Source organism: Episyrphus balteatus, chromosome 3 (assembly GCF_945859705.1).
Source record: "Episyrphus balteatus chromosome 3, idEpiBalt1.1, whole genome shotgun sequence".
NCBI classification, from domain to species: Eukaryota; Metazoa; Arthropoda; class Insecta; order Diptera; family Syrphidae; genus Episyrphus; species Episyrphus balteatus.
Window position 1 is genome coordinate 9,412,611 of NC_079136.1, and position 1,022,522 is coordinate 10,435,132.

At 30.8% G+C, this 1,022,522-nt stretch overlaps 16 protein-coding genes and 1 long non-coding RNA gene across 25 annotated transcripts; 10 read left to right on the forward strand and 7 right to left on the reverse strand.

The window, feature by feature from the left end:
• Nucleotides 1-46,274: 46,274 nt before the first annotated feature.
• Nucleotides 46,275-47,402, reverse strand: LOC129914196 (uridine diphosphate glucose pyrophosphatase NUDT14-like). Its single transcript, XM_055993326.1, has 3 exons — nt 47,094-47,402; nt 46,778-46,988; nt 46,275-46,714 (listed from the first exon to the last, which is right to left on the reverse strand). Exons 1-3 carry the CDS (start codon nt 47,284-47,286, stop codon nt 46,486-46,488), a joined length of 633 nt encoding a protein of 210 aa, XP_055849301.1. The 5' UTR covers nt 47,287-47,402; the 3' UTR covers nt 46,275-46,485.
• A 6,456-nt stretch (nt 47,403-53,858) lies between these two features.
• Nucleotides 53,859-64,123, forward strand: LOC129914874 (pyruvate dehydrogenase E1 component subunit beta, mitochondrial). Its single transcript, XM_055994295.1, has 6 exons — nt 53,859-54,303; nt 62,835-62,996; nt 63,066-63,477; nt 63,534-63,653; nt 63,721-63,801; nt 63,875-64,123. The coding sequence occupies exons 1-6, from the start codon at nt 54,121-54,123 to the stop codon at nt 63,979-63,981; spliced, it is 1,065 nt and encodes a 354-aa protein (XP_055850270.1). The 5' UTR covers nt 53,859-54,120; the 3' UTR covers nt 63,982-64,123.
• A 3,719-nt stretch (nt 64,124-67,842) lies between these two features.
• On the reverse strand, nt 67,843-97,554 carry LOC129913302 (serine/threonine-protein kinase ATR). Of its 3 annotated transcripts, XM_055991904.1 has the most exons (8): nt 80,719-81,070; nt 78,867-80,656; nt 78,361-78,809; nt 76,340-76,633; nt 75,506-76,271; nt 68,836-72,044; nt 68,054-68,776; nt 67,843-67,983 (listed from the first exon to the last, which is right to left on the reverse strand). In XM_055991904.1, the coding sequence occupies exons 1-8, from the start codon at nt 80,943-80,945 to the stop codon at nt 67,858-67,860; spliced, it is 7,584 nt and encodes a 2,527-aa protein (XP_055847879.1). In that variant the 5' UTR covers nt 80,946-81,070; the 3' UTR covers nt 67,843-67,857. The 3 variants fall into 3 exon arrangements, with proteins under 3 accessions (XP_055847879.1, XP_055847877.1, XP_055847878.1); XM_055991902.1 differs by lacking the exons at nt 78,361-78,809; nt 78,867-80,656; nt 80,719-81,070 and adding exons at nt 83,836-86,140; nt 97,235-97,554; XM_055991903.1 differs by having other exon boundaries at nt 78,361-80,656.
• Nucleotides 97,555-119,690: 22,136 nt separating this feature from the next.
• Nucleotides 119,691-125,851, forward strand: LOC129913304 (uncharacterized). Its single transcript, XM_055991905.1, has 2 exons — nt 119,691-119,900; nt 119,959-125,851. Exon 2 carries the CDS (start codon nt 120,090-120,092, stop codon nt 125,631-125,633), a length of 5,544 nt encoding a protein of 1,847 aa, XP_055847880.1. The 5' UTR covers nt 119,691-119,900; nt 119,959-120,089; the 3' UTR covers nt 125,634-125,851.
• A 1,989-nt stretch (nt 125,852-127,840) lies between these two features.
• LOC129913307 (neuropeptide SIFamide receptor) lies at nt 127,841-276,665 on the forward strand. Its single transcript, XM_055991913.1, has 6 exons — nt 127,841-128,807; nt 221,749-221,848; nt 272,796-273,244; nt 273,376-273,550; nt 273,620-274,200; nt 275,849-276,665. The coding sequence occupies exons 1-6, from the start codon at nt 128,024-128,026 to the stop codon at nt 276,058-276,060; spliced, it is 2,301 nt and encodes a 766-aa protein (XP_055847888.1). The 5' UTR covers nt 127,841-128,023; the 3' UTR covers nt 276,061-276,665.
• LOC129913311 (uncharacterized) lies at nt 212,759-213,857 on the reverse strand. Its single transcript, XM_055991919.1, has one exon. It carries the CDS (start codon nt 213,761-213,763, stop codon nt 212,759-212,761), a length of 1,005 nt encoding a protein of 334 aa, XP_055847894.1. The 5' UTR covers nt 213,764-213,857.
• On the forward strand, nt 246,352-247,405 carry LOC129913316 (uncharacterized). The gene is made up of 3 exons (XM_055991924.1): nt 246,352-246,863; nt 246,951-247,090; nt 247,155-247,405. Exons 1-3 carry the CDS (start codon nt 246,852-246,854, stop codon nt 247,282-247,284), a joined length of 282 nt encoding a protein of 93 aa, XP_055847899.1. The 5' UTR covers nt 246,352-246,851; the 3' UTR covers nt 247,285-247,405.
• A 13,500-nt stretch (nt 276,666-290,165) lies between the features above and the next one.
• Nucleotides 290,166-291,016, forward strand: LOC129913313 (rhodanese domain-containing protein CG4456). The gene has a single exon (XM_055991922.1). It carries the CDS (start codon nt 290,322-290,324, stop codon nt 290,949-290,951), a length of 630 nt encoding a protein of 209 aa, XP_055847897.1. The 5' UTR covers nt 290,166-290,321; the 3' UTR covers nt 290,952-291,016.
• A 1,727-nt stretch (nt 291,017-292,743) lies between these two features.
• LOC129913433 (rhodanese domain-containing protein CG4456-like) lies at nt 292,744-293,482 on the forward strand. The gene is made up of 2 exons (XM_055992109.1): nt 292,744-292,794; nt 293,054-293,482. Exons 1-2 carry the CDS (start codon nt 292,744-292,746, stop codon nt 293,480-293,482), a joined length of 480 nt encoding a protein of 159 aa, XP_055848084.1.
• A 281-nt stretch (nt 293,483-293,763) lies between these two features.
• LOC129913314 (AP-2 complex subunit sigma) lies at nt 293,764-310,770 on the forward strand. Its single transcript, XM_055991923.1, has 4 exons — nt 293,764-294,078; nt 304,266-304,508; nt 304,564-304,713; nt 310,134-310,770. The coding sequence occupies exons 2-4, from the start codon at nt 304,506-304,508 to the stop codon at nt 310,407-310,409; spliced, it is 429 nt and encodes a 142-aa protein (XP_055847898.1). The 5' UTR covers nt 293,764-294,078; nt 304,266-304,505; the 3' UTR covers nt 310,410-310,770.
• Nucleotides 298,542-300,439, reverse strand: LOC129913309 (phosphatidylserine decarboxylase proenzyme, mitochondrial). 2 transcript variants are annotated; one of them, XM_055991917.1, is made up of 2 exons: nt 300,308-300,439; nt 298,542-300,223 (listed from the first exon to the last, which is right to left on the reverse strand). In XM_055991917.1, exon 2 carries the CDS (start codon nt 300,213-300,215, stop codon nt 298,923-298,925), a length of 1,293 nt encoding a protein of 430 aa, XP_055847892.1. In that variant the 5' UTR covers nt 300,216-300,223; nt 300,308-300,439; the 3' UTR covers nt 298,542-298,922. The 2 variants fall into 2 exon arrangements, with proteins under 2 accessions (XP_055847892.1, XP_055847891.1); XM_055991916.1 differs by having other exon boundaries at nt 298,543-300,219.
• Nucleotides 304,673-330,307, forward strand: LOC129913312 (ras-related protein Rab-1A). Of its 2 annotated transcripts, none has more exons than XM_055991920.1 (6): nt 304,673-304,713; nt 328,454-328,526; nt 328,595-328,642; nt 328,720-328,767; nt 328,835-329,062; nt 329,125-330,307. In XM_055991920.1, the coding sequence occupies exons 1-6, from the start codon at nt 304,688-304,690 to the stop codon at nt 329,320-329,322; spliced, it is 621 nt and encodes a 206-aa protein (XP_055847895.1). In that variant the 5' UTR covers nt 304,673-304,687; the 3' UTR covers nt 329,323-330,307. The 2 variants fall into 2 exon arrangements, with proteins under 2 accessions (XP_055847895.1, XP_055847896.1); XM_055991921.1 differs by lacking the exon at nt 304,673-304,713 and adding an exon at nt 317,242-317,534.
• An 18,948-nt stretch (nt 330,308-349,255) lies between these two features.
• LOC129913308 (growth hormone secretagogue receptor type 1) lies at nt 349,256-428,278 on the reverse strand. Its single transcript, XM_055991914.1, has 6 exons — nt 428,165-428,278; nt 396,488-397,483; nt 390,046-390,208; nt 381,998-382,178; nt 354,599-355,651; nt 349,256-349,879 (listed from the first exon to the last, which is right to left on the reverse strand). The coding sequence occupies exons 2-5, from the start codon at nt 396,686-396,688 to the stop codon at nt 354,661-354,663; spliced, it is 1,536 nt and encodes a 511-aa protein (XP_055847889.1). The 5' UTR covers nt 396,689-397,483; nt 428,165-428,278; the 3' UTR covers nt 349,256-349,879; nt 354,599-354,660.
• On the forward strand, nt 378,013-378,994 carry LOC129913317 (uncharacterized). Its single transcript, XR_008772031.1, has 3 exons — nt 378,013-378,460; nt 378,534-378,645; nt 378,718-378,994. It is a non-coding gene; the product is annotated as an uncharacterized LOC129913317 (long non-coding RNA).
• A 21,489-nt stretch (nt 428,279-449,767) lies between the features above and the next one.
• On the forward strand, nt 449,768-456,588 carry LOC129913306 (uncharacterized). Its single transcript, XM_055991912.1, has 10 exons — nt 449,768-450,160; nt 450,225-450,806; nt 450,861-451,041; nt 451,095-451,252; nt 451,374-451,577; nt 454,682-454,817; nt 454,881-455,069; nt 455,122-455,317; nt 455,383-455,458; nt 455,520-456,588. The coding sequence occupies exons 1-10, from the start codon at nt 449,912-449,914 to the stop codon at nt 456,447-456,449; spliced, it is 2,901 nt and encodes a 966-aa protein (XP_055847887.1). The 5' UTR covers nt 449,768-449,911; the 3' UTR covers nt 456,450-456,588.
• Nucleotides 456,589-463,070: 6,482 nt separating this feature from the next.
• Nucleotides 463,071-967,526, reverse strand: LOC129913305 (tyrosine-protein phosphatase 99A). 5 transcript variants are annotated; one of them, XM_055991910.1, is made up of 18 exons: nt 967,152-967,400; nt 816,851-817,020; nt 800,877-801,003; nt 800,347-800,470; nt 790,102-790,283; nt 778,699-778,886; nt 765,850-765,964; nt 544,228-544,422; nt 536,394-536,674; nt 525,694-525,810; nt 511,001-511,140; nt 468,559-468,848; nt 468,142-468,482; nt 467,909-468,075; nt 467,294-467,849; nt 466,939-467,207; nt 463,754-464,028; nt 463,071-463,349 (listed from the first exon to the last, which is right to left on the reverse strand). In XM_055991910.1, exons 1-18 carry the CDS (start codon nt 967,249-967,251, stop codon nt 463,312-463,314), a joined length of 3,675 nt encoding a protein of 1,224 aa, XP_055847885.1. In that variant the 5' UTR covers nt 967,252-967,400; the 3' UTR covers nt 463,071-463,311. The 5 variants fall into 5 exon arrangements, with proteins under 5 accessions (XP_055847885.1, XP_055847884.1, XP_055847883.1 ...); XM_055991909.1 differs by lacking the exon at nt 463,071-463,349 and having other exon boundaries at nt 463,357-464,028; nt 468,559-468,845; nt 967,152-967,403; XM_055991908.1 differs by lacking the exon at nt 463,071-463,349 and having other exon boundaries at nt 463,357-464,028; nt 967,152-967,402.
• Nucleotides 693,594-699,274, reverse strand: LOC129913310 (uncharacterized). Its single transcript, XM_055991918.1, has 4 exons — nt 698,748-699,274; nt 697,762-698,136; nt 693,704-694,242; nt 693,594-693,643 (listed from the first exon to the last, which is right to left on the reverse strand). The coding sequence occupies exons 1-3, from the start codon at nt 699,135-699,137 to the stop codon at nt 693,727-693,729; spliced, it is 1,281 nt and encodes a 426-aa protein (XP_055847893.1). The 5' UTR covers nt 699,138-699,274; the 3' UTR covers nt 693,594-693,643; nt 693,704-693,726.
• Nucleotides 967,527-1,022,522: the final 54,996 nt, after the last annotated feature.

The window sequence follows — 1,022,522 nt, forward strand, 5'->3', positions numbered from 1 at the left end:
AATAATAAGGCTATCTGATGACCAGTGCGGGTTTGTTGCGGGTAAATCAATCACAGATGCAATCCAGAGTATCAGAATCATTATGGAAAAACATCGAGATTCCTTGGAGGATTTGCATGTGGTATTGGTTGATTTTGAAAAAGCATTCGATCGACAACCACGAGATCTGATATGGGTGGCCCTCAGACAACGAGGAGTTCCGGAAACCTATGTGCGGATAATTATGGACATGTATGATGGAGCAGTTACTAAAGTAAGATGTGCAGCTGGAGTCACCGAAGAATTCGAAATCACAGTAGGTGTACACCAGGGAAGCGTCTTGAGTCCTCTGCTCTTTATTACCGTTCTTAATTACCTGCTTGAAGGCAAAGTGACGGACCCAAAAGTGCATCAGTTATTCTTTGCTGACGATGGAGCCATCATAAGTGAAGACCCGATATCCCTGCAACGAGCACTTGATGTATGGGTGGATGTTCTAGAAGGTAGTGGGTACCGCATAAGCGCGAAAAAGACAGAATACCTATGCTGCCCATTTTCTGATCCACACAGGCCTATTCCTGACATTTATTTGAATAGTGTAGTGCTTTCCAAGTGTTAAAAGTTTAAATATCTGGGGTCTATGATAAATAACGAAGGTACTTGTGATGACGATATCAATCATCGCGTAAGCGTAGGGTGGATGAAGTGGCGGGAAAATTCTGCTATCTTCTGTGATCGAAAAATGCCCCCTAAGCTGAAAGGAAGGCTCTACACCGCAGTTGTGCGTCCAGCACTCACATACGGTTCACAATGTTGGACAATGTACAAAAAGTATGAGAGTAAGTTAACGGCAGCTGAGAGGAAGATGCTTCGCATGACAGCAGGAGTAACAAAGCTTGATAGAATTAGAAGTACAAAGATCCGAGGAAGCCTTCATGTTAAAAATACCATCTCCCAAAAAATTGAACACGACCGACTCAGTTGTTATTGCCATGTTCAAAGGAGAGATCCTGAGAACCCCGTCAAAAAAGCAATATCATATAACGTTCCAACACGAAATAAAAAGAAAGGTAGGCCTAAAAACTCCTGGTACAAGCAAATGCAAAAACACCAGCATTCAGTTGGCCTCAGAAACGGAACAATACAAAACCGGGAGGCTTGCCGCCGATTTCTGAGGTCAACCCGCCGAACCCCACAGGCGGATCACTAGTGTGAAGCAGTAACGTGGGAAGGTTATGATCCCCTCGACATCGAGATCATAACAGCGCCGAGAAAAAGGAAGAAGAAGAAGAAAAAGATAGAGACATAAAGCTTCAATACGTTAAAATACGTATGCCGTAGTTTGACCCCTGATTTTATATTTTTACACTGAGGGAAAAAAACAACTTAAAATCAACGAAAACCACGTTGACTCAACTATTTTTCGGAATGATTTTGCGTTGAGGACGAAAATTTTTAAATTAGAAGATCGTTAGTTTAAAGTGGTTTCCTGTTATAAAACATCTTTAAATCAAAGTTGTTTCAACTTTTAAAAAAAGCATCAATTTATTTAAAAAAATAGAAAAAATGGGCAGCCGCTTGGGATCGAACCTACAACTTGTGGGTTACTAAGCGAATGCTTTTCCAACGTGCTATCTCACTGTTGAAAATTATAGTGATAAAATGCAACAAAAGCTGAAGTCCGACAAAAATAAAAAAATTTCTTACGTTGTTTCAATTTTATTTTGAAGAAGTTTCATGTTAATTTTTTCAACATTAAATCAACTTTGAACATTTTACATTTTACGTTGCGTTTTTTCCCCCAGTGTATAAAATGTAAAAAGGTTACATTTATGTATATCCTCATGTCAAAATCAAACTGAAACTATTTGCAAAACAATTTTAAAGTTCAAGTGACCTCAACTAAATAGCGTCTGAATTTAAACAAATTCCCTTAGAATATTATAATTCACAGTATATTCATGCTGTGATTTTTTATAAGTGTCATCGACCAAAATTAGGAATCTTAAAATAAGGGTACGACAATCTAACTGATGAGCCCACTGTCGTACGTGGGCAAAAAGCTTTGAAGTTGAGGTCACTTGAACTTTAAAATTGAATTATATTCAATCACTCCACTTAAAATTAACAGATTTTTCATTATTGTTTTCTTCGTTACTATTTGTAAAACTTTAAAATTTATAGTCAAAACACAAAAAAAAGAGCAACAAAGTCAAATCTCGATTTCCATTTTCTTATTTAACAATTTACAATAAATTCTATATAATTGGAAAGGTTATCATTATACCTTTAAAAATATGCCCCAACCATATCTGTATGACACCTACAAAAAAGTTACAATTTTTTTAAAGACAACCATATCAAAATTAAAATTTAGATTGCTGTACTTCCCTTACTGGTGGCTGTGACTGGTGTCGGCAAACGATCTTCCACAGGTGTTTTGTTCTCGCTCATCTCGATCCATGCAGGATACACGTTGAGCGAAATACCAGAATGGGTGGTGTTAAGTTTTTTTCGTTACGAAATTTCTTGATTCGGTCCCCGCGCTCAAAGCCAGCCATAAAATCTATGCAGTAGCTTTTTTTATTTTAATTTTTATTTTCATCTTATTTTTGTTGTAAAATTACTGTAAACGTATTTTTTTTAACAACTTAGACTTGTTTGTGAATGTCCATTTTGATTTAACATGAATATATTAGGCTAATTTTATTAAAATTCCCCGGTGTTAAATAAACTCAGTTTGCTTACCCATTTATCACTTATTTTCTATTTTTTACTATAAGAGCATTAGGATTAAAACTAGTAACTTACTAAAAAGGCCTTAGCATTTTACTAAACTGTTTAAAATTTTGCGTCACTGTCTTTACAATCACATTTTTTTTAAATATTTTCTGAGGAAAAAAATTGTTTAATAAAAATGTTGCACATACGCCACAGTGACCGTTTAATCTGTATCTTTTGGTCAAAAATTTCATGGGTGTTTTGTTACCTAATTTTTCCTTTTTTTTTGAAAAAATATTTACTTTGTGTATCGCTTATACCTGCGGTGAATAATCTTTTTAAATTACAATTTTCAGCATTTCAACAATTTTCAAAGCCAATAAAACAAAAAAAAAAATCATATGTGCAATTCACACGTGGTAGAAGTGAAACCTTAAAAAATCATTTTTCTTGCAAAAAAAAAAAAAATAGAAAAAATCTACCTATTTTTATTCTATCACCTTCAAATCCATGTTTTTATATGACAACCTAGATAAATTTTATATCATCTTAAAGCTTATTGTCTTAGCTCAAAATATATATATCGATCAAGTCTATGAGACATCTACAAAAAGAGCTAGAATTTTTTAAACTCGATGAAATTTCATCAAAAAAAGCAAAAAAAACATGCTCATGCTATCAAATCAATTTTTTTTGTTTGATAACCTATACAAATTTTTATATCATGTGAAAGCTTATTGTTTCACCTTGTATATTGATGTATAAATCTTCTTTCAAAGATGTCTACAAGAGAAGTTAGAATTTTTTAAAGTCAACCATGTCGAATTTCCAGACTGAGATTACGGTACTTCCCACACTGGTAGCTGGTCATCGCCAACAGATCTCCACAGGTGTTTTGAGGTATGTTTCAATTTTTTCAATTTAAGATTCTGTAACTTGTAGAGCATGTACCGTTATGTGTGATAAATCAAATAAAAGGTTATGTTATCAGCATGCGTATTAAAGTTAAATCAAATTTGTATGTGCACTAGATCAAAAGATATAACGTGTGTTGGAAAAGAACATCTTTTTACCGTTATCTCCGAATTTTAAATATGAAATTAATTGAAATTTTGTTCAATTATAATTTATTTAATTACCTATCTACAGTACAAATTTCATTCATCTATCTATTAAAAGAAAAAAGTTATAAAAAGTTGAAGTCGTGTCGCGTTTTCGTTTCATCTTGTTTCAAATCACTACGATACTAAAGAAGTTTTCACTTCAAAAAATATTTTTTATATTCATTTTATTCATTAGAATTGTCGATGCGTGTCTTTAGATAAAAAACCAGAGACTTTAAGCTTACGACAATTTTTAACAAAAATAGAGCCTCATATTTGAAATTCAATTTGTTGGGTGAAAGACTCCGGTAGTAAATCATCGCATTCTAATCAGATATTCTTTTTACTTGCTCAATAGGGCAAGTATTGGTTTCGAGGTTTTAATCAAAATTAACATTACGATGATAGAGAAGTCGAAAAAAAGTGGGTTTTGTCATGACGTCCGTCGGACTGTGCGTCTGTGCGTCCATCTGTACAAGTAGCTACAGCCTAAACAGGTGGACGGATTTTTTTTTGAAATTTGGTAGGCATATGTTTTTTTCATAATTTCCAAGGTTGGTTTTTTTTTTTTATTTTTAATATCTCGCTTAGAACGTATACCTCCCATACAAAATTTTTGAATTATTGCAATTATCTCGAAAACGGCTCTAACGATTTTGATTAAATTTAAAACACGTAATGCTGTACAAAGTTCTAACAAAACTGCTTTTTTAATTCTTCTCTTAAAATACGGATAATGGAAATATGGTATTTCCGTTTTTTTTTTTTTTAAATCATCACTCTTCCCTTAAATCTTTAATTAGTTATTACAATTTTCTCAAAAACGGCTCCAACGATAAATTTTTCCAAAAGTAGTATTCAAATCAATTGCAATAAAACTGCATTTTTAGTTTTTTCTCAAAAAAGTCAAATAACCAAAAAAAAAAATTATTTAACAAAAATTGTCTCCATGTTGGCTCTTCCCCTATAGAATATAGAGGCAGCTCTTATAACCTACAAGAAAACTAACATAAAAGTGCTTTGAAATATAAGAGCAAGTACGTGCGACCCCAGTCGTGCATTTTATTTAAATCAGCTTGGAACAAGCCAAATTGGGTAACTCCGAATGTATCCTTGAAAATCTCTTTATCGAGCGTGGTTCTAGTTCGTAGTAACTTAAAGTAACGGAGCGGTATATAACTTCCGTTCTTTCGCTTCCGTTCTTCGAGCGGACGACGTTTCGAGAACATTTCCGTCGTGTGTTTGATCAAATCACGTAGGGTCTATATATCGATACAAAAATCACAGAATCTTGAAAAATATTTTTGACATACTGTCTGTTTCCTTAAGTAAAAGTTGCAGCGTCTTATCGTACTTGGTTTGATACAGAAATCAAACGAAAAAATTTCTTTTTCAGCATATGCTATATCGTAAGTTGAGTTTCTATGTCATGTCTTAAATGTTCAAATGTCCTTTCGGCTTCAAATTTTGTTTAGTTGAGTTTGATATAATTTGCCATCCTAGAATTCTGACTACTTTATAGAAACGTCTTTTGCACTCATAGTCCCCCAATTAGTTCCGCACCTCTGAATAAAGCGTTTACAGTTGTTGTTTGACTGGGCCGTCTCGTCTCATTCGTCGTCGGTTTTTTTTTTTTCAATCCGTTGCTGCTTGAGAGAGGCGTGATGAGAAATTTAATATTACTTTGGATAAATGCAGATAATTCGAACTGGCTCCATATCAGATTTCGTTTCATTAAAGTGAATCACGAAATCAATGAAGAGAGCTTTGCTATGGCTAGCGTGGTGGCGTGCATGCATTTGCCCCTCATTTTTTCCCTGTTTACTGTTTATTAAAACCAACCATATCGCTATCCCTATTGCAAAGCAATGCAACCATCAGGTAAGCCCAGTTTGAAGAGAGTCGATCTGGGATAGCTATATCCACAAAAACATCCAACATTCAACATTAAAATGAGAGAAGAAGTAGGTATAAAAAAAAAAAAAAAAACAGGAGATGCCCTGGACAAGATTTCAAATGGAAACGCAAACGCATTCCGCTTCCTCACTTCCTGCTGCTCTGCCTGCACCGCAACAAAACAACAAAATACAAAACTGAGCTGCGCGCTGATGATGTTGTGCTGATGTTATATGCCTGGTTTGGGTCTTCAAGTCTTTGAAACAAAATATCGAAATGCGGACCCACTAATCTATAATCGCGGTTCTTAATTTACCATAATTCATTCGCTTCTTGAAGTTATAACGAGAAAAACTAAGCAAAGCAAAAGAGTTTGTTGTTGTTGTTGGTGGTAAAAATGAAATTGAGGCGGCTCTCAACTGCTTCAACTCGGATTGCTACTTCTTCATCCTGCTGAATATACCTTTCCTTGACTCTAATATAGTTGCGGTTGAAGATCTCTTTACTGCATGATGATGCTGCTGGTGCCTGAGCTGCTGCAGCAGACAAAATGATTGGGCATCTAGTGAATTGATGTTTTCTATTTAATTAAATGTTGCGAAATTATTATTATTTCTTGAATTTTATAGAAACATAAAAAAAAAGGATGAATACAAAGTAAAAATGTAAGAAACTTGTATCTGCATCTGCATACATTTTGGGTGGAGGCAAGTTAATTCCTAAAAAGGTTATATAAAACCTGGAGTAGCTAGTTACTTATTTATAGAACTTTTTTTGAAAGTGTATTTTTAAGAAGAATTTTTAATAAACGAATCATTACAGAAATCCTTATTTTTCCGGCAAGTTTGAATCTGCGAAAATTTCCTCCGAATACACTGGTCTGCAAGGAAATCCTCCTTTAAATAAAACTATACTTTTCTAATGGATTTTCGTATGCTGATTCCGAATCCAAAGTCAGAATTGACCTAGCACGTCACGTTTTTTAGATATTCCCGTTAGAAAATCTCAAAAACAGATTTTTTGCTGTTTTCGAAGAAATATTTTGGCATAATGTTATCTTTTTCAATTAAAATTTTTACGGTTTATAAAAGAACTTATTTTTACTTGCTCCATAGGGCAAGTATTGGTTTCGTGTCAAAAAAAAAATTTGAGGTTTTAATCAAAACCAACATTACGATGATGGAGAATTCCAAAAAAGTGGGTCTCGCAAATCCGTCCGTGAGTCTGTGCGTCTGTACGTCCATCTGTACACATTTCCACAGCCTTAACGCGTGGATGGATTTTCTTCAAATTTGGTACAGATGATTTTTATGGAATTCTGAAAGTTGGTTTTTTTTTTTGTTTTTTTATATCTCGTTTAGAACGTATACCTCCCATACAAAAAAATACGATATTGCGAATTTCTCGAAAACGGCTCTAACGATTTTGATTAAACTTTGTATACGTAATATTTAAGGCAATGGCAATAAAATTGAATTTTTATTTTTTCTCAAAAAAGTTAAATACAAAAAAAAATTTTTTATATGAAAAAAAATTAGTCTAAATGTCGGCTCTTCCCCAACCTCAACAAAATTTCTTTAAAATTTATTTTAGAGGCAGCTCGTAAAATCTACAAGTAAACTAACATAAAAGTGCTTTGAACTGCAAGAGCAAGTACGTGCGACCCCAGTCTTGCATTTTATTTTCTTTCAAATTCAGTTTCAATCTTCTCAATATATCTTTTCTTCTCCGAGATATCTTTATTTAAGTAAGTTTAGTGGGTTTGGCATATCTTGCCATAAAGAAACTGATCTCTAAAAATGAATATATCTTTCTCCCTAGAACAAAAGTATACTTTTCTAATGGACTTTAGTATGCTGATTTTGAATCCGAACCCAAAAAATTTCGGTCAGCTCTGGTTTTTTAGATATAGTAGTTTTTTTGAGATTTTCTAAAAAAAAAACTTGATTTTATGATACATTAATGCGATAGAATTTTTTTGACTTTGGATTCTAACTCAGCACATCAAAAACTATAAAAAAAAAGTATACTTTTGTTTCTAGGAGAAACGAATTGAAGCTTTACAAGGCAGTTTATCGATAGGTTTATTACAAATAAGATATTTCTAAATAGAACAGTAGTATAAATAAAATGCACTACTGGGTCGCACGTACTTGCTCTTGTAGTTCAAAGTGTCTTTATCTTAAATATCTATTGTAAATTTAAGATTTTGTTAAGTTTCGAGAAAAAAAATTTTAAAAATCGAATTTAACATTAAATTAAATTTAAATTTAAATTAAATTTTTAATTTTTTTTTTTTAACTTTAAAAATTTTTTTTTTTTATTTCAAAATGAAAAGAATTAGTTGTCTGTAAATTTAAAATTAAGTTAGCTTATGCTTCGATTAAATATATGAACCTAAAATATATGTCAATTTTTTGAAAATGGCAACAGCATATTTCCGTTCTCCGAATTTTTTGAGAAAAACTAAAAACGCAGTTTTGTTAGAATCTATAAGACCATTACGTATATAAAATTTTATCGAAATCGTTAGAGCCGTTTTCGAGAAAAAAGCAATACCTGGAAAACGGTATGTGGGAGGTATGCGTTAAAATGGAGATATTAAAAAAATTAAAAAAACGGACCTACACACGCACACACGCACAGACCGACGGACGGCATGACGAAAACCACTTTTTACTTGCGATATAGGTACTATATATATCAAGTTATGCATTCGTACAAAAAAAAATAAAATGCACGACTGGGTCGCACGAACTTGCTCTTAGAGTTAAAGTTGCTTAAATTTTTAAGACATTTATACAGGGTGTCCCAAAAGTAATGGATCAAACGAAGTATGCTGATAGGGGATCTTAAGGGCTCTCAGAATTTGGTATCTTGTTCATCCCAAATCCTTACGGTTTTCGATTTAATGCAATTCTTGTAAAATTTTGAAAAATCCCTACTTTGCAACAGTATTTTGACTCCTGCTGCCATTATTGATTTTTGTTTTTAACAATTCTTTTACTAAAACATTGACAAATAATTGGGAACAATTAATTAAACAAAATGTTTTTTATTCCATACACCATTTCGCTGCAAATTAACTAACAGTTTCAAGTTTTATAAAAAATCAATTTTTAACTTTTATTTGAGAGCAACACCGCAAACAAAATTTCTACGGTGTGAGAATGGTTTATTATTTCAAAAAGTTGCCCAGTTATTGTAGTTTTCAAAAATTTATAAAAGTTTCCAAAGGTGCTGTTAGATCGCAAAATATTACAATTTGAATTCAACAAAACAGGGTTTTTCAAAGCAAAAATACAAACAAAAATAGAGGCTTTTGTTCAAAGAAAAATAAACAAATAACAGCTCGAGAAAATGTGTTTATTTTTGCTTGTTTTTTGTTCTGAAAAACCCTGTTTTGTTGAATTCAAATTGTAATATTATGCGATCTAAGTTCAACTTTGCAAACTTTTATACATTTTTGAAAACTACAATAACAGGGCAATTTTTTAAAATAATAAACCATTCTCACACTGTAGAAATTTTGTTTGCGGTGTTGCTCTCAAATAAAAGTTAAAAATTGATTTTTTATAAAACTTGAAACTGTTAGTTAATTTGCAGCGAAATTTTGTATGGAATAAAAAATATTTTGATTAATTAATTGTTCCTAATTATTTGTCAATGTTTTAGTAAAAGAATTGTAAAAAACAAAAATCAATAATGGCAGCAGGAGTCAAAATACTGTTGCAAAGTAGGGATTTTTCAAAATTTCACAAGAATTGCATTAAATCGAAAACCGTAAGGATTTGGGATGAACAAGTTACCAAAATCTGAGAGCCCTTAAGGTCCCCTATCAGCATACTTCGTTTGATCCATTACTTTTGGGACACCCTGTATAGAAATTTGGAAAAAAAAATAAAATTCGTTTTAAAAAAAAAATTAAATAAAATCTGAAATTAAATTGCCCTCCAAAACAAGTATGCAGTTTTGATTGATATATTAAGATGCATTTTTAGAAAAAAAAATTTCAAAATCGTTAGAGCCGTTTTTAAAAAAACTAATTTTTTATAAATAATTTTTTGGAGAAAAAGTTTTAAAATAAAATTGGTATGCCATTCTTTAGAAATCACTAATCAACATCTAAAAACAAAATTTCAAAAAAATTCAATGTCCCGTTTTCGAAAATTTGATTTAAAAAAAAAAAATTTCAAAATTTTTTAAAAAATCCAAAAATTATTTTTTTCAAAATCTTATTTTTGACTTATATTTAAATTATATAAATGCTTCTTCACAAAAAGTTTCGTTGAAATCGAATAAGCAGTTTCGGAGATAATCGGATTTGAAAAAAACGGTTCTATGGCAGGTACCGTTAATAATGATTCTCAAAAAAAAATTTTTTCATTGAAAGATAGACCTTAGCTTAAAACTAACATTAGAATTTTTTAAACAAAATCGTTAGAGCCGTTTTCGAGATATTTCAATTTTACTAAAATCGGTATATGACAAGTACCGTTATTTTTGGTCCAAAAAAATTAATTCCAAAAACCCCTCTGGAGAGTCGCCAAATAACGCTACATACCAAGTTTGACATTAATCGGTCCATCTGTTTAGGCTGTAGCTCCTTATACAGACAGACAGACAGACAGACTGACAGACAGACTGACAGACAGACTGACAGACAGACAGACAGACAGACAGACAGACAGACAGACGGACTTCCGGGACCCACTTTTTTGGCATTGTCTACCATCGTAATGTCATGGAAAAATGTTATCTCAACTTTTTTTTTTTGTACGAATGCATAACTTGATATATAGTACCTATATCGCAAGTAAAAAGTTGAGATAACATTTTTCCATGACATTACGATGGTAGACAATGCCAAAAAAGTGGGTCCCGGAAGTCCGTCTGTCTGTCAGTCTGTCTGTCAGTCTGTCTGTCAGTCTGTCTGTCAGTCTGTCTGTCAGTCTGTCTGTCAGTCTGTCTGTCAGTCTGTCTGTCAGTCTGTCTGTCAGTCTGTCTGTCAGTCTGTCTGTCAGTCTGTCTGTCAGTCTGTCTGTCAGTCTGTCTGTCAGTCTGTCTGTCAGTCTGTCTGTCAGTCTGTCTGTCAGTCTGTCTGTCAGTCTGTCTGTCAGTCTGTCTGTCAGTCTGTCTGTCAGTCTGTCTGTCAGTCTGTCTGTCAGTCTGTCTGTCAGTCTGTCTGTCTGTTTTTAGATGTTGATTAGTGATTTCTACCAAATGGCATACTAATTTTATTTTAAAACTTTTTTTCCAAAAAAATATTTATAAAAAATTAGTTTTTTAAAAAACGGCTCTAACGATTTTGAAATTTTTTTTTCTAAAAATGCATGTTAATATATCAATCAAAACTGCATACTTGTTTTGGAGGGCAATTTAATTTCAGATTTTATTTTATTTTTTTTCAAAAACGAATTTTGTTTTTTTTTTTCAAATTTCTATATAAAAAGTCTTAAAAATTTAAGCAACTTTAACTCTAAGAGCAAGTTCGTGCGACCCAGTCGTGCATTTTATTTGATCTTCTCCATCATCGTAATGTTGGTTTTGATTAAAACCTCGATTTTTTTTTTTCTGCACGAAACCAATACTTGCCCTATAGAGCAAGTAAAAATTACAAAACACTTAAAAATTTTGTTTAATGTATTTTATTATGTTTTTTTTTTTTGCATATTTGACTTTTCAAATACATATAATGGGTGTTGATATTTTACAATTTCCTTAATTAAGGTGTTTTTGTTCATGTAGGATTTACTAAAAAGTGAAGGATTTCGATATTTCTGCTTTTTTTTGTCAATCAGTATTTTAAAATATGAGTAAACATTAATGTAGAAGGACATATTCAATCGATAGGTCATATTATGTGGAATAAGTCCTCCAAATTTGGGCTCAATGCGACAAATAGTTTTAATTTTATACAAGATCAAATGAATCTAAAAGGGTGATTTTTTAGAAACTATCCACATTTTTCAAAAATCATTTTTACAAAAGTGGTAAATGATAGAATTTTTCTTAATACGAGTGAAAAAAATCTACACAAACACATCACGTCAATTAAATACTTTAATAATTTATTTTTCTTAAAATTATGTACATTTTTTTAAACAAAAAATCGAAAACCTCCATGTCTTGGTCCTCCAAAAGGATCTTGTGGTGGTCGTCTTGGTCCAAATGGACCCGTTGGTATTTGTGGTCGTGTGCAGCCATCAGGATGATATTGAGCTTCAACAAGGTTTGTTGTTAAAGCAATCAAACCAATAACTAGTAAAATTATTAATTTGCAGTTCATTTTCACTGAGTAACTGCGAGGTGATACTTTTTTAGAATTGAGTGTGAATAATTATGAAGATGCTGAATTGAGAACTCGTTTTATATACGAATTAAGATTTTCGAAATGAGATGGATTTTTATTTTTTTGTATGCTGATAAGAAATTATTATTTTGTATGCTCGGATTTTATTATGAGGATGTATTGCATTCGTACAAATAAATGTTCAAATGTGTATCCATTGCTTAAATTTTTTGTATAAATATGTGGGAAAAAATTAAAAATTTCTTTCAAAAAGAAAGAAAGTACATACTTTCATAAATTGGATATTTTCTTGCGAAATTTGGATGGATTATGGCTTACATCCAAATTTCACAAGAAAGTATTCAATTTATGAAAGTATGTTAATGAATCTCAAACAGCAAGTACCTGCAACGAAGTCGTGCACTTTAAACGCAAAGTTGGGGACTTACATTCGAAAACATTATCAATCAAATTGTATTTATGAACAAAGTCTTTATTTTGTGATAAGGGAATCTTTTTGAAAATGGGAATCCCGGGCAGAGTGTAGGTAAAACAACTAAACTCAAACAAAAAATTAATTTTCTTAAAATATTTCCATTGCATTTAAAAAAAGCTGTACAAACAACAGTATCCGAAATATGTCTTTTGTTAAAAAAAAGGAATTACGTTAATGTGATCATTTTATCTTTTATAATTTTTTTTTTTGGAAATTTTCAAACTCGAAATGTTGCAAGACAAGGACCAGTATAAAGAGTGGGTGGGTGAAAAAGTAGGGTGAGTGTCAAAAATTGTGTTTTTTTACGATTTCTGTCAAAAGTAGACCTCCTATCGACCCATCACATAAAATAGTGTTTTTTGAAGTTCAAAATTGGATATCTAAAAATTAATAAGGTCATTAGAAAAGTATGATTTGGTTTCTATGGAAAAGTTTTTCTCACAAATATTACTGTCATTTAGGGAAATATCGATCTTAAAAATGGTTTTTTTTTTAGTTTTTTTTTCAATGTTTTTCAAAAGCCTTAAATCAAAGGTTTTAATCTAAATAACGGCATTCCAAACTTTTCAAAAATCAAAAATTTTTTCGGTAACTTTTTTGATTGAAAAATATGGTATTTTTCAAAATAAACTCGTCAAAAACCCAAAAATTAATATTTTGCTCAAAAAACATTTATAATAGATAAATAACATAACAAAGTAATTTTTAACCAAGTTTTGTTAAAACCATTTTTGTAAAAAATAAAAAACCGAAAAATCGTATGCATTTTTCTAAATATTGTTAAGGTTACATAGGAAAATGATTTGAGTAAAAGTTGCAGATCTTTTTACTATATATAACTTTTGTAGTTAAATTTTTTAAATTCAAAAAACGGTAACAAAGATGGGAATTATTATTAACTTTTTTCGATAGGAGGTCGATTTTTGACAGAAATTTTAAAGCTAGAACTACATCGAAACACAAAGGCAAAAAAAGTATAATAATCATTTTTATCAAATAACATGCGTTTTATGGTTTTTCTAATAGTTCCTATAGCCAGAACTGAAAGAAATTGAAATGGGACCACATTGCAGCCACCAGCTTTCCAATAAAAAAAGAGTTATAAAAATATGTTCACTCAGTCCAAAGTTATGAGGTAACAAAAAAGAAATACAGATGAATTGAATACCTCCTCCTTTTTGGAAGTCGGTAAAAATGAACGTGACGCAAATAAGAAGAGTATTATAGCTTATTAAATGCTAATTTGTTGCACAAAACTTAATTGAGTAGCTTCTTTCAGTGTTTTTTTTTTATTTCAATTTTAAGTTGAATATGTGCACTTTTCGAAAAAAAAAAAATTTTACCAGTAAATGTATACCTACTTTCTAAATTTTTTACCCAAACCGCAACAATTCAAAGTTTTGTGCAAACACCAATTTTTTAGATTGATTTTTTTTTTTTTTTTTTTTTTTTTTTTATTATTGTAATGAAATTGGGCAGGTTCAGAAACGTTAGGGACTAAATATTTAGGTAATTTCTCGGTCTCTGATTGGTCATCTGTCAAAAAAAATCCTTCCAATTTAGGTAATTTTATTGGAAAGCTGACTGGAAAGTTAGGCAAGAAAATTTTCCCTAAAAATTTAGGAAAGTTTTTTTTGTCAACATGACAGCAGTTTGTTTTTAATTAAAGAATTAATTTAGCAAAATTAAATTTATTTGTGTAAAAAACAACTAAAAAGTGCAGTTAAGTGAAATTTGGTGTCTTACCCATGCGACCGGTAAAATTCTTTAATAAATTTCGAAATTTGACAATGGGCACGTTCAGGAAATATTAGGGACTAGATATTTAGGTAACGTCATTTTCTGAACGGAAATTTGAGCAAATTGACTAAATTAGTTTGGATACGCCATTATTATCAAATTTCGAAATTTACTGGAGAATTTTAGAGATCGCATGCGGCAGACACCAAATAATAATAAATAAATAATATTAATTATAACCGATAATGCACTTTTAACTCGTTTTTCACACAAATAAATTCAATTTTGCTAACGAAATTCTGTAATTAAAAACAATCAGCTGTCATGTTGACAAAAAAAACTTTCCTAGATTTTTAGGTAAAATTTTCTTGCCTAATTTTTCAGTTAGCTTTACAATAAAATTACCTAAATTGGAAGGATTTTTTTTGACAGTTGACCAATCAGAGGCCGAGAAATTACCAAAATATTTAGTCCCTAACGTTTCTGAACCTGCCCAATAACATCACATCCAAACTAATGTAGTCAATTTACTCAAATTTCCGTTCAGAAAATGACGTTGCCTAAATATCTAGTCCCTAACATTTCCTGAACGTGCCCATTGTAGATTTTAATCGAACAGATTTGATTTCAATTTGAAGCTAAATAAGCGAACTTCCGTTTTGCTTTGCCAATAAAGAAAATTTTTGTATGAATTCTTTGACGGCAGTCTTGAAACAAAATAAATACATCGAATTTGTTTTATAGTTTTTTATTTTCATGTAATAAATACATAAATATTATACATTTAAGCAAAAACAGGAAAGCGGTCTATTGGAGTTCTTATTGGATCCCTTGGTCCTGGTCTAGGTCGAAATATATCTCTTGGTATTGGTCGTGTGCAGCCATCAGGATGACATTGAGCTTGAACAAGGCTTGTTGTTAAAGCAATCAAACCAAAAACTAACAAAATTAATAATTTGCAGTTCATTTTTTTGAATATAATTATTTACTTGTGAAGTACTCTACGAAGTTTGTATTATTATGAAGAAGCTGCAAAAAGATTTCTTCTTTTATAGGATCGTTAAAGTTTCAAAATGATGAGATGAGGTGATTGATGATTTTTGTTGGGGGATTTAATTTTTAATTGGGGATTTACATTAGGAAATATTTGGTATCTATGGAACAAAGATTTTAAAAGCATTTTACTATATATTGACATTGCATTTGGGAATCTTTTTTGTTGACCTGGAAACCCCATATATGTTTACTTGATGGCCAAGTCTTAAAACCTTAAAATAATACCAAATGAGTATTTTCTTTCAACATTTACATATTTTATTTATTTTACAATTTTTTACAATTTCAACTAAAAACGAAAAATTGGTCTTTGTGTAGGTATTGGTCTTGGCCTTGGTAGTGGATCAAATGGCCTTGGTCCTGGCCTTATTGGATCTATTGGTTGTGGTAGTGGCCTTAGTGTACAACCGCCTGGAAAACATTGAGCTTCAACAACAATTCCAGTAAATCCAATCAAACTTATAATTCCAATGAGTAACAAAATTAAAAATTTGCCTTTCATTTTTAATTATTTTAACACTACAGTGATTTTATCTACAATTGAATATGTTCTGAAGATACTGCAAGACGAATACTTGTTTTATAGAAATATTAGCGCTTCCAAACGAGATGAGTGATTAGAATTTGTCCATTAATTATTTTATTATTAATTACAACATGGGAAACTAAACTATATACAACTATACTCGTACATATGTATATGCGTGCATTGAAGTAAAATATTTAATTAACAATATATTTGGGGGTTTACCTTAGAAATACTATCAATAACTCAGTTTCTGAACTTAGTTTCTTAATGAATTTATGTAACTTTGCTAGTTATGAAAAGTAATCTTTTCCCATTTGGGAATCACATTTTTGTAACTTTTACATCAATATTATTAGATCAAATTATTTTTTTAATCATAAACAATTTACCTATCAATTTTTTTTTAACTTTATAAAAAAAAATACCCAAATACCGAAGACTTTCTGAAATTAATATTTTAGGCTAATATACTTTTTTCCTTTGCCTGATGTTAAATAAATACACTCCTGTTCAAAATTAACTGACACCGCTCTACTTTTGTTGTTAAACTCCTATATTATATTTTAAATGGCTTAAAAGTTCGGTGCGTATTTTTTAGTTTTTGTTTATTTTAAAGGTCTTTCTAGACAATATTACCTGACTCTTCATTTTACACACATGTTCTGTTGGATTTAGATCCGAATTTCAGTGTGTTCAATTATGAAAAAAGATATTATTATTATTATTAATGGTAACAGCCATTATTTTTTCATTTCTCCTAAGCGACTTATTCAATTTCAAAGAATTTTTTTACACATTAAAATTTTGAATATTTTCGAAAACGAGACATGGATTTTTTTTATTCTTTCTCAAAAATTATAAAAAAAAAGAAATTTTTTTCTAAACAAGATTCTTTTATTTTAGTTTATCATGAAAGACCAATTATTTTTCTCAAAACTACTTGTAAATTTCTTCACAAAAATAAGAATCTGCTATTAAATATAAAACAACAAATCAAATGCAATTAAAAAATTTTTTATTTTTAAATTAAAAATTCATTTGTATTTTATATTATAAAACCGCTAAAAAAATAAAAATTTAAAATTTTTTAATTCCACTTAAGAATTAATTTAATTTCACTAAGAAACTATTACTTTCTTTTATTTTTTCACAAAAACTGAATCTAAGAAAGTGAAGCAAAATTTTTTCAGAACTAATGGTTTCGTCAAAAAATGAAAAATCCATCAACCATACAATGTTGGGTTGCTTTTTATATTTTTTTTTTTACCGACTTCCAAAAAGGAGGAGGTATTCAATTCGTCTGTATTTTTTTTTTTTTATGTTTGTTACCGCATAACTTTGGACAGAGTGAATCAATTTTGATAATTCTTTTTGTATTGAAAAGCTAGTGGCTGCAATGTGGTCCCATTTCAATTTCGTTCAGTTTAAGCCATAGGAACTATTAGAAAAACCATAAAACCCTATTTTGAATCATGGAAGTCGGTCTTGTTTTTTTGATAAAAATGATTAGGTATTTATATTTTTGCCTGAAAATTCCGTATAAAAGATAAAACAGACAAGTCAAAGTCTACTAGTAATTAAATTTTACCTATCCTAAAAAATCAGAAAAAAAAACCAAACAAATACAGTAAATACTCAAGAAATCCATCAAAATAATATAATTTCATTGGTTTATAAAGAAAAATTATATTTTTTTTTTAATAATAATTTATTTTTGCATTTAAAAAGCCATATAATCAAAATATAAATAAATACACATAATTAGTTAAAATATCTATAATTTAAAAATGTCTCTGCCTTGGGTATGGATTGAATGGTGGTGTTGTTGGAATATTAAATCTGCCACCGCCTATGCCTCCACCAAATCTTGTTCTGCCAGTGTCACGAAAAGCTTCAACTGCACTTGTTGATAAAGCAATCAAACCAACAATCAGCACGATCAATACTTTGAAGTTCATTTTAAAAAGATGATTAGTAATTCAGTTGTCTCAACTTGAAATGCGTTTTGCGTTGTGATGATTGTTTAGACTGGTGTAGTCTTTATATAGGTGAGTTATCTTTCAGCCAAAAGTTTACAATATGAATTAAGAGACAATAAGGTTTAAAATAAACAATATTTATTTATTATTATTCTTGAAATGATGCTAAATATTGTAGAGTACCTACAATGTTTGGGGATTTTCTTAATTCCATTCAAGAATTTGAGGAAAATATGGGGATTCACCATAGACAATACAACAAAGAAAAACGTTTCTTTCAATACCTACTTTCTATGGTTCGAAGAAGAAGAAGATTTTTGGGACTAGTCTTAAATCCCTCCAACGATCAGCTTACACAACCTTTAAATTTTTGATTAAACTCTGTCAGTTAAAAGTTGAAAAGCATGACATTATAGTAACGACTTAGTTTTTTAAATCAATTGTTAAAACCCCACTGAACTAATATTACGATATGCATGCAACCAGAGTAGCTATATGAAAACATTTCAAAACTATATCTGCAATGTGTCACTTTGTTAAAATGCCATCAGTTTCATCTCTCTTGTCCTGTTGTTTGTTCCGCATTTGAAATTGACTTTTACAAATGTCCTCCTTCAACTCTGTATACCTATTATTCACGACCTACTATCCAATAGTCAAATAATCCAAATCGAATCCCGTTCAATAAATAAAAAAAAAAAAAAAATACCAAAACAAGAACTAAGCCCAGTGAGTGCTCAAAGGTACTTCTTCCACAGAAGTAGCTTTATACCAAAATGTTCAGTTGAGTTCATTAAATGAATATGTACCAAATATGTATGACATGGTCATAATCCTCGAAAAGGCATCTGCCAACTTTATTATGTGTGCCTCTGAATGTAAATGCCTTAAGAAGGAAGCAAATCACCTACGCGTAGGTATACATTATTTGTGTTCCATCCAGAAATCCAATATTATTGGAGTACCTTTATAAACGCTGCGCTCTTGCAAGTAAATTACCAATAACTGCACAACCATCCTTATTTCGCAATAACTTGTCCGACAGAACAATGCCGATGCCGACAGCCCGTTTTATATAGTTTGTAAGTAGTCTGTCGGTCTGCAATGACGATGGCGGCGGCCACCGCATAGAGTAAACTCAACTCCAAGTCCAATATCCAAAACCAACTCCATCTCCAATCGACCGTTTCATTGTTTCATGGTTTCATCGTTCACATAGTCTCTAAAATGTGATTTGCATTGTACTCTCTCTCCATGGTATAGTCACTAGTCATAGGTTTGTTGTAGGTAGCAAGCATAGTAAAGTTGGTTGCATTTTATTTGCAGATCGGTCAACGGAAGAGTATCCCGATAGCTTCACTTGTGGCTTTACCAATAATGATATTCTATGCGCTTCATTGCACTCCATCCAACCAACCAGTCACTATACAATCTCAAGACTTGACCGCACATTTTTGGTTTACATGATTGCAAGTGCAAATAGTAGGCACTCTCTCGACAATGGCTTGACGAAGCCGACCGATGAGGACGCCACTGATGATAAATTGATTAAGTGATTTACCTTAAACCAACACAAGGAGTCGATTTAAGGGATGAATCATTAATAATACAAGTAGAGTGACCATACTTACATGATTTGGTAGAATATTCGACTCGATATGATGCCCATATCATGAAATAGAAGAAGTGCCCCAGGGTTCTGTTTTGGGACCACTTTTATTTAGAATTTTAGAAAAGATTTTCCTGATTTCGCTTTTGAATTCTTATTTAAGTTTCAATCTTTATTAATTTTTAAAGATAGTCTAATAAGGTTGAAAAAACAACATAAATATCATAGAATGGTCACCCCAATATCATCAAAAGTTACCCTAAATCCCCTTCCGTTCCAGATCCAAATTGATATTCATGCGTTGAATTTGAAAATGTGTAGATGAGTGGATTGTAATTAATGCCATTGTTAAAAAAAGAGATACTCGAACTCGTGTTCGGGTTAAGGGGTTGTAATTCTCTAGTTGTTATTTGACATTGATACACTCTGTCGGAATAGGAAAAAAAAGAGGAAAAAAGTTAATGATGCGTTCCGGCTTTTCGGTTTTTGTGAGCAATAAAAAAGTCGAACATATGAGAGGTTCACATGAAACTGTATCAGTTGCACAAGTGTCATCGTTGGCTAGCGTCCTTGACACAGTTGAATGATATTGTTGTACTATCGAGTAAAAAAAAAACAAGTTTCACTCTCACCCCTTTCTTATAATCGACATAGACACTTTATATGTATAGTGGTGCAATAGCGAGAGTTAAATGAACCGATAGAACTATCAAAAAGCATCTAGGAAAAAACCTGCAGACATGATATCATGTTGTTGTGGGTAGGTTGTGGTTGTTTGTGGCAAGGGGCAGAAGCACAAGTGTTGTGTTGTTTTGTTGCAAACAGGATATATGTAATTTTTCGGTTTCATTATAAGGGTGCCAGATTGCGGTATAATTCAAATTGAATAGAAAAGTGTGATTTGTGACAAATTTTCATAAAAATTTTCGTTCATGTCCTGTCGGATGTCAATGAGCCCACCCCTACAATAGTTGTAGTTTGTTTAACGGATGGTGTTCTATAGTAGTTGTAGGTCAGGCAACAAACACTTCCTGATGATGATTCCTCATAAAGGGAATCCTAATTATTAAAGTTGAATGAACAGATGCAATCTTTGGGTATTGGATAGATTTTCTTCGGGATTTTCCGCACTTGTCCAGATGCACAGATAAATGTTAAAATTTGGAAAGGAAATAATTTGTGTGAAATTGAAAATATGTAGTTTGTTTAGTACATCCGGTTTAGATTTGAGGTTAAATTTTATATCCGATAGTGAGCAAATTTGTTTGAAGATTTTATGATAAATAAATAGAAAGCAAACAAAGTGCTTAGGATTTTAACTAAACATGTCTTTTTCTGAAATCAGTTGAAATGAAAAATAAATAAGATTAAAGTATTTAAAGAAGTAAGTAAGAAAAATATTTCATTGGGCAATTTATAATATTTCTTCTTTTTTCGTCACAGTAGCCTTGTTTTATTGGCCATTGCATTATGTGTACATAGAGGTTAGTAAATAATTTACACTTTAAATAACAATAAATTATTGCATTTATTTATGTTTTTTATTAGTAATCGTTTTTTTTTTTTTTTTGCTAAAGGGTCAACAAATTGTAATTTTAGCAACAGCAAAAAGTTACTAATTTAACCCTCTACAAAAATTTTAGTTGAAATGGGTTAAATTTATATGGTACGACGTCAAGAAATTCACAATCACGAAAATGGTTCTATGACAAGTACCTACAGTTAATGATAGTCCAATTTTTAATTAATAATTAATTACGAAAAAAGAGCTTGAACCAAACCCTACTTTTTTAAAGAATTTTTGTGTCCTTAGTCCGAATCCAAAGTCTAAATTTCACTGGCAAGTCACGTTTTTGAAATACTTGAATATAAACAGGTCAAAAACGCGTTTTTTGGGTACATTTGACGACGAATTACATAACCGTTAAGTTATTTTTCTGCAAAACTACTTTTATAGATTCTCAAAACGTCATATTAAAACTTCCTTAAGGTATTTATTTTTTTTCAAAATTTTTTTTCTCAAAGATATTGGAAAAAGAAATTTATGATAAATATCTCAAAATCTTGCTTGTTTTTCAAAGTAATGGATGGATTTTTGAACCAAATTCCAGTTTGCATCTTCTTATTTTGACTTAAATAAAGCAACATATTACGGAAAAATATATGTATGTATCTATATTTTTGACTTAACATCAAAAAGAACTTAATTGAAAACTAGTTTTTGGAAGTTTATAGCAAAAATAGTGATGAGTGCAGATCAAAACATGACGTGGTGAATCTGTAAACAGTTTTTAATTCACCATACTAAAATCAAACAAAATCATCAAGCAAAGTTCTTGCCGTCACTTCCTTCTATATGCAAATAAAAATCTTTATTTCATACTTTTTACTTTTTCCCTACGTTTCGTCGTAATTTCTCGACTTCTTCAAAGGTATGAAATAAAGATTTTTATTTGCATATAGAAAGAAGTGACCAAAAAAGCCCGATTCAACATAAACATTAATAGTTCAAATACTTGGTCAAATTATCATTAATTCACGTTTTAATTAATTTAGTTAATCACCCAAAACCTCTTACCCCAAAATTTAGGCAAATCGGCTCAGTGGTTAAAGTTGTAGCTTGAGAAAGAGTCAGGCAGACAGAAAGAATAAAACTTTTGATTTACTTTGCTTTACACGTTTGTTTATTTTTTTTTTTTGTTTAAAGGGTGAATTACATTACAGAAAAGTATTTTGAAACTTTGTCAATAGGTTCATTTGCGAAAAGTTCTCGCATTTCTTATTGTTTTGTTGCCTATGGGACATCCCCACTTAAGGAAAATCCCCCGCTCTACAAATTTAGCATCATTCCAAGAATAATGATAATAAATAAATATTGTTTATTTTGAACCTTATCGTTTCGGTATTCATATTGTGAATTTTTGGTTGAAAGATAACTCACCTATAAAAAGAATACCCCAGACTAAACAATCATCACAACACAAACGCATTTCAAGTGTAGACAACTGAATTACTAATCATCTTCTTAAAATGAACTTCAAAGTATTGATCGTGCTGATTGTTGGTTTGATTGCCTTATCAACAAGTGCTGTTGAAGCTTTCCGTGACACTGGCAGAACAAGATTCGGTGGAGGTATAGGTGGTGGCAGATTAAATATTCCAACAACACCACCATTTAATCCATACCCAAGGCAGAGACATTTTTAAATTTATATTAAAACTAATTTATATTATTTATTTAACTATTAAAACAAAAACATTGAGAAATTTAGAACTTATAACTTTAATTATGGAAATAAAAAATATATAAATTATATGGTTTTTTAATAGAAAATTGGTTTTCTTTGTTTATAAAAAGGTTTCGAAATTCTACCATCATTTTGTATGGCATTGTGTTTTTGTGGAGTTTTTTGTTGTTGTATTTAATAGGTTTAACAATATTCTAGTCGATTTTAGGAATAAATGTATCAATAGCTTATCAAATTAATTCCTTTTCCTTATCCGTCTACAAATAGGCATAACATCATTTTTCATATAGGTTTAAATCCACCTTTTACTTTAATTAATTTTTTTTATCTCGTGTTTCTAAAACTGTAAAAAGGGACCAGATATCCCTATCGGTGTGCTCAAAAGGAGAATAGACCTATTGACTAGAGAACAAATCAATAACACCTGGAAAACTAGGGACGATTGCATTATTTCTAGAAGTTTATGGCCCAAAACCAATGAAAAAGAAACTCGGTACTTATTATCCCTGAGCAAAAAGAACATTAGGGTCTTGATAGGTGTACTAACGGGTCATTGTGCCATTGGCACAATGGCTATTAGAATGGGTGTATTTGCACCTGATTTCTGTAGGAGCTGTCAAGATGTAGAGGAGATAGAATCCATTAAACACCTGCTCTGCGAATGTCCAAACCTCCAAACAAACCGACTTCGTTTCTTTGGAACGAGGTTCGTGGATGAACTGGACGATCTAGCGCAGGTACCAATGGCTAACATGAGAAAATTTATTGAGAGTACAGGATGGTTCGTTAATGAGCCAGTCTTTGTAAACCGATAGACCAGTTTAGGAACATCATTGCGATTTTTAAAATAAGAGGGTATCACAATGGACCAACAGGCCCCCGTGTATGCAACAGCTTAGCTGTGCACCACCCTATTAACCTAACCTAACCTAACCTAAAACTGTAAAATCCATTTAATCGATAACTCAATTAAACTTTTCTATTTATATCGGTTTAAATTCCATTCTCTAATAAAAGCGATCATCTCTATCAATTGAAGTCTTACAGTACCAAATAATGGTAATAATAGTATTATATGAGGAAAAAGAAAAAGAAAACAAATCCTCCCCTTAAATTAACTTCATCCCTAATTGTCCGATCGAGGGCAGATGCTTATCATATACAACCACTTTATGATGATGATTTCACTGATTTCGATTTTTTTTCTTATTCGAATCGAAACTACATAAACTACCCCCGAAATTAACACTTGTACAGATGTCACTTGATGAATAATCTAGTTTAAAGCAAACACAACTCGGATGGGCTAAGCTAAAATCCCCTTTTAAATAGCAGATGTCACTTGAAATGATTTTTAAATGGATAAGCAATTTATTGAGAGGGTGGCGCGTGGGCTTTTGGCAAATATTTATTTATGATTTATGTTTTTTTTTCTACTACGCTGGTATTTTTGAAAAATAAAATCGAATTACGTAACCACCAACGAGGTGGTGAAAATTATTATTATTTAGTATGGAAGTGGGATATGGTTGTGTATTTATTTAATAAAAATATAAGTGTATTCAATCTGTTTCATTATAAGATGAACATTAGAATTGGTTTTGGTTTAGCAAAATAAGTAATAAGTAATTTTGAATAAAAAAAAACCAAATTGGGTTCAATGTACCTACAGTTGTGTTCAAAATAATAGTAGTGCCTGCAACAAAATAACATTTTTTATATTTACGGTGCTTCTACGGTTAAAAATTTAATTTCTTTGATGTCAAAGTTTGTAACGGTCAATGACTGATAAATGTATCGTAGTTTTAAAATGAAAAAGAAGGTGCCAAATAATTTGTCATTGACTTTTGGTTGTTCTTTCTAATTTGACCTGTTCAAAATAATAGTAGTGAAAGTTATTTTTGAAGAATTTAAAAGCGTTTTATAACTTAGAATATTTATTTTTGGTTTAAAAGTAAGTACTCATATAATTTGAACAATTTTTCAACAAAAAACGATTTGTTTCGGTTTTAATCTATTTAAAGTTCGAAGAGCAAAACACTGCAGTTCGGTTAACGGAAACTTTTACGAAAGCTGCTTGAAGAATTGAAAACCTACTTGGAAATTCAAGGTTATATTAGGATGCTGCCTTACAATGGTAGCCAATGCAATAAACTCAACGAAAGACCCGAAACGCGCAGTAGAAAATGAAAAAAGACCGTCGTAGGTGACAGGCGTATTGTCCAGATGAGCTAAATTGAGTCTTCTGCATCGTCGTTTCAAATTCGACCCTTCATGTTTTACTATTTTCGTCGTATACTTTGGAACATATTCCGTATTGGGCGGACGTCGGACATGTTGTGGAGATTCAGTACCATCAAAGAGGACAAATTTGCTCTCATCTGTAAAAAATATGTTACGCATTACTTCGCTGGCCAGTTTATGTGGGCTTTTACAAACTGGATACAATTTTTAACATGCTTCGCGGAACTTTTCGTGGACTTCAACCGTACAAATAAGCCTCTAACAGTCACCTCCGAATGTTCACAGTCACCTCCGAATGTTCACTGCACTGCAATCCAGGCTTAAAGCCTTCTGGATTTGAAACGACGATGCAGAAGACTCAATTTAGCTCATCTGGACAATACGCCTGTCACCTACGACGGTCTTTTTTCATTTTCTACTGCGCGTTTCGGGTCTTTCGTTGAGTTTATTGCATTGGCTACCATTGTAAGGCAGCATCCTAATATAACCTTGAATTTCCAAGTAGGTTTTCAATTCTTCAAGCAGCTTTCGTAAAAGTTTCCGTTAACCGAACTGCAGTGTTTTGCTCTTCGAACTTTAAATAGATTAAAACCGAAACAAATCGTTTTTTGTTGAAAAATTGTTCAAATTATATGAGTACTTACTTTTAAACCAAAAATAAATATTCTAAGTTATAAAACGCTTTTAAATTCTTCAAAAATAACTTTCACTACTATTATTTTGAACAGGTCAAATTAGAAAGAACAACCAAAAGTCAATGACAAATTATTTGGCACCTTCTTTTTCATTTTAAAACTACGATACATTTATCAGTCATTGACCGTTACAAACTTTGACATCAAAGAAATTAAATTTTTAACCGTAGAAGCACCGTAAATATAAAAAATGTTATTTTGTTGCAGGCACTACTATTATTTTGAACACAGCTGTATATGTGTTACCTATATTAAACTGATTCAAAAAAAAAATGTTTTTTTTTTCTTTATTGTTCGTATATTGAAAATACAAGTATTGTTGTAAATGATAAAAAAAAATCCTTTTAGTATTACGACCGCATTCCGCATGACAAATTTCAATTTTTCATTATTTACATGGGAGAGATTGTATTTTTGAGTTGAGAATTTTATAAATTTTTAATGGTTCATCAAAAAGGCTAGACTAAATCATTTTCTTCTATAAAATTGAACGTTCTACAAAATAGCCTTTATACATTTTTACTTGCTCAATAGGGCAAGTATTGGTTTCGTGTCAAAACAAAAATTTGAGGTTTTAATCAAAACTAACATTACGATCATGGAGAAGTCCGAAAAAGTGGTTTTCGTCATGACGTCCGTCGGTCTGTGCGTGCGTGCGTCTGTGCGTCGTCAAAAAAAGCTGTACATGAAGCTGCAGCTTAAACGGGTGGACGGATTTTCTTGAAATTTGGTACAGATGATTTTTTCGTAATTTACAAGGTTGATTTTTTTTTGTTTTTCAATATCTCGCTTAAAACATGTACCTCCCATACAACGTGTTCGAGGCATTGCAATTTTCTCGAAAACGGCTCTAACGATTTTGATTAAATTTAACTCACGTAATGCTATACGTACATTTAACATAACTGCATTTTTAGTTTTTCTCAAAAAATACGGATAGTGGAAATATGATATTAAATTTTTTTTTAAATCGCTGATGTCGGCTCTTCCCGTACACCATTAATGAGTTATTGCAATTTTCTCGAAAACAACTCTAACGATTTTGATTTAATTTAACACACGTTATGTTGAACGTTAATCTAACATAACTGCGTTTTTAGTTTTTCTCAAAAAATTCGGGTAGCGGAAATATGGCGTAAGAAGTTATAAAAAAAAATTTGCATATTTCTGCATTTCTTATGAAACTCCTCATAAAATCAAATTATAATTAATTGAAAATATTTTTCCTAAAAAGCTTTGTCATAAAAGCTACTTTTATCATAAGAGCAAGTACGTGCGACCCCAGTCGTGCATTTCATTTTTTAAACTACGCGAAAATTTAGTAAAAAATAAATTTTATTTGAAAAAAAAAGTAATTTGAATGTATTGAAAAGTTCTAATACGATAGTATTAGGAAATTAACAAATAAATAAAAGGACATTTAAAAGCAAAAAAAAAACTGAGAATACGAAAAAAATTGACAACATTTTTTTGAAAAGCCTAATCATTTCGTCAAAAATTTGGAAAAAAAATGAGAAAAAAATTGTTATGCGGCAGTACTTAACCTTAATATTAAGAGGTAAGGGCTGCAACTTTTACAGGATTTTTTTTCATCATTTCCAACAATATTTTCGATATATGTAACTATATAACTATTTTTTTGATTCAGTCTAAAATACATACATACGGCCTTTTATCCTATTCCTAAAATTTTTTTAGGCTGGTACAAATAAAAAAATAAACAAAGCGAAACAGTTGGACTGGACTGGATTTAAAGTTTTAGAAAGGAAGTCATTTATAAAAATTAAAAAAGAGAATTGGAGACAGTACGGTATCCTGGGGCACACCAGCACTTATATAAAATTAAATGTTTAGGTAATGGAGCAAACTATTGTCCATCAGTGTATGTAGGTATTTCCATGTAGAAGCTAAAAAATAGTATAGCTGGTCATAGATCGGATATTAATAACGGACATTCTCAAAAAACTGCTCTAGCTTTGCATTGTATAGGTGTGGGACATAGGCCAGATTTTAGCAATGTAGATATTTTACAGTCAGAAAAGCATTATAATAAGAGAATGATATTAGAAATGTTACATATTTTAGATACAGATAACACAGTAAATAAGAGATCGGATTGTGAAGGGCTTAGTAGTATTTATAGTCAGTTTGTTAAAAGGAATTTTTTGAGTTGAATTATCAACTCAATTTGATAAGGAAAATTTTTGAATTTCATAATTTCACATAAAAAGTTTTTATGTTTTGAAATTTTGATAATTGAAAACGTCTTTTTCAAGACATTTTTTATTGATTTTCAAAATATTGAAGCGAGACAAAAAAAAACCTAAAGAAACCTTTAACTGCAATCAATTGGGGATCATTAGAGGATTCAAGATAAGTATTTATTCTACACGTTTTTAGAATTTCCTAGAATTATTTTTCTTAGTCCTGAAGAAGCGTGTAAGCACACGTGAAACGTCGACACAGAAGATAAGATAGAATTAAAACAAGACCTTTAGCCAACCAAGAATATTAACTTTATTTAAAAAAAAAGGTACACTGAGGGAAAAAACTACTTAAAATAAACGAAAACTACATTGATTCAACTATTTTTCGGAATGATTTTGCGTTGAAGACGAAAATTTTAAAATCAAAGTAGAACATCGTTAGTTTAAAGTGGTTTACCGTTATAAAACATCTTTTAATCAAAGTTGTTTCAACTTAAAAAAAGCATCAATTTATTAAAAAAACGAAAAATCGGCATCCGCTGGGGATCGAACATACAACTCTTGAGTTACTATTAGTCCAGTCAAGTTATACTTTTGCTGAGAAATAATTCGCAACTGCAATTCGTACCTAAAATATGAAAGTACACTAGTACAGGAACTAAAACCCCCATTTTCCACACAAATGTCTGGACGACTTTGGCCGCCATTTTGTTTTGAACAGTTTTGCGACTATCGCATGTAGTTCGGCTAGTTTTGGTGTTAGAGAAAAATGTTATGAGACAAACTTGTAGTAAATTTTATTTCCCACAAAATATATTTTATAACTTTTTACTCTAAAACCCACCATTTAGGAATTATAATGATTTTCGTAAAATGCTATGCTCACTTTTTTTTTATATGCACCATAACTTTTTATTTTAAACTTTTATCAAAAAATTGTTGTTATAAAAATTGAAGAACTATTAATTAACTATTGAATGTGTTTTTTTTTTTTAATTTGTTTCGCTAATTTTAACTTTGAGATCGATTATTTCAAAAACTATTAATTTTAAAAACACTATTTAAAAATTAGAATAAAGCGTTTAATTGTGGCTTTTGAAAAAAATATCCTTCATAACTCTTAGTGTTGCCGTTGTTTTTTAATATTTTTTTTTAAATATTAGGTTGTTTTTTAGAAAATTTCCCCTCCCGCCTAAAAGGGGTTAGATAGACCCTCCCTCCCAAAGTAAAAAATACTTATATTGAACCCTTCTACAAAATACAGTTATCAAATCTCAGCGCCATAGTTATCGTGCTCTCCCCTCACCCTGTTTTTTCTAATTTTTTTATTGATTTTTCGTTCTAGTGAGGGAACGGTACGTCGGAGAAAAAAACCTTATATGAGAAAAACATAGTTAATTAATAGTTCTTCAATTTTTATAACAACAATTTTTTGATAAAAGTTTAAAATAAAAAAGTTATGGTGCATATAAAAAAAAAGTGAGCATAGCATTTTACGAAAATCATTATAATTCCTAAATGGTGGGTTTTAGAGTAAAAAGTTATAATATATTTTGTGGGAAATAAAATTTACTACAAGTTTGTCTCATAACATTTTTCTCTAACACCAAAACTAGCCGAACTACAAGCGATAGTCGCAAAACTGTTCAAAACAAAATGGCGGCCAAAGTCGTCCAGACATTTGTGTGGAAAATGGGGGGTTTAGTTCCTGTACTAGTGTACTTTCATATTTTAGGTACGAATTGCAGTTGCGAATTATTTCTCAGACCTCCATACAACCAAATATAATTTGACTGGACTATATGAGAATGCTTTACCATTGTGCTATGTTACTGTTGAAAATTAGAGTAATAAAATGCAACAAAAGCTAAAGTTCGGCAAAAATAAAAAAAAATTCTTACGTTATTTCAATTTTATTTCAAAGAAGTTTCATGTTAATTTTTTCAACATTAAATCAACGTTGAACATTTTACATTTTACGTTGCGTTTTTTCCCTCAGTGTATTTGGCTTCAGACTTATGTAAATTCATCCAATACGACTTGTATTGAACGGTTCGAAAGGTAGTTTCTAATCCAGCGAAGAAGATATTTATCGACTCCAAAAGCACAAATTTTCGAAGGATTATCTTGGTGCTAAACTTAATCAAAAGCCTTTGAAATATCAAATGCAACAATCTTACTTTTTTTCCAAAACGATATAAAGATTTGTTCCATTTTTCGGTCAGTCAGATCTGATCACCTAGTGGTCATATTGCTATCATTAATAAGCGAGCGGCACACACTCTAACATAAAACAAAAAATATTTTAACGTGCGGCGACTCCATGAAGATCCAAGGCCTGGGTACCAACAACAAGTGCCAACGCTTAACCATTTCTATTTGCTAGTATTTTCTTCCAAGAATCATAACAGTGCCAAAAAAGAAAGAATGAGCAGAAATGTTCGAGGCTGGATTTGGCCGTGTCCAGTCCATTGCACTTACAATTGCGATTTAGCCACTGGGTACTCTTGGATACTCAGACATGAGTAAAATTTTTTTTCCAGCACCAAGTTCGATTTTTTTATGTGTGTGATCTTAGTGATGGGAACCATCGAATGATTTGAACTACCGATAGTTAGTAACTGAATGATTTGAACTATCGAATAGTTCATTCATTTATTCATTCCAATAGAAACTATCGAATAAACTATCGGATAAAAACTATCGAATAAACTATCAAATAAACTTTCGAATAAAAAAAAATAATTCGAATGAAAAAATTATCGTTTCAGAAAACTATTCGAATGAAAAAACTATCATTTAAGAAAACTATTCAAATGAAAAAACTATCGAATAAAAAACTATCGAATGAAAAAACTATTCGAATGAAAATACTAACTGAATGAATGATTTAAAACTATCGAATGAATGAATATTTTACAACTATCGATAGTTTGATAGTTTTTATTCGATAGTTCCCATCGCTATATAATCTTATTTGAGTACCAATTTTAGGCTTCTACCAAACCAAAAACCCAATGGCTTTAGGACAATGAATCCACCTAATTTTTACATTTACACCTAACTGGCGCCCAACGCTGGTTTGATCGCCGCTACCTGCTTATATTTTATAAAGGTTTGAGTTCACCAGTTCTTAGAAGCTGCATGCTATACAAAATTGACCGCTTTTTTCTGCTTGATTAACCTATATAATAAATATGTACTTACTAGCTTAAGGCTTCATGGTAACAACACCAACCTGTAAGTGGTTATTAGTTCAATTTGCTGCTGCCAATCAACATCATCTTGTGTGAATATTGAAAATATGATAATTTTTGCAAACAATTTACAAATAGTCACAGAAATTTAGACAACTCAGTGAAATAGTGCATAGTGGCTCATATTAAAGGAAGCTAAATGTACTATCAGGATGAAGATAAATCTCAAGGTTCGTTTAAAAACTAATAGCTATTTTCTTCACACATTTACACCTGGAAGCTTCAAAATAAACTGGATTTGACTCATATCAGATTAGTAAGTCTAAGTTCCATGTAGAACTAACCATGAACTCCATATAACTAAAAACAAGGATGCACCTAAAATACAAGAACAAACCTTGTACCCAGTTTCTCACCAGACATAAAAATGAAGATTCATACAAAATGTCTTCTTTTTCTTGCTTTCAACGACGACATTCAATTATACCGTAAAGAGGCACGATTAACGCTGTCGATAGCTCCAAGAAATGGAAGTATATCAAGCTCTGAAGGCACATAATTCATCTCTAAAAAAAAAAACGTATGTATATTTTTGTATATAACACATTGTTCCATTTGCAAAAAAAAAAAAAACATAAACTAGCCAAGGTATACCTATCTTTAGAGAGCTATAACAGCTTGGTTGTTCTAGAATATGCATGATGCCTTATGGATACGTGTTGTAAGTGTAATATAAATCCTAGCCTCTGTTACTCTTTTGAACGTGTCGAACATTTCTTCGCTAGCAGTATGCGCTCGTTCGCACGAAAATCAGGACCGGTATGAGATGGAGATCCTCCTCCTTGTCAGTATAAAAATGCAAAACTTCGTTATATCTGGCTTACAGCCCCTAACTACCCGAACTGCCGCTGCTGTTGGTATACAGTGTGTTGCCATAGCCACGTCCAACCGAACGGTGTATCCGTCCACATTAGTTAATTGAATCGTATATATGTTAGCAGTTAGATAGATATACAACAGAGCTCCACTGCACCAACTAGGTTTGAGTTTTCGGAGTTTGGGGCGACACGAGGCAAGGGGCATACTCATGGGATAGATGGAAGAGGCTTAACCTAATAAAGAGAGCACGAAAGGTGTTACCCATGAAGTGTAGAATATGTTTTATTTCTTCTTCACTTTGTTGTCGGTTGGCTTGCACTAAATTGTAAACGTGCATTTCACTTCACGTAAATCACGTCAGCAGCAGCTCATAGATGCACACACGGATGCCATGGTGAGTCTGAGCTGAGCATCTTAAAGCGCGCGTACTATCAGCCCAGGGAATCTCTTCCTAAGTCATCGCGCGATATTTATAGCCAAAGATACTTCCATGAGAGTTGGGCCTGTTCTTTTTGTTCGCTTTTTTTGCTGTTTTTATCACCATCAACCGGGAATCAGGTATGTTTCCACACATATTGGCCGGGTGCTTATAGGTATGAACAACAGCGTGTAGTGGCTGCCGCTAAAGTACATGTAAATGTCATATCGATATGGATTTATGACATCACGTGGGGCTGGTTCGAATATAGCGAATACAACCGAATAGCGAATAGCCCTGGCGATGACGATGGCGATGGCGACGGCCAGATGACTAGATGGACACATGGGCATCCATAAAATCTGCAAGCGCAATGTTAACCAGCCATAGTCATGGCCTTTTTGTACACTACAACAAGTAGAAGCTGTAACTATAGACGTTACGTCGGTCGTCGGTCGTTCCGTAGCGGGAGCGGCTTCGGCTGAGAGATAAGTCCTGCCATTCTAATTGCATGCATTTAAAGAAAGTTTCAGCATTTAAGAGTTAAGATGCGAAAAATGTTTTATTCGCTTCGTTTAGTTTTTTTACCTGTCTGTCTGCGTCTGCTTTCATCCCGTCGCATTCGTTGCATCTCACATCTCGTTGTCGTTTAGTTTTGGTGCATCTTCGTTTATAACTTATAGAGAGCCTCTTGCTGGCAGTCATGGTACAAATTTGCGGCACAGTTGTATCGGATGTAACATACGGGAAGCCTGCACGATGTGTCATAGGTATGTTACTTTTTTGCGCCGCTAAATGGATCTACATTTTTCTCTCAGAGACGACGGACGTTCGGTTCGGTTTGGTTCGGTCTTTGGTCATTAAGATTTTATATTTTTCGATGAGAAAGAAAAGATCCATGTTGTGTTGGTTGGTTGGTTAATGGCTGGTTAGTTAGTTTTGTCAGTTAGCTAGTTAGAGTGTGGTCAAACCAAAGATGACCTGGATCTTAATTATAAGTTATTGGCTTTGTTGTGAAAAAAAAAAATTGACTTTTGTTTCCTGCTTTAAAGTAGATATAGAAAACTGATTTAATTAGACTCCATCGCTAATTATTTGAATAAAAATTATGCAATCCTAATGAGGTTTCTCATGAAGCTAGATTATTTTATCACTATTTGTTAAGTTTATACTCTTTTTATTTTGAAGAAGTATTAAAAAGGAATACCTTACAATACAAAAGTTTCGAATTTTCAAAATCTTTAGAGCTCCGGAAGCTTTTTAATGAAATATAAGTGTTGGTATTGAAACAATAAGAAAAGATATGGCGGAAAACTAGCGAAAAGGTAGGTATATTTGTTAAGTTTTTATACCCACTTTAAAAATTTGTTCAACCATCAATTAACAGAAGCTTTGTATACTTTTTAAAGAGAGAAAGATTAAGGTGGTACCAAAACACCATATGAAAAACGTATGCAATTTTGATATTTGGTAGAAATTTTACAAACAGAAAACCCAGAAAAATTTAATTCAAAATTTAATTGGTCATATAAAGGAGTTTGATTTTTTTCAATAAATTTTTTTTTAATGTTCAAAATTTAAAAATTAAAATAAACAATGATGAGGCTGAGAGGGGACCAAAGGCACTCTATGTACTTTTTCAGTTTTTTTGGAACAGATAAGATAAAGAAGCGATAGCAAAATTACCTTAAAAAATTTTAGTTTTTTGACAATTTTGAAGATTTTTAACATAAAATTTTAATAATTGGCAAAATAAAATTCTATAGGTATACCTACATATTTTCTATTTTTTTACATCCCGGAGACAACATGGGTTTCTCAAGTGTGTGTCCGCTAACACTAACCTCATTCCATTTGTGTCCTTAATGAATCGGTGATTGTTAAAACAACATACATATGTAAGTAACATTTTTATTTTTTTGCAGGAGAGACAAAAAACTCTGTATTTTTAACGACGCGGCCGCATTGACAACTTTAGCTTTAAAATCGATTTAGATGTAGTGTTGAGAGTTGAAACTAACTAAAATTTAAAATAAAAATATCTTTATCAGTGCCAGTTGTACAAACGTGAGCCATTCTTGGTTCAAGAATTTAACTCACCGATTTCGGTGGATTAGCTGCGGGTCAACTTCGGTTCAAGCATATAAATTAGGGTGCTTCTTATATGGTCGAACAAATCTTTTTTTCGATTTTTTAATGGGACACCCCTGCATTATGTTCTACTATATAAGCATAGTATATGGTATTTTTTTCCGATTTTAATATTAAAATTTAGGGGTCGCTACCATTCACTAAAGATTTAAGTAAAAAAAAAAAGGTCAACAAAATTTTTTTTGTTACAATACAAAGTACGTTTAAGACCCGATTTTTCAATCTTCTAATAAACAGTTAGTTAACTATCCATCGAATAAAGATATTAGGCTCATAAAAAATCAGATAAAATCATTGAATTTTTCAATTAAGAAAGATCACTCAGTTAGCTATTCTACAGAATAACACAAAAAAAAAACAAATGTCAAATTCAAAAATATTCAAAATTATGTCGTTTTCGATTGGTTTCACTCAAGGATTCACTCATTTTGAAATCCAATAAAACAGTTTGAATCGCTATCACTCAATTCTGAAATTTTATATCTGTATTTATTAATATATCAAATAAAATTGTGAACTTTCAAACGTCAAACACTAAATAATTTTTTTTTCCTTCAAACGAAATATTATAAATTAATATTCTATACTCAACAAATTAATCGGATATATGGTTGAAAAATATTTTTAGTAAGTATAATAATGCGTTCATTTATTTGAAAGTAAATTAAAAAAAAAACAAAAAAAAAACTGATTGAGTGATTATTTTGACTTTTGAATATTGATGTATTAGTTCCTCTTGACTGGATTCTGATTTTGAATCGAGAAGAGAATTTCTCTTCTGAGAAGCGTTTTTTCTGTCATTTTCGTGCGAATAAAACAGTTTCAGAAGGCTTCTGAATGATTCCGGACGCTTCCGGGGAGCCAATCGACATTAAACTTCATTTTTATTCCGCTGTATTTTTATCAAAATTTCTTTCAAAACAGTTAATTCTGATTACAAATTTTTAAATTTTCTGATAAAAAAAAAACAAAATTTGGTGTATTTTTCAAAACTTTGAACTGTGGTAGCGACCCCTAGAACGTGTTTAAACTGGACCAAATTTTCCCAATTTATATTTAAGGCAGGAAGAACAAAATGAAAGGGTGTCCCATTAAAATTTCGAAAATTGATTTTTAAGAATCTAAACCTCAGCTTTACTACCGTTTTCAGAAGATAAAAGTTGCTGAACCACGGATTAAATATTTGTACAACTGGCCCTCAAAGGAGATTTAACAAAAAATAAATATATTTTATATGGTGTGGTATTAACCAACGTTTTGTTGGGAGTCAAAACAACTTAATTACTTGAAGATATGTTGTTTTGATACTCATTTTGCATCCAAAGTACTAGCAAATTTAATAGAAATGAATAAAAAACCATTATAATTCAACAATTTTATTAATACACTTACGACTTACTTACTAATATTGTGCAAAAGTTGTATCCTTGTGACGTAGGTACTTCAAAATAGGATAAAATGCGTTTTTGTATTTAACACTTTTTATTGATTGTCTCAATGTTATAATTTTAATGTTTATTTGAAGTGCAAAATATGATAGTTTGTAATTTCCCCTGAGTTTGAAGACCTTGATCTTGAATATCAAACCAATAGAACCCAAACTAGAAGCCTTTTAAGAAAACAATTACGTGTCTATTTTTATAGTTCGGATTTTCAATTCTTTGCTGGTTTTAATAGCTTAAAAATCTCGGGGCTGATGGCTTAAAGAGATTACATTATGAGTTCTATTATCCGGATATTCAAGATTTATTTCTTCATGCTCAGGGAAAATAACAGAGCATCATATTTCATATTCAAAATAAAAATTAAATTCAATATGTCCTTCACACATTGCAAGATGCATTAACAATACTAATATTGCAATATCTTAAATTCTTAATGCAATGCAGTGAAAAGTTCGTAAAAATTTTCCTAAGATATAGTTGTTTTCATTTGATACCAATATCATTTATTTTTTGGTCATGATAGACCAGTGCCGATGCCTTCAAAAACATTAAAAAGTACAAAAAAATCATAGTAGGATGAAACCCATTGGAAAAGGATGGGAATATGATAAGAATGAAACTTAAAATAAATTACGGGCGAGCCGAGTTCGGGAAGTGGGTGGGTTGAGTTTTAAATGGTAAAAAATTGTATATCTCGATTTCCGGCAAAACTACAAATCCTATAGAAAAAAGTTGTATGGCAAAGTTGTAGGTAATAAAAAGATCTACAACTTTTGTACCAACAATTTTTTCACATAACCTCAAAATTTATGTGAAAAATTCAAAAAACCGAGTTTTTGGTTTTTTATTTTTATCTTTTTCAAAAACAAAAATTTTTCTACGAAATTTGTTGAAAACTTACCTTATTATGTTCCAAATACACTGTAATTTTTTTGATTTCAAATATTAATTTGTTCACCTTATTTTGACTTAATACCAAAAAAACACCCTTATTTTCAATCGAAAATTCACGTGTCAAAATATCAGCTTTTTTCAAAAAGTCAGTGGGCATTTCGTTCGTTAAAATGTCTATTTTCTGATGGTGTAAAAAAAATTTTACATTAGTATACTACAGAACATGTTCTAGTAAAATTCAAAAAATGAAAAAAGCTTGAATTCGAAAAAAATTTTTTATCATTGTTTACAATTTTGGCCTATTTATTCAAATTTACACTTTAATTACTCAAAAAACGTAAGATTTCATGTAACATTGATTAAGGTCTGAACAGGTTTTAATATTTTTTTGTAAATTCGTCACCAAAAAATAGATAATGTCAAAAAACAAATCGCATATCGTAAATTTTTTACTTTTTTGATCGATATCTCGAAAACGGTTCATGATACGCAAAAAATGTGTATGCATGAATTGTAGAACATGGTAAAAGCTACAAAAAAGCTGCTTGTAAAATTTTCGTATCTCGAAGGATAGCCGAGTTATTGTCAAAAAAGTTATTGCGGAAATAGCTCATAGGAAATCTTGGTCGAAAACTTCAAGTTAAGCTTTTTTAAGCATCCCCTACAACATATCCAAAATGTAGCTTTCTCGGTCATTTTGCATTTCCAAATGTATAAAATGACTGGACTATTAAGAAAATTGTAAGAAACAAAAGTTTACTTACAGTTTAGATTTTTATGATCTTTTTTTCCAAACATCTGTTATTAAAAATACTTTAAGGTATAGATTAAAAATTGCCGGTGTTGCCGTTTTGATTTTTTTAATTTACCTAATTGAAGATTTTTGTGAACAAAAAAATTTTTCTTAAATTTCATAAATTAATTGAGCTAAAAGATTGTCTGGGAAATTCAAGGAAAAAAAATATATGGGAGTGAGGGACAATCTTCTATCGTTCAAGCGATAGATGCAATTTTCTTATTAATTGACTTCAAACACAAAAACAAATATTTGAACACAACGGCAACACCTACAATATTTAAATATACATTTTTAAAAAGCTAGAAGCCTAGTCACATTTATAAAATTAAAATTAAGTTTATTGAATGAAGGGCTCTTGAAAGAATGGTAATTGAACTCAGAATTTTGAAAAAAGAAAATTATATTGACAAAATTTTAACATGTCGTTTTTAAAACTTTTTCGTAATATAAAATGCATTTATTTTCCAAATTTTTTAGGCCACATTTATTATGATTTGAAATTATGAAAGGAAATGTCAATATGTATTACAGTTTTTTAATAGAAGTTTTGAAAAAAAATTAACTTATTTTTTTTTTTAAGTTCAACATTTAAATATAAAGTTATTTTTTATTTATTCAATAGCCCTTATTGTTGAAAGTTAAGTAGCAAAAGTTTAAAGTTCTTATATGCCAAAATCTTTGAGAAAATCAATGCAAAAATTCAGTTTTTATCAAATAAACCCTTTGAAATTGAAGTTATTTTTAATTTTTTTTCAAAAGTGTGATATATATTTTCTTTACTGCTTCGGAATTCAACTGATAATATTTATGCCCAAAAATTTTTTTTAAAATAAATATTTTATTAGAAAAAATTTGAAAAAAAAAGTCATTTTAAATTTTTTTAATAACATTTTTTTTTTAATTCTGAGTTTGAGGACCATTTTTTCAAAAACTCTTAATTAAATTTAGTGGATTTAAGTTTAAGATATAAGAATGAGCTTCTGGCTTTTTAAAAATGTATTTTAAAATATTGTAGGTGTTGCCGTTGTTTTCAAAATATTTTTTTAGTGTTTGAAGTCAGATTACTCCATTATATTTTTTTTTTCCCTAAATTACCTAGAGAATCTTTTGCTATCATTTATTTTATGAAATTTAAGCAAAAAAAATGGTTTTGTTCAAAAAAAATTTAATTTTAATTTTAAAAAGCAATACGGCAACATCGGCAATTTTTAATCTATAGACTTTAAAGTATTTTTAAATACATATCTACGTTTGAAAAAAAAAATCGAAAATCAGAGCTGTTCGGCCGGGTTTCCTAATAATTTGCTTTAGTTACTCTACTAAGGCCAAATTTATTCACTCTCCATTATATTTAAAGTCCCCATTAAAAATTAAAAATCTGTCAAATCACATAAAAATTTTAAAACTTCCTGTTTTTAATGGAGACTTTAAGTTTAATGGAGTGTGAATAAATTAGCCCTAAATGTAAAAAAAAAATTAATATCAAGCACTTAATGTGTTTTAACACTCATTTTCAAAAATGTCAGAAGAGATAAACGTTGTAGCACTCAAAGAGTATTTTGAGCTCGATATTTTATATATGTTGGTATATATTGGTTTTGCTCTCAACACTAGCAATGCAAAACTGTTATAAAATTAGTTTTCAAAAATCAGTCACTTATGTTGTTTTAACAATCACCGATTCAAGCTATGTTTGAAGTGCGTTGGTTTTAACCAACCTTTGGCAAAAATTTCATTATTCTCATACTCTTGAAACATGCCGCCTTTGGCTTTGAAACCAATGTTTTCGAAATGGATATCGTTTAACCTTAAAATAATCTTCTTACAATGGTCAGAATTCAGAAATGAATTCTCTTGCCATTTTTACGCTACTTTTGGGTTCCCTCAAGGAAGTCATTTAGGTCCACTTCTATTCTTTTTTTACTTAAAGCATTTCCATATCTCATTTTATACTAAAGTTCTTTAAAACAATTTCCTTGGTAAATGATTTTAAACTTATTCAAGAATTAAAGAATTAATTAAAGATTTAAAGAATTATCATGGGTTGTTAGCAAGAATGATTTAACGTTAGCATTGTGGTGGTTATAATAATGCAATATTAAAATATATAACAACGACTACTAGACGCTTCCTTTCCCACAAATTTCGCAAATCACAACTGATTTTGTTTCTTTTATCAAACATTAAATCTTATTGGCTAGAGACTCTTAAAAATGTCTACCGACAAAAACAATCACCTTAAAAGAGCTGCCCATTTTATAAAATGAAAATGTTTACTTTACTTTAAACTTAACAAAATTCGTGTCGATAGGACCTCTTAAATCCAGATAACAAAAAGCTAAAACATAACAACATTATGTTGGTATGCACATCAAAGCTATACAACAACAAGAACGATACAAAAAAACCGAAACAAATTCGGTCCAAGTTGTTCCGGCATGCACTCTACATGTCCTCAATCTAGGCTTTTTAAGAAAAAATTACATCTTTATTAGAGAGAGGACACAACAACTTCATTTTGAGTATGACAAAAAAAAAAACCCAACAATCTCCATAAATGGATTACTCTCGTATCGACGGATTTTTTGTTGTTGTTGTTTGTTGTCTAATGAAAAAAGGAAAACAATGCCAACGTGAACGGTAATGTTCAGCGATTTCTATTGTTCCGTGAAATAGTTTTTTGGTGAAAAGCATCCCAAGAAGACAGCTACACCAAGCTACAAGCAACAACCCCAGCTTGTTGCATAGAGATCTGCTAGAGATTCGCGACGCGACACATGCATCACCGAGCACATCATTAAATGTTCCGAGCTCTGGCTATCCCCGGAACCCACATAAAATTTATACCTACTCGCGCGGTTCCACAGTAGTGTAACCAGCTCGCGCACGGACCCAATGATGGCGCAAAATGAGCCAACCAATTTAAGGTAATATCAATTCGAGGCTAATTGGTTTCGGATTTATAGACCTGTGTTAAATATTTATGTTTGTGTCAAGAATGCAGCGCTGGTAATTGTCTGAATTGCAGCACCATCATATATAGCCAAACCAAGCCAAGCCAAGACACTATACCTTACCTACCCAAGTCAACAGCAGTCCAGCCCGATTACCAACCAAGGAAAATTAATCCAAATTGAACGGCGAACGTCGAACATATACATATGGATTGGATAGGTATAAGAGAGTAACTAAACTCCTTTTCGAACTGGCATATGGACAAACTAAACTACACAAAATATAGTTATATAGTCGAGCGCACGAAACGCTCGTAGATCCAGTAAACACATGCCTTCTATGGACAGCCCGAAGCCCGATATTGGTCTCTTCTTCTTCTTTGCCTCGTCGTCGTCGTCGTTGTTGTTTCTCTATGAAAAACTCTTTGGGTAGTCCATATGGAAGCTGAAATCCTTCGGAATGATAATAATATTGCGATAAACAAATTTATTACCACAACCGTGTGAGATCTGATTCGCGAAGTCGCGTCTTTTCATTTTGAGACCCGGCTTTGGCCCAAAATCTCTCTCACGTCAAGTTGGTAGAAATCTCACTCCCAATCGAATCGGTGGCATTCGATCGTGCAACGTGCACCACCACCATCATCGCCATTGCTCTGTGCCACCTGATTTCTAATTATTAAGTACTATGTTACATTTGATTGGAACAAGGATTCCGTACGTTGGATTGAGTACGTTTGGTCGACGACGCGACACGGAGTGGCGGCGGTGGTGGCTCCATCTGTTAACACGTCCAAGTGCGGAGTACATAATTTGAATATGGTAACAAATTATGATGGTAAAGTTGATTGGTCATTTACTTGGCTTAAAATACTCCAGTGAGATGCTGTGTTGTTGATACTCCTTGCATTCGTGTTTGTCCGTGTGTGCTGGAGAAACACAGGCAAAATGAAGCAATAACAAGTGCATCAGGGATAAGAGGAAATGGCGAGAAATACACACATCTTGTGTACACTTAGAGAAAAAAAGGAGAAGAAATGCGATCGCTATAACGAAAATTTTTTTCGCAGAATGGCCACCCATAGTTGGCAGGTGAATTAGAGAAGACATCTCTGCTTATTACCTCCCAGCTAAAGCCTCAAACATGCCCCCTTGTTCCTAGTACACCTTAATCAGGCTCATATCATTAAGAGGTATTTATCCAACCTCCGACTTGAAGTGATAATTTCGTCAGAGAGTAATTGCGGAGTCTTTGCATGTTAAAAAAAAATTGTTTGCTTCATGACTTCGGCCTCTAGAGTCATTTATATTATATTTTTATATTTTTTCACAAAAACTATAACCAGGCAACAAGCAAGGCGATTCCAACGATACCTCATTTGTCAAATTATGATAAGTAGTTTAGAAGTTATGACGGAACAGATGAACAAATATTCATATCCTCTTAAAATGTTAAACATTTTTTTTTCAAATTTGTTATTTCTTTACGTGTAGTGATATGTGAGAAGATGTACATACATATTTACAACATGTATGTATGTTTGTAGTTAAATTTCGCGTGATGGTAGGTACCGTGTGACGCAAAGTCCATCGTCGAAAGTCTATGTTGCATACAGCTCGCTTATGTTCCGTGAACTGTGGGAAACCAGTTTCTGAAGATATTCTCGGATATATTGGATTGGCATAGTACCTAACTCTTGGAAGTAACGATCGAAGTTAGCGAGCTAACCGACAACAGTTCGTTTTTAAGTGATTTACATGCATTTTTGCTTATTTACATCCCCGCGGCCGCATATGTACATACATATATGTGAGTGCATTGAGGATTACGTGTTTGAAAAGCGATCAAACTCCACATGCTTATCCGTTCATTCTTAGTGATATTTTGTTTTCGTTCAATTTTAATTGAAAATTGGAAAGAATTTTATGAAGCTTGAAGAAAATCCATCTACCGTCCGGTGCTATGATTTTTAATTTAAAGTATCTATCAAAGATTTGGACGCGATTACGGAATATTAAAAAATAAATTTTTCCATTGACCTTAATTTTGGTCTTAATTTTTGCGGGAGTTTTCCAAAAAACAACTCACACAACAAAAGGGTCTACTTCATAATCATGTATTTAGTTGTAAAAAATAATTTTTCTTTTATATTTCAAATTTAAAAACCAAGTTAAATTCATTCATTCAATATTTTATAATTTAAAAGAGTAGAGAACAATGCTCTATACCAAATTTGTATTACATAGTTTGAAAATTTTAACCTTAAACGGTCACTACGGCGTATGTGGAACATTTTCTTTTGTTTTTATAAGTACTTTCATTTTTTTCTCTGTTAAATTATTTATTTATCTTAGAGATCGAGCAGTTTCAATTTAAACTTTGTTACAGTATTTTGTTAAAAGAAGGTAACTCTTTTATGTATTATATCGTTTTTAAATCGCTTCCGTAAGATTTAATCATGCTCAACGTGCCAAAGTATTTAATTTACTTCATTCCTCTCATAGTATAGTAAGTGTTTTTGAAAAAATAACGGCAAATTTGTGAATGTCAGTGACAACATAATCACATCTTTTTTCTAGAAGTATAGTTTTATAAATATGTACATGTTTGTTGTTTTATTTAAATGTGGCCAAATATGTATAAACAGGGTGTCCCAAAGTCAACGCCCCAAATAAAAACCATGGATTTATGAGGTCATTTTAAGTCAAAAATTTCAAGAGATAGTTTTCTCATTTTCGTCCCCTTTTAGAGTTATGACGATTTTTATGAATTTTTCTCTTTTTCCCATAACTGACTTTATCTTTGCCAAACTACTATCTACTATGAAAAAAAAACTTTTTTTTTTAATAAACTGGACTTTAATTGTAAGCGAAAAAAAATTAATACTTCTTATTTACTTATTATTTATTATATTTTGAATAAAATGATATGAAAGTAAAAAAAAAAACTTAAAAAACGATGAAGATTTGGTTTGATGCAAAATTGAGGAGAAACTGTTGTCCGTTTAAATTCTTGATTGGTTGAAAAAAAAATCTTTGGAATCAGAAGTAGTTTGGCAAAGATAAAGCCAGTTAAGGGAAAAGAGAGCAAAATTCATAAAAACCGTCATAACTCAAAAACGGGACTAAAACGAGAAAATTACCTCTTGAGTTTTTCGACTTAAAATAACCTCAGAAATGGTTAGGTTAGGTTATATGGGCTGACAGTTGATTTTGTTACCGTCACACTTAGATCAATGTAGATCCCTTGTGATACCCTGAAGTATTGTTACTTCATGAAAAAGTGTTAACCTATGAATGCTATGGTTGTTCGAGCCATTTGGAGGACTTGACAAAGTTCAGTAGGCTATTGCCTGAGAGTCCCGATAGTTCTTCTAATTCATTAAAGAAGTAGTTTCCTAAGAATTGTTTCCTAGTGCGACAGAGTGCTGGGCAGTGATAGAGGAAGTGAACAGTGTTTTCCTGTTCGTCCTCATTGCCGCAGCCTCTGCATAGATCATCCGTACTAAGCCCCATTTTCTTTTTGTGGTATCCTAGTAGGTTATAATAATAATAATATAATATAATACTAAGTAGTAAGATCTTATTTGATTTTTTCTCATCGAAGTTCGGCCATAGTTTCCTGGTGTGACCGCAGGTTTCCAGGAGGTTCCATCTTTCATTGGTTTTTTGTGAAATTTTGTTGACGATATTTCGCTTTATTTCACATTGTGGGATTCTGATGTTATGGTCTATGAGAGAGGGATCAAGAACTGAGCCATCCCTTGCAAGCTCATCCGCTTTTTCGTTGCCGAACACATCACTGTGGCCGGGAACCCATCAGAGTCTTACATTATGCTGCATACCAAGAACCCTAAGCTCTTCGCGACAGCAAGAAACAAGCTTTGACTTGATTAAAGTGGCAGAAATCGCTTTTATTGCCGCTTGGCTATCAATGAAAAAGGTGATGTCAGCAGGTGATATCGCCATCATGGATATTTGTTTAGCAGCATTTTTCACTGCCAATATCTTGGCTTGGAAGACACTGCTGTGAACCTCAGAAATCCATGATTCTCATTTATGGCGGTGACTGTGGGAAACCCTGTATAAATATATACAATATTTATATATTTAAACAAACAGTTTTTTCTTAATTTTATTGATGAAATTCATAAAAAAGGATTTTTTTTTGTAAATTAATGAAAGTACTTATTAACACAAATCGTTTTCGTGATGATAATCGATTTGATTATTGATATTACGGAAATTAACACCATCATAGAAAACGACGTCGTTTGGCGAAAATCTAGTAACAAATATTCAACTCGGTCTATACGGTAATGAGAATTTAACTTTTTCTAACTTGACGGAAAAGAACAGATGAAAATAGTATTTCAAATTAAAAAAAAACTCTAAAATTGGCACAAAATTGTCCAAACTTGAGCCTCACCCTCTTATGATGCTGCTGTCAATGCTGTTCTTTTTTTTTAATATTTTTCCGTAACAAAGATTGAGTTTATTTTTTTTTTTTAACTGAAAACAACTGAAACACACCGCATTATCTTAATATAAACATATAGTTTTATAAACAACGGTATTTCCACATACTTGAATAACAAAAACCTTGCAACTAGATTGAAAATATTCAGTGTCTATATACATATTTTGCACATTTTTGACTGTTTTTATGAGACATTACAAATCAATTTGTATCTCTTCATTTTTCTCATGCGGGAATTCAATTGCCTGGTTAACGAATGAAAGTTTTTAGTATGCAACATTACTTGAACATTATCTATTGACGAAGTTTGCAAAAAAATTGCTTGAGCCGTTTTTGCGAAATCTAAAAAAAAGTATACTACAAACTATAGGTACGTTAAAAATCGATATCATTTTTTTGAGGTTCAAGAATGTATTTTTAAAAATATCTTGGAATGCAATATTACTAAGGATCATTGTTAGTGTAATTGTGCAAAATTAGAACAAAATCGATCAAGCCGTAAAGGAGATATATGGAAAAAATCCAAAAAGTCCAAGTACTAGAATTTTACCTTGTTACAGGGCGAATAAGGGGTTTAGATAAAAATCTGAAAAAATTAGAGGATTTTTTTTTTATTTGGAGACGATTGAGCGGATGTCTTCATTAATTTTCGAAAAAAAAGCAAATAAGGACCGGCCTAATGTGATATACATAATTGCCTTTCTTGTGATTGGACCATCATTTTATTTTTTAGCATCGTAGGTACTTATAATACAAATTATATTTAAGGAAGAAAAAATAATAAAAATTATTAAACTTAAAAACGAAAGGTACCAAAGAGAAATTATAAAATCCTTTTTTGAAATTGTGCCAATGAATGACTAACAGAAAATTATTGGAATAGTTCCACACAACAACACTTAAATTAATAGCAGATGATTTCTGTATACAGAAAATTTTGTATATAATTGTTTAAAAAAACATAAATCTGATGAATAGGTACAATTTTTTGTGACACACATGGGTGGTTAAAAAAAAAACAATTACTTCAATTAAAGTGAAAAAAAGTAAGTTGACTAATTCTAATTATAGTTCTAAATATAGTTGATTAATTTCTTATCGGAAAAAAGTAAAATTATTCTATTATCAACACTAAAACGGAAATCTCACTAATAAAAAGCGATAAAGATACACAGTTACGTAGGTATCTGCTGCATCACAAGATAACATAAAACTTCAATAGAAAATTTAAAAAACAAAAAAACAAATCAAAATCTCTTTATAATCTCAACAATACGTCTTTTTTTTTATTTATTTTTATTATAAACTAATAATTTTTTTTTTATTTTTGTTCTTTTTGTTTTAATCATAAATCTTTTTTTGTTTAACAAATGGATTTCTCTTTGTTTTCATTTTGGTGATTCAGGAATAAATCGAATGAGAGCAGGCAGCTTGCAAGCACATCCGACAAATATTTAATAATTAAATAGCATCTCTACGCTTTTGGAGCTTTGTTGGTTAAGAACCAAAGCACCCCAAAGAGAAAACCCGGTGGACTGTTATTAACAGCTCCTTGGCTAACCAATTTGCGAGCCTCTTCCAAATTATACTCTACAACCTCAATAACCTCCCCATCGACTCCACCCCCGCTCGAAACCATATCAGTGTCAGTTACTTCACAATAATACATTCTTTGTTGTGCCCCAGATGCACCTACCCCAGATCTAAACAAAGTAGGTAATTGGTTTATTTTAAAGGAAATTTCAAAGAATTTTAAGGTGACTCACCTAAAAGTGAGCACTTCTTCAATACGTTCCACTGGAACATCATAGCCACATTCTTCCAGGACTTCTTCCCTGGCAATTTCAATCCAACTCTTATCTTTATCGACAATTCCAGCACAAAGTTCCAAAGTGACTCCAAGTTTCGGAGGAAACTCATTCAAATCAACATCTTTGAATTCTCTGCCGTCAGCGGTTACGACACCATGATAAACCGCTGATTTGTGTTCAAGGCAAAAAAATTACAAAATTTTTATTTAGTTTAAAAAAAAAAAATAAATCAATAAAATGTAGGTGAAGGTAGTTGAGGACAGACACAAACCTGGTCGAAATTGTTTAACAAAAACTAAGGCATTTCTTGTTGTATTGTAAATTATTATGGCCACACTATCGTGGACTTTGAGTAGATCCCAATTTTTTTCGATACCATTTTGGACAAAATAAAATCGGAATGGTTTGACGTAGGGTGAATCGGGTGGCAGAGGACCTAGCCAAACTTTTTCTACATTTTCCATTTTTTTAAGAAGAAGTGAAATTTAATAGAAATAAGAAGAAACTAGAAATCGACAAATGCTTGATAAAGCTACTGCGGCAGAAAAATTTATGAATAAAAAAATAATAATTTTGTTTTTCTTCCCTTGGCAAAGTGGGATGACAAATGACAAACGTAACGTAATGAAATAAACGGCCGATGAAATAAATGTTGTAACGTAAACAAGTACAGTAAGGCTAAAAAATATTTGTGTAGAAAGTATTATTTAAGGAGATGCTTATACTTGGAAACTTTTGAATATAAAATTATTTTACAAGTTTATTTTTAGAGAAGTTTTTAGATCTGAGGTCTGACGTTGAACAATTTTGAGTTCCATCAAGTGAATACTTTAGGGCAAGCATTGGTTTCGTGTGGAAAAAAATTTGAGGTTTTAATCAAAACCAACATTACGATGATGAAGAACTCCAAAAAAATGGGTCTCGCAATTCCGTTCGTGCGTCTGTGCACATTTGTACACATTTTCACAGCCTAAACGCGTGGATGGATTTTCTTCAAATTTGGTACAGATAATTTTTATGGAATTCTGAGGGCCAGTTGTACAAACGTGGTTCATCCTCGGATCAACGTTTGAACTCGGTTCAACTCATTTGCAGTGTTGTACAATCGAGGTTCAGGTCTTAACCCACTGCTGAACCACGATCAGATGTTACCCACCGATATTGGTGGGTTAGCAGTGGTTCAGTCATGGATCAGACACTTTTTAGTGGAAAAAATGTTGCTTTCTCACTTTAATCTGAACTTTTTGACAGTTCAGCTAATAGGTGGTGGAAATTAATTTGCTTTTCCCAAATGATTGGGGTGTTTTTTTATTTGTTTTGGATGTGTTTGTGATGATAAAAAATAAACAAAATAATAACACAGCTTTTACTTTTTTTATTGATTGATTTTATTATTGTTTTTTTTTATAAATTATTACAATTTTCCACAAAAAAAATAAAAACAAAACAAAAAACAAATAAAACAACCACCCTAGAATCGTCCTGATCAGTCCACTTTCCACTTAATTAATGAATGGTCCAGCTGCCATTAGGAGTGGCAAAAAACTAGCTTCACCAAAATAATGCTTTAAGGCTTGGCCACACCGGAGGGTATGCGGTAGAGGTACGGGTTGCGGTAACGATATTTGTATGAAAAAAATTCCACATCTGAACGTTGATATGTCAGTTTGGAATTTTTTTCATACAAGTACCGTTACCTCTACCCGTACCGCTACCGCATACCCTCCGGTGTGGCCAAGCCTTTACTTTTGTGTATTTTATTCCTAATCAAGAATCGCAATTAAAGGCTTGGCCACACTGGAGGGTATGCGGTAGCGGTATGGGTAGCGGTGAGGGTACTTGTATGAAAAAAATTCCAAACTGACACATCAACGTTCAGGTGTGGAATTTTTTTTAGTACAAATATCGTGACCGCTATACCGCATACCCTCCGGTGTGTGCCTTAAAGGCTCTTGGCCACACCGAAGGGTACATACGGTAGCGGTACGGGTAATTGTATGAAAAAAATACAAGTACCCGTACCACTACCGCATGTACCCTTCGGTGTGGCCAAGCCTTAAGGCTTGGCCACACCGGAGGGTATGCGGTATAGCGGTAACGATATTTGTACTAAACAAATTCCACACCTGAACGTTGATGTGTCAGTTTGGAATTTTTTTCATACAAGTAACCTCACCGCTACCCGTACCGCTACCGCATACCTTCCAGTGTGGCCAAGCCTTTAATAGATTGATTTTTTAGTGAAATCAAAAAGACGATTTATTTACCTACACGAACTTGTGCCTTATAAAATAAGTGAAATCAAAAAGACGATTTATTTACACGAACTTGTGCCTTATAAAATAAGGACAACTGACAGTGACATTAAGTATATATATACTAAAATTTTCTTGTATATAAACCTGAACTGGGGTTCAGCTGACTCTCACCTGATCCACAACTGTACAACACACTCAAAGTTGAACCGGTTCAAGAGTTAACTCGAGTTCAGCTGATCTGTGGGTTAACCCTCAATTTGTACAACTGGCCCTGAAAGTTGATTTTTTTTTTGTTTTTTTTTTTATATCTCGATTAGAAAGTGTACCTCCCATACAATTTTTTTAACTTAAACCAAATATCTCGAAAACGGCTCTAACGATTTTGATAAAACTTTGCAGTTTTTTTGCCTTTAAAATTAAGGCTTAACTACATACACCACTTTTTGAAAAAGTACAAAAGTGAAAACATTTTTTTTCTGGCTAGAGCAATTGATTTGTGAAAGAGTAGGTGTGTTTTTTTGTTTATCTATATAGATTTTGTGCAAAAAAACGACATCGAGATTTTTGAAATCAAAACAATTTACGTGTTAAAAACAACAAAAACTTTATCTGTATAGATTTTTGAAAAATCCAGATAATTATCCAGATTTTACTTTCTCTCGATAAAAACAGTAGTGCCAAGGTAGTTTAATTGTTGTGTTCATACAGAAATATCTGAAAATATTAACAAAAAAAAAAAAGCGGAGAAAACGATGTTTGAAAAAAACTCTCATAGAAAAAAAAAATCAAAAATTTGTTTGACATGGTTGCATTGAAATGTTAATATCTCGAGATATACGCAATGCACTTTTCAGATAAAAGTCTTAAATGGATCCTGATAAGATTGTTGAACAGATATGTATATAAAATTACCAAAGTTTTTTTCGAAAAATTAGAAATAAAAATAAAAAAGTTTTCACATTTGATTTTTAAAAAATCGAAAAAAAATTCACTATGGCTACCTTCAAACGCTTATAACACAAGAACGACGCAACTAATGTTAATGGTCATGGTCTTAAAATGTAGCTAAGAATAGCTGTGTTTTTTTGTTTATCTATACAGATTTTATGCAAAAAAACGACATCGAGATTTTTGAAATCCATGCAAACATTTGGCACCACTGTACATATACTTTGGCAGCTGTCTGTCAAAAATGTTGCTTTTGTTTTTTTTTTTTATTTTAACTCCGAAGTGGGAAGGCCATTACATCCATCCATGTTGGGTTCAAAAAAAATTTTTTTTCACAAAAAACCAAAAATTATCTGTATATTCTTAGCTACATTTTAAGACCATGACCATTAACATTAGTTGCGTCGTTCTTGTGTTATAAAGGCTTGGCCACACCGGAGGGTACGCGGTAGAGGTACGGGTAACGGTACGGGTACTTGTATGGAAAAAATTCCAAACTGACACATCAACGTTCGGGTGTGGAATTTTTTTAATACAAATATCGTTGCCGCTACCCGTACCGCTACCGCGTACCCTCCGGTGTGGCCAAGCCTTAAGCGTTTGAAGGTAGCCATATTGAATTTTTTTTCGATTTTTTAAAAATCAAATGTGAAAACTTTTTTATTTTTATTTCTAATTTTTCGAAAAAACTTTGGTAATTTTATATACATATCTGTTCAACAATCTTATCAGGATCCATTTAAGACATTTATCCGAAAAGTGCATTGCGTATATCTCGAGATATTAACATTTCAATGCAACCATGTCAAACAAATTTTTGATTATTTTTTTCTATGAGAGTTTTTTTCAAACCTCGTTTTCTCCGCTTTTTTTTTTTGTTAATATTTTCAGATATTTCTGTATGAACACAACAATTAAACTACCTTGGCACTACTGTTTTTATCGAGAGAAAGTAAAATCTGGATAATTATCTGGATTTTTCAAAAATCTATACAGATAAAGTTTTTGTTGTTTTTAACACGTAAATTGTTTTGATTTCAAAAATCTCGATGTCGTTTTTTTGCACAAAATCTATATAGATAAACAAAAAAACACACCTAATATACAGATAATTTTTGGTTTTTTGTGAAAAAAAACAATTTTTTTGAATCCAACATGGATGCCATTGCCATATGAAAATTTTTGTTTGCATCCAACATGGATGTAATGGCCTTCCCACTTCGGAGTTAAAATAAAAAAAAAAAACACAAGCAACATTTTTGACAGACAGCTGCCAAAGTATGTGTACAGTGGTGCCAAATGTTTGCATGGATTTCAAAAATCCCGATGTCGTTTTTTTGCACAAAATCTATATAGATAAACAAAAAAACACACCTAGTATACAAATTGTTTATTAGTCAGCTATTACATGAAGCCTCAAGAGGCGCGCCTCTTTTCATAACCAATGAGTGCAAAAGAGAAAGAAGATAAAACAAAAAATTATCCGACCGGAGAGTCGTGGGCCAAAATTCCGAGACTCTTTTTTGACGTTTCTTTTTCCGCTCTTCCTTTTTTCAACATTCCCTTTCATTTCTTTTTGCTTCTTGGTGGAATACAACAACAACAATACTTAAATCAAAAAAGAAATGTCAAATTTGAGTCTTTGACTCAAGAGGCATCGTGTAATAGTACGCGCCTCACAGAATGATTATCAAAAGAAAATTCGAAAAAAGAGTCAAGCCTCTTGATGCTTCATGTAATAGCTGACTTAAGGCTTAACTACATACACCACTTTTTGAAAAAGTACAAAAGTGGCTAGTGCAATTGTTTTATGAAAAAGACTAAAATTATTTTTTAGACCAAAAAATAAGCTTTCTGCATAATTTTTTTTAATTTTCCAGCCCGAACAACCATTCAAAAATGCGTTTGAAAATTTTCACTTTTGTACTTTTTCACTTTTTGAGCCAATGTAGTTAAGGCTTTAGACCAAAAAATAAGCTTTCTGCATCATTTGTTTTAATTTTTCAGGCGGAAAAACTATACAAAAATGCGTTTGAAAATGTTCGCTTTTGTACTTTTTCACTTTTTGAGCCAATGTAGTTAAGGCTTTAAAATTAAAACTTGCAAAATTGAAAAAAAATGAAATTTGAAAATTATTGTCGTTTTCTATTGACTTTTGAGAGTTTTGCGTAAAAGCTGAAACACAATCACGCTTTAGGGCGTCGCTTCGTTGCGTTACGTTGAGAAATCCTCAAAGCGCGCTTCTGTCACTTTGACTTTGAACAGCTGATTGCAACATAAAATCTGCTGTCAAATAAAAAAAACACAGTCACTCACAAAATTATTGGGCCAAGTCTTTATCTTGATTTAATTGTGGAAAAATGAAAAAGGATGTTAATGTGTTTAAAAAATGCATAGAAATTTGTTTATTCTTTAATCCTATAGTTATAAAAACAAAACCAATCAAAATATATTGTTTTTAACAATAAAACTTAGTCTAAAACATCATTAAATTTTTTTTGTTTTTAATACGCAAATTTTTTTGATTTAAAATATATCGATGTCGTTTTTCTGTGCAAAATCTATATAGAGAAATTAAAAAACACACATAGTTTTGCAATAATTTATTTTTTTTTTATTCACATTTGGCGCAATAATAATGTGGGTGACTGTAACTATGTCTGTTAAATGTCAGAAAGCGAGCAAAAGTTCAGTCTGGTTGAACTTTTGCTCGCTTTCTTACGTTTCCTTACGTTTGTCAAAAAAAGCGTACGTAAGAAAAGCGTCATTGTGTGAGGATACACAGATTTCCTATAGTTGAACTTTTCGCAGTTGTCAAAATCGACGGCAAAGCGTGATTGTGTTTCAGCTTTAAAAATCTCAGATTTTCCACTGCAAATAGAATATGAAATCTAGTTTTGTAATTGTGTACGAAATCAGTGCGTATAAAAAAAATAAAACAACAACAAATGTTGAGACAAATGTCAAACAGAGGAGTATGTTTTTGTATGAGTGATATGTCGTTTTCCAAAATTCAAGGAGTGACACTCCTAGCTATATAATCACTCCAAAAGGAGTGATTTCAAATTCCAAAATTGAAAAAGGAGTGAAGTTTTGGAGTGAATTCTTCACTCCCAAAATTTTGAAGGAGTGACGGAGTGATTACCAATACTTCTACATTTGACTTCATGGACTGCTTGTCAAATTGTTGGGTGGTTGTTTTAACTTTTTTTTGTGAAGGAAATTATATTTATTTACAAAAAAAATTCAATAAAGTATTGTAAAAAATCACTAAAAGTGAATTTAAAAGATTGTGTTATTATTTTATTCATTATTTCGTATTACAAACACATGCAAAGCAAACGTCAAATCACTCCACTTGTCAAATTCTTCGTGAACAAATTCCAAAATTGCACGAAAAAGGAGTGATTCACTCCCATAATTTTGGAAAACGACAATAATCTGCATAAAAATCCAGATTCAGAATTTTGAATCTCAGATTCATTTTTTTGAATCTCAAGCCGCAAATAGATCATGAAATCTGAGATTTTTCCACTATTTCCTCTCTTCAACCCCCCCCCCCCCCCCCCCCCACCCCTTTCAGCTGTCAGATTCACAAATCTCATTCTGAATCTCGTCAATAGAAAATGACATAAAATTGTAGCTTGGTAGTTTACAACCTCCAACGAAACTCGACCATTGTACTTCCACCATAACTTCTCCTGCACTACGTATACCTTGTGCCTCCGCCTACACTTTCCACATTTTTTATACCATTCACCACCTGTCACTGTCACTGAACCAAAAAAAAAAAACTCGTTTTTTTTTGCACTGAAAAAACTTTTTGACACTTGATAAAAAAGTTCTTTGCACAAAAGTTTAGTGTGAAATAAATCGTCGTGAATAAATAATTTATCGACCTCCATTCACCCTTAAGTGCTGTGAAGAGAGTTCGAAAAAAAAAAGAAAGAATCGACTAATACAAAAAAAAAGAAAATTGGGAAGATCGCTTTTCAATTTTTTTACCGAATTTACCGATTAAACAAGGATTTATCCTCTGAATATTTAATTCACCTCAAACAGAGCATTGAATTTTTCTAAATTTCCTAAATCATGATGCTCCCAATCGTTGCCTCAACAGCCCGTCGTGCATTCTCCACTACCACCCGAGCCCTAGCTGCCAAACAATTGACCGTTCGTGATGCTCTCAACAGTGCATTGGATGAAGAATTAGCCCGCGATGATAAAGTCTTTATCCTTGGCGAGGAAGTTGCTCAATATGATGGAGCCTATAAGGTAAGAAATCGAATTGAAAAAAAAAACCTTTCAAAAAGCAGCTGAAAATTCTCTTGGTTACGTAAACACTTTCATTCTATATGACGGTCGAACAAACTGAAATGGCGAATGATGGGGGAATTGCAAGCAAGCAAGTGTAAGGTTATCTAATTTTTTTTTTGATTTCGGGTACAATGTGAAGTGGCGCGACCGGCGGCATCGTTCGTCTCTCAATTTTGGCCATTAAATGTAAAGATTTCTTTTTGCAACTCTTTTCTGTTTTTGTGAATGCAATGTATTTTGTTGAGGAATTCTGGACTGGAATTTCTTGTTTACTTCCTGGGTTTGAGGTTTGAATCGAATGTTTAATAAGCGTGCGCAAGAGAAGCTTGAGAATACGTAGCGTAGATTATAAAAGATTGAAAATCAGTGAAAAAGTTGTATATTTGATTAATTTCAAGGTTAAGGATAAAAAGTAAATAATTGTTATCATTTTTATCAGTAAAGTGCTGGTTGGAATGCATAAAGACAAAAATAGATATAACTTGTGTTCCCAAAAGTAAACAAACTATGTAATTAAGGCTTCAATTATAGTCTTTTTTTAAATTTTAATTAGAGAAAAAAAGCTTTTCATTGATTACAGTAGGAAGCTTGGTTGGTCAATCAGTTGGAGGTTGTTATGAAACTGTCATATAACGGTGATTCTTATCATAAAAAAATCTAATCGGACGAATGTTCATTTATTCTCTTTTTATTTTGTGCTTCATCATAATCACAGTTTGGAGATGTATGATAAAGTTTAAAATTATCGAAAATAAACAAATTAATTGTTGTCATATTCTAGTATGTATGTATTCTATTGGAATAAGTAAAGAGAGTTAATTTATTTTGAGAGTTTTATTTTTGTATTTGACACGTGGGCATAATAAACTGGTTTTGAGAGATGCTGCTAAGTGTTATAAAACCGTTTTTAATTATTTTTTAATAACTGTTTACGTTTCATCAATGAAAAGTACTTCCTACTACCAACCCATTGAAAGAAAATAGATAAACATTTCAAGTTGAAGGTCATTACAGGAGGTGAATAACCTTTGCTGTAAACATTTGCAAAATTATTGAACATCTATGCCAAATCTTTTTCATTCATTTTTGTCTAATTCCTTTAAATGTTTTTTTTAAAATAAAATCTGGCATTTTCTTTACTTTACAAATTTTATGACAGTGGAAAGGCGCCAAACAATCTTGAATTTATATTGAAGGTTTTTGAATCAACACCAACTTGTTTGTGCTACCACTAAGTTCAGAACCTGGAACCAACCCGATCGGGTTGGGGTCAAAATTCTGCCGGGGTCAAAATTCTTTTGTCAAAATTCTGCTTTCAAAATTCTGCTTTACAAAATTCTGCTTTCAAAATTCTGCTTTTCAAAAATTACAAAATTACAAAATTATGTTTTTCAAAATTCTGCTTTTCATAATTCTGTTTTTCAAAATTCTGCAAAAAATTAAAAAAGGGTTTGGAAAATGTTAAAAAGCGCGCGCTTTTTAACATTTTCCAAACCCTTTTTTAATTTTTTGCAAAATTCAGTAAAATCATCTTCTTGAAAAATTATCTGCTTATTTGATTACTTACTTAAATAATTTGTCATTCCTTGAATGCATATTAATTTTTGTTTTATAAATGATAGCCCAGTCATTTTAGTCATTTTTAAGCCCAATCTGCGGAAAAATTCCTACTGGGCTGAATTTTGGTATACAGCTTAATGACGGCTTTGTTATGAAGATGTGAAAAATCGACATTGATATCGTGTCCGCGTTAAGAGTTATAGGGGTCAAAAGGTCACAAAAACTATTTTTTCACGACTTTCAGCAAAACGGTAAGTCTTATCAAAAAATTTTCAATGCAAGAATTGTAGACCAGATTATTATATATAAAAAGTGTCATGACACTTTTTTTCCTAAGACCCACCGTTTCTTAGGTATAACGATTCAAAAAGTTGAAGTTTAGTTGTAATCGTCATAATCCTATTCCTGAAAAAAAACTCCTAACTGAAAAGTTCCTGAAATTTCATTATTTTTTTAGCTTGAATTTCGTTCCTCAACTGTTAAGAATATGGGGAAACCAAAAAAAAATGGAAATTTTCGCCATTTTTCCGATTGAGGCCCTTCTCCCGAAACCATTTCCCTGGGAATTTTTGATTAGAATATGTCTGAAAATATACAGGGTGTGCAATAGAGAATGGACAACCCTAAAACGGCTTATAGCTACACTTATGATTGTTCTAAAAACAAATAGAAAAAAGTTCTATCGCAACCAGTTCATAAAATATGGACTTTTTTTCGTTCAGTGTATTTTAAATTTTATCATCTTATGTTTTCGTTCACTACAACCACGAATGAATGAATTTTATTTATTTCTTTTTTTTATAATTTTCTACAATAATTGGATGAGTACATAAAAGCTTTAAAAATTTCATAGCTATTGCACATTTTCGTAAAAAAAATTTTGAAATCTGTTTTTTGATGCAAAATGTAAAAAAAGTATTTTATGAAAAATTTTAAACACCTGTGGTATAAAATAAATCTATAGAAACCTAGGTGGCCAACTTTCTTAAAAATATTCTGGTATAAGGAGAATATTTTTAAGAAAGATGGCCACCTAGGTTTCTATAGATTTATTTTATACCACAGGTGTTTAAAATTTTTCATAAAATACTTTTTTTACATTTTGCATCAAAAAACAGATTTCAAAATTTTTTTTACGAAAATGTGCAATAGCTATGAAATTTTTAAAGCTTTTATGTACTCATCCAATTATTGTAGAAAATTATAAAAAAAAGAAATAAATAAAATTCATTAATTCGTGGTTGTAGTGAACGAAAACATAAGATGATAAAATTTAAAATACACTGAACGAAAAAAAGTCCATATTTTATGAACTGGTTGCGATAGAACTTTTTTCTATCTGTTTTTAGAACAATCATAAGTGTAGCTATAAGCCGTTTTAGGGTTGTCCATTCTCTATTGCACACCCTGTATATTTTCAGACATATTCTAATCAAAAATTCCCAGGGAAATGGTTTCGGGAGAAGGGCCTCAATCGGAAAAATGGCGAAAATTTCCATTTTTTTTTGGTTTCCCCATATTCTTAACAGTTGAGGAACGAAATTCAAGCTAAAAAAATAATGAAATTTCAGGAACTTTTCAGTTAGGAGTTTTTTTTTCAGGAATAGGATTATGACGATTACAACTAAACTTCAACTTTTTGAATCGTTATACCTAAGAAACGGTGGGTCTTAGGAAAAAAAGTATCATGACACTTTTTATATATAATAATCTGGTCTACAATTCTTGCATTGAAAATTTTTTGATAAGACTTATCGTTTTGCTGAAAATCGTGAAAAACCAGTTTTTGTGACCTTTTGACCCCTATAACTCTTAACGCGGACACGATATCAATGTCGATTTTTCACATCTTCATAACAAAGCCGTCATTAAGCTGTATACCAAAATTCAGCCCAGTAGGAATTTTTCCGCAGATAAAACCTAAAATTACTGGACTATGAATAGATTTGAAAATATTAAGAAAATGTTTTTAATACTAAACATTTCCGAAAATAATTTAAAATTTTTAAATTTATCAAATAAAGATGAATATTCAAACAACATCAGTTCCAATAAGTTATAGATTTTATTTGAAAGAAAGTCAGTCTATGCATTTTAAAAAATATTTGCGACACTTAAACAAAAAAAATTAGGAGAGTATCAATGTTGAATTACATTGATGAGGTGTATTTTTCTTATGCATATGCTATAAAAAAAAAAAACAGAATTGGCAGAATTTTTTTGTTCAAGTATAATGCTGGCAGAATTTTGAAAAGCAGAATTTTAAAAAGCAGAATTTTGAAAAGCAGAATTTTGAAAAACAGAATTTTCGTTAAAAAAGCAGAATTTTGAAAAGCAGAACTTTGAAGCCAGAATTTTGACCCGATCCCAACCCGGTCATCAGACTCCTTTTTCGTGGTGCTAAGTCCCTTATGTTCCATGAGTAGACATGAGTATCAGTAGTTCAAATGGTTGTCTGTAAAGCCGGTTTACGGACGATGATTTTACGTGATAACGTAGTTTCTTACTACAGGTTGTGTTCTTTTAAAATGAGTCAATTGAAGCGTTTATTTATTTCAAACAATCATAATTTACAAGAAAAAGCTAAAACAAAATTACCTTTTTTCTTTTCTCATTATATTAATTTTTTTATTTTAAAAGCTTACAAAAAAAAATATACCATTAAAAAGCCAAACATTTCTTCTAAATAATAAAACCATTATAATAAATTTTATACCACCTGAAAGCTTATTGCTTCAGCTCAAAATATATATATATCGATCATGTCTATTTGGCATCTACAAAAAGAGCTAGAATTTTTTGAACTCGATCAATTTTCAAAAAAAAACATATAATTTTATGTTCTCACGCTATTGAATCAATTTTTTTTAGACAACCTATAAAAGCTTATCATTTCACCTTTCATATGACGTTTCAATCTTATTTCTGCGATGCCTAGAAAAAAAGTTAGAATTTTTTAAAGCCAACCATGTCGAAATTCCAAACTGAGATAACGGTACTTCCCACACTGGTGGCTGTTCATGATCAACAGATCTCCACAGGTGTTTTGAGGTATTTCGCAAGTTTTTTAATTTAACATTGTGTAGCTTGTAGTGAATGAATAGTTATGTGTGATATACCAAATGAAAGGTATCAGGATGCTTAGTAAAGTTAAATCAAATTTGTATTTGCTTTAGATCAAGAGATAGAACCTGTTGAATAATAAAACTTTATTTTACAGTTATCTCAAAATTGTGACTACAAAATTGATTAAAATTTTGCACAGATATAGTGCTGTCTATTATCAATTTACAATATAAATTTTATTTATTTATCTGTTGAAGAAAAAGGTAAAAAAAACTTGGGACAAAAAAATTGGTTTTTCCCGTTATTCGGTCAAAAACCATTTTGAAATACCAATTTTTTTTTTCACATGTATGCCCACAGTCATAGACTACATGTGCTATAAGCTTAAGGTTTTTTGAATGCTACAAAAAAATTAAAAAACTAAAAACTCACCCAAAAATACCCCAGAATAAGTAGGTGTTTTTCAAAAATTCATATTTCGAAACGCAGAGACTTATGGCGTTTTCGATTGGCAGTCCGGAAGCGTCCGGAATCATTCTGAAAGCGTTTTATTCGCACAAAACTGACAGTTTTGTGTGAATAAAACTTTTTCAGAATGATTCCGGACGCTTCCAGACTTCCAATCGAAAACGCCATTAAAAAAAAAACTATTTTTTTATTATCTTTCGAATTACGTCTTTCAAATTGTCAAAAAAAATTCCCCTACCGATAATCACTACTTTGTCATGTTTTAGTTTTAGAAAACCATTAATAGCTCGGTTTTGAAATCTTTTAGAATTTTTTCAATACCATTGTCAGTCTTGCAATAAATGTATCTATTGATTTAAAAAAAATTCAACTCTTTACATTGTCGCGTTTAGAAAATAGCCAATTTTTGAAATTTTGTTTTACCCCTATTTGAATAATAAGTTATAGAAGATTTTTGTATCTCTAATAGTTTATTTCTAATTTTGAATTGAAATTTTTGCCGCACTGCGAAAGTGCGAGAGTGGAACGTTAGAAAATGGCGTCACTTTTTTGTAGTGGCTGCCATGGTTCATCGATTTATAAGACGTTATCACGTCATAAAAGAAAAACTTTACCGATATGAAACAGTACCAATAGTTTTTATGATTTCAATTGGTAGTTAGTCAAAAAAATATATTTCTCTTCATAATACCGAAAGCGGTACTGAAATTTTCAGAAATAACTCATGAAAAACTGATTCTGGTCCGTCGGTCAAATCAAAAGTTGAGGAAAAGAGAATAGCCAAGGCCCTGCTAGTTTAAAACAAGATTGAGTTGCAGTTCTGAGCTTGAGCATTTAGCATTTAGCTTTTCACTAGTTGTTATAGCGTTTTCTGCAACTTTTCGCTTACGAAACTCCAAAGTTATTTGTGGCATAAAAATTAATGAAGTAGTTCAAATTTGTATTTTGACATGATACTATTATTTTTATAGTAAGAAGACCGCTATAAATATAAAATCTATTAGGCCCAAAACCCAATTCCGCATTCTTGGAATCAATTCGTTCTCAAACCAAAGTCCTGTCACAAGTGTCATTTGCAGTGCAAGAACGACTTAATCCTTTCCCTGAGATTACGAATTAAACCGTCAATGATTTGGGAAGAGGATTTTTAATTTTTTGGAATCACGAAATCCGGTTTGTTCTGTTCGCCTATTCCAAAAAAAAAAAATTTTTACCCTTTGCCTATTCGGGTCTTCGACATAGTGTTCGTCACGGAATATTGTTAAAAACAATGATGTCTTTTGGTGGGTGTAGTCGTGCCAACTTTTCTAAGACGTTTTCCTTTGGCAAAAGTGACTACTTTATTTTTATTCTTTATCGGATACTTTCAATTTTTTTATTTTATTTTTTAATGTTACTTATGGCTTCCTAACAGGGTGAAGAAATGGTACATGAAGAAAAATCGTGAAAAATATTTCTTTCGCTCACAAAAGTGGTCGAGTTTAGGTATATTTTTTTTAAATCAAAGTCGATTGACCAAAAGCGGTTCCATACAAAGCTCGCAACGATATCACTAGACAACAAGTGTTTTTTTTTATTAAGTTTTATCATTATGAACGTTTTTGGGGTGCTAGACTTGAATCCGAAGTCAAAAAATTTCTATCAGCTCGCGTTTTCGAGATATTCTCGTTAAAAAATCTCAATAATTGTTCTTTATTACATTTTTAAGTATTATTCTATTATATACTGGGGGCAGATTTGAAATCAGCGATGCCAAAAAGCAGTTATCTTCATAAAACAAAAAAAGATGAAGTTTTGCTTACCAGTGTAATAGTTTGGTTAATGAGAAGTTTTCCTCAATCATGTTCATTTTACCATTTAAATACCAAATGAATGGTTTTACGCCAACAGTCGAATGTGAAACTAGGCTTTTTGCCTTTCTAGTATTGTTTCTTTTTTTTTAAATTTTTAATCATTTGTTAAATCGTAAGAAGTATTCCGTGAAAACCATTTGTAGCAAAACTTACAGCACGTATAAATGTGCATGTCAATAAAAATAATTTCAAAGACACCGTTCGCTATTAACGGTTTTGCATTTGGTTTATATAAATGATTAGGATGTAGTATTTTTTGACATGCAGGTTTGGAAAGGTTTGTTGGTTGCGGTCGAGGTCCATCCTGGACTATGAGCGCCAACTTATGTAAGTATGTAAGGCTTCCTAAGATCTTCGTACTTCTTATTCAAGCTTTGTTACTCCTGAAGACACGAAGCATCCAATCCAAACTGCCTTTAATTTACTCTCATACATATTGTACTTTGTCCAACATTTTGAACCATATGAGTGCTGGACGCACAAATGCGCTGTAGAGCCTTTCTTTCAGTTAAGGCGGCATTTTTAGACAACAGAAGATAGCTGAATTGTATCCCCACTTCATGCACGCGATGATTGACACCGTTATCATCTATCACAATTGATCATTGGTTTTGTTTCTTTTTTTCTTCTTTCACTCCAAAAAAATCCAAATCCTCGGTGTCTTTATACCGAGGCGAATACTTTATTTGATTTCCAACGAATAAATTTTTATTTTCATTTTCAAATGCGGTGCTATTTTCTAATATAACTTGCTCCAAACCGGCTTAAGTGAAAAATAGTGTTTTTGCACCATAATATCAAAAAGAAATGTGCGAATTGTAAAGGCAAACAAAATATTTCAAAAGAAATATACAGATAGACAAAAACTCAGAGTATTCGGTGTACTCTATGCACTCGGTGTATCCGCTTACGAGTAACCAATGCTAAAGGAGAACACTCATTTGTTTTGTTTTGAATGTGTTGAATGCAGCGAATGAAGTACTTAAAGTAAAATCGAATGTCTTGGAACTGGTTATAAAATGAGCCAAATTTGAATCAATTCTTAACCTTTTGTAATGCAATGTATTTATTTTAATTTATTTTGTTTTTAAATGATGAATATTTATCTTTTGATTTTTTTAATTTTATTCTTTACATAATCTGAATAAATAAAATTAGTAAAATTTCTTACCCCTTAATGCATACGAAGCCAAATTTGGCTTATAAACAAATTTTTTAAACAAATTAATTGAAACAAATTTTTTAAATGTAAACCGTTTTGAAACAACCTAAAGAACCCATGTAAAGCATTTTTTTAATTTTTTCGTCCGCTAATATTAATTCATGCAGTAGAGGGTTAAGACATTTCTAATTCTATTTTCATAAAATGACGGGACCAAGTGATCATAGATCGCTGGTATTTAAAATTTTCACACTTGTTCCACACTTGTTCAAAATTGAGAACCATATTTTAACTGTTCATATATTTGTTATTTAGCATTTATAAAAAAAAAAATTTAGATATCCTTCGTTTTCTAATTCTCTATTTTTAATTATTTACAGATCACAAGAGGCCTTTGGAAAAAATATGGTGACAAGAGAGTAATCGACACTCCGATCACTGAAATGGGTTTTGCAGGTATTGCTGTTGGTGCTGCCATGGCTAATCTTAGGCCAGTTTGTGAATTTATGACATTCAACTTCGCCATGCAAGCCATTGATCAGGTAAAAAGAATTTCAAAATAAATATGTGTTGTACTCCTAAAATTAATATCTTCTGAAATCGTTATTTAGATTATCAACTCAGCAGCCAAAACATTCTACATGTCGTCTGGTGTTGTTAATGTGCCCATTGTATTCCGTGGACCAAATGGAGCTGCTGCTGGTGTAGGCGCTCAGCATTCACAATGCTTTGCCGCATGGTATGCCCACTGCCCTGGACTTAAAGTAATCTCACCCTACGACTCAGAAGATTGCCGTGGTCTATTAAAAGCCGCCATCCGTGATCCCGATCCAGTTGTATTTCTGGAAAATGAATTGCTCTACGGTGTTCCATATGCGGTAGATGACAAAGTCATGGATAAGGATTTCGTATTACCCATTGGCAAGGCGAAAATCCAAAGGCCTGGCAAAGATGTAACGATCGTTGCACACTCAAAGGCTGTAGAAACAGCTTTGTTAGCTGCCGCCGAATTGTCCAAAAAAGGTAAGACATACAAATTATTGACTTCTATTAAATTACTGAATTTAATGAATTTTCAGGCATCGAAGCTGAAGTTATTAACCTCAGATCAATTCGTCCATTAGACGTAGACACTATTTTTGCTTCTGTGAAGAAAACACACTTTTTAGTTACAGTTGAAAATGGATGGCCAACAAGTGGTAAGATAAATAAATTCCTGTAAAAGAAATAGAATCTTCTAACATTTTTATTTTTTTTTTTAAACAGGTGTTGGAGCAGAAATCTGTGCACGTGTAATGGAGGATGAAACTTTCTTCCACTTAGATGCACCCGTGTGGCGAGTAGCTGGTAAGTTACTGAAAATTGAATTAAATTATTTTTGATTGATTTAATAAATTTGTCATTTTTTTTTAAATAACAGGTGTTGATGTACCCATGCCATACGCAAAAACACTTGAAATACACGCAATTCCACAAGTCAAAGATGTTGTTGCAGCCGTGACCAAAATTCGCGGAAACAGGAAATAATACAAAACGAGCTACGGAAATTTAAATTAAATTTTATTTGTTATTAGTGGATATGAGAAGATGCAGTTATCCCCTTCGGATTTGTATAAATAAATTATTGTACAATATTTTTTGCTTTCGAACAATCGGAAACAATCAAAAAGTGGTTTTTTGTTTTTTTTTTTTTTGTTCGCAAGCAAGGTCCAGTATAAAGGGTTTAAAAAATCCTTCTTACAAATGTAGCTTTAAAACATAAAGATAAAAACTATTTTATCAGATTTTATTGAAATACTTTTTAGAAAATTTGTCATGCCTCTTTTTGCAAGCAGATACGTACGACTCATCCACCTTGTTTAATTTTGTTTAATGTGACTCAATTTAATTAAATTGATTTAATCAGAAAAATATTTCCATATGTTTCACGATTTATGAATTGTAAGTACAATTTCTGTTTTCAAGATGGGTATGAACAATAAATAATATTTTTAAACTTCATTAATTTTGTTCGTGCGCATAATGAGACACGCAAATTTACAAAATCAAGATAATGCTGAACTAAACATACATATTCGTATGTAAATACAGAACAATGTCTCGATTAAGAATTATTTAAAAATATTTGAATGACTTAATTAAAAATGCAACAAAAGTTCGAAGCTTCCCTATAAAGCTTATTCATAGTCAGCTTTACAGATTTACCAAAAAAATCCATTTTAAATGTGTGTTAATGTTATGTCTTTTTCACTTAGCTCATAACACTAGAGGTTGAAATAAGTCTGAAAAGAAAGATAACGTCATACTGAAATGTAAAAAAAATGAGAACTTGTATTCGCGTAACTTCGAAGTTTGGTCATATAAAATACGGACCAGTCCTGCTCAACCATATTTTTTTCGAAACAAAATGTCAATTTTATTGATTTAAAGACTAAAGAATGATAAATCATTGCCGAGATGGCACCCGACCTTTTTACTTGCGATATAGGTACTATATAGTTATGCATTAATAACAAAAAAAGTTGAGATAACAATTTTTCATATTACGATGATTGAGAATGCGAAAAAAGTGGGTCTCACAAGTCCGTCAGTCTGTCAGGATGTAAGGAGCTACAGCCTAAACGGATGGGCCGATCTACTTCAAACTTGGTATGTAGTAGTTTTTAGATCTTGCACAGAGGGTTTTTTGGAATTCAATTTTTTGGACCAAAAATAACGGTACCTTCCATATACCAACTTCGAAAAAGTTTAATTATCTCAAAAAACGACTTCTACGATTTTTATTAAAAAATCAAGTATTAGTTGTCAAATAAGAGTTGTTTTTTACAATTGAACAACGAATTTTAAGTTTTTTTTTATACATATAACAAGTCGTGCGACCGGGCAGTCGGGCATTTTATTTTATTTTGTATATGATAGTTAAACCCACAGAGGACGTCACACAGAGAGCGTTTGAACATTGCATTTAGAATTGTATACACTTGGTAGTCTGTTTTTACTTGCGATATATAGGTACTATAGGTACGGTGACCATCCGTCCCGGTTTACCCGGGACTGTCCCGTATTTCTATAGCTTGTCCCGGGTTTTTATTAAAGAAACCCGGGACGTATAAGTGTCCCGTATTTTGTATTTTGTCCCGTATTTCCACATTTCAAAATTTTAAATACTTTGTACGGGAAAACAGTGGCTGGAAAATATTTGTTTTCTAATTTTTCGAAAAAAGGCATTAGTTTTTTAAAAAATTTCGTCAATTATTTAGTTCCAGCTTGTGTTTGCCAGGTTAAAATGCAACACCAGAAAAAGTTTTTTTTCGAGGAAAGAACTTCAAAACTTTTAAGGCCATATTAAAAATTAAAAAATAAAATGATAAAAAAACAGTTCTCACAATTTTGATTAAAAAAATATTTTTTTAGAAGTTATTAACATACCTTTATGAAACAGTTTTCCTGATTTCTGACTCATGAAAACTCATTTCATTATAATTTTTTTTTTAAACAATGTGTTCAAAACGATCTAACAAATTTTTCATTTGTCCCGGGTTTCGCTCCTAGAAATATGGTCACCGTAACTATAGGGCTAGTTTAAGATTCGTAAAAAAAATCGAACTCGAGATAACAATTTTACATGACATTACGATGATGGAGAATGCCAAAAAAGTGGGTCCGGCAATTCTGTCTGTCTGTCTGTAAGAACCTCGAGCTACAGCCTAAACTACTGAAGCGATTTTCTTCAAACTTGGTAGTTAACAGTTTTGGGTGATTCTTTAGAGGAGAAATTGAAGTTTTTTTTTTAGGACCAAAACTAACGGTACCTGTCATATAAGAAACAGAAAAGTTGATTTATTTCAAAAACGGCTCTAACGATTTTGATTAAAATTTTCTGCTTACTGTTACAGATAAGAGCCTCCTTTGATAATAAAAAAAATATTTTTTGTACCGTTATTAATAGAACGGTTTTTTGGATTTATGAATTTCTCAAAAACGACAAAATAGATTTCGACCAAATTTTTAATACAGAAACGTTTAAACAATCATTATTTAAAAAAAAATTTTATTTTTCAAAAAACACATTTTTGGATTTTTAAAAAATATTTAAAATTTTTTTTTTTTGAAAATCGATTTTTTGGAAACGAGTTGGTGAAAAATTTTGAAATTTTGTTTTTATGTGTAAATTAATTATTTATTCAAAATTGCATATCAACTTTTTTTTTTGAAAAATGTTAGAAAATTTCTATAAATTATTTTTTTAAAAAACGGCTCTAACGAATTTCGAAAATTTTTTTCTAAAAATTCCTTTTTATACTAGAAATAAAATGGCATACTTAGTTTTTTGTAAAAGATCACTTAAAACGGCATTTAATTATTTATAAAAACAGATTTTATTTTTTTTGCACCACTAACATAATTCCGTGAAAATATCAAATTTTACATTTTCCCTTATTTTGTTCAATGAAAAACTTTAACATTAGAGTAACTTTTACCATAAGAGCAAGTACGTGCGACCCTAGTCGTGCAATTTATTTAATTCTCCAAAGAGCATACGACGCAATTTCGTTTCTTTTATTTTGATGCATTTTTAGAAAAAAAAAAATTGAAATCGTTGGAACCGCTAAAAAATGTATTTTTTGTAAAGGAAAGTAAGTCCAATATATTGGGACAAGTCTATACTATTAGAAGTAACTCCAAAACTTTAAACTGAATCCTTTATATTCCCTGGTAATTATCTCATTTGCTTTTGTCAAAACAGTCTAAGATTGAAGTTCTAAACCGATCTACTGTGTTTACATAGCTTTCAAATCAAAACTCTAATTTGGATTTCTACGGACTGCAAGCGAGTAATAAAGTGGATATGAAATTAAGAATCCTACCAATGCAGTCATCATCTACAATATTTCAACCAGCAGATAAAAATGAAAGCAAGTAAGCTTTCATTGAAATTTCAAATACAGCCGAGAAACTTTTAAAATCACCGAAAACCGACAGATAAGAATATATAATTAACAATTTGGGAAAACCTCAAGTCTTTTGCTAATCAGGGTTCGTATTAAGAATTATGAAACCAAAGAAAAAAAAAGGTAACAATAAGGCAAACGATAGTCGCGTCAATGGTTTTCACAATTTGTTAGATAAGGTTAGATTTTGATTTTAAACCCCAATATTTCAGTATACAAAAAAATTAAATAATTTTCTTAAATTAGTTTTAAGAAATATTCCAAGTTTATTATAAAAAAAATATATTTGAGAAACTTATTTTTAAGTAAGCGTATAACATGAATTTTTAATGAATAACAAAAACGAAAAAAAAGAAATAAACTTAACAACTATAACTTCTGTGATTTGAATGAATGATTGAAACACCAAACTATATATGTACATAAGAATATAACCTGAATGGCTAAGCCATTACAAATAAGGACCCCAACCAGCATACATTGCTGCCAAATTATTAATATCAGTAGCTTCATTGATGAGAAATTCTACCTGCCCTTCTGTTGATAAAGGCATTCGATTTGCTCCTCTTCTTTGAACCTGTTAAAATAAACAAAAACAAAATAATGATAAAGAAAACATACAATTTCTATGTAAAAAAAATCCTTACATATCCATGAAGTCTCTCTTCAATTCGACTAACATTCTCCATCGCCTGTGGATCTGTCTTTTCAATATTATTTCCTGTTTTCTTTCCAAGTCTACTCAAATCATAAACAAATGGTCTCAACACAGACATCAAAGTTTTCTTTTGTTTTTGCAAAACACGTAAAGTTATCTCACAACATTTACGAAAGAGTCCCTCAATACCCAATGGACCCATTGCATGAACCATATTCTGAGTCAATCTAAACGGAACTCTTTCAGGAATGTTGAAGCTTTCACCCTTGTTGAATAAACAATTAAAATCCACATGAACTGATTCACCATTTGTCTCATCGAATAAAATATTCTCCCCATGGCGATCACCCAGTCCAAGAATATACCCAACCATTGACATAACAGCTATAGTCTTGATGTAGGAACTACGTGCCTGATACCAGTTATGTGGTGTAGAGAATTGATATATAAACCACTCATGGAAAACAGGTGGATGACGTGAAAGGAGAATATTGAAAACCTGCTTCTTTTTCTCAAGTTTTTCTTCTTTGGGAAGGACAAAAGAACGCAATTCCTTATCAGCAATACCAAGCTTACGTGATCGATAGATAGACATAAGTATGACTCTGAGAGCAGTCAGATTCGGCAACCACTCAATCAGACCACAGTCTTCGTTAAATGGAATAGCCGCATAAGTTCGAATATGAAGACGACGTTGTCTGGCTTGAGGATCCTGAAAAGAAGACAGAAAAATAAGTAAATGGTTTCTTGTTTGAATTAAATGTTGCATACCAATCGGAGATATCGCTTCAGCAAAGCATTGAACTCCATCAGTCGATAATCCAATCTCAGATCATCCTTCGGCTTTAACATAGCTGTGTACTCTTTACCATCACTGCACAAGAAACTAATCTTCTTAGGCAACGCCTGGGATCGCAATACCACAACATCTTCTTTGATCCCACAAATATAGATTTGCTTATTTGGAAATGGATTTACCGCCGTTGTTGATGGAGTGACAATAGAATCATCTCCCAGACCAGAACGATTTCCACTGAGCAGTGTTACTTGCATATACTTGTCAAATGGCAAAAGAATCTCTGAGAAATTTGGATCTTCAAATAGTTTTGGAAGTTTTGGAACTAAAGTCCTGACATTCAATTCACTTGGTCCCAATCCAACGGTATCTTTTGTTGTCAGTTGGATAAGTTTTTCAGAAAGGGAATTAAAATCATCGACATATTTGATAATTTCTCGTTTGGACAAACGTTTATCACTCAAAATCAGACGACACCGTTTGGCACGCATTGTATAGGATGACTTGAGAACAGGCAACAACATCCACAACGATTGGTGAGGATATTTCTCCAGAAGAAGAATGATAATTGTTTTGAGAACTTCAAATACCGCCAACGATGGATGACAAATTCGACTTAAAATCTGTGAAAAAGCCGAGTAGAATATATAAGTTGGCAAAAGATCACAACATTTGCTAACTAATTCAGTCATTTTGGCGCAAGTATGTTGAATTGACATGTTAGGGATATCGTTTTCTCCCATTTGTGATGTAAAATCAAACCAAATGCTTAGCAAACGTGGCATAGATTGATACATACTCTCATTGCCAGCTTTCATAGATCTAGCATAGTAGCCCATTATATCAAAAAGCATATTTTTCCCTGCATCTGAATTCTGTTCAGCTTCAGATTTGGCTGCATACATTTTCTCCAAATACTGAGCCAAATGAACAAGGCATTTTTCTGAATTCTTATTCCCGGCAATGGCTTGTTTAAAGTAGTACAAATTTTGTTCAGCACAGATTTTCATTGATTCAGCGGAATAAGTCGCCTGTAAGAACTTTGCCTCTGAATACAATAGACGACTTGAAATATCCTGGGTAGGGATATTCCCATTAGCTTCTATTTCACTAATCTTCTCAGAGATAAGTTTTAATGATTTGGTTTGATCACCACTTTGCCAAAGAAGTTTTGCTTTTTCCACAAATAAAGCTTCCGGGGCATATTCTTCGGCTTTCATGATTGATAAATTGGCTTGTTGAAGACCTCCAGCTTCTCGATTCATTTGAATGCTACGAATCCATAACTTTCCCATTTCATCATCGATGCATTTATTGATGGCTACTGAGACATCACCTCTCACTGTATTCAAGAGATTCTTAGTTTCACTGAGAAGATTACGTCGTAGACAAAGAAGAGGTTCAAGAATTCGAACAGTTGGCTGAAGGAAACACAAACGAGCATTCCAATCAGCAAAGAACTCATTAACAGCTAAAATACATTTAGCTTCATCTGTTTCATTTACAATAAACTGAACCAATGACTTATTTTTCTCAACATCAGTCAACAGTTGTAGTTTGAGAATTTCTGTATAAGCTTTGTGATAGGAATAATGTTCGGCACCGATAGTTTTCAAAGTGCTCAAGATATTCAAACGGATTTCATCCATTTCAGCTTGGAACTCAGTCAATTCGATATCTTGTTTGCGGAAGAGACGAATAGCTTTGGCGCATTGGACGTTCCACATCATTGGATTCTTGCTTATCACTGGATCTTCCAACATTCTTTCGATGTCGTCATAACAACCCAGTCGTAGAAGAGGTTCAAATTGACATTCTTTGAAGAAGTCATCTGTATAGCGTTCGGAAAGCTTCTCCCACAATCCACTGGTGATGTTCAAAACCGTCTCTGGGAGGTCCAATCGCAGATAACTGTTAATGATCCCAAGGACGTGTTCTTGTTGAACTTGTTCAGGACGAATCATAATTTGCTCATAGCAGGCAATATTCTCCTGAGGTCGATCAATGATATTGTTGACAAGAATCTGCTCTGGCAAAGTTAAACTGGTCTTTTTCATGTGCATTGCACCCTCAACCGAATCGGGATCGAGAAGTTCGGCATAAATTTCAATGAGAAAGGAAAGATTCTCCTGCAAACGTGTGGCTTTATTGTCTTCTATGAACAATTCAAGGAACAACAAGGCTCTTGCATACTCGCCGCAATTGAAATTTGCCTTTGCTAGTTGACATTTGTCAATTTTGCTGAGTAGCTTTTGAACCATTCCATATTCTTTTTGTGTATTTGAGGCTTCTGCAGTTGAAGAACTCACTCGAGACCATTCTCTTGTCCAGCGATAAAGGAAATCAATTTGTTCGAAGCAGATTTTAGCACAAGCATCGTCTACATTCTGTGAGTGAATGTCTCTGGGAGGTTGGGTACTAGTTCGAAGAGCTTGAGTTGGACAAATTTCTTTAGAAAGTGTAGTATCAATGGCAGCTCTGTTGACTGCATTCGATCCACCATTTACAGCTTGCTTAATAACTGCTTGAAATTCTTCATAGACCAGTTGCATTTCTTCTTCGGAACATTCTTGCAGTGAATGTAGGAGAATATATGGCAAAAATAATTCCAGCATATTGTTATCCTTTCGTATACTCGGAGTGAATGAACATAAAAGTTTCTTTGTGTCAGCATCTCGGACAAATTCTATCACTTTCCATGACCACCAGAATGCCCAATCTTCATAGGTTCGGCAAAAGCTACTTCCAAATACCGGATGAGCCTTGATTTTATAACCCTTTTGTGCAACAGTATAGCAAGAACTCAACAAAGGTTCCATAATGTGTCGCATTCGTACGGGAATTGCTTCCCAGACATTCATTTTTTTGTTGTCTTTTGGATTAACACCTTGAATGGCTAGAATCTCTTGAATAGCCACTGACATGTTATCGACATATTTTATGTTCTTTTGATAAGCTCGACATAGTTCGGTGAGAGCTGTTATGGCAAACGAGTCTGTGTGAATGCTGAGTGAGAAACGTTTTTGTTCTTTGGCGTAATTTGGGGACATGTAACTTGGATCGATTGCTCCTAGCTCACCTAGACATTTGCCAGAGATAAGTTGCAACGTACGATCAACGTGCTTGCATCCATTCATTAAATTCTCAGCTACAGCTTCGATAAGGGGATTCAGCTCGGTTTGACCTATAAATTGATGGTACAAAAAAAAAACCTTTATAACAGCTGCGCAGGTATAAAAAAGTTCTTGAAAAGTTTCAAAGGTTAGGTTGGGAAGGTTCTTTTGGTTACAAGAATAGGTAACATATACATGTACAACACCACTTTTGAGAACGTAATTAGACTTATTTACTTCATAGCAGAAAAAACTGGGTGGACCCTTAGATTACCGCTCTCAAATAATATTATTGGTAGGTACTTTCCAGAAATCGTATTACTGTCGAAAGGGACTCTAAATAGACTACTGGGGAAATTTCTTATCTTCATAGTTCAAATGCTCTGCTTTCTTACTTACGTGAGTTACAGATAGATGATTCACAACAACCCTAGCGATCAAAAAGTAATGAATAGAAATGGGGTACCTCACTTCGTCAGTATCTTAACCTTACACAAACAGAGAACAGTAATTTTACTTTTCAATTCCAAAACTGCTTATGCAGCTTACCATTTCATGGCCGGCTGAACTCTGACACGTCTAGATCTCGCTACATAGAACTGGTGTGATGATGAAAAACTCGAACATGAGTCTAGGTTGCTCACGACACTTATATTCAAACTTATTAGAGGTAAAACAAGGCCTAATAAGCAAGCACGTTGAATGCTTTCGATTCTTGGTATATGGGCATGGTGATATGGCGACCAGACTTGATAGACGAAGGTTATAAAGAGACAATGGGAATGGGTTGATTGGAAGGCAAGAAGTAACGAGAAGGAGATATTATGCACTTATGTGACAAGATAATTGATTGGCATTTGGAAAAGTTCAATTTTAGACAATTTTTAAGACACCAAACTGTTTTTAAAAGCTAAGTATCGTCAGCATACCATGGGATATGAGAGTGCTTTATGACCATTTCGATGTCATTAATGGTAAAAATGAAAAGGAAGGTAACTAAATGACTTCGTTGAGGGACCCCGAAAGTGTAGCCAAAAAGGTGTTAAAGAAAACATAAAAACGGTTTCTAAGGCATGAATATATCTATTTCAAAAAGTTAGGTTCAAATAGTTTTTAACATCATATTTTGCACATTCTTTGTGAAGAAATTTTTCAAACTAGGGGAGTTCTCCTTTTGATAAAAATAAATTTAATATTTGAGATACTTTGAGAAATGTTGATCCAGACTTTTTCTTGTTGTTGACGAACTGATAAAAATGTCTTACGGCCGATTTCTTCACAGAGTCCTAGCGCTAGTACCGGTCCTAGTCCTAAAGTTAGTACTCAAATCGGTACCAACTCATTTCTTGACTCAGGTACTAAGCCTTAGAACTGTCAATTTAGGACCGAGTACTAGTTAGGACTCGGTACTAGCTAGCTCCTCAAAATCAACTAGGACCTGGTTATTATACCAATCGTTAGCATTCAAATCGGTACCAAGTGATTTCTTCACAAAGGTACTAAGCCTTAGTACTGTCAAATTGGTACCGAGTATTAGTTAGGACTCGGTAGAAGTTAGGACCTTAAAATCGGTAGTCTAGCGGTTAGTACTGGAATCAAATAAATGGATTTCATATTTTTCAAGTGATATTGCAGTTTAATAAAGAAGAAAAAACGTAAAAAAGAATAATTTTCATTATTTTTTGTTTAAATTTAGTGGACTTTGTAAATTTTAATTCCATTTGAAAATTTAAATGACCTTTTGTCCATGTTACAGATTTTTTTAATTACTTGGGTGTTGTATCGATTTATAAGTGCGTTTTTAGTGATAATAATTAATATTATTCTATATGCCTGTAAGACCTTGGGTCTTTTAAATGCATATTGCACGGCACTAGTTAGAAGGAATAGAAAGATAGGAAAGAATTTCTGTTGGTACAGTAAATTTAGAATACGATGATTATTATCTCATATAATCCCACGGGTGGCCTCCAAGCTGGGGGATAAATAAAAGAATGCTGCCTGAGGTGGGGCTCGAACCCACACCTCCCAGGTTAGCAGCCAAACAATACATGCACCACAACATTGCCCCCCGCATTTTGATTTTGAAAGTTTTTTTTACCAAGAAACACGAGAATTGGACTTTTGGACAAAGCCCACAGAAGATTTCAGGTGTATTTTTAAACTATGCTAATGATATGTACAAGCCTTGCAGTAGAGGCGAATTGCAAGACACTCGCTTTTGGCAACGAGTCTGTACAACCAATGAATAGACATCACCTCGGGCTCGGCTGATTTGGAGGATCGTATCAGAAATTCAAATATCTGTGGGAATTTTCGTACTATAAACTTCGGAAATTTTAACTCCGATGGGGTTCAATTATGGAATAAAAACAAACATAATAATACCAAATCACAAAATACTGCGTTTTTAAAAGCTTTTCTTTTATTCACACAATGAACATAAAAAATATTTTTTATTCGTTAAATAATTATGGTTTATTGTGATCCTTCTGCCTTTTTGGCAGGCTTTCGTGGCTGCATTCATATTATTGAATGATTCCTCGCCATTTCTGGCTGATTGATTTTGCATTCTTATTCTTGTCTTCAGTCTTGACTTTTTTTCTTCATAAAATATATGAATTTTTATTGCTTGTAGCGTTTTTTATCTTCACAACATTTTTTTAATATTTATTTTAATTATTTGCTTCTTGTTTTTTTTTGTTTGTTAAATTTGATCAAATGTAAAAATAAAATATTTCAAACTTCAATAAATTCTCAAAATGCCAGTTATACCAGTTTTATACGTATTAATTCTTAGGACCTCGTTGTGAAATTAGATCAGGTCCTATGAATGTGAAGAAATGCTCAGGTACTAACTTTTCGTTAGGACCGAGTACCAGAGCTAGTACCTGGTCTAGCTAGACCGGGTACTAAGCTGACTTAGGACTTATGTGAAGAAATTGGCCGTTAGGGTAGTTAATGGAGTTGGATTGAGTTTCAACTATATATTGTACGCAAAAGGAATTCTTAAGTTAAGTAAATTCTAGATAAGTTTTGAGATAATAAGAATTATAAGTAGTAGGCCGAGAACTACGAAAAATTTAACGCTACTTATTTCTCTTAATTGGCCGGGAATTTATCCTTCGGTTATATAAAAGACAAGACAAAAATGAGGTTTTACGTTGTGAAATTGGGACGTAGAGAGAAATAGCAAATGGGGAATAGTACAAAGTGATACACTAGAATTGAAGGGGTCTGTTGTAAAACTAAGGTCGAGCTGTCTGCTTATATGATTGAACATAAAACTATCTTTGCAAAAACTAGAGTCAGTCAATCTATCAATGAAAAGAAATTTGTTTTGAAGAGGAAGGTTGAAGACAAAAAGAAAATGCGGACGAAATGTAGCAAGAAATTATATGAACAACAACTCAGTAAACAATCAGAATTCTCAGGTCTGATGCAACAATATTATTGGACTTTTACTAACATATTCTAAACAATAGGGAATGAAAACATTTTAAACTCTTTAAGTTAATATAACTTCACTTACCTACAATAAAAGTGTTCAAATCCGTTCTGTTTTTAATGAAAAATTCCTTCAAATACTTCAACGCCCTTATTCGCACCTGCAAGTTTTCATTGTTGATTTGCTTGATATAGAATTTGAGCAAGTCTTCGAATTTTCCAGTTCTAAAAAGTGCCTCCGTCTGTCTTCGTACAAAACTTTTCAACTCAATTGACACTTCCATGTCTTCAATGAAATAGAGATCCGGCATATAAGTACCCAGCAAGTTGCCATTCTCAAGAATTAAATATTTATAAATTGTATCGACTTCTTTTTCGTTTGTTTGAAGAAGTGGTTGAAGGGATACTACAATTCTGCTTAACGACGGACCAAGAGCTTGAATATCAACAATATGTAGAAATGTATTCCAGATTTTCAATCCAATTGCCTTAAGATTCTTATCGTCTAGCGAAATAACTGATGTCAACATCGCAATTATTTTATATCTTGATTGTGTGACATGTCCTGCGCCGACAAGACGAATAATTTGACCCAAACTATACAGAACATCTTCTTTGAGTGATTTTTCGAAATTTGGATCGCTTAAGCATGTTTCGAAATAAGTTATGACTCCAAGAAATCGTTCAGCTATGAATATTGAAAACTCTTCTGTGGTAGCTGATTGTGTTCTATTGTTATTATTTGCTTGGGATTCTCTGGCGGAGGATTTATTTAGAATTAAGCAACTAAAAGCTTGCATTACAAATTCTGGCTTTCGATTGTAAAATATTAAAAATTCTGATACCGTTTGCTGCAATTAAATAAATACGATTCTTATTCATATGATGAAAAAATAATAACAAAAACAAGAATATTTACCCTAACATCAGTGTGCATGAGACTTGAAAGCGAAGATCCAGTGCATCTTACCAACAAATCTATACATTTGTTTCCAATTTCAGCGCTTTCATTCAAATAAATATGGGAATAAATATTTAAAAATGAAGCCGTTAAAATATGTGAAATGGAATTATCTGTTGCTTGTGAGAGTTGAACTAAGAGACCTTTGCAGCGGTCTTCTTTTACGCAATAGGGTAGAATCATGGCGGTAAGGATTTTGTAGTATTTACAGATGAATTCTTGACTGCATAGAAACCCAAGCATTGTTACAAGCTGCAAGAAAAAAATATATTTTAATATGTTATAATATAATTTTAGTGGAACGAATAAACTAAAAATAGATAAAAACAAATACAAACGAAAAGTTGATTTATATATCGCAATATTCCAATATTCTTTTTTAACTTAAACAGGACACTGTATAATATTGTAAATGGGATATACATACATATAAGAACTTATATGGTAATATTTGGTTGTGAGAGTTTTGTTCAATGACCCGGAAGAGGAAATCAAAATGTTGCACATACGCCACAGTGATCGTTTCTATCCATTTGTTTGTCCTACAGAGCCATATTGTTCGTGCACATAAGCAAAATAGTAAGTTTACAGTAAAGCATGCAAGTCAAAGAGTTCAGCGATATTTGATGATGTTTTAATGAGTAAAGAAGAGAAAATTCAATTTTTTCATCAAAACAGCAATGAGAGAAAAATTTGGAATTTCTCAAAAATATCTGATAAATCCTTATAGTCTATTCAATTATTCTCCTCTTCAGAGCAAGTATGGTGTTCGTGTCGAGGTTTTAATTAAAATTAACATAACTATTTATTTTTCGTCGGTCTGTGCGCTGTGCGTCCATCTGTAAATGAAGCTGTACCGGAAGACGGAATTTCTGGAAGCATGGTACAAAACGCAGTAAGTTTTGGCGGAGTTTCGTATGTTCTAAGTCATCTCTTATTTGTGTTTATCTTTAATTTTAAGAATTTATTTGTTTTAAAATGTCATTATTGCAGTGTAAATGAAGCCCTAACACAATTTGCTGTTAGTGGCAAAATAATTCTTGCAAAAACGAAAAGATTCATAACAAATGTAGTAAAATTTCAGTATTTTCAAATTTTATAAAAAAAATGGGTTCCAAGTAGTGTGTGTGTGAAAATTGCAGAAGCATTTTAAACAACTGGACAGGGGGAAACCGAAAATATTTACAGTTTCGAGTATCATGTTTTGGAGCGAACCATCAAATAACTCAATGATGCTACTTCTGCCTCACAAAGACTTTATTTATTTATTTTATTTATATTATTTTTTGTATTATTTTTTATATGGATAAGAGAATTGTTGTAATATTCGTGGCCTTTTCGATTCTATGTTTCTAAAAAATGGAATTTGTTCATAGATTCTTCAAAACTAAGTCTGATAGCAGTAATTTTACATATTTTGTACAAAATTAACTAAGTCTTCATAGACCACAATTGGAAAGTATGTGGAAATCTCGAAGTAAAATATCGGGGAACATGGTGAACGTTTTCATCACGATTTGAAGTCCTATGAAGAGAGGCACCAAGGTTTTTGGGATAAAAATATGCTAGCTGACTGATGGTCTATGTTGAGAGAATATCACCCTGATCTAATTAAGGCCTAATTTTTCGTTCTTAAGTAGTGATAATAACCAACACCTTAAATTCTATTCATATTAAAAAAAAATGTTTTCGAAAAATTAGTTTTTGGAAAAAAATCAAATTATATACTTGTTAAAAATAAAAAAAATGTTTTTCATTAATATTTTTTTGCTATTTTAAAGAATTAATATTAAACAAATCATTGAAATATGGGAAGTTGTTTGGTTCTATGGGAAGTACCGTTAATAATTATTTTTATAATAAAATTCTTCTGATAGTCTTACTGGTGATAATTCAAAAACCAGTGTAATTAACTTGTTTTTACTAAATTTGGCTTGGAGCCATATCAAAACGTAAAATTATCCTTAAAACTCACTTACCCGATTCAATAACCTCATCATTCCTTTTCCAGTCAATAAATAATGATGTACTACCAAATCCACAATTAACGTCAAACTTTCCATTCGATACCAATTAAATAATTGAATTGGTTTTATTTTAAAATAAGCACACATTTCTAATCCAAATTTAAGTGCTTCATTCTCAATTGTAGCTCCACATCCAATTAAAAAGAAAAATGTCATTTTGAAAAAATAAAACATCCATTGTTCTGGTAGATTTTCAATGCAAGAAACAACTAAAATTAATTTCAAACATTTCGTCTTTTCAATTTCGCCTTTTTCCAGCGAGTCTTTAATTGCTTTTAAAATTACTTCACCAACTTTACCCAATAAAGGATATTTATTATTTTTAAATGTCCTTAGTAAAAGAGTTTTTATCAGCACTGGCTCGAGGCATGAATTCATCAATAGTGGATTTTCAATTTTAACTGGATTAAAATGATTTATTGCAAATATTCCATTTCTTTCGCTAAATAAATTCTTACTTCCCAGTTCATTTAACACAAAAATAAATGTTGATTCATTCATAGATCTTCTAGCAGGAGGTTTATTGTGTTTCATAAGAATGGCAGATTTCTCTTCAAAGTAATATCTGAATACTTCATCATTCGGCTTCTCACAAACATCACAAAGAAATTCAAACTTGTTCCGATTTGCACATCGATATTTGAAGATGTAAACATTGCCAAGTGCTGAACAACAAATCGCTTTGATTTTGACCAAGTTTTCTTCTATAAGTCGAGCTGGTTTAGCACTACCATCAAATTCTTTACAATAACAAATAATTGGAAGTATATATTCGACAATTTCTTTCATTGCAATTGTTCCACTTGCCAACAAATCCAAAACCATTTCAACAAGTTTCATTTTTACTAAATCTATATTGTCTCGTTTTAAGATTTGTGTTATGGTAAAGTGCAAATAATTCCTAGCTTCATAATTTAATCTGTGGTAAGCCACATTTCCGAGTGCTTTTAATGATTTCTCAATAAGCTGACATTCGGGAAGATCATCATTGATTTGTGAAGTGCTTATATAGCATTTTTGAAGGTAAAAGAGGATCATATCAATTAGTTTAACACTGATTATTGTTGTGGAAATATCTAAAGGAATTCCTGTACTTAAAAGCAATCCACTTATTTCAATGCAATGACAAGCTTCATTTAAATTCAAATTTTGCAATTTATTGTTTTCTAAAAATACAGAGACAGCTTCTTGTATTTTTTTCCAATCGAATTGTAAACTGTTTGGGGATTCAAATTGTATTATTTCCTTAGGATCCATGGAAGATTTGTACATGTTTAATTGCATTTTACTAAGAGCTTTGTGCTCAGCAGCTGATATTGTGCTAAGAATCCTTTTAATTAAAATATAATCAGTTTGATTGCTTTTTAATTTTTTAATGAGAATATTTTTGGTTTCTTCTAAAAATTCCATTTTTTGATCTGCCATCGCGAATTCAAGAATTTTCACTATCTGTTGATCATTTTGGAATAAATCCATTAAATTTAGTGTTAAGACATCTTCAGAGCTTTCATTCAATAAAATGATGAAATCGACGATAGTTGATTTAAGTTTGAATTTTTCTCCAAATCTTTGCTCATGCTTAGTTAGGGAATGAAATATAGCCTCACTGGAATTGGCCAAGTCAGTTAAGATCCGAGAATCAGCTTCAGAACTTACAAAGTTCTTATATGGACAGTTAATTAGTTCAAATGAGATGCTTGTAAGATGCAGGTGGGAGTTTTCATCAAGAAAACTGCAATCAATCCAATTTGGTAGGTTGTCCCATGTCTGACTACACTTTTCAAATAGAGCCACATAGTTCTCTGTGAGATTCTCATCAAACTCAAAGAGATTATCAAAAAATCTAGTACCGTAGCTTAGGGCTTTCAACTTTGTTGGACAATTAAGAGTTCGAAAAGATTCTACAAGACTTCGGAGAATCTCTACAAATACGCTTCGATGAGTTTGACTGGCCAAGTCTACGACATAAGTCAGTACTTCTACCAAACACAGCATGGTAGGACCCATTTTTTCAAATCTCAATATAGTCCTCCCAAATTCAAAGCTTTCATCGATGTCTTTCATACCTCGAATATCGTCACAAGTAAATGTGACGAGTATTAAGCCATAGTCTGATTTACATCGAATTTCCATTAAGCTTACCAAAGTTTGGTTATAATCTTCAAGAATTTCGTCAAACAGTTTGGGGCTATGTTGATAGCAAAAACTAAGGAGTTTTTTCTGAAGGAGAATGTTAAGTTTTCGAGTTCTAAAAACAACATAGAATTAAAAATTTGGATTTTATGCTTGGTTTTTGTCTATATAACTTACCTGTTTCCAAGGTCTTTTGCCGAGGAAAATACTAATTTATTAAATAGAAAGACCATGAATGATCTTGCAATATCACCTTCATGGTCAAAGGGTTTATTAAATAAATGTTTTTGAAAGAGTAGTCGTTCCAGGATTTCTATGATTTCGCTCAGATCATAGTTTTTTAACTTTAGCATTTGATACACTTGCTTACAAGCTTTTTGTGAAAAAGAATCCATTTTATTCATTTTAAATTTAAGTTATAAATTGATGAATTGAATACAATATCTAACACAAATGAAGCAGCAATAAGATATGCATCAGAGAAAAATAATTCGTATATGAACCCGAAAAATGCCAGAAGAATAATGAAAGTAACCAATTCAGGCATCCATGGTATACACATGTTTTAAATTGTTTTTTTTTTTTTTATTTTATCTTTTTTTTTCGTTAATTATTTTAAATGAACGAAGTAGGCGACCAAAATTTAAAAAAGCAAAATGCATTTGAATTTTATGTAATATGCGCATGTGCATGTATGTGTAGGTGTTTATCTATACTTTACCTTTGTATGTTTTCAGTTTTCATGGGAGAGAAGAGATAACTTTTTGTTCGCTTTAATAAAAAAGGGTTGCCATGTGATGTTATGAGGGAATATAAAAAAATAAAACCAATAAAATAAAATGTGAAAATATAACCAAATGAGTGGAGGTTTTTATTTTATGGTCGTAATAATTCAGTCAACAAAAATAAATGCAGCAAATTGTAGGGGTGATCTCTAGCCGGGAGGGGGTTGTTGTATTTGGACTACAGGTCAAAACAAAATATAAAATTGAATTTATTTCATAAAGTCCACAAAAGAAAAATAAATTCTTGGTTCCATTTTTTTCTTATTCTTAAATCAGTTAGCTTTCGCACACAAAATCTGCTGCCGGCACTTTGGAGAAACGAATTGCAGAAATATAAATATATAATTAGCAAATTTTCCTAGTTAGAAGCTGTTAAGTAATAAGTTATACCTACTGCGTTTTCATGCCGAAGTGCGAACAAAATAATATCAATGTCAAGATTTGTTCATAATGATGGACATGTTCTTGTTGAGGAAATTTGAAAGACTTGATTTTTTGTCAACATAATTTTCTGGGCGGAGATTTTGTAAGAAAATTATTTTGCGAGATTTTTCTTAGCCAAATTTTCAATTACAAAAATCTAGCTAACTCGTTTTACCCCACCGACTACTGCCGTCAAAAAAGGACACCCAACACCGATATATTGGGCTCAACGTCAGCAAAGACAGTCCTATCTACGACTACGACTTAATGAAGGATTTTGTCTAACAAGCTTCCACTCTAAAAACAAACAAGGTCACCAGCACTGATACGAATATCAGCGTCTATACAAATATCTTCTAAACGGTTAAAACAATTAAAACTCCGAACTTTTTTCATGGAATGCCCTACAAGAATATACATAATTGATTTTTTTTCGACCCACCCTAATTCTCATTTCACCACGTTACCTAAAAACATACAACTTCAGCTGCATGTGCACAAGGGGCTTATAAGCAATCTGCTCAGCAAAACCTTTCGAAAATTTCAGATCCAGTTTAGGCCAGATCTATATGGTAACATAACGTGCTATAATATTTACTTCTGCGGCTTTTTTCTTAGCATAAGTTTACATGTACTGATTGATATGCCAATAATGAACTTATTAGAGATAAGACTTGTGAAATTGGTTCTATTCTGGCGTTGCGTTGGCCCAAATGTTTCCCAAAATGTCTCTGATTCCCGGCACCCAAAAAGGGTAAATATTCGTCCATCATAATGAGAGATTATTTGCAGTTGCAGTCAGTTAGGAGGTTTTAGAAACAGAAGCCAGGGATTTAAAAACGATACAGTGTAATAACCTATAAAAAAAGAAAAAAACATTTCTCCCGTGGCTGTTCTTATCACTATAAATATTGTAGAGGTATCATAAATGTTTGTAAACATTGAGGGTTGTATGGGGACATGCTGCTTTCCTTGAACAGCTCTGCTTATGCTCGTAATATTTATGTGGAATCTCTAAAATTCGGTTTATGCAAAGTCTCTATAAATCCTAAAGATTTTAAAGTGAAACGGACACAATTCGAAAATTCTAAATCCAAAAAATCAAGAATTCCGAAAATCAAAAATCCCGAAAACCCAAAATCACAAAAGTTTATAATCCCGAAAACCCAAAATTCCGGAAGCAAAATCGACTTTTCCAATAAGTTTTCCTTTATACAGGGTGTCCCACAGTCACCGCCCCAAATGAAAACCATGGATTCCTGAGGTCATTTTAAGTCGAAAAACTTAAGAGGTAATTTTCTCGTTTTCGTCCCGTTTTCGAGTTACCACGGTTTTTATGATTTTTTCTCTTTTGTCCTTTAACTGGCCTTATCTTTGCCAAACTACGTTTGATTTGAAAGATTTTTTTTGCAACCAATCAAGAATTTATTGCAGTTTAAGTTTGTCTCAAAACTTTTTTTTCTGCGGACAACCGTTTCTCCACAATTTTGCATCAAACACAACTTTTTTCGTTTTTTAAGTTGTTTTTTACACTTTCATATCATTTAAGTCAAAAAAACACGTTAATGAGTATAAATTTTTTGTGCATTTTATTAAAGCCCAGTTTATTTTCATAAAAAAAAATAAGTTTTATTTCATAAAAAAGGCTACTGAAAGTAATTAAAAAAAATAAACAAACTGAGTGAATGAAAAAAAATAATAATTTTTAAATAAAAAATTAATTTAAATGAATTAAAAACTTTTTCTGAGCAATTGTGGTTAAGAAAAGAACAAATAGATAAAGCTCAGAAAAAGTTTTAATTCATTTAAATTAATTTTTTATTTAAAAATTATTATTTTTTTTCATTCACTCAGTTTGTTTATTTTTTTTAATTACTTTCAGTAGCCTTTTTTATGAAATAAAACTTATTTTTTTTTATGAAAATAAACTGGGCTTTAATAAAATGCACAAAAAATTAATACTCATTAACGTGTTTTTTTGACTTAAATAATATGAAAGTGTAAAAAACAACTTAAAAAACGAAGAAAGTTGTGTTTGATGCAAAATAAATAAAAAAATATTTTAAATATAAAAAATAGAACTCACCGCATTTAAAGTCCTCAGTAATCCTTGTCCTTTCTTCAAGTAAACATGCGTCGTCAAATCCACCACCAAACTCAAACATTCTCTCTTATACCAATACCACAATTGCATTGGTTCCACACCATAATTAGCACACATTTCCGTTGCACATTTAGCCGCCTCATTAGTTATTCCCGATTCACAACAAATCATAAAGAAAAATGTCATTTTGAAGAAATGAAATAACCAAATTTCAGGAATACCATCAATATTAGCCAAAACTGATATCAAATGTAAAATTTTTAATTGCTCTTCTTCATCGGAATTTCGTTCGAGACAATTATGTACTTTTCGTAGAATCAAAGTACCAATTTTCGGTAGTAATGGGAATTCTTTATTCGATGATGTCCTCACCAAGAGGGCTTTTATTATTTCAGGTTCCAAATGTGAATTGGATAAAACTTGACTCTCAAGTTTGGAAGTTGAAAAATGATTAATTGCAAAAATGCCATTTCGACTCGTGAATAAGTTTTGACTTCCAATTGAATTTAATACAAAATTTAAAGCAGACTCTTCAAATGAATTTCCAATCGATGGATGTTGCATTAGAATAGCTGACTGACTATGCAGGTACTCAGTAAAGTCATCATAACTCGGCTTTTCACATTGCTCGCAAAGAAATTTATATTCAAACTTCTCTTCCTTGAATGGTATTTTAAATATATAAACGCTTCCCAACGCCGAACAGCATATACTCTTAATCTTGCCAAGAATTTGTGGATTCATTGGATTCTTAACAATCACCGGAAGCATATGACAAACTATCAACTTTATCGATATCACAGAATTCGCTAGAAAATCCAAGAGCTTCTCATTGAGTTTCGATTTTATTGCTTCACTCTGACAAATTGGATACATCGCACAGATGAATTCTTTAACCGTCTTGTGGAAATAAGTCGATGCCATTGTGTTAAGATTGTGATGTGCTACATTAGCTAAGGCATTCAAAGAAACCATGATTGGGTTATCTTCTATCCGACTTACACTCGGAAGATTTAACTGAATTTTTTGTTTGATTTTGGAATGATGACGAAGATAAAAGAGAATTAAATCAATCAAAGTTATTTGAAGATCTTCCGGGATGATTTCCATAAGACTGGTTGATTGCAAGAGGAGTCCACAAATCTCAACATAATTACAAAACTCATTCGAACTCAAAGTGTTTGCTTTCATGATTCGTAGAAATTCTTCCAGGGATTCCTTTAAATCGTTGCATCTGAAGACAACCTCACTTTGGATGGGTTTCTTTTGGAGATCTTTCAGGTTTTTGCTCGTCAAATGGAACTTAAATTGCTGTGCATTAAGAGACTTGTGTTCCATATCGATGATTGTGTTGAGGATATTCTTTACAATTGGATGATCGTCTTTGGGACCTTTGAGAGCCTTGGTCAATACAGACGATGCCGCTGATTTCCCTTCAATCGTAGCAAAAAGCTTGCCAATCATATGTTCTGATTGAATCAACTGGAGGAAGCTTTGTTGAGGCAATAGACAACCAGTTCTTTGATGTAGTTCGAGGATAAAATCGATTATCTTAGTTTTAAGTTCGATTCTATTGCCTAATCGATCTTGGTCTTTTATAATTGTCCGAAGCATAGCTTCACAAGACTTGGCTAAGCCATCTAGAACCCCTGAATCGACTTTATCGGTTAGATAGCTTTTATATTCACACTTGAAAAGTTTCAATGAAGTGCTTATAGCCTGACTTAGACCATATTCATCAATGAATCCAAAACCAATCCAATTGGGAAGATGCTCCCACAACAATTGACAATATTCGAAAAGAATTCCATAGTCGGTGGTCAAATTCTGATCGAATTCGTTGAGATTATCAAAGAATTTCACTCCAAATTCAAGACATTCGAGTTTGGTATAAGTGTCTGAAGGTAGGAAAAGTTCCAAGACAATTGTAAGAATCTCTGGGAAGAGATTTCGATGGATGTTAAAGGAGATGGACATCGCATGAGTTAGGACCTCAACTATGCATTGCATAGTGAGATCGACCATGTCTAAACTCACACTGATTTTCTCAAATACAAATTTACTATGGATTTCTTTGAAAAACTGTACATCTTCTGAGGTAAATGTGGACACAGTTCGTAGATCTGTGTCTGATTTATTGTTGTTATTCGGGGAATTGTAGCAAACTTCAATGAATTCAGACAAAGTTTTGCCATATTCTCGGAGTAAGGTTTCGAAGAGTTTTGGCATGTGTAGGCAACAGAAGGTAAGAAGTTTCTTTTGTAATTGGACATTTTGTTTGCGAACTCTAAAAAAAAAAAAAAAAACGATGAGAATGGATATTAGAGTGGAGCGTTTTTGGACTTTTTTATGCGTTATGGTCTTCGGATACTTTTTTTTGTTCGACAGTGGAAAAATAAAAATCGGGAAGCCTTTCGTTTTTATGGAAATCGACTTTTTTTTTGAGTTTCTAGAACTCATCTGATCTGAATTAAAGTATTCTTTTCATATCCACTTCGTACAGCGTAAAACTAATGCTTAGTGGTCTCTAGGAACAAATCTGATCCCTTATTTTGAGTCATCCGTGGAAAACAAAAAATCTGTAAGCCTCCGAATGCACATTTTCGCAAACATAGATATTTTTTAAATTGTATAAAATCTCACCTAGAACAACTTTCTTTTACAATCTATTAGTATTTGGTATGTCTCACATTTACAAATTCGGAAAGAGCACCCTCAAATTAGTAAAACTGCATCATTAACTTATTTTCGGTAAAAAGTGGATTTAAAACAATTTTGCTTTACGCCGACGATATATTATCGGAAATCAATAGATTGTATTGTATTTAAAAAACCGGTAGAAGCTACGAATTGGATTGTACAAAATGTTTAGCTCTTTGTAGCGACGCCGATGGATGGTCCAAAACGTTTAATGAACAAACTGCTTTCTTTATCGACAATTCAAGGTATTGCCTCCAAAATTAATTGATTTGCTTAAAGGTGTGATCAGAGTAGTGAACTTTATAAAAGGCAAGATTCAAAATCTGAAAATTAGAATCAATTTATAAAATTATCATTTTTCGCTGATCATTTTGACTACTGAATAAGAGCCTCTAAGAAAGAGAGAAAAACATTGCTACTGCAAAAGACAGAGGATTTCTCAGAAAACTTCTGTTATGGTCAGTGTCTTTACAGGCAAACAAATTTGATGCTTTTCCCTGCGTTCAAGGGATTCTCGAAAAAAATTCATCGCAAGAATCAATATTGTGTTAGCTCCCATATTCCTCTTATGGTAGAGTATTTATTAAATTTAAAGATGAAACTATTGAGTTACTTGATGGATGGATTTCAAATTCTTTTTTGAATAATTCGGTTGAATTCCTTTTACCATCAGTAAAACTGAAAGAAAACCTTATATATTAAGCTGCAGATGACATACTAAAAATGGATCTAATTTAAAAACAATTGACAAATTCTGGATTAAGAGACTATCCTCGTACCCTGAGGTGATAAAAGAAGCTTTACGGTGTTGGTGCCCTTCGCCACTTCAAACCTATGTAAAGTCACATTCTCTTCAATGTTTACATCAAAACTATGAAGAGAAAAAGACTTAACTTGAATATCCAATATCTCAACATTAATTAAAATACATACAAACACATTTTGTCGCACTCAGAAATTTTTTGCTTTCTATTTTTATTTATTTATTTTTTTGTATCAATATTTGGCCTGCGGCTGCGACCCACGCTTTGAAAAACACTGATTTAGATAATCTATTATAACTAATTTAAATAACAAAAATATGGAACCTTCAAAGTAAACAAAAATGTACATGATGTGGGTTGTATTCGTGGGAAATGATGTACATTTTTTTACGAAATAGGAATAATTATTTATTTTGTTTAAATATTTATAAATTCGTATAAATATTTAAAAAAAAATTATATAAACGAGATTTATAGACATTTGGTCTCCTATTACCTGTTGATTTCTTTTTATAAAATTAGGTCTGAACTAGATTACAAATTAATAAGGAATAAAAATATTTATAGGTCGTTTCAAATCAAAAGTCCCATGGAAAATTGAGCAAAAATAAAAAAAACTCATTCGCTTACTGGAAGGAAGCATTTATGAGGCAGCTGAACTTTTTCTAAAATAACGATAAAATAATGAAGAACAGTTCTTGATATCCCTATTTTAATTAATTGATCCGTCTGTGAGATTCACTGGGTTAGCCTCAGAAAACAGAGGCAAGTCTCCCGGGCTTGCATCACTCCATATCCGCGGACAATACAAAAAAACATACAATTATTTAATTATTTATCATTTGAAGGCAGTTGGGATAACTTTGCCGAAGATATTGTTATAGGACTAGGTGAAGATGGACCAGAAATGTCCAGTTTATATGATAGCAATTCATAACTTAAAATTCTATTCACATCTTTTCATTTGTATATGTCACCATAGAAATCATTAATAAACAAATTCAGATCTTTCGTTTGCTAATTTTTTACTTGCGATATAGGTACTATAGGGCAAGTTTAGGATTCGTAAAAAAAATCGAACTCGAGATAACAATTTTACATGACATTACGATGATGGAGAATGCCAAAAAAGTGGGTCCGGCAATTCTGTCTGTCTGTCTGTCTGTCTGTCCGTCTGTCTCTATCTGGAGCTGCAGCCTAAACGAGTGAAGTGATTTTCTTCAAACTTGGTAGTTAGCAGTTTTTGGTGATTCCCTATAGGGGAAATTGAATTTTTTTTTTTATGACCAAAACTAACGGTACCTGCCATATAACGGAAATAGAAAAGTTAATTTTTTTGTGTGTAATACTACACATAAGGGCCAACTTTTTAAATAAAAAAAATATTTTTTGTACCGTTATTAACGGTACCTGTCATAGAACGGTTTTTTTCGTTTCTGAATATCTCGTACAAAATTAACCCGATTTAATTGAAAATTTTTATACAAAAGTGTGTAAGTAAAGATAATATTAAAATTTTAGAAAATTTTCAAAAAACGCATTTTTGGTTTTTTTAAAAAATATTTCAAAATTTTTTTTTGAAAAATCAATTTTTTGAAAACGGATCAATGAAAAACTTTGAAATTTAGTTTTTATGTGTAAATTAATTATTTCTTCAAAATGGCATACCAACTTTTTTTTTGGAAAATGTTAAAAAAATTTTATATATAAAAAATTATTTTTTTAAAAAACGGCTCCTACAATTTTCAAAATTTTTTTTCTAAAAATACGTTTTTATACGAGAAATAAAATGGCATATTTGTTTTTTTTTTTTTAAGATATTTTAAAACGGAGTTTTATTAATTATAAAAACAGATTTAATTTTTTTATACTACTTACTAGCTGACCCGACGGACTTCGTTCCCCCTTTTCCAAGTTTTATTTCCAATTTTTGATTTTGTAATGTGTTAACCTTTTCCCATTACACATAGGTACATACATATGTAAAACTGTTTAAAATATTAAACAAAGCAAATCATTTGTTTGACAGCTATTACAAATTTTTATCGGAATTTATTCAACCAATAAAGGTTATATAATTCACAAATATACAAAAACTGGCTCTGGTTTCACTTCTTTTTTTTTTGCAAAAAGTGCCTAAATCGATGAATCCCGCCTGCCATTATAGAAAAATATGACTCATTCTCCCTTTCTTTTGTGAAACTGTTAATGATTTGTGTTTTGCACCAGAGGCCTGGAATTCCAACACCAAGAACGATCTTTTTACTTTTTTTACCTGTTTTCTTATGACGTTATCACGTAAAATTATCGTCCGTAAACCGACTATACAAACAACCATTGTTTTTGTTTTGTTGACTTTCGTTTTAACTTCCAAAATTTTTATTTGCGGAATGTAGCATCCACTTTCAACGCTCATTTTTAATCCACTTTAAAAATAGTATTCTCTCTCTTACATATTTTGGTTTCATTGAAGTTTGTATTTGTTCGTTTCTGTGTAACCGAAACAATAGCAATAGGATAAAATCTTAAAAAAAAACGATTAAAAATGAAAAGATTTCGTCTTAATTCTATTCATACATACGTCGAAATATTTCTTTAAAAAAAATAAATCATTTGATTTTTATGCGGAAATTGTATTAATGGTAGTTGAAACAACTTAAACAAATTTTAAGATGCAGTCATAAATTTAATTGAGATATACTGATGGTAAACAATTTTCTTTGCGGGACTAACATTTTAAAGAGTTAATTCATGTTTGTTTTTATTACCCTTGAATATGAGCGATTTTGAACCCCAAATATTGAATTTGCTTATAACTTGACAACATACCAGGTCCAACTATAAAACAAAACCTGTCTCGAACGAACCTTATCACACACACACACACACACAAAATTTCATAAAAATCTATATCTACTGTCATTCGGACTTCAAATATGGAATTTAACTATAACTTGACAACAGCGACACCTACTGGGTCCATACCACACACACAAAATTTCACAAAAATCTCTCCAGTCTGGTCAAAATATGCAATTTTTCTAAAACTCGACAACAGCGCCACCTACCGGGTCCAATTATAAAAAAAAACCTGTCTCGGACGGACCTTATCACATAAACAAAATTTCACAAAAAATCTGTTCAGTCGTTCGTTCAAAATATGAAATTTTTCTATAACTCGACATCAGCGCCACCTACCGGGTCCAATTATGAAACAAAACCTGTCTCGGATGGACCTTATCACATCCACCAAATTTCAGAAAAATCTCTCCAGGGGGCCAATTCTGGTTCTGTGAATAAGTGAAACGAAAAGCTTTTCACTTGTTCACTCATTTTATTCTCGTTCTGTGAAAAAATGAAAACAAACATCAAAAATATTCATATAAATATATATTTTTTTCACTAAATTATTTGTGATATCATAGGATGAGAATCGTTTTTCGTTTCAAATGAATCGAAAAAGTGAAAAGAGTGTTTGAAAGCTAAAATGAAAAAGTTTTTTTTTCGATTCACGTTTTCACAGAACCAAATTGGCCCCCAGTCTGGTCAAAATATGAAATTTTCCTAACTCGACAACAGCGCCACCTACCGGGTCCAATTATAAAAAAAACCTGTCTTGGACGGACCTTATCACATAAACAAAATTTCACAAAAATCTGTTCAGTCGTTCGTTCAAAATATGAAATTATCCTAAAACTCGACAACAGCGCCACCTACCGGGTCCAATTTTGAAACAAAACCCGTCTCGGATAGACTTTATCACATACACAACATTTCATAAATATCTGCCCAGTCTTTCGTTCAAAATATGCAATTTTCCTAAAATTCGACAACAGCGCCACCTACCGGGTCCAATTATAAAAAAAAACTGTCTCGGACGGACCTTATCACATAAACAAAATTTCACAAAAATCTGTTCAGTCGTTCGTTCAAAATATGAAATTATCCTAAAACTCGACAACAGCACCACCTACCGGGTCCAATTATAGAAAAAAACTTGTCTCGGACGTACCTTATCACATAAACAAAATTTCACAAAAATCTGTCCAGTCGTTCGTTCAAAATATACAATTTTCCTAAAACTCGACAACAGCGCCACCTACCGGGTCCAATTATAAAACAATCCTGTCTCGGATGGACTTTATCACATACACAAAATTTCACAAAAATCTGTCCAGTCGTTCGTTCAGAATATGCAATTTTCCTACAACTCGACAACAGCGCCACCTACCGGGTCCAATTATGAAATAAAACCTGTCTCTGATGGACCTTATCACACCCACCAAATTTCAGAAAAATCTGTCCAGTCGTTTAGAAGGAGTAGGCTCACAAACAAACGCACAGGAGAATTATATACAGTGCTGCTAAAAACATTCCGGATTTTTTGGTCATTTTCATCAAATGAAATTTTATAACACAAAACTGGATCAAAATATTGTTTTAATATTTTTTCTAGATCGTTAATATATCAGTTAAGCAATTTCAACAGAAAAAAATGATCTTTAATACACTTAAAAATTTAAAAAATTGAAAAATTAAGTAATGTCAGAATTTCAGCTGTGAAAAACTAACCGGATTTTTTAATGTTAATTTTCAAAGTTAATATTTTGTTCAGTAACCTTTCTTTTTAAAGACTGCTTGGTACCAACGACACTTCGACTAATCCAAATTAAATAAAATAAGACTATAAATATGCTCCCAGTTATTTTTCAAAGCTACAAGTACGGTAGTTGCTGAGGTGTGCTTTTTCTTTTCTACCCGTCACTTAAAGATGGCCCACAAATTTTTAATCAGGTTCAAGTCGACTAATTATTACGGCTATTTTAAGCCAGGAGTATTGTCTGCCCCAAACTACGGTTTAATGAGCTTTTAAGAATTTTTGGCATCATAACTTGCAGAAAGAGGCGACGCAAAGGCATTTCTTTCTCCTTTAATAGAGCCATTTTCGACTCCAACATCTCTCTATTCTGGAAATGATCCATAATTTCGTTGATTTATTGTAACCTGCTAGAGCCTGCAGCTGAAAAAACGCAAACCATCACTGATCCTCTGCTGTGCTTCACAATAGGGAGCATATTTTTTTGGTTTCAAAAATCACCATGTTTGCGCCATTTCACAATGGGAATAAAACAAGCTAAAATCGCTTTTATAACTGAAAAGAATATTTTTCCGTTTTGTTATCGAGCAACTCAGATGTTTTTTGTAAATACAACCGTGATGAAGTATTTTTATTTTAAATTTAAAGTGTTTCTTTTCTTAAGATCCTTTAATTGCCTACCTTTTTAGACAATGCTTAGTATAATGAAATGGCCTTTTTCCGAGCCGAAAGACATAAAGACCAAACCTATCAAACCCTTTCTTACTGTACTTGATGTTGAAGACAGATTAAGCTCCTCACAAATCGTTTAAGAAGTCGCAAAAGGATCTTTTATCAAAAAACTCTGTATTCGCCTATCAGTTTTTATGGATATTTTGTGATGGCATCCACCCAATTGATCTACTTCAACAAATTTTTCGCTTTTTTATTTTTTGACGATATCAAACTCACTTGACGTTGCAATTTTCAACATCCCAAATAGACCGAGAGCCGGGAGCAGATTTCTTGCGTGAGAGGTAACCGATTCATATGAATGTCAGAGGTAGCGTGGGTCATGGTGATGACGAATACCTTAGTCTGCCTGCATTTATTTGGGCCGTTGTCGAGAAAAAGCGCATCAAAAGTACCATTTTTCTGAAAATCGATTTAGTGAGGGTAACCACTTAAAATTTATTGATAACCAACGCCACATACTCACTGATAACAAATATACCAATGGCAGACATTTTAAGTGCGGCCAAAGCCCCGGCAGACTGTCCCGAAAATGCGTTTTTTTTGGCGTTTTTAGACTTTGGGGTAACCACCTAAAATTAATCGCATCCTGTAGCGGTGGACTCCCTGATAACAAAAATACCCATGGCAGACATTTTGAGTGTGGCCAAACCCTCGGCAGACGGTTTTGAAAATGCAGTTTTTCTGAAAATTGATTTATTTAGGGTAACCACTTGAAATTAGTCGCATCCTGTAGCGGTGGACTCCCAGATAACAAAAATACCCATGGCAGACATTTTGAGTGTGGCCAAACCCCCGGCAGACGGTTTTGAAAATGCAGTTTTTCTGAAAATTGATGTATTTAGGGTAACCACTTGAAATTAGTCGCATCCTGTAGCGGTGGACTCCCTGATAACAAAAATACCCATGGCAGACATTTTGAGTGTGGCCAAACCCTCGGCAGACGGTTTTGAAAATGCAGTTTTTCTGAAAATTGATTTATTTTACTTTTTCACATAACTCGCGTATTATTGGACCTAGCAGAAAAAATTGTATAGCAATCTTAAAGATAATTGAATTTCCTACAGAATATGTTAAATAAGTTTTTTCGATTAAACCTTCGGTTTAAGAGTTAGCGTGGTTTTTTTGAAGCAAGTCAAAGGGTGATTTTCTTATTTTCGTCATATCTCTTTTATTTGAGCTTTTTTAAAAATTAATTTGAAGTAAAAGTTGTAGATCTTTTTATTACCTTCATTTATTACATTAACGGTTTTTCGATTTGACAGACCGTTTTCGATCTGTAGGAAAAAAACTTCAAAAAGTTTGCAATTTTTTATATAGATATTTCCTATATAAAAAATTGCAATCTTTTTGCCCCTCCCCGCCTAAAACTATACAATTTTTTTCTTGCCTGAGTGCAACCTACACGCCTAGGTTTTTTGTTACATCTATCGCAAATTACCCTGTACTATGTAGAACCTTTTTCCAATATAAAAAATTGCAAACTTTTTGAAGTTTTTTTCCTACAGATCGAAAACGGTCTGTCAAATCGAAAAACCGTTAATGTAATAAATGAAGGTAATAAAAAGATCTACAACTTTTACTTCAAATTAATTTTTAAAAAAGCTCAAATAAAAGAGATATGACGAAAATAAGAAAATCACCCTTTGACTTGCTTCAAAAAAACCACGCTAACTCTTAAACCGAAGGTTTAATCGAAAAAACTTATTTAACATATTCTGTAGGAAATTCAATTATCTTTAAGATTGCTATACAATTTTTTCTGCTAGGTCCAATAATACGCGAGTTATGTGAAAAAGTAAAATAAATCAATTTTCAGAAAAACTGCATTTTCAAAACCGTCTGCCGAGGGTTTGGCCACACTCAAAATGTCTGCCATGGGTATTTTTGTTATCAGGGAGTCCACCGCTACAGGATGCGACTAATTTCAAGTGGTTACCCTAAATACATCAATTTTCAGAAAAACTGCATTTTCAAAACCGTCTGCCGGGGGTTTGGCCACACTCAAAATGTCTGCCATGGGTATTTTTGTTATCAGGGAGTCCACCGCTACAGGATGCGACTAATTTCAAGTGGTTACCCTAAATAAATCAATTTTCAGAAAAACTGCATTTTCAAAACCGTCTGCCGAGGGTTTGGCCACACTCAAAATGTCTGCCATGGGTATTTTTGTTATCAGGGAGTCCACCGCTACAGGATGCGATTAATTTTAGGTGGTTACCCCAAAGTCTAAAAACGCCAAAAAAAACGCATTTTCGGGACAGTCTGCCGGGGCTTTGGCCGCACTTAAAATGTCTGCCATTGGTATATTTGTTATCAGTGAGTATGTGGCGTTGGTTATCAATAAATTTTAAGTGGTTACCCTCACTAAATCGATTTTCAGAAAAATGGTACTTTTGATGCGCTTTTTCTCGACAACGGCCCAAATAAATGCAGGCAGACTAAGGTATTCGTCATCACCATGACCCACGCTACCTCTGACATTCATATGAATCGGTTACCTCTCACGCAAGAAATCTGCTCCTGGCTCTTAGACTAAAAGGGACAATATTTTGTTTTATTTCGGCTTGAAAACGTTCTACAACTCAATAACGAATTTGATGACTATAACGCGTTTTTTCCGTTATTCCATAAAAGTTCACAAAGTTAACCACTTTTTTTGGAACTGCAAACAAAAATTGTATTGAAGTGACGCTTAAAACCGTTACCTCAACAACGAAAATCGAAATCCTTGAAAAATCCGGTTAGTTTTTCACACCTGAACTTCTGACTCTACTTCATTTTTCAATTTTTTAATTTTTGTATGCATTAAAGATCACTATTTTCTGTTAAAATTGCTTAACTGATATATAAACGACCTAGAAAAAATATTAAAATAATATTTTGTTACAGTTTTGTGTTATAAAATTTCAATTGATGAAAATGACAAAAAAATCCGGAATGTTTTTAGCAGCACTGTATATAAGATGAAATTTCTTCAAAATATCGAATTTTAAATTTCTTGAATAAAAAGCTTTAACATTATAGTTACTTTAAGCATAAGAGCAAGTACGTGCGACCCCAGTCGTGCAATTTATTTTCTCTAGCATTTCTTTTATTCAAACAAGCATGATTTGTTGTTATTTTTGAGTTGATTTGTCGCAATGAGCCAATAAAAATGAGTTTTTTGTTTATTTGTTCTTAATTTTATTGGAAGCGAGAAAATAAACTCTGAGTCAGGACTTTTGATTTGAAACGACCTATAAGAAATTTTTACAAAACAAATAAACAACATCTAAATTAATATGTATAATAACAAGTAATTTGAGCTGAGTGGATTTCATACGCAAATGAATATTCTAACATTACCGAACAGTTTAAAATAGGAATAAATGAAAACAATTTTGAACAAATTTAATAAAAAACTAATTAGGTACTTATTGTAGTAACTTATCTAATACATAGAATCAAAACATTTAGCTCAAACTACATTTTCATTCAAATGACCATAATTTCACGCATTTCACTGAAAGCTGTTTGAATAAGAAAAGATGGATTTATGAGCGAGATATCGCAAGGATAGATCGAGTATAGTATATAAATTCTAGTTTAACCGAGGACAAAACAGTTTGTTTTTACATATTGTCGGCCTTATAAGGAAATTTCGTAACGTAACTTGCAAACTCAAAATTTTACATGAGACGAAAGAGTAGAGAAACAACATAAAAGTTGGGAGTTAAGTGTTGTGCAAAATTTGAATTTAAGTCTATTAAGGTCCATTTTCTTCACTCGGAGTTGAACATAACTTGAGAATTTTTAATATAAAAATTCTCAAGTTGTGTTCAACTTCGAGTGAAGAAAATGGACCTTAGAGTTTTCGGAATGACTTGAAATTTTCAGGGTTGCTCCGCTGACATATTTGGTAAAAAATGCCATTAAAAAGTCATTTGAGAAAAAAGGTGGAGTTACGCGGTTTCCTTATGAGGCCGACGATTTTAGGTTTTAGGAAAAGTGTTCGGCTACTGGAGCTGTTCGGAAATAGGTGTCAAAGTAACGTTTTCTCGAATCCCCCATAAACGACGTCATTATTACAGAAAAGTCGTCAATAAGAGTCCTTCATAGCTTTAAGGGCTCTCATAGGTTCTACTAAGCCTATCAAATATTTACAGATTGTAAAAGAAAGTTGTTCTAGGCGGGAATTTATACAATACAAAAAATCGCATTTCTTTCGAAAATGTGCATTTTTTCGGGAAGCTTCCCGATTTCGTTTTTTTTTTTTTTTCATTGACAACTCAAAATAAGGGATCAGATTTGGTCCGAGAGACTATTTAGCATAAATAATGAACAGTGTGTAGTGAATTGAAAAAGAAAAAGTTAAATTCGGATGGGTTCTATAAAAACTTACACAAAATCGATTTCATTGAAAAAATATGAGCATTCTTCAGAGGCTTCCCGATTTTTGTTTTTCCATTGTCGAATAAAAAATAAGTATCAGAATAGGTTCAGCAGACTATTAACGCATAAACTATTAGTGGGAAGCAGTGATCTGAAAGAAAAGTCCAAAAACGCTCCACTCTAATGGATTTATGTGCACTTCTTAAATACAAACCTATTGCTAAGTGGTCTTCCAGTAAATGTTAGAAGTTGATTAACTAACCAAATAACAAATGAACTTGGAATTGTGCTGTCATGATCGAAACGGACATCGAATGTTGGTTTTTGTGAGAGAACTTGGTCGAGAGTTCGGAGAATTGTTGGGACATCGTTGTTAACTGATTTCATCATGTTGTAGACAAGGCCCCAGATTTTTTCAGGGCGTTTTGATGACATTTTAATGAATTTTGATTATTATTTGATATAAAGGAAAGAATTATGAAATTATAAGAAAAATTAAAAAAGTAAAATTAATATGAATAAACTAAATTAAATGCCGGTCGGTGGTTTTTGGGTTTCGGATTCTGGGAAATACAAAGCGTGAATTTTTTTTGTATCAACAAACAACAGCTGCAAGAACTGTCAAAAACTGGTTGAACTGTCTTGCCGACTTTGTTTGAGATGGGGGTGTGTTCAGAAATAATCAATTTTTTATTTCGACCAATTGAAATCTGCGTGCGGGATGCGGGAAGGAGTTTAAATAAATCATTTTAGTAGGTATAAGCCTAGTACGCAGTTCGAGCTAAATTTTAGCCGAGATAAAATCCCATACAAGTTATCGATAATTTGTATGGGATCCATTTTAGCTCGGCTAAAAATTTTCGATAATTTGTATGGGAGCTAAAATTTAGCACGAGGTGCATACCAGGCTATATTAATGAAAAGTGTAAACTTTAACATTAGTTTATTTCATCGTCAAAATCAAACATCAAAAGTTTTTATCACTGGGTGCGTTCACGTACGCACAGATACCCTATCCAAGATACACGAATCAGCTGTTCTTCAAATCTCCCATAAGATACACAAGAATCCAGAAATTTTTAGAATACCTTTGGATTTTTTTGCTTGTCAAAACATGTGTTCGATCAGCTGAGATTTTATATGGGATTACAACAACACAAAGGTATCCGGATACCCTTGGATGGGTACGTGAACGCAGCCACTTTTACCAGTGGTCGAATTACAGCATACGATTACGATCATTCAAGATCTTTTTTTTCAATAATTCTGGCTAAAGGTGTTTCACCTAAACTATATGAAAAAATTATTGGGAATTGACTTCGGTAAAAAGTGATACACTGACATTTAGAAACATTTAGATGAAGGTCGTTAACTTCACACCACTCGAAAAGGCTATTCAAGTCTCTTTGTAAATTAATACAATCGAGAGTTGACTTGATTCTGATATAGAGTTTAATGTCGTCAGCATACATTAAACATTTGCAATTATTGAACTGATCAGGAATATCGTTAATGAAAATAAGAAACATCTTCGGGACATGCTCGGGACATCTTCGGGACATGCTCGGGACATCTTCGGGACATCTTCGGGACATGCTCGGGACATCTTCGGGACATGCTCGAGACATCTTCGGGACATGCTCGGGACATCTTCGGGACATGCTCGGGACATCTTCGGGACATCTTCGGGACATCTTCGGGACATCTTCGGGACATGCTCGGGACATCTTTGGGACATGCTGGAGACATCTTCGGGACATGCTCGGGACATCTTCGGGACATCTTCGGGACATCTTCGGGACATCTTTGGGACATCTTCGAGACATGCTCGGGACATCTTCGGGACACACGGAGAAAAAATAAGGTATGAACCAAATTATTTCTGGTAAATTTAACTTTAATGTAAAGTTTAAATAGGGATGACTCCCCAATAAAATGGAATTAACCTTACTTTTCTAGTAAATTTATAGCTTATGATTAACTTTACAGTAAAGCCTTTTTTTGTATGAATTTCTAATAGAAATTACTAGAAAGTTAGGTACATATTTTACCTTACTATAAGGTTGAAAATATTGATTTTTAAAGTAAATTAAACTTCTCTATGGAAGGTATATAATTTAGTTACAGATTGGATCAAATAAAGTCAATTTCATTTTTATTGATGACATTTTTCTAAATAAAATTGTATGCATTTATCTTACAAAAATTAAAATAAAAAAGGTAATTTTTGTAATTATTGAAAAGCATAACTAGGTAACATGAACTTAATCCTCAAAGCTATTTAGAAGTAAGTAACGTATGACCCTGTTATGTTTTTCAATAATTACATGTATTACTATATTATAATTTTTGTAAGATGCAAACAAACAATTTTATTTAGGAAAATATCATCAATAAAAATGTAATTGACTTTATTTGATCCAATTTTTTTTCTAATTCTTCATGAATTAATTAGATTGAATGATGTTAATGCATATGGATACTCATATATAATTCTAACACAAGAAAAAAATTTGCTATCCGTAATTACGGAGCCAATAATAACGCACAAAAGAACACAAAAAGTAATGAAAACATTTCACTTATAAAAGAAAAACACAAACGGGAAAAGAAATTTTTACATTTTATTTCTTTATTAATTATTCCGCACCCGGACACCTAAAAGCTTTGACAAAAAAAATCCAAAACAAATGGAAAACAAAATGGCAGACTTTTAAATGACAGCAATTAAGATATGGGGAAAATTCCTAGAATTAGGAGATATTATGACCTTAGTGTAAGGTAAAACTTATTCATAGAATAGTTAAATTTGTAAAATATGTTTTACTAGAACCTTAAAGTGAAAAGAGTCTTACACTTTTTTGGATGAAGGTTTGTTTTACTCTACGTAAAGAAAATATTGCTACTCGTAAGGTATATACTACTTTATTTTGTTCACCATAATTGTCTTGTAAAAATTACTTTACGGAGCCAAGAAATGTTCAATACGTAAGGTAAATTTTACTTAAAATCTAGGGCTCTTTACTTTAATTTCCTTACTAGTCATATGGAGTATAAAATACTAGATTAATTTTTCTCCGTGCATGCTCGGGACATCTTCGTGACATCTTCGGGACATGCTCGGGACATCTTCGGGACTTCTTCGGGACATGCTCGGGACATCTTCGGGACATCTTCGGGACATCTTCGGGACATGCTCGGGACATCTTCGGGACATCTTCGGGACATGCTCAGGACATCTTCAGGACATCTTCGGGACATCTTCGGGACATCTTCGGGATATGCTCGGGACATCTTCGGGACATGCTCGGGACATCTTCGGGATATCTTCGGGACATCTTCGGGACATATTCGGGACATCTTCGGGACATCTTCGGGAAATGCTCGGGACATCTTCGGGACATCTTCGGGATATTTTCGGGACATCTTCGGGATATCTTCGGGACATGCTCGGGACATCTTCGGGACATTCTCGGGACATGCTCGGGACATCTTCAGGACATCTTCGGGACATCTTCGGGACATCTTCGGGACATATTCGGGACATCTTCGGGACTTCTTCGGGACATCTTCGGGACATCTTCGGGACATCTTCGGGACATCTTCGGGACATGCTCGGGACATCTTCGGGATATCTTCGGGACATCTTCGGGACAGCTTTGGGACATCTTCGGGACCTCTTCGGGACATGCTCGGGACATCTTCGGGACATCTTCGGGACATCTTCGGGACATGCTCGGGACATCTCCGAGACATCTTCGGGATATCTTCGGGACATGCTCGGGACATCTTCGAGACATCTTCGGGACATGCTCGGGACATCTTTGGGATATCTTCGGGACATTACGGGACATCTTTGGGACATCTTCGAGACATGCTCGGGACATCTTAGGGACATCTTCGGGACATCTTCGGGATATCTTCGGGACATCTTCGGGACATCTTCGGGACATCTTCGGGACATGCTCGGGACATCTTCGGGACATGCTCGGGACATCTTCGGGACATCTTCGGGACTTCTTCGGGACATCTTCGGGACATCTTTGGGACATCTTCGAGACATGCTCGGGACATCTTAGGGATATCTTCGGGACATCTTCGGGACATCTTCGGGACATCTTCGGGACATGCTCGGGACATCTTCGGGACATGCTCGGGACATCTTCGGGACATCTTCGGGACATGCTCGGGACATCTTCGGGACATCTTCGGGAAATCTTCGGGACATATTCGGGACATCTTCGGGACATCTTCGGGACATCTTCGGGACATCTTCGGGACATCTTCGGGACATGCTCGGGACATCTTCGGGACATTCTCGGGACATGCTCGGGACATCTTCAGGACATCTTCTTGACATCTTCGGGACATGCTCGGGACATATTCGGGACATGCTCGGGACATCTTCGGGACATCTTCGGGACATGCTCGGGACATCTTCGGGCCATCTTCGGGACATGCTCGGGACATCTTCGGGATATCTTCGGGACATCTTCGGGACATGCTCGTCACATCTTCGGGACATCTTCGGGACATGCTCGCGACATCTTCGGGACATCTTCGGGACATGCTCGGGACATCTTCGAGACATCTTCGGGACATGCTCGGGACATCTTTGGGATATCTTCGGGACATCTTCGGGACATCTTTGGGACATCTTCGAGACATGCTCGGGACATCTTCGGGACATGCTCGGGAAATCTTCGGGACATCTTCGGGACATCTTCGGGACATCTTCGGGACATGCTCGGGACATCTTCGAGACATCTTCGGGACATGCTCGCGACATCTTCGGGACATCTTCAGGACATGCTCGGGATATCTTCGGGACATGATCGGGACATATTCGGGACATTCTCGGGACATGCTCGGGACATCTTCAGGACATCTTCTTAACATCTTCGGAACATCTTCGGGACATGCTCGGGAAATCTTCGGCACATGCTCGGGACATCTTCGGGATATCTTCGGGACATGCTCGGGACATCTTCGGGACATCTTCGGGACATCTTCGGGATATCTTCGGGACATCTTCGGGACATCTTCGGGACATGCTCGGGACATATTCGGGACATGCTCGGGATATGCTCGGGACATCTTCGGGACATCTTCGGGACATCGTCGGGACATGCTCGGGACATCTTCGGGATATCTTCTGGACATCTTCGGGACATCTTCGGGACATCTTCGGGACATGCTCGGGACATCTTCGGGACATTCTCGGGACATGCTCGGGATATCTTCGGGACATGCTCGGGATATCTTCAGGACATCTTCGGGACATCTTCGGGACATCTTCGGGACATGCTCGGGACATCTTCGGGATATCTTCGGGACATGCTCGGGACATCTTCGGGACATGCTCGGGACATCTTCGGGACATCTTCGGGACATCTTCGGGACCTCGTCGGGACATCTTCGGGACATCTTCGGGACATCTTCGGGACATCTTCGGGACATCTTCCGGACATCTTCGGGACATCTTCCGGACATCTTCGGGACATCTTCGGGACATGCTCGGGACATCTTCGGGACATCTTCGGGACATCTTCGGGACATCTTCAGGACATGCTCGGGACATCTTCGGGACATCTTCGGGACATCTTCGGGACATGCTCGGGACATGCTCGGGACATCTTCGGGACATCTTCGGGACATCTTCGGGACATCTTCGGGACATCTTCTGGTCATCTTCGGGACATCTTCGGGACATGCTCGGGACATCTTCGGGACATTCTCGGGACATGCTCGGGACATCTTCAGGACATCTTCGGGACATCTTCGGGACATCTTCGGGACATCTTCGGGACATCTTCGGGACATGCTCGGGACATCTTTGGGACATGCTCGAGACATCTTCCTGACATCTTCGGGACATGCTCGGGACATCTTCGGGACATCTTCGGGACATGCTCGGGACATCTTCGGGACATTCTCGGGACATGCTCGGGACATCTTCAGGACATCTTCGGGACATCTTCGGGACATCTTCGGGACATCTTCGGGTCATCTTCGGGACATCTTCGGGACATCTTCGGGACATGCTCGGGACATCTTTGGGACATGCTCGAGACATCTTCGGGACATCTTCGGGACATCTTCGGGACATCTTCGGGACTTCTTCGGGACATCTTCGGGACATGCTCGGGACATGCTCGGGACATCTTCGGGACATCTTCGGGACATCTTCGGGACAGCTTCCGGACATCTTCGGGACATCTTCCGGACATCTTCGGGATATCTTCGGGATATGCTCGGGACATCTTCGGGACATCTTCGGGACATCTTCGGGACATGCTCGGGACATCTTCGGGATATCTTCGGGACATCTTCGGGACATCTTCGGGACATCTTCGGGACATGCTCGGGACATCTTCGGGACATTCTCGGGCCATCTTCGGGACATCTTCGGGACATCTTCGGGACATGCTCGGGACATCTTCGGGATATCTTCGGGACATCTTCGGGACATCTTCGGGACATCTTCGGGACATGCTCGTGACATCTTCGGGACATTCTCGGGACATGCTCGGGATATCTTCGGGACATGCTCGGGATATCTTCAGGACATCTTCGGGACATCTTCGGGACATGCTCGGGACATCTTCGGGACATCTTCGGGACATGCTCGGGACATCTTCGGGACATGCTCGGGACATCTTCGGGACATCTTTGGGACATGCTCGGGACATCTTCGGGACATGCTCGTGACATCTTCGGGACATTCTCGGGACATGCTCGGGATATCTTCGGGACATGCTCGGGATATCTTCAGGACATCTTCGGGACATCTTCGGGACATGCTCGGGACATCTTCGGGACATCTTCGGGACATGCTCGGGACATCTTCGGGACATGCTCGGGACATCTTCGGGACATCTTCGGGACATCTTCGGGACATCTTCGGGACATCTTCGGGACATCTTCGGGACATCTTCGGGACATCTTCGGGACATCTTCGGAACATTCTCGGGACATGCTCGGGATATCTTCGGGACATGCTCGGGATATCTTCAGGACATCTTCGGGACATCTTCGGGACATGCTCGGGACATCTTCGGGACATGCTCGGGACATCTTCGGGACATTCTCGGGACATGCTCGGGACATCTTCAGGACATCTTCGGGACATCTTCGGGACATCTTCGGGACATCTTCGGGACATCTTCGGGACATCTTCGGGACATGCTCGGGACATCTTTGGGACATGCTCGAGACATCTTCCTGACATCTTCGGGACATGCTCGGGACATCTTCGGGACATCTTCGGGACATGCTCGGGACATCTTCGGGACATTCTCGGGACATGCTCGGGACATCTTCAGGACATCTTCGGGACATCTTCGGGACATCTTCGGGACATCTTCGGGTCATCTTCGGGACATCTTCGGGACATGCTCGGGACATCTTTGGGACATGCTCGAGACATCTTCGGGACATCTTCGGGACATCTTCGGGACATCTTCGGGACTTCTTCGGGACATCTTCGGGACATGCTCGGGACATGCTCGGGACATCTTCGGGACATCTTCGGGACATCTTCGGGACATCTTCGGGACATCTTCGGGACATCTTCCGGACATCTTCGGGACATCTTCGGGATATGCTCGGGACATCTTCGGGACATCTTCGGGACATCTTCGGGACATGCTCGGGACATCTTCGGGATATCTTCGGGACATCTTCGGGACATCTTCGGGACATCTTCGGGACATGCTCGGGACATCTTCGGGACATTCTCGGGCCATCTTCGGGACTTCTTCGGGACATCTTCGGGACATGCTCGGGACATCTTCGGGATATCTTCGGGACATTTTCGGGACATCTTCGGGACATCTTCGGGACATGCTCGTGACATCTTCGGGACATTCTCGGGACATGCTCGGGATATCTTCGGGACATGCTCGGGATATCTTCAGGACATCTTCGGGACATCTTCGGGACATGCTCGGGACATCTTCGGGACATCTTCGGGACATGCTCGGGACATCTTCGGGACATGCTCGGGACATCTTCGGGACATCTTCGGGACATGCTCGGGACATCTTCGGGACATGCTCGTGACATCTTCGGGACATTCTCGGGACATGCTCGGGATATCTTCGGGACATGCTCGGGATATCTTCAGGACATCTTCGGGACATCTTCGGGACATGCTCGGGACATCTTCGGGACATCTTCGGGACATGCTCGGGACATCTTCGGGACATGCTCGGGACATCTTCGGGACATCTTCGGGACATCTTCGGGACATCTTCGGGACATCTTCGGGACATCTTCGGGACATCTTCGGGACATCTTCGGGACATCTTCGGAACATTCTCGGGACATGCTCGGGATATCTTCGGGACATGCTCGGGATATCTTTAGGACATCTTCGGGACATCTTCGGGACATGCTCGGGACATCTTCGGGACATCTTCGGGACATGCTCGGGACATCTTCGGGACATGCTCGGGACATCTTCGGGACATCTTCGGGACATCTTCGGGACATCTTCGGGACATCTTCGGGACATGCTCGGGACATCTTCGGTAAATCTTCGGGACATCTTCGGGACATCTTCGGGACATGCTCGGGACATGCTCGGGACATCTTCGGGACATCTTCGGGACATCTTCGGGAAATCTTCGGGACATCTTCGGGACATCTTCGGGACATCTTCGGGACATCTTCGGGACATGCTCGGGACATCTTCGGGACATTCTCGGGACATCTTCGGGATATCTTCAGGACATCTTCGGGACATCTTCGGGACATCTTCGGGACATCTTCGGGACATCTTCGGGACATCTTCGGGACATCTTCGGGACATGCTCGGGACATCTTTGGGACATGCTCGAGACATCTTCGGGACATCTTCGGTAAATCTTCGGGACATGCTCGGGACATCTTCGGGACATCTTCGGGACATGCTCGGGACATCTTCGGGACATTCTCGGGACATGCTCGGGACATCTTCAGGACATCTTCGGGACATCTTCGGGACATCTTCGGGACATCTTCGGGACCTCTTCGGGACATCTTCGGGACATCTTCGGGACATCTTCGGGACATGCTCGGGACATCTTCGGGACATCTTCGGGACATTTTCGGGACATGGTCGGGACATCTTCGGGACATCTTCGGGACATGCTCGGGACATCTTTGGGACATCTTCGGGACATCTTCGGGACATCTTCGGGACATCTTCGGGACATCTTCGGGACATCTTCGGGACATCTTCAGGACATCTTCGGGACATCTTCGGGACATCTTCGGGACATCTTCGGGACATCTTCGGGACATCTTCGGGACATGCTCGGGACATCTTCAGGACATCTTCGGGACATCTTCGGGACATCTTCGGGACATCTTCGGGACATCTTCGGGACATCTTCGGGACATCTTCAGGACATCTTCGGGACATCTTCGGGACATCTTCGGGACATCTTCGGGACATCTTCGGGACATCTTCGGGACATGCTCGGGACATGCTCGGGACATCTTCGGGACATCTTCGGGACATCTTCGGGACATCTTCGGGACATCTTCGGGACATCTTCGGGACATCTTCGGGACATGCTCGGGACATCTTCGGGACATTCTCGGGACATGCTCGGGACATCTTCGGGACATCTTCGGGACATCTTCGGGACATCTTCGGGACATCTTCGGGACATGCTCGGGACATCTTCGGGACATCTTCGGGACATTTTCGGGACATGGTCGGGACATCTTCGGGACATCTTCGGGACATGCTCGGGACATCTTTGGGACATGCTCGAGACATCTTCGGGACATCTTCGAGACATTTTCGGGACATGGTCGGGACATCTTCGGGACATCTTCGGGACATGCTCGGGACATCTTCAGGACATTCTCGGGACATGCTCGGGACATCTTCAGGACATCTTCGGGACATCTTCGGGACATCTTCGGGACATCTTCGGGACATCTTCGGGACATGCTCGCGACATATTCGGGACATTCTCAGGACATGCTCGGGACCACTTCGGGACATCTTCGGGACATCTTCGGGACATCTTCGGGACATCTTCGGGACATCTTCGGGATATCTTCGGGACATCTTCGGGACATGCTCGGGACATCTTTGGGACATGCTCGAGACATCTTCGGGACATCTTCGGGACATGCTCGGGACATCTTCGGGACATCTTCGGGACATGCTCGGGACATCTTCGGGACATTCTCGGGACATGCTCGGGACATCTTCAGGACATCTTCGGGACATCTTCGGGACATCTTCGGGACATCTTCGGGACATCTTCGGGACATGCTCGGGACATATTCGGGACATTCTCACGACATGCTCGGGACATCTTCGGGACATCTTCGGGACATCTTCGGGACATCTTCGGGACATCTTCGGGACATCTTCGGGACATGCTCGGGACATCTTCGGGACATCTTCGGGCCATGCTCGGGACATGCTCGGGACATCTTCGGGACATCTTCGGGACATGCTCGGGACATCTTCGAGACATCTTCGGGACATCTTCGGGACATCTTCGGGACATCTTCGGGACATGCTCGGGACATCTTTGGGACATGCTCGAGACATCTTCGGGACATCTTCGGTAAATCTTCGGGACATGCTCGGGACATCTTCGGGACATCTTCGGGACATGCTCGGGACATCTTCGGGACATTCTCGGGACATGCTCGGGACATCTTCAGGACATCTTCGGGACATCTTCGGGACATCTTCGGGACATCTTCGGGACATCTTCGGGACCTCTTCGGGACATCTTCGGGATATGCTCGGGACATCTTTGGGACATGCTCGAGACATCTTCGGGACATTCTCGGGACATGCTCGGGACATCTTCAGGACATCTTCGGGACATCTTCGGGACATCTTTGGGATATCTTCGGGACATCTTCGGGACATCTTCGGGACATCTTCGGGATATCTTTGGGACATCTTCGAGACATGCTCGGGACATCTTCGGGACATCTTCGGGATATCTTCGGGTCATCTTCGGGATATCTTCGGGACATCTTCGGGACATGCTCGGGACATCTTCGGGACATCTTCGGGACATGCTCGGGACATCTTCGGGACATCTTCGGGACATGCTCGGGACATCTTCGAGACATCTTCGGGACATCTTCGGGACATCTTCGGGACATGCTCGGGACATCTTCGAGACATCTTCGGGACATCTTCGGGACATCTTCGGGACATCTTCGGGACATCTTCGGGACATGCTCGGGACATCTTCGGGACATTCTCGGGACATGCTCGGGACATCTTCGGGACATCTTCGGGACATGCTCGGGACATCTTCGAGACATCTTCGGGACATCTTCGGGACATCTTCGGGACATCTTCGGGACATGCTCGGGACATCTTTGGGACATGCTCGAGACATCTTCGGGACATCTTCGGTAAATCTTCGGGACATGCTCGGGACATCTTCGGGACATCTTCGGGACATGCTCGGGACATCTTCGGGACATTCTCGGGACATGCTCGGGACATCTTCGGGACATCTTCGGGACATGCTCGGGACATCTTCGAGACATCTTCGGGACATCTTCGGGACATCTTCGGGACATCTTCGGGACATGCTCGGGACATCTTTGGGACATGCTCGAGACATCTTCGGGACATCTTCGGTAAATCTTCGGGACATGCTCGGGACATCTTCGGGACATCTTCGGGACATGCTCGGGACATCTTCGGGACATTCTCGGGACATGCTCGGGACATCTTCAGGACATCTTCGGGACATCTTCGGGACATCTTTGGGATATCTTCGGGACATCTTCGGGACATCTTCGGGACATCTTCGGGATATCTTTGGGACATCTTCGAGACATGCTCGGGACATCTTCGGGACATCTTCGGGATATCTTCGGGTCATCTTCGGGATATCTTCGGGACATCTTCGGGACATGCTCGGGACATCTTCGGGACATCTTCGGGACATGCTCGGGACATCTTCGGGACATCTTCGGGACATGCTCGGGACATCTTCGGGACATCTTCGGGAAATCTTCGGGACATCTTCGGGACATCTTCGGGACATCTTCGGGACATCTTCGGGACATCTCTGGGACATCTTCGGGACATCTTCGGGACATCTTCGGGACATCTTCGGGACATTCTCGGGACATGCTCGGGACATCTTCGGGAAATCTTCGGGACATCTTCGGGACATCTTCGGGACATCTTCGGGACATGCTCGGGACATCTTCGGGACATTCTCGGGACATGCTCGGGACATCTTCAGGACATCTTCGGGACATCTTCGGGACATCTTCGGGACATCTTCGGGACATGCTCGGGACATATTCGGAACATTCTCAGGACATGCTCGGGACATCCTCGGGACATCTTCGGGACATCTTCGAGACATCTTCGGGACATGCTCGGGACATCTTTGGGATATCTTCGGGACATCTTCGGGACATCTTTGGGACATCTTCGAGACATGCTCGGGACATCTTCCTGACATCTTCGGGATATCTTCGGGTCATCTTCGGGACATCTTCGGGACATCTTCGGGACATCTTCGGGACATGCTCGGGACATCTTCGGGACATCTTCGGGACATGCTCGGGACATCTTCGGGACATCTTCGGGACATGCTCGGGACATCTTCGGGACATCTTCGGGAAATCTTCGGGACATCTTCGGGACATCTTCGGGACATCTTCGGGACATCTTCGGGACATCTTCGGGACATCTTCGGGACATCTTCGGGACATCTTCGGGACATGCTCGGGACATCTTCGGGACATCTTCGGGACATCTTCGGGACATTCTCGGGACATGTTCGGGACATCTTCGGGACATCTTCGGGAAATCTTCGGGACATCTTCGGGACATCTTCGGGACATCTTCGGGACATCTTCGGGACATCTTCGGGACATCTTCGGGACATCTTCGGGACATCTTCGGGACATCTTCGGGACATGCTCGGGACATCTTCGGGAAATCTTCGGGACATCTTCGGGACATCTTCGGGACATCTTCGGGACATGCTCGGGACATCTTCGGGACATTCTCGGGACATGCTCGGGACATCTTCAGGACATCTTCGGGACATCTTCGGGACATCTTCGGGACATCTTCGGGACATCTTCGGGACATCTTTGGTACATTTTCGAGACATGCTCGGGACATCTTCGGGACACCTTCGGGACATCTTCGGGACATCTTCGGGACATCTTCGGGACATGCTCGGGACATCTTCGGGACATCTTCGGGACATGCTCGGGACATCTTCGGGACATCTTTGGGACATTTCCGGGAAATCTTCGGGACATGCTAGGGACATCTTCGGGACATCTTCGGGACATTTTCGGGACATCTTCGGGACATGCTCGGGACATCTTCGGGACATGCTCGGGACATCTTCGGGATATCTTCGGGATATCTTCGGGACATCTTCGGGACATCTTCGGAACATCTTCGGGACATCTTTGGGACATCTTCGGGACATGCTCGGGACATCTTCGGGAAATCTTGGGGACATCTTCGGGACATCTTGGGGACATCTTCGGGACATCTTCGGGACATGCTCGGGACATCTTCGGGACATCTTCGGGACATCTTCGGGACATCTTCGGGACATGCTCGGGACATCTTCGGGACATCTTCGTTACATCTTCGGGACATGTTCGGGACATCTTCGGGACATCTTCGGGACATCTCCGGGACATCTTCGGGACATGCTCTGGACATCTTCCGGACATCTTCGGGACATTTTCGGGACCTCTTCGGGACATCTTCGCGACATCTTCGGGACATCTTCGGGACATTCTCGGGACATGCTCGGGACATCTTCGAGACATCTTCGGGACATCTTCGGGACATGCTCGGGACATCTTCGGGACATGCTCGATATATCTTCGGGACATCTTCGGGACATCTTCGGGACATCTTTGGGACATCTTCGGGACATGCTCGGGACATCTTCGGGACATGCTCAGGACATCTTCGGGACATCTTCGGGACATCTTCGGGACATCTTCGGGACATCTTCGGGACATCTTCGGGACATCTTCGGGACATGCTCGGGACATCTTTGGGACAGCTTCGGGATATCTTCGGGACATCTTCGGGACATCTTCGGGACATGCTCGGGACATCTTCATGACATCTTCGGGACATGCTCGGGACATCTTCGGGACATCTTCGGGACATCTTCGGGACATGCTCGGGACATCTTCGGGACATCTTCGGGACATTTTCGGGACCTCTTCGGGACATCTTCGCGACATCTTCGGGACATCTTCGGGACAGGCTCGAGACATCTTCGGGACATCTTCGGAAAATCTTCGGGACATCTTCGGGACATCTTCGGGACATCCTCGGGACATCTTCGGGACATGCTCGGGACATCTTCGGGATATCTTCGGGACATCTTCGGGACAAGCTCGGCACATCTTCGGGACATGCTCTTGACATCTTTTCGGACATGCTCGGGTTATGTTCGGGACATCTTTGGGACATGCTCGGGACATCTTCGACACGCTCGTGACATCTTCGGGACATTTTAGGACATTCTCGGGGAAAAGAATTTATCCTGTGAAAAATGCGACTTCACATATTTTGACTTATTTCCTGGGTTAAATCCCATTAAATGTTTTAAATCTATTTTATATTTTTTTTTGAAGAATTTTTCGATTTTCGCTTTTTTCTTTCCTCGTACTCTGTTTTTTATTATTTTTACCTATTTAAAATTTGCATAGAAATATTTGTTGAAAATACGTGAAACCATACGTAAGACTTATATGAAGTTCACTTTTAGTTGTATTTTAATAAAGTACGATTTCTACCCTTTTATTTATCAATACGGTAGCATTTTAAATGTTGAACCACATTCATCAATTAAATGAACTGAAAATAACTACCTATACCTACTAAATTGATTCAATGAAGCAATCATATTATACATACATACATGCATATGCCACGTTATAAATAAATAAATAAAATGGAAAAAAAGACAACAATTTTATTTAATACCAAGACAAACGGATTTCCGTCTACCATTTGGGGCGGACATTTTTTAACATTTCAAAAGCAAATATAGTGTTTGTCACTGTAATGCAATTTTTATGTATCCAGAAATTCACATTTCAAATATAATTGTCCAGATGTCATTTTTCATTATTGCATAAGCCCTTTAACCTTTCAAATGAAGATATACATAAATACAAATACAAATTGCAAAAGGTTGGTTATTTAGGATTATTTTGCTTGTGTTTCTACCAATTTTGTAAAAAAAAAATACCTAAGTGCTCACAAGTCAGTACTTAACCAGAGAAAAACCTCAAAACTTTTTAAATTTAAAATTTATGTATTTTTTAAATTCATAAGCATATGTGTGTCATTCCAATATTTGCATGCAGAATATCTTGAAAAAAAAGTCCTTTCCCCTTCAGAACTTTTTTTTTCTTCGAACAAAAAAAAAATAATGATTGGTCATTCACTGAAAACTATGCATCAACTTATTCAGAAAAAAAAATTTCTTCTATCAATATAACATTTGCTGTCGATGGACGTACCTACCACAATTTTTCAAACCACATTTTATTCAGAAAATAAGAACATTACCCAACCCATAAAGTACTCCATTCTCTATGTATGTATGCATTTTTCTGTTTATCAGCCAGGTATATCTAACCCAACTATAAAAATAAAAATTAACTTTCTCTCCCTGCAACATTCACACACCGCGCGCACAGAACACATCACCACACAGTCCAGCACCATCAGTAGGTACCTACTCCATATACATTCTTTTTTGGGGCGAACACACAGCACAGTAGAATACACAGAGTATAGAGTGCAAGTGCAGCACTCCCCCATCACCACACAAATATCATAAATATCCACGGCTCTCCTCGAAATGTATACCAAACAGAGGTTCTTGAACTTTTGGCCGCTTTTCTCGCTGGCTTACACACAAACACACACCCAATATACACACAGCAACATACAGGAGAGAAGACCTTTCTGCATGCACATTTCCACATTTTCACTTCCAACACTTCACCCCTATTGTATGTAATAATCTACTTCTTTTTTTTTTTTCTACCCTTAGTACCGTCGGCCGTCCTCGTCGTCGTTGTAGTCGTATAGTTCGTGCAAACAACAACGAACAAATTGCTATGCCACCCATCAAATAAAAATATAACCCCCCAATTGATATGGTGTCTCTGTCTATATAGAATAAAAGAGTATATCCTGTCCCAGAATATAGGCCAAACTGAAAATAGAGAGAGCTTTTACACAACAGCGCGCATTCTTCAATGGGCTGCAACTTTGTGACAGTGCTGGAATTCGCAGATTTGGTGCCCTATGAGGCTTTCTTTTTACCTCTTTTTTCCAATCACAAAATTAAAAATTAATTAAAGCTTATCTAGACTTTTACCAGTCTCCTTCTTTCATTACCCCAAATTGTTTTCAAATGAAAAAAAAGGTTACGCATACACCCCAGTGACCGTTTATTTTTAAATTCGTAATTGCCTGCTTCGACCGCAAAAAAAAAACAATTTCAATAAAATTTGTGTATAATGAGTTTTAAAATGCATTTGTTTTGGTTTATATACACTAAGCAACCAGAAACTCGTTGTCATTTCGGATAAAAACTTATTTAATTTTACAAGATGAAAAAATCAAATCAAAAATCAATAAAAGAATTTTAAAGGTTGATGTTAACTGTCTCTTTATCAAGTATAAATTTAAATAATATCCTTTAAATTCGAAGCAAAAATTTTTTTGGAAAAAGAATTATGCAGTCAAAAAGATGGTTTTTGAGAAAAAATAAGTATAAGCCGGTTCTCATCAACGAAAAATAAAGAAGAATGTTGACAAACCATTACAAAAAATAGAAAAGCTACAAATAAAACTTTGAACTTTTTGAACTGTTTTTTAATTTTTGAATTTCTCGTTAGCTACTAAGCCGATTTCAGCTTAAATTTTTATACGGAAACGTTATATAGTAACCGTAACATAAATATTTTCCAAATTTTCAAAATAAACATTTTTGAATTTTTAAAAAATTAAAATTTCGTTTTGTGGATCTTAAACGGTGTTTAAGTATTTATAAAAATAGATTTTATATATTTCTACTTTACTTATAAAGTTCTTTTAAAATAAAATGCAAGACTGGGTCGCACGTACTTTTTCTTGCAGTCCAAAGCACTTTTATGTTAGTTAGCTTGTACATAACAAGAGCTGCCTCTATATAAAATTTAAAGAATTTTGCTTGATGTAGGGGAAGAGCCGACATTTAGACCATTTGTTATTTGACTTTTTTGAGAAAGAATAAAAATGCAGTTTTATTGCCATTGCTTTAAGTATTACGTATACAAAGTTTAATCAAAATCGTTAGAGCCGTTTTCGAGAAATTCGCAATATCGTATTTTTTTTTGTATGGGAGGTATACGTTCTAAACGAGATATAAAAAAAAACAACTTTCGAAATTCTATAAAAATCAACTGTACCAAATTTGAATAAAATCCGACCACCCATTTAGGCAGTGGAAATGTGTACAGATGGACGCACAGACGCACAGTGCGGCGACCAGTGGAAAAAAAGTCAAAAAATTTGATCTTCTAAAACGGGTTTTGAAAAATGCAATATTATAGCCAGACTTCTAACTAGATGAACTGTAAAGTTTTTGTTTGTAAAATGCACCTACAGCAAGCTATACAACCTCTTAAAGGTAACATGTCAAAAGTAGGCCATTTAGTGATGATCTACGAAGCGCTGCACCGCGGAGTTAAATTGCTCCAAATAAACCGGTTTTTAATTGGATACTCTTAAGAAAAGTAAGCTTAACATATTTTATTGGTTTTTTTTGCACTCGAAAGCCTTCGATCGTTTCAAAATTGGTTAAGTAACGGTTTATTTCTCCCAAAAACAGCTTATTTTCAAACTTCAGCATCATTTTTGATTCACGTGCATTCATCAAAAAAGTTAAAAGGTTATAAAGTGGGAAATACGACCTTTCCAAAAAGGTATCGTTCATCCGCGTCCACCCGCGCGGCGTCCCTGCTGGCTATCACTGTTTGTTTCAAGCCTTTTTACACACAATTTGTATGAAAAACGCACTTTTTGAGTTATAAAAATAACAATCCTTAGTGTACTTATGTGACAAAAACTTATAACCGAAATACAAAATGTTTTTATACACTACTTACTTGCCATGAGACTAAAAAATAATGTTAAAAGAAAAGATCATAAAAATCAGGCTGTTTTGAATTTTTTCCATACTTTGCACTGAATCAACGCACTGTGAGACGCACCGACGGAATTGCGAGACCCACTTTTTCAGAATTCTCCATCATCGTAATGTTGGTTTTGATTAAAACCTCAATTTTTTTTTTTCGACACGAAACCAATACTTGCCCTATAGAGCAAGTAAAAATCAAATTATAATAATTTAATACCTAATTTTATTTTTTTCATAAAAATTTTAAAAATGCAAGTACGTACGACCCAGTACTGCATTTTATTTCTTTAGTTTCTACCTTTTTTTTGAAAACTTCAAATTGTTTGTGATTTCTTGTATTTTTTTTTTTCCACCTTTTGATAACCCTTAATTACCATACTCTTTTGACTCAATTTGTTTTTTTTTTTTTTTTATTTTTATTTTATGCCAGCTTAGAATTTGTTCGTAAGTTAATACATTTTCTTGTTAGCAACTTCAACTTTTCATATCTTAAAACACTGATCTACAAAAGTTTGCCTACAAATTCAAATTACCAAATTTGCCTACAAATTCAAATTACCAAATTTGCCTACAAATTCAAATTACCAACAAATTAGAGGTTGGAACGAAATTTAGTTTTTGTTTATACCCAAATATTTAAATTTTGACTTGGATGGCAATCTTTAAATTTAGTTTCCAGCCAATTTTCAACCGATTTTCATTTAAAATTCAAAGAGGTATGTCTTTGAATTTGGAATAAAAACAAACCAGCATCATCTTACGTTTTCGTTCACCACACTACGATAAAATTTTAAAACTTTTTTTTTTTTTTTTTATAATTTCTTACAGTAATTGAGTTTTTTTTTTTTTTTTAGCAGCTTTTAAAATATTTCATAGCTGTTCGCTGTTCCAACCGCTACATGACATGTGCTCTTTGCTCTCATCTGTCAAAGTTTATTTTTTGCCCAAAAAGAAGTTTGTGTTTTATCTGATTTCATATTGTTAAAAATTAAAGAAAAATTAGTTATTATGCAACAATATCTAAAACAAATAATTGTTTCAAGATTTTAATTGCAAGTAATATGTTAAAATTGAAAACAGAAAGCGAAATGTTGCAAATCTGCAACATTTGTAAAAGGAGATGGGGCGTTTTTGGGCCATGAGCGTACATTAATGAGACTAGTCTCGAATTGAAGCTGGAGCTTAGTATATTCAATATATGAAGTTTTTTTTTAAATCGAAAGTCAGGGTCCTGAGATATAAGGCTCCAAAGTTCGTTCTGATAACCATTTTCTGTCCCTTTTATATGCAAATATCATTAGAACTATAAGAGCTATATGTAAGTTTTTGATGTCAAATGAAAGGTTTTTTTTGTGCCTTTTCAACAATATATAACACATATTACACATAAAAAAGAAACGGCGAAAAAATAAAGAAAAAGTAAAATATTTATGAAAAAGAGAGTAATCCTGAACAAGTTTAAGGTTGACCTGAAAAAACGACAAAAACTAAGGATGAGGCTTTGTTCCTGAAAGCCTCTGCAATAATAATCCGCTTTTACCAAAATCGGATTAGATATTTTTTCGAGATATCCCCGTAAAAGGGTTTTTTTTTTTGTGAAAAATTCATACCAAAGCAAGGCACGAGTACGATAACTTAGGCGCCGAGAATTGACAACGGCTATTTCTAGAGGTGTTCAAAACAAATATTTTTTCTTACGGGAGGGGGGGGGGGGGGTCAATGTCCCTCCCTTTAGGCGGGAGGGGCAATTTTCAAAAGAAATACTTGAAATCATAAAAAAATTATTAAAAAACAACGGCAACACTTACAGTTATCAATTATACTTTTTTCAAAAGCTAGAGTTATACACTTGATTTTAATTTTTAAATCAAGATATTTCAATCAATCGTTTTTGAAATAATCGATTTCAAAATCAACATTTGGGAAAAATAAGATTAAAAAAATACATTGGATACTATTTTTGTCAAGTTTTTCAATGAGAAATTGATTGATGAGTAAATTGTCTCAATAATTTCCTAATCAAACACTGAAAACCATATCTTCTTATGCCTTGCTTCTAGTTTTTGAGAAAAATGAAAAATAGAAAAACTAATTTCTTAATCAGATTTTTATTTTCTTGGCTGTTTACCATTATCAAAAATCAGAAAAGATCGATATTCATACATAGAGTCAGTAAAGAGCTTTGTTCTTCTTAAAAAAAAACAACATTTGGGAAAAATAAGATTACAAAAATACATTGGATACTATTTTTGTCAAGTTTTTCAATGAGAAATTGATTGATGAGTAAATTGTCTCAATAATTTCCTAATCAAATACTGAAAACCATATCTTCTTATGCTTTCTAGTTTTTGAGAAAATTGTAAAATAAGAAAACTTTTTTCAAATCCTTCAGTGGATTAAGTTTTTGGGGACTATTCTCTGCACCATCAGGGCTCGCCTGTGGTGAGCGTACAATGGGAATCTAGTTTTTTTTTTTAAGAAGAACAAAGCTCTTTACTGACTCTATGTATGAATATCGATCTTTTCTGATTTTTGATAATGGTAAACAGCCAAGAAAATAAAAATCTGATTAAGAAATTAGTTTTTCTATTTTTCATTTTTCTCAAAAACTAGAAGCAAGGCATAAGAAGATATGGTTTTCAGTGTTTGATTAGGAAATTATTGAGACAATTTACTCATCAATCAATTTCTCATTGAAAAACTTGACAAAAATAGTATCCAATGTATTTTTTTAATCTTATTTTTCCCAAATGTTGATTTTGAAATCGATTATTTCAAAAACGATTGATTGAAATATCTTGATTTAAAAATTAAAATCAAGTGTATAACTCTAGCTTTTGAAAAAAGTATAATTGATAACTGTAAGTGTTGCCGTTGTTTTTTAATAATTTTTTTATGATTTCAAGTATTTCTTTTGAAAATTGCCCCTCCCGCCTAAAGGGAGGGACATTGACCCCCCCCCCCCTCCCGTAAGAAAAAATATTTGTTTTGAACACCTCTAGAAATAGCCGTTGTCAATTCTCGGCGCCTAAGTTATCGTACTCGTGCCTTGCTTTGGTATGAATTTTTCACAAAAAAAAAACCCTTTTACGGGGATATCTCGAAAAAATATCTAATCCGATTTTGGTAAAAGCGGATTATTATTGCAGAGGCTTTCAGGAACAAAGCCTCATCCTTAGTTTTTGTCGTTTTTTCAGGTCAACCTTAAACTTGTTCAGGATTACTCTCTTTTTCATAAATATTTTACTTTTTCTTTATTTTTTCGCCGTTTCTTTTTTATGTGTAATATGTGTTATATATTGTTGAAAAGGCACAAAAAAAACCTTTCATTTGACATCAAAAACTTACATATAGCTCTTATAGTTCTAATGATATTTGCATATAAAAGGGACAGAAAATGGTTATCAGAACGAACTTTGGAGCCTTATATCTCAGGACCCTGACTTTCGATTTAAAAAAAAACTTCATATATTGAATATACTAAGCTCCAGCTTCAATTCGAGACTAGTCTCATTAATGTACGCTCATGGCCCAAGTCCCATATAATTTTGCCCCATCTCCTTTTTCAACAAACATAAAAAAATTAAGTTTTTTTTTAAATTCTTTTTCCTCGTTTTATCAGTGTTTTTAACGTGAAAATTTTATAGCATTTATAGTGTTTTTAAGCATTCGAGTAGGGTTGCCAAGTTCTTGCTCGTATTTTACAGATGCAACCGACATTTTTCACATAGAAGAGAGTAAAGGCAAAGTTGGGTGTATTGAAAAATAAAAACAAATAAAAACAAAAAATATTTTGAAAAAAGAAAAATCTGATAAAATAATTTTCTCAAAAACTAGAAGACATAGAAACATATAGTTATCACTAATCGATAAGGAATAAATTGAGGCAGTTTTCTGTGTGAATAATATGTTTTTATTAAAATTCACAGTCTGGACAAAAATAGTATAAAATGAGTTTTTAAAAAAATTTGTTCGCCTATTTTTAACATTGAAATCGATTATTTCAAAAACTATCATTTATAATATATTGATTTAAAAATTAGAATTAAATGCACAATTTTGCCTTTTGGAAATGGTATCACTTATGACTGTAAGCGTTGCCGTTGTTTTTTAATAATTTTTTTTATTTTCATAATTTTTTTTTTAGAAAACTGTCCCTCCCACCTAAACGGGGATAGATAGACCCCCTCCCAATAAAAATAAATGTTTGTATTGAACTCCTCTACAAAAACCCGTTATCAAATCCTGGCGTCCAAGTTATCCTACTACGTGCCAAAACAACATTTTTGTTCTATATCTAAAAGTTCGAATTTCTGTATCTGGGTTGAAATCGTAAATATTTTTTTTCTAAGCCAATTTTGAACTGATTTTCATAAGAAATACCTCGTTTGATTTGGAAATAAATATTATTTTAGAATATATTTTTAAAACAGCATGTTGTTGTGAAAATATATATGTCATCGAGCCATAAACCCTCCACTATTTTAAAATCACTGTTTAAATCATTCTGGCAATACCACGCCACAAAGAATAAGAACAAAGTAAAATGTCAAAAAGTTCTAGAATTTTTCCGCCGGGTTAACCTAACCTACAAAAATGCAATTGTAATTTGATAAAAAAGTCTTTGAGATTGGCCGCAGAAAAGATTTAACAAAAGGCTAAAGTTTTCTTACCTTTGTAAGTTCTCATTGATTATAATTTCTTTAATATTTTATTTATAATTATAATTTTTTAGAAAATAAAATCATCTAAATAATTTGGATTTTGTTTTGGAAAGAATTTGTTTTAATCTTGAAAGTCTGCGCGCCGACATAATTTTATTTTAAAGTTGGTGTTAACTGGAATTGCACCACGAAGACTTCAATTATGTCAACCGACATGGTACACAGTTGTGCTTCAACGGAGTGTGATTTGCCCGATGATGATGAGATGGTTTCGTGTGAAACATGCCGAAGGTGGTGGCATTACAAGTGTGCTGATTTTAACCCCACTTTATTTGACACTGCTACTCCTTGGTTTTGTCGTAGAGATGATTGCGATGAAATTGGAAGTCAAATTAAGGAACAGGTTACACACACTGCAGGTGCCACGGCAAGTAGCACTCAAAATGATGTTTTAGCTGCTGTGGATGGATTGATTGAGGCGGCTAGAGTGGCACAAACGATCGTTGACACGAGAGACAAGGAAATCGCGTCTCTGAAAGCAGAAATGGACACGCTGAAAGCGCAGTTGGTTGCAACATCGTCAGTTACAAGGCAAGAAGCGAGTTCTGTTCATTCAGCAGATTTAAAAAAGATTGCTAGTGAGAGGCTGGAAGCGATTCGACAAATTGATTGCAGACACAAGCAAATGGTTGGTCCTGCTGCTGCTCACTCAACACCTCTGTCGGGGCAAAAAGACTGCAATGTTAAATTGCAAGATGCGTCACAAGACAGTTCGTGCCATCAGTCAGATATGGCAAATTTATTGACGATCTTGAATCGCAGTCAGGTCCAGGAGTTGCCCACTTTTTCGGGGCATGATAATAAAGAATGGCCGTATTTTGAATCGGTGTTCATGTCAACAACGGTTGAAGGCAGATACAGTTCCAAAGAAAATGTTTCTCGTCTAAGAAAGGCACTAAAAGGCGAAGCTTATAATCTGGTGAGCGATCGTCTGAGGTATTCGACTGATGCAAACGCTGTGATGGACTCATTACGTGCGATTTATGGTAGGGCAGATGTTTTAGTGCACAGTCTCACTACGAATCTTCTTAAGTTGCCGTCGTTGAGCTCACCGAGTGATACAAAACTGCGTCAGTGGGCTGTGGTGCTGAATGGGTTTGTTGCGGACATCAAGTCAATGAATTTAAGTAAGGAACTAGACAACAACTATATCCTGACAGATCTAGCAAGTAGGTTGTCTCCCGGCCAATACCACGACTGGCAAAAACGAAAATCAAAGAAGACGCACCCGAATTTAGAAGATTTTGCTGTTTTTCTTACTGAGAAACTATACGACCTGCCACCAGATTTATCTAAAGCAACAAAGCAGTTTTCGTCAGACAAAGCAAGCGGCTCCAGTTCATCACGAAAGGTTTTGACTCACCAACCAGTTATACAGAGTGAAGAGAAATGTGTCAAATGTGAAAGAGCCAAACACACCTTAAGTGAATGTGAAGAATTTAAAGCTTTGTCTTTGGACGAAAGGTTCACATTTGCTAAGAGCAAAGCTATTTGCTTTAGGTGCTTAAAGTCATCACCGCATAGATGGAAAGACTGTTCACAAAAGAAATTGTGTGGTGTCGAAGGCTGCTCGAAAAATCATCATCCGTTACTTCATCCGTCAACAACGAAGTCAACTTTGAATTCATCGGCTCATCCTTTCGTTCCACCGTCGCAAATTCATTCGTCGCATCTTGAACCTAAAGCACCAGTTATGTTCAAAGTTGTTCCCGTTCGTTTATTTGGGAACAATAACAAGTCTTTAGACACATTTGCATTTTTGGACGATGGCTCATCCATTACGATGGTGGAAAAAGATGTTTTCGATTTTCTGGACTTGAGAGGTGAACCAGAGCAGCTTACACTCCAGTGGACAAAAGGCGTTTCCAGAACTGAGGACTCTTTGCGTACAAATTTACATGTTTCTGGCATAAATAAACGTAAACGACATATGCTAAGGGACATTTATACAGTGAAGAATCTGGAACTGCCACACCAGAGTGTTAACGTCACCACTTTAAAGCAAAAGTTCTTGCATCTAAGAGACTTGCCGTTGCCGGATTTAAATGATGCAAGGCCGAAAATATTACTGGGGTTAGATCAAGCCAAGCTTCTTGTGGGTAGCCGTCAGCGATCTGGTAAAGATGATGAACCACATGCGATGAAGACACTCCTAGGTTGGACCGTCTTTGGTACAACAAAGATGGAAACCAGCGTATCCTGTGTTAGTTCTCCAAGAATAGCTTCGATTTCCTACTTTCATGGGATCAGCAAGGAAGATGAAGAACTTCATGATCTAGTGAAACGTCATTTCTCAACCGAGGAATTTGGGGTTCGGCCTCCTAGCGGAAAATTTGTTAGCCAACTTGATGCTCGGGCTCTAGAAGTGATGAAGCGCACCTTGCGCTATGTTGACGACCACTACGAGATTGGTTTACTTTGGGCTTCCGATGACGTCGAGCTTCCTGATAGCTACCCCATGGCTGAGAAAAGACTTATTAATTTTGAGAAGTCTTTGTTGAAAAAACCTGAGCTGTTGACGTGGATGAATCAATACATGCGAGAATTAATATCCAAAGGTTACGCTAGGATTGCAACAGAGGAAGAACTGTGTCAAGAACATCCGAGAGTTTGGTATACACCTACATTTATGGTTGTGAACCAGAATAAACATCCACCGAAGCCAAGAGTTGTGGCTGATGTTGCTGCCAAGGTGAATGGAGTTTCATTGAACTCGCATTTATTGAAGGGTCCAGACAACTTGGTACCTCTTCATGCTGGGCTGTTCAAATTTCGTGAAAGAAAAGTTGCTGTAAATGCAGACGTTCGAGAAATGTTCCATCGCATTAAAATTTGTGAAGCGGACCAGCATTGCCAGAGGTTTCTTTGGAGAGATGGCGATGTTTCTAGAAGGCCAGCTGTCTACATTATGCAGGTCATGATGTTTGGACCTTCCTGCTCTCCCACATCTGCACAATTTGTGAAAAATCATCATGCGAACCTCTATAAGCAGCAGTGTCCGGAAGCAGTAGATGGGCTAGTCAACCGAACGTATGTTGACGACTACTTTAATAGTCACGACACGGTTGAGGAAGCTGTTGCTGTTAGCAAGGATGCCATTGAAATCTGTAAGGCAATGAATTTCGAGCTGGTGGGATTTCAATCGAACAGTCGTGCATTTTTGGACCAGATTCCTGAATCGAATATCAAAGCAAGCCTGGTCAGCATCGATCCCAATGAGTCCGAGAGTTATGTCACAAAGATTTTGGGTATGTTATGGCAACCTTCATCTGATCATCTGATTTATAAGCTCTACGATGAAGAATTTTTAAAGAAGATGTCGGAATCAAAAGCTGATATAACCAAACGAGAAATATTAAGAACGATTATGAGAGTTTTTGACCCCCTTGGTCTTATTTCTTGTTTCATCATCAGAGGGCGATTTATTTTGCAAGAGATCTGGCGCGAAGGCTTCAATTGGGATGAGGAGATATCCTGTGTTTTGAGAGAGCAGTGGCTGAATTTCATGAGAATCTTGAGGCAAATAGAGGAAATCAAAATTCCTCGTTCGTATACGACATTTACCCCGGATCACTCAAGAATCAGTTTGGTCGTTTTTGTGGATGCTTCGGAGAAGGCATTTGCTGCTGTTTCCTATTGGCGCTTCGAGCAGAGTGGAGCAGTCGAAGTGGCAATCGCCATGGCTAAGGCGAAGGTTGCTCCTGTTAAGAGACTGTCAGTGCCTCGTTTAGAGTTGCAGGCAGCTGTGCTAGGCGTGCGGGTTGCGGAAACCGTGAGAAATTCTCACTCAATTCGAGCTGATGACATAATGTTTATGTCCGATTCTAAGACGGTGCTTTCATGGATTAGTTCTTCCACCTTTAAATTCCCAAGTTTCGTTGCTGTTCGTGTTGGGGAGATTTTGGAAACTACTAATCCGCATCAGTGGTGGTTCGTGAGATCTGCAGATAATGTTGCGGATGATGGAACCAGATGGTGTGAGAATGCAGAAAGCTCTAATAACTCGAGATGGTTTGCAGGACCTGAATTTTTGAAGCTTCCCCAAGTTGATTGGCCAGTTACGCCAGGGAAAGTTATTGCTGAGGCGAATAAGGTCAGCGCAATTGATTTATCTAAATTCCCAGTAAATTTGCATAAACATCCACCAATATCATTCAAAATATATGATGAGTTGAAACCAAGGTTTCGAGCAAGATGGTTTTCGGCAGTCAGAGTAGTGGCACTATTACTTCGTTTTAAAGACTTGTTGAGTAAGAAGGGCATTGAAACAGAGCCTTTCGCAACACCGTCAGAAATTTTAAGAGCTCAGGACTGGGTGTTTCGAAAAATCCAACAAGAGGTCTTCTCGGATGAAATTTCTTGCTTGCAATCTAATCGAGGTTTAGGACCCACAAGTTCTTTATTGAATCTGTCTCCGTTTATTGATGAAGAGGGTACTATGCGACTAGGCTCAAGAATACAGAAAGCAAATATTTCATACGCATCACGGAATCCTGCCATACTGCCAAAATACCATCCGCTAGTTGAGTTATTAGTTCAACACCACCATGAAGCTAACAATCACGTTGCAACGGCAACAACGATCTCAGACATCAGGGAAAGAGCTTGGATTATAAGCATTCGTTCGACCGTGGCACGAGTCCAATCAAAGTGTTTTATGTGCAAAAGACTCAAGGCAAAGGCAGTAACACCATTTATGGGTCAGTTGCCTGAAGGTCGGTTAGCCTTTCAGTTGAGACCTTTTACCCATGTGGGGGTAGACTGTTTCGGTCCCATGCATGTCAAATATGGACGAGGCACAGTAAAACGATATGGGATGATTTTTACCTGTTTGAGTTTCCGTGCCGTTCACATTGAGGTGCTCAATGATCTCACCATGGACCAGTGTTATATGGCTGTTCGTCGATTTCTCATCATTCGTGTGGTCACCAAATTCATCTATAGCGACAATGGTCTCAACTTTGTCGGAACAAAGAACCGCTTAGATAAAGATGTGAAGGAGATGGAGGCTGCTCTCGGTGAGTACTGCGCCAAGTACGAGGGCATACTCTGGCGTTTCATACCTGCATACTCACCGTGGATGGGTGGAGCATGGGAGCGCCTTATTAAATCTATCAAATCCAGCATAGAAATTACCTTAAAGGGAGTGACACCTCGAGAAGATGTTCTTTTGAACGCGCTATATGAGGCACAGGGGCAGATCAACAGGAGGCCGCTAACTCATATACCCGTCGACCCGGAGGACCCTCGACCACTTACTCCGAATTCCATACTTTTTGGCGATGCCGATCGGGATTTAACCGCACCTGGAGTGTTTTCTGGCAACGATCAATGGAGTAGGCTGTATAGCCGTCGAGCGGAACACCTAATGAGAGAGTTAACAAGGCGTTGGTACACAGAGTATCTTCCTGAGCTGACGAGACGATCAAAATGGTACACAAAAACAAAGCCAGTAGAGATTGGGAGCATTGTTCTTGTTATTGAGCCGGGAGAAGTTCGATCTGCTTGGAGGCTTGGCAGAGTGACAAACGTTTTCCCAGGCCCTGATGGAGTTGTGCGGGTAGCTGATGTTCGTCTGGCAAATGGGAACATTTTAGTGAAGAGGTCGGTTGGGAGGCTCGCTGTCTTGGATCTGGAGTCTTCAGATATAGCTTCAGACGGGCCCCGGGATGTCATCGAGCCATAAACCCTCCACTATTTTAAAATCACTGTTTAAATCATTCTGGCAATACCACGCCACAAAGAATAAGAACAAAGTAAAATGTCAAAAAGTTCTAGAATTTTTCCGCCGGGTTAACCTAACCTACAAAAATGCAATTGTAATTTGATAAAAAAGTCTTTGAGATTGGCCGCAGAAAAGATTTAACAAAAGGCTAAAGTTTTCTTACCTTTGTAAGTTCTCATTGATTATAATTTCTTTAATATTTTATTTATAATTATAATTTTTTAGAAATTAAAATCATCTAAATAATTTGGATTTTGTTTTGGAAAGAATTTGTTTTAATCTTGAAAGTCTGCGCGCCGACAATATACTTTAATTTGATGTCGAAGTTGGGTAAATGACGAAACAAATGGAATTTTTGAACTTTGACAGCTTATAAATTCTAGGTGGCTTAACCGAGTTACATGTTTTATACATTGTTGAAAAGGTATATTTATCTCCTATCAGAAACTGTAAAAAAATTTTTGTCAATGGGTGAAGGTCAACAAAACCGTTTTTTGCCCCTAACTCCAGATTTTGGGGCTGTTAGGGACTTTTTAAATACCGTTTCGTAATCAGTGCGACTAGCTCTACAGAACGTGATAGGTCTCTGGCGTATATTTTGACTGTTACACCGTGTAATTTAGCCTTTAAATGTACACAAAATTATATATTTTGTTAAAAAAAAAAAAAATTGTGCGATATATTTATTCATTTGAAAATGATTTGCCATATTTGTAGGGCAACATTCAATAGTTCATGACTTTTGAATCTAGAAGGTTCCATATTCAATCACATTCAATGGCTCATACCGTTTAACCAGGGGAAAAGCAAGACGCTTCCAACTATTTCTTAATTGTCAAATTACAATAAATAATTAAGAAGCTACGATGGTACAGATGAACATAGGTACTGGTCAAACACATAACCCTCCTCCTTTTCGATTTGTCGTACAAAGGTAAAAAATTTGCTACGAATCACTTGGGATATTTTTCTTCATTCAAAAGTGACTCCTTATGAATTACTTTGAAATAATTTGAAATTATAAAGAACACTCATACAAATAAGCTTTATTGGCTTTGAATGAAAAGCTTTTACTCCCAAAAAAAAACAAGATTAAATATAGGTCATGCAACTCTACCATTCTTTTTTATTTCAAATCCACCACTGCTGAAAGTTGATAAGGAATCTACACCAGAAAAGAAAGGGGGCCAGACGATGAATTGAAGAAAAATGTCAATGTAGCAAGAGATTTGAACCAATTTTTCAGTTAAATGCATAATTCACCTTCTGCATTGAGACAACACCAACGAAACAAAAAATCTACCCTCAAATGAAAGAAAAGTTCCTAGAGAATAAATTTTGACCAAAAAAAAACTTCTAGCAACCAAAAACAGCGCCATCTATATTGAAAAAATGAGTAAAAATGTTTGCTTTTTGAATACCATCTGGTTAAATTTTGTGTATATTTTTGTTTCTGTTGTATGATCCTGGATTGTTGGTTGTGGTTGCTGGTTGATGGTGAGATGCCATATGTAATGTATATAAGGACGAAAAAAAAGCTTCGCAACAAGAATCAACTGTCGTCCTCGTCTCAATATTCAACACACAACTCAACTTTTCAAATTCAATGTTTTTGTATCCAGTGTCGCGCTGAACACGAAACCGTTTGCATCAACTATCGCTCTCGAAGAAATAAGTTAATAAAATAAAAATTCCAAATTCGAGAAACATAGAAGGATACAGCGCGTCCTCAGCATCGTGTCCTGTTTGTTGTGTTGTCTTCAATATAAATCCATCCACCAAAAAAATTGTGTGTATGGTATATGTTAAAGGTATAGCCTGGTGTGGCAGCAATCAGATGGTAAAAGAGATGCATCAACAGCAGAAGCAGCAGCAAGAACACCATCTCCATCAATAAAGTGTTTTATTGTTTCTGTGTGTTGTTTTTTTTTTTTTTATTTAGTCCTGGTGTTTTTTGGGTAGGTTTCGGTTCTACCAAAAAATAAAAAAAAAAAAACACACTAAAAGGGAAAGAGAGGGTGGTATACACAGTTTTTGTGTGTGAAATTGTATAACTAGACAAATCAATCAATCCTCTCATTGCAGACAACACATAGCACCAGGAGAGTGTGGTGTTTTATTGGTGTTTTTCAAAGTGTTTAAGTGTTTGTCTGTGTGTTTTCTTTTTTTTTTTTTGTGTAAAAGGAAACAAAATTGAACAAAAAAAATGCACTCCGTCTCGACGCGATTTTGTTCAACAATAAATTGACTTAATTTAAACACATAAGTCCACAAGTGTTGTACACAAGTGAAAAACACATATAATTGAAAAATAAAGGATTTCCTTTTTTCGAAAAAAAAAACAGAAAAAAATGGATACAATTGGTGGAGGTACTCACTCCTTGCTAGACACTATGTGCAATCTAAGCACCAGCACCTTGGCTGAGTGCATTTATCGTAGCACAACAACCACCACCACCACTATTCCAAGCAGTTCTACTAGCACCACAACGATTGCCACCCCCTTCTCATCATCGTCGTCGTCGTCGTCTGCCTTCTCTTCATCGTCGTCCTCGTCGTCAAGTTCCAGCTCTGATCCATTGATTGACATAAACGATTTCAATGGCCTAGATTACTCGGCTGTGGCGCTGGCGGTGGACAATTTTAGCTACAGTGTATTACAACTAGCTCCCGGAGCGGTCAATCGGAGTTCATCTAATTTAAGCAATTTAAGCAGCAGCTGCACTAGTCACGCTGCTGCAAAATTAGCTACCACAATTATGGATACAACTAGTAATCAATCATCATCTGTCGCGTCCTCATTTTTATCATCGTCCTTATCTTCGTCCATTTCGCCATTGTCGTCGTCCTCTGGTTCGTCGTCGTCGTCGTCGGGTGAGGATGTTTATGAGATGTGCCTCACCGATGCGGACTATCTTTATCGGCACTCCTCCATTATGACCCTGGTTTATTGCATTGCTTACATAATCGTATTCATTGTTGGATTGGTCGGGAATAGTTTTGTGATAGCTGTTGTCCTTCGGGCACCACGAATGCGAACAGTTACAAATTATTTTATTGTTAATTTGGCTATAGCTGATATATTGGTGATTGTATTTTGTTTGCCAGCAACTTTAATGAGCAACATATTTGTCCGTGAGTATTAAAAAAACTTTTTGATATCCTTAAAAAAAATGAATCCTTGCAAAAAAAAAAAAATGCATCAAAATGATGATGATTATATAATTTCTGTCATGTGGCACATTAGTTTTTCAGTTTTTCATTTTTTTTTTTGTTAAGTTAAGTTTGAAGGAAAGAGTGTTGTATGTGTTGTTGGAGTGTTGTATGGGGTTAGAGAGAGGTGTTGTGGGGAGGATTGTGTGTGTTTTTTCTGCTTCTATGCACTTTTCGCCTCAAGTGTTTTAAAGATGATGAAGATGATGAAGAGGTATACTCTATACGGCTGCAAGGAGCTGGAAAAATGCTTGTTATTGTGTACACCTCTAGATATATCCATGTCAGTTAGGATTTAGTATTATTTTTTCTTCCTCCCTCCCTTTCCCTCCCACTCTCTTCTTGTTCTCTTTCTCTCTCTTTTTCTATATGATTTTAAAATCTTTATGTATAGTAGGAGTTTTTGATGTATGTCATATCTCAAAAGTATTGAATTATGCTACTATTCTGGCTCCCCTCTCCATCTCATCATCATAACACATCCATCTCGTGTTGTATACATTGCAGAAGTGGCAGCAGGACTTCTAGCACCATTTTTTTTTTCAGTCTTCCTTCTTAACATTCGTCCTTTCTTTCATAAAAGAAAAACAGTTTTGAAAAAATATAAAAAAGAAATTAAAAAAAAAAAAAAAAAAACTTAGATATACACAACACACAAAAAACACTATGATGATGATGAAGTGTTGTTGTGCTAGGCCAGGTAAAACGAAGAGGTAGAAGTGATGGTGGAGCATGTGCATAGTCACACGACAAGGCGAGGGCACGGCACAACAACAAAAACACTATACAACACGAGGACGAGGACAGAGGGTGCTGCAAAAAGCAAAAGGATCATCGACACAGTACTGACCTAATTTTATTAAGCTTAGGCATAAGTTTGTGCACCAAATTGTATCTCGTATCATTCGTGTTGTATCGTTGTGAATGTGTTGAAGAGATGTTGCAATTGTATTTGTGTATTTTATTCGTCGATATGTCCTCGTCCTCTTAGGTTGTGTTAGTTTTTTTTTTTTTTTGTATATTTATGTTATGATTCTTGTTGTTAGTGTCATTTCGTCCTTCCCCCATCTACCATTCTCTGTCCTCGTGGTCTGCATGCTTGCCTGCTGCTGCTGGCGGGCTTTGAGTACAAATAATAAGGCCTGGTCTGAGCATGAGTAGGAGGTGTGTGAGAGTGTATAGATTGGTATGAGAGGTGGGTTTAATTTTAATTCTCTTCCTCCCAACTCTCCTCCTCATAGAAGGTATAAAAAAAAGAGAAAGAGAGTACTGGGGCAGCTGTTGAAGGTTCTTTTAAATCATACAACACTTACCCCCCTCCCAACATTACCCCTCTATTTCTCGTAATTCTTAAGTCAACCGTGCGTGCAATACAATTACGAGGAGATACTATTACACTATTACTATCTATTACTAGGTTGCATGTGGCGTACTGACACTGGCAACTACTACCTCTAGAATCTAGAGAAGAAGTGAGATAATGAGGTGATGCATATAATAATTTTGAATTTCTTCCAGATACCTGAACTCTGCACCTGGTTATAATGGTAATATGTTGCAACAACACCAACAATAACAACAAAAAACAACAACAACACGAACATACCACAGGAAAAAAAGGGGTTTAACACATATGAGTGTTGAGATTGTTAGTAGTATGAGTGTTGTGTGTATAGAGCCTCTTCTATCAATGGTTCATGGTTCTTTAGGTTCTTCCACCATAAATAGATAGAAAGATAGGTAGGTTAGGTAGAGAGGTGACTGTTAAGCTACCCCCCTTGCAATTCAACACCCTCACAACACCATACATTTTGAAGGTGGTGGGTATTCTATGCTCACAGAGAGTATTTTGTGGTATGAGAGAGAGTGAACAAGAGTGGGTGGTGGAAAAATATAGCTGGGTTTGGGAGAATTATACATGTATACACGAAAAAAAAGAAGAGGTGTGGGTAAAAAGGAAGAAGGCTGTTTTGCATTCAAGGTTATTTGTGGCTGGATAAATTGACCTAAATATTTCGCTCAACGACCTAACCGTCAGGGTTATTTCTATATATTTGACACTCTAGTCTCTGGCAGGTAAATAATATATATTATAGGTACTTTTATGTACATATATAAAAAAAACAAAGTTGTACTATTGATCAGCTAGCTAGCAGTAGGACAAAAAACTTGTGTTACTTTGGTAGTGTTTCACCTGTGCGAGACTTTAGAGAGATATTAAATTGAATTTAAGGTTTGTTTGTTTGTAAGTATCTAGCTAGCCAGCAAATAGGTAGGTTTTGGTATTGTAAGGACCTACTTCCATTTTGATTTTTTTTTAATTTTCTGGAAACAAAAATTTCAAGCCTGACCTTAGACTGGATATAAAATGTATACCAATATTATAGAGAGGGTGAGAGAGCGAGCTGGTATTTTTTTTTTTTTAAGTAAGCAAGGACTTTTATACTTTACTATCACATTGGTATATATGCTCATTTTTTTGTTGTTTTTGTTGTGATATTTGTTGCCTTGAAATTTTTTGGTAAAAAAAGACTATATACTATTTTCTACTACAACACATAATATAAGTGAAGAGTCTCAATACTTAGTTATTCACTTGAATGAGAGATAAGGAATTTTTGTTCACCCTTCAACCTTTTATGGAAGTGGGAGGTTGTGGGGTAGAGCGGGATGAGAATGTCCTTGGAAGAAGTAAAAATGAAGAAGAAAAACCATTATACCAAAAATTGGAGAGATAATTTCTGTATGTTTTTTGGCGAGGCAAGGAAATTTAAGGATAACACACAACATATCTCTCTTAATGGTTTTCATAGTATATTTATTAAATAAGTTTATTTTTTTTTTTTGGTATAAGAGTTGGGGGATAAGAGGGTGAAAGATTGACATTAAAATGGATTATGTTTTGGTTGAAGTTTTCTTGTTGTTTTTGGTATTTTTTTTCTTTTTTTCATCATAATCATCAGGTTTTTTTTTGGTGTGGAATTAGTCGGGTTGGGCTGAGCTGCTTCTCTATGTCAAATGGATTAAAGAGACACTTATTTGGCTGGATGTCTCCTTGTGGAAATGTTATTTTAGCCTAAGAAATGGGATTAATACTCTGTGTGTTTTCTTTTTGCTTTGAGAAACATTGGAAATGTTGTTGTTTTGGTTTTTGGTTATTTTGTTTAAGCTTTTTATGATAGGAGAGAGATAGAGAGAGAAGAAAAAGAAGAGAAATATATTTTGTGTTGTGATGTAATGTAAAGTGTCCAAAAAGAGACTATAAGGAAGCCTTTAAGAATTGATTGTAATTGTTGTCAAGAAAACAAAAAAGTACTTGAGATTTGTTAAGAGGTTTTGTTTTGTCTTAAGGAAATCTCTCAGCCTGGTTTAACTTACTTTAAGCATCATGAATCTTTGTTTATTTGTTGAAGTGCTATGGAATGGAGATGACAGGAATTAGCTATAAATTGTTTTGATTTTTTTTTTTGTTGGTGTATACTTACCTACTTTTATTAATATGTTTGTATTAAACTGTTTATTTTAAGAAAATACAAAATTATGTTGGGGTATATTGTATAGGAAAGAATGATGTATTATTAGAACTTTTTTTACCTAAAGCTCAAATTTGGAAACTTTTAAGATTTAAGATTTATTAATAGATATGTATGTGTTTTCATTAGGTGAGTTCTATTAATGGAAGTATTTTTATCTGCTATGTTGTTATGTTTCGGATCTCCTTCAAAATAAAACTGATAGATTTGACATTTCATCGGTTTTGGAAATTTGAATGCAAAACTCGTGCATTTTCTATTAAAAAACTTAACAATTTTATATTCACTTTTCTGTTTGAAAAATCTTGCTTGTGACTTAAAATTGAGAGACAATTTGGTTAAATTTGCATTAAAATTGGTCAAGACAAATATTCACAAAAAATTTTCGAAGTTTTAGTCAAAACCAATTTTACAGACGTTTATTAATTTCACCATATTTGATAGAAACTAAATGGATTTCCTTTAAATTTCTTCTTTTTTTTTTTTAATTTCGTGTAAATCAGAAAGAACTTTTTCTATTAAGAGCCAATTTTTCAATCTTCTAATAAACAGTCAGTTATCTGTTCGACGAATAAAGTTATTAGGCTCATAAACAATCAGATAAAAACATTGAGTTTTTCAATCAAGAATAATTTATTCTCCAGAATAACAAAAAAAAAAATTGTCAAATTCAAAAATATTTAAAATTAAACGTCATTTTTATTCATGATTGTTTTTGTTTTCTTGATTTCCACTGTATTTTTTTCAAAATTCTTTCAAAACAGCTTTGACAACTGACACAATATTTTTGTTGAGATTATTCCTTAGAATAATTTTTATTCGTCTCTGAAAGGAGCAGATAGTTTTATTCTTAGGAATAAGCTATATCTGCTTGTTGAAAAATTGATTTTTTCTCTATCCTTAGGAATAAGTACTAACTGACTGTTTAACTGACTATTGAAAAATTGGCCCTAAATCGAAAAAAATTATGTTGAGCTATTTTGAACTATATGTATTTATTTCGACTCGAATTTCAGTTTTTGATTGAATTTTCGATACAGCATGTTTTCTTATGGCGTTTTCGATTGGCAGTCCAGAAGCGTCCGGAATCATTCTGAAAGCGTTTTATTCGTACAAAACTGACAGTTTTGTGTGAATAAAATTTTTTCAGAATGATTCCGGACGCTTCCGGACTGCCAATCGAAAACGCCATTAATGAACACACTTGTTCAAACAAATATGATTGTTATGGACAAAAATATAATTTTTAACTAAGAAAGAAATTCGTAAATTTAAAAACACAGCTCTATTATTGGAAAGCTTTTTATTACGTACATATGTCCTTCTGTTGTTTGACCTCTTATTATTTTCAAAAACTACTTCTTATGTACATTAACTCGACAAATAAATAAGTAAAGAAGCCAATATTTCACTCTTTTCAATTGCAGATTCGAGTATCTAAAATGTTGTTCTCTTTTTTATTGTTTCTTTTAAAGATGATTTCCAAACTAACTTAGTTGTCAATTGTCAATGCCCCTAATTAGTGTATATTGTCAAGAAATTTAATTGCTTGGTCATACATAGTCTTTTAAAAGTTTTGGGTTCAAAGTACCTACCAAAATGTAATGAAAAGTTTTTATGTTGAAAAAAAAGTTACGTATACACCAGAGTGTACAAAGTTTTCTCTTTCAATATACATTACAGACACCTAGTTATGACATCTAAATGATTATTTATTAAAGAGTATTGATGATTTTGGGTAGGACATTGCGCTTTCAATGTGTCTAGCAATTCGATGTGTAATCAATTTTATTGTTTTTTGATTTCATCTATTGGTATGAAGGATTATTATTATGACTTTTCTCAATTTATTTATTGCAATGCAATGATATTAACATGTTTATTTTCTAGATTATTTATATACATATTTCTGTAGTTTTATTTATAAATGAAGTCTGATCTTTTCTTTTCTGGAGGAACTAGTATTTTTCTGTTCTATCAGCATTCTTCTTGAAAAATATCACAACAAAAACATACTGTTAAAAAAAGAGCCAAGTTCTTCTATGTTGAAATTATGCTGGCACAAAAAGTACTGAGATGTAAAAGTGTACCAAGTTCTAAAGTTTGGGTTCAAATTCGTATCAATAAAATTTTGATTGTTCTCTTGACAATTTTTCTTTTAATTATCGATTTTTAAAGTTATTTCAAAAATTGCCAAGTAAACAATCAAAATTTTATTGATACGAATTTGAACCCAAACTTTAGAACTTGGTACACTTTTACATCTCAGTACTTTTTGTGCCAGCATAATTTCAACATAGAAGAACTTGGCTCTTTTTTTAACAGTATGTTTTTGTTGTGATTTCACTACTTTTTGCAAGGTATGGCTGTAGAATTGAAAATCGCTATATTTGATGAAAATTCAGTGAAAATGCTGGCGGTTGCCACGCCCCCTGGCTGAAATTCTCAAATTTTAAATTTTTTCCTTTGTATAAACTACCATCTCTACCATTCTACCAAATTTCAAGATTCTACGATAATCAGAAGTGCTCTATAATATTTTATGAAAATTCAGAGAAAATGGGCGGTTGCCACGCCCCCTGGCTGAAATTCTCAAATTTTAAATTTTTTCCTTTTTATAAACTACCAGCTCTACCGTTCTACCAAATTTCAACATTCTGCGATAATCAGAAGTGCTCTATAATATTTGATGAAAATTCAGCGGAAATGGGCGGTTGCCACGCCCCCTGGCTGAAATTCTCAAATTTTAAATTTTTTCCTTTGTATAAACTACCAGTTCTACCGTTCTACAAAATTTCAAGATTCTACGATAATCAGAAGTGCTCTATAATATTTGATGAAAATTCAGCGGAAATGGGCTGCCACGCCCCCTAAATTGAAAATCTCAAATTTTCGATTTTTTCCTTTGTATACACCATAAGTACTATCACCGTGTAAAATTTCAAGTTTCTACGATATCGGGAAGTTCTCCATAATTTTGATGATCTGTCAGTGAGTCAGTGAATCAGTGAGTCAGTGAGTCAGTTACGGTTTTTGCTATTTTTGAAGCCCTATATCTCAGAAACTACTCATCGTAGGAGGCTGAAATTTTGTGAGGTGTTTGGTTTTGACCAACAAATGTAGCGAGTTTGAAATTTCTAGCATCTTTGGTGTGGAAGTTAGAGGGGGGTCGAAAATGGCCTGAGTTGTTTCCTGTAAATAAGGGTGTAGTGCCAAAGTTGCTAGAGAACTTGGCTGGGCACTACCGTGCCCCTTGATTCGAATGTCCATTCTGTTGTCAATTCAAATATTCTTCTCCTTTTTTTTAAATTTATTTCAATTAATAAAAATTTATTTTAATGAATGATTGATTATATTCACATAGATTTTTTATTAATCCAACATGGGCACAAACTTAATAAATAAATAAGTAAAGCAGCTTTAATTGAATAATTACGGAAATCTGAAAATCTTAATACCTATAAAACTTTTTTCTTTTCTTTTTTTTTTCATTGTTTTTTTACGAAGTTATTCTCTTGCCAATTCGTCAATTCTTGCCCTTACTGTTATGCTACAGATAATAATTTATTTGTATCTTTGATACATATCTAGTCTTAAGAAGTTTTGGGTTCAAAGTTCAAAAGATTACGTATACACCACCGTGTACGAACTTTAACATTTTTTTTTAGATACTCTCTAGAGTCCTAGTTATGACATCTAAATTGATTTATTTATTAAAGTGTATTGATATAGCTACAGGACATTGCACTCAATATGTCTAGTAATTCGTTGTGTAATCAATTTTTGTTTTTCTGTTTTCACCTCGAAATGTTTTAGGGATTATTATCATGTAAAGATTATCCTCAAATTACTTTATTACGGTGCTATGCTGTGGTTAATACTTTTATCTTTTAAATATTAATTAGAAAAGTTTTACTCCGGCCAAAATAGTTTTTTCTTTAAAGTGCAATAGATTCGATAATTTTCTTTTATTTATGTACCTTTAATTGTGTACCTCACTGATTTTGTTTGTACATAAAAACAGCAATAATTTATTTTTGTTATTCAGAGTAAGACTATTTTTAAGCAAAATATAATAAAACCCATAGAAAACGCTTTTTTTAAACAATTTTCTGTTTGCGTTTAAGTTGGCATACAAAATTTGTAAACACCATCAAATATCGTAGTCCTTAGCGTAGCGAACAACTTAATACCTGTTTGAATAAATTTTATCAAAAAATGCTCTAGAAAACATTAAAATCAACATCGTCTTCAATAATGCTAGAAATAAAAAGTAATAGAAGTCCATGATTTGTTTTTACTGCTTTTTAGCACTTGTGATATGAATTTGCTATTTTCAATTATCTTTTAAGTTTAAGAAACCATAAACATTTGAGTTTATAAAAAAATTCTACGGTTTATTTTCAAAAAATAAAATATTTTTAAAAATTAGCAATTCAACCAGATTCTTAAAAATAGATACAAAACCGTTTTAATAATCGTAAAATTATATTAATAAATAAAAAAAATTGAAAAACACATTTTTACTTGCGATATAGGTACTATAGGGCAAGTTTAGGATTCGTAAAAAAAATCGAACTTGAGATAACAATTTTACATGACATTACGATGATGGAGAATGCCAAAAAAGTGGGTCCGGCAATTCTGTCTGTCTGTCTGTCTGTCTGTCTGTCTGTCCGTCTGTCTCTATCTGGAGCTGCAGCCTAAACGAGTGAAGTGATTTTCTTCAAACCTTGTAGTTAGCAGTTTTTTGGTGATTCCCTAGAGGGGAAATTGAAATTTGTTTTATGACCAAAACTAACGGTACCTGCCATATAACGGAAATAGAAAAGTTAATTTTTTTTCAAAAACGGCTCTAACGATTTTGATTAAAATTTTTGTATTTAGTACTACACATAAGAGCCAACTTTAAAAAAAAAAAATATTTTTTGTACCGTTATTAACGGTACCTGTCATAGAACGGTTTTTTCGTTTCTGAATATCTCGTACAACATTAACTCGATTAAAAAGAAAATTTTTATACAAAAGTGTGTAAGTAAAGATAATATTAAAATTTTAAAAAATTTTCAAAAAACGCATTTTTGGATTTTTAAAAAATATTTCAAAATTTTTTTTTGAAAAATCAATTTTTTGAAAACGGATCAATGAAAAATTTTGAAATTTAGTTTTTATGTGTAAATTAATTATTTCTTCAAAATGGCATACGAACTTTTTTTTTTGAAAAATGTTAAAAAAATTTTATATATAAAAATTTATTTTTTTAAAAAACGGCTCCTACAATTTTCGAAAATTTTTTTCTAAAAATACCTTTTTATACAAGAAATAAAATGGCATATTTGTTTTTTGTTTTAAGATAATTTAAAACGGAGTTTAATTAATTATAAAAACAGATTTAATTTTTTTATACTACTTATGAAATTTCTTCAAAATATCAAATTTTAAATTTCTTGAATAAATAGCTTTAACATTATAGTTACTTTAAGCATAAGAGCAAGTACGTGCGACCCCAGTCGTGCAATTTATTTGATTTAGATTTAAAAACTTTTTTTTATGAAAAGTAAAAAAAAAGTATTTGAAAATTCATATGCATACATACATAGTATAGTAAATTTAAATACACATTTTTTTTACATTTCTTATAACATTATATTAAAATAAATGTTAAGCTTTAATATTATAAGCATTTTAACCATAAAAACAAAAAGATACGTGGGACCCAGTCGTACATTCTATTTTTTCAGATATTTATAATTTTATCCATAGTTTTTGACTATAACGATGAATTACAGCCTTATCATAGCCGTAGCTAGGATTTCATTTCCGGGGGGGGGGGGGGGGGTGTTTACCTCAGACCGAACATAATTTTTTTTTAGGAATCACAAAACTTTTTTATTAACTACATGTAACTGCAGTCGATTTTTTATTGCGCTAAAGCAAATGGTCATTACAACTTTGTCGAAGCGAAAAACTTGTTACAGAGAGTGATAAGTTGTTTGAAGAAAATTTTTTTGAAGAAATAAATTTTAACCACTCTAAGGCTTTACACAAAAAATTATTTCGTGCAATTTTATATATAAAAACATTGAAAAATGCACTGAATTTAAACTATAAACTTAAATTGTTTAATTTTCTAATTTGAAACAATTTGATAATAGAAAGCTAAAGCTTCACTCTCTAAATAAAAGGATACATTTATTTTCGTTTATATACTGGATTTAAGCTTAACATAGAACAAAAGTGGGTAACAAGCAACTTATGATATCTCGGATGTTTAAATAGATTTAACGGTAATATTTCAAAAACGAGATGTGATCGAATATTTCTGTCTTCGGATTCGAGTTAGCAACCCTTTGAAGAAGTATAGTTTAGTCTCGCACCAAAAACCTTGTAGAAATACTTGTGTTATTTGAAGGGTTCTTAAAAGAACATTTTAAGGTGTTTAGGTCAATGATCAAAGAGGTCAAAACTAGTTTTTTGAAAAATCCCTTACCAAACTTTGTAATGGACCACAAAACTTTTGTTTTCCCTTATAAAAATTTCATCAACTGCTTCTTTAAGGATACAAAATTGGTAGAGACTTTAAGGGAGATTTTCAGATAGGTAATTAAATTGTTAAAATACACAAACAAACCATTTAGTGCTGCACATATTAGACTTGTATTTATTTATACTATATCTTTTGATCTTCTGAAAAAAAAATTTCGGGGGTGGGGTTAAACCCCATAACCCCCCTTAATACGGCTATGAGCCTTATAAATATGTCTTTTTTAACAATCGCTTTGAATCTAACAGTTTTAAAGATATATCGGCTTTAAAAAATCCTCAAATTTATCAAATTCGAATATTTTTTGTCTAAGAGGCCCGTTATACCGATCGGGAAAGCGAATTTAAATACTTCACTTATCGATAGAAAATCAATGAAAGAATAATGTTCTATATAGAATATTTTCAATTGAACAATTATTTTTTGTTAAAAATGTATTTCTTTATTTTACTGATATGAATCATCAGGAAACATACCAAAAATTCATATTTAACAATTAATAAAAAGTTCAATTAATTTTTTTTTTATAACCTATTCTTAAATGATTCCCTATCTATTAATGTGACATTTTCGTTGCACTGTCGATTTAAGCATTTTCCTGTTCGCTTCGAAAACTTATATTTTTTTACGATCCACCATTTTAAATTAACATTATAAATAAAAACGAATAGTAAAATAACTTTCCTTTTCAGTAATATACGCTTTTATATTGCCAGCTTGAGGTATACTTTCAGCATCCAAGCCTGTTGACTGTGGCTAAAAAGCTACAGGAAAAAGGAAACTTTTCAAATAAATAAAAAACTTTTTTTTTTAGATTAAATAAAAAATTTTATTTTTCATACTCATAAATACAACCAATCAATCAAAAATTTATTTTAATAATAAATACATAAATTTAAAACTTAAAAATGTCTCTGCCTTGGATAAGGGTTGAATGGTGGTGTTGTTGGAATTTGCGGCATTCCACCGCCACCTCCGAATCTTCTTCTGGGAGTATCACGGAAAGCTTCAACGGCGTTCATTGATAAGGCAATCAAACCAAAAATCAGCACGATCAATACTTTGAAGTTCATTATGAATTTGTTGGTATTTTAAGTTGAAAAGCTGATTATAGTAATTCAGTACTCGCTACTTTGAAATGCGTTTGTTTTGTGATGCTAAATAAGTCTTGAGCAATCTTTTTATAGGTGAATTATCTCTCTCGTTTAAAATTAAAAAAAAAAAAAACAATTGATAAGCATTTGTTTATTTTATTATCATTTTTCTTTGAAAGATGCTAAATTTGTAAAGCACAATGGTTTGGTGATTTTTTTTAAATTTTATTCAGAAATTATAGGTTTGGGGATTCACCATAGAAAACAAACTGATAATGATAGAACAATATTCCAAAATAAGCTCTGAAATGTAATTCACTTTTGAACAACAACATAAAATCTTAAAAAACCTTAATTGTTACTTTTATAAAAGGTATTTTCACCCTAATTTACCACCCTTAAATCATTTAATACTTACACGACTAAATTTTTTCTAGGTTACAAACATAATACCACCTTATTCAGATCAAAAGTCTTAAGAAAAAAAAAAATTAAAGTGACTGAGAGCCTCTTAAAATATCTATTTTTATCACAAATTTATCAATAAATGAGGTCAATACTCACATTAAAAATAGAAAAAAGAAATATGTTTAGCTTCGCAAAAAAAAAAGTCAATCACCTTTAACACATCAAACGGAATAAGAACCTATTAATCAACAAAAGTGACTAAATTCAGAGCACCTTTCTCACTCGAATGTCATTTAAGTGTTAAAGGGGATTCCAAAAGAAACAAAATGGATTTGAAAATTATTCATATCATAGGGGATTATATAGATAGGTATAATAGGCCTTAACTTGTGCTGAATTTTTTTTCCTTTAGTGAATGAGGTTTTAGGTTTTTTTTTAGTATACAAACTCCCACATCTTGCAGGACACCAACAAATATAAGGTCCTTTTTGAGTAATGAGATTATTGTTGACATTTTAAGGTGTGACATGCATGTAAAAAAAAACCATGAATTCTATTAAACGATATAGAATTGAAAAGACTCGTTAAATAAAACATGTAGACCTATTTATTTGGACTTCGTGCTTAAATTTACAAATTACGAAAAAAGGCATCATCTCTAAACATTTACCAGAGTGGACTTGAATTCAATAATTGAATTCTTTAGCTCTATGATAAACGTTTAATGTTTTAAGACGCAATTTAGTTTTTTTTTATGTTTATTGTTTTTATGCAGGTCTGGTTGAGGGTATAAAAGATAAACAGCTTGTCATAATAGTACAAACATTTGAACCAACATGAAATTCCTTTGTGGTAAATGAACTTTTACCTTGGACATCCATGCACAATGTTTTTTATTTTGTCGGTGTTAAAGGACTTATTTCTAGTTAAAAATGGGAGGATTTTATAAAATGCGTACACTCAATTTAAAGATGTAAATCGATTTATATCAAAAATCTAAAAAGGCAACTGAATTTGTTTATTTATTAAAATTTAAATTGCAGGTACCATTTGGGCGGGCGAAAACTCAATTTAGTTCGTCGCCACCGCTGCTGAACTTTCCCAATTATCTCAAGAGAAATAAAAATGGCAAAGTTCGTTCAATGGAATCCCTTGATACATATTCTGTTGGCATCTCTTTATTGTTTGCTATTTTTGTTTTTGTTTTGTTTTGATCTTTTAAAATTACCAATTCAAAATAGGCAAACAAATTCCGCGTTAATATATAAAATTATCTGTTTTTTGACCAATGAACATAGAATGTTTAAATTTACTAGATTAAGAAAATAAAAAGTGGACTTGAATTTTGAAGTGAAATTAGAAAGTTTTTGATTTGGATAAAATAAAACACAAACAACACAACTCTATGGATGGAAACATCTTTTTCATGATAAAACCTATGTATGTAAGGGTGCTTCTTATATGGTCGAAAAAATCTTTTTTTTCGATTTTTTAATGGGACACTCCTGCATTATGTTCTACTATAAATAAGCATAGTATTAGTATATGGTATTTTTTTCCGATTTTAATATTAAAATTTAGGGGTCGCTACCATTCACTAAAAATTTAAGTAAAATAAAAAAAGATCAATTTCAACATAAATTTTTTTGTTACAGTACAAAGTACGCTTAACCCTTTCGGACCCAGCGTTACTTTCATGTAACATTTTTTTAAAAATTCGTAAAAAATATTAAATTAAACAATTTTTTAGGTTACGATGGCTTAATTGAAAGATAATAATGCCTAATTACTGGATTATTACAAAAAGTTAGTCAAATATCATACCTTTAATTTTTTTTATCGAGAAAGGGACTGAAATTCATATTTTTTTTTTGCAAAACATTTTTTTTTATATATATGGTCATAATTTTGAAAAAGAGATATAAAAAATGTTAATGCAGAAAGTGTTTTGTTTTTTTGCTTAGAAGAAGTAGCATACATTATAGTTTCATAAAAAGTTATTTTCTCAGTTCTCCGACTTTTTTTGGTGGTCATAGGCAGTGCATGTTACTTACATGTAACATGAGAAAAACACATTAGTTTTGCTATTTGTTATTTTTTAAAATAACTTTTTGCTATTCCTAATTCTTAGTTGTGATGTTTTTGACCCTATAATACTGAAAAAAACATTTTTTAATATTGATTTTCATAGCTTGGGTTCGAAAGGGTTAAGACCCAATTTTTCAATCTTCTAATAAACAGTCAGTTTACTGTCTGTCGAATAAAGATATTAGGCTCATAAATGATCAGATAAAATCATTGAATTTTTCAATTAAGAAAGGTCACTTAGTTAGCTATTCTAGAGATTAACACAAAAAAATGTCAAATTCAAAAATATTCAAAATTAAACTTCATTTTTATTCCGCTGTATTTTTATCTAAATTTCTTTCAAAACAGTTAAATCTAATATATAAAAATCTCATGTCGCAGTGTTTGTTATCAAACTGCTTCGAAACGGCTAGACTGATTTTTATGAAATTTTGTTCACATATCGGGTAGGTCTGAGAATCGGCCAACATCTATTTTTCATACCTCTAAATTGTTAGGGTGGTCCAGCTAAGTTTTTTTTATATCTTCATGGAACGATTTTTTCGAAATTTTTTGTGAAGTCTGAGAACCGGCCATTCGACCAACATGAATATTCATATCATTAAATCGTTAGGGTGATCCAATCAAAAAAATTTATATATTTTATTGAAATGATTTTTGTGAAATTTTGTAGGTATATCGGGTAAGTCTAAAATCGGCCAAAATCTATTTTCATACCACTAAATATTTAGGGTGGTCCAACCAAAAAATTTTTTTACTTGCGATATAGGTACTATAGGGCAAGTTTAGGATTCGTAAAAAAAATCGAACTCGAGATAACAATTTTACATGACATTACGATGATGGAGAATGCCAAAAAAGTGGGTCCGGCAATTCTGTCTGTCTGTCTGTCTGTCTGTCTGTCTCTATCTGGAGCTGCAGCCTAAACGAGTGAAGTGATTTTCTTCAAACTTGGTAGTTAGCAGTTTTTGGTGATTCCCTAGAGGGGAAATTGAAATTTTTTTTTTATGACCAAAACTAACGGTACCTGCCATATAACGGAAATAGAAAAGTTAATTTTTTTCAAAAACGGCTCTAACGATTTTCATTAAAATTTTTGTGTGTAGTACAACACATAAGAACCAACTTTTTAAATAAAAAAAATTTTTTTTGTACCGTTATTAACGGTACCTGTCATAGAACGGTTTTTTTCGTTTCTGAATATCTCGTACAACATTAACCCGATTCAAATGAAAATTTTTATACAAAAGTGTGTAAGTAAAGATAATATTAAAATTTTAGAAAATTTTCAAAAAAGGCATTTTTGGTTTTTTAAAAAATATTTCAACATTTTTTTTTGAAAAATCAATTTTTTGAAAACGGATTAATGAAAAATTTTGAAATTTAGCTTAATGTGTAAATTAATTATTTCTTCAAAATGGCATCCCAACTTTTTTTTTGAAATATGTTAAAAAATTTTTATATATAAAAAACTATTTTTTTAAAAAACGGCTCCTACAATTTTCGAAAAATTTTTTCTAAAAATACCTTTTTATACAAGAAATAAAATGACATATTTGTTTTTTTTTTTTTAAGATAATTTAAAACGGAGTTTAATTAATTATAAAAACAGATTTAATTTTTTTATACTACTTATGAAATTTCTTCAAAATATCAAATTTTTAATTTCTTGAACAAAAAGCTTTAACATTATAGTTACTTTAAGCATAAGAGCAAGTACGTGCGACCCCAGTCGTGCAATTTATTTTATATATTTTTTGGAACGATTTTTATGAAATTTTGTGGGTACATCGGGTAGGTCTAAGAATCGCTCAAAATATATTTTCATACCATAAATGGTTAGCGTGGTCCACTCCAAATTTTTTTTTGAACGATTATTTCAAGTTCTGTCTTTATGTTGTTTTCTAGGGGTTCAAAAAAGTTAGCTTTCCAAATCATATGAATAGCCTAAATTCGTAATATTTCATATTCTAAATATAGAAACTTTAAGCCTACAAACATCAATCTTGATAATGCGATCAATAGAACTAAAAAAAAACACATTCTTTTATTTATAAAGACCTGGGGTCGAACTACGGCAAACGTTCGTTAACGTTTTGACTATTGCTCTCTCTCTATTTAATCAGAAGAAAATGATAGAGACATAAGGCGTCAATACGTTAACGAACGTATGCCGTAGTTCGACCCCTTTATATTATAGGTATTTGATGTTGTGACCCGATTTTTTTTTGGAAAAGATTGACACACTCCAAAATTGGAAGTAAATAGCCGAAGAGCCGTAACGAAGTCCGCCGGGTCAGCTAGTATTTAATATAAAGTACTTAATTCTGATTACAAATTTTAAAATTTTCTGAGAAAAAAAAAAACAAAATTTGGTGCATTTTTCAAAACTTTGAATTGTGGTAGCGACCCCTAGAACGTGTTTAAACTGGACCAAATTTTACCCATATTTATATTTAAGGTAGGAAGAACAAAATGTAAGGGTGTCCCATTAAAATTTCGAAAATTGATTTTTTAGAAGCACCCTAATGTATGTATTATATTGATAAGTCAAAGGAAAACTATATTGTTGGTTTATGTGCTTAGATTTTGTTTATACACTCGTAAATTTAGTTTTTGGTTTAAATGAAAAAACATCAATTTAGGTGTTTCAGTTGTAAGGATTGTAAGAAAATGAAAGTTTATAAGAAATAACAATTAAATAATCTCGAAAAACTGTTTTGAACTTAGTTATTTAGTACTTATACCACTCATTTACATATGTGGTATATATACAATTTAATCACAATTAAGTTTTTAACAACATTTGTTTTGCTTTACACATTACACATGTGTTAATTTAACATGTTTAATTATTTTTAAGGTCCAAAATTATATTCTCTATCATTTTCACCCGGGTGATCAGGAACCTTTTATTATGTGTTCTTACTACTTCCGCTTCCACCTCTATTCAATAAATTTGTATATACGTATATACGTTTTTTTTTTAATGAATTTATACGCACCACAGCCGCAACACCGCCGCCATTTGGCGGAAAATTTTGTAGCACCACCGCTGCACCACTGCTGTGCACTGCCGTGCCACACCACGTCCGCACCATTTCACTCTGTATGAAAAAAATCGCAGCACCCTGATAAATTATTTTAATAATTGAAAAATAAAAATAAAAAAACTACGCAACGAGAAGCAGAAATTTAGAAATTTTTAAAATGGTGCGGCGATCGTGCGGCATCAGATGGATGCTATACAGCCATTTCTGCACAAGATGAGAAAAGTGGACAAAGGGGGATCTGGTTTTTCAAGATAAGGCTTCAATTTGAGTTAATTTGTATTAATCACCCACCTTATACTCAGATTTGGTCCTTGGGTTATATTTTATTCCCTATCTAAAGAAAGAACTTAAAAAAAAATGATCGGTGATGTCGGAAATTTCTGCCTTTTGTGAAAAACTTTATGCACGCTTTATAAACCTTACTACCAGTGTTAAAAATGCATTAGGCTTAAGAGAGTATACATACATAAATTATAAGAAAAAAATAAAAACATGATAAATTCCTTTCCTATCCTGACATACCGTAGAGCTCGTAGAGTTCCAAAAATTTCTTAATTCAGTGAATTTAAAAGTTTTGCATTATAGACCTATCCGAAAAATTTAATTCAAAAGTTTATTATATTCAAGATGATTTTAGTGATCAATTTGTATTTAATAATTTCGGGTGGAAAATCCAAATTACATACATATCTACATACAAATACTCACATCCTTGTCACTTCCCAATAACTCATAGTTAAGTGTGAGGACCTCAGTTCCATTGGTAGGTATTATTAATTTTTTTAATGGAATTGAATTTATTGAAGATAAAAATAGAAGCAGTATACCCAGAACCGTAAATGCGTCAAAAGCTTGGCATTTCAAGAGAAGTTTCTTTTTTTAAGAGGGGTACGATATTTGATATGAAATGGAGATGACTGTTTAAGAGAGTAATGATGATGTGGTATGTCAAAAGAACCAACATTTGATATGTTATAATTTCTAAATGTCAAAAAATGTTATAAGTAGGTACAAAAATACTTTGAACTCTGACATTTTACTACATTTGTATAAATAGACAAAAGAAAATATTTTGTAATTTCAAAATGTTTTAAAATTATGTACCTACATATTTTCTTGTCTACTATAATAACATTCTGGTACCTACAGCATATTATTTTTAACATATAAATATTTAAATCCATAAAGGTCAAAGTATATTTTATAGACAAGAGTTTTTTCCAAAAGAAACATAATTATAATTTCCTGACATTTATTCATTTCCTGGGGAAATATTTCTTCAATGTTTCCTCCACATGGTATAATGTTGCCAATTCAATATAATTTCTTTTTATAATTCCAAATTGTTTCTAAAAATAATTGAAAACATTTAAAAGACTCAATAAAAAAAAAGACAAACAAACATCTTTTAAAAGTTAAACAAAAGCCACCAATTTGGTAACCGAGGTCAATATACCTACCTTTTTTGGTTTATAAATACAAGTATCTCTCAAAATGAGATAACTTTGAGTACGGCAATCATGTCGTTTTCTTTTTTTATAATTATTGCCTCTGACATTTAGTCTGAGGTGAGAAGGTAACATTTCGATTTAATTGGAATTCCTTTTATTGGTTTCTGTCTATTTTGGAATTATATTTTTCTTTTGGATGATTTTTTTGTTTTTTTGGATCTTTTTTTTTTTGTTTTTGTTATAAATACTAGCAAAGCACGTTTATTCTTTGTTAGCTTGTGAATTTATTATATGGAATGTTTGTTTTTACTTTTATTTTTGTTAGAAACTAGGATGTAACGCAGGTGAAGATACCTACTTCGCAAGTTTTCTGATTTTTATTGATGTTCATTGTTCATTTTAGAGGAGAATGTACTCATATTAGGTACTATACATTTTTCAATCACGTTTCAATTTTATATTTTGGCAATTGACATTTTTGAAACTAAATTTGATTGGATTTTTTTCCATAACCATGTTTTGTACTCATTTAAAGGAATATCATCCTGTAATTCTTATATTTATTTGGTCGTGGAAAATATATTGATGATTTTTCCTCTACAGAGCACTTTTTACTTGCTCTATAGGGCAAGTATTGGTTTCGGGTAGAAAAAAAAATGGAGATGATGGAGAATCGGATGGATGGATTTGCTTGAAGCTTGGTACAGATGCTTTTTACGCTATTCCCTAGACCCGTTTTTTTTTATTTTTTTAATATGGCATTTTTAATGCATATCTCCCATATAACATTTTCGATGTATTGCAACTTTCCCGAAAACAGCTCTAACGATTTTGATCAAATTTGGTATACGTAATAGACTTATTGATTCTAACAAAACTGCGTTTTTAGTTTTTCTCAAAAAATGCGGAGAACGGAAATATGGCCTTACCGTTTTTCAAAAATTGACATATTTTTGAAGTTCATAAATTTCATCACAGCATAAGTCAATTTTATTAAAAATTTACAGACATCATTTTGAAGTATAAAATATAAAAAAAAAATATTTTTGAAAACATTTTTGAAAAAAAAAAATTTTGAATTTAATTTTTAAACTTTGATATTTTTTTGATTTTTTTTTTCTCGACACTAAACAAAATCTTAAATTTCCAATAGATATTTAAGATAAAGATACTGTGAACTACAAGAGCAAGTACGTGCGACCCAGTTGTGCATTTTATTTTACTTGCGATATAGGTACTATAGGGCAAGTTTAGGATTCGTAAAAAAAATTGAACTCGAGAGTCGAGATAACAATTTTACATGACATTACGATTATGGAGAATGCCAAAAAAGTGGGTCCGGCAATTCTGTCTGTCTGTCTGTCTGTGTGTCTGTCTCTATCTGCAGCCTTAACAAGTGAAGTGATTTTGTTCAAACTTGGTTGTTAGCAGTTTTTTGTAATTCCCTAGAAGGAAAATTGAAATTTTTTTTTATGACCAAACTAACGGTACCTGCCATATGATATAACGGAAATACAAAAGTTAATTTTTTTCAAAAACGGCTCTAACGATTTTGATTCAAATTTTTGTTTGTAAGAGCCAACTTTTAAAATAAAAAAAATATTTTTTGTACCGTTATTAACGGTACCTGTCATAGAACGGTTGTTTTCGTTTCTGAATATCTCGTACAACATTAACCCGATTTTAATAAAAAAATTTATACAAAAGTGTTTAAGTAAAGGTAATATTAAAATTTTAGAAAATTTTCAAAAAACGCATTTTTGTATTTTTAAATAATATTTCAAAATTTTATTTTTGAAAATCAATTGTTTATTTAGATTTATATACCTTATAGGATTAAAACTCAAATTTTTGGGGAATCAAAAATTATAATGTAGATTAGTGTTAGATTTTTTTTAACAAGGATTTCGTATTAATTAACGAGTTAACAGATAGTCAAGTGAGGCAATAATTTTTAAAATATTTGCAAAGACCTTTTCACTTTGTTCATCCCGTATTTAATCAAATTTAAACTTTTCTTCTTTATCAAACAACATCCTCTATCCTTATAATGAGTTTCTCACAATAAAATTTTCTAAATTATCATTCAAAATAATTTGACATGCCGTGACTGTAAAACATCTCAATTACTTCTGCACAATATACAAACACATATATAGCTTTTGACAGAGGACAATACAAAAGGACATTGTGTATGTGTTTTTATATTTTTGTTTTTGTTCAAAGTATAATATCTTTTCATATAAAAAAAGAAAACAAAAGCCTTTAAAGGAAGACATGCTTTTTTGTTTTCATTCTTCACATTATTATATAGATATACTATAGACTTGCTTACATTGTAATATTTTGTTGAAGAGGATATTTTTTTTATAGAGGTTTATCCTTATAGATTAATTGTTCTGACATCTAATCTAAATTTGTAATTTAAAAAAAAAAAAAAATAAATTTTGTAGGACAAAAAAAACTAATTAGCGTATGATAAGTGAATTTGTATAAATGAATGACAAACAGACCATAAAAAAGCAATAAAAGTTGTCTGCGTATCTTTGTTTTTAAAAATGGCTTAAAATTACAACCAAATTAAACTGTAAATTAAAATAAATTTACTGTGACATTCATTAATGCAAATTATAATCATGTCCCTCTTTATCTTTATTGACTTGAACTTTAATTTAAAAAGACGAATTGTGAAGTATTGTTCTTTTTATTTAAATTTGTATTCGACTGTCAAAGTTGATTTAAGCTGTCAAAGTTTTGTTTACACGTGTAGTACAACTTATTCAACAAAAATTAATTTTGACAGATTGAGAAAAAAAAAAACAAAAAATAAAAAATGTGCTTGTGTGAAACTTAATTTTACAAAGTGATTTTGATATTCTCAAAGAGAGGTCTTGTCAGCAACTAAATAAAATAAATTATGGCTTTGATTTTTTCACCTGTAGTCTTATAGAATATATTGGGATGGTAGACCTATGTACATATAGGTACTTTTGAATAATATTTGCATAAACTACATTTTGACTTAATGTCATACATGAAATATTATAATGTCAAGATTTTTTTTTAGCGTAGGTTTCATTAAGTAAGGGAAAAATGAGTATAGGGGTATGCAAAATAAAAGCACACAAAGGTAGAAAAATTAAAAAACGGTAAGAATTATTTTATAAAAAGTTTAAAGGTTGGGAGGTTGGGACACTTTAGATTTAGAACAAAAAAAAAAACCATCATGTGTTTATTCACATTCAATATATTTTTGTGACTGACCAATTGTTGAATGCGGTCTTCATCTTTGGGTTGACACGAATGATAACGTATCTGATTTTTGTCGTCAACAAACATATTGCCAATGTTAGTATGAGTAAATTATCAGTACTTTCAGGTCTGAAATACAAAAGAAACCCAAAAGACTTACCACGGCATAAATGGCAACTTTAAAGTCTTCTTTACTTAATGCATAGTTAAGTCTTTTCATGCTGGTTTCAAGCCAAAACCAAGACTTTTTATACCACTAACGTGTTGCTTTTCGAAAATAAAATTAAGTGGTTTTTTTCAATCGACACAAGTTGTTGCCTTTATTGAACTTTTGTTTTGCTCTTTTTGGCCATTTTCGTCAACTATCATCTGCATTGCCTGTTGAAAGTATTTGGATGGTTCCATATAGATTTCCTCCTACCTCCTCCATGACACCGTTCCACACTTTCATAGGAATATGGAGACCTCTTCGACTTTGTAAGATTCCAAATGTTTAAGTTTTTTCCCTAGTTCAATTTTGCTGGTGACAAATATTTTCTTTAATGCATTTTTTGAAGTTAAAACTTCTTTAGTATCGTAGTGATTTGAAACAAGATGAAACGAAAACGCGATACGAACATTCAACTTGTTATAACTTTTATGTTTTAATAGATAGACGAATGAAATTTGTACTACAGATAGGTAATTAAATAAAGTACTCCTGCTCAAATTTAACGCACATCCTATTTATTTTAAAGTAAAGTCCTGCTATTACTTTATGCCACGCATCATGGTTATTTTCTCAAATGAGACAATAGTGATCTTAAATTAAAGGTATGGAATAAAATGTTTGTCGGGAAGATTTTGGGAGAGATTTGCTGAAGTCTGTCTGTTAACCCCCGAATCTTTTAAAGAAGAGTCATGAAATTTCATGGAGTTAAATCTGCTTTACAACACCTACGGAGTTAGCAAGCCTTTCTAGACCTAAGTTAAGTACCCAAAAATACTTGACTGATGCAATCGAACAGCATCCGGTTCCAATCACCCCTAGATTTGGTCCACAGTTTAGTCTGATGCACGATAATGCATGCTATAGTTGTTTGAGAATATCTTCAAGATTTTAATATTCCAGCTTCGGATTAACCACACAGAAATCTGGATTTGAATTCAATAGAACATGTGTAGGAAATATTGAAAAGATGCATTCGCGACCGAAATCCACCTCCAAGCTGTCTTGATCAACTGAAAACTTCAGTGAAAGAAGTGTTAAAACAAAACCTTAAAAAGTTAGTGGAATGGACAAACGACTCCAGGTTGTCATATGCGCTAGAGGAGACTATACCAAGTATTGCATACAATTATGGGAAAGAACCGTCACCCGCTTCCATTTTTTTAAAATTTTTCTTCTTAAAAATAAAAATTATTTTATAATCAGTTTTCAGACCTTGAATTGTTAAATTTGGTTTATCTTTTTTTTGGTTGATAGTACTGTTGCAGTTTAGCATTTTTTCTACTTGCTAAACAATAACAAAACACAAAAAAATGCACCAAAGAATTTTAAAGCCTTTTAAAATAAGATGCAGGGGTATAACTTCAGACGAAAAATGTGTGCGTTAATTTTGAGCAGGAGTTTATAAATGTACAAAATTTCAAATAATTTCATATTCAAAATTCTAAGATAACGGTAAAAAGATGTTTTTTTTTCTATACACGTTATATCTTTTGATCTAGTGCACATACAAACTTTAATACGCATGCTGATCATAACCTTTCATTTGATATATCACAATTAACTGTATGAGCTCTATTTCAATTTTCAATTTTGTTTTATTGAACATACTATATACAATTGACTTAAGCTTAACTTATTTCTAATAAGATACATTGATTGATATAAAATTTGTTGGCACATATGGGGCCTTACCTTATACAATGGATTAAAGATAAAATATATTTAAATATAGTACATGAATATGCTTAATTTTACAAGTCTGCTGACTAGGTTATCCTCGGGGTGTTCCTTCCCGGTTGTCCAGTTGTGGTATTGATTATGGTGGGTTGGGTGGTATGGCATTTAGCCGCGGTAGTAGGCCGATTGCGTATCGGCAAATTATTTTGAGTACCGAACATCCTTAATTAAAATAAAACTTAAAAATAGCCACTAAAAAACTCTGTTTGAAAAGAATAGCGGTTTGAAACGAAAACCAAATCGAATGTAGTATTAAATGGCTCCCAAAACCCTTACACCTAGTTGTATTGAATGGTGGAGTGTCAAATACTTTGCCTCCTTGTTAAAATCGTTAAAGTAGTGGGAATACCCATGAGAACAATTCAAATTAAGCTTTTTTTCATTAAAAAATAACACATTTGGTCAGTTTAGAAAACTTCAATAACTTGTTTCATACGTTATGTGAAGAGGTGCGATCTCCAACCGCTATTCTTTTCAAACAGAGTTTTTTAGTGGCTATTTTTAAGTTTTATTTTAATTAAGGATGTTCGGTACTCAAAATAATTTGCCGAAAAGTTGATGTTCTTTCCATAATCCAAGCTTTTTCTTTAATTTTGCTCGTGGATAGGGCTGAATTCGAAGCTTCTCTTCTAAATTTTCTTTTTTCCTGAGGTGTTAAAGCTTCTATTGTTCCTCCCTTGAAGTTTTAACCGTAGGAGGCACTGTCTAAAAAATAAATCCTCTCGAAATGGTCACTTAATCCTATTGTTTTGGCAACGGTGCCTATGGAAACACCTTTGGAGTCCAACGCGTCATTTTTCCCTTTTTCTTTCGCGCTCAAAACTTTTTTGTACAGATTTTGAATGAAACTCACTAAAAAAATACTCCTTGATGCTTAATCTTCCAAATTTAATCAAATCACTGCAATAGATCTCGCCAAACTAACTAATTTAAGGTGTGCGTCTAATCATGTGAGCCAAAAAAAGTGCCCTTTTTTCTTACATCAGAGACAAGAAGGAGTAAAAAGTACCGTTAACTTCCACTCACCCACTATTTCTTTTTGCTTTTCTATTAAGAACTAAATAACCATTCTAACGAATACAATTTTTTGGTTATTCTTGTACACACCTACAAAAAACTGAAATTTAAGTAAAAGAAAATTGGTGCGTCTAACCATGTAAATCGCACTGTATTTTGCATTAAAAAAAAATTTATTGCAACTGTAAAATATTTGCATTGAAAATAAATTTTTTATTGCAAATAAAAATATTTTGCATTAAAAAAAATATTTTCTTTCAATTTTGAATATTTGGCTTTGCATAACATAAGGCTCAATACTATAGATAGTTGAAATAGCTTATGTATGTATACATATGTTCAAATACCCAAAATTGTAAGAAATTCGACGAATATTAAAAAAAAATATTTGTTGCGCAGACAATTTTTTATTTTCAAAACATTTTTTCTTAATGCAAAATATTTGTATATGCAATAAAGATTTTATTTTCAATGCGAATTTTTTTCAGTTGCAAATAAATTTTTTTTTTAAATTTCCAACGCATTTTTTTAAATTGGTATTTTTATAACTCTGTTCACAACAGATACTCTTGGTAGACGCTCGGATAGATTGCAAATACTTGATCAAACTCCGAATCTCGTCTTTATTCGCCACCAATCATTCTTTTGCTTTATTTTTACTGTCGCATCTCAAGGAAATGAAATGGCTAATATCGTTATTAACCATTTTAATACCTCAAAGTCTGCTTTTCAGCTTTTTTTTTTCTTTGTCTTCTTTTTTCTGCTATTTTGGTGTTAGTTTTGCTTTTTACTTTCGTGTCCTTTTGATCTAGTTTTATATAAGGTTCAAATTCCAATGTCCTGGTCCCTGTAATCAACAAAATTCAACGATTGAGATTTGGTTTGTCATATGGGCCCAAAACACAAATATCCTGGTAAATTTTTTTATTTAATCAACAATCAATAAATACATACATATAAAATATAAATTAATAGATTTTACATAACAATTTCAAAATGATATTTAGTGGGCTCCATTATTTTCAATTCAATATGACGCTACATAACGTATAATCAGAAGACTTCCAGCGATATATCATTTTATTTCCAAAAATTAATCGACATTTTCAAACTATTTTATTACACATTTACCTTCTTATGAACAGTTATTAAATAATCCCATATTTTATTTCTTTGATTTTATTGATTCAACCACTCAACATTATTGTCTTAATATTTCAACAATAAACTGTTTGAATTTCTAATTTTAGCTCCTTTCATAATAATGTAATAATAAATGTGTGCGTATTGTCAAATTAAAACCTCCATTCCCATAACTTACCACACATTCAGAACATAATGACAGACAAGAGATATTGTTTTATGATTAATTAATAAGGTGAACTTGATTAAATCTCCTTACGTTTGCCAGACAACAACCGAAGTCGACGACAACGAGTTGACATCACCCCTAATTATACCCCACTTACACTTAATACATTTTGTATAACTTAGCCAGTTACCAAATATACCTTTGACTTGGTTAAAAATAAATAATAACTTCTTTCAAGATAAAGTGAAAAAAAAAATTGTTTGAGTGATATAACTCCCCAATGAAATAGTTCTCTAAATTATGCATGACAAAAAAAAAAATCTCTCGGAAATTCATTCTTTGAATAAATTTCCAAATTTTAAGGACATTTTCTTACAATTTTATTTTTATTGATAAAATTTGTGTGGTAGGTGCCAAAAATTTTAACTGTTATGTAAACTTAACAAAAAGCAGAATAAATGAAAAAATGGTATTTAAACTTTACGTTCTGTCGAATAAAACGGATTCCACTAGGGAAGAAACCAAATACATATAAATAGCCAAAAGAACCAGAGCTCGTAACATTGCATGGTTAAAAAAGCTTTCAGTGGAATCGGTGTGATTAAGGATTTCAAAAACTCTGAATTCATATTTTCATTGTTCTGACGAAACTCGAATTGAGATTCCTTTTTTATTGTAACTGGGTAGCGCACTAAGAGCTATATACATTCATGTCAATGCTATGGATTTGGTTGAAGTTCTTGGAACTCGCTACCAACCATATAAATTTTAAGGAAAATTGCCAACGCAACAGTGCCCACCACCGAAAAGTTTTTATAGCGAAAATGAAAGGAATTCCAATTAATAGTTCCAAATTTCCAGAGAAAATGTATTCATTCAGAAATGTTGAAATCAATCATGCAGTTTAAAATTGTTGTATGCTGGTTGTACGAGAACATGGTAAATAAGAAAAAAAAAAAATGTTATTGGTGTAATTACAATATTATGTTTCCGTTTTATTGATTTACAAATTGGGAAAATGTTAAAGGGCAACATTATTGCAGTACTGGTTATTTCAACTGGGTATTTTAACAATTTAAAATTTGACAATGGAAAATTTGACACAAGCATGTGTCCAGGGTATAGCAAGAACCGAGTAGTAGGCGGAAAATCAATGGAGCAAATAAAATGGAAGAAGAAAAGGTTTAAATAATGGTCTTTCACATCCCCCATAAGGATACCTCCTAGACTTTTTAAAAGAATTTTTTTAATTTTAGCTTTGATTTAAGACTCGTTAAAGATAATCCTGGGACCCAATATTACACTTCCTAACTTTTCGCTTCAAATAATCCTAGATGCTGAATATCATTTACACCCAAAAATGGGGGGACCCGCCCACGGTGCGACTTTTTTAAAGTGGCTGAGCAACAATTCCCCAAGAGCAAGTTGTGCTTAGGACCGTTAACTTTCTGAAAGAAAAACAATCCATCATATTTTAATGCAGACATGAAAGTCAAAATGAGCCACTCTGCCACTTGTCAGTTAATATTTTGAGTTAAAACAAGTTGATCGGTTATCAGCACCCTGCCCTGCAGTCAGGTCCGTAGCCAGAGTTGAATTTAAGGTAGGACAACGGTCTTATAAGGTAGGGCATTATTAATAGTAAAATTTTTTTTCTCAGTCAGTTCTCAACCTATTCTCATAAAAAGTACCTCGTTGAAATTGAAAATAATTATATAGTATATTTATAAATTTATTTATAAAAAAATTTAAAATTACATGTTCTTTTAATATAGTGTATGGCTTAACTCGAACACAAAGTGGACAAATGTAGTTGAAAACAGTGTTTTTTTAAATTTCTTGATCTTATAAGGTCAAGGTTTTTTTGTAAAAAATATGCACTTGGTTTTCGGTTTTATCTTCGAGACTTGTCAAATAATTTTTGACCATAGTAGACTCTTGTTGGAATTGTTAGACCTTAAAAATTAATTGAAAATTGGCATTTTTTCGATATTAAGGAACAATGTGTTTAATTTGAACATACATATATTACAAAGGTTAACAACATTAAACTTTTATTTTGTATCAGAGAGTTAACTCAACTTTTCTAAAGGTTTTTTTTTGTGTGTTGAACTCGGCGCTGCGAAATTAGGCCCCAAAAGGAAAAATGAAATACTTAAGACCCCATATTGGAGTATTTTTTCACATTGAAATTATGCCCCATTGAAATAAGACCCTAACTTGTTTAATGAAATAAAACTCCAATTTTTCTCTTTCATAATGACCTAATTTTCGATTTTGTCAGCTTTTCAGTTGCTTACTAATGTTTTTCAATCCAAAGATTGAGTCCACAATACGTGGTACCTTAAGTAAGCCCCAAAATTAGTGCTGGGGTCTTATTTCATTTTTTTTTTATCGCGGCCTTATTTCCTGAAGCCTGATTTCGTGGATCCGCTGAACTCGAATCCGAAGTCAAAATATTTGGGTACCTACTTTTTTCTTTTTTGAAATATTAAAGGTACCTATATACAACGGCCACGTTTTGCAAAAAGTCAAAAAGTGAAAATTTTCTAACTTATTTTGTGATGGTTTTTCCGACTGAAAAATTTGAAATAATCATGCAAAAGCTTAGTTTTTGGTTTCAAAAACAATTTTTGTAGTTAAAAAAAAAAAAAATAGAACTAGAAAGAATAAATAAAACAAATTTACTTTTGTTAATTTCCCACTTTTTAGTGAAAAAGTGAAAATGCAAAGAAAGCGTTTTATACTGTTTTTTTGAGGTTATGCTATGTACCGGTTTCTTTAAAAAGCTTTGTCTGCTGTCAAAAACTGCTTAAATCTATCTGCTATTTTTTTTTTTTTTTTTCAGATATCTTCAGTTATTTGACGTATTATAATATCATTGAGGAGAAATATAACGCCTTTTTTATTTTTAGAATATTTTTATAAGAAGAGCATTTTCATAAAAAGGGCATTTTTAAAGGTCAAATATTTTCATAAATAGGGCATTTTTGAAGGTGCATATTTGAGGCAGAGAGTTTTTAAAACTAGAGAAATTTTGAAGGTACGGAATCTTTATAAGTTGGGCATTTTTATAGCTAGAGCTTTTTTGAAGGTAGGGCATTTTCATAAATGCAGTACGGGCATTTTAAAAGCTAGAGCATTTTTGAAAGTAGGACATTTTCATAAGTAGGGCATTTTTAAGGAAGGGAATTTTTAAAGTTTGAGCATTTTGAAGCTACTCCATTTTTATGGGCATTTTTAAAGCTAGAGCTTTTTTGAAGGTAGGGCATTTTTAAAGTTAGGGCATTTTAAGATCTAGAGAATTTTTAAAAGTAGGACAATTTCATAAGTAGGGCATTTTTAAGGCTGTGAATTTTTAAAATTGGAACATTTTTGAAGTTACGCCATTGTTATAAGAAGGGTATTTTTGAAGGTAGGGCATTTTTGAAGGTAAAATACATGGTAATGGTAATGTAAGGCATTTTTCAATGTAGGACATTTTTAATTTAAGGTAGGGAATTGCCCCTCAATGCCCCCCCTGGCTACGGGCCTGCATGTAGTGGTTACCCTAGAGTCCTAAATCAAATTTGGAGTACATCAGGAAAGCGTCTTAGGCCCTTTACTTTTTATTATAAGCCTTCACTGTCTTATTGTCGGACTTAAAAATGAATCTATGAATTTTGGCTGATGATTGAACCATGGGAATTTCAAGCTATTGAACAATCATTTGAGGCTTTTGCTTTATGGATTGAAATGGACTCGTTATCACTGTAACAAAAAGACAACTGATTGACACAAATCTGTTTCGGATACTTGTTTGGTTCCCAAATGCAAAAAGTTCAAATATCTTTGATATGTTAAATCGTTTATGTTATCATTATAATGGCTATGCGATTGAAAAAGTTGAAAGAAAGTCTCTTAAAGTCTCTAAGCTCTAACAAAAAAAAAAAAAAAAATTACTCAAATTAGAGATAAAGTAATAGGTACAGAAACCAAAATACCTCTATTATGTCTTTCAAAAATCGTATTACCCACTAGCAGCTTCCCTTTTCAAATCTCCTAAAGCTATCAAGGGGCACGATAGTGCCCAGCCAAGTTCTCTAGCAACTTTGGCACTACACCCTTATTTACAGGAAACAACTCAGGCCATTTTCGACCCCCCTCTAACTTCCACACCAAAGATGCTAGAAATTTCAAACTCACTACATTTGTTGAGCTCGTAAAAACCAAACTCCTCACAAAATTTCAGCGTCCTACGATGAGTAGTTTCTGAGATATAGGGCTTCAAAAATCGCAAAAACCGTAACTGACTCACTGACAGATCATCAAAATTATGGAGAACTTCCCGATATCGTAGAAACTTGAAATTTTACACGGTGATAGGACTTGTGGTGTATACAAAGGAAAAAATCGAAAATTTGAGATTTTCAATTCAGGGGGCGTGGCATCCGCCCATTTCCGCTGAATTTTCATCATATATTATAGAGCACTTCTGATTATCGTAGAATCTTGAAATTTGGTAGAATAGTAGAGCTGGTAGTTAATACAAAGGAAAAAATTTAAAACTTGAGAATTTCAGCCAGGGGGCGTGGCAACCGCCCATTTCCGCTGAATTTTCATAAATTATTATAGAGCACTTCTGACTGTCGTAGAATCTTGAAATTTGGTAGAATGGTAGAGCTGGTAGTTTTTACAAAGGAAAAAATTTAAAATTTGAGAATTTCAGCCAGGGGGCGTGGCAACCGCCCATTTCCGCTGAATTTTCATAAATTATTATAGAGCACTTCTGATTGTCGTAGAATCTTGAAATTTGGTAGAATGGTAGAGCTGGTAGTTTATACAAAGGAAAAAATTTTAAATTTGAGAATTTCAGCCAGGGGGCGTGGCAACCGGCATTCCCGCTGAATTTTCATAAATTATTATAGAGCACTTCTGATTGTCGTAGAATCTTGAAATTTGGTAGAATGGTAGAGCTGGTAGTTTATACAAAGGAAAAAATTTAAAATTTGAGAATTTCAGCCAGGGGGCGTGGCAACCGCCCATTTCCGCTGAATTTTCATAAATTATTATAGAGCACTTCTGATTGTCGTAGAATCTTGAAATTTGGTAGAATGGTAGAGCTGGTAGTTTATACAAAGGAAAAAATTTTAAATTTGAGAATTTCAGCCAGGGGGCGTGGCAACCGGCATTCCCGCTGAATTTTCATAAATTATTATAGAGCACTTCTGATTGTCGTAGAATCTTGAAATTTGGTAGAATGGTAGAGCTGGTAGTTTATACAAAGGAAAAAATTTAAAATTTGAGAATTTCAGCCAGGGGGCGTGGCAACCGCCCATTTCCGCTGAATTTTCATAAACTATTATAGAGCACTTCTGATTGTCGTAGAATCTTGAAATTTGGTAGAATAGTAGAGCTAATAGTTTATACAAAGGAATAAATTTATAATTTGAGAATTTCAGCCAGGGGGCGTGGCAACCGCCCATTTCCGCTGAATTTTCATAAATTATTATAGAGCACTTCTGATTGTCGTAGAATCTTGAAATTTGGTAGAATGGTGGAGCTGGTAGTTTACACAAAGGAAAAAATTTAAAGTTTGAGAATTTCAGGCAGGGGGCGTGGCAACCACCCATTTTCACTGAATTTTCATCAAATATAGAGATTTTATATTCTACAGCCATACCTTGCAAAAAGTAGTGAAATCACAACAAAAACATTACTGTTAAAAAAAGAGCCAAGTTCTCCTATGTTGAAATTATGCTGGCACAAAAAGTACTGAGATGTAAAAGTGTACCAAGTTCTAAAGTTTGGGTTCAAATTCGTATCAATAAAATTTTGATTGTTTACTTGGCAATTTTTGAAATAACTTTAAAAATCGATAACACGGTGTTACAAAAATGAGGTTTTAAAATATACGCGGGCGGAGACCTATCAGGTTTTGTAGAGCTAGTCGCACTGAATACGAAACGGTATTTGAAAATCCCCTAACACCCCCAAAATCTGGAGTTACGGGCAAAAAACGGTTTTTTGGACCTTCACCCATTGAAAAAATTCTAGCTTCGACAATTTGTTACCCATTTTCGATTTTTTTACAGTTTCTGATAGAAGATAAATATACCTTTTTAACAATGTATAAAACATGTAACTCGGTTAAACCACTTAGAATTTATAAGATGTCAAAGTTCAAAAATTCAATTTTTTTTGTCATTTGCCCAACTTCGGCATCAATTTAAAGTATATGTTTTCAAAACAACATGCTATTTAAAAAATATATTCTAAAACTATATCTATTTCCCAATCGATCGAGGTATTTTTTATGAAAATCACTTCAAAATTGGCTTAGAAAAAAAAATTTTTCGATTTCAACCCAGATACAGAAATTCGAATTTTTAGGTATAGAACAAAAATGTTGTTTCGGCACGTAGTAAGATAAGTTGGGCGCCAGGATTTGATTAAAGGTTTTTGTAGAGGAGCTCAATACAAACATTTTTTTTCTTTGGGAGGGGGGTCTATCTCCCCCCGTTTAGGTGGGAGGGGCATTTTTCTAAAAAAAAATTATCAAAATAAAAAAAAATTATTAAAAAACAACGGCAACACTTACAGTAATAAATGATACCATTTCCAAAAGGCAAAATTGTGCATTTGGTTCTAATTTCTAAATCAATATAATATTACCAATAGTTTTTGAAATAATCGATTTCAAAGTTAAAAATAGGCGAAAAAAAATTTGTAAAAACTCATTTTATACTATTTTTGTCCAGACTGTGAATTTTAGTAAATAAATTACTTGGACAGAAAACTGCCTCAATTAATTCCTTATCGAACAGTGAAAACTATATGTTTCTATGTCTTCTAGTTTTTGAGAAAATTGAAAAATTATTTTATCAGATTTTTCTTTTTTCAAAATATTTTTTGTTTTTATTTGTTTTTATTTTTCAATTTTCTCAAAAACTAGAAGACATAGAAACATATAGTTTTCACTGTTCGATAAGGAATTAATTGAGGCAGTTTTCTGTCTAAGTAATTTATTTACTAAAATTCACAGTCTGGACAAAAATAGTATAAAATGAGTTTTTACAAATTTTTTTTCGCCTATTTTTAACTTTGAAATCGATTATTTCAAAAACTATTGGTAATATTATATTGATTTAGAAATTAGAACCAAATGCACAATTTTGCCTTTTGGAAATGGTATCATTTATTACTGTAAGTGTTGCCGTTGTTTTTTAATAATTTTTTTTTATTTTGATAATTTTTTTTTAGAAAAATGCCCCTCCCACCTAAACGGGGGGAGATAGACCCCCCTCCCAAAGAAAAAAAATGTTTGTATTGAGCTCCTCTACAAAAACCTTTAATCAAATCCTGGCGCCCAACTTATCTTACTACGTGCCGAAACAACATTTTTGTTCTATACCTAAAAGTTCGAATTTCTGTATCTGGGTTGAAATCGAAAAATTTTTTTTTCTAAGCCAATTTTGAAGTGATTTTCATAAAAAATACCTCGATCGATTGGGAAATAGATATAGTTTTAGAATATATTTTTTAAATAGCATGTTGTTTTGAAAACATATACTTTAAATTGATGCCGAAGTTGGGCAAATGACAAAAAAAATTGAATTTTTGAACTTTGACATCTTATAAATTCTAAGTGGTTTAACCGAGTTACATGTTTTATACATTGTTAAAAAGGTATATTTATCTTCTATCAGAAACTGTAAAAAAATCGAAAATGGGTAACAAATTGTCGAAGCTAGAATTTTTTCAATGGGTGAAGGTCCAAAAAACCGTTTTTTGCCCGTAACTCCAGATTTTGGGGGTGTTAGGGGATTTTCAAATAGCGTTTCGTATTCAGTGCGACTAGCTCTACAAAACCTGATAGGTCTCCGCCCGCGTATTTTTTGAGTGTTACACCGTGTAATTAAGAAAAATTGTCAAGAGAACAATCAAAATTTTATTGATACGAATTTGAACCCAAACTTAAGAACTTGGTGCACTTTTACATCTCAGTACTATTTGTGCCAGCATAATTTCAACATAGGAGAACTTGGCTCTTTTTTTAACAGTATGTTTTTGTTGTGATTTCTATTTACCAAAAACTACAATATCCAGACGCTTTAATTTTCGTTTGGTGCCACCACTTGTAGACCTACATTTTCACATTGTTTATTCTATTATAACATTCAAAAAATTAACGAAGAAAGAACCATTTTTTTCTACCAACTGGGAAAAGAATAATAATTTATTCGATTTATTCGGTTCATTAAAAACGAACAATTTGATATTTTACATAACACCACCTCCATTCTTCAAAATATATAAATCCCAAAGCTATATTGAGACTTAAAGATACACCTGTTTGGTCCTTATAATAATCCCCTTCTGATTCATGTTCATTACACGGAGTTAGATCATTTTTTCAGTGATTTTTGCTTCCCTCTGGTTTTCTTAATTTTTTTTTTATTGATTTATCTTCATCTTCTTATGTTTCAATAATAAAAATAAAAAAAAACTGCTTCATTTAATCTGGATGTGAAAATGTTGTCTATCGAAAATTATTGCAATTCAAGGTTAATTTTTTTTCCTCCTTTCCTAGTTTCGATTTTCGATTTCTAATAACAATAATTTATTATGTGTCTCCTGGTGGAATAAAATCGACTTTGCCGCCGGAATACGGAATGGCCTCGTGTGTGTCTTCGAAATCAATGAAACAATATTAAAAGTTTTTAGTCTTCATTTGCAAAAATTTATTTTTTTTTTCTTTTGTTTTTTTTTTGTGTCCTTTTTTTTTGGGAAGATTTGAGAAAAGTAGTGTTGTTTTTATTTCTTAATAAGAAAATGTCTTCTTGGGGATTGTGAATTTGGAGGATATACTATAGTTGGGTAGTTTTACAAATTGGCCAGTAGGTTTGTATATGTATTAAGATGGGAGGATTTTTGTCTTGCTTTGGCCTAAACTTGATTTTTATCTTTGTATTTATTTGAAATAAAAGGACATTCCATTAAGTTGTGAACAGAATTTAAATTAACAAAAAAAAAAAAGGAAACAGAACTAAGCTGGTTAAATAGAAAATATATCTTTTGACATGCGAATAAATACTAAAGACAAATCTCAAAGAATTATGGAATTAGGTATTTTTAAATTATACATTTATTATGTTTGTATTTACAGGGATTTTGGTAATTCCTTTCTCATTAAACTAAATAAAATTTTTTTTTTCACAAGTAAATAATAAAATAAAAATTAAAATCATTGTCTATGCTATAAGTATAAGATCTTAACAATTGGCTGACAGGAATATTTATATGAATCAAGAGTTAATTTACAATAAATTTTATGGCACGACAAATGTGTCACACATGCGACACCCCATGACTAACAGATCTAAACCAATTTTGTTGGTTAATTGGCAGAAAAGTCAGGGACCTACAATTTACCACCGAGTACGAGCAGAGATGCACTTTTTCATAACAATGAAACAATGCAAGCTTTGTCAATTCCTAGCAGGAAACGGAGTTGAAAATGGGTCATCTGATATTGATATTTCAAATAAAAAATATTTTTTTTGTTCCAAAAATGTGTGGTTTGGCCGCCATTTTGAAAAATGCGTTTTTGTAATTTTCTCGGCTCCTGTTTATCGTAGAATGGATTTTTTTTTGTCTTGTTTTGTAGAAAAACGTATTATCTAATTTTTGTATCAAAATAATTTTCTTTGTAATGTATCTGTATAAAAAGTAATTTACGAAAATTTGTAAAATTTTCGGACATGATCGAGAGTTTTACATTATTTTTCGGTTTAGGGTTATCTGAGCGAAAAGGTTCTCCAAATAACTTTAGTACTACTCTAATTTTCATACATTTTGGTGTATCTATTAAGGGGGGAAAACCCTCTGGAATTTTTTTATTTTTTCATTATTAATTTTTTTCCTAAAAAAAATCATTTATCAACCGAATAAACTATTTTAGTGGTCTTAGCCTTAAATGAAGCCTCAAAAGTCCTCAGATAGTCCTGAAACCCATGCGTTCCGAGCCTACCCCAGTACAGAAATGAAAACTTTTAACGAATTTTTCTCGAAACATGTTTTTTTCCTCGCCGTGCAACGTAACTCAAAAACTAATGAAGCTATCGATTAAAATAAAGTGCAAATTACTCGTTAACTCATTGGTCATTGCATGAACCTAAAAGTTTAATATAATTTTCACAATACATTTTTTTTTAACAATTTGTTTATAAAAAAACATTGAGTTTTTTCGTTTCTTTGGTCTCTTTTTTTTTTGTTAAATTTAGGTTCATGCAATGTATATAAATATATTTTAATGGAAAAAAATTTCTCTTTTGATTACACAGGTCAACACGAAATTTGTGCTTGGGTTGTGACTATGAAATTATGATAGATATATTGATACTCATCTGGAAAATATTTTTTTTTTTAATTTGCTTTTGAGGTCAGCAGAGCAATTTCCAGTTTTCAAGTAAATCTGTCTTTTACAAAAATTGTCGTGCGTAATTTTGGAAAAAACTCGAGAACGTCTTAACCAATTTGGCTGATTTTTGTTTTGTTTTCTTCACTTTAATGCTGTTTTATTCATATTCAGAAAAATAAAAAAAAAGGAAAATTTAAGAAGATAAAAGAAAAATCAAATCGAAATTTTCGTTTTGTTCGAATTTTTATCAAATGGGAGCTTGAGGCATCATTTGATACCTTCTATTTTCAATATTTATGGTAAAAGTAATTCACTCTGATGGTATTTTTACTATACAAAAATAACTGCTTACACAAATAACTGTATCCAAACTAGTTCATATTGAAATTCTTTATTTATTGAAAAGTTAAATTAATTTGTTTGCATAGTTTTTCCTTATTATTTTGTTGCATATATAGGGTGTCTAAAAAATAATGGATTAAACGAAATGGGCTGATAGGATAACTTAAGATCTCTCAGAATTTGGTAACTTGTTCATCCCAAATACTTACAGTTCTTGTGAAATTTCGAAAAATCCCTACTTTGCAACAGTATTTTGCTTCCTCTGGCCATAATTGATTTTTGTTTTTTTTTTTTACAATTCTTTCACTAAAACATTGCCTAACAATAAGAAACAATTAATTAATAAAACTATGTTTTATTTCATACGCCATTTTTCTGCAAATTAATTAACAGTTCCAAGTTTCATAAAAACTCAATTTCTTACTTTTATTTCAGAGCAACAGGACGACAGAAATTTGTATTGTGTGAATACAAAGGGGAAAGGGTGATTATCTATTGTTTTGGTTTACCATGAACCCAAAAAGTGCAAATTAAACCCAAGCACAAAAAATATTTTTATTTTTGTCGACCTGTGTTATAAATAATTTACTGGACCTGGGCATTGCACGGCGCAAACGCGATGCATCAACTTTAAACGGCTGTAGAGCCGCCATTTTGTTTTTTTATTACTTCAAAATAATTGTGTTAACACTTCATGATGTCAATAATACCATGTATTTTTCCAAATTTTAATTAATGCTTTCAGTTATCCAAAAAAAATTCTTGAAAAACCCGTCGTCCAGAGGGGTTTCCCTCCTTAAGTTTTCTTGTACGCCCAAAACTGTTGGTTGGCTACAATAATAATACTGGTACAAAAATTAACTATTTTTTGGCACAAGAACCAAAATTATACTTTTCTGAAGGTTTTTGCGGTTTTGAATCCGAAGAAGTGTTAATTCATTTATTATTAATTCAAAGAAATACAGGTACCCTTTTTTTCGTCTTATTTGACTTTTCTAATTCTTTGTACTTTTTATTTTAGCAGTTTTGTTTTTCTGTACAGCTTCAAACATTTCTTTTTTTAAGAGTATAGAGTATGCAGATATGTAAGTACCTACTAAACATTTCGTTGTCTGCAAAACACATTTTAAATCTTTTTTAAGATTCAGAAATTTTTTATTCACTTATGTCTATATATCAGAGATACCCAGGGTCTATATCTATGAGTATTTTATTTTTTTTTTGTTCTTCCTAAAAATCTATAAAAGAAGTCAATAACCCGTATAAGTAGTTTGTTATTCAGGGACTGCTGGCATAAACGTATTTTTTATTTCCGCATAATAAACAGATACGTCATTTCAATGATCTGCGAAGGAAATTCTATACATAATATTGACCCATCCTGTTAATTTTTTCTGCCTATGCCAAGTTTATGATAATTTTCGCCTAAATAATTTATTCTATGTTCTTATTTGCCAAAAACATTGAACCGAAATCTACTACAAATCTCTACACAAAAACAAGAAATGAAGAATCTTGAAGAAAATGATATGGAAAATATGGTAATCATGAAGTTTTTTTTTTTCAAAATAAATGGCCTACTTAGAGTTCGAAGAACTCAGACTTTACTTTTTTTCTTATCACTTTTTGAAATAAAGAATACATTTCCTTCCACATTACAATTGCGTGAGAGAAAAAATTCAATAAAAAACCATTTCATATTTTCACTGTCACTTTAAGACTGTCGCTGACGACTTCTTCAACGCAATAAAAAAAAAAACCATCTAATAACTCTCGATTTGTTTTATCTCTTTGCAATCAAACAAAGTCGATGGCTTGACCACACTTAATTCCAGGCGTTATGAAATTTTATTTTTATCTATTTGTGGGTATCTAGAAAATTCAGTAGACTTCAATTCGATTCGAACAACATAATTATTATAATTTTCGCGACAAGACGACGTGTACGGAAGGAATTTATGAGAACAGTGAATACGTGACTGGAATTTAACGACAACCGTAATGAAATATTTTTTTTTTGTGTGTCTTCGTTGCTAGGCGTTCATTGGTGTAGGTTTCATCTTATTTTATTTTGACGTTGAGTTTGTGTCATAAAGTGCCGAATATCCAGGACCAAAAAAGGTTTGGGTAAAGGACCTTCGATGCTCGTAAGGGGGGTTTATCTTGATTTTATTCTTTTTGAGTGTGTTCCTTAGGTATCATAAAATTCAGCCAGGCAAATTTTCTTCTATTAAATGTATGAAAAATGATTTCCGTAGGCTTTTGTGTTGAATAATTTTTGAAGTTGTAGAAAAGATCAATTATTTTTTTAATTGTAGATTCATCATTCAATTTTGATGGGTGTTTCAGGTAATTATCATTCATAAAATAGTTAGATTCTCAAAGTAATATAAATATCAGATACATTTTTGAAAAATTTAACTGCTTTTCATCTTAAAACTGAATCTCATACATAATCCCTTTCAGCTTGTAGTAAAAATTGCGAAAAAAAATTTTGCAAAGAATGTATGTAAGATTGACATGTTAATTGTGTATGCTCTTAAGATGTCACGTCAATAATTTTAAATAATTTCTCCAGAAATCATGAAAAATCAGCTCTATCACCCAAGTCATTTTTGTAGAAAATCATTTGAAATCGACTTCTTCAGAACAACAGCTATACTCTTATACAGGGTGTCCCAAAAGTAATGGATCAAACGAAATATGCTGATAGGCCAACCTTAGGGCTCTCAGAATTTGGTAACTTGTTCATCCCAAATCCTAACGGTTTTCGATTTAATGCAGTTTTTGTGAAATTTCGAAAAATTCCGACTTTGCAACATTATTTTGCTTCCTCCGCTCATAATTGATTTTTGTTTTTCACAATTCTTTCACTAAAACATTGCCTAAAAATAAGAAATAATTAATTAATCAAAATATTTTTCATTTCATACGCCATTTTGCTGCAAATTAATTAACAGTTCCATGTTTTATAAAAACTCAATTTCTTTCTTTTATTTCAGAGCAACACCCTGAAAAAAATTTGTATGATGTGGCACTGGTTTATTATTTTGAAAACTTGCCGTGTTATTGCAGTTTTCAAAAATGTATACAAATTTCCCAAGTTGAAATTAGAACGAAAAATATTACAATTTGAATGCCAAAAAACAGACGTTTTCAGAGCAAAATAACAAACAAAAATCGAGGCTTTTGTTCAAAAAGAAATAAACAAACAACAGTCGAGAAAATGTGTTTATTTTCCTTTGTTATTTTTCTCTGTAAGACCCTGTTTTGTTGCTTTTAAATTGTAATATCTTCAGTTCTAACTTTAACTTTGGAAACTTTTATACATTTTTGAAAACTGCAATAACACGACAAGTTTTCAAAATATTAAACCAGAGCCACATCATACAATTTTTTTTCAGGGTGTTGCTCTGAAATAAAAGAAAGAAATTGAGTTTTTATAAAACATGGAACTGTTAATTAATTTGCAGCAAAATGGCGTATGAAATGAAAAATATTTTGATTAATTAATTATTTCTTATTATTAGGCAATGTTTTAGTGAAAGAATTGTGAAAAACAAAAATCAATTATGAGCGGAGGAAGCAAAATAATGTTGCAAAGTCGGGATTTTTCGAAATTTCACAAAAACTGCATTAAATCGAAAACCGTAAGGATTTGGGATGAACAAGTTACCAAATTCTGAGAGCCCTAAAGTTGGCCTATCAGCATATTTCGTTTGATCCATTACTTTTGGGACACCCTGTATATGAAGAAAGGTGTAAAAGAAAGAGAACGCTTTATAGTGGAGTAACTAAAGCTCAAAAATTGGCAATATTAGGGAATCCGGCCGAACAGCTTAGATTTTGATGATCTTTTTTTTTCAAACATCGGTAATTAAAAATACTTTAAAGTCTATAGATTAAAAATTGCCGGTGTTGCCGTTTTGATTTTTTAGATTTAATTGAAGATTTTTATGAACAAAAACAAATTTTTTTCAAAAATTTTTCTTAAATTTCATAAATTAATTGATGCCAAAAGATTGTCTATTAAATTCAAGGAAAAAAAATATACGGGAGTGAGGGACAATCTTCCATAGTTCAAGCGATAGATGCAATTTTCTTATTAATTGACTTCAAACAAAAAAAAAAAAATATTTGAACACAACGGAAACACCTACAATATTCAAATATACATTTTTTAAAAGCTAGAAGCTTAGTCATATATGTATGTAAAATTAAAATTAAGTTAATTGAATGAACGGCTTTTGAAAGAATGGTAATTGAACTCAGATTTTTGGAAAAAAAATTATTGAAAAAATTTTAACATGTCGTTTTTTAAACTTGGTCGTAATATAAAATGCATTTATTTTCAAATTTTTTTAGCCGCATTTATTATGTTTTCAAATTATAAAAGGAAATGTCAAAATGTATTACGGTTTATGAAAAAATTAAAAAGTATTTCATTTTCGAAGAACTTTTTTTAATAAAAGTTTTGAAAAAAAATGTAACTTATTTTTTTTTTAAAGTTCAACATCTAAACATAAAATTATTTTTTATTCATTTAATAACCCTTACTGTTGAAACTTAAATATCAAAAATTTAAAGTTCCTATTTACCACAGTCTTTGAGAAAATTAAGTATTTCAATGCAAAAATTCAGTTTTAATAAAAAAAAAAAACATTCAAATTGAAGTAATTTTTCATTTTTTTTTTTTCAAAAGTGCGATATATTTTACCTTTTTCGCTTCGAAATTCAACTGATAATATTTATGGCCAAAAATTTTTTTTAAATAAATTCATATTTTACATACATTTTTTTTTTAAATTCTGAGTTTGAGGACCATTTTTTCAAAAAGTCTTGATTAAATTTAGTGGATTTAAATTTAAGAGATAAGAATGAGCTTCTGGCTTTTTAAAAATGTATTTTAAAATATTGTAGATGTTGCCGTTGTTTTCAAAATATTTTTTTTTGTGTTTGAGGTCAGAATGTTAGAAAATTGCATTTATCGCTTAGACGATGGAAGATTGTCCCTTACTGCCTTTTATATATTTTCCTTAAATTACCTAGAGAATCTTTTGCTATCATTTGTTTTATGAAATTTAAGCAAAAAAAATGGTTTTGTTAAAAAAAATTAATTTTAATTTTAAAAAACAATACAGCAACACCGGAAATTTTTAATCTATAGACTTTAAAGTATTTTTAATTACCTACGTTTGAAAAAAAAAATCGTCAAAATCAGAGCTGTTCAGCCGGGTTCCCTAATAATTTGCTTTAGTTACTCTACTATTATTCGAAGTTCAAATTCCAGAGTTTATTGTTTTCTGACGTTTGAAAAAAAAAACGACTTCGATTATAAGATTAAATATTTATTTAATTGCTGTCCACTTTCAAAGTTTGAAACTAGAAGACTTGAGAAAATTGATGAGTATTTAGCAAACTAAAATCCATCGGCAGTTGATAAAGTACGTTGATGTGGCTAAAACTAGACAGATCGTGGCCGTTCCTCTAAATACTGTAAAAGACAGCTTTGAAATCGATGAACAGGTGATGCGTATCGATTTGAAGTTCCTGGGTTTTTTCCTTCGTAATGTAAGTGGTAGACTTTTCCGGGTTGTAAAAAAAAAATAATTTTTGTTTAACCCTAAAATTATAGTTTTTTTTTTCAAAATTTTATTTTTGATTTGTATTAAAACTTATATAAAAAATTTGGTATGAAAAAGTTCATTTTAAATATTATAAATATTATCGAAAAATATTGTTAATCAAAGGACAGATTACGTTTATTAACTAAGATTTTATTTTGTTTTTATAAAATCGTAGAAGCCGTTTTTGAGAAAATATTACTTTTTTTTTAAATTGGTAAAAACTAGTATGTACATAATATCTTAAAACTGCTGCATGCCAAGTTTGAAATGAATCGCCCCTCCTTTTAGGCTGTACCTAGGTCCTTAGAAGTAGCTCGAGTTTTCATAATATTGCAGGAAGAGCCAACATGCCTGCAAGTTGAACAATAAAGATGCTGTAGTAAGTGCTATGGAGCCTGACGATTGGCGGCCAGTTTTGTCTTCTTTTTTTAAAAGGATGTTTCATGACTAAAAACCACTTTAATTTAAAGTCGTTCTATTTTGATTTTAAAATTATCGTCTTCAACTCAAAATCAATTTAAAAAAAAAATAGTTAAATCAAAGTGGTTCTCGTTGATTTTAAGTTGTTGGTTTTCTTCAATATAATGCAATCAGAATACATTGTTTCATAAATATACCTGAAATGCTTGAAATTAAAAAAAAATTTAAAGATCAACAATTATTGAGAAAAAAAAAATTAATAAACAAACTTTAACTGGAGATTTTTACTACAACATCCGGAACTCATAATATGTCTGAAGAAAATATTAAACAGAAAAATTCATCCACGAATATCTACTCATTTCTGGATTTTATTCAAAGTTTATTTTTTTTCACGCTCAAAAGCACCCTCAAATGCCTCAATTTACATCAACAACACTTTTTTAACTCCTTGTGGAGCTCAGGAGTTTTTTTTTTTTTTTACTAAACACTTAATATTTTGGTTCAGTAATTTTTCTTAAGTGCCATGACATTGAAAACATATCCTCAAGGCAGTCGACAACCGACGATGTCGGCGGCACGTTTGCTAAATAAAAATTAACTGTTTCTCACAATTTGACTGTGAAGATTTTTGGGCACAAAAATAATGTGCCAAAACATTGACGCACTTAACCTTTCACTGTGCGCACACTTTGGAATAAAATCCTTTTAGATACGCTTCGTGTGTTGTGTTTGTTGTGTTATAAATGCATTAGATGACATTCGAATTTGTAATTTTTAAAGATCCTGTATGTCCTTCAGACAGAAAATCTACATAAAGATTGAAATTACCAGAAATTGCTTCGACACATTAATATGTTGTGTTGGTACTCTCAAATCGAATCACAACTCAATCGGGATTAACATCGTTTATTGGAAAAAAATAAAAAACATCCTCTCAGGAGAAGGAAGTTTACATATAAGCATAAGTATATCTATGAGGGAATACGAAGCTCTACCAGGAAATTAAAAATATCCATACAAGGAATAAACACAAGGAAATGAAATCGGCACACAATCAATATGAAATGAATTTTGATGTCTTCATCTTTGGGAAGATGGCAAATGTTTGTATTCGCATGTGGAAGAAAACGATGATGATGGCAAATATGACCTTGAGCCATGAAATCTTTTTATCATTAACCATAAACCAGGACATTATGGTGTTTACTGTATATGGCTGCTGATTTTTAATATTCATATACAATTCACATGAACCCTAAGGCTAATTGTCTGTTATACGATATAAATAACGGTAAAAGTTATTAAAGAAGTTGAATTCACATTGAAAGTTAGTTGTTTTGAAAAAGAATAAGGAAGGCTATCTATTTGAGATCCGTGCAATTCGGCACCACCACCGACCGGGTTGCCCACGGCCATTTATTGATTTAGACAATTTTATGGATCTTGATTTCCAAGGTAAGGTTTTTAATTCTTGGCGTATTATAAACATGTGATATACATATGATTTAAAGGTATTTTTTTAATGAATAATCCAAAGCCATTAAAATCAAGACGATCCGACTACTGCGCAACGAAAATCATGGCCTTTTAAATGTTTTGTCATAAGACTGGACATTGAAAATCGTGGCATTATGAGATATTTGAAATAAATTGTAATTATGCCCAACAAAGATATTTTCAAAACATTAAACTTACTACATATTCATTTCGGGCGTAAAAAAAACTTTATATTATACAGATGAAACTCTTAAAAAATTGGCTGTAAATCCAACATTGTAGAGCTTTATGGCCACTTCACAATGCCGCTTTGGGCTTTGATTTGACAGCAAAGCAAAAGTTCAAACATAGAAAACTATGCAGAATGCTCACAAAGACACTTTGCGCTTCACTTTTGGAAATTGTTAGTACCAACGAAACATGAAGGGTGATCGAAGCGAAAGTCCAAATATTTCAACTTTTGCTCGCGTTTGACGTTATGATTTGTTATATGTAGATTGGTTAAAAAATAAATAGCAAAAAAGCCAATAATCGACGTCAAATTGTTATTTATTTTGATTGTTTTCTTCAGGATATTGGCAAACAAATTCTTTTAATTCTGATTTGAATTCAATTTTTTTTTAACAGCTGTTAAAACGGGAGCGGTACGATTAATCGCAAACTAAAATCTCTTATAACGAAATCTCGCATTTTTTTAAATTTCACGCAAAACAAAATTTCGCATTTTTTAGATCTTAAATAAGAAAATCTCGCATTTTCAAAATCCCGCAAACCAAAATTTCGCATTTTTAGAAAAAAATCTCGCGTCTGCATAAAATTCTCGCTATAACAAAATCTCGCACCACAAAAATCTCGCATTATAAAAGTCGACAAATTCGATTGAAGTAAGTCCTTTTAATCCTTAATCCAGTTGATCTTGAACACTATGAAATAGAAGTCTAATATGCATATAACAAACTTTTACCTTTTCTATCTTTTTCTCATAAATAAACAACAAAAAATAACAAAAACAAAACACAGTAAATTCCCAGGAAAGTCATTTAATTGAAAAATAAATTACTTCAATAGTTAACAAACAAAAAGCAAAGATAATATACATAATTCCATTCAAAACAATAATTTTAAGATAGCGAGAGGTTTTGAGCTATGCTTCGCAAGTAATCAATTTTTGACAGTTGAAGTCGTTTTTTATATGTATTTTTTAAAGATGTATTGCGAATAACGGTTTTATTCCTTCGTTTAGCATTTCTATTGGATCTCGATTGCTACAGCTTAAATTTTCCATAGAACTAAACTCTCAATAAAATTATATTACAGCTGTAGAGAGAGTGATGCCAACTTACTGACTGCTTAAAAATGTAAATAACGGCATCTTAGATGTAGCAAAATACAATTTTGTTTTTCTCGCTCTTAGAATCAACAGTTATGTTTTTTGTTGATAGGTATAATACAATGATTACAATTTAAAGTAGTAAGCAAGTAGATAATGCATAGGTAATATCAGACAGACTTATAATCTCGCATTGAAATAAAATATTTATTAATTCGCGCGCGCGAATTAATACATATTTTATTTCAATGCGAGATTTTAAATTGCGAGATTTTAGTTTGCGAGATTTTAATGTTGCGAGCTTTCGTTAAACTAAATTTTGTAATTGCGAGATTTCGATATAAGAGATTTCATAAGATGCGAGATTTTAAAAACGAGATTTTAAAATGCTGTCAATCGTACCCAACCCGTTAAAACTTAGAACTGCAAGTTTTATGCCAAAATTCGCAGTTCAGGAACAAGGCTTTCTTATGTCATTTTGAATCTCCCGTAAATCTAGTCAACGTATAGCGTACGTGAAGCTGAGGTGGCATTAAGGCATTAAGAATAGAGCTACTTATTAAGAGCAGCTTGAAAGCCAACAAAAAAGAAATATAATTTCCAATTGCTAGCAATACTATATGTATTTAAAAAAATGTTATTAATTGTTGAATAACCATCACCCCTTAATGGAGCTTGAAATTCTCTAATTATCTTGTATCTTATGAATCCAGACGATCGTTCAAAATTGTAATGAAGATTTTATATAATATGATGCATTAAGAAACAAGGTTTCCATGAAGTTTTTAGGCCTTACTTTGTTCTTACTTTCTCCTTACTTACAATCCAGAAGTGGCGAAAGTATTGTAAGCGAGAGTTTTAAGACTAGGATATCTACCTACCTATAAAAAAAAATTTGAGAATATTCAAAACGTCCAGGAGAAACGTCTGTGGCATAATAAATACAAAGAACTTCTAAATTAAGAAGCTGCTAGATACTCACTTTCCAGGGAGGTAGGGACAAACACAAAATCAACAACAATGTCCGTCTGTAAAGGAAAATCTGTAGAAACGGCTCGTATCGGATGCTCTTTCAATAACGTTAGCAATCTAGCACTGAAGAACCTTATATTACATAGCTCACTAAGTGAACTAGTAAAATTTATTCTGAAAAGTAGAATTATGAACTAAACTTTAGTTAATTTTTCGGTAAGAAGAGGCACACTGCAAAGAAGAGTGCTTTCCTCACTCCTTTTGAAAGTTGGTAGTTAACAGTCAATCTAGAAAAAGAATTTATCCTCCGTGTAAACCATAGATCACAACAAAAACATTACTGTTAAAAAAAGAGCCAAGTTCTCTTATATTGAAATTATGCTGGCACAAAAAGTACTGAGATGTAAAAGTGTACCAAGTTCTAAAGTTTGGGTTCAAATTCGTGTCAATAAAATTTTGATTGTTCTCTTGACAATTTTTCATAATTATCGATTTTTAAAGTTATTTCAAAAATTGCCAAGTAAACAATCAAAATTTTATTGATACGAATTTGAACCCAAACTTTAGAACTTGGTACACTTTTACATCTCAGTACTTTTTGTGCCAGCATAATTTCAATATAAGAGAACTTGGCTCTTTTTTTAACAGTAATGTTTTTGTTGTGATTTCACTACTTTTTGCAAGGTATGGCTGTAGAATATAAAATCTCTATATTTGATGAAAATTCAGTGAAAATGGGTGGTTGCCACGCCCCCTGCCTGAAATTCTCAAACTTTAATTTTTTTCCTTTGTGTAAACTACCAGCTCCACCATTCTACCAAATTTCAAGATTCTACGACAATCAGAAGTGCTCTATAATATTTGATGAAAATTCAGCGGGAATGCCGGTTGCCACGCCCCCTGGCTGAAATTCTCAAATTTAAAATTTTTTCCTTTGTATAAACTACCAGCTCTACCATTCTACCAAATTTCAAGATTCTACGACAATCAGAAGTGCTCTATAATAATTTATGAAAATTCAGCGGAAAAGGGCGGTTGCCACGCCCCCTGGCTGAAATTCTCAAGTTTTAATTTTTTTTCTTTGTATGAACTACCAGCTCTACTGTTCTACAAAATTTCAAGATTCTACGACAATCAGAAGTGCTCTATAATAATTTATGAAAATTCAGCGGAAATGGGCGGTTGCCACGCCCCCTGGCTGAAATTCTCAAATTTTAAATTTATTCCTTTGTATAAACTACCAGCTCTACTATTCTACCAAATTTCAAGATTCTACGACAATCAGAAGTGCTCTATAATATATGATGAAAATTCAGCGGAAATGGGCGGATGCCACGCCCCTGAATTGAAAATCTCAAATTTTCGATTTTTTCCTTTGTATACACCACAAGTCCTATCACCGTGTAAAATTTCAAGTTTCTACGATATCAGGAAGTTCTCCATAATTTTGATGATCTGTCAGTGAGTCAGTGAGTCAGTTACGGTTTTTGCGATTTTTGAAGCCCTATATCTCAGAAACTACTCATCGTAGGAGGCTGAAATTTTGTGAGGAGTTTGGTTTTTACGAGCTCAACAAATGTAGTGAGTTTGAAATTTCTAGCATCTTTGGTGTGGAAGTTAGAGGGGGGTCGAAAATGGCCTGAGTTGTTTCCTGTAAATAAGGGTGTAGTGCCAAAGTTGCTAGAGAACTTGGCTGGGCACTACCGTGCCCCTTGATACAATTCAGAGTATTCTAATATTTACGCGGAGAAAAAAGACTACATAAAAACAAGCGGATTCCGCATTAAATTAAGCGGATTTCTGCATGTTTTTCTTAATTTCTTCAATGAGCAAATTAAAATCAAATCCACTTAATTTAAGCGGAAAACTATCTTATTTTTATTTCTGAAACATTTTAATACAAAATGAATGACTTAAAATCCTACAATTCGGTCATCAGCAAGTTAGATGATGAATTACATACCTGGACTGAAAATTAATTCGGGTGCAGTAATGAGAAATCATTAAAAAACTAATATGAAATGAAATGCTTTTCAAAATGATTCCATCAATCTAACATAGGAAAAATCGGTTCCCCTCTAATGCATGCGGTTTTAACTTGGACATCGAATAATATTTAGTTTCGTACGTCAACGAGTTGGTAACCCATGTGGTTTGTATATTTTTGAAAATAATTAACAAAAATAAATTACAATGACTAGCTTCATGATAACTTCCATTTTTAGTAAAAGAATTTGTTATTTTACATATATTATTTTATTGGACAATAGCCACAACAACGCTTTTTGGGGTATAACAACGTGATTTCTCGGAAAACATTAGAATAATTTTAATTAATTTCCTAATAACTTATATTAGACTAAGCCACGTGGAAGGATGGTCAGGTCTATAACAATTAAATAGATTCGTAAGCTATTTCGTAGAATTGAGTGAGATATTTTTAAAACAAAATAAGTTTGCAATAATTATTTTTACATAACCTACAACAAAAAAATGAATAGAGATTCAGTCTAAAATAACCAATTTATGCACAAGTGGACTTGAATAATTTGCCTGTCAACAAAATTTATGCATTTTAATAATAAATGCACCTCCATCAATAACAACTAATTTTTCAAATAAAGGTTTCATTTGATTTATTCAAATCGGTAATATTTTTTTTTTTTTTTTATTTTGATTTTTCTATTCGTTTTCATTAATCCACAAAAATATTTATCGCTCAACTCTGCACCAAAAAAAAAAAAAAAATAACTTTTGACAAGTAACATTGATTTATATTCCCAAAACAAACCTACTTTTAAATTGAAACCTTGCATTAAATTGAATGTTTATCATCAAAAATAAAAAAAATCAATATAAAATAAAATTCAATTTTTTTTATCTCTACACATTTTAATACAGGACAAACACAATAGGTCAAAGTTTACTATCGGATATCCAAAAATTTCTCTCTTCTGGCTGTATACAGATATGAGTATATTCGACAGTTAATTTCACGTGTTCGTTTAACTTTTGTTGAGAATAAGCTTATAAAGAAAATAGAAAAAAGAACAAAAAAAAAGTCATAATAACATTTGACATAGTCATGTTTTGGAGAGGTTCAATACATTTTCTATAGCCTATTTGCAATTCAAGAACATTTTGTGTAACCCTTTTCGAAAAAAAGCACAACCGTAAATAAACATTTCAAAAATATGTGCACTTCAAAATCGAAGCATGAGAAGTGTTTATGTTCCTTGCATGGTTACCACTTGGTTAAATGGATCCACGATTTGAGTTTTGTTATGAGTTAGTTTTTCAGTGTCAGATTAAAGTTCAAATAAGAGTTCAAGTTTGCCCAACATATTGCTGATCTAACTCTTCATTAAGTGATGTTAATGTTTATAGCAAAAAGTTAGTTCTTTAGAGCATCCTCTTTCGAAAAACTTTTACTGAAAAACTGGCACTTAGTTTTTTCTTTTTAAATTAGAATTTGCTTTGGGAATTTACTTCAAACTTACAGAAAAAAAAATATGTGTAAATATTAATTTCTTTCATTCTTTCTGTCTCATAAGAGGTAGGAATTGGACAAAAAATGGTAAGATACACTTATCATTATTTGCTTGTGGTAACCTTTGTTGAACATTTGTAATTTTAGGAAATTGAAAAAAAAAAAAAAATAGTTTGTCTTTCCAATCCAACCGTAAAAACGAAACGAAAAGTAATGAAAAAGTGGTTAAATGAATTGTGATAAAGTCGGGGTAGTTAAAACAAAATTTTGGATTTAAACCAAAATAACTTTTACTAAAAATGCTGGAAAAAATGGATTCAGTTTGGCGTGACCAAGAATTTAAAAAGAAGAAATAATTGAAGAGTTTCTGGTTCAAGAACTATTAATGTGAGTACAGAGTTTGATTTACATAATTAAAACTATTTGGTCCTTGAGAACATTCGAAAAACAGCATTCTCTTAAGAGAAGAGAACAATAAAAATGCCGGGGAAATAGTGTAAGTTTTGATTATTGAAATGGACGAAAAGTGCCAAGCCAGGAGACATTTTTATAACTGTTTCACATTTCATTCCAAACAACCTCCGATCCGATCGTACCGTACATGAACTTGAATCAAAACCTGCGTTATAAATGCTTGGTAAGAGTTCCGAAATGTATTTATTATGTTTTTCAATGTTTCTAACTACTGTTACTAAAAAAAAGTCAAACTACTATTTTGTGGTACTATAACCATATACAGTGGTGGTCATATTTTTAAGGACAGTGAAGGTTTTAAAATGTTCTAAAAATAAATTGTACCCACATTAAATGAATTTATACTTTATTTTCAAAAACACATTGTAGAGGTCATCAAATGTTAAAAATAAACTTCAATATCATTCACACAAATTGTAAAAAAAAATTAATAAATCCAAACTTAATCTTTTTCACTTGCTCAAATTTATAGGGAAACTGATTATGTTCTCTAAAATATGATCAAAATTGTTCCTACTTTTTGAATGTTTCTGTTCTTAATACTTTATATGTGCTTATTATTTAGCCACATTGGCACAATATGAAAAACAGCTTGACACCTACCAAGCATAGATCTTTTCCAATACGATCTTTCACACGCTCTTAGTGTAATTTTAATTCAATGGATGTACCAAAATAAATATACTATTAATTTTTGCAGACTCAAGAAAGCTGTTTTAATTCTTTGCCATATGCATTGGATAATTATCATTTGTAAAATCCATCAAAGAGGGATATTATTCTTGGCATACGGCAACAAGATACTCCGTCATACTGCCCATAATCTCGAAAAGGCCCTAACCACATTTTTCTTACTTCTGAGTTATAGAGCGAAACACTAAATCTAATATCGCAATTTGCATATAAAAATTTAAAAAAAAATCAAAAGTACATTTTGAATTTTCTGACTTATTTGAAGACCTATAGGCTAAAAATATATATGCCCTTAATTATGAAAGTGGACTAAGTCACTCCTAAAAATGGCCTCAAATCTAGCCTTAAAATTATTATTATTTAAAGGGTAAAGTTTATTTGAAAGCGAAATTGCAGTAAATAAACTTCTTTATTGCTCCTCTAGTGATTTTATAAAAGAAATATAGGTAATTAAATCGTTATAAGAAAATTATTATGTAAGTTTTTCTTTAAACAATGCAAAAAGTGACTTAGTCCACTTTCATAATCATGGGCACATATCGACGGTTAAACTGCAAAACCTCGTAAGTCGTTTTTGGCTCTTTGTTTAGAAATCGAAAAAAACCTCTTAAAACAATTAAAAAAATGAAATAAATAAAAAAATTGTTTATTTTATAACTTAAATCAACTATTTTTTTAGTTCTTTAATTTTTTTTAAATTGTTTAAGAGGTTTTTTTCGATTTCTAAACAAAGAGCCAAAAACGACTTACGAGGTTTTGCAGTTTAACCGTCGATATATGCAAAAAAATTAAAGTCGAAAATTTTGAAGTTAGAGCCTTTAAGAGATTATGGGTAGCATACGCCACCGACGAAAAAATTTTGAAGCCATTGTATCTTTTATGAAAAAATAGACCTTCTCCAACCCAGAAAAATGCTTTCCTCATTTTAAGGCCAATAGATTTCCAAATATAATTAACGTTTATTTTGAGATAAATAACATAACTAACTTTCATAAAACTACAATGATACTGAAAAACTTATACTGTCCTTAAAAATATGACCACCACTGTAAGTATTTTTTACGTATAATTAAATTGAAAACAATGCATTAAAAAAGAAATAACGCTGGTTAAATCCCTTTATTAATAAAATGCACGACTGCACAGTGGTACCGGTTGCTAAGAAGGGCGGCCATAGGGGATTATGGTTAGGATAGCAACAAAATATACTTGAATATGTGTGAGAATATATTTTTTTAGCAATAAAAAAGAATAATTCAAATGAAAAACAATAATTGATTTATAAAGAAATCTTGTATATATTATATATGTAAAAAGAAGCATTGAATCAACATACAAACAGATGATAAGTTATTTTTTTTAAATTATTTATGTATTTTGTTTTTTTTTTTTTAATTTCCGTCATAATTTTTATGTTACATTTTAGATTTAAAGCTTGCTTAATATCATATATTTTATAAAAATATGTACAAAAACTTACGGAAAACATAAAAACTTAAAAAAAAAAAAATATTATGAAAAAGTTTTAAATATGAGAAATACGGGTAAATTGAAACAGTGGGTGTGAAAGGGTCAGTCGTAGCCCGTCGCACTTACTCGCAGACAGATTCAATTGTTTAAGAAACTGCACATGCTAGAGAAAATTTATATATATGAATCATGTATTTATATTGATGACAACATAGTTAAAAGCTTCGTTAAAGTGAGAAGAAAAACAAAAGTATGGAATTTGAACCAATCCTTTTCTAGTCTGTTTTTTATTGAAAATTTTAAATAAAATAGAATTTTAAACTCTTTAAATATAGTACATACCTTCAACTTTAAGTTCCATAACAAAAAAAAAAAACTTTAAAATAATTTTAACCGGAAAATACACTTAAAAGTTTAAGTTGATTCGGGACCAAAAATAAAGCAATGAAAACAGCCTTTTTTCGACAACTTTTCATGGTCGATATGAAAAGTTCCGTTATTTTCTCAAAATTTCTGTTATGCCATCTTAAAGAATAGGATTTTTATAACAAATATAACGAAAAATTAAGTCATTATATTGACATCGATATTTCGGCCTATGGCCTACTACGGAACCACTGTGGACTGTAGTAAATGAATTAAAAGTAGCTCTTATCTTAAAGCTTCCTTTGAAAAAAAAATTGGTAAAGTTTTAAATGATTTTGATCATATAACGAAGTAGGTGTACCATTTGAATTAAAAAAAAATATTTGAAAATCGTTAGAGCGGTTTTTTTTTTTAAATTTGTAATTTCTTATACCTACATATAAAAATTTTCTAATGTATACCTATGTATGTATTTTTCAAAAAAAAAGTTGGTACACCACTTTGAAGAAAGAATTAATTAACACCTTTAAAACGAAATTTCGAAATATTTCATCAACCCGTTTCAAAAAAAAATTGACTTAAAAAAAATTTTTAAATACATACATACCTACATATTTTTAAAAAATTGAAAAATATGTTTTTTGAAAATTTCATAAAATTTTAACATTACGATAACACGCTTTTGCATTAAAATTTTCCTTGAAATCGGGTTTGTGGTACACGAGATATTTCAGAAAATATTTCAACCACACTTGACAACCATATTGTTCTGGATAATGTTTTGGATTTTAAAAAAATCTAAGGAAACAGTAAGAGAGGTACAAAAAAGGGCTTTTTTCATATAAACTTCAATGTCTATGGATGCGTGTAAAAATCCCAAAAGCAAATTTTATCGATGCATTAAATTTTATGATCAAATAAAATAATATTTTATGTTCCATGTGTGTAAATATATGTGTGTAGGTATGTGTGTGGTAAGCCCACAGATGTTAGAAGTAGGTATCCTGAAATTTCGGTACATTTATCCATTCCGGTTATGATAAAACCTTCTTACTACAAAATACTACAACCAACTGCAAAATGCTTTGTGTTGTTGAAAAGCAAAAATATAAGAAGGTCCTTTAGGAATGTCACATCTCACAGAGAGGACCATTATCCTCTGTGTGACTGACGCCCTCTTTTCCTTTCAAGTTCAATCCAAATAGGATATTTTGTGGAAATGTCAAATAAAGTTTTGGTCAGTTTTGGATCGATGGTAAACAATTAAATATGTACTTAATTCTTCTAACTATAAAAAATATAAGAGAGTATATTGTTATATAAATGCACTCCAACTCGAAGGTTTCATACCAATTGTACCAAATGCAAGCGTACACGGACACGAAGAATCCTTTTTTTTCTCATTTTAGTGCAAAAATATTTTCAAAACCATTTCAAAACTTCTTTCTACGAATTGTATACGTATAGCGCAATCCCTTAACATCATTTTATCTGGGAACTTTTGATTTGTGCCTTGTGGCATGCCTCGGAAAGTTTGCATAGTTTGGAATGCGTCCAACCAGAAATGAATCTAAGAAAATAAGTAATTCATCGTAAAGTATTTTAGTGACGACAACAAAAATGAGAATTTTCCCGGGAATGGACAGAATGAAGGAATTTTCTTTTTTTTTTTTAATTTTTGTTTTTTTTTTTTTTTTTGAAAAGTTTAAATAAGAGTGATGAAGATAATGCGACTCTTCTTCGTTTTATTGTTTTTTTCTTAGCCGGTGGTATTTTATTGTGGTATGAGTATAATTTCCAAAGAACATTTACATCACTTTTCTTAATTAAAGTTTTCCAGATGCCACTTCAGGAATGCATCTTTAAAATGAGCATGAGGTTGTCTAAATCTTTCTATGTGTCATTTTCTTAGAATCTTAGAAAAAGCTGTATTATGTTTTCATAAGAAGAAGAGAAATTGAAGGGCTTCTTTATAAGTTATTACCTACATCTCATAATATTGCTATAAACCTTGAAACTTGAACAAATGTGTGTGATGCTGATGAAATGTACTCCAATTAATTAAAACGTAAATAATTTGAAAAGGTCATTCATTATTTTAAGTAACGAAAAATCTCAGAAAAAAAGTTTTTATTTTTTTTATTCTTAAGTCAGAAATCTTAAATGTCAAAGATCTTGAGGAACAAAAGTCTTGAAAAAGGAAAAATAAATAATAAACACTAGGGCTGTAAAAGTAACGACAAAACGAGTACCCGCATGTATACGTTACTTTTGATACTAGTACCCGCATCAATAATATCGTTACTCGTTACTTTAGTATGTTTCGTATTTTTCGTATATTTCGCATGTTTCGTATGTTTCGTTACTTTCCTTACTTTCGCATGCTTCGTATGTTTCGGACATTTCGTATATTTCATGTATTTGATACGTTTCGTATGTTTGGTTTTTGAAGTGAAAACTTCTTTAGTATCGTAGTGATTTGAAACAAGATGAAACGAAAACGCGACACGACTTCAACTTGTTATAACTTTTTTGTTTTAATAGATAGATGAATGAAATTTGTACTATAGATAGGTAATTAAATAAATTATAATAGTACAAAATTTCAATTACTTTCATATTCAAAATTCGGAGATAACGGTAAAAAGATGTTCTTTTCCAACACACGTTATATCTTTTGATCTAGTGCACATACAAATTGATTTAACTTTAATACGCATGCTGATAACATAACCTTTTATTTGATATATCACACATAACGTTACGTGTTCTACAAGTTACACAATCTTAAATTGAAAAAAAAAAAAAAATTAAAAATACCTCAAAACACCTGTGGAGATCTGTTGGCGATGACCAGCTACCAGTGTTGGAAGTACCGTAATCTCAGTCTGGAAATTCGACATGGTTGACTTTAAAAAATTCTAACTTCTCTTGTAGACATCTTTGAAATAAGATTTATACATCATTATAAAAGGTGAAACAATAAGCTTTCACATGGTATAAAATTTTTTATAGGTTGTCAAACAATTATATTATATATTTTGAGCTAAGACAATAAGCTTTCAGATGATATAAAATTTATCTAGGTTGTCATATAAAAAGAATGGATTTGAAGGTGATAGAATAAAAGTAGGTAGATTTTTTCTATTTTTTTTTTGCAAGAAAAATGATTTTTTTAAGGTTTCACTTCTACCACGTGTGAATTGCACACATGATTTTTTTTTTTAAGTATATTTCGTACGTTGGTAAAGGGGGGTAAAAAATTAAAAAAAAAGCATTTGTATAATCTAAGCTGCATTTTAAGGCCATAAACATTAAAATTAGTTCCGGCGTTCTCATGTTATAAGAGTTTGAAGGTAGCTATATTGAATTTTTTCGATTTTTTTTTAATCAAACGTGGAAACTTTTTTGAATTTTTTCCTAATTTTTCGACAAAACATTGGTAATTTAATGTTTATATTGTTTCAGTAATCTTATCACAATTCTTTAAAGACCTTTTTTTGAATAGTAAATTGTGCAGATCTCGGAATATTAACACTTTAACACAACCATGTCGAACAATTTTTGATTTATTTTTACTTTGAGAGTGATTTTCAAACCTCGTTTTCTCTGCTTTTTTTTTGTGTTGAAAATTTTGCACTGAAAATGAACAAATTTTTTGAAAAACCAAAATAATTTTGTACATTATTAAGCTACATTTCAAGACCATTAACACCAACGCCATAAACACATTGGTTGCGCACGGGCACCACGGGCATATTTTGGCCAAATTGAGTAAATACCAAAACGTCTCTCTTGATATTTCTATATAAATTATAGATAACAGAACGATTTATTCATCCTTGGCAATAATGTTTTTATCGAGACAAAAGTGAACTTCAGATAATTATCTGGAGTTAGCATTATATGACTACGGTAACGATACGGATACGAGATGCGAAATGCGACAAATTGTGTGTATCACTTTGTTTCGCATCTCATACATCGGATTTAGTATTGAAATTGGAATCGCGTCGTTACTCGTATGTTTCGTATCTCGTATGTTTCGTATGTTTCGTTACTTCAGTACCAAGTAACGAAACATACGAGTAACGATACTGTTTAGAAAGTAACGTTTCGTTACTCGTTATTGAAGTGAATACCCGCATTTTAGTAACGAATACATACGATTTGCTACAGCTCTAATAAACACAATACATCCACGTGCGATGGATTTTAAAAGATTTATTTTTAATCTTGTGAATAAGGAACTGTATTCAGAGAAATATAGGAAAGTTAAAATTAAATTCTGCCAAAGGAAGGGGGTGAAATCGATTCATAATGAATAACAAGATTAATTAATTGTATATAGAAATCTACTTAGCCCCAATTTATTCACACTCCATTAAATTTAAAGTCTCCATTAAAAACGGAAAATTTTAAAATTTGTATGCGATTTGACAGATTTTCAATTTTTAATGGCGACTTTAAATTTAATGGAAAAATCTGAGTAAACAAATGGAGATTGAATAAATTGGGCCTTAGTGTCGAAGTTGTAAAGGATTATACTTTAAGAAAACTTTAAGTGCAATTTTGTAAAGGTCAAAATATCATATAATTTTGTAACCCCCACGCCATTAACCGTTATCGGATAGAAAAGGTGTGCAGGCAGCAAATATGCAGCTTGAACTTTGTGTTATTACTTAATGGAGCCCTACCGAAGAAATAAAATGTTTAACACTGTAAGCTGAATATTTGTTGTCTGCCCAGGTTATTTAAGAAATTATTTCCAATGGGTTTGAGTAACAATTTACTATGGTTTTAGCGGTACGAGGAATTTTCTCACAAATTGACTTAAAACAGAAAAAAAGGATTTGGACAGAACGGGAACTTCTACAATATTATGATATACATTTTATTAAAAGCTTGCGAAAGTATTTATTGTTGTTAGATTCAGAAAGGATAAATGTCCTATGAACTATCAACTGTTTAGAAAAAAAAAAACTTAATTTGCATTGAACTCTTTTGATAAAAAGTAATTTTTTTTGTAGTGAAATATTTTATTTTCTCTAAAATTTTGACACACTAGACCTTTTATCTTTTTGAATTTTTTTTTTACTTTCTTTTCCAAAATTTTGAGTTTGAGAACCATTTTTTCCAAACGTACATATTGAAAAATTTTGTTTTAAATTAAGAGTCAAGAACAAACTACTATCTTTTTTTAAATGTGTATCTTGGTATTGTTAAGATTGCCCTTGTGTTTAAGTTTTTTTTGTTCTTTTTGAAGTCAATTTTTGAGAAATTTGCTCATTTTTTATGTCATTTTTTAGGTGGATAATTTTTAAATAAAATTCAATAAAAATATTGTAAACAAATCTTTTGTAGTTCGAAAAAAAAAAAAAATTTCAACGTATAAAAACGGAAAAAATTTCAAATAAAAATTAAAAAATTCGTTAAAGTATTAAAATTTTTTATTTATACTCAGATTTTTTAGTTAGAGCTTATTCCTAGGAATATTTTTTTTTATATTGACTTTATTCGTTTAATAGTCTAACTGATGATTGAAAAACCAGGGCTTAGTAAACAAGGCAATCTTTTAGTATTATTTAATTTAGGTATTAATTTCAAACACAACTTTTGAAAAAAAAAATTATTTTTGTGCACAAAAATCTTAATTTTTTAAAACGGCAACAACTGCGATCAAAGATAAAAAACATTACTTACCTGCGTATCAATATTCGCGTGCATATCAAGGGGCACGGTAGTGCCCAGCCAAGTTCTCTAGCAACTTTGGCACTACACCCTTATTTACAGGAAACAACTCAGGCCATTTTCGACCCCCCTCTAACTTCCACACCAAAGATGCTAGAAATTTCAAACTCGCCACATTTGTTGAGCTGGTCAAAACCAAACACCTCGCTAGATTTCAGCCTCCTACGATGAGTAGTTTCTGAGATATAGGGCTTTAAAAATCGCAAAAACCGTAACTGACTCACTGACTCACTGATTCACTGACTCACTGACAGATCATCAAAATTATGGAGAACTTCCCGATATCGTAGAAACTTGAAATTTGACACGGTGATAGGACTTGTGGTGTATACAAAGGAAAAAATCGAAAACTTGAGATTTTCAATTCAGGGGCAGTGGCATCCCCCCATTTCCGCTGAATTTTCATAAAATATTATAGAGCACTTCTGATTATCGTAGAACCTTGAAATTTGGTAGAATGTCGATAGATAAATGTCGATAGATAAATGTCGATAGATAAATGTGGATAGATAAATGTGGATAGATAAATGTGGATAGATAAATGTGGATGGATATATGTCGATAGATAAATGTGGATAGATAAATGTGGATAGATATATGTCGAGAGATAAATGTCGATAGATAAATGTCGATTGATAAATGTGGATAGATAAATGTGGATAGATATATGTGGATAGATAAATGTCGATAGATAAATGTCGATTGATAAATGTGTAAAGATAAATGTGGATAGATATTATGTGGGTAGATAAATGTGGATAGATATATGTCGATAGATAAATGTCGATAGATAAATGTGGATAGATAAATGTGGATAGATAAATGTGGATAGATATATGTGGATAGATATATGTGGATAGATATATGTGGATAGATAAATGTGGATAGATATATGTCGAGAGATAAATGTCGATAGATAAATGTCGATAGATAAATGTCGATAGATAAATGTGGATAGATAAATGTGGATAGATAAATGTGGATAGATATATGTGGATAGATATATGTGGATAGATATATGTGGATAGATAAATGTGGATAGATATATGTCGAGAGATAAATGTCGATAGATAAATGTCGATTGATAAATGTGGATAGATAAATGTGGATAGATATATGTGGATAGATAAATGTGGATAGATATATGTCGAGAGATAAATGTCGATAGATAAATGTCGATTGATAAATGTGGATAGATAAATGTGGATAGATATATGTGGATAGATAAATGTGGATAGTTATATGTCGATAGATAAATGTCGATAGATAAATGTGGATAGATAAATGTGGATAGATAAATGTGGATAGATAAATGTGGATAGATATATGTGGATAGATAAATGTGGATAGATATATGTCGATAGATAAATGTGGATAGATAAATGTAGATAGATATATGTCGAGAGATAAATGTCGATAGATAAATGTCGATTGATAAATGTGGATAGATAAATGTGGATAGATATATTTGGATAGATAAATGTGGATAGATATGTATATATCGAGAGATAAATGTGGATAGATAAATGTGGATAGATATATGTCGAGAGATAAATGTCGATAGAAAAATGTCAATTGATAAATGTGGATAGATAAATGTGGATAGATATATGTGGATAGATAAATGTGGATAGATATATGTCGAGAGATAAATGTCGATTGATAAATGTGGATAGATAAATGTCGATAGATAAATGTGGATAGATAAATGTGGATAGATATATGTGGATAGATAAATGTGGATAGATATATGTCGAGAGATAAATGTCGATAGATAAATGTCGATTGATAAATGTGGATAGATAAATGTGGATAGATATATGTCGATAGATAAATGTGGATAGATATATGTCGGTAGATAAATGTCGATAGATAAATGTGGATAGATAAATGTCGATAGACAAATGTCTCTAGACAAATGTCTTTAGATAAATGTCGATAGATAAATGTCGATAGATAAATGTGGATAGATAAATGTGGATAGATAAATGTGGATAGATATATGTGGATAGATATATGTGGATAGATATATGTGGATAGATAAATGTCGATTGATAAATGTGGATAGATAAATGTGGATAGATATATGTGGATAGATAAATGTGGATAGATAAATGTGGATAGATATATGTGGATAGATAAATGTGGATAGATATATGTCGAGAGATAAATGTCGATAGATAAATGTCGATTGATAAATGTGGATAGATAAATGTGGATAGATATATGTCGATAGATAAATGTGGATAGATATATGTCGAGAGATAAATGTCGAGAGATAAATGTCGATAGATAAATGTCGATTGATAAATGTGGATAGATAAATGTGGATAGATATATGTCGATAGATAAATGTGGATAGATATATGTCGGTAGATAAATGTCGATAGATAAATGTGGATAGATAAATGTCGATAGACAAATGTCTCTAGACAAATGTCTTTAGATAAATGTCTCTAGATAAATGTCAATAGATAAATGTCTCAACTTAAATGTCGATAGATAAATGTGGATAGATAAATGTGGATAGATATATGTGGATAGATAAATGTGGATAGATATATGTCGATAGATAAATGTCGATAGATAAATGTCGATAGATAAAGTGGATAGATAAATGTGGATAGATAAATGTGGATAGATATATGTGGATAGATAAATGTGGATAGATATATGTCGATAGATAAATGTGGATAGATAAATGTGGATAGATAAATGTCGATAGATAAATGTCGATAGATAAATGTGGATAGATAAATGTCTCTAGATAAATGTCTCAAGTTAAATGTCGATAGATAAATGTGGATAGATAAATGTTGATAGATATATGTGGATAGATAAATGTGGATAGATAAATGTGGATAGATAAATGTCGATAGATAAATGTCGATAGATAAATGTGGATAGATAAATGTCTCTAGATAAATGTCTCAAGTTACATGTCGATAGATAAATGTGGATAGATAAATGTTGATAGATATATGTGGATAGATAAATGTGGATAGATAAATGTGGATAGATAAATGTCGATAGATAAATGTCGATAGATAAATGTGGATAGATAAATGTCTCTAGATAAATGTCTCAAGTTAAATGTCGATAGATAAATGTGGATAGATAAATGTGGATAGATAAATGTCGATAGATAAATGTCGATAGATAAATGTGGATAGATAAATGTCTCTAGATAAATGTCTCAAGTTAAATGTCGATAGATAAATGTGGATAGATAAATGTTGATAGATATATGTCGATAGATAAATGTGGATAGATATATGTCGAGAGATAAATGTCGAGAGATAAATGTCGATAGATAAATGTCGATTGATAAATGTGGATAGATAAATGTGGATAGATATATGTCGATAGATAAATGTGGATAGATATATGTCGGTAGATAAATGTCGATAGATAAATGTGGATAGATAAATGTCGATAGACAAATGTCTCTAGACAAATGTCTTTAGATAAATGTCTCTAGATAAATGTCAATAGATAAATGTCTCAACTTAAATGTCGATAGATAAATGTGGATAGATAAATGTGGATAGATATATGTGGATAGATAAATGTGGATAGATATATGTCGATAGATAAATGTCGATAGATAAAGTGGATAGATAAATGTGGATAGATAAATGTGGATAGATATATGTGGATAGATAAATGTGGATAGATATATGTCGATAGATAAATGTGGATAGATAAATGTGGATAGATAAATGTCTCTAGATAAATGTCGATAGATAAATGTGGATAGATAAATGTCTCTAGATAAATGTCTCAAGTTAAATGTCGATAGATAAATGTGGATAGATAAATGTTGATAGATATATGTGGATAGATAAATGTGGATAGATAAATGTCGATTGATAAATGTGGATAGATAAATGTGGATAGATATATGTGGATAGATAAATGTGGATAGATATATGTGGATAGATAAATGTGGATAGATATATGTCGAGAGATAAATGTCGATAGATAAATGTCAATTGATAAATGTGGATAGATAAATGTGGATAGATATATGTGGATAGATAAATGTGGATAGATATATGTCGATAGATAAATGTCGATAGATAAATGTCGATAGATAAATGTGGATAGATAAATGTGGATAGATAAATGTCGATAGATAAATGTGGATAGATAAATGTGGATAGATATATGTGGATAGATAAATGTGGATAGATATATGTCGAGAGATAAATGTCGATAGATAAGTGTCGATTGATAAATGTGGATAGATAAATGTGGATAGATATATGTGGATAGATAAATGTGGATAGATATATGTCGATAGATAAATGTCGATAGATAAATGTCGATAGATAAATGTGGATAGATAAATGTGGATAGATATATGTGGATAGATAAATGTGGATAGATATATGTGGATAGATAAATGTGGATAGATATATGTGGATAGATAAATGTGGATAGATATATGTGGATAGATAAATGTGGATAGATAAATGTCGATAGATAAATGTGGATTATAAATGTGGATAGATAAATGTGGATAGATAAATGTGGATAGATATATGTTAATAGATAAATGTGGATAGATATATGTCGATAGATAAATGTCGATAGATAAATGTCGATAGATAAAGTGGATAGATAAATGTGGATAGATATATGTGGATAGATAAATGTGGATAGATATATGTCGATAGATAAATGTGGATAGATAAATGTGGATAGATAAATGTCGATAGATAAATGTGGATAGATAAATGTGGATAGATAAATGTCTCAAGTTAAATGTCGATAGATAAATGTGGATAGATAAATGTTGATAGATATATGTGGATAGATAAATGTGGATAGATAAATGTCGATTGATAAATGTGGATAGATAAATGTGGATAGATATATGTGGATAGATAAATGTGGATAGATATATGTGGATAGATAAATGTGGATAGATATATGTCGAGAGATAAATGTCGATAGATAAATGTCAATTGATAAATGTGGATAGATAAATGTGGATAGATATCTGTGGATAGATAAATGTGGATAGATATATGTCGAGAGATAAATGTCGATAGATAAATGTCGATTGATAAATGTGGATAGATAAATGTGGATAGATAAATGTGGATAGATAAATGTGTATAGATATATGTGGATAGATAAATGTGGATAGATATATGTCAAGAGATAAATGTCGATAGATAAATGTCGATTGATAAATGTGGATAGATAAATGTGGATAGATATATGTCGATAGATAAATGTGGATAGATATATGTCGATAGATAAATGTCGATAGATAAATGTGGATAGATAAATGTCGATAGACAAATGTCTCTAGACAAATGTCTTTAGATAAATGTCTCTAGATAAATGTCAATAGATAAATGTCTCAACTTAAATGTCGATAGATAAATGTGGATAGATAAATGTGGATAGATATATGTGGATAGATAAATGTGGATAGATATATGTCGATAGATAAATGTCGATAGATAAATGTCGATAGATAAAGTGGATAGATAAATGTGGATAGATAAATGTGGATAGATATATGTGGATAGATAAATGTGGATAGATATATGTCGATAGATAAATGTGGATAGATAAATGTGGATAGATAAATGTCGATAGATTAATGTCGATAGATAAATGTGGATAGATAAATGTGGATAGATATATGTGGATAGATAAATGTGGATAGATATATGTGGATAGATAAATGTGGATAGATGAATGTCGATAGATAAATGTGGATTATAAATGTGGATAGATAAATGTGGATAGATAAATGTGGATAGATAAATGTGGATAGATATATGTGGATAGATAAATGTGGATAGATATATGTCGATAGATAAATGTGGATAGATAAATGTGGATAGATAAATGTGGATAGATAAATGTGGATAGATATATGTCGATAGATAAATGTCGATAGATAAATGTCGATAGATAAATGTGGATAGATAAATGTGGATAGATAAATGTGGATAGATAAATGTGGATAGATATATGTGGATAGATAAATGTTGATAGATATACATATGTGGATAGATAAATGTGGATAGATAAATGTCGATTGATAAATGTGGATAGATAAATGTGGATAGATATATGTGGATAGATAAATGTGGATTGATAAATGTGGATAGATAAATGTGGATAGATCAATTTTCATAAAATATTATAGAGCACTTCTGATTATCGTAGAACCTTGAAATTTGGTAGAATGGTAGAGCTGATAGTTTATACAAAGGAAACAATTTCTAATTTGAGAATTTCAGCCAGGGGGCGTGGCAATCGCTCATTTCCGCTGAATTTTCATCAAATATTATAGAGTGCTTCTGGTTATCGTAGAATCTTAAAATTTGGTAGAATGTTAGAGCTGGTTGTTTATACAAATTAAAAAAATTAAAATTTGAGAATTTCAGCCAGGGGGCGTGGCAACTGCCTATTTCCGGTGAATATTCATCAAATATTATAGAGCATTTCTAACTTTCGTAGAACATTAAAATTTGGTATAATGGTAGACCTGGGAGTTTATACAAAAGAAAAAATTTTAAATTTGACAATTTTAGACAAGGGTCGTGGTAACCGCCCATTTCTCTGAGCAATACCTTGCAAAAAGTAGTGAAATCACAAAAAAAGAGCCAAGTTCTCCTATGTTGAAGTTATGGTAGCACAAAAAGTACTGAAATGTAAAAATGTACCAAAATGGCTTTGAATTTGTATACATAAAATGTTGATTTTTTACTTGGCAATTTTTCAAATAGCTTTAAAAATCGGTAATTTAAAGAAAAATTGCCAAGAGAACAATCAACATTTTATCTATACAAATTTAAAGCCAAGCTTTAGAACTTGGTACACTTTTACATTTCAGTACTTTTTGTGCTAGCATAACTTCAACATAGGAGAACTTGGCTCTTTTTTTAACAGTAATGTTTTCGTTGTGATACATTTTTATTTTATCAAAACCTAAGTTAATTAGAAAACTCGCGTTATTCAACTCTCCAAAAATGATATATTAAAAATAAAAATCCGTGAATCGTAGCTGTCCCTGTCAGCTATAAAACTTCGTAAACTATCATATATGCACTTCCACACATAAAATTAGATCTCGGCTCCTTGATTATGAATATAAACTTACACATTGTCCAACCGAAATGTGTACTCTTTTATTCGTACATAGTTTCTTCCCAATACGCTTAATATGGGTGACTACAAGAAAACTTCTAAGTGACAAAATTACTGCGGTTACTGGTTACTAACAGTGTATCAATCCATTCTAATTTTTATTATTTGGGTTATTTTTATTAGATCAATTCAAAACACAAATGACAATATTTTAACAAACACAAAACTACGTAAATATTTGAACCTTTTAAGGTCCATTTTTCCTCTTTCAGTTGTTTAAATGTCTTTTTTTATGTTTAGCAATTATCATACAAAGTATAGATATACGAGGAGTAGGTATAATTACTTTCTATTTGTTTAATCTTTTGGGCAGACACAATCAATTTTAATTATACACATCCCTTTTTGTTTGTTACTTTTGGTAGACAATTATTTTGAACAAATTTTGCCTGTTTTTTTGTTGATAGTCTGAGAAGTAAAAATACGAAAATTAAGATATCTCCGATAAAATAGCTTTTCTTGTCAGTAATTTGTACCCTTCTCATCAAAATTAACCCACATTTCTTATTAAATTGAAGGTAGAAGTAATGGAAATAAAAAATTTCTTTTCAAAATTTTCTTAGTAACCAGAAAAAACAGAAAGTTTATTACAATTAAAATGTTTAAAAAAAAGTACGGCCACTGTGGCGTATACGTGTTTTTTTTTCTTCACAAATTCTATATTATATTTTTTTTTTTTAGTTTACACGAAAATGACGTATCCCTGGACTATAACTTAACTAAGTTAAAACCATTAGGTGAATACAAATTCTAAATTTCAATGAGTTTTAAACTTGAAAAAATGTTTTGAAATGGCAAATAACGATTCATTAAAAAATCGAAATCAGCATTTCAATGAGACATTTCGCTATGATGAAACAAAAAAAATCTGTCTGTTGATAACTTTTAGATCCAAATCGGGATATGAAGTGTTTACTAAACTGTACATTTATGCAACAGAATTCTTAAAAGGATTTTTAATATTTTTGGGCCTTCATTTAACGAAAAATCGACTCTTTAAACCCTATTTCGGAACCTGCCACATCAGAAGAAAACTTAATTTTTTCAATGTCACTCCAAATAACCACACTCAAAGTATGTATAAAACTAACAAAAGTGACAAAAAAAACACTCCCCTATGTTTTATATATAATCTCCTCTCATTAGACCAAAAAACTGATAACCCTTTTAATTCAATGAAACAAAAGGTAATATTCCCAAAAATACTTGTAGTTTCTATAACATCAACCTGCATAATTTATGAACGTAAAAAAAAACAATCATCAACAAAAACCCTCCTTGATTAAGAATAGGCTACTTATTTTTAGGATTAACTTATACCGAAAAAAATCTCTTTTCAACCCATATTAAGCCCTCTGGTAAGTACTTCAATATAATAGAAGCCCACAAAATAGCCAATTCAATATAAGGTGTTAACCATTGAGCATGGTTGTTGTCTGAGGATGACAAACAAAAAAAAAAAAAAAAAAAGGACAGTATAATAATGGTCATCCATTATGGATATGTGATGAAAAATATTCCATATATACATACAGTAGAACCTGTTTATTTGGAAATCGTATACTTCTACTCCTAAATAAACATATAAATAGCCCTTCTTCTTTTATGATCTTACTTGATATGGACTTATTTCTCAATCATTTTGAACCTGTGATTTATTTAATTTAGTTTGGTTTCTACATTTGAAGGATATTTTAAAATTTAAGTTTAAATTTCAAATCAACTTTATTAGTCTTTTTAAAAAGGCTTTGGATTTTATATAGAAATATATTTTTTTCCTTCTATCGTAAAACATAAACTTACTTCTATTGGGAACCTTTGTCCTTGGTTATAAATTCCCATGCACTTGAATAAATTTGTCTCACCCCAACACGGAATATTTTGAAAACTTATAGGAGATTTATTTATCGAGAATATATTCACTTCTCACAAACAATGACCATCAAGGCCATATTATATCCATCTTTAAGCCTAAAAACTTATTTTGTCAATTGAAAAAGAATGTTGTCACATTGTATTAAGATATTTTTTGAATAAATTTTCCAACATGAGCTTCATTTTAGGAAAAAAAAAGTTAAAAAGGAATTAAAAGGGTAGACTATTATCATTTTTTTGTTAAAAAAAATAAAAATAAAATTGAATACAATTAAAGAAGAAAACTAACGTATGTGAGTTTTCAAAATGACAACACAATTACTAACAATAAGTTAATGTTATTCTTTTGGAAAGAAGTTATTAAGTTTCAAGGACGGAAATGTTTGTGCTAACATTAATTCAAGATCTCCTTCTCCACCAAGCAAGCATCGTTAAACCCAGAGAAAAGCTGACATAATATAAACTTTAAAGTTTTTAAGGACAATTTAAATTTTGTTTTTTTTTTTTTTTTGTTACTTTTTCTAAGGACACACAAACTAGCAATGTCAGTTTCATGTTTAACCGAAATTATAGTAAGTTGCAAGTTTTACATAGAAGTTTCCTTGAGAGTGATTAATAGCATTTTGAACTTTATTACTTGTTCCGTATACTAAATTTGATATTTTTTAATAGAGTCAATACTTTTTGATGAATTTTTTTTGTTGTTTGGTGACATTGAATTATTTTTTTTTAACTTGACTTTTAAAAAAGTATTAAACGAAATTTATGTCACACGTGTTTAAGGAGAATAGAGTAGAATAAAAAGTTTAAAATAAAAAAAAAAATGGATGTTAATCTTGACTAGCATACAATTTGGACTTGATGGTTACAATGGAATTATGTCAAAGGGTATATCTTTCTTAAGAAATTTGAAAACTTATACTTACATCACATTTTCTTAATTCATTTGATTTATTTTTGTCTTCTGTACTTCAATACGAGTATAATGAAAACTAAGTAACAAAAGACTCTTTATTAAAGAGGCCAGTTCTATGAAAAAAAATATTCTAGTTCAAAAGGTATTTCATGTAAATTAACTATGCAGGTTTCTTGGAATTTTCAACGATTCGATTTCTTCATAAAAGTTGATTGAAGTTTTCTTGGAAAATTATCTGTTTGAAGGCTTTTAACGTTTAGTTTCATTTTTTTTCTTAGAAAGCAAAAAATGAGAAAATATTTCGACTCATCTACTTCGATTTTACCTTCTTGTGTTTATTATTAGTTGTATTGTTTTATTTAAGGAAATACTTCCAAAAAGTGTCTTTTTCTTTATAGTCGGAGAGGCGACCGTCGAGTTACTTAGCTCATAAGGTTAGAGGTTAAAATTGGTGTCAAATGAAAGATAAGTTGATACTGAAAATAAAAAAATAGGGTTGCCACTTCTAAAATGGGAACTTCCATGTGGCAACCCTATTTGAAAGGAAAAATTGTCACATAACTAATACATTCATATCTTTGTTATTTGGCCAGATAAAAGTTTTTTTTTAAATGCCAAACGAAAGTCAAAATATTAAAAAAAAATAATAAAATAATATAAAGAACGTAACCCTACAAATGTGGCAACCCCATTCAAATGAATACAACACTGACAAAAATCTTCTTTGAACAAAACAGTATAACTTTTTATGCACTAGAAAGTTAAACTATACGCCATATTTTAGATAATACTCTCTTCTATCTAAAAAATGTCGGGTGCCACCTCGCAAGTGCAGACAAGTACTCGGCAACCCTACTCAAATGCTAAAAAACCCAAAAATCACTTGTTTTTTGGCCAAAGTGTATAATATTTGATAGAGTTAAAGGCTGTAAAATACATCATGTTTAGCTTAGACTCTCTTCTATCTAAAAAATGTCGGGTGCCACCCCGCAAATGCAGACAAGTACTCGGCAACCCTACTCAAATGCTAAAAAACCCAAAAATCACTTGTTTTTTGGCCAAAGTGTATAATATTTGATAGAGTTAAAGGCTGTAAAATACATCATGTTTAGCTTAGACTCTCTTCTATCTAAAAAATGTCGGGTGCCACCCCGCAAATGCAGACAAGTACTCGGCAACCCTACTCAAATGCTAAAAAACCCAAAAATCACTTGTTTTTTGGCCAAAGTGTATAATATTTGATAGAGTTAAAGGCTATAAAATACATCATGTTTAGCTAAGACTCTCTTCTATCTAAAAAATGTCAGGTGCCACCCCGCAAATGTAGACAAGTACTCGGCAACCCTACTCAAATGCTAAAAAACCCAAAAATCACTTGTTTTTTGGCCAAAGTGTATAATATTTGATAGAGTTAAAGGCTATAAAATACATCATGTATAGCTTAGACTCTCTTCTATCTAAAAAATGTCGGGTGCCACCCCGCAAATGCAGACAAGTGCTCGGCAACCCTACTCAAATGCTAAAAAACCCAAAAATCACTTGTTTTTTGGCCAAAGTGTATAATATTTGATAGAGTTAAAGGCTGTAAAATACATCCTGTATAGCTTAGACTCTCTTCTATCTAAAACATGTCGGGTGCCACCTCGCAAATGCAGACAAGTACTCGGCAACCCTATCCAAATGCTAAAAAACGCAAAAATCACTTGTTTTTTGGCCAACGTGTATAATATTGGATAGAGTTAAAGGCTGTAAAATACATCATGTTTAGCTTAGACTCTCTTCTATCTAAAAAATGTCGGGTGCCACCCCGCAAATGCAGACAAGTACTCGGCAACCCTACTCAAATGCTAAAAAACCCAAAAATCACTTGTTTTTTGGCCAAAGTGTATAATATTTGATAGAGTTAAAGGCTATAAAATACATCATGTATAGCTTAGACTCTCTTCTATCTAAAAATGTCGGGTGCCACCCCGCAAATGCAGACAAGTGCTCGGCAACCCTACTCAAATGCTAAAAAACCCAAAAATCACTTGTTTTTTGGCCAAAGTGTATAATATTTGATAGAGTTAAAGGCTGTAAAATACATCCTGTATAGCTTAGACTCTCTTCTATCTAAAACATGTCGGGTGCCACCTCGCAAATGCAGACAAGTACTCGGCAACCCTATCCAAATGCTAAAAAACGCAAAAATCACTTGTTTTTTGGCCAACGTGTATAATATTGGATAGAGTTAAAGGCTGTAAAATACATCATGTTTAGCTTAGACTCTCTTCTATCTAAAAAATGTCGGGTGCCACCCCGCAAATGCAGACAAGTACTCGGCAACCCTACTCAAATGCTAAAAAACCCAAAAATCACTTGTTTTTTGGCCAAAGTGTATAATATTTGATAGAGTTAAAGGCTATAAAATACATCATGTATAGCTTAGACTCTCTTCTATCTAAAACATGTCGGGTGCCACCTCGCAAATGCAGACAAGTACTCGGCAACCCTATCCAAATGCTAAAAAACGCAAAAATCACTTGTTTTTTGGCCAACGTGTATAATATTGGATAGAGTTAAAGGCTGTAAAATACATCCTGTTTAGCTTAGACTCTCTTCTATCTAAAAAATGTCGGGTGCCACCCCGCAAATGCAGACAAGTACTCGGCAACCCTACTCAAATGCTAAAAAACCCAAAAATCACTTGTTTTTTGGCCAACGTGTATAATATTGGATAGAGTTAAAGGCTGTAAAATACATCCTGTTTAGCTTAGACTCTCTTCTATCTAAAAAATGTCGGGTGCCACCCCGCAAATGCAGACAAGTACTCGGCAACCCTACTCAAATGCTAAAAAACCCAAAAATCACTTGTTTTTTGGCCAAAGTGTATAATATTTGATAGAGTTAAAGGCTGTAAAATACATCATGTTTAGCTTAGACTCTCTTCTATCTAAAAAATGTCGGGTGCCACCCCGCAAATGCAGACAAGTACTCGGCAACCCTACTCAAATGCTAAAAAACCCAAAAATCACTTGTTTTTTGGCCAAAGTGTATAATATTTGATAGAGTTAAAGGCTGTAAAATACATCCTGTTTAGCTTAGACTCTCTTCTATCTAAAAAATGTCGGGTGCCACCTCGCAAATGCAGACAAGTACTCGGCAACCCTACTCAAATGCTAAAAAACCCAAAAATCACTTGTTTTTTGGCCAAAGTGTATAATATTTGATAGAGTTAAAGGCTATAAAATACATCATGTTTAGCTAAGACTCTCTTCTATCTAAAAAATGTCAGGTGCCACCCCGCAAATGTAGACAAGTACTCGGCAACCCTACTCAAATGCTAAAAAACCCAAAAATCACTTGTTTTTTGGCCAAAGTGTATAATATTTGATAGAGTTAAAGGCTGTAAAATACATCCTGTTTAGCTTAGACTCTCTTCTATCTAAAAAATGTCGGGTGCCACCTCGCAAATGCAGACAAGTACTCGGCAACCCTACTCAAATGCTAAAAAACCCAAAAATCACTTGTTTTTTGGCCAAAGTGTATAATATTTGATAGAGTTAAAGGCTATAAAATACATCATGTATAGCTTAGACTCTCTTCTATCTAAAAAATTTCGGTTGTATTCTCTTTGATCCGCTAAATGTTCGGTAGATTGATTTAATTTTAAAAAAAGTTACTTTGCTTTTAAAATGCAGTCACTTAATAAAATAAAAAAAAAAAAACTAAGCAACTAATCAAGTTGTTTATTGTATTAAAAATTATAAGTGTGCATTTTGTTTTAAATAAATTTTAAGAATTCACATATAGACAGGGTCGATAATTTTTGAAACCAAAAAAAATCATAGTAGAATGAAACCCATTGGAAAAGGAGGTGAATATAATGAAAATTAAAGGAAAAATAAATTACGGGTGAGCCGAGTTCGGGAAGCGGGTGGGTTGAGTTTTTAATGGTAAAAAATGGTATATCTCGATTTCCGGAAAAACTACAAATCCTATAGAAAAAAGTTGTATGGCAAAGTTGTAGGTAATAAAAAGATCTACAACTTTTGTATCAACAATTTTTTCACATAACCTCAAAATTTATGTGAAAAATTCAAAAAACCGAGTTTTTGGTTTTTTATTTTTATCTTTTTCAAAAACAAAAAATTTTCTACGAAATTTGGTGAAAACTTACCTTGTTATGTCTCGAATACACTGTAATTTATTTGATTTAAAATATTAATTTGTTCACCTTATTTTGACTTAATACCAAAAAAACACCCTAATTTTCAATCGAAAATTCACGTGTCAAAATATCAGCTTTTTTCAAAAAGTCGGTGGGCATTTCGTTCGTTAAAATGTCTTTTTTCTGATGGTGTAAAAAAAATTTACATTAGTATACTATAGAACATGTTCTAGTAAAATTGAAAAAATGAAAAAAGCTTGAATTCAAAAAAAATTTTTATCATTGTTTACAATTTTGGCCTATTTATTCAAATTTACACTTTAATTACTCAAAAAACATAAGATTTCATGTAACATTGATTAATCTTACGTTTTTTGAGTAATTAAAGTGTAAATTTGAATAAATAGGCCAAAATTGTAAACAATGATAAAATTTTTTTTCGAATTCAAGCTTTTTTCATTTTTTGAATTTTACTAAAACATGTTCTATAGTATACTAATGTAAAATTTTTTTTACACCATCAGAAAAAAAACATTTTAACGAACGAAATGCCCACCGACTTTTTGAAAAAAAGCTGATATTTTGACACGTGATTTTTCGATTGAAAATTAGGGTGTTTTTTTGGTATTAAGTCAAAATAAGGTGAACAAATTAATATTTTAAATCAAATAAATTACTGTGTATTTGGAACATAATAAGGTAAGTTTTCACCAAATTTCGTAGAAAAATTTTTGTTTTTGAAAAAGATAAAAATAAAAAACCAAAAACTCGGTTTTTTTAATTTTTCACATAAATTTTGAGGTTATGTGAAAAAAATGTGGATACAAAAGTTGTAGATCTTTTTATTACCTACAACTTTGCCATACAACTTTTTTCTATAGGATTTGTAGTTTTTCCGGAAATCGAGATATACCATTTTTTAGATAGAAGAGAGTCTAAGCTATACATGATGTATTTTATAGCCTTTAACTCTATCAAATATTATACACTTTGGCCAAAAAACAAGTGATTTTTGGGTTTTTTAGCATTTGAGTAGGGTTGCCGAGTACTTGTCTGCATTTGCGAGGTGGCACCCGACATTTTTTAGATAGAAGAGAGTCTAAGCTATACAGGATGTATTTTGTAGCCTTTAACTCTATCAAATATTATACATGTTGGCCAAAAAACAAGTGATTTTTGGGTTTTTTTAGCATTTGAGTAGGGTTGCCGAGTACTTGTCTACATTTGCGGGGTGGCACCCGACATTTTTTAGATAGAAGAGAGTCTTAGCTAAACATGATGTATTTTATAGCCTTTAACTCTATCAAATATTATACACTTTGGCCAAAAAACAAGTGATTTTTGGGTTTTTTAGCATTTGAGTAGGGTTGCCGAGTACTTGTCTACATTTGCGGGGTGGCACCCGACATTTTTTAGATAGAAGAGAGTCTTAGCTAAACATGATGTATTTTATAGCCTTTAACTCTATCAAATATTATACACTTTGGCCAAAAAACAAGTGATTTTTGGGTTTTTTAGCATTTGAGTAGGGTTGCCGAGTACTTGTCTGCATTTGCGAGGTGGCACCCGACATTTTTTAGATAGAAGAGAGTCTAAGCTATACAGGATGTATTTTGTAGCCTTTAACTCTATCAAATATTATACACGTTGGCCAAAAAACAAGTGATTTTTGGGTTTTTTAGCATTTGAGTAGGGTTGCCGAGTACTTGTCTACATTTGCGGGGTGGCACCCGACATTTTTTAGATAGAAGAGAGTCTTAGCTAAACATGATGTATTTTATAGCCTTTAACTCTATCAAATATTATACACTTTGGCCAAAAAACAAGTGATTTTTGGGTTTTTTAGCATTTGAGTAGGGTTGCCGAGTACTTGTCTGCATTTGCGGGGTGGCACCCGACATTTTTTAGATAGAAGAGAGTCTAAGCTAAACATGATGTATTTTACAGCCTTTAACTCTATCCAATATTATACACGTTGGCCAAAAAACAAGTGATTTTTGCGTTTTTTAGCATTTGGATAGGGTTGCCGAGTACTTGTCTGCATTTGCGAGGTGGCACCCGACATGTTTTAGATAGAAGAGAGTCTAAGCTATACAGGATGTATTTTACAGCCTTTAACTCTATCCAATATTATACACTTTGGCCAAAAAACAAGTGGTTTCTGCGTTTTTTAGCATTTGAGTAGGGTTGCCGAGTACTTGTCTACATTTGCGGGGTGGCACCCGACATTTTTTAGATAGAAGAGAGTATTATCTAAAATATGGTGTTTAGTTTAGCTTTCTAGTGCATAAAAAGTTATACTGTTTTGTTCAAAGAAGATTTTTGTCAGTGTTGTTTTCATTTGGATGGGGTTGCCACATTTGTAGGGTCACGTCCTTTATATTATTTTATTATTTTTTTTGTACTATTTTGGCTTTCGTTTGGCTTTTCAAATTTGTTTTTATCTGGCCAAACAACAAAGATATGAATGTATTAGTTATGTGACAATTTTTCCTTTCAAATAGGGTTGCCACATGGAAGTTCCCATTTTAGAAGTGGCAACCCTATTTTTTTATTTTCAGTATCAATTTATCTTTCATTTGACACTAATTTTAACCTCTAACCTTATGAGCTAAGTAACTCGACGGTCGCCGCTTGGACTATTATATAAACAATATTATGTTTCATAAACTAAAAAACTGAAAGCAAATGAAGGACATCTAAGTTTTATGAAATTTCTCTTAAATTTCATCCATTATGCCTTATAAATGACGTAAGAACAAATAAGGAACAATATTTCAGGAATTTTATGGGTTGAGAACCCTTCTACCAAGAATATTTCTTTCCAGGAGTTGTCGTTTAGGAATGGGGTACTGGAAATATATTTCAATTAAAAAATTGATTTGGCCAAAATATGCTTTTTTTCTTTTTTTTTTATAAGTAACATTTAAGAATATTAAATTTTGTTGGCTTGCATAAAGCTATTAAAAATCAAATTCATATGAAGTTCCAGTAAAATGCTATTCGAAACGTTTTTTTGAAATTTTTTTTTGTGATATGTTTAAGAATGAATATAGTGGGGTGGCTGAGCATTGAAAAAAAAGTCAATCCTGTGCACACTTGCTACAAAAGCATGGAAACAGGGCTGGTTATTCTCAATATACATGTAATTTTGAGCCACTTTGGATTCCATCCGGAAGGATTCCAGCTTATTTAAAGAGAAATCAAAACAAAAATTAATTACATTGCGCAAGCTCTAATTTCAAATTTAAAAAAACTAATATAATGAAAAAAATGCCAAATCCTGTATCTCTTAAAGATAAAAAAAAGATAAAAATTCAAAATTATGAAAATCGGTTAAAAACGTTAAAAAAACGTGTTTTTTAAAAACTTGTTTCTTCCGTTATTCAGTCAAAACTCACTAAACGATTCTAAGTTTTTGCACATTTATGCATAAGGCCAAAACCTACATGTCCTATAAGTTTGAGATTTCTCCAAAAAAAAGCTAAAAATCAAAAATTACCCAAAAATACCCCTAAAAAACAAGGTGTTTTTCAAAAATTCATATCTCGAAACGCAGAATGTTTAAAAAAAAATCCGTATTAGATGCTTAATTTGTTTTTCCCTAATCTTTCACCTGGCATCTTTAGAATTGTCAAAAAAAATTTCCTTTACCCAAAATCATCATTTTATCATAGCCCCAACACGTGTACAACGTTCAAACAAAACGTTATAGCTTAGTTTCAAAATTTTTAAGAATTTTTTCTTAAATGCAATTATTCTTAAATTAATCTCATCTATCTATAGCAAAAAAAATCAATTCTCTACAACTTCGCGTTTAGATTTTAGCCCAAATTTCATCTTTCCGTTTTACCCCTGTTTACCCTATTAAATGACGAAATTTTTAAAAATTATTCGTTTGTATTTAGCTTTAGGTTATTATCTTTCAAATAAGCTATACCTAGAAGATTTTTGTATCTCTAATAGTTTATTTTTAATTTTTAATTGAAATTTTTGTGGGCACTGCGAAAGTGCGAGAGTGTAACGTTAGAAAATGGCGTCACTTTTTTGTGGTGGCTGCCATGGTTCATCGATTTATAAGACGTTATCACGTCAAAAACATAATTGTTTTTGTCATTCAAGCATATTTTTTAATTGAAATTAATACGTGCATTATGAAAAAAATCAATGAAAAATGTGAGCATTAATAATTTCGACTTTTCTTATACATTTGACTATTTGGACTCATATTAGCTATTTCAACTATAGCATTGTAATTTATGTATGGTCAAATATTCAAAATTGTAGGAAATTCGACGAATATAAAAAAAAAAAATATTTAATGCACACATTTTGCATTGATTTTTTTTTTTTTCAATGCAGAACATTTTTTATTTGCAATAAAAATTTTATTTTCAATGCAAATTTTTTTCATTTGCAATACAATTTTTTTTAATGCAAAATATTTTTAGTTGCAATAAATATTTTTTTTTTTTTTTCAATGTTAATATTTTTCAATTGCAATAAAAATTTTTTTTTTTTCAATGCAAATATTTTTCGGTTGCAATAAATATTTTTTTAATTCAAATTTTTTTTATTTGCAATAAATATTTCTTTTTTAATTTCAAATGCATTTTTTTGGTTGATATTTTTACATGAAATTCTTTAAAAATCAAATTATACCTAATTACATACCTTAAACAGCTTTAAGATTAGAGCTACTTTTACCATAACAGCAAGTACATGCAAATTAGTCGTGCATTTAATTTTACTAATTTAAAACATTTAAACGATCAGCTTAATTTACGAGTATTTCAATAAACAAAATAAATTAGAACATCATTGTTCTAAATTTCTGAATCCCTTTATTATTTTTTGAAAAACAAATTCGATTTTGAACAGCAAGTTGCATTACACTCCCTTTACATTCATTTAAATCAAAACTATTCGAAAAAAAAATTGTGTGCAGATCCACTTGTTAACAAGCTCATGTTCAAATTATTTAAAGTCTATCCCAAAAAGTTAATACTCTGAGTAAATCTATTATCTTTTCTACTCTTAATGGCTTACAAACTTTTTCCATTTCTCTTTTTTTCATAGACCAAAAAAAGTTTATCAAAACTGCAGTTCTTAACAATAATCTCATAATTACTTTCACTTTGCACGAAACAAAAAAAAAAATAGAAAAAAAAACTAACTACAACTCTAAATTGAAGCCAACAACATTGTTTCGGTCTTAAAGCTAATTCCTTTCGAAAAGTTGCAATTAGTTTCTTTGTAAATGGATTTAATTTCACAAAGAGCATCGGACACTAATTTGAAAAAAAGAAAAAAAACATGCACACAAACTATATAAACCTCATGTTGTAGGTAGGTAAGCATTACACCCCCGCAAAATGATGATGATGACGGGGGGAAACACCATATTGCTCCCTGTACGACAATAAAGGTTAAAATCGTAATACTAACCGCAACCTATTCATTAAATTCCGTCCACACGAAAATGTTTTCCACTTAAAATAAGAAATAGAAAAAAATACTCAAACAAAAATGAGAAAAATAGCAAACCCCACAAAAACATACACCCAGCTTAAACCTACCCTCATAAGAAAAAAAAACTAAAACAATCTAAACATGAAAACGATTTCCAAGTGCCGGAACAGAACCGAGCAAGGGCTCATGCTATGTTACCACGCCATCACCACCAAGCACTTCACAAAGTCATTTAAACTATTTTTGAACACCTCGGCTACTTCCATTTTCGCTTGTGGGAACTAGAAAAAGTTCCTTAAATAGGAGAAACGGCAACGACAACAACGACGACGCTACGGTGGCTGCAACGTTGGTTGGCAGCTTCTCCACAACTCGCAGGACTATGAGGAGTCCTTGTTGGAGCATCATCGTGTAGTATGAGACTCTATATGAGGAATGTACTTTGACAAAGTATTTTATTATGGGTTGTTCTGACGCTGCTATCTTTGTTCCCGACACGTAGGCGATGATGGCAGAAACATCTTTGGCATAAGAGAAGTTTATTTTCCAGCTACAGTTTTACGTATATATATTTTTTTTTCTTATGGTGGTAAAACAAAAACTTTACTCAAATTCATTCAGAAAATTTTAACTCAAAAACTATACGATAAACTGCCTGTCACATCCACACGGAGAGGTTGGATATATGTCTAATACTCTTAAAGTCACTTTAAATTGCACATCATGCACCTTTAAAGCAGGGATGAAAATGATTAGGCTACATTCAGTGAAGACTCTTAGCTTTAAAACCAAGAGTAAATGTGGGACAGTTTATTTAAAACCTAAGTTTTATTAAATCGAAACCAACTTGAACGAATAAAGTGTCGGTTTTTAACCCTTAAGAATTTTTTGATATGAAAACAGAAGACTGATCTGCGGATCTACCAGAGCGATTACTTGTTATTTTAAGCCTTATTAATATATCCCCTGCAATCTAAAGTACCACCATAAACAAAAAATACCAAGACTGGAAACTCGGCGGTCAACTGACGTTTGCCTACAAGCTGCGAGGTGCGGCGAATGTCGTGAACCTATCGTTGTGTTCGTGTCCGATGTGTGGTGAATGTCGTGAATCTATAAATGTGTGCGTGTTAACGTCATTTACCAACGTGGTGGCTTTCACATATATTCACAGACAGCACTGTACACAAAAGGGTTTTGGGGGGAAAGACGTACGAAAGTTTCCAGTCTTGGTATTTTTTGTTTATGAGTACCACCAGAGGCCTCACTTGTATATCTACTAACTCAGCTCTTTTGTTAACTGTTGCAGTTCAGTTCCAAGGTATTTGAATCGTTTATTTCAGAAACAGCATAAGTCCATGAGCACTAACTTTTCAGGAGCAACAAAAACTGTTTTTTATGTTAAAACTCCACAACACTTCAAAGGAGAATGGGCAAGTTTGTATGGAACGTGGACGTTACGCGGCCAGGAATGAATTTGTTATTTTTTGATGTAATTAAGGTTTACAAATATTGTGCAGAAGTTTTATCCTTGTGACGTACTTCAACAACGGATAAAATGCATTTTTGCATTTAACACTTTATATAGATTGTCTCAATGTTATAACTAAATTGTGTATTTTAAGTGCAAAATATGATACTCTGTCATTTTCCCTGAGTCTGAAGACCTTTATCTTGAATATCCAACCACTAGAACCCAAACTATAAACATTTTAAAACAACAATTTCAAGCCAATTTTGAGAGTTTGCTCAATTTTTTGTTAGTTTGAATTGTTTGAATACTTTCGAACAAAATCTTGAAGTGGTTATCTTAAAAATATTATATTATGAGTTGTATTTTCAAGATTAATGTCTTCAGACTCAGGGAAAATGACAAAGCATCATATTTTATGTTAAAAATTAAAATATGAATCAATTTGTCCTTCATACATTGAACAATGCATTAACAATACTAATACTGCATTATCTTGCATTCTAAACGCAATACAGCGAAACGTCCATATAATAACACTAAACAATTTTATTAATATTAACACTAAACAATTTTATTATATTTATTTTAAAATACTTCGCGAACTCGACCGAGCGCCCGTCACCGTTGATATGGAATGAATGACATATTATACTCAACCACCAACTTCACTCAGTCGAGCTGCGTACACAGATACATATCCTTATATATCTAACAGAGTGATCGGGATTTTATCACTCTCTACAATATTGTCCCAGTATAAGTTCCTACAGTAGATTACCCATATTATTTCCCTGTAGGTTAACAATTCGGCCATCCGACGTTTCACTGTCCTCAGTGATACTCTAGAGTTCAGAACCCCTTAACGGCAATCCACTCTATCATTAACTCAGTTTATTCAATTAAATTTTCCGGCATGATCACAGCCAATAAAATTTTAATAACAGCATGATCACAGCCATTCAATAGCATCTCAGCATGATCACAGCTAACAAGTTTCTAACTTCCGCATGATCACAGCCAGTTAAACAAAGCATCGGCATGGTCACAGCCATTTAATTTAACCCGGCATGATCACAGCCTGAATTTCGTACCTCAACATGATCACAGATCTTTTTCAAGATGATTACAACACAAATTTCTTACCTCAGCATGATCACAGCTCTTATTCAGGAAATTAATTCTTAATAAAAACAAAAATTAGTCCGAATACCTTATTTTTTTTTTCTTTTTTTTTTTTTATTAACTATTTGAAACGTAGGCTTAAATCTAGGTACTAACACAAAATTCATTTGACTTCATTGAATTAAAAATGTACGTAAAATTTCGTTCAACAAAAAAAACTGAATAGAAAGAGAAAGAGTAAAATAAATTATAAAAGAAAAGTATAAAAAAAACAACAACAATGTAAATAAACGAATGAGATAAATTTTCTGTTATCATTCTTCAATATCGGAGTCATCATTGAGATCCGCTTCTTCATCTAAGCCTTCTAGATCACAGTCTTCCAGAGAACACCATGGCTTCATACGATCTGCTGAATGGACCGACTCATATGGTTTCTGCGACACTTGTGTCATTGCTGAATCTTTAATCAAATATCTGTCATTTGGCAGCACACATTTCACCTCATAGGGCCCTTTAAATCTTGGTAACAATTTTCTCGACTGACCAGTAGCTGTATATGCGGCTCGAATTAATACCATATCACCAACCTGATACTTTTGTGGTTTACGATGTTTTTCGTTAAAATTTTCGGCTTGTTCACTTGAAGTGTTTCGACTCGGCGCTTAACTTGATCTCTCAAGACATCTAATGGTATGTTTTCTTCTTCATCTTCGGACTCTTCGTCCTGTAATACTAGATTCAATTCATTACTAAGTGAATTTCTTGGTTTAAAAGCGAATAAAATCTCCTGCGGTGTTTGGTTTGTAATTCGATGTTTAAGACAGTTTAATCCCCATTGTATGGCAGGGAGGTGAACATCCCAGTCTCTTCCGTCGGGTCTTGTTGACATTGTCGATATTGCTGTTCCAACGGCGCGAAAATATCTTTCAATTTGCCCATTAGCACGAGGAGTACAAACAGCTGTGGTGATGTGTTTAATTCCATTTTCTTTGCAGTAAGTGTTAAACAACTTTGAGGTATACGCTGTTCCTTTGTCCGAAATGACTCGAGATGGTACTCCGAAGAATTGTGTTAAGTCTACCAAAACTCGAACGACAGCCTTAGCGGTTGTGTCTTTTACAGCTCTCAGAATCACAAACTTGCTAAAGGAATCAACTATACCTAGCACGTACTGGTTACCCTTCAAGCTCTTAACATAAGGTCCAAGATGATCGATGTGTATTGTGAAGAACGGAATTGGATGTTTCTCGATCGGATGGATTTGATATCTCGACTCGTCTTTAGAGCGCTTGTTGTACAAGCAGGGAACACAACTAGATAAATATTTCTCAACGATTCGCCTCATTTTCGGGAACCAATACTGTTTTCGAATGTGTTCAATCGTACGATCTAATCCACAGTGGCCTATGTCGTCATGTGACGTTTTTATTATTCTCCAGCGAACGCCATGAGGTACAACAAAACGTGGGCCATCAGGTGTTATTTTGAAAAGGCGTCCGGATTTCAAACAATATTCTTTCTGAAGAGATTTTGTCTTTGCATTTTTCTTATCACAGCTTGTTAAAATACTTCTAATCTCGTTCAATTGTTGATCCTTGTTTTGCAATGTGGCCACCCAGTCAATATCTTTCATTACCACCATGTTGATATTCAGTCCAGCTTCGTCCATTTCTACGGCCTCCCCAGTTGGATTCCGGCTGAGAGCATCTGCATGTTGCATTTGACCTGCTGTTCTATACTGAAGGACGAGATCAAATTCTTGAATTTTAAGCCACCATCGAGCTATCCTAGCATTCAGGTCCTTTTTATCTTGGGTCATTTTTAATGAGTTGCAGTCAGTGAAGATAGTGAATCTCTTTCCCAATAAATAATAACGAAAGCGTCCAAGACTTTCCACTACCGCTAACGCTTCTAATTCATAACTATGAAATTTCTTTTCCGAATCTGTAGTGGCTCGGCTATAGTAGGAAACAGCTTGTTTTTCACCTAACAAACTCAACTGTAAAAGAACACCAGCCAGGCCTAGGGAGGATGCATCAGTATGAAGCTCGTGCTCCAGACTTGGATTGTACATCACCAGAATTGGTGATTCACATAATTTAGTTTTTAAGGTGTCAAATGCTTTTTGTTGATTCTCAGTCCAGACGAACTTTGAATCTTGTCTTAATAAAACATGTAATGAATTTGCAATTTTCGCGTAATTAGGCACAAATCGTCGAAAATACCCGGTTAATCCCAAAAACTGTCTAACGTGTCTAGTTTCAGTAGGGACAGGGAAAGATTTTACCGCTTCTACTTTAAAACTGCCAGGTCGAATGCCTTCACCACTTATTTCATGGCCTAAATAGGTCATCTTATTAAGGAAAAACTTGCATTTAGTTAAATTCAAAGTTAGATTAAATTCTCTTAATACACTCAAAAGTTTTTCAAGGGTTTCAAAAATCGCGTCAATGTCTTTACCGAAGAGGACAATATCGTCCATATAAATTAAAATGTTATCTGATACTACACGGCGCATAACTAAATATAACAATCGCATAAATGTCGCCGGAGCGTTTGTTAACCCAAAAGGTACACGTTTGAATTGATAATGACCATGTGGAGTGACAAAAGCTGTTAAATGTCTAAATTCTGTACTGACGGGTATTTGATAATATCCGCTCATCAGATCGAGTACAACAAAGATTTTACCATCCACCATCTGGTTGATCTGTTCCTCAATATTTGGAATAGGGAAATTTTCGCGAACTGTTATTTCGTTTAAACGCCTATAGTCAACGCACATTCTATATGACCCGTTCTTTTTTTTTACTAGCAAAGCTGGACTTGCATATTCTGATGTAGAGTCTTCGATAATATCGTTCTCTAATAGTTCGTTTATGATTTTTTTCAACTCCGTCGATTCACTATAGGCAACTCTATAAGGCTTATATCTTATAGCTGTATTGTTTTTTAAATGAATGTTCATTGCCAATATTTCGGTTTTTCCTAATTCTTTTAAGGTTAATGCAAAGCAGTCGCGATATTTATTAACGATTGTGAGCAGTTTTTCAGTCGCCTCGTTGGGGAGATTGTCACCGATTTCCAACATTGAAATTTTAATTTTTGGTTTTACTACTTGGGCGACTGAACCCTGGTCTAGTCACTTCCTCGGATTGACGTTTTCTATCGCGAGAGATCCGAATTCTTTAACGACACGAACGCGAGGGGAATCAAGGAAATTACGACCTAAAATCATTGGAACGTCCTGGCTGTTGTCTTCCACAATATATATATCGATGGGCATAGTGACGTCCCCCACTGTAACTGTTTGGTGGGTTTTCGCCGTAGAACTAGTTGTTCCTCCCCCAAATCCATTGAGTACTTCGTGACAATGTTGTCTTTTTACGTTGTACTTGTTTGCTTCCACAAGCTTTAACGTGGAACAGTCGGCACCCAGATCTAAAAATGCTTTTATCTTGAAATCGCCCACCTTAATTTCCTTAATTAATCCCCCCTCATTTTGTTGGTTATTCACCAATCGCCGTATTTTGTTCGGTGGCCCATCTATAGCTGCAAAAGGTCGGCGCTTAGTTGCTCGGCAGTTTCGCGCAAAATGTCCCAATTCTTTGCAGTTAAAGCAAACTTGCTGAGAGCTCGACTTCGGTTGATTAAAATTTTTTTTACAGTCACGAGCGAAGTGACCAAGAGATTTACATTTGAAACAATGGACATCTCTAGTGTGTCCTTGAACGGGCGGCCAGACGTTATTTCTAGAACCATTTATGGTTTTTTGATGACTTACTTTGTGCTTAGCACTACCGTCAAATTTGTCCCTACTCTTTACTTGTGCCCTTATCTTAGACAAGGAATTTAAAAGCTCTAGCAATTCACCTATGGACGCACATTTTGCCATAGCTACATTTTCAATTAATGCTGGGTCCCCCAAACCAGAAATTATAAACTGAATTATGGATTTTGTGGAAAAATTGCCCCGTCTTCCCAATGCAAGCATTGCATATACAAAGCTCTCATAGCTTTCGTCCGCTTTTTTTTTCCTTTCCATTAAACTCACCAGCACGTCTGACGAGTCAGTCGAAGAGGGAAAATCAATCACCAAATTGGTTTTAAATTGAGTCCAATTGGTGATTTGTCCTCTTTGAGCCATAAACCAACTGGCTCCTGCTTCCTCTAAACGCAAAGATGCGTAAAATAGAGTACATCGGTCGTCCCACTCATAAATGTGCTTCAAATTTTCTATTGTACTCACCCATTCTTCTGCACTTAATTCAGTGCTTCGTGATGGATTAAATGATGGAATTAGGATTTTTAATTCCTCGTTTCCGAGGCGGACGGACGTCGATGGACTTGGATGACTTCGCGAAGAGTCAACCGAACTCGTGCTTTGGGCCCGACGGATTATGGCCATTTCTTTTTCCAGTTCGGCATTTCTTCGCTTTAACTCTTCCACTTCCTGCTTCATTCTACTCATTTTAATTAATTTTTTTTTTTTTTTTGTTTTGTTTTGTTTTTTTTTTTTTTTTTAATTCGATTATTATTAACCTGGCAACGCGCTGTTTTCAGTAAAGAATAGTTTCTATTTTTTTTGTTAGTAAATATACCGTATACCGAATACACATGCGCTTTTTCAAAGAAACACAAAAAAGCGAACGACACACCAACGCACAATTGTGTAGTATATAAATGGACCCAAGCCGAAAGCGACACAGTATTTTGCCAAAAAAAAGAAAGAGATACAAAGGATTGTAGTTACAGGCTGCACAGAAGCATTTGCGATACACACGAACGACACACCAACGCACAGTTGAGTAGAAGTAGAACGAAAAGAAGAGACAAAAACAATTAGACACTTCACGGGTAGACACGAGAGCGATGAGTAATTTGCAAAAAAAAGGAGAGACAAGGACTGTAGTTACAGGCTGCACAGAAACATTTGTGATGCACACCAACGAACAACACACCAACAAATAGATGCAGAATGGAAAGAAGAGACAAACAATTATACTCTTCACGGGTACACACAAGACAAGAGCAACACAATAATTGGCAAACAAAAAGAGACAAAATTATTGTAGCTGAACAGACGAAAAGAACTCAAAATAAATATAACCACAGTACACATATATATCTGAGGCTGTAGTTAGCAATGTATAATATTTCACAATATAATGTTGAACATACTAGTATGTATGTATGCGACATTCAAGATTCAAACTGTAACGGCCAGCGGCGGCGGCTGTAGCGCGTCTTTTTCTTATGAATTTATCGCACAAATATTATTATTTATTTTTTTTTTCACTCTTTTTTTTTTAATTAGTTTTTATCTTTACCATACTACCACGCACAAACAAAAAGAATAAGAATTCTTACAGTTGTTTTTCGTAGCACAATGCTACTTTTATCTAATCACAGTTTTTTTTTGTTTTTCGCCTTTTTTTTTCTCTTTGTTTTGTTTTAGATTTGTAGTTATAATTTGGCTTATTATTTGGATTTTCGAATCCCACTTCTGATAATAATAACACTAAACAATTTTATTAATATTAACACTAAACAATTTTATTATATTTATTTTAAAATACTTCGCGAACTCGACCGAGCGCCCGTCACCGTTGATATGGAATGAATGACATATTATACTCAACCACCAACTTCACTCAGTCGAGCTGCGTACACAGATACATATCCTTATATATCTAACAGAGTGATCGGGATTTTATCACTCTCTACAATATTGTCCCAGTATAAGTTCCTACAGTAGATTACCCATATTATTTCCCTGTAGGTTAACACATAGTAAATGTTTTTCCTAGGTTATAATTCTTTCATTTGATACTAATTTAATTGATGGCCGCTCAACGTCCAAAATGCCCATTCTCCTTTAGAGTAGGTATGCCGAGTTATAATCTAGCTAAAGACAAATTTAAAAACCTTTAAAATATAAACCTTTTTTCAGTCTTTCAGTTTCAAGTCTTAGCGATTTTTTAAGCCTTTAAAGTCGCTGGACTTATGTCGTTTCTGCCTAAAACGACTTTTTGTTGGTAAAACTTTTGTTTTCATCTAGCTATAGCTTTTGAACCCTGCTTCTGATTTTAATGAATAAAATAGCAGTAGATAGATTAAATCTTTACACTTCATTGATGTATAATTTTAAAGCTTGCGTGTCATGATGGCTGGCAAAATAATTAAAAACTGGTAAAATGTCATATATTCAAGAGTAAAACACGCTGCCACCGCGAGGAAATCGGCTATAACTTTTGAACTCTGAGTTCAATTTTAATGAATTAAATAGATATAGATAGAGTAATTCCTTACCTTTTTAAAGATGTATAACAAAAGGGTGTGCGTGTCAAAATTGCTGCCAAAATAACTTAAAACTGGTAAAAAGTCAAGTATTTAAATGTTGTCACCGGGTGAAATATTTCCATATATTTTGAACCCTTTTCTTTCAGTTTTCATATTTGGGGGGGTCTGACATACTTAATTTTTTTCTAGAAGATGAATAACTATACATAAATGAGAAATCTCCAAACAAAAAATTTGGGGAAAAATGGACTTATGATGTTTCTGAAATAAACGATTCATTTGAGGTGTTTACTTTATAGCCTGTAAGGAACCCTGTTACTATTCTCCAGTCTCAGCTGTTCCAGCTAAGATTGAAGCAGGTTTTATATCTTTTTTGGTTGTTTTTTTTTTTCCCAAGTAATAATTTTGCTTACCTGAGCTGCTTACCCAACATACTCCAATATTTCCAGGGCCCCAGTAGAGTTTGAAACCCATACGAGTTTGGAATTTATGGCATAAAGTTGCTTTAAGTATGACTTGTATATCTGAATTGATGGAAATGTTTAGGTTTTTGTATTTGTTTCAATAATTCGTTCACATTTCTTTGATGCCGGGTACAAAGAGGTTAAGTCAAAAAAATCGATTTTCGGATTTTTATTGGACTTCAGTCAGTTTTTTTTTCTCTTACGTTTGGTCCTATCGCCATAGCTCTAACGTATCTCCTTCCGTTAGAAATGATTCGGTACAAAGGGTGTAAGTCAAATTTTTTTAAATTGTATGGTACTAAGGGCGTTAGTTGAATTAACTCCTTTGTTTTTGCATTCATATTTAATTTTTAAATAAAAAAATTGATCCTAAAGCGTTAAGTCAAGAGGAAGAAAAAAAAACGAAAAGGGATTTTTCTACAGTATTATATTATTTCAAAAAGAATTTTCACATTTGGTAATTAATCACATTAATAATTCAAACTTTTTTTTATAAATTAAACCTTGTTATCAATGTAAACAAAGATTTTTCTTGACTTAACACCTTTGGACCAAGTTTATTTTTGAAGACTAAATGGCTCTAAAGTGTTAAGTCAACACAAATTTTATTTTAAAACGGTCATTTTCTGGTCCACAGCATATGAATATTAAAATAGATCTTATAAATCTGTGGCCACAACCAATAACCGCTTAAGTCGAAAAAGAAAACAAAATTAAGTTTTACTATAATGCTCCGCATTTTTTAATTTACCTCAAAAACAACTCAATCTTTTATTAACTCGATGTAGATGGTTTTAATCTATCGTTTTTTATAGTTAAAACAGTAAAAATATGTAGACTTTGAATTGGAAAGCATCATAAGACCACTGAAAATTTTTTGTCTTAACTCACTTAAGCGGTTATTGGTTGTGGCCACAGAAATGATGTTTCTGCATCATTACTTTTTAAAAATAATAATATTCAGATTTACAAACAAAAATTGAAATTTTTGTTTTTCCTCAAAGCTACATTTTCTGACTTAACACCTTTGTACCCGGCGCCAAAGATTTATCTATAACGTTTATTGAAATGGAATGTTTAGTTCTAAACCCAAATATTGTTGCATAAGTTGCATCAGCTGTTCTCGATCCATGACTTAACTGTAATGTTCGATATCGAGTCCCTCTCTCCTCTCCTCCTGCAACTTTACTCGTATATTTTCTTGTACATTTTCTAAAGAGCGGTACAAAATACTTGCACTTGATTTTAACTTAAATTCCTCTAAAATCTTTCTACTTCTTGTTTATGCTGAGTTCCCGGCCACAGTGATGTGTTCGGCACCGAAAAAGCGGATGAGCTTGCAAAGGAAGGCTCAGTACTTGATCCCCCTCTCATAGAACATAACATCAGAATCCCACAATGTGAAATAAAACGAAATATCGTCAGCAATATTGAATGAAAGATGGATACCTGCGATCACACCAGGAAACTATGGCAGAAAAAATCTAACAAGATCTTACTACTTAGTAAACCTTCCTTAAGATCCCTTATAGGCGTCTTAACGGGACATAACCTACTGAGGCACCATAAAAATAAAATGGGGCTTAGCACAGATGATCTATGTAGAGGCTGCGGCAATGAGGACGTAAAACACTGCTCACTTCCTCTGTCACTCACTGTCCAGCACTCTGCCGCACTAGAAAAACATTTTTAGGGAACTACTTCTTAAATAAATTAGAAGAACTATCAGAACTGTCAGGCAACAACCTACTGAACTTTTTCAAGTCTACCAAGTGGCTCGACCAACCATTGGATTCATAGGTTTTCACTTTTTTTCAGGGTATCACTGGCGGATCCAGGGGGGGGCACGGGGGCACGTGCCCCCCCTCAGAACTGGTTCATACTTAAAGCAAATCAAATTATAAGGGTTGTTAAAATATATGAATAATAACAGAAAGAACTTGGGTGAAACTCTTGTCTATTTCTGGCTGAAAATGCGAATTTTATTGTTTTTTGCATCCCTTTCCCATGAAAAGCTCCATCTCATAAATAAATAAACGACTATTTGTTGATGGGTAAACACGAATGTTTTTTTCGATTTAAAAAAAAGTGAATTTTCTAAGTGTTTTTTTTTTAACTTCAAAGTGATTTTGGTGAAAGATTTTGATATGGACATCAACAATCAAGGTATGAATGGTATTCTAAAAAAAAAATTAAATATATATGTAACTCTATTTTTTCATACGGAGGGATTGAAGTTCACACCTAAAAAATTTGCACCTTTTTCGTTGTTTTTTTTTTTTAACATTAGTGTTTTTAAAATAGCGCAACACTCCACAACATTGCCTATATATTATTGAACTGCTGGATATGTAGAACAAACTTGCATTTCAGAAGTTTGCCCAAAATTGCACCCTGAAAATAAAGACCCCTTGAGAAAAACTCTTCAAAAGCGACCCTTACATATAGATTTTTATAAACATTATGTTATTGAGAAAATTTCTCCAGGGATTCCTTTAAAAATATGTAAAAAAAATAGTGTTCCAAATTTCAAAAGAATTGGTGCATTAGTTTTGAAGTTATGAGGGGCACCGGCTTTGAAAACATTAGTTGTGGGGAGAACGATTTAAAGTTATGAACTCTGGACTAAAACGTTCGTAAGCGAAGTATTTAAATACCCATAACTTGGTAAATTTGGCTCTAATAGACCTACAATTTGAACATAATATTCTTGAGATATAAAAAAATTTTAATGCAAATAAAAAAAAAACAAAACTGGGTTTCCCGGGGAAAAAGTATGTTTCTGTTTTTTTTTATTTTTCTTTTAGAACTTTAATATTTATTAGAATGAAGATTTGAGTATTTGACTAAAAACTACTAGTTCATTAAATAATGGTATAAATATGTCCATGATATTGCAAAATTTTATACAAAATCAATTAAAAAACGTAAACATTTTTTTTTCTAAATTTTATCTTTAAAACTCAATTTCTCAAAAACTATTTAATGAAACAACTTAAGTCAAAAAATAAAATAAGGAATAGATTAGGTACTAACTTTAATATAGCACAGGATTGTACATGCATTTTATGATTTTTTATATTTTTTTTTTCAGGAGATAAGTAGGTAAGCACTTAAGTGGCTTTTACTCTAACAAGAAAATGAAAATTTTTCCTTCCGAAAAACTTTTTTGTCATTTGGTACTTATTTGATGCAGAAAATGTGCCAAAATATTTTTAGCCAGGTTTTAGACCAAAATACCGCACTATGCGTCGTTAGAATACGCTGCTTGTCAGTCAGTCGTCATTTTATTTCTAACTGTTATTGCTGATTTTTTTTGCCAATCCATCCCTTGTGCCCCCCCCAGAAAAAAATCCTGGATCCGCCCCTGCAGGGTATCACAAGGGATCTACATTGATCAAAGTGTGACGGTAACAACATCAACTGTCAGCCCATTTAACCTAACTTTCTACTTCTTTTTTCAATAAATTCGCTCAGTTTTTTGTTTTAGATGTTTCAACTTCTACGATTTCCTGCTTACTTTTTGTGATTGGGTGACGTAAAATAATGCCCTACAAAATAGTTCCATTTGAAATGCAGCTTTATTTATATGAAAAAAAAACTGAAATAACGCTCGACACTTTTATTCTGGTGAAGTTAATTCCCTTTGAATGTGAGAACCGATTCCACTTTTTTGGAACGAAATTCACTTTTTGTTGACTTATTACCCCCGGATGGTGGAAAATAATTTCTCATTTTGATACAGTTTAGGCTGTTTTAATTTACTTTCCCGTGCTAATGTTTCAAAAATTGAGATGCAATGAAGGACAAAAACCTTAGGTATTTGATGAGAAAATCACGACTGAAAAAAAAATTTCACGCTAAATTTTATAACGGCTTATGCGGCCCTATTTTGTAGAGCGTTATTTTACATCACCAAGTGATTGTTATGGTTTTAGCGTTACTGCATCTTAAATGCATTGAGAATAATGTTTCAAGATAAAGCAAAAGTTTTCTTATCTCTCTCAAAGTAAGAATCAAAGTTGATCATAATATAGGATTTAACATTATTTAGAGTCAAATAGAAAAGCAATGGCCCAAAGTGTCTTCCCTGAGGAATTCCAGTGTAAGCGAAAAAAGGATCTGAAAGACAGTTGTTTCTAAGAAGAAGTGAAATCTTCTCAATTGTACGAAAATTAAAATCAAATCTCTTCAGGTTTTATATATTTTTAAAAGAAATGATTTCGAGCATTGAATTTAGTTTCGTTTTATTTTATAAAATTTTCTAATTTCAGGAATTACTAAGAAAGATTTTTTAAGGGATGAATACTTTGAGCAGTACTTTGCAGTTGAGAGATATTATTTAAACTTGTTAGGGAAAAACTATGCAGGTTTAAAATACAAAGATCTAAAGATTCACCACTTTTAATATTGGTGATATAAAAATTGATGGCAATGTAAATATAACGTTAGAAACAGGAGCAATCTGAATAAAATGATTCTTAATCATTTTTGTGTACATAAGTTTTTTACAAAAAAAATTTACAAGCCCACTTCACATGAAATAAATTGTCAGCCCTGTTTTTAAGTAGCATGTGTACAAGTACTTGTTCTAGTAAGAAAACTCGAACCTTCTGAAATGGATTCCTTTCGTCCTCAAGTCTCGTTCTCATAATCTCATATGAAAAGTTGAATGAACTTGTGTGTGTATGAGGTTGAGTATGGATGCAGGAAGTTCCCACGAGGATGAGAAATGATGAGACTTTTCCTTTTCCTTATTTTTCTTCCTTTTTCCTTCTACAAAAGACACAGACAGTGTCCTTTTGCATTTTTCATCGTGTAATTGTCTAGCAGGCAAATCAGGCGACACAATGAGTGTGAGAAGAGTGGTCCTTTTTGTTCCTTCAAAAATTTCCGCCTCTTGTCTATAAAGGCGACTTGGCTGCTCTCAAGCCAGCACGTTTTCTAATCCAAAACGCTGAATACGATTATGTGAAACGTGACCTCTTTTTATTCTAATTTGTTATTTTAGCGATAATCGAGGAAATCCAATTGAAGAGAGGTCTCTTTTCTTTTCCCCCTCGTACTAAGCATTGTCTGGTGTCATTATCGTCTCTGCTATTGCATAAGGATGTGTAGTGTATGAAGAAATTTTGTGTTTTTGTTTCTACATTTTCAGCTGTGATTTTGTTTATGTGTAATTTTTGTCGGCCGAAATCTTGAGGTGCGTGAGAAACAGCTAAATGATATTTAACCCAAACAAGCTTTGAGAATCGTGCAAATTGTAGTTCATTTCTTCTTTATCACATACATTTTTTGTGTGTCTTGAAAGTTTGACATTTATTTGATTGTTGTTTTCTATTTTTTTTTTTTCTTGTCTTTACAGCTTGGGTCCTTGGTTGGCTAATGTGCAAGACCGTTACATATGTTCAAGGAGTCTCAGTAGCGGCATCAGTTTACAGCTTAATAGCTGTATCATTAGACAGGTAAGTTTTGTGTTAACAAAATACATGTGGACCCAATTTACATTTATACACAATATACATTGGAAATGCAATCTGCCAACATTATGGGATGTTAGCATGTGCAATTGAAATAATAAGCTGGACATGCAATTCGAAGAACTTTTGTGGCTATAACAAGGGTTGTGAATTGTGATTATAATTTATATTCGTGCGACTATGCCAAATGTAATTTTGTACAACTGGTAATTGAACCCTATTTCTGCATGTATAAGAGGGATAAATAAATTAGGATATGAAATGCATAGGTTTAATTTTGATTGACCTAGTTTAATTGATTGGGGGTGAATTTTTAGACGAACAACAAAAAGTTAATGTTAAAATGGTTACACATATTTCTTTTTTCCAAATAGAATTTATTTATTGAACTGTAAAACATTCAATTAAATATTTACTTCTATGATTTGTTTTACTTTAAATAAAAAATATTGATTAATTGCAAAAAGTGAGGTATTTATTCATTGCAAAAATAGAGCGGTCACATGAGTAGATAGATTAAAATCATGATTTCAGAAATTTTTTTTTTTTTTTTCAATCATGCTGAAATGAAATTTGACCGATTCAAGAAGGTAAATTTTCCTCTAAAAATATGTATATTTTTTTTTTAAATTCGGTATAGGTTTGCAAATAGAAAAAAACACTTGAAATCTCTTTCCTCAAGTTTTGGATTCACTTAAGAAAAAAGGTCGATTTGAGTGTTGGTCATAAATAAGGATTTCACTGCAGGGAAAGTCTAAGATAATCTTTCACCTCAATGATGACCAGAAATTCCGTCCTAGATCTTTTTAAAACATCGTTTCAATGAAAAAAAAAAAAACGTTAACACCATTTTTAAAAAAATACATTTTTATATAAAAATAAAGTGCACGACTGGGGTCGCACGTACTTGCTCTTGCAGTTCAAATCACTTTTATGTTAGTTTACTTGTAGATTTTCAGCCTTATTTATTAGATTTCACTAAACAGCTCTAAACGGCTACATAGTTATACAATGAAAAAACACAATTTCTTATACATATTTTGTTTCAGTTGATTACAAAATTATAAATTATTCAAAAAATAAATTCTTCAATGACATAAAAAAAATATAAATGTTTGCTGTGTTTTCTTTTTCTGAAAATTATTTGATGTTCAAATGACATTTAAGCAAAATATATTCTTATTCAAGCTCTAAACAACCTATAACGCGTTTAGCTTATACAAGCTCTATTAAACTTTGCATAAAGTTTATAAATGACAATTTTCTGTTTAAAGACATTATAAAGAGTACATAATGCTATGTACTGTCTATGATGAGTTTATAAATAGGGCTGTTTAAGAGCTGCCTCTATATAATTTTAAAGAAAGATTGATGAAAAAAAAAATTTTATTTGACTTTTTTGAAAAAAATAAAAGTGCACTTTTATATCAATCGCGTTGAATATTACGCCTGCAAAGTTTAATCCAAATCGTTAGAGCCGTTTTCGAGTTATTTGGTTTGAAATGAAAAATTTGTATGGGAGATACACTTTCTAAGCGAGATATAAAAAAAAACAAAAAAAAAACCAACTTTCAGAATTCTATAAAAATCATCTGTACCAAATTTGAAGAAAATCTGTCCACGCGTTAAGGCTGTGGAAATGTGTACAGATGGACGCACAACCGCACAGACGCACAGACGTACAGACGCACGGACGGAATTGCGAGACCCACTTTTTTGGATTTTTAAATCATCGCAATGTTGGTTTTGATTAAAACCTCAATTTTTTTTTCGACACGAAACCAATACTTGCCCTATAGAGCAAGTAAAAAATTTTCAAAAATAGAATTTAAAAAAAAAAATTACTTTTCTTACAATAAAAATAACTATTATTTCTTATATTTAAATATTATTACAGTTATTAAAATTTTTCTGAATAATTTTTTGCACAGATCAGAAATAAATCTCAATTTAAAAAAAAAGAAAAATTTCGGTCAATGTCTGAGAGAAACCTTTATTTTTTTATGTTTTGGTCAAGCAGTGAGATTTATCGCTGAGAGAAAAAATAATACTCATCTGCAATTGTATCAATTAGAACATATCGGCCCCTAAAATAGAGCATATCGGCCCCTAAAATATTCGAAATTGCATTGGTTGCAGCAGCCTACATTTTATTTTAAGAGAAAAGAGAAAACTAAGAAAAAACATCCTTTTCATATTTAGGTATTTTTGCAAAATAAAGACATTTTTGACATATTTTCCTTTGAATTTACAATTTTCGAAAGCGGTTGACCTTTTCCATTAATTTTTTTTTTGAAAAATCTCAATTATTGATAGGTATTTAAAAAAATAAAAAATAAATCTCAACCGATAACTTTTATTTTCGATTTGTAAAAATAAATCTCAAACCTTAACCGAAACCTATATTTTAAGTAATGTGGTAACTCTCAGAGAGAAAAAATTCAAAATAAAGGTTGACTGTTATTTCTGGTCTCTGATTTTTTGTTAAAATAGATATAAATTTTGACTTTGGTTTCGAATTCCAGCAACAATAAAAAAATTGTTAGAAAAGTATACTTTGATTCAATTTACAAAACAAAATTAAATATTCAATTAAAAAAAAGTAATGTGTTATACCAAGTTTGGAGTGTTTTTTTCTTGCTTTCCTTAAAACGTTATCTGTTAAAAATTATAAGTCAATAAATTTATTAGGGTAAAACTATACAATACGCCCCACTTTTTTTGAATCTTTAATAAAACAAAAAAAATAAAGGAAATTAATAGTTTTTTTGGTAAATATAAAAAGTATAGTCTTTTTTCTTACTGTTGGCATATTCATATGTACTAAAATATGTTAGCATATATTATATATAAATCGTTTAAAAAAAGTTCAAGTGGGGCGTTTTGTAACTCATTTGCTGGGTAAAACGCCCCACACCAGTTACAAAACGCCCCTAAGGAAAAAGTAGGTACAAATGTACTAAATTAGAAAAATTAAATTATTTGATTTTGGAATATAGAATTTTGCGATGCTTTGCGGCCGCAAATGTTGCAATCTGGTATGTATACATGGTAAAAAAACTCGTGCGACGCCATATGACAAGATATGCGCTGAAAACTAAACTTCATTAAAAACGGTCCTGTAATAATTTTCGTTTTTGACCATAATGGCCGCAGTGTCGTCCTTTTGTAATTTAATGCAATTCTTAAGCATATAGCAAATAAAAAAAAATGTTGATGAGTATTTTACTTCATAATTTACTGGGGCGTATTACACTTACTGTACTGGGGCGTTTTGTAAATTTCGAAGTGCAATACGCGCATGCAAAAATATAGCAATCCAAAGTGATTTTAAGGAATTGTCAAAAAAGGACTAAGAAGCCCAATTTTTGAACTTTATAAATATATATATCAATTTGATATGGTCTTTATACTTTTTGAAAAAATGAAATTTTGTCTGCGCTCTCCGCAATATGTTTTGGTGCCAAATTTTTGTTTTGCTATTTTTTTCTTTTCAGGGCACACAGAATACTACAACTCAATAACACAATTGACGAGCAACTTAATTTAGTTAGAACAGTTTTCGTTTCGTTTGCTTAACAACACCTGTGTGCGTACGAGACTGGTGGGGCGTTTTGTAAACTGGGGCGTATTGTATAGTTTTACCCTACTTAATTATACTTGTTATTTTGCTCTGAAAACTTCTTTTTTTTTTTGCATTCAAATTGTAATATCTTTCGTTCTAATTTCACCTTTGATTTGTATACATTTTTGAAAACTGCAATAACACGGCAAGTTTTCAAAATAATAAACCAGTACCACACAATACAAATTTTTTTCAGGGTGTTGCTCTGAAATAAAAGAAAGAAATTGAGTTTTTATAAAACATGGAACTGTTAATTAATTTGCAGCAAAATGGCGTATGAAATGAAAAATATTTTGTTTAATTAATTATTTCTTATATTATTAGGCAATGTTTTAGTGAATGAATTGTAAAAAACAAAAATCATTTATAAGCGGAGGAAGCTAAAATACTGTTGCAAATTGGGATTTTTCGAAATTTCAAAAAAAACTGCATTAAATCGAAAACCGTAAGGATTTGAGATGAACAAGTTACCAAATTCTGAGAGTTCTAAAGTTGGCCTATCAGAATATTTCGTTTGATCCATTACTTTTGGGACACCCTGTATATTTTTAGTTTGTTTTGCTGAACTGCAATAATTTTTTCGAAAACTTGAGATATTTCTCATCATTTAAAAAAAAATAAATTTTCTTCTCTTTTTTTCTCATATTTCTTCTGATATCTTAATCAAAAACTTTAATTTTGGTGTTAACTTGACGTTTTACAATGGAAATACAGTTATTACTGTCTTATTTGAAAAAAAAAAAACAAAATAAATATATAATTTTTTGCAAACAAAGGTAACAAGTTTGGTATCTATTTTCGAAGTAAAACATATACGGTCACTGTGGCGTATGTGGAACATTTTTTTTTTTAACCAGTTTTTGTTGGTATTATTCATAACACTAATTCTTAATCGTACCAAAACAAGTTATTAAAAGTTTCTCCACGCAAATATAAATAAACCCAAAAAATGTAAATATTCCAAATTATACCTCCTAAATATGGTATTGGTATTTTTTGTCCTTAAGATTTATTTTGTGTAATACAATTTTGTACCCATTCAAATTTATTTATAGCCTTCAAATTAATCACAACCTATAGGTACTCAAACTCGTACTACACGATGTTGGCGCTCAATAATTCTATATATGCCTGTCGTGTCGTCGTCGTTGAACCCAAACCCCAACGAACGTTGTAATAATAAATCATATTGCTAGTGAATTACAATTTCCAATTATTTGACGCTTGATAAACCTGTCCCACACAAGTACTCTGGGATGCACTTCAGATCTGAAGAGTGAGAGAGACATGAGCGGAGCCTACACACACAAAGTTCCTTCTTTAGCGGAAGAGATCTTACAAAATGAATATAAATTAACACCGAGGACGTCGAACACTGTTATACATAATAGAGGGTATCAAAACTCATCTTTGGAATATGAAATTATACGAGTTGTAAATTTTTTCTTTTTGTGAAATCTTTTGCCCTTAACCCTTTTACCTGTGCAACTACAACAACTATATTGCCTCTGATGATGATGATGATGCTCTTTGGCATATAGAAAAGCAATATTGTGTGGTGCATGAAACGATATAGATTTAAATTTAAATTATGCAAACATTGAAGGACAAAGGCGAGGCGCGCGGCGGCGGTGTGGTGGTGAGATGGTGTGAGGAAAAAAGTGTTGTTTCGTAACAGCTATGAGCCACTTATGCAATTTACCGAATTAATTAACCGAACCATCGCGTTGATGATAAAATGCTATTTTCCAACATGCCGGTTGCGTTTGTGTAGGTAATCATCATGCAGGCGGACTATGCAGGGTTGCCATATGTTTCTTTATTTTCAGAAAAATAAACAACAAAAAAAGTTGTTCGATATTTGTTCTCCTCTTTAGACTTACACATTTCAAAACGATATCGATAGTAACAAAAACATCTTTGCTATTAACTTCCCATTAAGAATTAGAAAAACATCAGTCATTTCTAACTTTATTTATTTTCGCTGTTGTATAAATCCTCCAATTGCTTCTAAAAGATCAGTATTTTGTCCAATTTTCTTTGTTTCTCACAAGCTTGTCTAAAAATGTTGTCAATTTATTATAGATCTACTTCATAGGAATTTCTAACAGAACTGCGATTTCTTTGTGATTCCTACATTCAATATTGCGTTCATGGTTTGCTGGTCTTTAATAAAATGCTTCCTTAGCAAAAAATTGCTGATATAGTTTGTGATAATTGTGTTTCTCCTAATCAAAAAATTATGAACAGATACTTAAAACATACCTTTCCCACGAGTTAGGTCATGTTGTGGATAGATTTGAGACTGCTATTGCGATAGCTGCTTTCAATCACTCTGCTTTTCCACTTCAGCAGAAAAAAGTTGCCATTGCTCTTCAATATGGCTGCTCACTGCTCACAGTCTTCCACCTTACAAAAATCCAACCCAATTCAATTTAATTAGTTACTTTCTTTTTCTCATACAATTGAATCGATTATTTTCAAAACATGAATATTTTTGGTTAAACCCACAATAAGGTTGATTTTATAAATCCTTAAGAATTTAAATCTTAATTTTTGTATTTAAAATAACGCTAAAACTTGTTAAATTAATTAAATATTTTGTCAAAAACTTTTTTTTAACAAATGGACTTATCATGTTTTGAAAATAAATGAAGCTAAGTAAAACTGTTCTCTGTTATTTGAAGACTAGGGTCGATAATTTTTGAAACCAAAAAAAATCATAGTAGAATGAAACACATTGGAAAAGGAGGTGAATATGATGAAAACTAAAGGAAAAATAAATTACGGGCGAGCCGAGTTCGGGAAGTGGGTGGGTTGAGTTTTTAATGGTAAAAAATGGTATATCTCGATTTCCGGCAAAACTACAAGTCCTATAGAAAAAAGTTGTATGGCAAAGTTGTAGGTAATAATAAGATCTAAAACTTTTGTATCAACAATTTTTTCACATAACCTCAAAATTTATGTGAAAAATTCAAAAAACCGATTTTTTGGTTTTTTATTTTTATCTTTTTCAAAAACAAAAATTTTCCTACGAAATTTGGTGAAAACTTACCTTGTTATGTCCCAAATACACTGTAATTTATTTGATTGAAAATATTAATTTGTTTACCTTATTTTGACTTAATACCAAAAAAACACTCTAATTTTCAATCGAAAATTCACGTGTCAAAATATCAGCCTTTTTCAAAAAGTCGGTGGGCATTTTGTTCGTTAAAATGTCAATTTTCTGATGGTGTAAAAAAAAAATTACATAAGTATACTATAGAACATGTTCTCGTAAAATGCAAAAAATGAAAAAAGCTTGAATTCGAAAATTTTTCTTATCATTATTTACAATTTTGGCCTATTTATTCAGATTTACACTTTAATTACTCAAAAACGTAAGATTTATCAATGTTACATGAAATTCCTACCTACCTACCAACCTACCAACTTTTTGAAAAAAGCTGATATTTTGACACGTGAATTTTCGATTGAAAATTAGGCTGTTTTTTTTTGTATTAAGTCAAAATAAAGTGAACAAATTAATATTTTAAATCAAATAAATTACAGTGTATTTGGGACATAATAAGGTAAGTTTTCACAAAATTTCGTAGAAAAATTTTTGTTTTTGAAAAAGATAAAAATAAAAAACCAAAAACTCGGTTTTTTGAATTTTTCACATAAATTTTGAGGTTATGTGAAAAAATTGTTGATACAAAAGTTTTAGATCTTATTATTATATATAAATTAAAATTAACTTTATAAGGTGGTTTTGATTGACTTTAGTGTGCGGAATTCAAAACTGTTTACAGATTTTTTCTATCACGTCTAGTTTTTGAGCTATACTCATCACTATTTTCGCTATAAAGCTTCAAAAACTAATTTTTAATTGAGTTTTTTTATGTTTAGTAAAAAATATATATTTTCCGTAATATGTTGCTCTTTATAAGTCCAAATCAGAAGACGCAAGATGGAATTTTATTCAAAAAACCATTCATTACTTTGAAAAAAATAATCAAGATTTTGAGATATGTATCTATCATAAATTTCTTTTTTCAATATCTTTGAGAAAAAAAGTAGTTTTGAAAAAATATAAATACCTTTAGGACGTTTTAATATGGCGTTTTGAGATTGCATAAGTAGTTTTACAAAAAAAAAAAATTAACGGTGATGTAATTCGATGTCAAATGTACCCAAAAAAAACGCGTTTTTGACCTATTAATATTCAATTATTTCAAAAACGTGACGTGCCAGTAAAATTTTGACTTCAGATTCGGACTCAGCACTCAGGTTCTTGCTCTATATCCGTTGCCGACCAGTGTAATTAAAGAATGATTAAATAGCAGCTAATAATAGCAGCTCTTTTTATATGGCACGCATCTAAGGACTCTTTTAACCAGCTTCTTTTTTAATGCCGTTGAAAAAAAGTTTTAAGTCCTTGCTCCAATGCAATTAATCCATGTCATGATGACTTATGGTATTGATGTAAAATTTGAATAACGCACAAGTAGCACGGAAAATATTAAAGAAAGACTTAAGAACTCAAAAACGCTTCTGACCCTCTTCTTAAAGAAGAATGTATGTTTTTTTAAGTAACGGTCCGTTAGAAGAAATTAAGAAAGTTAACCTGAATAGAAAGATTAAATATTAAATAAATAAGCTAGAAATTAAATAAAAAATTAAGACTAAATAAAAAAGTGAGAGGTCTTATACTGAGCATAATAGTATGTAGAGGTATATTTTCAGTGATTTTATTCACCGTTATCAATTTCTTTCGACAAATATTAAGTTTAAAGAAAAAAAATGTTACTTTCCATCTTTTAAGATAATGTTGGCAACCCTACTCCTAGCTGGCTGTTTTGATGGTTGCTTGAATGGTGCGGTATGAAAATTTGCCACTCAAAGGGCTTTTATAAATTTTACATTAAATTCCACTTTTTTTGTTGTGGTTCTTTTCCCCAAAAGAGAACAACGTCGTTTATTTTGTAATTAAACAACAAAATACTCTTTTTGAGTACTCGCCACGTTTATTTTCATATTTATTTTTTTTTTTTTAATTTTTTTTCATTATAAATTACTGGAAAATCACAGCACAAAACCACAAAAAAATAAAAATTAAAAAAATAAACAGGAATTTAAAATTATATTATTGAGTATCCTTTTCCTTATGCTTATCCTTTGTAACAAATTAAATGAGAATTATAAAAATGTTAAGGCTTAACATAAAATTCACAAAAAAATATAACAGAGCTTAAGACACTAGAAAAAGAGTATTAGAATGAAAATTACTACTACAATGCTACTATACACAATGAAGACCGACGATAGCTTGACTCATCCATCAGGATATGGAATTAAATAATGAGGATTATACTAGAGCAGAGGACTATAATAGCGAAAACCAAATTTATGTAGGTCCTTACTATTAGTCAAAGGCAGAATTAAAGAGTTTATAACATTTTTTTTTTGTGCTTCGTTTACAGCCTTTTATGCGAAAGTTGAGGGTGAGGCTATGTAATTTTGGAAATTAGTGTTTTTATACAGGGTGTCCCAAAAGTAATGGATCAAACGAAGTATGCTGATAGGGGATCTTAAGGGCTCTCAGAATTTGGTAACTTGTTAATCCCAAATCCTTACGGTTTTCGATTTAATGCAATTCTTGTGTAATTTCGAAAAATCCCTACTTTGCAACAGTATTTTGCTTCCTGCGCCGATTATTGATTTTTGTTTTTTACAATCCTTCTACTAAAACATTGCCAAATAATAAGGAACAAATAATTAATCAAAACATTTTTTATTTCATACGCCATTTCGCTGCAAATTAGCTAACAGTTTCAAGTTTTATAAAAAGTCAATTTCTAACTTTTATTTGAGAGCAACACCGCAAAAAAAATGTGTACGGTGTGAGAATGGTTTATTATTTTAAAAAGTTGCCCTGTTATTGTAGTTTTCAAAAAAGTATAAAAATTCATAAAATTGCAGTTAGATCGCAAAATATTACAATTTTAATTCAACAAAACAGGTTTTTTCAGAACAAAAAACAACCAAAAATAAACACATTTTCTCGAACTGTTATTTGTTTATTTTTCTTTGAACAAAAGCCTCTATTTTTGTTTGTATTTTTGCTCTGAAAAACCCTGTTTTGTTGAATTTAAATTGTAATATTTTGCGATCTAACTGCAACTTTGGGAACTTTTATACTTTTTTTGAAAACTACAATAACATGGCAACTTTTTAAAATAACAAACCATTCTCACACCGTACAAATTTTTTTAACGGTGTTGCTCTAAAAAAAAAAGTAAGAAACTGATTTCTTATAAAACTTGAAACTGTTAGTTAATTTGCAGCAAAATGGCGTATGGAATAAAAAATATTTTGATTAATTAATTGTTCCTAATTATTTTTAAATGTTTTTGTAAAAGAATTTTAAAAAACAAAAATCAATAATGGGCGTAGGAAGCAAAATACTGTTGCAAAGTAGGGATTTTTCGAAATTTCACAAGAATTGCATTAAATCGAAAACCGTAAGGATTTGGGATTAACAAGTTACCAAATTCTGAGAGCCCTTAAGATCCCCTATCAGCATACTTCGTTTGATCCATTACTTTTGGGACACCCTGTATAGAAGGTTGTTTAGGACAATGTTTTACTTAAGAGAATAGTGAAGTCATACAGAATATAGCACTCTAATTAATGAGTTTCTATTTGTTGTCTTCTATTTTTTTGTTTCTCCTTTATTCGAATCTGGATTATGTTTTGTAGATAAATTACATAAAACATTTCACTCAACTTCAATTTGGCGGCACAACGAAAATTTCAGTTTGTGTATAAATTTTTATTTATGGAAATAAAGAAAGGTCAAGAAAGATAATAAAATCATGCATTATATAGCGCCTGCAACTTTAACGGAGTTTATCTCTGTTAGGATCATTACTTATAGGCCAAGTGGCTAGACTAGACATTTATTTGTCGACCTTGTAAACAATAGACATGTGTGATTTTTTTTGTTTGATGATGAAATTTAAGAAGCAATTACTTGTATAATTAATAGAAATGCCGCTATTAGAGTTAATTAATTGAATATTATATTCAAAAATAATGTGAGAAGTTTTGGAGAAGAAACTTTTTGAGCTAAGAGCATAAATCTGATGTCTTTCTGAACGTCTCAGCTTAACTCTTGGTTTATTGCAAATTAATTTGTGAAATTGTCAAGTAATTTTTTTAAAACTTGTATTTAGATGCTTTTGTATATGAGATTTCGTTAAAATTTAATAAGTTTAATAAATTTAATAAAAAAAAACTGTGTTTTTTCGAAAAAATAAAATTTATCAAAAAATCCTTTTGAAACATTTGAATTGTTTCAACAAAATCGTTAGTTTATGACGAGTACCGTTACTTTTGGTCCTAAGATTGAACCTCAAAAAACCCACTTGAAAAACTTCTACAAAAACAAAAAAATTGAACAGCATCAACACATTCCTTTTGGCTGTAGCCAATGTCAGATGCTCCTTTATTTGTAGCAATGGGAACTTTAATTGCTCCATAATATTTATTAGAAGTTTGTTAAATATCGTTTTTCATTTTTTTTTAATGTCATAAATTATTTTTAGCTATAGGCACTTTCCTAAAGAATTACAGTTAACCAAAAAAAAAAAAAAAAAATATTAAAAAACAACGGCAACATTTTCAGTTATGAATGACGGTCCTGACAAAAATAGTATTTAATGTGTTTTTTTTTTTTTAATTTTTTGCCTAGTTTTAACTTTGTGTAGTTACAAGTGTACAACTCTGGCTTTTGAAAAAGTTATTATTCATACACGAAGAAAAAAAAAGGCACCTTAAAATAATATGATGCGCACACATTAAATTTCACCACCTTAAAATTAGGTGATATCCGCTTAAAATAAGGTGATTCCACTTAAACTCAGTTAAATTTAATGTGAATTCTCATCTTATTTTAATGTGAATTTTCATCTTAAAAAACCGACAAACCGACGTACACTCTCTTGGGGCAAGCGGGGCGACGCGCCGGGGCCCCCAACCGACCTCAGGGCCCCCACTGGAGACAATGCAGAGAATTAAACTGTTAGCATAAATTGAGTAACGAAGCAAATTTAAATGTATTTGAATCACTTCGGATACAAGGGAGACAAATTATGTCATTCAGTATAATGTATAACGCATTACCCCAGGGGCCCCAAAAAAAATAAACTGCTTTTTTAAAAGAAAAATTATTTTTTAAAAGAAAAATTATAATTTTATCTTAGGGCCCCAAAAAATATTACTTTAAAAATCTTTGCAACCACAAATAATAAATTAGGGGCCCCAAAAAAGCAAAAAAACAACTTCAAGCCAGGGCCCTGCAATGGCCCCAAATGCCTTTACTTTAGGACTTAAAAAAAATTAAATAAAAAAAAAATTGTTTTTAAAATTAAATTACATTTGTTGATGGATTACTTAATATTACTTTAGGAGCCCCCAAAAATATGACTTCGGGGATCCAAAAATATTATATGAAGGGTCCCAAAAAATAATTTTTCAATAACCCCTTTAGTTGAGAGGCAATCAAATATTAATTTGGGGGTCCCAAAATCTATTCCTAAAGAGCCCAAAAATATTCATCAAATTTTCTGATGACATGACAAATATTATTTGAGGATCCTCAAAAGCTATTACTTCAGTGGTTCAAAACTATCAAATGGAAAATTAAATATCAATTTAGGGACCCCAACATAAATACATCAGGGCCCAAAATAAAAACATTACGTTATTGGTGGCATTCCGAATATTACATCAGAACAGAGGCCCCAATACCTATTAATTCTTGGCTCCAAAAAAATTATATTATATTTTAGGGGCCTCTAAGCACTTAAGAACTATCAATTCTAAGCTTAAAAAAAATTATTTTAGGGGTCTCTAAATATTTAATTTTGGGGGCCCCTAGAACAAGTATTTACTACTTTTATGATTGAAATTTTAAGTAAGTATAGCAAAGTGCATTACGAACATATTAAAACATTAAAATAAACCTAAAAATAAATAAGCCATACAAAAAAAAATGTATGGCGTATACGTACTTTTTTTGTATCTAAAGGGCCCCCAAATATCAAAGGGGCCCCAAAATGTAGTCTTGCCCCGTGACCCCGACGACTCAACGTACGCCACTGGTGGAAGTCATCTTAGCAAAAAACCATGCAGAAATCGGCTCAATTTAATTTTATGGGGTCTTTTTTCTCCGTGTACTTAAGACGTTTGTTTACTTCAAGATCGACTGAAGACGTGTCACCACCCGAGTCGAACATTTGGCACTATTTAAATCCTATTTAAAACCCAAATATTCTTTGTTTAGATTCAATAGGTCATAAATATCACTAAATTTCTAAAGGAAATAACCTCTACTTAAGACCTCAAATAGTCGGTTATCGGAAAAAATCCCATTTTGGGTAGTTACTTAGGACCAAAAAAAATATGATTAAGTCCTTTTTAAAACCTCAATATTCTACAAAAACGCATTAAGTCCTATATATTCTACATATTTTCAAAAATTCGATAGGCCCTTCTTTTCTTTCTAGGGTCTATAAATTCTTACTAGATCACACAAATTCTAATTTAAATATAAAAAATGTTCAAAAATGAATATAAAAAATGTATATAAGATATTATGAAGATCTGAAGATATGATTTAGTCCATTTGTTACTATCAAGTAGTTGTTGTTTTTTAAAGATTATAATGGAATTGACGGAAAACAGCAAGCCTGACTGCAAGTATGGAAACGTACGAAAATTCAAAATTGCTTACTAAATTTTTTTTTTATTAGTTTTTTATAAAAAAAATGAAATTTTTACAAATTCAGTTCAAAACTTCAGTGAGCTTTAAATTTGATTAAAAAAACAGAAAGATGTTTCTTAAATAAATTTACCAACAAGTCCAGTCATGTAAAAACAAATAAAATGCATGACTGGGTCACACTTCTTGTAGATCAAAATACGTATATTAGTTAACCATTCAAATGTAAAATTTTAATAAGTTACCTACATAAATCATTTCTCTACTTTTTTTTAAACAAAATTCTTTTAACAATATGGATAAGAGCCGACCTCAGTGACGTTTTTTTTATTTTTACAAAAATACTATATTTCTGCTATCCGTATTTTTTGAGAAAAACTAAGAACCCAAGTTTTTTAAATTTACCGATAGCATAACCTTTACTAAATTAAATCACAATCATTAGAACCGAACAAAACAAAAACAAAATCATTCGTACCAAATTTGAAAAAAATCCGTCCACCCGTTATGGCTGTTTTTCATGTAGGTACATATGGACGCACCGACACGCGACGACGCACGCAACGAACTTACAAACTGACAAACACACCGACGGACGTAATTATGAAAATGACTTTTTTTTGTTTTTTTTTTTAACTTGTTTTAGAGCCATTATATTCAAATCCCGGAATTTTTCAATATTTTAACAATTTAACGAAGGTGTAAGAAAAATCTGGCCGCCTTATTAAGTAGGCACACTCGTTCTTTACTTACTTTATTTTTTTTTACTAAAATATAATTTTTATTTTCATTTCACTTCTACATTTCAAATTTCACTTCCACTTTTTTCTTTGCATTTTATTTCACGGTGGTTTTTTTCACTCAATCAAAAAAAATAGCCGATACCGACCGTAGGTACTCGCCGAATGACCTATTTCAAATGCACTTTAAAGTCACAAGTGCACGAGACAATGGTCAAGTTTGTTGCATGTCTGAACTTGTATTTTTAGGACATAGCTAGAATTTTGAGTTTTAATAGTCTTAAGAGTTTGAAAAGTACAAATTTCAAGAAGAACATTTAGTACTTAAAAAGTGTTTGGTGTTTTAATAGTCTCAAACTAGCTTCAAAAGTGTAAGTGGTATCTACCGAGCTTAAAGAGCTTTTCAAGTACATAGTAAGGTCTAAAAATTCTAGACACAAATAGAATATTAAGGATTAAACAAGTGTTTTCAGTTTTAAAAGTCGTTAAATATATGTCGTCAAGGTTTCTAAGAAGATACTGAGTATAGTAAGTATACAAAGTTTATATTTAGGTATATTTTAAGATGAAAACTACCTAAATAGATTCTATTAATCAGTTTGAGATCAAAATTCGTACATAAAGTTCGACTCGGGCACCATCAAAAATGAATCTGCCTTTACAAAAGTAGAAAAAGTTTGACATTTATCATTTTTTAAATTTAATTTTCAGTACTTAAATCAATTTACTTCTTAAAATATGTGAGTAGTCTATAGTGTTTCCCACAAATTGTTTTGTTTCATGTTCTTTTTCAAAGTTTAAATTGGCCATCTTAATTTTTTCGCATGAATCAATGACATAAATTCAATCAGACGTTTTAATCAAAATTGGAACATACCTAAGGGATCTAGACGATTCCTAGACAAAGATAAGAATAAAACATTCTATTTTAGCTTCCCAGCTAAAAAATTAGGTATACTGCATAAAGAATTAGATTTTTCAAATCAACAAATTCAACCTATCATGCTTCGATGTTTCTAGAGTCTGAATCCATTGCTTTTAGAGAAAAGTCCTTTTATGCGTGAGTTGAGTACCTTTTTCGTCTATACCTTTTATCTTATGACAAGAAAAAATACAATCTCCAATATTCCTTTTTCCTTACTCATTTTTTCAAGAAATCTAGGTCACAACAAAATATCTACAAAAAATCCCACAAAAGTATGCAACTTTTCAATTTCTTATATACACTTCGCGTCACTTGAATAGAAACAACATTTTTTCTTTAGAAAATAGCGATTGGCGCTTTGGTGAGGTAACTTAGTAGATTTTTGGTTTTGCATTTTCAAAGAGGAACCTTTAACAAACAATGTTGTAAAAACAAAAAACCCAAAACAGAAACCGTATGGCTTCTAGTTGCGTTTTTTCGCATTACCTCACAAAAAACAGTGTTTTTTTTTGCGTCACTTGAATAGAAACAAGCTCTTAAATTAGATAAAAATGATGAAAAATCATGGAAAATGCTAATTATAGTAAAGCAATATTAAGATTTGACATTATTTGCACATTATAACCAATTATGGGCTACGAGCTACCAATAGGCACCACAGAAAATGCATAAATAGCAGCTAACATTGGAAATGCACCTGCACTATGCAAAATCGAGAAAGATATTGGAAAATTTGCCAAATTTGGATGAGATAATTTTTAAAATATCGGAAACTAATGATCAAATCAAAAAATAAGACAGGTGAGACCCAAGTCACGAGCAGAGAAAAAAATAACTTAAAAACTAGCTGCAATTTTCTTCACTTTGCCGCTAAAATCGGTCAAAAACGTGGTGATAGTGCGATGGAAACGTGTTGGTGTGTTCCATCCTGGAAGTTATAAAAGGTGCACAACATTAAAAAAAGCCTCAAAATGCAAAATAACAACATTTTAAGTTCTACTAAGATTACAAAAAAGTTAACTATTTTATAGTTGCATTCGAACTGAAAAGTAGTGGGGTAAAGAGTGGTTTTTTAAAGGAAAACATACCAACTCAGATGGACCACGTTAATATTAGCCCTATTTCATTGGTTTATAAAAGAATAACCTTAATCGCATCGCCAATACAGGGCACTAAAATGTGTTATAGTAATACGCTTTGTTTTAATGATGTGCAATAGCAAAATTGAAGCTTCACGCTTCAAAAACAGATGCTAACTTTTACAAAGAAATAATGGTAGAAGCTCTTGGCAAGTTTAGGAACGTGGAAGAACAACCGTCTTAGAGATTGCACAAGGATAGTTCAAGAAAAAACAACGCAATAAAAACAAAACAGATGCGTTCCGGATAAAAACGAAAGTTTATTTCACTTATTCAATCCTTAAATTGTAGAAAATGTCATTTTCTTAATTTGTAAGAAGTTACTAAACACTTTTATCACTTTCTCCAATTAGGTCCACGATTGTGTACAGTAGAAGTGCATTTTCAATGTTAAATTCTATTTATGCATTTTCTGTGGTGCCTATTGGTAGCTCGTAGCCCATAATTGGTTATAATGTGCAAATAATGTCAAAGCTTAATATTGCTTTACTATAATTAGCGTTTTCCATGATTTTTCATCATTTTTATCTAATTTAAGAGCTTGTTTCTATTCATGTGACGCAAAAAAAAAACACTGTTTTTTGTGAGGTAATGCGAAAAAACGCAACTAGAAGCCATACGGTTTCTGTTTTGGGTTTTTTGTTTTTACAACATTGTTTGTTAAAAGTTCCTCTTTGAAAATGCAAAACCAAAAATCTACTAAGTTACCTCACCAAAGCACCAATCGCTATTTTCTAAAGAAAAAATGTTGTTTCTATTCAAGTGACGCGAAGTGTATTTTCAAACCAAAAGGAAAAAAATGTATTCTTTACCTACCTTGTTTTTTTTTTCACTTCTTACAGAAACACAAATTAAAAGAATAAAAAAAAGGCTTTTAAAGATTTCATTATACATCTAATTACAATTTGAATAGGGGTCAGGGTCACCAGAGGCCTCTTTTCTTTTATGTAAACATTCTCATATATGTATAAAATCCCCAAAGGACAAACAAAAAAAAAATGTGATTTCAATAGAATTTTTCGAACTCTTTCACAAAAAAAAAAAACACAAACTTTCAAGGATTTTTTTTTACTCTTCTATATGAAACATACATATCAAGCCCTCATCACTTCAGTCTAGCAAATTTCTATGCACATCAACATAATATAGAATTTGTCATCTTCCAAGGAATCAGAGTCTGCTGTGATGTGACAGAAAAGAGAGATAATGATTTTACCCCTCGCGTTTTTATGTTGTCAGAAACCATTCAGCTTCACATTTTTATTTGTGAACAAAGTTCCTCTACGCTTTACAGACAAACTCACACATATGACATCAACTCTAACCCTTATCTCAATTCACTTTGTAAAACAGCTCTGAAATCCTAGAGAAAATTTTACTACTTTTTGATGAATTTTATTTTAAATTTTATATCCACTTCGCAATTTTATATTCCTTTTATTTTTATATTTTATTTGGTTCTACTCGACCATAAATTTGTCGCCACTAAAGAGGCTTATCACTTATCGTGCATTACTCCTTAAATACGCGAGACGTCATGTTCGTCATAAAAAGGAATAATTTTATATCTCTTTAGTCCGTAAAAGTGCCGCGTTCAGGCTTAAAAGGACATAAAATTGACTAAATAAAAAATTGCCTCGTGGTTAAAAGGACTTTCAAGGATATCGTAGTTTCAAAATGGTCACTCAAACAATAGCCTTTGATTGATGTATAAATTCATCTTTCAATCAAAACCAGTTCGTAAACCAAAGTATGACCGCAAGGGAATTGCCATGTTAACAAAACTTTTCACCACATGACAACAAAAAATAAATTGCACGACTGGGGTCGCACGTACTTGCTCTTATGCTTAAAGTAACTATAATGTTACAGCTTTTCATTCAAGAAATTTAAAATTTGATATTTTGAAGTAATTTCATAAGTAGTATAAAAAAATTAAATCTGTTTTTATAATTAATTAAACTCCGTTTTAAATTATCTTTAAAAAAATAAAAAATATGCCATTTTATTTCTTGTATAAAAAGGTATTTTTAGAAAAAAATTTTCGAAAATTGTAGGAGCCGTTTTTTAAAAAAATAATTTTTTATATATAAAAATTTTTTAACATTTTTCAAAAAAAAAGTTGGTATGCCATTTTGAAGAAATAATTAATTTACACATAAAAAATAAATTTCAAAATTTTTCATTGATTCGTTTTCAAAAAATTGATTTTTCAAAAAAAAATTTTGAAATATTTTTAAAAAAACCAAAAATGCGTTTTTTGAAAATTTTCTAAAATTTTAATATTATCTTTACTTACACACTTTTGTATAAAAATTTTCATTTAAATCGGGTTAATGTTGTACGAGATATTCAGAAACGAAAAAAACCGTTCTATGACAGGTACCGTTAATAACGGTACAAAAAATATTTTTTTTATTTAAAAAGTTGGCTATTATGTGTAGTACTACACACAAAAATTTTAATCAAAATCGTTAGAGTCGTTTTTGAAAAAAATTAACTTTTCTATTTCCGTTATATGGCAGGTACCGTTAGTTTTGGTCATAAAAAAAAAATTTCAATTTCCCCTCTAGGGAATCACCAAAAACTGCTAACCACCAAGTTTGAAGAAAATCACTTCACTCGTTTAGGCTGCAGCTCCAGATAGAGACAGACACACAGACAGACAGACAGACAGACAGACAGAATTGCCGGACCCACTTTTTTGGCATTCTCCATCATCGTAATGTCATGTAAAATTGTTATCTCGAGTTCGATTTTTTTTACGAATCCTAAACTTGCCCTATAGTACCTATATCGCAAGTAAAAAAGGAGCAAAACTGCAAATAAAAATTGAACCGGAAATAATAAATTCATTTTGGCGTTTATTCTCCTTTTTCCGTGATTTATTACAAACTCATTATTCATTCCTTGGATGTTGCTGCTGCTTTGCTATACCGTCATCAAAGGATACGATAGGATCTTTCGCATAAACAAAATATGTGTGTACCATGTGAAGTAATTTGGCGGGAGAGTCTGAGTCTGGTCTATCTCTGTGTACCCATCAAACCATTATCCGCCAAGTAGGTAGTAGGAATATAGAGCATTCGCATTCGCATTGATTAAATGGCAAAAGTTCATGCAAAATTTATTTGGTTGTTTCCTTCATCGTCTTTTATTTTTTTTTTCTTCCAGAAATTAGCCAATTTGTAGAACAGTTTTATATGGATGAACATATTTCAGTGTTGTACAACAAATTGCAATAAAAAAAAAAGGTTAGAATAATCCATGGCAGATGTTAATCATAATGATGTTTAAATTGTCTTAATAAATATTCCAGTAATGTTTAGCAAACACAAACTAAACAGGAGATTTGAACGTAATTATTTTTAGCTAAAATGGAAAAGAGAATGTAGTTTTTAGTATGTAGACAGAATACAAGCTTTGCATGAATGATTAAAAAATAATAATAATAAATGAATCGGCTTGAAAAAGGATTTTGTATATTGATGAGTTAGCCGATGGCGTGTCGTTATGATTCATCAGAGTATTTTCGAATGCTCAAGGACGTTTGCAAAGTGTAAGATTAATGTTTTCAGACTTCCAAGAAATTTGGTCCTTAAGTTGGTGAAAAATTACTTCTCATTCTGATGGTAATTCTCGGATAATACAGGCAAAGTTTTGAAGTATTCAAAGTTTGATTGCAGTATTGAAAAGGTAGGTTGAGTTGTGAGTTCTAGGAATTCCATTCTTTTGAAAAGTTTTATTTTTTTTTTATGAAAAAAAAAACTTTAATATATTTTTACTACGAGGTGTAATTTGTATGGAATGGGAAAAAAACTTGTATCGTTCACAAATACAAAAATATTAACAATTTTTGGCACTATGCAAAAGGAATAACTCTTCTAATATACCTTCTATTGAGATTGGATCGGAAGAATATTATATAAATTGATTCGTTGAAATTATGTGATAAAAGGGCAGATTGAATAACTGATGAATTTCTTAGAAAACAACATAGAATACTTAAATGAAATTGGATATACCAAAAGAATAAATATCTACTCCACGTAGAAAACCACAGCAGAAATCATGCTTTAGTGTATGATAATGAATACAGCGGTGATGTTCATTAGTGATTGTATACAGTTTTTAACAATGTTGTATTGATTCTTAGTTTTATAAAGAATACTAAACAAATTGTTAAAATAGAGAGGAAGGTGTATTCTGATTTACTTTGTTATTTTTACATAACAAAGTAAAATCAGAATTTGTTGAATGAGTTTCAAGCATCTCCAACTTATTTCATACATATGTAATTGTACCTACTTTGCGTTGGAACTACTTTTCTATTTATTGATGTTAAAAAAATGACACTGAACTTTACAGAAAAAATGTACAGCCCCCAAAGTCTCAACACTCGTCTGATTAAAAAAAAAATAAAGGCAAAATACAAAAAAAAAAAAACTTAAATAACATTGCACTTTTGTCATCACGACAGATTTTCTGAAGTCAAACGGCGCATATAGGAGTATTGTCATCAAAACCTGGCCATAATTATTTTTCGTGGTTTTTGTTACTATTTTTGTTTAAAATAAGTATACCTACAAGAAAATACAATATAAACCTAGTTTTTGTTATTTTTATTTTTTTACCTGTCGACATAATTTTTCTCAAATTTTTTTTCCTCATCCCTAATACCCAATTCTCAGTTTCTTTTCTCTCTTCCCCAACCTTAATTAAGATGACCCAAAATAAAATACACGAATAACATCAGTAAATTTAATTTAAAAATAAAAAATGTTGCATAAAGTAAGGAGTATTTTCTATCAGAAAGTGAAAAGTGAACTAATTGACCCTCGATTCTCTAAAGAGCACCTAAGAGCACCCAATTTTTGTTGCATTGTGTTAAAGAATATCTAAACTAACTCATAAGTTTCAATTCATAGCAGAATAACGGGGTATACTAAAACAAATTCATTAAAGTTCAAATAATAACTTACCAAAAATATCAAGTTATTAGATATTAGTTCTAAGCCCGAATTAAAATAGAAAAAACCATCCAACATTTTCAAAACTTTATTAAAATCGTTGATAAATAACTGAAGAAGAATTCTCCATTTAATTTTTTTTAGATTTCTATCACAACACTTCGATATCGCATATAGAATAAGACTTACCAAAATACTTCGCATTCAATTCAAAATTAAGTAAATGTAACAGTTATTTTTGAACTAATTTTTTAACAAGACACGATCGAAAAACAAAAAAATAAGTGCAGCATATTGACAAATGTTTATTTTGCACCCACTTTGCCAAACTTTTTGGTGTCAATTTTGATTTTATAGAAAATCGACTTATGACCAGGTTTTTACTGCAAATACTCCTATGTGCGGCGATCGTTTCGTTTCATCAAATGTAAGATTAAGTTGTTTTATTTGCCTTAAAAAAAAAAGTTATGACCAAGGTCAGAGTTATAAATGAATTAAGCATCTTCTATTTGCTCATTTGTTTTATTAAAAATAAGGTGATTCAGACATAGTTTGAATAGGTCAATTTTTTGTACGTAATACAACAAACCCGATTTGTTTTCCTACTTACTTCTGCTTGACCGCCAACTAGGTATCTTCCATGGATGTTTAACAATTTTTCCAAGCAATCCATTTTTGGAAACTATCTGCATCACAATTGGATATAATATCTTGGTTACCCTTTATTATTTGTTGGATAAAATACAACAAAAATATTACTGTGGTGACGGAGGTCCAAAGTTTTTTGAGTAAATTTTGTTGGTGTTTTTTGCGTTTTTCGGCCATAGGACAAAAAAAAATCTAAAAAATATATCCCCAAGCCCCTAGATTGAAACAAAGCGATTACTGTTTAATTTTTTTTCAAAATCGGAAGAATTTTGTTCCAATCAAATTGTCTGCAAAGTTCAGGATCATTCGAAAATTATTCTGAATTCCTCATATTTGGTTACTGTATCTGCTGTCGAGCCCTTAAAATCTAAGAAGAATTTTTTTATTTTTATTATCTCTGTCATATACGAGTAATACAAATGTAAGTCACTATGGCGTATACGTGTTTTTTTTATTAAGGAAATTGCAACAGTTAATACAAAATTTGTACCAATGACATCTTAGTCAAAGTAATCCTTTAATGAACCTCATTTTTATACAGTGGTGTGAGAAAAACTGCCGAACGATACAAAATAAAACAACGAGTGGCCACATAGCCATCGCTTAAGAGATAATTGAACTCAATTATGAAATTCGTATTTGTCCCATTGCATTCTAAAAATTATAAAAATTCTAAAATTAAATGCCGACCTCCGTCGGGAAATCATAGCCATTTAAAAAGATGTTTTTAAATAAACAAATTTTATTATTTTTTAATTAAATTTAAATTTATCTTTAACATAAAAAACATAAAATATTCTAATCAACTTTCATGTAAAGAGCAAGTTCCTATAACCCAGTTCGGCATTTTATTTTTTTTTTTTTTTAAGTCTAATTGGAATCAAACGATAGATTTGGGGCACATTTTAGACACTTTCGGGACACGTTTGGAAGACATCCTGGGCACACTTGGGACTTGTCACGGTCACATTTCATCAAGATATTGATATCCAATTTTATTTTTTATAATGTAAAATATTTATTAATTTAAATTCAAGGTCGGAAACGTTGTTCTAACAAAAATTTTTTCTGAATTTTGAAAGATTGAACAAAACTTGATGAAATTTTTATATTCGATCCGGCTTTGAAAAAAAAACTATGAATTGAGTCGCTGATTTTCAAAACCAGCTGTCAACATATCGGTAGTTTTGAGTAAAATGCCATTTTAGAAATATGTTTCAGTCCTGTTTAGGAATTTATTTTGTATGCGTGTTAATAAGACCTGAAAAATGGCACCCATGCAATGATTGCAATTTCTTGTAATTTTAACCTTTCGAAAAACTGAAAGTTATTATCGACCTCAAAAAGCAAGTCGATACTAGCGGAGTCAAAGTACTTATATATCCTTTTTAAATTAGAACCTTCCACAAAACCGAAAAAAATCAAAAAGACTTTCTTTTTATCTTTACATGTAAAGATAAAAAGAAACATTTTTTTTAAGAAATTTTGCCAAAAAAAAATCTGATACCAATTGTCAAAAATCTTTCTTAAAATTAAAGGTTCTCTAATTTAAAGGTCTGTTTTACTGGCCTTGATTTATTTTTTCTCATGTTTATGACAAATGACAACTTCATATTTTCTTAAGAAGCTTTTATGAAAATAATGCATGAATCTCTTCAAAAACCAGAATGATGATATAAAAGGAATAAATGTCTAACTAAATCACATTAATTCAATCAAATTTCTTCGACTTTCACACATTCAAAGTCAACTAGACAATGTCAAGTATTCACAAAATGTATATTCCAACACTTAAATGATATTTACCTTATTGGCTCATCATCAGCAGTTTTTCGATTGATTTTCATACCTATACCTACTAGAAGCTTACATAGTTTCAAATTTCTAAATACCCGTCATCAACAAAATCATCCTTAGTTCAAAATATATTCAACCCCAAGTGACACACAAGTCACAAAATAATAAAAAAAAAAAAAAACTAGCCATTCTATTCTATAAAACTTGACTTGACACCATGTGATTCAATACACAAAAGGTTGAATAAAATTGATCCCAATGTGATGATAAAAAGTGGTTAGCTCTTGAGACTTGTTGTATGTAGGTAGGTACACTTCATATATATTTTATATCTATACGCACTCCAGAATCGTGATATAGAATTTTTTTGCAAGAGGAAATCGATTTCCATCAGACATCAAACTAAACTAAACTACACTTTGAAATGAGGTCAAAAATCACATGAAAATATAGAACAACCCGTATAATAATATTGGGAAGGAAAAGAGATTAGGTTTATAGTTCCCCCCACACAAAATAATAATAAACAAAAATGTGGTTAAAGGAAACAAGTATCCTTCTGGAATTAACGACCGCATGTTCCATTTTCCCTCTAAAATGGAGCAGAAAAAAAACCATAAACACTTTCAAAATCTATTACCCTTTTTTTTTTGGAAATTGATTACACCAAAACAGTTTAGCCTAAATCTTCAATGAACCGCATCATTATCCCATCATCATCGAAGTAAGGAAGAGGATGATGATACTTAAAGAAGAATAATAACTTTTTTTTAAGCTTATCAGCGAAGAGTCGGAGTAATTAGTTTGATCCACAAGATTCAAGATTCTTATGCACGATTAGCTGCTATAATGAAAATTTTGTTCCTAATTTAAATTAATGTCAAGATATCAAGTTCAACTGGAAATAAGCGCCGCCAGTAGGGGACTCGCTAAAATCAATTTTCGTGTCTATTAAAATTCGAGGCAAACAAAAAAAAAACAAATATTCAATCTCGTAAAATCACAAGTTCCGATCAAGGGTAAAAGATATAGATGCAATTTGCAATTATGTGTATCTACATAAATCATATTAAAGCTTGCGTATAGATACTTTTTTATCAAGTGGAAGCTTGCACTAAATCGTTTAGCATAAACAATGCAACGCAAAGTTAAAATTGCAACAACTCTCGCGCATAATATGTTTTGTATCCTTGAATTCCACTCTGACGCCATCCATGGCAGTTATTATTGAAAACCTACAGACTCTCGACTCTCAAGCTTGGTATATAAAAGGCAGTCTCAATACTCGATCATCAAACAGTCACAGATCGTCGTTTCATCGATTAAATTATTATTATCTCAACTCCAAAAACCAACCAAATCACCTTTCAATATGTTCAAGTTGGTAAGTAAGCCAAGTCCAAGTCTAACCAAGTCCAAGTTCAATATCAGGTTTCTATAAACTATATAAATCACGTGTGTTCCTTTGCAGTTGGCTCTTTTCTCAATCATCGCTTTTGCTTATGCTGCTCCCGGTGTCGTAGTTGCACCTGTATTGCATCCAGTTCATCCAATTGTGCATCCAGTTGTGCGCCATGCACCAATTGTGCCAGTAGGACATGTCAGTCATTCGTAAGTTTTACATACATTTTGACATTCCCACGGGATATATCTTCATAAATGAAAAATTTTACAGGGTGATCCATCCAGCTCCAGTTGTTAAGACAATTGTGCCAGTTGTTAAGCCAGTTGTTGCTCTGCATCCAGTGCCAGTTGTTAAGACTATTGTGCCAGTGCATCATCCAGCTGTTCTAGTTCATCATTGATAAGGAACTTTTACCAATCATCTTAACGTTTAAGAAGGTTATCATAGCGAGTCACGAGTCGCCATAATTTTATAAAAAAAAAATCAAAAAAGTCCAATAAAAAAAAATGAAAACCCTTTAAGTAACGAGTTTTTGACTATTTTTGACAAATAAATCATATGTCAGAACCAAAAGATGATATCCGTTTCCGGGTATGACATTTTTTGTTATGGTTTTGTTCTCTTTTCAACCAAAAATTTGTTGCTCTTTTGATTCTTTCTGATTGTCATTCAATTTGGGCTCCATATATCCTCCATAAATAGAAATGAGAAAAGGAAACTGGTTTTTTTTTTTCTATATAGTTGCAGATTTAAGCAGTAGCAGAAGCCAAACAGCCTGCTGTGCAACTTGTCTGTTGCATAACCCAAGAAAAAGATTAACAAAAAATGGAAGAAAAATATACCTATCTAAAATGGAGACAATTCTTTCTTTTCGCAAAACGTCTGTCTATCTGTCTGACAGAAAATTCCTCCACTCATTTTTTTGCCCGGCTTTCGGTCTGTCCCGCCAACATAAACTTTTGCGAAGGTTAAGGCAATACTAAATGACATTTACCAATTTTATTTGCAATGGAAAAAAATGTTTTGTATCAGTTTCGGTATTAATGTAATACAGTAATGTGAAAAATATTTTTGGGAATTGGAATGGTTTAGTAGATGCGACACAGATTTACAACGAATGTATTTCTTTTTCAATCAACAATCCAATTTTTTTTTCTTTTAAAAGTGTTTCGGTTGAAGTTCATATGAGAAGTTGATGATTGAATACAAATAAACAAAAGAGCTGTAGTGCGAACTTCAATTAGAAAAATTTTTGTTTTGCAAGGTGTGTGTTGTCGCCATCTTAATATGTACATCACTGAATCAGTTTTGATAGTTTTTATTTTCAATGAAATGACTGCAATAAATAATTTGTCTTTCAATTGTCAGATATTTAGATTTTTGTCAGTCTATATTAAAGGAATTATCACGACACTTGTCAAACTATCCCATATAATTTGATTAAAATAACAAATGAAAAAATTCTAAGAAAAACATATGCGAGTTTGAACTGATATTATTTCTAAATGGTGCATGATACAAGAAAACTTTAGGGGACAATTTTTTGTAAAATAGCCTCAGCTACAATTTTGTAGAAAATAAGTTTTGTATAAGACCTACCGTTTTTAAAATAAAAATGTTGTGAACTTTGACCCCTTATAATTTGACTAACGGACAGGAAACTTTAGGATTTTTCACAGATTGTAAACCACCCTTACACCAAGCTGTATACCAAAAATCAGTCTGTTACATATTTTGTCCTTGAAAAAATCTATTTTTCCTGGGCTATAAGAGTTGTTGGATGCGAAAAAAAAAAAAACAATTTCTTCAATTCTTCACATCTTGTAAATAGCGCTATATAACTGATAAAGCTTAAGTGGTTATGAATATTTACTTTAATTACATATTTTATGTATGAAACTGAAATTGGAAGAAAAATTTTAACAATACACCGGAATCGCATAGGAAAAATTTGGTAAATTCAGTTGTTTAATAGACTTAAGAGTGAATTATTAAAAATCGCAAGAAAAAGGACATTTTCTTGGTTTTTTTGTTTAAATATTATGCAAGTACCGTAAAGCAGGGTTACTTTTCCTTTTTGCTCCACAAATAAAAAGTGTTTCAAGCTCAGGAATTATGAGTTTTGGATATCAAAATTACCGCAATGGACAAAAATTTGATAAAAAAAAAATTAAGAATTGAATTCATTATGAAAACGTGATAAAACTTATCACTTCACAGTTTCACATATCGGGTTTCAGTTTTTCGAATTTTTTGAGGGAAAATATAAACGTAGTTTTGTTAGAATTACTTATTAAAAAGTTTTATCTCTAGATTGATTGAATTGAAACTGTGTAATTTTTGGAATATTTCAAAATATAAGTTTGTAGTTTAAGATATGACGTGAATAATGTGAGGATTTCAAATGTTTGATAACAGAAAAACCGTTTTCTGGATAATTTTATAAATTTGCAAAGTTTTTATATGTATTTATGATTAATTTATAAAAGGGTATCTAATCAAAAAGATCTTTTTACGGTTTTTTTAAGAAAACGCACCTCTTAATATTAACTAGTGACTAGCATAAGCTTTTAAATAATTCTGGAAACTTTCAGACTTACATATAATTATACCGAATAGTTTTTTTTGTAACATCGAACATTTGAGATGTATTAAAATTGTATTTGAGACCTGTTAATTACATAAAAATTACAAAATTTATTTGTTCTATAAGTGTTTTGCACTAATGTACATAGTTTTAGAATCGATTTACTACAGAATTTAAGTTTCTATCACTGCGTCTTAATTTTGGTAACATTTTTTAATGGTTTCTAGGCTTTATTTGTTCATGAACGTCTACAAAAATATGTAATTACTTAACTAACGTGTCAAAAATGTTAAGAAGAGCACAATTTTTACCACAAAAACATTTTTGTATAGATCTTGAAAAAACCAAAACCAATAAAAAAAAGGGTCTCAAGTAAATTTTTCACACAGCACTGTATTTTGAGACAAGAAAAAAGAGTTTTATATTTTTTTTGTGTTTTCTTTTTTTTTCATCACAGCAAGTGCAGTAGCAGCCTGCAGGCACACGAATGAATGATCGAAACAAAAACAAAAAAAAAAATTACTCAATCAGCGGGGTCAGTTATTTGACATTGAAGGATATTTTGCGGGGATAATTGATTATAGTTTTGCCGGATGGCGGATACGTCTTTTTTTTTGTATTTTTTTTATTTCGCCTTCCTTTATTGGATTGATTGACTTTGAACTGGACATTCATATGCAAATTAAGTTTTTTTTTTTTTTGAAATTTGTGACCGGGTATTCTGGTTTGATTTGGACAAAAAAAAAGGCAAAATGGTTTTTCTGTGTCAAGGTAATGGCACACAACAAAAAAAATAACCTAAACTGTCCGTCCAATTTCATAATACATAGACATAAATAATAGGTTCAGTTCAGTGGTGTAAGAAATTGACATTTGAAAAAAATAAATTTTTTTTTTGCCCACCAATATATCCCCTCAAATCCCCATATTAGATGTGAAGATTGGAAAATTAATTGCTTTACAAATGTCGTGAGTGTATAAAGTGTCTATGCACATTTTAGTAAAATTTTGTCGATAGGCTATTATATTTTTTTTTTGTAACACGAACACAAGGGCAAGTAAGTTATAGAACTGGGCGTTATTGAAATTTTAATTAAATTTGGTTTGAGTAAATGTTTGAGTTTATTTCAATCTACTTCACCTAACCTACAAGTAAATTTTAGACATTTCTATAAAGTCGATAGAAAGATTTGATAATTTAAGTCGAAAGTCGAGATGATGATGGGCGTTTGGGGCGAATAACGAATAAGAGAGAGGATGGCAAAGTTGTGTTGTGAATATTAAAAACATATTTGAATATTGTTTAGGTATTCACCCTCCTTAAATAAAATCCAATAGAAGACCTATCACATAAACTATATATTGGGGGGAATTTTGCTGACTTCCTCTTTTATATAGGCCACCCCAGTTATAAAGGACTTGGAGAATCTACGTTGTATTTTAATAAAGAAATTATACGTTTAGATCTTTTATCAATTGTGGAAAAAAGAGATGGGAGGACTTTTAAGGACAATTTTATTGATATTTAATTTAACCTGAATATTGAAATTAAATTGGTGAATGAAAATATTTAAGAAATTTATTTCACATATCGTTTGGGGGAGAGGATTAATGTCAATCGATATAATTGAAAAAAAAAATCGTCGATATGGCAGAGTCTTAAATAATAACCATTTTCCCAGTTATCAATTTTCTTTGAATCCTCCCGTTTGTCCTTGTAACATTATTTAGTATTAATAGGATCCTACTTAAAATACATTTAAAGCTTAAATTTGATTGAGAGGTTAAATATTATTTACAAACGAGGGATGAGGTTTCTTATGATTCCCTAATTTTTAAATGGGAATTAAAATTTGAATTGTGAAAAGGAAAAAAAAAATTACAAAAAAAAAACTTAGGTACTTGTCGCCATAGATATGGTTGGTGTAATCTTAATTTGGTTGACAACGAGTTTTTAGATTTTTACTTTGTGTAATAAATACCCCAGGGTTTAATGGTAAGTGTGATGAGCTGTCAATCCGAAACGGAAGTCTGGGTTTGAATACAATCTACACCACAATGTTCGGTTCTAGGAAATTTTTGACACAGCCTCCATGAAAATTTGTTGTCATGAAAAAGAACATCTCTTAGCCGTTTTGTTTTAGCAAAAAAAATTTTTGAGTCATTGCAATTTTAGATAAATAAAATGCACGACTGGGTCGCACGAACTTGCTCTTAGGGTTAAGGTTGCTTAAATTTTTAAGACTTTTTATATAGAAATTTGGAAAAAAAAAATTAAATTCGTTTTAAAAAAAAAAATAAAATAAAATCTGAAATTAAATTGCCCTCCAAAACAAGTATGCAGTTTTATTTGTTATATTAACATGCATTTTTAGAAAAAAAATTTTCAAAATCGTTAGAGCCGTTTTTTAAAAAACTAATTTTTTATGAATAATTTTTTGGAAAAAAAGTTGTAAAATAAAATTGGTATGCCATTTTGTAGAAATCACTAATAAACACCTAAAAACAAAATTTCAAAAAAATTCAATGTCCCGTTTTCAAAAATTTGATTTTTCAAAAAAAAATTTTCAAAATTTTTTTAAAAATCGAAAAATTATTTTTTTGGAAATTTTATTTTTGGTTTATATTTATATTATAAAAATGCTTCTTCACAAAAAGTTTCGTTGAAATCGAATAAGCAGTTTCGGATATAATCGGATTTGAAAAAAACTGTTCTATGGCAGGTACCGTTAATAATGATTTTCAAAAAAAAAATTTTTCATTGAAAGATAGATCTTAGCTTAAAAGTTACATTTGAATTTTTTAAACAAAATCGTTGGAGCCGTTTTAGAGATATTTCAATTTTATTAAAATCGGTATATGACAAGTACCGTTATTTTTGGTCCAAAAAAATTAATTCCAAAAACCCCTCTGGAGAGTCGCCAAATAACGCTACATACCAAGTTTGACATTAATCGGTCCATGCGTTTAGGCTGTAGCTCCTTATACAGACAGACAGACAGACAGACAGACAGACAGACTGACAGACTGACAGACTGACAGACTGACAGACTGACAGACTGATAGACTGACAGACTGACAGACTGACAGACTGACAGACTGACAGACTGACAGACTGACAGACTGACAGACTGACAGACTGACAGACTGACAGACTGACAGACTGACAGACTGACAGACAGACAGACGGACTTCCGGGACCCACTTTTTTGGCATTGTCTACCATCGTAATGTCATGGAAAAATGTTATCTCAACTTTTTTTTTTGTACGAATGCATAACTTGATATATAGTACCTATATCGCAAGTAAAAATAGAAACTTCAATTACAATTGTTTCAAAAATCACTGATTAACTTGTGAAAAAGAATGAATGAGCGCAATTGAATTAAATTTTAAAGGAAGTACAAACATTTTTGAACATAAAGTTAACTTTTTCTAACAGAAAAATGTTTTATATTTTCACTTAAGATTACTTTTTTTTTTGGAAGACACACGAATTTAAATTATAGCTAAGACCTTATTCAGTTTTTAACAAGTGGTTTATTTATTCATTTATTCAGCTACAAAGAGAGTATTAAAGTTGTTCAAAAATGTTCAAAAATTTATGCCGGAAGTTGCACCATTCAAAAACTTTGCTGATGTCATGTTGTAATATACCCATTTAGTTTCTCAAAACTGTAAACGAGTTTGAAGTCGTCTGCGAATTAGAGAAAAATGCCAATTAGACAAAGAATAAGTAAAAGTGGACCATTATGGCTTCCTTGTGGAACTTAAGATAAAACATCTATTTCCTTAGATACATGCAACATTCTTAAGGATGACAAACTGTGTAAATACGTGCTTGTAGGTATGATTTAATCCAACCAAGAATCCACGAAGGAAATCCGTATTTCTCTTAATTAAATAAGCAGTCTGCAGTGACATATTCTATCAAATGCTAAAATAAAATCAGCATAGAAAAAAAAGTTTGGAGACCATGTTTTACATTTATTTTTACATAGTTAGCAAACTCCAAGAGGTTTGTTGAAGGAGCAATTAATAATTGCCAGTGAAATTAAAGATGCTTGCAGATAATTTTCTAAAATAGTTTGTGTGAAGAGAGTTCTTTACTTTGGGACATTTAATGCCAAGAGGTTCAAATATCAATAAAAGGAAGAAAATTACTCTAAATTCAATATTCTCAAAATTATATCGAATGGTCACTTAATTATATTTATTGTCAGAAAATTATCCGCAAACTTTTTCGCTTAACAAAAATGTAAATTAAATTGTCTTAACCAAAAATGGTTTAAAAAAAAGTTACACATACACCACAGTGACCGTTTAAGTTTAAACCATGAAAATTGATCAAAAATTTGTTGAAATTGACTTAGAAAAGAAAAAAAAATCTTTACAAATATAAAAATGTAGGTATGCGAATTCACATCCAATTGGGAGTTACAAATTAAAAAAAAATATTTATTGCAAATAAAAAAAAATGCGTTTAAACAAAATGTAATGCGACAAAAAAATGCAAATAAAAAAAAATCTGCATACAAAAATTTAATGCAACATGTTTCATTGAATACCTACAAGATCTATGAAATGCACACATTTTGCATTGATTTGTTTTTAATACTGACCATTTATTTTTTTTTAATGCAAAATATTTTAATTTGCAATAACATTTTTTTAATTGCAGTCAAAAATTTCGTTTTTTTTTAATAACGTTTATTTTTAATGCAGAAAATGTTCTGTTTTGTTTTAAGCTTTAAGAATAATATTTTTCATTTAAAATTTTTTCCAAGCTTATGGTTTTGTTAGGGAATACTACCACATTTCTTTCTCGAGTGAAGACCTAAATTAATTTTTTAAAAGGTTACCATTCAATAATTTTTTTTAAATCGATAATATTTATATTTTTTCAGACAAAAATTTTGAAATTTCCCATGCAATTATTTAAATTTCTTCTTTATTTCATGTTAATTTTTTTCCTGATTTGTTCCGAATTTTAAGTCCTGTTGCTCCGACGCCTTATGTCCAAGTCTAGAAAAAGTTAAATTTAAGTTAAGTTCTCTTTGTCGGGAAAAATATAAATTTACAAAGTTTTGCACTGAATCATTTCCAAATTAAATTTAATTCAATTTACAAAATTAATAAAACCGAGTACTTCAATAAGATATGAAAGCACCAGCATTCTCTGAATAATCTGAATCACCCTAAAATTTGAAGACCGCTGAAAAGAGCAAAGAATGTTCTTTTGTCGCTTCAACTATTCACAAAAATAAAATCTTCTCTTCCACCGAAAAATAATAATGGTGAACTCATTAATCTCGTAAAGTTTTATATCATGTGAAATAGTCGCCAAACAGTAAAAACCTAGTAGATGTTAATTCAATTTATATAAATTTTTCAAAATTAATTTCTTTTAAAAACTTTTCAAGAGATTTTATAAATACTATACAAGGTTAAAGTTGATATTCTTCTTTTAGTTAATTAATTTATTTCTTGGCTTTTTGGTCATATTGAATATTCATATGCGAATACTTGAAATAAGTTGTATCATTTTAAAAATCCAAATACAAGGTTTTTACTTTATTTTTTGCCACGAAAATATGCAGTTTATACTGCGATGGTGGTTGTCATCATTTTCCAATTAAAATAGGATTTTATGTGATTTTTCTTTTAAGACTTTATGACTATACAGCTTTTGATAGTTGGATATGGTCTCTCCGTCTCTAGAGTAGATAATGTACTCACTACACACACATATCTATAAATTTCGCAATGTTCGTAAAGTAATTTATTTTTGTTGTTTCTAGACTCTGCGGTATGATAGCCTGACCCAGACGAGAGGAAAAATTCCTCGCATAACTTGAAAGATGACAGTTGATGTCTTTATATCTTTACAGATACAATCATATTATATAAAAATCGTAGCTATGATTTGTTGTAGCAGCAGTATCCTGCTATATATCTCTCAAGGTTTTGAACGCGTTCAAAAATATGTGATGTAGGATCGTGTTTATATTAAGCTTATATTGTTCGGAGGAATTTTCTTTGAAGATTGCTTCGACATGTGAATATGTGTGTTTTTTAAACGTTTGCTTTAAATGACATTTTTAGAATTGCTAAAGAATGTATCTGAATATTTATCAGTCAAATTTTTAAGGTAGGTTTATAATTTATTTTGTGAAGTAGCATTTTTGTAAGGAGGGAAATAATAAACAGGAAAATGTCTTAAAGTTCAAACCTGCTTCATAAAATTTGTGAATGATTTCAAGGAAAATAAACTTCCTTTTTCAAGCTAAAATTTTTCTCATTTTGAGTATGGAGGCAAATATGGACCACCGATCTTTGTTTTGGTACTTAAAACAAAAAAAAAAAGAACTTAATTTATAATTGAAACAAAAATCTAGGTTATTTCTATTGAAAGCAAAACATAAATCCGCTTTTAAAAATTGAAAAAATAAAATTAACAAATAAATGAAGCAGCTCAAACCCTTTAAAAAAAAATTACGGGTAATATGGACCACCTGATTCTAAGGACAAAATTGAGCAAATAAAAGCCGTTTCAGTTAGTACCTACAAAGACGTTGGGTTTTAATGTAGCATAAGAAAAATATTACATCCAAAGCAGCAGTGTTTATTTTTAACAAGATCTCGTATGTTGTTTCTTATAATGTGATTTGTGGACACTTTCATGGACACCACTCGCGCGTTTTGCTTTATTCAATGTCGGCAATATATTTTATTGCCAAGTCGTATTAATTTGTTCAACCTTGAATTTTCTCTAGGAAGGTTATCATTTGCCAAGATAATAATCAACACAACGACAAAAACTAAATCTTCATCATTTTTTTTCCTTCGACACTTAATTTGAATACAATCTTTCAAATCTTTTGCTTCCTTTTAACATTGGTTGATTTCTTTCCTACTATTTTATTATATCAACACACATTGATCACGAGCATATATCAGCTTCAGCATAGCCTTGCAATGTCTCATCATATCTCTGTGAAAAACATATAAGAAACCTTCGACGAAGACGAATATAAAATCAAATGAAGTAATCAGACTTTGAGAAGACAAAACACAAAAAAAAAAACGAACAAAAAACAAAACTCAGACAAAAAAAAAAAACAACAAAAACATTGTTATGTACTTCAACAGAGTCATCAAGTATATCGTGAATGTTTATCCTTAAGCTAAAGCCAAGTCGTAAAGAAAAAAATCAAACAAAAATCTCTGCCATTAACTACATCGTTGCACCCTGTCCCTACTTCACAATCTTTTTTAGAGAGAAACACAAAATCCTTAAAGAATGTTATGCTGTCAGAAAAAGTCAAAGACGAAACAAAACAACAAAAAACCTCCCTCATATTCCAAACACACAACATCATGTGTGAGTATGTTTAAAGTTTGAGGATAGGTTATAGTCGTGTGGAAGGAGAGATGATATGGCTTCTCAGGGACGAATTTATAGAAACTGTTGATAAGAACAAACAGCTCGTTTTTGACTGATTTTATGAAAATAACTCGTAAACTGGGTATTTGAGAATATACATATAGAATAACCTTGAATTCAAGTTCATAATTTCACATGTAAAACTCTATGAAGCTATTCGGACCCCGAATAGCTTTGACAATCAAATTTTTAAGCTTAAAAATAAAAATAATTTTCATTATTTTTTTCACTTTGTTTACTTATTAGCCTGACCACGGGCAATTGTTTTTAGGTGCTAGAATGTAACCATGTTCCCCTAAAATATTAAAATTCTAGTCTAGTCAGGTTGTGATTTTTATAAGTGTCTGTATTCATGGACCAAAATTTTGCGTCTTAGTAAGGGTATGACAGCATCTAACTGATGAGCCCACTGTCATACCTGGGCGAAACGCATATGGAGTTGAGGTCACTTTAACTTTTTATTAATAAAAAGTTATTAACTTTTTAATTGAGAACTAAATAGAATATTCAATTTTGAAAAAAAAAACTTGTACCTTGTAATCCAAATTTAAAAAAAAATTAACTTAAATACAAAAAATTATTTTTTTTTTTTTAATTTTGACTTTGAAATTAAATTTCTCAAAAACTATTTACTCAATCAACTTCAAATAATCATCAAATTCAAGAAGTATATTTTAGCTTTCCAAAAAGGTATAGGACATTATAATCTGCTTTTGTTTTTTGTTTAAATTTTTTTTTTTTCAAATGCCCTCCCACGTGTATACAGGGTGTCCCACAGTCACCGCCCCAAATGAAAACCATGGATTCCTGAGGTCATTTTAAGTCGAAAAACTTAAGAGGTAATTTTCTCGTTTTCGTCCCGTTTTCGAGTTACCACGGTTTTTATAATTTTTGCTCTCTTGTCCTTTAACTGGCCTTATCTTTGCCAAACTACGTTTGATTTGAAAGATTTTTTTGCAACCAATCAAGAATTTATTGCAATTTAAGTTTGTCACAAAACATTTTTTTCTGCGGACAACCGTTTCTCCACAATTTTGCATCAAACACAATTTTCTTCGTTTTTTTAAGTTGTTTTTTACACTTTCATATCATTTAAGTCAAAAAAACACGTTAATGAGTATTGTTTTTTGTGCTTTTTATTAAAGCCCATTTTATTTAAAAAAAAATAAGTTTTATTTAATAAAAAAGGCTACTGAAAGTAATTAAAAAAAAAATAAACAAACTGAGTGAATGAAAAAAAATTAATTTTTAAATAAAAAATTAATTTAAATGAATTAAAAACTTTTTCTGAGCAATTGTGGTTAAGAAAAGAACAAATAGATAAAGCTCAGAAAAAGTTTCAATTCATTTGAATTAATTTTGTATTTAAAAATTATTTTTTTTTTTTAATTCACTCAGTTTGTTTAATTTTTTGATTAGTTTTTTTTAAAAAACGGCTCTAACGATTTTGAAATTTTTTTTCTAAAAATCTATGTTAATATATCAATCAAAATTGCATACTTGTTTTGGAGGGCAATTTGATTTCAGATTTTATTTTATTTTTTTAAAAAAACGAATTTTATTTTTTTTTTTCCAAATTTCTAAATAAAAAAATTTCTATAAAAAAAGTTTGTGCGACAAAGTCGTGCATTTTATTTTATTTTTAATTTTTATTCATTTTAATACTAGAGTAAAAATTTTCATCGAAATCATGTCAGATATAATTTAAAAAAAAAGATTGTTATTTTGCAGACAATCTATAAAAACAAACTTCTTGTTTCAAAAGTTCATAAGTTCTATTTTTCATAGTCTTATTAATTAAAACATTCTACTCATTTAAGTATGAAAGTCTATGTAAATTATGTCTAATTATGGTAATAATTTGAAAGGGAAACGATAAACTAACTGTACAAGTGTCCCAACCGTGAAGATAGAAAGCCAACTGAGAAAAATTATTTTATTAACATTTTTTTTTTATGTTCTCAAGAATTTCTTAATATAAAAAATTCAAAATTATGTAAGTAAACAACTAAGAATGTCTTTAACTTTTGCATTTAACGAATTTGTGATTTTTAAAAAAGTTCCCTGATAAATCCGCCCTTGTATTTCTATAGACCGTATCTATAAAATGCTTTTTAAATTTTTAACAAAATTACTTTCATTTTTGTTTGTTAAGCCATTAAAAACAGTTTGCCTCCCGGAGAAAGTTATGTACGAACAAAAACATTTCATTAAAACCATGACTGGGTTTTCAAGGGTTTTTTATACGTATATAGAGAATAGGTTATAATAAAGAAGGAGTATTTGCCTTGAGTATATGTCACGTCCTGACAGTCCAAACTTTTACTTTCGCTTGACATGTGACATTTAACCACATTTTTGTTTTGTGGCCGAGTATGGTATGGAACTCCATGTGGATGTTATAAAATGCCCAAATCATCACCATTATTTCGTTCGAATCGCTTTGGTCATATCCATCGCCATCACCCACACACAAACCAATGCCCGCCGTCGTTACATTTTTCGTTTCAATTCGTGGTCAATTTATTCAAAGCAAATACACCCCGAACCACACCGCTTTCATGATCATCATCATATGTATATTTCCGAGAAACGAATATAATAGAAATGATAGAGTCCTGGCCGAATATATCCGCAGCTTAGACATCCTTGAGTGAATGCATAATTTCTAGAATAATGGATTTTGCTACTGTATAAAGTTTATGTGGTGTACAACAACATGACCTCTAATACATCTCATGAGGATGATGAAGAAATCCACTTCGGTGCAGGAAGGAAGTGTTTGTTGTTGGGTGTACATAAATTCACGTCTTGATACTTGAACACCATGCGAGTCTCTGTGCTCCCTTTTATATGTGAAAATGCTATGGTGACTTTGGATTAGATAAGTGAAAACCACCACGCGAACTTGACAGTTTTGTCAGGATATTATCCCAAGAACAAAAACGCGCATCCTTGACAATGCAAATTGTTCTAGAAGGCGAGGGGAGGGGTGCGGAAAAACTATGTTGCCAAGATTAGAATATATACTCTTGGCCTTAAAATCACTATCTTTTGCTTATAAGAGTGGAAAAAATATTTAACAAAGCACACAACATAAGGGATATTTGCTATGCAGTGGTTTTGGTCTTGAGTCGGAAATAATATTCCTTAGAGGCCATCAGAGTATAAAGGCAAGGATGGAAAAAATGAAAAAACAAGGGAAGCAAGCTATTTGAATATAATTCTATGTTCATTTGACAGAGAATGATACTCCTTCTTCTGCAACTTCCTTATACTCTACCATGTGCTTAGTTTGCGCGAATAAAAATCGGACCAATTTAATGTCAAGAAATTCTATAATTCATTTGGAATGTGATTCCTGTCACCTGTAGGTCGAATACAGCAAAGAAACATCCACCCATTTCTATCTCCTTCGGGGTTTTTTTTTATGGGAAGTCGTTTTTATTGAATTGTTCTTTTCCCATCCATCAGGATTTTATTGGATATTTATTTTAAGGATGAATAGGATCTAGCTAGTATCTTTGAAGGTAGACAATATTTTTTAGTATCCTGATATCGGAAGGACATTAAATATAAAAATTATGTACGAAAATTTATAGCTATATAGAGACTTGATATTATATCATCGTCATCTTTGGTATATGAATTACAGTTTATATGATGAAGCCTATATAGGACTGGATTTAACGATGATCTGAGATGTCAATAAAAGCTTTTTTTTTGAAGTATCATTCAACCACGCCAAAATATAATCATTAGTTTAGTGATTCTTTTTTTTTTTTTTTGTAACAGTTTTGGAAATAATCGATAGTAAAATATTCTTGGGGAATACTATCAACATTTGAACAAATAAATTTCCTATATTTTTATTTGTGAATGTATTTATATTGAGGAAGTATCGGCGGGAAACAAAATAATTTACAGAAGCTATTAGTTTTATTTACAATCTTATAGCTCATGTGCGTATACACGTTGTTTGCAAGCTCATTATAGATAAACAAATGTATGATAACAATGGAACACATGTTGTGAGGAAAAGTTTTTAGGAATTTATTAAATAATTTAATTTGTATCTTGGTAAATCTGAATGATTTTGGTACTTCCATTAGATGTTTCATAATAAAATCAGTTATACTTATGATTAGTAAGAAATAATTTTATTGAAAAAGCAGTGTTTAAAATAATTTATTTCATTTATTTATTAATTTTGTTAATTTCTACGTCATATTAAAACTAACATGAAGCTTTTAAAGCACATTCACAGACATTTTGACCGTTTTTTTATTTATTCTTTTATTCAAAAACCTAAATACATACTAGCAATAATTTCAGTAATGGTTTGAATATTATTTATCAATTGACTCCAAAACGGCCATTGGCTGAGAAAAATTACAAAACCTAGTTTTGGCATTTCAGAAACTACCAAATTCTATGATTTTTGGGGGTTTTGGATGCTTGATAATGCATGTGTGTTTGCAAAACTTAAAAAAAAATTAAGGAACCAGCACAAATATATTTCTTTCAAGTAAAAAATAAATGTTTTGTCAGATTTAAACCTACTATTATTTTTTTGACCTCTGTCCGGCTAACGGATACTCACATTTTATCTAACCTCCACTCCCGAAATTTGCTCTGAACTGTACTTATTTTTGAAGAATTAAATTTTTGAAAACCGTTCATGTATTGTTTTTAAACTTGAGTTTTAAGGTAAGTAGTTCGTAAAAAGGAGTGAGTCAAAATTCTGACTTCAAAATTCTGGTTTTCTGCTTTTCTCAAAACACTGTTTTTAAAAGTGTTAAAAATCTCTTGCTTTTTAAAATTTTGCAAAACCTTTTTTAATTTTTTGTAGGATTTTGTAAAACTGAATAATGAAAAGCAGAATTTTGAAAAGCAAAATTTGGAAAAACAGAATTTTTAAAGCAGAATTTTGAAAAAAGAATTTTGATCCTTCATAAAACTACAAAAAAAAAAATATTCCAACTACATTTAAAATATATTTTTCCTATAAATAGGTATGCACTTTTTAAAAAGAAAAAAAAAAAATCAAGAATGTCAGAAGCGATTTAAAAGTATTAAGGAGTCTGGGCCTGGAAAAATACACTGTTTTTTAATTAATAAATTCAAAACTATGGACGGTTACATTTTTATTTTTTTTACTAAATACCTTAAAAGGTTTCAAGAATAATATTAAAAATTTTAATTGAAAATATATAAAAATGAGGCAGTGAAATTGGCAGCAGTGGAGTCAATTTAGCATAGCAGTTTTTTTCGACCATTATGGTATGCTGAAATTTTTATTTTCATTTATTACGGAATTTTTTTCAATCAAAAAATTAATAAAAAAAACTTTTACAGCTATCAAAAACTCTACGCTACTTTGTAGAAAATGTATATGTAACTAAGAATATTCAGTAATAATTTGAAAGCGAAAAAAAATTTAGCTTTAAGATAATCGCAAAAAAAAAAGAAAATTAAACACCTGCATATAAGTGTCAAGCTTACTATCAAAAAATGCCTGTAACTTGGACAATTATAAATATTTCGATACTCAAAAGCTCTTTAAATGTTGGTTATCGTTCGTTCGTTTATATTAAAATTTTTTTATTTCATCAGGGTGGCTACACCTTTTAACTCCTGACTTAAGTAATTTCTTGTTCTGGGTGTTCTGACCTCTAATAATGTTAGAATTTTTTAAATAATTGTAACTCTTAAAAAAAAAATGATGAAAAATTATTATTTTCCTGAGTCTCCAACATTAACATTACCATAACATTGTCACAAATAAAATCATTCCCCCTTAGTTATTCGAACTTGGCCGAAAATAGTAGGTTTCTTCCATTCTTGCAATCTAATTTATGAGCACACAGGAATGGTTCCTTCATGAGCCTAAGTTGGCCAAAAAATAATAATTGTTTTTGTCCCGATAGAGATAGAAATTTCACGTGAGAGTATTCGTAGATTCAAAATCAACAACCTCATATTCTTAAAAAAAAATCATGTGTGCAATTCACACGTGGTAGAGTGAAACCTTAAAAAAATCATTTTTTTTTAATTAAACCATTAAAAATCTTACAAAATTTTCCTAAAGAATAAAGCCATACTAAAATTTTTACAATGCGGAAAAAGTATAAAAATAATTTATTGAAAACAATCATTTTCATCAAAAAAAAGCGAAAAAAAACACGTATTTTTATCTTCTCACGCTATTAAATAAATTTTTTACCTAACAACCTATTCAAAATTTTACACCATTTGAAAGCTTATTTTCCAAGCACAAAATATATGTATCGATCAGGTCTATGAGACATCTATAAAAAAAAGCTACAATTTTTTAAACTCGATGAAATTTCATAAAAAAAAGCAAAAAAATAAACATTTATTTTTATGTTCTCATGCTATTAAATCAATTTTTTTGTTTGACAACCTATAAAAAATTGTATACCATGTAAAATCTTATTGTTTCACCTTTCATATGACGTATCAATCTCATTTCAAAGATTCCTACAAGAGAAAATAGAATTTTTTAAAGTCAACCATGTCGAATTTCCAGACTGAGATTACGGTACTTCCTACACTGGTGGCTGGTCATCGGCAACAGATATCCACAGGTGTTTTGAGGTATTTTTCAATTTTTTCAATTTAAGATTGTGTAACTTGTAGAGCACGTACTGTTATGTGTGAGATATCAAATAAAAGGTTATGTTATCAGCATGCGTATTAAAGTTAAATCAAATTTGTATGTGCACTAGATCAAAAGATATAATGTGTGTAGAAGAAGAACATCTTTTTGCCGTTATCTCAGAATTTTTAATATGAAATTAATTGAAATTTTGTAAATTTATAGTTATTTAATTACCTATCTACAGTACAAATTCCATTCATCTAGGTATCTATTAAAACAAAAAAGTTATAACAAGTTGAATGTTCGTGTCGCGTTTTCTTTTCATCTTGTTTCAAATCACTACTATACTAAAGAAGTTTTCACTTCAAAAACTATCACAAAAAAAAAATTCAAAATAAAATAAAATTCGGTTTATTGGGAAAGTGTCATCATTTTACAATTTTGCATCTTGTGAAATATACTTTGACAATTGTTATTTTTTTTTCTTTGGAGTGCAATATTTCGTGATTATAAACAAAAATAATGACCCAATTACCACAATTAATGATTCTCATTTAATTTACTATAGAAGAACATTATAAAAATATCTCAAGTCATCACAAATTAAAAAAAAAAAAATCCACAATTATCTTAAAATATATTTTTCGTTTCTTTCTTCTGCAGTTTGAATAAGGATCAACATTTTATTTCATTTAAAATTGTGGCTATAAAAATAAATACTCTCGATTAAACTCAGAACTCTAACAGCATACCCACTGGAAACAGAACCCCATTAACAATATAAAAATTAAAATAAATATATATTTAATTCCATTGTTCACTTTCACTCTGAAGCTTTAATTAACCAACTAATCATTCTTAAGCACTTTGTCCTTGAAGAAGAAAAAAATCAACACAAAAAAAAAAAATTTCCGCGGTCACTTAAATCCAAGGACCCTTTTTTTCTATACAAAAAATGAAAGGAAAACGAAAAAAAAAATAGAAAAAACCTCAAACCGTTAGAAATCATAAATATCCTCATTTATTTTTAAATCATCCTCATGATTTTATGAAGGAAAAATATTGAAAAGGAGGAGATCGTTTTGTTGTTGGATATACCATAAGTCAAAGTTCATATACCTTTTAGGTCCTGATTCTCTATTTTTCTTTTTTGTTCGAAAAACAACAAAATTATCTTAATTGTTTATTTTGCTTCATCGTTTTTCTTTTTTACTAAACAGTAAGGTTCATCGTTCCATTTCCAATTTTTCTATGAAGATTATATTCTGCAGACTTAAGGCAAACTTCTTACTCTATCCAGGGACGGATTTAGTTGGGTAGAAAGGTGAAGGAATAGACTTCCGGAAAGCCTATTATTTTTTTCAAAAAGTTCTATGGAAAATATGGTCTCTATTGATTTTTAACTATTAACAGTCTCGATCCTGAACTATATAAATATTGAGATTTGAGGGGCCCAAAATTCGGTCACCCCTAAGAAATACTTTAATTACTATCTTGTCTAAGAAGCTTAAAAGGATTTTTCCAAAAGGAAATCGAACTTTTATTTAAAACTGTTAATCAAATGAATTATCCCCCAACCGAACAAAAAACAACCAAGGCCCTTCTATATTCCTGATTCGCATCTTAGAAAATCCACTCCTGAGCATATTTATCCCAATCCTTGCTCTTAAATGCCTTATTTATAAGATTAATCATTACGCGTATTTTATTACCCAACTTTTCTAATCTATCAACTTATCTATATGTGCGGTGGCTGAAGCAAGGATATGTTCCCCTTCAATTTCTTCTCAGTTAGAAACAACAGCAGTACAATAACCTTTGTGCCTCGTCTATTATTGACGTCATTAATATTTAGAAGCTTTGAATGAGAAGAACGTGTATATGGTGGATAGTGGATTGATGCTGCTACTAAATATGTGATACAAAACAGCAGCCAGCAAGGAAGCCTACGACATGACGCTATCATTTTATTTCAATCCTTGCAAGCAAAATTATAAGAAGACTATAAAAAGGACTATAAAGATATGATATTTCATTGGTTCCTATAGCAGTTGTCTTTTTGGTCTTGAATGTCTCTTTCTCATACATATATGAGCACCAAACCATACCTCTTAGAAGATGGTTTTGTTAATTAAGGAAATTTGTCTTATGTGACCCAATAACTATAATGAATCCTTGCTATAGCTTGTTTGGTTGGTTAGGGCTGTATTATGGTTGTGGAAAAAAGAAGAACTCCTGAGAAAATAGATATTCTTAGACTAAAAATAAAAACCTTATGACGAATCTTATTAATTAAATAGAATTAATGTTATGGCTTAAAGATTTGGCTAAGATCCAAGATCAACGGTGGCACATTTTCACCACTCGAGCGTGTTGTATTAGCTTATATTTGAATCCTTAAATAATTTATTTCTAGAGAGAATTTCACAGACGGCGGCTGGGAGCGTTTGGTTGACATAACAAAAATAAAAAAAATAAATATATAAACACGAGTATAATCACGAAGAAAAGTTGTCTCATTTGTCAAATTCACGTAAATTACTTTATATTGTCTTGGTAAATTAATTTCTTAATAATAAGGAGGGTGTATAACTTGGTGGGTTTATGTATATTTCCCAGGAACACTTATCTCATCATAAAATAATAAATTTAATAATACAATTGGGTCGCACGTTCCTGCTGGTAACTGATGCTGATAGTGATTATAGGATTAACATTTAAAGATGAAATCAATTTTGTAACAAATTTAAAATCTTTGATTCAAGAAGGTTGCAATTATGTGATTTTATACGTGAAGAATTCTCACGTACTTACTTAATAGCATGATTGACGTTATCTAATATATATATTAAAGTTTGGTTTTGTGTACGTTCGCTAACCGGCCACACAGACTGACTCATTTTCTTAATTTTTTTTTTGAAATCAAAGAGGCATAAGAGGAGAAGGTTTAAGGCAAACAAAATTCAAGATTTTATAGGGTAAATAGGGGTAACACGACATTGAAAAAAGAGGCTATTTTCTAAACGGTAAGTCGTAAAGAGTTGACTTTTTTTTTAAATGATAGACAAATTTATTCAATAGTTAAAAAAGGTTTTGATAAATTCAAAAAAATTTCAAAACCAAGTTGTGAGGGTTTTTTTGCAGTCATAGACCTTCGACAAAAGACTAATTAGAGGTACGCAAAATTTTGCACAGAAATTTGAGTTACACCATAAGAAAGATATTTAAAAAAAAAATTAGGGGTCTAAAACGGATTTTTTCATAGGCCCTGTATTTTGAAATAAAAATTTTTGAAAAAAAAACCTAATTTTTAGGGACATTTTTGAGTAGTCTTTTATTTTTTTGGAATTTTTAAAAGTTTGCAAAAAATGTATAGGAAATATAGGTTTTAATCATGCGCATGCATATACAAACTTTTGAATTTTTAAAATGATTTTTGACCGAATAGCGGGAAAAACAATTTTTTTTTGTCCCAAGTTTCTTGGCCGTTTTTAACAGTTTTTTATTTTTATCTTTTTTTCTTCAATAGATAAATGAATGAAATTTACAGTGTAGATAGATAATAGGCAAGACTATATTTGTACATAGTTTCAATTAATTTTGTAATGACAAATTTGAAATAACGGTAAAATAAAACTCTATTTTTCAACAAGTTACATCTTTTGATCTGGAGCTTACAAAAATTTGATTTATCTTTATTGAGCATCCTGATAATATTACCTATCATTTGATATATCACACATAACATTCACTACAAGCTTCACAATGGTAAATTAAAAAACTTAAAAAACGTTTTTAACATAGGCCACTTTTTTTTTAATTTTAAAAGTGAATATTTTTAAATTAATTGGACGAACTTTTCAAGTTTTGATTTCCTTTTTGTATTGGGAATTATGACAAATTACAAAGTCGAAAATAGAAATAAATACAAGAAATGGCGGAACGAAGTCCGCCGGGTAAGCTAGTTTCCTTATAATAAGTTATAACATTTCCTGTTTTCAGAAAAATTTTAAATCAAAAAAGAGTCTTATCTTTTTTTAACTTATTTGTTATTTTCTTTTTATTTCTCCATTTAAAGAAAATGGCAAATATCTATAGATTTTATAAAATATAAATATGAACTAAAATTATCTGAGAAATAATAGGTTGAAATTGGCATTAAAATGGCCCAAAGGATATTTTCTTTCCTTGAAAATTCTAGACTTAAATTATACCCGGAAGTTTCTTTTTAAATAACTTGTTTGGGGGAAACATTTTTTCGCAGGAATTGGTTGTTCTTTTATTGATATTGTTTTGTTCGCAAGTAAAGTAGTCCTTCCTTTTATCATCACGAACGTAACAAATTCCGTGAAAGTTAAATATTTCGGGAGAAAAACAAATTCTCCTTTCAAGGGACAGTGGGTTGAGGTACTTTTTATACAATACTAAAAATACAATCAATGAAACAAGGTAAATAATTCTCAGAATTTCACACACAAGGAGAAATATTTGTGATTGACTTTTATTTCTAGGTTTTAAAGCACAGGTATCAAGCAAACTTCATCCATTGTTATTCTTGGTTTGTGTTCCTTTATGGCCTATTAAATGTTTAATGGGGTTTAAAAGAACACATACCTTAATTTGAAAGGTATAGAGTTGCAATCTAAGCATCCAACTTAGAACTATCAGTCTAAATGGCTATCATCGGTTCGCAGTAAGAAACTCAACAATAACACTAATTGACAAAAAAAGGTCGAAAAATATACGTTAGCGGAGACCTATCATGTTTTGTTTTGTAGAGCTTAGTTGCACTGATAACAGAAACGGTGTTTAAAATCTCTCCAACACCCCCAAAATCTGGAGTTAGGGACACAAATCAGTATTTTGGACTTTCACCCATTAAAAAAATCAAGCTTCATCAACTTTTTACATATTCGAATTGAAACCTTAAAAAATTTTGACTGATACCTAATAAAAAAATCAAGCAAGTATGTATATTCCAAAAAAGCGAACAAAATTTAATTTTTTTTCTTTTTTCATTACATATGTACAAATGTACATACATATATCAAATTTTTATATAAAAAGCTTGTAAAAAAATTATACCAATAAAAAAAAACAAAATATTTTTTCAAAAAAATAAATCTATAGGTATTTAAGTCTCTACGTTGCATAAAAAGTATAAAAATTATTTATCGAAAACAATCATTTTTCTTGAAAATAGCGAAAAATCTAACTTTTTTTCTTCCATCACCTTTAAATCCATTTTTTTATATGACAACCTAAAATAAAGTTTATATCATTGGAAAGCTTATTATTTCAGCTTTAATTATTCATCTTGAACATATCTGTACAACGTCTACAAAAAAGTTAAAAATTTTAAAAGTCTACCATGTCGAAATTTCAAACTAATGAAAATCGTGTGTGACTATCAGTTTTATTCCAAAATAATCAAACTACCCACATCTTTAAGCAATGCGGGTCTTTTATGTTTCCTCTCAGAAAAATATATTTGAACATTGATGTTTCGCATAATTGCATTCTATAAAAATCTCAGATTTTAAGTTTTTTTTTCTGCTTTTGGATAAAACTATTTCGACACATCACGTCGTCATTGTTGTGGTGGCCCCGAACAAATTTATTTGATAAATTGCCAAACAAAAATGTTTATAGGATACACGACATCACCACACAAAAAAAAAACACACTAAAAAAAAAAACATTCAAAAAGTATACGACAAACTGCATTTGCAAATCTTGAAATCATGTTGAACACCAAAACCCACCTAAAACTGCATTACGAATAAAGTTTCTTACGTGATTTTTTTTTTTGCTTGTGCGGTTTTTATTTTCTTTCTTCGAAAAATTCCAATATACCGGAGCCGGAAGTGTTATCGTGAAAAGACGTGGCGGATAATAAATTTTCAATATCATCAGATTGCGAAAATATAGTTGAAGAAGAAGGGAAGAAAAAATAAAAATGAAGAAAAAGTGCAAATAAATTGAAGAAAATTTCCATTCAAATGAAAACCAATCAAATATCTCTTCGGAAAAGTGTCCCTGCAACAAGGACGAGTTTTTTTTTATTTTATTTTCAATTGGCACAAAATGGTTTTGCTTGTGGCACTCAGTGAGATGCTATACTAACAGTCACTGCTGTTGTAGCTGCTACTACCATGATAAAGTTATCGCTTTTTTAATTCGGTTTTTTTTTTTTTTGTGTCGACTTTAGTGCAAGGATTGGATTGACAAAAACAAATTTTTAGATCTTTAAAGTACTCTCTGTAATATGATTATCTTTCGAGGGTTAAGTACAATAGTGTGGACTGTGGATATGACAGAAAGAAAAAACTTAATAAACAGGTTTCATGAAAAAAAATTCTGTTCAGTATTCAGTTGTTGGAATGTTTTTGAGTCTTCAGCAAAAAGACTACAATATTTTTATTTTAATTGCCATCTCTATATACACGACAGAATTATTTTAATAAATTTATCTATCAAAAAAAACAATTTTTATCAACCCAGAGATTTATTTCTCTAAAGCTCTCGTCGTTAGCATTTGTTAGTTAAACTCTTAGAGCTAGATTGTTGAAGATCTTATAATCCAGTCAAATAAGGGTTTAGCCTCGGAATGAATGCTAATAGAAAAATCTCATATCTAGAAAAATCTCATGTCCACAAGTCGCAATTACAATAATAGACGATGATATTATATACACATATAATACATGATTTCAAGGTATTTTTTAATGCTGATTCCAAAAAATCTTTAACTTGATTCAAAAAAATACATTTTTTCATAATATCTACTTGAATGGGGACTTAAGATCAATTGGAGACTGAAATGATTTGACTTTTTTAAAATATTGTTATTTAAATCAAAGGCTTATGAATTTTTAATTTCATTTAACAAACATTTTGAAATGAAATTTTTAACTAAACAATGTTTCTGATTTTGATAAAAATATGGAAAAAAAAAATAAATAACAACAAAAATAAATCTAATAGTTCTCTTGTTGAAAACTTCCATTAAAAAGCTATAATTGGCTCAACTTTAAAAGAAAAATACAAAAAGGGTTTATTAAATCACGAAAATATAAAATAAAATAAAATAAAAAAGTAAATCTGTGCACTAGTAAAAAAAATATTTTGAAAACATTTGCACGAAAATAATGCTATGCAGCTGTGAAAAAAAAAATTAGAGAAAATTCATGGAGTCGTTTTCAAAAAATTAATACCGGCTCAAAAAATATAGCTTTCTTTCCATATTTACTTTAACAAAAGAAAAAGTTGGTTTGCCATTTCAAATAATATATTATTCAACACATAAAAACAATATTTTGATAAATTTAATCAACCAGTTTTCAAAGAATTGATTGGGTTGGGGTCAAAATTCTGCCGGGGTCAAAATTCTTTTGTCAAAATTCTGCTTTCAAAATTCTGCTTTTCAAAATTTTGTTTTTCAAAATTCTGTTTTCCAAAATTCTGCAAAAAATTAAAAAAGAGTTTGAAAAATGTTAAAAAGCGCGCGCTTTTTTTTTATTCTGCTTTTCAAAATTCTGCTTTTTAAAGTTCTGCTATCATTATACTTGAACAAAAAATTTCTGCCAATTCTGTTTTTTTTTGTATACCTAGTATATGCGCTGACTAAAGAAAAATACACCTCATTAATGTAATTCAACATTGGTACTTTCCTAATTTTTTTTGTTTAAGTGTCGCAAATATTTTTTAAAATGCATAGACTGACTTTCTTTCAAAAAAAATACAAAATATTCCTTTTCTTATCAAATTTTTTAATATTCAATTTTATTTAATAAATTAAAAAATTTTGAGTTATTTTCGGAAATGTTTAGTATTAATAACCTTTTCTTAATATTTTCAAATTTATTCATTTATAAAACAAAAATTAATATACATTCAAAGAATGACAAATTATGTAGGTAAGTAATCAAATAAGTATATAATTTTTCAAGAAGATGATTTTACAGAATTTTGCAAATGTTAAAAAGCGCGAGCCTTTTGCAGAGTTTTGAAAAACAGAATTATGAAAAGCAGAATTTTGAAAAACAGAATTTTGAAAAAACAGAATTTTAAAAAGCAGAATTTTGAAAGCAGTATTTTGTAAAGCAGAGTTTTGAAAGCAGAATTTTGATAAAAGAATTTTCACCCCGGCAGAATTTTGACCCCAACCCTTTTTTTGTTCAAATATAATGCTGGCAGAATTTTAAAAAGCAGAATTTTGAAGCCAGAATTTTGACCCGATCCCAATTAATTTTTGAAAAAAAAAATTGAAATACGTTTTTTTATATCTCCAAAAATGTGTATTTTTAAAATTTTTCTATCACGTTAATTTTAAAGTTTCTGTGTATCGTTAGAGCCGTTTTTGAAAAAAAAAAAAGTAAAAATGACTCACCTGTTTTCGAAAAATTGAATTTTAAAAATAAATATTTTTACTTTTGTTTTAAGGAAAAAAAGCTCTTTTTGTTTAATTATGATATGCAATTAAAATCGAGCCGTTTTTTTTAAATAAAAAAATGTGCTTTTATTAAACGGACCCTTATCATCGCATAGATGGGGATAGTTTTATGTTTAATACAAAAAAAAAATACAAATACACTACAACTTTTGAAAATCATACCATACATTGTTTCGTTAATATCACATAATGTAAATAACATACATTTTCTACTCATTCAATTTTCTACGAACTTTTTACTATGATATCTATTTTTTTCAATTTTTTTTTTTTGTAGTTTCCTTCTGAAATCGTATCTTGAAATCCATCTTAATTATCCTCAACCGATTCCTTCCCAAGGTTTTGAAAAATATATTATCATATTTATTAATGCAAATGCTATAAAATATCTTTTTTATTTAAAATTTATTATCAATAGGGAGGAGCTTAAAACGTTTTAAAAAATAATTGAATTGAATAGAGTCGAATGCTTTCATCGTTGGTCGTAGAATATTCCCTTAAATTAATTTCATTAATAAATTCTAATCTGTTTTTACAGTCTCTTTATAGCCTTTTCATCCATTTTCAATGCTTTTCATGGCTTGATGAAATTATGATGACTTAATCTACCTACCCTTTCTAGGTTCCAAAATATTTTTAATTATATCGAAAATACTGAATGAGTAAAACAAAAAAAAAACACAAGAAAATAAATGATTTGATTCAATTAATAAACCTTAACTCATTTTTTAACACCCCTCAAATGTCAAAAAAAAATAAGGACTTAACAAAATCCCCTCTTTGTTTTTCTTTTCAGATTTATTGCTATTTGGTGGCCACTTAAACAAATGACCAAAAGTCGTGCCCGTTTTATGATATTTTGCATTTGGGTCATTGCATTAGGATCGACAATTCCATGGATTTTATTCTTTGATTTGGTGCCAGCTTCAGATGCCTTTCCAATGGCACCCGATATGTTTTTGTGCCAAGAGGTTTGGCCACCCGGCACCGATGGCAATTTGTACTTTCTACTTGCCCAACTTGTGGCATGTTATTTGCTGCCGATGGCATTGATAACATTGTGTTATGTCTTGATATGGATTAAAGTTTCAACACGTTCAATTCCGGGCGATTCCAATGATGCCCAAATGGAACAGATGCAACAAAAGTCGAAAGTTAAAGTAATCAAGATGCTCGTAGCTGTTGTCATATTGTTTGTTCTCTCTTGGCTACCGCTGTATGTGATATTTGCTCGTATTAAATTTGGTAAGTAAAAATAAGTTGTATATCAATATAGTTGACACTTGGATGGGTTGTGTTTGTTTTTTGGCTTCATTCAAATCGATTAAAGGGTTGCCAGACCTACATTTTTTAACAATCATTTTTATTTTTTAAAGGTGGCGAGATAACACAGCGAGAGGGAGAAATTCTTAATACCGTAACACCGATAGCACAATGGTTGGGATCATCAAACTCCTGCATCAATCCGATTTTATATGCGTTTTTCAATAAGAAGTACCGACGTGGTTTTGCGGCAATCATTAAATCACGTTCTTGCTGTGGACGTTTACGGTATGAGCCTTTAACAATACATTCAATAATCTCGTAATCTATATTTCTCGTTATATTTCTTACCTACAGCTACTATGATAATGTATTGCTCGTTTCGTCATCAGCCAGCACTCGCAAGTCATCTCAATATCAACAAAATTCAAAAAAGAGTCCTGGCAGTCCTATCCGTAAGCCGAATGTTGTATCGTACATTTACGAGCAAAATGCATTGCGAAGACATAATTTGATTATTAAACAGGATAGTAATTTATCACAGCAAATGCTATTGAAACAGGACTCACATGGATCACGTCAAATGCTTATTAAACAAGAGAGTGCGTCCAGTGACGGATCGAGAAGAATGCTTTGCAAACAGGATAGTAATGGGTCAAAGATGTCATTGACAAAACAGGATTCGGTTATATCGTATATTGAAACAAAACGTGGATTCATCTCTCAACAAGAACGTAATGATTCATTTTCGACACAGGATACCATTTCGATTGATTCACGACGTGGTACTTTGTGCAAACAAGATACTCAATACTCATACATTGAACATCGTAAAAATTGTCTAAACAATCAGGATAGCAATATTTCACCATTAGAACTTAAGAGGCAGAAACTACAGAAACAAGATTCCGTCATATCATTCGCCGATCAAAGGCCAGGTGAGTTGAAAAATCATAACACATAAAACATAAAACATAAAACATAAAACATAAAACATAAAACATAAAACATAAAACATAAAACATAAAACATAAAACATAAAACATAAAACATAAAACATAAAACATAAAACATAAAACATAAAACATAAAACATAAAACATAAAACATAAAACATAAAACATAAAACATAAAACATAAAACATAAAACATAAAACATAAAACATAAAACATAAAACATAAAACATAAAACATAAAACATAAAACATAAAACATAAAACATAAAACATAAAACATAAAACATAAAACATAAAACATAAAACATAAAACATAAAACATAAAACATAAAACATAAAACATAAAACATAAAACATAAAACATAAAACATAAAACATAAAACATAAAACATAAAACATAAAACATAAAACATAAAACATAAAACATAAAACATAAAACATAAAACATAAAACATAAAACATAAAACATAAAACATAAAACATAAAACATAAAACATAAAACATAAAACATAAAACATAAAACATAAAACATAAAACATAAAACATAAAACATAAAACATAAAACATAAAACATAAAACATAAAACATAAAACATAAAACATAAAACATAAAACATAAAACATAAAACATAAAACATAAAACATAAAACATAAAACATAAAACATAAAACATAAAACATAAAACATAAAACATAAAACATAGAACATTGAACATTGAACATTGAACATTGAACATTGAACATTGAACATTGAACACAGAACATAGAACATAGAACATAGAACATAGAACATAGAACATAGAACATAGAACATAGAACATAGAACATAGAACATAGATCAAAGAACATAGAACATAGAACATAGAACATAGAACATAGAACATAGAACATAGAACATAGAACATAGAACATAGAACATAGAACATAGAACATAGAACATAGAACATAGAACATAGAACATAGAACATAGAACATAGAACATAGAACATAGAACATAGAACATAGAACATAGAACATAGAACATAGAACATAGAACATAGAACATAGAACATAGAACATAGAACATAGAACATAGAACATAGAACATTGAACATTGAACATTGAACATTGAACATTGAACATTGAACATTGAACATAGAACAAATCCAGGGTGGGATAGATAAGGATAAGAAATAATTAACTTTCTGCCTCGGTGTTAAGCAACTTCAATCAGATTCTTACGTCATGATTGAATTTCAAAGCTGAAATGCTTTCAAGTATCTAATTTATGTTATTATGTTAAAATGAAATAAATATTGACCAGGGATCAATTTCGTTCTAAGCCATTTGAGTTTTTTTAGAATAAGGATAACAAGAAAACAACATCCTCAAACTTTTGGTTAAAATAAATCCCTTACTTCATTTTCTTTTCCAATTTATTTATGGTTGCTTCTTGTCTTTGTTGTTCCCTCTTTAACCAAGCCAATCACATTCGTTATGACATCCTTATAGTTTTTATGACTATCACATAGCAATCCACTATCCATTTCTATCAACCATCCATCTGAATAGGAATCCCTTAAGAAATATAAAAGACAAAACTATAATTTTGTTTTTATTTTTCTTGTTTTTTTGCTCTTGATATCCTTTTCAGAACCAAGAAGACATCAATTAGTTAAGCAAGATTCAGTTATATCATTTGCCGACCAACGTCGAGGATTCTTACAGAAACAGGATTCCATCATTGGATGCCAGAGTCGTAATGAAGGAGCTGCTGTTGGTCATCATGTATCGATTCTCAAGAAAACTGATTCCCAGTCCAGCAATGGCAATTCACCCCGTAGAAATATTGAATTCTCTGAGTGAAGGATCTCTTCTAAATACAGAAACCTTGACTAAGCGCCCAATGGTCGGTCGGTCCCACAAATATATTAAAAATCCACTCTCTTCTTCAAATGATGTTGATGATGATGATGATGATGAAAGTGATGGGTGATGGAGATGGTGGAGAATTTGATACAATCCAATATTTGCTGCTACCGTTTACAAAAAACAAGAACAAAAAAATAACAACAACAACAAAAAAAACTACTATAGTCGGCTCAGGGAAAACGTTCGGTAAGGAAGCGTTTGGTTATTTTAAACTAAGAAACAACAAAAAAAAATAATGAAAAAAAAAGTAAAAAAAAAAAGTAAAACAAACAAATTGTGATTTTGTCCAAGATACTTGTGAGGTCTAGAGAAATGTACCTAATTGTAATTTTGTAGAAGTTTGTAAAATGAAATAAAAAATAGAAAAAAAAACATATACAAAAATGAAAAAATCAAATGAAATGACATTGGAGAAGGCAGCAAATAATTTTGTTGAGATAGTTGAGGAACAGAAAAGAGCATACATTCAATATAATATTCTGTACATGGCTTGGGTTAGAAAGCAAAATAAAATAAAAATTACTTGTAGTTCCATTTTATGAGTTTTTTTTACTTGATTCTGAGTTTTATTTTAATGTTATCTATTGATAGGTTTTTTAAATTATCAAATAATAATTACTTTTGGGGATTTCAAAGATTTATGATGGCAATGGCATAATAGTACTTCAAGAAAACTTGAAAAGGATTTTTTTCCGGCAATTCTTAAAGCAATTTAAAGTTTGAAATCTCTAATTTAGACAATGTTCCCCTCACAATGAATGCAGAAAAAAGTGAACTTCGTTTTGAATTTTTGTTTTGTTGACGTGGAAAAAAACTTTGGAAAAAAAATTCTGACTTATTTAATGTTAATATTATATTTATAAAGACCGAATAAGTTGCTTATTCAGATCCAATTTCTTCATTTTTCAAAAACATAAGAAATGAGCATTCTCTGTTGATTTCGAATTCATGGGAAAAATCGAATACAAAATAGAAAAATTGGTTGCCAATATCGATTGGAAAATAAATAAAAAAAAAAAAGTACGTATACACCATGTGGATCAATTGGTTAATTTTGTGAAATCTTTAATTTTCACAATCCTTAAGGAGACAATTAAATGACCAGACAAACAAAAAGTAAAAACATGCTAAATACGAACGGAGTTTTTGTTCTTCTTGTTTACAAGCTCGGTTTCGTTCAATTGCGTTTTGATGCTTCATCCACGTGTACCGGGGGAACGTCTTTTCTGATCAAGAAACTTTAAATAGATTAAAGCGGCAACAATTATAATTTATTGCTATTAAACCAGAAGAATGGATCGGGGACAGCTTTAAAAAATGAAGATTGCTCGAGTCCTAAAGACGTTGAGGAATAGTGATATTGGGAGGGAAAATATGCCCTGCATATTGTTTGTTTAGACTCCAAGTCTTGGCATTAAATACGGTTAATAAAAGCTATCATATAAACTCCGTCGCGTCAAAGCACCAAAACCTTAAGGTTTCGTTGAAAGCGATTTCTACTCTCGCGAGTTAGTTACGACCACTTAGATTTTGATATACTCACATTTTCATTTTTGTGTTTTCGATAAAAGAGATTTTTACTCGTCCCTGTTAGCGAATCGCGCAAATGAAATTTGAATAAATTCAAGCATTTTTCTTTGAGTAACGATGTGTTACAATCTGAATGTACCCTATAAACTAAAATGCAAGTGGGTTAAGTTTATCCTTACTTTTGTGAATTAGTGTGCGATTGAGCTTTTTTTGTTGTAAAATTTTTAAAAATCACTATTTCTAACAATTAAATGCTGCAAACAAAAAACAAAGCATTCGAAAGAATTCGCTTGAATGTTTTATAACTTTGAAATCGCTTACTCAAAACTAAAAACGGTAGCCTTAGAGAGAGTTTATTATAATTTTTTTTTATTTACCGGAATAAGCATAATATGCTGTCTAAAGGCAATCAAGCCAAGAATTTTTTTCCAATTCAAAGAACAAAAAAAAATCCAACTTTTGATCATTAAATCAGAAATTTTTGGCTTGAAAGTGTTTTCAAAGCACTCCAATATTTATTACCATTTTTAACAAAGATGTGGCTTTTCGAAAAATCACTTTTTTCGTACGCTTAATTGTGAAATATAAAAATTTTCAACTGGAAATTAAATATATTTCTTTATCTGGAGCTGCGCTCAACTTGGCTAAAACTCTTGATTAAGTTTTAGTTCGACTGAATTTTGGACAGAATTTTGTATGGAAGCTGTTATTTTGTTGGATTTGCATATTAAACCTTCATATTTAATTTTCAAAGATTGTTTTTTTTTTTTTAAATTTCAGCAACCTTGTTTTTATTAAAAGATAAAACCCTTACAATTCCAAACCCCGTCTTTAACAATTGTTTTAAGAAAGAGTTTTTTTTTTGTTAATTAGCAAAACATATCCAATAATTATTATTTTTTTTAAATTCGTTTAGGTACATGTAATATTGCATACTTTTAGGAATGGAAATAAGAAGAATGAGTTTTTTATGGCATAATTCTTTTCTGTTTAAATCCATTTTTCTTCTACGTTTTTTTACTTTTAATAATAATTTTTCCTTTCTTTTTAAGTTTTTTTTTGAACATGGAACTAAAAAAAAGTAAAAAAAAAATGAAATATACACGTTTTTGCTCTGTCGACTATAAACACTGCCAACAATGAATTCAACAAATAAAAAAAAAAATAATAAGAACAAAAAATTGTTATTTGTCCATGAATAATTTTTTTGCAACAAATAAAAGGGGGCACTTTATAACAAAAAAAGAGTTACCCAAAACAAAATATATATTAATAACAAAACATAAAAAAATAAACCGTCTTCGCAACAAAGAATATTTAAATTTTAAATTTAAACATAAAAGAAAAATAAATACAAAAAAAAAACAATGTTTTACCAAATGCATTATATACAATACATATATTATATATATTTTTAAAAATTTAAAACCAAATACAAAATAGATATTATTATAATAATTGGAGCAACCTTGAGCTTTTTTCCCAGTTTGTTAAACAAATAGTAGAAAAAAAAATTAAAAACAATAAATTATAAATTTAAACAAAAACAAATATTATTAAAAAACAATACAATCCACTGAAATGCGCAAAACAAAAAATGCTGAGGAAAAATAATAATTAAATACAATTTGTTTTTATATTTTTTTGTGTGATCTACATAGAAAAATGTATTCTCGCATACATTTTTATATTATCTCGCATTGATAAATATATTTAATAGAATTTTAAATTGAAAAAACAGATTGCTTATACATAAATAAATTATATTATATAAATATTATATTTAAAAAAAAAATAATAATCAAAGTTTAATACAAGTTTTGTTTAAAACAAAAAAAAAATCGAAGAAAAAACATACCTTAACACCATTAAATGGGCCAAAAAAAAATAGTATAGTGGGGAGGAAAAATTTGTAGACAATTTTGTTTTATTATTTTATCAACGCTTAAAGCAAAATATTTTTAAAAAATGTTTATTTTAAGTTTATTATTTATTTTTTCTAGAAAATTTGTTTTACTTAGGGCCAATTTTTCAATAGTCAGATAAACCTCAGATAGTGCTTATTCCTAGGAATAATAGTTTTTTTTATATTGAAATTTATTCTTCTGATAGTCTAACTGACGATTGAAAAATCAGGGCTTAAAATTATAATACAATCAATCTCTTGAATCCAATATTTACAATGCTACGTGATTGTTTTAAATGATTTCATTCAGCGCGACAATAAAAATCTATACGAAAATTGTTTATGGGCTAAATAAAAATTCAATAAGAGAAGATTTTTATTGATGTTTTGTGTATGTGTGCATATTGACAAATTGCCACTCCATAAAAAAAAATGTTTACCAAGTATATTTTGTGGATTCTGACAGACTTTGTCTGCAGATTACTTATTGGCTCTTCGATTTTTTTATGACACAAACCAAACCAAATACATATAGATATCAATTTCTTTGGTGTAAACAAAAAAAAAAAAATACAATAATAAAAACTAAATCTCTCATATTAATTTGAGGACACGCACATATTGCACAGTCTTGTGATGTCATAAGGAGCGAAGATATCTACACAGAGAAAAATAGACCACATAAAATAGAACAAAAACAATAAGATTTCTCTATGGTTTTCATCCAAGAAGGAAACCTTATTAAAACAATCGGGTTTTCCTTATTGTTTTAAAATCTGCAAAAAAATAAAAAAAACGATGACCAGGCTGGGAATCGAACTGGAGACTTCAAATCATTAGTCGCCCACCTTACCACCTGAACCAACCTGCCATGAAATTATTGATCGCGATTTTTGTTCTAGTGCTAAGTTGCAAAAAAAATCAACTTTTCAGTCAAATTTTAATAAGATTTTCTCTATAAAAATAATAAGAAATCTCTTTAAAAAAACCTTATTAATCGTTGATTTTAATAAGATTTCCTTATGAAATGTATGGACGGTAAAACAATATGGCAATCTGTTAGTTTTTAGCGGGTCATATTTTTCTCTGTATACCTTAAAAAAAATATACATAGCATCTCATAAACCAAAACCATATTGGCGACTTGTAAATTGGGTTTGTTGAAAAGGTAAACGAACTAATAAAAATACGATCTTGTATTATGGTTAATCTAATTCCTGGTCAAATAAAATAGAATTATGGGAAATTAATGCAAACGAAGAAATAAAGAAAAACTTAAATGGCACTTAATTTTCATTTTTATAAATTTACATTAAAATTCCTGACCAATTGCGGAAGAAATATTGAATGGTGACAAAGTTTTCGGGTCTGTACTACATCCGACTTATGACTAAATAGGATTTTTGAATAAATTTTTCACACTAGTATACTCTTGCAGTACAGCTTCATATGGATATAAATGAATTTGTATTGAAGGTTTTTGAATGATACAATAACAATTTGTGTGTTTTCCACCATGCTTAAAAGCTAGAGTTACAGTTATTTCACCAGAACCAACTCAATCATCAGACCTTTTTACGAAGTAACTTTCTTTTCTTTGATAAAGCCTAGTTATATGCAGTGCTAGTTAGTTTAAACCGCCTTGAACACTCTTAATCTTACGATAAGAAAAAGTATGTCATTTTAAGATCATCCATCCATCGTGCGATTGCACACCTCCAGAGGATTTTTGTGATTCCTATTAACGGTTTCCATTGAAGTCGAATCTGAGAATCCACAAACTTTAGCTCGACAACTTAGTGTTCCGACGTATTCCTGTTAATCTTTATTGGATTTATTGCAAAAGGGATTTTATTCAGTTACAAGAATTGGTGATGAGAGATGACTTCCAATATCAATATAGGTAATTTGAATGAAAGCAGGAATGGTTAACATCAATTAAGGAATAATACGAAAACTAAAAAAAAATGCGAAAAGCAACAAACTCATAGTTCTTTGTAATACTTTTGACTTTCGCATTTTAAATTGGATAAGACAAAAAGATGGAAACTTCACCTACATTAGAATACAAGGGATTGATTTTTGCCTTGCAAATGGTGGATTAAATTCTTACTTTACGAATTTTGAGGCAGGAGAGGCACTTTTTACTCAGATCATCAGCCACTATTACTAAAATTTTGAATTGAAACTGAAGAACTGGAAAAAAAAAGGTAGAGCTGAAGCTGTTATCAAAGCTAAAATGACAAAAAAAAACACTGTGCTGCAGACTAAAGTTAGATATATTCTTATCAACTCAAGAAATCATTAACTTTGGTTTACTACAACAAGTAGGTATAAATAGAAGCGTTTCAAGAGTTAGTGGAGAAGATTTCAGAGCTCAATACATCACGGCAAATAAAATCTGTTGTGAAGAAAGAGCAAGTAACCTAGCAAATTGCGCAAATTCAGCTTTTGGAATGTGGTACCTGCTTAATATTAAAGGAACGAGAATTACAGTAAGCAGAAACATACATTTATTTACGTTGTGCACGCATTTCAGAACCCTGTGCAAAATTGGTCCCATTTGCTTCTATTCGCTTCGAAAACGACATGCTGGATGCACAAATATCAGTGGTAGAAAGAAATGCGGTAATCAAAGATTATCAAAATTCTATAAGAATTCTATAAGTTTGGCTCCGTAGCATTTATAAAAACAGTAACAAATTTAAGCTTTGACATTTAAAAAAGGCAAAAAGCTTCTTTGTTTCAAGAAGGGCTCCAAACTCGAACAACGAGATTTCAAGAAGGGCTCCAAACTTGTTCCAAACAACAAAAGGGTTATCTATCTCCTTTTTAAATGTAGCATACAATTTTGTTTACTACAATTTTAAAACGAACCTTACAACTTGAATCAAACTCAATAATTTGTTTAAAGAGCACAAAGTGGGCTCAAGAGCATAATACTCAACGATCGATCACATTTCAATCGTGAACTTTGTCTTCGGAATGATCTCTTATCTTTTGCCCTTATTTCCATAGAATTTTTGTGGATTCGATTCTGTACAGTTACGAAAAAAATTAACCTGCATTTTGCCCAGTTTTCAATTAATTTCGGTTTTCCATACTTCAAAAGCATTACCCAACTTCATTAATAACATCGAATTAAATTGCGTTTTTTTCTGTAATATGCTTTCTGTTTTGTCTATCTGTTATTATTTACATCGTTTAATCTAACTTTTAAATAAAATTAAAAACCATTAGCTTTAATAATAAAATTAATTAATTAATAAATTTAAGACAAATAATATCAAAGTACTTAAGCAATTCTCCCCACTGTATAGATTTAAAACAATAATAATAATGCGTTGCATTATTACAAAGAAAAAATCTTTAAAAAAAAAAACACTCATATTTTCAACATTGTCACTAAACAAACACTATATTTCTCATCCCAAGGAAATATACACTCATTAAAACTCGTTACTTTATATTTCTGCAAAGTATGACAAATATTTCTTATCTTTGTCTTCTTTTGTTTTGTTCTTTATTATTATTATTATTTTTTTTTTTCTTTTTTTATATCATTTTTGTATCCAACTGAACGAACAATTTAAAAAAAAAAACCAACTCTCAAAGGGCATCCTTTTCCGGAGTGAATGTCTTTAATCAAGAAAGTATCAACCTAAGTACCTTTTTGAACAAAAAAAAAAAAAAACCTACCTACTACTAGCCAATATCGTAAGCACACCATTTTACCCAACCCACCCCCACCCAAACCACCCCCTCTATACACACACACTTCCTCTTACTGATAGAAATCTTCTTCATTCACTAAATCCTGCCGTGTTGGGTATAAGTGTCTACCACAGCAGCAGCAACTCTCAAAGGATCTACTATTCTAAGTATAACAAAAAATCCAACACACAAACACACTCAACTACAACTACTGACACAATCATATAAAAATATAAATTAAACCATCATAGAAAAATATTATTATTAAACAAACAATAAAGAAAATTATGTTAAATATTTATATCATATAGGCAAAAAAAATTTAATAAATAAACCAAAAACAAAAAAAATATCAAATAAAGCACAGAATCTACTCAAACATACAACAAAAATATATAATAATAAAAAAAAATTGTTTAAGTCATTTGTGAAAAAATACATGTATAAGAATAGCAAAATATTGTTTCAGAATAAATTATAAAAATAAACAAAAACAAAAAAATAGAAAATAAAAATAAACCTGTGCTGTAACTACATTCTGTGTATTTTATAATAAAATATATGAATAAATTATTTATTATTATATGAAAAAAATAAATAAAATAAAAACATTAAACATAAACAAACAAAGCAACACACACAAAATGCACTTTGAAACACACAACAAAACAAACAGAACTAAGTTCACAAAAAGATAGATTTAAAACATAAAAAACAAAATAAAACTTGGTGTTGAGGGTACAGACTTAAGAATAAGCAAAACAAAAAACAAAAAAAAAAACTTGTATAACATTTAATAGAATTTTTTATGAAAAGGTTTTTAAGTCGAAAGAGCACACACACATACATATTCCAATGCGAATACAAACGCAATATTTATAAAAAACAAAAACTATATTATAGGTTACATAGGGATTATTATATATTTAAAATAAAAAAAAAATAAATAAAAAAAAATAAAATAAAATCAATAAATAATTTTAATGGCTGGCACAAAAAATGCATCAGACTTATAAGAATTGTTATTATATTTAATAAATACAACAGAAATAACAAACAACAACAAACATTATATACTATTATATGAATATATGAAACAGAAAACTTACAACAAAATAACCAACAACAGAAAATTGTTAAAACAAAAATAAAAACATAAAAAAAGAATAAAAATAAACTTAACAACAATATTGATGTATGAATTTTGAAGAGAGAAATAAAATGCCGTACAAAACCAAGTCCATTGAATAGTTTTTTGTTTGAAGTAAGTATATCAAACTAAGGGTTGTTCGTTTGGAAAACCCTTAAATTGGATCCAAGGAAATAATACATAATTTTCCCTACTTCCGAGTTACGGGATTTTTGGTCCGCAAATTTTTGAAAATTACTTTATTAAGTTGAAGGTGAAGGTGAAGGTGTTACAACCAAGTTCATAGGCTGGAGTTATAGCTATTTCAAGGGGACCAACCCGATCATCAGACTCCTTAAAAAATTAAAATTAAAAACCGTTAGAAACGGTCAAAAAACTTGGGACAAAAAAAATTGGTTTTCTCATTTTTCAGTCAAAAATCATTTTAAAATACCAATGCGGTCATAAACTACATGTTCTATAAGTTTGATATTTTCTGAACGCTACAAAAAATTAAAAAAAAATTAAAAACTCACCCGAAATTCCCCAAAAAAGTACACTCAGGGAAAAGCCACCATAAAACAACGTAAAATCAATGAAAACCATATTAATTTAACTATTATTCGGAATGATTTTGCGTTTTTTTGAAACGCAGAGACTTAAAAAAAAATCCGTAATAGACCCCTATTTTTCTTTTATGTTATCTTTCGAATGAAGTTTTTCAAATTGTCAAAAAAAATTTCCCCTTCCTATAATCACTACATTTTCAAAAATCTACCTCATGTTTTAGTGTTAAAAAACCATTTATAACTTGGTTTCGAAATTTTTTTAAATTTTTTTCAATAGTATTGTCAGCCTTACAATAAATTTATCTATCGAATAAAAAAAATCTATAACGTTGAGTTTAGAAAATACCTACTTTTTTCAACTTAGTTTTACCCCTATTTACCCTATTAAATAACGGAATTTTTAAAATTCCTTCATTTGTATTCAACTTTAGATTGATATCTTTCAAATAAGCTAGGATAGAAGATTTTTGTATCTCTAATAGTTTATTTTTTAATAAACGGGAGAAAGTGGCGTCACTTTTTCATGGATGCTACCCTGGTTCATCGATTTATAAGACGTTATCACGTCAAAAAATTATAAAACAATTTTAAAAATTTGGTTACATTGGCATTAACCCATAACCTGTTTTGAAAATAGGGAAATCTGGCCATATTGGGTCAATAACTGGTTTGTGGACTTATAACTCAAACAAGAGTAATTGTCCAATAGTCCAATAGCCTTTTGGCCCGTGGACTTATGACCTTGCAACAATCTTATGCAGGTTGCTTTGAATGAAGTAGCGATTGCTCTTCAATATAGCTGCTTACTGCTCTGCTCGGTCCCTAGCCTTACAAAAATCCAACCCAATCGAACTTTCTACGATCTTTCTTTCATATACAACGAAGAATTTGAAGAAATAAAGTGAACAGGGTGAACTGTAAAAATGTCCTAGGCTCTTAAAGATTTCACAGCTTTTATACGCAAAGTTACTCTCTGTTCGTTGTAACCTCACTGCTCTTTTTCAGAAAATTTTATTGGCTCTTTGAAATTTCACTGCTTTTTTGTGAGCATTCTGTTCATTCATATGTATTGATAAAATACAAAAAAAAAAAAAATTAAAGAAATTTCAGTGCAGGCGTTCAACAAGTTATTTGCATTCACATTTCAAATCAAAAAGAAATTAAGAGAGTTGTTAAATAATAGCACCTTATACTAACTGCTCTTTTTATATGGTGTTCATTGCTATCACTGCTCTTTTTATAACATCTTTACTTAGTTGATCACAGAAGTGCGAGGGGTTCTGGAAATCTACGAGTGGATAATCATGGACATGTACGAGGAAGTCAAACGAAGGTAAGATGCCCCGCAGGAGTCCCCGAAGAGTTCCAAATCAAAGTCGGTGTGGACCGTAGAAGCATTCAGAGTCATGTGCTCCTTATCACTGGACTTTCTGCTATAAGGTGCGAAGATCCGAAAGTGAATCAGTTATTTTTTGCTGATGATAGAAGCGAAAATTCAACATCCTTACAACGAGCACTGGATGCGTGAGTGGATGTTCTGGATTGAAGTAAATACCGGATTAGAGCGAAAAAGACAGAATCTTCATAATTTCTTGAATGTGCTTATTTAAAAGAATCAATTTAGTTTAACTCACTAGTCACATCCATCAGTCTATCTCACTGTTGATAAACTGCAACTAAAAGTTAACTTCCCAAGTTTTCAAATAACTTAAAAAAAAATTTCATTAAATATTCCATTGATATCACATTTCCCGCGACCCACTAGGAGTGTTTTTTTTAGTTATTAGTTTCTTTTTTAGCTTCAATAGTCAAAATTAAGCATATAGCAGGACATTTAGAATTTTATAAAAATGTATGCCAATGAATGGTGAAAAAAATCCATTTAATTACGTAGGAAGTCTTATTTTAAAAAAAAGGTCACTGTGGTGTATGCGTAACATTTTTTTTAAGAAACAGTGGTAGGATTTTCTTTATCATTCCCTAACTGCCAATTACTCAGCAGTTTGATATTAAATTTAAAGTGGGTGTATTGGCAGTTATCCCTTTTAACACACATGATGCCTCCTAAAAAAATATTAGGTACATAGTTGGGAAATCCGGAAACTGACAACTATTCCTTGTTTGACAGGGTTATTTCTATAATAGCCTGGTCATTCTCAAATCCTTCTAATCCCAACTCTTTTGTTTGCTGAGCTCGCACCATTTATGTTTTTTAAATTTTGAAACCCACCACACGTCACAAGTCTATAGAAAATAATAATTAAACCAAAAAAAATGCACAAATCATTCGTTCCAATTTTAAAAAAAAAAAAAAAACAAAACCCTCTCTGTCTACAATCTTCTTTTGTCCAAACTAAATACCATAAAAGCTATAAGTCAATTTTCTTCATTGTTCAACCCATTCAATATAGATCCTTTTTGTGTCTTGTGTGTCCCAATTTCCTGAATAATAATTTATCTTAACTTGTACTTTTGACAACCCTCTTCAAAATTCCATAGAGTGTATCTATACAACACGACAAGATTACAAACATCTGCTATCGCAACACGCAGGGGTTTATAAATATAGATATAGGTGAGCTATAGTCCCCCATTGAAACCATATGCTATCGACCTAAATAATACAAAACCCGTTAAGTCCTTAACTTGTGTATATATTGTGTATAGACCCTATTTTTTGATTTTGATTGACAACGAAAGTTCAAAGAGTGTTTATTGTTGTGTTGCTTTAAACATTTTAAGGAAAAGATTTACTCTCTAATTGCGGAATGGTGGTTAGGGAGCTAAATTGTGAATTTAAGTTCTAGCAGGTCATGATACCTTATAGCTTCATGTAAACCTGTAACGTTACCTCTATTAGGTCATGTTAAAGTATGAAAACTCTTGCAACGTTTACTGAAGTTAAATAATGCAAAAGTTGTTTTAATTATTTAAAACTTTGGGTTTGGAAATCTGTTCATTTACTATTAAGAAGTTACCATTAGACGTTTTGATTTTGTTGAAAGTACATCAACTTCAACAACAAACATTTTAAATGAGGAAGCTACATTTATTCACAACTCACCTATAATTTTGCAACAATAAATTAACTCATTTTAAGGCAAAACAAAATTCCAAATTAATTATAATTTTGAAGTTCCATGGAGTTCTCTACAAAATAGTGAATACTTTGCCTCCATTATTTTTCTAGATTGATATTCCTCTGAGTACCGTGAATAGCAAAAATGTGAATGGAACGTTTAGTTCCCGGGATAAATTTTGTTTGATGCATGTGACGCGCGTCACTTTTTGCAAAGTGACACTCGTAACTTTTAAAACCTGACGCGCGTCACTTTTGAAAACCGCGCGTCACTTTTGAAAACTGACACGCGTCACTTTTGAACATTGCCTCATTTTTGAAAACTGACGCGCGACACTCTTGAAAACTGACGCGCGTCACTTTTTGAAAACTGCCCAAGTAACAATTTAACTTTCATAAGGGTCAATGCAAGCTATTTTTTGGCTTTCATAACAAGAAGGACATGTCTTATGCAAATCATTTTGGCGCATTTTAACGAAATTTCATAAGACTTTAATTCACAGGTAATCCACAAGCTAATGGCTTGTGACAAACAGCTAAAAATGGCATTACGGAGGTCTTCCTGCAGAGGGTTTATCTAATGCACAAACCGGATTACTTGCGTAGGATGTTATAAGGCCTTATAGAAGTTGTTGTAGGTGTTGTAGAAAATGTTGAATTTATGCATAAAAAAAAGAATTAATTGAATTTTATTTCATTTTTTTTATTTTATTTCGATATTATTTTATTTATTTTAATTTTTTCCCATTTTGTTTCATTTCCTTTTTTGGAAATTCCACTGCTTTTTCTGTTGTTCTGAAATGATGAGAATATTAATTTAATTGAAAAAGAACACATTTTATTATTTTCATCACATGGCCCGGCCAGGAATCGATCTCACGTACCTCTGCATACCAATCCAGCACCTTACCAGTAGACCATGCTCGAATATTAAAAATGAGTGGAAAATTGGGAGCTAATTGAAACCTCACATTAGGTGTGTTTTTTATTACAACTGGTCTTAACTGGACAAAAAAAAACGCAGTATGGGCTAAGCAATTTACATGTTAAATACAACAACACCTTAGCCCTTTGGGCTTAGTTGTTTAGCCCGGAGATTTCTCTGGGCTTAACTTTTTGAACAGTTTTAAATCTGTGCTACCAAACTAGTTTTTTTTATAAATTGTTTATAATTTGTTTATAAACGTGAAAACTGACGTTTGGAATTACAAAATGTAAATAACTAGTTTTGCTAGCATACATTTTTATATCTGTTTGTAAAACATACATGAAAAATACAAGAAAAAGACGAAAGCGAAAAATATGACAACTCTAAATTTTTGGTGTGTCTGCTGTTTTCGGAACATTCAATATACAGTGCTGCCAAGATTTCAGGTTAAGCCCCGAGACGTTTTTTTTGTCCAGTTAAGACCGGTGGTAATAAAAAACACACCTATTGAAATGCAATGTTTTTTTCTAATTCGTTACAAAAATTTCATATCTGTAGGATAAAAACTTTGCATACTTACAAGAACCTCTTGGAACAAGTCTTATAGAGGCCTTCTGTCACTTGAAAATACAAAAATAGAACGGTTCAAAGAGGTCTTATAAAGGTCTTCTTTAACTGATATTCACAAGGCTTCTTTTTAACACTTCTAGATAGCCTTAAAGAGACCTCCTTTCTTTCCAAAATGGATGACTTGCGTAAGTAAGCCTTAAACTAAACGTATACAAACTATAGCTTGTCGAATCGAACGAAATGGACCTTATGCAAGTAAAATTGTTACTTGGGACGTCAATTTTGAAAACTGACTTGCGTCACTTTTTGATAAGTGACTGTAAAAAACTCGATGTTAAAACCGTTGCAACACTCTATTGTTTTTACCAGCTATTTTTTTGTCCAAGCCCAGTTGTAGAGTACATTCTTGTTTGAACCGAAGTTGGCCAAAAAAAAATTACTTAATAGAATTCATTTTGCTGGGCTGTACTGTTGAAAAAAAAATTAATTGCATACTTTTGGGCTAAATTATGAAAAAGCACAACACATGTTTCAAACCTAGTGCTTTCTCTTTCTTTTGACATTTTTTGTTTTTGTTTTTTTATTTATCTTTTTATTTGCATTGAAGACGTCTTTCTTGAATCTTGACCAAAACCGGTGTGTTAAGAAAAAAAATAAGTTATATCACAAAAAACAAGTGAAAACGATTATTTTTTTCATAAATAATAAAATACCCTTTATTTTATTATCACTAAACAATAAAAAAAATCAATCGAATCTAATAAACAAAAATGCTTCCCAGTACAATGTCATGCCTTCAATTAGCCTTAAGGCAAAGAGGAGGAGCTGCTGTTGCTACCACTGCTCTCCGAAGCCACCTCCACCACCATCAATTGATAAGAAATCTCTTTATACTCAGTGTAACGACTGGAGTATGTAACTCAGTGAAAGCTAATAGTTGCAATGTAAAAACTTGTCTTCCAGTTTTTAGTCAGTTTGCAACTAGCATCATGAATGCAAATGCAAATCAAAGTTACTATTGCACTCGAGTTAATATTCCAGTTGTTGATTATGCTGAGGTCAAAGATTTGCCAAATCATCCAGAGAAATTATTGATTGATGTAAGAGAGCCAAATGAAATCAAAGGAACTGGGCTAATTCCAACTGCGATTAATATTCCTTTGGGAATTGTCGATGAGGCATTGGCTCCGCATGTTAGTTCCAAGGAATTCCAAAGAAAGTATGGACGTGCGAAGCCTGACAATAAGACGTATATCATCATGCAATGTCGCAGTGGCAAGAGATCACAAAATGCTGCTGAAATGGCAGCTGCTTTAGGATATAAGAATGTTCATAATTATTCTGGGTCATGGTTGGATTGGGCCGAAAGGGAGGGTCTTCCTTTGGAGCCTACTAAGTAGATAGGGAATCATTTGTAATTTAAATGCAATTTATGTTAAATAAAATAAGTTGAAAGTAAAACAAATCGATTTGTTTTTTTATTCAAATTTCAAACTTGACTTTATTTAGGAAAAATTCTCTAAATTGTTTGTATCTTTGAAAATGAATTGCTTAAGATGATTTTCAGAATTCAGATATCCCGACAGATGGATTCAAAATGAATTCGTTTCAACTGACTTTATCAAATCAACAATAATGAGTTTAAACAACAAAAATCTTCTGGACTTGACAAAATATCTTATTTCTTTTTTTAAAAAATGTATGTAATTCAATTTTGAATTTTTTGACTATTATCATTAACAATTGCCTAAATAATTTCTACTTCCCAAATATGTGGAAGGCGGCTTTTCTACGGCCAATTAAGAAAAAATGTTCTTCCAATGATATTGAACATTTTAGACCAATTTCACTTCTTGCCAACTTAGGGAAAATTCGAAACCTTTTGTCAAGATAATAACATAATTCCAAACACCCAATTTGGGTTTAAAAAATTCCATTCTACAGAACACGCCATCATGTAACTTTCAAATGTAATCCTTGAAAACCTTCGGAAAAGAGAATGTACTTTCACTTGCTCATTGGACTTAAAAAAAAAAGCATTTGATTCAGTGTGGCACCATTGCCTCGTTTTCAAAATGATCTCTCTGAATTTTTCAACTAACTCAATAAAAATAATTTCTAATTTCCTATCAAATAGATCTTTTAAAGTCAAAATAGGTTCAACCTTTTCAGAAGCCATTCAAATTTTCGACGGGATCCCTCGAGGTTCCCTCTTGGGCCCCTTTTTATACAACATTTTTATCCATGACCCCTACTTACCTTTTCGACCTGGTTATTGAATTTGCTATTGAAAATAGGTATTATACATCTCCAATTAGCTTGGCAAACCCCTCGTCTTCCCAATTATTCCAATTACATGATAACGAATTCCTCTCTGACTTCTATACTGGGGGCAACCCTAATGTATATAGACATTAATGGATGGAACTCAACCCATTCAAATACTTTTTGTAGTTTCTTTTTCTTTAATTAAATTGTCAACATACTTGAACATTTCTAGATCTCAAAAATATTAAATAATGTACAAATTTTATATACCTTATGAAAATTCAAAATTGTTTGCTTTATATAATAAATAATGTAAAAATTTTATTTACCTTATGAAATAATCAAAACTATTTACTTTATATAACTAAATTATATACCATATATAATGAAAAATATGTAATACTTTTTGTGGTATGTTGCATTTGTCAACTCGTGTCAATGAGGAGACTTTTGTGTCGTTTTTGGCACGATTCGACAACTGCGCCTCTTGTTATTTTGGTTTTTATCTAGTTTTAAGTATCTAATTACAATTGTTCACAGATATGTAAATCTTTTTATAAAAATTTAAGCATAAGCTAGACCAATTCCAAGTCAGCAACAAAACCTAGTCTTAGTACCTACCTATTATTACTTTTTTAAAAAAATGTGTTTAAAAGAAAGTCTCAGTAAACTTTGAATTGAATTTAATTGATGATTTCCAGATTCAGATATCCTCTCAAAACCTCCAGGTGTATTCAAAATATCCGTTGACTTTATTTTTCCCTTTAAATACAAATTCCTGCTTACACTTACCGATAATTCAACATTTCCTGGATTTTCTGTTCAAAAACAAATACCAATTATTATGATGAAATCAAAGATTTGGCAATCATCAGCAGCTTTAGGATATAAGAATTTTTATTATAATTAATGTGGGTCATACATATGGTTGGATTGGGCCGAGAGGGAGGATCTTCCTTTAGAGCCTTACTAAAAGTAGGTAGTTAGAGAATCATTTTGTACTTAAAATGAAAATTATTTTAATAAACTAAGTTGAAAGTAGAACAAATCGATTTGTTTTTGATTCAAATTTCAAACTTTTAACTTAATTTAGGAAAAATTCTCTAAATTTGTTGTATCTAAAAAAAATGCATTACTGATGATTTCCAGACTCAGATATCCCACCAGATGGATCCAAAATGTCCGTTGACTTTTATTTTTTCCGTTCACTACCCTTATTTTGAATTTATTACAGTTTCCAACTTCAAAAGACAAATTCCTGCTTCCACTTATCGTTAATCGTCGATTTTCTCGATTTTTTGGTCAAAAACAAATCTCGATTGTCTATTATGATGAAATCAAGGATTTGTGTAATCATCCGGAGAAGTTACTCATAGATGTTCGAGATCGAAATGAAGTTAAATTTGGTAAAATTCCTCTTTCGATCAATATTCCATTGTGTGAGTTGAGGAATGAGCTCGCAATGGAGGAGTGCGATGGACAGATGTTTGAGAATAAATACGGACGGCCTAAGCCAGTTGCTGATACCTACATGATTATGTATTGTCGAACTGGACAGAGAGCTACTATTGCAACTGAAATTGCAACAAAAATGGGGTATAGAAATGTCCACAATTATTGTGGATCTTGGTTGGACTATGTGCGGAGGGAGACGTGCAGTTGAATATGAAAAAAGTTACATTTTATGTGAGTCTTTTCAAATTATTCACTTAAAGGGTCTTAGAATGAGTTATAGAAAGAAAGATAAGAGCATTGGATGTAATATTTAGCAAATAGCGAATAGTTTATTATTTAATTAACATATGTATTCGTATCTTATCTAAACTTAAAACGAATGATATATTAATACAATTTCTTTACCCTTATCAGAGTATTCTTTATTCAGTTTATTAAACTGCAAGTATATGCAACTGAAGTATATGCACCTATCTTTTTGAATAGGTCAACATTTCACACATTGAAGCTCGTTCTTATCACAAGAAAAAGTAGGAATAATAAATATTTATGGGAAAAGCATATAATGGCACGTCTTTCTTGATACTGAGCCTGAGAGAAAAATGAATTGGACTTTTGAACTGATAAATATTTGACAACATGCAAGATATGTGTCACCAGAAGCCAATCATTTATAACGATGGAAATTTTAAGCTGGACGGACAGTTACATATATAAAATTATTCCTAATCAAGGAAGAGTATGTATTTATGTTGGTCAGTTTTGCTCATCACCATCGATACATTAAAGTTTACAAATCATTTTGTGAGTATTTTATTTACTTATTGTTTTACACAAACATATTCTATATTTGCCCAGATTATAAGACCTGCATTTATGTACCTATATGAATTTAAAATATATTTGTTTGATATGCGGGAAAAGCGGACAGAACTGACAGGTTTTTTCTTCATAAAACGAAAACGCTATTTTCCTGCTATTAGAATTAATCAAAATCGTTTTAGTCGTTATCTCTAAACGTGATTTCAAATATCAACGTAAAATCGCACCCGCGGTGGAACAACGACGTAAGTGCAAATTTTGAATTTTCTGAGTTAAGTATGCCATAGTTTCAAGAAAAGGTATTTCCTTCCGATGAAACAAAGACCCAATTGAAAATGTTCTATTTGTATCCAGGGGGCAGAAATGTCTTTGGACCGTTACATTGTTTTCAAACGTTTTCAAAATGTTTAATCGAGTTTTCTGAAGAATCAACATTTTTGCACATTTTTGGGAGGTGCGAAATATAAAACATTAAACTCGGGTGTATGCGTGCTATTTTATTCGGTGTATTTAAATAAAATAACGTATTTATTAGATTTTTGTCTACTTATACACTGCATAGCTTTTTTCAAATTGTTGGAAATACGCTTTATTTAATAAAAATAATAATCACATTATTCGCGGTTGAGACAATATACTCTTGTGTATAAGTTTGACAGCTATAAGACAACAATAAACAAGGTTTTTGATCACATTTTCCAAATTTAAACAGTTGTATAAAGTTATGCAACGTTTATAAATACGGGGGTAAGTTTTTTTATTTTTTTAAATACACCGAATAAAATAGTACGCATACACCCGAGTGTACCTTTGCATGGGAAAACCCATTAAATTTTTATTGCTGAAGTATTTCTTATTATTGTAAAATGAAAAACACGAAATTCATTCATTTGTATGATCATGGTATAAATGCACAATGTACATTTACAAGAACATTAAAAAATGCAATTAAAATACCTTTTAAAAATAAATTTCTCACCTCTGTATATGATAAACTTATGAGTTTGAAGCAGATAAATTCTATTTTTGGTTTTTATGCGAATGAGAATCGAAGGATATTTAATTGACCTTATTTGAGAATCGCCAGTGATAAAAGTTACAGACAAGGAGCACTGGAAACACGTTTTATTGGTGACCTCTTTTATGTAAGTAAATTCTATCATTATACCTGAGTATGGTAAATAAGTTTTAGTTCAAAAATGTTCTGTTTTTAACCTGAAACCAAACATGCTAGTTTTGTCAGTTCGAGTAATAGAACCTTAGATATTAGCTTTTAAAGCGGTTTTTTTTAATTTTTGTATTAGTTAACAAACTTGAGAGTTAAATTCAATTCTAGAGTTAAAACAAAAGTGGAGAATCTGTTTTGTTCACTATTTTTTTATCTTTACTCTCGAGTTTAAAAAACTAAAGTTGGCTAATTTTTAGTTTTTAAAATATTCCTGGGATATTTGTGACAACAAACAAAAATATTGACAGCTTTTTGAATGTTTTACGTCATCGGTTAGAATTTTATTAAAGTAGTTTGTGTATTATTTTGCATTGCTGGTGTTCAAAATGACGATTTTTTCCAAATCAAATCAATTTCGCCATTCGAATTCATGGTTAATTTATAAAAATATATAAAGTGCGTAATGATAATTGAAGTAAATGTAATTGGATGGAAGCGAAAAAAATTATGTTCAACTTCTTTTCTTTCTTCGTAATGTGGAGTCTTATAGCGTTTTCGTTTGGGAATTCTTAGAAGCGTCCGGGACTGTCCGATCCGGAATGCCAAACGATCAGAGTCAGATACTTTTTTTTTATTCTGAAGTTTGGGTTTCTTTGTATTTGTGAAACATCAAATGCGAACGTCTGATGAAAGTTTTGTTTTGTTTATTTTTTTTTTTATTATCATTAAGTTATCTATTTTTGTTTTCTTTCTTCACATTATTTTAATATAGTTTAAAGTTTGTGCATAGTTAAAAATCTTGAAATTGAGAAATGAATAACAAAGAATGACATTTCATTACTTTGACGTCTTAAGTGTTAACATGTGTGCGTGATTCTGGTTTTGATTCTGCCTCAAAATTCGGAATCGATTTTCTCTTCTTTTCAGAATTAGAACTGTCATTGAATGCCAAACGATCAGTTTCAGAATCGTTCGGGAGAATTCCGGACAGTCCCGGACGACCAAACGAAAACGCTATTAATGTCGTTTTCTATTGACGAATCTCAGAATGAGATTTGTGAATTTGACAGCTGAAAGGGGGGGGTGAAGAGGGGAAATAGTGGACAAATCTCAGATTTCATGATCTATTTGCGTCTAGAGATTCAAAAAAATGACAAAAAAATGAATCTGAGATTCAAGAATCTGATTCTGGATTTTTATCAAGATTCACGCATACAAACACACGCACTTTCACACACACTCCTCTGTTTGACATTTGTCTGAACATTTTTTGTTGTTTTATTTTTTTTATACGCACAGATTTCGCACACAATTACAAAACTAGATTTCATATTCTATTTGCAGTGGAAAATCTGAGAATTTTACACAAAAATCTCAGAAGTTAATAGAAAACGACATTATTGTTATCTAGACTTTTTTACAAATCCAAAATTTGCCGTAAAGAAAGTATTTTTAACCATGAAAACTTAACGAAGGTCTATAGATGAATGTAATTATTCAGTATTATACACTCCTGCTCAAAATTAACGCACACTTTTTTCTTCTTTAGTCATACCCCTACATCTTATTTAAAATGGCTTTTAAATTATTTGTTGTATTTTTTTGTGTTTGGTTATTATTAAGCAAGTCAGAAAAATGCTAAACTGCAACAGTATTATCAACAAAAAAAAAGATGAACCAAATTTAGCAATTTAAGGTCTGAAAACTAATATTAAAATAATTTTTGTTTTTTAAGAAAAAATTTTTTTTAAAATGGAAGCACGTGACAGTTCTTTCCAATAATTTTATTCAATACTTGGCATTGTCTCCTCTAGCGCTTATGACAACTTGGAGTCATCTATTCATTCCACGAATTAACATTTGAAGGTTTTATTGTAACTTTTCTTTCACTCCAATTTTCTGTGGATCAAGAATGCTTGGAGGTGGATTTCGGCCGCAAATGCACTTTTTTCAACATTTCCTAGACATGTTCTATTGAATTCAAATCCGAATATCTGTGTGGTCAATTCAAGGGTGAAGATATTTTCAAACCACTCTAGCATGCATTATCGTGCATCAGACTGAACTGTGGACCAAATCTAGGGGTGATTGGAACCGCATGGTGTTCGAGGATATCAGTCAAGTATTTTTGGGTATTTAAAGTAGGTCTAGGAGAGCTCACTAACTCCGTAGGTGTTGTAAAGCAGAGTTTACTTCATGAAAATTTATGACTCATCTCTAAAAGGTTAGCGGGTTGACAGATAGACTTCAGCATATCTCTCCAAATCTTCCCCACAAACATTTTACTCCATACCTTCAATTTAAGATCACTCCTGTCTTATTTGAGAAAATAACCACGATACTGTGAGACAAACTAATAGTAGGAATTTTCTGTAAAATAAATATGATGTGCGTTAAATTTGAGCAGGAGTGTACATATTTTAAAAACTGTTCACTTAAATAAACATGTTGAAGCCTAAAAGGAAAAATGTTAAACAAATTACCGGTGACCGTATGAATAATAGTTTACATAATTTATTAAAACCAAACGCAGATTAACAGATAAAAAATCTTCGTTGAATGGTATATTTTGGAAAATCCTTTTGCGGATGGCCTACAAATATAACACACCATGGTACCCTATGATTTTTCTGTATTTTGCATTCGCATTGAAGAACGCTTTCATAATTTTTTATGAGAGAATCTGCAGCAAAGATAACAATTTGGAAGAGAATTCTCCTCTTACTTTAATTGTCAGAATAGTTTCCACCATTCACTTTTCCCATAATGGGGAGCAGATAGCGCCAGCAAATCAATAAAAAAAAACTCGTTTCTGGAAACCCTAAATTGTGTATATTATTGCAGAGGCCCAACTCTAGAAGTTTTAGTCTTTCAACAAGGGCAAACAGTTTGATCTGATATCAACCATTTCAAAAGGAAGTCTTGCAATTGTAAGACCTCACAAGATACAACGCAATCCCACTAAAGTTCAAACAAAAATTTTTACCACAAAGCGATAAGTCACTCACTTTTGTACTGTGTACATACATTTTTTTTTAATTTTCCTTTTTTTTCCATTCGTAACAGTAAACAACAACAAAAAAAGAGCCCATTGACATTGAGATTAATCATTACAATAACAATTACGCACCGTTACTTGCTTACTACCCGAAGGCCATAACTTTGATTTCAAAACAAACAAAACAAAAGAAAAAACATGTGGATACATTTTTTTTTCAAATAAAATCAAAATTTATTTATATGTTTATTTAAATAATATAGAAAAGCGACAAAAAAAGATTACAAAAAAAAAATAAATTATTTTTGTTTTATTTGATAACGAAAATAATAAAATAGAAATTAAGGAAAATTTATAAGATCGGTTTGTAGTAGCATTTTTTTTTTTATTTAATACAAAAAATCTATCTATCTCTGAAAAATATTTACAATAACAATTTTCTTTGTATCTTAGTTAAAAAAAAAAAAAAACAAAAAATAATATAAAGCACAATTAAAGAAAAAATTACATGCAAGCATTCTTGTTTGCTTTTTTTTTACGGGTTTAATCAACTTCGTTTGAATAAATAAGTTGAACCCACAGCTTCAGAGAATAGCCTAAAGGTGTCTTTTCTGGAAAAAGAGATTCAATCCATTTCCACAGAGATGATCACTGGTTTTGTTACTTCTTTTCCACATGTCCTAGAGGTTCTCCCATTCGAATTGTTTGTCCCTCTTTTATCGTGAATTTAAAGTTCTTTGGAGCTTCAAACAATAGAACAACTGTGCTTCCCATATTAAACTGTCCAAGAAGATCTCCTTTTCCCAGTTTCGTGCCTTCTGGCAATTGGAGTTCCTCAAACTCCGAACAAGTCTTATGTGAACCGACTTTAAGTCCAACCCAACGATTAGTCTTCAATTGTTCATCGACGTAAATCTTTACAGATCCAACATTTGTCGCTCCAACTGCTGTAAAGCTAAAAAATCCATGCAACCATTTGCCAATATACAAAGCCCGTTCATTGACACAAAATAGTCCTGGCAACCAAGTGGCAATTTTAGGACTGACTGATAACAATTCCCCTGTAAAATGACGACGAATCTGTGGTTCCCAATCGGCGGGGGAATGGAAACGATGATAATCCCCAGGAGCCAAGTAAATCACGCATTGGAATATCGATGTTTCCTCATTCTTTTTCATTCGGATAGCTTCCGCGTAATCTGGGTTTGAACTATCTATGTCCTTGACCCAACTATTCGGACCAAGAAACGAGTCAATTCGATAGTTAATACCTTTAACCTGTTCCACAACAGATTGTGAAGCTGTGCTAAAGTGTAAGACCTTTCCATCAGCTGGGGACACTAAAGCACAATGAGGATCAACAACTCGTGCTCCTTCTTTCAAAGGTCTCGTAAAGAATTCCGCTAAACTTTCATAATGAGTTAAATCAGAATAAAGTGCTTCTTCAAGATTAACCCCAAAACTATTCGAATACCAGCCATAAACAAATGGACGGAAATTAGTTGGAATGTAACAATTAGCTAACCAACCCCAGCAACGACTTATTATTCTCAAAGGAAGTGAACAATAAACTTTTGCTTGAAAATCGGAAGCAGTTCGGGGCAAATTTTGTTTTTGTACTTTATTTCGATGCCATTGCCATTCGATGGCACCAAAGACACAAAAACCCATCGGTGCCCATCGCAATAATAAACCACTCCAACTGAACCAAGGATTTTTTTGTCTTTTCAGTGAGTTTAGCGAAGATGAAGAGTTTTCTTTGTTTGCTGTGAGAATTGTTGTTGTTGTTGATTTTTGTTGTAGTAAAGAATCAACTTTTGAATCTTGTGGTTTTGTGGTTAATTGACGACGAAATGTCCATCTAACTGGCCATTTGTTAGTTTGTTTTTGTGTATCACGAAGATTACCAGCTTTGATTAGGAATCGCCCACGAGGAAGAAAATATGAAACCATATTTCTTTCTTATCAACAAAAAACGCAATAGATAAAAATAATAATATGAAAAATTAGTTCAAATTTTAAGGAAGTAAGAAGATAGTGTGTACCTTTTTTTTATAACTTATAAAATAAATAAGGGAATTTTTTATTTAATTGCGAGAAGTTCGAGATGTATTTTGTATTTATTTTAAGATAAAATTGTAAATTCGACCTCAATTCGGTAACAGAGGAATACAAATAAAAAATATAATTATAAAAAAAAAAAAATAATTTGACTGAAAGGTTTTTTTAGCAAATGACGGAGGGGTAATTTTGTTTTTTGAAATGTGGTGAGTTTAGAAAAGAACGCATTCAGAGAATATATTTGGTACTTTTGAATTAAAATAACGAGTTGAATTGAAAATAGTCATGGTATAAAAAGACAAGGTATGATCATTAGAGCCGCCATCTTACAAAATGGGGTAATAGTGTTTTGACGTTTGGCATTTGGCAAAGTCAAAAGCAACAACAATTTCCAAGACAAATTTGTTTACAACAACAATTTCAATGGGCTGGGCTGTCAAAACCTTAAGTAGCCATCTTTTTTTCTTTCATTTGACAGTTCTCGATACTGAGTTTTTTCTAATGATCATACCTTCTCTTCTTATACCATGGAAAATAGTAATAAATGTTATCTTCTTCGCTGGCTATAGGTCTTGTTTCGATTTTATTTTTAAATTTCGATAATAGAAAACGTCTTTTTCAAGACATTTTTTATTGATTTTTGAAATATTGAAGCGAGACAAAAAACCTAAAAAAACCTTTAACAGCAATTAATTGGAGATCAAAAGATTAAAGGCTTGGCCACACTGGAGGGTATGCGGTAGCGGTACGGGTAGCGGTGAGGGTACTTGTATGAAAAAAATTCCAAACTGACACATCAATGTTCAGGTGTGGATTTTTTTTAGTACAAATATCGTTACCGCTATACCGTATACCCTCCGGTGTGGCCAAGCCTTAAGGCTTGGCCACACCGAAGGGTACATGCGGTAGCGGTACGGGTACTTGTATGAAAAAAATTCAAAACTGACACATCAACGTTCAGATGTGGAATTTTTTTCATACAATTACCCGTACCGCTACCGTATGTAGTACCCTCACCGCTACCCGTACCGCTACCGCATACCCTCCAATGTGGCCAAGCCTTTAAGGCTTGGCCACACCGAAGGGTACATGCGGTAGCGGTACGGGTACTTGTATGAAAAAAATTCAAAACTGACACATCAACGTTCAGATGTGGAATTTTTTTCATACAATTACCCGTACCGCTACCGTATGTACCCTTCGGTGTGGCCAAGCCTTTAAAGATAAGTATTTATTCTATACGTTTTAGCATTTTTTTAGAATTATTTTTTCTTAGTCCTGAAGAAGCGTCCACGTGAAACGTCGACAAAGAAGTTTAGATAAAATCGAAACAAGACCTATAGCCAGCGAAGAAGATAACATTTATTTAATAAAGAAAGTTCACGGAATAAGACATAAAGGCTTGGCCACACCGGAGGGTATGCGGTAGCGGTATGGGTAGAGGTAACGGTACTTGTATGAACAAAATTTCAAACTGACATATCAACGTTCAGATGTGGAATTTTTTTCATACAAATATCGTTACCGCTACCCGTACCGCTACCGCATACCCTCCAGTGTGGCCAAGCCTTAAGAATTGAAAATAGTAATGGAATTGAATCGGGCGAATAGAAAGAAAATAATTGCAGTATTTTTACAAACTGAAGTTTTGAATAAATATTATAAACTAGGCTCAGAGCTGTTTTTATAAAAATGAATTTAAAGTGTTTTTTAAGGTTTGCTAAAATAGGTAAATACAGCCAGTAAAAAGCGAATCGACTATAGTATCGTAACGTACTACCGCATATAGTGTGGTAAATCGCCAATCTAACTGGACAAAATTAAAAAAAAAATTTAGCCATTTGATTTGAAATTATAAAGGCTTGGCCACACTGGAGGGTATGCGGTAGCGGTACGGGTAGAGGTAACGGTACTTGTAGGAAAAAAATTCCAAACTGACATATCAACGTTCAGATGTGGAATTTTTTTCATACAAATATCGTTACCGCTACCCGTACCGCTACCGCATACCCTCCGGTGTGGCCAAGCCTTAAGTTTAGCTTCTAAAAACAATGTTTACCTGTAATACATCTTTTGTTTTTTTTTTTTTTGTCTTTATCTCTTTTATTAGGCTTGAAAGTTGGTTCTTTTCTATAGTTAAGCCTTGTACGCTGCTGAAACGAAAAGAAATTTTCCATACAAAATTTCGTTAACGAAATCCTGAACGGAAAATTTCGTTTTGCTTTTCGTTTTTGAGTACGCAGCTCTAGCGAAAAATTGGAGAGTTTTCACTCATTTGTCACTTACTTTTTACTGTCCTGCGCATTTTTCTTGACAAGAGTAGTGTTGGTTTTTTCACTTCAAATTCATTTATTTCTTGATTTAAAAATTATTTTCTGTTGATTTGTCTTGATTTTAACGATGATGATGCGAAACGAAAAATTGTCAAGTCTCCAAAGTCGACAGCGAAAATGCTAACGAAAAAATATCATCGAGTATTCTGTCAAAGTCAAAATAAAAAAATTCAAATTTAATTTAAAATCAAGAAAAATCAACAGAAAATAATTTTTAAATCAAGAAATAAATGAATTTAAAGTGAAAAAACCGTCAACACTGCACTTGGAGTCAAGAAAAATTTTAAAAACAAATCATTGGGACAAAAGTGTATGGTAACACCAGAGGTCGATTTTACGGCATACGTTCGTTAACGTATGGTTGCTATGTGTCCCTATCTTTTTCTACTAAATAAATAGAGACACAAATAGTAAAAACGTTAACGAATGATCGTAATCGTATGCTGTAATTCGACCCCAGGAGTCGACCCCTGAGTTTTGGTGGTGGTTTTGGATTTTTTTTTTGCGAAAACCGCGTTTTGGCTCCGTGGGAAAAGGCTAAGCCCAATAAACTATAAAAATCAGAAGAGTACGTACTTTGACGTACGAAAATTCCCAAATATAGACAAATCAGGGGTCGCAACCGTAATAGAAGATTGCTCCATTTCGTTCAGTTTTGCTTTCGGACCTTAACTGACTTCTCTACCTTAGTTTAAGTACGAAAAGTTGACATTTCCGAAAAAAAAATACAAAAAAGAAAAACGAGGTGCCTGCATTTTAGTGTTTCGCAAAATATTAGGGGTATTCACGATCCGATGCAACTGGTCTAGTATCATTGCAAAAGTGCAAAAGTGTAAAATCTTGCAACACTACAACAACAAAATATAAGGATTGAAATTTTACAATGGTCTTGCACTTTTGCTATACCCTAACCCTATTGCAAAATAAAAATACAATGGTGTAAATTTTTTTTGACAGATGGCAGCTCGCCGTCGCGTGTCGCCCATGATGAACAGTTTATCTTTTTTATTCTTATTCTTTTTTATTTTGTTTCTTTTGATGTAATTTGTGAAAATAAATTAACCCGAACACAACAAAGAATGATATTATAAAAAAATTGAAAAAAAAGAAGAAGCATCGGTGGAAAGACAACTCCGTAAAAAAAGAGTGAAGCTGATGTAAATCATATCATGGATTCCATTAAATATTTACTATAGATAAGAAGAGGTGCGTTCACGATCTATTGTAAAAAAATAAAATTTTACACTTTTACTAGGCCTGTTGCACCAGATCGTGAATACCCCTATTATAATTTTGTTATGTTATCAAATATTATTATATATAATATTAAAAAAATGATTTATTTAGATAAATTTGTACTCAACAGAGTCAAGAATTTGAAATGACTGGAAACGAGATAAAAAAATGTAATTTTTAACTATTTTTTAACTATTTTCATAGTTAAAATCGGGATAACTATTTTGGATTTGGATTTATTTTTGACATTTGACAATTTTACATCCAGATGTATTTTTTAAACAAGGGAATAATATGACCATAAAAGTCTTTACTAAATTGTTCTTCTCCAGTATGCGATTAACCTAATGAATTTTAATGTGGAACATTTCAGAATCTGAACACTAATAAATTCAACAAAACTCACCACACCCATCCCTCTGAACGCACTCTCTCCATCCACCCATCTATACCCCTAGTAAAATGAAAAAAAAAAAAACTTGATGATGACAATTTGACAGTTTTTGATGTACACTATTTTGTAATTTGAGAAATTTTGGAAAAGTCGGCTGCTGATTAGCAATTTTCAACACACAAAAAGATCAATTTCTCAACATAAAAAACATTAAATAAAATGGTAAATCAATAGTTTATTTTATAAACTTTATAATTATATAAATATTTCTTCATAGATTCGTTTTATTTTAATCCAAAATCGAGCTGGAAAAACCCGCCTTGCAAAATGGTACATGAATTTCGATGATGACGAAAAACAAAAATTAATTGAAGAAGTCCATGCAGTGGTCACAGTTCGAGATGCAAAACATACCAATTTCGTTGAGGTACTTAATTTATTTTTATCAATGAATTTAGATTTTACATATTTATTTCGTATTATCACTTTGGGGTCGATTTTATTATGTGGAATTTTGTTGGCAGTCAAGTTTTGTGGGGCGTATACTTGTTCTGGGGCAAAATGAAAAATCCCTTTTTTTTTTTTGCTAAGTCGATAAAAATGTGAAACGGAAGGTCGTAGTTCGTAGGAGAGGGTTGATGAACTTTTACATTTTTGCTACTGATTACAATTTTTTAAATATATTTCTTAAATGCGATTTCAATTGGAGATTGTGAAGGTTGATGTGATGGTGTATTCGAACGCATGTTGGAAATTCGAAATTTTTTTTATCAGGGGCTTGAAGTTTTTTTGTTGTTGCAATTTTGCTTTTTTAGGTCAACTTTTCGTAATAAATTGAAGTAAATCATTTCCATTCTATCAATCCCATCGCCTTAATGGCGACCTTGAATTGTACACGCAAACTTTTCATGGCTCGTACTTTTTGTACAGAACGGAGTTTACTGAAGCAAAATTTCTATCCTTGAAAAATTTGTTTTTTATCAATATCGTCATCATTCATGCCCTTCGAAGCGAAGAGTAATTCTCTTTCAGCACAAAAATCTAATGTTGCTTAATGGGTCAAAATCATGGAGGTGGGAAGTTTCGTTGACCGAATTCTTAAAAAATCAACTTTGTTTTATGATAAAAATTTCATGCTCAAATGTTCGCTTTAGCCATAATTTGTCGGTTCATGAACGGGCAGAGCACAAAAATGTATATTTTTCACTTTACCGCAAAACCCCAAAAATTAGTACTAGAAAAACGTTCCTCGAAATGGTGGTAATCTCTTCAAAACGACTTAAGGGGTCTAAAAATAGTATCAATGTGATACACTATTATATTAAGGTAGTAGGTCCTAAATTAATTAAATATAACTCTATTTCTTAAGACAGAGACCGATTTCTACAAAAAAATGCTTTTATGCACCTCCGAAACACTTAGGCCATAAGTAATTTTTTCTTTTGTTTTCTTGTAACTTTTTTGATAAAAGTGTATATTACAGCCATACTTAGATAGATTGCTGATTAAAAATACCCAAAAAATGCAAAATTATGAGTGTTAGACTGCATTATTTATTCAGATTCTAAGAGCGTTCCCGGAAATGACGTTTTGACCTTATGTCGAATTCCTTTCAATGCAAAAATCGAATTTTCGGCGATCTCGAAGCGAATTTTTTCTGAAAATCATGTTCCATAGAAAAAAAATTCGCCTCAAACGAAGCAGAATTCGAATTTTTTTTAATCCCTCTTTTTTGAGAGATTTACACGGATTTGCACACACACTTGGAACATTTGACATTTCTCAAACGTCAAGCTGAAAGATTCCTTCGTGTTGTTTGTTTATTTGGGAATACCAACTTCAAATAAGGAGTAAATTATAATGGAATATCGTGTTTTATTGCGGAAAATTATGAAATAAATAAAAAAAAAACAATGTGCGATCAAAATATAATTTTTCTTGGCATAGTTCTTGTGAAAAAGTCAAATTACTGTGACTTTTCTTCTCGTGATTATCTTCAGGAAATTTTTTTCTCTGTAAAACCACAGCATACGGCCAAATAATTAACCTTTTACTTCATCTTCATTCAGATCTTAATAATATCTGCAATTTCCTATTGATTTGGATTAAATTAAATTTATATTACCGAAGCAAATAAACAAAATTATTGATCAAAGGAACCTTTGGTTTTATTTTACAGAAATTGTTTTGATTTCAGCTTGACGTTCGTGTAAAAATTGTTGTCAAATGACACACACACAATCGCAAAAAGAATTCGGTTTGTTTTCATGTTCCTTTTTAACACCAAAAATTCCATTTTTTTGAGGCGATTCTAAAAATTGAAAGGAATTCGACATTAATTTATTTTTATTTTTTATGTCACAAAGTTAAACGAAATATTTTTGAGATTATATTGCAGTGGCCTCAATTTTTGATCATAATATAACCAAAAAATTAAAATTTCAATCTAACTATACCCCAAAACAAGCGTTCCCGGAATGACGGTTAATTAATGTACGCTACTTAAAAATGAAACTAAAACATACATTTTATATATTTATCCATACAAATAAGCGTGGAATGATAAATCTATATAAAATCAAATTTAAAAACTGCTTGCAGCACAATTTGTATGTTAGATGATTAAAATATTGATACATTAAGAAATGTTGGTTTTATGCGTCATTTTTCTTGGGACAACTTTTATTAATGTATAAAAAATAACAAAACTTAATTTTTTTGTAAAAGATTTACCAATATATGTACATATGTATGTATAAAAAGTATTGTGTTAATGTAGTATTTAGAAAAGAAATACTTAAAAATAATTGACTTTAATGTGCTTTTAAGTCATTTGAATATCAGTTTTTGAGTTATGGACATGTCCGGGAACGCTGTTTTTGGGTATATAAGATGCAATAAAAAAGAAATTTAAACTTTTCTAACCGAAACAAATATATTCGTAGATGCGTGCCTACTATTTTAATTGGTAAATGAGAAAAAAACTTTAAATAAATGTTATTTTGATTTAAAAAAAATGCCTGGACATCAAATTTTCCACCTCCATGATTTTGACCCTAATACATTGTTACGAGAAGGTATTGATGTGTAGGAGAAGATCTAGTCCTTTTTTTAATTCAAAGCACCATGTGGTTTGCTATGAAATTTTGAACTTTGTCTTGCCCTCGTTCACTCTTAAAAACATCATCGTCCTTTTCGTCGTCCTAGATGCGTAACTCAAAAACTAATTAAGTTATGGACTTGCAAATTATTGCATGTATAAAATTAGGTGTTGGTATTCTTGGAAAGATAATCTCTATATTGAGGGCATATTATGGAAATTCTTGTGCAATAAATAACAACGGAGTATTTTTAAGTAATTGAGATTGCATAGATTCCAAGATGAATCCTTCTAGCTTTATCAAAAACTTAAGTTCAATTCGTTGCTCTTATATCCTTTAAAACGCAAATACCTACACTTTAAAGCTCCTATCTTAAGTGCATTTTGCAGGGAGATGATTTTATGAAGATTGTAAAACCAAGACTATTTGTCTTGTCACTAGATGACGAAGATTGTTTTTAGTGCCAACCACTTTTTTGGTATCATACAAATTAAAAAGATTGCATTGTTATTGCACTTTAACTTCCTAATGTCCTCCATTAAACGTCAACGAAACTAGTAGACTTTTTTCTATCACTAACACCCAAAAGTTGGTGAGTATTTTTGATTATAATGAAATGTCTGTTTATGAGCATTGAAAAGTTCAAAAATATCTTTCCAATGTAGGCAATTATACTCAAGTTGCAGAAAAGTTAGTTCAGAAAAATCTTCTTTAAAAATAAGGCCCATGTTATGACTTGCAAACCGTTTGAAAAATGTTTCGAATCTAATTAATTGGGTATCTTGTTTAGGTATTCGCTGCCTTAAAAATGTTATTGTAACATTCCTTTTATTATTTTGAATGTATAGCGAGGAGCGAATGTCCTACTTTTAAAATAGCTGATTGTTTTTAATCTCTACATACAAAGTTGAATTAAGTTATGAAGAAAATATCTTTTTTTTGTCCAAACAAGTACTAAACATTTTTACATAACCTTAATTCAATGGACAGTATTGTAAGAAAATGTTTTCGAAATTTTGGAGAGTTGCTTTAAATTTTGGCGTGTTAAATTCTCATACCCAAATGGTATAACATTTTTGAAAATATTACATAAATAAAGGATTAATTTATACTTTTTTTTTGGTTAAGCATTACATCTTCTTAAAAAAGATCGGTTTTTAAGACAAACGAATCCCCTTGAGTTGATGTCTGCAACAGCCTACGTGATTTTCGGCAACAAAATTGTGTTGCTCTTTTCCTGCTCTTATTCCATTTGCGTATTACTGAATACGAACTGATTCACTCCTCGGTTAATCTATTCGATCCTCATGTGCAACGAATTGCGGGTATACTGCTGGACAATATTAGTTTGCACGGGATTAAAGTGATTTCTTTTTTTTTTTTTCAATTTAACTGTACTTTTTGGATGAAACTTTATTTATTATTTAGTTACATAATTTCTCATAACTTAAAAAAAAGAAACTAACTCTTCAACTTAAAAAGGCTGTATCTTTAGAGTGAAAAAAAAAATATTTTTATAATTTCCTTTTAATTCTACATAAATTTATTGTTTTTGTAACTCATACCTACGCCAAAAACAAAAAAAAAAAAAAACAACATATTTTTAAAGACATTTTTTGAGAATTTTTCACAATTGCCGTGAAAACTTCATATTCCCCTAAACATAAAATTATCCATCAAAAACAAATTAAACCAGAACTTTCCACTTTTATATGCGATGAGTCTGAATACAATTTTGCATGCCTTAAATGAAAATGCTTCGTATGACAGAAGAAGGAAGCCTTCATGTTAAAAATACTAAAAAAAAAAAATGAAAACGACCGACTTAGTTCGTATTTCCATGTTCAAAGGAGAGATCCTGAGAGCCTCCTCAAAAAGACAACGTTCCAACACGAAGTAAAAAAAAAAGGTAGGCCTTAAAACTCCTGTTACAAAGAAATGCAAAAACACTAGGATTCAGTTGGCCTCAGAAATGGAGCAATACAAAACCGGAAGGCTTTGCCGTCGATTTCTTAGGTCAATCCGACGAACCCCACAAGCGGATCACTAGTGTGAAGCAGATGCGTGGGACAGTTATGACCCCCTCGACATCGGAATCATAACAGCGCCGAGAAATGGAAGAAGAAAAAGATAATTATGACTTAAATAACAGGGATAATGCCAGAGCATACCCTTTTTCTAATATAGTACCAAATTGTTGTATGAGAAAGCGATGCTGCATTATCCTTAAGAGTGGCTTTGTAGAGATAGTTCTGTTCTTGGTTTTGGTTTTTGTAGATTTTGCTTTTATTGCCTTGTCTTTTCATTCTTTCAATGATTCAATGCTTTTATGCATCAACGTTGTCAAATTTGTTTCAAGCGCCTGAATTCTCGATGTCATACAAGTCATAAAATCGTACTTCTGGCGTCACAACCAAATGATTCCTTTACAAAAATGAAAAACTTCTAATATAAAATAAATATTTTTTTCGAGTCTGTATGTTTAGTAGTTCATTTTACTCAAATTTGATTATCATGATCCAAATCATCGTTCTACATCGAGTTGCATATCCTTGTTTTTTCGTATAAGTTTCGATTTGCGTTCTGTATGTATGACAGGCTCTTTTAAAAATACTATGGTTTTGTTTCTTATTTTTCGCTTACTACGAATATTCATACATAAATAAAAATTACTATAATTAAAGCGCCTAATTAAACTCGTTTTAAATAAAGTAACCAATTTTCCACTAATTTTTACAAATTTCAGTTCCGCAATTTCAAAATCGTTTACCGGAGGTACGCAGGTCTCTACTTCTGTATATGCGTTGATGTCAACGACAACAATCTCTGCTACCTAGAAGCAATACACAATTTTGTGGAAGTATTGAACGAATACTTCCACAATGTATGCGAGTTGGATTTAGTTTTTAATTTCTACAAAGTCTACACCGTGGTAGATGAGATGTTCTTGGCCGGCGAAATAAGAGAGACATCGCAAACGAAAGTTCTCAAGCAATTACTCACACTGAATTCCCTAGAATAAATAATCACAAAAACAATATAATACATAAAAACAAAAATATAAAAATAAAAAACAAAAAACTATTCCCCTTTCCTAATGAAATTGTTATAAAAGAAAAAAATCCTTAAAGTTTGGAGATATTATAGTTTTTAGCCTAAAATTTATTCATTCTTCATTGGCTTAGTTTGATCCAAATGTTAAATCTTATTTTTATTATTATTCAAAAAAAAGCTGAACGTTATTTGCGGACAATTTAAAGAAAAAACAAATAATTTTAAAATTTAGCGCAAAAGAAAGTTGATTGTCAGTCATTTATAATTATTATAAAAATTTATACTTTAAACAAGAACGAAACAAAAACAAAAAAAAAAACAACAAATAAGGAATCTATATAATTGTAATCTATTGTACATTCTTTGTTATTATTGTATTCCTGTACCTTATCTCAAGAAGTGAAACATCTTAGTTTAATATAATATACACAACAATTAAGTATACATAATTTAACAATCGTGTTTCATTGCATTTATTATTAAAGACGAGAAAGACGATTACATAATAAAAATATAAATTAAGAAGTATTATGCTTGTGTGATGTATATAAAAACAAAACATTAACAAAAATGCCATTGAACAAATTATTGAGTGTGCATGTGATCACTGATCACTCGCAAAAAACATGATGATATTCGTTATTAAAAAAAACAAATAAATTTATTGCATTCCAAAGTATGAAGAGAAAAATGTTGGTGTTGTTTAAGTTAAAAAGATACTTTCAAGTAATAAAACTTGTAGTTTTATGCCAGCGAATACATTTAAGTAAATACATTTAAGTATAACTAGGCCTAGGGAATCATCACGGAATGGATACCACAAAAACCCACGGGTAAAAACAACTGAATTCCATTCGCATTACTTTTTCGGATAAAAGGATTTAGCTGTAGGGAGTTTAGAGTTTAACTCCGGATCAACTTACACCCCGCACTGAAAAACTGGGCCTAAGTTTAACTTATTTCCAACCACAACTTTCTCTCAATTAAAGGGACACGGTAATCAAGCTAAAAAATCGAAATTTTTTCCACAGGCGTGGTGTTACAGTCCATTTTCCGAAAATTAAATAAAAACTTTATGAAGCACTCGGTTTTCATAGGATATTGAAATCATATACATACATACATAGAGTAGGTAGTATAATTATTGAAAGTTGAAAATTTGAGATTTCTATTCAGTCAAAAGTAGCCAAACTGAACTTAAAAGCCCAGTATCCTTAAGATCAGAAATCATAGCTTAGGTTAGTTTTATGAATAAATTTTTAACTATAAAGCCTGGTACGCTGCTCGCGCTAAAATTTAGCTGAGATAAAATTCCCATACAAGTTATCGATAACTTGTATGGGATCCATTTTATCTCGGCTAAAAATTTTCAATAATTTGTATGGGAGCTAAAATTTAGCGCGAGCAGCGTACCAGGCTTAACGGTCAATTTTTGCCAAAAGATGACATTTTCAAACTCATTTTGCGACAGTTTTTCCGATTGGGTGGTGAATATTCTTATGAATGGTTACCCGCTTCATAACTTAAGACCACACAATACATATCAAAATATTCACCACACATTTCATACAAGATACAACTTATAAGTCGCCTATACCATTCTTAAGCTATGATCGCTGACTCCGAAAAAACTAAACTTATGAGCTCTCGTGAGTCAGCATTTGATGAATACCGGGTCAGGCCTCATGAGAAAAGTTTACATCGTTCATAACTTAAGTTTTCGGAGTCAGCGATCATAACTTAAAAAAATTGCATAGAGTGGTCAATATTCTTATGAGTTTATAAACGCTTGTTGAATACCATGTAAGAGTGGTCGAGACCACTCGCAACTTGTATATCAGTAGAATATGCTGTGGGAGTAAATAGGCTTATGAAAACTAGCTTCAAGTGCTCATAAGCCTATTCACCACACTATTCTATTCATCATACTTTTGCAGTGGGCCTCGAACATTCTTAAGTTATGGCTGATCGTGATCACCCCGAAAACAAAACTCTGAAAATAGGTATAGCATGGATCGCTTTGAAGTTATGAGCTCTTAAAGAGCACAGTACACTATACTGTGCTTAAAGAGTATCAGCCTTAATTTTCGTCAACAAGAAATCAATTTTTAACTCGAGCTAGGTTATCGTTCTTTCATAGTTAAAAAAATAAGTGAATGTAGATTTTTAACTACATTCTACTTTTTGCAAAAAGAGGGAAATTTTTACAAAAGTTAAAATTTTTATTTCTTTCTAGTACCTTTAAAAAAAATAAAAAAAACTACAAAAATTGTTTTTGGGACACAAAAATAAGCTTTCTGCATCATTGTTTTTCATTTTTGGGCTCGGAAAACTGTAACAAAATGAGTTTGAAAATTTTCACTTTTTGACTTTTTTCAAAAAGAAGTGCTTGTTGTAGTTATGCCTTAAGCCTGGTACGCTGCTCGCGCTAAATTTTAGCGAAGATAAATTTCCCATACAAGTTATCGATAATTTGTATGGGATCCATTTTAGCTCAGCTAAAATTTTTCGATAATTTGTATGGGAGCTAAAATTTAGCGCGAGCAGCGTACCAGGCTTTAGCATGGAGAGGATCAAAAGACCATTTTTTTTTTATCCTAAGGCCGTGTGCGAATTGCGTTAAAATGTTGGTTAAAATATTACGTTTGGTTAAAATTTGACACTAGCATGGTGAATAAAATGGGTTAAAATTTACCCAGCTGCGGAGCAGGGTAAAATTTGACACTAGTGGTTAAAATTTGACGTTTCTCAAGATAGAAAGATCAAGATAGATTTGAAATTATTTTTGTTATAATGCGTTGATATTTAAAGAAACGTATCTTATAACTTTAAACGAGCTAAAATTGTTTATATATATATATATATATATATATATATATATAAAATTGAGATCTCGGAAACGGCTCTAACGATTTCGATGAAATTTTCAGGGTTTGTTCATCTAAGCGAGTAAAAAATTTTGGAAGAAGTTTTGGAAAAATCCGCCCACTGCCACGCCCACTTTTTTAACATATAAGTTTTTTCGGGAACGGCTCTAACGATTTCGATGAAATTTTCAGGGTTTGTTCATCTAAGCGAGTAAAAAATTTTGGAAGAAGTTTTGGAAAAATCCGCCCACTGCCACGCCCACTTTTTCAACATATAAGTTTTTTCGGGAACGGCTCTAACGATTTCGATGAAATTTTCAGGGTTTGTTTATCTAAGCGAGTCAAAAGTTTTGGAAGTTTTTTTTTTGGAAAAATCCGCCCACTGCCACACCCACTTTTTTAACATATAAGTTTTTTCGGAAACGGCTCTAACGATTTTGATGAAATTTTCAGGGTTTGTATATCTAATTGAGTAAAAAGTTTGGAAAGTATTTTTGGAAAAATCTGCCCACTGCCACACCCACTTTTTTAACATGGAATTTTTTTTGGTAACAACTAAGGATTTCGATGAAATTTTGAGGGTTTGATCCCCTAGCCGAATAAAATGTTTTGGAAGTACTTTTAGAAATATCCGCCCACAGCTACGCTTATTTTTTTCACATATAAGTTTTTTGGTAATTGCTTTAAGGGGGGAAAACCCTCTGGAATTTTTTAATTTTTGCATTATTATTTTTTTCACTAAAAATTGCATTTATCAACCGAAGAAACAATTTTATTGGTCTTAGCTTTGAATGAAGCCTCAAAAGACCCCAGATAGTCCCGAAACCCATGCGTTCCAAGCCTACCACAGTACAAAAACGAAAACTATAAACGCATTTTTCTCGAAACACATTTTTTTCAGCGCCGTGCAACGTAACTCAAAAACTAATGAAGCTATCGACTTGGAATTTGAAGAAAATTACTCCTTGAATCATTGGCCATTGCATGAACCTAAAAGTTGAATTTAATTTGTACATTAAATATTTTTTTTAGCTACTTCTTTGTAGAAAAAAAACACCTTTTTTTTCGTATTTTTTATTTATAATTTTTATTTTTCATTTTAAAAAAATAATTTTAGGTTCATGCAATGCGTATTAATATCATCTAACGGAAAAAAATTTCCTTTTTGATATAAGATGGTTTCCTGGACCTGTGTGTTGCACGGCGCAAACTAGAGGCGCCAACTTTCAAGGGCTCTAGAGCCGCCATTTTGTTATTTTTTTTATTTGAAAAAATTTGTATCAATACTTAATAATGTCAGTAATATCTTGTTCTTTTAAAAATTTGAATAAGTGCTTTCAGTTTTTCATAAAAAATTATTGAAAAAGCTGTCGTCCAGAGGGTTTTCCCCCCTTAAAGATTTCAATGAAATTTTGAGGGTTTTTTCCTCTAGGCAAATACAAAATTTTGGAAGTATTTTCTCATACATTAGTTTTTTTTTTCGCGGAGACAGATTCAACGATTTCAATAAAATTTTGAGGGATGGTTCCATTTTTTACGCATTGTTCTTTTTCTTTTTGTTACAATAACTAAACAAAATTTTTTAGATCATGACTCTTTTGATCATGTATTGAAACTTTTAAGTAATTTGTTAATTTGGTATCACACATTATCTCTGTTTTACGTTTTTCTTTTGTTTTAATGCGACTATTGTTAACGTATACAAATAAAATAACTCACAACAAGCACCACCATTGACCTAATGTCAATCTTATAATACATAATACCTAAGTAAAAAAAAGAAAGAAGTAAAGCATCCACTGATACAAAATAAAACAGAGACAGGGATAAAAAACAGTATTTCTTCATACTAAGCTTTGCCGACAAGGCTAAACTTGAAATAAATATTAACTTTATGTACACCATCCAAAACTTTCTGGCCCGTAAATTAAAATTTAAACAAAAAGGGATCTCATTGCTGTAGGCATTTTCGATAATGCAGATTCCTGTAACCCTTCTATCCATTGCTGATCGTCGTATGTGTTTTCAAACGTAAATAAACTGGATTATAAAGTGGGAATGTGGTGTTTTGTAACCCACGAAAAAACTGGTCATTGCTAACTCAAACCCACTCCAAAAAATTGCTGTTTACATTTGACTTTTTTTACTGAAAGTTATAACATTTAAAGATACCGAGCAAAGCTCGGTCACCCAGGTACTAAGTATTAATACAAAGTACTTCCTCAAATTATTATTTATCTTGAAAAATTGAATATGTTAGAATTGTTTTTTTTTTTATTATGTTTCTATTTTGTTTGGAGCTGGTGAACTATGAATTAGTGTTCGAAGACTGAATTAATAATTTCTTTTTGATCGTAATGAAGTGGAAAAAAGTGTGTGAAATTGAGAATTTCTTACATTTTCATACTAGAATATTTAACTTTATATATTTTCAGCTGGGTTTAAAAAAAAAAAATAGTTAAATGAATATAAGAAAAGCCATATTTAGGGGTAATTTTGTTTTATCTTGAGAGAATTTCAATCAAAGTGCCAAAAAAAAGTCCCATTTAACACATTTTAACCCAATTCGCACAGCAAAAGAATAAATTTGATCCCTTTTTTAACCAAACGTCAAATTTAACCGTGGTAGAAAATTTAACCAACGCAATTCGCACACGGCCTTAGGTGGTTATTGCTTGTAGCCACAAAAGTCATCGTGTAAATTTTGGATAATTACTTCATTTCAGTTTTATAATAACTCTACACCAACCCAAATTGTGCATTGTGTTTACAGCCGAAGATTATAAAGCCCAAACTACATTGGCCATTTTTGGGAAGTTACATATTAAAAGCCCAGTACGCAGATCGCGCTAAACTAAATTTTATCTCGACAATTTTTATCTCTACACGCGTTCGCTAAAATCCAAGATAAATTTAAATTTAAAAATAACGGCTGAATCACAGTTTCATTTACTTATACCAGCTTACATTCAATATAACATTACATATTTTTTTTACCTGCAGAATACCTTTTTTACGCTCTCATTTTGTTTTATTCCTCTTCTTTTATATATTCCAAGGTTGTTTTTGCCTCTTATTCCTTCCAGCAACAACAACAACCACAAAAATGTCTAAATTTATCTGTGAAAAAATCCGCTGAGCATTATTTCGCGAGCTAAATTGAGTGGAGACTTTTTGCAAAAGTAGTAGATGAGAATTCGAATTTAGCGCGTGAACTACATACTACCTGCCTAAAAATCCTCGCTAAAATTTATCTTTGGAGGAAATTTGTATGAAAGATAAATTTTAGCGCGATCTGCGTACTAGACTAGGTATAAATACAACGACCACTTTTTGAACAAATTGGGAAATTGAATTGAATAATCTAGCTTAGACACTTTTTGGTTTTGACATTGAATAATATAGCTCGGACATTTAGCGTTGTAGTTATACCCGAAACAGAATCGTGGTTCTGATGAAAAGCAAGATCGAATGAAGTTGTTGTAATACGTGTTAATAAATGATCTATATGGATTAAGTGGATAATAAAAAACGGATAATGTAAATCCGGCATTTTTTTTGTCATCTAATTCCCTTGTCAATTTTAAAACTCATCGTGTAAATCACCAAATTCGTATCCACATCTTTCGGATAAAAAAAACTCTCCACTATCCTAAAACATCCATTCTGTTTCCACCCAAGGTAAATAATAATCAAATATCGATTTGTTGGCATATTTTGCACTTTATCCCACACACACACAAACAACTACATTTTCTACTATGATGTGTCAGAAAATGAAAGAGACAACTCCATTACCCACAATATAAATCTCTCAAAAACAAAAGAGATAACAACACAACTCCCTCATACATTTTTCTACCTACACATCATTCTCAGCCTGTGCCATCTCTCCACATTCATAGTCGTCGTCGCCATTGTTCTATCCGAAGTTGAGAAAAAAAAAAGAAAAGAAAAACACACCAAAAATTTTTTTGCTAGAAAAATTTTTTTTTTGTAAAACACACATCCCCAGGAAACACCTAAAAAAAAATATAAAATAAAAAGTGTTTTCTCCAAGGATTAGTTTATTAATTAAAAAGAACAACTGTGCTGTGTACAATTGTGTAAGGAAGCAACAAAAAAAGAAAGATAATTTCTAACAGTGTCAGCGACTTTTGATTGCGAGAGAAAAAAGTTGAAGAAAAAATCACCCAGGAAATAATGTCTGCGATGAATCCGGAATAGTAAGTTTTTTTTTCTCTTCATTTTTTCATTAAATTGATTTAATCTTTTAACTTCTTTTTTTTTACAACGTAGAAAATGTATATTCTTGAGATGTCCACAAAATCCATTAGAAAGTGCACAATTCTAGAATATTTTATTTTTTTTCTTTGTTCCAAAGTAATCATGAGTTTTTTTTTTCTTCTTCTCTTCCAAATGCAATGTATTCTTTTTCTTTTTTTTTTTTTTTGAATTCGTATATTTCTTTACTGCGCACTAATGAGATTGAAGTTTTTTGCCTTTTTTTGTGTTTCGTTTTGAAAAAAAAAGTAGAAAAAAAAACGCACACAAAACAATTTATGAATTCTATCAATTTTCAAGGAAATCGTCGTTTTTCCAATTTTCGTCATTTTTCAGAGTCGACTTTTCTTTGCAAATTTTCGCCATGATGAGTCACGTCACAACAAATCTCACTTCACTTCCCACCACACGCATTTTTTGTGTTGAAAAAAAAATTCGATACGATTTTGTCAATTTTTTTCTTTTCTTTGTCATGTTTTATATTTTTTTTTTATCTATCTTGCTGGCTGCTTGCTAGCTGCCCCTTGTTAGAGTCGCAGAGTCTGTCCATGTCACAACTTCGTCCAAAAAGATTGCCAACAAAGCTTGCAAACAGAAAACCCTTTTTTAAACCCTATTTGCCTCCAAGACAAGTTAGATTTCTTGGGTCTTTAAGTTTGACCTGTTCCATAGATTCTAGGCAATTTATAATTTACATTAAAAGAGGGCGTGATAGATTGACAATCACTCTTTTTTTTTTTTTTAGATATGAACTTGTTAGATGAAAGTTCAAACTAACCTCTAAAATGATACGTTGTCATGCTAAATAATGGTAGTGGCGACTGTCAATGACAGCTAATATAACCCACGAATCATAATAATAATCGTCTCTAAGAACGAGAGACGATAAAGATAATATATTTCTGCAAAGATAGGCTGATTTTCGTTGAAATCATTTAAGTAATCTGGTGGCTATCTGTGTCGATGGTTTGCTTGAACTGGAATTTAGTCTGTTTTTTTGTTGTTACAAATCGCAATTAATTTAATTAAAGTCCAAGAGTGTGACTTGGAGACGACTATACAAGCGACGATTAAATTTTCTAATTTTTGTTTTATTGTGTGCGCTTTTTTTTTTTTATTGTTGTGTGTACAGAGAAATATGCACTCTCGACAAGTAGTCAGATGCAGGCTTGACATCATAAATTACTTGGTATCGATAGAGACACTCTAGTCGGGACAGCATCCACCTGTTTCAATTGCTTATTTTGTATGTTCGTATTTTTTTTTTTATTAGGTATTTTTGTTGTTGTTTTTTTTTTTGTGTGATGTTTGCAGTTTTGCGTCGTTGTCAACGAGAATGTTTTGTGTGTGTGATTATATTTTTAAAGACCTAAACGTGCGTTGCGTTTAATTTTTGTTCATAATTATTTGTTGTTGATTAAATACTGAAGATGTTGATTTTTGTTCGATCAGTTAGTTCTTTTGAGCGACATGTTTTGGAAATTCTTTTTGTTTAATTTTAAAATGTTTTTATATCCAAAAATTAAAGATGTGAAAACATAATAGAAATGAGTAATTTGTTAAATGATTTTTCAAGAAAAAAAAGACACTTTCAAAATTTCATAGATAATTGACCAAATGCACCACTGCACTGCAGTTTTCAAGAGTTGTGGTCTGGAGAATTGTATCTGTTTAAAATTAAAATATAGGTGTATCGGTTGCAATTGAATGGTATTACTACCTCAAAAATCATGTTTTTTAGAATATGTACATATGTCATTGGCACGTGTTCATATAAAATAGAAAATATGTACTAGCAATAAAAGCATTTACCTATTATTTTGTATGCATATCAATATCACCCATTGTTGCAGCAAAAAAGCGATATCGTCGGTCTCATGAGAAAACCTCGTAACTCCACTTTTTTTCAAAAATTACTTTTGAATGCCATTCTTTAGAAAATATGTCAGCGGAGCAACCCAGAAAATTTGGGGTCATTCCGAAAACTCTAAATAGACTTAAATTCAAATTTTGCACAGCGCGTTTCTTCCCAACTAGGGTAGATGTACCCATTTCCGAAAAGCTCCAGTAGCCGAACACTTTTCACTTAAATATGTAAAATCAAACTGTTTTGTCCCCTTAGAAGTAAAAACCCGGTTAAACTAGAATCTATATACTATATTCGATCACTCCTTGCGATATCTCGCTCAGAAATCTATATTTTCTTGTTCAAATAGCTTTCAGTTTGTCGGAAGGATCAGATGCGTAAAATTATCGTATTTTTTTTGTAAAAAAATTAGTTTGAGTGGTCACATGAAATAGTGTTTATTTGAATAAAAATAAAGTTTAGGCTAAATTTTATAATTTTATGCATTAGTTTAGACAATAAGTAATTGATTTTTATTATTTTTTTTTTTTAAATTGTATATACTTATTCTTATTTTAAACTGTTCGGAAATAGGAAGCCAATTTTTATGATTTTGCTTTCTCCGAACAGTACTGTTTGGAACTAGGCAACTGCTTTAAATTTTATTTATTTAATATTTTTTTAATAAATATTTATACAAATTTATAAATATTTAAACAAAATAAATAATTATTCATATTTCATAAAAAAATGCACTTCATTTCTTCTCCGAATACAACCCACATCGTGCTACACATGTAGCCGGCAGATGTTGGAGCTCAAAAGTCACTGCCGAGCTTCAATGTGGGAATGGACCAGTTTAAAAGGCAACGAACGTTGGAAAATTCCTAGGTGACAAAAGCAAACTTCTGCGGACTGTTGTGCACGTTTTAGAAAATAAAGACCTTTTTGGTTTTGTACAAATGCATTGCGCAGATATGGAATTAATCCCTTCGCGGTCGACCATACAAAATGCATCCATAGTAACTTTCTCTTATATGTATGTCTACCAACCAGTTATTAGAATGCACATCTAACGCTACGTATTCATAGCCATAACTTAAAAAAAAGTTCGTTTTAAAAAACCGTTCTTAAATTTGTATCGGAAGCACCGACAAAACTGAGCCCATTGAAGAGCCAGAACCAAATGATATAGGCCCGTTTCCTATATGGTTTATAAATACAGGGTGTCCCACAGTCACCGCCCCAAACGAAAACCATGGATTCCTGAGGTCATTTTAAGTCGAAAAACTTAAGAGGTAATTTTCTCGTTTTCGTCCCGTTTTCGAGTTACCACGGTTATTATGATTTTTGTTCTCTTTTCCCTTATCTGGCTTTATCTTAGCCAAACTACGTTTGATTTGAAAATTTTTTTTTATAACCAATCAAGAATTTATTACAGTTTTAGTTTGTCTCAAAACTTTTTTTTCTGCGGACAACCGTTTCTCCACAATTTTGCATCAAACACAATTTTCTTCGTTTTTTAAGTTGTTTTTTACACTTTCATATCATTTAAGTCAAAAAAACACGTTAATGAGTATTAATTTTTTGTGCTTTTTATTAAAGCCCAGTTTATTTTCATAAAAAAAATAAGTTTTATTTCATAAAAAAGGCTACTGAAAGTAATTTAAAAAAAATAAACAAACTGAGTGAATTAAAAAAAAAATAATTTTTAAATACAAAATTCATTTAAATGAATTAAAACTTTTTCTGAGCTTTATTTTTTTGTTCTTTTCTTAACCACAATAGCTCAGAAAAAGTTTTTAATTCATTTAAATTAATTTTTTATTTAAAAATTATTTTTTTTTTTTAATTCACTCAGTTTGTTTATTTTTTTTTAATTACTTTCAGTAGCCTTTTTTTATGAAATAAAACTTATTTTTTTATGAAAATAAACTGGGCTTTAATAAAAAGCACAAAAAATTAATACTCATTAAAGTGTTTTTTTGACTTAAATGATATGAAAGTGTAAAAAACAACTTAAAAACGAAGAAAATTGTGTTTAATGCAAAATTGTGGAGAAACGGTTGTCCGCAGAAAAAAAAGTTTTGAGACAAACTAAAACTGTAATAAATTCTTGATTGGTTGTAAAAAAAATTTTTCAAATCAAACGTAGTTTGGCAAAGATAAAGCTAGATAAGGGAAAAGAGAACAAAAATCATAAAAACCGTGGTAACTCGAAAACGGGACGAAAACGAGAAAATTACCTCTAAAGTTTTTCGACTTAAAATGACCTCAGGAATCCATGGTTTTCGTTTGGGGCGGTGACTGTGGGACACCCTGTATATATGTATGGAACATTTTTGTTTACCTTGAAAGTTCCATATTTTTGTTATTTAAATTAATTTATCTAAATAATAGAAGAAAATTGTTAAAATTTACGGTGTTCGGAATTAGGCACATGAGTGTTCGGAATCAGGCACCTTGTGTTCGGCTTCTGGTGAAAACGACATGCCTTCAGTTTTTATTTTTTTATAAGAAAACTTTTGTACTCATTGACAAAATTTTATTTTTTTATAATAAAGTATTCTTACACCTTTCGTAAAAAAAAATATTTTAACTTTTTTTCTCCAATTAATAATTTTTTGCAGCTTTTTTACTTTTGAATTTCCGTTAACTGTTCGGGTATTGGTACATCTACCCTACTCTGTTGTTTGTTTACTCTTTCGTCTCTCCTGTAAAATTTTGATTTTGGGAGTTACTAGGTTTTCTCATGAGACCGACGATATGTCTTGTATATATCCCTATAAATCGTATTTTCGTCAGAAATATGCAAAGTTAGCAAAAAATATTTTACAAAAACGGTTCAAAGTCATTCTGATTTTAAAGCACTTTTTGTATGAATGTTCCATAGTTGCAAACTTTTCTAAAGCATTTATGCCAACTCACCTTTTTTTTTGAAGAAAAGCAAACTCCCAGTAATTTTTTGTTATTAGATTATATGTTAAATTTTTACTGAAGTCGAAGTCACACGAAAACATTTTCTATCCACTTGTTGATCATCACCTTCATTTTTTCGTGATAGTTTTCTATGTTCAAGGGGTAAAAAGTCAAAACATCCCATCACAATGACCTCAAACGCTGAGTGTGCAATATATAACTTTTTTGTTCCGAATTCTTTTTCCAAGATATGAATGAACCTATCCAGATTCATTATATTAATAATTACAAATTAGCTATTTCATTTCAATACAATTTTGAAAAAAATTGTTTTGCAGAGATTATTTCTTTTTTTAAAAAAAGTTCTTAAAATTACCAATAAATTCAAACTTGTATTAAAACAAAAATAAGAGCCGTTGTCCCTTGTTCAATGTAAAAGTGTTTATATTTACATACCAGTTAATATTGGTATCCCTCAAGGAACTTTACTTGGAGTTATACTGTTCCTTGTTTATATCAATGATATGGAAAAGGTATTGAAGCATTCTTGGCTCAAAATCTTTGCAGACGATGGACTTTTGTGTATTTCTGGTCGTGATGTCTCAACATGTGTGAAAAATTTAAATGAAGATCTTGGTGCAATAAATAAGTGGCTAAAAATGAATCGTCTCTTATTAAATATGGAAACGTCAAAGTGTGTGTTACTTAACGTCTCTATGTTACCGCCTCAATTGTCCATTCACGTTGATAACTGTCCCCTTGAAATTGTGTCCATATAAAGTATCTTGGTGTGATGTTAGATGAAAAACTATCGTGGAACGAATATACAGATTACCTATGCAAAAAAGTATCGAAAAAGTTAGGAGTGCTACGAAAAATAAGAAATAGCTCATCAAAAAACAGTGCAATAAAAGTCTATAACGTCATAATAAAACCCCATTTCGAGTATTGTCGCAGTAAGCGTTACGTACTTCTTTAATATGTCCCAAAAAAGTTGAAAGCAGATTTTGCAAAATAAAGCAATGCGAATTATATTTAAACGTGATAACTATGCCTATATAAGAGAAATGCACGATTCATTAAACTTGTTCAATATAAACCAAAGACTCTATATTTTGACATTTGACAATGACGTTTATCTACAAAATTAAAAAAAATATGTGTCCTGAATACTTAAGTGCACCAACTAATATAAATGTGATATACCCCCTGCGTAATAGAGATGACATTGTAGTGCGAAGAATGAAAACAACAATAAACATTTTATTCCGGTTTTCAATCATTCAACCAACATATAAAAAATGCAACAAACATCAACATGTTTAAAAGAATGATTGCAACTCATGTTAAAGACTTTATAATTTGAACAAAATAACTTTAACGTAACAATTTCAATTTGAATCCTTATTTTTTTTATTTGTATAATTAACAAATCCTTATAATCTATTTATTGAGAAAAATATATAATTTTAAAATATTGTAATTTACTTAAATGTCACCGCCACTATCAGAAGATTGTTATCAAGTATGCCCATGGTTCATTTTTAGCAAAGTTAAACAAAAAAAAAAACCATACAAATCCCAAGATTTACATCAAAATTGTCAGAATAAGATTCCAGGACATTATAAAACTTCTGAACCGGACAAATTCATATAGAAATTATTGTCTGACAGTATTTTATTATTGAGAAACTGAAGAATTTATAAAGTCAATAATATAATGATTCATTTGGATTGAAAACACATTATTCAAAATGTACATTTGAAGGGAAATCCTAAATTTTGCACAGCCAAACTTAAACCCAATGAAAATCATTTTCAAAGCAATACCATTTTGGACAAAGCGATTTTCCTTGATAGGTATTGAGTTGTTTTTTTTTTCTCTCAGTGTAGGGCTTCTGAAAAGTTAATTCTTTTTAACTCAGTTGTATTTATTTTTTCAGAAACTTATTGTGCGCATTGAAAAATTTTGAAAATATGGTACACTCTACAGATCAGTATTATGGACACATTTCAAAATTAAACAGTTACTTTGAATAGTGGATAGAAATATAACAATTTATCCATTAAATATTTTTAACTAAAACAAAGCATTGAAAAAGAGGAATAACATCTGAAAAAAGTGTATCTTAATATCTGATAGGTTGTTACGCAATATCTGGTGGACAATGTATAATGTTTTTATCGATTAAAAACTGCACTGTTTAAATAATTTTCAGCTGCATTAAAAAACGCTGCTTTAAAAAAAAAAATAGACCAATAGTTAAATTCATAAGAATTATCGTGATACGAAATATACCCCTTAATCTTTCTATCTGTATTTTAACAGTCCCATTTTATAGCACGCTGTATAACAACATCGTAAAGGGTATTTGTTTAATGGCATTTGTGAGGTCGACGACCATTGTATGTATAAATACTATACATACATATGTTATTATTTTATTAAACAAGTTTACTCAACTTTGAATTTCTCGTTTTGTTTAAATATCACTCAAATGTTAGAATACCCCGCCTAAACCATATAGACATAGTCAGATGTTAACAGAGCCCCTGAAACTACAGACATGGTGTTACCCAATAGTTTAATGAAGCTCTAAATTAGTATTAGTAAAATTGAAAATGATAAAACTGTTCATATTTAACCCTGTTCGGTATCGGTCGGTACAAAAAGTTTGACTTGCTATACGATTGCCAGGGCGCATACTTAAGCAACCTAACTGGACCCAGCTGTATGTCGGCCAGAAAAAAGTGCAATGTGCTAGGTTCTCTTTGATAACCGATCTTCCTGTTTTTTTTTTTTTTTCAACTGAATTAAGGAAAATTGTATCATATTACTTTAGAGCTTATGATGACATTAAAAAAGTTATCAAATAATTCGTAAATTGATATAAATTCTACGCAATTCTCATTCATTTTTTCTATGATAGCTCAAATATTATACACACCTTGAAAACCATTAATATAACTAAACAACCAATAACTCAACTAAAGTTATGTATTTTTTCAAAAGCAAGTTCCATCTGCATGTAAAACTATATAATAATAACTTCAACGGCAATAAATCCTAAAAAAAAGTCACAATCATAATGCTTCTTGAAAAATAAAACCATAAAAGTCGATATGCTTCGACAAACATTAGTGAAACCTTCATTCTAAGAAAAACCTTACTTCCTTACTTACTTCTACCTTCATTATGCGTTTCTTTACCTACACACAAATAGTAATCACAATTAACCCTCATTTTTTGTTATTTGTACATTTTGAGTGTAAATAAATGATTTTTTATTTTTTTATCACGATTCGTCTTTTCTCTTGTCAAACTCTAACTGCTGACCCTCTCTCTTAAAATAAGGGCGCAGCATAAAATATGAATCATTTCTATTATTCAATGATGGTATTCCGTCGTCTGTTTAAATAAATCAAGGGATGTCATATCTATTTTAATGGATACTACTGCGTGACTTATCATTTTTTTATTGTGCAATTCTGGAAGTAATATTATCTAAAGAATGCAGTTAATACATTCAAAATGACTCATCAATCGTTATGTTAACGTGTTTATAAAAAAAAAAAATAGAAAAAAAAAATAACCTTAAATGTTTTTTAATAGTTTTGAGTTTGTGTTTTCAGGTTTAAAAATAAATATGCAAGAAAAATTTAAGATTAAATCGCAATTACAAATAGTAGGTTGTAACATGACAGAATAGAGTTTTACTACTGTAAAAATGCACTTCCGATGGTATCAACGTTTAAACATACAACTATTTAGTTAGATGTTATGATAAAAAATTTAACAGTTTAGTGGAAGAGAAAAAAGAAACAACATTGATTTTATTTATTTAATTATCAACAAGCATTAATTAAATTAATATAATGCATAAACGTATTAACAATTTTTGTTATTTTGCTTCAATGAATGGAAGTATAGTTTTTAAATATGCAGGTCAAAAGACTTTATTGGCTTGCCTTTAAACTCCTCTTTTTGATTGAAAAAAATCTGTAAAATTAATGTCCTGGCAAGATGTTTGCTTTATCTTCTTTAATTATTTTTTGTAATATGTATTTTTATGATCCTTATAGGATCACAGGTGTCGTTATTGAAAAGTTTTCTATAAAATCTTTTTTGAATTTCATGCAGATACTATCAATTTTCTTTTTGCCTCATTTGAATAGGAAGACGTCTGAATGGTTTATTTAAAACGAATGTAATCATTCACTTTGTTAACAAGACCGTTGCTAATACTAAATACCACTTTTTTTAGAGCTTAATTAAATTAGAGCTATTAACTTCTGTAAATTAATTTAGCTTTATTAGGATCAAGAAACAAGTTTTCAGTAGAAGATAGAGCAGAAATGCATACAGAGAGTATTATCCAGTTTATGGAAATGATGCTTTTCATGTTGCCGAAAAAAAAGCCGGAATCTTGATGGATTATTGAGTTTGATCTGTTAAAGCTGCAACGTTGGTTACTATTTAATCAGATCCGTGATCCTTGAGCTTTAAATAACTTCAAAAGAACCCTCATTCAGTAAAATTTTATTTAGATACAATCTTACCAGAAATGAAGTAAGCTTAAAACAAAAAGTGCCACTTTTCAAAACTTCCAAATGTAACTCTGTTAATTACTCAGATATTATTTTATTTAGGCCCACAGCCAGACCACGGCTCATAACGTCTTTGATTCAGTCCAAAGGTAGTTTAGGATAATGTTAAAGTGAAGAGCACCAGACAGAATCATTGCTGATGAATGGACAGTTTTTCGCAAACATCTTCTGCAGAAGTTGTTTTGGTGAAGAAGAAGAAACAATTCAAAACCTCATGTCCAGCTTTATTCAGTGGACGTAAATTTTTTATTTATTTATTAGCTTAATGCAAGCAAAGAAACTTACAACTATTGGATACAAAAAAAAACTTAAAACTAGATAATAAAAATACTTAAGAACTAAGAATAATTTTAGGATTGACAAATTAGGAAGGTTCTTGGTTTAAGAAAATATTGTAGAGAGAGGTTTTCAGAGAATGTTTGGAGGGGTGGAAATTAAAATAGTTATCCACGCTATTATACTTGTAAAAATACATTTTATAAGATACAAATGATCTAATCAACAGAGACATCTTTAAGCTCCACGGCTGTTTTAAAATCTCCAACTGGTTCAATGAATGAAAAAATTACCTTGCAATATTATGGTATTACAACGCAACGAATAAATAAGTGTGTCACTTTTTTTTCTAACATCCATTTTTACCTAACGTAACCTACTTCTAGACCAACAACTTTTGTATGTTCTTTGATCGCTACTATACTAAACATTCGTTGATCCTATGATTTCTTTCACAAAATCAAATTATCTATTGAATATCTAGCTTTTTTAGCATTTGTTTTAATTTCATATAAAATTCTTGTAAACGAACAAATTCAGGGGGTCGAATTACCGCACACGATTACGATCATACGTTAACGTTTTGACTATTGTTCTCTCTATTTAATCAGTGAAAAAAGAAAGGCACACATAGCAACCATACGTTAACGAACGTATGCCGTAGTTCGACCAAAGACTTAATTCAAGAAACAAAAGGTAAAGAATTTAAACGAACAAATATTTACAAAAGTCTTTTAACTTTGAACAAAACTTGTTGCCTTTTTTTCAAATCCATTAAAAATCTAAATTTGGCTCCAATGTTGTTTTTGTGCTTCTGTTTTGTCTTTTTTCCGGTTCTGATTAGAACCAAGTTTTTGTCGGTTTGTGGTTATCCAAAGTTTATGTTATTTCTCCAGCATTGCAGATGGCAGCACTTTATTTCTGGGAATTTCTAGAGATAGCTTGGACATGCATATGCGGTCCCTTCATACATATTGCAGTTTTTCAATGTTAAATTTCCTTTTATAGCTTAACATTCTCATTTAACATGCTCACGCGAAGCTTAGCACCAAACGGAAACTTTCAAAAAATTCCTTCTAAGGAGTTATGTATATCTTTTCTTCTTGGTCCAAATTTAATAATTTAAATTAATATTTTAAATTGTTCAATCATTTATTTATTCTACTTTCCTATCAACACAATTTAACAAAATACATTTTATTCTTCTTTCAGCGACTACCTCTTCAAATTGCTTTTGATTGGTGATTCTGGAGTTGGAAAATCATGCCTTTTGCTTCGTTTTGCCGTAAGTAAAAAAATAATATAAAAACTCATATGAATTTCCAACCATACACTTTTTTCTTGTTATTATAGGATGATACCTACACAGAGAGTTACATAAGCACAATTGGAGTGGACTTTGTAAGATGAGATTATGCAAAATTTTGTTTTTTTTTATATCACAAGCTAATTCCTCTTTATTTTTTTTTTATCAACAGAAAATTAGAACAATTGAGTTGGATGGAAAAACTATTAAATTGCAAATCGTAAGAAATTCATACCTTACGACTTTTGATCTCATTTATTTATTTATGTGTTTTTTATCTTTTTTAGTGGGATACTGCTGGTCAGGAAAGGTTTCGAACAATTACTTCGTCATACTATCGTGGCGCCCATGGTATTATTGTTGTTTACGATTGTACGGACCAAGAGTCATTCAATAATGTCAAACAGTGGCTTGAAGAAATCGAGCGTTACGCATGCGAGAATGTAAATAAATTGCTTGTAGGAAATAAGAGTGATTTGACCACTAAAAAGGTCGTTGAGCATAACACTGCTGCCGTAAGTTATTAAAAAATACATAAATTTTTAACAAAAAATGAATTAATTTTTTTGTAAAATAGGAATATGCAAACCAATTAGGCATTCCATTCCTTGAGACATCGGCCAAGAGCGCAACTAACGTGGAACAAGCTTTCATGACAATGGCAGCTGAGATTAAAAACCGCGTCGGACCGCCGTCAAGCTCCACCGAGCCGGCCAGTAATCTTAAGATCGATCCAGGGCGTCCAGTGGAAACTACCAAATCTGGTTGCTGTTGAATGCTTTAAAATTATTAAACAAACAAAAAAAAATACAACTACACACACACACATAATAAAAAATAATAATAATAAATAATAAAAAGAAAACTTATTAAAATTAAAAAAAAAGAACAACAACAACAACCATACATAAAAGTTGCAAACAAAAAATATGAAAAATAACGCGCGCCGACGATGACGCCACACGCCAACGACAGGTTATGCGTCGTCAGCCACCACCAACCCCCAAAAAAAGTGCATTCTCCTCTTAGTTGCACAACATTCAGAAAACAAAGAACAAGAAAAAAAGGCAAACAAAAAATTATATTTCTAGCGTATCATTTATTCCGCTTTAAAATTAGTTTAAAGTCGGGCTAAAAGTAATAAAAATAATGAATATGTTCACTTAATCTAATACCTATATACAACAAATATATATATATTAAAAAGTAAAAAAAAACAAAAAAATCGAACACAGCATTAAATAAGACGTCCTAGTTACTTTCTAACTGAACAAAATATAGAAAAAACACTTTTCGTCATTCTACTTCTTTGCAATCTTCGTCGCAATCTTTGTTTTGTTTTCGTTTTTTTTAATATTTGTTTCATTTCAAATCCCCCACAAAAATTTATTTAAGAGTTGCGCGCTTTTTTCTTATTATTCATTTTTATTGATAATCATTTATTTTATATTTTTTAATTTTTACATATTTTTTATGGTATTATAGTTTATTTTTTTTGTTTTCGTTTTTTTTTTTAATTTGCAAATATTCTCGTAACCTAAATATATTTTTTTAATTAAATAAATAAACAACAAAACATGAAAAACAACAAACAAAAAAACGAATGAAACCATAAAGAGAGATTATAAGAGAGAAAGTAAAGAAATAATATTCTTCTGCTGCTGCTGCAATAAATATTGTTCTCTTTTATGTTGAAAAACGAAAAAAAAAGGCGGAAAACAATTTAATAAAAATATATAAATTAAACAAAAAAAAAACAACAAATAAAGAGAAAAAATGAAAGGATTAAGACACACTAACTATAAATATTAATTTATTACATAAATTGAGAATTCGTGAATGCAAAAAAAAATAAAATTAAAATAAAATAAACTTTTAGTGAGAGTTTATAGTATAAATAAAATATAACAAAAAATAAAAAAAAAAGAAAAGTGAGGAAGAAACAAAAAGAATATGTTTTCAAGGGGAAATAAAAATAATTTTTTCTTTAATATAAATTATTTTGTTTTGAATTTCGAATTCGAATGGAATGTGTTTACTCTCGCTTTCATCTGTTTTGTTTTGTTTGACCTCAAGTTAACTTTTCTTAGAGATAAAACTGTAGACTTTGGATGCTTTATAAAGCATCTATTTTGCTCTAGTTTCATGTACAATCTTTTTTAGGCAAACAATAGTCGGTTTGTGTGGAAAATTTCTGATGGTAAACATTGATGATAGTTTGTGTTGTTGATTGTTTATTTAAGGCAAGTAAATTTAGAAAGTAAATAGTTTTGTTTAGTTTTTATTTAAGGGACAAACAAGTAGTTTTTTTTTTTTTTTTTATAAAAAGGGAAAATATTACAACTACCTTTTCTACTCATTGTGAATTAAACTTTTTTATTTTAATTGAGGATATTCGCTTTAAGTCTTGAAGTTGGACAAAATCGAAAAAGTCGATAAAGTTGGACACTGACATCATTAATACAAGCGACTGTGTTAATTGAAAACGTTCGATGTCTGATTTTATCTAGTAAAAACTATTTTTTTACTATTGGAACTTTTATTTTTTTTTTAAATTAAGGGCCCTATTATGATTTGCGAATCGCTAGAAATTTTTGGCGAATCAAACTTGTTAAGCCTCTAATATTATGCGTTTTAAAAATAAGTACCTGGGTGACCGAGCTTTGCTCGGTATCTTTAAATGTCATAACCTTCAGTGAAAAAAGTCAAATGTAAACAGCAATTTTTTGGAGTGGGTTTGAGTTTGCAATGACCAGTTTTTTCGCGGGTTACAAAACACCACATTCCCACTTTATAATCCAGTTTATTTACGTTTGAATACACATACGACGATCAGTAATGGATAGAAGGGTTACAGGAATCTGCATTATCGAAAATGCCTACAGCAATGAGATCCCTTTTTGTTCAAATTTTAATTTACGGGTCAGAAAGTTTTGGATAGTGTACATAAAGTTAATCTTTTTTTCAAGTTTAGCCTTGTCGGCTTGTTGTGAGTTATTTTATTTTTATACGTTAACAATAGTTGCATTTAATCAAAAGAAAAACGTAAGACAAAGGTAATGTGTGATACCTAATTAACAAATTACTTAAAAGTTTCAATACATGATCAAAAAAGTCATGATCGAAAAATTTTTGTTTAGTTATTGTAAGAGAAAATACTTTCAAAATGTTGTATTTGCCTAGAGGAAAAAACCCTCAAAATTTTATCGAAATCTTTAAAGCAATTACCAAAAAACTAATATGTGAGAAAAATAAGCGTAGCTGTGAGCGGATGTTTCTAAAAGTACTTCCAAAACATTTTATTCGGCTAGGGGACCAAAACCTTAAAATTTCATCGAAATCCTTAAAGTTGTTACCAAAAAAATTCCATGTTAAAAAAGTGGGCGTGGAGGTGGGCGGATTTTTCCAAAAATACTTCCAAACTTTTTACTCACTTAGATAAACAAACTCCGAAAATTTCATCGAAATCCTTAAAGTGGTTACCAAAAAAAAATTCCATGTTAAAAAAGTGGGCGTGGCAGTGGGCGGATTTTTCCAAAAATACTTCCAAACTTTTTACTCACTTAGATAAACAAACCCTGAAAATTTCATCGAAATCGTTAGAGCCGTTCCCGAAAAAACTTATATGTTAAAAAAGTGGGCGTGGCAGTGGGCGGATTTTTCCAAAAAAACTTCCAAAACTTTTGACTCGCTAAGATAAACAAACCCTGAAAATTTCATCGAAATCGTTAGAGCCGTTTCTGAAAAAACTTATATGTTAAAAAAGTGGGCGTGGCAGTGGGCGGATTTTTCCAAAAAAAACTTCCAAAACTTTTGACTCGCTAAGATAAACAAACCCTGAAAATTTCATCGAAATCGTTAGAGCCGTTTCTGAAAAAACTTATATGTTAAAAAAGTGGGCGTGGCAGTGGGCGGATTTTTCCAAAAAAAACTTCCAAAACTTTTGACTCGCTAAGATAAACAAACCCTGAAAATTTCATCGAAATCGTTAGAGCCGTTTCTGAAAAAAACTTATATGTATGTTAAAAAAGTGGGCGTGGCAGTGGGCGGATTTTCCAAAAAAAACTTCCAAAACTTTTGACTCGCTAAGATAAACAAACCCTGAAAATTTCATCGAAATCGTTAGAGCCGTTACTGAAAAAACTTATATGTTAAAAAAGTGGGCGTGGCAGTGGGCGGATTTTTCCAAAAAAAACTTGCAAAACTTTTGACTCGCTAAGATAAACAAACCCTGAAAATTTCATCGAAATCGTTAGAGCCGTTTCTGAAAAAACTTATATGTTAAAAAAGTGGGCGTGGCAGTGGGCGGATTTTTCCAAAAATACTTCCAAAATTTTTTACTCGCTTAGATGAACAAACCCTGAAAATTTCATCGAAATCGTTAGAGCCGTTTCCGAGATCCCAATTTTATATATATTTATATATATATATACATATATATAAACAATTTTAGCTCGTTTAAAGTTATAAGATATTGTAACATCATTTTTGTTAGATTGGATGCATTACGAGGTGAATTTTGTAGTTTTCTAATAGGAATACCACGATTTGAGTGTTTCCCAAATCGTTCGACTCGCGAGCCATAATAGGGCCCTAAAATATAGATGGCCACAGTGGCGTATGTGTAACATTTTTTATATTCTGTTTACACACATTTATCTATTGAAAACGAATGTTAATTTCTGGCGAAAAAAATGTGTTGTTTTGAGAGAAAATAAATAAATTTAAAAAAATCTTAAGTTCTTCAAGTTGCGTATGAGCTCTAATTGAATTCTTAAGCACTCGGCCACCTCACCAAGAAAAAAATAAATACCGAAAGTGAAAATGTCATCTGTTGTTCTCAAACATCCTCAAATTGTAAAACGTCAATTCAACAAAGCGAAAAACGTACTGAGGTTGCTGAAATTGATTGGAGTTGGAATCTAAATTGTGAAAAGTTAATTGCGTAACTGTCGCAAGCCGCCCACTTGGGACGATTAGTACATTTATGCTAGTTGAACTTGTTTGTGCTAAGTTAGAGTGTAGCATGACGCGTGAGCCACAACTAAGAAAGGCGAATTTTAACCCAAATCCGAAAGTACCGGAAGTGACGCAATAATTTTAGAGCCTACCGTAAATAAAAAAAATCACGTGGAGATTTAGGATACCAAAAGTCCATTATGAGCTAAAAGGAAAAGAAATTCAAATGATATGCAAATGCCTGTCTCAAGGATTAACAACTTTGGTCTATCGTTGAAATTAAACGGTTATCGATATATGGAGTGCATAAGTGTTTGAACGATAATGAAGTAATTTCAACGACAATCGTTTTAGAAAATAAGGACTTTTCTTCAAAAAAAACAAGGCATTCGTTCAAAATAACAAACAAACGTATAGTTCTTTTAAAAAAGATTTTGATCTTCACCTTAATGCAGTAAGTATGAGAAAAACGAATCAGGAAAAGTTGTAACACTATTAAAATGTCGGTTTTTTTTTCCTGTGTGTCGTATAAAGGAATCAGATCAGTTGAAAGTCATTAACCCCTTTCATAAATGAAACACACACGGAAATTTTGTTTTCATTTCCATTTATATCTGGAGAGCAGAAAAAATTTTAATTTTAATTTGGTCAGTGCAACGATTTGCTTTATTTTCTTTGAATGTTTGTGTTGCAAATCGAATGATAGTATACGTGTTTTATTTTCCCTGTGATCCAGATCAGATCATTGTATTTACTTGCGTTACAATAACAAAACAAAATCGAACTTTTGTTGTAAAGCAAATAAAAACAATGATCTGATCTGGATCAAGAGGAAAATAAAAGCCGGCTAGTATAAATTTATTAGAAAACCTTTTCTGAGTTGTTTTTCTGTAAGTGATTATTGAATTTTAAGTAAAAATTTTATTTCAGTGTATTGCAATTTGTACAACTCTTCTTAATATAGCGAAGTTGTTTAAAAAAAAAAGAATTTAGAATTCTTCAAGATTTGTTCATCGTTATCAGTCTTGACAAGACGAATTCTAAATTATCGTATGTAAGCAATTTTGCTAGTGCATTGAGAAAGGAAACTGAGCAAAATAACATGTCAGCAGTTCGTTATATAACAGAAGCAGTAACATTTTGAGCCAACTTCTTTACCTATCTTCTTCTTCCTTTTTCTCGGCGCTGTTATGATCTCGATGTCGAGGGGATCATAACTATCCCACGTAACTGCTTCACACTAGTGATCCGCCTGTGGGGTTCGCCGGGTTGACCTCAGAAATCGGCGGCAAGTCTCCCGGTTTTGTATTGTTCCATTTCTAAGGCCAACTGAATGCTGGTGGTTTTGCATTTGCTTGTACCAGGAGTTTTTAGGCCTACCTTTCTTTCTATTTCGTGTTGGAACGTTGTATGATATTGCTTTTTTGACGGGGTTCTCAGGATCTCTCCTTTGAACATGGCAATACCAACTGAGTCGGTCGTGTTCAATATTTTGGGAGATGGTGTTTTTAACATGAAGGCTTCCTCGGATCTTCGTACTTCTAATTCTATCAAGCTTTGTTACTCCTGCTGTCATACGAAGCATCTTCATCTCAGCTACCGTTAACTTACTCTCATACTTTTTGTACATTGTCCAACATTGTGAACCGTATGTGAGTGCTGGACGCACAACTGCGGTGTAGAGTCTTCCTTTCAGCTTAGGGGGCATTTTTCGATCACAGAAGATGGCAGAATTTTCCCGCCACTTCATCCACCCTACGCCAACTTCTGTACCTATCTATTCAAAAAATAAGATCAGCGACAAAAACTTTGTTATCGGTTTTTAAAACTTAGGTTTAAACGGTCACTGTGGTGTATGTGCAACTTTTTATTTATATTTTCTATCGCTGACTAACTAATGATAACCAATAACTAATTTGAATTATTTTAATTATATTTTGCGCAAAAAATGCATCATGGAACTCGATGAAGAAAAGTCGATTCTTCAGAAATTTTGTATAATTCAACTACCTACAGTATAAATTAACTATAATCATCATTTCTAAATCAGTTATAATTTTCAAATTTAATCTCTATTAACAATGAATTTAATTCTTCATTTACTACATAACTTATACAACTATAAAATCAAAGTACCATTTTTAATATGCTATAACTGTCAGCTTATCATCGTTATTTATAATTTATTCAAACCTTAAAGCTCTAGTTTGGAATGTACGCAAACATCCACCCCCTATTCATATTGGTGAAAGTTTCCAACTTTTTTACTCCAATAGTATTCTAAGGAAACTTAAATTAATAGTCTATTTAATAGACCCGAGCTCCAGAGCAAAAATAGAACAAATTCGTTCAAGACTTTTTATTGGCGATTATGATTCCTTGGCATACAAGAATACTCCAGCCAAAAGTGCTACTAAATCCATTGGTGCATTTCTGAGAAAACGGCAACACTGGTCGGTTTTCAGTTTTTTTGATTTAACTCGAAAACCAAGCCTGACTTTGAAATGGTTCAAAGACACTTTTCATAGCAAATTAAATTTTCTGTCAAGTTAAGATGGTTAAAAAATTTTAAAAATTATTTTTGTCTAAAATTCTAACCTAAAATCAAAGAAAAAAAAGTTAAAAAATTGACAATTTTATTTTTTTTTACTAAATCAAGGGGCATTTTGTGTATGTAGCCGGGACGTCCAAACTTTGTACTAATGAAATAAAGAAGAGGTAAAATCCTTTGATAATATGCAATTTTTAATTTTTTTTGTCAAGAAACAACTTAAATGTACCTATTCAAAAATTAGCACTTTTTCTAAATTTTTGACTTTTTTAGTTAAAAGCAAGTTTTTAAAACTCGATAAAATCGTATTAATTGGTAACTTTTAGACTTTTAAAGTAAACATACTTCGAGGGATTGATTTAATATAAACTAAATATGACAAACAAAAAAATTTATTTGCATCCTTATGGCCTTTTGTGCAATTTTGTGTATGTGCATTTTTATAAATTCGGGTCGAATGGATGGACAGAGAGCCATTAGCTTTGGTCTATTGCATAGAAGAACATTTAATACCAACTCTTTTACTGTTTTCAATGGCCTGAAAAACAATTCTTGTAAAATCCGCGACCAACGAAAAGTTTCTCTTGAAAAACGAAAAAAATACTCTAATGAGTTTGAAACAAAATAGCTCAGGGAAATTAGTAAATCAAATTGCACTTTTCGCGGGACAAATTTTTTTCATGGAACGTATTTAGGTGAATGTCCTTATCGTAAGAGTGAATTTTTTGGGATGATAAGATATCGGGAACAGCCGCCATCTTGGAAAAGAGGTCGGTGCCGTTTTTATTTTATAACTCCATTTTTACTCATTTAAACCATAAATGTCCGAGGGTAGACTTATTATCAATTAAATTATCTAAAAAATGATATACAAATGAATTCCGTGAGTTAGTTAAATTCAATTTTATAGTCGGTCAAAGTCCGGGTTCTTCTCGCAAGGTTAAGACAATATGACATTTTTTCAAATATCTGAAGAACTTTTGATTTGTTTGGGATTTTCTTAAAGAATGAATTATAGCACTTTTAATTATCTATGAAATGAACCCTTTATTGTTTTTGTAACCATCACATTGTAGAGGCAACCAAACGTCGAAGTCATGATATACGATTTTTTAACTGAACATATTTGGGATTTCAATAGTTCAAATAAACAATCAAAAATTAAACACAATAGTCTCGAAAACATAACGGCTTACACACCTCATATCTTGAGTTATACTTATCGTAATGCTGAGATTGAGGTGTTCATGTTTAGGAAAAATGACAGGGTATCAGTTCTTATATTTAGAATTTTAAATAGTGTCACTTGAGCTTATTCACATTAATTGGAAAATTCACTTCATTTAAAACCTCGGAAACCATATAAAGGTTAACATTAAAGATTTCAAACTTTGAATTCAATATTTAGACGAATATAGTTAAAAAACTGTTTACTTATATTTTGGTTATACCTCCACTTCAAAAATTTGCTCGGTCTAATAGAAGAAAACTTGTTATTTTCTCACTTTTGGATAGTAGAATGTGAACTTCGACGTTAGATGGCTTATACATTATGTTGGTTACAGTAACGATAAAGGGCTCATTTCATAGATAATTCAAAGTGCTATAATTCATACTTTAAGAAAATCCCCAACAAATCAAAAGTTCTTCAGATATTTGAAAAAATGTCATATTGTCTTAACCTTGCGAGAAGAACCCGGACTTTGACCGACTATAAAATTGAATTTAACTAACTCACGGAATTCATTTGTATATCATTTTTTAGATAATTTAATTGATAATAAGTCTACCCTCGGACATTTATGGTTTAAATGAGTAAAAATGGAGTTATAAAATAAAAACGGCACCGACCTCTTTTCCAAGATGGCGGCTGTTCCCGATATCTTATCATCCCAAAAAATTCACTCTTACGATAAGGACATTCACCTAAATACGTTCCATGAAAAAAATTTGTCCCGCGAAAAGTGCAATTTGATTTACTAATTTCCCTGAGCTATTTTGTTTCAAACTCATTAGAGTATTTTTTTCGTTTTTCAAGAGAAACTTTTCGTTGGTCGCGGATTTTACAAGAATTGTTTTTCAGGCCATTGAAAACAGTAAAAGAGTTGGTATTAAATGTTCTTCTATGCAATAGACCAAAGCTAATGGCTCTCTGTCCATCCATTCGACCCGAATTTATAAAAATGCACATACACAAAATTGCACAAAAGGCCATAAGGATGCAAATAAATTTTTTTGTTTGTCATATTTAGTTTATATTAAATCAATCCCTCGAAGTATGTTTACTTTAAAAGTCTAAAAGTTACCAATTAATACGATTTTATCGAGTTTTAAAAACTTGCTTTTAACTAAAAAAGTAAAAAATTTAGAAAAAGTGCTAATTTTTGAATAGGTACATTTAAGTTGTTTCTTGACAAAAAAAATTAAAAATTGCATATTATCAAAGGATTTTACCTCTTCTTTATTTCATTAGTACAAAGTTTGGACGTCCCGGCTACATACACAAAATGCCCCTTGATTTAGTAAAAAAAAATAAAATTGTCAATTTTTTAACTTTTTTTTCTTTGATTTTAGGTTAGAATTTTAGACAAAAATAATTTTTAAAATTTTTTAACCATCTTAACTTGACAGAAAATTTAATTTGCTATGAAAAGTGTCTTTGAACCATTTCAAAGTCAGGCTTGGTTTTCGAGTTAAATCAAAAAAACTGAAAACCGACCAGTGTTGCCGTTTTCTCAGAAATGCACCAATGGATTTAGTAGCACTTTTGGCTGGAGTATTCTTGTATGCCAAGGAATCATAATCGCCAATAAAAACTCTTGAACGAATTTGTTCCATCCAAAAGGGTCTATTCAATAGACTATAAATTAAAACATAACCTTTGATTCTTTGATAGTTAGATATGAAATTTTATTATCAACACAAAATACAAAAAATACATATTAATATGACCATTAAACACATATCATAGCAGATATCCTATATCCCTATGGGTTACGGTTACAGGGTTGTAACAAAAAATTCAGCTGACAAAGTTTCCATGCTTTAAATTTATGGAAAATTAACTCAATATAAAGTTTACACTACACACCACTTGATTGATATTAATTTTATTTTTTTGATTTGGCGTTGGTCCGGGCTTATTTTTGAATGTTAGTTCCATTCCAGGTCTAAGAGATGTAACAAATCAAGTCAGAACTTTTGTTTCCAAATCTAGGGCCAAACTCTGCACAGGACTAACCTATGTATTAAAAAAGCAAAAGCAGATCCAATTTTCTATTTATGTAACATTTGACACATAAAAAAGTTAAACCTCAAAATTAAAGACAATCTATAATAAGCTTTAAAAAATTAGAACTTGATAAAGGTTTCAAGTATTTGAAGAGTGCTTATAAGACACTAATCAAATGATGCTGAGTGTTAAAAAACCTCATGAACTTCAATGAAACAAGCTTTAAGTTATAATTCCCAAATTTAATTTATATTTTATATTAAGTCCTCTACTGCCTTGCGATATCTAGATCTAATTACTCAGAAATGTTTCTATTATAAATGTGCAAAATCGTTTATATACAGCCATTTATCATCAATTTAAGCTAACATTGCTGATTTCGATTCCACCTAAAACCAAAAGGACCTCACCAAAAAATAAGGAACAGAAATCAAAGATTTAGAATATAATTTCCAAATGAATAGGGTATAATACCGCCTTTTTGAAAATGTAATTAATTTTAACACTGCTATGGAGGAGAGCTGTTCCAAATGCTGGTATGGCCCAGGATTATAATTAAACTTGTCCTCAGCAAAATTTATTAAATACACAATATCGCTTCCCCCTACACTAAATCGCGAATTTAATTACTGGCGGTGGCTATGATTGGACATCATCTACAGGATACACACCTTCCATAGAAATAGTGGAAAACATTGAGTCCTTTGCTGATGAACGAACGAATTATCTATGGTCAATCAATTTTTGAAATTGTATAGAGGCTGGGGAATCAAATTAATCAAAGCTTACAACAGAGCAGAGCCAGATGAGATGTGTTAGGAAGTTGTATTGCTCTTTCATAACTTCTCCAATAATTAAGGTTCTCATTGCCCTTTCAATTAATGATGGTGGCGGCACCATGTATCTCGATTTGAATCAGTGGCGAATATATATCCTCAAAACCTAATTGGAATGTCGTCACCTCCCTTGGTAATATATTCAGACGATAAGAGCCTGAATGTGGAAAGAAATATTGGCAGGCAATAAAATCCACGTACGAGGATAGAATGAGGCAGGAAAATCTACTTTTCTTTGTTTTTCTATAGAAAAAATACTCGCGCAAGGTCCTTGAAACAAAACAAGAAGTCGAAATATACGGTAAAATAAAGTCTATTTAGAATTGATTCATTCCCAAAGGGGAGCGAGCGTGGATGGAGTTACTTAAAGGTTATTTAGAGAAGCAAGAAAGAGGTTGCCTTAGAAGTCGGATATGGTATTTGTATGGGGAATCCTGCTGAGGGCAAATCCGTTCCTGATTTATCGTGATATACGTATTCATTTGGAGATTGCTATTGTAACCTCAACCCTGCCTACTCTCAGTTCAACGCGTTAAATTGATTTGAAATTGATTACTTAGTTAGATTGAGGAGCAATATTGCTAAGTATCGTATTAATTGTATAGAAAGATCTAAAGTAATAAAGTTATTTGCATTCATTTTTCAAGCTTAATGGAGTCGGAATATTTTAAGATTTCTTAAATCCTAAAGACATTTTCTAAAGGAATAATGAACACTTTCTTTGAATCTCAAGGCATTCTTTACAATCGAATACTTTGGATCTTCGAAGAATTTGTTGAATACTTCTTTGCTGTTTACTATTTCTTTTGTTTTTTTCCCTGAAAATGCAACCAACCCTAAAGATTGAATGAAATAGATGAACATTTACATAAATAATGTATGATACGAATAAGCATTGAAAAGGAAAATAACATCCTTGGAAAGGATAAATTTGTTTGCAAGAGTACGGTGAAGTTGAGATAATTTTTAACCATAAATACTTATATGTGTGTTCTTTTTGACAACTTTGATAGATATAAATTTTCAATAAATATATCAAAACACTCGATAAAATTTATAGCCAGTTCACAAATTGTATAATATGTCTTATCGTTTGAGGTAGTAGGTATTGAATTCTGAGTTATTAACAACAATTTATTGCTCGTAAACAGATTTTTGGCTTTTTACGAGTATGTTTGACATGTTTTTAATATTTCAAAGATATGAATATTAATTAATTTTTCTATTTCTGTAATAAAATAATTCTGTTAAATTAAAATTTAACAAATTCAGCAGATATTCATATTAAAAGGATCTATAAGTACCACTGACTTAAAGCTTGGACATCTTATTTTTATTTATAAACTATTAAAAGAATACTCTTTTGAATAAAGTGACTAGCTGTTATTTATAAATATTTAGTTTAATTTGATTATAATGAATCTTTATTTATAAACTGTATCTTAACTAACCTAAATAGAACTTTCTTTGGAATTGTTTCGTAGGTGTTACAAAAGAGTTGGAATACTAAAAGTTATGGCATCCAAAAGCCAAATAAAGTTTTTATTCACAGTCATTGGGGAATACAACATGTTCTATTTTGGGGGTTAAAGTCAAAGTTTTAATGTTGTGATATGGTTTTTGCGATTATGGTTAAATACCTTGTACAATTTAACTTGGCACTGAAAAATTCATAAAATTTAATTTTTTTCATCAGAAATAAAGGTGTCTAACTCTAAGTATGTACATTTTGTGTAATTCATTTTTTGTTTAATAATTGGTTTTAAAATATCAATTCTGAATGTAGTTACTGAGCTGATTTTGTATAACTTTGCATTGATTTCGCCACATTAATGCAGAACTAGCCTAAGTCACAATTTCAAACTTTTTCAGGATTTTTGTAGTAAACTATTACCGTAGTAAACTAGTATTTATAGAAAGTAGCATGATTTTAAACAAAAATGCGCGAATAACCCAACTAACAATTTTACTTCCACGAAGCTGTTACGATTTTAGAAATATTGCTTGTATAGAGAAGCCAATTTGGCCCACCCGAGAAGCTTGGTAGGCTTTAGAAGAGTCATATGCAAGTTCATTGGAGAGACTCAAAACATGTGTCTAATGCCTTATAGAAACAAGCATTCAAAATTTGAAAATGTGTATTATTGCTACGGCTTTTAATTTTATTTAGAAGATCTTAGCAGACTTGTCGAAGGCTTGTGAAAGTCTAAACGAGGTATATTCCAAATAGAATAAAAAAAAAAAAAAATATTTTTTTTTCATTTTAATTTTTTATATTTTAATTTTATTTATTTTATTTTTTCATTTTCTTGTTTATTTTCCATCCAGTCAAAGTTTGTTTTTGAAATTAAATGTCCAAACACAATAGGTGTGTTTTTTGGCATTGCTATCCGTGTCCGCAGTTGGCGTTTACATGCATTACAAAAACAATACGCAGCTGCCGATAGGAATACAAGCTAAACCAAGCTTCAGATAGAATTTTTACCAAGTGTATAAGTTTACGTTTTTTTTTCTCTTGGTTTGTGCATATAAATTTTTCATCAGTGTTGATATTTGGAAAATCCTACTGCGGATAGTTTTGCCAAAAAAACACGCCTAATTATATTGAGAAAAAAACTTCTTACTTGATTCATTTTGCGGGATTTGAACCTCGTACGTCCTGATTGATAGTCCTGTACCGTACCCATCGAGCTACTTAGGTATATACTAAATAAGTTTCAAATTTGAACTAGTTGAAACCAGAGCTTCATTTGTTCCATGTAATTCTGGAAGTAAAATCCGTTTATTTTTCATTTTTCTTTGTGCATATTTGATTATTTTGAATGACCTACATACATAATGTGATCATAAATCCGACAAATTTTAAATAAATTTATGTCTTCAACAGCCTTTAGTAATAGACTGGAACTAAGCGAAAGCTCGAATTAAACAAAAAATTAAACATACATATCTCACTTCCAAATAAAAAAGTTCTATGGTTTTAGAATCGACTAAGTTAAAATTGAACTGCCTCTAAGCCAATTCTAAGTTTAAAAGTTAGATGTTTTATTAAAATCGAGTTTTGCTAAATTGGTATCTATTACTTCATATCGTAAGAATGTCCAATGTTTTATTTAAACTCACGTAAAGCCTAAAAAACATCCTTAAATTTCTTGCAGACAAACATAGTTATTTTCAAAATCAACACCTTAAAAAATTTTCATAAAAATAAAGAATCGAATGAAAAAAAAATGTTTGACTTTTTTGTTACTTCTTAGCTTCTGAAGGAACGATAACTACTTTATGTACATACGTACATTCGTTTTGTTCATATACATAAAATAGATTTTTTTTCTTTGATTTGCTGATTAAGGATCTAAATACAAACAGATTAATTTAAAAGGAGAATTTCATATGCGTTCACTCTGGTGTATACGTAACATTTTTTTACGTAACATTTATTTAATTTTACAGTACCAATAATTACTCTTGGACAGTGAAATAAATATTAAAAGCCTTGTGACACTTGTGACACAGAGACCGTTTTTAACGCCTAATTGAGGTTCCATTTCCTACTAAATGCTTGATTTTCGGGGCATTTCCGATGGCAGAAGTTTGCCTGTCACTTCTTTAAACTAACGCTTACGTTGTAAGTCAAATCGTCAGCACAAGTAATTTAATTTCTAATATATGTAATATATATAATAAACATCATGCACTGCATATTAATAGAAATACAAAATTTAGGTGAAGATAAAAGTATTCAAAGATGAATTTCTAACGAAAAAAATCAACTCTAACTCCTGGATCATTCATAAAAGTTCTTGTAACTAATAAATTCTCTAATGGGAAATGAAACAATCCACATATTTGTATCTCTATGCCAAAGGCTCTTTTATAAAACTTACTCAATGAAAATAAGAAAATTAAGTTTTTCTTGTCAATGTACTTACTCAAAGATGGAAGTATAAATAATGCAATAAAAGATATATTCACTCGACTAAAAGTTGTCGTCGTGCGTCGGTCGTCGTCATTGGTCGCTAATAACCGAATAGCCTTTCATTATTCCAACCACGTATAAGCACCTTCATCGATTTTTGTCATCTAAATTTATGCGATGGTACACCATAACTCATTTGCTAGACATGCAAACGTAATATCAAAAATAAATATTATTATTCGTTGATTTTGATCAATATTTGGATTCAATCAATTTTATTGCTTTTACCTAGTTTCGTATATAGCTTTGAATCATTAATATGAAAAAAGATGCAACCAAATTGCATTGACCGATTAGATATTTCGTTTGAAAATTACGACCTACACTTTTTTGATGAAATAAATTTGACACTTCATAAAAATGCAATTAACCTAAATTTGATGTTCCCCATGGTCTTTATGTGATATCAAAGAGAAAAATGTAAGTACTACACAAGGGCATTGCCTAGAGAGAATTAGTTTATTTCGTAAACGTTTGAGAAAGAAAACATCATTAATCGTCCTAGCACTTATTTTAAGATTTTCATTTAAAGTCAATTTACCATTAAACTTTTTTCTTTTATATTTTGTTTAACTTTTGTTGATAATAAATTATTTATGTTTACTTTTGATGTGAGCACCTGAATGTGAACAGCCATAAAGTTGATGTTCTCTTGCGCTTTTTCCTAAACGTTGATGGTGATGATTTAATTGTAGTAGGTGGGCGTGGGCCTGTCCTCTTTTCTACACTTAGTTCTGATTTGATTCACTCGCGACAGGTTTATGATTGATGAGTGGATAAAATAAACATAAAAAAATCGACTTACATTGCAGTCTCAACGGTAGTTAAATTTCATTAAATGATACTTTTTACAAGGCAGTTTGAAAATGATTGATAATGGGGGAACCTTATTTAAGTGACATGTCTTTAAAGTGATGTTCGTTTTTAGATTTTTTTTTGATTGACTATGACTTGAATGTTGGAAAAGTACATAGGTACCAAACATACATAAGATAATAGGCTTTATGAAGCCTTAAACGATATACGGCCGTTGATGAATATTCATATTCATGATTATGATTTGTGTTCTTAAATTTTAGTATTAATTTTATCGGTCTTTAGAACCTAGTGCCCACTTTTACCAACTTTATTCGTATTGAATATTAAGAAGACTCAGCTCCAGCTTACAAAATTTAATCAACTCGACGAAATGGTAACGGAGTTACGAATAACAGAGTTACGCGCGACAGAGTTACGGCCGTCAAAATTACGCGAAACCGAAGTTACGAAAAACTAGAGTTACGAGTTCTAAAGTAATGTTAAGCTATGACATGTGATTTTTGGGTTGGCAACAATAATTGCGAGGAACGATATGGAATTATGGAAATACAAACAAGAGATAAACATTTTTCTCATTGGTCAGAACTAAATGAGTAAAGGGAAAATGGGTGTTATTTAATCTTGTAAAATTTTGATTGGATAGGTATACCTAGATATACATATATGGTTTTGTTTTTGTGAGAAAATCGCAAAAACGTTGAAATAGAAAAAAAAACATAAGTATACTTATGTAAGTTTGGGGGACATAGTTGAATTTAACTTCTTATTTGTTCAACTAATATTGCAAATACGTATTTTTTTTTTCTATTAATTAATATAATTATTCATAGCGTATTTTGTAATACCCACTTTGTTATTATTTATATTAAAATAATAACCAAACCACCCCTTTTTTTACAGACGTTATTTTGGTGTGGTGAACTGTTGTTGCAATTGTTGCCAACCCAAAAATCACATGTCATAGCTTAACATAACTTTTTCGTAATTCGTAACTCTAGTTTTTCGTAACTTCGGTTTCGCGTAACTTTGACGGCCGTAACTCTGTCGCCCGTAACTCTGGTATCCGTAACTTCGTCGGTTTCCCCAACTCGACTACTTTGGCTGAAACAAATTTTATGAGTTTATCAGAACAGAAGATTAGCACTGTCTCAATTCCCTGTAATTCTCTTTGGACAAATCTGGTGGTTTCCAGCGACGCGACGACGTACAGCTGAAAATAATATCTTGTTTTGAGTTGTGATGTGCTGCAATAGACTATTGTAAGACTTCATCTATGTATGTTTTAAAGAATGAAGTTTGTAAAGTTAACTATCGGGACTGCAAGCTTTCTGGCTTTTTTTCAGGTTGGTTAAGTTTTACTCACCCCTATTACGTAAGACATTCGTACTGAAATTACACAAAAACGAGTAGCTCTAGACACCGAAATTGAAAATTGAATAAAGCAATTATCGTGTTATAGAGAACTGTGGAGTAAAATTTCTAATTTAACACAAATTGGAGCTTCTAGGGCAAGTCCTTTTCTTGTTGTTTTATTACAAACGACTTAAGTAATAAGAATAAGTTAAAATGAATCTTAAGAGATGCAAGGTACAACGGTGATAGTCCGTTTCAAAAAGAATCATGAAGTGTGTGGCGTTTGTTCGTTAGACGGAATTATCGCTTTAAAAAGTTCCTCAGGAGTTTTCTTTTGGAAGTTTGAAATTATTGACGCCAGCAAAAAGACCATTTACAAAAAAAAAATCTTTAATTTTGGCTGATTTTTTTTAACTGCTTAGTCTCCCGGTACAATGCGTGAGGAATACCCAATATAAAAGTACCAATAAAAATAAAAGGAAAGGTTTGACATGAAAATTTTACGTTAAGTCGGATAGAGGAAGAGAGTCAAATAAAATTCTAAAAAGGTAGAATTGTGTTGTGTCACAAACACAAACTTAATAGTAGAGAAATTTTTTCTCAACATTTCCAGCAGGATGGCGGCTATCTATCTGCATTGTTTGGATAAGAACCACCCTATTGTCAGTGGCGTATCCAGAAAAAAATGTGGGGGGGGGGGCTGGAAAATTTTTCAAAAATTTTTGATAAGGTAAATGTACTACAAATTTGTCTCTTTTTTTATTCATCTTTGATCGAGAGAAAAGCGCTGTGCTGCGGTACTGAAAGTCGTATAGTAGCATTTTACTGCTCCCGACAACTTCGTACTACTGTCTCCTCATTTCACATTCGAAGTAGCTTTTTTTCCAAGTTCTTGTATCCCAAACATTTTACACAAACAGCAATGTCTTTAAAAAAAAAAAAACATTTTTTCGTTCGAACTTTTTCATGTGCTGAATTCAAAACTGTTTACAGATTTATTCCTACCACGTCTAGTTTTTGAGCTAAACTCATCACTATATTTCCGCAATTCGACCGAAAGTAAACTGGCATCACTTTTCAATTTCACGTGAAATTGATCTTCGATCGATTTCGAAAACTTCGAACTGTCAAAACTAAAGGATTATCCATTTTTATTTTGTTTCTAAAGTTAAATCACTGCTACTTTGAACATGGATGCAATTTTATTGGCAACTTTATTGGAATAAAGCAGAATTTAAAAGAAAAAATAAGAAGTCACATTTTGCGAGACATATGAAATATGTAAGTGAAATGCAGAACATGGGCGATATTATTGCAAATTTTCAAAGAAAAATGAATTAGATAAAGTGTAAAGCGAAAGAGGTTGCAAACACAGAGGCAGTGATGAGTTATGATATTTCATGCCTCATGTGTTTTATGTATTTTGTATTAAATTAACAACAAATAAACATTACAAAACAATAAAAATATAAGTTTTGATAATATGTTGTCCAAAAATTGGAGATTCATTGAAAAAGATACCAAGTTCACGAGCAGAAACAAAGCGAATTGAATTCGATCAGAAAATCTAAATGAGCGAAAAAATTTAGAGCACCTAATTTCACTATCGGCAACGCAAGTGAATGCTCAAAAAGTGAAATGCAGAACGTAAAAGTCTCAAAAACTAATTTTCAATGTCATTCTCTTGATGTTTAATCCGAAATATATTATATTTTTTAATAATATGTTCCTTTTTTAATACAAATCAGAAGCACAAACTGGAATTTGCTTAAATAAACCATTAGTTATGTTGACCACTAAGATATTGAGATATAAAAAATTTGTATTTCCAATATCTTCGAGAAAAATATTATTTTTGAAAAAAAGTAATATACTCAAGACAATAAAATACGACGTGATTGCATAAGAAGCTTTGCAAAATTTAACGGTGATGTAATTCGAAGTCAAAATACCAAACAAACTATTTGAAGAATTCTGAATTGGACTATAATCCTGAAAATCCCAAACCTCAACGTCAACTAAGGCACTTACTCCATTTTAGAATTTGGAGGGGGCTCGATCTTTTGAGCTGCATCTAAATCTCTACGTTTTACGAAGAAGTTTCAGTTAATCGCATGTAGATTATGATGAAATCAGCTAAATAGTATCATGATTTTGGAGGCTTGGGGGGGGGGGGGGGCTTGAGCCCCCTGAGCATTTAGTAGGTTTACTGTCTATTCTGACGCTATCCCATTCATGAAAAAGTCTCAAAAGAAGAGTCCAAATGGCGGTCACTAATACTTCTTTAAAACATCAAAAACAAGTATTTGAAAAATAGAAGTTTTTCTAAACCAAATTGAAGTAATAAACACAGTTCACGCATTTTTTATACTTTGTTTTTACACTTTGTTTTGACAGGATTCATTGGTTCATAGCACCCTTTTTATTTTCTCCAACTTTGATTTTTTTTCTCATAATATAAAAAAACTCAGATTCAAAACTATGCGAATGTTAACTACTGAAATCGATTAAGTGTTTTGATGTATTCTGATATCAATCCTAAAATATACCTTCTGAAGGATATTGATATTTATTTATGTTGCTGAGGAATTATTACTCAAAATAATTAACTGTGAGTTGGCGGGAAATTAAGGAAATTGATTTCCTAATATTTATTGCCTATGACGGTGACTCTAATATATATGTAAGTCTACAATATTATTATTGACTTGAGCTAGGGGTTAAAGTCAGGCGATGTCTAAAGTGTACAAGGTTTGTTAAAAAAAATTGATTCAGCTATATTATATCATTTCACACTATTTCGTTGCCTTTCGTTGCAACCTACTTCAAAAGCGAATAGGTTGGCCCAAAAATACATTATGTGCTTTTGTTTAAACTTACTTTCAAACAACATGAATTTAGTTTTTTTTTTGGTTTTTTTAGCTTTACTTTGTCAAATACAAGGATCTTTTTTCTCATTTGATGCACTTCTGTTATAGAAAAAAGATACTTACATATATACTCGTAACTGCTTATTTTTAAAAAAAAGCTTAAATTCATATTCACCACTTCAAACAAAGGTACGATGACTATACTTACTTTAATCGTCTCTTTTTATTCTTTAAACTGAAAAATTCTCAACATTCCTCAATTTCAAATAATAATACTCACCCAGCTTCAAGTCAATACGCAAAAATAAAAACAAAAACCAATCCACAAATTACAAAAATGCAAATACAAACCAATTTTATATTCACACTCATTTCTTATTTTGTTGTTTTATTTTTCTCCCTTCGTTTTATTTATAATTGTATATTTAGCTAAAAAAATTTACATTTATTGTGATTTTCCTAAGGATATAATTCTATACATAATCTCATAGCCAGCCAATCTAATGGATGCATCAAAAATATATATAAATTGTTTTCTCTTTACTATTTGTATGAAGTCCTCGTACTTGAAAGCTTCGCATTTACATTTTCAGTTTTAGTCCTTTTTTCCTTCAGTCTTAGATATTTGCACAACATTTTCGTTTATTTCAGCACATTCCATTTTGAAGTTCTCCCTCTCAAATATTTGAGTTTTACATACATACTTGGCACTTTCCAAAAGAGTAGATATAACCTACATTATGAAATAAACGAACAAAAAAAAATTATTAATATGTGTATCAACAATAGAAACTCAAACAAGAATGCAGTAATGCAGTTAGAAGAATCAAAACTCAAGTGCAAATTAAACCACCTATTTGTTTCTTAGATCCAGTAAAATAAACTAGAAACTCATTTATTCAGCATTAGACAAAGAGTGCATTTCCTTCATTTTTCTTTGTGTGGTAGTAGGTAATCCATAGATGCTTAAACCAGGCTAATAGCTTAAACCATAGATGCTTAAACCATAAACTTCGCACGATTTATAATTCTATGGAGTTTGGTAATAAGTCCAAAATCGTCGTTTTGAGATAAATGCATTTTAAACTTAGAAAAATTCCTCCAAATCCAGGTTTATTTAATACAAATATATTGGGATGCAATTTTTTTTTAAATAATAATATTTACACAAATAACTTAAAAAAATTTTAATTTTTAAGCGTTTTTATATGTTTTAAGTAAGATTTGACCAAACTTTTTGTGTCCTTAGTGCCAATATTGGAATTAGTTTTTTTTAAGAATTTTAATTTTTCGGACTTACTGCAATTTACTTTTGTTTTTTAAAAGAATCAATCGATTAAAATATTTTCCCGTCATTGATCAAAAAGCAAAAGAACTGAGTTGTGCTGTTTTGACCAAACACTCATTTTTGATTGGTCAAAACAGAACAAGTTATGCCATTATGATCAAACATAATTTTAGAAAAGGGAGTTAAGTGTGAGGGCCATTGAATATCTTTGGAACTAGTTTACTTAGAGTTATGCTGTGGAAACTAAATGCAAATATATTTTTTTTTAAATAGTTCTGCATACTTAACTCATTTTCGAAAAAATGGACTTATGCTGTTAATACCAAACTCCATAGAATTATAATATTTAAATGGTAAAGAATGAATTTTTTTTTCTTCTAGCTCAATTTTTTTTTTAAATACTATTAATAGTAGTGTTATTATCTAATTAATTTATATTATTTGTATTGTAGATTTTTGTTGAAAACACTGCAAAAAAGGCTGCTGAACAACTCCCGTGCTTAAAAAACAAACACTATTTCGGGTCTTTTTACTATTAAATAAACATAGTTTCCTTTCTTCTAAACGAAAAAAAAAAAACAGTCTAAGAACTCTCTAAGATTTGTATACATACTTTGTGTCATCATTGGACTCAAAATAGTTCTGTTATCACGTCTTCTGCTGGAAATAAGGGTGATAAAATGCAGCAAAAGCTTAAGTCCGACAAACATTTAAAATTTTCATACATTGTTTCAATTTTAATTTAAATATCTTATATATAAAAATGAGTTCGTTTAGTGTGTGTGGCCGATAAACTCGCGTTTGGCTGGTCCGATTTTGGTAATTTTTTTTTTGTTTGAAAGGTATTAATATGTAGATGGTTTGTATCAAAAAAAATAATACCTTTTCTAGCATCTTTACATAGCTGTCAATATGTACGAGTAAAAAACCACTCTCGCTTTTTAAAAATTTTAACTAAGCTTAATTTGTAAAGCTTTCAAAATAATTAAAAAAGTCTGATTTTGAGTGAAACAAATAATTATTCGTCTTGTGATATTAAATCCACATATGGACTGCACAGATAAAATGTATATCTCTGATTTTCATTGAGGACAAATAAGTAAAGCATTGGCACATCAATCAGAGTTATGGTTTGTATCTACATATTATAATATTTCTCCTGTGCGTTTGTTTGTGACCCTACTCCTAAACGACTAGACAGATTTTTCTGAAATTTTGTGTGAAATATATGTGAAAAGGTCCATCCGAAACGCTGCTGTCAAGTTATAGGCAAATTCCATATTTAGAGTCGAATAACTGAACAGATTTTTGTGAAATTTTGTTTATTTGATAAGGTCTATCCGTTACAGGTTTTGTTTTATAATTTGATCCAATAGGTGGCGCTGTTTTCAAGTTATAGGCAAATTCCATAGGTGGGGTTGAATGACTGGACAGATTTTTGTGAAATTTTGTGTTATGACAAGGTTCATTCGAGACAAGTTTTGTTTCATGATTGGACCCAGTAGTTGGCACTGTTGTCAAGTTTTAGGAAAATTGCATATTTTGATTTTTGTGAAACTTTTTGTGTCTGATATAATTTAATCGAAAATGTTTTGTTTCATTAATTTGACCCGGTAGGTGGCGCTTTTGCCGAAGTAGTCATAGACAAATTTCATATTTGGAGTCCGAAAGACTTGACAGATTTTTGTGAAAGTTCGTTTGTGTGATAAGTTCCATCCATGTTTTGTAAATTATAACTGTATTCGGTAGGTGGTGCTGTTGCCAAATTATATATAGAAAGACTTGACGCTGTTGTCAAGTTATAGTTAAATTCCATATTTGGAGTCCGAACGGCTGTATAGACTTTTATGAAGTTTTTTGCGTTTGATAAGGTTCATTCGAGACAGGCTTTGTTTTATAGTTGGACCGAGGGGCGTACGTTGAGTTGTCGGGGCCCCAGGGCAAGACTACATTTTTGGGGCCCCTTTGATATAGAAAATAAGAACAAATAAAAAAGGACGTATACGCCCACTTATTTTTTTTGGGGCCCCTGATGTACCTATCATTTGTTGGGCGCTAAAATTATGTAAGTAATATTTTTTGGGGCCCCAAGATAATATGTAATTTTTCTTTCAAAAAAGCAATTTTTTTTTGGGACCCCTAAGGTAATACTTTTTTTTTAGATGAAATATTATGTGACTGGCTACCAATTCACTGAAAAATATAATGTGTCTCTCTTGTGTCCGAAGTGATTCATGTCAAGTATCTTATCTTTTTGCTTCGATACTTTTATAACCAGTTGCCTTCTCTAAATTGTCTCCTTACGGGGCCCTGGCGTGTTGGGGGCCCCGGGGCACCACCCCACTTGCCCCAATGGTGTGTACGCCCCTGTTGGACCTGGTACGTGGCGCTGCTGTCAAGTTATGACCAAATGCAATATTTGGGGTTCAAAGAGCTCATATTCAAGGCTAATAAAAACAAACACGATTTAACTCTTTAAAATGTTATTTCCTCATTTAAAATTGTTTACCACTAAGCTATATCTCACAGTTGAAAATTGGTATGATAAACTGAAACTTAAAATTTGTTTAAGTTGTTTCAACTACCAATTTATTAATACAATTTCCGCATTAATTTAAAATGATTTAATCTTCTTAAGAAAATATTTTAATATTTAGACGTATGTATAGAATTAAGACGGAATCTTTTCATTTTAAGTCGGTTTCTTTACAATTTACAAAAAAAGATTGCTACCTTTTGAATTTCCTAAATAGCCAAAAAATATCATGATACAGTCAAATAAGGTGAAAAAAGGAGTAAACCTCGGAATGAATGCTAATAGAAATTTTTTTTTTGTTCAATACCTTCGGTTTGGCATTATATAACATACCTCAAAAGTATAGAAAAATCTCATGTCCGCAAGTCGTGATTTTCAAGGTCAAAGCGTGAAATGGAGATTTTCAAAATAAGCAATAAAAGACAATGGTATTATTTTCACATATGATACAATACTTCGAGGTATTTTTTAATGCTGATGCCAAAAAATCTAGACAAGATCAAGACAATCTGACGTCTCTAAAAAAAGTTATACCTGTTTTTTAATTGTCAACCCATATTATTATAATAGTTGCAAACTTACTACCGAAAAACCCTTAAAAGTTATGGTAGAAAGACAAAATTTTTCATGAAGGTTTTTATATTCATTATCATTAAGAATCAAAACAATGCAATGAAAAAAACATTCATACCTATGAAAAATTGGTATTTTTTGAGAAAAGGGACAATTTTGGGATATGCACTAAAAAACATCCTGGTACAATCTTATAATTAGTGCTGATAGGCTAATTTTTTTGTTTGTATCTTTGTTTAGATATTCTATAACTTATGTCAAAAATCAAAAAAAAAAAAAAATTTGTAATCAGCATTAAAAAATGCCTCGAAGTTATGTAATTCTTGAAATTCTAATTTTGAAAATCTCCATTTCGCGATTTTAGCTTGAAAATCGCGACTTTCTAGACTTTTGAGGTATGTTATAGAATGCCAAAACGAAGGTATTGAGCAAACAAAAATTCTATTAGCATTCATTCCGAGGTGAAACCCTTATTTGACTGGATTATCAAATTTTAGTAGCGATAGCTATCAGACAAATGGTTTGCTTTTTTTAATACTTTATACAATTTTATGTTTGTGTTCCATATATCAAGTTGTGGCCCGATTTTTTTGTATTGGAAAAGGTTAACACATTACAAAGCCAAAAATTGAAAATAAATACAAGAAAAATGCGGAACGAAGTCCACCGGGTCAGCTAGTGTTTTATGTTAGTTTTTTTCAACAATAAATCAACGTTGACCATATTACATTTTACGTTCCGTTTTTTCCCTCAGTGTACCATTAAGAAGACTTGTTCCTGTCCTTGGTTTCAATATTTGGTCAATGAAAGATTCGTTTTAAAGTTAAGGATAAGTTTTTCTATTACACAAAATGTTACACATACACCACAGTGAACGATACAAATTAAAATTTGGTAAACAAATTTTTACGATTGGTAACTATTGTTTTTGTTTTAAGAGCGGAAAGCTTCTATTATGCTTTCAAAACCAAAAACAAAAATGCAATTCAAGATTGGTAGTTTAATTTGCACCTGAGTATGTATAGTATTTATTTTCATTTATTGTTTATACTTACCCATTGCAGCTGATAACAATGATCCCAATCCTTCCAACCAGACAGGACCATGGATAATCTTCTCAACAGGCATCACATGCAGATTGGTTGCTCGTGATGGCTTCTTCAATCTCCTCCATTTCATCGATATCATCAAAACTCTTTTGCCTCCTTGCAGTTTTCTTCTTAACAACTACAACCGAACCACCACAACCACCAGCTGAATCTTCGCAGATATTCATTTGAATTCCATTGCCAGAACTACTGCTATTGTCCCTCATAACCTCGACTTCTCCTTCAAAGGACCCATTTAAACTTTCACTTCGCGATCGAATACTACTACTCACTCGCAATGCCTCCCTCCGCATACTCGTCGAACTAGATGTACTGAGATTTGTAGAATTCGTATGGAAAGTACCTTTTCGCATGCCATCCATCGATTTCACAGCCACACTTCTACGATTGCGGCATCCAAGCAATCTTCGAAACCCGTTACGGAATTTTGATGACATCAAATTGTAGAGAATCGGGTTCAGTGCCGAATTCAAGTACAACATAATTCGGCAAAAATATAAAAGATTGTAATACCCTTCGATTCCCAGGGCGACAATACTTTCCGGTGGCATTAGGATTATCCAGAGTGTAAAGGCGCGAAACGGCAGCAGACATAGGAAGAAGCTTAGCACAACGGCGACAAGCATGAAAATCACTTGTTTGCGGTATTTCAGGACATTGGTTCTATGAGAATGGGGATGAAGGCGTGGGTTTGGGGGATGATGATGATTTTGATGTTGATGCGGATGTGGTTTCCTTGCTTCTTCTGCTGCTGTTCGAAGTGGTGGTGGTTGTGGTTGATTGTGGTGTTGTATTATTACTCCGGGATTACCCATCAGATTCCAAGCAATAATGGTATACAATATAAGAAGGATGACAAACGGGAGCAGAAAGAACAACGTGATACTTCCGATGAAATAAAATGCTGTCCAAAAAGTGTCGGCAGATGTGAGGCAAACGGCGACTTCAGATCCATCAATATAAGTTTCCATTTGGTATGATGCTATTAGCAATATTGGGCTGTTTTTTTTTTGTTTTTTTTTTATTTTTTTGGTTGGTGTGTAAAATTTAGTTGATTTTGTTTTTATAATTTATCTAATCAATAATCTCAATGGGAAATAAAATGTGTGTACACTCCTCGCATAGTAAAACATTATGACGAATTTTTTAGACTGGTTATGATGACAACTTTGAACTTCAAATAAAATGACAATGAATTTAAAACTGTTAATCTGCAATCTTCTAATAAAAATCTAATGAATTCTCGATCTGAAAAGCTGTTGATTGGAAGTAATAAAACAATGTAAAAAAACGTGAAAAAAATGGATCTGTATTCCTGTTTAAGTTGTTTTTAGACTGTTATTAGAAAATATCAAATGTCGGTTCCAATTTTAAGTATAATTTCAGGATATGGGAATATTTTGTGAAATGGACAAAGGACGAAATTTTGCTTTGTTTTTATTCGTTCGCTCTTATTACATTAAGTTGGAGTAACCTTTTGACCGTCACTTCAATTTCAGTTTTTGACATATTTTTTTTTTTATTTCTGTTGATTCTTGATACAATGAGTGTACCAAATTAATTTAATCTTATTTTCACTTAAGAAAAAATGTTTCGATTTCATAAAAATTTTATCTTAATTTTAGATCAGAAATTTCAATAGTGATCCCACTCTGGCATAAGAAAACTTTTAAGAAGATACATTTTGAGAGCTCTTCAAAAATCATTTTGAGAGACTTTCAAAATCATAGCTGACTTCTTGAATGCCTTGAATGCAATCAATTTATTTAATGGAAAATAATTAATCTTTCACATTTTCACAACTTTTTCAGAAAATCATTATTTATGCTTCGATCCAAAGGAGTCACCATTTTTTTTGTAAAAATTATATTATTTATTGGACAAGTATTTTGGAATCATTAGTTCTTTAAACTCCATATTTGACTACGCTAAAAGTGGTTCATAACAGAAGTCTTATTTTAAGTCACCTTTTTGATTATATTGGCTGTTATCTGGCAAATATCATGTGTAGCGGTGTCTTTAAAGACTGCATGAGATACAAACTTATAATATAACCATAGATACACAAAATCAATACACATATCAAGGCCTTTCCAAATTATTACGTCACGTTACTTTTTGACGTCAAAAACGTGTTTAAATTTGGTACACTGAAGGATATTAGGTTGATAGCTATTAGTATTCTCTATCAAATTTAATCACTTTCCGGCAAGAAATAGCAATGAAAATGTTAACTTAACACCAAAAAGCATGAAAGGCACTGTGCGGATTGTACGAAACCACCCATTCTTCTTTGAAAAATTTGGTTTCAGTTCTTTTATTCGGATTTCTGATTGGACTATAGATTGAATAATTTAAAATATTTGAGAAAACAGTTAAATATTTAAAAATTTACTTATTTTTTTATTTATAATCAAACTGATTTGAAAATATTAGTAACAAACATTTTGACAGATATGAGTGTAATTTTAGGGAAAATGTTCGTTCATAAAACCCAAAAAGTTTCTTTGATATTTTTCATCCTATTTATATCACATTTAGGCTATTTGGTATTAGGCCGTTCACGGCTTTTTATTGCAGGGATCGTTCAATGGGCTATAAAAGATTAAACCGCGGAGTGCTATTAAATGAGAGGGTGGAAATTGAAGATAGGGGTGCAAAACCCCCCTTTTTGGTTTTTTTCAATATACATATCTCGTTAACAAATTAAAATTTTGATTTATTGCATCTAAAATTATAGAACTAAATTTTTAAAAATACAAAAAAATGCCATACCAAAAGAGTCGAAACAAACTTACAAAAAATCTTGTATCATTTTTTGGACTGAAATAGAAATATGTATTGCTCTATTAAAAAAAAAAACAAAAACAAAATTAAATTTCCTTCAAAATTTTCATTGAAAATTAACTGAATTATGACCATTATAACCTATCTTTTTTTCGTATTTTTTGTTTTACTCAAGTAAATTTAATAACGTTCAAGAGCTTGAAGGCGCAATAATTGAACAATGATCCGTAATTACAACCGCAGAACTGGAAAAATCTTGTGAAATTAAACGATTAAGAGATTTAATTAACTACAAATTCCCGGTCACATACCATACCCTTTAATATTATAAATGTTCTCAGCATATAATATGTAAATTATTTCGTAGGTAGAGTCATTTGGGGGTAAGATCGCTCAGTGGGTAAGAGCGCGCAGTGCTTATTTCTCGAGTTGTGTCCAAAAAAACTAAAACGAAAAATGATTAAACCAGCGCTTAGTAAGACCTCAATAAGTGATGACCTTCGAGATTGTGTGCTCAGCTCCATTTTATTTTAAAAGCGGGTTGAAAAAACCCGGCTCAAAACAAAAAAAAAAAGTTGTGCGGGAAAAGTGTGTAGCGTCGGCATGGGAGCATTATATACCGAGAGTAGTACATATTTTGGAATTGTGCATATTTATATTTGATTAAAGTCAAAAATTTGTTAGATTTTGTTGTATTTTATTATAAATTTGGTAAATAGAAAAAAAGTACCTTTGTGGGTGAAATCGCGCAATCCATTTGTGGGTAAGAAAAGAACGCGCACTTCTCCCCATATTAAACTTTTCTTTTTTCAACAGGACAGAAACATTTGAAACTTGAATTTTGAAAAACGAAGGCTGTTTTTCATGAATTCCAAAAAAGAAAGGCCGTAATCTTCTAATTTAATTCGAAATATTTTTTTGTTTGTTTTGTTTTATAAATAAAGTTAAAGTTTTTGTATTTGAACTTAATTTGTTTTTTCATTAATATTTTCATTCATTTTAGTGAAAACTTGAAAGTTTTTGTTTAACTAAGTATAACATTAAGTTTTTAGACATTTAGTTGCGATCTTATCCTGACTTTGGGGGAAGAGTGTGCACTTCGCACTTCATTTGGTTTTTGTTTTTAATCATATGAAATATTTAAACTAAAAAACTTTTTTTCTGTGTTTTCTTGTTCCCAAAGTATAGGTTTATCAAATCTAAAAAACATTATGCTGATATCTCTTACAGAATCTTCACAATTTCGCCTTAAAATGAAAAGTGCGCGCACTTACCCCAACTGACTCTACTTGTGGTTTTCTGCTTAATTGGGTTAAAAATAGTGCAACGACACTTGACTACCATCAGCTCACTTAATAGGGAGTTGGAAAACTATTTTGAAGATTGATTTAAAGATAAATAGAGCCAAGTCCCAAGTTCACTGATTTTTATTGGTGTGACATAAGGACGAAAAATCAAAACCACAAATTTATTAAAAGTTTAAATGATTTATTGGTCTTTTTTTTTCAGATCGAAAACTATAAGACAAAGTAGTATTCTTTTGCACTACCTCCTGTTTTCACTTGACCTATCTCACACACTCAAGTTTCCGTTTGCTTATAAAGTTCGTCTATAACAACTTTGAAGTAGTGTGTAAAAGTTCTTTAATTTTTTAGTGTCCTTAGATAAACACAAAATATAAAAGTCCTTTGTCATTTTATTTTTTTGTTTAACTTTATTATGTACCTATTTGTTTTTTTTTTTTCAAGTTCAATTGCATTAATTTAAAAGAATATCAATAGTATTTTTTGGCACGGATACAAAAAAAAAAACATAACAATTTCACTTTGGTCAGTAAGAAAAAAAAAAAAAACAGAGGTTTTAAATTAATTTGTAAAATGTTTTTTGTTTATGAAAAAAAAAAATATATCTAGGTCACAATTTATTCAACTATGACAAATTAAATGAAGTTCTTTTTCTAATTTTACCGGTGTATCTGTATCATAGTCATCTCAAATAAATTATATGCTTTTAAATTATTCAAAACAAGGGTATAATCTGACAATTTATTTTCTTTCTTTTGACCAAAAAACACCGCTTTTACAAGTTGGTCCTTTTTTTATTTTAATTTATCGAAGCAAAGTTGTTTTACACGGCGGGAATGATATATAAAAACATTTAAACCCAATTTCTCATGTTGTAGGCGACCTTAAGAGTCTATAAATTATACAAGGATTCATTATTTCAAGACGATTAATGACTCTTCTATCCTCCATGATTGTTTTTGTTAGAAATTCCACTCACAGTTACGAGATATAAGATGAACTACCAAAATACTTTAGATTATAAAATATAAGCAAATGTGAATAGAGAAGGCTTTTTCCAAAAAGGAACAATCAAGGAAGCCTTTTTGGAGAATTTGATCCGATTTAGTATCTTGTTTCCGACAAGTTAAAGGTCAAAAGTGTTTATAAATTGTTTTTATTGTTATTTCTGTTTTTGAAGTTTTAAAACGATGATAGAGCCCTTGAAATCACAAAAAAACCAAAAATAAATCTTAAACAGTTCATTGGCTTTTCATTTGTACAGTAAAGATGTTTCGTCAGCACTCAAATTTATTTTTTTTATTTTTCGTCTTGAATTACTATGCAAGGAGTGAGCACACATTTTTGTATCATACGAACACATATGCTAAACATATAAATCATTTACGAGTCTATCAATCAAAATGTACATAAAAAAATCATTCTATAAAATTTTATTAGCCATCTTTTGTTGTTTTGTTTTGAAAAATATTTGAATATTTACAAAATAGAAAATCCTTTGTTTTGTTTAATTTTATTATTTTACTACAACACTACTATTTGCATGCAATAATCACATTCTCGTGTTTTCTATTTATATGTATGTAATGTTTTGAGCATGTCGTTAATTTTTAAACAATTATTTGTTTTTTTTTTTAATAATAATAATAATTTACAATTGGCAGGGCTATGAACAAATCTGTACATCACTACGTTTTAATATTCAATTTGTTTATATACAAAGTATGTATGTGCAGAATAAGCATAATAAAAAGTTTTTTTTTTTTATTATTTACAATAAAGAATCTCTCCCATCTAAGGTTTCAGGATTCAAATCGTTTTATGAGAGTGTGACATATGTTGTGTTCAATGTTTGATTTAGGGCGTATTATTTAGCAAAAAAAAAAAATTAGAAAGAAGAATATGGTACTTAATTTTTATATAGTAACAAAAAAAATGTATAAATATTCTTCAGTGACGATGATGATGATAATCTACAAGGATGGATTTTTTTGGAATTTAGCGCCCTAAAGACAGATCGAATTTAGACAAAATAGGGCAATGACGAATATATAATATTGAAACACCTCTTAAATGTATCTCAATTTATTATAAATTATAAACACTATAATAATAATGTAATAAGTCTTATTCATATAAATTTAATTTTACATGGCAGCAATGATTATATAAAATATATAATTTTATATCTATTTAAAAAAAAAAAAGATAACAATTTATACTTAAATGCATTTATTTAGTTTTATTATGTAATAAACTATGTAGGAGTTAAAAAAGATATTAACAGTTAGTATATTATACAAAATAATATTTTATTAATTTTATGTATATAAAAATGTGTTATAAAATAAATTTTATGAAAGGTTCTAGGTGTAATTTTTATATTGGTAAAAAAAATATATAAAACTAAATTTAAAAAAATCATTTAAGGCGTTTATTTTTTCTTTTTTGAGGGAATAAAAAAAAAAATAGATCTCTAGTCGTTAGGTATGTATCAATGTAAGTCTGGAAAAGTTTTATTTATATTTAGACTTTAGAGGTATAATATCAAATGAATTCTGTAGGAGATAGAAATAGAAATGATTCTTTGATGTCCTAGCATTTTTTACATAAATCCATTTGTCTGTATTTTTTTATCCCTCTATGCAAAATTTTTTTTGCTTTGGATTTTCAAATGGAACTCATATCAAATAAAATAAAATTCACTTCAACTTAAGTTTAGAGATGTTTTTGAAATTTTTATTTTTTAATAAGATAAGAATTAAATTTGAAATTTATATTAAGGTCCTCAAATTTCTTTCATAAATTTTTATGTTAAAAAAAAATGATCGATATTGAAAGAGTTTCAGGCTCTAAACCAGGTTCAAAGTTCCCCGAATCCTTCCCAGTGGCGTATCCAGAAAAAAATTTGGAGGGGACTAGAAAATTTTTCAAACATTTTTTAGAGGGGTACGAAAAATTTTTCTCTCTAATTTATTCACCTTTGATCGAGAGTGAAGCGCTGTTCTGCGGTACTGAAAGTGGTATAGTAGCATTTAACTGCTCTCGACGTCTACAGCTTCGTACTACTGTCTCCTGTTTTCAAAGTTCTTGTGTGACAAACACCATTTTCGATATAAACGCCCATGTTCCGCAATTCGACCGAAAGTGAATTGAAATCACTTTCAATTTTCACGTGAAGCAAAATATCATATTCTTCATTTGGATCAATTTCAAAAACTTCGAAATTGCTTCGAACTGTCATATATATAATGGATGCAATTTTATCGGCAATTTTAATGGAAAAGAATTCGAACCCCCCCTCAATACGCAACTTTCCTTTCCTCCATTGGAAATTTTTTTAAAAACACATTTAAAGTTCAATAATAGGGGAGGAACTTCTTATGGTTGATCTTGATAAAGAGGGAAAATTTGTCTTGATGTTATGTTTGCCATATGACACATTTACTCAATGTATTCTTAATGCTGAATTGAAAAAAAACCAATTGAAAAACTATTCAAACAGTGGAATGCTCATAAAATGTTTTAATTTTGCATTAAAAAAGTATTTTTAAATCATGCAAAATTTATTTTCGTATAGACTATTTTCCGCAAAACTCGAAAATCGTGTTTAAAAAAAGTTAACGAATACTTTTGCTAAGGATATGGTTTGGAAAAAAATGTTCCACGGATTCTTAGTGGAGGTTCTAGAGTCGAAATTTATAAGAATTAAGGCAACAATTTACCGCTCAGTCCAAACGGCCAAAGTGAGATTTCGATCTATGACGATCTAAGAGGGAGGAACATTTTTTCATCAGACTTAGATTTAACGCATACTTAAACGGTCGTTTGAATGGACTTTAAAGAATTTATTTAATTTACATAAAAAAAAACAAACAGTCGATCACTTTTTAATCGATTTTTTCCTGGATTTCCCAAAAAAATGTGTTCGATTTTGAAAATTTTGTTAACGACTTTATTTGGAGCACAATTCAAAGCAGATTACCAAACTGACAATCATTAAAAATATCCCATGTAATTGTTTTTTACACTATATAATTGTATAACTGGCTGAATACAATGTAACTGGCTGAATACAATGGTGTAGTACACCATTATATTCAGACAGTAAACTCCATTTCTTCTTTCGTAAATACCAAATCAGAGCATATTAAAGAAACATAATAAGGGTATTCACGTAACGAGATAATTTTCTACTTTGCAGAAAAATAGAAAATTCCGAAAAGGTTTAAATGAACACCCCAGCAGAAAATAATTGCGTAAACAAGGGAAACAAACAGTTGTTTGTTAAACGTCAAATTGAACTTGCTTAATTAAAAAAAATAAGTCAAGCTAATTTTGCAAATACTATGCAACAATAAACAAAATGTAATTTGCTCAAATAAAATAATATTCTCTTTTCAATATTAACATATTTTATTTGTGGTTATCTGAATAGTAAGACATAAATCGCGTTCAAAAAGATATTCCAGATACGGGGATCCCAGATAGCCTATCCGATAGGTGATTGAACACACCCAAAGTTTATCTGATTTTTTTTTCTTCGGTTTCTGCTTCAAATTTGTGAGATAAAATAAATTCTATGATTTGCGGAATATTTTTCCCATACAAATTTTGACATCTCATTTCTACCGATAGAAAATTCTACAGTTTCTACGGTTTCTACGGGTTTTCCGTGTTTACGTGAATACCAATAATATATTTTAGTCGATGAACTTCCATAACAAAACATTGAAACATTTCCAAACGTTGTTTTTTTTTAGTTTACTCTATAATAAGATTTAGAAGAGTGTTGTTGACATACTTGGAATGTAAACATTTTTAATATGGCTGAAATTTAATCTTCCACAAATTTCAAAATTACGCTTGAATTCATATTTTTGAGATGAGTCGCATTTTCATCTTGTATACACTAGAGCTAGCATTATTTATGGAATGTTTGTGTTTTGTGCACCCCTATTCGTTGGGAAAAGAAGAATGATTTGATGATTGGATAGCGATGCATAAGAATTTTGTGCATTCCACCATTGATTAAAAAATATGTGGTTCCAGGAGAACGGAATAATGTGCATCATCACGGTTGTTTGCATGAACATTTGAAGACATCAAGAACTTTAAGATTTTTAATGTTAAAGCTTAAAAGACTTGGCATTTCCTATTCTATGAACGAATACCTTTGAAAATAATTGTGGAAAAAATATACCTAATTGATATACTTTTCTAACAAGAACTCGACTGTTTTAAATTAATACCGAAAATTGAACAGTTAAATTGTGGTTCATTTTTTTCGCCCTTAAAATTTAAATCCTTTTCCACAATCGAATTAATCCGTTTTTGGATGAAAGATATTTATCATTGACCACAAAAACATCTAACTCAAGAAGGCTTCTTAAATTTTATTTCACCAAAATTAACTTTCTTTTATGACAGTCATAATACGACCATGACTACCACCGCCATCACTTAAACTAAACACAAACGTTGTTGTATTTTATGTCTTGTTCGACTTGTACCGAATAAATGGAACAATAAATAATCAGAATATAGATCTGGTGGTGAGAATGATACATTTTCCCTCGAGTCCTTGATATTTTTATGAGAAATCATCAAAATTGTTCTCACAGTCATTTCATATTTAATATATGAATGTGTGTGTTTGTATGTCCTTCGATTTTGCTCCATTTCAATAAGAAAAATAAATAAAAAAATATTACAGAAGCATGTAATGTAAACACTTGAAAGGAATTTTAATTATTTTTTAATTAAATTCTAGTCCCAAAACATAAAATATTGATGATTTTAAATTGATGTCGGCCGGAAACGTCAACTTGTATTATAAGAGTTGCCGTAATAATTGATATCCTTTTAATTAGATTTTGTATACATCCGCAATGGCTACTAACTGTGTGTGCTGGTTGGTCATTTAGAAATATTTTATGTGATGGCTTTGGCTGTTGTATAAAGATAGGCTGGTCTTGGTTATCTAGGACGAAATGGTCAGAACCACGGCCATATCTTTGATGAGTTTTTAATTCTTTAAAAACAATTAATCGGACTGAGTGAATTTATTTTTATTTTTAAAATTCTCATGTCTAAGTAAAAGGCAATAAAAAAATTGTGTGAGTTCAAAAATATAGCCCCATAAAATTCCTGAAAGTATTTCTAACACTGAAATTCTTTTTTCAATTAAAAGTAGATAAAAGGACGAAGAATTTACTGGTTGATTTTTTCCAAAGAATATAGTAGATAGATCATTCAGTTTGTTCACACAAACATTAAAAAGAACGAAAACAAAGTCTGCTAGAGTGAAGATAATTTTTCAATAATGTCAATGCTTAGAAAAGGGTTTTCAATTCCTGTAACGTCTATACGTAACTTGCATCCTTATGTGTGTTTTTCGCATTGGGTTTCAATTTCAATGGACGATAGAATGAAAATGTTTTCAATATAAGTCCCTCTTGTAAGTGTAGAATAAAAGTGTGTCATGATGTGTTAAATTTCACGTCATTTGGGAATATGAACTGAACTGGTTCTCACTTTAATATGGATGAGAATGTGGAACACACAGTACCTATTTGTATGCAATTGTGAATAAATGAAATCTTATTTTCTTGTTACTTTCACTCATATGTAATGTATATATATATTCATTCTCACAATACATACGTATGTAACTTAACTGTTATTTTAGTGCAGCTGAGTACATATTGTGCATTAATTTGGTTCTTGTTACTAAAGTAAAACTGATGTTTAAGTATAAATTACATATATACTACTTTTAGATAAATTTTATGTACCTACGTTTTTCAGAAATGGTAATTAATATTGCCGTAGGTCACTAATATTTGGACATCAATACAAAGTTTCTTATATACTCTTTATACATTAACGTGCACTGTGGCGTATGCGTAACATTTTTTGTCATACAAATAAAGTATTTACGCTTAACGTTGGTGCAAATTTTATTTATGTTTCCTTACTAATTTTCTCATTGTGATTTGATTTAAATATCAAAGTGAAAAAAAAAAACAGTCGAGCCACTGGAGGTAACATATCACGAAAATTTCAGTCACTAATTTAATAAGTTTTGATAGGATTGCTGCTTCAGAGGCATAACTGAAAAAATAGACTCAGAATATTTTAAATACAGCTCTGACAAAAGTAAAGGTACATATCTATGAACTATGAATACATTTTAAACTTGATTAAATTTACTTGGCTTCTGGCAAGACAAATCGACTAGAATTGTCTTTTATTTTTCGTCGATTTTTTTTAGATTTTTTTAAATTCTTCTACTAGCGTTACTGTATACATTCATAAATAAGATCCTTTTCGCTAAAAAGTTAAAAAAAAATACTGAAAAAATCAATGTGTCAGAGAGTAACCTAAATAGAGTGTCAAACATTTTTTGTCATTATAATTGTTGCTATTTTTGCAATAGTATTTTTTCAGTGTAGAACAGCAAAGTGCTTTCAAACATTCTTTGTTTTTTGGGCTTTTAACAAGTGCTTATTATATCAGATTATTTAAAAAAAATGTCTGGCTGTAAGGGCTATTTTGAACTTGGTTTCATTAAAATATGTAAATACATATATGTAATTCAAAATTTGACATTGTGAGAATTTAACGACGATTAAAATTGGCATCAGTAGACTGTAGAGCCATGAAGAGTTAGACGAATGGAGTGATTTGGATTTTTTTAAAACGATTTTGGTAGCACTAAAACTTTCAGCGTTTTTTTGGTCTCGTTACCAAACAAATATTGGGTGTTGGGGAGGGAAAAAAGAGGGAGTAAAGATCAAAAAAAGGCTTTATATTGAAAACATAAATACCCCTCTTGGGATCCAAGGGTCGTCGGGAGTATGTGAGAAGATCAAAAAATGCATCAAACGATCCACGATACATCGTGAAAACGGTGAAGCATGTCAGAGCGAAACTGATGCTTTTCATACAACGGTGTTGGGGCTATTAATCCCATCAGGGGCCATCAAGGGTATTCTGGAGTACGTAAAAATTCTCGAAGATGTTATGTTACCCTATGCTAAAGAGGAAATGCCTTTGGTTTGGGTATACGACAAGATAATGGCCCAAAGCGTACTTCGAAAGCGGCAAAACGATGGTTTCAGAAGAAAAAGGTATGAGCTAGGAAGTTGCCCGCACAATCCCCCGACCCTAACCCCTTTGAAAACTTATGGGGGAATGTTAAAGATGAGGTCCATGAGGTGAAACCAAAAAATTAGAAAGATTTGAGGCAGGTAGTGCGAGATTCGTGGATTTCAATACCAGTCGAGAAGTGTCAAATTTAAATGGACTCTATGCCCCGAAGATGCATTCCAGTAATTAAAATAATGGTTACTCCACAAAGTATTAATGGTAATCTTTAATAATTAACACACTTTCATACAACTTTTAATAGTTTTCTTACTTTTTGTCTCATAGATGCAGTAAAATGCTATACACTGCTATTTTTGTGAACAACCACAAATTTTTAAAATTGATGTATCCGTGACAAAAGCAACGGTAAAAAATCAATTTTATTTTTTTCTGGTAATATTAATAAAATACTTTAATTTGCTATTTGAAGTTTTGTGAAAAATATTATGACGTTGAAAATATTAGCCTTTTTGTTTTATTTGGGGAGCACTGCTATTATTATGAACACAACTGTAAATGTTTAAATTGTTTATAGTTATAGTATATGATCTAATGTTGTATTATTTTTTTCATAGCCTCAAAAATATTGAGAGAAATATAAAAAAACAAGTTGTTTTTTTTTTTATTTTTACCTCGACAAAAATTAGTCGCTTGCGATAAAAATTTTCTGAGAATAGTTACTTGGAGAACATACATGTGTATAAAAATTTCTGAGAGGCAGAGGTCTGTAAAAAAAAAAATTTGTTAATCTTTAGCCTTTAGACCAAGTGTACACAAAGATTCTCATTTTCTAATTTCCTATTAGAGTTATAAATGCCATTTTATGACGAATACTTTGAATATTTTCAATGGGATAGAGAGATACTCCATCAATGAATGGCTCCTTAAACGATATTATCCATACAAATTTCGTATTTGAATCTAACAGTTTCAATATTTGAAGTTCAATATGTGAAGAAATCAATTATTTTAAATCTTACTAAAAAAAAATGACAAAATTGCAAAAATAAAAATAATCTCTTGGCAATATAAATTTGCTAGTAGAGATCATTGAATTTCCTACAAAAATTTTTGTTTCAAATTTAAATTGACATTAATTATATTTTTTTCTTATTTAAATAATAGCTCTCTTCTTCTATTCGATTTACGAAAAAGTCAAACGGCCATATTATTCACTCTGGATTTAGTTTGGATTAAAGTTAAATTTAATCCTATAAATCTGAATTTCATAAATCAAAGGATTTAATTTACTGTTCATATTATTCACTCCAAGAAAAATGATGTGATTATTCAATAAATTTTGTATAATTTGCATTTATCTTTATTTTTCCTTCACAAAATACTTGACAAAACAACTGAACACTGTGATAATGAATTTTTAATCTGGATTTACAAAGCTAAACAGAACTCCAGAGAGCAGTTTAAATATATTTGGATTTAACGAGATTGGATTAAAAAAAAAAGAAAAGTTAAATAGGGGTTAAAACTTAATTAAAACAAAGAGTTTTTCTTGCAATTTTTTCAAACAGAGGAAGCAACGCTTTGAAACTTTCGGACTTTGAAACAGTCCGAAATTAAATTTTAAAGTTTTATTCATTTTTTTTTTCAAACGTCAAAATATTAAAATATTAAATAAAGAAGAATTCGAAGATTTCTTCATCATTAGAGGGCAAATTTATTTTTTTCCTAAAATTTCTACAGTAGAATTAGACGTGAGAGAGCGTTCAAATTTATCACGATGATTCATTGCCATTCACTCTAAGTTATTGACTATGACAGTTAATCCAATCGTTATCAATTAATTTTAAAATTGGACAGAAACAGCAAAATTAACATTAATGTTGATTATTGCTTTTCATTCTTAGAATGAAAAAAAAAAAAAACTGTCAGGTAGGAAATCAGTATCTATTTATAAAAGCATCTATCAAAAATGTCACAATCAGTTCATTGTTATACATAATTTATTCCTAGAACTTTAAATGCTCATTCACATAATAAAAACAACCAACACCCTCATAAAGTCACCCAAAAACAACTTTTGAAAATCAATTTGAAAAGACACTTATTTTTTAACATAAAATCACACACTGTTAATCCAAATAAATAAAAAAAAAAAATAAAATATATTTATCTTGTCCTCCCATATGTTTGCTAACCTGCCAATCAAATATGGCTTTAATGTTAACCGTGGTCGTCGTTTGGTGTTGACATTTACAGGGGCACTCAGTCAACTAAAAAATCCAATCAATTTCCGACCAAATCCATTACAGAGAGAGAGAGAGTAGAAGAGACAGCAACAAAAATAAATTATATAAAATTTGTTTTTTTTGGTTTTTTATTGACTAATTCAAAAATGTTTTATTTTTAAGTCTTTTTTGAAATTTTGTTTTTTGTTTTTAAATTTATCAACAATTAAAGCTACAATAAATATTCTGTACAATTATAATTAATATAAATAAAGCTAACATTAAATGTATGTTTTTTCGTTTTGTTTTTTGTTTATAAATAAAATATATTTGAGCACATTGATATCTGGCAACAACAATTATTAGTTTTCTTAATTTATGATTTTTTTAGTTTTTTTTTTGTTTAAATTTATTATCATTTGAACTAATATGCCTCGTTTTATTTTATGTACTTTATTTTATTATAAAAATCTTTTTTTGGTTTTTTGTTTTGTTTATATTCTAAAAGTAATAAATATAACAAGTGTATAATATAAAATGGAATAAAAACGACGACAAGGATTACTTATTAAAGCAGTGTTTCCATCTTTCTTAGTTTTTTTTTTTTGTTTTGTTTTACAATATTTCGTATACAATTAACTACAATAACTTTTAGCTGTATTTTATATATAGATTTATTGTATCGCTACCGTCACATTTTTTGTTTTGTTTTTTTTATTTCTTATTCCTAAGGCCACTCTGTACTTTACAGGCATCCTATTATAATGCTGGCGGTATTTGAGGTCATATGGTAGGAAAAATTTAGGGACGCTTTAAATACACATGAGTAAATGATAAAACAAAACTGTTTACAATTAAGAAAAATAAATTAAAATACAGTAAAGAAAAATTATGTTTATGATTGTTTTTAGGAAACAATGAGTTTTAGAAAACAAAAGGCCAAATTCATATTCATCAAGAAAGAATACAATTTACCTGTAACTAAGGGGATATGAATGACAACCCTTTAAAGATTCAAGATTATTGACGAGTCAAGATTTTGAGTTTTAAAAACAACAATATAAAAGTTGATGAAAATAGTATGATGAAATTGTATGAAAATAAAGCATTGACATTTTTGTACATTTCGATCCATGGAAAAGGTGAAAATACACGGACTTGTACTTTTACTATGTATAATTTTAAAATTTTAAGTTGCATTTGAATGCTACTAAATATCTAATGACACTATTGGTCTTTGATTTAGAATTTTAATTTTACATTTTTTGAAGGTGAATGTTAATTCACCTTCCCTAGATCTTGAAAAATAAGATTTATCATAGCCCAGTAGAATTAAACATTTCAAATGGAAAAAATTAGATCGTGCAATTTTTTCATAGAATGATAGAGGGGATCACTATCGGAAAGTGTCGTTTCAAACAAGATTAGTAAATATTATAATTGATGTCTAGTAAGACAAGCAAGTTTTTGAATTTTTCAAATCGGTTCATTAATGCCTGAGAAATGACCAATTGTTTATAATAAAAGCTTAAAAGAGAGAGTGAGTTATAAACAATTGCTCATATCTCAGGCATTAATCAACCGATTTGAAAAATTCAAAAACTTGCTTGTCTTGCTAGACATCAATTTTAATATTTACTAATCTTGTTTAAAACGACAGTTTCCCATTTTGAGATAGTTCCTTTTGTTTATAAAATTTCATGAATTTGCAAAAACTAACATTGCAGCTAGATTTATCATCCCCAAAAACATATAAAAACACTCCCATATTGCGTTGATCTTAAAATCTATAATCAAAGCGGGTATAAAGTTTAAGCTGAGTAGGGGTACAGTTTTTTCAAATTAACTCGAAAAATATAGGTCATATAGAAAAATTTATTAAGACAAAAGTTATAGAAAATAAAATTTTCTACAAGTTTTACACATATAATTTTTGTCAAAAATCAAAAATGGCCGAGTTATTCACTAAAACGTGTTTTACCTTTAATCCAAGATGGCGGCTTAAGCACAAGGTCGATTTTCCCGAAAAACTGATTTTAAGCTCCCAGTGATCCCCTCTATCATCCTATGAAAAAAAATTGCACGATCTAATTATTTCCATTTCAGCTTAATTTTTTGTACATCCCGACTGGGCTATCAGGCAAATAGTTAGACGGAAGACCTTTGGTCTTTTTAAGGACTATTAGAATTTTTGAAGTTAATGTTTAGAAAAATAGTACCTATAAGTTTATAGAAAAGATCTTCATGGTGGTAATTTAAAAAGGAGGAAGATAGTAAGGTTGACTGTGAACTAAAATTTGTTTCTTCAACCATTTAAACTTTTGTGACAAAGTTTTTAATTTTTGTATTTAATTAAATAAAATTTGGTTAATATTAAAATAAATTTTTGAATTTTGAAATAGTTTAGATTAATAAAAAAAAAATTAATCTAAAAACCAAGGCTACAATTCTTGAGATAAATTTCTTAAGATTAAAAAATTAAATAGAATTGAATCTCTGAAGAAGAGGGTAAACAAACTCGAAACTTTGGATTAAAAAGTATAAATAATAAAAACTAGACCTCAAGCCCACTTAATATTATTGCTGACCCAAGTTTTTAAGTCGATGTGCCTACTTTCTGTTGCATAAAAAAAGCATTCGTGGAGTTAATAATCAAAACTAAAAACCGAAATTTCAAATAATTTACAATTGCGTTTTCGAACAATACATTTTTTCAAGTCCAAGAATTTTTTTTTTTTGAAATGTAATTATTTTAATATTAAAGTCCTAAAGCCTACATAGAACAACAAAGAAAGTTATTCAACATAGGACAGGAAGATAGGAATATAGCTTAAATCGAAACTTTATAAAAGTTTTTGTAGAAATAAAACTAGTCTTCTTACAGAATGTCAGAAATTAATTTTAAAAAAACCTATTCTATCCAAAAAAAAGTCTATGATTTTCGAATAAAAAATTTTTATTATTAAAAGAGAGACTAATCCAACACAATTTGATATTTTTTCAAACTCATGGTAGCAGTTTATGATAAAATCAAAATTTTCCAAAATTATTGCATTTGTGGAGAGTAAACTATCATTTTTTAAAATAAAAAAACTAATGAGTTGATTTTGTAATTCAAAACTACTAAAAATATTTCAACGGTATTTGATTTCAGAATTGCAAAGAAAATTAAAAAAAAAAAATTTTTCTTCAACTTCCACAAAAACATTTGAAATTATCTATAATTATATTCATTTCTTTGAATTAGTCACAAATTTAAAAGCAATAGAGTGGCAAACCAAGAATAAAGATAATAATAGTTCAAAGGAATCACAAAAGGAAAAGCTTGAATTGCTGAAATCTTAGCTAAATAAAGGAAATGAGAATACATTTCCAAGAAAATTGTTTTGTAAATAAAACACAGACAAATTAAAGTGGCTTCTATCATTAAGACCTAAATTTTCATTGCCAATTCCTAAACATAATATTCCGCTGTTTAAAATGATTGCATGTGGAGAAAAACTTATCGAAAGTAAGGAACACTGTGAAAATGAATCTGCCGGTTATGTTTCATAACATTATTATACAGAATTAAATATTTAAATACAACGTCTTTTTCAAGAAGACAAATATTGAATTTCAAAATAATACCAAACCTCATATTTTAGTTATTTTTTCATTTTTTTTTAAGACAAATTATTTTAACAGAGTCCTAAAGAAGGGTAAATCATACCCGAAACGTCGACTAATTAAATTAGAAAAATTAAGAAAAGATCAGATTTGTGAAGGGCTAAGCAATATTTATAGTCAGCTTGTTTAAAGAAACATTTTAATTTAAACTTTTTGTTCAAACTGTAGGTAGGCTAAATATGATAGTAAATTTCTTTTAAAAAAATTTAAAAAAAAATTTATATTTTGAAATTTCAAAAGTTTAAAACGTCTTTTTCAAGACATTGAATTTTGAAATATTTCAAATTAAAAAAAAAATGCATCCAAAAACAAAACTAAAAGTGTTACGAAAACTCTTACAATTTAGATACATAGTATTACTATATTTTTTGTATTTAATAGAACAGTTTTAGGATTTTTCATTTTTTTAGATCCCTGAAGATCAACCGTAAACACGTTCGAAATGTCGACGAAAAGCTTAAAATGAGTTTCAATACCGACCTTTAGCCCGCTTAGGATTAAAATTACTTAAGAAAAGGTTACGAAGTTAGAAATAGCTTTTTTGTTAGATCAATAATAAAGATTTTTGATTTTAATATTATCGTTAAAATATTGAGAATTTATGTTCCATTTTTGAAAAAAGAAAAAAAAAAAAAACAATACGAACTGTCTTGATTCGATGAAACATAAGTCCCCACTTCATAAGAAGTGTGGGACCCTAAACTAAAAATTTGAAGTAATGTCCCAGGATCTTATGTTCCTGCGCCATTTATTTGCGTCTTTAAAAAAAATATCATGAACATTTTGAAAATTGAATTGAAATAATTTGTGTTTCGCTTGAATTTTTCCAACCATTCGACCTATACCAGCCGGTGTTATTAACTTTCAACCATTCTATCAAAAAAGAAAAGTTATCAAAACGCATTTTCTTTAAAAAAAAGTAACCATGGTCATCATGTTTTTGTATTTTCACGTATTCGACCAATCGATGCAACGTGAGTAAAGTTATAATTTCTGTAAACTATTTCGTGGACTTTGTGCTGGTAAAAAATTAATAACACTAGTATCCTTCTTACCACCACTACCACAAATCTTATCTTCAAGACTTGTTTGATAAACAATTCTTTCCCCATTGACACCACGTTCACTATTCACAATGACATTTTCATCGAAGCTTATTTGTCTCTTGCATTTTTTGCGACAATTTAATAATTTTCCCTTTGCCTCATCCTGCTGTTGAAAGTCCTTGATGTTGTTACTGTTGTCATCTGGTATTGCTGCTGCTGCTGTCAATCCAACTTCAATGATTTCTTCTTCTTCATCTTCGTTATCCACCGAACTTAACTTCCGCCGGCTGTTTGCCAAAGAAAGCTTTCTACACTCATCGATAACAATTGAAGCGTCACACTTTGACAACATTCCCACTTCGTACTCCTTCTGTTGCAAGTCGTTTTTAAGGCCAACTCTATTCTTCAAATCGTCCGAAGGGCGACGATTGGAGCTTCGCGATAAGAAACTCGATGAGGTGGTATGAGTGTTGAGGGTGGTGGTGCGATGACGGAATTGGAATGTCTCAGCAAATGGCTTACAGCAGATGCATAGCTTCAAGAATCCTTTGCGAAACTTTGTTGACATTAAATTATAGAGAATTGGATTAATAGCTGAGTTAAGGTAGAGCATGATGCGAGAGAAATACAACAAATTGTAATAGCGTTCGACGCCAACAGCAAACACTGCTTGATCTGAACTGAGGATGATCCAGAGTGTGAGTACTCGAAATGGCAGCAAACAGAGGAAAAATGATAAAACTACTGCTCCAAGCATCAGAACAACTTGCTTTCGAGCTTTATAACTGAATTCAGGTTTTGTTGGTCGTATCTTCATCATTGGCCCGTCTTTGGAAATAAGGTTCTTTGCAATGATGCCATACAATATGATTAGGATTATCAAGGGAATGATGAAGAATAACGATATTGTCATCAGAAAGTATCCCATTGTCCATGAAGTGACAGCTTGTGTCAAGCAAACGGCAACAAACGATCCATCAATGTATTCCACGAACTTGTATTCAGCTACCCATAGAATTGGACTACAAATAAATATTCAGTATATAAATAGAAGGCAACGATAGTTGGCGCCCCAAGGAGGTGGCTTATATTTTAAACTTTGAAAACACCGATAATCCCAAAAAGTTAAAAATGAGACAAAAGCTAGGAGATAAAATAAATTGGTTCGGAGTGATGGTAAACGTTTTTGAATGGGTGTGGAATGAAATACTGAAATATAATTTTTTTTGACTAGAAGTGTCTATTCATAGCAGGAAGGTGCGGGATCTGATAACAGGCAAAACACAGCCTTACATCCGGCAGCTAAAATTATGGGGATTTGTTGATTTTAAGGTTTGGGAGACTATATTATTGATTTAAGCAATGAAGAATTACAAGTTTTATTGGCGGAGAAGCGGGTCCTACTCATTGGTGTACGGTTGGCGGGCTGAAAAAATTTCTTCAAAGCTGCTAATATTTGGGTTCTTGATTTAGCTTATATATTAAAAATCTTTAATCTTAATCTTTAAAATCAGATCTTCACTTCGTCATCCGAAAGCAAAATCGTTACAATAATTTCAAAGGATATTGTATTATTTATTTTCTATTCATTTTACACAATGGAATAGCATTGGGCACGTTCAGGAAATATTCGGGACTGGATATTAAGCCAACGTCATTTTCTGAACCGAAATTTGAGTAAATTGACTAATAAGACTAGTTTGGATATGATGTGATTGTCAAAATTCAAAATTTATTTAAGAATTTTACAGATCGCATGGGGCAGACACCAAATTTCACTTCATTTGAATAAATAAATAATATTAATTATAACCGATAAGGCACTTTTTACTTGTTTTTCACACAAATAGATTTAATTTTGTTAACTTAGTTCTGTAATTAAAAACAATCAGCTGTCATGTTGACATTTTAATAAAATTACCTAAATTGGAAGAATTTTTTTTGACAGTTAACCAATTAGAGACCGAGAAATTACCTAAATATCACGGTGTAACACTCAAAATATACGCGGGCGGAGACCTATCACATTTTGTAGAGCTAGTCGCACTGATTACAAAACGGTATTTAAAAAGTCCCTAACACCCCCAAAATCTATAGTTAGGGGCAAAAAAACGTTTTTTGGACCTTCACCCATTGACAAAAATCTAGCTTCGTCAAATTTTTACCCATTTTCGATTTTTTTACAGTTTCCAATAGGAGATAAATATACCTTTTCAACAATGTATAAAACATGTAACTCGGTTTTCAATTTTCTCAAAAACTAGAAGACATAGAAACATATAGTTTTCACTGTTCGATAAGGAATCAATTGAGGCAGTTTTCTGTGTGAGTAATTTTTTTTTATTAAAATTCACAGTCTGGACAAAAATAGTATAAAATCAGTTTTAAAAAATTTTTTTTCGCCTATTTTTAACTTTGAAATCGATTATTTCAAAAACTATTTGTTATAATATATTGATTTAAAAATAAAAATTTAATGTACAATTTTGACTTTTGGAAATAGTATCATTTATTACTGCCGTTGTTTTTTAATCATTTTTTTTTTATTTTGATAATTTTTTTTTAGAAAACTGCCCCTCCCACCTAAACGGGGGGGAGATAGGCTCCTCTACAAAAACTCGTTATCAAATCCTGGCGCCCAAGTTATCCTACTACGTGCCGAAACAGCATTTTTGTTCTATACCTAAAAGTTCGAATTTCTGTATCTGGGTTGAAATCGAAAAATTTTTTTTCTAAGCCAATTTTAAAGTGATTTTCATAAAAAATACCTCATTTGATTTGGAAATAAATATTATTTTAGAATATATTTTTAAAACAGCATGTTGTAAAAATATATACTTTAATTTGATGTCGAAGTTGGATAAATGACGAAAAAATAGAATTTTTGAACTTTGACAGCTTATAAATTCTAGGTGGTTTAACCGAGTTACATGTTTAATACATTGTTGAAAAGGTATATTTATCTCCTATTAGAAACTGTAAAAAATCGAAAATGGGTAAAAATTTGACGAAGCTAGATTTTTTTCAATGGGTGAAGGTCCAAAAAACGGTTTTTTGCCCCTAACTATAGATTTTGGGGGTGTTAGGGACTTTTTAAATACCGTTTTGTAATCAGTGCGACTAGCTCTACAAAACCTGATAGGTCTCCGCCCGCTTATATTTTAAAACCTCATTTTTGTAACACCGTGTATTTAGTCCCTAACGTTTCTGAACCTGCTTATTGAAAAAAATATTTTCTCAAGTCAATGCTCAAGTTGAGAAAAATCTTGGCTTGAGTAGCGACTATGAGTTTCGCCCTCAGAGTCGTCACTCAAGTAAAAATTTTACTCAACTGACTGTTTGGGGTTGCGTTTGGCCCACTTCAGCTACTCGTGACATTAAGAAAACCTAAGGGTTTCTTTAATTTAAGCTTATATATACCAACTGACAAAATTTTGAAGTAAATGGTTGAGCAAACAATCAGAAAATTCATTCCAGACTTGTGCTTGAGAAAAATTTGTACTTGAGTGACGACTCTGAATTCCGCCCTAGGTGTTCTGATTTCATATTTGTCAATGTTGTGAACGCAATGCATTAGCAGCAAGCGCTCAAATTCAAGCCGCAAACAGCTACGAAGGCAATATTAATGTAATTCCGCCAGAACATCACAGAATTTCAAACTTAAGATCTTAGGTGTTCCTTTAATAATGGGAAATAGCAGAATGCAGAAAAATAGAAGCGTGAGGAAGAAAGTAGTCAAACAGTTTTGAATTACAAAAATCTAATCTAATCCTCTTTTTAGCCTCACGAAGATAGCTTTGCGCCAGACAAAAGAAGAACAAAAGAAGAACGTCACACCTAGACTTCATTTAAATCAGCGCAAATTCGCAAATTAAGATATTTTGAAGTTGGTCGGAAAAGCATCCGCTTCATTAAAAGCTGATAGGATTAAGATTAGTTGATTGAACTATGAAACGAAATGTTGTAAAAACCCTTTCTCAAATCTCATTTCCTAGAAGAGGAATGGAATATTTCCTGATCAGTAAACCGACAATCTGTTCGCCATATAGCTATCGAAATAAGAAATTCTTAAAGTATCATGTTGCCCGAATATTTTGTGAGCCCGAAATTTTTTGTGATGCGGCAAAAGAATGAACTACAAGACTGGAGGTAAGTCACAAAAATATGAAAAATGTAAACACGCTTAGTTTGTATGAGCGAGAATCTAACAATATCCGGTGAAAATCCGGTGAAATACTGAGCAGTATTGAGCCCGATATCTGTATAATACTGATGACGAATTGTATATCAACTAAGTATCTGTCATAATTTACTGGAGATGGAGAAAGCTGCTTTTTGAAGAAGCTTCTTCTTCTTCAGTTTAATAGATCAAATTTTATCGCTCAAATTTTGGAGCAATCTTATCAGCCCAGTTTATTTACTTCCCCTCACAATCAACGATTTAACATTAATTTTTGTGTCCTCATTTCAAATTAAACAGCCGAAAAAAATTCTAAATTTCAGTTTTGATAAATGACATTTCAAAAACGTTTACCATCTCTCCGAAATTTATATTGTGGTGCGTATAATAAGAGGGACCTATAAGTACATACAAAACGATTACATATAAATGATTCTATATTCTACGATATAATGGGTTTGCCAAGAGGAAGTGATTTAATGGTATGATGGTAAAACTTTTACTTCTCGATTAGGATGAAATGAAATGCCCTTCGCTTTTTGTGGTTCATTTAAGTTCAACGGCCTATTCATGCGAGAAGGATATCGCATCCAGGACAGGATATCACAACAAAACATTTGTTTACCAGAGACACAAGAGGATTATTTCTTTTTTTTGCATGAAGAGTGTAAGATTATATATTTTTCTTTTTTTTAACAAGTTTTTGTTTGTAATTTTGTGTATATTCTTATTTTTACAGCGGCCAAACACTTCAAACCACTTGAAATCCAAAGGATCATTAGTTACCACAACACAGAATACAAAAAAATAAACAACACAATATGGAACCAACACCACATTTAGACGGCAACACACAATAAAAGGACAATAAGGACCACACTTTTCTACAACTGTATATAATAAATCAAACGAAAGACAATCATGTTTGCATTAGGGTTTTTTCTGTATTGAGATGAAAAATGTTGATTTTTTTTTGTGTGTTTGTGGAAATTGGTGCTAGGAAATGAGTTATATCTTTTTTTTGGCGGGAAGGTTTAATCAAATTAGTACAAAAGTACAAATACATAATAAAAGCACAAATATATAATAAATAAAAGCATTATTAAACTTAAGAGCAAAGGTTACATGCAAAACTTAACTACAAATAGATATAAGAAAGAGGACTTAAAAGCATTGAACAAAAGTAAAATAACAGTTTTGATTGAATTTCAATTTGATTGACGATATACCAGGAAAAAATAATTCCGAAAGGATTATTGAAAAGAATAGGAAAACTTAATACTATTAAGGGTTGAATCTTACGAAGTAAAAAGATAGAAGTTCAATTTGAAAACCTTTCAATCATGCTATATGTCCTTGGGGATATTGCTTTTGCGGAACTGCATCAGGTAAGGATTATGTAGAGGACATTTTAAAATATATACAGATGGTTGTATGGATTCCTCTTTCATGTTTATATCGAAAGGCTACAAGTAAACTTTTAAAAACAAAGCTTCTCAAATAGGTATAGGTAAGTTCTTTTAATACCTATTCCCTTTTCAGTTGAAGATGATAGCTTGGATTAAAAATGTCAATATTTTAACTTTTATTAATAAAAAAAAGAAATCAAGAGAACAATAGTTATACCAACAAAGATTGTAAAAGTCTTTCTTTATATATTTGCTTCACTTTAAAAACGAAGAACTTTTTCAGTAAAAGTTCGTTAGAATTATTGACCAAATAAATGCCAGTTCTTTAAAATACATATATTGTACGGCTTGCTAAAGAAACATGGGCTAAAGAAGTATCCATTGTGAAAATGCAACTCATTACCGGAAGAAATCTCTCCAACAAAATTTTTCCTTTCAAAAAGTTTCCATTTAAAAACTTTTAGCTTTTTTACATCCTGTGATTACATTTTGTATTCAAATTTTCAATTCAAAAAATGCACTTCTGGTTTGCTCAAACCAATGGAGAAATTTTGAAAAAAAAATAACCTGTATTGAATTTTTTCAGTAATTGTAGCTTTTAAGAATATAATTTTTGCGCGAAGCCTACATTTTTATCTCCAACACTTTTAAAATATTCAAAGTTTTGTTAAGGAAAGGAGCTCAAAGCTGCAATTACTGGCAAAAAAATTTCAAAAAAAAATCATTTCTATTTTTTCTCCATTGGTATAACGAACCGGAAGTGAACTTATTAAACTTCAAATAAAAATAAAAATGGGCCGATAGGAGCTACAAAATTTTTAATACTGTAAACCAAAATAAAAAGAAACTTACAATTTCTTCAAATGAAAAAAGGGGGGGCAAATTAAGTATTGCCCAGGGACCTCTGACTGTAATATCAACGGCTTCTCATTATAAGTTCTTAAAACTTAAAGTATTTCCTATGGTTTCAAAAGGTATGGGTGAGCTGCCTAGGACGTAGACTTCGGACGTAGGCTTATCTACTTTAACTTCTAGAGACAATAAAATTTAATCTACAGATTTATTAGTTGCAGCTAAACTTCAAACCTTGCGTAATCAATACCACCATACAAAAATAAATCAACTAGATACTAGACTACTCGTATGACAATAGTCTATGACAATAGTCTAGCATCATGTTAGAAGCGGTCTTAATTTGCTACTTGTCAATAATGTAGAAAATACTCCCTCGGTTAGGCGCACTATCGGTTCTTCAACATGCTATCTCAAGACTTACATTTTTGGTAAATTTTCATATTCCAAAAAAGTACGTATACACCATAGTGACCATGTGTGTGCATTTAAAGGAAATAAAAACCGATTAAATATAAAATTAAGTATATTCATTAAACCAAGAATAAACACAAAAAAAGAAGACCCACGTGGTTCACAAGAGGATGTAGATATAAAATACAAGGACTCCAGTAGTTTCTTCAAAAGCAGCTGCTGAGAATGCTGGCGGGTGCATTTTTTAACTGATAACTGTGTGATCTTAGTCGCTATTATAGTAAGAGAGTGCGGGTTACAATTTTATTATCAGTCATTTACCCGCATGGAGTTTGGTTGGTAAAATACCGTCATTACAGGATTGTTTTTCTAGTGTTTTCGAACCCATGAAATTTTCGGTAGAGTATGAAAGAAATAAAACCAAATCAATATGAACTTGAAAACAAGCAAAAACAAAACAGCAATAAAAGCCATTCATATTCGTAAACATTTAAGGATATTTCCATTCTAAAAAAAAAACAACGTCATAGATTCACAAAATTTAAAAAAGATTGTAAAGACATTAAAGTAAAATAAGGTCCATTCCTGAAAAAAGGGAAAAGTTCTGATTTCCAGACTTAAAAATTGTAAAAAAAAACTTTTCACTTTAAAATGTGCTGAACTTGTTTATTTTATTATTATCTATCTTTATTTTGTCTCACAACTTTTCAAAAACAAAAAAGAAAAAACTTTTTTATTTCCTAATCAAAAGGCAAACTTCTCTCAAAACCTTCAAAGAATCAAATATCCTCATAAACCCATGAATCAGCCATTATGATATAAACAATTCAATTCAGAAGAAAACAATATCCCCAATGGTCAGTCTCTTGATTTCTTTTTAAATTAAACTCGAAGGATTTTGCCAAAAAAAAAAAATAATTTTATTGCTTATAGGAGATTTCTAATCCCCGGGAGACACCATTAAATGGCCTATCAAAAATGTTTTCTGATAGTCAGACGTTATCTTTTCGAAGCACTACATAAATGTTTATTATCAAACACACACCCAGCGCCACCGATTGATTTATTATTCATGACAACATAAAAATTATACAAAATCCTTTTTGGGTGAGAACTAAAAATTTTTAGCACACAAAGTTGAAGGACAATTTAAAGAACACAAAACATTGAACTTGCAAATTAATTTAGAGCACAAACTCTAGAACACTTTTAATGAAACATGACACACATACCAAACGAAACGGACATGAAACAAAAACATTTCTAAAGCAAAGTGAAAACAAACAAAAATAATGCACTAAAGTTAACACACAACACAGACGAAATAAACAAATAAATTCTTACCTGGTAAAGAGAGCAGCCACCCCCCAGGCGAAAACACAAATGAGAAGGGCGCGTGTCTTTGTGCAGACATATCCGGCCTTGAGTGGCTCACAAATGGCATAATACCTTTCAAATGAAATCGCCAAAATTGTAAGGACACTCGCATGGGCGACAGTCAATTCAACAAATGGCACTGCTTTACCTGTAAATAGACACAAATCGACATATTATACACACGATGTCCTTGCATAGGAATTAAAGTCAGTTTTGTGTGGGTGAAGGTGTGTCTGTGAAATTTATATAAGTACATAACTCTTGAGAATGATTCGTGAAAGAGCAGTAAACCGACATAAATCAGAGATATATGGTATGAAGATGTCAAAACCTTACCTACCCACCCAAACTTACCTAACACAAACATACCAAACACACTTGTCAATAGCGGCATCGACTTTGGCATACATTTTATAAGTGCGGACCGTGTCGTCGTTCGTCGTCATCGTTGTACACTACTTGTAACAAGGATAAGAGGGACGATCCAAAAATAGACGATAACGATGTAGCGCTGACGATTATTTTAGGATAATAGTCCTGATGGTGATTGTAGGCTGTGATTGTAGAAAGGAATTTCAAGTATCTGGGTTAATATGGGCAGGAATCTTGGCTTGTAATTTTGTATGACGTTAACAATTGGAAAATGTTCAAAGTGAAATGTTAATAGCAGGGCTGGAATTAGATTTGTTAGAGCTTTTGTCAAAGGAATTTTTTTGTTTGTAACATGCGTGCAGCTGGAAGATTGAATAGTGAGGAAAAAACACAGAAAAAGTTTGGTGGAAAAAAGCTTCGCAATTCAATTTGAAAATTAACTAAACTAGGATAGCTGGGTCAAAAGAGTCATTTTCTAGAAAAAATAAATTAGCAAAGGCTAATTTGTACGAGAAACAATTTACCAACTCCACACTTTTGTGCGCCATCTAATGCTACAGATTATGGCATTAAAAATCTTGAAATCTTAAACCCGAAGCGGCAAAAAAAAATTTGCCATCAATTTTAAAGTGTAAAAATAAAAATTTTGCGGGAATTCCAACTTTAAGTCCAAATCATATTGGTTTAAGTATATACAATGTAACAACCCAACTTACAATTTTGCTTCTATAAAGCACACGGATAGGCACACGGGTGCCTACAACAAACAAATTAACAGTCTAAAAAACCATCAAAACTAGGTTCCAGAAAATGTTGAGAAGTGATCTAATCGTCAACAACGAAAAATGTATCATTTCTATTTCATAGTTGTCAGATTTTGAAATTTATACAGCTGTCAATTCACTATCAATACTTGACAGATACACAATATCCTGTTGTAACTGTCAATTTCATTTCATTTTTTCCTCTTGTCGTAAAATTCGTGGAAATTTCGAAAAACTACGTACAATTAATTGTCATGAAAAGTTTTGTATGACCCGAAAGCTTGGCAATTTGCCAAATATTTCAAAAATTTTACAAAGTTTTCAAATCATTTATGGGACAAAATTTGACAACTGTCAAGTTGTGACAAATTTTCACCTGTCCCACTTGTCAATGTTTATGAAATATGACCTTATATCCCAAATTAGACACACTACACTTAAAATACAACTAAAAATCCATGAAACGGAATAATTTTCCATTGAGAGCCATAATTTTTAAATCAATATGAGAAGATGCGTGTTAAGTTTTACTTATAAACACTTAAAAATAAAACTGACATACACTGGGAATCAATCTGGCATTTCTTGAGTTACCAGTCTAATCCTTTGCCATCAGGCTACCGTTCAACTGAAACCTAATACTGACAACAGTTTTAATAAATACCCCATTAGTTTCAACTTTAATTGAAAAAAAATTGTAAAATTCGTAGAGAAAATTATGACCATATTAAATTTTAACCCGTTATATTACAGGTGAACCAATTAAAAAAAAAATTTTAATAAATGGATCAAACGATAATTTAGCTGAACATTAACATTACGGGTATTAAAATACTTCTGTGCAAAAAAAATGGTTCAACGATAGGTCATGGGTACAAAATATAATTTTTTTGAATTTCAAGAGTAGGATCTTAGTCCTGCTACATGGTGGAGAGACATGAACTTTGACGAAAGCGGATGAGACAATTTTTGGATTGTTTCGAGAGAAAAATCCTTCGGTAAGGATACTAGACCGAGACCCCACAACAAATTTTGGGAGTGGAGTGATAACCAAAATGTGAGTATGCTGTTTTATAGCCTTATGGTTAAAAATCATGAGTTTTCCAATTAATGTGAGTCGGCTAAATTGACACAAATTCAAATTCTGAATATAAGGACTGATGCCGCTTAAACAGCTTATATATTGAGATCTATTGATCGCATGGTCCAAGATTGATGTTTTCAGGCTTAGGAAAATTGTCGGAGCATCAGTCCTTATATTCAAAATTTGTGTCAGGTAAGCCGACTCACATTATTGGAAAACTCGTGATTTTTAACCTCCCGTAAACCATATAAGGCTGCAATTTAAAGCTGCCAGACTTTTGAATTATCAGAATGCATAAGGCTATGAAAGTGCATACTTAAACTTTGGTTATCACTCCACTCCCAATTTTTGCTGTGGGCTCTAAGACTATAGTGGTTACAACAATTTACGAGTACACAATTTTGAATCAAACTCTTTAGAATAAAATAAGCTTTTTCATATTGTTCATATGACAAATACCATTAAATTTGGTTCTAATAATACAATTTCAACTTCTGCTTTGATTTTTTAGTAATCCTATATATAACAGTTTAAATAAATCTATCAAATCAGGGGACAGTGAAAGGATTTCGAGGTTATTTGCTAAAGTGCTTCGCTAGTGAAAAGTAATTATTTTTGAGTTTTCAATTTTTATATGCTGGCAATTAACAAGCACCGAGAAAAGGAAGAAGAAGAATTAATAAGAAGCGTTTTTTTTTTCTTGAAAAAATACGCCTGTTTTTCTGTAAAAATAACGGTTTTCTAAAGATACAATAACATAAGTAAACAATCTTTTTTGAATTAAATCCAGTTAAAATCAAGCATACTAGTAATTTCTAGATACCTATTAGAAAAACGGTATTCAAATCTGGATCAGTTATTTGGAATGATGTTCATAACAGATAAATTGTTTAGATTTTATTGGTCAGCGATAAAGATTTTGCTTTGTTTGTTTTTGTTCAGAAAATAATGTTATGTATACGCCACAGTAGCCCATAGTTTTAATGTAAGTATTTCTTTTGAAAAAGTGTTATTTCTAGTTTTAAGACGAATAATTTTCTTTAAGAGAGAAATTTAAAAAAAGAAAAATTAACAATACAACGATTTAAAACATTTTTCTTCAATTTTCATAGCGCTGAGCCTAAAGCAGTTCAACATTCTCATATATTTTGCATCCGGCACCGGATAAACCCAGCCTCAATGAGGTAGGTACAGATTGTGTGTTCAACCAGCCTAATAAGGAAACCCATTACACATACACATTGAGATATATGTTTTGTTTTCGAAGGAAAGCGAATTTATCTACTTTATCGACCGAAAAGAATTTATAGTTTGAAATGGTTTTCTTTCGGCAAAAGGAACCTTAAGTCACTTGTTATCGTTTCTTGCAAACTATACTTAGTTCGTTTTGGTTTGGTTATATCTTATAAGTTATAAAATTGAACGCAGATTTATTTCGTTGAGGCAAAAAGGTCCTCAACATTTTGTGCTCCTTATGAGGCGAAAGGATAAAGAGGTTGACATAACATTAAGTTGTTGTCGTTCGTTTTAAAAAAATCGTTTTTCGTTTTCGTATCGATGTTGATTGTCAGCGGTAGATTTCCTCAAATTTAAAACAAGTATTCTCACTTAAAAGGGTTTAGTTTAATAATGAGTCCTTCGAAAGGCTTATGTAGTGCTCCATTAAAACATATTACCCAATCAATGTTCTTGTTTGGTCATAGAACTTTGAATGGTTAAAAGAAGGATCATTTTATAGATTTTTAATCTCGATGAAAGATATGGTTTTTATACTACTTAAGACATTTCATGTCTCTCTTTATTTCGGGGTTTTTGAGAGAGAGAGACAATTGAAAGAGTAGAAAATGTCCATCATCAGATTACTTTGGACGTGCTTTTGTTTTGTTTCCTTTTTTATGAGAAAATCGATTTGTCGTATTTAGAGATGAAATTTATTTTGATGTAGGGAATTAGTTTTGCGGAAGAGATATTGCTTGACAGGCTTATCCATGTGAAGTCTTTTGAAGAAGGCTATCTTGAGGTTTATTTCGGCTGTCACATTTTTGATTTCGGTAGATTTATGAAAGCCGTGAACGATGGTCATTCACTGCGCTTGGTCATAATAAGCTGTTAAATTTTTTTGACATGACTTCAATAATAAGAAAGAGATGAGTGGTTTAGGAAAAAGTCATGCTTACTTAATTATAGTAGTAAACAAAAGCTATTTTCATTATAATTTTTGAACATAATAAAAGAACTTCCTTTGAAGAATGAATTTTATGTAGTTACTTTGAAATTTTTAAACAAAAAATTTTAAAAATCTATCCAACTTGAACCTTCAACATGAGTTAGTTTAACGCTATAAGCTTTTTGTTATTGTGGTTATTGTGGAATGAGAGATAGGTAACAAGATAAACTTTAAACGGAAATAAATTTGCATTTGATTAAAAATTTAGAAGAAATAATTTTGTTCTAAATTTTAGATTTTGTTATTTTCTTCAAAATCTTTTGAAATTTTTAAGTCCTCGTGTCAAATCTGGTAGTTCTGATTTTCTGAGTAGTTGTTTACAATAAAAAATAGAACTTGGCATGAATCCTTTAACTTCCTTATTTATACCTATTATAAATTAAACGATAATGCCAAAATCTAAAATTGTGCGTTATTTGCCATTTTTATCTCAAAAATTTATATTCTAAAAGCGTTTCCAACAATATTTTTGGGTAAAATATTCTGTTTTCGAGTTATTTGTGCAGTTTTGGTTCAAAATACTGGATTGAGCATTCCCTCGATGTCGAAAAATTACATTTGTCATAAAGTCACTATCAAAACAACTTATACCTACAAAAATTAGAACAAAATTACCTCTTGAGGGGCAAAATTCAACACTGACCAGAATACTTGTACTAAAAATCGTATTGAAAGAATGTTTGGACTTCGATAATTTTGACGAAATTTAAAAAGAAATATCTTGGAAAGTAAAGTCCCAAAGAGATTATTTATCTATTCCAACTATTTGAAATTTTAAGAGTCTCAAAGCTGTTTCAGAGCATTTTTGACAGAAAAAAGTTAAAGGCTTAATTTAACAAAAAGTGTAAAAATTCGGCTAATTTTCTGAGATTTTTTGCATTTTTGACAATGTCTTTTGTTTAAATATAACTCAAAGTAAAAAAAATAATAGGTAATCATAGATAATTTGGCAACTAAATTTTGCTCACTTTGCATTCAAAGTGAGCAAAATTTAGTTTGCTTAATGAAAGGTTTGCTTAATGAAAGGTTTGAGACATTTTTCTAATAACGAAAAAAATGCAAAAAAATTAAATTAACCAGACCTTAGCTCGACAGAAAATCTTTTGAGCAGAAAACATCAAAAAATTCAAAGTTCATTCAAAGTAACTTGAACCGACTTAAGGCTTAAGCTTTTAGGCGAAATGTACAAAGTATTAATTCTATTTTTTCTTGTTTAAACAAAATTATGTCTTTTTTGAAGTGTAAACTTCTTCAGTATCGTAGTGATTTGAAACAAGATGAAACGAAAAAGCGACGGGAAAACTCAATTGATTATAACTTTTTCGTTTTAATAGATAGATGAATGAAATTTATACTGTAGATAGGTAATTGAATAAACTATAAATTTACCAAACTTCAACTAATTTCATATTCAAAATCTTGAGATAACGGTAAAAATATGTTTTTTTTTTTTCAAACTCCTTATATCTTTTGGTCTAAAGAACATACAAATTGTATTATTATTGAAATTTCGACATGGTTGGTTAGCTTTCAAAAATTCTTACTTTTTTGTAGGCATGGTAGAAATATGATTGAAGCGACATATACAAGGTGAAATAATAAGCTTTCAGATGATATAAAATCTAGTATAGGTTGTCATATAAAAATATGGATTTAAAGGCGATGGAATAAAAAAAGGAAAATGATTTTTTAAGGTTTCACATCTACCAAGTGTGAATTGCACACATGTTTTTTTTTTACCTTTTTTTCTATGCTATTAGTTTAATATACAAGAAAAACAAAAACAAGAAAAAATAATACTAAAATTATGAAAAAAAATCTCCTCAAGAAGCTTTGAACTTCAAAAAAATCAAATGCGAAGATTTTGGAATACAATTTAGGCTGTTTTCAATTTTTTTCATTTAAAAAGAAAACAACGTTATTTTTGACTTTTTACATATTCAATTCATCTGTATTTTTTTTTTTTTGTTTGTTACCTCATAACTTTGGACGGAGCCAATCAATTTTGATAATTCGTTTTGTATTGAAAAGCTGGTGCCTGGAGCGTGGTCCCATTTCAATATCGTTAAGTTTTGGCTATAGAAACTATGAGAAAAACCATATAAAAACCATATTTGATCCATGGAAGTCGGGTTTGTTTTTTTTTTTTTGATAAAAATGATTATAACCAATTCCTACGATAGGCAATAAGGAATGATTAGTTCTTTACATTTTTCTGTACATATTTTTTGAAGATGTAAAGTTCAATCTATATCTACAAATCCTGCTTTTCTTTTCATTGACGGACCAAGATCTTAAAAAAAACACATTTTTCGACATTTTGACATTTTTGAAAACTTGGTATTTTCGGCATTTAAGTGTCTTCGATATCCCTTAGCATTTTTTTTCCTAAACATCTAAACCTGAGCAACCTGTTGCTGCTAACTAGTGAAACCGCATTCTTACGTGTTTCTAACAAAACCAATTGACTTAATATAAAATTTGTTGGTAGGTATTTGATCAGATAACAACATTTCTGAATAATGATTTCCAACTCGAAAATGTATAAAATGTAGTTGATTTATTTATAATTTTTCCAAATTGTTTAATTTTTTTTAATGTTAAAAAAGTTTCAAATGGCAACACTGTAAATGACTCAACACATATTTAATTTTGTTTAAAAAAGTACTTAAGTTAAATGTGACTTTAATGAATTACATTTAAGGGTAAAACTCAACTGGCGATTGACATTGTGTAACACATTTTAATCCTCCATCCATGTTCTGCTTGCCAATTCTATTAGTGACAGAGTCTTAGGAAAAATCAATTTTATCTAATCCACTCCATTGTGTACGAGTATTATACCATGCAATATATACTCCCAACTGCAATGTCACTCTGTATACGTACAATGTACAACATACACTTTACAGTACATGCCCTGCACGTACAAACAATATTTTAACATCTTCTCCAGTTCTCGCAGTTGCCAGTGTGCCTGGTGAGACTGTTGCCTGGTGCATCTCCCTTCAAAAACATTTTCAATTTACAAATATTTTACTGTCATCTAAAGAGATTCTGATCTCTGAAATGCAGAGCAAATTGGCACATATACACTTTTATATATGCACAAAAACTCAAGCACACAAAAATATACTCATCTTACTACTACTACACTCCTTTACTCGTACATCTAAATAAAATATCTTTATATGTATCTATGGCCATAATCTTGTTGCGATGATGCCTTAGCTCTGATTATGAAGTTGTTCACTGCATATTAAGTAGGAGCAGGACAATTTGTTTTTACGATATTCCTGGTTTCCTTTTTTTCCCCTAACTTTTTCTTCCTTTTCTTACAGTAGTTAACATTTTTACGGAAGAATGAAAAAAAAAATTGAAATTTCAAGCAGCAGAAATCCTATCATTAAGTTGATTGCGATAAAAAGTGAATCTTTGAACTTACAAACATTATTTTATAAGCTCCCAAGCTCCGCACAAAAACAGCCACCACCACCACACGTTACATGACTAAAGTTATCTAACAAATATCTTAACCACAAAATTACGAGCATTTTCATATACTTACACATTTCCTGGCCAAGAACCCATGTTTCGGGACGTGTGTTCACTTCGACTAATACTGTTGGCGTACAGACAAGCAGCACAAGCAGGTCGGCTATGCTGAGATTTGTTAGGAATATGTTTGTTGAATTCCGCATGTCCTTTGTTTTTAATATTACTATTGGCACCTAGAAGTGAGAGCGATAAGATTAAATAATTCTGAAAATGTTAATGTCTCATACAAAGGTGAATTTTGCCAGATTGTTATTCTCGAGAATCGAACAAAAATTTAATTACTTTAAAAATTGATATGACAGTTCAACCCATATTGATTTCATTGATTTTTTTTTAATTTCAACAAGTAAAAATGAGAACAAAATTTAAATAAAAATGCATAGTAAAATAAATTAATTTTGGTCAATTTATTTTTAAATTAGTAAAAATTATATATTTACTGAAATAGCAAACCTATACACCTCATTGAAGTTATTAAGATTCCCCATGGAGTAGACATTTTTGTAAGGAATGCTATAACATTTTGTCAGTCATCAAATGCTAAATATTTTTTTACAGGTCACTGTGATGTATGAGTAATTTTTTTTTTACTCGACCATCTGAACAGGTTATTATGATTTTGTTCCATTATGGTTTCATACTATTCCGGTTTGAAAATAAGATTAAAGACGACAAAAGTTGCCAACCTATATTAAAAATAATGCATAGAATTTTAGAGTTTTTTTAAAAAAAACCTATGTCATTTCAATAAACTTATGCTAAATTTTTAAATTTATAAAAATAATAACAAATACGAAAAGTGCAAATAATTTCAACATTTAAGAAACTTTTTTGTTTCGAAAGGCAACATATTTCTTTCGAATGAAACTAAGCTAACTTACATAGGTACTTATCACTTAATAGGCGTGTTTTTTCTAATACTCAGTAGCTACTCATTTTTGATTTTATTCGCAAAACAATAATAAAAATTTCACAAGTAAGTATTTGTTTATAAAAAAAAAATGAGTAGCTACTGAGTTGTAGAAAAAATACGCCTAATATAATAATCAAGATCCAGTTTACTACCAATTTTTCTTTAATTAGAAATATTTGCAACTCTATAATTTAAATTTTCTCTCGAAAACTTCTTTTAAGCCCTAAGTACACTGACTCAAAAAGTGAAAAAAAAATGCAATAGTGAACATTTACAAACGTATTTTGTATAGTTTTTTCGGCTGAAAAACTTTGAAAAACATTGTAGAAGCTACTTTTTAGGTATCAAAACAATTTGTATGATCTTATTTACAACTAACAACAAAATATTTAAGCTTTTGTACAAAAAGGGGCCAGTGTGCCATTACAAAGAAATGATTGTATTTTATCTGCCAGCTTACCAAGAAAACCTATGACAAATTCAAATTCCGTCGATTTATAAACATTAAAAAAAAAAAATGCTCTGCGAAGCGGCTGAGGGCTTCTCTAGTATCTTTAAACAAAATTTGTCAACTTTTGGCTTTTTTGTGTTTTTTTTTTTTTGAAGGTAATTGATTTTTAAGTTTTAATAAAAATAGTTTAGTTTTATATAGCCTAAAAAATAATTTTCGTTAGATATTTTTATAATTTTTTAATCTTACGAGGTTATAATCTTCTGAATATACAGATCAAATTTTGGTATTGATATTAATGCACAAAAAGGCATTAAACAAAACGTATTAAAAGTTCAGCTTTGTGAATTTTAGAGTTTTCTTTAAAATGCACATGACAATTTCAGAACTATGGCAATGCTGGTTGATAGTTAGTTCTTTATAAACCGGTCACGTATGTATGTTTCATAATCAACTAACAAAAAAACTCAGGCTTCAAACTCAGTAAAGTCTAAGTAACTTTTATAAAAACCAGTCTTGTCAGAGCTAAATAACTCTGAAAATATGTTTGTATTTAAAAAAAGAGGTTGTCTGCAAGGCCGGTTTACGGACGATGATTTTACGTGATAGCGTCTTCAGAAAATAGGTTGTGTGCTTTTGTTTAAAATGAGTCAATTGAAGCGTTAACTTATTTCAAACAATCATAATTTACAAGAAAAAGCTAAAAAAATTCCTTTTTTATTTTCTCATTTTATTAATTTTTTTATTTTAAAAGCTTACAAAAAAATTATGCAATTTAAAAGCCCAGTATTTCTTCTTAAGAATAAAACCATTTTTAATTTTTTACAATTCGCAAATAGTATAAAAATAATTTATTGAAAACAATCATTTTCATCAAAAAAAGCAAAAAAAACATGAATTTTTATCTTCTCACGTCATTAATTCCATTTTTTTCAATAACAACCTATACAAAATCTTTTATCATATATATCGATCAGGTCTATGAGACATCTACAAAAAGAGCTAGCATTTTTTGAACTCGATCAAATTTCATTAAAAAAAGCAAAAACACATTTATTTTTTTGTTCTCACGCTATGGAATCAATTTTTTGTTTGAAAACCTATACCATACCATGTGAAAGCTTATTATTTCAACTTTCATATGACGTATCAATCTCATTTCAAAGATGCCTACAAGAGAAGTTAGAATTTTTTAAAGTCAACCATGTCGAATTGGCAGACTGAGATTACGGTACTTCCCACACTGGTGGCTGTTCGGGGGGCAACAGATCTCCACTGGGGTTTTGAGGTTTTTTGCAAGTTTCTTGATTTAACATTGTGTAGCTTGTAGTTAGTCTACCGTTGTGTGTGATATACCAAATGAAAGGTAATTGTATCAGGATGCTCATAAAAGTTTAATAATACGTAAATGATTGAAACTAGCACACATTTAGTCGTGGTCATGGTCTATCATTATTCTATATACTTTATTCCTGTATTTATTAAAGAAAAAAAGATAAAAATAAAAAACGATGAAAATCGGTTAAAAACGGTAAAAAAACGTGTTTTTAAAAAACTTGTTTCTTCCGTTATTCAGTCAAAAGTCACTAAACGATTCCAATTTTTTGCACATGTATGCATAAGGCCAAAACCTATATGTCCTTTAAGTTTGAACTCTCCAAAAAAAAGCTAAAAATCAAAAACTACCCAAAAATACCATTAAAAAACAAGGTGTTTTTCAAAAATTCATATTTCGAAACGCAGAGTGTTGGAAAAAAATCCGTATTAGATGCCTAATTTTTTTTCCTCATCTTTCACCTGGCATCTTTAGAATTGTCAAAAAAATGTTCCCTACCCAAAATCATCATTTTGTCATAGCCCCAACACGTGTGCAACGTTCAAACAAAACGTTATAGCTTAGTTTAAAAATTTTTAGGAATTTTTTCTTAAATGTAGTTATTCTTAAATTAGTCTCATCTATCTATAGCAAAAAAATCAACTCTCTACAACTTCGCGTTTAGATTTTAGCTCAAATTTCATTTTCCGTTTTACCCCTGTTTACCCTATTAAATTACAAATTTTTAAAAATCATTCATTTGGATTAAGCTTTAGGTTATTATCTTTCAAATAAGCTATAGAAGATTTTTGTATCTTTAATAGTTCATTTTTAATTGAAATTTTTGCCGCGAGAGTGGAACGGGAGAAAATGGCGTCACTTTTTTGTGGTGCTTGCCATAGTTCATCGATTTATAAGACGTTATCACGTCAAAAACTGTGCATAGTAAACTGTACCATCTATTAATGGTAAATGTTAATAAAAGTGAGTTAATTTTTTTTAAATTGTTTTATTGATGTCCTTTTCAATTACCTAAATAATTTTTTTAAAGAGAAAGTTTCATTTTTGACCAAATAAAAGGGCTTAAATAGAACATAACAAATTATGTTCTACTGTTTCCTCCCCCTAATTTATGTTCAACTTATTGAGATTTAGGATGAAGTTTGAGTTTCGTGCAAACCAATATGTGGAACATATGATTAATGTTATACTTAAATTCTTAAGTACCGTAGTTTATAGTTTGCTTAGCTGAAAAGATGAAGAATATTCCGAGGAATTCGAATATTGTATTCACAATTCAAAAAAATGTATTTTTTTAAAAAAGAGTTGTCGCTGTAAAATTGTACTGCAGTATTAAAAACTATTCGTTTTGATATTTTTTTAGGTGTTGTCCAGGTGCCCTTGTCCTAAAAATCTCCCCTACTTGTCATTTGACCATATGAAATGTAATATTTTGTTCATTTTTCTCAAAAAGGGCTCAAACGATTTTCATTTAAAAAAAAATACAAATACATATGTACTGTCGCACGTAAGTTGTTAATTTAGATCAAATATTTTTTTTAACCCTTATTAACGTTAATTGCTATAGAATTGTTTTCTTGATTTCTCGTAAACCATTCAATCCATTTGAACGATTTTTTGTGTCGAAGCAATTTAGTAACCTTGATTTAAAAATTAAGAAGAATTACCTAAAAAAAAAAAAATCAATTTTTTTTTGAAAAATCTATTCTATATTTATGAATTTTTTTTCAAGTTTGTTTAAATTTGTTTCTATACAGGGTGTCCCACAGTCACCGCCCCAAATGAAAACCATGGATTCCTGAGGTCATTTTAAGTCGAAAAACTTAAGAGGTAATTCTCTCGTTTTCGTCCCGTTTTCGAGTTACCACGGTTTTTATGATTTTTGCTCTTTTATCCTTTAACTGGCCTTATCTTTGCCAAACTACGTTGGATTTGAAAGATTTTTTTTACAACCAACCAAGAATTTATTACAGTTTTAGTTTGTTTCAAATTTTTTTTTCTGCGGACAACCGTTTCTCCACAATTTTGCATCAAACACAATTTTCTTCGTTTTTTAAGTTGTTTTTTACACTTTCATATCATTTAAGTCAAAAAAACACGTTAATGAGTATTAATTTTTTGTGCTTTTTATTAAAGCCCAGTTTATTTTCATAAAAAAAATAAGTTTTATTTCATAAAAAGGCTACTGAAAGTAATTAAAAAAAAAAATAAATAAACTGAGTGAATTAAAAAAAAAATAATTTTTAAATAAAAAATTAATTTAAATAAATTAAAAACTTTTTTCTGAGCTATTGTGGTTAAGAAAAGAACAAATAGATAAAGCTCATTTGAAACAAACTAAAACTGTAATAAATTCTTGGTTGGTTGTAAAAAAAATCTTTCAAATGCAACGTAGTTTGGCAAAGATAAGGCCAGTTAAAGGATAAGAGACCAAAAATCATAAAAACCGTGGTAACTCGAAAACGGGACGAAAACGAGAAAATTACCTCTTAAGTTTTTCGACTTAAAATGAACTCAGGAATCCATGGTTTTCATTTGGGGCGGTGACTGTGGGACACCCTGTAGAACAATAAATCATTGTTTTTAATTTTTTTTTTAATTATTTAATTTAAAAAAAGAATTAAAAAAAATTCCTAAAATTCTGTGCGGTACAAGAAATTAAATCACATTTTGTTTTTAGATTAAAACCAAAAACAGTTTTTTCGTTATTTTAAAAACAACCTATTGGATATTTAAATTACCCTAAGTTCTTGATTCATAATCTAAGATCTTACTTGAAGCATCATTTAGACCCATTTGCTGGAACGAAACTTAAATATTTAAGTTGAACATAAAATCTTATTCGCTACTTTTTCCTGCGTGAACTGTCACATAAGGTTGTATGTAGAACTTAAATTCTTATGTTTCGTTTTAGCAAACAGATCTTAAAGTTTATCAACCTTAAATTTTCCGCTTTCCACTCTAAGACCTTGAAAACACGATTTGAATTGTCTAAAAGGATAAATAGAGTATGGTTTTTGTTCTTCACTATCACTGTTCTCAAATTTATGGCTTTCAAGTTTCAGCTTTTCTGTTAGTAGATAAGTCAAAGAGGATTGTAGCTTCTAGAACTAAATGTACTAATGAGGTTCAGCGTTGGATCCAGTTCTTAGTGCACTGATTTCTGCTAATTAGCCGTGTTTCAACTATGGTACTTAGCTATTTTAACATAATTCTTAATCTCAGCTCTACCGCCGAAATCAGGAAATTACGGGCTAGAAATTCAGACTTGGTTCATATTTTTATTTCACCGGTTTCAGCGGATAAGCTGTTTTTCAACTATATTTGAAATAGTTATTTACTATTTTTGTCAGACCCTAAAAATAACCAATAACGCTGACTTTCGAAAGTAAAAATTGCTGAACAACTAAAACTGGTTGTATGTTTTAAATCAGCGATAATATTTCTTTCATATCGCCTTAAGTTTGTCTCAATGTGAAGATGTCTTACTTGACTATAAAACACAAAAAATACTATGCATAAAATATAAACGTCATAATATAACTGAAGAAATCACAAAGCTGTTTCACGTCCATTTCACATGAACAAACCAAAGAAATAAATTTGATTTTCTTAAATCAATAAATTCCAATACCACCCATAAAATGCAACTTTTCTTAAATGAATTTTATGAACTTTTATATATAACAACTGGCAAAGTTTACCTCGTCTCATTCTACAAAATTCAAAAGTTCTGTGTCTTGTATACTCACCATTACATTGCCAATGACCCCTAAGATCATAATTGAAATGCATAAGAACATTGACGTCGTCCGTATGTATGATGGAATTTGTGGCATCTCACTGGTGCTATTGAAGTGATTCTCCGGCGATGTGGTTGCATTTGAGGTGACATTGGAAGATCCACCCTCGACGGCAGTGGCGGCGGTGACGCCACCCCCGGAAATACCCATTCCGCCGCCGCCATCGGAGGAGGACGAATATCCGGGAATTATCCCAGTCGTCGTAATGCTGTTGTCGCCGCCGGCGATAATGATATTCTCCACCACCGAAGAAGCACCTTGACTAGAATTCGATGTTCGAGTTAGTATTCTGTCCGAAGTTACTACTGTTGCATTGAATAAGATCGTTGCTGTGATGAGTAATTTAACCCAAGTGACATTCTCTATTCGATATTGTTGTCCTCGTCTCTGTTGGTGCTGGTGGTGATGATGTTGCTGTTGTTGCAATTGTGGAACCAAAACCACCCCAGGCTCTTGGGCTATTAACACTAAATATCCGGAATAGGGGTGGTCAATTACAACATCCGAAACATTATTGTGTAACTTTGTTATCCTGAAAGCTAACGACTTGTGCCTGCTGTTGCTGTTACTGTGTACTGTGTACTTCTGCAGCTGATAGAGCGTACTCCTCTCCTTCGGGGATAATAATTGGGTTATGACTCTATGATGATGGAGTTCCTGTGTGTGGTAGTGGCGTTTTGTTGTACGACACTTATAGTGCCACCGCAGGGGGTGGCAAATAGTATAGTGGCAACAGCAACACACTTAATGTAGGTACTCCTGTATTGTTGCACTATAACTTTGTACTTAAAGTTCTTGTTGTTTTGATAGTAAAATCGTTTAACTTTTGAACTTCAATGATTTAAACTGCCCCAGTTCAGTGAGCTGCCGGGAGAGAAAGTGCAATTTTAATAGCAAATCCACCACACACACAAACACACTTTAAACGATGTGGTTGTGTTTAATCTGAAAATGTATAAAAAGTAAAATGGTCAGTGTGATGTTTTTTATTATTTTTCATGAAAGGATGTGGAGAGTAGTCCGAGTTATGCCATGCTAATAAATTTGCCAGATATTTATGTGACACACTTAATGCGATTTGGCAAGTAAAACAGTATTTTCTGTCAAGACAGAAAGAGAGTGTTGTGCGGTTTGGGGTGCGATAGATTTTTTATGGCGCCTCTTAAGATGTTGACGGGTTTATTGTTAAATCTAATTGAATTTTAAACACTTTTGAGTTATATTTTAATTGCAATTTGTTTTGCTGTTTAATTTTTAATTGAATCTTTGCAGAGAAATGTGTTTTATTTAGAGATGAAGTGGATTTTATTTGTCAGAAAGGATTAACATGTGGATTAGTTTGAGCATCATGAAAAACAGATTTTCTATATGTTGGCATGTTTTGATAGAGTGATTTACTTAAAACGCGTGAAAGTTGATTGAAAATACATTACTGTAAACTGTAATTTGTTTGTTATTATGAGATAAGAAGATAATAGTGAAGAAGGTTCAAAAAAGTATTCATTGACATATGTAAGAAAGGTTTAAGGAATTATTTACCAAAATAAATTTGTAGTCAAAGGAAATTGAATTTAATAACATGTTTCAGTTTTATCTCCATTTTTTTTTTCATTTTATTGATTGGCTGCATTATTTTCCATCAATTCATATTAACAAAAATCTTAAATATCATAGCTTTGAATGCCTGTATCATAAAATTTTAGAGTTCAGAAAGAAAATTAAGGTTTAAAAAGAATCTTACTAATCTAGTATATAGTCAGGAAAGAACTTAAGAAAGATGATAACTTAAGACTTTGGTTATCAATTTTTAATTTAAAGTAGTTTTTAACACAAATACATTCATAAGCAAAATTATGTTTGGTTATAGGAATTCTTCAGGAATAATTTCGATCATTTAAAAGCTTGAACCTTAGACTTTAAACTGAGGTCAAAAATATGAAAAAACCATTGCATTGCTCTCGCGCTATCCTTTTTCGTCGTCACTAACAAAATTCGAAAATTTGATAAAAAAAAAACTTGACACAAGTAGAATGCACAAAAAGGTATATTTTATTAGTTTAGTTAGTTTCTTTTAAAATCCTGTGTCAAAGAGTTTTACTCGGAAATCCCACAACCAACCTCAACCGACTTAGCATCCTGCTGAAAAAAAAAGTTCCGAAAAACCAAAAAATCGTTAAAATCGGTCAAATCAAATCAAATCAAATCTACTTCAATTCAAATTTGATCCGGGAAGAAGATTTAGCATCGATTAAGATATGTAGTTGTCGGAAGAGTACCCATATCCTTTTCACTGATTTATTTAAGGACATGGTTTATCATTTTTATCAAACGTTAGTCTTGTACATCTAAAACCAATTGAAAAATTAAAATTAAAAAAAAAAATTGAACGGGATCAAAATATAGAATAATTTTTTCGTTAAAGTAGAAACTTTTGTTGACTTTTTAACTCATTTCAATTATAACTTACAATGCTAATCTAGTTCAACAAGAAAAACACAATCAATAGAAGTTAAAAAAAATAAACTGAAATTGCCAAAACAGTCTCACTCTCATAGAACCTATTCTGTTTGAGATTTTTGTTCACTATGGCGTATGAGCACTTTTTTTTTTGAAAATTGCTTAAATAAAAAGTAATAAAAGTTCCTTTAACAAAATATTTTCAAAACTAAACTTAACTACATCTTTTTTAATTTGTAACTTCAAATTAAGTTACCGAAAAAACTTATTTATAATGTTTTAAACGTAATTGAAAGAAGTGAAAAGATTTAAAAAAAAAAAATGAATTGAATTCCAATTTCATATTGCCCTGTTTTATTTTTTTTTTTAATTTTTATTGTAAAAATAGTCAAAATCTTCGTGGTAGCACCTCCAAAAATATAATTTTATTTCAAAGTTTATATTAATAATACTATCTGAATTGAACTGTTTTGTCTAGAACGCAAATTGCTCAAGAAAGTGTATCATACACATTAGGGTGGGTCAAAAAAATCGAAATTCTTTTTTTTTATTTGGTACTCCGAAAAATCGATTGCTACTCGACCCCACTAGAATATACACACCAAATATGAGCTCTTTATATTAATGGGAAGGTCCTCCGCTTTGCAATTTTCCATTTTTAAATTTTTAAATTGAACGCTCTACAAAAAAGGCCTTATACACTTTTTTCGTTTACCTAACCGTTGAATAGATATTTGAGGTCCAAAAATCGAGAAAAACTTTAAAAATTCGTTTTTTGTTCTTAATTTTGTACCAAATTGAAAAATTATAATAATCAAACTCGCAAGACATATTCTTGTTGGAAATTGATTGTTCCACAAAAAAGGTCTTGACAACTTTTTTCATTAATCTAACCATTCTAAAGATATTCGAGGTCAAAGTTAAAAAAAATTATAATAACATTTTATATTTTTAAAAATTTTCCAGTTCACTGAAAATTCATTATTTTCAATTTAGCAAGATGTATTCTTGTAGAGGCTTAAACGTTCTACAAAAAATTCCTTGAAATCGAATTGATTGCCTTAACCGTTTAGAAGATATTCGTATCCAAATCGCAATGCATACGGGTCATAAGAAAACTATTGAAATCAGTGAGCATTTTTTCGGAGTACCAAATCAAAAAAAAGAATTTCGATTTTTTTGACCCACCCTAATACACATCTCTAGCAAAACACTATATACAAATGTAGGTACATATATACACTCTACATTGCTTTTTGAGATTTCTTTTTATTACAATTGAAAGGATTGAGTTAATCTTTCCTAAGGCCTAAAATTTATTGAGTTCATTGTTGGGCGTTTGAATCAAGTCCACACACATATCTTAATATCAAAAGGCCATAAAAATTAAATTAATAGATAAAATAATTTCCCAAACAAAAACAAACAACAAAAAAAGAGAAAACGTACATGGCTATCCATGAACAATGTACATAGCTATGACCTTTTCTCATCAATATTTAAGTCAGCAACTTATTCAATGACCATTCCAGACCATAAAGAGACAATTATTCCGAAAGAACTGATTTGTTTTGACCTTTTTGATATGTGAATTAATATTTTCGTTGTCCATAAAGAAAACCAAAATATGTTTATTTTGGTAAACAAAAAGATTCGATTCAGACATCAAAAAATGAGTTGGATTAAAGAAGAAATCTGGAAAGAATAACAAAGTCTTCAATTTGGGTCAAATCCTATATTTATATCACCATTTCTAACTGCTTGAATGAGTTTTAATCTATCTACAAATTATGACTATATGACAGCAGTTAAATATGCTTCAATCGGAGAATAGTACAATAATTTGAAGGATTCATAATGAGCTAGATTAAATCTATTACAATTTTAAGGATTGATCTTATACGATTGCTTCGTTTACCTAATTTTAACTTTCCCCCAAAACCAATTAACTTTTAACCATTTTAATCTTAAAATGAATCCGTTTTGTAACTATAATTAAAAATTTTACTATCATCCTTACTCCTCAACCTTTGATTCCCCTTTTGTGATCCTTAAATAGCATATTCTTTTGATAAAAAATCTTTATTTATTCCGTGGGTTTGCTCTTCCATTAATAATTTTTTTTATTCTCAACACTTAAATACTTAAAACAAAATGTAAACAAATGATATTAAATCTTGGCTGTCTGCAAAGCAGTAAAAAACGTATTTTTCTTATAATTATCTAAAATATTTTATTTCAACACCATCAAGTGACAATCTGTTTTTAATGTTTTCATTCATCAAGTCATTGTCATCTTTTTTTTTGTTTTATTTTGTTTGTATTTATAATATGGTTGTGCTTGCATTTTAAATTTATGTGTCTCCATTACGTTTTTTTAACTACCGTCTACGTCTTCTTACCTACCCTAACTTTTCGTTCGTGTTCCTTTAAAAAAAATACCCCTATACCACCGCCATCTCATATACAACCACAACATTTTAACATTTTTTTTTTTTATTTTATGATATTCCCTAAAAATTCAGTGAACACTCTTGCACACACACAATATTTAAATGAATCCTAATTTAATATTTGACAGTGCTGTTTTTTTTTGGCGCCATCACGGTGTATCGGATAATATGTGACTTTGCACAAAAAAAACCAAACGTGTGTCCAACAAAAATTTATTAATAATAAAAACAAGCAAAAACCAACTTTTTGACATTGACGTCAATGAAAGTAAAAATAATATTTCATAAAAACAGTTACTTTCTTTCTAGATTGTCTTTTGCAATTCATCATGACCTTTAATAATTCTATAATAGTCCGACAGAGTGCGCTGCATTTTATAGCATTGGGTTTATCTATTATCTGCATCACAAGAAATGTATACAATTTAGTTATAAAAAAAAAGAATTATTGTTAAAGAAGATGGAAATTTATTCATTTTTCTTCATCAGAATTCCAAGTCAAAAGTGGAATATTTTTAGGATGGGATTGTTTGTTCTGAGAAGGGAAATACAAATTTTAAAATTTCTTTGCAATCGTCCAGTCCAAAGTTCTGAGGTAACAAACATAAAAAACAGTCCTTTTTGGAAGTCGGTTAAAAAAAATTTAATATTACTGTGCACTAGTATTACTTTATCAAGGTTTTGAAATTTAAGTTAGCCTACAATTAACTGTTTGAAAATCATAATAATTTTGATATTTGCTCAAATCTGTACTTGATTTCAATTCTCAGAATTATTTTGCATCATGCATGCAGTTAATTTTTTTGGTAATTGATTGAGGAAACCATCTTTATTAACTGTTTATAAAACACCTTTCAAATAGATTTTGACTTTTGTAGATTTTGACAAATTCATGATTTTTGACAATACATAATTTTAAAAAAAATACCTTAATTTTGAATTTTCTGGTAATATTGGTGTGAAAGAAGAATTTATAATGAAATAAATATTAACTCACGTCTTGTCAAACGTTAAGAGCACAAGCTTTCCTCAAAAATCAATATAGAAACCTGGCAAACCATCAAATGAAAAAAAAAAAAAATAGAAAATTTCCATTTCGCCTCTTCCTGTAATATGGAATAAAATCGAATGGATAAAGAAATTTAAGTCAATCCACGTGGACCTTACTTAGGTATAGGCAGCGTTACCGCTAAGCTACTTTAGTCGCTATTAGCGACCTTTTTGAAGCCTTAGCGACCAAGCGACGACTTTTTATTCCAAGCGACCTTTTCACCAATTTCTTTATAGCGACTTTTTTTCTAAAAATTGTATTTCTTTTTTACCTCTCAACATTTAGAGCTTCAATTTCTTTTTTCGTTCAGAACGTATTCTGAGCTTGTTCAGAGCGCGATCGATGGACTCAGAATAAGTTATCGCTCTCTGAGCAGACCGAGTTGAATGCTGAACAAGCATTTAGCAAATAGAAAAAAATTTCAAACAAATAAAATAATGGTACAAGATTGCAGTAGTCGGTCTAGTTTTTTTATTTTAATTTTAAAAAATTTATTTAAGGGCTTGAGAGGATACAAAAGATTGATATTTTTGCTTTTTTTTGATGAAAACTGATTGGGTTCAAAAAATTCTAGCTCTTTTCGTAGATGTCGTGCAGACATGGTTGATATGAATATTTACAGCGGAAACAAACTTTTTAATGGCGTAATTTTTTTGTAAGTTTTTCATATACAAAAATTGATATTATGAGAAAAGAAAAAAAAAGGTATTTGATTTAACTTTTTCTTGTAAATTATGATAGGATTCAAAAAGTTATTCCGTTTTTCCACAAATCATACAGTTATACACATATATGTTAGGTCTTAATCTTTAGTTTAAGTAGGTACTTTACTATAAGATTTATTTTATCTTATAATTTTTCTTACAAGAAAGTTGGCAAATAAATAATTTTTAGATCATTTTTTTAACAAAAGCACACGACCTGTTTTCTTATGACGTTATCACGCAAAATCATCGTCCGTAAACCAACTTTACAGACAACCACTTTTTAGTTTCTAATTTTGTTATTTTTTTTTGTTGTTAATAAAAACTTTGTTTCAAGACAACTTGTGTTTATTTTTCTATTTAAAAACATATGAAAACGGTTTAGCGACCTTTCTTTTCTCATATAGCGACTTTTTCGACAAAAAAGCGACTTTTTTTCATTTTTTTAGATTAGCGACCTTTTTTTCTGAAAGCGACTTTTTTAGCGACCTTTCAAAAATTTTCAACGGTAACGCTGGGTATAGGTAATAAGAAAATAAAATATTTCGGGAATACATTCGACGCGAAATTAAAATGGAAGCCGCACAAATGCGAGCAAAATACATATGCTATTTAAAATGTACTGGTACGGATAATATTCTTAGCTCAGTATCGAAAACAAATTATTAGAAATTAGGTAATAAGATCCTTTGAAAATAAACCGTGGCATATAATAAACAATAGTAGGGGAGCCCGAGATGCTAAATTTGCAGTTACTCGAGCGCCATGGGGACCTATTGGATTGCGAAGATGAGGTTCTAAAACGAAAAAAAGTATATGGAAGTTTTCCATTTAAGTGGGGATAAGAGCTTATAAATACGTTAAGAAAATGTAAAAAAAAACTGAAACATTGAAATACTCGAGCGCGTCAGATATTAATAGGGTATACTCGCATTGACTTTGTGATAAACGATAAATATTAATCTGACGATAAGACAGTGGTGGGTGGCTACAAAAAGCGGTAGAAAAAATAAAAAAAAAAAGTTATTCGAGCGTGTAAGATTTTGAGAGAGTACGTTCAGTGAACTCCTAATAGTGTTCAATTTGAATAACTGACGATTTGGACGTGGCCTACACTTATAAATCATTTTTGAAAATGTAAAAAAAAATTGTTAACTTAAGTTACTCGAGCGCGTCAGATTTTTCTACTGTAGGTTCAGCTCGATGTCGGAGTCACCCTAAATGATAATCTGACAATTATGTTAAGGTGTATTGCTGATCTGACAATTTAAAAAAAAATTTGACAGTTTTTGAATAAAACAATATTTTTCGTTTCTTCTGGTTATTACCTACTGGATGTAATACAAAATTTACATTATATACATATTATATACAAAGGTCAATCAATAATAATTTAATATTCATAATAACTGGATTCGTCTTTCAGGTTGGTTTCCTTTTGTTCAACTTTGTGGTCATCTCATGTTTCTGTAAGCAAAAATGGTTATGATACTTACTTGATAATCTTTCTTTCGTATGATATTGTATTATTAAAAAGTAAACGTACCTAAAGTCATAAGTTTTGCTCGTCTGGTCTTTAACGAAAGAAAAAATACCCCAAATCTAAGAACATTACGTAATGACCAGACGATCAGAGCTTCTATATTTATTAAAGATGGGGCTTTTGCTATAAAGTTAAGAATGTCACGTTATACCTCGATACAAAAATTTGAGTGTTGGACCGGACTGGATATTCTCCGATAGTAAATTCCATATAAAACGTCTTTTGGGGCTTATTCCCTTTGACACGTTATTTTTTGTCCAATTTAATGAATACTTTAGATTTTTTTAAGTCAATCCGTATCCACATAATAAGTGTTAGTAAATAAGACAAAAAAAATTAAGATATTTCGACAAAAACGTTAAAAACTCAGCAATACGAACCAAAAAATTGTATTTTTTTTTACTGTACGTTCATGCTTTATCGATAATTTTGGCTATATTGCCCTATGAAAACCGTCAGATTATATGTTTTTCGTGTTCCTGATGAAATTCCCTTCAGAATAAAATAAAAGTTAATCGCGCTCGAGTATTTCGAGGTGACGTTTTTTTTTTACAACTTTGTGCCTCTCCCATTTTCTTATGCCACGCTCAAATTGTCAGATTATTGAAATATACACTTTTCTAGATGTACTTAACCTACCATTTCTTAATCTGACGCGCTCGAGTATTTCCGAGGATCGATTTTTTTTTACTAATCTGACGGGCTGCCCACAACGCAGACCACTGTATCAAGCTTTTATATTTGGTAGGAGTACATTACTGAGTACAAGCTTTCTACCCATATGATTTTCTGACGCGCTCGAGTAACGCGCGAAATCCCTTCCTGGGCTCCCCTACTACAAAGATCATCACAGGGATCTTGGAATCCCCACGGTTTGCGAAAAAATTACAAGTTCATTTAGCTAATTTTAAATATCATCAGTTGAAATTTCACCGTAAATTTACCTCCAACGCTTTACTTAAGTTCGAGAAATATCCATTGCAAGATAAGTTTCATTTGAACTTAGTTGCAATTGGAAAGAGAAAATGATTTAATAGTGGAGTAACTAAAGCTCAAAAATTGGCAATATTAGGGAACCCGGCCGAACAGCTTAGATTTTGATGATCTTTTTTTTTCAAACGTCGGTAATTAAAAATACTTTAAAGTCTATAGATTAAAAATTGCCGGTGTTGCCGTTTTGATTTTTTAAATTTAATTGAAGATTTTTGTGAACAAAACAAATTTTTTTCAAAAATTTTTCTTAAATTTCCTAAATTAATTGATGCCATAATATTGTCTAATAAATTCAAGGAAAAAAATATATGGGAGTGAGGGACAATCTTCCATAGTTCCAGCGATAGATGCAATTTTCTTATTAATTGACTTAAAAAAAAAAAAAAAAATATTTGAACACAACGGCAACACCTACAATATTCAAATATACATTATTTAAAAGCTAGAGACTTAGTCATATATGTAAAATTAAAATTAAGTTAATTGAATGAACGGCTTTTGAAAAAAAAAATTATTGAAAAAATTTGAACATGTCGTTTTTTAAACTTGGTCGTAGTATAAAATGCATTTATTTTCAAATTTTGTTTGGCCGCATTTATTATGATTTCAAATTATAAAAGGAAATGTCAAAATGTATTACGGTTTATGAACAAAATTAAAAAGTATTTCATTTTCGAAGAACTTTTTTTTAATTAAAGTTTTGAAAAATAATGTAACTTATTTTTTTTTTTTAAAGTTCAACATCTAAACATAAAATTATTTTTTATTCATTTAATAACCTTTACTGTTGAAAGTTAAATAGCAAAAATTTAAAGTTCCTATTTACCACAGTCTTTGAGAAAATTAATTATTTCAATGCAAAAATTCATTTTTAATTAAAAAAAAAACCATTGAAATTGAAGTAATTTTTCATTTTTTTTTTCAAAAGTGTGATATATTTTACCTTTTTTGCTTCCAAATTCAACTGATAATATTTATGGCCAAAAATTTTTTTTAAATAAATTCATATTTTATTAGAAAAAGTTTGGAAAAAAGTCATTTAAAATTTTTTTAATAACATTTTTTTTTTTAATTCTGAGTTTGAGGACCATTTTTTCAAAAAGTCTTGATTAAATTTAGTGGATTTAAATTTAAGAGATAAGAATGAGCTTCTGGCCTTTTTAAAATGTATTTTAAAATACTGTAGGTGTTGCCGTTGTTTTCAAAATATTTTTTTTTTGTGTTTAAGGTCAGAATGTTAGAAAATTGCATTTATCGCTTAAACGATGGAAGATTGTCCCTTACAGCCTTTTATATATTTTCCTTAAATTACCTTGAGAATCTTTTGCTATCATTTGTTTTATGAAATTTAAGCAAAAAAAAAAATGGTTTTGTTAAAAAAAAATTTAATTTTAATTTTAAAAAACAATACGGCAACACCGGCAATTTTTAATTTATAGACTTTAAGAGATAAGAATGAGCTTCTGGCCTTTTATTTTAAAATATTGTAGGTGTTGCCGTTGTTTTCAAAATATTTTTTTTTTGTGTTTGAGGTCAGAATGTTAGAAAATTGCATTTATCGCTTAAACGATGGAAGATTGTCCCTTACAGCCTTGTATATATTTTCCTTAAATTACCTTGAGAATCTTTTGCTATCATTTGTTTTATGAAATTTAAGCAAAAAAAATGGTTTTGTTAAAAAAAATTAATTTTAATTTTAAAAAACAATACGGCAACACCGGCAATTTTTAATTTATAGACTTTAAGGTATTTTTAATTACCTACGTTTGAAAAAAAAATCATCAAAATCAGAGCTGTTCGGCCGGGTTCCCTAATAACTTGATTTAGTTACTCTACTATAAGTAAGAGTCCTATATACTAAGAACAAGATTTTTTCCGGTCCAAATAAAATATTTTGAAGATTTCAACAAAAATGCTTTCTACAACAACAGCTGATTTCCATTTAAATGACAATTATTGATAGCTTTTCGTATAGAATCAGTGGCGTACCTAGCCCTTTGTGAGATATTTTCTTTCCTTGGCTAGACCAGAGCCATCTAAGCCTTTTATTAATTAAAAATAGTAAAATTTATTTTTCCTGAAAGTTATTTTGCACATTTATATATTGGGATTATTTATTTCATTATAATTTTCTGAACGCTTTATTTCGAATAAATAAATTATATGTGCAAGTATCTACATAATATTTATGTACCTTAGGGCCAGTTGTACAAATATTTAATCCGTGGATCAGCAACTTTTATCTTCGGAAATCGGTTGCAAGGCTAAAGTTTAGCACTGGTTCAAGGTTCATATATGTAGAAATAGCCACATTCATGCTTGAACCGAAGTTGACCCGCAGCTATTCCGCCGAAATCGGTGGGTTAAATTCCTGATCCGAGGCTGATCCACGTTTGTACAACTGGCACTTAAAATACAAGAAACAAGTACCAACATGCGATTCAGTCAGGCATTTTATTTATATTTAAAGATTGCACTGATTGTGATAACAATTACCTAACTTTTAACGCCATCATCAAAAAAACAAGAAACTAGCTTATTATCTTCTGGTTTCATTGGCAGCTACTTATTGTATTAATAACATAGTACCTAAGTAATACAGCTAAATTCCAACAGTGTTGCGTAAAATTTTTCCTTAAAGACACACCTCTACATAGGTTCAAAAACTGTTTAACAAAAACCTTTAAAAACGGTGTTTTAGCCATCAAGAGCTCTCGTGAAGATGAATACGATATTAATTACACTGGTCAACAAGAATTTGTAACAGAAACAAAAAATTGAAACAAATTTCTTCATGTCATAACTAAATTTTAACTTCAATTTTTATCTCCGTTTTTCTTAATTTGTTTTGGTCGTGTGTTAAACAAACATCCTTATCCCCAAAAATATGGAAAATAAAATGCACGACTGGGGTCGCACGTACTTGCTCTTGCAGTTCAAAGCACTTTTATGTTAGTTTACTTGTAGATTTTACGAGCTGCCTCTAAAATATATTTTAAAGAAATTTTGTTGAGGTTGGGGAAGAGCCGACATTTAGACTAAATTTTTTTCTTATACAAAATTTTTTTTTTTGTATTTGACTTTTTTGAGAAAAAATAAAAATGCAATATTATTGCCATTGCTTTAAATATTACGTATACAAAGTTTAATCAAAATCGTTAGAGCCGTTTTTGAGAAATTAGCAATATCGTATTTTTTTTGTATGGGAGGTAAACGTTCTAAACGAGATATAAAAAAAACAAAAAAAACCAACTTTCAGAATTCCATAAAAATCATCTGTACCAAATTTGAAGAAAATCCATCCACGCGTTAAGGCTGTGTAAATGTGTACAGATGGACGTACAGACGCACAGACGCACGGACGGATTTGCGAGACCCACTTTTTTGGAATTCTCCATCATCGTAATGTTGGTTTTGATTAAAACCTCAAATTTTTTTTCGACACGAAACCAATACTTGCCCTATAGAGCAAGTAAAAATATTACAACTCTACCGAGTAGACTATTCAATAAGTTATTAAGTTCAGAACAATTTTTTGCTTGACTCATCAATAAACTTTTATTATGGCGTGAAAATGACTAGCATTTTGATTTATTTTTATCTCAATCTCTGCAAATATCTTAATTTATTCGCGTTTTCATAAAAATACATGAGCCCTATCCATTGTTGCTGTGCCATAACGTTCTTGGCAGATCTGCGGAACATTTTAATTATTCAAAAGCTTAAAACGTCAATGAATATTTGAATGTATGAAAACTGTGTACGCATTCATATTTTCACTTTCCTTGAGGTGAAAATACTTTCTTGTATTTTTGTTTTTATTTTTTTTTCTGTTGAACAGGCGGACGGATCAAATGTTGTTGGAACATTCCCCAAAACAAATGGGCCGCATAAAAATTTGCTACAGTTAAAACAAACAATTACCACCAGATGTCCAATGTGTCTGCCTGTCAGTCAATCAACGAAATTTTTAAATAATTTCCCCCTTGCTCTCTACAAAAAATGACAGCATCCGTATCTATATGCCGCGTCATATTGATGACGATTTTTTTTTGTATAATATCTCTTTTTTGTTACGTATACGCCCTGGATGCCAGCCAAGTAAATATAAAAACTGAAATGCAATTTTAATTTTATCTTTTTTTTTTAATGTACATAAATATAGAAATTGAAAATTGATTAATAATTATTTAAGAATGAAGATATTTTGCTTAATTTTGAAAATAATGTTATCCTCGGAATGATGCTTTTAAAAAATGATTCATTTTAGTGAAACAAAAAAAAAAAAAAAACACAAATAAAATGCCTGTGGAAAAGGAATTGTGTTTTCGCTAATTAGAAAAATGTATCTAGTTAATCCTAAATTAGAGGACTTTTTGTTATTTGTTCGTTTCTCTTTTGTTTTGAAGAGTTCTGCCAAATGGAATTGATGAGACACGTTTCATTTCGTTTAAATCTGTGAATGACAAGTCTTTTAGTCTTTTAACAAAAGAACACGAGGAAAACCAATTTGAGGAGAGGCTGTTATTAATAATTGTTGGGATGTCTGAATATTTGTACAATGAAAAATGTGCCTTTCTGTGTGTTAGTCATTTAGTTAGTTGATGGATTGCAAGTAGAGAATTTTTCATTTTGTTCTTGAGTCAGTTTTTAATTGTGTCAGTTTAATAACACATTTTTTTTTTTTTTTTAATTTTGTTGAGAATGTTTTTATTTAACTTTTCTTTGAATTTAAAACGAAAAATATGTTGATGATTATATTTTGTTAATGACCCAAAATTAATACAATCTGACAACTTTTACCAAAAATTCGTTTGTAACTTTCTAAGTAGGTATTTAAATTGTTCTGTTCTCGTTAAACATTCAACCTAGTTTAAATAAAATTGTTGATTGTTGAAAAACTTTGTTTGAAATTTGCAACTTTGATAACCTTAAGATTAGTAAGGTTTTCAATCTCCATCTACCTCAATTGATATAATGTTAATATAATATGACCTCTGGTCTTCCTAGACCTTTAACCAATACCTTGCTATTTAATGCCAATTTTTCACGACATTATGCGATAATTATATAAAAATATAAAATGCACTTCATCTATATTAGTCTCTAGGTTGTGTTTTTAGCACAGCGTTAAATAAACATATTATAATAGGGGAGTTGTGCTTAAGACGACATACTTTTTCTTTGATGGATAAGATAACTACGATAAATTTCAATAAAACGAAACCAATTTAGCTTGTTTATAAATTATAAAGACATTTATCAATTCAATTTTTACTTAATTACTTTAAAGATTTATGGTCCAAATTTTGACTTTGAAATAAATTAGGTATTTCAAAAAACATAACTTTATTTAAAATTAAGTGTGGAATTCTAGCTTTAAAAAAAAAGATATAATTCAAAATTGTAAGTGATGCCAATATTTTTAAATATTTTTTTCATTTTTAGTCATTTTTCGGGATCGTATATTCAAAGTCTGGCAAACCCTGCTTGCAGATATATTTTAAATGGCAACCCTAGTTTATTTTAAAGAGGAATAATACAATTTTAATTAAGTATGTATTAGAATTTCCAAAAAAAATAAATGACTGCAAATTTCACCAAAAATGTACCTTATTAAACCTGGGTTGCTGCAGATGGAGAACTGGCAACCCTGTTTTTTTTTTTAATCTTTGCATCATTTCCTTTAAGATGATGTATATTTCATACAAAAAAAAAACAGATACATACATACCTGCAGGGACTTTAGACTAATAGCAAAGATGTAAAAATTGTGCTTATTTAAAAAAAATGCATGAAATAGCCTAATTGGAGGTCTAAAAGTATGTTTTACTAATTTCGCACTTTTTAGACTTTTTTTCAATATTTATGATATTTTTTATTAAATATCTAAAATCTTTTTGACATGAGTTTAACCAATTTCTAGTTATGTACTGTTTTGAAAAAATAAAAAAAATCTTTTTAATAAATAAAATCCACGACTGGGTCGCACGAACTTGTTCTTGGAGTTAAAGTTGCTTAAATTTTTAAGAGTTTTTATATAGAAATTTGGAAAAAAAAATAAAATTCGTTTACAAAAAAAAATAAAATAAAATCTGAAATTAAATTGCCCTCCAAAACAAGTATGCAGTTTTGATTGATATATTAAAGTGAATTTTTAGAAAAAAAATTTTCAAAATCGTTAGTGCCGTTTTCCAAAAATTATTTTTTTATAAATTTTATTTTTGGTTTATATTTAAATTATATAAATGGTTCTTCACAAAAATTTTCCTCAAAATCGAATAAGTGGTTTCGGAGATAATCGGATTTGAAAAAAACCGTTTTATGGCAGGTACCGTTAATAATGATTTTCAAACAAAATTTTTTTCATTAGAAGATAGACCTTAGCTTAAAACTAACATTTGAATTTTTTAAACAAAATCGTTAGAGCCGTTTTTGAGATATTTCAAATTTACTAAAATCGGTATATGACAAGTACCGTTATTTTTGGTCCAAAAAAATTAATTCCAAAAACCCCTCTGGAGAGTCGCTAAATAACGCTACATACCAAGTTTGACATTAATCGGTCCATCCGTTTAGGCTGTAGCTCCTTATACAGACAGACAGACGGACTTCCGGGACCCACTTTTTTGGCATTGTCTACCATCGTAATGTCATGGAAAAATGTTTTCTCAGCTTTTTTTTTTTTTGTACGAATGCATAACTTGATATACATATAATACCTATATCGCAAGTAAAAAAGTAATATCCTTCAGTACCTACACCAAATGTTATGACACTTCGTCAAGAAATGGCCATGCAAATGAATTTGTTCCTCCAGTACGAAATTTTTAGGTTATTCCAATTTTCTCAAAAAAAAAAAAAAAAAAACACGAAAAATTTCGGTTCAACTTTGCCCATATCAGCGTTAAAAGCTGAAGCATTCCTGTGAATGTGTAAGCTTCAAACGCATCCAATTTGTTATCTCAAATTAATGGTGTTTTTATTTTTTTTTAAATAATATTTTGAAATATTTAAGTTTTCATATTTTCTAATTTGTTCCTGGGTTTTGGTTCTAAGCACCATGGTTTTAAATTTTTAATAAGCACCCATATTGCGACTTACAACTTATCAATCGATAGTTGATAAATATTTAAATTTTGGATTTTTAAAACCTTTTTTGTATGGAACTCGGTTAAATTTTTAATGAAATTTTTCAATAAGATTTCTATTAATAATTAATTAATTCGATTGTGGTGGCAACCATTTTAAAAACTTGAATCAGGTTTTCGAGATATTTCGAAAATAAAATCTTAGGTCGGGACTATTAAAATACTGAATATAAAATATACCGAATCAATGTTAAACTCAAATTGCATCCATGTTAAAGGCTTTGAAAGTCAAAAAAATAAAAAACAACATGAAAAAGTGCAGTTTTTGTTTAAAAAATGTTTTGTAAGCGACCGAAACATAACAATCTAGGTTGGAAACATAACAATCTAGGTTGGAAAACATATAGCTATATACAGGAATAGCTTTTCTCTAAACTTAAAAATGATTAAAAAAAACTTAATTATTCGAAACTATCAGTATTTTAACAGTCCCAACCTAAGATTTTGTTTTCGAAATATCTGGAAAACCTGAGCCAAGTTTTTAAAACGGTTGCCACCACTGAATTCAGCACACTCGAAATAACTAGAATCGATGTGTCTCCTCTCTGTTACATAATCGAACTCAAAATTTCTAAAAACTTTCACAGTGTTATTATTTCACGCTTTTGTGTCTCCTCTCTGTTACATAATCGAACTCAAAATTTCTAAAAACTTTCACAGTGTTATTATTTCACGCTTTTTAATTGTACTGTCGGTCTAGTGTCTATAGTGAATAAAACATTTCATGGTAACCATTAGAACAACTTTTCTAATAAACTAACCAAATTGTCCCGTTCTGGCCTTGCAGCATGTGTTTAGCCACTCAGACACAAATTGTGCACTCAAAAATGCAATATTTTCGAGTACCCTTAATCAAATACCAAAAGACCTTAGAAATAACATGAATACACCTTCATAAATATACAACTCTTTACAAATAGCGCTCGAAAACCACCACACACCATTTGTTCTACTAGGTCGGACATTAAGTGGTTTTCTATAAATTAATTTGTTCTTTTTTTGTATTCGTAAAGTATCTTCGTGAGCACTCAATATTATCTTTATTCACTCAGGGCTAACGATAAACCCGATATATACTTAAATGCTTGCGAATATAATCGCCAGTTTCAACACTCACATTATTTTTTTTTTGAAGATATATTTAAGCTGCCAAAGCACTTGACGTGTGTAGTAGCTTTTATTCCATAATATTAAATCAAGTCCAAATCGAAACCATCTGTCAATCTTTCGGAATTCAATATCCTTAGCAATAAAATGGGTGAAAACATGCCTCCATGTGCAAAAGAACCATTGTTTTTGGGTGGTTTTTTGTGGGGCTAGAAAAATATATATCACCCACGTGCCAAACTCGCCGCCACTGTTTAAATGGAATTTTGTTGTCCGTGAGTAATGTTAATTGCAGTCGGGGCACTTTAAATGAACAAAAATATAAATTTAAATAATTATAAATATCGTTGAAGTGGATTAAAATGTTCATCACTATGCGATGGCGGTATCGACGACTGCGAAGACTGCGACGATGAATGTTCGCAATTATTATCACTTATCCCGGTTTTTTTATACGAGTTCGAGTTGTACGCGATGGCACTTGACTTTTGCTTGCTTCATATACTGCAGTATGGGAGTGTCAAGTATCCTTGACCATCAACAAGCATTACGCCATTGTAATGATATCCCACTTCTGAACTTACAACAACAACCAACCAACGACTGACAACGACGACATAAGAGGAGGAATATCGGACATGGAATGAACATCATTATTTATTCAGGATTTAAGTGTCCCTCTAATTAGTCCATGTCATGAGGCACTGAACTCTTGAAAGTCCACTCAACAAGAATCCCGATGTTTACTCAAGGATTTTTTTTCTTTTTTCTTTTACTCTCAAGGAAATTTTGTATTCGTATCTTGTAGAAAAGAATCTTGGATTTTATCAATCAGATGTTTGGAGAAAAGAATCAAGTAGAAAAGTCTGTCTGCTTCATAAAGTTTTATTTCTTATTTATTGAATTAAAAAGAAAAATACATACGAACAGAAGATGGGAGTTCTTGGAACGCATTTTATGTCTTTTTTAAAATGAAGTTCAGACAGAGATATGAGCTTGATATTTTTGTTTGCTATTAATAGGACATTTGGATACAACAAAATGTCGATTGAACTTTCCCTTCCTTTATCCTTTCTAATTATAAATATTTTATTATTGGATGGCTGGATGGATATATAAGAAAATATAATTACTATCTGCAGGGAGACGAAATATTTGAAAAACTTTTGAGTGTAAAGGGGCCGATTGTTATGTTTATTGAAATTGTAAAAAAAATAAAATGCACGAACTTGCTCTTAGAGTTAAAGTTGCTTAAAATTTTAAGACTTTTTATATAGAAATTTGGAAAAAAAAATAAAATTCATTAAAAAAAAATTGCCCTCCAAAATAAGTATGCAGTTTTGATTGATATATTAAGATGCATTTTTAGAAAAAAATTTTCAAAATCGTTAGAGCCGTTTTTTAAAAAAACCAATTTTTTATAAATAATTTTTTGGAAAAAAAGTTTTAAAATAAAATTGGTATGGCATTTTGTAGAAATCACTTACCAGCATCTAAAAACAAAATTTCAAAAAAATTCAATGTCCCGTTTTCGAAAATTTGATTTAAAAAAAAAAATTTCAAAATTTTTTTAAAAATCCAAAAACTATTTTTTTGAAAATTTAATTTTTGGTTTATATTTAAATTATATAAATGCTTCTTCACAAAAAGTTTCCTTGAAATAGAATTAGTAGTTTCGGAGATAATCGGATTTGAAAAAAAAAAAAACGGTTTTATGGCAGGACGTTAATAATGATTTTCAAAAAAAAAATTTTCATTGAAAGATAGACCTTAGCTTAAAACTTACATTTGAATTTTTTAAACAAAATCGTTGGAGCCGTTTTTGAGATATTTCAATTATACTGAAATCGGTATATGATAAGTACCGTTATTTTTGGTCCAAAAAAATTAATTCCAAAAATCCCTCTGGAGAGTCGCCAAATAACGCTGCATACCAAGTTTGACATCAATCGGTCTATCCGTTTCGGCTGTAGCTTCGGTTACAGACAGACAGACAGACTGACAGACAGACAGACAGACTTACAGACAGACAGACAGACAGACAGGCAGACAGACAGACTGACAGACAGACTGACAGACTTTTTTGGCATTCTCTACCATCGTAGAAAATGTCATGGAAAAATGTTTTCTCAACTTTTTTTTTTGTACGAATGCATAACTTGATATATAGTACCTATATCGCAAGTAAAAATCATTTTTGGGAAATTATGACGATTTAATATCCATATTCCATATTTCGTCTCCTTTAGTTCCTTCTTAGATATCAACATACTTACATGTTTACTTCTTCAAATTTGTAACTATCCAATGATTCAAGATTATTACTAAAGCTTTTTTGATAAATGAGCATATAGTTTATTGGTTCTTACAACAGAGTTGTTTATAGTTTCGATAACGATAAGAAATATGAATAAGAGTTTTCTCTTATGTTAGGAAATTTAATGCGAGGATTCCTTTTCCGTCGTGTTGGAATTTTAAGAGTTGAAATTGAAAGAATATAGAGTGTTTTTTTATCCGAAATCCGTACTACATATCGGCCACTATGGAACTGCTGTTGGAAAAGTATGGTATTCGCAAGTGGTGCACAGTTGTTTTGCCAGGAGTATTTAGTTGTAAAAGCTTTTTAACAAAGGCCTTAGCTAGTTGTGAAACCTTCATTAGGTTGATTTGCTTGAATGTGTCAGGACCTGGCTTGATTGCTTAGAGTTTCTTTTGCAGCTGGATTTTGTCCTAATTTTGCACCGTGTTCCTATACAAATAATTTACACATACATAGGTGGATGCATTTGTTCAGGACAGTTATTCGCTATTCATGATGGAGAATGATTTATGTACAATGTACTGTCCATTTATACGTTTAAGTTCTTCCCTGTGTTTGGTTACCGGAGAGGGCAGCGTAGAGACAGAATTCATGAATTTCAGCATCGATTTGTTGGTTTTAAAACTTTCTGTTCCATGCAGGTAGAAAGATAAACTTGTCAATGTCTTGATGTCTCTAGCTTGGAGTCACTGAGTTGATTTACCAGTGTCCAGGCATATAGTTTCTCACTTCTGGTCATGCCGTATCTCGTTCAGTTTTGCAAACAATAATTTTGTATTTTTAACGAAAACCCAAAAAAAAGTGGGTTTCGTCTTACGGCTCGTAATTCTATGCATTTATTTATTTTTCTTTTGTTGGGCAATCTGTACATAGAGCTTAACGAATGGATGGATTTGCTTGAAGTGTGATGATAGTTATTTATTGTGACCTTTACAACGTTTATCAGCGATATAAAATTTTTGAGTTGTTGCAATTTTCTAAAAAAAAAAAAATGGCTCCAACGATTTTAATTAAATTTGGTGCATATCTAGTGTAGTGTAACAGTGGTTTTAAAGTGCTCTAGGTCAATAAAACAAGATTTTTTAGGTATGGTATGCAACGTTTATGACTTGACTAACACCCCTCCCTGGTCCTAGAAAAAGGTTTATACCTTTTTGAAAACCTACACCTACATATTTCACATGAGAAAAACCTTTAATCCTCTTGGGGAGCCATCTAGCCCCTAAATCAAAATTGCGAAAATTAGGGTTTTTTTTTATTATTTTGAAATAGTTTTTAATACTTCTAAGAATTTGTTCTGAACGCATTCCAAAAGTTTTTTTTTTTGAAAATTTATAATTAAAAAAAAAAGTAATCAAGCGGCATGTCATAAAACCATTTAAGAAAGTGTTTTCGTAATTTTAAAGACCTCTTATAATACTAATTTTTAAATTTCTTATAAAATTAATGATAAGATTAAATTCAAATTATTCTTTTGTGAATGCTATGAGAACCAATTACATTCGAAGCTACTTTTACCATAAGAGCAAGTACGTATACGAGCAATGACAGTCCAATGCTTGTACTTGTACCTTCGACCAAAATCCAAACTGTGCATTTCAGGTGCATTTTCTACATTGTAGTAAATGCACTAACTTGTTCTTAGAGTTTAAGTTGCTTAAATTTTTAAGACTTTTTATATAAAAATTTGGAAAATTAAAGATAAAAAAAAAATAAAATTCGTTAAAAAAAAAAAACAAACAAAGTCTGAAATAAAATTGCCCTCCAAAACAAGTATGCAGTTTTGATTGATATATTAAGATGCATTTTTAGAAAAAAAAATTTCAAAATAGTTAGAGCCGTTTTTTAAAAAACTAATTTTTTATAAATAATTTTTTTGAAAAAAAGTTTTAAAATAAAATTGGTAGAAATCACTAATCAACATCTAAAAACAAAATTTCAAAAAAATTCAATGTCCCGTTTTCGAAAATTTGATTTTTGAAAAAATAATTTTCAACATTTTTTTAAAAATCCAAAAATTATTTTTTTTTAAATTTTGTTTTTGGTTTATATTTAAATTATATAAATGCTTCTTCACAAAAAGTTTCGTTGAAATCGAATAAGCACTTTCCGAGATAATCGGATTTGAAAAAAAAAAAACGGTTCTATCGCAGGTACTGTTAATAATGATTTTCAAAAAAAAATTTTTTGTCTTAAAACTTACATTTGAATTTTTTAAACAAACTCGTTGGAGCCGTTTTTGAGCAATTTCAATTTGACTAAGATTGGTATATGACAAGTACCTTTATTTTTGGTCCAAAAAAATTCTATCATCGTAATGTCATTGAAAAATGCTATCTCAACTTTTTTTTTGTACGAATGCATAACTTAAGGGGGGAAATCCCTCTGGAATTTTTTATTTTTGCATTATTTTTTTTTGCGTAATAAATTTATTTATCAACCGAAGAAACTATTTTCAGTGGTCTTAGCCTTAAATGAAGCCTCAAAAGTGCCTTGATAGTCCCGAAACCAATGCGCTCCGAACCTACCATAGTACGAAAACGAAAACTTTAAACGCATTTTTTTCGAAACTAGTTTTTTTCCGCACCGTGCAATGTAACTCAAAAACTAATGAAGCTATCGACTTGAAATTTGAAGCAAATTACTAATTAACTTATTGGCCACAACATGAACCTAAAAGTTGAATAAAATTTTTACAGTAAATATTTTTTTTAACTACTTCTTTGTAAAAAAAAACATGGTTTTTTTCGTTTTTTTGATTTCTAATTTTTATTTTTCATTTAAAAAAAATAAATTTAGGTTCATGCAATGCGTACTAATATCATCTAACGGAAAAAAATTTCCATTTTGATTTAAGAAAATTTCCTGGACCTGTGCATTGCACGGCGTAAACTAGAGGCGTCAACTTTGAAAGGCTCCAGAGCCACCATTTTGTTATTTTTTCATTTCAAAAAATTTTTTTTCAACACTTAATAATGTCAGTAATATCTTGTCTTTTTCAAAATTTCAATAAGTGCTTTCAGTTTTTCATAAAAAAATATTGAAAAAGGTGTCGTCCAGAGGGAACAAGATATTACTGACATTATTAAGTATTGAAAAAAATTTTTTTCAAATGAAAAAATAACAAAATGGCGGCTCTGGAGCCTTTCAAAGTTGACGCCTCTTCTTTACTCAACTCAGTAGAGGTTTTTGCGACTAAATTGGGCTATTTATTGAAGTATTTTTTAATCGCACGGACACCTGGGTTTGAAAAATTGAAATGAAGCAATTTCACCTTCCGAGTATTTGCCGCCTTCATACGCTCACAGCTTGTATATTTTGTATTCGGGCTCCTGTACAGCAAATTCAAGTGCATAATACTTTTTCCACGCGTTTTCTTCTGCATAACGTTCTCCCTTTCAAACAAAAATGCAAATTTTAACTTCTGCATCAACCTTTGACCTCATATTGCTTTCCATCTGTCTCCCGTGTCCATTTACACAAAGTCTGTTGAATTGAATGTGTTAACCCAAGATAAATAAAGGAAATACCCTTCGCCAGCTATGAAATTTATTCCAAACACGCTTCTGCATCATAAGTGTTCCAATTTCCTTCATCGAATTCCAAAGGATGGATGTTGTTTGCTGCTGTGTGCGAGGTGGTAGAATTTGAAAAATTTCTTCTTCTGCAGATGTCGCATTGTGCGTTGTGTCGTCCATTCGTTTATATAAATTTTTTTTTTTTTTTCTTATTTCTAAGCTTTAAGGCCAAAAACAAAAATTGTATAGATTTGATGAAGGTTCTTCGGAAATTAGTTCCGATTTTTATTATGGTTCATCGATAAATCGGAAAAAAAAACCCTAACTTATGGGCAAAGTATATTCTCAGGTCATGAAGGTCGTTTGAAAAAAAAAAAAAATCATGGCATTCGGAAATCCTTACAAGCAATGCCAATTACCTACCCCAAATTCATTCATCTCTAAAAAACTATTGGGTAACTTTTTTTTTGGCAACTAAGGTCAATGTCCTCTCACACTATTATATTTATAATATCTCACTTGGTACCCCATCGTCTGGAAGATAATAAAAATTAAACTAAATGTCAACTAAATGGCCAATTAGTTTGCACAATTCCTTCAAATGAAACTTACACTCGAATTGCGGACTTTAAAATGAAATTTAGAAGTTTCGCCAAGCCAAACAAAACAAAAACACTGAAGACCGAGAGGGTTTGGGTATTGGAAACTTTTCCATCGCACATATATCCATAGCAACTTACTTAGCTAAAACAAAAAGAAACGACATTTTCTTTTGAAATTTTTGTTCAAAATCACTGAGAAATATTACAGTTCTATGGAAAATGTTCACAGATTTTGTGCTGATTTTGTTGGAAAGATTTTATTTTTCAGCTGAATAAACAGAGATTGAAAGTGATTGGGGTTAAAGCAAAGTTGTGTGATGATGCCAAATGAACTTGCTACTATGGTGGATGTGGATGGCATTGTTTTGATATTGATGCTAAAATGTTGGAAAAACTTATTAATTAAATGAAGTGACGATGGTAGTTCAGCGACTTTTTGGACTAAAGTATATAATGTGCTAATAAATGCTATGAAAATAAAAAAAAGTTTTATGAACCAGATTGTGCTATTGAGCAATTAGAATAAAGGAGTGACTGGATGAAAAATTTTCATATTCAAAGGACCTCTAAATAGTTTTTGATATTTTAAATGAGCTGCTTGTGAAGAAATAGTTTATGATTTAATTAATAATTCCTTTGATGTCATGATTGCAAAAGAAAAGTCTTGTGATAAACTTTTTGTCAAAGACTGATGAATACGCTGTTCTGATATTTTTGAAAAGGCATGATCAAAATTTATTTGTTTTGAAAGAGTATACCTTGCTATTAAAGGAACATTTTTATTAAAGTTTAAAAAGTATGAGGATGTTACTCTATTAAGGACGGAAAACTCTTTAGAGACGAAAAGCGCATTTCAGTCCAAAATTTTTGATGACAATTGATTGATTAACAATTAAGGATTTCAATATCCTGCATCCATCTTACTTACTTTGCTTTTACTTACTTTGCTTTTACTTACTTTTTTTTTAAACTATTGTGGAATTCAGCCAAAGAAAAAAAATTACAAAATTTGGAGCAACTATTTACTTAATTAAATTATGTGATTTTTCTAAGGATTAAAACATCATTTCAAAGTAAAGAAAACTCTATGAAATTTTAAATTACAAAACGGCTAAAGTGACGTCAAGGATTTTATGGTTATACCTACAATACATTTACTAATTTTATAATTTTTTTTTCAATTATTTTTAGTCAATTTAGCAAATTAAGTTGTCAAGGCAACATTTTTCATAAGCATTGCACCCTTATTTACTGGACACAAATTTATAAATAAAATATAAATATGAGATTTTCTGTTTAGATGCGTATTAAACGCACAGTCGCACATAGTTCATTTCTGTTAAATCAATACCAAAATTATGGAACACTTCTGCTTATCATAGAATCTTAAAATTTGGTGGTATGGTAGAGCTGGTAGTTTTAACAAACAACAATTTAAAAACTTGGCATTGAAATTTATATAAATTTAGAAACTCGGAACACTTTTATACCGCAGTGTTTTTTCAACATGGCTGCACTTGGCTTCTTTTTAATTTTTATATTATTTATTTTAATTAGCTATGTTTTTGTTGCGATTTAATTAAATTGAAAAATATACAGGGTGATAAATATTCAATAAAATTGGTTGGTGGAGCACCAAAAATGCTTTTAGCTTTTCATATTGGAAAAATTTCATTTTAAAAGGTTTTGATTTCTTGTATAACAAAAAATTTAAAAATTAAATTCAAAATCGTAAGAAACATTTTCAAAGGAAATTATTACATGACACATAAAAACTGATTTTGAAGAAAACTTTACCATCGCGTTATTAAAAATTTATTTTTCCAAAAAAAAATTTAATCCGTTTTTCTATTTTAACGGTTACTTCAACCTATTTGTATAACAAATTTCGTTAAAATCGGTTGAATCGCTTACGAGTAAGTCAGAAATGTTGAAAAGGGTTCTATGATAGAAACCGTTACTAGAGAAAAGAAAAGCTTTAAAAATAAAAATCCAATTTCGCCTCTCACAAAACTCATAACTACTAAGTTTAATGAAAATCGCTGAGCTAAATGCCTGATTTACAATATGGCGAGACGAGAGTGAGACGAGATTTTTTCTTGGTCATTTAAATCGTAAGCCATTTGGTAATGTTTAGGGTTTTTTTTTTGGGTAATTGTCTATTTTTGACAGAAAATAGAAGAATGTGTGCAAAAAGTAGGAAATTATTAATTCAGATGCTTAATTTGTTTAGTTTTACTTAAAAAAAACTATATTGTGTTCAATTTAAATTTTAAGTACTGACCTGAAAAAAGAGCTGAGGTGCAAACTCTGTTAACAACGAATTTTTCTATGTTATAGATTGATGTAAGGTATTTGATCTACATTGTAGATACAAACTGACAGGCAATAATCATTTTTATCGGGTGGCAATGGTGCAGTGGATGTAGTACTTGACTGCTAACCTGAAGGTTGTGGGTTCGAGCCCTACCTCAGGCAGCATTCTTTTCTTAATCCCCCAGCTTGGAAGTCACCCGTGGGACTATATGAGATAATAATCATCTTATTCTCAATTCACTGTACCAACAAAAATTCTTTCCTATCTTTCTATTCCTTCTAACTAGTGCCGTGCAGTTGCATTTAAAAGACCTTAGGTCTTACAGGCATATAGTTAAAAAAAAAAAAAAAAAAAAAAAAAAAAAAAAAAAACCAAACCGACTTCCATGGATCAAAACTGATTTTTATATGATTGCGGGCATCAGCTTTGCAATACAAAAAGAATTATTAAAATTGGATCACTTAGTCAAAAGTTATGAGGTAACAAACAAAAAAAAAATTCAGACGAATTGAATACCCCCTCCTTTTTGGAAGTCGGTAAAAAAGAATTGCGGGACCCACTTTTAATTCTAATTTCAAAAAAATAGTATAATTTCGTATGTTCATAATTATTAAATAATTGTAGCAGCCCGCAGCAACAAATTGATCAATATTTTTACTTGTTTGGTGAAATGTTTTTATGTTTTGATTTTATATTTGTATCAATAATTAATTATTAAAAATTTCTTTTTATATAAATAACAAGGAAAAATACAGTTCACAAGATTAATTCCATTGATCCACAAATTTGATCAATCGAAACAATAAATTGTTTGTATAATATTTTAAAAGCTTTTAATAGAAGAAAAAGTCTTTAATTGGACTCGCATTTGAAATGATTTACTTAATCAAACACAAACATAATGCCACTTAATTTTCTGCATTACTTGCTGAGCACTTGAATAGCTTTGCGGAACACTAAATGCTTGTGCGTATTTTTCATGCATGCCATAGGTACGCATTTAAATCAGTTAATGTGATTCCTTTTTTTGCATCGAGTGTAACTGGATGATTTATGCTTAGATTGAAATTAATGCAAAGTAACTTTAATTGTTCCTGCTTTTTATTTTGTTTATCTTCCATAAATTTGGAATTTTACTAAAGTTATATAAAATAATTAAAGAATTCAATTTTAAACATTTCATTAAGGCCCAATTTATTCACTCTCCATTATTTTTAAAGGCTCCATTAAAAATTATAAAACTGTCAAATCGCATACAAATTTTAAAATTTCCCTTTTTTAATGGCGACTTTAAATTTAATGGAGTGTGAATAAATTGGACCTAAAGAAAATTCACATATTTTTCAAATAACTTTTGTTTTCACAGAGAATAACAAAATCAATCTTCATCTTCTTTATCCAGATGTCGCTTTCTCTCTGTTTTGTTGGGTTTGGTCAGTTTTGTAATCTAATCTCTCTTTTGTGTTATGTCAACAAAACTTAAATTATCCTGTCTTTCCAGTGTTTTCAAATAGAGAAATTAGAGAGATACAAGATACTTTTCTTTCCAAAAAGTTACAACCACAAAATCCAAAAGGAAATGTGTGGCAGAGAAGTTGTTTACAATGTGTCATTGAAGCCATATAGTATTTATAATATAAGATATCTATTCTTATACTCTCTCTCTCTTCTTCTTCAAGTTAAAGACTCCTTTGGAACTTAAAGAAAATTTAATAGAAACAAATGTTACTTACAAATTTATTCAGGTCCTTAGTCTTGGATTTGTTTTAATGTTTCTGTATCTTTTGTGTCCTCAAATTATGTTTATGAGTAAGGATACATGGGTAAAAGTTAAAGTGAGGTGTACCTACTCGTACGTGTAATAAATTAAAAACAGGCAAAAATTCTTAGAATTGTATTTGAAAAGAAAAAGAAAACATTATAAATTTCCATTTTGAGAGAATAATATAAAATAAAAATAGATAAGCCTAAATTTGACTTAAATAGGTATGTTTAAATATTAAAGTTAAAAAAGAGCAATGGAAAAGTAAAAAACATGATTTAAATTTTGTCTAAAGTAAATTTATATTACAATTGCTGTAAATAATAGAGTGCGTTTTATACAGGATTCTCCTTTTCTGCATTTTTGATTTGAAATGGATAGAATGGATAGATTTCTCTTTCAATGTCAAAAAATCGCAGTTTTCATAAAAGTCATATTACATGAAAAATTGAACTTCTGATGAGCACTTTAATTCACAGGCTGGAATACTTCTACTGAAAACAAAGAAGTATTGGAAAAAAATATTCAATTTCGGTGAAATTGACAATATTTAAAAAAAAAAAAAACAATTTCTTGGAAACTATTTGAAACTTATTACCGTCAAGGGTATACCTAATACATCACATCTCACGCACCTAAACATTTAGCTCACTTACTTGAACTAAAAAATCAGGAATTTTGAGTTTTTAATGCAGAAGTTGGAATATAGTAATCTTTAATTCTGCAGAAAGTCATTTCTTGCCTTTAAAAACTGACGGAGAAGGAGCAATAGTTTTGTTTTAGAAACTTACTTTTAACATACAAATATAGATCGATATTAAATTTAAAACTAGTTTTCTGAAAAAGAATTTTTTTTTTAGTTACGACCGTGCTTAAGTAAATGAGCGATGTTTGCTTCTATTCCAACTTTGATCACTCAGAAACTGATATTATTTTGTCTGCATGTCTCATTAAAAAATTACGGATCAGGTGAGTTTTCCTAGACCCACGTGATTAAAATGCATGACTGATATTCTTGTATGGCGTGCCAATCATTCCTGGAATTGATCCAAAGTATATCTTAAAAACCTTGACTTTGGATTGACTAAATTCGATTGACGAAATTCGAATTTAAATTCAATAAAACAAATCAATATTGATCAACTGGAAACTGCAACGAAACAAGAATTGGAGGGAACACCTTCAAAACTTAATTTGTGGAATGAACAAACGATTTCTCGCTGTTATGAGCACCTCGAAGTCTTCATAATTTTTATTAATTTACTGATAGAATAAAAATAAAATACACGACTGGGTCGCAGTTGTTTAGAATGTTAAAGGTTTTTATAAACTCTAATCTTATTAGAAAAGTAAAAAAAGTTGACTTTAAAGTTACTTAATACCTTTTTAAATTATTTTAATCTAAAAAAGAAGGATGTATGTCATTTGATTTTTTATATGTTTTATATGTGCCCTTGATTATGAAAGTGGACTAAGTCACTTTTTGCATTGTTTGAAGAAAAACTTACATAATAATTTTCTTATAACGATTTAATTATATTTCTTTTATGAAATCACTAGAGGAGGAATAAAGAAGTTTATTAACTGCGATTTTGCTTTCAAAAAAACTTTACCCGTTAAATAATAGTTATTTTTAGGCTAGATTTGATTCCATTTTTGGGAGTGACTTAGTCCACTTTCATAATTAAGGGCACATGTTGTTTATATGAAAATTTTGGCATTTTTGATATGCCATTTTGAAGAAATTATTATTCCACAAAGTAAATTTGAAGTAAATTTATTGATCAGTTTTGAAAAAAATTGATTTTCCAAAAAAAAATTTTGAAATATTTTTAAAAACCCAAAACTGACTTCTATGAAATTTTGTCCTAATTTTTAAATTATCGTTACTAAAACGGATTGTTATCTCGGGTACCTATATCGCAAGTAAAAAGTGGGAACACCATCTCAATTTTTTAGAGAAAAACTGAAAATGTTCTTTTATTCCAATATTCGCAGAATGCATTAACGAAACCCACATTTTTGGCTTTCCTATCAGCCTTTATGTTAGTTTTAATTAAAAATCTCAATTTTGCAATCAAGTAGAAGAAAGATTTTATGGAAAATAATCAGGCTCACAAATTTGCAACTTAGCACTTTTTTATACTTTCTTTGGAGAAGAAAACTAATTGGCAAAACACAAAATATTTTAAAAAACCAAATAATCAAAACTTATTCAAATAATGGGATATTTTTTAAATCAACATTTAAATGATCCTGCTTTATGTGTTTTTCTTCTTTATGTTGTTCATTAGAACTTTGTACAATAAATTGTTAATTGTTACGTATCTATAGCTCATCTCATGCAATGGGAATATCCTAGCCAAAAGATACTCTTTGCTTGATTCAACTTAAACATAAAGAAGAATAAATAATTGTGGAACAAAAAGAACGATTATTCTTTTTTTACCCTAAAAAGAATTTAAATTAAAATATTTTCCCGCCAAGCTTTTAATGCAAACTCGCCCACAAAAGAAAAGTTAAATGTATAAATCAGTAAAAATTAAATTAAAATTAAAATTCCTCGCTATTAAATGAAAATTGATTCTCATTTTTACATTCCTTTTAATTTATTACATTTTTACAACGTTTTCTATTTTCACTCGAATTTTCTGACATTTTTGAATAAATTTCCAATATATTTCCACCCACCCACAAAACAAGTAAAAAATTGTTACAAAATATATTGCTCCTCCCGCACGTACCAACTTAAATGAATTTTGTTTTGTTCTTTTAAAATCGCCCTATTATCTCCTTCCCAAAAAAAAAAAAAACAAGAATGATAAGTTGCTAGCACCTGTTACCTAGATAGGGATGCAACGGATATCGTTACAAAAACTGAACCAAAAAAAAAAAACAAAAACAAAATGTATAAACCATAATTTTTGAACAACTAATCCATCTATTTTGTCAGCCCTGTCTCTCTACCTGTCAGAATATTTCCAACAAGGGATTTATCATAATATAAAACCGTTAATTTTAATTAACTTGTTAATATTCAGAATTTAATAGATCAATTATTAACCACAATTAAAATACTCAAAAGACCTATAAAAAACAACCACAATCACCATCTGGACAACAGGATGAGGGCATGCCGCAAACAAAAGGTGATTTGAGAGGTGGTGATGATGGGCAGACACTGATCAAAGTGCTAATCGTTTAATCTTTTAAACAATTAAATAAATATTCAGTAACACGCACTAAAAAAATACAACACTAACAAAAATGATACGTATACGCCCCCTCAGTTTTTTTTATTATTTTTTAAGATTGAATTGTCTAAGAAGTTGATTATACAAATTTCTCATTCAAAATAGAAAAAAAATAGAATAGAAGATGTTTTTTTGGGAGCACGCTATAATTTAATTTGGTTTACGTATTTTTTTTTTTTTTTTGTTGGATTAGTTGTTGGAGGTTTTAAGGTGAATCGGCTATGAAACATAAATTTAAATTTATAAAGACATAGCATAACATTAGTTGACGGTTTTATTTGTTCGCTGAATTTAGGTGACACATTTAATTTCTTTTTATTTGACTTTCTTAGTTTAATTAAGATTTAATCCCGGAAGTGTTTATTTACAATAAGAAGGTTAATTCTTAACTTACCAAAAAGTTCTTATATCTTTAAATCCAGAGTACAGGTTAAAACCTTTGTAATCCACTTAACTTTGGTTAAGAAATGTAATTTAAAACTTTTTTAAAAATTAATTTTAATTATTTTAATTATTTTTTTACTTTAAGAATAAAATTAACTAGTATATTTCAATTTTAGATTAATTTAATTTTATGTACAAATTGCACTTCACTTTAATTATTTTATCTTACAATACAAAATTTAAAACTCTTGTTAATTTATTTTTGTTTACACTTTTTTATAATTTTTTTATTTATGTTAAAAAAAACTGTATAGAAATTAATTGAAACAAATTTAATTAATTTAACTTAAATTAGATAAAGTTAATGTAAAAGCTAGTTTTATTACCTAAATTTTATTAACTTAGTTCGATTTATAATCTTGTTTAACTTGATTCAACTACTTTTTTTATTTGGAAATATTTGTTAAAAATTTAAAAATTTTAACCACAGTTTTAATTCACATGAATTAAATATAATTCACATCCACTTATTTTTATTTATAAATATTATTTTTTTTTTATTTTAGTTAAGAATTCAATTTTTTTCTCTATGGAAATTTTAACTGAATAAAATTTTTTCCAACAATCCAACTTGTTTTTTGCAATTTTTTAAATATGGCAATGATTTTTCAAAATTCAAGTTCCGCACAACGAACCGTTATAGAAGACATTTTCGATTAAACTGAATTCGGCTATATGAGAAAAACTTCACTATAGTAGTCGAGTGTATCCAAAAGTCATCTATCGGCGCGTGTCGTGTCGTCCGTCAGCAGCGGCGTAGTGTCGGTGTTGGCAGCATAGTATTCAAGTGTAAGTTTAAGTTGTATCTGCTAGATACATCTGATTGTTGTGAATACCGGCAAAAGTTTTTGTTTTTATCTACTTTTACTACGAAGTCGTTTTTAATTGAATGGAAGAACGACCAACGACAACAAAAATAGAATAGTATCTATGTTGTTAATATTGTCAGCAACATGTTGCTAGAGAAATGGAAAAGCTTCTTCGTTGTTATGAATGAAATTCAAGTATTTGATATACAAATAAAGTATATCAGCTGTTTATATTGTGTAGATATTATTATTTTTATCTCATTGTTAAGGGTGGTTCAGGTAGATTTTGAACTTTGTTGGCGCCAAGAAGTAAAAGCATTGTTTTTGGTGGTGATTTTGCTTTGAGGTTAATGTTTATTTTTTTTTTGGAAGAGTGTTGAAGAATTATTTTTAACGTGAAATAACTAATCGAAACAGGAAATATTTTTCTGCTTTTTGTGTTAGCACAATAAATGGCGGATAACACTTCAAATAATCGCCAATTCCTGGAAAATAAGAAAAATCAAGGCCATTTCTAAAATTGATTGGTTCTATGATTCAGAACAAATAAACGATTTTGTCGCACCTATTTGCTTTTATAGTTCAAGGACTATGACAAAAAATGTATGGGTGGTTAACCAATACATCGTTTTTAGGTACTTTTTATATAATTTTTTTTACAATGGGAGTCTAATATAAAGGAAAGATTGATGTAGGTAAATACTTTGTTAAGAAAACACAATATATGAAAATGAAAAATGAGGTTGGTAAAAAAAGCTTTTCAAACACAAACAAAATTAAAATGAGCTCTTTTTATGCAAAATTTATTTCGATTACACAAAATATAAGATCGAGTTTTATTAAAAAAAGCCAAGTTTACAGCTTTGGCTTTGGCAAATTAATCAAAATATAGTCATGAAGTGCTATAATTCATTCTTGATGAATAACCCAAACAAATCAAAAGTTCTTCGGATATTTGAAAAAATGTCATTTTGCCCTAACCTTTCGAAACAAACCCGGAATTTGACCAACTATAAAATTGAGTTTAATTAACTCACTGAATTCATTCGCATACCGTTTTTTAGATAATTTTATTGTGAATAAGTCTGTCCTTGAACATTTTTTGAATAAAATGAGTACAAATAAAGCTATTAAATAAAAACGATACCAGCCTCTTTTCCAAAATGGCGGCAGCTCCCGATCTCCTATCATCCCAACAAATTGACTTTTATGATAAGGATAAGGACATACAACCGAACATATTCAAGAAACAAAATTTTGAATATTTTTTTTTTTTTTAAAACGCTCTTTTTTGTTCACTCCTTAAACAAGTCATTATACGGACATGAAGGAACATTAACCTTTAAAAATAAAATGCACGACTGGGTCGCACGAACTTGCTCTTAGAGTTAAAATTGCTTAAGTTTTTAAGACTTTTTATATAGAAATTAGAAAAAAAAATAAAATTCGTGTTTTAAAAAAATAAAATCTGAAATCCAATTGTCCTCAAAAAAAAGTATGCAATTTTGATTGATATATTAAGATGCATTTTTACAAAAAAAATTTTTAAAATCGTTAGAGCCGTTTTTTAAAAAACTAATTTTTTATGAATAATTTTTTGGAAAAAAAGTTTTAAAATAAAATTGGTATGCCATTTTGTAGAAATAACTAATCAACATCTTAAAACAAAATTTCAAAAAAATTCAATGTCCGGTTTTCGTAAATTTGATTTTCCAAAAATTATTTTTTTGGAAATTTTATTTTTGATTTATATTTAAATTATATAAGTGCTTCTTCACAAAAATTTTCCTCGAAATCGAATAAGTGGTTTCGGAGATAATCGGATTTGAAAAAAACGGTTCTATGGCAGGTACCGTTAATAAATGATTTTCAAACAAAATTTTTTTCATTAGAAGATAGACCTTAGCTTAAAACTAACATTTTAATTTTTTAAACAAAATCGTTAGAGCCGTTTTCGAGATATTTCAATTTTACTAAAATCGGTATATGACAAGTACCGTTATTTTTGGTCCAAAAAAATTAATTCCAAAAACCCCTCTGGAGAGTCGCCAAATAACGCTACATACCAAGTTTGACATTAATCGGTGTATCCGTTAAGGCTGTAGCTCCTTATACAGACAGACAGACAGCCAGACGCACTTCCGGGACCCACTTTTTTCGCATTCTCTACCATCGTAATGTCATGGAAAAATGTTATCTCAACTTTTTTTTTGTACGAATGCATAACTTGATATATATAGTACCTATATCGCAAGTAAAAAGGAAATCAAAATTGTTTGATGTGTGTAAAATTGGTTGTATTTCACAACACAGTATCCACATTATTATTATTTGGATGTATCTTCAATATATGGGTTCTGCGTATAATTTGGTTAAAAAAGGTATTATTTATCAAAGATATCTCTCCGAATATTGAAGTTTTGATCTATTACTGAATTGAGCCAATTCAATTCATAAAAAGGTATGAACACAAAACTTGTTGATTTCGGTCTTGTAATATATAAAAACAATTTTTTTTTTGTCTTCAATATGGCTTCTAATAAAAAGGGGTTTTGTGGTGTTTGTGATTTTTATAGAATAAATTATTTGGTGCAAACCATAAATGAAAATAGAATTAAAAAGTTCAGTTTTAAAATTAAATTTCTTTTTAAATTTCGGGTTAACTAATGTTATTCTTAGTTAGCAGCAATTGTAACTATCAGGAATAAATTCAAATATTATTTTGACTTTCACGAATTTTATTTGAAGCTTTGAATAATTGTTTAAGGAAGATATGGAGTTTTAGAATTAATTTTAAATTTCTCGATAGACTGAATAAAATTTGCACTAAGTTCTTTTCTTGACCTTAAAAAAGTGCTTTGACTACTTTGCTTTCACCATGTTATTTCTTAAGATTTTCCTGAATCAAACTTATTTTCATTGATTCATATTCATTCATTTCTCTCATCGATTTATTTGAGGTTCTCAAAGGTAAACATGAATAATATTAATTTTTCTGTTGATATTGAGGTAGCTTTACGAATATTCCTATCTTTTTATATGACCCTCATTATTACGCATGGATTATTCTCACTTTTATTATTTATGTAAATTATGTGATCAACACGTTTTGTGTTTTCTTTTGTAAATCCATCAAAAAAAAAGTTCTCAGCAATTAAATTGCAACAACAAAAATTTATTTTCACACGGAATCTCCATTCAAAGAGATAGGTAAGTAGGTAATATAATCAAATAATCTGGCGGTAATTTATTTAAGCACTATTTATCTCTTTAAACAGAATTAAAATACGAATTACGAGTTCATTGAAACTTATAATTTTTGCACTAATATGCTAAGTGGTTATTGAAAATCAGTCCACAATAACACACAATAAAAAAAGAAATTTTAAAGCTTCCATCGAAATCAAAAATAGTTTATATTTTCCAATAAACAAATTCAGATTCTCATGCAATATCATAAAAAGTCTAGGTATGCCACAAAAACCTCAAGTTTTTGAATGAAGAAGAGAATTAAGTTTTGTTTTTTTGTTTCTTTTAGAAGATTTATGATGTAAATTTTTATATCTTTGAAAGATTTTCTTCAATAATCAAACTTTAATGACTCGTAAAATTTCGTAACAAGATGTTAACGTAAATAAAATTAAATTTAAATTGAAAAATTCTTAAACGAGTATTCATAGTAGGTATTTAAGGGTTATTTTGTTCTTCATTCTCTTGCACAATGCACAAGCAATTTTATGAAAGTTTTGATGGATGTTTTATGTTTATTGTTTACTTTGTGAGGCAAAATAAGGTGTATTATGACAACATTTAGTTGAAATATTTCACCACATTACAAAAAAGAAAATAACAGAGGAGGTTGTTTAACGATTTAGAAATAAGATAATTAAATCAGTTAATTAACAAAATTGTTATTATGAATATTGCTCAATCTTGGGTTACTTATTTATCAATTTCAAGGTCCTTGAATTTATTTACTATTAAAAATAAAAACAAATAAACAAATTTTAAAACTGAATAATGTTTCCAAAACCAGGGGTATTTGGTTATTCATATTCCAACATTTTTTTGTTGTTTAAATAATTTTATCATTTATAAGAATGGTTTACCATAAAAAGTGGTAAGATTGAGCAATATGAACCTATGTATAATATAGGTACTCATACTCCACATATCAGGACCGTGCACTTAAGACAGAAAAGCAGGTGAAGCAATCTTCAATTTAAAGTCTCCATTAAAAACGGGAAATTTTAAACTTTGTATATAATTCGACAGATTTTTTATTTTCAATGGGGACTTGACTTTAATTTTAATGGAGAGTTAGTAAATTGGGGTTTAGACTGTTTATGGATAACCTCGTTGGACCTTGCAAGTGTGGCTTGAGGCTTTGCAAATCTGGACATGCACACAGCGCAGTGCCGATCTCATCATCTTTTCAACCAGTTCAAAACTGCTTGTTATAACATTGATACACTCCTTTTCATCAGAATAGGTACACAACTTTTCAAATGTTCATTAACCGTTTGTCCCCAATAGTTGTACGTGACCTAACAAGTTTTCATTGTTTATTGATAGTTTAAGATGTTGGGAAAAGCAACAGCTAAAATTATTTCAAAATGGACCATAACTTTCGCATTGTTTTTCTTGTAAAGTATTTTTTGAGGAAAAATCAACTTATTTTTTTCTTCATCAGAATAGGTACACCCTTGTTATCTTTATGTTTTTGTGGATTTCGAGCAAATTTAAAATTAAAACAAATAACTGGACTTTTCTAAGTGTAATTTAATAATCATACTACCATTTTGGAAAACATGGGTGGATTAAAATCGCTAAATTTTGGCGAAAACACCTTTAGAGAAAAAAACACACAATGAAGGATCCACCAGTACTGGTATGATTAAAAAAAATTACGAATTGTGAACATGCTCTATCCAGACTTTAGATACAAACATTCTGGGGTTAAAAAAAATGAATGGTGGTAAAAAAAAAATGCAAAAAACTCACTCTAAGACGAGTAAATTTTTACATGTGCTACCAGTTTTGGTGGATTTACGACAAGAATAAAAGTGAAAAACAGTTGTAATTGGTAATTTTAGGACAGTAAATAGAATGGTCATTAGTCCCAATCTTCTAAAATGGCTGAATTTTGAAAAGACACCATTACTACACCAAGAACAGAATTGTATGCGTTTAAGGTTTTTGAAAACCTTTAACACATGAAAAGTTGAGTGGTATTTCTTGTTATTTTTGGATCAACGAACATCTAATTTTGATGTCCTTGGTGAGTTAAACTATCAGTTTAACATTCTGCGAAATGAGAAACCATTTTGAGACCAACTTCATTGTTAAAAAAGAAGAGTTAAGGCATGGAAGAAAGTTATCTTCTACGATAATACAAATAATAAATTTTAAACGTGAAGAATGGTCACAATTATTTGTAAATGCATATTCAAGAAACTTTTCCTTAATTCTCTAGTATTTGTGAACCAGTATTCTGAATAACCACAAAAAATGCTCTGTAAAATATTGGGAGGAAGTGCTAATTTAGAAAGTACTTGAGTATCTACCATAGAAAACAACCCTGAACCTTGTTGAAAATGTTTGGAAATGGCTAGCTCGTACTGATAAAATTTGTGATATTCGATTTTAAGACAAAAATATTTCCTAACCCACCATTTCACAATTTAGGGAAGAGATTCAGATAGATTGCATAAAGAGATTTAACAATGCAATTTCTGGACAGTTTTGTTATTTTTTTATGAATAAAAACGCCACTATACAAAAAATAAAATTAGTAAAATACATTTTTAAGAAGAACTTGGTTTAAATTCATTTCATGGACCACTTTCACATCATTCTCTATGTGTACCTATTCTGATGAAACAAAAAAATTACTCAGTTTTTCGATGTGAAATGCTTTGCCATAGAGAAACAAGAAAAAAACCACACGTTTTGAATTATTTTTTTTTGCTGATTCTGCTAACATCTTAAACAATGACTTGACATCAAAAAATTATTATTTTTCCTACACTGTGAGGAAAAAACGAATACTGAACATTTGAAAAGTTGTGTACCTATTCTGATGAAAAGGAGTGTATCTATAAGATCAACTTGTGATCAAGGAGATTGTTAATTTGCTATATCTGAAAGCTTGGCGAATAACATCGACAAAGAAATCTGGTGGCAGATTACCAAAACCAAGAAACTTTGTCAGTCCTGCTGTATAGTGCAGAAACCTTAAGTTTCTCTCTCAGGTAGATTAAAGCATATTTATTGGTCAGGTTTGCGATAAAAGGCAGTAAAACATCTTGCAAAGGATAAAATTAAAACGAAGTATACAACCTCGGCTATCGAATCTAACTTGATACCGAAGGCCATAAGACCCAACAAAGGAAGGCATTTTTGCACAGGAATAAACAGGTTGAAAAAAAAACTGATTGCATCAAAAAGTATGATTAACGCGTCATGGAAAGATGTTATGAGCAGCAAAGATGTACCAACCTCAGCCAAGTACAAGGTATTTGATGCTGTAATGCGTTCCGTTATGTGCTACGGCTGTCAAACATGGGGATATCAGTCACACGAAGAAGTAGAAAAACTTCAACGTTACTTTCTCAAACGGCTTTTCTTCTTACCATCCAATATTCCAAACTATGTTCTTACACTTGAAACCGGCCTTCCTGCTCTTTTTATTCATACTCTAAAACTCCACTTTGACTACATCTTGAAAGTACTGGCATATACACCAAATAGAATTCAATTGTCAATAGCAAAGTACATCATAGATAACAAAGTGGAGTGGATAGGAGAATGGAGAAATTGGGCAACGAAGTGTGGAATTGAGCTAAATTTCCAATATACTAACATAATCTTGCTAAAAGAACTCTACGGGTTATTACAGGCTGTCGACATCTACCAGCGTAATGAAAATTTACAAAAAATGTCATCTTCAATCAACAGAGTCATTTACCCCGATTTAAATCATAATCTTTTAAATAACTATTTTAGTGATGAATACAGTACATTATTATTTTAAATAACTAAAATTTTGTTTTAACTAAACTAAAAGTCTGTACATAATGAACATAATGGGTTCAAAAACCCGTATTTTTGTTTTAACCAAACTAAAAGCTTTTTTTTTTTGTAATCTTGAAATTAAGTTTTACTCAATTTTATTTTTATTTTTGTTTTTGCCAAACTAAAAGCTGTTAGTCCATATGTCCAAAAAATTATGTATTATCTATTTAAGTAATTTATTTTTGTTTTAGCTAAACTGAAAGCCCTATTTGCATATTTATAAAATTTTTGCAATTGTTCATTTACATTTTGTTAAATAGTAAACATTTTCTTTGTACACAATTTGAAAACACATAGTCAATCTGGCAGACGGCATTGCCACCGCCAAAACACTTTTATTACCAAATTTAAATGTTATTCAATTGTAACCGAAACTATTGTATTTAACAATTTTAAGTAATAAAAAAACATCTATCTATCTAAACAGGTTGAAGATGACATCCCTGACTTTAGGTACAAATATAGAACACGGTTGCTAAAATTTTTAGCTGCTAAAAATTTCAGTCATATAATATTCAACTGATCTAAGAAAAATAAAGTGCACGACTTGTCGCGTATACTTCATTTTATGGTTGCAGTTGCTTGGAATATTTGAGCTTTTGATGTAAAATTCATAAGATATATTTATCTGTAAGGTTTGAATAAAATCGGTCCACCTTTTGCCGAGATATAGGTACAAAAATAACCAATTCGTCAGTTCTCAGAAAAATGACAAAGCGTCATATTTTCAGGATCAAATTTTTTGAAAAAAAAAAAACGAAAAACGGAGTTTTGTTCGAATAGCTTAGACCTTTACGTACACCAAATTTAATCGAAATCGTTAGTAAGAGCCATTTTTGACGAAAATGCAATAACGAAGAAAAAAAATAACAATAGGTAATAATAAAAAATTATTTTTATTTTAAGTGGAGCGTACCTGGGCTCGCTTTATAAAAAATTTTTGGAGTTGAGGTCACTTGAACTTATAAATTCAAAAATGCAATAACTCAAAAAATTTCTCACTTTCTAAGAAGTGAATGTGTGAATTTTTTTTTTTCGAATCCTGAACGTGTCCTATATTTCAATCTGTTAACTGGGGCTTTACTTTAAACTGCTTAGGCAAGCTTGCTCTTAGTATTACTAATTAATGAATAGTTTTCTCTCTAAAAACCATCTAGGAAACATACAGACTATGTACCATTCACTTAATGGCAGAAAACTTTTATTTTGAAAAAAAGAAAATCAGACACACATACAACTGGCCATAATTTTGCATCTTTTTGGGGAAATACAGCAACGTTTGCTTGCGAAAAACCACCCATAAAAAGTTCTTTTGTATAGATATAATATAACAAAACTCTGGAATTTTAAATTCATAGTTTTGAATTCCAGTTTGATGAGTTTTTAACAAAGAATGATCTATGAATAGGCTTTTTGTTTATATACTTCATCAACATTGTTATGTTACACCACAAAAACTAGCAGGCATAGACAAGGTTATTATTATACGCGGGCTATCTAAATCATTAGGTCAAACTTCCTAATAATGGCTTAACCCCATTATCTTTTTTTCAATTAAAAAACTTTTCCCGAATAATAGCGACTTGAACAATGTAAGTTTTTTTCCATTTTTTTTTTGTGATTGTAGCTGTAAGATCTATGTATGTAGTTTTTTGATAACAATAATGTATTACAATAAACCAATAAAATTATGTGTTATTTAACCTAGAACCATCTTTGTGCACTGTCAAAATAATTGTCTAGTACCTATGATTTGTGTGTACACACCTTTTTCCTTATTTTAATAAATGTTGCACTTGAACTCTTACCTTGCACTAGATTTATTTAAAAGATACAAAAAATAAACATAAATAACAAAATATTGTCACAACTTGCAAATTAAAAAAAAATCAAAAGTAAATTTTATTAGACACGTTAATGTTATTCGCATTGTTTTGATTATAAAACACAAATACCGCACTGCATTTAATGATTATTCCTTCTTCACATGGTCTGCTTAATTCAACTAAAACCAAAACAAACCAAAATAAAAAAAATAGAAACAATAAAAGCAAATAAAAACAGTAAGACAAAAAAATACACAATAAAAATGTATGTGGGCCAAATTGATAAAAAACACATTAAATTAGAAATAAAACAAAAGTAAAAAAAAATATAAACATTTTTGTATTTGTAATTATTTACCGTCATATAGTCATATCAATACGGTGACTCGCACTCCATTCAAATTTTACGCGCCTTAAATTGAATCACAAATAAAACCAAATATTAAGTGAGTATATTTTTATATGTTTACTTATTCGAAGCCGAAATTAAACAATTATTGTATTTTTTTTTTGCAAAGTTCAAAAACTCAAAAAAAAAAAAAATGTAAATACAAATGTTTATGAGTTCGAACACGTATTTAAAAAAAAAAAGTATCTACTGTCGTCATAAATAACGACCTGACCTGGAACTCGGATGAGTAATTTAATGCACAATGTACAGTGGGTTATTTTGCCTTTAAATCTGAACATTATTCAAAAAATAACTCGCTACTTGCAACTAGCGTTGTAAAAAAATCAATTAAAAAAAAGTGTGAATTATTTTAATGCTAAATTGTTTTATTAATAATATAAAAATTATTTCATTATTCATTTGATTTATTAATTTTATTAATTGAATTATTATTCAACCTAAACCAAAATTCAAATTTGGTAGTCAAAGGTTCTAAGCGATGAAAGTAAATTAATAAAAATTAACCTGCGTTTTAACCTGATTTAAAATTTATGTGTACGACCCAGTGCTATCAACAGTACTTTCATTTTCGATTTTCAATCAAAAGGTGGAATTTCATTTTTTATCGTTTATTTTTAATATTTTAAACAAGTCAAATTTGTTATAGATATTGATTTTTTTTTACAAAATTCAAAGCAAAACCAACAATAGAAATGATAGAATAATTTTAGAAAGTGGTTTAAGTCATGTTGTGAGTTTGTCAGTCTATCTGTAAACATTTAGTAGTGTTGGGGTCGAAATTCTGTATGGGCCAAAATTCGGATTCCAAAATTCTGTAGTCCAAAATTCTGTATTTTAAAATTCTGTAAATTCATAATTCTGTATTCTAAAATTCTGTAAACACAAAATTCTGGATTTCAAAATTCTGTATTCCAAAATTCAGTACTCCAAAATTCTGTAAATGATAAAAGAAAAATTGTTTCGATCAGGGGCGTATACAGGATTTCTTCTTGGGGGGGGTCATGCCAAATTTTTTTTTACAAAAGTTTTGATAGTAGGCATAAACTTGAAAATGTGCTATTTGAATTAAAAATATTAAAGTTTGCTCGTTTTGCATATCGAATCGAGCAGTTCCGAAGAGTTCTAAATATAACCAAACAAAAACGTTGTGTGATTCGTTTGCTTTTGTTTAGGGTTCAACCTTAAGTCTAACCAATTAAGACCATCCTGTCCTTAAAGTACAGTGTAATGTATAGTTATAGGATTTTCATACACTTAAAAACGAAAAATATGCGCTCAAAATATACTCTTAAAAAAAAGTATGCACTTTAAATAATATGCTTTTAGGGCCACATGAATTTGTAAAATATCAATATTTTTTTAAAATTATAAAAAGACTAGCTGACCCGGCGGACTTCGTTCCGCCATTTCTTGTATTTATTTTTAATTTTCGACTCTGTAATTAGTTAATTTTCAAAGTAAAAATAGGATCAAAACTTGAAAAGTTCATAAAATGAGTTTATATATGTTAACTTTTAAACTTTTAGCAAAAATGGCCTATGCATAATACTCATGCATGCGCATGATTAAAACCTATATTTCCTATAAATTTGAAATTTTTTGCAGACTTTTGAAAATTCCCAAAAAATAAAAGACTACTCAAAAATGTCCCTAAAAATTAGGTTGTTTTTCAAAAATTTTTATTTCAAAATACTGGGCCTATGAAAACAATCCGTTTTAGACCCCTAATTTTTTTTAAAAATATCTTTCTCATGGTGTAACTCAAATTTCTGTGCAAAATTTTGGGTACCTCTAATTAGTCTTTTGTCGAAGGTCTATGACTGCAAAAAATCCTTCACAACTTGATTTTGAAATTTTTTTTGAATTTTTTCAATACCTTTTTTAACTATTGAATAAATTTGTCTATCATTTAAAAAAAAATTCAACTCTTTACGACTTACCGTTTAGAAAATTGCCTCTTTTTTCAATGTCGTGTTACCCCTATTTACCCTATAAAATCTTAAATTTTTTTTTGCCTTAAACCTTCTCCTCTTATGCCTCTTTGATTAAAAAAAAAATTAAGAAAATAAGTCAGTCGGTGTGGCCGGTTAGCGAACGTACACAAAACCAAACTTTAATATATATAATAGATTTTACGTAACTTTTATGAAATCTATATACGAAACCATTTCCGAGTTCAAAGATGTAACTTTTTGGAAATATTGGGGTTTTCTTTAAAAACAATAAATAAAATTGGCGAAAATTTACTCTTAAATAATCCAATTTATCATTTGAGCGTGTTTTTTATGAGTTTGGACAATGTTGATTTGCCAGTTTTGCACAGCATTTGCTTACGTTTTTGACTTTTTTCCAATTGACTTTCAGTCACTTTTAGTCAAAAATTTTAAGCGTGAAATTTCGTTATTTTTGCCAATTTTTGCGAAAATATGCACGAAAAACATGCATTTATTTCCAAAATATGTCAAAATATGCAAAAAAAAATGCTAATAAATGCAAAATATGCAAAAATATGCACTAACGACTGATTGAAATTTAAAGGAAATATCCTGATTCGTGTACATACTTCGTTGCCATGCTTCTGAGGTGTTCCTAAAAAAAACATGCATTTGCATGGAAACCCGATCCCTAGTAATGTACAAGTCCTTCGATTCAATAATTTGCCTTTAAACAACTCTGCATTGTTTTCCGATAGTCCAGAATTATTTTATAAGTTGAAATAAAAATCATTTTAATTTAATAACACTATTAACTTTCGAATTAATTGTCTTCCTCTCAGGCAAACGAATCGCAAAGTTTTTCCAAAAAAATTGTGTTTGAAAATATAATTTTTTTTAAATTTTGTTTTAAAATTGTACGCGAATTTTTATTTTTTTTAAAACGATTCAAATAGGTACCTCTGTGAAAATAGTAAAGACAAAAAAATATTTTTGTCGTAACAGAAAATATTAAACAAAATTATGCTAGTTTTAGGGTAGATATTTTTTCGAAATTTCAAACGCCAATACTAATTAAAGAAATGCTTTAGATCATTCACTAAAGATTTTACAATTTTCGGCTCTGATTTCGTCAGCTTTGAGGTATTTATCGGCGGTTTAAAATATAAAACATATTCAGTTATATTTATCAGATTTTCTTAAATTGATTATCGAAGGATATTTTAAGTGATCTAAGCTTGCTTAAATATTTAATTTGCCTTTAGACAAGCTTGCTTATATTCTTATCTATTTTATCGGTTTAGTCAAAATTAAAAAAATATTTGGATTTTAAATCCATACAAAACTCTACAACACAGCTTAACTTGTAGCCTATCAATGCCTTACATTATCGAACGACTCAAAATAATCCTAATCCAGCATAGCGGTTGCTAAAAATATCCCCAAATATGGGATAATAGTTGGTTGGAATACCGAAAATTTTTTTCACTTTTCATTTTCGTTCATGTTCTAAAACTTCGACATTTTGCAAATCACATAACAATTTTTTGTTTATGTTTTGAGTTCTTGGGGGGGGTCATGACCCCGTGAAAAATATTAAATCATTAAAACCTAATAAAGAAAAGGATAAATTGTGTGTCAATGGTTTTATGTTTAATAACGAAGAAAGATCAACTTAAAAAAAAACATGGAAAATGAAAATAGTTTTTTTAATGAAAAATCTCGGAAAACTTTTCGGAAAATAGGGTACTTAACTCAAATTAGTCATGCACTTAATAACTCCATTCGAATTTTGTCGAAAAAAATTGAATTTTTTGAGAAAAATGAAATTCAAGCCAGCAGAACACGAAAAAGCCAGCAGAGCATGAAAATCTCGGAAAATTCATCGGAAAATTCATCGGAAAATTCAAATTAGTCGAACATTCAATTATTTATGTCCAATTTTTTCGAAAAATTGGAATTTTTTGAAAAAAAAAAAACAAATTCAAGTTAGTAGAACATGAATTTGTATGTAAAATGAAAATATATTTTTTTAAATGGAAAATCTCGGAAATTTTTTTCAAAAATTGGGAACTTAATTCAAATTAGTTAAGCACTTAAGTATTCAAGATAATTTGAAAAACAAATTTTTTTTTTCGAAAATCACAGAAAAAAAATTATTTTTGTAAAAAATTGTTTTTTTTTTTTGAATTTTTGTTTAAGGCATTTTCTGCTAATTGCTCTGCTAACTATAAATCGAGTTAGCAGAACATTAAGTTTTTCCAAAAGTAGGGGAGCACTTGATATAATTTTGGGGTACTTGCTCTGCTTACTTGAGGGACATGTTTTAATGTAGAAATTTAGAATTACAGAATTTTTAAAAGCAGAATATTGGATTTGCAGAATTTTGAAAAACAGAAATTTGGATTTATAGAATTTTGAAATACAGAATAATAGAAAAGCAGAATAATGGCATACAGAATTATGTTCATACAGAATTTTTTCTTCAGATACAGAATTTTGGTCGTACAAAATTTTGGAATACAGAATAACGACCCGTTCCCCATTTAGTATATTTTCAAATTTGATACAGATAATTTTAATGGAATTTTGAAATTTGTTTTTTTTTTTTGAAAACATAACTCCTATTTAAGATTTTCGAGATATTGCCATTTTTTCGAAAACGAATTTAGTTTTTTTTTTTATTTGATTATAATATTTCAAAACGACATACTTCAGAGCTGCACATTGATTTCTCCTTTGAAATTTAAGTTTTAGGTATTAATTAATAAATTTAAAAAAAATGACATACCATCTTTATTTTCAATTTTTGTTTTAAATTATTTATAAAGAAATGCATCACAGTAAAATTTGAATAGAATGTAAAAGGTTTCTTTGTAAAAATTCATAAAAGAATAATTTTATTTCTAGATAAATGTAAATACAAGAAATTGAAAAGAAAATATAAATTTTTTAAAATTACAAAAATATCTTTTTGAAAGATGAGGTATTCTAATTAATTCAAATATTGTTAAAAATTGTTTTTTTGAAGGTTATTGGAAACGTTTTTTTTTTTATAAATAAACAAAAAAATGGTATGCCATCCATATAAAAAAACTTTTGGCAACTTGAGCAATTACATACGTGGGAGCAGTGAGGAAAATAAATTTTTTAAAATATGCATTAAACCTTTAAAATCTAGGTATTTTGTTCGATTTAAAGTATTAAAGCTGTTAATATAAGCTCAACTAGGTTATCATTGTGATAGAAATAGTTTTGCAAATATTGCTTTACAAATATTGTCATTTTTTAGCTGCAAATTTTAGACATCGATGATCAATGAACTCTTCTTCAAGTTCAAAACTAAGCAAGACAAGTTAAAGGTAATATAAGAAAATTTCTTCACAAGCAAAAACTTTTAAATAAAAAATGTTCCACATACGCCATTGACAGTGACCGTTTAAATTTAACATTCAAGATTAAAATTTAAATATTGAGTAGGTATTCTTTTAATTGTTCTTTTCAATGTTAAATTGACGGTTAATCTTAAATTTTTATTTTATTAAAACTGACAAGAACAGGGCGACGCTGCGCATCAAAATGAAAGCGCTTAACTTAGTTTGTATCTTGAAAATAGGCTATTAAAAAACTGTGAAGAAACATCTAATGTTTTAAAATAACATAAGTAAAAAAAACTTTTTTAAACTAATTAAAACATTTTTTAATTAATTAATAATAATTATTAAAATCTTCTTATTACTTTTAAATACATTTTCCTCTGATCAGTTTACTGCTCTCACACTTCATCTCCTTACAACTTTGTAAAAAAAATCAAAAATATTTTTGTTTATTTGTTTTCTTTAAAATAAACTTACCCCACTGTAACGTCGCGCTATACTGATAAATTTATATCTATAGAAGGCGACTTAAATGTTTTGTTCCACCAGAACCCCCAATTTATTACTGAAACTTTAAGAATGCAAATAAAGACAGCACTTGTAAATATTCATATAAATGTATAGCAAATAAACAAAGTTAAAATAGGTTTACAATTGTCTTGACAGTTCTCGGTGCCCCACCGGCTGTGTTATTTTTTTTTTTTTTGACAATAGGTGTTTACTCTTTAAGGTTATAACTTTCGCTTTTTAAATGAGTCAAAAATGCTTTTGTTTATTCAAAGGTGGGTGAGGGTTACTTCCCCTATTTTCAGAATTATAATGGAAATATGGAATTTCATTCAAGCGATTTGGTATGAATTGCATTGAAAATAGTTTTTTGTTTAGATTTATTGAAGTCTGGAAATAACCCTTAGATGGATGGGATTGGAGATGCATGGAGATGGAGATGTATACATTTACAGATATTGAGAGCAATCCTTTCATTAACAGACATTAAAGAATTTGCATGAAATGCAATTTGAATTTAAAGCTATTGTTCTAAAAATAGCCTTCAATTGCATAAATATAAATAATGTAGATACTTCTGCATTTCGTTTGATTTAATGATTTACAAAAACTTACCAGTGTGAAAAAGTAGGTATAGGAACAGATTTCAAAGTAGCAGTTTTTCATGCCGCAAGCATTCAATTTTTCAGTATTTTGCACTTGAAGAAAGTTGCTTCGCTGTTTTTTTTTTTTTTTTGTATGTTCGCGACACAGTTAAGTTATCATTTTAGTTTCGTTAAAACAAGTATTATTACATTAATGTTTTTCAATAAATTGAAATTTTTAGAACTGAAGTTTGTTTTCATTTTGAAATTTATGCTCAAACAAAATAACATTTTAAACTGAGTGTGACGAAGTTTTTCTAAACAAGTGTTTATAACACATTTTTCTTTTCCAAACATTTCTTTTTTACAAATCAAAATGCATGCGAATGGTCTCATTCAGAAAAACAATGCATTTGAAATTTAAAGAAAATATTTTTGCAACTGGACAAAATTTGAATTAAAAATAAATGTTTGCAACTTGTTACAACTCAAAAATATTTGCATTGAAAATTAAAAAAATTATTGTAAATAATTTTTTTCCGTTAAAAAATTTGAAAAAAAAATTCAATGCAAAATGTGTGCATTAAATATTTTTTTTTAATAGATATTATTTGTCGATTTTTTCACAATTTTGACTATTTGACCTTAACATAAGCTATTTCAACAATAAAATAGTTACAATTATAAGAAATTCGACGATTATTAAAAAAATATATGTATTTAGGTAATTCACACATTTTGAATAAATTGCTCGATAGGGCAAGTATTGGTTTCGTGTCAAAAAAAATGTTGAAGGTTTTTATCAAAACTAACATTACGATTATGGAGAACTTTAAAAAAATGGTTTTTTATAATGACGTCCGTCGTCTGTGCGTCTGTGCGTGCGTCGCGTCGGTGGGTCCATCTGTAAATGAAGCTGCAAGCCTAAATTGGATTTTCTTAAAATTTGGTACAGATGACTATTTTGTTATTTCCGAAGTTTTTTTGTTTTTTAATATCTCACTTAAAAAGTGTAGCTCCTATATAAAATTTTTGAGTTATTGCAATTTTTTCGAAAACGGCTCTAACGATTTCGATTAAACTTGGTGTACATAATGATCTAAGCTGTTCTAATCAAACTGAGTTTTTACTTTTTCTCAAAAAATAGGTAGAATTGAAATATGGTGTTTAATTTTTTTAAATCTCGAAAACGGCTCTAACGATTTTGATTAAACCTTACATATATGTATATTAGGGTGTCCGTTATTTCAGAAAGTGATGTTTTCGGGGGAGACACCCCCTAGATCGAAAGCTTAGGGCCTAAATAAGGGGAATTTAGCAAAAAAAAAATTTCGGAGGTCATTAACCCGTGCCGTGGGAAATTTTTAACTCATACATAAAATTTTTTTTCTCTCGAGTTAAATGATATTTTTTTTTAATGTTTGGTCATTCTGATTGGAAAACAGTTACTTTAAAAGATCACATTCAAAATTTCCCGTTAAACATTTTTTTATATTTTATTTCGGTTTTTGAAATTATTAGCTGTTTTCGTAGTTTTTGCTTTCACCTATCACACAATTTTAAATGCAGTTTTATTGGTTTTTAATTCTTTTCAAATATTGCATTCAAAAATTTGTGAATAAATCAAAAATTTCAATTTTTGAAATTTTTTTTGAAATTTTTGCTTTTTGCTTTTTTTTGCTAAATTCCCCTTATTTAGGCCCTAAGCTTTCGATCTAGGGGGTGTCTCCCCCGAAAACATCACTTTGGGAAATAACGGACACCCTAATGTATATACATATCCAAAACAGTTGCAATAAAACTTCATTTTTAGTTTTTCTCCAAAAAGTCAAATAACAAAAAAATATTTATTTAGAAAAAAATTGGTCTCCATGTCGGCTCTTCCCTTACATCAAGAGACCTTAATTTTGTTTTTCAAAATAAAATGAAACTTCATAGCAGTTTTGTTGCAAAAGCAGTTTACGATAAAGATGAACGAAAATGTAGTATGTATGGCATGTATATTTATTAGAAAAACTAGCTAACCCCACCCGCTTCGCTGAGTGCATTTATGAAAAAAATTGAACCTGTTTTAAAATAATTTAAAACCGAAAAAGTGAATTCATATATTTTGGTTTTTTGGTTAGATCAATACCTCACATTTTCAACAACAGACTCTGCGTTTTATTAATGGTTAAATCGAATGTGTAAAATCAAAAAGCAAGTCTGATGGAATCATTTAAATTCGATTAATGAAAACATCTTTGTCTTTGAATTTTCCACACAAAATGGTAGCTTCAATCAGATTTGCCATTAAATTCTTTAAGGGAAGTCTGGTACCAAAGTTTAGGTTGATTGGTATTCCGAAGCAATATAATTTGCGCTCCTATTGCGGAGTTCCTGGTTAATCGAAAGAATTCAATAACTCCGTCGGGTAATTAACTACCTAGTTTTCGCTTGTAATTGTGTCAACTGATTTGTGTAGGCTAAAATTTTTTATCTGTATTACCCATTATTGCTTATTCATTTAACCAACCGTAATTTTTGTAATTTTCCTTTATGTTTGGAAGCACAGAGTTTAAAGCAATTCTTTCCTCTAACTTGCATTACAATAAAAATTCGTTCGTAGTGTAGTTTGGCCTTCAGATTCAAGTGGCATTATTTTCCATTACCAGAAGCCAGCGCCAGTGCTTTTTTATTTTTTAGATGTTGAAGTTAATAATATACGAAATGTTTTCCCCGTACCATCAGGAACCAGGTGCATATGAAAAATACAAACCCAAACTCTGAATGATTACACCTTGTTTAATTGTTTCGTACACATACTTTTGTTGATCATTTAACTTCGGCACATTAATTTAAGCAAACATTTTTAGTTCAATGCAATCGTCCCTCCACTTGATCAAGAAAATCTTGCTCTCCACGATTTGGAGCAAACATTCCAAATTGTGCCCGTGTTTTATTCGTAAAAATAAAACCGAACATCAGAATTTGAATATATGTACATTTAATGTGTGCAGCCAAATTCGCACCCGTGTGGCGACTGAAGTACAAACTATCGGTTTTAAATTTGGGCATTGTAGTCTGATCTTGAGATTTTCAAGCTGCAACAACGTGTAAAGAAAGTTGTCCTGGTTAAGCCCCTCGTCTGTTTCTCTTCCTAGCGAAATTTTCCTTTGCTGATCAGAAATTCATCAACTTTTATTATTTTATTATTTTATCAATTTATTCCCTCTCCATTATATTTAAAATCGCCATTAAAAATTAAAAATCTGTCAAATCGCATACAAATATTATAGTTTACCGTTTAAAGTTTTCTATTTTACGTTAAAAATCACAAAAAATTAAGAATTGAACATGGATAATGTAGAAATGGTCAAACTTTTTAACTTAAGGTTTGTTTTGCTGACCAAAGAAAAACACTTAAATAAAGTAAAGTATTTTCCTGATTAGCTTTATTCCACCATCAGCGTACACATATGGATTAAATGTCACACGACGCTTTCGATTTGCTATATCCTGAGTAATGTTTTCTCAATAATAATGCCAAAGTCAGGCTTTAAACGATAATAATTAATAATTATTTTGAAAGCCTGTCTTAATAAATTTGTTAACAAATTAAGCTACGTAAAATTTTTTAAAAAGCGAGAGTGTTTCTTTACTCGTACAAATTGACAGCTGCGTAAAGATGGAAGAAAAGGTATTATTTTTTTTTATACAAACCATCTACATATTAATACCTTTCAAACAAACAAAAAATTACCAAAATCGGACCAGCCAAACGCGAGTTTATCGGCCACACACACTTAACGAACTCATTTTTATATATAAGATAAAAAAAAAACTAAGTCATAAAAATTATCTATACAAATTTCAACGAAATCCATCATTTCATTTAGGTGCTAGCTCTTTTTTCTTATTGCCATGTCCAGGAACCCAGCAGAGTTTGACTTGGTTAATGTTACAAATTGTGTTTATGTTGAATCGGGCTTTTTTGGTCACTTTCTTCTATATGCAAATAAAAATTTTTTGTTTCATACTTTTTCCATATGTTTCGTCGTAATTTCTCGACTTCATCAGGGGAATTTTATTAAATCTGTTAAAATTTGATATTAAAATTTACACTATTACAAGAATTTTTTAAACTTATATGAAAAATATTTTTTTGTTACATTAAATAAAATATAAATTATTGAAATCTCATTCGGGAGTATTATTTATTAATTTATTTACATATCGTCGGTGAAACCAGAAAAGTGTGTAGCTCCATTTTAGCAAATTTTATAGTAAAGCAAAAAAACAAAATCGTTTTGAAGGCATTTGTATGAGTTTTCATTTTCTAATTTGCTAATAAAATAAAAACTATGAACTTTAAGGGGATTCTGAGTTTAACAGATGGCATTCAAATCTAATTTTCAGAAAATTTGGAGTTACACACTTTTCTGGTTTCACCCACGATATGTAAATGTATATGATTAATGTTAAGAACTTCACAAAACGGTGTAAAAGGGTCTTGTTAAATGATTATCGAGTTGGGTTTTCATTTATGCCTTTCGGTATTAAAATAAAGAAATGTTAAGACATTTATATAACTAACCATTCTACTTCCACTATGTTCAAACAACATAAAGCTAGACCGAATTCTTTCCAGTTCGCATTTATTTTAAAAAAAATTTTTGCTAGCTGTTCGCAATTCGCTGTTACAAACCTTCGTAAAATCAAACATTTTTTAAAAAGTAATTCCCAAATCTTTTTTGAATATATGTAGCATGCACTTTTTTATTCTCTCAATTTCTGTCTAGTGCAAAAATAGAAATCTTATTTCCTTAATCCTAATCTCGCTTTAAAAAAAAAATATTTTCAACCGTCACCAACTCTCAAATCAAAATCCAATTCAAATTGTTTTCAGTTAAATTTGCCTTCCACATGGCAACCCTAATTATAACACTTACCATCGCCATCTATCAACCAATAGCATTTTTCTCCTCCAAAAGTGTTATACAACATTTTTTCCTCACAAAAATCACACACACACACACATCTCCTCTTTTCTGTCAAAAAAAAATATTTTTTGTGATAATTTTCACAATAAATTTTTCATATTTTTTATTAAAAAAACATACATATTTTACAAAAACCTTAACAAATTGAAAACATCAAAATAAATATACTATAAATCACGGTTAATAAAAATGAACCGTGAAATAGTTTGTCACATTCTCGATGTACTAAAAACTTCCACAGACAAAAATGTCATTCTCAAGGGCTTGGTCAAACTACGAACTGATTTGGTGAAGGACCGTGACGGCATTGTCTTGTTCCATCAATGCAATGGTATTCCACCAATGGTTCGATTTCTAAACAAACCACATGAACAAATTTTGGAGGTGGTTTTAAGTATTTTGGGGAATTGTTGTACAAATGCAGATTGTTGCAAGGAGGTATGTGTGGAAATAGGGTCTTTTATTGGTCTTTTCTCTGTGACAACTATTGTTCTTTATTTAGGCTTTAGACAATAAGATTGCTATTCCATTGGCAACGATTCTTAAAAGTATCCCAAACACATTGATTCAATGTAGAGCTTGTAGACTTTTAGGAAATCTTGCCAAAGTCGGTAGCTCCAAATTGCTTTCTACTCATTGTCCAGCTATAGCTTCGGCTGTCTGTCAAATCATTGAAGAGAGCGACGATGTTCAGACACAGATTATGTGCTTCCGAGCATGTCGTTTCCTTGTTGTCGAGGAACATTTCTTGAGACACTTTCTGGTCTCAGATGGCTTCACTCTTGTCTTAAAGACACTAGTCGGAGTGATGAAAAACAAAGAAATCCCAGAGCCAGTTATAGAACTGCCTCAAAAGACAGGTGGTCTAAAGAAGAACCAACACCGTGAGAAGTACTTTGAGGAAGTTGCTCGTAATTTGGAAGGACCTCGAAGTGATATCTTCGATCATGCAACTCTGAAGAACTCTAAAATCTGCATGGACTATATAATGCCTGAGGAAAAGGCAAACATTGAATTGGCTAGTGAGATTTTGAAATGCCTTCTCATCATTTCAGAAATCAATTTGAATTATCAAGCTTGGGAGGTGGGCGGTCATAATCAATCTTTTGATACTCTGCCTAATTACATTATACCGCAGGTTGTCAATAGGAGCAATAGTCTTGCTGCGGTGGTATTCTTTGCTTCGGAGGATAATCCATATCGAGCAACAGCTTTGAAGATTTTATCGAATTTTTCAAAGAGTTTGGGTGCGATACATGCTTTGGGTGCTGCTGATGCTATTGTTGCTGCATGTGAGTTGCTTGTTTGCAGGAATATGGGTATGTTTTGTCTATATCCTTTTTATTTTTATTTAACTTCATTCCTTTTACAGCTAAACCACTTTCTGCAAGTGAAATAAGACATTGCATCAATGTGATTTGTATGTTGTCAGGAGATGCATGCAATCGATCGAAAATTCGTAGGTCAGGAGCAATTGGTAAACTATTGGATATGGCGAGGACTTCAAAGTCACATACTGAGATTTCTTCGGTAGGAAAAAATCTTATATATTTTCATTCCAAAACTGGAAGTGGTCCAAACTTCTTGGAATTAATTTTAATTTTATTTTGTTAAGATTAACGATTGTTTCTTGTTTTATTTATTTTTTTAGATCCTTTATGTTCTCAATAACTTTCAATATGATAACATTAGCATGGATTTGATGTTACGTGAAGGATTAATTGGAATATTGATTAGCGAATTGGGTGCTTATTTGCATAGTGATGATGATTACCGGAAGAGAAAACGAGAGGAGAGAAGAAATACGACGAAGAAGAGGAAACTACCGGAAAATTCTTGCGAATCTGTATGTAAGGTGAGTATCATTAGATTATTGAAAATAATTAACAAGGAACGAAGAGTGCAAAGTTATCTATCTGCCTTATCGGCACCATATTCAAGATTTGTAAAGCAATCACTAATGTTATTTTGCTTCATGCCAGTAAGATTGTCCTTTTAGTACTTATTTTTAACACTTTTTAACATTTTGTGTTTCTTCACGCCAAAGATGATTTTAGTACTCCAAATTAACTCTTGATTTTTAGTAAGATTTACACTTATTTGCACACAGAATTTCAAATATTCTTTTTTTTCTCGGCGTTGTTATGTCCTCAATGTCGAGGGGATCATAACTGTCCCATGTACCTGCTTCACACTAGTGGTTCGCCGGGTTGTTTTCAGAAATCGGCGGCAAGCCGATTTTGTATTGTTCTATTTCTGAGACCAGCTGAAGGCTGGTGTTTTTGCATTTGCTTGAACCAAGAATTTTTAGGCTTACCTTTCTTCTTACTCCTACGGGTATCTCCTTTGAACATGGCAATACCAACTGAATCGGTCGTGTTCAATTTTTTGGGAGATGGCTTCCATGAAGGCTTCCTCGGATCTTCTTACTTCACCCAGAATTTCAAATAAGTACCAAAAATGTACTCAGTGATGTAAAGTGAAGGAAAAAGATAAATATTCCGAATGAGGAACGAAGTTTTGACCAATACCTTCCGTGTCAATGCAAGTGATGGGATTGATTGCTGCTTTTAATTGCTCTGCTATTCCACTCAGTAGAAAGAGTTGAGATCGCCTTATTATGACTCAATAGTCGAACGTTCGACTCAAGTCGGATAATTTTTCAAATACTCATTGTGGTTATCATCATCATCGTTACGCGGACGATTGTTATACCTACTTTGCTAAGGATACCATTCAGCATCCTTCTTGTCACTAAACACACCACTACTCTACCAAGTTTATGCATGTATGTATCTGACTACTGTATTTTCAGACGAACAGTCTCTCTTGACCAAAACGATGAGTGATCACAGTTTTTGTCTTTCTTGCAAAAGAACCACACTTAACGATTCCACAAAGAATTAAGGTGACAAGATTTATGGTATCAAACGGCGGAAATTAGCGTTATTTGGCTTTTCTGGGCAGATGCTAGCTTTGTTTTATTATTTCCGTGATCCAGATTAGATCATTGTATTTGTTAGCCTAAATATAGAGGCCGTTATTTCTACTTATTTTGTCATGGTTTCTCGGAATAAAAATTTACAAAACTACATTTTGGGATTTTGCTTGAGAAAATATTCGGATACTCTCTTTTACAAATCGATTGATCTTACGAAAATAATTTTATTTTTTTTAGAGGTGGCCATGGCCAGTGCCATAGAAACAAATTTTTAGAATTTTTTTTTGAAAATTCTTTTTTACATATCGCGACCTTAGAACAACAAGGTTCGAACCGACAATTTTGAAAAAAAAAATGAGTTATATATCAAATCTAGGTAAAATCGTGGTGCTCTTTCGATTCCCGCTATCTATTTTGCTCTATCTCTTTCCGTTTCGAAGATAACCTGGGCTACAGAGTTCTATCTACACAATATTTATTTGAGATTTAGACAATAAGGTTCTAACTTCCACTTAGAACTTTGTTTCACAAAATATCCAGAGATACAGAGTTCTATCTGCCTCTTTATCGATTTGATTTGTGAGAAATAGGGTTCTAACTGCAAACAATGTTGAAGTTAGAACTTTGTTACATGTTTAGACGAAAAAATTGAATGCTGAGCAATTAGACTTTGTTTATTTTTTTGAAATAGAATTAATTATAAAAATAATAAATAATTGCTGCAATCCACCGCTCTTAAACAAAAAGAAAAAAAATTATTTAAATCTTTTTATTTCAACGCATCCCAATTCATCAATATCGAATAACTAAGGTCACAAGAATAAAAATTGTACATAGAACCTTATTGTTCTAAATTTAACTGTCGCATCGTTGAGCAACGAAGTTCAATATGGTTTTTTAAATTCAAATTTAAGGGTTAAAAATGTGTTTTTATTAGTGTTTTAAGCTAAAATCTTAAAGATTTCCTATAAACTCATCGAATTATAAACAAAAAATCAAACTTTTCATACACAGTAACCGTACAAAGGTGTTTCAATATTCAGAAGCGTTTTTCTCAAAACACACTTGGGTGTAGGTACTTAGAACCTTGTTGTTCTAAGGACGCGATATACATATATGTAACTAAATTTTTCAGTTTCATTTAAAAACTAAATGGTATGCTTTAGAAATTATTATTCGACACACAATTAAAGAAAAATATGATTAAAAAAAAATATATAAAAATAAAACAAAATATATTTTTATCAAAGAATCAAAAAATTGATTGAAACTCACACGGTTCGGTACAAAAAATTCATTTAAATCGGTAAATTCAATTGGAAAAAAAGTCCGTAACCAAGAAAACGGTTCAATGACAAGTAGGTACCGCTAAAGATAGGGAATTTTTCTTTTTTATTATATATTTTTTTTATAGGCGCCCAAAAATCGTTATAGACACTTTTGAAAAAATAGACAACAGAAACGTAAGTTGACATGTACATATGGTCGGTCTTCAGCTCTGATAAAAAAGCAAAACTTTAAAAAATGTCAAAATTTCAAAAAACAATTCACGCTCAAAGCTAGAACATGGAATTAAAGCGATCTTAAAGCGATTTTTTTGTAACACACAATGTGCTGAACATGATTTATTGAAAAAAAAATTCGCCTTAAATTCGTTTTTTTTTAAGGAATTCGACATACGAGTAAGAATGTAGACAATTGTTTTTTGTTAAACAAAATGGAAAGCGCATCCCTTAAGAAAAGTGAGGTTTACTAATGTTGTTAGATAAAAAACACCGTTTTTTTTTTGTCACTCATAAAAATACAAGTTCCGATTTTGCAAAAAAGTGAAGTTATTTCATTCTTGCATTGAAATCGTCCGTTGTAATTTTACACAATATTTTTTTTTCTCGACTGTCTCATTTAAGAGCCGTAGATTTTTAATGTGAAACTTATTCTAAACAAATTTACTGCCGAATATAATGCTTTTTGAGGTTAAAGTTCGAAAATTATTGATTATGCAAAATTTTAAATTTCAGACCCAAAAACTTCGCGATGAATCCGTATATGACTTCGACTCACCATGTAGTTCACCCCGTTCCACTGTTACACCTTCCAGTCCTTGCAGTTCAAGGGGTATGTCACCAGTTGGTGGTGGTTTTAAAGCAACCTCAGGTAAGTGATCTATATTAGCCATATTTTTCAACTAAGTACATCATAAACAAACTCCTTTAATAGAAATGGATTCTGAGTCTGAAACATACTCACCCGTCTGTAGCGATGACGAAGGCATCGATGATGATGAAAACATTAAGACTGATCCACATGATTCTGATATAATGAAACTGTTGGACATAGCTTGTAAGTCAGAAATAAATTTAGAAGATAATGTCTTAGACAAAGAAGATGATGAAGATGAAAGTCAAGGTAAGTTTAAAAACAAACAAATAAGACTTTGAATAATGTATTTTCTTTATAGATGTCCCACCCCTCAAGTTGCCAAAAACAGGAAATAGCACAATAGATATTATCGAGAACCTTATTTACCGAGTGACATTATTAATTAATAAAGGTGGTGAGCTTAGCAAACCCGAAACTTTATACACCCTCATAGAAGCTATCAATATATTTGGACTTAATAATTGTTTTTGCGGATCATTAACGAATATTTTGTCGTAAGAGAAACGATTCCATTAAAGCTTCAAAGAATATTTGACAAATTTTTTAATCTATTTTACAGTGAAAGCCAGTTCTTTGCTCAAATAATTAAACTTGGTGTGGCTCATCAACTCTTCCAAATGACTAAAATCGATGAAGTAAGTTTTTTTTTTTTTGAAATAAAAAAATGACGAACATGTAACTTTTCTTTCGTCTTAGCTTAAAACTGGAGGCTTTGGATTTTTAGAAACCCTGACGAATGTTGGAGAAACAAACTATGGCAAAGGCGAACTCTTGCGTTTGCTGCGTTCGGATGATGCCAGTCATAAAAGAGCTGCCATTGCGGTTGGATTTATAATAAAAAACCATCGAATTCTCTATCATTTACTTACCGACGGTACTGTACTCTTTACGCTTATCAATATGATTCTAACCGGAGATAGTGAATTCACTCAAGAAGCAGCGGATGCTTTAACAGCAATGAGCCAAACTACCCTTGATATAGCCATACCAGACAGTGACAAAGAATCATTCGATTGTGATAAAATCTTTGACGAAACCAAACCATTTATGCAATCATATGATTCTGACATGAAATTCATTGTTCACGATAACAATGAAGAGGTTTCGGTGGGCTTTAATAAAAAACTCCTGTCGGACGTGAGTGAAGTCTTCAATTCAATGTTGAACAGTGACTTCCGTGAAGGCAATGAAGGAGAGATTCATTTGAAAGCTTACTCTGCCAGTGGTCTGCGATATTTCCTCAATCTCATCGAACTACGTTCCCTTAACAAACCTCCCAACATTCCACCTGTAGAAAAGTACAAATCTGCCATCGAAGCATTTGAACTCTCTCGGGTGTATATTATTCCTGAGCTAGAGAAAATTCTATTTAGCATAATGGTTTATCTGTTGGACGAATCGAATTGCCAAAGTGTCCTTGAATGGTCAATGAAGAATTATCATGCCGAACTAACTGAAATTGCCATTAACTTTTATTTGTGCTCAAATATTCCCACACAGAATAAGGTTAAGTTATTTAGAAAAGCTGACTTTTCCATGTATTCGAATGAATGGAATCAAATGATTACGGATGCGGTGCTGGTACGATGCAAGGATACTCCATATTACGACTTAACAATGCAGTAAATAGTTTTTAAGTGTTGCGTTTGGCATTATTTGGTTTATATGTTTGTCCATATTGGTTTGCAAAATTTTGTCAGTTTATGGTATTTTATCTAATAAAAACAAAATCGATTTAATGTTTAATTTATTTAATAATCAAGAATTTTGTGTTGTTTGATTTTGAATTGAAGAGTGGTTTTGATTCTTGTGCCTAGGATTTGAGTGTATTCAATTTGATGGTATAATTCTTATTTCTTTTCCTAGGACCAAAACTGTGAAAAAGCGGATTATGGACTATGATATCAATTTATTTAAAACTTTAAAATGGAGAAAAAATGACAAAATATAAAATGTTTGAAATTCAAAGAATAATTTAATTAATTGTAATGAAAAAAAATTATTAAAATTATTAATAGTTTTTTTAATTGATATCTAATGGATGAAAGTATTACAGCAAACGCAACGGCAGAACAAATTGCAATTAAATGAACTGAATGTGTCGTAAGTATATGAGATTCCACAGACTTGTTCGACACTCCTAACAATTTTTTGACAGATTTAGATAAAAAAAAGAAGTTGATTTTTTATCAAACGATAACCCCATTTGGGGGTCATTTCACTTTTTACAAAGTCGATAAATCGATTTTTGTACGAAACTCATGTCTGGTCGGCTTTTTAAAGATTGAATAACGTTTATGGAAAGATGGCACAAGTCAAAATTTGACGGTTTTCATCAGTTATTTTCAAAGTTTTTAAATAACAGGGATGTAGTGAAAATTGACAATGGCATATTTTTACAACATGAGAACTAAAAATTACTCATACGCCGCAGTGAACTATATATTCTTGTTTTTTTTTTTGCGATAAATGTGATATTTTTGTGTATGAAAGAATCATAATCATTTTCATCAAAAAACATGGATCAAAACTGGGTTTTATGGTTTTTCGAATACAGTATAGCAATTACTGGACGAAATTGAAATGGGACCACACTGCAGACTCCAGCTTTCCTATACAAGAACAATTATTAAAATTGGTTCTCTTAGTATAAAGTATAAATATATAAAAACAAAATACGGCGAATTTAATACCTCCTCCTTTTTTGAAGTCGGTAAAAAGTATAGATAATCCGAAATGGATGACAATTATTTCCAAAAAATTGTTTTATTAAACATTAAATAGCTTTGGCTGAAAAGTTAAATTTTATATTATTGAATGGAGCATACGGCTGAAAATATTACTTTTACTCGTTCCTACAGTACCATTCCATGAGATTGATTTTATTTAGGTACAACTGGATCGCATGTACTTGCTCTTGCAGTTCATAGCTTTTTATGTTAGTTAACTAGTATGTTATAAGAACATTTTTTGATGTAGGGGAACGGGAAGAGCCAATATGGAGACCAAATTTTTGTTTGATGAATACATTTTTTTTTTGTTATTTGACTTTTTTGAAAAAAATTAAAAATGCACTTTTATTGCAATTGATTTGAATATTACGTAAGCAAAGTTTATTCAAAATGTTTTGAGTCGTTTTCGAGTTATTTGCTATGATAGGAAGAAGGAAGGTAAGCGAGATATAAAAAAAAGTTACATTCAGAATTTCATAAAAATCATCTGTACTAAATTTGAAGAAAATCTGTCCGGAATAAGGAGACCCACTTTTTCGAACTTCTCCATCATCGTAATGTTGGTTTTGATACAACCTCAACATTTTTTTCCTACCGAAACCAATTTCAGTAATGAATATAGTCAATTCATGTGATATCGATTTCATAAATTCATTTACAATAAAATATTCGTAAGAAACTGTCTTCTGAAACTTTTTACTAGATGGAACGAATAAGTTCCCATTCAAACCAACTAATGCTAATGACAGCTTGGTTGACAATTATTATGTTTCACCGTTTAATATGCTTAATGAGGGGTCTGTCGCTCTTTTAAGACAAATGGCAATTTTCAAGTCCCGTTTTATGAAAAAGCTTCTCCCTTAAACTATAGGGGATGACACTTTAGAAATATATGTAAACTTATTAATTTTTTTCAGTGGATGCTAACATAAACTTTTACTTATTGTTACGGTTTCCCTTTGTACAGTTAGCTATATTTTCATGTAAGGTGGATATCTTTAGTTTTAGTCTTATTTTAGTTTTAGTTTTAATTTTAGTTTGTAAGTTATATTTGCCAAAATAGAGCAAAAAAGTTATTGTTCGCCGGGAGCAAGCGACCAAAAATTTAAAATATTTATATAAGTTATGAATAACTATGAATTTTGATAATGTTTCCAATATTTTACTAATTATTTATATAGTCAGACATATCTTTAAGTCGACCAAAAAGAAAACTTAAATTTTGTAAATGAATTATACTGATTTTATTTGCCTCAATAAAGTTAACTTGAACTTGAAACTTTTTACTTCTGCCATCCAAGTAAAACAAACCTGATTATTTAAAAAAAAAGGGGGATTGCTTCGTCCTTGTAAAATCTCTATACGCTATTAGTTAGTGGGCCCTATCGTGAATCTCCAGGGGAATTTTGTTTACCTCGGAATTTTTTGTGCGATCCTGAATCTCCCTCGGAATTTATTTCCAGGGAACAAAAAATCGTATGAAATTCCCCTGGAAAATTGATTGCCGATATGTACCAATAAATTCCTAGGGAGACTTTTTATGATCATTTTCGCTCCCATATTTAAAACATGGGAAACATTTCGAGGGAAATTTTTATTCATGATAACCCCCAGTTTATTTTTGCTTACCATTTTAACGGACTTTTGGCTATAAAAGTCAGAAATGCCCTTTAAAATACATTCTGAAATTTTGGAATTCTGTCAGCGCCGTAAAAAAAGTATGGTGATAGCTTTGTCTTGACAAGCTTAGATTTTTATTAAATAAAACAACTCCAGTTTTTTTTGTATTTTGTTTTTTTTTACTTTTTCGGTCATATTTTTTGTTGTTGTATATTAATAATTCTTTTGCATAATAATTAAATAATATAATCTCTTACGATCGCTCCTGTAGTCATACATACATACATATATTTACGTTTTTTTTGTTTTGTTTTTGTGTTTCTGTAATTTCCAAGTAAGATATTCTCATTTAAATAATAAATTGTAATAGATTGTTTTTTTTTTTCTTTTTGTTTTTCTTAGATCATCTTCATTTCTTTATGTAACTAACTGTTTTTTTTCATATTAATATATATATTTTTTTTATGACTTAAAATCATTTTCAGAGTTCAGATTGATCACACGAATTGAATCTCACAATTGATTTTCTCTTAATTCTTTTTTTTTTCAATTTAATATTTTTAATATTAATTTTTCTTAATAACTAAATAATTTCCTTGTCTCAAAAAGGACGACATAAAAATTTTGTTTTCACTTTTTTCTGTTTTATGTATAATTTAAATTTTTTTGTCGTACCTAATTTCCATTTTAATTATTTTATATTTTGTATCTTATAGTTAAACATTTTTTATTCAATAAATTTGTTCTTATTTTCATATATTTACAATTTTCTTTAATAAAATATTTATTTATCTTTTCTTTTATTTTTTTTTTGTATCCGTTTTTGTTTTATTCTATGCCTATATTTATGTATTTTTTCCTATATAAGTAATTAATGCTATTTTTATTTTTTTTTTTCTATTTCGTGATTTAAATTTAAATATAATTCTATAATACTCGTTTCGATTAAGTGAAATTATTATTTGTTTTGTATTTTAATTAATGGAAAATAGGACACCAAAAAAGTTATCAAAAGCTATAGTTCGTTTGTTAAGTATGTATATAAAAAAAAACAAATATAAGGGCGTTATAGAATATCATGTTTTGAGTAAAAACAAAATTCGAAAATATTTTGTATTACCAACAAAAAATTTGTGCATATAATTTTAAACAGGTATTAACAAATTAAAATTCCAATTTAAAACAAGATTTTAAATTATTTTTATTTTGAATGAAGGAAACAAATTAACGAAAACTCTGAAACGTCTTCATTACCAATATCTAGCAATGCAACAGTGATGCACATACTATAAGCGGTGCTAGCGAGGTATCCATCAGAGCGGAAAATTATCCAATTTCATACTAATCATGCTTCGAGGTGTTTTTCCGACAGGTAAAAACTCTTCAATTCGTATGAAATGGGAAAAATTTCATATCCGAAGGATAAATCGATAGGTCCGAAATTTTTTTTTATAAAAATACGAAATGCTATTGAAAAAGAACCTTTTACTGATGTTGTTCTGCCCCTCCCGCTAGAGGGTAAAATGATATTGAGTATAAAATAAACGTTATTTGGTTTTTATTGAAGAGAAGATGGTCATTAATTTATATTACATTCACATTTACTTGCTACAAGCCAAATTTATGAACGCCCTTGCTCAAGTTCTCTCTTCTTTGCCCGGTGTAACCTTTTTCAAATGCAGCAAACGTCAATTGTTTGCAAATTCTGAATGGTTTGCCACGCAGAACCAATGAGTATAAGCAATCAGTTGGAAAATTAGTTACTTTGTCTTCATTTGTTACATAGTCAATACATTTAAAAGGAATGTAGTGAAATTTTGGATTGCGAAGTTTTTTGCCCGAAGAAGATTGGACGAGCCAAGCAAGTTGTAGTTGTTACTGCTGCTTTCAACAGAAGATTTTGCATCTCTTTCCAAATCAGTACCAAAAAAAAAATAAATAAAAACTTTTAAAAAAATGGTCGATACTATGTTCGACAAAACTCAAGCGCATTGATCCAACGTATTCAGCTCTATCAGATATTCGTTTCGAAACAAAAGAAACGGAGTATACAGACGGTTCTTATTGGAGAATTTCGGAAAACCTTCCATTTCGAACAAATAGGAGACATTTTCCGAAAGAATACATCGATGAAAAACATTCAAGTTGTTTAATCGAAATGCTTCCATACAAAGTTTAAAATAAAGATTAGTAAACTAAATCAACAATAGACCCTTTTATGACTTGCGAAATGGGAATCGGTAGAAAAACTATACGAAGTTATTGGGTCTATAATAAGATTTCTCTATTTTATATACAGGACAAACGCGGAAGTATTTTTAATCAAAATACAACAAATAATTCGACTTGTGTCAAAGTGCGAGCCTTAAAAAGGCCCATAAATTGCAGATTGAAAATAATAATTTAAAAGTCAAATAAATATGTCATGTAGACCATTGCTCTGGACAAGAAAATGATTGATTAATTGAATGAGAAAACGTAAGCAAAACCAGTCAACTCAATTTAAAAGAAAAGCAAAAGAAAAAAGAACACAAATAAATTTGATAATTTTTTAAAAGTGTATTTATTTATTTATTTTTTCTTAGGAGATGTATCGTTATAATTATTACTTAGTTATTCATACATGATGTAATAAAAAAAGAAATTATTAAAACATAAAAAAACATGCAAAAGAACAAGCTCTTAATACAAAATACATTTATTCATATTTATTTATGTTTATTAAATTAAACTAAAAAAAGTATTCTGGATTGAAGCAAAATATTGTGTAAGAAATATTGAAACTTTTCCATCATTAAAAAAAATTGAGAAATTCTTTTTAAAAAAACACAAGTTTATAAATTTTAATACAAATCAAAATATTTATATCGTTTTTTTCCTTTTCAATTTTACTTTATTTAGCTTTTTACAATGTGTGTGTATTTTTTTCATTTTTAAATATAATTAATAATTAATTTAAATTTAATAATAATCATAATTATGTAAAAAGTGTACAAAACCAGTCTTTAAATATGTTTTTTTTTTTCATCTATATATAATATATATATATTTTTTAAATTTTTTTATATATATTTTCTATAATGTACAATGCTTTTTATTTTTTTTATCTTTTCACTTTAACTGTTTTGGAAATCATATTAATGGAGAGTATTTAATGTTAATTTATATAATTTTCTTTCTTTTTTTTATAATATATTTAGGCATGTAACTTAATGAATATTTACAAATTTATTAAAATTAAAATTAAAACAAGCACACAAGGATTTTTAGTTTAATAATTTTGTTTTCTTAAATTAAATTTCGATAAATACATTTTACGTTTTTTTTTTATATAATTTTTGTTTTTCTTTAATAATAATTTTTATACAATTTACAATTTTTAAGGTGAATTTTATTTTAATTAATGCTTTTTTGATAAATAATAGGGACGGAAATGAAACAAAATAAACAAAATTAATTTGTCAAAGAAACAGACGGACGGACAGACGAGACTATATAAGAACATCATACACACAAAAAATCACATTGTCACATTTATACAAAGAATTAAAATTTATATTTAATAATACATTATTTTTTGTTTTATTTATTTAATATTAAAAACTAAATTAATTTCATGCAATCTCATCACCGTGTTTTTTTTTTTTATTTCTTTCTCGTATAAATTGTTAATAACTACATTGTTTTTTGTGTTTTTTGCTAGTTTAACTACTTTTTATTCATAAAAGGGTGCGCTTATATTTTGACTCCTGAAGGATCCTTTTTATCTCATTATCCCTCAGGAGTGTGTGTGATGTATTGTTGAACTTCTTACACATACATATAATAAGTTTTGTTTTTTGTTTCATATTAAATTTATGAATAGAAAGAGATAAAAGAAAATGTTAAAGGAACCAGAGGAACATAGAAGAGAATGTTTAATATTATTTTTTTGTTTAAAGGAATTCAATTTATAACTTGCGGATGAATCTTTATGGTTTATTTGTATTTTTTTTTTTCTCTTAATGAATTGGATGTGTGTCAGCTTGCTATACTATTTTTTTGTTTTGTGTAAATTTATTTGTGTTTTTTTTATTTTATTTTATACTTAGGAATATTTTTTTTGTTAATTTGTTAAACTAAAATAATTTATTTGTTTATCCTACGATATCTAAGCTTTGAGCATCCGTTACAGCTTTATATTTTAGATAAAAATTTAATTTAAATTTCCATTGACATTTAAATTAACATTACCATTTAAATTAATACCATCACCATTATTATCATCATCATTGACATTAACACCAGTTAGTTGTTCAATAGTAGGAGTAGAATTAATAGAATTAGTAATAAAATTACCACAAATAATACCATTATCACCACCACCATTATCCAAATTATTAATAATTGTTGTTGATTGTGGAATGATTGTTGTTGTTGTTGTTGTTAAAGTTGGATTTGTTGTTGTTGTTGTTAAAGTTGTTTGTTGTGTTGTTGTTGTTAAATCACCAACACCATTAATTAATGATGTTATTGCAGCATTATTTATATTAATGTTAGTTAGGGTATTTGAATTTTGTAACGTACTACTAATATTACCATTGCTACAGATTTTACTGTATAAATCCGGCGTTGCCGTCGTAACATCTTCAAATTCTGTACGCAAGGCAGTGCGTTTCAGTAGCTGCAAATTACGAGGCAAATATGATAGAATGTTGTATATAAGGCGTATGTCTTCGCTAGACGTCCATACGCCCGGCCTTTTATTGTGATACAATTTTGCATATTGATAGATATTAGCTGTATTACAATATTCCATTTCAATGGATAATGATGAGATCGCACAGAATGTACATGCCTGAGCACCGCCGTATCTGGAAATAAAAAATAAAATGTTTGAAATTTTTTGTATAATGTATATGTTTTAAAAATAAAAAAAATAAAGATTTTTAGGAAAGGTTGAGTTCAAAAGAACTTGACTTTGTCTTGCATTTAATTATGAACATTATGGAAGTCAATTTTAAGGAAATTACTATGCAAAAAAAAACTAGGAGAGTAAAATTTTAGCTTTCTATTCTCAGTTCTCAGTGTAACTTAAATTTTACTTAACCCTTTCGGCACCAGCGTTACTCTCATGTAACATATGTATGTATCTTTCAAAATTCGTAAAAAATATCCCATTAAATAATTTTTTAGGTTTTGATGGCTTAATTGAAAGATAATAATGCCTAGTTACTAGATTACTACAAAAAGTTAGTCAAATATCGTACTTTAAATTTTTTTTAGTCGAAAAAGGGACTGAAATCCACATTTTTTAAAGTTTTTTTTGTGAATTTTTTTTTTATATGGTTATATTTTTGAAAAACAAAAAGATATGAACAATGTTAATCCAGAAAGTGTTTTGTGTTTTGGCTTAGAAGAAGTAGCATAAATTATTGTTATATAAAAAGTTATTTTCTCAGTCATCCGACTTTTTTTGAAGGCAGTGTATGTTACTTACATGTAACATGAGAATAACACATTAGTTTTGCTATTTATTATTTTGGAACATAACATTTTGCTATTTATATTGCTTAGTTGTGATGTTTTTGACACGATAATACTGAAAAAAACATTTTTTAATATTGATTTTCATAGCTTGGGTTCGAAAGGGTTAACATTTTAGAAATAAAAAATATTGTTCTCAAACACAAATTCTATCCACATGTTTTAAAATTTTCCTTATAGGAACCTACCTACAGCTATTTCTTATACTCAACTTTTAAAGAAGTTAAATTTTAAAATCAGTACAAGCAAACCTGTCTAATTGACTTATAAAATAAAACTGAAACCGAATAGTTAAGAGAACTTTAAATTTAAGTTTTAAAAACTAACCGGACTCAGCAAAATAAAACATTTTCGTACACACTTTACACCTTACACAATGCTCAATAGAAGAATAACTATTTGAAAATTCGCAGTGTAAGATCTACATCTACGAGAACATCTCTCTAGCAGAGAGAGCTCAACCATCCATTCAGCATTTACTACCGATCTACCGAGAAGACCAGAATTTAGTAACCTAGGACTAGGAGAGTTTTTATTTTGAAGAAATAAATAAATAATAATGTGATGTGCAATCGATACGAATCCTCTTTGAACTTTAAAGTGTAAATCGTTTAATAATATGCATAAGGAATATAACGGAAAATTTTACTGATCGCTAAAACTGAAATTTAACTGGGACTTAAAATATTACCACAGCATTAACTAATCTTTAGTTGAACTTAGCATGAGACAATTATACTACTTTACTTTGACAGAAATAGAATTTAAAAACCTCAAATGATAAACTCTGGAAAAGGTGTTATAACTAGTCTTATGGGGACTCAAATAATCTGTTTTTTTTCGAAGTTGTAAGCCAGTGTTGCCAGGAACTTGACTTCATGAAATTTTTAATACCCCCTCCAAATTATGATTTCATTGTAAACGTACATACTACCAAATACTATACACAAATACACACATTTTTTTGAAGCAATAATACTTTTGAAAATGTTCGGTCTATCCCACAATCCGTTCGTAATGGAATATTTCATACAAATTGTCTTTACGAGCGGATTCTATGATTTAAACAAATCTATGATACCAAAGGAATTCTAGATGATTCCTAATTGCCAAACGGTTTTGGTAAAAAAAAGGCAACAATATAAAATGAGCACATTACTTTGGTAGATGTTTTCCTATTGACCTATTAGTTAAACAATTCCAACTGCAATCTAGTTATTTAATGAAGGTTGATATAACATCAGGAGAAATAATTGCTCTTTTCTCAAGTGGGTCATGCAAGGCTGATACTTGCTTGTCCAATCATTAATATCTCTCAATGACACTAAGATCTCGAACCCAGATAAATGGTTAATATCCAAACTATCAAATTCATCACACCAAAAAGAACTTTTTTAAGGTTATACCAAAAACTCTAAACCATGTGAAAATATAATTATTAAAAGGAACTTCAGAATAGTTCTAAAGATTAGTGAGCAGTCTTTAAGTGCTTCAAGTTACTCGACAATAACAAAATTTCAAAATTCGGAGGTATGGAAACAAATTTTGGTATTGTCATGAGGCCCATAACCACGGCCATAAAGTCACTACCACCTTTTTGTTTTATATATTATAATCCTTTATTATGCAAAAAAACAAATAGAATTGTTTATAACACTGGTCCAGTCGGGAGTAGGTGAGGAGTGAATTTACTTGGGTAGAGGCATTCTTTACATAAAAATGAATTGATTCAAAAATTTGATCTGAGACCGGTTGAGAAATGTTGATTTTAAACATTTTTTGTATTAAATTGAAATGACCATCTATGCATTTTTATAGCTCATTGAATGCTCAAAAATAAAAAAAATTAATTAAAAATGTTTTACAAAATTGAAAAAAATGTATAAGAAACCTAAAACTGACACTGTGGCGAATGTGTACCATTTTTTTGGTTCGAGATATCTATTTTCATTTTATCTATAAATATAAATCTTAAAATTTTATCACTGTTTCACATCATAAAATTTTTTGGCCTTTATTAGCAGTAACTTTTAAATAATTTCTTTATCTGAACGGCGAATTCCATCTTCTCTCTAATAAAATACCTTCCGAATCGAAACAGAATTGACTCAAGTCAATACATTCTTCTGCTAATATTCCTTATTCTTATTTAAGTTAGTTACTTCTTAAATCTTTCAATACACATTACAAGAGACTCTTATAGAATAAGAAAACAAATGATAACCCCCCTCACTTACCTATCGACGACAACAATTGGTCCATTTCTGTAGTCGCTACACCTCTCGTGCACGTCCACAATAAAATCGTAAATACTATTTGGATTGGTCATTTCTGGCCAACTGGGACAATGCAGCATTTTCACGCTTAGCTCATAATCGTCCTGTATTGATTGTATGACAAAATCTCGACTCACGTAGTCACTTTTGTTGGTCTTGCTTAAGAATTTTACGCGATAATAATCGCTTTCGATGGGCGTCGTATCATCTGGCCAAAATTGTGCAAAATTCTATTGAAAAGAAAAGAACTATCATTACAAATCCTCAATTCTACACAAAAATACAACAACAAAAAAAGAGAATGAAAAAAACCTACAATCTCATCTAATGATGATAGCAACACAATTGTTTGCGCATTGTGATCCCACACCATTTGCCAGAAATCCTTAACAGTGTGCGACATTGGATGTTGAGTGACAATAAAGTCTCGCAGCCGCCTAAAACCATGCAACCAAGAGGCATTAATATAATCACTGCCCTCCTCGCCTGGTTTCGGCGTTAAATGCACCCGACTACTTTCAATCGGGAATATGGCACCACGATTCTTGATTGAGTTCACTTGCTTCATCGCCGATGCAATGTGTATGTCCTTCGTTTGGAACTGAATTATATTCTTGTACTGATTCTCTAGGTAGGTGGTGAGATTTTTAAGCTCTTCGATTTGATCGGCACGCAAATTGGTCTCGCCGCTAGCTATGGCCTCGACCAATGCGTCATGCAGGAATATATATTGTTCCTCGGTTTGAACGAGGAAATTTCGCTGCACCCGGATGTGTCGCAGGAAGCCGAACACATTGACGACTCCTTTTTGTTGGATTTGCTTGAGCATGGCATCTAAAACGATGTATGTTCCAGTGCGACCAACTCCAGCGCTATCAAAGAAAGAATATATGAAAAAAGTGTCTATAACGCTTAAAGAAAATATGTATACCTGCAATGGACAACTATTGGTCCAGCATCTGGTGGATTGGCAGCTGAAGATTTCTTAACAAAATTTAATACTGGCAGTGGATGATCTGGTGTTCCATGATCCGGCCAATTCGTATAGTGGTATTGGTAAACAATTTTCTCCGAGTTTGATTGTTTCTTCTTTTTGAGCTGAAAGGAAACATAGGTAAAAAAATGGAAGAAGAGAAGAATGTTAAAAGGGGACAGACAACCCACCTTGAGATGCTTAATCTGTAACGTTCGCACTGTATACGTGGACATTACTTCCTCCTCAATCAGTTTCACTTGAATGACTCCGTATGTCTCGATGCCATCCTTTGGCCAATACATATCGCACTTCCGACGGCCTCGTTCGACCAGGTTCGTTATCATCACAATAATCGCCACCCGTTGCTCCCAAATCATTCGCCAGAAGCAATCAAATGTGTCCGGCAATGGTCCTTGCGTGCCGATAAATGCACGGGTCTTCTGGTAGCCGTCAATGAAATTGGCATTAATGTAATCGAGGTTCTTCTTTTGGCCTGGTGTTGGGTGGAGATGCACTCGGCTGTGGTCATCTGGAAAGAATCGATTAGTTGGATTGCTTGACTTTACTCTCTAACGGTCTATTTGAACTTTCTCTATACTACTTACATGCAGTTATATTGAGATAGCGATTTTTCCGTTTGTTCTCCGGATGCTGTGAGTGCTCGCAGGGCAGGTCGTCCGATATGCACTCATTTTGAATTGCCTCATACTCCCGACTAAAGCCAATGTCACCATCAGCATGTAACGAAGCTACATGCTTGCTGAACTCATTTACTGGCACAGCAGCACGTATTTCGCCGCCAATCTCGACTGGTACTTCCCAGTCAACCTGAGGTACGGATGGATGATGTGGGGGATCGTCTAGGTAGTAGTATGCTGCATGGAAACACTTCCTGCTTTTGAAAAGAAATAGAAAATGAAGAGAGAAACATTAAAATCGTGCGGAAATGAACAGAAATAAAATTGAACGATTATGAGAATGACTATATATGGGCTAAAATGACGACGACGGCGTCGAATGGTGATGATGACGACGTTTGGAAACGATTGGGCGCGGTTTAGCGGCGGCAATAGATGGACGGACGGGGCCGGACGTGTATCGAAAAGGATTAAATGATTTTGTTATTTTTTTTTTCTTTTTCTGTTTCTATTCGGAATCAGGGTGTGAAGTAAAACATTTGATTTTAAGGCACCATTAGGTGGGTTTAGCTTTGGAATGAAAATGTCTAACAATTCCCATTGGCGGAGGACACACGTTTTGTCGGTTTGCAGTGGAATAAAAATTGAATGGGAAAAGCTAAAATCTTAATCGAAGATTGAAGGTTAATATGGATAGGCAAGAGGTTAGAGTGTAAAGGTTTGTTCTTACTTTGGTTAACTAAAACAAAATTAGATAGCTTACACTTGGGTATTAATGTTAAGTATAAGTGTAGCAGGATGTCATGTTATTTTAGGATCTTGATTCTTGACTGAGGTCAGCATCGAAACAAAAGGACTATTTGGGTTAATCGCTTTTAGGGCAGCTATAGATTATTTCAGGACAGTGGTGTATAGGTACATTTTCTTTGCTGAAATGCAACTTTATAAGGTTGTTTTTTTTTTTTGGTTTTAAAGATAAGCGAAGATATAAAAAATACTTTGCAAACTTTCAGGTCGATAGCTGATAAAGCTGATAAAAATAAAACCAATAAAAATAGCAACACTTTCTGATAAAATAAAGCCTAGACTGATACACTCCTAACATTTCTTGTATCCATGTTGTTAGTGAGCTGAAGTGGTGATAACCTTTAGTTTTCTGATGAAATCAAAAAGCTAATAAGTAGATCGATAAAAATTTGTTCAACGTTTATCTTCAAAGTTTTGGTTAAAATAAAATATTTTATGAGCTGGGCATGTAACTAGTGCTGGGGAAAGTTAAGAACATTTTAGCAATTAATCCTGTTTGTCATGTTCATAGACACGTGTATTTTTTTTTTTATTTTATCGTCAAATTATTGTATAAAAAAATGTTCTACTAGTAAGGCACTTATCATTGGATCCGGATGGGGGTGGAAGATTTTCTGCGAACAAATTAAAAGTGGTGCCTACGAGCCAATTTGATCATTTAAGTGAAAAGCTTAGATGGGTGCTTGGATATATTTAGAGTTAGGGCCAATTTTGACGAGGCTCTAGCACTTGCGGGCTTCTATTGTTGGGGTTAAGTCCAGGATTAGAGAATGTAGGGTATACAGACCTTGTAAATGAAATAAGAACAAGCAATTTTCATATTTCACGTGAAATAGAGTAAGGCCTGCGATGGGAAGTCGGTGATTATTCATAACTGGAATCATTGTTGAAACGAAAATCCAGACTAAAACCTTTATTTTGAATGCGTATAAAAATATACGGATACAGACGTTGAAGTTGAAGCCGGGTGGCTAAAATCACAAGCGATCGTTAGATTCTTTTCCGGCAAGAAGCCGGATTGTACAAGGCCACCACGAAGAATTTCCTGATTCAATAAAAGTGCTCAAACATTTAGCTTGGATGAGTAACAAATGAACACGTTTTAATAACTTTCTACTAGCAGAGTTGAAAATTGTTTGAACCGATTTTTAAGAAAGAAGATTTTCTTGACTGGGCCAACTAAAGAAGGTTAAGTATTAAGTATATTAGAATCACTCTTCGCATTGTGGATAAGAAAATCGACGGAATTTATGAGTTAGACTACTGGAGTGATACTTAATGCTTGCTAATTATAATGGGCGGACCGTTTATAATTAATATAAGTAAGAACATTGGAAGTATAAACGGTAGAAGCACCTGGCGTTGAAGATATAAAATGGAAATAGATAAACAGGGTTTCTAGAATGTCAAGACAAAAGAATACAAGATGTTTTTCTACAGAATAGAACGAGGTAAAAACGCAACATGTATCATCTTTGTGGAAGACTTACTAGGTTGTACCTTGACTATTACGAAGTGTAGTGATCTTTTGAAAACACTGAAAATGATGATGCAACAAAAGATTTGAAATTTTTAGTTTCAATTGCTTAACTTTTGACCGAAAATAATTTTATTCACCAAGCATTTCATAAGATATTTTGAATTTCGGCTAAATGAAATCACGGTTTACGGTAAACTTTGTTCAATTAAGTAAAAGCTATCAACTGCTACCCATTCCACTTTTAAAATACAGAAAGTTCAATCGGCATTGTAGTTGTAGTAAGTACAATCTGGGGTGGAATCGGCTATTGTGATTTGTGATCGGTCATAGTCACAAGAACTAAATTTGTACTGCGGAAATCATATTTTTCAAATTGGTCTTTTGTGATTATCACCGATCACAAATCACAATATCCGAATTTCAAGGGTGAAGTCTAAAATACATAAATATGGAACTCCCTAGAACAAACTTGCTTTCAGAAATTAAAATCATTATACCTAAAGGAAATTTCTAACAGTATTGGAAAACAATTTTCGAATCTTGGTGATAAATGAACGGAAGATAAAAAGAAGTTTACCCAACTTAAAGCAAAGAGTATAGAATGCATGCAAAGCGAACTGTAAGAAATTATCTTTTTCAGCTATTAATAAAAGCCAGGCTTTCACTTTCATAAAAAAGGGCGCATTTATCATCAAAACTCCATCAAATAAAGAAACTTTGCTAAGAGTTATATAAGTAGGTAATACTCAAGGTCTATTTATTTTGGACGGTGAGAAAAATATTCGCGTCTTGATTTTTCACTGTTTCTTAGCCTTTCCAATAACTGCATCTGCTTAAGAAGTAGTGCCCAATATAATAGTCGGAGAAGTGAATCTGCTGGTGAAAAACTCCATGAGTTTTGGAAAAAAAATGACACAAAACGGTTGTAGAAGTCTTATGGTTTTCATTTCGAAACATATCAGTCCTGATTAAATGCATAGTCAGTGAAGGGGAAGCTTACTTCTGCCCTTTGCAATATAAAAAAAATAAGCTGGTGCAAAGAAGACGTCCCGACGACGGTACAATGCAATCGTTAAAAGAGGTAGGGTACAATCTCCTTATATGTAAATGCAAGGAAATCTGCATTTAATTGGTATCAAACATGAAACAATTCATAAATGGGAAGCCTACCAACGTTTTCTGAGCTCAACTTAGCAAAGTGGAAGGGTTTCATAAATAGTTTAGTTGATAAATTATTTCTAAACCGTTTTCATTAATAAGCAAACATACAAGTACCTTTTGAAAATTTCCTAATATCCTAGTCCTTGAAAATATTGCAAACTAAAATAATAAACAACTTCATCATGGTTTCCTCTCTCTCAATCCCAATCCCGGAACTCATATGCCTGATGCTTGAAATGTGTGCTTGAAATGTTATTGAAAATAATATCATCTCTCCTTCCAAATCTCTTCAAACCTTTTTTTTTTTTTCTTAAGTTTAACAATATAATATATGAACTAATTTTCCTTTATCATATCATGAACAACATCTTACTTAACGATGCAACATTGTGCAAATTCCGCTTTTATGACGTAACTTGGTAACTAAGGAGAGAAGAAAACTACTTTTAACTTTTACTCAACTGATTCACAAACAAAGCATTAAGTTAAACACACACACACACACAACAACAACAACAACAACAGGAACAACTATACACTATTACCCTTCCTGTTGCGATGCAATGATGTTGGCTGTCTCCCTCATTTCTTGGACGGAAAATTTCAAAGCAATAAACTTAAAAATAATTCCATCATATAGTTGAACGTTCGATAAACTGCTTACGCGCTTAAATTTCATCAAAATTAGAGATGCAAAAAGGAGCATCATGAAACAAAGACTACAAGTAGGTACAAGTGAATGTATATCAGTTTGAAACTTAGCAGAAAAGCACAAAACAAGGAACAAGGGAGAAGGGAGAAGAACAGGAAGAAGAATTCAACGATGAGAAAGAAAATCAAATTTAGTTTTCACTTACATCACGCACCCAATGTTTTATCATCAGTAACAGAAGCATTATACATAATATACACAAAGTTTACATGTGTACATAAGGATCTCTATAGAAAAATATAGGACAGAAGAAGGTACCCCCAAACTCTGCTTTTTCGATTTGTTCCATATCCTTGCACAAAAAAAAAAAAAAAATGAATTGCATTTGCGTTCCGAAGAAATAAGATGGGAGTAGAAAATAAATAAAACAAAATATCTAAACGAAAAATGTAATCCTTTTGAATGTTTTGCAGTTTCCTTTTTTGTTGTTGTTGTTGTGCTGTTCTCTATTTTTTAAACGGTAACTAGGTATTCCACTTTATAAGCTCCAAAATGAAGACAAGGAAAAAAGAGCAAAAAACGATGGACTCTCCTTTTTCTTGTTTTTTCTTGATAAACAACAAATGTGTACGATTTGAAGTACTTTTTTTCAATTTCCTATGCCCTTAATACTTGCGCCCCTATTCTAGGACCCTATAACAGTGGTTCATGTTGATGATTTTTAGTTGACGAAATCAAAAAATGTCAAGATGACTTCAAAGAATATCAGTAGGAGTAGGAATAGGAGTTAGGAGTAGGAGTTAGGAGTAGGAATAGGAGTTAGGAATAGGAGTAGGAATAAGAGTATGAGTAAGCGTAAGAGTAAGCGTAAGAGTAAGAGTAAGAGTAAGAGTAAGAGTAAGAGTAAGAGTAAGAGTAAGAGTAAGAGTAAGAGTAAGAGTAAGAGTAAGAGTAAGAGTAAGAGTAAGAGTAAGAGTAAGAGTAAGAGTAAGAGTAAGAGTAAGAGTAAGAGTAAGAGTAAGAGTAAGAGTAAGAGTAAGAGTAAGAGTAAGAGTAAGAGTAAGAGTAAGAGTAAGAGTAAGAGTAAGAGTAAGAGTAAGAGTAAGAGTAAGAGTAAGAGTAAGAGTAAGAGTAAGAGTAAGAGTAAGAGTAAGAGTAAGAGTAAGAGTAAGAGTAAGAGTAAGAGTAAGAGTAAGAGTAAGAGTAAGAGTAAGAGTAAGAGTAAGAGTAACAGTAAGAGTAGGAGTACGAGGGAAGGTGGTACTTTTATAAAACATTATTTAATGGATTTTTATCAGATATATTTTTTTCAATGAGCTACTGTTCAACGGCCTCACTCCTCATTCATGAAAGTAAACTGCACATCCTCAAATATTATGAAGAGATAACGAGAAATTCATCTTTTTTAGTTTTTTTTTGTTTAATCCTGCGGGCAGAAAATAAGTGGGATGTTCTCCACACATATGCATTGGAAATAAAGTAATTTATATAAATTTGTTCTTTTCTTTTTTTGTTTACAATGAAACAATATTATTTTTTTTTTGTTATTTGTTTCCTTATTTGAAGTCCTTTTTATGTATATGCGGGTTATTATAGAAAAGTTCATGCCAAAAAAAGTAAGTATATTTTTGTGCAGAAAATTAAATTAAAAACTTTATTTGAAGTTTGCATGCATGCAGCAGACAAATTGCATTACATTCCGCTTATATTGCCATATGCAACCTTCTCAAGGGATTTCATTTAAGTTCTTCCCATGTGTGTAATAGTTATTTTTTTTTTGTTTTTATATTTATAAATTTTCATGTTCATGTTTAATTCTTTTTTATATATGTTTTTTTTTTTTTTGTTTTATTGTATAACGTTTTGTGGAAGTAAAGAGTCAAAAAATATTATTTAAAAACAATTAACTTTTGTTTATAAACAACAAAAACTATCTGATTTTTGTAGGAGTGTCCAGATATTAATACAAAATATTAAATCTATCTGCAGCATACAAAATAGTAGTTGGAGTAGGAGTCCATATAATTCAAATATTCAGTAGCCTTTTTAAATTCATGAATTTTATTTAGGGGATTGAAAATTCTTGTGTGTTTGCATTTTGTATATTAGTATTCCCAAGTTTATGTTTGTTTTGGTTTATTTTTTTTTTGTTGTTGATGTTTTTGTTTTTCTAATTGTGTTGGGACACCTGTTTTCTGTCCTACATACATTACATATGTAATACATATTTGTTTTTTAAGTATTCACTGTAATTAGTGGAAAATTATTTCCTAAGGGAAATTAAAGTAAAATAAAATATATTTTCGAAGGACTAATTTTATTTGGCATGCAATTTGCAAATTTGTTTTTTTTTTTTTTTTTTTTTTTTGAAATAAAATTTTAAACAAATTATGGGTAATTTTGTATTGTGATTGTGGTTTGTTGATAAATTATGAGTTCAAAATGAGATCAATTGGAATAAAATGCAACAATTAGTGTACGTTTTAAGGGAGATTTTGAATTGTAGATTTTAGAGAAATGGAATTAAAAAAGCAAACACACATTTGTAGTTTATAAATTAGCTTGGATGGAATTTAAGAACAAAAAATTGTCAGATTACAAGCTTTTAGTATAGTAATTATGGATTACTTAAAACGTTTTTCTTTATTTTAATGCTACGGTTTCAGCTATATGTTCCACCTATGAGTTTATTTTATTATAAATTGATCGATGATTAACTGTTGTTGTTGAGTATCGAAAATATGGGTTTTTAGAATGATTTTAACAGTTTTTGCCTTCGATTGGCCAACAAATTGATTTATTTTTTTTTGTTGTAAATCAATTTTACAGATCTGTATTTTTCGGCAAATCTATCGATCTCTTACTAACACTACTATGCGTCATAATTAACAGCAATCAGTTCGACAAGGTTTAGTAAATAATTTGTTTCGGTTGCAAGAAAGAATTAAAACATTTTTGGCTTCAAATGGAAGCAGTCGTCCAGCTTATTTTCGGAAAAAATAACAACTTTGAGACCGCTACCTAGTTCAAAGAGACAAATAAATAAAAATCAATCTGAGAACGTAATGGATTTAAAAAAATTAAATACGCTTTAAATTTTCTGCTAAAACAAATTCGCTTAAAAGTAAGCGGAATCGAATAAAATAGAACAAAATGAAGGGGTGCCCCATCAAATTTTATACAATATTATTACACTGCACAACAAGGTTTTGGATGAATAAACTATACAATACTTTTCCAAGAGTTTTTGATGTGCTGAACTCGAATCCGAGGTCAGAAATATTCTATCAGCTCTAGTTTTTGAAATTTTGACATTAGAAAGTGCAAAAACACGTTTATTGGCTGATAGCTCTGGTCTACAAAATTTAATTATTTTTATTATGAATAAACAAAGCTATACTTTTTATATAGTTTTTTGTGTGCCTAACTCGAATATGAAGTCAAAAATATTCTATCAGTCTTAGTTCTTGAAATACTGCCATTAGAATTTGCTAAAAAAAAACGTTTTTTTGCTGTTTTTGAGGTTATGCTATGATGTGAGGTACCTTATTTTAATTTTCTTCTTTAAAAATCTGTTTAAATCTTTCCGATATCTGTTTTATTATCCGAGATATCTTTAGTTTAAGTACGTGTGTTTTGGCTTATTTTATCAATAACGTTATTTCAAACTGCAGTAGCTTCAAACAAAAATATCTCGGATTATAGAAAAGACATCACAAAAGTTTAAACAGATTTTTAAAGAAGAAAAGCAATTCTTATACAAAGCTTCACAAAAAGTGTTAAACAAAATTCCCTCACATTGCAGCACAACTTCAGAAACAGGTGTTTTTGCATTTTCTAACGGTAATATTTTAAAAACGGAAGCTGATAGAATATTTCTGAATTCGGATTCGAGTTCAGCACATCAAAAACCTTTGGAAAAGTATTGTTTGGTTTATTCATCATACAAAAAGTTTATTGATTTCTTGGTCCTTATAACTTTAAGGACAATAGTCATTAATTTTTCAATAAGAATATTTTGACGATATCTTTTAATTTCTAAATCACATGTATTTCAGTTTCATTGACAAATATTGGTTTCGTGTCAAAAAAAAATTCAAAGATTTAATCAAATCCAAAACAACGATAATGCAGAAGTCCAAAAAAGTGGTTTCCTTCATAACGTCCATGGTCAGTCTGATCAGCTGCAGCGAAAATTTGAAACAAGATAATTTTTTTTCGGAATTTCCCAGATGTTTTGTTTTGCAAGTAGGTATTCTTATATTAAAATTACATAATGAATGACCATTTTAAATAAATGTGGCCCAATTTTATTACTTCATTTCCCAATTTCCATGTTTGCACAGACCTTTGATTTAAAAAAAAAAAAAAAACATAAAGAAAAAGAACAAATGGCGTATAAAATGACTCGTTCAGTTACTGAGTTGTTTCTCTAGCTGTATGCGATTTGTTAAAACCACATTTGGGTCGCATCCATTTCTTGTAATTAAGCCATTAAAAAATAGGTTATTAAGTACCGAACACAAATAAAAGTGAATGGTGCGATAGCGCTACCAGCTCAAAATCCCCTCCAAAAAAATCAAGCGTGCTGAGAAAAATTCACACAGAAAAACTCACTCTTGGCCGAATTGGGCGCATGGATGTTTTCGAAATTCAACAAGAGAAAGTGTTAACTTATTTAACTTTGAATTTCATACTTTGACTTTCCAGTCAAAGAAAATGGGAAAGTGAGTTGAGAAAATGGTTTTATTTCAGTAAAGGAAAATGTGCGCCTATTCATATTATGACTCTGACTCATAGCCGTATTTAGGAGGGGGGGGGGGGGGGGGGGGGGTTATGGGGTTTAACCCCCCCGAAATTTTTTTTAGAAAATCAAAAGATATATTATTAACAAATTCAAGTCTAATATGTGTAGCACTAAATGGTTTGTTTTTGTATTTTAGTGATTTGATTAACTATCTGAAAATCTCCTTTAAAGTCTCTACCAATTTTGTATCGTTAAAGAAGCTTTTGATGAAGTTTTTATAAGGGAAAACAAAAATTTTTTGGTCCATTACAACGTTTGGTAAAGAATTCTTCAAAAAACGAGTTTTTGCTTCTGTGACCATTTCCTTAAGCACCATGTTAACACCTTAAAATGCTCTTTTAAGAATCCTTTAAATATCACAAGTATTTATGCATTGTTTTTGGTGCCGAGACTAAACTATACTTTTTCAAAGGGTTTCGGTGTGTCGAACTCGAATTCAAAGACAGACATATCCGATCACATCTCGTTTTTGAAATATCACCGTTAAGGCTAGGCGCACACATTCGATTTAAGTCGCGCGATTATTCAGTCGCAAAAATTGATCCCAAGGATTTCAATGCCTGTGAACACTAGGGTGGTCCTTAGGGAAAAAAAAATTGGGGACGCCCCTAGAATAGGTCCAATTCAAATGCCCTAATTTTTTCAAATTTTTATTCCTGACCCTTCCTGACCCTTTTTGATTAAGAAGTTTATATGTATAAATGATCAAACATCCGCCATTTACCCAATACTGGACACTGAATATCACTCCTGCTATAGTAACCTCTCATCAAAATAGGGCCAGGAAGGGTCAGAGATAAAAATATGAAAAAAATAGGGTATTTGCAAATTTTACATGTGCGATTTTTAAGTTTCAAATTGGTTTAAAGTGACAATTTTTTGCTCGTTTGCCATTCAAGTTATGTTTTTTATAAAGTTTGTTCTTTTCTCTTGAATAAAATTTACAAGTTTACGTCATTAGTAGGTGGATACAATTTTAAAATATTAATAATATTTATAATATTTTGAAACTGAAAACCCAAAATTGGACATAGAACAATTCCTATATAAGTACGTTTTTTCCTTAAATAAAAAGTGGACCTGAACAAAATATGATGGGACTTAAAACAATCAAGAATACTCGGGCTCATTTTCTAAAGGCTACTTCCTGTTTTTATTGTTCTATGTCCCATTAAATTATATTATCTGCGGAATGAAATTTTTTTGACAAAAACGGTTTTAAAATTCGGAAAGAGCACCCTCAAATTAGTAAAACTGCATCATTAACTCATTTTGGATAAAAAGTGGATTTAGAAAAATTTTGCTATACGCCGACGATATGTGGACCTTGTACCAGAGCTAAACCGGAACATTACCACTGATTTCAGAAGATAAAAGTTTCTGAACCACGGATGGAATATTTGTACAACTGGCCCTAAAATTTTTATTTTTAAATATTGCCAATTTAATTTAGAACTCAATAGATATAATGTACCTACCTAAAAATTTTCTGCTACAAAATTTCAGTGCGAGAAAAAGTCCATTTTTCAATGTTTTATACATATATAAAATTGTACGAAATAATTTTTTGTATAAAGCCTAAGAATGGTTAAAATTTGTTTCTCCAAAAAAAATTTCTTGTTCGCTAACGCTCGCAATTTATATCAACCAACTTATCACTCTTTGTACCAATTTAAACTAAAGATGCCGCTCAATATTTGGCCATTTTTAAATTCGATTACGGTAAGCAGAGCTAATTTAAACTTTTAACTACGAATTCCTCTCCTAAAAAATACTTAAAAAGGAAATTGGCAAGTTTTTCGCTTCGACAAAGTTCTAATGACCATTGCTTTAGCGGGATTATCGGGAGAATTGACTGCAGTTACATATTAAAGTTGAAACAAAGTATTGTGATTCCTAAAAAAAAAATGTTGTTTGGTCTGAGCTAACACCCCCCGAAATGAAATCGTAGCTACGGCTATGCTCTGACTGCAGGTCCCGGTTAATTAAGTTTAACTGAACTAGAAAGAAATATTAAGATGAAACCCTCCAAATTGTTAAATAATAATTAACAACGTTGTTTATAACAAATTAACTGATGTTCAAATTTGTCCCACAACTCAAACAAGACTACAAACAAACAAAAAAAAACTAAAGATGCATTGTTTACATTTAGAAAACAAAACAAAAATCTTACAATAACAATAAATGTTGGCAACGCATATTTTATTAAAAAACTACATACATAAAAAAGTAATATTCTTGTTTGATATAAATAAATACAAAAGCACTAAAACTAAAATCACTTGTTCCAAAATTTTAGCTAATAAACCATTGAAATAGAAATAGTTCAGTCAGTCCTCAAGGATAAAAAGACAACGATCGATGGTTTAAGATTTAAGTGAATATTTATATGTACATAATGTGTAAATATGTATAAAAAAAATATATGTTTGTATGTGTCATAAAGAATTCAAGTAGAAGTATGTTAGTATCATCAAAGAACTCAATAGGAAAAAAATGTGAATAGTGGAATGCGAATGAAGATAAAATATGAATTTATTAATAAAAACATTCTTGATAGAAATGTTTTTATAGGGATATGACTATGGTTACCATCTTGTTTTTTTTTTTTTTTTTTTATTTACATTAACAAAGTTTGAATGTTGTAAGTCTTTTATTTTTTGAAATTTTAAAGATTTTATGCTGACTCAAGGGAAGTAGAAGTGAGAGCTGGAGTTCCACAAGGTTCGATCCTAGGCCCTTTCCTTTTTAATTTATATTTGCATGATTTTCCCACATTAACGAACAACACAAAATCTATACATTATGCCACTAATACAATAATCCAATCATAAAAGACCATTAGAAACTTTATCGAACTTAAAAGAAAATTTACAAGTGTCTCTTAATTACTTTAAGGATTGGGCTACAGAAGTTAATTATAACAAATGTGAAGTAGTGTGCTTTAGAAATGCATCTCAAAGAGGTCACTACCTTGCGGTTAAAGAGAGCAAACAAATTTCACTTAATATCAAAGGCACAGCTTTTCCATTGAAACAAAATATAAAGTATCTAGGAGTATCATTGGACGAGAAACTTAAAGCTAACAAACATACTAGGCAAGGAATTTTGAAAGGAAAGGCATCTGCGGCCCTTTCTTAAGCGCTTATTTAGGCCGTGTGTGAATTGCGTAAAATAGTTAAATCCGTGTTAAATTTTTGACACTATTGAGGTGAACAAAATAATTTCAAAAAAAGAATTTATTGTTTAAAATTTTGTCTGCCTTTTTTCTGCCATGATACTCCTCTTTAATAAAAAAAAAAAAAACAAAACAAAAACATCTGCAAAAAAAATTTAACTCAAATTTAACAAGGTCCCGGAGCCCAATAAATTTTAAACAGCTGAAAATTTTTTATTCACCTCAATAGTGTCAAAAATTTTACACGAATTTAACTATTTAACGCAATTCACACACGGCCTTAATTCATCTGAATTACATAAGGACACTAAGTTACTAATGTACAAGACTTTAGTAAGGCCAATTATAGCATATGGTTTCCTAGCCTGGTTTCATATATCTCCATCGGTCGCAATGTTTCAATGTTTTGAAAGGGTGATTATTAGAAAAAGCATCTCAAAATCTAGACGTCCGTGTGGCAAGTGGCATCATGCAAAATTGTATACAGAATCAAAAATAGTACCCTTATTGTCATATTGTTATCTCTTAAACCTTGCCAAGAAAAGATTATCTAGGCTTGAATTCCATGACAACCCACTTTTAAAAAAAGTACGTGATGATAATATAAATTTTGCTATTAATATTTCGCCGGTAGACATTTTAAATCAAAGATCTTTGGAAATTCTTGAAACAGAAAATGATAACCCCTCTCATCTCCCACAGTTCTATTTAAAAGCAAGCTCTGAAAATCATAGAGGTTGAAACTATCATTACTTCTATTCTTGATAATTTTAGTTAACTGCATTTTAGGTTTTTTTTATTTTTATTGTACAACGAAAAATAAATCTTTAAGTAAAACTAAAAACTACATACTTTGATTGTAACAAAAAATTTACTGTATAACAATATTATTCTTTTTAAATTTTGTTTTATTTTTTGTTTTTTTTTTGTTATTTGTTCCCTAGTTTTAAGTATAAATTTCTACAAAAAATGTAAAATATTTATGTGTTAATATTGAGCAAATACTTGTCTTACTAATTTATGTTGTATGTTATTTGGAAATTAATATCTATTCATGTCTTATACATATATTGAATATTATACTAAAATATTATACCAGACCAATCCTAAATCGGTAATTTCATTAATTTTAAGAATTTTTGTAAAAAATAAACAATATTTTTGTTATTTAAGCCTCAATAAAATTTATTCATTCATTCATATGCTGACAAAACTTATTTTTGATTTTTCGTAATTTGAGTTGTTTATTGAAAGTTAGATTTTTTGTTCAACAATTGCATTTAATAATTTTTTTAAATGTTTTTTTTTTTAGAATTGTATTTTTTTTTCTATTTTTTTTTTTATTATGGCCACCTTAAGTCTGGAAAAAAGCAAACTTTGAGATGAGTTTGCATTTTGCAGCCCTTTTTATTTTATTTATTGCTTTTTTTTTGTATCATTATATTTTCTATTTTCTTTTTTTAGTTGTTCAAGGATATATCAAATATACGAGTGAGTGAATATATTACTATTTAATATGACTTCAAGAAGAAAGTGTGTGGAATCTGTTGACATCGTGTCGTCGGTCCATGTCTTCGTTTTCATCCTTGTCGTAGTCATATTTTGTTTTGTTGTTGTTGATATCAAGGGTCAGAGATGGAAATTTAAGATGAAATCCACATACTTGGTTAGCTTTATTATTTTTATTAGACATCAAGTAAATCGTTGTCTTATACGACAAACTGCCGCCGTTCGTCTCCACCGATATGTTACCGATGACAACGTCACCATACACCCCTACCCCCATCATTACGCTACTTATAAATAAACGAGAGAATTTTTATGAGAATAGACTTTGGCTTTCTTGTTGTTGTAGTTTTGTTTTTTTTTTTGGTTTTTTTTTTTTGTCCTCCTTGAAGATGTTAAAACGTGACGGAAATGTTGAAATAACATGACCTTAACTTTTTGATGATTGGATTTTTGTTGTTGTTGTTGTTTTTTGTGTGTACTCATATGACACAAAGGATATAGATGGGTGTTATATTTCTCTGTTCTATATAAAGATATGATGATATGGTGCTCTCTTTATGATGTTGAATATCAATTTCATAAAATGAATGAATGAATATAGAATAACGGTTCGTGACAGTACTCTTATGGTGTACACATCTAGTTTGACACAATTGTGAAGCAAAAAAAAACACACATAAACATATTGTAAGAATCTTTTGAAAAAAAGTGTTTATCCAACGGATTTTATGTGAGGCCAAAAGGATAAAATTAATCGTATGAAATCCATTCGTGAACAGTTAAGGTTATGATGCGGTTACACACATGACATAATTGTTTACGTTTTTATGAAGCAATGTGTGCTTTATGTACAAAATTTTTGAAAAATGTTGAAATTCCCTTATAGAGGATAGATTGAAATATGTATTACAAAAACATAAAGAAGCTAATCTATAAGCGATTTAATAAGTTTTTGTTATGGAATCTAATACAACTCATGTTCATTTATAAAAGGCAGGTCATCGCTGTGTTATCATTAATAATTGCACCAGTAAAAATAATAGGTATTAATAATTGCTTCAAAAAGATTCATGAATTGCTTCTAATAATAATAACAATAAAAATCACGGGGAAAGCCGTAATCACTCATGAAACAATATTTAGAGCCGAACTCATAGTCGTTGCTCAAGTTGAGATTTTTCTCAACTTAACCCTTTGTAGCCCCATGTGACATTTCTGTAACAAACCGAAAAAGATCGCACAAAAGCTGTAGAAACTATATTTTTTTACTTTTGAAGCTTCTGACATAATCTTTAAGTATTGCTATATCGAAATAGTACGCCATGTACCTAATAAATTGCACCAATAGTTTTTAATTGGCAGTTAATGTTAAAAGTTGGGCTTTTTTTGAAAATAAGCAAATTTGTGTAAAAACTAAGATATTCAGAAAAAATAGTTTTTTTTTGATAAACCAACTGCGTTTTATTTTTGGATTATAGGAAAGTGCCTAAAACTAAATATTAGATAGTTTTTTGTTTGAATTTTTGCATTTGTATATAAGAATAAATTATTTTAACTTATTTTTTACTCCCTAATTATCGAAATAACTAAGTAAATAATAAATTTATTGAATTTGAAAAAAAAAATACTTGTTTTATTACACGTCGTTGTGCGAAAACAGACCAAAATTTCAACTTATATGAAATAAAAGCTAGTAGAAAAAAACGGAAAATTCTCTTATAGGAGATATTGAACTTCTTTCTTAACTTGGCTGAAACTTTCCAAACAAAGTTGTTTCTGAGAAATGTAAAAAAAAAAACGGCAATAAGTTAGAAAAATTTTTCTAAAGAATTAATTAAAGTCCATTTCTCTAATTCAAGTATTAAGACCGAATGACTGCTCTTTTTAGACCGTAATTATTACTAACTTGTATATACGTTCCATGTCCAGATTTTAATGTAAAAAAAAAATACTATTTGAGTGGTAACAATTTGAACATCTCCGCCTACGGGAAAAATAAGGCTAAACTCTATAACCACTTCAGCCATCGATTAGCTCTTTCGATTTTACACGATTCTTTTGAAAATTAAAGATAAAAAAGGTAGGGTGTTTTCATAAACGTCTGCCTAACTTAGGCCTGCGTTAGTCGTGTTCATAAAGTCAGATCTGCGATCGGACTAACTTAGTCCAACTGCAGTTCTGCTGTTCATAAACGTCAGTATGTCGTCAACATCGGGCAGATTGCGCAGCCAAAATTTTATTGCTGCAGAACTCCAGAAGAAATTTATTTGACTCTTGATTCGATTTCTTTTGTTAATAAATGTAAATATTGTTAAAAAAAAAATGAAAAGCAAACATATTGAAAAAAATGTTTCTTTTTTCATTTTTCGAAAAATTTAAATTTTAATGACATAGAAAATTTCGAAATCGTGTTTTTTGAGATAGTGAGTTTATATTAATTTTTTTAGTATTAGGGCGGCTCTAAAAAATGTTATCTTCTACAGTTGCTTGAAGAATTCCAAAAAAATCAACGTGGATATTGTTTTGACCAAATTATCGAAGAAAAAAAAATTCCATTAGGGTGGTTCAAATTTTTTTTTTATTAATTACAAAAAAAATTACTTGTCACTGCAGAGAAAGTTTTTTAAAACATGGTTTATGAAATATAATGTAAAATTGGATACGTATTTTCGAATTAGGGGGCTCAGAAAAATGGTATATTTAACATTTACGCTTGGAATTCAACCAAATTCAATTTAATATATTTGGCATGAATTTAATAAAAACGCACTTAGAAAACTTTCTGTGCACTAAAAATCATTTTTTTTCAAACGCATAAAAAAACTTTCTTGGACACCATAATTAAAAATATTTTTTCCATAGATAATTTGTTTTAAATGTGAACTACTCGGTGTTTTAATTATTTTTTGTTTAGAAGAAAGTATTTTTTTTTAGCCAACCTAATGTAACACGGTTTACAAATTGTTCGTGTTATTAATATCAATATTTTCGGGAACTGAAAAAGAAATATTTTTTTGCTTAAACAAAACTCATGTGGTAATTTTATTATATTTTTTTTTCTGACGTTTATGAACACTCAGTGACTGCTGAAAATTGTACCAACGCAGGCCTGCGAACATTCTGCAGAATTGGTGTGTTCATTAATGCAGCAAAGCAGAAAGACGATTGGACTGACGCAGATTTCCGACGTTTATGAAAACACCCGTAATCTGACTTTTCCAAAATCAAGCACATAACCTTGAATTATTTGACAAGATTATATAATGAAATAAGTATTGAATAGATTTTTTTAATTTCCTCTTGACCTAAGTGAAAGTATCTACTCATTACAAACAATAGTGTTGTTCAGACGTTTATATTGTACTTAATATAAAGTTGAAAAGTCACTTAAATGGATTTTTTTTTGTAAAAAAACTCCATTTTAAGAAATAATATTTATCTAGATTTTGAAAACTATTTCTTTAATTGAATTATGAACTTCATTAACAAAAAAGAAACCCAAAAGTTTTTACCCTTTCTCGGTTTACAAGAATAAATTTCACCATTGCGCCGAAACCTAACAGCGCTGGTATATTAACAATGAAAGAACTCAATTAAATTAAGTGAGTTTACTTACTTTTCGGTCTATTCTTCTTCTTCTTCTTCTTCTTCTTCTTCTTCTTCTTCTTCTTCTTCTTCTTCTTCTTCTTCTTCTTCTTCTTCTTTTTTTTACCAAAATAAAATGGAATCTATTCAAACGTAAATAAACTTTTCAAAAAAAAAAAGAAAAAAACTCTACAATTGTTACTTAAACTTTGGCCTTATAAAAAAACCGGCATCTCATTCCCAGTCCATCTCTATACACTTTTTCCATAATTCCATTAAGCTTTTGCCCGCAAATTTCAGATGAATATCTATTTTTTCTCGTTCCTTTCCACAAAAATATAGTATAACCTCACAAAAAAAAAAAAAAAAAAAAAAAAAATAACATCAAAATAATTCGTCCATGCTTAATAATTCACTGAAAAGAACTGAGAAGAGTAGTTATAGAAACAAGAAGAACCTGAAACAAGTCTGGATGCGGCAAACCAAAGGAAATCTCAAATAATATTAAAAACTATCCCTAACTCTTAGAACTCCAAGAGCAAATGCAATTGCCTCAACTATACTAAAACCAAACTATGTGTACATTCATCCCCACCCGGGCGCCATCTTATTCTTAATGCATCGACGAAGTTAAAATATATACTTTATGCCCGCTTCTTTCATTCATCATCACAGCAGCAACATCAGCGGGGGGCGAACTCTTAAAGTACAAAAATTTCAAAGAACTCGAGGGACTTCTTTCCATTCATCCATGGACTTGCTTAGGTAAATGAATAAAGAATACACCAATGCAACCTATCCACCCACTACTGGCCGCCAAAGACCAAAGTAGTACCACCCAAAACCCACCAGAGGCCACCGCTGTTGATATAGAGAAGAAATAAGGAGAACAAAAATCTATAAAAGAAGACTTTTCAACAAACTTTACTTTATTCGCAAAGCCCTTGAGGTGCGGTCAGAAAGTTTCTGGCCCAGCGCCCTCTCTGAATCAACGTAATACCATTAAGTACTATTCAAATAATATTTAAGTGTTAAAACTTAATTGCAAATCTCTCAAAAAAAAAAAAAATTTTAAATATAAAAAAAAGTTACAAAAACTTGGAGAGAGAGCTTAATTTTTTTTTCCACCTACACAGCAATTCTAAGGCCGATTTTTTTGTTTTGTTTTGGTAATCCTTAAAAAAAAATTAGGAGAAACACTGCAATGCATCAGGATAACAGGCTCTAGCAACGCGTGTTAGAAAACTTAACTTAAAAAAAGATGAAGAAGAGATCCTTGAAAAGATTCCAAAAAACCTCCTAAAACTATAAAATTTGTTGTATATTTTCGAAAATAGGTAAATTCATTGGCAGAAAGTCGAGAGTCTTGTTTTGTTTGAAATTGTTTTCTCTTTTATTTTTTTTTTGTCAGGATTCACACAAAACTATGTGAAGATTTTGTTCTTTTTGGTTTTCTATACTCGAATAAAGAATTTCAAGGTAAATGTGTTGGAAGGATATTGGTTTCGGGTATACCTGTATTGCCTGTAGAATTGTGTGTTAGATGTCTTCTTCATGGGAAGAGAACAAAAATTTACATAAATATTGGAAAAGAAAATAAGCATCAGAAGAAAGGATGCAGGATTTAAATGCGGGGGAGAGAAAGTGTGTATAAATAGTGGGCTTGGTGTAGGATAAACCTTTTCACCTTATTTCGAAGTTGATCGTTTTTGGTTTTGAAAATTTAACGCTTGTTAAATATGAGAAGCTCTCTTTTTTGAATAGAATAGAAAATATTCGTTTTATCTATTTTTATGTTTTCTTTGTGTGTGCTCTTTTTCTGGGTTAGACTACACACAAAAAAAATAGAAGAAGGAGTTGAGTTTAATTCAGTTTACCTTTTATTTTTTTTTGGTGTTGTTTTGGATTATTTGCATACACTTGGAGCAGTTTTTCGTATTAAATTTATTCGTAACCAAACACAAAAAAAAAAAAAAAAAATATAGAAGAAGAAGAAAAATCCTAAAATTTGAAAAGTTTTACCACAGAGAGAAGATAGAGAACTGGCTTTGCATTGGAAATTTTTTTTGATTGAAGAAAAAAAATAAAATAAAAAAAAAAAACAAAGAAGGGTCAAGATATTGGTTATTGGAAAAAAAAAAAAAAAATAATAAAATGAGAAAAAAAACCTAATCTTGAAGGATAATTAATTCAAAATAGGAAAAATATTTTATTCAATAGGTTTAGGAAGTAAAATACGATTTTTTTTTATCATCTTATTCAGTCTGAACGATTTTATGATGGTAACACGTTTTGTTTTTGTATTTTTTTTAGGGAAAATTTTGACAATATGCAATTAAAAAGTTAAGTCAGCTAAACAATTTTGGTTATCCAGGAAGGCAAATCATTTTATTTTGATGACTTGCGGGGAATATTTTATCTAGAAAAAGGTTCAATCGATTAATTGGTAACCACAGAAATAGAAATTTTATTTGTTTTTTTTTAGAACCTTTAAGTTTAAATACGTATAAATATAGTAGCGTGAAATTAAATACAATTTTTAAAGCTTTAAAAACTCATGTTATAGAACTTTTTATCAGAATCATCGCCGGTTACATTTAGTTATTCGTCCTGTTTCAATAAACGTGGCTTCGGTTATAAATATACTAGGCCATATTCATAGTCGTTTTAAGGCCCCATTTTATCTTAGACTGGAGTTTATCCAATGTAATTTGAATAGGATAAACTCCAGTCTTTCTTAGAAGCAGCTTAAGACATTGTCTATGAATATGGCCCATTGCAATGAAAATAATAAATTTAGTAAAATTACGAAAATCGTTTCATACACTACATTTTCGTTGGCCCAACGAAACTTTTGTTGGCTCAAAGAAAATATGTAATTTTTCGTAATATGAAAACCTTTCATACACTTTTTCTACCTTTTTAGTGCCAAAAAATCCAATTTAATGAAAAGATTCATCACTTAACGAAAAATTTCATACTCATTTTAAAGAATAAAAATAAGAATTTTTAGCTTACTTTATCAAAGTTTTAATTAAGTAACGAAAAAATTCATTAACTTATGAAATTCAACATTAACTAACGAAAATCTTCATAAGTTTATGAAAATAAATAATTGTCTTATGAAAATTTTTCATCGGCTTATGAAAAAATACATCAGTTAAGGAAAAAAAATCGTTGCCTTACAAAAAAAAAACGTAGACTTGGGTGCATTTCTGTTTAATGATGAAAAACTTAATCTTGCTGGATATAGTTCACATTAGGTTCTTGTTTAAAAATCTATGTAAGTTGAGGTGAATATTAGAAACATTTGAGTATTGACAAGGTGTCTCACGATGAGTCAGTCAACTGATGAGTGCAAGTGAGTTCCACCGGGACAAACGCCAATTTTTTGTTTGGACTAAAGGCCATAAAAAGCTATATTAAATCAATGATTTAACAAGTCCAACTAAATATAAGAAGAAAAATGAATGAAAAAATTCTTAGGTTAACGAAAAAATTCGTAATTCTACAAAAAAAAAAAATTCCGTAAAGTGATGTATAAATTCATTAATTTTCGATCAAAAATTTTTATGAAAAATTTCATTAAAATACGAAAGTTTTCGTTAATTGATGAAGTTCTTCATTAACGTATGAAAGCCATTTCATTGAGCCAATTAAATTTTTCATCGGCTGAAAATTAATTAAATTTTCGTTGTCTCAACGAATTTTTTCGTTGTATTTACGTAAGGATTTGGTTCAGTGTGCGTGTTAGTAAAAAGATAGAAAATTGGACCTAAAAAACTTCCTTATGCTACGCATTCAATATTTTCTTCAACTCTAAATACTCTTTTGCGTTTCTAAGGCGTGAAATTCTCTTTCGTATTATATTTTTTAAGAATTTTATAAAATCCTTCAGACTATTTTGAATTTGCTTCTTTTTTTCTAGCTTTTATAATTCACACTGTGTTTTGTTTGGAAAAAAAAACGAAGTAGAAGTGTAGAAATGAAATTTAGGAATAGACTCGAACTCCCAAGTAAATTGCTTGCAAATATTAAAAAATAAAATGAAGTAAAAATTAATAGAAAATTGATCCCTAGTTTTAGTCTATTGAATAGACCCTTTTGAATGGAACAAATTCGTTCAAGAGTTTTTATTGCTGATTATGATTCCTTGGCATAAAAGAATACTAAAGCCAAAAGTGCTACTAAATCCATTGGTGCATTTCTGAGAAAACGGCAACACTGGTCGGTTTTCAGTTTTTTTGATTTAACTCAAAAACCAAGCCTAACTTTGAAATGGTTCAAAGACACTTTTCATAGCAAATTAAATTTTTTGTCATGGTAAGATGATTTAAAAAAATTATTTTTCACTGAAATTCTAACCTAAAATCAAATAAAAAAAAGTTAAAAAATTGACGATTTAATTTTTTTTTACTAAATCAAGGGGCATTTTGTGTATGTAGCTCGTTCGTGCAAACTTTGTACAAATGAAATAAAGTAGAGGTAAAATCCTTTGATAATATGCAATTTTTAATTTTTTTTGTCAAGAAACAACTTAAATGTACCTATTCAAAAATTAGCACTTTTTCCAAATTTTTGACTTTTTTAGTTAAAAGCAAGTTTTTAAAACTCGATAAAATCGTATAAATTGGTAACTTTTAGACTTTTAAAGTAAACATACTTAGAGGGATTGATTTAATATAAACTAAATATGACAAACAAACAAATTTATTTGCTTCCTTATGGGCTTGTGTGCAATTTTGTGTATGTGCATTTTTATAAATACAGATCGAATGGATCGACGGAGAGCCATTAGCTTTGGTCTATTGCATAAAAGAACATTTAATACCAACTCTTTTACTGTTTTCCATGGCTTGAAAAACAATTCTTGTAAAATCAGCGACCAACGAAAAGTTTCTCTTAAAAAAACGAAAAAAATATTCAAATGAGTTTTAAACAAAATAGACCAGGCAAATTAGTAAATCAAATTGCATTTTTCGCGGGACAAATTTTTTTCATGGAACGTGTTTGGGTGTATGTCCTTATCGTAAAAATGAATTTTTTTGGATGGTAGAACATCGGGAACAGCCACCATCTTGGAAAAGAGGTCGGTGCCGTTTCTATTTCATAGCTCCATTTTTACTCATTTAAACCAAAAATGTCGAAGAACAGACTTATTCACAAAGAAATTATCTAAAAAACGATATACAAATGAATTCCGTGAGTTAGTTAAGTTCAATTTTATAGTCAGTCAAAGTCCGGGTTCTTCTAGCAAGGCTAGGACAATATGACATTTTTTAAAATATCCGAAGAACTTTTGATTTGTTTTGAATTTTCTTTAAGAATGAATTATTGCACTTTTAATTATCTATAAAATTGCATATTATCAAAGGATTTTACCTCTACTTCATTTCATTAGTACAAAGTTTGCACGTACCTGCTACATACACAAAATGCCCCTTGATTTAGTAAAAGAAAAAAAAAATCGTTAATTTTTTAACTTTTTTTTCTTTGATTTTAGGTTAGAATTTCAGAGAAAAATAATTTTTAAAATTTTTTAATCATCTTACCATGACAGAAAATTTAATTTGCTATGAAAAGTGTCTTTGAACCATTTCAAAGTTAGGCTTGGTTTTCGAGTTAAATCAAAAAAAAAAAAACTGAAACCCGACCAGTGTTGCCGTTTTCTCAGAAATGCAAGAATGGATTTAGTAGCACTTTTGGCTGGAGTATTCTTTTATACCAAGGAATCAAAATCAGTAATAAAAACTCTTGAACGAATTTGTTCTAGTTTTGCTCTGGAGCTCCGGTCTATTAAATAGACTATTTGGTTAAATTGCAGTTTTACTCGGGTTGAAATTATCCTCTCTGAGAGAACATCTGATTCTCTTACTTTTCGTGAAAATAGAGCTTTTTTCAGTTCCTTGTATACCCTTGTAGAATGATACGTCCCTTTTTCACACTAATTTATTAGAAAAATTGTCTACTGTTTTATTCATGTTCCTTGCGAGAGCAGCAGAAGGTATAGAAGGAATGACATGCGAAAATATAATTTTAACAAATGTCAAACGAAGATGTATATTTCTACTTCTTGTCCAAGTTTTAAAAAGTCTGATAAATTCAGTCACCCTGCATTGTAATATATTTTCTGACCTTTTTTAAATAAATTCCAAAAACTTCATTCGATAAAGTTCAAACACATTTTAATTTCTATGCGTGGTCAATAGAATAAATTTAGGTCAAAAATTTGTCAATCGATATAAAATTCAGTCAATTACAAATTTGCACACTTTGTTGAATCTCATTTAATTTCACAAAAATCACTTTTAACAAAATTCTAACATTAAAATTGCATAACAACAAAAAAATAATAAAACTCATCAACAAGAAAAAAAATGTAAATTAGTTTAGTTATCTAAATGAAAATGAACCTACATAATGTTGGTGGTATACGTAATATGGCCATTCAAGTGATAACCACAGGTTAGCACACAAATGCGTTTTAGAACTTAATTAGAATTTATTACTTTAATTAATTTAATTTCTAATTTTTTTTTTACTATAATATTATAGTCCTTTTTGCCTTTAAATGAGATAAGAGTTCATAGGGGTTTGAAAAAAAAAAAAATGGAAAATAGAAAAAAAAGTCAAATCTGTCAATTAAAACCATCCACATAATTAAAATTTAATTGATCTGAGAATAGAATGCGAAAAAAATACAAAAACCAGTGCAGTGCAGTACAGCGTATTTTAAAAATTAATTAAATTTATGATATTATGCAAAACAAAACCAAAAAAAAAAAAAAATTACACAGAAATCCAATTTCTAGTTCAATGCAACCAATATTGTAATTTGTATTGATTAAAAAATGTAGAGAAAAAATAGTAAATATGTGGGAGCTAATACAATTTGAATTGTTGACCTCATAAAAATGTTTTTGATTACCTTTGGATTAGAATTCCATGGAATTTAATTGTTTGGTCGATATAAAAGCACAAGCTGAATTCTGCGATTTAAAAATATTAACAGAGCTAAACCATGAAAAATTTATTAAAATTTTTGTAACGGAATTAACATCTATACATTCTAGGTTTTTATGTATTCAATTTTGTGTTTGTTTTGATGCTTATTGAAAAGAGAATATCGAAAAAATTTAAGTCGTTTTATGTATTTAATTGCTTTTTCTGCAAAAAATTCCAATACACAAAAATACCAATATTCATATTACTATGAAAATGGGAAGGTTCTAAACATAAAATAGGTACTTTTAAAACGCAACAAACTTCAAGGAATTTTAATATTTTGTCCAGTTTTGTGCACAGATACAGATTGATTTGTTTAGTTAGGCGTTAAGAGAGTATTATAATGCTATTGACAGGTTTTCTATTTCTTTAAATTTAAATCCGACATCAAAAATTATAGAACAATAAATTTAAAGATAAAAAATAAATGCATCAACTTTAAATATTTTAATTCGACATTTTTGTAATTTAATTCTTAACTTTTAAATAGACATCAATTTAATTTTATTTAAATTAAAATTTGTATTTTAATTAAATTTCATTTCAAATCCAGAAAAATTTAAATGTTTTTTTTTTTTGTTTCTAAATGAAAAAAAAAAAAAAAAAAAAATCAGCGTGTTCCTCCACACTGCTTATATGAGCTTAGTACCAGAAGAAAAACAAAATAGTTATTTTGTTTTTCTATTTTTGTTTTTGTTGTCTTCCAACTTTCAATTAAAATCATTTAACGAATATAGAGCTATACATCTTTTACATGGAACCCACTAAATAATGTCTTTGAAAGCTGCTTCGTTAAATGAAATTAATTTCAGTAACACACATTCAAAACAAATAGTTTAGGTACAGAAACAGATACACAAATTGTGAATTACTTTATCATCATGTTGTGATGTTTAAGAAAGTAAAAGTGGAGCTTTACCAAAAACTTCATTAAAAACTAGATTAAATTAAATCCCCGATGCATGACGCAGATAGGTAATTCTTTTTTTTATCTAAAGTAGGTTACGTTGTTAATTTTATAAGTTTACAAATCAATTGACAAAATTTATTGTAGAGATTTAAGAGACAATTAAGTGTGGAAAAAATGTTTAAATATTGTTTATTAGGGTGGGCCAAAACATCTATTACTTTTTTTTTAGTTCTGACACAGAAAAAATATTAAAGCGACGATCCTCCGCCTCGTAGTTTTTCATTTTTTTAAAAATACAATGCGTTATTTATCGTTTTTTTAGCAAATTTCTATAATTTTTATTTTTTCTAAATTTTCTAATTTACTGAGAGGCGTTATCTTTAAGCTACAAAGCATTATGCAAACCGCAAACAACATAGTTGAAAAAGCAATGCAATTAGGATTCATGGTAAATTCTCATCTTACTTTAGGCGTAGATGGTCAATTTTGAATGAATTGACTTAACACGACAAGTCAGCGTTCGAAATGCATTTGCATCAGCGGATCCCGTCGTAGATAAAACCAAGAATGAAGTTTTTTTTTCTTTACCAAAAATTCTGATTTTTGCTGACAAAGGTTAGTATGGATTAGTTTTGAACAGTCCAAAAGGTTTCTGATTTTTAAAGAATACCGGAGAAAAATACAGGAACAACATCGGACCTAAATGACTTCCTTGAGGCACACCAGAAGTAATCAAAATAAGCTTAGAAATTTACGAATCAATGCACACTTACTGGTAATGGCAACGACCTTTAAGATAGATCATCAACCAACTAAGCGTGTGGCAACTAGTGGCAACTAGTGGCAGCCTCCTGAATTCAGAACGTAATTAGTGAAAATGGTAAGGTTTGAAAAATTCGGCAAAAGAAGATTATTAACGTAACTCGAAAAGTCATTGGGATTTGCTCTTAAGAAATTTTATTTAAATAAAAATATATTTTTCTAAAAACTGAAATTGAAAAGATTGGGAAAAGAGAATGACTAACACACAAACCTACATAATTCTTTATCTGCAAACAATATATTTAACGAGCGATCTATAAGCTATTTTTGTAATTATTAATTTGAACTAAGTTATACGAAATAAACCTCAAAAAATCTCTTTACTTGGATCAATTTCTACTCGAAAAATTATCCAGAATGACTAATAACACTAGTTTACAAAAAAATAAAAAAATTTTGGACACCAAGTGCCGTTATACTTTTCATATAGATTTGAGCTTAGAAAACTCGAAAATCTTATCTAAAAAAATATTTATGGATAGATTTTCAAGATATGATTTTTCAAAGTTTTTGTCGTTGTTTTTTCCAGCCTACTTAAAGAAAAATGGTTCAAAAAGACCAAAAATAGTAGATTTTGAAAGTTAATATTTTATGCAATTTTAGCCGTATCTTCTTTTCTCTTTTACATGTTCTATATCTATAATATTGCTCAAATGATAAAAACAAACAATTTAGTAAAAACATCAAAAATTTAATTTTTTTTTCTCTTTTTTGAAAAGTTTTTTTTTTAAGTTTTTTGCAATGTTTTAATTTAAATTATCTACAAAATAATACCAATGAAAATTTTCAAATTCGCCTTGCTTTTCAAGCTATAGACAAAAACTCAAAAAGTTACATAAAATATTGATCGTTACAAAAATGGTCATATCTTTATAATTTATCCATAGATTTTGAAGAAAATTATCTTTTTATCTTTGCCAGAAAGTGTACTATACATAAATTTTAAACTAAGAGAATTCGAAAGATTTTAATTTTTTATTTCAGTAATAAAATTTTCTTTGCAAAAATTTCTTTTAAAAATTCGATTTTTTTAAAAATGTTTTAATACATTGCACTTAAACATCTGGAGTGACCCAGAAAAGTTGTATTAGTGTTAGTGTTTTACTCAGATTTGATGCGCTGGTTTTTCTGTTCAGATAAGTCATTTATTACTCAAGATATAGCCCGAATACTAAGTATTCTGGAAAAAACAACGACAAAAAACTTTGAAAAATCATATCTCGAAAACGTATCCATCGTAATTTTTTTTATAGTGATTTCCAAGTCCCTGAGGTCAAAGTACGTAAGAAAAAAATAGTGGGATTCAGTGTCCATTTTGGCTGTAAACCAATGCTATTATTAAGTGTTATAATTTATTATTAATTGAATTCGAAAAAAAACCCTTGAATTTATATAAGCAATATTAGCGAGTAAAATTTTATAGGGATTATTTTAAGTTTAAGTTTCATTTTGCACCAACACCTTAAATGCAAATATTTTCACAAATCCAATACTTGTCCTTTAAATACCTTTATCGATTTAGCTTAACAATAGTGTAAACATTCATACATACAACTAACACGGGGCAGGGTGAGGGTGGTTCCTTATTTAAAACACTTCGTTTCGTCTCACTATTAACACGAACTGGTAACAAAAAAAAAAATAACCAAAATAAACGACGTAGTTTACTGAAAGTAAACAAAAACAAACAAAAATAAAAAAAAACGCACTGCGTAAATTGTTTCGAACTTTCCATTTCGATGAATATTTTTTCTTTTTTATATATGTACTTTTCTTAACTTATTGCAAATTAAGGTTGGTAATAAAATAACAAATCGCTTTTTAATCTTTTTTCGATACAGAGTGACACAAAACAATACAACAACAACAACAAGAAACTATATTTTCTGAGAAACTTTTTTCTTGATCTTGTTTTTTTTTTTTGTTTATTGAACATAAACTGAATTAATTTAAATATATATCAAGTCGGCGACAGCTTTGATGATGATAATGATGATGAAGTCATTAGTGATTCCTTCTATAGTACACTTGCAATGTATTTAATAATTGCAAGCAAGTACGTAACACAAAAATAAGTTTGAATATTGAACACTACACGATTGTAATCGAAACTTACGTAAACCAATTCCCCGGTTTGGGATTGTTCCGTTTCAGTTTTGACATTATTTCTTCACTCACACGACAATTTCAAATGAATATTTCTTTCCTTTTTTTGCTAGAAATCAAATGATATCAGAACTCAGATTCTAATATATCACCATAATCAGAGATTTGATAGAAAAACAGACAAGTAAAAGTACTTGAGTACTGAAAAACTGACTCGACACACATAAGACCCGCCGGAATGTCTCGTAGATTTTTCTTCTTATATATGTACATATGAATATTTTTCTATTTATTTATTTTTTTTTTTTTTCAAGTATTATGTATATTTGAACAACTGTAAAAAGATTGGGGGTAAAATATATGTCTTCATAAACGACACAAATGTAAACGATTCAATTTTCAGCAAAAAAACGTCCGCGTGTTGACAGAGCAAAATACATCGTTCGATTAGAAGAAATTCTCTCGTCACGACATACAGTGGTTTTCTTCAAGTCTCGACGACTATACGTAGGATGTAGATATAATTCTAGATACCTAAAATGCTAAAAGGGATGGGACTGATGGGAATTACAAAAAAAAAAAAACATACCTATACTAACTATTATAACTACAACTTATCTAAGAATATATAAAACGAACTAGCACACCAGCAGTTGATAATAAAAAGTAATTATTATTAATCTCTGGGAGTGTTTTAACAATATGGCTCACTTGATTAGATACAGTTTGGAATACTTTGTTAGGTGTTTTTTCTTCAGGGAAAGTATTGGTTTCGTGAAATAAAATACGGTGTTTGAAGTGAAAACTTCTTTAGTATCGTAGTGATTTGAAACAAGATGAAACGAAAACGCGACACGATTTCAACTTGTTATTACTTTTTTATTTTAATAGATAGATGTACTGTAGATAGGTAATTAAATAAATTATAATTGTACAAAATTTCAATTAATTTCATATTCAAAATTCGGAGATAACGGTAAAAAGATGTTCTTTTCCCACACACGTTATATCTTTTGATCTAGTGCACATACAAATTTGGTTTAACTTTAATACGCATGCTGATAACATAACCTTTTATTTGATATATCACACATAACGGTACGTGCTCTACAAGTTATACAATCTTAAATTGAAAAAATTGAAAAATACCTCAAAACACCTGTGGAGATCTGTTGGCGATGACCAGCTACCAGTGTAGGAAGTACCTTAATCTCAGTCTGGAAATTCGACATGGTTGACTTTAAAAAATTCTAACTTCTCTTGTAGACATCTTTGAAATAAGATTTATGCATCATTATACAAGGTGAAACAATAAGCTTTCACATGGTATAAAATTTTTTATAGGTTGTCAAACAAAAAAATTGATTTAATAGCATGAGAACATAAAAATAAATGTTTTTTTTTTTGCTTTTTGGATGAAATTTCATGGAGTTTAAAAAAATTCTAGCTCTTTTTGTAGATGTCTCATACACCTGATCGATTTATATATTTTGAGCTAAGACAAAAAGATAATATAAAATTTATATAGGTTGTCATATAAAAAACATAAATTTGAAGGTGATAGAATAAAAATAGGTAGATTTTTTCTACCTTTTTTCTACTTTCAGAAAAATTATTTTTTTAAGGTTTCACTTCTACCACGTGTGAATTGCACACATGATTTTTTTTTTAGACCCAGCGATAATTTTTCTTTACTCTTAAAATTTTAAAATTAAAAGCAACTTTTATATTCTTTGCGGTCTTTAACCGAAGTTTCGGATACAATGGTTAAAATAGTGAAAAACTTTACTAAAACACTTTGCTGACTCACATTGTAATCAGAAGTTTGTAAAATTAAGAATTTGAATCTTTTTTAGACTCAAGGTCTTCAAGCTTAAATATTATGACAGTGCATCGGTTAGTTTTAATTATACTAATTCACAATAATTGGAAAACTTGTGTTGTTTAACAATTCGGAAACCAAATAAAGCCACAATTTAAATTTTAGTTATACATCCACTCCAAAAATTTGCCTGACCTTTCGGCCAACAAGGCGGTATACAAAATATGTGATTTAAGAGGTTATATCTAGTTGTAAGTGCGAAAAATCGTGGTTTTTCGTGAATTTTTTATGAAGAGACTTTCTGTTGAATAATAAATTTACATATAGCTTAGGGTGCTTCTTATATGGTCGAAAAAATTTTTAGGGGTCGCTACCATTCACTAAAGATTTAAGTAAAAAAAAAAGATCAATTTCAACAAAAACTTTTTTGTTACAATACAATACGCTTAAGTTCCGATTTTTCAATCTTTCAATAAACAGTCAGTTAACTCTCTGACGAATAAAGATATTAGGCTCATAAACAACCAGATAAAAAAATTTAATTTTTCAATTAAGAAAGATCACTTAGTTATTCTACAGAATAACACAAAAAAAAAAAAATGTCGAATTCAAAAATATTCAAAAATTTTTATTCCGCTGTATTTTTTATCAAAATTTCTTTCAAAACAGCTAAAGATTTAATATAAAGTACTTAATTCTGATAACAAATTTTAAAATTTTGGGAAAAAAAAACAAAATTTGGTGTATTTTTCAAAACTTTGAATTGTGGTAGCGACCCCTAGAACGTGTGTAAACTGGCCCAAATTGTACCCAATTTATATTTAAGGCAGGAAGAACAAAATGAAAGGGTGTCCCATTAAAATTTCGAAAATTAATTTTTAAGAACCACCCTAATATAGCTAATTCAATGTTTATTAAGAATTCGCGATGTATTTACAAAAATATTGAGTTCCGTTATTTTTGTAGAAGATCTCCTAGAGGACTTCCACCAAAAGCTATCTGGCGGTGAGGAAGATATCTATGATCCAAATTGTTTAAAATAAGAAAAAACCAAAAGATTCGTTTTTTAGATTAGATGAATAAAGGTAATGAACGAAGGAATAGTCAAAATTTTGATTTTTGACAAAATGGCGGCTTCACAAATAAAAAAAATCGTTTTTTACCAAGAAAATTTACACTTTCATTTCAAGCCGATCGGTCCAGCCGTTTAGAAGAAATTTTCCTCACTGACTTTTAAAACACCTTTTCGAAAAAAACGCGTTTAACAATTTTAGGAACCATGTCTTCACAAATACGCTATTTTCTCCGAAACTAATTGCTGTATCAATTTCAAAGTTCTCGGGCAATATTTTTATATCCTATGTACATTAAAAATATGCAAAAAAAAACTATTTGATTTTTTTTTTTAAATTACAACTAGGTATAACCCCTTAACGTAACTATGGCGTTTGTTTTTTAATATATTTTAATTATAATTTGGTAAAATACCAAATTTTTCGGTTTTTTTAAGAAATTATTAAAAATATTATTTAATTTCTGCAAAAAATTAAATATCTGTACCATTGCATGTTTAATTTAATTTATTTAAACACCATAATTTTGTATGTGAAATTTTCAAAAGTAAAGTTTTAAAGTTACCTACATTCTGCCATAAACGTGCCTTGAACTGATCAGTAATTTCAGGTTTGTAAAGACTAAAAAGTCATCCGGAACCATATTAGAGGAAGGTTCGATGGAATTTGTTGAGATTTTAATCAAAATAGCCTTGGAAGATGGTTTGTTGCAGTGATATAAAATCCAGGAGTTTTTTTTTTTACAAATCTTTTTTCTTTGTGGATTAGCTTAACGAAGTCATTTTTAAGTTTGTCAAATTAAGTTTTTGAAGAAAATTCAGGATTTTCGAGTGGGAATGGGTTTTATGCCCGAAAAATGGTCTAAATTTAAACGAATCGATCGTAACACAGCCATACAAAAAATATAAAAGTTCTAAAATGGGGTTGCGACTAGGTTTTTTATATAGTTTTTGGGTCGCTGAAACCGAATCCGAAGTCCGTTTTGCCCCATCACGTCAGGTTTTCGAGATAACCTCAAAAAATGTCACGAAAAAAAAAATTTTTTTTTCGTGACATTTTTTGAGGTTATCTCGAAGACCTGACGTCATGGGGCTTCGGATTCGGTTTCAGCGACCCAATCTTTTTCAAATTTTATTCTTCATATTGTAAACGAATTCCAGCCTTTTGCAAATCAAAGGAGATGGCACATTTTTGGGCCCAGTGTGTTCACTAACGAAATGGGTATCAAATGAAAGGTGACGGTAAGCACATTACGTGGGTAAAATATTTTCAAATTCGGTAGTGGGATTTTGGAGATATTTGAGTTTGAAGTTTCGGATTTCAAAATCAAGATTTCAGCTATTTTTTTGAACAATTAATCGTAGAATGTGTAGAAAGGACTTTTTATATTGGAAATTAGTTAATCTTTCGTTTTCTAGTACATCGTTTTTATATAGGAGTTATACTTTCAGAGTAACAGAACCGCAAAGTATCTCATTCTCAGTAATTCCGCACTTAACTCTAAGGGTTGTTTAAAATATTTAAAATATCAAAAAACACACAATTTTCGGTAGTGTAACTCTGAAATAATAACTCCTAGAGAAAAATGATGTACTAGAAAAAGAAAGATTAACTAATTTCCAATCTAAAAAGTCCTTTCTAGTTTTCTGTCCGACCAGTCGTTCTCGAGATATTGAGACATATGCGTTTTTCAAAATGGCGGTCGCCCCACAAGATCAAACAATACGCAATCTGAGATTTGTACTTGGGATAAACCCCTCTTCAATACTGCATTCAAACTTAGCTGACGTCATAGCTTTTTCCAGATTTTTCACCATTGACTGAACTATAGTTTCTATTCTTATTATTTAATAGGCATATTTCAGCGCGTTTTTGTGTATTTTGCTTATTATAAGGTTTTTGTATGTTTTAAAGAACTATTTTATATATAGAATTAAAGGTTACACATTAAGCTATCGAAAAATTGCAAAAAAAAGTGGATGTCACCACTGAATATTTTGATATTTCGATGTGCCAAATGCCTCGCTTAAAAAAATCACGTTTTGAGAAGTAAATACCTAATATGTATTATTTTTTTTAATAAAGAAAAAAAACTTTTGATACAGATTTATAGACAAGAGAAATACCTTTCATTTGATACCAATATTATTTCTGTACACCCATTATTACGCATTCTACGATTAATTGTTAGAAAAATTAGCTGAAATCTTGATTGTGAAATCCGAAACTTCAAACTCAAATATCTCCAAAACCCCACTAACGAATTTGAAAATATTTTACCCACGTAATGTGCTTACCGTCACCTTTCATTTGATACCAATTTCGTTAGTGAACACACTGGGCCCAAGCTCCATAGAAAAATGTGCCATCTCCTTTACTTTCTGTAAATAAAATTTGTGATAGAAAAATTCAAATATTTGATTTTCGGAGGGTGAATTTGATTTGCAAAAGGGTGAACTCTATGGGATCTTCAACATTTTTGATTTATTTGGGACTCAAAAGTTTCTCAATAAATTAAAGAAAAAAAAGTTTTTAATCTATATCATTATGTTAACCAGTGACGACTTAATTTTAAATATTAACATACAACGACATTTTCAAAGTCGAAACTATAAAAATTAATTTTTCTAATTTTAAATATAACTAATTTTTCTAAAGAGATAATATGATTTTCCATAAATCAATCTAATCATTTGAACTGCACTGTATTGTATACTCAAAGTACTTGAAGATTGTAGTATATTGTAGTCATAAAAAATTATTCTTGTTTTTTATTTCAGAATTGGAAAATCTTTGCTTTTTTTGGAATTTTATCATTTATCGTAGATATTTCTATTGTTGCTGAGTTGTTAGGTGTTATCATAAAAAATAAAAAAAAAAAAATAGAGATAATTGAAGAAAAAAAAGCGAGATATTGAAGGTGTTAATGAAATATTCTGCGAACCAATTACTTCTATTTTTTTGTTTTATTTTTATTTCTCTTAGATAAACGAGAATGTGATAATTAATTTGTATTTATCTTATGAACGATAAGAGCATAAAAGGTAATTAAAAACATAAAGTCAGATGGCAAATGACGTACATACATGTAAGGTATATAAAAAAGGGTGCTATGGAAACTTCTTTCAAGTGAAAGCAAAATATAAAATAATAAAAAAAAACATCTGCTAAAAATTCAGCTTCTTGGAAATTTTAATTTATTTTTGTTTGTTCATGGAGATTTTCTGTATAAAGGTACATTTTAACATCAATTAAGTTCTTTTTTTGGTGTTTCTTTTGCGAACTGAACGGTCACTTTGACGTATGTGTACTATTTTTTTAGTTACAAATAAAATTAATTTGCTGTTCACTTTGAGATAAAATGTTACCAAAAATGAATGATACTATAAAAAGACACGACAAAAAAGGAAAGAGAAAGGGTATTGGTGTGAGCCTTTAAAAATAATGGTTACGTATTTTTTTAAATCATCAAGTTTCTTAAAAGGTACTTCTGTAGTATGCATATTTTTATTTATGCCCATTTTAAAGTTTGAATCCTTTAAATTGAATTAAAAACAAAACGAACCTCTTAAAATCTTCAACCATCTATTCTCATATTTTTTTTTATTTCACTAACTTCTTTTATTCAAATTAAATGGGTTGCAAAATGGCCAGTTAACAAGTGCGTATTGTCAAAAGTTAAAAGAAGAATAATTTCACTTAGCAAAATGGTCAATGCCTCTCTCGATTAATAAGTCTTTTAGAAAGTTTTTTTTTTTGTCTCATTCATCAAATCCAATAGAGTGAAAAATATTGACAAATCACATTTAAAAACCTTTTCCAGTTAACAAAAAAAAAAAAAAAGAGGAAAAAACAAAAGAAATCAACCCTTGAAAAACCGTGACGAAAACCCAATGAGTAAAGAAATCATTTTTAATTAAGAAAAATTAAAAAAAAAAAAATGAAAACCTCCCGACTTTTGACCAAAAACCATCAAGACCGATGAGAATTTAATCAGCAAACGAGATTGAATCTTTTATTAATATAAAAGTTATTTTTGACCTTTTTTTCTTCTTCTTTTTTTTTTGTTGGCTTGGTTTTGGCGAATATAAAAAAAAACTAAAAATAAATACATTAAAGACAACCATGATGATGGGATTATAGCAATTCCAAACAGCCGTTTCAGTTCAGTTCAATTCGGTTCATTCATTCTTTTATACTTTTTTTTTTTAACTTTTCAAAGAAAAAAAAAGAAAATAAGTAAAATCTACGAAAAACTTTGGTTTAGCGAAATTGAATAGAAAAGTTTCATTTCCTAATTAGCACCGTGGAACGTCGCGGTTGTTAAGGAGAAAATTCCAGATAAAGACTTTGCCATTAAAACAAAAATAACACAAAAAAAAACCCACCACACAAATCCTTTCATGTCAATTAAATTTTCATTTCAATCCTGATGGATGCGCGCAATGGTTTACCATTAGTTTGAAATAAGTTTTGTATATTTTTTTCCATTTTCTTGAGTTTCATTTAATGAATAAAATAGGAAGGTTGTCTGAATAATGTATTTTTGGTTTTCTTATCTTAAAATAACAATCTGGGAAGGAAAGCTTTTATATTCGGCTTCGGATCAAACCAAAAAAATCATTTTCAAAATCGTAGTAGCCTTTAGTTACTCATTTTCAGGATTATTGAGATTTTTTTTTTTGACGGGAGTCTTCAAATATCGATACATTTTTTAAAACCTTTATTGAAAGTCGCGATTCAACTTTGGTTCCAAAAAAGCTTGTGGCTACAATCGGCCTTTTAAAAAAATAAAACCCATTTTCCTCAGCTCGATTCTTTCTCTTTTTTCTTACCCCTAATATTTAACTTTATAGTTTGTGCAGTTGCAATATAAAATTTTTCACACAAGATGTTAACAAATGTAAATATTTGTTCAGCTAACGTCAATAAAGTGCACACGATAAATTATAGAATTTTATTGAAATGACACTTTTAAAGAGACATGAGCATTTTTATTTAAACTGTTGGCCCTTTGTTGTACAATATTATTCGTACACAGATACTTCAACTTGGTTGTGTAAATGCAAATTATATTGCAATATCAATAAACTTTTATGTAAGTGAAGAGTAGCTATTTGGATATGCAAGTATTAAGTAGCACTTTCAATAGTTTTTTTTACATGATTTTGTGATTTATCGAGTTTTTTTTTTTTCGTTTTATTTTGTTTTAAAATAAAAATAAAACAGATTGAAATAATATATTTCTAGCAATCAATTATTTTTTCAATGGACAAAAAAAAGGAGATCAAATGACAATTTTATTAATATCCAAGTTGATATCCACTTTAATGGGTCCACTGTCCAGTACCCAAAAAATAAAAATATTTACATATTTGTTTCATAAACACTTAAGAATTTTGTTAATAAATTATTTTTCTAACATTGCCATTAAAAAGTAAAATTTAGTGAATATTAAAATTTTGCAAAATTTTCGTTAACATTAAGCAGACTCGATAGTAAAAAGAATACAGCCGCTGGATTTAGAGGATTCATATATGTGATTGGCTCAGATCATATTTAAAAGTTAGAATTCAGCGAGTAAAATTTGGTGAAATCATGAGTGAAAATGAATAAATAAATTTGAGTGTTCCACAGGGTTCGGTGTTGGGACCAATACTTTTCTTAGTGTACATTAATTCTTTGTTCAGATTACACGGTGTAACACTCAAAATATACGCGGGCGGAGACCTATCAGGTTTTATAGAGCTAGTGGCACTGAATACGAAACGGTATTTGAAAATAACCTAACACCCCCAAAATCTGAAGTTACGGGCAAAAAACGGTTTTTTGGACCTTCACCCATTGAAAAAATTCTAGCTTCGACAATTTTTTACCCATTTTCAATTTTTTTTGCAGTTTCTGATAGAAGATAAATATACCTTTTAAACAATGTATAAAACATGTAACTCGGTTAAACCGCTTAGAATTTATAAGCTGTCAAAGTTCAAAAATTCCATTTTTTTCGTCATTTGCCCAACTTCGGCATCAATTTAAAGTATATGTTTTCAAAACAACATGTTATTTAAAAAATATATCTATTTCAAAATCAATCGAGGTATTTTTTATGAAAATCACTCCAAAATTGGCTTAGAAAACCTTTCAAAAACTATTGGTTATGTTATATTGATTTAAAAATTAAAATCAAATGTACGTTGTTTTTTAAAATTTTTTTTTTTATTTTGATAATTTTTTTTTAGAAAACTGCCCCTCCCACCTAAACGGGGGGAGACAGACCCCCCTTGCAAAGAAAAAAAATGTTTGTACTGAGCTCCTCTATAAAAACCCGTTATCAAATCCTAGTGCCAAGGTTATCCTACTACGTGCCGAAACAACATTTTTGTTCTATACCTAAAAGTTCGAATTTCTGTATCTGGGTTGAAATCGAAAAATTTTTTTTTCTAAGCCAATTTTGGAGTGATTTTCATAAAAAATACCTCGATTGATTGGGAAATAGATATAGTTTATGAATATATTTTTGAAATAGCATGTTGTTTTGAAAACATATACTTTAAATTGATGCCGAAGTTGGGCAAATGACGAAAAAAATGGAATTTTTGAACTTTGACAGCTTATAAATTCTAAGTGGTTTAACCGAGTTACATGTTTTATACATTCTTGAAAAGGTATATTTATCTTCTATCAGAAACTGTAAAAAAATCGAAAATGGGTAAAAAATTGTCGAAGCTAGAATTTTTTCAATGGGTGAAGGTCCAAAAAACCGTTTTTTGCCCGTAACTTCAGATTTTGGGGGTGTTAGGGGATTTTCAAATAACATTTCGTATTCAGTGCGACCAGCTCTACAAGACCTGATAGGTCTCCGCCCGCGTATATTTTGAAACCTCATTTTTGTAACACCGTGTTATTCTTTAATGGTTTTTTGACAGCTTTTGTAGATACATCATCTTTACTTATGATATAGATAGTTGTCTAAATCAGAGCATTGATTATAAGTTCTAAAACTAAGGTTAAGATTTTTAAGTTATCTAGGAAAAAGATTGTTGATACTGATATCATCTCCCATACTACTGAGTGAGAAACATTTTACCTTCTTTACTGCACTTGTGATTCATTTGCGGTTAATTATCGATTCTAGAGTGAAATTGTATACCCATACAAGTTTCTGCTATTTGCATAAAATTTGCTCTTCTCAACTTTTGCTTAAAATACATTACGGATTTTTTCAATCGAAATTGCAATATAGAATTTTTTAATGAGGAGGTACTTATTTTTACAAAATAAAGCCTGTATAAGATCTGCAAAAAAGTATTTGGCAAGCCTCGCCTAGTTTTCTACTATTAAAGAATTTGAAAATGCTTTTAATGCGACTATGTGTTGCTACAAAATTATAAATTTTTTTTATATATCAGGATCTCTTAATTTAGAATAATTGATAAATACAACTTACGTGGACATTTTTTGAACCGAGTATTTTTTTCGGTATTTCGAACAACTTTTTTTTCAATTTTCAAACAAGCTTTCAAAGAGCATAATAAATTTTAAAAAGAAAAAAATTAATTTTGGTTTTAAGAAGATTTTGATAGAACTCGAAATGTTAAACAACATATTTGTCTAAAATCAAGCTGCTAAGCCAAGTTTTCTAACAACTACAGCCTTATTTTTTAATAATAAACAATTTAAGAATATCTTCAAAACGTTTATTTACCAATGGACTTAAATCCAATAGAACATGTCTGGGATATACTGAAGAGATGCGGTCCCAACTGACCATCTAGAAGCCATTCTGAAACTGTACTGTAAAAAGAAGAATATTTCACAACAGGAATATTGCTTCGATTTCATAAAAATTTTTAAATGAAAATGAGAATCTCAGCTGAACTATTCTGTAAAAAAAACCGTGTTAAATATGATCCAGTAATGTAATCCATCCCTGCTAACTTACGACTTGAAAAATTCAAAGCTAAAAGAGATAACGGAGTTACCCGCTCACCTAGCGGCGTTGAAAGTTTGGTAAGGTTTGGATTGACTTCTGCAACTTTAAAGAAGAGGAGACTGAAAGATTTGCAGCATAGAAGACTGTCTCCACAAGTTTTTACTCAGTGAGGATAAACGTTCATTTTCAGAGTGAAAGTCACAAAACTATTTATTGCCTCCTAACTTGGAAATATCACTCCCAAAGACTTACCTGTATTGAACTTCTTTCAAAGGTTAAATCTTTCCACAATTTTCTAACCGTTTCTTTGCTTTATAAGTATTCAAAATACTCCTATTTCCATTGGTTTTCTGCACTTCTGCAGTATTTCATTGAGAAAATAGTTATTTTAAGAGATTTTCCAGGAAAACTACACTATTTACTTAAATAAAACAGAAACTTGTTGGCTTCAAATAAAACTTAAGTAAATTAAAACCCCAAAAAATTAGAACTAAAAATACTGCACCAAAATGAAAACAAACAAACAAAAACCCAAAAGTTAAAATTTTGCATAGACAGCAGCAGCATATTCCAAAAAAAAGAAAGCCATTTTGCATATCGTCTCTCACAAAAAAAAAAAAAAATAAAAACAAACCGTCAAAAACTTTTCCACAAAACTATCAACATTTCCATCTTGGATTTTATAGTGTGTTGTGGTTTGAAAATGTGGTGTTTTTTTTTGGACAAATTTTATATAGGTACACCATATTTATAAGAGTATAGATATAGCTAATGTAACTAAGCTAAAAGATTCTGCATCCATGTGACAATTTCCCCCAAAAAGCAGATGATGATGATGTAGATGAGGATGATGATTTCTTCCTTCTTATCTGGTTGTTGGCTCTTATTTGTTTTTCACTTCAAAAAGATACCAAGTCGTATAACCATCAAGGCAAAAATGGAAGAGGCAAGAGGGGGTAGAGTTACAGTGTGCTTACTCTGTGGTATCTATTTCATGCAAAGTCGTATTTTTAATAAACTTTCTTTCTCTCTTTTACTCCTTCTGATAGAGTTTGGTCTGCATTTTTCTTTTTCTTCTTTTTTTTTTGGAAAAATGTTCATATTTTTGCGCTATGGAATGTGAAACTTTTCTTTGCATATTGGCATCATGCAAAGTTTTTTGAATACTTCTTCCTTTTTTCTTCGTCTTTTTCTTTACTGTTTGCTATCTTCATCACCTTGGAAAAACATCTGCGGGAAAAACTTGTGAACATAAAAATGTGCACAAAGAGGATATGCCTTTTTGCAAGACTCAATACGCTAGTTGACAAGTACACAGCTACCATCGCACTACCTATGCGACGCGACATGCCAAACAGATTTTCTGGGAACCAAACCAAGCTACACAATTGACACGAAGGATGATTTTTGCATCTGCGTTTTCAACCCATCATATAGAAAAGTCGCCGTCACTTTTGCACCAGGAGTTTTTTTGCAAACAAAAGAAAACTGCAGAAAAAAAAACTAAAGTTTCAGAATAATTTTTTTTTCTTTAATTCGTTATCTCACGTGAGGAGAGAGATAAAGATTTAATTGCAAGAAAAACTTTATTAAATTACCAAAGCGTTTTTTGGTTGAGAGCGTGTGAGTTATTTGCTTTTGGTTCAAAAAAAAAAAAAAAATATGAAAAAGAAGAGGTTATTAACTTCTTTTTTTGCAAACCTAGAAACTATTTGTATACATGCAGGTGAATGTGCCTATATTTAATTTTTGCATCAAAAGTTTTCATCACATGAAACTTGTCAGGAAAAGTAAAGTCAGACGCACATTTTAGGTATCCCTAACAGCCCATTGCCAGGACAACTACTATCATCATCAACATCATCATCATCATCGCCTCTGTGTGGTAATGGCCAAAGGAAATTTTAGTTGATAGATTAATTACCTTCGTTAGCATGTTTTTTTCGAAAATAGAAGTTGTTTCTACATGTAATTAAATTAGAAAAAAAAGTTCACTGTGGCGTATGCGTACTTTTTTTTTCTTTTACTTAATCCAACTGCAAATTGTTGATAAACAACATGTATATTCATTTAGTTTTTTTTTTAATATAAACAATTTATTTACATTTTGTTTGTTAAATTAGAAATGGATTTTAGTGAGTGAGTGGATACTAGAAAATCCATTAATCAAATCCAGAGCGTATCTATATAACAATTTTAAATACAAGTCATTGAAAAATATTTGCAAACGTGACACAACACGGATATGCATCAAAATAATAACAATTTAATTGAACTGGCTTTGATTTATGATTGTTATAGTGTGGGTTTTTTTATTTTAATATGAAATAAATATTTGATGGAAAATGTAAGGTTAAGTGGCAATTAGTAAAGTTTGTTATTTTTAAAAGTAATTCTGGGAACAAAAAAATTATATACTTTCAAATTGATTGGAAGCTGTTTTAATGTATTTTAAATAAAATTTTATTGTTTTTATTCACCTACAGGGTACTTAAGCAATTAGTTTGTTACTAATGATTAAGTGGAAAAGTGCTCACTATGTTACTTTAGTTACCAGTTTGTTTCAATTAAATTGTAATTTCACATGTAAATTTCTTTTATGCTCGAAAAGTTCACAGAATTGAAGAACCTCATTGGGAACTTTGTGTGGAATTTATTTTGTCAACCAAATTATTGAATTCTACCCAAAATTTTGTGTAAAAGAAACTTCTCTGAAAAACGTTTACTAATGTTTTGGCGGAAACTTTTGAATGTCATTTAATTTCCTAATTTTCGAAAAAGGAAGGAAAAACTGCTTCAATTAGTGTTCTTATTCCCAAATAGTCAGTTGACGGACAATAAATGTTGATATTTATATTCTCTTCATTCAAAACCGCAACAAAAAGAAAGAAAAATAACACACAAAATATAAAAAAAGAAGAAAATCAGAGCAGTGAAGTACTTAACATACATTTTGAAACAATCAAAAGAAAAAAATCTTTTGTTGCCTTTCCATTTTTATTTCTTTTTTTTTTTTTTTTTTTTTGTATACCCAAATAACAACCCGATATCTTCTTCTTTTTTGCTTTGACTTTCCAAAACTAATTAAAACCAAATGTATTATTCTCTTATATTCCATTCACTTGAAAAAAAAAGAAAAAATATCCATAGCGAAGGACATTGCAGCAATTTATCTATTTGATTTTATTCTTGAAGAAGAAGAATCCTTGAATAACAAGAAGAATACGAGATATAAACTACTTTCTCTCTTTCTTTCAAGGAAATCTACTCTACTATCAACTTGGTACAAAAAAACACACAATATAAAAAGATATCTTCATCTTGGTCGTTTTCTTTTGTTCAACAATGCAATTTTTTGCAACAAAAAAAAAAAAATAACAATAATAATAATAAAACTTGCACAATTGCACAAAAATCCTGCCTCATTAGAGAATAAGAAGAAGAAACACGATACATGGAATTTTTTTTTTCGTTTCCCAATCGTTTCTCTAAAAATTGTTGTATAGGGAAGAAATAACAAAAAAAACCAAAAATACATTTAAAGAACTCCACTTACCTCCATAAAAAGAAAGCCATCACAATAAGGACAATTCCAAAACAACTAAATATAATTCCAACGAGCACAGCCAAATTGTAGTCATTATGCGATTGTCTCAGTAGGGGTTGAATTTTCTCACAATTTGGTTGCAAAATTATCTGCAAATAAAGAGAAAAATAAAAACAATTGATATAAAATTAAAATACAAAAAAAAAAAAATATGTAGATACTACAATACTATGAAAAAAAAAAAATAAACTAAAACGATGTTTTTTAATAGGGGTGGACTTAGTCAAGAAGAAAATACAAACATAATACCTAATATTCTGAAGGATTGTAGGTATTTGAGTTTATTGTTTTGACTTGAGCAACAGAAAGTTATTCATTATATTTAAGGTCTTTGCTAAACTACGGATAGTTCTATAAATTTAAGTTTGATTCAAACAAACTATTCAAAATTGACGAAATTGACTCTGATTTTTGAAAAGTCCTGTTTTACTTACGTTTTCAAAACTTTTTAAATTTTCTTCAGAAAAAAAAATGAGGTTTTTAAACTTAAAAAAAAAAAAAATAGGGAATAAATTTTTACCAAACGGGGATCGGAATGTGTTAAAAATCAATTTAAAAGTCCAATTTGTCGTTTATGACAAGAGATATAAAGGGCTTGAGTCGGAAACCCCTAAATCCAGAAATACCGTGTCATTGATGCCAGCAATTATACCATATTATATTTCTTTTCTTTGCAAAACAATTTAAAATTTTATGGGGCTAGTCGCACTTATAACGAAAGGGTGTGAAAAATTTGTATTACTCCACTAAAATCGTATTTTTCGACCTCAAAAAATTCTAGTATTTTTACCTTTTTTTTGGAAAGAAAATATTTAGACTTATAAAGCGATGTTTAAACCATGTGGTTTTGATAAATAAAATCTAGACTTCATAATCTTAAGGAGTTTCAAAAATACAGTTTTGTTCCTTTTTTTTGTCACATGCAAATTTGTAATATGTGTGTTTTATTCGTTAATTAAAGTATTTTATATTAAGGTCACAATAAAATTAATTTATTCGTGTGGTTGATTTTAAAAATTCTCAAGTTTTTAAATTTTCAATTTTTTTTTTTTCTTTTTTTTTCGAAATCAATTTTAAGTTCAAATAAAACTCTCTCGAAAATTAAGCCGAGCTAAAATTTATTAAGGACCCTGCACATTTTGTATGGGAAGTGGGCCTCGGTGAAATTGTCTGAAATTTTTGTATGTTGTTCTCTTGGAGCCCCTGATCAAAAGTTGATATGGGCAGAAAGTCGAAAAATGGACAGTTTTTAAGATAACGGGTTTTTTCCGATGACTATCTCAAACCTTTTATAAAAAATAGCTCTCTATTTTGTTTCGCGCAATTTTTTAGTGGATTAGGATCGCTGAAACCGAATCCGAAGTCCACGTCAGGTTTTCAAGATAACCTAAAAAAATGTCACAGCCTCAAAAAATTTTTTTTTGATTTGGGAGTGCGACTACGTTAATTATATGTTTTTTGGGTCGCTGAAACCAGATTCGAAGTCTATTTTGCCCTATCACGTCAGGTTTCCGAGATAACCTAAAAAAAATGTGTTCGTTTCATTTTTTAAGTACTCTCGAAAACGTGATATGATAGGGCAAAATAGACTTCGAATCTGGCTTCAGCTACCCGAAAAACATATAATTAACGTAGTCGCACTCCCAGATAACAAAAAAAAATCGAGGCAGCGACTTTTTTTTTGAGATTATCTTTTGCAATTTCTATTTTCAAAAATAATTAAGATTGAAGATTTTGGGAAAATTGGGTATGAGGTAAATGCTGTATTATCTTCCCATAAATATGGCAAAATTGTCTTCTTCAAACTCAATGCAAAGGGTATTTTTGCTAACAAAGTTTTTAATGAAAGAATGGCATTTTCAAATCCAGACTTTTTGGAGTCAATCCGCGATTTAAAGTCAATTCCTCAAAATGCGTCTGTTTATTTTTTGTGCATTTTTTCATTTTCTATCCATTCGTGGTAAGTTTTGAATAGTATAATAATTATATTTTAGTGTTTTCATATTTGGTAATTTATAGTTCCCTCGATAAATTCAGTTTTCCACAGATTTTTTCACAGACACATGACTTGCAACAGAAGATGCATTCATTTCAATGTGAAGTTCCGCCATTTTGCACAATTTTTTACAAATCGGAGCCTTAACAAGTCTGTTAATTTTATACGTGCTTAAAACACGTAATTTATAGATCTATTGATGAGCGAAACGCATACCGGAGCAAAGGTCATTTGAATTTGGAACTTAAATTCAGCTAATTCAATTAAACAGCCAGATTTTAAATGTAACTAAAAGAAATTCTAACTTTGGTCTTGTTCATAGATCTTAACCCTCTGCCGGCACACGGGTGCGAATTTGGCAGGACAAAAATAAAAAAATTACGATTTTTCAAAAAAGTGGTCACAAAAAAATCTCTTTATAAGGGTGAAAATATTTTTTTTCTGAATTGTGAATACAATATTCGAATTCCGCGGAATATTCTACATCAATTTCATACTTGATTCTCTATAAAATATTGTGACCGAAAAAAGTTCTAGCGACATGAAAAAGTATAAACCAAATTCGCACCCGTGTGCCTATCACAAGAGGTGTGCCCACAGAGGGTTAAACTAACAGTTTAAACAAAATAAAATTTCATTGCTATTACTCTCGTTCAGGCGACTGATTAATAACAACGGCTTATAAGAAAGTGGCATGTACCACTCACTTGACCTACCTAGGGATATGTTTTTCGATTCACTGCATCCATCATCAGGTTTTGAAAAAAGTGCAAAAAAATTGCAGTCTAGCCATTTTGATTTAAAATCTTAACTCAAAACCAAGGCCTGATGGGACAAAACAGACTCCGAATGCTCGAATTCGGATTCAGCGAATAAAAATACAATAACCCTATGTGGGTCTTGTTCGTCGTATTCGCCACTTTTTTGGTGTAATATGTTGAATGAAAATGTGTCCCTATACAAATTTGATTATTATCACGACTGAGGCTTCCATATAAAAAATATAGGTAAAATAAGTTAAGGTAACATAATACAATTTAGAATTAATAATATAATTTTTTTTTCAGATACCCACAAAATAAATTCTGAATTCGGGAAGTTTTTTTCTTTTGTGTAAAGGGTTTTCCCTTGCACAAATTCTAGGAAGTAATTTCAAATATTTTAAGGATGATATTTCACAGATCCAGTAAATCAGTGGTATTTTTGGTAAAAATTTGCATAAAATAACTATTACCTCTTTTGTACCAAATCATTAAACTTTTTTAATACATTTTTCAAACACTTTTTTTTTTGAACAGAAAAAATTTTTCGCAACTCTTTTGTTTAAAAAACGTTTATTTATGGCGAATGCACATTGTACAACAGTGTGTACACCTACGATATTATATTTCGCTCTTTTGTTTTAGTTAAAAAACAAAAAAAAAGAACTAAATATTTTTCAATGAAAAGGACGATAGTATAATAATTATTCATGTCATCCGGGCTTAGAAAAGAAAGGACCCAACATTTTTAACTCATTCTAACTTTTAACAACAAAAAATACACACAAAAATGAAAGATACAACTTTTTAATAAAAATTAAAAGAAAAACAAAAATAAAAAACGTAAACACATGTATGCATGTGTCAGGTGGACATGAATGTGCTACTAGGGGAGAGTATATGGCTACCCTCGCAATAAATAAGATACAAAATAACCAACTTGCTTTTACCCCCCAAAACAAATACAAACAAAGAAAACGAAAAAAAAATTTACGTATTCCAGAGAATATTTGTCAAAAGCAGTACCTGTCGTCCTGGTGAGAATGTAAATTCATTATGCAGATCGCTTTTGTTAATTTTTTTTCCAACTTTTTCTGTTTTTTTCTGATTTTTTTTGTTGAGAATCCTACCGTTAACCAACCATGCAGAACAAGGTGTATTAAAAAAAAAAATTAACAAAAGAATTGTTCAAGCAAAAAAAAAAATATATAAAAAGACAAAAGTTTAATATTAATGTGACCTCCAGGATAATTCCAGATTCCAGTAAAAAAAATAAAATATGAATGTTAAGTGTGGCGTGATTAATGCCTGGCCGATGATAATGCGTTCTTCTGCTTTTCTTATGCAGACAAAAAAATACTGAGAAAACAAAATATGAAAAAAAAAAAAAAATTATATCAACGATGCCAAAAGCAAGTGCATTAAGCATAATTAAGGATGAGCTCAAAAAGTCCTTTGGCAGTAAGTTAACCTTTGATTTATGCAATAAGTGACCTGGAAATTGTATGCAGTTTTCTTCTTTTTTTTTCTTCATAGTTTTGTTTTGTCTGAAGAAAAACTTAAGAACAAACTTTGTTGATATTAATATTTTTTTTTTATTTCAAAACGACGCAGCAGCAAGCCTTGAGTTTTTTTTTTCTTTTTCTTTATTGTAAATTTAATGTAAAGGAAGGAGTCTGAGTGGTAGGTATGTAGGTGGTAAAAGCAATTAGAAGGAATACTTTAACAAGATAGACAGATAGTAGAATTGTGGTTGTCAAGGCATAACTAAAAGGAAGATTCAACCAAAGAAAGAATTTTTCCTTTTAGCAAAAGAACGATTGACAAATAAACAAAACAAAAAAAAACTCAAACGACTGGTATTTTGCTTTGAAATTTTGAGAAAAGAAATCATAAAAGTTTTAGAATATTTTAATTTTTTTCTTTCAAATTATATTGCCATGGTAAGAATCAAAGATGCAAATTTGTGTTATTTGACGTGAAAAATTTTACCTTTATTTTGTATAAAAAGATTTTAGTAGTTGAGGAAATCTTAAAACGCATTTGAGTTATCTTTGAACTAAAACTTAATGTTTTAAATATTTCCTAAACAAAGAGTGGAAAAACGAAGATTTTTGGAGGTCAAATGAATTAGACCAATTTGTTAAAAAATTTTAAGGTCTCAGTTCTATAGCTTCAAGGAGCTCTTTGACGAATCTTGGCATTCACGTTCATTCATTCATTCATTCATTCATTCATTCATTCATTCATTCATTCATTCATTCATTCATTCATTCATTCATTCATTCATTCATTCATTCATTCATTCATTCATTCATTCATTCATTCATTCATTCATTCATTTATTCATTCATTCATTCATTCATTCATTCATTCATTTATTCATTCATTCATTCATTCATTCATTCGTTCGTTCATTCATTCATTCATTCATTCATTCATTCATTCATTCATTCATTCATTCATTCATTCATTCATTCATTCATTCATTCATTCATTCATTACTACTTCAAGTTAGATACCAACAAAATATTTTACAATACCCTAAAAAATAAACAAAGATTTTTCAATAACTTGTCAAGCCCATCGCTATTACATCTTCAATACCACCATTAAATTTTAACTTTCAAATGTAGCACACAACCATTTTCGAGGTGAAAAGTGAATTAAACTTTGTGTAATTAATCCTCAGTGACATGACAAATTGACGGCCAAACATTAAATGTTTCGACAATTTTAAAGTTCATGCTTTCTTTAATTTTATATATTTTTATTGAACAACAACAAAATACCTACTTCGTGGTACTAAAAGCATACAGGCATACTTAAATATCACTCATTCCAAAAATATAAATAATCTTCACACCTTTTAAAAAAGAAAAGTAAAAGTAAAAAAAAAATGCAAGGAAAATATTTTAATGACATCACAACGATGGAAAATATTTATTTATGAGGCGTAAAAAAACATGACTCGACTCAGTGTTTATTTCATTTTTTTTTTTCATTTTTAACATCGTAATAATATTTCGTTTTTTTTTTTTTTTATTTTAAAGGTAGGAACACAATTTTATGGTTTGCCGTTAATGAAATCAACCGTGAACTATGGGAATTTACTTTATGCGAACATTGCATTTACATTACAATGTACATAGTTATATAGGGTAATTTCGGTTTCATTGAGATGTTCACAGTTTGGAGGGTGTGTTATTCGGGTATTTGGCGGGGAACTCGTTAAAAAAATTATATTGCCAAAAAATGTATTTACGGCAGATACTTAGCTTTAATATAAAAAAAAAAGTATTTTTAGCAACGAGACAACATAAAATTTAAGGTTTTTTTTTTAAATTGAGGATTTCCGTTGTTTCGAGGAACCATTAAATTATGTATGTTAATGGGTACCCTAGCCTAAACTAAACTAGGTTATCTAGTTTTGGTTGAAGGTTGAAGAGAAATCTATGGGCTAACAACAGGATATTGGCAATTTTTGTGAATGGATTAGAATTTAAATAAAATACACTAAAAAAGAAGAGATGGTTTATTTCGGGTATGAAAAAAAAAACAATTTTCTAAACAATGGGATAAAACGTAACGGGACACGTCGCACAGTGGGGCAAAAGTAGTGGTTTTGTGCGATAAATTATTTTGAAGAGTCTAAAGTGACTTTTTGTGTTTAATAGTTATAAAAAATAGTAAAAATGAGTTCAAATTTAATTTTTACTAATAAAAGACAAAGTTGGTTAAACATAAACTTGCGTGTTTACACAGGAAAAAAAGGCACGAGTACGATAACTTAGGGGAAAAGAACGATAACTTAGGGGAAAAGAATTGATAAAGTATTTTGTAGAAGAGTTTAATACAATTATATTTTACTACGGCAGGGGGGGTCTATCTCCCCCCGTTTAGGCGGGAGGGGCAATTTTCTAAAATATGACAAAAAATTAAAAAAAAATCATTAAAAAACAACGGCAACACTTACAGGTATAAATGATACCTTTTTCAAAAGCAGAAACTGTACACTAATTTGAGTTTTAAAATCAAGTTATTTCAATCAATTGTTTTTTAAATAATCGATTTCAAAGTCAAAATTTGTGAAAAAAAATTTGAAAAAACAAATTGAATACTATTTTAATCAAGACTGTGACTCTAAATATGAAATTAATCGATGAAATAAACTGCCTCAACTAATTTTTTCTCAAATACTGAAAACTATTTGCTTCAATGCCTTCTAGTTTCCGAGAAAATTGAAAATAAGAGAATTACCTTTGTATCAGATTTTCATTTTCTTGGCTATTTTCGCTGATATTAACACCTTTTTGACTTAACTCCCTTTTTGGGGCCATCTTTGTCCCGCATGCTATCCCCCTGCAACCCCCCTGCTTGGGCACAATAAAAGATTTAGGGTGGGGACAGGGTTGGGTATGTACAAAGTTTCTTTTGGATTCGAAAAACTTAAATTTTAAAGAAAATTTGCCTACACCCAAAATCGCACTCACCCGAAATACTATAGTGAGCCTAAGTAGGGGAGTTGCTAGGGGGCATTATGTTTATGTAAAAACGAAAACAGCTAAAAAATACAAATCTGATAAAAAGGTAGTTTTTTAATTTTCAATTTTCTCAAAAACTAGAAGTCATAGAAGCATATGGTTTTCAGAATTTGATAAGAAATTAATTGAGGCAGTTTATTTCATCGATTTATTTCATATTTAAATTCACAGTCTTGGTAAAAATAGTATTGAATGTGTTTTTTTTTAATTTTTTTTTCCCAAATTTTGACTTTATAGTTGATTATTTAGAGAACAATTAATTTAAATAATTTGATTTAAAAATTAGAATCAAGTGTATAATTCTGGCTTTTGAAAAAGGTATCGTTCATAACTGTTAGTGTTGCCGTTGTTTTTTAATAATTTTTTTTATTTTTCGTCATATTTTAGAAAATTGCCCCTTCGGCCTAAACGGGGGGAGATAGACCCCCCCTCCCATAGTAAAAAATTATTTTATTGAACTCTTCTACAAAATACCGTTATCACTTCTTGTCGCCTAAATTATCGTATTTTCCCCATCGCGAACACTATTTTTCTAAAATGAAAAAAAAAAAATATAGGCGGCAGAAGTTTAGCACTTCTGCTTTCACATTCATACTAAGGAAGTATGTCTTAGTCTTCGCCAATTATTAGGTTTGCTAAACTTTTGCCGCCACGGAAGATATTGTACAAAAACTAAAACAACGTTTAAAAAAAAACACTCGCACTTCATATCCCTTAATTAATTACAAGTTTCATTTTTAACATAAAAAAATAAATCTTCACATCTTTACCTTCCATGGACATATCTTATATTTTAAATGGCACCATATATAACAAAGTTATTAAAAAAACAAAAGGAGCTTATTTATGTACTATTTCCCAATTGCAAAATTCACAACGATTTTGTCAACTTTGATCGCGTGTCTAACATAATGCAAGGCATGAAAATAAAAAAAAAAATGGATTTTTCATATCATAAATACTGTATACTTTCAGAAAAGAAAAAGTTTTTTCTTCTTTCGACAACATTTAAAAGTGGACTTTTGCGCACTGATCTCTATGGAGCTGCCCCAGTGTGCGTCGATTCCTCAGAACTTCTGCAACTGTGCTAGTGTCAAAGCAAATGAGTCTTATGATATTATTCCTTCACCTACAAAAGGAGTCTTGATAGTTCTCATTAATCGAAGATTTTCAAGAGAAGAGCAATGAAAGATGTATGTATAACTGTTTCGTATGTATATTTTTTTATGTTTAAAGATATACCGCAAAAAAATCTAATAATGACCAATAATACTATTCCCCGAACTTGAGACAGGTTTAAAGGAGAAGGTATTCAGATGAAGGAAATACTTTTTCATAGGATGGGACTGACGTCAGATATGCTCGAATCTTAAAAGATCGGCAAATATCATGTGAGTTTTGTCGCTTGGAACTTGGTTAAGGTAAAAAAAAACAATGAACAAAAATCATTTCTGGATTAAAACTATGTGACACATGTTTTTGATTTATTTTTTGATGCTGATTAGGGACTGAGAAAGATTTCAAAACAGGAGACACACATTTTTGAATCTCGGTGAAAGAGTTTTATTTGCTATTTGAACTAAGAATCTAGATTCTAGAGAGTCTAAAAAATAATCTTGAGTGAAAGGGTGTTTTTTTTTTTTAAGAAAAGTTGAAGAAAAGGTTTCTTCCATAAATCGTCACAAAAATGATACCGCAATGAAAATAGCTAAAAAAAATTATTCATTTACAACAGAAAACAAGAGATTAAATAGTCTTTTTAAATGTTTTAGGTGAAAGGGTGTTTTTCTTGGGAATAAAGGAAATAGTTTGAATAAAATCAATGGTGTAAATGGTACCCTTTCCAACTTTATTAAAAATTTTGCTTTTACCATGAGAATTATGATTTAAATAAGTCAGTACGTTTTTTTCATATAAAAGGGTGTTTTTTTTTAGATGTAGACAAAATTTGAGTTTGTTGTAAAAGGTAATAAAAATTGTATTCTATTAAAATCCCGCAATTATATTAATTTTAGGGTTGAAACTGTGGCGATTCATGAAATTCATAAAATCCACTTAGTTTTAAAATCATTTTCAAATATTATTTTACTTTAAGAACAAATTTTATATTAATCACCTATTCTGTGCAAAGTTTGTTTATCGAATGTAAACAAACTTTTTGATATAAATAGTGCTTAAAAAATAAAAATAAATCAGTTCTGTTTAAGAATTCAAAGAAGTAGTTTCCTTTCATCCGAAGCTACTACATTGGTGACCCCGAGTAAACACTCTAATAGGTATCCCCCGACCAACGGTAAGGTACCACACTCAATTAACAAGGTATCCCCCGACCCACGGTAAGGTGCCTCACACAAAACATTCACACACAGTTAAGAAGGTATCCCCCGACCAACGGTAAGGTGCCATCATTAACCCATACGACAGTTGACACCAACACAATGCCTGACACCGTAGACAAGGTCCAAGAAGAGGTTATTGGCAGAGTTTCCATCAAAGTGCCACCATTCTGGAAGCGGAGCCCTGACCTGTGGTTCCTCCAGCTTGAAGCCCAGTTCCACACCAGTGCAATCACATCTGATGTCACAAAGTATTTCACTCTTGTTGGAAACCTTGAAGCAGATGTCCTGACCGAAGTTCGAGATGTAGTCACCAGCCCTCCTGCTACAGAAAAATACAATGGTCTGAAGAACCGACTTCTAGCAGCGTTTCAAGAATCTGAGCAGAAAAGACTCCAGACCCTTCTCAGTGGCATTACTCTCGATGGAAGACGACCAACTCAGCTGCTTTCTAAGATGAGAGAGCTTGCGTCATCCACTATTTCTGAAGACATCCTCAGAACCTTATGGATGAAGCAGCTCCCGAACACCACCCAGTCCATCCTGTCGTGTAGTGCCAACCAAGAACTCAAGACTTTGGCAGAAATGGCAGATAAAATTTCTGACGTTTATTCCAATTCAGATGTTGCTTCTGTCTCAAAGCCCTCCAATGTTTCTGAAATTTCTGAGTTAAAAAATCAGATTGCTTCTCTTCAAAAGGATATTGAGCAACTTAAAGTATCCAGAAGCCGAAGCTCTTCACGTTCCAAAAATTTTATCCGGAATAAATCAAAGTCAAGAAATCAAAAAATGTGCTACTACCACCGTCGATTTGGCAAACAAGCAAGAAAGTGCCAAGAACCTTGCCAGTTTCAGACGGGAAACTAATTTGCGGACAGCAATCAGCGACTAGCCAGCCCGCAGACACCATAAGTCGCCTTTATGTCAATGAGAAATCTTCAAATAAATGTTTTCTCATTGACACTGGAGCCACAATTTCCGTCATTCCACCATCAAGCATAGAAAAACGGAACAATCAATCGAACCGTGTTCTCTATGCAGCAAATGGCACTGAAATTCCAACTTATGGAGAGCGTTTGATGTCCCTCAACCTTGGTCTTCGAAGAAACTTCACCTGGCCTTTCATCATTGCCCAAGTCACCGAGCCAATCATTGGTTCCGATTTCCTGTCCTTTTTCGATCTATTAGTTGATGTCAAAAATAAGAAACTAATTGATCGAAAAACAAGTCTTCAAACACATGGCTTTGGCGCAACAACATCTTCAAGTGCCGCAAACATCCAAACAATAAATCCGTCCTCATTCATTTACGATTTATTGAATGAATTTCAAGACATCACCAAGACGAATCTGTTGGCTAAAACCAAGCACAATGTGACACACCACATCCAAACAAAAGGACCTCCTGTGTTTTCAAAAGCAAGGCGTCTATCTCCGGAACAGCTAAAGACAGCCAAACAAGAATTTGAGTTCATGATCAACCAAGGGATTTGTCGACCATCAAAGAGCAGCTGGGCGAGTCCTCTTCACATGGTCAAGAAAAAAAATGGTGACTGGCGTCCATGTGGCGACTATAGAAGGCTCAATGCGATAACCATCTCAGATCGCTATCCCATGCCTCCCATTGGAGATTTTGCTCATCATCTGAAGGGTAAGAAAGTCTTCAGCGTCATAGATCTGACTCGTGCCTACCATCAGATCCCTGTTGAACCAGAAGATATCCCAAAAACAGCTATCATCACTCCTTTTGGACTATTCGAGTTCATGGTGATGACTTTTGGTCTGTGCAACGCTGCACAAACTTTTCAACGATTCGTTCATGAAGTGACCAGAGGCCTTGATTTCTGTTTTCCTTACATTGATGACTTCCTAATCGCATCAAATTCATCTGAAGAGCACCACCAACATCTGAAACAGCTGTTCCAACGTTTTCGAGAATTTGGTCTTACCATCAATCCTTCCAAATGCACTTTCCAGTCATCATCCGTAAGCTTCTTGGGTTATCTTGTCACTGAAGAAGGACTCAAACCATTGCCATCCAAAGTTGAAACAATCATGTCATACAAGAAACCATCAACAGTCCAAGAGCTCCGAAGATTTTTGGGCATGCTTAACTTCTACAGACGTTTTATTCCAAATGCTGCTCAAATCCAAGCTCCACTTCATGCATATCCATGTGGCAACAAGAAAAATGATAACAAACCTATCAATTGGACGGCCGAACTAGAAAATGCTTTCCAAGCCTGTAAAGAAGCTCTAGCCAACTCAACTCTCCTAGCACATCCAGATACTGACGCTCCATTGTCAATCATGACAGATGCATCCGATACTGCTGCAGGTGCAGTTGTTCAACAGCTTGTCTCTAACCATTGGCAACCTCTTGGCTTCTTTTCAAAAAAGTTTTCACCTACACAAAGCAAATATAGTGCCTATGACCGAGAGCTGCTAAGTGCTTACATGGCAATCAAGCATTTCCAGCATATTGTGGAAGGAAGAAAGTTCGTTCTCTACACTGACCACAAACCTCTTACTTTCGCTTTTCAACAAAAGCCAGAGAAATCAAGCCCTCGTCAACTTAGACATTTGGACTTCATCGGACAGTTTACAACTGATATAGTTCACATCAGCGGCAAAGACAACGTAGTCGCTGATGCTTTATCCAGACTAAACGCCATTTCTTCACCATCCTCAATCGATTACAACGATGTGTCTCATAAGCAACAAACCGATGAAGAACTCAAGAACCTCCTCAACTCTACTTCTTCGTCTCTACAGTTGAAGCAAATCGCTCTACCTGATACAAATCATCAAATCTTTTGTGATATTTCAACAGGCAAAGCACGACCATACATTCCATCAGATCTGCGACGTCAAGTTTTCAATACAATCCACAACATGTCACATCCCAGTGTTAAGAAAACTACCCAGATGATAAAAGAACGATACATATGGCCTGACTTGAAGAAGGATTGTCGCAAATGGTCTCAAACGTGCCTAAGCTGCCAAAAAAGCAAGATTCAACATCATATCCGATCTCCAATTTCAAATTTTTCACCTCCCGAAGAAAGATTTCATCATGTTCATCTTGATCTTATTGGACCCTTACCATACTCAGCCGGAAACTCGTATGCCCTAACCTGTATTGATCGTTTCACAAGATGGCCAGAAGTTATTCCAATACCAGACATCACCGCCGAAACAGTGGCAACAGCTTTTCTTTCTGGATGGATTTCCAGGTTTGGAATCCCTAAAGAAATCGTGACGGACCAAGGAAGACAGTTTGAATCCTCTCTTTTCAATGAGCTGTCAAAACTTCTGGGCATCAAGAGACACCGTTCATCGCCTTATCATCCCCAGGCAAATGGAATGATAGAACGATTCCACCGAACTCTGAAGGCAGCAATAAAATGTCATGGAACAGAAGATTGGGTTGCCAAACTCCCAATTGTTCTGCTCGGCCTAAGATCATCCCTACAAGAAGACTTTAAAGCAACTTTAGCTGAACTTGTCTATGGAACAACATTGAGACTCCCAGGCGATATGTTTATTGTACCTAACTCTTCATCAAGCCATGATTTTCTCAACAAATTTCGAGATATTATGCAAAATATTAAGCCTATTCAACCTGAACGTCATGGTTCAACCAAAATTTTCATCGATAAGAACCTTCAACATTCAAGTCATGTTTTTGTTCGTAACGATGCAGTAAAAAAACCACTACAACAACCTTATGATGGCCCATATCTAGTGAAATCAAAAACAAGCAAATACTTCACACTAGAAATCAAAGGACATCAGAAAAACATCTCCATTGATCGCCTTAAACCAGCATTTCTTTTAAATGATCAACACCAAATCGAAGAAAGAAATCTAACACCTACTCCACCTCAGATACCAACCACTCAGACTACAAGAAGCGGTAGACGTGTTCATATTCCAGACAGATATCGTTGTCACTAGAGGGCGAGTACTGTGGCGATTCATGAAATTCATAAAATCCACTTAGTTTTAAAATCATTTTCAAATATTATTTTACTTTAAGAACAAATTTTATATTAATCACCTATTCTGTGCAAAGTTTGTTTATCGAATGTAAACAAACTTTTTGATATAAATAGTGCTTAAAAAATAAAAATAAATCAGTTCTGTTTAAGAATTCAAAGAAGTAGTTTCCTTTCATCCGAAGCTACTACAAAACCAAGAATTAAAAGACTTCATATGCATATTAAATTAGGTTACTCAACAGTCGAGCTACACAAATGAACGGACGGAGCCGATACTTATGAACTAATCCAGCAACTCTACAGCGGAATTTATAAAATCAACAAGAAAAACCGAAAAACTCATTTTTATAAAACAGAAAACTCCAGCAAATCCGGGAAAATTCACGGTTTAACCCGAAAATCAATTAAAAAAAAAACACTCAACCTGCTGAATAAATACCCAAACCTTGTTAATCAAAGAACACAACGGATAAATTTAAGTACTTTAAAAAGAAATCAGTATTAAGGCTTATCATTCACTGGAATACACCTGATAATTTTTCAATTAGTTCTTGTCAGTGGTTTATATTTTTAAATTAACTACAAGTACTTTTTTCCGTTTTAGATTATGAGACATTTTTATATCTTTATGGTAGCAGCCAAATAACCTATATTTTTCTTATCATTATAATCTATTTACCAACGATAAAATCTGTCTACGTAAAATATACTTCCTCCATCTCTGGACTTTATATTTTAGAAAACGTAAATATAATCCATAAGAATCTTATAGCTACTTTAAAAACCACTTAACAATACGTGCACCTTAAAATATAATTTGCAACATCAACCAAGATATAAAAAAAAAAAGAAACTAGAAAAGAAAAAAAAGCTCAAGGAAACAACTTAATTTCCTTAACATAAAAAAAAAAGAAGAAAAATCTTCCTTCCTTCAGATTCTTGATGACTTTTTCATTATAACAAAACTTGAGTTTTTTTTTTATATATAATTTTATAATTTACCTTCTTTGGTTCGGAATAACGTCCAAGAACTATCTTCTTTGGATTTATAACACTGTAAGTTGCAGCTGCTACTTTGACCTCGTAAATTGAATTCGTTGTCAAATTTTGCAAAATCATCTGGAAAGAGAGGAAGAACAAAAAAAAAATTCACATAATTAGATTCAAAGTATTTTATAAGAACAAAAATATACTATATATATTCGCGAGAGAGTAGCTGGGAAATTTTAAAATAAATGCTTCATAAGTTTTAAAAAAAGATTCTGTTTTTTTTTTGCATTCATTCTCAACATTGAAGGAACAAAGCTCAAGACCATTAATTTTGTTAGCAGACCAAAATACCAGAAGAACAAAAAAAAAAAAAATAAAGTTATAACCATCATGTATCTATAGAATAGAATACATGCCATTCACATTTTTTTTTGTTGTACCCTCTATAAGCCACTTAGGGCTTAAAAGTCAGCCAGAGGCATTTCACTTTCATTGAAATACCAGCAACAGCCGTTCTTATACCTTCCCCTAGCACTCGCCTTTTCAATCCACCGGATATAATGAAGAAAACTGTGGCGTATAATTCCCACTCCGAGGTCGTAGGTTATGTATTCTTAACAAGAAAAAAAAAAAGTAAAAACAGAAAAACGAGAAAAGAAAATGAGCCAAATCCAAAGGGAAATGACTATAGTAGAACAAGCACAAAGAAAAATGTGAAACAAACAGTCTTAAATAAGAATCAACCGAAGAGCATATGTTACAGGGTGTTTTTTCTAGAGATTCTATTTATACTTTTTAAGCGTTTTAGTCGTAAAATTTTGAAAAATAGGTTTTTGCGGCCACTTGTTTGGCAAGGATCAGGGATAAGTTCTTGAGTCTAGCGGTTTAATATAAGGTACTGATTTCTTAAACAAATTGTCAATATTTTTTACTCTCGAGCTTTATCAAATAAGTTTGTGCAACATATAGCAAAATATTAAGTTGCTGAAAAGTAACATTCAAACACTCTGTAAATGAAATATAAATTGAAGCCATTTGTTGCTGGATGTAGTTTTTGTTGTGTAGGAGGTATCGTTAAATTATGTCCATAGTTATTTTGTTAGCCTTTTTGGTTAAAGAGATGCAGGGTGGTGGATGGTGTCTAAGTAGGTATCCCAGTTTTCCTTGTTTTAAAAAAGATACTCTATTTCACTTGATATTTACAAGTTCTTGTTAAAGGAAAAAGTATTGGTTTCAATGAAGTTTTTTTTGAGGTTAAGTAGAAATTCCAAGTTGAAAATTTTTAAAACAATGATGAAGGCCATCTTTTTGTTTGTAATGACAGAAATATTGTAACGAAATATGGCTAAGTTTTATAAGAGTGTCAACGCGACGAAGGAAAAGACATTCCAGTAGAAAACTTGAGGGTTTTCCATTATTTATAATTTTTAAGGCTAGACGAAACGCGGTCTAATTTTTCTTCAAATAAAATATCGGGGTCAAATGATTCAAGATTGTATTAAACTCTTATGATTCAAAGAACTGAAGATTCTTTAAAGAAACTAGTGAATTTCTTTAAATTCACCACTGAAAATGTTAAAGAACTGATGATTTCATTGTCTGTTAGAATTTTAAGTAGTTCCAGATTAAAGTATTCCATCATCGCATCGTATCAAAATCCATTAAACCTGTTACGTTACATTTCTGCTGGAAAAGTTCCAAATGTATGAAGTCCGCCTAATGAATTGTTAGGCAATATGACTTCTTCTCACTATCAAAAATAACCTTAGTTATCTTGGGATCTCTTTGAAAAATATGGTTTCAAATTAAAAACATATTCAAAGATTGTTCTAAAGCATTAAAAAATTATCGCATTACAGGATAGGGCCTAGTCACTCAACGAATTTTCTGCGGCTATCTAATTCAATTTTCCTGGTACACCATTTCCAAAAAAATTCATGCAGATCCTCCAATTTTTTAAAAGGGAAAAAGAAGGATACGCATGTTCCGAACTTCATTTAACTTAATTCAGTAACGGCAATAGTTTAGTCTAGTCTTCAATACTGAGTTACACCAAATGCAAACGTGCCGATATTTTTTTAAAAACAAGTTTATTTATTTACCAATTCGATTTGATAGAAAATTTAATTTTCTATTTAAAGTATGTTTAAAAATTTTCTTGGGTTTCGAGTAAAATAAAAAAAAATTAAAATTAAAACCAATCAGCGTTGCAGAAATGCACCAATGGATTTTGTACCATTTTTGGCTGAAACATATACTTTTATGGCCCATGAATTTTATTCAGAAATTAAAATTCTTATTATTTGTTTTTTTTTTTTTTTTTTTGCTCCGAAACTCAGATCTATTAAATACACCATTTTATTTCTCATCTTGAGTCTTGGGACCAATCATCAATCGTTGTACGGACTTTATTCATCAAATTACACTGGTCGGCAAAGAAAAAAGAGCTTGAACCAAACCATACTTTTCTAAAGGATTTTTGTGCTGCTGATTCCGAATCCGAAGTCAAAAGTTCACTAGCACTCCACGTTTTCAAAATATTTGAATACGTATTAACAGGTCAAAAACGCTTTTGTTGGTACTTTTGGCGTTGAATTTAATCACCGTTAAATTTTTTTTTAAAACTACTTAAGCAATCTCCAAAAGCCATATTTTATGATTTTAAATATGTTTTTCTAAAAGATATTTGAGATAGAAGTGTGTGATATCGCAAAATCTTGGTGGTTAAGGTAACATTATGGTTTTTTGAAGCAGATATGAAGTAAATTACAGTTTTCGACTCTTGATTTTGATAAAAAAAAGCAAAATATTACAGAAAAATATATATTTTAGATCAAACGTCAAAAAACATTTAATTCAAAATTAGTTTTTGGGAGTTTATAGCGAAAATAGTGATGAGCATAGCTCAAAAACTAGACGTGCTGGAATAAATCTATAAACAGTTTTAAATTCAGCACACTCAAATTAATTAAAATCACCTTACAGAGTTCTTGCTCCCGACTTTTTTTTTTTTTTTTTGCCGACCAGTGTTATCAATAGGGCGCTTTAAAGACTTAATATTTCTGTTGTGAGTATAGAGCAAGCTCTTAACTTTAAAACGGACCACAACTTGTAATCGAAAGGGTTGAGGACAGGACTACCAGCTGGCCAATATGTTTTTTATCCATTTTTGTTTGTTTTTTTATGCCATAAGCTGAAGCATTTCGCTGGAATGTAAAGATTGTTTTGTTAAAAGGCTAAACAACGCTCTCCAAAATAGTAATTCAGTAAATTTTGCAAAGGTCTTGACTAATTTTACACAAAAATGAAAGTTGATATGGTAACTTATTCCTATGATGGTTTTGATAGTTTTCGGAGTCCTAACAGAGAGTCGACTTCGAAAACTTTGACGGTCATATAATCATCATCAGCGCATTAAAAAAAATTAAAATCATGTATATTACACATTTATTTATAAGATTTTCACAATCATTAACGCTTAACAGAGAAATCAGCGCACATAGGAGTATTGTCATCAAAAACCTGGCCATAATTATTTTTCGTGGTTTTTGTTATTATTTCTGTTTAAAATGAGTATTCCTACAAGAAAATACAATATAAACATAGTTTTTGTTATTTTTCTTTTTTTACCAAAAACTAAAAAAATTGATTAATGGCCTGTACTCCGCCTGTCGACATTATTTTTCTCAAAATTTTTTCCTCATCCCTAATACGCAATTCTCAGTTTCTTTTCTCTCTTCCCCAACCTTAATTAAGATCACCCAAAATAAAGTACACTAATAATATCAGTAAATTTAATTTAAAAATAAAAAACGTTGCATAAAGTAAGGAGTATTTTCTATCAGAAAGTGAAAAACTAATTGACCCTCGATTCTGTAAAGAGCACCTAAGAGCACCCAATTTTTGTTGCATTCTGTTAAAGAATATATAAACTAACTCATAAATTTCAATTCATCGCAGAATAACGGGGTATACTAAAACAAAATCATTTAAGTTCAAATAATAACTTACCAAAAATATCAAGTTTTTAGATACTAGTTCTAAGCCCGAATTAAAATAGAAAAAACCATCTAACATTTTCAAAACTTTATTAATACCGTTAATAAATAACTGAAGAAGAATTCTCCATTTAAATTTTTTTAGATTTCTATCACAACACTTCGATATCGCATATAGAATAACACTTACCAAAATACTTCGAATTCAAATAAAATTGAGGTAGATGTAACAGTTAACTTTGAACTCATTTTTTAACAAGACACGATCGAAAAACAAAAAAATGAGTGCAGCATATTGACACATGTTTATTTTGCACCCACTTTGCCAAACTTTTTGGTGTCAATTTTGATTTTCAGAAAATCGACTTATGACCAGGTTTTTACTGCAAATACTCCTATGTGCAGTGCTCCATTTTTTAAAATTTTATTCAGACTCAAAGAAATATTTACCAATTTCGAAAAATTTGTGCCTTTAATATTTGATAGAAAAAAAAATAAATCATTTCCAATATCCTCAATCCAATCATGTTCAAATGATTTCAAGCCAAAATTAATATATCCTATCTTCTCGAAATCAATTGCTATCTGCCAATTAGGTTACCGCAAAATATATTTTTATCAAAATTCCATTTCCATCTGCAAGAATGCAATTTTCCAAGGTAAATAATAAATTCTTCAAATTTATTATTTTTTTTATTTGACATTATATTGCCAATTTTATAGTTTTTCTTAAAAAAAAAAAGATGCCAACAAAAATATGAATTCCATTTTTTTTTTTTATTTTGTGCTAAACCAAAAACCAATTTGAAGAACATGAAATTAGGAGAAGAATAAAAAAAGAAACTGCAATATGTCAAATAAATCTTTTACAAAAGAACTCTGCATGACTATGTCTAAAAAACCCTTTACCTGTATTTGTGTGTGTAAAATGAAATACCAGAACACATTTTCTATATTTTTGTGTGCAAGTGCATGCAATTCGAGGATCATTGAATGTCCTCATTGTTATTATTGTTATTTTGCAATGTACCTCGTTTCAAGAGTGTGTAGGTATAGTTATTAAAAAAGAAAACATAAAAACAAATAAAAAGCACAAATACAAACGCCAACTACATAAAACTTCACAAAATAGACAATAGAACCCCTACACCTTTTCTATAGAAAATGCATAAACAAACGTGATGCTTTCTATAGGTACATATCCTTTGTGATATTTTATATTCTCTGCACAATAACAGCATCACAGATGACAACTTTGTAGTTCATACACTCCGGTTCATTGAAAAAGATCGATTCTTGTATATTCTTTTAAAACTCTGTCTAAGTATAATTTTTTGAAATTTTTCAAACAAATGATAAAATCAAATTTTGAAAACTACCATATATTCATGGGTAAGTCTTTTTACTATTTTTGAAGAAAAATTAAATCAAATAGTCTCTATGCAAATGATCCAAAGTGTAGTATAAAATAAAATTGAATAATCCAAGTTGGCAAACGAAACATTGCATCGTAGCCGTTGCCTCCGCCCGCCATTTGTCGTTGCCAATAAAATAAAGTTAAATGTTCTTTGACATACATAAAAATTCTGATGCTGATTCCGATATAGTCTGATGCCGGGCCCAAAGCCCAACAACCCAATACAATAAAAGACGTTTAGATGAGACGCGCCATAGCACACTGAATGTGCCATAGAACATGTCGATTAAATATCAACAATCCCCCAACTCGAGTATGTCTACTTCAGTTTTTTTGATTGGAATTGGAAATATTCATTGAAGCGAGGGCCATTTTCTTCCATTAAATTATTCTACAAAATACTTTCAAATTAAAATTGAAAAAAAAAAAAAAAAAATGGAATATAGCAAATATGTATTCAGCGACGCTCGTTTTTTTGTTTTTGTATTGTTTTCTTTTTTGAATAATAATGAAAAAATTTTAATTAGAAAAATTTCATTACTCATACTCTAATGTCTATTAATACAAAACAAACAAAAAAAAAAATAAGAACAACCTAATAGACTTTTCAAAATCTACTTAAATATGGCTTTCACTGTGAGGTGATTCGTTTGGCGTAGGCTCCTTTTTACAAGGTTGCCGCTTTACAAAAAGATCCTGGGCCAGACAAAGAGAATTCAATGTTCAATAAAATTGTGCAAATTTATTAACATGAACTAAATGCAGACCTTTAAATAAATACATGCATATATAGAAAGAGGGAAAAATAACCTTATTAATAGTGATGGGAACTATTTTATGATTTGAACTATCGAATAGTTAATTCATTCATTTATTCATTCGAATAAAACTATCGAATAAAAACTATCGAATGAACTATCGGATAAAAACTATCGAATAAAAATACTATTCGAATGAAAAAACTATCTTATAAAAAAACTATTTGAATGAAAAAACTATCGAATGAAAATAGTAACTAAATAAATGAATGAATGAATGATTTCAAACTATCGATTGTATAAATATTTTACAACTATCGATAGTTTGATAGTTTTTATTCGATAGTTCCCATCGCTACTTATTACATGTACACTCCTTTTCATCAGAATAGGTACACAACTTTTCAAATGTTCAGTATTCGTTTTTTCCTCACAGTGTAGGAAAAATAATAATTTTTTGATGTCAAGTCATTGTTTAAGATGTTAGCAGAATCAGCAAAAAAAATAATTCAAAACGTGTGGTTATTCTTCTTGTTTTTCTATGGCAAAGCATTTCACATCGAAAAAACTGAGTAATTTTTTTGTTTCATCAGAATAGGTACACATAGAGAATGATGTGAAAGTGGTCCATGAAATGAATTTAAACCAAGTTCTTCTTAAAAATTTATTTTACTAATTTTATTTTTGTATAGTGGCGTTTTTATTCATAAAAAAATAAAAAAAACTGTCCAGAAATTGCATTGTTAAATCTCTTTATTCAATCTATCTGAATCTCTTCCCTAAATTGTTAAATGGTGGGTTAGGAAATATTTTTGTCTTAAAATCGAATATCACAAATTTTATCAGTACGGGCTAGCCATTTCCAAACATTTTCAACAAGGTTCAGGGTTGTTTTCTATGGTAGTACTCAAGTACTTTCTAAATTTGCACTTCCTCCCAATATTTTACAGAGCATTTTTTGTGGTAGGAGGCGTTGTCCTGTTAAAAAATTCAGAATACTGGTTCACAAATACTAGAGAATAAAGGAAAAGTTTCTTGAATATGCATTTACAAATAATTGTGACCATTCTTCACGTTTGAAATTCATTATTTGTATTATCGTAGAAGATTACTTTCTTCCATGCCTTAACACTTCTTTTTTAACAATGAAGTAGGTCTCAAAATGGTGTCTCCTTTTGCAGAATGTTAAACTGATAGTTCAACTCACCAAGGACATCAAAATTAAATGTTCGTTGATCCAAAAGTAACAAGAAATACCACTCAACTTTTCATGTGTTAAAGGATTTCAAAAACCTTAAACGCATACAATTCTGTTTTTGGTGTAGTAATGGTGTCTTTTCAAAATTCAGCCATTTTAGAAGATTGGGACTAATGACCATTCTATTTACTGTCCTAAAATTACAAATAACAACTGTTTTTCACTTTTATTCTTGTCGTTAATCCACCAAAACTGGTAGCACATGTAAAAATTTACTCGTCTTAGAGTGAGTTTTTTGCATTTTTTTTTACCACCATTAATTTTTTTTAACCCCAGAATGTTTGTGTCTGAAGTCTGGATAGAGCATATTCACAATTCGTAATTTTTTTTAATCATACCAGTACTGGTGGTTCCTTCATTGAGTGTTTTTTTTCTTAAGGTGTTTTCGCCAAAATTTAGCAATTTTAATCCACCCATGTTTTTCAAAATGGTAGTATGATTATTAAATTACACTTAGGAAAGTCCAGTTATTTGTTTCAATGGTAAATTTGCTCGAAATCCACAAAAACATTAAAGATAACAAGGGTGTACCTATTCTGATGAAGAAAAAAATAAGTTGATTTTTCATCAAAAAATACTTTACAAGAAAAACAATGCGAAAGTTATGGTCCATTTTGAAATAATTTTAGCTGTTGCTTTTCCCAACATCTTAAACTATCAAAAAACAATAAAACCTTGTTAGGTCACGTACCACTATTGGGGACAAACGGTTAATGAACATTTGAAAAGTTGTGTACCTATTCTGATGAAAAGGAGTGTATAATTGAAGAAGCTTCTTTTACTCAAAAACGCCTCCAGGAATTCGATGCAAAAATATTGTGTTTTGCGAAAAAGAATTTTTTAAAGTATGGTTTTTGATATAGTTTTAAGCGACGTTGTGTGATAAATGTCCCTGCCTCTGGAATTGACAGTGCTTTCAAGAGTATCACTATCATAAAGAAGTAGATCTAACTTTAGCTAATTAAACTTGCTAGAAAGTTTTACAATTTATACTAATGGTCAAAAAGACTTTGTTTGAAATTTCAAATGTAACCAATCGAGGGAAATGGCCATTATTATCGATACAGCAATTCCTTATGTAAAAGCTCAGGTTATAGTTTGTAAAACTACGATTTTTTCCTTTCTTTGAAATTTTGTTGTTTATTCTTATTGGGTTACTGTGCAAACAAGAGCATTTTGAAGTTTCTCCAATGAAGCTTTCAAAAGTGACACCACAAAGTAGAACAGGGTGTGCTCCAAAGGATCGAATTTTGAATTAGTATTATTATTTATTCATCAATCTGAGATACAATTCTCATTAAGATTACAAAAAAAAACTTAAACTAAAGTTATTAATATTAAAAAAAATATATAAACAATTAACATGGTTCTTTCATAAAATAAAAAGTCTTAAAAACTATAAACAATATTAAATGTTGAAATGACAGATATTACAGATTACAGCTTGAGTAAAAGATTATAGAAGCAACAGTGCATACAAAACTTTCTTCTTAAAATTGAATCTAGAACACGATTGAAAAATATCAATCAAATTTAAAATACTGTTGGTATCTTTGATACAGCGCGATATAGGTGCGTTTCTACCATAGTTAGTTTTTGAAAAATTTTCTCTGAAATGAAAACGAACGCGAAGTGTTCGAGTGGGGAAAAAAAATTAATTTAATCTCTGATAAACATTATTGAGTAATAAATTCTTCTTGTTTCAAGCGTTTGCATATCAAAAAGCAAGCATCTGACCACATACGATGGCTTAGGAATATTCCAGTCTTAAAGAAAAAGTACTAAATGATGGGTTCCATACAACGGTACAGTATTCTAGATTTGATCGAACAAAAGGTACGTAGAGGCATTTCAGAGTAAAAGGATTTGAGAATTCCTTTGAGTTCCTTTTTATGAAACCCAACATCTGGTTCGCTTTGTTAACAACGTAGTCAACATGATAACTAAACGAAAGTCTATGATCAAACACAACGCCTAAGTCTTTCTTATGGTCTACTTTTACTAGAGGAGTATCATTTAAGGTATAGTTAAAACTTATAGGAAACTTTCTCCTGTAACACGAAAAAGACTCACATTTAGCCACATTAAGATTAAGAACATTTCTATTACACCACAAAGACAAGCCATCAAGGTCTTTCTGCAACAAATAGCAATCTTCAATGGATCTTATTTGCTTAAAAATTTTTGCATCATCAGCATACAATAAAATGTTTGAAAATTTAATGTAATTTAGAATGTCATTGATAAAATAATATAAATAACATAGGCCCGATGTGGCTACCTTGAGGGACGCCCGACGTTACATCAATCGCTTTGGATTTCCCACTGCCATACTCTTTTCTTTAAGTAGGACTCGATCCACATTAACAATTGAGAGTGAAATCCAAGATGAGACAATTTATGAACAAGAAGCTCATGATTTACTCTGTCGAATGCTTTAATTTTATCGCTTAAAACAGTTAAGTTTGTTGCTGTAGACCTACCAGACATTAAACCATGCTGAAATTCAGATATGATGCCGTTAATTGAGAAATACAATTTATCTGACACCATTTTCTCAAAGACTTTAGGAATTACTGATTTTTTTGCAAATTGGTCTGTAGTAAATATTGGAAAATTAAGAAAATATGAGGTTTTGTTTTTTTTTGTTTTTTAAATCATACGCTCAATTAAAAATACATACCTATCTACAAAACCACTAATGGTAACATAGTCCTTTATACTTCAATACACCCACAAAAACTACAGAGTTTTAGCTTAATAAAGCCATGATTTCTTTTGTTTTATTGAATTTTCGACAAAAATAAAAGTACCGCATTTTTAATGCAAATAGTTTTTGAATTGATAAAAAATTGCTTTAGATCACGTACTGGCAGACTTGTTCTAAAAAATCTGCCTCATAAATCTTGGGCTTTGATTCTTAACTCGTAAACAAAACAGCTGTGTAACTGGGTCCTCTTTGAGATTTGCATTTGCCCTTGAGATTTTTTGTAACTGTTATCGACATATCTAGCGAAACGCAATTTTTTCAATTAGTAATTCAAAATGGCGCACCGAGGACTGCATCCATGGGATGACAACATTTTTTTCACACCACAATTCGGGGTTGAAAAAAAACTTTTTGGGTCATTCAAAATATATAAAAGAATTCTAAGCCAAGTCCGAAATTTTAATAACAAAAAAATTTCGTTACGTTTTATAAATTTACCAAAATCTTTAAAAAACTTTCCAAAATAAGGTTTATAAATTTCAAAAAAAAAAAAACTAAAAACTAAACTTACCGCAGTTTCAAGTTCCTTATCTGAAGCATTTATTCTAATATCACGATGTGTTTCCTGTCCAACAACACGCGATTTAATTATATAAAAATCAATCGAATTAAAGAACTCCAACGGACGCCTCCATCGAATTGTAATCGAATCCTGTGAATGGCATGTAAGATTCACAACAATTGGTGCACTGGGACCACTGACATCGGTTCGCTGACGAATGGGTTCAGTTGATTCGCCCTCATGTGCGATAGTGTATGCTTTAACATTGATTCTGTATTCAGTAAATGGTTCTGTAAAAATACAAAAAAAAAAAAAATAAGGACAAAGTTTTAATATTTTTTTTTTAACGTTTAACAAAATAATAATTAATATTACAATAATGACATTTAAAGGGATGCCAGAGGGATGGTTATTTTTTTTTTTTTTTGGGTTACTTGTTCTAATTAATACGATTACACTTCGGCCATCATTATAAACAATATTAATGGTAGGTCAACTTGTCATTTTTGATATGTCCTGGACACACATGAACCACAAAACTCTCTTTTGCCGTTTTTGTTCGGTCGAAGCATCTGTATAGTGTACAAAAAAGGGATGATGGGGGTATACATTTTTTGTTATTGCATTTCAAAAGATAACAGCGCCCTCACCCTTTTTTTTTTAACTTAATGTAAATCGCTTCCATCGTTAAACGCAGAATAATAAATGGACTCTTTTGCACTAAAGTGCTCATGTTGAATTATTTTTAATTTTCAACTTAAATGCAGGCATCACTGTTGGAAATTTATAAAAAAAACTTAAATACACACACACAAACAGACACACATTTATAAATTTATATAAATAAAATCCCGAATCGAAATGTAATTAGTACAACAATGTGAAGCATGAACTGGGAGGTTTTTTTTTTCTTTTTTGGTCTCGAACCTACATAATATTTCGAACTCTCCCACACACGCTACCGCAGCGCCTCTCTCTTCCCTTCTCTCTTCTCATCTCTTCTTTCTCTTTCATATATATCAACAAAATGAAATTCCTTTATTTTAATTAATAAAAAATGTCCCCGAGTGAAATAAAATTGATGTCTGGAAATAAATTACAACACGCTGACAGGATTTAATTTATAACCAATTCAAAAGGGAACCATACGACTGACTGTATATACTGTAAAATGTACTGTATAGGATCAACACTGTATGTCATTTTGCTGTTCTGCTCCTGCTGGAAACTCTCAGAACAGTATGAAGTTCTTCTCAAAGTTATGAGTTCGATTGTGTGAGGAAAACTCAGTGTGACAAGTGCAAGAAAAACACAAAGCGCCTACTTGATTACAGTGGTTCAGAATGATAGTCTTGGTGAACGAAAATTCAGCAAAAAATGTATACAAAAGGGAATCGCGTACCAACAACAGCATCTAGCAAACTATCTATTGTGAAAATCATACTATGGTCTGAATTTGGCGAGGAAAGTATAATCAATTTTTGCCAAATATTTTGGAAATTTTTTGGACACACTGTTTCCTTCAACTTAAAAGCATAAAAGTTTTCAAGTTTTTTCGATTTTGAAATTTTGTCGAAAAAAAAAATATTTTGGACCACTGTGGTACTACCAAATCTAGACCGGAAGTTGTAGGTGTATATTCTGCCTACTTTAATGAAAATTGGATTTGGTTCCTTATTGCTGCCAAGTACATATACAAAAACCCAAAGGATGAAAAGAATTTTCTGTTTTTTTTTTTTTGTATTTTAAACTTACAGAAGATCCTTTCGTTAAGTCCTTAACGGTCAGTCAATGCGTGTACCATGCCACAAAAAAAAAAAAAAAAACAATTAAAAAAAACGAAAATACGAAAAATAAACTGCTGCGAGGTACTACCGCAGTGTATATATGAAATGTTGTGGGTAAATGTTTCGCACTGTCGAAAAACCCGGCGGGTGGTAGAGAACCAAAAAACAACAACAAAATAACATGAAAAACATGAAAACCTAAAGCCGCAACGCCACACTGAAAGTTAATAGTGCGAAAATGTATGGATTATTATGGAGATTTTTTTTTTTTTTCTTTATAAATAATTTTTTTTTTGTCGTGGAAAGTTATTAAGCTGGGATATCGAATCAGCTTTGTGAATAAGTTTCGTTTTTTTCGTTTTTTTTGTATTTTTAATTTTACATGTTGATTTAAATGCAAACAAAAGAAATCCTTTTACGTCCTTTTTTTTTTTGGTAAGGTAGATGATGTGTTTCGGTCGAATGTAAAAGAAGAGGTCTTGCGTTTGGAAAAAGTTTTTTTTTTCAGCATTCCATGACAGGTAAATTTAATCCTTTTGAAGGTGGAAAACATGAGATAAATTAATTTTGTTTCTTCTTCCTTTTTTTATAATCTGTGAAAAATGGTTGGTAAAATTTTGGTAAATTTGTGGGTAAATCTTTCGTTTGGGAGTTTTATTGATTATTTGAGATGGTTTAAAAAAAAATAAACAGGTTCGACTTTTTCTACGAAATATAATTTAGAAATTGGCAAAAGGTTCTCTGTAACAAATTTCAACTAAGCTAGAAAAGTTTAGTGATACTGTCGATAAGGGTGGGTCAAAAAAATCATTCAAATCATCAAATAGATTGCTCTTTATATTAATGGGAAGGTCCTCCGATTCTCAATTTTCCATTTTTACATCAAGCTTCTACTAAAACAAAAAATCATTTTTTTAAATCGTCTTTATAGCAGTTTTTTTTGCATATTTTTGCAGGAAAAACTCTACAAAAAAGGCCTTTTACACTTTTTTCGTTTATCTAACCGTTTAATAAATATTTGAGGTCCAAAAATCGAGAAAATTCGTTTTTTGTTCTTATATTTTTAACCCTTTCGAACCCAAGGTATGAAAATCAATACTTTCTTTTTTTCAAAATTATGACCATATTTAAAAACAAATTTTTTTGCAAAAAAAAAAAAATGTGAATTTCAGTCCCTTTTTCTATACAAAAAAAATTAAAGGTATGATATTAAACTAACTTTTTGTAATAATCCAATAACTAGGCATTATTATCTTTCAATTAAGCCATCAAAACCTAAAAAATTGTTTAATTTAATATTTTTTACGAATTTTTAAAAAAATGTTACATGAGAGTAACGCTGGGTCCGAAAGGGTTAACAAATTGAAAAACTATAATAAAATCAAACGCGCAAGACATATTCTTGTAGGAAACAGATTTCTCCACAAAAAAGGTCAAGTATACTTTTTTCATTAATCTAAATATTCTAAAGATAGGTATTCGAGGTCAAAGTTAAAAAAATTATAAAAAAAATATTTTTTACTTTTCAAAATTTTCATTATTATCAAATTAGCAAGATTCTTGAAGGGGCTTAAACGTTCTACAAAAAAGTCCTTGGCATCAAATTTCAGGGTTATCCATTCTATACCGGACACCCTGTATATGAAAAGAAATTATTTTGTATTGTATTACAGGGAGGAGGTCGCTGATAAATAAGGAAAATAATAGTGGACCGAGAATCGAACCCAGAGGAACTCCGGCATTTATATGAAGGAAAGATGAGAGCTAAGTGTTACATGATACAGCTAGAGACCGATTAGATAGATATGAATTTTTTTGCAGATTTTTGAGAAATTGAAAAAGTTACAAAGCTCATTTTATAGCAGGGTATAATTAACACAGTGAAATGCTTTAGAAAAATCAACTAATGTCATAGTTAGAATTAAATCTATCGGTTTTCAAAAATAACTCAAACTTCAATAGCATTTTCAGGATAACTTTTATATTTGTAACTTGGATTAAAGCTGTTGCAAATCCTTTTAGTCCAGAGATTTTATTCAAGTATTGAAAAAACTAACCTTCAATTTTCGGACGATATCGATTCAAAATTCAGGTTTGAAGCAAAAGTGCTCAATCAAGGTTTTCAAAGTAAGAAATTAAAGCTAAATATACAAAAAATTCGGTCAATTTTTCAATTAATTCTTTTTTTAAACAAAACAAAAAACTCAGGTACGACAGTGAGCCCACTGTCGTACCTGGGCGAAAGGCTTTATAAATTTTTGGAGTTGAGGTCACTTGAACTTATATTGAATTATATTCAATCACTCCACTTAAAATAAAAATAATTTTAATAATTTTTTATTATTTTTGTTATTTTTTTCTTCGTTAAAACAAACAACAAATTTTTGAAAATTTTGCTACGGTATTGTTACCATTTCACATTTTTTTTGTTGGGCTTTCCAATACGACCATTTTGAACAACGATACGGCCGGTAAACAAATTCCTGATAACTTGAGAATTTCCTTAATCCTTAAATTTATTTTCCAGTGGTGTAAAAATTAATGTACTGGTAAAGTTTAGAGATTTGATCCAATAACTGTTAAGAAGTTGAAAATTTTGTAAACACGATTACTTTTGAGAAAACTGAAATCCTAAAACGCTTAAATTCAAGGATTGGTTAAAATTAATTGCCGAAACTTCTGAGAACAGCTTTTAGTACATGCCCACACTTCATGACAGTTTTGTATTGATTTTCACAAATTAAATTCTTATTTTATTAAAAAATCTTCTGTATCAGAATTTAATGCATTCGTAAACCTATAAGTTTACGACGTCGAATTAGAAGTTGTTGAAACTCGCTTTGATGAAACTCGTTTTAAGGATTTCCAAATTTTGAAAAATATTCAATATCTCAATATTCTTTTAACTCAAAACTCTATTGGGTTTTTAAAATGTTGGATACAAAAACTGAATTTCTGCAAAAATTGTCATTTATTGTACTAAATTTTGGATAAAAAAAGTGCTTTTTAAAATTTGTACATTCATAATAAGGACACGGTCTTATTTATTTCTCTTATTTTCTGCATTTCAACTATAATTTTAATAGATTTCATATGAGTAAATTCATAATTTTGCTATGCTCTCGACACGTCCACATACTAATTTTCCTTCAAAAACATCCTTCCCCCAATAATTATTGAGTGAATTTTCAAAATCTATATGTTTTCACATTGCATAATAACAGCACCAGCAGCTTCCATGTTCCATGTGTTATGAATATTTGATCACAACGCTGATAGATGCATGTCAATATGATTGATGTTATTCCAAAATTTCTATTGCTTCTATAGAAAACAAAAGCAAATTTTCAATAATAATCCCCAATTGTCTAATATTCCATACATATTTTCAAAACAACAAACATACCACACCCATACGTGTATTCATACAACACTAATAAACACAAGTATAGTTACAATGTTATTGTTCATCTTTACATTTGGATTATACACACGAGGGATTGCCTTAACCTTGTATAGCTTAGCTTGATGCATTATATTGTAACCACAGCTAAAGCAGCTTAAACTTATGCCACGAAATTTGGGGTTTTGGCATGTATCCCAGTCTTATGCTGCACATTCCATGTAGTTAACCATAATTGTATTGTTTTAATCACCATTTTGACAGTAAACAATATAGTCGACTTGACTTTGGAGGAGTTCTTGTGTGTTCATTCAAACACAACCAACCACCCCCAAAACGACCGTCTTAAATCCCTTTTCCCTTTCAAAAGATCGAGAGAGGACTATTAATTTTAAGCATTATAATAAAGTCTTTTGTCCTTAGGTGATATTTGTTGATTTAGTATTAATTTGATTATGGCCCTAGGGTCTCTGTGTCCTTTGTGCAAAAAATAGAAAATCCCAGTTCTTCGTAGCAAAAAACGGTTCCTCAAATGTATACCATTGTAACTTTTACAAAGGACAATCCCTTGGCTTAACAAATAATACAGCACATTTTGTGTGTGATTAACATTTAAAATCCGGGGCTCTCTTTCGTTATTGAGGAAGTGGCGGAATATTCAATCAGTCAAAGGACACTATACATACCTCCCTTTTGTACAAGATGGATTTGATTGGAAAACCCTTTAGCGTTAGGAATATATACCTTTTTGAAATTTTCATAACTGTTTATGGGTTTTATAGTACGAAGTTAGGTGTATACATACTGCTTTCTTTATCAACCAAACGCCCAAGAGTATACTATTAATTAAAATACACGCACACTAACTACACTGTTAATGACTGTTATGATAAAACAAAGGCACATCCTTCATCCTTTTGACAATTCATTTGTTTACCTTTTGTCCCTATATAACTGCGTATATACCTATACACTTCATTAACATCTAATCGTTGGTTGAATAAATAAATATCTAACTGACGCATTGCTGTCGGTAACTACACGAAAAGAAATTTACAAATTTTTTTTGGTCTTCGGAATTTACACTCATTTTATTCAGGTCTTAGTTTTTAGTATTAAGTGTTTTAGTGTTTTAATGTTTTAGTGTTTTGGTGTTTTAATGTTTTAATATTTTAATGTTTTAGTGTTTAAATTGTTTAGTGTTTTAATGTTTTAGTGTTTTAATGTTTTGGTGTTTTAGTGTTGTACCTAGTGTTTTAGTGTTGTACCTAGTGTTTTAGTTATTTAGTGTTTTAGTGTTTGAGTGTTGAAGTGTTTTAGTATTGTAGTGTTTTAGTGTTTCAGTGTTTCAGTGTTTCAGTGTTTTAGTGTTTTAGTGTTTTAGTATTTTAGTGTTGTACATAGTGTTTTGGTGTTTTAATGTTTTATTGTTTAAGTGTTTTAATGTTTTTGTATTTTAGTGTCTTAATGTTTTAGTGTTTTAATGTTTTGGTGTTTTAGTGTTGTACCTAGTGTTTAAGTGTTTTAGGCTCAATTTATTCACTCTGCATTATATTTAAAATCTCCATTCAAAATTATAAATCTGTCAAATCGCATACAAATTTTAAAATTTCCCTTTTTGAATGGCGACTTTAAATTTAATGGTGTGTGAATAAATTGAGCCTTAGTGTTTAAGTGTTTTAGTTATTTAGTGTTTCAGTGTGTTACTGTTTTAGTGTTTAAGTGTTTAAGTATTGTAGTGTTTTAGTGTTTTTAGTTTTTTTAGTGTTTTAGAGTTTTAGAGTTTATGTTTTAATGTTTTAATGTTTAAGTGTTTTAGTGGTTTAGTGGTTTTGTGTTTAAGTTTTTAGTGTTTTTTTTTTTTTTTTTGTGTGTTTTGAGTGCTTAGTGATTTAGTGTATTAGTGTTTAGCCCTTAGTGTAGTGTTTAGTGCAGTGTTTTGTGTTTTCAATGCATTAAAGTGTTTGAAAAAAAGCTTGAAAGAAAATGAATGAAAGCAATACATTTTTTTTTTCAGTGTATTGATAGCAGGTGCTATTTCAACTGCTTTCCATGACAGCCAAAGCAGCTGTCTCATAAGCTTAAAATTTCTGCCGACAAAACGAGACGAGACAACAACAATAACAACAAGACGACACAGCCGATTGTGCGAAACATAATTTTCTTTGCCACCACACTATTCCATTACCACTTTTACTTCCAACTTACTAAGACTTTTGTTTGGCATCAAGAAGAAAAGGTAATTACATAATTTATTACATTTTCCAAAGCAAACGAAGGTTTGGCTATAAAAGGGAACAACATAAATTGTTAAATTACTTTTTTATGAATAAGAATGACAGATATGACAATTCAAAGTGTTTGGTTTTACCTACGATAGGTAGGTAGTTACTATGGGATATGAAAAGTGTATGAAAGTAATTTAAAAGTCGAAGAAGGCTTAAAGTGTCAAATGGTAAAGTGTGTAGGTGTATTTTAAAATTACCAGTCAATTAGTGGGTTTTATTTATTATTCTTGTCTTGTTTTTTATTTGAGAAATTATCTAAATATAGATAATTATTGTTTTAAGGCTATCAAAAAGTTCAAAGTTGTTAAGACTAGACAACAAGAAATTTGTTAAAAAGGTTTTAAAGGTTTTCTAAATGTACTTACTCAATTTATCCATAACAAAAGTAACCGATGGTCCATCTGATGCTCTAGCAATTCCAACTCCAGTTTGATTTTCATGCAAGTGAAATACGTGATAGCCATTGATGATGCCATTTTGATTTTTTGGAACTAACCAAGTTAAAGTTATAGTTGTTGATGTAACATCCAAAACTGTTAGATTTAAAGGTGCACTTGGTACTGTAAAGATAAGAAATAGAAGAAAATTAATAAATTTCAGAGTTGAAAGAGTAAATTTATCCAAAAAAAATCGCCTAAAAGTATGCAACATTTTTTGTTGCCATTAAAAATATTTAATAGGCGTTCGAAACTATTGTTCTGATTGCTATGAGCAACCGGTTTGTCATTTAGAAAGGTGTATTACTTCGTTATAACAAAAAAATCGTAACTACGCAAGTGGAGTAAATTTGTTTGACCTGATAACGTCTTATAAATCGATGAACCATGGCAGCCATCACAAAAAAGTGACGCCATTTTCTCCCGTTTCGCAGTGCGCCAAAAATTTTAATTAAAAATTAAAAATAAACTATTAGATATACAAACATCTTTTATAGCTTATTTGAAAGATAATAACCTAAAGCTTAATATAAAGAAAGGATTTTTAGGGGTAAAACAAAATTGCAAAAAATTGGCTATTTTCTAAACGCGACAATGTAAAGAGTTGAATTTTTTTTAATCGATAGATAAATTCATTGTAAGACTTACAATGGTATTGAAAAAAATTCTAAAAAAATTCAAAACCAAGTAATAAATGGTTTTTTAAAACTAAAATATGAGTTTGTCCTTTGACAAAGTAGTGATTATAGGAGGGGAATTTTTTTTTTGACAATTTGAAAAACGTCATTCGAAAGATAATAAAAAAAAAGTTAAGGGTCTGATACGGATTTTTTTTTAAGTCTCTGCGTTTCGAAATATGAATTTTTGAAAAACACCTACTTATTTTGGGGTATTTTTGGGTGAGTTTTTATTTTTTTAAATTTTATGTAGCATTCAAAAAATCTCAAGCTTATAGAACATGTAGTCTATGACTGTGCGCATACATGTGCAAAAAATTGGTATTTCAAACAGTTTGGAATTTCAACATCGGATTTCAGGCATCGCAGAAATAAGATTGAAACGTCATATGAAAGGCGAAATAATGAGCTTTCAAATTATATAAAATTTTTTATAGATTGTCTTTGAAAAAAATTGATTCAATAGCGTGAGAAGAAAAAAATCAATGATTTTTTTTTTGCTTTTTTTATGAAAATTGATCGAGTTCAAAAAATTCTAGCTCTTTTTGGATTTTTGGGTGATGGAAGTGATTTTTTCACTTTTTTTCATAAGAAATGATTGTTTTTAATAAATTATTTTAATACTTTTTGCGCATTGTAAAAATTTAAAAATGGTTTTATTTTTAAGAAATATTTGGCTTTTTAGTGGTATAATTTTTGTTGTAAGCTTTTAAAATAAAAAATTAATATAATGAGAAAAGAAAAAAGGTAATTTTTTTTAGCTTTTTCTTGTAAATTATGATTGTTTGAAATAAATAAACGCTTCAATTGACTCATTTTAAACAAAAGCACACAACCTGTTTTCTTATGACGTTATCACGTAAAAACATCGTCTGTAAACCAGCTTTACAGACAACCTCTTTTTCTGTTAAAATATAATTCACATCCAGTTCAGTCAAAATTTACATAAGAAACCAGGAAAATACAGGTCTTTTCTTCTCTTGATCCAGAACTTACCAAATAGTTGAGTAATAAGGGATTACAGAATTTTTCAAAAATTGAGATTTAAAGGTCTCCGTCTCAGTAGCCTTTAAGTTAAGTTTTAGCCCATTTTTGGAAATATTTCTGGTACAAAATGTGATATTGCCTCAGCTTTCAAATAAAATACTGCTACAATTTCTTCATATTCAAATTGGATGGAACCACAATTTTCATTGAAAAGATAGGTAACTAAATTTACACTTGAGTAAAATTACTTTCAAATATGAAATTTCCTACAAATTTTAATTACTCTTGATAAAATGTCAAGAGATTGTTCTGTGGTTTAAATGAATTTTCATGGTAAATATTAAAATATCTTTTTGCTTCTTTATTTTGTGAAGGTATACAGAAGATACAAATGTATCTACAGACAAAAACCAAAAATTCATGTTTTGTTTGTTTTCTTAATTGCTTTTTGTTTCCAAAAAAAATTGTATTTGACGTTTTTGTTTCTTTATTATTAATTTTAACCAAAAATTTGCTGCTGTTGATGCTTTCACAATGAAATGCTACCACTTTCGCTTATATTTTTTTTTAATAATAATAATAATAATTTTAAATGGTGGTTTTGTTGTATTTTTGTGTGATATGCGTAACACTTGTGAAAATCAAATTAAATATTCATTTATATATATAAACAGTGGCAATGCGGTATATTTCTTTTCTCTCCTTGAGATTTAGAGATGTAGGTATGTATAATTTATTCATTTAACCGCATGGAATTTATTTCGTAAAATAAATGATAAATTGGTTTGGATTATAATTTTTTTTTTTGTTTGTTTTGCTTTGTTTTTTGTTTTCTTTTTTGAGTGTTTGAAAGGAGTGAAATTCTAATTAGAAAAAGTAACTTAACCATGAGTGTTATTATTATAAGATTAAACTGATGGGGCTTAAAAATGAATTCTTAAATATTAAATTTCGTGGAAATTTAAGATGTGATATTATTAAAGTTATAAAGCGTGAAATCACACAGATGGTTACAACGGCAATTGTTTCGGTTTTGCTTCAATCTTATTTTGTATCTTTATATTTTAATATGAATTTACTTGAATGTAATTTATGTCAATGAAAGGGGGTTTTGGGAGGTAGACATTTTAAGTAATCCTAAGCGCAGTTACCGATATGGAATTAATTTTTTTTTTTAAATAGTGAAAAAGTTAAAAAGATTAAGTTACGGACGTTAATTTATAAAATTAAAAATTTAGTTCAAAATACATTTCGTCTTTTAAAAGAATCAACAACAGGATCGAATGAAGGTATTTTTGTCCTTTAAAGTTGACCAGTTTTTTTCTTAATTTTCTCATTTTCAGTAGTTTTAAGATTAAGATCTCAATTTTGTATACACTTTTAAATTGAAAAAAAAAAAAAAAAAAAAATGTACACACAAATCTTTCAAACGACATTTAAATTAAATGGGGCCATTTTCTTAAGTGCCAAAAAAAAAAAATGTACTTAATGTTTCTAGATTTAAAAATTTTTATGTTCTTAAATTTATATTCGAAATTTCAGTAAATGAATAAATTTTAAATTTCATAAGAAATGTAAAAAAAAAATATATAGGTAAAAAGTTGATTTTAAAATAATAAAAACACTTTTTTAATAGTTTTGAGTTCTAAGCAAAATATGGCATTTGATTTTTTTGTATAGGTACTTCTGTAAAAAGATTATTTGCAGATTTTTTAAATCGTTTAAGACAGTTTAAAAAATAAACTAATATTTTTTGTACAGGAAAACCAATTTTCAAATTTCACCGTATTCTGAAGACATTATTAAGCCACACATAGAAACAACGTTTTGGAAAATTCAGGACATTTTTTGAAAAATTTGTTTTTCCAAAAAAAAAAATTGTTAACAAAAATCAAAAAATTGTGTTTTTTTTTATTTTTTTAATTTTGAAATTAAGGTTACTTAAAGTTTTTGACTGCATTTTAAAATAAAAGTTACTTTCAGCCTTGTGATTATAGTTATGTAAGGCTTGGGGTCCAAATTCTCTATGTTGCTAAATTTTAAAATTCTGCAAATTCAAAATTCTGTATTTTAAAATTCTGTAAATATAAAATTCTGGATGTTAAAATTCTGTATTCCAAAATTCTGTAAATGATAAAAGAAAACTTCTTTTGAAACTAAAAAAAAAGGGATCACTTGTTTAATTAATAAAATATTTTTTCTTGTATCATATACAGCTTTAAAGTATAGTTTTTAAAGTTAAATATTTTCGAAAAATAATTAAAAATTTAATAATTTATCAAATAAAAATGAATATTTTAAAAATTTAATGAGAAAAGGAATATTTTGTCGCTCACGATAAATTGGCGGATACAGCTCGATATTTTAGTTTGCTTTTCAAATGTCGATATAAATAAAAAAAATTATGTGTGCAGTTCACACGTGGTTGAAGTGAAAAATCATTTAAAACAAACCGAAAAAATATAATTTTTTTTTATTCCATCACTTTTTTATATGACAACCTACAATAAATTTTATACCATCTGAAAGCTTATTGTTTCAGCGGCGAACCCCACATGCGGAGCCGTAGTGTGAAGCAGTAGAGTGGGAGAGTTGTGACCCCATCCGAGATCATGACTATCGTCGATAATGGAGAAGAAGAAGAAGAAGAAGAAGAAGAAGAAGAAGAAGAAGAAGAAGAAGAAGAAGAAGAAGAAGAAGAAGAAGAAGAAGAAGAAGAAGAAGAAGAAGAAGAAGAAGAAGAAGAAGAAGAAAGCTTATTGTTTCAGCTCAAAATATTTATATCGACCATGTCTATACAACATCTACAAAAAGAGCTACAATTTTTTTAACGCAATTAGTTTTCAAAAAAAAAAATCAAAACAATCAATCTCTTTTCTCTTGTAACGCCATTAAATCCGTTTTTTTAAAGACAACCTATAATAATTTTTATATCATTATTATTTCACCTTTTATATGACTCTTCAATCATATTTCTACCATCATGCCTACAAAAAAAAGTAAGAATTTTTTAAAGCCAACCATGTCGAAATTTCAAACCGAGATTACGGTACTTCCTCTACTGCTGGCTGTTCGGTCATCTGGAACAAATCTTCACAGGTGTTTTGAGGTATTTTTCAAGTTTTTCAATTAAAGATTATATAACTTGTAGAGCACGTACCGTTATGTGTGATGTATTAAATGAAAGGTAATATTATCAGCATGCGTATTAAAGTTAAATAAATTTGTTATGTGCTCTAGATCAAAAGATATAACGTGTTTAGAAAAAGAAAATCTTTTCACCGTTATCTCAGAATTTTGAATATGAAATTAATTGAAATTTTGCACAATCATAATTTATTTAATTACCTATCTACTGTATAAATTTCATTCATCTATCTATTAAAAAAGTTATGTTCAATTGATTTTTCGTGTCGCTTTTTCGTTTCATCTTGTTTCAAATCACTACGATACTGAAATTCACTTCAAAAATGAAATTTTTAGGAAAATATTTTGTTATTCGTACAAGACAAGACTGCAAAAAAATATTTTTAATTCTTAAATTCTTACATATATCTTCATTTATTTATTTTCACCTTTTAAATAGTAGCTTTAGTTAACTTGACCCTCGTCTATTGACTTCTTGTCAAAAACGAAAACTGACCCATTTTTAAAAAACTGAGAGACATCTTGTCGCCTAAAGTCTGATCTAGATTTGTTTGTCTGAAGTTTTTTTCTTTTGAATTCCCCAAACCCTAATCCTAATTGTTGACCCTTAAGAGACAAAAACAAACTTCCCCTACAACACTTGTTAACTAGAATTATTGAAACTTATCCCAACTCAATACTTCTTTTGCTTGACCATTCCCATGCTATGGGTAATTTAGTATCCAATAACTTTTTTTCTGAAAATTGTCACAAAGCCTAAGAATAAGAAAAAAAGGTGTGTTTTTCTTTTTTTTTTGAAAGAATAAAAACATTTCTTCTTTGTAAATAATCCACCTTTAGCCATTCATTTGTAAGAAGCCATATACTACTCTAAAAAGCAAAACAAAAATACAAAAACAATAGCACTTTTCATCAAAAAAGACACAAAACAAAAAAAAAAAATATATAAACCCTTGTTTTGCTATCTAAACAAAACAATACTTTGTGTGTGACTTAACCCTTAAAAAAAAAAAAGTAAAACAAGAGTCAGTGTGAAGAAAAAAAGTAGAAAACTCGAAAATCCCGGAAATAAATAAGTTTTGCTTCAACCCTTTTGTGTGAGATGTTTTCCCAGTAGTTCAGTCTTTTGTTTCAGTGATAATGTTTCTACACGCTCAACTCTCCTTTCTATTCTTTACATATTTGACAGCCTCGTGGTTCCTATTATAGCTTTTGTATACACATCTTAGTATAAAGTGTATTGTTGTTTCATTTTTGTTTGTATATGTGGAGGTGGTGATAAGGAGGTTTTTTTAGTTGTTGTTGGTTATATTTAGTATATACCAACACTTTTTAGAAGAATGTATTGTCGGAATACAAACCTTCAGCAGATTGTTTTTCCAGCTGTCCGAATTTATTCGTTTGTGACTGCCAGATAAAGGGAAGCAAGAGATGCTGGACATCAGCATTTGGAAAGAAACTTGTGCATGGATTGTTGGTTTATGGTTCATTTGGGATATTTTTTTTTTCTCCAATTTTTATTTATCCATTCACACTGAAAGTGACGTAGGTAAGCAATTTCGACGAGAAATAACATTTCACCCATTTTGCTTGAATTCAGAGTTGTTTTTAAATCCTGTCCAGAGTTCAGACTCTTATTCGGACAACCTCTCAGTAGATATATGTATTTATAATGTAGCTTAAAAGCTACAGTACTGTGCAAAATACACTGAGGGAAAAAATAAATTGAAGTTGAAAAGTCTTAATTTTTAAGATGAACTACTTTGGTTTATGTTACTTTGAAATAGGTTACCACCAAAAATCAACCTTTTTTCCACGTTGATTTTAAAATATTTATCTCCAACGCAAAATTAATCCGAATAGTAGTGAAATCAATGTGGTTCTCATTGATTTTACGTTGTTTTATGGTGGCTTTTCCCTCAGTGTAGATGTTTGGTTGATGTTAATAGTCAATTCCTCGCAAGAGGCAGTACCCTTAAAAAAAGTCTGGGCTGGATTTGAACTAAGAACATCTGACGTGCCACTCCATCGCACAGACCATTGCGCCACTGGAAAATACTTACCTCATTACCTTATTTTATAAAATCGGTACCAAATAATTTCTAAAGAGCATAAAATTGTCAGTTTTGATTAGCAATTACCAACTATTTTTTGGCGTCAAAAATCATTTGCGTAGTGAAATTTGGTACACTAAAAAATATTAGGAAAAAACTACCAACTTTATTTTTAAAAAAATTGGGACTCTAAAATGGCGGGGAAATAAGCGTTTAAATAGAATTTTCTTTTTAAAAACAGTGTAAAAGCAAGGCATTTAGATAAATTGATGTTTTAAATATGTTCGATCTTGGATTTGGTTATGACTGTTCAAATTCAATGAAAAAAAAAAACAAAATAAAAAAATTTTAAAACAAATTTCATAATGTTAAACACACTTTTAAAATATTATGCTATTAGTATTAGCTTTTTATGCTTTATTAACTACCAAAATTTTTAAAACTTTCCTATTTATATCCATACATACTATATTTTAAGATTAAGATTTTAAAAAAATTACAAAGTCCAATAAAATTGAATATTTATTTTTTTTAACGGAAATATACTACTTCTCTAAACGTTTTTATTATTCTTAAGTCGAATCCGAAATCCGAAAAATTTTAAGTTCTTACGTATGTCTTAAAAACGTGACGTCATAGATTTTTTTACTTCAGATCAGAGGAGGGGGTAAATTGCGTAATAAGTTTCAAAAAATCAATGATTTATTAAGAACTTTAGTGTACACCGAGGGAAAAAATAAATCGAAGTTGAAACGTCTTGGTTTCAAAGATGAACTACTTTGATTTATGTGACTTTAAGATACGAAACCATAAAAAATTAACCCTTTTTCCACGTTGATTTAAAAATGTTCATCTTCAACGCAAAATCATTCCGAATAAATCAATGTGGTTTTCCTTGATTCTACGTTATTTTATGGTGGCTTTTCCCTCAGTGTATAGACGTTTTTCTTTTGTAAAAAAAAAATGAAATGAGATATTCGGTCAGGTAAAGGGTGTTTTTTTTTGGTGAAGGAAACAAAAATATCTCCGAATAAAATTTCAGTTCAAAATATCTATATTTCCCTTGTTCGAAAAAAACACCCTTTCATCCAAAATAGTTGTATGGGCTCCGTAGATGTAATATTTTTTACAAGATTTCAATCGGGTACCAGTTTGAAAAGTGATTTTTGGTAATAATTACATCATCCCAAAAAAAAAACACCCTTTCAGCCAAAAGTTTATTTTACTTTTGGCTCTGATAAGTAATTGAATGTTTATAAAATAAAGTTCTTAGGCGTATTTACTGCATGAATAATTGGCTTTTATGAAGTCTCTTTATTCTCCCTGTCCTAAATTTACATTATTACAAAATTTCATTAGGGTGTCCCATCAATATAATTTTTTAATAAAAAAAAAAACTACCTTAATCTTTTATACCATTGATTTTACCGGATTTATAAGTAGCGGATTTTCCTTCTTTCCAAAAAAAACACCCATTCATCTAAAATATTCGTTAAATATTTGCTTTCTGTCGTAATAAAAAAAATTACCTACACAGAAAAAAATATGACCCGCTAAAAACTAACAGATTGCCATATTGTTTTACCGTCCATACATTTCATAAGGAAATCTTATTAAAATCAACGATTAATAAGGTTTTTTTAATGAGATTTCTTATTATTTTTATAGAGAAAATCTTATTAAAATTTGACTGAAAAGTTGATTTTTTTTGCAACTTAGCACTAGAACAAAAATCGCGATCAATATTTTCATGGCAGGTTGGTTCAGGTGGTAAGGTGGGCGACTAATGATTTGAAGTCTCCAGTTCGATTCCCTGCCTGGTCATGTTTTTTTTTATTTTTTTGTAGATTTTAAAACAATAAGGAAAACCCGATTGTTTTAATAAGGTTTCCTTCTTGGATGAAAACCATAGAGAAATCTTATTGTTTTTGTTCTATTTTATGTGGTCTATTTTTCTCTGTGTATTTTCACACCAAATGTAACAGTTTTTATGGTACATTCTGAAATTCATGTTTTCTTAACAAAAAAATAAATGCCCTTTCACTCAATATAATTTTGTAGACTTTTTAGACTTTCAGTTCTTATAACAAACAAACGTTTTTCATTAAGTTTAAAGAAAAAAAAATTATGTCAACTTTTATATCTTTCTCACAAAAACACCCTTTCGCAAAAAAATATGTTAACAAAATTAAGGGATTCTCTGCTTCATTTAAAATATCTATCACGAATTTCATCAGCTGTATGACTGTTTTGTTACGTTTCATATCCAGCCTCTCTCCAGCGAAAAAAAAACACCCTTTCATCCAAATTGTTTGTATAGACTCTTGGCTATATTGATTCTTATTTCAAAACCAAACTTTTTACCAATTTTCATGAGGGTAAACATTTTTTTTTAAATATTGATTTTATGTTCTATTTTTCTCGCAATATCTAAACTCATTTCTGAACAAAAGATTGAAATTTTGCATACGATTTTACATTTCGTTCTTTCAGTTCACATTCACTCCTACAACTTTTGACTTAAAAGCGAAAAATCCTCGTAATACCACTCAGTGCATTTGAGCATTTTAAGAAACTTTTTTTGAAAAATTTTCAAGGAATCTCTATTAGTTAAAAAATTGTCTTCGAAATTTTATTGAATATAAAGATACTAGAGATTAATTCATTTAAACAGTACTGTGTTGTACATTCGTTTTAAATCTCCCTTTTATATTGGCAAAAAAGTATACGTGATTTTCATTACCCCAGTTCTCTAAAGAATCTTCCATTAGTTTTTCTATTTTTCCAATCTATTCCAAAGTAGAACTCTATACTGGACTGATAGTGAGACAACACAATAAGCTGTCCCTATAGACATCTCAACTAATTATCCTTATTTTCTCTTCTATTTTCAAATAGCTGCAAAAAAAAAAATAAAAAAAATAAAACAAAACAAAAGAAGGATATAAACCATTACAGGATAGGAAATAATAATAAAAAAAAAACTAAAAATCCTCGTAGTGAACTATATTTATTTGCTTGTGTGTCTTTAAGTCAGCCTTGTTGGCAACACATTGTCGTTCGTCAGTTTCAACTTTAATTGGTTCATGTGCTTGAATTTTTAATTTTTTTTTTATTTTCTTAGTTATCCTTGTTTAGCTTGATGTATATCCTTTTTTTTTTTGTTCCTTCATAAAACGTAACTTATATACTTTCTATAAGAGTGTACATCTTATTTTACGAGATTGAAGAACACAGATAAACATTTTCATATGTAGAAGTTGAAGTTTAGAATTTTAAATTGAGGGGGAAAGTGTTAACAAGAACGCGCGAGTGAAAATTAGTTTGTTTTAGTTTATTTGAACTCTTTTTAAAATTGACTTTTCTGTACATATATTTTCAAGAAGGATATAAATAATACTTCCCCACGTAGGAGTCTATCACTCTTCTTAAGGTGACTGACTATTTGTGTAACTTGGAGAGTGAGAGAGCTTAAACACGTTCGTTTTGTTTGTCTTTCACTTTAAAATGGCATAGAATGTGGATTTGATAAACATCAACATTTCGAAAGATTTTTAAGATTCTCAAGATTGTAAAATTGTAACATATTGTTGTGTGGAAAATATTGACAGAAATATTGACAAGTTTACAAGGTGTCCATTTTGAATAAATATGAAATTGAGTACAAGCCACTTGTACTCTTTTGCAGAAGATTGTCATTTGTAGAAGAAGATGAAGAAGAAAAAACCATACGAATCAGCAAAAAAAAAGTGAAGTGTTAATCAATGTCTCACCGAACGACATCGATGACGACTAAGTACCTGCTGCTGCACCTAAAGAGGCTGCTGCTGGTGAAATGAACAAAAATCTTTCTTTTTTTATGTAATGAACGTGACATTGATTGAGTCTGAAGTTGATGTTTAAAGTGGAGGTTTCTTTTCTTTTTTTTTTCTTCACTTTCAAACCAATAACCCTTGATTCTACTTCAACCCTATGGAACCGTTTTTCTAGATGTAAATAACGAATATATTTTGAGAGATAGATCACACAATTTAAAATGCGACAACAATATGAAGTTTACGCACGTTCTTTGATGATGATGTATGGAACTTGATTTTGAGGGTTGATGATGAAGAAAGACGAAGAAACAGACTTGAAGAAGACAAAAAAAAACACCCAAATCCTACCCCAATCAGTGAGATAGTGAGTTGTGGTGTAAATGGTATAAAATGGTGATGGAGAATAATTGCTTGGCTGTCTCTTCCATACTGTCACTCTCTGGAAGAAAGTTTTCGAATTATTTATATTTCCACCAAAAAAAAAAAAAGAAGAGGCGTGGTTTTTTAAGTCAAAATTTTCATTTTGAATCCACACGAGAGACATAAGGTAGTTAGGGTTGGTTTTTCCCTTACGTACATAGGTCTTGTTAAATGATAAATATTCTCATTCATTTTCAACATTGTGAGGGAAAATTGTCAAGACAATGCTTTTTGTGTGATTTACATACAAGGTGTGACTGTTAACACGCGTACCTATGTTAATTTATAATTAACATATGTTGTGTTGTGCTTAATGAATTTAGATAGGAAATTTCGTGGAAATGGAAAGAAAAAGACAACTCATTCATATTTGAATTAGATTTTTTTGATACAAAAACAAACTTTGATAGAACAGAATAATATAAATGCTTTTTGTTTGGGATTGAGCAAAAATAACGGACGTCCTTAAGTCAGCATACAAAAAAAAATGCTTTTTTTGAAATATGAAAAACTTTGTAATGTATTGAAACCTATTGTACATATGTCAGAAAAAACTGACAAACTTAATGGACGGTCTGTCACTTTTTTCGATAAGCAAAAAGGTAGTGAATATAGCAAGCTTAAGAAGCCTCATGAAAGGATATTAAAAAATACGGACTTAAGATTTTTAAAAACAAAAAATAAAAGGAGCGTTGTTTTTTTAAACGAGAGATAATAAACATTTTAAGAACACAAGACAATAAAGTACAGGGAAAAATGGATTATGAAGTTTTCTATGTTGGCTTCTATTTTAGAAGAGGGTATCACTATAAAAATAATTTTTATATTTGTTTTCAAAATGTGAAGAGCCATCGGACATTGAAATTGATAATGCTCCTTATCAGAACAAAATTAAAAGCTAAGACAAACATCATCTTCAAAACACAGGTCTGCAAGGAAATCCTCCTTTTAATAAAACTATACTTTTCTAAAGGATTTTTGTATGTTGATTCCGAATCCGAAGTCAGAATTGGCCTAGCACTTCACGTTTTTTTTTTTAATATTCCCTTTAGAAAATCTCAAAAATCCATTTTTGTTGTTTTCAAAGCAATATTTCGGGATAAAGTAATATTTTTCAATTAAATTAGTTTCGGTTAATGAAAGAAATTATTTTTATATTTATCTTTCAAATTCAGTTTCAATCTTCTCAATATCTCTTTTCTTTTCCGAGATATCTTAATTCAGGTAAGTTTAGTAGGTTTGGCATATCTTATACCATAAAGAAACAAAGTAATCTTTTAAAATTCATATTTCTTTATCCCAAGAACAAAAGTATAATTTTGTAATGGATTTTATTATGCTGAATCAGAATTCAAAATATTTCAGTCAGCTCTCGTTTTTGAGATATACATACCTAGGAGTTTTTTTTGAGATTTTCTAAAAAGAAAAACTTGATTTTTTTGATCCTATAATGTGTATTTCTCAAAATCCTGACTTGATACAATTTTTTTGACTTCGGATTCTAACTCAGCACATCAAAAACTATTAGAAAAAATACTTTTGTTTCTGGGAAAAACAAATCTGAAGCTTGACAAGGCAGTTCATCGAGTGGTTTATCACAAATAAGATACTTCTCAATAGAAAAATAGTATATAAAATTACTAAACACTTGCAAATTTTGTTTAATGTATTTTATTATTTTTTTCTTTACCTATCTAACTTTTCAAATATAACAGTCGTTGATATTTTACATTTTCCTTAATATATAAGTGGTTTTTTCCCCTAAGAACTGCAGCATTTCAATATTTTTGCTGTTTTTGTCAGTTAGTATCTTAGAATGTGTGTAAACTTTTCTTAATAAATACAAATTTGGTGTCATATGATAGATCATGTTATGAGAAATAATTTGAGCTGGTTACGAATAATAGTTTTATTGACGTGATAACGTCTTATAAATCGATGAACCATGGCAGCCACCACAAAAAAGTGACGCCATTTTCTCCCGTTCCACTCTCGCACTTTTGCAGTGCGGCCAAAAATGTCAATTAAAAATTAAAAATAAACTATTAGAGATACAAAAATCTCCTATAGCTTATTTGAAAGATAATAACCTAAAGCTTAATCCAAATGAAGGATTTTTAAAAATTCCGTCATTTAAAAGGGTAAACAGGGGTAAAACGGAAAGATGAAATTTGCGCTAAAATCTTGATCAGGTGTTGTGGGTATGACAAAATGTTGATTATGGGTAGGGGAAATTTTTTTTGACAATTCTAAAGATGCCAGGTGAAAGATGAAGGAAAAAAAATTAGGGGTCTAATACGGATTTTTTTCCAACACTCTGCGTTTCTAAATATGAATTTTTGAAAAATACCTACTTTTTTAGGGGTATTTTTGGGTAGTTTTTGATTTTTAGCTTTATTTTGGAGCGTTAAAAAAATCTCAAATTATATAGCTGATCAATGCACATACATATGCAAAAAATTGGAATCGTTAAAAGAGTTTTGACTGAATACGGAGAAAAATAAATTTTAAAAAAACAGGTTTTTTGGCCGTTTTTAACCCATTTTCACCGTTTTTTATTTTTATCTTTTTTTCTTTAATAGATAGAGGAATATAATATATGGAGTAATGATAGACCATGACCACGACTATATGTGTGCGAAATTTCAATTATTTTCGTAAACACAATTTTGAGATAACGGTAAAATAAAATTTTAGAATTCAACAGGTTATAACTTTTTACCAAAAGCAGATAGAAATTTGATTAAACATTAATAAGCATTCTGATACAACTACCTTTCATTTGGTATATCACATATAACGCTAGACTAACTACAAGCCACATAATGTTAAATCAAGAAACTTGCGAAAAACCTCAAACCACCAGTGGAGATCTGTTGCGCCATGAACAGCCACCTGTGTGGGAAGTACCGTAATCTCAGTCTGGAAATTCCACATGGTTGACTTTAAAAAATTCTAACTTCTCTTGTAGGCATCTTTGAAATGAGATTGATACGTCATTTGAAAGGTGAAACAATAAGCTTTCACATGGTATAAAATTATACGATACGAACATCTTCTAAACGGTTAAAGCAATCAATTTCATTCCAAGGAATTTTTTGTAGAACGTTTAAGCCCTTACAAGAATATATCTTGCTAATTTGAAAATAATGAAGTTTCAGTGAATTAGAAATTTTTTAAAAATATAAAATGTTTTTATATTTTTTTTTTACTTTGACCTCGAATATCTTTAGAATGGTTAGATTAATGAAAAAAGTTAACAAGACCTTTTTTGTGGAGCAATCAATTTTCAACAAGAATATGTCTTGCGCGTTTGATCATTATAATTTTTCAATTTGTTACAAAATTAAGAACAAAAAACGAATTTTTAAAGATTTTCTCGATTTTTTGAACTCAAATATCTATTCAACGGTTAGATAAACGAAAAAAGTGTATAAGGTCTTTTTTGTAGAGCGTTCAATTTCCTACAAGAATATGAAAAGAAATTTGCTAAAAAGTCAATTAATAAAAAAATTATTTTTTTTTGTAGAAGCTTGATGTAAAAATGGAAAATTGCAAAGCGGAGGACCTTCCCATTAATATAAAGAGCTCATATTTGGTGTGTATATTCTAGAGGGGTCTAGCAATCGATTTTTCGGAGTACCAAATAAAAAAAAAAAATTTCGATTTTTTTGACCCACCCTAATGATCTATATATATATATATATTGAGCTGAAGCAATAGGCTTTCAGGTGCTATAAAATTTATTATAGGTTGTTGTATCAAAAAAATGAGTTTTTGTGTGAAGTGATTTTTTCACTTTTTTCATAAGAAATTATTGTTTTCAATAAATTATTTTAATACTTTTTGCTCATTGTAAAAATTTAAAAATGGTTTTATTATTTAGAAGAAATATTTGTCTTTTAATGGTATAATTTTTTTTGTGAGCTTTTAAAATAAAAAAATTAATATAATGAGATAAGAAAAAAGGTATTTTTTTTAGCTTTTTCTTGTAAATTATGATTGTTTGAAATAAATAAACGCTTCAAATGGCTCATTTTAAAAGCACACAACCTGTTTTCCTACGAAGTTATCACGTAAAATCATCGTCCGTAAACCAGCTTTACAGACAACCTCTTTTTTTTTTTGTATAAGGTCAACCGAATCTAAAAGGGTTATTTTCTGCAAAATATTTTTCAAAAATCATGTTTAAAAAAGTGGTACGTGCTAGAATTTTTCTGAAACTAGAAAGAGAGAAATCGTATTTGTCGCTAAAACTCTGAGCCAACACGGTTGGAGGACGTCATCGCTTAATCTTGAGAGGGGTACATCAAAAATGCAAAAATGCACCACATTTAAAACAATTTCTATCAGAAAAACACCTTTTATAAGGGTGCATATTTAGGCTCAATTAAACGAAAGAGCTTTGCAACGAACTTTATTTTTTTTTTTTTGTTTTTGTTCAATTTTTTTTAAATTTATCTTTAAGATAAATGTTAAGTGTTATATAAGTATAAATTAAGTTTTTTTTAACGTAAAGTTTCCTTTATCAGATCGAACAATTAAAATTTCTGGATGTAGTTTTAAGAATTTTTTCGTCATATTCTTATACTTTTTTTCTGTTAAAAACTCCTTAATCTTCATAAAAGAATCTCAACTTGACCTAACCTACATCTCAAGCAAAAAACCTATGCAAAACAAATTGTTTTTTTTTTTCGTCGACTACGTCATTCTCTTGAAGCTATACATTTTTTCTAATTAATTAAACAAACCAATTTTTCAAACCAAATTAAAATTTGTCAGATGATTGATTAATGTCAAAATCACCGCCATTACAAATTATCAACAAAAACTCAGAAAAAAACTCTCTAATACCTGACTTAACTGACTAACTGACAAACCTAACATGAAAATCCCTCGTTAAATTTAAATATATTCACAAAAATCCAACAACAACAAGAGAAAAAAAAATCCCTACAAATCATCAAACGAAAGTGTTTTTACCTCGAAGAATATTATAAGCAAAAACACCATAAACAAGAAAATTAAAATAATCCAAAAACTCTCTCAAAATCCACTAATCATCGGCTTCGGCTCTTTCTCTCTTCAGCTGGGATGATGATGATGATGATGATGGTGGAAAAAAAAATTTGCCTCACAAAAAACCCAAAAAATGTGTTGAAGAAATTTTCAGAGTGAGCAAAAAGCCAAAAGCATTCGCCTTCATTTCATTTCATTCTTTCGCATTCATTCATTCATTAATCATCCAATGGGGGGCTCCGGAAACGCCAGGTCACCAAAGTAATTAATTTTCCTCAAAAATAAATACAAAAAAAAAAAACTAGAAGCTTCAGCAGAATTTTTCAACTACAAAAATAAAAATAAAACATTAAAATCGTTTCGAAACAGCGCAGCTAAGGACCTGAAACTGTACAAAGCCATCAGGAACAGACATAACTACACATAAACCCGCGCACATAATCACCCTTAAAAGTGGTGTATGTCCCTTCTAACTAAGGGAGCACACAGCACCTTCATTCTTCATCTTCTTCTTTAGAATAAAATACAAAATAGACAAAGTCCTTGGCTCGTCGTCGTCGTCCTGAACTAAAGAAAAAAAAAAAGACAAAAAACAAAAAATTCAAAGAAGAAGAAAATGACACCCGGCAACATCCCCAGACAGCTTGTTCTACTTGTGAAAGTCTAATGATCCTTAAGTCGTCACATAAGACACAATGAGCAAGAGGATGAATCGCATTCGCAACTCAAAAATATTGAAAAATGTGCTCCAACAGCAGCAGGACCCATCAGCAGGACGAAATAGCAATGTTTTTTTTTCTATGCCTTCTGGTCGACCGTGTCGACTTCGTCCTTCTTTAGAGCTTAAACTCCTATCGCATTGCTCTGAACTGCAGAATGTGAGGACGAAAAAAAAAGGATGATTTTTCATCTTTCAGTTTTGTGGTGCTTCAGCATCATATAAGGTTGAGGGTCTAATGGCACGTTTTGCTTTATCTCTCTGGTCTCTCTGTTCTATGGAGGTGGTGTTAGTTCAATGACAGAAAACTACCCTTAAACTAGGGAAGGATACCTTTTTTTAGTTCATTGGCTTCATTATTGACATCGTGCTAGCGCATTCCGTTGAAAGGGGGTGGCAATGAAGGCGCGGAATTTGGACCGTCGTTGCGGCTTGCGGTGATGAGTACGTACCAGCGAACTCCGGAATGCTTGCTAACTCAGCGGAACAGGAAATTTTCATTGTTTTCCGTTCCACAACAAAAATATGACACTTGAGGTATCGCAATGCGAAGCGCTCTAAAAAGACAAAAGAACGTACGATAGAAACGAACTTTGCTTCTCTGTTGTTGTCCTGAATAGTGTTCCACTTGTCAACTTGTTCGAAGAAGAGGACAAGGAGCGAAAAACATCGATGTCGTGATATATACCTAAAGCTGCTTTCTACTGCTGCTCGGGATGATGGAAAATCATGTTTTCGCGACTTCTTTTGTGGAAAATAGTGTGCTGGAGCATTTGAGGACATGATACGATGGTGATTATGCTTTTTGCTTGACAACCTGCTGAAGTTTTTGAGTGGAGAGACAAAGTATCTTTTGATGCTCTTCTATATGTAGTGAGAATATGCCTCGATGACGCGGATACAATAGGCTATTGAAATTGAAATTTGCTTACAGGGTAACTTGGATATGTTTGTGTCCATGGAGTTAGAAGAGAGAGAGCGGGACTATCCAAAGAGCATGCAAGATGATGTGATGTGTTATCGTTGAGAACTTTTCCACACTCTGTTTGTGGCTGTTGAAACCTAGTGAAAAGCTTTGTAACCGAAAAACTTCTGTTTTTCTCCACAAAAAAAAAAAGAGGTAGAAAAGTTATCACAGTTGCAACAAGGATTTTACCGCCGAAACCCAATTAAAAAAGTTGACCGTTGAAATGTTTGTTAGATAATGAAGTAATGAAGTTTTTGGGTGAAAAACAAATGCATTGAAAGTCGACTAGTTTTTTTTTGTTCTTGTTGTTTGAAATTAAATCGATGTCAGTAGCATGTGTTTTCTAATGATGATGATGAACATGGTGGAAGAAGTTTACTTGAAAACAAATGAAAAAAAAAAATATCTTCACTAATTAGATCCTCGTAGAGTTGCTTTTCTATTGTGGTTCTTTTGGGTAAAAGATTTAAAAAGTTGGACTTAACCGTAATGTAGGGACTAACTTCTATTTTGATCTAGGATAATCCGAATTTAGACTAAGAACCACAAAGGATTTAGTTCTGCATGGACTTGTTAACTGAAAATTAAAGATATTTTTTCATAAGATATTTTTCCCAACTAAACAAATTATGCTGAAAAAAATATTACACATACGCCACAGTGACCGTTTAAGTTTAAACTTTAAAAAGTGTTTCAAATTTTGTTCTGCTATGACATGAATTAAAACAATTATTGGACATTGGAAAAGGGCCAAATCTGTATTAAAAAATATATCATCAAAAAGAGGAAAACTTTCGTTCCATTCTAATAAATCTTCGAATTTGTGTATATACAGGGTGTCCGGTAGAAAATGGATAAGCCTAAAATGGCTGATAGGTGCACTTTTGACTGTTCTGAAACCGAATAGAAAAAGTTTCTATCGCAACCAGTTTAGAAAATATTAGCTTTTTTTCGTTCAGTGTACTTTAAATTTCATCATCTTACGTTTTCTTTAACCACAACCACGAATGAATGAATTTTATAAATTTCTTATTTTTATAATTTTCTACAATAATTGGCTCACTACATAAGAAGTTAAAAGTTTTTACAACTGTTGCATCTTTTCTTAAAAAAAAAATTGAAATTAGTTTTTCGATGCTAAATGAAAAAAAAAAATATTTTATAAAAATTTTCAAACACCTGTGGTATAAAAAAGATCCATAGGAACGTAGGTGGCCAACTTTTTTAAAAATATGCGCGTCCAAAGGGGATTGCAGAATGGGAAAAGTTTTTATCAAATCTAGAGTTACTAGCAAGTTATTGGTACCAAAGTGCAAAAAAGCCTATTAATTTAATAAATTATTTCAACTGTAAAATCTTAAGTTTTTCACATTGCTGCCACAAATGCATGGATTCCATCAGTTTTTTTAATCAGTCATATTTGACAATAATTCTTCTTACACATAATTACTAAAAAAAGTGTTATAACCGTTGAATAATGGCTATAAAAAAAATAATTTAACTTTTTTTTAATGCAAAGTATAAAAAAAATATTTGTCTGCTCAGTTTAAGCATGGGCATACAATTGTGCATCGGGACAGCTTGTTTTGAGTTTTGACTTCTTAATGATCTCGTTTTAAAGAAAAATTGAGATTTTCGGTCCCGTTGGCCCAATGCAACCTCATTGAAAATGTTGCAATGATTTCGAATTTTTGTTCAATTCCCAATGCTATTGGGCTACGAAAAATATATAATATTTGTTAGATGCAATTTAATTTACAGTTAATATTGTGAGCCAGCTCTTATTTTATCTTTTAAACTGGTTATTAGCGAATTAGCAAACAAATTTTTTTGTTTCTACTTTGCAGTACAAAAAAGTTAAAGAATTTTTAAATAGCCAACCCTTTTTTAGTAGTTATGTGTAAAAAGAATTATTGTAAAATATGACTGATTAAAAAAACTGATGGAATCCATGCATTTGTGGCAGCAATGTGAAAAACTTAAGATCTTACAGTTAAAATAATTTATTAAATTAATAGGCTTTTTTTGCAATTTGGTACCAATAACTTCCTAGTAACTCTAGATTTGATAAAAACTTTTACCATTCTGCAATCCCCTTTGGACGCGCATATTTTTAAAAAAGTTGGCCACCTACGTTCCTATGTATTTTTTTATACCACAGGTGTTTGAAAATTTTCATAAAATATTTTTTTTTACATTTTGCATCGAAAAACTAATTTCAAAATTTTTTTAAAGAAAAGATGCAACAGTTGTAAAAACTTTTAACTTCTTATGTAGTGAGCCAATTATTGTAGAAAATTATAAAAATAAGAAATTTATAAAATTCATTCATTCGTGGTTGTGGTTAAAGAAAACATGTCTCTCAAGTTAGCAGAGCAAGGTCAGCAGAACATATGTTTTGTTATTGGATCTTTTAGTGCTTATTAAGTGCTAATTAAGTGCCCCAAAATTAAATTAAGTGCTCCACTACTTTTGGAGAAAATTAATGTTCTGCTAACTTGATTTAAAGTTAGCAGAGCAATTACCAGAAAATGCCCTAAACTGCTCGTAGAAAAATCGGGTTTGGTATAATATTTAGGTGCTAATTAAGTGCTCTACGAATCCCAAAAAAAATTTCCAAAAAAAATTTTTTTTCCAAAAATAATTTTTTTTCTGTGATTTTCGAAAAAAAATTTTTTTTTTTTTTTCAAACTCTCTTAAATAATTAAGTGCTTAACTAATATAAGTTAAGTACCCCATTTTCCGAAGAATTTTCCGAGATTTTCCATTAAAAAAAAATATTTTCATTTTCCATACAAATTCATGTTCTGCTAACTTGAATTTTGATTTTTTCAAAAAATTCCACTTTTTTCGACAAAATTCGAATTGAATAATTAAGTGCTCGACTAATTTGAATTAAGTGCTCCATTTTCCGAAGAATTTTCCGAGATTAAAAAAAAAAAAAAATTGTTATTTTCCATACAAATTCGTGTTCTGCTAACTTAAATTTTGATTTTCTCAAAAAATAAATTTTTTTTTGACAAAATTCAAATGGAGTAATTAAGTGCTCGACTAATTTGAATTAAGTACCCCATTTTCCGAAGAATTTTCCGAGATTTTCCATTAAAAAAAAATATTTTCATTTTCCATACAAATTCATGTTCTGCTAACTTGAATTTTGATTTTTTCAAAAAATTCCACTTTTTTCGACAAAATTCGAATTGAATAATTAAGTGCTCGACTAATTTGAATTAAGTGCTCCATTTTCCGAAGAATTTTCCGAGATTAAAAAAAAAAAAAAATTGTCATTTTCCATACAAATTCGTGTTCTGCTAACTTAAATTTTGATTTTCTCAAAAAATAAATTTTTTTTTGACAAAATTCAAATGGAGTAATTAAGTGCTCGACTAATTTCAATTAAGTACCCCATTTTCCGAAGAATTTTCCGAGATTTTCCATTAAAAAAAAATATTTTCATTTTCCATACAAATTCATGTTCTGCTAACTTGAATTTTGATTTTTTCAAAAAATTCCACTTTTTTCGACAAAATTCGAATTGAATAATTAAGTGCTCGACTAATTTGAATTAAGTGCTCCATTTTCCGAAGAATTTTCCGAGATTAAAAAAAAAAAAAATTGTCATTTTCCATACAAATTCGTGTTCTGCTAACTTAAATTTTGATTTTCTCAAAAAATAAATTTTTTTTTGACAAAATTCAAATGGAGTAATTAAGTGCTCGACTAATTTGAATTAAGTACCCCATTTTCCGAAGAATTTTCCGAGATTTTTCATTAAAAAAAAATATTTTAATTTTTCATACAAATTCGTGTTCTGCTAACTTGAATTTTGATTTTCTCAAAAAATAAATTTTTTTTTGACAAAATTCAAATGGAGTAATTAAGTGCTCGACTAATTTGAATTAAGTACCCCATTTTCCGAAGAATTTTCCGAGATTAAAAAAAAAAAAAAAATTGTCATTTTCCATACAAATTCGTGTTCTGCTAACTTGAATTTTGATTTTCTCAAAAAATAAATTTTTTTTTGACAAAATTCAAATGAAGTAATTAAGTGCTCGACTAATTTGAATTAAGTACCCCATTTTCCGAAGAATTTTCCGAGATTTTTCATTAAAAAAAAAAATTTTAATTTTTCATACAAATTCGTGTTCTGCACTTAATTACTCCATTTGAATTTTGTCAAAAAAAAATTTATTTTTTGAGAAAATCAAAATTCAAGTTAGCAGAACACGAATTTGTATGAAAAATTAAAATATTTTTTTTTAATGAAAAATCTCGGAAAATTCTTCGGAAAATGGGGTACTTAATTCAAATTAGTCGAGCACTTAATTACTTCATTTGAATTTTGTCAAAAAAAAATTTATTTTTTGAGAAAATCAAAATTCAAGTTAGCAGAACACGAATTTGTATGGAAAATGCAAATATTTTTTTTTTAATGAAAAATCTCGGAAAATTCTTCCGAAAATGGGGTACTTAATTCAAATTAGTCGAGCACTTAATTACTTCATTTGAATTTTGTCAAAAAAAAATTTATTTTTTGAGAAAATCAAAATTCAAGTTAGCAGAACACGAATTTGTATGAAAAATTAAAATATTTTTTTTTAATGAAAAATCTCGGAAAATTCTTCGGAAAATGGGGTACTTAATTCAAATTAGTCGAGCACTTAATTACTTCATTTGAATTTTGTCAAAAAAAAATTTATTTTTTGAGAAAATCAAAATTCAAGTTAGCAGAACATGAATTTGTATGGAAAATGAAAATATTTTTTTTTTAATGGAAAATCTCGGAAAATTCTTCGGAAAATGGGGTACTTAATTCAAATTAGTCGAGCACTTAATTACTCCATTTGAATTTTGTCAAAAAAAAATTTATTTTTTGAGAAAATCAAAATTTAAGTTAGCAGAACACGAATTTGTATGGAAAATAACAATTTTTTTTTTTTTTTAATCTCGGAAAATTCTTCGGAAAATGGGGCACTTAATTCAAATTAGTCGAGCACTTAATTATTCAATTCGAATTTTGTCGAAAAAAGTGGAATTTTTTGAAAAAATCAAAATTCAAGTTAGCAGAACATGAATTTGTATGGAAAATGAAAATATTTTTTTTTAATGGAAAATCTCGGAAAATTCTTCGGAAAATGGGGTACTTAATTCAAATTAGTCGAGCACTTAATTACTCCATTTGAATTTTGTCAAAAAAAAATTTATTTTTTGAGAAAATCAAAATTTAAGTTAGCAGAACACGAATTTGTATGGAAAATGACAATTTTTTTTTTTTTTTAATCTCGGAAAATTCTTCGGAAAATGGAGCACTTAATTCAAATTAGTCGAGCACTTAATTATTCAATTCGAATTTTGTCGAAAAAAGTGGAATTTTTTGAAAAAATCAAAATTCAAGTTAGCAGAACATGAATTTGTATGGAAAATGAAAATATTTTTTTTTAAATGGAAAATCTCGGAAAATTCTTCGGAAAATGGGGTACTTAATTCAAATTAGTCGAGCACTTAATTACTCCATTTGAATTTTGTCAAAAAAAAATTTATTTTTTGAGAAAATCAAAATTTAAGTTAGCAGAACACGAATTTGTATGGAAAATGACAATTTTTTTTTTTTTTAATCTCGGAAAATTCTTCGGAAAATGGAGCACTTAATTCAAATTAGTCGAGCACTTAATTATTCAATTCGAATTTTGTCGAAAAAAGTGGAATTTTTTGAAAAAATCAAAATTCAAGTTAGCAGAACATGAATTTGTATGGAAAATGAAAATATTTTTTTTTAATGGAAAATCTCGGAAAATTCTTCGGAAAATGGGGTACTTAACTTATATTAGTTAAGCACTTAATTATTTAAGAGAGTTTGAAAAAAAAAAAAAAAATTTTTTTTCGAAAATCACAGAAAAAAAATTATTTTTGGAAAAAAAATTTTTTTTGGAAATTTTTTTTGGGATTCGTAGAGCACTTAATTAGCACCTAAATATTATACCAAACCCGATTTTTCTACGAGCAGTTTAGGGCATTTTCTGGTAATTGCTCTGCTAACTTTAAATCAAGTTAGCAGAACATTAATTTTCTCCAAAAGTAGTGGAGCACTTAATTTAATTTTGGGGCACTTAATTAGCACTTAATAAGCACTAAAAGATCCAATAACAAAACATATGTTCTGCTGACCTTGCTCTGCTAACTTGAGAGACATAAAGAAAACGTAAGATGATGAAATTTAAAGTACACTGAACGAAAAAAAGCTAATATTTTCTAAACTGGTTGCGATAGAAACTTTTTCTATTCGGTTTCAGAACAGTCAAAAGTGCACCTATCAGCCATTTTAGGCTTATCCATTTTCTACCGGACACCCTGTATATCTGGTGAGATAAACCATGTTTAAAGCAGAAATGAAATAACGTAAACTGTTCAAAAGGAAAGTTCTGAGAATCTGACCCGGTATTTTTGCACAGATATTAAAATAACCAAGGACAGTAAACACTCAATAACGACATCCAAAGTCTAGAGTTCTGAACAAAATTATTATTAACGGTAAGGCAGTTTTCTTTACCCCTATTACAGTGATTTTAACGAAGTAATCTATAATTTTTATTGGAGCTACCTCTGATTACACCGAGGCACCTCGTATTTACCCCAGTTTTTCGTAGTTTTAGAAACCGATGCGAGTATTGATTTTAACGCAGTTCGAGAAACTCTCGATTATACCTAGGTACATACGTATATCTTGATTTTACAAGAGAAACTATAACACTTTGTTACAAAAATAAGGTTTCAAAATATACGCGGGCGGAGACCTATCACGTTTTGTAGAGCTAGTCGCACTGATTACGAAACGGTATTTAAAAAGTCCCTTACACGCCCCAAAAGCTGGAGTTAGACGCAAAAAAACAGTTTTTTGTACCTTCACCCATTGAAAAAAATCTAGCTTTGTCAAATTCTTACCTATTTTTGATTATTTGAGTTTATGATAAAAGCTAATTATTCCTTTTCAACAATGTATAAAACATGTGATTCGGTTAAACCACCTAGAATTTATAAGTTGTCAAAGTTCAAAAAATCCATTTTTTTCGTCATTTACCCAACTTCTACATCAATTTAAAGTATATGTAACAACATGCTGTTTTAAAAATATATTCTTAAATAATATTTATTTCCAAATTATACGAGGTAATTTATATAAAAATCAGTTCGAAATTGGCTTAGAAACCCATTTACAGAAATTCGAACATTTAGGCACCGATTAAAAATGTTATTTTGGCACGTAATAGGATAACTTGGGCGCCAGGATTTGACAACGGTTTTTTGTAGAAGAGTTTAATACAATCATTTTTTTTTTTACTATGGGAGGGTGGTCTATATATCCCCCCCCCCCCCCTTAGTTTAAAAAAAAATAATTAAAATTAAAAAAAAAAATATTAAAAAACGACGCGACGGCAACACTTACAGTTATAAGTGATACCATTTCTGAAAGGCAGAATTGTATATTTAATATTAATTTTTTAATCAATATATTTGAACCGATTGTTTTTGAAATAATCGATATCAAAGATAAAAATAGGCGAAAAAAAATTTAAAAAACTCATTGATTACTATTTTTGTCCAGACTGTGAATTTTAATAAAAAATTGACTATGCCTTCTAGGTTTTGAGAAAATTGAAAAATAAAAAATAAAAAAATAATTTGAAAACAGAAAAATCTGATAAAATTTCCAAAATTCTCAGAAATAAAATAAAATCTTGCACCTACCGCAAAATTTTGGAAATTTTCCATTTTTGCAATTAATTTTCAAAGTGGTTAAGGTTTTCCTTATTGAATTTCTTCATTTGCAAACTAAATTCACCCTTTTGCAAAACCAAATTCATCTTTTGAAACCTTAATGCTTAACCTTATCAAAAAACATTATTGTGTTGGATTTGAAGTTATATTTAAGGGGTATGTTCAATAAAGTCGTGATCTTTTCTTCATCGGCGCACAATGGGGCAAAATTAAAAAAAAAACTGGCATTTAATTAAATCATAAAGTTGAGCTTTGTTTTGAATAACCCAACTATTTCTCTTTGAAATATAATAGAGAATTAGAAATGTGAGAGAAAAAATTAATTCAAACCACGTGTAATTCAGGAGATTGTCTCAAAGGAAGAGAAAGATCACTTCTGGGTAGAATTTTACGACTTTTTATCATTTTGGGTTGTTTCAATAAATTGTGTACTGTTTATTATTTATTAATTGTACTAAGTTGAATTTTTTTTTTGAAATGGAATCAGTGATCCCTAGTACGTTCTAATAAATTTTCTTTTTATGAAAAATATGTATTCAAAATATTTTAATTCCTAATCAAAAATGAATAATAACCTGAAAATAATGTGTTTTCTGCACTCTTCTGAAAACCTTAGTCTTTTAGTTGTGATCGCCGTAAAACGCCAATAAGTTTTAGATGTCATTTTGTTCTGGGTTTTTTTTTGCTACTTATTTCTACCCTGTGAAAATTGTTAATTTTTAGTTAGTGACGTCATTTTCCATAAATGCCCATTTTTTAGTCGAAATTGAGAGTGATAAAGACATCTAAATTATTATATTCGTTCATTTATTAAATGTGTACTTATGTATAGTAAAATATTAAAAAAAAATTAATTGAATTAATTTATTTAAAAAAAAAAAACATAAAAAAATTCAAAAGTGGCAACCCCAATTTTTATTTTTTTTTTTTTATAATTGAATCATTTATTTGCCATGATTTTAAATTTTTCAGGAGAAGAAAAAAACGTTCTATTTTCTTTTGATATGCGTAGAACTCTTGCCTAGCTACAAAATACCGTTTCGTTTTTAATTTTTGGAGCGATAGCTCAAAAGATAAAAAATAAAAACGCTTTTGGACTTATCATACTTTGAAAATAAACGGATGTGAAATTAGTTTTTAAATGGATATGGAATTTTGCTTTTGGCCCCAGTCTATCAAACAATTGTATTTGAGAATAAAATACAATGTCCGGACTGCTTATTTAACTTTAAAGTAGCTTTAAACTTAAGATTTTCAGCCATTAATCTAATATACCATTTACTCAAAAAGAAGCTGTTGTTTATTTTCAAAAGATGATAAGTCCGGAACTTATTCTGTTTTTGATACTAAAAAAATATTTCGCGTAGCTGTAAAATCGGATATAGATGGAGTAGATACTTCATATTTTAAAGACAGACGTGGTTATCCCTGGAGTACAAATTTAGTCAAAAAAACGAATTTTGAAAAAAAGTGGACTTATCATGTTTTGCAAATAAATGATTCAATTGCAATTGCATTACTGTTTTACAAAAGGCATTCAAAGTTTAATTGAAACTGATTGAGGATTTTCCGAGAAATTTCGAAAATCTTAAAAAAGTGTATGGGTGGTAACCCTAAAAATGGGCGTGGCCATTCGAAATTTCGGCTATGAACAAACATTTGTATCAGTAAGACTTGTTCCAAATTTCAAGTGTCTAGCTCTTTTGGTTGATTTAATGCCAGCTTTTTGTCATTTTGCCCCATTGTGCGGCGGGTAACAGAAAAAAGATTTTATTTTTTCACGTCTCTGAAAGCAGCCTTGACAATAAGGTTGTGTTGTCTTTATAAAGTTGTAATCTATTTGTTTGTTTAAAATTATATTTATTAGTGGCGATACGTATTTTAAATTTGTTTGATGCTCTATTTAAACATCAATTTTTATTAAAACCAGTTTAAACACGGAAAGTACCCAATTCATCAAATGCATGATAATTTGTTATATTCAAAGTCAAACAAAACGATAGCCCTTGTTATTATTGAAGGTTTAATAAATAACTTGAATATAAAGAAAAAAACAAAAAAAAACTCCAAAATTTGACTCGAATTCTAAAATATCTACTCTTGAACATCAGCTGAGAAACAGTCGGTTTTTTTGAATGCTTAAGATTGTAATCTATCCATAATTACACCGAACGTGATTCCTAAATCAAACTACCTTATACCTACACTTTGATGTTCCTGACTATCTACTTTACACAAAAAGATGATAATTTAATTGAAACATTTCAAAACAAAATAAATTTAATTCTCCATTTCTGTGGGGGGGAAGGAAGGAAATTGAAATTTTCTTGAGAAACCTTTACCGCAGCAAAAGTAGGCAAGGTTTATGACTTTAACAAATAAATTGTACATACTACGTCGGTATACAAAATGGGTTTCTTCTGTTGAATACGAATAACACAAGACGATAACGACGAACGACGTGCTTAACAGTTTAATGGATTTTCTTGGCACATTTGACATTTGAAACGTATGGTTAATGTCATTTAATTGACACATGAAATGTAATCGGTAATTAATTGTTTTGAATCTTTGATTTTCACAGTAATTGAATGTAATTGAATTGTAGTTATATCCGGTTTTGAATATACAAATGGATATAGTTATGATAGTGGTTAACATGTTATGATTGTGACTTGTTCAAGTCCATCTTGACCCTAACAGTTGATAAGTTATTTTAAGGCAATTAATTAAAAGGCGGTTGTATTGTCAGAAGTTATTCTACTGAAGTTGAACTTTACTCAAGTTAAAGGATGATTAGGTACCGCTTTTTTTGTAAAAATATATTAAACTCGTTTCTTTTCAAACTACAGATGGTTTCAAAAATTCCCCATTAGGTACCTTAAAAAAAAACCTTAAATTAATTCAATCAAACACGATTAACTAGTTTCTTATCATTTTAAATCAATAAATTCTTATCCCCGATCGAAGAAGAAAAACCACAAAATAAATATAAACAACAATGATTTGTATAAATAATTGTGCGAACATTAAAATTAAAATTGTGACAAACAATTTAATTATTGTTCTCACATTATTTGTTATTTATTTTTATTTATTTTTCACACGAGTAAGAGTTCGTGTTATGAAATCAACAAATGTCGGTCAATAAATTTATGGCACGACATAGTAAGTACTAATGCCATAAACCACAGTACGACAAAGTCATACACTGTGCAGTCAGTTAAATGAATGTTGGTGCATTGGTTGAAACTTGTTTGCAAAAATGCAGGGAAATAACTTTTAGTTGATGTGATGTTTATTAAGGTGAACATTTTTTTCGATTTTTTTTTTTTTGTTAGAAAAACCACACCAATTATAGGTTATTTTATAGAAAAATGATGTGTGAAATCTGATGGAATTACCTACATTTATAAATTTTTCACACAAATTAACAATGTTTTGAAATCATTTATTAGATAAAGTGTTCTAAACTGGAATGAAAAATATTGTTTTATTTAAACTTTATATCTTAGTACATTAATATGTCAATTGATGGAGTGTTTAAAATTTTTTTTAGAGTGAGAGTAGAATAGAATTGAGAACGTACGCTAAGAGCCGATACCTATACCTTACAAAAAATGGGGGTTAGAATTGCGACCTCGAAATTTTTGAAACAAACTTGTCTAATTCATTTGTCTACCTTTTATCCATGTTTTTCCATCACAAATTTTCGTTTCTACACCCTTTAAACAAATTTTAGAGCAATTTTTGTATATAGGGAGTCTGTAAATTTTTGGTACATATCAAAAACTCATGTCTCTAAAGTTACCAGAGCAAGGTCAGCAGAACATATGTTTTGATATTGGATCATTTAGTGCTAATTAAGTGCCCCAAAATTAAATTAGTTGCTCCACTACTTTTGGAGAAAATTAATGTTCTGCTAACTTGATTTAAAGAAAATGTCCAGAAAATGTCCTAAACTGCGGGTTTGGTATAATATTTAGGTGCTAATTAAGTGCTCTACGAATCAAAAAAAAAAATTTCCAAAAATAATTTTTTTTCCGAAAATAATATTCTTTCTTCGATTTTCCAAAAAAATATTTTTTTTTTTTTTTCAAACTGTCTTAAATACACAGCCACACAAAAAAATATAAAAGTTCTGACCTGGGGTTGCGACTAGGTTTTTCATATAGTTTTTGGGTCGCTGAAACCGAATCCGAAGTCTGTTTTGCTCCATCACGTCAGGTTTTCGAGATAACCTCATAAAATGTCACGAAAACAAAAATTTTTTTTCTCTAATCTCGATGTGCGAATATGTTAATTATATAATTTTTGGGTCGCAGAATCCAGATTCGAAGTCAATTTCGCCCTATCACGTCAGGTTTCTGAGATTTCAAAAAAGTGTCAAAACCAAAAAAACAAAAGTTTTTATCTGGGGTTTCGACTAAGTTTTTCATATAGTTTTTGGGTCGCTGAAACCGAATCTGAAGTCTATTTTGGCGTATCAAGTCAGGTTTTTGAAATATCCTCAAAAAATGTCTAAACTAAAAAAAAAAGTTCTTATCTAACATTTTTTGAGGATATCTCAAAAACCTGACGTGATACGGCAAAATAGAGTTCGGATTCGGTTTTAGCAACCCAAAACCTATATGAAAACCTAGACGCAACCCCAGATAAGAAATTTTGTTTTTTTGGTTTTGACATTTTTTTGAGGATATCTCAGAAACATGACGTGATAGGGCAAAATTGACTTCGAATCTGGATTCAGCGATCCAAAAACTATATGATTAACATATTCGCACATCCAGATCAGAGAAAATTTTTTTTTGTTTTCGTGACATTTTTTGAGGTTATCTCGAAAACCTGACGTGATGGGGCAAAACGGACTCCGGATTCGGTTTCAGCGGCCCAAAAACTATATGAAAAACTTAGTCGCCACCCCAGGTCAGAACTTTTATTTTTTTTGTGTGACTGTGTAATTAAGTGCTTAACTAATTTAAGTTAAGTACCCCATTTTCCGAAGAATTTTCCGGGATTTTCCATTAAAAAAAAATATTTTCATTTGCATTTTCGGTTTTGTACAGCGTTATTCCTTTGAAGTAGGTACACTGAGGGGAAAAACAACTTAAAATCAACGAAAATCACGTTGATTCAACTATTTTTCGGAATGATTTTGCGTTGAAGACGAACATTTTAAAATCAAAGTAAAACATCGTTAATTTAAAGTGCTTTACCGTTATAAAACATCTTTAAATCAAAGTTGTTTCAACTTTAAAAAAAAAGCATCAATTTATTAAAAAAAAAAAAAGAAAAAATGTGCAGCCGCTGGGGATCGAACCTACAACTCTTGGGTTACTAGGCGAATGCTTTACTAACGTGCTATCTCACTGTTGCAAATTAGAGTGATAAAATGCAAAAAAAGCTGAAGTCCAACAAAAATAAAAAAAATTCTTACGTTGCTTCAATTTTATTTTGAAGAAGTTTCAGGCTAATTTTTTCAACATTAAATCAACGTTAAACATTTTACGTTGCGTTTTTTCTTTCAGTTTATAAGCCCTTAATTTCTATAATCCAGAGTTCTTTTACAAGAGCTATTTCAATTTGTTTAGTCTGTTTAGAGAGACTAAACTAGGTTGGCACTCACTTGCGGCGTTACTATTGTGAAGATTTATTGTAATTATTTTGAAGTTTATCATTATTATACACTACTGGAAAAAATTAAGGGATCAAAAAAAAATTCCAAATTTTTGGGCAAATTCCAACAGGCCGTAACTTCAAAAGAAATGGTCGTACAAGAAATCGATAAAGAAAGAAACTGTAGCTCCAAGTGTCTAGTTTTTGGATAAGAACATTAAAAATTTTTAACCTCTGCGGTTTTTGAGTATTGTGAAGATTTATTGTAATTATTTTGAAGTTTATCATTATTATACACTACTGGAAAAAATTAAGGGATCAAAAAAAAATTCCAAATTTTTGGGCAAATTCCAACAGGCCGTAACTTCAAAAGAAATGGTCGTACAAGAAATCGATAAAGAAAGAAACTGTAGCTCCAAGTGTCTAGTTTTTGGATAAGAACATTAAAAATTTTTAACCTCTGCGGTTTTTGAGTACAATTTTTTTTAGCTTAACCACTATAAGGATGGGATACTTTGTTCATTTAGCTTTAATTTGGTTTTTTTAACACCTCGATACGTCCACTTCTCGCCGAGATATCGATCTTCAAATGGAAAAGGATCCTTTTGTGTTTGATTATCGATATCTCAGCAACCAATGATCGCACAGAAAGTTAAAGGTGGGTTTCAAGAACTTGAATGAATTCTCCTTAACGGCTAGCCATTGCTTTTCCAAAAAGGCACACTTAACATTAGTGGTTTCCTCAGTATTTTCGATCTAGCGCTCGATTTTCCAAAAAACCACCAAAAGCCCTTTTTTTGTTGCATTTTCAAATTCATGTGAAAATAAGAAAAACATTTTTTTTTGGAAAAGCAATGGCTAGCCGTTAAGGAGAATTCATTCAATTTCTTGAAACCCACCTTTAACTTTCTGTGCGATCATTGCTTGCTGAGATATCGATAATCAAACACAAAAGGATCCTTTTCCACGCCCGTAGACCAAAAAAAAAACTAAAAAAATTTTGAAAATTTTTTTGTTGCTGTTTTTTCTACGATTACTCAAAAACCGCAGAGGTTAAAAATTTTTAAAGTTCTAATCCAAAAACTAGACACTTGGAGCTACAATTTTTTTCTTTATCGATTTCTTGTACGACCACTTCTTTCGAAGTTACGGCCTGTTGAAATTTGCCCAAAAATTTGGAATTTTTTTTTTGATCCCTTAATTTTTTCCAGTAGTTTTTATATATTTTTTAATCCCATTTATCCAATTAACCTTTTTCTTTCACACGAGTCTTGTAAGACTACCGTCACTTCCGTACCTCTAAGTTTTGTCTAAGCTTTTCAGTGTTGACTGCTCTGAGGTATCTGTCAATACAATCTCTCGGTATATTAGGACCATTTATCAGCAGTGGGGTTCTCGGTCTGATAAGGTCTTTGATATTATTCTTGCCCATCAGTCGGAGTACTGCATTTGAACCCTCGAACGATAGCAAGAGTAACGAAGAGTGAAAAAAGCTGCAGAAAAGGGTTTTTAAAAAAAGACCATGACTACTTAAAATAAAATGCACGACTGGGTCGCACGAACTTGCTCTTAGAGTTAAAGTTGCTTTAATTTTTAAGACTTTTTATATAGAAATTTGGAAAAAAAAAACAAAATTCGTTTTTGAAAAAAAATAAAATAAAATCTGAAATTAGATTGCCCTCCAAAACAAGTATGCAGTTTTGATTGATATATTAACATGCATTTTTAGAAAAAAAATTTTCAAAATCGTTAGAGCCGTTTTTTAAAAAACTAATTTTTTATAAATATTTTTTTGGAAAAAAAGTTTTAAAATAAAATTAGTATGCCATTTGGTAGAAAACACTAATCAACATCTAAAAACAAAATTTCAAAAAAGTTCAATATCCCGTTTTCGAAAATTTGATTTTTCAAAAAAAAATTTTCAAATTTTTTTTAAAAATCCAAAAATTATTGTTTTCAAAATTTTATTTTTGGCTTATATTTAAATTATATAAATGCTTCTTCACAAAAAGTTTCGTTGAAATCGAATAAGCAGTTTCGGAGATAATCGGATTTGAAAAAAACGGTTCTATGGCAGGTACCGTTAATAATGATTTTCAAAAATTTTTTTTTCTATTGAAAGATAGACTTTAGCTTAAAATTAACATTTGAATTTTTTAAACAAAATCGTTAGAGCCGTTTTCGAGATATTTTAATTTTACTAAAATCGGTATATGACAAGTACCGTTATTTTTGGTCCAAAAAAATTAATTCCAAAAACCCCTCTGGAGAGTCGCAGAATAACGCTACATACCAAGTTTGACATTAATCGGTCCATCCGTTTAGGCTGTAGCTCCTTATACAGACAGACAGACAGACTGACAGACAGACTGACAGACAGACAGACAGACAGACAGACGGACTTCCGGGACCCACTTTTTTGGCATTGTCTACCATCGTAATGTCATGGAAAAATGTTATCTCAACTTTTTTTTTTTGTACGAATGCATAACTTGATATATAGTACCTATATCGCAAGTAAAAAGGTTGAACAATTACTAAAGAACTTTTTCATCAGGCATAATTTCAGGGATAATGCACACACAATGAAGGAATGGGTCGCACTTGTGTACAATTGTACATAATTACACAGCCACAAAAAAAAAGAAGTTCTAACCTGGGGATGCGACTATATTAATCATGTTTTTTTGGGTTGCTCAAACCGAATCTGAAGTCCGTTTCATTCGATAACGTCAGGTGTCTAGATAAACTCAAAAAAAGAGTTCATAGAATACCTGAAACAAACATTTTTTTTTTTGAGGTTATCTCGAAATCCTGACGTGATAGGGCAAAATAGACTTTGAATCTGGTTTCCGGGACTCGAAAAAGCATATATTTAACATAAAGACCCAGGGCAGTAATTAAAATTTTACTTGAAATATTTCCAATTTCCATGCTTTGAAAATTGGATACAATTTTTTGGAATTTCTCAGTGTATCGTGGATGATTTTTTCGGATGAATAATTTTATTAAATTTATTGTTGGATAGAAACTACCCACAACTTCAGTCCCGATATTACTATAGGTACTGCATTTTATTGCACACATGGTTGTTGATTTTTGAACTCGTTTCGTCTTAAAAATGATGTTAAATTCTGGTAATTAATTATTCATTTATGGAATACCTTGAAAACCTTTTGCTCTTAGAGAAATTTTCTTTGAAATCTAATTGTTGGATCGTACGAATATTTTATAAACTAAAACAACATATTTAATAGGGTGGGTCAAAAAAAAATTTGAAATTCGCAGAAACTTCATTATTTTCAAATTATCAAGATGTATTCTTGTAGGGGCTTAAACGTTCTACAAAAAATTTCTTGGCATGAAATTGATTGATTTAATCGTTCAGAAGATATTCGTATCCTTATCGCAATGCATACGGGTCATAAGAAAACTATTAAAATCAGTGGGTGTTGGTTTGGATACGAATATCTTCTAAACGGTTAAAGCAATCAATTTGATGCCAAGAAATTTTTTGTAGAACGTTTAAGCCCCTACAAAAATACATCTTGATAATTTGAAAATAATGAATTTTCTGTGATTTGGAAAATTTTTAAAAGTAAACAATGTTTTTTTAAATTTTTTTTTAACTTTGACCTCGAATATCTTTCAAATGGTTTGATTAATAAAAAAAAGTTAACAAGACCTTTTTTGTGGAACAATCTGTTTCCTACAAGAATATGTCATGCGCGTTTGATTACTATAATTTTTCAATTTGTTACAAAATTAAGAACAAAAAACGAATTTTTAAAGATTTTCTTGATTTTTGCACCTCAAATATCTACTAAACGGTTAGATAAAGGAAAAAAGTGTATTAGGCCTTTTTTGTAGAGCGTTCAATTTTCTACAAGAATATGTAAAGAAATTTGCTAAAAAGTCAATTAATTAAAAAATGATTTTTTTTAGTAGAAGCTTGCTTTAAAAATGGAAAATTGCGAAGCGGAGGATATCACCATTAATATAAAGAGCTCATATTTGCTGTGTATATTCTAGAGGTGTCTAGCAATCCATTTTTCGGAGCACAAAATCGAAAAAACGAATTTCGATTTTTTTGACCCACCTTAACATTTAATGTTCAATGATATCCAACATTTAATAGCTTCTTCTAAATGCTCTAAAACTATTGATCCCAAAGTGTATGTGTATTTTATGGATTCGAAGAAAGCAATCTATATCAAAACTATACCTCTTCTATGTTCTTGGAAAAATATTGGCTACCAGGTTATCGTTATATCAAAATACGAGCACTTAGTATGTCCCATCAATTGCAGTTTCGAGCAATATATGAAAGGAAATTACTAAGAATTCTACTCAAATTAAAAGTAGAAAAAAAAAAAGTATAAAACAAACTGAACAAGGATATTACATCTAATAGACAAGACTCTTTACTTTTATTTAACACAAAATAAATAGAAGCAAAAATTGATGCACACAGAAAAGAAAGTCCAGTTTAAAGAAATAGTCATATGCCAATAAAACTATACGGATAAGACTTATATTCTTACCCATTACAACAACACTCATTTTGTAAAAGGGCGATTATAGTTATTTTATCTTTAGAGAAAGAAAACTTTTCTCAAAACACACATTCTCATTGAGATGTAGGTACACTCTAGAATCTACATCCAGACACAATCACACGTCCAAATGAAAACTTGGAGCGAGAAGAAAAAAAATGTCTGTCTTTCAAATGTCTTGCCCACAGAAATCCTTTTACTATTCCTGTGTTTGCTTGTTCAATTTTTGAACTCTCTTTGTTTTTCCTTTTTTTTTAGGTTTTCGTTTTTTTTTTTTGAAAAAAGTGTAGTGTATGTAAAAATAGCCCAAGCCAATAGATATTCATTGTCTCTGTGATGGACAAAAATACTAGACACTGGCAGACACTTGAGACTCCTTTTTCTCCCAGTTCTTGACATCTTCTTTTATACCAGACTATACACTACATGGTATAAAAGTTTATAAATGAAAGGCTCTAAAGTAAACGAAAAAGACGACACGAGGACGAGGAGAAAGAATACCAGAATTGTGTAAATGTGAATTGAGATGGAAATGATTACACCAATGACTACTATACACGAATATAGAGTGAAACTGAATGCCTGTGGGCGACATTCAAGACAAGCAAAGCAATATTCTTCTCTTCTTTCGTCTTCTTAGAGAAAGAAGTAAAATTCATGACCAGGACATCACAATCCTTAAGATGATTATATGGATGCATATCCTTTGCAGCGACTATACCAACTAATCCTAAACGGTATTGGCTATATATGCTGATGATGATGATTGGAAATTAAGCCTCAAGCTAAAAACTATACATTCGTCTATATAAATTGTATATTTGAGAGAGAGAGCAGCGAATCACCCTTTTAGTGTCTCTGGCGATTATCTTTGAAATAGCCGCTGTTCAATCAAATTCCTACCGGCTAACACTGTGGATTTAGAAATGCCCTAAAGTTGGAAAAATAACAATGTTAAAGTTTAAAGTGTTTGAGAATAACAGATAAACTTTAGATATAAAAGTATTCGTAGACAAAATTAATAAACCTCAAAAATTTGTTTCGAGTTTCCAATTTTTAAAAAGCATAGTTGGATAGGGCATAATGCGTTTAAACAATGAAGAACACAGAGATTGCGTTGTTTACCGAGAAAAAAATAAAACGTTTTACCACATTCTGCTAGTAAATATTCTGCACAAGGTATCAGAAGATTTTAATATGAAAAGCTATGAAGATCGATCTGTTTCGCTTCTCCACCGTTAAAATAACATATATTACAGAAATATTACATAATTTAAACGTTTTATAGGAAGTATCAAAATATTAAGTAGTCTGCCCGAAAAGTTGCGGGTCATGACAAATTTTGAATTTTATAACATCAACTTGAAAAATTATATTCTTCGATAAAATGGAATTATCTCGCGAAAATATTCGTGCTATTCTTTCTTTTTTTTTTTTCTTAGCAAGAATATAATGATCGAATTAAAAAGGGTTTTGGTGACGAAACATCATACAGAAACCAGAGTGTATGATTTGTAGAAAGAGTTTAAACCGGGACGAGCTTTCTTCAAAGAGGAGCCACGCAAAAGTAAGTAAGAACAAAAAAATAACTTTGCAAAACCATTATACCTAACAAAATGTTCAACAAAACAATTTTTATAGCAAATTTAAATTTTGTATAGCAAATTTAAATTCGTTTAACTCTCTCTAAAAAAAAAAGAAAAATTGAATAAATTGTAACGTTATTGTTTTCTTTTTAGCAAAAAAATCGAACGATCTGAAAAAAAATTTCAAAATAACTTTTTTTATGGGAAGTATCAAAACATTAAAAAAAAGTTCGTATGATTGTTGTTGAATCGTTTACTAATTTTTGGTAAAAAAAAAATAATATTCAATATCTTTTTTATAGCAACTCAAAAAATAAAATTTCGTGAAACTACCCCAAACAAAAAATAGAACTATAGGTAATTGAAAACCTTTATTAGCTGTTATTGAATGTTTATTCGGCAACAAAAAATAGAAAGTATGAACAATTTTAAAATGATGTGATTGTTCCAAATGAAAACTTATCTGAAAGAACAGAAAAAAAAATTTTTTACTACGACGATGTTAGCAATACTTCGTATTATAGGAAAGGTCAAAAACTTTCTAACCAAAGAGTATCGAAGCAATTTCTTTTGTTTGTCAAGTGAATAGAATTAAAGGGTCAATGATATGAAAATTGTGGGATCATTAGAAACGATTAACACTCCGAACCTTAAAACGAGGTGCATGGCAACACTTTACATTTTTTTTTTGTAGGTACATATCTCAAAAAATATTCAACATTTTTTACTTTTTACACCAAGTAACAACGAATTGAAAATCTTCTTAAAATACTCAATTCTTAATTTTATATATGGTTTTATTGTTGCTGATATTGAAACAAATATATAAAAAGACCAACTGCGGTTAAAAAAATCGAATCTTTTTTATATCGGTTTGTCAATCGTCAATACACGTTTTAGAGCGTAAAACCTTTCATTGTTTTTATAAAAATTACCATTGCAAATGAAAACTTAAGATATTTTGACAATTATTTGTTCAGTTTAAAAAACGGTTTCCCACACTTCATCGAAATAAAAAACAAACACACAAAAAGTACATTATTCAACACTCCGTTATTAATGGCAATGATTAAAACCAAAAGATCCCAAATTTTAGATTTCAAAAACGAACGGATTTACATATGCCAGCATTTATCAAAATAACTGGCAAAACTTCATTTATTGCAAATTATGAAAAATTATTAGGTTTAATGAAGAAAAACTAGAACAGAAAAGATCAGAACAGCACAAATTCTTGAAAACTGCCAGAACAAAAAAGATCAGAAAAGTACACCTTCCTATTTTATAGGGTTGACTTTTGCCTATCAGTTTTGAAACTTAAAATAAAAATAATTTTTTTTGTTATGACTTTTCATTCAAATAAATTATAATTAATCAGAATATTTGTTCACATTTTGAATTTTTCTTCATATTAAGAAGATTCTAAACAAAATTTCATTATTTTGAATTTATTTAAATATATTTTTGTAAGAATAAAACAAATCAGTTGCTGTTTGACACTTCTCACTCGTTTGCTCTACCTCAAAAGTAGGTGCAGAAAAACTTGAACTAATCTGTGCTGGAAAACTTCATGGAACACAAAATGACAATTTGTTGAACAGTTTAGGGCAAGGTTTTTCTTCATGAAACACACAAACCTGTACTTTTCGGATCTTTTCTGTGCGGATCAGATTCATTAAACAGACCTATTATCTAGCACTCAAAATTTGCAATTAATTAATTTCGCTTGCTTTAGTTTAAAGCAAGTTTGTCTAGTAAAAAATTTAAATTCCCATAATATCAGATTATCAAGAGTTTAATTAGAAAAAATTGAACTTTAATTTTATTTAAGAAAAACTTACATCACAAACAATGGTTTAAGTAAATTAAAGAAATTATACGTAACCCCTCTTCAAGCCTACATTATTGAATTTGACAATTTTTTTTGTTGAAACTATTTGTGTTCCTCTTTATTGCCTGTTTTTTGAGTAGCCTAGCCCCACTGTTCATTGTGTATTTGTATTCAAGTTTGTCTCTACTCCTGGTACACAATTGGCTATTTTGATGTTTCTGTTTGTGCGAGGTTCTAAAATGCCTGGATTTGTCTTTTTTTTATATATTCGAATCTAATCGAACTCAAGTAGAGAAGCAGAATATGAAGATGATGAAGAAGAAGAAAAAGGACGGACGTGTGTTATACCGGAAGAGGTCGTTCGTCGGCTCACACAGAAGCCAATTCCAATTGCGACCCACAATCGAATTCAAAGTGGCTTCTTGTTTGCATATATAGAATTGAAGAAAGGGTTTTTTTCAATTTTTTTTTTATTTTCTTCTTCAACAAGACAAAGAAGGACTAAGCTAGGACGAGATAGGAGTAGCATCATCGCCAACACACCCAACACCACCACCATTCACCACACGATGAATTTATTCAATTCAATAAATTTCCATTCTCCAACGGTTGGTTTGCCATTTTTTATCATGGCCCAGGGAGAAATATTGGATCTGAAAAAGGAAAAGAATTGAAATGGAAATAGCAGTGGTAACACAGTACCTCTGCTGTTATACCTATCTATTCTATATACACAGACAGAAGAAACAAAATCAGGAAGAAGAGAAAAGAATCCTGTGAATCCTGAAGGAAAATCAATTAAGAAACAAACGAACCGTCCTCAAAGGGGGTCTTCTTGTTCTCTCTTCGAGGTATAATATGCTTAAAGGGGGGTGGTTTTGGGGGAGGAAGACAACGATAGATCGTCTGTAATAGTTAGTTACTGCCCGACCGCTAGAGGCGGTAGTGTTGGTAATGCCAAATGCAACTAAGTGTAGTGCAAAAGACAGGATATCTCCTTCTTTTTTTTTTTGCTTTTGTTTTGTATTATAGTTTAATAAATTCAAACAGTTTTTGTTGTTTTTATTTCTATCTCTATAACAATTGCAACAACTGTCTCGGGCTACCATTGCCACCGGTCTAACTGAAGACAGCCATTATGTGCCGGTTCAGGAACTTTGCTCCTTTTTCCGGAATCAATTTTTCTTTTTCCATTAATTTTCGATTTTTTTTTTTCTGTTTTTGAAAATCAAAAAAAAAAAAAAAAATAAAACTTACAAGGATGTTGGAAAGCTAAAAAAAAAGTAGGTAAAAGGAACACACACAAAAACAAAAACCGTGAGGATAAATGTGAATATATGAACATTTGTTTGGCTTTAGACCTCCATTAAATCTTTTCGTCTCTTCCCCGGGATGGATGGATGTAATGGCATCAAAGAAATGATGGAAGAAAAATGGATAAAGGCAAACACATTTCCATTTTAGATCAGTCTCTCTTTCTACTTTTTTGATTTTTTTGTTTGTCTGGCATTTGTTTTCAGACAGGATAAGCATTCACTTCAAATGTTGCAAATTCATTTTCACAACAAAAAAAAAAAGAATAAATAAATACAAAAAAAATAAGAGAGGATATGTTTTGTTGAGTTTGAATGATGATTGAATTTAAAATAGATCAAGCTGTGTACATAAAGTTATAAAGAAGTCGATGTTTTTCGAAACTTTTTTTTTTTCTTTTTTTTTATCAACAACAAAAATTTTATTGTATTTTTAAGTTCTTTTCTTTGATGCAAATCCATTTTTTTTTGTTTTTGTATTCATTAAGGCATATATATATATGGTATGTTCGTAAGGAAGATTTCGGTTTATGATTATTGATAAAAAAAGTAATGCTCTTGTACTCGTTTTTTTACCTTGACTCGTTTTTGTTTCATATTATAAACTGCTTTTAATTTTTTTTTTTTCGAAAATGATTGATTTTGATAAGCAAAAGGGTGAATTTGGTTTGCAAAATTGTGAATTTAATTTGTAAAAGAATGGTTTTCATCTTGACATTTTTTTGCATATCAGCGCAAATATTTCACCAGTAATTGATAACCAAGAATTTAAGGAGCTAATCATATTTAGACGTTTAAGATTCACATACGAAGAACATGAACGAGTATTAAAAGTTTCAGAAAAGAGATCATTAACAAAAATGATAAAAAGAGCTGGACCCAGAAAAGAGCCCTGGGGCACACCAGCATTTGTTTTGGGGGCTTCAGACTTTATTCCATCCAAAAGGGATTGTATTGAGTCCAGCGAAGAAAAGGCTCATCGACTTTAAAAGCAAGAATTTTTGAAAGAAGAGCTTAATGCCAAACTCTATGAAATGCTTTTGAAATATCAAGCGCAGCAATTCTACTTTCTCCAAACCAATGTTCCACCGTAAGATAAACTATCAGACCAGCAGGGGATCAATTGCTACGAAAGCCGTACTGCTCGACTTATTACTTAAGTTGAATATAATCAGCGTTTTCATGGCCTTGGAAAGAAGGAAGAAAGAAGTTAAAATGATTTGCTTTTTTAAAGGCCAGGCTGGACCAATACTGTTTTCCTTCCACTCGAGTAGTGGCCAGCAGAATAGGACAAATGAAAAAAAAAGAAAACTATTTAAGAACGATATTTAAGAACTTTTTCCACGCACGGTTGTGAAAAAAGTTTTTTCCCATGAATCCGTTTATGCCCTCAAGTACCTTTGGCTCTTTGGAACATTGTAGTATTTAAGCGTTGCTGGCCTTTGTAGATTGTTTGATTTGTTCGGGTTTCCCACAGTGGGGTGGGTTTTGTAACATCGTAAGCTTATCTTTTTAACTCTGATAACTTTTTTTCAGCTTGAAACCGAAAAATCCTACAAAATGCACTTTTGTGCATAACTCTACTAAATAGAATAGTCGAGTGGTTCAAATTTGGTTTTAAGCATTTCTAAAAAAAAGTCCCTACCGGTCCATAATGCAATAAAATGAACGCCTGGATTGCAAACTTGCTTATAAATCTTTTAAAACGATTTTCACCTCCGGACAAAGTATGTCATTTTAAATAATAGCAAAATATTAATCGTTAGAACTGTTTTTTTTTTTTTTTTTTTGATAAAGGTAGTTTTTTTTAACATAAAAAACTTTAAAAAAATAAAAAATAAATTGCACGACTGGGGTCGCACGTACTTGCTCTTAGAGTTCAAGTTGCTTAAATTTTAAAGACTTTTTATATAGAAATTTGGAAAATCTAAATATATGGGAAAGAAAAAAAAAGGAAATTCGTTTTTTATAAAAATAATATAAAATCTGAAATCAAATTGCCCCCCAAAACAAGTATGCAGTTTTGACTGATATACTAACATGCATTTTTAGAAAAAAAAATTTCAAAATCGTTAGAGCCGTTTTTTAAAAAACTAATTTTTTATAAATAATTTCTTGGAAAAAAAGTTTTAAAATAAATTGGTATGCCATTTTGTAGAAATCACTGATCAACATCTAAACACAAAATTTCAAAAAAATTTAATGTCCCGTTTTCGAAAATTGGATTTTTCAAAAAAAAATTTTCAAAATTTTTTTAAAAATCCAAAAAGGAATATTTATTAATTTTGCTTTTGGCTTATATTTAAATTATATAAATTCTTCATCACAAAAAGTTTCGTTGAAATAGAATAAAACGGTTCTATGGCAGGTACCGTTAATAATGATTTTCAAAAAAAAAAATTTCATTAGAAGATAACCCTTGTCTTAAAACTTACATTTGAATTTTTTAAACAAAATCGTTGGAGCCGTTTTTGAGCAATTTCAACTTTACTAAAATCGGTATATGACAAGTACCGTTATTTTTGGTCCAAAAAAATTAATTCCAAAAACCCCTCTGGAGAGTCGCCAAACAAGTTTGACATTAATCGGTCCATCCGTTTAGGCTGTAGCTCCTTATACAGACAGACAGACAGACTGACAGACAGACAGACAGACAGACAGACAGACAGACAGACAGACAGACAGACAGACAGACAGACAGACAGACAGACAGACAGACAGACAGACAGACAGACAGACAGACAGACGGACTTCCGGGACCCACTTTTTTGGCATTCTCTACCATCGTAATGTTATGGAAAAATGTTATCTCAACTTTTTTTTTTTGTACGAATACATAACTTGATATATAGTACCTATATCGCAAGTAAAAATGTATGCCATCAAAAAGAAAGAAATAGTGTCTGAAACAGAACTATTTTTGAAATGGAAACATAGTCACTAGTCCGCTTTCAACAAAGTTTATTTTTTTAGATAAAATTTTGAAATATTTTGCAACGATATTTTTGAATAAACCTAGGTACTTCTTTATTATACTAGTTTATTATACTAGTTAAGGGCCCCGGAAATTCTTACTTTTTTCGCAAGTTTGTCTGCGCAAAAGGTTAGGACCTTTTTGCGAGGCGTCACTTTAACTGCAGTATTGAAAAAAAAAAATTATAAAGATTATTATAGCTAGTTTGTTGCAATGTTCAAATCCGAATAAGAATTGGTGATTTATAAACCATATTCAAATGGATACCATTTTCTTTAAAGATGCACAAACATATGGACAAATGAAGTCAACGGCACGAGTAAGTACTTGAAATTTTAATGTTATTTTTATTACTCCTTAGGTATTTTTTCCAATTTAAATTTGTATTGCTTTTTACATACAAACATACCATTGTGCAGCTAATTTTAAATGTAAACAAATTATTATTATTTAAATTGAATTTTTCATTTTATTGAATAAAAAATATTGGAGTTTTTATTGATTTCGAAATATATGTACATTCCTGTTATTTTTTTGTTAAAATGACGACATTTCGTAAACATAAAAATGTATTGCTCTAAATGAAGACATCTTTTCAGACTTTTAAAAATATACATTGTTTCACATAATCATGAAAAATTACTTTTTCATTTCACATAATCATGTCTAAAAAAAAAACTTTTTTACTGCCAACGCGCTACAGCTAAAGTAGCGAAAGTAATGTTCTTTATATATCTCTTGCACTTTGGAACCCACCAAAGATCAAGGGTGATGTGGTTTTGGCTGGCCTCTGGGGGCAACATGTGCTTATACTGCAGAGTTGAGTCACTCGAGTGAAAAACTCTCTCTTGTTTATTGACCCTCAGAGGGTTGAGTGTTATGTGGAACACAACCTTACTACCTACTCTCTTTTTTTTTTTGTCAGAACTTGAACTTCATATCCCAATGGAAAAAGTAAATTATTTCCACAAGCTCTGGTTTAACTCCTTCACAAATTAAGTAAATGAGATTTATGTTAACTCTTCAAGTGTTCATGATTAGTTTTAATTACAAAATCAAAGTGAGATTGTAAATTTATACATGAGTTAACAAAATATAAATTATTTCAGTTCCCACAACACAAAAAAAAATTCTTAAAAACCGAGTTGTCACAAAAAAAAGGATTTACTGGAAATTTGGGGAATGTAATTTGCTATATGAGATGAATTTTCCAAAAATGAACTATTGATACTTTTCTTCGAAATTTTTGTATAAGAATTGAAGAATTAAAACCATGATAAAGTTAAGTCTTCAAAATTCCTCCATGTTGACAATGTTTTGTGGTTTTTCTAAATGCAAAAAAAAAAAAACTTTTGTTTTTCTTTGGATTTAATTTCTCTTTCCTACCGCATACAAATAAATCCCCTTAATCTATTTTAATTAATAATTTAATGCGCATTCCTAATAGCGGACACTCGGTCAGTCATAGCCAGAGAGTGGTTGTGTGTTTGCAGTATGATGGTCAGTAGAGAATGACTAATCGAAATAGATTTGCATTTGTTTTGACCGAAAGCTTTTCTACCAACCAGCCAGCCAGCGGTTGGTGCGGAGTTGATAATAATTATGACGTAAAAAAAAATCCCTCTACTATTCCATTGTTTATTTCCGCCAGCGGGATGGTAACAGTGGAAACCCGACAAACCGACACCGCTGCCGCTAAATCAAAGTCATATAGCTAGAGAACGGCAGAACTGGAATGGAAGCGTTCAAAATATTTTGTTTGTTTTGTTTTAATTAAAACCAGATAACTAGTTGGGAGTATTTTTGCGTATAGAAGCTAAAACTGGGTGAGGTACTTATCAGAACTAGAAAAGCATGCTAATTTTTTTCAATTTTTTAATTTTTTTTATTTATTTTGTTTAATCATTTAGAATCGAAAGCAAGAAAGGGAAAGAATAATAAACAATTGAATAGAATCAGCAGCAAATACTTCTATAGCAGCTATTCTATTGCTTTAAACTAAGCTGCATAACAATTTTTTTTTCTCTACAACTTTTGTGTCTGTTCAGGTTTACTATAATTGAACTTATTGGAATAATATAAAAGGAGGTAAACGATATAAATTTTGACTGTTTAAAAGATTGCACTTATTTATTTTCATTAAAATGGCGTTGGAAGTTTGTGTTTATCATTCACCATTTAGAAGTTACAGCACTCAAAGGTACAAATTGGTCCCAAAAGTATGCAATTTTTTCTTAAAATAATACGATATTAATTTTGAATGTTTAAAAAATTGCACTTATTTATTTTCATTGCATTGGCGTTTTAAGTTTGTGTTTTTTATTCACCATTTAGAAGTTACAGCACTTCAAAGGTACAAATTGATCCCAAAAGTATGCAATTTTTTTAAATAATGCTTTATTAGCAGAATTTGATGTGAACTTACTGAAAACTTTCATGCTTATTGTTATAAAAGGCTTGCTGTTGCTTAATCTTTGTGCTAACAGAGTGAATTTGCATGTTTTTGGATAAGAGTTTATAAAGGTTTTTGTTGGTGAGAATGAATGAATTGAGACTTAATGTCTCTTGTTTCAATTTTTTTTTGTACTGATTTTTGAGTTAATTGACTGAAATCAATTATAAAATAAAAGGACTATTTTTGCTATAAATTTATTTGTTTTTTTTTACTTTAAGTAAACAATAATGTTGATTGTTATCCTTCAAAATTCAGCAAATATCATTTGACTGCACTTAACCTATCAATGAGTTTCATTACCTATACCACTTTGAACTATAAAGCTGACTAATTAAACAAAATAAAAAAAAATAAAAAAATATATAGGTATTTTTTTTTAATTATAGCTCCTTAAAATATACTTCAAAAACACAAATAAGCTAGCAAATATACATATAAATTTCATTTATATTGCTATACACTTATAAATATTATTAATAAATTATAAATATATAAACAAATAGCCTATCTACACACTTCATTGCCATCACAACAATATTCAATAAAAATAAATCTAATGAAACAAATTAATTTTATTTAACGAACTTGCGAGAGTGCCTACTTAGTACAGTCGACTTAATAATAACACTGGTCAACAAGGTTTTTGCCACAACAACCAAAATATACTTTTCTAGTAGTTTTTGATGTGCTGAACACGAATTTGAAGTCAGAAAATTGTTATTGGCCTCCGTTTTTTAAATATTACCGTTAGAAAATGTAAAAAAACGTAATTTTGGCTGCTTTCGAGGTTATGTTTTTATGTAAGGGTAATACATTGTGAATAAATTTGTAACGGTGGCTATAAGAACTGATTTTATTCTTTCAAAAAATGTTTAAATCTTTCCGATATCTGTTTTACTGCCCGAGATATTTAAAATTTAAGCAGCGGTCTTTGAATCAGAAACAACACTGGCCAACCAAATTAAACTTTTTTTGCCACAAGAACCAAAATATACTTTTCTGAAGGTTTTTGGGTTGCTGAGCTCGAATCCGCAATCAGAAAAATTTTATTAGCCTTAGTTCTTGAAATATTACCGTTATAAAGTGCAAAAAAAAGGTTTTTTTATAACGGTTATATTTCAAGAACGTAGGCTAATAGAATTTTTCTGATTGCCGATTCGTGCTCAGCAACCCAAAAACCTTCAGAAAAGTATATTTTGGTTCTTGTGGCAAAAATTCTGTGATCAGAGACTTAATCTTTAAATTAAGTTTAGTTTCTCTTTGGCTTATTAACTGAAACTTAAGATATCTCGAGCAATAAAAGAAATATCGGGAAAATTTAAACAGTTTTTGAAAGTAGAATATCAGTTCTGATAATAACCGTTACAAATTTGTTTCTAATGAATTACCCCACATAAAAACAGAACCTCGAAAACAGCCAAAATGACGTTTTTTAGCATTTTATAACGGTAATATTTCAAGAACGGAGGCCAATCAAATTTTTCTGACTTCAGATTCGGATTCAGCACCCCGAAAAATACTAGAAAAGTATATTTTGGTTCTTGTGGCAAAAAAAAAGTCAAATTTTGTTGACCAGTGTAATTATTACAATTTTCAATTGCATATTGCAGGAATAAACTACTACTGACTAACGAGTTCGTTTTGTGAAATTAAAAAAAAAAAAAAAAAAACTGATTCACATTGAGATACTTTTTTTTTGCGGTAGCCGAGACCAACGTGAGTAGAGTATAGATAAATGTAGGGTGTACTATGCACTAGAATAATATGTGGCATGTGTGATGCCATAGTGCAATGTGTAGTGCATGGCCGTGGTCGACCTTGTCAGAGATAATGTAGTACATTAAATAGAATCGAATAATTGTATCTAGGTAAAAAGTATCATTATTATTATAGGAGGTATAATCTCTATTGTATACTCAAGTGCGCATTAAGCTATCCATAATTTTTTCAAGTACTAAAATTTACGTTTGATTAAATTCTCTTATTATTCATAACAAATTACACATGACATAAAATTTTTAAATGAATGACAGTTTGTTGATTTTAGATTTTAAACAAACCCTAGTTTGCTCATTTTAAGATTGTACCAAATTGATATTTGTACAAATTTTCCGTAAAAAATTATTATTATTACTTTGACGGATAAACTTTTAAACAAAAGAACATCATTTGTAACAGTTGTTAGTAAACAAAAAAATAGTTCCTGTATTTTTTAATACTGGTAGAATAGAAACTCAAAATATTCGAAGAAAAAACAGTTTTGCGTAGGTACTTGTTGTTTGAACAGTTGTACCTTTGTTAACAAATGTCGAAATAGACGGAATGAAAAAATGTGTCATCTTTTATAGCGAAATAGTGTTTAAAACTTAAATAACTTGAAAAATATTGAAAAAAAAATATTCAAAAGGAACGGATATCTTTTTTGGAATAAAAAATATTTAAAATCGGAAAATCATTGACGATGGATCCAAAAATAAATATACAGGGTGTCCCAAAAATCAACGCCGAAACGAAAACGGTAGATAGGGTAGGTGGTGACAGTTATCAGAAAAATAATAAAAAAAAATCGAATCCATATATTTTGTGAGTTATGGGCATTTGAAAAAAAATCGAAAAAATGGTCACCCGGTGACGATTAGTATGTGCCGTGATTAAAATCTTAATTTTCTCAATTTTTTCTTTTGTTACGGAACCTTGAATAACCCTGCTTCCAAATGCATTCAAAAATGTTAACTCCGCTGCACCAGTTTTAAAGTAAATATTACTTTTTTTGCCCAACTAAGTACTAACAAATTTTACATGACTCTAATTCAATGAACCGTAGTGTAAAAAAAATGCACTACGATGTTTCGGCAAGTTATCTTAAAAATTGCTGAGATCAATTCTCTTTTCAAAATGGTATAACATTGTTGAGAATATTCCATAAATAACCGTGATAAAATTTTTTATTAGGTAATTTTTCTGAAAGGTTCTGAAAGAGTACAAAACTTAAATTATGGAAAAATTACCTAATACAAAAGTTGGATTTCTTAAGAAAAAAAATTTGCAAAAGTAATTTTTTTTGTTCTTCGCTTTAAATTATGAGTGATTGAATATTTTCTAATCTTAATCTGATAGAAGAAAAAATCTATCTTGTACAAATTTTTTATATTGACTAATAAAATTATGAATCATTTTAGGATACCTACATAATCTCTTTAAAATTGGTTCAGGATAATAAAATAAATCTGATATCAAATTAACCAGAATCTTTATTTTTCACAAACAGAAATTTCTTTCGAGCAACTACCTATCTAAAGGCCTAGCAAAACAGAGAGTTTTGAGATTTTCATACTTAAAGTATTATTATTTAGCCGTCACGTTGCACTAATTTTAAGGTTTCTAAAAAAGTTTAATTTCTTTAAAACATGTTCGCCAAAATTTCGAGCTCAAAAAATTGGTAGACTTTTAAAGGATGTATTTTAAAAACTTTTGTCTCTTAATAGATGTTCATCATTTAAATAATTGTGGTTTCAGGCTAAAATTGTAGAAAATTAAATAACATTAAAAAAATTTTAGAAAACTATAATAATTGTTTTTTTTTTCAGGTATAAACTTGGAAAAACTGAAAAGTTTATTTTAATGAGGAAATGGATTTTGAATAAGCCATAACCGAATAATTCAAAAATCGTGACAGAAACAGTCTATGTTAACTGAAGTGAGATTTTGTCAAGAAGCATCATAAACTTGACCTATTTTGGAAAAATAAAATTGGATAAAATATTAGTTTTTGGATCTATTAAAATTCGTTAAATTTTTTATATTTTCTCGTTAACGATCTAATTTAGACTAAATTTTATTTGTAAACTTAGGTTTAAAACGTTTATTAAAAAAAAAAACATTTTTTGAATTTAAAACAAAAAGTTACTTAATTTTTTTTTTTTTTTTGATAATTTAAAAAAAAATTATAAACTTGACTTTTTGTGTTATCTTTTCAAACATTATTCATTTTTCTGTATTTTGTAGATTTTTTGTTTAAGAGCCCAATCGTTTTTCAATTTCGATAATCAAAATACCAAATGAGTTTGATGAAAAGTTTAATAAAATTTCCAAAAAAAATAATTTTTGGATTTTTAAAAAAAATTTTGAAAAATTTTTTTTTGAACAATCAATTTTTCGAAAACGGGACATTGAATTTTTCTGAAATTTTGTTTTTAGATGCTGATAAGTGATTTCTACAAAATGACATACCAATTTTATTTTAAAACTTTTTTCCCAAAAAATTATTTATAAAAAATTAGTTTTTTAAAAAACGGCTCTAACGATTTTTAAATTTTTTTTTCTAAAAATGCATCTCAATATATCAATCAAGACTGCATACTTGTTTTGGAGGGCAATTTCAGATTTTATTTTATTTTTTTAAAAAACGAATTTTTTTTTTCCAAATTTCTAAATAAAAAGTCTTAAAAATTTAAGCAACTTTAACCCTAAGAGCAAGTTCGTGCGATCCAGCTGTGCATTTTATTTCACTCAACATAACTTGAGAATTTTTAATATAAAAATTCTCAAGTTATGTTCAACTCCGAGTGAAAAAAAATGGCCCTAAGAGTGTGTTGTAAGATCTTTATTTTAATATTTTACTAAACTTCAATCTTGAAAGCTAATTTAATAAGAAAATTCACTATAATGGTTATTCTTTGGCCACTAATTTGTAACTTTTTAAAAAATTCAGCTGGTAGAAATTAATGCTAATTTAATGCTGCGAATTTGATGCTTATCCCCGTCCCTTGCTCGTCAAATTTATGAAAAATTAAAATTATACAAGTATCATTTTTATCGAAATCTTTCTACAAATATTTTCTTTTGAAGCATAGTGAAATTTCAAGCAGATGTAAATAAACTAAGTTTGTCTTGTTAAAGCTTAAATCTGAACTGCATTCGTAACGTGCGGTTTTGAAACTTCGAAAAATAAACGCTAGCAGTTATATATAGCACCTGAGTATATTTGACCAAAGTACAAAAACTAAACTCTTACACAAAAAGTTGGGACTCTATCCACATTAAGTACTATTTAGCTTAAGTGTGTTCTATATATAAATATTTTATTAATAAATGCAACAACGGATTTTGTTTGTTTAATCCAATGTATATTTGCATTAATTTAGGTCACATGCAAAGTGCTGTTGCTACAACTGCTGGTGCATTGAGAATTTCTACACATCCAGGCTTTTGTGGTGATGGCTTCACCCAAGCCCATTTTCAATCCTGTCCACCCAGAGAGAATATTAATTAATAAAAAATAAATAATTTTACCTACATAATATCGAGGTATCTCTAATAAATTATATTATACAAATTCTAGGTATATTCAAATAGAGTAGAGTAATTACCATAATCATCTTTGCCGACAAGTGCCGGTCTGCCTTGGTTCGACAACGACGATGTCGATGATGATGATGCTGATGATGTTGTTAACGTCATAGTTGCATTTGGCACTAAAGCTGGAACTAAATCTGGTGATGGCACTGGAACAGGAACTAATTCTGGCGATTCTGGCAATTCAGCCGATACGAATGATGGCAACGTAAGAGGGATTAGTGCTGGTTGTATGGGTGCGTCATTGGGTAATTGAGTTGTGGCTGTTGCTGCCTCATCTGCAGTCACTGCACCACCAATGTCCGGGTCTGGTGCAGATGCAATATCCCAATCCCCATCGCTATCTCCAACTAATGTTGAAGGCGATGACGATGAAGAAGACGAGGCTGATGCTGGATTCGCGATGACATGGATTCTTGTTATCGGAATCCACCAGTAAATCGAAATTAATAAAATCAATTGAATTATGATCTTTCCACCGGCCAACATTTTTTTTTTTTTATTGAGGAGAGAGAGAGTTCGATGTTTATTTATGTTTTTTTTTTTTGTATATTTTTTGTTTTGTTATTTCGACTGAAGAAAAAGTCGAGGAATATCAAAAGAATTTTTGTATCTTTTTTTTTTTTCTGAAGTTGAATTTACAAATGGAATCACTCACAATCGATGTATTTGTGTGTGTGTGTGTGTTTTGTACACTCTTTCCGGCGGCGCTAAGTACGCGGGCGATTTAGTCTACTCGAGAATCATTTTGGAATATTAGAAATATTTTTTGAGATAAGATACTTTTGTATCTTTCAGATTTTTTTTTATTTTTTTGTTAGTTTTCTTTATAATGAACACTGGGATTAAAATTGATGGAGATTTAACTTCTGCGTTTGAATTTCCGTCAGTCTGTTTTAAAATTTACACATAACTGTTACACTGGAGTATTTTAGCATCATTTCAACAAAGTTGAAGAAAGATAGACACACTAAATAAAAATAAGAAAAAAACACGATGAGATCCAAAACAAAAACGAAAGAAAAATATAGAAATTATTTTTTTATAAGCTCCAGCTGAAGCCCATTATGATTGTGGTGCTGGCTGACTGTGTCGCTAGCTGTCGCTACTGTCTGTCTCTGTATCGTATACGATTTCAGAGGCATTGATGAGCACTGATAACTTTAATTGAGTTCACTGCTGGGAATGCTTATAGAAGAGCGTTTCCAACCATACACATTTGGAGTGGAGTGGAACACATTCATTATTATGGGTGATGGTGATTCAGCGAGAGCAAGTTAGTAGTAAGCGTTGTATAGTCGTTCATATTTTTGTTGTTGTTTTTTTGCATTTTTTGTTATTATTGTTGGTTTTAATAAAAAAAAAATGTGTTCATTTGGGGATGCTTGATATGTTGTTTGTTTTTGTTTTCATTTCGAGTTGTTTTTTTTTTTTTTGTATCTGAATTATTTTTTTCTTTATACTTCCCATCCGCATACAACAACAAACAACAACAAAAATAAAAACGATGGATGCGATTTTTTTTTCTTATTTAGTTTTCACTTGTTTTTAGTAGAAAATAATTTATACGGAGAGTAAAATGATATTTTTTTTTTGTTTAAGTTCAACTGAGTTCAAATCTGTGATGATGAGATAAGAGGATGAATGGAATAGTATCATGGGTTGAGTATGCCAATTTCTATGCGTGTATTATTTTGAGCTTTCTTATATTAAGGAATGTTTGCCCTATTAATGGGAGGTATGGCATTCAGGAAATAGTAAACCAAGGTATTATTATAGAAGCATGTTACAATGATAAAAGAAGCCGAAGAAATTTCAACCTATAGGTTACTACTGAAAACTGAAAACAAAGTTTAAGTCGGTGTACAAAAATGTAAAATGAGATATATTTTTTGAAGATGACAAGACACTTTAAATCGGACCTGGTCACCACATTCTTCGAGTCTTTATTGACACAAAATGATCCATACTCAATAAACCCATATGGGCATCTTTTTTTTACATGTATAAGAGGAACAATTTGAAGATGAAAAATCATTAACATAAACTAAAAACAATATGGGTCCAAGAATGGATTCCTGAGGAACACCAGTAATCGTTGGCAAAAAGTTTAGGTATGATATAACCAACTTATATGCTTGCCTTCTGTTAGTTATTTTATAAAAATAAAATGCACGACTGGGGTCGCACGTACTTGCTCTTGCAGTCCAAAGCACTTTTATGTTAGTTTACTTGTAAATTTGATATTGGGGAAGAGCCGACATTTAGGGCCAAATTTTGTTAAATGAAAAAAAAAATTTTTATTTGACTTTTTTTTGGAAAAAATAAAAATGCAGTTTTATTGCAACAGCTTTGAGTATTACGTCTGCAAAATTTAATCAAAATCGTTAGAGCCGTTTTCGAGATATTTGGTTTAAATTGAATAATTTGTATGGGAGGTACACTTTCTAAGCGAGATATAAAAAAAAAAAAAAACAAAAAAAAAACAACTTTCCGATTTCCATAAAAATCATCTGTACCAAATTTGAAGAAAAACCGACCACCTGTTTAGGCTGTGGAAATGTGTACAGATGGACGCACAACCGCACAGACGCACGGAAGGAATTGCGAGACCCACTTTTTCGGAGTTCTCCATCATCGTAATGTTGGTTTTGATTAAAACCTCAATTTTTTTTTTTCGACACAAAACCAATACTTGCCTTATTGAGCAAGTAAAAAAACTAATTTTGTTGAACCCGAGGAGAACTTGAAATTTCGCATACGTAAGTTTGGTACACAAGTTGACATGATTGAAAGTACTAAAGGACTTTGAAAAGTCAAGCAAAAATAAGAAATTAATCTACTAGTACTAAGTACTAAAGGACTAAGTACTAAAGGACTTTGAAAAGTCAAGCAAAAATAAGAAAGTAATCTCATCTCTATTTAATGCTTGCCAAATTTCTTCAGTAACATAAAAAAGTGCAGTAATACAACTGTACTTTTTACGAAAACCAGATTGCAATGAGTTGGCAGCGAGATAAGCAGAATTCTTTAAAAAAAAAAAATAGCAAACATTAACAGAATAGAGTTAGGACTAAATTTATCTTAATGTGGTTTGACTCTGGCAACTTTTTAAGTTCCAACAAAAAGTTTTTGATGGCATACATAAATCATACACAAGAAGGAAAGATGAACATCATAGAGCCCAACAGCCTTTAAAGAAATAACAATTTCGATAACATCAACATTTATTACTGCGGAAAAACTAAAACCACGGGTATTGATCAATGATCAATGGACGAAAAAGTGGTTTTGAAGCTAACTTGGGAGATCTGTCCCGATGCAGCAGCAAGCAAATGTTTTGTAGGGGATGTTTTCATCGATATCCTCAGCTAGGCTGATTCTTGTTTTAGCTGACGACCGTTTAAACAGCTGAGTTCTGAAGCCAGATATTTGTCTGTCTCGAAATTACCATAAGTCAATGTTCAACAGCATTATCCAAGGTTATGAACTTTGAGCTCCTTACAAAATTAGCCAAATTAAAGTCTGCGAAAAGCGGAGTTCTGCCGGCACAGAAGCATGTTCCAAATTGTTTGTGCAATTTGGTTGGAAGAAAGAAAACTCGACACAGATGTGTGTAGTGACTTATCAAAAGTGGATAAAATCAATTTTCATTTTTCTTTTCTCCACGTTCCAACGCTTATTTTAATCACCTCAAGTTAAATGAAACTGGACATTTAAAAACCAGTACCTAAAAACACAAAATCAAATGAAAATCACAATTTCGCTTGTAGTTTTTTTTTTCGATTTTCTGAAAAATTACAAAAAGTGTTTTTATCTCTTTTATGAAAAGTACTGTCCTCGGCTAATGGATGTCGGATTTCTGATCTGTCTTATCATTGTGAGCAAAGTTTTTAAGAGCTAAATCAGAAAACTGCAATTTCTGACTGTTTTTGGTAGAACAAATCAGACAATTCTGGAGAAATCAAAACATTCTACGAATTTTGAATGTTGAAAACGTTTTTGATAGCACCCTCAGCTTATAATTTACGTAAAACACTGTCATTTTTGAAATTTAATAATTTTAATATAAAAATATTTTCTAAAAGATTTCATCCAAGAAAAAGATCATTGTTATCTTTTTTGTAGACAATTTGTAATAGCTTTCATCGTATAAGAGTTATAATACCAAAAAGCGTTATTTTTGACATTTAGCTTAGAAATACGCTTTGTTTTGCACATGTCATATATCAATTCATCACATTTGAAAGCAAGAACATAATAACCTTGAACTATAAGGATAAACACACCGGGCCAATTTTTTTTTTTTTAAATTTTTTTTGTATAGATAACTACTAGCACATAAAAACGGAAAAAGTTTAAAGGTACATAACTTTTATGGGATTTTTTAAAATTAGCATGTTGGGGTAGTGTGAACATAGAACCCGCTAGTCTTTCGCTTTTGAAGTCCATGATGCGCTTTTTTTGTGTTTGGATGCAGAAAAGTTTAAAAATTTTTTTTTTTTTTTTTTGTGTTTGTATGAGAGTTGTGAACTCACAAGTGTTCAAAACGAGGATAACTCAATTTATCCAGGTTATGGTGGAACAAAAAAGAAAAAAAATAGGAACAGGATGTTGCAAAAACAAATAGGACAAAGTTTAAACTTTGTTTTAGAAGGATGCGACGCATATGCATACACTTTCGTTGGCAAAATAAGGTCAGATAATTGCTTTGGACAATTTTTTTGTTTTGCTTTGTATTTGTTTTTGTTTAGACACCACATCAAGCCCATTCAGAGTCTGAGATTGTTTTAAAATGAAAGATTGATTTAGAAACAAAATTTGATTCATTTGGTGTTTTTTGTTCGAAATAAAAAATACCATTCAAAATAGTTTCGTTTTTTTTTTTTAACTTTCTGAATCGGGCTTCTGTTTTGTTGTTAACATTCGTTCTTAGACTTTCACTTTAAAATCATATAAAAATATATTTTTTTCGTGAGTAAATGTCTTGAAGTTAAGATTACCCTTTAAGATTATAAAAGCAAATTAACATTAAGAATTCAGAATTTCTATTTTAAGTTTGAATCAGTGCCAAAATAAAACAATTTCTTTGTTTTTCTTTCATATTTACCCTACACACAGGCACCAAAATGCATTTCTATTCTTTTCAAGGACCGATTTTCCATAGATGAACTTGAATGTGTCACAAAGCTTTAAAAATTTGCTGTTAAATGACCAAAAATTGCATTATCCTTACCAACACAAACATATCCTTAATAAAATGTCACTCCTATTTCATGTTTTTATTTTTCATATGTTATAACGAGCAAATAAATGTCACACAAATGTATGTGATGTGTTAACATTTTAAATAGAAAAATCCACGACGACAAAAGGATACGAAGAGATTCTACACACAAGGACAAAGAAATTAGGAAATTTTCAAACAAGCTAAAATGCATAAGGAGTTTCCTGTTTAAGATTGTGTGTCCTTCAAAAAGGAGGAGTGGATTATTGTTATTTGTTCTGTTCGGTTTTGTTGTGTTCGCAACAAATTGGCGAATATGTTGAGCATTGTGTTGCATTTTTATTGCTATTATTTTGGCAAAGCATTTTATTTGTTTGAAAATAAGTTTTGACATTTTATTGTAAATTGTTTTGTGAAAATTTAAATTGGAAAGAATATTTAAGCAGTTATTTGTTCACAATTTTTAGTTATTTTTTCTGAGTAAGTACCTAGTAATTTAACTGCTCAAATGAAAATGCTCGGAATGGAAATTCTTCAAAAACAATTCATCCAAAAAGTAATTCTTGGAATAACAATTCATTAAAAAATAATAATTCTTCAATTCATCAAATAGCAAATTGTCGAAAAACAAATCTTCCATTGGCAATTCGCCGAAAAACAATTCTCAAATTACAAAATTGCATTTTTTTTTTTTAACTGAGTAGGTAATTCTTTAATTTGGCATTAAACAATTAATTTTAAGCAACTGCTTCATTAGAAAATTAGCGGTTGAATCTTCAAAAAGTTATTGATTTGCATGTATTATTCAAATTTATTAAACCAGTTGGCAAAAATGTATGTTTTTGGAAAAGACTTTTTCCACTGGGAGAAACTTTTTCCCTGTGGTATATCGAATAAGAAAAAATTCAGAAAAAAGCTTTATCGTATCTTTTTCCAGGACTTACTTTTCCCTGAACTCACATTAAACGAGTTCAAAAGTCAGACAATATTCTACCCGTATAATTTTGGGACAAACCAACTGTGAATTGCGAGAACAAACTGCAAAATTGTATGAAAATTTTAACTCTCCATTGAAGATGATTATTTTACTAGGTACTTTTAGGTACTTTAATCTCAAATGATGCGAGACTAAATTCCTTTACGACCAAATGTTCAAGTAATATCTTATTAATTGAATGAACAACGTGATTCAGTTTAAAAAAAAAAAAAAATAATCAATCATAAAAGGTTTAGTGACCTAATCTACACCCCTGATTAAGTAATGTTTTACATTTTCATTTCCTTCCTCTTCTATGTAACTGCAATCAAAAAGTGTTAACAACAAAACTACAATCAACAAACAAGTAAAAGTTGACACTTACGCATATCTTAACGGGTTTTCAAGTTATTTTTTTTTTTTTTTATTACATTCGTTTTGTTAAAACTATAGTCAATTACTAACAGACAAAACAGTAAAAACAAGAATCGCAACCAACTGTGAAAGTGGTACTAAAAAGAGCAAAAAAAAAAACAAAATAAAAACAAACTGATGATGACTTTTTACTTAAACTCTCCAACCAACCATTTAAAACATGCAATGACTTATTTAAACAGTCCGAGTCATTTGGTTAGACAAATGCATCTTTAACCAGCTTTGGAGAAACTGAACTTATACAATATAAGCTACCCGAAAGTCTTGGCAAAACAAACGTTTTTAACGAAACCAACTATTTTTGAAAAGACGACCATAGTTTCAAATTCAAACTCCATTAAAATTTATAAATGAAAGTTTTTGAAGAATTTTATAAATGCCTCTAATCTAAAACACCAGACTGTATGAAAATAAAAGTAAAACAAGGAAATTAAACAACAACATCAAAAACTATTGCAAAAGAATGTAAAAAAAATAAACTTTTTAAACTATGCTTTCACATTTTATTCTTTAGAAGAAAAAATAAAAATGATAAAAAAAAAAACTGTAAACAAAATAAAACTGTGTCAGTTTTAATCATTTTAATTTCAATTCTTTGTTTCTATGAAAAACGAAACGAAAGATACATACAACTAAAAAAAAACACAACAACAAAAAATCTATAATTTACGGATGAACAAACTTTGGCGCCAAAAAAAAAAGAAAAAAAAAAAACTAACAGAAAAATAATAAAATACTGTTGTCTTTTTATAGATACATTTTTACCATTGAATTTTGGTCTTTGTCACTGGAGATTGGAGATACATCCAAACTCCAAACTGCTTTGAAAAGAGAAGAGAATCATCAACATTACTGGAGGAGATTTGTCTTTTTAATAACAAAAAAAAAAAAAAAAAACCTTCTTTGAACGAAACATCAATGTAAACCAAATTGACAAAGTATGTGTTTTTTTTTTTGCTTTGTAAGGGAGACGAGAGATAAGATAAAGAGGAAATTCGACGATGCGGCTGCATTCGTGTGAATGAACTTTGAAATCAACGACCAAACACTATGGATTATTTTGACAAATTTATTTGCAAAAATTAATAAAAATATCGGGTTTACAATGAATTATCTTGGCAGAATTAATTAATAACTCGTGCTTTAATTTAGATCCAATGCTCCTATTCTTCTACAGATTTTTCCGGAAAAGAACTAGATTAATTGTTTTAAAGTCGGAATCCTCCACGACACCCAATATGATCTCTTTTATCAATCCGTCAGTTTAACCAAGATAAGACAAGATCTTGTATTTGGCGTAAAAAAAAAAAAATTAAAAAAATTTTTAACTGTCCTAATCTAAACACCTCTTATGACAACATTAGACTAGACTATAAAAATCCTAAAAGCATATTTTTGACCGCGGAGTAGGTACATGGCAAATGATCAGCTGGTCATGGAATTACACTCAAAAATTTTCTACGTAACAAGTCGTTCTCGTTAATTGCGGGTGCCCCAAAACCAACCATGACGCATTCTAAAATGTATACTCAAAACAAATCCCTCTTATATTGCATATAACATGAAGTAATAACTTCCAATAGCAGTTTCAATTCTCTGGTTGAAAATTGGAGCATCACCAATCGTCTCATTTTAGAAAACCTAAAATAATTGACGATGAAAAATCGGATTAACTTTTAGTGCAAAACTGGACTGCAATCCTGTCATACTGTTTAGGATCAGTGGAGTTTTAGTGACATCACCTAATAACCAGCGAAAGAACAAGACGCTTCCAAAATACCATATATCATAAATTTAAGTAGTTTAGAAATAATGATGGAATAAATTAGCATACTACATACAAATTGATTAAACAAATAACCCTTTTGGCTCCGCCATATTCAAGTACAAAAATGATAACACTGGTCTGCAAGGAAATCCTCCTTAAAAAAATGTATGTTGATTACGAATCCGTATTCAGAATTAACCTAGCACGTCACTTTTTTTAGATATTCCCATTAGATAATCTCAAAAACCCATTTTTTTTTGCAGTTTTCGAAGAAATATTTTGACATAATGTAATCTTTTCCAATTAAAACTGTTACGGTTTATGAAAGAACTTATTTTTTTCTTTCAAATTTAGTTTCAATCTTCTCAATATCTCTTTTCTTCTCCGAAAATTTAGGTCAACTCTGGTTTTTGAGATATAGTAGTTTTTTTTTGAGATTTTCTAAGAAAAAAACATGATTTTGTGGTACTTTAATGCGAATATCTCATAATCCTGACGTGTTAGAATTTTTTTGACTTCGGATTCTAACTCAGTACATCAAAAACTACAAGAAAAAAATACTTTTGTTTCTAGGAGAAACAAATATGAAGCTTTACAAAGTTGGTTTATTACAAATAAGATATTTCTAAATAGAAAAATAGTATATATACAATTACAAAACACGTTAAAAATTTTGTTTAATGTATTTTATTATGGTTTTCTTTACATATTTTTTCAAATATAATGGGCGTTCATATTTTACATTTTCCTTAATTAAGGTGTTTTTGTTCATGTAGGATTTACTAAAAAGTGAAGGATTTCGATATTTTTGCTTTTTTTTCCAATTAGTATTTTAAAATATGAGTAAACATTAATGTAAAAAGACATATTTATATAATATGACCTATCACTCGATAGGTCATATTATAAGGAATAAGTCCTCCAAATTTGAGCTCAATGCGACAAATAGTTTTAATTTTATACAAGTTCAGGTGATTTTTTAGAAACTACCCACATTTTTCAAAAATCATTTTTACAAAACTGCTACCTGATAGAATTTTTATGAAACCAGATTTAGATTCAGGAAAGTCTAATTTAATCATAATATCAAGAAATTATTTGAAGGAGAAAAAAAAAGTTAAATTTTGCAGGCCAGTGTAATTGATCTTTTAAACTTCATCGTCAACAAATTAAATTTTGCTTTTGGTCAGAAAAAAATTGAAAAAGTGCCACTGTGTGGAGCGAACAACACAAATAAATAAATAAAATAAATTTCCTCAACCAATTTATTACTTAACTTTTTAAAATAAAGTATCTTCGTTCGGACTTCAGACACACATAAATAACGGTGTTTACCTATGATTTGTGTTGTCTTGGTTTTTTCTTTTTTCGGACGAGGGCAGTATGTCAGGCTACTGTATCTATCAATGTGGATGTGGTTGTCGTCTAATGTTGTTGTCGTCGCAAAAGACTAGCCTCCACCTTTTGTTTACTTAAAAGCTATAGATACCTAAATTTGTTTCTGTTTTTTTTTTTTTTTTTTGTATTTATTTTGAGTATCTTTTTGTTTATATTATTTTTTTTTATCATATGGCTCGTGGTTATTCACGCTGCCAAATTTGATGGTTGTCGTCTCTTTTGATTTTACTATACCCAAAACACACGTGAAGCTTTTAGGAAAATGAATGTCAGGAATAGACAGCAAATATCCGGTAAAACTTTGTTTTTTAATGATTGACATCTCCAATAAATAAAATTATTTAATTTCTTAAATTGATACAATACACACTTGCAGCTTTGCAAGATGAAAAGAAACAAAAAAAAAAAAAATAATCTTTAAGATGCACAATGCCTTTCTTTATCTCAAGTATGTTTACTCTTTACAGCTGTTTCCAAGTAAATATTTAACCTAAGACAACAAAAACGGAGAATATTCCCTGCAGGCTCAAGTGTTTACATTTTTGTTTTTGCGCGGACATGAAGGCCACCACATTACACATTTCATTCACCTTGGTTGGATGTTTGTGGGGATGAATGGTTAATATGGGGGTTGAAAATTGATTGAGAAGAATTCTCTCTCTTTTATATACAGTTTTGTTTGATTTGGTTAAATCAATAGAAATTGAGTGTTGGAACGTAGTAGTAGTCGTCGTTGTCGTCTTCATTTCCCACTTATTTAATCTGGTCTTGCTACGATGATGTCTTTGCATTGGATGCACGTGTCCGTCAAGTGGCAGATACTTAAGAATTGATAAGAGTTGACATAAATGTCAATCACAAAGGCACATGAGGGTTATAATAAGATACTTGTGTGTGGCACAAATTAACTTGATTTTTGACTTGGTTTTGTTTACCAATGAGATTTTGTTTTTATGAGATTTTAACAATTGGCTGTATTGATTTGTTTTTGAATTAGCTCTTCATAATATGATGAATTAGTGGATATGAAGTTCATTACCTAATAACATTAGGTATTTGTTATATTCTTACATAAATTCTGTCGAGATTCAATTTTATCCAAATATAATTCGATACGAATTACTAAATAAGTTATCATCAAAATTTTATCAAAATGTACTTTGCTTTAAACATCAAAATAAATTTTGACTCACGAAAAATAGTTCGACAACAATTTTATTTTTCTTTATCTATGTATCTATAGGTACTTTCACAATCAACGCATTATCAAGATGAATAGCCCCCTGATAAAATTTAAATGAAACAGTCGTAATTATGGTAATTCATATCAGTTTACCCTTTATTCCAACTTTTTCATCCTCACAGCGCGAATGCAACGCTTTATTCGGATCAATATATTATCGTTATAACCTCTCGAAATGGGGAACCGCTCAAATCCATTTTAACAAAACCAATTTTACTCAAGATTTAAAACAATTTTAAAAGTCGATGTCTCCAACATCAGTTACTCATCTTCAAGAATGAATTTATTTAACGGCTTAGTGACTTTGCTAATAAGCAGAATATAACATGAATTAGACACCAAAAAACCAAAATCCACTTCAAGAAACTCCTTTACATTCATAAAAAACTACTGAGTAGTGTAAAAATTGTCCCTTGATTAAGGCAGGAATTAAGTTTAAGTAGAATAAAGAAATTAAACGATGGAATTTCCAAAATTTGTCTCTAAATAATTGACCTATGCAACTTACAATAATTATAATATGATATAAAATATTTGACACAAAGAAAGCGGATAAAAGATCAGCTTATTTTAAAAAATTCTAAAAAGTTTCTATACAAATGTGTGGATCAGAATCAAAACCCATTTTATCCACTTTTTTTGATTTCGAGTAAATCGAGAAAAACTTGTATCTCGTAAACGAAACATTTTTTAGTACTTTTTTAAATGCAGGATTGATTCAATTAGGATTCCCTACAGTTTAAGTCCAGAAATCGTGATCTGAGGGTTTTAGTTTTAGAGTTATACCCAAAACAAATATGGATAGAATGGATTTTGAGAATCACCTCTGAATTTCAGACCAAAATATGAAAATATGGCATTAAAAAAACTCAATTAAAAACGAGAAAACTTTATTTCCTTTTTTTTAACTACGCCTAGTTTCTTGAACAAATAAATTCAATCCTAAATACCGAAAATTTTTTTTTCAAAAATCCGTATAAATTTTCGGATATTCCCATCTAATCTCATCCCAAGGATAAAATGGTTTTTGAATTTCAAATTTATTTTAGAAATAATATTTTGAATGGATATAATGGATTTTGATGCGAATAAAATTGATTGGATATAATGGGTTTTGAAACAAAAACTCAAGTGGATAAAATGGGTTTTGAAATTAACCTCTAACTTTGTGGTCTGATTTCTATGCCAAAAAATTTAATTAGAGACTCAAACTTGGGCGCAACGTATGCATTTGAATAATAGAAACAAAACCTCATACCTAAGTCATTTTTTTTTTAAAGTGGATATAATGGGTTTTGATTCTGATCCACACAAATAATGATTTCAATAATGTTGACTGCAAAGTATAGACCAGGGCCGAATCAAGGCATACAATTTCGGACTTCTACTGCTTAAATAGAGACAGGAACAGTCAAAACGTTAACATTTTATAGTAGTCGTATGCCATAATTCGACACCAACTTATTCGAAATGTCTCCCAACGGAAAATTCGGTATAGCTAATCAACGATTGCAGTACCGCTTATTCAACAAGTCCACTTTTTAGTAAGAAACTTATTCTGCTGATAATTTAAATTTCATATATGGAAAAGGCTCGATATGTCAAAGCTATCAATCAGTAGTAGGTTTAATCCCAAGTAATAAGCAACTTATTCCTGCAATAAGTACAATAACTTTTTTCAAGCAATAAGGCAAAAAATGAGCGACAAAGAACTTAGCTTTGGGCTCTGCGTTGCTGAATGGGAATCTAGAAGTCCCCATTTGTCTACCTACTCAAGGAGTTCGAAGAGTCTAGCCATCAATAGGCAACATAAGGAAATGTTCATTTATATATTTATCTAATCCATTTTCTAGCGCGGAGGTGTTGGTTTGATAGGACACATGCACCAAATCATCTCAATTTGTATGACATAATTACAAAAAGGACAATCCTTTACATCTTGTAAGATTAATGTAGATACTGTGTGAGCGCATAAACTAGCCGGCTTTTAACAATTTCAGTCAAGCAGATCAACTCTAGACCAAATCTTTCTTCTTTCTGAGACAAGAAATTCAAACCCGCATATAAAGCATAATGCCACGAGCTTCTTTTTGACGATAACTGAACTCGGAAATTGACAAACACGTAGTGCAACGTGCAACTGAGAAATATATCGTCCAAATTATTCAAAACATACACTCGGCTTTGGCATCCATTTCTTGTTCTTGTTTTATAGTAGATCTGAAGGTTTCAACACAGAAAGCATTACCTTTAATATATCAGCTTAATTTTTTGGGTATGCTAGCGACATCGACTGAACTTTCCCATCACATCCAGAGCATTGTTTGAAGCACTGATGATTGTGAAAATATGTTAAGATCAATGATGTTTGGCCAGAATTGAGCAGACTTGACATCTGACTTGGCTCCAAGTAATCATATAACAACGACATTTTTAGCATCCTGCTGTACTCTTCAAAAAAAAACATCAAATTTCTAAATCATGCTCATAAGAGTTCAAATTCTTGTCGATATGGTTCAATGGCATTGTGCGACGTCCGTTCTGAAATCTAACTGAATGTCTAGGTTTTATGTTTTTAAAGCAAGAAAGCGGCTGGCAATGGTACAGTGGATATAGGCCTAGACTGCTAAACTAGAAGTGTGGACTGAGGCAGCATGTCAGTCAGCTATGTGATCATTTTGTTAAAACGCTGGTGCATTAGTGCTGAGATGACCTGCAAATTAAAATATTAATTTTAAGTTCATAAGGTCAAACCTCCATGACTCTCTATTAAAGCAATATATTTTCCATCAACTTAAACTCACATTGCCTCAATATCGATCTTGAGAATCGGGAATGGCTGCACTTAAACATTTATTAATGAAGCTTTGACATAGAATAAAAGTATCAGCTAGTGCAATGACTACGGTGACCATCCGTCCCGGTTTACCCGGGACTGTCCCGTATTTCTATAGCTTGTCCCTGGTTTTTATTCATTAAACCCGGGACGTATCAGTGTCCCGTATTTTGTAATGTGTCCCGTGATTGTCCCGTATTTCAACATTCTCTTATTTTTGTATTCAAAATTTTAATTACTTTATACGAAAAACAAGAAAACAGTGGTTGAAAAATAAAAGTTTTTTTTTAATTTTTCGAATAAAAGCATTCGTTTTTTAAAATTCTTCATAAATTATAATTTAATTCCAGCTTGTTTTTGTCAGTTTGGAAAGCTACACTAATATAAGTCGAATAATGAACAACATATGAATGAGAAAGAACCCAGCTAAATTTCAAAACTTTTAAGGACAGTTGAATTCCATATTACAAAATTTCAAAATCATTTAAAATAAAATTAAAATGTTAAAAAACAGCTCTCACAATTTTAATAAAACAATTTTTTTCAGAAGTTATTAACATTTCTTATTATAAGACCGTTTTCTTGATTTTTGACTTCCTCGTAAACGACTTAAATGATTTCAACGAAAATGTTTGTTTAAGCATTTTATTTTATTTTATTTTATTTTATTTTATTTTATTTTATTTTATTTTTTTTATTTTTTTTTATTTTTTTTATTTAATTTTATTTTATTTTATTTTATTTTATTTTATTTTATTTTATTTTATTTTATTTTATTTTATTTTATTTTATTTTATTTTATTTTATTTTATTTTATTTTATTTTATTTTATTTTATTTTATTTTATTTTATTTTATTTTATTTTATTTTATTTTATTTTATTTTATTTTATTTTATTTTATTTTATTTTATTTTATTTTATTTTATTTTATTTTATTTTATTTTATTTTATTTTATTTTATTTTATTTTATTTTATTTTATTTTATTTTATTTTATTTTATTTTATTTTATTTTATTTTATTTTATTTTATTTTATTTTATTTTATTTTATTTTATTTTATTTTATTTTATTTTATTTTATTTTGTTTTGTTTTGTTTTGTTTTGTTTTGTTTTGTTTTGTTTTGTTTTGTTTTATTTTATTTTATTTTATTTTATTTTATTTTATTTTATTTTATTTTATTTTATTTTGTTTTGTTTTGTTTTGTTTTATTTTATTTTATTTTATTTTATTTTATTTTATTTTATTTCATTTTGTTTTATTTATTTTATTATTATTTTTTTTTTTTTTTTTTGATAAAACAAAGTTTTCAAAACGATCCAACAAATTTTTTACTGGTCCCGGGTTTCACTTTTAGAAATATGGTCACCGTAGCAATGACTTCTATACTTTCCAAAAAGTAATAAATGAAGTCTTCCTAAACAAAAAATATAACATAAGACGAGTTACAACGCTTCCCATTTTTTAAATACCTAATTGATTGATGTAAATTGAAACTCACATACGAGTATTTCAATGAGTTTTAATGACTAAAAAGGTGTTAAGACAAGAATCGCTTGACAAAACAAAACAAAAAATGAAAAACGAATTCAATTCCTCAACACTCTCGAGCCGCCCCCCCCGAAATGTTAATGAATTCAATTTTATATTCATTCATCACAGCCTTTCCATCATTGTGTTAAGTGAATTTGAATTCGAATTTATATTGAGAAAATGAGAATAGAAGAAAAATAATAATTTATCTATTTGACTGATTGAAGGTGAGAGACGACGACAAATATCGACACATGACTTTGAAAAAAATGAAAAATACCTACAATAAAATAATAAAAAAAATTACATAAGAATGTGGAAATTAATTGACAAACAAGGAAAGTTACTTTATATTCAATTTCAAAAGAGAAGATAAAATAAATAACTCATAGTCGGAAATGTCGAGGAACGGAGGATTAATGTGAAATAAGTAGAAAGGACAGTTAGACAAATTGGTTTCGACTTTCCGAAGAAAAACTAGAGATTTTGAAATTCAATGATATTTTCCAGGAAGAAAATAACATCAATTCCTTGAAACTAAAGAATCTCTATCATTAGAACAAAACTGAATAAGCTTCAATAAGCGTTTTCAATTTTTGATAAAGTAAAAAAAAAAAGGTTAACTGCAACATGAAAACCTTTGACATTTTCAAAGGAAATTCTTCCATATTGCCTCAATGTTACTTGTTTGCATCCTCATTTTTCTCCACTGGCGGTCAATAGAATAGGTTCACCCTATAAACGATGTAGAATTAAATTTTGCACCCACAAAAACCGAAGGTAAACACTTTTTATGAAGATATCCTTTTTTTTAACTTATTTATTAAAACAACAAATTAATTCAATTTATTGCAATGCTCCCAAAAAAGACGTTTTTTCATCGGTCAACAGAATAGGTTCACTTGTCTTATTTGGGAAAATGAAACGAAAACGACTAAGGGCGGAGTTCATAGTCGTCACTCAAGTTGAGAAATATCTTAAGCATTCGCTCAAACGAATCCTTATTCATAGTCTTCACTGGAGTCAAAATTTTTTCTCAAGTGAACGTCTGAGGAGGCTTTTTTACTTGAGGAACGCTTAAGTTTTTTTCAGTCAGTTGACATTAAAAAGCAAGTGTCATTGCTCGAGCTCTTTCTTCGTCAGTAAAATGGACTCTCTTGACGAAGATCATTTTAAATACAGTAGACTCCCTCTAAGTCGAACTCCCTCTAAGCCCTAGTTTGTTCACAGTCGATTATCTTTTAATCAAGGATTATTCCATAAAAAATTCCTTGATTAAAAGATAATCGAGTGTGAACGAACCAGTCCTTAAGTCAAATTTCCCTCTAAGTCGAACTTTTTCACCATTTTTAATGAACAATTTTGAAGAAAAAATATTAAATTAATCCCTCTAACTTGAATTTCCCTCTAACTCGAACCAATTTTCGAGCCCCGTGAAAGTTCGACTTAGAGGGAGTCGACTCGTATTTATTTATTTTTAAAAATTGTTTAATAGCGACAAATCAAACCGATGGTGAATTATTAAAAAAATGTTTTTTTGATAACAGTTAATTCAAACCAGTAAAATTTTCGAGTTTGAGAACAAATTTTCCTCAAGACAAGATTTTTCTTTACTCAAGTGACAGCTCTATTTTCAATTCCCTTGAGCGATTGCTTGAAATATTTCTCAACTTACTGGAGTTGAGAAAAATCTTAACTCAAGTAACGACTTTGAATTCCACTCTAAATTTTTAATGTAAAATAGTTTTTATCGTTTGGGTAGTAAAACTTTATCATGTAATTCGAGTTTACTTTCTTCAGGCTTCTTTTATTGAATTTTTTTAATTATATTTTATTCGAAAATTATTATCTTTACTCATAGAATTCACGAACAAGACATTTCCGACCTTTTCCAACAAGTTAAATATCCGAACAGTGAAAAGACTATTACAAAAGTGCGAGATTTTACCCGTTTTTCTACCGTAGAACTCTTCTGATGTTGTGAATTCCTCTTTAACTCTGAAAAAAGTCATTTTGAGAGTGAGCTTGCATGAATTTTCAGTGAAACAAGACGATGGAAAATCATGGCCTGTCTTATCAAAATATGAAATATTGACTATAACCACTACTTTGACCTAATGGCCTAATGAACCAATTCCTAAATCAAATTAGAAATGATTTAAACCTTCCAAATACACAAATTTTATTTAATTCCTCGGAAAGAACAAACACACTGGAAATCTCTTTTTAAATCATGTGACATTTTTCGAAACTCAACCTATTTTCGATTCTTTGAGGTTTTAACGGAGTTTCCTACTGGTTTTAAATCCAAAAAGGATATATGTACATTTATCGTGACAATAGTTTTTCAACTATACCTCTTTTCTAATTTATAGTTAGGAAAAAAGACATGCTTTGAAACTGCATTCTCAAAAAGGTTTTTGAAAAGCTTCATTTTAGCGAAAAAAAGCTCTTCCTTGCCGTTTACTAGGTGAACCTATTCTATTGACCGACAGTGTATAGATCCAAATTTAACATTTTCTGTTAAAGGAAACTAATTCTGGAAAAATGCTCTCCAATTCTTCAAAATTCAATAAAATTTCATTCCAAAACAACCAAAAAGAATACCTGTTAGATGAAAGAACCCACGCCCAAAATCACCAATTTTCAATTGACTTTGCCTCCTCTTCGAAGGCAAAAATAATTTTTTTGCAAAATCGATAGAGGCGCACTACTCTCCTCGTTATGCGAGTCTATTGACTGACTCATGGAGAATTTTATTTATTATTAGAGAATTGCGCCACCAAAAACCAAACCACATCCAAACAAAATGAATAATGAGAAGATGTTATCTGGTCGGTTCCAGGGGCAACTAAAAGAAACCACGACAACGATGACTCCGAATAAAAAAAAAAAGACCAAAAAATCCAATTGGAATCGAATACAGAAAAGAGAAGTGCGAGTGCAATAATAAGGAAAGATGGAACCTACTCCTCTCTTCTTCCCACGACAACAACTCCAAAGTCCAACCAAACTAAAAACGTCTCCAACCAAGTCGATAGAATCCTGTTTGCCAACTTTTTAGTTCGACAAAAAGAAATAAAAAAACGTGTGTTCATGAGTTCACACCAGTTCCTGACCATTTTTCCCCGAAAATCTCCATTTTTGGGATGAAATCTGCATTCCCCCAACGTCGTCATCCTGGTTCTCGTTTTTGAACCACTCCTTGGAAGGAAGGAATCGGTTCATATCGAGAGAAGACAGAAGAGAACCCAATAAGCCCAACCAAAAGAAGAAATGTATCTATTTTCTGTCCCGTAACGAAAATCCCAGTTCTTTATCCCCTCCAAAAATACCCAGGCCAATTGCACCCAAAAAAAACAACAACAACAACAAATACACACATGAATACATCATCGAAAAGGCAAAGGCAGTGAGAAGATAACAACAAAAGCAAAGCAAAACAAAGAGCAAAAAACTTTAGCACACAACATACAGCGAATTCAACTTTTGCAGTGTGAACTAAACTAGCCATTTAGAAGAGACAGAGAAATATTATTATTCGCCGTATTTGTGTACAAACATGGCGCCTGACTGGAAGCACGTGTATTCGTGTATACATATACGAAAAACGTGCGCTCCAGTTGTCTGTATTGTCATACACTTTGACACATTTTATTGATTTCCTGACTTATGTGATAGTATTAGTGTATGAGAGCTGTCAATTTTTTGTTCTCTTTGAATGAAATACAGCGAAATCTTCTTTTGCTGTACCAAACCCAGATTTTTTCTTTTTTTTTTTTTCTCTTTTTCTAACAAATTTTGTTTCTTTTAATTTTCCCACAAAACAATGAATGAAAATAAATAAATTTTATTTAAATAATCACATTGAATCACAGTTGAACTTAAAACACAAAATAGTTTTTGTTTTATTTCTCATTGGGATGAAAGAAAAAAAAAAATACACACAAAGGATGGATGATGGAAGATGAGAGAAGAAAAAAAAAAAAGTGCATTCGCCTCTACTCTACCAAAAATTATGATTTTTTTTTTCTCCTCTGCGCTGTTTGCTGCACAGAAAATGATGATGTTTTTGTCTATTTTCACATGAATTTTATAGTTTTCTCAACAAATTAGCACTTTTATAACACGGCAGTGATTGGGAAGCACTTTTATGAATTGATTTGAGGATAATAGAATTATTATTATTGGGAGAAAATTGAGTTTTTTTTTTTTATTGAGTATCAACGATTTGAAATGATAGACGACCGACGAACACCATTGAAAACCGACTCCGAAATTCGGAAACGAAACACAAAACAGAAATGTCAAATTCGAATTGTGAAAAGCGAAGAAGGCAAAAGAAGAAAAGAGAGAGAGACTCGAAGTTTTGTGGTGGGTTTGTTTGTTTTCATTTTTTGTGTGAATGGAATTCTGTTTTATTATTATTCGGAGTAAAATGGAGTTAGTTTGAGTTCAGAGATATAAATGCATGTTCGGTGTAATAAGAGTTGCCGTAGTACTATTATTTGGATACTGAATGGTATTAAAGTAAAATTTATATGGATATTTTGCATTCACTAGATTAGAGTTCGTAAATACAAGTTGAAATTTAAAATTTGGTTAACATTCCGTTGAACATAGGTGTTTTACACGGGGCAAATGTTAAATTGAAATTCAAAGAAGTTAAAAAGAGAAGTATAGAGGATATGGATGCCAAACGCATTTCGACTACGCCATACTAAGACAAATTTGAATTTTTAAAAGAATCAGAGTTATAAGATAATCAGAGTTGTTGTGGTTCATTGTCAATTATAACGGACAACAAAATGGCAAAATAGCTTAGCAAAATAGCCTAAAATGGCCCTCTTGCTAGAAATCGTGCAATCGAACAGAATTAGAAGGTTAAAGCCATAACTACAATGACCTAAAAAGTTTTTATTTCTTTTTAGCGCTGTTTGTTTAAACAAAAAACTACAAAAATTGTTTTTTAGACCAAAAAATAAGCTTTCCCCAACATTATTTTTAATTTTGTGGTCGGAAAAACTGTCACAAAATGAGTTTGAAAATTTTCATTTTGACTTTTTGCAAAAAGTGGCCTTTGTAGTTATACCTTAATACAACAGCAGAGCCTTAGTAACAATTTGGTTTGGATAAGTTCAATGCCAACTATTTTTTGACTTGTGTAAGAAAAAGGACAAGTCTTATGCAAATCATTTTGGTGCGCATTACCGAATTTCCTAAAGACCTTCCTCGACAGGCAATACACAAGCTAATAGCTTGTGGCGAACAGCATAAAACGACCTTATGCAGGCCTTTTTACAAAACAACGAAACATTTTAGCGAGGCTATAGCTTCGCTAAGGAAACTATTATTTGCATTGGATGTTATAATAAGGCCTTATAGAGATTGTTATAAGATGTTGAATTTATGAATTAAAAAACAAATTTTTTATTGAATTTTTTTTCTTTTAATTTTTTTTTTCTTGTTTTTGGCCATTGCAATATGCTTTTTCTGGTGTTCTGAAATGGGAAGAATTTTATTTTAATTTAAAAAAAAACACATTTTTTAATTTCACAATTGGCCCCGCCAGGAATCGATTCCACGTACCTCCATGAGTGTCAACTTAGCGAAACAACATTCACCGATCCAAACGGGACTAGGTGTATAATTTGCCGTTTCGCTAACTTGATATCAACTTAGCGAAACACCATCTCTAAAAAAGGTTTTTTTTTGAAAAACTCAGTATGAGGGAATTTCCGCTAATTTGTCGTTAATTAGTTGTACCAATTTAAATTTTGTCACTAACTGTTTTCATTAAGATTAAACCTAACGCATCAAAGCGTAGTTTATACCAAAATTTGCCGTTTGAGACCCTCAAATTAGTTGTGGCATTTTCAATTTTGTCGCTCACTGTTTTCATTCAAATTGAGTGTTGCTCCGCTAACTTGACACGAATGTACCAAGTTTCGCTTAAAAAAAGGCTTAGACGTAACGCATCAAAGCGTGGCTTACACCTGAATTTGCCGTTTGGGACCCTCGATTTAGTTGTGCCAATTTCAATTTTGTCGCTCATTGTTTTCATTCAAAAGTGTGATGTTTCGCTAACTTGACGTATCAATTTAGCGAGGCACCCTCCAGAAAGTGTCTTAAACTTAACGCATCAAAGAGTGGCTTACACCAGAATTTGCCGTTCGGGACCCTTGAATTAGTTGTGTTAATTTCAATTTTGTCGCTCACTGTTTTCATTCAAATTTTTTACATTTTCCTATTTTGACACGAACTTACCAAGTTTTAAATTTTCTTGTTTTTTTCAAGAGCGACAAAATTGAAAATGCCACAACTAATTCGAGGGTCTCAAACGGCAAATTTTGGTATAAGCCACGCTTTGGTACGTTAAGTCTAAGTCACCTTTTAAGCGAATTGATAAATTCGTGTCAAATTTGGAAAATTTCAAAAATTTGAATGAAAACAGTGAGTGACAAAATTTAAATTGGTACAACTGATTAAAGACAAATTAGCGGCAAATTCCCTCATACTCAGTTTTTCAAAAAAAAAACCTTTTTTAGAGATGGTGTTTCGCTAAGTTGATATCAAGTTAGCGAAACATCAAAAATATATATGAAAACAATGAACGACAAAATCAAAATTACCACAACTAATTAACGACTAAAAAACGGCAAATTATGCACTGCAATGCAATGTTTTTTTTTCGAATGCACTGTAAAAATTGCATACTTTTAAGAAAAAAAAATTGCATACTCACAAGAAGAAAATATTGCATACTTAAAAGATAAAACATTGCATACTTAAAAGAACCTCTTGGAACATCAGGGCTTAGAGAGCCCTTCTGTCACTTGAAAATACGAGGCTTCCTTAGAATGCTTCAAACAGGTCTTAAGAAGGCCTTCTTTAACTAAAATTTACAAGGCTTCCTCTAAACACTTCTAGGAAGTCTTAAGGAGACCTCCTTTCTTTCCAAAATGGTTGACTTGCGTAATCAAGCCTTAAACTAAACCTCCCTACTAACAATTTTGCTTCTATAATGCTTTACAGAAGCAACAATTACATCTCTAAAGCTTTATAGAACCAAAATTGTTTATCGGACTATGCATGCATAGCTTGTAAAATCGAAAAAATTGAAACTTATTATGCAAGCCAAATTGTTGTTGCGCTGCATGCAGATTTTTCTCCCATAAGAGCCCGTTTTATTTTATTTTGCTGCAGGGAAAAAGCTGCACGTCTGTTTTTTACCATAAAGAAGTATAACTTCAAAAATTTAATTTGAAATTTGAACTGACCTATAATTTTCTAAATTATATCATTTGGGCTGTAGTGAAAGGAGTCTATAACTAAACATGGACGCATCTAAGCGAAAGTGGTAAAAATGGGCCTAAGGAACAATGAAGTCAAAACCAATAGGATAGAAATTGCTGGAAAAGCTTGTTGGTTGGATAACTGGTAACCCAAATAATAAAGTATTAATAAGTTAGCCGCGACTTTTTTAAATGTAGCTCAATCTTTTGAAAAAAAAAGAATTTTCTGTGTTTTTAAAACAGTACGAGATTCCATGAATTTTTCCACACTCTTTAGAGCAAAAAATCATAAGTTATTCAAACTAACCTTTTAATCGTAAAATAAATACCTACAGTTGTGCTGCCATAGGTACCTTTTAAAATATCGTGTATAAAGTTTAATTAAAATCTTTAGAGCTATTTACCTACAAGATAATTGCAATACCGAGGTATTAAAAATAAGAAAGAAATCAACTTTCAGTATAAAATCATTTATACTAAATTTGAAGAAAACCCATCCAATAATTTAGGCAGTAGAAGTGGATGTACAGACAAAGACCAATATGGGTGTCATCTGGCATGATTAAAACCTAGAATTATTTTAAGGTGGCAAAATATTTGTTTCTCATTAATAAAGTTTGGCATCACTTTACTCCGAATTTGATTTTAGTAGGTTTTTCTTTCGGATTTGCATCTTCTGTGCACTGATGTCACTGATTGCCAGAATAGTAGAAAATGTCTTTATTAAAGGAAATATTGATTTATATTGGATTAATTGCGACAGCGATAATTTTTCAGAAACAGTGCGAAACTTTTTCTGATTTTATGCGGTATATTTTAGGAGTTTTCGATAAGAGATAATATGAAATATAACTAAGTTATGTATAGTATCTTTAGATAAGAATAATAAGAACAAATTTAAAAGATTTTCTAGTTGACCTTTCCTGTTTTTACGTGACGTATACTGAGTAAAATCCGTGTTTTATTTCAAATCAGTATTTAACTGAGTTTTCATTTTATGCTGTTAACAACAACAAACGATTACATTAATTATCTAGCGTTCCCACAAAAACTTGAAATATTTTCGAAATGAAAGAAGAGTGATTCAGAAATGATGTAATTTGACTTTATACAGAATTCCGACTAAATTTCAATTTATTAACTCTTAATTAAATTTAAAGCCGCTATCAAATAATAAATCTTCCAAACCACATACAAATTTTGAAATTTCACGTTTTAAATGATGACTTTAAATTTAATGGATAGTGAATAAATTGGACCTAAGAAAAATAGGTACAAACAAAGTAGAATTATTCCCATAGGCAGGGCATTGCATTATGTCATTAAAATAACCTACTAACAATTTTGCTTCTATAATGCTTTACAGAAGCAACAATTGCATCGGTAAAGCTTTATAGAACCAAAATTGTTGGTCGGGCAGGGTGTTCCCGGAATGTAAGGAGTTCTCAAAAAAAAAATTATTATTAATAAGTAATCTTCAGGATATCCCGATGAAACATGGATAGACGCACTACCGATGCAAATCACTCCCAAATTAATTTGGCTGTATCGGTTTTAAAAGTTTCAGTTTGAATTATTAAAGCATTCCCGGAACGGGTTTTCCCTTCATGTGGAAATGCTTGTCAAGTATAAAAATAGATAAATAAGAAGAAAACCCAATGAGGTTTCAGCCAAGACTTTGCGCCGTGCGTCTTAGGCTAGACTTATTAGTACACTGCATGGTTCATAACACTTCTTTAACGTTACTCTGACATACCTATCTATTTGCATGTTCCATATTGAAACTAAAGAAGGTAGTAATTGAATCATAGTTTTTTACTTGCGATATAGGTACTATACATATACATTATATCAAGTTATGCATTCGTACGTTTTTTTTTTTGCTGTTTTTGAGGTTATGCTTTGATGTGAGGTACCTTATTTTAACATAATTTTTAACGGCTTATATAAGAACTGTTTTAATTCTTTAAAAATCTGTTTAAATCATTCCGATATCTGTTTTATTATCCGAGATATCTTTAGTTTAAGTACGTGTGTTTTGGCTTCTTTTATCAATAACGTTATTTCAAACTGCAGTAGCGTCAAACTAAAATATCTCGGATTATAGAAAAGACATCACAAAAATTTAAACAGATTTTTAAAGAAGAAAAGCAATTCTTATACAACGCTTCACAAAAAGTGTTAAACAAAATTCCCTCACATTGCAGCACAACTTCAGAAACAGGTGTTTTTGCATTTTCTAACGGTAATATTTAAAAAACGGAAGCTTATAGAATATCAAACATCAAAAACCTTTGGAATAGTATTGTTTGGTTTATTTATCATACAAAAAGATTAATTTTGTTGTGCAGTGTTATTAACGGTACTTGGCATAGTACCGTTTTTTTTTCAAATCCAATTATCTTCGAAACCGCTTATTCGATTTCAACGCAACTTTTTGTGAAGAAGCATTTATATAATTTAAATATAAACCAAAAATAAAATTTAAAAAAAAATAATTTTTGGATTTTTAAAAAAAATTTGAAAATTTTTTTTTGAAAAATCAAATTTTCGAAAACGGGACAATGAATATTTAATATATCAATCAAAACTGCATACTTGTTTTGGAGGGCAATTTCATTTCAGATTTTATTTTATTAAAAACGAATTTTATTTTTTTTTTTTCAAATTTCTATATAAAAAGTCTTAAAAATTTAAGCAACTTTAACTCTTAGAGCAACTTCATGCGAACCAGTCGTGCATTTTATTTTTATTGCTGTAGCAAATAAAAAAATGCAATCTCTTTTTCCTACTCCTTTAAGCCTTCAATAATTGGGTAATAAGTAAAATGAGTTAAAATAGTGTATTCTAACTTGCTTGCAATCGAAATATTATTCACAACTTATGAATGCAGGGTGATAATTTTTAATATGTCAGGTTCTTGTTAAAAAGCGACATGATACAAGCTATTTATGGCAAGAAAATTTCAAGACACGTCTTCGTATAATTCAAAGCTATGAAATACTTCATAAGTATTCATATCAACAAAGGGTATAGGCAAATCTTAAAATTTATGAAATTACATTATTTTAATTTAGGACCTCAAATACAATCAAGGTAGAAATGACACAGCATCTACAAAATAACTTCATTTTACTGATTTTCATCACAAACTTCATCCAATAACTTTTTTTATTTATTTTTCTTCAAGTACCTTGGCAAGATTTCGATCTTAATTTGTATCAAATATGAAAAGCAATCTCTATATGTTATTTCTAAAATAGAAACAAACCTATAAATTGAACACAATTACATTTCAAAACAAAAGAATTAACCCGAGCAACACAACTCATCCGATTACAGGCCAAATAGATTTATACACTCTACACATATAGACTTTATTAAGTTTATTTAAGTTTTGCAAAATCCTTTGGTCAAAACAATTAATAAAATGAAATCATCACACGTCCTCTATTATAGTTGTTAGGACTAGGACACACAAGTCTTAACTCTAACCTTTAATAATATCATTTTATATGTATGTATGTCCTCAAATAATAATGTTTTCTTTCAACAACAACAACAACAAAATCTCTCCTCTTTGCTAACTATAACGCATCGATTTGCTCTAATTCGAAAACAAAGGATGAATTTTCAAATGATGAAGACATGAGATGCATTTCATATCCAAGGATACACGACTATAGGATAGACTACGAGTAGAAGTATGCAAGGAATATTTCAGTCTTGGGAGTGTATTTAAGCAAGATTATGTTTCCACTGCAAAAACAATTATCTTTTTAACCCAAAAAACAAATATACTAGAGAGGGAGATGCATCACAAATATTCAAGAAGAGAAAGAGAAGAAGAAAGGATTCCTGTCCGAAGTTAAGCTTAAGCTGTCTCTGCATATTTACAGTGTAGATTCGATGTAGCAACATATCATCACCATAAACTCGATAGATTTTCCCAAAGCATATACACCAACACAACACACACAACTTTGCTGCTGCAAAACTTCGTCGATTATCCTGAGCTTTGTTTATAGTTGTTGTTGTTAGAACGCAAGAGATTTTCCTAACTTGTTAGTTCGTCCGACCAAAGCTAAGATTTTCCGAATGAGACTGTCCGTTAGTCGTTGAACCGACCGAACGACAACCGACCATCCTCCTCAGCTCGTTCATTCAAAATTAAATCAACGTGTAAATAAAACAACAGGAAGTGAAGGAGGTCCTTCGGCACCTGCTGTCTGAGAAAGTTCCTATAACTACACTCTCTCCACACTCTTACACTTACACACGTGCCTAGTTTTCCTACCTTCTACAAAACTCACAGCCACTCTAAATGAATTCATAATCAGCCAAGAGGAGCTGTGGAAAGATTCTATATGCTAGGTAGGGTGTATCAGGGGAAGTTGGGTAAATACAGGGAATGGTGGATCCACCTTTCATGCATGCACAATAATTTGTTCTCAACTAGGTTAGAAGCTATCCACCAGTATTTTTTTGTTCGTCCTTTTACTTATGGCTCTGTGGGAGTTGCAGAAGGACTAAATGGTAGGGGAGTATTATGGTTTCTGCCGCCATCTCCATTAAAAAAAAAGAAGGTAAACCACGGCTAATGATGCTTATAGCGTCGTATTCCCGCAGCCAGTACGCGCCATTTTGGAGACTAAGAGTCATTTGTTGTGCCATTACGACCACGTGGGCAGGACTTACCCAACAACAATAACTGGCACTGGCACAGTGGATATAAAAAAAGACGAAGGGAAACTTAGCGGGAACAATCCTTCACACTCAATGGGCCATTGCCAAGCGGAGCGAGCTAGCGTAAGAATTAACTTAGAGCCAACTTTGCTTTGGGGTGTTACTACCCTCCTGTTTTGGCCAAAGCTTGCCATCCAGGTGAGAGTATCCATCCTATATAACTTTTCAAGGACTATTTTACTTTTGTGTTTGTTTGCAAAGCCAGATACCATTTGGAAGTTATTGCATTTATCATTTTCATTTCCCACGACTATTTTTTTTTTGTTTTCTATATATTTTTTTTTTATCGTTAGGAACACTCTTGCCCCTCCTATCCCACATGCCATAGAGAGCTATAGCGCGGGGGTCCTTGATTTACGAGGTGTCATTAATCCACCGCCGACGGCGGCGACGTGGCATAGCTGTGAAATGGGTACGCAAGGAGGTTAGATTTTTCGTTATATTTCAAAACCCGTGGGGGTACGCCAGTCGAGTTTTATATCTAGTGTTTTTTGGTACTAGGATTGGTGTGTGTACGTACAAGCAAGGAAAAATGTGTTTTTTTTTTGTTAAGCTTAGGAGAGGACTTTTGTACTTTTTGAAATCTGTGTGGGGGTGATTTTAGAAAATAAACAAAAAAAAAATCCTTCGATAAGAACAGAAAAAAATGCAAAGAGTAGCCTACCTATAGGAGTTTTTTTATTCTATATCAGCGCCATGCGGTGGGCAATTTTTATTTTACCAGGTTCACAAGGATCTCGTCGTTTTTTTTTGTGTGTTTTGGTTTGGGTTTTGAAATTTATTTTCGTGCAAATTCTTTATTTTTTCACGCTTTTACAGGATTACAATCAACGAACAAAAGGTCTTATTATTTTATGTTTTATTTATTGCCGTCATTCGGGGGATAAAGTTTAGTTCGGCCGCGCGTAGTTAAATGGTAGCAATTTAAAGGTAGGTAAGGTAAGCTTTTAGGTGTTTAATGTTATAGTCTGGAGTGTGTGGTAAAACATTGGAGAAATGACGGTTGACCATGAGAGTCATTCGGGAAACATAATAGTAGGTACTTGTCATAATATTAAGAGAATTTAAGGACATGTTAAACATTCGTATAAAAAGAACGAAATGTAAAAATAGGTTGTTAATCTCTGTTATGGATTCTGCCTTCTTAAGTTTCTATGTTGTCCGCTTTAATTCCATCGCTTAAAAATTGGTGGAAATTTTAAAAATCTTATAGCTAGGTCAGTGTTGAATTTTATTTCAACGTCTTTTTTTGTTAAAATAGAGTAAACGAACAGAACAAAAACACAATTATAGGTGTGTTTTTTTGTTTATCTATATAGATTTTGTGCAAAAAAACGACATCGGGATTTTTGAAATCCATGCAAACATTTGGCACCACTGTACATATACTTTGGCAGCTGTCTGTCAAAAATGTTGCTTTTGTTTTTTTTTTATTTTAACTCCGAAGTGGGAAGTCCATTACATCCATGTTGGATGCAAACAAAAATTTTCATTTGGCCATCATTGTATATATATTTCTATAGTACTATCATGAAGTCGAATTTAGTATTAGTTGATGTCGCCACTTTTTTGAGGTGGCGCTCAGTGTGTTTTTTTCATACAAATTCTGCTTTTTCAAGTCACCACTAGAGTTCCTAAGATCGTTTTACTTCATGATAGTACTATGGAAATATATATACAATGTTGGCCATGGCATCCATGTTGGATTCAAAAAATTTTTTTTTCACAAAAAACCAAAAATGATCTGTATATTCTTAGCTACATTTTAAGACCATGACCATTAACATTAGTTGCGTCGTTCTTGTGTTATAAGCGTTTGAAGGTAGCCATATTGAATTTTTTTTCGATTTTTTAAAAATCAAATGTAAAAACTTTTTTATTTTTATTTCTAATTTTTCGAAAAAACTTTGGTAATTTTATATACATATCTGTTCAACAATCTTATCAGGATCCATTTAAGACTTTTATCTGAAAAGTGCATTGCGTATATCTCGAGGTATTAACATTTCAATGCAACCATGTCAAACAAATTTTTGATTATTTTTTTCTATGAGAGTTTTTTTCAAACCTCGTTTTCTCAGCTTTTTTTTTTTTTGTTAATATTTTCAGATATTTCTGTATGAACACAACAATTAAACTACCTTGGCACTACTGTTTTTATCGAGAGAAAGTAAAATCTGGATAATTATCTGGATTTTTCAAAAATCTATACAGATAAAGTTTTTGTTGTTTTTAACACGTAAATAGTTTTGATTTCAAAAATCTCGATGTCGTTTTTTTGCACAAAATCTATATAGATAAACAAAAAAACACACCTTATATTATTATACTATTATCTATACAGACTATTGCACAAGTAACGCTGCATCTTGCGTTTTTTTGCAAAAAAAAGACAGAATCAGATCATTTTGTTTGAAGATAAACTAAGCTAGATTTGCAATGTTTGAAGGCCTAAAAAACCATTTTGTGTCCCTTAATCCAGATTTTGGACGTATTTTGAAAAACTGTTTTGAGATTCAATATGCCTTCAAAACGTATTAGATCACGAGAAAAATATAAAAAAAACAAAGTTAAATAAAAAATTTGGCAGATACGCGTCAAGTTATTTTTTTTTTGCTCTCTTTATAACATAAAAATTTTGTCGAATACCTTTCGTGCTGATTTTTGGTGAATTATTTCTCAAAAATTGAATTTCACGGTTTTGACAATATCTTCCCGACTAACAAATTTGCTCCTATAAAGCTTTACATGTGTTAATGTAGCTCCTGTAAAGCTTTATAGAAGGGATAATGTTTGTTGGGTTATCTATCAATCATTTTTCTACAACTTTTTGTTAAAAAAATAGCTTTATGACTTTTTTATAAATTCACTTCAGTTTACCACTAATCCAATTTCAAATTTCGAAAAATCAAATGTTCAAATAAACTCAAAAGGCAGGGGCGTACACTCCCTTGGGGCAAGCGGGGTGGTTCGCCGCCGGGGCCCCCGACTGACCCCAGGGCCCCCACTGGAGACAATGGAGAGAAGGAAACTGTTAGCATAAATTGAGTTACGAAGTAACCAGGGAGACAAATTATGTCATTCAGTGTAATGTATAATGCATTGCACAATATATGTATATTGATTTCAAAAAAAGATTACCCCAGGGGCCCCAAAAAAAATAAACTGCTTTTTTAAAAGAAAAATTATAATTTTATCTTAGGGCCCCGAAAAATATTTCTTGAAAAATCTTTGCCACCACAAATAATACATTAAGGGCCCCAAAAAAGCAAAAAAATATTATTTGAGGATCCTCAAAAGTGGTTCAAAACAATCAAATGGAAAATTAAATATAAATTCAGGGGCCCCAACATAAATACATCAGGGCCCAAAATAAAAACATTACGTTATTGGTGGCATTCCGAATATTACTTCAGAACAGAGGCCCCAATACCTATTAATTCTTGGCTCCAAAAAAATTATATTATATTTTAGGGGCCTTTAAGCACTTAATTTTGAGGTTCTAAAAATAATTTTTCAGAGGCCCCAAAATAAAAAAAATTATGTCTGATGATGGAAAATAAAATATGTATTTATTACTTCAGAACAGAGGCCCCAAGAACTATCAATTCTTAGCTAAAAAAATTTTATTTTAGGGGTCTCTAAATATTTAATTTTGGGGGCCCCTAGTACAAGTGTTTACTACTTTTATGAGAGACATTTTAAGTAAGTATAGCAAAGTGCATTACGAACACATTAAAACATTAAAATAAACCTAAAAATAAATAAGCCAACAAAAAAAAAAGTATGGCGTATACGTATAATTTCTTTGTAGAGAATTGAATGAAGTTTTTAAATGTGTCCTTAAATTTTCTGTTTAGTGATATGTTGTTGAGATATTGATAGTCAAAGTATGGTTTTTAGTTTGATGACTAATATTGCAGTCTAAAAAAAATCGAAGAAATTTGAAATAAAATGAATGTTAAAGCCAAATAAATATCCTTTCTAAAAATAATAATCATTTTTTCCGAAAAAATTTTCTCACTTTCTTAAAATTTTAAAATTTTGGTTTTTGAACATAACCAACAAATTTGCTATTTTACCGTTAAAAATAAAATATTTTAACATAAGATCCTTAAACTAGAAGAATAGAGCTTTCACATGATTTTTATTTTGCCATGATAAAATCATTTTTTACTGAGAAACAGCCTATCGAAAATCGCACTAAAAAATCACGATTTTTGTTGTTCCTTTAATTTTTTGGGCTAGTGTATAACTCTGAACTGGTATAACGATGAGGGCAGGTCGTCTTATAGCGGGAATTTCTACTAATAGTTTTAAGTCAATCTTATATATAAAAATGAGTTCGTTTAGTGTGTGTGGCCGATAAACTCGCGTTTGGCTTGTCCGATTTTGGAAATTTTTTTTTTGTTTGAAAGGTATTAATATGTAGATGGTTTGTATAAAAAAAAATAATACCTTTTCTCGCATCTTTACATAGCCGTCAATTTGTACGAGTAAAAAAACACTCTCGCTTTTTAAAAATTTTAACAAAGCTTAGTTATTAAAGCTTTCAAAATATATAAAAAAGTCTGATTTTGAGTGAAACAAATAATTATTCGTCTTGTGACATTAAATTCACATTTGGACTGCACGAATAAAATGTATAATTGGACCCGGTAGTTGGCGCTGCTGTCAAGTTATATGCAAATTCCATATTTGGGATCGAATAACTGGACAGATTTTTGTGAAATTTTGTGTAAAGACAAGGTTCATTCGAGACAAGTTTTGTTTCATGATTGAACCCAGTAGTTGGCACTGTTGTCAAGTTTTAGGAAAATTGCATATTTTGAAGGAACAACTGGACAGATTTTTGTGAAATTTTTTGTGTCGGATAAAATTCATTCGAAAAATGTTTTGTTTCATAAATTGGACCCGGTAGGTGGCGCTGTTGCCGAAGTATGTATAGACAAATTTCATATTTGGAGTCCGAAAGACTTGACAGATTTTTGTGAAAGTTCGTTTGTGTGATAAGGTCCATCCATGTTTTGTAAATTATAATTGTATGCGGTAGGTGGCGCTGTTGTCAAATTAAAGGCAAATATTCCATATTTGGAGTTCGGAAGACTTGACGCTGTTGTCATTTGTCAAGTTATAGTTAAACTCCATATCTGGAGTCCGAACGGCTGTATAGACTTTTATGAATTTTTTTGCGTTTGATAAGGTTCATTCGAGACAAGTTTTGTTTTATAGTTGGACCTGGTATATGGCGCTGCTGTCAAGTTATGAGCAAATTCAATATTTGGGGTTCAAAGAGCTCATATTGAAGGCTAACAAACAAACTCTTTAAAATGTCATTTCCCCAAATAAAATTGTTTAGCACTAAGCTATCTCACAGTTGAAAATTGGTATGATAAACTGAAACTTAAAATTTGTTTAAGTTGTGTTAATACGATTTCCGCATTAATTTAAAATGATTTAGTTTTTTTAAGAAAATATTTTAATATATTTAAACGTATGCATAGAATTAAGACGGAATCTTTTCACTTTAATTCGGTTTTTTCCTTTCAGTTGAAAATTTATGTTGTTATACCTTGATAATATTAATATTAATGAAACTTCGTACACATTCCAATTAAAATTATAATAGCTGTCAAACAAATGGTTTGCTTTTTTTAATACTTTATACAATTTTATGTTTGTGCTCCACATATCAAGTTGTGGCCCGATTTTTTGTTTTGGAAAAGGTTAACACATTAGAAAGAAATAAATACTAGAAAAATGAGGAACGAAGTCCGCCGGGTCAGGTAGTCTATTATATATATTAAAGTTTGGTTTTGTGTACGTTCGCTAACCGGCCACACCGACTGACTTATTTTCTTAATTTTTTTTTAATCAAAGAGGCATAAGAGGAGAAGGTTTAAGGCAAAAAAATTTAAGATTTAAGGGTAAATAGGGGCAACACGACATTGAAAAAAGAGGCTATTTTCTATACGGTAAGTCGTAAAGTGTTGACTTTTTTTTTAAATGATAGACAAATTTATTCAATAGTTAAAAAAGGTATTGAAAAAATTCAAAAAAATTTCAAAACCAAGTTGTGAAGGTTTTTTTGAAGTCATAGACCTTCGACAAAAAGACTAATTAGAGGTACGCAAAATTTTGTTCAGAAATTTGAGTTACACCATTAGAAAGATATTAAAAAATATATTAGCGGTCTAAAACGGATTTTTTTCATAGACCCTGTATTTTGAAATACAAATTTTTTAAAAACAACTAATTTTTAGGGACATTTTTGAGTAGTCTTTTATTTTTTTTTTTAATTTTTAAAAGTCTGCAAAAAATCTCAAACTTATAGGAAATATATGTAGGTTTTAATCATGCGCATGCATGAGTATTTTTCATATGCCACTTTTGCTAAAAGTTTAAAAGTGAATATTTTTAAACTCATTTTATGAACTTTTCAAGTTTTGATCCTCTTTTTCATTTGAAAACTTTGTAATTACAGAGTCGAAAATTAGAAATAAATACAAGAAATGGCGGAACGAAGTCCGCCGGGTCAGCTAGTTATATATAAAAATCAAGCAAAAAAAAAGAGTGTGTGTACACATGTACACGCGACTGAAGTTATACTTCTCATTCAGTATATGTAAATGAATTTCATTTGATATTTTTAATTTCTATTATTAAATTAATTAATCCACACTTCGTTTTTTTACATTTTTATCAAGTGAACAATAAATTAATTCTTTCATCATCCTTGCGTCCATGTAGTTTTCAATTTATTCTGTGAAATTTACTCATGTTGTGCGGTTCAGAACGTACGGTATATGGTTAACGAAAGTAAATAAATTGCGCATAAAATGTGCGATATATTAATTTTATGAGAATTGTGTATGCTTCAGCACTAGTAGTAGCAATATGGAACTTGCAGGGTTGCTACAAAGCTCAAAAGTAAGCTGAGCTCAGCTCACAGCTCAGCTCAAATTTTGAGCTAGCTCACTTTTGAGCTATGTACCATAGCTCAGCTCAGTTGAGCTGAGCTGAAAGTGAGCTGAGCTGATGGTTGAGCTGAGCTGATGGTTGAGCTGAGCTGTTGGGTGAGCTAAGGTAAAGTGAGCTGAGCTGAGCTGTGATGGGTGAGAGGATACATTGATTTTTATTTGGAAAGTATAATGAAATATGAAGATATTTTAAACTCTTATAAAACACAAAATAGCTTAAGATGTTTGGTTCTAGTTATTAATGGAATTATTTTAACACATGGATATTTTTATAAATAAAACAGATAATTTTTCGTGATCTTTTTTCTTGGTTTTTTTAGTAAAATATTTCTTTTTTTATCATAAAAAAAAACTCCGGTTCAATCCGGTTTTTCGACTTTTTGGGGTAAATTTTTTTTTCGAAAAATCCCCGAATCTTTGAACGCTCCTGGAAGCTAAACCGCTTGAGAGCAATTTTTGGGAGTGATGCCAAATGATAGCTTGTGTCATGGGCCTACGCTTGCACATTGTCAGATTTTTAAAAAATCGCCTTCCATGTTCAACCGCCACATCATGCCTATTTTTTCAGAATCGTAACTATTTTTTGTTTTACTTTTAAGTTCTCCCGGTTTGAGAACGCGTGGACCTACAGGGATGGGAGTTGTACCCAAATGTAGGTTAGAGTCCCCGCTACCTTTTGGCATCAAAAATTTTATTTTCATTTTCTTCAAAATTCCGCGAACTAGGCGTTGGAACGCTTTGATCTAGAGACAGGGGAGTGGTGCCATATGAAAGCTTATATTCTCAGCTACCCGATAGTGGTATAATCCATTTTTTCGATTTTTTTTTAAATTCCGAGAAAATCGCCTTTGAAAGTTGGGGTAAAATTTTTTTTCGAAAAATCCCCGAATCTTTGAACGCTCCTGGAAGCTAAACCGCTTGAGAGCAATTTTTGGGAGTGATGCCAAATGATAGCTTGTGTCATGGGCCTACGCTTTGCACATTATCAGATTTTTAAAAAATCGCCTTCCATGTTAAACCGCCACATCATGCCTATTTTATCAGAATCGTGCCTATTTTTGAAGTTATACTTCTTATGGGAGGGTGGGTATGAAAATTTACTTTTTGACAAGAATGCCAAAGGGATTATGACGCGATCACCCTGGGTAGCAGGGCTGTCGTTTCACCTTTAGAGTACGCAGTACTTTAGTATTTAAAAATGCAGTACGCCGCAGTACGGCAAACATAAAACACACAACACGTAGCAAGTTACATGTTTCATGTGGCAAGTTGCATGTGGCAAGTTGTATGTGGCAAGTTGCGTGTGGCAAGTTGCTTGTGGCAAGTTGCGTGTGGCAAGTTACATGTGGCAAGTTACATGTGGCAAGTTGCCAGGGTTGCAAAAAGCTAACATTTCAGCTCAGCTCACAGCTTAGCTCAAATTTGAGCTAGGTACCATAGCTTAGCTCATTTGAGCTGAGCTGAAAGTGAGCGCCCCAACTTCCAACGCCTACATCTCGGAGTTTTGAAAAAAATGAAAAAAAATTTTTTGATGCCAAAAGGTAGCGGGGACTCTAACCTACATTTGGGTACAACTTCCATCCCTGTAGATACACGCGTTCTCAAACCAGGAGAACTTAAAGGTAAAAAAAAAGTTAAGCCCGATTCTGAAAAAATAGGCATGATGTGGCGGTTTAACATGCAAGGCGATTTTTTAAAAATCTGACAATGTGCAAAACGTAGGCCCATGACACAAGCTATCATTTGGCATCACTCCCAAAAATTGCTCTCAAGTGGTTTAGCTTCCAGGAGCGTTCAAAGATTCGGGGATTTTTCGAAAAAAAAATTTACCCCAACTTTCAAACACGATTTTCTCGGAATTTTGAAAAAAATCGAAAAACCGGATTATACCACTTTCGGGTAGCTGAGAATATAAGCTTTCATATGGCACCACTCCCCTGTCTCTAGATCAAAGCGTTCCAAAGCCTATGTCGCGGAATTTTGAAGAAAATGAAAATAAAATTTTTGATGCCAAAAGGTAGCGGGGACTCTAACCTACATTTGGGTACAACTCCCATCCCTGTAGGTCCACGCGTTCTCAAACCGGGAGAACTTAAAAGTAAAAAAAAAATAGACACGATTCTGAAAAAAAAGGCATGATGTGGCGGTTTAACATGGAAGGCGATTTTTTTAAAATCTGATAATGTGCAAAGCGTAGGCCCATGACACAAGCTATCATTTAGCACCACTCTTAAAAATTGCTCTCAAGCGGTTTAGCTTCCAGGAGCGTTCAAAGATTCGGGGATTTTTCGAAAAAAAATTTACCCCAACTTTCAAACGCGATTTTCTCGGAATTTTGAAAAAGTCGTAAAACCGGATTGTACCTGATTTTTTTTATGATAAAAAAAGAAATATTTTACTAAAAAAATAGAAATATATTTACTATTAACCCTAGAAAGATAATCTACGTCTGTAAGACGTATGGCGTGTAAAGAACTGTTTTATCTAATTCAATTCAAATTTCTGGGTTTTTGTTAAATTGATTTGATTAATTATATCACTTCTTTAAAATAATCTAAGCAAAGAGTTAAATAAATATAAATATGACAAAAAGTGTTAACATAAGACCAAAAATCTTTTTTAGAATCATACGACTCTGAGACGTATATTATGATTATATTTCTAGGGTTAAAAAAACCAAGAGAAAGATCACGAAAAATTATCTGTTTTATTTATAAAAATATCCATGTGTTAAAATAATTCCATTAATAACTAGAACCAAACATCTTGAGCTATGGAGTTTTATAAATGTTTAAAATATCTTCATATTTCATTATACTTTCCAAATAAAAATCAATGTATCCTCTCACCCATCACAGCTCAGCTCAGCTCACTTTACTTTAGCTCACCCAACAGCTCAGCTCAACCATCAGCTCAGCTCACTTTCAGCTCAGCTCAAATGAGCTCAAAAGTCAGCTAGCTCAAAATTTGAGCTGAGCTGTGAGCTGAGCTCACTTTTGAGCTTTGTAGCAACCCTGCAAGTTCCATATTGCTACTACTAGTGCTGAAGCACACACAATTCTCATAAAATTACCATATCGCACATTTTATGCGCAATTCTTTTAGTTTCGTTAAGCATATACCGTACGTTCTGAACCGCACAACATGTGTAAATTTCACAGAATAAATTGAAAACTACATGGACGCAAGGAGGATGAAAGAATTAATTTATTGTTCACTTGATAAAAATGTAAAAAAACGAAGTGTGGATTAATTAATTTAATAATAGAAATTAAAAATATCAAATGAAATTCATTTACATATACTGAATAAGAAGTATAACTTCAGTCGCGTGTACATGTGTACACACACTCTTTTTTTTTTTTACTTTTAAGTTCTCCCGGTTTGAGAACGCGTGGACCTACAGGGATGAGAGTTGTACCCAAATTTAGGTTAGAGTCCCCGCTACCTTTTGGCATCAAAAAAATTTTTTTTTTCATTTTCTTCAAAATTCCGAGATATAGGCATTGGAAGTTGGGGGCTAGCTCAAATTTGAGCTGAGCTGAAATGTGAGCTTTTTGCAACCCTGGCAACTTGCCACATGGAAATTACCACATGCAACTTGCCACATGCAGCTTGCCACATGCAACTTGCCACACCCAGCTTGCCACATACAACTTGCCACATGCAACTTGCCACATACAACTTGCCACATGAAACATGTAACTTGCAACGTGTTGTGTGTTTTATGTTTGCCGTACTGCGGCGTACTGCATTTTTAAATACTAAAGTACTGCCTACTCTAAAGGTGAAACGACAGCCCTGATACCCAGGGTGATCGCGTCATAATCCCTTTGACATTCTTGTCAAAAAGTAAATTTTCATACTCACCCTCCCATAAGAAGTATAACTTCAAAAAAAAATAAAACTTAATGTCGACCTAAAACATGTTTGGGCTCATATAACTCGTATTTTACAGTCGATAAGCTAAATGAGCACTATCCGAAATGAAGAACATGATGACAATCGAATATGATGGAACTTTATTGTAATGTAGTTAAAAGCCCGAAGTCGCAGCAGATTTTGTCAAACATTAGGATTGTTCAATTTGGCGCCCAACAGACGATGTGAAATTTCATTTGGCTACAGAAAAAGTCGTTATTTGCAAGAAACCCTTATATATTTTTCTTTTTTTTTTATTTTTCATGTAAATTTTTTTATTGACAGTAAATACTTTTTTTAGCCATGAAGTAAAATTTAATTGTTAAAATTTTTGAATTTGAGATAAATATATTTAAAATTTGGGGATTTTTTGTCAGTTTATATTTTACGTTATTTGGCGATTCCGCTTTTATAAATCAGATTTTTCTTACTACTCTTTTTAAAAGTTTTATTTCTGAGGCATATTTATGTAAAAAGTTTAGGAGTAAATATTATTAACGAGATACAATGAAAAACCTGAATTTTTATCCATTATTTGTTATAAATTCTCAGGTACAAGTGGTAGTAATGTTGCACGAAAAGCACTTACCTGAAAAAAAAAAAGAAAAAAATATTGTTAATAAAATGTGATTTTGTGTAATTAGAAGAAATATTTGTATTCCGCTATCACTAATTTACAAAAACTAATACTATAAGAAGTTTGATTAAACCTGGAAACCCCGACAAAATTAAACCAACAAAAGTAAATTTTTTTCAGATTTCGAAAAATTTTAAGTAATTAAGTAACCTTCAACTGAGTACGTTCTAAGAACTTTAACAACAAAGAATTGATTGTTTCTATTTGTTTGAATTTCCAGAAATTTGTGTTTTCATTTTTTTTTTGGTGTTCATATTCACATCCAACAAATCTTAAAGGTTTCTAATCATTATCAATTTTAAATAGTCCAATAGTGAAACTTTAAAATTGAGTCAGTAAAAATGTAACTCACAAGACAATCCAACAACGAAAAGTGTTGAAAACTAACTAAACAACAAACTGAACAAAGGACGAACGATTGAATAAGATCCATGCTCTTAAAAAGAAATGCAAAATACAACTTTTTTGCTTTATTGTAATTTTTGGAGGATTAAATTTGATTTTGCTTATATCCTCTAGAGATTTCTTGCAAAGCATTATAACCTTTTGAATAATTAAAAATTTTACTACCCACCCAACATTATTATCATGATAAAAAGAAACAACCAAAACCTACCTACCTACCAAAAAAAAAGTCTATACTTTTAGCCCCACCAATTAGTCGGTGTGGTTACTCCTGTTTTGCTCCAAACACAACCAAAAAGCGCAATGGTTTTTCTTTTATGGCTAGCAATAAAATCTTCCAGAATTGTTCCTTTATTTAATTCTTTTACCACATATACGACCTACTAACAAATTCTATATGAGTTACCCATACTATTATACTCTCCTCCTGATTCAACCGTGTATATATTTTTGGAAACCATTTTCATATTTTCTAAACTCGCACACGGAAATTACGGTTTGAAAGTTTTATGAATTACCACCACAAAAACCCACACACACCCATCACCTCAATCCTCTTACACATAACTTAACTCGGTATCTAGTACTATAAAACAAACATTCATAACCCACCAAACAGAAACATAGAAATCTGCTATAAAAAAATATTTTTTTTTTTGGTAAAATTTCACTATAATATACGATATGTTTATGTTGCACTAATTTCCACAAACGAAACATAAAAATAAAGAAAATTACCGTGTTTCGGATTTCACAAAAAATGTGGAAAGAAACAACAATAACCAAGAAGAAAAAAAAAATATAAATAAATAAAACAGACTTGTGGTCGAGACAAGCTAGTTATATAGAAGGTAGTAGTTTGTTTAAGCTAACAAGATAAGGGACGGAGTTGGATACTGAAAATGCGCCCCATCATGTCAAAATAGGTAAATCAAAGCTGAATTCGATAAGTTAGATAAGGATCCACGCGATGGTTGATATTTCAGCTGAATCTGGTTAATGGCAGTAAAAACCTCAAAATAGTAGCCGATACTAGTAAATCACACGCGAAAGTAAAAAATCGCACTATAAAATGGAAAAAAAAAACTGTCTCTAATAGCAGCCGTTATTACAGCGAAACTTGCAGTTCGCACCCAAACCTGATAAATTGTATACCCAAAGCTGGCAAATCGAAACGAAAACTTCAAACTGCAGCCAATGTTATAGTCAAATCAAATTTGGAGCGAGTGAATCGCAAACGAAATTGGAAAATCATTTCCAAAAATTGAAAATTGCTGGCGAAACTGTGAATCGCAACTTAAGTTTGTAAATGGAAGCCTTAACTGGTAAATCGCTACCAAAAGTAACAAATCGCATCCTAAACTAGTAAATCCGATGCGAAACTGGCTCTGATCGTAGATGAAAAAGCTGAAACTAATCGAAATCGAATTCAGAGCGGGTAATTCGCAACCAAAATCGTTAAATGAAAGCTTTAGCTTGAAATAGAAAAATCATTGACAAAAAAAAAAAAAAAAATCAGACGATTATGGTAAATCGCAAATGAATTTGTTAAATCGCAGCTGATGCCATTAAATTGCTACAGAAATTGGAAATCGCTGACGAAGTAAGCAAAGTCGCAGCAAAATCTAGAAAATTGTATTTGAAGAGCGAATAACAGACGAGAAAGATAAATCGGTCAATGATAACTCAAACTAGTAAATCGGAAACGAAGTTTCCAAATCGCATCCATAATCGCAGTCATAAAAAGCAAAAATACCAAAGCTGAAAAAAAAAAATGAATCGCAAGCGAATCTGGTTAATCGCAACTGAATCTAGTATATCACAATCGAATCTTATGAATCGTAGCCGAAGATGTTAAATCGTACCTAAAACATAGCTTGAATATCACCGCCGAAAATAGTACCTAAATTATTGTAAATCCCAACCAAAACTGGTAAATTCCACCTTAAACTTGTAGATTGCAACCAAAGACATAAAATCAAAACTTAAACTGGTTAAATACATCGAAAGTGTAAAAATCGTTAACCAAACTGGTAATTCGCAACCGAATTCGGGAAATTGTAACAGAAGTGAGTGAATGCAAGGCGAAACTAATAACTAGTAGTCGAAACTGGTCCTGGCCTCAAAACTAGACAAACGCACCCAAAACCAAAACTGATAAATTACCAAACGTGGTAAACCCAGTAAACAGAATCTTGTAAATCGCATTTGAAATAAGTAAAGCGCAGCATTCAATGGTCATGAACCGCAAACGCAAATCTTGTTAAATTGCAGCTGAAATTGATAAACCACTCCTGAAACTGATAAATCATAGCCAAAACTGTAAAACTGAAGCCGAAAATGATTTATCGAAGCCAAAAAACTAAAATTAATGCCTAATATTGTTAGTTACAGCAGTTCTGAAGGTGGTAAGGCATAGCCGTTGTCGTAAATCGTAGTGGTAAATTGCAGTCAATGAAGGAAATTGAAGAAGAAATCGTGACAAAAATCAAGTAAATATTTTCTAAATCTGATAAATCGAAGGTAAAAATGGTAAATTACAACAATGAAGCTGGAAAATCTTTAACAAAAGTGTTAAATCGGCAGTAAAAAATGGGAAAGTTTCGGCTACGATTTTCTAGTTTCAGCTTTGTTTCCGCTTTCTGAGCTACAATTTACCAACTTGAAGCTGGTAAATCGTACCAGAAACTGGGTAATCGCAAGCGAAATTGCTAAAATCACAGCCGAAATCTTGAAAATCGATCCCGAGGCTAATTTATCTCTACAGAATCTGTAAAATTAAATTAGAAAATGGCTAATCGCAACCGAAATATTTTAAAAGCATAAAAAGCTTAAACTGCGTCTTAATTATGAGCTGCGACACACAGTCGAAAGTGGTAAATCGCTAGTCAAAAATGGGAAAGCGAAGCCGAAGCTGGTAAGTCGCAAGTCAAAAAGCAAAAACGAAGCTGAAGCTTTAAAATAGCAGTCGAAACTCGTAAAGCCAACATTTATTGCAAATCGAACTCGAAGCTGATAATCCGAATCTAGGAAATTGCCACAAAAAATATTAGATCGCACCCGAAATATTTAAATCGCACCAAAAATTGATATGGAAGATTTAACTGCAACTTAAGTAAGAGCTGCGATCCTTTCTAACTTAATGGGAGTAAAATGTACAAGTGGTCAAACTGCATGTCTGAAAAAGGGCCTCAACAACATCCAATCCGTCCCTGAACAGGATGTGTGGTGGCGAAAAATATGTGTGGAATAAAATTCATATTTGCATTTTTATAGTCCACCTTTGACCTGAAAATCATGTAAAATTTCAATATTACCTACCTGCTTTATACCTCCCACACAACACAGGATGCGAAGTATTTTTACAACTCAAAAGAATGGTGAAAATAAAATTTCATATTTAATGGCGGTCGGTTTTGCTGACGGCATCAGGATATCCCGTCGCCCGTTTATATACCGTCGTCATCCTCATCATCATCATCACCTACACACATATAGAAATACACAAAAATTATACTCTGCCGAAAAAGTTTGCTGCACCTCCATATACTCATTCATATATCTCGACACCGCGCAAAAGTTAAGTGTTGAAGTTTTTTTTTTTTTGCATTGCATTGGCATTGCATATTATAACAAACGGCGGCAGTGAATTCCGTGCAACCAACATATACAATGAAGGGCTTATTTGATTACTACTCTGACTGTGCATTGGACAAGAACTATACTTTGTGTCAGCAGAAGTCAGAGGATGTAGATTTTTTTGAACTCAACATACCATGAACACATGTTGGTACATATTCACTTTTATTTTTTTTTTGCACTTTTCATTTTTCTGAGAAAAGAAAATTGTTGGAAATTCGTTTGTGTGATGTTTGTGGTAGTAGTTTTGGTTTAAGAAAAATTCCAAGAACAGTTTTTCATGTTTCTATTTTTCTAGAATTTTCCATTTTTTTAATTTAAGTTTTGAGGAAATGTTGGTAACGTTTAGGTACATGTTTAAAACTTTCCAACACGTCAAAGTCTCAAAGTACATCTACTTATGAGTTCGCAAATGCGTAAATGGTTAACGCGTATATGAAGGTTTTCTTTGATGAACGCTTGTTTTTTCTCAAGTAGTTCCTGAGTTTGATGAGGTTTGAGGTGAAGGTGATGTGTTAAAGAGGGTGTTGAAACCCTCAAGTCCAAGTAAGTACACATTTAAATATAGTTAAGTTTCTACTTTTTACTTGAATTAATGTTGAATAACCTTTTAAAGTTCCATAAAAGGAAATGTTTTTCAACTTCTCTTTAAACAGAAGAATGTAGTTTTATTCAAGTTAAAATATAACCGAAAACTAACTAGTTCATAAAAAGTCTTGAAATTTCTTTCTACTTGAATTAATGTTTATTAAATTATTACCTTTGAAAATTCCATAAAAAGAAATGTTTTACAACTTCTCTTTTAACAGAATAACGTAGTCTTACTCAAGTTAAAATATAACCAAAAATTAACTACTTCATAAAAAGTCTTGAATTTTCTTTCTAATTGAATTGGTATGTTTTAAAGTTTCATAAAAAGAAATGATTTACATTTTCTCTCTAAACAGAAGAATGTTGTTTTATTCAAGTTAAAATATACCCAAAAACTAACCAGTCCATAAAAATTCTTGACATTTCATTCTACTTGAATTAATGTGGAATAACCTTTTAAATTTCTGTATAAAGAATTTTGTTTACAACTCTATTAACACTAGATCAGTTTAATTCAAGTTGAAATATTACCCAAAACTCGCCACGCCAAAAAAGTCTTGAATTTTATTTTTAGTTGAATTAATTTTTATTAAATTGGTACCTTTTAAAGTTCACTTAAAAGAAATAATCTTACAACTTCTCTCTAAGCAATATATTGTAGTTTTATACAGGTTAAAATATTACCGAAAACTAACCAGTTCATACAACTTTTTTTTAAACAGTAGAATGTTGTTTTATTCAAGTTAAAATATACCCAAAAACTAACCAGTCCATAAAAATTCTTGACATTTCATTCTACTTGAATTAATGTGGAATAACCTTTTAAATTTCTGTATAAAGAATTTTGTTTACAACTCTATTAACACTAGAATCAGTTTAATTCAAGTTGAAATATTACCCAAAACTCGCCACGCCAAAAAAGTCTTGAATTTTATTTTTAGTTGAATTAATTTTTATTAAATTGGTACCTTTTTAAGTTCACTTAAAAGAAATAATCTTACAACTTCTCTCTAAACAATATATTGTAGTTTTATACAGGTCAAAATATTACCGAAAACTAACCAGTTCATACAACTTTTTTTTAAACAGTAGAATGTAGTTTTATTCAAGTTAAAATATTACCGAGAACTAACCAGCCCCTAAAAAGTCTTGAATTTTCTTTTTCCTTGAATCAATGCTTACTAAAATTTAGTAATTGTTACCCTTAAAGTTCCATACAAAAAAATGTTTTACAACTTCTCTAATGTAATTTTATTCAGGTTAAAAACTTACCGAATACTAACCAGCTCATAAAAAGTCTTGAACTTTCTTTCAACTTGAAATAATGTTGAATAAAATTGTGCCTTTAAAAGAAATGTTATACAATTTCTATTTAAACTTTAGAATGTTGTTTTTTACTCAGGTTAATATACTACCAAAAAACTAACCAGCCCATAAAAAGTCTTGACTTTTCTTTCTACTTGAATTAAAAAGAAATGTTTACAATTTACCTGAAACTATAGAAAAGACATGTTTTAAAACTTCTCTCTAAACAGTAGTTTGTAGTTTTATTCAAGTTAAAATATTACCGAAATCTAACCAGCATATAAAAAGCCTTGAATTTTCTTTCTACTTGAATAAATGTTCATTAAATTGGTACCTACCTTTTAAAGGTCCACAAAAGGCAATGTTTAAACAGTATAATGTGATTTTATTCAAGTTAAAATATTACCAAAACCTAACCAGCCCATAAAAAAGTCTTGAAAAAAAGTTATCCTTTCGCAATAAATTGTAATTATATTATGATTGCCATCAATATTCTTCAAAAAGTTAATCTTAAACTGAAATATCCTGTGATATATTTGTAAATTATACAATCTGACTCCATCATGATATATCCGATATCCCTATGCATGACACGCTTTCAGAATCAAGGCTTACAATGAAAGAAGAATATGGCATGGAAGAAAAAACCTCAATCTCATGCATATTCGTCCTTCATCTGATCCATTTAAAGTCAATTTCAAGTCAGTTCCAGACGATTGAAAGCTTCACTTGCATCTGCCAATCTTATTCAAACCACAAAAACCGGAAAAAAATCAAATCCAGGATACCTTTTTCCCATATACAAGAATCAAGAAGAAAAAAACCAACAACAACAACCAAGAAATCCTTAAAGGGCTATATCCTATATGCTTGAGTTTGGAGTATGAACATTCTCAAGAGATTGAACGGACGACGCAGGAACGTCGTTCCTTCCATCCGGTCATCCATATTAATATTGAAAGGCAAATCGATCTGATGTGCATTCATATCAGTATGATTTATTACATTGAGGGTAGAAGTCTTCAAAATAAAAAAAAAATCCAAAATTCGAAATATTTTTTCCTTCGGCTATATTGATGTATGGGTGACCTTATGGTCCTCATATCCATTGGTGCACATCAGCCATCAGGCATATATGGAACTTCTGTGCAGGGGCTGTGGCTAAATTCTTCTTAAACGAAAAATGGAATTATGATTTCTTCTTTTCGATATATTCGAGAGTATACACAATCGTTTATTCGTTCCTGGATCATCGGTTTTCGTTTACACAAACAAACCTTGAAATTTGGGTCAATTGGGGTATAAATGAAAAAGTTTTTTTTACGGGTATTATTATGTTTGGGGGGGGGGGGGGGGGGCGATATGTGGATACCATCACCAGGTATATGGGTTTTGTTTGAAGTATGATTTTAAATGATTGGAGAGAGAGAGTTTATATTTTTTGGTTGCTGTTGATTTTCTATATTTTGTTTTGGTACCTTTCAGGAGGGAGTTTTGATTATCAATTTTTGAAATATTGAGTTATAAGTTTTTGGGTATATGTCAAGGAAATTGGTTTATTATTAAAGGATATACGAATCTGAACAGAACCTCACTTATTTCAATCTAGATTTCCTAGTAAGAATTTATAAACGTTCCGAGAAATTTAGTTTAATCAATGGAGTTCCTTGTGTACATTTGAGAAAACAAAGATCGGGTACAATTTCAGATCTAAATTCCATAACCCATAATTGGAAAATTTGAGAGATACTAAAAGAATTTGGCTTAATGAGTTTTACGTAAGGTATAGAAGATGATATGAGATTTAGCAACTTTAGGTATCATTTATCACTTTCGGCTACAATTTCCTAACGTCAATATCTGTTTCGATTTCAATCTGTTCATCGCACATAGGAGTATTTGCAGTAAAAACCTGGTCATAAGTCGATTTTCTGAAAATCAAAATTCACACCAAAAAGTATGGCAAAGTGGGTGCAAAATAAACCTGTGTCAATATGCTGCACTCATTTTTTTGTTTTTCGATCGTGTCTTGTTAAAAAATGAGTTCAAAGTTAACTGTTACATCTACTTCATTCGAAGTATTTTGGTAAGTGTTATTCTATATGTGATATCGAAGTGTTGTGATAGAAATCTAAAAAAATTTAAATGGAGAATTCTTCTTCAGTTATTTATTAACGGTATTAATAAAGTTTTGAAAATGTTAGATGGTTTTTTCTATTTTAATTCGGGCTTAGAACTAGTATCTAAAAACTTGATATTTTTGGTAAGTTATTATTTGAACTTAAATGATTTTGTTTTAGTATACCCCGTTATTCTGCGATGAATTGAAACTTATGAGTTAGTTTATATATTCTTTAACACAATGCAACAAAAATTGGGTGCTCTTAGGTGCTCTTTAGAGAATCGAGGGTCAATTAGTTTTTCACTTTCTGATAGAAAATACTCCTTACTTTATGCAACGTTTTTTATTTTTAAATTAAATTTACTGATGTTATTAGTGTATTTTATTTTGGGTGATCTTAATTAATGGATGAGGAACAAATTTTGAGAAAAATAATGTCGACAGGCGGAGTACCTACAGGCCATTAATCAATTTTTTTAGTTTTTGGTAAAAAAATAAAAATAACAAAAACTATGTTTATATTGTATTTTCTTGTAGGAATACTCATTTTAAACAGAAATAATAACAAAAACCACGAAAAATAATTATGGCCAGGTTTTTGATGACAATACTCCTATGTGCATCGGCTGCGATTTACTGGCTTTTTTTTCTGATTATAGAGCCATATCGCGTCTCCGCATCCCTGCCAAACTCGTTCGCTTGTATAGGATGTACTTGTACATGGAGAAACATCGTCGTTCCGTCAAAGTCACCCAGAACTTCACCGAAGTCTTGAATTTTGCGAAAAGTTTATATCAAGGCGATGTGATATCATGCAACTTCTTTGATATCATATACTTGAATCGCAACTCAGAAACCAACACCATCAGTGTTGGTTTCTGTTCAGTCCATGTGGAGCATATGAACACCGACGTACCCAGCGAGTTTTCGTATCTAAACCTCGATAAACAAAAAATGACAGAAAAAGACCTTATCTTTATTGGAGAACTTAAACCAATTTGACGAACTGGAAAGAGCTAGCTGGGGACTAAGATGGATTGAGGGACTTTTTGGTTGATGCCGAGATCCATCCTGGACTGTAAGCGCCACCTCAAATAACACAAGTTTACAAAAAAATAGAAATTTTTGGACACCAAGTCCTGTTATACTTTTCATATAGATTTAAGCCCAGGAAACTCGATAATCTTATCTAAGAAAATTTCTATGGATAGGTTTGCGAGATATATGATTTTTCAAAGTTTTTTGTCGTTTTTACTTGCGATATAGGTATTATATATCAAGTTATGCATTCGTACAAAAAAAAAAAAGTTGAGATAACATTTTTCCATGACATTACGATGGTAGACAATGCCAAAAAAGTGGGTCCGGAAGTCCGTCTGTCTGTCTGTATAAGGAGCAACAGCCTAAACGGATGGACCGATTAATGTCAAACTTGGTATGTAGCGTTATTTGGCGACTCTCCAGAGGGGTTTTCGGAATTAATTTTTTTGGACCAAAATTCCCGGTACTTGTCATATACCGATTTTAGTAAAATTGAAATATCTCGAAAATTTAAATGTTAGTTTTAAGCTAAAGTCTATCTTCTATGGAAAAAAATTTTGTTTGAAAATCATTATTAACGGTACCTGCCATAGAACCGTTTTTTTTAAATCCGATTATCTCCGAAACTTCTTTTTCGATTTGAACGAAACTTTTTGTGAAGAAGCATTTATATAATTTAAATATAAACCAATAATAAAATTTCAACAAAATTAATTTTTGGATATTTAAAAAAATTTTGAAAATTTGTTTTTGAAAAATCAAATTTTCGAAAACGGGACATTGAATTTTTTTGAAATTTTATTTTTAGATTTTGATTAGTGATTTCTACAAAATGGCATACCAATTTTATTTTAAATATTTTCCAAAAAATTATTTATAAAAAATTAGTTTTTTAAAAGACGGCTCTAACGATTTTGAAATATTTTTTTTTTTTTAAATGCATGTTAATATATCAATCAAAACTGCATACTTGTTTTGGAGGGCAATTTAATTTTAGATTTTATTTTATTTTTTTAAAAAACGAATTTTATTTTATTTTTTTCCAAATTTCTATATAAAAAGTCTTAAAAATTTAAGCAACTTTAACTCTAAAAGCAAGTTCGTGCGACCCAGTCATCCATTTTATTTCTTTTTACTTATCATTCGGGCTATATCTTGAGTAATATACGATCAATCTGAACAGAAAAACCGGTACCAGAAAGCTGAATAAATAAGCAAGAAATACTGAAATAAATTTTTTGGGTCAGTCCAGATGTTAAGTGCAATGTATTAACACATTTTTAAAAAATCGATTTTTGTTTAGCTCATTTGTTGTTAAGCTCTCCCTGGATTTTTTAAAGCCTTATTCTAATTTTCTATAGCATTCTTCGTTCTTTGAAGAATCAAATCCTTTTGTTTGTAAGCATTTGTTGCTATACATTAAGGTTCTTAGTTGTAAATGTAAATCGTGTCAATGACAGTATTTAAATTGAATTTCTTTAGAAACTCAAAACTCAAAACATAGCTTTTAAAAGATCCTTTTATATAAAATGAATTTTCATCCAATTTTATGAAGAATTTTTAGGATTTTCCTAAACCAATTTTCAAAAATTTAAGCTCAATATGAATAAAGGAAACAAAACAAGACAAAAATGAAATAATATAATAAAAAACATTAAACATGAAATATTCACTTAAGTGCAGTAAAGCTTAATGGCTTTAATCTTCCAAACCCAATTTGAACCTTAACTACACCCACTATAAGCTTGGGCTCATGAAATTTTGCTGCTACTGCCAAAGCCATCACATTACATTACATTTTCTCAATTTGAACATACTCGTACATATTCATTGTGATTTCTTTTATATTTATTTGTATTTTGTTTCTTCATTGGAAACACACATTTTCACATTTTTTTCTGCTGACTCTGCACAGAGCTCTAAAGTACCTTATAGAAGCAGATACTACTCTCGTACTTCTTCAGACACTCATATTGCTCGCTTTAGCAAGGAAAATGGCAATGGCAATCCAGCACAAAGCACATCTGGGAAATACAACCCATCCAAATGGCCTGTTTTTATTGAACACTTGAATTATTCAAGAGATTGAAAAAGGTGCTAAGCATTAACTGACGCACGTATCCAGGTTATTTGTGTCAGGCTCTCGTTTTGGTTATCGATTACTTTTCGTATCTCTCTCTAAATACAATACAACAAAAAAAAAAAACACCCACATACATGATGTCCGCTATCGTTTGTCGTCGTTGGTCGGCAGCGGTGTCGGAACGGTATACGCCTTTAGCACAAAAAGACATTAAATCGATTTTCCATTTCGTTTCCGGAGCTAGTTGTCCGGCAAAAAGTAGAATGTACTTAGTGCAATTTACGACTGCATGCCACTTAATGCCTTGCAAGTAATCACAAAAAGGCGTAAAAGGATTAAGGATTAACTGACACGATATTGCCCACGATGGTGTATAGTAGTTCGTCCTTCTTCACATAGTCCGGTAGTAGTATAATGTTCAAGCTAAAACGAAGGATGAAACAATAATATCCTTTCCTTGGTCCGAAAAAAAAAAAAAATACAACAAAAAAAACCAAACAAATAAAAATGTAAAGGAATTTTCTTTATGCCTGAGTCCACACTTCACATGACTTCACTATACCGTCCCTACATTATTGTAGAGACATGGATACGGATATGTGCCTTCATCATAAACAACACAACATTCCCATACACGATAGTCATTTTTGCGCCACAAGGAACGGAACGAGCAAGAAGAAGAAGAAGAAATTATAAAGTTTTATGCTTCGAAAAGTCGGTTTATTGCCCAGGCGATGAATGCTTGCCGGATTGTTGCTCCAGATCCGGCCTAGTGTGCTTTATTTACTATAGCCGAGATGAAGCTGACAATTTATATATATAACAACAACAAAAAATAATACCCACTATCATTCTATTGTTGTTGTTTTGATGTGAATTATAATACCATAGACCTTTTTTTTTGATATATCAACTTTTGATGTAAAATTATTCAAGGAAATTATTTAAGGTAGATAAATGAGGAGAGAAGGTTTATAATTGAATAATTTTTATACAAAAGGATATTTTTTACACCGGATATTTTTAGTGAGAAAGCGGTAATATTTAAGATTAAATCAAAATAACAGATAATAACTTTACTGGTTGCATAAAAAAGTGGTATAGAGAAAAAGTGTTCGAGCAAAAATATTCTCTTCAAAGTTTTGAACATTTTATGTGAAAGAATTGATAGTTACTGCTTTAAAAGATATAGGCCAGTGAATTTCCTAAAAATCGATTTTTTTATATTTTCAAAATTAAAGATCTAATTTTTCTAGGGAGCCTTGGCCCAGGGCGTACACATACACAGATGAGACTAGTATCAAATGAAAGCTTATGTTGAGCTCTATAAATGAGCCAAATATTTTCAAAATTGCTTTTGGGAGATTTCAAGATATTTGAGTCTGAAGTTGGGGACGGAAAAATCAGAAAAATCGGATGTTTTCGAAAGAACGCTTCATAGCATCCGAAGTATAGGACCTAGAAAAACAATTTTGGTACCAAATGAAAGGTTAAAGTAATACCTTTCGACTGGTATTAACATCTTTTTCTATACTCAGTATATATTAATATATGCTTTTTAGAAAGGTAGGCCTAAAAACTCCTGGTACAAGCAAATGCAAAAACACCAGCATTCATTTGGCCTCAGAAACGGAACAATACAAAACCGGGAGGCTTGCCGCCGATTTCTGAGGTCAACCCGGCGAACCCCACAGGCGGATCACTAGTGTGAAGCAGTAACGTGGGAAGGTTATGATCCCCTCGACATCGAGATCATAACAGCGCCGAGAAAAAAGGAAGAAGAAGAAGCCTTTTTTTTGAAAAAAAAAAATTCCTTAAAACTGATTTCTACGACTGATATCTCAAAAAATAAGTTATGACATACACTTTTATTTCAAAATCTCAAAACATATTATAAACAAAAAAACTTAAACAAAAAAAATTTTTTAAAAATGAATATAATTTATTTCTACTTTATTCAAAGCTTAATTATAATTGATAATAAAAATTATTCCATTTAACATTAAATCTCTTCATTAAAATCATTAATAAATATATTTTCCAAAAATAACGCTGGTACTCGAATATCTTCATGATGCCAAAATCAAAATATAATTTGTAAGCGTCCCACATATACACCCAGTTTACACCTTTGTACCTTTTTTTAAATGATTTTAAGGTCTGTTGGTGAGAATGTTAAAGTTTCCTAGATAACATAAGATAACATCGAATATCTAACTATTATATCAAATAAGTTCCAGTAGGTCAAGGTTGCAATTTTTATAAGAAAAGTATGTTTTGTTTTCACTTTTTTCTTTAAAACAAAATAATAAATTAGACCACAGTCATTTTCTTTTTCGTTACCTATAATATTCTCATTTTTAAATACCCTCATTTCTTACCTAAAAAAAAAAAACACCCCAAATACCAAGCTCCAACCCTAACCTTTCTAATATTTAATAATTTCTAAAACAAATAACAAAAAAATGTTCTTAGCATCCCGCCTTTTCAAAAATTATAACATTCATTCCAACCAGAGCAGCCCCAGCAAAAGAGAACCTTCACATAGCATCGTCAAGGAGATATATACCCCGAAGATATGACATTCCTTAACAATCTACCTTCCTAGCATCATTCATCCATCCACCAGATGGCGCGCATACAAAGCGAAGCTTAGAAAAGCAAAAAAAAAAAAAAAAACTATGCGTGCACTGAAAATGAATTCCAAAAATGTCTCTTGGTTGTGAACCAAGCAAGCATATCAGAGTCAGAGGAAGCAAATGAAAGAGAGATTGTATATGAAAATGAGAATGTCCTTGCCTTTCAGTTTGATCCCCCCTTTTTCACCCTTCTTATGGTTTTGGGACTTTCCTTTTTTGAATTCACTAAAGATATTACTTTTCTTTCACTTACACATGGAAATTTATACCAACCACACATACCTACATACAAACAAATATATTTACTTTAACAAATGAATTGAATGCCCTGAACATTTTTTCGCCTCGCTAGGTTGGGAACGTTTTTCAGTCCGACAAAAAAATAGTACGTATACGCCACCGCATCCCGAATAACAACCACAATACACATATTTAAGCAGCAGAGAAGGGGGACAGATGAATGGGTTGTCCTCGTCCTCACCGTCAACGTGTCGTTGCTAAGGTATAGCTCGAGACCCCAGTACTTGGCTTGGAGGGCCAAGGTAAAGTAAAGTCAACGCGACCACCTTTTCGCTGTTTTACCCTCCTCTGAAATCTACACCCTATAACAACCCACATCTTTGCACATAACTACTGTAGAGCGCGCCAGTGAGAGCTCTAAGGCTACGTATAACCATTTCTGCATTTTTGTTGGGAAAATAAGCTAGAAGGACTACTTGCATATCCCTTGACAAAAGCTATACGAGAGTGAACATCACTTGCAAGAGGTTATCCATAAGCTATCTGGTGTGGAATTTATTTCCCACTGAAACGAGGCAAAGACCAGAGAGAAAAACTATTTTCGCTAGGCCAGGTACACGAATGCAGAGGGAGAGTCGATTTGGTTCGTCGTTTTGTGTGAATCTCTGAATTCAGGACATTCAGTGGCGACAAATATGAGTCGTTGTCCTTTTGTACACACCACCTACAGTTGGTACTCTGCTGCCACACGATGATGCATAGAGTTCACCTTTACCCCTTTTTTTTTTGTTGTTGCTATTTTTTGTATTATTCGGTTGACTAGTGAAACCACAGGGAATTGTTTTTTACATTTTTAACATTTCGTTTTGTGTTCTTGAATTAAATCCTTTTTGTTGTCATCCTTCTTTTATTTTTTTTTTTTGTTGTTTTTTGCTTTCTTTTGATTTTGTTTTGTTTTTCATGCTCAAGGGGTGCTCTCTACAATTTAAAAATTTTGTTCCTTTTAATTCTGGGTAGAGAGGCGAGTGCAGAGTGTATTTTGTATATTTCCATGACCCAGTTTTGGGGGACAGAAGAAAAGAGGAGAAACTGAAGAGTTTTTGAGGGGGGGGGGGACAAAGAGACAAAAAAAGACAAAGACATCGGGGGGATAGAACGCGCGCAGCATCACACAGTCAAAGCTAGAGCTAGGACACACAGGATTTGAATTCCAATTGGAGTCTGTGGGATCCTTTGACCTGGACACTGATTGTTATAGGTGGTATATTGCTACTGGTGCTTCTATACAGTTCTATGGTGCATATAGGAGGCTAGAAGGAATATCTTTAGGAAGGAAATTCGATTCTTTTGGTTCTTTGAATCCCCACTCGGTGGATATAAATTAAAAATACATGGCTCAATAAATTTTGAAGATTTACGACTTTATTTCTTTGCTATCTTTCGTTTTTTGTCTCCCTCCTGACTTTCCCTCTCTTTCTCACAGTTATTTCTCTGTCTCTGCGTGTAGTCCTAGTTTTTGTTGTTTTTTTTTTTTGTCTGTTCTTTTTGGAAAACTGGAGTATATTTTAGAGCTCCTCTAGGAATATACACACACAGAAAAAAATAAAAAAAAAAAAGCAGATAACTTTATATAGACGATAGATGCTTTTGGTCCTTTCTTTGGCAAGATGTCATATTCACACAGATGGATTGCTTTTGAACTGAAGTGCAATCTCTGTGATTGTGTGAAGGATTTTTGTTTTTTCTACAAGCTTTATATTCCGCCGTATAATCCTTCTAGTAGACGTCAAGAGACAGTTTACTATGAGAGGATAAACGGTGCGGGAATGAGAAATGATTTGTTGAATTTTATGTCATTCAAAAGATTGACAGCTACCAGTAGGGGCGGATATAGAGGTACTTGGTGCATTTGAAGTATGCAGTGATTTGTGTGCTGGGATTCAATGGGATTTTTAACGCAAATCAACAGAAGTTTTTTTTTTTTTTTTTTGTAAAATAAATTAAAAGAGTCGATTTGGGTAGATGCAGTATTAAATTAATTATTTGCAAGGCTGTTAGGGTGCATTTTACGAGACAAAAATTAAAACTTTTACTTTTGACAGCTTGGGTGAATGATAGATATTTTTTCCAGGGGGTTTGTACAATTTGTTCAAACTATTAAGTGAAAGTCTTTAGCACTCCTTTAATAAAATGAAATGAATCCGTGATTTGGGTAAAATAAAAAGTCGTGTCGGTAAATCAAAAATTGTTGCGGATCAGTCCTGTAAAATGACAAATTCCTCCCAGAAAAACAAGGGTTGCCTCGAAAAATAAAAAATCACCCAGTGAGGGTTTTCTCAAGAATGATCTAAAAAAATAAGATATTTCTCCAAAACTGGTAAGATTAATCACAAGTTGCTCATGCCTCCTTAATCACTCACTAAGGTTAAATCACAAGTTACTCTAGTTTCTTTAGGTTTGGGTTTCCCAATAAATTTATGAGTCGCGGTAAAATCAGGAGTCAGCTTGTTTAAACCACGGGTTTGTTCCTAAAATCACGTAAAACTTTGATCAATGTAGCTTCGGTAATATCAATTATTTAATTGACCTTGTAAAATGATCTCGAAAAATCTCGTTACTGCTGTCGTTAAAAAATATGTTATTTTCCCAGTAAAATCAAGAGCTGCTTAGACAAAAGAGCTCCGGTTAATTTCGGCTATCCTCTGTCACAGTTTACCTCATTTTCTCAGCAAAATATTATGGGTTACCACAATGTAATCAAGGGTTTTCTCATTAAAGTAGAGTATGACTCTGCACTGTTAAAAGAAGCCCTTGTTTTAAATATTGCTTAGTTAAATAAATGATAATCGGGTCAACTGGCTACAACGACGGGAATTGAAGCGATAAATTTGTGTTGTGTATGTAGGTACAAATTTCATATTAAAAAATGTTTGCTATCTTTGTAAGTTTAACTTTTTTGGAAATCGCGGTTAAAATTCACCATTTTGAATCTCAGATAACCAAAAATCACAGTCACAGTTATATCTGTGATTTCAAAATCACGATCTAGCTCATTTTTATAAACAAATAAAAGTATTTACATATACTCAATGCACGCTTATTAAATTACACTGGTCTGCAATGAAATCCTCCTTTTAATACAACTATATTTTTCTAAAGGATTTTTGTATGCTGATTACGAATCCAAAGTCAGAATTGGCCTAGCACGTCACGTTTTTTAGATATTCCCGTTAGAAAATCTCAAAAAAAGAACATTTTTTTGCTGTTTTCGAAGAAATATTTTGTCATAATTAGTAGAGTAACTAAAGCAAATTATTAGGGAACCCGGTAGAACAGCTCTGATTTTGACGATTTTTTTTTTCAAACGTAGGTAATTAAAAATACTTTAAAGTCTATAGATTAAAAATTGCCGGTGTTGCCGTATTGTTTTTTTAAATTAAAATTAATTTTTTTTTAACAAAACCATTTTTTTGCTTAAATTTCATAAAACAAAAAATGATAGCAAAAGATTCTTTAGGTAATTTAAGGAAAATATATAAAAGGCAGTAAGGGACAATCTTCCATCGTTTAAGCGATAAATGCAATTTTCTAACATTCTGACCTCAAACACAAAAAAATATTTTGAAAACAACGGCAACACCTACAATATTTTAAAATACATTTTTAAAAAGCCAAAAGCTCATTCTTATCTCTTAAATTTAAATCCACTAAATTTAATCAAGACTTTTTGAAAAAATGGTCCTCAAACTCAGAATTTAAAAAAAAAGGTTATTAGAAAAATTTAAAATGACTTTTTTCCAAACTTTTTCTAATAAAATATGAATTTATTTAAAAAAAAATGTTTGGCCATAAATATTATCAGTTGAATTTTTTATTAAAACTGAATTTTTACATTGAAATAATTAATTTTCTCAAAGACTGTGGTAAATAGGAACTTTAAATTTTTGCTATTTAACTTTCAACAGTAAGGGTTATTAAATGAATAAAAAATAATTTTGTGTTTAGATGTTGAACTTTAAAAAAAAAAATAAGTTACATTTTTTTTCAAAACTTTTATTAAAAAAAGTTCTTCGAAAATGAAATACATTTTAATTTTTTTCATAAACCGTAATACATATTGACATTTCCTTTTATAATTTGAAATCATAATAAATGCGGCCAAAAAAATTTGAAAATAAATGCATTTTATATTACGACCAAGTTTAAAAAACGACATGTTAAAATTTTTTCAATAATTTTTTTTTTCAAAAATCTGAGTTCAATTACCATTCTTTCAAAAGCCGTTCATTCAATTAACTTAATTTTAATTTTACATATATGACTAAGCTTCTAGCTTTTAAAAAATGTATATTTGAATATTGTAGGTGTTGCCGTTGTGTTCAAATATTTTTTTTTGTATTTGAAGTCAATTAATAAGAAAATTGCATCTATCGCTTGAACTATGGAAGATTGTCCCTCACTCCCATATATTTTTTTTTCCTTGAATTTCCTAGACAATCTTTTGGCATCAATTAATTTATGAAATTTAAGAAAATTTTTTGAAAAAAATTAGTTTTTGTTCACAAAAATCTTCAATTAAATTTAAAAAATCAAAACGGCAACACCGGCAATTTTTAATCTATAGACTTTAAAGTATTTTTAATTACCGACGTTTGAAAAAAAAGATCATCAAAATCTAAGCTGTTCGGCCGGGTTCCCTAATATTGCCAATTTTTGAGCTTTAGTTACTCCACTAAATGTAATCTTTTTCAATTAAAATTGTTATTGTTTAAGAAAAAACTTATTTTTTTCTTTCAAATTCAGTTTCAATCTTCTCAATATCTCTTTTCTTCTCCGAGATATCTTAATATAAGTAACTTTAGTTAGGTTGGGCATATCTTGCCATAAAGAAACTGATCTCTAAAAATTCATATATCTTTCTCCCTACAACAAAAGTATTAGTGAGGCGGCTTAGCAACAAAATCGTGCACTTTGTGATAAAAGCATGAAATTAACATCGTTGGTAGTACTCAATATAAGAGTTATTTTGAGATATTGGGCCACCTTGTATTCCATCCGGAAGGGTAGATACGAGACTTTTTCTGTGTTGCACTCAATTTGTTGCATATCATAGTATAAGCAATGAAACCTTTTTATTTATATGATACATGATTTCGAGGTAATTTTTAACGCCCGATCGAATAAAGTCAATACTAAAATGTCTCGACCATCATGTAAAAAGTTATTGGATTCTTTATGAATTGTCTTTTACTCAAAGAGCTAGAGTCAGAATATTACCAAGTACTCCTTGAAAAAAAGTGGTAGGTTGATAAGATTTTGTGTGGACGTTTCATATACCATAGAAAAAATTAATAAAATATGTCCATACAAAAATTTCAGGTCAAAGGGTGTTTTTTCTAGCGAGAAAGAACACTTTTGAAACGGTACCATTGCTTTTGTTTTTTATTAAATTTTCACACAAATAAATGTTTTGAAGGAGTGAGGTGTAAAAGTAAAAGTATGAAAAATAATTGTACAGTTTGTGATAAAAGGATCAAATTAATATAATTGTTAGTGCAATATGTAACCCTCATTTTAAGATATTGGGCCACTTAATATTTCACCTATGAGGATGTACATGAGCCATCTAATAACCCCAAATTTCACAAAATTGCATTTAAATAGCTTTCTGTGCATCGTTATAAACACCCTTATTATTATATACAAAAAAATTTCGGTCAGCTCTGTTTTTTGAGATATATAGTAGTATTTTTTTTTTGAGATTTTCTAAAAAAACTTGATTTTGTGATGCTTTAATGCGAATATCAAAAAATCCTGACGTGATAGAATTTTGTTTGACTTCGGATTCAAACTCAGCACATCAATAACTATAAGCTTGACAAGGCAGTTTATCGAATGGTTTATTACAAATAAGATATTTCTAAATAGAAAAATAGTATATAAAATTACAAAACACGTTAAAATTTGTTTTAATGTATTTAATGATGGTTTTCTTTACATATTTGACTTTTGAAATATAATGGGCGTTGATATTTTACATATTCCTTAATTAAGGTGTTTTTTTTTCATGTGGAATTTACTAAAAACTGCAGGATTTCGATATTTTTGTTGTTTTTGTCAGTTAGTATCTTAAAATGAGTTAAAACTTTTCTTAATAAATGCAAATTTGGTGTCATAGGACAGATCATGTTATGAAAAATAAGTCCTCTAAATTTGAGCTTAATATAAACAATAGTTTTATTTTTGTACAAGGTCAACCGAATCTAAAAGGGTTATTTTCTATATAACCTACTCATATTTAAAAAAAATCATTTAAAAAAAATGGTACGTGCTAGAATTTTTCTGAAACCAGATTTAGATTCAGGAAAGTCAAATCTTTCATAATTCCAAAAAATTTTTTGAAGGAGAAAAAAAAAAGATAAATTTTGAAGACCAGTGTTATCACACACATGAAATGTTCTGAACTTCATAATAGTATGAACTAAATATATGTAGATTTGTATGTACTGAGTGAACTATTGTCGGCTTTCATGTGCGTATACTTACTGATGACCGATTTGTATGTACTTGATTCAAATTAAATATTGATTTGATGTAATGGGTACTGATTTGTAGGTACTCAATACCGTACTGAATATAAACTATTAGGTACAGTGTAAAACAATAAGTACAGACTATTATGTACCTATTGAATTTTTGAATTTTATTGAGTCGAATGAAACCTGCTATATAAAAACAGAAGTGTATTTAAATTTTACTTAAAGTAGTTTTATCAGTACCTACTAGCGATGTTTTCAGTGTACTGATAATAATACATCCTGGGTGAATTTTATTCTAATCAACTGACTTTTTAAAAAGTAAGTGTTAATGTTTTTAAGTATTAAGTTAAGTTAAGTTTTGGAAAAATTGTTTAATGCTTCTGTCTAGAAGACGCGTCTATCTCTACAAATTTGAATGTTTTCCTCGGGTTTATTAAAAAATTTCAGCACAATTTTTATTTACCTCAAAATACAACTTTTATTATTAAAATATCTTGACCATTATTCTTATACCGAAATCTCTCTCAAATTTACACTGATTAAGCAAAATCCACTCAAATAAACATTCACTAGTCTTACTTGCAACCTCTCCCCCCGTTAAGGGAATACACCATTGTAACATAATTTTGTATAAAACATAACTTCCATAAACCTTCGTCATCCCTATATTCCTTTGAATGCGTTAAAGACCTTGTATATTATTATCTCGAAAGATATTTCCCTTTGGAATATTCAAAAAGTCTATACATGTATCCCTTACGTGCAAAATAATTTCTCTCAAATATTTCGAAGAAGATTATAAAGCAAAAACACCCTCACTCGCATGATAAGCCCAAAATACCTTCAACATACTCTCTATTAAGCTAATGGTGAATTCCAAAAAAACTTTTTGGTTTTTCAATTTTTCAACAGAACAGCGAGAACGCCTTCGCTAAATAACCTGGAAGGGGTTTGTACGTTTCTAAGTCCGCCACCGCATCCTGCAAAACATCCCTGTGCTAATATCAACTTCCAATCTTCATTTGAAATTAAATCCCCAGGATTTGTTAAAATCCGGATGAGTAAAAACATTGTTATCCTCCAAACCATACATATCCATATAGCTGGGAGATACCTAAACTAAATTTAGGTATATACCTGTTAGATAAAGAGGCACCAGAGATGTAAAAAAAGCCTGGTAAAAAAGGGACCAAAAATGGAATTTCATACAAATTCACGCCATAATTTACGAAAAGATTATCAACGGCAAAATTTCAAAGAGCAGAATATAGAGCACACGATAAAACAACAGATTCCTCACACTCGCTATTATAGCACACTGTCTCTCTCGATGTTCGGGGGTTAATATGAAAATCAGAAGAGAACTGTAGGCAAAAAGTGTACCATGATGCTCCTCTGATTTCTAGGAAACCAAACCAAAACCGAACCGAACCAGAGTTTGATGTTGCGAATGCTAATTATGTATTTTTTCCGTGATGTTGCACTTCCGTTGAGCATCGTCGTTGTCGTTGTCGTCGATGTCGTTGTCGTTCTAGTTTTTCAAAAAAAAAAAAAAAAAGTTTCCACCAGCATAAAAAAGACACAAAAACGTGATCCGATTTTTAATTTGTCACTTGTTTTACCAGGAACTGCAGCATCTCTAATGTGCACTTTATTTTCAGAATATACGTTGGGGCAGCTCTTACCGCCATGCGGCAGGTCGTCATATCCTTTTGATTTGGGGGTGGTAAATGAAGACATGGGTGAATTGGGTCATGCATGGGCCCGTGGAAATGAAAAATAGGAAGCTTTAATAAAGATTGAGGCTTCAGTTCATACTGGAATATAAGATTGCTCACTTGCTTGGGGACAAAGAGCAAAACGAGAAGAAATGATTGAGAATCCCTATAATCAAATAGAAAGATGCTTTAAGTAGGGATCAAGTAGGGAATCGAAGCTTGCATTGAAACTTTTGTAGAAAGTATAAGAAAAGTTTTTGTTAGGAAATCAATAGTTCTAGGATCTTTCTAAGTATCTTTTAAATTGGATATAATGCGGTAGAGAAATATTGGAGTTCTCAAGTTGTCCTTTTATCGGTAGACCCTTTTTCGTAAAAATCAATTATAATCGAAATTTTAAAATTTCCATTGATTGAAACGTCTTTTTCAAGATTTCTTTAATTGAATTTTGAAACATAGAAAAAAATAAATAAAATGGATGACTGGGTCGCACGTACTTGCTCTTGTAGTTCAAAGTATCTTTATCCTAAATATCTATTGGAAATTTAAGATTTTGTGGAGAAAAAAAAAATAAAAACAAAAAAAAAATCGAAAGTTAAAAAAATTCAATCTTTAAAATATTTTTTGAAAAACTTTTTTTTTTAAATTTTTTTTACATTTTACACTTCAATACCTATGATGTCTGTAAATTTTGAATAAAATTGACTTATGCTTTGATGAAATATATGAACTTAAAAAACATGTCAATTTTTGAAAAAACGGCAACGCCATATTTCCGTTCTCCGCATTTTTTGAGAAAAACTAAAAACGCAGTTTTGTAAGAATCAAAAAGTCTATTACGTATACCAAATTTAATCAAAATCGTTAGAGCCGTTTTCGAAAAAGTTGCAATACCTCGAAAACGTTATATGGGAGATATGCGTTAAAAAGGAGATATTAAGAAAATAAAAAAAAACGGTCCTAGGGAATAACCTAAAAAGCATATGTACCAAGTTTCAAGCAAATCCATCCATCCGTTTAGGCCCTAGCTCGATGTACAGATGGACGCACAGACGCACAGACCGACGGACGGCATGACGAAAACCACTTTTTTGATCTTCTAAATCATCGTAATGTTGGTTTAACCTCAAATTTTTTTTTCTACACGAAACCAATACTTGCCCTATAGTATAGAGCAAGTAAAAATGAATATCCAGAATCCATCTGCAATACTCAGGGGCGAAAGCAGAAATTTTTTGTTTAACTGATGGATTCAAGACATTTTTACCAACAAAATACAAATGTATGTTTATGTTCATTGTTTCACTAACAGTGATCAGACAATTTTTGTGCTTTATGAAGAATCTAAGTGATTTTTGACAAAAAAAAAAGAATGCTATCTTACCTATTGAGTAGATTTATTAGAGAAAGTACACACATAATCGCAAAACAGAGGAAGCGTGACAATTATGAAGGTGGTCCGGAAGAGTATTTTCGTCGGTCGGCCTATGTTTTTTTTAGATTAGATTAGATTAGATTCAGTTTTTTGACCATTTATACAGTTAAAGCTTGGTTTGTTCGTTGAATCGTTCTGGTGGTTGAGTCCCATGTCAACCCTCCACTACTTTAAGACCCCCCACGAACTAGTTTCAAATTAAGTTGGCAACAGTGACTTTGCTTTTCAAGCGACGATATATCTTCAGCACAACTCCAAAACCGCGAATCCGTACTTTTGGACATTTTTACTTTAATGCATCATTTTACTTGTTATCGGTCCCTCTATTCACTACATTTTGTTGCAAATTTATTAACAGTTCCATGTTTTATAAAAACTCAATTTATTACTTTTATTTCATGGCAACACCTTGAAAAAAAATTTGTATAGTGTGACATAGGTTTATTATTTTAAAAACTTGCCGTGTTATTGCAGTTTTCAAAAATGTATAAAAGTTTCCAAAGTTGAAGTTAGAACTAAAAATATTACAATTTAAATGCAAAAAAAACAGGGATTTTCAGAGCAAAATCTCTTGAAAATCATTATTAACGGTACCTGCCATAGAACGGTTTTTTTTCAAATCCGATTTACTTCGAAACCGCTTATTCGATTTCAACGAAACTTTTTGTGAAAAAGCATTTGTATGATCTAAATAATAACCAAAAATAAAATTTCCAAAAAAATAATTTTTGGATTTTTAAAAAAATTTTGTTTTTAGAAGTTGATCAATTTTATTTTTTTATTTCCAAAAAGTTATTTATAAAAAATTAGTTTTTTTTTTAAAACAATCAAAACTGCATGCTTGTTTTATGGGGCAATTTGATTTCAGATTTTATATTATTTTTTTAAAAAACGAATTTTATTAAAAAAAATTTTTTTTTCTGTACCCATATAGTAGGTACCTACATTTTCCAAATTTCTATATAAAAAGTCTTAAAAATTTAAGCAACTTGAATTCTAAGAGCAAGTTCGTGCGACCCAGTCGTGCATTTTATTTCAAGGTGTTGCCCTGAAATAAAAGTAATAAATTGAGTTTTTATAAAACATGGAACTGTTAATAAATTTGCAGCAAAATGGCTTATGAAATAAAAAATATTTTGATTAATTAATTATTTCTTATTATTTGGCAATGTTTTAGTGAAAGAATTGTAAAAAACAAAAATCAAAGTCGGGATTTTTCGAAATTTCACAAAAACTGCATTAAAGTTGGCCTATCCGCATATTTCGTTTGATCCATTACTTTTGGATTATACACCCTGTATAACGATTATCTTCATGTTTTTGTAAATTTTTTTTTTTTTATTAAAATCGGCTATGTCGCTTACGAGGAATTAATAAATCAAAATGCAGGTTCCGTTAATAATGGTACCTACAAAAAATATTTTTTTATTTCATAAGATGTCTCTTATGTGTAATACTATACTATACAAAATCGTTAGAGCCGTTTTTGAAAAAAAGTAACTTTTCTATTTCCGTTATATTACAGGTACCGTTAGTTTTAGTCCTAAAAATATTTCAATTTGTCCTCCAGGGAATCACTCAAAACTGTTTACTACCAAGTTTTAAGAAAATTGCTTCAGTAGTTTAGGCTCTAGCTCGATATACATACAGCAAATAAAAAGGAGTACAAACGAAGGTAAGATGCCCCCAGGAGTCATCGAAGGGGGGTTGGGGTCAAAATTCTGCCGGGGTCAAAATTCTTTTGTCAAAATTCTGCTTTCAAAATTCTGCTTTACAAAATTCTGCTTTCAAAATTCTGCTTTTCAAAATTCTGTTTTTCAAAATTCTGTTTTTCAAAATTCTGCTTTTCATAATTCTGCTTTTCAAAATTCTGCAAAAAATTAAATAAGGGTTTTTAATTTTTTGCAGAATTCTGTAAAATCATCTTTTTGAAAATTATCTGCTTATTTGATTACTTATCTACATAATTTGTCATTTTTTAAATGCGAATTAATTTTTGTTTTATAAATGAATAAATTTGAAAATATTAAGAAAAGGTTTTTAATATTAAACATTTCCTAAAATAACTAAAGATTTATTAATTTATCAAATAAAGATGAATATTCAAAAATTTGAATAAGAAAAGGTATACAACATCGGTTCCAATTAGTATACATATTTTATTTGAAAGAAAGTCAGTATTTATGCATTTCAAAAAATATTTGCGACACTTAAATAAAAAAAATTTAGGAAAGTACCAATGTTGAATTACATTAATGAGGTGTATTTTTCTTTAGCCAGCGCATATGCTATAAAAAAAATAAAACAGAATTAGCAGAATTTTTTTGTTCAAATATAATGCTGGCAGAATTTTGAAAAGCAGAATTTTAAAAAGCAGAATTTTGAAAAACAGAATAGAAAAAAAGCAGAATTTTCGCTGAAAAAGCAAAATTTTGAAAAGCAGAATTTTGAAGCCAGAATTTTGACCCGATCCCATCGAAGGGTTCCCAATTAATGTTGCTGTGTACCAGGTAAGCGTCCTTTGCTTTTGCAGCATTCAAGTGGCCTCCGATATGAAATAATTCAAAACCGGGAGCCCTGGTCGAAGTTTTGTGAGCTTAACCTGGTAAATGCCACATGTAAAGTCTAAAGCTGAAATAGAAAATGGGGGAGACGAGACTTGTAATATTTTTGGGAGGGTATCGAAAAAATTTGAAATACTTTGGGTTTATCTAATGATTCATTTGTTTTGAAAGCTTGGCTGAAGGCTCATCTTGAAAAAACTTATCAACATACGGGAATAGTAAGCCAGAATTATTTAAAGAAGTTAAGAACTCTAAAGCCCTTTTGACATTCTGTTTTTTAGAAGAACATAAGTCCAAATCAAGGGGATAAAAGGTGCGCCTTTTGCTTTGTCAACTTTAAGAATCCAGCATTGTATCCAATTCGTGGTTTCAAGTGAAAAACCAACACCTGAACATGCATTGTCGCCGAGCTTCGTTAACCAGTATACGAAGAAAGTTTTCTATTACTTACAGAAAAACGGATTGTATTTTATATGAACAAAAAAAAAAAAAAAACATCATTCAGCTCCTATCTCTGCATCGTCCTTTTTGCAGCATCATTAAATTCGATCGAATTTCCTAAGACTCTTTTACCTTACCTGCGCTGCACTGTGATGGTCTGTGCATCTTTGTAGAAAAGTGTTTGGAAAATATTATTGATTGTAAATTGTAAAAATGTAAGTGGCAATGGTTTTTCTCTTGTAAGTCTTCTTAGTGTCGAGAACGACAACGACAACGAAAGAAAACGAACGAAGAAGTTTTCTTAATAGAAATAGTCGCCAGCATGACTCTTGGTCCGTGTGCGGTTTTCCTTGTATAAATGTTCTCTTTTCTTTGTATCGTTGTCGTTCAATACATTGTTGGTGGGGGTGTTGAATATAGAGGGCAAGTGGAATAAAAGGAAAAAATAAAAAAAAACTACATCATGCCACACAAAATAGTACACGTTAAGTACACGTACAACTCTCTCTCTCTTTCTGGTCCGGACTCTGTGGAGTTTTGAGTCCTCCTGACACGAAAAAAGAAGAGCTGCTCTGGTTTTGTGTTGTGTTATTCAATCACGGGTCACGCAATACGCTTTTAAGTGGTGTGTCCTTGCGTCGTCAGTCGTTCGTTCGGTTGGGTGTATACCAAGAATATATACTTTATGTACGCTGTACGTATTTATACACTCATGTATTTACTTTTTCTTTATTCTTCTACCTTTTAACTGTTAATGGAACAGGATTTCCGGTTACCTATCTTAGTGCATACAAAGTGAAATGCACTTTAGTTAGTTTACTTGGTTTTCTTTGCGTTTTATATATCTGAAAAGGGTACCTTCTAGTTGTTACACTTTCTCGTGATGATGTTTTTTTTTTTCGTGTCCGTTTTTGAAAAGTATCCGCCTTTTTGTCGGTTTTTTTTTGAGTCGTGAGGTTTTTTTTTTTACTCCGTTTGATTCTTGTGTTTAAGTTTTCGTGACAAATTGCATTTGAAAACGTAAACTGAACTGTCATGGGTTGAATTTTCTTTTTTTTTTTTATTTTTTTTTTATTTCAATTTTCTTCTTTTCTTTTTGCTTCAGGATATCATTCATTGCCGCCATCACATTCACACAGTTGAAAGTGAAATGTGGTTATTTAGGATGAAAGAAGGAAATGAGATTTCATAACTAAAATGCATTTTGTTGAATAAGAGAGTTATATTTTCTTTTGTAAGAGTGTTATAGCGAGGAAAGAGGAAGTACTTTTGGTTTTTGTGATGCATGCAATGATTTGAGACATTTAAAGAAAATGATTTTCAAAATGTGATTTAGGGGGGAGGGCGTTTGAAAGTGGGGTTTGGGGTATAAGTATAATGGAAGATTTTGTTAGAAAGATAATTTTGAAAAATTAGTTTTTGAGAAATGGAGAAAAGTAAACTTTAATAGAAATAATAGAGAAATTAAATTTTGTAACCTCAAAAGATTTCAGTTAATTTTTTTGAAAAATAAGGTAAAAGGTGTCTCATAAAGATGTGAATTTTAAAATTTACACCTAAACATGATGTGTTGGCTTGGGAGGGCTTTAAGGCATGCAAATTTTTAGCTTTTTAGAATGTCGGACTGCTTTTCAATTTTGCCAGTTTGATTGTAAAGATAATTTTGATCAGTAACGAAATTTCACTTTACAAGCAGGTTATCAGACAGTCAGATATTTAGAATATTGATTATGCTTTTTCGTCTTCGGTGGCATTTACTTGCTCTTATGATAAAAGGTACTCTAATGTTAAAGCGTTTTACGGAAAAATTTGATTTTTTAAGGAGTTTCATAAGTAATGTAAGGAAAACTAAATCTGATTTTGTTATTAATTAAACATCGTTTGAAATGCTTTTTTTTACAGAACCATGCGATTTCTTGTATAAAAGGAAATTTAAAAAAATCGAAAATCGTTAGAGCCGTTTTAAAAAAAAATAATGTTTTATTAGGTATAGGTATACAAATTTTCTAACATTTTTCGAAAAAATAGTTGGTATGCCAATTTTAAGAAAATATTATTCAACACATGAAAAATAAATTTCAATAAAATTCATCAACCCGTTTTCAAAAAATTGATTAAAAAAAAAATTGGATTGTTTTTTAAAAACCCAAAAAAAGTATTTTTTTTTTAATGTTTTAAAAATTTTCATATAATGATTGCTCTCATATAATAACGTTTCTGTATACAAATTTTGGTCGAAACTCGAAATCTGCTTTTTCGTTTACGAGAAATTCATAAACCCAAAGGAAGCTTTTATGGGTTAAACTACATAGGTAATAAAAATTTTAATCAAAATCGTTAGAAACGTTTTTGAAAAAAATTACCTTTTCATTGTCCGTTAGAAAATCGCTCCAGTTGTTTAGGCCGTAGCTCGAGGTACACACAGATGGACAGACAGACCGGCAGAATTGCCGTACACACTTTTTTTGCCATTCTCCATCATCGTAATGTCATGTAAAATTGTTATCTCCAGTTCGATTTTTTTTCCGAATCCTAAACTTGCCCTAAAGTACCTATATCGCAAGTAAAAACTAGAAAGTTTACTGGGACTAAGATGAATAAATGGTGCTGAAATGATGTTTTTTTTGGGTTGTAAGAAAAATCCATATAGGTCCCAAAATCTATTGAAATTCAGTAATTATGTTACATTTGAGATTTAAACCAGGAATCTAAAGTGTCTATAAGAAAATCATGATTGAAAGAGTGTTTTTTTTCCAAGGACTTCATAAAATAATTTTGAATGAAAGGGTGTATTTTTGGCTCCCGGAAATTACGCCATAAGAAATTACGTCAGATTTTTTTTTTTTGGAAAAAACACCAGAAAATAGTTTGGACAAAAGGCAGAAATATTGGAAATCGTACCAGACAGCTATGGTAAAAGAGTCGGAAAATGAAATGGAAACTAGGCCAGAAAATAATACATTCTGGCTTAATTTCCACATTTCGTTTTGGAAAAAGGACCTGAAAATTAATAAATTTTGATGTATTTTCCATTTTCAATTTGGAAAAAGGCCAGAAAAGTTTTTTTTTTTAATTCTACCAAAAAACTGAAAAAAAAAAATAAGTAAAACAAAAATAGCTATAATCTGAGCGATTGTGTACCTACTACGGGATGAAGATGGAGGGTCGGGTCGCGGGGTGTAACTGCGTTGGTTTAGAAAAAGACAAAATTATAAAAAACATTTGTTTTTACTGCATTTTGAGACGATAAATTTTTGCTTAGGAAAAAAAGTCAGATTTTGTATAAAAATTTGTTTGGCTTTTTTTCTGGCGTAATTTCCTATGGCGTAATTTTCGGGAGCCTTATTTTTCCGAAGAGGGAGTAAATTTAATTTCTCGATACCCATACACATGTACCAGATTCCAGTTATAGATAAATGAGACTGTGGACTTTTCCAATTTTTTAAATAAAATATTGATTGAAATTGTTAGGGTTATAAGTTTTTCTTCGTTTTTTGTTTTCCCCAAGTTTTCCGAGTTATTTACGGGCCTAATTAATGCAGGCTGATTGGAGAACTCATCTATTGTTCTGGCAACTTTCTTAAACAAGTTGTTCAGAACAATTTAGTTTATAGCATTTTAAAAGTCAACATAACAAAAGTTATGAACACTTCTAACTTCTTTAACTAGAACAAATGATAACAAAAGTGCTATTCATCAAAATCCACCCTAAGTAGATGCAATTTCTCACCCTTGAAGTAAAACCTACTCATTTTTTTCAATCACAGCTCCTAACGATATTTGAAAACAAAAAAACAAGTAAAAAAAAAAAAAATGATTTCTTTTTCTCAAATAAAAAAATAATTTTTATCCTCATTTTACTTTTCTTCAAATTACTTTCCCTCTCTTCTAAATCCATTCTACGCGAGTATATTTCTCTTTATTCACACAAAAAACACAGAGCCAGAAAGTATCTTTCTACATCTTTCTTTTATATAAATTTATAATCCACGATGAGTTCTTAAAGACCTTCACTTCAAAGTTTTATACTTTACAGCTTTACACTTTTTTAAAAATAAAAAAAAAAAAAATTGAAAAAAAGCAAAAGTAAAAGGAAACAAAAAAAAAAAAATACTATATTGAGTCAATTCATCAACATAACAACCTCTCAGATCGCTAAGTCACCCATTATTTTCAGGATAAAATTCTAGCTCCTTTACACTTGGGATTTTACACCTTTTTTTTTTTTGTTATAAAGTTATACCTTTTACCTACATGATGCAAAGATATTCTATACTCTCGTGTATATGTAAGATATATACATCCGTTAAAATTCTTCTTTCCGACACACTTAACTGCACTTTATACCTTATTCTCAAAGACTTATAGTACTGGTATTTCAATTTCAAATGAATACCAACATAATACACATGTACACTTACCCACTCTATAGACATATGGTATAGGTATGAATATGTGAAGGTTGCTTCATCATCAAACTCTGGGGTTTAAGGATGTAGCACCTGAAAAATTTACAAAAGATATTTATTGTCGGCAGAGAAAATCTTAAATTTCCATCACTTTAGGTATTCTACCCCCCTCCCCTTCCCCTTTTACTCGTCTGTCCGTCTATCTGTTCATCCAACCATCTATCCATCTATTGATCTGATGGCAAGGAACGAACGAAACGATAGAACGAATGAACCAAGACGAACAGGTTGAGAATTAGGATATCTTAGTTCTTAGCACCGAGAGTATAATATATTAGATATCTAACCATCCGATTCATCAGGAAATAGTACTTCTATACGCTGGCTCCTGCTTTATCCTCATTCAATCGACATTAATCTCACAGGGATACATGAGAATTAAAATTAAAAAAAATTGTTGTTGTGTATTGTATATCGATAGAGATAGTGGAAAAAAAATAGTATCCTTCAAATGCAGTGAATCAACCATCAGGATTATACCGATTTAGTTGATAACTCTAGCGATTTATTTCAGCTTTGGTTATCTTCTTCTTTTTCATTCGTCTCCACTTTGTCAGAGCCGCATTCGATTGGATTTTTGCTTGAGAAAAAGGATATAAAGTGTTAGTTCGTATATTTCTTTTGTGTGGTTTCCACGACATTGCCAATGAAAACAACCAAAGCCACCTTCAATTCAATGAACGACGACCATCGTCGTGTTTCATATCCTTCTTCAATCTACAACCAACACGATGCTTGATGAGAGAGATGAGAAGGATATGCTTCACATATCAAGAAAAACATTTAAACAGAGAGATACAAGAGTCTACTTTAGAGACGATTTTATTCATTATTCCATATCGTCTTTTAGGTGTGATATGATGATATGATACTCTTGGTGGAGTGTATCCTTTTGGAATCCTTTGGACTGAAGTTTGTTGCTGCATCGCATCAATATTGAAATCATCTCTTTAATGGAGGTATACCATCTAAAAGCAAGTAGAAGAGTTGAATTCAAACAGATGGTCGATTGCAATTTCAAGCTTTCTCGTTTGGTGCAAGTCCCTATTGGCATTGCCGACGTATAGTCTCTCTAGGAATCTATTGCCTCCTTCTCGTTCGTCGTGATCGTCCTGGTCGTTGTTGTCTTTTGTGAGAGTGTGTTTTGCTGTCTTTTTGTTTGCATCAAAGTGTGCAATTTATTTTCAGCTATTTTAACAATTGGAACGAATATTCATTACAGTGGGACATTTTATTTTGAAAATTAATTAAATATTATTTGAGATTTGTTATGAATTTATTGGGTGGCAAACTAAGTATTGACAACTCCACGAAGTCACGAAATCCTACAAGACAGCTAAAAGACGAAAGTGGGGTCCATGGGATGCAGAAGTTCTTTCAGGAGAAGACTGTAGGATAGTCTTGACAAAGTCAGTTAAAGAATCTCCGCGATCCGCATCAAAAGTTTCAGTTTATGAGCTTATAAAGCTCTTTTTTTTTTTTTTAGGAGGTCCAAAAAATCCTACAACTGAATAAATTAACCCTGAGGATCTTCGATGAAATTGTAGTTTGGTGTCAGAAATTCTTCTGAAGAAGTAGAAGTAATTTAATTGCACCTTAATAGTGTGGTTTAAGACCTAGATAATTCAGATAATCATAGTATAGCAAATCCTGGAGAAAAAACCCAAGAATTTAACATCAATACAAATGTACCTAATTAATATTCCGAAAACTAACTTTAACTTTTTTCTTTATCTTTTCATTGGCGAAACTCAAGTTTCTGTATAACCAGTTGTTCAAATGTCTACCACTTGCATTGTTTTTAAAAACCGTCACACAGTGCGTTGATTCAGTGCAAAGTATGGAAAAAATTCAAAACAGCCTGATTTTTATGATCTTTACTTTTAACATTATTTTTTAGTCTCATGGCAAGTAAATAGTGTATAAAAACATTTTTTATTTCGGTTATAAGTTTTTGTCACATAAGTACACTAAGGACTGTTATTTTTATAACTCAAAAAGTGCGTTTTTCATACAAATTGTGTATAAAAAGGCTTGAAAACAAACAGTGATAGCCAGCAAGGACGCGGGTGGACGCGGATGAATGATACCTTTTTGGAAAGGTCGTATTTCCCACTCTATAACCTATTAACTTTTTTGATGAATGCACGTGAATTACACTGGTCGGCAAAAAAAAACAAAAAAAGTCGGAAGCAAGAACTCTGTAAGGTGATTTTAATAAACTATAGTGTGCTGAATTCAAAACAGTTAACAGATTTTTTCCATCACGTCTAGTTTTTGAGCTATAAAGTCCCAAAAACTAATTTTAAATGAAATGTTTTTTGACAATATCTTAAAATATTATTTTCCGTAATATTTTGCTATTTTTTCAACCGAATCAGGAGTCGTAACTGAAATTTACTTCAAATCTGCTTCAAAAATCATATGTTACCTTAACCACCAAGATTTTGAGATATCATACCTTTCTATACCAAATATCTTTTTGAAAAAAAAAATTTTGAAAATAAAAATAAACGCATCTTAAGACGGTAAAATATGGCTTTTGAATATTGCATATGTAGTTTTGCGAAAAAAAATTTAAATTTAACGGTGATGAAATTCAACGCCAAAAATACCACAAAAACGCGTTTTTGACCTGTTAATATTTAAATATTTCGAAAACTTGACGTGCCAGTGAAATTTTGACTTCAGATTCGGAATCAGCACACAAAATTCCTTTAGAAAAGTATGGTTTGGTTCAAGCTCCATTTTCGTTGCCGACCAGTGTTATTAAAACGATCGAAGGCTTTCGAGTGCAAAAAGAACCAATAAAATATATTAAGCTTGCTCTTCTAAAGAGTATCCAATCAAAAACCGGTTTATTTGGAGCAATTTAACTCCGCGGTGCAGCGCTTCGTAGATCATCACTAAATGGCCTTCTTTTGACATGTTACCTTTAAGAGGCCTCCGGACAAAATTTTGAGGTTGTATATCTTGCTGCAGGTGCATTTTACAAAAAATATTTACAGTTCATCTAGTTAGAAGTCTGGCTATATTTTTGCACTTTTCAAAACCCGTTTTAGAAGATCATATTTTTTGACTTTTTTCCACTGGTCGCCGCACTGTGCGTGATACAAAATTTCAATAGCGAGGTAGACTTATGGTAAAGCTTTCTCTTAGTGGCCCAAAAGTTGTAGGATCGCTCCACATTGGCTGCCTTAGGATTTTCGCCTTAAATTACGTGGATTTCTTTTAAATTAGCACATTCAAGTAATTGACATTTGTTCGCTTAATTTAAGAAAGCAAAAATTCATGCAGAAATCCGATTAATTTAATACACAATCCGCTTGTTTTTAGGTGGTCTTTTTTCTCCGTGCTTTCATTTTTTTTTTTTTTTTTTTAGAATTTTTTAAGACTTCTGTCATTTCGATAAAAAAAACAAAAACAGTTCTTTACGACTTAACGTTTTTTTACCATCTCTTTTTACCCCTATTAACCTTATTTAATGATTGATAAGATAAAGTAGGTTTGTGCACCTATAATATCTAGCAAGTGTAAACTATTAATTTATGAATGAATCTTTACGATGAAATTGCAATCTCTGTTACCAGTGTTAATATGTAATGGAACGTAAGATAGAGTCATCCTTTTTCACTTTTTCATTGTGCTTTTCGGATAGAAAAAAACAAGTTACATACATTTATTTTGTTGGCTTTTACTTGGTGGAATTCGTTTATATTAGAACAAATCAAAAAATGTTCTGGTATCAGGGACTGATAAACTATTGTAGTTTTATTAAATTCTTTTTCTTGGAAAAGGCGCTGATACATTCCGACAAGAGAAGAGATATACACCAGTTGATCCACTAAAACCAATCCTGGAATAATGTAAGGAGTCCTTACGAGTTTTTATTTAAAAAAATTTAAATTCTGGAAAAAAAACTTTGGCGCTAATGCTGCCTAGTTCCCAGTTCAATAATATGAATCACTTTCATCCGGAATCAATTTAGAATTTGTTGCAGATCTTTGGGCAAGACGGTCAACGGTTTTTAAATAACACCTAGTGAAGAAGACCCTGTTACAAATTAAAAAAAAAATCATGTGTGCAATTCACACGTGGTAGAAGTGAAACCTTAAAAAATCATTTTTCTTGCAAAAAAAAAAAAAAATAGAAAAAATCTACCTATTTTTATTCTATCACCTTCAAATCCATGTTTTTTATATGACAACCTATATAAATTTTATATCATCTGAAAGCTTATTGTCTAAGCTCAAAATATATATATCGATCAGGTCTATGAGACATCTACAAAAATAGCTAGAATTTTTTGAACTCGATCAATTTCCATCAAAAAAAGCGAAAAAAACACGTATTTTTGTCTTCTCACGCTAGTAAATGCATTTTTTTTCTAACAACCTATACAAATTTTTACACCATCTGAAAGCTTATTGTCTTAGCTCAAAATATATGGGAGCGGTACGATTGATCGCAAACTAAAATCTCTTATAACAAAATCTCGCATTTTTGCAAAAATCACGCAAAGCAAAATTTCGCATTTTTAACATCTCACATAGCAAAATCTCGCATTTTCAAAATCCTGCATATTAAAATCTCGCATTTTAGAAATAATCTCGCAAGTTCATTAAATTCTTTCTATATCAAAATCTCTCATTAAAAGAAGAGCGTAAAGTATCTTAAATTTAAATTGCTTTTTTGCCAGCAAAATGTATAAGCAAAAGATTATAAGAAAAGAGAAGGTCGAATACAACAAATTCACATGCATTAAGTCCTTTTGACTCCAACATTCAACAGTTGACCCTGAACACTATTAAAAAACTGGCATAGGCGTCTGACAGTGCACTAACCTTTTCCTTTTCTATTTATCTCTTCAAAACAAAACGAAAAAACAGAAGAGGGAGGTTCTGGGCTTTCCTAAGCTAGCAATATCATGTAGGTTTATAATCTCGCATTGAAATAAAATATTTATTAATTCGCGCGCGCGAATTAATAAATATTTTATTTCAATGCGAGATTATAAATTTCGAGATTTTAATGTTGCGAGATTTTGGTAAACGAGATTTTGAAATTGCGAGATTTCGATAAAAAAGATTTCATAATGCGAGATTTTAAGATGCGAGGTTTTAAGAACAAGATTTTAAAATGCGGTCAATCGTACCCAACCCAAAATATATATATCGACCAGGTCTATGAGACATCTACAAAAAGAGCTAGAATTTTTTAAACTCGATGAAATTTCATCCAAAAAGCAAAAAAAACATTTATTTTTATGTTCTCATGCTATTAAATCAATTTTTTTGTTTGACAACCTATACAAAATTTTATACCATGTGAAAGCTTATTGTTTCACCTTGTATAATGATGTATAAATCTTATTTCAAAGATGTCTACAAGAGAAGTTAGAATTTTTTAAATTCAACCATGTCCAATTTCCAGACTGAGATTACGGTACTTCCTACACTGATAGCTGGTCATCGCCAACAGATCTCCACAGGTGTTTTTTCAATTTAAGATTGTGTAACTTGTAGAGCACGTAACGTTATGTGTGATATATCAAATAAAAGGTTATGTTAGCAGCGTATTAAAGTTAAATCAAATTTGTATGTGCACTAGATCAAAAGATATAACGTGTGTTGGAAAAGAACATCTTTTTACCGTTATCTCCGAACTTTGAATATGAAATTAATTGAAATTTTGTACAATAATATATTATTTAATTACCTATCTACAGTACAAATTTCATTCATCTATCTATTAAAACAAAAAAGTTATAACAAGTTGAAGTCGTGTCGCGTTTTCGTTTCATTTTGTTTTAAATCACTACGATACCTACTAAAGAAGTTTTCACTTCAAAAAAAAAATTCAGAAATGGCAACACTTTACTAAGTTTAAAAGCCTTGGAAGCGGTCTTTCCGGATACCAAGAATGTAGTCTGCTGGCTCCCATTTCTAGTGACTTAAAAAAACTCGTACCGTAATTGAAACTCCCAACCTATTTAATTCTGTTAGAAAATGATAACTGGTATTTTGTCTTCGTTTTTCCAGAATCCATCCAGGTTGTTCCATTATTATAAATTGTATTAAATTTTTCGATAGTAGCTTAAATCTACTTTATTTTGCAACGTGCAACAAAACATTTTTAGAACGAAAAGTTGATCTGAACAAGAATTAAATATGTACATGTGCAACGACCAAAGTGAAAGGAAGCCGAGAAAATATTTCTCGAATCCAGAAATGACACTTTTGAGTCTTAAGTAGTCTTTTGGTATTGCTCCACTGTACAATAATGCTCTAACGCACATTATGTATGCATATAAAATTCTATTCCTTTGGGTGTCAATATTAAACTCGCACTACACCAATAACATTCACCAGGAACAGGATCAAAAGGGTTTTCGTTCGGTATTTAATTTCCATAAAACTACTACTCCATACAGCATACACTTTGCCATCAAAGAAAGAAAGAGAAGGACACATAAGGACAAATATGAACAGAACTTTAAACAAAAGTATATAGTCAACGTTAAAAGATATAGATATCGATACATCAGAAATAATAATACGAATAATAATCTGCTGCAGTTTTCTGCATCGTTTCGTTTCCCAACTGCTCCCACACTCTTTCAGTATTAAAAGATCTCTTCGTTTTTTCTTTTATTTTTTTTAAAGTTGAGGTATAAAATGAAAGGAATATATACACAGGAATGAGAATGCGGTGACAGGGACCATTTGGGGGGATGAAGAAAAAGCAAGCAATCGCAGAAATGTGTTTTCTGTGTATATATTTCTTAAGTAATTGGGATGTATTGAAATAAAAGGACGACAGCAAGAGCAGCAGAGTCAGAGAGAAAGCAATAAATTTGCAGATCCTTTTTGCTGTGCAAAAGTGTGTATTCTTTAGTTTCTCTATAGATATGAGTATTATTTTCTTCTATATGTGTATGCAAGAGTATATTTGACCAAAAGGTTGTTTGCAAACGGCTTCATTGAGCCGGTACAATATTTTCTTCTTCCTCTTGACCGCATAAGAATTTTAACATAAGGGATTCTATCTCTCTGTTTTTTGTTCTATATTATGTATATTTTCAAAAATTATATATGTATATCAGGATAATGGGGGTTTTCCTTCTGATGTTGTGTAGAACTCTGTGAACCCATCGGAACTTTATTTAGCTTCAAAGAGATATTATTGTATGTTTTAAGTGCCAATACATTTACGACAAAATTTTACACACTTTTCATTCTTCTCGGTTTTCCAAAATAAGATCTACATTATATCGAATAGTACCTACTTGTATTTTAAAACAACATGAAAAGTTTATTACACTCCTAGTTTAGAAGAGAATTCGATAGTTTTTGGTTTACGTTGAATTGTTGACCAAATTTTTGAGTTGAAGTTGTTGATTTTGTATTTTGAGATGGGAAATTAAATTTGATTTGAAATTCGTGTTCTTGGTAATGAATTTATTTGCTTTTTGTATGAAAGAGAAATATAAACAAAAAGGGTTAAGAGTGAAAATTTGGTTTTTGAAAGCTGTATCTATTTTGAACCATTTCCATAAATCTATAAGCAAAATGTTTTCAACAACATAGGGTTCTATTGTTTTAACTTTTAAAGAGAAAAAATTTGGAGAATTTGATTTTAGCCTTTATTTGGGATAGTAAATTTCATGGAAAATGATAAATCCGCGGAGTTTGGAACTTTTAAAAGAAGATTCATTTACTTTTCTTTGAATTGGCTCTGGGAAACCTGCAAGTTTATATCAGCTTCGTTAAAACAACTTCATACTCGCAAAAAACCTTTACATACTTATTCATGCATTTATTCTTTCATTCAATTATAATTTAAAAAAATAATGGTTTTGAAAATCCTGAATAATGCAAGGACCCTTAAAAAATTTAACCAACTGATAAACTGTAGTTCTATGAAATCCCCTTTTAAATGCAAAAAAAAAAAAAATATAATGTATATAAAAACATGAAGAATTTCAGAAGTATTTTGCAGTAAGATATTTTGGAAAGTATTTTTAAAATTTTCTGCGAAATTGTTTCAATGAATTCCTGAAATTAATTATACATATGCTAAATACAAAAGATATATTCCTTCATGTACATAGAATTTGAATACCTTGCAACATATAAAACCGAATTCAGAACTCAAACAGCATAAGAAACATATTACTTAAATACACATTTTGAGAATTTAATTAGCCCACATCAATTTATACCTTCACCTGCATTTTGCAGATGCTATTTTTTTTATATTTTAATTTAAGGATTTTTCAGTATATTTGCTAAAATAGACTTTATTTATTTAAATTTATTAAATTCTTTGCTATGCATTTCTCAGAAGATATAGAAATTCTTTAAAATACAAAAAAAATGCATGGCAAAATAAAATTGGATTACGTAAAGCATAAAGTAAATAGAAAACCTCTTAGAATTTGCTTACTTGTTCATATTTAGCTCGAATCATAATAGTTTTTAGATAAGTCGAATAATCCCTGAATTTTTGAATACCTAAATATATTTCATTTCACTATTATGTAAATTTACCAAAGAATTTAAATTTTCTTGAGATAAATACATAGAATCTCAAATATGTTTTGATTTGGTTTTATTTGAAAAACGAGCATTTTCATAAATGTTAACAAAATTTTGAAACTAAAATTCTGCTCTGTGCTGTTCTATTTTTCCAAATCTTACAGTGATTTCTTCTGCTTAAAAGTGATAACGTCCTTTTCAATTAAAATTTTTGCAAGACTAGTAAATTAATCATGGGCAATTGTTGAAAGAAGATAGAAGATAAAGCTTGTGGAAACAAGCCAGCTTCATTTGATGCAACACTCAAAAGTAGCGTTGATTAAGTGGTTAAGTATTAGCAGAGACAATTTACAATAAACAATATTAAGACAGCTTCATATTTCTTCATATTTGGTACAGATGATTTTTATGGAATTTTGAAAACAGTTCTTTTTTGTTTTTCTAATATCTGGCTCAAGTTTCGAACTTTCTTTGGAACTCGTAAGTCGTTTTTTACTGCTTTGAAGAATTAATTTACAAAATACTTAAATTTTTCAAACTTTCTATATAAAAAGTTTGGAAAATTTGATTATTTTTATTAATTTAATCGAAATTGTATTTAATTTTTTCCAAACTTAAACTATACACAGTTTCTATAAGAAGTTTGGAAAATATAAGTAGGTATTTTGTACTTTAAGACAAATTTCGTGCGATAAAGAGTTGCCAACAATGTTTAAATGCAAATATAAACAGTTTTCAAAAATAGATTTACTAAAAATATTAAAAAAAAAAACACTTAAAGTAAAAGTTGATAATACAATTTGTAAGAAATGACAAAGTTTAGTCGATATTATACAAAAGTATACATTCTTTAATGTAGAAGAAGAGTTAAAAAAAAATTCAGAAAAAACTCTTGAAGGTTTTTGAATGAACAACAATAACTTGTGTGCGTTACCACCAAGTTCATAGGCTGGAATTATAGCTATATCACGGGGATCAACCCGATCAAATACATATATTTTATTTGTTTAGAAATTTACGTAATTTAATTAAATAAAATGCACGACTGGGGTCGCACGTACTTGCTCTTGTAGTTCAAAGTATGGTTATCTTAAATAGCTATTGGAAAATTAAAGATTTTGTTAAGTGTCGAGAAAAAAAAAATCAAAAAAAATTGCAAGTTAAAAAAATTAAAATTAAAATTTTTTTTCAAAAACTTAAAAAAAAAATTTTTTCAAAAACTTTTTTAATTTTTTTTTTTATTTTTGACACTTCAAAATTATGTCTGTAAATTTTGAATAAAATTAACTCATGTTTTGATGAAATATATGAACTTAAAAAATATGTTAATTTTTGAAAAACGGCAACGTCATATTTCCGTTCTCCGCATTTTTTGAGAAAAACTAAAAACGCAGTTTTGTAAGAATCAATGGGAGTATTACCTACACCAAATTTAATCAAAATCGTTAGAGCCGTTTTCGATAAATTTGCAATTCCTCGAAACACTAAAATTTTCTACGGGTTGAGAAGAAAAAGAACACTTTGCCCTATTTGTAACCTTGAAGAATGACAGGGAGCATATTTTCAAGGTCTCGTTGGTGCCGAGGAGTTATACAAAAAAACAACAAAAGCTACTGAGAAAAATATTACCTTAAATTATTAACATTAAAAAATCCGGTTAATTTTCAATCAACGAAGTCTTAAACTTTCATCAATTTTCAATTTCTTATGAATAATAATTAAAGATCATTATTATACACTGCGGTTCACTTGAATAAAGGCACTAATATTACAAGAGATAAAAGCGATTGGTACTGTGGTTTGGTAACTTAACAGATTTTCGGTTTTGGGTTTTCAAAGAGTAACTTATTACAAATAATATTGTAAAAACAAAAAACCAAAAACAGAAACCGTTTGGCTACTAGTTACGTTTTTTCGCATTTCCTGACAAAACACTGTTTTTTGTTTGGTTCACTAGAATAAAGGCAGGCTCTTAAATCTTGTAAAAACGATGAAAAAGCGTGGACAAAATTAGTTTTAGTATAGAAAAGTGCAACTTTGTAATAATTTGTGTATTTTAACGAAATCTTGCTAAGAGCTACCATTAGGTATTACAGAAAATGCAAAAATAGAAGCTAACATTAAAAATGCACTTCTACTATGCACAGTCGTGAATTGTGTTGGTAAATACGCTAAATTTGTATGAGAATATTTTGAAATTCAAATAAAAGTGGTGTTTATTTGATGTTAGTGTGATGGTCTGTACCTTCACTGAAGTTAAAAATGTGTACGATATTTAAAAAGCCTCAAAATGCAGAATAAGACCACTATTATGGTCAAATAAGGCAAAATAAAAAGTTCATTATTTACGGTTGCATTTGAAGAAAACAAAAATGGGGTGGTGAGTGGTTTTCTGGATGGAAAAGAAAGCATCTAAAATGTTCCACAACGATATTAGTCCTATTTCTTAGATTTAGAAAGGAGGTACATTTTTTGCATCACCAACAAAGGTCGCTAAAAATTGTATAATAGGAAACAATACTTTTTTATATGATATCAAAACGGCTCAAATGTTTTATACAACCGTACATTATGCCAATACTAATTTTTTGTTTAAAGAGGCAAAGTCAAATAAATTTATGACGATAGAGGAGACCGCCATTTTTTCAATATTTTGTGTGTTTTCCTTTTGTTGCAAAACTGCCTGTATTCTTTCGGTAACTTTATTTTAACCTGAATGAGTTGTTGTTCCGTGCTTGTAATGATTCAGCCACTCACCTCTAAGCTTTTCCACCAGTTGGTATAAGGTTTTCTGCAGCATTTCGGCAAGAACCCCCAAAGAGCGTTATTTGTGGAATTCATCCCTGGAAAATTACCCAGCCTGTTTATTCTTTAATTTTTCTTACTTGGGAAGTACGTGACACTCTAGCGTTATAGTAGAAAGCCGTAATAATATCACTGTGATAGTTCAAAAAACCGACAGAGGGCTCTCATGTCTATTAAAGATAATTCGAGTATGCTGAACACGATGGCGTTTTCAGTTTTTCTGGATTAGGTCAAATAAGAAAGATTTTTGCGTTTGAAATTTTGTTTGCACATGCCAAAAATGAGGGTATAAAACACCATATATTTTCCAATTTTTGATTTTGTATCGATGTAAAATGATGTAAAATCTATTTTTTGGAAGGATTATACGTAAAAGAAGTTATTTGAAAAAAAAATCTGTCGAATGACATTTTAAATCATTATTTTATGGCAAAAGACGTCGACTTTTTTTTCACTTTTTCTTAAATTTTTTAACTATAAAGGTACAAATTTATACGAACATTCAAAAATTTTTTTGTACACACCTTTTATGTGTTAGTACTCTGGAATATTATACATATGTAGATGTAGATATTTAATTACAAAATCAGGCATGGTATCAATATTTTTATTTAAATTTTTTTTAAGTTCAAAAACTATTTTTTTTCTTAAGGTTCATACCTTTGAGATTCACTCTTTGACAAAAAAATACTCTTGAATATCCAACTTTCATTATAAAAAAGAATAAGTTAAAAACTTTAACTATCTCACTGTTAAAAGTGCTTACTTTTACTTTTAACATAAACTGTAATGATTTGTTGAAAAATCACAAAAGTTGCCGTAACTTTTTCGGAGTTTCAAAAAAACTTGCTCATACTTTCAGACATGGCCGATCGTACCAAAAGCCCCTTTTTTCATATTGCAAGTTTTATTTTTTTTTGTCATACAACATTGTAAGAAAACGATTTTGCCCCCCACTTCCCCTACATATGTATTGCATTTAAACATTTTGTAATTTTTTTATTTTATAAACTAAAAATTTGAGAAAAAATATGGTTTTACTGCTACTTTTTCACTCTCAAGCCATATTCTATCCCGAAACACAAGATCAAATCGTTGCCACCGAGTGCTGCATTTTAATTTAAGTAAAACGAAAAATACCAGAAAATTTGAAGAAAAATCGACGTTTTTTTGCCATAAAATAATGATTTCAAATGACATTCGACAGATTTTTTTTCGATAACTTCTTTTACGAATAATACTTCTCAAAAAATAGATTCTCCGTCATTTTACATCGATAAAAAATTAAAAATTGGAAAATATATGGTGTTTTATATCCTCATTTTTGGCATGTGCAAACAAAATTTCAAACGCAAAAATCTTTCTTATTTGACCTAATCCAGAAAAACTGAGTACGCCATCGTGTTCAGCATACTCGAATTATATTTAGTAGACATGAGAGCCCTCTGTCGGAAAAATAAAGTTCCATTTTCGAACACAGTGTAATTACTGTACAGAAAAAATAAAATAAAATTAGTTTTTAGCGTAAAAAATTTGTGAAAATTTTCATCGGTCATAATCATGTGGCCACCTACTGTAGTTACATGGTTCGAAAATAATTGCAAATTTTGGCAAACAAATAACAGTGGAAGCTTTCGTTGTGGTTAACACTATGGGTTAACAAACGCCATGAGCATTCCATAGGGTAAATGCCCAAAATCACATCGCAATAGAAATAAAATTGATGCATATTGGATCAAGACGAAAGTTCACTGGACTAGCCTTCATATTCATCGAATGTAAATGTTATGGAAAACTATAATTTCTTACTTTTAAGATGTTACCAAGCATTTTATATGTTTTTTGGTGAACGGGCTTCAGGTCAAATGAAACCATTGTTCACCTGATGATGTCCATATAGGACGAAACGTTGTGACAAAAAGAAAATATTTGTTTCATTTGACCTCTGAAGCCCGTTCACCAAAAAACTTATATAAGTACCTACAAAAAGGTCACCAATATCAATAGACCAAGCATTTTATGTAATTTCTCCACTTTAGTTCGTGATTGTGCACTGTGAAAATTAATTTCCAGTGCAAACTTCGATTTTCTTCTTTTTCGTGGTTAATAATAAAAGCTCTTGGTCCATATTTGGTTAAAATGCAAAAATAATATCAATGCTTCACTTTTCTATACTAAAACCAGTTTGATCCACCGTTTTTCATCATTTTAACTCGATTTGATAGCTTGCCTTTATCCTAGTGAACCTCTGATGTGTTTTGTGAAAAGTTGCGAAAAAACGCAACTTGAAGCCACACGGTTTCTTTTTTTTGGCTTTTTGTTTTAGCAATATTGTTTGTTATAAATTGCTTTTTAAAATACCAAAACCTATAATTTGGTAAGTTACCTTACCAAAGCTCCAATTGCTTTTTTCTTTTCTAAAATAAGTGCCTTTATTCGTGCCTTTATTCCTTTCCAATGCCTTTCCAATTTTTTTACCACTCAATTTTTGAAATCCAGCTTAGTTTCTGACTTCCAATTTTTTAAATGATATTTTCCTAAAAACCCAAAAATCATTGTGTTAAAAAACGCATACCTAGTTTTAAAGTCTTTTTTATTTTTGCTGCGAAATTTTCGCATTTAAATCACAAAGTTTAAACATTATTTCGAGTTTGCAACAGTTTGTAATGGTTCAAAGTCAAAATTGCCCTTTAGCCTTAAACAACAACGACAACTACTGTCTCTCTATTTAACCGCCCATCCATCCATCTATCTATCTAAAAATCCAACTTAATGACCTAACTCAACTCGTGTCCTCATATATATTCCCATTATGAGATGTTTTACAGCTCCTGTAATGACATCCTTTTTGTTAAACAATTTAATTTAACATTACAAACTGCTAGTGAAAAGGGTCTCCTTTTGCAAAAAAAATACACAACCTAAAAAAATTAAAAAAATCCTCTGATTAGTTAGTGCAGTGTGCTGCACTCTACCCAGAGAGAGAGAAACATCAGAGTGCAAATAAACATGCATTTGGTCCGGTGAACATGTCCGCATTGGGAATATAGCAAAACATTGCAAAAAAAAACATTCTGAATGGCTTCATCCGCATGATGCTGTGCCAGCGGCACAGAGCAGAGCACACCAGCATTATAAAAAGGTCCTCTTGTTGATGAATATGTTTGTGTGCAGTGACGTTAACTAATACAGAGTGCTTAGTTACAAGGCTAATTTGTAGTAATTAATGTTCGCATGTGCGTTATGTGTGTTATGTTTGTTGTACATATGCGATTCTGTGTCACATTATGGTCCAGAGCAAAACAGAGTCCTGTCCTAATCGGTAAAATCCCTTAATTGTGAGTTACAAGGGAGATGAGATTGTGTAGTACCTACCAACCAGCTGCTAGCATAGAACTCGCGGAGGTCCAGTTTCGAGTCCAACGATGAGGAGCGAAGGAGAAGAAATAAATTCACTCGGATTGAATTTCTTGGACGATTCAGTGGAGCGTTTAAAAATTTAATTTGAAATTTCCTCCTAATTGGTGGACCTACCTAAACGAGTATTATTACCCCCCAAACAAAACTATGACCCAGATTACTGACAAAGCAGAACCAATCACATAAGCAAGTAGTTGATGTCTCAATAGAAAAGAGGTAGAAGGTAAGGCAAACGGACTTTGAAGTCCTACACACTCTGAATACTCGCACACATGTCAATAATATTGGAATGGAATGACTGTCTCAAAGCTTGAAACACACATAGCCAGCACCCTTTTCATTGCAACTATTATAGCCCCCTTTGGCTAAAACAGGGAGCCGGATGTAGATGAGGTAGGTTAAGGTATATGGTTTAAAGCATCATGTCTAAAGGGGGTTTATATTGTGCTTCTCATCTAGCAGAAAGCCTCTTCATCATCATGCATGATGTGTCCTAAATTAATGTTTTAATGAATCTCTGCGTATGCGTGGAGCATAATACCCATTACACACATAATATGGCTCCAAGGGATGGATGGTTATAGAGGATGGCAGAGAGTAGAATGAAGAATGAAATGGGTGCTAGCTATGGGTTGATTTTCTCTCAAATCCTTGTTGTTGATTACACCATTTTCTTGTATTGAATTTCTACGGAGCGTAACAATCGAACGCCCAGGCAACTGAATCAATTTATTGGTGTAGTACGATGATGATGAGAAATAATGCCGATCGCAATCATCTGTACAGGACCCTTGTCCCATCTCTCCGACTTTTCTTCATTCCCAATACACATACAATGAGAGACATACAACAACAATATCAATTTTTAATGAAGCACAAGGATATCATTAAAATTGTTGTTGTATATGTGTGTGTTTGTGACGAGGAAAGGAGTAGAAGAAATAAAAAAATATTGTGTTGCTTGGAATGAAAATGTAGATTATCTGCAAACTTAAGCGTGAAGTTGAAGGTCCACATGGTTATTTGGTTATAATAAAGAAATTAATTAATCACAATCAGCTGGGGTTTATACACACACATGAACATTTTTTCGGATCGAAAGGTCAGTTTTTGTGTTGTAGGTAGGTACTTTGCACATATTTATTTTTAATCAAAGGCGTTATTTTTTTTTCAGAAAGTCTCCCTCTGTGTACTTGGTTGTTGGGTATACGAAATAATAAAAATTGTTTTTACTTCTTGAATGTTTCTTGAATTATTATTGATGGATAATTATGAATTAACAATGATTCAATGTAATTAATATTTTTTTTTTCTTTTTAATTGCATTGTGAAATCATTGTGAATTGGTTTATTATTTCTTATACACGCAAATGTAATCTTATTAATTTGTTAAGATTTTGAAAAATAATTTATTTATTTTTTTTTTTTGAAGTTTCAGGTTGTTAAAGGTTATATATCAATCATAGTTTATTTAAATATTTAGATTTTCTTGGATGCGGACTGTTAAATTTACTTTTATTTGATACATCAATCTATGAGATAGAAAAAGAATAAACAAAGAAATAGCTTAAAATATAAAATTTAATTAAAATGGGTCACTGTGGTGTATGTGGAATATTTTTTTTTTCTTTTTGAAAAAAAATTATCATATAAAATTGTCTTTGTTTCAATAATGAATAAAACAATAGGCCTTTTATAAAGACTTTTTGGTATTTTGAATGCTTTTGTTGACCGGATTTCGCAATGAAAAGGCGCTCAGATCTCAAAATCATATGAATTTTTATTTTTTGGGCTATATAGTTTAATTCTAAATTTTAAATGCTGGCTCTTAGAGGTTATCAAATATATGGGAGATTGTTTTAAAAGTTGACCTAATACATATTTTTTTGTTTAAAGAATATTAGTTTACGAATTAAGTATTCAAAAATATTAGATTAATTTAGACTTGTGGAGATGTGCATAGAGGCAGTTATGTGATTATTTTTAATAATCAAGTTTGCTGTTCAGCTCTTTCGTTTTGGTTAAACCAATTTCATATTATGCTAATAAAATTGTAACTTGAAGGATGCATTATTATGTGCCAAAAACTGATATATTAATATTGGTTCTTGACCCCTCTTATTTGTTACGATTCTTAAGTGACAAAAGCAAAAACTCTGTTTCACACTTAATATTGTGTTTACATTACTTTACTTCACATTTTAATCCAACCCGAAAATAAATCTGCTGCTGCTTGGTATTATATTTAAAAACCAATACCAAACTTAAATTCTTATTTTTTCTTTATTTTTCTGTGTATTTAATTACTATCAAAGATTTACCATGTTATATAGTATGGAGAATTACAAAGTTCAATAATTTTTAGAAAATTTCGAGTTTTTGTAAATTTTTAAAAGAATACTCACTTTATATTAAGAAGAACTTTATAAAAAAAAATTTATATTTTTGATAAAATTATTCATACCAATTCAGATGCCATAATATTTTGAAATGCCTTTTAAGAATTCAAAAATATTTAAGATAAAATATAAAAAAAACCTGATTTTGGGTTACTTTGGTTTTTCCCTTCTTCCATTTCAGTTAGTTTTAGAACAATATTAAAATCGAACTTACCTGGAAAGAAAAAGAAATAAAGAATTTATTAATGATATTTGTTTTATTATAAAATGTTAATAAAATTATGGTTGAGCTTATTAAATTCAAACAAAAACGAAACACTTAAATAAATTGGTTTTAAAAAGTAAGCATAAGTAATGTTTTAACCCCTTTTAACCCCATATGACATTGCCAGGGGCGTACACTTCCTTGGGGCAAGCGGGGCGGCGCCCCGGGGCCCCCGACTGACCCCAGGGCCCCAACTGGAGACAATGCAGAGAAGAAAACTGTTAGCATACATTGAGCTACGAAGTAAATTAAAATGTATTTGAATCACTTCGGATACAAGGGAGACAAATTATATCATTCAGTGTAATGTATAATGCATTGGTAGCCACACAATCCATATTGAGAAAAAATTATAATTTTATCTTAGGGCCCCAAAAAATATGACTTAAAAATCTTTGCAACCTCAAATAATACATTAGGGGCCCCAAAAAAGCAAAAAACAACTTCAGGCCAGGGGCCCCAGAAGCCTTTACTTCGGGGCTGCAAAAAAAAATTAAATTAAAAAAAATTGTTTTTTTAAATTAAATTACATTTGTTGATGGATTACTAAATATTACTTTAGGAGCCCCAAAAAATATGACTTCGGGGCTCCAAAAATATTATATGAAGGGTCCCTAAAAATAATTTTTCAGGAACCCCGTTAGTTGAGAGTCAATCAAATATTAATTTTGGGGCCCCAAAATCTATTACTAAGGAGCCCAAAAATATTCATCAAATTTTCTGATGGCATGACAAATATTATTTCAGGATCCTCAAAAGATATTACTTCAGTGGTTCAAAACAATCAAATAGAAAATTAAATATCAATTCAGGGGTCCCAACATAAATACATCAGGGCCCAGAATAAAAACATTACGTTATTAGTGGCATTCCGAATATTACTTCAGAACAGAGGCCCCAATACCTATTAATTCTTGGTTCCAAAAAAATTATATTATATTTTAGGAGCCTCTAAGCACTTAATTTTGAGGCCCCAAAAATAATTTTTCAGGGGCCCCAAAACAAAATAAAATATGTCTGATGATGGCAAATCAAATACCTATGTATTTATTACTTCAGAGGCCTCAAGAACTATCAAACTTCAAAAATGTTTGTTTTAGGGGACTCTAAATATTTAATTTTTGGGGCCCAAAATTAATTTTTCAGGGGGCGCACAGTAAAAAAAAATTATGTTAGATGATGGAAAATCAAATATGTACGTGTACATATTACTTCAGAACAGAGGCCCCAAGAACTGTCAATTCTAAGCTAAAAAAAAATTTATTTTAGGGGTCTCGAAACATTTAATTTTGGGGGCCCCTAGTACATCTATTTACTACTTTTATGATAGAAATTTTAAGTAAGTATAGCAAAGTGCATTACGAACATATTAAAACATTAAAATAAACCTAAAAATAAATAAGCCACACAAAAAAAAATGTATTGAGTATACGTACTTTTGTTTTTGTATCTAAACGGCCCCCAAATATCAAAGGGCCCCCAAAATTTAGTCTTGCCCTGGGGCCCCGGCGACTCAACGTAAGCCACTGGACATTGCTGTTACAAACCAACAAAGACTGCACAAAAACTGTACAAACTATAATTTTTTTCTCTTGAAGCTTATAACATAATCTTTAAATATTGCTTTATAGTAATGTCCACCATATTTCTAATAAGTTGCACTTAATTATGAAAGTTTGGCTTTTTTGAAAATAGGAAAATTTGTGTAAAAACTACGAAACTCAGAAAAAATAGTTTTTCTGGATAAACGAACGGGTTTAATTTTTGTATTTTAGGAAAATGTCTAAAAACGTACATTTTAGTGCGCAGTAGGTACAATTAAATTATTCCTAAATATTTCTACTATAAGATTGAAAATAAAAAAGAAAACACATTTTTCAAAGGACACCTTAAACTTATTTATTTATATCACATCATTAGGCCTTTGCTTTTACAAAAAAAAACTTCCATTTTCAATTCAAAACTGCGCGAAACTACTCACTTGGGTGCATTTTTCTTAGATCTGACGTAAATCCACCCATGCCAATAAATAATGTAAGAAACATACATCTTTCCACCATCATCAGGATAGTAGTAAGTTGCTCTGGTCGTTATGTTCCTTTCAAGATTCATATCCAGTTAGTCAGCGCCAACGTGTAGGGATACGTTCTTTTCTTCTTTAAAGTATCCTTCCAACCTTCTGATAACACAGAAAAAAAAAACCAAGCCGAAGAAAAAAGAAGAATCAAGATTCCCCAAGTGAGTAGGTAGGTACACCGAACATATGTTTGCTTTGCTCTGGATTGTTTTTTTTTGTACCTTTTTTTTTTCATTCCTTATTATTTTCATTCCTGCCACTTTATATATACTCTGAGCCATCTTGATCTCATTCTTTATTCTACATTGATGTAGACTCGCTGTATACTCCCATCCATATTAAAGCGTAGGTACGAGAGGAGTAACTCGCACTCGTATATCGTGAATCCCTTCGAAATCCTGGATTGGGATTGGGATACGAACAGAATTTGATTTTCCCACGTGCCTACCAAAGATTCAACATCGGTCGACGCTAACTACGGCGGTGGTGATGGTGGCATGTAGGTAAAAATCCGTATCCTTCGAAACGATCTGACAAAAGGAGCTCCAAGAATTGAGCTGGAGGAACAGAAGCAGAAAAACGCAAAATAAATGGTTGGCAAAGGATAATAAATATTTGCGCGGAAGTCAGTCCTTATTGGACCCCTGTGAGATGTTCTTAGAATCTCTTACGATTTTTTTTTTCTTCATCTTCATATTTATCCTTCTGCACTTCTGCCATATCCATTGAATTATTTGCACTTGTATACCGCTGCCACCAATCTTCACCTCTCCCCTCTCAAAAAAAAAAGGAAGAAGATATATTCATATGCCTTTTGCCTTGCGTTTGTACAGAACACCAAGTCCATGTCGTCGTCATGGTCGTCCTTGGCGGCCATTGCATGTGTGTATGCGATGACATACGGCTTGCAAGTGCAGATGGCTCCCCCATATTCCACATCCTAAACTTTTCGTTGCATACAAAAAAGGGAAATTCTCCAATTTTGGAAAATACAGAGATTTATTGAAATGCACTTAGGAGCCGTTTTGAATGCTAAAGTAATTCCGGGCCAGAAGCGTATATATGTAGGGTGTACCCGTTTGAAAACGTCGATGATGATGACGTGGGTGGGAGCCAGGAGGAATGAATTTTTGTGTGCTGCCGAACAAATTGCACATAAAATGATAAAATATTGACGAATCCAGTCCGCGCGAGAAACGTGTATAAATTGCCACTTAAATTTATGTCCATTCTTGTGATCCCTGGCAGACCAAGTGCTGCCAATATATGCATGCAGGATGTGTATATTGCCAGGATATACTACAGAAGAGGATGCCTCATACCGAAAATTCCATTTACGAAATTCGTTGGGTTCTCAATCAACGACTGTCGGAAATGGAACCGCAGTTGTTGACATGCACCACAGTCCATGTGCCTGGCATATTGTATGTATGTATGTATGCCGCATGCTGCTGCAATGACTGTCAAAGGAAATTAGCGTACAAAATCGAAATCAGCAGCGCACTTTTGTGAAAATTTATTTTCCCAAAAGTTTTACGAGTGATAAATTGGTGTATTTTATCACTCTCTCACGGTCTGTCTATGAAATGGAAAGAGATATGACTGCAAAGATAAGTAGCACACATCACCAAATCGATTGGATTGCAGCTGATGCTGTATTTATGTATACATACGAACAAAAAAAAAGGAAAATGTTATTCAAATAATTTTAGAGAAATAAACATGTATACAATTAATAAATGTAAGTGTAAAATTTTAAGGATGTTTCTTTGAATTCAAACGGCAGGTTCTGAGAAATACCACAGTAATATAAATAAATTATTTTTGATTTAACGAAGGTTGACTTTTTCTAGTGAACCAAAAAAAATTATGGAATTTAAAATTTTCAGAATGTGGAAAAGAAAATCCTCCTGGAAATGTTTCTTTTCTTAATAATTTATGGATATTTTTCCAAATGATTTTATATTGCATTTTTGTTTGCTGTGACGAAAAATGCACGAAAACAAATATACCTAAATTTTGATCAAAAAGTTTCCCTGAATATTTTCGATATTTATTTTACTAGCCTTTAAACAAAATTTTGTGTTAAACACACCAAAAACGAATTATTACAAATTTCCGAAAATAATGGAAATTGATTTCTAATGAACTAAATAAAAACTATGTTGGGTAGCAGTTACAAAAATTTGTGAATTAAGAAGAATTTGTGGAAAAGACTGAAATTGAAATTGACAAAATATAACAAGTAAAGTCAGATTATTCAAAAACTCTACCTTAATTCAACATTAATTGAGAATTATTGGTAATCTTCTTCAAGAAGATGCTTTTATGTACTTCAATAAATTTGTTCAAAAGATCAAATATAATTCTTTCAAGACGAAATTGTTCAAGTTTTATTATCCATGCAAGAAAGACTTATGAAATAATATCGAGAAGGCTTTTTTGACTGATTTTATATATAGTCAGAAATCAGCTACCATTTTGAAGTTTTTGAAAATGCTCTATGATTCTTTCCAGTTGAAGTTGCGGCTGGAAAGGAGAAATTTAACACTAGATTAGAGAAAATTAGTTTCTCCACAGAAAAACATTTTGTATCAGTTTAAAATCAGCGAAAACTGCATTGAAAGATCTGATATCTTATTTTATCCTAACTTGAGCGCTAAATGCTTTTTGGATAAAATGCTACTTCCTTTAAACCAATATCACGATTTTCTTTCTTTTCTCCACAAATTTCTTCCATAGAATTCATCAAATCAGGAATCAGATCGATGCATGTAAGGATTAAAGCTTGGGCCATGTCTTTAAAGCCTGATTGCGTACTAGCAACTTTTGGTAACTTAGAGTCTTCATTTGATCGAAGAAGTTTTTTATCGCATAAGACTAACTAGATCCAGATATTGACCCCATTCTGGCTTGTTAGTAATGGTTGGGCAAAAAAAAAGGGATATCCGAGCCGACAGAAAACTCAATAGATATCATAAAAATGGGTCAAGTGAAAGAAAATTGTCTAATTTAAGGTTTGCTGATGAAAAACCTTATGTGAAACAAGTTAATCAAAATACGTGATATTTCTTGAAAAAGTGAAAAAGAGTTTTAATACAGTCAAATAAGGTGAAAAAAGGCGTAAATCTCGGAATGAATGCTAATAGAATTTTTTTTTGCTCAATACCTTCGTTTTGGCATTCTATAACATACCTCAAAAGTCTAGAAAAATCTCATGTCCGCAAGTCGCGATTTTCAAGGTCAAAGCGCGAAATAGGGTTTTCAAAATTAGCAAAAATAGACAATGGTATATGATACATGATTTCAAGGTATTTTTTAATGCTAATTCCAAAAAATCTAAAATCAAGGCAATCTGACGTTTCTGAAAAAAGTTATACCTGTTTTTCATCTGTCAACCCATATTATTATAACGCACTTGCTAACTTACTACCAAAAAACAATTAAAAGTAATGGTAGCGGAACCAAATTTTGCATGAAGGTTTTTATGTCCATTATCATTAAGAATCAAAACAATGCAATGCAAAAAACATTCATATCTATGACAAAATGGTAATTTTTGAAAAAGGGGGATATTTTGGGATATGCACTAAAAAACATCCTGGTACAATCTTGGAATTAGTGCTAATATGCTAATTTTTTGGTTTCTACCCAAGTAACAATTTTACTTGCATAAGGTCCATTTTTTTCGATTCCACAAGCTATAGTTTGCATATGGTTGACTTAACACTTGTTTATGCAAGGCAGCCATTTTGGAAGAAAAGAAGGCCTTTGTAAGACTTCTAAGAAAAGTTGTAAGTAAGCCTTGTGTACGCAAGTTAAAAAAGGTTTCTTTTAGACCTGCAGGGGCTATCACGAAGAAGCCTTGTATAATGAATTGAAAGTAAGCCTCTTTAAGATCTCTTTGAAGAGTTCAAGAGAAGGCATTAATATTTAAGTAAAGGAGACCTCTGTCAGACATTTTGAGAACGTAATTTTTGTTTTTTTTTTTTCGTCAAAAATTACTAAAATGGAAAATTCTTGGAAAAAATATAAAAGATCAGGAACTTATTATAGAGAAATACAAAAAAAGCGAGATGCTATTTTTGAAAAAGGTGTTGAGATTTCTAAAAGTCTTAAAGAAAAAGAAATATCTGCGGAAAACGTAAAAATTACTTTTCCACCTCCACGATTAACAACTGAGCCATGTGTTGACGATGAACGCATTGAATATGAAGGTATTTTTGTTAATATGTATCTATCTATTTTATCTTTGGTTAAATTACTTCTTTTAAGATCTGAATACGCAAAGCAGCACAGAAAACGAGTGGAGTATCGATGAGACACCTCATAAAAAAACATCTTATAGATCATATCTGCGGCAGTGGGCAATTTCTCATAGAGTTCCTCATACCGCTTTAAAAGATCTAATCAAAATACTGAACAAAAACATTCATGAAGAGTTGCCAGAAGACCCGCGGACATTATTGAGAACACCAGTTGATATAGTGTGCACGAAAATAGGTACAGATGGAATGTATTGGCACCATGGATTTGAAAAATGTATTCATTACATATTTCGTGACATTAATGAACCGAAATCCATTTCAATAAATATAAACATGGATGGACTTCCAGTCTTTAAAAGTTCAAAAATAGAATTTTGGCCAATCTTGTTTAACATCCATCAAATGCCACAGTTTCCACCAATGGTCATTGGAATATTTTGTGGAACATCTAAATGCACTGATCTTGAGCAGTTCCTATTACCATTTGTTAATGATATGAAAAATGCAATGGCAAATGGATTTCTAATAAACTCGCATCTAGTTACTGTAAAACTGCGGTGCATTATATGCGATTCACCAGCTAGAGCCTATATAAAAGGTAAGCGCTGAATTTATCCTACTTTATAGTTAAGTTCCATCAAAATTAAAAAGTTGCTATGGTACCTATGTATATGACAACTAATTTAATTTAACAAAAAAAGAATTTTTTTACTATAAACATTAATATCGAGTTATATGCTGTTTTCACTATGGTCCAAATGAGATATTTTCGCAAATTATCTCATTTTGAATGTCAAATCGTATAGAAAATTATATAATATAAAATTGGAACTGACCAAATTTGCGAAATTATCTCATTCAGGATAAAATGAAAACAGGCTATTATATTTAAACGAGTTTTGTACAGGTTTACAGTCTTATTTACTATAGAATATTAATTCAATGCATAAGGTTTTAAATGCTTACACAAGCCAAAAATTTAAGGCCATTTAAAGCAAGTTCGATTCCTTCTTGGAGCGTCGTATCATTAGTTTTTTTTATATTTTTGAGTACCTACCAAAACAAAATTTGAATAAATAATAGCACTTTATTTTTCAACCTTTGATAGGTATAGAAGTTTTTTTTTAAACTATCCAATAATATGACTGTTAATATTTTATAATAAATAATTTTAACACTATACATATACATAATCCATATATCTGCAAAAAGGAACATACAAAAAAGCATCCACTTTTGTATTCAAAGTAATATCTTTTTTTTATAATATGAGTCCTTGATTTGATATCGTAAGCGTATTCATAGACACTGTTTCAGTTGCATTAAGAAAAACTAAATTTTACCCCATTTCAATTACATTGGATGAACCCTTAGAGGATATAATATTATATCCTCTAAGAATGAACCCCAGGATAATTTCTCAAATGTAATTTTGAAATAATTTCCTATGCAATGTGAGATGTGATATTTAACTCATTTCTGTTATTGTGGAAATAGGCTATAAATTTGATTACTAATATTGAATTTTATTTTAAATTTATTATTTTTCTTATTGCAAGTGTTTTGTTCAAAAATCAATTTTTATGTATTTATGTCTTAATGTTAATATTTCAGGGTACTTGCTTACTTACGTATCTTACGTTTCATTTTTTGTAGGCGTAGCAAACTTCAACGCTCACCAAGGGTGTCAAAAATGCACGACGATCGGTGAATTCAGTCACATTAGCAGCACAAATGTTTTTCCTAGAACTGTATGCGAAAAACGAACGGATGAAAATTTCAGGAAGAAACTCTATGGAACACATCATAAATATGATTCTCCACTTTTGAAACTGAACATCGATATGGTAGAGCAATTTCCAGTAGGCGATTCATTACATCTTCTGCATTTAGGTATAATGAAGCGTCTACTGTTTGGTTGGCGGGACGGAACCTTTCGACTATCCAACACTAAGTGGCCGGCTCGCAAAACAATTGAGGTATCTGAATACTTACGTCAATGTAAAATGCCAGCTGAGTTTCATCGAACTGTCCGAGAACTAGATTGCCTGGCTCACTGGAAGGGTACAGAATACCGCACCTTTTTGTACTACATAGGCGTTGTTGTCCTTAAGGACCATTTGACTAACGAAGCATACGTGCATTTTCTTTTGCTTTTTTGTGCCGTCACAATATGTACTCACAAGGAGTATTTTCATTTGCTACCCACAGCACATGCAATGATTATCAAATTCATTGATGTATTTGCTGAAATTTATGGCGAACATCACCTTACGAGCAACGTACACAACTTGGTACATTTAGTCGAAGAAGTTGAGCGATTCGGAGAATTAGATTCATTCAGTACTTACCCTTTTGAAAACGCTCTAGGCAAAATAAAGCGATTACTCCGGAGTGGTCATCTTCCACTGCCTCAAGCAGCAAAAAGAATCATCGAAGACTTCAATTCTACATTTGATTCCATCAGCAGTGGTTCTGTTATCCAAACAAACGATTTTCCTTTACCAAGCAAGCCAAATAAAGGAGAGAATGTGCCAAGGTTTTTCCAGTCAACCAACAACGCTGAGTATTGTTATTTTTCAAAAATCCAACTCAAAGAGTTTTGTGTCGGCACTGACCAACAGAATTGCTGGTTACTGACAATCGATAACAAAATTGTATGTGTAACGAACATTATTAATTACAAAAACCAAAGTAAAATACAATTTTGTTGTTATGAAATTGCTAAAAAGACAAACTTTTTTATAATTCCCCTTGAATCGAGACATTTAAATATATTCTGTGCAGACCTCAATGCTCATTCAAACGAGAATCAACAAATAATTAATCTCAAAGATATAAAATCCAAATTAGTTCGATTGACTAATCAACAAACGCAAATATTTATTCCTTTATGCCATAGTCTTAGTTCTTAATCAAGCAATCACAATTCAATTAACTTTTCAATTAAAATTTTATTTAACAAAAGCACAAAAATATTTCATAAAGTAGAGGTATGTATGTATACTTATATTCAGAGAATTTATTATAAGGTATATACTATAAGTATACTAATAAAATAAAAATATATATATAAAAAAATATATACATATGTGTATGAAAAAAAAAAATAAAAAAAAGAAATTGATTTCAAGTCACATTGGTTGTTTGTTTACTTTTTGAATCAAAAAATAACAATTCAATTAACTTGCCAATTAAAAATTTATTTGACAAAAGCACAAAATTATTTCATAAAGTAAAGGTACTTATATTTTATTATAAGGTATATACTATAAGTATACTAATAAAATAAAAATATATATATAAAAGAATATATATGCATATGAAAAAAAAAATTAAAAAAGAAATTATTGATTTCAAATCACATTGGTTGTTTGTTTACTTTTTGAATCAAACAATCACAATTCAATCAACTTGTCAATTAAAAATTTATTTGACAAAAGCACAAAGATATTTCATAAAGTAAAGGTACTTATATTTTATTATAAGGTATATACTAAAAGTATACTAATAAAATAAAAATATATATGTATATAAAAAGAAAAAAAAAAAATTATTGATTTCAAATCATATTGGTTGTTTATTTACTTTTTGATTTTTATTTATTCTTTTTTGCCATAGTCTTAGTTTTTAAAAGCTGCGCTCCTTTGGGAATATTTATGTACTGCTTAGCACTTAAAGCTTTTTTGAACTACTTTTTCAACACAGCGAAAGTAGTTCAAAGTAGTTTTAAGTACTTAGCATTAGATAAATGTTACCAAAGGAACGCAGCTATTAAGAACATAGACTATGGCACAAAGGAATAAATAAAAATCAATCACAATTCAATTAAACTTTTCAATTAAAAATTTATTTAACAAAAGCACAAAAAATTTCATAAATTTGACGTACTTTTATTCAGAGATAATGATTTATTATAAAGTATATACTATATAAGTATAAAAATAAAATAAAAAAATTATGTATTAGTACATACCTTTATGAAAAAAAAAATAAAAAATAAATAAAAAGAAAAAATTTTTGATATACATCACATTAGTTTGGTTACTTTTTGATTTTGATTTTTTATTGAATGTATCTGAAATACAAAGAAATATATGAAAATTAAACATTGCAATTAAGAATGAAAGCAACAAACCTTTATAGATGAGAAGATTCTGACTATTCTGCTTCGTCCGATTCATACGAAATTATACTGTCGATGAGGATTTCATCGCTTAACACCTCCAAATTTTGTTCAACTTCAATATCCATTGCTTCACTTTCAACATCTTCCCCCGACCTCTTTTTATCCATTGGTTCACTTTCAACATCTTCCCCCGAGCTCTTTTTCAAAATTTTTTGTTTTGGAACATAATGTTTAGAAGATGACATTCTTTTACTTGTGTCGCTTAATGTGGATTCGTAACGTCGCTTGGAATTATTTATTATTTTTTGGAAAAAATCTTTTAACTCTGCCTCTGTGTAAGTCGAATCGCTCTTTTTTATTAAATTAAGGAAAAAATGGAATGTGTTTGTAAAACGACTAAAGCTTTCGTTTTTTTTAGTCCGTGATACTCCAGACCACGACACTAGAGTAAAAAGTTTGCGGGAGAATAACGAGTCGACTACTCGATAGCAGACGTTATCTCCGCGTTGTCCACTTTTCGGCCCACAAATTGAAGAAAACTTTCGCAACTGAAAAAAATGTAAAATAAATTTAAGTTAAAGATATTCAAATATTTAAGAAGAGAAAATATTTTTGTCTCAGAGAGGATTTGTATACCAAAAGATTCTAAATGACGTCCTCTACATAGAACAATTCAAAAAAAATTCATTTTTGATTCAAATTTTTGAATTATTCTAGGTAGAGGACGTTATTTAGAATCTTTTGGTATATAAATTGTCTCTAAGACATAAATATTTTCAGAGCTCGAGTAATCTTTTTATCATTTTTTATCATTTTTTCATGAATTTGAACTTTTTTGTTTCCTGGCCAAGAGTGAAAATCCGAAATACACCTTGGAAATGAAATTTTTAAATTGTTCTAGGTAGAGGACGTTATTTAGAATCTTTTGGTATATAAATTGTCTCTAAGACATAAATATTTTCAGAGCTCGAGTAATCTTTTTATCATTTTTTATCATTTTTTCTTGAATTTGAACTTTTTTGTTTCCTGGCCAAGAGTGAAAATCCGAAATACACCTTGGAAATGAAATTTTTGAATTGTTCTAGGTAGAGGACGTTATTTAGAATCTTTTGGTATATAAATTGTCTCTAAGACATAAATATTTTCAGAGCTCGAGTAATCTTTTTATCATTTTTTATCATTTTTTCTTGAATTTGAACTTTTTTGTTTCCTGGCCAAGAGTGAAAATCCAAAATACACATTGGAAATGAAATTTTTAAATTGTTCTAGGTAGAGGACATTATATAGAATCTTTTGGTATATAAATTGTCTCTAAGACATAAATATTTTCAGAGCTCGAGTAATCTTTTTATCATTTTTTATCATTTTTTCTTGAATTTGAACTTTTTTGTTTCCTGGCCAAGAGTGAAAATCCGAAATACACCTTGGAAATGAAATTTTTGAATTGTTCTAGGTAGAGGACGTTATTTAGAATCTTTTGGTATATAAATTGTCTCTAAGACATAAATATTTTCAGAGCTCGAGTAATCTTTTTATCATTTTTTATCATTTTTTCTTGAATTTGAACTTTTTTGTTTCCTGGCCAAGAGTGAAAATCCGAAATACACCTTGGAAATGAAATTTTTAAATTGTTCTAGGTAGAGGACGTTATTTAGAATCTTTTGGTATATAAATTGTCTCTAAGACATAAATATTTTCAGAGCTCGAGTAATCTTTTTATCATTTTTTATCATTTTTTCATGAATTTGAACTTTTTTGTTTCCTGGCCAAGAGTGAAAATCCGAAATACACCTTGGAAATGAAATTTTTGAATTGTTCTAGGTAGAGGACGTTATTTAGAATCTTTTGGTATATAAATTGTCTCTAAGACATAAATATTTTCAGAGCTCGAGTAATCTTTTTATCATTTTTTATCATTTTTTCTTGAATTTGAACTTTTTTGTTTCCTGGCCAAGAGTGAAAATCCGAAATACACCTTGGAAATGAAATTTTTAAATTGTTCTAGGTAGAGGACGTTATTTAGAATCTTTTGGTATATAAATTGTCTCTAAGACATAAATATTTTCAGAGCTCGAGTAATCTTTTTATCATTTTTTATCATTTTTTCATGAATTTGAACTTTTTTGTTTCCTGGCCAAGAGTGAAAATCCGAAATACACCTTGGAAATGAAATTTTTGAATTGTTCTAGGTAGAGGACGTTATTTAGAATCTTTTGGTATATAAATTGTCTCTAAGACATAAATATTTTCAGAGCTCGAGTAATCTTTTTATCATTTTTTATCATTTTTTCTTGAATTTGAACTTTTTTGTTTCCTGGCCAAGAGTGAAAATCCGAAATACACCTTGGAAATGAAATTTTTAAATTGTTCTAGGTAGAGGACATTATATAGAATCTTTTGGTATATAAATTGTCTCTAAGACATAAATATTTTCAGAGCTCGAGTAATCTTTTTATCATTTTTTATCATTTTTTCTTGAATTTGAACTTTTTTGTTTCCTGGCCAAGAGTGAAAATCCGAAATACACCTTGGAAATGAAATTTTTGAATTGTTCTAGGTAGAGGACGTTATTTAGAATCTTTTGGTATATAAATTGTCTCTAAGACATAAATATTTTCAGAGCTCGAGTAATCTTTTTATCATTTTTTATCATTTTTTCTTGAATTTGAACTTTTTTGTTTCCTGGCCAAGAGTGAAAATCCGAAATACACCTTGGAAATGAAATTTTTAAATTGTTCTAGGTAGAGGACGTTATTTAGAATCTTTTGGTATATAAATTGTCTCTAAGACATAAATATTTTCAGAGCTCGAGTAATCTTTTTATCATTTTTTATCATTTTTTCTTGAATTTGAACTTTTTTGTTTCCTGGCCAAGAGTGAAAATCCGAAATACACCTTGGAAATGAAATTTTTGAATTGTTCTAGGTAGAGGACGTTATTTAGAATCTTTTGGTATATAAATTGTCTCTAAGACATAAATATTTTCAGAGCTCGAGTAATCTTTTTATCATTTTTTATCATTTTTTCATGAATTTGAACTTTTTTGTTTCCTGGCCAAGAGTGAAAATCCGAAATACACCTTGGAAATGAAATTTTTGAATTGTTCTAGGTAGAGGACGTTATTTAGAATCTTTTGGTATATAAATTGTCTCTAAGACATAAATATTTTCAGAGCTCGAGTAATCTTTTTATCATTTTTTATCATTTTTTCTTGAATTTGAACTTTTTTGTTTCCTGGCCAAGAGTGAAAATCCGAAATACACCTTGGAAATGAAATTTTTAAATTGTTCTAGGTAGAGGACGTTATTTAGAATCTTTTGGTATATAAATTGTCTCTAAGACATAAATATTTTCAGAGCTCGAGTAATCTTTTTATCATTTTTTATCATTTTTTCATGAATTTGAACTTTTTTGTTTCCTGGCCAAGAGTGAAAATCCGAAATACACCTTGGAAATGAAATTTTTGAATTGTTCTAGGTAGAGGACGTTATTTAGAATCTTTTGGTATATAAATTGTCTCTAAGACATAAATATTATCAGAGCTCGAGTAATCTTTTTATCATTTTTTCTTGAATTTGAACTGTTTTGTTTCCTGGCCAAGAGTGAAAATCCGAAATACACTTTGGAAATGAAATTTTTGAATTTTTCTAGGTAGAGGACGTCATTTAGAAAAGATTCTAAATGACGTCCTCTACTTAGAACAGTTCTCTTGGCCAGGAAAATAAAAAAGTTCAAATTCAGGAAAAAATGTTATAAAATGATTAAAAGATTGATCGAGCTCTGGTGTTCGAGAGATGATTTATATACCGAAAGATTTTAGGTGAAATGATGTGAAGCCAACATTTAGAAACTTTTGGTATGCATATTGTTTCTGAGATGTATATACATATTGTGAGAGCTCGTATGCGTATGAGGGTATGCGGTAGCGGTAGGGGTACTGGAGCATCAATATTCAGTTGTGGAATTTTGTTCATACCGTTACCCGGACTGCTACAGCATACCTTACGGTGTGGTCAAGCCTTTAGGCTAATTCAAAGTAAATTTAGAAAAAATCTATATTCACTTACCATATTTTCTTGAAAATCCTTATTGGCTAAATTGCCTTCGAAGGCTTGCAAATCTTTAAGGTTTTCAATTGGTGCAAAAACTGCATCGACTGGGTCACTTACGCCGCAGGTTCCGTTGACTTTTTGGAAGATTTGCTCCTGCAGTGTTATGCAGTGCTCCATTCGTATTTGTAGCTTACATACCTCGTTTACTAGGGAGGCAATCGTTCCTTCCAATTGAAATTTAGCTGTAGCGTTTGGAATCTCTTTAACAGCCAAATCGCAACCCTTTTCTTCCGAGAGACACTGATTTTCATCATTTTCATCATTTTCAAATTGATCTTGGGAATTTGGTTTGTTGTTTTTATTGCTGCTTGTAACTGCTGTTGGTTGATACTGCAAATTTAAAAAAATATAATGAATATTTTTGAATTAATTATACGTACGAAATACGTGGGGCGCACACCTAGAGTTCTGATTTTTTTTTTACAGTGAAAATATTAAGATTAGGAAACACTCCTAAATGTATGCAAATGACGACCACGAGGAATTTGAAGTTCAAGGCGTATAAAAGTGAAATGGACAGGGGGGCATGCTTTTCCCTGTAACCTCCCTGCTTGGGCTCACTATGGGATCCGAGATGGGGACAAGTTTGGGTATTTAAAAAGAACAGTTCAAAAAAAATTTTTTCTTCGTAGTCTTCATTTTGCATGCATTTTGTATGAAAAAAATAACTTTAAAAAATTAATTAAAAATATAAATACACATTTCCTAACATTAAAATTGTTATTTTTATAAGTTTTAGTCATTAATTGTTCAAATAAATGTATTCGCATATTAAAATTCGTGCAACCTCAAAGGAAAGGTGAGCTAAATACGTTCAGGAACTGTATGAGTTTCAATATTAAAGACAGAAAGATAAACTTCTTATATGAGTATCTTATCTTTCTGTCTTTAAATACTTATTTTTGCTTATAATTAAAGATAAATAATGATATGTTACTTACCTCATTAAAGTTAAACCGCTCGTCGTCAGGGTTCTTCGACTTTGGGCCAGGCTTTCGAACATGAGCAGTTTTGATTGGCAAAAATGACCTACAGCTGGACGAGCCTTCGCAGTCGGTAGTGTCGCTCATGTCCGACATGGCTCTGATTTCTTTTAGAGCCTCCCCATAGGTCGGTATGTAAGATCTTTTTACCTGACATTTATGTTGAGTCCAACCCTCGGCGGCAGTACCGGGAGGATCCCATAAATTTTTGATCGCTTTGTCCTTAAGTTTACGTGGGGGCCACATCAAACTCCCGTTCTCTTCCCATGAGCGGGGAACTGCCGACAAAAGGTATTTGCCATTTTCTTTCGTGGCCACAATTTTGAAGAAGCTTGGCTTTTGTTCCATTTTTATCACAATTACTTACCTTAATTACTTATTTACTTTGATTTTAAACCACAATTTCTTTCTTTTAATACACTTTATCAAAATCTTGCACCACAAAATGCACACAACCAAAATAACGGAAAATGAAAAAGAGTACAGAGAGACTGACGATATTTATGCGCGATCCATCAGTAAGCAAAAGGGTCAGCGTTGTTATAAGATATCGATATGGGATTTCAATAAATCGTCTTTGTTGTTCGTCTTATCAATGATAAAAAAAGTAAGGTTTGAGCTTATAATAAATACAAAAAAAAATGTTGTTAAATTAGCAGTGGTTCTTAAACATTTTCCATTTTATATATAACTTTTTTGGATAAAAAATTAAAATTAAAACTTTATAGATAACACAGCCACACAAAAAAAAGTTCTGACCTGGGGTTGCAACTACGTTTGTCATATAGTTTTTAGGTTGCTAAAACCGAATCCGAAGTCTATTTTGTCGTATCACGTTTGGTTTTTGAGATATCCTCAAAAAATGTCGGATAAACTTTTTTTTGTTTTGACATTTTTTGAGAATATTTCAAAAACCTGACGTGATACGGCAAAATAGACTTCGGATTCGGTTTTAGCAACCCAAAAAACATACGACTAACATATTTGCACTCCCAGGTAAGAACTTTTGTTGTTTTTGGTTTGTACATTTTTTGAGAATATCTCAGAAAACTGATGTTATAGGGCAAAATTGACTTCAAATATGGATTCAGCGACTCAAAAACTATGTGATTAACATATTCGCAGAACTAGATCGGAAAAAAATTTTTTTTGACATTTTTTGAGGTTATATCGAAAACCTGACGTGATGGGGCAAAACAGACTTCGGATTCAGATTCAGCGATCAAAAAACTATATGAAAAACATATAGTCGCAACCACAGGTCAGAACTTTTATTTTTGTGTGTGGCTGTGTAATTGTATCAGGTACATATAACAACACTGGATTTCTATCAAAAATGAGCGAGACTTGCAGATGACAGCTATTGCCTTTCATAAGAAGAGAGTGCGTGAGGTAACAAGTGATAGATTATTTTCCACTCCCTACAATATTGAGATTTGGTCTACTGGATAGAGAGCTCGACTGGAGAGCGAAGGTACCCGAGATCGATTCCCAGCCAGGCACGTAAGTAAAGTGAGTTCTTTTTCAATTAAATTAAATTCCTTATCATTTCAGAATAACAACACAAGGATTGGGAAAGGTCCACATTTCAGAAAAAATCAAATAAAATTCAACAAAATGATGAAACAACAAAATAAATAAATTAGAAAAAAAAAAATAAATAAATTAGAAAAAAAAAATAAATAAAATAAAATAATTTTTTTTTTTCCTCAAAAATTAAACATTTTATAGCAACCTCTATAGGGTCTTACCATAACAACATATGCAGACTATTTACCTCCTTAGCGAATTATTATTTTCGTTAAGATGTTTAATTAATAGTTTCTTAATAACAGCAAATAGCTTGGTTAAGCAAATTATGTTTTCTATAAGAAGACCTCTATAAGTCCTTATTATATTGTTCGCCACAAGCTTTACATTTCCGTAGTATTTGTAAGAACAGGTCTTAGGAAAGCAAATAACTTGTTTAGCGAAATTTTAGCCTTTTTAAGGAAAGTATTGCTTGCAGTAGTTTGCTATTGTAAGACCTTCTTACGCTTTCCATCACAAGCATGTTGACCTGTATATGGCTCGTGTAGGAAAGTCTTAAGCGATTTCCGTAATATGCGCCAAAGCGATTTGTATAAGACCTGTCCTTCTTGTTATGAAAGCCAAAAAATAGCTTGCATTGACCCTTATGAAAACTAAATTGTTACTTGGGTATGTTTGTTTGGATATTCTTTAACTTATGTCAAAAATCTAAAAAAAATCTCATGTCCTCAAGTCCTAATTTTCCTGGTTTGAAATATGAAAGATGTAAAAAATGTGCTAATTTAATCAAAAAATAGCATAAAAAGGGTATAAAAGTGTTTTTTACTACTTTGATACGTTTTGGTCTTTGTTTTAAATTTTTTTAATTTTGTTTTTCATTGAATATGAACAGTTCTAAACAAATCCAAGAGCGAACATCTTTTTCACATCAATTTAGCTAAATTTCTAGCTTATATTCAGTTTTGTAAAAGAAAATTCTATAAACGCTCATTCTGTCCTCCATTTTGGAACCACCATTTTAAAAAAAATAAAAGTTAGAAGATTTTTCGTATTTCTCATACTAATATGCTTCAGTGTCCAAATTTCATGACTTTTCGTCAAGAAATGGCCGTGTAAATGATTTTTGACGCCATAAAGCACCACTGTGCGACGACGAGAATGATACATAGTCAAATCCCTCTTGACCGACAGATTTTCAAATCTTTAACGAGTTCATAGCATTTACTGATTGTGCCAACTTCATTTTTACTTCAAATTTGGAAAAAATAATAATTTACCAAATAGTGTCTCAAGTAGCACACTGGTGTATAAATTGGTGTAAATTCATTAATTTTGGTGTAAAATTGAGGAAATTGAAAAAATATAGTGTATTTCTCAAAATTAGTGGTATAAAAATTATACCACTGTCTTTTCTGTGAAAAATTTCAACATTTTTTTAAGATTCTGTGCAAAAAATACACCTATATTCAGTTGTTTTTATAATATACCATTAATGGTGCATAAAATTATTCGATTCTGAAATCAATCAAAACGGTATATTTTGTACACTCTCTTTGGTGTAGGAAGTACACCCTGTGGACATAAAATTCACCAGAATGTAAAAGTGGGAGACGACATATTTTTCAATGGCCGCCATTTAAAAAAAGAAGACAGCAATTAATTTTTTTACTATAATAGTATATTTATTGACCTAATTATCCCGTATTCTTGTTTTTTCCATTCGGTATATTATATTATAAAAGAACTCTTCTAAAAAAATGTAAAAACAACAACAAAATTATAATTTTTGAAAAAACTGATTTTTAAAATCGAACAAAAAAAATCATTAATTCAGTGACATTTTTGAGGCGCTTGATTTTTAGAGGGGGTAGTATCTAAGATAAGTAGACAGAATGTGTTTCGTTTTTAAATTAGGCAAACAAATTCATATTTAACCATTAGTTTCTTATGGCAATATTATGAAAGTGAATAAAAGTTCATTTTCATTTATTTCATAAGAAATGGTGTGAATTAGAATTCATCAATCTGTTTGAGGTAAAAAATAAACTTTGGTTCAAATTTTAAATCAGAATAATTTAAATTGTGTATTTTATCCATAGATTTATTGTGTATTTTTCAATTTCAAAGGGATAATTTTCACCAAAAACGAGATCATTTAATATACCACTAGCGCCTTTTATACACCAAAATCGGTATATTTTTTTAACCACCGGAGTTTATTATATACGAGAAAATAGTGTATTTTTTATATTCAAAATGCATATCACGAAAGTGCAAAAAATACACCAAATATTTTGGTGTATTTTAGACTTTTGTGCTACTTGAGGTAAACCATTAAAAAAAAATCGTAAAAATAGGAATTTTCCCACATTTCGACAAATTTCAAAACGCATGTGCGACCGGAAGTCCTTACCCAATTTCAACAAATTTTTTTTTTCTACTTAATATTTAGCTAATACAAAGGTTTTCCAAAGCTATTTTATTAAAAAAAAGTTGTTAGGGTTTTTAAATTTTTTGTGTAAAAATACCATTTTTTTAAATATTTTTTCAAGCTTTAGAGCCGATGCGCGGATTCACTTAGTCTTCGCCATTCACAACTTTTTCGCGCTATTACGATTTGAAATTCGAAAAAAAAACACCTTAGTGCATATTTATATTTGATTTTAGTCAAAAATTTCTTAAACTTTGTTTTATTTTATTATAAATTTGAGAAATAAAAAAAAGTACCTTTGTGGGTAAAATTGCACAGTCGTTTTGTGGGTAAGAGCGCGCACTTCTCCCCATATTAAACTTTTCTTTTTTTAATCTGATTTACAGTAAAGAGAATTTTTAACTTGAATCTTGAAAAACGAAGGCTGTTATTCATGAATTCCCAAAAAAGAAAGGCTCTGATTTAATTAGAAACATTTTTTGTTTGTTTTGTTTTATAAATAAAGTTTAAGTTTTTGAGTTTTTTCTTTAATATTTTCATTCATTTTAGTGAAAACTTGGAACTTTTGAAAGAACGTTTTGTTTAACTTAGTATTACATTAAGTTCTTAGAAATTTAGTAGCCGTAAACTGTCAAGATTCCTATTAAAATTATGTGCGCGCTCTTACCCAAGAGTTTGAGCGATCTTACCCTGACTTAGGGGCAAAAGAGCGCACTTTGACTTCATATGGTTTTTGTTTTGAATCATATGAAATATTTAAACTAAAAAACTTTTTTTTTTGTGTTTTCTTGTTCCCAAAATATAGGTTTATCAAATGTAAAAAACTTTATGCTGATATCTCTTACAGAATCTTCACAATTTTGCCTTAAAGTGAAAAGTGCGCGCACTTACCCCAACAGACTCTACACGCCTTTAGATAAAATTTATCTGAAATCGTATACTTTTAAGACTTCTTTAAATTGTTAAAATGTACCTATCAAAGGAACAAATCAACAAAATTTTATTACATTCTTACTTACATACTTAAATTTGAATAGATTCATTACAATTTCCGAAATTTGATTAAAAAGTTAAGGGGGTTAGTTGACAATAAATGAAATGATTGGACTAAAAGAAGCTGCATCTCCAAGCTATTCGTGTGGGTCCCATTTGTATTATTGATCAAGAATGCGATAGCGAGAATAAGACCCAAGTTTTCAAAATCAAATAAAAAGAAAATAATCCTAAAGAAGAAGTGTCCCATGAAATTTGGATCAGTAAAGACGATTACGAAACGAAACATAAAAAAATAGGTTTAGAAATTCTTTCCAATTTTTATACAGATGACTGACATTGATCCACAAATACACCCATCTTGTATATCATAAAGTTGCTCCTTTCAAAAACCACTTGCGTAGCAAAGATGTATACGAAAATAAATCTATTCTAAAATAACAATACCTAAAACACTCTGCTCTGCCGTGTATCATATCAAAAGTGTTTTTCACATAGGTATACAAAATACGTGCATCGTCATGCCTTATGTCATTAATGTCATCTCCTTTTGCTTTGACACTAATCCAAAATATGCTCCTTCATATCGTTAAAGTCGAACACGAACAAGAACACACACACACAAGGCAAAGGCATTTTGTTCCAGATTTTTGTTATTCTACACAGGTCATTCATTGGATTATTCAAATTTTTCTTCATCTTTCAAAAATAAAAAAAAAAAAAATAAAGAAAAATTTCTTCAAAATTCAAACTAAAATTCCAAAATATATCCTTTTTTGTCTTTCAAAATATATATATCACATTGCATCTCTAAAAGATTGATGATATGAATACCTATGGTAGATCCAAGACCTTCAGTTTTACACACATTCATAAATTTTAAGAACATCAACAACAGAAGCAGAAAAAGTGAAAAAAAAATGTGTCGAAGAAAAAAACAACACAGCATAATCCTTTTACCTCTATCTGACACGTACAATATCGATGTCATCTTATCTTTTTCGTACTTTTTGACATTTTAATACAATGACACAGGCAAAAAAAAAAGAAGAAAAAGTATAGAAAACGAGAAACAATATAACTCACAAAGCTCACATCATCATCATCGTCGTTTTCGTTCTCATCGTCGTCGTCATCAAAAGCAACCTGGAAACAAAACGAAGACTTTTTTTTGTTTGAATGTTTCAAACCACCCTATAACCCTTATCCACCCTCTCCCAAAGCGTAAACTTGCTGAGAATATTCCCAAAGCATAGCCTGACTTGAGACGAAAACAAAAAGAACTTTTTGAATGCAAAAAACGAACAAGAAAATTCTTCAAAAAAATACAAAAAACACTCGCACTTCAATACTACGTGTGTGCAAAAATAAAAACAACTCTACGTGAGAACAAAAAAGAATACGTATACGCCCCCCTCACCCCCTTATCGCCTATATATTGTTAAAGCCAAAGGGTGTCAATATGTGTCGCGTAAACAATATCATATATTGACACACTTTCAAAAATAGACACTTTCATTGAAAAAACAAAACAGGCACAGTCACACAATCACACACACTTTCATAATAAATTTTGTGTTGATGTGGAGATACTGCAGGATATATGAAATGTTTTTGACAGCGGGGCAACACCAATTCGAACACACAAAAAACCGACGCAAAACACCCCCATCACTTCCCCATTCATGGCCAAAAAAAAAACTGATGGCAAAGTATCCTTTCTACCATAAAACACGAACAATATATGAATATACTACAGCATGATGGTGGTTCGTGTATCGGGTGGAGTTGTGTTTGGCAACACAAAAGGGAGTGAAAGAGCATTGGATTACCGCATCAATGGCGCTGATATGCCAAAAAAGTTTTGAATAAAATTTAATTTGAATTCGACAGATGATGTCAAGCTTCGGGAGAGACGAAGCGAGGTCCCTGACGTGCGTCGTCCTCTGCTGACTGACACCCCTGCGGCATCACACGTTTATGCTTCCCGAAGCTGAAGCAGTAGTCGTTGTAGGTGATGGCATTGTTTGATACTTTCACATAGTTTTCAGTTTGTGTCAAAGGTGAAAATTGGTATATATGAGGGGACAGTGATGTGTGGAAATATAGGAGTTGGTCAAGACTTTTGACATAGATATCGAATGAAAAAATATTCTAATATTTGATTTTTTTACGAGATTTTTGAAAACGATGTTAGAAAAAATAAATGACATTTTTAAAGCTTTAAAAATATATCTTATAGATTTAATGGAACAAAATAACATTTAAGAGACCGTATCGCATTCCAAGTAAAGCGAAATATCAAAAGCTTTGATCTTCATTTGAAGATTAGGAGTTTCAAAGACATACAATGAAAGGGTACCTAAAGGTACCATATATTTGTGGTAGTCCCAAAAAAAGGCCTTGATTTCCAATTTTAGGCCAATATACATTCTCGTTCACATTTATATCCGCACAGTTCTGCAGAAAGGAGATTGCCAGAAATCGCACCACGTCGGAAAAGGATTCAACACTAACAACAAATCTTTAAGAAATTTAAAAAAAAAAACTACTTATGGGTCTTGCTTCTAGAAACCACCATATTCTATTTTATGAAATTTCACATAGCCATTAACTAGCGGACAAGAAAGACTTTTCCAACGAAATCTCATTTATCAAATTGCAATATGTAGTTTAGGAGATATGATGTCACAAATGAACAGAAATGCATACATATACTGATTAAACACATAAGCCTTCTTTTGACTTGGACCTAGTCAGGTGAAAATTATATTTTCGTCATTATCTTCTAGAATCTAGATCATTTGAAAACTGGTAAGTTAAAATCAATTGTATGTAAATTGTATTTAAGTTGGAACTGGCCAAAATAATGTGAGAACCTGATCTACGCTGAGAACGCAATAATAGGTATACTCTACACCATCCCCAACGAAACCTTTATCAAAAGTTAAAGTCCAAGAAATAGCGTATCTAGAGAAACTCGTCCGTGTCTACGTCAGACTGGACGATGAGGCAAGTGTTCAGGAGGAGCAAAATTGCCAGCCAAATGAACTAGATAGACATTTTATCAACTATGGTTTTTTAATTCTATCACAAAACAGTCATAAAGGTGCTCCAACTGTTTGAACGGACGACTTTTTGCATCGGAAACACTACAATTACCAGTTTCTTAAAAATTAAATTAAAATGCCTGTGAGCTTCAAGACGGTTAGACATCTTTTTTTTTCAAGAACAAGTTGTGAAACTTTTCCATTTTTGAAAATGTTGCATTTGACACTTCTAGTCTCCGAAAACTTAGGAGATTAGGGCATTATTAAAAATAAGTGTAGCAAAAATCAGAACTGATGGATCTGAAGAACGGTCTGATGTTTAAAGTTTGTGTAATTAGACTCAAAGATATTGGTTTGTGTCTTTACCATACGGCCACAGTAAAAAACTTGATGTGTTACCAAAAGGGTACAACTACAACTAGAACGGTCTTATTACCCAGCTCCCCGAGTACCCCCTGGAAGTTGTGAAGGATAAAATAATTGACCGCTACTGGGTATTTTGCTAGACTAACTCGTCTCAGGTCCTGATGCGGTACTGCAGATGAACCTCTGAGTGACATTCCCATTCCCAGGTACCCTTTCGAGAGAGAAACTTTCTCACTGGGTGCCTCTAAATGGAAGTATTCAGCTTTAGATTCTGCATTGCTAAATGGAAACCAATTAGTATCCTTCCAATTACTAAACTCACCAAATCAGCAGTCTCTCGTGCCCGTGACTAGGCTAGAACCAGACTTAACCATTCCACAAAAAAATAAAGATCGCATAAGTTATGATATCAAAACGGCTCAAATCAGCGCTGAATGGGCTTTTTTGAAGAAATATCTAGAAGCCGCTATTTCATTCACTTTTCTATAAGATTACTCTTCTATTCTATTAGACGTTATCGTTATTTAAAAAATCATGTGTGCAATTAACACGTGGGTAGAAGTGAAACCTTAAAAAATCATTTTTCTTGCAAAAAAAAAAAAATAAAATAGAAAAAATCTACCTATTTTTATTCTATCACCTTCAAATCCATGTTTTTTATATGACAACCTATTTATATCATCTGAAAGCTTGTTGTCTTAGCTCAAAAAATATATATCGATCAGGTCTATGAGACATCTACAAAAAGAGCTAGAATTTTTTGAACTCGATCAATTTCCATAAAAAAAGCGAAAAAACACGTATTTTTATCTTCTCACGCTATTAAATGCATTTTTTACCTAACAACCTTTAAAAATTTTTACACCATCTGAAAGCTTATTGTCTTAGCTCAAAATATATATATCGATCAAGTCTATGAGACATCTACAAAAAGAGCTAGAATTTTTTGAACTCGATGAAATTTCTCTAAAAAAGCAAAAAAAACATTTATTTTTATGTTCTCATGCTATTAAATCAATTTTTTTGTTTGACAACCTATAAAAAAATTTATACCATGTGAAAGCTTATTGCTTCACCTTGTATAATAATGTATAAATCCTATTTCAGAGATGTCTACAAGAAAAGTTAGAATTTTTTAAAGTCAACTATGTCGAATTTCCAGACTGAGATTACGGTAATTCCTAAACTGGAAGCTGGTCATCGCCAACAGATCTCCACAGTTGTTTTGAGGTATTGTTAAATTTTTTTTCAATTTAAGAACGTAACGTTATGTGTGATATATCAAATAAAAGGTTATGTTATCAGCATGCGAATTAAAGTTAAATCAAATTTGTATGTGCACTAGATCAAAAGTTATAACGTGTGTTGAAAAAGAACATCTTTTTCCCGTTATCTCCAAATTTTAAATATGAAATTAATTGAAATTTTGTACAATTATAATTTATTTAGTTAAAAGTTATAACAAGTTCAAGTCGTGTCGCGTTTTCGTTTCATTTTGTTTCAAATCACTACGATACTAAAGAAGTTTTCACTTCAAAAAAACGTGTTGAAAATATCAGTTTTTTGTGAGAGTTCATAAGCTGTCAATTTGTATAAAGAGATTTTTATACAAGGCCTTAAAATTATACGTTATTTATTGCATAAAACTCTTGGAAAAATTTGTACACCGTTTTCTAAAAAGTAGGAAAAGGGGTTTTGTTTTTGCAGGTAAAAGGAAAAGTGGTCAAAAACACTCATTTAAGAGTTAAAATTTTCAATAAAAATGACCAGTAAAGAGTGATTTCTAGTTTAACAGTCATCGTATTTCAAAAACATGGTTTATTTGTATTTGGTAGCTTTAAGTCGGAATAACTCTTATTGATAAAAATGTCATGAAACTTCTTGTAGAGGATACGTTTTAACTGATTTCCACCATTTGTCAATGTTTTGTACTAGATTCCAAAGCCGATAGTGGTATGACATATTTGTATAAGAATAATGCCTGTTGAAATACCAAAGATTTGTTTTAGAATTGGTTTGTCATTTATAAGCTTTAAAAACATGAATAGTGTGTACACAGTACTGTTAAAACGATTGTTACTTGAATTTTTGATTGATACTTTTAATTTTCACTAACACAAAAAAAAACCTATGTCGATACTCCATCGACTGAATATTGAACAAAGTTTTACAAAACGTAAAACAAAAAAATAAAATAGAAAATACCTTTTACCTTGTACCTACCTTTATTTTAATTGCAATATATTTGACATTTATTTGCCAGTTTGTCAAAAACAAAAGTCACGTACAATCAATAGAATTTCCATTTTACTTCAACAAAATTTGGCAAAAGAGAATTCGAAAATATAAAAAAAAAAAAAAAATGATTGACAGTTTTAATATGAACTCCCAAATTGAGTTTATTGGATTTAATTTCTATGATAAAAGTTTTAAAGCAAAACAGAAAACAATAAAAACATTTCCTTTCTTCATTGATGTCTTATTTTTATTATTATTTCTTTCTTTTTTTTTTTTTTATAAACGAAAAAGGTCCTTTGGTGTTTTATTTTAATCTTCTTCTTTGGCTGTGTGTGAGTAACATCTGATGAAATACATTTTTTGTAAGGAAAATATTTCAAAAAAATAAAAAAAATACAAATAAAGTGATACACTCGTCCATTGACGACACTCTTCAAAAGGATATTTTTCTTTCCTATTCATAGAAAATCTTACGTTCTCTCATCTTTTTATAGAGAATTTTGTTTTTGTTTGAATTTTTTGTTTTTTGTTTTCCAAATAGTAGAAAATAGTAGTCTATTTTTACTTTGTATTGGATTCTAAATTTCAAGTAAAAAAGCATTCTTTTACTTTAGTGCGAGGAATTTGTTAAAATTTGGTTGTATTTTTCATAGGAATTCGTCTAAAGAAGTGTTTTTGAGAGATTTCTAAGGAATAATTTGAGGATTTATTAATTCAATGAAAGACTATTAATACACACTTTTAGTGTTTGATTTGGCACTTTCAAGAATACAAATTTCCGGGAATAGGAGAAATTCTTAGTAAAAATAAAGTAGTTAGCAGAAATCAGTGTTTTTTGCCTTGAGCTGTATGGAAATATTTCATGTTCACTATCAAAAATTGAAACAAATAAAATTTCATAGTTTTTTGTTATAATAGCATTTTGATCTGATATGACTGAGCTATAAGACAAGGAAGATATTACCATTTCTAACATAGTACAAAAAAAAAATGTTCCACATACGCCACAGTGACCCAATTGATATAATTACACTGTGTTCGAATATGAAACTTTTTTTTTCCCACAGAGGGCTCTCATGTCTACTAAAGATAATTCGAGTATGCTGAACACGATGGCGTACTCAGTTTTTCTGGATTAGGTCAAACAAGAAAGATTTTTGCGTTTGAAATTTTGTTTGCACATGCCAAAAATGAGGGTATAAAACACACCATATATTTTCCAATTTTTAATTTTTTATCGATGTAAAATGACGGAAAATCTATTTTTTGAGAAGTATTATTCGTAAAAGAAGTTATCGAAAAAAAATCTGTCGAATGACATTTGAAATCATTATTTTATGGTAAAAAAACGTCGATTTTTCTTCAATTTTTCTTGTATTTTTCGTTTTGCTTAAATTAAAATGCAGCACTCGGTGGCAACGATTTGATCTTTTGTTTCGAGATAGAATATGCCTTTGTTTACAAATACGAATAGGTAGAACCTACCTACCTACCTACAATATTGGTTAAGCTTAAGAGTAAAAAAGTAGCAGTAAAACCATATTTTTTTCTCAAATTTTTAGTTTATAAAATAAAAAAATTACAAAATGTTTTAATGCAATACATATGTAGGGGAAGTGGGTGCAAAATCCTTTTCTTACTATGTTGTATGACAAAAAATAAAACTGGCAAAACTTGCAATATGAAAAAAGGGGCTTTTGGTACGATCGGCCATGTCTGAAAGTATGAGCAAGTTTTTTTGAAACTCCGAAAAAGTTACGGCAACTTTTGTGATTTTTCAACAAATCATTACAGTTTATGTTAAAAGTAAGTTGCACTTTTAACAATGAGATAGTTAAAGTTTTTAACTTATTCTTTTTTATAATGAAAGTTGGATATTCAAGAGTATTTTTTTGTGAAAGAGTGAATCCCAAAGGATTGAACCTTAAGAAAAAAAATAGTTTTTGAACTTAAAAAAAATTTAAATAAAAATATTGATACCATGCCTGATTTTGTAATTAAATATCTACATCTACATATGTATAATATTCCAGAGTACTAACACATAAAAGGTGTGTACAAAAAAATTTTTGAATTTTCGTATAAATTTGTACCTTTATAGTTAAAAAATTTAATAAAAGGGAAAAAAAAAGTCGACGCTTTTTGCCATAAAATAATGATTTAAAATGTCATTCGACAGATTTTTTTTTCAAATAACTTCTTTTACGTATAATCCTTCCAAAAAATAGATTTTCCATCATTTTACATCGATACAAAATCAAGAATTGGAAAATATATGGTGTTTTATACCCTCATTTTTGGCATGTGCAAACAAAATTTCAAACGCAAAAATCTCTCTTATTTGACCTAATCCAGAAAAACTGAGTACGCCATCGTGTTCAGCATACTCGAATTATCTTTAGTAGACATGAGAGACCAATTAATTTAAATGAATTAAAAACTTTTTCTGAGCTATTGTGGTTAAGAAAAGAACAAATAAATAAAGCTCAGAAAAAGTTTTAATTCATTTAAATAAATTTTGTATTTAAAAATTATTTTTTTTTTAATTCACTCAGTTTGTTTATTTTTTTTAATTAATTTCAGTAGCCTTTTTTATGAAATAAAACTTATTTTTTTTTATGAAAATAAACTGGGCTTTAATAAAAAGCACAAAAAACTAATACTCATTAACGTATTTTTTTGACTTAAATGATATGAAAGTGTAAAAAACAACTTAAAAAACGAAGAAAATTGTGTTTGATGCAAAATTGTGGAGAAACGGTTGGCCGCAGAAAAAAAAGTTTTGACACAAACTAAAACTGTAATAAATTCTTGATTGGTTGTAAAAAAAATTTTTCAAATCAAACGTAGTTTGGCAAAGATAAAGCCAGATAAGGGAAAAGAGAACAAAAATCATAAAAACCGTGGTAACTCGAAAACGGGACGAAAACGAGAAAATTACCTCTTAAGTTTTTCGACTTAAAATGACCTCAGGAATCCATGGTTTTCATTTGGGGCGGTGACTGTGGGACACCCTGTATATTAAAGGATGTTCTTTGGCATTTTTTTTTTTATATTAGTGTTACTAGCCTATAAACCCTTTAATAAAATAACAACTAATTCGCGCACATAATTCAAAACACTAACATCTTTTAATAAAACTTAAAAAAAATCGAGTAAAATGCTATTTGAGTGAAATTGGGGATGTTACAATATCGACAAATTCAATCTATTTAAATTCTAATTTCGATTTGTAAATTAAACAAAAAATTCTCTACATTGATATGCTCGGAATTAAATATTAACATAAAGTAAAAAATCTGTTGTTCTTGCATGAGTGAAAAAAATAACATAAAAACAAATGAAATACTTCCTCTCAAAATTCACACAGTACTAAAATAAATGGAAATATACCAGAAGAAACATTACAAAAAGGTGATGTTTTCCTGTCATTTAAAAGTAAGTGCTTTCATCATTTTCTCAAACGAATTCTGAAGTGTACAAAAAAATGTTACGTATACGCCATACACATCAAAATATTTTTCTTCTAGATCTATTTTTTTTTTGTTACGTCAAGTTGCAACTATAAAATTCAAGAATCACATAATCACATTTCCATCAACACCTGACTGCCATCAAATCCAGAGTTTGCCACACTATTTCAAAAAATGCCGCACATTTTCTCAATTCTCCAAAAAAAAAAAAAATAAATAAAATAAAAATATGAGCGAAAGCAGCGAATTTTTCCCATCCAAGCAATACACTCGTATTCCTCAAGGGTAAACAATTTAAATTTACTACTACCATTCGGTCATAGTTCATGACATCTGCTTGGGTAGGAGAAAATTGTTTTCTAAAGTACCATTCCATTTTCATTTCCACCAAAAAAAAAACTTCGGTCTTTGATGTTGTTTCTGTCTCTCTCTTTCTTCCTTTTTGGGAAGAAAACCACATTTTTCCATTTTCATACCCGAGTAAGAGAACCGCATTGAAAATACGATCTGAGAATAACCTAAACTTAAATCAAGACAAAATGAAAAATGACGGGCAAAAAAGAAAGAACAAAACAAGAAAAAAAATGAAGAAAAAAAAAAAACCCAAACACAAACAGGAACAAAGGAAAAATCTTTCAATTCTCAAGTTATGGCTGTCGAAACTCAATTCGTACGGTATCTATCCATTTATCTATTCCTTCCGCATTTGGGTTTTTCTTTTCCGATTTCATTGACGACAACGACTTCAACGGGACTATGGAACGGGACTCCCCTACGAGGAGACATTCAAAAAGGAAGAGGTGCCGTGCAAATGCCACTCCAGAGAGATGTTCTCTTTTATGAGCGATGCCATATATGCAAAGCACCTATACACACTTCAAACTTCAATACCGACCGAATCGACAAGAAAAGGACGACAACGACGACGACAGATAAATAAGCAGATATGGTGTAGAGACACACAAAATCGTTCTTATAGAGAATAAGCACCAAGGATTCAATCCTTATTGAATAGGTGTGGGCGTGTATTTAAGAGGGTGGTTGGTTTGTAGGTGCTGCGTCAGCATTGGCACGTTGTCATCATATTGGAACTGGCATATGTGACAAACGAACAACAACTAGACGCAGGTTTGGCAAGGATATGCTGCAAGGACCTGGGAGAACATTTGCTAAGATAACAGTTTTTTTTTTTTGTATTTTTGTCTTCTCTTTTATTTTTTTTTGTTTGTTTGCTTTTCCCAAGAGCGATGGTGGTGGTGTTCCAGAGATCCTCCTCAACAATGGCGGATATTTCGTGAAGTGGAGGAATAAGTGATTTCATTTCTTTTCGGCAAACAAATAGAATTGATAGTCATTTCGGAGAAAACGTAAATTTCGTTAGCTCGCTCGATGAGTGGATAAATATATCGTACTAGTGTTATGTGTGTTTTTTTTTTTGTATGGATGAGGATTGTGATTGTCGAAGAAATTTATGAAAAAAAAATGTATGTTTGGTTATGAGATGATGTTGGTTTAAGACTGAAATTGGTAGCAAGGTTCTTCTAGCAGCATCGTGAGGTCAAGCTAATTGTTTTTTTTTTTTTATATTTTTGTTGGGAAAAGGTCAATTGATTAAAATTTGTATTTATATTTCGATTTAGGTTACCATTTTGTAGACAAATACATTTTTAAAAGTTATAAACATGACGTGGAAGAAGCTTTTGAGTTAAACAGCCGAGTCAGTTATTTTCTTCGAAGCATACTATCGGGCTGAAACTATTCTGACCTTTAAACTGTTAAGAACTTACAAATTATATTTTTCATGACACCTTCTTTTTAGCTTCGTGTAGGAAAATTGAAACGGAAAAGGTTCGGATTCCTAAAGGAATTACTTAATTATTAGTTGGGAACAGAATTATATAGATACAAGCAGCATTTGGGAATTCTTTTAATCCTCAATTTTTTGAACTTTTTTGAAGTGAAAACTTCTTTAGTATCGTAGTGATTTAAACAAGATGAAACGAAAAAGCGACACGAAAAATCAATTGATCATAACTTTTTTGTTTTAAAAGATAGATGAATGAAATTTATACAGTAGATAGGTAATTAGATAAATTATGATTGTGCAAAATTTCAATTAATTTCATATTCAAAATTCTGAGATAACGGTGAAAAGATGTTCTTTTTCTAAACACGTTTATCTTTTGATCTAGAGCACATAACACATTTATTTAACTTTAATACGCATGCTGATAATATTACGTTGCATTTAATATATCACACATAATGGTACGTGCTCTACAAGTTATATAATCTTTAATTGAAAAACCTGAAAAATACCTCAAAACACCTGTGAAGATTTTTGTTGCCGATGACCAGCCAGCAGTAGAGGAAGTACCGTAATCTCAGTTTGAAATTTCGAGATGGTTGGCTTTAAAAAATTCTTACTTTTTTTGTAGGCATGGTAGAAATATGATTGAAGCGTCATATAAAAGGTGAAATAATAATGATATAAAATTTGTTATAGGTTGTCTTTAAAAAAATGGATTTAATGGCGTTAGAAGAGAAAAGAGATTGATTGTTTTGCTTTTTTTATGAAAACTAATTGGGTTAAAAAAAATGCTAGCTCTTTTTGTAGATGTTGTATAGACATGGTCGATATAAATATTTTGAGCTGAAACAATTAGCTTTCAGATGGTATAAAATTTATTGTAGGTTGTCATATAAAAAAAGTGATAGAATAAAAAAAAGTTATATATTTTCGATTTTTTTAAATGATTTTTAAGGTTTCACTTCAACCACGTGTGAATTGTACACATGATTTTTTTTTTATTACCAAGCTAATTAGTTCAAAGGAAATCGAAGGAAGTCTATTAAACATCGCACGTACTTGCTCTTGCAGTTCAAAACACATTTATGTTAGTTTACTTGTAGATTTAAAGAAATTTTGTTGATGTTGGGGAAGAGCCGACTTTTAGGGCAAAATTTTGTTAAATGAAAAAAAAAAAAAAATATTTTTTATTTGACTTTTTTGAAAAAAAAAATAAAAAATGTAGTTACATTGCAATTGCTTTGAATATTACGTTTGAAAATTTTAATCAAAATCGTTAGAGCTGTTTTTGAGTTATTTGGTATAGTTTGAAAAGTTTGTATAGTAGATACACTTTGTTTACTTTTTTGAGATAAACTAAAAATGCAGTATTATTGCAATTGCTTTGAATATTACGTCTGCAAATTTAAATCAAAATCTTTAGAGCCGTTTTCGAGTTATTTCGTATAATTTGAAAAATTTGTATAGGAGGTATACTGTTTTTGAGAAAAACTAAAAATGCAGTTTTATTGCAATTGCTTCAAATATTAAGTCTGCAAAGTTTAATTAAAATCGTAAGAGCCGTTTTTAAGTTATTTGGTATAATATACAAAAATTTGTATGGGAGGTACACTTTCTAAGCGAGATATAAAAAAACAAAAAAAACCAACTTTCAGAATTCCATAAAAATCATCCGTACCAAATTTGAAGAAAGTCCGTCCACCCGTTAAGGCTGTGGAAATGTGTACAGATGGACGTACATACGCACAGACACGCACAGTGGGGAGCCCCATATAGTGTTGTGATATAAAGGTTATTTTTTAAACTAAAGCTATGAGAAAAAAAGATCACGATTTCTAAACTTAACAGTAAAATTGATAAGATGAGCATATTTGTTTTGTTCAAAGTCTTTGATTTATGTTTATTCATGCGGTTGAAGTTGAGAGTTTTAGAGCAAAAATTCAGTTTTTAATAAGTAATAAAAAAGGTGTTCTTTTTTTTATTTGTTTAAACTCAAAATAAAATACAAATTTCTCGCATAGATAAAAGTATGTAAATTACTTTTCTTCTGAAAAAAAAAATTAAAAAAAATTTCTTATACTTAAAAATTGAATGAGAAAATAATGAATTTTTTGAAACACACCTTAAAGTTTTTTCTCAAAATCTTCTGTTTAGGCAAATATTTAGCAAGTCTTAAAATGGAGAAAGCATGATGAGCAATTACTCTACAGGGTGTCCCAAAAGTAATGGATCAAACGAAATATGCAGATAGGCCAACTTTAGGGCTCTCAGAATTTGGTAACTTGTTCATCAAAAATCCTTACGGTTTTCAATTTAATGCAGTTTTTGTGAATCATCGAAAAATCTCGACTTTGCAACAGTATTTTGCTTCCTACGGTCATAATTGATTTTTGTTTTTTACAACTCTTTCACTTAAACATTGCCTAATAATAAGAAATAATTATTTAATCAAAATATTTTTTATTTCATACGCCATTTTGCTGCAAATTATGTAACAGTTCCATGTTTTATAAAAACTCAATTTCTTACTTTTATTTGAGAGGAACATCCCGAAAAAAAATTGTATGGTGTGATCCTGGTTTATTATTTTAAAAACTTGCCGTGTTATTGCACTTTTCAAAAATGTATAAAAATTTCCAAAGTTCAAATTAGAACGAAAGATATTACAATTTTAATGCAAAAAACAGGGGTTTTCAGAGCAAAATAACAAACAAAAATCGAGGCTTTTATTCAAAAAGAAAAAACAAACAACAGTCGAGGAAATGTGTTTATTTTTCTTTGTTATTTTTCTCTGAAAAGGCCTGTTTTGTTGCATTAAAATTGTAATATCTTTTGTTCTAACATCAAGTTTGGAAACTTTTATACATTTTTGAAAAGTGCAATAACACGGCAAGTTTTTAAAATAATTAACCTGTGTCACACCATACAAATTTTTTGCAGTGTGTTGCTCTGAAAAAAAATTAAGTAATTGAGTTTTTATAAAACATGGAACTGTTAATTAATTTGCAGCAAAATGGCGTATGAAATAAAAAATATTTTGATTAAATAATTATTTATTATTATTAGGCAATGTTTTAGTGAAAGAATTGTAAAAAACAAAAATCAATTATGACCGGAGGAAGCAAAATACTGTTGCAAAGTCGAGATTTTTCGATAATTCACAAAAACTGCATTAAATTGAAAACCGTAAGGATTTGGGATGAACAAGTTACTAAATTCTGAGAGCCCTAAAGTTGGCCTATCAGCATATTTCGTTTGATCCATTACTTTTGGGACACCCTGTATAAGTCCATATAAACACTTTTGCTAAATGTTTGCCTAAAATATTTTTAATGAAATTTTGAACATCAAAAAACGGTTTTTTTTAAAAGAAAGTGCTTTTTTGATTTCATTAAAATAAATTACAAAATCATTCTTTTTTGACAATCATGCACTGATTACTTATAAACAATGTTTTTTTTTTCTTTTTAAAAGTTGTTTTTTTTTTTTAAATTTTATTACCTATAAGAAGTTCCGTGAAACAGGGCGATTTGTTATATAAAGTTAGTGCTTTTGTTTTTCACTTTTTTTTTTATTAAAATATTTTTTGATTCAATTTATTATTAATTTTTTTCCAATTAAAATTGATGCGGCTATAAGGTTTTTTAAAAAAAGTCCCACCTTACAAAGCAAATTTGAAAAAAAAAAAAATAACTTGAACATCAAATTTGACAATTTTTTTCAAAGTTTTGACTTTGAAATTTTATTTCACAAAAAGTATTCACGAAATCTACTTAAATCGAAAAGCATTTAAAAGAATACAAAAAGCTTTCAAAAAAGCTATTGCACAGTCTTCTATGTCTTTTTCTTGATTTTATGTAATTTTTTTTTATTTAAGGTTAAATTTTTAGAAAATTTCCCCTCCCACCGGAACGGGGGGTGATACAGCCCCCTTCAAATACAATTTTGTTCTTAGGTTAAACTGAAGAACTATTTTATAAAATAAAGATCACTTTTTTAACAAAAAAACATAATTTAAAATTATAGGTTTATTCAAATAATGTATTAATATTTTGTCCCCTTACTTAACTTCCTGGAGAAAAATAAAAATTTCAATGGAAAAAAGTTCATAAAATTCAAGAAGTCTGTTAACTTTAGTTACAAAACCAAATAAAGTGACAAAAAATGTCTTATTAGTAGAAGTAATTAATATCACAAATCGACCTATTCTGCCCCACTGTGAGACGCACGGATGGAATTAAGAGACCTGCTTTTTCGGAATTTCCATCGTAATGTTAGTTTTGATTAAAACCTTAATTTTTTTTCGACACGAAACCAATACTTGCCCTACAGAGCAAGTCAAAATTGAATTATCCTATTTTCATGCTATTTTGCATTTATGTACATTAGTTGGTGAAAACCACCTTGTCACTCACATTACTTATTTTATTTTAGTTTTTTTTTTCACATCCTACATAGAACCGGACTAGTTAATTATTGATTTATTATTTCTACCGTTTAAATGAACCCCGTTGCGCAAGGGTTAGGACTACAATGGACTATGAGACCGGAAGTCTGAATTCAAATCCTGACCTCTACCACCAATAAAAAAGCATGTTTTCATAGGTCAGGTTATGTAATCATGGTGTTAGCTGTGATTAGTAGAAAAAAAAACTCCTGCTCGTTCCGAATTTAGTATGATTTCTTGGTGTTTCCTTATGTGTTTCCAGAAATGTATCTTGAGCTGTCTTTTCGAGATTGCATCATTCAAGTCAAAGTTTTTTTTTAAACTTCTTTGGAAAGAATTCTAAAATCCATTGTAAAATTGAAAGCCATCAAAGGATAAATTAACCCTGCTCCATGACAATCTTCATGCTACGCATTTGCCCACAAGATATACAGGGTGTCCCACAGTCACCGCCCCAAATGAAAACCATGGATTCCTGAGGTCATTTTAAGTCGAAAAACTTAAGAGGTAATTTTCTCGTTTTCGTCCCGTTTTCGAGCTACCACGGTTTTTATGATTTTTTCTCTTTTGTCCTTTAACTGGCCTTATCTTTGCCAAACTACGTTTGATTTGAAAGATTTTTTTTGCAACCAATCAAGAATTTATTGCAGTTTAAGTTTGTCTCAAAACTTTTTTTTCTGCGGACAACCGTTTCTCCACAATTTTGCATTAAACACAACTTTTTTCGTTTTTTAAGTTGTTTTTTACACTTTCATATCATTTAAGTCAAAAAAACACGTTAATGAGTATAAATTTTTTGTGCATTTTATTAAAGCCCAGTTTATTTTCATAAAAAAAAATAAGTTTTATTTCATAAAAAAGGCTACTGAAAGTAATTAAAAAAAATAAACAAACTGAGTAAATGAAAAAAAAAATAATTTTTGAATAAAAAATTAATTTAAATGAATTAAAAACTTTTTCAGAGCCATTGTGGTTAAGAAAAGAACAAATAGATAAAGCTCAGAAAAAGTTTTAATTCATTTAAATTAATTTTGTATTGAAAAATTATTTTTTTTTTTAATTCACTCAGTTTGTTTATTTTTTTTAATTACTTTCAGTAGCCTTTTTTATGAAATAAAACCTATTTTTTTTATTAAAATAAACTGGGGTTTAATAAAAAGCACAAAAAATTAATACTCATTAACGTGTTTTTTTGACGTAAATAATATGAAAGTGTAAAAAACAACTTAAAAAACGAAGAAAGTTGTGTTTGATGCAAAAGTGTGGAGAAACGGTTGTCCGCAGAAAAAAAAGTTTTGAGACAAACTTAAACTGCAATAAATTCTTGATTGGTTGCAAAAAAAATCTTTCAAATCAAACGTAGTTTGGCAAAGATAAGGCCAGTTAAAGGACAAAAGAGAAAAAATCATAAAAACCGTGGTAGCTCGAAAACGGGACGAAAACGAGAAAATTACCTCTTAAGTTTTTCGACTTAAAATGACCTCAGGAATCCATGGTTTTCATTTGGGGCGGTGACTGTGGGACACCCTGTATACATAAGTTCCAGAAAAAAAAAAACTTCTTCGCTTGCAGGCCACACTCATTAAAAAACTCCTTTTCACTGCTCTTTAATTTACATTAAACTTCCACTTGAAATGTTATCTTTAACACCCACTACTTCCATTCCAAGTCCCTTGCCAATAAAATATAATTTCCAATCCAATTTTTTCTGACCTCCCCAACGCATCATTAGGCCCAACAATTCTGTTTGTGACAAGTAATATCAAAATATTTCATTGTTATAACATTAACCGTTTTTTTCTGTTTTCTCCCTTCTGTTTTGCTTTCAATTTGTAAGACATCATTAGCTGTCACCTTTCAAAAACATTTATATATTTTCTAAATTCATTTTTCCAATACATTGTTGTTGTTGTTGTTTATGTAAAACCTGCCACCCACACCACGCGCACCATCAACCGCCCACTAAAAATCAAAATATAAATAAATGGCCTTCAACCAACCCCCCTCCCCCCAACTGTGATATTTTATTATTATACGCACATGAAGTAAAAGGACCCTGACCCTGACAGGACATCAATGTAAGGCTATCGCATTCCCGATTAGCTAGCTTTTATGTCAAATCCATGATGAATTTTCAAAAAAAATAAAAGGGAATAAGGAGAAGAAAATATGAATGGAAACAAACTAAACAGGACAATGATAATGTCTTGAAATAAATCAGCACAAAAAACGAAAACGATTTAGCGATGAAGAAGGATGTTGTATAGTTTATTTCCAACGAAAAATACTCCTCTGCTAGCAGCTAGGAAATAAAGGACTTCGGTAAAGGAGCATAACAAATGTTAAGCTCGTGTAACAAATTCTTTTGCATTATCTCTTCACTGGGGTATAAGAAGAATTTTTGAAAAGCAGTCAGTTGTTCAAGTCTCCAAGAAGTTGTTGTCGTTCAAGGGGCTACCAAAGTGCGAACATTGCAAAACAATGTTGTCCTATTAGAAGGATGAAGAAATAGACTAGAGCAACTCCTGCGAGACCGGAGTGAAAAATTTCTTCTGATAGAATGTCGTGGATTCATGGAATTTATATTCCTTGTCATTTCTCTTTTACTCCTTATTTTTTGTGTCTCTTTCTATTTTGGTCGAAATCTTTAAGTTTGTTTATTTCCGCTATTCTATACTGGTTTTGTTTGTTGAAAAGTTTTCTTATGTAGAATTGAAACCCGTTCGTTTCAAGTAAATCTCCAAGGAAGAAAATTGATTTGCTTCTATCAGGAGAAAAAGGGTACAAAAAAGAATTCGTTTTCTTAAATTATCTTCACAAAAAAAAAAAAACTAACAACAGTCTAGTGATAGCGAAAAAGAGATACGTCGTATTGTTGTTTGTTAGCCTTTGAGATTTTTCTAAGGATATAGTTTTGGAGATGCAGTAGCTTAGCTATACCATAATAAGGACGAAGCACTCTCTTTGTTTGCAATTGCAATGATTCAATTGTGTGCGCGAAAAGAAACTTTATTGTATGAGAATAAGAGGAAGTAGATAATAGGTAGATGCATCAACAACATATCGTGTGGATGTGTTTGGTTCATATGGCTCGTTAAGGAAGTTAGCGAAGTGTAACAAAAGCTTTTAGGGAGCTCTCTCTTTTGTTAAGATTAAATAGCTTTGGTTTAGAAGATATTCGAAACTGTTAATGGGTATTTTTAGTTTTTATTGGAGATATCTAATTATTTGTTTTCTTTTTGACTAATCTATCAATAAATAATCACTATTTTAGTAATAAAATTATAAACATAGGTACTATAGTATTAACTTGACATCTATGAGTTGTTAAAGAAAATCAAAATACGAGGTAGATCTCGTAGTTAGGGGCAAAAAAACGGTTTTGTTGACCTTCACCCATTGAAAAAAATCTAGATCCGTCAAATTTTTACCCATTTTCGATTTTTTTACAGTTTCTTTTTATGTCCCAAATACACAGTAGGTAATTTATTTGATTTAAAATATTTATTTTTTAACCATATTTTAACTTAATATAAAAATAAAACACCTTAATTTTCAATCGAAAATTCACGTGTCAAAATATCAGGTAGATTTTCACCAAATTTCGTAGAAAAAAAAAAACATTTTTTTGAAAAAGATAAAAATAAAAAACCGAAAACTCGGTTTTTTTAATTTTTCACATAAATTTTGAAGTTATGTGAAAAAATGGTTAAAACATAAGTTGTAGATCTTTTTGTTACCTAGATATACCATTTTTTACCATTAAAAACTCAACCCTACCACTTCCCGAACTCGGCTCGCCCGCATTTTATTTTTTCCCTTCATTTTCATCATATTCACCTCCTTTTCCAATGGTTTCATCCTACTATGATTTTTTTTGGTTTCAATAATTATCGACCCTGGGCTATGTTGTTTCGGTACGTAGTAGGATAACTTGGGTGCCATTATTTGATAACGGGTTTTTGTAGAGGAGCTCAATACAAACATTTTTTTCTTTGGGAAGGGGGTCTATCTCCCCCCGTTTAGGTGGGAGGGGCAGTTTTCTAAAAAAAAAATATGAAAATAAAAAAAAAATATTAAAAAACAACGGCAACACTTAAAGTAATAAATGATACCATTTCGGAAAGGCAAAATTGTACATTGAATTCTAATTCTTAAATCAATATATTATAACAGATACAGAAAACTGCCTCAATTGATTCCTTATCGAACAGTGAAAACTATGTATATGTTTCTATGTCTTCTAGTTTTTGAGAAAATTGAAAAATTATTTTATCAGATTTTTCTTTTTTCAAAATATTTTTTGTTTTTATTTGTTTTTATTTTTCAATTTTTTTCAAAAACTAGAAGACATAGAAACATATAGTTTTTACTGTTCGATAAGGAATCAATTGAGACAGTTTTCTGTGTGAGTAATTTTGTTATTAAAATTCACAGTCTGGACAAAAATAGTATAGGTAAAATGAGTTTTTAAAAATTTTTGTTCACCTATTTTTTTAATAATTATTGATTTATCAATTTCAATAACATGGGTACTTTTATTTTTACAGAAAATGGAGAAAACGAAATGCAGAATAGTAATAGGGCTGAATTTTTCTTGTTTTTTGGAACTTTTTTTTCAGAACCGGGTGAAATTGAAACAGGGTCACACCAGCTTTCAAGTTTAAAAAAGAATCATAAGAACTGGTTCAAAAACTCGGAACTTCTAAGGTTACAAACTTAAAAAAAAAAGTCGAATTGAAAACCTTCTAATTTTTTTAAGGTCGGTTCGACATTTTTTAGATAGAAGAGATTCTAAGCTAAACATGATGTATTTTACAGCCTTTAACTCTATCAAATATTATACACTTTGGCCAAAAAACAAGTGATTTTTGCGTTTTTTAGCATTTGGATAGGGTTGCCGAGTACTTGTCTGCATTTGCGAGGTGGCACCCGACATTTTTTAGATGGAAGAGAGTCTAAGCTAAATATGATGTATTTTACAGCCTTTAACTCCATCAAATATTATACACTTTGGCCAAAAAACAAGTGATTTTTGGGTTTTTTAGCATAGGGTTGCCTAATACTTGTCTGCATTTGCGAGGTGGCACCCGACATTTTTTAGATAGAAGAGAGTATTATCTAAAATTTGGTGTTTAGTTAAGCTTTCTAGTGCATACAAAGTTATACTGTTCTGTTCAAAGAAGATTTTTGTCAGTGTTGTTTTCATTTGGATGGGGTTGCCACATTTGTAGGGTTACGTTCTTTATATTATTTTATTATTTTTTTTTTTACTATTTTGGCTTTCGTTTGGCTTTTCAAATTTTTTTTTATCTGGCCAAACAACAAAGATATGAATGTATTAGTTATGTGACAATTTTTCCTTTCAAATAGGGTTGCCACATGGAAGTTCCCATTTTAGAAGTGGCAACCCTATTTTTTTATTTTCAGTATCAACTTATCTTTCATTTGACACCAATTTTAACTTCTAACCTTATGAGCTAAGTAACTCGACGGTCGCCTCTCCGACTATCAGTCATTCATTTTAATTTTTGTTTTTGCCCTAAAAAAAAAAATTTCAAAAATTAATTAGCATGCTCATGAAAGTTCGCTATAAATCCCTTAAAGCATTTGCGTGCATTTTACACACAGAGTTATGAGTTAAAACAATCGACCACACACACACATCCACCATATTTTACCGCTGTTCTTAAAAATTGCCATCAGGTTCTTTGTGAAATACACAAAAAGCATCAGCAAATGGCCAAATCCCCCCCCCACGTAATTAAATCTCTTTGATCACATATTCCTTCACATGCATGTTGTATAGAGTTACATGGTACCCTTTACCCTACCAATGACATGTGGACTTAATATGCGTTTCAAAGCAAACCCATTGTAACTGCAGGGAACCAACCTCTGTACCAACCTTTCGGCGAAAATCCAAAATAACCACACAAACTGTAAATGAAAATATTTACAAATACAACATTCAAGAGAAAGAGGTCCTTTTTGTGTATATGTATGTCCTGTCCATGTCCAGGTACTGTATACGCTTTGACATTCAGAAAGGAACTTTTTTTTTTGTATGCAACTGAAAATTCCATTGTATCCTTTTTTTTGGTCAACAGCACATACAGGTCATTGTTTTGTGGTGCAGAATATGCACATACACACATAAAAAAAGGACACAAAAAAGGGGTTAAATAAAACCAAAACGAAACACTTTATAAAAATGACCGTTATCAATTTAAGGACAATAATAATCAATTTGCAGTTGCAACTTGCAACAAAGAGAATTTTCTTTTGGGTGGCCGGAGAAGGACGAAATAATGAAATTCTGCACGTTGTTGCAGTTGCAGTTGAGCTGAGCTACCCTAAAGAGAGAGTGAGATTCTTTTGAAAATAAAATACTCTCATCCTTACTCCTACTTCGTCATCCTGGTGATTTTAGATTAATATTTTTTTTACCAGATTTTTTTTTTTTTTCAAAAAAAAAAAAAACTTTCTAAAGCAGAGTCCTGCCAGGACTCAAAGCTTCTTCCGCTGCATCATGATGGCAATGCAATAAAGTTTTGCTTAGCAGAACGACGAGCGTATACTATAGAAGGACATTTGGCGTGTCCTTTCTCTCGTTGCGCTCGGTTTTATTTTCATTTTATTTTTTTTGTGTGATTTTATTTTTGTTCCTTATTTTTAAGTGAACATATGTCAGCCAATTAAGGATAAAATGGGGTTGGGATTTGGGAAAAGTTTGGCAACAAACTTCTTCTGTTCGTCGTTGGTGTGTGGCGGTATAACAGTGGCGGCTCCAAAGTGGGATTTAAAATTTGTGTGCGTTTGCTTTCTTTCTTTTTTTTTTTTGTTGTTTTTGTTTCAAAGTAGCTACAAGAACAAGGACATTTTGAAGAATTTAAATCTTCCGCAGCATATGGCGGTTAAATAAATGTTTTTCGTCACCGAAAAAAACCCCTATTTCTTTCTCAACCCCCACAATTCTTCATTCCATTGAATTTTTCAATCAATTGATTTCACCTTCCGTTCCCTTGAGGCAGCGCGCGCGGCGAGGCAAAATATCAGGATTTATTTATATTTTCTTTTTGTTTTTTTTTATTTTTATTATTTTTTTTTTTTTGTTTTTGTTTATTTTTCTGTAAAAATGTGTGTCGCTTATTGAGAAATGGGAATTTTACTTTTTATTGCCAGTCTCGTGTCGGTAATGCTAGGATATGTCCTGGAGGACCATTACACATTTTAAATATTCGAAAAATTCAATTACACAATCCGTTCGGGATCAAAAAGGCGACCCTTAGAGGTACAAATTAAATCCTATAGCCAAGTTTATCGGTGTGTTTTTAAATGTCAGGGATTTTAAATGGAGGGAAAATATGCCAATGGCTATATAACCTTCCTTCCTATCGTGTACAATGGTATTTTTTAGCCAGGTGATTTACATAAGTCCGATAATCCCTCTCGCGGAGTGGAATGATCCCAATTTACACAAAAAAAAAAAAACAAAAATATATAGGTATAAAAATTCCAATATTTGAGATTCCTAGGTCTTTTGATTCATACAAAATAATTTGAAACCTCTTCTCGCCTAGGTGGATAGTAGGAGGTATGATGACTATGATGTTCAAGTTGGAATTTGGAAAATTGAAAGCTAGGTCCTATGCGCAGATGGGGGGGTGGTTTGGTTTACCCTGAGGACATATAGCTGCCTCTTGAGTTTTATTTTTTAGACCAAGTTATGGCTTATGGCTCACAGGCAGGTGCGGGAAATGGTGTTTTCTGGAATTAATTTAAATTGCGTGCAGGACAGGTATAGGTTAAAGCTTTACTCAGAGTGTTATTCATTCAATAAAAAAAAGGGTCACATCCAAAGGGACTAAAGCGATTACTCTGAGCGCAATATAAAAGCTCAATTATGTAATTTATTTTCAATTTAAGGCTATTATTGTGCGATTAATAGAGCAATAGACCTACCTGGCTTCAAATTAATAAATAAAAAAAAAAAACGTGAAGAAAAAATATGTTTTTTAAATGTAACCTATATATCTATCCCAAGGGAAATTTGTGATTCTGATTTAATAATAAATTTGTTTTATTATTTTTTAAGAAATTAAATAAAATTATTTTAAATAGGGTGTTTTTTTTTATCTGAGCTATGAGTAACATACACAGGGGCGGATCCAGGATTTTTTTCTGGGGGGGGGGGGGGGGGGGGCACAAGGGACGGATTGGCAAAAAAAAAAACAGCAATAACAGTTAGAAATAAAGTGAAGTACCATACGACTGACTAACAAGCAGAAAATTTTAACGACCCACAGTGGTCTAAATCCTGGCCAAAAATATTTAGGCACATTTCCCACATAAAGTAGGTACCAAATGACCAAAAAGTTATTCGGAAGGAAAAATTTTCATTTTCTTGTTACAGTAAAAGCCACTTAAGTGCTAACCCTCTTACTCCTGGATTAGCCGGAAGAAAAAAAATATAAAAAATCAGAAAATGCACGTACAATTCTGTGCTATATTAAAGTTAGTAATCTATTCTATATTTAATTTTTTGACTTAAGTTGTTTCACCAAATAGTTTTTGAGAAATTAAGTTTTAAAGATGAAATTTTGAAAAAAAAAAAATGTTTACGTTTTTTAATTGATTTTGTATAAAATTTTGCAATATAATAAACATAATTATACCATTAGTTAATGACCTAGTAGTTTTTAGTCAAATACTAAAGACTTCATTCTAATAAATATAAAAGTTCCTCAGAATAACAAAAAAAAAAAACTGAATCATACTTTTTTGCCGGGAAACCCAGTTTTGTTTTTTTTTAATTTGCATTAACCTTTTGTAACCCAAGGTCGTAAATTTAAAAATTAATAAGTCAATCGATTGGCCTTTATCTTTAATAAAACACGTATTTTTTAAAAATTCAACAAAGCCATTATTTACTTAGTTATTTCGATATTTTGGGAGTAAAAAAAAAGTTTAAATAATTTATTTTTATATTAAAATGCAAAAATTCAAGCAAAAAAACTATCTAATATTAATTTTTAGGCACTTTCCTAAAATCCAAAAATAAAACCCCGTGGGGTTTACTAACAAAAACTTTTTTTTTTCTGAATTTCGTAGTTTTTACACAAATTTGCTTATTTTCAAAAAAGCCCAACTTTCAGCATTAACTGTCAATTAAAAACTATTGGTGCTATTTATTAGAAATGTGAAGTACTATTTCGATAAAGCAATACTTAAAGATTATAATATTAGAAACTTCAAAAGAAAAAAAAAAAATAGTTTGTAGAGCTTTTATGCAATCTTTTTCGGTTTGTTACAGAGTTCAAAACTTTAAATCGTTATCATCACAACTAATGTTTTCAACGCCGGTGCTCCTCATAACTTCAAAACTACTGCACCGATTCTTTTGAAATTTGGAACACTATTTTTTTTACATATTTTTAGAGGTATCCCTGGAGAAATTTTCTCAATAAAATAATATTTATAAAAATCTATAAGTAAGGGTCGCTTTTGAGGAGTTTTTTTTTCAAGGGGTCTTTATTTTAGGGGTGCAAGCTTGGGCAAACTTCTGAAATGCAAGTTTGTTCTACATATCCAGCAGTTCTATAATATATAGTTTATGCAATTTTGTGACTTGTTCCGCTATTTTAAAAACACTAATGTTAAAAAAAAAAAAAAACAACGAAAAAAGTGCAAATTTTTGAGGTGGAGCTTTTCATGGGAAAGGGATGCAACAATCAACAAAATTCACATTTTCAGCCAGAAATAGACAAGAGTTTCACTCAAGTTCTTTCTGTTATTATTCATATATTTTTAAAACTCGTATAGTTTGATTTCCTTTAAGTATGAACTTTAAGTTCTGGGGGGGGGGGGGCACGTGCCCCCGTGCCCCCCCCCCCTGGATCCGCCTATGAACATACATATGTATTTATATGTAGTTGATGGAAAAATAAATTTTTTTACATAATGTTTAAATTCAATAAAAAGCTATACAATCCACCAAACAGAGTCTAATTGTATTCAAATGTCGTGGATTTTTATCATTGCTTCTTTGACACTTCACAATCTCAATGCACAATTTGTTTAATATTTTGATACTGCGTGGGATTTTATTTATTCTTTAAAGTACCCTCATGAAACTTGGCAAATAGTTTGTTTTTGGAATAAATATTAAGGATCAAAAGAGCCTGTGAAAAAATTTGTCTGGAAGGATAAAATATCCTTCGCGTTAAATAGGGAGGAGGTGAAGGTCACAAAAAAAAAAAAAAAAAAAAATAGTTAAAAAAATTGTTTGTGGGTTATTATAATCATATGACACATGTTTTTAAGTTATGAAATCCAAATCAAGCCAATACGATTGCTCTAAGAAAAGTTATTGCCGATTAAATGCACGGGTATTTTTGTTTTTTTCAACAATTAATATATAATCAAAACCCATGTTCAAAATATGATACACTGAAGAAAGATCGAGATTACAAACTGAATAAACAGCATAAATGTAAAAAGAATTGAAATTTAAAGAATCAGATTTAAAAACAGAATGATCTTTGCTATGAATAGTTGCCAAAAGGAGATCCAAAATGTACCTATTTATTGTTTTTTTTAAGTCGAATTTTCCGCAAATAACAAATTCTATTTCAGCTAATTTTTTAATGCAAAAGCATTTGTTTAGTTTAAAAAGAAATACAAAAATTTGAAAAAAGTATATTTTGGATTTATTTAAATAAAATTTTTGAAAACGTTATTTTGAAATTTTATTTCTAGGTGGTGATTAATAATTACTTCAAAATAATACCCAACTATATTCACATAATTTTTTTTCCAAAAAATTAGTTATAAGAAATAAGTTGTTAAAAAATTCATTTTCATCACGGAAATGAAAAACAGTCAATTTGTATTATTTGAAATGGCAAAAAAATTGCTTTCTTCAATGGCATCAATTTTTAAAGTTTAAAAACGGTCACGGTCATTTTTTTTAAACGTTTTTGTTCATAAGGAATTTTTTTTTTGTTACAAAAACAATGAAAATTAACAATTTACTGGAATAAAAGATGAAGAGAATTTCAACTTTTCTAACTTCAACTTTACTAACTTTATTGCGACCAACAAAAATTAGATGCTCAATTTCCGTATAACCTTCATTGTCATTGTTAAAAAAAAAAACTTTTGAAAGTAACTGATTTTTTTTAACCTTTAACAATCGAAATGTTTTAGTGTGTTTTAGATCATTTCATTTCTTATTGGTATAACTTAGTTTTAAAAACGCAGTTTTATAATAGTTCTTTGACTCTGCAATTCTTAAGACTAGCTGGTTAGTATAGGTATATAAAGTAACTTATGGTTTTTGAAGCAGATTTGAAGTAAATTTCAATTTTCGACTCCTGATTCAGTTGAAAAAATAGCAAAATATTACGGAAAAATAATATTTTTAGATCAAATGTCAAAAAACATTTCATTTAAAATTAGTTTTTGGGACTTTATAGCTAAAATTTTGATGAGCAGAGCTCAAAAACTAGACGTGATGGAAAAAATCTGTAAACTGTTTTGAATTCAGCACCCTCAAGTTTATTAAAATCACTTTACAGAGTTCTTGCTCCCTACTTTTTTTGTTTTTTTTTGCCGACCAGTCAAAAAAGTTTTGTTATTTCTCAGCTGAACTAAATTTTGATTTCCTTTGCAAATAGTTCTAAGAATGTGCTTTGAAGAAAATTGTACAAAATTTGAATCTAACTCGTAGTTCTAACCTATTACCTTGAATTGTAGGTAAGTTTTTTATTCGATTTACACTTTTCTAACTTCCTTATTATGACAGTTTACTAGAAGGTAAATACATCTAATTCAAAGCTACCTATAGTAAATACATTCCCAAGAAAACATCTTACATTCAATTAAAATCTCATTTTCTAAGTATTTACTCAATATAGCTCTAAAGCTTTTCCTATATAAGTAATATTAAAACTTCCCTTTTCTCTAATTTACAGAAAACCCACAACAATATTCTATTTAACTTCTCTAAAAAACTTTAACACAAAGGAGATTTAAATAATATAACCTGGGGGCCTTAAAGAAATGAAATTAATTTAGAGAAAGACGATAAAGGTAGTAGCTCTATGCAAAAAAGTAAATAGAATTTCTTCTTAATTCTCCTTCCCCCTAAAGATAAAGTAAAGTAAGTACTCAAAACCTCGATAGCTGAATAATTTAATTTCCTGTAATTTCTTTTTGCCCAGGCTAAGATTACCTTAACTTGCATTTGAATTATATTCTGACGAAAAGTTTTTTTTGAAGAAATTTCCTCAATGGTCCTCTATTAATAGATTAAAATAAATCTTAAGTACTCTCCTGAGAGTAAAATAGGAAACAAGAAAGTATACCTTTAGATAATAAAGAAATCTCTGTGTTCTTCTATTAAATTGAGAGAGAGTGAGAGAAAAACAAAAAAAAATTGAAAACGAAAAATAGACAATAATTGAATTTCTTCTTCTAACTTGCAATTCTATATTGTTGAAGATTTTACTCTTCTCACACTCTTGCGTCATCAATGTCATCATCAAAGTTGGAACTATTGTACATCTTTTGGCGAAGAAAACAAGTCCCAAGAACACTTCCCATCCATTACAGTTTTCCAATTTTCCAAACTTCTCTCCCACAATGGGAATTCCATACTCCAATGCTACACTTTTTCGCCGAACAATGAAACTCTACAAAAACTGTTTCGAGTAGCAGTCTTCTACCTCCAAAAACCTCAACCTCTTATATCTTTATATATAAAGTCTCTAGGTTGTGTCTTTCTTAAAAACCAAAAACGTTGAAAATCCAAAATTGAATTTCGATACAGTAAAAGTTTATTTCGCAATGTGACGGTGTCATCTATTTTGCCCCCCCCCCCCCCCCCAAAAAAAGTTGATGGTGGATGGTCGTTGCAAAAAACCGGAAGTTGGAATAGTGGCGATGAAGATCATCTCCGCCGCTGTCGAGAACGATAGCATCATATAGGTACAGAGAAACACCGCTAGAACCAGCCAACAAAACACTCAACTCAACTCACATACAATACACACAGCCCCGGAGAAAATGAATTCTCACCAAATTTCAATTTCACCGCGGAATGCTTTCAACGAATCCTTAAAACTTTTCCATTTTCAGGAAAACTCAAAGAATGACAACAAAAATAGAACAAGACGAAGAAATATAAAAAAAAAATAGTAGATAAATAAAAAGAAAAATCAAAACAAAAAAAACAAATACCTCGGCAACGGGAAAACTTCAAATGAAAAACTATTTTCCCCTGAGAAACACCGTTTCGATTTTCACTAACTACATATTTTTCATGATTTTTCACTCAGATTTTTCTTTGATGAGTCAACACACACACAAACCAGTCTCCCCTAAAGCGGCGCTTGACGATGATGTGAATTGAAATATAAAGTGGATTATTGGGTCTTATTAACTTGCTTTAATAGCTAATCACTGCGAGGAAAATTGTGACTTTCAAAAATTTCAATGACCTTTTTTCTTCCAGTAAAAATAGGTTGAAATAAATGCTTTGAAATAATAAATTTGAGAACATGAAACATCCACACAAAACAAAATAAAATAAACTTTGGAGTGTACAAAAATTAGTTATTTTGACGTGATAACGTCTTATAAATCGATGAACCATGGCAGCCACCATGAAAAAGTGACGCCATTTTCTAACGTTCAATTTGACTTTCTAAACTATTAGAGATACAAAAATCTTCTATAACTTATTTGAAAGATAATAACCTAAAGTTAAATAAATTTGAAGGATTTTAAAAAATTCCATCTTTTAATAGGGTAAATAGGGGTAAATCAATACATAAATTTATTGCAAGACTGACACTTAATGGTTTTCTAAAACTAAAACATGAGGTAGACCTTTGACAAAGTAGTGATTATAGGTAGGGGAATTTTTTTTTGACAATTTGAAAAACGTCATTCGAAAAATAATATAAAAAAATTAGGGGTCTGGTACGGATTTTTGAAAAACACCTACTTATTTTGGGGTATTTTTGGGTGAGTTTTTCTTTTTTTAAATTTTTTGTAGCATTTAAAAAATCTCAAGCTTATAGAACATGTAGTCTATGACTGTGCGCATACATGTGCAAAAAATTGGTATTTCAAAATGATTTTTGACCGAATAAGGGGAAAAACTAGTTTTTTTGTCCCAAGTTTTTAATCTTTTTTAACCGTTTTTTTATTTTTATCTTTTTTTCTTCAACAGATAAATAAATATTATTTATACTGTAGATATAAAATAGACAGGACTATATCTGTGCAAAATTTCAATTAATTTTGTAGTCACAATTTTGAGATAACGGTATTATTATTCAACAGGTTCTATCTTTTGATCTAAAGCAAATACAAATTTGAATTAAATTTATTGAGCATGCTGATGATGTAACCTTTCATTTGGTATATCACACATAACTGTACATTCACTACAAGGTACACAATGTTGAATTAAAAAAACTTACGAAATACCTCAAAACACCTGTGGAGATCTGTTGATCATAAACAGTTTGGAATTTCGACATGGTTGGCTATAAAAAATTCTAACTTTTTTTCTAGGCATCGCAGAAATAAGATTGAAACGTCATATAAAAGGTGAAATTATAAGCTTTTACATGATATAAAAATGTTTATAGGTTGTCTAAAAAAAAATTGATTCAATAGCGTGAGAACATAAAATTATATGTTTATTTTAATTATTATACTACTTTTTGCGCATTGTAAAAATTTAAAAATGGTTTTATTATTTAGAAGAAATATTTGGCTTTTAATTTGTAAGCTTTTGAAATAAAAAAATCAATATAATAAGAAAAGAAAATAGGTAATTTTGTTTTAGCTTTTTCTTGTAGGAAAATTATGATTGTTTGAAATAAATAAACGCTTCAATTGACTCATTTTAAAAGCACACAACCTATTTTCTTAAGACTTTATCACGTAAAATCATCGTCCGTAAACCGGCTTTACAGACAACCTCTTTTTTTTAAGTTTTGGACCCTACAAATAACTTTTAGGAGAATATCGCCATGACTCCTAACGCTGACAATTACAAACTAGGTTAGAAAGCGAATGTTTAAAATAACTTTATTGAAAATCTAGCTTTAAATATAACGGTAGGTAAATGGGTGTAGTTGTGTAGCATGAGTCTTGAAACCAATATTCTAAGAAAGTGATCAATAAATGGGAAATTATGGCCTAAAAGACGCAGGCATAACTCCACAATTTCGTTATGGACTTGTTTTTCACTCAGAGACATAAGTCCATATATTTTGTTTGTTTAAAGTTAGGACATAACTCCACAATTCTATCTCCGTTGTTAAAAAAAATTATAGCAAGTGAAGTTTTTAACACCCTGGTTAGGCTCATTTAAGGATTTGGAAGTAAAGAAATTTTTTTAGTTGAGTTTCCCATATTGACAATTTAATTGGTTTTTGGTGAAATATGTAAAGTTCGGTTAAATATTTAAATTAGCTTTAAAATTGGTAAAGCCCAACGTGTTCTTAGCTTGGTCAGATTATGATCACAAAAGTTTGTATTCCCTTGCTGCAAGTATAATTTTTTTTTTAACTAGGACAAAAATCTAAAATTCTTCTTAAAGTAGACACAAAAAAATCAAAAAATTGTTAAATTTAAATATACCGTAGGTACTTCAGGTAAAATAGTATTGTTAAGCTTCAGAAAAAATCTCAACTCGATTGGTTAAAAAATTTCGTAGCTAGTTGGTCGCAACGCTTGGGAGACATTTAGCCATTTAAATATTTTTTTGAAACCATAACTTGCCTTTAAATTGCCTTGATCGCAAAAAGAAAACGAAGAAAAACCCAACAAAATCTGAAGAAAAAAAAATAAATAACATGAAGTATGAGTGTTTGGGGGTTTGAATAAAAGTTGAGAGATTGAAATGACATAACGTGAGAGCTAATGGATAAGCGAAAACGAGGATGATGATGATGCGCAACAATAACAGGTGTTTCCTTGTGGGGAATCTTCTTGCCAAAATAAAACGATGAAACTTGCAAGAAAACAAAAAAAAAAAAATTAAGACAAAAAGAAGGAGATGCAGAAGAACTTTTTCACAAGGCCATAAGGACAATTAAAATGTTATTAAAAAAGAGCGAATAAAAATGAAACAAAAAAAAAAAAACAGGAAAACTTTTTAACAAACACGTGTGTCCTATAGACGGGGGAAATGGGTATGAAAATTGTTTTTTCTTGTTTGTTTTTAATTTAATTCTTTAAATGGTTAATGTTTTCTGGTGCGATATTTGTACTTATTGTTTTTTGTAAGTTTTTTTTTGCTTAGCCGACCTTAATTAGAGATTCTCTTCTTTTTCTTGGTTAATTTTTTTTTTTTTTTTCAATTTTAATGAGTTGGAAATTTCACTTGCTTTTTTTCAGTTTTTTTTTTCTTCTAAAGATTTAATGGGAAAACATAAGGAAATGAGAAAATTGCGTGGCGACATTTCGTCGTGGGAGATATTGCAGATGACGAAGACGACAACGATAGTTGAGTGTGATACTTCGGTGGTGGTGGTGGTTCAAGAAAATATGCTTTGTTATGGTGCAAATAATAATCGAAAGGGGGTAACTAAGTGTTTATAGTTGAGGAATTCAATAAGTTCTTTGCAGAAGTTGACCTTAAGTAGACAGTCTTGTTGGGTATTTATAGAAAAGTTTGAAAAAGTGACTTTAGAGTTAAAAAAATGGTGAAAATGATGTTTTGTTAGAAAAATATATTGAACTTTTGAGTACTACCTTCGGAAGATTTCTAGATTTTACCTATGCCAGTTCTGAGAATTTGATGTAGAGTAAGAGTAAGAGTAAGAGTAAGAGTAAGAGTAAGAGTAAGAGTAAGAGTAAGAGTAAGAGTAAGAGTAAGAGTAAGAGTAAGAGTAAGAGTAAGAGTAAGAGTAAGAGTAAGAGTAAGAGTAAGAGTAAGAGTAAGAGTAAGAGTAAGAGTAAGAGTAAGAGTAAGAGTAAGAGTAAGAGGAAGAGTAAGAGTAAGAGTAAGAGTAAGAGTAAGAGTAAGAGTAAGAGTAAGAGTAAGAGTAAGAGTAAGAGTAAGAGTAAGAGTAAGAGTAAGAGTAAGAGTAAGAGTAAGAGTAAGAGTAAGAGTAAGAGTAAGAGTAAGAGTAAGAGTAAGAGTAAGAGTAAGAGTAAGAGTAAGAGTAAGAGTAAGAGTAAGAGTAAGAGTAAGAGTAAGAGTAAGAGTAAGAGTAAGAGTAAGAGTAAGAGTAAGAGTAAGAGTAAGAGTAAGAGTAAGAGTAAGAGTAAGAGTAAGAGTAAGAGTAAGAGTAAGAGTAAGAGTAAGAGTAAGAGTAAGAGTAAGAGTAAGAGTAAGAGTAAGAGTAAGAGTAAGAGTAAGAGTAAGAGTAAGAGTAAGAGTAAGAGTAAGAGTAAGAGTAAGAGTAAGAGTAAGAGTAAGAGTAAGAGTAAGAGTAAGAGTAAGAGTAAGAGTAAGAGTAAGAGTAAGAGTAAGAGTAAGAGTAAGAGTAAGAGTAAGAGTAAGAGTAAGAGTAAGAGTAAGAGTAAGAGTAAGAGTAAGAGTAAGAGTAAGAGTAAGAGTAAGAGTAAGAGTAAGAGTAAGAGTAAGAGTAAGAGTAAGAGTAAGAGTAAGAGTAAGAGTAAGAGTAAGAGTAAGAGTAAGAGTAAGAGTAAGAGTAAGAGTAAGAGTAAGAGTAAGAGTAAGAGTAAGAGTAAGAGTAAGAGTAAGAGTAAGAGTAAGAGTAAGAGTAAGAGTAAGAGTAAGAGTAAGAGTAAGAGTAAGAGTAAGAGTAAGAGTAAGAGTAAGAGTAAGAGTAAGAGTAAGAGTAAGAGTAAGAGTAAGAGTAAGAGTAAGAGTAAGAGTAAGAGTAAGAGTAAGAGTAAGAGTAAGAGTAAGAGTAAGAGTAAGAGTAAGAGTAAGAGTAAGAGTAAGAGTAAGAGTAAGAGTAAGAGTAAGAAGTTCACTCTATTTCAGATTGATTTTGAACAAAAATTCTTATTTCAATCAATCCACCTGCAGTCTGAATAGAATTTACATGAACTATTTTTAAGAACCCTGTTGTTATCTTTAATACCAAAACAAAAACCCTTCACTCAAGTTATGATTTTTCGACTCAAAATAAAATAAGGAAACACCTAGGAGGTAAACAAAATGTTTTTAAGGATAAAAAACAACTAAGATAAAGGAGCATATCTACTGGATTTGATGGATTTTTATAAAATTAGTTTTTCACTTTGTACCCTGTCATTTGCAGTTGCACAAGTGTTTCAACTCTACTCTATGAAAAACAACAAAAAAAAAAAAAAAAAAAAAAAATAAGTACTTCTTCTCTCTCTCTCATCACTTTCAATGTTTAACAAAAAAAAAAAAAAAGAATTTTTCTCTTATAACATGCAAACATAAAAAGTCTCTCGAACATCAAGAACGAATTGTGCTCTAAGGACGATATCACATACAAAATGTTAAAATTTATTTTCCATTAAATCTGCACAAGAAACCCAAAAACGAAGAAAATTGAGAGAACAAAATGCAGAAACGAGACGAGACGTAGACCATAAAAGCATATAAAGCAACATCAGGAAGTGTTTGGCTTATTCTTCTTGTCCTGGGTAACAGATTTATTCAATTCAGACACGCAGCACCATTCGGTTTCGGTTGCTGCTGCTACTACTGCAACCCATCACACATTTCAAAATCCTTAGCACACAAATTCGAGGCTTGACTAACCACCTAAACATTGCCAAGGCAATTGTTATAAGGAGTGTGTTATTCATGTTGTTGGAAACAGATGATAACAACATTTGGATATACTAATATCCAAAACTCCGGAACTTGAATTCTTCCCAAAATGTTAACAAGTAGGAGCGAATTGTACAATTTCGTATTGTTGAGTTGAATTCAGTTTCAGGACTAACAAAATCCCCATTTAGATGGGAGAAGAAGAAAGGACATAACCACTTCTTGAAATATATATCAATGACTTGATAGGGAAGACTAACCAACCGACAACAAGAGTATAAGAATTGCAATTGCATTTATACATATAAAAAGGAGTCCTTTCTCCTGCCTACTTCCAGTCTCGTTTCTGAAAGGGAAGGAAGTGTGTGTAAAATAGAGAAATATAAGGGTAATGACAACACAGGCTGGCGAACGAACGGTAAGTTGAATACAAATTGTCGAATTGTCAGATTCGGAGGCAACAATTTATTTTGGATTTGTAAATTTATCAACATGGTCAATGACAGACAACAGCATTTTCCTGTGTCCAAAGTCACACAAAAATAAATTAATTGTTCGATTATTTTCAAAACATGTGTGTCTGTCTGATAAATACGAGTACGACGACGAGTAGGTTTATAGGACATTTTTTTTTTTTTTTGATATGAATTTTTTAAAAAGTCGATGTTTACATTGAAAAGCCAAATGCAAGAATCGTGTCATGTTGGTAGAACGTTTGGTTTTTGGGTTGGAAACTATTCAATTTATTTACATTAATTGTGTTTTATTTTAATTTTGGATAATATACGAGTACAATACAATAAACAAGATAGTGAATTGTAGAAATATGTTAAGGGTTTAACCTATATAAAAAAGGTGATGTATGGACGAATTAAATATTTGTTTTTACCAAGATAGATTTCTTAAAAAGCAAGGATTTTGGTCTTGGGAGCCAATTAAAAATATTATAAATAAAAAAGAGGTTGTCTGTAAAGCCGGATTACGGACGATGATTTTACGTGATAACGTCGTCAGAAAACAGGTTGTGTGCTTTTGTTTAAAATGAGTCAATTGAATTGATTTCAAACAATCATAATTTACAAGAAAAAGCTAAACAAAAAATACCCTTTTTATTTTCTCATTATATTAATTAATTAATTATGCAATTTAAAAGCCAAGTATTTCTTCTTAAGAATTAAACCATTTTTAAATGTTTGCAATGCGCAAGAAGTATAAAAATAATTTGTTGAAAACAATCATTTTCATCAAAAAAAGTAAAAAAAAACATGAATTTTTATCTTCTCACGTCATTAATTCCATTTTTTTCCCTAACAACCTATACAAAATTTTATACCATCTAAAAGCTTATTGTCTAAGCTTAAAATATATCTATCGATCAGGTCTATGAGACAAAAAGAGCTAGAATTTTTTGAACTCGATCAAATTTCATTAAAAAAAGCAAAACAAAACATTTATTTTTATGTTCTCAGGCTATGGAATCAATTTTTTTGTTTGACAAGTTATAAAAAAATATATACCATATGAAAGCTTATTATTTCACTTTTCATATGACGTATCAATCTCATTTCAAAGATGCCTACGAGAGAAGTTAGAATTTTTTAAAGTCAACCATGTCGAATTTCCAGACTGAGATTACGGTACTTCCCACACTGGTTGCTGTTCGGGGGGGGCAACAGATCTCCACTGGTGTCTTGAGGTTTTTCGCAAGTTTCTTGATTTAACATTGTGTAGCTTGTAGTTAGTCTACCGTTATGTGTGATATACCAAATGAAAGGTAATTGTATCAGGATTCTCATAAAGGTTTAATAATATTTCTATCTGCTCTTGGTCAAAAGTTATAAAGTGTTAAATTCTAAAATTTTATTTAACCGTTATCTCAAAATTGTGTTTACGAAAATGATTGAAACTACGCACACATATAGTCGTAGTCATGGTATATCATTACTCCCATATACTTTATTCCTGTATCTATTAAAGAAAAAAATGATAAAAATAAAAAACGATGAAAATCGATTAAAAACGGCCAAAAAACGTGTTTTTTAGAAACTTGTTTTTTTTTCGTTATTCAGTCAAAACTCACTAAATGATTCCACATGTATGCATAAGGCAAAAACTTACATGTGCTATAAGTTTGAGATTTTTTGAAAGCTCCAAAAAAAAGCTAAAAACCAAAAATTACCCAAAAATACCCCTACAAGGTGTTTTTCAAAAATTCATATTTCGAAACGCAGAGTGTTGAAAAAAAAAACCGTATCAGACGCCAAATTTTTTTCCCTCATCTTTCACCTGGCATCTTTAGAAGTGTCAAAAAAAAATTTCCTTTACCCAGAATCATCATTTTGTCATAGCCCCAACACGTGTACAACGTTCAAACAAAACGTTATAGCTTAGTTTTAAAATTTTTTAGAATTTTTTCTTAAATGCAGTTATTCTTAAATAAATCTCATCTATCTATCGCAAAAAAAATAAATTCTCTACGACTTTGCGTTTAGATAGCCCAAATTTCATTTCTCCGTTTTACCCCTGTTTCCTTATTTAATGACGGAATTTTTAAAAATCCTTCATTTGGATTAAGCTTTAGATTATTTTTTTTTCAAACAAGCTATAGAAGATTTTTGTATCTCTAATAGTTTATTTTTAATTTTGAATTGAAATTTTTTGCTGAAATGCGAAAGTTCAAGAGTGTAACGTTAGAAAATGGCGTCACTTTTTTGTGGTGGCTGCCATGGTTCATCGATTTATAAGACGTTATCACGTCAAAAACTCCTAAATACTTTTAACCTGGCAAATGTTATTATGTTCCTTTTGTAGAACATGTTTATGGACTCAGAATTGTATTTTACTTAACATTTTCATGTAACTTATTCATAATTTATTTAATTTTTTTATTCTTTATAACATATCGGATGTCATTAGTTTGGAATGTGATAGACGATAATTCATATAGAATGCAATACAAATTAATGTTGACCTTTAATTCAAATACAGGATATAATTTATTCAATAAATTGAAGGTCACGAAAGTAGAATATTCATATAGCTCAGAAGTAATGATTGGATAAGAACTTGACATTCATCATACTTAAAATTTTGTTGTGACATTTTCTAATAATCAGATTAAGTGGTTGAAGTTGAGGACATGCATACAGTCAAAATCGGTTGTTCCAAACTAATCTTTAGTTCTCGATAGAGGATAAAAATGTAGTGACATGAAATACCAAATACCAGAAATAGCCAACAATGTCCAGTTTCATTTATTTTGTTATAAGCGATTTTGGCATACAGAAATATTTATTTTCAATCTATTAATGGTATGGTTTTAGTTCAGTAGCCATAGGCAGTTTAAAATGTTTATATTTTCCAAATAGAAAATCTAGAAGTTCAGCAGCAAACCAGAGTAGTCACAAGACGTAAATCTTACTTCCGATAAAGGTCCTAAAGGCCTTCAGTTTAAGATTCGTAAAAAAAAAAATCGAACTGGATATAAAAATTTTACATGACATTACGATTATGGAGAATGCGAAAAAAGTGAGTCTGGCAATTCTCTCTGTTTGTCTGTATATACCTCGAGCTACAGCCTAAACGAGTGAAGTGATTTTCTTCAAACTTTGTAGTTAGCAATTTTGAATGATTCCCTAGAAGTTAAATTGATTTTTTTTTGTATGTCCAAAGCTAACGGTACCTGCGATATAACGGAAATAGAAAAGTTATTTTTTTTTTCAAAAACGGCTTTAACGATTTTGATTCAAATTTTTGTGTGTAGTTTTAGACGCCAACTTTTGAAATAGAAAAAAAATTTTTTGTACCGTTATTAACGGTACTAACTTGATATAGAGCGGTTTTTTTTTTTTGGTTTCTGAATATCTCATACAAGATTAACCCGATTTTAACAAACATTTTTATACAAAAGCGTTTATGTAAAAGTAATATTTTATATTTTATAAAATTTCAAAAAACACATTTTTGGATTTTTAAAAAATATTTCAAAAAACTTTTTTTGAAAAATCAATTTTTTGAAAACGGAGGTGGTGAAAAATTTTTAAATTTAGTTTTCCGTGTAAATTAATTAGGATTTGTGAAAAATTTTGAAATTTTGTTTTTTGTGTAAATTAATTATTTCTTCTCATAGCTCAAAAGTGACCTTTCAAAATCCAAAAAAATGCCAAATTCAAACATTTTTTTTTGCACAAATTTGAAGTAACCTAGACTAAGACGAAATCCGAAAACCTCGATTAGTTTTTTTGTTATTCAATATTCCGCTAAAATAAGACTCAATTGCATATGTAACGGTCAAAATTTTCAAAAAAGTTGAATTTTCAAATTTTTTTCTTTTCTAGAAATTGTAGCTTTGCAAAACAAAATTTGTTGCGCAAAAATTAATTTTGTAGCTCCTCTCAGTCATTTTCTATTTCAATTTGAAGTTTAAAAAGTGCACTTCCTGTTCGCTGTACCAATGCACGAAATTTTAAAAAAGACTTTTTTTTTCTTTTTAAAACAAAATCTTGAATATTTCAAAAACGGTTTGAGCTACAAAATTAGGGTTTGTATCAAAAATAATTTATTCAAAAGCTACTATTAATGGAAAAAGAAAAAAACTTAAAAAGTGATTTTTTAAAAAAGTCTCCACTGGCCTCATCAAACCGGAAGTGCACTTCTGAAACTTTAAGTTTAAATAAAAAATGACTGGGTGAAGCCACAAAATTAATTTTTGCGCAACAAATTAACATTAAATTAGCTACAATTAATGAAATAAATTTTTTTTGATTCCGCCACAAAGTTTCCGCCAAAGTAAGGGACGTGGAAAAGTTACTTTTGATGAAGGAATGCCAAAGAATCATAATTTTTTACCAAAGGTATCATAAATATCAATAAACAAGAATCAATCCATAAAGTGAAGTTTGGAATTTCTAAAAACAAGCTTTAGACAAGGTTTCCATGGTTCCGAAAGATAGTGTGGATAGTGTGTCAAATTGTTAGTTTAAAAACTCCTTACTTTTTCGTAAAACAAACTTTAAAGTAATTTTAATCTAAAACCACCAAAATAAATGAATAAATTGAATTCTTCATCTCTTTTTTCCTCCTCCTATTTATGCCTTACTACAAAAAAAAAAACATTATCATATATTATACTAAAATAAACCCTTTTTCCATCACACACACATAACCAAACATATATGTATTTGTATGTGTACATTATAACAAAAGTTGATAATTAACTTTAAGGATTCCTTAATTTGTTTGTTCTACCAAAGAATGCAAGAACTTCAAAATCCCAAATGCAAACAACAAAATTATTCTACTCTACAGCAGACAAAATCTCCTTTTCTGGAATGAACATTTTCACAGAATCAAAAAAAAAAAAAAACAACAACAAAAACAACTAAAAAAGGGTAGGTACCGCACAAACTCTCGAATGAAAACCAAAGCAGAAAGAGCATTATATTATCCTTTTCCATCACACAAAATCCCAGAGATTCATCTTTCTTCTTTTTGCCCAAAGTCAACTATTTATAATCACTGCGTGCGTAATCTCACATAATACGCTTTTTGTGTTTTGTTCAAAAATGAAAATAAAATTAAATTTCAACACAAAAAAGCAAACTCACAAAAAAAAAAAAATAATATAAAACGTACAAAAATTAATCCTTTGAACAAGAAAGTTTATTTAACTTTTAATCTTCATCCCAGGACATATGCTCCACTTGACTTTCCCACTTTTTCAAAAAAATAATAAAAAAAAATTGTTAAAAAGGGAAAAAAAAGTGAAAAAAAAAAATATAGGAGCAGGAAGAAATCAAAAGGGATGATGATGATATACCCCTTTTTGTTTTGCTTCGGAAAAAAAAGGATACAACAAAATTTATAGCAATATAGGTGGTGGGGGGTATTTATATGTGTCTTGTTGTTGTGTATCCACCCAAACATCCTTTTTTTTCTCTCTCTCTTCTTGGAAAGGATCAAACCCCTTCGGGCGGGTTTGTTTTGAAAACTTTTTCGAAAATCCGATTGTGTCTAATGCAAGTTTTGCTGTCATGGCTGTGTGCTGTTTAAAAAAATTCAACAACAACAACAACAAAAAAAACTTCATTATTATATCCTTGTCTGGAATAAATAACAAATATTTTTTTTAGTTCGACTTATTTCTTCGAAAGGATATTATTATTTGTGTTTCATATTCAATGATATTTAGAATGAAAATATAAACAAAAAAAAAAATCATTCTCTCTCAAAATAAAAAAAAATTCCATAAAAAGGTTTTCATTTCGTTTAATCCTTCAGATTATTCAGATGAGCAAAGAGCAGCAGGCTACAAATGAAAAATTGAAAAAAATACAAAAACTGGGGGGGGTATATGTTTGGAATGAACGGGCCAAGCACTACTATACACCGTTGCCATCTCTCACCCGAAGGCGAGGTGAAGCAAATAAAGCTTTGTTTTTTTTTTTGTTAAACAGCATTATAAATAATACAATGCACTAAGCGGGATTATTTTATGCGCCATGTTATTTCATCGCCCCATAGCCAAACATTCAGCACAACTTTGAACCGAAAAACCAACCCTATAACCCTTTTTCGTTTTTATATGTATGTTTTCTGTTTTTTCTATTTGTTTTTTGTATTTTTTATTTTTCGGAGAAATAAAAGGACGATAAAAGAAAACAAAAATTCAATAAAAAAATTTCTTAGAAACTTGAGATTTTTGTGTGTCAGATGAAAATGTTTCCACATTTTATGTTTTCTTTTTTTTAGAAATTGTCACACATGGGATTAAATGCGACAAAAATCTGACCAAAAGATGACCTTGTGTGGGGATTTTAAAATTTTCAATTGAAATCTATTTTTATATCATTCAGTCGACGTCACTTTATTGAAAGCTTCTATACGGCCTTAGAGAAGGTTTTTTTAACTTTCTTCGATAAGGGTTTTTGTACATTCCAAAATTAGAATGTCTTTGAAAAATTATTGCATTTTATTTTTAAAGAATTTGAATAAATCCTGGGTGTAAGCATAGTGTTGGTAATGGTTTTAAAGGCTTATGAAAATACTTTTATTTTTGCGATAACCAATTTTACAATTGTGTTAATTTTCATACAGTCAACGCTGAAAATTTAGCGTTTAAGGAGGTCCATTTATAGCGCTAACAAAACAAGTATATCTGCCGATTTGTATTGTCGCCGATTATTAAAAAAGTAAAAAAAAAAAAAAAAAACAAACGATACCTGTCATACCTACCTAAGACGGAAATAAAAAAAATTACTTTTTTCGAAAAAGGCGGCCCTAGAGATTTTGATTAAAATTTACACATAAAAGCCTTTTTCTTGAAAAAAAAAAAAATATTTTCTATCCCATTACACTGTGCTACAAAATAAAAAAAAAATACACCCGAGAAATTACATATTGTAGGCTGTTCGTATGGTCGAATAATGCATAAAAATATTTTTGTTATATTTTTGGAACCCTCACTTTTCCTTTAATTTACAAAAAACCATTTTTACAGACTTTACGATGCAATCTACCAATATCTCAGTCATTTTTTTCAACAATTCTCAATATGTTACATGGGGTTTTTCGGACCTTGTTCGATCAATTCCGGCTCAAATTTAATAAGTGTAGCTATCATGTGAACATTTTTCAGATTTTTAATTGTTTGTATATTTAAAATTTATATTTAATTCAAAGTTGTATAATTAACTAGTTTTTTTTATTTATTTACTACAGTACTTTTTTTTAAATCGGGAACACGTTTTTTGAATATCGATGTGAGTTGAAGAATGAATACACAACTAATTTTTTATATAAATATGAATTGAATATGCATTTTAAATATACATGCTACGCTTATTTGTGAATAAAAATATATGTTTTTTAATTTTTTGGCATTAAACGTTTAAAGATCGATTTTTGAAAAAGTCTGAAAAGAATGAGTTTTTTAACAAGCTAAATCTCTACAATTATAACAATTAAAAATCTGAAAAATGTTCACATGATAGCTACACTTATTAAATTTGAGCCGGTAAAGTTTTAAATTTTTTGAACAAATGGTTTGGCTGGAATTTAAAATTGATCGAACAAGGTCCGAAAACCCCATGTTATTCCCCCCATAAGAAACTTCAACCGCTTGACGGCACGGGTTAGAATTAAGTTAGACACTTGCAACTTGGGGAATATTTTTTTTAGTTTATTTTCAACCATTTAAGATCCTAGGAGCATAGAAATCCTAGTTATTTTAAAATAACGAACACCCTATTGTGCACCTTGCAATTCACATCATGAAAAGCCACATTTTCTATTTACGAAAAGTAGCATAGATTCCGCAGTTTTGGTCACATTAAAAAAAATAAAAAAAAATACGCCAATTTGTGCCTAAATGTATATTCTTTCAGAATATAACCTTAATTTATTTTTTTGTTTGGTTTATTTTCCAAAAAAAATTGGGTAAAGTTGAAAAAATTGAGAAAAAAATCACTTTTTCAAGATTTATGGGATAAAAACCTACACTTAATTTGTTTAAACAATAGACTTCTATACATCATTCAAAAGGTCTGGAAATCCTCTTTCAAAAAACATGTAACATATTGAGAATTGTTAAAAAAAATGACTGAGATATTGGTAGATTACATCGTAAAGTCGGTAAAAATGGTTTTTTGTAAATTAAAAGAAAATGGAGGGTTCCAAAAATATAACAAAAATATTTGTATGCATTATTCGATCATACGAACAACCTACACTATATATGTAATTCGTCGGGTGTATTTTCAGTGTCGCACCGTGTTATTAACGGGGTCTGCCAGAGAATTTTGATTTATGAATTTCTTCAAAACGACTAAGGTCCATTTTCTTCACTCGGAGTTGAACAAAACTTGAGAATTTTTATATTAAAATGGACTAAGGTCCATTTTCTTCACTCGGAGTTGAACAAAACTTGAGAATTTTTATATTAAAAATTCTCAAGTTATGTTCAACTCCGAGTGAAGAAAATGGACCTTAGCTGATTTCAACAAAAAAAACTTATACAAAAATGTAAAAACAATCACTACATAGAAAATTTATAAACTTTTTGAATAAAAAAAAAAATTCAAATTTTTTTTGCAAAATCAATAATTTGAAAACGGGTTGATGAATTTTATCAAAATTTTATTTTTAGTTTGAAAACTGTTAGAAAATTTGTGTACCTAGATACCTATATAAAAAATTATTTGTTTAAGAAACGACTATATCGATTTAAAATTTTTATTTATAAAAATTCTTTTTTACACAAGTAGAATTTTCTGAAAGATCATTTAAAATGGTGTTTAATCAATTATAAAAACAGATTTTATTTTTTTTCACGGCTCATGAAATTCCTTAAAAAAAAAATAAAATTTTCCTAATTTTGTTCAACCTTAGATAATTTAAAAAAGGAAATAGAGCAGTACCACATATTTCGAATACAAAATTACACGAAGTGTGTGTGCGTACACAAAATAACCAAAAGAAATAAAGTTTGCTTTTTCAGTCATTTTTAATTTTTTTCGACGTTTCTGTTTTAAAAATTGAAAAAAAACAATCAAAGTTTTTCAAAAAAAGACATATGTACCTACAATGTACATGTACATGTCCTGACTAAACCCCTAGTCCTAGAAAATTGGTTTATACCTTTTTAAAAAGGGTGTTTAATATAGAATATAACCTCATCAAAAAAATGACCAAATAAGTCAACATATACCCATTTCAAATGAGAAAAAACTTTAACCCTCTTAGGGTGCCATCTAGCGCCAAAATAAAAATCTGAAAAAATTAGGGGATTTTTTTTTTATTATTTAGAAACAATTTTTCTACTTAGGAACTTGATTCCCGAAAAAAAACCTAAATAACGAACGCCCTAGTACAAAAATTGTCATGGAAATATTTTTTTAAGCCGAAATTAATGAAAACAGCAGCACTTTTTTGGCCTTTTCCCTTATCTGTTCTTATTCTTATGAGGTTCATTTGTTTTATTTCTATGCCTAATTCTGTCTAACATCTTCTGAACTAGAATATGAGATGTTCTCAACTTGTTGCGAATCACTATAGTATCCATGAAGTTTTGTTATCTCAATTTGAATATTCCCCCAACTAGTACCTAATTTAATAATCTAATTTCCTTAAAAACAACTCATTTACTAAATCAACCATAAAACGTATGTTAAAAAAAACACAATCATTAAAACCCAGTGTCTCTAAACAGTAATATCAGTAATAAAATTTTTATAAAAAAAAACTTTCTAACTAATTTCAAACATTAAAGGATTCTAATCAAAAAAGTTTTTTTTGTTATTTTTCATAGCACAAAAGCTCATAAGACCAATTTTTGGCACAGACACATTAACTTTGCAATAGTAGGTATCTAATACACAAACAAACACACAGAAAAAATAAGTAACAAAACCATAAAACCTTAAGGAAATCAAAACTTAAGGCTATCAACCGCCACTTCACCTCTTAATTTAGAACAAAAACAGAAAAAAAAGGAAAATTAAATTCAACGACTTCTCTTTAGCTTTTCTATAGGATATTTTTGTTTTGTTTTTTAATTCAAAAGTCAAAAGTTAAAGATTTAACAATTTTCGACTTTTTCACGCCAATCATAGAGGATTTTCCGTACCATAAGGTCCTGACCATTACCAGAGACCAGCAGCAGCCGAACCCAATTTACCACACTCTATTCGAGAAAAAAAAAAACATCACAACTTAATAATCCCTCTCGATTTTCTTAGCACAAAATAGCTAGTCCTTTTTTGTTGTTTTTGCTTTTTTTTTTTTGTTTTTGTTGATGCTGCAAGTAAGGATCGACTATGCTTATGGCAAAATAAGAAATTAACCCGAACGAACACAACGAAAAAAAAAGTAAAATAAAATAAAAAGTTATTTCAAAGAAGGTTTTATTTTTAGGAATCAAATCACCCACTTCAACCATAAAAACAAAAATCACTCGAGGGAAAAAAAATACACAGTAAAACAAAGTTAAAGGACTCAACGTCAAGAACTGAAAATGACTGAACAAAAAAATAAAAAAAAATTACAACTTTTTTACCCAAAAAAAACCTAGTACCTACCGACCAACCGACATCAATTAGTCGAAAGGATATTGTCTCTCATTCTATCTGTGTGTTGTTTTTTTTTTGTCACATACGTAAAAACCACTACCACAGCCAATTAAATATTCTTTTAGGTGCGGTTTTTTGTGAGACTCCTTTCAAATTAAAAACAAACATTCAATAGCAAGAAAAACACTGCGCTGTAACGAAAGAACTATGGCTACGCTAAGATCTGCTCCTCCGGAAAAAAGGGTCCTTTTTTACTTTTTTTGACGAAGAAGGTAGAGAGAATTCAAGAAGATTCTTAGTTTTTATAAACTTACCTGGTGTCTGCTGTGGAATAAGAAAGAACCGCACCCAAAGGAATTAATATTCGACTTTCGACCATTCAATCCTTTTTTCTTTCCTCCGTCTTCCCTCCCAGCAAGAATGGAATATTTTGTGGCTTAGAAAACCACGACAATTTCCTCATCATCATAGAAAAATTAAGTAACCTGCGGTTTGTTTTTTTTTTTTTTCTAAAAAAAAAAAGTCCTGACAAGAAAAAAATACCTATTTCATCTCCAAGAATTTATTCTTCTTTTTATGACCAAAAAAAAAGGATGAAAAAAGGATTTCTTTTGTTGGTGGATTCTATTTCAAAGATTAACCAACATTTCTTTTTCGAATACAAGAAAATATCCTTATTGTAAAGAAAAAGTGCTTTGATCCTTCGTATAGCTTTTTCTGTTGACAAAAAAAAAAAATTAAATACAAAAAAATCCGTAAATATATATACCTATATTTTTTCGTTTATCGTCGCTTTATCGCTGCAACAAAACGGACAATTTGAAGTGTATGGAAAATCGTTCAAAAGTTTTCCAAGAAAATAATCAAAAGAAATAGAAGAAATAATAAGAATGCAATAGTTTGCAAGATGAAAAATATTAAATCCTCATTTCCATTATAAGACGGACGACGACGACGACCGACGACGGAGACGATAAGGATGAGAAAGACGACGATGATGATGGTGGATGGTTGAATGTTATGGTAGGTACACACGTTTTGCTGTTTTGTGCATTTTGCATTCTTTTGTTGTGTGCCAGTTGCATGGCGATTTAGTTTTTGCAACTTTAACACAAAACTATGCTTAAAATTATTTTTGGATGAAAGAAAGAAAGAAAGAAAGAAAGAAAGAAAGAAAGAAAGAAAATCTTTAGACGTTCTATGATCCTGAATGCATTATTATATCATAACCATGGGGCGCTGACAACAACGACGATAAAACACAGTGGGTTGTATTCATTGAAAAACAAATCAATTTTGGTTTCTAATTTGTACAATAGGACAAATTCTTCGAACTTTAGATAATAATAGTTGGATTGAGAAAAAATGGATTATGTAATTCTGTGATATTTTTAATGTTTTAGAATTTTAGAAAAAAAGCAATATCATCAGCATCTTCTACAAATGTTAATAGAGGCTAGACGACATAGGTAAATTGGTACTAAACGACCTCCAAATCCTCAAAAGGAGAACATATTGACTCATTCATCGGCAATGACTACAATGCAATGCCAAACATAAACATTTAATTCATACCCAAAGCATACCCAAAAGTGCGCGCGCACTTTTTTACATTTTCAAAACGATATTTTTTACAGCATTTTTTTTTCAGAATTTTGGTATACAGAATTTTGATGTACAGAATTTTGAAATACAGTACCTATTTTGACCAACCAGAATTTTTCTATACATTATTTTGACTTTCAGAATTTTGTTCGTACAGCATTTTGCACATACAGAATTTTGACATACAGTATTTTGGCATACAGTATTTTGAATACAGAATTTTGCAACATACAGCATTTCGACCCCAACCCATAATTATACAATTTTTACTCGGTACCTACTTTTTTATAGAAAAAAATATGTATATGGTTCGATGTTTCCGCAAAAAAAAAATAATGATGATGAAAACGTCGCTCTTGGAAACATCGATGTAAACGAAACTTCAAATTTTTTTGAAGTGAAAAATTCTTTAGTATCGTAGTGATTTGAAACAAGATGAAACGAAAAAGCGACACGAAAAATCAATTGATCATAACGGGTTGGGGTCGAAATTCTGTATTTTGCAAAATTCTGTATTCAAAATACTGTATGCCAAAATACTGTATGTCAAAATTCTGTATGTGCAAAATGCTGTACGAGCAAAATTCTGAAAGTCAAAATTCTGTGTAGCAAAATTCTGTTTGGTCAAAATACTGTATATCAAAATTCTGTACATCAAAATTCTGTACATCAAAATTCTGTAAAAATGCTGTAAAAAAATATCGTTTTGATAATGTAAAAAAGTGCGCGCGCACTTTTGTACATTATCAAAAAGTGCGCGCGCACTTTTGTACATTATCAAAACGATATTTTTTTACAGCATTTTTACAGAATTTTGATATACAGAATTTTGCCGTACAGAATTTTACAAAACAGAATTTTGCAAGTCAGTATTTTGTCCATACAGTATTTTGACGTACAGAATTTTGTATTTACAGTATAATGACGTACAGAATTATGGTCTCACAGTATTTTGACCCTACAGAATTTTGTCGTACAGAATTTTGACAAGCAGAATTATGACCCGCTCCCGATCATAACTTTTTTGTTTTAATAGATAGATGAATGAAATTTATACAGTAGATAGGTAATTAAATAAATTATGATAGTGAAATTTCAATTAATTTCATATTTAAAATTCTGATATAACAGTGAAAAGATTTTCTTTTTCTAAACACGTTTTATCTTCTGATCAAGAGCACATAACAAATTTATTTAACTTTAATACACAAACACATGCTGATAATATATCCTTTCATTTAATATATCACACATCTCTACAAGTTATATAATCTTTAATTGAAAAACTTGAAAAATACCTCAAAACACCTGTGAAGATTTGTTGCCGATGACCAGCCAGCAGTAGAGGAAGTACCGTAATCTCAGTTTGAAATTTCGACATGGTTGGCTTTAAAATATTCTTACTTTTTTTGTAGGCATGGTAGAAATATGATTGAAGCGTCATATAAAAGGTGAAATAATAATGATAATTTATTATAGGTTGTCTTTTAAAAAATGGATGGCCTTAGAAGAGATAAGAGATTGATTGTTTTGCTTTTTTTATGAAAACTAATTGGGTTAAAAAAATTCTAGCTCTTTTTGTAGATGTTGTATAGACATGGTCGATATAAATATTTTGAGCTGAAACAATAAACTTTCAGATGGTAAAAAATTTATTGTATGTTGTCATATAAAAAAAGTGATGGAATAAAAAAAAGTTATATTTTTTCGATTTTTTTTAAAGTGATTTTTAAGGTTGCATTTCAACCACGTGTGAATTGCACACATGATTTTTTTTTTAAAGTGAAGCGCACCAGGTGAGTTCTACCCAAAACACGAATGTGGAAGAAAAACATTTCTGCATTATTTTCGTACATAAAGGTACCTTCCACGTAAGAATTTTGTAAAAATGTAGGTAGGTAATTTTATGGTCAATTTTGATAGGTTGATTCAATTTTGAAAAAAAAAAAAACAAATACATTTGAAAATGATGGCCTTCAACGAAAAATCATTCCGAAAAACAGTTAAATCAAAGTGGTTTCTGTTTATTTTAACTAGGTTCAAGATTCACACAATGTAGAACGGTTATTAACTTCCAAATTTGTTTACAATGACAACGTCAATAATTTCAATCGATTTTTTTTTTTTACAAAAGCTTTGATTGTATTAATTAAAAATAAAATATGGAAAAATTAATTTTTTAGATTAAGAAAAACATATACATACATATAATTTTTAAATATAGTTCTAGGCTGTGTGTGAATTTGGTTAAATTTTTAGCCGAGGACAAGTTTTTGACATTTTTATCTACACTCCTTTTCATCAGAATAGGTACACAACTTTTCAAATGTTCAGTATTCCTTTTTTCCTTACAGTGTAGGAAAAATAATAATTTTTTGGTGTCAAGTCATTGTTTAAGATGTTAGCAGAATCAGCAAAAAAAATAATTCAAAACGTGTGGTTATTTTTCTTGTTTCTCTATGGCAAAGCATTTCATATCGAAAAACTGAGTTATTTTTTTGTTTCATCAAAATAGGTACACATAGAGAATGATGTCAAAGTGGTCCATGAAATGAATTTGAATCAAGTTCTTCTTAAAAATATATTTTACTTATTTTATTTTTTGTATAGTGGCGTTTTTATTCATAAAAAATAGCATTGTTAAATTTCTTTATGCAATCTATCTGAATCTCTTGCATTGTAAATTGTTAAATGTTGGATTAGGAAATATTTTTGTCTTAAAATCGACTTTCATAAATTTTATCAGTACGGGCTAGTCATTTCCAAACATTTTCAACAAGGTTCAGGGTTGTTTTCTATGGCAGATACTGAGGTACTTCCTTAATTTTCACTTTTCAAAATTCAGCCATTTTAGAAATTTCGGACTAATGACCATTCCATTTACTGTCCTAAAATTACAAATAGCAACTGTTTTTCACTTTTATTCTTGTCGTTAATCCAACAAAACTGGTAGCACATTTAAAAACTTACTCGTGTAAGACTTTTTTTTGCGTTTTTTTTACCATCATTCATTTTTTTGTACTCCCAGAATGTTTGTATCTAAAGTCTGGATAGATCATATTCACAATTCGTAATTTTTTAACCATACCAGTACTGGTGGATCCTTCATTGTTTGTTTTATTTCTTAAGGTGTTTTCACCAAAATTTAGCGATTTAAATCCACCCATGTTTTTCAAAATGGTAGTATGATTATTAAATTAGACTTAGGAAAGTCCAGTTTTATGTTTAAATGGTAAATTTGCTCGAAATCCACAAAAACATTAAAGATAACAAGGGTGTACCTATTCTGATGAAGACAAAAATAAGTTAATTTTTCCTCAAACAAAATACTTTACAAGAAAAACAATGGGAAAGTTATGGTCCATTTTGAAATAATTTTAAACTATAATAATAAACTATCAAAAAACAATAAAACTTTGTTGGGTCACGCACCAATATTGGGGACAAACGGTTAATGAACATTAGAAAAGTTGTGTACCTATTCTGATGAAAAGGAGTGTATGTCTGTTGAATAAAGAATTTATCTTGGGCTTCATTTAGCTGTGATCTAAGATTTTGGATAGAATTTTGTATGTTAGCTAAAATTTAGCATATATTTTGAGCACATGAAAATTTTTTTGATTATTTTGGAAGTAAGTTTTTTTAATCCTTTTATTTCAACAACCATCACCACTTCTAATGGTAAGGTTACATTCAAAAAGGAAAGTGCCAAAGCCTCTGCAACATACTTCGAAGACAATTTCCAACCAAACCCATTAGCGGACCAAGGATTCCTTGATGAAGTAGACTTATTTATTTAGCAAACGCGTTCTTATCATGAAAATAACCAAAACAATCCACCCATTGATCCCGTTAACAAAACAGAATTAACCACTCCTGAAGACACAAGAACCACAATTATTATTTTTATTATAATATTTTTATACTAATTATTTTTCCAACTTTCTTCTAAAAAAACAAAAAGAGTAGGTAATACTCTGATACTTCTCAACTACTGAACTATTGCAGAAACACTACAATTTACTATAGGTACCTATAGAGTGCAGCTATCAACAAAAACTGATATCAAATATCTGGGAGTCAAGTTTAACGATCTGTTCCGCTTCAACCCGTATATTAAAGCCGTCACTTTGAGACACCCAGAAGGAACAATTGCGAATGTATCCAAAAAAAATGATTAGGTACCGAAATCCATCATTTTTACAGCTTGAGGTTTATTTACCTAAGCTACACTCATTCAAGGTACTGATTTAAACACTTTCCATGGGTAAAACCTTTGAAATCTGACATATTTATGTTAAAGGAGGCCAATGTTAATATAAACATCCACCACGGCCATACAATTTTTCACAAATACAAAAAAAATCCATAAAAAGCCCTTGCTGTCATTATGAAAGGATTAACCTTTATCTGCAGGATATTTTATCCAAATAAAAGTAAAATATACAAAAAAAAATCGTTCCCATTTTGAATGAAATTTTATTTCAATAGCATTCCATAACCCCAAAATCCTAAACCGAAAATGTTTAGGTTACCTTATTTTTTTTATTCCCTCCAATTGTAAATTACAACTACACACAAATAAAAAATCCTAACGGGAAATATAACTCCTTTGTAGATAACTCTCAAAAAAACATCCAATAAACACATATCCCTGTGCATTTATATTTCCGGAACTCACCCAAAAGTGAAATAACAAACTTTTTTTTTTTTTATTTTGAATCCTGAGCCATATCCTTAAAAAAAAACCTGATCCTTACCATTTGTATAGAAAGAGGAAGTATCTCTTCTCTCATGGCTGCCACAAAAATATAATTCCTTAGAAGAAAACTACGACAAACATTAACATCTGCTAGAAAATCATCTCGAGGTTTTTCGACGTCGGTCGGCAGGAAGAAGAAGAAAACGAAAAAGGATTCAAGCTGAGGCAAAAAGGCAAAAGCCATATCCAACAAAACAGTTCATGCATAATTTATTCTCAGCCAAAAGTTGATCCCCCTCACCTGATTAAAAATAAGCCCTACTCCAAATCCGAAGCAAAGAGGAGAACACGAAGTTAAAACGAAGAAGGCGAAGGATGTGGCTGTCTGTATTCCCAAAGTATTTAAAGTTCGTCAGGCATAGGGCCAGGGTCTTTCTTGGTTGTTTGGTTCTTGGCGCTGCGCTAGTCTCTCTGATATTTGTGTGTGTGCATCGGTGTGTAGGCTAATCCCCGAAAGGATTAAACAAAATGAAAATAAAATAAAAGAAAAAAGGATACAACAACTTAAAAAAAAAAAATATATTCTTAAAACCACCCACATCCTCTGGTGCTCAAGACTCAAAACTCAGGGTAATATAGAAGGCTCATCAAGGAGTATAGGCGAAAAGAAAATGTTAAGATATCCTCGCCAAAGTTTATGATCCTTTTTGCGCTGAAAATATGTTCATGGAAATCAAGAAGGATAATTTCTGCAACACAAGTCCACCCCGAACCGAATATCACATCACCCAGTCAGGATATATAAGCTATCAGTTCCTGTGAACCTCAACTTCGTGTACAGGTGGGCGAACATTGACGAAAGGTTATACACCACCATTCCCATCGGAAAGTATCGATGTGAATATATCCAATGGCGGCAGAGGCAACTTCGGGTGGCGCGGTCTTCACTTTGGCGCTGTCCTTCAACAACCCTTACAACGTATTTCACTCTATTAGTGTTGTTGCTTCCACGGTTTTAGTGCAGGACTATAGTGTTTTATTTTCAGCTCTTCCATCAGTCCCGTGTGATGGCGGCAAGGATAGCTTACCTTTGGTTTGGTGTAAAACCTTTCAACAGCGCTAGGATATACAGGTTACAAGCGTAAAGCGAAGACGTATACCTTTCAAGGATTTTTTTGTCGGTGTAATATTTTTAACGTTGTTGCTTGATATAAGTGAATCCTGGGGCTCTGGTTTTAGCGTTGAAAAGGTGAAAGAGAGGTGCAAGTTTGAGGTTAGGTTTTTGGGGTGAAGAAGTGAAGATACAATAAAAGTTAATATTTTCTTTGGTTTTGGGGACTCTTTGTTATAAGTTTTCTTCCTTTTTTTTTTTGTATCCATTTTGATGGGGCTCCAATGGAATACCTAGACTCCCAGACAACATTGACAGATTGTGGTGGTGACGACGACATTAATGTTTATCAGTTTAAAAGGGGGTTGAATTTTGAGACGAACACGAAGCCTTACAATATTTCTTAGTGTGGGCCCTCGCCGCGCCGGGTTAAAGTGTCGGTTAAGGTGTCGGATTGTCTTGCTACGGTCTTCTCTTCGTCTTTCAAGTATTTTCTTTTCTTCTTTCTTCTTTTCTCTTTTCTTTCTTTCTTTCTTTTTTTTTGTTTGATGTCTTGTTTCATTGTTAAGTTTAATGTTTTAATATTTTATATTTTGACCAAACAATCTAGAAGTTCAAATATTGTTTCTTCATTGTTTCGCTCAATTTGTAGAGAGGTATAGAAAGATGGATAAAGGCAATAGTTATGTAAGCTTTTTTTGGGGGAGATTGTATCAGTAAATACGCTTTAGGTGGTTAATTTTCTTTCAAAAAACAAAATAAAGAAGAAGAATAAAAATAGATCGAAACTTTGAATGAAAACAAGATTGTTTCACATAGACTATTTAATACTATACAAGAAAAAGGTCTTTGTTTTTTTGGGCTTTAAGTTGAATCTTAAAAAGGCGGTTGATATTGATTGTTTTGTATTTTTTGGTAAAATAAGTAGAAAAGGGTAGAAATGTTTGTGAAAGGTAATTGAAATGAAGTAGTTTTAGGGTTGAGATTGTTAAATGAAAGAGGTAGGAGGGACCCTCGTTGTTTTGATTTTCAAAAAAAAAAAAAAAAAAAAAAAATCACAATGAAACAATTAGGTTATCTTAACAAGGAAACAAAAGTAGGATACTTAAAGGATTTAGAAACAATAAGTAGTTCAAATAATTTTCCTTTTGTCTCAATTTGTTGGCTTGAAGAATTTGTTGAAATTGAAGAACAAAGTTCAAAGATTATAATGGAATTGACGGAACAAAAAGCAGTCACTGCAAAGTATGGAAACATACGAAAAAACTGTAAAACCATAATTTATTCTTAGAATATTTTTAAGATCGAAGGAAACTGGAGGAATACTCATATTTAAGATTTTTTTTTTAAGCATTAAAAAAGTGCAATTTAATGCAACTGCAACAAGTTTTCAATTCAAGTTCAATTGCGACCACTCCTCAAGAGAAACTATAGTAAATTAAAGCAAAAATGGGCTTGAACCATTTAAACACCCTAGTTTGCTTAATAAATCGACAAGCTACAAAATAATTATAAAATTAAATTTTTTTTTATTTTTTTTTTTTCAGAAATGGTACTAAAATGTACAAATAGGGATGATAAATTAAGGAACTAAATTAAAAAAAAGTGATAAAGTTTTAAACTGAAAAAAATTAAAAAAATTCAAAGCGCGACCCTTAGCGATCATTTTAAAAATAAAAAAAAAACTTTAAATACTTTTTTGAATCCAATGCAACTTTTGCGGTGGGTATTTTTTTTTTATTTTTTTATTTTATTTTTTCCCTATTATAAATGCTTTTATTGTGAACTGCATATTTGGACAAAATTTCAGTTCTATGCGACATTTAGAAGTAGATTTAAATTAGTTTGGGGTACTTCGACACTCAATCACCGTCTGAGACACATATACATTGGTAAAAATCTAATACGAGTAGAAGCGTTTTTAAATGAATCGTTTATTTCAGAAACAACATACATAAGTCCACTTTTTCCAAAAAAATTTTTTTTGGAAATTTCTCATTTATGTATAGTTATTCATCTTCTGAAAAAAAAATAGGTATGTCTGACCCCCCAAAATATGAAAACTGAAAGTAAAGGCTTCAAAATATATGGAAAAATTTCACGCGGTGGCAACATTTTTGACTGACATGACTTTTTACCAGTTTTAAATTATTTTGGCAGCAATCTTGACACGCACGATCTACATCTCTAAAAAGGTAAAGAATTACTCTATTTATATCTTTTAAATTCATTAAAATTGAATTCAGGGTTCAAAAGTTATAGCTAGATTTCTCGCGGTGGCAGCATTTTTAACTCTTGAATTATATGACATTTTACATGTTTTAAATTATTTTTTCAAACATCATGACACGAAAGCCTTTAACTTATACATTTATAAAAATGTAAAGATTTACTCTATCTACTGCTATTTTATTTATTAAAATCGAAAGCGGACTTCGAAAGCTATAGCTAAATAAAAACAAAAGTTTTAATAACAAAATTTCGTTTTGATCAGAAATGACATAACCCCAGCGACTTTTAAAGGCTTAAAAACCCACTAAGACCTAAAAAAAAAGTTTATATTTTAAAGGTTTCTAAATGCATCTTAGGCTATATTATAACTTAGCAAACTCTAAATTTGAAGTGTTGTGGAATTTTAAGTTAAAAACAGTTTTTTGCTGCTCCTGAAAAGTTTATGCTCATGGACTCATGTCGTTTCTGAAATAAACGATTCAAAAAAAAGCACGACAGGATTCCACGAGTGTATAGTATAAATCGAAAAAAACAAATAAGAGTTTTTTTCAGTGATTTTGATCTCCAAAAAAGTATGCAATATAATTTTTTTTTTCATAAGAAGGATTTAAAAAAAATTTATACTAACTTTTAATACCTATGTACATTAGGGTGGGTCAAAAAAATCGAAATTTATTTTTTTGGTTTGGTACTCCAAAAAATCGATTGCTAGACACCTCTAGAATATACACACCAAATATGAACTCTTTATATTAATGGGAAGGTCTTCCGCTTCGCAATTTTCCATTTTTACATCAAGCTTCTACTAAAAAAAAATCATTTTTTTATTAATTGACTTTTTAGCAAATTTCTTAGCATATTCTTGTAGGAAATTGAACGCTCTACAAAAAAGGCCTCATACACTTTTTTCGTTTATCTTACCGTTTAATAGATATTTGAGATCCAAAAATCGAAAAAATCTTTAAAAATTCGTTTTTTGTTCTTAATTTTGTAACAAATTGAAAAATTATAATCATCAAACGCGCAAGACATATCCTTGTAGGAAATTAATTACTCCACAAAAAAGGTCTTATTAATTTTTTTCATTAATCTTACCATTCTAAAGATATTCGAGGTCAAAGCTAAAAAAAATTATAAAAACATTTTTTACTTTTAAAAATTTTCCAGTTCACTGAAAAATTATTATTTTCAAACTAGCAAGATATATTCTTGTAGAGGCTTAAACGTTCTACAAATAATTCCTTGACATCAAATTGATTGCTTTAGCCGTTTAGAAGATATTCGAATCCAAATCATTTTTTAAGAAATTTTAAAGAAATTTGCTAAAAAGTCAATTAATAAAAAAATAATTTTTTTTTAGTAGAAGCTTGATGTAAAAATGGAAAATTGCGAAGCGGAGGACCTTCCCATTAATATAAAGAGTTCATATTTGGTGCACAGAGAAAAATAGACCACATAAAATAGAAAAAAAACAATAAGATTTCTCTATGGTTTTCATCCAAGAATTAAACCTTATTAAAACAATCGGGTTTTCCTTATTGTTTTAAAATCTGCAAAAAAATAAAAAAAACGATGACCAGGCTGGGAATCGAACTGGAGACTTCAAATCATTAGTCGCCCACCTTACCACCTGAACCAACCTGCCATGAAAATATTGATCGCGATTTTTGTTCTAGTGCTAAGTTGAAAAAAAATCAACTTTTCTAGTCAAATTTTAATAAGATTTTCTCTATAAAAATAATAAGAAATCTCCTTAAAAAAACCTTATTAATCGTTGATTTTAATAAGATTTCCTTATGAAATGTATGGACGGTAAAACAATATGGCAATCTGTTAGTTTTTAGCGGGTCATATTTTTCTCTGTGTGTGTATATTCTAGAGGTGTCTAGCAATCGATTTTTCGGAGTACCAAATCAAAAAAATTAATTTCGATTTTTGTGACCCACCCTAATGTACATACATAGTTTTTTGAAAAAAGTTGGTATGCCTTATTTTAGGAAAATGAATCAACACCTAAAATTCTACATTCCATTTTCGAAAATTTAATATCTATTAAAAAAAAATCAAAAAATCCAAAAGTGTTTGTTTTCAAAATTTTATTTTTGCTAAAAAAACTTAATAAATGCTTTTGTAATTTTTTTTTCAATTACAATAGTCGTTTTGGAATAATTTAGAATAAAAAAAAATGGAAGGTACCGTTAGTAATGACTGTCGGTTTTCAAATCAAAAGACTTTGTCTAAAAACTAAAAAAAAGTCGTTTGAACCATTTTTGAGAAAATTATTCCGTTCTTAAATTCATAAGTTGATTTATATGTATGATTAATTGCGTTCCTAAATTTATAAATTGATTTATATGAGAGGTATCGTCATTTATATTAAATTAATTCAAATAAAAACTTTGTATACTCTTTCAAAAGTGCTACAAGTTTGAAGTGAATCAACACATACATTTAAGCTGTTGCTTATTATAGAGACAGCCTTACAAACTAACAGGCACATGAACATTTTTCGCATTCTCAAATTATTAAATTCTACGTTATATCATGTTTTTATTCGATAAATAATATAATATTTATAGCTACCTTACTAACTGGATCTTCGTTAAAAATCTAAATTTTTATAGTGTATATTCTTAATGGTCGTTTGGTCATCTCGCTTTTATAATTGAAACTAAAGAAAAATAATAAACTCCTAGATTTTAAACAATATATGAAAATATTACGTATACGCCATAGTCAACAGAATTCAGTGAATTTTCCTTTTTAATTCTCTAATTGCATTTTTGCTGATGCTTTTATTTATATTGTGCAATTTTATATACTCTTCTGAATCGTTGAATTTTCAAGAGATTAACCTTAAAAAAAATTGATATTTACTTTGTAACAATTTTATAATATTAAAACCTTAAAAATTCAAATATTACTTTAACTACTTAAATATTGGTTTATGTTATTAAAATATCAAATTTAATTCCTTATAATTCTCATATTTGTATAAATTAATAAAAAAAAATTAAATTTTCAAAACGTTTTCAAATTTTGTGGTAATATGAAAACCTCTTGTGTGGTGCCCTAGCTGGGTATTCAAAATGCTCATAAACCACACTCGATTATCACTTATGCAAATTTTCAAAGCATATAACTTCATCACTTGTTTCCCTCTCCACCTGCCCTCCCAAGAGATAAATTTCAAAACTTGACAACGACCAACGAAAATGAATGGCAATGTCTGATGTGTCTAGACCGGAAATTAAATGTGACTATATTACAATAAGGATTTGGTTGTTGAGTATGGTACTACTACACTCATTCATATGCTGCTGCTAAGATTTGATGATTTTGATTATCATTATTATTATTATTATTCCCAAAAGGCTTAAAATAATTGTTTTAGCTTTTCTCTCTTTCTCTCCCTCTTCTGTATTCTACGACGAGTTGTTTGTTATGTTTCATGTCAATTAATAAACATTACTTGATGATGATAACGAAACAAGAGACAATAAATTTATTGTTTCAAAAGACAAATTTATAACAATTTATTGAATGAAATGTTTACATTTTGGAAAATGATTTCTATTCCATCAGGAGTAAAGAGAGTGTAGGAGTTTATATTGTGTTAACACACACAAGTACAAATTTTGGAATTGCATATTTCATTTAAATTTAATAATTTGAAGTTCTGGGATTATTTATAAGTGATGAAGTATTATTATCAGCTTTTTGATTTTGATGATAAGGATATTTAAAATAATTTCATTTCAAAATAATTAAAATGTATTTTCACTTTTCAAAAATAGTTAAATTAGTCCGATTTACTTAATTAGTTTTTGTATTTTAGATCCTCTTTTAAAATTTAGTATTTAAAATAAAGCAAGTGGTTACATTTTAAGCCACCGATTTCGCATACATTGTTAATTATATTTCCAAAAAACAAATGTATACATATTTTATTTAAATAAGCAAAAAGCTGTTTAATTTAAAATTTAATAATCTTTATTATTTTGTCGCTTTCAATGCAATTTGTTTGTTGTGATAGTGGTTTCCCCTTTTTCGGTGTTAACATAAATAATTGTCTCTGTGGTTTTTTTGCAGTAAGTCCTTTAATAATTATTGTACTTTTTTGGAATTCATGCTTACATGTGGTTTCATTCAATTTAATAATAAATTTAAAAAATTTATTTAATAATCGTTTAAAAGCTTGTCTGATTTTATTTGGTTTTGTTTGAAAATTTAAATTGTTTGAGACATTTTGTAAATGAACAAAGTTGAAAAACTTAAGCCAAACTACCTTAAAATCAAGTTCTAAAAAGGATTGATTGCGGCGATTTGTCACTGGTCATTTAAAACTGTTAGAATGAATTATTTTGGTTGGGTAGGCGATACAAATCAATATTGAAAAACTTAACAGTTTTCGATGAAATTGATAAAATTTGAAAAGTTATATCTTGGACCTAGTTATTCAAATTAGAAGTTTTTTTTTTTTTTTAATAAGCTTTAAGAGTTAAGACCAACAAAGACTTAAAAATTCGGGTATTTTTTGCATTTTTCACAATATTGTCAAAAATGTGCCAAAATATAGAGCTACCAGATTTGACTTAGGGACTTCCTCTCCAGAATCGACAACGCTACTGAGCTATGAGTGAAAACGCACATTTTTACTAATGGAATAAAAACAAAATATAATTTTATACACTATGGCGTATACGTAATATTTAACGATTTTTCAAATCTAGGAATTTGATCTACATATTTCCAGTTGTGTTATAAAACTGAAAATTTTAACATTTATGAATCTGTCATGCCAACAAAATATTTATTATTAAATGAAACGATTTGTGGAAAAATATCATGAAAATGTAAAATGAGTAAGCCAAAAAAAAAACAAACAAATTAGACCTAAAATCAAGTAGGTAATTAAGTCAGCACTGTTGGCGATTAATCTGAAAGCTTTTTATAAATTGAATTTTTGTCCGAACAAATAATAACCAAGCTAAACGAATATCATTCCCTTACTATCTAGTTGAAATAATACCTTGGTTTGTACTTATCTTACTATCAATAAAAATTTTATTGTATAACCAAAAAGCTTTTATGTTAATATACTGTTTTCGACTTTTGGGACCATTTTATTTTTCATACGATGAATTCAGATTCCAACTCCAAATGAATTTTTTGTTCATTATTGATAGATTAATACATAATTGCCTTTAAAATTGGAATTTTTGAAGAAATGAGCAAAAATTGGATTTAGAAAATATGAATTCATTTTAAAATTGTATATAGTTCCCTTGAACAGGAATCTGAGATTTTTGTTAACACCAGAATGATGCTGTATGTATATTAGGGTGGTTACATTTTGGATAGCCGCCATCAGATTGGAATTGTTGAAAATCAATTTTTCTAATTTATGATGTGACGTCTTATAAATCGATGATCTAGGCTGCAGTGACGCCGCCATTTTCTACAGTTATGCCTTAGGTTTTTTGAAGTGTGTTATACTGATAAAGGTGAATACTGATAGAGTTTTTTTTTTAAATTCAATCATAAAATAAGGTAAATATGGGTAAAACGGTATTTAACAAAAGTGGCTATTTTTTATGCAAATTCGTAGAAAGATAAATGTATTGTTAGATTGGCAAAGGTATTGAACAAATTCTAGAAAATTTCAAAATCAATCTATGAAGGGTTTCTTAAAACAAAAATATGAGGTAGACCTTCGACAAAGTGGTTAGTATGGGAGAGGGAAAATTTACAGCAATTTGGGTTAATTATTCCAATTTGGGTTATACCAATGTAAAGTTAATAAAAAAAAAAAAATGTTAGGGTACCTCAATAAAGTTATAGGGTTGCCACATTCAGCTAACTAAAAAACCAAGAATTGTTTTTCGTAAAGTGCTTTCAATTTTTATTATTAAATAAACGAAATTGCAAGAGAAATGTGCTTTTTCACTGGTGTGACATTTTTCCTTATATTTTATGAATTTATTAAGCCATTTTTAAACTTGAGTCATTTATAAAATGGTGTTCTTAATTATGTCATTCATAACACTGGTTTGCGAGGGTTTTGTTGCCGAAACAAAAATATACTTTTCTGAAGTTTTTCGGTGTGCTGAATTCGAATCCGAAGTTAGAAACAACTAATCAGCTCCCGTTTTTGAGATATTGCCGTTAGAAAATGCAAAAAAAAAACTTTTTTTTTAGTTCTTCGGACCTTATTCTTTTGTATAAGGAAAATTGTTTGAGCATATTTAGTAACGGTTTCTATAAGAACTGTTTTTCATCTTTCGATACCTGTTTAAATCTTTTCAATATATTTTGTATTGCCCAAGATATCTTAAAATGAAGTAAGTGGGTTGGGCTTCATATATCATAAAGGATATAATGACGTTATAAAATTTATAAAAATACCAAACAACTGAGGATATCTCGGGCAGCAAAAAAGATATCCAAAAGATTTAAACAGGTTTGAAAAGGTGGAAAATATTCCTTATAAAAAGCGTTACTAAATATGCTCAAACAATTTTCCTTAGGTATATAAAAGAATAAGATCCGAAGTACTGCTTTTTCTAACGGTAATATTTCAAAAACGGGAGCTGATTAAAAACCTTCAGAAAAGCATATTTTTGTTTCGGCAACATAAAAAAGTTTAATTTTGTTAACCAGTGTAATTTATTCAACATTGTACTTGATCTAGTTTCAATATCAAATTTGGATACATTCCGGGCGTGACCTTACAAACTACTTTTTTCGAAATAGAAAATCAAATGTCCAGAAATTGCCAAATAATTATTTCTGTACTACTTTGACAATGAGAGTCACCAATATGAAAAACTATTAAAAATGTTTATTTTAGCACTGTTTCGGGTGTGACAAATAAACGTCTGCTGTTTGTATTAACTTTTTTTATTGAAGTTAATTTTTAAGGTCCCATGTTTTGTAATAATCTCTGATATAATTTCCTCACCTGTTTTTGATATCAAACTAAAACATCAACACAAAAAAAAATTAAAGTACCAATTTGTATTCTTTTTTTTTTCATTTCATAATTTCAAATAGATGAACATTCACATAATCAACAGACTGTTTCAAACGATGTCAAAACACTACCTAAATCCCAAATCCCAATTCAGTTTCATTTCCCCTTTTTAAAATTAAAAAAAAAAAACAAAAAAAAAAAAATAAACTTGACCCATATGTGTTTCCTTTTTCCAAAAACAAAATTGAATCTTAAAAATTAATAAAAAAAACCACTCACCTCCTTCATCGGTCATAACCAATATCGTAGTCTCTGGTCCCAATCCTTCAGGATTAAATACCTGAACTGACACTTTATATTGTGTGTATGCCTCCAGATTATGAATTTCATGATTCTATAAAGAAAAAAAGAAGAAGAAAAAAAATTGAAACAGGTGTTTGATTTGCAATATCAACACCCCAACAATCTTTCTGCATTTGAAATCCTTAAATTAAATATCCTTGCCAGTCATCATACAGTCAAGACTTTGGAAAATATGGAACATGCTTTAGGGGGGAAAGAAAATACTATGTTTTCCAGGAATTTTTCTATTTTTCTTTTCTCTCTTTTACTATTTGTTGATATTCTTCGAGGGAAAAGAAGATGAAAAATCGATTAGTTTTACACAGTTACACAGCCATCATTCGTTTTTTCATACCACTTCTCTACTAAACACACACACAAACATACACACAGTCTTAGTTATAATCTAAAGGAAATTGAGTTTTCGCCGTTCGATAACAGACCTTTAGTTGAGCCAGAGATTTTTCCATCTACACCGAAGGGGGATCTGTTGTATATGCCAACCAACAGAACCACTGTGCCATATCGATGATACCAGCAGCAGCGGCAGATGGCGGCGGCGGCATGGGGATACTGTGTGTCGTCCTTTTAGTCGAGATATTCCCTTTTTTGCTCCACAGAGCACCCCAGCAGTTATATGTGTGAACTGTGGAGAGTGAGATATGACAAAAAGGACTACATGCATAGCAAACTAGGAAAACTAATTTTCATTTGAGAGTCAGAAACATAAGTGACTGGAAAAATGTCCGGGATATCTGTGCTCCCGACTTTCACGAATTTCAACTACCCTCCTCGACCACCCTCATCGATAACTCCCTCGCAGCATCATTGCGAGGTCTATGTTTTTCTATCTCGGAACGACAACAACGGTTTTTGATAGTATACCAGCAGCAGCGGCATATCTCAAAATCAGCGAACACACTCCCTCTGAGTGCTCCTGATCCTGATATGTTGTCGTCGTCGTCGTCGTCGTCCTCGTGTCCTAAAGCACCAAGGATGTTTGAATATATACACGGTAAATAAGTTTTTCCTTGCGCTTTTGCCCAATTTTGTCGTTCGTTCGTGTTTTTATATGAGTGATTCTATTTTTTTTTTAGAAAATTTCTTCAGGATAAAAAAAAAAAGGAAAGAATTACCATTTATGTAGATGATGATGATACGTGTTCATGTGAAATTTTGTGCAATTTCTATTTAGCATGGAAGCTTGAAGCTTGAAGCTTGATATGGATATAGAGAGAGAGAGAGAGAAAGAATATAACTACTCTAGTGCATTTCGCAAAAAGTTAAATTATTTTTTATTACCACCCACACAGAAGCCAATGCCCCTACACATTGATCCCGGTCTGAGTATAGAACGAGTACCTATAACCTAAACATTTTCATATGTTCGCCACTGAATGCATATGACAAATAATTTTTGCATAATAACCTAAACTCAGATGTTACAATGTTGTGGATGATTTTTCACTCATACAAAATCGTATAATGATGCCTGCGATGTTTTGAGTGAACTATTTTGTATGTTTTTTTTTTTTTTTTTGAAAATTTTTGGAGATATTTTTAGGAAAATTATAAATTATTCGTTAATATGTGTAAATTGCGCTATATAACCTCATATAATTTTCGGAATTTGGATAGTTGCAAAACAAAAATCTAAAATCTAAAAGTTGATATAAATTGGAATTTAAGCTGGATAAAAATGTGGTTTGCTCATCAGCTACCTGAAGTTAACTATCGGGAATTTTTCACTGCATCGAAACACAAAGGCAAAAAATGTATAAAAAGTAAACAAAAGTACAAAATAACAAAAACAAAATTTATTAATGTGACATTTAAAAATGTAAGTTATTATTTGAAAAATTAGAATTACTATTAATTGTACTTTTTTCACTTTGTGTTTCTATATAGTTCAGGCTTACTTCCCTATCAACTGTTTATATCTAAATATTGAGTCCTTGAAGTGAACCCTTATCTGAGCAGTGTAAAATTTTCTAGTGTGATTGTGGTGCATGCTGCAAATAATGAATGAATAGGTTACATTCTTAGAAGCCAAAAGTTGAAAAAGTTTGAAAAATAATTAGCATAAAATTTGTGATGAGAAATTTTACAATTAATAGTACCATTAATAGTACCTAAAGATAAAAGTGGAAATATCGATTCGAAAGCAATTCATGAACAAAATTTGACTGGGGGTGGAAAAAAGAGGGCGGGTGGAATAACGGATTCTTTTAACGATTTTTGAAAAAGTTCCTTCCGTACCGAAAAAAAATATAAAAAAGTTGCTAAGTAAATAAAAATGGTACAAACATAAAAAAAAATTGATAAAAGTTTTAGAAACTAATTTTTTGGTTTTTATTTTTACGTATGACAAAAAAGAGGTTGTCTGTAAAGCCGAGTTACGGACGATGATTTTACGTGATAACGTTGTCAGAAAACAGGTTGTGTGCTTTTGTTTAAAATGTGTCAATTGAAGAGTTTACTTATTTCAAGCAATCATAATTTACAAGAAAAAGCTAAAAAAAATATCTCTTATTTTCTTATTATATTAATTTTTTTATTTTAAGAGCTTACAAAAATTATTATGCAATTTAAAAGACAAGTATTTCTTCTTAAGAATAAAACCATTTTTAAATTTTTACAATGCGCAAAAAGTATAAAAATAATTTATTGAAAACAATCATTTTCATCAAAAAAAGCAAAAATAAACATGAATTTTTATCTTCTAACGTCACTAATTCCATTTTTTTCCCTAACAACCTATAACAAATTTTATATCATCTGAAAGCTTATTGTCTTACATATATCGATATATATATTGATCAGGTCTATGAGACATTTACAAAAAGAGCTAGAATTTTTTGAACTCGATCAAATTTCATTAGAAAAAGCAAAAAAAACATTTATTTTTATGTTCTCAGGCTATGGAATCTTTTTTTTTGTTTGACAACCTATAAAAAATATAAACCATGTGAAAGCTTATTATTTCACCTTTTATATGACGTATCAATTTCATTTCAAAGATGCCTACAAGAGAAGTAAGAATTTTTTAAAGTCAACCATGTTTAATTTCCAGACTGAGATTACGGTACTTCCCACACTGGTATGGTGGCTGTTCGGGGGGCAACAGATCTCCACTGGTTTTTTGAGGTTTTTCGCAAGTTTCTTGATTTAACATTGTGTAGCTTGTAGTTAGTTTACCGTTATGTGTGATATACCAAATGAAAGGTAATTGTATCAGGATTCTCATAAAGGTTTAATAATATTTCTATCTGCTCTTGGTCAAAAGTTATAAACCTATTGAATTCTAAAATTTTATTTTACCATTATCTCCAAACTGTGTTTACGAAAATGATTGAAACTTTGCACACATATAGTCTTAGTCATGGTCTACCATTACTCCCATATACTTTATTCCTGTATCTATTAAAGAAAAAAAGATAACAATAAAAAACGATGAAAATCGGCTTAAAACGGTCAAAAAACGTGTTTTTAAAAAACTTGTTTCTTCCCTTTTGCAGTCAAAACTTATTAAACGATTCCAATTTTTTGCACATGTATGCATAAGGCTAAAACACATGTCCTATAAGTTTGAGATTTGTTGAACGCTCCAAAAAAAAAGCTAAAAATCAAAAATTATCCAAAAATACCCATAAAAAACAAGGTGTTTTTCAAAAATTCATATTTCGAAACGCAGAGTGTTGGGAAAAAATCCGTATCAGATGCCTTATTTTTTTTCCCTCATCTTTCACCTGGCATCTTTAGAATTGTCAAAAAAATTTTCCTTTACCCAAAATCATCATTTTGTCATAGCCCCAACACGTGTACAACGTTCAAACAAAACGTTATAGCTTAGTTTCAAATTTTTTTTAGAATTTTTTCTTAAATACAGTTATTCTTAAATTAATCTCATCTATCTATTGCAAAAAAATCAATTCTCTACGACTTCGCGTTTAGATTTTAGCCCAAAATTTCACCTGTTCATTTTACCCCTGTTTACCCTATTTTGTTAAATTAGATAAAAGTAAACGTTTTTAAGTAAGTCAAAAATTTTTTAAAACAAAATATTAATTTTTTGGTCAAAAACATCAGAAAAGTAATTCGATGAAAACATTTTTGATGATGAAATTGTAAAAAATATGAAAACACAAAAAAAAAATTTTTTGGATCGATTTCTCAGTTTAGGTATGCCAGTAGTTAGGTGTTTCATATTTTCACAAAATTTATATAGAAATCCAAAAAAAGGCTTTTGTTAAAGAAAAAAATAAAAAAAAAATATTTTATTTTTTGACATTTTTCTTCGTATTTTTTTGTTTTTTCATTTACATTTTAATTTTTATTTTAGAAAGAACTGTAGATTTTTCATTTATCTACAACTTTTACTTATAAATATGCGCTTCTTTCCATGATTTCTTCCAATCTTTATGATCAATAATTTAGAAACTCAAAACTGTCCTTTTTGGTTATCCGATTGAAAAAACTCTAAATTAAGTAAAGTAACTTTTTCGTAGAACAACACTACCCAACTTTCTGGGTATTTCGTACCCTTTCTACCTTAAATGACAAATAATTTCGTTGAAATTTAATTCTAATTGTCTAGTTTCTTATAAATTTCCAGCATTTATTTTCTGCCTACATAATTAGACATTCAATCCTACAAAGAAAGAACATAAAAATCAACCAATTTGTCTATTTGAAAAAAAAAAAATCTTCTTTCAGCTTAATCTGTCATTAGACTTTCTAAAATTTCATTTCGAAAAAATCTTTGTTTCTCTCTCACCACACATAAAAACTCAGTTTTTTTCTCTTAGCCATTCCTTCGTCGTTTTCTATTAAAAAGGATCTATTATCCTTGGTGAAACCGGAATACATTTCTTAGCTTGCAATTAGTCAGCGTTTTCTTCCATTTTTTTCTCTCTCTCTCTTTTATTCCATTTGTAACCCATACTTTTACAAAGAAATCTTCTGTCAACAGCATTTTTCACTTAAAATCTTTTTATATGCCTTTAAAAGAAATACCAAGCACAAGGATAAAGGACTCCTATACTTGACTCCATCAATCCAACATAAGAATATAATTCAAAATTGATTCAAACAGGATTAAGACTTTTTTACAATGGGATTTTGAATTTAACAGAAAAATGTCATTTATATCGTCGACGGAGTCGTTTGAATGAGGAATGAGGAATGAAATGAAACGGCCGAGCCTTTTGAATAAAATATATTATATTTTCAATTCACAAATTCTAGAATGATGGATATGTGTAGTAGGTGGATATTTATGTTACGTTGTGGTTTTCTTCTTTGTAATTTTTCTAAATCAAATTACTCAAGCAGGATGAATTTCTTTTTAAAGCTTTGATGTCATACAATTTACGGATTGTGTGCTGATATTTTATCCAATGAAAGGCTTATAATACTCGTGTGTGCTTTTGGAAAAATGATTTCCTAGAGTACTTACGTAATGGGTGAGTTATGTTAGTATCAAATTGGCCAAAGTAAGAGGCTCTCAATGGGCTGAAAGAAGTGGCTTGTTATTTTGCAATAAATGGTTGATGACATATTTTTTTTTTTTTAACTTACCTATTGGCTTTGTAAACATATGAGATCGTTATGGTTGACATTTAGGAAGTTAAACACGTGTCCTTAAGGGCTACGAGGTACTTGTATTTCATAGGTTTAAATTTCCAATTAAATCTTTTTAACGGTCAGTGAAGGGCTTATTAATAATTTCACCACGAAAAAAAAAATAGAAGAGATACAGCCGCAGCACACAACCTAATTTCTTACGGCGTTATCATGTAAAATTATCGTCTGCAAATCGACTTTTTAATGTTACACATACGCCATAGTGACCCTTTAGCTGAAAACATCTATAAAATGTTCTACCATGGAACAGAAAAGGATAGCAACTGAACCGAAATCATTCTTGTAGCGTGTTGACCATTTTAATCGTTTGATGACTCTTAAGATGCCTTGAACAAGGCAAAGTAACATGGTAATGGAATAATGTATCTTAAGCAAGCTAAAGTAAAAAAAACTGGCACTCTGGAGCTGGATGAAATTTCTACCGGAACTCGAGAATACCTTCTTCCAATCTAGAAAGAGAAGGGTGATACGTGGAGCTGTGATAATTACCTCTGATGTTACACACCATGAATATCGTTGAGCTAGTCGAACAATAAGGCTATCAGCACTCAAATACAATTAGAAGTACGAAGACTCAAAATAGCCTTCATGTCAAAAATATCATCACTAACTTAGTTAGTTAGTTAGTTAGTTAGTTAGTTAGTTAGTTAGTTAGTTAGTTAGTTAGTTAGTTAGTTAGTTAGTTAGTTAGTTAGTTAGTTAGTTAGTTAGTTAGTTAGTTAGTTAGTTAGTTAGTTAGTTAGTTAGTTAGTTAGTTAGTTAGTTAGTTAGTTAGTTAGTTAGTTAGTTAGTTAGTTAGTTAGTTAGTTAGTTAGTTAGTTAGTTAGTTAGTTAGTTAGTTAGTTAGTTAGTTAGTTAGTTAGTTAGTTAGTTAGTTAGTTAGTTAGTTAGTTAGTTAGTTAGTTAGTTAGTTAGTTAGTTAGTTAGTTAGTTAGTTAGTTAGTTAGTTAGTTAGTTAGTTAGTTAGTTAGTTAGTTAGTTAGTTAGTTAGTTAGTTAGTTAGTTAGTTAGTTAGTTAGTTAGTTAGTTAGTTAGTTAGTTAGTTAGTTAGTTAGTTAGTTAGTTAGTTAGTTAGTTAGTTAGTTAGTTAGTTAGTTAGTTAGTTAGTTAGTTAGTTAGTTAGTTAGTTAGTTAGTTAGTTAGTTAGTTAGTTAGTTAGTTAGTTAGTTAGTTAGTTAGTTAGTTAGTTAGTTAGTTAGTTAGTTAGTTAGTTAGTTAGTTAGTTAGTTAGTTAGTTAGTTAGTTAGTTAGTTAGTTAGTTAGTTAGTTAGTTAGTTAGTTAGTTAGTTAGTTAGTTAGTTAGTTAGTTAGTTAGTTAGTTAGTTAGTTAGTTAGTTAGTTAGTTAGTTAGTTAGTTAGTTAGTTAGTTAGTTAGTTAGTTAGTTAGTTAGTTAGTTAGTTAGTTAGTTAGTTAGTTAGTTAGTTAGTTAGTTAGTTAGTTAGTTAGTTAGTTAGTTAGTTAGTTAGTTAGTTAGTTAGTTAGTTAGTTAGTTAGTTAGTTTGTTGGTTAGTTAGTTAGTTCAATCAAAAGAAAACCTCATAGATAAGGCATGAATCACTAACTTGTGTGAATCATAAAAGTGAGAATTTTCTCTAGAAAATTGTCAGATATGGATAACTTCCACCAATTTGTAAACGTTGAGCCTTTTTGTCGTAGTACCATTAGCCTTTATTAAAATGAGTTCTTGAGTTTTTTTATTCCGTTTGAGCAATGTTTGTTATTTAAGACAATGAAAAATTTACAACTTTCCTTAAAGGGTCTTTCCTATTTTTCTAGAACTCAAGGAGAATCTGTCTTTAGTGGATGCTCAACTTCACTCAACACCTTCTCCTGAAGGTGATTTTTCCACAATTGTTGGTTTATTTATTAAAATAATTATTGATCTTTGAGATATTTATACATAAGTAGACTTAGTTTTCGATTTAAGGAAGATACAAAGAAGGCTTTCATAATTTTTGACTTTCCTTCTTATATAAATAATTTGACTCAAACAAAAAGATTTAAATGGTAGGTATTTCCATGCTGAGGAAGGAAAAATAAAACGGATTAAATTATTAGAAAAATAGAATCTTCTGCCTCATTAATTTTAATTAACCAACAAATCTGATATTGAAAAATACAAATCTGGTCTAAATGACTTCAACTTTTCGATTTCAACAATTAAGTTTTTCTCTTCTTCCCCCCCAGTTAAACCCAATTCACATCAAAATTTAAGTACATATAGATGCTTTTTTGAAAATTAATGAGTCTCTCTGTCTTCTTTAGTGTCTGGCCGAAAATCCCAAAAATAAACCAGTAGGCAGAAGACAAAGCAGACCATACGAAAATTTCACTAATGAGCTTAAAAAGGGATTAGCAAGCATATAGCCCTTTTTAATTTTTCAAAAAAAATAAACCCTTTTATTTCTTAATTTCATCTTCCGACCAATACTCTATGGAAAAATGGCCACTCATCATTATGACCGTAACAAGATACTAAAAATCATTTTCTCCAAACCACAGACAGAACTACCACCTCTCGACAGCCATCATCCATCTTTTCTATATAAGGGAGTTTTATGTCTGGCCTTGTCAACGAGAAAAATGTTCACTAATCTTCTCTCATTCTCACAAAATTGTACAACAAAAAGGATATACAAAAAAAAAGGATAGATATTTAGCAACAAAAACTACTACATTCAATGTTAAACCTTTTAAACACCCATTAGTCTGGATTCTGTAGAGGATGGAAAGAATGAGGTGTAAGATTCTAAGAAACGTTCAAATCCTAAATCCAACTGCTTAGCTGCGTCGTCGTCAGAAAGGAGAAACTAACTCAAACCCAACCTGGGATATCTTGAATCTAAATTCTCTTGTAATTCATGACAGGCAAACCAGCAGATAGAGGTAAAAATTAAAAAAAAAAAAACAAAAAAAACGAAGAAGAAGAAAATAAAATGACATCACTAAAATATCTCCTGATGAAGCAGAACAATCAGTCGTTTAGTTAAAAAGTGTTAGAGCAGCTGCAGGAGTGAGAGTATAAGTGAATGGTAATAGCAATACCGCACCAAGGCGTGATATTATGGTGTACAGTGAAATCTCGTTAAATTGAACACATGATTTATTGGAAATTTATAATTTTTACACATATGTATGTATGTTTTGTTTGCCGAATGTTTGCCCTTTCCCAGTACAACTACTTTCACGTCGCTTACTTTGGAGGACACTTTGTGGCGGAATCAACAAAAAAAATGTATCTCATTAATTGTAGCTAATTAAATGCTAATTTGTTGCGCAAACCAAAAATTTTAAGCTCGCATAGTTTTTGAATTATTGAATTTTTCGCTAAAAAAAGTCTGAAGTTAGCGAACAAAATCTGAAATTATTGAAATTAATGAGTTTAGTTGATATCCAAATTTGTAGCTTTTTAAATGCTTTTCAATTACATAAACTTGGTTTTTCTAGCTTGAACAGTTTTTCTGTTATTCAAAATTCCGCTAAAATAAGACTGAAGTTAGCGGACGAAAGTAGGAAAATTAATATTTTTTTGATGCTCAAAATTGTAGCTGATTAAGTGCTAATTTGTTGCGCAAAAATTAATTTTTTAGATCCACCCAGTCATTTTTTATTTTTTCAACTTAAAGTTTCAGAAGTGCACTTCCGGTTTGATGAGGCCAGTGGAGACTTTTTTATATAATCATTTTTTTTTTTTAAATTTTTTTCTTTTGCCATTTATTGAAGCTTTTGAATAAATTATTTTTGATATAAATCCCAATTTTGTAGCTGAAACCGTTTTCAAAAGTGACCTTTCAAAATCTAAAAAAATGAGAAATTCTAAAATTTTTTTTTTGCACCAATTTGAAGTAACCTAGACTAAGACGAAATCCAAAAACCTCGATTTTGTAGCTCTATTAGTTTTTTTGTTATTCAATATTCCGCTAAAATAAGACTCAATTTCATAACGGTCAAAATTTTCAAAAAAGTTGAATTTTCTAATTTTTTTTCTAGAAATTGTAGCTTTGCAAAACAAAATTTGTTGCGCAAAAATTAATTTTGTAGCTACACCCAGTCATTTTTTATTTCAACTTAAAGTTTCAGAAGTTATAAAATCACTTTTTTAAATTTTTTCTTTTTGAAGCTCTTGAAAACAATATTATTTTTGATTATTTTTTAAATTTTCGTGCATTGGTACAGCGAACAGGAAGTGCACTTTTTAAACTTCAAATTGAAATAGAAAATGACTGGGTGGAGCTACAAAATTAATTTTTGCGCAACAAATTAGCATTTAATCAGCTACAATTTTGGGCATCAATGACTGCCGGTAAGCGCACATGTATAGCAAAATAAACAGCGTTTTGCCCCCGCTAGAAGAAAGATTAGGGCTGCCAAAGATCTCTACGGGATAAACATTTCACGGTTACAAACGTCGAACTGCACCATGCAAGCATCTTAGTTGATTTGCAAGTGATTTTGAGGATTTTGGAGAAATCACGTCTGCAAAGCCTATCAAACTTATGCGCCAGTAAGTTTTGGTCCCGTTTGCATTGACGGTGATTAGAGAAGAAGATATTGTAAAGAACTATACGCATATGCAATTTTCAATCAATTTTGTAGTCTCAATTTTGAGATAACGGTAAAATAAAGTTTTATTATTCAACAGGTTCTATCTTTTGATTTAAAGCAAATACAAATTTTATTTAACTTTATTGAGCATCCTAATGATGTTACCTTTCATTTGATATATCACACATAACTGTACATTCACTACAAGCTACACAATGTTAAATTAAAAAACTTGCGAAATACCTCAAAACACCTGTGGAGATCTGTTGATCATGAACAGCCACCAGTGTGGGAAGTATCGTAATCTCAGTTTGGAATTTCGACATGGTTGGCTTTGAAAAATTCTAACTTTTTTTCGAGGCATCGCAGAAATTAGATTGAAACGACATATGAAAGGTGAAATTATAAGCTTTTACATGATATAAAATTTGTTATAGGTTGTCGAAAAAAAAATTGATTCAATAGCGTGAGAACATAAAATTATATGTTTTTTTTTGCTTTTTTTGATGAAAATTGATCGAGTTCAAAAAATTCTAGCTCTTTTTGTAGATGCCTAATAGTAATGATCGATATATATATATTTTGAGCTGAAGCAATAAGCTTTCAGGTGGCATAAAATTTATTATAGGTTGTTATATCAAAAAAATGAATTTTTGGGTGATGGAAATGATTTTTTCATTTTTTTTCATAAGAAATGATTGTTTTTAATAGTAATTATTTTAATACTTTTTTCGCATTGTAAAAATTTTAAAATGATTTTATTATTTAGAAGAAATATTTGGCTTTTTAATTGCATAATTTTTTTTGTAAGCTTTTAAAATAAAAAAAAAGAAAAAATACACGCCTATCTGAATCGAGTTGTCGTGAGTTGGGCTACTGAAAGTCGGGCTATCGCGGGGAGTACTAAATCATGTTGTCTTGAGTTGGGCTGCTTTGCCCCGGATCCAGCAATGATGTAATGAATTACGCCAGTCTGAATTTTAACAATAATACCACTTCTATCTAATGTTCTGAACACAAAAGTATTCTAGACAAGTGTCTAGGAGTGAAAGGAGTCAAACTTTTATCCTTCTTCTTAGCAGATTCAAATGAAAGGTGGAACACTTTTAGGCAATCTGTTATATATCCAGGAAGTTATGAATAATCGGGATCGGGTCAAAATTCTGGCTTCAAAATTCTGCTTTTCAAAATTCTGCTTTTTTAACGAAAATTCTGTTTTTCAAAATTCTGCTTTTTTTCTATTCTGCTTTTCAAAATTCTGCTAGCATTATACTTGAACAAAAAAATTCTGTCAATTCTGTTCTTTTTTTTATAGCATACCTATGCGCTGACTAAAGAAAAATACACCTCATTTATGTAATTCAACAGTGGTACTTTTCAAAACTTTTTTGTTTAAGTGTCGCATATATTTTTTAAAATGCATAGACTGACTTTCTTCCAAATAAAATCTATAACTTATTGGAACCGATGTTGTTTGATACAAAATATTCCTTTTCTTATTAAAATTTTTGAATATTCATCTTTATTTGATAAATTAAAAAATTTTGAATTATTTTCGGAAATGTTTAGTATTAAAAACCTTTATTCATTTATAAAACAAAAATTAATATGAATCAAAGAATGACAAATTATGTAGGCAAGTTATCAAATAAGTAGATAATAATTTTTCAAGAAGATGATTTTAGTTTTGCAAAAAATTAAAAAAGGGTTTGGAAAATGTTAAAAAGTGCGCGCTTTTTAATATTTTCCAAACCCCTTTTTTAATTTTTAGCAGAATTTTGAAAAACAGTATTATGAAAAGCAGAATTTTGAAAAACAGAATTTTGAAAAACAGAATTTTGAAAAGCAGAATTTTGAAAGCAGAATTTTGACAAAAGAATTTTGACCCCGGCAGAATTTTGACCCCAACCCGAATAATCTCTAGACCTAGTCAAGATTGTAGCAACTTGTTCTGTTCGGGACATTCACAGTTCACACTGAACGATAAGGGAGCATGTGGTAAAGTGTTCCCGTCAAAGTTGTAAAAATCAACTGACATTTGCATTTGGTTTGAATACTGTTCTTTGAGTTCAGATAAAAAGCTGATTTTTTTAAATTTAAATCAAAACTTCATGAGTTTCTTATCGTAGACAGTAAGGGCACTTCAAAAACAGGAACAAATTGAAAAATAGGGTGCAAATATCTAAGCAATAAACATATTTATTTGGATTCTTGGTATCACTCCATAACTTACGTTTTACTGCTCCAACTAACACACTGTGAATCATTATTTAGTTTGCATATTTTATTCTATGGAACTTGTTCAATTTATCGAGACTAGACTGTTTGGATTTCTTCTATCTTATACCATAATGACATTACTCTCATCCACATAAGCTGATTCGTCTTAAATTTCTTTTTTTCTTCTCCTAGTTCCTTGCAACGAACGCAAGAATAAATGGCATTTAAACTAAGTTCTTCTGTTACTCGTATTTCATTCCTCCTTTCTATGATGGTTGCATCCTTCATATATATACACTCACACACAAATACATACAAACACACTCTTTAGCTCAATCTAAAAGCTAACTTAACTAACTACTCGCTTAACTTACCTCCACAGTGCTATCTCGAATGTAAATTTCCTTGGTGTCGTTTGGATCCCGGTCTCGAGGTCTGTAGGTAATGCGATATCCAAGGAATTCACCTAGAATTGTATTTGGCGGCGGTGGCTTCCACGATACGTATACTGACGTAGATGATGTATTATGGGCGGTAGTTGGGACTGGCTTTCCAATTGGAGCTACAAAAAAAAAAAATAGTAGAATATATAGTTAAAAGTAGAAGAAGAAGAAAAATCCATCAATTATACAACATGCGGGTTTAATTTATCTGTTTTTTTTTTATTTTTTTATGTAAACTAATTGTATTTTAAAATAAAAGACGAAAGAAATTTTAATTTATCATATAAAACATCCATACAGACACACACACATACATATAATATAGAATTCTAGCTGATGAGAGAGAGCAAACATACATTTGAAATGTAATTAGAAGAATTGCAGGATTAGAATTATCCTTAGAACGTGATTTAAATTGTCTCTATGTTTCCATCAAACGTGATTAATGTGGTAGCTTTAATGGCGGATTTTTTTTTTGTGTGTTTGAAGGATTTTTACAAAAGGTAGGATTTCTTGAAAATTTCACTTCAATGAGCATTTCCAGAGAGATAAAAAATAGATTAGAAGGTATTACTGCACAAATGAAGGAAATCATCAGGAAGAAATTTGTTTGATTAGAATAAAAATGGAACATAATTTTGGGGTTCTTGACATTAATTTGCAGCAAGGTAGGATTCAGGTTGATTAAAAAAAAAAATTACGAGCTTATTTGATATATAAAATAATATTAAATAAAAAAATAATAATGTAATAAAATAGTAAATTAATAAAACAATAAAATATGAAAACAAAAATAATAAAATAATAAAACAATAAAGTAAATTAAAATAATAAGGCGAAAAAATAATAAAATAATATAATAATAAAACTAGTAAAACAATAAAATAACAAAATAATATAATAAAATAGTTAATAATAAAATAAAATAATAAAACAATAAAATAGTAGGTTCGTAAATAATAAAATAAAATAATAATATATTAAAACAATAAAATAATGAAATAGTGAAATAAAAAATAAAATAGTTAAAAAGTAAAAAATAAAATAGTTAAACGATTATAAAATTAAAAAGTAAATAATAAAATAAAATAATAAAACAATAAAATAATAAAATAGTAAATAATCAATTAAAATAATAACACTGTGCTACAAAATAAAAAAAAAAAAAAATACACCCGAGAAATAACATAGTGTAGGCTGTTCGTATGGTCGAATAATGCATAAAAATATTTTTGTTATATTTTTGGAACCCTCCATTTTTTTTTTATTTACAAAAAACCATTTTTACAGACCTTACGATGTAATCTATCAATATTTCAGTCATTTTTCTAACAAATCTCAATATGTTACATGTTTTTGGAAAGAGGATTTCAAGACCTTTTGAATGATGTATAGAAGTCTATTGTTTAAACAAATTAAGTGTAGGTTTTTATCCCACAAATCTTGAAAAAGTGATTTTTTTCCCAATTTTTTCAACTTTACCCAATTTTTTTTGCAAAATAAAACAAACAAAAAAATAAAGTAAGGTTATATTCTGAAAGAATATACATTTAGGCACAAATTGGCGTATTTTTTTTTTTAATTTGACCAAAACTGGGGAATCTATGCTAATAGGGTGTTCGTTATTTTAAGATAATTAGAATTTCTATGCTCCTAGGATCTTATATGGTTGAAAATTAACTAAAAAAAATATTCCCCAAATTTCAAGTCTCTAACTTAATTCTAACCCGTGCCGCCAAGCGGTTGAAGTTTCTTATGGGAATAACATGGAGTTTCTTGGACCTTGTTCCATCAATTTTAAATTCCAGCCAAACCATTCGTTTAAAAAATTTAAAACTTTACAGACTCAAATTTAATAAGTGTAGCTATCATGTGAAAATTTTTCAGATTTTTAATTGTTATAATTTTAGAGATTTAGCTTTGTAAAAAAAGTAATTTTTTCAGACTTTTTCAAAAATCGCTTTTTACCCGTTTAATGTCAAAAAATTAAAAAACATACATTTTTATTCACAAATAAGCTTAGTATGTTTATCTAAAACTTATATTTAATTCAAAGTTATATAATAAACTAGTTTTTTATTTATTTACTACAGTACTTTTTCTTAATTTGGGAACACGTTTTTTGAATATCGATGTGACTTGAAGAATGAATACACAACAAATTTTTTATATAACTATGAATTGAATTTGAATTTTAAATATACATGCTATGCTTATTTGTAATTAAAAATGTAAGTTTCTTAAATTTTTGGCATTAAACGTTTAAAAAGCGATTTTTGAAAAAGTCTGAAAAAATGACTTTTTTACCAAGCTAAATCTCTAAAATTATAACAATTAAAAATCTGAAAAATTTTCACATGATAGCTACACTTATTAAATTTGAGTCTGTAAAGTTTTAAATTTTTTGAACGAATGGTTTGGCTGGAATTTAAAATTGATGGAACAAGGTCCAGGAAACTCCATGTTATTCCCATAAGAAACTTCAACCGCTTGGCGGCACGGGTTAGAATTAAGTTAAAGACTTGAAACTTGGGGAATATTTTTTTTAGTTTATTTCCAACCATATAAGATCCTAGGAGCATAGAAATTCTTATTATTTTAAAATAACGAACACCCTATTGTGCACCTTGCAATTCACATCATGAAAAGCTACATTTTCTATTTACGAAAAAATAGCATAGATTCCGCAGTTTTGGTCAAATTCAAAAAAAAAAAAATACGCCAATTTGTGCTTAAATGTATATTCTTTCAGAATATAACCTTACTTTATTTTTTTGTTTGTTTTATGTTGCAAAAAAAAATTGGGTAAAGTTGAAAAAATTGGGAAAAAAATCACTTTTTCAAGATTTGTGGGATAAAAACCTGCACTTAATTTGTTTAAACAATAGACTTCTATACATCATTCAAAAGGTCTGGAAATCCTCTATCCAAAAACATATAACATATTGAGATTTGTTAAAAAATTGACTGAAATATTGATAGATTACATCGTAAGGTCTGTAAAAATGGTTTTTTGTAAATAAAAAAAAAATTGAGGGTTCCAAAAATATAACAAAAATATTTTTATGCATTATTCGACCATACGAACAGCCTACACTATGTTATTTCTCGGGTGTATTTTCAGTGTCGCACCGTGTAACATAATAAGATTATAAAATAAAACAAAATTATATAATAAAATAAAACAAAACCAAATAATAAAATAGTAAAATAATAAAACAATAAAATAGTGAAACAATAAAATAATAAAATGATAAAAATAAAATAATAAAATATTAAAATAATAAAACTTTTAAAATAATAAAAATATAAAATAATAAAAATAGTAAAATAATAAGTGATAAATAATAAAAACAAACAAAAATAAAATAATAAAATAGTGCAACAATAAAATACATAACAAAATAATTAATTTTATATAGGTAATAAAATCAAAAATGAAAAAAACTCCTTGAAGGATATATGAAAAAGAAAGGGTTTTCATTCATTTGAATTCAGTTTTTAATTAAAATTTAAAATAGTTTATTTTTTTTTTTTATTAAACCAATACTTTCTCTCAGATATCGAAAAAAAAAAAACTATAATGTTTTATAACTTGAAGGCGAATTCATTGGAAATCTCAGTTTTTGTCTGCATCTTTGCGAACTGCAAACCATTTCAAATTGAATTTCAATGGCGACTTGTAAGAAGGATACGCCAACTATGTATACAGCTACAAAGATATTCCTTAGAACGTGAAGCATCTGTGAAAATCTTAAAACTAAAAAAAAAAGAGACAAAAAAGTTCAAAGTACTAACAAATTTAGCAAGCAACCCGCTATGCAGAGAAACAATTCGTCAAAAAACGGTTTTTAATTAAATTCTCATTCTTTTTTTTCGCTCTCTTTCGTTTTAAGTAAATTAATCATAATGAAACAATGACATTGTAGAGTTTTTCGTCTCATTACAAAAAATGTACAGCAGGGATTTTTCATTATCCCTGGCCAGCATCTACCTATACAAAGAGAGAGTATATCTATTTTAGCTGGGTTCTGGGTGATCATAGTGAAAACTTATTCAAAAGCTGGACTCTTCCCTGCGAAGAGTTATAAGGATACAACCTCTGAACTGAATGAATTTGCTAGAACGCGGTGGATATAAAGATAAAATACCAACGACAAGGACAACGGCAACGACGATGATGACGATGAGTCAGGCCAAGCCAAGCCAACAAGGATATTCAATTCCTGGCGAGCAATTGGGATTATTTCTGGTACTTGCCTCTCTTCTACGCTCTGTTAATGGTGGAATGAAAACAGTTGTTGCTAAATTCTTCGTCCTTGTCACTACACATACCTACAATGTTTGCCCAATTTCCACTCCATTCGCCTCCCCACCAAAAACTCAAACCGCAGCGCATCCAATCTTTTCAAGTATTTAGAGCGTTTTGTTTTCATGTGCGTGGCGATGGAGTTGTGTAAATTTCATTCTTTGTCGCCTCTTCCAAACTAACTCACTACACTTCCCTCCCTCCCTTGACCTCATTGCTGCCTCCTGAACTTAATCATCCATCGAATAAGGACGATATACTAGGTACAATAGCGAGTTGGCCGTTCGGTGTTGTATGTTGTCGCTGTCGGCGTCGAACGTCGACCCAATGTTGACCATGATGCTATTTGCTATCTGGCAATGTGAGTAGGTATTTGCTTGAAGTTTTAATCACACAAACAAAATGGCAGGTATCCTTTTGCGTTTTGGCCGCTATAAACACTTCGAGAATTGTAGATAGTGAGTGAACAGAACATAGATAGACGTAAACGCGTCCCGCCATTTTGGTGTTTGTTCACGATTTGTCCTAGTCGCGATCGCGATATTATAGGTCGTTTTGGGTGCTTGTTGTTGGTCTTTGTTTATCTGATTGGTTGTGTCGAATTTCAAATGATGTTTGCTGTTTGCGGTGGAGAGTGGATGGATAAGGTCTGATTGTTGGTAGTGTGATTGGAGGTTATTGGACAACAAGACGGTTTTTTTTTGCTTTGGAGTAATTTAATCTACCTTATTTGAAATTTTCTCGGGATAAGTTTAGTACTTTTTGGTTGGTTTAAGTCAGTTCAATATTTTACAACCCAGTGAGCTAAGGATGGCAGTAATTAGGAACTCTTCTTCAACACGTCACAAAATCCCAATGTTGGTTGCGTTGTTCGACAATTTCTTATTCTCACTAGATTAGTCAAAAAATGTGTCAATAACTTTTTTTCAACCCTTAAAGGCCGAACCAAAATTGACTAATATTCAAGTGGAAGGATATAGAAAGGAATATGTAACTTAAAAAAAAAAACTATCAGAAGTTCATATCAATCTGGAAAGATAGTTGCATGGTGACAAAGCGTTTAGTCCAAGCGGCGGCGACCGTCGAGTTACTTAGCTCAAGGTTAGGGGTTACAATTGCTATGAAATGAAAGATAAGTTGATATTGAAAATAATAAAATAATATAAAGAACGTAAGCCTACAAATGTGGCAACCCTATTCAAATAACACTGACAAAAATCTTCTTTGAACAAAACAGTATAACTTCGTAGGCACTAGAAAGCTAAACTATACACCATATTTTAGATAATTCTCTTTTCTATCTAACAAAATGTCGGGTTCCACATCGCAAGTACTCGGCAACCCTAATAAAATACTAAAAAACACTAAAATCACTTGTTTTTCAGCCAAAGTGTATAATATTTGATAGAGTTAAACCTTAAACCATCAAATACATATACCGAAATCAGAGAAGGTTCTGAACAAGGTTGTAAAAAATCATTTTTTTTAATGCATTTCTTTTCCATTACAAATTAAATAAATATAATAAAATATAAATAAAATTCATTAAAAGAAAATATTTAAAACTGAAACATATTTGCATTAAAAAAATGTTTGTTGCAACTAAAAATATTTTGGATTAAAAAATATTGTTATATTGGAACTGAAAAATATTTGCGTTGAAAATAAAATTTTTATATACAAATATCTACAAATATTTTGCATAAAAAAAAAAATATTCTCCATTGAAAAAAAAAAAAATTCAACAAAAATGTGTGCATTAAATATTCTTTTTTTAATATTCGTCGAATTTCTTACAATTTTTACTATTTATTTTTGACGCAAATATTTTTCACTTTCAATAACAATATTTTTTAATGTACAGTATTTTTAGTTGCAACAATTATATTTTTAATGCAAATATTTTTCCGTTGCAATATACTGCCATTCCATTTTTAATTTGAGGGCATATTGACGATTGTTATCTAGTTTATCTCTTTGAAGAAGAAATATTTTTCTTGAAACTTGATGAGTCTTAAGAGCACATGATAAAGTGTATATTCTAGAAGACTAGTACGCGTCGTCTCCGTTACCGTCCTTATCTGTGAATAATTTGTTTGAATTAGTTTTTCGTGAAGAAAATAGATTAATTCTTAAACGAGATAAACTGGAAACAAGCGTCAATATGTCCTCTCCGTTACTTTGGAATGGGCGAATACATTTTTTTTTTTCAGTTGCAATACAATTTTTACTTGCTCAATAGGGCAAGTATTGGTTTCGTGTCAAAAAAAATTTCGAGGTTTTAATCAAAACTAACATTACGATGATGGAGAAGTCCAAAAAAGTGGGTTTCGTCATGACGTCCGTCGGTCTGTGCGTCGCACTATGGGACCAAACGATGTAAATCATCTCAAAATTCCATAACTTTTTTGTTTCTTAATATTTTTGTTTGAAATTTGGCACAAATATACTACAATGTATATGCTTCAACATGGAATAAAAATCAGAACTAAAAAAATTATGTATGTATTTATTATAACATTTTCAAAAACAGAAATTATGAAAAAAGCTCAAATTCATCAATTAATAGCTTAATTCATATACAAAATTATATTTTAAGTCGTTTTAGTTTGTGTTAAATATAAGTGAAGTTATCCTATATATAATATATTGATAAGAAAGCAAAAATTAAAAGATTATTAATTCAAAAAAAGCATACGAATGAAAGATAATATACAATTCATTGTAGGTAGAATTTATTTTATAAGTAAGAAAAGAAAGAAAAAATGTGAAAGGGATAAGTATCCAAAAACGTAGAGACTAAATTAACCACTTTCTTAATAAAATCAAAATTATTGTGTATTTTATAAAACTCAAACAAAAAAAAAACGGATGAAGAGGAAAAAAGTATTAAAACGAAATAGAAAATGAAAATAATTTATATTTTATATAGAGAAGGCTTTTTAAATAAAACAATAGTTTGAGATAAGAATTAAAATAGCGTAAAAAAATAATAGTTTGAAAAAATGGGATGAAATTAAATAAAATCAAATCTGCAGATTTTGATTTGCGGCAGAAAATGGGACTTGAAATCCGTTCAGATGGTCAAGCTTGTTGGGAATTCCTTTTATAGGGGATCCCAAAAGTAATAATTCAAAATACATATCTAAATTCTTACCATTTTCGATTAAATGCACTGAAACATTGGTAAATAAGAACCAATTATTTAATCAAAACATTATTTATTTTGTTCACCATATCGCTGCAAATTAGTTAGCAGTTTTAATGAATTTCAGTTTCTTACTTTTATTTTAGAGCAACACTTTAAAAAATAAATTGTACATTTTGAAACTGGTTTATCATTTTTATAACTTGCCTAGTTATCAAAGTTTTCAAAAAAAGTATACAAAATTCGGAAATTGAAGGATGAAAGATACTTTATTCTGAATTCAACAAAACAAGGTTTTTCAGGGTAAAAAAAAAACAATAAAAAACATAGGCTTTTGTTTAAACTAATTTGTAGCGAAATAATTTTTTTTTATTTGTCAATTGTTCTTAATTGTCAATTATTGTTTTAGGAACATATTTGTAAAAAAAAACAAAAATAAATTATGAACATCGGAAGCAAAATACTGTTTTAAAGTAGGAATTTTTCGAAATTTCACAAGAAGTGCATTTAATCGAAAACCGTAAATATTTGGGAAAAACAAGTTACCAAATTTTAAGAGCCCGCTATCAGAATATTTCATTTGAATCATTAATTTTGAGACACCCTGTAGATGACAGTAAAAAAAATATTTGCAAACATTTTTGGAAAATTTTTATTTTATACACTTTTGACCGTAAATCAAAATGGCGCAAATATGCGCAAAATTTTATTTTTATTCCTTAATTTTGAGTAAAATGAGATTCTAAATTCATTCATAACTCGACTCGTCGTCGGCAAAGGAGAAATCTACAATTGAAAATTAAAGTTGTCCAAATTACTTCCCATTAATTGTTATTTTTTCTAAGCAATCAATTTAAAGTACATTCAAAAACAAATAACGGATTTATAGTGTAGATATTCTAACCTTTTTATTGATATACAACACTTATAAGGTTTCTTCACAAACTTCTAAGAAAACTAAGTTTAAACTGTTATATAAAATTGGACGAAAAACAATAAAAATTGAAATGTAAGGTTCGAGACTCATTTTAAGTACCTACTTTTATCCAAAATATATTAAAAACGATGTATGCTATCATAATGGCGCACATTTCTATTATGTTAAACAATCATTACTTTTTTGAAATTATCACATTTGTTAAAACCAATTTTGAGATGGTTTTGGTCGTTTGGTCCCATTGTGCGTCGGTGCGTCCATCTGTACAAGTAGCTACAGCCTAAACGGGTGAACGAATTTTCTTGAAATTTGGTATAGATGTTTTTTTCGTAATTTCCAAGGTTGTTTTTTTTTTTTTGTTTTTTAATATCTCGCTTAGAACGTATAGTTCCCATACAAAATTTTTGAGTTATTGCACTTTTCTCGAAAACGGCTCTAACGATTTTGATTAATTTATGCATACGTAATATTCAAAGCAATTTCAATAAAATTGCATTTTTTGTTTTTCTCAAAAAAGTCAAATAACAAAAAAAAAATGTATTTAACAAATTTTAGTTTCCGTGTCGGCTCTTCCTCTATACATAAACCAAATTTCTTAAAAATATACATATATAGAGGCAGCTCTTATAATCTACAAGTAGACTAACATAAAAGTGCTTTGAACTGCAAGAGCAAGTACGTGCGACCCCAGTCGTGCATTTTATTTTATTTGCAATACCTACCTAAATATTTTTTTTTAATTTCAAAATGCATTTTTGTATATGATATTTTTACAGCCCTTGTTCTGATTTTTATTCCATTTTTGATAGCGATAGCATGGCTGCATTTGTGCATTCAACACTAAACAATACTTAAGCTGACTGCGATAATTGAAAATTTCTAAATAGCTACCAAAATGATCGCTTTTCTGAAAACTTTACAGAATAAATACCAGAACGAATAACTAGCTCAGTTTTTTTTTTTCATTTCACTTTTAGTTCAGTAATATTGTCAATTTTGTAGAGAAAAACCGTGCGTAAAATAAAATCCGCGTTACCCTTATTTTTGGCATACTTATTCATAGTAGTGATGGGAACTATCGAATGATTTGAACTATCGAATAGTTCATTCATTCATTCATTCATTTATTCATTCGAATAAAAACTATCGAACAAACTATCGAATAAACTATCTAATAAAAACTATCGTATAAAAAAACTATTCAAGTGAAAAAACTATCGTTTAACAAAATTATTTGAATGAAAAAAATAACGTTTAGAAAACTATTTGAATGAAAAAACTATCGTATAAAAAAAACTATTCGAATGAAAATAACTATCGAATGAAAAAACTATTCGAATGAAAATAGTAACTAAGTGAATGAATTAATGAATGATTTACAACTATCGAATGAATGAATATTTAACAACAATCGATAGTTTTATAGTTTTTATTCGATAGCTCCCATCACTAATTCATAGTTATAGAACAGTGCAACCTTAGTTTCTAACTTGAGTGTCGAACGGAATTTTTTTCGCAAATGCAAAAAATTGTACAAATACATACCTATACCTGATTTTTGTAATTCATAGCTGATTTAAAAACAATGTACCTACATAATCACAGCCTGAAAGCAAGGTACTGCATATTCTACACACAGTTTAAACTTTATGTTCCAGAAATACAAAAAATGTTTTTTTCTGAGAAGTTATTGTCTTGTGGTTTTATAGGCTTCAATAAAATCTTTCAATTTTGAGGCAGCGCACCAAAGTGTCTCTAGCACAGAGTCACGTTTTGCGTTGCACTATTTTGGGAGCTAACTGAATGAAAAAAAAACTTTAAATCAACGAAAACCACGTTGATTCAACTATTTTTCAAAATGATTTTGCGTTGAAGACGAAAATTTTAAAATCAAAGTAGAACATCGTTAGTTTAAAGTGGTTTAACTTTAAAAAAGCATCAATTTATTAAAAGAAAAACGAAAAAATGGGCAGCCGCTCGGATTCGAACCTACAACTCTTGGGTTACTAGGCGAATGCTTTACCAACGTGCTATCTCACTGTTGAAATTAGTGTGATAAAATGCAACAAAAGCTGAAGTCCGACAAAAATAAAAAAAATTCTTACGTTGTTTCAATAATTTTATTTTGAAGAAGTTTCATGTAAATTTTTTCAATATTAAATCAACGTTGAACATTTTACATTTTACGTTGTGTTTTTTTCCCTCAGTGTAGTAGAACTTATTTTTTATATGCATAATTTTCACAATAGGATTTAAATTATCACTGCGATGATTTATTTGTATGACGGACGAAACTACCAAAACAATAGTGAGGAAGAAACAAGACTAAAAATTCCTGGACCAAATAGTAGGTACCTAAGCCTTAAAATCGAACAAAAATTGAGCCCGGTATTGTATCAATTTCTAAAAATAGTTCTATATAGAAAGTCGTTTTGATACTGTCTTAAAGTGAAATATTCGTAAAACTCATAATAAAGTTACTTTACTAACGGTATCTCTTTAACTTTTTAAATTAAAGAGAAAAAAGAAAAGTTCACTTTGGATCAATTCTGGTGTAAATATGCAAACCTTTTAACTGAAAAAAAAAAAATATTTACATAAATTATCTCTCTGTTTGAAAGTGCTCATACCACATATATCTACTCAAATTGAACCCCCCACTAAGCCTCCTCAGTACCTCTATTACCCTTGAGTTCACAACCCTACATATATCATGACCATTTTTATAAGCCAACCTAAATGTTAAATTATGTGTGGGGGGGGGGGGGGGTTGAGTTAGGTGGAATACATTGAAATCCCCCCCCCCTTTTTTTAACCATATCCATAAAGAAAAAAAAAATACCGACCTCTATAACCACTATAACATTATAAAAAATATACATACAAGTACACACACACTTACATATATAGATATAAAAATTCATGCATAGTTGTACTTACGTTCACGTAGTGTCACAATGTAGTAGGACTCTTTGGACGGAGGACTAACACCCAATTTGTTAACAGCCAATAGACGAAAGCTATAGACCGTAAACGGTATAAGGCCTGTCACTTGATATGATGTCGCATTAGTTTTAGTGAAAATTTGCGCCACTTGGTCCCAGGGTCCTTCTTCGCCAACTCTGGAAAATAATAATAATAAAGCAAAATATAAACACACACATCTTTGTATAAGGACATGATGACATAAAATAGGGTTAAATAGGCGATAGATACAAGATAGATCATACTCGTACCCATACCCTCCCCCCAATTCCACCCGATATATACCAAGGATCTATTTACGAGCTAGCTATAGGTTAGGTATAAAGGTTCAGCAGAGTCTTGTTATATCGTCTGTGGCATGACACACTATTACACGATGCCTTTCTCATCCTCACTTTGATTGCATGTTGCACTTACGGTTCGTCAATCTAAGTTCCATATAGAGATGGAGTGGAGAAGGGCTTAATTTAATTTTGATTAATTTGATTTTCTTTGCACACATCACGTCGGTTGGGCGTCCTCGTCGTCGTTGTCTTTCTTCGTCGTCTGACGTCGACGTTGGGTTTTATTTTGTGGTGTTGGAGGTGATTTTTTTTTTAGTTTTTTGTAAATCCTTGAAGGCTCGTGGTGGCAGTTTTAATGATGTTATCAGTCTTTGTAAAAGAAATTCCTTAATGGATATGGGTGGTTGGTAAATAGTTTACCTATAGACAAGGAGCAAATAAAATATGCGGGTCTGTTGAGAATTTTAACTTTTCGTAGGAATAAATTTATGAAGGGGGTGAAAGTGGAAGAGTATACCCACCAAGACGACGCACTAAAGTGAGTATAGTTTTCTCTTGAGAAATCATTAAAACGAAGCTTCTTTATAGTTTTATCGCTTTGATATTCAAATTATTCAAATGTTTGATGAAGACTCTTAAATGTTTTTTTTTGTCTGATAATGTTTTTTAAGACGGTTAATGAACTGTATAGAATGTGAATTTGATGGGAGGGTTTAATTTTAATTTAACGAAACTCAAGAAAACTTGATATTTTCTATGTAGGGAGAATGGGACATTAATTAAATTTTAATGCAAACAAAAAATAACTGATCTTAAAGTTGGAATTTGTAATTTTTTGAGGTAAAATTGAGGTTTAAAGGTGCTTTGGTTAATATGGTTTTATAAGTGTTTTTTTTTTAAATTTATTATTGAAAATTTCGTATGATTTTTATTAAATATAATATAGAAGCATATAAATTTAGGTAAAATCTCATTTCATATGATGTTCAATATTTTGCTATTGTGCTTAAAAGTTGAAAAATCGTGTTTTTTTGTGTTTATTTGTACATAAAGTGGAGAAAATTTTAAATTATACCGCATTATTCCATTCAGAATCTATATGTATTTTAAAGCTTAATATATTAGCTTTCATTTAGCGTTTTAAGTTGCTGCGCATAACTGCGACACTCATACATCTTTTTTCCATTTTCGATCCAGCCTTCCAGAAAAATAACTACTATGGAAATAATCAAAAACAAAATATATGGATTGTAATGTTAATTTGAAGCGTCTTTTGTGTGGAGTTTTTTGTTATTAACAGGTATAGTAAATAGTATTTACTCTTGTTTTTTTTTTTAAATAATTTTCAAAATTTTAAGAAACAAATATTTGATATTTAAGTGTCTAAATTTAAAATTAAATTCCCTGCACCACCAGTGCTAACTTAATACTTACAGGGGCATCTAATTTTTGTTTTCAGACACCTTAAGCTTCCAACTAATTCTATGTGTTAAATTTCAAAACCCGTTTTTGTTAATGCCACTGTTAATGCCAAAGTTATCTAAAATACCCAAAAAATAAAAATCTGATAAAAAAGTTGTTTCCTTATGTTTCGATTGATAGGATTTTTTAGTTTGATAAAGAATCAATGGAGACAGTTGGATTTATCAATCAATTTTGTATTGACATAAACAGTCTTTAAAAAAAATATTATTCTATGTGTTTTTAAACTTTTTTTTCTCAAATTTTGACTTTGAAATCGATTATTTCAAAAACTATTTATTAAAAAAACTTGATTTAAAAATAAGAATTCAGTATAAAATGTTAGCTTTTGAAAAATATATCATTCATAACTGTGAGTTTTGCCTTCGTTTTTAATTTTTTTTTTCATAATTTTATGTATTTTTTTTTTGAAAATTTACCCTCCCTCTTAAACGGGGGGAGATGGACCCCCTCTCCCATAACAAAAAAATGCTTGTATTTAACTCCTCTACAAGAATATTCTACAAACACTTTTAACCAAGAATGTTTTTCGAAAAAAAGGAAATTCAATTCTTTTAAAATTTGGTTTTTGGTGTTGAAAATAAATTAATTTGAGTTTACCATAAATTTTGATACATACCTAAGTGTAAAATTTTTGAAGAACTTGAACTCAACTTTTTATTGCATTTAGTGGAGAACACGGAATGCGTCCAAAAATTCCCTACTTTTTACTAGATTTTTCTCTATTTTCCTCTGATAGTAAATTGAAGGCATGTGAGTTCAAGTCCCAGTAGATGCAAAAAGTAAAATTTGAATTACCTATATGGCAAATACTTCTGTCTTTTACGGAAAAATCGATTGATTTTTCCCAATATTTTCAGAAATAAAAGTGCAGTTTTTATACACCGTTTTAAATAAATAATTTGAATCTAAAACATTGCTTCCAAAATTTTTAAATATCAAAAATTTTTTTAGTAACTTTTTTAATTGAAAAAGAGGTTAGTTTTTATATTAAATTTGTCAAAAATCCAAAAATGAAAAATGAACATTTTGGTAAGAAACATGAAAATATCCAAATCACAATAAAAGGTAAGTTTAATAAACCAAGTTTTATTAAAATGCAATTATTTTTGTAAGAGATAAAAGAAATTGCAATTTTCATAAGAGAAAAAAATGATTTCAGTAGAACATTTTGATCTTTTTTTTATCTAAAACTTTTGTATTTAGCTTTGATTGATAGGAATATCTACTTTTTACAGAAATCTTAAAATCTTTTGACATCCAACTTTTTCGTACAAATCGCTTGTGAACAGTTAATTTCTCCACTCTCATATACAATTTATCTTACATTTCCCCACCACCCTCATGCTGCTAATAATTTTTTCAACATTTGCCCTCTGAAAACCGGATTGGCATAAACTATTACGCTAAAACCGCAGAACAAAACTTGAAGGATATGGAATTCGATGCTGCTATTGACTCTCTGTAATTATCAATTACCAAAGCTCTGGAGAAACAAAGCCTTGTACAGTATGACCAAAACTTGAAACAAGAAAACGTTGTCAAAAAATTCACTAACGAGAACAACGGGAACCACAGTGCTCCTTAACTCCATTCAATACTACAACAACATATTTTCAGAAGAGACTGCAGTCAAAAGTCCAGATCTGATGTTGTCTTCAAAAAAATCATTTATTTCGTTTGTCTCATGAAACAAAAGAGCTGAGCAACGAACTTGATACAGAATCAAAAACAAATAATAGTCTTTTCAAGTGCTTTGTTAAACAAAATGCAGATGCAATAAATTTATTTTGGTATTAAGAAGTCTGTGTATGCTTTATATTAAGGACAAACCACTTCAGCATCAACAAAAATGCTACTCAAGTCGAATTGTTTTGCAATAAAATAATTTACCGTTTTGTTCAATCAATTACATCAGCACTAAGCTATTTATAATTACTCAATACATTTCCGAATAACAGATTTTATGCATGAATAATATTTCCAGTTCCTGCAGACAATGGGATATTTAAAAAATAATTTAAACTTTAATTCCTCTAAAAGAGGACAACTCCATTACACAATAGATTCATTATAAATCTATTTTTCAAAAATCCGCATCCACAAAATGTCCAGAAATCAACAAAAAGTAAAAAAAAAAAGTGTAAATTCACTTGAATATATTTTTCTTTCTCATTTGCTTCACACACACACACACACACAAACATTATTTTAATGGAGCATCGAGTTGATCCTGGAATTGATGCACAAAGTGTGAAACCAAGCACAAACTTCCGCCTTGTAATCACACACAACACACAACGAGGATTCCAGCTATACATATCTCTTCTCTTCTAACATTTAAAATATTATATCTACCAAACTTTTTTGTGCATAGAAATCGAAACAATATCCAAATCACTGGTAAATAATTCGTCTTGTTGAATATTTTACTTTTTTTTTTCATTTTTTTTTTTTTGTATGAGTTTCTGTGAACATTTCAGGGTTTTGTTTTTTTTTTTTTTTTCAAGTTGACAAAATGCACATATAGAGAACTTTCGAATGCAGATTTGACGAGCTTCGACGAATCCCCCTCGAGTTAAAACATTGCACACAAAAGGATAATATTCCACATATTCTCACATACTAACATAGTGTATAGCGAAACTAAACTTCATCAACATAATAATCCGCTAAAAACTCGCATCCTTGTTTTGCCTTCTATGCAAACAACTTTCACAGTTGTTCGTATATATATTTTCATTTTCATATGTAAAAGGATATATAAAGGACATGCAGTGAAATATTTTAAATAGTTTAGAATAGAATATTCCAGCGAGGTCCTTTTTAGTGAAATTATTTTTGCTGCTGTGGCATACATTTATTTATAAATGTGTGTTAGTTGGTTGTCGGTATAGGTAGTTATACTGATCTCGTTTGTTCTCAACGGGAAAAAATATTTTATAGAAAACAGAAAAAAATTGGAACTGCACAGGACGAAACATGAGATTTTACATATCCATTTGGGAATTAGTTACGGTACTGGCGGTGGTAGTTGGTGGTGGTGATGGTAAATGGTGATGGTTGTGGCAGCATAGCGGTGGTGTTAGCGAACTCAATATACTGAACTAAACTCGATCTATAAATTCACATACTAGCTGTCTCGGATTTTGGTCAATGCAAAAACTTCCCACGCCCTCACTCGTCGTCGCTAACTATTGCCATAATACTCGTACAACAGGATAAAAATGCTTTTACACGAATTAAAAACTCATGGTTTTGGTATTAATTTCAATACAGAAAAAAAAAAGGATATTCCACATATAATTCTTCGGAACCGATGTATCCCAATGGACGATGGACGACTATGAAGGACGACGAAGTGTGCAGAAAAGTTCCATTTGCGGTAGCTAACTTTAGTCTGACTGAAGTTAATCCCCCTATTGGTCACAATTCATGTGAGTTGTTGATAAACTCTGAACATAAATGTTCAAATCCTGGACGGCGGCATTGAGTGGTTATAATAATCCTGTCGGCTGCTAACCGAACATGTTCGTCGTGTAACATTGCAGTGCGGTGCAATTTGGTCCTTATATCCTTTTTTGGCCATCATTCTCGTTATTTTAACGGTTTTTTATTTTTGGTTTATTTTTATTTCTATCAGATTTTTGTTGTTGTTGTGCTGATGTGTGTTTCAAAAAAGGATGTGTGTATAATTTGTGTTAAATTTAATCAGCATCCAGTAGAGCGCGGTCACACTGGTAATGGTAGTGGTTTATTTTATATTTATTTTTTGTTTTCAGAGAGAGAGAGAGAAAATTGCATTGAAAAATGGTCTAGCGGGGATTTGAGAGCATTTCCTATGGAATTTCGAACTGAAAGGATATTTTTCATTTTGTATAATGTTGTTTTGGAATTTCATGGTAAGGAGAGCGTTGTTTTAATATTATGCATTCGAGTTGGTTGTTTTTTTTTTTTTGTGTTGTATTTAGTGTGGCTAAAACCATTATATATATGTATATATTTTCATACCTACAACACTGGAACATGGTATACTTTTGTAAAATATACTAAAAAGGTGTATTCAACCCTTCATACTCTCCCTTGCGTTGAAAATCTATGTAATATATTTTCATGTTTTGAATTCTCATAGAATTAGTGAGATTTCTGTTCAGACAACCATGCATTTGATTACTGGATATATATACGAGTTGTGGTTTAGTGATTAGCTGATTGTGTGTATAACCCAACAAAACACTTTGGAGAGATTTTAATTTCCATGATTGGTATTAGATCAAAGGATGACCTGAAAATGATGCTGATGATTATTACTAATGTGGGTTAAAAGGATCCCAATTAAAAAACTACATTCAATAGAAAAAGCAATGGGTGAAACCATCAAAGTCTGGATATTATAAATTTTTCTTTGTGGGTATTCTTTTAGCAATACTTTTTTTTTTTGAGAATTATTACTTGTTGACAAATTTATTCAGAAAATTCATTGATGGGACTCCACACAGACCAAGGAGTACCTCAAGAATCAGAATTAAGCTCATTTTTCTTAACCCTCTGTAGGCACACCTCTTTTTTGTGACGTGATAGGCACACGGGTGCGAATTCGGTTCATACTTTTTCATGTCACTACAACTTTTTTCGGTCTCAATATTTTATAGTGAATCATACATGAAAATGATGTAGAATTTTCCGAGGAATTCGAATAATGTTTTCACAATTCCGAAAAAAAATATTTTCACCCTAATGAAGAGACATTTTTATGACCATACTTTTTTGAAAAAATCGTAATTTTTTTATTTTTGTCCCGCCAAATTCACACCTGCCGACAGAGGGTTAATATTCACACTGTGAGACTAGTTCGTCACAGGAAAAAATTCGAAGCCTTTTATAAATGTCTCAATAACTTATGCAATCTGTTTTCGGAGTGCCAAGATTATATTTTGTGTTTGTCTGCATTTGTGTCTGTTTTAATTTAAAAAACACGTGAAATTTCAACAGGATTGAATGTTGCTAAAAACTGTGGCATTTAATTATGTATAAATAAAAAAAAAAGTGGTTGTCTGTAAAGTCGGTTTACGGGCGGTAATTTTAAGTGCGATAACGTCATAAGAAAAACCCTAATTTTGTTTCATTATCTTTGGAATGGCATTTTTCAAATTGTCAAAAAAAAAAAATCCCCTACCTATAATCAACACTTTTTCAAAGGTCTTATAAAATGTTCAAGTTAAAAAAAAAACGTTCATAATTTAGTTAAGAATTTTTTCTAGAATTTTTGACGTGATAACGTCTTATAAATCGATGAACCATGGCAGCCACCACAAAAAAGTGACGCCATTTTCTAGCATTACACTCTCGCACTTTCGCAGTGCGGCAAAAAATTTAAATTCAAAATTAAAAATAAACTATCAGAGATACAAAAATATCCTAAAGCTTATTTGAAAGATAATAATCTAAAGCCTAATCCAAATGAAGGATTTTTAAAAATTCCGTCATTTGATAGGGTAAACAGGGGTAAAACGGAAAGATGAAATTTGGGCTAAAATCTAAACGCGAAGTCGTAGAGAGTTGATTCTTTTTGTTATAGATATAAGAGACTGATTTAAGGATAACTGCATTTAAGAAAAAATTTAAAAAAAATTCTGAAACTCCGCTATAACCTTTCGTTTGAACGCTGATCAGGTGTTGTGGGTATGACAAAATGTTGATTATGGGTAGGGGAAATTTTTTTTGACAATTCTAAAGGTGCCAAGTAAAAGATTTAGGAAAAAAAATTAGGCATCTTATACGGATTTTTTTCCAACACTCTGCGTTTCGAAATATATGAATTTTTGAAAAAATACCTACTTTTTGAGGGGTATTTTTGGGTAGTTTTTGATTATTAGATTTTTTTTGGAGCGTTCAAAAAATCTCAAGTTAGTAGGGCTGATAAATGCGCATAAATGTGCAAAAAATTGGAATCGTTAAAAGAGTTTTGACTGAATACGGAGAAAAATAAGTTTTTAAAAAACATGTTTTTTGGCCGTTTTTAACCGATTTTCATCGTTTTTTATTTTTACCTTTTTTTCTTTAATACATACAAGAATATTATATATGGAGTATGTGTGCGAAATTTCAATCATTTTCGCAAACACAATTTTGAGATAACGGTAAAATAAAATTTTAGAGTTCAACAGGTTATAACTTTTTACCAAGAGCAGATAAAAATTTGATTAAACATTTATGAGCATCCTGATACAATTGCCTTTCAGTTGGTATATCACACATAACGCTAGACTAACTACAAGCTACACAATGTTAAATCAAGAAACTTACGAAAAACATCAAACCACCAGTGGAGATCTGTTGCGCCATGAACAGCCACCATACCAGTGTCGGAAGTACCATAATCTCAGTCTTTTTGCTCATTGTAAAAATTTAAAAATGGTTTTATTATTTAGAAGAAATATTTGGCTTTTTAATGGTAAACATTTTTTGTGAGCTTTTAAAATAAAAAAAAATAATATAATGAGAAAAGAAAAAAGGTATTTTTTTTAGCTTTTTCTTGTAAATTATGATTGTTTGAAATAAATAAACGCTTCAAATGGCTCATTTTAAAAGCACACAACCTGCTTTCTTACGACCTTATCACGTAAAATCATCGTCCGTAAACCGGCTTCACAGACAACCTCTTTTTTTCAATACCTTTGTCAGCCTAACAATAAATTTAACTATCGATTAAAAATAAATTCAGCTTTCTACAAAGTCGCGTTTATAAATTTCGTTTTACAAATATTTACCCTATTAAATGATTGAATTTGTAAAAATCCTTTATTTCTATTCGCCTTTCAAATAAGCTTTGTATCTCTAATAGTTTATTTTTAATTGCAATTGATGCCACACTGCTAAAATTTTCGGGCGGAACGGGAGAAAATGGCGTCACTTTTTCGTGGATTCATGGTTTATCGATTTATAAGACGTTATCCAACGGCGTATACAAAGGGGGGATGGGTCACGGGGTCATAACCCCCCCCCCCCCCCCCCCAAGAACTCAAAACTTAAGAAATTGTTATGTGCTACCAAATTCTTTAGAGGAAGATGATTTTTATAATGTCGAAGTTTTTGAACATTTCGTTCATGAAAAGTGAAAAAATTTTTCGGTATTCAAACCAACTATTTTCCCATATTTCCCATATTTGGGGACCGCTATGCTGGATTAGGATTATTTTGATTTGTTCGATAATAAATATAAGGCATTGATAGGCTACAAATTAAGCTGTGTTGTAGAGTTTTGTATGGATTTAAAATCCAAATATTTTTTGACTATTCCGATAATAGATAAGAAAAATATTTAAGCAAGCTTAGGTCATTTAAAATAACCTTAGAAAATCAATTTAAGAAAATCTAATAAATATAACTGAATATATGTTTTATATTTTAAACCGCTGATAAATACCTGAAAGCTGACGAAATCAGAGTATAATATTGTAAGATCCTTAGTAAGTGATCCAAAGCATTTCTTTAATTAGTATTGCTGTTTGAAATTTCGAAAAGATATCTACCATAAAACTACTATCAAAACTTTTGTAAAAAACATTTGACATGATCCCCCCCAAGATGAAATCCTGTATACGCCCCTGACGTTTATCACGTCAAAATAATATTGTGGGACCGCGACTATCAGCATAAGGCAAGAAACAGGGACGCCAAAAAAGACAACACCAATGGAAGATCGTTTTTGTACTGCACAGTCGTCGGAATCGTTTCAATTCTTCCGTATATCTTAGAAATCAACTGTGTTGAGTTACAGGAAAAGTAGAAGAAAAGTAGTTAAGGTAAGCTTATTGGCGAAAAGGTTCGTGAAAGCTGGATTATCTTATTTGAAATGTGGAACAATCTGGTATTTTATATTGTGTTTTAGTAAAAATCTGTTCATTTTCGTCACTTTGTGGGTTAAAAAAAAAATTAAGACAATAAAGAAAATATAAAAATGGATCTTGTATTTTATTCGTCCATGTCCTGCAGTCCATTTTATGGTTTATGGATATCTTCGATAATCTTTCTTCTTCATTAGAATTTTTTTTACCTCCGTTAAAACTTACAAACTTAAAAATTCCAATATCTGAGTATGAAAGAATATGCTCAATCTTGAATATCTTGAATTTGATACTATTCTCTTACTTCCGACTCAAAACTTATAATTTTTTGTTACGATGGATCTACACTCCTGAACCTAATTTTTCGTGTGTCCAGATTGGAATAAACCCGTAGATAATGTAATAAAAATTTCAATCAGAAACCCTAATATTCCTGTTTTATGGTAATCTTTCACCCCCTTCGGCTATTCTTAGCACAAATTTTACCATTGATGGTAAATTTAATAGTACCTAATAGCTAGTTTAATAGCTAATTGAAATGCATTGATAAAAGTTAAAACATGTAAAAATACCCCCAAAGGACTTACCTTGTTTCAATGATAAAATGTGTAACCGGAGTATTCCTTGAATGTTGTGAATGTGCCCATGATAAATTAACCGAGCGTGATGTAAAGCTCATCAGTAACGGTCTTTCTGGTGGATCTGGAACATCTGTGTGTGTTGATGAAAACCATAACAAAAAAAAAAAAACACAAAGAAAATACATAAATATTATGGAATAATATTCAAACAATTTGGGCAAACTAGACGCAAAACCAGAAGCATTTAAAACATACAAAAAGAGACAACTACACCACAGACATATACACACATCATTTATACTTTATACATTATGTCCTGCCTGATGCCGGTACTATCTCATGCAAAACCACAAAAAGGGAAATATTGTGACACAACATATGAACTTACCTATCCTTTTTGGCCAAAAACAGAGTAGAGAGAACCTCCAGGCTTGAAAACTTCCCTAAAATTTCAACAACAATAAGCAAACACACATGCACACACACACACACACACAGCCAACACAAACAAACACCACATAAAATTAATTACTCACCCTGAACTAATAAATCAACAATCGCCTCCGGAATATGTCTGTCATTAACCAGACATATGTACTCGGCAGTGTCCGATGCAATTGCCGGAACGAATTGCAGACCAAAATTATCAGATAGCAGTTGAATCTGTAAAATAGAAAGAGAGAAAGATATAGACAAATAAATGCAATGTAATTGTGGCAATGTATAGATGGCGCTGTATAAACTCGTGTAAGAAAACTTCATATTGGTCGATGATTAAGTTAGTTTTTTCTGACACTCCCCACAACCTCAATATCTACCCAAAATACCAATATACCCATAACCATTCTTTTGCCTCCAGAATCAGAAGGATAAAAGTTTACCATTTGGCGCATATATTCATTCATGGAAGGATACCCACGAGTGCGCTTCTGAATATCGAAAGCACGAACCAAGGATCTGGGAAAGAAGAACACACATCTCTCTCTACGAGTAATGTGTGGAATCCTTAATTAAACTAATAGCTTCAGCAATTTCGTAGCGAAGGTTCGAGTGTCAGGCTTTTGCCAGGATATATATAAGGGTAAATGAGGGTATGCGAGTAGATGAGGCGAAGCGGTGACACAAAACTGCTCCCAAACGAAACGACAAAAGAAGCTTAAGATAATTGATAGCGAGGGAGTGTTCGGGTTTTTTCTGTGCTTGCTGTTACCCCATGACGGTTAGGCACCAAGAGAGACAAGAGCCTCTCTCCCCCCATTTTGGGCATCCTTAAGGAGACACATGCCTTTTGCAGTCCCAGACTTGTGGTCGGAAGTTGTCGGTGTTGGAGGTGGATGGTGGCGGTGGTTTTTAGGGAGAAACATGGAAAAGACATTCTCCCTTCATCACCATCTTGTCTACTTCTAGCCCCAGCCAGATCAGGCCTGCCACCATTCCAAGAACACTAACTTAAACGAATGACTTTTAAGCGTTTAATATCTTATGTTTGAAGAAGAGATTTACGAGGATGAGTCCACCGGAGCAACTCGGGAAGTGTTCATCTGTCTGTGAGTGTGCTCGAGTAGTTTTCCATAAATTCCTGATAAGGGTTACAAAAGTTGGGTTTTGAAGGAAGAATGATTCTATAAAGGTGGGTTGTTCTGGTCCCCCCCCCCCCCCCCAAACACCCGACAGACACACTCACCCTCATTTAAAACGATCTGATGATGACGATGTTGCGTTAAAGGGGTTTTTCGTTTTGCCGAGAATTCGAAGAAAAACTTTTGCGGCAATGCCGTTAGCTAAATTTTGAAAATACAAGTTCATATACCGCCCCCAATTCAATCCCACATAAACACATATATCTTTGGAGGTTTTTATCTTTATCACATTTTCATGACGATACGACGCGTGTGGAGTAAAGTGAGAGTTCCACAAAAGCAGCAGAGTGCATCACAGCTTCAAGCTAAAGGGTATGAAGGAAAAAAGAGGGTGTAAGGAAACTGTTCTCAAACTTTGGAAAACTATTTTAATTACAATTATTTTCATTTATTCAGTTGTCAGGAAACAGCGCTTTTTAAGAGACTCTAGTACTGTCTTTGAATGTTTAAAATTTTACACTCCCACACACAGACAGACAGATGGAGTAGAGTTTTGTGGTTATTTTTTTATTGTATGTGTGCAATGAAGGAAAGACACGTGACAAGTCCCTATCTTCTACTACTTCTTCTTCTTACTATTACAACTTGTTTTCTAGTTTTAAGGTGACAATTTTGACAGAAGCTTTTTTGGGGAAAGAGAGATTCGTCAAGAGACGTGTAGAACGACAACCCGCAATCATTTAATCAAGTTTAAATAATAAATTAGTGAGAAGTTTTTTTGATGGAATGGAAGAAGGAATTTGCGTTTAGGTTCGTTTTTATTTTTTATGACACGATGATGTTTGAGTGAAAAGTGATGTAAGAAATTGGTAGTTTTGTGCGAATAGTATAGTTTTATTAATTTGATCTGGGGATTTATGGGTACCTAGGTACATAGAAAACAAAATTGAAACATTTGCAAGCTGATTTTTGGAAATCTATGTTGCAGGATGTTGTTTAGTAACTGTATTTAGTTCTTATATTGATCAAAAGAAGGCTTTGTGACATTAATTAAAATGGTGTCTATTCTAATAACACTAGTTAACAAAAAAATACAAATTTTTTGGACACCAAATGCCGTTATACTTTTCGTATAGATTTGAGCAAAGAAAACTCGAAAATCTTATCTAAAAAAATATTTATGGATAGGTTTTCGAAATATGATTTTTCAAAGTTTTTTGATGTTGTTTTTTCCAGCCTACTTAGTATTTGGGCTATATCTTGAGTAATAAATGACTAATCTGAACAGAAAGTGTACCATACACAAAAAATTTTAAACTTTAAGGATTCGAAAGATTTGGATATTTTCTTTCAGTAATAAAGTTTTTTTTTGAAGAAATTTTCTTTAAAAACTCGATTTTTTAAAAAATGTTTTAATACATTGCACTTACAAATCTGGAGTGACCCAGAAAAGTTGTTCAAGTGTTTGTTGCTTATTTACTCAGCTTTCAGTCGTCGGCTTTTCTGTTTAGATTAGTCGTTTATTACTCAAGATATAGCCCAAATACTAAGTAAGCTGGAAAATCCATTTTGGCTGCAAATATGGTTTTTAAAACACTTTTCTAAAACGTCTAATTGTCAGACATTGCGTCTATACCTTTTTTTTTTTTGGAAAAATGGCTAGAATCAAGCCTGACATGATGATTGCAAAGCTCTTAAAATGGAAAGTGAAATTGCTTCACTCGTATTTAATAGATCGTTAAGAAAATGTCGTTTTCCTAACTACAAGCTACCGTTGAAAATTGTATGCGAATGAAAATATTCGTTGGTAGTTTATGGCATGAACCATCCCTCTACCAAAGAATTCCGGCTAGATTTAATTTTACCAATACCGCACAGATGTAGACACAACAGTAAGGTTCCTTTCATAAATAATGTGCACTTAAGGTCTTGTAGAAGGTACAAATAACTTTTATCGATGCTGTGATTTTTTAATTAAAACTTTTTTTTGTACCTGACATTTCCCAAATTTATATATAAAAAGTCTTAAAAATTTAAGCAACTTGAACTCTAAGAGCAAGTTCGTGAGACCCAATCGTGAATTTTATTTTTTTTAATCCGGGTTGTAATAGGTAATCCTGTTTTAGCAAAAAAAAAACCGCTTTTTAAAACCCCGTTTATACCGCAAATCCCGTTTCGTACTTTCATAACTGCTACTCAATATGGTTCACTTAAATTATCTAGCAGTTCCTCAATGTGAAAAAAATGCATTTAGGTAAAATAAAATTTGTATTGCAAATAAAAAAAATTGCATAAAAAAAAAATTCAATGGAAAATGTGTTAGGTAAATATTCTCCTTCATTTTTTACAATTTTGAAAAATTTGACCTTACATTAGCTATTTCAACTATAATAATAAAGCTAATGTAAGGTCAAAATTGTAAAAAAAAATGAAAAAAATATTTAATAGTTTTGTTTTTTGTAACTATTTTTTATTAAAACAACAGAGAAGCTGACATAAATCTAAAAATCGCGGTGGTTTTTAAAATAAAACACGTTGTGTTAACTTCAAAAGTGGGGTTAAAAAATGGGAATTTAGTTAACGGTATTGTAAAAAATGGGATTTTAAAAAAGCCGGATTTTTAAAAATAGTATTAAAAAAACGCGATTTTAATGGCAGGTATTTAAAAAACAGGATTATAAAAATCGGGGTACCGAATCCAACCCAAGTAACTTATTTAAACAAGATTTGCTATAATTTTTATAAAAAAAACTTGTTTTCCGATATCTTTGGAGTATTTTGGCTGATTGTATCATACGTTTATCGATATTACCAATTTCGTCTTTAAATATATTGTTATTCAAAGACATATCGGAAAGATTTTATAGATTCGAAATAAGGAAAATAATTCTTACAAAAACCGTTAAAAATTATGTAGAAAGAAATTACATCACGTTGTAGCTTAATCTCAAATTCTGTTTTGTTTGCATTTTTCTAAAGGTAATATTAAAAAAATAACAGGAGAATACATATGTCTGACTTTGGATTCGATTTCAGCACAACAAAAACTTTTGAAAAAGTACTGTTTAGGGTAAAAGTTCCTGAGAATCTATGTTGAAGTTTTTTGTTGGAAGAATACAAAAAAAAATATTAAAAGTTTTTTTTCCTTGTTTTTTTGACTTTTTTTGTTAAATAAATTAGATTAAATTATTTAAATTAGAACCCGTTTTTTTTGTATAATAAATATTCCAAAAACTTCCCAAAAAATTTCTCATGCAATTCTGAAGAAATTTTTAATATGAATACAAATAATTTAAACGTTTTCGCAAAATTATTATTTTCAAAAAAAATTTTAATTTATTTCTGTTTTTTAATCCAGAATAGAAATTTAAAAAAAATTAGTTTTTAATTTAAATTTGCGTTGAAATAGGTCTACGAAAAAGTCAGAAAACAACAAAAAAAAAATATATATTTACCTGGTAGGTACCTGCCATAGTACCGTTATTTACGGTTCAAAAAAGATTTTTTTAATTAAAAATTACGACCTTGTATGCAACAGAAAACACTATATTTTTCCAATTTTTGTTAATAAAAGTTAATTTAAGATTGATTTAATTACTGTGTGTCGATCCCTTCCTGTTTTAGCCATGGAAGCATCTTCTTGCTTTTAGACATTGGGGGCTTATTTTGATTTATTATAATAATATCCACCTCAAAAGCCAAGCATAATAATTGAGGTTTGACAGTTTGACAGTTTGACATATTATTTGTTTCTTGACAAACAAAAACCACATCTCTTTGAGTTCCAAGACTATTTATGTAGGTATATGGGTAATTTCTATAACTTTGAATATTATTTACAATGTCTGATATCGCTTTCTTGTATTAAATTTCAATAATTTTATCAAATTGTCAAAATTCGAAAGTCCTGAAGGATGTTTATACTGTGAATTGAAGAAGTGATATTTTCTATGTCAGCTGATATATAAATTTAAAACAATAAATTTATTTGCTTTAAATTGGACAAGACACAAAACACAAAATTTTAACTAACCACAAGAATTGAAGATGATGTTGCAAACACACACTCACATAACATCTTAATGGAGTGTCAAAATGAAAAAGATACCTAAATTATATAGTCCTTGAAATGTTAAGTTCAAGGTATACCAACCTACAGTGAATTTGCTTGTGGAGTGCATAATTCTCTGTGTTTATATATCTTTGAATTTCAATTATTAATATTAATATCCTGGCTTCCTTTCCTCAAATATGCTGATGGGAATGCGTTCAGATTATTATTATCATCCCATATGAAATGCGAGTAACTCTCTCTCTCCTACGAAACGCATAGCTTTTGATTGAATCTACTTGAAATTCCATTGTGAATGTTGTGTGTACGAGAATGATGTCGGATCAAATAATCGAATCAATAAATCCCTGCATCATCATTCTCATTCTCTTATTTTCATTTTGTAAGAGACTTACCCAAGGATATATAGTTTCAAGGAATATCCGTTATATAGTGATGACATTCTACTTGAAGTTCAAATAAAATATCCTATTCTGTCCTTACTTCTATAAGAGTGATGTAAAGAAAGGCTTTAAAGTTTTGTTGAATTATATTTGGAAGATATATACTAAGTGCATTTACCTTGTGCTCTGTAAGTTTTTTTGTCTTTTAAGGACATATTGCATACCTGCCTATTTTCATAGGTATGTTATTGTACAGGGTGATTTATAAGTAGCTTTCAACAAAGAGGAGTTATTTTGGACTTGGAAAAAAGGTTCTTTTAAGATCTTACAGAGAATTTTGATACAATGTGTTAAAACTCAAATATATTCAAGGAAATCTAAAATTCCTTTAAAACTAAGCTTATAAGATTATTCAATATCTCTTTTTGTGAAAGATTTTATAGTTGCATCTTGAAACCAAATATAGTGCCAACTAAAATTTTTATTAGAATTTTGAACAATCATCGACATTCGGAAAACATAAAGATTCTAAGCAACTATAGATGAAGAAGCAATATTTTTTAGACTCTTTAGCTAACAAAACAATTCTAAGGCAAGGATTACACTTTAGAAAATTATTAAAAATAAGGTAATTTTAAGAATTTTTTTATGGGTTTTTGACAATTTTTGGGGAGATTATCAACTGAATCTCATCCAAAAAGGAGCTTATCAATGTGAAGTGGTCTTAAATTAGCCATATTCCTATTGAAGCTAGTTTTTTCCCTATCAACAATTCAGCCAATGATATACCTATATTGATCAAAAGGGGGCTTTAATACGCCAGAAATCCTGAAAATCAGTATGTTTGTGGAAATATATTCCACTTTCTCAGCCGCTACATTATGATAACGAAGAAAAAAAACAACACCATTAACATGGGTGCAAGTCAAAAAGGTCTGATGTGATAAAACTGTGAACCCGAAAGGAACAGGAATTTTTGGTTGGCCTTTTTTTTCTGGCAACCTCTTAAACCTTTCATAAAGCCGAACGAATATCTTACCATAAAGCCAGGACCTGAGGCCTTTAAGGAAATTGATAGTTGTATAGGTGAAAATTCAGCCGATACTTTACACAAATCAGTAAAAGTACTTTCTTGCTTTTTGAATTGAGGGCCATAATTTTTCCCACACAATATCAGTCAAGTTCTAGAAAAACTCATTCTCTGAAGGATTAAGAATAACTATTACAAAAGTAAGATCAACCCTGACATACACTTTCAACAGTTAACAAAACAATCAACTTGCTGAAATTTGGGAGCTTCATTACGGAGATATCCAAGGATCGAAGATTGGGCCATTTTTCCATATTCTATGCCAGTTTATAGTCAACACTTATTCCGTCTGTTTGTATGCGGAGCTACAGCCTAAACGGATGGACGAATTAACACCAAAATTGGTATGAAGCGGTTGGTCTAGTCCAGAGGTGTTTTTGGAATTAATTTGTTTAGACAAAATAAAAAAAAAAAAACGGTAACGATTTTAGAAAAGTTTAATTTTCTCAAAAATGTGTAGGTATAACGATTTTGTTAAAAAAATTCAAATTCAAAATACAGGATCTATCTTTTGAATTTTTTATTTTTCGAAAATCATTAGGTACTAACCTGCATAGAACAGTATTATTTTTAAATCAGATTTTCTCCCAAGCTGTTAATTCGATTTAAAAAAATTTTTTTTTTTCATAAAAAAGCATTTATGGGTCAAAATAATGGAGGTGGGAAATTTCGATGACCGAATTCTTAAAAAATCTGCTTTGTTTTATGATACAAATTTCATGCTCAAATGTTCGCTTTAGCCATAATTTGTCGGCACATTAAAGGACAGAGCACACAAATGTATACTTTTCACTTTACCGCAAAACCCCAAAAATTAGTACTAGAAAAACGTTCCTCGAAATGGTGGTGATCTCTGTAAAACGACTTTAGGGGTTTAAAAACAGTATCAGTGTGAATGATATTTTAATATATTTAGATAGTGGATCTTAAATAAATCAAATATAACTCTTGGGGCAGAGACCGATTTCTACAAAAAATTGCTTTTATGCACGTCCGAAACACTTAGGCCATAAGTAGTTTTTTCTTTTATTTTTTTGTAACTTTTTTGATAAAACTGTATATTACAGCCATACTCAGAAAGGATACTGAGTAAAAAAGCCTAAAAAATGCAAAATTATGAGTGTAAGACCACATTATTTTTTCAGATTCTAAGAGCGTTCCCGGAAATGACGTTTTGACCATAATTTATTTTTAATTTTTATGTCACACAGTAAAACGAAATATTTTTGAGATTATATTGTAGTGGCCTCGATTTTTGATCATAATATCACAAAAAAATTAAAATTTCAATCTAACTATACATCAAAACAAGCGTTCCCGGAATGACGGTTAATTGATGTACGCTACTTTAAAATGAAACTAAAACTAGCTTCTTATATACATTTAATATATTTATCCATAAAAATAGGTGTGCAATAATAAATCATATAAAATCAACTTCAAAAACTGCTTGCAGCACCATTTGTACGTTAGATGATTAAAATAGTGATAGGGGAAGGTGGCCTAAAATGGCCCCCCTAAGGAAAATGTCCTATATCTCGAAAAACAGTAGCATTCAAACTTAAATGCTATATACTTTTCAAAGTTTAATATATTACTCTCACATTTTTTTCATTTGCGAGTTGAAAAAGTTCCAAAAAGTATTTAATTTTTTTAATTTTCAAGACGTCTACAAATTTCACTGATCAAATTTACCCGGGTAAAATGGCACACTGTCCAAACATACGTGATTTTAAATGCAAAATTGAGTCAAAGGTCTTCTTTTCCATTTTTTTTTTGGAACAAGTGGTGCTTAATCCCAGCAGATCTTTCATCGAGTCATTCAAAACCCAGTTCATGTTGGTTGCTCGTCTCGTTTTTGTAGTTTTTGCAACTTTGAGTGTTTTGGATGCTTTTTTCCAGGTTTTTGACGGAATCAAGGGCTTTCCTCAGTCCAGGACTTCCTCTCAGTACATCGTTCATAAATAGCAACTATTTTCACTTAAAAAAATGAAAATGTGAAAAAAAAATTTATAATGACATGTGAAATAGGTATGCCATTTTACCCGAGCACTAAGTAGGCCATTTTTACACCAAAAAATTTAAAATCGTTTTAAACCAACTTATTTCAGTAAATTAATAAGAAATACTTCATGCGTACACACATTAACTTCTTTTTCCAAAATACAATGTTTTTTATACTTCTTTTTTGCAAAAAAAATTTCACAAAATTTTAACGAGTGTACTTTTTGATGTGGATAGAGACAGTTTGACCTGTCAAATTTCAAATAATGGCTTGAAGTTCCTGAAATTTCGTATATGTTGGTTTTGCCAGATAAACTAAAGAATCGCGTTCATAAAACTTTCTAATTATTTTCGATTCTACGATTTCTAGCAAGGGGGCCATTTTACCTTGGGGTGCCATTTTAGGCCACTTTCCCCTACTTTAAGAAATGTTGGTTTTATGCGTCATTTTTCTTGGGCCAACTTTCATTAATGTATGAAATACAACAAAACTTAATTTTTTTGTAAGAGATGTACCAATTTATAAAAAGTATTGTGTATATGTAGTATTTAGAAAAGAAATAAATAAAAATAATTGACTTTAATGTGTTTTTAAATCATTTGAATATCAGTTTTTGAGTTATGGACATGTCCGGCAACGCTGTTTTTGGGTATATTAGATAGAGGCAATAAAAAAAGAAATGGAAACTTTTCTAACCGAAGCAAATATAGCTATTCGTATGTGCCGGCCTACTATTTTAATTGGTAAATGAGAAAAAAACTTTAAATAAATGTTATTTTGATTAAACAAAATGCCTGGACATCAAATTTTCCACCTCCATTATTTTGACCCTTATATAATTTTAAGGTAAGTCAAAATAAGAATAAAAAAAATTTTTTGGATTAAAAACATAAATTTGAAACTTTTTTTTCTGAAAAACTAATTTTTCGAAAACGGGATATTGAATTTTTTTTAAATTTTGGTTTTGGTGTTGATTAGTTAATTTTAGAAAGAAGTGGCATACTAACATTATTTTAAAACTTTTTTTTTTCAAAAATTCAAAAAATTATGAATTAATTATGAATTTTTTTCTAAAAAAGCATCTTTATAAAAAAAAATTAAACTACGTACTTTTTTTTGGAGCTCAAGCGTTTAGGTTTAAAGAGTCTTTTTTTAATTTGAAAAACGGATTTTATATGTTTTTTTTATTTTTAATTTTTAAAATTTAATTTTTACCAAATTAATACATTTACCAAATTTTGTATAAACGGTCTTAAAAATTTTAGAACTTTGAATTCCAAGATCTGTACATTTTATTTTTGTCGTTTGAGAAAAAAAACTGCATTGTTAGAGCACTTTCAAAAGTCTATTTACATGAAGTAACAACTACACTGAGAGAAAAAATAAATTGAAGTTGCAACGTCTTTGATTTATGAAACCATCAAAAATTAACCTTTTTCCACGTTGATTTTAAAATGTTCATCTTTAACGCAAAATCATTCCGAATAATAGTTAAACCAATGTGGTTTTTATTAATTTTATGTTGTTTTATGGTGGCTTTTCCCTCAGTGTACACGGAGAAAAACACTACCTAAAATTAAGCGGATTTCTGAATAGTTTTTTTTTTTTTGCTAAAAAGACTTCAGTCTTAAATTAAGCGGAAATCCACTAAATTTAAGATGAAAATTTTCTTATTATCATAAAAATAAAAAGCAATAATGTTAGATTTAAGATAATATCTAAGAATGTGAAGTGTCTTCAATAATATCACGGTTAAAAGGGTGTTTTTTTTTCCTTTGGAAAACAATATTTACACATATGATACTTTGTAATTTATTATGATAGAAACCAAGAATAAGGAGATTTCTTAAATACGAGTAGTTTTAGTTGGAACGGTGGTTTTTTTTAACTAAAAAGGCTAGCCACAGTATCTTTTTTTTTTCAGATACAAAATCTCTCCAAGCTCAAATCGTATTTCTTGTGAAACCTTTCTAAAGAAGCTGCAGTTGACACCGAAATTGAAAAGGCTGGATTACAGTCAATTCTGCTCCAAATTTTTTTATTTTAATTTGAGCTACAAAGTTTAAACTGTAATCACCCTGTAACATTTTTAATGCATAGCAAAATGTATGTACATTTACTTTCTCTCTGTGTGATATGGCAAAAGGGTAACTTTTAATGAGTTCACTGAAAGCATGTGTTAATGAAGTTCCACAACCGAACGAAAAGGACTCATGCATTAAACGAAACGAACGAGTGTATGTACATGCATAATAAGTATAAGAGTAAATTTAAACTTGAACTGATGACATGCTCTAGTTTTGCGCTATATCAAACTCAAACAAACCATCTCAGTAGATATTGTTGTTGTAGTAGAAGAGTAGGTATAGAGGTACCCTTTTTTGTTGGGACAAAATGTATTACAATACAGGGTGATGGCACCACCACCACCCATTAAAGTAGTTTAATGTTAGAAAGTGTAAATTTGCATTTTATTAAATGCAATTTTTCCCCATGTTACTTTTCATATATACTACATATAAACTCTGCCATGGATTAAAGTTTAATAATTGTAGTTATGCAAGCTTAGCAAAAAATAGAACTAGATAGATAATGATGGGATACAGGACATCATCAGAAAGAAGAGCAAAAAAAAAGCATAACGAAACTTTTTTACTCCTTCTAAGCAAATAGAAAGATAAAAATAATTATGTGTACCTCTCTTATGTAGGTGTAGGAGCAAGCAGAAGAAGAAGTTAAATAAACTCCATGTAATGACACTTTGTATAATTTACAAGCAACTTTGATTGGTCATTAAAAACTTTTTAGAAAAGTAAGTTTTTTTTTTTTTAAATAAAATGAACTTTTCAACTTTTTAACTAACTTTGGTCACAAGTAACAACAATGGATTAATAAGAGGAGCAAAATAAGTTTTGGGAGGATTAAGAGAGAAATAAGACCTTTTGTATGAATATAATATCATAAACCTTGGAAGCAGAACTGGTAGATAATTTTTTCTTTAAAGTACATCCAACTTCTGAACCAATGTTATCATTTTTTTTCTTTTTCGCTTATCTATTTTATTATTGCCCCATTCCCGATCGGTTTTCTTATGAAAAATCTATACAAAAATATTATCAAAAATACAATTTATTTGATAGCGTATAACAATTTTTCAGTCGTCCTTATTTTACTATCTTTAGTCCCGAGGAGGTCTAACGGAGAGAGGAATGGAGCATCAATACAAATTATATATTTTTCTTCCTCCAGATATCTATCAGCAAGCAATTTCAACATAAAACGATTCCTTTGTCAGAAAATAACTATAGGAAGCTCTTAAAGTCCCGCCCCCCCCTCTGCCCTCTCTCACCCCTCTTCTATTTAGACCACCATCCGCTTCTCATTTTCTTTTTCAATTTATCTACAAAATAGCCAATAGCAACAATAACTATAAAAAATGAAGACGAAAAAAAAAAAACAGGACGAAGAGGACTTCAAGAAGAAGAATGAAAAAAAAAAAAAAAATCCTAGAAAAATTCCAAATTGTCGCAATAAATAAATTAATTGATTTAACACGTGACTGTACTTCAAAGTCTCTTTTGGAGAGAGTGAGAGGGGGGCTAAGAATTGGTTTTCAGAAGATTCATGGTGAATGTATTTTCGTTGTGATACGGATTTGGGGGTCGGTTTGGGTGACAAGGATGAGAATGACAAAAGCATAGTATGGCGGTCTCAACAACACGCACGATGATGAAGAAATTGGAGAGATATTGTTTGTTTTTTTTTTCTCTTCTTCTTCTTCTTCGTCTCTCTTCAGAGTGTCACTCATTTAAAATGATCATTCAAGCGAATAAAGAAAATTTCTCTCATGGTTCGTTGTCGTATCGTGTTGGGAAGCAAAAGATTGGTTTTAGCCTGAAGCTGCTTTCCTTGTGAGGAAATTCCCTCAAATGGAAATGTTTTTCTTCTTATTTTTTATAAAAAAAAAAGTAAAATAAGAAAATAAAAGGTAAATTTATATATTTTTCTAATGCGCTACAGTATATTCTTTGTGCAAGTTTTTCTATTCATATTGGGTATCCTGGGAATTGGCAAATGACAATGTGTATTTTTTTTTTTTTTTCACTATAAGGTGATGAACCTTTAAAGTACGAAACTAAGAGTTAAATGCATTATCGAATTATTTACACTAAGATCGATTTCTAAGCTTATACCTACTAAAAAAGAAATGAGATTGAAATGTCAAAGCTCACCACAGAACTGGAGCCTGTTATGTCCTTAAGGATATTGAGCATATTATAGACTATCTGTTATGAAATAAACTGCAAAGGGTCTTTAAAATTTTTATAAAAAAAAATTTATTTCTAAATTTGTAAATATTCACAAGAATTATTAATAAATATAAATTTTGGTTTTCAGAAAAAGATATTTGAAATTGTCATCAGAGCTATTGTTTTTAAATAAACTTTACACTGAGGGAAAAGCCACCATAAAACAACGTACCTAAAATCAATGAAAACCACATTGATTTAACTATTATTCGGAATGATTTTGCGTTGAAGATGAACATTTTAAAATCAATGTGAAAAAAAGGTTAATTTTTTATGGTTTCGTTTCTTAAAGTCACATAAGTTCATCTTTGAAACAAAGACGTTTCAACTTCAATTTATTTTTTTCCTCAGTGTACATATATACAGGGTGTCCGGTAAAAAATGGATAAGCCTGACATGGCTGATAGCTAAACTTATGACTGTACTAAAACCAAATAAAAAAAATCTCCGTCGCAACCAGTTTAGAAAATATTACCTTTTTTTCGTTCAGTGTATTTTAAATTTAATCATCTTTCGTTTTCGGTTACCACAAATGGTATATCTCGATTTCCGGCAAAACTACAAGTTCTATGGAAAAAAGTTGTATGACAAAGTTGTAGGTAATAAAAAGATCTACAACTTATGCATTAACAATTTTTTCACATAACCTCAAAATTTATATGAAAAATTAAAAAAACCGAGTTTTTGGTTTTTTATTTTTATCTTTTTTCAAAAAGATGTTTTTTTCTACAAAATTTGGTGAAAACCTACCTTATTATGTCTCAAATACACAGTAATTTATTTGATTTAAAATATTAATTTTTTAACCTTATTTTGACTTAATATCAAAAAAACACCCTAGTTTTCAATCGAAAATTCACGTGTCAAAATATCAGTTTTTTTAAAAAAATCGGTGGGTAATTTGTTCGTTAAAATCTCTTCTTTCTGATGGTGTAAACATAAATTTACATTAGTATACCATAGTACATATTCTCGGAAAATGCAAAAAATGAAAAAAGCTTAAACTCTTTATATCTTTTGGTCTAGAGCACATATACATTTTATTAAACTTTAATATGCACGCTGATAATATTACCTTTCATTTGATATATCACACATAATGGTACATGCTCTACAAGTTACACAATCTTAAATTGAAAAACTTGAAAAATACCAGCCACCAGTGTATTAAGTACCGTAATCTCAGTTTTAGCTTTCAAAAATTCTTACTTTTTTGTAGGCATGGTAGAAATATGATTGAAGTGACATATACAAGGTGAAATAATAAGCTTTCAGATGATGTAAAATTTATTATAGGTTGTCATATAAAACATATGGATTTAAAGGTGATGAATTAAAAAAAAGTAGATTTTTTCGATTTTTTATTTTTTTTAAGAAAAATTATTTTTTAATTTTTCACTTCTACCACGTGTTTAAACGACTCCAAAAATTAAAAAAAAAAGAAATCCAATGCTTTGTTATACAAGAAATAAAATTGTATTCTTTTTTGTTGAAGTTTATCGCCTTAACTTCGTTCGAAAAGTTCTCCCCAAAATAAGTAGTATAGCTGTCAATTAGAATAAATTTTTTAAGAAATGCATATTTTTAAAGTAAAATTTGACCAAAGGGAGTTAAAAGCAATAGTTTAATGGGTTAAATTTTCTGAAAATTGGTTTTCTTAAAACAAAACCTTTCATATTCCCCAAAAGATATAGTTTTCAAGCTACAACCAAAACCCTCTCACTCAAAAACTAAACACTTCCCTGCAATTCAAAAATTGTCACCTTCCATTGAAACGTTTTAATTAAGATTATCTCTCAAAAACATTTCTTCCTTAACAAAATTGTTTATTTAATAGCTTCCTGAACTAATTTAATGAAAATTCTTAAAGCCCATCAAATTAGAGACAATAACTCGACCTCAATAATATCAAATCTTCATCACTTTAAATTAAACAATAACGATGACTTCTCTCCTTCACTTCTTATACACACCCCTTTTTAGACTAGGCGCTAGACCAATCTCGAACAACCTCAATGACAACCTCTGGTACCTGTAATTCCAGCATTTTCAGGTCTTTCAAAACTTCAGCAAAAGTTCCGGAAATGGAAACCTAATTTCATGGCACCTAACCGAATTCTGTCATTCTTTCCACAAATGCAATGAACTTTTCAGGCATTTCCCCCCCCAAAAAATTCACTCAAGTTTGACGTGACACCTTTATCCTTCTGCCAGGTACGACGACGACGGGTTCGGAGTGATGTTGTATAGAGGTATCTCTATGTTTCTTGTTCAGCTCACATCTCTCTCGAACGTTCTGGTGGCTAGCGATGGCTCGTTGGCTGGATGGTTGGCTGGCTGAATGCCTGGATGGCTTTGGTAACTGGTGTTGGCAGAACTAAGTATTGCTTATGCTGGCTTATCGAGCTGACTATAAAATGAGCAAAATATTGAATGCAATGTCCTGATATGCAAATGCAATCGGACAAGTTGTGTATTTGCCAACAAAGGCAACTTTTTTTTTTTTACTGCTGCTGATGTCTGTCTGAGTCTGCATACTGTACCTACTGTACCAAAGGAGGATGGTGAATATCCTGTTCTGATCCTGCCTGCATTTGGTGCTCTATAGAAATATTTTGGAAACGAACGGAAACAAGTTGGTTTCATCTCACATTGTTGGCGTTTTCACAATAAGGCAAAAGGTGTGGATCAGACCAGAGTAGGACGAGCACGAGCCCACAGAACTGTGAAAAGAGGTGCCAGAGAGTAAAAGAAGAGTAGAAAGTAAAGTCGACTATTTTTCGGTTGCTCTGACGACACTCCTGTAAAAAGATATTCCAAAAATGTGTGTGTTTGAAAGTTGGGGGAAAGGGTTGGATGTGGCAAGGATTCGGATCATGGGTCTTTAAATAAAAATTTCAACTTCACAGTTCCTCTGTCATCCATGTTTAGAAAACAGACAGGATGAGAGCGAGATAGAGCGAAATAGAGTGAGTAAGAGAGGTTGAAGAGATAATGCTGTTGATGTAGCAGCAGCTAGTAATATCAAATAGTTGTGTATAAGGTGAAATGGTTTTTTTTTAAAACTTACCCTTGGGCTGTGTAACAGCGGTATCCGATTGGCAAATTGGGCGATAGTTGTTGTTGCTGTTTTCCACGTTAACGTATCCACCAAGGAGTGCTCCGTTACACCGGGACATGTTATGGTGACATTCTTACCAGCTTCGGCTATTACCTTCTCCGTTGGGATATTTGTCACGTCTGAAGTAGCATAAAAATAGAAGAAGAAAAAAAAATATACATAAAATGGTTAGATTCATGTTTTTTTCATATAAATAGAATGAATATATCAAGGCAAAAGAAAAAAGTTTAACAAATCCATATTACCACAAATTTTGAAAGGTTAGATGTCAACGAATATTAAAGGATTTTATTAGAATTTATGTATATCAATTTTTGAAATAAATGAGAAAATTATTAAAGACAGAAAATTATAATACAACAAAAATTAAATGAAAAGTTTTGATATTTTGAAAATAGGTTCCTGTTACAAATTTTAGAATTATTATATCTCAAGGTGTTTCACAAAAGGTGTGTTTTTTGGAATTAAAGTTTAAAATGGGTTAGTATTAGAAGAGATAAAGTATATGGAATTTAAAAGTATACCTACCTACCTAGAAAATTTTGTTTCACAAGAAAGTTAACAACGACTTTTTGTGTTTTTTTTTTTTGTTAAGATAAAAATTTTGTTAATTTAAAAATTAACAACTCCATGAGGCAAGAACTGCGACCTATTGTTCTTCTTTTTTCACGCGAAATTTTCGCTTGTTCAATTTTCAAAAAATTTTGGAGAAAATGCTAGGAAATCTAAAAAAAAAAACTTGTGAAACGCTCAAGCTAAGATTTAGACCTATTAAACCAATTCCAATCGTTTGTCCAATTCACGATATGGATGCCAATAAAAAATCATGATGTTAAGGAAATATTCCAAAAAAAAAAAACGAAACTAGCTAGTTTTCAAAATCCCCCAGAACTATTTTAGTTTTTCAAAAATTGGATGATTTTTAGTTTTTATCCGTATCTCGAGGAGGACAAACGATTGCAGATGCTTTCATAGGTCTCCCTCTTTGCTAAAACGTTTAAGACGATTTTTCATTTTTCAGATTTTCTAGAATTTGACAAAAATTCAAAATTTTTTTGAAGGTGGACAAAAGAAAATAGTTTAATCATAAATTTTGGAAGTTGCAATTTTGGCTTTGAGGAGCTAAAATTAACAGGCTTCATAATCGAAAGCAAGTAAAGTTGAGTCTTTTTTTGAAGTTATACTTCTTATGGGAGGGTGAGTATGAAAATTTACTTTTTGACAAGAATGTCAAAGGGATTATGACGCGATCACCCTGGGTAGCAGGGCTGTCGTTTCACCTTTAGAGTAGGCAGTACTTTAGTATTTAAAAATGCAGTACGCCGCAGTACGGCAAACATAAAACACACAACACGTTGCAAGTTACATGTTTCATGTGGCAAGTTGCATGTAGCAAGTTGTATGTGGCAAGTTGCATGTGGCAAGTTGCATGTGGCAAGTTGTATGTGGCAAGCTGCATGTGGCAAGTTGCGTGTGGTAAGTTGCATGTGGCAAGTTGCGTGTGGCAAGTTGCATGTGGGAAGTTGCATGTGACAAGTTGCACGTGGTAATTTCCATGTGGCAAGTTGCCAGGGTTGCAAAAAGCTCACATTTCAGCTCAGCTCACAGCTCAGCTCAAATTTGAGCTAGCTCACTTTTGAGCTAGGTACCATAGCTCAGCTCATTTGAGCTGAGCTGAAAGTGAGCGCCCCCAACTTCCAACGCCTATATCTCGGAATTTTTAAGAAAATGAAAAAAAAATTTTTGATGCCAAAAGGTAGCGGGGACTCTAACCTACATTTGTGTACAACTCTCATCCCTGTAGGTCCACGCGTTCTCAAACCGGGAGAACTTAAAAGTAAAAAAAAAATAGGCACGATTCTGAAAAAATAGGCATGATGTGGCGGTTTAACATGGAAGGCGATTTTTTAAAAATCTGATAATGTGCAAAGCGTAGGCCCATGGCACAAGCTATCATTTGGCATCATTCCCAAAAATTGCTCTCAAGCGGTTTAGCTTCTAGGAGCGTTCAAAGATTCGGGGATTTTTCGAAAAAAAATTTTACCCCAACTTTCAAAGGCGATTTTCTCGGATTTTTTAAAAAAATCGAAAAACCGGATTATACCACTATCGGGTAGCTGAGAATATAAGCTTTCATATGGCACCACTCGCCTGTCTCTAGATCAAAGCGTTCGAACACCTATATCGCGGAATTTTGAAGAAAATGAAAAAATGTTTTGATGCTAAAAGGTAGCGGGGACTCTAACCTACATTTGGGTACAACTCCCATCCCTGTAGGTCCACGCGTTCTCAAACCGGGAGAACTTAAAAGTAAAAAAAAAATAGGCACGATTCTGATAAAATAGGCATGATGAGGTGGTTTAACATGGAAGGCGATTTTTTAAAAATCTGATAATGTGCAAAGCGTAGGCCCATGGCACAAGCTATCATTTGGCATCATTCCCAAAAATTGCTCTCAAGCGGTTTAGCTTCTAGGAGCGTTCAAAGATTCGGGGATTTTTCGAAAAAAAATTTTACCCCAACTTTCAAAGGCGATTTTCTCGGATTTTTTAAAAAAATCGAAAAACCGGATTATACCACTATCGGGTAGCTGAGAATATAAGCTTTCATATGGCACCACTCGCCTGTCTCTAGATCAAAGCGTTCGAACACCTATATCGCGGAATTTTGAAGAAAATGAAAAAAATGTTTTGATGCTAAAAGGTAGCGGGGACTCTAACCTACATTTGGGTACAACTCCCATCCCTGTAGGTCCACGCGTTCTCAAACCGGGAGAACTTAAAAGTAAAAAAAAATAGGCACGATTCTGATAAAATAGGCATGATGAGGTGGTTTAACATGGAAGGCGATTTTTTAAAAATCTGATAATGTGCAAAGCGTAGGCCCATGGCACAAGCTATCATTTGGCATCATTCCCAAAAATTGCTCTCAAGCGGTTTAGCTTCTAGGAGCGTTCAAAGATTCGGGGATTTTTCGAAAAAAAATTTTACCCCAACTTTCAAAGGCGATTTTCTCGGAATTTTGAAAAAAGTCGAAAAACCGGATTGTACCGGAATTTTTTTTATGATAAAAAAAGGAAAAATTTACTAAAAAAAATAGAAATATATTTACTATTAAAAAAACCAAGAGAAAAGATCACGAAAAATTATCTGTTTTATTTATAAAAATATCCATGTGTTAAAATAATTAGATTAATAACTAGAACCAAACATCTTAAGCTATAGTGTTTTATAAAAGTATAAAATATCTTCATATTTCATTATACTTTCCAAATAAAAATCAATGTATCCTCTCGCCCATCACAGCTCAGCTCAGCTCTCTTTACCTTAGCTCACCCAACAGCTCAGCTCAGCTCACCGACAGCTCAGCTCACCCAACAGCTCAGCTCAACCATCAGCTCAGCTCAAATGAGCTGAGCTATGGTACATAGCTCAAAAGTGAGCTAGCTCAAAATTTGAGCTGAGCTGTGAGCTGAGCTCAGCTAACTTTTGAGCTTTGTAGCAACCCTGCAAGTTCCATATTGCTACTACTAGTGCTGAAGCACACACAATTCTCATAAAATTACCATATCGCACATTTTATGATCAATTCATTTACTTTCGTTAACCATATACCGTACGTTCTGAACCGCACAACATGAGTAAATTTCACAGAATAAATTGAAAACTACATGGACTCAAGGAGGATGAAAGAATTAATTGATTAATTGATAAAAATGTAAAAAAACTAAGGCCCAATTTATTCACTCTCCATTATTTTTAAAGGCTCCATTAAAAATTATAAAACTGTCAAATCGCATACAAATTTTAAAATTTCCCTTTTTTAATGGCGACTTCAAATTTAATGGAGTGTGAATAAATTGGACCTAAGTGTGGATTAATTACTTCATACAAATTTTAAAATTTCCCTTTTTTAATGGCGACTTCAAATTTAATGGAGTGTGAATAAATTGGACCTAAGTGTGGATTAATTACTTCATAATAGAAATTAAAAATATCAAATGAAATTCATTTACATATACTGAATGAGAAGTATAACTTCAGTCGCGTGTACATGTGTACACACACTCTTTTTTTTTAATAGGCTCTGAAATATTATACTTAAACAAATTTTAAAAACCAGTACTCTTAGGCATTTTCTGGTATTTGCTTTGCTAACTAGATTTAAGGTTTTAAAAATAAATTTCATATTAGTCTTTAATTAATATATTTCTTATAATAAGACTTAATTTTATTTTTTTAACGAGATTATTCTAATAAGGATTTTTTTATTCTAAGCAACTTTTACTTCTTACTATAATATTTACAATTTTTTTTTTTTTAATTTTATCAAATATTTTAAAATAAAATTTTATTCGCATTAAAAAATTCCCATAAGATGATTAATGGTAATTTCTTATTAAATTTCAACAATTTGAACAAAATCCTACGACCAGAGTAAATAAAAGTAAATGCTCTTTTTCGAGTTAAAGTGCTTCTTCCATATTTGTAAGGTAGAATAGGCATTAAAAAAAATTTATACTCTCAAAGAATATGACAAAAAGTGTTCTTTTGCAATGAAGATGAAGGTACCAAAGATTTATTAAAAAAAAATTTTGGATTAAAGGGTGCTTTTTTTAGTGAAGGAGAAAATACCTCCCAATATAATTCCTTCGAAATTTCTATATCAAGGGGCACGGTAGTGCCCAGCCAAGTTCTCTAGCAACTTTGGCACTACACCCTTATTTACAGGAAACAACTCAGGCCATTTTCGACCCCCCTCTAACTTCCACACCAAAAATGCTAGAATTTTCAAACTCACTACATTTGTTGAGCTCGTCAAAACTAAACACCTCACAAAATTTCAGCCTCCTACGATGAGTAGTTTCTGAGATATAGGGCTTCAAAAATCGCAAAAACCGTAACTGACTCACTGACAGATCATCAAAATTATGGAGAACTTCCCAATATCGTAGAAACTTGAAATTTTACACGGTGATAGGACTTGTGGTGTATACAAAGGAAAAAATCCAAAATTTGAGATTTTAATTCAGGGGGCGTGGCATCCGCCCATTTCCGCTAAATTTTTCATCAAATATTATAAAGCACTTCTGATTATCGTAGAATCTTGAAATTTAGTAGAATGGTAGAGCTGGTAGTTTTTACAAAGGAAAAAATTTTAAATTTGAGAATTTCAGCCAGGGGGCGTGGCAACCGCCCATTTCTGCTGAATTTTCATAAAATATTATAGAGCACTTCTGATTATCGTAGAATCTTGAAATTTGGTAGAATGATAGAGCTGGTAGTTTATACAAAGAAAAAATTTTTAATCTGAGAATTTTAGCCGGGGGGCGTGGCAACTGCCTATTTCCGGTGAATTTTCATCAAATATTATAGAGCATTTCTAACTTTCGTAGAACATTAAAATTTGGTAGAATGGTAGACCTGGTAGTTTATACAAAAGAAAAAATTTAAAATTTGACAATTTTAGACAAGGGTCGTGGTAACCGCCCATTTTCTCTGAGCAATACCTTGCAAAAAGTAGTGAAATAACAACAAAAACATTACTGTTAAAAAAGAGCCAAGTTCTCCTATGTTGAAGTTATGCTAGCACAAAAAGTACTGAAATGTAAAAGTGTACCAAATTCTAAAGCTTGGCTTTAAATTTGTATACCTAAAATGTTGATTGTTTACTTGGCAATTTTTCAAATAGCTTTAAAAATCGGTAATTTAAACTCATAAATCAGAAGCTATTTAGGTAGGCACCTAAAAAAATTTTGAAATTGAACGACTACTTCAACAAAAAAAACAAAAACCTAGTTATATGGAGGCGCACATTACTTTCGAGTTTTTCAAAGACAACTTTTGGGTGGGACTCATCGTTTAAGAGTAATGGGCCAAAAACCGATACTTTCGACAATAAATTGACACATTTTAAAATCACGATATATTCTAAAAGATATCTCTTAGACAAAAAAGTGTAACATATTTTTTAAGGGATTACAAAATCTACAAGTTATCCATATATATTTTTTTGATTGTTTCTACTGTTTAAAAGTTATATACAGGGTGTCCCACAGTCACCGCCCCAAATGAAAACCATGGATTCCTGAGGTCATTTTAAGTCGAAAAACTTAAGAGGTAATTTTCTCGTTTTCGTCCCGTTTTCGAGTTACCACGGTTTTTATGATTTTTTCTCTTTTGTCCTTAAATTGGCCTTATCTTTGCCAAACTACGTTTGATTTGAAAGATTTTTTTTGCAACCAATCAAGAATTTATTGCAGTTTTAAATTCAAAAAAAAAAAAAATTAAAAAAATAAAATTTTTTTTCTCTTAAACTTTTCAAGAGAAAAAAATTCAAAAAAATTTTATTTTTTAAATTTTTTTTTGGAATTTTGTTTTGTTTTAAATTTAAGCTTTTTCTGGAGCAAAAATGTGGAAAAAGCTAGGAAAAACAATTTTTTTTCCCATTACAAAATGAGAAAAGAAAATTGAGCTTTTCAGAGCAAAAAACGTGATCCTTTAATTTTTTCAAAAATTCGATCGAGTGAAACAAAAAAAACGGCTGGCTGGATTAATTTGATTTTTTGTAGGGTTTTTGTGGACATATTGAACTGTAAAATGCACACTTAACATTAGCATTTTCCTCAATATTTTCGATCTAGCGCTCGATTTTCCAAAAAACCACCATTGTTGCATTTTCAAATTCATGTGAAAATAAGAAAAAAAATTTTTTTGGAAAAGCAATGGCTAGCCGTTAAGGAGAATTCATTCAAGTTCTTGAAACCCACCTTTAACTTTCTGTGCGATCATTGGTTGCTGAGATATCGATAATCAAACACAAAGGATTTTTTTCCATTTGAAGACCGATATCTCGGCGAGAAGTGGACGTATCGAGGTGTTCAAAAAAAACAAATTAAAGCTAAATGAACAAAGTATCCGATCCTTATAGTGGTTAAGCTAAAAAAATTTTTTCCACGCCCGTAGACCAAAAAAAAAACTAAAAAAATTTTGAAAATTTTTTTGTTGCTGGTTTTTCTACGATTACTCAAAAACCGCGGAGGTTAAAAATTTTTAAAGTTCTAATCCAAAAACTAGACACTTGGAGCTACTATTTCCTTCTTTATCGATTTCTTGTACGACCATTTCTTTCGAAGTTACGGCCTGTTGAAATTTGCCCAAAAATTTGGAATTTTTTTTTGATCCCTTAATTTTTTCCAGTAGTGTATATTGTTTTAAAATTTGGATTTCTCATTTATGGTAATCTACCCTCCTGAGATTCTACTATAAGTATCATTCTGCATCTGTATTCTGCACCTTTTTTATTAAATAATTTTATAACTTTTATGTGTCGGAAAATGGTGAAAAACAGAGTAACTATTGAGGACAACACAATTCGTTTTTAATTGCTTTGCATGTAGTAGTTACATACATATTCATTTCTACAGCCAACACAATAAATTCAATTCTGTTTTGTTATGTATTCAAAGTCAAATTAGTGCAAATTGAAATTGGTCCCTGTAAACTTTCTTTTTTTTTTTTTGTTTTTATTAAATTTTCAATATTTTTTTGACATGGTATCTAGATTTATTGAATGTGTACAGAGTACATGACAAAATTTAAGAGAATTATAAACTTTTTTTTTATTTTGTAAAAAAACAAAATTTCAACAAGCACCAATTGTACTAGAATATCCTTATTTTATTTTTTGTGAATATGAATGAAAAATAATTTGTATAGAAAAATTTGGTTCCATTGAATATATTGTTGATTGAATTTCATGCAGTAATAATTGTCAGTTTTATCTCTATAGAACTTGAAATCATCGATTCATAATATTTTTTGGGATTTTTTTTTTTTTCAGTTAACAAAATAAAAACTGTCTCTTGAAAATAATATAAAATTCAATATCCAGGCTTTTTGAAATTGATTTGAAGGCTTTTAAACTTTGTGTTTGAATAGAATTGAAATATCAATTAAAGGGGTTTTAATATCCTTATGAAAGGATAAATGATGAAAATTTTTCATAGAAGTCAAACTCATAAAACAAAAAACAAATAATCTGACTAAAAACAGAAAAAAAAAAAAAGATTAAATCCTCATCGTTACTCCTCATTCAAATTGTAATTTTGAGACCAACCAAAGAGAGAAAAAGAAAATAAAAAAGGACTCTGCCGCACTATTTTTTAAATCCTTTTGGTTTTATTCCTTTAACTCGCAGTTTTCAATTTCATTTCAATTAATGTGAAACATTTTTCATGTTTCAAGGATATGAAACAGTCTCGGAAATGATTTGTTGTACGCTCGTTTTTTTGGTAAATGCCCTTTTTTTCCAAAGGATATTGCAATAATAATTCAAAACGACGACGACAACGCACAGTCTTTTATTTATTTTTTTTTTTTTAAATAAAAATCCACTCTCTCTCTCTACTTTAAATGATTAAAAAGAAAAATAACAAAAAAAAAAGGACGAACGAACAGAACTGTCAGCGGTTGCATTAGCTGTAGCGAGCGTAATCACAGGATAATAGGTTTTTTCCATCTTCATGTTGAACCAAAAAAAAAAAAAAATAAACAAGGATATCAAGCGAGATTTGAATGAAATAGCGTCACACAAGGGTGACGATGCAAATTAAACGCCGAAAATCCAAAGGACCTCGTGAATTACCATCGATGCGAGAAACACACCAATCGCCCATTCCGCTTGTCCTTAATGGTATGGGAGTTAGACGATAGCTAGCAGTGGGTGAAAATGTTCTATTCTATGTCCTTTCGAATAGAAAAAAGATGGGGGTGTGGTGCTTGAACGCGAAAAGCTTCCCTATGCCTACATACATAAAAAGGAATCTTTTTTTTTTTCTATAACAAAAAAAAAGCAAAATTAGATTTATCAGACTTTCAACTAAATTGGACAGGATATGGCGAACAGGATGCCAGAATATTACGCTAACTGAATGCGCGCCTAAAAGATTGGGTTGGAGTTGATATCCCATCCCATCAAAAAAGGCTCATCGTCGTCGTGTCGTTTAGTTATAGTAGAACGATGGCGGGCGTTCAGCTCAATTCAAAGCTTTGGAAGCATTGAAGCGCAAAGTCAAGAGTGCCCTTTTCGATCGAATTGTTCCACTCGTTTTATTACTTTCTACGATTGCCTTGACGTTTTATAAAAGAACTCTCTCGAGCTCATAGAGTTAGTGGCATGAAAGGAAGAACCTATGTTCTAGAAGGATGATGTCATGTTGTTTTGGGATATCTCATTGTGTGGGTGGTGATTTTGTTGTATTTTTTTTTTTTTTTTTTTTTGTATTTTTGTCTGACCAAAATTTATGGTCGATTTGGTTGGAAGCACATGAGTGGAATTTATCTCTTTCCTGGGAAAAAAAATGACAAAAGGGACTATCTTTTCTTTTTTTTTTCTGATTTTGAGGTTTGTGGTTAACACAAGGATCTAAATGAGTAGATAATTGAGAGGAAAGCAAAACGAGAGAAACTTACTAGAATTCCACAAGACAAATCATCATTTTGTTGGATTATAATGATGGAGAACTATTAATTAACAAAGTTCTGTATTAATTATGAGTCTGGTGGTTGAAGCCAATAAATAATCATTTTGAATGGTCTTTGGAGATTTGGCTAATTTGTGGTTAATATTTCATTTAAATCATAATTATTAAGACATTCATCATTAAAAGTTACTAAAGTTCTTATAGGACAAGATAATATAGTAAGTCATAACTTTTCTAAGTTATGATAGAAAAATTTGTAGGTGGTTTACTGAATTAAAACTTGGATGAATTTAAAAGTTTTAACATTATGTTTTTATGTTTTTTTTTTATTTTTATTAAACTTTTTAAAATTAATTTAACTTTTTAAAAATTAATAATTCTATCATTCCGGATAGATAATTATTTTATGGTTTCTGGAGCTTGAGAAAAATGTTAAGTAATTTTTTTTTGACACCAAACCAATACTTGCCCTATTGAGCAAGTAAAAAAGTAGATAAGGGACTGCATACAATGTTATCTAAAATTTTTTTGTTCTTTGGGTCACATAAAGACTATTTTTTTTTAATTTGAATATATGTAGCCATTTTAAGCGAAAGCTTTTGTTCTACCCTTTTTTACTTGCGATATAGGTACTATAGGGCAAGTTTAGGAGTCGTAAAAAAAACCGAACTCGAGATAACAATTTTACATGACATTACGATGATGGAGAATGCCAAAAGAGTGGGTCCGGCAACTCTGTCTGTCTGTCTATCTGTAAGAACCTCGAGCTACAGCCGAAACTCCTAAATCGATTTTCTTTAAACTTGGTAGTTAACAATTTTGGGTGATTCCCTAGAGGACAAATTGAAGTTTTTTTTTAGGACCAAAACTAACGGTACCTGTCATATAACGTAAACAGAAAAGTTGATATATTTCAAAAACGGCTCTAACGATTTTGATTAAAATTTTTCTGCTTACTGTTACAGATAAGAGCCTCCTTTGATAATAAAAAAAATATTTTTTGTACCGTTATTAACGGTACCTGCCATAGAACGGTTTTTTGGATTTATGAATTTCTCATAAACGACAAAACAGATTTCGACCAAATTTTTAATACAGAATCGTTTAAACAATCATTATTTAAAAAAGTTTTAAATTTTTCAAAAACCACATTTTTGGATTTTTAAAAAATATTTCAAATTATTTTTTTTTTTAAGATCAATTCTTTGGAAACGAGTTGGTGAAAAATTTTGAAACTAAAGTCTAAAATACACCAAAATGTTTGGAGTATTTTTTGCACTTTCGTGATATGCATTTTGAATATAAAAAATATACCATTTTCTCGTATATAATAAACTCCGCTGGTTAAAAAATTAAACCGATTTTGGTATATAAATAGAGCCAGTGGTATAAAAAATGAACTGGTTTTTGGTGAAAAATTATTCCTTTGAAATTGAAAAATACACAATAAATCTATGGATAAAATACACCATTTTAATTATTGTGATTTATAATTTGAACCAAAGTTTATTTTTTAACCTTAAATAGTTTGATGAATTAAAATGATTTCTTATGAAATAAATGAAAATAAATTATTCTCTATCACAATACAATTAACTAATGATTAAATATGAATTTGAGTGCCTAATTTTAGAACGAAACAAATTCCATCTACTGATTTTAGATACTACCCCGTCTAAAAATCGAGCGCCTCAAAAATTTCAATGAATTAATGATTTTTTTTTTTCGATTTTAAAAATCAGTTTTTCAAAAATAATAATTTGTTTGTTGTTTTTTACATTTTTTTTAGAAGCGTTCTCTTATTGTAATATAAACGAATCGAAAAAAAGTAAGAATGCGGGATAATTAGGCCGATATAGTACTATTATAGTAAAATAATTAATCGCTGTCTTCAATGGCGGCCATGGAAAAATATGACGTCTCCCACTTATGCAGTCTGGTGAATTTTATGTCCACAGGGTGTACTTAAATGGCGGCCATGGAAAAATATGACGTCTCCCACTTATGCAGTCTGGTGAATTTTATGTCCACAGGGTGTACTTCCTACACCAAAGAGAGTGCACAAAATATACCATCTCGGTTCATTTGAGAATCGATTAATTTTATGCACCAATAATGGTGTATTATAAAAACAATTGAATATCGGCGTATTTTTTGCACATAATCTTAAAAGAAATGTTGAAATTTTGCACAGAAAAGATGATGGTATAATTTGTATACCATCTTTTTTGATAAATACACCATTTTATTCAAATTTCTCAATTTTACACCAAAATTAATGAATTTACACCAATTTATACACCAGTTTGCTACTTGAGGTTTAAATTAATTATTTATTCAAAATTGCATATCAACTTTTTTTTTGAAAAATGTTAGAAAAATTCTATATATAAAAAATTATTTTTTTAAAAAACGGCTCTAACGATTTTCGAAAAATTTTTTCTTAACCCTAGTTTACATCCTGGGGTGTGATACACCCCAGACGACTTTTAAATGCTTGTAACTTTTTAGAAAATCAGTTTTTCGACTTGGGATACAAAATCAGTGAACAAAATTCTTTTTTCTAAATAGTTTTCTTCTTTATTTTATCAAAGAGCTTCCATTTGATTTTTTGGAAATTTCGTGTGAAAAAAGGTCGTCCACACTTGCCTGGGGTGTGTTACACCCCAATGATCAAAATGTGAAATAAATCAATTTTTTTTAAGTGTTTATTTTATTTTTCATGAATTATAAGTAAATCATAATTAACATTTCGATGTGTAAGCTTATTCTGGTATAGGTAGATCGAAGTTCTGGAAAAAAATTAGTACAAACTGTATTGATGTGGTGTTGACAAGTGTTTTTTTCACAAACATCGCAAGTTGATCTCGATTTCCTGTCGCCTGCTCTCGGACAAAGGTGGCAATTTTACGAACGTTTTTTTTATGATTAGCAATAACTGTTTGCGTGGAAGCTTCTCGTGAACTGAATGAAAAACTGCGATTGTCTTCCCATACTGCATCATAGAGAGCATCAAGACTAGCTTTGGATAACCTTTTTTTCTATAGAAGGATGCGAACGATCATCCAACTCTATTTCCATTTGTTCTTCTACAAGTTGGATAAGCTTTTCGTTTCTAAATAACTTTATATTCTTTGAAGGAGGGTTAAAATGGCGAAAAATAATAACTGTGGCTAATGCTGAATTATCCAATAAATTGTAAAATACAACCATGGGCCACCGAATGGTTTGGTGAGAACATGAATATAAAGATACCATTTGGTCAAACAAGTCGACTCCTTTTATTCCGTTATAGAATAATATCATGACAGGTTTATTTTGAGGTCCAAAAACTACTTTATCAACAATGTGCTGTGTTGAAAGCAGTCCAACTTGTTTCCTGGGTTTTGGAACCCAAGTCTAGCATTGCTCTCAACGCTGTTGCTCTTTCTTTTTCATCGCCTTTATTATATTTTTTTCAATAATTTATCTATGTAAATAAGACACTAAAACAAAAATTACATTTAAAAAGTTATTTCACTTTTAACAATTATGTTAGAAAACAATATTTTCATACTTAATTTTTGATAAATTGCAAAGCTTTTCGCACTTATCTACAAAATCGCCTTAAATTTTGCCGAACAATTCACGTATTTATAAACAAAAACAATTTTAATGTCAACTCGATGGCAAAAAGAAACGTAAATAATTCACCAGAACATTAATTTAAACAAATATATGCGCTGAAAACTGTTGGGGTGTAACACACCCCAGGCAAGAAAGGTAGTAAGTTTTTTGGGGATGTAAACTAGGGTTAAAATTCTTTTTTATATTATAAATAAAATGGCATACTTAGTTTTTTGTAAAAGATCATTTAAAACGGTATTTAATTATTTATAAAAACATATTTTATTTTTTTTTTTTGCACCACTAACGAAATTCTGTGAAAATATCAAATTTTAAATTTTCCCTTATTTTGTTCAATGAAAAACTTTAACATTAGAGTAACTTTTACCATAAGAGCAAGTACGTGCGACCCCAGTCGTGCAATTTATTTAAATACAAATTTCAGTTTAGATGGAAGGGGAAATTTTCCAAAAATTGACTAAAAACAGAAAAAGAACATAATTTTTAAAAAATATTTAATTCCAATCTCACACTCTTGATAAAAATATTAAAAACTAAAATATGTATTTCTTAATTTTTGACAAAAAAAATTCATAACAATATAAAGTTATTCTTTAAAAATAAAATAAAAAAATACTTATAAAAAAGCCTGCCTTAATCTGCATAAATACTCTATGATTTACAAAAATACACTAAATTATAGAAAATAATATCCATTTTTTATTAAATTAGCACTGATCTTTTAGATTTATCCTCAAAATAAAATGTATGAAGTACGGAACAACTATTTTTAGTTTGAAAATAAAATATGTATTGTTAATTTTTTTTATAAATTTTTTATTTTTATGGATAAATTAAATGCAAAATTAATATGTTTAAAAAAAAAATTTAAATACTAATAACTTACTATGTAGTAGGTCGTAAGTCTATTAGAATTTAAATTTTTAAATTAGCAGGTTTCCATTCAAAACCGCCGATATCGTACCTTCTTTAATTTTTCAAATGAAGTTGTTTGATGAATAGTTTTTGAAAAATTTACAATGTCTTACAAACAAAATTACAAACGAAAAAATATTTGCATATTGTCCATATGCACTGTGGCGTATACGTGCTATTTTTTTTGTATAACGATCTTTATAAACCGATCAAGGTAGAAAATGTAGGTTCCTCTTACAATTAGGAATTGTGTGAGAGAGAAAAATGTTCGCCTTTTCCATAGGAAAGGAAGAAGCCAAAAAAGCACATTTAAAAGTTTCTCCCTTAAAAACAGTTTAAATATTAGAGAAAAATTTTTATATAATGGTGCGCTAGTGAAATTTGACACATTGTTAATTTCAAAATCTTTGGAGCCGTTTAAAAAAGTTATGTATTTGTTTAGTGAGTCTTATAGCTCTACATAAGTAAGTGAATGCTCTTTGTATTCAAGGAATCACCAAGAAAACGAAAGGATTTGCTTTATTGCCTAACTGAAACCCTTTTTTTCAAACAGAATTTAAACGAAAATCATTAAAAACATCTGAGCTAAGATCATCATAGTTTGTCAATTTAAGCTGCTGTCTGGGCCACATCAAACTAGAAATGGAACTCAAATCTAAAAGGGAGTTGCAGTGTGAACTGTTTAATTTTTATTTTTTTATACCTTCATTGGTCTTAATATTTCATATGTGATAAAAGCTATTAGAGCTAAATAAACAAACCAAAAACTTGGTCCCCAAGTAACAATATAGCTTTCATTAGGGTCAATGCAAGCTATTTTTTGGCTTGCATTAGAAGAAGGACAGGTCTTATACAAATCATTTTGGCGCATTTTACCGAAATTGCATATGACATTCCTTCACAGGTAATCCACAAGTTAAAAGCTTGGGACAAACAGCTAAAAATGTCCTTACGGAGGTCTTCCTGCAGAGGGTTTATCTAATGCACAAACCGGATTACTTGCGTAGGATGTTAAAATAAGGCCTTATAGAAGTTATTATAAGATGCTGAATTTATGCATAAAAAAAAGAATTTTTATTCATTTTTTTTTATCATATTATTTTGACTCTTTCTATTTTGCATTTTCTACTTTTTATTTTATTTATTTTAATTTTTTCCTATTTTGTTTTTTCTCCGTTTTTGGAAATTCCACTACTTTTACTGTTGTTATGAAATGATGAGAATATTATTTTAATTGAAAAAGAACACATTTTTTTATTTTCACATGGCCCGACCAGGAATCGAATACCAAGCCAGCACCTTACCAGTAGACCATGCTCGAATATTAAAGATGAGTGGAAAAACGGAGCTAATTGAAACCTCACATTAAAATGCAATGTTTTTTTTTCTAATTCGTTACAAACATATCTACTGGATATAAACTTTGCATACTTTTAGGTGAAAAACATTGCATATTTACGGGATGAAAACATTACATACTTACAAGAACTTCTTGGAACAGGTCTTATAAAAGCCTTCTGTCACTTGAAAATACAAGGCTTCTTTAGAACGGTTCAAACAGGTCTTATAAAGGTCTTTTTTAACTTATATTTACAAGGCTTCTTCTAAACCCTTCTAGGTAGCCTTAACGAGACGTCCTTTTTTTCCAAAATGGTTGACTTGCGTAAGTAAGCCTTAAACTAAACTTATACAAACTATAGCTTGTCGAATCGAACAAAATGGACCTTATGCAAGCAAAATTGTTACTTGGGTTATCTTCCAATACGTATAAGTCATTATATTTTTGTAAAAATGGTTCACCCTTAAGGTCATCACTCTACATTATTATCCTCTATTTATGAATATTTAATATTAACATTTTCTCTAAAACATCTATGCTTAAATCAATTTTAAGAGTTTCGAAACTAAATTTCTAACCCAAAAACTATGCGCAATTCTATCAAAGTGTTTTATGTTAATTAAAATATTTTGCCAAAATCAAAATAGATCACTCGCTGCGATGTGATGAGAAGAATCCTTTTTTCCTGATTGAAAATACTGTAGGAAGGATCCTCATAATATAAATCTATGCACAACTTAATTTGAGTCATTATCCATCGTGCACCAGGTGAAAAGTACCATAAATTCACAGAAATCACTAACCCACAATAGAATCATACAACCAACCTACATATAGATAATATTGACAGATATTGTATAAGTGTATGTGTGTGTAAATGCATATAGTGCACCTTTTGGCTTTTGTTATACAATATTCTTCATTTGTAGGTATATTGTGAAACAAGGACTCGAGCGCGTCGCACACATTGTCTAACGGTATTGTGTATAATGTTGAGGACGTGCTGACACTAATGAGGCAACCCATGTGTGACAACTACCCTAGATTTTGCCACGACACGACATGCACTTGCACATCACTCTAACTTCTGCTACGCTAGCTGCCACAATTCTGTCAACCGCTGACTACATCGAAAGTAACATTTAATTAATCATTTAAGCATCAAAATCCTTCATTCTACCTCTCTGCTCTCTCTCTCGCTATCATGATAGCGTTTCCTTTATGTGTTTGTGTGTGTGTGTGGGTGTGCAATGCGATGGTGTGCGCGTTGTATAAACATTAAATATTTGATTTGAAGCTAATCAAATTTGTATTTGTCTTAAATGTCACTTGGAGGACGATGTGCTGGCGCGCTTAACAAGAATACACATTGTACCCATGTCAATCTCTCTCTCTCATTCATTGAGTCCCTGTATCGCACTCCTAAATGTATGCAATACCAAACGATGATGTCATGTGACAAGAGAAGTAAAACAATCCTTCCTCTGGTGTGATGAAGCTTTCTCAGAACTCTGAATGAGCTGTCTAGATAGTATACTTCTAGGCTGTAACTTCAGGCGGATGGCAAAAGTAAGGCGAGAGGAGAAGGGGGAGAGAAAGTTAAAATGATGTTCATTAAAATCCCCCAAAGTGATGAGATGTAACGGCGCTTAATGCATGAGAAGATTTGCATATGGTGTTTGCTATTAAATCACTACCACCGCCGCCGCCGCCGCGCCGTTAGCAAGCTCTGTGCTCTATATTCTGTATGCTTCTAAACATCGGAAAAGATAGAAACGAGCTTCCTGTTTTAGAATAATTGAAGGGCGACCGTCACTATGGTATAGTCATCGTCGTCGTTTCGTTGTCGTCCTCGCACTGGATTCGCGCCAAGGATAGGCTATTTGGACGGCTTCGTTAGAGAGGATATTAATATTTACAATTATTAGAAAAAGGGTGGGAGTTGGTCACCCACTTTTATATCGTCCTTATATTGCAATACAAATTTGATAAAATTCTATATGTGTGTGTGTGTGTGTGTTGTAGCAGGACATAAAATATAGATACAATGCAGCTTTACCTATCTATCCATTCCTACCTCTCCGGTAAGGTAGGTTAGGGTACATCACACCCTTTTTCTCTCTTTCCGCAGGATTCATTGTTTTCAACTCCACAGCGAGAAGAATATCAGAGCGAGCAGCGAGTGCGGCGTTGTTAAATGTAATTGCTCGAAGTTAATTGCATGCCGCTCCTTTTATAGCCCCGCGGGAGCGCTAGATCACAAAATTATGATGGCAAAGTCAATGTTATAGTGCTTTGTGTTCGTTATGGGGGTAGCTATACCTATGAGTCTGAAGTCTATTATATTAGATACATTCAAGGATACAAGTATAAGGAAAGGAAGTTGCCAATTTACGCAACCATGTGCGCCACTGATTGTATTACAAAATTGTTAAATTGCCATGTATCGTTTCGCTACTTCATATTGGAGTGAAGAAGGGGTTGATTACTGCAATTTGGAGTATATATCAATTAATTTTTGGTTCTTGTTGTTGTGTCGGTGCAAGAGGAAATTTATACCTTTTCAGCTATGGAAAAGATTCTTGATGATTGCAACACAAAATTGTGTTTTGCTATAATTTTTGTTAATTGAGTTTTGCTGCTGGACTCATTTGCAAGAAATTAGAAATTGCAATACCAAACACAGAGTGAGTAAACAAAATGTTCTGGAAAATTTCTGCTGAAGGTTTAAATTACTTAGGTTATAATTCTGGGGATGAAGTTAAGGTTATAAGTTTGTAGGAACAATATTAAACGGATGAAGCTTCCATGATATTAGTGCTGGTGATACATTCTGAGAAAAAAATATTACACAAATCAGTTTCCAAGAAGTGTTTAAGAACTGTTTGGAACAAAATTTATGAGAAATGTACGAAGGCTATATACAACGTGCACTGGTATTGACTGCTACGTGTATGGACTGGTCATTTGAAATAGACAGAGGTTCCAAGTAATTAACAAGAAACCATCAAAAATGTTTGCTTCAGCAACATTATTTCTGGAAACTAAATAAGGCTTTTAGATTTGGTTATGTGGTAAATTTCATTAAATTTAATATCTGTTTGGTATTCATAATAGCACTGTTGATTATATCATTTGGTGGTAATTTAAACTAATTCAGTTGATTACAGAATTGAAACTTTGAATCTAGTAGTTCGTTGGTTGTCATTAGGTAACTATGGAGAAGAGATTTAGCGCATTAAAAAATTGCCCCTCTTGCCAAAAAGAAGTGAATAAGCACATTCTAAAATAACTGAGTCTTTGAGTGTGAAAACTTTTCTTGACTCTGGAGATGCAGGACCTAATAATGCAAGATTTTCAATGAAAAAGTGTTTTAAACATTATAAGATGGGTAAACTTAAGGGCTTACTGAAGGAAAATATATGTAAGTTCCAGAGCTTATAAAACCAAACTGTGATTTTCATTTTACTTTACGGCTTTATTATTCTCTATTCTAAATAAAACTAAATGAAATGGTTTTCAAAAACTTTTTTATTTTTTGCGGTGGAAACTGTACAAAAATTTTAAATACTAAAGATTTTGGGCATGATTTTTCAGGAAAAAACGCATTTCAGGGAGGTCCGATTATCTTGGGTTTAGTTTCATCAGATGCATCATCGAAAAATTTTTGAACTAACCTTTGTTGTACCTATTCATATTATTCCAAATATAAATTTCGATACAACAACAACAGCGCTGAAATCAAACGGAGAACTACTCTTGCCAGGGGTGTACGTTGAGTTGTCGGGGCCTCGGGGCAAGACTAAATTTTGGGGCCCTTTTGATATAAAAAAAGAGGTTGTGTGTAAAGCCGGTTTATGGACGATGATTTTACGTGATAACGTCGTTAGAAAACAGGTTGTGTGCTCTTGTTTAAAATGAGTCAGTTGAAGCGTTTACTTATTCCACACAATCATAATTTACAAGAAAAAGCTAAAAAAAAGTACCTTTTTTATTTTCTCATTATATTAATTTTTTTATTTTAAATTTTTACAATGCGCAAAAAGTATAAAAATAATTTATTGAAAACAATCATTTTCATCAAAAAGAGCAAAAAAAACATGAATTTTGATCTTCTCACGTCATTAATTCCAATTTTTCCCTAACAACCTATATAAAATTTTATACTATCTGTAAGCTTATTATCTTAGCTCAAAATATATATATCGATCAGGTCTATGAGACATCTACGAAAAGAGCTAGAATTTTCTGAACTCGATCAAATTTCATTAAAAAAAGGAAAAAAAAAAACATTTATTTTTATGTTCTCAGGCTATGGAATCAATTTTTTTGTTTGACAACCTTTACAAAATTTTATACAATGTGAAAGCTTATTATTTCACCTTTCATATGACATATCAATCTCATTTCAAAGATGCCTACAAGAGAAGTTAGAATTTTTTAAAGTCAACCATGTCGAATTTCCAGACTGAGATTGGTGGCTGTTCGGGGGGCAACAGATCTCCACTGGTGTTTTGAGGTTTCTCTCAAGTTTCTTGATTTAACATTGTGTAGCTTGTAGTTATTCTACCGTTATGTGTGATATACCAAATGAAAGGTAATTGTATCAGGATGCTCATAAAATTTCTATCTGCTCTTGGTCAAAAGTTATAACCTATTGAATTCTAAAATTTTATTTTACCATTATCTCAAAATTGTGTTTACGAAAATGATTGAAACTTTGCACACATATAGTCTTAGTCATGGTCTTTCATTACTCCCATATACTTTATTCTTGTATCTATTAAAGAAAAAAAGATAAAAATAAAAAACGATGAAAATCGGTTAAAAACTGTCAAAAAAAGTGTTTTTTAAAAACTTGTGTCTTCCGTTATTCAGTCAAAACTCACTAAACGATTCATATATATGCACATGTATGCATAAGGCCAAAACCTACATGTCCTCTAAGATTGAGATTTTTTGAACCGTCCAAAAAAAAAAAAGATAAAAATCAAAAATTACCCAAAAATAACCCTAAAAAACAAGGTGTTTTTCATAAATTTATATTTCGAAACGCAGAGTGTTGGAAAAAAAATCCGTACCTATCAGACTCCTAATTTTTTTTCCTCATCTTTTACCTGGCATATTTAGAATTGTCAAGAAAAATTATTTTGTCATAGCCCCAACACGTGTACAACGTTCAAACAAAACGTTAGGTATGGCTTAGTTTCAAATTTTTTAAGAGTTTTTTCTAGCTAGATTTTTTTCACTGGGTGAAGGTCGAAAAAAAAACCGTTTTTTGCCCCTAACTCCAGATTTTGGGGGTGTTAGTGACTTTTTAAATACCGTTATGTAATCAGTGCGACTAGCTCTACAAAATGTGATAGGTCTCCGCCAGCGTATACATATTTTAAAACCTCATTTTTGTAACACCGTGGTATTAAAAAGGATCAAGAATACCTAATATCCTGGATGAATGTGAATTAACCCTCCGTTTAATTTCTTCTTATTTAATTCACCTCATGAAATAAATGGAACGCACAAGCTTTCACGCCCTCAAAAATCTCATTTATCTTTTAAATCATTTGCACTAGTTTCCCTCTGCAAAACATATAAAATCTAAAACACCCATAAGAGTTATTTCAATCGTAATCATATTTTCTTCCATCACTTGACTTTGCTTTTGAAAGCTCCAGCGACATAACGACTTCTATTATAATAAATTTTTTTTGCATTTCTTTTCAATTAAATATGTTCCCGTTGCTATATAAAAGTTTTTGTATAAAATTTTCCTAATTAGTTTCCATTGTGTAGATATTTCTTCAAACTATATACGCGAAATTATATATAAATTTATATCACTTTTCAATGAACACCAACTTTTTTTTATCCCCCGAAAAACTACTTAATTTTCCATCCGAAAAACCTCAATGAAGCTTTAGCTCACTCTCTACTATCTCTTCTGTCTCTGTGCACATAGAAAAAAAAAATCTCCATAAAGAACTAAAGAACAATCTAAAGGTGCCGCACAAAAGATGTGCAAAATGAAAAAAAAAAAAAGAATAGAAAGAGAAAAAAAAAAAAAGTTTAGAAAAATAAGTAGAATCTGTTAACAGTTTTTTTTTCGTCCTTTTTATACTCGCCACAAATTTTAAATTAGAACTTTCATAATGGAAGAACCACGGCAACGGCAAACGGTGATGATGAGAGGACGCAATGACGACAACGACAAACTTTACCTTAGATTTCCCACCTGCATATCTAATGAATTCAGGTAATGATCAAGAATAATAGAGTTCACATTGCTTGAAGAGACTTCCATTGCCCCTTTCATCTGAGAGGTTGGTTCTGTGCTAACCACCCACTTTCAATTATCCTTGTTTCCCTTAGGCCAAAAGATGCCCTCATTTTTATCTCTTTCAGATATCTTTTGATGGAATACTCGTATATAACCTCGTAGAGAAGAAAGCTACCATCAACCGTTTCGTCATCTTTATCATCTTCGTCATCAAAAGCCGCATATTCATCGGGCGGGTGCTAAAGATTGCCTTAATTTTTAATCTTTCAGAGTCCATCTTGTCTTCGGCTGACTGACTCTGGGAATAAAATTGGGATCACATCAACAACTACTCTCTGTGGAATGGGAGAGGGAAAAACATAACCTCTTATAACTTAACCTAAGAATCTTGTCTCTCAAGCCCTCTCTCGTTCTACTTGAACGCCTTGTTGCCGCGTGTTCTGTGTTGGTTGATGGGCGAGAATCTACACTATTCAAACCTTGGATGCTAATTGCTTATGGAATCTCAATAATAAACACACCTGGAGTGTGTACACATTGAAATATAGGTACCTAACGGTACCCCAGCCATGACCCGACCCTTAACTAAGCAACCCCCCCTTCCCTTTATACTCTGTACTACCTGACCTGACCACAAACGTCTTCCGCACAGTAAAACTGAGGCAACCACATCTATCATACAATATGGCGCTGATGGCGGAGATGTGTGTGATGGTGCTTTGAATTATATACTTACCTTAAGGTTTTCAAAGAGTTAAGAGGGGGGGAAAGGGGGGGTTTAAACTGTTAGAAATTGCACATTATATATGCATTCCTGTCATTGAGTGAATGGTGAACCGAATTCAAAGGATTCTAATTGATAGCATGTGTGTACGAGTGCGGTGCTCTCAGGTTGGTCAACTAACTCATCTTATAGGAGTCCTTATAGCAGGATGCACTGCTGCACGTGTGTACGACGAAACCTGTCCAAATTGAACAAACGACTTGGGATGGAAGAGACAATATCCGGATGACCTCAATCTTCACGTTTGCCTGATTTCAAAATTTCTATAGGTATATACGAAATTCATTAAAAATGATTGATATTAAGATTAATTGAATATAAAACGCTGACCAAGAGTTAGTAGACGGAGAAGAAAAGGGGGAGGGAGGGAAAAATGATTATATACGACAAGAATGATATCGGATATAAAAGTACCTATACAACAAAAGTTTCCGGGTGAAGGTGAAGGATTATATTATATATAACACAAAAAGGATGTCAATGTCACAATTTGAACCAACTTTTGACATTTTCAATTAATCGGTCAAAAATATCGACAATTTTAAATTAAATTTTTATATGTATCATCAAACAATATGGAATGGTCTGGGGGGGTAAGAGAAGTCAGAGGTGATTCATTTTTTTGTTGAAATTTTTCTCCAATTAAGAGGATAGACAAGGACAAAAGAATTGTTTATTTAAAATCAGAAGTGGGGTATTTTGTTTGAATTTAAACTGCCACGGGTGACCAGCTTTGAATTCTTCAACGAGCTAGTATTTTTAAGGGGATTTGTTGAATAAGCTTTACCTTTTTTCAGCCCGGTATCGGCTATGCTTTTGATTTGACGGTCAAGAAGCTATTGAACTTTAGACAGCCACATTGTTAAAGTTCGTTGCCGTTACAACGAACCTAAACCTTTGTTTCCTTGCAGTTGAAGATTACTTTCATCGATTAGCCGTTAATCACAAAAAAAAAAATGGGATCAATATTTATCAATTTCACAGCGAAGGTTAAAAAAATTGACAAATTTGTTCCCAGAGTTCTGGTCGATAGATTAGTTTCTTCTTAACAAAACTAAGTGGCTCGAAAATCCCACACCAGATATTCGAAATAAAGGCACACACTTTTTGCTTACAAACTTGCCACAGTAATGCAGAAAACCTGAATTACTGTGTCACCAAAGTTCACCGAAATAAGCAGCAACAGAATTTCGCTGTCCAATAACACTGGTAAAAAAATTGAAAATATACTTTTCTATAAGCTTTTGATGTCCTGAATTCGAATCTGAAGTCAGAAAAATTTAATTGGTTTCAGTTTTTCAAATATAACCGTTATAAAATGATAAAAAAAAACGTCATTTTGGCTGTTTTTGAGGTTCTGTTTTTATGTGGAGTTATAATTCATTATAAACAAATTTCTTACAGTGATTGTAAGAACGTAGGCTGATTGCGGATTCGAGCTCAGCAACTCAAAAACCCTTTAGAACAGTATATTTTAGTTCTTGTGGCAAAAAAAGTTCAATTTTTTTGGCCAGTGCTGTTTTTGAGTCAAAGAACGCTACTTAAATTTTGAATATCTCGGGCAGTAAGAGAGATATCGGAAAGATTTAAACATTTTTTGGAAGAATAAAATCAGTTCTTATTGGCACCGTTACATATTTATCCATAATTAATTACCCCTCATAAAAACATAACTTTGAAAACAGCCAAAATGACGTTTTTTTTGGCATTTTCTAACGGTAATATTTCAAAAACGGAGTCCAATAATAATTTTCAGACTTCAGATTGGAGTTCAGCACATCAAAACCTATAGAAAAGTATATTTTTGTTCTTCTGGCAAAACCATGTTGACCAGTGTAATATGGTCATCTTATCTCGAATCATAAGCCAACCTTCTAAAGAACGCTTTTATTAAATACTGGATTTTATTCCAGCAACTTTAAACCAATCTTTAATCCTACCAGAATCACAGAATTACATTTGCAAGACCCTAACCAGTAACCCAGACAATGGAGGTGTATTACTTTCTTAAAATCGTAAACAGCAGATTTTTTACCTAAAATTACATCAATTCAGTGAATATTTGTTATCTACATTCTTACTGAAAATAAAAGCATTTCGGACGGGTAAATAAAGGTATACAAAAATTCAATCTCCAAAAGCATTTCTGGAAAAGATCTCTATAAGAGCATCTACTTGTATACCCAAGTCTTCTCTGGAAAAATCAACAAATGCTATTTCCTTAATTAATGTAGACATTTGAAAAAATTGTTGATTTTCTTGATTCAAGTCAAATCTTCTATTCTGCAAATTTAGAAAAATATTGGAAGAAATTATACTTCGAAGACTGAAAACTCTCTTCAGATGAAAATACTCATTTACCTATCCATCCCATTTTCAAACTCTTGGGCTATTTAGCACTCTGATTGAACTCTCATTAAGTCACTGTTGGATACTTTCTTATCAAAAAGAAATTCACAGTGTTGGGATACAATGCTCTACCAATTCTTCAACAGCTACTTCCATTCATATAGTGGCTCAAAAATCCTTCGCAAGGCCTTAGATGGCTTTTAACTTTTTGAAATTTAAGATTTTATCAAATACTTGCAACTAATACTCAAACACAAGTCTCAAATTTCCTTCTAAGTCCCATAAATGGTAGGTAACTGCAAAACACAAAAGATCGAAGTAATTGTTTCATCTCCCCACACATGACCAATATCATTATTTTCCCTCAAATAGTTCTTAACCAAAATTTCTTGAAAAGTTGTTATCAACTTATACTTATGTGCCCAGAAGTCCCCCTCAAATATTTAACTTGAGCCAATTTCTCCAGTCTCATAAAAAACCCTCTCTGAACTTGATTCTGCCTTCTTTGTTTCCTTATTGTATAAATTCAAGAGTTCCAATAATATAAGAACAAACCGGATGCTTGAACCGGAAAAATCTTGACGAAATGAAAATGATAATAACAAATAATAATATAATAAATTTACCATCTTGAAAGAGTGTTTCGGTTCCGTTTCCATAGCAATCAGTATCAATTTCGTTATAGAGATTACAACCGACATAACCGATGACCGAATACAGTAGAAAAGTCAGACAATAGCAGAGTATTATTTCACAACAAAATTGTAGCCGACAATAAGAGTACCCCAGTTTGTATAGAAGTGACTGGTGAGTGGTGTGGTAGAGTGCTTGACCTCTCCCCTAAAATATTGATGGTATTTTCTTGCAACATAACCAAACTAATACCTTTCAAGTTCAGCTTATTGTTGTTTTTTTTTTTTGGTATTTTTTGTTGTTGTAAGGATTCCAGTTTGATCATCAAATTGGAAACTTTTGTTATGTTGTGTTGCACACTCAACTGTATACTCAATACCAAAAATTCAAAAACAAGAGGGATGAAAACCAAATTTAATAACTCTCGATGTGGACTCATTAAACAAAATATTTTAAGCTCGCGTATATCCTTTATTGAAAGATACACACACGTGGCAGGCAAGTTAGCTCTTCTCGTTCTCGTGCTATACACCATCTCTTAGGTCGTAGAGATGAGATGAAATGAGATGGTGGTGGCCACTTGAGCCCCTCCTGAGTGATGAATAAATTAAACTATGCACACTAAACCTACTTGAATGTAATGCATACGCATCCAAGAGTAAAAAGGATAATTCAAACTGAAGGATGAGTAAATACAATAACAAAGGAGAAAATGCACAGAAACGAGGTTAGTGTCTGCTGTTTCCTCCTGTGCTGCTTGCTGCTGCTACTGCTTCTACCATTACCGTTGCTGGTAGCAACCATGTATCTAATAATGCAAGGGTGGCAATGGCAAGTGCATGGTTTTCGCGTATAGGTAAACCTAACAGATAGCAGCCAGTAGCAGAAAGGAGTAAGGAGAATGAAGCACGAGTTGAAAATTTAATTGAAACGGTAACAAATCAAAATTGGGTTTCACGCTTCTATGAATCCGTGCACATATACTTAAACGCACAAGTGTAAAGGCAAAATATTCCTTTTGTTTCAGATTTTATATAGGGTGCATGGAACGGTGCTGTGTAGAAAATTTTGATTTTTTTTTTTTATATTGAAAATTCATAATTCTTTTGAGCATGGATTTTGAGGAGTTGTGAGAGCTTAGCTGAGTAGGGTCACTGATTTTATCAATTTTTATTGATTTTTTTCAACAAACTAATGGCGTTTTCGATTGGCAGTCCGGAAGCGTCCGGAATCATTCTGAAAAAATTTTATTCACACAAAACTGTCAGTTTTGTACGAATAAAACGCTTTCAGAATGATTCCGGACGCTTCCGGACTGCCAATCGAAAACGCCATAAAAGTATTCCTTGACATTGAAAGTTCCTTCCTTCAGTAACTGTCAAATAAAAATCAATATCCTCAAGACAAACTACTTGGGGGAGTTATAAGTTCACAAATCAATTATGGATTTACAACCTATCCAACTGGTCAAAAATCCACAAGGAAAGAGATCAAGAAGTAAAACTTATTTAAAAAAAAAAAAATGTCCTTTGAAGGTCCTAAAGCAATATACAGGGTGTCCCATAGTCATCACCAGAAATGAAAACCATGGATTCCTGAGGTCATTTTAAGTCCAAAAACTTAAGGGGTAATTTTCTCGTTTTCGCCCCGTTTTCGAGTTACCACGGTTTTTATGATTTTTTCTCTTTTGTCCATTAACTGGCCTTATCTTTGCCAAACTACGTTTGATTTGAAAGATTTTTTTTGCAACCAATCAAGAATTTGTTGCAGTTTAAGTTTGTCTCAAAACTTTTTTTCTGCGGACAACCATTTCTCCACAATTTTGCATCAAACACAACTTTCTTCGTTTTTTAAGTTGTTTTTTACACTTTCATATCATTTAAGTCAAAAAAACACGTTAATGAATATTAATTTTTTGTGCTTTTTATTAAACCCCAGTTTATTTTCATAAAAAAAATAGGTTTTATTTCATAAAAAAGGCTACTGAAAGTAATTAAAAAAAATAAACAAACTGAGTGAATTAAAAAAAAAATTATTTTTCAATACAAAATTAATTTAAATGAAAAGCTCATAGCACCCTATAGAATGTTACCTAAGGTGTTTTTTAGAGTAAGTTGTAAGAAAGTTAGTATTTTTGTGAGAAAGGTTACATTATTATATACATTATTCAAGGTGAGAAATTAATCCTTCAAATAATGCAATCAAATGTATAAAACATCTCTTATTTTCTTAAGATATCGGTGTTCAAAACGTAAGTGAAAAAAGGTTGATTTTCAAAAAGTAAATACCAAATGTTTAAAAATGCAATGTAAGGTAGAAAATAATTTTAAATATATTTAAAAGACAAACAAAATACCTTTCATTTAATACCAAAATCATTTCCCTACGAGTCTTATACCACACGATATAAGCAATTTTGTCAAAAAATAAGTGAAATTCTTTTTCAGAGTAAGCCCAATTTCAAACTCAAATATCTCCAAAACCCCACTAACGAATTTGGAAATATTTTACCCACGTAATGTACTTACCTTCACCTTTCATTTGGTACCAATTTCGTTAATGAACACACTGGGCCCAAAAATGTGCCATCTCCTTTAGTTTTTTTTTCTTTGAAAAAAATTTCAAAAAATTCTTCAGTTAATTTTCAAAACCCAAAAATCGATTAAAACTGCATTTGAAACTTATTTTACAAAATTGGCACCTTAACATTTTAAGGGAGAATCTTTTGAAAATTGACATAGATATGTTTGATTTTTGAAAACTTAAAAATGTAGTTTCAAAAAACTCGCGTGAATTTAAGAAAATTACCTACTTTGTTAAATTTTTGAAAAATTCTTTATAAGTATTTTAGGAAGATGCAGTGAAGTGAAATTAAAAAAATATTTTTTTTTTTGGCCCTCCTATAAGTGGGTCATTAATGGGCCGTAAGTCCACAGTATTTAAAAATAGGAAAATAGGAAAATTATTTTGACATCTTTCACTCATTGAAAACATCTATTAAATACCATAAATATTGCTTTAAGAGTGGTAGAATAACTACAGAATGCTGTCTAAAACAGCATTAGATGCTTCCCATAAAGGAGTTTTTAGAACGGGGATTGGGAATTCACAGTTAAAATCCACGCACCCCTCCAAGCGTGACCTCGACAGAATAATTCAAAGCATGTTTCAGCAATCACTCAAAGCAGTGGCAGCAATAAAACCTTGTTATGGAAACTGTTCGCTTTTTAATAGTAGGTAAGGGACATAAGTTTCAAGCAAGTAAGAAATTTCTAGGTCCATTTCCAGAAATTCGATTAAGAATAGTAAACATAATGATGAAATCGTGGCTTAGGTACCATAAGAATATTCTAGGTCCAATTTTGTACATTTTTTAACGCACGATATATCAAACAGAAAGTTACCTTTGCTGTGCACGAAGAAATAAGACCACCTAAAAATAAGCAGATTCGGTATCAAACTAAGCGGATTTTTGCATGTTTTTTTTTCAAGAGAAATTCACTTAATTGAAGCGGAAAACAAAATCATGTCCAGTGGCGTTTAAAAAATTAAAAAATGCCCACGTGGACTTTGAATAGAAGAAAATTATCGGATTTCATGTTTTTATTAATGTCTCGGGATGAGACTTGAAGCAAACTTAAGGTCTTATGGTATCAATGGATACTTATTACTGATATTCAAAGGAATTTTACTCCTTTTTGACGTGATAACGTCTTATAAACTGATGAACCATGGCAGCTACCACAAAAAAGTGACGCCATTTTCTAACGTTACACTCTCGCACTTTCGCAGTGCGGCAAAAAATTTCAATTCAAAATTAAAATAAACTATTAGAGATACAAATCTTCTATAGCTTATTTGAAAGAGAATAACCTAAAGCTTAATTCAAATGAAGGATTTTTAAAAATTCCATCATTTAATAGGGTAAACAGGGGTAAAACGGAAAGATGAAATTTCGGCTAAAATCTAAACGCGAAGTCTATAGATAGATGAGATTAATTTAAGAATAACTGCATTTAAGAAAAAATTCCGATTTTCATCGTTTTTTATTTGTATCTTTTTTTCTTTAATAAATACAGGAATAAAATATATGGAGTAATGATAGACCATGACTACGACTATGTGTGTGCGAAGTTTCAATCATTTTCGTAAACACAATTTTGAGATAACGGTAAAATAATAATAATTCAATAGGTTATAACTAACTTCTAACTAACTTCTCTTGTAGGCATCTTTGAAATGAGATTGATACGTCATATGAAAGGTGAAATAATAAGCTTTCACATGGTATATATTTTTTATAAGTTGTCAAACAAAAAAATTGATTCCATAGCCTGAGAACATAAAAATAAATGTTTTTTTTTTGCTTTTTTGAATGAAATTTAATCGAGTTCAAAAAATTCTAGCTCTTTTTGTAGATGTCTCATAGACCTGATCGATATATATATTTTGAGCTAAGATAATAAGCTTTCAGAAAGTATAAAATTTTGTATAGGTTGTTAGGGAAAAAATAGAATTAATGACGTGAGAAGATAAAAATTCATGTTTTTTTTGCTTTTTTTTGATGAAAATGATTGTTTTCAATAAATTATTTTTATACTTTTTGCGCATTGTAAAAATTTAAAAATGGTTTTATTCTTTTAATTTTTTTTTTGTAAGCTTTTAAAATAAAAAAATTAATAGAATGAGAAAATAAAAAAGGTATTTTTTTTTAGCTTTTTCTTGTAAATTATGATCGTTTGAAATAAGTAAACGCTTCAAATGACTCATTTTAAACAAAAGCACACAACCTGTTTTCTGACGACGCCGACGTTATCACGTAAAATCATCGTCCATAAACCAGCTTTACAGACAACCTCATTTTTTGAGTCCTATTATTCCTAGGATTATGTTCAGTTTCTTTTTTCTCAATCACCAAAACTAGGTTTTACAAAAAATTATTTTTCCTGGTTATATGCAATAAAGAGAGGAGAGTGATCAAGTTGAGGTTATGTCAAATTTAAGTCAAAGAATTTTCAATATTTTTCAACAGCACTGTATGCCAACAATAAAGAAGAACAGGATGCTCGTTCAGCTTATTTTCTCTTAAATGATCAGTCTGCCTGACAGGAAAGTATTATTCTATTTTTTTTTTTGTATCTTTCAATGAGAAAAATATTCTTGAAGCTCTATATATTGTGTACTTTCCTACCGTTAACATCGTCGTTGTCGTCATCGTCATTTTGGGGTGGACCACTTTGAAGTTATTGTTTAAGGCATTGTTTAAGGACGCGTTGGCATCTCATTTTCTCTCTATTGGTATATATTTCCCCCTTCTTCTATAAATTTTTCGGCTTTTATACAAAAAAGAACAGGAAATTAAACCCTATGCTCATCAGATTGTATGCTTCATAGAACTTAGCGTTTCAAGCTTCAAAAAAGAGACCAGTAACCAGCCAGTACTCCATCTAGCATCATTATCAGAATGCCAGAAAGAGTATAGAACACAACCAAATGACGGTAACGCACACAAAATTTATTGAAGGAATTTCGAAATGATGATGGTTGGATGCGGATGGGTTATGAAATGGTATATGATGCGGTATAAAGGCTATAAGAAGAGTCTCTCTCGTTGTTATAGGTTTTCTCTCCTGGTTTTCAGGATCTTGTTTTTGCATATTTTAGCGAATTATGGAATATTGTTGCTTTTGTGATGTGATGGTAATATCTGCTGCTTCTGGTGCTGGGTTTTCTTTCCCATTCAGTTCAAGCTAGTTAGATGTCGAGTGCCCATTTGGATTAATTTAGGCATCCCTTTTCTGGTACTGGCATAACGATGTAGACGATGTAGACGACACGATTTTGCTGTCGTCATCACCGCCAACGAAGAAAACAACGATGACGATGATGTCGACGCGTAGCGACATAAACGAGCATCGAAAAAGGGAGTTTCGGATGGGTTCAGCTCTCTGTTGTTGACACATGGCAGTAATATATGTATTTAGAGTGGAGCTGGCTAGATAAAAAGAGCTGTCTGAGAAGCTTTCTTGTTGTGGTATATTCAAAATATACAATATGACACGAACCCCCAAACCCCTCATCGCGCGAGACTATACCTTAGGAGGGGAATGGGTAATTTGCTTCTTATGGGTTATTAAATTTGTTGTGAATTTACTCGAGGCGGTATTGTAACACATTTGCCCAAGGGAACTTACCTCTATACTATTTGCGTTACATTGGATTTTCATTCCACGCATATAACCCATGCTAAACCATTGCCTGTTATGACTGGTCTTGAGCTGGTGTATAGTTACTATTAACATGTGTTTTTTTGACAGCGAAAGACATTTATTTGCCTTGAAGCGTTTTAAGACGTTACTGTATTTACAAATGAGAAGTGTGGTTATATAGCTTGAGGGTAGGTAAATGCGGATATTCCTATTCTATGGAAGGTTTTGCATAAACACTACAAACGCAGACATTGATGTCATGCTAAGTCAAGATATATGAATATAATGTTATGGAAGGCAGGAGAAGGTATATGGAAATGATGGTGACTTTGTATATGGGGTAAATGATGGCTTAAGTACAAAATTGTTATGACACATTTTGCCTTAGGCTTGAGTTTTTCATTTAATTTTTTTTTGTATGTAAAAGCCATTTCGGAAAGTTATAATCTCCTTCTTACAAAATATTTAACATACGACTTGAACAGAAAATTGAAATAAAATTAGCTACACCATTAAATGAGTTTAGACAGACTGACAAATACATTGAAAGACAAGTAGTATTGTGTGTGAACTAGAACAGGGTTGAATTTCTATAGAATCTAGTTTATTGCAGTTTGGAAAAACATTTCTGTAGATAAATCTAAAAAATTCCTGAAACCTTCCAATGGAACTATGTACTGTCATGAAGTTAAAAATTTAAAAAAATCAACACTATGGCTCATTTATTCCACACAAAATTCCAGCTAGCACGAGTACCGAAACTCTTGATCTTTTCGAATACAAAGCGTCTTGATTAGTATCGTCTATCGGCTGTAAAGGTAAACGAAGTATTAAATCTTATACCACAAATGTGCTTTTTAAAAGGGTTTATAAAAAATTTACCAGGGGCCATGGGCTACATCAACTACATAACCTTCATTTGCTTCATCGACTACTAATGCAAAAACCAATATTTTGCCCCTTTGAATCTTGGAAAATATTTTCGAAATAATTCAGAAATGCTAAAAAAAATAAAATGCACGACTGGGTCGCACGAACTTGTTGCTCTTAGAGTTAAAGTTGCTTAAATTTTTTTCTATAGGTATAAATTTGGAAAATAAAATAAATATCGTTTAAAAAAAAATAAAATAAAATCTGAAATCAAATTGCCCTCCAAAGTAAGTATGCAGTTTTGGTTGATATATTAAGATGCATTTTTAGAAAAAATATTTTCAAAATCGTTAGAGCCGTTTTTTAAAAAAATTAATTTTTAATAAATAATTTTTTGGAAAAAAAGTTTTAAAATAAAATTGGTATGCCATTTTGTAGAAATTACTAATCAACATCTTACAACAAAATTTTAAAATTTTTTTAAAAATCCAAAAATTATTTTTTTGGAAATTTAATTTTTGGTTCATATTTTTTAATTATATAAATGCTTCTTCACAAAAAGTTTCGTTGAAATCGAATAAGCAGTTTCGGAGATAATCGGATTTGAAAAAAAAACGGTTCTATGGCAGGTACCGTTAATAATGATTTTCAAACAAAAATTTTTTCATTAGAAGATAGACCTTAGCTTAAAACTACTACTTGTATTTTTTAAACAAAATCGGTGTAGCCGTTTTTGAGATATTTCAATTTTACTAAAATCGGTATATGACAAGTATCGTTATTTTTGGTCCAAGAAAATTAATTCCAAAAATCCCTCTGGAGAGTCGCCAAATAACGCTACATACCAAGTTTGACATCAATCGTTCCATCCGTTTAGGCTGTAGCTCCTTATACAGACAGACAGACAGACTTCCGGGACCCACTTTTTTGGCATTATCTATCCATCGTAATGTCATGGAAAAATGTTATCTTAACTTTTTTTTTTTGTACGAATGCATAACTTGATATATAGTACCTATATCGCAAGTAAAAATACCCGTGAGGTACAATGTAAGACACATTTTGAAGCTTAAACTTGTTGATTTAGTTGATGCAGTTCGATGAGAAACGAGCCACAGATTCGCAGAGATGAAAACAAATTTTTGGATGGACTTAAGTATAGATATTCTAAATGTCCAACTTTCAAAGACTAAGGTAAAGTTGTTGCAAGTTGTTAATGATTTCGGAAATTTTCAGATCATGTAGACTTCAATCCCGGTTAGGTTGTCATATGTTGAGTTTTTTCACAGCATCACAAAATCAGAGAATCCAAGTTTTGACTAGAAAGATTTTGTGAGAGTTACTCTAACTTTACCATGCGCATCTGCATATTGTCCACCAGTGACAAGAAATCGTCACCCAGAAGAACAGCAAATAAAATGAGGCTTTTTTCTCTCTGTTTTTCTACTTTCTTATAATTCACAGTGCATTCTACCAGAAAGAAAAAACTAAATAGATACAAAACGATGAAGAAATTCAAAATGTTTGGAAAAGTTTTTTGAATAAAATAATATTTTTAAAATGTTTTGTGGTAGATATAACAATTTTTAAAATATTGTGTTATAAACGAAATTCTGTGTTTGGGTCCTTTTACAACTATTTCATCTGAAAACATCCACATTTACGGAACGAAATTAACTTTTTTCTCTAACACACCTAACCCCTTCCTGATATTCATGGGATCTGTTTTAAGCAGCTTTACCGTTGAAAATTTTTGGAACTTAGCTAAAGAAATTCGCTTTCGAAACAAAAAGTTTACAAAACTAAATAAATTTTTTTATAAAAAAGTGTTTCTTGGATCAGTCAAGTTGTCATTGAGTGCGCAGAAATATTTTTCTTTGTAGGACATGCCCTATGCCCATTACCTATTTTGTCCATTCCTGTTTAATCGGTCATTTAATTTTGGCCTTAACTTTAATGGCCACTTTTTTCAAAAGATACTATTTATCTGTCTAACTATCTATTAAAAAAACTATCTTGATTTTGACGTTTTGTATTTCATACAAATTCTTTACTGTTGAACATTCAGCCAGTCCCAAATTTCATTCTTACGAAATAGAAGCATTGACCAAGGTCAGAAAAAAGCTTTCTTTCTTCCAATTTCTAGTTTTAATTTGGGAAAAAGTTTGACTTCAACGATCCTTATTTTCCAATCATGAGAACATATTTTCCGGGAATTCCGCCAGAATGAATTGATCAACTGTGTAATCGTACATATTTTGAAAAATATTTTCGACGGTATTTCTAAAATTTTACTTTATATCAAATGCAACTACTAGCGAGAAAATTCTTTTGTGTCCTGATAGCTTTTTAAATTGTCTTAAATTGTAGCAATACTCGTACTTGTCCAAACCTTAATTTCACTTGTTAAAATATCTGATATCAATCAATGATAACAATTTAATGAAAGTAAAAACAATATATCCAAGAAATAATATGCCTTCAATTCAACACCCTTTCTTGAATGTTTGTTGAAATTAAATCAGACAATATACCCGCCCTTTTGTCTCCTCCCCAAAAAGAAAAAAAAAAAGAACAACACTACTTTTTCGTTGACATTTATTTAACATTATCTCAAGACAAGTACTAATGTGTAAATTGTTTCAACTCGAAGGGCTTTTTAGCTTTTGTAAATAATGTCGTCTAATTGTCAACCGTGACCATAGGCAAATTAATTTTCTTAATGTAGTTCGACAGTTTTCTTTGTTTCCTCTCCACCCCCCCCATCTACTTTTATTGTCTCAAATATTTTATGTTGATATAGTCTCTCTTGATGATGACTACTATAATAATTGTGTATACTTAAGGTTGGGCTATATTTACATTTGCTGACATGCTTTAAGCGTTTTTTCGTCTCTCATTACTTCTATATTTCTTCAACACACCAACTAAACAGCAGCAGAGTAGAGTTTGACTGCTTAATTAAGGGTAATGAAATATAGTTGTTAAGAAAAACAATAGAAAGAACACTACCGATTATTACAATAAAGTGGGGATGGGGAGAAGGAGGAGAAAAAATATAGTCTACTGACACTATTAATGGGAAAAGAAAACATATTATTTATGATATCAGGGTCAAGGAAATATAGAAGAAGAAAATTGATTAAATGGTCAGAAAAAAATGATTTAATCAATGACAGATATCTTTGGGTAATAATTGAGTTCAATGGTTTGTGTTGATATTAATATGGTGGAATATATTAGACACACAAGCTAAGTCATTAAATCATTAAGGGAAATATATATTATTTCGGGTGAAATATTGTTTTTGGCTGAAAAAAAGTATCAGTGAGAACTTTTTCGACTTCTACTTCTTTGACTTCTTCGATTTCTTTAACTTCTTTGACTTTTTTTATTTCTTCGTTTTCTTAAACTTTCGACTTTTTTAACGACTTTGACTTCTTCGACTTCTTTGACTTCTTCTACTTCTTCGATTTCTTCAACTTCTGCTTCTTCGAATTCTTCTCTTTCTTCGACTTCCTTGACTTCTTCGTCTTTTTTGACCTCTTCGACTTATTAAACTTTTTCGACTTCTTCTACTTCTACTTCTTTGACTTCTTCGATTTCTTTAACTCCTTTGACTTTTTGGATTTCTTCGACTTCTTAAACTTTCGATTTCCTTAACGATTTTGACTTCTCGACTTTTTTGACTTCTTCCCCTTCTTCGACTTCTTCGATTTCTTCAACTTCGGCTTCTTCGAATGTTTCGCTTTCTTCGACTTCCTCGACTTCTTCGTCTTTTTTTACCTCTTCCACTTATTCGACTTCTTCTGCTTCTTCAACTTCTTCGAATTCTTTGAATTCTTTTACTTTTTTGACTTCTTCAACTTCTTTGACTTCTTCGACTTCTTCGATTTCTTTGACTTCTTTTACTTCTTCGGCTTCTTCGACTTCTTCGACTTCCTTGACTTCTTCGTTTTCTTCACTTCTTCGACAGCTTCGATTTCTTAATCTACTTCGACTTCTTCGTCTTCTTCGACTTCTTTGACTTCTTCGACTTCTTCGTCTCCTTTGATTTCTTGGTCTTCCTTTAATTCTCCGACTTCTTCGTCTTCATCGACTTCTCTGACTTCTTCTTCAACTTCTTGGACTACTTTGACTTCTTCAACTTTTTCGAATTCTTCGACTACTTCAACTTCATTCACTTCTTTGATTTCTTCAATTTCTTTGACTTCTTCGGAATCTTCAACTTCCTCAACTTCTTTCGATTTATACGACTTCTTAGAATTCTTTGACTACTTTGAATTTTTCAACTTCTTAAATTTTTTCGACTTCTTCGAATTCTTCGACTTCTTCAACTTTGTCGACTTCTTCAAATTCTTCAGCTTCTTCGACTTTTTCAATTTCTTCGACTTCTTAAACTTCGACTTTTACTTCTTCTACTTCTTCCATTTCTTCCACCATTCGCACTTCTTCTTTTTCCTTAATTAGGTGCTTTTATCATCGCGATACCCATGAGGTTAATTGCAACACTAACTGCGGCCCTGAAGTTTCACCCTGAGGTTCTTCAAAATAGATTGTGTAGCTGTTCACTTTCCCATTGTTACTCATTTTGTATTCTTCATCATCCACCGCAAATAAACACTATGGAATCCGAAAAAAAGAATTCATATGCCTCTACTACGTCAATTTAAAGAACAAACAAACGACTGATCCTTGGAAAATCTCCAATATTTTACCAGAGAGGAACAAAAAAAAAAAAAAAAAAAGAACAAAATTAAGATGTACGCTAAAATTCACTCTCACATATGAAACATTGCTGGCAGTTGGTTTGGGTTGGTTATGATCTTCAAAGCTATGCCACTGTTGTATATGTCATAATTTCAACACCACAAGGATACGCGTTTGGCAGGATTCGAGTTTCATAGTCATATTTCGAGTAAATTACGTCTGACAGTGATTCCGCATTCTTCTACCCAAAGGACATCACAATAACACGACGACTATCCATTCTTTGCTCGAAAATGCAAAAACATTCTCCCAGTCTCCACTACGTCCGTGAATTTTCCTCATACCCATATAAACTACCCATCATCATCAAAACGAAAAAAAAGGAAACAAAAAAAAAAAAACACTATCCAAGTGCAGATTCGGGTAAAAACCGAAGCCGAGATGAGACAATTCCATTTATTCTCCTTCAGCAGTTTTCCCGATTTTGAGGCTCATCACAAAGCAGCCTCTCTTCTGACATTCTCCTTCAGTCCATCTCGTCCTCCAAGCTTCAGCTCCATCTCATATCCATATACAAATCCCATTCCTGTCGGATGTTATTTCTTCTTTTTTTTTCTCCATTTTTGTGGATATTTTTGGCTCCTCGTTTGTTATTCTGGTCCTGGCTTCGAGCTTCTGTAGACCATTGCAATTTTCGCCGTGGAGGACCAGAACATCGCACTCATCAAAATCCTTCAGATAGCATCCCCGAGATTGCCTCTGTTTTGATGTGTCTGTGTGTCTTATTCAATGACACTCTCCTCTCATCGTCATGCTACTATGATGGTAGAGTGGCCCTCTAGGGTGAGTTTTTTGGCATAAAACAAGATAAAGCGAAAGGGGGGAATAATGTAACAATTTCATCCACTTACGCTTAATGAATCATATTCCGTTGCAGATTTTCAAGAGTTTATGCTCAGTTAACGTTTCCTGGGATTCCCCCTAAGTTTTGCTTATCAGGTTTTTCAAGTGCGGAGCAAATGGAATTACACATACGAGTACGTTTTTGATCCTGATGCTATATCTGCCTTTTGCACTGCACACATTGCAAACTGTTGGCTGATTCAAGTGGATTTAATAGCAAATCAGCACTAAAGAGCATTCAGTTTGATACCAATTCACGACACGATGAGATTTGGGGGATTTCATTTCAGTGCATTCAGAGAGAAGTTTTGTGAAAAGTTGAAATTGGAAACTTGTAATCATAGACTAATAAAAGTTAACTTCAAATGCACATCTTGCATTGCGGTATAGCGTAAAGGGAAAAGGGGTCTCTGAAATTGACAGTCGCTTATAAGTTTGTGAGTGATCAAGTAATAAGAAGAGAAAGTAGTGTTTTTGGAGAGGACTTGACATATTTTCCAAAGGATTGAACGATTTGGTAATACGTAATGCCTATATTTTATGCCTTTTGTTTATGTTATCAGAAGAAAATTAAGTTAAAAATAGTCTCAGTCCATTCATTATTATAAAATACTTAAAAATAATGCATGATTATTTTCAAGATTGCATGAATCTAAGTTTTTTAGCTTGATCAACCGTCTTCTCCTCCCTTGCATATGCGGTTCAAAAATGAAAAAAAATAAAATATAAGAAATGCAAAATAGATTACGTATACGCCACAGTGTACGTGGCAATTCTTTTTCGTCAGTATAAATAATTATTATTATACTTTTTATTACTTAGTAACCAAAAAGTCCTTTTATATCAAATATACAATCCTGTTAAGCGTCTGTAGAGCCACATCTGATCCATAGGTGATTTTTTTCCTCGTGTCACTTCCATATAAACAGTTGAGAGCAGATTTTATGAATAGTTTGGACATCATTCTTAATCCATCTATTTCTAGAATTTCTAGTTGTTGATTAACTACTTTTACTTTTCGCCATGAGATCTGTCAGCTCACAAAGCGAGCTATTTACTTTAAAGTGCTTTTGTGCTAATGTGATTGAAGGCGACTTCGATTGCAACAAATGAACGCTTTGATATGAAGGAAATATTCGATAGTGCTTGCTATAGAATGTTTGGTCGTTTCTACCATCTTCCTTTAACCATCAGCGTATTTTTCATGTAGATATGAGATTAAGGTCTTTGACAATGCGCAAATGGATATAAATCATTTTTACGAGAGTTTTAAGGAGGAATGATATAGTTAACTGATAATAAAGTGCCATCAGGGCCCTATTTTATAAACATTGACATACAAAAATTGCCAATTTTGTAGAATTGTCTGGAATTTTGTGACAATTGTCAAGATTTGTGATCATAAAAAATTGTCATGACAATGAATTGTCAAGGATTTTTCTAAACTGTCACAAATTTCCTGACAAATTTGTAGTGACAATTTTTTTTTTTATAGAATGAAAAAACAATACAACTTACAATTTGTCTAAATTCGATACAATTTTTTAATCTGTGTCTTAAAAATTCTTTTGCAATCTAATATTTAAAAAAATAAGAAATCGAAAGTATTTGAAACGAAAGACCTTTTTGTTTAAGTTTTAATTTAGTTTCAGATTTTTTTAACCAAAATAAATGTTACAATTTGAGTAAAGTGAATTCTTTTTTTTTTTTTTTAATATTTATAAAACTGATTGTAAACATTTTTTTTTACATTCATCAGCAAATATTGAAAATGCTATTCAAATTAGAGACTAATAAAGTCGAAATGCAAAACATTGAATTTACTCTGTTATAAATTCAGAAAAGAAAATGAAAACAATTTTCAAAGTACAGCATTAAGTCCGAAGACCTGCAAACTTTTATATGGAAAAGGCATGTAAGATGTAAGTGTAGATTAAATTTCATGAAAATCACAGAAAACACGTTATTCTTTATGTCTTTTCATAGAGTTTTGGTATTTATCGAATATTTAAGTTTGTAAAACTAATTTTAAGTTCAAACTGAGCCATTACCTGAAAACCGAAATTGCACTTTTGGTCCCCACGATTTTGCATTTTTTTAAAATTTTTTAATACTTGTAGTCTTTTGTGAATATGTTCTTTTTTCCATAATTATTCATACCGAAATTAAATAGTGAAATGTATACGCAAAATTTTAGAGTTTTTGCAAATAAAACATTTTGATTAAATTTTATATTAATTTCTCGTGTGAAAAATATATTTCAATACAATTGTATCCATTTCAGTACAATCCAAATTAAGTTTTCAGTACGATTATTAAGTACGCTACAAAAAACTTGTGAAAATATGAAAATGCCAAAATTGTCAAGACAAATTTGTCATAATCTGACAGTGATAAAATTGGCACGACAAAATTGTCGTTGTATTTAACAGACAATTATGTAACCTGTCAATATTTTATTAAAATTTGTCCCCAAAATTTCCGGAGTATTCAAATATCAAAAAATCTGAATAAAAAAGATACATATACACTAGGGTGGGTCAAAAAAATCAAAATTTTTTTTTACTTGCTCTATAAGGCAAGTATTGGTTTCGTGTCGAAAAAAAAATTTGAGGTTTTAATCAAAACCAACATTACGATGATGGAGAATTCCGAAAAAGTGGGTCCCGCAATTCCGTCCGTGCGTCTGTACGTCTGTGCGTCTGTGCGGTTGTGCGTCCATCTGTACACATTTCCACAGCCTTAACGGGTGGATAGATTTTCTTCAAATTTGGTACAGATGATTTTTATGGAATTCTGAAAGTTGTTTTTTTTTGGTTTTTTATATCTCGTTTAGAACGTATAGCTCCCATATAAAAAATACGATATTACGAATTTCTCGAAAGCGGCTCTAACGATTTTTATTAAACTTTGTATACGTAATATTTAAAGCAGTGGCAATAAAACTGCATTCTTATTTTTTCTCAAAAAAGTCAAATAACAAAAAAATTTTTTTCATTTAACAAAATTTTGTCCTAAATGTCGGCTCTTCCCCAATATCAATTTTTTAAAAATTTAGATCCAGCTTTTAAAATCTACAAGTAGATTAACATAAAAGTGCTTTGAACTGCAAGAGCAAGTACGTGCGACCCCAGTCGTGCATTTTATTTTTTTTTGATTTGGTACTCTGAAAAATCGATTGCTAGACACCTCTAGAATATACCTACAGTTCTCTTTTAAACGGTTAAAGCAATCAATTTGATTCCAAGGAATTAGAACGTAGTAGAACGTTTAAGCCCCTACAAGAATTTGAAAATAATGAATTTTCAGTGAATTAGAAAATTTTGAAAAGTAAAAAATGTTTTTTATAATTTTTTTTTTAAATTTGACCTCGAATATCTTTAGAATGGTTACATTAATGAAAAAAGTTAACAAGACCTTTTTTGTGGAACAATCTATTTCCTACAAGAATATGTCTTGTGCGTTTGATTTATAATAATTTTTCAATTTGTTACAAAATTAAGAAAAAAAAACGAATTTTTAAAGATTTTCTCGATTTTTAGACCTCAAATATCTATTAAACGGTTAAATAAACGAAAAAAGTGAACAGGCTTTTTTTGTAGAGCGTTCAATTTCCTACAAGAATATGTAAAGAAATTTGCTAAAAAGTCGATTTAAAAAAAATAATTTTTTTTTTTCAGTAGAAGCTTGATGTAAAAATGGAAAATTGCGAAGCGGAGGACCTTCCCATTAATATTAAGAGCTCATATTTGGTGTGTATATTCTAGAGGTGTCTAGCAATCGATTTTTCGGAGTACCAAATCAAAAATAAAAGAATTTCGATTTTTTTGACCCACCCTAATATACACATATATCCGTTAGTTTTGTTATATTTAAATATTAAGTTAGTTTTATTGTAATAAATTGATTTTTTTTAACTTTGTTTGCATCTTCAAATTCGGTAACTCTCTAAGTTCTTAATGTATGGTTAGCAAACACAGTTTAAAAAAAAAAAAATGAATTGGATTTTAAATAAACGAAACTAGAAATTACGTCAAATATTTAAATTGAACAATTACTCCAAATGCGAAGCTAATTATGTATTGACATGCACAAACACAATGGCAAACAAAACTATATTTGTTTTTATATTTTGATTTGACCCAAAACAAATCACACGAACCGAACTAAAATAAAATTATATTAAGTAAGCTAAAAAAAAACCTAAAATAAATATTTAGATATAATTACATTCCCCAAAATTGAGTTAGTAAATTTATAATTTTTTTTTTCTATTTTTTTGAATTTTATCGTAATTTTCTAAAAAAAATTAAATTATTTTAATATTCAAATAAATAAACAAAATTATGGTTTGTGAACTCAAAGTTATTTTAGTCAATTTAACCTTTTCAACAAATCAAAACATAAAAAAATAAACAAACCATCAATTTAAAATCTATCACGTAATTACTATATCGTCATCCGACAACATAACATAAACATTAAACAACAAATCAAAATTTTTTTGTAAACATAAAATTTAATTTAAAAAAAAAAAATTAAAATAAACAAAATACAAAACAAAAAATATTAAAATTGCTTTGTTTACAATTCCACTATCGGCAGTAGGTTGGTAGGTAGGCCACAATATTTTTTCCGGCAATATTTCCGAATGCGCTTACCTGAAAATAGAAAAAAAAGGAGTAAAAAAATTCAAATCAATAAACAGTTTCAACTATCGGAATAATAAAATTTTATAAATCATTCAAGCATTTCTAGAACACAAGTAGAATAAAAAACAAGATAAACACAAAAAAAAAAATTTTTATAGGTAAAAAAAAAATTTGCATATTCATTCATATCGACGACGAGGGAGAGAGTTTGTGAGCCCATTTTCCGCACATAAATCACCGATAGACGATCATTTCTCAAAATCAATGTTTTCCAATTTATTCATATCAATGCAAATTTTATTCACCACACCTGAATTTCACACACACACACAAGAGAAGGAGGTACAAGGAGGAGTGCCTATAACATGCTCGTACAAATTCCATAGCAGAAAGTTTTTCCAAAAATAGATACGAGTCTCTATCACACCTCTCTCTCTCTCAACCACCCCCATTTTCAACCCCTTTAATGTATGCAAAATATTTCAAAGACTTAATTTCCTGTTCGTACTACGGCAAACACTGCTGCTGCTTGCTGCACGCTCCCTGTATATTTTGCTAGAAATTGCTTGCAGTTTTGTTCTTTGCTTGCTTGCTGCTCCTTGCAACAAAACAGCAGTTCATCACTCATTCAGTTCAACTTGTTGTTGGTGGTGTCAAGCGATTAAACACACAGCAACCTGAGCATGAATTACCTAACTCGAATCACACCCCCTCTCGCCTGTCATCGCCGCCGACAACCCTCCTTTTGATACACACTCAAAAGCAGTCAGTTCAGCAGCAGCAGTTTGTTCAAAGTCGTTCAACAACGTTCGTTCATACAAAAAGCCAATGCACCGACAAAGTGAATGAATTCAACCCCTACAATGTTTAAAACGGTAAAAGCGCTTCGCTACGGCAAGTACTTTCAACAGCTCATTTTATTTTTTTTTTGCAGAAAAAAAGGCGCATAAAGAGCAAAAAAGAAAGAAAAATAAGCATTTTCCTTCTTTTAGTCGTCGTCCTGAAGGACTTAATCAAGTCCCTGGTTTAATTTTTTCGTTGTTTCGTGTATTTCTATTAGAAATTCTACCCCCTTGTTGTTTTTGTTGTTTTTGTCCTGCCAATTGGCTATACCTAATTTAAAGGTTCTGTTCGAATTGAAAAAAAAAAAGTAAAAAGAACAACACTCTTGCACACACCAATTCCCCATCGCACCATCCGAATTGATCCTGATTCTTGTGTTGGCTGACAAAAATACTTTCTCTGGGTGCTCTCTCAATTTGAAGGGTTTATTAATTTTCAAATAATTTTTCATCCTCTCTCGGATTGATTGCAGGACGATAAATAAAAGAAAATGTTATAAACGGCACCATTAATCTTTTAAGGACAATTTAATTTTCAGGATCTCTTTTTGTGTTCCTTGCACGAATGTAAGAAACTGGATCAAATGAATATTCTACTACAACTGGCTACCTTCACTTTTGTTTGTGATGTCGTCATGCTTTTGTGAGCAATAGCTGGGAAATTAATAAAATTTCTGTAATGAGCTGCAAAAGCAAAAGGACTGAAGGACGACATCACGACAAAACCCAAAAATAACGGAAAAGAATGGAAATGTTTAAATATTTTATTCTTGAATTTGTGAATTGTTCTCTTTCTGTCCAAGAGTCAAAATGTTGTCTTTTGTTTGTATTTTTTGGCTTCGGGTTGTTCTTAGCGGAAATTATATTTTGAATTGGTTGTCATTGTCACTCAGAAAAGGACTTGGGATTTATTTTTGGAGTTTTTGTGAATGGTATTGTATTTGAGCAAAAATTTTGTAGTTGAAGATGATAACGACGATTAAGATGAAGAGAGGGTTTTTTTTTTTATAATACAGAGGTTGTCTTTTTGACTTATCGCTGGTGTTATCCATGGAAAAGGGTGTTTCTAATTTTAAATGGTACAAAATTTTGGTTTCAAAAAAACTGAAAAATTTGAATATGAACCAAAATCTGGTAACGCAACGTAAAAAGATTGAAAATCTAATTTAAATGTACATTAAAAAAATTAAAAAATATTAGTTCATGACTTTTGTCCCTAGAGGGTGCCGTAATCAGTTTTAAGCAATATTTTATAGAATTTAACTTGAGAGCGTCAAATACGCTTCCAACGATACCTCATTTGTAAAATTACAGTAAGCAGTTTTAAAGCTATAATGGAACAGATGAACATATTTACATATATACAAAATGGGTAAATGAAAAGTAACAAGTAACAACAATGATAAAGCTATGAGAGAAAAGTGAATTTTGATTATTTATTAGAGACGAAAAATAAATATAAAATTATAGGCGATAAGTGATAACACGGTGCGACACTGAAAATACACCCGACAAATAACATAGTGTAGGCTGTTCGTATGGTCGAATAATGCATACAAATATTTTTGTTATATTTTTGGAACCCTCGATTTTTTTTTTATTTACAAAAAACCATTTTTACAGACTTTACGATGTAATCTATGAATATCTCAGTCATTTTTTTAACAATTCTCAATATTTTATATGTTTTTGGAAAGAGGATTTCCAGACCTTTTGAATGATATATATAAGTCTATTGTTTAAACAAATTAAGTGTAGGTTTTTATCCCATAAATCTTGAAAAAGTGATTTTTTTCTCAATTTTTTCAACTTTACCCAATTTTTTTTTGCAAAATAAAACAAACAAAAAAATAAAGTTAGGTTATATTCTGAAATAATACTTATTTAGGCACAAATTGGTGTATTGTTTTGTTGAATTTGACCAAAACTGCGGAATCTATGCAACTTTTCCATAACTAGAAAATATGGCATATCATGATGTGAATTGCAAGGTGCCCAATAGGGTGCTCGTTATTTTAAAATAATTAGAATTTGTGTGCTCCTATGATCTTATTTGGTTGGAAATAAACTAAAAATAATATTCCCCAAGTTTCAAGTCTCTAACTTAATTGTAACCCGTGCCGCCAAGCGGTTGAAGTTTCATATGGGAAAAACATGGAGTTTCTTGGACCTAGTTTGATCAATTTTATATTCCAGCCAACCCATTTGTTCAAAAAATTTAAAATTTTAAAGACTCAAACCTTATAGGTGTAGCTATCATGTGAACATTTTTCAGATTTTAAAGTGTTATATTTTTAGAGATTTAGCTTGGTAAAGAAAATCATTTTTTTCAGATTTTTCAAAAATCGCTTTTAACACGTTTAATGCCAAAAAATTAAAAAACATACATTTTATTCACACATCAGCATAGTATTTATATTTTAAATTTATATTCAATTCATAGTTATATAATAAACTAGTTGTGTGTTCATTCTTCAACTTACATCGATATTCAAAAAACGTGTTCCCGATTTATGAAAAAGTACTGTAGTAAACAAATAAAAAACTAGTTAATTATATAACATTGAATAAAATATAAATTTTAATTATAAATACTAATGTATGTTTTTTAATTTTAATTTAATTATAATTGATAAAATTGATAAGTGATAAGAGTGGCAAGTGATAAGTATTAAGAGAACAATGTGTTTTAAATACTGAGTTGTAAGTTGAGGAATGAAAAGTAAAAACTGATAATTAAAAGTCTTACAAGATAAATGAAAAATGAAAACAAAAGTGATAAGTGAAAAGTAAAAAAAAACGTAAAGAAAAATATTTTTTTTTTGCGCTATAATTGAATTGTTAAATTTCTGAGGCCATTATAATGAGTAATTAATATTGATAATTGATAAGAGATAATAGATGAAAGATAAATTATAAGTAATAAGTGATATGAGAAAAGTAACTGATGAGTAGAATGCGACAAGTAATTAGATAGCCATGAGTATCAACTATTGAGTTGTAAGTTGAATAATGTAAGGTAAAACCTTATAATTAAGAAGTGTTACAAGACAAATGAAAAGTTAAAAACAAAGTGATAAGTGATACTCATTGAATTATTCCATTTCCATTTTTGTATTTGCTTGCATACCGAAATTTAATCTCAAATTATAGTACCAAGTTATTTCTTTGACGGAAATAGTAAGCTTGGGAATGATTTTCCCATTTTTTTCTATAGAAAAAAATATTACGCATACGCCACAGTGACCGATTACTTTTAATCAAAAACAAAAAATTATACATTTGTATTTAATGTTGAACAATTAATGATACCAGTTGAATCTTGTTGAACATCTACTGAACATAAAAAACTATAAAGCTGTTTATTGGAATTTTTTTATAGAGGCAAGTTAGGATCTCTCGGCAGCTTTGAATGAAAAAGAAACACCCTTTACATTTAATTATATAACTATATTTCCTTTCTGATGACAAAAACAAATGGCGTTTTTAGTCGTAAAATAGAATCAGCGTTAATATTCGGGTTAATCCTTGTGGCACACAAAATGTTTCTCGCTCTATTCTCTTCCCGAAGCGGCAATGAAACTCATTTGTTGGGCTTATTTATTAATTTGTTTGGGGTCTATGTTTAAGAATGAGATTTAGCTTTGTTAAAAATATATTGTATAAAAAAAAGAAAAGGTTTTAATTCGTTTTTGTTTTGTTCGTTTTAGAGGGAAATCGTTTTCTTTAAGTTTGGGGATTTTTGTGTGATTATTTATTCATGACTAATGGTTGTAGAAGGTCACGCGGTGCCGATAGAATTTTAATGATAAACAATAAAGGCAATTTGTTAGGAAAATAATTATCATTATTATTTTATTTTTCCCTCAGCTCTTTGGAGAGAGAGAGAGAGTATAGCAAGAATTGTTTAAAACTAATAAATTTTGATGAACTTTAAATCATAAGTCATGGGAAAAATTATTTATTGATTATATATAAGTTATAATTCCTTTATTATTTATTTTTAGAAACCCTATTCTTGAGAAAAATAATGTTAAAAACTATTCTTTTTTTCACATGCATTATTATTGATGCAAAGCCATTTTTAAGACTATGAAATAGAACAAGCTTGAAGTGATTAAACTAATAACAACAGTGTGTGGAACAAAAGCAAAGATACGCAACTTTCTTTATAGTTTCTTTATAACTTATCAAGTTGGTCACTGTGGTGTATGTGTAACTTTTTTTTTAATAAATCTTTTTTAGAGTGTAATTTCAGTCAGAATCGTCTCTTGATCTAATAGTTCGTTGAAAGAGTATTTTGAAATTGAAAATTCTCTTGATTTAGTATTTAGTTTTAAGTGGCTGAGTGACGTTAAATTCTGGTAGTTCTAATTTTGTACAGAGTTTTTTTTTACGGTTGTGGTTCAGTATAAAAAATTCGGCAAAGCTTTTATAGCATGAAATAAATCTGTTGAGTTCAAAATAATGAGGAAAAAAGGATGTTAAAGTGGTACGGAAAATTTTTTTTGACAATTTGAAAAACGTCATTCAAAAGATAGTAAAAAAGAAAAATAGGAATGTAATACGGATTTTTTTTAAGTCTCTGCGTTTCGAAATATAAATTTTCGAAAAACACCTACTTTTTTGGGTAGGTTTTTATTTTTATCAATTTTTTGTAGCGTTCAAAAAATCTCAAACTTATAGAACATAAAGTCTATAAGTGTGCGCATGTGTGCGCAAAAAATTGGTATTTTAAAATAATATTTGACCCAATTTTTTTACTGTTGCCCATAATGACCAGCCACCAGGTAGGAAGTACCGTAATATCAGTTTGAAATTTTTTTTTGGCATCGTAGAAATATGAAATATTTGTTATAGGTTGTTTTAGAAAAAAAAAAAAAAAATTTAATGCTGTGAGAAGATGAAAAAGATTGTATTTTTTGCTTTTTGATGAATAACACGGTGTTACAAAAATGAGGTTTCAAAATATACGCGGGCGGAGACCTCAGGTTTTGTAGAGCTAGTCGCACTGATTACGAAACGGTATTTGAAAATCCCCTAACACCCCCAAAATCTGGAGTTACGGGCAAAAAACGGTTTTTTTGACCTTTACATATTGAAAAAATTCTAGCTTCGTCAATTTTTTACCCATTTTCAATTTTTTTTTACAGTTTCTGATAGAAGATAAATATACCTTTTCAACAATGTATAAAACATGTAACTCGGTTAAACCACTTAGAATTTATAAGCTGTCAAAGTTAAAAAATTCCATTTTTTTCGTCATTTGCCCAACTTCGGCATCAATTTAAAGTTTATGTTTTCAAAACAACATGCTATTTAAAAAATATATTCTAAAATTTTATTTATTTCCCAATCAATCGAGGTATTTTTCATGAAAATCACTTCAAAATTGGCTTAGAAAAAAAAATTTTCCGATTTCAACCCAAATACAGAAATTCGAACTTTTAGGTATAGAACAAAAATGTTGTTTCGGCACGTAGTAGGATAACTTGGGCGCCATTTGATAACGGGTTTTTGTAGAGGAGCTCAATACAAACATTTTTTTCTTTGGGAGGGGGGTCTATCTCTCTCCGTTTAGGTGGGAGGGGCATTTTTCTAAAAAAAAATTATTAAAAAACAACTTCAACACTTACAGTAATAAATGATACCATTTCCGAAAGGCAAAATTGTACATTTGATTCTAATGTTTAAATCAATATAATATAACCAACAGTTCTTGAAATAATCGATTTCAAATTTAAAAATAGGCGAAAAAAAATTTTTGAAAACTCATTTTATACTATTTTTGTCCAGACTGTGAATTTTAGTAAAAAAAAAAAAATGACTCACACAGAAAACTGCCTCAATTGATTCCTTATCGAACAGTGAAAACTATATGTTTCTATGTCTTCTACTTTATGAGAAAATTGAAAAATAAAAACAAATAAAAACAAAAAATATTTTGAAAAAAGAAAAATCTGATAAAATATTTTTTCAATTTTCTCAAAAACTAGAAGACATAGAAACATATAGTTTTCACTGTTCGATAAGGAATCAATTGAGGCAGTTTTCTGTGTGAAAATCGAAAATGGGTAAAAAATTGTCGAAGCTAGAATTTTTTTAAATGGGTGAAGGTCCAAAAAACCGTTTTTTGCCCGTAACTCCAGATTTTGAGGGTGTTACGGGATTTTCAAATACCGTTTCGTATTCAGTGCGACTAGCTCTACAAAACCTGATAGGTCTCCGCCCGCGTATATTTTGAGTGTTACACCGTGTAATTGATTGAGTAAAAAAATTCTAGATCTTTTTGTAGAAATATCGTATAGACATAATCGATGTAAATATTTTGAGCTGAAATAATAAACCTTCAGATGATATAAATTTATTATGGGTTGTCATAGAAAAAAAATGACTTTAATGGTGTTATAAGAAAAAAAATATACGATTTTTTCGCTTTTTTCGTTAAAAATATATTTATACTTTCTACGCATTGTAAAAATTTAAATATGGCTATATTCTTTAAACGAAATATTAAACTTTTTAATGTTGTAATTTTTTTGTAAGCTTTTCATATAAAAAAAAAACTATATAATGAGATATGAATAAAAAAAAAGTATTTTTTAACTTTTTCTTGTAAATTATGATCGGATTCAAAAAGTTATTCCGTTTTTCTACAAAATATACAGTAAAAAGTAAATATGTAAGGGGTTAATATTACGCTTAATTTTACTTTAAATTTTTTTTACAAGAAAGTTGACAAATAAATAATATTTAGATCATTTTTTTTTAACAAAAGCACACAACCTGTTTTCTTATGACGTTAACACGTAAAATTATCGTCCGTAAACCGACTACAGACAATCACTTTTTTTCATAACAAATGTATCCTTACTTCAGAAGACATGTGGGTCACTGACAGTTCAACAACATCCTACGATATATTGTCTGTATGCAAAAGTCTAAGGGCTTCGTGTCGTTGTAAGTACTTTTACACTGATGCCTGTACAGAAAAAATTTCCCACCAAGAACCCCATCTAACAAAATATTTTTTTCATTTCACTTTTAAAGTCTCGATCCTTGACAAAGTACGAGTATATTCAATAAAAAAAACGACTTTACAAATAAAACAAAAATCTCAAAGTCTTCCCACTTGAACAACCTGCGGCTGTTAGCATGCTCAACAATGTCAATGTTCTATACTCTCACTCTGCTTATCGCCCACAAAACTTGACTTTAATTCTATTTGTTTGTCGGATCTTTTTGAAGAGTCATCTTCTTTACTTTATATTCGAAATTCAAATACAAACCTATCCTGAGGCAATTTTTAAATTTTGTTTCAATTTTTTTTTCTTTTATTTATTAAAAATAATAAGAAATAAAATAAAATAAAAAACAACGCACATTTCAGCTCTGATGTATACAAAAAAATAAAAAAACAATTTGCTGAAAATTTGATTCCCAAGCATCCCACAAAGACCAAAAAAAAAATATAAAATTATTATTAAAATTGCTCGTTGTTGTATACATATATTGGGTCCTTGAAAAGCAACGCAAAGGAAAAAATTAAATCACATATAAATACCACGAATCCAATATTTTCTCCGCTCAAACGAACTTCCAAGAACTCATACCATATCCTCGCAAAACTCCTCAAAAAAAAAAAAATAATAATAAAAAAAAAAAGAAGATATCCCCCATATCCTGCTGCCATTTAGCGAATCCAATCTCAATCTGCCCTCACACTCATACTCTGTCTGTGTCCATCCAAGCAAACCCCCACCCCCACCCCCACCATTTTTCATTGCACATTACATAATATCAGACCATTTACCACATTGATATTCATCTCGACATGTAATGGACTGAGAGAATACTTTGATTGCTCTCCTCAGTCCTCGGCATATAATATAGAGATACAGTTATAATTTCGATATGGAACACATCAAGGATCAGGATCAGAAAGAGGACATACGCGCACTTGAACCGCAAGTAACATATTCGACAACGACAAACTTACATACGTTGAACGCAGAGGACCAACGCATACGAAAAAAATATGAACTCATATACAACACACACTGAGAGAGTCTGAGGATGTAATCTTAGTCATTTTCGGAATAAATCGTCCTTGCAATAAAATAAAAAAAAAAAAGGGAAAAATAAGAAATGTAATGTTAAGCGATTCCTTTGGGACGATAAAGATAAAGATAAAAAAAAAGTAAAATAAAATAAAAGATATGAAGGACCTTCTCAGTCCGGCGATATGTACATTGTACATATAAAGAATTTATTTATTATAATGCTTCGCTTTACTGGACAATGGACACGGTGATGACAAGGACACATAACATTCGAGAAGGACTATATAAGAAGGAAGGTGAATGCCTGAGAGATTTCGATTGGAACTAAGTGGAGCGGGACGAGTTTTTTTTTTTTTTTCATCATCACAAAACTCCTACTCGATTTTATTTTTGTCTTTATCACAAATATCCTTGATAAGATGAGGATGTCTCTTTTTAGTTCGAATGTATATATGTCCTTTGTAGTTTTTTTTCTTTGCAAAGACAGAAAAATTCATGATGCCTGGGGTATCTTTTAAAATGAAACAGATATCGAAAGTAGGAAAATGAACAACCATGATGATGATGATGAAAAGTTTTCTAGAAAAATATTGACAACACAAAAAAACATAAATTCTTCTTAAACAAACGCACAGTAAAATGATTTAAAGGCCGATACAAAATTTAATAAAAAACTTAGGTATATCAAAAACGGCAAGCTTCTACCTAACCTATTCCATCGGTTAAAGGAAAAAAAACCAAAAAAGTCACGTTCTCGAAATATGATGGTTTATTTTTTTTTTTGTTTTTTTCTAGTCATTATCCTTGATCCCTGTCAAAAGCTAAGCCATACAAATAAAGCTTAAGAAGACAATATGTTTCCAGAAACAAAAAAGGGTTTTATTGCAATATTTTTTTGTTGGTTCAAGTTTTTTTTTTTGTTTTTGTATCAACCAACCAACTTTAATATGAGTCGTCTATAAATTATTTTAGTTTCAGGTTAGATTTCTTCGAGACAGAAAAAAAGGATAAGCATCTTTGGTTCATTTCTTGTTTCATAATATATGATAGGAAAGTTAAACAGGGTCGTTTTTATTAGAAACAATTACTGGATACGAAAGGGGCCCAATTCATCAACACATGCAGAGTGCCCAATTCGTGACTATCACATGACAAATTTTAAAAACAGTCTATGAAAATAAATTGCTTTTAACGTCAATTTTTTTTCTTTACTTAAATTATTTGCTATTCCTAAATAAAATGAAATTTATGAAAGTTCGCAAAACGAAAAATTTTCCTTGGCTACTGAAAATACCCTGAACATAGCAACGGAAATAAACTTTCAACACTCCCAAATAGCTTATTTTTTCAGAGCTGTTTAAATTGACTTCAAACCGTGCAAGCACACTAGTAGTTGAACTAAGAAAATTGACACACAAACAAAAAATCAAGCGCTCTTTAAGAGCTATAGATAACCTGCCTTTGAGATTCAAAGTACAGAAACGTTATAACACCAAAATGGTAATGCAACTGCGGAAAAGTGCTCCGAGCTTAATGTTTTTTTTTACGTGATAACGTCTTGTAAATCGATGAACCATGGCAGCCACCACAAAAAAGTGAGGCCATTTTCTCCCGTTCCACTCTCGCACTTTCGCAGTGCGGCAAAAAAATTTAAATTCAAAATTATAAATAAACTATTATACAAAAATCTTCTATAGCGTATTTGAAAGATAATAACCTAAAGCTTAATCCAAATGAAGGATTTTTAAAAATTCTGTCATTTAATAGGGTAAACAGGGGTAAAACGGAAATATGAAATTTGGGCTGAAATCTAAACGCGAAGTCGTAGAAAATTTATTTTTTTTCGTTATAGATAGATGCGATTAATTTAAGAATAACTGCATTTAACGTGTTGGGGCTATGACAAAATCTCTGCGTTTCGAAACATTAATTTTTGAAAAACACCTTGTTTTTTAGGGGTATTTTTGGATAGTTTTTGATTTTTAGCTTTTTTTTTGGAGCGTTCAAAAAATCTCATGTAGGACATGTAGGTTTTTGTCTTATGCATACATGTGCAAAAAATTGGAATCGTTTAGTGAATTTTGACTGAATAACGGAAGAAACAAGTTTCTAAAAAACACGTTTTTTGACCGTTCTTACCAATTTTCATGGTTTTTTATTTTTATCTTTTTTTCTTTAATAGATACAAGAATAAAGTATATCGAGTAATGATAGACCACGACTATATTTGTACGAAGTTTCAATCATTTCTTAAACACAATTTTGAGATAACGGTAAAATAATTTTAGAATTCAACAGGTTATAACTTTTGACCAAGAGCAGATAGAAATTTTATTTAACTTTTATGAGCATCCTGATACAATTACCTTTCATTTGGTATATAGCACATAACGGTAGACTAACTACAAGCTACACAATATTAAATCAAGAAACTTGAGAGAAACCTCAAAACACCAGTGAGATCTGTTGCCCCCCGAACAGCCACCAGTGTGGGAAGTACTGTAATCTCAGTCTGGAAATTCGACATGGTTGACTTTAAAAAATTCTAACTTCTCTTGTAGGCATCTTTGAAAAAAATTCTTGCTCTTTTTGTAGATATCTTATAGACCTGGTCGATATATGTATATATTTTGAGCTAAGACAAGAAGCTTTCAGATGGTATAAAATTTATTATAGGTTGTTAGGGAAAAAAAAATGGAATTAATGACGTGAGAAGGTAAAAATTCATGTTTTTTTTGCTTTTTTTGATGAAAATGATTGTAAAAATTTAAAAATGGTATTTTTCTTAAGAAAAAATACTTGGCTCTTAAATTGCATATTTTTTTTTGTAATAAAAGTTTACATAAAAAAATTAATATAATGAGAAAATAAAAAAGGTATTTTTTTTTAGCTTTTTCTTGTAAATTATGATTGTTTAAAAAAAGTAAACGCTTTAATTGACTCATTTTAAACAAAAGCATACAACCTGTTTTCTGACGACGTTATCACGTAAAATCATCGTCCGTGAACCGGCTTTACAGACAACCTCTTTTTTTTTATTCTGGATGAGGAAAGTTCACAGAATTTCCATGATTATTATTTTAAAAAGTACAAAAGCCAAAGCGTAATTAACAAATTGTTATTAACGATTAAAAAAACTTGAACAAAAGTTCAGAAAGAGCTTTTTATACCACAGGTAGGGGCGAAAATCCATTGTCATAAGGTACAGCCCCGTTGGTTGTTAGATAAGGGAAATCCTTATCTTACAGAAAAAGTCCAAGGTAACAAGTTTAAAAGTGTAAATTGGTGTTAAAAGAAATATGAAAGACAAGTTGATAATATGAAGGACAAGTTGATTTCTTATTAATTTAAATTCTAAACTTATGAGCTAATCTAATTGAAAAAGTCAAACTGGGCTGCCGATAAGAGTACCATAAGAGCGAAAAAGTATCAGAAATATGTAAAAGCATAATATTGATTGCAAGCAGGCACATATAAAATTAACAAAAATAAAAAGAAGTTGATAATTACCAGATTGAGCCACAATATGGTAGAAGCCTATGTAATTAATCTTAGAGGGCTGCCAGAGTCATCAAATTTTAGTTTGGTAAAAAAAAAATTGCATCAAATTATTGTAAGGTACAAAATTAAAATTTAGTAAAAAAAACGCATTTTCCAATTTTTAACTATAAGAACGGATATTGCAATGAAACAAGAGTATTCAGAGTAAAAAAAAATTATAATATATTTACTAGATGTGATTTTTTGCTTTAAAAAACATTGATTTTTTTTTTTTTTATCAAAACTACAATCTTAAATTTATCCCAAAAACGGTAGGTAATGTGATCAATACCAACCAAAATTAAAAAAAACAACATTTTGAACCTTTATTAACGGTACCTGTTACCTATAGAAATGTTTTCTACTTCTACTTTCAACGGTTTAATGCAAAAACGTTTTCGAAAAACACAATTTTTTTTTTGAAAGCGGTTTGACATTGTGTAGCTTGTAGTGAATGTACAGTTATGTGTGACATACCAAATGAAAGGTAAGATCATCAATAAAGTTAAATAAAATTTTGTATTTGCTTTAGATCAAAAGTTAGAACCTGTTGAATAATAAAACTTTATTTTTCCGTTATCTCAAAATTGTGACTACAAAATTGATTGAAATTTTGCACAGATATAGTCCTGTCTACCATCTATTTACATTATAAATTTCATTTATTTATCTGTTGAAGAAAAAAGATAAAAAGAAAAAACACGGTTAAAAAGGTCAAAAAACTTGGGACAATAAAACTTGTTTTTCCCGTTATTCGGTCAAAAACCATTTTGAAATACCAATTTTTTGCACATGTATGCGCACAGTCATAGACTACATGTTCTATAAGCTTGAGATTTTTTGAATGCTACAAAATATTTAAAAAAAATAAAAACTCACAAAAAAATACCCCAAAATAAGTAGGTGTTTTTCAAAAACGCAGAGACTTAAAAAAATCCATATCAGACCCCTAACTTTTTTTTTTATTATCTTTCGAATTACGTTTTTCAAATTGTCAAAAAAATTCCTTTACTCTATAATCACTACTTTGTCAAAGGTCTACCTCATGTTTTAGTTTTAGAAAACCATTAATAGCTTGGTTTTGAAATGTTTTAGAATTTTTTCAATACCATTGTCAGTCTTGCAATAAATTTATCTATTGATTAAAACAAAATTCAACTCTTTACATTGTCGCGTTTAGAAATTAGCCAATTTTTGGAAATTTTGTTTACCCCTATTTACCCTATTAAAAGATGGAATTTTTTAAGATCCGTCAAATCCATTTAACTTCAGGTTATTATCTTTCAAATAAGCTATAGAAGATTTTTGTATCTCTAATAGTTTATTTTTAATTTTTAATTGAAATTATTGCCGCACTGCTAAAAATTTCAAGTGGAACGTAAGAAAATGGCGTCACTTTTTCGTGGTGGCTGCCATGGTACATCGATTTATAAGACCTTATCACGTCAAAAAAAAAAACAAGATTTATTTCCACCGATAACCCCTTTATCCTTCAAAAGAATTTAAGTATCCTTAACTACTCTTGAGCCCTTGAAAAAGTGTATGTAAATACAACCCTGATCGATGTTTAATAAAACTTTCAAACAAAAAAAAATAAGAAAAGTCAACGATGACAGCATACGACGACAGTAAAACGCCAAAATCGTAAAACAAATGCAAAGTATCTGTGGAATGACAGATACGCTTTTTATGTTGTTTTAATATCCTTGAAATCGCGCACACACAAGGTGTCTTTATTTTGATGATAATTTTTTTTTTCTTCATACTTAAATCCTTTTTTTTTTTTTTTGTCTGTGTGGGAAGGATCATACCGACAATATACGTGAGCGTCATATTATCCTTTATAGTGCAATTTTTCCTTGTTGCTTGTTTTAGTTTTTTTTTTATATCGACAAAAGGATAATATTTTTTACTGAGAACATTATTAAGGAGAATAAAGAATTTTCGTCTGTGTTTTTCATTTATTCGTTTTGGTTTTTTATTTTTGTTTTTTGTTTTCGTTCTCAATTTTTTTTTTAAGTAGAAGAAATATAAGGTAAAGGAGTATATAAAAGCTTGATTTAAGTGGATTGCAGTGAAAAAATATTGTTGGTATGTGATTGTGAAGATATTTGATTCAATCTTGATATAAAGTCGACTTCTTGTTCTTCTGAGAATTCAAAAAGGATTTTAGTTTATTATTTTTTTTTATTTTAGGTAGGAAGATGGTTTATGTTTTCTTCTTACTAAAGAAAGACTCTATAAAAAGGTAGATATATTTGTACTAACTCGTGTTTTATTTCATGTGAAAGTAGATAATTTTGCTGTATTGCATTTTTTATTTTGCAAGGAATTTGGATTTTATGTAGCTTTTAGCACGTAATGAGATGTTTTTGATAATTAAATTAAGTAGGTACTTTGTGGGATTTTTTTTTTTTTAAGACCTCATAAAAAAGATTGCAAACTTGAGGATTAAATAGTTATACCTTTCGTGTGTCTTTTTTTTTCTGATACAACTTGTATCTATGAGCTTAATGAGTTCTGCAAAGCAACAAGCTGATTTATTAATTTGTAAACCAAACAAAAAAAAATTTATGTCAAATTGTAATTTTTCATAAAATTTCATGACAACTAGCAATTCATTATCCAAGACCATGGAATGGACATACAATATATCTCTCTACTATATTTTTCTATAAAATGTCATTTCTCAGCTTAATAGTGTAGGTAGCCATTTCCCAGCTAATGATAATAATAGTTTTCCTTTGGACCTATGGATATTTTATTTGCATATCACTCTCTCGAACGAAATAGCTCCCAAATGATTTACAACTTTCTGAGTATGAAAAAAAGCACAATCTGAATTTTTATTTGTTTCATTTTGCTTGAAATATAATATTTTAAACGACAACACTTTTACACCATTGCACGCCACAGCACAATTACAATCGATTTCGAAAGCAAAAAACAACAAAAATAACAAAAAGCCAACCAACGTAGAATATTCACTGACCAACTTTTTGTATTATCCTGCATTTAAAAAAATATACATACAATCATTTTCAATTTAATTGAATCCAAACAAAAACATAAAATGAACAAAAATGCAGAAGAAAAAAAAATAAATAACAACAACAACAGAAAAGAGAGAAGAGAAAAAAATTAAAACGTGGTAATGTCGTGCAACAAGGACCTCTGTGAGTGCCCACAAAATGTTACCCATTATTCTTCAAGCCAGAAAAAAAAACTATAATAAACTTTCACTCTTTGTCAAGGATGGAATAGGTTTCTTGCAGGCCTTAACTTGATGAACTGTTGATTTAAAAGACGAAGTTTATCATTTTTTCTATTTTTTTTCCAATTTTTGGTGATATTTCGAAAAATATGAATTTTCGTATTAATTAAATATAGGAAGTTTTCTTTATTAGTAAAAATTTCGGAATGAAAGGTTACCTAAGCTTTAAGGAACTTTGATTTTTTTTCGCGATTTTAATTCTACTGGACAGATTTTTTAGGTTTCAGATATTGAATGAATTTTATTTTTTATGGATGGGTTTTCGATATTTACTACATTTTGTTAATAAATGTGTTATATATTTTTTGACAGTTTAATTGAATGAAATTTTGAATTTTTATATTGCTTTTTTTAACATTTAAAGCATTCGGTATGCTTAGTTTTCAAAGTTTTCAAGTTTAGCATTTAAAAGATTTGGAGTTCTGCGAATTACAGACTTACAAAATATTTAGAATTTCCTTTGGATTCTAGGATTTGGTTTTAAACTGGAATCCAGTTCTGCTTACTGTTGGGTTTATTTTAACGTTTCCAATATTATATTAGTTTTTGTAAAAATGTGTTTTTGAAATTATAATTTTCTGGATTTCAGGGTTTTTTGGTTTTTGAATAGCCTTGAATGTAAATTTTTTTAATTCGGATAAAACCGTTTGCTGCTAATTGTGAGCTTGAAAAATTTCTGGTTTTCGAATTTTCTAAGATTTTCGATTCAAAGTCAGTGTGATGCGTTTTCTAGGTTTGTATTTATGGATTTTTATTTGTAATTTTTTTTTTGTGGAATTTGGAATTTCACACTTTGTAATTTAATGTATTTGGTGTTTTTAGGATTTATTAATTCTCATTTTTCAGAATCATTATAGTGTTCAGATTTTGGGGCCTTAGATTTTGAGTATTTTATGTAAGTTTTCGATTCCTTTTGGCTATATTCCTTTAATTTTGGAATTTTCAAAACTAAGGTTTTTCGTATGCAAAGTTTTCAAGTTGATGTTAAATTATGTGTAGTGGATTTTGGATATTTTGAGTTTTTTTTCTTAGATTTGTTCCGCCACAAATTTTGAGTTTTGGAGAGGTAGGAGCGAGAAAATACTTGGCTTAAAAAATTACCTTGAATCTTTGGATTTTTGGACAAATTTCACAAATTTTTATTCAACATATTTTACGTTTTGATTTTGTGTATTTCGGAGGCTAAGAAAATTATGCTTTCAAAACTTATACTTCTTGGCAAAGTTTAGGATCTGGTTGGTTTACTTACTCCTCGAGACTGTCAGATATTTGATTTCGTAACTAACTATAAATAACTGATTCAGCTCCCACTTTTGGGAACCTGAATTTCAATTTTTTTTTTTAAGTTTTCAAAATTATTTAGAATTTTTGAGAACCAGGTTCGTGAAATATGTATGATATTTTGTAATTTTCACATTTTGTCAGAATATGTAAACATGATTGTATACTTTAAAATTTTATGAATAAGTATTTCTTTTTGGTTGAAGGTTTTTTTTGTGCAATCAAAAATGCTACAAGTTTTATTAAAATAAGGGTTATTTTGAAAATTAAATCTTAAAAAGATACAGTTTTCAGGTGTTATGCTTTCATTTTTTTTTTTTTTAATTATTCATTTCAGATCAAAATGTAATAATTTTGAGCTTTTATATTGATTCATTCTGATCAGCTCATTTTTTTACAGCTTTAGAATTTTCGGTTATCGGAACTGGATATTTCTGGTAGATTTCTTACCCTGACACACTCTAAATTTTTTAGTATTAACGATTTTGGATAATAAGGATAATTTTAAAAATTTTGAACTTTGGGTTTGACAGATTCTGGATTTTTGTTGTTTGATTTTAAGAAATTTAGTTTTTACTTGTACATTTTGGGCATTAAGAGGTTTTCATGCATTAAAGAAAAACGGTTTTAAAAAAAATTATTTGTTGTTGATTTTTTGGGCTTTAGGCATTCAAAAAATTAATTTTCTTAAATTAGAATTCTTGGAACTTCGGGATATTTGTATTCAACTTTCAAAATTTTGAGATTTTAGGATTTTGGATGTTTTAAATTTTCTTTAAGCCATTGGTTTAAATTTACGAATTATGTTTCTTTCTTAAATCTTAGGGTGTTTTTGGACCTTACATTGGGGTTTTGAACATGAATTTTGGGTTTTCTGTAACTCGTGTTTTTGGATTTTTGAATACGAACTTGTTTTTTAAACTATTGAATTTTTTGTTTCTTCTGATTTTAAGATTTTAACCCATTAATAATCCATTCAGTTAGCACAAGTTAAGGGCAAATTGGGGTCCCAACGAAATGAATACTTTTTCGAATAATATGAATCCACCCCTTGTTTTTTTCCATCAAATGCTTCCTCCATCGTCATCGCTCGGCGAAGCATAACACAAGGCCCAACACACAAGTTTACTGCATTTTATTATGGCATTTGCAATATCCTGTGACCCACATGTGATTTGGTTAAATGCGCAAATAAAAACAATTGAAAAAAAAAAACAAAGTTTCATATAAAAAATTACACACACTGAAACCAAAAAATGTTTAAAAATAAAAACAAAAAAAACCTACACACAAGAGAAAATGTATTAAATTGAAGTCCCTTCAATTCTCCAGAGAAACCTACAATACTCGGTGATTGTTGCTGGCAACACTCTCTACCGTCATTTGCTGACAACGGCGGCGGCGACTACTGTCCCAAACCTGGACACATGGACATTGGACAACAATGCAGGTGAAACACGCGCAAAAAAGAATATTTTTTTCTGTTCCGTTCTGGTGTCTGTTTGTTTTGTTGGTCGTCCCAGACATCAGGTTGTGTGTGTCCTGTCCTGTATGCCATTATTATTTTTCACCTTTTCCTTAATGCCATGTGTTTTTCGCTCTTGTCATTTTATTCGCACAGGATAATGTCATACATATACGAGTACACAAAGGATGTGGATGCAGAACGTTACATTAAAAAAAAAATAGCAAAACAAAAAATCAGCTCGAATCTTGGTTGAATTACGATGAAAGGAGAATGTGTGGCAGGTGAAATAGTAGAGGCAGAACAACAAAAAGGATAATGAGAATGCAACGAGTTGGCATAAACGTTTCACCTCATTTCATATGACACGCAGTGACGTCGTCGTCGTTGTTGCATTTCGTTAATGACGGGTACTTTAAGTGAGAACTTGCTTTAATATGTTTCTCTGCTTCTCTTTATAGTCGTCCTCGGTTGATGGTAACCCTATTATATTCAGAGATTTAAACTAGTTTGCTTTTGTTGTTGTTATTTTGTAGTTTACCACAAAAGATCTCTTCCTGATTTCATAGTCCCGCTTGAGCTTTACACATTAATCGCATTATAATTACAAGGGAGTTGAGGAAACAGAATACAACAACAATATTGTTGCAACAAGCTAAGAGTTTTTATGTCCTTGTGTATGAGTTGGGTGGTTTTTTCCTGTTTTTTTTTTTATCCTTTGTAAGCAACAAAGGATTTGGCTGTGTAACCTACCTGGATTGGTAGTACTTTTTTTCTGTAGATATTTGTTGTTGTAGAAAATGAGCATTTTTATTCCCTGTTTAATGTTGCATTTTTACCTCATTTTCTCTCTCCTTAATACAGGAGGCGTTGAATAAAAAATGAGGAAAAAAACGTACGTGGTTCCAACAGCTACATCCTAGATCCAGCCAACCATCAGCAATTGGACGGACGTTTCTTTGGCACACCCAGACCTAAATGTAGAGTGTTTCTCCAGACGACAAGTCGTAGAGAGGTATCATAAAAGTCCTTTTTTTTAAGGACCCAAACAATTTTTATCCAGCAGTTTTTCTAGGGCAGTATTAATTTGGGTCTCTTTAAAGTCGAAATAGCAAAAATGAAACGAAAAAAAAAACAAATTATGGGTCGAATTAAAAGAACATTTCCTTGCCTGGAGGATTTGTTTACTCTTTGGCTTTAAAAATGCATATACCTTTTCTATGCTTTAACTTTTGAATGAAAGTAGGTTGGTAGGTTTGTAGATGGTTTTTCTAGTTCTTTTTTAAAAAAAGGTAGTTAAAGGGGAGAGAAATTTATATTACATTGAGAAAATTTTAATGATTATAGTTAGAAGCTTATGTTGCATTTTTGGCTTTTGTTAGAAAGGCAACAGCCGGAAGCAAAAACCATTGATTACAGGTTCTAACGAAAGTAGAAGGTTACCGAACTCGAAGAACACGTCAGATGACTTGTTTGTTACATTGAATTATTTAAACCAAATTTAGGTACCTACTACATTATGTTGAACTTTGCTTTTCGAGTTAGGGCTAAAATAATCTTAGTATGCAAATTGATAACAAATATCCTTAGCAACGTATCGATGTACTGGAAGTTTTTACTCTGGACAAACAATCAATCTAGTTAATGAACTTTATGGGTTGTTATCGCTCTTTAGAGCTTGAGGAGAATAGCATGATATAATTTTGTTGCAGATTTAAGGGAACTCGCCAGTGAACTTATCAATTTAAAAACGTTTCTTCCCACAAGAGTGTTGAGCTTCATCAACTTACATCAACGACTTTAAGCTTCAATGTGTCCGCCCCGTCAAACCTCACGGATAAAATTTTAGTATTTCTACTGGACTTTATTCGCTTATTAATACATAGTTCTGCGCTAATAAAATAAGAATTTTATATTAACAGCCAAAAAAAACGGAAACCTTAATAAAATGATAATCTACATACAGAAAAATCGAAATTGTTTTTTTTTTTTTTTTTGTACTTCCAAAAATCGATTGCACACTTCTAGAATATAATCGCCAAATATGGGATCTTAATATTAATGAGTAGTGATTGGAACTATCGAATGATTTGAACTATCGAATAGTTCATTCATTCATTCATTTATTCATTCGAATAAAAACTATCGAATAAAACTATCGAATAAAAACTATCGAACAAACTATCGAATAAACTATCGAATAAAAACTATTCGAATGAAAATAGTAACTAAATGAATGAATGAATGATTTAAAACTATCGAATGAATGAATATTTTACAACTATCGATAGTTTGATTGTTTTTATTCGATAGTTCCCATCACTATTAATGAGTCCTCCGCTTCGCAATTTTCCATTTTTACATCAATCTTTTCCTAAAAAAATTATTTTTTTTTTATAAATCGAACACCTCATAATGTTGGTGGTTGGAATGTGTTTGTTAGATTTTTGAGAAGAGTCTAAGTAGTATACAAAATAATGGTTAGTTTTGTTGATTGGAAATCTTTTAGTGTCAACTGCGAAAGCAAAGGTGTGAGTGATCTTTGGTATTATTTTTGCGCGGAAAAGTTAACCTACCTGATATGAACGCCAAAAATTATGGTTAGTGACAAAAAAAGCTATGTATTGGCTAACTCGCTTAAACTAGCTTAAATTTGACAAGCTTATAGTTGGGCCTCATAACCTCATGGGTTACCGCACATATTGGTTTACCACATATACTTACGAGTTAATCACACACTAGTCAAACCTACAGAATGAATATAGAAAAAATCCAATATAAGTTCAAGTGACCTCAACTCCAAAAATTTATAAAGCGTTTCGCCCAGGTACGACAAATCGATGCCAGTCAAAAAGGACATTAACTAGAGTTAATTTTAATTTTTTGCAGAAAACATAGTAAGTGTAAAGAATATGCAGAGTTAAGCTTTTATGGAGTCAACAAACTAAACGCACTTTTCAAGTTTATACATGGTCCCATTTATTTGGTTTTAAGCCAGGCATTAGTTACCAGTGGCGTATCCAGAAAAAAATTTGGAGGGGGCTGAAAAATTTTCAAAAATTTTTTTAGAGGGTAAATTTACGAAATATTTGTCTCTCTTTTTTATCCAGAGTGAAGCGGGGATCGGGTCAAAATTCTGGCTTCAAAATTCTGCTTTTCAAAACTCTGCTTTTTTAACGAAAATTCTGTTTTTCAAAATTCTGCTTTTTTTCTATTCTGCTTTTCAAAATTCTGCTTTTTAAAATTCTGCTTTGCAAAATTCTGCCAGCATTATACTTGAACAAAAAAATTCTGCCAAAAAAAAAAACAGATTTTTATAGCATATGCGCTGACTAAAGAAAAATACACCTCATTAATGTAATTCAACATTAGTACTTTCCTAAATTTTTTTGTTTAAGTGTCGCAAATATTTTTTAAAATGCATAGACTGACTTTCTTTCAAATAAAATCTATAACTTATTGCAACCGATGTCGTTTGATACAAGATATTTCTTTTCTTATTAAAATTCTGAATATTCATCTTTATTTTACAAATTAAAAAAATTTTGAATTATTTTCGGAAATGTTTAGTATTAAAAACCTTTTCTTAACCCCTTGTAACCCAACATCGTAAATTTTAAAATTAATAATGTCAATCGAAAGGGCTTTAGCTATAATAAAACACGTATTCTTTAAAAATTCAATAAATTAATTATTTGCTTAGTTATTTCGAAATTTACGCAGTAAAAAAAAAGTTTAAATAATTTATTTTTGTATATAAATGCAAAAATTCAAACAAAAAGCTATCTAATATTTATTTTTAGGCGCATTCCTAAAATCCAAAAATAAAACCCCGTTAGTTTATGCACGAAAAATATTTTTTCTGAATTTCGTAGTTTTTACATAAATTTGCTTGTTTTCCAAAAAAGCTAAACTTTCAACATTAACTGCCAATTAAAAACTATTTGTACTATTTATTAGAAATATGGCGCATTATTTCGATAAAGCAATTCTTAAAGATTGTGTAAGAAGCTTTAAAAGAATAAAAATATGTTTTTCACAGCTTTTGGGCGATCTTTTTCGGTTTGTTACAGAAATGTCACATTGGGCTACAAGGGGTTAATATTTTCAAATTCATTCATTTATAAAAAAAAATTAATATGCATTCAAAGAATGACAAATTATGTAGGTAGGTAATCAAAGAAGATTATTCTACAGAATTTTGTAAAATTAAAAATTCTGCAAAAAATTTTTTGCAGAATTTTGAAAAACAGTATTATGAAAAGCAGAATTTTGAAAAACAGAATTTTGAAAAACAGAATTTTGAAAAACAGAATTTTGAAAAGCAGAATTTTGAAAGCAAAATTTTGTAAAGCAGAACTTTGACAAAAGAATTGAGCCCTGCAGAATTTCAACCCCAACCCAGTGAAGCGCTGTGTTGAAAGGAATTAAAGTGGTATAGCATTTTGCTGCTCTCGACAGCTTCGTACTACTGTCTCCTCCTTTCACATTTAAAGTAGTGTTTTTACAAAACTTTTGTATCTCAAACAAAGTTTCTAAAGTGAAATTACTGCTGCTATGAACATGGATGCAATTTTATTGGCAATTTTAATGGAAAAAAAGCAGAAATTAAAAGAACTAAATAAGAATAATGTAAGTGAAATGTACAACATGTCCGATATTATTGAAAATTTTAAAAGAAAAATGATTTAGGTAAAGTGTAAGGCGAATGAGGAAGTTTTGATAATATTTTGTTCAAAAATTTAAACAGAAACGAAATTAATTGAATTCGATCAGAAAATCTAAATGAGTGAAAAAAATTCAGAACACCACATAAGAAGTTTTGCATAGTTAAATGGTGACGTAATTCGACGTCAAAATACTAAAAAAAAACGTCAAAATGAACCTAACTCAAACCTCAACGTCAGCTAAAGCCTTAACTTAGACAAACACAAATAGTCGTTTTAGAACTTGAAGGGGGCTCGACCATCTGAGCTGAATCTAAATCTCTAAGATTTACTAAAAAGTTTGAGTTAATCATGTACCTACATTATGATGAAATCAGCTTAATAATTACATGATCTTGAAGGCTTGGGGGGGGGCTTGAGCCCCCTGAGCCCCCCCCTCAATACGCCACTGTTAGTTACTCTAAGTATACCTAGTGTTCGTTTTTTTGATTTTTTTTTCAACCTCATACTTGAGAGAGTGGATATAAAAGTCATCATCATCAAAAACTTGTATTATTATGGAAATATTATGCAAACTATGCGATTTATTAAAGAAGTTCATATAACTATTGCTCTAAATTTCTCAATCTCCTACCAAACATTCCGTTCTGCTGCTAACCAAACACTATACAATTTTACCAACCTGTCTTTAACCAAAATTTGACAGAAACAATCAATTTATGTCATAAAAGTTTTATGAAGATTGTATGTAATTGGGTTTTCACAGCAAAGAATGTCAAATCAATAATTTTATCATCCTATCCTGAGTTCAAATTACAATAGGAAAGCTCATAATTTCATTTGTGAATTTGAACTTTCGATTATTACAACAAAATTTAGAATAATTTTGAACAATTACCATTTGTGTAATTCACCTCCATATGGTCGTAATTCTCTAAACCAAAGATCAAATAATTTCCTTTCAAAAGTTATTTGAACAACAATGTAAAAATTAAAGTTCGCCCAACTCATGACTTTACAACATTCTCATTTCCAATGTATATTTATTACCCTCATTTAAAACTTTAATCCTCTGTCAAATATAGACACATCTGCGTGTCATTCTAAATTATAACTTATAACATCAAAATCATAAAGACATTAAAGTTTCATCATAAAAGCTAATTTCACATCATTAGTATGTGTATATACGTTATCAATTTCGATATATGCAAAGATGTGTGTGTTTGTGTCTTGTTATATCTTTCATCTTTCTAATGTGAAAAATATTCCAAGTTCGTGACAAGATACAATAACAATCTAAGTCCCCCACATATACATAGACCCATTAAGTTTTTTTTTTTTTTTTTTTTTTTAAATTCATTAAATTATATTATCATAAAATCCTCGTTAAATAAAATCCATTATACTCATTCTATTTACCGAGTTTGTGCCTCAAACTCGTATAAGTACAAACTTTAACCAACATCTAAACAACAAAAGGATCTTATAATTTATTGAAAAACATTAATTTGGGATTTTTTTTTTTTTTGCTTTCTTTTCTGCTAGCAAATCCTATAATACGTTGACTCGCATAATAACACAGTTAAATAAAAAATAATGCTCGCATAAGCTTAGTCATAATTTCTTGTCTTCATTAAATATGTTTCCTGCTTAACAATTCAATACAATAATATCACATCCTATAGTATCCTATATCTCTTCGTCTTCTTCTTGCTTTTTCCATCAAGGTTTTTTTTTGGATTTGGACCAGAAAAAAACAAAAAACAGAGAAACAAAAACTTACTCAATCGAAAAAGTCCGCCCTTTCGGCTCAAACGAATCAGTATTCATGTCACGACCTATCACTGGAAATTATTCAGGATCAGAGAAGACTAAAAACCAACTTACGAGGATATGTATACGTTCATATACATTATAAGGATCCCGCATAGGCCCATCATCAAGATTATTCCTTATTTCGTTTAGAAGAAAAAAAAAAAAATAAAATAAAATCACAAGACAAATTATTCGAATGTTGCGTTTGTATACCAAAAGGACGATATCTTTATGTGTAGTAAATCTACTCACATTTTTAATCATCCCCTAAAGATACACAACCACGAGTCATTTGTATATTTTTGGTTTGGTTTTTGCGATAACCCAACAAACAGAAACAAATTAAAAAAAAAAAAGACACAGAAACCTACAAAATAAACCTCTCCAGATAAAACCTAAAAGATAGCCCACAAAATATTTATATATAAATAGAAAGATAGAAGAAAATTCCCCAATATCCCCCATTTGCCATCGAATTCATAAATATCCTTGGAAACAACCCCACGCGCGCACAGTTGAAGTTGTTATCCGGATTAAATATCACTTCTCTTATCGCCTTCCTCTTCAAAAACAACTCTCGAGAAGCCAAAAATTGTTTTTGAAACATTCAATCACAAAGTATCTAGATATTTTTTTTGATTGTTTGAAGCGGCACATTTAAGAGAAGATATCCTCTCTGGTTGGATGGGAGACTTTGGAATTAGGTTCATCAGGAGATACTCTATCTCCTTTGCTTGCTATAAAGTCTTGTTAAAGTGTACCAAGAGTAATGTCCTGCGGCATAATGTCCTATGGACCGTTTGCTCTTGTAATGTTTTTCAATAGATTACCAAAATGTCAAAATAAAATCTAATTACACAATGACAATGTTTGTTTTCTGGAAGATGTATGAAAAAAAAAATATAATAAAAATGGGAGGAATGTCAGTATATCCTGGCTTTATCAGGAGAATTGATCAGGATGTACAGCAAGAAAAATCAAATAATTGCTAAATTTCCTATTACAAACACTTTAGTCATGGATTTAAGCTTCTAAAGAAGCTCTTATTTTCTTTTTCTTATTTTATCAGATTAAAATGTTTTAAGAAATAGGATATTTTCTAGTTTAAACTTATGGGCTGTTTAAGAAAAATGAATGAGGTAGTTTTGAAAACAAAATCTTAAACAATTTCAGCATTTGGGCTTAAAAAATATACTAGCTTCGTTCAACACCCAATTTGATGGGAATTTTTCTTGAAAACTCGGTATTTATACATTGAGTCAAAATTTGTTCTTAGTCGGTTTCCAATCGATTTGCATACAAAATATATGGTTGGATTTGGATGTAATTTTTTTTTTCAATATATAATTAAAAATTATTAAGTTAAGTTTGTTAAGATGTAAAAATACAAGAAAAAAAAAATTAAAATTTTTTTGAAACCAAGTGCCGTTATATTTTTAGTGTATATTTGAGCCCAGAAAACTCGAAAATTTTTATCTAAAAAAATATTTATGGATAGGTTTTCGAGATATGATTTTTCAAAGTTTTTTGTCGTTGTTTTTCCCAACATAGGTACCTAATATTCGGGCTATATATTATGAGTAATAAACGATCAATCTGAACACAAAAACCAGCACCTGAAAGCTGAATAAACAAGCAGGAAACACTAGAACAACAAGATAGATTTTTAAAGGAAATCTTTGCCATAAAAAAAAATTCTTACTGAAAGAAAAAATCAAAACCTTTCGAGTCCTCATAGTTTAAAATTTGTATGTGTAGTACATTTTCTGAAAAAGATAAGACAAGACAATTTTCTGTAAAATCTATGGATACCTAAATATTATAAAGAGACGGTCATTTTTGTAAAGCTCAATATTTTCGACTATTTTTGTTACTTTTTGAGTTTTTGTCTATAACTTGAAAAGCAAGCAGAATTTGAAAATTTTTATTAAGTAATTTTTTGTAGATAATTTAATTTCCTATCGATATGTATTCTTTTATACATTTTAAAATTAAATTATTGTAAAAAACTTAAGAAAAACTATTCAAAAAAAGAGAAAAAAAAGACACATTTTTGATGTTTTTACTAAATATTCTATTTTTATATTTTGAGAATTTATAGATTTTCAACATGTACCGGAAAAAAGAAGATACCTTATTTTTCAACATAATGGATACAAAAATTGAATACAGCTAAGATTGCACTTTCAAAATCTACTGTTTTTTTTGTCCTTTTGAGCCATTTTTCTTTAACCCATTCCTTTTTTCCCTCTTCCACCTCTATTTATCAGTGCTGATCTAATCTATTTCCCCTACCCCCCCCTAAATCCTATGTTTCTTCATCATTTAATTTCTGCTAATATTTCTTTCAACTTTAGGATCTTCGTCTAATTTTGAATATTGAGGTAATCAGACTCAAAGAAAAATAGCTGATTATATTATTTTTTATTCATATTTATTATGTGAATAGAATTGAATTCATGTCATTGATTTGGTTTTCTTTTTTCGCTATCATGTGAATTATTATTTGCTTTTCTTTATTATGTTCCGCTTTAACATTGAAAGAACTTAAAACCCATAAAAGTGAATATAGCAGTCGTGTTTTTTTTTTAATTTTTAATTACGGCATTTTCATAGTACGAAAATTGCTTTACATAGTCTATCTATTATTTTTTTTCTTCACTTTGTAATAAGCCGAAAAATCAATAAAACAAAAGGATTCAAATAGTCTAAAAATAATATACATACATGCATATCGTCGGTTTAAAGCAAAATTGTTCTGAGTCACAAAAAGCAAATTTTACAGGGGACAATTTTTAAGTTTCAAATTGGTTTAAAGGACATTTTTCTGCTCGTTCGCCATTCAAGTTATGCTTTTTATAAAGTTTATTCTTTTCTCTTGAATAAACCAAACAAGCTTACGTCACTAGTAGGTGCATACTATTTTTAAATATTTTTTAAAACTTAAAACCCAAAATTGGACATAGAACAATTACTATACAAGTAGGTACGCACTTTTCTTAAATAAAAAATGGACTTAGAACATAATATGATGGGACTTTGAAAAATCAAGAATACTCGGGTCTCATTTTCAGAAGGCTACTTACCTGTGTTTATTGTTCTATGTCCCATTAAATTATATTATCTGCTGCTTTAAATTCGGAAAAAGCACCCTCAAATTAGTAAAACTGCATCATTCACCCATGTTCTGATTTTCGTTTACGAAAGCAATACATACTTTCGTTTTAAAAAAAGAAGAGTTCCACATTTCCATTCAATGGAAACTATGGAGTTGCTATAACTTAATTTTTTCACGTTTTCATTTCGTTTCGATTTTGGTACACCATGTTTAAATCTATGTGATCAAATCAATTCCGCTTACGAATTCAATTCGGAGCGAAAATCCGAACAGGGGTGATTATCTCATTTTCTGTAAAAAGTGGACTTACAACAATTTTGCTTAACGCCGACGAAATAATATAGGGGAAGGTTTAAAATGACATATGAAATAGGTATGCCATTTTACCCGAGCACTAAGTAGGCCATTTTGCCCATTTTGAGTTTCTTCAATTTAATTTTTACACCAAAAAAATTAAAATCGTTTTAAACCAACTTATTTCAGTAAATTAATAAGAAATACTTCATGCGTACACACATTAACTTCTTTTTCCAAAATACAATGTTTTTTATACTTTTTTTTGCAAAAAAAATTTCACAAAATTTCAACGACTGTACTTTTTGATGTGGATAGAGACAGTTTGACCTGTCAAATTTCATATAATGGCTTGAAGTTCCTGAAATTTCGTATATCGACGGTTAAACTTCATAGCCTCGTAAGTCGAAAAATTCGAAAAAAAATATTATTAATGCAAACAATTCAGAAAATTCAGAGCTATCTTTTGGTATATTCAGTTCAACAATGTTGTTTTGAACATTTTTCAGGAATGACGAAATTCAAAAGCTCGTATTGATATATCCCATACAAAAACAAGAAACACAACATATTGTTTTTTGATTTCTGAAAAACTTGCAAAAATGACTTACGAGGTTATGAAGTTTAACCGTCGATATGTTGGTTTTGCCAGATAAACTAAAAAATCGCGTTCATAAAACTTTCAAATTATTTTCGATTCTACGATTTCTAGCAAGGGGGCCATTTTACCTTGGGGTGCCATTTTAGGCCACTTTCCCCTACATATGTCAGCACAAAGTTTCTATATTTCATTTACTCGAAAAAAAACCCTGTCACTCATTTTTTTCATTTTGTATCCTACTTTAACATTTTTACATAATTTGTGTCCAAAATTTCGTATATTTGCTCTGCTCCAACTTAAAAAAAAAACCCCTTCCACTAAAATTTTGCCAGAGTATTCATATCTTTTACTTCCCCACACAAATAAAACACCATTTCATCCATGATATTTTTATAGACTCTTTTGGTTTTTAATTCTACATAAAATTAGACAAATTTTGGGTCTCACAACTCTCTATTATTTTGATTGAAATACAATACTAAACCTGGTTTTTTAATGATGTGCTCTACATAATGTTACTTCATTATTTGTTATGAAAAAATATTCTGATACATGAAGTAATTTGCACGTGAAGCACTTACCTGAAAAAAAAAACGAAAAACATATTATTAGTAAAGTTAGATATTAAACTACATAAAAGTAAATATTAAATAAAAATATCATATTTCTTAAAAATTTTAAAAATCAAGAATTTAATAAAATTTCAGATCCGAAAAATAAATTTAGTAACTATATTTGATGCTTATAGTTTATAAATATTAAAAAAATAGTTTTTAAGTTAAGGGTTTATGGGCTTCAGTATTTTTCAATCTGTTTTGGGCTTAAAGTTCAGAATTTCACTCTACTACACTAATTAAACAAAGTTGATATTTTTTACAGTCGAACATGAAAATAACAAATCTATAATGCTGTATTTCTATACCATATCCATCTTAAAATTAAAACCCAATTATTGTTCATATACAAAATTTGCTATAGCTATAAAAATAATTCCAAAACAAAAGGACATTCTGTCCGTCTTAAGTTCTCACACTTTTTCAGTTAATATTCTCAGAAAATCTCAATTCAAAAATAGGAATCCGCTTTACTTCAAAAAAAATACAAATAACACCGAACTTATGTGCCCCAAAGATAGAAAAATACAAAAAAAAAAATAATGTTGGCAGCCTTCCCCTAAGGCTCTACCCTACTCTCACTAAAAAAAAAATGCCCTACGTTAGATTTTTTTTCTTTAAGGATGGTGTGTGTCTTTAACTTTTGTGTTACTTTTTCATCGTTATTTTTTCTCATTCAAATTGTTGTTTTTTACACTGGTGTACACAGAAGAGAACTAAGTGAATATAAAAGAACAAATTGAAAACACGAGCGAGAGAGCGCCAGGGTGATGGTATAACACATTCTCGAGGATATGGGAAAGTAGCACACTGAAGGATACTTAAGGTCACAAGCGAAATGAAAATGATGAGGTCTATGGATTGAGTTGACTTGCTTGTGTGTGAGTGTGAGATAGGAACACTGTTTTATGTAAAGTTTAAAAATATTTAAATTATGAACGAGGATAAAAATTAAATTTAAATTTTTTGCTATATTTTTTTTTTTTTTTTTTTATATTCAAGATAAATTATGATGGCAGAGAGGAGATAATGTTGATATATTTTTTCCCCCAACGAAAGTTGTATTTGAATGAATAATGGTCGACAGGGAGGATAATAAGTTTCACTTTTTTTTTTTTTATACGTGCGTCATTTTTATATGTGTAGGATATACCTTTTAAAAGTAGGTCGAACAAACAAACAAAAAAAAGTGTATAAAATTTATTGAAAAGTCAAGCTATACCTAGATAAATTTTTATTTTGTTTATCATAACGTCGCGTCCGTCGCCGCTATTCTCATGATAGCCGTCAAAATAACAGTGCGAGAAATGAACATTATTCTGTCATAAATGTAGTAGAAGAGGACCAAAAAGACCTACTTTTTTTTTCAAAGTTACGATAACAATTTTTTTTCTCTTGAGATAAGCTTTATACCTAGCCTTGAATATGTAGACAAATAGAAAGACAAACCTTGTAAAAGGTAGCTTAGAGGAAACAAAAAGTTTGTAGGTAATTTGTTTCTATGCAAAGCCAATTTGGATTGGATTCAAGTAGCAAAGTGGAGTAGAACAGTAATTTTATACCAGTGAGAACCAGTCTATCGTTGGTTTTGGTCTGAGGATAAATGGAAAAATTATTCAATCGAAAGGAGATTATGATAATATCATTCAGTTGCGAGAGATAGGAATTTGGTTGTTTTTTTTCGGGTTTTCTGGTTGTATGATTGTCCTTGATGGGTTTAAAAAAAAAAATGTAAACCTTATCAGAGCGTGACATCCTTGATGTGGTAATGTTTAAGTTGAAAGTCATGTTTAATGTCGATTTATAGCTGTTTATTTAGGAGTTAGGTAATTTGAAAATGCATAATCTCTTGTTAACGCAGTCCTTGGAAAAAAAGGACACCAAGGCTGTTATTGATTTTTACTAGTCAACCCCAACAATATGGATTATCAAACCCTGATCTTAAACAACGTTTACAATAAGTTTCTGATCATTTACCTTTGTCAAAGGTGAATGGAAAGCTTAAATAATATTTCAGCTTCCGTAAAGCTTCCTTAAAAGTACATAATAACTTCGGTAAAGCTTCAGTAATTTTTTTTATAAATTCAAGAAGTAAATTGTAATAAAACTTGTAGCTCTTATAACAAATACACTACAAAGTCTTGAAGAAACTTTACCGAAGCTTGACATAAATTAACTCATAAGCTGTTAAAGAAATTTGTCCGAAGTGCATGTTTTATCGTTCTTCTTTAAGCGTACTTACGGATGTTAGGTAAGACTTTTTTTTTAATTTTCTTAAGCTACTTAAAAAAGAATTAAAGAAGCTATAACTTCCACAAGAAGATAAGTACCGTTATAAACCTTTTAACAATACCTAATGAGGTCATAAGGAAACTTTATCGAAGCTTAACCAAAATCAACTGAAGCTTTTTAAGGAATTTTTATTGTTTTTCTATAAGTACTTAGTGATACAGAGAAAGGCTTTGTGAAACATTTCGAAACAACTTCAAGGAAGCAATTTAAGAAGTTATGGCTTCCACAAGAAGATATAAACTGAGGTTTGCTTTATAGAAGCCTTATTAAGGCTGAAGACTCTAATAACTAAATCTAGAATGTCATTTGAGTTATAAGCTTTTTACTAACCTACTAGGTCTAAAGGAAGCTTTACCGAAGCTTGAATTAACTGGGAGCTGCTAGAAAGCTAATAAAGATTTTTTCTAAAGTCCCTGTTGTATTGCTCTTCTATGAGCGAACTAACTACTGTTGGGTGAGATTATTTTAAATATTTTTTTAAGCATCTTTAAAGAATAAGTTCAGCTTCTAAAATATAATAAGTATATAGATAAGCTTTAAAAAATCTAATACCTTTTTTTTCTACAGAAACGGTTGTTGTACCGATTGAAAAAAATTTCTAAATTCAAAACTTCTTGAAGTCTTTCAATATATCCCAACAATTTGATGACTTGATTTGAAGTCTTTCAATATATGCCAACAATTTTATGACTATTATCCTTTGTATTGAAAATTACCTAAACTTTAATAATTGGGTATCAACACTTACAATTTACTCAACCACAACAACAAACAACAATAGGAAATCTTTTAACAAAGTGTCCTTTGTGTCATCAAAATATTGTCATCGATAATTGGTTTCTTGGAAAACACGTTTTCTATTTTCTGTTATTGATATAAAAGGACACAAATTGCCTTTGAGTTAAGTGTGCGCAAAATTATTAGAATTTCTTTTGCAAACCAAAGCGTAATATGTATTTTTTTTTTTTGTCTCTCTTCTTCAAAGTATCACGAAAACCAATCAAAACCACAACATCCTTCTATTTAACAATATTGCATCCAATTACCTATGCTTGGTTGGCAGAATATTCTATTTAACCCAGGAAAAAAGAAGAAGAGTATAACTTCCGGAATAGTATAATGTGAATGACAGAACATGTTCTCAATGCCATTTAATTATATCCACTACTACTATTGCCTATCAATATACCTGCCTACTGATATGTCTATCTTTCTTTCTCAAAAGAAAAAATTCCAATCCAAAACCACACAAGTGAAGAAAACAAAATTACAATAATAACAAAGATATCCGTCTGGACGGCAATTATCGTTCATCGAACACAAAAACAGATTATCAGCCAATGAAGCCTAGTAAATTTAGTTATTTTTTTCTTTTTCTTTTTTTTTTTGTTACGTATACGCCACAGTGAACGAATAGGAAAAAGCTCTGTATGATTGACTGGTTCATCTGCTACTTTTCTTTCTTTTAAACAAAAAGTAAATGTGTTTGTGAATATTTTTTTTTTTCTTTTTTGTTGTTGGTCAAAAAGAAACAGATGGAATATCTTCGTGATGGAAGGGCGATGTCTTCATCATCATTCCTCACTCAAATATTAGTCCCATATAGTAAGTATATACAATAACCGACTATTAATAGGATTTCTCTTCAATTGGATTGTGAACGTGATACTTATGGGTTTTTATGCTTTTGTGGCCTGGTCAAGACAGGTTGACTGGAGCCAACATTTTGTTGCTATCGCAGAGTGATGTTCGGTGGAGTAATTTGATATCCCATTTGGGACGATGAAAATGAATTTCCCTTCTACTTTATTTGCTAAAGGGGTGTGTAGTGGAATTTTGGTTTTTTGTTTCATAAAAAAAAGTTGAAACAAATTTTTTTTTCCGAATTATTAAAGAATGAATTTAATTTACAGAAATTGTTACTAAAAAATTGAATGAACAAAGAAAAAAAAAATATTATTGTCAACAACTCCTGGCAAATACATATGAAAGGTCTAGAGGAAAAACGGCACATGTCCACTTTTTGTTAAAAATAAACTAATGAAAGAGGTCTTGTAGTATTTACTGAGCACTATCTGATGGCGTCCTTACTCTTTTATAAAACAAATTTAAGCCTTAAGCCTGGTACGCTGCTCGCGCTAAATTTTAGCTGAGATAAAATTCCCATACAAGTTATCGATAACTTGTATGGGATCCATTTTATCTCGGCTAAAAATTTTCGATAATTTGTATGGAAGCTTAAATTTAGCGCGAGCAGCGTACCAGGCTTTACTAAAAAAATAAATAAATTGTGTGCTTTAATTACTAAAATGTATGGAGACCAAAATTTAAAAATGCATTTTTCTCGAAATGAGTTGGAATGGACTTGTGCTGTTCTTCCCCTGAACCCTTCATATCCTACCTACATAAATCAAATGCACCCAAAAACATTATTTAATTTTTGCTTTCATAGATTCATACTTTTTCGATGCTGGTTTTTAATTTTTTTCTTCTAAAAAATAATTAGACCCTTTTTTTCTTTTAAAATCAAAGTGAAATTCATTTAACTTTAATAAGAATTTTCCTCTTTAAACAAATTTAGTAAATCTGTTAAAAATTATAAAATTTCTCATTAATTTTGTTTGCATATTTTTTATTGAAAAAAGATTAAACAGAAATAAAAGGATGTTCATTAATTTAAATTGATTCTTCTCTTAAAATTTTGTTTGGACATACATTTTGCACCCAATGCAAGAAATTTAAGAAGATTTGTCTGCTTATTTTGAGACAGCAATCTTCTTGAAGAATTTCATCCAGAAAGGTCCTCTCATTTCTTTTTTTTCTTTCAGAACCCGATATAAATACATTTTTCATAGCACTCCAGTGGTTTTGGATCGAATCTGAGCTGCTGATTGTTTTTCATTTTGTTAGAAAGGTTGTCTCTCAACTTAATTCTTGGCAGGTAAGGGGATCCTTAGTCTTTCCGTGTTATTCTTGAGCATTTGGGTAGTTTCATTTGATCTCTGAACTGCAGCTGTACGCAATCTTAAGGTAACTAAAATTAGATGATGGTATCGGTCAAGCCTCAGCTCGTCAACTCATTTGTTTCAAACATCTAGGAGACTACTGATCGCGTAGTGGTTTCTTTTGTCTGTGGACATCCAGCTTATCTTGTGACACGGCATATGTTAAAAAGTAGTGCCACAAATAAAAGACTTTTCCATGCAGAAATTCACTTATCTTTCACCGTTATCATCATGGTCAATCTCAGCATTCACGTCTCTCAATACAATATTTTATAGGCGGCATCTGGTTGACTGTAAAAGTCTTCTTTTTTTAGTCCCTAGCGAACTCTATTGGCGTAACGTAGTGTGATAATGACGTTACGTACTCTAGTCCGTAATCTTGAACTGATGATCTGTTTTACTAGTATCTCCCATGAAATATAGCTACTGATAGCGATTAAAGTTAAAAGCAGACTCATTCTAGCTTCCCAAAGGCTTTAGGTGGCTTTCAGAAGTACCGCGTTTTGTGTTGGTGAATTGAATAAAGTATATATCTAATTGGAGGAATCTAGCGTTGTAATGCCTTCGCTATCAGCATTGAGAAGCGCCCTCAGATTCCAGAAACCGGGTCTAGCAGTAGTTTCGGTTTCATTAGCTAGATTTTAGTAGTAACTTAATTTATCCTAGAGAAAGAAAAAATCTTTTCGCATCTTTTGGCATATTCTATTACATCGGGATACACAATAATTGTTCACGAACATTTTTAAGAAAAATTTATTAAATTTAAGCACAAATTCTTAAAAAAAAGTTTAGATTTAAGAAAAATTCATAAAATTTAAGAATCAGTTTTCATAAAAAAAATTTTTATGAATTTTTTTTAAGAACAAATACGAAGGTTTATGAATTCATAAACTTCTAGCTCCAATTTGAAAGAATATTTTGCTGAATCTTAGAATCTGGACATTTTTTTTTGAATGAAATTCACTATTATTTTCCATTCAGTAATATTTTGAGTTAAAACAATTTTTAAAATTGACTTTTTTCCCTTCTAAAATTGAGAAAAATCTATTTTTAAAATTACATTTGTAAGGAGTTCATAAATTTTGTGTTTTTAAGTATTTTTTCTTAAAAAGAATGTATTTTTTCATTAATTGAAAAATAACGAAAATTTTACCGTTATCCTGCATTCGGTATTAAGAACTTATTCTTAAAATCTAAGAATCTGTTATTGTTGGTTCACGTTGCCTCTTTCTCATATACTCAGATAAGTATAAATACGTAATATGTTAAACATTTCTTTCTTTTATTATATTAAATATATTTTAAATTTTTTTGTTTTAGGTACATAATTTAGATACTTTTGTGAAATGAGTAGGCACGTGAGTAATGTTCAATTTGAGACCATGTTATTTTCGCACAAAGCGAAATATAATAATAGAACCGGAAAAAGGGCACTAAATACTGCTCCGTAAAAACCATCTTAAAGGCTGTTTGCAACAGATCCAGTACACCCGAAGTTGTCATTGCAGAACAAAGCAAACACATATTGTTTGGAAAACATAGAATTTAGTAAGTGTTGCATGTTATTTAATTCCTTTAAATATTTAAATTTTGTTTTAATTTTATTTTATTCTATATAATGATGTATCTACCTAAATTTTTTATATTGTGATCTTTCTCCAACTTATTCAATTTTGTATTGTTTTTTTTTTTTTTTTCAGCTGCAGAGCCTACTGCTGCCGATTACAATAAGGTAAAATATAATTCTACCTCCTATTTCGATCTTTTGAACCAAATAGTAGGTACATAGTCATTTTACTAATACAAACTTTTTTTTTATCTTTCCAGATGATGCATCAATTAAAAAAGAAAAATTAAATTAAAAAATAAATGTAAAGTGACAGTGACCAATAAAACATTTTTATTATGTTTAAACTCAATCATTTCTTTTATTTTTAAAAATTATTTCATTTGTTTGTTTTAGATTTTGGGTTGTTTTCTTTGGCTGTTTGTTGGATTGGAATACAATTTTTTTCAGGAACAAATAATCATAAAACTTTAAGAAAAATTCATAGTTTTTATGATTTTGTTCATAAAATTTAACCAAGATTTCATTCAATTTTTTACGAAATTTATGAAAAAAATCATGAAATTTAAGAAATAATCATAAAATGTAAGAAACTTTTCTTAAACTTTGTTCTTAAATTAAAGAAGAAAAAAAAAAAAAAAAAGATTTAAGAAATAATTCTTCAATTGTTTGAATTTTTCTTAAAATCAAAGAAACTTTTCTTAAACATGTTCAAAACTTTTCGAATTCGTTTATGAACAGAATTCTTAAAATTTAAGAACTTATTCCCTTATGAATTTGTTCTTAAAAAGATTCTTAAATTTAATGAATTTTTACATTGGCTCATTTGCCATGAATTTTTACATTAATTTAATGTACATATTCATTAATTTTATGTACCTTTTTGGTTCAGTGTTGGAATGTATTAACTTCGATTGTAACTTACTAATTTTGGTTGAAGCTTTATAGTTCGAGCACCGTATTGAACCGTATTTCATATTTTGAGCCACTTTGAGACAAGTGGTCGAAAAGTTTCTGAAAAGCTAAGCGAGTGGTTACCTTTGTTTAGTCAATAACATTGTAGGAGCTACAGAACTACAAACGTCACAATTTGCTAAAATGTCCGCCTAAATGTAAGAAAAAGTGTTTCTAACACTTCAAATTGAAATTTATCTAACTTCTGGGTTACAGCACTATTCGTATGCAATATCCATTTACTTTAAGTACCTACACGCCTAGAACTTACTTCATATCAATGAACCAAATAAAATTTTATGAGCACTTTAACACGACACCCTTAAGTTTTTACTATGTCTTTTTCTTACACAGTTCATTGTCATTTCCGTGAGTTTAACTTCAAGAAATAAATGAAGAAATAGAAATAAATCTTGAAAATATATTTTCACTGTCAGTCCAAGCATAAGGGTGTTTTAAGGTCACGTTCTATTTGAAAAAGGTTTTCAACAAACAACAACTACCAAAGAACAACCAAAACAACATTTTAATACTTTCTTGGGGATCTCTCCTCTACTTGATTTGAATTCAAAACAAGGAAACCATTGATTGCTGACCCCTTTTTCCGTTTAAATATAAAGAAGAACATTGGGAGAAAGAGAGAGAAAGAGAGAGATAGAAGAAAACTGAACTGAGATGAATTTAAAAAAAAAAACTAAAGATACATTGTAGATAGATATTTTCAATTTTTTTTTTGGTATTGTTTGCTTTGATATATCTCCGAGTCTATCCCAAAACAATCACGTCCTTTTTGGTCGAAAGCAATACGCATTGCCTATTGTCAACAAATAGTCCCACAATTAATCACGTTCCAATGTGGAAGGATATCCTTGGGCACATATTGCTATTTCACTCTCGTAAGTAATTAAAACTCAGAATTCCATTAGTTCGATTTTGTCTCCATTCTACCGTTCCTTGGGTTATATTTCACACAAAACTAGCACTATAACACTACTTGGTCTTTCATTTAAGGATATATACAACAAGGAAGCACAGCAAAAAAAAAGAAAGTAAAAACAGACAGAGAAAATCCTTTTTCCGTTTTCAACTGGGAATTTAAGATCTTTCTGCTTTCAACTTTATTATCTTTGCATATCTCTGTGAAGTTCTATGGGAAAAAGAAGTTAACAAAAAAAAAAGATATGACATTATGATGCATCTTCTTGCATAGAGCACAGATATCCTTGCTGATTTGTGGAGAGAAAACTGGGATAGAAACAAAACGAAAAAAAAAAAAGAAAAACTAAAACGTCCCTTATGAGTTTTGAACGATATCTAAAAACGCAGTGAACCGTTGTTTTTTCTCTTATTTTTTTTTACTTATTTTTGTTTTCACTTCTTAGTTCGCCGGATTTCATTTCAACTCTGGGTTGTGTCTATTAATATCGCAGCAGTAAATCTGTGCGAATTCCAGACTAGAAATGGAGCAGAAAAATGGTATCCTTTTTGGTGGTAGATCTTTATCTCTATATATACATATAAAATGCTCTACCTTACATATACAAGCACATTCCAAATGGATGAAAAAGAAATAATTTGTTAGATAAGGACTCTGACTTTTCAGCTGCTGCTGGAAAAGCTATGAGAGGTGTGTACTGTGTATTTACTTTGAAATTGTGAACTCTTGAAGGTATAAGTTGACATTTCATCTGGAGTATAAGTACATACAAGCAAGATGTTTGTGCCCAAAATGAAAGTATTTTAAAATGCAATTCATAACATAGTAAGTATACTGAGTAAAATTAGTGCATGAGAACAAGTGCATGTATGACACTGTTGATTTGGAGATAGTTTTTGACAATTTAAGGGTTATAGATAATGTTTTTGTTTTTTGTTTTTTTTTGTATAATGAAGAAGACTTATTTGTTGAAAGTACACCACTCTTATACAAATGTTTGACATAGTTAAAAGTGGTGAAATTATTTCAAGGATAGATATGAAAGACACTTTCTGTCTACCCGTTGGTTATAGGCTATGAAAAGTCTTCTTAAATGTCACCATTTAAAAGCAAAATTCATTAATAACAAACTTTCAAAAATGGTCCAAAAAATGCTAAAAACTTTTGTTGCATGAGATTTAAAATTTGGTTTTTTTTTTTTAATTTCAAATAACTTTTGCTTATCAAACTTTAAGTACCTACCTATAATTATTTTTTTTTTTCATTTTATTGATATATTCTGCTTTTCATGCTCATTTACGGGCGCACAGTATGGCCGATGGTAGGAAAAGTTGGAAAAAATTATTTTTGTCCGTTTTTAAGTTTGTTATGGGTAAAAATAATATAATAAAGTACAAAACTAAGACAACTCTCGTGATTCTATGAAAAATTATTAAAAACGCACATAACTATGAAGGTATCTGTTACCTTTAGCTTTGAAGTTGTTTGAGAAGGAGAATTGTTATTTAATTTTTCAATACTTTGAATTTACTGGTTTTATTATTTAAATAAGGGTTTTCTTAAAAAATATAGTTTTATCGCTCAAAAATTTTTGACCTGACTCATTAATTGGGTTAGCAAAATCTTCTTAATCAAAAAATACACTGGTCAACAAAATTCAACTTTTTTTTGTCCAGAGAACCAAAATATACTTTTCTGAAGGATTAGGAATACTGAACTTGAATGTTTTTGAGGTTATGCAAATTATGGTTTATGATTTCAGCATAGTTTGACGATAGTTTGATCTGTTTTTCTTCTTCAAAAAACTGTTTAAAAACTGTTTTCCGATCTTATTTTATGCATGAGATATCTCATGATGAGTTTCCATTTTGTTGATCAACACTATTTTTTTTTTAATTTTTAGCCAGCATGCTAACCGTACATACTCTCCGTTGTGGCTAATAGAGTAATTCTGATTATGGATACTAGTTCAGAATCTCTTACACCTTCAGAAAAGTATAATTAGGTCCTTGTGTCAAAAATCTAGCTGACCGGTATTGTCAGCACTGCCGGAATCTGAGAAATATATACAAAAAAAATGGTTATTTTTAGATAACTTCGCATAGAGTTTACTCAAAAAGGGGCAAACATGGGCAACATTTTTTTTAATTGACACGAAAGATGACGCTCTTATCAATAAAGGGACACCAACAACAAAGCGCCACTTCACACCGTTATGAACTTTGTCTCAAGGAATTTGTATGACGCACACAAAACACGAATGATCTCAAAGACACCGAATTCGAAAAATTATTTCAAACAAACTACACACTCATAATTCAAATGAGAAATGAAAAGCTTCCCTTTTGCTTGTAATTCTATATTTATTTCAAATTTTTATCTTTTGTTTTAACGAAATAGCACTTAAAACTTGAAACAGCCATGAGAGCTAAAAAAAAGTTAAATAACGAATAATTTCGTCAATGTTGATATTTTAAAGTGTAGTTACTCTCCCCGTTAGGCTAAAATCGTGGAATAAAAACCGGTTTTGTGCAGCCTATTAATCCCTCTATTAAAGTAAATTTGTATTTGGCAATTTCGGTACAAATTAAAAATAGCTATTTTTGCCAGCTTTTGATACCATTGGCCACACTGTGGGGCGTCCAATAAATTTTAAATGAAAATCAAATGAAAATGTGTGCAAATTGCTTGTCTGTTCACATTTTTAGTGGATTTTTGCTGTAAAATGCTTTGATTTTAGAGGAGCCTTAAATAGCCAATAGTTCAAAATTAAAAGAAAATCAAAATTTTAAGAAGCGAGTTAAAAGTTCAAGGAGCCTATTGGGCGATAAATAGCCGGCTCTGGCAACACTGTCCTTAACACAAAATTAATGAAGAGATAATCTCAATCGTCTTCAAATAAATAAAAAAAAATCCTTTAATTTTTTCAGATTTTTATTTATGCCCCTTACTCGCCCAGTATCAAAACAAAATTCTTGTATTTTGACTTTGCGTCTGATTTTTGGATTATTCCCACATATCTAATTTATGGCTTGGTCGATTTTATTTTGATTTTGCAAAATTATATCATAAATTATTATCCTTAGTAATATTGCATTCCAAGATATTTGTAAAAATATATTCTTGAATCACGAAAAAAATCCAAAAGGAAATTTATTTTTTTGGTAGGTACCTATCTATTACGTTTATTACACTTTTTTCTAGATTTCTCAAAAACGGCTCAAACAATTTTTTGAAATTTTCGTTAACACCTCAAGTAGCACAAAAGTCTAAAATACACCAAAATATTTGGTGTATTTTTTGCGCTTTCGTGATATACATTTTTAATATAAAAAATACACCATTTGCTCGTATATAATAAACTCCGGTGGTTAAAAAATATACCGATTTTTGGTGTATAAATGGCGCTAGTGGTATATTAAATGATCTGGTTTTTGGTGAAAATTATCCCTTTGAAATTGAAAAATACACAATAAATCTATGGATAAAATACACCATTTAAATTATTCTGATTTAAAATTTGAGCCAAAGTTTATTTTTTACCTCAAACAGTTTGAAGAATTCTAATTCACTTTCATAATATTGCCATAAGAAACTAATGGTTAAATATGAATTTGTTTGCCAAATTTTAAAACGAAACACATTTTGTCTACTAATTTTAGATACTACCCTCTCTAAAAATCGAGCGCCTCAAAAATGATTTTTTTTTTCGATTTTAAAAATCAGTTTTTCAAAAATTATAATTTTTTTTTGTTGTTTTTACATTTTTTATAGAAGAGTTCTTTTATAATATAATATACCGAATCGAAAAAACCAAGAATGCGGGATAATTAGGTCGATAAATATACTATTATAGTAAAATAATTAATCGCTGTCTTCTTTTTTTAAATGGCGGCCATTGAAAAATATGTCGTCTCTCACTTTTGCATTCTGGTGAATTTTATGTCCACAGGGTGTACTTCCTACACCAAAGAGAGTGTACAAAATATACCGTTTTTGTTGATTTCAGAATCGAATAATTTTATGCATCATTAATGGTATATTATAAAAACAACTGAATATAGGTGTATTTTTTGCACTGAATCTTAAAAAAATGTTTAAATTTTTTACAGAAAAGAAGTGGTATAATTTTTATACCAATAATTTTGAGAAATACACCATATTTTTTCAATTTCCTCAATTTTGCACCAAAATTAATGAACTTACATCAATTTATACACCGGTGTGCTACTTGAGACGTTTACATGCAATGTTTAAATAATGTTGCATTTTAAAAATTTTCATAAGTACTTTAATTTAATTGTAAAAATAAGAAAAATAAAAAAATTTAGTTGAGGCGATTGGTTTTATGGGGAGAAATTTAATTAACTCTCTCAAAGAATTACCAAAATGGCAAACGATCAAATTTCATCCGAGGTTATTTTAACGTTTGACCTACTGGTTTAAGACTTTGATTGAAAAAAACGGAATATTAATAACCCGGCCTTGAACATTTCGGAACAACATTTTCTCTACTTCCTTTTGAATTAGAACAGATTTGTGATAACGAAAAATTTCAGGGTTTTTATAAAGATTTTTGAAAAGATCGTAACATTAGCTTATCCTGTAGTTCGAGTTATATACAGACAGTCACAGAAAAACAGGATTGCGGGATTTTGGCATTCTCTAAAATCGAAATGTCACACCTGACTGTTATCTCTAATTCGATTTTTTTCGTCCACTTAATTTAAATGTTTATTTTTTTTTAACCCGCAATTACCAAAAGTGCATCATTCTTTACCCTGATTAAATCATCATAAGTGAAGATCCTTTATATTCCTGAAATGAGGGCTTTTTACCTATTTTTTGAGTTTTTGGAAGGAAGTAGATGACGAATAAGAACAAAAAACACGAATAAGAACGACCTACACAAACCTATTCCTTACACATATTTTGTAGCCAAAATGTATGGCATTTGATAAAGTTCAATGCTTAAAATTCATCGGTTTCTAGGCTACACTTTATCATAAAAATATGTAATGTATGTAAGGACGATATTTCAAAAAAATGTTCCAAAATCGAATTTTCCGATCATTTTTTGATTAATATTTATGAGTATCTTATTTGCTCAGCCTTATTAAATTTGGAAAAAAAAAAAATTGTTAAAGGACCTTTAAAAAATGCTTTAGGTAGATCCTCTGTTTAATCCATTTTTCAACAAAGTTCTTTTTCAACCACAACAAAACCCAAAAGCAAAGTCCAAAAAGTTAAACATTACCACCAAAAAACAAAACCGAAATGACTCTTCAAAATTCTTAAGAAAATTATCTATCTACAATAAAAGTTCTTCCTTTTTTCATTTCAAATAAATCTCTAAACAAAAAAGGATTCTCCACACTAAAATTTATTACAAAATAAAGCCAACCCATATTGCTCGCCTCTTCATGAATAATAAATAAATTTCCAAAATGCAATAAATATAATTTTCTGTCTTCACTTTCGTTCGAAAAATTTCATTTCCCCCCACCCACCATCAAAAACAAAAATCTTTTTCACTTCCACTCTGGTGCTGGTGCCACCATAAAAATGTGGTTAAAAAGTTGGCTTTAAAAGGCGCGCACAATCATAAAACTGCATCAATATCTCGGTTGGTTGCTTTCGAAAGTTGTTTTTTCCAAATGATATCGAGCTAACAAAAACATCAACTGCATAATCAGGCTATATTTGTCGGAGTTATAAATAGGGGTTGGGTAGGAATTGCAGACGGCGAAACAACGTCGCCATCAATTTTCAACAACAAACAATACACAGAGCAACACAGTGGTGAGAACACACATAAACGAGATATTTATAGATCAACACCATCCGTTCTCAATCCTTGCACACAAACCATTACCATAGACACAAACCACCCCCAACAAAAGGCTCCATAATTAACTGTCATTGGCAACTTATTCTCTCTCCCGAAAATGTTCGCCATCAGCTCGACACTCTGTTGCATAATCTTGGGTGGAATTAATTTCTACTGATGTTTTGTATCCTCTGTGCATTACAAAAAGGACAAAGGACAAACAAGGATAAGGCGGTGGAGATAGGAAAAGGGTTCAGTATACGACTAAGAGAGAACCTCTCACACTATCAGTTCGACAAATCGCCAAAAAAACTCTGTTGTGTGGTTATATTGGAGCTTGTGTATAATTTCTAGAGCATATCGGATGGATAACATGGAAGGAGATACAAATTGGCACAATGCGGTTGGCACACAAGATACACCAATGATACACACACACACATAGATATTGGCAAATGCATATAAGCAAGCACATCCTTATCCTTGTTTTTGGTACCTACTAGCTATTACCGGGGTCGCGCCGCTTCCATGGCCGCCACCGTGTCGTTACAGATGTGAGCCGGATATTTATGTAACAAATAAAATAAATCACCCAGAGCTGTGGTTATTCTTTACATAATCTAAAATCAGATTTTCGTCCTTCTTCAAAACCCTCTTCATATAATGATGGGATAGCCTAGCCCCAATCCAACCCAAGAGATGGGTTCGAGGCCTGGCTTTTTGTACCTATATAGTATATCTCAAGGTCTGTTCTATGCTCTACCATATCAACCATTGTTCCCTAAAATGACCCACTTTACACCGCAGCCAAGTCAATTTATCATTCCGAGTGAGTTTCCAATCCATAATGGCAATAAATTTCGAATTTTTTCCATTCGAATCCATTGTGTGTGTGGGTGGTGGCAATATGGCGGCGGCGGTGGCTCAGTTTGTGTGTGTGGTTTTTTGGGGGCCAAAAATCACAGAAAACGAATTTATCCAATTCAATAGGTAGGTTCGACACAACAAAAGCAAAAAAAAAAGAAGAAGAGTAAAGAAGAGAGAGAAAAAAATAAAAGAAAATAACGAAAATACATATCCGATTATATTGGAGAAGTCGAAGCTTTTTCTAGCACGCACTAGGAGGCACTCATTGCGGTTAGGTTTTTGGGGACGGTACATTGGCTTGATTAGATTTCGTTATAGGATCTTTTTTTGGGAGGGTTGGAGGGAGGAGGATTTGTTGTATAGTGAGTGGTTGGTGTTGATGTCGCATTCAATTTGAAATTCTTTTCTTTTGTAGTTTTTGTGTACTCCTTTTTTTTCTTTCGGTTTTTTTTTCCACTAAACCACTCTTCTCGGTCGAAATTCTATTGATCTTCTTTTTGCCTATTGATAAATTGTGATTGGTTTTTGGTAGAGACATACCTACAATACATATATAAAAACAGAGAGAGAGAGAGGACATTTGGAGTAGGTTTTTGTGTGTGTGTGTTTTTGGTCCTTTTGTGTGATTGCCAAATATTCTTGCGGGTATTATTGATTAAGTTTTGAGTTGAGGGTTAATGGTGTGTGATTTATTAAGTGCCTTGCTGTTTGTTTTGCTAAATACCTCAATTAATTATAACTCTGATAAGGCTATAGCCACCGTTGAACAACGAAGAGGGAAAGAGAGAAGAAGAAGACACGTTAAGAGGTTATGTTCTTTGTTTTCTTGAGTTAAGTTCAAATAAAGGTTTTTTTCTGTTTTTTTTTTTTTTGTTTTTATTTTTTTTGGCAAAAGTTGACTTAGGGTACATATATTATATCGAAAATGGGTCGCACATTTTTGTGGTTACCTCTATTATACACAAACACTCATGTCGGTTCGTATAAGTATTTTGTGTACACGAATTCATATTACCCAAAAATTGTGGCATGCAATCATGGAGAAATTTTTCTTGCGAAAGAAAAACACTTTTGTGGTAGGTTTTGGATGGGTGGTTTGTGGGAGGTTTAAGGGTTTGCGAAAGCGAAAGATTTTTGGTTTTTATAAACAAAATTTTTGGGTCGTTTGCAGGGATATGTTTATTCACATGTTCCTTTTTATTTTAAGTAGGAGGTTTTTGGAAACGATAAGATAATAGAATGTTTTTTTTTTTTTTATTATTATTTTTAGAGACATACCTGGGTAATACATATCGATTTAGATTGTTATTTATGTACAGACATAAAGGTAGGTAGGTTAACAAATGTGTTTGGAATACATTTGATAGAGATTTTAAAGTCGTTTTAACTTTAAGTTGATAGCACTGGCCAGCACATAAAAAATTTCCAGAGTGTTGTTTATCATTTCCTACTAAATTTAGGGTTCTGATTCCGAAAACAATATTTGTTTTTTTCTAGCAGCTCTAGTTCTTGAGTTATTCATACATGAAAAAGCATAAAAATGCATACAAATTTTTTTTTGTTAATTTTTTTTATGTAAAACATTTTTTTTGTATTTTTATTTTACTTATTGATCCAAAATACAATATACATTCAAAATAAATTTTTCCAGCAAAACTTTAAAAACGCTTGTAATAATAAAATCTAAAAAAAAAAATAGTATGAAATCACCCCAAAATGTGTAAAATGAAAATATCTAAAAAAAACTAAAGCTCCTAGAAAGCAACCAGTGTGATTTTTAAGCTAAGCGAGCCCAAATGCAATAGGTTCGACAAAAATTTTTTTGGAAAATCTTAACAAACATAACTTTAAAATAAGTACGAAATTACCCCCAAAATGTTTAAAACTAAAATATTAAAAAAAAAATAGAGCTGCTAGAAAAAAACCAATATGATTTTTGAGCTTACTGAACCCAAATCTATAAAATTAGATATAAATCTTTCTGGAAAATTTTAAAAAGTTAAAAATTGTTGGCCAGTGTATAATATTTTATATTTTTAGAAATAGGACAAATTTAATTGTTTTCTTCATTTTTTCCCTATTCGTAATTCTTTATTGGTTAATTTTTTATTTTGCATACAATTTAATTAAATGTAATTAGTTAGTCTACGGTATGATTTTCTGAATGATACAAAACTTAATATAATATAAAATAACTAATCAAAACGTAAATGCAGGTGTGAATAAGGTAAGAGAGTACAAATATTTAATATAGGAAATTAAATAAAAAAAAAGTACGTATACACCACAGTGACCCTATTTTTAACAAGGCTGAATTTTAAAATATATACGGTTCATAATGTTTCTAAATAAATTAAAAAAAATATATTTTTAAAACTTCAAATAATCTATCATTATTATTATACTCGTGCCGAATTAATTTTCAATGTTTCCATAAAAAATATTGTTAATTACAGGTCGTTTAAAATTAAAAATACGGCAAAACTGTAAACGTTGATAGAAAATTTTCAATTTTTGTAAACATCTTAAACACGAAAAAGAGTGCACGAAAAAATTATTTTTAATTACACTGGTCTGCAAAATTTAACTTTTTTTTCTATTTCAAATAATTTTTTGAAATTATGAAAGATTAGAATTTAATGAATCTAAATCTAGTTACGGAAAAATTCTATCAGGTACCATTTTTGTAAAAATGATTTTTGAAAAATGTGGGTAGTTTCTAAAAAATCACCATTTTAGATTAATTTGAACTTGTATAAAATTAAAACTATTTGTCGCATTGAGCTCAAATTTAGAGGAATTATTCTTTATGATATAACCTATCGATTCACACCAAATATGTCCTTTTACATTAATGTTTACTCATTTTTTTAAATACTGATTGACATAAAAAGCAGACATTTCGAAATCCTTCACTTTTAAGTAAATCCTACATGAACAAAAGCACCTTAATTAAGGAAAATGTAAAATATCAATGCCCATTATATTTAAAAGTCAAATATGTAAAGAAAACCATATTAAAATACATTTTAAACAAAATTTTTACGTGTTTTGTAATATTATATACTATTTTTCTATTTAGAAATATCTTATTTGTAATAAACCATTCGATAAACTTTCTTGTAAAGCTTCAGATTTGAAATAAAAGTATACTTTTCTTATAGTTTTTGATGTGCTGAGTTAGAATCCAAAATCTATCACGTCAGGATTTTAAGATATTCGCATTAAAGTATCACAAAATCAAGTTTTTTTTTAGAAAATCTCAAAAAAACTACTATATCTCAAAAACCAGAGCTGACCAAAATTTTTTGAGTTTGGATTCAAAATCAGCACATTAAATTACATTAAGAAAGTATACTTTTGTTCTAGGGAGAAAGATATATTAATTTTTAGAGATCAGTTTCTTTATGGTAAAATTTTTTATTAAGATATCTCGGAGAAGAAAAGAGATATTGAGAAGATTGAAACTGAATTTGAAAGAAAAAAATAAGTTCTTTCATAAACCGTAACAATTTTAATTGAAAAAGATTGCATTATGGCAAAATATTTCTTCGAAAACAGCAAAAAAAATGGGTTTTTGACATTTTCTAACAGGAATATCTAAAAAACGTGACGTTCTAGGTCAATTCTGACTTAGGATTCGGAATCAGCATACAAAAATCCTTTAGAAAAGTATAGCTTTATTTAAATGAGGATTTCCTTGCAGACCAGTGTTATTTAAAACAATGTTTAGATACTCAGTTAAAATAACCAATAATTTCGGTATGTTTTCGTGACATTGAAGGTTATTTTATTATGGTTAAATATTTTTCTAAAAAATTAAAAATAATTTTTACGTGCACTCTTTTTAGTGCTAAAGACATTTACAAACTTTGAAATTTGGATATTCGCACTGGTACATTGACAAGATGTGTCCTTGGAATGTTTGGACTTCCATAATAATGGAGAAATGTCTAGCGTCGATCGCAGTTTGGTCAATCTGATTGAAGGTAGATTGATCTGGAGACTTTGCCTGCATCCGTTATCGGACATTGTGTCGTACAGAATTAACTTTAAGTAAAAAATATATGACACTCTATATCTATTATATATATTAAAGTTTGGTTTTGTGTACGTTCGCTAACCGGCAACACAGACTGACTCATTTTCTTAATTTTTTTTTGAAATCAAAGAGGCATAAGAGGAGAAGGTTTAAGGCAAAAAAAATTCAAGATTTTATAGGGTAAATAGGGGTAACACGACATTGAAAAAAGAGGCTATTTTCTAAACGGTAAGTCGTAAAGAGTTAACTTTTTTTTTAAATGATATACAAATTTATTCAGTAGTTAAAAAAGGTATTGAAAAAATTCAAAAAAATTTCAAAACCAAGTTGTGAGGGTTTTTTTGCAGTCATAGACCTTCGACAAAAGACTAATAATTAGAGGTATGAAAAATTTTGCACAGAAATTTGAGTTACACCATAAAAAAGATATTTAAAAAAAAAATTAGGGGTCTAAAACGGATTTTTTTCATAGGCCCTGTATTTTGAAATAAAAATTTTTGAAAAACAACCTAATTTTTAGGGACATTTTTGAGTAGTCTTTTATTTTTTTTGGAATTTTTAAAAGTCTGCAAAAAATCTCAAATTTATAGGAAATATAGGTTTTAATCATGCGCATGCATGTACAAACTTTTGAATTTTTAAATCGATTTTTGACCGAATAACGGGAAAAACAATTTTTTTGTGTCCCAAGTTTTTTGGCAGTTTTTAACAGTTTTTTATTTTTATCTTTTTTTTCAATAGATAAATGAATGAAATTTACAGTGTAGATAGATAATAGGCAAGACTATATTTGTACAAAGTTTGAATAAATTTTGTAATGACAAATTTGAAATATCGGTAAAATAAAACTCTATTTTTCAACACGTTACATCTTTTGATCTGGAGCTTACAAAAATTTAATTTATCTTTACTGAGCATCCTGATAATATTACCTTTCATTTGATATATCACACATAACGCTACATTCACTACAAGCTTCACAATGGTAAATTAAAAAACTTAAAAAACGTTTTTAACATAGGCCACTTTTTTTTAAATTTTAAAAGTGAATATTTTTAAATTAATTGGACGAACTTTTCAAGTTTTGATTTCCTTTTTGTATTGGGAATTATGACAAATTACAAAATCGAAAATAGAAATAATAACAAGAAATGGCGGAACGAAGTCCGCCGGCTCAGCTAGTATTATATAATTTGTCAACAAAGTTCAACCAGCCTAAGAGGAATTTCTATTAACATAGTATAAATCAATCTTCAGGTTCAGTTATAAATAATATTAAAGCACCTTCATTCTTGATTATAAACTAAAAACAACAAAAACTATTTAAAATCCTTTTTTCAACATAAATTAGATAAGAATTCTATTTTCCAACTCTCTCTCTCTCTCTCAACTGACCATTACGACACCTAAATTCCTAGGTTAAGTGATATATTAACTCCACCAAAGGCAGAGTTACTTCATCACCGACAGAATTAATGATTTACCTTTCCCCAAAAAAGAGTATAGAACAATTTATCCATTCCTCTAGGTAAGGTACACTTTTTCAAGTTCTCTATATCTTTCCATCGGCAATCTCATTAACACCCAACAAAGTTCACCAGCCACAAAATGGAAATATAAAACCCAAACGCATTCAGCCTAATCAGCAAAAACCTTGTTAGCATGAAAATTAATCAACTTCCAAGTAAAATAAATAAGGAATACATACATCCGGGATTTTCGGAGGGAATTTATACCTCTTTTTTCCGCCTCGGCTTTGGCATCGGTATGGTGCAACAAAAACCCTACCTGATACAACATTATCATTTACCTACTCTACGAGAGCTGTGGGTTCGGAGAAGCCAAAGCTTAAATTAAACATAATCCAAGAAATTGGAAGATTGTTGTTTCTGCTGGAGTTAAATTCGGAGAAAGGGTTTCCAAACGCATGGGCTCTATATGAAAGTAGGAACCTACACGTTGTTTATCATGATGAAAAAGAGCCACGCCAGAAGGTAGGTAGTGTGTGGAAAATTTATACTCATACCTCAACATATTCACCAAAATACCGCACTTTTGAACGCAACTCCTGCTATCGACGACGACTATGACGACGCCGCTGTTCGTTCCTGCTGACGTATCTTCTACTATATATACCTCTATTACCAACTCACTAAAGCACTCTTCGGTCTTCGCACATATTGATAAAACTTTCAACTTTTCCCATAAAACCTTTCCGGAGGCCATGCCATTGGGTATATAACGGTATTAGGTAGCGCAATAGCAGCATAGAGAACAGAATAAAGTAAAAAGGATAAAGCCAGAGCCCCATTATACCAAACCTACAGCTATACTACCCACCATCGAGCTAAGCTGAGCATGTGTGTTCGTAAATTTTAACCTGAGTTTTTAATTAGAGCTGCACAAAACCCGTCCGGCTTCTTGATCCTTTCATACAGCATAGAGTTTGCCTCTAGAGTTTGCTAGTTATATTCTTCCTACTATTGCCAGCGTTATACAAAGAAAGGATGATAATATAGAGAATGGACTGAGTGAAAAAAAAAAAAATTTCAGAAAAAACAAAACCAGGACGAAAGAGGTCCTGAATATAATACTTTGCACAAAGTAGACATTATTATGTGCATGCATGCATTGCTGCCACCATTCAAGAGTGATACATTAAGCACTAAATGAACGTACAAGGATTTTTGTGGCAGCCACTTTTTATAAACATACATAGTTTTTGGTATAAGAAGAGAAAAGAGAGAGAGAGAGCTCTTTCTTTATCGTGTGAAACAATAAACTATGTTTTAGGAAGGGGTTGAAAAGAGGCTCTCTTATAATGTTGTTGTTGATGGGAATGGAATTGCATATGCATGTTTTGTAGAAAAAAACTCTTTTCCGCCTTTAGCCTTCTCTACCCAAAAGACTCTCTTATTTTCTTTTTCATTTTTTTTTCTAACTGGAAATGAGTAATTTAAGGTTGAATTAGAAGTATTTAACGGCATGTTGCAATGGCAGCGCATCCTGCCGCTATCGTGTGCAAAGTGGCATTCTTGTGCATGTATATTATATAGTTGTTATTTTTAGGCAGTTTTTTTCTTTTTTTGCTTTTAAACTTTCCATGTGGGCTGCAAGTGTAAAACTATGGGGGTGTTTCTGTGGTCTAGACAGCCTATGTACGTGCTGCACCGAAAAAAAAAAAAAATAGCAATCCTTTGAAGACCTACTTAAAAGAGTGTTTTTAATTCAAATATTATATTTTTTATTTGATGGTGGTGATGGTAGATAGACTGCAGTAGTTTGAATAGAAACACTTAATTTCAAAGTGATAGTGTTAATCTTTTAGAGATTAGTCTTCATGGTTGAAATGGTTTTGAGAACTCTTTTAAGACGAAAGAAAATATTTTTATAATAGGCAACCGTTTACGATAGCTGTAGCTATTACGATTAGGTACGTTTACGATTACGATTACGATTACGATTACGATTACAAATACGAATACGATTACGATTACGAATACGATTACGATTACGATTTCGACTACGTTTACGATTACGATTACGATTACGATTACGATTACGATTACGATTACGATTACGACTATGATTACGACAACGATACGAAAACAATACCGAAAACGGTATAAATATCGAAAGTAGTACCGATAACAATACCGATAACGATATATGTAAATCGGTAACGATATAAATATTGATAGTAATATCGATAACTATATCAATACCGATAACGATGAAAATACAAATAATAGTATAAATATCTATAACAAAAAAAAAAATATCGATAACTATAACAATATCGATTACCATTACAATATATAAAACGAAAACAATATCGATAACGATTACAATACTGATAACAATAGCAATAGCGATAACGATACATATAACGATAGTAATAACGATAACGGTTCTAATAGCGATAACGAAAACGATAATGACAACATTAACGAAAGCGACAACAAATTTATTGATCCTCCATCGTTTTGAAATTTTTTTTTTTTATATGTAAAAATCCAAAATATCTACGTTGTTGGTTTTCGAAGGGGTTGGGGTCAAAATTCTGCCGGGGTCAAAATTCTTTTGTCAAAATTCTGCTTTCAAAATTCTGCTTTACAAAATTCTGCTTTCAAAATTCTGCTTTTCAAAATTCTGTTTTTCAAAATTCAGTTTTTCAAAATTCTGCTTTTCAAAATTCTGTTTTTCAAAATTCTGCAAAAAATTAAAAAAAGGTTTGGAAAATGTTAAAAAGCGCGCGCTTTTTAACATTTTCCAAACCCTTTTTTAATTTTTTGCAAAAATTTGTAAAATCATCTTCTTGAAAAATTTTCTGCTAATTTGTCATTCTTTGAAAGCAAACTAATTTTTGTTTTATAAATAAATAAATTTGAAAATATTAAGAAAAGGTTTTTAATACATTTCCGAAAATAATTAAAATTTTTTTAATTTATCAAATAAAGATGAATATTCAAAAATTTGAATAAGAAAAGGAATATTTTGTATCAAACAACATCGGTTCCAATAAGTTAAACATAGATTTTATTTGAAAGAAAGTCAGTCTATGCATTTTAAAAAATATTTGCGACACTTAAACAAAAAAATTTAGGAAAGTACTAATGTTGAATTACATTAATGAGGTGTATTTTTCTTTAGTCAGCGCATATGCTATAAAAAAAAAACAGAATTGGCAGAATTTTTTTGTTCAATTATAATGCTGGCAGAATTTTGAAAAGCAGAATTTAAAAAGCAGAATTTTGAAAAGCAGAATACAAAAAAAGCAGAATTTTGAAAAACAGAATTTTCGTTAAAAAAGCAGAATTTTGAAAAGCAGAATTTTGAAGCCAGAATTTTGACCCGATCCCTTCTTATGGAAAAAAATTCCAAAAAAATTTCTAAAATCGTTTCTTTCCCAGTCGAAAAAATGAAAAGAGATGTAGAAAGAATCGAATATCTAATCATTTTCATACACATTTTTGTTTAGTATTATCTATTAAAAAAAGAAGAAATTTTCAATAACTAAGCTTGTTTAACATCTTCATTAGCAATCCTTTAACCTTTATTTCCCAATCAACAGGAAAAAAAACGAAGAATATCATTCAAATCAAAAATAACTCATTTATTCCCCAGATGCACGTACAACTGCGTATTTCCACTTGACTTATAAGCCAATCTTCATCTTCCCCAAAATAAAAAAAAAAATTGTAGGTATACCCCCAATAAAAATAAACATCCTGTTTACTTGTGTATAAAGCAATCTCATTTCTCAATAACGACATAGATTGTATTTTAATCAAGTTTGTCGCTATAAGAAATTTTTTTTTGTAAGAATGAATAAGCATCTAACTTCCGTTACAAAAATAGATAAGTGAAAAAAAAAAAAAAATAAATAAATACAAAATAAATCGTAGATCAGTATGGTATTCAGGATTTTCTATAACAAGAACCCAATTGGATTCAATGAAAACGAATAAGGAAATGTAATTAAGTTTTCCATCATCATCACCATTGCCATCGCCATCATCATCATCATCTCACGCATCCATCTGTTCATGATGTAGATGATGGTGTTCAAAGCATCCAAACGAGCATCTTATTCTCTTCTCTCTCAAAAAAAAAAATAAAAAAAACCTGGAAAAGGATATGCTAAATACGTTAAATTTACCCCCAGGGTAGAAACATCTTCAGGGATATTTTTCTTCTCCTTTAATTTTTCTTCATCTCGTTTTTAGATTTTATTTTTTTTATTTCTCCAGAATTGCCGTTGTTAAGTCGTGAGCCCCTCTAGCATCAGCATATATACCTACAACTGTACTATTCCGAGGGGGAGCTTCCTGTACACCATTTACACGTTTTCAACTGCTAACTGCGTTGGGAAAAAGGATATACACAAGGACAGTAAAAAAAAACCTGAAGGAAAACTGCTATACGCTAACACAGCTCTTCCGGGAGAAAACGACACTACAAGACTCCGTTTATAACGTTTCAACTTTGCAAAACCGGGATATGTGTAAGGACAGCCTTATAGAAGCGCGGCGGCATCAACAGCAGCAGTAGTAGAAGAGTAGGTGTTGTGTGCACGTCAACGCGACAAAAAAATCCTTCACATGTGAAAGCGGAAGTTGTTTTTGCTTGTTCCTGATGGTGTGTTAGTGTGTGCTTACTGCTTCCACAAAATAGGCAAAGCACGTATGGCACGTTCCTTTCTATTTTTTTCTGTTTTTTTTTATTCCATGTTTGCCATTGACGTTGCTGTTTGTTCGTTCGTCGTCCTTGTGGGTGCAAGCAAGGTATTCAAAGCCTAGGTAGGTGTTGTATTCGACGCTTCAGGGTGCTTTAAAGTTGCCTTGCTTGCAAGTCAGGTAAATCCAACAGACCAGTGTAAAGACAGACAGACAGATATAGAAAAATAAAAAAAAAAAAAAAAAACAGATAAATATTTGTTTGGGGTTGGTTATATGGCAATTCATTCATAGAACCGAGCGAGGGTGTAAAAGGTAAGGGAAGGTTAAGTAACCTCATCCTTTTTTATGTGTGCTTCATTTATTTCAGTGTTTTATCATAGAGTGATAACAAGAATCCATTTTGTTGCCATAAGCCCTCAAGGCTTCCAGAGTCCTTGTGTGCGTGTGTATTTGTTAACTGCCCATTTTTGGGTTCTTCCATATTTTTTCTTTGCCGCAATTCTAAAAAAAAAAAGATGTACGACGTCGTTGTGGGTAATTGATGTAAAGGGTCGTCGAGTCGGTTCCTTGAATGGTTGGACAGTTTTGCGGATATATACAAAAGGTACACATATCTTGGAGGGTATCTCGTGGGTGGTGTATAGCATTTTGCATATAAAAGTTATTACACCCATGCTGTGGGGCTAAAGTGTGTGATCTAGATGTTTCCAATCCAAGAACTTAACGCATATACACACAGGAGAGGGCTTACAATTCTCCAGATTCCTTTGAATTTGAATGTGCGAAGGTCCTTAGATTGGGTTTAAGGAAGGTAGGTGAATCCATTTTTTTTTTTCTTCTATCGTTCTCCCATTTTAAGTTGTATCCCAAAAAAAAAAAAAATGGAGACGATTACTTAATCGATTTGAAAGGGAGATACCGTTACAAAGCACTTAGAGTACAAATTTACGTGCGGTTGCATGTGCTAGTGACATGAGAAATGATCGCCGTAGGACGATATTCCAGTTTGACTTTTTTATTGCTAATTTTTTTTTCTTTTTTGTTCTTCTATATTTTGTTGAATGATTAATACTCTTTGGTGTAGATTTTATTGAAATTGTTATATTTTTGCATTTTTATATAAATGAGTATGGGTATAAAGGATATTTTTGTTTTTTGGAAGGCTTTTAATAGGATGTATGGTGTTGGTCATTTATTTGACAAATTGCTTTTTGAGAATGTCTTGGGATCGTTATGGAAATTTTTATCGTGTTCCAAATTAGGGGTATTTTTTTTTTTTTTTTTTTTCAAGATACAAAAAAGGGCAATAATTTAAGATGTTTAGTTTTGCCTCAATCTATTTTAGGGTGATTTATAAAAAAAAACGTTGTTTATTTTCTATTTTCTTTCAAGAGGAAATTTTTAGAAATTTGTTTTATGTTTTTTCTTACGTTTTTTTTTTGTTAAATTTATTTGAATAGCATTTTTAGGCGATTTGAGATTTATAAGTGGTTTTATGTGTTTTTATATATATGTACCTATTGGATAAAGAAGGTAATAGGATTTATTACCTTTGGCACTAGTTCAAATCGTTTCATAAAATAGACCATTAATAATGAAAAACAATATTCTGAGTGGGGGTTTTTGATAAATTTGAAAACGAAAACGTATTATATAAATTTTTCACTCAATATCTTATTATGGCAGGATATGAGGTTTGCAGTTGTAAGAAATAATTAAAAAAAAATATCACGTATACACCACAGTGAACAATGAATTTTATTAGCACTCCACCATCATTTTGAAAATATAATAAAAGATTTTGTTGCATCTTTTGTTAAAATAAGAAAAAGTACTTAAAGAGGTTGCGGCTCTTGCAAGAGTTAAGGTTGCCACTTCAAAAAGGTTGGTTTTTTAGTTCAAAACTCTGCAATTATCGTTTTATACTTGGACTTTTGTGAAAAATTAAAAATTTAACATTAATAACTTCCTCAAGTCATTAAAATTAATAAATTAATAGCATTTTTACGCATATAATTAAAAAAAAAAATGTTTTTAACTGGCGCCCAATGCGAAATTTTGAAAATGTTAAAAACAGTTTATATACATATACCACAAATATGCATTTTTATCAACTTATAAATATGTCACTAAACCACATATAACTTCCTCTTCAATTTGAATACCAAAATAGTTTTTTTCTTTTTATATTTTTTTTGCAATATTTCAAAATAAGCAAACAACTGATTGAACATTCTTCATAAAATGACACTTATAGAAAATTGCTTACATATTAGCTTTACGAGTGTTTGCACAAAATAAAAAAAAAAAGTCATACTCCATCACCATCATAGATGACAATTTTGCATAATAAAATCGTGTCTGTTTACTTTGTACCTTGAATAAAATTTTTCCTACTCGAAATATGAGAATGAACAAAAAAAAAGAAAGCAAAACAAAGAGGAGAAAAAAAAAACTAAAGGACTTGACCAAACAATGAATCCTGATATCTGCTCTTTAACATCGATGAAATGTTAGTATATGTGTGTGAATGTGTGAGTATATGCAGGTTGTCTGTCATATTTTATTACAAATCCCTTCACTATCCCACTCGATTTTAATTTTTAAAGAGACTCAAGAGGATGCATTTTGCCATTTACCTATATAAAAAAAATACCATTACCCATTTATTTCGAAATAATTTACTAAGAGAAATGCATTTTATATTGTTGAATTTTTCTGCATTTGGTTGAACAAAAGGACTTTTTTATATATATTTATGTGGACATAACAATTCATATAAAAGAAGAGAAAAACTATAAATACAAATACGTGCTATTATTATCGTTTTTTTTTTTTTTCAGAATATAGAAGATAGTTTTAATATAATATTTGGTTTGCATTTCAGGATAAATGATGAAGACCAATTCCATAAGTAAGCGTGAAATTAACTCTGTGCATATCCCAATATGCTCGATCTCCCACACACATACACCATTATTGGTGGCATTGAGACAATTTATTTCATTTGACAATTATATTTTTTTTAATTGAACAAAAGCCGCATGAAAAACTGGTAAGAAAATAAACGGAATAAATAAAATATGTCGCCTTTATGTCAAATATTTATCCTTTAAAATTAAAAAAAAAAAAATATAAATGGTTTTTTATTTCAATTTAAATGGAGTTAAAAAATATTTTGAGAAGATAAATGAATTTTTTTTTTTTTTGTAATTGAAGCTACATAAGAAGATTTTATATTTTTTTATTTCGAAATATTTTCTTTTAGTTAAAATGCATTCAAGCTACAATTGTATATAAAATCGACTACTTATGTAAATTTATTCAGCTGAAATGATGATAACCATTAAAAAATACTCGTGATTTAAATTTTCAGAAGTGGAATTTAATTTACTGAATGCAATAAATTTATATTTATAAACTCTTTTTGAAATCACTTTTATTAAAAAGCTGCTTAAGTAATGAAATACGGATAATGCAACGGCTATAGCAGAAGTAAGTAAAAAATTTATTTAATCGCAAAATTTCAGGCACTTTAATTTTGTACTGATTTAATTGTTTAAAACATGAATTCTCAGAATCACAAATGATATTTTTTTAAACAAGTAAAAACCATTCTAAAAGATTAATATTACAATTTTTGGATTACCAACATCGAAGAACAAATTTTTATTAGACGTTTAAGATTTTAAAAAGGAAACATATATTACACATTCGCCACAGTGTCCCATTTCATAATAATTCCTTTTAATCTTGAAGAAGTTCGACTTAGAAAAGGTTGAGGGTAGTAGGTACATGAAATTTAAAATATACCTACCTCAATAAAAAAAAATCACTCAAATAAATGCAATTTTGTAAAGATCCAAATTGTTTTTTAGACTTTTGTTTAACATGAGCTTTTCAAAGTCGAGTTTTTCAAGGGATGCTAAAATATTAACTTGAGGATTTCATAGTTCATATTTACTACCTTCAGCTTCATCTATGAAAATATATGTTTTTTAAAAGTTATAAACACATTTAAAATCTTTATGGTCAGTAGTTTTCAGTCTAGTGCCGATTTTTCAGGAGGTTAGGTATCATACCTCAAAAGTCAGGTAAAACTGTGCTTTTAAGAAGAGTCTTTCAAAAAGACTTTAAAGAATGAGCACACTGAAAATGAACGCGCTAGCGGTACCGGTAATTGTATGAAAAAAATTCTTAAATAGAATCCCAAAGTTCAGGTATGGATCTTTTTTCATACATAATAACTCGTACAGCTACCGCATACCTTCCGATTTGCTCATTCCTTTTGGTATCAAGAAATCATAACAATTTTAATAATTAAATGTTAAAAAAAGGTAGCATTGGCTTTTGTTTAGTATTAAAATATGTATTCCTGGTGCTAGTACCGCAGGCAACATGTACAAAAAGTTAATATAGAGTTATTTCGACTACCGCTAACTATTTTGCTCAATATTCTCAAGCTTTTTCTCATAACACAATTTGTTGTTCTGGAGTCACGATATGTACCTAAAAGTCTATAAGCAAATCGTGATTGTAAGTTATTCAAGTATAAAAATAATGTCGAATATAAATATAGTGTTTTTGGAAGTTCAAAATTCGATATCTAAAGAACTGTTCACGTAAGGGCCATTCTAATGATAGATTCAAATTGAGAAGGTCAAAGGCCATCAGAAAAGTATAAGTTAGTTTCTATGAAAAAATATTACTCGCCAATATTATTGTTATTAACGGAAAAATCGATCTTAGAAATCGTATTTTTGTTAAATTTTTCTAAATATTTTCTTAAACAAATGTATAATTTTTCTGCATAATTTTAAATAAAAGGTTTTAATCTAAATAACTGCAATCCAAACTTTTCAAAATTTTTTTTGTTAACTTTTTTGATTAAGTCTGTTTTTTCAAATTAAATTCGTCAAAAATTCAAAAATTAACTTTTTGCTAAAAAAAAAATAAAAATAGATACAAAACATAATGAAGACATTTTTAAGCTAATTTTTTTTTTTTTAATCTAACCATTTTTGTAAAAGATAAAAATAAAAACCCAAAAAATCTTATTTTCTGATTTTTCGCAATATTTTTGGGAAGAGGTTGTCTGAAAAGCCTGTTTACGGACGATGATTTTACGTGATAACGTCGTCAAAAAACAGGTTGTGTGCTTTTGTTTCAAATGAGTCAGTTGAGCGTTTACTTTTTTCAAACAATCATAATTTACAAGAAAAAGCTAAAAAAAAAAATACCTTTTTTATTTTCTCATTATATTAATTTTTTTATTTTAAAAGCTTACAAAAAAAATTATGAAATTTAAAAGCCAAGTATTTCTTCTTAAGAATAAAACCATTTTTAAATTTTTACAATGCGCAAAAAGTATAAAAATAATTTATTGAAAACAATCATTTTCATCAAAAAAAGCAAAAAAAAAAAAAACATGAAAACAAAATTTTATACCATCTGAAAGCTTATTGTCTTAGCTCAAAATATATATATCGATCAGGTCTATGAGACTTCTACAAAAAGAGCTAGAATTTTTTTAACTCGATCAAATTTCATTAAAAAAAGCAAAAATAAACTTTTATTTTTATGTTCTCACGCTATGGAATCAATTTTTTTTGTTTGAAAACCTATAATTTTATACCATGGGAAAGCTTATTATTTCACCTTTCATATGACGTTTCAATCTTATTTCAAAGATGCCTACAAGAGAAGTTAGAATTTTTTAAAGTCAACCATGTCGAATTTCCAGACTGAGAATACGGTACTTCCCACACAGGGGCAACAGATCTGCACTGGTGTTTTGAGGTTTTTCGCAAGTTTCTTGGTTTAACATTATGTAGCTTGTAGTTAGTCTACTGTTATGTGTGATATACCAACTGAAAGCAGTGGCGTACGTTGAGTCGCCGGGGCCCCGGGGTAAGACTAAATTTTGGGGCCCCTTTGATATTTGGGGGCCCCTTAGTTACAAAAAAAAATACGTATACGCCATACGTTTTTTTTTTTTGTATGGCCTATTTATTTTTAGGTTTATTTTAATGTTTTAATATGTTCGTAATGCACTTTGCAATACTTACTTAAAATGTCTCTCATAAAAGTAGTAAACGCTTGTACTAGGGGCCCCCAAAATTAAATATTTAGAGACCCCTAAAATAAAAATTTTTTAGCTAAAAATTGATAGTTCTTGGGGCCTCTGTTTTGAAGTAATAAAAACATATTTTATTTTCCATCATCAGACATAATTTTTTTTATTTTGGGGCCTCTGAAAAATTATTTTTAGAGCCTCAAAATTAAGTGCTTAGAGGCCCCTAAAATATAATATAATTTTTTGGAGCCAAGAATTAATAGGTATTGGGGCTTCTGTTCTGAAGTAATATTCGGAATGCCATCAATAATGGGGCCCCTGAATTTATATTTAATTTTCCATTTGATTGTTTTGAACTACTTTTGAGGATCCTCAAATAATATTTTTGTATTATTTGTGGTGGCAAAGATTTTTCAAGTAATATTTTTTGGGGCCCTAAGATAAAATTATAATTTTTCTTTTAAAAAAGCAGTTTATTTATTTGGGGCCCCTGGGGTAACCTTTTTTTAAAATCAATATACATATATTGTGTGGCTACCAATGCATTATACATTACACTGAATGACATAATTTGTCTCCCTGGTTACTTCGTAACTCAATTTATGCTAACAGTTTCCTTCTCTGCATTGTCTCCAGTGGGGGCCCTGGGGTCGTTCGGGGGCCCCGGGGCACCGACCCGCTTGCCCCAAGGGAGTGTACGCCCCTGACTGAAAGGTAATTGTTTAATAAAATTTCTATCTGCTCTTATTCAAAAGTTATAACCTGTTGAATTCTAAAATTTTATTTTACCGTTATCTCAAAATTGTGTTAAAGAAAATGATTTAAAGATAAAAATAAAAAACGATGAAAATCGGTTAAAAACGATAAAAAAACGTGTTTTTTAAAAAATTGTTTCTTCCGTTATTCAGTCAAAACTCACTAAACGATTCCAAGTTTTTGCACATGTATCCATAAGGCCAAAACTGTACATGTCTTATAAGTTTGAGATTTTTTGAACGCTTGAAAATTACCCAAAATTATCCTTAAAAAACAAGGTGTTTTTCAAATATTCATATTTCGAAACGCAGAGTGTTGGAAACAAATCCGTATCAGATGCTTAATGTTTTTCCCTCATCTTTCACCTGGCATCTTTAGAATTGTCAAAAAAAATTTCCTTTACCCAAAATCATCATTTTTTCATAGCCCACGTGTACAACGTTCAAACAAAACGTTATAGCTTAGTTTCAAAATTTTTTAGAACTTTTTCTTAAATGCAGTTATTCTTAAATTAATCTCATCTATCTATAGGAAAAAAAAATTAATTCTCTACGACTTCGCGTTTAGATTTTAGTCCAAATTTCATCTTTCCGTTTTACCCCTGTTTACCCTATTAAATGACGGAATTTTTAAATATCCTTCATTGGGATTAAGCTTAAGGTTATTATCTTTCAAATAAGCTATAGATATAGAAGATTTTTGTATCTCTAATAGTTTATTTTTAATTTTTAATTGAAATTTTTTGCGAAAGTGCGAGAGTGTAACGTTAGAAAATGGCGTCACTTTTTTGTGGTGCGGCTGCCATGGTTCATCGATTTATAAGACGTTATCACGTCACTTTTTTTTCAAACTCTCGTTAAGATTAATTATAGTTATTTAAAAAAAACCTAAATATCTCGGTAAAAATAAGCGATTAAGTTTGAAGACTAAACTGTCTGATTAAGAGATAGTTGTCGAAAAAATTACTCTCCTAGTGGTGGTTTTTTTTTTTTGTTTCCTCCAAACATTTCCATGGACTGTGCACTGAATTCTGAACAACTTAAACTTTCCGAGCAATCTGCGTGTGACTCACTCGTGCATAATTCTGAATTATACTCTATAATTTGGAATATATTTCAAAACGAATTCAAAGTTGGAATATTCATATAAAGTTCAAATGAATAAAATTTCAATTTCGGATTTCCTTGAAAAAGCATTTAATACAGAAAAAAAACAACTTTTTTTTTACAAAGCAGGATCAAAATTAATTAATTCCCAGTTATTATATTCTTTGTGGCAAAGTTTTAGCTGTTAATCGGTTTTTCGAAACAATCTCATAAATATTAATTTTTTTCGATTCCAAATAAAAGTTAATAACACATACAAATAATGGTATATATGACTCACATTCTGTTTAACTAATCCCAAAGCCACATTATACATTTTTACTCTCATTTAGGTTTTTAATTAGAAATATCTTATTAATAAAATTACACTGAAATCCGTGTCATTAAAATTTACCAAAATACTAATAAATATGAGTTTGTTTAATGACTAATGTGATGTCTATGTAATTTTTGAAAAAAAACCTAAACTCGTTGGAAGTCAGTCTTTTTATATTTCCCAAATGACCACAAAAAGTCTTTATTAGTCGAATATTTTATTATAATTTATTTGAAATTTATTTATGAAGCTAAAATAAAATTAATAGACTCACATAGCTCCTCTCTCTCTCAGACTCCTCGGATATGTTCATAAACTTTGTCAGAGGAGGATTGAGTTGTTAACGCACACATATTTGTTAAATAAATTGCTAACCATAATATAATGGCATAACACATTCCTCAAAAAACACACCAAACAAAAATAATAAAATTGACTCGAAAAGAGAGAGAGAGAGAGAGAACAAACCTATAGAGTCCTAAATCTATGACAAATGCTAAAAACATGACCCAAATTACGATGTATATCGTCACAATCGCACCCAATGATTATTACACCACGTCGTCGTCGACGACGTCAGCAAAAACAGATTAATTCATTAAATAAATTATTTCGACATCATTATAACTCTCAACGCATGAATAACTCAGTGTCATAACTATACCCGGCCCGGGTCAAATGAAATTATACGAACTCCGGCAAGGCTTTAACAAGAATCTTGAATCCCATGTTGGTATTATTAGTTTGAGGAGTCCTAATTCAGAGTCGTCGGAGGTCGGAGTCGTTTACTCATTAAAATTCATACAAATTCCCCATTGGAAATTGTAGCGGAGAAATATGGAGGAGAACAAGGACAACAGGACACCCCCGCCATTTTGGTTCTTGTCTTGTTTTCTGTTGGGTGGTCATTTCCTTTTTCTTTTCCTTAACTCGTAAGAATTCTTCTTCTGGGACTTTAACTTTGGGGGGGTGGTTTGGATTTTGATTTCATTTTTTTTTTTTTTTTTTTGGGTCGAGTTGGGTCGAGTCGGGTCGACTTTGGGGTAGATTTTGTCGGGGGCCAAGAAATTTATGAGAATTAATTTTTGCCACTAATTTCGTTGGGACTTGGTTTGTGTGTGATGGGCAGCATTAGAGAGAACACCAGAGTCATATCTCTTGGCCGAGTCTAAACCACTCAGCACATAATAGTGCTGTGTTCCTAATTTCTTCGAAGATACTTATCTTAATTATAATTGGGTTTTTCGTTTCTATCTTTATATTTTTTTCTATCTGTAATTCTGAATTTTATCCTTTTTTTTTTGTATTCTTGTGTGTCCCATGGCCCACCCCTTTTTTTTTTTTGTATTTTTTCTTCATAGAACAGAGCCAAGTTAGAGACATTCCTGGGTGTCCTTGCGACCTGCAACATCCTTTTTTCGTCCTTTTTGGGTTGCTTTCTACCACCCGCATATAACCCAGGAAGAAGTTAAGGCACCCTCAAACCTGGAACAGAACAGTAACTATAAAAATTAATTTCCCTCCGTTAAATGGGAAATTTGTGGTTACGTAAAAGGACACTGTGCCACCATCAGGGCAACAGAGCCAATGTAAGTCATAGTCACTCAACCAAGCAAAAATAAAGAAGACGAAAAATATACTCTTTTTTTTTTTTGTTTTACTCACATATACTCTGGTAAATATATTTAAGGACGATTGAGTTGAGAGAGAGTGAAAAAGAGGACTATAAAAGTTAGTGTGGTTTGCTGGGCCTTATAGTCGTCGTCGTTTGTGTCGATATACATATAGGCAAAAAGGGAACTCTAAAAACTTGGTCCAATGCCAGAACTAACAAAAAATACAAAAAACAAAAAAAAAAAGCAAAAAGAGAACAAACAGAACGCTTCTCTACTTAATGCAGTTAAATTGGTATCACTTAAAGTCCTGTTTTGCTGTGATTACAAAGTTGTCGCTCAATTTTTGTGTTTAAAAAAGGGGGTAAAAGGGGGTTGGGGGGTGTTGTTAAGTCTGGGTTCCCTTTTCTTTTATATTATTTTTTTTTTTATTATGTTGGGTGCACGTGCATGCATATATTCGAAAAATGGTACTTTGCAATTTACCCCCCCCTATTCAAGAGCAATTGGGTTAAGTGATGAAAATGGTTGGAATAAAGAACATGAAAACTCGATTTAGAAGACGACGATACTGGAATTTCTGTATATGTTTTGTATGTGAGTGTGTAAATGGTGGGTATATAAGAGTAGTGTGTGTTAATATCATGAGAGTATAAGTCTGTTTAAACAGAGTTTTAGAAATAGTTTACGAGAATTTGTGGTTGGATTTGCGAAGAGATACATTTTGTAGGGTTAAGGGGGGAGGAAGCTTTGAAGGTATAATATGGGAGCCATTTTAAATGAGTGATGAAGCTATTTTCCTTCAAAATGCTTTCAAAGTCTAGGTATGTGGTTTTATACCTATATACGAGAATTTCTACTTCTTTCATTTTTTTTTATATTTTAACTTTGTATTATAAATTAGCAGTATAAGTTTGAAGATAGGAAAAGTAAGATTTTTTTTGTATTTTAACAACAAAAAAGGTTGAAAGGAAAGTTTGAGGTGTATTTTACAAACATTACACAGTTTTGAAAATTTGATTGACTCAAAAGTGATGTTGTTAACTTAGAAAATTGATAAAAAATTATCAAAAACGAATGAAATGAGGACCAAATATAAGTGTTGTTTTTATTTTTGGATAAACAACTAACTAAAAATTGGAAAACAGTGTTAAAACTCAAGGAAGTCTTCAAAAACTAAAATAAAAGAGTTAAGATAGTATTTGCAATCCTTTGGTAGGGTATCAATCATTTAAATGTCACAAAAGTAAGAAGTAAGATCAATTTAATTGATGCGTCAGTTTTAAACATACAGTTTTCAAATGAAAAATACAATTGCTGGTATTAAAAAATAATTAAAAAGTAGTTATGGAAATATTAAATGTTTTTTGTTCAATTAAATGACAGTGGAAAAAGAGTCTGCCACATATTGATATTTTTATTGCTTTTTTTTTAAAGTCTAATTGATTTGTTATAGTATACCCTACTATTCTGCTTTGATACATAGATTTATGATAACTTTGACTCTTCTTTTAATTTAATATCAAAAATTTGGGTGCGAAATTTTGCGATTAACAAAATAATTTGCGAATGAAATTTTCACTTTTAGTAAAATCACTCATACGCCCTACGTGTTTTTCTTCCAGGTTGTTGACATTTTCCAGACATTTTTTTTATTGAACTTTTAATGCATTTGGATTCACTTAGCCTAAAAATCACAATGGTTCTTTTCTAGAAGCTCTATTATTTTAGATATTATAATTTTTCACATTTTGGGTGTAAATTTCATACCTACTATTTTTTTTTTTTTAGTTTTTCTTATCACAAATTATTTACATAAAACCGCCTTTCCTTGCATAAATAATAGTTTCTAGCAATAATAAATGGTTTTACTTAAAAAAATAATTTTGTACAGGTTTTTGATCGAAATACTCCTATGTGTGACGGTCTGGGGAAAGTTAAAAACGTGTATGCTTTTTGGGTCGTTTTTGTATAAAAGTTGTAAGTGGAGTTTGTTTTTTTTTTAGATAACAATTTTCCATGATATTACGATGATAGAGAATGCAAAAAAATGGGTCTAGAAAGTCTCCTGTCCGTCTATCTGTCTGTCTGTCAGGATGTCTGTCGGTCTGTATAAGGAGATACAGCCTACTTCAAACTTGGTATGTAGCAGTTTTTGGATTCTGTGCAGAGGGGTTTTTGGCATTTATTTTTGTAAACCAAAAATAACGGTACCTGTCATAAACCAATTTTGGTAAAATTTAATTTTCTCAAAAACCGTTCCTACGATTTTTGTTAAAAAAAATCAAGAACGTATAATTTTTTAAATAAGGTCTATCTTTAAATGAAAAAAAAAGCTTTTTTCAAAAATCCTTATTACCGGTTCCTCCGATTGAACCATTTTGTAAAATTTCAAATTATCTTCCAAATTACTGGTCAACTTTAACGAATTTTTTATATGCAAAAATATTTATATTGCCTTAGTATAAATCAAAAATAAAATTTTGAAAAAAATTATTTTTGGATTTAAAAAAAAATTCTGAATTTTTTTTTTTTTTGACATTGAAATTTTTGGAAATTTTGGTCTTAGGTACGTGTTCATTAAAAGTTTCTACAAAATGGCATACTAAATTAATTTTTAAGTTTTTTTCTGCAAAAAACTACTTTAAAAAAAACGGCTCTAACTTTAACTTAATTTTCTCAAAAACGGCTCCTACGATTTTTTTTTTAAATCAAGTACCTACCTCTTATTTTTTAAATAAGGTCTATCTTTAAATGAAAAAAAAAAGCGTTTTTTTCAAAAATCCTTATTACCGGGACCTCCGATTGAACCATTTTTTTTTTTAATTTCAAATTATCTTCCCAATTATTGAATTTGTATAAATCAAAAATAAAATTTTGAAAAAAATGATTTTTGTAAAAAAAAAAAATTCTGAAATTTTTTTTTTTTTTTGTTGACATTGAATTTTTTTGAAATTTTGGTTTTGCGTGTTCATTAAAAGTTACTACAAAATGGCATACCAAATTAATTTTTAAATATTTTTCTTCAAAAAAAAAACTACTTTTTAAAAAAGCGGCTCTAACGATTTTGAAAATTTTTTTTTCTAAAAATGCCTATATTTATAAAAGAAATTAAACATCACACTTTTTTTGCAGCTCAATTTCATTTAAAGAGCTGGTTTTTCCATTTGCAGATCGAATTTTAAGTTTTTTTTTTTAACTTTTACCAAATTTGTACCTACATAAAAAAGGTTGGTGCGTCGTGCATTTTTTTTTCATTAGTTGTTGTATTTTAAATATTACAATGCAAAACGTGAGTTCATTAAAACTGGATGACTGGGCTCCATTCTAGTTGCTTATTACTAGTTGCCTTTAATTTAGCAACTCAACGTCAATTTCCTATATAGACTTAAAATTAATTTTAGTTATTTCCCTTCTATTTCATTCTATTAATTCAACTATATGCACTTTGTTTAAAATCGAAATATAGCCCCACAAAGTCTATCGTATTTCTGGTGTATAACTACAAATATGGTTTTGTTTAAACTTTGCTAAACAAAGTCTATTATTGTCTGTTGATATGAAAAAATTGAAAAACCGAAGTTGGGCTTGTTTTCTCCTGACGTAATCCAATTTCGAAAAATTCTCTCTGGATCTTTTGAAATTACCTTAAAAGCTGTCAAATTCATAAAAGTCATTTATGTTTAATTTATTGTAGTTAAAAAATGATTGCAGAAGTTTAATAGGTTAATCACAAATGAAAAATATTCTTTCATAGTTTTAGTCTATTGAATAGACCCTTTTGGATGGAACAAATTCGTTCAAGAGTTTTTATTGCTGATTATGATTCCTTGGCATACAAGAATACTCCAGCCAAAAGTGCTACTAAATCCATTGGTGCATTTCTGAGAAAACGGCAACACTGGTCGGTTTTCAGTTTTTTTGATTTAACTCGAAAACCAAGCCTGACTTTGAAATTGTTCAAAGACACTTTTCATAGCAAATTAAATTTTCTGTCAAGTTAAGATGGTTAAAAAATTTTAAAAATTATTTTTGACTAAAATTCTAACCTAAAATCAAAGAAAAAAAAGTTAAAAAATTGACAATTTTATTTTTTTTTACTAAATCAAGGGGCATTTTGTGTATGTAGCCGAGACGTCCAAATTTTGTACTAATGAAATAAAGTAGAGGTAAAATCCTTTGATAATATGCAATTTTTAATTTTTTTTGTCAAGAAACAACTTAAATGTACCTATTCAAAAACTAGCACTTTTTCTAAATTTTTGACTTTTTTAGTGAAAAGCAAGTTTTTAAAACTCGATAAAATCCTATTAATTGGTAACTTTTAGACTTTTAAAGTAAACATACTTCGAGGGATTGATTTAATATAAACTAAATATGACAAACAAAAAAATTTATTTGCATCCTTATGGCCTTTTGTGCAATTTTGTGTATGTGCATTTTTATAAATTCGGGTCGAATGGATGGACGGAGAGCCATTAGCTTTGGTCTATTGCATAGAAGAACATTTAATACCAACTCTTTTACTGTTTTCAATGGCCTGAAAAACAATTCTTGTAAAATCCGCGACCAACGAAAAGTTTCTCTTGAAAAACGAAAAAAATACTGTAATGAGTTTGAAACAAAATAGCTCAGGCAAATTAGTAAATCAAATTGCACTTTTCGCGGGACAAATTTTTTTCATGGAACGTGTTTAGGTGAATGTCCTGAATGAATTTTTTGGGATGATAAGATATCGGGAACAGCCGCCATCTTGGAAAAGAGGTCGGTGCCGTTTTTATTTTATAACTCCATTTTTACTCATTTAAACCAAAAATGTCCGAGGATAAACTTATTATCAATTAAATTATCTAAAAAATGATATACAAATGAATTCCGTGAGTTAGTTAAATTCAATTTTATAGTCGGTCAAAGTCCGGGTTCTTCTCGCTCGGTTAAGACAATATGACATTTTTTCAAATATCTGAAGAACTTTTGATTTGTTTGGGATTTTCTTCAAGAATGAATTATAGCACTTTTAATTATCTATGAAATGAACCCTTTATTGTTTTTGTAACCATCACATTGTAGAAGCAACCAAACGTCGAGGTCATGATATACGATTTTTTAACTGAACTTATTTGGGATTTCAATAGTTCAAATAAACAATCAAAAATTAAACACAATAGTCTCGAAAAGGTAACGGCTTACACACCTCATATCTTGAGTTATACTTATCGTAATGCTGAGATTGAGGTGTTCATGTTTTGGAAAAATGACAGGGCATCAGTTCTTATATTTAGAATCTTAAATAGTGTCACTTTAGCTTATTCACGTTAATTGGAAAATTCACTTCATTTAAAACCTCGAAAACCATATAAAGGTTAACATTAAAGATTTCAAACTTTGAATTCAATATTTAGACGAATATAGTTAAAAAACTGTTTACTTATATTTTGGTTATACCTCCACTTCAAAAATTTGCTCGGTCTAATAGAAGAAAACTTGTTATTTTCTCACTTTTGACTAGTAGAATGTGAACTTCGACGTTAGATGGCTTATACATTATGTTGGTTACAGTTTAGATAAAGGGCTCATTTTATAGATAATCAAAAGTGCTATAATTCATTCTTGAAGAAAATCCCAAACAAATCAAAAGTTCTTCAGATATTTGAAAAAATATCATATTGTCTTAACCTTGCGAGAAGAATTTGGACTTTGACCGACTATAAAATTGAATTTAACTAACTCACGGAATTCATTTGTATATCATTTTTTAGATAATTTAATTGTGAATAAGTCTATCCTCGGACATTTTTGGTTTAAATGAGTAAAAATGGAGTTATAAAATAAAAACGGCACCAACCTCTTTTCCAAGATGGCGGCTGTTCCCGATATCTTATCATCCCAAAAAATTCACTTTTACGATAAGGACATTCACCTAAACACGTTCCATGAAAAAAATTTGTCCCGCGAAAAGTGCAATTTGATTTACTAATTTGCCTGAGCTATTTTGTTTCAAACTCATTACAGTATTTTTTTCGTTTTTCAAGAGAAACTTTTCGTTGGTCGCGGATTTTACAAGAATTGTTTTTCAGGCCATTGAAAACAGTAAATGAGTTGGTATTAAATGTTCTTCTATGCAATAGACCAAAGCTAATGGCTCTCCGTCCATCCATTCGACCCGTATTTATAAAAATGCACATACACAAAATTGCACAAAAGGCCATAAGGATGCAAATAAATTTTTTTGTTTGTCATATTTAGTTTATATTAAATCAATCCCTCGAAGTATGTTTACTTTAAAAGTCTAAAAGTTACCAATTAATAGGATTTTATCGAGTTTTAAAAACTTGCTTTTCACTAAAAAAGTCAAAAATTTAGAAAAAGTGCTAGTTTTTGAATAGGTACATTTAAGTTGTTTCTTGACAAAAAAAATTAAAAATTGCATATTATCAAAGGATTTTACCTCTACTTTATTTCATTAGTACAAAGTTTGGACGTCCCGGCTACAGACACAAAATGCCCCTTGATTTAGTAAAAAAAAATAAAATTGTCAATTTTTTAACTTTTTTTTCTTTGATTTTAGGTTAGAATTTTAGTCAAAAATAATTTTTAAAATTTTTTAACCATCTTAACTTGACAGAAAATTTAATTTGCTATGAAAAGTGTCTTTGAACAATTTCAAAGTCAGGCTTGGTTTTCGAGTTAAATCAAAAAAACTGAAAACCGACCAGTGTTGCCGTTTTCTCAGAAATGCACCAATGGATTTAGTAGCACTTTTGGCTGGAGTATTCTTGTATGCCAAGGAACCATAATCGCCAATAAAAAGTCTTGAACGAATTTGTTCTATTTTTGCTCTGGAGCTCGGGTCTATTAAATAGACTAGTTTATCTATCTTAAGTAAATAAAATATTACTCATACGCCTCAGTGACCCTTATATTTGTATAAGAAGTTGTATATTTATTATTGTTCTCTGTGAATATTAAGCTGCATCTTTGTTAGTTTTTCGAACCCAAAAAGCTTTGGTGAAAAGAATGTGTGAACAAACCTGAAGGTTTAATCGAATTTTTTTTTTTTTCAAGTGGAAAATTAAAGTTAAAAGTTACGAAAAGAAAAAAAAATGTTAACAAATTGTTTTGTGGACTGAGTGAAAAAAAATTCAAGTTTTATAAGTTTCTTTTGACCTTTAGTCCAAAATAATGCGTTTCGCTCATACGATATAAATAAATGGAGATTTTAAGAAGTGGTTAATTTTTGTTAGTTTAATTTAACTTAATAAAGCAAATTAAGTAAATGACTTTCATTTTTGAAAGATTCCTTGTCTTATATTTGACAAGTCACATTATTGTGTTCAATGTTTCATATTAATGAACTAACCATACTTTTGAAAAACTTTCGTAACTTTATAATCCCTAAAGTCTCAAGTTGACAACCGCATATAAGTACTTATTATTTATGGAATTACTTACGAAAAACTAGTGGGCACAAAAAATATTAATCTTTGCTCTTTATTCCCTGTGTCGAAGACTATAAATTTAATCATTTAATTCAATGCCTATACAAAAAATCATTATCCTGCAACATCATTGTGTTCATCATTCTAGCTTCTAAACAAGATTATCCGATGACAAAAAACAAAAACAAAAAAAAAAAACAGAAAAAAATAATAAAATTATAACCAAACATGCGAAATCGCTTATCCTAATTGATTTTCCTAAGTCAATGCCACGAGCAAGTTTAAAATATCAAAAACAAAAAAAAAAAAAAAAAACAAAATTCTTCATAAATTCCAAGGCAAAAATCTAAGCTCAGCAATATTATTCTTTTAGTCCTTGTAGCTATATAGTTGCTTTTTTTCAAAAAAAAAAAAAAATTCCTTCATGATTCCAATTATTATTATTCCTCATCTCTCTCTCTCTCTTCTCGTTTTTGGTCAATGCTTGTTACTTTAGTTTGAAGAAAATAATTAAAAATGAAAAGAATCAAGTGAATTTTTTTTTTCGTTGCTGTTGTTTTTGTTGTTGTTAAAGGCAACGCGTTTTTCAGAAATAATATCAAAAATTTCCTAAAGAAAATGTCTTTTGGCGGTGGTAGATGATGGTGTGGTGACGGCAGCCTGTACGTCGAGCGTCGTCGTCGTCATCGTCGGTCGTCAACATAGGACAAAAAGGATATTTTCTTTACTTTGGCTTTAGTTGTTTTCTTTTTATCTCATCTTCTTCTTTGTCGTTAATTTTTTTTTTCTTTCTTCAATTTTTTTTTCTATCAAAGTTAACATTGTAAAGTAAAAATGGCGACAGGATATTTTGTATACCTCATTATTTTATCATAATAAATCTTTGCGTATTTTGTTGTTGTTTCACTTCTTTTTTTTTTTTTATTTTTCTTCTATTATACTTTTATATATCATCTTTTGCTTTCATCACAAAATAATATAAAAAAAAAAAATGGAAGAAAAAAAATCTAAGAAGATTCTTTTGTAAGCATCGGCTCGTCTCTTAAGATTTGATTCACTACACTGCTTCATCTCCTTTTGGTGGTCAGTAGAAAAAAAGAGAGAGAAAGAGATTGGAGTCGTTATAGAAAGGATCTTCGAAAAAATAGTTCAAGACTTTATAAAAAAAAAAATAAAAAGTTTCAAATTCAAAGAAGTGAAAATTCAACCGACAAATAGGGGAAGAGTAAGTACCAGTGAGAGAGCGAGTCTAGAGGACATCATCGTCCTGTGTCGTCCATCCCATGAAGTAAGTAAAGTCCTGGAAAATCATTGAAAAAGTCTGTCTTGTGCTGTTTGTCCATTCATTTCTCCGATGTCGTTCTGCTTACACATCGCCGTACAAAGAGGATGTCATTTGTCAGGAATGAGCACCCGGAAGAGCATCCAGAAGCAATGGCGACGAATCACATAGTTACTACTTTATCGTAGGTATAGTAAGTACACAAGCATCTACTCATGTTGTTGTTATTATGCTGTATGTCGTCCTTTGATTGATAACATATATAGGTTTAAACATTTTGTTTTTCTACGTTTATACGTTGCACTTGTACATATAAAATGTATTTATTTTTTTCTCTCTGTGTGTCCTTGTATCACTGTCACTTGTGCTATAAGAGTGTCGTATAACAAATCAAGTTAGATGGAAAAGTTGATTTGAGCTGTCTTTTTTGGCGGCACAGGGTTTGTTATACCTTTTCACTTGACGAGTGTATGGGGGAGCTACGGAGTCGGTATGAAAGAAGGAGTATAAGTAAGTACATTCTGATTTATGAATACTCAATTCAATATTCTGAATTTAGAAAAAATAAAGAAAAATATACAAGAGATGTAAAGTGAAACCAATTTCATGCCATTTGTGAGAATTGTCTAGGCTAAAAAAAAAAGCGATTTTAGTTTTTTTTTTCATGATCTAGAGTTTTTTTTTTAAATTGTTGATTATGTACATTTGTTACTTGAAATTGGATGTAAGGATTGAATAGAAGATTGTTTAGGTTTTTGCCAAAGTGTTTCTAAAGAAATAAATTAAATATCTAGAGTTGCAAGCTCCTTACGGATATTTTTATCAGCATTAAAGTTAGCAGACACAGAGTTAAAAAGTTTAAAATGAATAAAGTGCGAAAATAATCATTAGCATTTTCAAAACCACCAAAAAGACTCAACCAAAAGCTTTATGAGAGCGTCTTTAGCGAGCCAAATTATCAGGATATGAGAATGGAAAGTATTTTTTTGCGAAAATCTGTATTAGAAGTTGTAGCTATCATGAATCAACTCCTTTTATTGACTTGATCAGGGCCCTATTGCACCAACCACTTTACACTTTGCATTTTGCATATTTGCACTTTAACTTTGCAAATTCTGTTGCACCAAACTCCAATTTGCAAAGAGGAGATTATTTTTTGGAAAAGTAAAACAAAAATTACTTCTTTGCAAATTTTGTTGCACCAACCACAAATTTGCAAAGCACAAAGTTCTGAAAAGTGCAAAGTTTTGCCAATGTGCAAAACGTTGCATCAACCAAAAAAACTTTGCACTTTCCTTATCAAATTCTGCAAAGTTTTGCAATAATATGCAAAGACAAAATTTCATTTGTGGATGGCCATTTCTCGTGTAAAGTTCGGGTATATTAAGGACCATTTTTTTCACTCGGAGTTGAACGAAACTTGAGAATTTTTAATATAAAAATTGTCAACTCCGAGTGAAAAAAATGGCCCTAAATGATAATTTAAAATGAAATGCTTTGAATGACTTTTTGAAGATAAAGAGTATAGTAATAGATACGTGAGTGATGTAAAATTAAGAATGAATTTTGAAATTAGGAATAATTAACTATTGAGATTATTTAACTATGGGTACTACGTGATAAGAAGTTGAAGTGGCATTATTAGAATTTAATGTGTTCTTTTTACAAATTATTTAGGAACGATTTGTTGTTAGATAATGATAAACTGTCAAACGAATTTTCTTTACTATAACCGAAATTCATGTTTTTATTCAAAATTAATTTTCTCCCATCATTTACAAAATTCCATTTTAACTTAATTCTTCCGCTGATTAATAAAAGTAATACAAATGTTTGAATTGTCTTAAAAACCAAACATCTTATTTCTTAGATCAACAACTCACTAAACTCGTATCATGGAAGTGAGTTGGAAAAAGTTACCAATTGTGACTATTTGACACTTCAAAAGGAGTTTAGGAACCATTTCAAATAGTTAGAAATTGTAACTAAACAATAGACCATTTAGTTGGATAATATAAACATAAGTAAACTATGGTAAAATAAAGAACGCACTTCTGCCCTCTGCTTCATGGCTACATAGCCTCCTCTAGAATTGCCAACCACTTTATTCAAAATTATCCGTCATTCAAAGAATGATTGCAATTTAAAGTTAAAATAATGAAATTATATTGATATTACAAATTCTATTATTTTCTTCAGAAAACAAATTACAGCAGAGCAACAGTCTGAGTAAATATGACCAACAAAATAAAAAATGATAGAGTAAAGTACAACAAAATTTCAAAAAATATCGTTGTTTAACATTCCGATGATAACATTGGTGCTATATCACCCCAGGCTTGATTTCTTTCTTTGTTTTTTTTTTAGATACAATTATTGTTTTTTTTTTTTTTGAATTATTTATTTTCTGATTCTGTTGAACCCTATGAAGTGATATTATTAAAAATATATAATTTTTAATAAAAATTTTAATTAAACCTAAAAGTATTTTTTTTTTTTTTTTATTTAATTTTAGGACAACCAAAAAGTGTGTTGTTATCGGAAGGTTAAGTAAAAAAAGAAGATTTCAAACTTTTTTAACAACGAAAAAAAGTTGAAACTATTTATTGCTTTACTTTGCAAATTTTCAAATTACGCAAAGTTCCATTTTTAGTTGGTGCAACGGCCGCACTTTTTGCTTTGCAAAAATAACATCAAAAATTGCAAAGTGGAGAACTTTTAATTTTTGGTGCAACACTTTGCACTTTTACTTTGCAGAAAAGTATTGTTTTGCAAAGTTGCAAAATGCAAAGTGCAAGGTGGTTGGTGGTTGTCTTACTGTTTCTAGAATTCATCACACTAACATTTTAACATATTTTCGTCAAACTTTATTAAATTGGCCACTGCTGCTTCTTTGGAAGAAACAATGCAGTTTCATAAGTTAAACCGATCCAGGAAGTCTATTTTTTCGACAAGTTCAAGTTTTTTTTGATATTTTTATTAATTTTTCAAAGGTGCATTTTATTTAATAACTCATAATCCAGTAGTTTTAGTGTTAAGGCTAATAAATTGTATTAAAATATTTCATAAAAAATCTGAAATACTTAAACAAAAACATTTTTCGTAATGGGTTTGAAATAAGGTATACAGTTTGATTTCTGGTATAACCAAAAATTAAAAAAAAAAATTGGAAAATGGTTGGAATCGAATTTGAAAAAAAAAATGGTTTTTATTGTTGTGTCGATTTTTACATCGAGTTTTTTACAAGTTTTTTTAACATGTAAAAACTCCATGTTAAAAACTTGAAGATTACCTACATGTAAAAAACTCACTGATGTAAAAAATGGTAAAAAATGAAATTTAATGAGAAAGTCAAAACAAAAAATTAAATAATTTACATAATTCTTTTATTTTTTTTTAACTATTTGGAGAAAAAGAAAAACACTAAAATTTTTTAACTATGGTCATAATATAAATTCAGATTAAATGCTTGATTTCGTTTGCTGTTCAACATGAAAAAGATTTGAATTAATTTCCTCGACCTTTCAAAATGTTGATGGACTTGCGCCAAATTTATATGTTGGGCAATTTGGATTGATGAAACGGGCAAATTAAATAACCTTAAAGCTAATTTGGAAAGGTGTCCTCGTTTAATTTCAGCAGTGGGTCGAAAAAACATCACCTTTTAAAATTTGTTTAATTTTTGGTTTAAAATTATGCGAATCTAATGCCCTAAAGTTATTTCGTAATTTTTCAGAATTTCCCTGTTGAAAAATGGATACATAATAATGATATGAAGAAAAATCATAATCGGTGTTCTGTAATGCCGACTTTTCGCGAGTCTATTCTTCTATGAGGATTGCCACTTTAGTCACCTGCGGCTTACGTTTACGCGAGTCAACTTACTCCGAAAAGCTTCACCGCACGGCTTTAATCGACTCGTGAAAAGTCGGCATAGGGTTTGCAATAAATTTTGTATTGGATTTGAGGAGGACAATATTTAACTCTTCGATTTTTTTCTATGGAACTGGCAGTATAATAGTCTATTCTCAATAGAGCCCAAATGAGATAATTTCAAAGATCATTTCGAATGTCAAATTGTAATCTTATAAATGACATTATTTGCGAAATGATCTCATTTGGTCTCTAGATAAAAAAGACCATAAATGACTTTGGAAATATTTTTTTAATTAATTATGATTTATAACCGTTTATTAGAATTTAATGATGCAAAATAAAGTTTTCTATACAAAATCTATATACAGTCAAACTTCTTTATAACGAACTTCTTTATAACGTAATTTTCTCTATAGCGAATTTCATTTCGTTCCCCTTCCCCTTAAAAAACATTCCATACGAATTAGTTTCTTTATAACGAAGTTCCCTATAACGAAATTCTCTTTATAAAGAACTAATTTTTTTTGACCCAAGAGCAAATTCGTTTCTTTATAACGAAATGTCAATTTTCAAATTTGAAAAAAAGCTCACTAGATTTGTATACCGAGTTTTAAAAATGAACTCCCCGTTTTGGCAAGAATTTTCTTAAAGTTATTGTATGTATGTATGTTTGGATGCATGAAAAAGGGTACATGTGTTTTAGAAATTGTACGCATATAGACAGGTGAATCGTTCGTTTGAGTTTACATTTTAAGTTAGCCAATCACAAGGCTATTTCGCTATGAGAGAATATTGATAAAATTAAAAGTGGAGAAAAGAAAAGTATGTGGCTGAAAAATTTGATGTGTCGTTTAGTACACTATCAACAATGTTAAAGAATTAACTAAAAATTTTAAAGTTATGATTCATGTGCATGTTCAATTTCAAAGTTGATATGTTTTAACTAAAAAATATAAATGAATAAATTTCCTTAAGATGAGTTCTTTTTTGTACCATATTATTTTAAAAGAACACATGCAGTATTAAAAAATAAATTTTCTATATAACGAATTTTTTATAAAACTTCTTTATAACGAAGCAATTTTTTGTTCCCTTGAAGGTTCGTTATAAAGAAGTTTGACTGTATTTTGAATGACAACCTTTCCAAATAAATGCGTTTTTTTAAGTTATTACCGTTTTATACCATTTTTTACCATTTTTTTTACATTTTTTACACATTATTTAAAATTTTACGGTTTTTTACACTAAAAATGTACATAAAAATGACACATAAAACCATTTTTCAAAACATTTCATGGAATCATTCTCACAAATGAGTCATCCATCGATTTCTCTTTCCATTGATGTAGAAAAATTTAACTATAACCATTCTGAAATTCCCTTCTTGTTTGACAACTTAAGTATTTTATGTATTTATTTTTTAAAGATTACCTACTGTTAAAAGTTAGGAAGAGTACCTACCTACAACGGCGTATACAAGGGGGGGGTCACGGGGTCATGACCCCCCCCAAGAACTCAGAAATTAAAAAAGAATTTGTTATGTGATATTGAAATCTCTTGAGTAAGATTATTTTCAAAATGTTGAAGTTTTAGAACATGAACGAAAATTAAAAGTAAAAAAAATTTTTGGTATTCAAACAAACTATTTTACCATATTTTGGGGATGTGGTCATATTTTTAGCGAACGCTATGCTGGATTAGGATTATTTTGATTCGTTCGATAATATTAGTTGAGCTGTGCTGTAGAGTTTTGTACGGAAACAAATTCCGGATAAGTATTATATTCAAAGCTTTTTAAAAGAAATTGAATCTGGTAGGTAAACAAAAATAATATCTTAAGAACAAGACACTGCTTACCAGCAAATAAATCTTCTATTTTTTTATATGATGAAGTGAATAAAATATGCTGTGTGGAGGTCAATTCTGTTGATAAAATTCGTCATCGGCAAAATGTTAAAGAAGGATATCATTTCTCAAATCTTTTTAGTTTTTTGCAATGTTCCAGTTCAATACATTCGTCTGATAAAATTTGGTGAATTTTGTTTGCTTACAGAATATAACAGTATTTTGTACATACTAAATTTGCTAGATCTGTTGCATTTTTTGAAACAACTATCGATTTGTTAATCATCAATGGCCAGCCAATTATAGAAGCAATGTAAGCAACCTTATCTAAGGCAATTTAAATATTATTATTAAATATCACTTAGGGCTAATTTTTTGAATAGTTAGATAAACCTAAGTTAGAGCTTATTCCTAGGAATAAAAGTTTTTTTTATAGTGACATTTATTCTTCTGATAGTCTATCTGACGATTGAAAAAGCAGGGCTTAATCTAATAAATACAACTGAATGTTTTTTATATTGTAAGCCGCTGATTAATACCTGAAAACGGACGAATTCCAAAATATCGCCAAAATTATTTTTTTTGTATTTTAAATTCCCATACAATTTTAAAACAAAATTTAAAAAAAATTATATTTTCAAATGCAATTTTTTTATAAAAACTTTGCGATTCGTTTGCCTGAGGTTAGGAAGACTTTTAATTCAAAAGTTAAAACTGTTATTAAGTAAAAACGATTTTTATTTTAACTTTCTGGGCTAGCAATGAACAATGAACAGTTGTTTTAAGGCAAATTATTCAATCGAAGTACTCGTACAGTACATTTTATTTTTAGGAGAGGATAGCCTCAATTGGTAAAAATTAAAGCCTAGCCTAGATAATGTTAAATCCCATAAATTCAAAAATAGCTTCTTTAATCAATTTATTTAATTTACCAGAATGTTGTTTTTTCTGTTGTTATTAGAACATTTAGTTTCAATGTTAATATATGCATATTTTATTGTGATTAATTGACAATTATTACTCATATACTGAGTTTAAGTTTATATGATTCCATTGTTAGTATTTAAGCTTATTTCTAATGTTAGCATTTAACATATTAAATAAATATAAATATAGTACGCTGCTGATAAGAAACGAAAAATCCCATACAAAAATGAAACAACGAAATGGTAAACCAAAAATTTCGTTCAACTTTTCGTTCTGTAGTACGCTGTTCTGCACAACGAAATTGAAAGTCTAAACTTCTTTTTCGCACACAAAAAATTGCCGGGGACATTCATTCTGTGTGGAAAAATGACATTTTAAGTTTTTTTGTTTGTTTTTGTTGTTCATTTTGTCATTGCATGTCTTTCTGCGATGCGTGTTTGCTTTTTTTTCATTTATGTTTTGCAATTTTTGAGTATTTTTCGGTCCAGATTTCGCAAGCATTTCGTTGTCCTCGTGGAGACCGACGAAAAATTTCGTTTCACATCAGCAGCGTTCTAGGCTTCAAGGCTTAACGCTAAACTTAAACGAATCTCATACCGTTTTTGTTTGGTTATTTTTAGAACTACATTCGGAACTTTTCGATTCGAAATGCAAGACGCACAAATTTTAATGTTTAATAATTCAAAAAGCCCATTTTCAGGTTTATGCCTGCTATCAAAACTTTTGAAAAAAAAAAAAAAAAAAAAAAATTGGCATGACCCCCCCCAAGAAGCAAACCTGTATACGCCCCTGCCTACCTATTTACTTATTGAGAAACATTTTTCTAAAGCAATTAAATCGCATAGTTTTAACTTATTTCAGAATGTTTGCTACTTTCATATCTTCTTTTAAATATCATTTTAAAGTAATTACCCAACAAAACTAGCATTTTTTTTTAATTTTTTCCAACCCAACAAAACTTTACACAAAAAAAGAATATGTAAACAATCAGAACTTGAAATATAAAAATAAGAATAAAATAAAAAAAAGGATGGGGTTTTTTGCGCATATAATTCAAATGTTGTATTTATTTTTTTTTTTTTTGCTGAAAAAAAGGGAAAATAAATGAGAAGTTTTTTTTTGAAAATGAAATCACGTAGTTTTGAGATAAAAATATGGGATAGCATGAACAATAATCATGGAAGAAAAAAATAGGGCTTTAATAAATATAAAACTGGGTCAGCAAAAGAAAAGTAAAAATAGAGAAAAAAAAAATAATAAAAACAAATTTAAATAAATTAAGGACTTTCTTGACTTATTATCATCCTAATGTTTAGGGTAAACCATCTAAATTATTTACATTAAAAAAAAACCAAAATGAACTTGTTTCGCAACCTTAAATATTGTCTATTTAAAAAAAGGGTCTCAACTTTAACATCAACGTACTAACAGGAAATGAGAATGTTGCAAATATCGAGTTTTGTGAAACTATTTAATTATAACCAGTGTGACCATTCTCTCGAAAACATATTTAATAATAAAATCCTTTAAATAGATTTTTTTTTTTTTTAATCGTTTTACTTTCCGATAAATTTTCAACAGCCTATGAGGTCAACATTATCCTGAAAAAAAAACAAATTTAATTTAATGTTGAAATTCCTCAGAGATCGTGCCGTCACACATGTGTATACTTTTCAAAAGAGATTTAAAAAAAAAAGGATACAAAATCTATATGTATATGGTGCAAAGTTGCAACCTATATTTCCGTAATAAAATGATACTATTCACAGTTATATTGTTTTAATCCGAAATTTTCAACATTGTATGTACCTTGTACCTCTGCCCATTTATAAGGATATATGTTTGGTTTGTTGTAGATGTGAGAGGTTAAACTAAAGGTGATGGATAGATATATCAAAAGGATACGCTACGCGGTGTGGATGCGATATACCTAGTATAGGTTTTATTTTGCTGTGGAATACAAAATGGATTTTTATTTACTTTTACCACAAACAACGCCAAACCAATGTTGGGGTGTCGGTTGTCGGTCGTTGCGTTTATTTATTGAAAATACCTCCTTTTAATTGGAATTCGTATAAAATAACAATTTTTGTTGTGTGTTGAATGTGAATTTGAGTTTCTTTTTTTTTGTTATTTTTGTTATTTAAGTTAAAAAAAAAAACACTTTTTTGTTGTACCTACGCATTTGAAATAAATTTTATATTTTTTTTTTTCGACTATTTAATTCCATATCAACAATGACACAAATACATGTTCAGAAAAATAAAGAGTGGAGGCGTAGTAGAGGTACTACATGTTGTAGGTATCATCAAACTTTTAACTTTATTGCAAGTTTATGGATTTCTGTTTGATTAATGTGAATGTTATGGAGAATATTGCGAAGGGGTGGTCAAATGTAAATTTGACTTCTGCTCTTGTGGCTTATGGTGATGCAGAAAAAAAAACGGACAAATTTAATTTAAATATACATATATTTCATTTTGAGAAAAACAATTTCGTTTTGGTTTTAATAAAATTATTTTTTCACTGGAATAAAACAATAATAATTGCAAGTTAAAAGTAATAATTTTTTTTTTAATTAACAAGAAAATGTTATTTTTTTTTTTTTTGACATTCTCAAATATTTTTGGGAAAACCATCCAAAATATTAAATTGGCAGTCATTCATTTAGATCAGAGATGTTAAGAAAAAAAAAAATATTAAGTGCACACATTTTACACGGAAGCGGGTCAAAATTCTGACTTCAAAATTCTGATTTACAAAATTCGGCTTTTTTCAAGAAAATTCTGTTTTTCAAAATTCTGCCAACTTTTGTTTTAATAAAAAAAATTTTGCTAAATCTGCTTTTATTCATAGGATATGGGTTTACTATATCAAAATACACCTCATTAATGTTTTTTAGGTTGGTATTTTCTTAACTGCTTAACCATCACAAATAATTTTCAAACTGCTTAAAGTACTGACTTTCTTATAATTCACATCTATACCGTTAAAAATTAATTATAGAAACGATGTTGTGTCATAAAGTATATTCCGTTTCTTATTTAATGTTTTGAATATCAATTTTTATTTGACTAATTAACCCTCTACTGCATGAATTAATATTAGCGGACGAAAAAATTAAAAAATGCTTTACATGGGTTCTTTGGGTTGTTTCAAAACGGTTTACATTTAAAAAATTTGTTTAAATTAATTTGTTTAAAAAATTTGTTTATAAGCCAAATTTGGCTTCGTATGCATTAAGAGGTAAGAAATTTTACTACTTTTATTTATTCAGATTATGTAAAGAATAAAATTAAAAAAATCAAAAGATAAATATTCATCATTTAAAAACAAAATAAAGTAAAATAAATACATTGCATTACAAAAGGTTAAGAATTAATTCAAATTTGGCTCATTTTAAGCCATGGAACCGAGAAAAGCAATTTGTTTTTTCCGTTATATATATTTTTTTCTGGTTCACATTCTTTCCACTGTCAAAGTAAGTCTTGCTCCAACATTTTCACCCACTCCCTGATCTTAAAAAAAACTAAAAAGTAATAAAATGATTGAAAAATATTATAGGTAAGCCTCCCTCCCCCTAAATTTTTTGTGGTTACGCCCCTGGAAATGGGGTTAACGTAAAAAAAATGTCTCTAAAAGTGAAGGGGCTCCATTTCTGAAGCTTCCAAGCAAACAAAAATGTAAAGGAACAAAATTTTCCAACAAAAAAATTTAACAAATTGTGTAGATTTAAAACCCCTTAATGCATACGAAGCCAAATATGGCTTCCGTACTTTTTGCCCTCCCAAGACCAGGCCAATAATTTTTTTTCAATAAAAATTGGTTCATAGCGTACATAATAAGACAATCGATCAAAAATAAATTTTTAACTCCACTTTTCTTTCCAAACAAACGCAGTAATTAAAACTTAAAGTATGAATATATTCTACACTTTCGATTTCAATGCACACGACTGATCGACTAACCTGTGATCATAAAATACACCTTTATTTTGTGTCGGACACACGAAAAAACTATCCTTATGGGTTCTCAGAAACACAAAGAAGAGGATTGTATTGAATCTTTATAATTTTTTTGTGACAGAGAAGAGAAAAGCGCATACAAATAGACAAAACCATATTTGGCTTCGTATGCAGTAGAGTTTTAAATAATGTTCAATTTATTATTTTTCGAAGATACATATTTATTTTTAAAAATCTTTTCTCAATATTTTAAAATTTATTGATTTATCAAAAAAAATATGAATATTACAAAAAATTTACAAAGTAAATAGGCAGCAAATTTTGCTAGAAGATGATTTTACAAAATTCTGCAAAAAATTAAAAAAATGTGTTTGAAAATGTTAAAAAGCGCGCGCTTTTTAACATTTTCCAAACCCTTTTTTATTTTTTGGCAGAATTTTGTAAGACAGAATTATGAAAAACAGAATTTTGAAAAGCAGGATTTTGAAAAACAGAATTTTAAAAAGCAGAATTTTGAAAGCAGAATTTTGACAAAAGAATTTTGACCCCAACCCATTTTGCACAGATGTTTTTGTCAATACAACATTTTTTTTTCATGCAATACGATTTTTTTATTCTAAATATTTTTGTTTTATTTGCAATAAATATTTTTATTCAGTTTTTAACAATTTATTTTATTTTCAGTTTTGAACTATTAAATAGTTCAAATGAATCGATATTTCCAATCCTAACCCAGAACTCCCTTATTACGAAAAGGATGTGGGTTGAAGTTGCATAATTTTTTTTTAAATGTTCAAAAACTATAATTTTTACTGCTTTAAGTGCAGAAACTAACAATTTTTTATGTCCTACATGTTTTTGCTGCATTTTGAAAAATATTTTTTATATTTAGTTTTTTTTTGAGATTTCTCGACTGAAAACGTATAGTGCTATATTAAGACGACTCTAGATGATTTTTATTTTTTAGTGAATCGTGTTACACTTTTTATTCTATACATATCATTTAAATCAGCATATGTTTCTATCCTATTCAAATCAAGAGAAATCGACAAAGGCAAAATATAACCTTAACCCTTTCTGTCTGTCTGTCTCTATATCGAGCTATATCCGAAACCACATAAGAGATTTTCTTCAAACTTGGTAGTTAAAAGTTTTGTAATATTCCTTAGAAGAAATTTTAGATTTTTTTTTAGGGCTAACTAGCTCAAAAACGGCGCTAATACTTTCAAAATATAAAAAAAAGCATTAGTTGCAACCGTTAGTACCTAATGGTTTTTGCCATAGAACCGTTTTATTTATTTCTGAATTTCTTGGTAACTAATTCCATTGAAAACGTTTGTAAGAACACGTAAGAACACGTTATTAATAGTGTATTCCTCACTAACACAATTAAAAAAAAAAAACATTAACGACAAATGGAATTAATACATTTTTGTTGAACAATTTTTGAAAATTATTTTAAGTTAATGAAAATCTAGTTTTTTTACCCTTTCGAACCCAAGCTATGAAAATCATTATTAAAAATGTTTTTTTCGGTATTATCGGGTCAAAAACATCACAACTAAGAAATATGAATAGCAAAAAGTTATTTTTCAAAATAATAAATAGCAAAACTAATGTGTTTTTCTCATGTTACATGTAAGTAACATGCACTGCCTATAACCACCAAAAAAAGTCGGAGAACTGAGAAAATAATTTTTTATGGAACAATAATGATGCTACTTCTTCTAAGCAAAAAAATAATACACTTTCTGCATTAACATTTTATATCCTTTTTTCAAAATTATGACCATATCGCACCTCCGGTGGTACAACGACGTAAGTGCAAAAATGTTGATTCTTCAGAAAACTCGATTAAACATTTTGAAAACGTTTGAAAACAATGTAGCGGTCCAAAGGAATTTCTGCCCCCTGGATTCAAATAGAACATTTTCAATTGGGTCTTTGTTTCATCGGAAGGAAATACCTTTTCTTGAAACTATGGCATACTTAACTCAGAAAATTCAAAATTTACACTTACGTCGTTGTTCCACCGGGGGTGCGATATATAAAAAAAAATTTTTTGCAAAAAAAAAAAATGTGAATTTCTGTATAAAGGTATGATATTTGACTAACTTTTTGTAATAATCCAGTAACTAGGCATTATTATCTTTCAATAAAGCCATCGTAGCCTAAAAAATTGTTTAATTTAATATTTTTTACGAATTTTTAAAAAAATGTTACATGAGAGTAACGCTGGGTCCGAAATAGTTAAGAGGATTATACTATCCGTTTTTATCTTTACGTTCCATACTCTCGCTAGTCCAAGATAGTCTAAAGATGTAAAAGTTTCTACCGTGGTTTTTGACAAAGAAATAGCCTCTTACAAAAAGCATTTTAAGGGGTTCAAAAAGGCACAAAAACTTATTCCAAATATTAAAAGAAGCTCACCCAACGGCCGCTACCTAAAATGTCTTCTTTAGTATTATATGCTTTACGGGTTCCAAGTCCAAGGTTAACTTTTTTTATTCTTCTGAAATCTGAAATCATGTCTTACATTTAAAATTAAATTTTGTGGGAAAATCCAGAAATTCCTAATAATTACTCCTCAAAAATATTCTGTCATAAATATCTAATGATTTCAAGGCCTACACATAGTAAAAGCTTCTACCGTTGTAAGTCATCAGACCTTGTACTCAATCCCATTAGATTTAACACTCACAAACAATTTTCGGTTTTGATATTAAATTTACAAGTCAAACTCTATAAAGAACAATAAAACCTACTAAAATGTCTAGATTCCTACACATTGTCATAGCCATATATTCTATACTTTCATATTTTCAAGGATTTCCCTTCCACAAATCCCAATTTGAATTAAAGATTCAAGCTTCTGTACCTCGTGTATCACCACCGAGTACAAAACTTAAGATTAACATGAATACATGCAAGTTACCTGGTATACACATACAATATATTTGAATATCCCCATATGTACCTAACCTACATGTATTTAGGTATAGCAGAAATAGCTCCTTGAATATCCTGAGATATCATATTAATTATTCAATATCAATCCGCCACTAGCATAACATATGTCCAACCTCTCTTGTTGCATTCACAGACATAAACCATACTCTCTTCCCTATAAAACATACCTACATTCATGCACATACACAAATCATATTCCAAAAGCAAAACACAGGATAACAGGATACACACACCTTCAGGTAGGTATGCAAGGTATACCTACTGTGTGTGCCATTAACCACCATAAAGAGAATTAGTGAGACATGTCGCCGCATGTTTTCCCAAGCAAATTTCTCATCTAAGCAAACAACAAATAGTAAAGGACCACATACACTCCCCTCCGACACCCCATCATCACACACAGCTTCATTCATAACAACAGAAAATATTTGTGTGCATGCGGAAAGTTAGCTGGGGCAATCAAAACAAATCACTGGTACAGTAATTGCAGTCACAGATGTAGGAGAACTCTAAAACAAAGGAATTTGGAGAGTTTGGCAACCTTACAACCCTACAAAACGGACAATTAATGAAATGTTCGTTTTCCCAACAGGCGAGTCACCATCACCGTGCGTCGGCCCAATCAACCAAAACTAACCGTTCGGCCTATCGCGGCGGCGGTAACCGTTGCCTCTACGACCATCAATCGGTAGCTAAAGGTAACCATAACGGCGGCGGCTATGAGGCCGAAGGCTAAGCAAAAGGATTCGCTTCATTAATCACACACATGCATAACTGGGATATCCTGTTCTGGAGTGGCATATAAATTCGAGAGTGCCCCAAAGCCAGGATAACCGCCAATAATACATCCTTAGCGCATTGCTATACAACGGAAACCTACCGTGATTAGAAACCATACCACCACCGAACGTTATGGCAAGTTCTTAATTTAACTGGGCTCATTAATGTCGGAGGCGCACCAATAAGCACCACCCGAGGATTAAATTAAACACAACTTTGAACATCACAACTAATTTAAATTAATTCCTAATGGACGGCTAACGGTTACACACCCCGAGAACCAAATCAAGCGAACATTTAAATTGGCATCGCATCACAGCTCTATACGGCAAATGTCGTCGTATCTTCTCTGTCAGTCATGTCCATCTGTTTCTCCGCCTTGACTCCTTCATCTCACATCATAGTGCCATTTTTGTCTGTCGTGTCGGTCTTGATCTCTCCCTGCGTCTTCGAATCTTCCTAGAATTCCACTTTTTCGTTTGATTTTATGAGCAATTTTCGTGAAAGTTTCTGCTTAATTAATGGCTGCTATAAAATATAAAGCCTGAGTGCCTCTTTCCTGCTGGTGAATGGTGGTGATATTGGTTTTGGTTCCTTTCTAGATGATAAAGCTAGAGCGGCTGGGCTGCTTTACTATAGGTTGGATGGGTGTCAAAGTGAAAGTGTCTTCGAGTGTGAACAAAGCGAATGTGATTCATTAAAAAGTTCCTTCAAATATCGATTGGCATGGCTCTTTCTATTAAAAACCAACTGGATTCAGGATTCATGATGATGCAATTAAGAACTTTAACGACATTTTAAATTCAAATCGGGTGCGAAAATGATGAGTTCGATTATTTGTATAGGAGAAAAAAAAAATTAATATTTTTTAGTCTCGGTAATATGGGGGAAATCATGTTTACAAAATAATTTGGTTTTATTAGGCCAATTAAGGGAAAATGATTTAATTTACAGATAGGCTTGTTTTTTTTTTTAAACTAGTTGATAATAGATTGGCCAATTTAATGAAGCTTTAAAAGTTTATTATATGCAAACGGAAGCCACGAAATATGTACGTGATTTCCATCAAAACATTCAAATAGTGATATGGTTAAAATGTTTAAATCTATAATAATGTAATTGAAAATTTCATTAATATTGAAAATATTTTATTGATTTCATTTAAGTTATATTATATATTATGAATATTCAACGTAGTTATAAAAAGCAAGTTAAAGCTAAATAGAAAATAAAGTTCATAGGTAAAAAAATTGTATTCCATTTTTTTTAATAAAGCGACAAATATTTTCAAAAATGCATAGTCTATATTCAGCACATAAAAAAGACGCTTCGAACGATAATTCATTTGTCAAATTCTGCTAAGTAGTTTAGAAGTTATGATGGAACACATGATTGAGAAATATAAAAATGAATATATATGTTCATTTATTCCATCATAACTTTTAAGCTATTTATGGTATAACAACGAATAAAGTATGACTGGAAGCGTCTTGCTTGTCTGCTAATTATAGTTTTTATGATATATTATGTAAAATTCAATATAGCGCCCTCTAGAGGCAAATGTATGTATTTTAATTTATTTATACTTTTAGCCTTTTCTAAGCATTCTCCCAATTTTTGTATTTCAATTTCTATTAATGACAATGAATAAAAAACTATCAACAAGTTCTCAAAAAATGTCATTTAAAAGTTTTCATTTTCAATGTAAATGCAACAATCCTTAAAAATACCATCGGAACTATCCATACAAAAAGCACAATAATGGCTTTGTGATGGTATAAAATTATGAATTTATTATTGTTTTCAAGATTAGTTCCAGACCCTTGGGTAGGCGTGTGAAACTCTTTGTCCATGTTCTTCTTAAATGACATGAAAGTCCTTTTCAACAAACTTATAATATAGCCATGGACCATGGCATAACAACAACTTATGATAATAATGGAAACCAGAGATCAATTCGTTGCAAAAAAGGACTTTTCTACAACTTTGCTTCTTCACCATCATCTCCGAAAATGTAAAATGAAAACAACAAATATTACAAAAAAAAAAAGGAAAAGAAAAAATAAAACACACAAAAATATGCGGCAAGGATTCCGATGATTCAGCAAATGTCATTCTGGGTGTATTTCATTATCCTTGCTTCTCACCAAATAACGAAACCAAGAAAAAAAAAAATATGTAGGACTTTCATCTTAAACCATCCTCGTGTCCTTCCTTCCTCCATGAAATATCCTTGTCATTGTCATCGTCGTCTTCGTTGTCGTCGGCTGGAAAAACGAAATTCAATGTCATGCTATGAATTGTGTATTATATTATCTCGTCAACTGAAGGAGGCTTTAAGATTGAAAAAAAAAAATAAAAAATATCTAGAACAAGATTGCTGCTAGGATACTTAAAAGAATTGTCATTTCAATTTGTTTGCTTTCGACGACGACTGTTTGTATTTGTGTTTGGAAAAAGCGTCATGGGAAGAATCTATTATGGCTATCAAATATTTTTCTTCCTTTTTTTTTCAATTTTTATTTTCAATTTTTATTTTTGTTTCGTTAAAAGCTTCTGCTTGAGAAAATTAATTAATATTTCGATAAAACTTTTGAAGTTTTAAGCCAACGGATGATGCATATTAATTCGACATTTTAGCAAACAGTGGTGAATGGTGTGGGTGATTGGTAAAAGGAAAATTTCAATTTACTTAAATAAGAAATATTTTCACTCTTTTTTTTGTGATGAAGTCTTTGCTGCTATCGAATTGAATAAATTTATCGCGTTTTCACTCATAAATTATTCAAAAGAGGATCTAGTGTTATAATTAAAATAATTTAATTTTTTTTTTCGCAATTTATGGAAAATATGAAAGTTAGTCTTTAGTTGAGACTTGGGTTTGATAAAATTTTGCATCTCCTTAATAAATTTTAAATACTACTTATTAGAATATTCTTCAATTTAACAACTACGTTTAAATTATATTTTCCCGAATTATTGTATATAACAAAATTATAATAAATTTTCATACCTACTTTAAAAAAAAAATGCCACATCAAACGAATCATTCAAGTACGAATAATTATTTAGAAAGTAAGTTTTCCCGCTCTATTTTAAAAGTTTTAGCTAGCAATTTACTAATTTTACATAAATTATTTAAATAAAGGACGAACATATCCTCTGAAGTTAGTATTTCAAACATATTTTTAAAAGGTTATTATTTAATATAGGGATATACGACAAAACTGTATTGTTGGTTATTGTTTTATTCATTCAAAGAATCTTATGAATAAATAATAATTTCTATTCCTTCAGGAGGAAATTATTTTTATACTTCAGTTAGGTCGGTATAGACTTTGTGGCATTTAGTTTTAATTGAATGATGGTTTTTGTTTGAAACTTTTACAGAAAAGACCTAAGGATGTCAAGAAATTAAATGGATAGTTTTACAAAATTGAAAATTAGAAATTCCTCTTCTGAACAATTTACAAAAATGGACTTACGAGGTTTGCACTCTTAGCCGACGAAAACTTATTTTTGAAAAATAAAAAAAAAATTATTTAATATTAATCTTACAAGTTTTGCGGAATACTTAAAAAAAAAAACATTCATGTTGTTGGATTAAACAAAGGTCTGTTTCTTTACAGCCTCATTAAATCCTTTTAATTTTTATAAAATAGTGTAACAAAATATCAGTAAGGATAAGGAAATGGAGACCAATTTTGAATTGAATTGAAAATTGAAAACACTGTTTTTTAATGTTTCAAAATATCCTTATAATGTTAAATTGCATTTTACCTACTTGTTTTAAATAAAATACACTTTGCTACACTCAGATCTTATTGTTTCTTATAATAGGTTTGCTTGCTGTTCCAAGTTAGTAAAGAGTAGAAAGAATTTTAAAAAACAAAGTTCGCTGCTCAGCTCTTTTGTTTAAGTGAAGTGAATTAGGTTAGGTTATTTATTCATTTTTAAGGGCAATCTGTTTTCCAAAAAAAAAAAAGAGAAAAGCTCCAAGAGCACTTCTCATGTCTCGTTAAGCATCATAGGAAAAGTAATGTGGATGACGCTGACAAAAACAAATCTCAGGAAAAAATATAACTTTTTATAATTGTGTACCCAAAATTTTAATTAATTTTTACTGCTTTTTATAATAACTTTATAAAGAATAGAGCGTTCAGCTCACTTTGGTCTGCTTACTTAGTTTTGTAATTTCATCTTTTAATACAAATTATTTTTTCTACTTAAGTACCGAATTTCGAGACCCACTTTTTCGGAATTCTCCATCATCGTAAAGTTGGACACGAAACCAATACTTAACCTATAGAGCAAGTTAAAATTGTATCGATGTTTTACAACAAAAACATTACTGTTATAAAAAGGGCCAAGTTCTCCTATGTTGAAATTATGCTGGCACAAAAAGTACTGAAATTTAAAAGTGTACGAAGTTCTAAAGCTTGGATTTAAATTTGTATAAATAAAATTTTGATTGTTCTCTTGACAATTTTTCTTTAAATTACCGATTTTTAAGGCTATTTGAAAAATTGCCAAGTAAACAATCAAAATTTTATTGATACGAATTTGAACCCAAAACTTTAGAACTTGGTACACTTTTACATTTCAGTACTTTTTATGCCAGCATAATTTCAACATTAGGAGAACTTGGAAGTGAGTCAGTGAATCAGTGAGTCAGTTACGGTTTTTGAGATTTTTGAAGCCCTATATCTCAGAAACTACTTATCGTAAGTAGCTGAAATTTTGTGAGGAGCTTGGTTTTTACCAGTTTGGCATCTTTGGTATGGAAGTTAGAGGGCGGTCGAAAATGGCTTGAGTTGTTTCCTGTAAATAAGGGTGTAGTGCCAAAGTTGCTCGAAAACTTGGCTGGGTATTACAGTTCCCCTTGATAAGTGCATCTTTCTATCTAATTTATTGAAAATTTTTCGAAATAATTTGTCTTGCTAAATAAAGAGTTCATCTACATTGATTTATGTACCCAATTTTTAGTAGCATTTTCCAAGAAAAAAGTTTTGTTTTTAGAAAAAAAAAAAAAACAATATTCAAATAAGCAGGACATTGATTTGAATGGAAAATATAAAAATTCGTATTTTTTTTTAAATCTCATAAAACGCTTCAAAATTGGGGAACCAAGTTTTATAAGTGGTTTCAGAAATGGCCATGCAAATATTTCTTGACACGACATTAATTGCATTTTTTTTACAAAATAATTCATATTCTTGCAAAATTTATAGAAATAATCTCTATAAGTAATAGAATTTTTCTGAAACTAGATCTACATAGATTCAGAAACATCTAAGCTTTCATAGTTTCATATAATTATTGCAAACACAAAAAATATGTTTACAGACGATTGAGATAATACTATTTATGAAATTTTAGATTCAATATGATACGAATCTAATTATGTAACTGAATCTTTTTGTCAATAATATAATAAAGTATATGTTTCCTTGTGAAAATAAAATATAATATTAAACACCTCCGGTATTAATCTAATTTTTATTAATTGGTGTAGGTATTACCTACCCCCACATTAAAAAAAATGTCTTCAATCATTCTAGAAAACAATTGTGTTAAACTCAGAAAATAATTATTGTAATTACACTACTAGTGAAAAAAGTCTCCTTCTCATACCTCTATTTCTCTTAAAGTTGTTAAAACCTTAATGCATCATTATAACTTATTCAAAAGCTACATAATTTCCATTTATATATCTTTGTTGTAGACACATGAAATCCCTTACACCCACACCTGTAAAATAACACACATCATTGGCATCAGATAATAATGTCTGTCAGTGAGTGTGAGAAAATATAATTTTCAATCTATACTCTCTCTTGTTCCCTTTCAGTTTTGAAAATAAATACGTGAAGTTAATTAACTCATTCAATCGATCATCTACCATACTTACACATCAAACATGTATGTATGTAAGCTAATGGCAGGAGGTTCGGTATGTTATAATTATAATTTCCTTTACTGACAAAGGTATATTACATATTTATACATCAGTCTATAATACGCACAAGGACACAAGGCATAAACATTTCAAGGGAAATAATGTCATAGCAATATACTTCATATAGTGCGTTGGTATGGTAATGGTAGCAAATATTTTAATTACAAATATTTTTACACTCTATTATACATTATGATGTCCTTTTTATAGGCAGTGAGTGTATATTTTATTAATTTACCCATCTCCCTATTGCATTCGATTGATAATTATGTTAATTAATAAAAATTTATTGAAGGAATATAAAATTTATCGATTAAACATGAAAAGGGGGACTTTGTTACATGTTTTTAATGCAATTGTTGCCGTTTTCTTTTTGGGGGAGGAAGTGAAGGGATACTATTTAACCTCTTTCTATAAAAAATTTTATTTCTTATGATTGGATGGTTTATCACAACTAATTACGACTACAGATAAAATTGCTTATTTAGAAGATAACAACTAACAAAAAAACATATTACAATTCAAAATAAAGAGAAAGTGTATTTCCTATCAGTTAATTTTTTCTTTTCTTCTTAACTTAATTTTTCAGATGACTACGTTTTGAAGAGAAAAGGATAAAAAATTTTAAATCTGAAAAACTACAGCAAATAATTCTTATCTAGCTGGGATTTTGAAGTCTAATTGAGTCACCTAATTTCAAAAGTACTGCAAACTAGAGAAAACAGATTAATATCAGAAATGTAAATCATAGGAAATCCAAATTTCAAATAATTAAATTGTAGATCATAATATTTTCAAATCGCCATAAAAGATTTTCATTAGGATTAGTTCATTATAGAACATGTTTTTTTATTTATGTAAAAAAATATATTACGCATACACCACAGTGAACCACTCTGATAATATGCCCTGTATTTTCGGTTAGAGATAATTTTCAACTCTTAAGCAGGTTTTACAACCTTTAAAGTCAAAAAGTTTTGGGAAAACTGGACTGATGTTGTTTCTGAAATAAAAGATTCAATTGGAATCATTTATTAATTAGAAAATCGCATAAATTTCCACAAATGATTTTTCCTGACTTGTATTCTGAAACTGTTTTTTTAAGGTTAAAACTACTGAAATTTATTTTATTAAGTATTGCAAAAATACACTTTTAACCTTAAAAACATCAATAAATAAAGTGCTTATCAATGGTGTCAATATTATTTCAAAATTTTTATGGGAAAAATCATTTTTTTTGATATTTGATTTAAAAATGAGACAAAAAATAATTTCTCCAAAACTGCACACAGAGATTTTTTTTTTTTTTTGAAAAACTTTCAAATTTTTGTATGTATGTAAATACATACAATATGTGCTTTTAAAAACAAAAATTCATTGATTGAAAGAAATCAAATGCTAGGTATATTTCATTTAGCCTTGATTTTTCAGTCGTCAGTTATAATCAGAAGAATAAATGTCAATTTAAAAAAAAAAAACTTTTATTCCTAGAAATAAGCCTTAACTGGAATTTATCTGACTGTTGAAAAATTGGCCCTTAGAGATATAATTTGTGTTAATTTCTTATAAAATTAATTTTAAAACTAAATTAAAATTATTATTAAAATTCTATAAAAACTTTAAGCAAATCGATATTTTCTACAAAAAAAAAAAATTTTGAAGTAATGTTATCAAATTCAAATGGATTTTGAAGCTATAGACAAAAACACGAAAAGTAAGAGTCTAAGGGCCATTTTGTTCACTATTGCTCAACTTGTAGCAAACTCTCAAGTTGACAAACTTGAGAGTTGACTATAACTTGAGAGTTAAAACAAAAGTTGAGAATTGATTTTGTTCACTATCGTTTTCTCAACTCTCGAGTTTGTAAAACAAAAGTTGGCCAACTTTCAGTTTAAAAAATATCCCTAGGATATTTGTGACAGCACAAACAAATACTGCCAGTTCAATGTCATTTTAATCGAAGTCTTTTGTAATTTGTTCGTTCTTGTGTTGAAAATGTCAAATTTGTTTTAAAGAAATTTTTAATCGGTATTTAAATTTATTTGGTTTGTGTAATTTATAAGTAATAACTAATCTATTTTTGTCCGATTGTACGTACGCCGCACCGTTTTTCAAGATTTTCAAATCCAAAGCAATCCAATTTCAAAAAAATATTAAGTGCAGAATTATAATTGAAGTTCCTGTAATTGTATAGAAGTGAAAATATTCAAACGTCCGTGCGTCGCATCCAGTGACCTTAAGCAGAATTTTTTAACAAGAAATCTAGAAAAATAACTTGCTGCAAACCCATGCCATCAAAAAAATATTGAATATTTTCGTAGACAGAATATTTTATTTTAAGGTTTTAATAAAATACATAAGAAAAAAAAATGGTTTTAGTTTTTGTTTTGTTCTTGAATTTTTTTCTTTAAACTAGCGGGGCAACAGTTTGCATTGATTCCTCTCAAAAGAAAAGGTAATGCCAAAATTGTGTTGCTTTGGCACATTATTTTTTTTTCACAATAAACAAACAAAATTTTGACAGAAAAATAAAAAAAAAAACATTTTAAAGCAAACTCCCAAGTTTTGTCGGCAAACTTCTACTTTTTCCGGAAGTTAAGAAAACCGAAAGTTGATAAACTCTCGAGTTGAAAATCAAAAGTTAAAAACGTCAACTTTTAGTGAACAAAACCAAATTCAGAAGTTTAAGATAAAAATCCTCAAGTTATGTTTAACTTCTAGTGAACAAAATCACCCTAAATTGTTTATTTTTACAAAAATGGTAAAATTTTTTATAACTATTCTCCAGTAAACAAACTATTCTTCATACAAAATTCCAAAATTCAAGGAGTAAGAATTTTTACTTGTCAAACATTTATTGAGAAAAACGATTTTTTAAAAATGTTTTAATGAATTTTAATTAATTAATTTGAATAATTTATTATTTATTGGACTCAAACTTCTTAGACGTCTCAGAAAAAAACAAAAATACTCTTCACTAGCCAATAAACCAAAAGAAAATGTTTGTTGCAGATTTGTGATAGATTTTGAAATCTTTATTCTTGTAGATTTTTGTAGATTCTTGTAGATTATTCTGTAGATTAAAGGTAATCGGAAATATCTCTAAAAAATGTTAAAAATTGTTTGTGGAAACATTTATCTTGATAGAATAATTATTTACATAAAAATTTACAAGCCAATATATATTGAGTTTTATTTTGCTTTTTGTCGAATATTCTACTCCATTTTTTGTCATTTTAAGAAATTAATTTTAAGTTCAAATAAACTAAAGAGAACTAAAAAAATTCATAAAAAATAGTTCTCGCCAAATTTGGGTATTAAAACTCAACCAGTGACTTCAAAAACGACTGTTTTCTATTTTTTATGGTCACTGGTAGATTTAAATTAAATTTTTTGTTATAAGACTTTTGACTCATATGTCGAAAAAAAATTCAACCACTTGCTCAAAGCTCTTTTATTATGAAAATTGACAATAAAATTAAAATAAATGTTTTAATAAAAACGTGTAAATAAAAAAAAACAAACAATAGGTCGTCCTTTACACACATAAACGAAAGAGAAGTCCACATCTGAACTTAAGTATTCCATCATGAAAGGAATTTTGGTAATAAAAAAAAAATCAAAATGGTATTTCATTTTCAATACTCCTACACAAACGCTTGCCTGATGTTCCATGTTCCTACTGTGGAGTCCTGCTAGATGCCAACATAACAATTTCCCAAGCAAAATGAAACCCCCAACAACATAACGAAAACGAACAAAAAAAAAATAAAATAACGGAAATAATAATAAAAGATTCAAGACAATGGGAATACCATAATAGGATTGCATTGACAAAAGGACGAAAATTGCTCCACTTACAGAGCATATGTGTTTTCTGCGGTTATTCAATGGTAAACTCAATGTTATGTCCTATTTTTTCTCATTTTTTTTTTTTTGTAATTTTATTTTTATCATTTGGAATGCAGTATGTATTTTATATGCATGCAGAGAAGAGGAGAAGATACAACGCTTTTTATGTTTATTTTTTTTTTGTTCTGTGTTTGGTATGGTGGCAAGAGTATTGAAAGAGAAAGCCAGATACATCAGAGAGAAGAACAAAGGCGAAAACTTTTGTTTGGAAATTTATTGTCTTCGACAAAGCAAATGAGAACAAATATTGAAAATCGAAAGCTTTTTTTTATATATAAAACAGAAAAAAAAAAATAAAAGAAGAAATACATGTACATGCACTGCACATGTTGGCAGATTGATTGTGTTTTTTTTTTTTTTTTTTTTGTTCTTACCTGTTCTGTCTCCCGGATTAATGGCATTTTTGCTTTATATAATTGATATTGATAGCGAGGTTATTGTTAGCACGCATTTCTCCAATAATGGTTTATGTGTTAACCCAAATAATGGGACTGTTTTTTTTTTTGTTATTAATCCTTATTAACAGGTTTATTGTCATCCACGTGTATTTATGTTAAAAGTTTTTTTTTTTTTTTTTTTTTTGTTAGACATTGTGCTGAAATTCGTACTCCTACAAGTTAAACTGATGATAAGAGAATTTATATTTAATTCCATGAAAATGCAATAGAAGTGAAAAAAGGACGATTTTGTATTTAATTTTTTTTTAAATACACTACTCAAAAGAATGCAGAATGAACATTTAATTTTTTCAAAAAGGTCTTTAGACTTCGATGTGTACCTATACTGTTGTTATGGAGAGGAATTTTAGTAGGTAATCAAGTTTTTAGGAACAAAAATAACGGTAAGTGCTTATTTTTTTTCAAGGAAAACTCCTACGATATTGTTGAAAAAAAAAATGCAATTGTAAGTTTTTTGAACAAGATCAATGTTTTTCTGAGCTTTTTCTGTCATTGTACGGTTTTTTTTTTAATCCTTCCCAAACGACTGTTTCAGTTTTACCTAAATTTTCTAACATACATATGTACATAGCTGTAATTAAATCTATAAATAGATTTTTTTTTAAAAACCAATTTTTGAATAAATTTTTTTTTAATCAAACTTGCGAAAACCAGGTATTGAGTCTTTTTTAAATTATTCTTGGGTAATTCCACGCAAGTTGACCACTACAACATAAAATTTAAAGTGAACGTATAAGAAATTGAATGATGGTATTTAAATACCTTCTTTTACTTTTTAGTTCAATAATTTCATATTAGTATAATTTTTTTTTCAATCTAAAAATTTAAAAAAAAAAGAGGTGTTTTTGAGCAAAAGATGGGACAAAATTAACACTCTAAAAGTTTTCAACTCAAGCAATATTTTAAAACCCTATATTAAACTGTATATTGGCCTTGAACACACGTTACATCTTATCTAAAGAGTTTCTGAAATCTGATGTTGAAAGACAGGTGCTATGTAAGCTACCGAAATAATTTTTAGTGAATAGTACGCAAGCCAGGAACAAAAACTAACACCCGTTGCAATGAAAATATCTTCTTGTTTTTATTGGTAATGTCTTCAAAATGGCAAACAAACTTTACTTTAGAAGGGAGCGTATCGGAATCCCGATTTTCAATATCCCGTTTTCTGAAATCCTGAAAAAAAAATGTTTAAAATTACATTTTTTTTTATAAATGCCCGCTTTTTTTCCTGTTCAAAAAAAATCCTGTCGTTCATTCCGAAAATCCCGTTTCGTAATTTCATAACTGCTACTCAATATGGCACACTTAAATTATATAGCTAGCTAGCAGTTCCTCTATTCGTACATTTTTTACAATTTCGACAATTTGACCTTAACATAGTCAAATTTGTAAAAAAAAATCGTCGAACATTCAACAAAAAATTTTTAATAGTCTTAACCATTTTTTCTACATACAAATAGTATAGAGAAGCTGACATATATCTGGATTCAAAAATCTCGGTGATTTTAAAAGCGGGATCTTAAAAATGTAGTATTTTAAAAAACAGTACCTACCTATTAAAAAACGGTATTTTAATTTCAGGAATTTAAAAAACATGATTATGAAAATCGAGATATCGAACCCAATCCACTTTAGAAATTATTTTTGAAAAACGACCCTAAGAATTTTGAATTCTGAATACCTAATGTTTCAAAAACGAGTTTGTATTTTTTGGAGATTAGAGATTGATAAAAATACCAAAAAATGGCATGTCAAACAATTATGTATTTTAAAAAAAAAATATTTATGTTTTTTTTTTAACCTCTTTAAAGATTTGAAAATTATCCTACATAAATGTTACTTAAAATACCAATCAATTGAGTTCAAATTCATTTCAGAAGTATAGATATTCCTAGGAACAAGCAATCCTATAGGAAACTAGCTAACCCCACCCGCTTCGCTGAGTGCATTTATGAAAAAAATTGAACCTGTGTGAAAATAATTTAAAACCGAAAAAGTGAATTTATATTTTTTGCAGTGAACATTTCTCAATTTATTCTAATGTTTTTTGGTTAGATCAATACCTCATATTTTCAACAATGGACTTTGCGCTTTATTTATGTTAAAAACGAATGTTTGAAATCAAAAAGCAAGTCCGACGGAATCATTTAAATTCGATGAATCAAAACATCTTTTTCTTTGAATTTTCCCACACAAAATGGTAGCTGCAATCAGAGTTGCCATTCAATTCTTTACGGGAAGTCTGGTACCATTACAAAGTTTAGGTTGATCGATATTTTATCATGATAATATAATTGGCGCTCCTATTGCGGAGTTCCTGGTTAATCGAAAGAATTCAATAACTCCGTCGGGTAATTAACTACATAGTTTTCACTTGTAATTGTGTCAACTGATTTGTGTAGGCTAAAAATTTTTATTTAAAAATACAACTGACTTTTCACTGAACGATAACAATTTGATAAAAAATCACAAATATTACAGTAATTTTTCGCCGCCTCAACTGAACTTGCTTAATTTACAGACGTGATCGATCATACTAAAAGACACGTATTTAATATTGCAAGTGTTGCCAATTTTACTTTTTTTCATACAACGTAGTACAAAAACGGTCTTGCCCCCATAGGCGCTCTTGCCCCCACTTCCCCTATAGTTTTTTATTTATACACGAACATTGTTCCAATATTTTTTGACTTTATCGCAAATCCATCAAGGTAAAATCTAAAGCTTCAACTGATTTTAAGTGCGCCATTGTGGTCTCATCAACACAATAACCTGACACTGTTGCAAAACTTTGGTTATTGCCAATTTTTTGAAATATTTATAACATATAGGTGTTTTAAAGGCAACTTAAGAACAGAGTGAGCTGTATTGTTACCATTAAATAACGTAGCATTAATTCCAAAAGAAGCCAGAGCCAGTGCTTTTTTATTTTTTAGATGTTGCAATGAATGTTTTCCCCGTACCATCAGGAACCAGGTGCATATGAAAAACACAAACCCAAACTCTGAATGATCACACCTTGTTTAATTGTTTCGTACACATACTTTTGTTGATCTTGAACTTCGGCACATTAGTTTATGCAAACATTTTTAATTCAATCGTCCTTTCACTTGATCAAGAAAATCTTGCTCTGCACGATTTGGAGCAAACATTCCAAGTTGTTCCCGTGTTTTATTCGTAAAAATAAGACCGAAGATTAGAATTTGATTAAACATTTCATGTGTGTGCAGCCAAATTCGCACCCATGTGCCGACTGAAGGACAAACTATCGGTTTTAAATTTAGGCATTGTAGTCTGATCTTAAGATTTTCAAGCTGCAACAACATGTAAAGAAAGTTCTCCTGGTTAAGCCCCCCGTCTGTTTCTCTTCCTGGCGAAATTTTCCTTTGCTGATCAGAAATTCATCAACCTGATCAGAAATTCATCAACTTTTATTATTTTATTTAACAACTTTAAGATCTCTAAAACATTTAAGCCTCAGTTTATTTCCTCTCCATCATATTTAAAATCACCATTAAAAATTAAAAATCTGTCAAATCGCATACAAATTTTATAGTTTACCGTTTAAAGTTTCCCATTTTACGTTAAAAATCACAAAAAATTAAGAATTGAATATGGAAATATGTATGTAGAAATGGTCACACTTTTTAACTTAAAGTTTGTTTTGCTGACCAAACAAAAACACTTAAATATAGTAAAGAATTTTCCTGATTAGGCTAGTTCCATTATCAGCTTACACATGTGGTTTAAATGTCACACGACGCTTTCGATTTGCTATCCTGAGTAATGTTTTCTTAATAATAATGCCAAAGTCAGGCTTTAAACGATAATAATTAAAAATTATTTTAAAAGCCTGTCTTAATAAATTTGTTTACAAATTAAGCTAAGCTAAAATTTTTAAAAGCGAGAGTGGTTTTTTACTCGTACATATTGACAGCTATGTAAAGATGCGAGAAAAGGTATTATTTTTTTTTGATACAAACCATCTACATATTAGTACCTTTCAAACAAAAAAAAAATTACCAAAATCGGACCAGCCAAACGCGAGTTTATCGGCCACACACACTAAACGAACTCATTTTTATATATAAGATGTATCCATCACAATTTCCATTAAGAATCTCTTCATCCATGGTAACTGGCAACTCTTATTTAAAATAATGTCAATTTCAATACTTAATTTAATTTTTCGTAAAAGCGAGTCATTTTTTATCAATAAATTGTTTTGCTGGAAGTAAGCAGTTTTCAAGACTGTTCTCGAAATAAATTTTTTTTTGATTGACATTGCATTGGTGCATTCAACAATTTCTTGGGTCCCTTGAAAAATTGTTTTTTTTTTCATACTCAGCATAATAATTTTTTCCTAGTGTTTCTTTAATTTTTCAATCCAATCGTGTTGGAACAAAAAATTATTAAGTCAACATCAATTGCTATCTTAACACCGCTACATTATTTTTAAACATTGGTCAAAACTAATATCCTTTTACTCAACAAAATTATATAAACTTTTTAGATTTTTAAAATTTTTCTGGATAAAATAGTTTAATATAATTTTATTAGGTTTATGTATGTGACAAAACCAAAATAAAATTAATATCATAATTTTTAAGGACAAGTTTAAAAATATATCATAATTTCAGCTTATTATATTTTTTATTAAATTTTATTTTAAACACAAACGTCAGACTAAGACATCCTTCCGAACTTTCGCCTTCTCTTTTACGACACAACAGCAACATAACGGTGGCATTATGAAAAATAATAATTATTTTTCTTCTAATTTTTGCGATGTCAAATTAACTTCTTTGGGTTCATAAACCGTAAAAATTTAATATTGCTAATTGGTATTTTTTTTTTTTTTGTCATTGAAAAAAAAATACCCTGCAGAGTTACAAAGATAAAGACAGAAAAAAAAAATTCAATTCATGTTTTTTTTTTTTATTTATTTTTTTCTAAGAGGCAATTTTTCAAGTTGAAAGATCAAAAAAAATTCATGGTAGACGTCAATCAAATTACAACATTTTTATGTCGTGTAAAGCTTTTTATGGTCAATTAGTTTCAAAATAATATTAAAATTAACAACAAAAAAAACAAAATATATAATAAAAAAAATTCTTAACCGAAAAATAAAAAAAAAAAGAAAAAAACAGAAAATAGCTCAATATTTCAAAAGAAATTTTGTAATAATTCATGATGTTGTTTTACTTTTATTTCATGTGTCTGAGTATCTTTTTTTTTTTTTGTTTGCCCAAAAAGATACTTACGAGAAAATTTTATTTTGTTTTATTTCTTTTTTTTTTCTACCCCACATTCAAGGGCAAATAACTCAAAATAAAGGAGACAGAAGACGCAAAAAACATGATACATTATACGGGAGGTGGTGACACCTTGAACCTTTTTTTTTTTTTTGTTCTTCTTACGTAAACACATCTCTCCCTTCATAAATTCAAATACACGAACAAAATAAAAAAAATATATTAATGTAATTTTTATTCAGTGCAAAATGATAGAATCAATGGATGGTGTTGGTTGGGAAGTTCGGTGTATGTGTGAAGAAGTATTCCATAGAGATAGCTTGTAAAAATTATGGCATCCAAGAGCAGAACAAAAAAAAATAAAATGGAAATGTATTCACTTTTAATTTGATTTTAATCGCACAACAGCGACATTAAAGAAATTTACACACCTACATATCTTAAAATAAAAGGAATTTCATCTTAATATTCGGAGTTAAAAGAGATAAATTAAATTTTATGTAATAAAAAAGAACTTCTATTGCTGTTAAAATTAAGAATTTATTTGTCTCGAAAATACTTGAAGTTATACATATTTTATTTTACAATAAATGAAAACTTCAAGATATTTTATGTATGTATGAAGATAATTTGAAGGATTTAGTTTAATACTTAAAAATGATATTGAGAAGGTTAACTTTTAATCTATAAGCATGAATATGAAGAAGAAAACTTATGGAGCGATAAATTAAAGTTATATAATTCTGCTTAGAAAAAGCTGGGTATCAGTTTATCAACTTTAAATTATCAACAAATTTAAACTAAATTTTAATGGAAAATAAACTAAATATGTTAAGGAAAGTGATTAGAAAGAAGTAGATATCTAATCAGAAGTATTAATTTTTTGCTTTTGAATGTAGTTTTTTGTGAACTAGCTACAATCACTTGCAAAAGTACAAAAATAAAAAAAATCGCTCAACGTTAATTAAAGACCATCCACTCAAAACAATTTTAAAGCAAGTAAAAAAAAATTTTTGACAATAATTTTTTTAAATACCTACCTAATCCTGGAAAAAAAGTAAACGATTTTTTTTTTAACCCCCGGACCCTTAATCTTTAAAAAGCCACACTTTTCGATATAGAACTCATTCTATTAATTGCAAAATAACGGAAAAATCTGACATTTTAAAATTTTTAAATCGAAATATTTTGCTTATTGCTAAAATACTTTGCTAATCTAGTTTGTAAAGAATCACATATAAGAGACAACATGTAGGTTTAATAGGTTTCATCACAAGTTGCATATGAAAACTGATAGGTAGGTACCTATACATGTTTTGACACTCGATTGAAAAAAAAAATCTGCAGAATGGGGCTGGTATTTTGTTTGTTTGGATGGAAAGATAACAGAGTATTAAAATATGTATTATTAAAAAAAAAAGGAAAAAATTCAAAAAATAAAATGCACGACTGGGTCCCATGAACTTGTTCTTGGGGTTCAAGTTGCTAGAATTTTTAGTGCTTTTTGAGTAAATTTAGTAAATATAATTACTATAGATATGTAAATAATAACCAACAAAACAAGTCATAGATCTGTTGCAAGAAAATTGATTTTTCAAAAAAAAAAAAAAAAATACTAACACATAAAAACAAATATTTTTGAAAAATTCGGAAACGCTTCCTTCAGTTTTTTTTAATACAATTACAGCCACTCATATACACTCCTTCTAATTATTTTTTTTTTAATTAGCTATGCTACGAAGAAAGTAAGAAATCAAGAAAAAGTTACTTTGACAGAAATAATAGCTCCAAATAATATTTCTCTTATTTACTAAACCACAAAGATTTTTTTAAATTTAATTTGTTAGAGGCGTTTCTATATTGGTCATATGGTGAAACCTACTATTAATTCTGGTCTTAAAAATTAAATTTAAATTATCTTCCCCTCAAAGGAATCTTATATAAATCTCATAATTACCAAGAGAGATCTGACGGAGCGACAGAATTGCTCCGACGTTATTAAATACGAGTTTACGTATCTGCAGTTTAATTTTCCTAACGAATCCTTAACATACCCTTTAGAGTTTTCTGACTATAATGTCAAACGTATAATTTTTTAAAATGCAGAAAATGTTAAAAATGTTTCCCACTTTTTGAGATATAAGCCATTTAGAAAAAGGTTGTCACATTTAGAAAAAGGTTGGATTACGACCTTTAAGTTAAAAAGTTTAAAAATTGTGTCTATAGGCTTAATAGTTTTAAAAAACAAATATTTTTTTAACCTGTTAACAGTTAACCTATTGTTTTTTTTTTTTTAAATCAAGTATTAGCACGTTCAGTGAGATTTTGTTTCGTTTTTTGTCGTTGTTTGGATATAGAATCTTAGTAATGCTGCATTATTTCAAAACAGGGATTGCGCTCGAACTTCCATCTTGAAATATAAACAAGAGAAGTGGAGTTCATCACATAACTCATTTTCAATCCATCATACAAAAAAAATTGTTGAAAAGGACCTTTAAACTACAAGAAGAATGTAAAATGGATAAAAGTGGGTTGGAAAAAAAATTGTAAAATAAGTGACAAATTTGGAAAAAAAAAATTTACAGTCATCAAAAGACAATTTCTTAGTTTTCTTCTTTAAACTGTTCACGACTATTTAAAACTTTGTTCCAAATTTTCATGTTCCTCTTTTTCAGAGTTCGTAAAAGATTTTTTTTTCCTATAGGAAACCGTTTTGTTATTGTCTTTTGGCTTGCAAAAATTCACATCCTTTTAAAAGAATTTGAATACTTGTTGCGTATATTGGTAAGACAAATTTATTTAAAAACAAATTAAGTCATAAGATATTACATTACCTACCAAATTCCCAGAACTAAAAAAAAGAATGTATGTATAAATAAACAAAATTTATAAAGTTACGATAATTTTTGGAGAAAAAACTATCAAATTTTCATTTTCTTTTGGTTTTATTTGTATTTTTTAATATTATTCTGTATTTTATGTTTTTCTCTACAAAAATAAAAAACAAATTAATAACTTCCGAACCAGAGTTCAAAATCACTTGTCAAAACTGTAAACTCAAGTCTCAATACCCACAATTTTGAGCAAAAACAATTTTAAAATAATGTTTGATTCAATAAAATCTGTACCATTTTTTTTTATTTATTTATTCGGTAAAAGTGGAAGTTCATAATGAAAAATTAAATTTTAGATTTGTTAATTGACAGCACGCATATTTTTTTTAAATTAAAATTTAAATCAACCAAACCCATTAAAATATCTTCTATTATCAAATTACACTTTAAACAAAATAGTTCAATAAATATACAAAATTTATGTGAAATCATTTAAAAGGTCCTTTTTCTTCTTAAATTTCTCAAAAAAAAACTACCAGAAAAAAAATACCCATTTTTATACGACAACAGAATGATAATTAAATCTATAAAGTATTAATGAAAATGCCGCCTCATTAATCTAAAAGCTTTGCTAATTTATTTCCAACAAAAAAATCCCTCAGACAAATAAAAAAAAAAAAAAAAACAACGACAACAACAAGAAATTCATCACCACTCAAAGTCCTTATAACCCCAAATGTCACATAAAAGTTATAGCAAATTAATTTGTATACATACATCCTATTTATTTATATATCAATTCATCTTAGAAATTTAGGACAAACAAAAACAACAAGACAAAAAAAAATAAAATAATTATCTAAGAACACTCACCAAATATCCTTCCAGCATTTGTCGTACAAATCGAAAATAGTAATCCATAAATAATTAATCCCAAATGGTGATTGTATTTGGCAGATACACGCATCGTCATAATGGATTTATTTTTACTTTTTTTTTTCCTTGATTAATATTTTTTTATTTTATTTTTATTTATTACTCTCAACAACAATTACAAATGAAAATATAAAAGAACGAAAATTCAACACACTCTTTTATTTTTTTTTTTAGTGAAATGAAATTTTCAACACTCTGATTTTTTTATGTAAATTTATTGAAATCTTTTTTATTCATTTTTTTGCAATATTTATATTTTCACATTAAATTCTGCGTTAAAAACACTTTTTTTTTATACGTGTAGACATTAATTTTTATTTTTTGACGTAAATTTGTGTACATTCACGTTTTTTTTGTTATTTATTCATAATTCAATTGAATTTTTTTTTTTATTTTTAGTTGTTGTATTCTCAAAACGAATAAAATATTTATTTCTCTGCCAGTGCAAAACAACTTATTCGAATTTAATTTTTAAAATTTCCATCAAACACAAAATATCAGAAATGTGAAAATAGAGATTGGGGTAGTAGATAATAATGGTGATGGAAGGACCTCTCTGAGGCGAGAAATGTAGCACTCTCGGGGGGCACACTATACGTGTTATGTATGAAATTTAAATAAAAATTCAATTTTTTTTTTTGTTAAATTCTAGGTGGGAAGGGTTTTTTATATGAATCCTTTTTTGCTCCTTGGATTGCATTCAAGTGTCGAGGATTATATTATTATTTTTTTTTTTTTAATTCAGAAAAAAACACTTTGAAACGAGACGACCAAAAAGGGAATCGTGTCAACATCCGGTTTTTGTTTCCTTTTTCCTCCTCTTTTTATCCTTCACAATTTTTTTCAAAATTAAAGCTCAGATTCACAGGTAAATTGGAAAAAAATAATAAAACAATGCAAACCCGCTGTTTTTCATTTTCTTTCTTTATTTTTTTTTTTTTTTTTTGTGATCCAACACCTGAACTTCAGCCAATTTACTTTGTCACCCTTTGCATAATTATTTTGTTGTTAACATTCACTATGCAGGTGGTGAATACACTTTGTATTTTTATGCCCGTATCCTTGCTTAAGTTTAAAACACACAAAGCAACATAAAAAAAAAAAGGACGAGAATGATTTTCCTTTTTTTTTTCAAAACAAACACGCGTCAACGACCGACAACAACGAGAACCACGACGACGGATGACGAGATGATGCTTTTGACGATGAAGGCGTCGTCGTTTTCGTTGACGACATTGCCAACAACGAACCACGGATAACACAGAGAGACCTACGACGACACGACAGGATCAAACACTACGGCAAAGGATACAAAAAAAAAAAAAAACAAACACACAACCCCCACACACACTAAAAAAACACTCCACAATGCAACTTTGCCCAACGAAGAAAATTTATGAGAAAGCACACATTATTATATGCACTTGCACTTGTGCCACTTCTGGACCATGGAGAGCACCCCAACACAGCTAGCATACAGCCCCAAGAGCAGCTCTCACTATCCCCCGTTTGGTTCGGTTTGGCTATGAGGAAAACTCAAGTTTTCATCAAGATTTTCCTATGCTCCCACTGACGGAGAAGGCAGGAAATGTGTGAGTTCTTGAAGCACAGCAGGCGAAAGATAAAAGTCGGAACTTACACAAGTTTTTTGAACGAACACAAAAGATGTCTACACGATGGGGGAGAGGGTGGGTAAGGTGGCGGGCGACTGTACGTCTTGAAAAAGGACTTTGAGAGATAATTTAAAGTTTCAAAAATTGAATTTGAAACAGTATTCCCGCCAAAAAAGTCAAGAACACCCAAAAATGCACATATATGGGGAGCTCTTAGAATTTGAAAAAAAACTTAAGCTTGTTTTCAGGACAAAAAAGGCACAATTAAAGTTTCCTTAAGAGTCCTTTAAAAAAAAAAAAAACTTTTTTTCTTCAATTTTTTTTTCTTTATTTTTATGACCTTTTTTCCTTATTTATTATTTTATTTTTTTTTTAAGGATCAAATAGTTTCCTGATTTTTTTTTAAATTTCCTCCTTCGAATAAGGATACGACGACACGAAAAATTATTATTTATTTTGATTCACTTGTTTTTATATCGAATTAAATGATGATGATGTGTTTAAAGCATAGTTAGTAGTTTTCTCCGATTAGATATGAACCGCCCGCCGTATGCAACACATCCTTATAAGCGAGCACATAACACGGAACTGGCATTAGCTTTTTTTCTTATCCAATTTTTCCCATTCAGAAATGTGCCCGTATCGGTCTCGGTTTTCTGGTATAGCCAACATGAAGCCAAGAGAGGGTTGTATACAAAAAAAAAAAAAAAATATTGTGGAATAATATGAAACACCACCCTATTTCGATAATACGAAGGGATGAATGTGAATTGGGTAAAATGAAATCGAAACATATTGTGAATGAAATGGAAATGGGATAAGGGTTTCTTTTTTAGTGATAAGGAAAAGGAATGGTCTTGCGCAGGAACGAACGGAATGAGAAATGAAATTCTTACCATAGTTGACCTTTAAATGAAAAGCATACAAAAAAGAAAATGAAACAGAAATTATCCATGGGTAGAAAACTTTAGGGTGAGGTAGGTCAAAAATGGTTAAGTTGAGACAGTTTGATAAGTCTTTGAGAAAAAAAAAAAAAAGGTGTTGAGCAGGATACACACTTAAATCAGTTTATTGATGGTTGGGTAGTTGAACTGTGTTCAACTAAGCTGTACGGTATTAGGCATAGGTGGTGTTAGTTTGAGAGGGTTCTCTTTATTTTTTGTACATTAATTTCATGAAATTAAAGCTTTTATCGTTTTTCTTTTTAAAAAAGTTCATAGTGTAATTTTTTTTCCATTTTAAAAACGAGAGATTTTGAAATTCACAATTTGTAATTATTTTAATTTTTAAAAAGTAATAAATTTAGGATTTAGCAATGCAAATATATGTAAACGAACAAAAAATAAAATGCACGACTGGGTCGCACGTACTTGCTCTTGTAGTTCAAAGTGTCTTTATCTTAAATATCTATTGGAAATTTAAGATTTTGTGGAGAAAAAAAAATAAAAACAAAAAAAAATCGAAAGTTAAAAAAATTCAATTTTTAAAATATTTTTTGAAAAACTTTTATTTTTAATTTTTTTTTACATTTTACACTTCAATACCTATGATGTCTGAAAATTTTGAATAAAATTGACTTATGCTTTGATGAAATATATGAACTTAAAAAACATGTCAATTTTTGAAAAACGGCAACGCCATATTTCCGTTCTCGGCATTTTTTGAGAAAAACTAAAAATGCAGTTTCGTAAGAATCAATAAGTCTATTACGTATACCAAATTTAATCAAAATCGTTAGAGCCGTTTTCGAGAAAATTGCAATACCTCGAAAACGTAATATTTGAGATATGCGTTAAAAAGGAGATATTAAAAAAATAAAAAAAACGGTCCTAGGGAATAACCTAAAAAGCATCTGTACCAAGTTTCAAGCAAATCCATCCATCCGTTTAGGCCATACCTCGATGTACAGATGGACGCACAGACGCACAGACGCACAGACGCACATACGCACAGACGCACAGACGCACGGACGCACAGACGCACAGACCGACGGACGGCACGACGAAAACAACTTTTTTGATCTTCTCCATCATCGTAATGTTGGTTTTGATTAAAACCTCAAATTTTTTTTTCTACACGAAACCAATACTTGCCCTGAGCAAGTAAAAATAGCTTCTATCATTATATTTTTTACGAAATGCAGTTTTGAGCATCTTTGACTCAAACCACTATAAATTTTTCCTTGCAAGAGGCACAAATTTCCACTATCTGAATCTTTTGAGAAAAACTAAAAACGCAGTTTGCGTTTTTGCGAAAATCGCAATAAATCAAAACATTTGTATTGGAGGTACACTTTTTAAGTAGTGAGATAATAAAAAAAAAAAAAAAAACAGCTTAGGAAATGAAGAAAAAATTATCTGTAGGTATAAAATTTAAAAAAAAAAACCGTGAACCCGTTTATGCTGCAGCTTCATGTACCTACAAATGGAAGTGACGACGAACAGACGCACTGACACACAGATCGATAATAATATAGAGGTATTTGACCCTAAAAGGTGATCAAAATTATTAATTGGTATTTTTAAATGAATACGAATCTTAAAAAGTGTAATTAATGCATACAGTACAATTTTTAGTAACCAATAAGATATTTCAATATAAAAAAAGTTACACATACGCCACAGTGACCCACAGTTAAGACGCATACAAAATAATCAAAACAAATTTATAGCTGACTTAATATTTATACCAGGTTCACCTTTTTTTACAATTCAATAAATGTCAAAATTTTACATATGGGATGATAAGATTTCGGAGTCAAGTATCGGAAGAAAAATGGGTACATTATTTTTAAATATGCATAAAAAATAAAATGCACGACTGCACGACTTGCTCTTGTAGTTCACAGTACCTTTATCTTGAAAGTCTATTGGAAACTTAAGATTTTATTTAGTGTCGAGAAAAAAAAAATCGAAAGTTTAAAAATTAAATTAAAAATTTTTTTTTTCAAAAATGTTTTTAAAAATATTTTTTTTTTTTACATTTTATACTTCAAAATTATGTCTGTAAATTTTTAATAAAATTGACTTATGCTTTGGTGAAATATATGAACTTAAAAAACATGACAATTTTTGAAAAACGGCAACGCCATGTTTCCGTTCTCCGCATTTTTTGAGAAAAACTAAAAACGCAGTTTTGTTAGAATCAATAAGTCTATTACCTATACCAAATTTAATTAAAATCGTTAGAGCCGTTTTCGAGAAAGTTGCAATACCTCGAAAACATTATATGGGAGATATGCGTTAATATTAAAAAAATAAAAAAAAACGGTCCTAGGGAATAACTTAAAAATCATCTGTACCAAGTTTCAAGCAATTCCGTCCATTCGTTTAGGCCCTAGCTCGATGTACAGATAGTTCTGATTAAAACCTCAAATTTTTTTTTCTACACGAAACCAATACTTGCCCTATAGAGCAAGTAAAAACAAATCGTAGCACAAAATGGCGCAAGTTGGTGGAACTGTTTAGGTAAATTTTTGGGTACCAAGTTCTAATATATTACATTTTTGTTAATTTTTCTTTTTCAGATTTCGTGAAAAACACTTTGAACTGAGAGTTCCACCTTAAATTATCAAAATTTAAAAAAAGGAACTTGCTTAGTTGAAAAAATATGCTTTTAATACAGTAGTTGGCCACATGATTATGAACGATGAAAATTTTCAAAAATTTGTCACTAATTCTTTAACTAGAACTAATTTTGTTTTATTTTTTCTGTGCAGTACAGTATTATTACGGTTGTATAAATGTATAAAACATTATGCCACTGCGAATTTTTTTTTGAAAAGAACAAAGTCAAAAAAATTGATGACGATAGAGGAGACCACCATTTTTTCAATATTTTGTGTGTTTTTGTTGCAAAAATGCCTTTATTCTTTTGGGAACTCTGTTTTATCTTAATGTGTGTTGTTTTTCTGTGCTTGTAATGATTCAGACACTCACCACTAAGCTTTTCCTAAACAAACTCTAAACAAAATCTCACAAAAAATTACCCTTAGGCACTTATGCAAATTTTTTAAACTAGTGTAGGTACCCAATTTTTGTCGTCTAGTGTTTTCAGTGAAATTCCATTTGCCACCAAAAGTTAATTATTCTTGATCTCACAGGTCGCAGCAAAAATACCGGTATTCGAGAATCAATTTGCTTATAGAGATATGCAACTTGTTTATTTTTTTGTTCAATATTGTAGATCAAATTTTCCAGATCTCAAATTTTAGCGAGGTTAACATATACATATTTGCACATGCACTTTCACACAAACTCCTGTACTTGACATTTTTTTGTATGATCGATATTGGTATAAAATAAATTGGGTTGCAGGTAAAAAAAACGTTTTTTTTTTAACTTGAACGATTGCAAAAATTCGTTCGATAATTTCTGGTCAAACTTCGTTTACATGTTTACACTTATTCAAGCATTTCCAATGTTTATAAAACATTTAGATTTGGTAATAAAATAACATACACTTCATAAACTCGAGAATTTAAAAAATACTGTTTTTTTTTTAGATTTTCTGAACTTTCACAATTCAGAAGATGTCAATTTTGACAAATTTTTAAAAATTATATTAGGTCTGTTTAGTGAAAAAAATCTAGGACAGAACAGATTAGATCAGCAGAAGTTTGTAAATACTGTCAGAACAAGAAAGTACAGAAAAGTTCAGTTGTATCAGTTGTTGCAGAATTTTAAATTCAAAAATCATTTTTCTTGAAATGATTTTTTACTAAAATAATTGATTTAGGTACTAGCACTTTTAATATTTCTGGAATTTTGTTTTTTTTTTTTGTTATTAGGTATTCAAAAATTCTTAAGAAATTCACTTTTTCAAATTTTATTTTCTCTTATTTTTTTTACAATCAAACAAACAGCTAACAATTGACACTTTTCACTCACTTGCTCTACCCCAAAAGTAGGAGCAGAAAAACTTGAACTTTTTTGTGCTGAACAATTTCATGAAACATAAAATGACAGATTGTAGAACAAGTTGGGGCGAGTTTTTTTTATGAAACAAAAAAACTTTTACTTTTCGGATCTCTTCTGTTCTTTTCTGTGCGGATCAGATTCATTAAACAGATCTATTTATTTCTTAAGCAAAATTTATTTTTAATACAAAAAAAATTGAAAATTAATTTTTAAAATCGATACCAAAATAAACTTTGATTTTATGTGTTTCGAAAGATAATAGTGAAACTATCATTCAATTTCATTTAACGTCGCTTGTGCAACTGTAATCACAATTTGAGCTTCAAACGTTAAAGTGCGCGCGCACTTTTTTACATTATCAAAACGATATTTTTTTACAGCATTTTTACAGAATTTTGATATACAGTATTTTGCCGTACAGAATGGGATCGGGTCAAAATTCTGGCTTCAAAATTCTGCTTTTCAAAATTCTGCTTTTTCAGCGAAAATTCTGTTTTTCAAAATTCTGCTTTTTTTCTATTCTGTTTTTCAAAATTCTGCTTTTTAAAATTCTGCTTTTCAAAATTCTGCCAGCATTATATTTGAACAAAAAAATTCTGCTAATTCTGTTTTTTTTTTTTTTTTATAGCATATGCGCTGGCTAAAGAAAAATACACCTCATTAATGTAATTTAACATTGGTACTTTCCTAAATTTTTTTATTTAAGTGTCGCAAATATTTTTTGAAATTCATATACTGACTTTCTTTCAAATAAAATATGTATACTAATTGGAACCGATGTTGTATATTCCTTTTCTTATTCAAATTTTTGAATATTCATCTTTATTTGATAAATTAATACATTTTTAGTTATTTTCGGAAATGTTTAATATTAAAAACCTTTTCTTAATATTTTCAAATTTATTCATTTATAAAACAAAAATTAATTCGCATTTAAAAAATGACAAATTATGTAGGTAAGTAATCAAATAAGCAGATAATTTTTCAAAAAGATGATTTTACAGATTTCTGCAAAAAATTAAAAAAGGGTTTGGAAAATGTTAAAAAGCGCGCGCTTTTTAACATTTTCCAAACCCTTTTTTAATTTTTTGCAGAATTTTGAAAAGCAGAATTATGAAAAGCAGAATTCTGAAAAACAGAATTTTGAAAAACAGAATTTTGAAAAGCAGAATTTTGAAAGCAGAATTTTGTAAAGCAGAATTTTGAAAGCAGAATTTTGACAAAAGAATTTTGACCCCGGCAGAATTTTGACCCCAACCCGTACAGAATTTTACAAAACAGAATTTTGCATGACAGTATTTTGTTCATACAGTATTTTGACGTACAGAATTTTGTATTTACAGTATAATGACGTACAGAATTATGGTATTACAGTATTTTGACCCCACAGAATTTTGTCGTACAGAATTTTGACAAGCAGAATTATGACCCGCTCCCGTCAAAATTCTGTATGTGCAAAATGCTGTAGGAACAAAATTCTGAAAGTCAAAATTCTGTAGGTATAGCAAAATTCTGGTTGGTCAAAATACTGTATTTCAAAATTCTGTACATCAAAATTCTGTAATTCATTTGCGCGCGCATTTTTTTACATTATAAAAACGATATTTTTTTACAGCATTTTTACAGAATTTTGATATACAGTATTTTGCCGTACAGAATTTTACAAAACAGAGTTTTGCAAGTCAGTATTTTGTTCATACAGTATTTTGACGTACAGAATTTTGTATTTACAGTATAATGACGTACAGAATTATGGTATTACAGTATTTTGACCCCACAGAATTTTGTCGTACAGAATTTTGACAAACAGAATTATGACCCGCTCCCAAATTCTGGCTTCAAAATTCTGCTTTTTCAGCGAAAATTCTGTTTTTCAAAATTCTGCTTTTTTTTTATTCTGTTTTTCAAAATTCTGCTTTTTAAAATTCTGCTTTTCAAAATTCTGCCACCATTATATTTGAACAAAAAAATTCTGCTAATTCTGTTTTATTTTTTTTTATAGCATATGCTCTGGCTAAAGAAAAATACACCTCATTAATGTAATTCAACATTGGTACTTTCCTAAATTTTTTTATTTAAGTGTCGCAAATATTTTTTGAAATGCATATACTGACTTTCTTTCAAATAAAATATGTATACTAATTGGAACCGATGTTGTATATTCCTTTTCTTATTCAAATTTTTGAATATTCATCTTTATTTTTGATAAATTAATAAATTTTTAGTTATTTTCGGAAATGTTTAATATTAAAAACCTTTTCTTAATATTTTCAAATTTATTCATTTATAAAACAAAAATTAATTCGCATTTAAAAAATGACAAATTATGTAGGTAAGTAATCAAATGAGCAGATAATTTTTCAAAAAGATGATTTTACAGAATTCTGCAAAAAATTAAAAAAGCGCCTGCTTTTTAACATTTTCCAAATCCTTTTTTAATTTTTTGCAGAATTTTAAAAAGCAGAATTATGAAAAGCAGAATTTTGAAAAACAGAATTTTGAAAAGCAGAATTTTGAAAGCAGAATTTTGTGAAGCAGAATTTTGAAAGCAGAATTTTGACCCCGGCAGAATTTTGACCCCAACCCTTTTTATTCATCTAATCTCCAAAATAAAATCCAACGATCGAAGTATTGAGCCTTTAGAACTTATTAGGCAGTGGAAGCACTAAATCTATATATGTATTTTGCAATGGAAAATGAAAATCTGGCTCACTTTAAGTCGATCCAAAAAGCTCTGAAACAAAAACACCAATAAATGGTAATATTACCAACTTTTCTATCTTATAGTGACTGGTTCATTAGAAATAAGTGGATTAGTTCTTGGGTCTATTAATGTTCAAAAAAGGTATAGGGACAAGGTGAACCATTATTTTTATTTGATCATCGAGTCAGGTGGGCTAGTGAAGATGAAAAAAAAACATTGGATTTTATTAAGACCCAAAACGCAAGTGCAAATTAATTTTACTGGAGAATCGCTTATGGAAATTTTTGAAAAATCCCGAATATGAACTTTTCTTTTGATGTTGTTCACACTTACGTTCAAATCTGGTACACATACAGTTGAATAAATGTACTTGTTTCATCTGCTATGTATTTAAATCATTCCAAAAGAATGCATCATTTCAAATTAAAAGTAACAACTCCCAAAGTATAATACCAATATCCTTAGGCAATTCTATAACATCCTGAAACATATTATATCTCCCTATCTCCTTTATATAAATCCAGAATAAATTAATTTCCATTACCCTGCTATACTCTATATCACCCAAACCAGCCAGAAAAAAAAAGGACTCACATTTACAATAAAAACGAATTATACCAGATTTTAATGGTTACGCACGAGCACCCATGAATAATTAAAAATATACCTTCCTCTAAAAATAATATAAAAATACAAAATTTTAACCCTCTATAAAAAAAAGTCAAACGAACAATAGAACTCAATTCGATTTACTTCCCATATTTTGATTTATTTCACCACTTTATTACAAAAATAAGGGGGATGATGACAGGACACACTCTTACCTACCTCACATAGAACACCATCAGCTATAGAATCTAGCAAAAGCAACAAGAATTTACCAGAACCCAGAACAAATTGACAAGGAATATGCGTATTAGAATCACCCCTTTATTAGGGGAAGGTTATAAAATGTTACCCACCGTGACTGAGTTGAAACTCGTATCAAACACAAATTCACCACTTAAACAGGGGTAGAAATGACAAAGTACCAATGGCAACACTTTTCACAAGGGAATTACTTTCACTTGTTTCTCATATTTTGAAGCAGGTTGAGTAGGGTGCAGTTGCATTTGTTGCTTTTGAGGGAGGCTATGCATGAGTCAGGGGTTGTTTTTGTTGCGCTCTCTGCTGGATGGAAATAAGTGTGTCACTTGTGCACACTTTCGAGTGCAATGCACTTTCTTCGTTGGTGTTCGTTATGTAACTTGTTGTCGTTCATGCGGTTCGGGCGCTCGTGGAGAAACGACATAAAACGAATGACCGCATAATGCCTCCGCACAGGGTGTTTCTGTGGGAACTATAGGATGCTTCTTAATAATGTACCACCAAGGGTGCTGCGCGGTTGACCTGGATATATCTTCTATCTCTAATATAAGGCAATAATCGCAACCACATGTTGTTTGTGGTGCATCAGGACGAAAGGAACTATACTCCAGTCAATTAAGCCAAGTGGGGACAAGATGCAATTTGGTTCCTTTGGGGGCACAATGCACAAACCGAAGGGAAAAAAGAATACAAAAAAATGGAGAAAAAAAAAGGATTCATGCGAGCAAATGCCAATGACACTTGACAGTGATTTATGCCCCATGGTGATAATGATAGGATGCGCGTGATGTAGTAGTAAAGTAACTGCATCAGAATGGACAGAAAGTAGGTACCGAGGAAGTGCAGCAGGACTTTTGTGCAGGAAAAATGCAATAGCAAAAAAATACAAACGAACAACAAAAGCAGCATCACAATTTTCCCATCGATGGGGGATGAGAATGCAACAAACACAAAAAAAAGAGGTCCTGGAAAAACGTTACAGTTTTTATTTTTTTTTTGTGTCTTTTCTATTATTTTGCGAGAGGCTTGCAAGTGTCGAATATTTTGGTTAAGGATTTTTTATTTTTTTTTTATTTTATTGTTACGAGAGCGGTGGTGCAAATGTTTCGAATTTTCCGGACGAATAACGAACGTCCTGATGCATTACGGATCAGGATGTATTTATTGACAGATGTTGGCTTCAAGGATATTTTTATTTTGTTCGTTTTGTTGTCGCAAATTCATATCGAAGAAGAGGATACGATTTTTTTGTTGTTATTATCAAACGATACAAAAAAAAAAAACGACCCCTCTCTCGTTCAAGCTGTGAGGCGTTAATGACACATTGGCTGCGGAATTAACCTTATGTCAAAACCAATTTACGCGATTATTCAAAATATAATAAAAAAAAAATCCGAATACAAAAAAAAAATGGATATATCCTAGCTGCGACGCTATACACGTTTTATATTGAATTACGGATGACATAGTGACAAGGGTTGTTTTATGGGATGATAACTGGCGTGGCAATGGGGTGCCCCATATCGGGTTGTAAATGAGTGTGATTTTCGAATCACACCCCTCTCTCTCTAGTATCTGCTGCCTGCCTTTTGTGTGGCATGCTGCTGTGAAAGGATAACGTGATAATTGCATTGGTTGACATTCGCTCCCAATACTGCCAATGAGTTGAAATAGCGCAAGCCAATTTAGTAAATCTATTGAAGTTATATAATATTCAAGAAGTGGCAATTCACAGGAGCGAGAGGAATAAAGGTTTTATTGCAATATAGATTGGGGTTGATGGATTATACCTACTGTGCTTTGTGTGGCGGAAATAGTTTATTATTGTGCGAACGAGCATATGAATATTTAGATGAGATTATGTTGGGTTGTTGTAGATATAGATTTTGCCTTTTGGGCAAATAATTGAATTTAAGATGAGGGTTTCTGATATGAGGTAGGTAGGAAATTTGAAGATTTTTTATTATGTATTATTTTGTATTTGAAGAGCAATAGAAATGATGTAAAGTAGTTATTTGTTTAGACAGAACGTTAACACTTCTTTGTTTGAAGATCTATTGAGGCAACTAGCTTGCATACTGGCATTTCTATTCTTGTATTGGTTATAATTAGTTTTCTATTACGGTTCAATAACTTTAAACTTGATTGCATATTTCTATTGAAATTTCATGTAGAGTTTTATAGGTGAATTATTTTTTGTACTATTAAAAATGTATAGTTTACTTGTTATTGTGCAAAGGTAGTACGTATTATAAAAAATACTTTGCAAAAACTAGATCTCAAGTGTTGCAGGTCCTGACCCAGTTAACACTGGAGTGGATACACATTAACTTAATAGAGGTTAAGGGGTTTCTACCTTCGGGATAAAAATTATGCTACATCAACAAGCCTCGGATACATACGAACTCGCTGATGACGAACCCTGTAAACGAAATAAGGAAATTAATTTTCGATCTTCACATGGAATGTAAGGTCCCTTAACAGACAACATGCAGCTGAAATTAGAAATTATCGAAGACCCTCGAGTACTATAAGGCAGATAAAACTGATATCACTGGTCTGCAAAGAAATCCTCCCTTAAATAAAACTATACTTTTCTAAAGGATTTTTGTATGGTTATTCTGAATCCGAAGTCCGAATTGACCTAGCACGTCACATTTTTTTGATATTCCCGTTAGAAAATCTCAAAAGCCTATATTTTTTGCTGTTTTTGAAGAAATATTTTGGCATAATGTAATCTTTTTCAATTAAAATTGTTATGGTTTAGGAAAGAACTTATTTTTTTCTTTCAAATTCACTTTCAATCTTCTCAATATCTCTTTTCTTCTCCGAGATATCTCAATATCATAAAGATATTGATCTCTAAAAATTAATATATCATTCTCCCTAGAACTGATTTTAAATCCGAACTCAAAAAATTTCGGTCAGCTCTGGTTTTTGAGATTTACACTTCGCGTCACTTGAATAGAAACAACAATTTTTCTTTAGAAAATACCGATTGGCGCTTCGGTGAGGTAACTTAGTAGATTTTTGGTTTTGCATTTTCAAAGAGGAATTTTTAATAAACAATGTTGTAAAAACAAAAAACCCAAAACAGAAACCGTATGGCTACTAGTTGCGTTTTTTCGCATTACTTCACAGAAAACAGTGTTTTTTTTTTTGCGTCACTTGAATAGAAACAAGCTCTTAAATTAGATAAAAATGATGAAAAATCATGGACAACACTAATTTTTGTAAAGCAGTCTTAAGGTTTGACATTATTTGCACATTATAACCAATTATGGGCTACGAGCTACCATTAGGCATCACAGAAAATGCATAAATAGAATTAAACATTGAAAATGCACTTGTACTGTACACAATCGTGGACCTAATTGGAGAAAGTGACTATAGTGTTTGGTAACTTCTTACAAATTAAGAAAATGACATTTTCTACAATTTAAGGTTTGAATAAGTGAAATAAACTTTCGTTTTCATCCGGAATGCATCTGTTTTGTTTCTATTGCGTTGTTTTTTTCTGGAACTCTCCTTGTGCAATCTCTAAGAGGGTTGTTTTCCACGTTCCTAAACTTCCCAAGAGCTTCTTCCATTATTTCTTTGTAAAAGTTTGCATCTTTTTTCGAAGCGTGAAGCTTCAATTTTCCTATTGCACATCATAAAAACAAAGCGTATTACTATAACACATTTTATTGCCCTTTATTGGCGATGCGATAAAAGTTATTCTTTCATAAACCAATGAAATAGGACTAATATTAACGTGGTCCATCTGAGTTGGTATGTTTTCCTTTAAAAAACCACTCTTTACCTCACTTCTTTTCAGTTCAAATGCAACTATAAAATAGTTAACTTTTTTGTAATCTTAGTAGAACTTAAAATGTTGTTATTTTGCATTTTGAGGCTTTTTTAATGTTGTGCACCTTTTATAACTTCCAGGATGGAACAAACCAACACGTTTCCATCGCACTAACACCACGTTTTTGACCGATTTTAGCGGCAAAGTGAAGAAAATTGCAGCTAGTTTTTAAGTTATTTTTTTCTCTGCTCGTGGCTTGGGTCTCACCTGTCTTATTTTTTGATTTGATCACTAGTTTACGATATTTTAAAAATTATCTCATCCAAATTTGGCAAATTTTCCAATATCTTTCTCGATTTTGCATAGTGCAGGTGCATTTCCAATGTTAGCTGCTATTTATGCATTTTCTGTGGTGCCTATTGGTAGCTCGTAGCCCATAATTGGTTATAATGTGCAAATAATGTCAAAGCTTAATATTGCTTTGTTATAATTAGTGTTTTTCATGATTTTTGTTCATTTTTATCTAATTTAAGAGCTTGTTTCTATTCAAGTGACGCAAAAAAAACACTGTTTTTTGTGAAGTAATGCGAAAAAACGCAACTAGTAGCCATACGGTTTCTGTTTTGGGTTTTTTGTTTTTACAACATTGTTTGCTTAAAGTTTCTCTTTGAAAATGCAAAACCAAAATCCTACTAAGTTACCTCACCGAAGCGCCAATCGGTATTTTCTAAAGAAAAATTGTTGTTTCTATTCAAGTGACGCGAAGTGTAGTAGTTTTTTTTTTGAGATTTTCTAAAAAAAAACTTGATTTTGTGATAGTTTAATGCGAATATCTCAAAATCCTGACGTGGTAGAATTTTTTTGACTTCGGATTCTAACTTAACACATCAAAAACTAAAAGAAAAGTATACTTTAGTTTCTAGGAGAAACAAATCTGAAGCTTTACAAGGCAGTTTATCGAATGGTTTATTACAAATAAGATATTTCTAAATAGAAAAATTGTATTATAAAATTAAAAAACACGTAAAAATTTTGTTTAATGTATTTTATTATGGTTTTCTTTACATACATGTTTGACTTTTTAAATATAATGGGCGTTGATATTTTACATTTTTCTTAATTAAGGTGTTTTTGTTCATGTAGGATTTACTAAAAAGTGAAGGATTTCGTTATTTCTGCTTTTTTTGTCAATCAGTATTTTAAAATATGAGTAAACATTAATGTAAAAGGACATATTTGGTGTCAATCGATAAGTCATATTATGAGAAATAAGTTCTCCAAATTTGAGCTCAATGCGACAAATAGTTTTAATTTTATACAAGTTCAAATGAATCTAAAAGGCTGATTTTTTTAGAAACTACCCACATTTTTCAAAAATCATTTTTACAAAAATGGTAGGTACCTGATAGAACTTTTCTGAAACCAGATTTAAATTTAGGAAAGTCTAATCTTTCATAATATTAAAAAATTATTTGAAGGAGAAAAAAAAAGTTAAATTTTACCGACCAGTGTATTTAAGAAATGAGATGAAAAGAGCCGGGCAAGAGAAAATTGAAGACCCATGACATCTACAACAGCGGTGATTGCTACCGTCAACAAGCCTCACCACGATCCACATCAAAGCTTAACTCGCCAATATAAGAAAGACGATATTATCAAAGATTTCTTCTACGATTTCCTCGAAAAAACGTACGAGCAAATCCCTAACTACGATATTAAAATTATCCTGGGTAAATTTTGAATGTCAAGCTAGGAAGATACTTATTTTTGAAAGCACAGTCGGAAAGCAGCATTCACGACAACATTTCCGATAAAAGATATAGGCTAGTCGACTTTGCTGCGGAGCAGAATGTTGTCATGCGAGTATCTGAAACTAAAAAAGCACCTAAATACTGTCAAAAAAGGCCACTCAGCACCGAAATATTCACCAAAATTCAAAGTTTTACCTCTACTTCTTCATTAAGATTCCATAATATTATGTGCTGATGTTTAAAATCGAATTAATGTTTCTTTTCCATTGAATTTCTTAATAGTTCGATATAGTTTGCAGGAGTATTAATGTAATAGAATATTTTTTAATGGAAAAATTTAACATGGATTTGAGTTCTGCACAGCTCAGCGCAATATTTTTAATAGAAATGATGTCAATTGTTAGGTATATTTCCAAACGCTGATATTCTTCTGGTCGAAAGCTAGCACCTGAAAATTGCAAACTTGGTGAAAACATCTGTGCTGCCCATTTTTATAGGTATTATACGAAACGGTCAAACACCCAACGTGGATATTATTTCTTTTTAACTTAGACTTCAAACCTATATCTGGTCTCTTTTTGAAAGTTCTTTTATAAGCCATTAATAAATTTTAATTCTATTACATTTGGGTAGAAGCTTTTGATTTCACTGAAAAAATCATGGCAATGAGAAATTAAGACGTTCAAGGGTTTTTGTTGCAGAAATCATTCAATGGGCTATAAGAGAAGATAAAACCGCGGAGTGCTATTAAATGAGAGGATGGAAATTTAAGATAGAGTCCAAAAGCCCCCTTTTTGTTTCTTTTCAATATACCTATATCTCGTATGCAAACCAAAGTTTTGATATATTGCTTTTAAAACTTATTGTAGAGAATGAAATTTCCTATCAGAATAATGTTTTTAAAAGTTAAAAGCATTTGTGTGAGTGTTTTTGCATTTGATTTAGAGCTATGAAGTGTAAATATAAATTCATTTTGCTTTAGTATTAGTAAACCATAATAACAAAAGAAAGCAATGAGATGGTTGCTTGTGTTGATTTTTGAAAACATTTCTTAAACACAAATATTTGAAAGTAAAACTTGAAACTATACCTAATAAAAATATTTATACTTTAAATAATGATGATTAAGACATACGAAGGCATGATTTTATGTGCCCCTTTATTTTCATCACAAACATAGGTATTGCACTTCGAAATCTTACAACGCGCCTCAGAAATATTAATTTTTTAATATTAATTCGAAAACAAAAATAAAAAAAACTGTGTTGAGAAACTTCATAGTATCTACCGAAAGAGCCATTTTGGTAGAGCAACAAGAATAACTCTTTTAGAGCTACTAAAGATCTCAAAGGCTACAAAAGTATTGTTTGAGAAATGTTGTAAAGTATCTTTTTAGGGTGATAAAAAACCCTAAATGTCATTGTCGTTTTAAATACTAATGCGATACGACAAAGCGGCACAGCACGAAAAGTTTTTGTATAAGAAAAATAGTTTATCGCTTTTTCGCGTTGGTACTCTCATAACTCGTTGTTACTAAAATTTGACAGCTGACACAAAAACCTAAAAAAGAGACAAATAGTTTTTCTTATAAATACACCAGCAACTGTCAAAATATCAAGAAGTGAATGCGTTTTTACGCAAAATATTTATTAAACGTATTTTCTATTTCATAATTCTTTCAAAAAAATTAATAGGAGTTTTACAGATGAATCACCCTGTTTATGATTTTGTTTACCGTGTTGGTAGTCGATTCTCTTGCTTTTTTGTTTGTGTGGGTACGAATTAAAATCAAAGGCTGCTGAGTGGCTCTAAATAGCATTTGTCTAGCATTTGTAGGCCCCGGGGCCCGGGCGGAACTTCGTTAGGGGGCGGCAATATCAACATCACTGTACAAGAATAATTTAATACAACTTTGCCTATTCTTTTTTTTTTAATTATTTTTTTCCGGCCAGCGAATCAATTTGAAAAATTTGCCCGGGCTGCGAAAAACAACGCTAGACCACTGGCCTAAAGGATTCAATACTTATGCCAGCTTATAAATTATGTAATCTTCACTAGACCAGATTTATCAATTTTTTTTTAAGTTCCATAGGATTTCAAGGACACAGACTTTGCAGTTTGCATGCGAATAAATGTGATGACATAGCCCAAGATTTATTAAAGCAACTTTAAGTTACTTTCTTAAATAAATATAAATACCCCTTCGGCACCTACGTTTATAACCATTAAGCGTTTCTATTGATCATATCGAGTTTCTTTTGAAGACCGCTTCTACCACCTCGAGCTATTCAACTCTAAATTTTGTTTCCTTGATGTATACCTACCTTGATGTCTAGAAATTAAAAAAAAAAGACAAACTTATCTCTCTCCCATAACATAAATTATGTTATGAGAATGGAATGCAAAAACCACCTAAAGCAATTGCTGCAAAATATCATAAAGTAGATGTTTCTGTCACACGTTGCTCACAAAATTAACTATGTCAAGTTACAATATATCTCCACATAGAAGAAGCCCGCCTTTCTCCCTTCAATGTGAGGCTGAATGTTGCTCCTGATGATGATGATGATAATAGCTGTCATCCTACATCCCAGAAACATTTCCTTTTGTGTTTCATTTAAATTCATTAACCTTCAGGCGATATATTCTATGGTTATGAAATTTTCCAAAAGACTTGAAGAGAGAGAGAGAAATACCCTAACAAAAAACTATCCCATGAGAGCGACCCTATCCGACCTGAACCCGATACTATACCTTAAACTATACTCGTACAACAGAGCTCTTCCATACTATTTCTGTTATAACTTTCATGGAATCCTTTTAAATATTTCAAACTTCCGCCCCACTTACTAGCACACACATAATCATAATATACACGCAGTTTTAGAGCTAGCAAAAGTGAAAACTCTCTCTCTCTCTGAACTGAACCTTCTTCTAGAATAGAAAGAATGAATAGAAAAAAAAACATAGCATATTTACCCCCTCGAAGGACCAAACCGACACGACACAGAAATATGACAGTGTTTCGTTCGTATACAAGTTAGTATAGATAGCTGGACCAGAAAAAGGAATTTCCTTCCTTAAGTTATTTCAAATTATATAGCACAACCAATGATATGTTTTTTGAGAAGGATGCTGCAGTCAACGTTCCATAGCCAACTTGTTTTATCGCAACTTTGTCCTCGAAAAAAACGATAGAAGCGTGTTATTTTCTGTTTCATTTTTTTTTTTTTATATTTTGTTAAAAAATAATGTGAACGAATTAAAAACAAATGACGCGCATCTGTAATCTTTTGGTTACATGAACTCGATTCGTATTGTAGGCAGTCGCTAGATAGATATGAAAAAATACTTTAAAGAATTCAACTATCTTATGATCAAGGTTATTTAAAAATTATGACGATAGACTGCAGTCTAAAATTAATTTAGAAAATGGAAGTAATTCTAATCGAAATATTATATACACACAGAGTTAAAGCCGGCTTTCTTCTAATTAATAATATTTTCTTATAAGAAAGAAATTGTTGTCACGATAATCCGTATCAAGACCAAATTTCATTATACAAGCCCTCGGTAGAGGAAAATTGAACTCCAGATAAGAATTAGACATGACATTAAGATGATAGAGAATTCCAAAAAAGTGCGTCCCGCAATTCTATCTGCCTGGTCTATTTGTCTTAATTAACCTCGAGCCATGGCATAAACTACTGAAACGATTTTTTTTTTTCAAAGGTGGATGTTAACAGTCTTGGGTGACTCCCTAGTCCCTAGACAGGAAATTGGATGTGTTTTTTGAGACAAAAACTATCGGTATACTTGCCATATAACCAAAAGAGAAAAGTTATTTATTTTTTAAGAATGGTTCTTTTGATTTTGAGTGTAAAAATTATAAGACGCAGTTTTGAGATCGAGTGTTCAGCTAAATTTATTGACTAGGGTCAATGTGGGTAAATGTAAACAGGGGTAAATGAAAACATGGCTCATAACTAGCTTCAGTTAAATCTCTATGATGCATACATAAATACAAATCACGGAAGCATGTATCTTTTAACTTATACGTCAAGCTCATTGCTGTCAAGAGAGAATTCATTCGACGAGCGTATTTTCCGTGAAACATAATTTTTTAAAGTAACAAACAAGTCGTTAGTCTTTCAGAAATATTAAATATTCTTGCAGATTCAATTAAGTCAGTATAATTTGCAAATACTTTTTAGTTTTTAATTTTGATGTAGATTCTATGTGAAACAAACATATTTTAAAATAAAGGACATTTATTTTGAATTTAATGTGTTTACATTTACCCCAGAATATTTTTCATAATGGGTAAATGTAAACAACGTATTTTGGGGGTGAAAATAAACATATATTTTTACTGAAATTATTGGTTTAATAAAAATAAAGTATTTTTTAGTCATTTACTATTGCTAAAGGGCCGCGGAGTCACATTTCAAAGTAGCCCACACCATCATTTTCAGTGGATTATGTTGCAAAATCAGTCTTTGGCGTGAAAAAAAAATATGACGATCAGAGCTGCTTAGGATGCATATTGGGTGCCTATTTAAAGAATCAAAGAAAGAAAACAAAAACTTTTATTGGAATTTGAAAAAGTTTTTGTCAAATACCTTCTTGAAAGTTTTTCAAGTCGTTATCCACCGTTTACATTTACCCCGAATTTGTAAAAAAAAAACACAAACATGGTGGGGTATTTGTAAACATGCCATATTTGACAGTAATTTAAACAATTTGGGAAATATTTGTTTATATTTATAAAGAAGAATTGAAATCATTTCATATTTGCATTTGAAGATACCTGTGAAGTTGTTCCGTGAAAACATATTAAAATCTAAAGTCAAAAGAAAAAAAGACATGAAATTGTTTACATTTACCCACATTGACCCTATAATCGCTAGTTGGTACACACCAAAAAGTATCTTTTAACTCACTCTACTTTAGTTGAATACAATGTCTTTTAATTAGCACTTCAAATTTTACACCTTTTTGAAAAATCCTAGCGTAAAACAATTTCAAATTGATTTGCAACTTACAAGTTCGGATGATCCTTATCGCTTGAGATGTCGGGAAAGAGTGATTTCCTTCACAAAATTGTAGCCCTTTTATACACTGTTTTGAGCTTTCGGTGCTGCCACTCAAATTTGTAGAAATATATTAAAGATGACGACACTTGGCAGCACTTTTCTCCAGCTGATTAGCTTTCATACGATTGTTTGTTTTTATCGTCATATATCATGTTTGTCTCTTTTACCCTCATGTGATCTATTGAAATTATATTATATTATAATATTAAATTTTTTAATAAATTATTAAGTTTTTCAACAAATTATTATAAAATTATTGTTTTTCGATTAAATGTTTATATTATTAATATGTTTTTTTAATTTCTGTTTATAAAGTTGTGCCGTCAAAACAACTTTATTCGTTCGCGCATGTCTTGAGGTGACATTTAACTTTATTTGTTTGTTTTATTCGTGAAATATTTGTGTTTTGTTTAGTTTTTTACCGTAAAAATATTAAAAAGTTAATAAATTAATCAAATTTAGTGTACATTTGCTCGAGATAATAAAATTATAAGTAAAATTTAAATAAAAATAATATGTATAATTTGTAGGTTAGGTTTTGATAAACCTTTTTGTTGTAAATTTGTGTATTTTATTGTCTATATACAATTAAACAATTCCATTTAATCATTAAAATGATTATATTTGTTTATTTAATTGTTTTAGTAGGTATGTTTAATACAAAAAAATAAACTTGTGACGATGTGTGTTGTGAAACAAGGGTTGCAAATTGCAACTTCAATATTATATTGTTCATTTTGTGATTTATGTGTTGTTTTTTGTTTATGAAGTTTAAACTAAAGCGATTTAATTTAATTTTTTCTTAATTGCAGGTTCTTAATCCCTAATTTAAGCAATTGGAATTTGCTGGTGCTCCAATGGACATAATATTGCAATTTTTTTTTTGTTTACATTGCATTTATAAAATAGGGTAAATTGATGATATTTTACCTTTGCAACATATAATAAAATTTTTTTTCTTTTTCAGGATTGAAGCTGAATACTAAAAATTTTTATTAATTTTAAGTTTTGAATTAAGTTAGATTAAGAACAATATAATATGTAAGCTTGGATAAATAAAAAACAAGATTTTTCAATAAATTGTTTAATCTTTTAATTTAAATGTCGATTAAATTCATTTTATTTTTTTTTTTTATGAAGTTATACAATGTATTTTAATTTGTATTTTAATTTATTTTAATATGTGGTTGAACACACTCTGTCAAAAGTGTCGATTTTGCTTGATAGGTTTAAATCACTTATTAGTTCTTAATAACCCCTCTAGAAGTCGATATTGTCGTTTTATATTAAATCATTTTTAAATTTGATATAATCTATCAGTTAATAAAAGTAGCCCCCATTTAAAAAGAGTCGAACTGAAAAGATTTTTTTTCGCCATTTTCTCGATGTTTCTCAATGTCATTAAAAAAAAAACGATCGAACTAAAAATTGTGGATCTTTTTTCACTCCTCCAAATCATATTCGGTCAGCTGTTGCGATACAATTGATTTTTTCCATTATTTTCCTATTAATCCTATAATCATGTTCTCTTAGTGATTTTTCTAACTGTTGGCATCTGAAAACTCATCACTAGTCTAAATTGTACACAGAGAATTAGAAAAAATAATTTTGTCCATTGAAAAATTAGCTATTTCCAAAATTCTTTGAAAAACAAAACCTACAAAATCTTGTTTCAATTCCTTAGTGTGCTATTTTTGAAGTGTTGGGCCGTCAAATGATGAGTTGTACTATGCCGATCTGTACTGTGTTGAGTGTGGTAGCCATCTACCCGACAAACAATTCTGATTCTATAACGCTTTACAGATCCTACGGTTGCTTCTGTAAAGTATTATAGAAGCAAAATTGCTAAAAGGGTATTTCAGTTCTTGTCTTTTTGTTTAAGGATAAGTTAACGAACTAAAAATAAAACAGTTATTCCCCCCTGACATCATTAGTTGATATCCTACATCGAAGCGATAGAAAAAAAAACAAACACACAAAATTTAGGTACAGTATGCCGATTTAAAGGGATAAAATATCGTTCTACTTAAAAAAAAAAAAAATCTAGGCATAATACAGACTTGCTAATATTTCTGAGGTCAACCAAGATAATCAAAATAGTGTGGCTCTTTTTTCTTACTTCGCTAAAAATGCCCAAATTCATTTTCGGTCAAATGGTTTTTGATGGTAGTTCAAAGGACCAAAGGGTCAAAATGTTGATTGAAACTCAATTACAAACAAAATTTAAGTTTTCGTAATGTTCTCTCCATTTTATAGAACCCACTCGTCGATTTATTATAATTGAGAGTGACATATTATTGAAATATCTAAATTTTGTCAAAAATAAATAGGTATATGCATTAACATGTGTCAAACCCATGTCGTTCACCTTATTATTGGATCCTTAAAATGAATTACAAAAAAAAAAAGTAAAACAAAAAAATTAAATCCACTTTATAACCCACCATCAATTTCGATTGCCCAGCAATTCGATTTAATTTTTAAAATATTTTTTATATTTTTTTTTCAACACTCTTCCTTAATAAAAAAAAATAAAATTACCTCTGTGAAATACATTTACCCCCGAACCCCAACTTCAAAGAACACATAAAAAAAAAGTTCACCCTTTTTATGTGAAACATTTTTGTGTTTATTTTTATTTCTTCTTTTCAACCCTTTCCCCCAACCAATTCAACTGTGTTTTCGATTAAATATTAACAAATCCAAATCTAATGGACACCACGCGCTCAATTGCCATTCATGTGCTTCCTTGAGTTTTTTTTGCGGTCGTAATTCTTTTTTTTTTCCAGAGCTTAAGTAGGTACAACACATAGGTATAGGAGTATTATCCTTCTTTTTTTTTTTGTTATGGTACTTTCGTCTGTTTTTATGTTTCCTTAACATGTTCTTCATTTGAATAAACCTGCTGACCCAGTTGTGAGTTGTGATTGTTTTGTTTGTGAAGAGGATAATTCCACTCGAATTCACTTACAACATGAAAAAAGGAGGAGAGATGGAATAGCCACTCAATCCTACTACATTGGTTAGAGCGAAGGTCCTGATGAGAAGGTGAGTATATGGTCAGCTAGGATTTGTTCATACATGCGACAAAAATTAGAAATCTCTGCGGGGTCTTTGGGGTTTGCGTGCTGAGAATTACCTTTTTGCACTCAAACACCCAACGATTACACCAAAAACTATCTACACGAGTTGTATCTATCTTAAGGAACAACTTCATCTAGACAACTTGAAGAGATAAGAGAAAAAACAAGGATTTAGAGGCTATAGTACGCGATACTGTGCTGTCAAATAAAATGTAGATCCTTTGAGATCATAGTTTGCTAATATCTCCAATGTGGAGATATTAGATATTATTTGGAGATATTAGGTATTAATTGGTCAAATCGAGTGGGGGCTTTTACTACCTTAAAAATAAGGTCCCTTTTGAAATATATAGTTCGTTGGATTTAAGGCAACGGCTAATACCTCGCTTGGCATCAAGTTTCTGGGGTTTGAGCTTGGTTTTTGTGATTCTTGGAATCACCTTGCATTCAACTATCGAGATTTTTTAAATTATTATGTAATTGCTAATATCTCAAAAAACATTGGACTTTTTTTTTTTTTGAAAAATATCGTTTCTAACCTCTCTCGGACTATTTTCAGTATGGAATAATTAAGTCTTCCTTCGAGGAGTGAATGAAAACATTAGAACGTGATTACCTTGTCAACCCTGAAGGCCACTTTAGTCGATGGTGGCGGGGCATTTAACACACAAACACAAAACTATACTTTCCTCAGGTTGAAATGTAAGAAGATTAGGTAGGTATATGGCAAACCAAGAAGCATAGCTAATTGCAGCTAACTGTAAGTAGTGACTATTATCATTCTCTCTTTCTTTTGTTCTGTTTCACTTTGTTTTTTTTTAATTTTATATCTTTTCTGGGAATTTCTTTTTGTTTTTCATGTGAATTGAGTGAAGTTGTCCATCATCAGGTGGATTCTCTGAGGTGCAACAAACTGACAGTGACAGCAGCTGTTTTAATGGACGTGTGTTGTGATGGGTATATGATTTTTTATGATGTCAATAATAACGATGTTGTACAAACGGTTACTCCAATGATGATGATGTAAGTCAATTCATTTTTAATGTGATAATTGTTGGTGCATTTTTGTCACTCACTCAGTCATCAGGTATACTTCCTTGCCCTTAATCGACATATAAATATGTGAGTTGCAAGTACAGGTAAAACAGATGCTATAAAAGTATTAAGAAAAACTTATTTTTAAACATGCACAATAACTGTACCTTTGTGGCAAAGGAATGGTTTTTAAAAGGCTATGTTACGAAAAAAGGAAAAAGTCAGGTCAATAACTTTGGAATACGATCTTATTGTGTGCTGAACTCTTTACTTTTAAGCCAATGCTGTCCTGATACCAGCACTTGCATTGTGTCGCATTGTGTCGCATTGTGTCGCGTTGTGTCGCGTTGTGTGGCATTGTGTCGCATTGTGTCGCATTATGTCGCATTGCGTCCCATTGTGTCGCATTGTGACGCATTGTGTCGCATTGTGTCACGTTGTGTCGCGTTGTGTCGCATTGTGTCGCATTGTGTCGCATTGTGTCGCATTGCGTCCCATTGTGTCGCATTGTGACGCTTTGTGTCGCATTGTGTCACGTTGTGTCGCATTGTGTCGCATTGTGTCGCGTTGTGTCGTGTCGTATCGCGTTGTGTCACGTTGTGTCGCATTGTGTCGCTTTGTGTCACGTTGTGTCGCATTGTGTCGCTTTATGTCACGTTGTGTCGCATTGTGTCGCGTTGTGTCGCGTTGTGTCGCATTGTGTCGCATTGTGTCGCATTGTGTCGCATTGTGTCACTTTGTGTCACGTTGTGTCGCATTGTGTCGCGTTGTGTCGTGTCGTATCGCGTTGTGTCACGTTGTGTTGCATTGTGTCGCGTTGTGTCGCGTTGTAAAATATATATTGATCTAGTTTTCTTGTTGGCAGAAATTTTAGTTTATTTTATTATATTCTCGAAATTATTGAATATATGAAAATAATTGGTTAAGTTCACAATAAATTCAATGCTTTTCCTTTTCCATGAAAAAAAAACATCCTTAAATGTTAGTTGTTATAATTAACGACACCAAATTCGATTTGATTTTCCGTTATCAATCAATTTCCTAATGGAAATTTCTATACTTTTATAATTCAATCCTTTTTCTTGTCATCAGAATTCCCCCTTGATTTATCCAAACAAATAATGAAATAATACGCGATGAATTTTCGGATTATATATTTTATTTGAGAAATCCTTTATTTTTATGTTTCAAACAAAGCTTTCAAGGCCACAGGCAATACAAAAGTATTCGTGACTCAACGAATTATGTCCCTATACAAACAAATACAAAAAAAAAAACTCAGAATACCAAGAACAATAAACAAAAAATAAAACAGCAACGCCAACAAAAAAAAAAAGAGTAAAAAAAGGCTCAGTAATAAATGTAATCACTTCCCAAGATGAACAAGATAAAGTCAAGCGTCTACATATTCCACCATAATACTCGACTCGTGTGCAGCTCCTGACATGCCCTGGCCTGAGTGAAACTCTCAAATGCCAGTTGGTGATATCCTTCGGATATCTAGCAGGAAAGGATATCATTTTCCGTGCTGATGGTAGACACTCTTTTGCTTATCCCCCGGGCGAAATAAAATTAAAATTTTAATGTCTGTCTGTCATTTCGGCGAATGAAATATGAGAAAAGTTGAAATTACTGTTGATTTATTTTTTGGGTAGCCCCTCCAGGCCCTTCACAAGCCAACATAGTCAAGGCAAAGGGTTATTATAAAAGTGATGATGTTGGTGGAGTGAAATGGTTTGCATGGTTGGTTGGTTGGTTATTACGATCAAAATTTTAAATAAGGACTGACCGGACCGGAGAGAGCCAAAGACAAAAAGTGCCAAGTGTTTTTTTGATTTATGCAAATTTTATTTATGTTGATGGGTAGAACGATTTTGTGTGTTATACTTAATCCTTAATTTTAAAGGAATTTGATTTGAAAACAAAATCCTTATAGCAATTAGAATTTTCCGGAGTCGTCGCTTTGAAGATTGATGAATAAAATGTTTATTAAGTGATTATTGCAAATTGCTAACTTCCTGTTTTGTAATTGGTACTTTTCAAAATTACTTGTAATCCTACAGACGAAAGTTTGTTTTTTTCCGCTAGATTTTTTTGTATAATGCATCAATTAGAGTTATTGTTAAATTTAAAGCTCATGGCTACCAGATAGAGTTTAATGTGTTAATTTACACAAAACCTTAACTGCATCAACACAAAGAGGCATATTTGCCAACAGTCAAAAGACTTCATAGTTTGCGTGTGAATAATACTACTGCGATCTTTTAGGTCATAAATTACCAGCAACGAAGTTCTACCGATAGAGGAGATAAACCAAATTGTTTTAGATTCAATTCTCGCTGCATTAAAAGGAAGCCCAAAACAAAACCGACTTCCATGGATCGGAACTGGGTTTTATGGTTTTTCTCATACATAGTTTAGGTATATAGCCAGAACCGGATGCAGGCACCAATACAAAAAGAATTATTCAAAATTGGTTCACTCAGTCCAAAGTTATGAGGTAACAAAAAATTAGGAGATTTCCTTTTTGGAAGACGGTAAAAAAGTGGGTCCGACAATTCTGTCTGTCCGTCTCACAATGGGACCAAACGACCAAAACCATCTCAAAATTGGTTTTAACAAATGTGATCATTTCAAAAAAGTAATGATTGTTTAGCATAATAGAAATGTGCGCAATTATGATAGCATACATTGTTTTTAATATATTTTGGATAAAAGTACTTAAAATGAGTCTCGAACCTTACATTTCAATTTTTATTGTTTTTCGTCCTATTTTATTTAACAGTTTAAACTTAGTTTTCTCAGAAGTTTGTGAAGAAACCTTATAAGTGTTGTATATCAATAAAAAGGTCAGAATCTCTACTTTATAAATCCGTTATTTGTTTTTGAATGTACTTTAAATTGATTGTTTAAAAAAAATAACAATTAATGGGAAGTAATTTGGCCAATTTTAATTTTCAATTGTAGATTTCTCCTTTGCCGACGACTGCCGATGTCGAGTTATGAATGAATTTAGTATCTCATTTTACTCAAAATTAAGGAATAAAAATAAAATTTTGCGCATATTTGCGCCATTTTGATTTACGGTCAAAAATGTATAAAATAAAAATTTTAAAATAATGTTTGAAAATCGTTTTTTTTTTCTGTCATCTACAGGGTGTCTCAAAATTAATGATTCAAATGAAATATTCTGACAGGCTATTTAAAGGGCTCTTAAAATTTGGTAACTTGTCTATCCCAAATATTTACGGTTTTCGATTAAATGCACTTCTTGTGAAATTTCGAAAAATTCCTACTTTAAAACAGTATTTTGACTCCCCTGTTCATAATTTATTTTTGTTTTTTTACAAATCTGTCCCTAAAACAATAATTGACAATTAGGAACAATTGACAAATAAAAAAAAATTATTTTGCTACAAATTAGTTTAAACAAAAGCCTATGTTTTTTATTGTTTTTTTTTTTTACTCTGAAAAACCTTGTTTTGTTGAATTCAAATTATAGTATCTTTCATCTTAACTTCAATTTCCGAATTTTTTATACTTTTTTTGAAAACTGTGATAACTAGGCAAGTTATAAAAATGAAAAACCAGTTACAAAATGTACAATTTATGTTTTAGGGTGTTGCTCTAAAATAAAAGTAAGAAATTGAGTTTCATTAAAACTGCTAACCAATTTGTAGCGATATGGCGAACAAAATAAATTATGTTTTGATTAAATAATTGATTCTTATTTACCAATGTCTTAGTGAACGTTTGTAAAAACAAAAATCACTTATGAACAGGGGAAGTAAAATACTGTTTCAAAGTAGGAATTTTTCGAAATTTCACAAGAAGTGCATTTAATCGAAAATGGTAAGAATTTGAGATATGTATGTATTTTAAATTATTACTTTTGGGATCCCCTATAAAGGGAATTCCCAACAAGCTTGACATTCTGAACGGATTTCAAGTCCCATTTTATGCCGCAAATCAAAATCTGCAGATTTGATTTTATTTTATTTCATCCCATTTTTTCAAACTTTTATTTTTTTACGCTGTTTTAATTCTTATCTCAAGCTTTTGTTTTATTTAAAAAGTCTTCTCTATAAAATATAAATTATTTTCATATTCCATTTCGTTTTAATACATTTTCCTCTTTAACCCTTTTTTGTTGTTTGAGTTTTATAAAATACACAATAATTTTGATTTTATTACGAAAGTGGTTAATTTAGTCTCTACGTTTTTGGATACTTATCCCTTTCACATTTTTTCTTCCTTTTCTTACTTATAAAATAAATTCTACCTACAATGAATTGTATATTATCTTTCATTTGTATGCTTTTTTTAAATTTATTATCTTTTAATTTTTTCTTTCTTGACAATATATTATATATATGATAACTTCACTTATATTTAACACAAATTACAACGACTTAAAATATAATTTTGTATATGAATTAAGCCATTAATTGATGAATTTGAGCTTTTTTCATAATTTCTGTTTTTGAAAATGTTATAATAAATATACACTGCCGGTCACTTGAATACGTCCACATTTTAGTTCATCTTATTTTTAGCCTGGCTTGGTATTTATTGCAATGGTACATCTTTTTTACATACGTAACGAGAGAACATCTTTATGCGCTTAGCTTAGGAGAAAAAAAATTGTCTTGGGACCTACCGTTCTTCTCACACGGTAGCTAGACAAAATCTATTCATAAAAACAAGTATATTTTTTGACTCATCTGAATAGACTCAAAAGCAAAAATGTTAATAAATGATGAGTTGCATGGGTCAGTTGGACTCAAAATTGTGTCTGTCAATAAATCTGATTGTCTATAACCTATAAGGACGAAAACGACTCGAAAAAAATCATTAGGCGCGGGAAAAATGGCGAAAATAAAAGAAGTCTTTGAATTAGGCCGAAATCAACGATGCATTGGGACAAAAAGTAACACAAGTTAAAATTTAGTATGCAGTTATTCGCGCAATATCCAAGGGTATAGAAACAACATTTACAATCGAAGTTGCTTAGCCACAACATTGGCCGATAGATGTGCAATGATCTGAACAGCATGACTTCGCGCTAAAAATTAAGCTGAAAACCGGTATGAAATGCAGTTTAACGACGGCAAAACGGGTTGTCAGAAGTGATAAACATTTGAGAAGAACAAATCTTCGCAAAAACTACCACTTTACAAACCACGAAAAGAAACTCGCCTCCAATAGTAAAAAAAAAACTGTGTAAGAAATTGCAGATCGAAAGTTTTTTAGAAAAAAATAGCTTGCACTTAATGACACTGCCTTCACAGTTATGCAGACAACTTAAAATAATCCTTCTCTCTACGAAGGTCATACAAATAGGAATTTAGACCTCAGGGTCAACTTAATTAATTTTTTTCCTTTGTAAAATCACCGGTTGGAAATTCGACTTCACGACATGTTTTTTTTTTTTATTATTGGAGGCAAGTTTCTTTTCGTGGTTTGTAAAGTGGTAATTTTTGCTAAGCTTTGTTCTTCTCAAATGCTAACCTCTTCTGACAACCCGTTTTGCCGTCGTTAAACTGCATATTATACCGATTTTCAGCTTAATTTTTAGCGCGAAGTCATGCTGTTCAGATCATTGCACATCTATCGGCCAATGTTGTGGCTAAGCAACTTCGATTGTAAATGTTGTTTCTATACCCTTGGATAGTGCGCGAATAACTGCATGCTAAATTTTAACTTGTGTTAATTTTTGTCCCAATGCATCGTTGATTTCGGCCTAATTCAAAGACTTCTTTTATTTTCGCCATTTTTTCCGCGCCTAATGTTTTTTTCCGACCCGTTTTCGTCCTTATAGGTTATAGACAATCAGATTTATTGACAGACACAATTTTGTGTCCAACTGACCCATGCAACTCATCATTTATTAACATTTTTGCTTTTGAGCCTATTTAGATGAGTCAAAAAATATACTTGTTTTTATGAATAGATTTGGTCTAGCTACCGTGTGAGAAGAACGGTAGGTCCCAAGACAATTTTTGTTCTCCTAAGCTAAGCGCATAAAGATGTTCTCTCGTTGAGTATGTAAAAAAAATGTACAATTGCAATAAATACCAAGTCAGGCTAAAAATAAGATGAACTAAAATGTGGACGTATTCAGATGACCGGCAGTGTACATACATAATTTTTTTAGTTCTGATTTTCAATCCATGTTGAAGCATATACATTGTAGTATATTTGTGCCAAATTTCAAAAAAAAATATTGAGAAACAAAAAAGTTATGGAATTTTGAGATGATTTACATCGTTTGGTCCCATAGTGCGTCTGTGTGTACCTCGAGCTACAGCATTAACAAACACAGCGATTTTCTTCAAACTTGGTAGTTACATAACTAACAATTTTGGGTTATTCCCTAGTAGTACAGGTAAAATAGGCATTTAAAAATGAAAAAATTGTTACACTCATGAAACTTGGCATAAAGTTTGCTTTTGGGATAAGAACCAAGAATACAAAAAGTCTATTAAAAAAAAAGTAAAATCTGTAATTGGTCCAAAAAGCCAATGATTCAATTTATTTTTGGTTTTTATGACAAATTGAACGTTTATATTTAAATTCTTAGAAGTTTTACACGAATCACTGACTTTTTGGGACCAATTACAGATTTTACTGTCTGTTCGAAAAAACCACCCTTTCACCTAAATTTTTTATAAAAATTTATTATTCTTACTTTCTATCCCCAAATACATAATGAAATTTATCCAAATTTCAGGATGGTTCAGGGAGGCCCCTAACACTAATTCCAACACCTAATTCCCAATAAACCCTTCCCTTACCCATCCTCACTCCTGCTCACCCTAACCCTGGGGATCACAATGGATCCATCGAGATCCGAGTGGGATGACTCGACTTGTCGGATTATCACCCCGTTCAACCTAACCTAACCTAACCTAACCTATCCCCAATTCAACGTTTTTGCCAAATTTAATTAGGGTGACCCGTAATTTTTGTTTTCACTCAAAAAAACACTCTTTTAACCATGATATTCTTATAGACACTTTAGATTCTTGTTTCTTATCTCAAACGTAATATAATTCCTGAATTTGAATAGTGTACCACTGGTATTACTCTTGTACTGCACACTTTTCCAAATATACCCATATTTTCTTTAATTCTTAAAAAAGCACCCTTTCACATAAAAAAAATTTATAGACTTACATTATTCGTAGTTCCCATGGGAAAGAGAAAATATTTAATGAATTTTGTAAGGATACCATGTATACTATTGATTTTATCGGACTTATCGCGGATTTTTCCCTATTTCCCAAAAAAACACCCTTTAACCTAAAATATTTGTATAGACTGTTCGGGTTGTTGGTTTCTGTGATAAATGAAACATTTTTACCAATTTTCAATGGGGTAACAATTTTTTCCTAGTTTTTGTGGTACTAATTCCGAATTTCATCATATCTTTAAAAAAACACCCTTTAACTCAAGAAATTTCTGTACACTTTATAGATTCTTAATTCTTATACCAACTAAAACATTTACACCAAATTCTAAAAATTAATAAAATATAAGTCAGCTGTTATGATACCTTCCTCACACACAACTTAACCCATCAAAAAAACACCCTTTCACCAAAAATAATTTTAAAAACTTTATGAATCCTTTGTCCCTGCTTTATCTCAAACCTACAACCCGAATTTTATCAGTGTAGCATGTTTTTTCACATGGGTTTCGGTTATATTTTACTTGTTGAAGTCAAAAAACAAGCAATCTTTGTTTTTAATCGACAATAACTTTTCTTAAAGCAATCCTATTGACTTTATTTTTATTTCATTAGATTCAGCATCAAAAAATACCTTGAAAACATGTGTCATATGATGATATTCGACAAATAATTTTTTTCAGTATATTTTTGACCTTCACCCCCTCCCTCTTGTCCGCGAAAAAACACCCTTCCACCCAACTTTTTTTTATAGACTTTTTTTTGTACTTGGTTCTAATCCCAAAAACAAACTTTTTGCCAAGTTTCATAAGTGTAACAATGTTTTTTTTATTTCTTGTTTTTATGTACTATTTTACCTGTACTATATACGCAATGATTTCAACTGCCAAGAAATTATAAACTTATTTTCATTTCCTTGTTACTAAAGTGAAAGAATACAATGACGAAAAAATTACATCTCTCTCTGAAAAAAAAAAATAAAATCATTACAAAGAATAATTATGTGGTTCAACAAGAAACCGATTAAAAAACTAACCAACAGCTTTTGATGGAGAATTCTCCGGTCCAGACACAACACGCGATTGACAGTTAAACTAAATCCATTTGAATTAAGTTTATCCTTGATAAGTGATGTTTACTTCCTTTCTCTTTGCTCTGTGTAAGCCTTCGTCAATGAGTACTTGTGCGGTGTAGCACCAGTAAACATTTGTTACAGATAAAACAATTTCCGTTATCTCGCGCTTTGCGCGATATCCTTTTCCATGGAAATCCTTTTTTGGAGGACAGAATAAACAACAAAGTCTGACATCTCCGAGGGGATTATCGCAATGTTGGTTAGTAGTAGGTGGATTTTCGATGCCCTTCATTGTGAAAAAGGATGTTGTGCAAGGACCAATACTCACCGTCACGAATGGGTTTTTGTTTAAAAACGGTTCTGTGTAATGGATTTGTACTGTTGTATTTTCTATTTCTATGGGTACAGTAATGTCTAAACGGTTAGGTTCACATTTTTTTAGGAATTTTACTAAACCCAAATAAAAATTTCGATTCAATAGACTCTAAACTAATTGTTAATAACTGAATGCTGTACAAAATCAAGTGAACTGCACTGTATACATCCGCTATTGTAAAGCCTCTGGTCCACCTGAAGTGCAAATGGATAACAACTTTTATGTGCCAATTAACAATGGAGGCTCGCTGTTGTGCGACTGTCATGCAATTGTCGGTTGTTCTAGTTGTTTGTTGTTTTGCATATTGTCAACGGATGCCTTTCGACACACGAATTGTGTGCAATAGGATATAATTTGTTTTTAAATTAAAAGTCATTAGATACTGTTCGTTTTGAGGTAAATTTTGAACTTGATTACGAATTTGAAGAAATAGGAGCTTAAAAAGCATTGCTGGGTTTTATTTAACCCGGTTGTTAGGTTAGATGGACAACTTAGTTACAGGGAATTGACACATTTTCCTCAATAACTAAATTGATTTATTATAGAATTGTCTAATTTTTAGTTTCATCAAAAATTCTTTTTTTCATTTGAGCTTATTGCAACAAATAAAGGTATGAAAATTTAATACGGGGAATTTCGGTGGCGTTCTGACTGAATTTCAACTGAATTTATATAAAAAAAAACACACAATCTGGGAATATAAAATTTCAGAACCCTTTTAGGAAACGTTTGTTGAAAAGTGTCTTGAAAATATTTTTTCTGGGGAAAACTTTGGCAACCATTACAAGTCGTTTTCGAGATATTAAGACTTACGCATTTTTGACGTCTTATAAATCGATGAAACATGGCAGCCACCACAAAAAAGTGACGCCATTTTCTCCCGTTCCACTCTCGCACTTTAGCAGTGTGGCAAAAATTTCAATTTAAAATAAAAATAAACTATTAGAGATAAAAAAATCGTTTATAGCTTATTTGAAAGATAATAACCTTAAATTAAATACTTTTGAAGGATTTTAAAAACTTCCATCTTTTAATAGGGTAAATAGGGGTAAAACTAAATTTAAAAAAATTGGCTATTTTCTAAAAGCGACAATGTAAAGAGTTGAATTTTTTTTATCAATAGATAAATTTATTGCAAGACTGACAATGGTATTGAAAAAATTCTAAAAAAAATTCAAAACCAAGCTATTAATGTTTTTCTAAAACTAAAACATGAGGTAGACCTTTGACAAAGTAGTGATTATAAATATTGGAATTTTTTTTGACAATTTGACAAACTTCATTCGAAAGATAATAAGAAAAAAAGTTAGGGGTCTGGTACGGATTTTTTTTTAAGTCTCTGCGTTTCGAAATATGAATTTTTGAAAAACAATTATTTATTATCTGGTATTTTTGGGTGAGTTTTTATTTTTTTTTAATTTTTTGTATCATTCAAAAAATCTCAAACTTATAAAACATATAGTCTGCGAATGTGCGCATACATGTGCAAAAACTTGGTATTTCAAAATGGTTTTTGAACGAATAACGGGAAGAACAAGTTTTTTGTCCCAAGTTTTTTTTTACCTTTTTTAACGGTTTTTTTTATTTTTCTCTTTTTTTTCACCAGATAAATAAATGAAATTTATATTGTAGATAGAAAATAGCCAGGACTATATCTGTGCAAAATTTTAATCAATTTTGTAGTCACAATTTTGAGAGAACTGTAAAATAAAGTTTTATTATTCAACAGGATCTATCTTTTGATCTAAAACAAATGCAAATTTGATTTAACTTTATTGAGCATCCTGATGATGTTACCTTTCATATGGTATATCACACATAACTGTACATTCACTACAAGCTACACAATGTTAAATTAAAAAACTTGCGAAATACCTCAAAACACCTGTGGAGATCTGTTGATCATGAACAGCCACCAGTGTGGGAAGTACCGTAATCTCAGTTTTGAATTTCGACATGGTTGGCTTTAAAAAATTCTAACTTTTTTTCTAGGCATAGCAGAAATAAGATTGAAACGTCATATGCAAGGTAAAATTAAAAGCTTTTACATGATATATAATTTTAAATAGGTTGTCAAAAAAAAATTGATTCAATAGCGTGAGAACATAAAATTATATGTTTTTTTTTTTTTGCTTTTTTTGATGAAAATTGATCGAGTTCAAAAAATTCTAGCTCTTTTTGTAGATGCCTAACAGACATGATCGATATATATATTTTGAGCTAAAGTAATAAGCTTTCAGGTGGTTTAAAATTCATTATAGGTTGTTTTATCAAAAAAATGAATTTTTGGGTGATGGAAATGATTTTTTCACTTTTTTCATAAGAAATGATTTTTTTTAATAAATTATTTTAATACTTTTTGCGCATTGTAAAAATTTAAAAATGGTTTTATTATTTAGAAAAAATATTTGGCTTTTTAATGGTAAAATTTTTTTGTAAGCTTTTAGAATAAAAAAATTAATACACCTAATGAGAAGAGATAATTTTTTTTTAGCTTTTTCTTGTAAATTATGATTGTTTGAAATAAATAAACGCTTCAATTGACTTATTTTAAATGTACATAACCTGTTTTTTTACGACGTTATCACGTAAAATCATCGTCCGTAAACCGGCTTTACAGACAACCTCTTTTTAATATACCGGCGAGACCAATTAATCAAAATTCAATTAATTTCATATTGACTGCATTTGAATCCTTATTGAATGAACTGTTTTTGATAACCAATTTGAGTCAAAAAAGACCCCAACGAAAGTAAACTTTGCAGAAACGGTATACCAAAGAGATTGGGATTATCATAACCTATTCTTTGTACTGTGCATCAATTAAATATTAAAGCACGGAAGCAATTTTTTTTTCAAAACCACTATTATTAATATGTTGCCACAATTTCCAAAACACTTTAATTTTAAGAAGAAATCCGAAATACATTTTACTTCTCTATTGATGAACATTTTTTTTTCTTCAAATTTAATTTTCAGTTATGCAGCGTGACAAACCTCTTACCTACATACAGGCCCGTAGCCAGAGTTGAGTTTAAGGTAGGGCAACGGTATTACCAGGTAGGGCATTGGTAATCGTTTAAATTTTTTTTCTCAGTTAAAATTGACAACGCTAGGATTTTTGCAATTGCTGAACGAAGGTCGAAAAAATTAGGAGTATTTACATTGCAAAATTTTATTTTTTTACTGCTACAAATAGACAAATTTTGCACAATTGTATTTTTAGTCTGCATATTTGGTTGTTTTAGTGTAAGAAAATGTTCCATTTTTGCAAACAATACAAGACCATTTGCATCGAATCGGGAATACACCTGTTGATTTTGTTTGCAATAAATCCAGATTTTGGGGGTATATTGAAGAAAGAAAGTAGGCCTCTTTACTATAATCGACAAAACGTACTTAGTCGTGACTAAAGTTATCTTTAAATGTAAGTTTTTGTCACATAGCGTAATCTTTGAAAAATAGTGAAATCTAATTTATTTCATTGTTTTTTTCTTGAAATATACAATATACAACAAATTTAATTTTTTTTTTTTTGTAAAAAATCTGCACTTTCGAATATATCTTCTAGTCTACTCAACTAATTTCTGACCATAGACTGTTCTCTTGTTGGAATTGTTAGACCTTATTAAACATCAATTGAAAATTAGCATTTTTATGTAAATGCGTTTAATTTGAACACATATTACAAAAATTAGCAACATTAAACTTAAATTTTGTAGGTATTTGAGTCTAAACTAAACTTTTCTAAAGGTTTTTTTTTTTGTGTGCTGAACTCGGAGCCACAAAATTAGGCCCAAGGAAATGAGAAATAATAAGGCCCCAAATTGGAGTATTTGTTCTTCATAATGAAATTATACCCCAATGAAATAAGGATATAACGAATTAAAAAAATTCCTCGAAAATAAATAAAATAAAGCACATCTTCTTTTGACCATTTTTTCGCAAAATGAAATAAAACTATAATTTTTCTTTTTCATAATGACCTTATTTTAGATTGTTTTATAGTGGCCTTATATCCTCGAATCCGAAATATTAACGCTGTGCTGGAAAATGCAAAAAAAAAGCGTTTTTTTTTTTACTGTTTTTGAGGTTATGCTCTAATGTACCGATTTCTTTAAAAAAAAGTTGTCTTCTGTCAAAACTGTTTAAATCTTTCCGATATTTTTTTTTATTGTCTGAGATATCTTCAGTTGTTTGGCGTGTTATAATATCATAAAGGATAAAGCAGAAATACAACGCCTCTTTTATAAAAGCTTATTTTTAGAAGAAGGGCATTTTCATAAGTAGGGCATTTTTGAAAGTCGAATGTTTTCATAAATATTGCATTTTTGAAGGTAGTCCGGGTTTGAGGCACTGAATTTTCAAAGCTGGAGCAATTTTGAAGCTACGGCATCTTTATAAGTTGGGTATTTTTAAAGCTTTTTTGATGGTAGGGCATTTTTATAAGGGCAGCCTTTATGAATTTAGGGTATTTGGAGAGCTAGAGCATTTTTGAAAGTAGGACATTTTCATAAGTAGGGCATGTTTTAAGGTAGGGCATTTTTTAATGAAGGGCATTTTCCAAAGTAGGGTTATTTTAAGGTAGGGCATTTTAAATTTAAGATAGGGCATTGCCCCTCAATGCCCCCCCCCCCCCCCCTGGCTACGGGCCTGCCTACATAGTACATACCTCTTATTGCCTGCCCTACGATTTCATTCAAGATAACGATATCACAACATAATACAAAATCCAAGAAGTCTGATTTGACAATATAATGTCACAAAACGTTGTGTGTGTGTTAATTTGTTTATTTATCTGTTTTTTGTAAATGTGACGAAAAGAAGTCATATCATACCTATAGAAAGTAAGTGGTTTTGAGCAATATGGGTTGACATTAAAGTGTTAATTGGCGAGTGATTAAGGCTGAGTGTTTTATATTGGATAATGTGTTATTGCGTTTAAAGAAAAATTATGTAATTATTATATATTTCTTAGTAACCTTAAAAATTAAATTGCAGAACGAACCACAGACGTTTCGAGTGTGAATACACATAGAAATCAAGTTAATTTATTCAATGAAGGTCACAAGGAAATAAATGATAATTTAATGACTTTTCATCAAAAAAGCAAAAAAAAAATCAATCTTTTTTCTCTTCTAACACCATTAAATATATTTTTTTTAAATTACAACCAATGACAAATTTTATTATCATCTGAAAGCTTATTTTACCTTTTATATGACGTATCAATCATATTTCTACCATGAATACAAAAAAAGTAAGAATTTTTTAAAGCCAACTATGTCGAAATTTCAAACTGAGATAACGGTACTTCTGGCTAATGGCTGGTCATCGGCAACAGATCTACACAGGGTGTTTTGAGGTATTTTTCAAGTTTTTTCAATCTAAGATTGTGTACCTACAGTAGCGAGCAAAAAAAATGCAAACGAAAAAACTATAAAGAGTTTTGAACAAGAAGTAAGTTACCAAATTTAGCATATTGAAACTGTTTTATTTTCATTAAACAGAGTCAATTTGTGGAATATTTTACTCCAAAAGCATTATTTGGTCAAAAGTCTACCTAAATATGCGTTTTAAGACGAGCAAAAAAATGCAAATGTTTTTATTGTTTGCATTTTTTTTGCTCGCTACTGTATACCTAACTTGTAGAGCACTAATCGTTATGTGTGATATATCAAAATATATATCAAAATATATAACTTGTTTTGATAAAGAACATCTTTTTACCGTTATCTCCGGATATTGAATATGAATATAATTGAAATTTTGCACAATTATAGTTTATTTAATTACCTATCTGCAGTATAAATTTCATTTATCTATCTATTAAAACAAAAAAGTTGATTTTTCCTGCCGCTTTTTCGTTTCATCTTGTTCCAAATCACTATGATACTAAAGAAGTTTTCACTTCAAAAATAATGATATTTTCAAGTGTGTTATGTCCCTGTGTCTGCTTTTATTCTTACTTGTCTATTTCTTAGTGTTTTTTTAAGACTTTAAGCCAAGTTGCTTAAAGTCTCCTTCCACTTCCGTGCGCTACCTTAAGCAAGGGGTTCCTTTACTGCACCTTCTTTCTGGGTTGGAGTCGAAAAATTTCCGGGCTGGAACAATGCAGTTAAGGTCTTAAATTCTTTTTTTTTTTTGTATAAACACTTTCCACGAGAACGAAACATTCGTACACTTAAAGAATCAGTTAGTATATCTTCAAACATTTAACTGAATGAAATTCCCTTTAATTTTCTCACTTCCTTTATATCTTTCTGGTCATTTCGAATTGTCTGACCTTCTATACGTCTTACACACACAAAATCTGTAGGTAGTCTTTAATAAAAACGAAAGAAAGAAAATGTTCAAATGTACGCACTTCAGCAAGTTCATCTACATGATATAAATCCACCTGGAAAATCCTTTACATGTTTGCTTGTAATTAAGAAGTAGTGTGGCTACCCCTGGGGAATGTAATTAAACGTCAATTGAGGCAATAAAGAAAGAGCTATAACCATTCTAACCAAGCAACCAACACCCACCCAACCCTATTACAAACGCCAACACCACGCAACCAACTTATGCAGACAAAAACCAAAATAAAAGGAAGCAAAATGTATTCCTTTGTAAGGCATCTTATAAACGTGGCAATCATGTCCTTAATACGTCCTTAAGCACGTTAACCATACACACAATCGCACATAAATCCGGTACTAACATTGACGTCAGGAACACCCCAGCAGAAGCAGACTTCCCACTATACCATCAAATACACACATAGTACACTGGGGTGGCGGGCGTTAAGAATGAGTTTAAAGGCTTGGCATGCACGCAACCAAATTCTCAGGATCTTTAAGGCCAGGATAATGCTAATGCGAAAATAAAAGCATTATAATGCCATCTATTTTGTATACTTCTTGTTTATCTATGTATGTGTTAGAACTGGCAAAAATCCCTTTTTCGTGTCCTATAGGACTATGAGGCGGCTGCTTCTCAAGAGTTTTCCTATCCAATCCAACAGAAACCTAGTTTGCCAGACAGACAGACGAGAAAACCCCACACAGAGAGACTGTGATTAACTCGTGCTCAGCTCTCTGTCGTTACTCGTGTGTTAGGGCAATAAAGCAAAGCCTGAAACATTTTTCGGGTGTAGCTGTCGATAACGATGCGATGCGATGGCCGGTGAAGCAGGATGTGGTCATAGGTCATTAACTTGGGCAAAAACTTGCAACAAACTGTTGGCTCTATATTATAACAAGATAGTATACAAACACACAAGGAGAAGTAGGTATGGAAGGAATACAAATTTTGTTAATTATAAAATTGTGCACTCATCAAAACTTTTAACATGTTTGTTCTTATAGAAGTTTGAGTTCTCAATATCCTCACAGGATCATGGATCTTTCAATGGGTTTTTGTTGCTATATACCTGCATGTAAGTAAACTACTATACCTTACATTATTTACATATTTAATTTAGAAGTAATCTAGAAATTATAATCATTTTATACTTTTTCACAGTCACAAAATAAACCAGCCATGAATTGGATGTCCTCTTCGTCATTGGTTTTTATGGGTTACGAAGGTTTTCTGAATTGTGAAAACACATTTTACTGGATGGAGGATTTTCGTTTAATCGCAGAGCTTCATCGGTTTTAGATGATAGCTTCCACATCATCGGAAAGGTTGATTGTAATTCTTTTGCAATGCGCAACTGGGCGTCATTTTCCTGATTTTGGTCATGAGAACACACAAGTTCCGATTTGGCAGAATTTATTTTAAATCCCCAACGCTAGCAGAATTCGAACAGGCCTCCTATATATGGCTTTTAACTCTTCTGGCAGATCCACGGAGAAAAAAATAAAGTCAAGTACCATAACATAGTTAATTTTACCAGAAATAAAGTTAAATATACTACATACTAGAAGGATATGTTCTCTGTGTAATATCCGAGAAATAGACTTATCGTATGTCAGGAAATCATTGGTAACCAGAAAGGCTTCTCGTTTTCGAAGGGTGGAGGTGATCCGGGGTGAAAATGTTCAAGAACAAAGGTCCTAGTTTGGATTCTTGTGTAACTCCTACGAGAAATACAACCCTTGTGTAACAGCTTGGGATTTGGCCGCAAAAAGACCTGGAATGAAGGAAGCTCATTTTAATAAGATGTGAAGCTTTTTACTAATGCCGAGTTGAGCTCAAAGGAGTTTCAGGATACTTCCCAAAGAAGCAAAAAAAAAAACAGCGTTTTTTTTAGATCCTTATTGGTTTAAAATATTTTTATTAATTATTCACTTCTGTACTCTTTTTTTTTTTACAACGTTTTCAGTTTTTCTAGGTATAGGTACCTCTAAATAACAAGATATGTATTTCATATAATTGTGACCCCGGCACGCAATCTGGAGACGATTCTGGCTTTGTTTCCGAATCCCTGATCTAAGTGGAAACTTATGAATTATTTAGAAACTAAAATTCACAAAAAAAAAGGTTGTCTGTAAAGCCGGTTTACGGACGATGATTTTACGTGATAACGTCGTAAAAAAACAGGTTGTGTGCTTTTGTTCAAAATGAGTCAATTGAAGCGTTTATTTATTTGAAACAATCATAATTTACAAGAAAAAGCTAAAAAATATTACCTTCTTTTTTTTCTCATTACATTAATTTTTTTTATTTTAAAAGCTTACAAAAAAAAAAAAATTATACCATTAAAAAGCCAAATATTTCTTCTAAAGAATAAAACCATATTTTAATTTAAACAATGCGCAAAAAGTATTACAAAAAAATTGCTAAAAACAATAATTTCTTATGAAAAAAGTGAAAAAATCACTTCCATCACCCAAAAATCCATTTTTTTATAATAAATTTTATACCACCTGAAAGCTTATTGCTTCACCAAAAAATATATATATCGATCATGTCTATTAGACATCTACAAAAAGAGCTAGAATTTTTTGAACTCGATCAATCTAAAAAGGCAAAAAAAAAAAACATATAATTTTATCTTCTCACGCTATCGAATCAATTTTTTTCAATCACAACCTATAAAAAAATTTATATCATGTGAAAGCTCATTATTTCACCTTTCATATGATGATTCAATCTTATTTCTGCGATGCCTAGAAAAAAAGTGAGAATATTTTAAAGCCAACCATGTCGAAATTCCAAACTGAGATTACAGTACTTCCCACACTGGTGGCTGGTCATGGGCAACAGATCTCCACAGGTGTTTTGAGGTATTTCGCAAGTTTTTGAAGTTATACTTCTTATGGGAGGGTGAGTATGAAAATTTACTTTTTGACAAGAATGTCAAAGGGATTATGACGCGATCACCCTGGGTAGCAGGGCTGTCGTTTCACCTTTAAAGTAGGCAGTACTTTAGTATTTAAAAATGCAGTACGCCGCAGTACGGCAAACATAAAACACACAACACGTTGCAAGTTACATGTTTCATGTGGCAAGTTGCATGTGGCAAGTTGTATGTGGCAAGTTGCATGTGGCAAGTTGCATGTGGCAAGTTGTATGTGGCAAGTTGCTTGTAGCAAGTTGCATGTGGCAAGTTGTATGTGGCAAGTTGCGTGTGGTAAGTTGTATGTGGCAAGTTGCGTGTGGCAAGTTGCATGTGGCAAGTTGCATGTGACAAGTTGCATGTGGTAATTTCCATGTGGCAAGTTGCCAGGGTTGCAAAAAGCTCACATTTCAGCTCACCTCACAGCTCAGCTCAAATTTGATCTAGCTCACTTTTGAGCTAGGTACCAGCTGAAAGTGAGCTGAGCTGAAAGTGAGCGCCCCCATCTTCCAGAAAAGAAGAAAATGAAAAAAAAAAATTTTTGATGTCAAAAGGTAGCGGGGACTCTAACCTACATTTGGGTACAACTCTCATCCCTGTAGGTCCACGCGTTCTCAAACCGGGAGAACTTAAAAGTAAAAAAAAAAGTAGGCACGATTCTGAAAAAATAGGCATGATGTGGCGGTTTAACATGGAAGGCGATTTTTTAAAAATCTGATAATGTGCAAAGCGTAGGCCCATGACACAAGCTATCATTTGGCATCACTCCCAAAAATTGCTCTCAAGTGGTTTAGCTTCTAGGAGCGTTCAAATATTCGGGGATTTTTCGAAAAAAAATTTTACCCCAACTTTCAAAGGCGATTTTCTCGGAATTTTGAAAAAAATCGAAAAACCGGATTATACCACTATCGGGTAGCTGAGAATATAAGCTTTCATATGGCACCACTCCCCTGTCTCTAGATCAAAGCGTTCAGCTCCCAGAAGTTTTTTCGCGCCCCCAACTTCCAACGCCTATATCGCGGAATTTTGAAGAAAATGAAAATAAAATTTTTGATGCCAAAAGGTAGCGGGGATTCTAACCTACATTTGGGTACAACTCTCATCCCTGTAGGTCCACGCGTTCTCAAACCGGGAGAACTTAAAAGTAAAAAAAAAATAGGCACGATTCTGAAAAAAAAGGCATGATGTGGTGGTTTAACATGGAAGGCGATTTTTTAAAAATCTGACAATGTGCAAAGCGTAGGCCCATGACACAAGCTATCATTTGGCATCACTCCCAAAAATTGCTCTCAAGCGGTTTAGCTTCCAGGAGCGTTCAAAGATTCGGGGATTTTTCGAAAAAAAAAATTTAACCCAACTTTCAAACGCGATTTTCTCGGAATTTTGAAAAAAGTCGAAAAACCGGATTGTACCGGAATTTGTTTGTATGATAAAAAAAGAAATATTTTAGTAAAAAAATAGAAATATATTTACTATTAAAAAAACCAAGAAAAAAGATCATGTGTTAAAATAATTCCATTAATAACTAGAACCAAACATCTTAAGCTATGGTGTTTATAAAAGTTTAAAATATCTTCATATTTCATTATACTTTCCAAATAAAAATCAATGTATCCCCTCACCCATCACAGCTCAGCTCAGCTCACTTTACCTTAGCTCACCCAATAGCTCAGCTCAACCATCAGCTTAGCTCACTTTCAGCTCAGCTCAAATGAGGTGAGCTATGGTACATACCTCAAAAGTGAGCTAGCTCAAAATTTGAGCTGAGCTGTGAGCTGAGCTCAGGTAACTTTTGAGCTTTGTAGCAACCCTGCAAGTTGCATATTGCTACTACTAGTGCTGAAGCACACACAATTCTCAAAAAATTACCATATCGTACATTTTATGCGCAATTCATTTACTTTCGTTAAACCGTACGTTCTGAACCGCACAACATGAGTAAATTTCACAGAATAAATTGAAAACTACATGGACGCAAGGATGATGAAAGAATTAATTTATTGTTCACTTGATAAAAATGTAAAAAACTAAGGCCCATTTGCTGAAACTAGTCGTAAATTTTGATCTTAGCTAGGCCGAACATAGCTCTTATGTTTTACTTAGTTTATTCTAAGTTTCTAAAAAAATTTTATGTTCAACCTAGCACTGATTGACTTTCATGCGAGAAATCCCTGAGAACTTCAAATTAATTTGTCAAATCGATATAAACGTCAGTTAGTTTTTATTTGTTTTTGAAAAATTTTAGCAATACAAATTGTTAAGAACGCCTTTAAATTAATGGAAAAAGGTAAAAATAGTGAAAGCCCAGTAAAACTTGCGTTTTAATTAATAAATGGAATAATTTTAGTGAATGTGTTTGTGTTTTGTGAACGTATGTGTGTGTCAAAATAAGTGTTGAAAAAAAAACAACAAAAGGGTGAACATTCTCTCAAAAAATTTTTCAGAGAATTTTTTGCGTTTGCAGATGGTTAGGATTTATAAAAGTAAGTCAACTCATATTGCTATACTTAATTTTTGTCCATTTTGGTACCAACGCATCATTTTTTGAGCTATATTCTCTCTTTTTTCTCAAATAAATATGCTTAAGTAGAACGTAAACTACTTATGATCTACTATTTCTTTCCCCTAATTTATGTTTAACTTAGAGGAATTTATGACCTAGTTTGGAGTTCGTGCAAATCGCAATGTAGAACTTAGGGCTTTACGATTCACTTAAATATTTAAGTTTCGTTTCAGCAAATGGGCCTAAGTGTGGATTAATTACTTCATAATAGAAATTAAAAATATCAAATGAAATTCATTTACATATACTGAATGAGAAGTATAACTTCAGTCGCGTGTACATGTGTACACACACTCTTTTTTTAATTTAACATTGTGTAGCTTGTGGTGAATGTTCAGTTATGTGTGATATATCAAATAAAAGGTTATATCATCAGTATGCTCAATAAAGTTAAATCAAATTTGTATCTGCTCTAAATCAAAAGATATTATCTGTTGAAAAATAGAACTTTATTTTACCGTTATCTCAAAATTGTGCCTACAAAATTGATTGAAATTGCACAGATATAGTCCTGTCTATTATTTATCTACAATATAAATTTCATTAATTTATTTTTAGAAGAAAAAAAGATAAAAATACAAAACGGTTAAAAACGTTCAAAAAACTTGGGACAAAAAAACTTGTATTTCTCGTTATTCGGTCAAAAATCATTTTAAAATACCAATTTTTTGCATGTGTATGCGCACAATCATAGACTACCATGTTCTATAGGTTTGAGATTTTTGAACGCTACGAAAAATTAAAAAAAAAAAAAATAAAAACTCACCCAAAAATACCCCAAAATAAGAGTAGGTGTTTTTCAAAAATTCATATTTCGAAACGCAGAGACTTAAAAAAAATCCGTATTAGACCCTTAACTTTTTTTTTATTATCATTCGAATGACGTTATTATTTTTCAAATAAGCTATAGAAGATTTTTGTATCTCTAATAGTTAATTTTTTAATTTTGAATTGAAATTTTTGCCGCACTGCGAAAGTGGAACCCTAGAAAATGGCGTCACTTTTTTGTGGTGGCTGCCATGGTTCATCGATTTATAAGACGTTATCACGTCAAAAGATAAGGTATGATCATTAGAAAAAAGTCTGTATCAAGAACTCTCAGATGAAAGAAAAAAAAGATGTTTTTGACAGCTGCCCTATTGAAATTGTTGTTGTAACAAAAAATTTTCTTGGAAATTGTTGTTGCTTTTGACTAATTGCCAAATTAAACGTCAACAATTTATTACTCCATTTTGTAAAATGACGACTCAAATGATCATACCTTGTCTTTTTATATAATGACCACTGATGTGTCTATATGAAAAGCACTGCTGATTACCATCTAGATTTGAACCCAAACCTTTGGCGTGATAGTCCATCGCACTAACTTCCTTTTTAGATTTTACAGAAAATTAGATGGATCCAATCCGACAAATTTATCCTATAATCTGGTATAAACCTCCAGAACCTTGCAAGTCATCCTAATTCCTTAATAAATAAGCATTAAAAACTTTAAAAAAATTAAAAACGTGATATTAAATAGTTACTTGGGCTGTTGTATCAACTTGTTATTCTTGAGACTTTTGCAGTTTTAAAGTAGCTTACACAATATTTTGAAACATTAACACATCATGGCAGAGCACTATTCCTTATTAAAACTATTAAGTAGGTCTTTGAGTATGTTAAAAACACAAAACCCCCAAAAATGTAATAGCATTCCGTTTTTCTTCTACAAGTTTGCTATTCCAAACACAAGTTTTCACTTCTGACTTTAAGTTGTTTCTATTCAAATTCAAAAAGTTCATTCATTCCAAGTTCACAAAAAAAAAAGACTCTTTTTTTAATACTTCTTTACAATTTTCCATGAATATAACCTTAAAAGAAAGTCTCTACGGTGTATTTTTGAATTTGTTAAAAGTCTTTACAGAAAATTGGTTTTTACTTTTCTTTAACCAAAATAAGACGAAAAATATAAACACAAAAAAATATCAACAACCTCAAAGGACTCCTTCCAAGAGGATTTAATTTGCATAATTTTTAAAGAGTGTGCCAAACGTTTCGCTTAAATAAGCTCTCTCCCCAAACCAACTTTCGAGACCCGCACAAATTACCTATAAAATAGAGTAAGGCCTCACAAAAAAAAAAAAAACATAACATACATTCCAACACACCGTGTAAATACACTTTACACTTGCGGAGTGTTAAATTCAAACATTTTCGGTTGTAACTACAACAAAACAAAAGTTGTATTGTGGTGATGTTGTATTTATGCGAATGAGAGGTGCGGTATGACATTCTTATCGGTGTCCTTATCGGGCAAGGTAAAACGCTCAAAACAAATGTTCGCTCGGCATGACACAAACGACTTGCGATAAAGTTCCCTAAAAACAATTACGCAACACTTACGCACTTTGGCTCATAATGTACCTGCCTGTGTTTATCCTCTGTCCAAAGTCCAACTCTGTGCTAGCATTAGCACGGAATTAAGTCCATTTTCTGACTGACTTTCGTGCCCGGGCGGCGCACCTCAAACTCCAACCCCTAAAGGCTTTTACCAAGCTTATCCTGGGAACATTTGCAATCTCTCTCTCAGTTCATAATTATTACCGACTTCCAAAAAGGAGGAGGTATTCAATTCGTCTGTATTTTTTTTTTTTTTTTTTATGTTTGTAACCGCATAACTTTGGACTGAGTGAACCAATTTTGATAATTCTTTTTGTATTGGAAAGCTGGTGGCTGCAGTGTGGTCCCATTTCAATTTTGTTCACTTTTAGCTATAGGAACTATTTTAAAAACCATAAAACCCAGTTTTGATCCATGGAAGTCGGTTTTGGTTTTTTTTTGCTAAAAATGATTATTATAATTGCGGCAAATCATAGAAAAAAGTCCGTTTGTAGCTAGAGCTTACCTAGCCTGGAGGCATTTATATACACATAGGAACAACACCGCCGCCGACTGCTTTCAATAGAGTTGAATCCTTGGTGTTGTTTAAATATAATTACAGTAATCCTTGCGTGGCCCGTTGTCGTCGTCTACTGTTCCTGTTTCACGATATCAGCAGCAGAGAGCCTTCTCTCGTCCTGGCAACATAACACTCAGACTCGTCCTTGTTAAGCCCCGTGTAGTATCTAATTATCGTTATGCTAAGCGTGTACCTGGGCTACATATACCTATATAAATGCGGTACAAGGGCTTATGTGTGCTAAAGGTTATGTTAGCAGTAAATATCGGAGCCGGATGTGTGGAGGGGATAAGATGAGCGGGGGGAATAGCTACTGAGCCACTTTGTGGCTGGTGCTCCTCCTGCGATGGGTAATTCTCGATCTGGGACAAATATAATGTGTATAGGCAAATGACGCGAAATCCTCGTCGTGCGTCGTCATTCTATATCGCTTCGTGTTGTGTTGTGAATGAAATTTAAATTCACCAACGTTAGGATATGACTTTATACTTTTTACGAGGGAATGAGTATTTTTTTGTCACCACATTGCGAATTAAAATATACATGCCACTGCCGCCGACTATACTGCCTACCAACGCAACGGTAAAGCGAATTTAATTCATTGCCACCATGTTTTAGGTTCAAGCGCTTAAATTTATTAATTTATCCGGAGGGTTCTTGTTTCTGTGTATATAATCATTGGAGTGGTCTTGTCATTTGGAGTAATGCAAAACACTCTTATCTGGATTTAAAATTAACAAATAAAAAAACAGAACTAATGGCTTTGGTCGTAAAGTAAGTACTCGCAGAAGAAAACTTGAAATATTCAAAATACTCGTTTATATATTCTACCCACCTTAAGATGTTTTTGTTGGTGAAAAAAAAAAAAAAAACATAAAGTTTATGAGAATTGTTGTCCTTTAGGATGTTTAATTTGGGTAAAAGTAAATGGGGGTTTTATTTTTTTTTTTTTTATATTTTTCTTAAGAAGATTGTCTGTTAGATAATAATAGATTCAGCATTAACAGACATTGTTTTTGGGTCTATAAGATAACCGTTTAACCTAAAAGGTTTTAACTTGAAAGTAAAAAAATACAATTTCTGAACCATTGGTATCTAATATGCTTTTAGAAAACGACTGTAAGCATAAGAATGAGTCGCATGTTCTTGCTCATATGGGAAAAGTAGCTTAGATTACACAGGTCGACAAAAATAAAAATATTTTTTGTGCTTGGGTTTAATTTGCACTTTTTGGGTTCATGGTAAACCAAAACAATAGATAATCACACTTTCCCCTTACAAGATTTGCTTTTGTAGTGTTGGGAGAAAAAATACTATTTTCATACACCGTGAGTCTAACTCGAGTCTTATGAGCTACAGTGCAATAATCGTGCATTGTACAAAAAAAAACTGTTAGGGTATAAAATGTAGATAATTGAAAGATCTACATTTTTGCTAAAGCACTTTATTCGACTTAAATTATAAGAAAAAAGTTATGATCAATACAAGAGTTTTTTGCTCTGAAAACCCCTGTTTTTTGAGTTCAAACTGTAATATTTTTTTAACTTACTTCAACTTTGGGAACTTTTTTATTTTTTTTTTTTAACTGCAATACCGGGATAAGTCTTAAAAATAATAAACCAAAGTCACACAATACAAATTTTTTTCGTCTTGTTGCTCTGAAATAAAAGTAAGAAATTGAGTTTTTACGAAACTTGGAACTGTTAATTAATTTGCAGAAATATATTTTTATTAACTAATTGTTTCTTAATGTGTTTTATTGAAAGAATTGTAAAAAACAAAAATCAAATATGGGCAGAGGAAGCAAAATACTGTTGCAAGGTAGGGAAATTTCACAAGAACTACATATTTAATCGAAAACCGTAAGGATTTGGGCTGAACAAGTTACCAAATTTTGAGAGATCTTAAGTTTCGTTTGATCCATTACTTTCTAGACACCCTGTGTATATGCAACAAAATAATAAAAATACAATGCAAACAAATTTATTTAATGTTTCAATAAATAAAGAATTTTATTATGAACTATAGTTTGGCTACAGTTTGGAATTTGGATACAGTTATTTTTGTATATTAAAAATACCATCAGAGTGAATTCATTTCACCATAAATATTGAGAATAGAAGGTATCAAATAATTCCTCAAGCTCCCATTTGACAAAAATTCGAACAAAACGAAAATTTCGATTTAATTTTTCTTTTTTCTTCTTAATTTTCTTTTTTGTTTTTATTTTTTATTTTTCTGACTATGAATATGAAAACAGCATTAAACTGAAGAAAACAATACAAAAATCAGCCAAATCGGTTGCTGTTGCAAATTTAAAAAAAAAATGTTTTCTAGATGAGTATCAATATATCTATCGTAATTTCATAGTCACAACCCAAGCACAAATTTCGTGTTGACCTGTGTTATTTAAGATTTTTATAATTTCCTAAAAACATATTTTTAATTTAATTTTATAAGAAATTTAATAAAAACTTAAAAAAATAATAAATGTATAAATTTTTTTCAAAACTACAAACAAATGAAAATTCTTTAAAAAAATGGTTTTAAACTTCAAACGAAGTATACCATTTATTTTTTGTATAACAAAGAATTAAAAAAAAAAATAAAAACAGTTTTCTTATACTTATGTACATATAAAAATGTTCATTTTTTTTTTTTTAACAAAATTTGTATACAACTAAAAAAAATGTCATATAAAAACATATAAGTAGAATCATATTTAAAAAAAAAACTCTTTTGTTCATTTTCAAAAAATTGTTAAAAAAAAAAAACAAAAAAAATTGAAATTTTTTTTATGAATCCAAAAAAGATGAGTCTTTTGCAGCCACTTTTTTCGCCTCTACATATTGTGGCAGATAAATGTAGGTATATAAACGATAATATATAAATATGTATTTAACCTAAAAATCCTAGTTTTGAAGTGGGTTGTAGATAGCTTTCTTAAGTATAAGTCGTTAATAGCGATTTCAATCTTTGATTAAAGAAGCTTTCTTGTGACTTTAGGGACAATACCTTTTACGAGGAATTAGCAAATCCTCTAAATATCATTGTTATGAATAAATTCATCTCACTTCAGGTACTCGATTGCACTCGGCTGTAAATTGCAAGTCTCCCTCGTATTTGATGCAAACCAATTAAATGCACTTAAGAATGGTTAAGAGCTTTTAGTCATTAGGCCTTGCTCATTGCTTAAACCATGATTCTAATCCGGCCACACTATATTCTTAAACGGTAATCTGTGACACTTACAAGGACCACAATGGATACTTAACTTACCTTTGCTACTTACCATAGCCGATTATGATACTCTACTCACTGAGCAACCGGTGGTGATACTTACTAGGCCTCACGGTACTTAAAAAAATTGACCCTCATGCTCATGTAGGATTTCAATGTTGTTACCCAGATAGTGAAACATAACAAATTATGTATATTACTCGTAATTGTATGAGCGTTATTGGCTGCCGTCACGTGAGCGTTATTATAGCTTTGTCAATCTGAGCCAGCTGAATGTCAGTTTTTGCTCTTTACGGCCTCAACATTATCAACTTAAGTCAAAATCAAATATCTTTTCCAATTAGTAGAAAATCCTTTTATAAGGACCACCTAAAACTTTGGTTCAGCCAAATGTTCAATAGAAACTCATATTTTTATCGTCAAAGATTTATTGCTTTTTGAAAACTGCCAACATAAAGTAGTAGCTGTTTCATAGTCGTTTTCGCATAACCCTAGCCAAAGTCTCTTGATCTAGGTAGCAGGTGACTTCCGCTCGTTGATAGAATACTTACATAATTTTGTCTGTTATTCAATTGCAGGTAAAAAAATCTTAGAACCATTTCACACGTCGCACACTGGGGAAATTTGTATGGGAGTGCGGAAAAAATTAAATAAAAACTGAACCACTGAATAGATTTGGATGAAATTTTCAGGGATGACAGTTTTCGTCGTAAGAAATTATTATTATTCATTTCCGCCCACTGCCACGCCCTTTTAAAAAAATTTGTGAGAGTAATAAAGAATTCCGATTCTCAATTTACTTGTAGGTACTTATAGCATTTTTTTTTTTTTTTAATTTTTTTGTATTATTGGAACCACCTCACCGATTTTAAATACATTAAATGGAAAAGAATAACTCATAACACGCAAAATAAAAAACCCAAATTATAGTTAAAAATTATTAAAAAAAAAAAACACTTTTTTTCATTTTTTTATACAAATTTTTCAAAAGTTTATTCTTTTAAGAGAGCCATTTTTTCCTCAATTAAATGACTCTGATTCTTCTTAATAAAGGAATGGGTCAGATGATCTGTATTTTTCAATAATAATTTCAATTTAAATCTTGAGACATTCCACTAGATTTCTGCTTAGATCTTCGCATGAAATGCTTTAAATTCCCATTATTAATAAAATGTATAATAATAAGACGCATAAAAACAAAAAAAAAAAAAAAAAAAAAATTGAACACGACCGACTCAGTTGGTATTGCCATGGTCAAAGGAGAGATCCTGAGAACCCCGTCAAAAAAGCAATATCATACAACGTTCCAACACGAAAAAAAAAAGAAAGTTAGGCCTAAAAACTCCTGGTACAAGCAAATGCAAAAACACCAGCATTCAGTTGGCCTTAGAAATGGAACAATACAAAACCGGGAGGCTTGCCGCCGATTTCTGAGGTCAACCCGGCGAACCCCACAAGCGGATCACTAGTGTGAAGCAGTAACGTGGGATAGTTATGATCCCCTCGACATCGAGATCATAACAGCGCCGAGAAAAAGGAAGAAGAAGAATAAGACGCATAATCCCTTTTCACTCGTTTTTAATTTGAATAGTTTTCAATATATTATGTACATACATTTCAGTTACATATAACGAAAATTAATTTTTCTGAGCCAAGTTCAAAAAATCAAATGTAATTTAATTGTATTAGATTTGTAAAAAAAAATGTGTTACGAATTAATTTTATTTTCTCTATTTTTCTTTTCGGATAAGAATTTCAAGCTTGCAGCCAAAAAAACAAAAATAAAGGAAATTTTTTACTTTTCAATTTTCTCGAAAACTAGAAGGCATAGAAACATATGGTTTTCAGTGTTTGGTAAGGAATTAATTAAGGCAGTGTTCTTCATTATTCAAATTGAATTCAAATCCCCAGCCTTGTCAAAAATAGTATTGGATATGTTTTTTTAAATTTTTTTTTCAAAATTTTGACTTTGAAATCGATTATTTCAAAAACAATTCACTTAAAGAACTTAATTTAAAAGCTCAAATTAAGCCTAATATTTTGGCTTTTAAAAAAAGTGTCATTTTTAACTGTAAGTGTTACCATTGATTTTTTATATTTTTTTGTTATTTTAAGTAATTTTTAAGAAAATGATTTTTGCGACCAAATGAAGTTTTCAATTACCAATAAAAAACGCAGTGGCACCTGGTGGCACCCAAATTTTGCCTTCATCGAAAGGGAAATTCATAAGAAAAAAGTTTTTAATAGTCTCTAACTGTAGGCAAGTGTAGCTAAAATTATATATATAAAAATATGAAAAAATCAAGCCATTTTTTTCTCTTTTCTTTAAATAATTATATAAAATAATTAACATCTTTAAAATTAATAATTTCTTCGATTTACAATAGACAAACGATGGCTTCTTTACGGAAAAATAATAGTGTATGAGTCGGCTCAAGCTAAAAAAAATTACACAGCTTTAATTTGAGGGTATTTTCACTTCGTTTTTTATACTTGCAACAACTTGTCCCTTTACAAAGCTCTAAAAAGTAAACTACAAGTCCGATTTTAGTAATTCTTTCTGATTTTGATTCAGATTTTATTCTTGAATTTAGAAATACTATTGAAATATTCTCCGAGGAACTTTAAATTTTGGACTTTTTTCCGCAAAATCCCCAGTGTGCGTCGCCGAAAAGCGGCCCGGAACCGGGTAAAGGTCCCTTTTGGCTGGTTGTTATGGAAGAGAAGTGTGTCTTGCAACCATCAGAAAGGGGCGTTTACCCGGTTCAACACGATTAGACCGAACGATTGTATCGATGTAGTCATGGGATGCAGATTCTTCCTTATCCTGAAAGTGAAAATATTAATAGGTTAGACTGGTATAAACATACCATTTTACCTATGAAGCTAATATCTGGTTCGTGCTTTCTGTATTACAGTTTAACAGATTTTTAATTTTTTATTTCTCAAAAACAATACATTATTCTGCATCATCTGTGCAACATTGCAAATAAAAATGAAATTCAATTCAATTTTTATATTTCATTTCTTCCAAAATTCCCTAAGCAACTATTGAAAAAAAAATTAAAAAAAAAAAAAAAACATCACCTTCGAGTTTGACTACGAATGTGCATCAGTCAATTGAATTTTATTCATTTTTATTCTATGTGGACTGCTGCTACACGTGCAAAGTACTTCCTTATGCTGAGGTTACAAAAGATAAATAATTCACCAAACTCAACTAGCATTGAAAAGGACAAGGATACGGTTTACTGTTTACATAGTAAGTAAAAGCTTGTGCCCTTTTTTTTAGTTATCGTAAGATGTATACGTGTGTAGGTACAATTGTAGAATGGTGTGTGTGTGGTAAAGTCATATAGTGAACAAACTGCAAAATTACATTTCCTGTCACGTAGTTTGTGTCCATTGCTTGTAGAAAAAAAAAAAATAAGGATATCAACAGTTTAGTTTCAATGCTCGTAAACATCTAACTTAAGAAAAGTGGATTTTGTATGATAACAACTGTTACATAGTTTTAAGTTTGTAGTTTTACAAAATAAATAATGTGTAGTCTTCTCGCTCTCTCTTAGAGAAAACCAGCAGCTATGTATACAAAATACATTACAGTCAGGGAAATTAGTTTAGAACAAAAAAAAAGTAGAACAACATTTGTCACTTAACCAATTTTTCATATAGGTAGGTTGAAAGAACACTATTCATCTTAAAAAATAGGTGTAAAGACTAACTAATAGCGTAAAAGAAAGAAATTTGATTTAGATACATAGTTGGTCCGAAATCCCCTTGCTACGC

What these genes read in the sequence shown, in the direction of transcription:
- LOC129913433 (XM_055992109.1), top strand. Translation starts at nt 292,744, where the DNA reads ATGGTTGGATTGGGCCGAGAGGGAGGATCTTCCTTTAGAGCCTTACTA. An exon ending in CCTTTAGAGCCTTACTAAAA is followed by an intron (nt 292,795 to 293,053) that starts GTAGGTAGTTAG and finishes AATTTATTACAG; the next exon opens with TTTCCAACTTCAAAAGACAA.
- LOC129914874 (XM_055994295.1), top strand. Translation starts at nt 54,121, where the DNA reads ATGATGCTCCCAATCGTTGCCTCAACAGCCCGTCGTGCATTCTCCACT. An exon ending in AATATGATGGAGCCTATAAG is followed by an intron (nt 54,304 to 62,834) that starts GTAAGAAATCGA and finishes AATTATTTACAG; the next exon opens with ATCACAAGAGGCCTTTGGAA. An exon ending in CGCCGAATTGTCCAAAAAAG is followed by an intron (nt 63,478 to 63,533) that starts GTAAGACATACA and finishes ATGAATTTTCAG; the next exon opens with GCATCGAAGCTGAAGTTATT.
- LOC129913308 (XM_055991914.1), bottom strand. Translation starts at nt 396,688, where the DNA reads ATGGGTATTTCCGGGGGTGGCGTCACCGCCGCCACTGCCGTCGAGGGT. An exon ending in GGTTCTTGGCCAGGAAATGT is followed by an intron (nt 382,179 to 390,045) that starts GTAAGTATATGA and finishes GTCTATTTACAG; the next exon opens with GTAAAGCAGTGCCATTTGTT. An exon ending in GTGGCTGCTCTCTTTACCAG is followed by an intron (nt 355,652 to 381,997) that starts GTAAGAATTTAT and finishes AAAAAAAAACAG; the next exon opens with CCCAATATTGCTAATAGCAT.
- LOC129913305 (XM_055991907.1), bottom strand. Translation starts at nt 967,251, where the DNA reads ATGACGATGCGTGTATCTGCCAAATACAATCACCATTTGGGATTAATT. An exon ending in AAATGCTGGAAGGATATTTG is followed by an intron (nt 817,021 to 967,151) that starts GTGAGTGTTCTT and finishes ATGCTACTTCAG; the next exon opens with ACGTGACAAATATCCCAACG. An exon ending in CATTTTATCATTGAAACAAG is followed by an intron (nt 790,284 to 800,346) that starts GTAAGTCCTTTG and finishes ATTATTTTCCAG; the next exon opens with AGTTGGCGAAGAAGGACCCT.
- LOC129913306 (XM_055991912.1), top strand. Translation starts at nt 449,912, where the DNA reads ATGAACCGTGAAATAGTTTGTCACATTCTCGATGTACTAAAAACTTCC. An exon ending in TGAATTATCAAGCTTGGGAG is followed by an intron (nt 450,807 to 450,860) that starts GTGGGCGGTCAT and finishes ATTATACCGCAG; the next exon opens with GTTGTCAATAGGAGCAATAG. An exon ending in AAATGACTAAAATCGATGAA is followed by an intron (nt 455,459 to 455,519) that starts GTAAGTTTTTTT and finishes CTTTCGTCTTAG; the next exon opens with CTTAAAACTGGAGGCTTTGG.
- LOC129913311 (XM_055991919.1), bottom strand. Translation starts at nt 213,763, where the DNA reads ATGGCTCAAAGAGGACAAATCACCAATTGGACTCAATTTAAAACCAAT.
- LOC129913313 (XM_055991922.1), top strand. Translation starts at nt 290,322, where the DNA reads ATGCTTCCCAGTACAATGTCATGCCTTCAATTAGCCTTAAGGCAAAGA.
- LOC129913312 (XM_055991920.1), top strand. Translation starts at nt 304,688, where the DNA reads ATGCAAAACATACCAATTTCGTTGAG. An exon ending in GCACAATTGGAGTGGACTTT is followed by an intron (nt 328,643 to 328,719) that starts GTAAGATGAGAT and finishes TTTTATCAACAG; the next exon opens with AAAATTAGAACAATTGAGTT. An exon ending in AAACTATTAAATTGCAAATC is followed by an intron (nt 328,768 to 328,834) that starts GTAAGAAATTCA and finishes TATCTTTTTTAG; the next exon opens with TGGGATACTGCTGGTCAGGA.
- LOC129913314 (XM_055991923.1), top strand. An exon ending in AACATACCAATTTCGTTGAG is followed by an intron (nt 304,714 to 310,133) that starts GTACTTAATTTA and finishes TACAAATTTCAG; the next exon opens with TTCCGCAATTTCAAAATCGT.
- LOC129913316 (XM_055991924.1), top strand. An exon ending in GTAGGACATGTCAGTCATTC is followed by an intron (nt 247,091 to 247,154) that starts GTAAGTTTTACA and finishes AAAATTTTACAG; the next exon opens with GGTGATCCATCCAGCTCCAG.
- LOC129913302 (XM_055991902.1), bottom strand. Translation starts at nt 97,455, where the DNA reads ATGTCATCAAAACGCCCTGAAAAAATCTGGGGCCTTGTCTACAACATG. An exon ending in TCATGCACACTGATGTTAGG is followed by an intron (nt 76,272 to 76,339) that starts GTAAATATTCTT and finishes ATTTAATTGCAG; the next exon opens with CAAACGGTATCAGAATTTTT. An exon ending in AAGAGAGACTTCATGGATAT is followed by an intron (nt 67,984 to 68,053) that starts GTAAGGATTTTT and finishes TTATTTTAACAG; the next exon opens with GTTCAAAGAAGAGGAGCAAA.
- LOC129913304 (XM_055991905.1), top strand. Translation starts at nt 120,090, where the DNA reads ATGTCAACCGACATGGTACACAGTTGTGCTTCAACGGAGTGTGATTTG.
- LOC129913309 (XM_055991917.1), bottom strand. Translation starts at nt 300,215, where the DNA reads ATGGTTTCATATTTTCTTCCTCGTGGGCGATTCCTAATCAAAGCTGGT.
- LOC129913307 (XM_055991913.1), top strand. Translation starts at nt 128,024, where the DNA reads ATGGATACAATTGGTGGAGGTACTCACTCCTTGCTAGACACTATGTGC. An exon ending in AATGAGCAACATATTTGTCC is followed by an intron (nt 128,808 to 221,748) that starts GTGAGTATTAAA and finishes TTGTCTTTACAG; the next exon opens with CTTGGGTCCTTGGTTGGCTA. An exon ending in ATAGCTGTATCATTAGACAG is followed by an intron (nt 221,849 to 272,795) that starts GTAAGTTTTGTG and finishes TTTTCTTTTCAG; the next exon opens with ATTTATTGCTATTTGGTGGC.
- LOC129914196 (XM_055993326.1), bottom strand. Translation starts at nt 47,286, where the DNA reads ATGGAAAATGTAGAAAAAGTTTGGCTAGGTCCTCTGCCACCCGATTCA. An exon ending in TGTTAAACAATTTCGACCAG is followed by an intron (nt 46,989 to 47,093) that starts GTTTGTGTCTGT and finishes AACACAAATCAG; the next exon opens with CGGTTTATCATGGTGTCGTA. An exon ending in GAAGAAGTGCTCACTTTTAG is followed by an intron (nt 46,715 to 46,777) that starts GTGAGTCACCTT and finishes TACTTTGTTTAG; the next exon opens with ATCTGGGGTAGGTGCATCTG.
- LOC129913310 (XM_055991918.1), bottom strand. Translation starts at nt 699,137, where the DNA reads ATGGAACAAAAGCCAAGCTTCTTCAAAATTGTGGCCACGAAAGAAAAT. An exon ending in AGCGGTTTAACTTTAATGAG is followed by an intron (nt 698,137 to 698,747) that starts GTAAGTAACATA and finishes TTAAATTTGCAG; the next exon opens with TATCAACCAACAGCAGTTAC. An exon ending in AGGATTTTCAAGAAAATATG is followed by an intron (nt 694,243 to 697,761) that starts GTAAGTGAATAT and finishes CATTTTTTTCAG; the next exon opens with TTGCGAAAGTTTTCTTCAAT.